This window comes from Anomaloglossus baeobatrachus, chromosome 6, assembly GCF_048569485.1.
Source record: "Anomaloglossus baeobatrachus isolate aAnoBae1 chromosome 6, aAnoBae1.hap1, whole genome shotgun sequence".
Classification (NCBI taxonomy): Eukaryota; Metazoa; Chordata; class Amphibia; order Anura; family Aromobatidae; genus Anomaloglossus; species Anomaloglossus baeobatrachus.
Window position 1 is genome coordinate 535,739,166 of NC_134358.1, and position 947,500 is coordinate 536,686,665.

At 47.0% G+C, this 947,500-nt stretch overlaps 1 protein-coding gene across 1 annotated transcript; it reads right to left on the reverse strand.

Moving 5' to 3' along the window:
* Positions 1-67,418: 67,418 nt before the first annotated feature.
* On the reverse strand, positions 67,419-813,728 carry MALRD1 (MAM and LDL receptor class A domain containing 1). Its single transcript, XM_075315583.1, has 41 exons — positions 813,461-813,728; positions 751,944-752,063; positions 733,934-734,031; positions 726,235-726,396; positions 652,033-652,126; positions 626,034-626,162; positions 568,107-568,267; positions 558,974-559,066; positions 551,891-552,044; positions 545,674-545,811; positions 535,777-535,883; positions 510,449-510,610; positions 503,206-503,302; positions 500,427-500,558; positions 496,762-496,914; positions 490,807-490,912; positions 480,797-481,164; positions 470,584-471,005; positions 436,299-436,386; positions 431,037-431,213; positions 429,544-429,703; positions 418,467-418,623; positions 396,861-396,971; positions 390,742-390,955; positions 368,941-369,188; positions 366,694-366,988; positions 366,302-366,547; positions 358,202-358,359; positions 330,383-330,563; positions 265,110-265,238; positions 253,096-253,245; positions 244,831-244,988; positions 240,811-241,012; positions 195,301-195,570; positions 183,026-183,148; positions 175,647-175,713; positions 92,757-92,839; positions 87,108-87,189; positions 79,839-79,914; positions 77,969-78,031; positions 67,419-67,809 (listed from the first exon to the last, which is right to left on the reverse strand). The coding sequence occupies exons 1-41, from the start codon at positions 813,627-813,629 to the stop codon at positions 67,738-67,740; spliced, it is 6,375 nt and encodes a 2,124-aa protein (XP_075171698.1). The 5' UTR covers positions 813,630-813,728; the 3' UTR covers positions 67,419-67,737.
* Between the last annotated feature and the right edge of the window lie 133,772 nt (positions 813,729-947,500).

The window sequence follows — 947,500 nt, forward strand, 5'->3', positions numbered from 1 at the left end:
GACAAAGAGAGGAACAGGGTCTACAGGCATCTATACAGGCATCTATACAGGCAGCAAGAAGGTAATACATAGAAGGATAGAGGGATAGATAGAGGGATAGATAGAGGGATAGATAGAGGGATAGATAGAGGGATAGATAGAGGGATAGATAGAGGGATAGATAGAGGGATAGATAGAGGGATAGATAGATAGATAGATAGAGGATAGAAGGATAGATATAGGATAGAAGGATAGATAGATACATATAGATAGATAGATAGATAGATAGATAGATAGAGGATAGATATAGGATAGAAGGATAGATAGATACATATAGATAGATAGATAGATAGATAGAGGATAGAAGGATAGATATAGGATAGAAGGATAGATAGATAGATAGATAGATAGAGGGATAGATAGATAGATAGATAGATAGAGATAGATAGATAGATAGATAGATAGAGGATAGAAGGATAGATATAGGATAGAAGGATAGATAGATAGATAGAGGGATAGATATATAGATAGATACATGATAGATAGATAAATAGATAGATAGATAGAGGGATAGATAGATAGATAGATAAAAGGATAGATAAATAGAAGGATAGATAGATAGATACATGATAAATAGATAGATAGATGCATAGATAGATAGATAGATAGATACATGATAGATAAGAGGGATAGATACATATGGTAGATAGATAGATAGATAGATAGATAGATAGATGATAGAAGGGTAGCTATAGGATAGAAGGATAGATAGATAGATAGATAGATACATAGATAGATAGATAGATAGAGGGATAGATAGATAGATACATACATAGATAGATAGATACATAGATATAGATAGATACTTAGATATAGATAGATAGATAGACTGGCGGACACAAAGTGAAAAGGGCCCCTGTAAAAGAACAAATATGGGCCCTTTACAGTCCAATAGCTCATCATAATGGACAATTCTACCTATTTGGAGGTGGAAATGGGACCCCTGATCTCTTGGGCCCCGTGTGTCTGCACAGATTGCACCAATGATATGTCCGCCCCTGAATAGACAGATAGATAGATAGATAGATAGATAGATAGATAGTAGATAAAAGGATAGATAAATAGAAGGATAGATAGAAGTATAGATAGATGGATATATAGATAATAGAGAGATAATAGATAGAAGGATAGATAAATAGAAGTATAGATAGAAGTATAGATACATAGACAGATAGATGATAAATTGGAGATAAAAGATAGATACATGAATGGATAGATATAGATAGATTAGATAAAATGAAGATAGATAGATAGATAGATAGATAGATAGATAGAAAGATGGATAGATACATGGATAGATGGATGGATAGATAGATAGATAGAAGGATGGATAGATACATGGATAGATGGATGGATAAATAGATAATGGATAGATAGATAATGGATAGATAGATAGATAGATAGATAGACAGTGTAAAGCATCTATATGTATTTTGTGTGGATTTCTGAGTGTTTCCAGTATCATTTCCATGTCGTTACAATCACTGATCGTTAGAATGTTATAGATCGTTTACAGATCGATCCTGGATATGATGTAACCAGGGCAGCCTCTTCAGTATATGGAGCCTTTACCACTGGGTTTCTTCATGAATTCTCGGATTTCCAGGCTCCTATATATTTCTGAATTGTGAGGATCACAGGGGCTGTTTTGTGTGTACAGCCCTGCAGGATATGTTGGTGCTATCCACATACCAGGGGATGACTCACAGCCTATGTAACTTTCTCCTGTGTGAATGTCCCCAGAGTTGGGCATTACAGGTGGCCTCTATTAAGCACCTGTCCACCATGTGTCACTGCTCATCAATCTGCTGCATGTGTGGGGGGCAGTCATCTCTCTTCTCCTCTTAGTGAGGATCCTATGTACATTGGGTGGATATTAGGGATTAAATGGGTAATAATGTTACATTATTGCAGCCTGGGATGAACTGTCTTCTTCTCATTGCAAGCTGCCAGGAAAATCTCAGCCAACATTGCTCATACTTGTCCCTTATACCCAATAAACCATTCACCAGGACGGTTAGATTGTATTGTAATGCCGACAATAGGCTTAACCAAGTCTGTTTCTCTACATTTTACATAGCAGCTGCTTAACCCCTTCAATCCTGGATCATGGCATATTTTTGTCTCACTTGTAGTGTCCTACTAAACTGGAAAGACCATGAGTGGTCAGGAGGAATCCATATACAGCCAAAAATGAGAATAAAATAATGTCCTCCTTCTTACCTTGCTCAAGCTCTGCTGCTGTCAACTGATAGTGATCAACCAACAACTTGAAAAGTAATATAACTCCAAATATCGAGTTGGTCTTCTTAATCCTATCCATAGTGCTAAGAAAACCTTCTTCAACTCCCAAGGGAGACCCAATGAAGACAATCTTCCTTCTAGAGATGGCCTGCTATATCCAAAAGGAACAGTGTGAAGAAAAGTTCTCCCAACACCAAAGGCAACTGTGGTTGTCTCTGGTCCCACAAGGACTGTGCAGAAGATATGACTTGTCCAGACACCACTCCTAATGCTTGGGATGTCTCTTTTCCCCCTGATCACATAATACCCTGTGGCAACTGTCAAAGAAAAACAATGAATGAAGACCAATTAGACTCCAGCTGGGATTCTTATCTTCAGCAAACTTTTAATATAACACCTCCAGGCTAAAAGAAGATGATGGTGGGGTCTTCTGACAATGTTTGAGGTCTAGATGAGTGGTGACAGCATAAGAACACATCACAAAAAGAAGGCATTGCTAAGAATTAGGAGCAATCCTATTTCCTAAACTCATAGTAAACAGATGACTATTCCAGACACCCAGATGTCAAGGGCTGTGAAATAGTTGTGAGGAGGAGTGAGCAGCAGTCCCACCACTCCCAACCTTCTCACTTCTTGATGGACACTTCACATGCACACAAGGCAGAGGATGCTCTGTTTGATCCTTCTCAGTATTTCAAGAACCTTCTCCTTCTTCAGATCTTCAGGCAAGTAGGTTCGATGTCTCCAATTACTGGAGAAGATACAAGAAGAAGCATCTTCCAGATCTCCTGTCCTCCTGGATCTGTCAGTTTAGTTTGGAGAGGATCAGCAGTACCTTGCTGTCCTTTGCAAATGCTGCTTGCTCTCTTTCTCTTTCTCCCACCTTACAAGCTGATTGCTCTTAGAAAGAAGAGGAAAAAAAAAAATCACAGGCATGTTCCCTCCTTCCTCCTCCTCCTTCCAGCCACCCTCCTCCTCCTCCTTCTCTGCTGCCTTCTAGAGCTGGGCTGCTCCAAGTCTCTGTTTACAGCCTGAGAGCACAATCCTCATCTCATCTGTAGACACTTTTCCATGCAGGACATAAACTGGAGGGGAAATCATAAAGCTGGATGGTGGAGGCTGCCTGCATGCACATATACTGCAGCTCTGCCCAGGAATGAGGATACAGAGCAGGATGCGAGTCCTGGAACAATGTATCAAACTTTGGAATGTTGTATTTATACAACAGTGTTGTAGCAAGTTATACTGATGGCATGTACTGTACTTATTATTTTTGTATTATTATTATTATTATTATTATTATTATTATTATTATCATAGTGCAATTTATTCTACTGGGCTTTACATGTGAAAAGGGGTGTACATAATAAAAAAAAAGTACAATAATCATGAACAATACAAGGATCAGACAGGTACAGGAGCAGAGGACTGCATATTAATGTGTCTCCCAGGGTTATGGGGTACTCGGTCCTGGGCGGTGTATAACTGGGGAATGTCACTTTGGTGGCCGTTGCCCGGTTCCGTGCCCTGGGAGCTTTTTGAAAAAGGGGAATATTTAAGGGGGATTGTTGAATAAAGTTCACACGGATGCCACTTGCGGTTTTGTGGCTATGTGGATGGAGCCGCCGCTGCACAATGGTCACTACTGGGGCTGGTGTAGGTGGCAGCCTAGATGTTAGGCCCTCCGCAAGCAGGGCTGGGCCCCAGAGGATAGGTGAGGTAGACGGGTGTTGAAAGAAGGTAGGCCACACAAGAGGTTGGAGTTTAACTGGTTCTTTTACTCACTGCAAGCTGGTAACTGGTCACCCGAGGCCGGCTGGTCTTAGCCACAGTCCCCTTAGTCCCAGTGCCGGTTTAGTGACCTGGTGGCTTCTTTTCCTCTGCACCTGTCTTTGGTTGGTGGGTCCCCGTGGCTGGGAGCAGCTGGGAGTCTCCTCCTGGTTGTCTTCTTCAGCAGTCCGTATGACGGTAGTGTGAACCCTGTGGGGTTGGAGTCTCTGGTCCTGTCCCCGGTTCTCTCGTTGCTACTGTGTTCCGAACTTCAAGGTCAGTGAGGTCCTTGATGGCCCCTTCACTGTGCAGATTTTATCAGGTCTGCCTGGAGCTTTTGCCTGACCTGGGATTCTGTACCTCGTTGGTGCGTAGTTCCGGGAGCACTCCACCATTCTTCACCGGCAACTAACAGTCTGGGCCCTCAGGTCACTGTTACACTCTTGACACACTCCTCTCTCACACTCTGTCCGTCCACAGTCTGCCCCTCCCACCTGGTTGTCTAGTGGACTGGATTGGCTCCACCTCTAGGTGGCCATCCATTGGTCCGACCCTAGCCTGGTACCATTCTATGAGGGATAATTGGGGAAAAACATGGATTATCTGGAGTGTTTGGTTGTAACCGGCACTGGTATTCTGGGTCGCTAGGGGGTAGGCCCTGCGTCCTGGTGAGGATGCAGTACCTTGTAGCTCCCTGATGGCTTCAGGGGCGCTACATTAACTCATCTGTTCAGAACAACATAGATATTTCAAATGGTACTCAATTTATACATATCAAGGTCATATACAATGGTGGACATATATTTGGTGCAACCTGGGGCCCAAGAGGTAAAAGGAGCCACTTGTCCCTCCAAAGCAGGAGGCATTGTACATTATGGTGAGATCTTAAGTTGCAAAGGGCCTATATATTGTTCCTGCACAGGGGCCTTTTCCATCATATTGATATAATTATACCATTTGCTCTAATTATTCATAAAGATGGGTGGCACAGTGGCTCAGTGGTTAGCACTGTATGGTGGCTCAGTGGTTAGCACTGCAGTCTTGCAGCGCTGAGGTCCTGGGTTCGAATCCCACCAAGGACAACATCTGCAAGGAGTTTGTATGTTCTCCCCGTGTTTGCGTGAGTTTCCTCCGGGTTCTCCGGTTTCCTCCCACACTCCAAAGACATACAGATAGGGAATTTAGATTGTGAGCCCCAATGGGGACAGTGTTCCTGATGTATGTAAAGCGCTGCGGAATATGTTAGCGCTATATAAAGATTTATTTATTGTTTATTTTAAGATAATATAAGAGGTTGCCCACTTTGCATAATTCCTGTTTTTATTAGAAGAGTTCTTCAATACTAAATTGACCACACATTGTTCTGCTGCTAATCAGTGGGGAATTGAGCATAACGGGTTTTTCTCACACAAAAAGAACATTATCACTTATCCATAGGATTGGCGACAAGTTTCATGTTGCTGAGGGTCGAGCTACTGGATCCCCAATCATTCCCAAGACCAGGGATCTGAACCCATAGAACAGATCTCTGGAGCTGCCTCCTGAATGGAATGGTGCTGCACATGCTGAGACTCCTCCCCGCTCATTGTCTATAGGACTGTAATAGAGCGCTGTACTCAGCACTCCCATAGTCATAAAATGGAACATCATCCAAGAATGCGCACCTCCACTGCTTTCAGGATGGGGCTGCGAAGCCCTGCTATTGGGCTTTTAAACCTATTATGTGATTGCTTGGGTCCCAGCAGTCCAACCTTCCAAAAACAGAAAAGTATATGTTATCTTACAGATAGGGTATAACTTGTTTTTTTTATGGGGGAAAAAAACGTTTTTTTTTGTGCAGCACCTCCCAGGAACAATAAAGCATTGCCCAATTCCCATTAAAAAAACAATAGGTTGTAAGTGTATGGCACAGGCATGCCAAATCTCCAATAACCAGAACTTTTTTTGTTTGTTTGTTATTTTTTGTAGTCGCATTCTGTTATGACTACCAGGGTTTTGAGGAGTCACTCCAGCATTTTTTTTTTCACACTGGAGTGGAACTCTAAATATAACTCCCCTGTCCCTGTCTTATACTCACTGTCCGGCATTTTCATCTTTTTTTGGTGTCATTCTGGTCCCACAGTGTCATTTTGTGCCCATAACTTCTCACTGACCGAAAGTCAGAAGTTAAGGCCGCTTTACACGCAGCGACATCGCTAACGAGATGACGTTGGGGGTCACAGAATTCGTGACGCACATTCAGCCTCGTTAGCAACGTCGTTGCGTGTGAAACGCAGGAACGACCGTTAACGATCAAAATTACTCACCTTATCGTTGATCGTTGACGCGTCGTTCCTTTCCCGAATATCGTTGCTGTTGCAGGACGCAGGTTGTTCGTCATTCCTGCAGCACCACACATCGCTATGTGTGACACCACAGGAACGAGGAACATCACCGTACCTGCGGCCGCCGGCAATGAGGAAGGAAAGAGGTGGGCGGGATGTTACGTCCCGCTCATCTCCTCCCCTCTGCTTCTATTGACGGCTGCCGTGTGACGTCGCAGTGACACCGCACAAACCGCCCCCTTAGAAAGGAGCGGTTCGCCGGCCACAGCGATGTCGCAGGGAAGGTAAGTCCGTGTGACGGGTGTTAGCGATATTGTGCGCCACGGGCAGCGATTTGCCCGTGACGCACAACCGACGGGGGCAGGTACTTTTACCAGCGACATCGTTAGCGATGTCGCTGTGTGTAAAGTGGCCTTTACGTCATAAGCGCTCAATACAACTCTATGAGAGCCAGATCGAGGCCAGAATGAGGCTCTCATAGACTTGTATTGAGTTGTGACCTCCAGCACGTCTATGAAACATTGTAGCTGCTGGCACAGCAGTCCGACAGAAGCTGATAGAAGAAGACGGTAGAAGGTGAGTATAAGACCGAGGACAGGGGACTTAGATTTAAGGTACCACTCCGGGAGGAAAATAACACCAAAAAAAAGATGGAGTGGTGCTTTAAATTTGAGATTCTACATTTGCTAAAAGGTTACCTGGAAAGGGATTTTATAAAACAGAAAACTCTTTTAGATGATTGTCTATTTGGGACAATTCCTTGACATAAACGAGTAAAAACAAAAGTTCCTTTAAATTTTCTCCTCCCTATTCTCTCTCTAAGAGAATTGCATTCATACAAATAATATGATACTCGGATCTTTCGGATACGTCATGAATTTACAGTTATATTTTTTTGCCATTTTTTTTTGTTTATATTACAACTCATGTGAATCTAAGAGGAATCTATAAATCACATCACGTTATTAGTAAGTGGTAAGTAAAAGATGCAGATACCAAGCCATAAAAGTATCAAGGACTGAGGATAATTGCAAATAAAATGCCAGTGGTTTTGCCTGAATGCTGGGGTCAGGAAAAGCTGCCAAAAAAAGTGTGAAAATAATGAAATAATATAGAATCAACCATAAAAAAGGCTTTTATTTTAGCATCCAAAAGTGAGCGGACCCCCAGCCATGATAGTGGGGCACATTCATTACACAGCACTTTATTCCTGCTTCTTCTTCTTTCCTTGGAGACTTTTTCTCTTCTTTCTTCTTTCTTCTTCTTCTTCTTCTTCTTCTTCTTCTTCTTTCTTCTCCCTTCTTCTTTCTTCTTTTTCTTCTTCTTTCTTCTTCTTCTTCTTCTTCTTCTTTCTTCTTCTTCTTTCTTCTTTTTCTTTCTTCTTTCTTCTTCTTCTTCTTTCTTCTTCTTCTTTCTTCTTCTTTCTTCTTCTTCTTTCTTCTTCTTCTTTCTTCTTCTTTCTTCTTCTTCTTCTTCTTCTTCTTCTTCTTTCTTCTTCTTCTTCTTTCTTCTTCTTCTTTCTTCTTCTTCTTTCTTCTTCTTCTTCTTTCTTCTTCTTCTTTCTTCTTCTTCTTCTTTCTTCTTCTTTCTTCTTCTTCTTCTTTCTTCTTTTTCTTCTTCTTTCTTCTTCTTTCTTCTACTTCTTTCTTGTTCTTCTTCTTCTTTCTTGTTCTTCTTCTTTCTTCTTCTTTCTTCTTCTTCTTTCTTCTTCTTCTTTCTTCTTTTTCTTTCTTCTTTCTTCTTCTTCTTCTTCTTTCTTCTTCTTCTTTCTTCTTCTTTCTTCTTCTTCTTTCTTCTTCTTCTTTCTTCTTCTTTCTTCTTCTTCTTTCTTCTTCTTCTTTCTTCTTCTTCTTCTTTCTTCTTCTTCTTTCTTCTTCTTCTTTCTTCTTCTTCTTCTTTCTTCTTCTTCTTCTTTCTTCTTCTTCTTCTTTCTTCTTCTTCTTCTTCTTCTTCTTTCTTCTTCTTCTTCTTTCTTCTTCTTCTTCTTTCTTCTTCTTCTTTCTTCTTCTTTCTTCTTTCTTCTTTCTTCTTCTTCTTCTTCTTCTTCTTCTTCTTTCTTCTTCTTCTTTCTTCTTCTTCTTTCTTCTTCTTCTTTCTTCTTCTTCTTTCTTCTTCTTCTTTCTTCTTCTTCTTTCTTCTTCTTCTTCTTTCTTCTTCTTCTTCTTCTTTCTTCTTCTTCTTCTTTCTTCTTCTTCTTTCTTCTTCTTCTTCTTTCTTCTTCTTTCTTCTTCTTCTTTCTTCTTCTTCTTCTTCTTTCTTCTTCTTCTTCTTTCTTCTTCTTCTTCTTTCTTCTTCTTCTTCTTTCTTCTTCTTCTTCTTTCTTCTTCTTCTTCTTTCTTCTTCTTCTTCTTTCTTCTTCTTTCTTCTTCTTCTTCTTTCTTCTTCTTCTTCTTTCTTCTTCTTCTTCTTTCTTCTTCTTCTTCTTTCTTCTTCTTCTTCTTCTTTCTTCTTCTTCTTCTTTCTTCTTCTTCTTCTTTCTCTTCTTCTTCTTCTTTCTTCTTCTTCTTCTTTCTTCTTCTTCTTTCTTCTTCTTCTTTCTTTTCTCGCTGCTGCTGGAGATTTGGCACCTCGGTGCTATACACATTTAACTTGATTTAGTTCATGCTATTGAACGTTGGGAAAACAGTCTTATTTTTTCCATACAGTAAATAGATAAAAGCATCCAGAGACCCCCTCCCCCCCCCCTCCCCAAAGCATCAGGTAAGTCCAATGGTTTTCTGTTTAAAGAGCCAGTGATGGGAAACTGTCATAAATAAGGCAATCATTACATTTAGGAGAACTACAAGGAATAAATACTAATGACCCAGTGTTTGCAGATGTAGAAGTAAATGCCGCTTCTATTAGAAAAGCTCCAAATATTATTGCAGGGAGGAAAATCCAGAAATGTCCATTTTTATTCTGGAGATCAATGGAAGCAAACGATCCAGCAGAGGGAGTCATTTTCATTACATAGACAATTCACCAGATTTTACAATACAAACTGCATCCATTATTAAGCAGATCTCATAGACCCAATGAGACTGTTGCACTTACTCTGCAAATACATGGTTAAATCCATTGTAAAAGTTTTTCTGCCAGAATCTGCTTTTTCTCATCTCCAGGATCCTATCCCAATAAAGAGTGCACACATAAATAAACAGGTATCTGAGACCTGATGAGGCTGGTGTACTTACTTCATGTGTCTGGACTTGTCAAAATGACTGTATAAATTAAATAAATTAAAGGGGTATTCCCAACTCCAAGATCCGCGCCCAATATATAGTAGATGTAATCTAATATATAAAGCTCAGTGTATGTATGTGTGTGTGTATGTCCCCTAAAGGAATCCGCACCGACGCATTTACAATCACGAAATTTTGCACAGACACCCCACGTGACTCAGGGAATGTCATAGACTATGTTTTGACAGGAAAATTTAACCTTGCACTTTACAGTTACTCTCCAAAAAAACCTGCCTCCATTAACGTAAATGAAACCTGGAACTACTGGTTTTAATAGCAGCGGTGATTGGTTGCTATAGGAACAAAAGACATTGTTATTATAAGAAGCTTATGTGTGAGGTAATATGATGTCGGTGGAGAGATGGATAGAGAGAGACAGAAAGAGACAGAGACAGACAAACAGACGTGGAGAGAGACAGAGATAGATGGGGAAAGAGACAGATTGGGAAAAAGACAGACAGGGAAAGAGACTGACAGGGAAAGAGACAGATCTGGAAAGAGACAGACAGAGAGACAGTCAAAAACAGACGGGGAAAGAGACAGACAGGGAAAGAGACAGATCTTGCAAGAGACAGACCTGGCAAGAGACAGACAGGGAAAGAGACAGACAAAGAGAGACTGGGAAAGAGACAGACGGGGAAAGAGACAGATGGGGCAAGAAACAGATGGGGCAAGAGACAGACGGGGCAAGAGACAGACGGGGCAAGAGACAGACGGGCAAAGAGGCAAACAGACAGACACAGAGATAGAGAGAGACACAGAGATAGAGAGAGACAGACAGACACAGAGACACAGAGATAGAGACAGATAGACTGATGCAAAGACAGACAGAGAGATAGAAACAGACAGACAAGGAAAGAGACAGACAGAGACTGGGAGAGAGACAGTTACTATCCCGGGCAAAGCCGGGTACTACAGCTAGTAATAATAATAATAATAATATTAGCCTATGCCTCCAATTAGACATGTAGTATAGTTCTCCTGATTAGCCATGTCTCTTACCTCATGTGCAGGGTGTGGCGCCCCTGACCTGGTCAGGCACCACTGAGTACTGCACCCATGCTGGGGACAGTACAATACAGGTAATCCAGAAGGCTGACCGGGGTGTGGAACACAGGCGCATAGTGACCAGGTCTCACACATGTACCCATGAGAGGACCCCTGGGGATCCCAGGAGGGGGCAAGCCTTCACCTTCACTGGAATAGTGGAGGGGGCCAAAAGCCTCCATCTCCTCTCAAGGGGTGTGGTGGAGAGTCTGGTTGCTAGGTGGCGTAGGCAAGAACAGGAGAGGAGGAGCAGTGAGCCAGTTCAGTGTAGAGTCCAGGGAGCTCAAGTGAGGAGCAGATCCCTGGAGCTGTGCAATCTGACAGCGCCCGCGCAGTGGCTATTGACGGGGGAGAACGGTCAACTAGGAGTGCTGCCTGAAAGCCAGCTTCAGCTAGAGAGTGCAACGGAGTGGGAAGTAAGGAGACTGCTAGAGAGCACCAGGCCCAACCGGGCGGCAGATCCCGAAGCGGAGATAGATCCAGCTTTCCCTGCTAAACCTGCCGGTGTGGGGCTCTTAAAGCCCACACCACAACACTACAAAAGCCGCAGCCACGTAACCACAAGTTAGGGCCCATAGGTCATAGGAGGCAAGAGGCTGGAGTGGCCTGGTCCGGGGAACAAGCACACGGCAAAACAAGAAGGGGAGAGAGGCTTGGAGCATCTTCCCTGGGTGACCCCCATAGGGACTCAAAGTCGGGGTCACCCCAAACCACCAAGGGCTAAGGAAGGCGAGTCAGTAGTCACCCTCGTAAAGTCAGCCTGAAGGATACCTGGTTCCTACCTGGTTCTTCTCAGCTACGCCCGGGTTACTCACCCTGCCACCTGAAGTGAGTAAAAACCCTGAAAGACATCCTGCCTGTGTGGTCATTCTGCGACTTGTGGTACTACAAACCTACACAGGGCCCTGGGGCTTGCCTCACTCTCAGGAGGCTACTACATCCGACTGCACCCACCATCAGCCCCAGGCGTCCCCTAACCTGCAGTGGCGGTCCCCACTGACCGCAATACTGAGAGTGGCGTCACGATCAAAACCGAAGATTCCCTACCTGTGACCAGAACCAGCTACGTGGAGTCCCTGAAGGTATGCACCGACACAACACCTGTGGGGCTTCACACAGGGCATTGCAAGACCTTAGATATCCATGTTAATGACCACGCATGTAGGCACAGTTAGTTGTTGACTGTGGTTATAACCAAGAATACCTAAACTGCAATGCCCTGCACATGAGGTAAGTGACATAGCTAATCAGGAGTTGACTGTGGTTATAACCAAGGATACTTAAGCTGCAATGCCCTGCACATGAGGTAAGTGGCATAGCTAATCAGGAGTTGACTGTGGTTATAACCAAGGATACCTAAGCTGCAATGCCCTGCACATGAGGTAAGTGGCATAGCTAATCAGGAGAACTATACTACATGTCTAATTGGAAGTAATTGCTAATATTCTTATTATTATACCTAGTACATATTGGGATAGTATCTTGGAGATTGGAATACCCCTTTAATTTATATCATTTATACAGTCATTCCGGCATGTCCAGATACATGAAGTAAGTACACCAGCCTCATCAGGTCTAAGAGATCTATATGTTTATGTGTGCACTCTTTATTGTAAGATCTGATAAGAGAAGGGTCAGTGAAATTTTGCGCAAGCACTGGAGCACATCTGATCCTCACTTTGTGTAATACGCCCCCTGCATGTTATCATCATGTGACAGTAAGTATGCAGTTTTGCTACGTTCATTGTCAAACATTTGCCATGGCTCAGAAAACCATTTTAAGGTGCATGGATGCCAAAACCACATCTTGAAACCACATGTGGCTTTCTAGCCAACTATCACAGCTTTGCAATGGCCTTTCCGACCATGTGGTTTATACATGTGAAACATGGAACATAACTTGTTTTATCTGTAAAATTGTATGCAGCCAAAAACTACATCACCAAAGCTCAGCAATTCGCTCTAGTACCAGGCACAGTTTAATGACTACACAATCAAAAATGTGTCGTGGAAGAGATCTTCATGCCCAAACTGCTATTCTTCATCCTTTATGCATCGTGCTATCTCTCAAGCGCTGGCTGAAAGCAGAAGCCCAACACCTCAGATGTGAGGATAATGGACGTTAATTAATATTATGTTATGACTACACAACAAATATTGCACTGCAGACATTCCCAAGTAAGCAATGCATGTTGAGACGGACTGGTAAGGAAGTTCTAGCACCTATAGTGCTGGCAAAATGCTGATTAAGATGATCCATCTTTTAAAGAATAGATTACAGGGCATTAGAATTGGACAGATGAGGATAACAAGATCATAATATCAAATTGATCTTGGTGTGAAATGACAGGTACACGTTAAGGATGTTCTCCATTTTCAGAAAACTGTAACTGGTGGGCTAGTCTAACAGGGAAGACCTGAACTGGACCTGGGACTGGGATAACCCTCAACCCAGAGGTACACTTAAGGGTAGTCAGGTCTGGGCTCCCAGTGTGTCCCTCTCTCCTATTCACACCCTGAACTAACCCCCCCACGCGCACTCCTCAAGACACACCAAGATAACCCTCCTCCCAAAAAGACATGGGCAGGGGGAAGAACTGAAACTGATTCATTCTGCAAACAACCACAAAGGGAAGACAATAAAGGCACAGGAGGAAATATAATATAAGGGAGGAAGTAACGCACACCAAGGGACACTTCCACACCACACAATCAACAGATCGCAGGTCACCAAAAGAGGATCAATAAGGACACCGGATATTATTATTATTATTATTATTTATTATAGCACAGGAGCACGAGCAGATGCTATCTTCGGCGGTCTCCTAACAAACTCCCCAGCCTTAAATATTAAGAGACCAGCTGTGGATGGTAATCAGCAATCTGATCAGCACACTGCTCCAAAAAGGATTAACTCTTGCATGGCTGGGAGCAGTGAAAACAACTCAGCCAACGTCCAGTGAAACAACTCAGCTGACGTACAGCAGAGCTGAGGACTAAGAGAAACTAGGTTGCCTGTTGGACTGTGTAATATAAACAGGGTCTGACACTGTTGCTGTTATCCGCGAGTGCGGATCCGGAGAGCACATGACAAAAAAACGGCTGAAATCTTTTTAAAGAAAGAAAAATAAGTTTTACCCTCCCACTTTTCTTAATTTGCTCATCTATAGTCTACAGCTAATGAATGAGCTTATCAGCTCCGAGCAGCTCGTGCTGTGCAGAGCCGATGAGATCAGTGATTGGCTGCAGCGCTGTCAACATGATATCAGCACTGCAGTCAATAACAGACAGCGGTAACACTGGTGGACATTCAACTCTGGACCAGGGGAGGGTGAGTAAAGCACTGTTTGTATTTTTTTAAAAAAAATAAACTCCAATGGGGGAGCAACGGGGGGGGGGGGGAGGTTCTAAAACAGAAAACTCCTTTAAGGTGTTCTGGAGTTGGTCTCCTTCATCTACTCCTGCTCAGTAGTGGCAAATATTCCACAAATGTCAATCTAAGGACGTTGTGCCACAGTAGATTAACACTAGAAGTCCCAGAAATTTCGAGCTCCCACCTGAAGTCCCGAAAGAGGGTCAAATGACATACAATAAACTGAATAGAACTAACTAGAAACGAAATGGCTAAACTCAATGGAAAGCAACAACCTCCTGTGGTGCGACAGTAATGGCCTTAATTACAGAACAAAGACGGTGATTATAGGATGTTAGCTAAAATCCTTCAGGTCATTCGACCCGTCTCTGGGTTCCAAAGGTAGAAATGTTAAATGACCCCTCTCTGGGACTTCTAGTGTTAAACATGGGCTCTGCCACCGACTTCTTCCTAGACGGAACATACCACCAATTTCTGGGTTTATTTGGTACATATATATATGTTATGAATGATGTACAGGTCTGATATAATACAGGGTGGTAATGATACAGATATGGTAATATCTTCCGCTCTAGAACAGGGCCGGTATTCTTGTAGATCCGGCACAGGCAGATTTTCCCCGGATCGGATATGCCGTGCACAGATGAATGGCACTTAGCTGAGTAGTTAGCTGATAAAGAAAATCAAGGGAAAGAAATGAGTGTAATCTATCACCGGAAGCTGATAGCCACTGATTGGATTTTCATACTACGTATCCACAAGCCGAGCCGTTTGTATTCTCTGGAAGCTACGGCATTATCAAGGCATCCCGAAAACACCTGCCGGTGATCCAGTAATCGGTTTATCTCTGCACCGAGCTCTGCGACCCTGCTGCCATCTATAGTGCAAATAATATATGAGGAGCCGCGGACCGAGCACATTCTGCTGTTAGACAAATAATCAGGAGCACAGGAGGCAGGAGACTGCCATATACAGTACCTGCTCCATGTACAATCCGATGTATCCAGAATGAATAAAGACAGATCTGTATGAGTCGGATTCTTCCAGGATAGATATGAGATACATACAGTGGGGAAAAGAAGTATTTGATCCACTGACAATTTTGCAAGTTTTCCCACCTACAAAAAATGGAGAGGTCTGTAATTTTCACCGTAGGTACACTACAACTGTGACAGATAGAATTAAAAAAAATCTAAAAAATCACATTGTATGATTTTTAAAGAATTAGTTTGCATTTTATTGCATTAAATAAGTATTTAATCCCCTATCGACCAGCAAGAATTCTGGCTCTCACAGACCTGTTATTTTTACTTTAAGAAGCTCCTACTCTGCACTCATCACTGGTATTAATTGCTCCTGTTTGAACTCATTACCTGTATAAAAAGACACCTGTGCACACAATTAGTCATACGCCAACCTCTCCAACATGGCCAAGACCAAACACTGTCTAAGGACACCAGGGACAAAATTGTGAATGGGTTACAGGACAATAGGCAAGCAGCTTGGTGAGAAGGCAACAACTGTTGTTGGAATTATTAGAACATCGAAGAAACACAAGATGACTTAGTCAGTCTGGGGCTCCATGGAACATCTCACCTCATGGAGTAAGTATGGTTCTGAGAAAGGTCAGGAATCAGATAAGAACTACACAGAAGGACCTGGCTAATGACCTGAAGAGAGCTGGGGCCACAGTCTGAAAGATTACAATTAGTAACACACTACGCTGTCATGGATTAACATCCTACAGGGCACGTACGGTCCCCCTACTCTTGCCAGCACATGTACAGGTCCATTTGAAGTTCGCCAATGACCGTCTGTATGATACAGAGAAGGTCATGTGGTCAGATGAGACCAAAATAGAACTCCACTCACCGTGTTTGGAGGAACAAAAATATCAAGATCAGTGTCCCAATTGTGAAGCATGGGTGTTGTGAATGTCAGTTATGCTTTTGCTGCTGTGAGGCTCCCTCTTGTGGCCAGGAATGGTTTGGACACAGACCAGGTGTGTTGAGCAATGGGTATTTCCATTGCTAACTCTCTGCCTATTTAAACCCTGGTCTGCTATCAGGCTGAGCCGGGTGTCATTTGTTATTTGTTCACCAGCCTGCTTCATCCTGCTCCAGGCCACATCTACCCCAGATAAGTGCTTGGCTCTTTATTATGTTTTTTGGTTCTTTTTGCTCTTATCTGAGTTTGTGATTTACTGTGGTTATTGTCAGTTTATTTGCATGCAGGGATCTTCCCTCTCAGTTGCTTAGCTGGAAAGTTCCCTGCAGCTATGTTTGGAGTATTGCTCCTATAAGTCCATGTGTTTGCTTCTTGAATTTGTAATGATTCCTGCTTTCTGTTCATTGGTATGACAAGAGCGCCTGGTATAGGACGGAGTTCAGATCTAGCGATCTGAGGGCTTTTTGTACTATCAGGAATTTGGATGTTTGCATGGTTTTTCTCTGGCCACCATCAGCCCCTTTCCTATCCTGTCCTATTTAGTCAGTAGGGCCTCACCTTTGCTAATCCTATCATCTATCTGTGTATTGTGTTTTCCTATATCACCACAGTCTTTGAATGTGGGGAGCTTGCTATACCTTGGCAATCTATTTTCTGAGGCAGAGAGTTATTCATCTTTCCTTCCTTTAGGATAGCTAGTTCTCCGGGTTCGCGGTGCACAGGATGTTAGTTCACCCCTCAGCTACTTCTAGTGTTGATGGTTAGCAAGGGGATGGCGGCCAGATTAGTTGCCAATGCTCTTGTCACCTTTTTACCAATGATTTATGGTGATCTTCCATGGTTCCGGATCATAACACATGGGGGTGGAAACCTTATACTTTGGGGGTGCTTTTCTGCAAAGGGGGACAGGATGACCGAACCGTATTAAAGGGAAGATGAATGGGGTCATGTATCGTGAGATTTTGGACAACAACCTCCTTCCCTCAGTAAGAGCATTGAAGATGGGTCATGGCTGGGTCTTCCAGCAGGACAATGACCAGAAACACACAGCCAGGGCAACTAAGGAGTGGCTGCATAAAAAGCATTTCAAGGTCCTGGTGTGGCCTAGCCAGTCTCCAGACCTGAACCCAATAGAAAATGGATGGAGCTGAAACTCAATGTTGCCCAGTGATAGCCTCGAAACCTGAAAGATCTGGAGATCTGTATAGAGGAGTGGGCCAAAATCTCTGCTGAAGTGTGTGCAAACCTTATTAAGAACTACAGGAAAGTCTGACCTCTGTAACTGCAAACAAAGATTTCTGTACCAAATATTAAGTTTTGTTTTTCTATTGTATGAAATACTTATTTCATGCAATAAAATTCAAATTAAATACTTCAATATCATATAATGTGATTGTCTGGATTTTTTTTATTATTCTGTCTGCCACAGCTGAAGTTTACAGACAAGAAAAATTACAGACCTCTCCATTCTTTGTAGGTGAGAAAACTTGCAAAATTGGCAAAGTATGAAATACTTATTTTCCTCACTGTAGATAGATTTGTAGCTTGAGACAGATAGCTAGGGGAAATAGAGGTCACACTCCAAACATACCAAAAAAAAGTGAAAAAAAATATTCTATTCCAGAGGTAGACATGATAGATAAATGAATAGTTAGATAGATACAGTGCGTTGAAAAAGTATTCATACCCCATGAACTTTTCCACATTTTTTCACATAGCACCCACAAACTTACATGGATTTTATGTGATATACCTACAGAAAGTTGCAAACATTTTTGAACCGAAAAGAAAATGATACATGGTTTTCTAAATATTTAAAAAAAAAAAAATCTGAAAAGTGTGACGTGCGTTTCAATTCAATCCCCTGTATTCCGATACCCCTAAACAATATCCTGAGTGATCAATTACCTCCATAAGTCACTTAAATAGTAAATTGAGTCCACTTGTGCGTAATTTATTCTCTGCAACATCTGCTGGCTTTTTTCTGAAGGATTCAGAAGTTTGTTTAAGAACATCATAGATCAAACATCATTTCCAGAACCAAGGAACACACCAGACAGGTCAGGGATAGAGTTGCCAAGATGTGTAAGACAGGGTTAGGTTATAAATAGTGATGAGCGGGCCTAGAGTGTAAAAGTCGGGATCAGTGCGGTTTCAAAAGTACCCGGGTGCCGGGCCCAGGGTTCTCAGAAAACTCTGGGTGATGATCTGGATCCAGAAATAAAAAAATAAAGGAAAAGTAAAGAAAACAATAATAAAGCAAGCAATAATAAAGCAAGTGCATTATATATCTCCGGTGCGGCTGTAACTGCTTCCAGGGCTGCTCATTCTACTTCCGGGGCCGCTCATTCTACTTCCGGGGCCGCTCATTAGCCTCATACATATTCACTGCTTTCCCACCCATAGGCAGTCCTGACATCTGTGATTGGTTGCAGTCAGACATGATGCCCAGTCTGTGTGACAGCCTGTCTGACTGCAACCAATCACAAACCACGTCTGTGGTTCACTGTTGATTGGTGTAAAAATAAATTTAAAAAAAAATGGCGTAGGTTCCCCCATATTATGATACCCAGTACAGATAAAAGCATATGGCTACAGGCTGCAGCCCCCATCCATGCGCTTATCTTGGCTGTGTATCAAAATAAGAGGAACTGTATGCGGCTTTATTTTTGAATCATGTCAATAAATAATTTTAAAAAATGGCATGCGATCCTACCTCTCCAATTTTGATACCAAGCCATGATAAAGCAGACAACTGGGAGCTGGTATTCTCAGGCTAAGGAGACCCATGCTTATTAGGCCCCCCAGCCTAAAAATAGCAGCCTGCAGCCAACCAGAATTGTCATATCCATTACATGTGTCAGTTCCAGATCTTTATCCGGCTTTTTCAAATTGCCCTGTTGCTGTGGCAGTCAGGGTAATAAGAGGTTAATAACAGCTCACAACTGCCACAAAGCCCTATATTAGTAATGAGGTGTCTATGAGAACCCCCCATTACTAATCTGTAAGTGAAAAGGAATATACACAAACACCGGAAAAATCCTTTATTTGAAATAAAATACAAAAAAACAGTCTCTTTCACCCATTTATTTACCCCAAATACCAAGGTCAGACATAATCCACACAAGGTCCCACGATGATTCCAGCTCTGCTACATCTGAAGTGATAGGGAGTGACCATAGAACATGACCGCCCACTGTGGGTTTCAGGCAGAGACTGAGCTGCGTGATATTGACATCACACAGGTTATTTGCGGTCAAAGTCTGAGGTTCCCACTGTCCTCCACCTAAGATCATAGTTAACCTGACCTCAGGTGACCTCAGTTAACTCAGTGACCTCACATCAGGTGAGGTCACTGAGTTTACAGACCTGCATCTCTTGACAGAAAACTGCAGGGGTTTTTTGCCAAGAGATGCAGATTTAGTGCTGAAATTTCTACAGCATATTCCAGCACTCAATCTACACCTATTGGCAAAAAACACATCACTACAGTATGTGGTATGATGCGGTAGTGATGCAATTTTTTTTTTTGGCAAGAGGTGTAGATTGGGTGCAGGAATATGGTGTAAAAATTTCATCACCAAATTTGCATCTTTTGGCCCAAAAATGCAAAAGTGTGGTTTTCTGCCAGGAGGTGCAAATTTGGTGCTGATATCTGGTGCAGATGTTTCAGCACCAAATTTGCCCCTCCCAGCAGAAAACCGTACCGAAACGGCGTCAAAGACGTTTTGTTTTGCATTTTTGGGCAAAGAAATACCAATTTGGTGATGAAATTTTTACACCATATTCATGCACCCAATCAACACCTTTTGGTTTGACACAGCCTCGAGATGTGCGAAGCTGGTGGAGACAAACCCCAAAAAGACTTGCCGCAGTAATTGCAGCAAAAGGTGATCCTACAAAGTATTGACTCAGGGGGGCTGAATACAAATGCACGTCACCAGTTTCTGAATTATATTTTGTAAATATTTAGAAAACCATGTATCATTTCCTTTACACTCCTCAAATATTTTCTATTTTGTATTGGTATATCACAAAATCTCAATTGTATAAATTTAAGTTTATGGGTGTAACCTGAAAAATGTAAAAAAGTTCATGGCGTAAGAATACTTTTTTAGGCAATGCATGTTGAGATATTTGATTGGTTAATTGAAAATGGCTCAAAGTTAATGCATTTTCTAGTAAACTGAATTTGTAATAGGGGCTGAAAAATTTTGATTTCCACTTCATGTACTGCAGAAATACCGTCATCTATATTGTCTGTCTTGCCTTACAAGCCTATTATGGGATGTAACTCCCTCGCTCCACTCTCTCCCAGGTAGGCGACGTCTCTCGGCCTCTGTGTCTTGCAGGACATTTCGTCCCAATTCCATCACAATCCATTTCCATTTTGCAGCATGTGTAACCTTTCTAAGTCATAAAGGGAGCGCGGTTCATAGAAATGCACAGAAAGCTCTTGCTTCCTATCCCGCTTCACCTTGCCTCCTATGCCTTTCAGGAGATATTAGAGGAAGGTCGGTACAGATTGCTCTTTTTATTCCTTGTCAGAACTGAGCAGCTTCTAAATGAGAGAGCTCAGTAAAGTGAATTGCACGTTATGGGAGGTTAGGCTATGCCAAGGACTTACAACCGAAAAAAATGTAGCGTGTAAAAGTGACTGCTCAACCTTAAAAGGAACACATCCAAGATGACAGGCAACGACGCACAAAGGGTGTTCCAGAGTCATTAGTACCTGGACCATTAGTAATTAGGTGTAAAATGGTAGTATTTTGGACCTGTTCCAGAACAAAGATATTATTCACACTCTTTACTAGGGAGGAGAGGACTTGTGGAGGTTCAACTTCACCGGGTTCATCCGGACTTTAGTTAAAATCAATACCAGATTCAACAAAACATATACGAATACGAAAGGTCAGGAGACGTCTCAATCAAGATAGCCACCTCCTGAAGAGGAGATGCGTATGATGGCCGGTAATGCTTCCCCTTGCTTCATTAAATGTGTATGTCTGTGTGATGTGTGGTGCCCTGGACTAGCCAGGTCATCACAGATAACACACAAACACCCCACCCCCATTAGACAGGGACACCAGCCAAACACAAAACCCTTGTTACATAGTTACATAGTTACATAGTTACTTAGGTTGAAAAAAGCCCTAGGTCCATCTAGTTCAACCTTCCTCCACCAGGTCTACATTTAGTCACTAAGGCTAAGTTCACATTTCCGCTAAAATCTATCAGTCACAATCCGCTGCTCTTGTAAACAACGGAATCCGTTTAGCGGATTCCGCTGCTCCCATAGACTTGTATGAGCAGCGGATTGTGACTGATGATGCTGCGTTGCACCCTCCGCCCGACTGATCAGTCGTGGAACGACTGACCGCCGGGCGGGAGGAACGCAGCATGTAACGTTTTTTGAGCAGCGAGATCCGTCGGATTTCGCTGCGCATGCTCTCTGGCTCCCTGCACACGTCACCAGCTTTGGTTGGTTACCCGATATTTACCCTGGTTACGGTGCAAGGAGCCAGCGCTAAGCGGTGTAGGCCCGTAACCAAGGTAAATATCGGGTAACCAAGGTAAACATCGGGTGCTTTGCTGTTACCCGATATTTAGGCTGGTTACGTGTGCAGGGAGGCCGACACTTCCCCGCTCGGCCCCGCCCCCTCCCGCACTCCGCACATGTATGTACACACACACACACACCTGTCCCCAGCCATGCAGACAAGCACTGACACCCTCGTCTGGCCGCGCCCCCTGCTCGGCTCCGCCCCCTCCCGCACTTTGCATGTGCACACACACACATACATACATACATACATACATACACATACACACACTCACTCACACATACACTCACCTGTCCCCAGCCATGCAGACCGCAGCACTTCTACTGACATCCTCAGCGCCTGGCCCCGCCCCCCGCTCGGCTCCGCCCCCTCCCGCACTTTGCATGTGCACACACATACATACATACATACATACATACATACATACATGCACATACACACACTCACTCACTCACAGATACACTCACCTGTCCCCAGCCATGCAGACCGCAGCACTTCCACTGACATCCTCAGCGCCTGGCCCCGCCCCCCGCTCGGCTCTGCCCCAGAACTCCGCCCCCCGCACACAACGGAATCCGACAAAGAATTCTGTTCTTTGTCATCCGTTGTACAGCGTTGAACAGCGCATCAGTCACATGCGTCAAGCGACGCATGTGACTGATACAAATCAACGGAAATGTGAACTTAGCCTAAGTCATTTATAACCAACAATGTTGTGTGCACTGAGGAAATCATCCAGCCCTGATATAAAAGCTGTTATAGTATCTGCCATTACTACCTCTTGTGGTTGGCATTCCACAGTCTGACTGCTCTAACTGTAAAGAACCATTTCCTATTTAGCTGCCGGAATCGCTTTTCTTCCACTCGCAGTGAGTGCCCCCTGGTCCTTAGTATTGTCTTTGGGAGAAATAAGTCATGTGCCAGTCCCTTATATTGACCACACATGTATTTATACATATAAATGAGATCTCCTCTGAGACGTCTTTTTTCTAAGCTAAACATATCTAACTTTTTCAACCTGTCATCATATGGGAGGCCTTCCATTCCTTGTAATAGTCTAGTTGCCGCCTTTGAACTGACTCTAACTTCTGAATGTCCTTTTTAAAATGTGGAGCCCAAAACTTAATCCCGTATTCCAGATGTGGCCTTACAAGTGATTTATAGAGGGGTAACAATACGTTGGGATCACGGGATCTAATCTCTCTTTTTATACACCCTAAAATCTTGTTTGCTTTTGCAGCTGCTGCTTGACATTGAGTGCTGCTGCTCAGTTTATTTGTAATGAGAATACCCAAGTCCTTCTCCTGTTCTGTAGTCCCGAGTTTACTTCCATTTAATGTATACGCAGCTATAGGATTACTCCATCCTAGGTGCATTACTTTACATTTATCAACATTAAATCTCATTTGCCAAGTATCTGCCCATTCTGACATCTTATCCAGATCTTTTTGTAATATTATACTATCAAGTTCAGTTTTTAATATCCTACATAGTTTGGTGTCATCAGCAAAGACTGACACTTTACTATCAATCCCATCCACAAGGTCATTAATAAAGAGATTAAAAAGAATTGGTCCTAGCACAGATCCCTGCGGCACCCCACTGCTGACTATGGCCCATTTAGAGAATGTTCCATTTATGACTACTCTTTGTTTCCTATCTTTTAGCCAATTCCTTACCCAGTTGCATATAGTTTCCCCTAGTCCTTGCTTCTGGAGCTTTAGTATAAGGCTATTGTGTGGTACAGTATCAAATGCCTTTGCAAAGTCCAAATAAATCACATCAGCTGCATTACCAATATCCAGGTTTGCACTTACCCCCTCATAGAACCCCAACAGGTTGGTTAGACACGACTTATCTTTCATGAATCCATGCTGTCTGTCAGTTATTATATTATTTTCTGCAACATATTTTTGCATGTCATCCCTTAAAATGCCCTCAAAAACTTTGCATACTACTGATGGCAGGCTTACTGGACGGTAGTTGCCTGGATCTACCCTCTTACCTTTCTTAAATATCGGTACCACATCAGCAATCCTCCAATCCTGAGGCACGAACCCTGTTACAAGCGAGTCTAAAAAGATGAGATACAGCGGTCTGTCAATTACGGAGCTCAATTCCCTCAATATTCGTGGATGAATGCCATCTGGCCCTGGGGATTTGTCAATGTTTAATTTTCTCAGACGTAGGCGTACTTCTTCTTGTGTTAAATTAATTATATCGGGTGGTGAACTTTGATTTTTCACTTGTTGAATAATGCCTGGTACAGTCAGTTCCTTGGTGAACACAGATGAGAAATGCCTATTTAATATCTCAGTCTTTTGTTTGTCCTCTAAAACTAACTTGTTATTATATTTTAAGGGGCCAATACTATCCTTTGTTTTCCTTTTGGCATTAATGTATTTATAAAAGATTTTGGGATTTATTTTAATGTCATTGGCGATTTTTGTTTCAGTAGCTAGTTTTGCTTGTTTGATTTCTTTTTTGCATTGCCTATTGATATCTTTATACTCCTGCAATGCTATTTCTGTATTCTCAGCCTTCAAGATTTTAAACGCCCTTTGTTTTTGTTTTATTATACTTTGTACAGTCTTATTTATCCATAGTGGTTTCTTTTTATTCCGGGAGGTTTTATTACCAGAGGGTATAAGTTTATTACAGGATTCTAGCAGTATATCCTTAAACTTTCCCCATTTGCCTCCCTCCAGTGTCTGATGTCCACACCAGGTGGGGCAGAGCCAAGCGGTTGGCCCCACCCACCGAGGAGTTCACAGGCCTGGAGGCGGGAAAAGTGACAGTTTAGTCCAGTTTAGTCCAGGAGGTGGAAGTGAGAGGAGTAAACACTTGGGTGTCTGGGTTTGTGGCCCAGGCACTGACAGCAAGGTTGGCAGATGGTGGTGGCCGTCTGCAGGAGTGGTGGAGCAACGCGGAACCGTAGGACCGGGGTCGGGCGTTGGCCCACCGGTACCGACTGGGGAGCGAAGTGAAGCCAGCACACAAAGGCAGGGCCATCAGACCCCGACCAGGCTTGGAGCCGCCGACAATAGTCAAATCCGAATGTGACCGGAACCCCAGGGATTTCCTAACAGCAAAAGTCCCGATTGAAGGCAACCGCCCACACCATGAGGTTATACAGCTACCGCCTAAGGCTAGAGACCCAAGGGCCAGCGCCTGCGGGCAAACGGGCTCCTCCGGTACCCATACACCGGGGAGCGGACTACCGTTGGGGATCCATAGTAGTCAAACGAGAACATCAAGGTGCAGGGAAAGACAGTCGCCATCACCTGTCCGGGGAGAGACACTGCAGCCGGCTGCGGGACCCGTCCATCCAGCCGTTTGGTTTACCGAGGACTTTGTACATTTCTTACTGAGTGAGTACACCCGTGCCATCCGGCACCGCGCCGCGCTGTCCCTGCAACCCTGCACCTCACCAACCCTGCCTCCCCGTCACATCATCGGGCCCCGGGATCACCGACCCCTACCCACGGAGGGGGAAAACAACATCCCAGCTGCTCCCTACCATCGCTCCTGGGATCCCCGTCACCAGCAGCGGTGGTGCCCATCTTCACCACGACCCGTGGGTGGCGTCATGGACTAAATCCCCCAAACCGACCACCCTTTTCACTCACGGGCGAGGAGCGCCGCTCGAGTCCCCGGATCCGGCCCACCGCTCGAGCCACCGAGCAACAGTAGCCGCAGCAGCGCCGGACCTGAGCGTTAGCGAGAGCGCAGCAGTGGCGGCGCCCTCCCCGCCCGCGACAGATGCTCCCGTTGGGTCATGCGGCACTTACAACTAGGTCCGGTGTCATCTGCATGTTCACTTGCTGGGTCCTCGTCAAAGACGGGGGAAGGGCAACACAAAGCACACAAGAGTCTCTTGTAAAATAAACAAGAACCACTTTATGGAAGGTCACCACTTGAGGCCCTTACAGCCACTCGAGCTGTTGCTGCTCTCCCAGGCAGGAAACGTCTTCCTTCCTGGCACTCACACTGGGAACTATCCTCCAGCAGCTGAGGCCTATGTAATCTTCCTCCTCCTGTAACATTTCTGTGCGACTGCAGTGTTTCACTCGGACCCTCGGATGACTTAGCAGCTATGGACCAATCCAGGGTCCCGTCAGCAGTCTTTATACCCCGAGGTCCCACCAGTCCTAGGACACTCTCCAGCCGTCCGGAGGGTGAGGTCTCGACACACGGGAGGATTCCTCCCTCCCTGGACATGTCCTAAGTTTGGGCCCTGTCCGTACATTTCAGCTCCTGCCGTGTCACCCACTACAAACTTCTTTGAGTTTCTCTTTCTACTCTGTTCACTCCTCCCTCCTGGTCTCCATCTCCCTGGTAACCACTCCACTGCTCTTCCTTGGTCTATCCTATTAACTAACTACCACTGACATCCCACTCCTGCACACTTGGTCCCTAGTTACACTACACTAAAATATCCTATCTTATTAATGCTATATCTATTCTATCCTTAACCCTTTATCTACAGTACACCTGGCCCTGCACACTCTGTCTCGCGCCTGACACAGCATGAGGGCCAACATTCTACATTACACAGTATTTACAATACTCTAAAACATGCGTATAATCATATACATTTCCTTATGATAAAACATATACTACCTGCAGCTGCTAGGTGGAAGAGGATGGATGACAGGTAAGGCTACTTTACACACTGCGATATCGGTCCCGATATCGCTAGTGTGGGTACCCGCCCCCATCTGTTGCGTGACACGGGCAAATCGCTGCCCGTGTCGCACAACAGCCGTCACACATACTTACCTGTCCAGCGACGTCGCTGTGACGGGCGAACCGCCTCCTTTCTAAGGGGGCGGTCCGTGCGGCGTCACAGTGACGTCACTGAAGCGTCACTGAACCGCCGCCCAATAGCAGCGGAGGGGCGGAGATGAGCGGGATGTAACATCCCGCCCACCTCCTTCCTTCCGCATAGCGGCCGGGAGGCAGGTAAGGGGAGCTTCCTCGTTCCTGCGGCGTCACACGCAGCGATGTGTGCTGCCGCAGGAACGAGGAACAACTTCGTTACTGCTGCAGTAACGATTTTTAAGAATGGACCCCCATGTCGCCGATTAGCGATTTTGCACGTTTTTGCAACGATGCAAAATCGCTTATCGGTGTCACACGCAGCAACATCGCTAATGCGGCCGGATGTGCGTCACAAATTCCGTGACCCCAACGACTCCGCATTAGTGATGTCGCAGCGTGTAAAGCCCGCTTTAGAGTAATTGTCACGCTAGATACGTTGAAGAACCAAATGCACAGCGAAAGGGAAGGGAAACCCTGATTCTAGGAAAAGGGAAAATGGTGACCCCTGACTGAACCTACTGCTGGTCCCAGGTGTTCCTCACCGCCCTAGATAGGTTCCGCACCTATGCGTCAAGCCGGATACCTGACCCTAGGTATCCCTAATGCTGGGCCCTAAATAGGGAACAGTTGGGATGAGGTCTTCATCAACCCCACTAAACTCTAGAATACACAAGGAGGACACACAGTGGAAAAACATGAACTACTTATTCATAGATGACTCAGGTAGAAGTTCAGCAGACTTTTCAGCAACGATACCACAGATGAGAGCAAGCCACCTGCTTGCAACCTAAGTTTGGAGGAACTGACAATATCACCAGCACCAGTTCAAAGGAAGGAAGGGGCATTTAAACACCAAGGGAATACTGATAATCAACAGCTGCATGGAAGGCAAGCTCCTGCTGGATCAATGGAAAGTCAGAGCATTCTGCGCAGCCAGACGATGTGACCTTCTATGGCCAGAAACCACATGACTGTCACCCGCAACAGGAATGTAAGCTGTTGAGGACCACAGGGAAAATGAAGTGAAGAAAAAAAAAGACATAGAGTCAAAGCTATGGCACAACAGAGAAGACATGAAGTATATGTAGTAGGAGAACTAAGGGGAAATGTAGTCATAGTCATATAATGACCAAACATGTCAAAAGCAAGTCAAATACAAACTCCTTGCAAAAATTGAAACATTTATTAAATAGTATTGTAGTAAGAAGTGACATACAAATTCATCAAGTTATCAAATCATAATTGTCAGGTTTTTACAGGAAGTCCCTGAAGACAAATCACAGAGCAGACCACATATGGCAAACTGTGAACAGTTGTTTTAATGTTTATCAGCAAACACATACTAAATGGTTCATAAGTAAATATATTGTAAATGCAAATAAGTTGATAAAAGTGTAAGACAATAGTGGAAAACCACACTTATCCCATATACAAATGCAAATCATAGATTTCAGATGTCTATTTAATCATCCTTTTTTCTTGCTTAAGTACAAGCCTCAGCTAAATCAGGGTTTCCAAACAGGAACTCCCACATAATATATTATTCCAGATAATTACAAAGCCTATGAGATGATCCTATATAGCAGTGTTCACTCACCCATGGTGGTTAGGAATGCCCAAGAAAAACGTGCCCCAACGTGCACGTTTTGATATCTTCTTTAGGAGATCGTGGTGTCAGAGAAGACATGAAGCTTAAGTAGAGCTCAACAGAGTTGAATGATGGAAGCAGAGCCCAGCAGAACAGGAGGTCAAAAAACATGTGTGATGCTGTAGCAGAGCCCAGTAATGTAGCAGACCTGTAAAAACCTATTGTAGTACCTGAATACACCAAGCAGCCACGTGAGCTGGCCTACAAGGCATAGTAGCATGGCATCAGAAGGGACCAAAGAGAGCTGGTTGGAAGAGAGAGAGAGTGTCTGGCCCTGGAGCCAGTACAAGAGATAAACCAGACTTCCCTAATTTCCATGAGAAGGTGGAAGACTTATTTCATTTCATCATGCTTTCCCATGACGTGATATTTCAAGAACTAAAACATTAAAGGGGGCTTTACACGCAGCGATATCGCTAGTGAGCGTACCCGCCCCCATCGTTTGTTCGTCACGGGCAAATCGCTGCCCGTGGCGCACAATATCGTTAGGAGCTGTCCCACGGACTTACCTGCCTAGCGATGTCGCTGTGGCCGGCGAACCGCCTCCTTTCTAAGGGGGCAGTTCGTGCGGCGTCACAGCGGCGTCACCTAAGCGGCCGCCCAATAGAAGCGAAGGGGCGGAGATGAACGGCCGTAACATCCCGCCCACCTCCTTCCTTCCTCATTGCCGGCAGCCGCAGGTAAGCTGTTGTTCGTCGTTCCCGAGGTGTCTCACGTAGCGATGTGTGCTGCCTCGGGAACGACGAACAACAATCAACAATTTTTTGAAAATGAATGACGTGTCAACGATGGACGATTTGGTGAGTGTTTTCCATCGTTAACACTTGCTCGTTGGTGTCACACGCAACAACGTCGCTAACGATGCTGGATGTGCATCACGGAATCCGTGACCCCGGCGATATATCGTTAGATACGTCGTTGCGTGTAACGGGGCCTTTAGGATAGATCCAAAGGAAGCAGCACTGACTTGTCCAAAAACTATCAGATATGGAACCTCTGTAGTTTTTGATTGATTCTTTAGTGGGTTTATGATTTTGCCAGTATCAACAGTGTCACCTAGAAAACCAAACATTGAAAATGAACATTTTCTTTAAATATCTTAAATATCACCTAATTTACAATCAATGTAACAACCACGGGGGTGACATCGTTCCACCCCCCACATTTGATGAACGGAAGTTATTGTAGGAAGAAACACCTATAATACGAGATGTCTCCGTAATATAGAAAACACCACGGTCTTCGATTTGATTCTCCTTAATTCGGTAGTTTTCCAGTTAATGTTGTTTTCTTGCTGCTGGATGGAAAAAAACAAGTTCGTGTTCTCAAGATAATTGCATCATCTGTTGAAATCTGGACAATGTCATCATGGTATGGGTGGAATCCAATAAAGACCTCACTGCTTTTTATTATGTTGGTAATAATTCTATTTTTCGGTCACAATGGAACATCTTGGGACAGCTGTTAATTTTCTTGACTTCCTTTTGTGCCTTGGAAACCGCAGGGTGTCTCCTTCATTATACACAATGCCAGAGTTCACAGTAAAAGCCGAGGGAAAAACAGAAACAGAGAATTACATTGACTTTCGGTTTTTTTAGTTATTTTCTCAACTATTTGCTTAAAAAAAAAAAAGTTTCAAGCAAAAGATAATTTTGTGAAAATATATATAGAAAAAAATGTAGCTACTGATGTGGATCAATAGTGTTGAGGTATTCCAAACATGGCTGCTTGTTTCTGCAAAAATAAAAACTTGAGTAATGAATTCAGAGATAATTAAAGGCTTATAGGGGATAACTTGCTGATCGCTGGGGGGGGGGGGGGCTCGACTGCTGCTGGGACCACCAACAGTGCCAAGAAAGAGGCTCTGAATGGAATGGACATGCACGTCCTCGGGTAAAACTCCAGACATTATAAATGTGACTGCTGAAGAAAGTCAAGTACAGTGCTTGGTTTCTGTCATGGGGTGACTGAAGAGGAGCCCATAAGCTGGCCCTCAGACTAAGCGTACCCTAGGCTTTCTATCAACCCAGAGGTACGCTTAAAGGTAGCAAGGTCTGGGCCCCCAACGTCTCCCTATCTCCTGTCCTTGTCCCTGATGGTAAGATCCCCCCTCCACAACCCACCACCAGGGGAGAAGGACAAGAACAGAGGTCACCAACTTCACCAACAAATAAAGACTTACAAGGGTAGCAACCAACACTCACGCACACCTAAGACCAACACCAGGGAACTACAAAAGGTGTACAGGGAGGGGTATCTAAAGAAAGGAGAAGGTAACAAAACAGGCTACTATCACACACCCAAACAGTTGACAGCAGCAGCAACAGACACGTCCCCTCAGCTCTAAGCCTAACTCCAGACCTATCGGAATAAGGCCAGTTTCACACATCCGGCTTTTCTCCGGTTTGCCGAATTCGGTGCACACCAGTACAGTGTATACAGTACAATGGCCGCAATTTCCGGGTCACATGCTGCGGTCACATGTGACCGGCGCTTGTCGCGCTGCCATTGTACTGTATACAGTGTATTGGCGTGCGCCGAATCCAGCAAACCGGTGAAAAGCTGAATGTGTGAAACTAGCCTAACCAGCGCCCTCTGCTGGGAGCAGAGGGTTCTTATCCAGACCGGAACTGGTACTCAGAGAAAACACCTGGGCAGGGTTAAGGAGCTAGCAGGTAGCAAGGAGAACTGACATTAACCCTGCAACTGCCGAAAGAAAAACACATTTAATGTGTATGGCCTCAGGTGAAAAACGAGAGTCTAGCATGTCACTAATATCAGGAAGAGAAGATTGCCACAATTCGCAAGCGCACCGTCGCTCCTTTCAAGACTGGCTGAAGACCCCAATCTTAAGCTCACTGGCAGTGGAGCAGCTTGAACCAACAAGGCCCCCAACTACTTCATAGTTTTAATGTCGTGTTTCTCTGAAAATAAGACAGGGTCTTATATTATTTTTGGCTCAAAACATTGCGCAAAGGCTTAAGGCCCCTTCACACACAGAGATAAATCTTTGGCAGATCTGTGGTTGCAGTGAAATCATGGACATATTGTTCCATTTGTACACAGCCACAAACCTGGCACTGATTGTCCACAATTTCACTGCAACCACAGATCTGCCGCAGATTTATCTCTTTGTGTGACAGGGCCTTTAGTTTCAGGGGATGTCATATATTTTTTATTGCTGTATATTGCCCCATTGTGATGTTGTAAGTCCTGGGCAGTGGGCACGTACAGAAATCTGACTGCACCAATCCCTGCCGCTGCCGCAGAAATATTCATTTTGCATTAACAGCGGGCGCGTCACTGTAAATTTTCCAGCAACACAACGGGGCAACGTACAGCAATAAAAGTTACATATCCATAAAGGGCTGTCCAAGCCATATTTCAGGATACTACTAGTATGATGAACTCAACTAAGGCTTATTTTTGGAGTAGGGTTTATATTTTAAGCATATTCTAAAAAGGTTAAAAAAAATCCTACTAGGGCTTTTTTTCACGAAAATATGGTAGTAATAGTCTTTTCCTGGGGTTAGGGTGGGGGGGGGGCAAGAGAACCTTTTGGCCCTCCTAATCTTCAGGGCCTGAGTATAAGTGGACTAGTTTGCACTGAGACTCACCGGCCCATTTACATTGGACGCAACCCATAGGAAAGTTGGAGCTGTGTCTGTTAATACACAGTTAATAATTTAACGTACTGGAAGATATGTGCCGCTATCTGGCGTGTAAAGTTCGGAACGACAATGAACCGTCCCGTAAAGTGTTGTGGTTTAAAAGGAACAGTTGGACTCTTTGTGTGCATGAGTCATCATCTGTTCCTGGACAGCCAACACCAGCGGCAGTGTGCGGCCTACATGGGTTCCCAGCTACACAGCCGAAGTCCACACACCCAGCCAGGACCAGGTATTTCACCTAGCATACCGGGGCGTCCAGAGTTAGTGAGTTAGTCCCTCGCCTCACGCCACTCTACAGAACTAGCATACTGTGTATAACCCTGCCCTCATCGCTGATTGGCACCTTCCTGAGTGCACTGTACATTATCAGCAATCTGTGGTGACGGCGGGGTTACACAGATTACCCTTATGACACCTAGCCCTGTAGTGATAATCTCCTGCTGATAAAACACTGTATTGAAACTACATCAATCTGCTGAGCAAGTGACACTACTGGAATCAGGCTTTCTGCCCCTACATTATATTATTTCAAATTAAACAAAGTAACATTGCTTTGTAAAGTTCTAAGAATAGATTTTCCAGATCCGCACAGTGAGCACCAAAATGTAGATCTGCGGCTATAAAATATTTTGGTTTATGCTGAAGAACGTCCTTTTTGTCGTTGTATTTTGCGTGTTCAGTAGGAGAAAGGGCAGAGCGGCGGATCATCCATCCACCATGATGGGTGTAATACACCGAGGAGCAGTACACGATCCAGCTCAGTTCAACATTCTAAAAAGTATTTATTGCCTCGTCTACATGTTCTGCTGCTACATCTGTAATGTTGTCAGGGCTCGCTGGTTATTTTGCTCTTTTGGAGGAAAAGAATAATCATTTGATTACCAGAGCTAAAACAACGGCCCAAGAAAGCACATAAAAGAAGAGACGCTCCAGGTATCAATACACCACATACCTGCCAGCAAAGACTAATGGTATTGGACGGCCATGAATACAGAGCGCCCTCAAGGGGCACAGCTTGGTGGGGGAAGAAAGGTGTTAGTAGGGGCTCAATTTTGACCAATGAAAACATGCAGAAAATAAAATCTGTAAAATGTTCACTTAAAGGGGTTTTCCTCTTTCAGGAAAAATAGACTCCAAACACTAAAGGCCCCGTCAAACGCAGCGATATCACTAGTGAGCGCCCCCGCCCCCGTCGTTTGTACGTCACGGGTAAATCGCTGCCCATGTCGCACAATATCGTTAGGACCCGTCACACGTACTTACCTGCCTAGCAACGTCGCTGTGGCCGGCGAACCGCCTCCTTTCTAAGGGGGCGGTTCGTGCGGCGTCACAGCGGCATCACTAACCGGCCGCCCAATAGAAGCGGAGGAGCGGAGATGAGCGGCCGTAACATCCCGCCCACCTCCTTCCTTCCTCATTGCCGGCGGCCGCAGGTAAGCTGTAGTTCGTCGTTCCCGAGGTGTCACACATAGCGATGTGCGCTGCCTCCGGAACGACCTGCGTCCTCAACAATCAACGATAAGGTGAGTATTTTTGATCATTAACGGCCGTTCATTGGTGTCACACGCAACGACATCGCTAACGATGCCGGATGTGCGTCACGGAATCCGTGACCCCGGCGATATATCGTTAGATATGTGGTTGCGTGTAACGGGGCCTTAAGGCTGACTTCACATGTCCTGTAGTGATACGTTATCATGAATCCTGCAGAGATTTGTTGGCAAAAAAGTTGTACAAACACAACTTTCTTGTCCGTTGTTAAATAACTGATGTCGGCCGAATCTGTTTTTAACATGTGGAGTCTATGGACAACGGATCCGTTAGCGAATTTCTATTTGCATTTGTAACGGATCTGTTTTTTTCGTATCAGAACTGTTAAGGTTACATGCTACGATTTATTTAACGATCTGTCGTCGGGGTCACGATTTTCATGACGCACTTCCGGCATCATTAGCGTCGTCGTTGCGTGTGACACCTACGAGCGACTCCGAACGATCGCAAATAGGTTGAAAATTGTTGATCGTTGACACGTCGTTTAGTTTTAAAATATTGTTCATCGTTTGGAACGCAGCAGACATATTGCTACGTTTGACACCCTGCCAACGACGAACAACATTCACACGACCGCCTTGGTCAAACAATATATCGCTGAACGATGTTGCGTCGTTTGTGAGATCGTTACGTGTGACCGCTAGTTAAACGACCTATGAGCAATCTCGGCAAATCATAACTACGTCTGGGCGTGTCACATCGCACATGAGATCGTCAGATAAATCATAGTGTGTAAAGCGGCCTTTAGAAATGGAAGATAAATAGCAATCCGTTAATGAATTCGTTGTCCATAGCCTTCCATGTTAAAAAAACGGATCCGGCAGAAATCAGTTTCCCAATGTATGTGTGCAGGATCTGTTCTGATGGATGACTACAAAACATGTACACTTGGCCTTAAATAGCATCCAAGTCCTCTTCACCTCCTGCCGCCTCCAACTCAAAAATATTTCTCGGATTCGTACATTCCTTTCCCAAGAAGCTGCAAAAACCCTACTGCATGCCCTTATTATCTCCCGCCTGGACTATTGCAACCTCCTGCTCTGTGGCCTCCCTTCTAACAGTCTCTCAGCCCTACAATCTAATCTAAACTATGCTGCTCGGCTAATCCACCTGTCCCCTCGCTACTCCCCGACCTCTCCTCTCTGCCAATCCCTTCACTGGCTTCCCATTGCCCAACAACTCCAGTTCAAACCCTAACCATGACCTACAAAGCCATCCACAACCTGTCTCCTCCATACATTTGTGACCTAGTCTTCAGATACCTACCTGCACGTAACCTTCGATCCTCACAAGATCTCCTTCTCTGCTCCCCTCTCATCTCCTCTTCCCATCATGCCATCCAAGATTTCTCTTGTGCCTCCCCCATACTCTGGAATGCTCTACCACAACATATCAGACTCTTTCCCACCCTGATAAGCTTCAAAAGGAACCTGAAGACCCACCTCTTCTGACAAGCATACCAGCTGCCGTAACCCTCAGTCTCATACAGCGTCGCACAACCATCTCTACCGTCACCTACTGTATCCTCACCCATCCCTTGTAGACTGTGAGCCCTCGTGGGCAGGGTCCTCTGTCCTCCTGTACCTGTCTGTGCCTTGCATTATTTATGATTATTGTACTTGTCCCTACTATGTATACCCCTTTCACATGTAAAGCGCCATGGAATAAATGCTGCTATAATAACAAAAAATAATAATAATAATAATAATAATAAAAAACAAAGCAGATATTCATCCTCTCCCGCGACTCGGTGTTTCGGCTGAATTGGTGACCCTTGTCGAGTAAAATGGCATGGCTTAGTAATAGAGCAGAGCTCCACCTTGGAATAGATTTGGAAGGACATTCATATTGCTATATTACACAAATTTTACATTAGTCTGAAAGTGACCAACCAATTTAAAAATTCTGTAGTGTCTCAAAAAAGTATTCATACCCCTCAAACTTTTCCACATTTTTTCATGTTACATCCACTAGTTTACAAGTATTTTATTGGGATTTTATGTGATATAACAACACTAAGTAGCAAGTATTTAGGGCGGCACGGTGGCTCAGTGGTTAGCACTACTATCTTGCACTGAGGTCCTGGATTCAAATCCCACCAAGGACAACATCTGCAAGGAGTTTGTATGTTCTCCCCATGTTTATGTTAGTCTCTTCTGCTTTCCTCCCACTCTCCAAAGTCATACCGATAGGGAATTCAGATTGTGAGCCCCAGTGGGGACAGAGTTGTCAATGTGTGTAAAGCGATGTGGAGTTAATAGCGCTGTATAAATATATATATTATTATTGTTATTTGTGAGGTGTAAAGAAAATGATACATGGTTTCCAAAATATTTTAACCCCTTCACTCTTGAGTCTGTTTTCACCCTACTGACCGAGCCAACTTTTACAATTATGACCATTGTGACTTTATGAGGTAATAAAACTCTGGAACTCTTCCACAGATCCCAGTGATTTTGAGAATGTTTTTTCTTGACACATTGTACTCTGTCAGGGGAACATTTTGACGCACAGAAGGGCTCAGAAGGAAAGGATTGCTATTTGAATTTTGGAGCTCAAAATTGTCTGGAACAGGTAGTGGACGGCATGTCGCTTTTGTAGAACCTCTGATGTGCCTAAATAGTGGAAATCTTTCATAAGACAACCACACTCCTGAAGGAATTTATTTAGATGTGTGGTGAGCACCTTGAACCCACAGGTGAATCACAGAATTTTATAATATTGAGCCGTGAAAATGAAAATATATATTTTTGCCATAAAAATGTAGTTAAGCCAAATTTTTCATTATCACAAGGGTAACAGGAGCGAATGCACTTTCTCCTGAGTACACTGATACCCAACGTGAGGTGAAAAACTATTGTTTGGGCAGATAGCAGGGCCTGGAAGGGAAGGAGCGCTTTTGAATTTTGGAGAGCCGTTTTGGTTGGAATAGATTGTCACATTTTGAGATCCCCTGACATACCAAAACAGCAGAAGCCCCCCACAAATGAACCAGTTCTGGAAAATACACCTCACATGGAATTACTCTAGGGTTGTAGTGACTACACTATTTGTTTTGTATGTTTTCCTGAGTGCACCAATACCATCCATGTAATCGCGAACTACTTTTAAGGCATAGTACAAAGTGAAGAAGAGAAGGTGCTCCATGTTGGACTTGAGGATTCGCTGGAATGGTTTGTGGGTGCCACGTGACATTAGCAGAGCCCTTGAGGTGCCAGAACTGCAGAAATCCCCAACAAGAGACTCTATTTTAGAGAATTTACCCCTCAATGAATTAATCTAGTAGTGTTTTGTGACGCCCTGGGCAAGCCAGGGGTCACAGGTAATGACATCACCACACCCTACACCCCGGTTAGGCACATCAAAGCTAGACCCAAAAATCCTTGTTGCCTTCCTCCAGGGGCTGATGTTCACACCAGGGGGTGGGCCAGGCGGTTGGCCCCGCCCACCGAGGAGATCACAGTCCTGGAGGCGGGAAAAGAGACCAGTTTAGTGTTGGACGGGAGAGTGTGAGGAGGAAAGTGGTAGTAGAGTAACTAACTGAGAGCGTCCGGGTGTGTGCCCCGGACAGAGACAGCAAGGTTAGCAGACGGCGGTGACCGTCTGCAGGAGTGGCCTATCGGAGTTGCCGTAAGGACCGTGGACGGGCGGTGGCCCGGCGGTACCGGACCGGTACACAAGGAGAAACCTGCACCATTGGCAGAGGCCTTTCGGATCCCGGCAAGGCTTGGAATCGCCGTGAATTTGCCAAATCCGTCAGTGAAGGGGACCTCCGGGTTTCCAAACAACTAAGTCCCGATTGAAGGCAACAGTCCAACCGTATGAGAGAGACACCGCCACCGCCAAGGCACCAGTTTCTCAGGGCCAGCGCCTGCGGGCAAATAGGGGCTCCTCTGGCCCATATCCAAGTCGGGGAGCGGGTTACCGGTGGGAACCCATCGCAACCAACATAAATACTAGGTGCAGGGAAAGAGACAGTCACCGTTAACTACTGGGGAAAAGCAACAGCAGCCGTCCGTGGGAACCGTCTTTCCAGCCGTGTGTTTTACCGAGAACTGTGTCATCGTCTCAGGCTGAGTGAGTACCACCGTGCCGTGTGGCACAGCGCTGCCCCCGCGACCCTGTACCTCACCAGGCCCCGCACCCGGCCTGCCATCATCCCCTACCCCATCACCGGGCCCCGGGACAACCAACCCCTACCCACAGAGGGGAGAAATAACAACTTTGCTGCTCCCTGTCACCGCTCCCGGGATCCCCATCCAGAGCAGCGGTGGTGTCCACACAATCACCACAACCGTGGGTGGCGTCACGGACAATCTCCCCAAAACCAAAACCATTCCTCTTTTCACTCACGGGCGAGGAGTGCCGCTCGAGTCCCCGGGATCCGGCCCATCGCTCGAGCCACCGAGCAGCAGCGGCCGCAGCAGCAGCGGCAGCCGGACCCGAGCAGTGGGAGAGCGCAGCATCCCCTCCTCCGCCCGCGACAGTTTGACCACACAGCAGGGCTCGGGATAGAAGGAGTGCCATTTGACTTTTCCTAGAATAGTTTGTGGATTCCATTTGCAGCGTCCTAAGTGCCAGAAAAGCAAAGACCTACTCAAGTTTCCACATTTTGAAAATTACACTCTTCTGGAAATTCATCTAAGGTTGTAGTGATGATTTTGCCACTGGAAAACACCACTGGAGTCAAACACAGTGAACGTTGCAGAAATAGAAATTGCAAATAAGCCCTTGTAGTGCCCAGTACATTGTAGTGCCCTTACATTGTGCCCAGCTCTTGTTTCTGGAGACATACACTCCATAAATTAAGCAGCTCACAACAACAATTCCATACATGTGGACGTTAATGGTGGTTTAGGCACACTGTGGTGCTCAGAAGGGAGGAGGGCATTTGGACTTGGGAGTCCAGATTTTGCTGGATTTGTTTATTTGGGGCAACAATAGAGCTTTTCGAGAGCCTTTGTGTTGCCAGCAATGTGAGAGCCCCATATAGTTCCATTAACAGATGACGGACCTGAGTGGAGACTTGATTTTTGTGCGTTGAGATGAATGCTATTGGTAGCAACTTTTGGTACAGAACATTTTGGATCAGTTCACATTTATCTTGTGCTTTATGCTGAGCACTTACATCAGGGTTTCCATCTACACCTCCAAAAAATGTGATTCAGATGAAACCACCAATCCTTAATGAGGCACTCCACACGCTGGCCTCTGTTCGTCTTTTCAAAGGTGCACAAAACTGTTGTTGACCGCACTTCTGTGTACGCCTAAAAAGATGCGCAAAAAGATGGACAACCCCTGACCACAGGCCAGACAGGATCTCAACGTGACTCCATCTGCCTCATTACAGTAAATTTTCCATTGGGAATTTTGTCTGAATACTGTTTTTCAGAGATTTACACGTATACCCCAATGTAAGTGCTCAGCGTAGAGTGCTGGATAAATGTGAGACACGCCTTATCTTTGGGAGACAGTATGAACAAATCAACAGCAGTTGAAAAATTGGCTTTGTTTATTTATTTTTTACACCTTTCATCTTGAGGTATAAGTGGTAGGGTGGCATAATTCCTCAGGTCAGTACGATTACAGCTACACCAGATTTATATAGGGTTTTTTTTTTTAGATTTGGCTACTATCACACTATAAAACGCTTTTTACACAAACAAGGGTTTTGCATCACCAAATTTTGAAGACTACAGTTTTTTTATTTTTCTGTGGACAGCTTTTGCTATGTTTTTATATATTTTTTTTTTTGTTACGGTGTTCACTGTAGGGTTTAACTAATGGGACAGTTTTATAAATTGGGTTGTTCCAGATACCAAATATGTGTATTTTTTTGTTTATTTTTGTTTTTACATAAATATACATATTTATTGTTATATTTTTCTCTTTTTATGTTCTTTATTTTAAGATTTTTTTAAATATTTTTTTTTACTTAGTCCCTATATGAGTAACTATTATTACTCTGATCACTGGAATAATCCATTGCAGTGCACCAGCAGTGCAATGGATTATATGCTTCAGCGTTAAACTGACAGCCTGTTAGACCATGCTGCTGGTATGGTCTAACAGGCTTGTCATAGCTGGATGACCTGGAGGTCATCATTTCACCTCATGTTGCCATGACAACGATCAGGCTCCCATGATCACTTTGTTAGGGTCCTGATCTGGTGGGAGTGGGAGCACACTCCCTTTCTCAGTACCCTAAATGCTGCAATTGCTATTAATTAAGAAAAAAAGAAAAAAGCTAGCACTAACTGTGCACTACAGCATTAAAAATTCCAACTGTACTTATTATAAATTTGAGACTTTTGGCAAAAAATTACAATTTTTTGAGCTACCCCGCCACTCCACGGCAAATCTCTGTTGGGGCAGTCCTATGCTAAAATATTTTTATAAAATGTGCCAAACGGCCTCACATATGAATAGTAGAACTGCTCTTAGCAGCACTCACCTGGTCTATTTCAATCCCATACCCATGACTGAATCATGGCTGTGGGTGGGACAGGTCCAAGCAAATGCTGCATGAAGTAAATAGCCTGTGGACAGGGCCTGATGACTGAATGTGAACAGTCACCAACCGCCAAAATCTAGACAGATGGAATACAACCCTTTCTCAGCACCCTAAATGCTGCAATTGCTATTAACTGCAGCATTTAGGGGGATAAACAGCCAGGGACAGTGCGTGTATCATCCCTGGCTGAGAAAGCCAGAGCTCGGCTATAACTTACGCGATCAAGCTGATTTTTCTTAGGAGGTAAAACATTTTCCTGCCTATTTTCTTAAAAAACGTTTTGCCTCACAGAAAGAATAATTTGCGATCCCGTGCTGTAATGTCTATATACTTTATTACTTTCTGCCCTGCCCAGGAGCTGTGTATTATGATCAGACCATGTCTCTGTACGGTCAGGCATGGCCATTACACAGTACAAAGCAGGAGCACATATATAAGATTATCTCAGCACAGGAACATTTTTTTAAACGTCCATTTGTGGAAATTATTATTATTCCAAGATCTATTGATTAAAATTGTTTCTTTATGGGAAAACCCCTTTAACATATTACATTTCCAATAATAACAAAGTATAACATAGTCGCTCCAAATTCTGTATTAAATTATGTCCAAAATGAAACCAAATTTTGGATAATGAGGGAATGGCTTCAAAGGTCAGATGTTTCCACCAGCAGAGGAGTAATCCTTGTAGAGTAGCAGGGTGCCCAGGAACATGTGTGTAATATATCACTGGCAGCTTCAATGACCGGTCTTTCCAAATTCTATTGGGAGCCGGTCTATGGAGAGCCATTACTGTGCTTGTTTCCTCCACTCAGAAAGGTCATCACAGCTTACAAAGAGATGTGTTACAATATTATATAGAATATTAATCAAAAGAATCTACAAAGTAAAGTAACTAGTTATGGCGATATAAATAATACCGCATAAATATTGCCCAATACATCAAAAAGAATAAAGTAACTTTGTAAATTGTACAGAAATATATATATATCCTAATGATACTTTATCTAAAGCTTGGTGCAAGGCTCTGTATTTCTACGGCTACAGAATACAGTATAAAGACACACTATCTAATATATAAAGCTGAGTGTATGTGTCCATGTATGCATGTGTATGTACCGTACAGACCAAAAGTTTGGACACACCTTCTCATTCAAAGAGTTTTCTTTATTTTCATGACTCTGATAATTGTAGATTCACATTGAAGGCATCAAAACTATGAATTAAAACATGTGGAATGAAATACTTAACAAAAAAGTGTGAAAATATGTCTTATATTCTAGGTTCTTCAAAGTAGCCCCCTTTTGCTTTGATTACTGCTTTGCACGCTCTTGGCATGCTCTTGATGAGCTTCAAGAGGTAGTCACCGGAAATAGTTTTCACTTCACAGGTGTGCCCTGTCAGGTTTAATAAGTTCAATTTCTTGCCTCATAAAAGGGGTTGGGACCATCAGTTGTGTTGTGCAGAAGTCTCTGTCATAGGGAGAAACTAATAGTCATATAGTCATATAGTTTACAAATCTGGCCTATATGGAAGAGTGGAAAGAAGAAAATAATTTTTGAAAGCAAGCAAGAAGTCCCGTTTGCAGTTTGTAAAAAGTCATGTAGGGGACACAGCTAGCATCTGGAATAAGCGTCTGTGGTCAAATTAGACCATAGTAGAACTTTTTGGGATAATTGTAAAATATATATGTGATAGAAAAGTAACACTGCAAATCATGCTGAAATAAAAACACCATTCCCACTGTCATACATGGTGGTAGCAGCATCATGCTGTGGGGAGGCTTTTCTTCAGCAGGGGCAGAGAAGCTGGTCATAGTTGATGGAAGATAGATTGTGCTAAATACAGGGCAATCCTGGAGGAAAACCTATTAGAGGCTGCAAAAGACTTGACACTGGGGTCTAAGTTCACCATCCAGCAAGATAACGACACTTAACATTCTGCCAGAGCTAGAATGGATGGTTTACATCAAAGCATATTCATTTGTGGGAACGGCCCAAATGCATAAATATTTTTTTAAAAAACTGTGTGTGGTCCCCCAATTTTGATATCCAGCCAAGATAAAGCCCGACAGCTGGTGGCTGGTATTCTCAGAGTGGGAAGGCCCATGATTATTGCTGCCTAAAAATAGCAGCCTGCATCTGCCCAGGATTGCTGCATCCATTAGATGTGACAATTCCAGAACTTTACCCATCTCTCCCCGATTGCCCTGGTGCGGTGGCAATCGGGGTATTAAGGGGTTAATGACAGCTCACAGCTGCCACTAAGCCCTAGATTAGTAATGGAAGGTGTATATGAGACCCCCATTACTAATCTGTAAGTGAAAGTAAATAAACACAAACACAAAAAAATCCTTTATTTGAGATAAAATACAAAAAAACAACACCCTATTTTACCCCTTTATTAACCCCTTAAAAGAACCAGGTCTGACGTAATCCACAGAAGGTCCCACAACGATTCCAGCTCTGCTAAATCTGAACTGACAGCATGCAGCCATAGAACATGAACACCCTCTATAACTTCAGGCATAGAATGAGTCGCAGCATTGAGCGGTGACATCACTAAGATTAGTTGCGGTCACAGCTGGAGGCATCCACGGTCCTCCACCTGTTAATGCAGGTAACCTGACTTCAGGGAACCTCAATGAACTCAGTGGCCTAACCTCAAGTAGGGTCATGGAGTTCACAGACCTGCATCTCCTGCCAGAAAACTGTGTTTTCTTTTGCCAAGATGTACAGATATGCTGCTGAAATTTCTACATCATATTCCTGCACCCAATCTACACCTCCTAGCATGTGGTTTTGATGCATATATTTGCCAGGAGGTGTAAATTGAGTGCAGGAATATGGTACAAAAATAATAAAATTAAAAATACCAGTTCAAGTGGAAAAAAATAAGCTGTCATTGAGCCTCAGATCCTGAAAAACGAGAACGCTATGGGTCTCGGAAAATGGGGACAAAAGCGCTGTTCTTTTTTTTTTCTTTTACAAATTTTTGGGGGTTTTTCACCACTTAGATAAAATTAAATTATACATGTTTGGTATCCACAAACTCGTACTGACCTGGGGAATAATATTGCCAGGTCTGTTTTTCAAAATAGTGAATACGGTAAATAAAAAAAACAAAAACAATCATACAATTGCACTTTTATTTTGCAATTTCACTACACTTGGAATTTATTTCCCTTTTTCCAGTACAACGTAGGGCAGAATAAATGGTGTCCTTCAAAAGTACAACTCGTCTCACAAAAAACAAGTCCTCATTTGGCTATAGTGATGTAAAAGTAAAAAAAGTTATAGCTCATGGAAGAAGAAGAGGAAAAAACAAAAACAGAAATTCGCCCGGAGGTGAGGGGGGATATATTAAAGGTGGAGTTAAATTTCAAGGTTGGAAATAAGCCAAGCAAATATTAACCTGTACGTTGCTTTATGGCAAACCCAGTATATAAGAAAGTATAGGAATATAATGTGAAATGTTGATTTTTTTATTGGGACTTTTTTAGTTTTAAAAGTCCAGTTTGTCAATTATAAGTAAGTTCTATAAAACAAATAGCAGGTTGTATTCCCGCAGAGCACTGCCGTATATAATCGCACTATGCAGCTGTCCTTGACCTTTTCTATATGGCTGCTACATACTGCTGAGCGCTATGTGGGAGGGAGTCTGACTGTTTTACTTGCTCAGTATTTTCTACCGGTAGGACATCTGACATATTACATTACTATACATCATTCTAAGGACCTGAGTTATTAAATACCAAAGTAATACATTTTGGATGCACATGTTACGGATTTGGTGCATATTTTCCGCGCAGCTTTACGTGCAGAAATTCCGCAGCAACTAAGTTAACGAGATTTTTTAAAAAAAGTTGCAGAAACTTTCCATGCATATTATCACTAGGAATGATCGAATACCTCAAATATTCGGCTTCGCAAATATTTTCCAAGTAGGTCGCCGCTATTCGACTATTCGCGAATATTCGATGTGCAATGTAAGTCTATGGGAAACCCGTATAACAACTATTCGGAACTATTCGGGCTTCCCATAGACTTACATTGCGCATTGAATATTCGCATAGTGGCGACCTATTCGGCGGATATTCGCGAAGCCGAATATTTGAGGTGTTCGATCATCCCTAATTATCATCCATTGTGCAGATTTTCTAATCCACAGCATGTGAAATAAATCTGTGGCGTTCATTGCGGTCGTCTTCACTTTTGCAGAGCATGGCGTGAAAGTCTCAACATTATATTCATCAAGATCTGCATGTAACCCGTGCAAATTTCGATGAGGGAATGTTGCAGATACACTCCAGACACGCAGCAGAAAATCTACATTAAATCCACAACGAGTGCATATAAGCTCAGTATCCATATATGCAAAGGAGTGAATTGATTTATAATGAATCGAGTTCATTGTGCATTTCTCAAAAACATTAAGATTTGACACAATATGATTTTTTTAGGTATTCCTTTCACACAAATCCAGAGAAATAATGGTCAGGCAGTCATTTTGTCATTTTGTTGGACTCCATCTAGGGCTTGGAAGGGGTTAAAAAAATATATATTAACTATCTCTCCTCTAGTCTTTATAGAATTTTTTTTTTTTCCTGAAGGTCTTGCTCCAGTCTCTTCTCTCTAGTCTCTATAGAAGCTCCTCCCAGGGTCTCTCCCCAATCTCTATAGATGCTCCTTCAAGGGTCTGTCTCAAGGTCTAGCTACAGTCTCTTCTGTCAGGGGTCTCTCTCCAGTCTGTAAAAGCCCCTCCCTGGTTCTCTCTCCAGTCTGTATAGATGCTCCTCTCGGGGTCTCTCTCCAGTCTGTATAGATGCTCCTCCCGGGGTCTCTCTCCAGTCTGTATAGATGCTCCTCTCGGGGTCTCTCTCCAGTCTGTATAGATGCTCCTCCCGGGGTCTCTCTCCAGTCTGTATAGATGCTCCTCCCGGGGTCTCTCTCCAGTCTGTATAGATGCTCCTCTCGGGGTCTCTCTCCAGTCTGTATAGATGCTCCTCCCGGGGTCTCTCTCCAGTCTGTATAGATGCTCCTCCCGGGGTCTCTCTCCAGTCTGTATAGATGCTCCTCTCGGGGTCTCTCTCCAGTCTGTATAGATGCTCCTCCCGGGGTCTCTCTCCAGTCTGTATAGATGCTCCTCCCGGGGTCTCTCTCCAGTCTGTATAGATGGTCCTCCCGGGGTCTCTCTCCAGTCTGTATAGATGCTCCTCCCGGGGTCTCTCTCCAGTCTGTATAGATGCTCCTCTCAGGGTCTCTCTCCAGTCTGTATAGATGCTCCTCTCGGGGTCTCTCTCCAGTCTGTATAGATGCTCCTCTCGGGGTCTCTCTCTAGTCTGTATAGATGTTCCTCTCGGGGTCTCTCTCCAATCTGTATAGAAGCTCCCCCCAGGGTCTCTCTCCAGTCTGTATAGATGCTCCTCCCGGGGTCTCTCTCCAGTCTGTATAGATGCTCCTCCCGGGGTCTCTCTCCAGTCTGTATAGATGCTCCTCCCGGGGTCTCTCTCCAGTCTGTATAGATGCTCCTCTCGGGGTCTCTCTCCAGTCTGTATAGATGCTCCTCCCGGGGTCTCTCTCCAGTCTGTATAGATGCTCCTCTCGGGGTCTCTCTCCAGTCTGTATAGATGCTCCTCTCGGGGTCTCTCTCCAGTCTGTATAGATGCTCCTCTCGGGGTCTCTCTCCAGTCTGTATAGATGCTTCTCCCGGGGTCTCTCTCTCTCCAGTCTGTATAGATGCTCCTCCCGGGGTCTCTCTCGAGTCTGTATAGATGCTCCTCCTTGGGTCTCTCTCCAGTCTGTATAGATGCTCCTCTCAGGGTCTCTCTCCAGTCTGTATAGATGCTCCTGTCGGGGTCTCTCTCCAGTCTCTGTAGATGCTCCTCCCGGGGTCTCTCTCCAGTCTGTATAGATGCTCCTCCCGGGGTCTCTCTCCAGTCTGTATAGATGCTCCTCCCGGGGTCTCTCTCCAGTCTGTATAGATGCTCCTCCCGGGGTCTCTCTCCAGTCTGTATAGATGCTCCTCCCGGGGTCTCTCTCCAGTCTGTATAGATGCTCCTCTCGGGGTCTCTCTCCAGTCTGTATAGATGCTCCTCTCGGGGTCTCTCTCCAGTCTGTATAGATGCTCCTCTCGAGGTCTCTCTCCAGTCTGTATAGATGCTCCTCCTTGGGTCTCTCTCCAGTCTGTATAGATGCTCCTCTCGGGGTCTCTCTCCAGTCTGTATAGATGCTCCTCCCGGGGTCTCTCTCCAGTCTGTATAGATGCTCCTCTTGGGGTTTCTCTCCAGTCTGTATAGATGCTCCTCCCGGGGTCTCTCTCCAGTCTGTATAGATGCTCCTCTCGGGGTCTCTCTCCAGTCTGTATAGATGCTCCTCTAGAGGTCTCTCTCCAGTCTGTATAGATGCTCCTCCTTGGGTCTCTCTCCAGTCTGTATAGATGCTCCTCTCGGGGTCTCTCTCCAGTCTGTATAGATGCTCCTGTCGGGGTCTCTCTCCAGTCTCTGTAGATGCTCCTCCCGGGGTCTCTCTCCAGTCTGTATAGATGGTCCTCCTAGGGTCTCTCTCCAGTCTGTATAGATGGTCCTCCTGGGGTCTCTCTCCAGTCTGAATAGATGGTCCTCCCGGGGTCTCTCTCCAGTCTGTATAGATGGTCCTCCTGGGGTCTCTCTCCAGTCTGAATAGATGGTCCTCCCGGGGTCTCTCTCCAGTCTGTATAGATGGTCCTCCCGGGGTCTCTCTCCAGTCTGTATAGATGGTCCTCCCGGGGTCTCTCTCCAGTCTGTATAGATGCTCCTCCCGGGGTCTCTCTCAAGTCTGTATAGATGCTCCTCCCGGGGTCTCTCTCCAGTCTGTATAGATGCTCCTCTTGGGGTCTCTCTCCAGTCTGTATAGATGCTCCTCCCGGGGTCTCTCTCCAGTCTGTATAGATGCTCCTCTTGGGGTCTCTCTCCAGTCTGTATAGATGCTCCTCTCGGGGTCTCTCTCCAGTCTGTATAGATGCTCCTCCCGGGGTCTCTCTCCAGTCTGTATAGATGCTCCTCTCGGGGTCTCTCTCCAGTCTGTATAGATGCTCCTCCCGGGGTCTCTCTCCAGTCTGTATAGATGGTCCTCCCGGGGTCTCTCTCCAGTCTGTATAGATGGTCCTCCCGGGGGCTCTCTCCAGTCTGTATATCTGCTTCTCTTGGGGTCTCTCTCCAGTCTGTATAGATGCTCCTCTCAGGGTCTCTCTCCAGTCTGTATAGATGCTCCTCTCGGGGTCTCTCTCCAGTCTGTATAGATGCTCCTCTCGGGGTCTCTCTCTAGTCTGTATAGATGTTCCTCTCGGGGTCTCTCTCCAATCTGTATAGAAGCTCCCCCCAGGGTCTCTCTCCAGTCTGTATAGATGCTCCTCCCGGGGTCTCTCTCCAGTCTGTATAGATGCTCCTCTCGGGGTCTCTCTCCAGTCTGTATAGATGCTCCTCCCGGGGTCTCTCTCCAGTCTGTATAGATGCTCCTCTCGGGGTCTCTCTCCAGTCTGTATAGATGCTCCTCTCGGGGTCTCTCTCCAGTCTGTATAGATGCTCCTCTCGGGGTCTCTCTCCAGTCTGTATAGATGCTTCTCCCGGGGTCTCTCTCCAGTCTGTATAGATGCTCCTCTCGGGGTCTCTCTCCAGTCTGTATAGATGCTCCTCCTTGGGTCTCTCTCCAGTCTGTATAGAATCTCATCTCAGGGTCTCTCTCCAGTCTGTATAGATGCTCCTGTCGGGGTCTCTCTCCAGTCTCTGTAGATGCTCCTCCCGGGGTCTCTCTCCAGTCTGTATAGATGCTCCTCCCGGGGTCTCTCTCCAGTCTGTATAGATGCTCCTCCCGGGGTCTCTCTCCAGTCTGTATAGATGCTCCTCCCGGGGTCTCTCTCCAGTCTGTATAGATGCTCCTCCCGGGGTCTCTCTCCAGTCTGTATAGATGCTCCTCTCGGGGTCTCTCTCCAGTCTGTATAGATGCTCCTCTCGGGGTCTCTCTCCAGTCTGTATAGATGCTCCTCTCGGGGTCTCTCTCCAGTCTGTATAGATGCTCCTCTCGGGGTCTCTCTCCAGTCTGTATAGATGCTCCTTTCGGGGTCTCTCTCCAGTATGTATAGATGCTCCTCCCGGGGTCTCTCTCCAGTCTGTATAGATGCTCCTCCCGGGGTCTCTCTCCAGTCTGTATAGATGCTCCTCTTGGGGTTTCTCTCCAGTCTGTATAGATGCTCCTCCCGGGGTCTCTCTCCAGTCTGTATAGATGCTCCTCTCGGGGTCTCTCTCCAGTCTGTATAGATGCTCCTCTAGAGGTCTCTCTCCAGTCTGTATAGATGCTCCTCCTTGGGTCTCTCTTCAGTCTGTATAGATGCTCCTCTCGGGGTCTCTCTCCAGTCTGTATAGATGCTCCTCTAGAGGTCTCTCTCCAGTCTGTATAGATGCTCCTCCTTGGGTCTCTCTTCAGTCTGTATAGATGCTCCTCTCGGGGTCTCTCTCCAGTCTGTATAGATGCTCCTGTCGGGGTCTCTCTCCAGTCTCTGTAGATGCTCCTCCCGGGGTCTCTCTCCAGTCTGTATAGATGCTCCTCCCGGGGTCTCTCTCCAGTCTGTATAGATGCTCCTCTTGGGGTTTCTCTCCAGTCTGTATAGATGCTCCTCCCGGGGTCTCTCTCCAGTCTGTATAGATGCTCCTCTTGGGGTTTCTCTCCAGTCTGTATAGATGCTCCTCCCGGGATCTCTCTCCAGTCTGTATAGATGCTCCTCTCGGGGTCTCTCTCCAGTCTGTATAGATGCTCCTGTCGGGGTCTCTCTCCAGTCTGTATAGATGCTTTTCTCGGGGTCTCTCTCCAATCTGTATAGATGCTCCTCTCGGGGTCTCTCTCCAGTCTGTATAGATGCTCCTCTCGGGGGTCTCTCTCCAATCTGTATAGATGCTCCTCTCGGGGTCTCTCTCCAGTCTGTATAGATGCTCCTTCCGGGGTGTGTCTCCAGTCTTTATAGATGCTCCTCTCGGGGTCTCTCTCCAGTCTGTATAGATGCTCCTCTCGGGGTCTCTCTCCAGTCTGTATAGATGCTCCTCCCGGGGTCTCTCTTCAGTCTGTATAGATGCTCCTCTCGGGGTCTCTCTCCAGTCTGTATAGATGCTCCTCTCGGGGGTCTCTCTCCAATCTATATAGATGCTCCTCTCGGGGTCTCTCTCCAGTCTGTATAGATGCTCCTCCCGGGGTGTGTCTCCAGTCTTTATAGATGCTCCTCTCGGGGTCTCTCCCCAGTCTGTATAGATGCTCCTCCCGGGGTCTGTCGCCAGTCTTTATAGATGCTCCTCTCGGGGTCTCTCTCCAGTCTGTATAGATCAGTCATGGCGAACCTTTTACAGGCCGAGTGCCCAAACTATAGCCCTAAACCCAATTTTTTTTTTTCCGAAGTGCCAACCAATCCTATTATGTAAATAATTGATTTTAATCTTACCTTTGCAGTCTTCTCTTCTCCTCAGCAGGGGGCATCACGCTCATGCTTACCACACATTGGAGCTGAGCCCCTGCCCTTTCCAGACACAGCAGTTGGATTGATCCTTCTGGAAAAAATTGCAGCATATTAGACAGAGATTTTAGCCTGGAATGCAATCAGATGTCACCCTGTAATCCACATCTACATTTCAAAGTCTGAACATCCTGAAATCCCATAAAGACGTACGAGTTGCTCCCCTCCCCTTTCATTGTGTAGTTCTGTCCCCCTTCCTGGTCCACTTCCTGGTAAACATCTACCCCATCCTGATATATATATTTCCTATATTCTGGTATATTTGTCCCCATCATGGCCCCATCCTGGTAAATGTCCTCCACTCTGGTAAATGTACCCCATCATTGTAAATGTATCCCATCCTGGCATGTTCCCCCATGCTGTTAAATGACCCCATCCTGGTACATGTACCTCATCCAGGCATGTGGCCTTATCCTGGTAAATGTCCCCTTTCCTGGTAATTGTACCCCATCCTGATAAATGTCACCCCTCCTGCTAAATGTTCCCCATCCTGGCATTTGTCCTCATCCTGGCATGTTCATGTACCCCCATCCTGGCATATTTCCCCCCATCCTGCTAAATGTACCCCATCCTGGCATGTTTCCCCCCATCCTTGCAGCCATGTTTCCCCCCCCATCCTTGCAGCCATGTTTCCCCACCATCCTTGCAGCCATGTTTCCCCCCATCCTTGCAGCCATGTTTTCCCCCATCCTAACACGTTTCCCCCATCTTTGCAGCCATGTATGCCCCGTGCTCTGTTTGCCCCTGTGCTGGCTCTGTCCCCAGTGCTCCCCATGTGTCCCCCGTGCGCTCCACGTTCCCCTGTGCTGGCTCTGTCCCCAGTGCTCCCCATGTGTCCCCCGTGCACTCCATGTTTGCCCCGTGCTGGCTCTGTCCCCCGTGCTCCCCATGTGTCCCCCGCGCGCTCCATGTTTGCCCCGTGCTTGCTCTGTCCCCCGTGCGCTCCATGCTCCCCTCGTGCTGGCTCTGTCCCCGTGCTCCCCATGTTTGCCCCGTGCGCTCCATGTCCCTCCCCGTGCTGGCTCTGTCCCTGTGCTCCCCATGTTTGCACCGTGTGCTCCATGTTCCCCCCGTGCTGGCTCTGTCCCCGTGCTCTCCATGTTTGCCCCATGCGCTCCATGTTCCCCCCGTGCTGGCTCTGTCCCCGTGCTCCCCATGTTTGCCCCGTGTGCTCCATGTTCCCCCCGTGCTGGCTCTGTCCCCGTGCTCCCAATGTTTGCCCTGTGCGCTCCATGTTCCCCCCGTGCTGGCTCTGTCCCCGTGCTCCCCATGTTTGCCCCGTGCGCTCCATGTTCCCCCCGTGCTGGCTCTGTCCCCGTGCTCCCCATGTTTGCCCCGTGCGCTCCATGTTCCCCCCGTGCTGGCTCTGTCCCCGTGCTCCCAATGTTTGCCCTGTGCGCTCCATGTTCCCCCCGTGCTGGCTCTGTTCCCGTGCTCCCCATGTTTGCCCTGTGCACTCCATGTTCCCCCCCGTGCTGGCTCTGTCCCCGTGCTCCCCATGTTTGCCCCGTGTGCTCCATGTTCCCCCCGTGCTGGCTCTGTCCCCGTGCTCCCCATGTTTGCCCCGTGCGCTCCATGTTCCCCCCGTGCTGGCTCTGTCCCCGTGCTCCCAATGTTTGCCCCGTGCGCTCCATGTTCCCCCCGTTCTGGCTCTGTCCCCGTGCTCCCCATGTTTGCCCCGTGCGCTCGATGTTCCCCCCCGTGCTGGCTCTGTCCCCGTGCTCCCCATGTTTGCCCTGTGCGCTCCATGTTCCCCTCGTGCTGGCTCTGTTCCTGTGCTCCCAATGTTTGCCCTGTGTGCTCCATGTTCCCCCCGTGCTGGCTCTGTCCCCGTGCTCCCCATGTATGCCCCTTGCGCTCCATGTTCCCCCCGTGCTGGCTCTGTCCCCGTGCTCCCCATGTTTGCCCCTTGCACTCCATGTTCCCCCCGTGCTGGCTCTGTCCCCGTGCTCCCAATGTTTGCCCCGTGCGCTCCATGTTCCCCCCGTGCGCTCTGTCCCCGTGCTCCGAATGTTTGCCCCGTGCGCTCCATGTTCCCCCCGTGCTGGCTCTGTCCCCGTACTCCCCATGTTTGCCCCTTGCGCTCCATGTTCCCCCCGTGCTGGCTCTGTCGCTGTGCTCCCCATGTTTGCCCCTTGCGCTCCATGTTCCCCCCGTGCGCTCTGTCCCCCACACCTTGGCACAGCCGCACACAGCTTAAAAATAAAAAAAAAACCTCACCTTGCAACACCCGCGCCATCGCTGCGTCCTCAGTTCACTTCCTGCGCGGCCACAAGACACCGGCACCGCCTACTGACGCTCCTCCGTCTCCTAGGCAACAGGCTTGCGGCTCAGGAGAGGAGGCGTGTCAGAAGGAGCAGATATGTCCTCTGCTAAACACCAATTTACACTATCGGCGCGACCACATCGATCGTGTAAAGTGGTGCAGCGTGGCGACAGCGCGCGTGCCAGCAAAAAGGGCTCTGTGTGCCCAGTCTGGCACGTGTGCCATAGGTTCGCCATCACTGGTATAGATGCTCCTCCCTGATTCTCTCTCCAGTCTGTATAGATGCTCCTCTCGGGGTCTCTCTCCAGTCTGTATAGATGCTCCTCTCGGGGTCTCTCTCCAGTCTGTATAGATGCTCCTCTCGGGGTCTCTCTCCAGTCTGTATAGATGCTCCTCTCGGGGTCTCTCTCCAGTCTGTATAGATGCTCCTCTCGGGTTCTCTCTCCAGTCTGTATAGATGCTCCTCTCGGGGTCTCTCTCCAGTCTGTATAGATGCTCCTCCCTGGTTCTCTCTCCAGTCTGTATAGATGCTCCTCTCGGGGTCTCTCTCCAGTCTGTATAGATGCTCCTCTCGGGGTCTCTCTCCAGTCTGTATAGATGATCCTCTCGGGGTCTCTCTCCAGTCTGTATAGATGCTCCTCTTGGGGTCTCTCTCCAGTCTGTATAGATGCTCCTCTCGGGGTCTCTCTCCAGTCTGTATAGATGCTCCTCCCGGGGTCTCTCTCCAGTCTGTATAGATGCTCCTCCCGGGGTCTCTCTCCAGTCTGTATAGATGCTCCTCTCGGGGTCTCTCTCCAGTCTGTATAGATGCTCCTCTCGGGGTCTCTCTCCAGTCTGTATAGATGCTCCTCTCGGGGTCTCTCTCCAGTCTGTATAGATGCTCCTCTCGAGGTCTCTCTCCAGTCTGTATAGATGCTCCTCTCGGGGTCTCTCTCCAGTCTGTATAGATGCTCCTCTCGGGGTCTCTCTCCAGTCTGTATAGATGCTCCTCTCGGGGTCTCTCTCCAGTCTGTATAGATGCTCCTCTCGGGGTCTCTCTCCAGTCTCTATAGATGCTCCTCCCGGGGTCTCTCTCCAGTCTGTATAGATGCTCCTCCCGGGGTCTCTCTCCAGTCTGTATAGATGCTCCTCCCGGGGTCTCTCTCCAGTCTTTATAGATGCTCCTCCCGGGGTCTCTCTCCAGTCTGTATAGATGCTCCTCCCGGGGTCTCTCTCCAGTCTGTATAGATGCTCCTCCCGGGGTCTCTCTCCAGTCTGTATAGATGCTCCTCTCGGGGTCTCTCTCCAGTCTGTATAGATGGTCCTCCCGGGGTCTCTCTCCAGTCTGTATAGATGCTCCTCCCGGGGTCTCTCTCCAATCTGTATAGATGCTCCTCCCGGGGTCTCTCTCCAGTCTGTATAGATGCTCCTCCCGGGGTCTCTCTCCAGTCTGTATAGATGCTCCTCCCGGGGTCTCTCTCCAGTCTGTATAGCTGCTCCTCCCGGGGTCTCTCTCCAGTCTGTATAGATGCTCCTCCCGGGGTCTCTCTCCAGTCTGTATAGATGCTCCTCCCTGGTTCTCTCTCCAGTCTGTATAGACGCTCTTCTCGGGGTCTCTCTTCAGTCTCTATAGATGCTCCTTCCGGGGTCTCTCTCCAGTCTGTATAGATGCTCCTCTCGGGGTCTCTCTTCAGTCTCTATAGATGCTCCTCCCGGGGTCTCTCTCCAGTCTGTATAGATGCTCCTCTCGGGGTCTCTCTTCAGTCTCTATAGATGCTCCTCCCGGGGTCTCTCTCCAGTCTGTATAGATGCTCCTCTAGGGGTCTCTCTTCAGTCTCTATAGATGCTCCTCCCGGGGTCTCTCTCCAGTCTCTATAGATGCTCCTCTCGGGCTCTCTCGCCAGTCTCTATAGATGCTCCTCCCGGGGTCTCTCTCCAGTCTCTATAGATGCTCCTCCCGGGGTCTCTCTCCAGTCTGTATAGATGCTCCTCTAGGGGTCTCTCTTCAGTCTCTATAGATGCTCCTCCCGGGGTCTCTCTCCAGTCTCTATAGATGCTCCTCTCGGGCTCTCTCGCCAGTCTCTATAGATGCTCCTCTCGGGGTCTCTCTCCAGTCTCTATAGATGCTCCTCTCGGGGTCTCTCTCCAATCTCTATAGATGCTCCTCTCGGGGTCTCTCTCCAGTCTCTATAGATGCTCCTCCCGGGGTCTCTCGCCAGTCTCTATAGAAGCTCCTTCCAGGGTTTCTCTCCAGTCTCTATAGAAGCTCCTCCCAGGGTTTCTATGCAATCTTTTTAGATTTGCCTCTCAGGGTCTTCTCCTCACTGCATTCTCCTCTAAGCCTGAGCAGAGCTCCCTCTGCTGGACAGAAGGAGACACTACAGCTGGAGTATTTGGAATATCAGCACTCTCACGCTATGGTTTGATTTCTTTGCCTGTATGGATTGGATGGATTGTAACAGACATCTGGTGAGAAACTAATGTCAATAGCAGCTTTAGAAATTATATTTGTTTAGAAAATTGATGATGTTTTGAATATGTATATATTCAGGAATCAGACTGTTTATATACTCCAGATGTGTTTACGTCTCTTACCTTCCCTTTCTGTATGCACGAGATGTTTGCTTCAGTGAAGGACACTTTTTCAATGTGGATGCTGTCGCCTGTGCTATGACTTATCTACTGTCTGGAAGTGAACTGTCCCCTTGAGACAACTGTGCATCCATAACAAACATGGAGAAGGTGCTATATTAACTATTACGGGGAATTTCTTCACCACACCAAAAATGACAACTAGAATACTGCCCCCTACAGGCGAGGAAATGAACCCGAATCAGTACAATTCTCCCATCTGCCTGTGCCACTACTATAAGGGTTGTAGCAAATTCTGTGCATGCATGTAGTTGTGCGATCGATCATATGTGCGGCTTTCAGGTTTGCAATCAATCAATATTATATGATTGATTAATATATGCTGCATGTGAAAATCTGTGTGTCAGGGACTGAAAATGAATACTGATGCTGTGCGCTACTCGGCAGGCAAAAATTCAACTATTACATGAAGTTTTTTCTTAGACACTGCAAAATCAGTTACATGGTAATTCATATTTAGTTGCATCCAGGGACTGACCAGATGGCGAAACATAGGAGGCAGATTGGCAGGCGAACCATGTACCGCACAACTGATGCAGGGGAGCTGATTTTGTGAATGCTAGTAATGAGTTATTTGTAGCTTTTAATAAGAATGCAAATAAAAGTACTCCATTATCTTATTCAGACCAGATTATCATTCCATCAGAGGCGTAATTATTATGGGCGCAGGTGTTGCAATCACACCCTGAACCTGGAATCTAGAGGAGCCTAAAAGGACCCTTGTCTCTTGTGATAAGATCAATATTTAAAATAACGTCATAATTGGGGACCATGATGGAGATTTTGCATAGAGGCCCATGAACTTCAAGTTATAACACTGAGTTCCACCATGTATTATATATGCTGATCATCTTGTATGAGACAATCATGCAAGACCTAATTTTGAATGGTAATTTCAAAGACGTTTCACTGTTTTAGAATATGCAAATAAAGGCAAGAAATATGACTACAATGTTTATGATGGGATGGGGAGAGGAACAAAAAAGTACTGCACGATTTAAGTCCAAATCTAATATTCATCTCTATTGATGCATATGGCAGAAGATTGTCCTCTGCAATATGCATTAATAGAGAGGCATTTTCAGTTTTACATTACTCATCTATCTGCAGCAGGCAACAAACTAAGCTCAATTAATTGCAGCACTAGTATGACGAGCCCGCTGTCTTGGGGTTATATTTGACTCCGATCTCTCCTTCACTCCCCACATTCGTTCACTTGCTCGTTCTTGTCAATTCCACCTCAAAAACATCTCGAAAATTCGACCTTTTCTTACCATTGACTCTGCAAAAACTTACGGTCGCTCTCATTCATTCTCGCCTGGATAATTGTAATTCTTTACTAATTGGTCTCCCTGTTACTAAACTCTCCCCTCTCCAATTCATTCTGAATGCCGCAGCCAGGATCATTTTCCTCTGCAACCGCTTCCCTGATACCTCTGCTCTTTTCCAGTCATTGCACTGGTTGCCCATCCGCTACAGAATCCAACATAAACTTATCACTCTCACTCACAAAGCTCTCCACGGTTCTGCACCACCCTACATCATCTTCCTCATCTCTATCTATCACCCCAACCGTGCCCTCCGCTCTGCTAATGACCTAAGACTGACATTCTCAACAATTCAAACCTCTCACTCCCATCTTCAAGATTTCTCACGAGTTGCGCCTATGCTCTGGAACAACACACTACCAAGAGCAATCCGATTAATTCCCAACATCCACACCTTTATCGGGCCCTAAAAACGCATTTCTTTAGACTAGCCTATCACCTCACTGCCCTGATCTAATCTAGACTCTTTCTGCCCTTCCCAAAAATTTACTTCCAATTCTTGTCCCCTGTACCTGTATAAATTCTGGCCGATGACAGGTTCATGCAGCTGCTTTTGAATCCCCTATTAAATCGATGGCTGGTCCATATATGACAAGCTTTTCTCCCCCCCATTCACCTTTTCTGCCTCCCCTATTTCCTCATAGACTGTAGCTTACGAGCAGGGCCCTCACTCCTCCTGGTATCTTAATTTTATTTGTATTGTCTCATATTGTCTGTACATGTCCCCTCTGAATTGTAAAGTGCTGCGGAATATGTTGGCGCTATAGAAATAAAACTTATTATTATTATTAGAAGAGGCCCATTCTGCAATAGATCTTTCCTCTCAAACCCTGTATACAATTCATTCTACAGCTTATTGCTAATTTCTGTCCCCAGTGTATACAGCTCATTTTATAGTATATCTCTCCTTTCTGTCCCTTGTATATACAGGTCATCTCACAGTAAATCTCTACTTTTTGTCCCTTCTATATTCAGCCCACCTTTTATTATATGTACCCTTTATTCCCATTGTACATCCAGCCCAGTCCAGTATCAGTATATCTCTCTCTTCAGCCCCTGTATGTAGCCCATCCTGCAGTAAATCTCTACTTTTTGTGCCCTCTATATATAGCCCATCCTGCAGTATATCTGTTCTCTTAGTCCCCTATATGCAGCTCCATTCTGCAGAGTATTGCCCCTCTTATTTACCAGAACACACCCACACTGCCTGCTTCTGGGTATGAAATCGGCATTAAAATAAAGGACACCTTCCATGCAATCATCCTTCACAGTAGAAACTCCAGTATAGACCAAGGGATAGACTGCACTGTGCCAAATCCACCTTGGTTCCCGAAACTACAGCAGGGATCGGAAACCTACAGCTCACAAGCCAGATGTGGCTCTTTTGATGGCTGCATCTGGCTCGCAGACAAATCTTCTGGTATGTAAGATGCACTTTTTTCCCCCAAAACTGGGGGAAAAATGGGGGTGCGTCTTACAAACCGCATAAGCCTTATCAGGTGGCAGTGGTGGCACAGGGTCGTCGATACTGTCGGCTCGGGGGGTGTCATGGTGGCGGGCATTCTTGATCTGTGGGCTGCTTTGAATCTCCCGCAATTGACAAGTCGATTTCAAGAAAATGGCTGCGACGCGTGCGTTGATAGGACTCCATGGCCATTTTCTTGATGTCCATCGTGTTGATCAGCGCACGCACCATGGCCATTTTCTTGAAGTCCATCACACCGATCTGCGCACGCGCTGCAGCCATTTTCTTAAAGTTGATCTCGTCAACTGCGGAAAATTCAAACCAGTACGCCGGCAGATCAATGATGCCTGCCGCCTTGACACCACCACAAGCATTCAGCAGTATTGCCGAGCCTCCGAACAGTGACCCTCCTGAGTCGCAACACCCCCTTCTCCGTGCCCGCATCATCGCCTACCCTGCCTCCTGGGACCTTCTAAGCCGCTCCACCACAGCCGCTCCCCCTGGTGAATATGGCTCTCACGGAATTACATTTTAAAATATGTGGCGTTCGTGGCTCTCTCAGCCAAAAAGATTCCCAATCGTGAACTACAGGATGGTTTCAATGGCAACTGAAGTGTATATAGAGCCTGGAGGGATATCCTTAGGTGGGCTCATATGTGAAATTCTTGGCAGTTTAAAATTAGGTTATATTGTACATTATTATAAGACCACATTGTGATTTTGGGAGTAACCCTTTAAAGAATATCGCTTGTGACCTAAATGTGGAAGATTTTCTTACGAGAGCTGAGAACATTTTTTAATAGGTAATAACAGCAACTCACCATGTATCTCACCTCAACTTTCTTTCAGTACCCTAAAGGCATTTTCCCACTTTGGAAAGTTATAGAAATCTCATTATTTGACAATAAAAAGTGCCCCTATTAGCACCTCAAGCAATCAGCTGTAATTTGTGTAAAAAACTGGCAGCAAGTGTTCAATTTTCCAGCAGCCCCACCACAGGGTGATACAAAACATTACAGAACTATCACTGAATTAATTACTAAAATACTATTACTCACTTTTAAAACACTGTTTTTAAAAATATGTGATGTAGTACATGTAGAAAGTTTGCATATTAAGTATAATCAAGGGTAGAGAAGAAAGTTACTATCTAGAAACCGAAGTCCAGTGCTTAGGTTGGTACCTGGATGGAGTTGGTACCAATTATAGAAGTTGGTACCAATCTTTTCTATCATCCCTACACATGCAAACCTTAAGCACTACTGTACTTTAAAGCTCTGGAGTACATTTTTTTAACATTTTATGGAGTTTGGGTTAACCTCTTCACTTGGTAGTATCATTGAGCCTCATTATTCGTTAGGAGTATAATTATAGTAAATCAAATGTTTAATGTAGTACATGTAAAACGTTTGCAAAATGAGCATAATCGGGTGTAAAAGAGAATTTGACTACTAAGGAACTAGAGGCCAGTGCCTAGAACGGCAGAAATATGGTAATTTTTTTGTATTGCTCCTCTCTGTGTTTCATATAAGATCAAATGCAGTTGCAAATCTCCAGTTAAGTACATTTCTTAAGGAGTTGGGCTTAGCCTCCACTTTTGGTAGTGCCCTGAGGGTCAGCATCCCGTTAGCAGCAACATTACGGAAAATGTAATATTGGATGTAGAAAGTTTGAAAAGAACTATAATCAGGAAGAGAGGAAAATTTTGCTGCTTAGGAATGAGAGGTCTACTGCCTAGAGCAGAACCTTGCCGCAGGAAACAGTGTGGACTTTATGTGAAATTTTGCTGTCTAGGAATGAGAGGTCCACTGCCTAGAGCAAAACCTTGCTGCAGGAAACAGTGTGGACTTTATGTGAAATTTTGCTGTCTAGAAATGAGAGGTCCACTGCCTAGGGTGGCACCTTGCCGCAGGAAACAGTGTGGACTTTATGTGAAATTTTGCTGACTAGGAATGATAGGTCCACTGCCTAGGGTGGCACCTTGCTGCAGGAAACAGTGTGGAGTTTATGTGAAATTTTGCTGACTAGGAATGAGAAGTCCACTGCCTACGGCGGCAGCTTGCCGCAGGAAACAGTGTGGACTTTATGTGAAATTTTGCTGACTAGGAATGATAGGTCCACTGCCTAGAGCGGAACCTTGCTGCAGAAAATAGTGTACAGTTTATGTGAAATTTTGCTATCCAGGAATGAGAGGTCCACTGCCTAAAGCGGAACTTTACCGCAGGAAACAGTGTGGACTTTATGTGAAATTTTGCTGACTAGGAACAAGAGGTCCACTGCCTACGGCGGCACCTTGCTGCCGGAAACAAAGTGGACTTTATGTGAAATTTTGCTGTCTAGGAATGATAGGTCCACTGCCTAGGGCGGCACCTTGCCGCAGGAAACAGTGTGGACTTTATGTGAAATTTTTCTGACTAGGAATGATAGGTCCACTGCCTAGGGTGGCACCTTGCCGCAGGAAACAGTGTGGACCTTATGTGAGTACCAATGCATTTGAAAACTGACATTTTTGCCTGTGGATTATATTTCTTATGCAGTTGGGGATAACTTCCAGTATTGGTTGTATCAGTGAGGCTCATTATTCCGTTATCAGTATCGTTATAGAAATAAAAGGTTTTTTTTATCATGAATGTTTCTAAGATGAATGAGTAATTATATTTCTCAGTTTTTACGTCTGATAATAATTTCTTGATACGGTATCACACAAGAGACACCAGTTGTGGTTCGCTGGGCTGGCACCATCAGATTCATTGTAGTAGAAAGCACTAAGGGAATATTTTCTTCAATATTTTAGCATTCTGTATCCATAGTGATTAGAAAAACTATTTTCCTGAGGGCGATAGTTTGCAAGTTTATCACCAATGACTGGAGCTAAAGTTCAGCTCTTCTCTTCGGAGAATGGAAAATCATTCGAGCCTCAACCGCAGCAAGAATGTAAATATCTGCAAATGAAATTCTCTGTTTCAGGACATTCTGTGATCATTAACAAATCATAACATCCCCAAGCAAAATTGGGGTAAATTTGGGAAGATAGATGTGCGAAAATTCTGGCCAAAAACCCTACAGATACCTTGCATTTTAGCTTTTGCGCCAGTTTTTTGGCATCAAATAGTTGCAAATTTTGCCAAATTCACAGCATTTCAGAAATTGGTTTTCGTTAGCTTTGTAAAAGATAGACCAGGTTTATGAACCGTGACTTTTTCAAAAAGACGCAAAAAAATGCAGTTCCAAAAAATTTACTCCACAAAACATTGACAAAAATGGAACATTTCAATACATAAGTAATATTTTAACCGTTGATGACAGCAACATTTTAGGTTTTTGCACTTTTGTTTTTTCCTCCACTTCTTCCCAGAGCCACGTAGCCCTAGTGAGGCTTGTTTTTAATTTGTGGGTGAGTTGTACTTTTGAATGTCATCATTCATTTTACCACATAGTATACTGGAAAATGGGAGAAAAATTCCAAATGGGAAGACATTATGAAAAAACCCCACAATTCTGATATTTTTTGGGGGGAATTGTTTTTACAGTTTAAATTTTGTGATACAAATAACCTAGCAATTAGAGTTCAGGGAGTATCTAACTATTCATACTCGCTATACTCATAACCAGTACTGTCTAATACTCGCGTATTTGTTCCAAATAGTGGGCAATGGAAGTCAATGGGGAAAATCTCGCAATGTAACAAGTAACTCAAATGCCGCACTATTCGTGCGAGTAGCGAATAGTGCAGCATTCGTGTTACTCCTTACATTGCGAGTTTTCCCCATAGACTTGCATTGCCCACTATTTGGAACAAATACACAAGTATTAGGCTAGGTTCACACTTCCGTTGAATTGTATCAGTCACAATCCGCTGCTCTGGTAAACAACGGAATCCATTTAGCGGATTCCGTTGTTCCCATAGACTTGTATGAGCGGCAGATTGTGACTGATGATGCTGCATTGCACCCTCTGCCCGACTGATCAGTCGTTGAACGACTGACCGCCGGGCAGAAGGAACGCAGCCTGTAACGTTTTTTAAGCAGCGCAATCCGTAGGATTTCGCTGCGCATGCTCACTCTGGCTCCCTGCACACGTAACCAGGATACACATCGGGTTACTAAGCAATACGCTTTGGTTAGTTATCCGATATTTACCCTGGTTACGTGTGCAAGGAGCCAGCACTAAGCGGTGTAAGCCGGTAACCAAGGTAAATATCGGGTAACCAAGGAAAGTGCTTTGCTTACCCGATATTTAGCCTGGCTACACGTGTGCAGGGAGGCCGACACTTCCACGCTCGGCTCCGCCCCCTCCCGCACTCCATATGTACACACACACACACACACCTGTCCCCAGCCATGCAGACCGCGGCACTGATGTCCTCAGCTCCACGGCCCCGCTCAGCTCCGCCCCCTCACGCTCCGCCCCCCGCACACAACGGAGTCCGACAATAAATAAATTCTCTTCTTTGTCATTTGTTGTACAACGCATCAGCCACATGCGTCAAGCAACGCATGTGACTGATGCAAAACAACGGAAATGTGAACCTAGCCTTAGAAAAAGTATTTCTAAAGATCTTTTATCATATGCTAATGAGCACAGGGACTAGTCCCCTGGCTTTAGTTCCCCTGGCTAGTCATCTCCATTATAACAACCAAAATTTGCATAACAAACAAAATTACAGTTCTGTACTGGCCATCTGGCAATTGCCAGAAATGCTGGTAACTAGCCTGGGCTGCTCTGACACTTGGTATCTCCCAATACCTTCAGCAGCACAGGGTGAAGACCGGAAGGGGAGAACTAAGTGCTGGATCACGGGCTACTGCATTTCAGGATGGAACTTATTGTAACAAGGTGCAGTAAGCCTGGGGAGGAGAATGATGGATGTAAACACCAAGTGATGTTATCTGCATGATAAAAGGTTTATATTAATATAATAAGTGTATGAATGCATTTAGTGGCCCACAATAGCATGATTGATGAATAAAAAAATGAAATGAGTTAAGGTAGTGGATAACGTCTCTAAATACAATGGCCGTGTTTACACATGCTGTTTTGGAGCAATTTTTTTTTTGCAAATTTACAGTCAATATGAGGATTACAGATCCAGATAAGTTTCATATTCATAGATCCTATGGCATCAGTATATTATCAGCATTGGTCCTCAGTGTCCCTCCTCCTTGCTAGCGCTTAGATCTCACACTGCTCAGTGCAGCTGTCACTCAGGCTGGGAGAGTGGAGATTGAATACACCTGCAATCTTAAGCGGGCTTTACACGCTCCGACATTGCTAGCCAATGCTAGCGATGTCGAGCGTGATAGCACCCGCCCCCATCGTACGGCCGATATGTGGTGATAGCTGCTGTAGCGAACATTATCGCTAAGGCAGAATCACACGTACTTACCTGCTTGGCGACGTCGCTGTGACCGGCAAACCGCCTCCTTTCTAAGGGGGTGGTTTGCTCGGCATCACAGCGACGTCTCTAAGCGGCCGCCCAATCAAAGCGGAGGGGCGGAGATGAGCGGGACGAACCCACCTTCTTCCTTCCTCATTGCTGGCATGTGGCAGGTAAGGAGAGGTTCCTCGTTCCTGCGCCGTCACACGTAGCGATGTGTGCTGCCGCAGGAACGAGGATCAACTTCGCCCAAGCGATAGTATCGATAATTTGGAGAGGACCCCCATGTCAACGATGAGTGATTTTGGACGTTTTTGCAACGATCCAAAATCATTCCTAGGAGTCACACACAACGAGATCGCTACAGCGGCCGGATGTGCGGCACAAAATCCGTGACCCCAACGAGTAAAGCCACCCTTAAGCTATTTAATTCTATAGCTCATATTAAATAAAGCTGGTACAGCCACTGTGCCATGGACTTTCAAAGTAAATATATCAGTCTATTCAGGTCAAACCGATCTATTTAATAATGTTTGCACTTTGTATTGTGAAATCTGGTGACCGACCCTTTGATGCATAGTATCATGATCCCTACTTTGTATTGTAGAAAGCCCTAATTTGTCACCCATAAGGTTTTGTGCTGCCTTATTGTACCTGTAATTATAGAATTTTACAATTAATGTCACATATCCAAGATTTTCTCCCCTAGAAGTAATGATCATTTGGAAGATTATTTGTTCTCTCAATTAAAGCCCCATATTGCGGCACATAGATTGCTTTAGTGGCTGTAATCACTGCAGCCACGTGGACTTTGTGCGCCTCCATTCTCATAGCTCCGCCATGGGCAGGACGCCTTACACTGCTATCATTTTCATTCACAGCTTTAGTTTATTGACATATATTTTTATGAAGTATGAGCGCCCAATACTAACACATATCCGCACAGCAGTAGATTTATCTCACTTCCATTACACTTCTACAGTTTATTTTCTGCAGATTCTTTTTAATCACACTGAAATTTTTGGCACAATTTCCATAATAAATAAATGTGAGCAGAGTTTTGTGGCTGCTCAATAACTAAATGGACGGCTGCCCGGAAGCCCTCGCTTTATCTCTGTTCTGCTCTCAGGTTGGCGACTTCATCATGTAAGCTCGATACTTTTCGCTGCTATCAGCTGTGCATCAGGGATGCTGTAAATCATGGTTTTACAAAATGGAATTGTTTATTCTTGGCTGGGGCTTATAGACTGAATTACAGAAGCTATACTACACAAATTGTGTAGCACATCATAGCGCACAATGAATGTTCATTAGCTGATCGCAACATGTGTAGTACATGGGTTTGTCACGGATGGATCACGGCCTGTCCTGGAGGTGTCACGGCCCGCTGACAATCCAGTGGCAGCGAGTGTTAGAAAATCCCAGAGATTGGCAGCATGTGTTCTTATCTGACATTTCTCTGTCTCCTCTTAGTTGCCAACCTCTGACTTCCTTTATAAACCTCACCCTTGTGTGATTTGGGTGCAGTTTATAGTTGTTCCTGGCTGTGGTCTGCAGCGGTCATCTCCTCCTTATTCTAGAGACTTCTGTCTTAGGTGCTCCAAGATAAGTGTTTGACTTTTGCTATCTACCTGAGCTTAGGTGGTAGCATTCGTGTTCCCTTTTCTCTCCCTTAATGTGTTGACATGCACTCATACCCTCCATCTTTACTTAGGGCTCAGATCAGGGTTTGCCTAGGGTGAGGTATCCAGCTCAGTGACCGGTGCGTATCTGGTATAGGGTCGGTGAGGACAGTGAGGGTGAGTTGCAGGTTGTTGTCAGGGGTCACCACTTCCCCCTTTCCCTAGCTTTAGAGCATTACTCTCCCCTTCCCTTTGTATTGTACTATATGGCTGGCATAGCTTCAATGCCCGGCTCTGATAGGCTTTTTGGGAAGTACTTCAAAACGTCTCCCGAGTATCCCTCTTTCTCTCACACCCGATTATCCATCACACTTGGGACTTTCAGATGAAACTTGAAAACCCATCTTGTCAAGAACGTTTACAGCCTGCAATGACCAAGCTGCCACCTCACCACCACCGGAGCTGCTGCAACCACACAACTTACAATCTCGTTTCCCATTTCCATGTAGACTTTACACCCACAAGGGCAGGGAACTCTGGTTTCTGTTCCAGTCTGTTATTATTAGTTTGCTCACCATAATTTATTTATGTATTTTGTATGTAACCCCTTCGCATGTATAGCACCATGGAATCAATGGTGCTCTATGGGGTCACTGTGCAAACAACCAGTCAGTAATGGGCAGGAATACTGTTGGCTATTAGCCTATGGCTGGCTTCAGCATATTTCATTGTCTGTACAGGGCCTCATCAGAACAAAAAATCAAGACATTTGCCTATTTTTTTAGAAGACAGCACATCATTTTTAGTTGGAGAACAGGATACAGGGCTTCTGAGTGTGGGAGAAGATCTAAACCAGGAATTCTGCTTCTTCAGGATATCAGATCAGTAATAGCGGAAAATTATAAATGAAGCCTGTAAAAGGGTGGAATGGATCAAACATCTATTACATGGGTAACACTGTGGTTGGGAATACTGTTTAGGGAAAAGTTTGGAAAAAATCTGTCAGTAAGGCTGCTCCATCCAGAGCTAAGCTTGGAAATAACTGAACACCCTTTAGTCTATCCTTATCCCCGCAAAGTCAATGAGAATTCTGAAGTGTTGTGCGCACGTTGCTTATTTTTTCCTTGCATATTTGGTGCAGAAAATAATCTGCAGCATGTCAATTGTTGGTGCGTTTTTTTTCAGCCCTTACACCCTATGACTTCATTAAAAAAATGCATGGCACAAAAAATCACCAAAAACGTACTAAAAAGGCATGTGTTTTTTGGCCAGAAGGTGCAGAAATTTTCTGCAACATGCGCACATAGCCTAATACTGCTCTTTCTGGATCTGAGCTAAGCAGTTACTGAAAACTCAAGATGGAGCCTGCAAAGTGCGAAACTTTGAAAAAAAAGCATTATACAATTAACACTGGGGTCACAATAAATGTATGTAGGGGGCGCAGGGACCAAGTGCAGATTGAACTTCAAAGTGCAGTAATACCAAACCTCACCAGAGGTTGCAAGCAAAAGAGTAAAGGGGGATTTACACGCGGCGACATCGCTAACGATATATTGTCGGGGTCACGGTGTTTGTGACGCACATCCAGCGTCGTTAGCGACATCGCAGCATGTAACACCTCTTGAGCGACCTAAAACGATCGCAAAAGAGGTAAAAATCGTTGGTTTTGGAGAGGTCGCTCCAAAACCAAAAATCGTTGACAGGTGAGTAGCGAGGTTGTTTGTCGTTCCTGCGGCAGCACACATCAGTACGTGTGACACCGCAGGAGCGAGGAAACTCACCGTACCTGCGTCCCGCTGGCAATGAGGAAGGAAGGAGGTGGGCGGGATCTTCCGCCCGCTCATCTCCGCCTCTCCTCTGCTATTGGGCAGCCGCTTAGTGACGCGGCAGTGACGTCGCTATGACGCCGACAGCACCTCCCCCTTGAGGGAGGGATTGCTCGGCGGTCACAGCGACATCGCTGAACAGGTATGTGCGTGTGACGCTGCGGTAGCGATAATGTTCGCTACGGCAGCGATCACTACATATCGCACACATGACGGGGGCGGGTGCTATCGCGCAAACGCTAGTGATGTCGCAGTGTGTAAAGCACCCTTCAGAGTAGTGAAGCAAGCCAAAGTCAAACCAAGATGTCTCGTCAGTACTGGAGAGTGAGCAAGCCGTAAAGACTTGGAAGCATGAGGGTCAGAAGCCGGGAAGACACGTCAGGAGACAAAAAGGGGAGAACTGCGTCAAAGTCAGGGAACGTAATCAAGGTCAGAGGCCGGCAGATCAAGTAGGTACAGAGGAGTGGAAGGAGACGGAGACACAAAAGGGCGGATAGACAGTACTAGGCAAACAGAGGTCAAGGAAAGGTAAGCTGGGTAGCGGGACGAATCTGAGCTAACTCACGGGAACCAGTTGCACATGCTGCAGAGCAGGAACTATAACTGGCGGCGTTCCAGAGGTCTCCTCACCATAATAAAGGGACATGAGTCCTGGAATGAGGCACAACAGAACAGACCCCTCCAACCTAACTTATCCCTGTGAGAGCCAAGCTACAGCCATGACAGTGTACAGGAATATACTGTAAGGGTACAGTGCTTTTGAGTGTGCAGGAACATCTAAGTCAATATTGCTGCTCTTTCCTGACCAGATCTCCATAAACTGAAGACAAAGTAAAGCCTATAAAAGAGCAAAATTGCTTGAAAACTGTTACTATATAGAAATAGATGGGTGCGGTGCTTTTTAGGGGTACTTTGCACGCTGCAACATCGCAAGCTGATGCTGCGATGTCGAGCGCGATAGTCCCCGCCCCCGTCGCAGCAGCAATATCATGGTGATAGTTGGCGTAGCGAACATTATCGCTACGGCAGCTTCACATGCACTTACCTGTCCTGCGACGTCGCTCTGGCCGGCGACCCGCCTCCTTCCTAAGGGGGCGGGTCGTGTGGCGTCACACGGCAGGCGGCCAATAGCAGCGGAGAGGCGGAGATGAGCAGGATGTAAACATCACGCCCACCTCCTTCCTTACGCATAGCAGCCGGGATGCAGGTAGGAGATGTTCCTCACTCCTGCGGCTTCATACTACACAGCGATGTGTGCTGCCGCAGGAACGAGGAACAAAATCGTACCTGTCGCTGCACCGCGGCATTATGGAAATGTCGGACCCTACACCGATGATACGATAACGACGCTTTTGCGCTCGTTAATCGTATCAAAAAGGATTTGCACACTACGATATCGCCAGCGACGCCGGATGTGCGTCACTTTCGATTTGACCCCGCCGACATCGCACCTGCGATGTCGTAGTGTGCAAAGCCCGCCTTAGTGTGGGTGAACAACTAAGCGCTGGTAGAGCCTCTCTTGTAACTGAGCACAGAAAAAATGAAAATTATAGAAAACGTCTGCAAAGAGGAAAATCAACTTAAAAAAGCAATGCAGTGTAACATTTATATTCAAGAAACACAAACCACACATGAAGGTTTACATAGGATTTAATGATATCACAGCCTCTGCCATACCAATCCGATATGTAACGTATAGAAATATAATAAAGTGAGATGAATTTCTTCCATGTGGTAATGTTTGGCTGAGAGAATCTCTGCCAGTAACACATCCATTCGCTGATGCCGGTGGCGTGTATTAATATCCACCGCGCAGAAACCATTTATTACCTACTTTGTCTGTCTGGAACAGCAGGTGGTATTTACATTAACAATCGCGGGAGCTGTAAATGATATTATAATTTATCTCTAGGAAATTTCCACACGGAACAAGATGACTGTGACATGGAAATTACAGGTTTTCTTCTTTTTTGCCATATAGAGGGTTGGAGAATGACGAGACCTTCAGCTCTTTCCGAGAATCCTACGAGATAAAAATATGATTAGACGGAACGTGTTCACTTAGAATGTCATCGAAATAATGTCTAAATGAAAGGAGTGAGCGGTGTATGATTAGCCACTAAAAAACAAAGTAGTGCTACAGTTTACGGAGCAATTGTCACTTATCCTGATACGTCCATCTCACAATAATTCTTTAGCGTTTGGTTCCTCCATTATTCCTCCTGGAAATTCCACTTGTTGAATTTTTGTGTTTCTACTGTGCCGACTGTATAGGAACACCATTTTTTTGCCCAGTTGTCAAATTATTAAAGGGGTTGTCCACTATTTTAACATTGATGACCTATCTTTCGGATAGGTCATCAATGTCTGATCCACCGGCGTCCCCTTTGATCAGTTGTTCTCGGTGCCGGCAGGGCCGCCACCAGGGGGGGACAGACAAGACTCTAGTCCGGGGCCCCAACAGAAGGGGGGGCCCTTGACGCTTCATTTATTGGCTTACAAAAAGGGGTGGAGGTGGAGCAGGGATGGAAGCGGAGCTGGGGTGGAGTCTTAAGGGGGCCCCAAAATTATGCCAGTTAGGGGCCCAGAAATTCCAAGTGGCAGCCCTGGTGCTGGCAGCGCTAGCAGATGGCCAGAAATGCTCAGCTCCGTCAACCGATAGGAGGCGGATGTGCAGTACCCGGTCGCAACCTCTATCAGAAAACAGAGCAGCTTCGGAACTGAGAATTTCCAGTCTCATGTTATCACCACTTTGAATGAGAGCAGCTGATTGGTGGGGGTGCCAGGTATTGAACCCCGGTCGAACAGACAATTACATAGGTTGAAAAAAGCCCTAGGTCCATCTAGTTCAACCTTCCTCCACCAATTATACATTTTGTCACTAAGTAATTTATAACCAACAATGTTGTGTGTACTGAGGAAATCCTCCAGCCCTGATATAAAGCTGTTATAGTATCTGCCATTACTACCTCTTGTGGTCTCGGACAGCAGGAGAAAAGCAGGTTTAAATACCGCGCCAAACCACAGGAGTACAGATGAAGTTAATAGATCTCTTTTCTTTATTTTCACAGGTCTACGCGTTTCAAGGACATATCCGTCCTCTTCCTCAGGACAAATGCAGAGAATACTATCTTGTGGTCGGCACACCTCATGACTAAGACTGTGTAATACGGTCGAAACGCGTCGCTAGTCATTCTTCCCCTGCCCAGGGGCTGTCTGTACCTACCTCTACATTTGTGCACATGGAATAAACCATATGGAAATTTATATTGAAGAGTGCCTTCTTTCCTGCGCTGGACTTCATCTCACATGCTTGCAGGTAAACCCTCCTCCCCATATCTGTAACACTTGCTCCTACCTATGTGCCTGTCCTGGTAGCTCCTCATACTATCATCTATTGAACTTGATACACATCTATATCAAGATACTGTGTCTACCTGGTTATACCTCTATAATGCACTTTAGTCCTGCACCTTAATCAACCTTGTGGGACTATTTTTTACATATTGTATTACATTTTTATTACACATATTATACTTTATGTGCAAGCTTGTGCTGCATATGAGTGTCACCTTTTTGTATCTGTGTATTTTATTGGGGAGAATCTACTACCTTGGACGTACTATTTATATTTAATGCTATTTTTGACTGGCTGTTATCTTTTTTACATTTTTTGGCATATCATGTGGAGCCTTGAATATATATTGTTGTAAATTTTGACATTATTATATGTCCCTTGTCGTGCCGTCCTATTGTGCACTTGCACCATTTTCATTTTTATCCTCTTTTTAAATCATTCATTAATAAAACTCAGTTTTTTTTATCTCTATTCTTGTATTGGTTATTTTTTGTTTATAGGGGTACACTATAAGGGAGTCAGTAGGAGAAAGGTAATGGCGTCCCACACACCCAACGCATGTTTCGCATTAGCGATGCTTCTCCCAGTAGTGATGTCACTATGCCCTCCTTGAGCATGTGCAGTGAAGTCGAGTAAACACTCCTAAACTTCTTCTGCGCAGTCTGCATGACCAGGAAAACATAGTGGTGCCATTCCAGAGATGATATTACCAATAGAAAAGACGTCACTCATGCCTATATGGTCAGGATAACAGCATCTGAAGCCAGGCTAGTCTGAATAACGCAATATCTACCCAGACTAGTCCCCGCTAAGCTGACAGCTTTCCTTTAATTATCACTGGAGGTCTAACCTCTGTGAAACCCAATGATCCTCAGAATGAAGGGTTCACAGTGCTGAGTAAGTGTCACTGCTTCCCCTTCACACTTGCAGCACAGCTCCATTGAAGTGTATGTGGCCAGGATGCCGGTAGTGCCCCTGTGCAGGAGAAGACTATAGAGCAAATCTGTAACGTAACAGGCATTTGCAGAATATTAATTTTGTTAGAAAGTTGATGCTCATTTTCAACATAAACTTCACCCTTTCCAAAGCTGAAGGTGAATGCAGATCTTGCCGAGGATTGTCCGTCTCCGTCAGCCTTTGCGTTGCAAAAAATTATTGCAAATTCATAGATAAATATAATTAAACATTTCTCACCACATCTTCAAATCTGTGGTAGAAAAATTAAATGCTAGAAGTGGTAGATCCGTGTGCATATAGGAGTAGTTGGAAATCTTAGAGGAGGGTTCCCCTACATTAGCCCGATTTCAGAGCTGCTACCATGTTTCCCCAAAAATAAGACAGGATCTTATACCAGTTTTGGTTCCAAAAAACAAACTAGGTCTTATTTTCAGAGAATGTTTTATATTTTATATTGACGTCAGTGATTGGGTTGCCTGTTAATGGAAAATGAATATTCCCCTCTTTCCCCCGCCCAGTCCTCTGCACCAGGGCATCAGTGATTGGAACATGTTGGAATGGAAATTAATATTAGTAAGTCTTACTGAATCACTGATGCCTGCATAGAAGGGTGGGTGGGATTATGGGTGGGGGAAAAGTGTGAATATTAATTTTTCAATAACACACGTTCCAATCACTGATGCCGGCATAGGGGGGTGGATGGAATTATGGGCAGGGAGGGAAGGGGGTGAATATTAATTTTTCAATAAACTGCATTCCAATCTCTGATGCCAGCGCAGAAGGGTGGGCGGGGGAAGGAGGTGAATATTCATTTTTCAGTAAGACACGTTCCAATTACTGACGCCCGGCAAACAGGGATGGGTGGAATTATGGCCAGGGGAAGGGGTTAAATATTAATTTTTCATTAACACACATTCCAATCACTGATGCCGGCATAGGGGGGGTGGATGGTATTAAGGGCAGGGGAAGGGGGTGAATATTAATTTATCATTAAAGCGCATTCCAATCACTGACACCAGCGCAGAGGGGTGGGCGGGAGAAGGAGGTGAATATTCATTTTTCATTAGGACACATTCCAATTACTGACGCCAGCATACAGAGATGGGTGGAATTATGGGCAGAGGAAGGGGTGAATATTCATTTTTCATTAACACACGTTCCAATCACTGACACCAGCATACAGGGGTGGATAAAATTATGGGCAGGGGAAAGGGGTGAATATTAATTTTTCATTAACACAATCCCCAATCAAATCAGTGATACTGGCACAGAGGGGTGTGCGGGGAAGGTGGTGAATATTCATTTTTAGTAACACACTTTCTGATCATTGACGCTGGAGCAGAGGGGTGGGTGGGGGAAGGGTGAATATTCATTTTCCCTTAACTAGGTGGTATGTAACTATAATAATCTTCCAGGGCTTACAGTAACACAATGGGGCCACCATACACCAATAACAATTACATAGTCTAAAAGTGTTCCCATATCAAGATACTATTATAGTATGGTACGCAACGAGGGCTTATTCTTGGACTAGGACTTATATTACAAGTATACCTTAAAAGACCGAAAAAAATCTGCTAGATCTTATTTTTGGGGAAACACAGTAGCAAAGTAGGACCCATCTCAATGCCCTGGGAATACAGAGGTGGCTCTCTTCATTTGATTCTATGGGAGTTTAGAAAATTGCTGGGAGACTTGCATCTTTTGGACATTTATGGGCTATACTATATGTCAGAGATGAATATACTGTACTCTTTTAAAAGAAAATATGGCTTTTGCTTTAGTAACAGAGAGTAAATGAGTTTCAGGGCTGGATGCAGTAGCTGCATCTATGAGTGGCTGATGCGGCACAGAGAGGTGACCATAAGTATCACTCCTCTTCAGATACGATCTCTCCATCATATCGCTCATTCCCTCAGGTTCATCATTTTACTCTGTGCACAGGATACAGTCCCTGGGATACTTTGTCAATTACAATTTACAGGTAGCCGCTTTTCATGCAAACAGATACTGCAGTGAAAGGGACGAGGCGAGGATGTCCGTGTATCATTGATCATGATCTGACCCTATGGGAATGGGAGCGCGCAGAAAAACATCCAGGGTTTGTATTCGGTAAATTGCAATTTTTACAGTGTGAAATTGAAGGAAACCTCAGTTTTAGTCTACAAAACACAATGCTGAGATATAATAAGTCAGGACGTTTCAGGTGTTTGTTTTCACAGATTGGTAAGAAAGGTTTAGGTGATTTTTCTTTGTTTACCAGTAAATAACACCGCTTAACCCCTCAACAACTGCTATATAGTGTTTGTATGATGACATCTGATGCAAAATTGCAGGCTTTAAAGGGAGATCGCAGAGCTAAGTATTGTCAAGTATCAATTCCCGTTGCTAACAGTCTTTGGCATTAGGCGATGATGAATGTTTATCCCCTTGGATGCGGCATTCTTCAGTGACTGTGGCACCTAAGGGGCACTTTGCACACTACGACTTCGCAGCTGCGATGTCGGTGGGGTCAAATCGAAAGTGACGCACATCCGGCGTCGCAGTCGATATCGTAGTGCGTAAATCCTTTTTGATACGATTAAGGAGCGCAAAAACGTCCAAATCGTATCATCGGTGTAGCGTCGGTCATTTCCATAATTTCGGAATGACCGATGTTACGATATTGTTCCTCGTTCCTGCGGCAGCACACATCGCTGTGTGTGAAGCCGCAGGAGCGAGGAACATCACCTTACCTGCGTCCTGCGGCTCACGCCGGCTATGCGGAAGGAAGGAGGTGGGCGGGATGTTTACGTCCCGCTCAGCTCCGTCCCTCCGCTTCTATTGGCCGCCTGCCGTGTGATGTCGCTATGACGCCGCACGACCAGCCCCCTTAATAAGGAGGCGGTTCGCCGGCCATAGCGACGTTGCAGGGCAGATGACTGCATGTGAAGCTGCCGTAGCAATAATGTTCATTATGGCAGCTATCACCATGATATCGCAGCTGCGACGGGGCGGGGACTATCACGCTCGGCATCGCAAGCATCGGCTTGCGATTTCGTAGTGTGCAAAGTGCCCCTAAGGGGTTTACTAGAAGGATCACTCTATACCCCCTTAGATGCTGCATTCTTTAGTGACCGCGGCACCTAAAGGGATTACTAGAGGGATTGCTCTATACCCTCTTAGATGCTGCATTCTTTAGTGACCGTGGCACCTAAAGGGCTTTACTAGAAGCATCACTGTATACCCCCTTAGATGCTGCATTTTTTAGTGACTGAGGCACCTAAACAGATTACTAGAGGGATTGCTGTATAACCTCTTAGGGGCACTTTGCACACTGCGACATCGCAGGTGCGATGTCGGTGAGGTCAAATTGAAAGTGACGCACATCCGGCATCGCATGCGACATCGCAGTGTGTAAAGCCTAGATGATACGATTAACGAGCGCAAAAACGTCGTAATCGTATCATCGGTGCAGCGTCGGCGTAATTCATAATACGCTGACGCGACGGTCCGATGTTGTTCCTCGCTCCTGCAGCAGCACACATCGCTGTGTGTGAAGCCACAGGAGCGAGGAACATCTCCTACCAGCGTCACCGCGGCTTCCGTAGGATATGCGGAAGGAAGGAGGTGGGCAGGATGTTTACATCCTGCTCATCTCCGCCCCTCCGCTCCGATTGGCCGCCTGCCGTGTGAATTCGCAGTGACGCTGCACGACCCGCCCCCTTAACAAGGAGGCGGGTCGCCGGCCACAGGGACGTCGCACGGCAGGTGAGTGTGTGTGTGAAGCTGGCGTAGCGATAATTTTCGCTATGCCAGCTATCACCACATATCGCTGCTGCGACGGGGGCGGGGACTATCGCACTCGGCATCGCAGCATCGGCCTGCGATGTCGCAGTGTGCAAAGTGCCCCTTAGATGCTGAATTCTTTAGTGACCGTGGCACTTAAGGGCTTTACTAGAAGCATCACTGTATACCCCCTTAGATGCTGCATTTTTTAGTGACTGAGGCACCTAAACAGATTATTAGAGGGATTGCTCTATACCCCCTTAGATGCTGCACTCTTTAGTGACTGTGACACCTAAGGGGTTTACTAGAGGGATCGCTCTATACCTCCCTAGATGCTGCATTCTTTAGTGTCTGTAGCACCTAAGGAGATTTCTAGAGGCATTGCTGTATACTCCCTTAGATGCTGCATTCTTTAGTGACCACAGCACCTAAGGGGTTACTGGAGGGATGGCAAGGGGGTGTGGCTTACAGGGTAATAATAAAGAGCAGCCTAAAGTCACGCCCCAGAGGATCCTGTAAGTGCCGGCCCCTTTTAAAGACCATAACAATTAGCACTAAACAAAAAGACCCATATCTCTGGAACTGTATGGTGGATATTAAAAAACAAACAAGGGAAAACTCACAAGAGTAACAGGAATAAAGTGGAGAGAAAAAAAATGGACACTTGCCCTGATGACAAATCCTCTTTAAATAAACCTATTTGCAAAGTTGCTTTATTTTTTCATTATTCAAGAAGTAGTAAAATAACATTGATCAATTTTACGTAACCTGTAACTGGTGCTAACATAAGTATATTTACACCAAGAGCTAGCTACTATTTGAAATATATATCTTTTAATCACCCATTATTAAAAAAAAATATTTAAAGATATGACAAAAAAAGGCAAATATTCAAGATAAGAAAACCAAACTTTTGCACAAGAGCTATGGAGTTTTCTCAAGCTTCTTCTGGTAAAGAGACTGTGACGGTTAGACAGCACTGGGGGCTGTACGATATTTTCACAGATCCATAGATTTGCATCCGTCATTCCTATATATATTGGAAAACCTCTGTGCATTTTGCACCCACTCCGTTCAACGACTAGTGAAATACCCCATAGATCATAGGCACAAGTGCTATCGGTGAAAAAATAAGGATAGCACTTGTCCTAGAAAAACTGATGGGTGAAAGAGGTGTAAATCTGTGGAATTGCCTTGACCCTCTGTCACGAGTGTGTCAGGGCCTGATGTGATCTCGGGGGGGATCCGGTATCAGAAACTCACACATCTGCTTTAGTGCCTGCTCATCATTTACCCTGAGTTATGCGGGCGTCACACGGTACGATATATCTGGCGATAGGTCGTCGGGGTCACGTCGTTAGTGACGCACATCGAGCATCGTCAGAGATATCGTACCATGTGACACCTATGAATGAGCAGAAATACTCACCTTCTCGTTCATCGTTGACACGTCGTTCATTTTCATAATCTCGTTCCTCCTTCTGTGCTCCGGTTGTTCGTCGCTTCCGTGGCAGCACACATCGCTCCGTGTGACACGCCGGGAGCGACGAACACAGCTTACCTGCGGCCGCCGGCAATGCGGAAGGAAGGAGGTGGGCCGGATGTTTACGTCCCGCTCATCTCCGCCCCTCCGCTTCTATTGGCTGGCTGCCGTGTGACGTCGCTGTGATGCCGAACGTTGCTCCCCCTTCAGGAAGTGGATGTTCGCCGCCCACAGCAACGTCACCTGGAAGGTAAGTACTTGTGACGGGGGTTAACGACTTTGTGCGCCACGGGCAACTAATTGCCCGTGACGCACAAACGACGGGGGCGGGTGCGATCGCTTATGCGATCGCACGATTTATCGTCCCGTGTGACGAACGCATTAGAGCGCATTTAATTCGTTACTGAAAGGGTTAAGGTGCATTTCTATCCTGCAGTAATCTAACAGGTAGTTATAACTTCAGCTACAGCCACTGTCTTCTGCTATAAGTATACACTCCTCTCTATGCCGGCTATAGCTCATTCCTATGCTGATCATGTTGTAGAAGCTTGGCGCTGCATAGCAGTGGTGTTGTTACTATTGCAGCTGTGAAGTTTCCTATGGAAGAATCAAAGGAGTGCTTTTTGTTGTGTTTTTCCCCACCTGCTTATCTTACCTTCCTCCTGTTGTCCTTTTTGTAGTAGCTAGACTAGCGCCTCGCTGGCTTTCACTAGTCAGGGTGAGTTCAGGGCCAGTGAGGGCCTAGGCACGTGATTGGAATATGGCAGGGAAGTACCCATCTAGGGACGTTAGAAAGTGCAGGGATCAGCATCAGGTGAGTGTCAGGAGGGAGCCCTTCGCCCCTCTCCCTAGCGTAAGAGCCCCCAGCGTGACATAACCCTGGTGCTCCTGCTGTGTTGCGCCGCTTGCTGGAAGTCCCCTTGTTTGTGGCTTGATACATGTGTTTGCCCAACACTTGCCTGACAATGATCCAAAAATGTGCATATTTCAGCTTCCTCAGGTGTTTTTCCAATTGTATGCTAACAATTTAACATAAAAATAAACATTTATACTATTTGTTTTGGGTTTTCACTATTTGGAGATTTGCACTTCTGGGACCTAAAAGAGGTCCCAGAAAAAAAAATAGAGGTAGACACAGAAGAAGCACAAAGGTCTCCAGGCAGAAATCTCCTACTGGTTCTGATATACCATAATACTAGATTGGGGATAAATTGGAATTGTGGAACAACCATGTTAACTTAGAGTTTGACCTCAGGGACCCTCAATAATCCAGATAATAAAGGAGCAACATTGATTTGGTGCTGCATCACTATAACCATTTTCCCAAGCACAATGACACCCCCCAGCTGCTCCATTCCCAGTGTACAAGGAAATAATGTGAAGGGGTGCAGTAATGAATCAATTCTGTCATGCCTGTCCTCCTATACCCCACCAATAATAGGTGATGACATTTCCTGGTATAGGTCATTTGTGATGATGAGAACCCAAGTGAAATGAGACACCAAACCACTAGGTGTCACCAGGCACACTAGTAGAGTGGATTTGCGGATTTGTACACTAGGTGTCGCTACACACACCTAGTGAGGGGCAGTCAAATAAGCCAGGGGTCAAAAGCCAGGAGATAATGTAAATGACAAAAGGAGTGACCAGAGCTGGAGTCAGGGGATGAGCCGGGGTCAGTAAACAGAGAGGTCACGTAAGTACAAGGGAGCGAGCGGAGCTGGAGTCAGGGGATGAGCTGGGGTCAGTAAACAGAGAGGTCACGTTAGTACAAGGGAGCAAGCAGAGCTGGAGTCAGGGGACGAACCGGGGTCAGTAAACAGAGAGGTCACGTAAGTACAAGGGAGCGAGCAGAGCTGGAATCAGGGGATGAGCTGGTGTCAGTAAACAGAGAGGTCACGTTAATACAAAGGAGCAAGCAGAGCTGGAGTCAAGGGATGAGCCGAGGTCAGTAAACAGGGAGGTCACATAAGTACAAGGGAGCGAGCAGAGCTGGAGTCAGGGGACAAGCCAGGGTCGGTAAACAGAGAGGTCACATAAGTACAAGGGACCAAGCAGAGACTGAGTCAGGGGACGAGCCGAGGTCAGGGAGTCAAAGAATCAAGTCAGTAGGTAAGGAGACAGGAGGGGAACAGCGGAACAAGGTACCAGGAGAAGATCAAGTCAGACACTTACGGGAAGTAATAATAATAATAATAATTTTATTCATTTATATAGCGCTATTAATTCCACAGCGCTTTACATACATTGTACAGTAGAGACGTGCAATGCAAAACAGGAGCCATCACTGGCGGTGTTCCGGGTGAAACAGCTCTCAGATAAAGCGGAGCAATCACCCAGAACGAGGCTCCAAAAAACAGCAGACCCCTCCCGCACCACACAGTACTTGACCGGGAACCGGGGACAAATATGAGGCCCAGCATAGGCTCTGCAGCAGAGCAGTGCACCAATGCAGGATCATGACATCATTGTTTTATAACGTTATTTAAGTTTGATAGGATAATGCTTTAAAAAAAATAACTTTATAGAGGACTTTCCATTTGACTCAAACTGAAAGATGAAATAAATATGTTTTATTCTATCATTACAAAAATACACTTAAATATTCACACGTACCTCATGGGCTGATTTCCATGGAAAAACACTAATTTGGACGTTAGGATGAACCAATTCAGAATACTAAAAGATGAGAAAAACAATCAAGAAATAAGTATAAATTATATACAGCTAATCATCATTGTCGAAATTTAAAGGGAAAAATGTCATAATGAAAATTCTGGAGGTATAAAAAATGTCGCGCTCGCAGGGACCACCGTGGAATCCGTATAGATAAATTTTGATTATTTTATTTGTATTAAAGATCATACAATGCGTTTCTGCCCTCAAAGGGTCATCATCAGGTAAAAGTAAATAAATACAATTTTGGCCTGAAATTCTGTGAGCATCATTCTATAGAGCGGGAGTTGCTGAACAGGATGATATAGGTTTGTGTTACAAGGTTCAGTATAACTTCTATTTTATTCATTGAAATGCAGAATAATTAGGAATATTAATGAATAAAATAAAAATTATGTTGAAAGTGGGATTTGCACCCAGCAGATACAGTACTTATGGCATTAGCTAGCGGTGGAGATTCATATAATGGCTGATGACATTATGGTGTGGAGAAGTAGTTCTTGACACATTTTTATGGCCATATTAATCAAATTTATTTTCTAAGATTACATTGTGATGGAAAATTCCTTTAAAAGTCTAATCTGTTAGCCATCATATCCCAAGAAAGCAGTCTGGTTAACATTCTCCAAGCAGGAGCAAAGAATATAGACAACAATCAGTGGATTCCCATTTCATGTGGCTTTATTATAGGGAATGTGTCATCAACAAACAGAACCTTCAGTTTAAATCAGATTTTTGTGACCACTGAGACTTCAACGTCCTGTAGTTTCATGAAATACACATAAACATTAGGAGCCTATCTTTTGTATTGAGGCATCTTATGAGCATGTGCAAAATTCATTGGAGGAGATCTGTGAGATCAACAATTTGTGATTGCTGGATCTTGAGTTATCAGTTTGTATACAAGTTATTTTAATCCTGCTTTGATTACAAGGAAACTGTTGTAAACTGTTGTTAATTCCATCTGAGATGGTGCTGTCCCTTGGAGTGTTTCTGAACTCCCTCTGGTGGCTAGTGCTGGTAATGAGTCTGATTCTGCATCTGTCGCTCAGACAGGTATAGGAGATGTTTGCTGTTTCAGGTAGCCTATTGAGCCCAGCCTGGGGGTATAAAGGAAAGCTGTCTGTCTAACCTTTGCTGGTGAGAATTGTTTTTGCCTCATGGGAAGATGTCCCCTCTTCAATCTCCTATTCCTTTAAGGGGGATTAATGCTGCTCCTCTTGCTAAGAATAAGCCCCAGTTTAGGATTCAGGACATCTTCCCATGAGGCATAAACAATTATTACCAGCAAAGGTTAGATAGAGACAGCTTTCCGTTATACCCCCAGGCTGGACTCAATAGGCTACCTGAAACAGCAATCATCTTCTACACCTGTCTAAGTGACAGATGCAGAATCAGAGTCACTACCAGCACTAGCCACCAGAGAGAGTCCAGAAACACTCCCAGGGACAGCACCATCTCTGATGGAATTCACAACAGGAAGTATGAGTGTAAAATAACTCTAGTGGTCAGTGGGAAAATTGCAACAATGCAATTTTTGATTAAAAAATAGAACATTGCTAACAAGTTTTACAACATTTTATATTATGCTAATCTGACATGTGATCCATGACCCCCCCGCAGACGTTTCCATATACTATTATGCACCGGATGAGCAGAGTATTACACTCAGACCCGGTGTACGCAGCTTGTTTGCTAAACAAAAAACACATTTCATGAAAGAATAAGTATGTGAATAAAAACTGCGCTCCACTGTTCCTCCATGGCTCAAAGCAAATGCACTGTAATGGTTGATAAAGATTTTATGCACCTCGTTCTGTGAAGTCGTGCTGCTCCCTGAATAATTTGGATTGGAAAACCCACTGGTAATATTGCCTTTATGTTTCCTGTTGGAGAATAAAATGAAAGGAAGCATTAATTTTAATCACAAGATCATGAAGTTTTAAAGGAAAAGACATCTAAATGTACGACCATAACAGCAAAATGTTATTTTCCTGCTATTCACATATACAAGCAAAGATGGATGACATAAAAAAAAAAAAGAGTGCAAGAACGAGAGAGTCTTTTTAAGAAAACAATATGGTCTTGCTGGTTGGAGAACTATAAGTTCCAGCCACACCAAGCGAGGGCTGCTGAGCCGGCGAGGGCTGCTGAGCCGGCGAGGGCTGCTGAGCGGGAGAGGGCTTCTGAGCGGGAGAGGGCTTCTGAGCCGGCGAGGGCTGCTGAGCGGGCGAGGGCTGCTGAGCGGGCGATGCCTGCAGATAAGTGCATTGTTAGGCCTGTTTCACACGGCAGCGAAAAACACAGATGTTTTTCACTGACATGTTAAAAACGCATATGGCTCTTCATGTGCCATGATTCAAGGCATATGTTTTGTCCATGTGCTATTCGTGATAGCACATGGAGATCAAGTACTTAAAACTCACCTGTCCCCGCTCCTGCTGTTCATGGTGCTTAATCTCTGTTTCTGCTGTGTCCGGCCACTGCTGTGTCACTACTGCGGCTACTTCCAGGTTCGGAGTGCAATGCATATTCATGAGAGTAATTAGCCAGCTTGGAAGCAGCAGGCACCAGCGGCCAGAGACAGCATTGCTGGAGAAGGTGGGTATATATGAGGTAATAGGCTGTGGGGACGTACAGAGACTGGCGGGGAAGCGAAGACTTTGAAAGCACAGAGTTGGCGGATAGGCATGGTGAATATGAGTTACCTCTTTATTTTATACCATTCTAAACAGTTTTCAGAAATATTTTAATAACTGGACACCCCTTTAGCTTTTACTTTAACCTGTATCATATAAATATCCTAGTAAAGACAGAGGAAAAATTGAAGTGACCCCCTATCATAGTTGCCAGCATAAAAAGCAATATGAACTGAAGTAATCATACTGGTCTCCACTGAAGTGTAATGATCCAAAGACAGCAAACCAAACTTGATTAATTGCTACATTAAGGTAGAGAATTCACTTTAAAAAAGTTACTGGAAGTTTTTAATTTTACAGCAGATTTGTCTGGTTGTCAGATTCCCCTAATAATGTTCCTGAAGTTCTCATAACAGTGTCATGCAATGTTCGGTTCCAGACTCATTAGGTGTCACAGTGGCGTTGGGCTCCGTTCCCACTGTAAAGCCTGACAGACAACTGGATGTCTCCTAGTTGTTCAGCCAGAGCCGGGCATCAGATGTTTCATGTGCTCTGTTCCTCACTCCTGCAGGAGTTAATTCTTGCTGACCCAGGGAACTCTGTTAGGAGCTCAGGGTACTAATTTCCTATCACAGCCCTCTCCTTCCTATATAAGATTTTGGATCCTGCTGCTCCGATAATAACTCCAGTTTGTGCGGCGATTTCAGTTTATTGTGGTGATCCAATTTTGGTGAACTGTCTTGTGGTTATTGTGCGGTGTGGAAGTTTCCTGCTTGTCTGTTTACTTCCTCCCTTTTATGTTATTTTCCACTGTGCACGTATAGTCGCTTCTTTGTGTTTTATTGCCGTGTGTACGAGTTTAGTTTTTTCCCCTGTCCGTGTTTAGTTGTGGGGTTTATAACTACGGTCCCGGCTCACCCATTGGGTGTAGGAGGGGGAGGGGCATTACACCAGGGCTTGGACAGTTAGGGTCACAATAGCGACTCAGACCTCACTACCATCAAGCGTACCTCTGAGCTGAGGGACAGCGCAGGGTCCGCAGTCTGAGGGTCTGCCTAGGTGTTCCTATCCAGTCATCCCATTCCTGTTGCACACAAGGAGTTTTGGGGGGGCATCATAAACAGGTCAAGACAAAGGGCCACTTATGGTCCTTGGACATGAACCTTGACAGCTTTCTCACCTGACATAGTGTTCAAATGTCAGGAACTGTGGAGAGAAGGGCGAAATAGGGTCTTACCAGATAAAAAACAAGGAAAAAAAACTTCAAATTGCACTCACCTAAAAGTTTTGTGAAAGATCACAACACCTAAATCGCTTAGTCACAGGAGGTGAAAGCCACAGCCCCGCAGGAATCGGGATAGTCTTTTCAGGAAAGAACGGGGGTCATCGCCGCGCTAATCACCTCAATGCCAGTAGAGGATTATGATCTACCAGGTATTGTTCCTGTCTGTTACATACTGTCCTGAGGAAGGGGTAGAGACACCTGAAACGTGTAGACTTGGATATGTTCATGCAATAAAGGACCTGGATCAATAATTCCTTACTGGCATTGGTGATTAGCGTGGCAATGACCCCCGTTCTTTCCTGAGAAGATCATACATAGTGTTTAGTAGTCTTATAACATGGTGTGTGCTTTTATTTGTTTGTTCTTATGAAAGCAATTCTGAGCTGTAACCCTTGTGCCATATTTTAAGGGGCACATGCGGGTTAAGAAGGAAAGTTGTATACTATTGATTTTTATGTGTTCTCATAAAGAACATTTTGTGTCTGAACTAAACCTATCCATGGAGGCCAAAACATTGAACTCTTCAAGTATTGATCCTTTTGTTTCCATTTCCAGATAATCTGTATTTTGTTTCCAAAATTTTAGACCCTTTATTATAAATTTGTCCCTGAATGTCAATGCAAAAGAGGAGAGGAGATTTTTTTTTTCAAATATTTCATCATTTATCTATATAGAAAAACAGCAAAGCAGCAACAACGAGTAGAGAGCAAATGCAATCGCCAAGGTTCCCGGACTTTATAGATAAAGTGCAAAAATACCTGTATTTGTAGTATAGTATTGAACATGTCACCAATTCTCTAAGTAAATATATTTCTAAAGGTGCTATTAACATGAATTTCTCACCAGATGTCAGTAACAACAGATCCAATCCCCACAGGCAAAGAATTCAAACTATAGATGTCCATGAATAAAGTGATGTGTAATAATGAGAAATAACACCAAAAAAAGTATTGAACACACTTACTGAAATGTTTTTAATATTATGATATTTTGTACAAAACCTTTTCTTGGTGATGACAACTCCAAGATGCCTCCTGTATGGAGAATCCAGTTGCCTGCATTGCTTAGGTGTGATTTTAGCCCATTCTCTCACACAAGCACTCTTCAAATCCTGAAGGTCCCATGGGTTCCATCTATGAACGCTCAGTTTTATTTCCTTCAATACATTTTCTAGGTCTGTTTAATTTCTTTCTCTGAAATCATTTACCTTGGCTGTGTGTTTGGGATCATTGTCTTGCTGAAATGTCCACCCTTGTTTCATCTTCATCATCCTGGTAGATGGCAGCAGATTTTTATCAAGAATGTCTGTACATTTGTCCATTTATCTTTCCTTCAATTATATAGTTTGCCAATGTTGTGTGCTAAAAACAGCCCCACACCATGATGTTCCCATTTCCCACCTCCAAACTTCCCTGTTGGTTTTGGGGTGATTTGCCTTTTGACCTCCAAACATGGTATGTATTATGGCATCCAAAGACTTCAATGTTGGTCTCATCTGACTAAACTATATTCTCCCAGTAGTTCACAGACTTGTCTATATGTTGTTGAGCGAACTTTAAGGCTGTGTGCCCACGGGGAACGTGTCCTGCGGATATATCCGCAGGACATTCCGCAGGAGCACCCAGAAAACCGCAGCACAACTTTGTCTGTTTCAATGCTGTGGTTGTATTGCGGAATGTCCTGCGGATATGCTGCAGTCATACTGCATTGAGGATACAGTACCATGGCTTCGGCACTGCATCCTCAATGCAGAACAAGTGCTGCAGTGATCGGGAGTTCATACTTACCTCCATCACGCAGCACCTCGCTTTCCGGCCGGGTCTGTTCTGCACTTTGCAGGAGAAGGTGGGCGGTCCTGAACTAGCTCTGGCTGTCACATGGCCGGAGCTTGTGCAGGCCCCGCCCACCTCCTGCCGCCCGCTCCGAAAAATCCGCAGGAATAATTCACATGCTGCAGATTTTTCTGCAGGGAAATCCACATTATTTCCGCTGTGGAAAAAAACGCAGCATGGGCACAGCACCTCCAAAAAGCCATAGAAATGGCTGGGGACTTGCTGTACTGCGAATTTTTGAAAAATCTGAGGAATTTCCGCAAAAAAATTGCGGCAAATCCCACAAATTTTCCGCAGCGTGGATACATAGCCTAAATGTGCTTTAACATGCTTTATGTTCAACAATACAGTGTGTATACAGCCCATGGAGGGTAAGTGCATTACTTATTATTTTCTATTAAACAATTGTACCTGCTGATTCCAGGTCTTTCTGTAGCTCTTCACTGGTGGTCCATGGCTATTGGACAACTCTTTTGATAATTATTTTCATTTTTCCAACTGAAATCTTGCACCTAACTCTGACCGATATATGGTGCAATTATGTATTTTCCATTTCTGGATTATGGCCCCAGCTGTGCTCCCTTAAACCTTTAGTAATTTAGAAATTCTTCTGTAACCAATGCCATCATTATGTTTTGCAAGAATAAGGTTGCAAAGGTTTTTAGACAGCTCACTGGTTTAACTCATCATGAGATGTTTCTTGTGTGGCACCTTGGTAATGAGACACTTTTTTATAGGCCATCAGTTCAAGAAGCTGATATTGTTTTTCACTAAGTGGCATGATTGCTTTTTATTACTGATACATTTCAACTGGTGTCATGTCATTCCATGGCTTTTTGTACCTCGTTTTCTTCATGTGTTCAATACTTTTTTCCCTGTGTTATTTCTTATTATTAGACATACTGTAACTTAAGCACCACTCAAGAATTGTTTTTTTTAATTGTACAGCTGGACTGGTGCTTTAAATCTAAGTCCTCTGTCCCCTGTCCTCTGTGTTATACTCCCCTTACAGCGGCTTCAGCTTTTATCGCCGCCGCTCCGGTTGGACTTTGTGACTTGTGACCTACCGGCTCCTCCAGAGTTCCATGGAGTACATTGGAGATCACAACTTAATACAAGTCTAAGAGAACCTTATTCTGGCTTAGTTCTTGCTCTCATAGACTTTCATTGAGACATTGTGGCATAACTTCTGACTTTCAGCCAGTCAGAAGTTATGGGCACAAGATGGCGCCGCAAGACTGGAGCAGTGCAGAAAAACTATGAAGAACAGGGGACTTATATTTAAAGTGCCACCCCAGAGCTGAACCCCCCCCAAAAACGCTGGAGTGGTACTTTAATTTAGGGACAGCTATGGTTTGATTTCTTTGCCTGTGTGAATTGGATCGGTTGTTACTGACATCTGGTGAGAAATTCATGTCAATAGCACTTTTAGAATTATATTTACCGTATTTTTCGTAAATATAAGACGCACTTTTCCTGCCAAAAATTTGGGAGGAAAAAGAGGGGTGCATCTTATAAGCCAAATGTAGCTTACCATGGGGTGATGGAGAGGGGTCACAGGAGACAGGGATAATGCTGTGGGCTGTGCATTGTGCTGTGGGCGCTGCGGGGGGTGAGGCAGGTACCATCCTGAAAATGTCAGCAATGTGGGCATCAAATAACGGTGCCCGTAGTCGGCGCGTGCACAGATTGAGCTCTCGGCTCAAGATGTCATCTGCCTCCTCTGGCCTATTAATCTCCCAGCAGCGGACTTAAGGAATATGGCGCCCGGAGGTGGCGCATGCGCAGATGAGATCTCGGTTCGTCATTGAGCCGTTCGGTCAATCTGCGCATGCGCTGACTATGGGCGCCATTTCTTTGAAAACTGCACCGCCGACAGTTTCTGGATGTTCCTTATAAAACAAAATATAGGGTAATTAGAAAATTATTGACGTTTTCATTTCTTATTTCAACCACTGTATTTACTATATAACAATTGTAATAATATCTATGCATAATTTAAAAAGGTAGGCAGCACTCTAAATACAGCGTATAATGGGGCTTCTGGTGGGAACATCACATCATGTGTTATTATGGTGTGAGGTGGCAAAATGCACAGGTAGCTGGACCCCTTTACTCTTCATTTTAAGTACACTGACAGCTCAGTGTTCTATTGATTTAATGATAAAACTACTGGTACAGCCATTTCTGCAGAAATCAATTTTCAGCACAAGAATGCCTGGGCGCATGTTACTTGTGCTGCTGTGATCAGCTTGTGGGCCTTAAATGTGCTGCCATATCCTGCAGGATCTCCGGACTTGTCTTCTTTCATGCCCATCTGGGACCTGCATTGTTGACTATTGCAAAGGAAGCCGCCAGCAGGGGATTTTGATGATTTTCCCAAGTGCATTCATCATTGCAGGACAGGTAATCCTTAGGTGCACTTTGCACGCTGCGACATCGCAAGCCGATGCTTGCGATGCCAAGCGCGATAGTCCCCGCCCCCGTCGCAGCTGCGATATCTTGTGATTGCTGGCATAGCGAACATTATCGCTACGCCAGCTTCACATGCACTCACCTGCCCTGCGACATCGCTCTGGCCAACTATCCGCCTCCTTCCTAAGGGGGTGGGTCGTGCGGCGTCACAGCGACGTCACACGGCAGGCGGCCAATAGCAGTGGAGGGGCGGAGATGAACAGGATGTAAACATCCTACCCACCTCCTCTCTTCCGCATTGCCGACCGGGACGCAGGTAGGAGATGTTCCTCGCTCCTGCGGCTTCATACACAGCGATGTGTGCTGCCGCAGGAACGAGGAACAACATCGTACCTGTCGCTGCACCGGCATTATGGAAATGTCGGACCCTACACCGATGATACGATAACGACGCTTTTGCGCTTGTTAATCGTATCAAAAAGGATTTACACACTATGATATCGACTACGACGCTGGATGTGCGTCACTTTCGATTTGACCCCACCGACATCGCACCTGCGATGTCGTAGTGTGCAAAGTACCCCTTAGATAACTATAGCTGCGAAGGATTTCTTCACTTGGTACTCATACTTGATATAAAATAACTCCAAATGTTTTGAATACTTTGACTCCATTTTTTCCATTATTTTCATCTCAGTAACATGTTTAGCCATCCTGTGATTTTCATAATAACGTTTCCTTTTTGATGTTACAATTTCAATGTAGAGTGTATATTGCATATTTTATACCTCCCTATTATGGCAGCCAATAGAACATTCAATAATATTCCATCTTTCCTTTCTAGTTCAACAAGTATGACATATATTCCCACCATAAGATACAGTAAAATCGAAAAAAAAAATTGTTACCTTTTAAAGAAGTAACATATGAAGACAATGATTACTTCTATCAATAGAAACGTTAATCCAATGCTAATACCAATCCACAAACCTGTAAGGAAAGAAGGCAGATAGATTATTATTATTGTTATTATTATTATAGCGCCATTTATTCCATGGCGCTTTACATGTGAAAGGGGTATACATAATAGGGACAAGTACAATAATCATAAACAATACAATGCACAGACTGGTACAGGAGGAGAGAGTACCCTGCCCGCGAGGGCTCACAGTCTACAGGGGATGGGTGAGGAAACAGTAGGTGAGGACCCTGCCCACGATGGCTCACAGTCTACAAGGGATAGGTGAGGATACAGTAGGTGAGGACCCTGCCGCGAGGGCTCACAGTCTACAAGGGTTGGGTGAGGATACAGTAGGTGAGGGTAGAGCTGATAGTGCGGCGCTATGTCAGACTGAGGGTTACGGCAGGTTGTAGGCTTGTCGAAAGAGGTGGGTCTTCAGTTTCCTTTTGAAGCTTGCCAAGGTAGGTGAGAGTCTGATGTGTTGAGGCAGAGCATTCCAGAGTATGGGGGAGGCACGGGAGAAATCAATTGTACAGAAAGCAGGGTACACAAAGAAAGACAATTCATGGAAAAGATGAGTAGGTAGCAGATATATAGATCAACTTTAGTATCTATGCGGTACTTTGCACGTTGCGACATCGCTACTGCGATCTCGTCGGGGTCAAATCGAAAGTGACGCACATCCGGCGCCAGTAAGAACATCACAACGTGTAAAGCCTAGATGCACCGATAAACAATCGCAAAAGCGTCGTAAATCGGTGATCGGTGTAGTGTCGGTCATTTCCATAATTTCGCTGCAGCGACAGGTACGATGTTGTTCCTCGTTCCTGCGGCAGCACACATCGCTGTGTATGAAGCCGCAGGAGCAAGGAACATCTCCTTACCTGCATCCCGCCTGCAATGAGGAAGGACAGAGGTGGGCGGGATGTTTACGTCCCGCTCATCTCCGCCTCTCCGCTTCTATTGGCCGCCTGCCGTGTGACGTCGCACGACCCGCCCCCTTAGGAAGGAGGCGAGTCGCCGGCCAGAGCGACGTCGCAGGGCAGGTAAGTCTGTGTGAAGCTGCCGTAGTGATAATGTTCGCTACGGCAGCTATCACAAGATATCGCATTTGCGACGGAGGCGGGGACTATCGCGCTCGGCATCGCTACAAACGGCTAGCCATGTCACAGCGTGCAAAGTACCCCTATCAGTATAAATCAAAACTACAGATACTATTAAAGATTCTGTCCACCTTTTGAAAAACTTTTTTCAACTGGGTTTCATTAAACAGTTTTGCACTGTTTGGTTTCTTAAGCCTCTTCGTTACACTTGTCCATTGAATGAGTTAACTAAAGGGGACGTTACACGGCACGATATATCGTGCGATATGTCGTCGGGGTCACGGAATTCGTGATGCACATCCGACATCGTTAGAGATGTTGTACCGTGTGACACCTCCGAACGACTGTTAACGAGCAAAACTACTCACCTTATCGTTGCTCGTTGACACGTCGTTCATTTTCTAAATGTCGTTCCTCCTTCAGCGCGCCGGTTGTTTGTCGTTCCCGTGGCAGCACACATCGCTCCGTGTGACACCCTGGGAGCGACGAACACAGCTTACCTGCGTCCCGCTGGCAATGAGGAAGGAAAGAGGTGGGCGGCATATTATGTCCTGCTCATCTCCGCCCCTCCGCTTCTATTGGCCGGCCGCTGTGTGACGTCGCTGTGACGCCGATCGTCCCTCCCCCTTCAGGAAGAGGATGTTCGCCGCCCACCGCGAGGTCGTTAGGGAGGTAAATACGTGTGGCGGAAGTTAAACGACTTTGTGCACCATGGGCAATGAATTGCCTGTGACGCACAAACGATGGGGGCGGGTGGGATATCACACGATATATCGTCCTGTGTAACGCCGCCTTAAGAGTCATCAGTCAGCCTGCTATAGCGATCTCCCTAGGCGTTTGTAAGTCTTTTCTGTCTTTCTCTGAGGTCTTCTCAGCTGATTTATGGCAAAACACTGCGATAAAGTTGAGTGTGCAGGGGAACAAAGAGCCTGTTAAAGCCAATTGGTGCAAATTTTTCGCTCAAAATATATGCATTCAAGTAAAAAATAAATAAATCAATCTTCCCAAAGATGGACAAACCCTTTAAAGAGGATTTTCAATCTTAAAAAGCAATGGCATATGGCAAGTATAGGTTGTGTTCATGTTTCCATATCACATACCGTATATTGTGTAACTCGTTGCAGTACAAGCTCATATTAGAAAGCTGCTCAGAGACAGAGCGTTAGAACCACTTACTACCACTGTCGGTCATTTTTGAGCCCACCAGTCACCAAACATCGCCCTGCCCTTTTGTGACGCCCTGGCGCCACCAGGTGGTCACAGAAGAGTAATTCACCCGACATAACACCATCCCACACTAGGTACCATCAGCCCCAAAATCCTAGCCACCCCCCTCAGGGTAACAAGGACACACCAGTGGGCAGAACCAGGTGGATTGGGAGTGCCCACCTAGGGGTCTTGAGTATCCGGGGGAGGGAACCAGTCAGTTTGTCTTTAGTTCAAACGAGTTCAAAAGAGTGGCAGTTTGGAGGTCAAGTCTGTGCCTAGTGCAGAGTAGTCAGGGTAGTGGCCCTGGTCTACTGGCTAGGTGGCAAGCAGTGGACCGTGTCCAAAGGTGACGGGAGTACGGTCGCGGGAAATCCAGAGTGGACTGGGACAGGGTTGGAGCCCGCCGGTACCGACCGCGGAGATCCGGTCCGAAAACCGTGCACCGGCGGGGTACCTGGACCCTAGTCAGAAGACGTTTGCAAGCCCCTTCTCTAATTAACCAGGCCGGGAGCAAGGTTCCAGACATTGTTCCAAAGTGTTAGCCCAGATAGAGTGAAATGGCAGCCGACCGCAGGGGATAGGGTATCCGCAAGTACCCACTGAGATCCCAAGGGTCAGTTTTCGCGACATCTCCCAACCAGAACATACCGGGAGCGGACTTTCCCATTCCATATGGGTTCGTCCAGAATTGAGAAAGCTACAGAGTGCAGGAGGAAGGGACATCGGTACACCAGCCGGGAGTGGGACCCGAATACACCCGGACGCGGAAGCTGGCCACTGACCCCTTGGCTTACCAACGGACCCGTGTGCAATTATTCAACAGTGAGTACACCAACATCACCCGGTCCGGCCCGGCGCACCACCTCCGACCCACATCATTTCCCCGTGTTCTGGACTCTGAGCCCCGGGGCCTCCACCCCTACCCACGGAGGGGTCAACACCCAGCTGCCATCCCATCGCCCACGGGTGCTCCCTAACAGCAGCGGTGGTACTACATCTTACCACACACCGTGGGTGGCGTCACAAAGTATTCACAGCAATCCCCGTACATATACGTCCCTTTTCATTTTTTTATTTGAGTGTCCGCGCGACCCCTGGGTCCGGAGACCCCTCGAGCCACTGCGGATCCGGACCCGAGCAGCCCGGCTGCTACTGATGTGGGGGCGGCACACTTTCCCTTGTGTTTATAGGCACCGTCAGTCTGGTGTTAGGTCTTCCTATAGACAGTCATGCCTCGGTGACTTCTTGGTTTATCACGGAAGAGTAACACGCTCTTAAAATGAAGTAGACACATCAGCTTGGCAGCCAATATATAGTATGTATTTAGTGGAATCAATGCATCAATGTTGCCATGTGTTTTCATGACAATAAAGGGGTTATCTACTACTAAGACAACCCCTTCTGATTCCACGTTTCCTCCAGGTAAAATAATAAAGCCTATACTCACCTCCCATACCAGTGCCTCTCTAGTGGTTTCTGGACTCGCAGTGTCGGTGTACACGTAGGTTTGTTACGTCATGCGAGCCCCATGTCCAATCAGCACCAGCTCCTTCTCCACCCCTTCGGACCAAAGAAGCTAATCAGCCGGAAGTGTGAACTTCTGCTGCACTCACTTCCTGTTTATTGTGCGTTTGGTCTGAAGGGGTGAAGAAGTGAGTCAGTGCTGATTGTATGTGGGGTTTGACTTCACGCGAACCCCGCGTCCAATCAGCACCGGCTTTCTTCTCTCTGACTTCGGACCAAACAAGTTAATCAACAGGAAGTGAGCACTATGGCTGCACTCACTTCCTGTTGAATGCACTATGGCCCAAAGGGGCGAGAAGTAAGCCAGCTCCGATTGTGTGTGGGGCTCATGTGGGGTTGTGACGTCATGAGAGCCCCATGTCCAATCAGCGCCAGCTTCTGTCTCCCCGCCTTTGGACCAAACAAGATAGAAATCAGGAAGTGAGCACTGCGGCTGTGCTCACTTCCTGTTGATTGCGCGTTTGGAGACAGAAGCCAGCACTGATTGGATGCTGGGCTCGCATGATGTCACAACCCCATGTGAGACCTGGCTCCACAAGCCCAGACACGGGAGATGAGTATAGGCTTTATTATTTTACCTGGGGAAACATGTGGACTCAGAAAAAGTTGTCCTAATAGTGGACAACCCCTTTAAGGCCTCAGGCTGTAGGACTGCTTCAGTTTTACTACCATATTGGATCCTGATTCAATTGAGTAAAGTTTCAGTAACAGTAACACCCATGTGCCCAAGACCAGAAAGGGGTAATTCTATCAAACGCTTTTATGATATATCCATAAGATGTCATTAATGATGGACAGCTGCATATTCCACCTCTGCTATCTCTGCATAGCTAGGAAACGGGTCTGTCTCCTGGCTGGGACTTGAACAAGGATTGTCTCGCATCATTTGGACCGGCCACCGGCTCTCCGAAAAGGATCATGTCAGCTTCATGTATTTTTATGCAAGTGACATGATCTTGTCAGAAGAGCCGGTGGCCAGTCCGGACGATGCGATATGATCCTCATGTGAGTCATGCACCAGTGTGACTCCAGCCTAACAAATGCATTTGCCACCAATAGAATTCCAAGTGAAAACACTAGCAATTATCTCACTAGTCTTGATAAGGGGCATGAAGAAGTCAGATGCGCCTCATTAGGATACCCCATAATTAAATCAGGAGCATCTAACCAGTGGCATGAGCCTCCATATTGGCAGAATTGGGAGAAACTGGCATGAAAATGCCAAAACATGCAACACTTTTAAGAAACTACGAATTGTATAAAAATTTTTCAAATTTTCGAAGAAGTTTACCCAAGAATTCTGGCAAAATTGGTTTGAGGAGACGGCTTCTATGGGTTATTAAATATGTATAGATGCTTATTTTTGCTGAATGGCACAAGATGATATTGAACCACAAATTACACAACTTGTATGTATGGCATTTAGATGTGGCTGCTATGGGCTCTTGGAGTAAAGAAGCCAAGCACTGGTTGGTGTCACCTCTTTCACTACTCGGTGGCAATGACTTGTGTAGGTCACTATTCTTTAGGAACGGGGCAAACAAACAGGCTGTGCATTGGCCTATGTGTCACTAGAAAACGTAGAAGGGGAAACAAACACCAGGCTTTTCAGTCTGAGTAGATACATATCTTTCACCATAAGGGGGTCTCATTATGATCTTTCCAGTGGGGCCCCCTCTATTATATGCACCACTGATGACAATAAAAATGTCAGCTAAAATGAGTACAGTAATGCAGTTGTTATATGAGTTTGTTCTTACCAGTGGTATCAGCTTCCGATTTATGGGGAGATATTTCTGGAGACCAGATATGGCATCTTGTTCCCTGCCATTTTTCTTTGCATCTGGAAAGAAACAAAGCAGACCATGAGTAGAGATGAGTGAACCTGAAATGTAAAGTTTGGATGGACTTTACCAAAAAACAGTGTTTGAGTGCTTTACGTACGCTGACCACTCGTGTGGGCATCACTGTGCTCAGGTATGCTCGGTGCTCAGGCCTGTGTTGGCTAATCAGCGACACAGAAGTCTGGTGACTGGTCTTCAGTGATTGACCGATGAAGTCTCGTTCCTGGTGATTAGTCTTCGGTGCTTGACCAATGAAGTCTGATTCCTGGTGATTGGTCTTCGGTGCTTGACCAATGAAGTTTGATTCCCGGTGACTGGTCTTCAGTGATTGACCGACAAAGTCTGGTTCCCAGTGATTTGTCTTCAATACTTGACCAATAAAGTCTGGTTCCCGGGGTTTCTACTGCAGTAATGGCCACGACCCCGTGCCGCTGCTTACATGTCTGCCTCTTCTGAAGTTTTAGCACCAAATCCTCCCCTTCTTGAGCATTACAGGCTTTAAAATTAGACAAAAGTGCCATAACTGTCACCTGACCTGGTGATAAAAGTAAAATATATCTTTGTACCGCTTGCAATTATTACCATCTTTTCAGTTAGCCATTAAAAGGTATCAACCACCGAGGACTCTCAGTTCTTTCTGACCTGGTGACTCTTCTAAATTATTCCCTCATGGGAACTGTGTTTTTCAGTTCATGCCTGCACAGTGCAGTCACAGATAGTAACATTTGCTCGCATATACTTTTGGGTTTTGAATGCATGCATCTTTACATCCACCTGATACCAGGAACCCAGGCCCTGGGACCATCTCTTCCACAGGTAGGTGATGCACACACATCTGGAAATCCACATGAAGATATGATTTATCAGACATGGCTGCCTTCTTCCATTGCTCCCTCTTCCAGTTCTGATATCTGGGGTTGTTGTAGGAACTGGTTATGATGGAGAGAGGTCAGCATAGACACTCAAACACTAGAATGGTTTATGGCTACCCGTGGCTCCAAGTCTACACTTGGAGCCCTGTATCAGAAAAACAAAGTGGTTAACAATCTATAAATATACAAATATACTGCAAAATGGACTTAATGATAAATGGTGTATATTTATGTTATATTGGCTCATCCATCTTTGGGAATTTTTTTTACATAAATACATGGTGATTGGGGCTAAAAGTATATATATATATATATATATATATATATATATATATATATATATATATATATATTTTATTTTTTTTTAAATTGTGTGTCATTAAAATTGTTGCACCATTTGGATTTTATAAGGCTTTCGCTTCCCTGCACATTTAAGGGGGATCTGTCAGGTGATTTTGTAGTACAATACTAATGTTATCTTTAAATAGGGTTTAAAGGAGATCTTTCAGGATTAGAAACTTTTATAGCTGTACGTTATCTTGTTATCTTGTTGTAAGCTCCATAACATTCAGTGTGCTGTAGTAGCTAGTCAAGCATATGTAAATAAAACTGCATATTCCTTGCTTCCCCATCCCACCACTCAGCAGTGATCGTGAATGCACTGAGAGGAGGGAGGAGCAGTGAATGTGAATATGCAGTTTGTATTTTCATATGCTTGACTAGCTACTACCTCAGATTGAATTCTATGGTGCTTAAATAAGATAAAATAACAAAGAGCAATGCAAGTTACTGATCCTGAAAGGTTTCCTTAAGCCCTATTGAGAGATAAAATTAGTATTGTACTTCAAAATCACCTGACAGATTCCCTTTAACTTTGATGTGGTTATAAAATAAGAGTTACAAACTCCACTTTCAGATCGTCGTAGCGAGTTCACAGACAGATTGTTAGTTAAAAAGTAATTTTTATTTCATAAATCAATAGTGCAGATGAAAATAAGCAACACTGTAATATAACTTATCAGAGAAATCTGCTTCTTTCTCTCCTTGGACTCATGATTCACTCTTAAAGGGAACCTGTCACCACTTTTTTTGGACTATAAGCTGCGGCTACCACCACCGGGCTCTTATATACAGCATTCTAACATTCTGTATATAAGAGCCCAGGCCGCTATGACAACATAAAAAACACTTTATAATACTCACCTAACGGTCTCTCGGTTGGCCTAATGGGCATCTCCATTGTCCGGTGCCGGCACCTTCCCTTTCGGCCATCTTCGTTCTCTTTCTGAAGCCTGTGTGCATGACGCGGCCACGACATACACACTCGCCGGTCCTGCGCAGGCACACTACAATACTTTGATCTGCCCTGCTCAGGGCAGATCAAAGTGCGCCTGCTCCGTACCGGAATGCATGCACCGTGGCTAGAGAAGAAGGAGAACAAAGATGGCCGAAAGAAGGGGCTCTGGCACCAGACAACTGAGATGCCCATTAGGTCCTATTCCACCGCGACCGTTAGGTAAGTATTATAAAGTGTTTTTTATATTGTCACAGCGGCCTGGGCTCTAATATACAGCATGTTAGAATGATGTATATAATAATAATTAATAATAATAATAATAATAATAATTTTATTAATTTATATAGCGCTATTAATTGCACAGCGCTTTACATACATCAGGAACACTGACTGTCCCCATTGGGGCTCACAATCTAGAGTCTCTATCTGTATGTCTTTGGAGTGTGTGAAGAAACCGGAGAACCCGCAGGACACCCACACAGACACGGAGAGAACATACAAACTCCTTGCAGATAAGAGCCCGGTGGTGGTGGCCGCAGCTTATAGTCCAAAAAGGTGGTGACAGGTTCCCTTTAATTCAGAAGTAACATTTTTAAAATCTGTATTGAGTGAAGACAGATTTTCCTACTACTGAGATAGGAGATGGCAGTTGGTGCTTTTAAGATTCTATGGAGGGAGGAGCTAGCGGAACACACAGAAATTCTGCTGCAAGTTCTCCTGATATGACAGTTAAAGTTCTTCAAAGAACTTTAAGAGCACCAACTGTCACCTCTAATCTCAGTAATGGGAAAATCTGTATTCACTGAAGACACATTTTACCCGTAAATTGAGAATTTTGAAAATGAAAGATCAGTCCAGGAAGAGAAAGAAGCAGATTTTTGAGATGAGATAGATAAATGAGATATATCATAATGTTTCTTACTTTCACGTGTATTAATGGTTGATGAGAAAAAATAAAACTACTAAAGATTGAGCAAAATTAAAGCTACAGTTACTGTTTAATTCACTTTGCGGACAGCTATAGACAGTATAACACGAGGGGTATGAGCGACAAACGGTGCCAAATTTTTAACAAAACCAAAGGTAAAAAGTATTTTAAGCCCCAGTTACATGCATTTAAGTAAGAAAAAAATATCCTCAAAGGTGGACAACGCCTTTAAGACTTTTCAGTAAGGAATACAAGACATCAGCTTTACCATTAGGCTCCATACTTGCTCAGATAAACTCCCCATACAGACACTTTTCAGCATTTTCATCCCATGAACTTGTTTAAATGACTGGGCAAACAGATCCGGAGAAGTGCTGACTCCTCATGCTGCAGATCCCAGATGCAATACTAAATGAATTTGCCAATGGATGCGCCATGCGTTTATTTCTATTTTAGTGACAGGATGATGATGGATAAGTCATTAGACAAGCGCCGGGGGGCCTATAGGTAGGCTCATCGCAAGTGAAACAATTCAATGAGCAATACTTGGAAAGGTCAAATAGAAGACTTGTTGTAGGAAGCAATTCTATATAGCGGCAAACAATGCACACAGCAAATGAGATGGAAAAGTTGGCGATGTTTAGAGAAAGCGCTGGAGATATGATAGAAATTACCAAACACTCTGCATTTTGTGTATTTGAGCTCCAGAACATGTATATTTACTTGCACAATTATCACACACAGATTAGGTATTATGGCTCAGTGTGTGCCAGATCAATCGTGCAACAGATCTCAATGGCTCCAATGTAAGTCTCTATTATCACGCACAAGCAGCCTATTGGGGATTCATTGGGATTTCATTTCAAGTGTTCATGAGTGCTCCAGCTCTGCTACATCAGTTTCCAACTCCACTGTTCCAGCTATGCTGCATCAGTCTACAACTCCACCAAAACAACTCCACTTTATTATTCTGTACATCAATCTTCAACTCCACTGTTCCATCTCTGCTACGGTACATCAGTCTCCCACTCCACTACAACTCCATTTTATTATTCTGCTACATCAATCTTCAACTCCACTGTTCCAGCTCTGCTACGGTACATCAGTCTCCCACTCCACTACAACTCCATTTTCCAGCACAACTACCTTAGTCTCCAACTCAACTACAACAACCCTGGTGTTTCAGCACTGCTACTACATCAGTTTACAACTTGACTACAACGATGTCACTGTTCCAGCTCTGTTCCATCAGCCCTTATCCACTATTCCTGCTCTGATGCAACCATCTAACTTCACCTCAATAACTCCACTTTACAACTTTGGGGATTCATTGTGGTTTTCATTTCAAGAGTTCATGGGTGCTCCAGCTCTGCTACATCAGTTTCCAACTCCACTGTTCCAGCTCTGCTGCATCAGTCTACAACCTCACCAAAAGAACTCCACTTTATTGCTCTGCTACATCAGTCTCCAACTCAACTGTACTAGCTCTGCTACATCAGTCCACCAAAACAACTCCACTTTAATATTCTGCTACATCAGTCTTCAACTTTACTGTTCCAGCTCTGCTACTTCAGTCTCCCACTCCACTACAACTCCATTTTCCAGCACAACTACCTCAGTCTCCAACTCAACAATGCTACTACATCAGTCTAAAACTTGACTACAAGGATGTCACTGTTCCAGCTCTGTTCCATTAGTCCTTATCCACTATTCCTGCTCTGATGCAACAGTCTAACTGCACCTCAATAACTCCACTTTACAACTTTGGGTATTCATTGTGGTTTTTATTTCAAGTGTTCATGAGTGCTCCATCTCTGCTACATCAGTTTTCAACTCCACTGTTCCAGCTATGCTGCATCAGTCTACAACCTCACCAAAAGAACTCCACTTTATTGCTTTGCTACATCAGTCTCCAACTCAACTGTACTAGCTCTGCTATATCAGTCTCCAACTCCACCACAACTCCACTTTACTGCTGTGCTAGGTCAGTATCCAAGTCCACTGTTCTAGCTCTACTACATTAGTCTCCCACTCCACTACAACTCTAATTTACTGCATTGTAACATCTGTCTCCAGCTCCACTGTTCTAGCTCTGTGGCATCAGTCTCTCACTTCCCCAATCCAGCACAACTACCTCAGTCTCCAACTCGCTACAACAACTCTGTTGTTTCAGCTCTGCTATATCAGTTTCCAAACTCGACTACCACGTCACTGTTCCAGCTCTGTTGCATCAGTCTTTATCCACTATTCCAGCATTGCTGCATAATTCACCAACTCCTTAACAACTCCACTTTACAGCCCTGCTACATCAGTTTCCAACTTCATTACAACAATAACTACATTGGTTTCCAACTTGAATACAACAATGTCAAAGTTCAGTCTACAACTCCACTATTCCAGCTCTGCTACATCAGTTTCCAACTCCACTATTCCAGCTCTGCTACATCAGTCTCCACTCCACTAATCCAGCTTTGCTACATCAGTTTCCAACTCCACTAATCCACTCTGCTACACCAATCTCCAACTCCACTATTCCATATCTGCTACATCAGTCTCCAACTCCACTATTCCAGCTCTGCTACATCTGTTTCCAACTCCACTATTCCAGCTCTGCTACACCAATCTCCAACTCCACTATTCTATATCTGCTACATCAGTCTCCCACTCCACTATTCCAGCTCTGTACATCAGTCTCCAACTCTAATACAGCACTGATATTTATGATATCTCTCATTGATACTCGTTGGACTTGATACAAACAATGAGAAAATTATAATGTACAACATTTTCCCTGCAGGATATCTGGAATTACAGTGGAGAAATAGTCATGTGTTTAATAAGACAATTAGACAGTAAAGGGGTATTTATGAAATGATTAGTTACCAGGGATAACTGTCAAAACAAGGGTAAAGGAAGACTCTGAGTATAGTATGTACCCTAGAGGAGCTCAGGCTGTTGTTATAAGGGAAAACAAAAAAACCCCTGCATCTCCAAATAAAAAATAACAAATGTGAACAAGTGCCAACTGCTATAACTACATGTAACACAAATAAAAGGATACAGCCGCACCCTGTAAGCGCCAAGACATATGCAAACATAGAATATATGCAATTTAAACTGCATTAATGCTATATGCAATAAGCTTAGAAAAATGAAGGTTCTTAGCTCAAAAATTGGCCAATTCATGTGTGCCCAACAACCGCGGCAAGGTGATCTTTCTTTGATAGCACCCTATCCTAGTGTTATGCCTCTCCTTGGCTAAAAGTCGACAAATATATGGGCAGATAGGACTGACACTAATTAAAAACACATAAGTGCTAATGGGTGTTTGCATATGTCTTGTTGAATACAGAGTGCTGCTATGTCCTTTTGTTTGTGTTTTGTGCTGTTATAAGGAGCCTGGTGTGGGGACAATAATCTAAAAAATGGTTTTGTTTTTTTTTAAAGAGATTAGCAGATGTTTGTAGTTTCCATTGAAGCAGGATAAACAATTTACAGAGAAGGAATAGCACAGCGCCATATATTGTGTAGTGGCCATTCTTGGGTACTGCAGTTCAGCTACAATTGATTTCAATAGGAGGTAAGCTGCAGTATCCAAGAATGAGCACTGCACAGTGTTTAATCCATACCGTTCCTGCTCAGTATATTGTATATGTGATCGCAGTGGGAGCAGCAAACAGTTGGTTCTTGGTGGTGCTGGGTGTTAGAACCCCACTAATGTAATAGTGATGAATTATCGCAACAACAGGTCATCAACATATTATATATATACATATATATACTGTATATATATATATATTATATACTGTATATATATATATATATATATATATATATATACATATATGTACATACATACATATATATATATATAATTCTTGTACAACCCCTTTAATGAGTGGTCAGAAACTCCACAGCATTGGAGACATCTACCACAGGTGGGAAGGATTGTGGTGGTGTCATGTAGGCAGGGCCGTATTTACCACTAGGCACCCGTGGTCCGGTGCCTAGGGCGGCAGATTGTGAGGGGCGGCACCCTCTGGCAGCAAAAAAAAAAAAAAATTTTTTTTACATTTTTTTTTTTTGTGGCCGCCGAGCACAGGGAGCTGATTGACCCCGGAACTGCCGGCGCCTGCACTTCCGGGGTCACAGGCGCGCGCCAATCAGCTCCTTCCTCTGTGCTGCGTCCACTGCTGTGTGGACGTCACATGCAGAGCTCGCAGCAGGACGCCGCGGAGGACGCCGTGATGGAAGCCGGTGTCAGAAGAGGATACTCACGTGAGCCAGGAAGATGGCGGTGGGCACTGGAGCAGGTAAGTGGATTCATAAGGAGCGTGGGAGTGTCTCTAATGCAGACCAGAGATCTGCGCATGCGGGGGGGGAGGCGGCAAAGGCAGATACTGGAGGGAGGCAGAGGCTGAGACTGGGGGGAGGCTGGAGGGAGGCAGAGGCTGAGACTGGGGGGAGGCTGGAGGGAGGCAGAGGCTGAGACTGGGGGGAGGCTGGAGGTAGGCAGAGGCTGAGACTGGAGGGAGGCAGTGGCTGAGACTGGGGGGAGGCTGGAGGGAGGCAGAGGCTGAGACTGGAGAGAGGCAGAGGCTGAGACTGGGGGGAGGCTGGAGGGAGGCAGAGGCTGAGACTGGAGGGAGGCAGAGGCTGAGACTGTGGGGAGGCTGGAGGGAGGCAGAGGCTGAGACTGGGGGAGGCTGGAGGGAGGCAGAGGCAGAGACTGGGGGGGAGGCTGGAGGGAGGCAGAGACTGGGGGGAGGCTGGAGGGAGGCAGAGGCTGAGACTGGGGGAGGCTGGAGAGAGGCAGAGGCTGAGACTGGGGGGAGGCTGGAGGGAGGCAGAGGCAGAGACTGGGGGGAGGCTGGAGGGAGGCAGAGGCTGAGACTGGGGGGAGACTGGAGGGAGGCAGAGGGAGAGACTGTGGGGAGGCTGGAGGGAGGCAGAGGCAGAGACTGGGGGGAGGCTGGAGGGAGGCAGAGGCAGAGACTGGGGGGAGGCTGGAGGGAGGCAGAGGCAGAGACTGGGGGGAGGCTGGAGGGAGGCAGAGGCAGAGACTGGAGGGAGGCAGAGGCTGAGACTGGAGGGAGGCAGAGGCTGAGACTGGGGGGAGGCTGGAGGGAGGCAGAGGCTGAGACTGGAGAGAGGCAGAGGCTGAGACTGGGGGGAGGTTGGAGGGAGGCAGAGGCTGAGACTGGAGGGAGGCTGGAGGGAGGCAGAGGCAGAGACTGGGGGGAGGCTGGAGGGAGGCTGAGGCAGAGACTGGGGGGAGGCTGGAGGGAGGCAGAGACTGGAGGGAGGCAGAGGCTGAGACTGGAGGGAGGCAGAGGCTGAGACTGGGGGGAGGCTGGAGGGAGGCAGAGGCTGAGACTGGAGAGAGGCAGAGGCTGAGACTGGGGGGAGGTTGGAGGGAGGCAGAGGCTGAGACTGGAGGGAGGCAGAGGCTGAGACTGTGGGGAGGCTGGAGGGAGGCAGAGGCTGAGACTGGGGGAGGCTGGAGGGAGGCAGAGGCAGAGACTGGGGGGAGGCTGGAGGGAGGCAGAGACTGGGAAGAGGCTGGAGGGAGGCAAAGGCTGAGACTGGGGGGAGGCTGGAGGGAGGCAGAGACTGGGGGGAGGCTGGAGGGAGGCAGAGGCTGAGACTGCAGGCAGGCAGAGGCTGAGACTGGAGGGAGGCAGAGGCTGAGACTGGGGGGAGGCTGGAGGGAGGCAGAGGCTGAGACTGGAGAGAGGCAGAGGCTGAGACTGGGGGGAGGTTGGAGGGAGGCAGAGGCTGAGACTGGAGGGAGGCAGAGGCTGAGACTGTGGGGAGGCTGGAGGGAGGCAGAGGCTGAGACTGGGGGAGGCTGGAGGGAGGCAGAGGCAGAGACTGGGGGGAGGCTGGAGGGAGGCAGAGGCTGAGACTGGGGGGAGGTTGGAGGGAGGCAGAGGCTGAGACTGAGGGAGGCAGAGGCTGAGACTGTGGGGAGGCTGGAGGGAGGCAGAGGCTGAGACTGGGGGAGGCTGGAGGGAGGCAGAGGCAGAGACTGGGGGGAGGCTGGAGGGAGGCAGAGGCAGAGACTGGGGGGAGGCTGGAGGGAGGCAGAGGCTGAGACTGGGGGGAGGCTGGAGAGAGGCAGAGGCTGAGACTGGGGGGAGGCTGGAGGGAGGCAGAGGCTGAGACTGGGGGGAGGCTGGAGAGAGGCAGAGGCTGAGACTGGGGGGAGGCTGGAGGGAGGCAGAGGCAGAGACTGGGGGGAGGCTGGAGGGAGGCAGAGGCAGAGACTGGGGGGAGGCTGGAGGGAGGCAGAGGCAGAGACTGGGGGGAGGCTGGAGGGAGGCAGAGGCAGAGACTGGGGGGAGGCTGGAGGGAGGCAGAGTCTGAGACTGGGGGGAGGCTGGAGGGAGGCAGAGGCAGAGACTGGGGGGAGGCTGGAGGGAGGCAGAGGCAGAGACTGGAGGGAGGCAGAGGCTGAGACTGGAGGGAGGCAGAGGCTGAGACTGGGGGGAGGCTGGAGGGAGGCAGAGGCTGAGACTGGAGAGAGGCAGAGGCTGAGACTGGGGGGAGGTTGGAGGGAGGCAGAGGCAGAGACTGGGGGGGAGGCTGGAGGGAGGCAGAGGCAGAGACTGGGGGGAGGCTGGAGGGAGGCAGAGTCAGAGACTGGGGGGAGGCTGGAGGGAGGCAGAGGCAGAGACTGGGGGGAGGCTGGAGGGAGGCAGAGGCTGAGACTGGAGGGAGGCTGAGACTGGGGGGAGGCTGGAGGGAGACTGAGGCTGAGACTGGGGGGAGGCTGGAGGGAGGCTGAGGCTGAGACTGGAGGGAGGCTGAGGCTGAGACTGGGGGGAGGCTGGAGGGAGGCAGAGGCAGAGACTGGGGGGAGGCTGGAGGGAGGCAGAGGCAGAGACTGGGGGGAGGCTGGAGGGAGGCTGAGGCTGAGACTGGAGGGAGGCTGAGGCTGAGACTTGAGGGAGGCTGAGGCTGAGACTGGAGGGAGGCTGGAGGGAGGCTGAGGCGGAGACTGGGGCAGGCTGAGGCTGGGGGGAGGCAAAGGCTGAGACTGGGGAAGAGAGGCTGATGCTGAGGGAAGATAGAGGCTGATGCTGGGGGAGAGAGGCTGATGCTGGGGGAGTGGGAGAGAGGGGCTAATGCTAGAGACAAAGGACAAGGGATGAGGGATAGTGCAATGACAAAATCGATTGGGTGGGGGGAGTGTAAGGACTCAGAATAAGAGGGGGCAGCATTGGGAGCTCATTGTGAAGAAGGGGCAGCATGTGTGGGATCAGTATGGAGTGGAGCAATGTAGGGGAGTCAATATCAAGAGTGGGGTAGTGTGTGTGTGGGGGGTCTCAGCATAAGCGTTAGTGTGGTGGTCTTAGCATGAGTGGGGCAACATGAAGGTCTCATTATGGAAAAGAGGAAGGCAGCATTAGGAGCTCATGGAGAGGGACAGCATGCATGGGACATTGTGAGAAGGGGGCAGCATGCATGGGACACTGAGGAGGGGGCAGCATGCATGAGACATTGTGAGGAGGGGGCAGCATGCATGGGACATTGTGAGAAGGGGGCAGCATGCATGGGACACTGAGGAGGGGGCAGCATGCATGAGACATTGTGAGGAGGGAGCAGCATGCATGGGACATTGTGAGGAAGGAGCAGCATGCATGGGACATTGTGAGGAGGGAGCATCAAGCATGAGACATTGTGCGGAGGGAGCAGCATGCATGGGACATTGTGAGGAGGGAGCAGCATGCATGGGACATTGTGAGGCGGGAGCAGCATACATGAGACATTGTGAGGAGGGGGCAGCATGCATGAGACATTGTGAGGAGGGAGCAGCATTCATGGGACATTTTGAGGAGGGAGCAGCATGCATGGGACATTGTGAGGAGGGGCAGCATGCATGGGACATTGTGAGGAGGGAGCAGCATGCATGGGACATTGTGAAGAGGGGGCAGCATGCATGGGACATTGTGAGGAGAGAGCAGCATGCATGGGACATTGTGAGGAGGGGGCAGCATGCATGGGACATTGTGAGGAGGGGGCAGCATGCATGGGACATTGTGAGGAGGGGGCAGCATGCATGGGACATTGTGAGGAGGGGGCAGCATGCAAGGGACATTGTGAGGAGGGGGCAGCATGCAAGGGACATTGTGAGGAGGGAGCAGCATGCATGGGACATTGTGAGGAGGGGGCAGCATGCATGGGACATTGTGAGGAGGGGGCAGCATGCAAGGGACATTGTGAGGAGGGGGCAGCATTCATGGGACATTGTGAGGAGGGGGCAGCATGCATGGGACATTGTGAGGAGGGGGCAGAAAGCATGGGACATTGTGAGGAGGGAGCAGCATGCATGGGACATTGTGACGAGGGAGCAGCATGCATGGGACATTGTGAGGAGGGGGCAGCATGCATGGGACATTGTGAGGAGGGGGCAGAAAGCATGGGACATTGTGAGGAGGGAGCAGCATGCATGGGACATTGTGACGAGGGAGCAGCATGCATGGGACATTGTGAGGAGGGGGCAGCATGCATGGGACATTGTGAGGAGGGGGCAGCATGCATGGGACATTGTGAGGAGGGGGCAGCATGCATAGGACATTGTGAGGAGGGGGCAGCATGCATGGGACATTGTCCTCACATCATGCTGCTCCCTCCTCACAATGTACAGATCATATTTCATAATCGAGGAAGGTGTGGTGGATATACAGTAGTTTATAAGGGAGGGCAGTGTGTAGTTTATTAGGGGCAGTGTGACAGTCACAGTATATAAGTGGGGACGGTGTGGTGGGAATATTTTATACTCATGCTATGTTTTGATGTGCCTGTGGTGATTCCCATTGGGGGGGGTTCGTTTCTTATTGATACTTTTTAAAGTGTGCTACAGAGTAGATCTGCCTTAAACAGATGTCGTGTGCGAAAACTCAGTTTTACGTTGTCACTAAGGGGCGCGACCACTTAAAGTGCCTAGGGCAGCACGAAGGCAAAATACAGCCCTGCATGTAGGGACCTTGTTTTTATTTATGAAGACCTTCATCCTCAAATGTATACCACTTGGTTAATGGAGGAGGTTTCTGAAATTAGAACCCTTAAAGGGAATCTGTCAGCAGGATTTTGCTATCTAATTTGAGAGCAGCATAATGTAGACAAGGAGATTCTGAATCCAATAGTATATCACTTAGGTTACTGGCTGCAGCCATTCTGACACAATCAGAATTTTTAGCTTTAGCCATATAGCAGAGCTGAGAGAGCTGCCACCGCCCACATCAGGCTCTCTATAGAGACTGTACATTGACAGTGAGGTGTCAATCATAGGAAGGGGCGAGCCGGACTGACATGCTAGACCCAGCAATGATAATCACTAAGTGATAAAGCCTTTAGTTTAAAAGCACAGAGCTTCATGAGAGACATAGTTATTTTTTTTTAACCCATACAGCATGCTGGCTTCAGCTTACATAGCAAAAACCTGCTGACAGATTCCCTTTAAAAAGCAGCCAAGGGTGAAAGCATCTCTCACTCTGGAGGATCCAACTGTGTAATGCTTCACTTCCCCTGTGGGGGTGCTGCAGTAAAATTGAAAACTTACTGCTGGGTTACCCCGAAGATCATAACTGATTGCTGTGGATCCCAGCAAGAAAACCTTCCTGCTTATAAAGAAAAAGAAATTGTTGAAAGTGAGGAACGTCTTTATTGTGCAGAGCATTGATGCCAGAGATCCTGAGCACAAACAGCTGAAAATAGATTCTCACACAGTACATGAGCTGCAGAATCAGGGGAGGAACACGGCCATGTAAATCTCATTATATCGGGAATATTGCCAAAGCAGAAAACATTACAAGCGCTGTGCAAATATCCAGCCGAGAAGAGGGAAAAGGACGAGGAACAGAAAAAAACAAACTTATTGTTAAAAATGGAGGAGTGATATCTGAGGCAGAAGATGCCATGGAGCAACCTCAGCCTGCGGCAGAAGAACGTGCCTGACTCTGCCGAAAGGAAGACCACACAGGGAGATAACACCGTGTATCAGAAACGCTCCACGCCTGGCTCAGCCCCTCCGCCAGCGCAGGCAACAACAAGACTGGATATATATGAATCTGGCAAAGTGTCCACCACCCAGCGAGGAGACGACACCATCCAGAGGCCTGCTATACTCAGAAATCCAATGTGTTAGATAGATATACGCCTATCTCTCCATCCATCCATCTATCTGTCCATCTATTTATCCATCTATTATCTGTCTATCTCTCCTCCATCCCTCTATCTATTCATACTCTTATTCATATTCTTACCATCTCTGTATCTATTTATTAATCTATCTATCTATCTATCTTTTCCATCCATCCCGCTATCTATCTATCCATCTTTCTATTCACCTATCCATCTCTTTATCTAGTTATCCATTTTTCATCTATCTATCCATCTATCTATTAATACCATTCAGAGGGCTGCTATACTCAGCAAATCCAATTTCATAGATGGATATATAGATAGATAGATACATGGATAGATAGACTGACATTTGCCTATCTATCTATCTATCTATCTATCTATCTATCTATCTATCTATCTATCTATCCCTCTATCTATCTATCTATCTATCTATCTATCTATCTATCTATCTATCTATCTATATATCTATCCCTCTATCTATCTATCTATCTATCTATCTATCTATCTATCTATCTATCTATCCCTCTATCTATCTATCTATCTATCTATCTATCTATCTATCCCTCTATCTATCTATCTATCTATCTATCTATCTATCTATCTATCCCTCTATCTATCTATCTATCTATCTATCTATCTATCTATCTATCCCTCTATCTTTCTATCCCTCTATCTATCTATCTATCTATCTATCTATCTATCTATCTATCTATCTATCTATCTATCTATCCCTCTATCTATCTATCTATCCCTCTATCTATCTATCTATCTATCTATCTATCTATCCCTCTATCTATCTATCTATCTATCTATCTATCCCTCTATCTATCTATCCCTCTATCTATCTATCTATCTATCTATCTATCTATCTATCTATCCCTCTATCTATCTATCTATCTATATATCTATATATCTATCCCTCTATCTATCTATCTATCTATATATCTATCCCTCTATCTATCTATCTATCTATCTATCTATCTATCTATCTATCTATCTATCTATCTATCTATCTATCCCTCTATCTATCTATCTATCTATCTATCTATCTATCTATCTATCTATCTATCTATCTATCTATCTATCCATCTATCTATCTATCCCTCTATCTATCCATCTATCTATCCCTCTATCTATCTATCCATCTATCTATCTATCCATCTATCTATCTATCCATCTATCTATGTATCCATCTATCTATCTATCTATCTAAAGCCTGCTTTACACGTTGCAATTTCGCATACGATATCGTATGCAATTTGCAACGCCCCCATTGTATGTGTGTCACGTTCAATTTGTTGAACGTGCCGCACAAACGATTAACCCCCGTCACACGTACTTACCTGCCATACAACCTCGCTGTGGGCGGCGAACGTCCACTTCCTGGAGTGGGAGGGACGTTCGGCGTCACATCGACGTCACGCGGCAGCCGGCCAATGGAAGCGGAGGGACGGAGCTGAGCGGGACGTAAACATCCCGCCCACCTCCTTCCTTCCGCATTGTGGGCCGGGAGCCGCAGGACGTAGGTAAGATCTGTTCATCGTTCCCGGGGTGTCACACACTGCGATGTGCGATACCCCGGGTACGATGAACAACCTGACGTGCAATTCTAGAGACAGGTACGATGTGCGTGTGATGAACGTTTTAACGTTCAATCGCAATCGCATGTACCTGTCACACACTGCAATGTACTTACAATGCCGGATGTGCATCACTTACGACGTGATCCCCGCCGACACATCGTAAGATACATTGCAGCGTGTAAAGCAGGCTTTAAACATAGGATTTGCTAAGTATAGCAGCTCTCTGAATGGTATAGATAGATGGAAAGATAGATAAATGATAAACAGATAGATGGATAGAGAGATGGATAGAGAGATGGTTGATGGATAGATCGATAAATAGGCAAATATCAATACAACACTTTGGATTTGCTGAGTATAGTGTCGCGGGCGGGGAGGACGCCGCCACTGCTGGTCGCTCGCTATCGCTCGGGTCCGGGGCTGCTGCGGCTGCTCAGTGGCTCGAGCGGTGGGCCGGATCCGGGGACTCGAGCGGCGCTCCTCGCCCGTGAGTGACAGGGGTGGTTGGTTTGGGGGATTTAGTCCGTAACGCCACCCACGGGTTGTGGTGAAGATGGGCACCACCGCTGCTGGTGACGGGGATCCTGGGAGCGATGGTAGGGAGCAGCTGGGATGTTTTCCCCCTCCGTGGGTAGGGGTCGGTGGTCCCGGGGCCCGGTGAGGTGACGGGGAGGCAAGATGGCTGGGATGCAGGGTGGCGCGGTGCCGGATGGCACTCAGGCAGTCAATGACAGAGTCTCTGGGAAACCAAACGGCTGAATGGACGGGTCCCGCAGCCGGCTGCAGTGTCCCTCCCCGGACAGGTGATGGCGGCTGTCTTTCCCTGCACCTTGATGTTCTCAGTTGACTACTATGGATCCCCAACGGTAGTCCGCTCCCCGGTGAATGGATGCCGGAGGAGCCCGTTTGCCCGCAGGCGCTGGCCCTTGGGTCTCTAGCCTTAGGCGGTAGCTGTATACCCTCACGGTGTGGGCGGTTGTCTTCTATCGGGTCTTTGGTTGTTAGGAAACCCCTGGGGTTCCAGTCACATTCGGATTTGACTATTGTCGGCGGCTCCAAGCCTGGCCCAAACCCAGACACCCAAGTGTTCACTCCTCACTCTTCAAACTCCAAACTCTATCTGTCACTTTTCCCGCCTCCAGGCCTGTGAACTCCTCGGTGGGTGGGGCCAACTGCTTGGCTCCGCCCCACCTGGTGTGGACATCAGACACTGGAGGGAGGCAACAAGGGTTTTTGTTTGGCTGGTGTCTCTGTCTAATGGGGGTGGGGGTGTTTGTGTGTTATCTGTGACGACCTGGCTAGTCCAGGGCGTCACATTCCCCCTTGGTGAAATGCAGACCGTCCGCGGGCTGCACGTCCATCACCGGTTTTATTTTTTTTCAAAAGCTTGTAAAAATATAAATAACAGGTAAACATTTTCAAACATAAGTATTTTTGTTAGAAGTAAAATATATCTTTGTACCGTGTTAGCCAGTAGATAAAAAAATTGTTTAAAAGAACTGAGAGTCCTCAGTGGTTGATACCTTTTAATGGCTAACTGAAAAGATGGTAATAATTGCAAGCTTTTGAGACTACTCAGGTCTCTTCATCAGGCATGGTATAACACAAAATCTGAAGAGTCACATATTTAATTATTATATAGAGGACAATAAAACTTTCACACTGAACTGCAGCAGTATTTATGGCCACTACAGTTTTCCCCCCTGCCATAGAGATAGTTCTGTTTTATATAACTTGTTTTTTGTTTTTTTTTTTACTGCACTATTCTAAGTCCTGTTGTGTATAAATATGTGACTCTTCAGATTTTGTGTTATACCATGCCTGATGAAGAGACCTGAGTAGTCTCGAAAGCTTGCAATTATTACCATCTTTTCAGTTAGCCATTAAAAGGTATCAACCACTGAGGACTCTCAGTTCTTTTAAACAATTTTTTTATTTTTGTTAGGACGCTTGAACGTTGCACATATAAACAAAACATTTTTAATAAACACGTATGTCTTCCACTCTCCCACCAAAGCAATCTAGCCCTGATGCTGCCCCTAAGAAGTGGGCAGCACCCCTTGACCCCAGTCCAGGTTCAGGCTGCCCGAGTGGGAACGGGTACGGTTACTCGCACCCGGCTGTCATTTCAGGGGACCCCATGTCTTTGGGGGACCCCTGACCCCCGGAGGATGGCCACCGGTCCTGGTAGTGGCCGGGCCCCAGCCTGCTCTGCTGCAGGCCCTTCCCCCAATCTGCCTCTCCGGAGGCGGCTCCGACGGAAAATCACCCCTCAACTTATTTACAAGCCCACAAGTTCGTGGGTGGCCTACCAGTTCTCGGCCATGTCCATGAGTAGTCTCTCATGCAGGGGGGGTAAAAGCACACAGGGTCCCTCGGGGACAACTTGCCGGCAACAGCCGGAATAATCACATGGACAATCAGATGAAGGTTCACGGTTCATTAAAGTCATTCAATCAAACTGCTGAGGGTCCCAACGGGGGACAACTGCTTGCAACGGCGAACCGCTGCCACTACGTAAGGTCACCATCATCACTCACTTCCTCCGGATCCGCCCTAGGACTGTATGGCGTGGGAAGTGACCGGGGCTGTTCGTGATCGTCATGGCTCACCCTCCTCTGGACATCCAAGGCGAACCAGCCCCTCTCTCCCAGATGGCAGGTATAGGTGACCAACTCTCCCGCACAAAGGTCACGCTCCGGATGGCCCAGAGGCAGTTGGCTGTGCACGTCCCGACGGGAGAAGAACGCTTCGACTCCCAGGCAGGGCTCATGAATGAACCCCCATCCTCGCCGGGGGTAGAACTGCTGGACTTGACCTTTGAAGACCGGGCCCCGAGCTTCAGGAGAGGCCCTCCGGAGAGCATCCTTTGCTTCTACAGTACGGGCCAGGATTGCAGCCTTCTCCCGGGCATCTGCCTGTCGTCCCATCAGGTCTGGCCGCCGCTCCCAACATGGCGGCTCCTCCAGCGCGGGGGTTGGGCCCAGCTGGTACCACCCGATGCGGGCTATGACTGGCACCTTCTGGTTAGGGGGGCACCGCTGTGTCGCGGCCTGCTTTGCTGCCTCGCAGCGGCAACCCTCCGCAGCCTCAGCCGAGGCCTGGAGTTTGGGAGCGGTCAGCGTCACCTTCCGGGCGGGAGGCGGGCTACCCTCCACCTCTGTACTAGCCGGGCAGATTGCCGGGGCCTCTTTGGATGCGGCCGCCTCCGGACGGGATGACTCCCTTTTGGAAGCGGGTGCCTCCCAGGGGAGCGGGGTCGGGACTGGCCGGGCAAGTTGTCGTTCGCGGGCAGCACCTGCAGGTGGATCTTCGCAGGCGGGGGTGATGTCATCTGTTGTCGGGTTCAGGAGCAGCTGGCCGGCCGACAGGGTGGCGCCGACCAATACGGGCAGCGGGGAACGCAGCTGGCTGAGCGACGGCAGACCGGGCCCCTCGGCCTCAGCGACCGGTCCCTCTGAGACACAGGGGCGTGGGTCACTCACCCGCTCCTCCGATTCTGTGTTCGCCTCATGGGCCTGCACGGTCATCACCACTTCCACCATTCCAGCCTCCCATTCTTGCACCAGGAGCTGGAGCCGGGTCTACAGCCTGCGGCTTAACTGGGCCACCCGAGCCTCCACCCATGCCGCTATTCCGGGCGTGGGTCTGCTGGACGGGACGGACATCCTACTTGCTCGGCCTCCAGGAATGAAATATCTTGCAGAGTCCTGGCGTCCCCGCTTTCCATAGCCTCGGCTACATCAGGCAGACACACTCTCGCACCCCCTTGGTACTCTTCAGCACTTCCGTTTGTTGGGGGCGGGGCTTGGCTTTCGCGCCTTCCCTGCTCGGAGAAGACGCTTGAGCGGGAGATTTTCACGCCAAGATGGCGGCGCTTCAAAATTTTCGGCCGGACACTGCCGGCGGAGATCACAAGGCGCATTTCTACTGGTAAGTAGAGGGGTTCAATCCTGTTCGTGACGCCAAGTTGTCACGGGCGGGGAGGATGCCGCCGCTGCTGGTCGCTCGCTATCGCTCGGGTCTGGCGCTGCTGCGGCTGCTCGGTGGCTCGAGTGGTGGGCTGGATCCGGGGACTCGAGCGGCGCTCCTCGCCCGTGAGTGAAAGGGGTGGTTGGTTTGGGGGATTTAGTCCGTGACGCCACCCACGGGTTGTGGTGAAGATGGGCACCACCGCTGCTGGTGACGGGGATCCCAGGAGCGATGGTAGGGAGCAGCTGGGATGTTGTTTTACCCCTCTGTGGGTAGGGGTCGGTGGTCCCGGGGCCCGGTGAGGTGACGGGGAGGCAGGATGGCTGGGATGCAGGGTTGCAGGGGCAGCGCGGCGTGGTGCCGGATGGCACTGGTGTACTCACTCAGGCAGTCAATGACAGAGTCTCTGGTAAACCAAACGGCTGGATGGACGGGTCCCGCAGCCGGCTGCAGTGTCCCTCCCCGGACAGGTGATGGCGGCTGTCTTTCCCTGCACCTTGATGTTCTCAGTTGACTACTATGGATCCCCAACGGTAGTCCGCTCCCTGGTGGATGGGTGCCGGAGGAGCCCGTTTGCCCGCAGGCACTGGCCCTTGGGTCTCTAGCCCTAGGCGGTAGCTGTATACCCTCACGGTGTGGGCGGTTGCCTTCTATCGGGTCTTTGGTTGTTAGGTAACCCCTGGGGTTCCAGTCACATTCGGATTTGACTATTGTCGGCGGCTCCAAGCCTGGTCGGGGTCCGATGGCCCAGCCTGTGTGTGCTGGCTTCACTTCGCTCCCCTGTCGGTACCGGCGGGCCGTCGCCCGACCCCGGTCCTACGGTTCCGCGTTGCTTCACCACTCCTGCAGACGGCTACCACCGTCTGCCAACCTTGCTGTCAGTGCCTGGGCCACAAACCCAGACACCCAAGTGTTCACTCCTCACTCTTCAAACTCCAAACTCTGTCACTTTTCCCGCCTCCAGGCCTGTGAACTCCTCGGTGGGTGGGGCCAACTGCTTGGCTCCGCCCCACCTGGTGTGGAAATCAGACACTGGAGGGAGGCAACAAGGGTCTTTGTTTGGCTGGTGTCCCGGTCTAATGGGGGTGGGGGTGTTTGTGTGTTATCTGTGACGACCTGGCTAGTCCAGGGCGCCACAATAGCAGGCCTCTGAATGGGAGATAGCTAGCTAGATATCTATCTATCCCTCCTATCTATCCCTTCTATCTATCTATCTATCTCTCCTATCTATCCCTTCTATCTATCCCTCCTATCTATCCCTCCTATCTATCTATCTCTCCTATCTATCCCTCTATCTATCCCTCTATCTATCTATCTATCTATCTATCTATCTATCTATCTCTCTTATCTATCCCTCTATCTATCTATCTCTCTATATCTATCTATCTATCTCTCCTATCTATCCCTCTATCTATCTATCTATCCCTCTATCTATCTATCTATCTATCTCTCCTAACTATCACTCCTATCTATCCCTCTATCTATCTATCTATCTATCTATCTATCTATCTATCTATCTATCTATCTATCTATCTCTCCTATCTATCATCTATCTATCTCTCCTATCTATCTATCTATCTATCCATTATCTATCTATCTATCTATCTATCTATATATCTATCTCTCCTATCTATCCATCTATCTATCTATCCCTCTATCTATCCCTCTATCCCTCTATCTATCCCTCTATCTATCCCTCTATCTATAAATCTATCTATCTATCTATCTATCTATCTATAAATCTATCTATCTATCTATCTATCTATCTGTCTATCTATCTATCTATCTATCTATCTATCTATCTATCTATCTATCTATCTATCCCTCTATCTATCTATCCCTCTATCTATCCCTCTATCTATAAATCTATCTATCTATCTATCTATCTATCTATCTATCTGTCTGTCTGTCTATCTATCTATCTATCTATCTATCTATCCCTCTATCTATCTATCTATCCCTCTATCTATCCCTCTATCTATCTATCCCTCTATCTATCTATCTATCTATCTATCTATCTCTAGCACATTCTCTAGTACTCAGTACCAGGAATTCATGTATTGCCATTCCATTGCCATAAGTCATTATTAGAGAATAAAAAAAAATAAAAATCTGCTGCTTTTGTTTTAAATTAGCCTTTATTAACCCGACAGGCCGGTCCAGATATAATTGTCACCATGAGTCTTGTATCACTCTTCTCATCTCACTTTCTGCCTCTAACCTACCCCAAAGCATAAACATACATAACGTTACTGACCTGTCCCAGTCCCTTACCTATACTTATGCCTTCATCACAGCTCTCTAGTAGAGATGAGTGAACCTGAACGGTAATATTCATGGTTCATACCGGACACCAGGTGTCCAGTACTCGAACCCGAGCACGGGCGTTTTCTATTCTGCCAAAATTTGTTGAAAGGCTGCAGAGCGGAGAGCAGAGGTCAGAGAGAGAGAATTACTATGACCATAGAGGTTTGGCTCCCAATTGATTTGTATGGAGTTTGGAGTCAAGACCAGTTAACGAACCAAATTTTTTTAAGTCCGGCCAAACCTTGAGAACCCGAACATACAAGGGTCCGCTCATCTCTATTCTAAAGCTATTTCTCAGCATAGAACTTTGGTTCCCCGTTGACTTGTATGAAGTTCGGAGTCCAGAATCAAGTTCGGGTCAAGTCCGGTTCCCGAACTGAACCTTCTTAAAAAGCCTTCCAAACCTGGAGAAGCTAAATATCTTCAGGTCCATTCATCTCTACTCTCTAGTCCTCCTGGCCAATCTTCGGTTCTTCCTCCACTGAATGGCCTCCAGTGCTCATGGGAGGTGCCTCGCCCCCCCCATGTGACTGCATGAGGCCAGTCATTTGCCTGAGCACTGGTAGGGAGCACTGGGAGAACTGTAGACTGTCACAGAGGACCAGGGAGCTGCGGTTTTGGTAGAGAGAGATGAGTGTAACCTAATTCATCATTTTAACGCCTTCCAAACATTCAAAAAAGATAGCAAAATTGTGGAAAGCTGGCTACCACTTTGCTGGTTTTGTGCAAATGGACTCTGCAAAATGTTAGATTTGCTGACATTTTAGGGGAAATTGGTAACAAATTTGATTATATGAATAGCTGATTAATTCGCTCATTTCTTTTGGTGTGACGGTCTTCCATCTTTTTATAGACTAATGGTGCTGGGCTAGAGTCTCTTTGCTTATAGACTCTGGACATTAAATGTATTCCCTTTCCTTATGCTTGGAGAGGGTTAATGTCTGTATTCCTTTCCAGCAAGCACGGCATCCCCTCCTCAGGTGTTTCCGGTTTGGGACAACTCCCAGTCCCTATATATACCCTCTGCTCACAGCAGAGGGCGCCGATTAGTCTCATTCAGTTGGAAGCCTGGCCTGGAGGTGAAAGCAGTGGGAGGAGCCCACTCTGCTACTTGCTGTGTTGGCTGCAGCATTGGTGCTGACTGCAGCAGTCCGTGGTATGCTTATTGTGCGGTGTGGAAGTTTCTCAGTTGTCTGTTTACTCCCCCCTTTTTTGTTGTTTTCCCCTGTGCACGTTTATTCGCTCCTTTGTGTGTGATTGCCATGTGTATGAGTTGTTATTTTCCCCTGTCCATGTATAGTTGTGTGGTTTGTGTTTTTGATCCCGGCTAACCTCTTGGGTAGAGGTGAAGGAGGGGAGTTACATTAGGGTTTGGGCAGGAGTTAGGGTCACGCTAGTGAGTCAGACCTCACTTTAAGGAGGACTCCGGCACGAAAAGTCCATGGAGACAAACATTTGTGAGTATTAAAAAAATCATCTTTAATTCCTAATAGATAAAATATATGGTGAAGATAAAATTTCCTAATTTCCTTGTCATAGGAAATTTTATGCTCACCATGTATTTAATCTACTAGGAATTAAAGATGATTTTTTAATCCTCACAAATGTTTGTCTGCATGGACGTTTTGTGCTGGAGTCCTCCTTACTTTGATTATCTACAGCCTCCCTTGTCTACTGAGCACCATCCTGGAGCTCATCCAGCTGAATCTGCAACAAACTGGTGAGCTGAAACCCCCTTTTTTTCACTCAGACCTCACTACCATCAAGTGTACCTCTGAGCTGGTGGACAGAGCAAGGTTCCCAGTCTGAGGGTCAGCCTAGGTGTCCACTCCTGTCATCCAGTCCCCGCGACAGTTGGCTGTAGATCCCAGCTATGTTGGACCATAATGAAAGAATGTGCTCACGAGTGGCCACGACACACGGTTCGCAAGAAGGACTCTTTATGACTTGCGTGTTGCAGCCATCACAACTATTATGAACCTTTGTTCTTCATAGATCTATGTTTTCAATGTTACAGCAGCATTAGTAGGAGAAGGGCATTCTACATAATGATTCATTGCTTAAAACCATCAGCAATTACACAAAGTAATTAGTCTGCGCCGGCTGATAGGATGAGGATGCTATGTCAGCAAAACCATGGCCACATTTGGTCTCTCGTCATCTGACCATTTATCAACATCCAGTACATGACGGCAGCGGTAAATGATTGTGTACTTACAATACAAAGAATATGTTCTGTAGAGAGGCGGTTACACCAACCTCCTTACACGGACTGATCCGTGTCCCGCTGCCTCTCAGAGTTCACCATTGGCCAAGGACAATAGTTACGGTAATGAGCGAGCGTTAATCGGATTAACAGCATCATAAAACAGCTCATTTGCATGCACATAAAGTGTGGTGCGATCTATAATGTTAGCGGCCACATGTTTCGACAATTCATAAAATTAACTTCATTATCTCTTGGCACAATGTTGTGGTTTTTTTTTTCGTGTGTGTGCAAATATCTATTAAATAGTAATGAGTGGATAATACTGCTGACGTGTTACCTACTGATCGGAATATAATCAAATTTATTTTACTGTTAAAAAATAAAAAAAGTTCTAAAGATTTAAAATGCTGAACTTAATACCACTCACTTCCTAAAGTTTGGTATGATAGATGACTTACTTAAAAAGTTTTTTTGCTTTTATGCAACAAAAGAAAGCTTAAAAGTGTATTTTTCTCTCTAAAATCCTATCCAAAAAGATGTAATAATAATAATAATAATAATATTACCAAATATCTCCAATTAGAAATGTAGTATAGTTCTTCTAATTAGCTATGTATCCTACCTCATATGCAGGGTATTGCAGCTTAGGTATTCATGGTTACATCCACTCATATAGTGACAGAGTTGACCCTGGTCGTAACAATGGATACCCAAGGTAAGAGACATAAGGCCCCGTCACACTAAGCAACATCGCTAGCAACATCGCTGCTAACGAACAACTTTTGTGACGTTGCTAGCGATGTTGCTGTGTGTGACATCCAGCAACAACCTGGCCCCTGCTGTGAGGTCGTTTGTTGTTGCTGAATGTCCTGGGCCATTTTTTAGTTGTTGCTGTCCCGCTGTGAAGCACAGATCGCTGTGTGTGACAGCGAGACAGCAACAACTAAATGTGCAGGAAGCAGGAGCCGGCTTCTGCGGAGGCTGGTAACCAATGTAAACATCGGGTAACCAAGAAGCCCTGTCCTTGGTTACCCGATATTTACCTTTGTTACCAGCCTCCGCCGCTCTCACTGTCAGTGCCGGCTCCTGCTCTGTGCACATGTAGCTGCAGGACACATCGGGTTAATTAACCCGATGTGTGCTGTAGCTAGGAGAGCAGGGAGCCAGCGCTAAGCATTGTGCGCTGCTCCCTGCTCTGTGCACATGTAGCTGCAGCACACATCGGGTAATTAACCCGATGTGTGCTGTAACTAGGAGAGCAGGGAGCCAGCGCTCAGTGTGCGCTGCTCCCTGCTCTCTGCACGTGTAGCTCCGTGCGCTGGTAACCAAGGTAAATATCGGGTTGGTTACCCGATATTTACCTTAGTTACCAAGCGAAGCATCTTCCACGCGGCGCTGGGGGCTGGTCACTGGTTGCTGGTGAGCTCACCAGCAACTCGTGTAGCGACGCTCCAGCGATCCCTGCCAGGTCAGGTTGCTGGTGGGATCGCTGGAGCGTCGCAGTGTGACATCTCACCAGCAACCTCCTAGCAACTTACCAGCGATCCCTATCGTTGTTGGGATCGCTGGTAAGTTGCTTAGTGTGACTGGACCTTTAGTGTCACGCTTTTACACATGGTGGGCGCATTCAGACCAACAAATGTCTGACACACAACAAAAACACACCTCAGCAATACCACAGACAGGATAGACATTTGTGAAACATCAACAACGATGGGCCATGGTATTAGAGGGTAGATGGACACCTCCTGGCTTACATGGTACTGTCCCTATACAGGCTCCTCACCTGTTACCAAGCAGCAATACCTGAAGCCCTGAAAAATCCCTACTATAGTCCTGGCTAGGGAGTGGGAGGTAAGGTACACTTGACCTAATGCTGCACTAATACAACAAGAGGGTAGGTGAGACAAACAGGGAAAAACAACCGAAATGGAGAAGGTACATCTCAGGATGAATCCACAGCAGCTCCTTCCACCAAAGCGGCCAGCATACAAATGGTTTTGTATAATCAGCAAAGATTGCTGGGAAGCCTGGCTACTTAAAAACAAAGGGGGGGGAGTGGAAACAGAGCACTGCTGGAAAGCAGAAAAACTGATATTTAAGATATTTAAATGTTTCAGCACACAGAGAAACGAAACAACAATTTAAATGTAGAGTCCCAGATAGAGATGACCGTGGCACATAGCTAATCAGGAGAACTATGCTACATTTCTTATTGGAGGTATTTGCTAATACTATTATTATTATACCTACTACATATTGGGATAGGATCTTGGAGAAGGGAATACCCCTTAAACTATTTCAGGATGCTAAAGGGCTTGTTTTTTTGTGGAATGAGTTGTATTTTTAATGGCCCCCATTTAGAGTGACAAATAATGTGTTGAAAAACTTTCATTATTTTATTTGGGACATGGAAAGAAAGTGATTCTGCAATATTTCTCAGTTTGTATTTTAGGGTTTTCTTAATTTCTGCCTTCACCATGCTGTATAAGTGATGTCACATATAGTAAAAAGGGGTGATATCAATTAAGGTTTTTTTATTTCTCATTTTTGTAATTGATTTTTTGTCTTGATTTTTTTTTTTTAACCATTTTTTTTAACTTCATTTCAGTACCACTGGCAGACTTGAATCTGGTTGACCCACTCGCTCATATGAAGCACTTCTGACAATACTTCTGTATCTGTATTGCTGTGTATGATGTCCATCAACATTACTCTTCTTGTCTTGCGTGTTGTAAATATTGTGTTATGTAATTTGTAATATAATGTGATGTTCTTGTGTAATGTAAGGTATAATGTATTATGTGATAATGTAATGAATGTGAAATGTACAGTATTCATGTTAGAATGTTTTGTAAGAAAGATATTCCCAGTAACAGACCACAGGGACAGAAACAGTTAAGTGTTGGGACTAGCCCACCCTGGGAGGGGTCAGCTGACAAGGAAAGAATGGTTCATTCTAGAAGAGTTAGTGAAGGCCTTGTGAGTGAACGAGACAGACGTATATTCGTGTAGATTGAAAACAGTGGGTAGATTGTGACAACAGCGCAAAGGAAACAGAAGGCAATACAACGTAAACCTCGAGAGTGTCCGGAAACACAGGAAGTGAACAGAGTTGCAACTAGAGACCAATCCTTGAATGGCATGGCCCCAGAACTGGAGGATGGAACCCTAACATCCAGACCCCTTAACCGTCAAGGTACCAGGTGGCTTCTACTGGGGCAGGACTATAGTGGCCAAGCCCCTTAACCGCCAAAGTACCAGGTGGCTTCTACTGATACAGGACTAGAGTGGCCAAGCCCCTTAACCGTCAAGGTACCGGGTGGCTTCTACTGGTGCAGGACTATAGTGGCCAAGGCCCTTAACCGTCAAGGTACCGGGTGGCTTCTACTGGTGCAAAACTATAGTGGCCAAGGCCCATAACTTTCAAGGTACCAGGTGGCTTCTACTGGTACAGGACTAGAGTAGCCAAGCCCCTTAACCGACAAGGTACCAGGTGGCTTCTACTGGTGCAGGACTATAGTGGCCAAGGCCCTTAACTTTCAAGGTACCAGGTGACTTCTACTGGTGCAAGACTATAGTGGCCAAGCCCCTTAATCGTCAAGGTACTGGGTGGCTTCTACTGGTGCAGGACTATAGTGGCCAGGGCCCTTAACCGTCAGGGTACTGGGTTAACTCTACTGGTGTGTAAATTTAGTCAACGAACCGAGCAGTGTCCCTCTAGATGTTTGGATGTGAAAAGCTTTACTCTAGTCATTATGGGACCCTTGAGGAGACTGGACGTGGGACTGCAGGAAGAGAAGGTGACTATCACCATGTACACTGTAACGTTGAACCGGGTTGCACTGGGACTTAATGGCCCAGTTAGGTTGGACACAACTGTGTTTATTACTGCATAATAAAAATGTAACGTACTGGAAGATATGTGCCCGCTATCTGGAGTGTAAAGTTGTGAATGACGAGTAAAGACTTGTGAATTAAAGTGAATACAGTAGTTGGTCTCCTTGTGTATCTGAGTCATCATCCAGTCTTGGCAAGCCAACACCAGCTACAGTATGCGGCCGAAGTCTATGTCCACACACCCAGCAAGGGCCAGGTAATTCATGTAGCCTGGGCGATTGGAGTCAAGCCGTCGCCCCAAACTGCTGCCTCACACCACTGCTTGCATACGGATTAAAAAGCTTATTTCATTAGATTGCAGCAACAGATAGAAGATATAAAGGCGTTAATCGATTTCAAAGACCTCCATGGACACATAATATATGTGGATTTTACTGACAAATTCCCTTCAAATTCTTCACTTGAAAGTGGTCATAAATTGAAGTACAAAGAACAGATGTGCCCACCCCTCTCTTCTATACAATTTAAGGATAACATTTTCTCCAAACATTCAATAGAAGTCGCAAAATCCTTGAGAAGCTGCAATTCACATCACAGCCATTGGGTGGCTGCACATCAGCTAGTACGGTATAGAGTGGAGGACGGCATAGCCTGGAGATGGGATAGTGTTCTTACTACTCAGAAGTATGCGCCCCCCGTGTCTCCATATGAAAGTATCGGACAATCCGTGTCCGTAGGTGCGTGCATGGGCATTGAATGAAAGGATTCTTCTAATTACTAACCTTTTCATCAAACTTTATCTCATAATTTTGTATCAGCTGGAAACAATGGAGCTTAACAACTATAAATAAATGTTTAATTACATTTGGCAGCGTTCCTTCAGAAACTAAATCTTCAGTGTGGCTGCAGCTGTTATGTCGATTTTGCAGTTTGAGGCAACCAACGCATTTCTAAAATTGTAAAAACCAAATTAATGTAGGGCTTTATGCAGTGATAGCGGTGGATGGCTATGACTTTGTGGTGATGGCTGGTGGATAAGGATACATCACCACCACCATTGGGTAGGGGTAATCTGGGATATCTTGGAGGTAATGAAAGATGAGCCTTGTTTTGCATTGTAACCTTTGCTGTTATTATTCCTTACTGGCCATACTATGAGATGGGGGCTCGTAGCAAAGCCATGGTACGGATTCTCAAGACACAGGCCAATATTATGTTGTCCATATGCAACATACCTGCCCAAATTCCAGCATGCCCAATGTGAGCTGCCCCTACACTGTCAGCACTGGGGAAGAACACCCGCTGGCCATCTGATCTTTCATGTTGCACCCACTTTAGGGGAGCTTTCTGCCCACCTGCCCGGTAAGGAGCTCACCACCACGCCAACTCAGATGTTCCTTTGAAAGGGAAGTATTCATCCCCTCCTGCGGGATGGTGTGAACCTTATTGAATGTATAAATATGAATAAAGTCCTTCTGATCAGTGTGCAGAACAATAGCTGGATGGCTCAGCGGCCAATGGACGAGTACAGAGCCATGTCGTTACTGCATTGCATAGTATGGCTTATATTGGACTAGCTGCAGTACCCGGCATTGCCCAGGATAGTAACTATCTGTCTGTCTCTCGCCCAGTCTTCCTCTCTGTCTATCTGTCTGCCTCTCTCTGTCTCTGTCTGTCTCTTTTCCTGTATGTCTCTTTGTATCTCTCTCTGTCTATCTCTCTCTCTCTGTCTCTCTGTCTCTCTTTCTATCTCTGTCTGTCTGTCTCTCTGTCTGTCTGTCTGTGTCTATCTGTATCTCTGTATGTCTCTCTGTCGGTCTGTGTCTATCTAACGAGTACAAAGAGCACGGTCTGAGGGAGCTCTAAGGAAGCCACAGTGATATATTGGTTTTGTAGATTTATTACTTTCGTAAGTGCCACAACGCGTTTCGATATACACAATATATTTGTCACGTGGATATAAAGCGAACTGTGGGGAGTATTATTTAAAGGGGCCAGTGTGATTTGATTGGTTAGCAACGGATTAATTAAATTATTAACCCTTAATTGATAATTAATCCGTTAATAATTTAATTAATTAATCTTTGTACTCGTTGGATTTTTTCCCACTGGGGGATTCACGACAGGAGCTGCTTGTTAACGGAGGCTAGATCACAACAAGCACCAGTGACGTCCATCATCCCTAGTGACCTGTCACATGACTGGCTTCCAAGAATCCCGTTCCTCTGAATGGACACCATGGGTTAACGTCCTGGCAGTGCATTAACATCATACTCTGCACAACCGCATCAGGTGAGCAGTTTCTAACACCTTTCATTATCGGTTTCTCGTAGATCCTTCACATGCGCTCCTTTGTTTAAACTCTTCACTTAGGTCTGTGTCTATCTGTCTGTCTCTGTCTGTCTCTCTCTCTGCTTGTCTCCCTCTGTTTGTTTGTCTCTGTCTCTCTGTTTGCCTGTCTGTCTGTCTGTCTCTGTCTCTCTCTGTCTCTCTCTTTCTCCACCGAAATCATATTACCTCACACATAAGCTTTTTATGCTAACAATGTCCTTGGTGTCTATAGGCAACAAATCACAGCTCCTATTAATGACCTGTAGCTCCAGCTCCATTGAGTTTAATGTAAGCAGGTTTTTTGGCGAATAACTGTAAAGCGTGCAGTTAATTTATTCTCTCAAAACATAGTCTATGACGTTCCCTGAGTCAAGTGAGGTGTCTGTGGAAAATGTTGTGATTGTAAATGTGACGGTGCGGATTCCTTTAGTGGACATAAACACACACACACACACACATGCATGCACATACACACATGCATGCACATACACACATGCATGCACACACACACATACACATACACGCACACACACACGCACACACACACATACACATACACACACACACACATACACACATATACACACACATACATACATACACTCAGCTTTATATATTATTTTGGTCCCCTGTGTTCTTATCCAGCTGTTATTACTACTACTCTTCTGATTAGCCCCTTGGATTTCACATTGAGTTTAATCCCAGACTGTTTGATACCTCCTCATCTCCGTGACTGAACCTCGGACATTGACCCCGGGCTATTCACCTAACAACTTCCCTGGTCTCTGGTTCTGTCACTATCTCTACTTTTGTGGTATTGACCCAACTTGCTGACATCTCTTCCCTCAAATCAGGATTTGCTCTTTGTAGATCTCTTTATAGATCAAGACAAGATATCGCATGTGCGACGGGGGCGGGTACTATCGCGCTCGGCATCGCTAGCCGATGCTAGCGATGTCGCAACGTGCAAAGTACCCCTAAGACTTTTGAAAAGATCTTAATATGCTTCACTGCATGCTATATTACAGAATATTACAGAAGTTTGTGAAGAACATATGGCGATATATGGACTGCTGATGACTCCATAATACAGAACTAAGGGGACTTCATATGTGTCCTTTTGGCATGAAACCCCAATGGCATTTTGTTCATTGCTAGACCTCAAAGATCAATAATTATTTTAAAGGGTTATTAAAAAACAAGACATTACCCTCTATTTTGAAAGATAAGGGATACTTTACTTATTCCTGAAGGTTCAACTACTGGGATCCTACGCAATCCCCACTACGGGGCTCTGGAATCCAGGAACAGGGCTTGACTCCATCCCAAGCACATGTCCGACATCCACTCCATCAATTGTATGACAGAAAAAGTCAAGTATAGCTCTCAGATATTTCTAGCAGTCCAATAGCATGTGCCCTCTTCTTCCTTCAAAATGGATAGAAACCTTATCCATGGTTCCAGAGACCCATTCACAGGATCACTGTGGGGTCCTAACGATTGGACCCCCAAAGATGAGTAGGTTGTTCTCTATCAATTTGATGTGGCATAGGTTATTTTGAGAAAACCCTTCTTACATATTTATTAAAAGTCAAGTGCAATTTTACTTCTATAGGGAGAATAGTGCACAGCACATCAAATTGGTTTGCATGGCTGTCGTCCTAGAAGGAAGTCTCTTCTAAAGATGATGCACAATAAAGGCTGCAAACAGTTTGTTGCAGACAGGCAGAATAAGGACATGGATTACTAGAATCATCCTGTGGTCTGATGGGATCAAAATAAACTTATGTGGTTTAGATAGTGTCAAGCATGTGTTGCAGCAACCAGATGAGTAGTACAAAGACAACAGCGTCTTGTCTACAGTCAAGCATGGTGGTGGAAGTGTCATGGTTTGCACCTACATGAGTGCTGCCATCTATGGGGAGCTGCAGTTCATTGAGGAAACCATGAATGCCAACATGTACTGCGACATACTGAAGCCGAGCATGATCCCCTCTCATCAAAAACTGGGCTGCAGGACAGTATTCCAATATGATAATGACATAAAACATCTCCAAGATGACCACTGCCTTGCTAAAAAACTGAGTGTAAAGGTTCTGCACTGGCCCAGTGTCTCCAGACCTAAAGCCTATTGAGCATCTGTGGGGCATCCTCTAACAGAAGGTGGAGGAGCGCAAAGTCTCTAACATCCACTAGCTCCATGATGTCGTCATGGAGGATGGAAGAGGATACAGAGGCTCCTGTGAAGCTTTAGTGAACTCAGTACCCGAGAGGGAATCTGTCAGCAGGTTTATGCTATGTAAGCTGAGGACAGCATGGAATAAGGGTTAAAAAACAATAAAACAACTGCACTTTTCTGTGTGAGCTAATCTAATATATAAAGCTGAATGTGTGTATGTGTGTATGTATGTATGTGTGTGTGTATGTCCGGGATTGGCATCCGCACCGTCTTAGCTACAGCCACAAAATTTTGCACACTCACACCTCTGGACCCCGAGAGCGTCATAGGCTATGTTTTGAGGGGAAATTTTAACCCCGCTATTAACAGTTATTCGCCAAAAAAACTTCCTCCATTAAAGTGAATGGAGCTGGAAGCCACAGTGCAGCCAGAACTTCAGAAGAATGCGCAGCCACGCCCTTATATGGAATGTTGGTGTGTCACAATGCAGCCATGGAAAGAGACAGACACAGACAGGGAAAGAGGCAGACACAGACAGGGTAAGAAACAGACATAGACAGGGTAAGAGACAGACACAAAGAGACAGACACAGACAAAGACAGACTGACAGGGAAAGAGACAGACAGGGAAAGAGAGGGAAAGAGAGACAGGTTAAGAGACAGACACAGACAGGTAAAGAGACAGACAGACAAAGAGACAGACACAGAGAAACAGACAGACAGGGAAAGAGAGGGAAAGAGAGGGAAAGAGACAGACAGTGTAAGAGACAGACAAAGACAGGTAAAGAGACAAAGAGACAGACACAGGGAAAGAGACAAAGGGAAAGAGGGAAAGAGACAGACAGAGAAAGAGAGGGAAAGAGACAGAGAGGGAAAGAGAGGGAAAGAGACAGACAGGGAAAGAGACAGACAGGGAAAGTGACAAAGATAGATAGACAAACAGGGAAAGAGATAGACAGACAGGGAAAGAGATTGAGACAGACAGAGAAAGAGATTGAGACAGACAGAGAAAGAGACAGATACAGTCAGAGACAGACAGGGAAAGAGACAGAAGAGACAGACAGACAAAGAGATAGAGTGACAGAGAGATATATACAGAGGGGGAGACAGACAGAGAATGGGAGAGAAACAGAGACGCAGTTACTATCCCGGACAGTGGATATTGTGTGCAGAATAAATTTTTGTTAATACATTCTATTTTGTTAACAACAGTTATTAACCCGGGCGAAGCCGGGTAGTACAGCTAGTCTTTATATAAATTAAGGGTTTATTACCCTGTGATTAGCATTAGAGGACTAGAAACTCACATGACCAACAGTCCAAAATGCCCCCTGCTGTGATTGACACCTCATAGTCAATGCACAATCTCCATTGCGAGCCTGGTGTGGGCGGGGACGCTGAATCAGCTCCGGGGTTTTCCTGGATCTATATTCTTTGAGAGTTTTTCCACAGCTCTTGTGGTGGAGGGCACGCGGCAGGCAGTGGTTGTAGTCGTGCGTGCAGGTGGAACAACAGGTCACAGCACAGCCTGTTATTAAGCCCTCGCCTCTCCGTCGCCGCACCACACACAGGAGGACTCCATATCAGTAACAGGGGACACCACATTCACATTCTCAAGAAATAAAGTCCAGTAACAGTCTCTTTCCTTAAACAAGCAAAACAACTATAGTTTCCTTTGTCTTTAGCAACCTCTTGGTTTGCGCTTTGCCAGTATCGGTATTTTTCCGATAATGATTCCTTACATATTTTCTATCATATATAATTTAGCAGCAGTCTGTATCTCTGGCACCAGGGCACTTTCTGTCACCTCTAGGCCTCTCCTTCTATCAGTACACATCACACAGGCACTATCTGGGTCATGAAGTCCATTGGGCCACTTCACCTCACCCAGAGAGGACGCCAAAACGTAAGAAGGACCGCAACCGACAAGGCTCTCCATCCGTGCTTAGGCCATCCAGCCATACCCTTCTACCTGAGGGCACCTTTCTACCTGACCTTTCTGTGAGTGAGGAATTCTTTGAGTTATATCAGCCAGACGAAACGGATGCCAGACCTCTGACTGTAGGACTCCTTGGGGGACGCGGTTGACCAATCTGGATCAGATCCCGCGTGTCACAGCTACAGGGGTCACCCATAGGATCAGAATCTTCATGGTGGGGATTGTTTCTCGTAATTTTCTGTGGGACTCTCCTATCCCCCTCCCATTGTCTCTCCCTTATATAACCCCTATTCTCCTCCTGGTACCACTTTCTTCTTGCCTAGCCAGGTGCCAGGACAACTGTGCTGCAACACTGCCACCTGGCGGCGAAATTACTCAAGCAAGGCATTTACATAATATTACACAGGACATCAGTGTGCCGGCTATGCATGCAGGGGTGGGCCTAACCCTATCCTCCGACATTCTAAACGGACTGAGGGAAAAATCACAGCATGCTACTGTCGCGGGCGGAGGAGGGAACGCTGCGCTCACCCACTGCTCGGGTCCGGCTACTGCTACTGCTCCTCGGTGGTGGCTCGAGCGGTGTGCCGGATCCCGGGGACTCGAGCGGCGTTCCTCGCCCGTGAGTGAAAGGGGGGGTTGGTGTGTGGTTTGGGGATATTGTCCGTGACGCCACCCACGGTTGTGGTGAAGTTGTGACACCACCGTTGCTCTGGACGGGGATCCCGGGAGCGATGACAGGGAGCAGCCTGGATGTTGGTTCTCCCCTCCGTGGGTAGGGGGGTTGGTTGTCCCGGGGCCCCGGTGAGAGTTTTATGGATGGCTGGCGGGTTACGGGGCCTGGTGAGGTGCAGGGTTGCGGGGGCAGTGCTGTGCCACACGGCACGGTGGTACTCACTCAGCCAGTAATTCACACAGAGTCTCTGGTCAAACAAACGGCTGGATGGACGGGTCCCACAGGCGGCTGCGGTTGTTCTCCTCCCGGTAGGTTGATGGTCACTGCCTTTCCCTGCACCTGTGTTGTGTTTACGGTTCCAATGGCTTCCCACCGGTAACCCACTCCCCAGCTTGGATGGATGCTGAGGGAGCCCTTTTTGCCCGCAGGCTCTGGCTCTGGGAACTGTAGCCTTGGCGGTGACTGTGTTTCCCTCTACGGTGTGAGCTGTTGCCTTCAATCGGGTCTTGACTGCTGGGAAACCCCGGAGGTTCCCTTCGCTAACGGATTTGACCGGTTTTACGGCGACTCCTAGCCTGGTCGGGGTCCGTAGGCCATGCCGGATGGTGCTGGCATCTCTTCACTTCCCGATCCGGAACCGGCGGGCCACCGCCCGTCCCCGGTCCGTACGGTTCACTCCAATCAGCTTCTCCTGCAGACGGTCACCACCGTCTGCCAACCTTGCTGTATGTGCCCGGGCCACACACCCGGAAACGGTCAGTCTCCTCTACTACCACTTCCCTCTCCAAAACTAAACTCTAAACTCTTCCCACCTCCAGGACTGTGAACTCCTCGGTGGTCGGGACCAACTGCCTGGCCCACCCCCTGGTGTGGACATCAGCCCCTGGAGGAAGGCAACAAGGATTTGTGTTTGACTTAGGTGTGCCTAGCCGGGCTGTAGGGTGTGTTGGTGTAGTACCTGTGACGACCTGGCTTGTCCAGGGCACCACACTACAACTAGCAGAGAGTCTCAAATCAAGTGGACCCATACAAGTCTATGGCGTGCATGAAATATCGGACTGCAAAAGGTACCTTGTGGAGGTATCACAAACCTCCATACACCATTCCGGTCAAGACAAGCTAAGCTTTCTGGAGACAACACAGCCTCCTCATACGGACCATGTGTCAATCAGTCTCCATTTTGACACACGAGATGTGAAGGCCTAGGCTATGAATCATTTATTCAGTGTAATATAATAAGATAATCTGTCCTTTGAATGCTTTATGTATTGCTTCTCCACACATACCTAATTAAAATATTAACGGAATGAATAACCAAAACAAATTATGTTTAGGGATAAGTAGAATAAGTTTGTAGTTTCATGAATAAGTAACTGACATTCTTGAATAGAATAGATACTCGTCTGTAGTTTCATGAATAAGTAACTGACATTGTTCTATCCATAGACTCTCGTCTATGCCCAGACACACCTGAATGCTTTACTAAGGAATGTTGCTGTATAGGAAAGACTGTTCAAATAAGGGAATGTGCTAGACCCAAGCTAATTGGTTGATTAAGAGACAATGCAGAAAAACTGTATAAGAATGCTATGCTTTGAATACAAGGGTTAGAAGACCTCTACTGTCCTTCTTCCAAATAGAGATACGTCTCTGTGTGGTCATTTTCCTGATTCATAAACATCTGCGCAGTTCTGATCTGGAATCCTCCTCCGAGACCCTGAGATACCTGGAGGTCTTCCCCAACAGAGACACACCCAGGGGTGGAGGTATGTGAATAGCCAGAAACACCCGTCTCGCCAGCTATTCCTGAAGGAATTAATATTGGGCAATACTGGTCAAGCATTAGCCAAATATTTACTGACGGTGATACATTGTGCAGTCTGTGAGATCTACCAGCTTATTACCGGATCTGCTCACAATACAGGATGCCGGGGATTTGCTGTTATTATTTAACATGTTCCAGATACATCTCCTTTAACCCATGATTGTCTACGTGCCCCGCTTCTCTTTACTTGCGCTCTGTGTATTATAGCGCAGTTTCTGGAACATTATAAATCATTTTGTCAGTTTCAGACAATCAAAAATTCATCTTTCCCCACAGGAGACAACATTAAATCATAATGCTTAGCTCAGTCTCCGATGTATATTGTGGAAGTCAGGGGCAGAAGCGAAGCTGCAATCTACATCACGAGTGTGTAATTTATTTTTTAGTAAACTTGTATTTAATGCGCGGATCTGCCAATAAAACTTCCAGTTATTTATGAGTTTTATGCAGCATCTAGGAGCGAAAACAAAGGGAGGGATGAGAAATGCTGGACGTGCTCTCTGCCTGAATAATGTGAAGATTTGACGGGTTTCCCAAAAATAATAATAAAAAATATTATTAACAAAAGGGACCTTCTTCTTACATCATGAGAATTTGAAGTCTCCAAATCCTCTGCCAGATGGGAACCGCATAGATGAGAAAGTACTATATTATATGTGAACATTCTGTGGATGTAAAAAGTCTACACGCCCCTGTTAAAATGTCAGGTTTTTATCATGTAACAAAATCAGAACAAGAAGAATCAATTAAGAACTTTTAACAACTTTAATGAAAAATAAAAATATAAAATAACTAAAATAATGTGGTTGCATAAATATGCACACCCTTAAACTAATAATTTTCCAAAGTACACTATGAATTTCTGACAGCATTCATTTTTGGGGGGCAGGAGTCTATTAACATGATGCATCTAGAGTTGGCAATCTTTGAGGAATCTTCCTTGAAGTAGCTCCAAATCACTCAAATTTCGAGGGCATCACCTGTCCTGTGTGCAGCGCCCTCTTCAGGTATCCCACAGATTTTCTATTGGAATCAGGTCTGGGCTCTGGCTGGGCCATTCTAAATCTTTGATTTTCTGGTGAAGCCATTCTTTTGTCGATTTGGAGGCTGTTGTCACCCTGAAAGGTGAAATTAGTCTTTATGTTCAGCTTTTTAGCAGGGACCTGAAGGTTTTGTTACAAAAATTGATTGATATTTGGAACTTTTTATAATTCTCTCTACTTCGACTAAAGCCCTAGTTCCAGCTGCCAAAATAGAGCCCCAAAGTACAATGCTGCCTCAACCATGTCTCACTGTGGGTATGGTGTTCCTGTGGTGTTTTTTTAGACTAAATGTGTAATTTTTTATATTGTACACATTGTTTAGATATATGAAATAAAAACACATAATGGAATTACATGAGTGTCCATCCTTTTTTCTATAATATGGCTGGGAGAGCCATCCTATGATTCGAGCACCACGGTTTTACAAAGAGTGCCTACCTTAACTTCATTGAGGTATCACTGTGGTATTCTTTTGGTGATGTACAGTGTTAGCTTTGCACCAAACATAACTTTTGGAATTATGGCCAAAAAGTTCATCCTTGGTCTCATCAGACCATGATAGGTTCCCCCACATGCTTTAGCAGACTTGATGTTGATTTTGGCAAAACATATCCAGGCTTGGATTATTTCCTTTGTAAGAAAAGGCGTCTATCTTGCCACCCTATCCCAAACTCCAGACATATGAGGAACACGGAAGATTTTTTTCACATGTCTTACACATCCAATACATGCCAGAAAATTCCTGCAGCTCCTTTCAACAATGAGATTCTTTTGCTGTGTTGTTAGCTGTTTATGGGCCATGACTTTTGCTGCGTTGTTAGCTGTTTATGGGCCATGACTTTTGCTGCGTTGTTAGCTGTTTATGGGCCATGACTTTTGCTGCGTTGTTAGCTGTTTATGGGCCATGACTTTTGCTGCGTTGTTAGCTGTTTATGGGCCATGACTTTTGCTGTGTTGTTAGCTGTTTATGGACCATGACTTTTGCTGTGTTGTTAGCTGTTTATGGGCCATGACTTTTGCTGTAAACTGCAACTAAGACAATGTCAGGAAAATCATCTTAGAACACCTAAACTTTATATAAGGTTCATCAGAATCCCTGTAAATGATGGCTCCTGTGTACTGACTACTATGTAAAATGGAATGAACTAATTATGAACACAGCCACATCACCAAATATAAGAGGGTGTTCACATTTATGCAACCACATTATCTTTGTTTTATTATTTTTATTTTCCCTCCCAAAATTATTTCAGTTTCTTTCTCAATGGATTTGTACAGTTTTTTGGTGATACTATAAGGTGAAAAAAATTCTGAAAGGATTCCTCTTGGTATGATTTTTTTGAATGATAAAACACTGGCACTTTAACAAGGGTGTGTAGACTTTTTATATCCATTATATACGCATTAACACTGTTGGCTAAAGCTTTGCAAGCACCAGATTCACTGGGCACCTCTTCAATGGAATTAGGCAACAGCCTAGTAAAAGGCTCAACTACAAGAAGGGACTATATGGCTGTGTTAGCGTAAAAGCTGCCGTTGTTCCACGTGTTTTCCACAATGTTCGCATCAAAATATCCAATACCAATCTACTCTGTTTATTGAACTTTCTTTTTGCGTTTCCACTTTTCTAATGATTTTGTTGCATATTTTTTAATGCAGAAATGCTGTGGTTCCATATTTAAAAGGCAATTGAGATTTTATGTTGTTTCAGTTGATGGGAAAAAAAGGCAAAAAATGTATTATAGGTATGAGCTTACAACACAAGTCGATGGCGAAGCTCCAAAGATGCTCGGAATGTACAGTATGGGGGCACTGACTGTGACTGGTAATGTTATGAGGACACTGACTGACTGGTAATGTTATAAGGGCACTGACTATGAATAATAATATGATGAGGGTACTGACAGTGACTGGTAATGTTATGGGGTCACTCACTTTAGTTGGCAAACACATGTGGACACGTAGGCTTCAGAACTGTCTTACTAAATATTTCAGAATAAATTGTAGTTTATTACAATTTAGGTAAAACACCTTGATGGCGGCTGCTGCTAAATGTACTAGTCAATCGGGCACGTCTAGATGGGGTATCAGACACATCTACGTGCGGAATCGGGCACATCTACGTGGGGTATCGGGCACATCTAGATGCAGCATCGGGCACATCTAGGTGGGGCATCGAGCAAATCCAGGTGGGGTATCTGGCACATCTAGGTGGGGTATCGGGCACATCTAGTTGCAGCATCGGGCACATCTAGGTGGGGTATTGGCACATGTAGGTGGAGTATCGGGCACATCTAGGTGGGGTATCGGGCACATCTAGGTGCGGCATCGGGCAAATCCAGGTGGGGTATCTGGCACATCTACGTGGGGTATCGGGCACATCTAGATGCAGCATCGGGCACATCTAGGTGGGGCATCGAGCAAATCCAGGTGGGGTATCTGGCACATCTAGGTGGGGTATCGGGCACATCTAGTTGCAGCATCGGGCACATCTAGGTGGGGTATTGGCACATGTAGGTGGAGTATCGGGCACATCTAGGTGGGGTATCGGGCACATCTAGTTGCGGCATCGGGCACATCTAGGTGGGGTATCGGCACATCTAGGTGGAGTGTCGGGCACATCTAGGTGGCGTATCGGGCACATCTAGGTGGGGCATCGGGTACATGTAGGTGGGGAATCGGGCACATCCAGATGGAGTATCGGGCACATCCAGGTGGGGTATCAGGAACAACCAGGTGGGGTATTGGGCACATCTAGGTAGGGTATCAGGCACATCTAGGTGCAGCATTGGGCCCATCTAGATGGGGTATCAGGCACATCTACGTGCGGCATCAAGCACCTCTACGTGGAGTATCGGGCACATCTAGGTGCGGCATCGGGCACATCTAGGTGGGGCATCGAGCAAATCCAGGTGGGGTATCTGGCACATCTAGGTGGGGTATCGGGCACATCTAGTTGTGGCATCGAGCAAATCCAGGTGGAGTATCGGGCACATCTAGGTGGAGTATCGGGCACATCCAGGTGGGCTTTCGGGCACATCTAGGTGGGGTTTTGGGTACATGTAGGTGGGGAATCGGGCACATCCAGATTGAGTATCGGGCACATCCAGGTGGGGTATCAGGAACAACCAGGTGGGGTATCGGGCACATCTAGGTAGGGTATCGGGCACATCTTGGTGCAGCATTGGTCACATCTAGGTGGGGTACGGGCACATCTAGGTGCGGCATCAGGCACATCTAGGTGGGGTACAGGCACATCTAGGTGCGGCATCAGGCACATCTAGGTGGGGCATCGGGCACATAGCTTATGCAGTTGTACATGGATAGTAAATACTTAGATATGTTTGAGCATTATGGAAAGTTGGCAGTTGTGAGTGGCATGTAGCACCTGTAGAGTTACGTTGCCCTTATTTCCCGTATTCCCACCTGCTCACAGAGGTGGCTATATAATTCTCTACAGATAGACTAATATTCACATCAGGCTCCTGAGCCATGAGCTGCCAGGAGGAAGGATTAATGACTGCAGGAAAGCAGGAATTGCATAGAGAAAGCGACGGGATAATTATATAGAAAACCCATGTATAATCATTCCCACCGAGCAACCTTTAGTAAGCTAACAGTGCTCATTTTTCATAGCGCGCCATTAAACACCTGCAAATCTGGAATCAATGGTGGCTGGAAAACATGGAACCACAAGAGACCAGAAATCGGGGGTTATAGATTCACTAAAGACAGACATGATATAATATCAGAGCTTATATAAGGTCATGGGGGTCCCGAATGTGGTTGCTTTTCCATTGGGAAATCGGGCTAAAGAGTTAAAGGGTTATTCCAATCTCCAACATTCTATCCCAATAAGTAGTAGGTGTAATAATAATAATATTAGCAAATACCTCCAATTAGAAATGTAGTATAGATCTCCTTTTAGCTATATCTCTTACCTCATGTGCAGGGCATTGCAGCTTAGGTATCCATGGTTACAACCAATCATATAGTGACAGGAAGTTAGTAGCTTGTGGTTGTAACCATGGATACCGAAGCTGCAATGCCCTGCACATGAGGTAAGAGACATGGCTAATCAGGAGAACTATACTACATTTCTATATAATTGGAGGTATTTGCTAATATTATTATTATTATTACACCTTCTACATATTGGGATAGGATCTTGGAGCTGGAAATACCCCTTTGTACTCTTCACTGTATTATTTTATTCATTTGAACCTTCAATAATGTAATAGCTTTCCTTATATATTACAATAACACTGTATTGCCACTGTATCACTTAATTACAGTATATAGTGAAAACTACAGTCTCCTATAAAGCCCAGCCTGTGACTGGGCCTCATAAGCCTACCAAGATGGCAGATGGCCCCCAGTTGCCATGAAACCCATAAGCACCTTATGATCATGTCACAGGGGATGGCAGGGCAATGAGCAGATTCCTAGACATAATTGAGTGCCTGAAAATGAATTTCTCAGTGTCAGGGGTCAAGGCTACGCCACCCCCCTGAAGAAGTAGCTGTCACACAGAAGTTTTTTCTGCTGTAGTAAAATGTATTGTGTATTTTGTAAATGGCCACCAGGTGGCAATGTGGTTCCGTGACGGCTGCCCTGGCACCTGGTTAGGCAGAACAAGGGTTAAGAGAAAGGAGGAGGATAGGGTGTATATATAGGACAGGATGTAGAATGAGGCTAGGAGAGTCCCCAGGAGGAGATAGAGACAAAAGGCCATAACATTCTATTAATTTAAGATCCTAAGGGTCAACCCTTTGATCCCGGACATGCGGGGTTCTACTCTTTAGAGGATTGTGGAACTGCATCCCCAGAAGAGGGGGTTTAGTTCGGTCAGTCATCAGGGAGGCGTCCATTCTTTCCTGGATTTGAAACCCAAAGAAATCCCCTGTGAGACCGAAGGTCAGTGGAGCCTTAATGGAGAAGGGTAGGACCTGGCCAAAAGAACGAATGGAGGAGTGCTATTGCATGTAGCCCTTCCAAAGCACAAGCTAATCCCTGTGGGTGGGACGGATAGGATTAAGGACTATTTAAATCGGTTTGTGCAGCGTGACATCAGACAGGAGAATGAGGGGCCTAATGGTGTCCGATCGAGCCCAGGTGCCAGGAAAGTGGTCGGCCGGTAAATTAATTGTGGAAGTGGAGTCTGGAGGGAACCCCATTGGCACCAGAAGTGGTGCCCGTGTTATGCGAATGGAAATAGTCCCTGTACTGAAGTTCAGTACAGATTGGTTGTTTGAAGGAAATATACCGGTGTCAGCTTTATTGACTCAGAGAACGAATGGACTGTGGCGAAAGCAGCCGGGCAGTGGAACGGCGACCGGGAGGCAAGGGGTTACCCAACAGTTGCGCTGCGGCCAGGCAAACCCTGCGCACACCACTACCACTGTCTCCCCTAGCCGTTCCACATCAGTAGGATCAACCCTCGTAAACCACCTATAGGTCATAAATTAGGCTATGACAGTATAGGTCATAAATTTGTGAAGGATGAGGTTCCCACTAATCTGCTTGAAAAATTGTTGTGTGCAATTTCCCGACCTTTAAAAATGAATGGATATTGGTGCACATGCATGGCCACCTCTCAATTCTAGGATGTCACGTGGCCCCATTCTTGTGGCATATCCACATAAATGCACAATATGGGACTATCCTTTTAAAGCCCTACCCTGAACTTTACAAGAAGCATAACTGATTCTTTTATTACCCTTCCATAAATAATAGTTTTACGTTTCATTCCCGCCTTCTTACTTCGCCGGCGGAACGTAACGTGGGTCGACATCTGCACTAGACATAATAAAACATTCATGCCTCAAACCGGAATTTAATTAGCTGAAAGATTGCAAAAGTTCAGGAATATGAAGGGATTGTTTCATCCTAAATTATTTCAGCAACTTTAATGTCAGGTTGTCTTGTCACGATCGTGGAGCCTCAAGCTAAACAACACAACGGCTACACGTAATATTTGTGGACGGTCAGGAATGTGCTCGGAGGAGAAGATTTTATCAATCACGGTTTCTGAGGACAGAAAAATGCAATGAGCCCTGCCAAAAGATAGAGAACACCCATAAGACGGCACGCCCTACACCCTTTCATTTTATTCTTGTCCTCATGTGAATTCATGGCAAAAGAGAATGAAGACTTTGTACAATGCGGGTTCCTTGCCCTACATCAGTATAAAGCACAATCTTTCTAATGCCCTTTAGATAGCATGGAGGAACTACTGGTTCTCCTTAAAGAGAACTTCAAGTACTGAACCTTGTACGCAATGCATCATGGAAGAAAAGAATAGAAATTAGCCAGTCAGATTCTGCTTTACACTGATGAGAGGCAAATAGTTGGATACAGCTGTTTGCTGATGAGTTTCTGGCTTGATATTTATGTTGTAAATATCGCTAAAAAGAATGACATTGACTTATTGGGAAGCTACCTCTTCAAGGTCCTACTTGCAAGATACTTTATTTTCTGTGAGATGGCACATTTGCATAAATTTATCAAAGTTTCACACAATGTTTGATAAATGGTATAGCACAGTCAATCAGGACACAATACATTAGCCTGTATAAAAGCAGAAGCAGGCAAAGTAGCAATTACTTTCTGGTGAATCCATATACTGAGTGGACAACACAGCTTACAGTTTAGCCATAAAGTTATAGAGAGAAAATCATAAAAAACTGAAGAAACTGCTGCATTTACACATTTCAGCTTTAAAGTCTGGTTATAGTTCTAGTACTGTATTCAGGTACTGATGATGGTTCTGTTACTATATTCCAGTACTGATGATGGTTCTGTTACTATATTCCAGTACTGATGATGGTTCAGGTGCTGTAATCCTGTAATGATGATGGTTTTGGTACTATATTCCAGTACTGATGTTGGTTCTGGTGCTGTATTCTTGTACTGATGATGGTTCTGGTGCTGTATTCATGTACTGATGATAGTTCTTGTGTATATCAAGCCTCACAGTACCTTCCTAGCACATATCATGGCCTTTGTCATAACAATAATAGGCAAAGATAATGTGACCATAAACAGATAGATGAGTGCACAGCATCTGTAAAAGCAGTAGAACTTCTAGTCTTGGGTCGCTAACAAGAACAGGCACAATACAGGCTTATGCCTATGCGTGTAATAGCTGCTCATTTTCAAGTAATGCCTGTACTGTGCCTATTCATGTTAGTGAGGCAAGACTTAAAGCACTGCTGCTTGTGAAGATGCTGTTCACGTGTGCATAGCACCAGCCCGATCAGTCTGTTTATGGTCGCATTCTCACTATATTACCATCACATCAGAAGCAACATAGCGCCCATAGCACACTCATCTTGTCGCAGGCACTCCAAGTTTTCAGCAACTGACTTGCTTAAAGAGAATCTGTCACTAGGTTTTTGCTAAATAGTCTGAGAGCAGCATAACATAGGGGCAGAGATCCTGATTCCAGCAATGCCTCGCTTACTGGGCTCCTTATTGTAATTTTGATAAAATCAGTTTTATCAGCAGGAGATTATCACTAGAGGACTAGTAAACCTGCTGCCATGTAGTGCTTCATATTCCTGAGCTCTTTAAAACTCCACGCAGCTTTCTGCCTATATGCAGTGTACAGAGAAAGCTGCCAATCAGTGGTGTGGGTGGGGATACAGAGAGCTCAGCATTCACAAAACAGGGATTATATCAAATCTTTACCAAGTAGCCCAGTAAGGGACACATCACTGGAATCAGTTTCTCTGTTTCTACATTATACTGCTGTCAGATGCAGTATGAAATACCTGGTGGCAGATTCTCTTAAAGGGAAACTGTCACCAGATTAGGGCCTTCTAAACTAAAACTAGCACCTTAAACAGCACCTGTGCTGCATTCCATGAAGGTGCACATTACCCCCTAACCCCCCGCCTGTAGACCATCAAAATACCTTTATAAAATCTCCTGCCCTGCATGTATATTGTCCAGTCCGGTCTAATCGGCATCCTAATCTACACACGCGGGAAAACAAAATGATGAGTCTAATGTAATATTCACGGCAACTGAGAGCAGAGGAGTGATAAAATTCTTGTTTCTGCATGGGAGAACTTTCATGGATATTTATGGTGATCTGTCGCAGACATTGGGGGATCAATGCCCTTCATATTCCACAGTTAAGAACTGGGTTGCCGAATTTAAAACGGGCCACTTCAGCACCAATGATGAGGAACGTCCTATATGACCGAGAGTGGTTGTTCCAGAGATCGTTGATGTTGTGCACAACCTCATACTGGAGAATCCACGAATTTGAGCTAAAGCAATAGCAGACATCATGGGGATTTCCCATGAACGTGATTGTGTCATTATCCATGAGCATTTGGACATGAGGAAGTTTCTGCAAAGTGGGTCCCCAAATGTTTGCCAACAGATCAGAGAAGCATGCGAGTGAAAACTTCCCGATCCATTTGTCAGTGTTTCTGATAATATCTTCCTGGATCAACTGGTCACTAAGGATGAGATCTGGATTTATTTGTATGACCCTGAAAACAAGGAGCAGTCAAAAGAGTGGAGGCACAGAGTTTCTCCTCGTTCAAAAAAGTTCAGGGTGCCAAAATCAGCCGCTAAGGTGATGGCGTCTGTGTTCTGGGAAAAGGAGGGTGTGCTGCTAGTGGACTACCTTCAAAAGGGTTCCACAATCAATGCAAGCATTACATTGAACTTTAAGACCAATTGAAGGCAGTTCTAAAGGACAAAAGGTGCGGCAAGCTGTCCAAAGGAATCTTGTTCCTGTAAGACAACGCCTCCGCTCACACTGCACAAGTGACCACGGCAAAACTGGAACCGCTGGGCTTCCAGCTGGTTGACTACCACCCATAGCTCCCTCCGACTATCTTTGTTTCCAAACTTGAAGAAACACCTCAAGGGTACCAAATTTCCCACCATTTCTGAAGCCATGGCTACGACGGATGCCTGGTTTGAGGAACAACCGAAATCCTTCTTTTTGCATTTCCTTCTCTTTTTCCAGAACTTGGAAAACCGATGTAAGAAGCGTGTGACATCAGTGGAGAATATGAGGAATAAATGTAAAGTTTCATCATCCTAACTCGTTTCTTTCTGGGTAAAGCTAAAGACTTATCAGCAGCCCCTCGTATAGTGGTAAAATATACTTGAGTTGATAAAAGTATATTACCCAAGAGGGAAGGAAATGCTGATGAAAAAGTTTTTATCTTTTTATATAAAGTATATATCGTTCCAATACATCCAGATTCAATACGTAACTAACGATCCATCACATGGAGCAGGACTGGATGCTATGGGGATCGGCATGAGGTTTCAATAAAACAGTTTTTTTCCGATACTTTGGTCACCCACACAGAAAAAAAGGAAGTTAAACTGTTTGCTGACATGTCTCTTGTGGCTTGGATGGCCGCCTATTATCTTGACGTCGTTGCCAAAACCTGACGGGTAGAGACAGATAATATATTGAGGCGGATTGTTTCAGTGCAAATCAGGAGCCACAGACTGAGCGTGAATTCTGCGGTGGCTGCAGACAGACCGCAGCTGTGGGATGGTAATGAATGGTTGTAGGCATTACAATCCCAGGCTTTCACTGGAGACACTTACGTTGTGGTTACCTTGTAACAGAACCAGGTACTGTCTAAGTTAATCAGGGAAATGGATGGAAGGATTGAAGTTTGCTATAACAATATGCAAAAAAAGCCATCCAGAGTCCAAAAGCTTGGATCCACATGGAAGCGTTATAGATATGAATGTGATACCGGCTCATAAATGAGGCATCGGGTACAAAGCGATTCATGGGCTCCCCAGATAATAGCCTGGATGCACATCAGGCTACGTAATTACTGCCCGCGCTCTTCATAGGCGGTGGGTAATCATTAATGGTTGCTGGTAAACATCTCTTTATTTTGGAATATACAGAAAACTTTTTTTTTTTAGCAATTGTGATCTGGAAAATGTATAAACCCAAGACCTTAATGTTTCAACTTTGGCAACATCCAACAAAAACTCATAAAAGTTTCCTTGATTCTTCATTGCCAAAATCTGTTACGTCTTAGTGAAAGTCAGAAACAGCGCAGGGAACGGGATACAAATTGGACGGTTACATAGAAATAATAAAATCTTGTGCGGTCAAATGTCAAATTATCTTCATCCTAAGAGAAAAATTGCCCAGTACTTGTTGTTGCTTCCTTCTCTGTTATTTTCACACCATGTTCGCTATATACATGGAAAATCCCTGAATGTATATTTCGATTAAGTCCATTACATACAATGGATCCAATGTATGCTGAGTATATCTTTTTGGCAAATGCTTTGGCAGTACTTGTATAGCCTACAAAGTGAGTCAACAAGCAACCTACAGTTGTAGCAAGTGCCAAAGGATTGTCCAAAAAAAAAACCAAGTTGTATGTGTTACGGGGGGACTGGCAGGATAAGGTGGTAAATATCCCAATCGCCAGTCGGGGCCCACCGTGCTCCAGATGACAAAGGAGCTGCTGGCAACCCGAAGGTTAGGCGGAGAATACAGAGCTGGATGGCTCTGAGATAACCCAGGAAACCTGGGAATTGGTCACGTGTGTAGGGACATGTCAGACCAGACGACAACCCAGTTAGCGTTTTGGTGCACCTGGCGCTACACCGACCACATGTGCAGGGAACACGTCAGGCCGGGTGTTGACCAGGTAACGTTGACCGGAAGACCGCCACGAAAGCACCCTGTCGGCCATGTGTGTAGGACACGTCAGGCCGAGCGGTCCTCCGATTAGCGTTTCTGGTCACCTCTAGACTGGCCACATGTGTGAAGGACACGTCAGGCCAGGTGGTCACACCAGTAGCATTGACTGGGAAGCCGATACGAGGGGAACAGGGTACACACACCCAGCCCAGGAACTCCTTGTTCACGCCACAGGGGTCCTGGGGTACGCTGTCCGTGTGCGTAGGGGGCACAACCGTATAGGAGGCGTAGCAGCTGCAGCTCAGTTAATTCCACTGGGCTGCACAAGCAGGACTGGATGGAAGGAGGTGGAAGCCCGGCGCCTGACCCTAATGTGCTGAGCCACGGGTGTCTTGGCGTGACAAGCACCGGACGCCTAACCCTACCTACCACTTCCAAAAAAAGGCTTATGCCGTAATGGGCTCTATACATGGAGGTGTTCTCACAACTAGAGATGAGCCAGCCTCTAAAGGCTCGAGTTCGGTTAGGTTCGTCGAACGGAGGCCGCGTTCGAGTTCGGTTCGGCGAACCTCTCGAGCCCCATTGAAAACAATGGCAGGCAAACACATTATAAAACACATTATAAATGTACACATACAGTTAATAAACATTGCCATAACACTTACAGGTCCCCGCGATGCGTCCTGCACTCTGTCTCCCGCCGCTTTTCCTTCCGATAATCGCTGCGTCCTCCCGGTAACCAGCACTGATGATAGGACCTTCCGTGGCGTCAAAAAAAGCATGTGACCAGTCACGTGTCTATTATCTCATTGGCTACAGACTGGTCACATGGCTATGACGTCATGCTAGGTCCTGTCATTGCACTCTCCGCTACGCAGTGATCGTTCCAGCATCTCCGTATACCGGCAAAATGCTCTGGCACATGGTCGACTCCCCATTCTGCTTAACTGTTCCTTTATTCACCGGCTGCCACAGCCGGTCAATAACGGAGATCACTGTTGCTATAGCAACCCGCCTGTCAGCGGTGACGTCACCGCTTACAGCCTGCAGCCTCTGTTCACTGAAGTGAATAGACTGCAGTGCACGGGGAGCAGCAGCGTCCTTCCTCCCATACAGCGCTGTCTGAAGTAGCAGAGCTGCATGGGTTGAAGGAGAAAGAAGACAGAAGACCATGGATCGTGGAGGGATGAGAGGGATTAATAAACATGGAGTCTCTAATGTGTCTGTGTATTTATTTCTATTAAAGTATTTTTTCTTTGTGTGGTGTCTTTTTTTTTAACCCTTTATTGGAGATTCTTAATGGCAGGGTCAAACTTGCCTGACATTAAGAATCTCTGACTTAATACTACCTAGTAAAACAAAGCTAGTATTAACTCATTATTACCCAGAAAGCCACCCGTCACCAGGGCAGCTGGAAGAGTTGGATACAGCACCAAATGATGGCGCTTCTATGAAAGCGCCATTTTCTGGGGCAGCTGCGGACTGCAATTTGCAGCAGAGGGGCCTAGAAAGCTCGTGCTAACCTGTGCTGGAAATTCCAATCCCCAGCTGCCTAGTTGTACCTGGCTGGACACAAAAATGTGGTGAAGCTCATGTCGATTTTTTTTTTTTAATTATTTCATGAAATTTATGAAATAATTAAAAAAAGGGCTTCCCTATTTTGTTTGTTCCCAGCCGGGTACAAATAGGCAGCTGGGGGTTGGGGGCAGCCGCACCTGCCTGCTGTACCTGGCTAGCATACAAAAATATGGTGAAGCCCACGTCATTTTTTTGGTGGGCAAAAATCTCCTGCATACAGTCCTGGATGGAGTATGCTGAGTCTTGTAGTTCTGCAGCTGCTGTCTGCTCTCCTGCATACACTAGTGAATGGAGCATGCTGAGCCTTGTAGTTCTGCAGCTGCTGTCTGCTCTCCTCCATACAGACAGACAGCAGCTGCAGAACTACAAGGCTCAGCATACTCCATCCAGGACTGTATGCAGGAGTTTTTTGCCCCCCCAAAAATTATGTGGGCTTCACCATGTTTTTGTATGCTAGCCAGGTACAGCAGGCAGCTACGGGCTGCCCCCAACCCCCAACTGCCTATTTGTACCCGGCTGGGAACCAAAAATATAGGGAAGCCCTTTTTTTTTAATTATTTCATGAATTTCATGAAATAATTAAAAAAAAAATGACGGGGGCTTCGCCCAATTTTTGTGTCCAGCCGGGTACAACTAGGCAGCTGGGGATTGGAATCCGCAGCTCAGGGTGCCCAAGCTTTCTGGGCACCCCTGCTGCAAATTGCAGTCCGCAGCCGCCCCAGAAAAAAGCGCTTTCATAGAAGCGCCATCTTCTGGCGCTGTATCCAACTCTTCCAGCTGCCCTGGTGACGGGTGGCTTACTGGGTAATAATGGGGTTAGAGCTAGCTGTATATTATCAACTGGCCCTAAGCCCGAAATTCATGGTGTCACGCCAATATTAGACATGGCCACTATGAATTTCTAGTACAGATAAAAAAAACACAACACACAGAAAAATATTTTTAATAGAAATAAAACACAACACAATTATTGACTCCATCTTTATTAAAATAAAGAACCCCCCTCCACAGCAATCCTGGGTCAAGGGTCCCGCGCCGTCCAATCCGGATCCAATATCATCTGATCGGTTTGCTGGAAGGCAAAGCGATCAGATGATATGTCAGGTTCAAGGGCCTGGATCACATGACACAGCAGCTGATTGTACAAACAGCTTTTATACAATCAGATGATGCATCACAAACTACATACTTCTGTGCAGACTCCTGTCCGACAGCATCAGCTGATAGTTTAGCCGGCCGGGCGGTAAAAAGCCGGCCTCCCCGCTCGACTTATAGTGTCAGCTGATTCCGTCAGGTGACCGCATCATCGCCAGGTGTGAGAGAGAGAGACAAAGAAGAGAGAGAGAAAAGAGAGAGAAAAGAGAGAGAGAGAAAAAAGAAAGAGAAACAAGAGAAAAGAGAGAGAAAAGAGAGAGAAAAGAGAAGAGAGGGAGAGAGAGAGAAGAGGAGAGAAGAGAGGGAGAGAGAGAGGAGAGTGAGAGAGAAGAGAGAGAGGAGAGAGAGAAGAGAGAGAGGAGAGAGATAGAGAAAAGAGAGAGAAGAGGAGAGAAGAGAGAGAGGAGAGAGAGAGAAGAGAGAGAGAGGAGAGAGAGAGAAGAGAGAGGGGAGAGAAAAGGAGAGAAGGGGAGAGAAAAGGAGAGAAGAGGAGAGAGAGAGAGAAGAGAGGAGAGAGAAGAGAGGAGAGAGAGAGACTGACTGAGACTGACTGACTCAGACTGACTGACTGATACTGACTGACTGATACTGACTGACTGACTGACTGAGACTGACTGAGACTGACTGACTGAGACTGACTGACTGAGACTGACTGACTGAGACTGACTGACTGACTGAGAGAAAGAGATAAAGCAATGCAGCCTCATTCCATGAACTGCTCCGATTTTAAAGGTATGTCTCACAGCTGATGTCCGGCTCCTCCCCTCAGTGCATAATTAAATTAAATTAGATTTATAAATAAATAATTCTAATTTAAAATTAAAAATAAACAAAATTTTTTCCGGGACGGCCCGGGGGCTAAAACTCGTGAACTAATGCTTCTGAGTCGAGTGCTCTAACCATTGAGCTACTGGCTCTAATGAAAAACATAGGCAAATTTGGTAATCTTGACTTCTGCAGTGCAGACTGAAGTCTCAGATTACAGCGCGATTCTCTTCATGTGCTACGTGGAGAGGACACAGAACGCTCCCTGTCATCTTCATGTAGCAGAGCTAGCAGAGCTGACAGTGTCGTGTGGATTACTTTGGACCTGTATTGTTGTTTTGGGATTAATAAAATGGTGAAAGAGGATGTTTTTTTGTCTTTTATTCTTATTATTTTATTATTATTAATAAATGATTTTTCATTTTGTGTGTTTCTTTACTTTCACTTACAGTTTAAGGTATCTCGGGGAGATGCCTGGCATGATTAAACTCATTATTACCCTGATTGCCACCACACCAGGGCAATTCGGGATGAGCTGAGTGGAGTCCCGGGACTGTCGCATCTAATGGATGCGGCAATTCCGGGCGGCTGCTGGGTGATATTGTTAGGGTGGTGGGCTCCCCATAATGTGGTGCTCTCCATCCTGACAATACCAGCCTCCAGCCATGTGGCTTTATCCTGGCTGGTATCAAATATGGGGGAACCGCATTTTTTTTTATTATTTATTTATGTATTTTACTGCACGATATAGACCAGCCCGCCGGCGGCTCTGATTGGTTGCAGTGAGACAGCTGTCACTCATCGTGGGCGCGTGTCTGACTGCAACCAATCATGGGCGCCGGTGGGCTGGGAAAGCACGGAATACCTGATTGAATAATGAAGCGGCAGCCATTTTCTAAAGAGGAAAAGACGCCGCAGATTTCTGACAGCCGTGCAGCGAGACGCCCATGATCGGTGAGTAGGAAAGAGATAGGGATTGTGCTGGGGACGCAGGACGCATGCAGATAGCAACGTGTGCACATAGCCTTACTGTTAAAACCCACGTTTTTGTTGATCGAACCGTTCTCGAACCTAACTCGAACTGTCGAGCTTTTAGCAAAAAGCTCGAGTTCGAGCTCGAGTTCGAACACCCCCCAAAATCACTCGAACATGAAATTGGCGAACCTCGAACATCAAACATCGCTCAACTCCACTCACAACAAGCATAAGAGAAGACTGCGCACCTCCATGTTGTCTCCAGCCCCTTTTATAACCTGGGTCCGCACCAAACCCAGGGTGGACCACAATGGCACCACTAGGGTCCAATAGCGGAGTGCCATGGTATCAACGACATCACCAGCGGCCTATCTGGAACCGCCAGGTCACTGATGAACTCATGGCTGCCACGCCTCAAACACCTCACCAGTCATCATCTGACGACCAATGGTGAGTTGCCGTGTCATAGGGGCGGGCCTCCGCGAGCCAGTCCGGAGTAGCCATATCATCAGGACACCTGATGTGTGTCGGCCTATCAGAGCCTGCCACCTCACAGACATGACCAGTAAGGTCCTTACGGGACCTAGCCTCTGATGCACTTGTACCGCCCCGCGGGCTCGGCTGCGACCGCTGAGCCGCTCGGATCCGTGCTCGCACTGCGGGTGGTGGCTCGAGCCTCTCACGGACCCCGGGGTCACGTCGCTCTGCAAGGGAGTTGGCGCTACACGCGGGGATTCGGAGTGTTTGGATTTGAGGTGATAGTTCGTGACGCCACCCACAGGTTGTGGTGATTATGGACACCACCGCTGCGGTGAAGGTACGGGGATCCCGGAAGCAGTGTAATGGCGCAGCTAGGTGTTGACCCCTCCGTGGGTATGGGTAGTTGGTCCCGGGGTCCGGTGGGCCGAGGCCCGGGTGCAGGGGGTAGTGTTGCGGTGCAGCGTGGCGCGGTGCCTGATGGCACTGGTGTACTCACTCTGACACAAGACACTGGAGTCGCTGGTAAACCAAACGGAGTGATGAACGGGGCCCGCACCCGACTGCAGCTTTTCTCAGGTTAGGTTGGTAATGTCCACCTTTCTCCTGCATATATATGTGAATCTTGACTCCTGTACCTAGGCACCGGTAGTCTGCTCCCCGGCGTGTATCTGTCGTAGGAGCCCGTTTGCCCGCAGATGCTGGCCCTTTGGATCTCTGGCCCTTGGAGGTGGCACTTATCCGGAATGGTTGGGCTGTTGCCTTCAATCGGGACTTAGGTGGGAATGAACCCCTGAGGTCCAGACCGAAATCAGTTAATTTGACTATGGTGGTGGCTTCTAGCCTAGTTCGGGGTCTGAGTATCCTGCCTGGTGCTCCGGTATCCAGTTGGCTCCCCGGTTCGGTTCCAGCGGGCCACTACCCTGTCCCAGTCCCTTACGGTTCCACCGGTCGTTTTCCCGGTCTCCTGCAGGCGGCCACTACTGTCTGCCTTCTTGCCAATGGTGACTGGGCTCCAACCCAGCCACCGGAGTAGTCTTTGGCAGGCCTGAGCACAGGTCTGCTTCTGGACTTGAACTTGACTCCCACTCTCTCTCCTCACAACTCCAACTCCAACTACGACTACTACTACAACTACTCTGTTTCTCCCGCCTCCAGGCCTGTGAATGAGGTCTGCAGTGAGAGCAACGTCCAAACTGTTGGCGGCTTATGAATGGTAATAAGCTGGCACCAGACAACAGTGACGTCACCTGCGTGGCAGTGCTGATCTCCTGAACCTCTGTATAGTGACACCGATCTGTTGCCAGCTTATTGCTATTTATAAGCCGCCAACAGTCTGAACACTGCACTCATTGCATAGCACAGGGGGAGAAGACAGTGCATAGGAGAAGACAGCCAGCGCACAGAGATAGCGCGAGGGGGAGACAGCGGACAGGGGGAGAAGACAGCGCACGGGGGGAGAAAACAGCACACGGGGAGAAGACAACGCATGGGGGGAGAAGAGCATACAGAGGAGAGAGCATACGGGGTGAGCGCATAAGGAGGAAGAGCACACAAGGTGGAAAAAGTGCACAAGGGGGAATTTATATTTATGGGGATTGCATTATATATACAGCCCACAATCTTTATATTAAATCATGAATTGTGGAATATGATAAAGGGGTCCAATGAGACTCTTTCGCCCGGAGCCCATGAAAACCTGGAGCTGGCGGTGGATAGGTAGATACAGTTAGGTCCAGAAATATTTGGACAGTGACACAAGTTTTGTTATTTTAGCTGTTTACAAAAACATGTTCAGAAATACAATTATATATATAATATGGGCTGAAAGTGCACACTCCCAGCTGCAATATGAGAGTTTTCACATCCAAATCGGAGAAAGAGTCTAGGAATCATAGCTCTGTAATGCATAGCCTCCTCTTTTTCAAGGGACCGAAAGTAATTGGACAAGGGACTCTAAGGGCTGCAATTAACTCTGAAGGCGTCTCCCTCGTTAACCTGTAATCAATGAAGTAGTTAAAAGGTCTGGGGTTGATTACAGGTGTGTGGTTTTGCATTTGGAAGCTGTTGCTGTGACCAGACAACATGCGGTCTAAGGAACTCTCAATTGAGGTGAAGCAGAACATCCTGAGGCTGAAAAAAAAGAAAAAAATCCATCAGAGAGATAGCAGACATGCTTGGAGTAGCAAAATCAACAGTCGGGTACATTCTGAGAAAAAAGGAATTGACTGGTGAGCTTGGGAACTCAAAAAGGCCTGGGCGTCCACGGATGACAACAGTGGTGGATGATCGCCGCATACTTTCTTTGGTGAAGAAGAACCCGTTCACAACATCAACTGAAGTCCAGAACACTCTCAGTGAAGTAGGTGTATCTGTCTCTAAGTCAACAGTAAAGAGAAGACTCCATGAAAGTAAATACAAAGGGTTCACATCTAGATGCAAACCATTCATCAATTCCAAAAATAGACAGGCCAGAGTTAAATTTGCTGAAAAACACCTCATGAAGCCAGCTCAGTTCTGGAAAAGTATTCTATGGACAGATGAGACAGAGATCAACCTGTACCAGAATGATGGGAAGAAAAAAGTGTGGAGAAGAAAGGGAACGGCACATGATCCAAGGCACACCACATCCTCTGTAAAACATGGTGGAGGCAACGTGATGGCATGGGCATGCATGGCTTTCAATGGCACTGGGTCACTTGTGTTTATTGATGACATAACAGCAGACAAGAGTAGCCGGATGAATTCTGAAGTGTACCGGGAAATACTTTCAGCCCAGATTCAGCCAAATGCCGCAAAGTTGATCGGACGGCGCTTCATAGTACAGATGGACAATGACCCCAAGCATACAGCCAAAGCTACCCAGGAGTTCATGAGTGCAAAAGAGTGGAACATTCTGCAATGGCCAAGTCAATCACCAGATCTTAACCCAATTGAGCATGCATTTCACTTGCTCAAATCCAGACTTAAGACAGAAAGACCCACAAACAAGCAAGACCTGAAGGCTGCGGCTGTAAAGGCCTGGCAAAGCATTAAGAAGGAGGAAACCCAGCGTTTGGTGATGTCCATGGGTTCCAGACTTAAGGCAGTGATTGCCTCCAAAGGATTCGCAACAAAATATTGAAAATAAAAATATTTTGTTTGGGTTTGGTTTATTTGTCCAATTACTTTTGACCTCCTAAAATGTGGAGTGTTTGTAAAGAAATGTGTACAATTCCTACAATTTCTATCAGATATTTTTGTTCAAACCTTCAAATTAAACGTTACAATCTGCACTTGAATTCTGTTGTAGAGGTTTCATTTCAAATCCAATGTGGTGGCATGCAGAGCCCAACTCGCGAAAATTGTGTCACTGTCCAAATATTTCTGGACCTAACTGTAGATTTCTACTTTCTGTTCCTTGAAACTGGTACCCAAGCTAAGGGTGGTATGGCCAACATACTGCCAGTTATAGTAGGTAAGGTCAACAGATGGCAGGTTCCTCTAGATTTAAGTAGTTTGCTAAGAGCAAAAATAGATTTAATAGTCCTGGATCTCCTGTAAATGATCCTCACATTATATGTAGGAGTAGAGAAAAAAATTAGTGTGCTATAGAGTAATAGTGTGAAGTGGAGTATGCACAATTGTGCCTTCATTAAGTGGAGGTGACATCACCAGTGTCTTCCGCAACTGAAGAACCAATATGCTTGCGGAATTGGCTTCCAGCTTTGATCTGGTGACTGGTGGTCACCGATGTGGGTGCTTTTAAGCCACTTGTACACCAAGAGCTCATAGCCTACCTATTTCTCATAATTTACCCTATACTCGGTACAATTTTCCAATAATTCAGCTTATAGGGAGAAAATTCTAACAACTTGCCAGATAACCGGATAATCTCGTTCTTAAAGACAGCAAATTTTCCCCTATATTTTAAGCTAATATGCAATAAATCTGCTAATGTGTAAATGCAAAACAAGCGAGATAATTATCTTAAATAAATGGAAATTCTGCTGGTTATCGTTATTAAAAGTTCCCGAAAATCATAAAAGTCATGAATAAAGCTGTTCTTTTCTGACAGGTTTGGGTATTAATTGCATTAATTTTCATTTGTGTCAGCGCAGTGTGAATTAAAAGAGAGGAATGGCTATAGTCAAGATATATATCTCATTTACAGCAGAACAATAGGTATAATGAAACATTCTCCGCCGATGCTCACTACGCCAACATCTAGTTAATAGAACGGTCTGTGAAGTTTAGTAATCCTTTCATCTCCCATCTTCCCGAACAATGAAAATAAATTATATTCGCAGCCTTAAACTTCAAAAATGAACAAACCAGCGGGAGCTCCGATCCGTTAAAGGGACCGGGTGTCTTTTTATTCCATCCAAAAAAGCTGTGTGTAGGTCCAGAACTAAAAGAGATTTCTGGTCAAACTTTATGAATGGCAAAATATTAGTAAATCACAAATCATACAAGCAGCTAAGTTTGGCAATTATATTTTATAGACCGTATTTTCGGATTATGAGACGCACTTTTCCTCGCAAAAAAATTGGGAGCAAAATGAGGGGTGCGTCTTAAAATCTGAATGTAGTTTACTGGTGAAGAGGGGTCAAAGGAGGCAGGGGCAGTGCTATACGGTGTGGTGCCCACACTGGTCTGTGCGACGAAATTCTGTGCGTCGGGCAGTGCGGCTCTGTTCTGTGCGGGGCTGGTGACGTGGCTCTGCTATGTGCGGGGCTGCTCGGCTCCATGCGGGGCTGCACGGCCCTGTTCTGCTCTGCAGGAGGTTGTGAGTCACTGGCCATTATGAAGATGTTGATGGTCGGTGGTCAGGGCTTCAAATAATGGTGCCTAGAGTCAGCGCATGTGCAGATGGAGCCATCATTATTTGAAGCCCTCACTGCCGACCGCTGACACCTTTAGAATGGCTGGTGATTCAACGCACAGCAGAGCAGATCCGCGCAGAACAGAGCTACATCACCAGCCCTGCACAGCAGAGCCGCGTCACCAGCCCCTCACAGCAGAGCCTCATCGCCAGTCCTGCACAGCAGAGCAGCATCACCAGCCCGGCACAGCAAAGCCGCATCACCAGCCCTGCACAACAAAGCCGCATCACCAGCCCTGCACAGCAGAGCCGCATCACCAGCCCTGCACAGCAGAGCCGCATCACCAGCCCGGCACAGCAGAGCCGCATCACCAGCCCGGCACAGCAGGGCCACGTCACCAGCCCGGCACAGCAGAGCCGCATCACCAGCCCGGCACAGCAGAGCCGCATCACCAGCCCGGCACAGCAGGGCCACGTCACCAGCCCGGCACAGCAGAGCCGCATCACCAGCCCGGCACAGCAGGGCCACGTCACCAGCCCGGCACAGCAGAGCTGCATCACCAGCCCGGCACAGCAGAGCCGCATCACCAGCCCGGCACAGCAAAGCCGCATCACCAGCCCGGCACAGCAGAGCCGCATCACCAGCCCGGCACAGCAGAGCCGCATCACCAGCCCGGCACAGCAGGGCCACGTCACCAGCCCGGCACAGCAGAGCCGCATCACCAGCCCGGCACAGCAGAGCCGCATCACCAGCCCGGCACAGCAAAGCCGCATCACCAGCCCGGCACAGCAGAGCCGCATCACCAGCCCGGCACAGCAGAGCCGCATCACCAGCCCGGCACAGCAGGGCCACGTCACCAGCCCTGCACAGTAGAGCCGCGTCACCAGCCCTGCACAGCAGAGCCGCATCACCAGCCCTGCACAGCAGAGCCGCATCACCAGCCCGGCACAGCAGGGCCACGTCACCAGCCCGGCACAGCAGAGCCGCATCACCAGCCCGGCACAGCAGAGCCGCATCACCAGCCCGGCACAGCAGGGCCACGTCACCAGCTCGGCACAGCAGAGCCGCATCACCAGCCCGGCACAGCAGAGCCGCATCACCAGCCCGGCACAGCAAAGCCGCATCACCAGCCCGGCACAGCAGAGCCGCATCACCAGCCCGGCACAGCAGAGCCGCATCACCAGCCCGGCACAGCAGGGCCACGTCACCAGCCCGGCACAGCAGAGCCGCATCACCAGCCCGGCACAGCAGAGCCACATCACCAGCCCGGCACAGCAGGGCCACGTCACCAGCCCTGCACAGCAGAGCCGCATCACCAGCCCGGCACAGCAAAGCTGCATCACCAACCCTGCACAGCAGGGCCACGTCACCAGCCCTGCACGGCAGAGCCGCATCACCAGCCCTGCACGGCAGAGCCGCATCACCAGCCCGGCACAGCAAAGCCGCATCACCAGCCTTGCACAGCAGAGCCGCATCACCAGCCCTGCACAGCAGAGCCGTATCACCAGCCTTGCACAGCAGAGCCGCATCACCAGCCCTGCACAGCAGAGCCGTATCACCAGACCTGCACAGCAGAGCCGCATCACCAGCCCTGCACAGCAGAGCCGCGTCACCAGCCCTGCACAGCAGAGCCACATCACCAGCCCTGCACAGCAGAGCGGCATCACCAGCCCTGCACAGCAGAGCCGCGTCACCAGCCCTGCACAGCAGAGCCGCGTCACCAGCCCAGAGCGGACCCCGCAGTGAGTATCTGGGCCCCCCTCTTTACCATTGGCAGCATTGCAGTACCCCAGTACCGCCACTGCCTCCTGTGACCCCCACTCCGCTGCTGTCCTTTCTCCCTGATAAAACACCAGCAGATTATAAAACAGACCCAATATTTTTTTTCTACCTTTTCTACCTTTTTTCTCCCCAAATTTGAGGTGTGTCTTATAAAACGGTACTTTCAAAAAAACATAGAGCTTTTTTTGTTTTGTTCCTGCTGCTTCTTTTTTGCAACACAAAGCCCAATTTTTTGTTTTCTCAAAATCTGTGACGTTTTGTCAACATTTTTCATAAGTTGCATCCGTTTCTAAGTAAATTCCCTTCCATGTTATAAGAAGTTGTGACAAATGTCCGACAACTAATTTAGGCAGCAATCTGACCTGCTGAAGATGGTGAGCAGGAGTTGAGCCATTGGACCACAGGGTGGACCCAGGCTTACTCTTTCATGAAAGGGGCTTAACTAAATGCCCGCCGTGAGGCAGACGCCAGGCGCCACTGTAAGAGGGTGTCCGGTGCCCTACCGCCCGTGAAGACGTCATTCCTTTTAGATGTGTGATTAGGAGAAATGTTATTGACCTGTGTATTTTTAGGTGTAGTGCTCAGTAATGTGGAAATGTCAAAATGCCTTGTCATGTGGGTTATGTCACAGTACTGTCAGCTACCTCTAGATGGCTCCTTAGCAGGGAAGGGAGGCTCAAATAGGAGGTATATTGGCAGTACTGATAGGGTTAGCTGGATAGGCCTGGCACACAGTGAAGGGATATAAAGGAAGTCATTTCCTGGTTTTAGTCAGATAGGGAAGAGTAACAGAGTCAACTGCAAGTAGCAGATGCAGCAGAGTGGTACAGTGTGGTGTGGAGGTGAACAGGCAGAAGATTGAGTTGGAGGAAGAAACCTGGTGACCAGAAAATGCAGATGGCGGCAGGGAGGCTTCAGCGAGGTAGAGTACGGGATCAGACAGTGCCCCCCTCCTCAAGTGGGCAAACATGAATACAGTTGGTGGAGTCGGTGATGACTGACAGGGCCACTGATACCGCAGGATAGGAGACTCTACGAGTTATCCTAGGAAAGTGGCATAGCCATGGAGAGCAGCAGCACAGCGCCTAACAGCAGCAGCACCAAACCCTCATCCTCTTTGATAGCCGGTGGGACTCTGACTGCAACCGTAATGGGAGAGCCGGAATGGATAGAGAACAAATTGCCTGTTGGAAAATGTTGTGTCAAGCCTGTGAATATTAACTGGAAACATTGTTTAAGACAAGTATGCAGTAAAGTCATTGAGGTTTTAACTGGATGTTGACTTGTAGGGGGGTAAGGGTTAAGCCCACCACTGCAGAAGTATCCAGCACACGGATGGTCTTTGCATAGTGTGTTATGTGTATGTAAACTGTGTAAAATGTAAGTGTAATTTATAATGTGCATGTAAATTGTATAAAAAGCCACCAGGTGGCAGTGTTGTAGCATGGCTGTCCTGGCACCTGGATAGACAGGGAGAGCGAAATGGGAGGAGAGTAGGTTAGATATAAGGGAGAGACAGGAAGTAGGAAAGAGGAGAATGGGGCTTTTTGGGACTGTAAAAATGTAGAGAGGATGTCCCTGGAGAGAGACCCGGACCCTATGGGTCACCCCTGCGGCTGCGGAGCATGGATTCCGGAATGGATGGTGGAACCACGTCCCCCATGGAAAGGGGTTTAGCCTGGCAGTCGGGGGCTTAGCCACAGTGCCTGCTGGCCGTAACAGAAGAAGACCCTCACCCCCTGGATAAGGTCTTCTACAACTGCTGCCTGCCCCGTGCCATCCACCACAGACTCATCTCTAGTAACGCCGCAATGTAACATCGCACTGTGAGGAAACTCCAGATGAGAATTTGCTAAAAGGTACCACGTCTACACCCACTCCACACACCACTCTGTTCCCCCCGTGTCTGTAGCGTAGCGGGCCGATTTGAGGACTGTAACCTTTGCCCCTCTCTGGTATGTTACACCAATTTAAGGATAACCTGGAAAAAAAAATCTTCAATACATGTAATCAACAATATAAAAATTACAAAAAAACAAACAAAAAACACAGAGAAAATATGAATTGATTTAAACATAACAAACAATAATATATCTTCTTATATGTAATGTTCATAATATACATGTAGGTTTTTTTTTCCCGTTTTATAGAATAAAATGAATAAGAAAAAGAAGTTCCAAATTCTTTTTTATATAAAATGCCGGACATTCCATGAAGGTATAATCATGTTTGTACGGATTACATCAAAAAATAAGAGCACCGGTGTAGTAATAAAAACAACTTTTTATTGAAAATCCTTCAAGCTTTATTCGTTTCCTGGGATATAAACCTCCCCAGGGTTCTGCTTTGATTTCTGCAAGTAGAAAGAAATGCAGACAAAAAGATGCTGCACTTAAATCTCCCTAGCACCAAGCCATAGCATAATCCTCAAAAGAAACACACTATAATCTATGAGCACACAGACAATGATGTAACCCAGGTTTACACTTCCACAGTCATCGCTTTAGGAAAAGTCCCATGTTTTATTAATTTGATTCTAGAATTCCACCCCAACCCCCCCTAGAAGTACCATTATTACTAAAGACTAGTGATGGGCAGACCCGGACTGTAAAAGTCCAGAGCGGTTTCAAAGGTGCCCGGGTGCCAAACCCAGGTCCAGGATTCTAGATATTGATCTAGATCCGGCACTCAGGGAATTAAGAAAAAAAAAATAAAGGAAAAATAACGAGAATAAGAATGAAACGAGTGTAAGGGGGTGACAGGAGCTGGATAGAAGGGTAGGTTGGGGTGTAGTTTGTGTGGTGCACCACTAGAGGGCACAGGGTCCTCGTAGTTTGTTGTAGGAAGGGGAAGAGAGAGTTTAGGATCATGGGGAGGGCACTAGTTGGAGAAGGAAGGAGACAGGGTAGTGAAGGAGACAAGGAAGCAGGAGGCTGCAGAGCAATACGGAGTGAAGGGTAGTCACGTCCTGAAGGAAAGAAGGTCGCCCTGTCATTTGAGGACTGGCAAGAAGTGAAGTTGCTGAGGTTTCCTGGGAAGAGGGAGGTCAGCATGGCCAGAGCACGCTTATTAACAGGGAGAGATCGGTAAACCAGAACCCTGATGGAAAGTCGAAATAGTAAGAGTAGCAAGGAAACTGATATGCTTGGAGGAGAAAAGGTGCCCTGCCTCAGACAATGAAGATATGTGCAAAGAGAATAAAGCAAAGAGGTTTAAAGTGAAACTGGAGTCTGCCTTTCTTTTAATGGGACTGAAGGCTGACTCAGAGGTAAAGAATATTACCTCTCTGAGAGGTGGCATCCTCCTACCACCTCTACAGACCTTTCCCCTTTTTCATGGAGTGGACCGGTTGGTGGTAGCACAACTATTACAACTCCCATCCTTGGCAGAGCCCCAGCTGGTTCCTTCACAAGTGCTCCATACTTACTGAGGCTCCGGTCCGACTCATTGCTCATCCATATGCACTGCTTTCACCGACCACTGGCCGTCCTGGCATCTGTGATTGGTTGCAGTCAGACGAGCCCCCAGTCTGTGTGGCAGCGTCTGACTGCAACCAACCACAGATGCAAGTGGGCGGGGAAAGCAGTGCATATGCAATGAAGGTAAATTATCGGCCCTGGAAGTGAATGTGCGTCCTGAAAGCAGTGTACAGCTGACCCGGGGCCTCGGTAAGTACAGAGCACTTGCTCCTATCCTCCTATCCATTCTCCCAACATTTTTAATCGCTAGATAGACTTATATGGGGACCAGAATCCGGCCCAAAACCGGATTTTAAAAACCAGATAACATGGACCTGTCGGTCCCGGTTATCGGCGAGCCCACTCATCACTACTGAAGACCTATGAGAAATCTAAAACATATACTGTATATAGTAAAATCTATTTAATACAGCTCCAATAGGAACTGATAGGTACCGTATTGCTATATATTCTGGATTATCGTAGTTATTAAAAAAAATTAAAACAAAACTTAAAAAAACTACAAAAAGGCAACATTAATGATGAAAGTCCAAGGTAGAAAAATGTTCACTAAGAAAACTGTGGACACTAAATTTACCATGGCTTCGGGTTAAACTGTGGCTGTCTAGTAGCGCCTCTCTGCAGTTCAGTGCGGTACTACACGTCCCGTACAGCCTTGAACATTTTCGCACACTTTTAACGGTTCTAAAAAAAAAAAAATACTTCTGATATTCCAATAATTTTTTGCCCGACCACCCCCCCCTTTTACTTTATGACACAATTATGGCTGTCGTCCTTCAGGGTGCCAGTGCTCGACCTCAGACATCCATGACTTTAATGTACCGCTCCTAATAAAGTCTGGATAAATGTCACGGCGGGTGCTGCTTTTTTCTTCTTTCACTGGATAATCTCATTTTTATATTTCTACTTTTTCACTTTTTTGTTAGAACAACAAACGACCACTAAATATATTTTAAATTGCAATTGTCTTTCGTAGAAATTACGTTTACAAAATGGACATGTTTTTTCAATGGGGGGCACAACAAGAAACAATGATTCAGACTAGCAATGACTTTTTTATTCATTTATCTTTAATTTTTATATTTTTTTGCTTTTATATTTTTTTTAATTTATTTTACACACTGTGTCCCAAATCAAAACACCTTCTGGGGGACATTTTTACATGTTAATGCATTTTTTATTGCTGATTTCAGGAGTACTTTTGCCTCACTGGGTTTCCTAGGATCCAAAAGTTCTTGTTTCTTCCCTACATATAAAGAGGCTATTTGCATATTCTCTACAACCAGTGATCACATGTGCACTGGGTCCAGAGAAGGAAGCACTGATAGTGCGTGCTTCTTAATTTGCATACTCAAGCTTGCAAGTTGGTTCAGGGCTGTGTATAGAGAAGGAAAACATGGTAATAGGCCATGTTTATCTTCTTGTTGTGGAGTCTGGCTGTGTCTGACAGCTAGCTTTCCACCACTACAGCTGTATGATCTTGTACAATTTGCTTACACTTCATTCACGTTTTAGACGTCAGTGCAGGTCACCGTGTGGATTGCCCACGTGTTTATAGTCCACTCCAAAAGTAGTTTTAAAGAAGACACTACTGATTTTTTATTAATTTATGCCCTGATTTAGCTTCCTGGCATTTTGCTGGATTTGTGCAAAAATCTTATTGCCAAAAATTTTAATTGGGGATAATCCACTAATTTCTAAAATAATGTCCTCATTATTTTTCCTTGTTCTTCAATTTTTTTTTTTATTGTGGTATGAAAGGTTTTCTATACTACTTATGGTTTTTAGTTACAATATGTATTCCTGGTCTTATTGACTGCTTAAATCAATAACTAAGCCAACGCAGTCTGTCTGTGCCAGGGTTCCCCAATCTGTGGTACACAGGTCCATGATTTGTGACTCGTGGCTGTCTGCCAGCTTGGTTCATTAGTACCAGGTCTAGCAAACAGCCATTAAGGCAAAGTCTCCAGATGATGTATTTTTATAAGTAGCTCTGCACAAAAGAGAAGATTTGAATGCACACGTAATGGCCATGGAGGGAAGATAAAAATGGTAAGCTGGAGGCAGGATGATATTGCTGGTTTGGGGTTTGCTTGACGCTGGATGCGATAGCATGGAGAGAGTGCTTAATGCGAGAATATCCAATGGGGGTAAAGTGGAAGCCCTTAGATGTTGGGATGCCAACCATCCAGAAATTCTAGGACAGTTTGTAAAAATAGGACACTTTTTCAATCTTCCAAAGATTATTTGACTGTATGAAATTACCATCATTTCACAGCTCACCGTGAATGCAGCTAATGTCTTCATAGTAGAAGACATTAGCTGTAGACGTGGATCATTTATTATGTAATGCCTTATTATGGTTTTTCGATGTTTTGTAAAAAAATGTTGCCTATATGTGATGTTTGGTAAACTGTCCTGAAAAAATAAAAAGTCAAGTTGGCAACCCTGCTTGGATGTGCCATATTTGTCGGACTCAAAAAAAGTCCGTGGAGCCTCTGTTAGGAGTCTCAACACAGAAACCAGCCAGATATCCCTCCGGGAAGGACCTAGCCAAGGAGTGGCTCTTTTTAGGAAACCACCATAACCACCATATTAAGTGGCCCTTTTAGTCAATATCCAACTCTTTGACAAGTTTAAAGATATGACAAGGGAATTACCAAGGCCAGGTATCCATCCACGGACATCTGTTTCGGGGTATTTTTTCGAACTATAAGACGCACATTAAAATAGGACACACCCAGGTTTTTTTTTTTTGGTTTTTACATCTGATCTTGCTGTTGTTACCCCCAGTATGAACCTTCAAACACTGCAAGCAGCTCGCCCTGGGCTGAGCACCGAGCGCACCCGAGCACAGCAATGCTCATTCGAGTGGTCAGCATAGGTAAAGCACCCAAACTACGAACCCGAACTCTGATTTTTTTGTAAAGTCTCTGGTCGGTATAAAGAGTGAACTTTACTTTTCAGGTTCGGTCATCTCTAGTTAGGATGTTACATCTGCAACTCATGACAATTGCTGCTCCAGCGGTCATCCTAAGGTAGACATCACATGACCACTGAATCCAGTGATTACCTGCAGAAGTCCCTGGTTGTAGACTTGCCGCTATGTCAACAAATAGCTAGAAATAATCTAGTGTTTGTTCGGTTCCGCGGGTTCAGTCGGACTTTAGCTAAAGTTCGGATTGGGACCCGAACTTGACCTGAACCCCAATGAAAGTCACTCATTGGGCAGTTCAGGTCTCCGTCCACATGCAGCCAGAAATAAACAGATCACTTCCGGGGGCGGGTGGGTTGGATTTTTTCATTTTTTTTGTTTGGTGAACACTACATTGGATCATGCCATTGTTACTCCCAGTGTGAGCCATTCAAACACTGAAAACTGAGCACCAAGCGTACCCGAGCACAGCAATGCTTGTGCGAGTGGTCAGCATACACAAGGCACCCAAACTCTGACTTTTTCGTAAAGTCTGTGGTCAGTATGAGCACCTAACTCTACTTTTCAGGTTTGCTCATCTCTAGTTAGGATGTTAAATGGGCAACTCATGACAATTGCTGCTCTCTGCAGTCAGCCAAGGTAGACATCACAAGACCACTGAATCCAGGGACGTGTTGTTGACTTGCTAATGTATCAACAAATATCTACAGGGAGCAGCGTGGAGGCAGAGCTTGGCTGGCAGGAGCCATCAAGGAGTTTATAGTCATGCTTAGTTCATAATTTGTTAACAATTCCTCCCGTTGCTCCATTTTTGTTTTTACATGGATAACGATATTATTAGATATTTCTAAACTGGAGGACCACTTAAAGTTGCATTGTATGTGCCCTTAAGGCTATGTCCACACGAGCATTTAGCAGCCAATGAGAGAGCATTGGATGCGTTATGCTAATGACCCTTGGCTCAGGATCTGCTGCGAGCGTTAGCCGAGTGTCATGCCACTGTGATCCGATCCTGTGATCAGATCACAGCTGCGGAGGAGAGGGAGGGAATAATCTCCCTATCTGCTCCATTATCAGCTGATGTGATTATCGCACTGCATTCCGGTGTCATCCAAGTCCAGTGCGATGTTTCTCTCGCACCCGTAGACTTGTATGGGTGCGAGTAAAAACGGATCGGATTCCACCCGCAGCATGCTGCGTTTGTTTTTTCAGTCCGATTAGGGCGGAGAAAAAAATCGCACATAGGAGAGGGCCCAGAGAGTATGATAGTGGAATGTGATTTTTTATCGCTCCGTTTTACTCGCCATTTGTCCTAGCCCTGAGATGAAGTCTCCTGTACAGTAAGGGTAATTCTGGTTTATAATCAGTACAGTTTACTTCTCTTTACTGCTCAAAATAAGAAAAAGTGACAGAACGTGCTTTCTAATTTACTGAATCTCTGCATAATTCTCCTAAACTGTGGAACATTATTAATATCCGGGAGAACATTCAGATCATATAGCGGAGTCTACAGCCGGAGAACAACACGGCCATGTTTTCTATCTCACATAACTGTCATAATGGCTACTGATTAGTTTAATAAATCGATGCGCATTGCCCTGTACCTCATCACGGCCGTAGTGTTACATTATATTCTGGGAAAAAAAAAAGAGAATTATCTTGCCGTACGAAAGCATTGAGGTCTACTAAGTAATCTATTTGAGTTTTGTTCTTCGGAGAGATGATACGTTCAATTCCATAACTGCTAAAATTTCCACCTGGGATCTCAGGAATCAGGTCCATGAAATCACATATAGCATCTCAGACAGGCTATTGCCGAGTGATTAATGACTACGCTGCGCGGCAAAAAAGTAGGTTGTAAAATATCATAAAAATGTTGAGATGCAGAAACGTGCACTGTCATGTGCGGGAACAAATGTGATCTTTGCAGCTGAACGTTGAGATTTTTTACTGAACCTATGAATTAGTAGCACGTGTTGTTGAGAAATGATTATCCAGTTTTTTTGTCCTACTCTAAAAATAAAGCAATTATGTCAAGTCTCCTGTATGAGGGTATGATATGATGGAGGAATAGGAATTCAGTTATTTTTTCATGTAAGGGTTCCACTTGCGTTTTACACGGACCAGAGCAATCCTATAAAACATCAGATTGTACTTGTGTACCGCCCCTGCATTATTTATAAGGGATTAGTGTTCGTGACGCCACCAGTGGTTCGCGGTAAGGGGAGTACCGCCGCTGCCGATGGGAGTACCCGGGGGAGATGGAGTGGGGCAGACAGATGACGATCCCTCCACGGGTAGATGAGGCCCCGGGACTCTGGATGGTGGAGGTGTAGGGAAGTGTGGTGGAGTCTATGCGGCAGGCAGGACGCAGGGGAGAGCAGCATACTCACTCAGGCCGTGTGGATGTTGGTGCAACCATTAAGTAGACTCTGACACAGGAGTAAACCAAATCTCTGGGTGCCGCTGCCACTCTGGGGAGCTTGTCCGGGAATCCGTTCCCGTTGGTATTGCTAGTTGGTCCTGGGCCTACCTTCATGCACTTGTGTTTAGATGTTTCTGAGTGACCCCCTTGGCCTGAAGCTGTCGGGGTCCCGCTCCCTATAATTATAAGCTGTGCTCTCGATGGGTGACACTTGGGATTTTTGTAGGCCGCATAAGCTGGAAAGCCCTATCCCCCTCGTTCTGTTGGTGCCTTCGATCTTTGAGCTCATGGGGAAAGTTCATAAAGAGACTATCCTCCACAGGTTAATTATCAGGTTGCGTGAAGCGTGATGTAGGGTCCAGTACCCTGCCATGCTCGATACCAGTCCGGTTACTAGATTTTCTGGTGCCGACCGTTCTCCAAAACTAAGTCTGGGCACCTTTCTCCAATACCCTGTGACCGAGTCTCTGACTCCTCTGGTCCCAGACCACCGTCTGTGACCTAACCAAAGTCTCCCAGGGAGCTACAACTCCCTCCGCTCCTCACTCTTTGAGGGCTACTCTGAACTGACTATGTCCCTCCCACCAGTCTGCCTGACCCCTAGGCGGGTGGCCCTTTTCCAGCTAGACCACCCACTGGTGTGCCTGACAGGGTGTGGTGTGGCTAGGATTTGAATGCTGATGGAAGCAATACTAATAGTTAGGATCCCAGAACCATGGAGGGTGAGTTCTGCAGTGCACCATAAGAGAAAGGAGTGCAGTTCCCTGTGGCACCCTGATAAGGTCAGGGGTGTCACACTTGTACCAGTGCAAAACTGTGGGGCAGTGTCCATCTGCGATTGATTTCTCATGCCATGTCAGCCTGAGCAATGAATCGCAGCATTTTGTGTTTGGCAGCGAGTCTTGGCTCATACACACCCATACAAGTCTATGGGAGCGTGTGAAACATCGCACTGCTCTCGCATGTCATCCTAGTGCAGTGCGATGTATGCAGAGACAGGCAGCGGAGGAGATGAGGAGAAAATGTCCGTCCCTCTTCTCCGTAGCTGTGATCCGATCACAAGATCGCATCACAGTCGAATGACCCTTGGCTGACACCCGCAGTAAAGGGTCATTAGCATATTGCTTCCTCTCGCATCAGAAGATGTGTGCAAGTGGAACGGAGGCCTAAGAAGAACTGTGTCAGCAAACCTATTGGCAGACTTCAACTCACATTACAACCACTAGGTGACCACCTATCTAGCATAGACAACTCCAGACAAAGTATCACACAATCATGTGTTGCTTCTTCAAAGCCGGTCATCTAGCGCCTCACGTTTTAAGAAATATTGACCCAAGAGCAAAGGTAAGAAAAGGCATCTGTAGATGAATAATTTTAAGACTCATAGAGAAAGTCTGTAAGTTTTGCTTTTCCTGCTCACAAAGTGATTGGACAGTTCTTCCTGCTTACAAACTCGTCTAATAAAGGCTTTCTCTGTGAGTGGGCCGGGGAAGTGGCACTCGCAGATTAACTGTGAGTCAGCTGGGGAGGCAGCACTCACAGGCTTCTCAGTGAGTGGGTCGGGGAAGTGGCATTTGCAGGTTTTCTCTGTGAGTGGGCCGTGGAGACAGCACTCGCAGGTTTTCTCTGAGTAAGCCGGGGAGGCAGCATTTGTACCGCTCCGCGGCTCGTGTGTGTCGGTGGCTCGAGCGCCTCCGAACCCGGGGGTTACGTCGCTCTGGAAGGGTGTAGTGGCGGTGCATGCAGGGGTTATGGGGTGGTTGTGTTGTAAAGTTCATGACACCACCCACGGGTTGTGGTGATGGTGGACACCACCGCTGCGGTAAAGGTGCGGGGAATCCCGGGAGCGGTGTAGGGGCGCAGCTAGGTGTTGACCCCTCCGTGGGTAGGGGATGTTGGTCCCGGGGCCCGGTAGCGAGGGCCGGGGTGCAGTGGCAGTATTGCGGTGCAGCGCGGTGCGGTGCTTGATGGCACTGGTGTACTCACGATTAAACCACACAGAGTCACTGGTAAACCAAATGGGGTGACGAACTGGACCCGCAGCCGGCTGCAGTTTCTCCAGATAGGTTGGTAATGTCCGCCTTTCTCCTGCACCTGTATGTGATCTTGGTTACCGTGCCTGGGCACGGGTAGTCTGCTCCCCAGCGTATATGTGTCGTAGGAGCCCGTTTGCCCGCAGACGCTGGCCCTTGGATCTCTGGCCTCTGGCGGTAGCTACTATCCGGATGGGTTGGGCTGTTGCCTTCAATCGGGACTTAGGTGGGAATGAACCCCTGAGGTCCAGACCGCAATCAGTTGATTTGACTATGGTGGTGGCTTATAGCCTAGTTCGGGGTCTGAGTACCCTGCCTGGTGCTCTGGTTTCCAGTTAGCTCCCTGGTTCGGTTACGGCGGGCCACTACCCTGTCCCGGTCCCTTACGGTTCCGCTGGTCGTATTCCCGGTCTCCTGCAGGCGGCCACTACCATCTGCCTGCCTGACTGATCTGGGGTTCTAGGCTCCAACCCAGGCCCCTCACAGAACTGAGCTCCTCACTCTCCTCTCTCCTAACTTCGTCCCCTCGTGTGTTTCCTGCCTCAGGCCAGCAGACTCCTCAGAGGGTGTGTCTTTCCGCCTGACTCCGCCCACCTGGTGTGCTTGTCTGACTCTGAGGGAGGCAATCAGGTCTTTTGGTTGACTGGTGACACCTTACTGGGGTGGGGGTGTATGTGGTGAGTGTAATGACCTGTGACCCCTGGGTGTCCAGGGCGTCACATATTCAAAGGCTTTCTCCGTGACTGGGCCGGGGAAGTGGCACTCGTAGGTTTTTTGTGAGTGGGCCAAAGAGGCAGTATTTGCAGATTTTCTCTGAGTGGGTTGGGGAGTTATCACTCACATACTTTTTGAGTGGGGTAGGGGAGTCATCGCTCACAGGCATTCTTTGTGAGTGGGTCTGGGATTCAGCACTCACATGCTTTCTCTATGAGTAGGCTAGGGAGGGGGTCATCACTCGCAGGCATTTTCTATGAGTGGGCTGGGGAGTCATCACTCGCAGGCTTTCTCTGTGAGTGGGCTGGTGTCATGGCTCAGCTTGAGAATTCTATCCAGTGATCTGTAGCTTTGTGGTCGGTTCCTTTTTCTGCTGAGCTATTTATCTTCCCTGTACCCATGCTGATGGTTCCTATTGTCCTTGTTTTCCTTTCTTTGCTGGCTCCTCTCTAGTTGTTTCTCAATTCTTCATGATTGTTTGTCCTATCACATTCTGAGTTGGGTTATATATGTTCATGTGATGGTGGTATATTGTAGGTCATGTACCATTTTGTGTGGGTTACTGTTTAGGCGTGGTTCACTGTCCATTATTTGTATTGCTTGTGTGTACATTATATTGTCTGCAGGTAATCACCCCCTGTAGTGTTCCTGGACCCAAGTCTGGGAGAAGGGGCCTGGGATCCACCTACTGTAAACTCTCTGCTTCCCTGGGGGATTTGGCAGTCTGTTGGAGAACTTGAAGAGAGAAGGACGAAGATTGAACCTCTGGGCTGAAGGTGTGGCTCCTCAGAGAGACCTGGACATTTATTTATCGCTTTCTGGACTATATTCGTGTTTCTTTACTATTTTTATGGTGGATTATTTTATGGACCATTTGATTTGCTTGGAATTGATTTTCTTTAAGCCTACTTTACACGGGACGACCGATTGTGCGATTTCACAATCGATCGTACCCGCCCCCGTCGTTTTTGCATCACGGGCAAATCGCTGCCCATGGCGCACAAACTCGTTTAACCCCCGTCACATGCACTTACCTTCCGGACGACCTCGCTGTGGGCGACGAACATCCACTTCCTGAAGGGGGAGGGACGTTCGGCATCACAGCGACGTCACACGGCAGCCTGCCAATAGAAGCGGAGGGGCGGAAATGAGCGGGATGTAACCATCCCGCCCACCTCCTTCCTTCCATTAAGCCGGCGGGTGCCATGGGACGCAGGTATGCTGTGTTCATCGTTCCCGTGGTGTCACACGGAAAAACGTGTGATGCCACGGAAACGATGAACAACCTGCACCCATGAAAATAAATGAGATTATGAAAGTTAACGATGAGTACACGACTCATGATTTGTGAGCGATACTGCGTCGTTCAGAGATGTCACACGAGACGAAGTCGTGCGCTATGCCGGATGTGCGTCACGAAAACCGTGACCCCGACGAAATATCACACAATCTATCGTCTCATGTAAAGCCTGCATTAGATTCTTCCATCATCTCTCGCTCTGTTGATTGTGTGATATGTGAGAAGGACTCCGTCACAGTTCACCACTCACTGCACTTCCTTGCTGTCTATATCTCTATGTAGACTTGCTTCTGCGAGTTCCAGCCCTTCAGTTTTGGAGTTTACCTTTGAAGCAAACAGTATCTGAGTGTCTGCTGTAAGTCGGTGTGTTTACCTTCTCAGTACTTATTATTTTTTCCTTATTTGAACTTGTTTCACTTTAATTCCAAATATACAGTTTTTATTCAGATATAAAAAGTCACACCACCATTGTAAAATACAAATATAATGACCAAATGGGTCACTTTCATATAAACATTGTCAACAGACAGAATAAATACAAACATGGAAGATATCAAGGAGAGGGATCACATGTAAGGGATCACATCAGAGCCCAGGACTTAACTTAGGGACCGTAAGTTAGTTGTTCAGGCAGCGCCACATGATATGGAAGGTGTGACGCCCTGGGCAAGCCAGGGGTCACAGGTCATGACACCACCACACACCCCACATTCCCTGCAGGCACACCAAGGTCAGAACACAAATCCTTGTTGCCCTCCTCCAGGGGCTGATGTTCACACCAGGGGGTGGGCCAGGTGGGTGGCTCCGCCCACCGAGGAGTTCACAGTCCTGGAGGCGGGAAAACCAGCAGTGAGAGTTTGAGTCGAGTTGGAGAGTAGAAGGAAGTGGTAGAGGAGCAAGTGACAGGAGTGGAAGTGAAGGAAAGTGACAGCAACAGAGCCTGAAGTTGGTCCGGGTGTGTGCCCCGGACTGAAACAGCAAGGTTGGCAGACGGCGGTGACCGTCTGCAGGAGAGGCTGATCGGAGGTTGCCGAAAGGACCGTGGACGGGTGGTGGCCCGGCGGTACCGGAGCGGTATACAAAGAGAGGCCAGCACCATTGGCAGGGGCCTTTCGGATCCCGGCAAGGCTAGGAGTCGCCGTAATTTACCAAATCCGTCAGTGAAGGGGACCTCCGGGTCTCCCAGCAGCAAAGTCCCGATTGAAGGCAACAGTCCAACCGTGAAGGGGAGACACCGCCACCGCCAAGGCACCAGTTTCCCAGGGCCAGCGCCTGCGGGCAATAGAGGGGCTCCTCCGGCTCATATCCAAGCAGGGGAACGGGTTACCGGTGGGAATCCATCGCTACCAACAACCGTTTCTAGGTGCAGGGAAGAGACAGTAACCGCTAATTTGCAGGGAACATCTACACCGCAGCCATCCGAGGGACCCGTCCAACCAGCCATTTGTTTACCGTGAACTGTGTCATCATCCTTGGGCTGAGTGAGTACCTCCGTGCCGTGCGGCACAGCGCTGCCCCTGCATCCCTGCACCTCCACAGGCCCCATAACCCGCCTGTCCACCACCCTAACCCCCCCGTCATCGGGCCCCGGGACCACCAAACCCCCTACCCACGGAGGGGCAAACCAACATCTAGCTGCTCCATACCACGACTCCCGGGATCCCCAGACAGAGCAGCGGTGGTGTCCACACAATCACCACAACCGTGGGTGGCGTCACGGACATTAATCAAATCCCCCACCAACAAATCACCCCTTTCACTCATGGGCGAGGAGCGCCGCTCAAGTCCCCGGGATCCGGCCCATCGCTCGAGCCACCGAGCAGCAGCAGCAGCCGCAGAGCGGCGGCTGCCGGACCTGAACAGTGGGAGAGCGCAGCGTTGACACCCTCCTCCCCGCCCGCGACATCTTGGCATCACGAACAGGATCTTACCGCTCTGCCGTCTGGTAGAGGTGCGCCTTGTTACCGCCAGAGGTGTCCGGACAGAAAATTTCAGAAGCCGCCATCTTTGGCGCGAAAAGTTCCCGCTCGAGCGTCTTCTGGCGTCCGCGGCTATAAAAGCAGGGACGCCAGGACTCTGCAGCCATCTTGTTCCTGGAAGAAGCCACCAGCAGCATGTGGATGCCGTCCCGAAGCACCGTAGTCCCTGCGCCGGGAACCACGGCGTGGGTGGAGATCCGGACCGCGCAGCTCTACCAGAGGCTGCAGGTCAAGATGCAGCTCCTCATGGAGGAGTGGGAGACCGACATGGCGGATGTCATAGCGACCGTGCGGAAACGCGAGGAGGAAGATGCGGAAGGGAGGGTGAGTGACCCATGCCCCGATGCCCTTGAAGGGCCGGTTATCGCGGCTGCGGGACCCGGTCCAAACCCTCTCACCCTGCTGCCTCCCTCGCCACCCGTCCCGGAAGCTGTGACCCTGCCACTAGGCCCGCTGCCACCGCAACCGGTAGCGATACCCAGCATGCCCGCCCCGGCGGGCCGACCTGCAGCCGGAGCCGGTAGCCGACCGGAGGTGCTGCCGTGGAAAGCCCCGAAGCCCGAACCGGAGGCGTCCCCCGAGAAGTCCCCCGAGCCGGAGCCGATAGCCCGTTCCGTGCCGAAGGCCCAACAGAGGAAAGCCCCCGTGCCCATCCCCCACACATCGGCTGAGGTTGCGCCGGGTTGCCGCTGCAAGGCGGCGTCCAAGGCCAAGACACCGCGGGACCTGCCGCCCAGATCCCTAACAATGGGCAGCGTCCAAAATGTCCCGCGGGGCCCGACCCGTGCGCCGGAGCTCGCAGCAGCGCCGTACTGGGACAGGGAGCCGGTACCGTTGGGCCTGGAAATCGAGGAGAGGGAAAGGAAGAAGGCGGAGTTGGTGGCCCGTACAATCCGGGAAAAAGAGAACCTCCGTCAGGCAACTTTCCGTGTCCGGGGCCTGTTGTCTGAAGGGCAGGTGAGGCGGTTTGATGTCCGCCGGGGCTATGGATTCATTTACGAACCGGGCCTGGAGGCCGAGGTGTTCATAGCCCGGCGGGATGTGAATGCCCATCTCCCAGAGGAGCACCCAGGTCGTAACCTGATGCCGGGCGACTTGGTGCAGTATACCCGGCACTGTGGGGAGAGGGGGTGGTTTGCGCTAGATGCAAAGCTAAGGGGCAGCCAGGAGGCCCGTGTGAGCGCCGCACCCCTTCCCCAAGGTGATGCCGAGGAATCTGAGTAGGGCAGCGGAGCACCGTTGTCACAGTCCCCGTTGGGACCAGCACTGTGTTTGTTTAAAAGTTTAAAAGTTTATGAGAAAATGAAAATGATTACCGAACAGTAACCTGATTGTCTGCATCCGTGATTTGCAACCGGCCGTTGCCGGCACCGTTGTCCCCGTAGGGACCGCTTGAAAGGTTTTGCATAGGAACTCCTATGAACTAGCCCGTGAACTTGCAGGGCAACCACAAACGTTAGTGGCTTGTAAATAATATGTTTTGTTCCAACTGCCACCGTACCGCCTCCGGAGAGGCAGGTTGGAGGGAGGGCCCGCAGTGGAGCAGGCTGGGGCCCAGCCACCACCGGAACCGGTGGCTACCCTCTGGAGTGGAAGGACAGATCCCGCTCGGGTAACTTGGTTCAGGACTGGGGTCAAGGGGTGCTGACTGTTTCTTAGGGGCAGCATCAGGGCCAGGTTACTTGGGTAGGAGAGAGCGGCAGCAGCAACCGTTTAAAATGTTACCGTAACGTTTAAGAAAAGTGCCTCCCGTTGTGGGATGATGTTAATATAACTGTATGTGTTACTGTTCTTTATCTTTTCAGAAAAAAAAAAAAAAGGAAAATAAAACTGGTGTTGGACGGGCAGCCCGAGGATGGTCTGCGTTTTGCTAAGGGGGAATGTGACGCCCTGGGGAAGCCAGGGGTCACAGGTCATGACACCACCACACACCCCACATTCCCTGCAGGCACACCAAGGTCAGAACACAAATCCTTGTTGCCCTCCTCCAGGGGCTGATGTTCACACCAGGGGGTGGGCCAGGTGGTTGGCTACGCCCACCGAGGAGTTCACAGTCCTGGAGGCGGGAAAACCAGCAGTGAGAGTTTGAGTCGAGTTGGAGAGTAGAAGGAAGTGGTAGAGGAGCAAGTGACAGGAGTGGAAGTGAAGGAAAGTGACAACAACAGAGCCTGAAGTTGGTCCGGGTGTGTGCCCCGGACTGAGACAGCAAGGTTGGCAGACGGCGGTGACCGTCTGCAGGAGAGGCTGATCGGAGGTTGCCGAAAGGACCGTGGACGGGTGGTGGCCCGGCGGTACCGGAGCGGTATACAAAGAGAGGACAGCACCGTCATCATCCTTGGGCTGAGTGAGTACCTCCGTGCCGTGCGGCACAGCGCTGCCCCTGCGTCCCTGCACCTCCACAGGCCCCATAACCCGCCTGTCCACCACCCTAACCCCCCCCGTCATCGGGCCCCGGGACCACCAAACCCCCTACCCACGGAGGGGCAAACCAACATCTAGCTGCTCCATACCACCACTCCCGGGATCCCCAGACAGAGCAGCGGTGGTGTCCACACAATCACCACAACCGTGGGTGGCGTCACGGACATTAATCAAATCCGCCACCAACAAATCACCCCTTTCACTTACGGGTGAGGAGCGTCGCTCGAGTCCCCGGGATCCGGCCCATCGCTCGAGCCACCGAGCAGCAGCCGCAGAGCGGCGGCGGCCGGACCCAAGCAGTGGGAGAGCGCAGCGTTGACACCCTCCTCCCCGCCTGCGACAGATGGCATAAAGGAAGATACAGTCCATACAGGTCCAAGTAGTTATATGCTGGTGCTCTCCAAGTGTCCCTTTAATTAGAGATGAGCCATCAGCCTTCATGTTTAAGAAATCAGTCTCCACCTCCACTAATTTGAAGAGACCAAGCAAAAAATCTCCACCAATTCATAGCTGCACAAGCGTTGATATTTTTCTAAGACTTGTGCAGGATGACCTTTTGAAAATTCCACAATCACTCCTTGGTCTGGGTTCCAACCTTACTAAGGGGGAACTCCTGGCACTTGACTGTTTATCAAAAAATGATGACCTTATCATTAAACAGTCCGATAAGGGAGGATATCTTATGGTTTTGAGTCACACTAAATATCTTGATATGTGCCACGCTCTGCTTAAAGATAGGGATACCTATGAATGTCTGTCCCGTGATCCAACCAAAGCATATACGGACATTCTCCTCCCTATACTTGATAGAGCGAGGCAGAATAATCTATCAGTAAATGAATATGAGTTTTTGGTACCACGATGTCCAGTGATTCCTGTGTTCTACGCCCTCCCAAAGGTGCACAAGGGCCTTGAGCCTTTGAAGGGCAGGCCCATTGTGGCAGTAATTAGTTCTTTGTCCCAAAACGTTGGCATCTATGTGGACAGAGTCCTACGCCCTTTTGTCACCTCTCTTCCTTCTTATGTCCGGGATACCCCCCATCTCTTATAAATTCTTGAGGACATCAATGTGGGCCCTGATACTATCCTGGCCTCCATTGATGTTGAGGCACTTTTTAGTTCTATCCCTCACGATTTAGGAATACTGGCGGTGAATTTTTTCTTAAAGTCAAGAGCTGTTGAGTGTGCGAGGCACAGCAACTTTATCGAAGAATTACTGTCCTTTACCCTGTATCACAATTAGTTTTTATTTAATACCAAGTACTTCCACCAGCTCAGGGGTACAGGTATGGGGAGCCCTTGTGCCCCCAGCTATGCTAATCTATTCCTGGGCTGGTGGGAGGAAATGGTAGTTTTTGGGGGGGAGGACGGGGAATCTCTTCAATGTATCGGACTTTGGGTCCGATACATTGATGACATCCTCGTCCTCTGGACAGGGTCTATTTTTGAGTTTGAACAATTTGTTGGAGGCCTCAACAACACCACTTTGGGGCTAAAATTCACCCATACCTGTGATCAGAATTCTATTACCTTTTTGGACTTGGTAATATTAAAAGATGAGGGGGTAAAATTCATACCCTTACACATCGTAAACCAACAGCGACCAACTCCTTATTGAAGTGGGATAGCCATAATCCTCTTCCCCTTAGAAAGGGTATTCCAAAGGGGCAGTTTATAGAAATTGTTCTAGAGAGGAAGACTTTAAGACACAGGCCTCAGACCTCTTTGGTCGATTTTTAGATCGCGGGTATCCAAAGCACATCCTACAGCAGTCATATGCTTATGCCAAGAATATTAATAGACACACACTTATGGCTCCTAGGATGCGTGAGAATAATTCCAACATCACACGTATCATTGGTATATACGATATGCAATCTGAACGGGTCTTCTCAGTGATTAATAAACACTGGAAGATACTGACGGCTGACCCCGATTTGGCAAAATATATCACGAAATCTCCATGCATCACCTGTAGACGGGGACGCACCCTGGGTGACAGGCTCATGCACAGTATGTACCAAGGACCTAGACCAGAAGGGACCTGGTTGGATAGACGTATCTGCGGGATGTTTCGTTGTGGCAGTTGTAAATATTGTGGCTCTATGGAACAATGTAAGAGCGTGACAAGTGCAGCCATGGGAAAAACATTTTTCCTACGTAATTTCAGTAATTGTAAGACCTCCGGAGTTGTCTATACTACTTGCATGTGTCCCTTGGATTACGTTGGCAAGACCCTGAGACAACTCCGTAGGCGGGTGTTTGAACACCTTTCCGACATTCGGAACGGACGGGACACACCAATTTCCCGTCATGTAAACATGGTCCCTTGTGGGAACATAACTCATATTCATTTTTCTGTACTGGAAGTGGTTAGACCTAGCCCTAGGGGAGTTGATTTCGACAGGTCATTATTGCAGAAAGAATCAGCATGGATATTTAAAATGGGATCTTTGACCCCGGGAGGGCTTAATGAACAGCTCTCCTTTAGCTGCTTCCTCCCCACTTAGCCTTGAGAGGGACCCTAAATTGCTTTGTATAATCCACTATGCCTTACCTTGGAAGATTCCCCCCCCCCGTTTTGGGGGGACTGCCCATATTGATGGGTATTATTCATATATATTTTTTTGCCCCTGGGGATTGATAACATGAATATGGAGGGTTTAGTTGTATATATATATATCTCTTATATATCTCTCCATCAGGATTTTTATGCTATGTATGATATAATATCATTTGATGCAATATTATTTGCCACTATATATTATACCTTTTTGTATATGTGCTTAGCGTTGTAAGCGGGTGGTCTTGTCCAGTGCGGCGCTGCTATACTTTTGCGCTGCTATATTTGTTCCACTTATGTGACACTATTGTAGCGGTGCATGTATTATATGATATGCGCGACCAATTAATCCAAGTATCGATCGCGCATCACTGCGCATGCTTAGGAACACTTCCCTCTGCCTAATCACGTGATTTTTTTCATTGAGCGGAGGCGCCGTATTTCTTGAGATCCCGCGCATGCGCTATAGTGCATGTATTTTAGGATATGCGCGACTAACTAATCCAAGTGTCGCTCGCGCACCACTGCGCACACGTAGGAACACTCCCCTCCGCTATATCATGTGACTCTTTCATTTAATAGAGGTGCCATACTTTTTAAGACCCCGTGCATGCGCTGTGGTGGTTTTTCTCCTTGACTGGCTGTGACCCTGCTGAGCTTCCGTCCACGCGTGCGCATTGCCTGCAATGTATTGGGCATGCGCACCTGCGGTGCTGACGGCAATGAACGATCGCTCTGATTGCCCACAACTGATTATGGGAACGTGGGCTATTTAAACCCCATGTCGGTATGCAGCTCCATGACGCCTCTTTGGACTGTGGCAGTATTCATCTATACAGCATTGTCTGCACCGCTGTGGATCCTTTTGACTGGCGCCATGGACCTGCATATCTGACACTATATCTCTTTGGGCAAGTACTTTACATCTCTGTTTTCCTTCTATCTTCATGCCATATGTGGTGTAGTTTTAACTTTGTACTTTGTATATATATTACCTCCAACTTTTTGCTGATAGAAAGTATTTACCTTATAGCCTCCTGATGAACCACATTTTTTGTATGTGGGGAAACGTGTCATGAGGTGGAGACTGATTTGTTAAACATGAAGGCTGATGGCTCATCTCTATTATAGGGACACTTGGAGAGCACCAGCATATAACTACTTGGACCTGTATGGACTGTATCTTCCTTTATGCCTTCCATATCATGTGGCGCTGCCTGAACAACTAACTTACGGTCCCTAAGTTAAGTCCTGGGCTCTGATGTGATCCCTTACATGTGATCCCTCTCCTTGATATCTTCCATGTTTGTATTTATTCTGTCTGTTGACAATGTTTATATGAAAGTGACCCATTTGGTCATTATATTTGTATTTTACATTGGTGGTGTGACTTTTTATATCTGAATAAAAACTGTATATTTGGGAATAACTGTATTAATTCCTTGCCAAAGTAATATTCCCAGGACTTTGGGCCCAACATACTAAGACTATTGTTTCACTTTAACTCAAATTGGACTTCTGTTTGTTCCTGCAAACCTTCCTCTCCCCTTGTAGTGTCACAGGTATGTCACGGGGGACAGAGTCATGTGGTTTCTGGCCATAGTAGGTCACAGCATTTGGCTGCGCAGAATGCTCACTGACTTTCCATTGTTGCTGCTGTCAGTATTCATTGGTATAGGTAGCTTTCCTGCTGGATTCATCTCTCCCCCTTTTTGGACCCAGCAGAAGCTCGCCTTCCACCCAGCTGCTCATCATCAGTATTCCTTCAGTGTTTAAATACCCCTTCCTTCTAGGACTGGTGCTGGTGATATTTTTCAGTTCATTCAAGCCTTGGATGCAAGCAGGTGGCTTGTACTACTCTGTGGTATCGTTGATGAAAACTCTGCTGAACTTCTAGTTGTGCCATCTGTAGATAAATAGTTCATACATTTTCCCCCTGTGTGTCCTCCTTGTGTCGTCGATAGTGGTTAGTGGGGTTGACAAAGAGCTCATCCCATCTGTTTCCTATTTAGAGCCCAGCACTAGAGATATCTAGGGTCAGGTATTTGGCTTGGCGTATAGCCGGGGAACCTATCTAGGATGGTGAGGGACCCCAAGGACTATACGTAGGTTTGGACAGGGGTCACCATCTTCCCCTTCCCTAGACACAGGGTGTCCCTTCCCTTTTGCTATTTGCTTAGTAAATCCCCATACCTAGTGTGACATGTAAGCAGTGTGTGGTGGCCTCTCTATGATCTTTCATGAAGAATGAGAAACCATGCAATGGCATTTTAGGGAGCCAGGTCCAAGTTAATTAGTTATGCTGCTAGGGTCTTTTAGTCTGTACAGGGACCAGTTTGGTCAGGACTCACCTTCCCCTTTTCCCTTACCCGTGTGTGAGTTATTAAGGTTGGGGCCACACGGGGATTACTGCGATCCCCTCGAATGACACTCGGCTCACTCTGGCAGTACAGCAGAGCCGAGTGTCATGCAAGTGTCCCTGCAAATGAGGTCCGATCGTGCGAGTGGACCTCAGCTGCAGGGGGCGGGCCAGCTTTGAGGAAGGGCGGGCCGGTGCTGCGGAGGGCAGTGGCCGATGCTGAGGAGGGGAGGGAGGGATTTATCTCCCTCTCTCCTCCATAGCCAGCTATTGCCATTCTCGCCCTGCACTCGCGGTACACCAGGGTACCGCGAGTGCACTGCAATTTTTCTCTCGTCCCATAGACTTGAATGGGTGCGAGAGAAACAAAACTCGTATTACAGTCGCAGAATGCTGCGATTGTTTTCTCGGTCCGATTAGGGCTGAGAAAATAATCGCTCATGTGTGCTGACACACAGACTAATATTGGTCCGAGTGGAATGCGATGTTTTATCGCACTCCACTTGCACCGATTTTCATGCCATGTGGCTTAGGCCTTATGTTGATAACAGCCGGAGAGCCCCACTCGCAGGCTTTCCCCGTGAATGGGCTACGGAAGTGTCACTTGAGTTTTTCCACAATTACTGGCCTTAACTGAATCACATTATAGTCAACTATACACCCCCAAACCCAGTGTCTTTCTGATTTCCACACCTTTCCCCATACAGTAATTCTGATTCTTTAAGGAATGCATGCCTATTTTTATACAGGACACAGATGAGAAAAATGTTACGGTTCTCTCCTTGTTTATTGTTTTCAATCCTCTTCTTCTCACCATGCAACACATCGATTTTTTTTGTTTTGTAACGTTGTATTGGATATTAGTAAGTTAGGAACCAGGAACATTTTTCAATATGGGCCGAGAGGCTGGAGAAGATTGGAACCTCAGTTGACTGAGTACACATAATAAAAGCTGAGATCACTGAGGACTTTGTTTTTATTCTTTTTTTCTATCTACTGGCAAAAACAGTGAAAAAATCCATTGTTCTAAGTGTAAATATAAATGCACAAATGAGGAAGATATAGTCAAGAAACACCAGTACTTGTGGATTATTTCCCTTTATCTCACTACAAATGTTTTACTTTTAATAACATGGATAAGCAAATCTAGGCAGACTCCACTATATGGCAGGACCGACAACAAACATGTTTTGTGTACAGTGTATACTAATTCTGCATTTAAAGCCATGAACGTTTATATGACCCTTACCTGCATAATGGAACTTTTTTTTCTAGGACACATTCTCCTCCATTTCTGCAGTATCTATTGGGACATTCTGAAAAATAAAACAAAAAATGGTAAACAATGATGGCATGTTTTTCGATTGAACGAAAATAATTATGTCAAGTGTTGTATTCTCTGTTAGAAGCGAAACCTTTACTGGATAATGCAGTAACCCATGATAAAGGTTAAAGGGAACCTGTCACCAGTTTTTTGGCTATAAGCTGTGGCCACCATCAGTGGGCTCTTATGTACAGCTTTCTAACATGCTGTATATAAGAGCCCAGGCCGCTGTGTACAACATAAAAAACACTTTATAATACTCACCTAAACCGGTCGCTGCGGTGGATGTGGCTCAGATGGGCATCTTCGTCCTCCGGTGCCGGTGCCGCCTCTTTTGGTCATCTTTGTCGCCGCCTTTGTTGTCCTTCTGAAGCCGCGGCGCATGACACGTCTGACGTCATACACACTCGTCGGCATTCAGGTCCTGAGCAAGGCAGATCAAAGTATTGTAGTGCGCATGCGCGGGACCGGCGAGTGTGTATGACGTAGACGCGTCATGCACCGCAGCTTCAGAAGGAGGACAAAGATGGCCGAAAGAGGAGGTGCCGGCACCGGAGGACGAAGACGCCCATCTGAGCCACATCCATCACAGTGACCGGTTTAGGTGAGTATTATAAAGTGTTTTTTATGTTGTACACAGCGGCCTGGGCTCTTATATACAGCATGTTAGAATGCTATATATAAAAGCCCACTGGTGGTGGCTGCAGCTTATAGGCCGAAAAAATGGTGACAGGTTCCCTTTAATGTAGGAGGTATTTGTTATACAGAAATTTTCTCTAACTTTGCCGCATGTCATGGTGGCGTCAGGTTCTGTTCTGATTGCTGATTCTGACACTCTGAGAAATTCTCTAGTGTCTATGAGCAATGAAGGCTGACTCGGCCATTGACCTGCTGTGTGCTGATTCATAGGCAGGCTAGCAAGAGTTAATCTCTGATAGTCTGCTTGTTTGCTCTCTTTGATCACCTGTTGTGAGGGAGCCTATCACATTCACTCCATCCCTATGTATACTGGCTGGGTCCTTCCTCCTATGTCAGCTATAGTTTATCTTAGTTGGTCTGATGTGGTGCGGTGTTCCATACTTTCTGGTGCTTGCAGTTCTTGTTGCTTTTGCGGAGTTTACCACAGTTGTCTTTTGTAGTTTCCTTCCTGCTCTTGTTTTTCTCCTGAATCTCTTATTGCCCTATCCTGTGTGTTTGTAGAGTGTCAGAGTTTTGGTTTTCCCTTGTCTCTCTACATCTGTGTTTAACATCATGCTCCTGCCACGTCCTTCCCTGGTGGAAGGGGGAGGGGGGAAATCAGACTAGGTCTGGTCAGGAGCAGGACCCGGAACGGGCATCTCTACCATTAGGAGTGTCCCTGAGATTAGGGATTATAAACCGTGCTGCCGTAGAAAGGAGGATCTATGTAGAAGGAATGATTTTACTTTTCTATGAGTTTCAAAGCCTTATGGCTTTTTCCTCAGGACAATATGACTATGGCAGCGCGGTTTATTAACCCTTTTCTCTCCATATTTGAACTGCATCTCCACATGGGTTCTGCTAGAGCCATATTTACGCCATTACAGTGGTTGTGACTCTCACAACCACAGCAGGTGAGTCTACCCTTACAGCACCTTTGCTAACGGTATTTTAAGATAAGACCATATTTGCGCTTACTGTCTCTTCCAGCACTTTTAACCATTATCACTGAGATTAGGGATAGCATAGGGCCCACTAGCATGAGGAACAGCATAGGAGCCCCTATCCTTCTTTATCCAACAAGACACATTGGGACAATATTAATCATGTAGCACCCCTGAGCCACTCAGGGCACAACAAGGAACTGCATCCTCTAGCGGATGCAGGACCTACCCCCTGGGACCTGGAGTACCAGTGCAGATACCACAAAGGCACAACCAAAATCCTATTTCTCCACTCCACACCGAGCATAGAGGGTTAACCTCCTAAAGGAATGGTCGCCATGGGAAGGAACGAGTCCCGGGTTTAGCCCACCTGGTGGGAGGAGTCAGCAGTGAGTCTGAGAAGTGTGGCACACAGAGAGGTGACCCCGGGGGCACGGGAGAGAGGTCATCAGGGCGGGTATGGATAGGTACCGCTGGGACTGGAGCACGCACGGGGCACAGGGCCCTAGATCAGGCGCCAGTTTTACACGGCTTGATAATCACCCAGGGCACGGGACCGGGCAATGGACACCAGAGTGACATTCCCATTTGAAAACCGCCCGGGACTGAGTACCCCCTTCCCTGGGCGCGACAATCACAATTAACATTTATCACCTATCTACAGTCAGGATCCTTCCATTGGAACCCACAAAATCCTTAGTATGCAGGTCTTCAATCAATGTATAATCAAATTGAGGGGTAGCTATCTGGATCGGCAGTCAAGCATGACTCTCTAATTAATGTCCATAGGACTCACAGATACCACCAGGTTTGGCTGTTTAAGTGACGAGGAATGGGGGGGCGTTGGAGGCGCTGTATTAGTAATTGACGGGACCTACAGAGATCAAACATTTATCTGCATACTGTGGATACATGAAACTGTCAATTGGGGGCAACCATTTTAATCCCAAAACCAGGAGGTGCCTCCTTAAAAAGTTGGCACATGGAAGAGCAGTATGGGCTCACAATATGGATCAGTAAAATGTGGCTGTATGCAAGAAAGCTAAGCAATCACTAAAAGACACAATGACTTAGGACATTTACAAAAACAAAAATCACCATGTAAAAAAACATTCTAAAAAATTCCAGCAATTAATCCTTCTCCTATCATTTTATTCCGCCTCATATTGCAATGGGAAATATATGAAGAATTCAACGTGTGACCCAAGAGAACGGCCACGCTTCAGTCTCCATCTCTCTCGTTTCTGGCCATGACAGTCCTCGTCCCCTGTTATACCACTAATAGCAGATAAAGAATGGTGAACTGCCCATCAGAAGTCAAAAATAGAAGAAATCAGGGAAAAATGAAACCTGTGCTTCCAGCAAAACTTCTAAAGAAGATCCTCCAGACTCAATTGTGAATGCTTATCTCCTGGTTTTCAACATTTATATGGTCTTTTAAGGAAAATTCTCATATCTGAAATATTTTGCATATCCATAGGATAAGGGATTGCGGAATGGCCAAATATCTGACCGCTGTAGTATTCTCTCTCGTTTTCTAGGCATCACTAGCTCTACAGTCTTAAATGGAAACTGCTAGGTTGGATAACCCTATTAACCTGCAGATACTGGGTCAGTCTACAGGATAATAACGTTAGAAAGGTGCCCGGCCGCCATACTGAGAGCGTAGCACTGGGCGAAAATAAACTACACTATATCACAAAAGTGAGTACACCCTTATCATTTTTCTAAATATTATTTTATATCTTTTCATGGGACAACACTGAAGATCTGACCCTGTGATACAATGTACAGTGTCAGTGTGCAGCTTGTATAACAGTGTAAATTTGGTGTCCTTTAAATAACTCAACACACAGTCATTAATGTCTAAACCGCTGGCAACAAAAGTGAGTACACCCTTAAGTGAAAATGGGCAAATTGTAAACAAAATGTCAATATTTTATGTGGTCACCATTATTTTTTAAGCACTGCCGTAAAGAGGTTTTCCACTACTAATGTGACCCCCTTTCTTTAATCCTAACTCCTTCTAACTAACACTTTCCTAACATATTAATATACTTCTGCTATCTTCTTTGCTCTTGTAAGCTTATGTCTAACAGGTTCTTAAATACCTTTATTGTTGTTATAGCTTAGATCCTTCTGGCTGCAGACTGGAACCGGACCGACTGAGTAGGGCACATCACTGGTGGGGGCTGAGAGGAGAGAAAAGTGGGATCTGTGCATGCGTGTCCACACTGCTGTCACTCAGGGTACCTTCACACTTTAGCGATGCAGCAGCGATCCGACCAGCGATCTGACCTGGTCAGGATCGCTGCTGCATCGCTACATGGTCGCTGGTGAGCTGTCAAACAGGCAGATCTCACCAGCGACCAGTGACCAGCCCCCAGCCAGCAGCGACGTGCAAGCGACGCTGCGCTTGCACGGAGCCGGCGTCTGGAAGCTGCGGACACTGGTAACTAAGGTAAACATCGGGTATGGTTACCCGATGTTTACATTAGTTACCAGCGCACACCGCTTAGCTCTCCTTGCTCTCCTAGCTACAGTACACATCGGGTTAATTAACCCGATGTGTAATGCAGCTACATGTGCAGAGAGCAGGGAGCCGCGCACACTGCTTAGCGCTGGCTCCTTGCTCTCCTAGCTACAGTACACATCGGGTTAATTAACCCGATGTGTACAGCAGCTACATGTGCAGAGAGCCGGAGCCGGCAGCACAGGCAGCGTGAGAGCTGCGGAGGCTGGTAACTAAGATAAATATCGGGTAACCACCTTGGTTACCCGATGTTTATCTTGGTTACAGCTTACCGCAGCTGCCAGATGCCGGCTCCTGCTCCCTGCTCGCTTCATTTGTCGCTCTCTCGCTGTCACACACAGCGATCTGTGTATCACAGTGGGAGAGCGCCTTTGGAGAAAACGAACCAGGGCTGTGTGTAACGAGCAGCGATCTCGCAGCAGGGGCCAGATCGCTGCTCAGTGTCACACACAGCGAGATCGCTAATGAGGTCACTGCTGCGTCACAAAAAGCGTGACTCAGCAGCGATCTCGGCAGCGAGCTCGCTGTGTGTGAAGCACCCCTCACAGAGAGGAGGCCCCACCTCCACTAGAGATGTGCCCTGCTCAGTTGGTCCAGATCCAATCAGCAGCCAGAAGGATCAAAGCTAGAGCAGCAATGAGCCTGTTAGAGATAAACTTACAGGAGGAGAGTAGATAGCAGAAATATAATAGGAAAGTGTTAGTTAGGAAGAGTTAGGATAAAAGAAAGAACATCACATTAGAAGTTGAAAACTTTTTTTAACTCTCTTGGTCCTGGAGTTCATTCGAGTTTCACAGGAGTTACTGGATCCTCTTCTGTACTCCAAAACATGATCACAGACCTGGTAGATGTTAGAGACGTTGCACTGCTCCACTTTCCATTTGAGGAGGCCCCATAGATGCTCAAAAAGGTGTCTTCAGACATGCAGGTCCAGCCCCTTTACCCTCAGTTTATTGAGCAAGGCAGTGGTCCTCTTGGAGATGTGTTTTATGTCGTAATCGTATTGGAATACTGCCTGTGGTCCAGTTTCCAAAGTGAGGGGATCATGCTCTGCTTCATTATGTCACAGTACCTGTTGGCATTCATGGTTCCCTCAATGAACTCTAGCTTCCCAGAGCCAGCAGCACTCAACCAGCCCCAAACTATGACACTCCTGTATGACTAAAAGCTAGCAGCTCCTATTCATTTTTTCGGGGTGTTGTACTTTTAGTACAGTGGCTGGACATCTCCCTAACATTATAATCCTGCAGGTTTATAGCGTTATCTGACATTATAGCTCCACCAATAGTATTACAATGATGGTTGTGCCAAAATGAGGATGGATGATGACTAGTGATGAGCGAGCACTACCATGCTCGGGTGCTCGGTACTCGTAACTAGTGATGAGCGAGCACTACCATGCTCAGGTGCTCAGTACTCGTAACTAGTGTTGAGCGAGCACTACCATGCTCGGGTGCTCGGTACTCGTAACTTGTAATGAGCGAGCACTACCATGCTTGGGTACTCGGTACTCGTAACTAGTGATGAGCGAGCACTACCATATTTTGGTGCTCAGTACTCGTAACTAGTGATGAGTGAGCACTACCATGCTCAGTACTCAGTACTCGTAACTAGTGATGAGCGAGAACTACCATGTTCGGGTGCTCTGTACTCGTATCTAGAGATGTATCGTATCTACCACACCGAGTGCTCGATATTCGTAACTAGTGTTGAGCGAGCACTATCATGCTCGAGTGCTCGGTACTCATAACGAGCAGGTCGGACGCTCGGATGGGTTCATCTCATGTACCGAGTATAATGGATGTCAGTAGGAAACTCAAGCATTTTCCGGAAGATAGAAAAATGCTTTGAGTTACCCATTGTCCTCTATTATATTCGGTACACGAGTCAAGTCCGTCCGAGCATCCGACTTGCTCGTTATGAGTACCGAGGACCCGAGCATGGTAGTACTCGCTCATCACTAATGATGGCTATCTTTTGAGACTTGGTGACCATATTAATTAGCCTGAGTTGCCGCTGAAGAGAGTGACAAGCAATCTAATTTGCTTCTTAGGGTATCTTGTGAAAATCTCTCTGGACTCCTGGAGGTATCTATGTTTGGGTTTTAGGCATTACTACAGTTGTGCTACTTTACACTATCAAAAACTTTATAAATAAGCTGGCTTTGTAGAAGGACAACCTGAAGTTCAGAATCTATAGCGATGGCTTGGCTGGGCATCGATCAGCACATTTTCACCTATGGAGGTAGAAGTATGGCTTTTTTGTAATGATCTGATGTGCCACTCATGAAAATTTAGTGTAGATGTAATATGCTAATTAGATTTGAAGTGCACTGGAGGTGTTTCAATGTACTTAAAAGAAGCAGTCTAAGTGCCTTGACACCCCCAGTGCACTTCTAGTCAGATATGTCTTCTACACTAGATTTCTCATTACATTGGATTTCTACAGTAAAGGGCACTTTACACGCAGCGATATCGCTATCGATATCGCTAGCGAGCGTACTCGCCCCCGTCGGTTGTGCGTCACGGGCAGATCGCTGCCCGTGGCGCACAACATCGCTAACAATTGTCACACTACTTACCTGCCTAGCGACGATGCTGTGATTGGCGAACCGCCTCCTTTCTAAGGGGGCGGTTCGTGCGGCATCACAGCGGCATCACTAAGCGGGCGCCCAATAGAAACGGAGGGGCGGAGATGAGCGGGACGAATATCCCGCCCACTTCCTTCCTTCCTCATTGCCGACGGCAGCAGGTAAGGTGAAGTTCCTCGTTCTTGCGGTGTCACAGGTAGCAATGTGTGCTGCCGCAGGAACGACAAACAACATTGTACCTGCAGCAGCAACGATAATCGGGAATGGAACGACGTGTCAACGATCACCGATTAGGTAAGTAATTTTGATCGTTAACAGTCGTTCGTGCGTTTCACACGCAACGACGTCGCTAAAGAGGCCGGATGTGCGTCACGAATTCCGTGACCCCAACAACATCTCGTTAGCAATGTCGTTGCGTGTAAAGCGGCCTTAAATGGATTATTTATATAAGGAGACAGGCAACTATACAGCCAAACCACAAATTCCATTTTGCAGACAGGTTCCCTTTAAAGGAATTTATTTGTATTTTATACTGTGTATTGTAATTTAACCTTAATACCTGAACAGCCGGACTCGTCAATAAGGTCACTGCAATCTGCTGATCCATCACATCGCTTTTCAATAGTTATCCAGGTGTTTGAGGGAACGCACATCACAGAACCATTGACAATCATCAGTGTAGCTAAAACAAAACAGACAGAACTATTACTTGACTGAAAAAAACATCTTGTTCTGGAATTTATCATTAAATATCCAAGTACAACTTGTATTAAAAGGAATGTCAGCAGGATTTCACCCTTGAAACAATTGAATGTGCACATTAAGAAACTAACCCTACAGTAAGAATAAATGTTTGTGTAGCACCCAGGGATATGGGGTACTCGGTCCCGGGCGGTGTCTCTACGGGCGATGTCACGATGGTGGCCATTACCCAGTTCCGTGCCCTGGGCCTTTTTTGTAATGGGGGATATTTACAGGGGATTGTTGAATAAAGTTTATACGTGACGCCACTTGCGGTGTTGCGGCTAAGAGTAGGAAGCCGCCGCTGCAAAATGTCTCTACTGGGGCCGGTGGTATTGGCAGCTAGAATGGTAGTCCCTCCGCAAGTAGGATATTGCCCCAGCGGGTGTATGGTGCAGTGAGCATTGGAAGAAGGAGTCCAGACACGTATTCAGTGCAACTGGTTTACTCACTGTTGTTGTTAACTGGTTGCCCGAGGCCGGCTGGCTTCGCCTTCAGGTCTCCTTCGTCCCAGTGCCAGTCTGGTTCTCTGGTACCTTCTTCCCCTGCGCCTGTGCCTGGTAAGTGGATCCCCGTGGTATAGAACAACTGGGGGTCCCCAATCTGTGGTTTGTCAACCTCTGTCTGCCTGACGGTAGTGTGAACCCTGTGGGGATGGAGTCTCTGGTCTTGTCCTCGGGTTCTCCCATTGCTACTGAGTCTTCAGATTCTTTAGGGTCAGCAAGGTCCTTGATAGTCCCCTTTGCTGTGCAGGTGTTAACAGGTTGGCTTGGACCTCTTTCCTGTCCTGGGGTCCTGTACCTTGTCTGTGCGTAGTTCCGGGAGTACTCAACCGGCAACTACCTCTCCTGGGTACTAGGTCACCGTAAACCTGAGTCAGGACGTCATTTCACTTTCACCTTCACACTCCCACAGTCAACTCTGTACTCACTCTGTTTTCAACTGACTACCGACTTCCTGTGTTCTCACTGTCCACGGTGTGCCCCTCCCACCTGGTCAACTAGTGGACTGGAGTGGCTCTAACTCTAGGCAGCCATTCATTGGGCCCACACTAGCTGGGTACCATTTTATGGGGAATTGTTGGGGAAAACTGGGATTACCTGGGTTCTTGGTGTTGCCGGCACTGGGGTTCTGGGTCCCTAAGGGGGTAGGCCCTGCATCCTGGTGGGTATGCAGAACCTTGTAGCACCCTGAGGACTCAGGGGCGCTACATTTGAATTAAAGGACATTCATAGCTGCCCTAAACTAATAGTTTGCAGAATTTTACGCATAGTAATGAAATAGTGAAATAGTCTACAGAAATCCTAAAAAGAAATGGAATCTGTCAGCAGGATTTCACACCCCAACTATTTTTTTTCAAAAGTAGCTGTTTCAAAAACAGCAATTCCTTTACATGGCCAGTTCACTCCTCCATTAATGAGAAATCAACATTTTCATTTATTTGCAAATGAGGCAGAAGGTCTATTGGTAGATCTTAAGCCTCTGTCACTCAAGCTCTATTTTTCACACAATGCCGCCTCCTGCTTTACTGACGTCTCTGTGATGTGTGACTGGGTGGGAAATAGAGCTGGAGTGACAAAGACATTAGATCTACATCCACATTTTCATATCAATTCAAAGGCTGATTTCTCAGTCTGGGTCTGTGAAAAACACAGTACAGCACATGGATGACATCAGTGTTAATGACACTTGTTGCACTTTTTCTGTGTATGTGAAAAATGTTGATGTCTGAATAAAGTCAAAGGCTCCGTATAAAATGAGGGACCTGTGCAGTCGTATAAAATGCATTGTCTGCTCCGGTTGAAGGAAAGCCATAGATCACCCTGGTGAACATCAAAATCGTAAAGGAAACTATTACAAATTAAAATTAAATTTTATCTGCATGCGGTATATAAGACTGGAGGAATGGAAAATATTCCATATAACATATTGAACCAAATATCTGCTCATTCTGGGTTTAGTTGGTCAGTCCTATTCATTCATACAAGGATGTTAATATCAACAAGGATTCAGATCGATCCGGACAATCCGTATATTATTTTTACATGTATTTTGTGTTTTTAATTTACATGCAGCCATGTTGTATTTTAGAAGACGTTGTCCAAGCAATGGACAACCTATTAGAGCAACATTATGTAGATATTATGTATGTTACTATTGTCACAGCAGGGGAGAGAGGCTATACCAACTGTATAGGACAACACACAAGGAGCAGGAAGGAATGCCTTATAGATAGGGAAGGGGGAAGTGGTGACCCCTGACAATAACCTGCAGCTCACCCTCACTGCCCTCACCAACTCTATACAGGTGCCGCACCTGTCACCGAGCTGGATACCTGGGTCCCTGTCTTCCACTGGCAAATCGGCCCTAAGTAGGGATGGTTGGTATTAGCGCTAGTCAACATCACTAACTCTATAGGAAGACACAAGGGGACAACAATACAGGGGAAACACAACTGCAATCACCAGAGCCCTGGTAGATAGCAAACGACAAACACTTATCTGGCGTATAGGCAGCCACCACAGTAGTCTCTAGAGCAACCGGAGATGACCTCTCCAGAGCTCAGCAAAGAACAAACTATAAACCACATCCAAACCACCCCACGGTGAGGTTACTAAAGGAAGTCAGAGAATAGCAACTGAGAGAAACTGACAATTCTCCAGGGTCATAGAGTCTGCCTGCTGCAGAAACAGGGAACTGTGAGATAACAAAACGTGCTGCCAATCTCTGTGATCTTCAAGCACTCGCTGCCACTGGATTTTCATCTGGCCGTGATACCACCATGACAGGCCATGAAACATCCATGACAATTATCTATTTTATTGAATTTTTACTACATTAGTTGATTTTTGCTTAGTCAACTCTGCTACATAACCTTCAATACAAACTCAGCTCTGCTACACTGAGTAAATTTTGCTACATCACTATACCAGCTTTGCTACATTGAGCCTCTTTTGCACACTCAGCTCTGCTACATTGGTTTATTGTGGTCAACTCTGCTACATTACTTTTTCAGTTTCGTTACCATTGTGCCAGGTCAGCTATTGTAGCTGGCACTCTTTAAGCTTGGATTGTCTGCCATTGCCTAGCCGCATCAGTACCACCTGTCTGTGCTGCATTAGTGCCACCTGTCCATTCTACATCACTGCCACCCTTCCATGCTGCATCAGTGCTACCTGTCCGTGCTGCATCAGCGACACCTTTCCGTGCTGGACACCTTTCCGTGCTGCATCAGCGCCACATGTCCGTGCTGCATCAGCGCTACCTTTCCGTGCTGCATTAGCGCCACCTGTCCATGCTGCATCAGCACCACCTGTCTTTACTGCATCAGCGCCACCTGTCTTTGCTGTACCAGCACCACCTGTCCATGCTGCATCAGCACCAGCTTTCCATGCTACATCAGCGCCAACTGTCCGTGCTGCATCAGTGCTACCTTTCCATGCTGCTTCAGTGCCAGCTGTCCGTGATGCATCAGCGCCACCTGTCCGTGCTGTATCAGCACCACCTGTCCGTGATACATTAGAAATGCTTATCTAGTCCAGGAGCTTCAAGGTTTCATCTCTCCAGGAAAGGCAGAATTTATTTGTTGCCATTGTTGGCTAGAAATAAACCTCAATATTGACTGCATAAAAAAAAAAAAAAAAAAAAAGGTACGAACTGGGTCTTAAAATATATCTTTCAGGCGGAATTTATGTCTGCTCTTATTTTCTTGCACATGGATAATTGCAAAAAAATATTTTATGATAGATTTCATAATACCGGATTAATCAGCTACAAGCATTTAGCCAACTGTTCGTACCATAAGGCTTTATAGAAATGCACCCTTGTTAGACATTTAATGTGCTCCATTTAACAGCAGGGTGAACCAACAGCAGTGAGATCTCTAATGTGTGAGAACGAGTGGGAATGTAACGCTCTCCTCTCGCCAGACGCTACACGCAGGGGTGAATGCTGGAAATGGATTTTTAGGCTACAAATTGGGAAGAATAGTGCCTCTAAAAGAAAGATGGGAGAATTTCCTAAACCGTTAAAGTTAGGTGTTTTGAAAGTTATTGCCAATAATAATTGTTGTAAAGGATTCACAAAGAGTTCAGTTAATGGTGGTAAAAGTGGCATCATGCCCAAGAAGCAATAACGGCAAAGGAGCCTTACCCTTGAGATGAGAATTTTCAGGAAATATTACTCCCTGACTCATGTTCTTTTGTAATGTCCTACAATGTTCTGTTACTACATTTCTAACCCCCCTTCAGATAATAGGTGTAACACTCACCACTGGTAATGGTAAGGCGACAAGCTGGAGTTGACCCATGGGACCACAGGGGACACCCGGGATTACCATTTAGTGGTAGGGCCTTGACTAAGACACCAGGTGCCACTCCCAGGGCAGTGAGCGGGACTGTGGCAGCCGGGGCAGAGGCGGACTCAGGTGAGGACAGAGAGAGTCTGAAGTGTAACCAGGGACCACCGAGACAGCTGAGGTAGAAAGCAAGGACAAACAGGTAGCAGGGATACTGAATAGGAACAGGAATAGGAAAATATACACTGGTACAGACACGGACAGTGGACAAGGTGACCTGACAACTAGCTAGCTAGGAAACAGACCACTAACTAACCATGTTGCTCAGGCACCTCCCCTAGTGGGAGAGTGCCCTAAGTCCCAGTGCCTTTCAGCGATAGTGTTTTGAAACAACACAAAAAAACAGAGAATAAAAGCAAATTGGAGATAATTTCGTGCAAAACTCCAAAAATGGGCCGGATACAATTGTTGGGACCCTCAATGTAATATTTGGTTGCACACTCTTTGGAATACATAGCCGCAATCAATCAGCTCCTATAACCATCCACAAGCTTCTTACACCTCTCACCTGGAATTTTGGACTCTTCTTTATCAAACTGCTCCAGGTCTCTTATATTTGAAGGCGCCTTCTCTCAACAGCAATTTTAAGATCTCTTCACAGGTGTCAATTGGATTTAGATCTGGACTCATTGCTGCCACTTCCATCCATTTCTGGGTGGGGGCTTCTAGAAGTTTGGGGTCATTGTCCTGCTGGAAGAACCGTGACCTAGGATGCCAGCCCAACTTTCTGACACTGTGCACTACATTGCTACCCAAAATCCTTTGGTAAGCTTCAAATTTCATGATAGCTTACACAAAATCAAGGTACCCAGTGCCAGAGGCAGCAAAACAACCGCAAAACATCCTTGAGACTCCAACACATTTGACTGTAGGTACTGTGTTATTTTCTTTGTAGGCCTCATTCCATTTTTGGCAAACAGTAGACTGATATGCTTTACCAAAAAGCCCTATTTTGGTCTCATCTGTCCAGAAAACGCTTTCCCAGATGGATTTTGGCTTACTGAGGCTTGTTTTTTTCATGTCTCTGTGTCAGCATTGGGGTCCTCCTGGGTCTCCTGCCATTCTTCATTCAAATATCGATGGATAGTTCACATTGACACAGATGTACGCTAAGCTTGGAGGACAACTTGAATTTCTTTGGAACTTGATTAGACTTGTTTATTCACCAGCTGCAGTATCCTGTGTTGCAACCTTTCATCAATTTTTCTCTGACGTTCACGTATAGGGAGATTAGCTACAGTGCCATAGATTGTAAACATCTTCATTAAGTTGTACACCGTGGACAAAGGAACATCAAGATCTCTGGAGATGGACTTGTAATCTTGAGATTGTTTATATTTTTCAACAATTTTGGATCCCAAGTCCTCAGAGTCAGACAATTGTCTTCCTGTTGGTTTTCCAGACACATAATGCAAATATTGAGTCAACCTCTCCCCTTTTTATTTGGGTTTCAGGTGTGATTTTCATATTGTCCACATCTGTTACTTACCACAGGTGAATTTGAACGAGCATCACATGATTGCAATGTTGTTTACCCACAATTTTAGAAAGGTGGCAACAATTCTTTCCAGCCCATTTTGGGGAGTTTGTGTGAAATTATGTCCAACTTGCCTTTTTTTCTCTCATTTTTTTGTGGTGTTCCAATACACATAGGGAAATAAATATGTGTAATTGCAATCATTTTATGGGAGATATACTTCACTTTCTTGAACAATTTCAAGAGTGCCAACATTTTCGGCCATGACTGTATGTGTCCCTGCTATTTACAGTGTAATGGCCTTGTCTGACCATACAGGGACATGGTCAGGGGTGGACACAAAAAAAGAGTATACAAACCGGACAGCAGGGGACAATAGTTGATTATTTTTGTGAGGTAGAACATTTCCCTGACTTTTTTAAAAAAAGTTTTACCTTGAAGAAAGAATTATTTGCGATCCCATGCTGTCATGTCTTTATATTCTCTTTTGCATCCTCTCCTGCCCAGGTGTTGGGGTATGATCAGACCATGTCCCTGTACGGTCAGACACGTCATTACACAGTACACAGCAGGGACACATATATAAGATTAGCTCAGCACAGGAACATTTTTTTAAAACACATCCAATTGTGGAAATTATTATTATTATTCCTAGATCTATTGATTAAAATGAACTTTGCTCCTGGGAAAATCCATTTAATAAATCATCCGATTAAAGGGGGCTTTACATGCAACGACATATCTAACGATATGTCGTTGGGGTAACGGAATTCGTGATGCACATCCGGTGTCGTTACCGACTTGGTTGCGTGTAACAGCTCCGAGCGAATGTTAACGATCAAAAATACTCACCTAATCGTTGATCATTGACACGTCGTTCATTTTCAAAATCTCATTGGTCATTGTAGACGCAGGTTGTTCAGCGTTCCTGAGGCAGCACACATCGCTACGTGTGACACCCCGGGAACGACGAACAACAGCTTACCTGCGTTCTCCGGCAACGAGGTGGGCGTGTCGTTAATGCGGCTGGTCACCGCCCCTCCGCTTCTATTGGTCGTCCACTGTGTGACGTCGCTGTGATGGCGCACAAACCTCCCCCTTAACGAAGAGGTTGTTCGCTGCCCACAGCGACGTCGCTAGGAAGGTAAGTACGTGTGACGGTGGTTAGCGATATTGTGCGCCACAGGCAGCGTTTTGTCGGTGACGCACAAACGACGGGGGCGGGTACTTTCACGAGCGACATCGCTAACGATGTTGCTGCGTGTAAAGTAGCCTTAATTCCACTCCAATATGGAAGGTACCACCGATGGTGACGGGTGACGTATGACCAAAGGGTTATGGTAGATGCCTCATTACTGCTCCGTACATACTAGCCAAGAGTCCTAATTTTATCCGCATGGCCATGAAAATTAGGCTTCCATGTGGTTGGGGCTTAACAAGACCACCTAAAGGGGGCATTCTTTAAAGCCTATTTAGAACATTTTTGTCAATTTTTCCTGGCATTCCTCAGGTTAGTGGTTAAAAGTTATAAATTTTGTATGTAAATGTTGCTCCGTATGTCTGTCCAACTCAGGGGTTGTGCCATCAATATGCCAGTGTGCATGAGCCCTGGAAGTTGCTATTCATTACTAGATTGATATTTGTGTTTCTTTTTCCTATTCTTGATGTAAAGTAGTTGAATAGAAGCCCCGATGTAACCTTCAGAAACACTTACATCAAAATCCAACTCTAAACCCTTGGATAAATTTCAGATCTCGGAGTCTCGTTAGAAACTTTATAGAGTTATTTTTCCATCAGATTTCTAAGTCTTGTTTATTTTACTTCTTTGTCCGTCTTTCAGGCCTCATATTTTATCTCGGTAAAACAGATTTTTTTTTCCCAGCTATGTCATCACCTACAAAGATTATTTTATCAGGAAAGTGTATATGCAACTACAAAGTGAAGGCAGCGTTTGTCGCTCTGTGATTAAATTTCAAAGTAAAGGAAATCATTAGAAGGAAACTTTTCTCGTCCTCTCAGCGAACGTGTTGGAACAATTGCTTCTATTCTATTAGTTTTAGAGAAAAAGGGGAAAAAAGGCTTTGTTAGTGAGAACCCATAAAAGATGTTCTCCTAACCTTATCCCTACCTAACCTTGGAATAACGACGTCTTCCGCGATTTCATTAACAGCACTGCTTTTCCAAGTTTTCCATGTAATTGGTCATCTTTGTACCCGAATAATGCCAAATATTAAAAGTGTCAGTCGTACTGAGACACAAAATCTTCCAAACGGAAAACAAAATTCCTTTAGTATGGCATCTGAAAGTTTTCCGGCAAAAGCTGCGTTGCGGTCGCTACTAATGCAAGATGCAATTTTTGGGGAAAATCATTTAGGTGCGCTAACACAATGACGTCAGATTGGTAAGTGTGCTCTCAGTGTATGGTCCGTTGCACATGTAACGGGGGCAGGGGGCGCCTCAGGGGGTGTAGTCGAGTCCCCTCGCCTTGTGGGCCGCAGGCTGAACCCCGGCCCGGCCGTCACTTGCAAAGCAGGTGTGTTGTTGGGGCAGAGTGTGGATGCATGGGGCCCATTCATGACAGCGTTCTTTCTGTGCTCTCCAGCTCCTTCTTCACTTTCAGGAAAGAGACAATTGCAGGCAGCGGGTAAACCAAACACCGTTTTATTAAACAAAGCTTCCATCTTTTTGTTTGCAGCAGGCTTACTTTAGTACGTTACAAGTCCTTTTCTACGAAAACGGTTTCCTTTTTCTCTACGGGCACTTTCCTTTGCCTGCAGGGGCCAATTGTTATCCCCCTAGCAGTGGTACTCCTATCCCGATTTTAGTCCAGCCCTTTCCCAGGGATTTGTATTGAACTAGGGGACGGCTCCAGTACTCACTACCGGCTCCGGATTAGCTCCAACTTCTCCGCTCCACTGCCACAGCACCCACTCCTGCACTCTGCCCCGGCACTTCTCCTCAGCTCTCTCCTGTTACATTCCCAGCACACTGCCCTGCATTCAGAGCCCAACCCCCCTTCTCTTCCCTCCTAGGCTGCCCTGCCCCTTCCTTCCCTGTCACTGTTACCAGGGGAACCACTCACTACACTGGCACCTAGGGGGGGAGAACAGTACATAACACACAACATTGTACAATGTGCCACCATACTCCTGTGGCGTCTTCAGGGGGGGAAAAACGTCTTCTCCACACTAGGGGTCCGTCCACCCCTTACATTCCTCCCGTCTTTAACCTCAGCCTCCTGGCGAGGTTCCGCACCTGCAAGACAACGCATATGGAAAACACACACACGTTTCTTCAGCAGTATTCTTTTTCTTTCTTATCAATAAAAAAAAAACATTTTAAAACTAACGTATCAAAGCACACCAGATTGGCACACAAGTCCGGTGCCCGGAGTCCCTCCAGGGGAGCTCCCGGTCTTGGCTGATCTTCTGCCCGGAGGCTCTCCTCAAGCGCTCCCGGTCTTAGATGAGCCGCGACCAACAGAAACAAAAGGGTTCTTTACTTAACAGTCGCGGGAGAAGTCCATGCATAGTCCCTGCATTCTTCTATTCCCGGGTTCAGTTCTTTTAACGTTGCTTTAACCATAAACAGTCACCGGCTTCCAACAGTACCGGCTTTCGACAACAAACAGATCTTTTTCTTCCGGATTATTAACCCTCACGCTGGGTGGTATGCACGCAGCCATTCAGCCCGCTGGGCCCTCACATGGTCGGAGAGGGACTGTCCAGGTAAGCGAGGTAGTCTACGAAACGGCTCATAACCCGGTGGCTCCGGTACTTCCTTCTCCGGTACAGGCCCTTCAGCCTCCTGCGGGGGTGAGAGGGTAGCTGGACGGGACCGCAGTGGGCTGCCGACAACAACTACCGGGTGCGACACCATACTCTGATGTATCACCAGTAATGCCAATGCTTCTCTTGGCTTGTCTCCAGCCGTAGGTTCGGCGGCCGCTTTTGGCGCGACCGTCGGGGTACTCTTCAGCCCACAGGCTTCAGCGAGCGCTTGCTTATGCTGAGCGCGCCACGCTCTGTTCTCCATTCTGCTTGGTCCAGGTATTGGAGTTTGCTTCTTCTTCCACTGCCGGGGTTGCAATCGCGCCGGGGAAGGTGGAGGCGGTTCTTCTTTTCCCGCTTCTGCCCATACTCCGCCCCCGGCCTCACCCACCAGGTTGGCACAGTGTTTGCGATGCCTCTTCTTTCTTGCGGCGCCGCCCACGTCTCTAGACCTCTGCAGTATCTCGGGGCAAGCACCTCCCCTCTTTGGGCGGTGCACTCCGAGCTTCTTCCTTACAGGCCAGCCCAGCGCTTTTCGTTTGGCGCCCACTTTTCGCGCCTTCACTAAATCCATGAGGACGGCCGCCATCTTGCCACCATCTTGTGGCCTGTTCAGTACATCAGGCACCACTTGGTCTCTGCTCGGGGTTTCTCTTCTGCGGGCTTGATCCTGCCGACTACGCCAAAATGTAACGGGGGCAGGGGGCGCCTCAGGGGGTGTAGTCGAGTCCCCTCGCCTTGTGGGCCGCAGGCTGAACCCCGGCCCGGCCGTCACTTGCAAAGCAGGTGTGTTGTTGGGGCAGAGTGTGGATGCATGGGGCCCATTCATGACAGCGTTCTTTCTGTGCTCTCCAGCTCCTTCTTCACTTTCAGGAAAGAGACAATTGCAGGCAGCGGGTAAACCAAACACCGTTTTATTAAACAAAGCTTCCATCTTTTTGTTTGCAGCAGGCTTACTTTAGTACGTTACAAGTTACAAATCCTTTTCTACGAAAACGGTTTCCTTTTCCTCTACGGGCACTTTCCTTTGCCTGCAGGGGCCAATTGTTATCCCCCTAGCAGTGGTACTCCTATCCCGATTTTAGTCCAGCCCTTTCCCAGGGATTTGTATTGAACTAGGGGACGGCTCCAGTACTCACTACCGGCTCCGGATTAGCTCCAACTTCTCCGCTCCACTGCCACAGCACCCACTCCTGCACTCTGCCCCGGCACTTCTCCTCAGCTCTCTCCTGTTACATTCCCAGCACACTGCCCTGCATTCAGAGCCCAACCCCCCTTCTCTTCCCTCCTAGGCTGCCCTGCCCCTTCCTTCCCTGTCACTGTTACCAGGGGAACCACTCACTACACTGGCACCTAGGGGGGGAGAACAGTACATAACACACAACATTGTACAATGTGCCACCATACTCCTGTGGCGTCTTCAGGGGGGGAAAAACGTCTTCTCCACACTAGGGGTCCGTCCACCCCTTACACACACATGGACCGAAGTTCATTTGAACATATATATATACTACACATTAGTCCTTATACTAAGATTATGTAATCTTCTGATTGCTGGGGGTCCCATCACTCACAATATTTGCCCACTCTTACAGGAGTTCAGGAGGTCTCTCCATTATTCAGAAATCATCTGGACAGTTTGAGAGAACTGGCAAACATAATGGACATCAAAATGTAATGATTTTAACTAGTGATGAGTGGGCACTACCATGCTCGGGTGCTCAGTACTCATAACTAGTGATGAGCGAGCACTACCATGCTCGGGTGCTCGTAACTAGTGATGAGTGGGCACTACCATGCTCGGGTGCTCAGTACTCATAACTAGTGATGAGCGAGCACTACCATGCTCGGGTGCTCGTAACTAGTGATGAGTGGGCACTACCATGCTCGGGTGCTCAGTACTCATAACTAGTGATGAGCGAGCACTACCATGCTCAGGTGCTCGTAACTAGTGATGAGCAAGCACTACCATGCTCCGTACTCATAACTAGTGATGAGCAAGCACTACCATGCTTTGGTGCTCGGTACTCATAACTTGTGATGATAACTAGTTAACTCATAACTAGTGATGCTTGCATGCTTTGTGCTCAGAACTAGTGATGAGCGAGCACTACCATGCTCGAGTGCTCGGTACTCATAACTAGTGATGATCGAGCACTACCATGCTCGCGTGCTTGGTACTTGTAATGAGCATTTGGACACTCTGATCAGTGCGATTCGAATACCAAGTATAATGGAGGTCGATGGGGAACTCGCGCATTTTTCCGGAACCTCTTCCTATTGACTTCCATTATACTACGGTACTTAAGTTGAGCCCATACAAGGGTCCAACTGCTCTTACGAGTACCAAGCATCCAAGCATAGTAGTGCGCGCTCATCACTATTTGTGACAAATGACAAACATATTTAGCTCTGCTATATCTGTATAATCAGGGATTCTTGAAATAAATTAACATTTTGGTTCATATAGAGAAGTGCAAACTACTCACTGCAGGTTTTCTCATCCTCCCCAAACAGACAATCTATCACGCCATCGCACCGCATTATCAATGGGATGCATTTATTAGAGCAGCGGTACTTGGTAGCGCCGCAGTGTGTTTCAGGACTAGCGGCAGGAGATGAAGTAGAGCAGAGGGTTTCATCTGTACCATCCGTGCATTCTTCTGTCCCATTACATCTTGCTGATAACGGGACACATTCCTTTATATATGTACAGGTGAACAAATTCTGGGGGCAGGAAGGTTGGGGTAGTGATGGTCCTAAGAAAAAGAAAAAGCAGGTGAAAATATTACCAGGACCAACAGTAAAAATAAAAGAATGTGAATATATAAAAAGAGACACTCATATATCTTATTTACTATGTTATATTTGTTGCTTCATGATTATGAGGGAGACAATCTTGTCTGAGATGCTCCAACCACAGTTTAAAATGTTTGCCTGAGGCTATGTGCCCACGGGACTCTGTATCTGTGGATTTTTCTGCATCAAAATCCGCAGCTTTCCCCCGGAATCCGCACCTTTTCATAGGTGCGGATTTTGTGCGGATTTGACGTGGATTTGATGCGGATTTTGTTACGGGTTTTGTGATTTTTTTTAATTCAATTGAATAGGCAAAATCCGCATGAAAATCTGCAACAATAATTGACATGCTGCAGATTTTTCCGCAGGAAAATCCGCACGATTTCCGCTGCGGAAAAATCCGCAGCGTTGGCACAGCATTTCCCAAATGCCATAGAAATGGCTGGGGAGTAGCTGTGCTGCAGATTTCTGGAAAATCCACGGCTTTTCCGCGAGAAATCCGCGGCAAAATCCGCGCATTTTCTGCAGTGTGGGCACATTGCTATATCCAGATGCCTGCAGTAAGGCTATGTCAGGAAACAATTCATTGAATTCTTGTCACTATGACTACGGGATAGCGGGGAACTGGGGCTTCTAAGCTGACCCTCAAGCTAGGGGCTCCCTATGCTATCCCTAACCTTAGGGATACGCCTAATGGTGCAGAGCCCTGTGCCTCCTTCCTGGTCCTTCTACTAACCGGTCCTGATCTTTTTACCTCTCCCCAGGGAGGGATGGGACACGAGTGTGTTGAAAACCACAGAAATAGACAGACAAAGGAAAACCAAAAGTCTGTTACTCAGCACACACACAGAGAGGAATAAGACAATAAGAGATTCAGGAGGAAAAAAAGAGCAGGAAGGAAGCAACAAGACAACAGGGGTAAACGCAACAACTGTTCCAAGCAAAAGCAACACTTTCATCAGAAAGTCTGGGACACCAAAGGCCACAGACCAACACCGGATATCCTATAGCTGGCATGGGTAGAAGATTTCATCCAGCCTTAATAGGAGGGGAGCAGACGTGATTGGCTTCCCCACCACTTGTGATCAAAGGAGCCTACCAAGCAGACTAGCCCAAATGAACTCTTGCTAACCTGCCTATGAATCAGCACACAGCAGGTCGATGCCCGTGTCTGCCTGTGTTGATGCCAGACACCAGAGAAACCATTGGGTGGAGTGTCAGAATCTGCAATGTGAACAGAGCCCGAAGCCACTATGACAGTCGGCGAATTTTGTGCAAAACTCCGTGCGATATATCTATGGATGAACATTGTGGGCATCCTCATCAGGATGTGCCTGGCCCTCAACCACCCTGGATTCAGCAGGACAGTCCTGGATTTGGGGAGCTGTTCTGCTGGCGCCATGTCTTACTGTTCAGTGCCAACTCCAAGTTTTCATAGGCCCTGGGCAAAAGAGTCTCAGTGGGCGCCTTTAACACATACCACGATTCATGATGCACAGATACGGCAGAGAAATATAGGTATAGTACAATGCCAAAGATGTCACTTACTTCTTATATTACATGAGTGATATCTATTGTAAATTTTACAATACCATACAGCAGAGGAGATTTTTGTAAGTGAACTCCATATGTGCCAATTCTTGTGACCTACATCCTAAGTTGCAGCCAACATTTATTCATAGCTGAACTCTGTGTAAAGAAAAAAGGGGTTAAGGGCTCCTTGTTGATCCTGCTGAGATTCTATTTAGTTATAATCTCAGTTGTTGCACCTTAATGCCATTTCCCTCCATTATTTAAACTCACTCCTGGCTCTTCCATATGCCAGTGATAGTTCATTCTATACTGACCTGTGAATGAGTTGTCTCTAGAGAAAGCTGTGTTCTTTCTATCAGATGTGATGGAGTCTCTCTGGAGAAGAACTGGAGTTCTTTTGATGTATCTGTCTCACTTGTTTGACTCTCCTCCCTTTGGATGTCTTTATATTAGTAGTAAGAATAGTGTCTTGCTGGCTTGCTCACTGGTAAGGGCAAGTCGAGGGTCAGCAAGGGCCTATGCACGTGATCGCACATGGGGGGGGAAAGGACCCATCTAAAGATGATAGGGAGTGCACGGATCAGACACAGGTGAGTGTGAGGTGGTGACCCATCTACTTATCACCAAGGCCTTCCTTTACATCTTTCCTACTGTACCCCTGGTGTTGTGCCGCATGCCAGGCAGACCCTTGCCCTGGCATGACAGCTGGACAAACCAGGGGAGGTGTAAAACCAGAAATCCATAAGTTCCAAATCAGGCTAGTGCTTGCCCTAGACCTGACCCTGATTTGTCCCTGCCAGACGGGAATATTTTACCTCAGTATTTGTAACCAAAAGCAGGAGTGAGACAATCAGAGGAAAAGAATAATAGAAACACGGGCATCACTTCTGCATTTTTTTTACCCACTCCTGGTTTTGTGTTACAAATACTGAGGTAAAAAATTCACCAAATACTCAACTTGTGCACATGGCCTTACACATTGAGCATTAGTGAGTTTTTTAATTCAGTATTTTTAAGCCAAAACCAAGGGTGGAACAGTCAAAGGAAAAGTATAAAGGGGGCTTTCCACGTCACGATATCAGTGCCGATATAGCTAGCGTGCGCATCCGCCCCCATAGTTTGTGCGACACGGGCATATCGCTGCCCGTCACGCACAAAATCGCGCTCCCCGTCACACAGCTTACCTGTCCTGTAACGTCGCTCTGGCCAGCGATCTGCCTCCTTTCTAAGGGGTCAGGTCGTGCAGCGTCACAGCGACGTCACACGGCAGGCATCCAATAGAAGCGGAGGGGCGGAGATAAGCGGGACGTAATGTGTCGCCCTGGACTAGCCAGGGGCCACAGGTAACAACACACACACACACCCCCACCCCCAGCAGTTCACAACAGACATCCCCAGTGAAACCTGATTCCTTCCCTGGAGTTCAGACAGACACACTAGGTGGGCGGAGTCAAGCAGATGGGCACGCCCACCGAAGAGTCTAGCTGGCCTGAGGCAGGAAGCAGGTCCAGACAAGTCTAGGAGAGCAAGAGAGAGGAGGTCTGCAGAGAGGCAGACGCAGACTGGGGCCTAGGTTGGAGCCTAGGGCCCCCGTGTAGAGAGTGAGGCAGATGGTAGTGGCCGTCTGCAGGGAGCCGGGCAGACAGTTGGTGGAACCGCAGGTAGCCGGGGCTGGGCGGTGGCCCACCGGTACTGAATCGGGGAGCCAGCTGAAAACCGGAGCGCAGGAGGAGCGTACAGAAGGTGCAGGAAAGGACTTACATTACCAACCTGGGGTCAGGGGAAAAACACCGCAGCCGTCTGTGGGACCCGTCCATCCAGCCGTTTGTTTCAGCAGAGACTCTGTGTGCATCATTGGGCTGAGTGAGTACCACCGTGCCGTGTGGCACAGCGCTGCCCCCTGCGACCCTGCACCTCACCAGGCCCCGTAACCTGCCTGCCATCCATCCCTACCCCATCACCGGGCCCCGGGACAACCAACCCCCTACCCACGGAGGGGAGAACTAACAACAAAGCTGCTCCCTGTCACCGCTCCCGGGATCCCCGTCCAGAGCAGCAGTGGTGTCACCAAAATCACCACAACCGTGGGTGGCGTCACGGACAATAAATCCCCAAAACCAATCCCCTTTTCACTCACGGGCGAGGAGCGCCGCTCGAGTCCCCGGGATCCGGCCCATCGCTCGAGCCACCGAGCAGCAGCGGCCGCAGCAGCAGCGGCAGCCGGACCCGAGCAGTGGGAGAGCACAGCGTCCCCTCCTCCGCCCGCCACAACTTGGCGTCACGAACAGGATCCTACCGTTCTACCGACTGGTGGAAGTGCGCCTCGTGTGACCGCCGGAGGTGTCCGGCCGAAAATTTCGTGAAGCCGCCATTTTGGGCGCGAAGAATTCCCGCTCGAGCGTCTTCCCCGAGCAGGAAAGGCGCGAAAGTGGATCCCCGCCCCTGAAGAAGGAAGTGCTAAAAAGAGACTAAGGGGGACGGGATGGCGTCTGGCCGCATGTGAACCGCGGCTGTGGAAGCAGGGACGCCAGGACTCTGCCAGTGTTTGGTTCCTGGAACACCGCTGCACGAGATGTCCCGTCCATCCGGCACCGCTGAAACCTCGGTGCCCGTGCCCGCGGCCAACGCCCTGACCGACCCGCTACCCCTGTCACCGGTAGCGGAGCTCGCAGCGTCTGTGAGGGAGGGCCCAGGCCTTTCCATCGTCACCGCCCTGCCACCGGTCCCGGCTTCCATCCCAGCCGCACTGCCGATGACGACGGCCCTGGCAGTCCGCCCGGCCTCGACGGAGATGACGACAGCTCCGGCAGTCCGCCCGGTCGCAACGGCAGCGAAGCACCCATCCCATTAACTATCTGTGCAGCCTGGTTCTGGACTGGGGTCAAGGGGTGCTGCCCATTTCTTAGGGGCAGCATCAGGGCCAGGTTGTTTGGGTGGGTGACTGAAGGACACGTTCCATTGTTATTATTAAAAGTGTTTTAATGTTTAATATGCCTCCCGTTGTGGGAAGTTTGCAAAGTAATGCTTGTGTTTAATGTTTTAATCTTTTACAGTTAAAAGAGAAAAATAAAACCGGTGCTGGACGGGCAGCCCGCGGACGGTCTGCATTTTACAAAGGGGGAATGTGTCGCCCTGGACAAGCCAGGGGCCACAGGTAACAACACACACACACACCCCCACCCCCAGCAGTTCACAACAGACATCCCCAGTGAAACCTGATTCCTTCCCTCGAGTTCAGACAGACACACTAGGTGGGCGGAGTCAAGCAGATAGGCACGCCCACCGAAGAGTCTAGCTGGCCTGAGGTAGGAAGCAGGTCCAGACAAGTCTAGGAGAGGAAGAGAGAGGAGGTCTGCAGAGAGGCAGACGCAGACTTGGGCCTAGGTTGGAGCCTAGGGCCCCCGTGTAGAGAGTGAGGCAGACGGTAGTGGCCGTCTGCAGGGAGCCGGGCAGACAGTTGGTGGAACCGCAGGTAGCCGGGGCTGGGCGGTGGCCCACCGGTACTGAATCGGGGAGCCGGCTGAAAACCGGAGCGCAGGAGGAGCATACGGAAGGTGCAGGAAAGGACTTACATTACCAACCTGGGGTCAGGGAAAAAACACCGCAGCCATCTGTGGGACCCGTCCATCCAGCCGTTTGTTTCAGCAGAGACTCTGTGTGCATCATTGGGCTGAGTGAGTACCACCGTGCCGTGCGGCACAGCGCTGCTCCCTGCGACCCTGCACCTCACCAGGCCCCGTAACCTGCCTGCCATCCATCCCTACCCCATCACCGGGCCCCGGGACAACCAACCCCCTACCCACGGAGGGGAGAACTAACAACAAAGCTGCTCCCTGTCACCGCTCCCGGGATCCCCGTCCAGAGCAGTGGTGGTGTCACCAAAATCACCACAACAGTGGGTGGCGTCACGGACAATATCCATAATCAACACCCCCACCACCAATCAATCCCCTTTTCACTCACGGGCGAGGAGCGCCGCTCGAGTCCCCGGGATCCGGTCCACCGCTCGAGCCACCACTGAGCAGCAGCAGCAGCTGCAGCAGCAGCGGCAGCCGGACCCGAGCAGTGGGAGAGCGCAGCGTCCCCTCCTCCGCCCGCGACAGTAACATCCCGCCCACCTCCTTCTTTCTGCATATCCGGTGGAGGCAGGTAAGGAGATGTTCCTCGCTCCTGCGGTGTCACACACAGCGATGCCGCAGGAACGACGAACAACATCGCTAATGAGAGGTAAACGTTTTTGTTTTAGGACGACCTCTCCGCGGCAAACGATTTTGGCCACTTTTGCGGTCGTTTTAGATCGCACATAAGTGTCACACACTGCGATATCGTTAATGATGCCGGATGTGCGTCACTAACTACGTGACCCCGACGATAAAACATTAACGATATTGTAGCGTGTAAAGCCCCCTTAAGGCCACGTGCACACCTTGAGTATTTGGTGAGTTTTTTACCTCAGAATTTCTCAGCCAAAACCAGGAGTGGGAAAAATAAGAGCAAAAGAATAATAAAAACACGGGCGCAATTCCTGTATTTTTTACCCACTCCTGATTTTGGCTACAAATACTGAGGTAAAAATCTCATCAAATACTCAACGTGGGAACGTGGCCTAAGGCTAGGTTCCTACCTTGAGCTTTTGGTGCATATTTCATGTTGCAGTATTAGGAAGGCCGGAGCTACATTTGCACGTATCTCGCGCGAGTCTCTCATCACATCACCTGGCACAGCTGCACACTCTCCTGACAGGAACGGGTCAGTTGTATGTATCTCTATGCAGCTGAGACGCTACTGTCTGGAGAGTGTGCGGGCCGTTCTGGGTGATGCGATGAGAGACTCTCGCAAGATATGCACGTGACACTTGCAAGTGTGACTCCAGTCTTAGGCCAGCTTTGCACACTACGACATCGCAGGTGCGATGTCGGTGGGGTCAAATCGAAAGTGACGCATATCCGGCATTACTTGCGATGTCGTAGTGTGTAAAACCTTTTTGATGCGATGAACGAGCGCAAAAGCGTCGTTATCATATCATTGGTGTAGTCTCCGACATTTCCATAATGCCGATGCAGCGACAGGTACGATGTTGTTCCTCGTTCCTGCGGCAGCACACATTTCTGTGTGTAAAGCCGCAGGAGTGAGGAACATCTCCTTACCTGCGTCCCGGCTGCTATGAGAAGGAAGGAGGTGGGCGGGATGTTTACATCCTGCTCATCTCCGCCGCTCCGTTGCTATTGGCCGCCTGCCGTGTGACGTCGCTGTGACGCCGCACGGCTCGCCCCCTTAGGAAGGAGGCGGTTCGCCGGCCAGAGCGACGTCGCAGGACAGGTAAGTGCATGTGAAGCTGCTATAGCGATAATGTTCGCTACGGCAGCTATCACAAGATATCGCACGTACGACGGGGGCGGGGACTATCGCACTCGACATTACAGTATCGGCATGCTATGTCATAATGTGCAAAGCCGGCCTTATACTGAGGTACAATACTGACCAAATACTGAAAATGTGAACGTGGCCTTAATCCCGACTAGGGCCTCATTCACATGTTAAGTATTTGGTCATTTTATGCTGATGCTGTACTTCACTTTATTTTTGCAAACCTGTAATGTCTGGCAAATAAACATTATCGTATAATAAATGTCACAGGGTCATTCTCCAATATCACACATTCAACAGAGCGAGAGATGATTGAACAATCCAACGATCCTTTATTCCAAGCAAATCAGAGAATCCATAAAATAATCCACCACACAGAGGATAAAGTAGCTAGTAATGGGATAAATGTTCTGGGGATCAGTCACAATCCTCCAGCAGTCCTTTTCCAGGGAAATCGGGGTTTCTCAACGGCTCTCTGGGGTGCCGCCGTAGCCACAGCTTCTCCCACAGAGGATAAATCTTCCTGCTTGTCTCTTCTTCTCAGACAGACTGAATAATCTCCCAGGTAAACACCATAGTTTGCATGGATTCCAGTCCCCCCTCCCCCAGACCTAGGGACAGAAGCACTGCAGGGGGTTATAACCCTGCAGACAGGACAAATAATACATAGAATGGACAGAGCACCACACCTAAAATACGAACCTACACAAAATGATACACAACCCACCATATTCCACCATCACAATAATATTAACAGAAAAAAATCAGAGGTCCAGGCCTGGAGGAGGTGATGGCACCTTGAGCCCATTACTTTGACACAGAGGTTCGGAGTCTCATAGATTCCTATTGATGCTACATCACAGTTCCATAAAGCTCGGACCTTGATTAGAGGCATTATACAGTTTTGCACATGAGCACTTAGTTTGTACATAACTATAACCATATGTCTTAGACTAAATAGTCTTCGTAATATGGATCTGAATGCTCGTGCATTTCTAGATCAGCACATTTTTGTCACTTGCGGTGTATCAATGACTTCCATCCAATAGACTAGTGCACAAGAATCTAATTAGTTTTATAATTGCCTGTTCCCTTCTTTGACACTTGGCGTCTCCCACTATTATCTTTCAGGGGAGTTCATAGATGAAGTCCATTATTCATACATTGTCTATGGAATGCTAACAAATTAAAAAAAAAATTACAAAAAAGTGAACGAAAAAGCAGCACATCCTCCGCCTCCGGACTCCCGTTCTGCCGCCACTAAGCCTACTGTCAACATCAGATTATTATGCAGCTCTTCTAAAATTTACTAAAGCCAAATAAATTCCATTAAACTCCGAGCGGGAACTCGGGAGCGTTTGGTGACATTAAAATCTACAGAGTTCAGCAGCAATTTGAGCATGTTCAACAAACAATTTGCAGAATATTCTCATTAATCTACATGTCGCCCCTTTCACCTCCTTGTAGTATTTTCTGTTTGGGCGAGCATGCCTGGCATTTGAATGCACGACTTTATTATTGGGAACTCTTATTACAGCGGTGTGTCGGTCTATGTATATTGAATTTCGTCCTCCTTCTGATTGCCTCCCGGAGATTAGCATAACATATTGGTAGATCATTGATTTTTCCATGAGAGATTGGTAGAAAATGAATATGGCCGTTTGCTTGACATGACATGGTGAAATTGATAAGCGTACAATGACAGATTAGCGGTGTCTAATGGATTGTGCAGCGAATATAGCGCACAGCAAAAGAGGGGCGCGTGGGTGATAGCCTAGAAAGAAGGAGAGTAGGGAGGGATCAAAGAGATGGAAGTGAGAAAATAAGTGGCTCGGTGAGATAGGGGTTAAACAGAGAAGGAATTGGATGGATGAGAAACAAAGAAAATAAGCTAGAACAAAAAAACAACAAAAAAACAAATCACTGTAGAGTAGACCAATATGGTGCTAAATGTTATTAAAAAATGCATCTAACCTCTTTAGGGAGGAGAATTAAGGCCCCGTTACATGCAACGAGATGTCGCTGGGTCACGGAATTCGTGACGCACATCCGGCGTCATTAGCGACGTTGTTGCGTGTGACACCTACGAACGACCGCTAATGATCAAAAATACCTAATTGTTGATCGTTGACACGTCATTCATTTTCAAAATGTCGTTGCTCGTGTTGGACGCAGGTTGTTGGTCATTCCTGAGGCAACACACATCGCTACGTGTGACACCCCGGGAACGACGAACAACAGCGTCTCTGCGTCCTCCGGCAATGAGGTGGGCGTGTCATTTATGCGGCTGGTCTCTGCCCCTCCGCTTCTATTAGTGGCCCGCTGTGTAACGTCGCTGTGATGGCGAACGAACCTCCCCCTTAAAAAAGAGGTTGTTTGCCGCCCACAGCGTTGTCGCTAGGAAGGTAAGTACGTTTGGCCCGTCCTAGCGATATTGTTCGCCACGGGCAGCAATTTGCCCGTGATGCACAAATGACGGGGGCGGGTGCTTTCGCTAGCGACATCGCTAGCGATGTCGCTGCGTGTAAAGCAGCTTTTAGAACTCTTGCCATTTATTAAAGTTTTGTGTGGCAAGGCTCGTTAAAGGGTAAATATTGACTTTTAGGGCTACTACCCCCAATAGGTGGCAGTAGAGTTCCTGTCCCCTTGTTCTCTAAAGAAAAAATTTATTGCAAGGCCTAAAAGTCTCTTTGTTCTGTTCTGAACTCGCTTGGTGTCATAGTGGCGTGGGACTCTGTTCACACTGCAGAGTCTGACATGCAATCTGGTGTCTCTTAGTTGTTCAGTCAGAGCCGGACGTTGGCTGTTTCTTGTTCACTGCTCACCAGTAATTCCTGCTGGCTTGTAAACTGCTGCTAGGAGCTCAGGTTGCTATTGATCATTCACTGCCACCTCCAACCTTTATAAGGTGCTGGATCTGGTTATTCATCACCAATTATAGCTACAGCATTTCCAGTCTTTAATATTTATATGATATATTGTGTTGTGTGGAAATATCCCTGTTGTCAGTTTATTTCTTCCTGTGCACATGATGTCTCTCTCTGTGTCTGTTTGCAGTGTTTGTGTTTTGGTTTTTCCCTGTTATTTGTGGTGTTTGTTACTTCAGTTCTGGCTTTCCCCAGGGGTGGGAGAGAGGGGGTGTTATACCAGGGTACAGACAGGAGTTAGGGTCATGCTGGCGATCCAGACCTCACCACCGTAGGGCATACCTCTAGGTGCCCATTCTCAGTTACTCATCACTCTCGTGACACCAGCTTAGCACTCTCTCCACATGACTGTATGAAATGTTACCCCTAAGATTCCCTATCGCCTCTCATCCAGCTAAACTATACATCCTGCTTTGCCCTGATGAGGGGAAAACACTGTGAAACACGTGTTTGCAAAAGGAGTATTTAATGAATCTTGCTATATAACTTAGATAAAAAACAAATCAAAGGGTCAATATTGACTTCAAGAATTACTGACATAGGTAGTTCCTGTCCTTTTACTCTCTGACAAGGATATTTGCATAATTAATTTCCCAGAAGAGCATTGGGAGTCTGGCATCAGAAAATCACCTATTTACCTAATACCATTCTCCTGCTGATGATTATATTATAATTACAACAATTTTTGCAGCTAAAATATGTTTTTTTGTGGTTTTGCTATTGTTATGTAATTGTCATGTAATTGTCTGCAGGTGAAATGGGGTTAAGCCAAAAAGTGATTTTCTTCTGTCATGTGCCCTATGAGTCACAAAATGTGTTCCCAAATGTGTTCATATACTTTAAAGTGAATGGGACTGAGCACTGCAGCAGTACCAGGCACAGACCTAAAAGAACATAATGTATGGCAATATGTAAATAAAAATGCTGAGTATAATTTACTGTGCTTGACCCTGGAATTGTTGACTCCGGTCTTCCTTTTATACCCCACACCTCCATCCCCATTTCTTATTTAACATAACTACACAGACACCAATTTATCTTTGGATGATTTTGGCCATAGCAGCCATTTTATTAACAAAATACATAACCAATAAAAATTGCAATATGGTAAGGTCCTTGAAGCTACAAAAAACCCTGGTGATTCCCATAACCGAGCCATAAAAACCCAACTTGCCCCCAGCCGTTACCCACACTGGCTCAGGAGCACCAAACGGTAAGGGTTAATCCTCCGTCAACCCCAACCACACCCCCAGGGGCCCCGACATACCCCGTCGGGGTTCCCCCCCAAAATCACCAGGTGACCATCAATTCTGCCAATGAGGGGATCCATACCCGGATGAATTCCCCGAACCAATTTTAAACCAACTTCAAGGACCTACCAATAAAAAACGCCAACCAGCCACTACGACCCAAGAAACAACCCCGTACCACCCCTCCCACCAACTTCACATCTCCGTCATACGCCAATATAATAGGGAGGGCGGGCGAGACTGTCACTTTAGACAAAGGAGCGGGAAAGGTGCCGCTCCTCCCCCTTGTCTAACACTTCTATTCAAAACGGGCTCCCTCCCCCTCACCCCACCTATGACACCCTGACCTCCCCACCAATCAGGTGTCATGACGGCCTCCGCAAATGCCCCGGGGGGGGGGGGCAATGCTCCGTCCTTTCTGTTCCCCTTTCTTCACCATGATGTAATGTCATGTATATCAATGGCATCAGGTAATTGAAGCTTCCTAATTTATCCTTACATCAATTTGGTTTCGTTGGCACTGCCATTGTGCTCCTGTACGGGGGTGTAAGGCCCGGCCGCCCCTGACCTGCAATCCACTGTTTCTAAGGGCTCCGCCACACATCCGTGAAAACCACGTCCGTGTAAAACGGGCCGTTTTTCGGGTCCGTTTTCCGTTTTTTATGTCCGTTTTTATGGTATGTGTGGCCTGCGTGTGTATCCCGTATGCTAGCCGTATGTGCGTGTGGAATGTCCGTGTGTGCGTGAGTGAAATAACTGACATGTGTATGTGTTGTCCGTGTGAAATGTACGTGTGTGATGCAAAATGTCGTTACTACATGTCGGAAGACAGAGTAGCGGGATGAGAATGAACTCGGGTGAACTTCACCCGACTTCATTGTCATGCCGCGGCTCTGTCTTTGTGCCGTGTACTGATTAGCGGTCACCTGTGAAGGATTCACCGGTGACCGGTAATCCCCCGAGTGACTGAAGTGTCCCCCCCTCTCTCATACTCACCGATCCCCGATCCCCGGCGCTGCACGGCGTTCACACTGCTCCGGCGGCTTTTTCTAATTTGAAAAAGCCGGCCGCCCATTAATCAATCTCGTATTCCCTGCTTTACCCGCCCACCGGCGGCTGTGATTGGTTGCAGTGAGACACGCCCACCATGCTGAGTGACAGGTGTCACACTGCACCCAATCACAGCAGCCGGTGGGCGTGTCTATACTGTGCAGTAAAATAAATAAATAAATAATTAAAAAAACCGGCGTGCGGTCCCCCCCCATTTTAATACCAGCCAGATAAAGCCATACGGCTGAAGGCTGGTATTCTCAGGATGGGGAGCTCCACGTTATGGGGGGCCCCCCACCCTAACAATATCAGTCAGCAGCCGCCCAGAATTGCCGCATACATTATATGCGACAGTTCTGGGGCTGTACCCGGCTCTTCCCGATTTACCCTGGTGCGTTGGCAAATCGGGGTAATAAGGAGTTATTGGCAGCCCATAGCTGCCAATAAGTCCTAGATTAATCATGTCAGGCGTCTATGAGACACCCTCCATGATTAATCTGTAAGTTACAGTAAAAAAACACACACACACGAAAAATCCTTTATTAGAAATAAAAAACACAAACACATTCCCTCATTACCAATTTATTAACCCCGACAAACCCTCCATGTCCGGCGTACTCCACGGTCCTCCAGCGTCGCGTCCAGCTCTGCTGCATGCAGGTGACAGGAGCAGCAGAAGACACAGCCGCTCCGGTCACCTCCACGCAGCTAATGAGATGAGTAGCGCGATCAGCTGCTGTCAGTCAGGTAACTCGCGGCCACCGCTGGATCCAGCGGTGGCCGCGGGTAACCTCAGTGACAGCAGCTGATCACACGGCTCTCTTCATTAGCTGTGTGGAGGTGACAGGAGCGGCTGTGTCTTCTGCTGCTCCTGTCACCTGCATGCAGCAGAGCTGGACGCGACGCTGGAGGACCGTGGAGTACGCCGGACATGGAGGGTTTGTCGGGGTTAATAAATTGGTAATGAGGGAATGTGTTTGTGTTTTTTATTTCTAATAAAGGATTTTTTCGTGTGTGTGTGTTTTTTTACTGTAACTTACAGATTAATCATGGAGGGTGTCTCATAGACGCCTGACATGATTAATCTAGGACTTATTGGCAGCTATGGGCTGCCAATAACTCCTTATTACCCCGATTTGCCAACGCACCAGGGTAAATCGGGAAGAGCCGGGTACAGCCCCAGAACTGTCGCATATAATGTATGCGGCAATTCTGGGCGGCTGCTGACTGATATTGTTAGGGTGGGGGGCCCCCCATAACGTGGAGCTCCCCATCCTGAGAATACCAGCCTTCAGCCGTATGGCTTTATCTGGCTGGTATTAAAATGGGGGGGGACCGCACGCCGGTTTTTTTAATTATTTATTTATTTATTTTACTGCACAGTATAGACACGCCCACCGGCTGCTGTGATTGGGTGCAGTGTGACACCTGTCACTCAGCGTGGTGGGCGTGTCTCACTGCAACCAATCACAGCCGCCGGTGGGCGGGTAAAGCAGGGAATACGAGATTGATTAATGGGCGGCCGGCTTTTTCAAAAGAGGAAAAGCCGCCGGAGTTTTTATAACAGCAGAACAGCGCCGCGCCGGAGATCGGGGAATGGTGAGTATGAGAGAGGGGGGAACTGACCGACAGACAGCTAGAGGGACAGACAGACATAGAGACCGACCGACGGACTGAGGGAGAGAACGAAACATAAAAAGAAAAAAGACTGACATGACATGAAAAAAGCACAAAACATACAGGGAACAAACAGAGATGCGTCCGTGTCACTCGGACGTGCGCACAGACCCATTGACTTTCATTGGGTCCGTGCTGCGTGTTGCGTGAATAAAACGGACATGCTGGCGTGAGACACGGCCCACAAAACGCATCACGGAGACGGACAAACGGACATAACCAAAAACGCAAGTGTAACCGCTGAGATATAGTAACATTGGTGCACGTTTGGCCGTGTCTCCAGTATACACGGAAACGGACCAAACACGCACGTTTTTCACGGATGTGTGGCGGAAGCCTAAAAGAAAATGAGACATTGTATTTCAGTGTGTACTGTGGCCATCTAGTGGCCGGGTTTGTAAATGACTGCTCCATGGTTCCCTTAAGGTAGGGAGAGGGTTAAAGACTTAAGTAGACACCCTTTTGCGGGTGGACTTCAGCGGAAAAAGAATAGGCCGCAGCCATGCTTAGAGTCACTAGTGGAGGAGAGGTGAGATAATGAAAGCTGCATCTGTGAGAGGTGTGATGAGAGTATTGGACCAAATAAAACTTGGACTGATGCTCTAGATCAACCCCAGGACGTGGTCATGCAGAAAAGAAGCGGACAAAGTGGTTTGCTGTCCATCTGTTACCAGGTCAGGTCTCTAAGGAGAACATTTCCGGGTTTGCAACAGCCATGCCTTGGTGTCTCCTTGCATTGACTGACGGCCAGGCGAAAGATCCCAAAAGCAAAACTGAATGCGCTCTGTCCCACAGCTGTGCCAATGGTTTCTAGAAGCTAAATCCCTTTGGGTGGGATGAGACAGTACTGTAAGGACTATTTGACTTTACTGTGCGGATTTATGAAGTTAAATGGGAGGATGAGAAACGCTGGAGTAACAAAGGAAACACTGAAGCCAGGGATGTGACGAGCCAATGGGGTCAGGGGGTTACTCGTCACTGGGCAGCGAGGTGCTTCTCCTGGGACGCCACGGTGGCCTCGCCCGGTTCCGTGACCCCGGGTGTCAATGAAAAGGCTGGGGATGGGGATGATAGGGGTAGTGGTTGTTTATGACGCCACCTGTGGTGTGCGGCCAATATGAGCTGCCGCTGCGGGAATTCTCTGCTGGGGCGGATGACTACGCAGCTCGGATGGTTCAGCTCTCCACAGGCAGAGATGTGCCCCAGAGAGGATGGTGGTGGTAGTAGGATCAGATGCTGGCAGCGCTGGGGGTGCAATGGTCTGGATGGCGTCAATAACGGGTCGACACAAGCGGTGCAGTTCAAGGTCTCTTTATTCACTGCTCACACGTGCAGCCGTGGAAAGTGCCGATCCCAGCTGTCATGGGATCCAGCCAATCCCGGATATTTCCGAGGTATTCTCCATTTTACGGTCTCCCTTCACCTCAGCTCCTGGGCCGTTGAAGGGGTCACGGGTGCCTGCTGCACTCCCCGTGAACCCTGGGATTCCCCTTCTTTACTTAAGAACCCGGGTCGAGCCTCCAGCTCCAGACCATGGGCCCCAAACTGTTCATTGTCTGCTCCTACTCTCCAGTGCGACCACACACAGACGCTGTCCGGTGCTGACCCCTCTTAGTGTGTTGGATAGTTCTTAACTTCCCCTTGAAGAAGCCCCAGCTCCCGGATTCCTGACTAGTGGACATGAGGTCCCATACCTCGTGATGGCTACCCCAGCTCCTACCCTAGCCCGGTCCCAGTGACAGAACCCCCGTGTTGTATGTTGGATGTGGTTGTTGTTGTTACCGGGGATGACCTCCTCCACATCCGAGATGAATACTGCATCTTAAGTGAGGTGCGGTACCCTGTGGCGACTGAAGCCTCAGGGGCATTACAGATACCGTTTGCATCCAAATTTAAAAGATGTTGGTGGTAGGGAACTCTATAATTAGGCATACAGACAGGATCATCTGTCGCCGAGACCGTGAATGCCGAACAGTGTGTTGTCTGCTGGGTGCTCGGGTTCGGCATATTGCGGATCGGATAGACAGATTGCTGGGTGGAGCTGAGGAAAACCCAGCGGTCATGGTGCACATTGGTACTAATGACAAAGTTAGAGGCAAGTGGAAGGTCCTTAAAATGATTACAGAGAACTAGGAGAGAAGCTGAAGTCCAGGACCTCCAAGGTGGTGTTTTCAGAAATACTACCGGTGCCACGAGCGTCACTAGAAAGACAGCGGGAGCTTAGGGAGATAAATACGTGGCTTAGAAATTGGTGCAGGAAGGAAGGGTTTCGGTTCATGGAGAACTGGGCCGACTTCTCAGTCGGCTACAGGCTCTACGGTAGGGACGGGCTGCACCTCAATGGGGAGGGTGCAGCTGTGCTGGGGGAGAAAATGGTCAGACGGATGGAGAAGCTTTTTAACTAGGATCTGGGGGGAGGGAGGATTGTGGAGCAAAAAAGGGGATAGATAGAGCAGATAGAGACAGTGAGACGGTAGGGGTCAATGAAGGATTAGGGGGGATAGGACATGCAAGGAACGTAGGGAGGCTAGGAGTAATAAAGGTGTTAATAGTATTAAATGTCTACTGGCAAATGCAAGAAGTCTTGCAAACTAAATGAATGAATTGGAGACCTTTATGTCAACCATGGATTATGATGTGGTGGGCATTACGGAAACCTGGCTGGATGAAAGCCATGACTGGGTGACAAACATACAGAGTTATACTACATTTAGGAAGGACAGGAAAGACAAAAAAGGTGGTGGGGTGTGTATATTTATCAAATCTAACCTAAAACCTGTGTTCAATGATGACATTGGGGGGAACTGCAACAATGTAGAGTCAGTATGGGTAAATGTACATGGGGAGGGGAATAATGGAAAAATGCTAATTGGAGTTTTCTATAGGCCTCCTGACATACCTGAACAAAAAGAGGGTGAAATGCTGGAACAAATTGAAAAGGCAGCTAATAATAATAATCAGGTTCTTATTATGGGGGATTTCAACTATCCAGACATGCAGTGGGACATAGAATCTTCTGGTTGTGCTAAAAGCTGTAAATTCTTATCTAATATTCAAGACAATTACCTCTCTCAGATGGTCGATGAACCGACCAGGGGAGATAATTTGCTAGATCTGGTCCTGTCAAATAGACCGGATACAATTTCAGATCTACAGGTCCCGGAGCACTTGGGCACGAGCGATCATAATATGGGAAGCTTCAAAGTAATATTCAATAGAACATTTCAAAGGAGAAATGCTAAAACCTGGAATTGTAGGAAAGCTGATTTCAACAAATTAAGGGAAGAGCTTAAATGTGTAGATTGGGACAAAGTCATGGTAACTGGGGATACCGAACATACAGTTAGGTCCAGAAATATTTGGACAGTGACACAAGTTTTGTTATTTTAGCTGTTTACAAAAACATGTTCAGAAATACAATTATATATATAATATGGGCTGAAAGTGCACACTCCCAGCTGCAATATGAGAGTTTTCACATCCAAATCGGAGAAAGGGTTTAGGAATCATAGCTCTGTAATGCATAGCCTCCTCTTTTTCAAGGGACCAAAAGTAATTGGACAAGGGATTCTAAGGGCTGCAATTAACTCTGAAGGCGTCTCCCTCGTTAACCTGTAATCAATGAAGTAGTTAAAAGGTCTGGGGTTGATTACAGGTGTGTGGTTTTGCATTTGGAAGCTGTTGCTGTGACCAGACAACATGCGGTCTAAGGAACTCTCAATTGAGGTGAAGCAGAACATCCTGAGGCTGAAAAAAAAGAAAAAATCCATCAGAGAGATAGCAGACATGCTTGGAGTAGCAAAATCAACAGTCGGGTACATTCTGAGAAAAAAGGAATTGACTGGTGAGCTTGGGAACTCAAAAAGGCCTGGGCGTCCACGGATGACAACAGTGGTGGATGATCGCCGCATACTTTCTTTGGTGAAGAAGAACCCGTTCACAACATCAACTGAAGTCCAGAACACTCTCAGTGAAGTAGGTGTATCTGTCTCTAAGTCAACAGTAAAGAGAAGACTCCATGAAAGTAAATACAAAGGGTTCACATCTAGATGCAAACCATTCATCAATTCCAAAAATAGACAGGCCAGAGTTAAATTTGCTGAAAAACACCTCATGAAGCCAGCTCAGTTCTGGAAAAGTATTCTATGGACAGATGAGACCAAGATCAACCTGTACCAGAATGATGGGAAGAAAAAAGTTTGGAGAAGAAAGGGAACGGCACATGATCCAAGGCACACCACATCCTCTGTAAAACATGGTGGAGGCAACGTGATGGCATGGGCATGCATGGCTTTCAATGGCACTGGGTCACTTGTGTTTATTGATGACATAACAGCAGACAAGAGTAGCCGGATGAATTCTGAAGTGTACCGGGATATAATTTCAGCCCAGATTCAGCCAAATGCTGCAAAGTTGATCGGACGTCGCTTCATAGTACAGATGGACAATGACCCCAAGCATACAGCCAAAGCTACCCAGGAGTTCATGAGTGCAAAAAAGTGGAACATTCTGCAATGGCCAAGTCAATTGCCAGATCTTAACCCAATTGAGCATGCATTTCACTTGCTCAAATCCAGACTTAAGACGGAAAGACCCACAAACAAGCAAGACCTGAAGGCTGCGGCTGTAAAGGCCTGGCAAACCATTAAGAAGGAGGAAACCCAGCGTTTGGTGATGTCCATGGGTTCAAGACTTAAGGCAGTGATTGCCTCCAAAGGATTCGCAACAAAATATTGAAAATAAAAATATTTTGTTTGGGTTTGGTTTACTTGTCCAATTACTTTTGACCTCCTAAAATGTGGAGTGTTTGTAAAGAAATGTGTACAATTCCTACAATTTCTATCAGATATTTTTGTTCAAACCTTCAAATTAAACGTTACAATCTGCACTTGAATTCTGTTGTAGAGGTTTCATTTCAAATCCAATGTGGTGGCATGCAGAGCCCAACTCGCGAAAATTGTGTCACTGTCCAAATATTTCTGGACCTAACTGTAAATGGGGTAAGTTTAAGGATATACTGCTAGAGTCCTGTAAAAACCTATACCCTCTGGTAATAAAATGTCCAGGAATAAAAAGAAACCACTATGGATAAATAAGACTGTACAAAGTATAATAAAACAACAACAAAGGGCGTTTAAAATCTTAAAGGCTGAGAATACAGAAATAGCATTTCAGAAGTATAAAGATATCAATAGGAAATGTAAAAAAGAAATCAAACAAGCAAAACTAGCTACTGAAACAAAAATCGCCAATGACATTAAAATAAATCCCAAAATCTTTTATAAATACATTAATGCCAAAAGGAAAACAAAGGATAGTATCAGCCCCTTAAAATATAATAACATGTTAGTTATAGAGGACAAACAAAAGACTGAGATATTAAATAGGCATTTCTCATCTGTGTTCACCAAGGAACTGACTGTACCAGGGATCATTCAACAAGTGAAAAATCAAAGTTCACCACCCGATATAATTAATTTAACACAAGATGAAGTACGCCTACGTCTGAGTAAATTAAATATTGACAAATCCCCAGGTCCAGATGGCATTCATCCACGAATATTGAGGGAATTGAGCTCCGTAATCGACAGACCGCTGTATCTCATCTTTTTAGACTCACTTGTAACAGGGTTGGTGCCTCAGGATTGGAGGATTGCTGATGTGGTACCGATATTTAAGAAAGGTAAGAGGGTAGATCCAGGCAACTACCGTCCAGTAAGCCTGACATCAGTAGTATGCAAAGTTTTTGAGGCCATTTTAAGGGATCACATACAAAAATATATTGCAGAAAATAATATAATAACTGACAGACAGCATGGATTCATAGAGAAGTAGTGGAACGGGGCTTTAAAGAACCGCGCCAGAGATCACAGATGTAATCTTGGATTAATGTAAACTTTTATTTTGGCACAGGTCTACGCGTTTCAGGAGGCTCAGCTCCCTTCCTCAGGACCAGCAGGCACAAGATACATTGATGTATTTGATGTATCTTGTGCCTGCTGGTCCTGAGGAAGGGAGCTGAGCCTCCTGAAACGCGTAGACCTGTGCCAAAATAAAAGTTTACATTAATCCAAGATTACATCTGTGATCTCTGGCGCGGTTCTTTAAAGCCCCGTTCCACTACTTCTCTCTGCTATCAGCCGCTTGGGGTACTGCTGCCTTTGATCCATACATATGCTGTTACAGGAGTTGTGCCTGTCACAACCCTGATTGGTGAGTAGGATTACTCTTCTTTCACCCCGTTTGTCAGGGTAAGACCCTATTGCGCTTTTTTGTCCACAGGTTCCTCTTTGTTTCTGAGACAGCATGGATTCATGAAAGATAAGTCGTGTCTAACCAACCTGTTGGGGTTCTATGAGGGGGTAAGTGCAAACCTGGATATTGGTAATGCAGCGGATGTGATTTATTTGGACTTTGCAAAGGCATTTGATACTGTACCACATAATAGCCTTATACTAAAGCTCCAGAAGCAAGGACGAGGGGAAACTATATGCAACTGGGTAAGGAATTGGCTAAAAGATAGGAAACAAAGAGTAGTCATAAATGGTACATTCTCTAAATGGGCCATAGTCAGCAGTGGGGGCCGCAGGGATCTGTGCTAGGACCGATTCTTTTTACTCTCTTTATTAATGACCTTCTGGATGGGATTGATGGTAAAGTGTCAGTCTTTGCTGATGATACTAAACTATGTAGGATATTAAAAACTGACCTTGATAGTACAATATTACAAAAAGATCTGGATAAGATGTCAGAATGGGCAGATACTTGGCAAATGAGATTTAATGTTGATAACTGTAAAGTAATGCACCTAGGACGGAGTAATCCTATAACTGCGTATACATTAAATGGAAGTACACTCGGGACTACAGAACAGGAGAAGGACTTGGGTATTCTCATTACAAATAAGCTGAGCAGCAGCACTCAATGTCAGGCAGAAGCTGCAAAAGCAAACAAGATTCTAGGGTGTATAAAAAGAGAGATTAGATCCCGTGATCCCAACATATTGTTGCCCCTCTATAAATCACTTGTAAGGCCACATCTGGAATACGGGATCCAGTTTTGGGCTCCACATTTTAAAAAGGACATTCAGAAGTTAGAGTCAGTTCAAAGGCGGGCAACTAGACTATTATAAGGAATGGAGGCCGCCCGTATGATGAGAGGTTGAAAAAGTTAGATATGTTTAGCTTAGAAAAAAGACGTCTCAGAGGAGATCTCATTTATATGTATAAATACATGTGTGGTCAATATAAAGGACTGGCACATGACTTATTTCTTCCAAAGACAATACTAAGGACCAGGAGGCATATACTGCGAGTGGAAGAAAAGCGATTCCGGCAGCTAAATAGGAAAGGGTTCTTTACAGTTAGAGCAGTCAGACTGTGGAATGCCGACCACAAGAGGTAGTAATGGCAGATACTATAACAGCTTTTATATCAGGGCTGGATGATTTCCTCAGTACACAACATTGTTGGTTATAAATGACTTTGTGACAAAATGTAGAATTGGTGAAGTAAGGTTGAACTAGATGGACCTAGGTCTTTTTTCAACCTAAGTAACTATGTAACTATGTAACTGTGCTGCCCCTATAACCTTAAAGAAAAGTGCCCGTAATATACCTGCTCTGAAAATGTTATGTGGCATTCCAAGTAAAGAACTGTTTGTTCAGAAACTGGACTCTGTGTCTGAAGTGGGCTTGAGAAAATGTGACCAGGACTTAAGGCCACTTTACACGCTGCGATATCGGTACCGATATCGCTAGCATGGGTACCCGCCCCTATCAGTTGTGCGACACGGGCAAATCGCTGCCCGTGGTGCACAACATCGCCCAGACCCGTCACACTACTTACCTGCCCTGCGACGTCGCTGTGACCGGCGAAACGCCTCCTTTCTAAGGGGTTGGTTCGTTCAGCGTCACAGCGACATCACTGAACCGCCGCCCAATAGAAGCGGAGGGGCGGAGATGAGCGGGACGAACATCCCGCCCACCTTCTTCCTTCCGCATTGCGGGTGGGACGCAGGTAAGGAGAGGTTCCTCGTTCCTGCTGTGTCACACGTACCGATGTGTGCTGCCGCAGGAACGAGGAACAACTTCGTTACTGCTGCAGCAACGATATTAGAGAATGGACCCCCATGTCACCGATGAGCGATTTTGCACGTTTTTGCAACGATGCAAAATCGCTCATAGGTGTCACATGCAACGGCATCGCTAAAGTGACCGGATGTGCATCACAAATTCCGTGACCCCAACGAGATCACTTGAGTGATGTCGCAGCGTGTAAAGCGGCCTTTAATCATTAGCACTGTGGAGGTGGTTGGGGCATGAACTGACCATGCAGGACTGCGCAGCAGCTGGGAAACACCCTTGCCCAAATCTACAGCCTGCGCCACCCCTGCAACACTTCCACAATCACTGGCAGAAGGACAGCTGTAATGCACTACCATGCTCCTGCAGCAACTGGTAGATACACCAGGGACACACGTTCCAACCTGACTGAGGCACTGTGCAAAGAGTTGGGGCTTGGTAGCCATTATCACCAGTCCAATGATATTACCACTTTCGGCTAGAGACAATAAGCAAGAGTCTAGAACTAGATAAATGTTCCCAAAGCATGTTGGTGCATTCTATGCAATAACAGGTGTCTGTCCATTTTTATATATATTTTATTAATTACTTTGCCAGTAAATTGAAATTAACAAATTATAATGATTAATGATCCCTTAATGGGTTTAAAGAGGTTATCCGCTACTTTTACAGTGATGGTCAATTCTTATGATAGGTCATCAATGTCTGATCGGCCAGGATCTGACACCCGTCAACCCTGCTAATTAGCTGTTATCAGTGCCAGAGGCGGCAGCAGACAGCTGGAAATGCTTAGTTCCGGAGTTGCGCTGTCTTCTGATAGTGGCCACAGCCGGGTACTGCACATCCGCCTCCTATTGATTTGAATAAGAAGTGGATGTGCAGTCAGAAGACTGGGCAGCACAGGCACTGAGCATTTCTGACTGCCTGCTACAGCCGGTGGTGCCTGGAGCAGCTGATCGACGGGGGTGCCCGGTGTTAGACACTGGTCGATTAGACATTAACCTATCCTGAGGATAGACCTTGAATGTAAAAATAGTGTCCAACTTCTTTAAGGAAAAAATGAAATCGAATTAACGAGGTTGTTCAAGACAGAAATAAAAAAGTCTGAATGTTTTTAGAATTAAAAATTACAGCATACTCACCTGAAAGCAGCCACTGTCCAGTGCAGGCTCTTCCTGAGATTGTCTACAGGAATCAGGGGAGTAGAAGAGCTTGTCATCAGAGAAACATCTAGTCATGTGACTGCTGCAGACAATCATAGCTCCAGTGGTTGTGTGACTTCCAAGCGAAGATGCTTCCTTAGGTGGTGCAGAAGTGACCTGATCTGGATCCACAGGGTAGCTTATAGGTGAGTAAGTCTTATTTTTTTTTTTATTTTAAAAACAACTATGCTTAAAACATATGTCTGCGTCCCACAAACTGCATCCGGATTAGTAGATTTCTGTCAACATACCATGTACACAGAAGGTTTCCAGTGGTGTGGGCAAGGATATATGGGGCTCACCATGCAGAGATCTGCTAGAGTTGCAGCAGAGAAAACTGATGCACCCAGTAAACTAAGTGATACATCATTAGAATCAGGGTCTCTGTCCCTACATCATGCAGCTGTCAGACTACATAGCAAAAACTGCTGACAGATTCCTTTTAAAATGATGACATAAAGGTTCCCCATAATGGTACATTTAGAAAATACAACATATCTTGAAAAAAATTAAGACCCCCATATTGCTATTGGGAAACCTAAACAAGGTACCGTATTACTTTACAAATGAAGAAATTAAGTATCTAAAACTTGTGTGTGATCCTGAATGCCAAAAATGGCCTGGTTCCTAAAGTGTAAAGCCTGCTTTACATGTTACGATTTCGCATACGATATCGTATGCGATCGTAACCGCCCCCATCGTATGTGCGGCACGTTCAATTTTATTGAATGTGCCGCACAAATGATTAACCCCCGTTGCACGTACTCACCTTCCATACGACCTCGATGTGGGCGGTGAACGTCTATTTCCTGGAGTGGGAGAGACGTTCGGCGTCACAGCGACGTCATGCGGCAGCCGGCCAATAGAAGCGGAGGGGCGGAGATGAGCGGGACGTAAACATCCCGCCCACCTCCTTCCTTCCACATTGCCGGCTGGAGCCGCGGGAGGCAGGTAAGATCTGTTCAATGTTCCCGGGTTGTCACACACTGGGATGTGTGCTGCCTCGGGAACATTGAACAACCCGACGTGCAGTTCATCAGGATGCAATGACGTGTATGCGATGAACGTTTTACCGTTCAATCGCACGTAGCTGTCACACGCTACAATGTAACTTATGATGCAGGATGTGCGTCACTTACGACGTGACCCCGCCGACACATTGTAAAATTTATTGTAGCGTGTAAAGCGGGCTTAAGTTTCGGAGAAGCCATTTAACAGCCAAGGAAAAAGAAACCCACAATAACTTTAGTTGACAAAGGAAATTGTAATATAAGATGCACATGAATTATTAAGATGCCTGTGAGAATGAAATCCTCTCCCCTGAATTGTGGTGGGGACTGTTTTATCTCGGCAGTGGTTGGAATGCTCACAATTCCCAAAAGAAATGAGTTATTTTCACTGGAGGCGGCCAACTATGGGAAGAGTTTGTTGAGTTTCTGTGTGGCTTCCACTGAATGTTATCGATGTATTTCATGCTAAAAAGATTTAGACAACTTTCAATAACCTCACAATGATTCAGAGCAGCCATAAAAATAGAAAAATGGAATGGAAAAAAGAACTGAGACTGAACATTCCATTCCCATCAGACCGGAGGACGAAGCACAGATTTCTCATTATTCAATACCTTGAGATGTACCGTGTGTCCCGGAAAATAAGACAGGGTCTTATATTAATTATTGTTCCAAATGGTGGGCTAGGGCTAATTTTTAGAGGATGTTTTGTCTTTTTCATGAACAACAATCCACATTTATTCTTTAGCAAAAACATCAATATTCATTGAAATATAGTCATGTTGCATTCTGGAACATCAGCGTAACTCTCCAAACCCTGTGTGTAACACGTTTATCCATCTATCTATCCATCCATCTATCTAGCCATCTATCCATCCATCTATCTATCCATCCATCTTTCTTTCCATCCATCTTTCTATCCATCCATCTTTCTATCGATCTATCCATCTATCCATCTATCTATCTATCCTTCCATCTATCCCTCTATCTATCTATCTATCTATCTATCTATCCCTCTATCTATCCATCTATCTATCTCTCTATCTATCCCTCTATCTATCTATCTATCTATCTATCTATCTATCTATCTATCTATCTATCTATCCCTCTATCTATCTGTCTATCCATCTGTCTGTCTATCTATCCCTCTATCTATCCCTCTATCTATCCATCTATCTATCTCTCTATTTATCCATCTATCTATCTATCTACACACACACACACACACACACACACCAGCCTGTCTAATCTTCAGTTTTGCAATTAAGACACCTTGGCACACATGATGTGATGTTAAAAAAGTCCTTACGCAGTATTATCATCAGGCTATAACCCTGTGGACCCAAGGGGAGTGGGCGCCCTTTCAAACTGCCCAGTCTGCTCTCTCTTCTCCCTAATGCCAGTCCTGAATATCAGCCTGACTCCTGTTCAGATCTTTTAGACTCCTGAAATTAAGATACCTTTAATTACACGACTGTGAATTAATCAAAGGTCCTTAAACAATCTTAACTTCAGAATACACCAGCTAAGGTCACTAAGAGAGTGAGGTCACTAAAAAATTGCACAGTTTGACTCCCCCTAACGGCAGCCCTGACTGTAACTAGAGCTTAGGTCTCGGTTCCTCTTACACACAGCTTCCGATGCAAGTGCATTGGAGTCTATATGCTAATGACCTTCTGCTGCGAGTGTGAGTCGAGGGTCATGCGACTATGATGTGATCTTGCGATCGGATCACAGCTGCGAAGAAGAGAGAGGCAGCACTTTCTCCCCATCTCCTTCGCTGCCTGTCTCTGCGATGTTTCACACGCTCCCATAGACTTGTATGGGGGTGTGTAAGCCGAGACTTTCTGCCAAACGCAGTATGCTGTGATTCATTCCGAATGCCGCTATGGCATGAGAAATCAATAGCAGATGGACACTGCCCCATAGTTTTGCACTAGAGTGAGAGCAATCTAAAGTTTTATCAGATTGCACTCGTCTGTGCAAAATGCAAGTGGAACAGAACCCTTATTTTTAGAGTAGGGCTTATGTTTCAAGCATTTTTCAAAAATCCTATAATATCATGCTAGGGCTTAATTTGGAGGTATGCCTTATTTTCAGGGAAACAGGGTATTATTTACTGGCCTCGATGTCGCCCCCTGGCGTAATACTCTTTGTATGGCAAAGCACCCACGTGAGCGCAGACCCATTGATTTTAATGGGTCCACATTTGCCTGTGTGTATGGCACGTGGGGAAATGGACCAAACACGTGCCGGAGACACGGACGTGTGAAGGTGGCCTATTACTAAAGAAATTAAGAAAAGACAACTGCTCTGAGCACATTTCCGTTGGATATGTTTGACAACATTGCTAACACTTCCCTCTATGAATAAAAATGTTAAATAAGTCATGCAAATTTTTTCAAATTACAAATCAGCAAACAATTTGTAACATTCTATTTGTCACATTTTTTTAAAAAAATGTTTTTTTGTTTTTTTTTTTTATGATGTGCGTTGTGCTGCATGTGCTCCCATGTGGAGCGACATATGTCCGTTACATTAATGATAGGCATTGTTCCCCACTGAATGGTGTGGGGCTTAGTGAAGAATGGTAGCACCGCAAGCTCGGAAAGAAAGAGAAGAAGATAGTACAGTGGAACATTGGATTACGAGCATAATTGGTTGTGCTCTTAAACCAAGTTACTCTTATATCAAAGCGAATTTTCCTATAGGAAATAATTGAAACACAGACAATTCATTCCACAACCCAAAAATATTTACTGTATTTATACAAACTTATTACAGTAATACAATATCATGTTCTGTATTCATATAAAATTATTACAGTACAATGATACAAAATACTGTACAGTAGAAAACATAAGCAAATTAAACTGCACTTTAGCTTATAATAGAATTGTTGGTGTGCGGGAGATACTATAGAGAAAAAATGAGTATAAATATGATTGACAATCTTTATTCTAGTAAAATACACAAAAAGCACCCCAAATCTATTCTCCCCAAAATAAGGGCAGAACTAAGCCAAATGTGGGGTAGGGAAACTGCACAGACAATTAGATTTCAGTACATGCAATGTGCTGTACTGGTTATCAATAAGAAAGTACAATACTGTATCCATAAATTCAAATTGATAGACATGCTATACAGTATATACAGTACTGTACAATGAGAGAGGGGGGAGCCAGCACTGCCTATGAATGGCATGCAACAAATAAAAAGTGTAAAATTCACAAATTCATTCCTGTCTGTACTATAATGCAAAATTAGATTTTTCGCAAACAATTGATCAATGATTTGAGCCACCCCTGCCACGTCACGGTAAATGTCTATAGGGGGGGGTCCAACACCAGGTAAGTGCTGCTTTAAGAAGTTCTACTTTTTCATATGTGAGGCCGTATGGCACATTTTAAATATAAAATATTTTTTTATGTAGGACTGCCCTAAAGAGATTTACCGTGACGTGGCGGGGTAGCTCAAGAAATTGCAATTTTTTTTGCCAAAAATCTCAAATCTTAAAATAGTACAGTTTGGAATTTTAGTGCAGTGCACATCTTATAATATATGCCATTTTTGAGTTGAGCTGGCTTTTAGAGAGGGTCAGAGCATGGCCTCTAGAGAGGGTCAGAGCATGGTGAAAGGAGGGTCAGAGCATGGTGAAAGTACAGAACCGGAGGTGTGCACGATGAGTATTTGCTCTTATTGCAAATCATTGCTCTTCAACCAAGTTACAAATTTTTAATAAGCTTTGCTTGACATCTCTATGAGGGATACTTCTGTCTTCATAAATTATACCCACTTAATTATATCTATAAATAATGACAAGACAACTTCCATTGGACGAATGGCCACAGCTTTATATATATATATATCTTTCCCGCGGCTCAACATGCCGCCCCTTTAATTAAAACCATAACTGATATATATATATATATATATATATATATTTCAAACACCACAAACCAAACACTGATAGGTCTGTCCCAGAAGCAACCAATTCTTCCTATCCCCTGGCCGTATCCTAAAACCAGCCCAAGGGACCACCTCGGCCGTGACCAAAACCGACCCGAGGTGTGAGAGGTATTAACGTTCCATCGTTATATACCCCTCCCCCGAACCTGCAGGACCTACGCCCACAAGTTCCCAATTTCTTACGAAACCACTACCCCTGAGTGACTTCGTACCACCAACCGTGTATCGGTATTCCCAGCCTCTGACAACGGACCTATCCCCCCGCCACCGACCGGCCACGTGACCCCTTACATGGCCCGGGCCCTCCACACCCCCACTGCGTGCTCCAAACCTTCCCACAAACCGAGCATCCACAGATCCAAACCAATATCAGTGAGATGAACTCCATCCTGCCGCAAATATTGGTCCGACGACTCCTCTAGGTCCCTGTGCTGCACGACAAAGCCTCCATTCCACGCCACAAACTGGCCACTCGCCCTGTTCAACTTGCTACGCGCCCTGTTAATCTGCTAGACTGACCTGGCAAAACGCCAACTCATCCGAGCCATGATATCTGACCAGACGATAACGATACCCGGAAACCCTCACCACAAATGCCAAAGGTCCAACTTAATTTTCCACTTCAAATCTCTGGCTGCCCGCACTCCCAAATCGTTTCCTCTCGCATGTAAATCAAAACATTGGGATCCTGGTCAACCCTGGCATAATATGCCACCTCCGCGCATACTCTCCCCCACCTCAAACCACGACTCCCAATCCATTTATACTCGTGCCTCCTCTCTCACCATTCCGAGTTGTTGACCATCCGTATGCACGTCCGCCCGCAATGCTCCCCAGTACCCGAAGGAGTTCCCGAGTATCCAGACAACATACACACCTATAAACACCATTAACAAACAGAAAAAACCCACACGCCGCACAGCCATTAAACCTCCCCTATTAACCTCCAAATTGAATCGATCGCCCTCACTTGATTCCTTGGCACTGCTCCCGCCTGTGCCAACAAGACTACAATATTGCTACAAATTGAAATTTGAACAACGATGACCCATCCTCCTGCCTCAGGAAGGAGCCAGGGTAACCCCCGCGCATCCTTAAAACCTGCCACCTGTGCAGTCGGACACCAGTGGTGTCCTAGAATGCCATACAACACCGTCAAATGTCCACGACCCATCTGATCCTGTTTGGAACGGTGCAAAGTACATTCCACTCGACCATCCCCAAGCCCCAAATCCCCTATGAAAAGGCCTCCTGCCACCTGCTTTGCAGGACTAATCAATTCACTAATGCGAAAAGCACCAAAAATGGCAAAACAAACGCCACCGCAAACAATGCCTGCTCATACTGTGAACTGTGATGAATACACCTTGCCCAAACAACACACCATAAGTGCCAACAAGTGAATAGAAATTGGTCTTCTTGTGTCCCGAGCCCTCGGCCCTTTCCTAAAACCTTTCATGGCTTGCCGCACCAGACATCTCTTGTAGCATCTGTAACCCCGTGCAATTTAAACAAAAATGCTAGTGCTGCCAACCTGTGTCCCTTCATCGACACTGATCGGCCCGCTGAAAATTCTCCGCTAAAAAACGTCAAAACCCCCAACACCCGTCCATTGTAACCAGGCCCCATTAAACCCTCTCGTTCCCATTCTTCCCATTCCTTCCACACCGACTGATATCGGCACCAAGTGACCTCGGTCACCGATCTCCTAATCCCTGCGAAAGGGACACTGATGCCAGACCACACAGCCAACCTGGACATTTTTTTTTTTCATCCTCGTCCACCCCCCGGCACCAGTCTCCTGAACCTGCGACACTAAAATCAAAACAGCGTGTCAGCCACCCCTATTTTTACCCCCGGCACATGCCTTGCCACCACACAAATGTTGAAATCCTAGCAACGCAGCACCAAATGCCTTAAATACCCCACTACTGGGGGTAATTTTGCTGACAAAGTGTTAATAGCATGCACCACCGCCATATTATCGCAGTGCAAGCAAACCTTTTTTTTTTTTTTTTAACAATTCAGAACCCCACAACTCGATTGCCACTACAATCGGAAAGGGTTCGAGCAACGCCAGATTTTTTACCAACCCCTTCTCCTTCCACAGCCGTGGCCACTCCCCCACACCCCAGTGAGTATGAAAATCACTCGAAAACCCACCGCTCCTTCCGCATCTGTAAACAGTTCCAGCTGACTATTGGACATTGTTATACTTATCTACAACACCTTCCCCTTGAACTTGTCAAAAAGGAGTCCCAAACCAGCAAGTCCCCTTAAATCACCTTTTTTACTCTAACAAAGTGATTTGGCGATACGACACCTGAGGTCGCACTTGCCCATCTTCTATTGAATATCCGCCCCATCAGCATAATGCGACATGCGAAATTCAATTTACCTAACACCGGCTGCAAAACCCTCAATCTCACCTATCTTGCCTGATAAAACGCTCTAACCGACGCTTTAAATCCACCAACTTCTCTTCTGGCAGCCGGCACTCCATGCCAATCGCATCGATTTTGATGCCCAAGAAACATAAAAACAGTCGCTGGTCCTTCCGTGTTTTCTTTCCCAACGAAATACCAAACGTCAGCGCAATCCGCTCCAAAGTAAACAATAACAAGGAACAAACCGAGGAACCTGCTGCCCAACGCATCAAAAAATCATCCAGATAGTGAATTACTGAATGAACCCCTGCCACATCCCGCACTACCCATACCAGAAAGGAACTAAATGCTTCAAAGAAGCACATGAAATAGAACAACCCATGGGCAGGCAGAGATCACATAATATTCTCCATCCCACATGCACCGCAACAAATGATAGCTATCTGGATTGACCAGAAGCAAGCGAAAAGCCGCTACCACATCTGATTTCGCCATCAACACCCCCTGTCCTGCCGCTCGCACTAATTCCAACGCCCTAGCAACTGAAATGCAAGAAACTGCGGACAGACCCGGTGAGATCCCATCATTAACCGACAACACGGCCGGGTAAGATAACTGATGTAAGAGCCTGAATTTCTTCGGCTCTTTCTTGGGCACAACCCCCAATGGCGAAATCCTGAGGTTAGGGAATGGAGGATCCGTAAACGGACCCGCCATGTGACCTAGCTCCACCTCCTTAGTTAGCTTGTCCCTCCCAACTTCAAGGTGTTCCCTTGCAGACCTCAAATTACCTGGGCGAAAAACCGGGGCCCTAGAAACAAACGGTATCCTGAAACCGGCAACCAAAACCGTGCCGCAATAAACCTGCCACCTGCACATCCGGATAGCTATTTAAATAGGGAAGCATCGCCTCTACTTTCATTGGCGTCCTCCCTCTTTTCAGCCAGCCCCTTCCCCTGACTCCTCCTTTCCTTTTTAAAACACCTGGCCAACGGGTGGGCACTGCCGACACGAGGCCCCAAACTTGCAGTGCCCCTCATTAAACTGCCAACATGCCCCTTTTCTTTTGCCAGCCGGCGACCCGTTGCTCATACCCGGGATCCCGGCACCACGAAAGGGCTGAGCTGGAGCCGTCATCAATCGCATCCACAAGGATATATCCTTGTGGTCCCATCTAAGGCCAGGACGCAGAGCCTTCCATTGCCGGACTGCTCATCATATCTTAACCACGGCAAACCTCCGTACACTCGATATGCCTCCCCACTGGAATCCATATAGCCTAAAAGGGGCAGAGCAATGCCCGGCTCCTTCTCCCTGATGATACTAGCTAGTATGGCAAACGTTTTCAGCCAATTAGTAAAGGTTCTGGGGATGGACCTATATCTCTTCTTCCCCTCATCCTCTTTTTCCTTCTTTGAATCGCTTGGTTTAACTTTAATCGAGATTAAACTTCTCCAGGGGGAGCAGGGAAAATATTTCCCCATACTCCCCCTTCCAAATTGTTTCCCTCACCTCCTTCTTCAAATGGACCCCCAGCAGACTCTCAAAGCACACATACACTTCGCTCCGCGCCCTGTCATCTAAACGAACTACCTCATCCTCTTTCTCCTTGTCTGCATCTTTCTCCTTCGCCGTCTCAACCTCAGCCGCAACCCCGGCCACTTGTGCTGCTTCTGCCGTAACCGCAACTTCAGCTCCCTGCACCCCTTCCTCTTGTACCGCTGTAACCGATTGCCCAGCCCCAATGGGGCCCACTCATGCACCCGCTGGAAACACAGACCCGCTTGCTCCCGATCACTTTGCCACCAACCCCCGACACGTACTTACAGCCGCAACCGACCCCCCACCCCCAGAACCCACAACATTATGCACAATCGATGATCTCTCACCGGGCTGCCTCTGGTCTGATCCTGGAGCAGCCATGACGCGATATTCCTGCTGGCGCTCCTCTCCTCCAGATGCGTCCATTCGACGTTCCTTATCGGCGGAATCCGTGGTGCTGCTGGCGTCCTCAGGGGGAGACCCTCGGAGGGACAAACTGCTCCCGGCGACCATCAACCCCCGCGGTCATCGCCCCCGCTCCGCCAACTGTTTCCTGCTGGTCGTCCGCCTTTTTGATGGACGCGGCGTCCTGCCACCATCAGCCCTCGCCGGATCACCGCCCGTCTGTGAAGCCACCTCTCCATCGGCCGTCCTCAGAGGTATCCCACCCTGCCGGCTGCAGGAAGGCCGTACCCGCTCCACCATCTGCCGGGTCCGCCCTCCAGCCAGATCCCCACTGGAGGGGACCGTCACCCTTGATCACAGTCTGTGGCCCTGCCGACTGCAGGAGCCACCATCCCCTCCTCCCTGGCTGCCGTCCTCTGGCTTCTCGCTCTCACCAGCCCACTGCCTATCCCGCCGCTGGCGGCTCCCCTGTGGCCTGCAGGGAGTCTCCACTACTGCTACCTCAAGATGGGCTCTGCCCCCCCGGCCCGCACGTCACCGGGGGATGCCGTACGGCTGGTCCGAGTCCTTGCAGGCCGCGAACCGGAAGTAGGCCTCCGTGTAGCTCCACCCACTTTCGGCTCGCGGGGTCTCAGACGCAGATTCCTCCCGGTAACCGGAGGGGAACCGGGAAACATCTGCGGGCTCCCCTGTCCCGGAGGGTCCTCGAGGGGGCTCCGTAACCGCAGTCTAATTCCCCCAGCCGGGGAGTAGCGCTCCGGCGGCCGCGAGCCCAAGCGCGCAATTCAGGCCGAGGTGCAGGATCAGGCACCGCCGGACCGGGAGCACACACTGCAGCCAGCTGCTCACGCAGTGCCTCGACTCCCAGCACACCAGAGGCTCCCCGGACCATCTCCATCAGGGCCTCCATGTCAGAAATCCTGTAGCTCTCCCGATGATGACCACCAGCACGTCCAGCAGCAAGTGGCACGCTGATCTTCCTGAAGCAAGAGGAGGTAACCACTCCCTCACCCCACCTCTATACCCCCCTGATCAGCCAGCCTCCTACCCTATCCCCCCAATCACAACTGCCCCCTTTTCCACCAATCCCATAACCCCATAGACTGCACACTTCTGCATTCCAAACATTAACCCCTTCAGACCCTAGCCCCCTCCAGATTGTCATGGGCTTGTTCGCCCTTATAGGGCTCACTTGCCCTCTTATCTTGCAAAATGTTCTCAAACCAAGTTACTCTTAATCCAAGGTTTCACTGTATATAGAAAATGAAAAAGAGAAGATGGAAGACATAGGAGCTGATTGGAAGACTGTCAGCAGGGGGAAATTTATGGGAAGGGCTGATTCCCAGTTGATTCAATTATGCCAAATGTATTCAATGCAAATTTAATTTTCCGGCTGGATTCAGGCGAACCTGTCAGATTTAAATATTGGCAGATAGACTATGTAATGAAAATACTTTTTGTGCACTTGTGTGCTGTATTTTACATTATTATTGTATTGAGTCTCCTGATACAATATTGCCTGTGTTATGTCATATTTTCAATTATAACTTTAGTAGGTTCAGAGGTAGCACTTCACTTGGGTCTTGGTGCCGGAGGTGGCCCATAGGTTCATCTGCCACTTAAGGAGATATCATTATTTTAGTTTGCATATAGTAGAAAGGGGCACTGCTACAAATTTATTTTTCATTAGGACCCAGCAGCTTCAAGTTACTGTACAGTCATGGCCAAAAGTTTTGAGAATGCTACAAATATTAATTTTTACAAAGTCTACTGCTTAAGTTTTTCTAATGGCAATTTGAATATACTCCAGAATGTCATAAAGAGTGATCAGCTTAACAGCAATTACTTGCAAAGTCAATATTGGCTAAGAAAATGAACTTTAACCCCAAAACACATTTCAACATCATTGCATTTCTGCCTTAAAAGGAGCAGCTAACATTGTTTTAGTGATTGTTCCATTAACACAGGTGTGGATGTTGATGAGGACAGGGCTGGCGATCAATCAGTCATGATTAAGTAAGAATGACACCACTGGACACTTTAAAAGGAGGCTGGTGCTTGGTATCATTGTTTCTCTTCAGTTAACCGTGGTTATCTCTAAAGAAACACGTGCAGCCATCATTGCTCTGCACAAAAATGGCCTAACAGGGAAGAGTATCGCAGCTACAAAGATTGCACCTCAGTCAACAATCTATAGCATCATCAAGAACTTCAAGGAGAGAGCTTCCATTGTTGCCAAAAAGGCTCCAGGGCGCCCAAGAAGGACCAGCAAACGCCAGGACCGTATCTTAAAACTGTTTCAGCTGCGGGATCAGACTACCAGCAGTGCCGAGCTAGCTCAGCAATGGCAGCAGGCTGGTGTGAGTGCTTCTGCACGCACTGTGAGGTGGAGACTGCTTGAGCAAGGCCTGGTTTCAAGGAGGGCAGCAAAGAAGCCACTTCTCTCCAGAAAAAACATCAGGGACCGACTGATATTCTGCAAAAGGTACAGGGAGTGGACTGCTGAGGACTGGGGTAAAGTCATTTTCTCAGATGAATCCCCTTTTCAATTGTTTGGGACATCTGGAAAACAGCATATTAGGAGAAGAAGAGGTGAGCGCTACCACCAGTCTTGTCTCATGCCAACTGTTAAGCATCCTGAAACAATTCATGTGTGGGGTTGCTTCTCAGCCAAGGGAATCGGCTCACTCACAGTCTTGCCTAAAAACACAGCCATGAATAAAGAATGGTACCAGAATGTCCTCCAAGAGCAACTTCTCCCAACTGTCCAAGAGCAGTTTGGCGCCCAACAATGCCTTTTCCAGCATGATGGAGCTCCTTGCCATAAAGCAAAGATGATCACTAAGTGGCTCATGGAACAAAACATAGAGATTTTGGGTCCATGGCCTGGAAACTCCCCAGATCTTAATCCCATTGAGAACTTGTGGGCAATCATCAAGAGACGGGTGGACAAACAAAAACCAACAAATTCTGGCAAAATGCAAGCATTGCTTATGCAAGAATGGACAGCTATCAGTCAGGATTTGATCCAGAAGTTGATTGAGAGCATGCCAGGGAGAATTGCAGAGGTCCTGAAGAAGAAGGGTCAACACTGCAAATATTGACTTGCTGCATTAACTCATTCTAACTGTCAATAGAACCTTTTGGTACTCATAATATGATTGCAATTATATTTCTGTATGTCATGTAAACATCAGACAAACACAATTAAAAACCAGAGGGCAACAGATCATGTGAAAATATCATTTTGGTGTCATGACTGTACGTGTGTAATATGAGTTTTGGATAGGGGTGAAGGCAAGGGGTTTAGTGGTGATGACTAGAGATGAGTGAATTCAAACTGCAAAGTTTGGGGTTCGTACCAAACACAGACTTTTAAAAAACATCAGTGTCTAAGTTCGGAGTTCGGCTACTGTATGTATGCTAACCACTCGATCGAGCATCGGGGGCAGGGGGGGTGCTTAGGTACACTCGGTGCTCGGTCCAGTGAGAGCCTCTTAAAGTCTCTGAATGGCTCTCTCTGGAGGTAAAAAGAATGTTTTTCGGATGTAGCGTGTCCAAAAAATACCCCACCCGTCCTCCCTACCCCTGAAGTGCTCTGTTTTTGGCTGGCTGTATGTGTGAGAAGAGCTGTACTGCACAATCATTGATTTCAAATGGGGTTCAGATCAAGTCTGGGTCCCAAACTGAGCTTTAGCTAAAGTCTGGCTGAACCCGGCTAACCCAAACTTCACAGGTTCGCTCATCTCTAGTGATGACCCCACAGAGCTATGGTACAGTGTAAATAGCGGCGACACACACGTTACCGCTGATGAACCAGAATCTTGATCATTCAAAGGTTAAAATGCTTGGTGGTTATGTGACGCCTTGACAAAATCAGGGTGTCACAGATGACTGCATCCATCTTCCAGATGCAGGATTCTCTTCCCTTTGACCTTCCTACACAAACCCACACAGGTACACAACACCAGCCACAAAGCCTAGTCACCCGCCCAAGGACAATAGGGACACACCAGTGGGCGGGGCCAGGCAGATGGTGACGCCCACCTAGGGGTTCTGAGGTGTTAAGGGGAGGGAACAAGTCATATAAGCTTGGACAGTGGAAGTAAGATGAGTGAAGTAGTAGTCGGGGGTTGTAGCTCTTGGACTACCGGACTACCTGAGCTGACTAGGTGGCAGACGGCAGAGCAGGGCCACAGGCAACGGAGATCCGGTCGCAGGAGACCTTAAGTGGACCTGGGCGGGGTTGTAGCCCGCCGGTGCTGACAGCGGGAATCCGGTCCGGAGGCCGTGCACAGTCGGGGTACCTGGACCCTAGGGAGAGGACAGCTTCAAGCACCTTTCTAATTAGCCAGCAAGGGACAAGATTCAAAGTCTTGTCCCACCAGCAGCCCAGATAGAGCGAGACGGAAGCTCAACGCGAGGGATAGGGCGTCTGCAAGTGCCTGCTAAAATCCCAAGGGCCAGATCTCGCGGGCCACAGCTCCCACAACAAAGACACCGGGAGAGGACTTACCCCGTTTCATGCGGACTAGTCAACACATTTATAAACCAAAATTAATGAAAAACAGGAGTAATAAAGCAAAAAAAACAAAAAGGAAAAACTCCTAAAAAAGATTTTATTAACATTCAATATTAAATCGTAATTATAAAAAGCTATATTGCTTCTCAATGTCCACTCAGTACAGACCAGTCACGTGAAGTGAGTGCAGAAGGTGGGAGAGACGATTAGTGAGATGAGTGATCTTAACTTATTTAGAATAAATAAATCAACTATAGTAGTTGTTATTTTGGGGTAGTCGTACTACTTGTTATAGGGGGGGGGTTATTATCCCTCCCTATCGCCTACCTACCAGCGGAGGTGCACCATAAGGTTTTATGGCACTTTCCTGCAGGTAGCCGGCACAGTGGGATTCCTTACACCTGCAGTGCAACCAGTCACCGTACGGAAGACGACCTGCCCTTTATTATAGGCCATTGCTGTCGCCCTATGGTTGTAAGTGCATCAGACTGTCCGAGATGGTATTGTTTTGGACGTGAAACCCTTTGAACTTCCCCCGATGAACCCCTAAGCAAACACATAGGGGGGAAACGCGTCGGGATACTTCACTGGATGGTTCCAGCAGATAAGTCATCCCTGCTGGGATTTGTTGTTATTTCTATCTAGGCTCAGCTTGGTGTGATTACAAACTACCTTGCTTTTTTCACGGCTGTGCAGGCTTAATGGTCTGTTCAGCTGGATTATGGTTGCCATATTTATGGCAATCTTAGTGAATTGATAATTGTTGACCTGTGACATTTGGCACTAATTAACCTCTTATTGGTGGTGGGTGTTTTTTCTGGCAACTGGCGGGTTGCAGGGAGAGAACAGGGTAAGACGACGAGGAGCGGGGGGTACCCAAAACTTTATGGTGCACCTCCGCTGGTAGGTAGGCGATAGGAAGGGATAATAAACCCCCCCTATAACAAGTAGTACGACTACCCCAAAATAACAACTACTATAGTTGATTCATTTATTCTGAATAAGTTACCATCACTCATCTCACTAATCGTCTCTTCCACCTTCTGCACTCACTTCGCGTGACTGGTCTGTACTGAGTGGACATTGAGAAGTAATTTAGCTTTTTATAATTATGATTTTAATACTGAATATTAATAAAATCTTTTTTAGGAGTTTTTCCTTTTTGGTTTTCGGACTAGTCAACACACAAGACAACACTCAAGTGCAGGAGGAAGGGCCCCTGTTCTGTCCACCAGTGTGTGGGACCCGAGCACACCCCTCCGGAGGCTACCGGTATCCGGCACTTGGTTTACTATCTGGACTCTGTGTGACTTTATTCCAAAATAGTGAGTACACCGGTATCATCCAGTCCAACCCTGCAGACTGTGTCCCAGCATTCCACTCCACCTACACCTGGGCCCCGGGACAACACCTCCCCTACCCGTGGAGGGGATTCCATCCTGCTGCCCTGCTCCATCAGCCCCGGGCACCCCATACCAAGGCAGCGGCGGTGTCACCAAACATCACCGCAACCCACGGGTGGCGTCACTGCCAAACTCTCCCCTGTAAATAGCCCCTTTATTCAGTTGTGGGCGAAGGGCCGCTGCACGAGCACAGGTCTGGCTGCCACTCAAGCCACAGCCACGATTCTGGATCCGAGCGTCTCGAGCGCCCCCCCTGTCGTGGTCTGCGCCCCCGCCTGCGACAGTTATACAGTACTGGATCAGTAGTTACACAATTTTGGTCACAGTTTTTTTGAATAGGATCACTTTGGCTTCGATGGTGGAAGCCGTTATTAGGCGGGTTACCAAATCTTGCCTGTTCACACTATGGGTTCTTCCACATTGGCTTCAGCCTCTGCTCTTCCTCACATTGTGCTCTGCTCTGTACCATGTTACAGTCTCTGCTAGAGCTTGTTTTGGCCTTAACTCAATGGTGTTGATCTGGCATATTTTGGCCTAAAGTCTGGTCTGTCAGATACACGAGCTAAAAATCACTGGCGACATGCTTCACAGGGACCCGTTGCCCTCCTTTCATCCCCATTTACACTGGACACCTGTATGTTTGTTGTTTCTTCATGTAGCCGACAGGGCCACGGAGCCGGGTCAGGCTAGTCACAGCAACCCCAAGAAACCACTGGCCCGGTGACGAGTACCCTAAAGCCCCGTGGGGTGCTACAGGGGCAGACAAGACCAAAGGCCCCACCATTCATACACACTGCCATGAAGTTATATTTTAGAGACAATTGCTGCACCCATTCCCTCTGTCTTCCCATTGATGATAATGTAGCACCAGTGTCCCTGCACTACCCTGCTTCATCCCAGCAGGGACACTGACTAACTGCATTCTTCCCCTGCTGTCCATGTGTTCTGCTGGCTTCTCCTCCTAGTACCTGTATATGCTGCACAGGTTCCCTGGGAATGTATATCTGGTCTTAAAGGGCCAGTGTGCCATTTCCCAGAAGTGACTCTCAGCCTATAGCTGAGAAGCAGTAGGTGCTTACTTAAGGCATCCTCCCAATAGAGGAGGTGCCTGTGCAATGCCTTTAGTCAGTTTACCTGTCTGCTAGCTAGTTGTCGGGTCCCATGCTTCAGTCCTGTTATCTAATACTGTGTCTGTCTTCCCATACCTGCCTGACTCTGTTGCGTCTGCCATACCTGTCTGCCGCAGCCATCCAGGCTGCACCTGCCTGCACCAGAGACTGTACCTACCTGCACCTGTGTTCGTCCCTGCTTTCCCTGCCCTGGGGGTGGCATCTGGTGACAACCTTGGTGGTCGCTTAGTCAAGCCCCTACGACATCAGGGTAAGCCCGTATCCCCCCTGTGGTCCAGTGGGTTCACTCCTAATACTGCTCATCCCAACATCGGTGAGCGTTACAGTCAGCTACAATATGAAGACAGATCTTATACGTGTACATTGTTATTTACCAAGTCACCGCACTCATCGTGTTTTTCACAGACTGGATTCTCATTTACAAAGACCAATCCCAGATAAACTTCAAAGGTTTATGACTATGTACTGCTGGCTGACGCATTATAGACTGGCATATGTGCTCTCCAGGACTGTTTGACATAATATTGGCCTCATTGAGGATACATTGCATAAATGTAAACTTTCTGAACTGACTGCTAAAGCTACAAAGTGCCGAAGCCATTCACTCCTGGCATGGAAAGAATTCATCCGCCACTCATGAGCCAATCCTTTTTAAGTGACACTTTTAGAGTCTGGCCATAATGCCCAGATTCATAACCAGATGGCCTCGCATTAAATTAACATGCGCTACCTGGAGGCAAAAACATATTAATGCAATATGCTGGCAGCGTGATACGCTGGTTTTATGCGGGATGTTATATATGTAACTATAAACCTGGCAGCTTGAAATTTAGAATTCTTAAGACTTTCCAGAATTCTTATTCGTACCTTTATTTTTTATTATTAATGGTATTCTATAGTTATTGTTTACTAAAACTTTGGGGTTGTTTATATCAAGAAGTTCTTAAAAGTTCTAGTCTTTTATTATAGATGAAAAGTGGATGCTATTCAAAACCCCAGTCTTGGTGGATTGGAGTCCATGGTTTCCTTCCCCCTCCCCCCCCCCCAAAAAAAGTCACTTCCAAGTCTCTCCAATGTGCCAGCCAGCAGGTATCTCCTTGCTGTGGAACATGCCGCCACCATCATTAGTAACAGAGACTCTGATATTTGACGAAATTGAGGTTGGGCCCTTCTTTTTGCTTTTGATCACCTTTCAATTGAGGGAAGACAAGTCATAGGACCATAGCAGACAAAATGCTTGCTGAGAAGTGAGAGAAAGGGAGCTCCAGCAGCTATAGTGCTGGTAGAATGTTTTTAACAATAGGAGCTTACTGTGGATTGCAAGTTACAGAACATGAGAATCAGGACATTTCCAGAAAATATTAGACTCTTATGTACATTAAAAGCAGTTTTGACTTTTTTAGGGAAATGAGGGCAGCGAGACTATAGTTTAACCCCTTCCCCAACCCAGCCTCTTTTCATCTTCCTGACCATGCCACATTTTACAATTCTGACCTGTGTATCTTTATGATGTAATAACTCTGGAACGCTTTAACTGATCCCAGTAATTCTGACATTGTTTTTCATGACATTGTACTTTATGCTAGCGGTAAATTTAGGATGTTATATTTTTTTTTAGTTTATTTGAGAAAATATCAGAAATGTGGCAAAAATGTAGAAAGTTATGCAATTTTCAAACTTTAAATTTTTATGCCTCACAACCAGAGTTACATCACCAAATTGTTAATGAATAACATTTTCCACTTTATATCAGCATCATTTTTGAAGCATAAATTATTTTTGTTAGGAAGTTAGAAGGGTTAAAAAATTGTCAGCAATTTTTAATTTTTCCAACAAATTCTACAAAACCATTTTATTAGGGACCACATCACATTTGAAGTGACTTTGAGGGGTCTAGGTTATAGAAAATACTCAAAAGTGACACCATTTTGAAAACTGCACCCCTCAAACTGCTCAAAAACTCATTCAGTAAATTTATGAATCCTTTATTTGCTTTACAGGAATTAAAGTAATGTAGAAGAAAAAATAAAAATTATGCTTGTTCCCACAAAAATATTGATTTAGCTCCAAATTTAGCATTTTCACAAGGGTAACAGAAAAAAATGGACTGTATAATTTGTTGGGAAAATTTCTCCTGACTATGCCGATACCCCATATATGGTGGAAAACTACTGTTTGGGCGCATGGCAGTGGTCAAAAGAAAAGGAGCACCATTTGACTTTTGGAATGCAAAATCATCTGGAATCGATCGTGGATGCCATGTTGCATTTGGAGAGCCCATGATGTGCCTAAACAGTGGAGCTCCCCCACAAGTGACCTCAAGGAATTTAGCTAAATGAGTGGTAAGCACCTTGAACCCCCAGGTGCTTCAAGAATTTTTATAACGTTGAGCTGTAAAAATAAAAAATCGCATTTTCCCAACAAAATGTTCCTTTAGTCCCAAATATTTTATATTCACAGAGGTAACAGGAGAAAATGAACCCCAAAATCTGTTGTGCCATTTCTATTAAGTATGGCGATACCCCACATGTGGTGGAAAACCACTGTTTGGGCACACTGCTGAGCTCCAAAAGAAAGAAGTGATTTTTTTGAAGCATAGAATTTGATGGAAATTTTTACAAGAGCCATGCTGCATTTCAGAAATAAATTTAACAGTCCGTGGATGAGTGATAGACTTTGAAATATTCTTTTACAGAGGCCACGTTTTTCAGGGCAGGTGTTGCATTGCCAAGTAGTGTCCTCTCTTATTCCCCTTCTATGACGCATGCCACACCTTTTTGCGACCTTCCTTTCTTTCCAGATTGGGAGAGCTAACCTGGTATCTTTTGCCATCCTTTATTAAGTGACTCCAGAGGATATACTGTTCCAATCTCACTTTTTATTGTACTATTGCTGTATATTTTGAACAGGAAATCTAAATGGAAATATTTTCTAGGTATTTCAACACTTTAAAGCACCACTATGTTTTTTTCAGTGCTGGAGTGGTGCTTTAAATCTAAGACCCCTGCCCCTGTCATATACTCACCTTATGGCGGCATCACCTTTTACTGACGCTACTCCAGTCCCATAGTGCCATGTTCTGACTGCAATTTCTGACTGGCTAGAAGTCAGAAGTTACGTCATGAGCTCCCAATGCATCTCTGAGAGCCAATGTAAGATGGTGGTGCATGAAAGATGCACCCCGTTAACATCTTGAAATATTTGCAAGTTAATTTCACCATCCTCTGGTTGAAAAGGGTAAGCAGGAACTGAAGAATAAAGTGTGTGCTGCCTTGAGGGAAGAGTTTAGAAGAGATGCCTGGTTATGTGCCAGGTGTGGCACAGTAGTTTAATATAAAAGCCTGAGACAGCCAAGGAGGGGAGGAGCTGGCGCCAAGACTTGGAGGGAAGCTGATGTGTGAGCAGCAGAGTGGCCTACAACAGCCATTACTGTAGCTGTAGACAGACCTGTGAGATACCTGACCCCTCAGAAGACCTGAATTATATCAAAGACCAAAGATTAAACACTGAACATCATTTCCAGAAGAAGATTCCAGAGAGCTGGGCCATTGCTTTCTGTACAGACATACTGTACTCAGTAAGGAAAATTACCAGCTCAAATTGGACTTGTGTCTTAGCGGGTCAAATCATAGTCCTGGTAGAGCCTATACTTACTGCAGAATGCTAGTCTATCCTTGATGCTTTTCTTGCAGACAAGCGGCTTCTTTGCTGCTCTTTTTGGCAGTGACACCTTTCTGCTGCCATTCCTGAGCAAGCTCTGCACTGGTCTTTAAAATACTGTAGTTGAATTCTCTTTTAGAAGATAGTCCTGGAATTTGCTGGACTTTCCTCAGTACCCTTAAGCCTTCTTCCTAACAAATTAACCTCTCTTTGAAGGTGTCCAATAAATGCTTGATTTAGGGGCAATCTTCCAAGCAGCAATGTCCTTACCTGTACAATGTTTCCTTGGAGGTAAACATATCAGACGAAGACAAACAATTTCAAGGAACAGCCTCCTTTCAAAGCAACCAGTCTTCTCTTGTGATGATTAAAATACCGTATTTTCCAGATTATAATACACACTTTTTCCCCCCAAAACTGGGGTAAAAATGGGGGTGCGTCTTATAATCCAGACATACCTTACCGAGGTGGCAGTGGTGGCGCTGGGGAGTTGATAATGAGGGTTCTTAGGAGGGGGGAATGTCACTGCAGTGGAGCGTCTCAGGAGGATCGTTGATAACTTTGGGCCCAGGCACATTGCGGCATCAGGTGCCATTGATCTGCAGGCGGGTTGCAGGCTCCATTGAACTGACGGCGCTTGATGAGATGGACTTCAAGAAAACGGCTCTGGAGGCCAATCTGCGCAAGCGCATCCTCTGCGGTCATTTTCTTGAAGTCAATTGTCAACTTCAGACAGTTCAGTGAAGCCTGCAGTGTACTGGAAGATCAATGCCGCCCGCCACTGTGATACCCTTGAGCCCACAGTATCACTGACCCTCCTGAGCCGTATCACTCCCTCTGATCCAGAAGCATTGGTGACCCTCTGTCTACTGACCCTCCTGAGCCGCGACACCCCTCCTCCGAGCCCGCAGCATCGTTGACCCGGCGTCCTGTGATCCTCCTGAGTCGCTCCACCACCACCGCTCCTCCCTGGTGAGCTATTATAAGACGCACAAGGATTATAAAATGGACCCTCATTTTAAGATTACATTTTTTTTTAATTATTTTCCTCCTGTAAATTTGGGGTGCGTCTTATAATCCAGTGCGTCTTATAAAATGAAAAACTACAGTATATGAGCTGCCTTGTCCTTTTAAACATTTTTTCCTGAGCTAATAAGAAGGTCACTGAAATTTTGTAAACAAGTAATTTTGTTACAGTGAATTTCAGTGGAAATTGGGTTTTTGTGAATAAGTCAATCTGCAAGGAATCACTTTGCAATTCATGGGATCACTGGTCATAACAATGTAGAGTTAATACAAATTGAACTGAAGCACCAAACTGTGAAAACCAAAATCTGTGCCAATCTCAAAACTTTTGGCCATGACTGTAAAACTGGGGAGAGCAGGTGTTACAAATATAACTTTAGATGGAGTCCCTCACGGCAGAGACCAATGACTCAGTGGATAAATTCCTTAGGATCTGGACCCCTTGGACCCTGGCTCTTGATTCCTTTCCATTTCAGAACCTTATTGGTACCTCATAACCTGTATTACGTCAGTCCAATGTAGCGGTCCGAGAACTGGGGAAGTAATCCCTACCTTTCTGCTGCTCTTCTCCCCCCCTCCTTTTCTTTCCCCTATCTTTCCCTCTTACTACTTTCTTTTCTTTCTGGTTCTAGTTAAATCTTCTAATTTTTTGTTGGCAGTGGCCTCGTTTTGGTTGAGGCGTATTTCTCCTTTGGAAGGAGACAGTTCGTATTATCAAATATGGTTACATGTTCTATGCGTGCCTTATGGTAGTTAGTAAGAGAGGATGTATTAGTTAGGACGTGGCTTATATTTTTCTCTGTAAGTTGACACGTAGTAATCACTTCTCTGAATCTTACTTTTTTTTTCCTGTAAATTGTCTTGTTTACTTTAATAAAGAAAGATTAAACATAAAAATATAACTTTAATATCTTTCATATACTTTGATGAACCTTCACTACAAAAACAGTCACACAATGAGCACAATGTGTCCCATTCCGGTGCTACATGCGTCGGGGCTTAGAGTCGTCTTTAGCTTACAAGTACACCAATTAAATAATGCCCTAAATACACTCACCTTCTCGACGGCAGGCCAATGTATACGATATATCATCCAGTGCGATCTGAACTTTTTTGTTCCCTGCTACTTGAGCTTCGAAGGCCACCCAAAAAGGACTGTCGCTGGCCAGGATGACACTGCTGTACATCCACCTTGGCTCCATGCTCTCGATCGCTGACCACAGAAGAATGTTCAGTCCATATTCAGTGACTATATATACCTGTAAAAGCAGCGTATAAAACACAGAACATTAAACATTGCGCGTTATTAACTTATGGTAAAACCGCCATTAATCACAATTTACGAGATTTAGACTGATCTCCAGCGCCGCGGACTGTACGTGCTGATTGATGGTATAGACAGCGTCACCCAGACAGCAATTTATGCCGATGATAAAACCAATCAGTCTTGCTTTAAAGGACTCGGTGCATGATGCATGCAAACCTATCATAAAAAGTGAATGACTTTGAAAAGCTGCAAAAGGCAAATGTCTAAATAATCAATTTTGTCTCATATTCCACTGACACAATACGGTGATGTGAAACAGGAAATACATGCATAAACAGGGCAATATGCAAAAAATCCTGTTTATTCTATGCAGATGAGACAAACCGGGAAAAGGTGACATTCAGGAATGTGTTTACTACACGGAAGCGAGAAGCATGAAGCTCGCGCATTCATTGCAGCCAATGGAAAGAAATTGAACCGTGTTACCTAGTTGAATATTTGCTGAAATTGTAATATTAAAGGTGTTAGCTGTCCTGAACAATCCATTTTTATTTATAGGCTCCACTAATAATAGATTGATCACAGGGTGCCCTGCTTGTAAACCCCATAGCGGTTGTCTATGCAGGAACCTGGAGGCAAGTGTTCAGTTTGCCTGTAGTGTCCCCAGAGGAGAAATATGGCATTATACAGTGTCTACTGAAATCAACAGACTGTCTCCCTTAACCCCTTCAGCCCCGGGGCACTTTCCGTTTTTGCGTTTTTGTTTTTTGCTCCCCTTCTTCCGAGAGCCGTAACTTTTTTATTTTTCCGTCAATCTTGCCATATGAGGCCTTGGTTTTTACGGGACAAGTTGTACTTTTAAATGAAACCGTAAGTTTTACCATATGGTGTACTGGAAAACAGCAAAAACAATTCCAAGTGTGGAAAAACTGCAAAAAAAGTGTAATGGCACAATAGTTTTTTGGATGTTTTATTCACGGTGTTCACTATATGGTAAAACTGATGTGTGGGTATGATGCCTGAGGTCGGTGCGAGTTTGTGGACACCAAACATGTATATGTTTACTTGTATCTAAGGGGTTAAAAAAAATTCACAAGCTTGTCCAATAAAAGTGGTGCACGTTTTGCGCCATTTTCCAAAAACCGTAGAGTTCTCATTTTTTGGGATCTATGGCTCAGTGATGGTTTATTTTTTGCGTCTCGAGCTGTCGTTTCTAATGGTACCATTTTTGCACAGCTACTACGTTTTGATCACCTGTTATTGCATTTTGCGTAAAACTTGCGGCGACCAAAAAACGTAATTTTGGCGTTTGGAATTTTTTTACCACTACGCCATTTACCAATCAGAATAATTGATTTTATATTTTGATAGATCGGGCATTTCTGAACGCGGCGATACCAAATATGTGTATATTTATTTATTTTTAACCCTTCAATTTTCAATGGGGGGAAAGGGGGGGTGATTTGAACTTTTAGGTTTTTGTTTGCTTTTTTATTTTTTAAAACTTTATTTTTACTTTTTTTTTTTTTATTATACTAGTCCCCCTAGGGGGCTATAGCGATCAGCAATCCGATCGCTCTTATCTATCTGCCGATCACAGCTATACAGCTGTAAACAGCAGATTCAGTCACTTCCTGTTTCTCTCTGCTCATGGCCGAGGGAAAATGACAGTGAAACTTCATAGCTGCAGGCATCATCACATGACCATGTGCTACGATGGCAACCACCGAAAGTCACGTGATCACGCACGTGACTTCCGGTGGGGGCGGCGGTAAGTAAAAATCATGGCCGCGCGCATATAGATCTCGCTGCCAGACTTTGGCAGCGAGATTTAAGGGGTTAAATGTTGCGAGTGGAAGCGATTCCACTCGCAACATGCAGGCACACATGTCAGCTGTTGAAAACAGCTGATATGTGTGCCGACCGCCGCCTGCCCGCGGCAGGGGGCAGAGCTTAACAGGACACGCTCCATGACGGATATATCCGTCCATGGTTGTAAAGGGGTTAAAGAGGACCAACCACCAGGATTTTCATATATAGACTAAATCCAGTGCTATACTGGCGCTATCATGCTGATTATATACATACCTTTAGTTGTGAGATCGGATGTATAGTTTCTGAAATACAGGCAAGTAAAGTTTGTGAAATGCTCTTTTATTTGATTGATAGCAGCTACAGAATATCTAGTAAGTGGGTCGGGCATTGCTAGTTATTCCGACCCCTGTCTGCCTTCCTGTCCTTCTTCCCTCTCTCCTCCCCCTGTAATAACAGACACAGGATGAGGAAGGACAGGCAAGCAATCAGAGGTGGGAATAACTAGCAAAACCCAACCCACCTATTAGATATTCCATTGCACCTATCAATCAAATAACAGTGCATTTCATAAACTTTACTTGCTTGTATTTCAAAAAGTATACATCCGATCTCACAACTAAAGGTATGTATAGAATCAGCATGATAGCTCCAGTATAGCACTGGCTTTAGTTTACATAGGAAAATCCTGGTGGTTGGTCCTCTTTAAGGCAGGTGTCCACATCCTGTAGCTTGGGAGCCACATGTAGCTCGTGGGCCCATGATATGTGGCTCGTTGCCTTTTGGTAGCTTGGTGCATTAGTACTACTAGTATCTACTATGGTTTTGTCCTGAGGAAGGGGCTAGATTGCCTTGAAACGCATAGACAAATAAACCATTTCAACTTAATCCATTTGGAGTCCTTCTTGTCCACTGAAGCAGTGCAGAGGAACTGCACTTTATCCTGATTGAATTTACATTTTGGAACATTATTTGCCCCATTAAAGAGGTTGTCTTACTTTGAAAATCCATTTTAAGAGTGAAGCTGAGTGTTACGGGGGCTGTCGGATAATAAGGGAATGGAAGGCTATCCGACAGTCAGGGTCCACCGTGCAGAGCTCTGCTGCAGAGTAGGGCAGATGATAGGGGAAACCTGTGCCACCAAAGCGGCACTGACACTGTTACGTCACAGTATCACCAAGGCCAATAGCGGCATATACTGTTTAAGTCACAGCGACTACCTCTTAGCATAACATAGGAGTGGAAATGCAAAAAAGTGAGGAATACAACATAAAAGTGCAAAGAAGTCTCACAATCTGTGAACGTGAAAGCACCTGTCTCATATAGACTCTGTGCCACATCCAAGATGGAGGACACCAGCCAATCCGCTGCGAGAATCGTCAGCAATGACGTCACGCTGGCCTATCACAGAGCAAAGTGTCATAAACACATGACCAGCGGCCAATCGGCTTAGAATGTGTCAGAGACATGTGACCTTGTGTCAGCGATGATGTCACCCGCACATGTGCAGTGGCTCCAAGATAGGACTTAGTCTCCAGCGCTCGCACATGCTCAGTAGCATGGAATCAGAACATAGTCTCCAGCGCCACACAGACCTGGGACCAAGATATAGCATAGCCAGACTACAGCAAGGATAAGGAGACACACAGATCCCCAGAAACGGGAACCGTAACACTGAGCCTCCAATTTCTGCCTGATATTTTCGGGCATCTGCATTTTCACAGGGACTCTTAGCTGGGGCCTGCATTTTATCTCCGTCTTGTTCAGGTTTTCCAATAGATGCTACATTTCAGAAGCTTTGCATAGCTTGTATGGGAGTATAGCACTGAACATACTGTATGGCACCCAACACAATATTGTACACCACTGAAATCCACGCTTTCTTATACTTTAGTGCACACGGTGCCCAAGTGTTGCAAATTGATAATGATATACATTAACACATTTAACAAAAAGTTATTTTATCAATTAAAGGAAAGTTTTATTTCCCGTATTCACCTTCAACATCCCCGATTGCGGAGGTCCGTACATGTAATACCAAAACCGGACTCGACACTTCTCATTGGTGGCTGGGAAAACTTTGCTTGTAAATATCCGTGCAGTATCTCCATCTTTTTGGTTAACTGCATTTGCATAGAGAAAGAATCTTCCTATACCTTTGTAAGGAGAAGTAAATAGTTACTAGCTGCATCAAATGAAGCAATGGATCACACCATACCGTTAAAAAAAAATGTGATAAATCTAATCAAAACATTACACAACCTTATAACATGCAGTTGGAGTAATTTAGTAAGATTTTGGATGGGTGCCATTCTTACAGGATGAATGTGCTTAATTAAAATTGAAATTACCTATTTGTTTAAACCCTTCACCACCCATCTATTGTCCATTTTTCATTTTGTTTTTTTCCTCTTCTTCCAAGAACCATAACTTTCTTTTTTTTTTTCAACATAGCCGTATGAGGGCTTGTTTTTTGAGGGACGAATTGTACCTTTGAATGAAACCATTACTTTTAGCATATACACTATGTGCAGAATTATTAGGCAAGTTGTATTTTAGAGGATTTTTTTTATTATTGATCAACAACTATGTTCTCAATCAACCCAAAAGACTCATAAATATCAAAGCTTAATATTTTTGGAAGTTGGAGTGGGTATTTTTTAATTTTGGCTATATTAGTAGGATATCTGTTTGTGCAGGTAACTATTACTGTGCAGAATTATTAGGCAACTTAATAAAAACCAAATATATTCCCATCTCACTTGTTTATTTTCACCAGGTAAACCAATATAACTGCACAAAATTTAGAAATAAACATTTCTGACATGCAAAAACAAAACCCCAAAAAATTAGTGACCAATATAGCCCCCTTTCTTTATGATGACACTCAACAGCCGACCATCCATAGATTCTGTCAGTTGCTTGATCTGTTTACGATCAACATTGTGTGCAGCAGCCACCACAGCCTCCAGACACTGTTCCGAGAGGTGTACTGTTTTCCCTCCATGTAGATCTTACATTTTATGAGGGACCACAGGTTCTCTATGGGGTTCAGATCAGGTGAACAAGGGGGCCATGTCACTATTTTTTCATCTTTTAGACCTTTACTGACCAGCCACGCTGTGGAGTAGTTGGGTGCATGTGATGGAGCATTGTCCTGCATGAAAATCATGTTTTTAATGAACAATACCTACTTCTTCCTGTACCACTGCTTGAAGAAGTTGTCTTCCAGAAACTGGCAGTAGGTCTGGGAGTTGAGCTCCACTCCATCCTCAACCCAAAAAGGTGCCACAAGTACATCTTTGATGATACAACTCAAAAACATCTCCCGGATCCGTGCTTTCCTTAACCAAGAATCAGCAAAAACATTAGTGCATGCCCTCATCATCTCCCGCCTCGACTACTGCAACCTCCTGCTCTCTGGCCTCCCTTCCAACACTCTTGCACCCCTCCAATCTATCCTAAACTCTGCGGCCCGCTTAATCCACCTCTCCCCTCGCTACTCCCCAGCCTCGCCACTCTGCCAATCCCTTCACTGGCTTCCCATCACCCAACGACTCCTGTTCAAAACACTAACCATGACATACAAAGCCATGCACAACCTGTCTCCTCCCTACATCTGTGACCTAGTCTCCCGGTACCTACCTGCACGCAACCTCAGATCCTCACAAGATCTCCTTCTCTGCTCCTCACTTATCTCCTCTTCCCACAATCGCGTACAAGATTTCTCCCGTGCATCCCCAATACTCTGGAACGCTCTACCTCAGCACATCAGACTCTCCCCTACCGTAGAAAGCTTCAAGAGGAACCTCAAGACCCACCTCTTCCAACACGCCTACAACCTACAATAGCCTTCAGTCCATTAGACCACTGCGCAACCAGCTCTGTCCTCACCTATCGTACCATCACCCATTCCCTGTAGACTGTGAGCCCTCGCGGGCAGGGTCCTCTCTCCTCCTGTAGACTGTGAGCCCTCGCGGGCAGGGTCCTCTCTCCTCCTGTACCAGTCTGTTATGTACTGTTAATGATTGTTGTACGTATACCCTTTCACTTGTAAAGCGCCATGGAATAAATGGCGCTATAATAATAAATAATAATAATAATAATAATAATAATAATAATAATAATAATAATACCAGCCCATACCAGTACCCCACCTCCAGCTTGCTGGCGTCTGACTTGGATTGGAGCTCTCTGCCCTTTACTGATCCAGCCTCTGGCCCATCCATCTGGCCCATCAAGAGTCACTCTCATTTCATCAGTCCAGAAAACCTTTGAAAAATCTGTCTTAAGATATTTCTTGGCCCAGTCTTGACGTTTTATCTTATGTTTCTTGTTCAGAGGTGGTGGTTTTTCAGCCTTCCTTACCTTGGCCATGTCCCTGAGTATGGCACACCTTGTGCTTTTTGCTACTCCAGTAACGTTGTAACTCTTAAATATGGCCAAACTGGTGGCAAATAGCATCTTGGCAGCTTCACGCTTGATTTTCCTCAATTTATCGGCAGTTATTTTGCGCTTTTTTTACCCAGCACGCTTCTTGCGACCCTGATGGCTATTTGCCATGAAACGCTTGATTGTCCGGTGATCACGCTTCAAAGGTTTGGCAATTTCAAGACCGCTGCATCCCTCTGCAAGACATCTCACAATTTTGGACTTTTCAGAGCCCGTCAAATCTCTCTTCTGCCCCATTTTGCCAAAGGAAAGGAAGTTGCGTAATAATTAAGCACCCCTTATATAGGGTGTTGATGTCATTACACCACACCCCTCCTCATTACAGAGATGCACATCAGCTGATTTACTTAATTGGTAGTTGGCTCTCAGCCTATACAGCTTGGAGTAGGACAACATGTATAAAAAGTATCATGTGATCAAAATACTCATTTGCCTAATAATTCTGCACACAGTGTAGTGTACTGGAAAATGGGGTGGGAAATCCAACTGCGGTGAAATTAGAAAAAAAGTGCAATTTCAAAATTATTATTTGGGTTTTTTAAATTTACCATGTTCACTATATGGTAAAACTGACCTGGCAATATGATTCCACAGCTCAGTATGAGTTTGTAATATGAAACATATAGCTTTTTTTATTTAATTGGGGAAAAAAAAATCAGAATTCACCTCCCTACTTAAAAATGGTCGTCCCTGACCATAACTTTATCATACACAAACAGAAAACATTAAATCAAAATGTCACTCTCGAGTCCATATCAGTGATGGCCAAAGGCCTTCCAAAGGCACTCAGCCATGTAACAGATGAGGATATATCTTTAAAATTAACAGGCAACAGTCCTTTCCTGCCATCGGCAGTAGTCTCTATGCACTTGTCTGCTTTAAGCAAGACACACAACACTCCTGGACTCTCTCCTCAAGGCCCATCATTTCCGTTCTCTCCCTCCCCTCTTTTCCAGTCCGTTAGTGAATGACAGTGCCCAGCAACAATTGTGAAAAGCAAAGTATATGGGGCAAATTCCATAAAGCAAAGTCCATGGGGTAACTGGGGGCAGTGTCTGTGCAGGTAAAGTGGCAGTATCACAACTCAAAGTTCCGCAATCCAGCAGAAGGGGGTGCAACATGCGCAAAACAACTTGGGGAGGAGGAAAACAACCAAAAATGTTGGTTGCTCTGAGCCAGCTTCAGGGTATCGGGTTTCCTGACCCACCCCCGAACGGGACATGGAACAGTCACATCGCACTGGGTGTAACAAGCACAGGGCAGTACAGTTTCTGGGTACACCTCATGAAATTTGTGGCCGTTCTCACACCCAGGTGGCTTTCAATTTGGCCACCTTAACATAGACAGTCAAGTGAGCCCCCTTAGCAATGTTGACTATGGCCAGTGGGCCCACCACCTCCAGGGATCCAGAGCAGAACTCCAGTGCAGATCTGGGATAACTAGAATCCTTCTCCCCGCTAGTGTGGTGAGTTCTCGAGGTTAGCATCACCAAGGCACCATTTCTCGGCAGGGACCAATCAGGCTGCAGCACCTCTCGGAAGCCCCCCCCCCCCCCAAAGCCCATCTTCCTTGATGAAGCAGACCCAGTCTCCCCAAGGTCACAGTGGGACCTATGCATAGTGATCCAGCATTCATGTATTCCTTAACTCTGATCCCCTCCTCCTGGATAAAGTCGTAACCCCGCTCGCGGTCAACTGGGCCACCGCCTGGGAGCGCCAAATGCGTCCAGACCCAAGCCTCATGCTGATTTTTTAATTCAATGACCTGGGCAACCCATCTAGCTTCCAAGGGGTACGGGGCCAGAGATTTTTCAGCCACGTTGTATCGGGGTAGGGGCCGCTCAGCAGTGGGTGCACTCACAGTAAGTGTAGTCGGTGGTGATGGGATGTTTTCAGCTTTCAGGAATTGTGTACAGATCCTTGCAACATGAGGCCGTGCATTATCATCCTGCAGCATGAGGTGATGGTCGTGGATGAATGGCACAGCAATAAGCCGCAGGATCTCGTCACAGTATCTCTGTGCATTTGAAATGGCATCAATAAAATGCACCTGTGTTTGTTGCCCATAACATACGCCTGTCCATACTATATCGTTACCGCCACCATGGGCCATTTAATTCATAATGTTGACATCAGCCAACTGCTCATCCACACGACACCATACATGCAGTCTGCCATATGCCCTGTAGAGTGAAAACCTCTCCAATGTACCAGACACCAATGAATCTGAGTATTTGCCCACTGAAGTTGGTTACAGCGATGAACTGCAGTCAGGTGGAGACCCCGATGAGGACGGCAAGCAGCAGATAAGCTTCACTGAGTCGGTTTCTGACAATTTGTCCCATAATTCTTTGCGACTTATGTGGCATTGTGCTATGTGATAAAACTGCCCATTTTGTGGCCTTTTATTGTGGTCAGACTAAGGGGTACTTTGCACGTTTCGACATCACTACTGCGATATCGTCGAAAGTGATGCACATCCAGCACCGGTAACGACGTCGCAACATGTAAAGCCTAGATGCGCCGATAAACGATCGCAAAAGCATCGTAAATCGGTGATCTGCGTAGCGTCGGACATTTTCATAATGTCGCACCAATAGGAGATACGATGTTGTCCCTCGTTCCTGCGGCAGCACACATCGCTGTGTGTGAAGCCACACGAGCGAGGAACATCTCCTTACCTGCCTCCACCGCCAATGCGGAGGGAAGGAGGTGAGCGGGATGTTTACGTCCCGCTCATTTCCACCTCTCCGCTTCTATTGGCTGCCTGCCGTGTGACGTCGCTGTGACGCCGCACGACCCGCCCCCTTAGGAAGGAGGCGGGTCGCCGGTCAGAGCGACGTTGCAAGGCAGGTAAGTGCGTGTGAAGCTGCCGTAGCGATAATGTTCGCTACGGCAGCTATCACAAGATATCGCATGTGCGACGGGGGCGGGTACTATCGTGCTCGGCATCGCTGGCATCGGCTAGCGATGTCGCAACGTGCAAAATACCCCTAAGGCACACCTGTGCAACAATCATGCTGTCTAATCAACATCTTGATATGCCACACCTATGAGGTGGATGGATTATCTCGGCAGAGAAGTGTTCAGTAACACAGATTTAGACAAATTTGGGAATATTTGAGAGAAAAAGGCCTTTTGTGAACATTGAAAAAGTCTTAGATCTTAGAGTTCAGCTCATGAAAAATGGGTGCAAAAACAAAAGTGATGTGTTTATATTTTTCTTCAGTGTATATTTTCTTGTAACTTCATAGGTGTGTATTGAAAGCTGCATTAATGAAATCAACCCAACACCTCCCATAAATGGCAATAAAGATGTGGTGTTTTGAAACAGAATACAAACAGTTCTGAGCCCCTGGCTGAGTTTTCGGAGAGGGAATAGATAGGCCTGGCTTCCTAAAGCTTACGTGGTTTACAATCGTCTCTACCTAATTAGTTCTCAAGGACAAACATGTTAAGCGCCAAAGGTCTGACACCAGTATGTGATCCAAATGCAGAAAATAAATAGAAGGACGGAATGTTCTCTTTTTTTTCTGAATCTTCTGTTCTTCATTCATTAAGTGGTCAGAAAACTAATTATAAGCTAAGAATAGGCAGCGGTACAAAGAGTCAACGTATAATGCTCTGATTCAGCGACAACTGACAACATAAGAATATAGAAATCCTGAATAAATACCATGACAACCTTTTTAATTACCTAAAATACTAAAAATTATGGTGGTCAAAAGGCTTAGTCCAGGATAAAAGTGTGTCTTTTTTTTCTATTAAACTCTCTTGTCAATTGGCTGCGTCTTTTATTGCAGCTTTGTCCCATTCGGTCGCATAAGGGTCCACCGTAATAACTTGAGAACGGCGGCAGCTATAGGCATAGAAGTGGTGTCTAGGTATAGTAAAGTAGCCATGCGCTATGCAATGAAACCACCTATAGCGCCACCTGGTGGAAAACAACGGAGTTAGCATTTGCATCTCCAAAACGGAACGAGATAGAGAAAAAAAGTGAATTTAAAAATTGTAGGGCATCATCAATTCAATACGAATCAACACCTTGCATATGACCCGCCCCAGGGCCGTGGGGTACTCGGTTCCGGGTGTTGGTTAATGGGATTATGTCACGGGGGCCTGTGCCCGGTTCCGTGGCCCTGGTGGTCGCTGAAAGTCAATAAATAATAAAAATAAAAAAAAATAAAATAAAAAAAAAATAATAAAGAAAAAAAGTATTTTGTGACGCCACCTACGGTTCCAGTATGGTTACTGGGGCTACAGGTCAGACCTCTGGGGTGATGGTTAGGCAGCCAGTTGTTTACGCTTCCCGTAGGTGAAGCAGGATCCCCAGGGCAGTTTTAGCAGTTTCTACACGATATTGCGGTTTTTCCTCACAGCCTTTTCAACTGTCACTTTAGTGCAGCAGCCTATGGCTCCTCAGATGAAGAAATAAAGTATGTCACACCAATTCATTAACTCTGACCAGGTTTTACTTGCAGGTATTATTAAAAATGGGTTCAGTTTCTGATGTTACAGTTTTTGGGTAATCTGGGAACAGTTCAGGATCTCTGCACCAGGTTAGTTGTGAGGCCTCCCTGCTGCGCGGTGTCTCTCCTTGGTCCTAGGCTGCCTGGAGTTATACCTTGTCCCTCTCACACTGTCTTCACCTGTATGGCAGGCGGCGGGAGCTTCTCTGAGGGGTGCTGCTGTACTCACTGCGGTCCCTAAGCTCTGTGTAGCGGCTTTGCCTTCAGGTGCTGCTGCAGCCAGGAGATCTGCAGTCTCCCTGGCCTCCGGTCTTTATTGCTGGGCAGATTAGATCCCTCACAATCTCAGACGCCGGTGTTCGGGCTAAGCACAGCCCTCTCCATTTTGATGTCTTCCCTCACTCTCTGCTCTCACAGACTCCTTTTCTCCAACTGTCAACTGTCTCTCTGACTCCGCCTCCAACCTGGCTTTAAAGGGGACCTCACCTGAACTCGACTTGTAGAGCTCCCCCTCCAGGCTTGGAGTGGAAATGTTGTATGTGGGATTACCCGATGTGGAGATCCTTCCCTGCCCAGGTACAGGTATATTTGTGGCAACTGAACCCTGCGGTGCCACACATACAGAAATGCTATGATTAGAACGTGTAAAACTCACAAGGCTGCGGACGTGAAGCGATACCTCATGGAGACCTTCATACAAATCATTGGGTATGGTGGCTGTGAGGAATGGCCTCTACGCTCACCTGACCTGACCCCATTGGACTTCTTTCTGTGAGGTCACATCAAATAGCAGGTGTATGCGACCCCTCCACCAACATTGCAGGATCTATTATGACGTATTACAGATGCCTGTGCAAACGTGTCACCTACCATATTGCACAACGTGCAGCAAGATACAGTATGCTGTCCAGAGTCCAGATGTGCATTGCAGCTGACGGTGGCCACTTTGAGCCACTTTTTTCTCTATCTCGTTCCGTTTTCGAGATAAAAATGCTAACTAGACACCACTTCTATCCCTATAGCTGCTGCTTCTCAAGCTAATGGTGGTGGACAGGATATGGGTGGACACACTGTATATACCAGGAAAATGTCAACCAGTTGGTCATCATTTTTGCTAGAGTCACAAGAAGAGAATCCCAAAAATGACATTTCAAATTTATGAAATTTTAAAATGACGTTTACTCTTTAAATTTGCTTTTTCCAACAGTATATCGCATTGATTTTCAACTAATGTCTACAATGGAGGTCACCTTAGTAATTTGACCTATAGTCTCCAGCTTCTGTATAGTTTTGGGGGGTATTTTTTTGTGACGCTATATCTGACAATATAATTGGCTACTTACCTGGAGTGTGGTCTGTATGGAGGTAATTGCTGACTTTGTATTCTACCGTCCAGGAAAAATTATTTCTATTGTCTTGGGAGAGATCACATCCAAAATTGATCCCATCTGCATTTTCGAAATTACAGCTCCCAGAAACGTTGGCGTACTCACCTATGTATATTGGAAATAAAGTTGGTCGTTAGTGGATAATCACATGGGAGACGTTTGCTCTCAGAAATTCACGCAAAAATGACTTTACTATGAGAGCAGAAACATAAACGCTTAATTTACTTAATTCGCCGCCTGCTTTACCCTTCTCTCCAGCGTCGCCATCTTCTGCTGCTGGAACCATGGACGCTTTCCTGTAAGTCTATTAAGGGATTAGCTCATCCTGGCTTAGCACATTTACTAAATTTCACAAAGGAATTCCCATTTTTCATATCAGTACTTGCCTCAGTGCCGATAAACCGAGTGTGAAAATTGGAAATAAGATCATTTACATTTTCAATGAATTATATTCCTGACATTAAAAAAGTAAACCTGACGTACAGTAGGGTTGTTTTATCAGGACTTTAAGTTTTTTCTTAAATTCTTAATACAAAATTTGGCAGATTAATTGTCAAAACATAAAATAATGACTGACGTAGTATACCTGGAGAATTGGACATTGACCGCACATCCAAAAATCATCAGTTGATCTAATGCCGCTAGACAAAAATTTATATACCTGAACATGAGGTTCTTGGTTTAACATTCAGGTCAGACTGTATGAAGCCACTGCCACGTCATGGCGAAGCTCTGAGTGGGTCCATAACATATTTGAAGCCTTAACTGATGGCTTTTGGATGTGCGGTTCATGTCTAATTCTTTGCTATATTGCATGTTCAGGTATATAAATTTTTGCCTAGCGGCATTAGGATCAAAGTGTGATTTTTGGATGTGCGGTTCATGTCTTTTTCTATAGGTATGGCATATTGCATGGTCTGTCCCCCTCTGTTTTTTTACTTGGACCAGCACTCCTCCTATTTGGCACAGGTGTTTTTATTTAGCAGAAGACTGCAAGAGGGGTTCTGCCTTTTTGCTCTCAGGTCACATACTGGGACCTTGTGGAAGGTGAGTTGGTCAGTTCCTATCACAGGGTTCTGGCGCAGTGTGGCGGCCATTGTTGTGGTGGTTTTGTGTCTGTGGGGTGGTGTGGCCTGGAGCCATGGGGGCTCAGCCTTGCATCATTGTGTTGTGAGCCTCCAGGTCACCTGCCCTGCCTGCACACTGTCACTGCGGCTGTGGTTGGCACACGGCGCCACACCTTTAAAGCTTCAGGTAAGTTAGGGACCCACTCAGAGGTTTGCCGTGACGTGGCAGTGACTTCATACAGTCTGATCAGAATGTTAAACTAAGAACCTCATGTTCAGGTGTATACATTTTTGTCTGGCGGCGTTAGATCAAAGTATATTTTTTGGATGTGCGTTACATGTCTTTTTCTACAACTATGGAATAATGACTGGTGGCACTATGTAAAATATATGTTCAAGTAAAGAAATAAAAAAAAGTATTAATACATACCTTACCTGCCCACCGGATGCCAAAAAGTAACTCATTAGGTATCTGTAATGTCTACTGGGGCTTTTTCAGGGTATGCTGACCACGCACACTAAACACATGAAAGTGGCATAATAAAAAATGTCACAATGGGCCTGGGGAATTACATAACAATAATTCAGGCGTGCCCTAGGTGACACCTTCCAGCTTTTAGCCTTGGGTCTTCTACTGTTGTCGTCTTTCTAAAGACAATGTAATATTAACTAATCATCTTTTTATTTCTATGCAGTGGGCTAGAGTTTGCACATTGCCTGTGACTTGTCCTTGTACCTGTGATAGAAGCAGAGCGCTGTATGTCACAAGTGCTACTCGCACACTATATAATGCATGACAGTGCTGTGAGATGAGAGCTGCAGTGTATGAGCAGCGCTTTTCACATGCAGTGCTCTGCTCCTATTCGGATACCTGGGCACCAGCAGCTGGCTGAACTGTGCACATTGCCTGTAACAGGTCTTGTACTGGAATTAATGCAGATCGTTATATGTGACAAGCTGCTCCCACACTACACCCTATGCCAGAGTACAACAGTGCAGTGAGATGAGAGCTGTAGTGTATGAGTAGCACTTGTTACATACAGTGCTCTCTTTTAATCCAGGTATTCTGCAGTAGTCTATAGTTTGTACATTGCCTGCAGCATGCCCTGCCCTTGTACCTGGAATTGATACAGTGTTGTATGTGACAAGCGCTGCTTTCACACTACACCTCACATGTCACAGTATGACAATAGTGTGAGATGAGGGCTGTAAAGAGAGGACGGAGCATTGCCCCCCCCTCCCCCCCCGGGGCATTTGCGGAGGCCTGCATGACCCCTGATTGGTGGGGAGGTCAGGGTGTCATGGGTGGGGGAGGGGGAGCGAGCCCGTTTTGAAAGGATTGGAGGGGCAAAGGGGAGGAGCGGCACTTTCCCGCTCCCCTGGCTGAAGGACGAGTCGCAGCCACATTACCTGCGGCAATGGAGTCTGTAGAAAACATCCTGGAGCGGCTGCGAGCGGCGGCTGGCGACCATCCTCCAGGCTGGCTGCAGGCGTCTGTGCAGGGACTCATCGGAGGGAGTCGGGAGGCGGTGGGGGCTCCCCCCCCACGTGAGCGGCGCCTCCGGAGATCCAGACCGCCGGAGCGGTTATCACCTGAGGTGACTCCCCGGGCCCAGCGACGCATTAGAAGCCCCTCCGGGGACCCTCCAGGCCGGGCGCCATGTGCAAAAAAGTCCAGCAGGCCCCGGTCTGGGAGGAATTCAAGAGTGCGGCCGGGTCCAGCGGTGGAGAGCAGGCCTTCCCTGGAGTTGGGGGCGGGGCCTGCTCCCACTATGTCAACGGTGGCTGTCGGAGCTGCGGCGGGGCGCTCTGGTGATGTGCCGGCCGAGCGCCCTGAGCCCTGTCTGCGGTGGAGGTCGGATGAGGGGGCGGGCCCTAGCGGAGGGGGCGGATCGCGACGGCTGGAATCTGTAGTGCACCGGGCCTGGCGTGCAGGGCCCTCATCAGCAGAGGCCCCGAATGCCGGGGGGGCCCCGTGGAGTGGGATGTGGGAGCTGCGTCGGCAGGATCCAGAGGACCTCAGACAGCCCCCTCTGGCAGCCGGCTGGGGGGGCGGACAGCAGCCGCAGGATCAGCTCCTGGAGGGATCTTCCGGCCCTGCAGCAGCAGGGGCCAACGGCGGCGGAGCGGAGGCGCGGAGCCAGGAGTCTACTGATCAGCCGGAGGGACGACAGGAGTCTGGTAGTCCGGCTGACGGGGCCGCTACCCTCGTGCAGCCCGGTGAGTATGGTTCTATGTCTCGTTTGTCTGCCCAGTATTGTCAGGTACAGAACGCAAGGGGGGATGTAGGTCACCCAGGGTTTAGGCAGGGGTTACCCACGGGGGGTGGAGGAGATGTGTCAGGTGGGGGGGAGGTGGTAGAGCTTATAGGTTGTGTGCGTACGTTGCTGGAGCGGATTGGGGGGGCACGGGAACACGCTGGGCCAGTGGGGGCTTGGATTAATCCGCCTCCCTTGGGCATTAGTGAAACGCCGGTGGCGGGTATTGCTTCCCCGGTGTCGGTGTCGGTTCAGACGGAAAAGAATAAGGAGGATAGGCTTCATTTGGATGATCGGGCGCGGGGCGAGGTTTTCGTCTGTTTTGAGGGTCCCTTGGGTTCCCATCTTAAGACAGAGGTGAAGGAGAAGATATGGAAGGATGAATACGTAGAGATCTTCTCCCTGCTGCCGTTGGCAAAATTTAATTTAGACAAAGGTAAAAAGGACGAGAGCAAGAAAGAGGAGGAGAAGAAGCGGCGATGGCGCTTGATCCCTCAGACGTTCACTAATTGGTTGCAGGCTTTTGCTATTTTGGCGAGTGTGATAGGCGAGAAGGCGCCGGAGAACTGTTCACATTTGTTTTGCTATATGGACTCTATTGGTGAGGCTTACAGGGTGTATGGGGGGACAGACATGGCTTAGGTATGATGAACAGTTTCGTCAGCGGAAGGCCGTTCGACCTTCTATTAGATGGGACCAAAAGGACATCGGGTTGTGGTTACGGGTTATGGCGCCGTCGAGATATGGCCAGCCCTTTCAGGGCGGGGCCGGGTCTGCCGGCCAGTCCGGAACGCAGGGTGCCGGTAGTCAGCCAGGTCAGGGGGGTTCGCAAAAGCCCGGCGTGTGTTGGCAATTCAATGAGGGGCAATGCAAGTTCGGGGCCACCTGCCGTTTTAAGCACCTCTGTACCCATTGTAATGGGACCTCACATGGAGCGGCAAAGTGCTTTAAGAAAGGCAAATCCAAGCCCGGCACCACTCATACCCAAGGGTCTGACGCCGGTGAGCTTAGCCGCGATGCTTCCGTACCTAAATAGGTACCCAGATAGGGAGAAAGCTGAAGTTTTGCGGTTGGGATTTGGGGAGGGTTTCAGAATTCCGGCTCCCACTTTTACTGTGCCGGCGGCGACAAAGAACCTTTTGTCAGCTTATCAGCATTCGGGGGTTGTGGCCGAGAAATTAGGCAAGGAAGTGGCTTTGGGGAGGATGGCGGGGCCGTTCCAGGCCCCTCCTTTTCCTGATCTAGTGGTCTCGCCGTTGGGGGTGGTGCCAAAAAAGGAGCCGGGAAAATTCCGGCTGATTCACCATCTGTCTTACCCAAGAGGTAGGTCGGTAAATGACGGGATACCGGCTGAACTGTGTTCGGTGGTTTATACGTCATTTGATGAGGCCACAAGTTGGGTAAAAAAATGCGGAAGGGGAGCACTTATGGCTAAGACGGATATTGAGTCAGCTTTTCGGCTGTTGCCAGTGCATGCAGATTGTGTCCGGTTGTTGGGTTGCTTTTGGGAGGGAGCGTATTTTGTAGATCGCTGTTTGCCCATGGGGTGCTCAATCTCCTGCGCATTTTTCGAAACGTTTAGTTGTTTTTTGGAGTGGGTTGTTCGGGACGTTTCAGGCTTGTCAGCATTGGTGCATTACCTCGATGATTTTTTGTGTGTAGGTCCTGCCGAGTCGGCTCAGTGTGCCGGGATTTTGGCAACTATGGAGTGGGTTGCGGATCGATTTGGGGTCCCCCTGGCGCCTGAGAAAACGGTGGGACCAACTACTAGTTTAAGTTTTCTGGGCATTGTAATCGATTCAGTGGCCTGGGAAGTCCGGCTTCCTGAGGACAAGGTTGTGGCCATGAGGGACGAGGTGGCAAGGGCACAGCGGGTGAAGAAACTGCAATTAAGGGAAGTGCAGTCCCTACTGGGAAAGCTTAACTTTGCTTGTAGGGTGATGCCAATGGGCCGGATTTTTTCGCGACAACTGGCCAGGGCAACGGCGGGGGTGCTTGCTCCGCACCATTACGTTCGGTTATCAGCAGACCACAAAGCGGACTTAGCAGTGTGGGGACAGTTTTTGGAACACTACAACGGTCGTTCCTTGATAATGGAGGATGCAGTGGACAATTTTGACTTGGAGTTGTTTACGGATGCGGCGGGCAGTTCAGGTTTCGGAGCTTTTTTCAAGGGTCAGTGGTGTGTGGGTCGGTGGCCGGACAACTGGACGGCTGAAGGCCTGACAAAGAATGTGGCGCTGTTGGAAATTTTTCCAATAATGGTGGCACTTCATCTTTGGAGAAGCCAGTTGGCAAACAAAAAGATTCGTTTTAACTGTGACAACATGGGGGTGGTGATGGCGATTAATCAGTTTTCGGCGTCCTCTCCTCCGGTCGTTCGGGTGTTACGAGAATTGGTGTTGGTTTGTTTGCAAATTAACGCATGTATTACGGCGACTCATGTGCCAGGTGTTCAGAATCTAATAGCTGATTCCCTCTCTCGTTTTCAGTGGGATCGGTTCCGGGTTTGCGCACCAGAGGCAGAGTCCAGCGGGTTGGAGTGCCCAGCACACCTTTGGACCGTGGTCTTCGGGCAGCGGGACCACTAATTCGGGCGTCCTTGTTGGGTAACACGTGGACAGCATATCAGGCAGCATGGGGGCTGTGGGAGCAATGGTTGCAGGGTGGGGATTTTTCTGAAGAGGATCAGTTGGGTATATTGCTGGAAAAGTTGGGGGAAGCGGCAGTAGCAGGATGGTCGGTTGCGAAGGCAAATCGTTTCATGGCAGGGTTAGCATTTGGTTTTCGGTTACGAGGGTTACGAGATTTAACTAAGTGTTTTTTGGTTGTCCAGGCGTTGAAGGGTTTTCGAAGGGGACGAAAGATATTGGATGGTAGACGACCTGTGTCATTCGGATTATTGGAACGGCTGGGTGGGGTGTTGGGGGAGGTATGTACATCTCCGTTTGAGGAACATTTGTTTAGGTTAGCGTTTTCCTTGGCGTTTTTTGGAGCCCTGCGGGTTGGGGAATTGGTATCTCCCAGTAAGGTGTCCCCCGGGGGTTTGAGTCGTGGTGACATTATGGCGGTGGACAGGGGAATTGAATTTTGGATAAGGAAATCTAAAACTGACCAACGGGGGGTAGGGAAGCGAGTGTGTTTGGGAGCGGTTAGGGGATCGGATATGTGCCCGTTGAGGTGTTTCAAGAATTTTGAACAGATTCGTAAAAAGGTGGATGGCCCGCTGTTATGTCATGACGACGGGTCTTTCCTATCACGATATCAGTTTGTGAGCGTTTTCAGGGCGTGTTTGAAGTCGTTGGGGTTAGATACTAAGTCTTTCGGATCGCACTCTTTTCGCATAGGGGCGGCAACAGAAGCATCCGGGCGCGGTTTGTCTGAAGACGCGGTTAAACAGATTGGTAGGTGGAAGTCGGGGCGTTCTAAGTTATACGTCCGCCCCCAGGCGGTGGTCGGAAACTGAGTGGGGACTCTTACGGTGAATGGGGGGGGGGGGGGTGGCGGCCGGGGTGTGGGTGTTTCGTTTGAGGGTATCAGGCACTAACATGTTGGTTTGTTTGTGCTTTTGTATTGCAGAAACACCCCTTCCCTCCCCCCCGCTGGTCTGGATCTTGGGCCATTCCTACGTATATTGGGGAGCCCGGCGAGCGGATGCGAGAAGGAACGGGAGACAGTTAGGCTTCGCCAGGGACGTGGCTCTTGTACGATGGCTTGGGGTTCGGGGGTTAGGGTGGAGCAGGGTGTTACAAGAGGTGCATAAATATGCCCGATTAGACAGGCCTCCTGACGTGTTGGTCTTGCACGTTGGGGGGAACGATCTAGGGGAAAGGCCTTTCAGAATCCTAATAAAAGACATCAAGCACGACTTGTTGCGGCTCTGGGTGTCTTTTCCAGGGATTACGGTAGTTTGGTCAGAGATGGTGGCGAGAAGGAGTTGGCGGAAAGCGCGGTCTGTTGAGAGGCTGAACAAGGCGCGGGCAAAGGTTAATAGGGCGATTTCAAAGTTTGTTAGTCGGAATGGGGGTGTTTGTATCCGGCATGTGGAGTTGGAAAGGACGGAAGAGGAATTTTGGTTGGCGGACGGGGTACACTTAAATGCGGTAGGGATCGATTTGTGGACCCTCGGCTTACAGGGAGGTATTGAAAGGGCCCTGAGGTTCAGGGGGGTCTCAGGCACTTGAAGGTTATCAAGGTGCCTTCGTTGTGGCGTGTTATTGGTGGGTCCTTGAAGTTGGTTTAAAATTGTTCGGGGAATCCATACGGGTGTGGATCCCCTCATTGGCATAATTGCTGGTCACCTGGTGATTTGGAGGGGAATCCCGACGGGGATATCGGGGCCCCTGTGGGTGTGTTGGGGTTAATGAAGGATTAACCCTTACAGTTTGGTGCGCCTGAGCCAGTGTGGGTAACGGCTGGGAGCAAGTTGGTTTTATGGTTCGGTTTATGGGGATCACCAGGGTTGTAGCTTCAAGGACCTTACCATTTGCAATTTTATTGGTTATGTATTTATGTTAATAAAATGGCTGCTATGGCCAGAATTATCCAAAGATATTCGGTGTCTGCGTAGTCATTTTAGATAAGAATGGGAATGGTAGAAGGAGACGGGAGGAAGACCGGAGTCAGCAATTCCAGGGTCAAGAGAGGACGGAGCATTGCCCCCCCCCTCCCCCCCCGGGGCATTTGCGGAGGCCTGCATGACCCCTGATTGGTGGGGAGGTCAGGGTGTCATGGGTGGGGGAGGGGGAGCGAGCCCGTTTTGAAAGGATTGGAGGGGCAAAGGGGAGGAGCGGCACTTTCCCGCTCCCCTGGCTGAAGGACGAGTCCCGCCCGCCCTCCCTGATATTTATGGTATGTTTGGGTGTGCATCATACGTTAGACGGGGGGGGGGATTTATCGGGTCGTAGTGGCTGATTGGCGTGTTATTGGTGGGTCCTTGAAGTTGGTTTAAAATTGTTCGGGGAATCCATACGGGTGTGGATCCCCTCATTGGCATAATTGCTGGTCACCTGGTGATTTGGAGGGGAATCCCGACGGGGATATCGGGGCCCCTGTGGGTGTGTTGGGGTTAATGAAGGATTAACCCTTACAGTTTGGTGCGCCTGAGCCAGTGTGGGTAACGGCTGGGAGCAAGTTGGTTTTATGGTTCGGTTTATGGGGATCACCAGGGTTGTAGCTTCAAGGACCTTACCATTTGCAATTTTATTGGTTATGTATTTATGTTAATAAAATGGCTGCTATGGCCAGAATTATCCAAAGATATTCGGTGTCTGCGTAGTCATTTTAGATAAGAATGGGAATGGTAGAAGGAGACGGGAGGAAGACCGGAGTCAGCAATTCCAGGGTCATGTGTAAGCAGCGCTTGCATCTGCCTCAGGTACAGAGGCATTATTCCCGATACCTATGATAGATGCAAAGAAATGTTTGTAATGAGACACAGCTCTGCTCTTCTCCCCTTGCACAGTAATCACTGTCAAGTAGATTTACAGTGGATAAAATAAGTATTTGATACACTGCTGATGTTGCAAGTTTTCTCACCTACTAAGAATGGAGAGGTTGTAGTTTTTAGCATAGATACACTTCAACTGTAACACACAGAATCGAAATAAAAAATTCAGAAAATCACATTGTCTGATTTTGAAGTAATTAATTTGCATTTTTTTAATGAAATAAGTATTTGATACATAAGAAAAACAGAACTTAATATTTGGTAAAGAAACCTTTCTAATTACAGAGGTCAGATATTTCCTGTAGTTCTTGACTACTGTATTTTTTGGATTATAAGACGCACATTTGCTCCCACAAATTTGAGAGGAAAATGAGGGGTGCATCTAACAATTCGAATGTAGCTTATCGGAAGGTACTGGAGAGGGGTTGCAAGAGGCAGGGGCAATGCTGCGGGCCGCTGTGCTGTTGGCTGCGGGTCGCTGTGCTGGTGCGGGCTGTGAGAGGTGAGGCACGGGCCATCTGGCGGTGTGGGCTTCAAATAATGGCACCTGGAGTTGGTGCAGATGGAGCTATTGGCTCAAGATCTGATCTGCGCATGTGCCGCCTCCAGCCCAGTGATCTCCCAGCAGCAGACTTAAGTAAAATGGCGCCCGAAGGTGGCACATGCGCAGATGAGATCTCAGCTTATCAATGAACCAATAGCTCAATCTGCACACACGCCGACTCCGGGCGCCAGTTTCTGGATGCCTCACACCACCCACACCAAGGATCCGGGACATCTGCCGCACTGCCCACAGCATCGCCCTACTTCACTACTGCCCCTGCCACCTGTGACCCTGCTCCACCACTGCTACTGCCCCCCCTCCCCAGTAAGATACAACCGTATCATAAAACGGACCCCATTTTTTTTTGTTTAATATCTCTAAATTTATGGTGCGTCTTATAATCCAGTGCGTCTTATAAATCGAAAAATAAGCTAAGTTTCCACAGCAAGGATTTTGGGCAACTCATCCATAAAGATCTTTTCCTGGTCTTTTAGGTTTCTTTCAGCATTCTTCAATGCTCTTACTGAGGGAAAGAGCTTGTTGGCCAAAATCTCGAGACACATGACCCCATCCATCCTCCCTTCAACACGGTGCAGTCATCCTGTCCTCTTTGCAGAAAAGCACCCCCAAAGAATGTTTCCACCTCAATGCTTCACGGTTGGGATGGTGTTCTTGGGGTTGTTCTCATCCTTCTTCTTCCTCCAAACATGGCGAGTGAAGTTGATACCAAAAAGTTCTATTTTGATCTCATATGACCACATGACCTTCTCCCATGCCTCCTCTGGATGATCCAGATGGTCATTGTCAAATTTCAAACGGGCTGGGACATTGTCTGGTGTGAGCAGAGGAACCTTGCATTTCCTGCAGGATTTTAATCCATCATGGCATAGTATGTTACTAATTGTAATCTTTGAGATTGTGGTCCCAGGTCTCTTCAGGTAATTGACCAGGTCCTCCTGTGTAGTTCTGGGCTTAATCCTGACCTTTTTCAGAATCATACTGACCCAACGAAGCGAGATTTTGCATTGAGCTCTAAACCAAGTAAGATTGACAGTCATCTTGTGTTTCTTCCATTTTCTAATTGTGCCAACAGTTGTTGCCTTCGTACCAAGCTGCTTGCCTATTGTCCTGTAGCCCTTCCCAGCTTGTGCAGGTCTACAATTTTGTCCCTGGTGTCCTTAGACAGCTCTTTGGTCTTGGCTATGGTGGAGAGGTTGGAGTGTGATTGATTGAGTGTATGGATAGGTGTCTTTCATACAGGTAACGCGTTTAAACAGGTGCAATTATTACAGGCAATGAGTGCAGAGTAGGAGAAAAAAATAACAGGTCTGTGAGAGCCAGAATTCTTGCTGGTTGGTAGGTGATCAAATACTTATTTCACAGTGTGATTTTCTGGAGTTTTTTGGGGGGGATTCTGTCTGTCATAGTTGTCAGTTTGTAAAAATGACTGACTTCTCCATTCTTTGTAGGTGGGAAAACTTGCAAAATCAGCAGTGTATCAAATACTTATTTTCCCCACTGTTTGTGACCTGGTTACACAAGAGTCTTACCATCAGGTTAGGGTCACACAATAATTTTCTGCACATCTAAGAAAAATGGTCAGATTATCCAGATAAAACTTTAACAGAGTGGCATCAATTTTTCTAGTATGAGAGAAAAAGTTCTCCACTTTCTCCATCTGTCAGTCTGTGAAAATAGGACTGCACTTGGATGTCATCCAAGTGCAGTCTGATTTTTTTGACGGACACATAGACTTGCATTGCCAATTTTGATCTGACACTAGAATCAAAATCTGATGTGTCTCCAAAATCTGTTTTCTGGGGATCACTAAAGGGCACTTTACACACAGCGACATTACTAGCGATGTGGCGGGTGAAAGCACCCGCCCCCGTCGGTTGTGCGTCATGGGCAAATCGCTGCCCGTGGTGCACAACATCGTTAACACCCGTCACACATACTTACCTGCCTATCGACGTCGCTGTGGCTGGCGAACCGCCTCCTTTCTAAGGGGGAGGTTCCTTCGGCGTCACAGCGGCGTCACTAAGCGGCCGCCTAATAGAAGCGGAGGAGCGGAGATGAGCGGGAGGAACATCCCGCCCACCTCCTTCCTTCCTCATTGCGGGCGGCCGCAGGTAAGGTGATGTTCCTCGTTCCTGCGGTGTCACACATAGCGATGTGTGCTGCCGCAGGAACGATGAACAACATCGTACCTGCAGCAGCAACGATATTTGAGATTAGAACAACGTGTCAACGATCAACGATATGGTGAGTATTTTTGATCGTTAACGGTCATTCCTGTGTTTCAAACGCAACGACGTTGCTAAGGAGGCCGGATGTGCGTCACGAATTCCGTGACCCCCAATGACATCTCATTAGCGATGTTGTTGCGTGTAAAGCCCCCTTTAGTCCGGGGAAAAAATCAGACATGCATATACAGCCCAATAGAATATCATAGGTAAAAGTGCTATCAGTTAAAACCATGGATAGCTCTCATCCAAGAACATCAGTAATAGATACAGGAGTCAGAGGACAAATATGCTTGGGCAATAATCCACACAACAAATATGTAAGCACATAGAGGAAATTAGTTGTAAAAAAAGACATAATAGTAAAAGTGACGATGATAAAGTTAGAAGACGGGATTTACATACTGCAGTCGGATTCATCTGAAGAGTCCTCACAGTCGGGCTTGTAATCACAGACTAGGTGGGATTCAATACATTTTTGATTTTTGCATATGAAATCTGTGTCTTCAGGGCATTTTCCAGGCTCCTCTCCAACTGCAACCAACAAGACATGAAAATCAATAGTCAGCCGAATCGATGTGTGCTCCATTTCATTTGTTGATTTAAGTTTAGTAACGTGTTGTTTCCATTAACATTGTGTCATCTCTTTACCATTACCTGGACCGGTTTTTACTACTTGGCTTCATTGTTTTATTTTTTTAAAGGGAACCTGTCAGCAGATTTGTGGCCTATAAGCTGCAGCCACCACCAGTGGGCTCTTATATACAGCATTCTAACGTGCTGTATATAAGAGCCCAGGCCGCTGTGTAGACCGTAAAAATCACTTTATAATACTTACCTAAACCGTCACTGCGGTGGAGTTGGGCATCTCCGTTCTCCGATGCTGATGCCTCCTCTTTCGGCCATCTTTGTCGTCCTTCTTCTGAAGCCAGGGTGCATGACGTGTCCTATGTCATCCACACGTGCCAGCATTGAGGTCTTGCGCAGGCGCACTTTGATCTGCCCTGAGTGGGGCAGATCAAATTATTGTAGTGCGCCTGGCGGGACCTGTGAGTGTGTATGACGTAGGACGCGTCATGTACACAGGCTTCAGAAGGAGGGCGAAGATGGCCGAAGGAGGAGGCACCGGCATCGTAGAATGGAGACGCCCATATGACCCAACTAAACCGCAGCGACCATTTAGGTAAGTATTATAAAGTGATTTTTACGTTCTACATAGCGGCCTGGGCTATTATATACAGCATGTTGGTGGTGGCCGCAGGCCCAAATATGCTGACAAGTTCCCTTTAAAGGAGAACTAAATGGAGAGTCAGCTTATAAAATCAGACAATAGCTAAGGGCCCATACTGTGTACTGCTCATCATCCATAAGTAGGGAAGAGGTGCACTGAGCAACTGCAACCTTGTGAAAGACTCAGCACTGGTCCAGGTTGGGGATTCCCTCTCGGGACGGCACGCAGGAATGAGTGAGCCTGTTTAAACTCAACAAGAAAGTTCTTTAGTTTTGGACCCGTTCAGTTTATAACGGTAAAGCCAGGAAAAACCTTTTACACAGTCTCTCTCAGAATAGCTTTGCTTGTAGGCCCTTTTGGCTACTCACTCTCTCACTGGGCTCTCAGTCTCTAACTCCCGCTAGCCTGCCTATTAATCAGCACACAGCAGGTCGATGCCCGAGTCTACCGTGTTGATTGCAGACTACAGAGATACCATCGGACTGAGTGTCAAAATCTGCAATGTGAACAGAGCCCACCGCCTCCATGACAGTCGGTGAAGTTTGTGCAAATCTCCGTGTCACACTTTGGGGTGATGTTACTTTAGCCTTTTTATAAATTGAACATATTTTGCTCTAGCTAGCTAGTATTTTAAAATTTGTAAAATCAAATTAAGAAACATAAACTTGACTATTATCTAAGGAAGATTGCAATTAGGATGACTGTGTGCTAGAAGAGAGGATGGTGGGTAAGTTTAAATATGTTTATCGATTTAAAAAAATTTTAAAGGCCGCTTTACATGCTGCGATCTCTAGCGAGCGTACCCGCCCCCATCGTTTGTGCGTCACTGGCAAATCGCTGCCCGTGGCGCACAAAATCGCTCGGACCCGTCACACATACTTACCTGCATAGCGACGTCGCTGTGACCAGCATACCACCTCCTTTCTAAGGGGGCGGTTCGTTCGGCATCACAGTGGCGTCACTAAGCAGCCGCCCAATCAAAGCAGAGGGGCGGAGATGAGCGGGACGAACATCCCGCCCACTTTCTTCCTTCCTCATTGCCGGCGGGACGCAGGTAAGGTGAGGTTCCTCGTCCCTGCGGTGTCACACATAGCGATGTGTGCTGCCGCAGGAGCAACGAACAACATCGTACAAGCAGTAGCAACGATAATTGGGAATAGGGGAGCGTGTAAACGATTAGCGATTTTGCACGATTTTACGACCTTTTTAAATCGCTTGTAGATTTCACACGCACTGACATCGCTGAAGTGGCCGGATGTGCGTCACGAATTCCGTGACCCCAACGACATCGCTTTAGCGATGTTGCTGCGTGTAAAGCGGCCTTAAGACTAAATATCGGGGTAACTCCATCTGGACGCAGCTATAGGAGGTGCAGAGGTAGTATTCCGACCTAGGACCTGGTTCCTGAGGGGCTTGAAGGCCCCACAACCACTTGAGAATAATATATGGCACATGGTAGATGTGGGTCATAGGAGCCTCAAGTTACACTTCTGTAATGTCAGATTTATTTCCCGTGTATATATAGATTTAAAGGTTGCACACATCGCCCTCCTCAATGACACATGGTATACATAAATGTTTTCGGCAGGTTATAATAGCTCAATATTTAGTGCATCAGTCAGCGATATAAGTCTCAGTGGTTTTCAGTTACAGAACAAGGTCAGGAGAAAATCAAGACACGAGGAAGCTACAAGGTGTCTTCTATCAGTTCATCAGATACAGGACAAGTCAGTTTCATCTATTTACCCAGAAGTCAAAAATCTGAAGGTGAATTGAAATGAACATTGCAGGGTCATTTGGCCGATGATAGGCTCATTACTTCAGTGACCTCTTATGTGCGTTCCAAAGTCAAGCTCTCTTCTCTTCTGCTGTTCGCTCTACATTTCTTTAAAGTATTTCTGTAAAGAGCATTAAAAGTTTTGTGCAACTCGAAGGAAAAGTACAAAGTTTATCACAAGGACAAAACAAGTGCACCATTCAATGTTGTCTTCATACATTATTAAGAGCTGCTTATATACTGCATTTTTACAATTTTTTTAACCAGGGCTAAGAATTGGTTTAGGGATAGGCTAAAGGCCCCGTTACACGCAACGACATCGCTAACGAGATGTCGTTGGGGGTCACGGAATTCGTGACGCACGTCCGGCCTCGTTAGCGACGTTGTTGCGCGTGACACGTACGAGCAACTGCTAAGTTGTTGCAGTAGTTCATTTTAGGAGGTGGAAGTGAGAGGTCACGAACTGCGAGTGTCTGGGTTGAAGCCCAGGCACTGACAGCAAGGTTGGCAGACGGTGGTGGCCGTCTGCAGGAGTGACGGATCTCTGCGGAACCGTAGGACCGGGGTTGGGCGGTGGCCCACCGGTACTGAACCGGGGAGCAGAGTGAAGTTAAGCACACAGGCAGGGCCATCGGACCACGACCAGGCTTGGAGCCGCCGTCAATAGTCAAATCCGAATGTGACAGGAACCCCCGGGGTTCCCTAACAACCAAGTCCCGATTGAAGGCAACCGCTCACACCGTGAGGATATACAGCCACCGCCACAGGCTAGAAATCCAAGGGCCAGCGCCTGTGGGCAAAACGGGCTCCTCCGGCATCTGTACACCGGGGAGCGGACTACCGTTGGGAAGCCATCGGAGTCAGCACAGTACACAAAGGTGCAGGGAAAGACAGCCACCATCAATTGTCTGGGGAGAGACACTGCAGCCGGCTGCGGGACCCGTCCATCCAGCCGTTTGGTTTACCGGAGACTTTGTGCATCTATTGCTGAGTGAGTACACCCGTGCCATCCGGCACCGCGCCGCGCTGTCCCTGCGACCCTGCACCTCACAAACCCTGCCTCCCTGTCACACCACCGGGCCCCGGGACCACAAACCCCTACCCACAGAGGGGGAGAACAACATCCCAGCTGCTCCCTACCATCACTCCCGGGATCCCCGTCACCAGCAGCGGTAGTGCCCATCTTCACCACAACCCGTGGGTGTCGTCACGGACTAAATCCCCAAACAAACCAACCCCCTTTTCACTCAAGGACGAGGAGCGCCGCTCGAGTCCCCGGATCCGGCCCACCGCTTGAGCCACCGAGCAGCAGCAGCAGCTCCGGACCCAAGCGTTAGCGAGCGCAGCGCCCCGCCGCCCACGACACACAAACGCCGGGGGCGGGTGCTTTCACGAGCGACATCGCTAGTAAAGCATAAAGCAGCCTTTAGATTTTCTTTTTAATCTCCAGAGACAACTCTTTCATTCGCTTCCCCTGGTCCATGTTGAGTGTGGTACACACCATGTCACCAAACAGCACAGTGAGTACCTGTAGCCTTATATACAGGCCTACTGACTGATTACAAGATTGTAGTCACCTGTGATGCTAATTAGTGGACACAGCTTGATTTAACATGTCACATTATTTTCAGGGGTACCATCATTTCTGTCCAGGTCTATTTCATGAGTTATATTTTTTTTAAAAAATTCTAATTCTTTGGAAGCAGAAAAGCAGCAATGTCTGACTTTCATTTGCTCATTTTCATAGATTTTTTTTTATTTATTATCACTTTTGTCAGATTCAAGTTGTTTCCATGACCATTGTGGGTCTTTTCTTTCATTAAACGAGGGGAGGGGTACCAGCAATGTTATATATCTAATATATAAAGCTGAGTGTATGTGTGTGTGTGTGTGTGTGTGTGTGTATGTCCACTAAAGGAATTCACACCGTAGCATGTACATTCACAACATTTTGCTCATACACTCCATTTGACTCAGGGAACATCATAAACTATGTTTTGAGGGGAAATTTTAACCCTGCACTTTAAAGTTATTCACCAAAAAAACTGCCTCCATTAAAGTCAATGGAGCAGGGAGCCACAATGCAGCCAGAACTTCAGAAGAATGCGCAGCCACGCCCTTAAATGGAATGTTTGCCTGTCAGAAACAGACAGGGAAAGAGACAGGCATGGAAAGAGACAGACAGAGAAAGAAAGAGAAAGAGATAGAGAGACAGACAGGGAAAGAGAGAGACAGACAGGGAAAGAGACAGACAGGTAAAGAGACAGACAGGGAAAGAGACAGATAGGGAAAGATATAGAAACAGTAAGAGAGCAGCGCTGGACCCAAGCGTTAGAGAGCGCAGCGCCCCGCCGCTCGCGACAACTTGGCATCACGAGCAGGATAGAACCGATCTACCTACCGGTAGAAGTGCGCCTTGCAGTCCCCGCCGGCGGCGTCTGGCTGAAAAATTTGAAGCGCCGCCATCTTTGGTGCAAAGATTTCCCGCTCGAGCGTCTTCCCCGAGCAGGGAAGGCGCGAAAGCGAAGCCCCGCTCCCAACAAGCGGAAGTACTAGAAAGAACCAAGGGGGGACGGGAAAAAGATGTCTGCGCCCGACGGAGCTGTTGGAGGAGTGGCGGTCGCAGCCGCAGCCGCGCCTGTAGATGGAAACGGAATAGCCCATGCTCCGGTTGCAAGAGCGGGGGAGGCCGCGGGCCCAGCGGTCGCCCAGGTGATGCCGTTCTCCCTGCCCTATGTGCCTGGTGCTACATGGCTACCGCAGTTCAATGGGAAGCCTGATGCTCTGCAGGTGTTCCGGAAAAAGATTAGCCCGATCCTCGATTTATATCCCTTGACTGATAAGCAACGGGCAGCGGTAGTGCTAGGACAGCTAACCGGCGCGGCTGAGCAGGAGACGGAGACCTGGACCAATGCGGACCGGGCCTCAGTGACTACCATTTTTGAGAAACTCCAGATCGCTTTTGAGACCCGCACGGAAGCGGAATTGTGGATGCAGTTTTATCAGTGCCGAGAACGGCCTGCAGACAATATAAGAGACTATACCCTGCGTCTGCAAACAGCCATCCGTACGCTGAAGCGGGTGGACACTATAGGGACTGGGGTCTGCAGAAGACCGCAAGCAGCTACGGCTGTGGGCCCTAGAACACCCCAATCTGGACTTTGCAGTGTTGAAGGAGCGGGCCATCAAGGCCCTGCAGGCTCCAACGCCAGACGCTCCTGAGGCGGCCCCATGGCCAGCTGAAACTGCTCCCATTACGGTGGCGCCTCCTCTCCCAGCTCTACCGGCCCCTGCAGCGCCCGTCGGGAGGATGGAGGAGCTAGCTGCCCAGGTCCGCCGCATGGATGGAGACCTAGCCAAGATCCTCGCCGCACTCCAGCTTCCGACGAGAGTCAAGCCCCCAGGGAGGATCCAGCTCGCCAACAGCCTGGAGGACGTCCCTTGGATGCAGCGGAGAAGGACCAATGACTCACGGTACGGGCCCCCTATTTGTTACAGGTGCAGCAAGCCTTTCCACTACTCTAGGCGATGCCCGTTAAACGAGCAACCCCTGGGGCCAAGGGCCAATCCTCGGGAGTAGACACCAATGGCCCCCCCGACTGGTGAGCTCGCCCCATCATCCCTCTGGCAGTGGACGGCATTCCGCTCATGGCCCTCTTGGACACTGGATCACAGGTAACCACTATACCATATAAACTGTACCAACAGTATTGGGGTACTGATGAACTTGCCCCCTCTGACGATAGCCTGACCCTTGTCGCAGCTAATGGACTCCCGCTAACCCAAGTAGGATACAAACAAGTGACCCTGACTGTGGGGCGTGCGGAGTTAAAGAATCAAGGGATGATTGTGGTGATGAATGAACCCAGTGATCATACCCCGAAAGTAATCTTAGGGACCAACGTGATGGAGCATTGTATGAGTGAGGTGCCGAGTCTGTTGCAGCAGTTGGCCGCCACCGCAGGAGGAGGCCGACAGAGGGCTGTGGAGCGTGAGATCCGGGCCCTTCTGTATCGGCAGCAAGTGAACTCAACTGGTGGGGAGATTGGTGGAGTAAGGGTGATGGATGTGGCCCCCTTGGTAGTGCCCCCCCGAAGCGAGATGATGATTTGGTGCAGGGTAGCAGTAGGCCCCCAGGGGCGCGACTACCCGGCGATGGTGGAACCCACGCCTTCTGAACACTGGCCCACGGTGATGGCAGCCAGAGGGGTGGTTGACGTTAAAAAGGGGAGAGTGCCTGTAAGAGTGCTGAATTGTGGAGAAGAGGAAGTCAGGCTCCCCCGTTACGCTACCCTTGCCAAGTTGCTCACCCTAGACCCTCACACCATTCACGAAGCTGCCCCTCCTACCTCAGCGTCCCTTACCAGTAATCATATACCCCCTGAACAGTTAGGGGAGTGGTGCCAGGAACTGCACGTAGGCACTGAAGCCACACCCATGCATCACAAAGAGGGGGTATACAGGGTAGTGCAAGAGTATGAACAGGTTTTCAGCAAGCACCCATTAGATTTCAGGAGGATTAAAGGGGTTCAACACTATATACCTACAGGCATACATCTACCCATTAAAGAAAGATATAGGCCCATCCCGCCAGCACATTATCAATGCGCCAAAGACATGTTGAGGAACATGAAGGAGGCAGGGGTCATTCGGGATAGTTGTAGTCCCTGGGCAGCCCCACTGGTGCTGGTGAAGAAGAAGGATGGCACCATGAGAATGTGTGTGGATTACCGGAAGATCAACCAGATAACGCATAAAGATGCTTATCCTCTCCCCCGTATCGAAGAGTCGCTAGCTGCGCTGAGAACTGCTAACTTCTTCTCTACCCTTGACCTCACCAGCGGATACTGGCAGGTGGCGGTCGCACCAGAGGACCATGAGAAGACTGCATTCACCACTCCCATGGGACTTTGCGAGTTTAACAGCATGCTGTTCGGGCTGTGCAATGCCCCTGGAACCTTCCAATGGCTCATGGAGTGTTGCCTGGGACATCTCAATTTCGAAACGGTCCAGCTGTATCTGGATAGTGTGATCGTATACTCCCAGACGTACGAGACCCACCTGGAACATTTGGTTGAAGTGTTCGCGTCCCTAGCCAAGTATGGGATGAAACTGAAGCCCTCCAAGTGCCACCTACTGAAGCCTAGGGTACAGTACCTTGGACACAATGTGAGCGCAGAAGGTGTCGCCCCAGATCCCGAGAAGATCACTGCTATCCAGGACTGGCCGAGACCGACCACAGTGAGAGAGGTGAGACAGTTCCTGGGCCTGGTGGGCTACTACCGTCGCTTCATCAAAGGGTACATGAAGATGGCCGCCCCCATGCAAGACCTCCTCGTGGGACAGACCAAGGGTGGCAGGTCCCCTGGAACTCCGTTTGTGTGGGAGAAGAAGCATGAGGAGTCCTTTCACCAGCTGAAGACGGCCTTGACGGGAGAAGAGATCCTGGCGTACCCCGACTGCAGCCTCCAGTTCGTCCTCTACACCGACGCCAGCAATGTGGGCTTGGGAGCAGTCCTGTCCCAGGTCCAGGACGGGCGAGAGAAGGTGATCGCCTATGTCAGCAGAAAACTCTGGCCCACGGAAAGGAACCCCGAAAATTACAGCTCCTTCAAGCTTGAGCTCCTAGCCCTGGTGTGGGCCATTACCGAGCGGTTCCGCCATTACCTCGCAGCAGCAAAGTTCACCGCCTATACGGACAATAATCCGTTAACCCATCTGGACACGGCCAAGCTGGGCGCGTTGGAGCAGCGGTGGGTGGCCAGGCTGTCTAACTATGACTTCACTATCAAGTACTGAGCCGGTCGCAAGAACACCAATGCGGAGACGCTATCCCGGATGCCACACCTGCCGGATGAGGGGTCGAAAGACGATGACCTCGAAGAAATCGAGTTGCCCGCGTTCCACCGGCCACCAGTCGAGAAGTTGCATGTCAAGCAGCAACAGGTGAGCTTGGAACCGCTACCCAGTCAGGGATGGCGAGAAGCCCAAGGCCAAGCGCCTGACGTCCAATTGGTCAAGACCATGAATGAACAAGGCTCTGCTGGAATGGACCCTGCCGCTCCTCCCTAGGCCCAACGGCTGTGGAAAGAACGAGCCCGGCTGCACCTGTGCCAGGGGAAACTGTATCGGGAACTGATCAACCTGAAGACTCATGAGAAGGTTCGCCAGCTGGTGGTTTCCCAGGCTTACATGCCCACAGTTCTACAAGCTTACCATGACGGTGCCGGGCACTTTGGGTGGAAGAAGCTGGAGATGCTGTTGAGAGAGCGGTTCTATTGGAGTGGGATGCGGGAGTCTGTAGAGGCCTGGTGCTGAGAGTGTGGTCCCTGTGCACTGAGAAGAAGGGACGAAGCCAGCCAGAAGGCCCCTCTACGACCAATCATTACCCATCAACCGCTGGAGATGGTCGCCCTGGACCACGTCAAGCTCACCCCTAGCCGAAGTGGGTACACCTATGCCCTGACCATCGTAGATCACTATTCAAGGTTCATGGTGGTTGTCCCAGTCAAAGATCTGACCGGCCGTACCGCAGCTAGAGCATTTCAGGCCTACTTTTGCCGACCGTACAGGTACCCGGAGAGGGTGCTTACCGATCGCGGCCCGGCTTTCAAAGCGGAGGTGTTTCAAGAATTCTGCCAGTTATACGGCTGCAAGAAGATTCGAACCATGCCCAGACTAATGGCATGTGTGAGAAGATGAACCATCTGGTCCTGGGTCTCCTTAAGACGCTACCGTTGAAAGAGCAGAACCTGTGGCCAGAAAAGCTGCCTGACCTGGTAGACATGTACAATAACATTCCATGTAGCTCTACCAAATGCACACCAGCGTATCTGATGAGAGCCCGACCGGGCCGGTTGCCGGTGGACCTGGAAATGGACTTGGAAGCTCCAGAGGCCCTTCCTTCGACTGCTGCTTGGGACACCCGGCGGAGAGCGCAGTACCGACAGGTCCAGGAGTACGTGGAAAGGAACCTGTGTCGGAGCCGGGAACAGCAGGAACAATACTTCAACAGGCGGGCTCCAGCTGGTCCCTTTAAGCCCAGGGATGTAGTGCTAAAACGGAAAAGAACCCATAAGCTTGATGACCAGTGGGAGAAAACCCTGTATGTCATACAACCCACTGAATGGGAGAACGAGAAGGCCTACCAGATCAATCGTGACCAGGGGAAGACTTCGGCCACAGTTTCCAGGGACCACCTGAAGAGGTGCCCACCTCCATTGAGGGTGGCAACTGAAGTTCCGGGGTCCAGACCAATCGGGGAGAAAGAAAAAGAGGTTATCCACACAGTGATGGGTGACTTCACAGCAGACTGGCCTACGCAGAATGGCGCGGTCATTATTCCGGTGATAACGTTCCCACAACCCGTGGAGGAAAAGGAGACGGAAGTAACCGCCAGTGAACCAGTGCCCAGGACTGCACCTGTACCTAGTTCCCCTGGGTCTCCGCTTGCCCCACACGATCTACAGGAAGAGGAACCGGTTGTCTCCTCTGTCCCCTCACCTGTTGCTACTAACATTGGGCCCCGAAGGTCCACACGCTCCAACCTAGGTAGGCCCCCGCTTAGGTATAGGGAAACCGACATTTAGGGGTGCAACCTGTTGATTGTGTAAATATGTGAGTGAATGAAAATGAATCAATCCGAATCAACCGAGTTTTCATCCAATTATCTACCGTGATTACCGCGGCCGTTGCCGGCAAGTTGTCCCCGGAGGGACCCTATGTGTTTACTTCCCACATGAGAAACTGCTCATGGACACGGCCGAGAACTTGCAGGCCACCCACGAACTTGTGGGCTTGTAAATAATGTTGTGGGATGGATACCGTTGCCGCCTCCGGAGAGGCAGATTGGAGGAAGGGCCCGCAGCAGAGCAGGCTGGGGCCCGGCCACCACCAGGACCGGTGGCCATCCTCCGGGGGTCAGGGGTCCCCCTGGACGTGGGGTCCCCTGAAGTGACAGCCGGGTGCGAGACACCGTACCCGTTCCCGCTCGGGCAGCCTGAACCTGGACTGGGGTAAAGGGGTGCTGCCCGTTTCTTAGGGGCAGCATCAGGGCTAGGTCGCTTGGGTGGGAGAGCGGAAGACATCTGTCTGCCCGTTATTAAAACTGTTTATGTGTGTTGTAACGTTTAAGAGGACCTAAAGTATGCTTATGTTGCATGTTTTACTGTTTTCCAATGTTATTTATCTTTTTCAGTTTGACAAATAAAACCGGTGATGGCAGGGCAGCCCGCGGACGGTCTGCATTTTACCAAGGGGGAATGTGGCGCCCTGGACTAGCCAGGTAGCCACAGACAGAACACACACGCACCCCCACCCCCCAGACAGTTACATTAGTCAGACAAAATCCCTTGTTGCCTCCCTCCAGGGTCTGATGTCCACACCAGGTGGGGCGGAGCCAAGTGGTTGGCCCCACCCACCGAGGAGTTCACAGGCCTGGAGGCGGGAAAGGCAGTAGTTCAGTTTAGGAGGTGGAAGTGAGAGGTCACGAACTGCGAGTGTCTGGGTTGGAGCCCAGGCACTGACAGCAAGGTTGGCAGACGGTGGTGGCCATCTGCAGGAGTGACGGATCTCTGCGGAACCGTAGGACCGGGGTTGGGCGGTGGCCCACCGGTACCGAACCGGGGAGTGGAGTGAAGTTAAGCACACAGGCAGGGCCATCGGATCCCGACCAGGCTTGGAGCCGCCGTCAATAGTCAAATCCGAATGTGACAGGAACCCCCGGGGTTCCCTAACAACCAAGTCCCGATTGAAGGCAACCGCTCACACCGTGAGGATATACAGCCACCGCCACAGGCTAGAAATCCAAGGGCCAGCGCCTGTGGGCAAAACGGGCTCCTCCGGCATCTGTACACCGGGGAGCGGACTACCGTTGGGAAGCCATCGGAGTCAGCACAGTACACAAAGGTGCAGGGAAAGACAGCCACCATCACCTGTCCAGGGAGAGACACTGCAGCCGGCTGCGGGACCTGTCCATCCAGCCGTTTGGTTTACCGGAGACTTTGTGCATCTATTGCTGAGTGAGTACACCCGTGCCATCCGGCACCGCGCCGTGCTGTCCCTGCGACCCTGCACCTCACCAACCCTGCCTCCCCGTCACACCACCGGGCCCCGGGACCACCAACCGCTACCCACAGAGGGAGAGAACAACATCCCAGCTGCTCCCTACCATCACTCCCGGGATCCCCGTCACCAGCAGCGGTGGTGCCCATCTTCACCACAACCCGTGGGTGTCGTCACGGACTAAATCCCCAAACAAACCAACCCCGTTTTCACTCACGGGCGAGGAGTGCCACTCGAGTCCCCGGATCCGGCCCACCGCTCGAGCCACTGAGCAGCAGCAGCAGCGCCGGACCCGAGCGTTAGCGAGCGCAGCGCCCCGCCGCCCATGACACACAAACGACGGGGGCGGGTGCTTTCACGAGTGACATCGCTAGTAAAGCGTAAAGCAGCCTTTAGATTTTCTTTCTAATCTCCAGAGACAACTCTTTCCTTCGCTTCCCCTGGTCCATGTTGAGTGTGGTACACACCATGTCACCAAACAGCACAGTGAGTACCTGTAGCCTTATATACAGGCCCACTGACTGATTACAAGATTGTAGTCACCTGTGATGCTAATTAGTGGACACACCTTGATTTAACATGTCACATTATTTTCAGGGGTACCATCATTTCTGTCCAGGCCTATTTCATGAGTTATATTTTTTTTTTTAAATTCTAATTCTTTGGAAGCAGAAAAGCAGCAATGTCTGACTTTCATTTGCTCATTTTCATAGATTTTTTTTATTTATTATCACTTTTGTCAGATTCAAGTTATTTCCATGACCATTGTGGGTCTTTTCTTTGATTAAACGAGGGGAGGGGTACCAGCAATTTTATGTATCTAATATATAAAGCTGAGTGTATGTATGTGTGTGTGTGTGTGTGTGTGTATGTCCACTAAAGGAATTCACACCGTAGCATGTACATTCACAACATTTTTCACATACACTCCATTTGACTCAGGGAACATCATAAACTATGTTTTGAGGGGAAATTTTAACCCTGCACTTTAAAGTTATTCACCAAAAAACCTGCCTCCATTAAAGTCAATGGAGCAGGGAGCCACAATGCAGCCAGAACTTCAGAAGAATGCGCAGCCACGCCCTTAAATGGAATGTTTGCCTGTCAGAAACAGACAGGGAAAGAGACAGGCACGGAAAGAAACAGACAGAGAAAGAAAGAGAAAGAGATAGAGAGACAGACAGGGAAAGATGATAGAAAGACAGATAGGGAAAGAAACAGAGACAGACAGGGAAAGAGACAGACACAGAAAGAGACAGACAGACAGAGAAAGAGACAGACAGGTAAAGAGACAGACGGAAAGAAACAGAGAAAGAGACAGACAGGAAATGAGACAGACAGGGAAAGAGATAGAGAGACAGACAGGGAAAGAGAGAGACAGACAGGGAAAGAGACAGACAGGTAAAGAGACAGACAGGGAGAGAGACAGATAGGGAAAGATATAGAGACAGAAAGAGAGAGAGACAGAGAGACAGTTACTATCCCGGGCAATGCCGGGTGGTACAGCTAGCATACTGTATATATATACTGTATATATATATATATATATATATATATATATATATATATATATATATTTATATATATATATATATATATATATATAAAAAACAGTACAGACCAAAAGTTTGGACACGCCTTCTCATCTCTAGAACAACTATTAAGAGGAGATTTTGTACAGCAGGCCTTCATGGTAAAATAGCTGCTAGGAAACCACTGCGAAGGACAGGAAACAAGCCGAAGAGACTTGTTTGGGCTAAAGAACACAAGAAATGGACATTAGACCAGTGGAAATCTGTGCTTTGGTCTGATGAGTCCAAATGTGAGATCTTTGGATCCAACCACTGTGTCTTTGTAGAAAAGGTGAATGGATGGACTCTACATGCCTGGTTCCCACAGTGAAGCATGGAGGAGGAGGTGTGATGGTGTGGGGGTGCTTTTCTGGTGACACTGTTGGGGATTTATTAAAAAATTAAGGTATACTAAACCAGCATGGCTACCACAGCATCTTGCAGCGGCATGCTATTCCATCCGGTTTGCGTTTAGTTGGACTATCACTATCAGGACAATGACCTCAAACACACCTCCAAGCTGTGTAAGGGCTATTTGACTAAGAAGGAGAGTGAAGGGGTGCTACACCAGATGACCTGGTCTCCACAGTCACCAGACCTGAACCCAATCGAGATGGTTTGGGGTGAGCTGGACTGCAGAGTGAAGGCAAAAGGGCCAACAAGTGCTAAGCATCTCTGGGAACTCCTTCAAAACTGTTGGAAGACTATTTCCGGTGACTACCTCTTGAAGCTCATCAAGAGAATGCCAAGAGTGTACAAAGCAGTAATCAAAGCAAAAGGTGGCTACTTTACAGAACCTAGAATATAAGACATATTTTCAGTTGTTTCACACTTTTTTTTAAGTATTTCATTCCACATGTTTTCATTCATAGTTTTGATGTCTGCAATGTGAATCTACAATTTTTAGAGTCATGAAAATAAAGAAAACTCTTTGAATGAGAAGGTGTGTCCAAACTTTTGGTCTGTACTGTGTGTGTGTGTGTGTATATATATATATATATATATATATATATATATTAATGTACATATACTGTATCTTCCTCCTTTCCCTGGAATTCCTGCATTCCATTTTGTCCCGTATCGCCATTCATTACACACTGATCATTTTCATTTGCTGTACTTCATCTTGATGACTTGTTATCTGACCTCTCGCTGCTTTTTGCGTTATCTCATTCCTGAAGCTTCTTCTGTCACTTCTTTTCTAATGGTGCGATTCCCAGCATGACTCTGCCATATTACATCTGTGCCCCTATAGATTTCATTATTACTACCACTTCTGTCATTATATACCAGCACCGATTAATACCTGGAAGAACGGATGGGCCGTGGTGTCACCAATTAAAAAAACTGCCGTGTGCTGGTATTTAGGATGAAACGATTCTGTGATCGTGGTCTTTTTATTAATAAATAAACTTTTTTCAGTCTGTATTATAATATGAAAATGCAGGGGAGATTAACCCCTTTCATACACAACCATGTCTGGCAGTGACTTTTTTTTTATTACCTCTACTTTTCAAAAGCAATAACTCTGCAGCTGTATAAGGCTGAGTTCACATGTCCTGTAGTCATCTGTTATCATGGATCCGTTAGAGATCCGTTTCCAAAAAAAGTTCTGCAAACACGACTGTTTTGTCCATTTTTAAATAACAGATGTCGGCCGGATCTGTTTTTAACATGTGGAGTCTATAGACATCCGTTGACATATTGCTATTTATCATCCATTCATTAAAAAAACAACGGATTCATTAAAAATGCAAGTACAGCAGATGGTTAAATAACTATCTGTTAACGGATCTGTTGCCATAGACTCCAATGTTAAAAAAGGCATGTGACAGAAATCAGTTTCCCAACGGATCCTGCTATGATCCGGTAACCGTGGAAGATTACAAAAATCTCCTATAGGTGAAAAAACACCAAAAAACAGGAGCAGTTGGAACCTGGGCTGACCTCAATCCCCTATCAGATCACACCAGAGGTAGCCGTGGAGTGTTCCTAAAATCCTAGACACCACGTCACAGCCTGAAAAACTAGCTACACCTCACAGAATGAAATGAGGAAATCTACCTTGCCTCAGAGCAGTCCCCAAAAGGAATAGGTAGCCCCCCACATATAAAGATTTCAGTGATATAGAAAAGCACAATACTCAGATAGAAAAAAAAGAATTAGCACAGGCAAAGCCCAACTAACTTGATACAAAGCAAAGGAAAGGAACTGATTGTGGTCAGGGCAAAATCCCTATAGAAAAAAACCAAACTCCTGATAGTAAAAAATGGCCCTGGAGGTCATACGACCTCACCCCCATTATATCAGGTACTCCTGTAAATAATGGGAGAACAAAATACCAAAAGAACACAAAATACAAAAGAGCAAATAATCAAATCAGACAGGGATAAAAATCACTTTTCCTGTAGGAGAGCCAGCACAGGGGAAACCCCCATGCTCACAACACAATAGAAACAAAACGTCACCTGCAAGAAAACAGATACACAGCAAAACAAGGAAAAACAACACCCTGTAAACCAGAAAGCAAAGCAGAAACTGAAAATGATCTGCAGAAGTCTTCCTCAGGGATACAGGGAAGGACAAATCTCCAGGCCAGGAACAGAGACAGGGAACATACAATTATAACCGGCATCAGTCGGGCAGAAAGTGCTCTCCTATATAGACCAGACTTGTCCGCAATAAGACATCCCCAATTCCCAATTAACACAAACACCTGTCTGAGTCAATGGCTCAGATTTAGCTCCACTACCATTCCTGGCCTCCAGAAGGAGTTTCAGAACAGCACCCACACAGACGACAATCACCACAGGATCCGTTCTAACAGATGACTACAGAACATGTGAACTTAGCCTAACTTGTATTTTTTTTTAATGTATTTAAGGAATTTAAAGTAGGGCTTGTTTTATGGCAGATTGTAAGGCTGTGTACGCACGATGCTTTTTTATCGCATTTTTTTAATTTGTTTTTGAGTGCAGATTTGTCACAAAATTGCAAGTAAATCTTGATGTTAGTGAGAATCCTGAAGTGTAGTCCACATGTTGAGTATTTTCTTGTTGCAGATTTGGTGCAGAAAATAATCTGCAGCATGTCAATTCTTTCAGATTTTTTGCAGTGTTTTTCCCCCTTTGACTTCAATTTGAAAAACAAAAGGTAAAAAGATAACAAAAAATGCATACAAAATATATCAGAAACGCGTGATTTTGTTGCATTTTTCTTGCCAAGAGATGCAGAAATGGTGGAGAAATTTTTGCAGCCAAATACACATGTGCACATAACCTTACAGTACTATTTTTTGACACGTAGCTTTTGATCCCTTTTGAGTTTTGATAACAATTTTTAGTCTTTAATGAGGTGATCAAAAATCAGCAATTCTGGCATTGACTTTTGTCATTTTTTTATATCTTTCTCAATATTTTAATAATTCAATAACTTTTTAAAAATGAAACATTTTTCTCTTTATTGTATTTCTACAATATTTATTTTTGTTTTTCTTCTTCTTAGGATCAAGAGGGGACTTTAACATGCAATCATTTGGTTGATTGTTGATAACACCGAAATTCTTTTGAACTGAATTGGCCTGGAAGCGTTATGTGGGAGTAGTAAGTGTGATATTAGTCACTACTTACGGGTAGTACAAACAGTAGAGTAGTCAGGAAAGCCAGGGTCTAGTAACAGGAGGGCACGTATGGACACAGGAGAATTCAGGAATAGTCAGTTCAGAATTCCGAGAAGGCACGTAATGAATTCAGGGAGTAAACTGAGACGTGGTCCGGTAACGGTCCAAGGTCAAAAACAGGGAGTTCAACACAGGAACAGGGAGTGTGCAGAGAGGAGTCAAACAACAGTCTGGGGTCAGGAAATCAAGATCAGAACACAGGTAGGAACTCAGGCCAACAGCACAACTGCAGAACCTGAATGTACGACTGACAAGGTTCTGGGAGAGCATGCCCAATAAAGAAGCAGAACAATTACCCAGAAGATAAAACACATGCGCAATCAGCACCTCCCATAACCAGCATGGAGGCCAGTGCTGACAATCAATCTGCCAGCCAGAAGCCCAGGAAAACACAGTAGAGCATCTCCAAATGTGCAAGATGCTCTGCAGAGAGGGATCATAACAGTAAGATGGAAGCCCTGGAATTCTTCATTATTTCCCTAGTTACAATGAAAACCTATGAAATTGTGAAGGGGTGATGTGGTGAGCAAGTAAAGGTGGCGTTACACGTTACGATATATCGTGCGATCGCATGAGCGATCGCACCCACCCCCGTCGTTTGTGCGTCACGGGCAATTCATTGCCCGTGGCGCACAATGTCGTTAACCCCCATCACACGTACATACCTACCTATCGACGTTGCTGTGGGCGGCGAACATCCTCTTCCTGAAGGGGGAGGGACGTTCAGCGTCACAGCGAAGTCACACAGTGGCCGCCCAATAGAAGCGGAGGGGCGGAGATGAGCGGGACGTAACATCCTGCCCACCTCCTTCCTTCCGCATTGCCGGCGGGACGCAGGTAAGCTGTGTTCATCGTTCCCGGGGTGTCACACGGAGCGATGTGTGCTGCCTCAGGAACGTCAAACAACCGGCGCGCAGAAGGAGGAACGACATTATGAAAATGAACGACGTGTCAACGAGCAACGATAAGGTGAGTATTTTTGCTCATTAACAGTCGTTCAGACGTGTCACAATCTACGACATCTAACGATGCTGGGTGTGCGTCACGAATTCCGTGACCCCGACGACGTATCGTTAGATATATCATAGCGTGTAACACCGTCTTAAGCCTACACTCTATGTTTAAACACTTAAATGACACAGTTATTATAAGGCTGGAGTCACACTTGCGTGTGACTTGTGCGATGATCGCATTGCATCGCCCGGACTGGCCGGTGGCTCTCCTAACAGGAGCGTGTTAGCTGCATTAAAATACATGAAGTTAACCCCCTTCCAGCAGGTGTTGTGCCCACAATGATGATGTGACAGAAATACTGCTCTTACCTGTTAGTAAAAGACTAGAAAAAGAAATCATAATTTGTGTCTTTGAATCCCCGGCAGGAAAATCCTGGTCTGCACGAGGGCCTGAACCTGTATGTCTTGCATACACAAAGACCACACATCCCACCAGGAAAACTACAACCAATCCCTTTCCCTTGCACTGTGGAGGTGGCCAGGCGCGGACCACCGAAGAAGGACTGCTGAGCAGAAGCAGAAGACCCCCCTCGCCTGCGTCTACAGCCTCGTGCCATCCTCACAACTTATTGGCAGAGGCAAAACCTGATGCTCCATGGTCTCAATGTAAAGTCTGTGATATGCCTCTACTATGTACTTCATAGTATTTTATTGCAAAGGGGTCTTTTGGCCCGTCATGCTCCAGCACTTTGGTACTGCTATCTCTGCATCTGCTATAGCAATGCCTCGGTGAATTATTTCAGCCCAGCAACAAGCTTGCAGCATTGCTCTTTGTCCTTCTGTTCTAAAACTCTACAGAACTTTTTAGATTCGTAGGGAAAGTTAGAGTGCATCGAATGCAAAAGTTGAGATGCAGCCCTGATGTTTGATGCTGGCACTTGGGTTCTGAATCCCTCCATAATTACATTTTGGCTCATATTGTTTTACCACTCTTCTTCCATTGCAATGTCTGGGGATACTTCTCATTGACATTGTAAATGTAGTTAATCCTCCCAAAGTTCAACCTTCTGCTCCATCTCTCTAATGCGATATTCCGCACATTGCTCCAAATTATATTTCCATAAATATGTAACCTTATATAAATGAATCATCTCACATGCCAGCTTCAACTACTATTGTGTTCCCGCACTCAAATCCCTATTATTAACGGCATTAGTGCTTCTATTTTCCTTTCTGTAAAATTCTTCAGTATATTTTTATGAGCTTAAGTAACCCTAATAGTTTTATATATAAATATTTTTTTTATTTTATTTTTATTTTTTTTACCTTTTTGTAGCCATTTGAACTGACTTAATTTGATTTGGAATTATTCAAAGTGTCACCTTAATGGGAAGATAGGTACTTTAAACAAAAAAGGGCTAAAGATTCGAGGCCCTGCCCATTTTGTGGCTCTTTGTTTGGAAGTATTGTAGACGTTTGCTTCTTAATAACTGATTTCAAGAATAGTACATATTTGGACAACCATATGATTCCGTCGCTCTCCTTCAATCAGTTTTCTAATATATGAAAAAAAGTGTTTGGTGTGTTGCCATACTTTATTCCCCTTTTGGTTTGTCTTTTCACTTTACTCCTGCCTGTAGTCTGGTGTCCATTGTGTTAAAACTGTTTCATTTACCCTTGTCTATTTTTTCCCCTTAGTGTGTTTATCCTAGAGCGAGACTAGTATTCTCGCTGCCCTGCACACTAGTCAGGGTTGTGATCAGGGAGATACAGTGTTAGGAGGCGTGATTGCCGCACGTGGTGAAAGAATGCATCTAGGGATGTTATATAGTTCAGGGAAAGTGTCACGGGATTCCCTCTCTAACCTTCCCTAGTGGTAGTCAATCTCTTTTGTCTGTCACGTCTTGTGCTGACCAGCCTCTTGGTGGAGCGCGTCAACCAGGAGCTGCTCCGGAGTGGTACCTGGTTCCTATGGTCAGCTAAGTCCAACCTCACAATCAGAGGCTCTTGTGACCACAGGGTAGGCACTTAGTCATGCCCTTCTGGGGAAAGTCTTGCTCTGGTGACAGTAGATCATTTCTTTCTTTCTTCTCCATCTTGTAAAGTGACATTATCACTGGCCTCAACTTATTTGCATCTACAATGCAATGGGCCCCGTCGCTGCTCTAGCTGAGCAGCTGCAGAACCTATCACTGGAAGTGGCAGGTCTGTGTCCCCATTGCCCTCAGTGAACTCAGTTGAACCCGTTGCCAGATTGGTGGACTGTCGGATTGTGGGACACGGCCGCACAGCAGCATGGCAATCCAGCAGCAGGTTCAACTTTTACTGAGGGCCCCTAAATGTGAATTTTTGGTGATCTGACTGCTGGATTGCCAGGCTATTTTGCTGCCGTGTCATGCGATCCAGCAATGGGTTTACCGGCGGTCACACTTGGAACCGTGGGAACCTGGCTGTGAGCTCTGGTGAACTCACTGACATCACCGCTGCTCACAGCCGGTCCCCTGCGGATGTCAAGAAACAGCAGTGAACGGTTGTCATATTATTGGGCCAGAGACCATGATTTCAACAATGTATCACTTACTGGGCTGTGTATTGAATTATTAAAAATACATTCTTTGTTTTTCTGTTGCAGCTCTAGAAGATCTCTGAATGCTGAGCTCGTTATAACCCCGCCCCACCACTGATTGGTAGCTTTCTGTGTACACTGTGTATAGACAGAAAGCTGCCAATCAATGGTGGGGGTGCGGTTATAGGGAGCTCATGAATATGGAGGACTATCTGAAAATCTCCTCATAAAATAGTGGTTTTATCAAAACTACAGAAGCAGCCCAGCAAAGGACACATTGCTGGAATCAGGCTGTCTCAACATTATGCAGGTCTCAGATTATCTGGTGTCAGATTCCCTTAAAAAAAACGCAACTGATGAATCGGTGTCCATGTGTATTGCCATAAGGTTGTTCACTTTTATTCTGACAGCAGAAAAGAAGAATTGACTGGATAAAAATACGGGATGGTTACCGGCACCGAGTGATATATACATCTTAGTCTAGACTGAAGATGCGTCCAGTATGTCAGTCCACTATGCGGACGCCTTGTCAGGACAAGGTCATGTCAAGGCAAGATGAGATGAAAATGATGGATAGCGCTGGATGGCAGACGGTGGGGTGTGTACTCAGTGTCAAGGTAAATGCGCTACAGACACAAACAAAAATATGTTGTTTGGTCTTATTGATCAATCAGGACCATTTTTGCATTCTGCGCTCGGTACGTTCTGTCAAGTAACCCGGCCGAACATCATCAGATCAGCTGAATTGCTAAGCACTTAGAAATCTGAGCCTTGAATTTTCCAAATCCGGTTTGATGTACATCGAGTATACAGAATATTAAACATCAAGGTCTGGTATCTTCTCCAGAAGTAAACATTACTGACAGAAATGGAACAAACAGAAAGTTTAACATAATGTGGAACTTCATCGAGACGTGAATTCGCCCTTCATGACCAGCCCGGAACATTACGAGACTCCGCGTCCAATATTATGGTGAAATAATATAATCCTAACAGCTCAAAAGCAAAATTTGTTTCTAATAGAAATTAATAAAAACATAAAATAGGCATAAAAAAACCCAAAACCATATGGATATGCTGTATATTTTCTGACCGGATTTGCAGGCAGTGTATTAAGGGGGCTTTACATGCTACGACATCGCTAATGCGAACTCGTTGGGGTCACGGATTTGGTGACGCACATCCGGCCGCATTAGCGATGCCGTTGCGTGTGACACCGATGAGCGATTTTGCATCATTGCAAAAACGTGCAAAATCGCTCATCGGTGACATGGGGGTCCATTCTCAAAAATCGTTACTGCAGGAGTAACGAGGTTGTTCCTTGTTCCTGCAGCAGCACACATCGCTCCGTGTGACACCGCAGGAACGAGGAAGCTCTCCTTACCTGCCTCCCATCCACAATGCGGAAGGAAGGAGGTGGGCGGGATGTTACGTCCCGCTCATCTCCGCCCCTCCGCTTCTATTGGGCGGCCGCTCAGTGACGTCGCTGTGACGCCGCACGGACCGCCCCCTTAGAAAGGCGGCAGTTTGCCGGTCACAGCGACGTCGCCGGGCAGGTAAGTATGTGTGACGGGTCTGGGCGATGATGTGCGCCACGGGCAGCGATTTGCCCGTGTCGCGCAACAGATGGGGGTGGGGACCCACACTAGCGATATCGGGACCAATATCGCAGTGTGTAAAGCCCGCTTTAGTCTATAGTCACTCGTTGCATTTTTGCAGCATTTTTTTCAGTGTTTTTTCATGACCTTTATGCAAATTAAAAGCTGCTTTTTACAGTGCCAGCAAAAGCTATGAGATTCCAGAAACCCCTTGCAAATGATCGCTTTATTTTTCCTGGCTGAAATGGAAAAATGCTGCCTTTTTGTAAAGAATTACTTACAGCAAATAGAGGGCAGCAGTTGTAACCTGCCCAGGCCAAGGAACTAATGCACTAGCAGGATGCAGCAAGACCCCCAATAAGGAGCATTAGTTCCTTGGCAGGTTATAACTGGTTCCCTCTATTTGCTGTAAGCAATTGCTGAATTTTTGGAGATTTTATCCCTCTTTTTGTTGCTTTTTTTTATTTAGATATCAGTGTAGGGACCCACAAGCAGAGGACCCGTGAAGTGGGTTGTGGGCTACTGTATTCTGGCCATATACCAATACCTTGTATATTTTATATATGTTTTTTGCATTTTTGCACATAATATTTTATACAGGATTATTAGCCAGGATGCAGCCAGGCCCCTTAATGTTAGACCTTGTATATTGGAGTTCCCGTCCCTGTATGATGCACTTGGATAGTACTGGCACAGCCCGCCTGGCCGAATAGTATGGGCGTGACTAATAGGCCGTTAACCAGTTACTGTGCACCTACATGTGTGAATGGCACCCTATACAAGCCACTTGTGTGCAATTTTATCATCCAACAATCGCTCCATCCATTTGAAGGGTGTGAGTGATTTTCTTCTTTTGCACCTGTGATGCCTCCATCTTATTGGGGGTCTTGCTGCATCCTGCTAGTGCATTATTTCCTTGGCCTGGGCAGGGTATAACTGCTGCCCTCTATTTTAAGTAATTGCTAAATTTTTGGAGGAGATTAAATCCCTTTTTTTGTTGCTTTTTTAATTTTTGTAAAGAAGCATGTCAAATCTTTCAGCATTTTTGCAGCATTTTTTCACCATTCAAAACAATGAGAAAGTACAAAAAAGCTACAAAAACACAACAGCTGCATTTTTGCCACATTTTTGCTGTTTTGTAATCAAGATTTTCGTGGCCAATTCATTTTGTGTGACTTTAAAAAAGTCTAAAAAAAATGTTTAAAAGAACATAGAGTCCTCAGTGGTTGATACCTTTTGGCTTTAAAAAAGTCTGACATTTATCTCACAAATATACTCCAGTCTTTTCCTGAACATTTTTTTTTATACATCAGAAATGTTTGCACAAATGCTAAGAGTTGCAGGTGACATTTTAACATATCGTACAATTTGAAAAAAAAAAAAAAAATTAATTTGTGCAAACTTCAGCACCATATAAAAGAATTTCATCAGCAATGACTACCACAAGACAAAAAAGTAACTTAAAATAATAATATAATACAATAATATAACAATAATAATAATTATTATTATTTTTTATTATTATTGCATTGACTACCACAAGACAAAAAAGTGACTTAAAATAAAAATATAATACAATATTATTATTATCATTATTGTTATTATTACATTGAATATCACAAGACAAAAAAGTGACTTAAATAAAAATATAATAATATTAATATAATATTATTATTGCTGTTATTATTATTATTATTATTATTATTATTATTATTATTATTATTATTATTATTATTATTAGCATGGAATACCATAAGACAAAAAAAGTGACTTAAAATAAAAATATTATAATAATATAATATTATTATGGCTGTTAATAATAATAATAATAATAATAATATAGCATTGATTACTTAAAATAATAATGTAATCATATTAATATAAATTATTATTATTAGCATTGAATACCATAAAACAAAAATAGACATAAAAATATTATTATTATTATTATTATTATTTTTAATATATTATTATATTTTTTATAATTAATATATATTATTATTATTATTATTATTATTATTATTATTGCATTGCATACCACAAGACAAAAAGGTGACTTAAACTAATAATAATAATAATAATAATAAAAATATTACTATTAGTATTATTACATTAGCATTGAATACCACAAGACAAAAAAAGTAACTTAAAAGAAAAATATAGTAGAATAATCTAATATATAAAGCTGAATGTGTGTGTGTGTGTGTGTGTGTGTGTATGTCCGGGATTGGCATCTGCACCGTCGCAGCTACAGCCACAAAATTTTGCACATGTCTAGACCCCGAGAGCGTGAAAGCCTATGTTGTGAGGCGAAATTTTAACCCCGCGTGTTCAAATTTACCAATCAATTTTGCCTCTATCTACATAATGGGGAAAAAGTGAAACGAAAAGTGTATCCGCACCGTCGCATTTACAATCACAAAATTTTGCACAGACACCTCATGTGACCCAGGGAACGTCGTAGACTATGTTTTGACAGGAAAATTTAACCCAGTGCTTTACAGTAAGGCTCCAAAAAACATGCCTCTATTAAAGTAAATGGAGCCTGGAACTACAGGTTATTAATAGGAGCAGGGAGTGGTTGCTATAGGAACAAAAGACATTCATAGTATAAGAAGCTTATATGTGAGGTAATAAGATGTCTGTGGGGAGATGGATAGAGAGACAGAGAGAGAGACAGACAGAGACAGACAGGAAAAGAGACAGACAGAGAGACAGACAGGGAAAGAGACAGACAGGGAAAGACAGATGGGGAAAGAGACAGACAGAGACAGACGGGGAAAGAGACAGACGGGGAAAGAGACAGACGGGGAAAGAGGCAGACGGGGAAAGAGGCAGACGGGGAAAGAGGCAGACGAGGAAAGAGGCAGACGAGGAAAGTGGCAGACCTGGAAAGAGACAGATGGGGAAAGAAACATGGGGAAAGAAACAGATGGGGAAAGAAACAGATGGGGAAAGAGACAGATGGGGAAAGAGACAGATAGAGACAGACGGGGAAAGAGACAGACGGGGAAAGAGACAGACGGGGAAAGAGACAGATCTGGAAAGAGACAGATCTGGAAAGAGACAGACAGAGCACATTACTTGGCCAATTTAGTTAAATCTGTGTGGAGTATCTGTGGTGTTGAAATATATGTTGTGAAATGCTTCTATTAGCGTAGTTTTTGCCTTTTAATAATTACATTTCTATCTATTTGTTTTGTGGTTTTTGTGTGCAGAATACATTTTTGTTAATACATTCTATTTTGTTAACAGCAGTTATTAACCCGGGTGAAGCCGGGTAGTACAACTAGTATTAATATATTATAATTATTATTATTATAATTATTATTATTATTATTATTATTATTATTATTATTTTAGCACTAAATAATACAAGACAAAAAAGTGACTTAAAATAATAATATATTATTATTATTATTATTATTATTATTATTAGCATTGAATACTACAAAACAAAAAAGTGACTTAAAATAATAATAATAATATTAATTGAATATATTATTATTTTTATTATTATTATTATTATTAGCATTGAATACTACAAAACAAAAAAAGTGACTTAAAATAATAATAATATTAATTGAATATATTCTTCTTCTTATTATTATTAGTATTATTATTAGCATTGAATACTACAAAACAAAATAAGTGACTTAAAATAATAATAATATTAATCGAATATATTATTATTATTATTATTATTATTATTATTATTATTAATATTATTAATTATTATTATTTTAGCATTGAATACAAGACAAAAAAAATGACTTAAAAGCAAAATGCAAAAGTTTAGACCAAAGCTTTTTCCACTGCGTGTTTTCTGCAGATCTCCGCACCAAAATTTGCTTTTGAACTCTGCTCTGATTATTTATTTTTTGCTTTTTGTTTATGTGGGGCACTGCAGCCCGAATGTGGATGCTGCCCCCTGACTGCTGGCCCCCTCCTGTAAAAATAGGTGATCCCCCTTTAAGAGACCTCTCGACTCTGTCACTCCTCCCCCCAGAAGCGTCATTGGTTCCTCCCTCTGCAGCTTGCTGCACAGGATCAAGGGAGTTTTTTTCCTGGCCACTTTGGACTGCCGGTATGATGGACCCGCTCATGGATGCGGTGAGAGAGCGCATCGGCAGGGAGGGGAGCGGATGGCTCACAGGACTGTTACCTGTGGGCAGCTTCCTCTCTGCCGAGGTTCAAGCGAGCGGTGCCAGCGAGCGGAGGTCTAAGAGACATACCCGCCCGCCAGCCCGCTTGAGCCCGCCACAGAATTCAAAAAGGAGCGCGGAGAAAAGCTCTTCGCGCTCCCAGCGTTTATCCCCGCCCACCATCCTTAGCTCGGCTGCCGGCGCCATTGTGAGGGACGCTCCAGGGGACAGGGGGACAGCGCAGGCCGTCGGCCCCTCTTTACAAGCAGCAGGCAGCTGCACGGGGATAAGGGGAGCTGCTTTCCCTCCGATTTCACTAAGCAGCATTGCCCCAAACGTCCTCCCCTTAGTTGCCATGGGAGGAAATAATACATGCCAGAGTTCCTCTGGTTCTAGCGGTGCTTCTGCTGACATGAGAGCACCGCTTGAGCCGGCACCTCTAGCCCAAAGGGAGGGGGGAGAAGGGCCCATAAATGTTCCACAGGTGGATGGACAGCTGGTCCTGTGGCCCCCACCTGATCAGACACCGCCACCATCACAGTTGAGCCAGCCTTTACTTATTGCCCCACTAGGTTCTGGTTTAGTCTCGCAGCTTAATCCACCCAGTGTAATTGTACCTCACCAATTGGCTCCCTATGTAAGGGGGGAGGGGGCCAGTTCGCCACTTGGCCTGCAGAATAGCCTCCTACAGATGAGGGCGGGGGTGATTAGCGCAGGGTATCAGAGCATATCACGGTCACGTGCTGGGACCCCGGCCACGGCTATTGCGGGTGGTGCGGGTAGCCAACGTTGGCGTGCTTCCTCATCATCATCATCTGACGAGCAGCGCGCGCGTAGGCGCAGCAGGCGGCGTATCAGCAGCCGTCGCCACGCCAGATCTAGGTCTAGGCGGCGTAGCCGGCGTTCCAGGTCCTCGCGCTGGCGCTCCCCCTCTTCCTCAGACGAATCCCCAGAGAGGTCACGCAGAAGACGGAGAACACCAACCGCTACAACTGTGCAGCGTGGGGATGTGGGTCCAACATCCGTGGACCAGTTCCAGGATCTGGGAAACACAATTTCTTCGACGCACGGTGAGTACCCTTACGTGGGGGTTTGGAGTGGGGTTGGGTCCACCGGGGCTGCGCCTAGGGACCCGGCTCAGGTTCAAAAAGTCTTCGTGAATCCCAAATTGTTACAGATGCCAGAGGGGTCAAAACTAACCCCTCCTGGTCCGGATCTCTACAAAGGTGGTCTTTTTTGTGGGGTCCCTCCCCTGGGTTCCCACCTTGAAGTGCAGGTGAAAGAGTTAATTTGGGCCAACAGTTACGTCGACATCTGGTCATTAATATCGACAGACCAGCATTCGGTTGATAGGGAACGGCGGCCGGGCGAGAAGTTTTATGACCGTAAGCCAAAGGTTGCCAAGACCATAAATAACTGGTTGCAGGCGTTCACCGTCCTGGGATGTGTTATGGGGCAACGGCACCCGGAAAGGTGCTCAGAATTGTTTATTTACATGGATAGCATCTACAGCTCGTACAAGGCCCATGGAGGGTCGGCGTGGTGGAAGTACGATGAGGACTTCCGCCGCCGTTTGGACCTTCAGCCCCACCTGGGTTGGGGAGTCAAGGCCACTGACTCTTGGCTCCGCCTGATGATGGCGCAGAGGGTTATCCAGCCTTTTCCCGGGGGGGCTGCCGTGCCCGGATCTCACACGGGCGCGGTGGCCGTCCGCCGACCGGGAACATGTTGGTTATTTAACGACGGATTCTGTAAATACCACACCCTGTGCAAGTACAAGCACGAATGTTCGGTGTGTGGGGGGCCTCACACTGCCTCCAAATGCAACAAGCCCGCTCAAAAAGCCCACGGGGCTAAACCCGGGACTCAGGAACACTGTGACCCCAGTGAGCGTCACCATGATGGAGCCGTGGCTAAGCAGGTACCCCAATAGAAGGGCTGCAGCCCAAATCAGATTCGGTTTTTCGTTCGTTTTTTTCATACCTTTCCTTTTTTCTAGGCTCCCCTCGTCATCCCCCAATCTGAAATCATCAAGGGAAAACCCGGAAGTCATCCGGTCCAAACTGGTTAAGGAAGTGGCCTTAGGGCGTTTCCAAGGTCCGTTTAAGGCCCCACCATTCAGTAACCTGCGGGTGTCACCCTTGGGGGTGGTTCCCAAAAAGGAACATGGACAATTCCGGCTCATTCATCACCTGTCCTATCCCAAGGGTAGGTCGGTGAATGACGGTATACCTGAGGAAGACTCGTCGGTCCATAATGTGTCTTTCGATAGGGCAGTTGAATTGGTCAGGCGCGCTGGTAGGGGTGCTCTCTTGGCAAAATCCGATATAGAGTCGGCCTTCCGCCTCTTGCCGGTACATCCGGACTGTCACCACCTGCTGGGTGCAATGCTGGACGGTGAGTATTATTTCGACACCTGTCTCCCCATGGGTTGTTCCATTTCTTGCCAGTATTTTGAAATGTTCAGCTCTTTTTTAGAATGGGTCGCCCGCCGGGAGACAGGTTCCGAGGGGATAACTCATTATTTAGACGATTTTTTATTCGTCGGCCCCGCCGCCTCTCCGTTGTGCCAATCCGTATTGGACTGTTTTCAGTCCCTGATGGGACGGTTTGGTGTCCCCCTTTCAAAAGAAAAAACCATTGGCCCTGTCACGGTCCTGTCTTTCATGGGTATAATCATTGACACCGAAGCTATGGAGTTCAGGCTTCCCCCGGAAAAAATCCGGGGCCTGCTTGACCTTATTTCGGCGTTCATTTCCGTGGGAAAAGTCACCTTGTTACAAATGCAGTCACTATTGGGTTCACTCAACTTTGCCTGCAAGGTCATGCCCATGGGCAGGATTTTTTCCAGGCGCCTGTCATTGGCCACTTGTGGGGTACGGCTTCCACACCATAGAATTCGAATAACAACCTCCCTAAAGCACGACTTGTTGGTGTGGAAAAAATTTTTGAGTACATACAACGGCCGCACTTGCTTTCAAGAGGCGGACCGGACAAACTCGGAGGTCGAGCTTTTCTCGGACGCTGCAGGAGGCGTTGGATTCGGGGTCATTTTTGGTACTCAGTGGTGTGCGGAAAAATGGCCGGAACCCTGGGTACAGTGGGCGTGGACCGGGAACCTTACCCTGCTTGAACTTTTCCCTATAGCGGTCGCGGTCGAAATTTGGGGAGAGGCGTTGAGGAATAAGCGGATCATCTTTTGGTGCGATAATGCCAGCATGGTGCATGCCATCAACCACTTGTCCGCAACTTCCCCTCCAGTCATCAGCCTGATCAGATTCTTAGTTTTAAAATGCTTATAAATAAACGTTTGTTTTAAAGCGAAGCATGTTCCTGGTTGCAAAAATAACATGGCGGACGCCCTGTCGCGTTTTCAATTTCAGAGATTCAGGGAGTTGCATCCATCAGCGGAGGTTCAAGGTTTGGTGTGCCCAGCAGGGATGTGGGATGTCCCGCTCAGCTGATCCCGATGATCCATTCCTCAGTGGCCCCGTCGACTTGGAGGGCCTACGGTAAGGCATGGAACGATTGGTGCGAGTCGGTGGGGGAAATTTCTGGTGCGCCTTCGGGCGACACTTTATTACAGCTTACACTGAGGTATTTGGTGTCCCTGCACAACCGACGGGCATCCAGGGCGGTTACACGCAACCGGCTATCGGGCATAGCGTTTAACTTTAAACTTAGGAACTGGCCAGATGTTACAAAGTCCTTTTTGGTGCACCAAGTCCTGAAGGGCTGGAGGAGAAGCGACATTAGGATTGACTGCAGAAGGCCCATCTCTTTTCAGCTGTTGGCTGCATTAATCAACGGCGCAAAGGTTTTGTGTAATTCTTCATACGAATCCACTCTGTTTGCCGCGGCTTTTGGAACCGCCTTTTTCGGGGCCCTTCGGGTCGGGGAACTCGTACCGAAGGCACGGGGAGACATCGGTGGCTTACGACGGGACGATGTTTTAGTATGCGGCGACAGCTTGCGAGTACGCTTGCGTAAATCTAAGACGGATCAGGAAAGCAGGGGAACATGGTTTCCCCTGTTTTCTATCCGAGGCCCAGTGTGCCCTGGAGCTCTTGCTAGGTCTTTTCTAGCGATCAGAACCGATGGGCCGCAGTTTTTCACACATGAGGACGGTTCCCCCCTATTAGCGGGGCAGTTTTTAAATTTTTTGTGGCGCATTCTGCTCCATCTCGGCCTGCCAGCGACTGAATTCGGGACTCATTCTTTCCGTATCGGGGCTGCCACGGAGGCTTCACGGGCAGGCATGCAAGATTCGGAAATCCAGCAGGTTGGAAGATGGCGCTCCAGGTGCTTCATGAGATACATTCGCCCTGAGTTGGTCTTAAACGCAGGCACTGCGGAGCAGGCCTTCGACATGGATTAGGTGGTGTAACTGGGGCACGCCGGTGTGGTTTGGGAGCTCATGTGTCGCTCTCGCGGGATGTGGTTAGCGGGTGCATTGGAAAGGTGTAGGTACCTGTTCATCTGTTTTTGTCTGTGGTTTGACATTGTTTTCTTTTCAGATACAAGCCGTCCGAGTGTGTGGATCCTAGGTCATTCATTTGTGTACTGGGCAGCTCGGGGAGCGGACTCCTGACCTGGTGGCCGGTCCTTGGGATTACTTGACACCGACGTTAACTGGAGAGGTATCAGGGGCCTGTCCTGGCCGCAAGTTTTACCGGAAGTGGTCAAGATAGCAAGGATGGTCTCCTCCCCAGTGGTTTTGGTGATACACGCCGGGGGTAACGACCTGGTTTCGTTTCCGTTGGCTGAGCTACTGACCCTTATGCGGTCAGATATGGACAAATTCCCCTGTTTCTTCCCTCAAATGAAGCTGGTTTGGTCCGAGGTGATTCCGCGGCTTGTTTGGCATGGCGCTAAGGAAGGTTTCGCCATGTTACGAACCCGTCGTACGCTGAATCAGCGTATCTCAAAATTTATACGGTTCAAAAACGGGGTGGTCGTCCGCCATCACCAGCTGGAGGGTGATAATACGGCTTACCTGCGGGCGGATGGAGTGCATCTGAATGATAGTGGTCAGGAGTTGTTCTTGGCAGGAATCCGTGAGGGTGTTGTGCAAGCGCTACAGTCCATGGTGGGTGGGGTCGCAGCTCGTTGATTTGCTGCTCCTTGGCGGAAGGGGTCGGAATTAAGGAAAAATGGAGGTGAAATACCCGCACCGGACGGCCGAGTGGCGGTACTTTACCTAAACCCCTGGTATATTTGGCTGGTTTAACGCCTGGTTTGGAGAGCTGTGACCATAATTTTATCCCAAAAGATGAGAGCATTGTTTTCTTTTGACTCTCCAAAGAAAAAAGTTAAATAAAAGGTTTGTTTTCGAAGAAAAATTGTGTCGTGGTGTCTCTTAAAGGGGAGGGGGAGGATTTGTTGGGGTCCTGGCAGTCTGTGGGGCACTGCAGCCCGAATGTGGATGCTGCCCCCTGACTGCTGGCCCCCTCCTGTAAAAATAGGTGATCCCCCTTTAAGAGACCTCTCAACTCTGTCACTCCTCCCCCCAGAAGCGTCATTGGTTCCTCCCTCTGCAGCTTGCTGCACAGGATCAAGGGAGTTTTTTTCCTGGCCAGTCTCTCTGAGGACCCGGACCAGTTTCCCGCCCACCCTCCCCTCTTTTTAGGGTTTTTTGTTGAAAGGAGATGTGAGTTTTTTCGGTTGTTTGATATTATCAAGTCACAGCAGCGGAAGGGGTCGGAATTAAGGAAAAATGGAGGTGAAATACCCGCACCGGACGGCCGAGTGGCGGTACTTTACCTAAACCCCTGGTATATTTGGCTGGTTTAACGCCTGGTTTGGAGAGCTGTGACCATAATTTTATCCCAAAAGATGAGAGCATTGTTTTCTTTTGACTCTCCAAAGAAAAAAGTTAAATAAAAGGTTTGTTTTCGAAGAAAAATTGTGTCGTGGTGTCTCTTAAAGGGGAGGGGGAGGATTTGTTGGGGTCCTGGCAGTCTGCGTTTTCCATTTATGTATTTCTGATACAGATTTCAACCATTTTTCTTATAGAAATGCTGGTATTCCAATACGTATTTTTTAAGGCTCTCCTAAAAAAAAGCTACAATGAAATATCAAACCAAAAAAATGAAATGAAGCTTAAAAGACAATTTCCTGTGCAAAAAAAGTGCTGCAGAAAATTTGCTGTATTTACCCTATGTGGAGAGTCTTACAGATTTTATGCTCTAAAAATAATTAAAAAAACATAACAACAAGAACACTATTATTAATAAAAGAGGAAGAAAATAAAGCTGCTCCCGGTGCAGACTTCCCAGGAAAGTACATTGCTCAAGGCCCTATGTAGAGGTACAGATAAACTACTTAAAAATGCAATCACTCTGCGGGTTCACACACTTCTGTAGATACTGACAACAGATAAAAGATGAGTTCTTTACACATCACTGACCTTGAGGTTAACGGAACAGAACGTGGCCTGAAAACATTCCCAGCTACAGTACAATGCGCTGAACTACGGACGTACCCGGTGAAATGCAAATCCTCCAGCAACGCGTCTAATGTCTTATTGTGGATAAATTTACAGTGCCTACAAGTAGTCTTCAACCCCCTGCAGATTTAGCAGGTTTGATAAGATGCAAATAAGTTAGAGCCTGCAAACTTCAAACAAGAGCAGGATTTATTAACAGATGCATAAATCTTACAAACCAACAAGTTATGTTGCTCAGTTAAATTTTAATAAATTTTCAACATAAAAGTGTGGGTCAATTATTATTCAACCCCTAGCTTTAATATTTTGTGGAATAACCCTTGTTTGCAATTACAGCTAATAATCGTCTTTTATAAGACCTGATCAGGCCGGCACAGGTCTCTGGAGTTATCTTGGCCCACTCCTCCATGCAGATCTTCTCCAAGTTATCTAGGTTCTTTGGGTGTCTCATGTGGACTTTAATCTTGAGCTCCTTCCACAAGTTTTCAATTGGGTTAAGGTCAGGAGACTGATTAGGCCACTGCAACACCTTGATTTTTTCCCTCTTGAACCAGGCCTTGGTTTTCTTGGCTGTGTGCTTTGGGTCATTGTCTTGTTGGAAGATGAAATGATGACCCATCTTAAGATCCTTGATGGAGGAGCGGAGGTTCTTGGCCAAAATCTCCAGGTAGGCCGTGCTATCCATCTTCCCATGGATGCGGACCAGATGGCCAGGCCCCTTGGCTGAGAAACAGCCCCACAGCATGATGCTGCCACCACCATGCTTGACTGTAGGGATGGTATTCTTGGGGTCGTATGCAGTGCCATCCAGTCTCCAAACGTCACGTGTGTGGTTGGCACCAAAGATCTCGATCTTGGTCTCATCAGACCAGAGAACCTTGAACCAGTCTGTCTCAGAGTCCTCCAAGTGATCATGAGCAAACTGTAGACGAGCCTTGACATGACGCTTTGAAAGTAAAGGTACCTTACGGGCTCGTCTGGAACGGAGACCATTGCGGTGGAGTACGTTACTTATGGTATTGACTGAAACCAATGTCCCCACTGCTATGAGATCTTCCCGGAGCTCCTTCCTTGTTGTCCTTGGGTTAGCCTTGACTCTTCGGACAAGCCTGGCCTTGGCACGGGTGGAAACTTTCAAAGGCTGTCCAGGCCGTGGAAGGCTAACAGTAGTTCCATAAGCCTTCCACTTCCGGATGATGCTCCCAACAGTGGAGACAGGTAGGCCCAACTCCTTGGATAGGGTTTTGTACCCCTTGCCAGCCTTGTGACCCTCCACGATCTTGTCTCTGATGGCCTTGGAATGCTCCTTTGTCTTTCCCATGTTGACCAAGTATGAGTGCTGTTCTCAAGTTTGGGGAGGGTCTTAATTAGTCAGAAAAGGCTGGAAAAAGAGATAATTAATCCAAACATGTGAAGCTCATTGTTCTTTGTGCCTGAAATACTTCTTAATACTTTAGGGGAACCAAACAGAATTCTGGTGGTTTGAGGGGTTGAATAATAAATGACCCTCTGAATAAACTTTTCACAATTTAAAAAAAAAAAATAAAAAAAAAAATAACATTCTTTTTTGCTGCAGTGCATTTCACACTTCCAGGCTGATCTACAGTCCAAATGTCACAATGCCAAGTTAATTCCGAATGTGTAAACCTGCTAAATCTGCAGGGGGTTGAATGCTACTTCTAGGCACTGTACATATTATAACCTTGAGTAAGCCCATCACTTGTGTTATGGGAGAAGACGTTGACTGAGAAGTTGTCTGCCCATATGAATGTAAAAGAATATTGCACCCGCCTTAGTATTATCAATCAGTCTAAAAACATATATGGGATCCTATGGCAAAAGGCATTCAGATGGATGGAATGATTGGGTTGTACTTTTATAGCCATATCTCTTACCTAGCGGGGTGTCGTAAGGCTCTGTTCTGGGGCCAGCGCTGTTTAATAACTTTATTAATGATCTGGACAACGGAATTATTGGAGAACTCAAAATTCGCAGATGATACTAAGATAGGAGGAGTAGCCAACACTAGAGAAGGATCCAGACACTCGAACAATGGGCTGACGAGAATAGAATGATTTTTAACAGGGACGAATGCAAAGTCCTACATCTGGGTAAGAGAAATGTGAAAAGCAGATATAGTATGGGAGGAAAAGAACTAGGTGATAGCATCGGGGAAAGGGACTTGGGCAAAAGTGGATCCTAGATTCAACATGAGTCAACAATGCGGAGCTGCAGCTAAAAAGGCTAACAAAATTCTGGGATGTATCAAGACAAGCATTGAATCTAGATCAAGAGAGGGCATTATTCCCCTATACTCTGCCCTGGTCAAACCCCACCTGGAATACTGTGTACAGTTCTGGGCACCCCAATTCAAGAAAGACGTAGATATATTGGAACAAGTCCAGAGAAGAGCAACCAAGATGGTAGAAGGTCTGCAAACCATGTCATATGAAGAATGGCTAAACAAACTAAAGAGAAGGCTGAGAGGAGACTGAATAGCGGTCTACAAATATCTGAAAGGGAGTCACAGTGCAGAGGGAACCACCCTATTCTCATTAGCAATTAACAATTCATCTGTTTCATCCACAGGTATGTGATACTGTTCCAACCACTGCCATTCCCATTGAAGTCTATCCTTTCCTGTATGTTATTTCTATTGGTATGTGATACTGTTCCAACCACTGCCATTCCCATTGAAGTCTATCCTTTCCTGTATGTGATACTGTTCCAACCACTGCCATTCCCATTGAAGTCTATCCTTTCCTGTATGTTATTTCTATTGGTATGTGATACTGTTCCAACCACTGCCATTCCCATCTGAATTTCATATTCTTGTAACTCTTTGTTCTTGGTTCACACCTGTCTATTTCTTCTGCATCTTAAGTAGTTTGTTTTCTAGCTGTGAAGTAGTCCCAATGTTTCTCTTAGTTTGTACTTACTAATTCACCCCTGGTGTGTTTCTCTGAGCTCTCTTCCTCTATCCCCCTCCCTTCTGCTCACACCTGAGTCATTTTCTAGGCCTCTTGAGTTGTATAAATTTGTTGGCACAGGTCTGTTATGACCATGGTCTGTGTGATTTCATAAGTGGGATTTTCTAAGTGGGCAATCAGAAATATTCCAGAAATGTCCCAGAAGTGACCAGAAGGTGAGCGTTACCTCCGTAACTGTTTGTCACTTGCATTTTTCCCCTACACTTTTTCATATTCCCATATGTAAACCTTAAACTCACCATGTTCACCTATGCCCCCACAGTTTTTGCTCCACTCCTCCTCACTCTCCTTCGCTATCCCCCAACGCCAGCACTCGCCAAACAAATATTCATCTCCCCTTCCCTTTTACCTCCCCACCTGTCCTCATCTGCTGACCTGCTCCTAAATCTCAGGTCTCTCTTAATAACACGCAGATCATGCCGTCCACTCTCCTTCTCCCACCTGCTCTCTCTTTCTCTACTTCTCCTCACTGCTGGTGACATATCTCCCAATCCTGGACCTCCCCAGATGGGACACTCCTCTCTACCACCCCCCTATCGCTCCACCCTTACTAGTAACTACCGCAACCTCTCCAATATAAAACCCATCCCCCTCTCACCCACTCCACCGCCCACTCTCTCTGGAGCGCTGTGGAATGCCCGTTCGGTCTGTAACAAACTACACATCATTCACGACCTCTTTACCTCTAGCAACCTATCCTTTCTGGGCATCACTGAAACATGGCTGACACCATCCAACACTGCCTCCCCTGCTGCGCTGTGCTACGGTGGCCTTCACTTCTCCCATACTCCTCGCCCTGGCAATAGACAAGGTGGAGGAGTGGGCCTCCTTCTTTCTAACAACTGCAGCTTTAATCCAATCCCACCCTTACCCTCCCTTGTCCTGCCTTCCTTTGAAGTGCACTCTGTCCGCATCTATTCTCCTTCCAACCTCCAAGTTGCCATCATATACAGACCCCCAGGCCCTACCACTTCCTTTATCGACCAGTTCTCTGCCTGGCTTCTACACTTTCTCTCTGCTGACATTCCCACTATCATCATGGGTGACTTCAACATCCCCACTGACACCCGCCAGTCAGCAGCCTCCAAACTACTCTCCCTTGCTCCATCTTTTGGTCTATCTCAGTGGTCCACCTCTGCCACCCATAAAGATGGACACACATTAGACCTTATCTTCACCCGTCTCTGCTCTCTATCTAACCTCACTACCTCCCCTCTCCCCTTATCTGACCACCATCTATTAACCTTCTCTGCCCTGTCCTCCTCACCTGCCCCTCCTGTCCAGCATGTATCACACCCCCGCAGAAACCTCGCACACGTCAACATACACACCCTTTCTGACTCTATCCTACCACTGTCCTCCATATCTTCAGTGCACGACACAAACAGTGCCACCACTTTCTACAACGCCACTCTCACATCAGCTATTGATTCAGTTGCTCCTCTTGTGCATGGCAGAGTGAGACAAATCAATAGACAACCCTGGCACAACAGCCTCACTAAAAAACTGCGGCAAGTGTCTAGGGCTGCAGAGCGGCGCTGGAAGAAAACGCACTCCCAGGAAGACTTCACCACATTCAAAAATGCAATTCACACATTTCGCTTGGCCCTTACCTCGGCTAAACAGGAATACTTCAGAAACCTCATATCCTCTTTAACACACAACCCCAAACAGCTATTCAATACTTTCAACTCCCTCCTTCGCCCACCACTGCCCCCTCCAACCTCCCTCATTTCCGCAGAAGAATTTGCCACATATTTCAAAGAAAAGATTGACCAAACCAGACAAGTCTTTTCTGCTCAACCACCACAACCCCTTCATATAACAGACCACTGCTCCTCCCCCATAAACTTCCTCTCCACTATCACCGAAGAAGAGCTTGCACATCTTCTCTCAAAAGCGCACCTCACCACCTGCGCACGTGATCCCATCCCAACCCACCTCCTCCCCAACCTCACCACTATCCTAATTCCAGCCTTAACCCATCTCTTCAACCTATCTTTAACAACTGGTACCTTCCCTTCTGCCTTTAAACATGCAACAGTCACACCCATCCTAAAGAAACCTTCCCTCGACCCAACCTCTGCTGCCAGCTATCGCCCCATATCGCTACTCCCATTCGCCTCAAAACTCCTGGAACAGCACGTCCATGCTGAACTTTCCTCCCACCTCTCCTCTAACTCTCACTTTGACAACCTACAGTCCGGCTTCCGTCCACATCATTCCACTGAAACTGCCCTGACAAAAATCACAAATGACTTACTTACTGCCAAAGCTAACAACCACTTCTCTATACTCCTACTTCTAGACCTATCCTCAGCTTTTGACACTGTTGACCACTCCCTCCTACTACAGATCCTCTCTTCCCTTGGTGTCAGAGACCTCGCCCTCTCTTGGATCTCTTCATACCTCTCCAACCGCACTTTTAGTGTCTCCCACTCCCACATAACCTCTTCATCCCGTCCTCTCTCTGTTGGTGTCCCTCAAGGCTCTGTCCTGGGACCATTACTTTTTTCTATCTATACATTTGGCCTGGGACAACTCAAAGTCCCATGGCTTCCAGTACCACCTATATGCCGATGACACTCAGATCTACCTCTCTGGTCCAGATGTCACTTCTCTGCTGTCCAGAATCCCAGAGTGCCTATCGGCTATAACTTCCTTCTTCTCCTCTCGCTTCCTAAAGCTCAATGTGGCCAAAACTGAGCTGATCATCTTTCCTCCATCTCACCTACACTCTCTACCTGATCTATCTATTACAATAAATAACATCACGCTCTCCCCAGCACCCAAAATTCGGTGCCTCGGAGTGACCTTTGACTCTGCCTTGTCCTTCATACCACACATTCAATCCCTCACCACCTCCTGTCGTCTTCAACTCAAAAATATTTCCAGAATCCGTCCCTTCATCAATTCTCAATCTACAAAAATGCTAGTGCATGCTCTCATAATCTCCCGCCTCGACTACTGCAACATCCTCCTATGTGGTCTCCCTGCTAACACGCTCGCCCCTCTCCAGTCCATCCTTAATGCTGCTGCCCGACTGATCCACCTCTCGCCTCACTACCACCCCGCTTCTCCTCTCTGCATGTCCCTTCACTGGCTCCCAATCTTCCATCGTATCCAATTCAAACTACTAATACTGACTTACAAAGCCATCCACAAATTGTCTCCTCCATATATCTCTGAACTAATCTCTCGCTACACTCCAAAACGTAATCTCCGGTCCTCCCAAGATCTCCTTCTATCCTCCTCTCTCATTCGCTCCTCATGCAACCGTCTCCAAGACTTCTCCCGAACATCCCCAGTCTTCTGGAACTCACTGCCTCAACACGTCAGATTATCTACTACACTTGCAAACTTCAAACGGAACCTAAAGACTCATCTGTTCAGAAATGCCTATAACCTTGAATGACCTCACTGCCCCACCACCGTGCGGAGCTGCCGCCCCACCACCGTGCGGAGCTGCCGCCCCACCACCGTGCGGAGCTGCCGCCCCACCACCGTGCGGAGCTGCCGCCCCACCACCGTGCGGAGCTGCCGCCCCACCTACACCCTACCTACTGTCTCCTCCCCATAATCCTATAGAATGTAAGCCCGCAAGGGCAGGGCCCTCTTCCCTCTGTACTAGTCTGTCTACTGCAACTTGTATATGTATTTTGTATGTAACCCCCTTCTCATGTACAGCACCATGGAATCAATGGTGCTCTATAAATAAATAATAAAAATAATAATTAGCACAAGGAAGTACAAGAAGCAATGGGATGAAACTAAAAGGAAGGAGATTCAGAGTAGACATTAGGAAAAACGTTCTGACAGTGAGGGCAGTCAGGGAATGAAACAGGCAACCGCGGGAGGTAGTGAGGGCAGTCAGAGAGTGGAACAGGCGACCATGGGAGGCAGTGAGGGCAGTCAGGGAGTGGAACAGGCAACCATGGGAGGCAGTGAGGGCAGTCGGAGAGTGGAACAGGCAACCATGGGTGGTAGTGAGGGCAGTCAGAGAGTGGAACAGGCGACTGCGGCAGGTAGTGAGGGACGTCAGGGAGTGGAACAGGTGACCATGGGAGGTGGTGAGCTCTCCATCAATGGAAATCTTCAAGCGGAAACTGGATAAACATATAGCTGGGATGATTTAGGAAAACCTGAACTCACAGGGGTTGGACCTGATGGCCCTTGAGGTCCCTTCCAAGTCTACCATTCTATAATTCATGTGCAGAGAATTGTCTCTTAGGTATATAAAAGTATGATCAGTAATTGTGCACTAGGAGGAGGAGGTGAGCTGTGACATCACCTATTGTGATTGCTGAATCCTGTGATTTCTTATATACAGTAGATGTTACCTGTCCTTGTCATCTTGTCTGTGAGGATAATGAGGTGACTGTTAAGAAGTAGTGTTGAGCGAGTATGCTTGTCACTACTCGGTACTCGCACGAGTATCACTGTACTCGGGCTACTCGGCGGGGACCGAGTAATTTCACGATACTCGTGCTGTACTCGTGGTCTTCATGTTGGCGCTCTTTTTAGAGCCAGCCCTTATGTAGGGATTGGCTGGCAGACCGCAATGCCACAGCCCTGTTACTTGTGGAATTGCAGTGATTGGCCGGCCCTCACAGAATGACCGTACCTTTAGCCCGACACTTCCCCGCTCGGCTACGGCCCCTCCCGCACTCCACTCCGCGTGTATATATATATGCACGCTTACACACACACGCACGTTTTTTTTTTTAATTTACAGTTTTATGGTTTCTACATGCTGCCGGTAGTCATTTCACAAAAATACTCGGGTCTCCCATAGGATAACATTGGGCTCGGTGCTCGGGCCGAGTACACGAGTATCTTGGGATGCTCGGCCCGAGCCTCGAGCACCCGAGCTTTTTAGTACTCGCTCATCACTATTAAGAAGTGATCGTTACAGAACAGAAAGTGTCAGCCTAATATGAGTAAGAGTGAAAACTGCGAGAATGTAGTGTTTGTTTTTGTTTATTTTTAAATAGTGACATAGAAAATAAAAAGAAATACTAAAATGTACACAAGTGCTGCAACCTTTCATATGTTGCATTATACCAAAAATAAAACCCCTCTTTCTATTATGCATTTATTAAGCAGTTTCCCATTCTGGAGGACGCTGGTAATGTGAGATACATTTCTACACACGTGCAAGCGATAAGCGAGGACTGGATGAAAATGAAGTAACAGAAGATATTTCATTCTTGAAAAGAGGAAATTCCTACAAGAAACGTCATATCTCAGAGAGATGAAATATCTTAAAGGGGTGTGATGGAGAACACAGGGCCTGGCTGGCTTTGTTGTCCTTTCCCTGATATCTGCGGGATATTTTCCAATATTTTGATGCTTCAGTGGTTGATCCCGGCCTTATGTGTTTTTATCTCTGCAGGTCTTTCATTTAATGATGAGCCTTTCACCTACCTCTAGAATAACAGAGCTGATACCTTTCCCCTCCAGCGTCACGCTTGCTCTGGAATGATTTTACAATGTTAAAATAAAAAGTAAATAAATATTTTATATCCTGGGCCCTTTGATGTGTCTGGGTCCTCGATCTCTTTAACCCTCTTCTGCTCTAGATGAAATAAGTACAAGTTTCTGTGCCACCACCGCAGATATGTGTAGTGTATACTTAGGGTGTGGGTCGCAACGCTGGGAACTCCATCCATCTACCCATCCATCCTTCTATCCATTCATCCATCCATCCATCCATCCAGCTATCCATCCATGAATCCATCTATCCATCCATCCATGCTTCTATCCACTCATCTATCCATCCGTCCATCCAGTTTTTGTGCCACCACCGCAGATATGTGTAGTGTATACATAGGATGTGGGTCGCAATGCTGGGAACTCCATCCATCTATCCATCCATCCATCCATCTATCCATCCATCTATCCATCCATCCATCTATCCATCCATACATCCAGCTATCCATCCATCAATCCAGCCATCCATCCATCCATCCATCTATCCATCCATCTATCCATCTGTAATTTGCCGCACAGCCTTGTGAGAAGCTGGGCCCACTACCTCAGAGGATGTTCAGGTCACGGTGTCTCCGATGGCTCCAGAAAATCCACAGTGGACTAGTTCAAGCGTTTTTCCTATCCCGGCCTTGGGAGGATGGATGTCACTATCAATTGGATTAACTGCGTTTTTCAGTACTCTGTTGTTGCAGAAACGGGGCGCTCTGAATAGGATGATAATTACACTCCCCGCATATCTCAATGGAGGTCTCTCTTTTTTCTGCTGCATCACAGCAACTCAACCGCATCTAATCGGTTTTTCTTTTAGCTGCCTCCTTAAGCTCTGCCCCCAACAGCCACTTCCTTGCTTTCAAATCAATTGCAATACCAAAGCAAGGCAGTAGAGGGCAGCGCAACGCTAAATAATTTACCTCCTCCCAAGGTGGGGAATAGGTGTCACAAATGTAATCACATAGATAATACAGAACACACATTGGTAGTGGCTTTTCTGGTCACTACATATACCCCCCTAGTTTAAACAGAGCCGTCCCCGGCGTTTGCCACCATAGATATCTGTTATACCATAACACAGGTCACCTTCAAATTTGAGCCAAAGTGCTACTTTAGTCACAATTCTTAACAGCGGGTTGTGACACCAGCGTCTACACCTCCCAATTGTGGGGTGTAGACTTAGTAACTAAGCAACATGTGAGTTGCAGTGGGGCGCTAAGTTATGGCAGAACCCTATGTCTATAGCAAATCTATGGGGTCCATTCAATACTTCTCCCCATAGGTTACATCGGAATTCCTAGAAAGGATTCTGTCTCAGGTTGGCAAACCCATTAAGATATAGGTGGAAACCCGAATAACTGCAAAATATGTACCACGGTTGATGTTGAGGTACTAGGAATAGAGTAATGTTCTTCCTACTCTCTGTAAAAACTTTGAGGGCACTTAATAATCATGAAAATACCGTAACATCAGATAAACATGCATTTCAGTGCAACAATAAACTTTGTAGCATTTTCAATAACTCAAAAAATTAACAAAATAAACACAAACAACAGAGTCTCTTTGGAGGTAGCATAGCTTGTTCGTATGAACAAATCTTCCTGTCTAAAAACTTGAATAACAGCCTTAAAGCCATGTGTAAAAATGTGTAAGTGTTTTGGTCCCCGGGTGCAGAGTCGGGGCACACAGTACATTAACGTGGCTGCACCGGCTGTTGTTTTTTATTTTTTTTGGGTTTTTTTTTTAGTCTCTGTGTTTCAATAAGGATGGATGCAGCAAAGTGTTAAAACCAACAAAACAAAAATTAAATTAAGTAAAAATTAACTAACAAACTGAAAAAAAATAGTCTTTTTCAGAGGAAAAATGTAAAAATCATTCTACAAGTTTTAGTCTAAATATCTCGCTGGCAACTGACCTTTGTTGATCCTTTGAGAGTGTCGGACAAGGGTAGTTTCCTCCATAGGATCAGGATATATCTCTGCAGGGTCAGTTCTGGGATTAGCTCTTCTTGCAGGGAGCGACTCTTGATCAGGAGTTGTCTGTCTTTGTCCATGGGTAGACATCATAGGACCAAAACACCAAGATAACGGGTCATTTATATCAAATTCCGTAAAAGATGAACTTTGGGATCTTCTGGACTTAGGGAAGGGTTCATCCTCGAATAACTCGTCTGCAGGCGGTGAATCAGGATAGAGGTATTCAGACTTACAGAGTTTCAGTCTATTCCTATGAACAACCTTGGGTTCTTGGGTATCTTTCTGGATACAATAAATGTCATTCCCTGGGTATGGAATTCCTTGGATGATGTAAGGCTGTCTCTCCCATTGTGTATCTAGTTTTCCTGTACGATGATCGTTTCTCAACCAGATCTTATCACCAACATGCAAAGGTGTAGCTTTTGCTTGTTTATCAAAATTATGTTGCTGTCTGTTGCGAATTTGTTCCATACGGACATCTACGATTTCTTGTGCTTCCACCAGGCGTCTTTGATGGTCACTCACCCAATCAGTAGCAGGCAGAGGATTATCATTATTATTATTATTTCATCTGAGATGGTCACATCTAGAGCAAGGTCAGCTGGTAGTTTTCCTTGGCGTCCAAACATCAGATAATATGGGGTATAACCCGTAGAACATTGCGTGGTGTTGTTATATATATAGATGAGCTCTGGGAGTAATGTTGGCCAGTCAGATTTTCTGTGAGCTGGAATAGTTCTTAGCAAATTCAGGATAGTTTGATTCATCTTCTCGCAAAGCCTGTTACACTGCGGGTGGTATGCTGTAGTTCTGAGCTTCTGACAATTGTAGAAAGTGCACATTTCTTGGAAGAGTTGTGATTCAAAGGCTGAGCCTCGATCGGTCAAAATCTTCTCTGGGCACCCATAAGGTAGCAAGAAGGATTTCCAGAGGATAGCAGCGGTAGTTTTAGCAGTTAGATCTTTCACAGGGACGGCCACTACAAATTTGGTGAAGTGATCAATGATGGTTAGGACATAGCTATGGCCGGTTCTGCTGGGCTCTACTTTCAGATGATCAATGGCTACCATTTCTAATGGACGTCGATTCACTATTGGATGCAGTGGTGCTTTCTGATCAACTTTCATTTTTTTCCAAGTTACACAAGTGTGACATTCCTGGCACCATTTTTCAATGTCTCCCCTCATGCCAATCCAATAGAATCGACGACGGACTGTGGCCTCTGTCTTCTGCACTCCAAAGTGACCAGACTGATCATGATAGGCAGTGAGAACCATGTCTACATCTCTCCTTGGGATCACAATTTGATGGAGACGACTACCTGTGATGGGATCCATGCTACTACGGTACAGCAATCCTTTCTTCACAAAGAACCGTTTTCGTTGTCTCCACAGACGAATCAGTTCAGGGTCAGCATCACCTCTGCGAATTCTCCCGGGAGGTTTTCCTGTTATCAGGAATTCTGAAATTTCAGCAATAGCTCTACTTTCAGTCTGTACTTGTAGCCATCTAGTTTCATCTAGTAGGGGTTCTGAACTAGCTCCTTGCGAGTAGGAGTCGGTTGTTTCCTGCAAAAAGGCACTGGCCACCTTCTGTTGAGCAAATCGAGCATAGAAGTTCGGCATTTCCACTTCTTCCCAGTGATCTTCATCTGGCAAGGGATCTGAAGTGTCTGGTAATCGGGATAAAGCATCGGCATTTTCATTGGACTTCCCAGCACGATACTTGATGACAAAGTCGTAGTTAGCAAGTCTTGACGCCCATCTCTGTTCCAAAGTTCCCAGTCTAGCTGTGCTTAAATGAGCAAGAGGATTGTTGTCAGTGTAGGCGATAAATGGAGAAGAAGCTAGATAGTCCTTGAACCGCTCTGTAACGGCCCACACGAGAGCGAGAAACTCTAGTTTAAAAGAACTGTAATGTTGATCATTACATTCTGCTCCTTTAAGAGATCTGCTAGCAAAAGCGATTACCCGTTCTTTTCCTTGTGGCTTCTGGCTTAGGACTGCTCCTAGCCCCTTTAGGCTGGCGTTGGTATAAAGACGGAAAGGCTTGCTGTAATCTGGATAAGCTAAAATAGGTGGAGTGGTAAGCTTCTTTTTGAGCTGTTGAAAGGCAACTTCTTGCTTTTCTGTCCAGTGGTTAACAATGGATTTATTTCCTTCCTTTTGTGGATGACCACTTAAAAGCTCTTGCAGTGGTGCAGCAATTTGGGCATAGTTAGGTATAAAGGGTCTATAGTAGCCTGTAAAACCTAAGAAACTCCGGACTTCTTTCAGGGTAGTGGGTGTGGGCCAATCCCTGACCACGGCGGTTTTGTCTGGATCAGGTCTTACTTCTTCAGCACTCACGACATGTCCTAAGTAGCGTACTTGGGTCTGTAATAAGTGACACTTTGAGGGTTTGACTTTGAGGCCATGTTTAATGAGAATTTGGAGAACTTCTGCCAGGTGCTGTAAGTGTTCATCATAAGATTTGGAGTAGACAATGACATCGTCCAGATAAAGCAAAACAGTCTCAAAATTTTTGTGGCCCAAACAACGTTCCATTAGCCTTTGAAAAGTTCCTGGGGCATTACAGAGTCCGAAAGGCATGTCATTAAACTCAAAGAGGCCCATTGGGGAGGTAAACGCTGTTTTCTCACGATCTTCCTCCGACATAGGCACTTGCCAGTATCCACATGTTAAATCTAAGGAGGAGAAATATGCAGCAGACCCTAGAGCTGTTAGTGATTCTTCAATGCGCGGTAATGGGTATGCATCTTTATGGGTAATGCTATTTATCTTGCGATAGTCCACGCAGAATCGGATACTGCCGTCTTTTTTCTTCACCAAAACTACAGGTGCAGCCCAGGGGCTGTGGCTTTCTCGGATTACTCCAGCATCTTTCATTTCTTGGATCATTTTTTTTACAGGCTGATAAAAGGCCGGTGGAATAGGTCTGTACCGCTCTTTAATGGGAGGATGAGAACTAGTGGGGATGGTATGCGTTATTTCTCGTACTTTACCATAATCCATAGGATATTTACTAAAGGCTTGGTGGAATTCTTGAACAAGCTTCAGTACTTCTTCAATTTGTTTAGGTGGGGTGGTCACCTCTCCTACATGTATGTCAGACCACCACGGAGTTTCCAGAGCTTCATTGTTTTCTTCCAATACTTGAGTCGCCTGTTGGACTTCTTTTCGAGTGAGGCTCACTACATCCTGATAGGAAATTATGGATAATTGAGCTACAGGATAGTACCTTCTCAGTTCCACTGCAGTGTCACCTAGGTTTAGCATACGAATTGGTACCCTTCCTGCACATACAGTAACGAGACTCCTTGCGGTCATAAGCGTAGGATGTTCTGCCATGGGTAACGATTCTACTAGGGCATGATAGTGTTGTCCTTGGATCCCTGGTCGAGCACGACACCACAGCATAGTTTCAGTGTTGGGTTGTAAAATGACAGGACGTACATCGCAGATGCGGGCACGGCAGATTTCACCTCGAGGATTACTGAACTGCTGCTGTGCTGACAACACTTTGATAGTTCTCTGCAATACTCTTTGCTGTGCTTGTGATGCCGTAGGTACAGATTTGTGAAGAGCCTCTAACATTTCACCATAGCAGTTGCGCAGGACATTCATACCTAGGATTACAGAGGTATCTGGTTCTTTCTGGGACATTTATAACCAGAACTCCCTGTTGTGGAAGCTGGGTTTCTCCTGCACAAATAGTGGGTTCCCAATACCCTGTTATTGGTACAGACTGTCCATTAGTGGCTATGACATCTAACCACTGATCTGGAGGCTGCATAAGGAGGTTAGGGTCCCAATGTCTTTCAAAGGTGTCCTTGGCTATTGTGGTGACCTGAGAGCCAATGTCTAACAGTGCTGTAAATGGGACTCCATTGATGCGAATGGTCACTTCTGGACGAGGTCCTACATATTTGGAAAACCAAGTAACATTTTCGGGACCTATTGTCTTTCCTCCCGAGGGGCGGTCCTCTGCCTCGGGGATTGCTCTTTTAAACGCCAACATTGACGTTCCGAATGTCCAGCGCGATGACAATGTCTGCAGATTGGCTTACCCTGCTTGTCAAAATGGTCAGTAGATCGTCTCCCAGATGGGGTCTGATATTCTTGGCTAAGGCGGTTAGTAGGGAGTCCCATTTGGGTTCTGGGAGCAGATTCTAGTAGTGGAACCTCTAGTCTTTCTATTTTCTTGAAGACCTCAGCTAGTCCGCTAGCTAACTCAGCCATTTGTTTCTGTAATTCCATCATAGTATTAGCATTTGGAGCCTGCGTTTGGGCGGCTTGCGATAGCGGAGCGCTACCACTTGGACAATTAGGCAAAGATTGAACTGATGTATCACTAGCAAAGGTGCATAGCTCAAGTTTTTTAGTCGATGGGCGTGTGGCGCCCCTGACCTGGTCAGGCACCACTGAGTACTGCACCCATGCTGGGGACAGTACAATACAGGTAATCCAGAAGGCTGACCGAGGTGTGACTACACAGGCGCATAGTGATCAGGTCTCACACATGTACCTTTGGGAGGACCCCTGGGGATCCCAGGAGGGGGCGAAGCCGGTGCAAAGCCTCCATCTCCACTCAAGGGGTGTGGTAGAGAGCCTGGTTGCTAGGTGACGTAGGCAGGCACAAAGGGAAAAGAGAAGGAGGAGTAAACAGTCTGAAGCAGAGTGTGGAGGAGTGAGGAGCATGGCAGTGGAGCTCAGACAGGAGCAGCAGTGCAGGTCCCACGAGTGAGCCAGTTTAGTGTGCAGCTCAGGAAGAGCAGAAGCAGACCCTGGAGCTGTTGCAGTCTAACAGCGTCCGCGCAGTGACTACCGACGGGGGAGAACGGTCACCTGGTAGTGCTGCCCGAACTCCACACACAGCTAGAGAGAGAGCAACGTAGTGGAAAGTAAGGAGACTGCTAGGGAGTACCAGGCCCAAACGGGCGGCAGATCCCGGTGCGGGGATAGATCCACCTTTCCTTGCTAAACCTGCCGGTGTGGGGCCCTTAAAGCCCACGCCACAACACCACAAAAGCCGCAGCCACGTAGCCACAGTTAGGGCCCATAGTTCACAGGAGGCAAGCAGCTGGAGTGATCTGGTCCAGGCGACAAGCAAACGGCAAACAAACGAGGGGAGCAGCTACTTCCCTGGGTGACCCCCATAGGGACTAAAAGTCGGGGTTACCACAAACCACAGAAGGGCTAAGGAAGGCGAGTCGGTAGCCACCCTCATCAGTCAGCCTGAAGGACACCTGGTTCCAGCCTGGTTCATCCCAGCTACGCCCGGGTTACTCACCCTGCCATCAACTGTGAGTAAAACCCCTGAAAGACATTCTGCTTGTGTGGAGTTATTCTGCGCCTTGTGGTTCTACACACCTACACAGGGCCCTGGGGCTTGCCTCACTCTCAGGAGGCTATTACAACTGGCTGCACCCACCATCAGCCCCAGGCATCCCTTAACCTGCAGTGGCGGTCCCCACTGACCGCAATTCTGAGAGTGGCGTCACGACAATCCTAAAAGAAGATCTCCTACCTGTGACAAGATCCAGCTGCGTGGAGTCCCTGAAGGTAATGCACCGACACAATACTGGCGGGGCTTCACATCTGGCGTCACGAACAGGATAAGGACTAGACCTGTTCAGACAGGTGACCAGGGCCGGCTCCAGGTTTTTGTGGGCCCTGGGCGAAAGAGTCTCAGTGGGCCCCATCCACACATAGACATGCACAGATACATACACATACAGGCACACGTACACATACTTATTTAAAGAGAAATTCACAAAAACACATAAATAGACATAAATCTAGACACAGTCATATACACTGCCATACATAGATACACATCATACATACACACACATTATTTTTATATATTTATCCTGTATATATATTTCTAATATTGGGAAGTCGGCAACATCCTCATTCACCTCCCGGCTTGTCTAACAGACATGGCCGCACATAGGGCACACTAACGCTGCAGTATATACATCACAAGAGAGGCTGGGGACAAACACAATACTGGGGGAATACATATTACTGAGGAAAGGGGTATACAGCTCTAGAGGAGGGCAGTGACTGAGGTGGGGGGGACAGCTGTGAGGTGGGGGGTTGACATGCAGCTCTGGGTGTATACAGCTCTGGGGTGGGGGGGGCATACAGCACCTGGGTGGAGGGGACATACAACTCTGGGGGTATAGTAGTATGCAGCCCCATATTGTGTTATGAAGCCCCCATTGTCCTCCATATAGTATTATGTAGCCCCCATATGCACTATGCAGCCCCCATATAGCACAATGCAGACCCAGATAGGATTAGGAACCTTCATGTAGTATACAGCACACATATAGCACAATGCAGACCCAGATAGCAATAGGCACCCTCATGTAGTACACAGCCCCTAAATACCACAGTGCAGAGACAGATAGCATTAGGCACCCTCATATAGTACACAGCACCTATATAACACAGTGCAGAGCCAGATAGCATTAGGTATCCTCATGTAGTACACAGACCTATATAGTACAGTGCAGACCCAGACAGCACAGTGGAGAGCCAGATAGCATTAGGCACCCTCATGTAGCATACAGCTTGTATATAGCATAGCCTGTATATAGCACAGTGCAGAGCCAGATAGCATTAGGCACCCTCATGTAGTACACAGCACCTATATAACACAGTGCAGAGCCAGATAGCATTAGGTATCCTCATGTAGTACACAGACCTATATAGTACAGTGCAGACCCAGACAGCACAGTGGAGAGCCAGATAGCATTAGGCACCCTCATGTAGCATACAGCTTGTATGTAGCATAGCCTGCATATAGCACAGTGCAGAGCCAGATAGCAGTAGGCACCCTCATGTAGAATACAGTGATTAATACTCAGTGGCGTAACTAGAGTTTGATGGGCCCTGGTGCAAAATTTGGACCGGGGCCCCCCTCCACGTACACCGACACTTAGGGTGCGGGATAATGACACTGACACTCGGGGTACAGGATAATGATGCTGACACTTGGCTCTTACCCTCAGCACCCAGGTTTCCCATGATCTGAAATCCCTCTATCAGTACCCAGCTTTCCCATGTTCTGATATCCATCTTTCCCTCAGCACCCAGCTTTCCCATAACAGAGTAAAGCTGGGTGCTGAGAGATGTATAGCAGAGCATGGGAAAGCTGGGTGCTGAGGGAAAGAGCGTTTTTCCCTCAGCACAAAACATTCCCATCCCATACTTTTATCTTTGTCCTCCCTCGTATATAGTTCTCCAAATACTATAATGGCCCCCACATAGCCTTCCATATAATATAAAGGGTCCCACATAACCCGTCATATATTATAATGCACCCCCATAGTTCTGCATGTATTATAATTCACCCCATAGTACTCCATATATTATACTGCACCACAGTCCTCCATGTTTTATAACGCACACCCATGTGTGTCCATGTGTAAGGTAGCCTCCATATTCCTCCATTTATTATAATGTAGCCCCCATAGTGCTATATGTATTATAATGTAGCCCCCATAGTGCTATATGTATTATAATGTAGCGCCATAAATCATCATATTGTATAATGCAGCCCCATACTCCTGCATGTATAATGCACCCCTAGTCCATGTATAAGGTGTCCTTCATTTTGTATTATGCAGCCCCATACTCCTCTATGTATAATGCACCCCTTGTCCATGTATAAGGTGTCCTTTATGTTTATTATGCAGTCCCATAGACCTCCATGTATCATGGAGCCAGGCCCCTCCAGGCCTCCATGTGTCATGCAGCCAGCAAAATAAAAAACAAGTACCTCTCTTCTCCTTCCGACCCCTGCGACTGCGGTAGTTACGCCCCTGCCCCCATATGTCACACACCCTGCACCCCCATATCACACACACTACACCCCCATATCTCACACACCCTGCTTCCCATACAGCCTGCACCCCCATATCACACACACTACACCCCCATATCTCACACACCCTGCTTCCCATACAGCCTGCACCCCCATATCACACACACTACACCCCCATATCTCACACACCCTGCTTCCCATGCAGCCTGCACCCCCATATCACACACACTACACCCCAATATCTCACACCCTGCTTCCCATACAGCCTGCACCCCCCATATCCCACACACTGCTCCCCATACAGCCTGCACCCCCCATATCCCACACACACACACTGCTCCCCATACAGCCTGCACCCCCCATATCCCACACACACACACTGCTCCCCATATCCCACACACACTGCTTCCCATACAGCCTGCACCCCCCAGATCTCACACACTACACCCCCATATGTCACATACCCTGCTCCCCATACAGCCTGCACACCCCATATCACACACACCCTGACCCACATATCTCACCTTGCCTGTACCCCAACTTACCCCTCTCAAACACTCTGCACCCCTTCACATGCTTCTGTCACAGTCTGCAGCCCTCATATGCCCCTCACCCTGCAGCCCCTCACCCTCATGTCCCCTCTTTTCTTATTACCAGTCATCATGTGTCCAAATCTCCTTCAGGATTCAGTATCTTGCTTTCTGCCGGCCTCCTGTGTCTCCTCCCACACAGTCACATGGGCGTGACGTCATCGCAGGTCCTGCAGGATGGAGATTCCGTCTGCTGTGCAGGTCAGGACTAGCACTCCTGCAGCTCAGACATGGCTGGTGGCCTCTCCAGGTCAGGGGCCCCTCTACTGACACTGGGCTCCCCTGACTCACAGGCCGGCCACTACTCAGCAGCACTACACATAGACGCAGAGCGGCTGCCGGGCCCCTATGTGTACTAGTGCCGCTGTGTAGTGGCCGGCCTGTGAGTCAGGGGAGCCCAGTGTCAGTAGAGGGGCGGCTCACTTCTCGTTCGCCCGCTGATCCGGTCTCCTCGGCGCGTCGTCCATTGCTGTCGCTCGCTCTGACCTCTCAGCAGGCGCGCAGTGATGACGTCACCGCGCTCGCTGCAGAGCTGTCAGAAGAACGCCGACAGTCACAGCGGGGAGAATGATAAGAGAGAGAGCGCGCCGCTCACTCTCTCATCATTGCTCTCAATTGTATCAGCACCTGCGATGCCGATGCAATTGAAAGCTCGATCCTCGGCGGGGGGCGGTGACAGCGCGGCCACTGGGCCCCCCTGAGTAGCGGTGTGACAGTCCTGCCACCGCGAGTGGGCCCCCCCGGCAGCTCAGGGCCCCGGCATTTGACCGGGTTTGCCGGGTGCTGGCGCCGGCCCTGCAGGTGACCATGTGCCTGGGCGGTCCGCTTGAAAAATTGGAAGCGCCGCCATATTGCCACCATGAAAAGCGCGCTGAAAAACAACAGCAGCCCGCGCTGGGAGAAGTTACCGCCCACGAAGAGGCGTGGCTACCCAGAGATCCCCTGCAGAGTCCTGACCTCGCAAGTGATGAGAGCGGAGGCGTTCAGAGACGTCGGGACAGAAAGGGAGCCAGAAGCCTGCTGCTGGAAGAGGCAGAGCAGAAACTGAAGAGCCTGCTACTGGAGGCAGCGACGAGTCCACTGCTGGGAAATCGTGCAGAAGAAGGCGCAGAGGAAATGGCGTCTGAACGCAGAAACCCAGAACCAGGCTCCGCTGCCTGGTGGTATCGGGAGCTTGCCCAGTTCTGCGACCGACTGGAGACCCGGGTCGTGGAGCAGATCAGAGAGGAACGCATGGAGCTTCTGGAGATGGCTGCCGCGGTGAAGGCCTATGAGGAAAAAGCTGCGCGACGAGTGCCAGACCGGACGGCGACGACTCAGACCCCGATGATACCACCGATGGGTGAGTCCAGTGCTGCCCCTGCCAGCGCGAGTGCCCCGACCCCTGCTGCCACGCCCGCGGTCCCTGAAGAGGCGCCCGGCGCGGCGACGCTGAACCAGGCCGCAGCCACGCCAGGTGCGGCCCGCCAAGCCCAGGCCGCCGCCATGCTAGGCCCGGCCCGCCAAGACCCCACCGCAGCAGCGACGCTCGTCCACGCCGCAGGCGAGGTGCTGAACCAGGCCGCAGCCACGCCAGGTGCGGCCCGCCAAGCTCCGATCGCTGCAGCGACGCTCAGCCCAGCCTGCACAGATCCCATCGCAGCTGCGACGCCAATTCAGGCCGCCGCAGCGATGCCCTGCTCGGCCCGCCAAGACCAGGCCGCCGCCATGCAGGGCGCGGCCCGCCAAGACCAGGCCGCCGCCATGCAGGGCGCGGCCCGCCAAGACCAGGCCGCCGCCATGTCAGGCGCGGCCCGCCAAGACAAGAATGTACCTCTGTTTACCCCGGCCTGCAAGGCCAGAGCAGACACCGCTCCCCAGTCTAAGGAAGTCCCTGCTAGGAAGTCCCTGATAGGAGAGGACCCCGAATACTGGAAGCTGAAGGCTAACCTAGAGGCCCAGTTCCCACAGGAGATGGTGGACCGGTATCTGCTCCCTCCGCACACCCCTAGGAGGATTCCGGCAATATCCACGCCAAAGAGTCCCCCGCCCGGGCCTGCTGATGACCACCCATCCCCGGCGCTGCCACAACAGGAGTGCTCCGAAGAACTAAGGGGGAGAGGAGGCCAGGAAGCTGAGAAGCTGACCCCGGAGCCATCAGCCGTGGATCCATGCCCAGAGCCAGAGATGCTGCCGTATTCCCGCTGGGATGAAGAGGAAGAGTTGCCTAGAAACCTCACCTGGGGGCCTGCAGGCAGTGAAGTAACAACCCAGCAGAACCCAGCCCGTAGGACACGGCGCCGTAGCAGAACAAGGTTTTCCCCTGCACCGCAGTCTCCAGAGCAGAAAGACGAAGTCATGGCCAGAGACTTGGAAGAGAAACGGTTCCTGAGAAGGGCCAAATCCCAGGTTAGAGGTCCACTTTGTCGTGGTGTAGTAGAGGATTTCAGTTTGAAGAGTGGATATGGTTTCATAGTAGCTCCTGGTATAAAAGAAGGCATATTTGTGAATAGAAGGGATGTTAGAGCCCATTTGCCCAGAGGACATCCGGGAAGGAACTTACAGATGGGAGATACAGTGGAATTCACAATGCATCAGGGAGAAAGAGGATGGTATGCACTTGACGTTACGCCATGTACCAGAGATTCCTATAGCAACCCAGTTGTCTCCATACCACAAGAAAAAGAAACAGATACAGAAGAAGAAAGGAAAGATAAAGGACCCACTGATGAGACTACCTCCGATGATGAGAGAAATGAAGAAAACAACAGGTGCCGCAGCCCTACAGGCCCAAGCCCTGGTAAAGAGGAATCTATGTAAAGTAAAGAAAGAAGTACAGAAGTTACCAGTTTGACAAGTTTTGAAAAGTTTGCAACGTTAAAGTTCCAGAAACCCATGAACCTTAAGGCTATGAACTGGCTATAGCCACAAACTCTCGCAGTGTAAATAGTTACCCCAGAGGTACCACCACCAGAGCCAGCCTGTTTAGGGGCTTGGCTCACCTGCAACCAGGGAGCACGTCCGTTTATGGGGCCTTGGCTCGCCTGCAACCAGAGAGCATGCCTGTTTATGGGGCCTGGCTCTCCACCACAAAGAGGGTACCTGGTCAGCACCAACTGTGGAGGCCGCCTCTACATCCTGCCAGAAGAGGCTGAAGGCGCGGCTCCACCAGGCCAGGTATGCCCTGAAGACCACCAGCCCATGAAAGCCGCCTCTACATCCTGCCAGAAGTGGCTGAAGGCGCGGCCAACGGGAGAGGCAGATTGGAGGAAAGGTCTGGGGAAACGGATGGCCCAGACCTGGTTACCAAAAGAAACCGGTGACCTGCCTCCTGAAAGGGTTTAGGCTGGGTTAACGGACTTGTGGGTGGAGGGTGGTGATGTATGGTACCTGGTGGTTTTAAAAGTTTTACCATGTTTTAATGTTTTATGCATTTTAAAATGTTGTCTTGCAGCCCGAGGACGTGCTGGTGATAACTAAGGGGGAATGTGGCGCCCCTGACCTGGTCAGGCACCACTGAGTACTGCACCCATGCTGGGGACAGTACAATACAGGTAATCCAGAAGGCTGACCGAGGTGTGACTACACAGGCGCATAGTGATCAGGTCTCACACATGTACCTTTGGGAGGACCCCTGGGGATCCCAGGAGGGGGCGAAGCCGGTGCAAATCCTCCATCTCCACTCAAGGGGTGTGGTAGAGAGCCTGGTTGCTAGGTGACGTAGGCAGGCACAAAGGGAAAAGAGAAGGAGGAGTAAACAGTCTGAAGCAGAGTGTGGAGGAGTGAGGAGCATGGCAGTGGAGCTCAGACAGGAGCAGCAGTGCAGGTCCCACGAGTGAGCCAGTTTAGTGTGCAGCTCAGGAAGAGCAGAAGCAGACCCTGGAGCTGTTGCAGTCTAACAGCGTCCGCGCAGTGACTACCGACGGGGGAGAACGGTCACCTGGTAGTGCTGCCCGAACTCCACACACAGCTAGAGAGAGAGCAACGTAGTGGAAAGTAAGGAGACTGCTAGGGAGTACCAGGCCCAAACGGGCGGCAGATCCCGGTGCGGGGATAGATCCACCTTTCCTTGCTAAACCTGCCGGTGTGGGGCCCTTAAAGCCCACGCCACAACACCACAAAAGCCGCAGCCACGTAGCCACAGTTAGGGCCCATAGTTCACAGGAGGCAAGCAGCTGGAGTGATCTGGTCCAGGCGACAAGCAAACGGCAAACAAACGAGGGGAGCAGCTACTTCCCTGGGTGACCCCCATAGGGACTAAAAGTCGGGGTTACCACAAACCACAGAAGGGCTAAGGAAGGCGAGTCGGTAGCCACCCTCATCAGTCAGCCTGAAGGACACCTGGTTCCAGCCTGGTTCATCCCAGCTACGCCCGGGTTACTCACCCTGCCATCAACTGTGAGTAAAACCCCTGAAAGACATTCTGCTTGTGTGGAGTTATTCTGCGCCTTGTGGTTCTACACACCTACACAGGGCCCTGGGGCTTGCCTCACTCTCAGGAGGCTATTACAACTGGCTGCACCCACCATCAGCCCCAGGCATCCCTTAACCTGCAGTGGCGGTCCCCACTGACCGCAATTCTGAGAGTGGCGTCACGACAATCCTAAAAGAAGATCTCCTACCTGTGACAAGATCCAGCTGCGTGGAGTCCCTGAAGGTAATGCACCGACACAACACTTGTGGGGCTTCACAGGCGAAATTCCCTTCCTAAAATCTGAATAGCTAGTTCTTTGAATTCCTGGAAGGAACTATCTGCATGCTGGAGAGCTAACATTTTTAGTTGACTGCATAGGGTTTCCGTGGCAGACCCTTCAATAAACTGCTCTTTCAGTACTTCATCTGCAATCCTAGCTTCCTGGGGCTCTACGTGTACGATGGCCCTCCAAGCTTCTTGCAAGGATAAAGCATAGTCTCGTAAAGACTCATTAACTTCTTGTTTTTTGCTAAAGAAACGCATTTTTAACTCAGATGAGGAGCGGACCTCAAATATGCTTTCTAACCGCTCCAGGATTTGTTCTACAGTCTTTATCTGAGCTCTGGGCCAGGACTTGATTTCTCTCAAAGGTGCACCCTGGAGTTGACCATTCAGGAGTTCTACGTTTTGTTCATTTGTCATGGGGTACAGGTGAAAAAAAGCAGTCATTTTTTCTCTAAAGTCTCGTAATGTATTTGTTTCCCCATTATATTGTGGCATCCAGGGACCTCCCAAATAATAAGGCATGGTGAAAGGCATAAATGCAGTGGAGGCTTTATCAGAAGTGCTGTTATAAAGGGTCTCATTCTCATTGTCGTCTGCCATTGTGAGTTTCACTTGTTCACTGTCAATATACAGGTGTGTATAGTTTTTTTTTAACTCACCGTTGAGGCGTATTTTCACATATGATGACAGTAGTGAATCCTCATCTGGTGTACAGCAGTACATGCAGGCACATAAGATTCATCCTGTTTGTGACGTCACTTGTAATTTGCCGCACAGCCTTGTGAGAAGCCGGGCCTACTACCTCAGAGGATGTTCAGGTCACGGTGTCTCCGATGGCTCCAGCAAATCCACAGTGGACTAGTTCAAGCGTTTTTCCTATCCCGGCCTTGGGAGGATGGATGTCACTATCAATTGGATTAACTGCGTTTTTCAGTACTCTGTTGTTGCAGAAACGGGGCGCTCTGAATAGGATGATAATTACACTCCCCGCATATCTCAATGGAGGTCTCTCTTTTCTGCTGCATCACAGCAACTCAACCGCATCTAACCAAATTTTCTTTTAACTGCCTCCTCAAGCTCCGCCCCCAACAGCCACTTCCTTGCTTTCAAATCAATTGCAATACCAAAGCAAGGCAGTAGAGGGCAGCGCAACGCTAAATAATTTACCTCCTCCCAAGGTGGGGAATAGGTGTCACAAATGTAATCACATAGATAATACAGAACACACATTGGTAGTGGCTTTTCTGGTCACTACACATCCATCCATCTATCCATCCATACATCCAGCTATCCATTCATCAATCCATCCATCCATCCATCCATTAATCCATCCATGCTTCTATCCATCCGTCCATACAGTTTTTGTGCATCCACCGCAGACATGTCTAGTGTATACATAGGATGTGGTTCGCAAAGCTGGAAACTCCAGGAATCTATCCATCCATCCTTCTATCCATCTTTCTATCCATCCTTTTATCCATCCATCTATCCATTCATCCAGTTTTTGTGCCACCACTGCAGATATGTGAAATGTATACATAGGATATGGTTCGCGACGTTGGGAACTCCATCCATCCATCCTTCTATCCATCCATCCATCCATCCATCCATCCTTCTATCCATCCATCCATCCATTCATCCATCCTTCTATCCATCCATCCATCCATCCTTCTATCCATCCATCCATCCATCCATCCTTCTATCCATCCATCCATCCATTCATCCATCCTTCTATCCATCCATCCATCCATCTATCCTTTTATCCATCCATCCATCGATCAATCAATCCATCAATCCATCCATCCTTCTATCCATCCATCCATCCATCCATCTATCCTTTATCCATCCATCCATCGATCAATCAATCCATCAATCCATCCATCCTTCTATCCATACACCCATCCATCAATCCATTTATCGATCCATTCATCTATTTATTCATTGACCCATCCAATAGGTAATGAAAAAATAGGTAATACTAGATAGTCTAAAAATGCACAAAATATATTATCCAGCATGAGCCACTGTTATATATTTTGATCATCTAGTCCAGTTGCCTGCTACAAAAAGCGTTTACAAGCTGTGATACTTGCCAAAGGGAGTGCTACTAAGTACTAACCATACAGTGGGCCTAAACTTTTACATCGGACCATTGTTCTTTTTTTGTTAATTTTAAAATGTAAAAGATGAACATAAAATGTTTTGGGGTTTTTTTTTTGCCTAAGATACAAAGAAAATGTGTTATCTTTAACTTTATGTCTTATGGAGATCATTTCATCTTCAACTTGCCTAACTGTTCACAACAACAGTGATTTTGACTGGGGTGCCCAAACTTTTGCATGTCACTGTATGTTAATCACTGAGTTTTTGTCACGCCAGAGCATACAGATGCTCAGTGTACAGCACAACAACATTGTGACACCAGGGATGGTATAAACTCACTAATATCCCTATATGGGTCCTTCCCCCTGTCACCGTCACATTCCTAGGTCCTTGCTTGCCCTGAACTCACCCTGGCTAGTGAGAAGGCTGGCGAGAACACTAGTCTCATCACTGCAATAATACAAAACAAGGTAAGGGAGACAGACAGAGGGAAAAAATACACAAAAATGAAAAGTTTTTAAGTTTCTTCAATGCAGCAAAACACTGCAAAAGTCTTGACTCTTTAGTTTCTTCCAGAGACAGGCTCCTTCCAAAGTGGTCAGCAATAGAATGAGAATCTATAACCGGCATCAGAGTGTAAAGCCCGCTTTACACGCTTCAATACATCTCACAATCCGTCGTCGGGGTCAAGTTGTAAGTGACGCACATCCGGCATCGTTCGTGACGTATTTGCGTGTGACACGTACGTGCGATCAAGATTGAACGCAAATACGGTGATCGCATACACGTCGTTTATTCCTCATACATTGGACGTTTTGTTGTACGAACCTAGTCAATTGAAACGTGTGACATCCCTCATACGATTTTGATGTCTGAGGCTATGTGCGCAGGTGTGCGCTCTGCACCGCAGCTTAAAAAAGGTCCGCTTCAGAGCGCAGCTGAAAAGCTGCGTCCTGAAGCGCCTCACACTGTCTGTCATTCACTAATCTCTGTCAGTCGGTCACTATCTCTGTCCCTCTCTCTCTGTCCATGTCAGTCTATCCCTCTTACCCCCTCTCTCATACTCACCGATCCCCGATCTCCGGCGCGGCGCTGCACGGCATTCACACTGCTCCGGCGGCTTTTACTATTTTGAAAAATCAAACAATCTCGTATTCCCTGCTTTCCCCGCTTTCCCGTAAAGGAGCGGACAGAAAGTTGTCCGGGTGTGTGGCCCGGACGGAACAGCAAGGTTGGCAGACGGTGGTGACCGTCTGCAGGGGAGGCCTATTGGAGCTAGCCGTAAGGACCGTGGACGGGCGGTGGCCCGGCGGTACCGGACCAGTATGCAAAGAGAAGCCAGCACCATCCGGCAGGGGCTTACGGACCCCGGCAAGGCTAGGAGTCGCCGTGAATTTGTCAAATCCGTTAGCGAAGAGAACCTCCTGGGTTTCCCAGCAGCCAAGTCCCGACAGAAGGCAACAGTCCAACCGAGAGAGGGAAACACAGTCACCGCCAAGGCTAAAGTTCCCAGGGCCAGAGCCTGCGGGCAAAAAGGGCTCCTTCAGCAACCTTCAAGCTGGGGAGCGGGTTACCGGTGGGAACCCATTGGAACCGTTTACACTACACAGGTGTAGGGAAAGGCAGTCACCATCAACCTGCCGGGAGGAGAAACACCGCAGCCGTCTGTGGGACCCGTCCATCCAGCCGTTTGTTTTACCGGAGACTGTGTATTCGTTACTGGCTGAGTGAGTACTACCGTGCCGTGCGGCACAGCGCTGCCCCTGCGACCCTGCACCTCACCAGGCCCTGTAACCCGCCTGCCATCCATCCCTACCCCCTCACCGGGCCCCGGGACAACCAACCTCCTACCCACGGAGGGGAGAACTAACATCCAGGCTGCTCCCTGTCATCGCTCCCGGGATCCCCATCCAGAGCAGTGGTGGTGTCACCAATCTCACCACAACCGTGGGTGGCATCACGGACAATATCAAATCCCCACAATCAATTCCCCCTTTTCACTCACGGGCGAGGAGTCCCCGGGATCCGGCCCACCGCTCGAGCCACCACCGAGCAGCAGCAGCAGCAGCCGGACCCGAGCAGTGGGAGAGCGCAGCGTCCCCTCTTCCGCCCGTGACAACTTGGCATCACGAACAGGATCTTACCGCTCTGCCGTCTGGTAGAGGTGCGCCTTGTGACCGCCGGAGGTGTCCGGCCGAAAAACTTGAGAAGCCGCCATTTTGGGCGCGAAAAGTCCCCGCTCGAGCGTCTTCCCGAGTAGTGGAGGCATGAAAGCCGAAACCCCGCCCCTGTAGAGGAGGAGCCGGAAAGAGACTAAGGGGGACTGATGGGGTCTGGCCGCATGTAGCCCGCGGCTATAAAAGCAGGGACGCCAGGACTCTGCAGCGATACCGGGTTCCTGGAAAACCTCATTGCCGAGATGCACAGTCCGACTACCAACGATGAAGCCCCCGCACCCGGCACGGCGACGTGGCTGAGAGACCAGACCACCCCGCTGAGTAACCGTCTGCAGGCCCACATGCAGCTCCTCCTGGAGGAGTGGGAGACCGACATGGCGGACGTGGTGGCTGCTATGCGGAGACGCGAGGTGGAGGAGGATTCGGAGGAGCGGGTAAGAGATCCACGCCCCTGTATTCCTGAGGGATCGGCCACTGCGGCTGAGGGGCCCGGCCTACGCCCGCTCACCCTGCCTCCTCCCCCGCTACCCGTGTTAGTGGCTGCCGCCCCGCCACTAGGCCCGCTACCCGTCCAACCGGTAGCGACACCCTGCCAATCCGCCCCGGCGGACTGACTGGTTGCAGACGCGCGGGGCCGTCCTGAATCGCCCCTGGGGGAACCGCCGAGATCGCGGCCCCTTAATGAAGATGTATCAGAGGCCCTGGCCAGGATGGCACCAGGCGCTGTGCTCGAGACCGGGACTGTGGCGTGGATGAAGGCCAGAGTAGTCGAGTTCAATCAGCGCCAGCAACATCAGATATATCTCATGATGGAGCAGTGGACCCATGAGGTGGAAATGCTGGTTGCAGCTGCCCCAATGTATGGGATGGGAGCAGATGTGACGGAGCCGACGGGTAACCCACGTCCCCATGTCCTACCAGGACCGGCCACTGCGGCTGGGGGGCCCGGTCCTGTCTCGGCCCTCACGTCATCCCTGCCGTTACTCATGGGGCACCTCAGTGTTGACCAACCCGATCTGCTACCCCGTGTTACTACAGCTGAATCTGATGTGCTGGATGACTGTGGCCTGGAAACTGCGGCAGCTGGCGGCAATCCGCCTGGTGCAGGGATGAAGGATAACGACTCCAGCCCCGGCGCCGAGCCCACACCTGAACCCGAGGAGGTGAGTGAGCGTCTCCGCTACGAGGGGGAGCCGGTGGTTTATTACACCAAGCGCGCTGGTGGGAACGGATACCGGGCACCCCTTTCACAGCTGTCACTGCATGTTCGATATGCTGGTGGCGGAGGATGGGGCCGACACCGAAGAGTCTGAGTAATGGCAGCGGAGGCCCGTTGCAAGTTGTCCCCGTGGGGGACTTTATGTGTTGAAAGTACCATTTGAAAGTGTTAACCGATGATAAGAAGAGTGATCAACCGAAGATGTCACCAGATTAACAAACCATGATTAGAACCGGTCGTTGCCGGCAACTGTTGTCCCCTTGGGGACTGTTTGCAAGTTTATGCGTAGAAACTGCTACGGACAAGCCCGAGAACTGGCAGGGCAACCACGAACTTGTGGTGTGTAAATAAAAATGTTGTTTTATGGCTTTACCGTTACCGCCTCCGGAGAGGCTGATTTGGAGGATGGGCATGGAGGGAAGTGATGGCCCAGGCCCGCCACTACCGCAACCGGTGGCAATCCTCCGGGGGTTTCAGGGGTTCCCCATGGACGTGGGTCCCCTGAAAAGGACAGAACCCGCTCGGGTAACTTGTGCCGGACTGGGGTCAAGGGGTGCTGCCCATTTGCTTAGGGGCAGCATCAGGGCCAGGTTGCTTGGGTGGGAGAGAGCGGAAGCCGTTACCGTTAGTAACGTTAAGAATGTGCCTCCCGATGTGGGAAGAAGTTAATATACTTGTAACCTGTTTTACCGTTTATCTTTTCAGTTGTGAAAATATAACCGGTGATGGACGGGCAGCCCGCGGACGGTCTGCATTTTACTAAGGGGGAATGTGGTGCCCTGGGCAAGCCAGGACGTCACAAGCACTACACCAACACACCCCACACTCCCGGTCAGGCACACCTAAGTCAGACAAAAACCCTTGTTGCCTTCCTTCAGGGGCTGAGGCCAAACCAGGGGGTGGGCCAGGCGGGTGGCCCCGCCCACCAAGAAGTACACAGTCCTGGAGGCGGGAAAGGAGAGAGAAGGGTTAGGGAAGTGAAAGTGAGAGGAAGGAAAGTGGTAAAGGAGCGGACAGAAAGTGGTCCGGGTGTGTGGCCCGGACGGAACAGCAAGGTTGGCAGACGGTGGTGACCGTCTGCAGGAGAGGCCTATTGGAGCTAGCCGTAAGGACCGTGGATGGGCGATGGCCCGGCGGTACCGGACCGGTACGCAAAGAGCCGTGAATTTGTCAAATCCGTTAGCGAAGGGAACCTCCTGGGTTTCCCAGCAGCCAAGTCCCGACAGAAGGCAACAGTCCAACCGAGAGAGGGAAACACAGTCACCGCCAAGGCTAAAGTTCCCAGGGCCAGAGCCTACGGGCAAAAAGGGCTCCTTCAGCAACCTTCAAGCTGGGGAGCGGGTTACCGGTGGGAACCCATTGGAACCGTTTACACTACACAGGTGCAGGGAAAGGCAGTAACCATCAACCTGCCGGGAGGAGAAACACCGCAGCCGTCTGTGGGACCCGTCCATCCAGCCGTTTGTTTTACCGGAGACTGTGTATTCGTTACTGGCTGAGTGAGTACTACCGTGCCGTGCGGCACAGCGCTGCCCCTGCGACCCTGCACCTCACCAGGCCCTGTAACCCGCCTGCCATCCATCCCTACCCCATCACCGGGCCCCGGGACAACCAACCCCCATACCCATGGAGGGGAGAACTAACAACAAAGCTGCTCCCTGTCATCGCTCCCGGGATCCCCGTCCAGAGTAGCGGTGGTGTCACCAATCTCACCACAACCGTGGGTGGCGTCACGGACAATATCAAATCCCCACAATCAATTCCCCCTTTTCACGCCGCTCGAGTCCCCGGGATCCGGCCCACCGCTCGAGCCACCACCGAGCAGCAGCAGCAGCCGGACCCGAGCAGTGGGAGAGCGCAGCGTCCCCTCCTCCGCCCGTGACACATGATCTAAAGGGTCGCACACAAAATTGATCAATTTAACATAGACTACAAATGCACGTGTGACAGCAAATGAACGACCTACATGCGATCTCATTAAATCGCATATGCGACCTGGGCGTGTCACATCGCATACGAGATCGCACAACAAATTGTAAGGTGTAAAGCTGGCTTAAGACACGTGACTTTTTATAGCAAAGGGGAGTGGCCTCAAAAGAGCTGCACTTAAGATTAAGGTGACACAAAACAGCCATGTAGGAAAGAGTCCTTAACCCCTACTGCACTAAAAGAAAATAGGTACATTTAAATATCAGTTGTAGACTTGCAAACCATAAGGTGTTCTGACCTTCTGGTCCCAAACTTGCAGAGGTCTCCCCAGAGCGGGACACACCCATGACAGTTAGGACTTAAAATAATAAATTTCAGGGTTTACTAAATGTTTTAAATTTTCTCAGCTATGATGAATTATAGATGGACACAGATGGACAGACGCTATTGTGACGCCCTGGCCGGGCCAGGTAGTCACAGATAGGGCCCCGCACTAAACCGTTCCCTAACAAGGTGACAACAGCCAAACATATAAAACCCTAGTCACCCCTCTCAGTGCTTGATGGACACACCAGGAGGTGGAACCAGGCGGTTGGTAGACGCCCACCGAGGAGTTCAGATGGCCTGAGGTGAGAAAAACGGGAGTTCAAGTCTAGAGTTCAAGGAGGAGAGGTGTGTGGGCTGGAGCTGTGTGCAGCTCCAGCAGAGGCTAGAACCAAACCTGAACCAGTGCCAGGGTAGGAGCCAGATGGCTGGCTAGGAGGCAGATGGCAGTCTCCATCTACAGGAGCTGGGAAGATGGCCCGCCGCTACCGACCCGGGGAACCGACTTGGAAACCGGAGCACAAAGGGGGGTACTCAGACCCTGAAGCTAGGTCCAGAAGCTACTGGGGGCTAGCTAATTAACTGATTGCGGCCAGGACTAGAAGTCCTGTCCCACCCAAAGTCCCGACTGAAGGCAACAGCCCAACGAGGGGGATAGAAAGCCACCACCACAGCAGAGAGATCCCACGGGCCAGCGTCTGCGGGCAAAGGGCTCCTAAGGCAACCACAAGCCGGGAGCGGACTCCTGAAGTTGCAAGTGCAGGTAGTCCACCATTACAAAACAGATGCGGGAGAAAGACGGAGACCACCAACCGGGTGGGGGACCAGACGACTGCAGCCGGCTGCGGGAACCGACCACCATCACCTTGGTTTACCAGAGACTCGTGTGTTTACTAATACCAAGTACATCAGTGCCCTCCGGCCGCCCGTCTCCCTGCACCGCCAAACACCCCCAACGGGTCCCGGGGCCACCATCCCTGCCCACGGAGGGGTTGCCAACTTGCTGCGCAACATCTCCCCCGGGTGCCCTGTAACTGCAGCGGTGGTATCTACCTTCACCACATCCCGTGGGTGGCGTCACGAACTTAACACGGCTCCGGCCGTACAGCAACGTCCCCAAGCCGCAAAGCCCTTTTTGAACGAAGTGACCGCAGGACCCCCCGGGTCCGGAGACCCTCGAGCCACCCACTGAAGGTCCGGACCCAAGCAGCTCGGCTGCCGAGCACGGGGCGGCACACTATCATAACTATATCTGGGCCAGAAGTACGTAAAATTTTGGAATATATGCATATGTTCTTGGAAGATAAGACAGGACCTACTGAATATATTTCTACTTACCTGGAGAACAGTTTATAAATTCAATGTCATCAATGGCTGCTCCTCCACCAAAGTCTCTTATCCTTAGACCTTCAAATATGACTTCAAAGTGTCTCAACTTCCCCAAACGAATTTTCACTTCATTCCATTTTCCATCTTGATTCTCAGCTTCTCCCCATACTTTCGTTAGGTTGTTCTCTGTCTAAATATAAAAGAATTAAAATGTTAAAGCATACTTCACGGTTTAGGTAAACTTTAAGAATAAGCTGTCATGTGTACATACATGAGAAATATCACCATTTGTTGCAATTATATGATGTGTATTCTGCATTTTTAACACTAATCCAGGTTCAATCTCTACTTTTCAGTTGTCTCTGAAATAGTGGTTGGAGTTTAGCTGCCATAATGTCTCCTATGCACAGCACACACAGAGATATGGATTCCTGCTCTTAATTTTGTGTAACACACAGACACAAAATGCAGCTGTGATGCTAGACACTACGAGCAGTATGAATAGAAGGGTAGTCAGACAAGCCGGGATCATAAGCCAGGAGGTAAACGTATAAGATTCAAGGAGTAGACAGAGATGTGGTCAGGAGTCGGGAGGTAATGTATAAGGTTTATGGAGCAGACAGAGGCATGGTCAGGAAGAGGTCTGAGGTCATAAACCGGGATGTAACGCATAAAGTTCAGGGAGCAGACAGAGAGCGGTCAGGAAGAGGTCCGAGGTCAGGAGTCGGGAGGTAACGTATAAGGTTTGTGGAGCAGACAGAGACGTCGTCAGGAAGAGGTCTGAGGTCAGAAGCCGGTAGTTAACTATAAGGCTCAGGGAGCAGACAGAGGCATGGTCAAAAAGAGGTCTGAGGTCAGAAGCCAGGAGGTACCGTATAAGGTTCAGGGAGCAGACAAGAGACATGGTAAAAAGCCATGATCAGAACACTTACACCAGACAGGAGACAAGAGCACACTGAGCAAACAGTAAAGACTGGTGAAGTTCAGACAGAGCAAGCCCAGAAAACAAACAGAGCAATCACCAGGAATCTGTGAAGGCACCTCTTAAAACCAGCGTGGACCCTAGTGCTGAAAGACAACCTATCAGCAAGTGCACAAGACACGTAGCAGAGCATTTTCAAATGGAAAATGCTCCACACAGCGGAGCCTTGACAAAAGCATTCCAAACGCAACATGCTCTGCACAGCAGAACCGGGATAGCAGCAGCATGGAGGATGTTTTACAACAGTACTCAGCAGTGTAGCTGTGAATCCAGCACTGCATTGATCTATCTTTCTCTGCTGTTGTCTCCTTCTTCCTTACTGTATGCTCCTCACTCCTCCTTCTCTTGTCTCCTCACCATACAGTATATCAGGGAATGTAACCTGACACACCTCACCATGCTGGCAGTCGGCCATGCTTTGACAAGATAAATTGAAGCATTATTTGGGGGAGTGGATGATCACTTCAGGAGGCAGGTGGTTGGGAAGAAATGGCTCATAAGTGGCGAAAGAAGGAATTTCCAATGAGATGCATTCCTTTGAACCAGGATCATTTGAGAGCAATGCATCATAGCAGGTGACATCTATTAATCCATTTTAATGTCATATCAATGCCTAGAATTTATGCAGATGGATATAAATACATATTTTCAGATGTAGCAATCGTGGCTAAATGGAAAAAAAAATGAGCATAGGTTAGCTCCATAAAGCTCTAATCAAATAATAAATGGTTGATGGAAGTCTATGGTAGTCCAGTTAAATGCACCTTGTATATCATCTTACATTATACTTGACAACTCTCGTAGAACTTCTGGGCGTTTCCTGGGAAAAGGAGAAACCTCTTGGATTACTGAAAAAGTTGACAAATTTCCTGTGCACCACAGCAGTCCCCTTTTGAGGTTTGGAGAGAGTTAATAGACGGTGGCGGTGACTGGAGACGTTCACTGCATATACGAGAAGCTAAATGGATCCTGGATCTCTGGAGGCACGAGCTCCCAGGGGCTTGACTTTCAATTAACTCATTAACTCATTATTGTCTCCTCCGCTGCATGTTATATTATTACCATGTCTGTTATGCGTATATATATATATATATTTTTTTTTTGCTCAAACTTAGTGTTAATTATCATATTTATGATGTCATTTTATATATACTTTAAGACTGCCCCAATAGCTTTGAAGGTACTAGGATAAAATTTATTTTGACTAGTCGCCGGTGCTAAACATGGAAAGGTTAAGAATCTTTGGCCTATAAAACGGGAAGCTCCTGTTGTCAATATGGCCGACTCAGCATTTCAAAAATAGATAAAAACTACTTTTGCAAAGAGATTTACGGAATTCAGTAAGACATTGACATTTATGAGACGTTCCCTTTCTATAGACTTTTGACCCCCCTTAACTATATAGTACTTGACAGCCACTGAAATTTAAGAATGAAGGCCGTTCCAGTTGTACCTTCGGTGGAGGACGTAGAGGCACGCTGTCCCTTGTCTAGTGCTAAAGGCTACATTTTATATACCTGACTACCCTCACAATGCATTTTCTCTGTATTTTCTCTGCATATATAAAACATAATGTACTGAGCAGTTACATCTGCTGCATCATTAATTCTCAGACGAGCAGATTTTGAGTGATGTTAATTAATTTGTCCTTTCATGTTAGTTACAGAAACAGCTAATATGGCTTCTACTGGTCGAATTATTATGTGGAAGGAATTTGAAGGATTAGAGGTCAAGCAATAAATAATATAATGTACCATTTTTACATACAGACTCTATAAGATGTACCCTGTTATTACGCCTCGTTAAACCTCTCAATGCAACAAAGACATGCACACCATTAATGTTATTAAGCGCTGGAAATTCAATGTGACTTTCCGCAAAGTTAAGAGACGAATATATTTGTTTTGATGGATAATGGAGATGGACATTGCAGTGGTCTGATTTGGACAATCTCATTGGTTAAAGGGCACGTTACACGCTTCGATTTATCTGGCGATCTGTCGTCGGGGTCACGGATTCCGTGACGCACATTCGGCATCGTTTGCGGCGTCGTTGTGTGTGACACCTACGAGCGACTCTGAACGATCGCAAATAGGATGAAAATCGTGGATCGTTGATGTCGCGGGCGGAGGAGGGGACGCTGCGCTCTCCCACTGCTCGGGTCCGGCTGCTGGTGCTGCTGCTCTGCGGCTGCCGCTGCTGCTCGGTGGTGGCTCGAGCGGTGGGCCGGATCCCGGGGACTCGAGCGGCGTTCCTCGCCCGTGAGTGAAAAGGGGATTTGATTGTGGGGATTTATTGTCCGTGACGCCACCCACGGTTGTGGTGATAATGGTGACACCACCGCTGCTCTGGACGGGGATCCCGGGAGCGGTGACAGGGAGCAGCTTTGTTGTTAGTTCTCCCCTCCGTGGGTAGGGGGTTGATTGTCCCGGGGCCCAGTGATGGGGTAGGGGTGGATGGCAGGCGGGTTACGGGGCCTGGCGAGGTGCAGGGTCGCAGGGGCAGCGCTGTGCCGCACGGCACGGTGGTACTCACTCAGCCCAATGATGAAGACACAGTTCTCGGTAAAACACTCGGCTGGATGGACGGGTCCCACAGACGGCTGCGGTGTTGTTTCTCCCGGCAGGTTGATGGTGACTGCCTTTCCCTGCACCTAAGTACGGTTGATGGTTCCGATGGGTTCCCACCGGTAACCCGCTCCCCAGCTTGGATATGCGCTGGAGGAGAACCCTCTTTGCCCGCAGGCGCTGGCCCTGAGAAATGGTTGCCTTGGCGGTGGTGGTGTCTCCCTCTGTTGGTTGGACTGTTGCCTTCTGTCGGGACTTGACTGTTTGGAAACCCAGGAGGTCCCCTTCACTAACGGATTCGGCAAATTCACGGCGACTCCTAGCCTTGCCGGGGTCCGAAAAGCCCCTGCCAGATGGTGCTGGCTTCTCTTTGTGTACCGGTCCGGTACCGCCGGGCCACCGCCCGTCCACGGTCCTTACGGTAACTCGGATAGGCCACTCCTGCAGACGGTCACCACCGTCTGCCAACCTTGCTGATCTGTCCGAGCCACACACCCGGACCAACTTCAGGCTGCTCAACTACTTTCCTCCTTCCACTTCAAACTCCACAACTAATCTGCCTGGTTTTCCCGCCTCCAGGACTGTGAACTCCTCGGTGGGCGGAACCAACCGCCTGGCCCACCCCCTGGTGTGATCATCAGCCCCTAGAGGAAGGCAACAAGGGTTTTGTGTCTGACCTCAGTGTGCCTGCTGGGAGTGTGGGGTGTTGTGGCTGTTGTGCTCTGTGGCCCCTGGCTTGTCCAGGGCGCCACATTGACACGTCGTTCATTTTTAAAAAAATTGTTCGTTTTGGGGAATCAGCCGATATATTGCTCCGTGTGACACCCTGCCAACATCGAACAACATTCAAACGACCGCCTGGGTCCAACAATATATCGTTGATCGCTGATGCGTAGATTTTGAGATTGTTACATGTGACAGCAAATAAACGACCTATAAGCGATACCGGCAAATCGTAAATACGATCTGGGCGTGTCACGTCGCACGATGAATCGAAGCGTGTAAAGCAGCCTTAAAGGGATATTCCAATGAATTCATAGTCAATGTTTAGTTGGTGGGGGGGTCCTACTACCGGGACCTATTTCCTTGATCGAGAGACCCTCATCTGTTTTCATTAAAATGGGGCAGCAGATACATGATTGGCAACCACTACACTCAAATTCTAACTTGTTATGGTGTTTGGAAACCAAATGACCTTATTGTAGAGATTAGTGAATGTCCCCTTTGTCAGAAACATAATAATAAGGGATGATCGAATACCTCAAATATTTGGCTTTGCGAATATCCGACAAATAACTCACCGCTATGCGAATATTCGATGCGCAATGTAAGTCTATGGGAAGCCCGAATAGTTCCGGATAGTTGTTATTTGGGTTTCCCATAGACTTACATTGCGCATCGAATATTCGCGAATAGTCGAATAGCGGTGACCTATTTGACAAATATTCGCGAAGCAACATATTTGAGGTATTCGATCATCCTTAATAATAATCTTGTATTTATCACATGTCGCCTGGATAGGTATTAGAGCTCTGTAGTAGTCCATGCTTGCAAGCATCTCTCTGTAAGTCCATGATTTTTTTATATGTATACTGCACATTAAGCAAAAATCAAACATAAAAAAGTAATAGGTCCTTAATCAAATCTTTAGTGCTGGCATCCCTGCATTGCTCCGTTTCTCCCGCCTGGTAGGAATGCCTATGCATTCCGTAAATGTGTTCTTGCTCTCCCGGCTCACAGGGCATGCGCACATCTCACAGGTCTCCTGGCAATGTGCTTAGGGAGCACATGCACGCTTCACGCTTTTTAAAGGGGCAGCGCGCACATTGGAAGTCTCTAAGGCTTATGGATGGGACGCACTGGCTATTTAAGGCACTCTCCCCTGTAGAGAGGTGTCTGAGCAACGTTAGTTTCCAGTTAGTCTCTGCACGAGCTAGTACCTTGGCAGGTCCCTGTTATTGAACCCGTCCTGCCAGTACCTGAGCCCGAACCCGTTATGTCTGTGCCTCAACTTGAACCCATCCAGTCTGCACCAGAACCCATCCTGACTGTACCTGAACCCGTCCTGTCTGTACTAGAAACGGTCCTGCCAGTCCCTGAACCTGAACCCATCCTGTTTGTACCTGAACCTGAACCCATCCTGTTTGTACCTGAACCTGAACCCATCCTGTCTGTACCAGAACCCAAACCTGTCCTGACTGTATCTGAACCTGAACCCACCCTCTCTGTACCAGAACCGGTCTTGCCAGCACCTAAACCTGAACCCATCCTGCCTTGCTGCAGCTCCAAATTCCTCTTGTCAGTCATATGTATCAACTGCCGCCTGCTGATCCATCACCATCCCTGCCTTTCCACTTGTACCTGTGTCACTGACCCTAGGAGGGAGCTGTTGCAATACCGGGACCTGCTCTGGAGAGGTACCTGGTATCTACTAGTAGCAAAGTCCAACTTCACCATCAGCGGCTCTGGTAATAATCCGATAGGCCCTTAGTCAAGGTCCTCCAGTTTTAGGGTATGTGCACACGTTGCGTTCTGCCGTGACAAATATTCTGCAGCGTTTTGTCACTGCATGTGCATTTCACAACGCAGCCGAAAAGCTGCGTTTTGAAAGCATTGTGCATGCAAAATTCATGCGGAATTCATGCGTTGTGGATGCTTGCTCTGCTATAGACAGAGTGGGAAAAGCATCCGGAACGCACAAAAGAAGTGACATGTTGCTTTTTAGAGGGCAAAGTTTTGGCAAAATATTTCAGCCTCCGAAACACTGCGTTCTAAAACGCAACGTGCGGATGGAATTTGCAGGATGCAGGACGCATGCGTTTACGCTGCAGTTCAAAACATAGTGTAAACGCATGAAAAAATGCAACATGCGCACACAGCCTTACTGTGTTTTTGACCTATACCGAACAAGATATCACTAATTCTGTCTTGTAGTGTATAAACTTGGATTTCATACATTCATCTGACTTTTTCAATTTATTTAACTCTTTCATGACCGAGGATGTACCAGTACATCCTAAATTATGAAAGGGTCATCACCGCTGACTGCTGCAGTGAGCCGGCGGTGATCCCCACATGTTTGCTACTTTGTTAACCCTTTAGTTCAAAATATGACAGTGCGATTTAAATGGCCATGGCAGGGAAATCGCCTTTCCTTGCCGTCATCGGAGGCCCCGTGACACGATCACGGGGAGCCGATGGATGACATGGTAGTGATGGGTCATGTGATGACTCCACTCACTATCGCGACATATTTCCTGTTAGAGCCGACAGAGCAGCGGCTGTAGCAGGAACACTGCATTTCTGCTGATCAGAGCTATGATGCTCTGATCAACAGAAATGAATGAGTGATCAGACTGCTGATCCTTATAGTCCCCTAGGGGGACTAGTAATGTAAAAAAAGTAAAAAATAACTTTAAAAAAAATAAAATAACCTAAAAGTTGAAATCACCACCATTCGCCCCATGGAAAATTAAATGGTTAAAAAATTAAAAAATATACACATATTTGGTATCATCGCATTCAGAAATGCTCAATCTATCAAAATAAATTGTAAACAGCGTAGTGGCAAAAAAATTCCAAACGCTACGTTTTTAGGTTGTCGCAAATCTTGCGCAAAATGCAATAACAGGCGATCAAAACGTAGCATCTGCGCAAATATGGTACCATTAAAAACGTAAGCTCGAGTCGTAAAAAATAAGCCATCACTGAGTCCCATATCCTGAAAAATGAGAAACCTACGGGTAGCGGAAAATGGCGGAAAAATTGCACCACTATTTTAGGGACAAACTTCTGGGTTTTTTTTTTAACCCCTTAGATAAAAGTAAATTTATACATGTTTGGTATATATGGCTCATACCAACCTAAGGCATCACACCGACACATCAGTTTTACCATATAGTGAACACTGTGAATAAAATAACCCAAAACCAAGGATGTCGTCATGGCTTTAATGCAGGTGAATGCTTTACGGCGCCACAAAGCATTCAGCTGCAGTAAAGCACTGACTGCAGCGGTGGCCCTGTGTATTGGATGCAATCATGGAGGAGTGCTTTTTGTGGACCACAGGCACATAGACCCCTCCATGATTGCATCCAATACACAGGGCCACAGCTGCTGTCAGCACTTTACTGCAGCTGAATCGTTTGTGGCGCCGTAAAGCATTCAACTACAGGAAAGCAACGACGACATCCTGCAGAGACCGCTCTGTGCATCGGACACTACCACGGAGGGGTCTGTGTGCCTGCGGACTGCAAAAAGCAGCCCGAGGCACTGGGGGAACGGAGGACAGGTGTGAATATCTTTTATTGTGTGTAAAGCCATGACGGCACCATGCACCGTATAAGACGACACCCGGCGTATAAAGGGGGTGTTACACGCAGTGATATCGCTAGCGATATCGCTGGTCTAAGCACCCGTCCCCGTCGTTTGTGCGTCACGGGCAAATCGCTGCCCGTGGCACACAAAATCGGTTGGAGCTGTCACACGGGCCTAACCTGCCTAGCGACGTCGCTGTCTCCGGCGAACTGCCTCCTTTCTAAGTGGGCGGTTCATTCGGCGTCACAGCGACGTCACACGGCAGCCTCCAATAGAAGCGGAGGGGCGTAGATGAGCGGGACGTAACATCCCGCCCACCTCCTTCCTTCCTCATTACCGGACGCCGCAGGTAAGCTGTTGTTTGTCGTTCCTGGGGTGTCACACGTAGCGATGTGTGCTGCCTCGGGAACGACGAACAACCGGAGACCTTCACAATCAACGATATTTTGAAAATGAACGATGTGTCAACGATGGACGATAAGGTGAGTATTTTCCCTCGTTAACACTCGCTCGTTGCTGTCACACTCAACAACGTCACTAACAATGCCGGATGTGCGTCACGGAATCCGTGACCCCGACGTATATATACGTCGTTGCGTGTAATGGGGCCTTTAGACGACGCCCAACTTTTGAGAAGATTTTTAGAGGTTAAAAAGTCATCTAATACGCCAAAAACTACGGTAGTAAAACTCATGGTTTAATTTAAAAGTACAACTTGTCCCACAAAAAAAAAAGCTCTCATATGGCAAGAAAGATTGACGGAAAAATAAAAAGTTATGCCTCTCGGAAGAAGGGAAGCAAAAAAACAAAAAAGAAAAATGGTAAATCACCCCGGTTGATGGGGTTAATTTATATATAATAAAATGTACTTAAGATTAATGGAGGCATCACAAGAAAGACTTTAGTACAAAGGTTCTCCAAAGAGCAGCTGTAATGAAAATGGTGAAAGTTAACAAAAATGTATTTTGAAACTCCGGTCAGATAGAGCCATGAAATTAACATAAAATCCTATTAACGGTTTTCTTTTGCATACCAACAAGATATTTTTATCTGCAGAGATAGCCCAATATTCCTTCTATCGAAGATGGTGAATTTATCTTTTAACTAGAGTCTGCATCAAGGCCTCTTATAATTCAAGCTGTATTTTTCATTAAATTGTAATTCAGATGATGTATATTGTTACTACGGAAGTTAATCTGCTTGCAAAAGATGGCAGAGATTGCAGAATCTCCTGATGGCGATCCTAAATTAATTAAATGTGCTGCACATGAAAATCTCACTTAATATAATCTATAAATATGAGTTGTGAGACTCCGGTGTATGTGACCGTTTGCTTTGATTTTACACATTTTTATTCAGTGGTTCTAGATCATCACACACTGATACAAGGAAAGGTTAATTATCTTGAAAGTCAAGATCAAGTTCAAAATTGCCTTAAAATATGAGGGTTAAAAATTGAAGAGGTAAATGGCAGCAAAGTGATTATCTCAAATTGGGTAAACTAAAGAACAGAAGGTTTGTAATTAGAATATATTTTGTTTTTTTAAATACTTTTATTACCAAAGGGTACCTGAAATAAAAAATATGTAAATATGAAATACCTGCTTCAATCAGTGCTGATGCTGCTGTGATCACAGGACTTTATTATTTTATGTGACGCTAATCTTCTGCTATTTCATTTCTCTTTGATCAATCAATATTTGCCAGATATAAAAAATACTGTGTTTTTCCTAAAATTAGACCTCCCCCAAAAATAAGCCCTAGCAGGGATTTTAAGTATTTTTTGGAGCAAAGGCTTAAATATAAGCCCTCCCCCGAAGATAAGCCCTAGTTGTGGTTCAAAAATGAAGTGTCCGTGCAGCTAAAAAAGTTAAAGATACTGCAGGACACTGCAGAACCCTTCATTATAGACAGCGGGCACCCTGTAATCACACTGATCCATCCAAAAGGGAAGGAGGAAACTCTGGCATCATTCAGCGAGCTAACCCCTCAATCCACTTATTCCAGGCTTGTAGACGCATAATATGGGAATAAAATCCAAAGCATACTGGCCACAGTGCTCATTCCAATAGAGAACAATCCACACAGTCCATGAAAAAGAGACGGAAGGCACTCACCAAGTATAGGTAAAGAAACGGCCGTCGCCTGACGGATTGTGTGTACCCACCTCCCTCACGCCTCTCCCCCTGACCTGATGGTCAAATAAAACAGCTTTTTTACCGCATACCTGGTGAGTGCCTTCCATCTCTTTTTCATGGACTGTAATCACACTGACCAGACGCTGAGCTGCAGGACCTGTAGCGATCGTACACCCACACACATCACATCACACACACAATCACACATCAGATCACACACACAATCACACATCAGATCACATACACAATCACACATCAGATCACACACACAATCACACATCAGATCACACACACAATCACACATCAGATCACATACACAATCACACATCAGATCACACACACAATCACACACATTCACCCTTCAGACCGCTCACACACACTCACCACATCCAGTGATACCGATCCTGAGAAGCCGTGCGGTGGAGCGCAAGGACCTGGGACACGTGACTTCCCTTCCCTGCGGCCGGGGTAGATGCTAGAATGTACGGGCTCGTGACAGGTATAACCTAACGGACACAGTCTGTACCGCTGGATGGATGGAGTGTGTGTGTGTGTGTGTCTGTGTGTGTGATATCTGATGTCTGTGTATGAGCGTCTGTGTTATGAGTAGGTGTGTGTCCGTCCAGAAGCAGGAGGCAGCGAGCAGCATACTTGCTGGCAGCAGTTGCCGAAGACCACAGGGAGGACTTTGGAGTCACTCAGCCGTCTGGTAAGTCACTGGGGTCTGGTAAGTATGAGTCTCCTGGGAAGGGGGGGGGTCTGTTTTTTTGGGGAGGTAAACCGTGTTTCTCCAAGAATAAGACCTCCTCCAAAAATAAGCCCTAGCGCTTTTTGGGGGGCAAAAAAAAGTATAAGACAGTGTCTTATTTTTGGAAAAACACGGTAAATGTAGTGTGCAACACTAAGGGTGAGGATGTGGTACCCCAAATGGCCGTCGGCCACAGTGATATCACCCCTGTGATCTGTGGTGGTGCCAGGTCTGGAGGTACTTGGAGTTCCCTACACAGAGTACCCCAATTCATTCACATCCAGCCTCATACCTGACCAGAGGTGGGAACACGAGTACCTATGTTCAAAAGGTGTCTCTTCCTTCTGGCTAGAGAGAGAAGGAAAGAGACAAAAGAGAGAGGACGCAGGGAGAAGTAGCTCTTGTGGGCTGTGAAGCGCTCACCCCAAGGCAACGCCGAAAGCAGGGTACCATCACCCTATGTCATCCAGGGATTGCAGACCCCAGGAACAGAAGCTGGGGACCGACAGATTACAGATTTGCTGGTGATTTGTGTAGACCCAGTAGCATAGCACTATAGAAAAGCCCAGAGTTGTGAGGACTAGTCCAGTACCACTTGCAAGGCTTGATTGAATGCTGAATTGGAGGGAGGAATTACTAAAGAAGAACCAGAGGGGAACCAGGGTAGCTCGCAGGCACTTGTGGCTTGACACAAGAAAAGAAAGGCAGGAAGGCATTCTACTCTCACTTTGTGAGTGGACCCCAGCTGCTTCCAGACTGGTAGGACTCCAGGCACCTGACCTGCTCTGTACTCCGACTATACCGTAACTACCATCATCCACAAGTAAAAGGTACAGAACTGCATAGATTTGTTTGGCCTCCTTCTTACTGGCTTGCATTATCACCCACATTATTCCTCCCTTCCTGCACCATCTACTATATCACCCTCTTCTATCTTGCAAGGGATCTACCCTAGCTGCAGAGGGTATACCGCAAGGCTGTTCCACCATCTACCCTTGGAAGCATCACTGCAGCCCCTGGCCACCCATGGTCAGAACTCCAGCTGGCGTCACGACCTACCTCTCCTCTAAATATCCCCTTTACTTGTCCAGTTAGGGTCACAGCTTTTGGAGACCGCCACCTTGAGCTGATCCACCAGACCTTAGCCAGCTGAGAACCCTAGGCCCTTGCCACCGCAACATGGACCTATGGTCATGAACCCACCCTCAAGACATCGCTGTCTTTATTGCTAATGTATAATGCGTTACTTGATGTAGTTATTTGTGGTATGTGAAACGCCCGCGCCGGGGCTTGCAGGGCTCGCATGGTCACCGGGCCGGTGGTATTCGGGGTCAGGCTGTGAGTGGCCCGACCCGGCTTCCGTGACCCCCGGCGGGTTTCAATAAAAGGAAAGTCCGACCGTCGGTCCGGTGTTACAAGGGGGACGGAAGGAGGGTAACGGGGTCCCTGGGGGGGGTTTTGCCATTGCTCTTCCCCAGAAAACGGTACGGGACGGGGACAGGGGGTGCTTGCAGCGCCACTCGTGGTTTGCGGCCGGGTGTTAAGCCGCCGCTGCGCGGTCTCTCTCCGGGGCAGGTGTTACGGGCAGCCGGATGGAATCGCTACCCACGGGTGGAGCGGGGGAGCCTCGGGAGGTTAATGAGACCCAGGGCAACAGTCCTCAGGGACACCGGGGGCACAGGGCGGCGGCATTACTCACAGCAGTCACGGTGTGCGGTTCCAGTTGTTCTTTATTTAAAGTCCGTTTCACATCGCACCCGGGTGCTGGTCCTCGCTGCCTGTAGCCTTTGGTCGGTCCCGGGCAGGTAGGAGGAAGCGGTGTCCGGTGAGGTGTTCTGGGGGTCTCTCCCTTTCGGTGTGTTAGTGCCGTCCCCGTGGCATAAAGCATCTTGGGAACTCGCCGCCTCTCTGTCTCTCTCATCCCCGGTAGCGTACAACACCAACCGCCACCGGGTACAACTTTCTCCAGGGAACCCCAGTCCTCAGCTCCATTCCCCTCCTCTAGGTGTTATCAGCCCTGGTCTCGTGGCATCTCCTCAACAGGAGCTGTTCTCTGGACGTCTGCACTCCCTTGCAGCCTCTAACATTCTGCCCAAAACTTCTGTGTGCTCTGCACTAAACTCACTCCTTCAGGCCCCCCTCCCCTTGGTTGTCATGGGGACCTGCCTGTGTCCAGCCACCTGCTCATTAACGAGACAGGATGAGTCATGGACTTAGAACAAACTTCACGCTGCAAATGCTGTTAACTCCTTCCTGCCAGTGTGATGTTAGTGTGTGTTGTGGGGACCCTTCTTCCTCCTGCCCGGGAAAAATGGGGTAACATTTAATACCCTGTAACGACCCGTTTACAGGGGCGTTACATATGCAGTACTGCTGACAGTCACCAGATGCCACTGTTTCCTGGTTTCCTTTGGTACTGGCTTATGTAGAGATAGGAAAAGCCTTGGCAGGGGTTAACTACATGGCCAGCCCACAGTGGGATGGGATATGGGAACTGATATAGGAAGATGTAGGTCCTCTGTAGACTTCAGTGTGTTTAGTGCAGGTTTGAGTGTGGGAAGAACACCTGATAGGTGCAGACAAATTTAGATGTTGGAAAGTACAAGGGAGCATAAACCAAGAGAAAAATTAGTGGCGACAGAAATTGATTGCAGATGCTGACAGGTAAGAGGTGGTTCTCAAGGCTCTTATCCAGTGGCCACAGATTACTGACATGACTTCTGGACTGTGTCCTGCTGACCGATTTGCACTAGCTTTGGATCATTAAGCCCTGTGACCTTTCAGCCTCTACAGTCTTCTGCACTGACCAGGCTTCACATCACTGTCCATCGCTCCTCATGTAACCACATGGCGTGATGTGAGACCCTTTTATCACCGGAAAACAGAAGAGACCAAAGACTGTTCATTGATTACTAACCCAAAGCTAGTAGAGACACAAGAGGAAACTTCAGTGTAATAAAAAGTGAGAGGTGTAACTTGGATAGGGGAGTCAAATATTTTTATCAGGTCGTCTCCCTGCTGTTTTGAAACTAGTGACAGCCTTAGGACTGGAGCCTCCTATATCCATCTAGACTCCTCATTTAAACGAAGTTTCCTTTCCTTTGGCGTCTCATGAGTAGTGATGAGCGAGTACTAAAAAGCTCGGGTGCTCGAAGCTCGGGCCGAGCCTCCCAAGATACTCGTGTACTCGGGCCGAGCAACGAGCCCAATGTTATCCTATGGGAGACCCGAGTATTTTTGTGAAATGACCCCCCGGCAGCATGGAGAAACCCTAAAAATGTCACAAAAGTCTCAGAAGAGTGCTCAAATGACATGGCAACAGCATGGGGAAGACCCCTTGAAGCATTTATCACTGAAAAGTCACAGCTGTGAACAATTTTGTCCGCGTTTTACGCCATTTTTACGGACTCACCAGAAAACCTTCCAAAATGACACCAAAATGAATTTTCATGGCAGAAATGTTAAGGGCACATACCCAATAGTGAGATAGAGCTGGTGTATGTTACTTTTTGAGATTAATACATGAAAGATTTTACGTGAAAACATTGTGTGGCACTCCGATGTCCCTGAGAAGAGACGTACATGAAGGCCTCTTGAGTCTAATGTGCCCATTTTGAGGAAGTGAGTCTTTGTAGTATTTTCCTTTGCCAGGGCAGTCCAAAATTGTGAGGTTCACCAATGCCCCTGCATACAGACGTGCATGAGGGCCTGTAAACCTGAAGTGCCCATTGGAAGGAAGTGGGTCTATTGTAGTATAGCCCTTAGGCAGGGCAGCCAAAAATTGGGAGGCTCCACGTTGTCCCTGGGTAGAGACGTGCATGAGGGCCTTTAAACCTGAAGTGCCCATTGTAAGGAAGTGGGTCTATTTCAGTATAGCCCTTTGCCAGGGCAGCCAAAAATTGGGAGGCTCCACGTTGTCCCTGGGTAGAGACGTGCATGAGGGCCTCAAAACATTAAGTGTCCATTTTAAGGAAGTGGGTGTATTATAGTATAGCCCTTAGGCAGGGCAGCCAAAAATTGGGAGGCTCCACGTTGTCCCTGGGTAGAGACGTGCATGAGGGCCTCAAAACATTAAGTGTCCATTTTAAGGAAGTGGGTGTATTATAGTATAGCCCTTAGGCAGGGCAGCCAAAAATTGGGAGGCTCCACGTTGTCCCTGGGTAGAGACGTGCATGAGGGCCTCAAAACATTAAGTGTCCATTTTAAGGAAGTGGGTATATTATAGTATAGCCCTTAGGCAGGGCAGCCAAAAATTGGGAGGCTCCACGTTGTCCCTGGGTAGAGACGTGCATGAGGGCCTCAAAACATTAAGTGTCCATTTTAAGGAAGTGGGTGTATTATAGTATAGCCCTTAGGCAGGGCAGCCAAAAATTGGGAGGCTCCACGTTGTCCCTGGGTAGAGACGTGCATGAGGGCCTTTAAACCTGAAGTGCCCATTGTAAGGAAGTGGGTCTATTTCAGTATAGCCCTTTGCCAGGGCAGCCAAAAATTGGGAGGCTCCACGTTGTCCCTGGGTAGAGACGTGCATGAGGGCCTCAAAACATTAAGTGTCCATTTTAAGGAAGTGGGTGTATTATAGTATAGCCCTTAGGCAGGGCAGCCAAAAATTGGGAGGCTCCACGTTGTCCCTGGGTAGAGACGTGCATGAGGGCCTCAAAACATTAAGTGTCCATTTTAAGGAAGTGGGTGTATTATAGTATAGCCCTTAGGCAGGGCAGCCAAAAATTGGGAGGCTCCACGTTGTCCCTGGGTAGAGACGTGCATGAGGGCCTCAAAACATTGTTCCCATTGCAAAGGAGCGGGTCTCCTGTCGTTGTAATGTCCATTCTGCAAAGAATGGGCGAAAAAATTTACCACTGGGGGTATACCTGAAACAAAGGCCTAAGTATTGCAATTTGTAACGGTCATCATCATGGTGGCGCATGAGGAGAAGGAGGAGGAGTCCAGCGATTATCCAAAGTCCAGAAGTGTGTACCCATGGGTGAGTGGAGGTACATGGCAAACTTTAAATTCCGCTCTCATTTGCTGGTGGTGTGGTGAAGTCTGGCCCAATCCAACCCTTGTTCATCTTGATCAGAGTCAGCCTGTCAGCATTTTCAGTTGACAGGCGGGTGCGTTTATCTGTAATGATTCCACCTGCGGCACTAAAAACACGCTCTGACAAAACGCTAGCAGCAGGGCAGGCCAGGACTTCCAAGGCGTAGAGAGCCAATTCATGCCACGTGTCCAGCTTGGATACCCAATAATTATAAGGCACAGAGGAATGTCGGAGTACTGTTGTTCGATCTGCAAGGTACTCCTTCAGCATCTGGGCAAACTTAGGATTTCTTGTGGCACTACCCCGCACCTCAGGGGCTGTGGTACGTGAGGGGCTGAGAAAACTGTCCCACATCTTAAAGACTGTTCCCCTACCTCTGGCGGATTGGACTTGTGCCTCTCTCGGCTGTACGCCTCGGTTGTCCACTGATTCATGACCTATGCCGCTAGCGTTTTGTGAGGGGAATGCTTTGCCTACTTCCGTGAGTATGGCCTTCCGAAACTGCTGCATTTTGGTTGACCTCTCCTCCACGGGAATAAGAGACAAAAAGTTCTCCTTGTAGCGTGGGTCTAACAGTGTTACCAACCAGTAATGATTGTCGGCCAAGATGTTCTTAACGCGAGGGTCACGAGACAGGCAGCTTACCATAAAGTCAGCCATGTGCGCCAGACTCTTAACAGCCAGGACTTCAGTAGCCTGACCAACAAGATGACTGAACATGCTGTCCTCCTCCTCCTCCTCCTCATCTACCCTGTCCTCTGGCCAGCCACGCTGAACCGAGGATATGACTGGTGTGCATGTCATATCCTCAATTTGGCCGGAGAGTTGCTCCATGTCTTCATCCTCCTCCTCGTCATAGTCCTCCACTGCACGTTGTGATGAGACGAGGCTGGGCTGTGTGTTATCACCCACACCCACTACTGTTTCTTGCTGCAACTCATCGCGCTCCGCCTGCAATGCATCATGTTTGTTTTTCAGCAGAGACCGTTTTAGAAGGCAGAGTAGCGGTATGGTGACGCTAATAATGGCGTCATCACCACTCACCATCTTGGTGGAGTCCTCAAAGTTTTGGAGGATGGTACATAGGTCTGACATCCATCTCCACTCCTCAGGTGTTATGTGTGGAGTTTGACCCATTTCCCGACGGCTTAGGTGATGCAGGTACTCAACAACTGCCCTCTTCTGCTCACATATCCTGACCAACATGTGCAGAGTTGAATTCCAACGCGTGGGGACATCACACACCAGTCTGTGAGCCGGAAGATGCAAACGGCGCTGAAAGCCGGCAAGGCCGGCTGAAGCAGTAGGTGACTTTCGAAAATGTGCAGACAGGCGGCGAACTTTTACCAGTAGATCAGACAGCTCTGGGTATGACTTTATAAACCGCTGAACCACGAGGTTGAGCACATGGGCCACGCATGGAACATGTGTCAGCTGGCCTCGCCTCAAAGCCGCCACCAGGTTCCGGCCATTGTCACACACGACCTTTCCTGGCTTTAGGTTCAGAGGTGTGAGCCAGTGATCTGCCTGCTGTTTCAGAGCTGTCCACAGCTCTTCTGCATTGTGGGGTTTGTCACCTATGCAGATTAGCTTCAGCACAGCCTGTTGCCGCTTCGCCGAGGCAGTGCTGCAGTGCTTCCAGCTTGTGACTGGTGTGGAGGGCACAGTGGATGAGGATGCGCAGGAGGAGGAGGAGGCTGAAGAGCATGACATTCCGGAGCTGTAGAGTGTGGGTGAAACACTGACTGAGGTAGGGCCTGCAAACCTTGGTGTGGGAAGGACGTGTTCCGTCCCTCGCTCAGACTGGGGCCCAGCTTCCACAATATTAACCCAGTGTGCCGTCAACGAGATGTAGCGGCCTTGCCCACAAGCACTTGTCCACGTGTCTGTGGTTAGGTGGACCTTGGGTGAAACAGCATTGTTCAGGGCACGTGTGATGTTTTGTGACACGTGATTATGCAACGCGGGGACGGCACACCGTGAGAAATAGTGGCGGCTGGGGACCGAGTAACGTGGGACAGCTGCCGCCATCAGGTCACGGAATGCTTCAGTCTCCACCAGCCTAAAAGGCAACATTTCCAGCGCAAGCAGTCGCGAAATGTTAGCATTTAGAACTGTGGCATGTGGGGTGTTGGCAGTGTATTTGCGCCTGCGTTCAAAGGTTTGCTGAATGGATAACTGAACGCTGCGCTGGGACAAGGACGTGCTTGATGATGGTGTTCTTTCTGCGTAGGCAACTGCAGGTGCAGGAGTGGAGGAGGCTTGTTCACAGGCAGCATGGACAGAGGATTGGCTCGCATGCACAACCAGCGAAGACGTAGCAGTGACATCAGCAAGCACTGCTCCTCGACTCTGTTGTACTTCCCACAAAGTCGGGTGCTTGGCTGACATGTGCCTGATCATGCTGGTGGTGGTCAGGCTGCTAGTTTTGGTACCCCTGCTGATGCTGGCACGGCAGGTGTTGCAAATGGCCTTTTTTGAATCATCTGGATCCAACTTAAAAAACTGCCAGACTCGGGAAGACCTAACATTTGTACAGGCACCTTGTGTCGTCGTGTTGTTCCGGGGAACGGTTGCCTGACTTCTGCCTGGGGCCACCACCCTGCTTCTTACTGCCTGTTGTGATGCTACGCCTCCCTCCCCCTGTGCACTGCTGTCCTCGCTCTGCATATCCTCCTGCCAGGTTGGGTCAGTTACTGGATCATCCACCACGTCGTCTTCCTCTTCCGCACCCTGCTCCTCCTCCTGACTTGCTGACAATTGTGTCTCATCATCGTCCACCACTTGTTGAGACACGTTGCCAACTTCGTGAGAACGTGGCTGCTCAAATATTTGGCCATCTGTACAGACGATCTCCTCATGACCCACTTCAATATGAGCTGGCGAGAGGCCAGAATGTGTGAATGGAAACGTGAACAGCTCTTCCGAGTGTCCAAGTGTGGGATCATTAATGTCCGAGGAGGACGTGTACTCAGCCTGGTGGTAGGAAGGAGGATCAGGTTCAGAAATGTGCGGTGCAGTATCACGGCTACTGACACTTGACCGTGTGGAAGACAGAGTGTTTGTGGTGGTGCCAATCTGACTGGAAGCATTATCTGCTATCCAACTAACAACCTGTTGACACTGGTCTTGGTTCAAGAGCGGTGTACTGCTGCGGTCCCCAAGAATTTGGGACAGGACGTGCGAGCGACTAGATGTGGCCCTTTGTTGTGGCGAAATTAGACCTTGCCCACGACCTCGGCCTCTGCCTGCACCACCATCACGTCCACTTCCTTGTTCCTTGCCAATGCCCTTGCGCATTTTGCAATGCTGTGCACTGCTGACGTGTATATTCACTACTTGTGCGTTATATCAAAGTGTGTGGAAATTGCACACAAGTGCACCTGTACGCTGCCACCAACAGGCACACACGTGCGGTTTTAAAAACCAAGCACGGACGCAATAATAACCTAACAGGTTTTTTTGGGGAGCGACAATTACAGACAAGTCAGACACTATCTGGACTGTTTTACACTGTGTACACCAGCCCCAGATATGATGAAGGCTGGTATACGGTCACCACTACCCTGCCTGCCTGCCTGCCTGTATACTGGTACAATAGTCCTGACAAGGACTCTTTTGGTCACTAGCCTGTATTCAGACCTGGCTATACCCTGCCTGTATATAGCAACAGTAGTCCTGAGAAGGACTCTGCTACTGTACTCCGACCTGGCTATACCCTGCCTGCCTGTATACAACTAGAATAGTCCTGAGAAGGACTTTTGGTCACACTGTTTGCAGCCCTGCAACTGAAAAAGCTATAAAGGGCCGCAAAGCTTTCCCTGAATCAGCGACACTCTCCCTGTACTCACTGTCTGGATAGCTGTGAGCAGAGCACAGCGCGCCGGCCGATATAAAGGCTCGGTCACGCTGTGCAGGCCGGCCAATCACTGCAATTCCACAACTAACAGGGCTGTGGCATTGCAGTGGTCTGCCAGCCAATCCCTGCATGAGGGCTGGCTCTCAAAAGAGCGCCAACATGCAGAAATGAAGACCACGAGTACAGCACGAGTATCGCGAGATTACTCGGTCCCCGCCGAGCAGCCCGAGTACAGCGATACTCGTGCGAGTACCGAGTAGTGACAAGCATGCTCGCTCATCACTACTCATGAGTTAATGTCAGTTTTGTTGCCAGCAACTCTGAGCAGTGCAGATCAGCTGTGGCTGCTTTGAGCCCACGCCCATTTAGGTTTAAATAGTGGTGTTTTCCCAGCAGTCCTTGCTGTTAGAATTCTTTCTGCTCTGGCCATCCTGGTGGAAGGAGCTGCTGAGGAATTGTGCCCATCCATCTGCTAATTTGGTGTCTGTCTGCTGCTGTGAAGTTTGGTGTCTGTATCCTTCTGTTTATCCCTCTGTCTGTTTTTCCCTCCGTGTTTATTAGTTTACTAGAAGGTGGCCCGATTCTAACGCATCGGGTATTCTAGAATTTATGTATTGTGTAGTTAATGTATTATTTTTGTTTTATATATATATATATATATATATATATAGATGTTGTTGTGTGTAGTTACCAAGTGTTTGTGTAGGGCGCTGTAAATGTTCTGGGTGTTGTCTGGGTGGGGGTGTGTGAGAGCGGTGTTGTATGTGTGTTGTGTTGTGTGTGTTGCGTTGTTTGTGGAGCGCTGTGTGTCTGCAGCGTTCTGTGTGTGTGGTGCTGTGTGTGTTGCGCGGTTTGTGTAGGTGTGGAGTGCATGTGTGTGTTTTGGGGGGAGGTATGTTTTGTGCAGTGTGTGTGCTGCGCGGTATGTGCGTATATTCATGTATGCCGCGGTGTTTGTGTGTTGGGTGTTGTGTGTGTGCGGCGTTGTCTGTGTGGGTGTCTGTGTAGGGCGGTGTTTGTGGTTCCCAGTGTGTGTGTGGTGTGCGTGTGGCGGTGTATGTGTGTTTTGGGGGAGGTGCGCACCCCCATCGTGCTCCATCCTCCATGCTGCGCACCCCCCATCGTGCTCCATCCCCCATGCTGCACAACCCCCATCGTGCTCCATCCCCCATGCTGCGCACCCCTCATCGTGCTCCATCCCCCATGCTGCGCACCCCTCATCGTGCTCCATCCCCCATGCTGCACACCTCCCATCGTGTTCCATCCCCCATGCTGCGCACCCCCCATTGTGCTCCATCCCCCATGCTGCGCACCCCCCATCGTGCTTCATCCCCCATGCTGCGCACCCCCCATCGTGCTCCATCCCCCATGCTGCGCACCCCCCATCGTGCTCCATCCGACATGCTGCGCACCCCCTGTCGTGCTCCATCCGACATGCTGCGAATCCCCCATCGTGCTTCATCCGACATGCTGCGCACCCCCCATCGTGCTCCATCCCCCATGCTGCGCAACCCCCATCATGCTCCATCCCCTATGCTGCGCACCCCTCATCGTGCTCCATCCCCCATGCTGCGCACCTCCCATCGTGTTCCATCCCCCATGCTGTGCACCCCCCATCGTGCTCCATCCCCCATGCTGCGCACCTCCCATCGTGTTCCATCCCCCATGCTGCGCACCCCCCCATCGTGCTCCATCTGACATGCTGCGCAACCCTCATCGTGCTCCATCCCCCATGATGCGCACCCCCCATCGTCCTCCAACCCCCATGTTGCACACCCCCCATCGTGCTCGATCCTCCATGCTGCACACACCCCATCGTGCTCCATCCTCCATGCTGCGCACCCCCCATCGTGCTCCATCCCCCATGCTGCGCACCCCTCATTGTGCTCCATCCCCCATGCTGCGCACCCCCCATCGTACTCCATCCCCCATGCTGTGCACCCTCTATCGTACTCCAACCCCCATGCTGCGCACCCCCCATCGTGCTCCATCCCCCATGCTGCGCACCCCCCATCGTGCTCCATACGACATGCTGCACACCCCCCATCGTGCTCCATCCGACATGCTGCGCACCCCCCATCAAGCTCCATCCCCCATGCTGCGCACCCCCCATCGTGCTCCATCCCCCATGCTGCACACCCCCCATAGTGCTCCATCCTCCATGCTGCACACCCCCCCATTGTGCTACATTCTCCATGCTGCGCACCCCCATCCTGCTCCATCCCCCATGCTGCGCACCCCCATCGTGCTCCATCTTCCATGCTGCACACCCCCCATCGTGCTCCATCCGACATGCTGCGCACCCCCTGTCGTGCTCCATCCGACATGCTGCGCACCCCCCATCGTGCTTCATCCGACATGCTGCGCACCCCCCATCGTGCTCCATCCCCCATGCTGCGCAACCCCCATCGTGCTCCATCCCCTATGCTGCGCACCCCTCATCGTGCTCCATCCCCCATGCTGCGCACCTCCCATCGTGTTCCATCCCCCATGCTGTGCACCCCCCATCGTGCTCCATCCCCCATGCTGCGCACCTCCCATCGTGTTCCATCCCCCATGCTGCGCACCCCCCATCGTGCCCCATCTGACATGCTGCGCAACCCTCATCGTGCTCCATCCCCCATGCTGCGCACCCCCCCATCGTCCTCCATCCCCCATGTTGCACACCCCCCATCGTGCTCGATCCTCCATGCTGCACACACCCCATCGTGCTCCATCCTCCATGCTGCGCACCCCCCATCGTGCTCCATCCCCCATGCTGCGCACCCCTTATTGTGCTCCATCCCCCATGCTGCGCACCCCCCATCGTACTCCATCCCCCATGCTGTGCACCCTCTATCGTACTCCAACCCCCATGCTGCGCACCCCCCATCGTGCTCCATCCCCCATGCTGCGCACCCCCCATCGTGCTCCATACGACATGCTGCACACCCCCCATCGTGCTCCATCCGACATGCTGCGCACCCCCCATCAAGCTCCATCCCCCATGCTGCGCACCCCCCATCGTGCTCCATCCCCCATGCTGCACACCCCCCATAGTGCTCCATCCTCCATGCTGCACACCCCCCATTGTGCTACATTCTCCATGCTGCGCACCCCCATCCTGCTCCATCCCCCATGCTGCGCACCCCCATCGTGCTCCATCTTCCATGCTGCACACCCCCCATCGTGCTCCATCCTCCATGCTGCATACCCCCCATTGTGCTCCATCCCCCATGCTGGGGCCGCCAGGGGCGGGTCCGAGCGTGGCAACGTGTGCCGGGGGCGGGGCTGAGCGGTCGAGACGTCAGCGTATGCCGGATCCCTGCACATGTGTACCGGGAGCCGGTGTACGCTGGTAACCATGATACACATCTAACTAAGGGAAGCGCTTCCTATAGTTACGCGATGTGTATCATGGTTACCAGCGTACACCGGCTCGGTCACGATCTCAGCGGGGCCGAGCGTGCCAACGTGTGGCGGGGGCGAGCGGGCGAGGCGTCAGCGTATGCCGGCTCCCTGCACATGTGCACTGGGAGCTGGTGTACGCTGGAGCGGGACTGAGCGGGCGAGGCGTCAGCGTATGCCGGCTCCCTGCACATGTGTACCGGGAACCGGTGTACGCTGGAGCGGGGCTGAGCGGGCGAGGCGTCAGCGTATGCCGGCTCCCTGCACATGTGTACTGGGAGCCGGTGTATGCTGGAGCGGGCGATGCGTGCGGAGGGCCGGGGCGAGCGGCTAATCCATGCGGGGGGCAGGGCCAGACCAAGGCGAGCGGCCAATCCCTGGGGGGGCGGGGCCAGGCCGAGCCCAGCAGCCGATCCGACAGTTGTCACTCTAACGACACTGTCACAGTGACACTGTCACGGTGACACAATTTTGGAGCAAGACAGACAGACAGACAAAATAAGGCAATTATATATATAGATTAGTGCAGTGGTGGAACTAGTGTCTCCTGCCGGCCATTTCCCTAGCCAGGATGTTTGCAGGGCTAGTAATAGATTAGGTATCCAGCTCGGTGACAGGTTGAAACACCCCCTATAGGGACGCTAGGGAGCTTAACACCTTGAGGTGAGTTCAGGAGGTGTCCCCTCACCCCTCTCGCTAGCCATAGGGCCCACCATTGTTAAAGTGTCCCTGTTGTCCCCCTTTGTTTGTGGTGTTTTTATAGTTCATCAGACGCCCATTGGTCTGAACTTGTGTGTCACATGGGACATACAGACATTTCCTACTCCGTGCGTGACATTTCTATTATTTTTCAACCCCTTCCAGGCTCTACAATGAATCCAGCAAAACAAAGAGAGGTTGGATTCACGTGAACCAAATTCCACACCCAAAGTTTTTTGGCTAATCTGAATTTTTCAGGAACTTCTTAACTAATATGATTCATTACGAATCGATGTTCTCATCTCTATTATGCAAAGTAAAAATAGTGAGATTTGTATTTCGAAGGTTCAGCTACCGGATTTGACTGGGAGCATCTAAAATGATTGACACTGACGGTTATGGTTTATAGGTACAGCTGTGCAATCTGAGACACTTGTAAGAAAAGAACAGTATTTTTTATGATATGAAGATGCCCGTCTGCTCACTCAAGGCGTCTTAAAGCCTGTAATCAGTCAACAGCTTGGGTAAAAGTATTCAGAGGATTTATAGTGCTTTATAGATTCTTCCATTACCTGAAGACCCATCATAATTGCCACCTTAGTTTAAATACAATTGTGCGACTTTATAAAAGTTCCTTGAAGACAACTTGAAATTTAGTTTCTCCATTCAGGTATTGATCCGCATCACTCATATTCCCGGCAAACTAATATCATAACATCAGCAATGCTGCAAATGTTGGGTCGGCCGCACAAAAAATGTAGTCTCTTTATTGAAAAATCTATCTTGATCTCGGAGTGAGTCTTTAAGTAATGCTAATTCAACAGTTGCCGCTCGAAAAACTTGCACAATGCCTTAGTAACATAATAAGAAGACTACGAAGAAGACATCAAGATTTATCGCATGTGATGTACTGGAGATTTGGCTTCAGCTATAGAAAAGTTATCGATTGAATAGATATATCAGGGAGGCTGTATGCTAGGGGATATGAAATTTTCGTATTTACAGTCTAACGCTTGTTGGAAAAAATATGAACATATTTAAATATAATGATCCTACCCTGTGGCAGGGATTAGGAATGCTGATTTTCTTCCACAGAGGATTTTGAAAAACTCTTAAGCAAATTAAATGGGATTTGTAATATGGAAAAAAATAGATAAAAGCATTACAAAAGCAAGCAATATTCTTATAGAGTGTAATGACGATCCCATATCTATGTTGACTGATAGTTGAGACTTTTCCATTAAGTCTTGGTAGTTGGGTAACAAGTGAAGCCCCAGAAAACCAGAGCCAAAGAATCCAGATACAAAACTAAAAAAAGATGTAACGCAAACGAACGGTGTAGAGGCGGCGAGTGGGAGTGGTTCCACTGGACGACAGAGGGATTCGGGCTTAAGGGTGCTTTACACGCTACCGATATATCGTCGAGGTCACGTCATTAGTGACGTACATCCGGCGTCGGTAGCGACATTGTAGCGTTTGACACCAAGGAGCGACGATCAATGATCGGAAAATCGTTCAAAAACGTGAAAAATCATTGACATGTCGCTCCTTTCCTTAATATCGCTGCTGCCACAGGTACGATGTTGTTTGTCGTTCCTGCGGCATCACACATCGCTATGTGTGACACCGCAGGAACGACGAACATCTCCTTACCTGCGTCCACCGGCAATGAGGAAGGAAGGAGGTGGGTGGGATGTTACGTCCCGCTCATCTCCGCCCCTCCGCTTCTATTGGCCGGCCGCCTAGTCACGCCGCAGTGACGTTGCTATGACGCCGAACACACCTCCCCCTTGAGGGAGGGATTGTTTGGCGGTCACAGCGACGTCGCTGACAAGGTATGTGCGTGTGATGCTGCCGTAGCGATAGTGTTCGCTACGGCAGCAATCACCAAATGTCGCACGAACGACGGGGGCGGGTGCTATCGCGCTCGACATCGCTAGCAATCGCTAGCGATGTTGCAGCATGTAAAGCACCCTTTACACTTTAGTAGGAGGGATGGGATTAATTAAGCGACTGATGGGAGGCAATGCCAGGTACCACTCCCTGGGCAGTAACTGGGACTGTGGCGGTTGACCCCAAGGACAAAACATGGACTCGGGTATGGACCAGGATACAGGTAGTTAAAGCCGGTATTGCTGTGGCAGACAGACAGGCAGGTGTGGATAGGTATGGTTGGCATGGCAGAGTAGAAAGATATGGGAAGGCAGGTACAGATAACGGACACCGGAACTATAGGACCTGACAACTAGCTAGCAGACTGGAAAACTAACTAACTAGGAGTGTTGTGCAGGCACCTCCCCTAATGAGAGGGTGCCTTAAATACTTAGTGCCTCTTAGCCATAGGCTGAGAGGCATTTCTTGGAAACTTAAGAGGAGCGCCGATGCGCACACACATGTATCGTAAGCACACTTCCATGAGACCAGTTGTGTTTGCACAGTCCCAAGGAGGGGAAGGGAGTACGAGCACATGTGGACTGCTGTAGGGCAGGAGGGGAGGAAGTGACCTGGCTGGGGCATTGAGTAAGTTGGCATCCTTGCAGGGATGCCGGTTCTGCAAAAGAAACTGAATTATTGCCTTGGGACAAAAAGTTTACCAAACATGAGATTTTGTTGTGTGGTTCATTTGGATTCTCATGGCTGGCACACTGGATCATCTCAACAGTGGCCCTGGTTGTTGGGTGTCAAGTGAGTGAGACACCAACAGAATAGTGACAATGTATTTAGATATAAGGCTAGACAGCAAATTAGAACTTTGCCTTGGGTGAAGCAAACCCAAACTAGAACTCTGCAGCCCACAATGTCTTTGGAAGAAAGAAGAAATTGACCAGACCAGATGTGCAGTTTGATTTATGCAGATTCACAGAATGGAGAAGATGGAGAAAGTTTGTTCTCCATCTTCTCCTGACAATGTGCTACAATTCTCTCACCTGAAGCTGACACTCTAATCAAACTTATCAGAATTTGATCGGTATGTCAGTTACATAATAAATTTGCATGAAAGAATTTACACTCGCTTCACCCTCACCTGTAGCGTTCTTCAAATAGATGAAAGGTAGTCACAGAGCAGAGGGAACTACCCTATTCTCATTAGCACAGGGAAGTAAAAGAAGTAATGAGATGAAACTTAAAGGAATGAGATTCAGATTAGACATTAGAAAAAACTTTCTGACAGTGAGGGCAGTCAGGGAGTGAAACAGACAACCACGGGAGGTAGTGAGGGCAGTCAGGGAGTGGAACAGGCTATCACGGGAGTTAGTGAGGGCAGTCAGAGAGTGGAACAGGTGACCACAGGAGGTGGTGAGCTCTCCATCAATGGAAATCTTCAAGTGGAAACTGGATAAACCTATGGCTGGGATGACTTAGGAAAACCTGCACTCGCAGGGGGTTGGACCCGATGGCCCTTGAGGTCCCTTCCAACTCTACCATTCTATGATTCTAAGAAGTGAGAAAATGAGGCAGAAAAGAAAGAGAAAGTGTGTGAGCCAAAGAAAGATAAAGAAACAGTGTGAGAATGATAGATAGGGAAAAAATACGATAACTAGGTTCGGTACTACCGAATATAATGAAATTAAAGTACCCCTAAAGCTATGATCATATATTCTACTGCACCTATCAAATCCACAGCATGAAGACCATGTGAGTACCATATAGACTTAAACACAAGTACACGCACCCCCAGGACACACACTAAAGTTGGAACTAAGACAAAACATTGAAATATTGTCAAATTCCAGTATAGTCTCCGTTCAACATTTCAGCGCTATGATTAAATATGACCTTATATTTCGAAAAAAGACTTTAAGCTTCTTTTTTGTGTATGTTTCAATACCCAGCAGTCACTACTTATATGTTAGATAAGCTCTCTTATAACCGTTGGTAGTAATACTTGCATTTCTATCGTTGAGGGCAAATGCACAGCAAGGTGTGTTTCATATATTATGTTCTTCAGCAAATCAAATATTTGGCCTAACAGTGAATGGAAGTCAAGCTGTTGAATCTGATCTCACAGTGTAAGCATGGAGGTATGGAGGCCTAAGGCTCGGAGCATGCAGTGGGAATATCATTATCCATTTTATGCGAAAAGAACCCTTACTTTTATAAGAACTCGTATGTGTCCTGTAGCTTTTGATGACATGTAGTACCAAAACTTCAGCATACAATTCCTCCCCGACTCCTTCCACTTTGAGCTCTTCAGGTGGGCTTTTTCACCACGTAATCCAAGATAAGATGTCTCGAGGTACAAAAAGTGTCCTATAGTATCAATGACGGGAAAGCATAAAAAACGGTTACATTAGACCTTATAGTAAATAACTTTCTTATCAAAAGTAAAACACTAATAGAAGTCTACGGGCCAATACCATATTTCGGAGAGCTTCCAATGTCATGCCGAATCCTATGAAGGATTCATGAAAAATTGTGATATAGTCTTGGCTTATCGATAGCGGTTTCTTAGCCACGAAAGTTACCAAACTGCATCATGTGAGTGCCGTGACAGATGGAAAAATATGAAGGGAAGTCCGTCCATCCATTCAAAAGCCAAGAGGTGACGTCCAGGAAAAATATCAGAGTAACCAAGTTACATCACAAGGCTATCAGCTCTGGTGACAAGCACAGCAGTGGAGGCGGCTTGTCTGCTTTGTAATAGTGAGATCACAGATGTCCAAGCAAGCACCGTGAGACGCACCTTATACCAGTCTAGAATGGTGGCACGAAAAAAGGTGAAGAAACCTCAACTTCAATATCGTCAATATCATCATAAGAATTGATGGATCGAGTTTGCCAAAGAGAACCAAAAGTGGAAGTGGCAGTGTCTGACTGTACAGGAACATGGTCTGATCATACCACATCTTCTGGGCAGGGGGAAGACACAAAATAGAGTATACAGATAGCCCAGGATCACATTTAAATCTTTTTGTGAGGTAAAGAATTTCCGAGCCTGTTTTTAATAAATGCTTTACGTCAAAGAGAGAATCACCTGTGATCTCATGCTGTAATGTCTGTATACTTTTATATTTCCTCCCCTGCCCAGGAGCTGTGGTATGATCAGACAATGTCCCTGTACAGTCAGACACAGCTATTACACAGCACATAGCAGGTACTCATATATAATCTCAGAACTGGAATTTTTGTTTAAACACATTTAATAGAGAAAATGATTATTATTCCAAAATTTATTGATTAAAATCAACTTTAAAATTAACTTTGGTCTTGGGAAAACCCCTTTAACATTTATTAGTCTGATCACCGGCATAATGCAGTTCCAAACAGATGTATGGTAATGCATTACACCTCAAAAAAGTCAGTGGAGCCTCTGTTATCCATCCACAGACAGCTGTTTCGTGGTATTGCCCCTCATCAGTGTGGAGTAGGATTCTGGGCAGGTGGGAGCAATGCCTAGTAGACCAACAAGACAAAACAATCACTGATCTCGGGGAGACCAGCCAGAGAAAACACTGCTGGCAGCCAGCGAGGGCGCTCAAGACAGTGAAATCCTAGGTACATTGCCCCCTGGGAAATATGCAAATCAAAAAAGTCCGTGGAGCCTCTGTTAGGAGTCTCAACACAGAAACCAGCCAGATATCCCTCCGGGAAGGACCCAGCCAAGGGGTTGCTCTTTTTAGGAGACCACCATAACCACCATATTAAGTGGCCCTTTTAGTCAATATCCAACTTTTTGACAAGTTTAAAGATATGACATGGGAAATACCAAGGCCAGGTATCCATCCACAGACAGCTGTTTCGGGGTATTGCCCCTCATCAGTGTGGAGTAGGATTCTGGCCAGGTGGGAGCAATGCCTAGTAGACCAACAAAACAAAACAATCACTGATCTCGGGGAGACCAGCCAGAGAAAACACTGCCAGCAGTCAGCGAGGGCGCTCAAGACAGTGAAATCCTAGGTACATTGCCCCCTGGGAAAAATACAAATCAAAAAGATTCGATTAATGCATTATACCTGTCAGTGTCACACTGACAGAACACCTCTTATCTTAGACCATGTTAATGGCATCACATCACAGGGGTTTTAATCAGGCGGAAGAGGGAGTGCACTGTGGTCTCCAATCTAACTACCTCTGACAGGTTTTCCTCCATGTATGCCTAAATTTATCTCAATCCATCTTCCCATCAAATCTGACCCACTGAAGAAAAGCCTCACCACAATTGGATGCTGCCACTACCATGTGCGATAGTGGGGATGGTGTTTTCAGGTTGATGTGCAGTGTTAGTTTTCCACCAGACATTGCATTTGCATTTAGCTCAAAATGTCTTGTTTTGGCCTCATCTGACCAGAGCAACTTCTTCCCCATGCTCGCTGTGTCCCCTGCATGTTTTTTTTGTCAAACTGCAAACGGGATTTCTTATGGATTGTCAAATATGGCTTTCTTCTTGCCACTTTTCCATGAGGGTGAGATCTGTGGAGTGTACAATTAATAGTTGTCCTGTAGAAAGATTCTCCCACCTCAGCTGTTATTTCTGAACCACCTCTCCACCTCCTCCAGACTGACCATGGGCCTCTTCACCGCTTCTCTATTTAGTGCTCTCCTTGCTTGGGTTGTCAGTTTAGGTCAGTGTTTCCCAAACTCCAGTCCTCATGGCCCCCAACAAGTTATGTTCTCAGGATTTTCTTACTATTCAATAGGTGATGGAATCATTATCAAGACATCACCTGTGCTATATTAAGGAAATCCTGAAAACATGACCTGTTGGGGCACCACTGGTTTAGGTGCACGGTCATGTCTTGATAGGTTTTCAATTGTGCAATACTCCTTAAATTTTTGGATCATGGATTGAACATTGATGTGTGAGATGTTCAGAGCTTGGGTAATTTTTTTTATAACCTAACCCTGCTTTACTCTTTTCTACAACTTCATCCCTGACCTGTTTGGTGTTTTCTTGGTTTTCAGTATGGTTCTTGATCCCTAATGTTTTTAAACAAACCTCTGAGGCTTTCTCAGAACAGCTGCAGTTATACTGAGAATAAATTACCCACAGGGGGACACAATTTACTAATTAAGTGACTTATGGAGGATATTGGTCACTTTAATTTAGGGATATCAAATACGGGGTGCTGAATAAAATCATACAATTTAAGATTTATATTTTTAACCCCTTCACACATTAGTAATTTTCCAATCCACCTGCACCTGTTGGAGGCAAACATTGGCTGATCAGTTAAGCCAATATGTACAATGAAAGATGCGGGCTCGGGATAAGAGCCTGCATCAAAGTCAGGGAGCCGACACAGGATGTACCAGTATGTCTTATGTCGGTAAGGGGTTAAAATATTTAGAAAATTATCATTTCCTTTACACTTCACAAATATTTACTATTTTGTGTTGCCATATCACATAAAATCCCAATAAAATACATATAGGTTAGTGGGTGTAACATGAGAAAATGTGGAAAAATTCACGGGGTATGAATACTTTTTCAAGGTAGTGTACTTTGGCAAAGCTGCTGAATTCAGTTATTGTCTGATATCAGTGCTACAGACAATAGACACCGGTATCAGCAATGGAGAATCAGCACTGGACCAGGGAAGAATGAGTAAAGAGGTTTTTGGGCACTTGGGGAACAAGGAATTTCCGAAACTGGAAAATCCACCCTAATGTAATAGAGGAGTAAGGCTATGTGCCCACGCTAGAATGTCCCTGCGGATTTTTTTGCCTGAAAATCCGCGACTTTCGCGGCAAATCCGCACCCGCGGATTTGCCGTGGATTTGCCGTGGATTTACCGCGGATTTGCCGCGGATTTTGATGCGGATTTTTTTTTTTTCCCATTCAAAGCCAAAAATCCGCACCAAATCTGCACCAAACAATTGACATGCTGCAGATTTTTCCGCATCAAAATCCGCGGCAAATCCGCCGCGGAAAAATCCGCAGCATGGGCACAGCATTTCCAAAATGCCATTGAAATGGCTTGGAAGTGCTGCTGCTGCAGATTTTCGGCAAATCCGCGGTAAATCCGCGGCAAAATCCACGGTAAATCCGCGGTAAATCCTGTAGCGTGGGCACATAGCCTAAAAGTATTGCAGCCATATACCACACAAAAGCACAGCTACTGTATGGGGAATGCAGACAGTACCAATCCTACTGAAGTCCTGGTCACTGACGGCACCCAGAGGTCCCAGTGCCACCATAGTAAACCACCAGTATTATGAGGACACATGTTCTCTGAGGGCAATGCGACAGATTTTGTAATGGGGCTCCGTAGCTGTAATTTATACCTCCGTTGGCAAATGGATCAAATACCAAATTTTACTTTGCTCAGTTCTCTCGTTTACAGGCTGATTCAGGAGCGCCAATGGAGTCATCCATTTTGTGGCTTCATAAATATTAATTCATCGAGAACCTGAAACCTCATGAATATAAAAACCTTATAAATATTAGTCAGGAAGGGGCTTCAAAAGGTTCCTGACATCCTTGATAAGTCAATAGTATAAATCCCTCTCCTGTGTTTAGGTGATAGGTCAACGTTAATGACAGCAAGTTTCTACAAGATTAATACATGAGAAGCATTAACCTAGCTCCATCCTTTCCACTCCAGAATATCAATTACTCCCAATTACTCTAATTTATAGAGCGTTACATGAAGGGAATATATATGTCCATACATTCTATAATACATGAACATTGCGGCCATGTTCAGCTTGAGTGACATTCTCTCGGGTACAGTAGATGTCTTTTGTTCGACACAATGCCAGCTACGAGATTGTTGATTTATGTTGTAGTTTTGGCCACGTCATCGAAAAGTATCATTACAGAAATTTCATTGTTTTCATTTGATGGCAAAGGATAACAATGGCAAAGTTCACCACTACTTCTCTCTTCCCAAAGAATAACTTAGGGTAAGGTTAATAATCATCTACTTGGACATGGATATTTTGACATCACTCATCATTATTTTCATGAAATAAGTTAAAGGTTTGAAAGAGCTGTCTCATGAAGAGAAACCCTATCCATATGTTTGATTGAGGCATATAGACATCATAGATAAAGCCTATACTACTGTCACACTTGCCAAGCATCATGAAGGTTGTACATATGCGTTGAGACCTATGGTCGTCTGACACACAACAAAAAATACAACAAACAAAGGGAAAACAGTAACAACAGAGGGTCTTGGAGCTAGTGAGAGAGGTTGATGGGACACCTCCTATCCTCACCTACAGCTGGCCCTACTCTCCTTGCCAATCCCTATACAGTCTCCGCAACTGTCGCCAACAGGAACCTGAGACCCTGAAAAGCCCTGTAAATGCCCTGGCTAGTGAGAGGCAGGTGAGGTTCACTAGACCCACCCCTGCTCTTATAAGACACAAGGGAGGGAAAGACAAACTGGGGAAACAGCAACGAAAAAAGGATAAAGTCCAAGTTCAGGACAACTCCCCAGCAGCATTTTCCTAAAGACAGCCAGAGAACAATGAGTTTATGTCTTCAGCAAGGACTGCTGGGAAAACACTACTACTTAAACCTGAAGGGGTGTGGCTACAAAGCAGTTGTAGTGGAAATTCTCTGCTGGGAGCTGCTAGTAACAAAACTGACAGTAACTCATTAGATCCCAAAGGAAATTAAACTATGTTTAAATATAGAGCCTAAGATAGTAATGAACCTGTACTAGTCGTCAAAGATAGAGAGACAACCGTAACAACTACCTTATATAACCCAGAACATAGAACCAGTCTATAAGACCTAATACGCTCTGGTAGACCCATTCAATCCATGCATTACATAAACAAAAACCTCAAGAGATATACCAAAACATAAGCAGCTTCCCAAGTCAGTAACAGCCATTTCAGACCCATTCAAAAAGGGGTTGTCTTCATGAGACAACCTGTTTAAGACATATTAGAAAAACCTAGTTACAGATGTGGTCACCATCATTGGCACCCCCTAAATATTAAGCCTAACATGGAACATATCTTCTTAAATAAGTGTTGTCACAGGGGGGTGTTATTAATCATGTCCTGGCATTATTTCAAAGACGAAAATCAAACTAACCTGTGAGTAAATAGAAATGATGCAAAGATCTTTGGAGATAGACTAGTACCCTTTAGACTGCTAGTGCTTGCTGAAAACAACATTCTTGGTCTGCTTAGGCAATTCTTCTCTCATGAGTCAAGTAAAGTCATGTGGGCACTGATGAGGTGATGATACTTAAAGGGAACCAACCAACAGGATTCTCATAGATAAAGTAAAGTCAGTGCTATACTTGGCCTAGGATGCTGAATGTAAGCATACGTTTTGTTCAGAGAGTGGATGTTTTATTTAAAAAATACAGTATGTGTAAGTAAAGTTCCAGTGCACTGCTATTTGATTGACAGGTGCAACAGGAAGGGAATATGTGGGTTGGGTTTTGATATCTATTCCCTCTCCTGTCTGCCTGGCTGGCCCTGGTAGATGTTGACTCTAACTTCCAAATATCCAGTTAAAAATGTGGAGCCCAAAACTGAGTTTCATATTCTAGATGTGTACGCTAAGGTTGGAAAAAATGGGTCTCTAAGTGAGACACATCTCATTCTACTCTGTTGATGTCCCTGGTTTTGATCTGCGCCCTGAGTGGGAGATCGATCTGTTTGTCGCACCCAGTGAGGTACAGGACTGGGGGCTGAAGATCCGGAGTATTACTGAACAGAGATGAGGAGAACCTACTACATCTCTGAGCGTTAAGGAGGTGGACACTATCAGGCTTTTACTCAGCGTTGTGCCACAACAACGTGAATAGGTGAGTGGGTATTTTTCCGACCATTTTTATTCACTTGTTAGCTACGAATCATACATAGGGAGCACTTTCCTTTTTCTTTTATTTACATTCTAAATGTAGCCCTACAAGTGATTTATAGAGGGTAACAATACGTTGGGATTACGTGAGGTTATCCCTTTTTTAAACACCCTAAAATCTTGTTTGCTTTTGCAGCTGCTGCCTGACATTGAGTGCTGCTGCTCAGCTTACTGGTAACCAGAATCCCCAAGTCTTTCCATGTTCTGCAGTCCCAAGTATATTTCCATTTAATGTATATGCAGCAATAGGATTACTCCATCGTAGGTGCATTACTTTACATTTATCAACATAAAATCTCATTTACCAAGTGTCTGCCAAATCTGACATCTTATCCAGGTCATTTTGTCATATTGTACTATCAAGGTCCATTTTTAATATCCTACATAGTTTGGTGTCATCAGCAAAGACTGACACTTTATTCTTAATCTCATCCACAAAATCATTAATAAAGAGATATTTATGTTTATCCCAAAATAAATGTGTACATTTTAGCCCACTTACACAGTGCCGAATATCCTTATCTCTATTGTCCCACAAGCTCATGTGCTCTGTAGCGGACTATGAAGACGATACGGCAAGATTGGGGACTTGGAATCCCCATTGCCTGAGACTGATAATTAATGGCACTTTACACGCTGAGATATCGATATCGCTAGCGAGCGTACCCGCCCCCGTCAGTTGTGCGTCACGGGCAAGTCGCTGCCCGTGGCGCACAACATCGCTAACACCCATCACACATACTTACCTGCCTAGCGAGGTTGCTGTTGCTGGCGAACCGCCTCCTTTGTAAGAGGGCGTTTTGTGCGGCGTCACAGCGGCGTCACTAAGCAGCCGCCTAATAGAAGCGGAGGGGCAGAGATGAGCGGGTCGAACATCCCGCCCACCTCCTTCCTTCCTCATTGCGGGCGACCGCAGGTACGAGGTTGTTCCTCATTCCTGCGGTGTCACACATAGCGATGTGTGCTGCCGCAGGAACGACGAACAACATCGCACCTGCAGCAGCAACGATATTTGTAATTAGAACGACGTGTCAACAATCAACGATATGGTGAGTATTTTTGATCGTTAACGGTCGTTCCTGCGTTTCACACGCAACGACGTCGCTAACGAGGCCAGATGTGCGTCACGAATTCCGTGACCCCAACGACATCTCGTTAGTGATGTCGTTGTGTTTAAAGTGCCCTTTAGACCCTAGTAAATGTTAGATCTGGCTTAGCTGACCATAATATAATATAGTACAGAAATGTCTAGCTATAACCCATGGCACCACTTAAAACCGAATTGTTCTGGCTTCTAGATAACCATTCAAGTCTTATGACATTTTCCATTATGATCCCCAACATCTTTTTATTGCCTCATATATTCCTACATATGCCAATTCATATGGTATGTGGTACAGTAAACAATGATCTTACCATCTTTATTTCCAAGTGTGTGGTCGTTAGGAGGTCTCAAGGATTGAGATGAATATCCTCCTAAAATCCAATCAAAATTGTCGGCTATTGAGTTTTTCCACCCGCACATGCCATTTTCAAACGTACATGAGGTCCCGCATTGTATTTCGTCTGTATTATCACCGCAGTCATTTATGAAGTCACACAACTTTTCTGGTCTGAAGCACTTTTTATTTTGACATTCCAAAAATCCTACCGGGCAATTATCTGGGAGAAATAAATGTAGAGTTAGGTACCTAAATGGTAAGCAAATCTGGCCAAATGGACTTATCTTACAACTGGTGGAGAATAAAACCACTAATGGTTTCACATCCCAGCTAATCAGGTCAGACTCTGAAGTCAGAAGGTCCTACCTTTCCCGGGTCTGTGCTTTGGAGAACTTGGGGCAACTGCAGAGGATGGAAAACATTCATTTGAGAGAACAATGTCATCCAGAGCTATATCTGCTCTTTGATCTCGGCCAACTTTCCCTTCGAACGTGATGTAAAAGTCTTCACCCATTCTATGGAGTGGTAGCTCTTTTCTCTGCCAGAAATTTCCCTGATCTCTGGTCAAGTTTAAAAGGAGATTCTGTCGCCCGCTGACTGTTACCTGATATATAGTTAGTGATCCAATGCCCTCACCATACATATGGAAATAAAAAATTATCTGCGGAAAAGAAGAGAACCACATAGTACAGAAGAAGGAACTAGTTAAAATGTTATTATTTATTATTACTACTTAAACATAGATAAACTGAGAGATTTTCAATTTTGTTTTTTCCTCTTCCTCCAAGAGCCAGAACTTTTATACTGTATTTTTTGGTCAAAATTGCCTAATGAGGGCTTGTATTTTGTGGGACGAGTTGTACTTTTGAATGGCACCATTCATTATGCCCTATGTGAGGACTTGCTTTTTTGCGGGACGAGTTGTACTTTTGAATGACACCACTCATTATGTCGCATGTGAGGACTTGCTTTTTTGAGGGACGAGTTGTACTTTTGAATGACACCACCCATTATGCCCCATATGAGGACTTGCTTTTCTGAGGGACAAATTGTACTTTTGAATGACACCATTCATTATGTTCCATATGAGGGCTTGATTTTTTTACTGGGCGAATTGTACTTCTGAATGACACCATTCATTCTGCCCCATATTGTACTGGAAAACAGAAAGAAAATCCATGTGCGGTGAAATTGCAAAAAAAAGTGCAATTCAACAATTGTTTTTTTGTTTTTTATTTACCATATTCACTCTATGGTTAAACTGACCTCTCATTATGATTTCCCAGGTCAGTACTGGTATGTAGATACCAAACATGTATAGTTTTACTTTTATCTAAGTGATGAAAAAATGTACAAATTTGTCCAAAATTTTTTTTTGCCATTTTCCGAGAACCATAGCAATCTCCTTTTTTGGGATCTGAGACTGTGTGAGGACTTATTTTTTGCAACTTCAGCTGACGTTTTTAATTATACCATTTTGAAGTGGATGCAATGTTTTGATCGCCTATTATTGCATTTTATTGCATTGTTGCAGCTACCAAATAGCCAGAATTCTGTTTTTTTTTTTATTTTTTTTCTCTCACTGTGCCTTTAACCAGTCAGATTAATTTATTATATAGTTTGTTAGATTGGGCATTTCTGAATGCAGTCACACCAAATATGTGTTTATTTTTTATTGTTTTATTTTCAATGAGGCAAAAGAGAATGATTTGAAAAGTTTTGTTTTTTTATTTTTTCCTATTTTTGAAAACTTATTTTTTTACTTTTTATTGATTTTGATAGAACCCTTAAGGGACTTAAATCCTGCACTGTCTGACCGCTTCTGCTCTTCAGACGATGCTTCAGCAGCGCTCTGAACAGCAGAAATCCTGACGTCCTGGGAATGTCGGCACTCAGCCGGCATTCACAGGAACTTCGTCATGACAGCAACAGGAGTCATCATCAGCTGACCCGTGGCTGTCATGACCCATTGGCACTCCATGATCATGTCAGAGGGGAAAGGTACGCTCCCTGCCGGAGAACATTAAATCCCGCTGTCAAATCCACCTGTGCCTGTCAGCTGCTCATGTCGGCTGATCAGATCAGCCGACGAGTGAAGAAAAATGTGGGCTCAAGCCATGAAAAAATAGACACAGCCTTGGATTTACAGGTATGTCCAAGGTTGTGAAGGGGTTAATTGGGTTGTCACCGTATTGTAATCGTAAATTAGCCCCTGTTTACTGATTACAGGGGCTCCAACTATTGGGATCCCAAAGATTTGGGAGGGAGCAAATAAGTACTTAAGTGTTGATAGAAAAAGTAATTGTATGGCTCTTGTAAGAAGAGGTCTAAAAACAGAAGAGCAAAGATGTCTGAATTTTGTCTTTCTCTCAAAATTTTGACTTTTGGCTCCAGAATTCTATCAAATTTGTTATTGAATTAATTTGATCAGGCTGCCCTAGTGCTTAGTGATGGCAGATCACATATCCCATATTCCAATACATATGCATTTATTTTACTATCTGGACATATTTATCTCTTGTACTATGCATAGAGTTGCGACAAATCATAACTTTTTAGATTTTAATTTTGCTTTGTTTTAGAAGTTCCTGATCTCTCGGAGGTCAAGCATACCGTACAGTTTCTGCTCCATTTGCTTATCATTGGTCCAGAGAGCTTGGCACTCATGCCGGATAAATGTGGAAACGATCCTTCTATGAAAATATAGAACCCATATGGGTTTTGCAGAGTGTGATCGGTCACTGGACCAGTGCCAACTGTCGGGGTGCTCCCAGCTCGGATGTTCCAGTCAAAATCATCGGTAGTGTTCTGCCTCCAATCACAAAGATCAAACTCGAAATTGCAGCGTCCAAGATAGGAGTCTAAAGAGTACAGATGTACAAATGAATCAGTGACATTCACTTCAGAACGTAAAGCATCTAAATTAGGGATGATCGAATACCTCAAATATTCGGCTTCACAAATATTTTCCGAATAGGTCGCCGATATTTCGACTATTCGAGAATATTCGATGCGCAATGTAAGTCTATGGAGAACCGAATAACAACTATTCGGAACTATTCGGGCTTCCCATAGACTTATTGCGCATCGAATATTCGCATAACGGCGACCTATTCAGAAAATATTCGCGGAGCCAAACATTTGAGGCATTCGATCACCCCTAATCTAGATGGAGTAAAATAACATAGTGGTCCTACAAATATTTATACATGTATTTATTTCAGTTATTTGGTTATCAAAATACATTTTGTGGGATACAAATGTTCTATTTTCTTTTCTTTTTTTAGGATATTTTGATACTTCTTAAAGTATTTAGTGTTCAAGGTAAATTATATATTTTTTTTCTTTATTTTTTTCACTATTTTTTTTTAAAAGTTCTTTCTTTTTTTCACGTCAATGTCACACAAGAGGTCGTAAAAGATTGCTAAAAGACAGTTAGCCTATATATTATTTAAACTATTTTCCAGTGGAACCGGGGCATCCATATGAGATTTTGCCACCAGGGAAAAATCGCCCCCTGTGGTTACATCACGCAAAGGCAGCACTCATTAATTACACATATGACAAAAGCTATGTTTCTTGTAGGCATTTTTCGTGGGCAGATCAAGAAGGCACCATGGGAGGGCATGTCACACAAGTTGTGTAAAGGAATAATATTGATCTCAAGCCAGTGCTGTGGAGTGATTTAGCCCTGAAAGAATTAGGATTAGTTTAGTTTAGTCCTTCAAGAATTACGGTAGCTGTGCCTGAAAAGCATTGGATGAGTGCAGGGGCACTGAAGATGGCCACATCCAGTGATCTGGTCACCTTCAGAGCAGCACTTGTAAGGCCTATTGCAAAGAGCTTGTTGTAAGCACTGCTCCTTCTCTAGGAAACCAGCCAACCTATGCAACAAATATCTACAGTTAGGTCCAGAAATATTTGGACAGTGACACAAGTTTTGTTATTTTAGCTGTTTACAAAAACATGTTCAGAAATACAATTATATATATAATATGGGCTGAAAGTGCACACTCCCAGCTGCAATATGAGAGTTTTCACATCCAAATCGGAGAAAGGGTTTAGGAATCATAGCTCTGTAATGCATAGCCTCCTCTTTTTCAAGGGACCAAAAGTAATTGGACAAGGGACTCTAAGGGCTGCAATTAACTCTGAAGGCGTCTCCCTCGTTAACCTGTAATCAATGAAGTAGTTAAAAGGTCTGGGGTTGATTACAGGTGTGTGGTTTTGCATTTGGAAGCTGTTGCTGTGACCAGACAACATGCGGTCTAAGGAACTCTCAATTGAGGTGAAGCAGAACATCCTGAGGCTGAAAAAAAAGAAAAAATCCATCAGAGAGATAGCAGACATGCTTGGAGTAGCAAAATCAACAGTCGGGTACATTCTGAGAAAAAAGGAATTGACTGGTGAGCTTGGGAACTCAAAAAGGCCTGGGCGTCCACGGATGACAACAGTGGTGGATGATCGCCGCATACTTTCTTTGGTGAAGAAGAACCCGTTCACAACATCAACTGAAGTCCAGAACACTCTCAGTGAAGTAGGTGTATCTGTCTCTAAGTCAACAGTAAAGAGAAGACTCCATGAAAGTAAATACAAAGGGTTCACATCTAGATGCAAACCATTCATCAATTCCAAAAATAGACAGGCCAGAGTTAAATTTGCTGAAAAACACCTCATGAAGCCAGCTCAGTTCTGGAAAAGTATTCTATGGACAGATGAGACAAAGATCAACCTATACCAGAATGATGGGAAGAAAAAAGTTTGGAGAAGAAAGGGAACGGCACATGATCCAAGGCACACCACATCCTCTGTAAAACATGGTGGAGGCAACATGATGGCATGGGCATGCATGGCTTTCAATGGCACTGGGTCACTTGTGTTTATTGATGACATAACAGCAGACAAGAGTAGCCGGATGAATTCTGAAGTGTACCGGGATATACTTTCAGCCCAGATTCAGCCAAATGCCGCAAAGTTGATCAGACGGCGCTTCATAGTACAGATGGACAATGACCCCAAGCATACAGCCAAAGCTACCCAGGAGTTCATGAGTGCAAAAAAGTGGAACATTCTGCAATGGCCAAGTCAATCACCAGATCTTAACCCAATTGAGCATGCATTTCACTTGCTCAAATCCAGACTTAAGACGGAAAGACCCACAAACAAGCAAGACCTGAAGGCTGCGGCTGTAAAGGCCTGGCAAAGCATTAAGAAGGAGGAAACCCAGCGTTTGGTGATGTCCATGGGTTCCAGACTTAAGGCAGTGATTGCCTCCAAAGGATTCGCAACAAAATATTGAAAATAAAAATATTTTGTTTGGGTTTGGTTTATTTGTCCAATTACTTTTGACCTCCTAAAATGTGGAGTGTTTGTAAAGAAATGTGTACAATTGCTACAATTTCTATCAGATATTTTTGTTCAAACCTTCAAATTAAACGTTACAATCTGCACTTGAATTCTGTTGTAGAGGTTTCATTTCAAATCCAATGTGGTGGCATGCAGAGCCCAACTCGCGAAAATTGTGTCACTGTCCAAATATTTCTGGACCTAACTGTATATATATAATTGCCTTATTCTGTCTGTCTGTCTGTCTGTCTTGCTCCAAAATTGTGTCACCGTGACAGTGTCGTTAGAGTGACAACTGTCGGATTGGCCACTGGGCTCGGCCTGGCCCCGCCCCCCCAACGATTGGCTGCTCGCCTCGGCCTGGCCCCGCCCCCCGCATGGATTGGCCGCTCGCCCCGACCCTCCGCACGCATCGACCGCTCGGCCACGCCCCTTCCCCCGAATTCAAACGAAGCCCTGACTCCCCCAGCCCAGACATAACTTTGCGATGCTGGGATCGTGACGGAGCCGGTGTACGCTGGTAACCATGATAAACATCGGCTAACTATAGGAAGCGCTTCCCTTAGTTACCCGATGTGTATCATGGTTACCAGCAAACACCGGCTCTCGGTACACATGTGCAGGGAGCCGGCATACGTTGCGGTCAATAATGAAGTGTCATGCAGCGGTGAAAGAGTTAAAGACACTGCAAGACACTTCATTATAGGCAGCGGGCACCCCCAGAAGAGAGAAGACAGAAGAAAGAAGACCCCGCAGTCATACTCACCAGACGCTGACCGGGAGCAGGTGAGCGCATCAAGGTCCTGCAGCGGCAGAACACACACACACGCACACACACATAAGAACAGACACACACACATCAGATCACACTCACTCTCACACACCCCTCAGATCGCATCCACACACTCACAACATCTAGTGATATCGCTTACTTCTCGGCGGCGATACTGTGCGTGCAGTGACCTTCCAGGACCTGCCGGAGGATCACATGGCCGGAAGCATGTGGTATCTCCGGATGTTGTGAGTGTGTGAGCGCGTTTGTGCGATATCGTCAGTGTGTGTGTGCGTGTATGCGATCGGATGTGTGCGTGTATGCGATCGGATGTGTGTGTGTATGCGATCGGTTGTGTGCGTGTATGCGATCGGATGTGTGCGTGTGTTCTGATGTGTGAGTGTATGCGATCGGATCTGTGAGTGTCAGGAGAAGGCAGAGGAGCACGGCGTGCAGCACAGCTGCTGGGAACCGCCCACCGGAGGGCACAGGGAGAAGTGGGGTGTGAGTGTATGCGATCAGATGTGTGCGTGTATACTGTCTGATGTGTGACTGTGGAGCACGATGGGGAAGTGCGCAGCATGGGGGATGGAGCACGATGGGGGGTGCACAGCATGGGGGATGGAGCAAGATGGGGGTGCGCAGCATGGGGGATGGAGCACGATGGGGGGGTGCGCAGCATGGGGGATGGAGCACGATGGGGAGTGCGCAGCATGGGGGATGGAGCACAATGGGGAGTGCGCAGCATGGGGGATGGAGTACGATGGGGAGTGCGCAGCATGGGGGATGGAGCACGATGGGGGGGTGCGCAGCATGGGGGATGGAGCACGATGGGGGGTGCGAATCATGGGGGATGGAGCACGATGGGGGGTGCGCAGCATGGGGGATGGAGCACGATGGGGGGTGCGCAGCATGGGGGGATGGAGCACGATGGGGAGTGCGCAGCATGGGGGATGGAGCATGATGGGGGTGCGCAGCATGGGGGATGGAGCACGATGGTGGGTGCGCAGCATGGGGGATGGAGCACGATTAGGGGTGCGCAGCATGGGGGATGGAGCACGATGGGGGGTGAGCAGCATGGGGATGGAGCACGATGGGGGTGCACACCTCCCCCAAAACACACACACACTACCACCACGCGCACCGCACAACACACCACACACACACTGGGAACCACAAATACCGGCCTACACAGACACCCACACACAGACAACGCCGCACACACACAACACCCAACACACAAACACCGCAGCATATATAAATATACGCACATACCGCGCAACACACACTGCACATAACATACCTCCCCCCAAAACACACACGCACTCCAAACCCACACAAACCGCGCAACACACACAGCACCACACATACACAATGCTGCAGACACACAGCGCTCCACAAACAACGCAACACACACAACACAACACACAAACAACACCGCTCTCACACACCGCCCACACCCAGACAACACCCAGAACATTTACAGTGCCCTACACAAACACTGGCAACTACACACAACAACATCTATATATATATATATATATATAACAAAAATCATACATTAACTACACAATAAATTCTAGAATACCCGATGCGTTAGAATCGGGCCAGCTTCTAGTTATATAATATCACTGTCACCTCTGCTGTACTGCCCCTCCCCCCATACTGCCTGTTGGGAGATGTGTCAGTAATCACATTAATGTCTCTTTTGCTCAACTTGTACTCACTCTACCCATAGAGCAGTGCAGGGTGTCATTACTTAGATCTCACATAGGAGGAGTCCAGAACAGGCATCTCCTGTGTGGGATGTAAACAGCCTGATCTCATTGCAAAGATTACAAGTTGCCTGAGAATAGCAGACAAAAGTGTTATTACTGACACATCTCCAGACAGGCAGTAGGAGGTGGCCAGATTAACCCACTCCTAAGATGTTTATATATATTGTCCGATGTGTTTTATATTGCATACATCATAATGGCTGTGTTTTAGAAAACAAATGTCTAAAGGGTACTTTATACGCTGTGACATCGTTACCGAGATATCGTCGAGGTCACGTCGTTAGTGACGCACATCCGGCGCCGGTAGCGACATTGCAGCATGTGACACCAATGAGCGACGATCAACGATCACAAAATCGTTCAAAAACGGTGATCGTTGACACGTCGCTCCTTTCCTTAATATCGCTGCTGCCACAGGTACGATGTTGTTCGTCGTTTCTGCGGCACCACACATCGCTATGTGTGACACCGCAGGAGCGACGAACATCTCCTTACCTGCCTCCACCGGCTATGCGGCAGGAAGGAGATGGGCGGGATGTTACGTCCCGCTCATCTCCGCCTCTCCGCTTCTATTGGCCGGCCAATTAGTAACGCTGCAGTAACATTACTATGACGCCGAACGCACCTCCCCCTTGAGGGAGGGATTGTTCGGCAGTCACATCGACGTCGCTGACAAGGTATGTGTGTGTGACGCTGCTGTAGCGATAATGTTTGCTACGGCAGTGATCAACACATATCGTTACAACGACGAGGGTGGGTGCAATCGCATGCGACATTGCTAGCAATCGCTAGCGATGTCACAGCGTGTAAAGTATCCTTAAGAGTTGCTGTGTCGGCACTGTACCGTGATCGATATGGCCAAAAGTTTAAAGTGTTTCAATTGAAAAATGCATTTTAGTATTATGTGTATTTTATAGTAATGTAAAGTATCTGTTATGTGATTAATGTGTTAACAGTGTAATATAAAGTATAAGAATGTTAGCAGATGAGGAATAAAGTAAGTGAAGGTTTCAGTGTGTAGCAGGTACTTCCCGGTTGTGGGAACAGAGAGCCAGGATGGGAGGAGTGTCAGAGAGCCAGAGGGTTGGCTGGTGTGACATGCCTGGGAGAAGTTAGTTCTGCAGTGGGGTTCCTGCTTGGTAACTTGAGCCCATTGAGGAACCCGGAGGTATCCTCTAGAGATGAGCGAACTGGTCGTGGTTCGGCTCGAGGTCGGTTCGCCGAACGGGGGTCCCGTTCGAGTTCGGTTCGTCGAACGTTCGACGAACCGAACTCGAGCCAATAGGCTATAATGGGAGGCAATCACAAACACATAAAAATGCATTATAAATGTACACAAACAGTTAATAAACATTGCCATAACACTAACCGGTCCTCGCGATCCCTTCTGCACTCTGTCTCCTGCCGCTATTCCATCCGATGATCGCTGAATCCTCCCGGTGACGGCACTGCCAGCAGAGATGCAGGACCTATCGTGACGTCAAAATAGCCATGTGACCAGTCACGTGGCTATTATCTCATTGGCTACAGACTGGTCACATGACTATGACACGTCATGTAGGACCTGCGAGTGCATCTCTCCGGTACACGGTGCACATATGTGTATCGCCGTGTACCGGCGACATGCTCTAGCACACGGTCGACTCCCCGTTCCGTTAGGGACCGGCTGACACAGCCGGTCATTAACGGAGATCACCGTTGCCATAGCAACGCAGTTAGCGGTGACGTCACCGCTAACCGCGGCTCCGAGAGCACCGTTGCTATGGTAACGCGTCTGTCAGCGTTACCGCTGTTACCGCTGACAGCCAGCAGCACTGATCTCTCACGGAGTGAAGGCTGCACGCTGCTTCCCGATTGTAGTGAGGATTGTAGTGAGGATGAGGTTCCCCAGCCCCAAGTGATGGGCTGGTGAACCTCATCCTCACTACAATCGTCACTACTACTACACTAGAAAGAAAGAAGACAGAAGAGCAGGATCGTGGAGGGCTGACAGGGGGTAATAAAGATGGAGTCTCTAATGTGTCTGTGTATTTATTTCTATTAAAGTATTTTTTCTCTGTGTGGTGTTTTTTTTTAACCCTTTATTGGAGATTCTTAATGGCCGGGTCAAACGTGCCTGACATTAAGAATCTCTGGCTTAATACTGGCTAGTAAAACAAAGCCAGTATTAACTCATGATTACCCAACAAGCCACCCGGCTCCAGGGCTGTTGGAAGAGTTGGATACAGCGCCAGATGATGGCGTTTCTATGAGAGCGTCATTTTCTGGGACGGCTGCGGACTGAAATCCGCAGCAGAGGCGCCCAGAAACCTCGGGCTAACCTGTGCTGCGGATTCCAATCCCCAGCTGCCTAGTTGTACCCGGCTGGACACAAAAATGGGGCGAAGCCCACGTCATTTGTTTTTTAATTATTTCATGAAATAAGTGAAATAATTAAAAAAAAAACGGGCTTCCCTATATTTTTGGTTCCCAGCCGGGTACAAATAGGCAACTGGGGGTTGGAGGCAGCCCGTGGCTGCCTACTGTACCTGGCTAGCATACAAAAATATGGCGAAGCCCACGTCATTTTTTTGGTGGGCAAAAAAATTCTGCATACAGTCCTGGATGGAGTATGCTGAGCCTTGTAGTTCTGCAGCTGCTGTCTACTCTTCTCCATACAGACAGACAGCAGCTGCTGAACTACAAGGCTCAGCATACTCCATCCAGGACTGTATGCAGAAGTTTTTTGCCCCCTGAAAAAATTATGTGGGCTTCGCCATATTTTTGTATGCTAGCCAGGTACAGCAGGCAGGTACGGCTGCCCCCAACCCCCAGTTGCCTATTTGTACCCGGCTGGGAACCAAAAATAAAGGGAAGCCCTTTTTTTATTATTTCATGAATTTCATGAAATAATTAGAAAACAAATGACGTAGGCTTCGCCCCATTTTTGTGTCCAGCCAGGTACAACTAGGCAGCTGGGGATTGGAATCCGCAGCACAGGTTGGCCTGAGCTTTCTGGGCCCCACTGCTGCGAATTGCAGTCTGCAGCCGCCTCAGAAAATGGCATTTTCATAGAAGCGCCATCTTCTGGCGCTGTATCCAACTCTTCCAGCACCTGCCTGCTATACCTGGCTAGCATACAAAAATATGGCGAAGCTCACTTCCTTTTTTTGTAGTTTTTTGGCAAAAAAAATAAAAAATGCTTCCCTGGATTTTCCATTGCCAGTGAAGGTAACACCAAGCAGTGGGGGTTAGCAGCCAGTAGCTGCTTGGATTACCCTTAGCTAGCAATACAAAAAATGCAGCGGGAGCCCAAATATATTTTTTTTAATTATTTATTTAAATAACTAAAAACAAAATGGGCTTCCCTGTATTTTGATTGCTGGACATCACAGTGCTGTAAAAATAAATCTTTAAAAAAATGACGTAGCGCTCCGCGGTATTTTTGATTCTCAGCGCAGATAAAGCAGACAGCTATGGGTTGCCACCCCCATCTGCCTGCCGTTACCTTGGTTGGCAATCAAAATACAGGGAAGTCCATTAATTTTTTCTATTTAAAAAATAGTTAAAAAAAAAAATGACGTTGGGTCCCCCCATTTTTGATAGCCAGCTAGGGTAAAGCAGACGGCTGTAGCCTGAAAACCACAGCTGGCAGCTTTACCGTGGTTGGGGATCCAATGTGGAGGTCCCCTCAGGCTCTTTTTTATAATTATTTTATAAATATTAATAATTACACAATAAAAGTAGGGTCCCCCCCAAATTGGATCACCAGCCAAGGTAAAGCGGACAGCTGTGGTCTGGTATTCTCAGGGTGGGAAGGTCCATAGTTATTGGGCCTTCACAGCCTAAAAACAGCAGGCCGCAGGCACCCCAGACGTGGCGCATCCACTACATGCGCCAATCCTGGCGCTTCACCCCAGCTCATCCCGTGCCCTGGTGCAGTGGCAAACGGGGTAATAAATCGGGTTGATACTAGCTGTAAAATAACCTGAGATCAAGCCCAGCAGTTTGTGATGTCATGGCGTCTATTAGATACCCAACATCATAAACTGTCAGTACTAACAAAAAAAAAAAATCGACAAAAGAAATTTATTTGAAAAAACAGTCCCCAAAACATTTCCTCTTTCACCAATTTATTGTAAGAAAAAAAATAAAGGGGTCCCACGACGACTCTGGACCGTCTAGAATATGGGGGGGAGACACTCAGGGAATGTATCCCCCATTTTCTAGGAGTGCGGACCCTTCATGTGAGGAGTGTGGGTGCAATGAATCTGCACTCACTCTTCTCGGGTCCACAGCAGCAGAGTCCATGTCGTAATGGTTGCTACCAAAGCTGCAATGCCCTGCTCATGAGGTAAGGGCATGCCTAATCAGGAGAACTACTGTAGAGGAAGCTCTGCTCACTGGTATTTAGGTGCTCAGAGGTAATAATAGATAAAATTAGTGAGTAACCTCGGCACTCTAAATCTCCCAGACTAAAGCTGGTGTCACACATAACGACGACGACAACGACGTCGCTGCTACGTCACCATTTTCTGTGACGTTGCAGCGACGTCCCGTCGCTGTCGCTGTGTGTGACATCCAGCAACGACCTGGCCCCTGCTGTGAGGTCGCCGGTCGTTGCTGAATGTCCAGCTTCATTTTTTGGTCGTCACTCTCCCGCTGTGACACACACATCGCTGTGTGTGACAGCGAGAGAGCGACGAAATGAAGCGATCAGGAGCCGGCACTGGCAGCTGCGGTAAGCTGTAACCAGCGTAAACATCGGGTAACCAAGGGAAGACCTTTCCCTGGTTACCCGATGTTTACGCTGGTTACCAGCCTCCGCTCTTGCTGCCAGTGCCGGCTCCTGCACTGTGACATGTGGCTGCAGTACGCATCGGGTAATTAACCCGATGCATACTGTAGCAAGGAGAGCAAGGAGCCAGCGCTAAGCAGTGCGCGCGGCTCCCTGCTCTCTGCACTGTGACATGTAGCTGCAGCACACATCGGGTTAATTAACCCGATGTGTGCTGCAGGAGAGCAAGGAGCCAGCGCTAAGCGCGGCTCCCTGCTCTCTGAACTGTGACATGTAGCTGCAGCACACATCGGGTTAATTAACCCGATGTGTGCTGCAGGAGAGCAAGGAGCCAGCGCTAAGCGCGGCTCCCTGCTCTCTGAACATGTAGCACAGCGACCTTATGATCGCTGCTTCTGCTGTGTTTGACAGCTAAGCAGCGATCATAACAGCGACTTACAAGGTCGCTGTTACGTCACCGAAAATGGTGACGTAACAGCGACGTCGTTGTCGCTGTCGTTTAGTGTGACACCAGCTTAAGTCAGTAAGTCACAACGGATAGTAATGCAAAATCACTCTTTATTGGTCCGTATTAAGAAAAAAATTTTTTTCATAAGCATATATGTTTTTGTCCAAAACAAGTTACCAATGACGTTTCGGCCTGAGCCTTCGTAAGATTGGACATATCTGCATGTAATCATGAAAAATGACAATAATCAATATCACATAAGAGTGAGAGAACAATAACATAAACTCGAACAATGTAGAGGTACAATTGGGATGAAGCAACAAAATTGCAACACAGCAAGAAATGAAACACATGATACAAATGTCATAATACAGTACAAGGACAATATAGTAATGACAAATATGGGGTCAGAGTAGGCTTAGACAGCTCTGGTACGAAAGAGATGTCAATCATAAAGTAACATGTGCAGTAGGTGTAGAGCTACACTATGCATGGCAGAGCTAATGGGTAGACCGACCATAGAAAAAGAACGGAGAAAAAGTGGAGAAAAAGTGGAGAAAAAATGGAGAAAATGTGGAGAAAAAGTGGAGAAAAAAATGGAGAAAAAGTGGAGAAAAAGTGGAGAAAAAGTGGAGAAAAAATGGAGGAAAAAAATGGAGAAAAAGTGGAGAAAAAGTGGAGAAAAAGTGGAGAAAAAGTGGAGAATAAGTGGAGAAAAAATGGAGAATAAGTGGAGAAAAAGTGGAGAAAAAGTGGAGAAAAAATGGAGAATAAGTGGAGAAAAAATGGAGAAAAAAATGGAGAAAAAGTGGAGAAAAAGTGGAGAAAAAATGGAGAATAAGTGGAGAAAAAATGGAGAAAAAAGTGGAGAAAAAGTGGAGAAAAAGTGGAGAAAAAGTGGAGAAAAAGTGGAGAATAAGTGGAGAAAAAATGGAGAATAAGTGGAGAAAAAATGGAGAAAAAGTGGAGAAAAAGTGGAGAAAAAATGGAGAATAAGTGGAGAAAAAATGGAGAAAAAAGTGGAGAAAAAGTGGAGAAAAAGTGGAGAAAAAGTGGAGAAAAAATGGAGAATAAGTGGAGAAAAAATGGAGAAAAAACTGGAGAAAAAGTGGAGAAAAAGTGGAGAAAAAGTGGAGAAAAAATGGAGAAAAAAATGGAGAAAAAGTGGAGAAAAAGTGGAGAAAAAGTGGAGAATAAGTGGAGAAAAAATGGAGAAAAAGTGGAGAAAAAGTGGAGAAAAAATGGAGAAAAAGTGGAGAAAAAGTGGAGAAAAAGTGGAGAAAAAGTGGAGAAAAAGTGGAGAATAAGTGGAGAAAAAGTGGAGAAAAAGTGGAGAAAAAAATGGAGAAAAAGTGGAGAAAAAGTGGAGAAAAAGTGGAGAAAAAAATGGAGAAAAAGTGGAGAAAAAGTGGAGAAAAAGTGGAGAAAAAGTGAAGAAAAAGTGAAGAAAAAGTGGAGAAAAAGTGTAGAAAAAGTGGAGAAAAAGTGGAGAAAAAATGGAGAAAAAAATGGAGAAAAAGTGGAGAAAAAGTGGAGAAAAAGTGGAGAAAAAGTGGAGAAAAAGTGGAGAATAAGTGGAGAAAAATGGTGACTAAGTGGAGAAAAAGTGGAGAAAAAGTGGAGAAAAAGTGGAGAAAAAATGGAGAAAAAAATGGAGAAAAAGTGGAGAAAAAGTGGAGAAAAAGTGGAGAATAAGTGGAGAAAAAATGGAGAATAAGTGGAGAAAAAAATGGAGAAAAAGTGGAGAAAAAGTGGAGAAAAAGTGGAGAAAAAATGGAGAAAAAAATGGAGAAAAAGTGGAGACAAAGTGGAGAAAAAGTGGAGAAAAAATGGAAAATGAGTGGAGAAAAAATGGAGAAAAAAATGGAGAAACAGTGGAGAAAAAGTGGAGAAAAAGTGGAGAAAAAATGGAGAAAAAAATGGAGAAAAAGTGGAGAAAAAGTGGAGAAAAAGTGGAGAATAAGTGGAGAAAAAATGGAGAATAAGTGGAGAAAAAATGGAGAAAAAAATGTAGAAAAAGTGGAGAAAAAGTGGAGAAAAAGTGGAGAATAAGTGGAGAAAAAGTGGAGAAAAAGTGGAGAAAAAAATGTAGAAAAAGTGGAGAAAAAATGTAGAAAAAGTGGAGAAAAAAATGTAGAAAAAGTGGAGAAAAAATGTAGAAAAAGTGGAGAAAAAATGGAGAAAAAGTTGAGAAAAAGTGTAGCACCCTTTGGTGCCTTTCATGTGGCACTAAGGGGTGCTTAGCTTTGTATTTAGCCAAAAAAATGAAAAAAAAAATGACGTAGGGTTCCCCCTAGTTTTGTAGCCAGCTAGGGTAAAGCAGACGGCTGCAGCCTGCAGACCACAGCTGGCAACCTCACCTTGGCTGGTAATCCAAAACTGAGGGCACCCCACGCTGTTATTTTAAATTAAATAAATAATTAAAAAAAAAACCACGTAGGGGTCCCCCAAAATTGGATCACCAGCCAAGGTAAAGCAGACAGCTGGGGCCTGATATTCTCAGACTAGGGAGGTCCATGGTTATTGGACTCTCCCCAGCCTAAAAATAGCAGGCCGCAGCCGCCCCAGAAGTGGCGCATCCATTAGATGCGCCAATCCTGGTGCTTCGCCCCAGCTCATCCCGTGCCCTGGTGCGGTGGCAAACGGGGTAATATATGGGGTTAATACCAGATGTGTAATGTCACCTGGCATCAAGCCCTGGGGTTGGTGAGGTCAGGCGTCTATCAGATACCCGACATCACCAACCCAGTCAGTAATAAAAAAAAAATAGACGACAAACACATTTTTATTTGAAAAAACACTCCCCAAAACATTCCCTCTTTAACCAATTTATTAGAATGAAAAACAAATCCAGGTCTGGTGTAATCCAAGGGGTTGCCATGACGATCCACACTGTCCCAGTCAATGAAGAGCAGGATGTTCCCCATTGGCTGGGAGAGCAGTGCAGTGACCTGAGCTAACATCAATGGGTCAGCCCAGGTCACTGCAGGGCATGACAAGTGCTGCTGTCAGCGAGGTACATTACCTGCGCTGATCTCCTGCACACTGACAGCCCCTGTCACTGAGTTCAATGACCGGCGCCTTCACACCAAGTATCGCGAGAGGCCCGTGACGTCACCGCTAGTCAGTCTCGGGTCGGAAGCGAGAGGTGATGTGACAAGCGGCGGCCATGGAGGACAGTGACAGCGCTGAGGTCGGGATGGCGGGACTTCATCACCGCAGGTAAGCCGAGCGGGACCATGTGTGTGTGTGTGTGTGTGTGTGTACGTGTGTACAATACATGCCGCGGGCAGGAGGGGGCGGAGCAAGCTGAGCGGGGAAGTGTGGGCTTCCTGCACGTAACTAGGATAAACATCGGGTTACTAACCAAAGCGCTTTGGTTGGATACCCGATGTTTATCTTGGTTACCAGCTTGTGGCAGGCTGCCAGCGATGGCTCCTGCACACTGTAGCTGTAAAAAGCACTGCTTTTTGCTGCTAGAACCGTTCTCGAACGTATCTAGAACTATCGAGCTTTTGCAAAAAGCTCGAGTTCTAGTTCGATCTCGAACAGCCCCCAAAATCACTCGAGCCTAGAACTGGAGAACCTCGAACCGCGCTCAACTCTAGTATCCTCCAAGTATCTGCAGCCTACAGCTCACCTCAGTTTGGACGTAGTGAAGCCGTCCGAGGCAGCAATTGAACACGGGTAGCTGTGGAGACGAGTGCGGGGTTAGGTAAAGGCTTAAGGCCACTTTACACATGTCGCTGCCGATCGCACCCGCCCCCGTCGTTTGTGCATCACGGGCAAATCGCTGCCCGTGGCGCACAATATCGCTAGTACCTGTCACACGGACTTTTTCCCAGCGACGTCGCTGTGGCCGGCGAACAGCCTCTTTTCTAAGAGAGTGGTTCGTGCGGCGTCACAGCGACGTCACACGGCAGGCGTCCAATAGAAGCGGAGGGGCGGAGAGCAGCTGCATGAAAGATACGCCCACCTCGTTGCCGGAGGATGCAGGTACGGTGTTGTTCGTCGTTCCTGGGGTGTCACACATAGCGATGTGTGCTGCCTCAGGAACGACGAACAATCTGCGTCCAAAAGCAGCAACGACATTAGGGATTTGAACGACGTGTCAACTATCAACGATAAGGTGAGTATTTTTGATCGTTGGCGGTCGCTCGTACGTGTCACACGCAACAACGTCGCTAGCGAGGCCGGATATGCGTCACGAATTCCGTGACCCCAATGACATCTTGATAGCGATGTCGTTGCGTGTAAAGCGCCCTTTAGGTTTGTCAGCTGGAAGGCTAATTCCCAGGCAGCACGCTAGGCAGAAGATGGGAACAGTGGCAGCAGAATGGAATAGGAAATGCCATGTTTGTCAAAAAGGTTGAAGATCAAATATATTGTTCCATGTTGTGTTGTAAAGAGACTCTCTGTGTGATGTGTTGCCCGGCCACGTCTATGACTGTGACCGGCTGAGGGGAGGTGGACTCTCCCCTGAAGACTGAAGTTAAGCGGGCTTTACACGCTTAACTTCGCAAGCGATTGAACCCACCCCCGTCGGTTGTGCGACACGGGCAAATCGCTGCCCTGCCGCACAACGTCGCTTACCCCCGTCACACGGACTTACCTACCCTGCGACGTTGCTCTGGCTGGCAAACCGCCTCCTTTTTAAGTGCGGCGTCACAGCGACGTCACACGGCAGCCATCTAATAGAAGCGGAGGGGTGGAGATGAGCGGGATGTAACATCCCACCCACCTTCTTCCTTCTGCATAGCCGGTGGAGGCAGGTAAGGAGATGTTCGTCGCTCCTGCGGTGTCACACACAGCGATGTGTGGTGCAGCAGGAACGAGGAACAACATTGCTAATAAAAAGAAAACGATTTTTTGTTTCAGGACGACCTCTCCGCGGCAAACGATTTTGACCGCTTTTGCGATCGTTTAAGGTCGCTCATAAGTGTCACACACTGCGATATCGTTAATGACGCCGGATGTGCATCACAAACACCGTGACCCCGAAGATAATTCATTAACAATATCGCAGCGTGTAAAGACCCCTTAAATGTTGCCCCCCCTTCTGTCTGTAGAAGGATATCAGAGCCCTGTCGGCCCAGCGTTTACTCTCCTCTACATGTCTACCAACACTAACTCATGCAGGAGCTGAGACCAGGAGATCAGAACTGTATCATTACATCTTACATACTGAGAAACCTGCTATAAGCTATGGTGGGGTCGTGTTCTTTTTCTGCTGTGTTGTTGCCTGCTTATGATTGGTCAGCATCATACAGGGGATTAAGTACACACCCCCATGAAAAATTATCTGATAACACTCACTTAGGCTTGAAGAAAATTAACACACTAGGTTCCAAATACTTTTATTGCTAATATCTTTGCAACGGAGAGATGAAATAAAAAAAAATAAAAAAAATTACTCCACTCTACAGCCTCTAATGCATTCTGTGTCTGGTTCAACATGACAAAATTAGTGAAGGGTCCTCTTTAAAAAAAGATTCATATTTTCATCAGATGACAGCAGAAAGTCACACAATATACTGTTTGTGCTGGAAGTCAATCTTTTCTAATGTAGTTCATTGAAATATGTCAATCCTGTACTGTACAATATGGGCTCCCGTTCAATCTACTCTACAATGTTATTTTATCAAAGAAAATTTAATCCAAAAAATATGATCAGCAGAAATGTGAAAAGGATGCAACATTGAAATAAAGATAAATCTCTAGACGTTTCTGTATGCAACCCTGGAAATTATAGGTTAGGTCACTGTCACTTAGCTAGATTTATTATGAGGAGGACATGTGGTCAGATATTGAAATCACACTGTCTTGCATACTAAATATGTAGGAAATATACTCACTGACGTCTCATATATACTGTAAAGTCACGTTTATAGAACTTAACCATAGTCCATAAGGTCCTGTTCTATGGAGTCATATGTATTCTGTAACTGTATACCGCCATGTTGTGCCTACCATATTACGGAGGTATTCTTCGTTAGAAGCAATTTCCTCAATAGGACATTACAGTAGATATAAAATGTCAAAATATATATATTTTTTCTGTTAAATGTCACAAAAAACTATCTAGTATTATTGAACAGTGTTTGGCGGTTTAGTTTATAAATTATTACGACAGTATTAAATGAGAGCTGGATGGCTCTATATGTTGGGTGTTTTAGGGACTATTATTTCAAAACTGCATGTTACTTTATTGTGAGCTGAATGTTGCAGTATTATTTTGACTACTTGCTATTTTTACATAGTTTTTCTTTATAAGCCTTTGTTAAACCATCATGTAGTGCCAAGTGATAATGCCGCCATATACAGCCAATGTTAAACCACCAGGCACTTTTTAAATGTTTCACAGTGTTGAAATAATACCATCTAAAACACTCGATATAATACTGCTGTAATCATTCAGAAATTAAATTACTATATAGTGCCACTATACAGTGCCTTGAAGAAGGATTCATATTAATTTTCTCCCATTTTTTCCACCTCTAGATATGCAAAGCTGGTATAGACATACCCCCTAAAGACTTGCAGCAGTAATTGCAGCGAAAGGTGGTCCTATAAAGTATTGACTCAGGGGGGCTGAATACAAATGCGCCTCACAATTTTTCGTTTTATAAGACGTACCCCAAATTTAGAGAAAAAGAAACGTAAAGAAAAGATACTGGGTCAGTCTTATTGTCACAATTCCTCGGTGCAGAGCATCTTGCACACTAGGAGATGCTCTGTTGTGTTTTCCTGAGCACTGAGCTGGCAGGTTGATTAACAGCACAGGATTCCATGCAGGTTCTGGGAGGTGCTGATTGCTCAGGTGTTGCACCTTCCTGGTAATAGCTCTTCTTCTTTACTGAGCATGCTCTCCCAGAACCTTGCCAGTCATACATTCTGGTTCAGTTGTTGTGCTCTTGGCCTGTGTTCCTGCTAGTGTTCTGATCTATTGTTTTTTGACCACATCTCAGTTTACTCCCTTAATCTATTACACACCTTCCTGGAATTCTGACTCCTGGATTGTGACTTGACTTCACCTCTGTTTACTCCCTGAATCCATATGTGTCCTTCTGTTACCAGACTCCAACTTTCCTGACTACTCTTCTGTTTTTACAACCCTTAAGTAGTGAATGCATTAAACTTATAATCTGGTGGTGTCTTACCGGGGGGGGGGGTGTCAACGGTGGTGGAGCAGGGTCACAGGAGGCAGGGGCAGGTCTGGAAAAGGGCCATGCTGTAGGCGGTGCAGCAAGAGTCCTGGATGCTCCCTGCAAGCACTGTGAGACAGATACATCCAGAAACTGTCGGCAATGCAGGCTTCAAAGAAATGATACCTAGAGTCGGCGCATGCGCAGATTGAGATATCGGCTTAATGATGAGCCAAGATCTCATCTGCTCCCGTTCCACTACCGGGCACCATTTTCCTTAAGTCCGATGGTGGGAAATCAATGGACCAGAGGTGACGTGTGCACAGATAACATCTTGAGCTGAGAGCTCAATCTGCACATGTGGCGTCTCCGGGCTTCATTATTTGGAGAACACACCGCTGACATTTTCAGGATGGCCCCTGCCTCACCCCCCCGCAGCAAGCGCAGCCTGATCATAACTCTACCCACAGAACAGAGCACAGCCCGTAGCATCACCCCTGCCTCCTGTGACCCCTCTCCACCACCCCCGGTAAGCTACATTCTGCTTATAAGACGAACCCCCCATTTTCCTCCCACATTTTTGGGAGGAAAAGTGTGTCTTATAATCCAAAAAATACGGTATGTTTTTAAAACATTTAGAAAGCTATTTACCATTTCCTTTATTCTTCCCAAATACTGGCTACTTAGTGTCAGTATATCACATAAAATCCCAATAAAACCCATTTATGTTAGTGGGTGTAATGTGAAATGTTCAGAGGGTTTGAATATTTTTTCAAGACAGACTAATACTCTAACATGCATGATAAACCATCATAGGGTTCCGAAACATTATTGAATTTTCAAATAATATTCTCTGATGTAATACTATGTAATATAATAATATTCAGTTACTGTCAAAATTATTCACTCCAATTGCAAATTAGGAATATTAGCAAAATTTACAAACGTTTTGTTTTTTGCAATAAACCATTCAAACAAAAATAACAATGGATATAACATGGTTTCTCTAAATTTAACAGAAAAAAAATGCCCCTTTTACTGATCACTGCAGTCTCTGAATTTTTCATCTTTTCTTAACAATCACTTTATTACTCAGTAGAGCCCCTCTGGCTGTTGTGACCTAATGCAAATGTGACGCACAGCCAGACACCGGCTTTGAACAGAGTTCCAGAGGAATCTTAGCCTAATTCGGTTGTCAAAAGAATGGCTCAAAAAGTTAAGAGCTCATTGCCTTACGCGAAGAAGAAAAGGAATATAAAAAGATAGCAAAGGCATTGACTTTTCCTAGAGATACTAGTGGAAACATAATTCACAAGTGCACAAGTTATTGGAGAACTGGCTACACTACTTGGATGTGGCAGAAAGAAAAAGCTAAAGCTATCACAGGCTTCCACCTGAATCCTTAAACGCTGCGTGCTCTATCACTCCTGTCTCCCAAGTTGCAGACTGCTGACCTGTAGCTCACGAGACGTTAGCTGGCTCATGAAGGTAGCACTTACGCAGGCATCAAACTGTCTCTGCAAGCCCATCATAGCAGTCAGAAAAGGAGACAGAGGCTTCGGTGGCATGAATCAGGATTAGATGAGCATAAACATTATTTTTTTTAATATTATACCCTTGTGGGGGCCATGATAGAGTTTACAAGAGGTTATGGGGAGCATACAAGAGTATACAAGAGATTGTGGGGACCATACAAGAGTTTTTAAGAGGTTGTGGGGGCCATACAAGACTATACAAGAGGTTGTGAAGACCATACAAGAGTATACGAGAAGTTGTGGGGCCCATACAAGAGTATACAAGAGGTTGTGGGCACCATACAAGAGTTTTCAAGAGGTTGTGGGGGCCATACAAGACTATACAAGAGGTTGTGAAGACCATACAAGAGTATACAAGAAGTTGTGGGGCCCATACAAGAGTATACAAGAGGTTGTGGGGACCATACAAGAGTATACAAGAAGTTGTGGGGCCCATACAAGAGTATACAAGAGGTTGTGGGGACCATACAAGAGTATACAAGAGGTGTGGGGACCATACAAGAGTATACAAGATTCTGTGGGGACCATACAAGAGTTTTCAAGAGGTTGTGGGGGCCATACAAGAGTATACAATCGGTTGTGGGGTCCATACAAGATTATACAAGAGATTGTGAAGACCTTACAAGAGTATACAAGAAGTTGTGGGGCCCATACAAGAGTATACAAGAGGTTGTGAAGACCATACAAGAGTATACAAGAAGTTGTGGGGCCCATACAAGAGTATACAAGAGGTTGTGGGGACCATACAAGAGTATACAAGAGGTGTGGGGACCATACAAGAGTTTTTAAGAGGTTGTGGGCGCCATACAAGACTACACAAGAGGTTGTGAAGACCATACAAGAGTATACAAGAGGTTGTGGGCACCATACAAGAGTTTTCAAGAGGTTGTGGGGGCCATACAAGACTATACAAGAGGTTGTGGGGACCATACAAGAGTATACAAGAGGTGTGGGGACCATACAAGAGTTTTTAAGAGGTTGTGGGCACCATACAAGACTACACAAGAGGTTGTGAAGACCATACAAGAGTATACAAGAGGTTGTGAAGACCATACAAGAGTATACAAGAAGTTGTGGGGCCCATACAAGAGTATACAAGAGGTTGTGGGGACCATACAAGAGTTTTCAAGAGGTTATGGGGACCATACAAGAGTATACAAGATTCTGTGGGGACCATACAAGAGTTTTCAAGAGGTTGTGGGGGCCATACAAGAGTATACAATCGGTTGTGGGGTCCATACAAGATTATACAAGAGATTGTGAAGACCTTACAAGAGTATACAAGAAGTTGTGGGGCCCATACAAGAGTATACAAGAGGTTGTGAAGACCATACAAGAGTATACAATAAGTTGTGGGGCCCATACAAGAGTATACAAGAGGTTGTGGGGACCATACAAGAGTATACAAGAGGTGTGGGGACCATACAAGAGTTCTTAAGAGGTTGTGGGCGCCATACAAGACTATACAAGAGGTTGTGAAGACCATACAAGAGTATACAAGAGGTTGTGGGGAGCATACAAGAGTATACAAGAGGTTGTGGGGACCATACAAGAGTATACAAGAGGTTATGAGGCCATCATACTATATAGGGGGAAGTGGGAGGTCATAATGAAGTACATAGGAAGCTGTGAGGGTCATCATACTCTATTTAGGGAGCTGTGGGGGGCCATTACACTTTATATTAGAATAAGCAAGGGTCTTAATAAAGTATATGAGGTTGTGGGGGCCATCATACTATATTTAGGAGAAGTGATATCATAATAAAATATATTACAGGTTATGCGTTGCCATCATACTTCATATATAGGGAGACGTGGGGACATAATACAGTATACAAGGTTAAAAGGGCCATCATACTATATATAAGTGAGACGTGTGGGTCATAATAAAGTATATAAGAGGCTGGGAGGGCCATATTACAGGATATAAGATGCTGTGGGGGCCATTAAAGAGTATATAAGGTGCATGGGCCAAAGTTCAGTATATAAGAGGTTGTGGGGGCCAAAATACAGTATATAAAGGGCTGTAGGGACCATCATATAGTGTATAGACAGCTTCTGAGGGAAGTCCATGTTACTGTTTTGGTTCGGCCACCCGGATAAAATAAAAACAAAAAAAAGTTAAAATGAAGCAAAATGGGGAATAGAGCAGGACATTTATATTTACCGAGTCTCCCACACAGCTGTCACACTGCTTCTGGGTCCGAATTCACTCTTATGCATATTCTGCACCAAATCTGCATCTTCTGGTAGAAAAACGCACCAGAAGTGAGTCAATACCACATCGCGGTTTTGGGGCATTCTTTTGCCAGGAGATGCAGATTTGGTGCAGAAATGTCTGCAACCAAATGGTTAACGTGTTCACATAGCCTAATCCGGTAATCTCGCATTGAGTTCAATATGTTCCCCTGCGGTGAGGTCACTGAGTAGTGGACATTGTGTAGTGTCATTATTTTGGCCTTGTATAGTAGTAATTTAGGGTAATATTGCACTTTGTATAGTGTGCTTTAGTGGTCTGTGATAAAATGTATAAAAATCTAAATAAAAATGCAAACATAATAAGTAGTGAAATAAATTATCGTCATTAGTTGCTAACTTTGTAGAATCACTTACTGCACAGGTACGGGTCCTCGTCAGAGTTATCGGAGCAGTCATTCACGAAGTCACACATGTTATTCTTGGGAATGCAGTATTTATTGGAGCACCTGAACTCCTCGGATGTACATTGCTTGTCCTCCACCACCACTGGTGAACAGTCCTCGAAAGAAATATCATCCACACTGACGTCTCCTACGTAACTGACACCACGCTTAGCCCGGAGGACAATCTACAAAATAAATATTAACGTGAAAATATTGCAGGATGTAACGTACATTAGGAGGTCGTCAACTTTTACTTGTTCACTTATATGGCATAAATGAAGAAATAACTTCACCGAGTGTCTTTCTTCTGGGACACTCATCAACTTTTTGGAGGAATCCAGCAGCAAGTGTTTCATTTTCCTACAGCGCCTCCGCAGGATGACGAAGCACTAACAGAACCCAATGTCGTTGGTTTGCACTGATGTGTTGGGTAGAGCCAATCTCCTAAAATTTGTTTGAGCATATTCGATGTGACCTGAATAAAACTTGAGTGGTTTGCTATGCTCTTGGGTCTCCCCAGATCCCAAGCATACTATATGGAAAGCCAGTAAGGAATTTAAAAAAAATAATAATAGAAATCGATAGCGTGGCGTATACCCGATTTCATCTTCTATCACCAGGGATTCATATGTTAATATAATTCCTTTATTTTTCATACAGGTCGACGCGTTTCAGAGACATCAGTCTCCTTTATCACGACATCAATGGAACAATATCAATGATATCGTTCCTTTGATGTCCTGATGAAGGAGACGGATGTCTCTGAAATGTGTCGACCTGTACGAAAAATAAATGAATTATATTAACATATGAATCCCTGGTGATAGCGCAGCATATACCCGATTTCTATTTCTATCGATTTCTATGTCCATTTTCGGGGCTGCGGCTGTTACCATCTCTACATGTGTTGTATAGGGGTTGTGACTGTCACAACCGCAATAGGTGAGTGCGCCTAATTTCTGTCTATTGATTCCCTACCAGGTAAAATCCAATTGCGCTTCTCTGTTCCACAGTGTTATTTCCCCAAAAAATAATAATAAAAGAATGTACTCAATCATCTTCCCTGGAACTAAACTTGCTCCTTCCCACACAATCCTGCATCACCATGAGGCCTTGTCAAAAATGGAAGAACCAGACTGAGGACGATCCAACGAACAAAGATGCTCAGACCAATCAGACCAAACAAACACAGGATCGGGCGGGGAGCTGCATTGGCATTTTTTAATATTTTAACCCCTTCCCATTCCTCAAAAGAATTCAGCAAAATGTTAATTTGTTGCAATTTTAGATGTTAGGGCTTGTTCACACATTGCCTTTGTGACACATTTTTGTTCCATGTCATAAAAAGAGCTAAAACTATGAAAATGTGAGAAATTTCTCTTTTGTTAAGATTAATATAGAAAAACATAGATTTGGTGGAAAATGCTTAAAAAATGGCCTGTGACATTTTGTGTCTAAAAACGAAACATAAAATGTGCCAAAATTCTGGCTATAATCATAAGACAAATTTTCCTCTGCACCTTTGGCCAGCTTATATTTATAGCATCTGCCATGGATATCCCATCACATGCTGATTGGTGGGGTCTGACTACAAGGACCTCCATGGATACAAGAGAAAAGGGGTAAAGGGAGATCAACAGATGGTTAAAGGGAATCTGTCACCAGGTTTTTGGGGCTAAATCTGAGAGCAACATAATGAACATAATGTAAGTTGCACTCTGCAGGTTAGATGCAATGCTATATTGAGTGCCGCAACACACCAATTTTAGCAATTGTTGAGTGTTTCTACTCAATGAGACCTTTACCATAATTAAAGGGGTTGTCCACTATTTAGGATAGGTCATCAATTTCTGATCAGCCGGGATCCAACATCCGGGATCCCTGCCGATCAGCTGCTCTCGATGCCAGTTGCGGCAGTAGGAAAGGCTCAGTTCCGGATCTGTCACATTTTCTGATAGCGGTCAGTGCCAGGTACCGATCTGATTAGGAGGTGGATGCGCAAGTTCAGAAGACGGGACAGCTCCAGGAACTGAGAATTTCCGGCCTCCTGCTCCCATCGCCGGCACCGAAACAGTTGATTGGCACGGGTGCCAAGTGTCAGACCTCGGCCAATCAGACATTGATGACGTATCCTAAGGATATCAATGTTCAAGTAGTGGACAACCTCTTTATTTTGTCATGGTATATCCTAACAATACCCCATCACATAGTGTAAAAGCCTTCGAGTGAACAACATTTTTGTGTAGCCATCGGAGAAGCAAGGGTACCGGTCACACCTAAGTCCCCGAGAGTGCCCAAAGGCCCCTTTTTCTGAATGGCACAGTGTTTTGCTAGCTAAGCTTTTATTATCCTGGTATTTGCTAATGTTGTCTAACTATTCTAAACTGAGCCAATAACAAAATGTCATGCTAAAAATATCTGCTCTTGTCACAGATTGCTTCATTACTTAGGCAAGTGGCAATCTCCTATTTAACATTTGATAGACTATCCTCTCAAGACCAACTGTAAGCTAAACATGATATCCAAACGCATATACATATCGGTTTAATTATTTGACTAGGAGACACAATGTTGAACATATGGTATGTCCAATTAATTACCTTGCCGATGACATTGTTTATGGCGCTATGTTTCAGCTTCAATCTAGTAAATTAGACGCTCTATTAAAATCCATGGGGAATATTGTGAGGGTAACGGAATTGGAAATGTATTATCAAGCTCCTATTGCAATAACTGTTTCCAGGATACTTTATTTGTCAGCTCTTTGTACCAAACCCAATCAGAAATCACAAAATGATTTCCACAGCTTAATGCAGAATTGATGAGACGAATAAAGGTTGAGCTCTTCTCATGACATTGTGTGCAAAATGCAAAAAAAGAGGTAAAGGGAATCGGTCAGCAGGTTTTTGCTGCCTCATTTGAGAGCAGCATGAAGTAGACAAAAAGATTCTCAATCTAACAATGTATCACTTAGGTGTACTTTTCATGTTGCGACATCGCTACTGCGATATCGTCGGGGTCAAAAAAGTGACGCACATCCGGCGTCGGCAACGACGTCGCAATGTGTAAAGCCTAGATGCGCCGATAAACGATCGCAAAAGCATCGTAAATCGGTGATCCGTGTAGTGTCGGACATTTTCATAATGTCGCACCAATAGGAGATACGATGTTGTTTCTCGTTCCTGCGGCAGCAGCAGCACACAGCGAGGAACATCTCCTTACCTGCCTCTACCGGCTATGCGGAAGGAAGGAGGTGGGCGGGATATTTACGTCCCGCTCATCTCCGCCCCTCCGCTTCTATTGGACGGCTGCCGTGTGACGCCGCACGACACGCCCCCTTAGGAAGGAGGCAGGACGCCGGCCAGAGCGATGACGCAAAGCAGGTAAGTGCGTGTGAAGCTGCCGTAGCGATAATGTTCGCTACGGCAGCTATCACAATATATCGCATGTGCGATGGGGGCGGGTACTATTGCGCTCGGCATCGCTAGCATCGGCTAGCGATGTCGCAGTGTGCAAAGTACCCCTTAGATTACTGGGTGCAGCTGTTCTGGCACAATCAGAATTTTTAGATTTAGCAATGCAGCCGAGCTGAAAAAGCTGTCCTCGCCCACACCAGGCCCTCTATAGAGATTGCACATTGATAGTGAGGTGTCAATCAGGGGAGTGGTAGTGCCGTTCCGGACTGTTGTGCGCATGACATTGTAGTCCGAGCAATAAGATCAGACTTTGACAAGACAGGCATTTCTGAATTCTATGTTTTAACCCTCACTTCATGCTGTCTTCAGCTTACATATCAAAAACCTGCTGACAGATTCCCTTTAATGAGGTTGTCCAGGCATAGATATTTGACGACTTATCTACAGGATAAGTCAACAATAGTAAATGAGTGGAAATCCAACACCTGGTGCCTTCCACAGATCACTGTTGTTGTGCTCTGGTGACAAGCACAGCACTATTCAAAGTGTAGTGGCTTCTGCCTGATACTGCAGCACAGCTCCTATTCTTTTGCTTCCAGCATTGGTTGCTACACTTTGGCCAGAGTTGCAGAACAGCTGGGTGTCGGATTCCTCAGATCTCCTATTGCTGACCTCTACACACCCTACTGATTCCCTGCCAGCCCCATTTCAATGGTACCAAGGCCCCGCATGGTTGCTGTTCTTCCTCTTCCATTGATGATGTGTCGTTATAAACAAGTGAACACTGTAGCCAATCACTGGCTGCAGTGGTACCTCGGTGGTGCTGACACATTGATGATTGGTTGCAGTGGTCACATTTCCAAGTTGGTGTGTCATTGCTGAAGCAAAAAGATCAGAAACCCATGGGGCATCCAGGAAACTCATAATGGAAGCTGTCAGTAATTAATAAAATAAATATGTTTTCTTTTATTATTTTATCATTTCAGCTTGTGAAAATATTTAGGTGGCTGGACAACCCCTTTAAAATCAATCTTGGTAATTGTCTATTGGAATTGCAGCTGAATGGACCTACATACCATCCTTCTTTACCCTGTGTCTACTTTAAGCATATTGTCACGGATGTGTCACGGCCTGTCACAGAGCTGTCACGGCTGGTTGACAATCCAGTGGCAATGAGTGCTAGAAAATTCCAGAGATTGGCGGCATGTGTTGTTATTTGACAGTTCCCTGTTTCTGCAGCTGTGCACTGTATGACCCTGGGAAACTGTCAGTTTTTCCTCTCAGTTGCCAGCCTCTGACTTCCTTTATTAACCTCACCCTGCGGAGGTTTGGGTGCGGTTTATAGTTGTTCCTTGCTGAGCTTTGGAGAGGTCGTCTTCTGTTGTTCCAGATTTCTGTGGCTGCTGTAGCTAAATAAGTTTGTCTTTTGCTATCTACCAGGGCTCTGGTGATTGCAGTTGTGTTTCCTCTGTATTGTTGCCTTGTGTCTTACTTTAGTGTCAGTGGTGTTGACTTTGCGCTCATACCTTCCATCCTTACTTAGGACCCATTTGCCAGGGTAAGACAGGGGCCTGGATATTTCAGCTCGGCTACAGTTGTGGAGCCTGTATAGGGTCGGTGAGGGCAGCGAGGGTAAGCTGCAGGTTGTAGTCAGGGGTCACCACTTCCCCTTTTCCTAGCTATAAGTCATTCCTTCCCCCTCCTTGTGTGTTGTCCTATATGGCTGGTATAGTTTCTCTCCCCTGCCATGACACTTATTAGAAAAGGTACAATAACTTATCATACTATGATTCAGGCAGCTACATGGGTAGAAGGAGGAGTGACATGTTGGCCTACTGAAGTGCCACTTGTTGGAGAATACAACAGCTGCAGGCTTATGTTTGAGGGATTGTGTTGAACAGAGACTAATTGTTACAACTTGTTGACATGTGTGTACTTCCTCTATTCACTGTATTATGTGGACCTGTCTAGTGTGTTTGTGTCAGTTCTTATCTGAATCCCCCATGTTAAAAATGAAGATGATAAAAGTAAAAAACAGTTCATTTACCCACCATGAGTGTTGATGATTCTGCTGAAAGCTGAAATCTACAACAGCAGACTAGTCATTGCATCACTGCATTTGTATTAGGCCTCTTTCACACTGCGTTCTTCTTCCCATTCAGTGGTCCCGTCAGGGCTGCCATCCGAACCCCCCCAAAACACGGGTTTGGGACATCTGCGCCAACGGGGCCTCTGACTACAATGGTTCAGACAGCGTCACCGTCCGCTCTGTCGTGCACCATTTTTGGGGATATATATTTACTGGAGGCAGACAACCAGACCCAGTTTACTACGTCTGGGTGTCCACCTTCAATAGGCGTATATTCCCGAAAATGGTGCACGACAGAGCACACGGTGACTCCATCTGCACCATTATAGTCAGTGGCCCCGTCAGCGCATACATCCGAAACACGTTTTGCGGGAGGTTCAGACGGAAGCCCCGATGAGACCACTGAACGGGGATAGGAACGCAATATGAAAGCGGCCTTAGGTAAATGGTTCGTTATCCAATAAACCGCCTACACAATTTAATAATAATCCCCACCAATCAAACGCTGACGATTTGTGCTAAGGTCAGAACTTCAATCATTCAACACTGGAAAGCCACTTTAAAATGTAACACAAATATACAAACCTGAAAATTAGACAATGTCCCCAAGTAAACCTCCGCTCTCCTCCATCTATCTAATTGTTTCCCACTTTGGAACCAAACTTCATACGTCACATTGACGAGTCTAATAAGCACCTGCAATGCCGAAGAAACAAGTATCATTAGACTGTTAGTATATGTCTAACTACGCATCTTGAATAACAACTTCACACAATATATAGATTATTCTAGACTACATTTCAGCATTTTTTACCTTTACAGCCAATTCTAAAATAAAATAAAGCACATTCATATCAGGCATATCAGGCATTGATGAGATCCAGAGATTTTATTCTCAAGTGGAATTTTCTAAAGACGACCATCTGTCTATTTTGTGAGAAAATAAAACAAAAAACAAGAGTTTGCCACGTCCCAGGTCTTTTTACGATCTTTGAAAAACATCAACAGTCTAAAAAAAATTGCATTTTGCCTCTGCGATGTGTTAGTATTCTGAGCACGGAATAGTAGAGATGATTGATGTCTTCTTACATAGTTATTTAGGTTGAAAAAAAGGACATAGGTCCATCACGCTCATCCTTTCTCGACCAGGTATATATTCTCTATGGCTAGATAAATTTATAATCCACAATATTTGTCGTGAGAAAAGTATGCAGCCTTTCTATAAAATGCCTGTGTCAGCCATTACTACCTCTTGTGGTAGGGCATTCCACAGTCTGACTGCTCTAACTGTAAAGAACCCTTTCCTATTTAGCTGTCGGAATCGCTTTTCTTCCACTCGCAGTGAGTGCCCCCTGGTCCTTAGTATTGTCTTTGGAAGAAATAAGTCACGTGCCAGTCCTTTGTATTGACCACACATGTATTTATACATATAAATGAGGTTGCATCTGAGACATTTTCTTTCAAGCTAAAGAAGCCCAACTGTACTAACCTCTCATCTTAGGTGAGACCTTCCATAGCTTGAACTTCCAAATATTCTTTTTAAAAATGTGGAGCCGAAAACTGGGGGGACCATACTCTAAATGTGGAATCCCAAGTGATTTATAGAGGGATAGTAATACGTTGGGATCAAATCACTTTATTTCTCTTTTTATACAACCTAGAATCTTGTTTACTTTTGCAGCTGCTGCCTGACATTGAGTGCTGCTGCTCAACCTACTTGTACCAGAATACCCAAGTCCTTCTCCTGTTCTGTAGTCCCGAGTATTCTTCCACTAATGTATATGCAGTAATTGAATTACTCCAGCAGCGGGGAATTATTCTACATTTGTCATTATTATCCCTCATCTGCCATATGTTTGCCCAAGTAGACATCTTATCACTTTAACAACTCTATAAGGCTATGTGTCCACGGTAGAATGTACCTGCGGATTTTTCTGCATGAAAATCCGCGACATTCGCGGCAAATCCGCACCTTATTTTTGCCGCGGATTTGGCGCGGATTTACCGCGGATTACCGCGGATTTGCCGCGGATTTTGATGCAGATTTTTTTTTTTCTTTCCCCATTCTATACCCAAAATCCGCACCAAAATCCGCAACAATAATTGACATGCTGCAAATTTTTCCGGATCAAAATCCGCGGCAAATCCGCCGCGGAAAAATCCGCAGCATGGACACAGCATTTCCAAAATGCCATTGAAATGGCTTGGAAGTGCCGCTGCTGCAGATTTTCGGAAAATCCGCGGTAAATAGGCGGCAAATCCGCGGTAAATCCGCAGCGTTAGGGTACGTGATCCAACAGATTCCTGAATGGGAAATCTACAAAGTTAGGCTAGGACTCTGCAACAATGTGGTCTCACTTATCATCACAGGAAAAATTGCTGTGCTGTTATTACCAAGAATCAAATAAGCATCCAAGGAAAAAAAGAGAAATTCCAACAGTGTTTGTTTTTATCAATGGGAAACATTAGCTAAGATTAGATTAATGGTAAAACTTTACCACCACTCATGGGTAATACAATATGGCCGTTGTTCTTAACTAGCAGCACTCTGGAGTATGTCTCTTTATTAGTGATGAGCGAGCATGCTTGTCACTACTCGGTACTCGCACGAGTATCACTGTACTCGGGCTGCTCGGCGGGGACCGAGTAATCTCGCGATACTCGTGCTTTACTCGTGGTCTTCATTTCTGCATGTTGGCGCTCTTTTGAGAGCCAGCCCTCATGCAGGGATTGGCTGGCAGACCACTGCAATGCCACAGCCCTGTTAGTTGTGGAATTGCAGTGATTGGCCGGCCTGCACAGCGTCACCGAGCCTTTATATAGGCCGGCGCGCTGTGCTCTGCTCACAGCTATTCTGACAGTGAGTGTAGGGAGAGTGTCGCTGATTCAGGGAAAGCTTTGCGGCCCTTTATAGCTTTTTCAGTTGCAGGGCTGCAAACAGTGTGACCAAAAGTCCTTCTCAGGACTATTCTAGTTGTATACAGGCAGGCAGGGTATAGCCAGGTCGGCGTACAGTAGCAGAGTCCTTCTCAGGACTATTGTTGCTATATACAGGCAGGGTATAGCCAGGTCTGAATACAGGCTAGTGACCAAAAGAGTCCTTGTCAGGACTATTGTAGCAGTATACAGGCAGGCAGGCAGGCAGGGTAGTGGTGACCGTATACCAGCCTTCATATCTGGGGCTGGTGTACACAGTGTAAAACAGTCCAGATAGTGTCTGACTTGTCTGTACTGTAATTGTCGCTCCCCAAAAAAACCTGTTAGGTTATTATTGCGTCCGTGCTTGGTTTTTAAAACCGCACGTGTGTGCCTGTTGGTGGCAGCGTACAGGTGCACTGGTGTGCGTTTTTACCAAACTATTATATAACGCACAAGTGTAGTGTATAATACACGTCAGTCAGCAGTGGCTGATAGTGTCAGAGTTCTTAATTTTTGCTCCTAAAACCTGTGTTAGGTTATTATTGCGTCCGTGCTTGGTTTTTAAAACCGCACGTGTGTGCCTGTTGGTGGCAGCGTACAGGTGCACTGGTGTGCGTTTTTACCAAACTATTATATAACGCACAAGTGTAGTGTATAATACACGTCAGTCAGCAGTGGCTGATAGTGTCAGAGTTCTTAATTTTTGCTCCTAAAACCTGTGTTAGGTTATTATTGCGTCCGTGCTTGGTTTTTAAAACCGCACGTGTGTGCCTGTTGGTGGCAGCGTACAGGTGCACTGGTGTGCGTTTTTACCAAACTATTATATAACGCACAAGTGTAGTGTATAATACACGTCAGTCAGCAGTGGCTGATAGTGTCAGAGTTCTTAATTTTTGCTCCTAAAACCTGTGTTAGGTTATTATTGCGTCCGTGCTTGGTTTTTAAAACCGCACGTGTGTGCCTGTTGGTGGCAGCGTACAGGTGCACTGGTGTGCGTTTTTACCAAACTATTATATAACGTACAAGTGTAGTGTATAATACACGTCAGTCAGCAGTGGCTGATAGTGTCAGAGTTCTTAATTTTTGCTCCTAAAACCTGTGTTAGGTTCTTAGTGCGTCCGTGCTTGCATTTAAAAACCGCACGTGTGTGCCTGTCGGTGGCAGCGTACAGGTGCACTTGTGTGCAATTTCCAGAAACTTTGATATAACGCACAAGTAGTGAATATACACGTCAGCAGTGCACAGCATTGCAAAATGCGCAAGGGCATTGGCAAGGAACAAGGAAGTGGACGTGATGGTGGTGCAGGCAGAGGCCGAGGTCGTGGGCAAGCTCTAATTTCGCCACAACAAAGGGCCACATCTAGTCGCTCGCACGTCCTGTCCCAAATTCTTGGGGACCGCAGCAGTACACTGCTCTTGAACCAAGACCAGTGTCAACAGGTTGTTAGTTGGATAGCGGATAATGCTTCCAGTCAGATTGGCACCACCACAAACACTCTGTCTTCCACACGGTCAAGTGTCAGTAGCCGTGATACTGCACCGCACATTTCTGAACCTGATCCTCCTTCCTACCACCAGGCTGAGTACACGTCCTCCTCGGACATTAATGATCCCACACTTGGACACTCGGAAGAGCTGTTCACGTTTCCATTCACACATTCTGGCCTCTCGCCAGCTCATATTGAAGTGGGTCATGAGGAGATCGTCTGTACAGATGGCCAAATATTTGAGCAGCCACGTTCTCACGAAGTTGGCAACGTGTCTCAACAAGTGGTGGACGATGATGAGACACAATTGTCAGCAAGTCAGGAGGAGGAGCAGGGTGCGGAAGAGGAAGACGACGTGGTGGATGATCCAGTAACTGACCCAACCTGGCAGGAGGATATGCAGAGCGAGGACAGCAGTGCACAGGGGGAGGGAGGCGTAGCATCACAACAGGCAGTAAGAAGCAGGGTGGTGGCCCCAGGCAGAAGTCAGGCAACCGTTCCCCGGAACAACACGACGACACAAGGTGCCTGTACAAATGTTAGGTCTTCACGAGTCTGGCAGTTTTTTAAGTTGGATCCAGATGATTCAAAAAAGGCCATTTGCAACACCTGCCGTGCCAGCATCAGCAGGGGTACCAAAACTAGCAGCCTGACCACCACCAGCATGATCAGGCACATGTCAGCCAAGCACCCGACTTTGTGGGAAGTACAACAGAGTCGAGGAGCAGTGCTTGCTGATGTCACTGCTACGTCTTCGCTGGTTGTGCATGCGAGCCAATCCTCTGTCCATGCTGCCTGCCAACAAGCCTCCTCCACTCCTGCACCTGCAGTTGCCTACGCAGAAAGAACACCATCATCAAGCACGTCCTTGTCCCAGCGCAGCGTTCAGTTATCCATTCAGCAAACCTTTGAACGCAGGCGCAAATACACTGCCAACACCCCACATGCCACAGTTCTAAATGCTAACATTTCGCGACTGCTTGCGCTGGAAATGTTGCCTTTTAGGCTGGTGGAGACAGAAGCATTCCGTGACCTGATGGCGGCAGCTGTCCCACGTTACTCGGTCCCCAGCCGCCACTATTTCTCCCGGTGTGCCGTCCCCGCGTTGCATAACCACGTGTCACAAAACATCACACGTGCCCTGAACAACGCTGTTTCACCCAAGGTCCACCTAACCACAGACACGTGGACAAGTGCTTGTGGGCAAGGCCGCTACATCTCGTTGACGGCACACTGGGTTAATATTGTGGAAGCTGGGACCCAGTCTGAGCGAGGGACGGAACACGTCCTTCCCACACCAAGGTTTGCAGGCCCTACCTCAGTCAGTGTTTCACCCACACTCTACAGCTCCGGAATGTCATGCTCTTCAGCCTCCTCCTCCTCCTGCGCATCCTCATCCACTGTGCCCTCCACACCAGTCACAAGCTGGAAGCACTGCAGCACTGCCTCGGCGAAGCGGCAACAGGCTGTGCTGAAGCTAATCTGCATAGGTGACAAACCCCACAATGCAGAAGAGCTGTGGACAGCTCTGAAACAGCAGGCAGATCACTGGCTCACACCTCTGAACCTAAAGCCAGGAAAGGTCGTTTGTGACAATGGCCGGAACCTGGTGGCGGCTTTGAGGCGAGGCCAGCTGACACATGTTCCATGCGTGGCCCATGTGCTCAACCTCGTGGTTCAGCGGTTTATAAAGTCATACCCAGAGCTGTCTGATCTGCTGGTAAAAGTTCGCCGCCTGTCTGCACATTTTCGAAAGTCACCTACTGCTTCAGCCGGCCTTGCCGGCTTTCAGCGCCGTTTGCATCTTCCGGCTCACAGACTGGTGTGTGATGTCCCCACGCGTTGGAATTCAACTCTGCACATGTTGGTCAGGATATGTGAGCAGAAGAGGGCAGTTGTTGAGTACCTGCATCACCTAAGCCGTCGGGAAATGGGTCAAACTCCACACATAACACCTGAGGAGTGGAGATGGATGTCAGACCTATGTACCATCCTCCAAAACTTTGAGGACTCCACCAAGATGGTGAGTGGTGATGACGCCATTATTAGCGTCACCATACCGCTACTCTGCCTTCTAAAACGGTCTCTACTGAAAAACAAACATGATGCATTGCAGGCGGAGCGCGATGAGTTGCAGCAAGAAACAGTAGTGGGTGTGGGTGATAACACACAGCCCAGCCTCGTCTCATCACAACGTGCAGTGGAGGACTATGACGAGGAGGAGGATGAAGACATGGAGCAACTCTCCGGCCAAATTGAGGATATGACATGCACACCAGTCATATCCTCGATTCAGCGTGGCTGGCCAGAGGACAGGGTAGATGAGGAGGAGGAGGAGGAGGAGGAGGAGGAGGACAGCATGTTCAGTCATCTTGTTGGTCAGGCTACTGAAGTCCTGGCTGTTAAGAGTCTGGCGCACATGGCTGACTTTATGGTAAGCTGCCTGTCTCGTGACCCTCGCGTTAAGAACATCTTGGCCGACAATCATTACTGGTTGGTAACACTGTTAGACCCACGCTACAAGGAGAACTTTTTGTCTCTTATTCCCGTGGAGGAGAGGTCAACCAAAATGCAGCAGTTTCGGAAGGCCATACTCACGGAAGTAGGCAAAGCATTCCCCTCACAAAACGCTAGCGGCATAGGTCAGGAATCAGTGGACAACCGAGGCGTACAGCCGAGAGAGGCACAAGTCCAATCCGCCAGAGGTAGGGGAACAGTCTTTAAGATGTGGGACAGTTTTCTCAGCCCCTCACGTACCACAGCCCCTGAGGTGCGGGGTAGTGCCACAAGAAATCCTAAGTTTGCCCAGATGCTGAAGGAGTACCTTGCAGATCGAACAACTGTACTCCGACATTCCTCTGTGCCTTACAATTATTGGGTATCCAAGCTGGACACGTGGCATGAATTGGCTCTCTACGCCTTGGAAGTCCTGGCCTGCCCTGCTGCTAGCGTTTTGTCAGAGCGTGTTTTTAGTGCCGCAGGTGGAATCATTACAGATAAACGCACCCGCCTGTCAACTGAAAATGCTGACAGGCTGACTCTGATAAAGATGAACAAGGGTTGGATTGGGCCAGACTTCACCACACCACCAGCAAATGAGAGCGGAATTTAAAGTTTGCCATGTACCTCCACTCACCCATGGGTACACTTCTCGACTTTGGATAATCGCTGGACTGCTCCTCCTTCTCCTCATGCGCCATCATGATGACCGTTACAATAGTTAGGTCTTTGTTTCAGGTATACCCCCAGTGGTAAATTTTTTCGCCCATTCTTTGCAGAATGGACATTACAACGACAGGAGATCCGCTCCTTTGCAATGGGAACAATGTTTTGAGGCCCTCATGCACGTCTCTACCCAGGGACAACGTGGAGCCTCCCAATTTTTGGCTGCCCTGCCTAAGGGCTATACTGAAATACACCCACTTCCTTAAAATGGACACTTAATGTTTTGAGGCCCTCATGCACGTCTCTACCCAGGGACAATGTGGAGCCTCCCAATTTTTGGCTGCCCTGCCTAAGGGCTATACTGAAATAGACCCACTTCCTTAAAATGGACACTTAATGTTTTGAGGCCCTCATGCACGTCTCTACCCAGGGACAATGTGGAGCCTCCCAATTTTTGGCTGCCCTGCCTAAGGGCTATACTGAAATACACCCACTTCCTTAAAATGGACACTTAATGTTTTGAGGCCATCATGCACGTCTCTACCCAGGGACAATGTGGAGCCTCCCAATTTTTGGCTGCCCTGGCAAAGGGCTATACTGAAATACACCCACTTCCTTAAAATGGACACTTAATGTTTTGAGGCCCTCATGCACGTCTCTACCCAGGGACAATGTGGAGCCTCCCAATTTTTGGCTGCCCTGCCTAAGGGCTATACTGAAATACACCCACTTCCTTAAAATGGACACTTAATGTTTTGAGGCCATCATGCACGTCTCTACCCAGGGACAACGTGGAGCCTCCCAATTTTTGGCTGCCCTGGCAAAGGGCTATACTGAAATAGACCCACTTCCTTACAATGGGCACTTCAGGTTTAAAGGCCATCATGCACGTCTCTATCCAGGGACAATGTGGAGCCTCCCAATTTTTGGCTGCCCTGCCTAAGGGCTATACTATAATACACCCACTTCCTGACAATGGACACTTAATGTTTTGAGGCCCTCATGCACGTCTGTATGCAGGGGCATTGGTGAACCTCACAATTTTGGACTGCCCTGGCAAAGGAAAATACTACAAAGACTCACTTCCTCAAAATGGGCACATTAGACTCAAGAGGCCTTCATGTACGTCTCTTCTCAGGGACATCGGAGTGCCACACAATGTTTTCACTTAAAATCTTTCATGTATTAATCTCAAAAAGTAACATACACCAGATCTATCTCACTATTGGGTATGTGCCCTTAACATTTCCGCCATGAAAAATCATTTTGGGGTCATTTTGGAAGGTTTTCTGGTGAGTCCGTAAAAATGGCGTAAAACGCGGACAAAATTGTTCACAGCTGTGACTTTTGAGTGATAAATGCTTCAAGGGGTCTTCCCCATGCTGTTGCCATGTCATTTGAGCACTCTTCTGAGACTTTTGTGCCATTTTTAGGGTTTCTCCATGCTGCCGGGAGGTCATTTCACAAAAATACTCGGGTCTCCCATAGGATAACATTGGGCTCGTTGCTCGGGCCGAGTACACGAGTATCTTGGGAGGCTCGGCCCGAGCTTCGAGCACCCGAGCTTTTTAGTACTCGCTCATCACTACTCTTTATACTACCAAAGAAATATATCATAAGACACATACAGTACAGACCAAAAGTTTGGACACACCTCTTCATTCAAAGAGTTTTCTTTATTTTCATGACTAAAAATTGTAGATTCACATTGAAGGCATCAACACTATGAATTAAAACATGTGGAATGAAATACTTAAAAAGTGTGAAACAACTGAAAATATGTCTTATATTCTAGGTTCTTCAAAGTAGCCACCTTTTGCTTTCATTACTACTTTGCACACTCTTGGCATTCTCTTGATGAGCTTCAAGAGGTAGTCACCGTAAATGGTTTTCCAGCAGTCTTGAAGGAGTTCCCAGAGATGCTTAGCACTTGTTGGCCCTTTTGCCTTCACTCTGCGGTCCAGCTCACTCCAAACCATCTCGATTGGGTTCAGGTTTGGTGACTGTGGAGACCAGGTCATCTGGCGTAGCACCCCATCACTCTCCTTCTTGGTCAAATAGCCCTTACACAGCCTGGAGGTGTGTTTGGGGTCAATGTCCTGTTGAAAAATAAATTATGGGCCAACTAAATGCAAACCGGATGGAATAGCATCCCGCTACAAGATGCTGTGGTAGCCATGCTGGTTCAGTATGCCTTCCATTTTGAATAAACCCCCAACAGTGTCACCAGCAAAAGCACCACCACACCATCACACCTCCTCCTCCATACTTCACGGTGGGAACCAGGCATGTAGAGTCCATCCGTTCACCTTTTCTACAAAGACACGGTGGTTGCATCCAAAGATCTCACAATTGGACTCATCAGACCAAAGCACAGATTTCCACTGGTCTAATGTCTATTCCTTGTGTTCTTTAGCCCAAACAAGTCTCTTCTGCTTGTTGCCTGTCCTTAGCAGTGGTTTCCGAGCAGCTATTTTACCATGAAGGCCTGCTGCACAAAGTCTCCTCTTAATAGTTGTTCTAGAGATGAAAAGGTGTGTCCAAACGTTTGGTCTGTACTATAGATGAGATGACCGTTACATACAATGTCCTATTATATAGCTCTGTGTACTTATAATTGCTCATTTTGCCTTTCTACGCAGCTAATTCTTCTGTTTTCCATTAGGTCTATGACAGCGTGGGCACAAGCTTCTGTGCACACATGAATTGCTATGATGTACGTTTACATCATTTTGAAGAAAACCCTTTCCCGACATTGACATAAACTTACATCAAATATCATGAAGGAGTTAAAAACTGACTAGCTGAATTCTTCAAATTTCTGTGTAGGAACAGGAAGTGTATTTTTTCTGCATGAGTCATCACTGCAAAAGTCTCTGGCAGGGGGGAGGAGCAGAGCAGCTGGGTCAGGAGGTAAAGCGGGGGATGACTCATGCAGGCAAAAGAGACTTCCTGTTTCTACATAAGACCATAAAAAGAGAAGAATTTACTGGGTAGAAAGGCAAAATGAGCAACTGTAAGTACACAGTTCTAAATAATATGAAGATTGCAATATATTAAAAGGGTAAAAACTTTGAGTGATTCTTTAACAACAGTGTAAAGATTTATATAAATAATCCTGCTAATTCACTTAATGTTAAAATCCCAGGTGGTCTGATGCTTGCAACAATAGCCATAATAGGTAATGTTAGGCTGATTGTAAGTTGTTTAGGGTAATGATGGCCTACGGAACAAATGTGGGATTAATATTTGATTCCCTAGTGGTCTACAGTCAAAGGAGGTAGTTCCGTGGTGGTCTAGAGTATAAGGGAGTTTATATTTAGAAGCCTGTAGTTTTATTGTTCTCCCTTGGCACCAGTGATGTGTCCATCTATACAGAACATAAATCGTATATTTTTAATTGCAGTTAAAACCCTGCTTTTAACACTGCAAACGCATGGCAGATCATCATCAAGGTCTAATGGGTTATTGTAAAGCAATTCATAAGAAATAGATGGACTCTAAGGTCAAGGAATAGACCCCAAAGTCAACGCCTAACAAATTTGACTTCTACTGAAATTTTGGGGTCTATTTCGGTACCAAAGCCACAACCCTTTGCAAAATTCTCCAAAAATGATTACTACATTTAAGGCCAATTTTTTGCCATTCCTCAAATGACTAATGCGGGCTTCACACAAGACGATCTATCGTGCGATCGCACGAGCGATCGCACCCACCCCCGTCGTTCGTGCGTCATGGGCAATTAGTTGCCCGTGGCGCACAAAGTCGTTAAACCCCCGTCACACGCACTTACCTGCTGAGTGACGTCGCTGTGGGCGGCGAACATCCACTTCCTGAAGGGGGTGGGATGTTCGGCGTCACAGCGACGTCACACAGCGGCCGGCCAATAGAAGCGGAGGGGCGGAGATGAGCGGAACGTAAACATCCCGCCCACCTCCTTCCTTCAGCATTGCTGGCGGGACGCAGGTAAGCTGTGTTCATCGTTCCTGGGGTGTCACACGAAGCGATGTGTGCTACCCCGGGTAAGATGAACAACCGGCGCAAAGACGAATAAACGACTTTTTAAAAATGAATGACGTGTGAACGATACACGATTTGTAACCGATTTGCGAACGTCCGAGTCGCTTGGAGGTGTCACACACAACGACGTCGCAAACAATGCCGCATGTGCGTCACGAAAACTGTGACCCCGACGACATATCGCCCGATAGATCGTCTCGTGTGACGCCCGCATTATTCAGTGGTAGAATATTTGACAAATATCCTAGATAAATTGTATTGTATTGCAGCCCACTGCTATTACTCTTTTTATCAGTGAACTAATATAAAATGTACTTTTTAAAATATGAAATTATTAAAAAGAGCAACTTGGAGCCAATCCTGTGCCGCGTCGGGCGAGGGTAATCATTCATGTTAATACTGTGAGATTAGCATTTCCAGGAATATTTCTATGTCTTTTCTTAAACAAAGAGTAATCTCTTACTATGATATTTCGATCTTAATTGAAATGAAATTATAGAAAAAGTTTTTAGTAGCACTTTATAATGAAAATTTCTAGTGATATATTGGCCTGGAGAAACAATTGAGCTGTGTGACTTTGAAGATATATTGGTGGGATATATCTTGTGAGTAGCGTTTGCATTTGATGAATAGCACAAAATAATTGGATAAAAACCATCAAATTCCAGCAAAGAACATCACTGGTTTATGTGTAGCAGATATCGACCTACTCTTCACGAGCTCCCGGGCACACGATACAGCAGGAGACATCAGAATACTATGCATGCTTTCATGGAAAAAAAGGGAAAGGAAACCCTGCATCTAGGGAAGAGAGAGATGGTGACCTCTGACCAAACCTACTGCTTGTCCCTGGGGTCCCTCACCACGCTAGATAGGTTCCTCACCTGCGTCGAACTGGATACCTTGCCAGCAGCCAACAAAGGCACTCAAAACAGTGAAATCCTAGGTGCATTGCCCCCTGGGAAGTATGCAAATCAAAAAAGGAGCCTCTGTTAGGAGTCTCGACACAGAACTAGCCAGATATCCCTCCAGGAAGGACCTAGCCAAGGAGTGGCTCTTTTTAGTAGACCACCATAACCACCATATTAAGTGGCCCTTTTAGTCAATATCCATCTCTTTGACGAGTTTAAAGATATGACAAGGGAAATACCAAGGCCAGGTATCCATTCACAGACAGCTGTTTCGGGGTGTTGCCCCTCATCAGTGTGGAGTAGGATTCTGGCTAGGTGGGAGCAATGCCTAGTCTTCAACACGTACGAGCGACCGCTAACGATTAAAAATACTCACCAAATCGTTGATCGTTGACACGTCGTTCAAATCCCAAATATCGTTGATGGTGCTGGACGCAGGTTGTTCATCGTTCCTGAGGCAGCACACATCATTACGTGTGACAACCCAGGAACGACGAACAACACCATACCTGCGTCCTCCGGTAACGAGGTGGGCGTGACTTTCATGCGTCTGCTCTCCGCCCCTCCGCTTCTATTGGACGCCTGCTGTGTGACGTCGCTGTGACGCCGCATGAACCGCCCCCTTAGAAAAGAGGCTGTTCGGCGGCCACAGCGACGTCGTTAGGCAGGTAAGTTCGTGTGACGGGTACTAGCGATATTGTTCGCCACGGGCAGCGATTTGCCCGTGACGCACAAACGTCGGGGCGGGTGTTTTGTGCGCATGCTGCATTTTTTTACCACATTTTTGTGGTGTGTTTTTGTGTGGTTTTGGGCCACAAACTGCACGACTTTGCTTCCCCAGCAAAATCTATGAAATTTTAGTTTTGTTGTCTGCACACTGCAGTTTTTGTTTTGCTGCGTTTTTGAGCTGAAAAAAAAATGAGCATGTCAATTCTTTACTGCGTTTTCCTGCGTTTTTCCACCCATGCAATGCATTGGAAAAAGGCAGCAAAACGCAGTGATCAAAAACGCAGCAAAACGCAGCCAAAAGCTCAGTAAAACGCAGTGTGTTTTTGCCGCGGGTGTGTTTTGTGCTTTTTTTGCGGCCAAAAACGCAGCGTACAAAAAAAAGCACTGTGCGCACATAGCCTAAAACCCCTCCAAAGAAAATGGATGTGTGAATGAAGACTAAAACCACAGATGTGAAATAGATACAATTACAGCCGCGCTAAAACCATCATCACAAATAACATTTTCCGTGAACTTCTCGCAGCCTGATTTTCCGGTTGTAATTGCCGCCACCTTGTTCTAATGTAACATATGTGCGGCAGCATTTATGGCATAATTAGTGTTTTTTTTTTCCCTTTTCATCATTAGGTTGTTCAGCTCTTGTTATGTATTGATTGCTTTCCAGCTTTTATGTTTCTAAATGATACCTGGCAAACTTTATTAAAGCGCGAGCTCAATACGCCACTTGTCTTTCCATCAGATACAGCTGCGGCAGAATTGTGGGGACCTGGCTCCGTGTTAAATGTTCACCTACTGTTAGCTGCCAAATGGGCTCGCTACAAAAACACTGCAGGGAATGTAACACGCAGCCTTTTTATCTGCCACAATATTCATTTTGGACCAAAAGCGATAGGTAGTACGTGCCCTTTCTCATGTTAACAGCTTGATAAACTGAGCCAAAGTAGTAGACAGGGATTACACCATAAATCTAGACAAGCGGCATGTAATGCAGCCATTCCCCTCAATATCCATGCCCGTAGCTGTAGCTGCCAGCCATAGACAACTAAATTTATCACAGTACATGGCGTGGTGAATACTGTCGCATCTCGCAGAATTCAGCTTCGAAAATCCATCTACGGCCTCGTTCAGACGTAAGTGATTTTCTCGTACGAGAAAATCCTTCTGAGTTTCATCAGTAATTTTTATCCAAGTTTCATCAGAGTTTGGGCAGTGTCACTTTTTACCATCGGTGTTTGGTCAAAGTTTCATTAGTTTTTCTTGGATGAGAAAAAAATAAAAAAGTTTCTCCATCTTTCCTATCTACCATGTCGTGAAAAACTGATAACACACATGTAGGGGTGCTGCCTCTACAAATGGTTAAGTAAGTACACTATGGGGTACTTTGCACATTGCGACAGACATCGCTACTGCGATATCATCAGGGTCAAATCGAAAGTGACGTATGTGGAGACACGGGGCTCATTGGGTGCTCTGGTCCGCTAAAACCAACCACCTTTAGAAAGACAGCGTGGCCCAGGGCTCATCCCAACTGAACGCCGGCCTCCCTAACCGTGGGCGTAACACTACGCAGACAACACAGGGTGAGGGAACCACAATAATTAGACTTTATTGGATCCCCAAACAATTAACGGCACATAACACATAACCAGCAAAACACACATGTAACAGGCAACAGTCTCACCCTTCCGCTGGCTCACCAGGGATTTAGAATGTCCATGCCTCACAGGTTCCAGGGCCACTTACTCCAATCCAGCAGCACCCCGCTTTTGGCGGGCACCCACTGAGAAAGGAATAACGCCAGATTTAGGAAGCTGGCTGAGGTCTGCAAAGTCTGTAGCCAGGTGACCAAATTGTCCCAACCTGGGTGTCTTCCTTAAGTAGTCCTTAGTTTGATGATACAATCCTGGCAGCCGGAGTCAAAATCCCTAGACTGTTGATATGGTCTCCAACCGGAACCGGAGTCCCTAGATTGAAGCCATAAGATATCCTGATCCTCTAGTGAGCTCCTAAGAGCTTAGACTGGATACATCAGCATCCATCAACAACCTCCTGGTGGCTTAAAGAAATCCCTTTTATAGCCACAGCCTTCCACTTGGATACACTGCGTCCTCATCGATTGGTTGGACAAGATTGCTTCTCCCAATGGATGAATCTCAAGCTGCATGGACAATGTTCATTTAAAGGGTGTGCATAGAAAGACTGAGGATATCTACATGAAGTCTGCAAGTCACAGACTCGACAATGGCTACTAAGGTAATTTACATTAGATTAGCAATACACACCTACATTACAATGAATGCTCCGAAGGGTCTGGTCCCAAACAATAGTTAAGCAAACATGAGTTACCACACAGTAGAACAATACGTCTGGCTGAATGTTAAGAAACTTTAACCCATGAGAGTCCATGCAATCACATTCCTCCCCCTTCTTAATATTAGCCAGATGTGATAGGCTTCCGATCATCCTTCTCCTCTTGACGGCATTGTCCTTTTTAATGGTGAGGTCAGCAACAGAGGCTTGCATCTATACACCTCCTCCTGATTATCTCCCCCAAGTTGAGCAGCCATATTGTGGACAAGCACTAAGGTGGGGTCCATGAGTTGGGCTTGCATACATTTCTTACTATCAATCTTCCCCCAGTCAATAGCCACAGTGTGGTTAGGCTTACTCATGGTTCTTGGCTCAGAAGTGGATGCTGGAGACTGGGAATGTGAATTATCCTTGGAAAAGATGTTAGAAAGATCCATATCAGGGTCCTGCTTGGCTTGGAAGTGGGTGATGGCTGCTTCAAACTGACTGGATAGTCCTTGTCCTAGGTCATTCTCCAAAATGACTGGTGTGAGCAGGTAATCCCCAAGCCCCACTTTCACTTCCCTCTGAGTGGTATCCGAAAAAACAGGCTTGGTGCGGTCATCTATGAACCCCACTTCAACTTCCTCCTGGCTAGTCCCCGAAACAACAGGTGTGGGGAGGCTGTCCATAAACTCCATATGGACCTCTTCCTGGTCAGACCCCAAAGTAACTGGTGTCCATGGGGACGGTGTCCATAAGCTCCACATCAGCCTTGCTCTGGTCAGTCTCCACAATGACAGGTATAGGGAGACTGTTCACAAGTCCCACATCGATCGCTTCCTGGTTAGTTCCCAAAATACCAGTGGTGGGGATGCTGTTCATAAGCTCCACATCAGCCTTGCTCTGGTCAGTCTCCACAATGACAGGTATAGGGAGACTGTTCACAATCCCCACATCGATCACTTTCTGGTTGGTCCCCAAAATACCAGGTGTGGGGAGACTATCCACAACCTCCACCTCGACCTCTCCCTGGTTGGTCCTTAGGTCCAACTGCAGACATGCCAGAGGGACATCTGAGCGCTGGCCCTCAGTCAGGGAGATGGATAATTGGGAATCTGGTAAATGGTCTTCTGGGGAAACAATAACTGGGCTTACCAGAGTGATGGAGGAACCAGTGTCTCGTAGTCCCTGGCTCTTGACCGGCTGAGCTGGTAGATGGGCTCCAAGCATGTAGCCTCGGTTTTGGAGACAATCTTTATCTATATGTCCATGGCGCCCGCATATATAACAGCGCCATAGATTGGGCGAGTCAGAGGCCCTGTTTGTACTCCTTTGTTTTGGCTTCTGCTGGGTAGCGGGACCATCCTTCTCGAGCAGCTGGTGTTAGCAGTACGGCAGCTGGAATCCCATAAACATATTCCAAAACATAAGCTCTCTCTTCTCTTGAGGATTTAGGCCCCAATGCAGTCAACAACGCTGTGGCTTGGGCCATTTTGGACCAAGTTGATTCCCGATTGTCACTAGATCCATGATGTGGCACATAGTTTAAATCCTCTGGATCAATATCGGTGGGATCCTCATTGTCCTCTGCATCATTCTGGGCATCCCAACGGACTAATTTCTGGATCAAGTCCGACCGAGTCTCAGCGTTCCAGTAGATAATCTTTTGCCTCTGGCACAGATCCTGTAGCATCCATTTACTGCTGCGGTCGTAACTCCTCTCTGGTCCTTGTCCCATGGCTGAGCTGGTGGGGTGGGACATGGCAGCGTCCGAAACCTGAATGCTTCCCCTATGGCCTGCTGGGTATGCTGATGTGCCTCCCTGGTTATTGAGCCCTGGACGGTGTCCACGAACACAAGTCCTTTGCAGCTCCCTTGGGTAAACCAGGCTGAGTAGTATCCCACTGCTGCCACCAATTGTGGAGACACGGGGCTCAGTGGGTGCTCTGGTCCGCTAAAACCCACCGCCTTTAGAAAGACAGCGTGGCTCAGGGCTCATCCCAACTGAACGCCGGCCTCCCTAACCGTGGGCGTAACACTACGCAGACAACACAGGGTGAGGGAACCACAATAATTAGACTTTATTGGATCCCCAAACAATTAACGGCACATAACACATAACCAGCAAAACACACATGTAACAGGCAACAGAGTCTCACCCTTCCGCTGGCTCACCAGGGATTTAGAATGTCCATGCCTCACAGGTTCCAGGGCCACTTACTCTAATCCAGCAGCACCCCGCTTTCGGCGGGCACCCACTGAGAAAGGAATAACGCCAGATTTAGGAAGCTGGCTGAGGTCTTCAAAGTCTGTAGCCAGGTGACCAAATTGTCCCAACCTGGGTGTCTTCCTTAAGTAGTCCTTAGGTTGATGATACAATCCTGGCAGCCGGAGTCGAAATGCCTAGACTTTGGATATGGTCTCCAACCGGAACCGGAGTCCCTAGATTGAAGCCATAAGATATCCTGATCCTCTAGTCAGCTCCTAAGAGCTTAGACTGGATCCATCAGCATTCATCAACAACCTCCTGGTGGCTTAAAGAAATCCCTTTTATAGCCACAGCCTTCCACTTGGATACACTGCGTCCTCATCGATTGGTTGGACAAGATTGCTTCTCCCATTGGATGAATCTCAAGCTGCATGGACAATGTTCATTTAAAGGGTGTGCATAGAAAGACTGAGGATATCTACATGAAGTCTGCAAGTCACAGACTCAACAATGGCTACTAAGGTAATTTACATTAGATTAGCAATACACACCTACATTACAATGAATGCTCCGAAGGGTCTGGTCCCAAACAATAGTTAAGCAAACATGAGTTACCACACAGTAGAACAATACGTCTGGCTGAATGTTAAGTAACTTTAACCCATGAGAGTCCATGTCATCACAACGTACATCCGGCGCCGGTAACGACGTCGCAACATGTAAAGCCTAGGAGAGAAGATGAATGAGCGTGAAACAGTCAAAAATCGGTGATCTGTGTCACGTCGGTCATTTTCATAATGTTGGTGCATCCGCAGGTACGATGTTGTTTGTCGTTCCTGCAGCTCCATACATCGCTGTGTGTGAAGCCGCAGGAGCGACAAACATCTCCTTACCTGCGCCCACCATCCACTGGCAATGTGGAAGGGAGAAGGTGGGCGGGATGTTTACATCCCGCTCATCTCCGCCCCTCAGCTTCTAATGACCGGCCGATTAGTGACGTCGCGGTGACGTTGCGGTGACGTCACGGTGACGCCTAACGCACCGTCTCCTTGAAGGAGGGATTCTTCGGCAGTCACAGCGACGTTGCCGACCAGGTAAGTGCGTGTGAAGCTGCCGTAGCGATAATGTTCGCTATGGCAGCTATCACAAGATATCGCATGTGCGACGGGGCGGGTACTATCGCGTTCGGCATCGCTATCATCGGCTACCAATGTCGCAACGTGCAAAGTACCCCTATGACTTTAAGAGACAGTGCTCTTCTGTGTTTTGTGTTTTGTTGACTAGTCGGCGCTCCACTCTGAACTGTGCAGCTAGACTAACCCTGCCCAAAAAAGTGAGGGAAGCTGAGAAAGAGCGGGAGAGGAGCTTAATGTGGGAACAGGAGAAGTCAGGTCACCAAAGAGTGTGAGAATGAGAAGATGCTATCTTACAGACTGTTGAAGAATGGTGGTTGGGAGACGGTGATGGTGCCAGGCTGTGAACTGGACTGTGAACTGGACCATGACAGAATCCCGATATCAGCCAAGCCAGTACCAGATTTGGAAGCTCCTGAGGAAGGCGATCCCAAAGACGAGAAGCGACACCATCCGGATGAGTCAAGCAATCCTGGGCCCATGGAAGAGGAGAGGTTCCTCCTATTCTGGGAGGAGAGTGCACAATGACAAGCCACCCAAACATCGCAGTGTCAAGCACTGGGAGTGGATTTGGTTCTCCACAGTGGTACTATGAGTCCTTTACTGGTGTGCACAATCAATAGGGTTTAGCATAGGCCTCATTAGTCAGAGCACATTAGCTGTGCAGCCCAGATTTCAGAGGACACTCAGATTGTTATTGTAGTGTTGTTGTAAACTAATTTGCTTTACAAAGTTTTCCGCTATTCCAATATTTGTTAGAGCTGGGTTTAGGCACTGTTGGCTCAGCCCAGCTAGAACTTACAGTGTTGTTAACCTTACTTTTGATATCTTATACTTTACTGTTAACTTGCAGATATATATTATTCCTGTTCGTTAAAGTTGTTCACTTATTTCTGCAACCTCGTCTCGTGTACCATAATGGAACTCTGCCTGGCGGTGGTTCCTTTGCGCCCGCTATACACTGATGGCATCCGAGTGCTGTCTGATTTTCTTCAATGACCCATATACTCATTACCGTTTTTTGATCTGCCACTTGAATCAATAACAGACATACAGAATCTCTAAGATTTTGCAAAACAGCCCCATAGACTAATATATACGAGTGCTATCTGTGAAAAGCACAGATAGCACTCCCACACAAAAACATGATGAGTGAATGAGCACTATGCGAAAACATAGATGATTGTCCAATGTGAACTTATTGTGAAAAGGCCACAGCATTTTACAATGCCCATAGTGCACTGTAAAATTATTTTACGAAATCTCATGCACATGTACGAAATATATCCACACTGTAAACTTGACAAGAGTTGTGGCTTTGAGATCCACAGAATGTCAATTTATGGGTGCAAGTTTCACCCTTCTGCAAAGGGTGAAATGTGAAGCTTCCTTGCACCTTCTTACTGATGATATTCACTGGAGTAAATATCACTGGGGTATCTCAGTGGGACTTCCGCTTCTAGTGTACCGCCCCAGGGCTCGGCCGGCTGCTGAGCCACTCAGATCCGTGCTCGTCGGTGGGTGGCTCGAGCTCCTCATGGACCTGGGAGTCACGACGCTCTGAAAGGGGGGTTGGCGCTACACGTAAGGACTTCGGTGGGGAGGTCCACGGCCGGAGCCGCGGTTGTTTGTAGGGGATTTGAGTTTGTGACGCCACCCACGGGTTGTGGTGAATGGATGGACACCACCGCTGCCGTTGACTAGTCTCCCGGGGACGGTGTTGCGCAGCTTGGTGTTGACCCCTCCGTGGGTAGGGGGATGATGGTCCCGGGGGCCCGAGGGAGTTGCTGAGGCGGGGGATTGGATGCGTGCTGGCGTGTCGATGCGGTGAGGCGCGGTGCGCGGGCCAAAGGCACTGTTGTACTCACTATTACAAACACGTTGGAGTCTCTGGTAAACTAAACAAGATGGTGGACGGTGCCCACCTCCGGCTGCGCTTTTCCCGTTTTGTAGGTTGGTGGTTTCCGCCTTTCTCCTGCACCTCACTTATGTAGAAATGATGACTCCTATGCCTGAACAACGGTAGTCCACTCCCCAGCCTGGTGTGTGCCGGGAGAGCCCTTTTTGCCCGCAGATGCTGGCCCATCGGATCTCTATGCCTGGGCGGTGGCTTTCTACCCTTATGGTTGGGCTGTTGTCTTCAGTCGGGTCTTAGGTGGGAAAGGGCCTAAAGTCCAGTCCTCAATCAGTTGATTTGACTCAGCCCAGTTGTTTCTGGGGCTCGTACTGGGTCTCAGTACCCCTCCTGGTGCTCCGGTTTCCAATCGGTTCCCCGGTTCGGTACCGGCGGGCCACCACCCGTCCCCGTTCCTTACGGCTCCACCGGCTGTAATCCCAGCTCCTGCTGGCGGCCACCACCGTCTCCCTCCTTGCCAGAGGTGACTGGGCTCCAACCCAGACACCTGGTGTTAGCCTATGGTAGACCTGGACGCAGGTCTTCCCTTGAACTTCACTCCACTCCACTCCACTGTCAAGACTCAACTAGACTACTGTTTTTCCCGCCTCAGGGCTTGTGAACTCCTTGGTGGGTGGAGCCAACCACCTGGCTCCGTCCCCTGGTGTGAACGTCAAACCCGGAGGGAGGTGACAAGGCTTTTGTAGTTTGGCTGCTGTTACTTTATTAAGGGGGGGAGGTGTTTGTGCAAGGGCCTACCTGCGACAACTTGGCTAGTCCAGGGCGTCACACTAGATAAATACAATCAATGAGGCTATCATCGTGGGGTTTATATGTTCTCTCTGCATTGGTTTAGATTTCCTTCAAGTACTCAAGTTCCCTTTCATCCTTCAAAACATACTAATAGACAGGACCAAACTTTCCCATAATCGCAGTAGGCCAGTACCTATGAGTGGCCTCTGGAAGAAAGGATACCTTATGAAGGGATCATATGCATACTGTATGATAAACCTAAGTAGGATATTCTTATGTCAGAGGGGTCATTCCGAAACACCACAAGATGGGCAATTTCTTTCTAAAAGGTAAATGCATTTCGAGCACTAGGGTCCCTGCTGACCAGACGAAGGCTCTCCTCGAAAGAAACACATGGTCCAGGAGGTACCTTCTACTTCATTAATATTGCTGAAGGTCAATGGGGATTCCAAAGCATAAAGGTAAGAATTACTGGATAAATCCAGATTCAAAAAGAAACTAATGAAGGAGAATTTGTCCTGAAGGAGAAAAAAAAAACACTGGAATTATACCCCACCCCCAAATCCTTCCTCTATTGGCAAGGGGTGCTGATGTACAATATGGGAGCAGTGATTTCTTAAGGTGCTGTATTAAAAATCCATATACAGGAGTAATAATTTGTTCCATTATTTTAACCTACCTGTAGTGATCCCACAGTTGCTCCATACATGTACGTCCAGAACGTCAGCTTGCACTTGGGTCCAGTTTGGGATATGACAGGAGTCATGATATGAGCTGTGTGTCCAAATTCTCCATTAGAGCTGTCTGCATATAAATACCAGCCTTCATCTGTGGACCTGCGAAGTCAATGTTGTATGGTCAGTTATGTAACTGTCCTGTCATTAGGGTCTCCTGAGTCCTCACTATAAGGGACAGTAATGTATTTCCTCATTTTCCATTCTTTGAAGCTAAAATATGTTCTCTGGTGAATAGAGGAACATGTTCCATCATGTATTTCAAATCTGGCACCAGAACTTGAGGGAAGTCGCCAGTGGAAACACCCAATCAATAATTTTGTGTAATACCCTTGGGGAACTTGCAAAGTGCAAGTGCTATATATTTCCTCTTTGACCACCATACTACAATTTATTAGTATATGTAACTTACATAAAAGTTCAGTAATTTTCTAAATAATTAACAATATTTAACTTATTTAAATTTGTGTGCTATCTGTTAATTCAACCGTCTATTACCATGAATGGTCGAGAAGCATCACCTGGTAGCTGTAAGTCAACGAAGCCTCCAGAAGGAAAGGAAAGCGAAAGGATAACTTCAAGAGATTCAACCTCAATGTAGGAACTGTAATGGAGCTCCTGTCTACAGTACCATGTGTCGTTTATAATAATGGCACCTCCTCCTGTGCAGCAATGCTGCTTTCCCGGCTACGTCGGGTTGCTGTGGCTACTAATTATGTCAGGCCTGGCAGTCTTTTTAAAGTGGAGGTTGTCCAAAAAATATGTTAGCGGCTCTTATAGAGCACTTGACCGAATGAGTACTCATATGTAAGACAAATTTTAGGCAAGATAGCTGTTGGCCAAATGATCAGCTGAACCATCAATTGGTTTATAGCTAGCTATTGTGTATGACTAGAGATGAGCAGACGTGTGGAAGTTCGGGTTCTGTGGGGTCATATAGATTAAAGATAAAGTTCTGTTCTGGATCAGAACTTGACCCGAACCTCATTGGAAGTCACTGATTGGAAAGTTCATCTCAGCCCAGTTCCAGGGGTGGGAGGGTGGTTTTTAATGTTTGTACAGACTATATCCGATCACGCTGTCATTACCTCCAGTGCAAGCCATTCAAACACTGCAAGCGGCTCGCACTGGGCCGAGCATCGAGCATACCTGAACACAGCTATGCTCACTCCAGTGGTCAGCATACGTTAAGCACCCGAACTCTGAACTTGAACACTAATTTTTTTCCAAAGTCTGTATTTGGTATCAACACCGAACTAGTTTGGATCCACTCTGCTCTATGTATTAGGCCTCTAAGTGTAGAGACCCGAAATACAATGTTGGCATAATTTATGATGTAGGGGCCGAAGTAGTTAGTCTTCCCTTAAAATGTCTCAATTTCTCCAGTCCTTAGGCTCTGCACTGACAGATATGGATAGTAATAACTACTTTTTGTAGTCATCAATAAACAAGTCTGATAATTGTTATCTGTGGTTACTGCCGGGGACATGAGGCACGTTTCTGCCGCTAGTAAGAAGTCACTGAGGCCTACACAATGACATTGATCCACTGTTGTGTTTTCATTGTGGGTGATACTGTAAATTAATGGTGCCATGTTTTGTATTGGCAGTCTCCTCCTTATTGGCTGAATTAATTAAAGAAGTGTCAACATCGAAGCACATGGCAGATTACCCCAAAATACTGGATGTTCATTACTCATTAAGTTAATGAAAGTAAATTACTTCGAGTGATCTACGGCTCTGACACTTTACTGACTGCAGCGATTAATTACTGAGCTCACTACAACATGAATACATAAGGAAAAGCACAGGATAAAACGGATGGCATAAAGATTATGGAATCTGTACTAAAATCATAGTCTGTGTCTGTTTACCATTAGAGTTATTCACAATTATTTATAAGGTCTACACCATGAGACAGCCTCAGTAAGTATATCGTGCGCGCTCCTACCCCCTTATCCCTTCCACCAACATTTTTAATTTCCGGATTCTGGTCCCCATTGACTTATATGGGCACGGATTCCAGAGCGGATTGTTTTTTTTTTTTTTTTAAATAAGCAGTGATCCGCCGGTCCCGAATTTTTGCGAGTCCGAGCAGTTCTACACCTTTGTTATTCTTGCAGCAGATTTGTCGCCAGCGTATTTTTTTCTATTATTTTATATAAAATCGTGGCGGCTTCAAAACAAAAGTTGCCTGAAGAATGGACTAGTTAAATTTTATTGCTATATATATATATATATATATATATATATATTTATATATATATATATATACACACACACATACATATATATATATTATCGCTTCAAGGTATTTTTAAAAGGCAAAGCGGCTATAAAAAGTTACAAAAGACAGAACACATGCACAAGTCTTTTTTATTTTGATGTGTATAGGTTCATTGTTTTTTAAAAAAAATTGAGTGTTTTTTGAGGTGAGTTCCAGGTGGAATATGCTTGAAAAAATGCTGTGTACACAAACCCAAAGTGATGAGCACTTTTTACCCCATGAGTAATTCTTCTTTTCTTGACGAAAACAAAACTCAGAAAACGCATCATATGGATAGCAAAGTGTAATTTTTGAGATTTTCCACTTGAAATTTTTTTGTTTGTGAGGTAGCGTGGTCGGCTGCGCAGCAGAAGACACGGGATCCAGGCACCAAGGGTCACAGCACACGGTTTAATATCCAAACAAAAGTCCACAACAGTACACATGTGCCTCTCCGGCAGAGAACTCAGGGAGTTGTGTTCACTCCCTCACACTCGGCACCCCCGCCCTTGTTCCTGTTTCCTTTTAACCCTTCTTTCAGCTTGTAGGGAAACAGCATTAACCCCTGAGTGAAGTTACTTTCTATCATGGAGTGAGCACAACCGGGGCGATACATACCGGCCGTCATAGATAACCTCGGTCACAGTCTCACATACCCCCCCCCCTCAGTTCAAGCGTGCGGGGTTGAACTCCTGCCATAAAACACGGGCCGCGGGACAAGGCATCGGCGTTGCCCTGCAACCTACCGGCCCGGTGTTCAACCGTAAACCGGAAGTTCTGCAGAGAAAGGAACCACCGGGTAACCCGGGCATTCCGTTCCTTGGCGGACCTCATCCAGACCAGCGGAGAGTGATCAGTCACCAAGCGAAACTGCCGTCCCAGCAGGTAATAGCGTAGGGACTCCAAGGCCCACTTGATCGCCAGGCACTCCTTTTCCACTACGCTGTAATTCCGCTCGGGAGGGGTGAGCTTCCTGCTTAAGAAGGTGACGGGGTGTTCCTCCCCCTGAACCACCTGAGACAGCACTGCCCCCAGGCCGACCTCCGAGGCGTCAGTCTGTACTATGAACTCCTTCCGGAAATCAGGGTTGACAAGAACGGGCTGTCCGCACAGAACCCCCTTCAGGGCCCGGAAGGAGTCCTCGGCCTGCGGAGTCCATCGCACCATGACGTTCTTCTTGCCTTTGAGAAGGTCCGTCAAGGGGGCTGATAGTCCCGCAAAATCTTTTACAAACCTCCTGTAGTACCCCACGATACCCAGGAAGGCCCTAACCTGCTTCGTGGTCAGGGGTCTAGGCCACTTCTGGATCGCCTCAACCTTGTTAATTTGGGGCTTAATCACTCCTTGGCCTATCACGTAGCCCAAGTAGCGGGCTTCCGTGAGTCCCAACGCACATTTCTTGGGATTAGCTGTCAATCCGGCTGTTCAAAGCGCGTCCACCACCGCTTGTACCTGTTCCAAGTGGGTCTGCCACTCGGAGCTGTAAATAATGATGTCATCAAGGTACGCTGATGCATACGCCTGGTGGGGTTCCAGCACCAAATCCATCAACCTCTGGAACGTGGCCGGAGCGCCATGTAACCCAAAAGGCAAGACAACATAGTGGAAGAGACCCTCCGGCGTAACAAAAGCGGTTTTCTCCTTGGCGGACTCCGTCAGTGGCACCTGCCAGTACCCCTTGGTCAGGTCGAGCGTGGTGAAATATCGCGCCTGTCCCAGACTATCAATCAGCTCATCCACCCGGGGCATGGGGTAGAGATCGAACTTGGATATTTCGTTCAATCTCCTAAAGTCATTGCAGAACCTTAAGGAGCCATCGGGTTTTGGTATTAGTACAATGGGACTAGCCCATTCACTCCGGGATTTTTCGATGACCCCCAGGCGTAGCATTGTCTTCACTTCCTCTAATATAGCTTGTCTTTGAGCCTCCGGCACGCGGTATGACTTCAGGCGTACCTTCAGGTGGGGCTCGGTGACAATATCATGTCGTATCAGACTGGTCCTACCAGGCAGCTCGGAGAAAACATCGGGGTTCTGCTGAACCAGCCGTCTGGCCTCTCGCCTCTGTGTCTTGGTGAGGGCTTCTCCAATCCTTACTTCCGGTTCGTCCTCTCCGGAGGTCGCTGGAGCCGGATGTGAACGACCCGAAGAGGAGGGAGATGGGGAAAAAACAACCATCAGGCTTTCCCGTTCCTGCCAAGGTTTTAATAGGTTGACATGGTATATTTGTTCAGGTTTCCGCCTACCGGGCTGCAATACCTTATAGTTGACCACCCCGACTCTTTCCTTTATCTCGTAGGGGCCTTGCCACTGAGCCAGGAATTTACTCTCCGCCGTGGGGATTAAAACCAACACCCGATCCCCGGGTTTAAAGGTCCGCACGGTGGCTTGTCTATTGTAGCGGCCGCTTTGCGCGGCCTGAGCCTCCTGTAAATGCTCCTTCACAATTGGCATGACCGCGCTTATGCGGTTCTGCATTCCTAAAATGTGTTCAATCACACTTTTATGGGGGGTGGGCTCTTGCTCCCATGTTTCCTTTGCCAGGTCCAACAATCCCCGGGGATGTCGCCCGTATAACAACTCAAAAGGCGAAAATCCCGTGGATGCCTGTGGCACCTCTCGTATGGCAAACATCAAATAGGGAAGCATCATATCCCAGTCTTTCCCGTCTTTGGAGATCACCCTTTTGAGCATGGTTTTCAGGGTTTTATTGAATCGTTCTACTAACCCATCCGTCTGAGGATGATACACAGACGTACGCAACTGCTTGATCTGGAGTAGCCGGCATAGCTCTTTGGTCACTTTAGACATGAATGGGGTCCCCTGATCCGTAAGGATCTCCTTGGGCAACCCCACCCGGCAGAACACAGCAAACAACTCCCGAGCTATAAGCTTCGCCGCAGTATGTCTGAGAGGTATCGCCTCTGGATACCGGGTGGCATAGTCAACAATCACTAGGATGTGTTGGTGCCCTTGAGCAGACTTTACGAGGGGCCCCACCAGATCCATCCCTATCCGTTCAAAAGGGACTTCTATAATGGGTAACGGTACCAACGGACTGCGAAAGTGGGTCAGGGGTGCGGTAAGCTGACACTCCGGGCAGGTTTCGCAGAACCGTTTTACCTCCCCAAAGACGCCGGGCCAATAGAACCTTTGCAATATTCGCTCCTGCGTTTTCTTGACCCCTTGGTGGCCACTCATCAGGTGTTTATGAGCCAAGTCGAGGACCCGCTGGCGATACGGCTGGGGCACCACCAACTGCTCTACCCCCACGCCCCGTATTTCATCTACCCAGTAGAGTAAATCCTGCTTAAGAGCGAAATGGGGGTACCTTACCTGGGCACCGGGCAGCTGTGCCACCCCGTCAACCACTGTCACCCGACTCCGGGCATGTATTAATGTAGGGTCCTGGAGTTGGGCTGTCCCAAACGTATCCGGGGACGCCTCCAACTCCGGGATGGGCTCGACCGTCTCAGCCTCTCCTGCCAATACCTCTAGGGGCGACCTATCGGGTTCACATTCTGTCCCTATCATGGGAACCCCTACGGCAGGCATCCCGGATTCAGGATTGTAGGGCTCAGGTACCGGACTGACCAATATCTGAGGGAACTTAGGAGGTCCCTTCCATAAAGTCCAAAAATAGGGTAGATCCCTTCCTAGGATCACGTCATAGGGAAGAGTGTTAATAAGTCCCACCTCATGTTGCACCTGACCGCAAGGTGCTGTGATGGTGACAATCCCCGTAGGATAGTCTCGGCGGTCCCCATGTATGCAAACCACCCCCACGGTACGTCCTGTGGCCTTTACTTTAGCCCTTGGGGTTGATCGCACAAGGGTCACTAAACTTCCGGAATCCAACAAGCCTGTAACCGGACATCCATTCACCTGTATTTGGCACAAGTGGGGCTCAGTCTCTGGGGAGACCAGGTCAGCGGTACACACCACCTGAGCATACATTGAACCCCGCCGTGTAACCCCACAATCCATGGGCTCCGTGGTGAGTGGACACTGGGCTTCCATATGTCCCACCCGCTGGCACCGCCTACATCTAATAGGGAAGGAAACCCCCTTGACGAGTTGTCGTTTGGGGTACAAAACCTTCCGGACCTCAGGGACGGCGGGTGCGGCCTCAGACGGGACGGTAGCGGACTCCTGCACCGGTGTCGGCGGTGGGTCCTTGGCCCTAGGCTTGGAGGGGCCGGACCGACGGGCGGTACGCAAAGTCTCAGTGTCCCGTATCAAGTCCTGCGTAGCCACATGCCGCTCTACCAGGGACACTAATTGGTCCAGGGTACTCGGGTCGCCCTGTCCTACCCACCGTTGAATGGTGACGGGTAAAGTGCGCACAAAACGATCAACTACTACCCTTTCCACCATTTGCGCCGGGCTCAGAGTGTCAGGCTGCAACCACTTTTTTACGAGATGCAACAAGTCATAGGCCTGGGAGCGTACGGGTTTGGCTTCCTCATAGAACCACTGATTTACCCGCTGAGCCCGTACATAGGTATTCACCCCCAACCGAGCTTTCAAAGTCGCATATTCTATGGCGTCCTCGGTACAGAGGTCCAGGTACGCTTTTTGGGGCTCCCCCGTCAGATAGGGCGACAATACCTCAGCCCACTGGGGGGTCGGCAGCTTTTCCCGCTCGGCCACCCGCTCAAACACCGCCAGGAACGCTTCCACATCATCCCCCGGGGTCATCTTTTGCAATGCTTGTCTCACCGCTTTCCGGACGCTGCCGTCGTCACCCGGTCCCGGGGTTGTTGCTGCCGGTCCGGCACGGATCGACTTGGCCAGTAGAACCATCTGTTCTTGGTGCCTTTGTTCCTGCAATTTCAAAGATTGCTGCTGATGATCCAACGACCGGAGCAGGTGTGCATTGATCTGTTGCTGCTGCTTTAGTATTTCCTCCATGGTGTCGCCGGGTTTGGGCTGTAGTATAGCCGCTTGAATCCAGGACATGTGCTACCGGGTCACCAGAAATGGAAGCTACACCTCACCGGGCTGGCATGCCCGCCGATTCTCCACCATATGTGAGGTAGCGTGGTCGGCTGCGCAGCAGAAGACATGGGATCCAGGCACCAAGGGTCACAGCACAAGGTTTAATATCCAAACAAAAGTCCACAACAGTACACATGTGCCTCTCCGGCAGAGAAGTCAGGGAGTTGTGTTCACTCCCTCACACTCGGCACCCCCGCCCTTGTTCCTGTTTCCTTTTAACCCTTCTTTCAGCTTGTAGGGAAACAGCATTAACCCCTGAGTGGAGTTACTTTCTATCATGGAGTGAGCACAACCGGGGCGATACATATCGGCCGTCATAGATAACCCCGGTCACAGTCTCACAGTTAAAAAAGTCGGTGTGAGCATAGCTAAATGCTTCATATATCACTTTCTGAGGGGTTTTTTTTTAGGAGTAGATTCTCTCCAAAATTGTCCTCAATGACTGCTTCAAAAACTCTGGTTTATGTTTTTTGCGCACGCTGGATTCTAAAACAATGCGGAAAAAGATCATTTAAAAGCCACCCTCTTTTTCCTTAACTGATTACTCACAAGTGTCTTCATAAACCCGCATGCAAGCAAAGACTAATCATTCAAGGTGAGCAGACAGGAAGAAGCCGCCAGGAACCTGCCTGTCTGACCCATGTGTTGAGCTTTTGCTCATTGTCTGCACCAAAAACTAAGGGGTACTTTGCACACTACGACATCGCAAGCCGATGCTGCGATGCTGAGCGCGATATTCCCCGCCCCCGTCGCAGCTGCGATATCATTGTGATAGCTGCCGTAGCGAATATTATCACTACGGCTGCTTCACATACACTCACCTGCCGTGTGACGTCGCTCTGGCCGGCGAACCGTCTCCTTATTAAGGGGGCGGGTCGTGCGGCGTCACTCCGACGTCACCCGGCAGGTGGCCAATAGGAGCGGAGGGGCGGAGATGAGCGGGATGTAAACATCCCGCCCACCTCCTTCCTTCCGCATAGCCGTCGAGAGCCGCGGTGACGCAGGTAGGAGATGTTCCTCGCTCCTGCGACTTCACACACAGCGATGTGTGCTGCCGCTGGAGCGAGGAACAACATCGGACCGTCGCGTCAGCGTAATTATGGAATTTGCCGACGCTACACCGATGATACGATTACGACGCTTTTGCGCTCGTTAATCGTATCATCTAGGATTTACACACTACAATGTCGAGAGCGACGCAGGAAGTGCGTCACTTTCGACATGACCCCACCGACATCGCACCTGCGATGTCGTAGTGTGCAAAGTACCCCTAAGTGTAGGTTAGCATGTGTCCATGCTGATTTTCTGGAGCAGAAACTTTCTAAATCCTCCTCAAACACTCAAAACGGATTTCTGGTGATGTATTTATGTACTGATGGTTGTTTCTGGTGATGTATTCATGTACTAATGGGGGTTCTGGTGAAGTAGTCATGTAGTAATGTTGGTTCTGATGATAAATTTATATACTGATGGTGGTACTGGTGATGTATTCATGTACTAATGGTGGTTTTGGTGATGTATTCATGTACTGTTGGTAATTCTGGTGAAGTAGTCATGTATTAATATTGGTTCTGGTGATAAATTTATATACTGATGGTGGTACTGGTGATGCATTCATGTACTGATGGTTGTTATGGTGATGTATTCCTGTACTGGAGGTAATTCTGGTGATGTAGTCATGTACTGATGGTGGTTCTGGTGATAAATTTATATACTGATGGTGATACTGCTGATGTATTAATGTACTGATGGTGGTTCTGGTGATACATTTATATACTGATGGTGGTGCTGCTAATGTATTGATGTACTGATGGTGTTTCTGGTGATGTATTCATGTAAGTACTCTTTAAAAAAAAAAATAGCCCTTGGGATTGGTTCAGTATGATAAAAAATGTAGTGCACCCCTGTTCTCAGGAGTAAATGATAGGATCAGGAAACTTTGGTTCTATTGGGTCTTCCTGAACACTTCTTGCTAAATTGTGGGTCCTGTAGTCTAGAAAATACGGTATATTGTTACGTATGTTCCGTATCCATATATGCTTTCAGTTGTACCAATTTTCTATTAATTCTTTTTTAAAATGTAATACTTAATTCCAGTAAATGGTGGCTGGAAGTTTTGTAAAGTTTTATTACCATTTCCTCCCTATCTATTATTCTGCTGGCCAAGCGGTTATTGCTACTTTTAGTAATTGCCTCCTAGTTCGAGAAAGCAATTGTGTTAAAGCCACAGATTATAAATTAGATTGATACAATCTGCCTACATCAGTATTTTATTTGCATATTCCCTTGTGCAGCCAAGAACTGCAAATGAAAGGAATGCTCGCACCGATATCAGAGACAGTAAGGTAAACAGCTATTTCCATCTCCCTGGCTGCAAGGCAAAAAAGCAATAAAACAGAAATTGCAAATGATTCACTAAACAACCTAAAGTCAAATGGTAACTTAAAATACAATTACCTGTAATAATTTTCCCATTTGTTAATGTTGTTTCTAGGTAAACACAAACCGGGTACAAATAGATGTAGGATTTTTACTTGAGGATATTTTAGGTTTTAATTTATTTGTAAAAGCATAATTTCATTTACAAAAACATTCACGTTACAAGGGTATTACTACTAGTTTTGATAAAAAGGTTATTTGTAACTGTCATAAAGTCATATCAGAAAGTTTGATCAGTGGTGATCTATGTGCTAAAACAAAGCAGCAGAAACAATGAAGAGGGGCTCAACAAAAAGAGTATGTAGTTGGTCTACAACCACGGTGGAAGACAGTCCTCAGCTGAGAACTTCCAGTCCTTAATTTTAGCAATCACTGGGTGATTCAGCATTTCTGTAATTCCCATACCAGCGTCCCCACATTGTCCTGCCCCTGTCCCCCGGCGGGGACATTGGTTCTCTCACCTGCCCGGCCACCCTGCTGTGGCTATCCCATCCCCTGTTCATGCTTCTGTCTCCCAGAGCCTCACATCTCACAGGTTTCCTAGTTCTGACCGAAGAGTGCGAGCGGCCACACCCCTTTTCTTAAAGGGCCAGTGTACCCTGACCCGGAAGTGCCTCTCAGGTCAGCTGACAGATTGCAGTTACTTAAGGCACCATCCCCTTAAAGGAGGTGCCTGGGCAATAAGTTAGTTACATTGCTTGTTCTCAGTGCTACTGCTGCTGATATTGTGCTACTTTCTAATGCTGCTGATTTGTACCTCTGTTTCAGTGCACTCCTTATCTGCTGCTGCTGCACGAACACTTTTGCCGGCTGTCTACTACGATACAAGCTGCCCCTCGCTGCTGCTGAATCCATCCATCGATTCTGGACAGATCCACTACTGTGCCTGCTGCTGCTGTTGCTACCACTAGAGACTGTACTGTGTCTGTGGCGCCAGCTGCCGAGGTACCGCAGATCCTCAGGGGCTGCCCTCTGCCAGCTGCTTACCCGCACGTGTTCGCACGTGTTCTTGCTGCCACCTCTGGTGGCATTAGAGAAGACTAGGCGGCCGGTCCAGTTCTCTCCCCCAGGCAAGTGAAGGTACCTTTGGTCCAGTCTACCCACTAATACAGTGCTCGCCACCAAGCATAACAATTTCTATGTGCCAAAGGTTTTCTGAAACGACAATTATTTTTTTATCTGATAAGGGCATAGTGCCGTAGATGCACTGCACTATTTTGTTTTTTTGTAAGTTCTAATTAAACAAAAAAAGGAAAAAATATTATAAAAGGTATATGAACGTATATAAAAATCCCCAATTTTACTGCAATTACTTACGTGGTATGGTCCTCGAGGGGCCTGTGACTTTCTTCTCCTGGATGAATGGTGATTCCTTGACCCACACTCCACTGAAAGTCAGTGTCCCGACGAAAATAAGTTGTCCTAGGCTGGAACCACTTACATAAAGTCCCGTTTTCGAAGTTACAGTATTCTGAAACTGAGAGTTTATGAGTTTACCAGTTAATGTTTTGGTGTCATGCTAACAGTGCAGGCAACAATTATATATGATTTGGATTTTTTTTTAAACCAGTTTTTATTGATTTTCTGGTAATCATTATAAAGGGGTACAGAATGAAGAAAAGAAGGGACGGGACAACAACATTCAATATCCTGTAACTTCCCTTTCACATTAAATACTAAATAGTTGGCTCTCCTAATCGGTTAAAGTCTGATTTGGATTTTATTGCTAGGTACTAAATTGTAGCTAAACCTTTAGAACTTTTCTAATGTGTTGATACCCCTTATATACCCTACTGAGGGTCAGGGTAATGAACCCTTCCTTCACTGAACACTAAAACCACTGCACTCAGTTCCCTCTTTAGTACACGCACAATGGTGAACATACCCATAAAATTTCTATTGAACCCCCTACTATCACGGTCGTCTACCTGTTTTTAGAGACTAGTGACAGCTTTCGGACTGGAGCCTCTCATCTCCATCTGCCTATCCACATTTAAATGTGGTTTCATTTCCTTTAGAACCTAAACAGTTAATGTCAGTTTTGCTGTTAGCAGTGTTTCCTGCAGTCCCTAGCTAAGTGATTCAGCTGCAGTAGCTTTATAGTCACACCCTTCAGGTTTAAATAGAGGTGTTACCCAGCAATCCTTGCTGAAGATACAAACTCATTTGTATACTTGCCCCCTTGCTGAAAGGAGCTGTGTTGAGCATTGCAAGAAGACCTTTATCCTTTTGTGTTGCAGTTTTTCCCGTTTGTCTCTCCTACCCTTTTGTTTTATTAGTGCAGCGGAGGGTCTAGTGTACTTCACCTGTCTCTCACTAGTCAGGGCATCAATAAGGTCTTCCCGGGGTCTCAGGGTGCTGCTCAGCGATAGTTGTGGAGACTGTATAGGGACAGGCTAGGAGAGTAGGGACAGCTACAGGTGAGGATAGGACGTAACCATCTACCCTCCCACTAGCGCCAGGGCCTACCATTGTTATTGTGCCCCCGGTGTAACCCCCCCTTGTTTGTGCTGTTGTACGTGGCACTCCTTTTGGTCAGAATGTGTTCACCACTCTCGAAAGTGTGAAACCTACACTGCTGTATAAGTGATTGTGCAGGAGCTGTAAGAAGTTTCCACAAAATCACATATGGTAGGGGATAACTTGCTAATCAGACTATCAGCGATTCTAAGAGTGGAATTCTGTGACCCCAAAAATGGAGATCTTCAGAGATCTGTCATGAATGAAACAGATGTGCGAAACATGTGGTTTCTACTCCACTGATTGTCAACGAAATTACCATAAAGGCTATCATTGGTATTATGACTTACCACAGTTGTCTTCATCAGAGCCATCAACGCAGTCTTCTCTGAAATCACACAGCTTTGTGATTGGTATACAATGCCCTGTTGACCTGCAGACATGTTCATCCAGCGAGCAGTTGTGGACAGGAAGGGTTGTCTTAGTAGTCGTTTCCAATGGAATTGGTGACCAGGTTGGCAAAATACCTAAAGACAGATACATTTGTAGTCTTGTTGGTTTATGCGACCACTTATAACATAATACTAAACTTAGCAATGAATTGGAAAATAAAACGACTTGTACACAGGACTTGTAGGACTTTTTTGTAAAAAGCCATAAAAATGTTTATTTCCTCCTGATACTTTCCATTTACAGCTAACAGAGGCTAACAGGCAAGAGCATAGCTGCAGGACTAGGATTCATCATCTCCTTTTGTAGACAGAGCAGTGGGGCAGGATTCTTGCATTAGCCACCTGCCTCACAGTAAGGACGCACACATATGAGCATAAAACAAGGCCCAATGTTATGCTATGGAGCAGTTCCAACCAATGCTTTATCCTGATGCCGATTTGGCATGATAAAAAATTGCTGCATTATGTGAGTAGCAGCATATATCGGATGATACATCCTATGAGTGCTTGCAAAACATTGGACTGCACTTGGATGACACCCAAGTGCAAACCGATTTTACGCTGACACAGACAATGGAGAAGATGGAGAAAAGAAAGGGGGTTTCCCATGAACATAGTTCATTTTAATCAATAGATCTTGGAATAATAATAATTTATACAATAAGATGTATTAAAAAAGTAATGTTCCTGTACTGAGATAATCTTATATATGTGCCCCTGCTGTGTACTGTGTAATGGCCGTGTCTGACCGTACAGGGACATGGTCTGATCATGCACCCAATCTACACCTTTGGGAAAAAAAAATTGCATCACTACCGCATCATACCGCATGTGGTAGTGATGATTCTTTTTTGCCAGGAGGTGTAAGGAATGTGTAAGGTGCAGTAATATGGTGTAACAATTGTAGCACCAAATTTACATCTCTTGGCAAAAAAAAATGCAGTTTTCTGCCAGGAGATGCAGATCTGTGTAATCAGTGAGAGTTCATTGAGGTCACTTGAAGTCAGGTTACCTGCGGTCACAGGTGGAGGGCTGTGGGAAACTCCAGCTGTGACCACAAATAACCTGAGTGATGTCACGCTGATCGCACGGCTCAGTCTCTGCCTGAAGATTACAGTGGGCAGTGATACTCTATGGCACTCGCTGTGAATTCAGATGTAGCAGAAGCGTCATGGGACCTCGTAGTGTGAATTATGTCGGACCTGGGTGTTTTGGGGGAGGGCGTTTTTTATATTTTTTAAAATAAAAGATTTTACTGTGTGTTTATATTTAGTTATTTTTACTTACAGGATTAGTGGTGGGGGGTTTCATAAACCCATCTTATCAGTAATTCAGGGCTTAGTGGCAGCTGGGGGCTACCAATAACCCCTTATTACCCTGATTGTTTCCGAACCAGGGCAATCAGGAAGATAAAGGTAAAGTGCCGATGAATGGAGATCTTGTCTTGTTCTTTGTGCGAGCCTGTACCACGAAGATTTTAAACTTTGGGAAATAAAGAAGTTCTGCCTATGGTCCCCTGGATTCTATTTTTTCTATTTGATGAAGGGTGAAGGGGACGGTTCACCCCTGTAACGCGTAGTGTCCATCAACTGTTAACTTTTTAACTATGCCCATCTGTTTGATCAGCAGCACACCTAACACCTTAATTTTTTTCTTTTTTACCTCTGAGGAAGACAATGGATGACTCAGATTGGAGGAAGGACGCTGGTCCTAAAGATAAGTCTAGATTTTTTTATTATTTATGCTCCAGCCTACAGGCCACTAATAAGGGGTTATCAAGTTATGGACATCCCCTTTAAAATCTCGGAAACACAACATAAAATTACGGTGCTGCATCTACGAACTTAGCATGGCTCTAAAAAGTTGTGGCTCTTAGAAAAAAGTTATGCGAAAAAGAAAAAACAAATGCAGTCATTCAAAATACTCCACGGGGAGTAATCGTGATGGCAGTGTGAAGGGGGCAGGGACCACACCGCTCTTCTGGATAGGCAATGTACCCAATCTCTATACAGATATATTGGCACACTATGGAGAATAGTAACTTCATCAGATTGATGAACACTCTGTGCAGAGCGGGGATCACTCTGAGTTTTGCTCTAGGGCACCATGATTTCTGCGCCTGTCCCCGGTGTGTCCGTTCCTGCTCACATTTTTTAGACTTTATATTCTGGAGACTTTAACTTCATGGGAAAGTTTAACTTATGATAGATTTACCTGTATGATGAACAGAAATAAATTGATTTCCGGGACAGGGTTTTATTTGTTACATGAGACAGTCGGATGCACAGTAAAAGGAAAGCTGGATGTAATAGATTTCTTGACAAAAGTCTGTAATTGCCGTCTGTGGCAAATAAATTCTTTTAAGTTCAATTTCATAGGAATTGGAAAAATATGTTCTAGTACATCAGATTGTGAGTTATGACCAAAAGATACAATATGAGAGGAAATTCTTGCACTAAGTCTCTAAGTATCTTGTGTGCTAAATATACGGAGAATGCATTTCCAATCTGTCATATACGGGATGTAGCAATAACCACAGTTACATATTAGATTCAACATGAGCCAACAATGCGGAGCTGCAGCTAAAAAGACCAACAAAACTCTGGGATGTATCAAGACAAGCATTGAATCTAGATCAAGAGAGGGCATTATTCCCCTATACTCTGCCCTGGTTAGACCCCACCTGGAACATTGTGTACAGCTCTGGGCGCCCCAATTCAAGAAAGACATCGATATATTGGAGCAAGTCCAGAGAAGAGCAACCAAGATGGTAGAAGGTCTGCAAACCATGTCATATGAAGAACGGCTAATAGAACTAGGGACGTTTAGTTTGAAAAAGAGAAGGCTGAGAGGAGACTTAATAGCGGTCTACAAATATCTGAAAGGAAGTCACAGTGCAGAGGGAACCATCCTATTCTCATTAGCACAAGGAAGTGCAAGAAGCAATGGGATGGAACTTAAAGGAAGGAGATTCAGATTAGACATTAGGAAAAACGTTCTGACAGTGAGGGCTGTCAGGCTACCACGGGAGGTGGAGAGCTCTCCATCAATGGAAATTTTCAAGCGGAAATTGGATAAACATATAGCTGTTATGATTTAGGAAAGCCTTCACTCGCAGGGGGTTGAACCTGATGTCCCTTGAGGTCTCTTCCAACTCTACCATTCTATGATTCTATGATATCATGGGTATGACACGGTAATGAGGAGTAAGGGCACCTAAACTGGCCCTCAGACTAGGGGCCCTAAGCTGTCCCTTATTCCAGAAATAGGCTTGATGGTAGCCAGGTCTGGACCGCGGCATGGCCCTGACTCCAGACCAGCCCTGGTCTAACACTCACGTGGAGAGCTGGGACATGGGTAATGATTCCCACACATACCGACAGACAGGGGAAAACCAAAGCTCAAACTCTACGCAAGCACACAGAGGGGAAGATACAATACGTGCTCAGGGAGAAATAAAGTACAGGGAGGAAATAAAAAAACAACAATGATATTTCAGCAGCACTCCAAATAACATACAACAGTTCACCAACAACTGGGTCACCACCATATAACTGGTATCGCTGGAGCAAAGCTAGAGCTATCTTCAGTATGTGAAGCTAAGGGATACTTTACACGTTGCGACATCGCTACCATCGGCTAGCGATGCCGAGCGCAATAGTACCCGCCCCCGTCGCACATGCGATATGTGGTGATTGCTGCCGTAGCGAACATTATCGCTACGGCAGCTTCACACGCACATACCTGCTCGGCGACGTTGCTGTGACTGCCGAATTATCCCTCCTTCAAGGGGGAGGTGCGTTTGGTGTCACAGCGACGTCACTGCGACATCACTTATCGGCCGGCCAATAGAAGCGGAGGGGCGGAGATGAGCGGGACATAACATCCCGCCCACCTTCTCCCTTCCGCATTGCTGTCGGGACGCAGATAAGGAGATGTTTGTCGCTCCTGTGGGTTTACACACAGAGATGTGTGCTGCCGCAGCAGCGACAAACAACATCGTACCTGCGGTCGACCCGACATTATGAAAATGAACGACGCTACACAGATCACCGATTTTCGACGCTTTTGCGATCGTTTATCGGCGCATCTAGGATTTATACGTTGCGATGTCGTTACCGGCGCCGGATGTGCGTCATTAACGACGTGACCCCGACGATATTTCGGAAGCGATGTCGCAACGTGTAAAGCCCCCCTAAGTTCCACCATATTTTAAATTGTGGTGGTGGCTGTGATAGGACATCACCAACCTGTGACCCCAGCAGCAATTTACGAGCCATCATGAATTAACTCTAAACTGCTAAATAGAAGACCAGAGAGCACAAAACAGTTAACGCTCGACTCTGGATGAGCAACTAAGAAGCATCAGGGTGCCTACCAGACTCTGCAATGTGAAGAGTCTAGAGTCGCCATGGCATTACATCACCAACAATGGCTACACATGGAAAATGCCGAAGGTCCTAGCTTCAAAAAGGAAACCTTTCAACTGCACATGATTGTACACTCTTCAACTTTGAAACTACAATACTAAGAAGGAAAAGTCATGGAATTATAGAACTCTCAGAGTGGATGGATATGTTAATTATATGCAAACAATGAAAAAATGGAAACAATATTTTCATAAAGTCTTGATTTATTCAGTATGGAGTACAAGCGTCAAGTGCAGAAATCCCCACGTTCTGATCATATCACATTTACTGGGCCTGGAAGGACGCAGAACAGTATACAGTATGGACAGCATGGGATCACAGCTGATTCTTTTTGTGTGGTAAAATATTTCCCTGCCTCTTTTTAAAACATGTTTTACCTCAAAGAAATAATTATTTGAGATCATCTCAGCACAGGAACATTTTTTTAAACACGTCCAATTGTGAAAATCGTTATTATTCCAAGATCTATTGATTCAAATTTACTGTTAGAAGGAAAACCACTTTAAGTCTAACTCTGTCCACAAGGAGCTCCCCCTAGTGGTGGCTGAAGGTAGCTGCTATAACAGTGACACACATTCTTATCATGGATTCTTCATCAGACTCGTTCCCTGCCTTGATAACAGACTTCTAATAAAAAAGGAAATATCTACTAATGGGAAAAAATGTAAAAATATAATCAGGTCCTTTAAATAATTTATGATATTATATTGGTGTGATAATGTAATCTTACCTTGATGTAAATTACAGTTGAAGAAGGAAATGTCATCGATAGCAATGTCGCCGGTAAATCCATCGCCAACCATGCCGGTGACCAACAGCTGAAATGTAGAAATAAACGCATTACTAAAGTTGTATGATGATGTCTAAAACCAATTAAATCTATACATATATCATAAAAATCACATATATCCAAACAGTGGTACGTAATATGTATGTATGTGATTTCCAGAATGCTAGTCTCATCTTTATAGATGGATGTTGTCAGATAGTGCTTATAAAAACAAACATTTTTGCTATTTACTGCTTATTAAATTTTGCATCCGTTCTTGAGATGTTAATGTGGCGCCCCTGAGGCTTCTGTCGCCACAGAGACATTGCACCCCAGCCAGAGGTGTGATGTCCCATCCTGGGTAAGGAAAGGGGTACATGCCAGTTCACAGGTAAACCTGCACTACACCCATTGCTAGGCACACACAGGTACCGGGGATAGTGGCAGCTACCCTCCCATGCTGCATGCTGGGAGGGGCCGTAAGTCCCATCCCTTCTCCCATAGGGTGGTAGCTTAGCAACTGGGGAGGTGGGAGGAGCCACCCGAGAGCAGACAGAGGAAGGAAGGTCAAGTTTAGTCAGTTGAAGTCGGAGAAAGAGGGGAGAAGTGAGAGGAGGTCTGCGGGAGGCAGAGGAGAAGGAGAGACAGTAAGAAAGCTCTAGTCAGTCAGGAGCTACAGAGAAGAAAGTGACGCTTCCTGGTGAAGACCCTGGGACTCAGAGGGTCCAGGTGACACCAAGTAGAGAAAAGAACGGATTCCAGGGCCACAGATAGCTTTCAGGCTTGTGGCCTGTTCCACAGAAACATCGGTGGAGGGATCAAGCTGCACACAGGGGACGGTCCCTAGAAACTGGAGAAGGAAAAGTCATCTCCAAAAGTAAAAACTGAGGTCCAGGGAAAGCTCCCCGAGCACAGCCCACAGCAGGACCTCTAGAAAGGGGGTAAATTATCGACAGGCAAGCCCCTGGCCCGGAGGCTGTAGTGGAGGCCGAGCCAGGTTCAGCCAACAAGGGCAAGGCTTAAGGAGACAGCTGAAGAAAGGAACACATAGAGGGGTGCACCGGCTTTTACCCCCAGATCTACCCAGGATCGGCGGAGGTCCCTGACAGTGGGTCTCAGCAGTCCAGAGGCACCAGTGTGCACTTACCAGGAACTGTGAGTAAACATCTTGAAATTGCACCCTCTGGCGTTGCCTCTGTTATTCCATCACTGCATAGACACTCACAAGCACCAACTGTTGCCCCGAGGTCCAGCTCCACCTGTGGGGAGCAGTACCACCATTGCTGCCGTTCCATCACCCCGGAGGCCCCATACAGCAGCGGCGGCTTAATAGCCGCAAACCACAGGTGGCGTCACAAATACAAACTTTAATCACCCCCAAGTCACCAGCCATATTAATTGACCCCACCAGGGTATGGGGTCGGGCCCAGCCACCACTGACGTCCCCCGGACTAGTCCGGCCCGACACCGGGTGTCCCATAGCCCTGGGGTGGGCGAGTCATTAACACTTTTCTTTTGTTCACAGTTCATTGTCCAGGAGAGCGACCACCGCTGTTGTAAACTTTGTAAGTGTAGGGGGTTAAGCTCACCCCCTGCATAACTAGCCGGCATACTGATGAGTTGGGTATAAAGTATAAAATGTAAATGTATTGTGTAAAACTGCCACCAGGTGGCAGTGGTGTAGTATGGCTGCGCTGGGTGTGCAAGGAGAGAGTAGCAGGAGGAGGAGAGTAGGGGGTATAAAATGAAGAGACAGAGTAGGAAGAAGGAGGGTCCCTGTGGAGAAGTAGATACAATAATCCCCTTTTGAAGATTCTGACCCTAAGGGTCACCCCTGCGGCCGTAACACGTAGGATCCACCTAGAATTGTCTAACTACGTCCTCCAGGAAGAGGGGTACAGTCTGATGGTAGGGGATCTGGCCTCCGTATTGACTGGCTCGGAAAACCCAAAGATTTCCTCACCTAACTGAAGGTCGGTGCGCCCTCAAGGAGTAGGGTATGGTTGTATCCTGGCTGGGGACGAATGGGAGAGCAATGTCGGTTGCGGCCCTTCGTGTGCATCAGTGTCCCCCGTTGCTGAGGTGACGTGGCCCAAGAGACTTAATGAACTGGTTGGTGCCAGTGTGAAGTTGAGTGGAGGAATGAGAGGCCTAGAGGTGTCAGACAGAACCCAAGTGCCTGTAGTACGGACAGCTGCTAAATTGTATATTAAACGGACGTGTGAAAGGAACCACCATGGGACGTGTAACGGCGGCTGACGCATTTTGAAGTGAGCCTCACTTCTTCAGGATATGACCGAAAGTCTATTGGCTGGTGTAAGAAGACTTCAAGGCTGCTTCTTCTGTCATTTATTATACCATCCCCCAGTGTCCAACAGGAGCAATGTATTAATATCAGTATTGTAGTAAATTATTGTCCTTTGCAATTGTCTGGTATATACTGTACATTATCTAAATTAATGTTTCTCAATCTTTTCAAGACATGAACCCTCAAATAAAATGTATTTTCATCTAAAAGCCTCTCTTCACGCTACCATTATACATTCAGTTGGGAGTATCCATTGCAGATTTTGACAAATACGAAGGGAAGAACAGAGAAGCGTCTAGCGCTATTCTTTCCAGCCAACAACATGTGCCATGACAAACCCCAACAAGCCCCATTATCATTCTAGAGGTCAATGGTGCCTGTTGGATAATAGATCTGGCCAGGCATTGTGGATGCTGTTTTAAAAATGGGAATATCTCAGTCTAGACATGTATTTATTCATACAGACCCCCGTGCCACAATCTCCTTGTATACAGAAAGAATTTTATATATTCAATAGAGCAGACCAGTTTGTATATACAAACAGCCCCATAGATACAGACCCCAAGACACTGAATGACACAAACAGAAAAGAGCTGTACAATAACAAAATATGCGCCTTTATGCAGCCCAAAAACTCATTAAATGTGTAGCGCCCCTGACTATATCAGGGTGCTACAGGGAACTGCATCATGTCCCCCAGGGTGCAGGACCCAACCCCCATGGCTCCTAGTTCCCAATAACCGGTGTCACTCCATCAGCACATCCAAACCACACCTCACATCAAACCTGTCAGACACACCAGTGGGATGGTCAAGCTGGAGTAGGGCCACCCACCTAGGGGTCAGGCAGACTGGTGGGAGGGAGGAAGGGGGAGTTTTAGGGTAGCCCTCAAAGAGTGAGGAGCTGGGAGTAGTAGCTCCCAGGGAGCGAGACCAAGGTTGGGTCGCAGACGGTGGTCCGGGACCACAGGAGTCGGGGACCAGTGTCAGTGACATTGGAAAGGGAGCGACGGACATAGTCTAGGAGGACTGTCGATATTAGAACCCCAAAAGAACTTACCGGTATCGAGCACAACGGGGTACAGGACTCTAGGTCAGGAGCAGGTTTTTCCGTTCTGATAATTAACCTGGGAGGGAGAGTGTCTTCATGAACTTCCCTAAGAGCTCAGAGATTGAAGGCATAACACAATGCTTGGGAAAGGGTTCTCCATAAAAAGCAGCCCAACTGAAAACCCAAGTGCCAGCTATCAAGAGCACAGCTGCCCTACACATAGGTAGCGGGGCCCCAACAGCTTCATGCCAAGGGGCCACAGCAAACAACTAAAATTATGCACGGAGGCAGGGTCCGGACTATCAAGTGACACCTGGATGGGCTCCCCTGTAGTGACTGTGATGCACAGAGACTTTGGTTTATCTTCAGTGTGTCTGCTTTATAATCCTCATCCTGCACCACGACTACCCACAGTGAGTACCCTGGTTCCCCTGCACCCTGTACTCCTAAACATCTCACCAAAAACTCCAGAGGCCGGGGCCTTCCCTACCTGCGGAGGGACACCTTGCTCCTCCACACCATCTGCCCCGGTAATCCTTCCAGCAGCAGCGGTACTCCCATTATCGCAACCCGCAGGTGCCGTCACCAACGTCTCCCCTGTAAATATCCCCTTCCAAGGATCAGAGTGAGTGCCGAGCCCGGGTCTCGACCCCTCGAGCAACGAACACACCGGATCCAAGCACCCCGGTCTGCACCAGGGTGGCACAAATGCACAATTCCACTTACTTTTTAGCTGGGTGGTCCACTTACTTCTTGGGGCCAATCTGGGGACACACAGGTTGCACCAATGATTAGTCCGCCCCTACTCAAGATCAGACGACCACCTACAAATTACAGACCTCATGACAGAATCCTCACCATCAGACTCCTGAGTCCTGACCCCCATAATAGTGTGTCATCTAGGTCGCCACCTTCTCTTTGACTGGACAGATCTGAGGACAGCAGCGGAGGCAGCGGCAGGACAGGCACAGAGCGAGGTACTGAGGAGTGCCGGCTCACTGAAATTACTCTATTATTTATGTCGCGGGCGGCGGTGCGCTGCGCTCGCTAACGCTCGGGTCCGGCGCTGCTGCTGCTGCTCGGTGGCTCAAGGGGTGGGCCGGATCCAGGGACTCGAGCGGCACTCCTCGCCCGTGAGTGAAAAGGGGGTGGTTTATTTGGGGATTTAGTCCGTGACGCCACCCACGGGTTGTGGTGAAGATGGGCACCACCGCTGCTGGTGACAGGGATCCCGGGAGCGATGGTAGGGAGCAGCTGGGATGTTGTTTTCCCCCTCTGTGGGTAGGGGTTGGTTGTCCCGGGGCCCGGTGGTGTGACGGGGAGGCAGGGTTGGTGGGGTGCAGGGTTGCAGGGACAGTGCGGCGCAGTGCCGGATGGCACTGGTGTACTCACTCAGCAATAGATGCACAATGTCTCCGGTAAACCAAACGGCTGGATGGACAGGTCCCGCAGCCGACTGCAGTGTCTCTCCCCGGACAGGTGATGGTGGCTGTCTTTCCCTGCACCTTTGTGTACTGTGTTGACTCCGAAGGCTTCCCAACGGTAGCCCGCTCCCCGGTGTATAGTTACCGGAGGAGCCCGTTTTGCCCGCAGACGCTGGCCCTTGGATCCCTAGCCTGTGGCGGTGGCTGTATATCCTCACGGTGTGAGTGGTTGCCTTCAATCGAGACTTGGTTGTTAGGGAACCCCGGAGGTTCCTGTCATATTCGGATTTGACTATTGACGGCGGCTCCAAGCCTTGTCGGGGTCCGATGGCCCTGCCTGTGTGCTTAGCTTCACTCCGTTCCCCGGTCCGGTACTGGTGGGCCACCGCCCAGCCCCGGTCCTTACGGCTCTGCGGAGTTCCACCAACTCCTGCAGACGGCCACCACCGTCTGCCAACCTTGCTGTCAGTGCCTGGGCTCCGACCCAGACACTCGCAGTTTGTGACCTCTCACTTTCACCTCCTGAACGAATCTACTGCCTTTCCCGCCTCCAGGCCTGTGAACTCCTCGGTGGGTGGGGCCAAGCGCCTGGCTCCGCCCCACCTGGTGTGGACATCAGACACTGGAGGGAGGCAACAAGGGTTTTTGTCTGACTAATGTAACTGTCTGGGGGGTGGGGGTGCGTGTGTGTTTTGTCTGTGGCTACCTGGCTAGTTCAGGGCGCCACATTTACACCTCAGCCCCACTAAACAGAAATAACTTTCTAAATGAGAATGCCCATTTTTAAACCTTTTTTTTAGATTTACAGGGTTATTCTCCTCTTTTTAGATATTCAGTCACCACAGTGTATAGTCCCGGTGTCGCGGGCGGGGAGGGGACGCTGCGCTCACCCACTGCTCGGGTCCGGCTGCTGCTGCTGCTCGGTCGGTGGCTCGAGCGGTTGGTCGAATACCGGGGACTCGAGCGGCGCTCCTCGCCCGTGAGTGAAAGGGGGTGGTTTGGTTTAGGGATATTGTCCGTGACGCCACCCACGGTTGTGGTGAGGTTGTGACACCACCGCTGCTCTGGACGGGGATCCCGGGAGCGGTGTCAGGGAGCAGCTTGGATGTTGTTTTCTCCCCTCCGTGGGTAGGGGGGTTGGTTGTCCCGGGGCCCGGTGAGGGGTAGGGATGGCAGTCGGGTTACGGGGCCTGGTGAGGTGCAGGGTCGTGGGGGCAGCGCTGTGCCGCATGGCACGGTGGTACTCACTCAGCCAATGATGAATGCAAAGTCTCCGGTAAACAAACGGCTGGATGGACGGGTCCCACAGACGGCTGCGGTAGCTCTCCCGGTAGGTTGGTGGTGACTGCCTTTCCCTGCTCCTGTGTTGTGTTTACAGTTCCAATGGCTTCCCACCGGTAACCCGCTCCCCAGCTTGGATGGATGCTGAAGGAGCCCCTTTTGCCCGCAGGCTCTGGCCCTGGGAACTGTAGCCTTGGCGGTGACTGTGTTTCCCTGTACGGTTTGAGCTGTTGCCTTCAATCGGGTCTTGACTGCTGGGAAACCCCGGAGGTTCCCTTCGCTAACGGATTTGACAAGTTTTACGGCGACTCCTAGCCTGGTCGGGGTCCGTAAGCCCTGCCGAATGGTGCTGGCTTCTCTTTGCTCCCCCGATCCGGTACCGTCGGGCCACCGCCTGTCCCCGGTCCTTACGGTTCACTCCAATCAGCCTCTCCTGCAGACGGTCACCACCGTCTGCCAACCTTGCTGTTCCGTCCGGGCCACACACCCGGACGCCTTCAGTCTCCTCTCCTACCACTTCACTCCTCACTTCAACTCCTCTCAAAACTAATCTGACTTCCTCTTCCCGCCTCCAGGACTGTGAACTCCTCGGTGGGCGGGGCCAACCGCCTGGCCTACCCCCTGGTGTGGACATCAGCCCCTGGAGGGAGGCAACAAGGATTTGTGTTTGACTTCGGTGTGCCTAGCCGGGGTGTGGGGTGTGTTGTTGTAGTACCTGTGACATCCTGGCTTGTCCAGGGCGCCACACCGGCACTGACTGATGGTCGGCTTAGTCTGTCATAGAGCTTTGACTGAACCTGCTCCGGCGCCACCTCTGAAAACCTGAATGCTGCCAGGAGGAATAAAGTAAATGTTCTCCCGGCAGTGGGGCTCTCAGTGTGGGCACTGGGCAGGTTCAAAACGCTATTAACCTACAGAGTACCCCCATATCTGCAGGTTAAAATCTTTTTTTCACATGGCAGGTTCCCTTTCAATCAGACCTGTCACTTGTTCAAAAGAATTTAGTTAAATAATGTTATACCCTTGTCTCGGATCTGGGCTTTGATGTGATGTGCTCCATGCCAGACTTTCCAGGTGGCTCAGCATGCTCTCATGTAATTGTCCACTTAGACCTATATAAGGCTCACCAAGACACACACCTGTGTCTTGGTGTTAAGATATTTTATTTTCCTGTGTCCTGGCTGTCTGAGGTCTCCAGTGCTCCTCTTTCGCCTGCCTGCGCCCTCTAGTGCCTCCACTACCTGCTTCCTGCGTGTCTCACCTTCCTGCTGCACCAACCCTCGTGGCCGCTGTGTCCACCTGGACATTGGTCTTGGAGCATCCATCTCACCATGTGAGCCAAAACAAATATATTTGAAAAATCTACACGCTCCCCTGATTTTGATGCTTTTTTTTGTACTCTGTCCCTTAGTTGCAGAGATATCCATAGTTGTTGCTTATGGAGCGCATTATGTGAAACTTCTGCCTGCAGTTCAACTGAGCGTTTCTTTAGTGTCTTTTAAGTGGGTGGACAAATTCATTCCTGTCTCCCGGATGCTGCTAATCACAACTTAGCAGCATCTGAGACTAATATATCACCTGCTAAGTTGTGAGGAGGGTTGAAAGCACAATACCCCCAGAGTTGGACTACAAAGCATTGATTTCACATACTGTGCTCCAAAAGCAAAAAAATGCAAAATCAGAGGAGTACAGGGATTTTGAATTGTTTTTTAGAAAGTGACAGGTCCTACAATAGTAACACAATGTGCAGCATTACCGCTAGTGGTGGCTACCAGTAACCAGCATGTTATCCTTTATATCTACTGTATTTTTTTGATTATAAGCCACACTTTTCCTCCCAAAAATTTGGGAGGAAAATGAGGGATGCATCTTACCAGAATGTAGCTTACCAGGAGGTCGGGATTGGGTGCTGTGCTGGCTGTGGTGGGGGCTGTGCTGGCTGTGTGGAGCAGGGCGGTGCAGCGGGTGTCCCATATGCTCTGTCAGTGGTGTGGACTTGAAATAATGCCACCCGGATTCGGCACGTGAGCAGAAGGAGCTCTTGGTTCAAGATCTCTTCTGCGCACTTGCCGCCTCCAACCCACTGATCTCACCGCAGTGGAATTATGGAAAATCGCACCCGGAGGTGGCGTGTGTGCAGATGAGATCTCGGCTTGTTATTGAGCCGAGATTTCAATCTGTGCACACGTTGACGCCAGGCGCCATTTCTTTGAAGCCCGCACCGTCGACAGAGCATCTGGGACACATGCCGCACCACACTGCACCACACAGCCGGCACGGTGCCTGCAGCCAGCACATCCCTCACCGCAGCGCTTGCAGCATAGCCCTACTCCAGCATCGCCCCTGCCTCCTGTGACCCCACTCCATCACCGCTGCTGCTCCCCCCTCCGGTAAGACACCACCGGAGTATAAGATGGACGCCTTTTTTTTTCTTTACCTCTTTTAACTCTAAATTTGGGGTGCGTCTTATAATCCAGTGCGTCTTATAAAGTGAAAAATACGGTATATCTTTCCAAGGGATTTGGAAACTAGTATCAGAAAAGCAAATCTCCAATCAGTTTAATCATCAGTCAAAAATATAATCGGCACAAGAATGATGACAGTTTGGAATTCTCTTTAAACTTAAAAGAAAACATGTTGAAATGCATAATATATAGATATTTTTTTTTTTAAATTCAGTCTTATTATTTATTATTTACGCCTATACAAACACACAGAGATGGCACCAATAATGTAATATGTGCCAGGCCTGCAGCTGCTTTCACTTAATCATTTTATATCCTACATTTCAATATTTTATTATCAATTCATTGTACTATTGAAAAAAAAAAAATATGACTACATTGTAAATAATGCAAACAGAAATACTCAGTGATCCGGCTAGTTAAATAAATAATATTCTTTTTTATCTTTTTCTGGCAGACAATTGCCTGCAGCGCTCACGATAGCACTTCGAGGACACAAGCCAAAATTTACTCTGCCTTAATATAGGAAAGAAACGTACATAAGGAAGAGTCGCCGAGCTGATCTCTGCAGTTCTGCAACACTGAATCTGTCGGGGAATTTAGCAGCCGGGTCAATTTCCCATCTACTTTTTTTTACCCTCTCAGTAAATCTTTGTAATTGGATTTCAAAAGGTAAAAATGTGTTGACCACCATTCAATGAAATGCCATTTCCAAGAAAACTTGCATGTCAATGTAAAGCCTCCTCCGGGGAGCGCAGCCACCGTGACGATAATTTCACAACTCATTTATAATGGGAATTAGGACAAATAGCACTACATTTTCTTTACATATGAGAAAAGCATCTTGTTCGGCAGGTCGGCTGATGTTTTATCCAATTGTCAGTAACTACCTATACTATATAGGACGCACCGCTCCTTCAAAATTAAATTGTATGGATTTTATCCACTAAGCCAGGCAGATAATTAAACACATTTCTCACCTGTGGCTAAGATGGCTATTTATCATGAATGTAAGAGGACACTACGATGGATCGATAGAAGGAAAAATTATGGATGGATGGTTAGATATGAGATAGATAGATAGATAGATAGATGGATAGATGCCAAGATACATAAAAGACTGACACCACTCCAAAAAGTGTGAATAGGTGAGTATCTGATCATGATATTGACAGAAAAGAAGGAAACAGCCGCACATTGAAATGCCAAGGCTTTAAACTACTGAAAAAGATCTAAAAATGTTTTTGAGATGTTTTGCATACAAAAATGGCCATTTCCATACCTACCCAGTAGCCACGTCACGGCAACCTCATTATACTGGGTCCTATTCTAGCCTACTGCCTCTGTCTGGGTTTTAAAAACCTACATGTATGGGTGACAAGTGACCTAGTATTATAGTGTTAGAGGATAAAAACACCTGTGGCTAATGGGTGAAGTGGGGGTTGGGGTGCACCTCACATATTAGCCACAGGTGTTATTATCCTCTAATAGTAGGTCACTCTTCACCCATAATTTAATTGTCAAAAAGTTGCTTTATTAATTGCTTTATTTTCATTGATCTCTTTGTCGGTTTTCTCCATGCTCTTTGGTACACTGAATGCAAGTTGTGTGCCGCCCCCGCATCAGCAGCCAGGCTGCTCGGATCCGGATCCGCGGTGGCTCGAGAGGGCTCCGGACCCGGGGGTTGTGCGGCTCCTCAAACAACGGGGGCTTATATACAGGGGATGGTGTGGAAAGTTCGTGACGCCACTCGTGGTGCGTGGTAAGGTTGAGTACCACCGCTGCAGTTGAGAGTACCCGGTGGCGATGGTGTGGGCAGCTAGGTATTTAACCCCTCCACGGGTAGGGGGATGCCCCGGGACTCTGTGATGGTGACAGGGAGGTGCTGTTGGGATGATAAGGGGTCACTTGCGTACTCACTCAGTCCAATAACGCTGACACCGACAACTGTAGTAAACCAAAGTTCTGGACACCGCTGCCGCTTGAAGGGAGCACGCCTGGATCCCGTGCCCATTGGTGTTGCTTGTTAGTCTGTGACCTTTGCCTTGGCACCTTGTCTTTTAGTTGGTCCCTTTTGTTTGAAACTAATTGGGTCCCGCTCCCCAGAACGGCTAACTGGAGGAGCTTACTCTCATGGTTCATGCTTGGGATTTTCTGGACCGTATGTGTGGAAAATCCTATCCCCCTCGTTGCGCTAGTCCCCCAATTTTGGAGTGGGTGGAGAACGGATCTTGACGGCTCCGTCCTCGTCGGGTAAATTGCCAGGACGCCTGAAGCTACTCCCTGACCTAGGGTCCACGTACCCCGTCGTTCCCTGGCCCCTGCCCGGTGATGGAACAAGGCCGCCGGCTGTCCTCCTCAACAGTCCGTGCCCCTTGTCACGATCCCCCTGCGACCGGGGTCCAGCTCCTTCCAGGCCCAGACCAACGTCTGCTACCTAGTAGTTCCAAGTAGCCCAGCTCCTGACCTCCTCTCTCTTTCACCTCCAACACTACACTGAACTGCTCCTGACACTCCTGACCTCCCCTTAACAAACCCCCAAGTGGGCGACCCTATTCCACTCAGGCCGTCCACTGGTGTGTCTGGTGGGTGTGGTGCAGAGTGTTCCTAGGGTTTTGATTAGCTTGCTCTTGGCAACACAAATGGTTAGGGACCCGTAACCAAGGAGGAGGTGGATATTGCACAAAAGGGCAGATTGCACAATACCCTGTGATGATCTGATAGGCCAGGGCGTCACAGTTGCATACACAGAAGTTTGGCAAATGGGCATGAAAGGAAGAGATTTGGAAGAGAAGAAAATCGTGGGCATGGGAGTTTAAAGAATGACAGCTTATATATATCGAATAAAGCTGTGGCCATTTCCACTTGACCCATAAAAACTGTGTTTGTTATTGAATAAAAAGAGTTGGGTTTGAATGTTCTTCTAGCTATGTGAAGCAAGTAGTTTGGGAGATGTTTTCAAGACGTACCCTCCATCTATACAAAACATGTACTCCTATGCAATCTGTTATCATTGCACACACACGACAGAGCATCAATATCCTAAAAAATAGACCTTAGTGATAAATGGTTGACTGCAACGTTTAATCCAAATATTGGTTTTCAACTGATTCTTTAGAGCCCTGATCCATTACAGAGGTCACTGATACCGTGATGTGTCAAACCTAATCTGCACAATGGTTTCAAATGAGTTTGGCCTTTTTGCCCATTATTGAATCTGAGCTTTCTGTCCTGTAGGTCTATGAAGGATCCTTTGGTTGTCTGGTAGGTCAGTTCAACCTTGTGTGCACATGTTCTGTACTGATATAGAGTCGTCTCTCAAAATTACATTCTCTGTTTGGCTACAAACACCTCAGTCTGGCACTGAAGAAGTGTTTTGTCATTGGGGTATGAAATGACAGGACAGGGGCTCCAAGGCTGGCCCTCAGACTTGAGATCCGGCGCTGTATTTATCTCAGAGGTAGGCTTGATGGTAGCCACGTCTGAGCCCCCAGCATGACCTTGACTCCTGTCTGAGCCATGATCTTACTCCCCCATCCTTGGGGCGGGCCAGAAACACAGTAACAAAACCCCACAGAAACGACACGGTCAAGGGAGAACAAACATTCACACTGCACTCAAAGACAAAGGACAGACAATATGTGTACAGGGGAATAAAGAAAAAAGGAAGGAAGTAAACACACAACAGGGCAACTACCACACCACTCAAAATAGCAACTACAGATCACCACAAACTGGATCATCACAAAGAGCTACGCTGAAGCTATAATCGGCGCTGAGTAGTAAGATCCAGAATCTTATATAGGAAGGAGATGGCTATGATTGGCAATTAGCGACCTGATCTCTAGCAGGGTTCCCCAGGTCAGCAGGAATTAACTTTTGCAGGACTGAGGAACAGAGCACATGAAAAAGCCGATGACCAGCTCTGGCTGAACAACTAGGAGACATCAGGTTGTCTGTCAGGCTTTGCAATGTGAACAGAGCCTGATGCCGCCAAGACACCTAGTGAGTTTGGACCTGAACACCGCATTACATTTTTACACCGAAACTTGAAAAAGAAAGTTTACTTGCTGATATTTAGGAGTTGTTAGTGGCCTTTAAATTTCTACACATACGTCTTAATAGAAGCTCAATACTAAGAATAATTTCCCAATGAGGCACAAAACTAATCTTTTACCTTCCAGAACATTTGCAGAGAAATTACATTACATACTGCACAATTGGGAATTTTTATTCCAATTTTTCCTTTTGATCCCTAAAATGTTGTATTTTCTCTTAAGCTACATTCCGAGAAGTGAAGCATAGTGCACATAAAGATCAATCGCACAGAATATAGATGCTTTGTGTACCTAAACATTGCTGTAAACAAAGAAGATGTAGGACAGAATCAATACCGGAGGTCGGGTTCATATATTAAGTCGTCTCTGCAAATAGAAATTTAGGATGAGCATGAGAGCAAAAAATGCAAATATATCAAAGAAAAACTCCAGGAAAACTCAGACATTCTTTAACGCAGGGGTAGGGAACCTCCGGCCCGCGGGCCGTATGCGGCCCGTGACGACTTTTTTTGCGGCCCCTGGGCACATTCCCGGGGACCGCTGTGCTCTTACGGCAGCCGCGCTTTTCCCGGCTGCTGGCCCTTTAAATCCTACTGCCTGATGCCCTGAGAGTAGATGCTAGAATGTACGGGCTCTATAGAGATCCTGACTTCCAGGACCTGACTACAGCCCATACATTCTAGGCTTAACCCCAGCGTGTGCTAGTGTGCTCTGGTGGGCGGGGTAAGCAGCACGCTGGGATAAAGTCACACAAGAACTGCAGCAAATTTACCGACCACCCGGACCTGTGCTGTGCGTGTGACTCCTCCCCTACCCCAGTACTGTGAGTACTCAACCACCCATCTCTGCCCCCCCCCCGCTCAGTGCTGTGTACCCCCTAGTGATGTGTGTACCCCCTAGTGATGTGTGTACCCCCTAGTACAGTGTGTACCCCCTAATGCTGTGTGTACCCCAGTGCTGTGTACCCCCTCGTGCTGTGTACCTCCTAGTACAGTGTGTACCCCCTAATGCTATCTGTACCCCTAGAACTGTGTACCGCCCAGTGCTGTGTACCCCCTAGTATTGTGTGTACTCCCTAATGCTGTGTGTACCCCAGTGCTGTGTACCCCCTAGTACAGTGTGTACCCCCTAGTACTGTGTGTACCCCCTCATCACTGTGTAACCCCCCCACTGCTGTCTGTGCCCCCCTAGTGCTGTCTGTACCCTCTGGGTGATGTCTATGCTCCTCCCAGTGCTGTACGCACCACCTAATGCTGTCCATGCTGCCACCAGTGCTGTCTATGCCATGGTCAGTGCTGTCTGTGCCCCCCTTATGCTGTCCGTGCTCCCCAGTGCTGTGTGCCACCCCTCAGTACTGTGTACCCCCCTGTGCTCTGTACTCGCCACTGCGGTTTGTACCCTTCAACTGCTGTCTATGCCCCCCAGTCCGTGCCCTCCTGGTGATACCTATGCTCCCCCAGTCCTGTCTGTGTCTCCCTAGTGATGCCTCCTGGTGCAGTCCGTGCTGCCTCCTGGTGCAGTCCGTGCTGCCTCCTGGTGCAGTCCGTGCTGCCTCCTGGTGCTGTCCTTGTACCCAGTCATGTCTGGGCCACCACCAGGGCTGTCCATGTCCCTCCTGTGATGTATATGCCCTAGCCCCTCCTGTGATGTATATGCCTCAGCCCCTCCTGTGATGTATACGCCTCAGCCCCTCCTGTGATGTATACGCCTCAGCCCCTCCTGTGATGTATACGCCTCAGCCCCTCCTGTGATGTATACGCCTCAGCCCCTCCTGTGATGTATACGCCTCAGCCCCTCCTGTGATGTATACGCCTCAGCCCCTCCTGTGATGTATACGCCTCAGCCCCTCCTGTGATGTATACGCCTCAGCCCCTCCTGTGATGTATACGCCTCAGCCCCTCCTGTGATGTATACGCCCCAGCCCCTCCTGTGATGTATACGCCCCAGCCCCTCCTGTGATGTATACGCCTCAGCCCCTCCTGTGATGTATACGCCCCAGCCCCTCCTGTGATGTGTACTCCCAGCCCCTCCTGTGATGTATATGCCCCCAGCATCTCCAGACCGAGACAAACCTGGAAAAGCAGTTGTGAGAAACAAGATGATCAACATCACCGAACATCACAGCCACACCAAAGAGAAGCAGCTCCTGCCTCCACAGTAGGGGTGAGTTAATTAATCGTTTGACCAAATATAGCAGGGTTATTTTTCAAGTTGATAATGTTGTGTGGCCCCCAAAGGTTAGTAGGAAATTCCAAATGGCCCCCGACAGTAAAAAGGTTCCCCACCCCTGCTTTAACGCTAAATGCAGGGCCTGGAGGGCAGACTTGACACTGACTCCATGACTTATGCTTCACCCTGCACTGAGTATAACACAGTGTAGAAAGGTTTCAGAAAGGTTTGTTGAATATCATAACAAACAGGCTTTTAAATATGGTCAAAGACAAAAATTCTAAGTTTGGTTTAGACATTGGTCACATCTGCATGGGTTCTAAAAACTGTCTTCTTCATAGGAGCCATAGTTTTTGATGTAAATAATAGAGTTACACATGGCACTCTGCATGCTACTATACATGCCAATCCTCACCGTGATCTCAGCCATGAAGAAGGTGAAACATTCAACCCCCATTCAACTTCCGTGAGGAAGCACTCAAAGCCCCAAAAGTTTTTAGTTTTTACCAAACCAAGTGCTCAATTTGTACTTACAGGGCAAGATGCTCAAATTGTTAATGATTCTCCATTTTGAAGGATGCTCTAAATGCCTTGGGTTCCCCCACCAGGCTGAACTCAATCTGGAGCTCTTGAGCAGTAATGAACATGTGCAACACTACTCCATTCATGGTCACTAGGAGTGGTGATCACACCTGGTCATTAGCTCTCCATTTATACAAAAGGTTTTCGCATCTCAGTTTTTGGGAACAGTAATGATGTAGAGAAGTGTTCCCCAACCAGTGATTAAGGAGCCACATGTGGCTCGCTGGCCCTAGATATGTGACTCTTGGCTGTCTGTCAGATTGGTATGTTAGCACCAGTTTGAACTATGTAACTGCTATGACGAGCTAGTTTGTGAGAGCCCTGCACAGAAGAGAAATTCTGGCACTGGATGTGACAGTTTGGTGAGAGTGCCTGATGCAAGAATACCAAGGGTAGGTAACGTGGGAACCCCTGAATCTAGATATACTGCCTCAGAATTATTTCTATAATGATAGTGTCGCGGGCGGAGGGGACGCCGCTGCACTCGCTAACGCTCGGGTCCGGCACTGCTGCGGCTGCTGCTCGGTGGCTCGAGCGGTGGGCCGGATCCGGGGACTCGAGCGGCGCTCCCTGCCCGTGAGTGAAAAGGGTGGTTGGTTAGTTTGGGGATTTAGTCCGTGACGCCACCCACGGGTTGTGGTGAAGATGGGCACCACCGCTGCTGGTGACGGGGATCCCGGGAGCGATGGTAGGGAGCAGCTGGGATGTTGTTTTCCCCCTCCGTGGGTAGAGTTTGGTGGTCCCGGGGCCCGGTGGTGTGACGGGGAGGCAGGGTAGGTGAGGTGCAGGGTCGCAGGGACGGCGCGGTGCCGGATGGCACGGGTGTACTCACTCAGCAAGAGATGCACAAAGTCCTCGGTAAACCAAACGGCTGGATGGATGGGTCCCGCAGCCGGCTGCAGTGTCTCTCCCCGGACAGGTGATGGCGGCTGTCTTTCCCTGCACCTTTGTGTACTGTTTTGACTACGATGGGTCCCCAACGGTAGTCCGCTCCCCGGTGTATGGATGCCGGAGGAGCCGTTTGCCCGCAGGCGCTGGCCCTTGGGTCTCTAGCCTTAGGCGGTAGCTGTATACCCTCACGGTGCGGACGGTTGCCTTCTAACGGGTCTTTGGTTGTTGGAACCCCAGGGGATTCCTGTCACACTCGGATTTGACTGTTGATGGCGACTCCAAGCCTAGTCGGGGTCCGATGGCCCTGCCTGTGTGTGCTGGCTTCACTTCGCTCCCGGGTCGGTACTGGCGGGCCACCGCCCGACCCCGGTCCTACGGTTCCGCGTCGATCCACCACTCCTGCAGACGGCCACCACCGTCTGCCAACCTTGTTGTCAGTGCCTGGGCCACAAACCCAGACACTCTCCACTTGACTCCTCTCACTTCGACCTCCAGGACAAATCTGTCACTTTTCCCGCCTCCAGGCCTGTGAACTCCTCGGTGGGTGGGGCCAATCGCTTGGCTCCGCCCCACCTGGTGTGGACATCAGACCCTGGAGGGAGGCAACAAGGGTTTTGTGTTTGGCCAATGTTACTGTCTAGTGAAAGGGGGTGTGTGTGTTACCTGTGACGACCTGGCTAGTCCAGGGCGCCACATTCCTCCTTGGTGACATGCAGACCGTCCGCGGGCTGCCTGTCCATCACCGGTTTTATTTTTTTCAAAACTGTAAAATATAAATTAACATGTAAACATATAAAACATAGGCATTTTTGTCAGGTCACTTGAACGTTACACATAAAAACATTTTTTTAACTTCGTTTTATTAACAATTTCAAACATGGTACAACTGACATTTGCCATATAAAGATAGCTCAGTATATAGATAGTAATATTTAAATATAACAATGAACAGTCATATAAAGTCCATAATATCTTTAGCACTTAAGATAGAACAATGTTATTATCCATACTTCTTATCATTTGCATATATATCTAATTTTATATTTAGCATAAGAACAGCTGTAACTATCAGCATGACCATATTTTGAAAACAAGATAGAAAGAGGAATAGAAAAAGGAAGAAAGAAAGAACAACAACAGCCACATTGCATTATTATATCTCAATATACCATTGGACAGTGTTTCATATCCCAACATCTAACGGGAACCACCATTATCCGCATAATCTCCCTCAAACCTCCGCAAGTGTGTCTGGAGAAGAAGTTCACAAACCCCAGATTTTGTTACATTTTCCCAGGCACCCCCTATTATAATATACCACCCACTCATAGACTATGGTTGCATTGACTAGTTTAACCCAGGACCGCACAGTTGGATTCGAATCTCCCATCCACCTCAGAGCTATTAATTTCCTAGCCAGAAACAATGCCTCTCTGAGGAATATTGTCATGTAATGATCCCAGGACTCTTCCTCCACCACCCCAAACAGGCATATCAAAGGGTCACACAAAACAGGAATCGACACAATCGATGTCAGCAGAGATGTCACTCCCCGCCAGTACGAAGATATATTGGGACAGCTCCAAATCATATGTATGAAATTTGTCCCTGAGAGATGACACCTCGGGCACTCCGATGTACGAGAACGGCCCATACTAAATAATAGAGTTGGAGTAAGGTATGCCTGGTGGACAATGTAGCATTGAATCAACTTATTATTAACCGAACATAAAAACATTTTTAATAATGACGGACGGACGGATGTCTTCCGCTCTCCCACCCAAGGAACCTAGCCCTGATGCTGCCCCTAAGAAGTGGGCAGCACCCCTTGACCCCAGTCCAGGTTCAGGCTGCCCGAGTGGGAACGGGTACGGTAACTTACACCCGACTGTCACTTCAGGGGACCCCACGTCCAAGGGAGACCCCTGACCCCCGGAGGATGGCCACCGGTCCTGGTGGTGGCTGGGCCCCAGCCTGCTCTGCTGCGGGCCCTTCCTCCAATCTGCCTCTCCGGAGGCGGCAACGGTTTGCATCCCACAACATTATTTACAAGCCTACCAGTTCGTGGGTGGCCTGCCAGTTCTCGGCCATATCCATGAGCAGTTTCTCATGTGGGTATGGGGGTGTTAACTAACAAGGACTACTCCAGTCCCAACGGGGACGGTTCTCTTCTCGGACAGTAATCAGGTGATTTTTCAGTTTGATTCATTGCCATTCACTCACATATTTAACGGTGCTGGGGGTCCCAACGGGGGACAACTGTATGCAACGGTGGACCGCTGCCTATTCCACCTCTTCCTCTGAGGTGGCCTCGCCCTCCGCTGTCAATATTGCAAACATCCGGTGGCAGGCCTGGTGGGAGAGGGCCGCCCGGTATCCGTTCCCTCCACCACGCGGGACATAGAAAGCTACTGGCGCATTGCCGTTGGGAAGACTCTCACCCACTTCCTCGGACTCCGAGACCGGTTCTGTGTCAGCCCCCGAGCCGCTGTCATCTGACTCGAGGGGGCTAATGGTGGGACCTGGCAGGTTGGTAACGGTTTCCAGCTGAGCCCAGACTCGTGGCTCCTCAGTGGCAAGTGACCCGTCATCAGCCGGTGTACGGAGGCCCGCCATCGGTTCTTCCAAGTCAACCGCTCCAGCTATTGGTGGGCGGGCGTCCTCTCGGGCCTCCGGGCCCCAGCGGGGCAACACGGAGTCTGCCACCTCCATCGGGGACGGCGGCCTGAGCGGGGTTGTACGGGCGGTCAGCACAGGCGATGCAGCGAGCCCTGCTGGGGCCAGGTGTAAACCAAGTCCTTCAGCCGCAGCGGCCGGTCCTTCAGGGACACAAGGGCGTTGGTCACTCACCAGCTCCTCTAGCATGGCCTCTATTCCATGCGCCCGCACAACCGCAGCCAGCTCCTCCATCTCAGCGGTCCAGCGATCTAGCAGGTCCCGTACTTGAGCCCGCTTACGACAGCACAACAGCATCACTTGGGTATTCAGCCAAGCCGCCGTCGCGGGGGCAGGCTCCGGAGACTCGGGCCTCTCAGGTGGTGCGGACATGTTGCAAGCTGCTTCCAGGAACCGGGTATCCTTGCAGAGTCCTGGCGTCCCGGCTTTTATAGCCTCGGCTACATTAGGCAGACACACACCTGCCCCCCCTTGGTTCTCTTTAGCACTTCCGCTTGTTGGGGGCGGGGCTTCGCGTTCGCGCCTTCCCTGCTCGGGGAAGACGCTCAAGTGGGAGATTTTCGCGCCAAAGATGGCGGTGCTTCAAAATTTTCGGCCGGACGTCGCCGGCGGAGACCACAAGGCGCACTTCTACTGGTAAGTAGATCGGTTCTATCCTGTTCGTGACGCCAAGTTGTCGCGGGTGGAGGGGACGTCGCTGCGCTGCTAACGCTCGGGTCCGGTGCTGTGGCTGCTGCTCGGTGGCTCGAGCGGTGGGCCGGATCCGGGGACTCGAGCGGCGCTCCCCTCCCGTGAGGGAAAAGGGTGGTTCGTTTGTTTGGGGATTTAGTCCGTGACGCCACCCACGGGTTGTGGTGAAGATGGGCACCACTGCTGCTGGTGACGGGGATCCCGGGAGCGATGGTAGGGAGCAGCTGGGATGTTGTTTTCCCCCTCCGTAGGTAGGGGTTGGTGGTCCCGGGGCCCGGTGGTGTGACGGGGAGGCAGGGTAGGTGAAGTGCAGGGTCGCAGGGACGGCACGAGTGTACTCACTCAGCAAGAGATGCACAAAGTCCTCGGTAAACCAAACGGCTGGATGGACGGGTCCCGCAGCCGGCTGCTGTGTCTCTCCCCGGACAGGTGATGGCGGCTGTCTTTCCCTGCACCTTTGTGTACTGTTTTAACTACGATGGGTCCCCAACGGTAGTCCGCTCCCCGGTGTATGGATGCCGGAGGAGCCCGTTTGCCCGCAGGCACTGGCCCTTGGGTCTCTAGCCTTAGGCGGTAGCTGTATACCCTCACGTTGCAGACGGTTGCCTTCTAACGGGTCTTTGGTTGTTAGGAAACGCCTGGGGTTCCTGTCACACTCAGATTTGACTGTTGACAGCGACTCCAAGCCTAGTCGGGGTCCGATGGCCCTGCCTGTGTGTGCTGGCTTCACTTCGCTCCCCGGTCGGTACCGGCGGGCCACCGCCTGACCCCGGTCCTACGGTTCCGCGTCAATCCACCACTCCTGCAGACGGCCACCACCGTCTGCCAACCTTGTTGTCAGTGCCTGGGCCACAAACCCAGACACTCTCCACTTGACTCCTCTCACTTCGACCTCCAGGACAAATCTGTCACTTTTCCCACCTCCAGACCTGTGAACTCCTTGGTGGGTGGGGCCAACCGCTTGGCTCCGCCCTACCTGGTGTGGACATCAGACCCTGGAGGGAGGCAACAAGGGTTTCGTGTTTGGCTAATGTTACTGTCTAGTGGGGGTTGGGGTGTGAGTGTGTTACCTGTGATGACCTGGCTAGTCCAGGGCGCCACAATAGCTTTGTCATTATACTGGTAAAGGGCAATGCAATGTCACTACTTGAGATGGGTAAAGGGATGTACTCACTTTTGTTGCCAGTGGTATAGCCATTAATGGCTGTGTGGTGAGTTATTTAGAGGGCACATCAAATTTACACTGTTATACAAGCTGCACACTGACTACTTTACATGATATCAAAGTGTTAGGCGGGCTTTACACGTTGCGACATCGCTAGCAATTGCTAGCGATGTCGAGCGCGATAGCACCCGCCCCCGTCGCATATGCGATATGTGGTGATTGCTGCCGTAGCGAACATTATCACTACGACAACTTCACCCGCACTTACCTGCTTGGTGACGTCGCTGTGACTGCCGAACAATCCCTCCTTCAAGGGGGAGGTGCGTTCGGCGTCACCGCGACGTCACTAATTGGCCGGCCAATAGAAGCGGAGGGTCGGAGATGAGCGGGACATAACATCCCGCCCACCTTCTCCCTTCCGCATTGCCGTCGGCACACAGGTAAGGAGATGTTTGCGGGTTTACACACAGCGACGTGTGGAGCTGCAGGAACGACGAGCAACATCGTACCTGCGGTCGAACTGACATTATGGAAATGAATGATGTTACAGAGATCAGCGATATTGTACGCTTCTGTGCTCGTTCATCGTCGCACCTAGGATTTACACGTTGCGATGTTGCTACCGACGCCAGATGTGCGTAGCTAACGACGTCACCCCGACGATATATAGGTAGCGATTTCGCAACGTGTAAAGCCCGCCTTAGATCTTTAGTGTTGTCCCACAAAAAGATATTACAAAAATGTGAGGGATGTATTCACTTTTGTGAGATACTGCAGCTGTTAGCCCTCACCAATCTAATGTGTATGGAGGTCTTAATACCTATGCTAACTTCACCCGATAGAGCGTATATCATAAGAGCATGGCATGCCCATTCATCTGTGTTTATTATTGCCCCTTCCCCTCCCCCTATGAAAAAAGAAAATGATCTAGAAGGGTAATAAGCTATGTCATACAAATATATATATATATATATATATATATATATATATATATATATTGCACAATAACATTCAGAACGCACTCCTCGGGCATCATCAAGGATGGATGTGTAGCGCCCCTGAGACCCTCAGGGCACTACAAGGACCAGCATCCTCTTGGGGATGCAGGACCGACCTACCCCCTGGGACCTGGAGTATTAGTGCTGATACCGCCAAGACATGACCAAAATCCTAGTTCTCCACTACACACTGGGTATAGAGGGTTAACCATGTAAGGGGATGGTCGCCATGGGAAATGAGTCCCTGGGTATAGCCAGCCTGGTGGGAGGGGTCAGTCAGTCAGTGGTAGTCAGAGGAGAGTGAAGCACACAGGAGAGGTGTGCGGACGTGTCTGAGCTGGGTCCGTGTAACGGTGACCTGGGGGCACAGAAGAGAGGTCACCAGGATGGGTACCGGAGATACCGCTAGGACCGGAGCACGCACGGGGCACAGGGCCCTAGGTCAAGCATCAGTTTCAAACGGTTTGATAAATACCTGCCCGGTGAGGACACCTTCACGGACTTCACCGAACCAAATAATCCGGGGGCATCAGCAGTAAACTAGGATCAGGTTCGGACACTTACCTTCCTGCAGGGTCCAAACTGCCCGCCGTACGGAGATGGAGACTGTACTCCAAAAGGGACAGTCGGGGCTCCCAAACGCTCCACGCTACGGGGACTCAATCTACAGAGAGTTCCGTGGACAGAGCAACCTGGGTCACTACATTGGCACTGATACTCCTGGGACCTGAACCAGGAACCCCTGGGTCCACAGTGAGTAGAGATTGTTAAAGACAACCTGGTGTGGTCTCCGTTATTACCCCTTGTCATCTCCCAGGCATGGCCCTACCTGCGGAGGGCCTAACACCATTGCTACAACCACCACCAGCTCTGGGAGTACCTACATTCAGCAGCGGCGGTTCTCCATCCTTAACCGCAACCCGCAGGTGGTGTCACATGACAATAACTCTTATTACCCCTGTAAATATCCCCCATTACAAAAGGGGCCCAGAGCACAGGACCGAGCAACGGCCACCAGAGTGACATTCCCATTTGCAACCGCCCGGGACCGAGTACCCCATATCCCTGGGCGCAACAGATGTATACGATTGAAGTAAGACAAGGATAAGCAAGATTGTGAGGCAACAATTGTACATGTTTCACTATGGTAAAAATTTTTGCATTTGTCATAAGTTTCCAGGGTACTCCGGACTCATTATTATAGTGTCACGTTAGGTACGAGGAAGTACCAAGCAAACGGCAAAAGGGAAGGGGAAACCCTGTGTCTATGAAATGCGGAGATGGAGGCCCCTGTCCAAACCTACTGCTGGTCCCTGGAGTTCCTCAACACCCTAGAGAGGATCTGCACCTATGCGCTGAGCCGGATACCTGACCCCAAGGATCCCTAGTGCTGGACACTAAAAAGGGTACGGCTGCGATGAGCTCTTCATCAGCCCCACTAAACGCTAAAGAAAGACACAAGGAGGACACACAGGGGAAATAGTGCATGATAGAGCAACAATAGAGCAACATTTCAGCAACAATACCGCAGGTGAGTGCGGGCCACCTGCTTGCAACCAGAGCTTGAATTAAATGAATATCACCAGCACAATTCCAGGGAAAAATGAGAGTATTTAAACCCAAGAGGAAATACAGATGATTAGCAGCTTAAGGAAAGGCAGGTCTTAAAGAGGGTCTTAAAGAGAAAAGGATGGACACCCAGCAGAGGAGCTTCCAGTACACTGAATACTGACAGCAGGAACAATAGAAAGTCAGGGAGCATTTTGCGCAACCAAATGCTGTGACCTTCTATTGCCGAACACCACAGGACTGTTTGTCCCACCAGTGACATATAGTGCAACCATGCCATGACCTAAATTCACCATAAAGCTGTAAACTAAATTTGCCAAAGCGATAGATTTAGCCATAATCCTTATACTACTTTGTTGCTTTCATCCAAACTCTTCCAAACCCAGTGGCATTTACCTTGTATTGGGTTTGATATTAGACATGGACAAATAAGAGCAGCCACAATCTTGAAGACATAATCCTAGGAACTGGACTGCAAAAGAAGGATGGTCTAGCAAAAGCATGCCAAATTTTTTTTTGTGAGCTCATGGGAGTGAGGGGGGGGGGGGGGGTCGTAAATGTCCGGATGTAGGGTGTAGGAGGTGTAACAATCAATTCACTGGCAGGGTATGTTCTCAATGTGGTGGATACTCTGAAGAAAGGTGTAACGAGGCAATCTTCCTTGGCCACCAGATCTGGAATTTTTGTTTTAGCACCAATAATTGCATTAAAAGAACTAAGTACTAAAACTGATCTGGGTCTTCATCGCTGAAAGTGACACCATGTAGATATGTACGTACTAAGGTACAAGTATATAATTCTATAAACCAAAAATAGCTCCTAACAATAGTCTGTGTGGTTGCTGGCTCCATTCGTTTCCCCGAGCCTTACTTTGTAGAATAAATTCTACTGTAAAATGTTTTTGTAGCTCGGATTATTTTTCATCTTTACTCTGATTCTTGTTATTCCAAATGAAGATCAGTTCAATGAAAGTTCAGTTTAGTCCATAACTATTCTGCTTGAGTCTCGATTTCCACATACAGAGCGATCCTTGTGTTCAATGGCCGTACCTACTGAATCCTATGAGGATATATATTCTTGAGGGTGGCTGGGCTTTCCTATAATTATTAGAATACATGGTTTTATAATAAAAAATCAATTAAAATCACTTTAAACAATTCTACTTGCAGAGAGATGTAAGTAAGCAGAATGGACTTTTGGTTTTATAATGCCGTGTGGTGGGATGAGAGGTGTAAGTTCCAGATGTCCAGGTGTCATACACAGAGTTGGAGATGTCCGTATATAACGCATGACACACGCAGTCAGACCAACAGGCGTCTGACGCACTACCAAAAACAACACTAAAAAGGGGGGCACACCGGAGTCACGATACAATGGAGGTCCCTGCCGCTAGGGAGAGGTGAGGGGGCACCTCCTGCACTCAACTCAATCTGACTTCTGAGCTCCCTAGCGTCTCTATACAGGTTCTATCAACCTGTCGGCGAGCAAGATACCTGGGTCCCTCAGCTGGCCCTAAACTCACCCTGTCTAGTGATAAGCCAATGAGTTCACTAGACTTGTCACTACACTAATAAACACGGAGGGAAAGGAAACACAGACGGGGGAATAAACAGAATGCTATAAAACACCAAACTTCACCGTAAAAGACGGACTCTAAAGTAGCAGGTGGATGGTCACAGGACAAAACCTCAGCAGTTCCTTCCACCAGGCTGGCCAGAGTAAAAATGATTCTAACAGCAGCAAGGTTTGCTGGGAAGGCTCCTTTATTTAACATAAATGTGTGTGGGCTCATAGCAGCTACAGCTGACCTGCCCTGCTCAGAGCAGCTGGTAACAAAACTTGAAATTAACTCATGAGACGCCAAAGGAAAATAAACCTCATTTAAATGAGGAGTCAAGATGGAGATGGGAGTCTCCAGTCCTAAGGCTGGACCTAGTCTCAAAACAGAAGGGAGATGACCGTGAAACCAGGTCATCATGTTAAGTCCAAATAAAAAAAAATCCTCCAGATAAAATAAAGAAACTTATTCCATATAGGTTAAAAGAATGACATCTTTAGCCATGAATAAGTTTTCGGTTGCAGTCTGAAATGCGTATGAAACTCTCAAATTATATTGGATGTACCTGTGAATGTCATTTTTTTTAACTTATTTGGAAAAATGTCTTTATTTTAACTGGGTTTTTTTACGGCTGAAGGGTTTTCTTAGCTGGACTTGCGTAAGTCGCTTTTTCCATGCCGAGGATTGTAGCAGTCATATTAAGGGTGAGCTGTTATCATTCTACATGTCATGATAAGTGTCTCTCTAGTTGGTCTCTTGAAAGACTACACAGTTCTAGATTCAAGGAAGTGCATCCTAGGAAAAGTATGAAACCGCATAATAGGGTCTTACCTAATAAGAGAAAAGTGAAAGCGAGAGCAGGTTGCTCACATTGTGTGGTGGTGTGGCACACAACCAGTCTAGGAGCAAAAACAACTGCCGCAAAGTCCATGAGCCCTAAGGCTGGTGATAACAGATAAAAGCTTGGAGGAGCGTGGAACGATCTGCACTGCTGTGGAATAAACTGAAGGTCCATGGCACAAAGTGGATGAAAAGGTTCTTAATTTTCACGTTTCGGAGTGACACCCAACTCCTTCTTCATTTGGTGCCTGTTCTGAAGAAGGAGTGGGGGTTTCTCTCCGAAACGTGTAAATAAAACACCTTTTCATTCACTTCATGCACTGGACCTTCACTTTATTCCACAGCAGCGCAAATCAATGCACATGTGAAGCCCCGCTAGTATGTGTCGGTGCATTACCTTCAGGGACTCCACGTGGATGGAACAGTCTGGTCACAGGTAGGGAACCTTCTTTCGGATTGTCGTGACGCCACTCTCAGTATTGCGGCCAGTAGGGACCGCCACTGCAGGTTGAGGGTCGCCTGGGGCTGATGGTATGTGCAGTTAGTTGGAATAGCCTCCTGAGAGTGAGGCAAGCCCCAGGGCCCGATGTAGGTGCGTAGTACCACAAGGCGCAGAATAACTCCACACAGGCAGAATGTCTTTCAGGGTTTTTACTCACTTCAGGTGGCAGGGTGAGTAACCCGGGCGTAGCTGGGATGAACCAGGCGGGAACCAGGTGTCCTTCAGGCTGACTTGTGAGGGTGACTACTAACTCGCCTTCCTTAGCCCTTGGTGGTTTGGGGTGACCCCGACTTTGAGTCCCTATGGGGGTCACCCAGGGAAGTTGCTGAAGCCTCACTCCCCTTCGTTTGCCGTGTGCTTGTTGCCTGGGCCAGATCACTCCAGCTTCTTGCCTCCTGTGAGCTATGGGCCCTAACTGTGGCTACGTGGCTGCGGCTTTTTGTGGTGTTGTGGCGTGGGCTTTGAGAGCCCCACACCGGCAGGTTTAGCAAAAGAAAGCTGGATCTATCTCCGCTTCGGGATCTGCCGTCCGTTTGGGCCTGGTACTCCCTAGCAGTCTCCTTACTTCCCACTCTGTGCTCTCTCTTTAGCTGGAGATGGGTTTCGGGTAGCACTCCTAGTTGACCGTTCTCCCCCGTCGGTAGCCACTGCGCGGACGCTGTCAGACTCCAGCAGCCCAGGGGAAGGGGTCAGCTCCTCTCGGAGCTCCCTGGACTCTGCTCTGAACTGGCTCACTGCTCCTCCTCTCCTGTTCTTGCCTACGCCACCTAGCAACCAGACTCTCTTACCACACCCCTTGAGAGGAGATGGAGGCTTTTGGCCCCCTCCACTATTCCAGTGAAGGTCAAGGCTTTTCCCCCTCCTGGGATCCCCAGGGGTCCTCTCATGGGTACATGTGTGAGAGCTGATTACTATGCGCCTGTGTTCCACACCCCGGTCAGCCTTCTGGATTACCTGTATTGTACTGTCCCCAGCATGGGTGCAGTACTCAGTGGTGCCTGACCAGGTCAGGGGCGCCACATTCCCCCTTAGTTATCACCAGCACGTCCTCGGGCTGCAAGACAACATTTTAAAATGCATAAACATTAAAACATGGTAAAACATTTTTAAAAGCACCAGGTACCATACATCACCACCCTCCACCCACAAGTCCGTTAACCCACCCAAAACCCTTTCACGTTGGCCGCGGCTTCAGCCACTTCTGGCAGGATGTAGAGGCGGCTTTCATGGGCTGGTGGTTTCAGGGTATACCTGGCTTGGTGGATCCGCGCCTTCAGCCTCTTCTGGCAGGATGCAGAGGCGGCCTCCACAGTTGGTGCTGACCAGGTACCCTCTTTGTGGTGGAGAGCCAGGCCCCATAAACAGGCATGCTCTCTGGTCGCAGGTGAGCCAAGGCCCTATATACGGACGGGCTCCTCCTGGTTGCAGACGAGCCAAGCCCCTAAACAGGCTGACTCTGGTGGCGGTGGTGCCCTCTGGTGTAACTATTTACACTGCGAGAGTTTGTGGCTATAGCCAGTTCATAGCCTTAAGGTTCATTTCTCACATTAGTTTATGTGGGCACATCTCTTAAACAGTAACGTTGCAAAACAAACTTTCCAAACTAGTCAAAACTTGCTGTACTTTACTTGAACTTAGGCGGATTCCTCTTCACCAGGGCTTGGGCCTGTAGGGCTGCGGCACCTGTTGCTTTCTTGACCTTTTTCTTCATCTGTGGTTATCTCTTCATTAGGTCTTTGGTCTTTTCTTTCTTTATGGCTGTCTTTCCTTTCTTCTTTGGGACATGGCACTACATCTAGCGCGTACCAGCCTCTTTCTCCTTGATGCAGGGTAAACTGTACGGAATCTCCCATTCTTAAGTTTCTGCCAGGGTGTCCTCTGGGCAGATGAGCTCTCACATCTCTTCTATTGACGAAGATACCTTCTTTGATACCAGGTGCAACAATGAACCCGTATCCTGACTTCAGGCTAAAGTCCTCCACTATTCCTCTACAAAGGGGTCCTCTGGTCTGTGCTTTGGCTCTTCTCAGGAACCTTTTCTCCTGTAGGTCTCTGGCCGTGACTTCTCTCTGCTCTGGGGATGGCGGTGCAGGGGAAAACTGGGTTCTGCTGCGGCGCTGTGTCTTGCGGGCTGGATTCTGCGAAGTGCAGCTTACAAGCTCCCAGGTGAGGCTTTGGGGCAGATCTTCCTCAGCAGAAGGTGTCAGGTCTTCCTCGTCCCAGCGGGAATATGGCAGCATCTCCGGCTCTGGGACTAGCACTGCTGCTGGCGGCTCCTGAGTCAGCTCTTCAGCTTCCTAGCCTCCTCTCCCCCTTAGTTCTTCTTGGCACTCCTTTGGTGGCAGTGCTGGGGATGAACTTCCTTCAACAGGCCCAGGCGGGGGACTCTTTGGCGTGGTTGCTGCAGGGGTTGCCGGAATCCTCTTGGGGGTGTGCGGAGGGAGCAGATACCGATCCACCATCTCTTGTGGGAACTGGGCCTCTAGGTCAGCCTTCAGCTTCCAGTATTCGGGGTCCTCTCCTATCAGGGACTTCCTAGCAGGGACTTCCTAAGACTGGGGAGCGGTGTCTGCTCTGGCCTTGCAGGCCGGGGTAAATGGTGATGCAATCTCTTGGCGGGCCGCGCCTGACATGGCGGCGGCCTGGTCTTGGCGGGCCGCGCCCTGTATGGCGGCGGCCTGGTCTTGGCGGGCCGCGCCCTGTATGGCGGCGGCCTGGATCGGCGTCGCAGCTGCGATGGGATCTGTGCAGGCTGGGCTGGGCGTCGCTGCAGGGACCGGGTCTTGGTGGGCCGAGCAGGGCATCGCTGCGGCGGCCGGGTCTTGGCGGGCCGAGCAGGGCATCGCTGCGGCGGCCGGGTCTTGGCGGGCCGAGCAGGGCATCGCTGCGGCGGCCGGGGCTTGGCGGGCCGAGCAGGGCATCGCTGCGGCGGCCGGGGCTTGGCGGGCCGAGCAGGGCATCGCTGCGGCGGCCGGGTCTTGGCGGGCCGAGCAGGGCATCGCTGCGGCGGCCTGGGCTTGGCGGGCCGCACCTGGCGTGGCTGCGGCCTGGGTCAGCGTCGCCGCGCCGGGCGCCTCTTCAGGGACCGCGGGCGTGGCAGCAGGGGTCGGGGCATCCGGGCCGGCAGGGGTAATACTGGACTCACCCATCAGTGGCAGCATCGGGGTCTGAGTCGTCGCCGTCCGGTCTGGCACTCGTCGTGCGGTTCCCCTCTCATAGGCCTGAACCGCGGCAGCCATCTCCAGAAGTTCCATGCGTTCTTCTCGGATCTGCTCCACGACCCGGGTCTCCAGTCGGTCGCAGAACTGGGCCAGCTCCCGATACCACCAGGCAGCGGAGCCCGGTTCTGGGTTTCTGCGGTCAGACGCCATTTCTTCTGCGCCGTCTTCTGCATGATTTCCCAGCAGTGGACTCGTCGTTGCCCCTAGTAGCAAGCTGTTCAGTTTCTGCTCTGCCTCTTTCAGCAGCTCCTCTCCCAGCAGCAGGCTTCTGGCTCCCTTTCTGTCCCGACGTCTCTGGACGCCTCCGCTCTCTTCACAAGCGAGGTCAGAACTCTGCAGGGGATCTCTGGGTAGCCACACCTCTTCGTGGGCGGTAACTTCTTCCAGCGCGGGCTGCTGTTGTTTTTCAGCGCGCTTTTCATGGTGGCAATATGGCGGCGCTTCCAATTTTTCAAGCGGACCGCCCAGGCACATGGTCACCTGTCTGAACAGGTCTAGTCCTTATCCTGTTCGTGACGCCAGAAGTTGTGAAGCCCCGCTAGTATGTGTCGGTGCATTACCTTCAGGGACTCCACGTGGATGGAACAGTCTGGTCACAGGTAGGGAACCTTCTTTCGGATTGTCGTGACGCCACTCTCAGTATTGCGGCCAGTAGGGACCGCCACTGCAGGTTGAGGGTCGCCTGGGGCTGATGGTATGTGCAGTTAGTTGGAATAGCCTCCTGAGAGTGAGGCAAGCCCCAGGGCCCGATGTAGGTGCGTAGTACCACAAGGCGCAGAATAACTCCACACAGGCAGAATGTCTTTCAGGGTTTTTACTCACTTCAGGTGGCAGGGTGAGTAACCCGGGCGTAGCTGGGATGAACCAGGCGGGAACCAGGTGTCCTTCAGGCTGACTTGTGAGGGTGACTACTAACTCGCCTTCCTTAGCCCTTGGTGGTTTGGGGTGACCCCGACTTTGAGTCCCTATGGGGGTCACCCAGGGAAGTTGCTGAAGCCTCACTCCCCTTCGTTTGCCGTGTGCTTGTTGCCTGGGCCAGATCACTCCAGCTTCTTGCCTCCTGTGAGCTATGGGCCCTAACTGTGGCTACGTGGCTGCGGCTTTTTGTGGTGTTGTGGCGTGGGCTTTGAGAGCCCCACACCGGCAGGTTTAGCAAAAGAAAGCTGGATCTATCTCCGCTTCGGGATCTGCCGCCCGTTTGGGCCTGGTACTCCCTAGCAGTCTCCTTACTTCCCACTCTGTGCTCTCTCTTTAGCTGGAGATGGGTTTCGGGTAGCACTCCTAGTTGACCGTTCTCCCCCGTCGGTAGCCACTGCGCGGACGCTGTCAGACTCCAGCAGCCCAGGGGAAGGGGTCAGCTCCTCTCGGAGCTCCCTGGACTCTGCTCTGAACTGGCTCACTGCTCCTCCTCTCCTGTTCTTGCCTACGCCACCTAGCAACCAGACTCTCTTACCACACCCCTTGAGAGGAGATGGAGGCTTTTGGCCCCCTCCACTATTCCAGTGAAGGTCAAGGCTTTTCCCCCTCCTGGGATCCCCAGGGGTCCTCTCATGGGTACATGTGTGAGAGCTGATTACTATGCGCCTGTGTTCCACACCCCGGTCAGCCTTCTGGATTACCTGTATTGTACTGTCCCCAGCATGGGTGCAGTACTCAGTGGTGCCTGACCAGGTCAGGGGCGCCACACACACACCTCCAAGCTCTTATTTAGGAAAGATGGAAAATGGCTCTTCTCCAGAAGGAAGAATGATACTTTGGATGGTAATGATTGATCTTTAAACTATGAGCAAAACTAGCAATATCCCAACTATAGACAGTAGCGGTTGCATTGTTGTTCAGAGTAGCCACTTATAGGTTATGTTTGCCAACTCTACCAAAACATCCAGGTGGTTTCTATTAAAAGAAGAGACAACCCAAGCTTCTGGAGGAGTTAGAAAATCTCCTGGGTATTGCATATCTCTTGAGTAAAGCTGCGTTCCTCCAGAAGCCAGGCTCCAGCATCCAGAGGCACATTTAGTGGTTAGAAGGAAGGCATGGATGGGACATGAAGTGTCGGAAAAGAGATGTGGTTATTCAGATATAAATTCCCCTATTTCCTACAGCTCTGTCAGATATGTTCATATGCAAAGCAGTTGTCAGGACCCATAGAGAAAACATGTGAGTTGTTTATTTTCTCGGAAGAGAATGTGATTGACAGCTTTCTCTGTATCTGTATAAACCAAAACCTTTGTTACCCCTTTATTCACTTTTGATAGATTTGTCATCACCTTCTTCCTTCTGCCTAAGCACATACAGCAGGAAATCAACATTTGTCCGGAACACAAAAAAACCTCAGTCCAAATCCTTATGTAAAAAAATGGAAACTATATGGGACTATGAGATCCAGTAATACTAGTGACATAGAAGATCTAGCACTAATGTAAAGGTACCGTAAGCTCAAAACAGGCTTACACAGTGGGACTGGGCCATGACCACTATATCTAACAATTTCTAAAGATCTCCCTGGTTTTCATGGTTTGGCCTTTATATAGTGATCTAGACTTAGTTGCAGGGGCTCCCAGGTTGCATCTGCGGAGTAGTTTCTGACTGGTGGAGAGAGATAAAATAGAGTAGTGAAACCAACCAGAGTTAGGACCAGAAAATAACTAGTCTAAGCAAAAACAAAAATCAATGTCAGAAAAAGTTGGGTCATCTCAAGGTAAATTGAGCGTCAAACAGCCTGAGATCAAAGAGGATAGTCAATCAAGTACAGCCAGGTCAATATACAGAACCAATATAAAATAGAGCACACTAGATAGTACAGTACATAAAGCAATAACTGGCTTGGGGCATATATATATTGTGGAATATAATATGGTCCTGCGGTTTATAATTGATCCCTGTAATGGTCGGACCTTTTCTTTGGTCAGACTGTTGGGAGATCTTAGTGGCTGGATTGCGGAGTGCACTGTACTTGTGCTGGGAACATCACTGCAGAAAAGAGGTACATTATAAAGTAATTGTCACATGTAGCTTTGCACAAACTTTGTCAACTGTCATAGTGGCATTGGAGTCTGTTCAGATTGAAAATTCTGACACTCCGCCCGATGGTTTCTCTGGTGTATAGTGTCAACACAGGCAGACTCGGATGTTGATCTGCTGTGTGCTGATTCATAGGCAGACTAGCAAGAGCTAAACTCTGCTAGTCTGCTTGCTCCTTTAATCACATATTGTTGGGAGACCTATGCCATCTGCTCCCCACCTATTTATACCGTAGGAATCCTTCTAACTATGCCAGCTATAGTTTATTCTGTGTTTGTCTGTGAGGTGTGGTGTCCCAGTTGTGTTTAGTGGTGCTTTTTGCTTTGTGCGGTTGTGAAGTGTATCCCTTTTGTTTTGTACTTCCTTCCTGCTCTTGTTTTCCTCCTAAATCTCTTATTTTGTGTGTGTGTATGTGCCATGTAACAACGTTTTGGTTTTTCCCTTGACTGTCTTTTTCTGTGATATCAAGATACAACCATCCTGTCCCTCCCTGTGGGGAACAGAGAACAATAGAAGAAAATCGGGTTTTTATCAGCCGCGCCAATGATCACTTCTCAGGTATTCAGATTAATGGATCTTTTATTTTCCTCAGGACCATCAGGCATAAGAACACATCAAATTGATGTGTTCTTATGCCTGATGGTCCTGAGGAAAGGAGCTGAGACTCCAGAAACGCGTAGACCTGTGCAAAATAAAAGATCCATTAATCTGAATACCTGAGAAGTGATCATTGGCGCGGCTGATAAAAACCCGATTTTCTTCTATTGTTCTCTGTTATCTGCCGTTTGGGTTACTGCTGCCGTGATCCCAGTGTTCCATGCCTATATAGTAGTTGTGACTTTCACAACTTCATTTGGTGAGTATTACTGCTCCCTGTCTTTACCCCCTGTGTTACTGGGGTAAAACCCTATTGCGCTTCTTTTCCACAGCTCTCTACTCATCAGCCTCCCTGTGGGGAGGGAGAGTTAGATCAAGACTAGTCAGGAGCAGGGCCAGGAAGGAGACTAATGCGGGCATCACACGGTACGATCTATCGTGCGATTGCACGAGCAATCGTACCCGCCCCCGTCGTTTGTGCGTCACGAGCAAATCGCTGCCCGTGTCTCACAAAGTCGTTAAACCGCCGTCACAAGCACTTACCTGCATAGCGACCTCGCTGTGGGCGGCGAACATCCTCTTCCTGAAGGGGGAGGGACATTCGGCGTCACAGCTACGTCACACAGCCACCGGCCAAAGAAGCGGAGGGGCGGAGAAGAGCGGGACGCAGGTAAGCTGTGTTCATCGTTCCCGGGGTGTCACACAGAGCGATGTGTGCTACCCCGGGTACGATAAACAACCGGCTCCATGAAAAATAAACAATTTTTAAAAAATAAGCAACGTGCACACGACTCACTATTTGTGACCGATTCTGTGTCGCTCGGAGGTGTCACACGAGACGACGTCGTGAACGATGCCAGATGTGCGTCACGAAAACCGTGACGATAAATCGCGCGATAGCTCGTCTCGTGTGACGCCCGCATAAGGCCTCTCCACCATTAGCAGTATCCCTGAGAATAGAGATGGTATAGGGTTTCCCTAGCTTGAGGGACTTATTAGGAGCTCCCTGCTATCCTAAAGTCATCATGACAGAAATATGTTGGAGTCAATGGTCTACAAAAAGTGACATACCTATGGAATTATTCTACTGTAACCCAGAAATATGGGCTGCTGCAATCAGTTTGTGTAAAGCACCTACAAATAAAGAGCGGGAAATATTAATAAATTGTCTGATATCTTACCTGGAATGGTAAAGAACTGTTTACGAAGAGTATTTTTTTAAACCATCGATTTCCTTTATTCCCAAATGATTGCCACAGTAATTGGCCTCTGGTGTTCCTCATTTTCCTTTTGTAGACTGCCAAGGAGTAAATTTGCCTTCCAAACATGTGGTAATGGAAGCGGAAAATACAAGTTTTATTCCCATTGTTAGCTGTAGCTTCCAGTTCAGGACTTAGTAATATGGCTTGATTTCTGTACTGCTGAGGTTCTGAGGTCTCGATGTAGAGGTAATGTCCTTTGGCTGTTCCCAGGGTATGGTCTTTCATGGGTCCCGTGTCAAGAGTTGGCGTCTGGCCTTGATGTCTCGTCCAATCAAAGTCATCCTCAGAGTCCTGCGCCCAGTTACATAAACCATCTTCAAAGTCACATTGTAACTCAGAAGCTGCAATGAATCGTAGGATTATTCATATATTTTACTAACCTCTGAATATAAATGATACTAAATCTATATAATAGTAAAGATTTTTTTTAAATTAATCATTTATTATCTCATTTGAAAAAACCCTACTCAAATGGAGGCAGTAAAAGGATGATACATTTAAGGCAATTGCACAATTATTACATTTATTACATCCTGATATATACACTCGAGATCAAAATTAGGGAACAACACACAATTTTCTAAATGTTGTGGTCATTGTGTAGTCCTATGTGATTATATCCTAACATGAGGAAACTCATATAACTGGCAGCCTATCTTTCCAGTTTCCACTGACTTTGCAAAAATGGTGTGCCGTTCCAAAGTGACTGAAACCATCCGGCAGCAGGTTGTCCAGATGAAGGCTAAAGGGGTGACCCTATCAGCCATAGCAAGAGAAGTTCGTCATTCCAAGTCTGTGATTTCCAGAATATTGCATCTTTACAACATTACAAACTTTCAAGTCCCCCAAGAAGGCCGGTCACCCTCAAAATACAAATGCAAGAGAATCTCTATGGGTAATTTTTTCAACACTGCAGCTTGAATTGCTCGCCATTTCAACACTGAACAGGGTAAGGATCTATTGTGTCATGCAGTGTCACGACGTTTAAGAGCATTTGGACTGAAAGCCCACTCTGCAGTGACCAAACCTCTCATTAAAAGAAAGTATCAAAAAGCTAGACTGACCTTTGTTGAAGAGCATGTTGTGTGGACAGAGGAGAAGTGTCCAAATTTAATTTTAGTCATGAAAGCAAGTTTAATTTATTTGGATCAAATGGGAGACACCCATCTGACCAGTATGCACCGCACCAACCGTTTAGGTGAGTATTATTAAGTGATTTTTATGGTCTACACAGCGGCCTGGGCTCTTATACACAGCATGTTAGAATACTGTATATATAAGAGCCCACAGGTGGTGGCCGCAGCTTATAGTCACCAAATCTGGTGATAGGTTCCTTTTAATCAGTTGAGAATGACCCTTTTAAGGTTTTATGATATTTTGCATGTTAGAAACATGATAGTCAATAGCAGTATAAAGACTTCAAAGATAGATTTATTTTTTTTTTTGAGAAATGTACTCGGTAAGCTTAGCATCATCATATTTATCAAAGGACACAGGAAATAATACTAGTTATTTAATAGAGGAAAATGATGTACAGATATTTCAGAAGCCCTGCTCCAAATCTAAAATAAATAATGCTTCAGGTACGGTATATATGAAAGTAGAAAAAAATGATAAAATTAGAAAAAAAAATCACATTAAAATATTCCTTTGTTAAAGCCATTTACAGTAGAAGCAGTGAAACCTGCTCAAAACGTCAGTAAAAATTGCAAGGAAATTGCTCGTAGCTTCACACAAATAAGAACAGACAGGCCGCCTTGGCATCAATTAACCCATGTGCTGCCAAAGGTTAATGATATGTCCTACCATTATTACAAAGCAGTAGAATGTAATATAGATGCATATACAGTAAAATTACTTTAATTCAGCTTTAATGAGACCTGATAGGTGGCAAAATATCAAATATATGCAATTACTGGACAGTCATTAAAAAAACGGACATTATATCTAGTAATCACATATCCAAAATCAAAGAGTAAAACAAGTATGCTGCTAAAGCTTTGGGTTTTAAGGAGGTATTAAAAAAAAAAAAAGTTATTCATTCTATAGTATTTAAAAAGTTGTACAAATTTCTTTATTAATTCTCTATGGTTTTGAAGAGCTTTGCTATGCCAACATTAAATAAGAAACTTCACTGTTTACTTCTAGTGATGGACACACAGGTGCTGGTCCCATGGAGAAGATTGAAAAAGACAATTAACAACATATTTTTACAATCTTCCAAATCTATCTATCTATCTATCTATCCCTCTATCTATCTATCTATCTATCTATCTATCTATCTATCTATCTATCCCTCTATCTATCCCTCTATCTATCTATCTATCTATCTATCTATCTATCTATCCCTCTATCTATCTATCCCTCTATCTATCTATCTATCTATCCTATCCTCTATCCCTCTATCTATCTATCTATCTATCTGTCAGTATCTATCTATCTATCTATCTATCTATCTATCTATCTATCTATGTACAGTATCTCTCTATCTATCTATCTATCTATCTATCTGTCTATCTATGTATCTATCTATCTAAATATCTATTTATACCACTCAAAAAAATAAAGGGAACATCAAAATACAAAATCCTTGTTTAAGTGTTCCCTTTATTTTTTTAAGCAGTATGGATTCAGTGTACAGCATCAGGGAGAATTAAAGAAATAAACAGGCATGGGATTTCCAAAGCTCACCAAATTATTTTAGTGAGAATCAGAACTTTTATACTGTTCAGAAATATAGGCGTACCATGCATAAAGTTAGGAGTTTCTTACATGATAGCAAATAGAAGAATACATAACTGCATAGTAAGTAAAGACACTCCCAGCATCCACCCAGCTTAACCACACCCCTGAACAAGTCTTTGTTCCAAAAGTGATATTCCACACCATAAGATTTTTTAGCAGGCTTGAAGGCTTTAACTTATTTTTTTTTTTAACACTATCTATCTATCTATCTATCTATCTATCTATCTATCTTTCTATTGTTGAAGTAGTTCTTACTACAATTAGAACTTTCTGGTATTCATTGTACGGCACCCATGAGAATTAATGAAATAAACAGGCATGGGATATCCAGAGCTCTCCTAATGATTTTAATGAGAATCAGAACTTTGATACTATTCAGAAATATAGGCGTACCATGCATAAATGTAGGAGTTTCTTACATGATAGCAAATAGAAGAATACATAACTGCATAGTAAGTAAAGACGCTCCCAGCATCCACCCAGCTTAACCACACCCCTTAACAAATCTTTGTTTCAAAAGGGAAATCTGACATCTTAAGAACTTTTTGGCAGGCTTGAAGACATTAACTCCTTTCTTAAGGTGGTGTCACACATAGCGACACAGCAGCTATCACGACCAGCGATCTGACCTTATCAGGATCACTGCTGCGTCATTACATGGTCGCTGGTGAGCTGTCAAACAGGCAGATCTCACCAGCAACCAGTGACCAGCCCCCAGCCAGCAGCGACGCATGGAAGTGTAACTAAGGTAAATATCGGGTAACCAAGGAAAGCACTTCTCTTGGTTACCCGATATTTACCTTAGTTACTAGCATCCGCCGCTCTCATGCTGCCAGTGCCGGCTCCCTGTTCCCTGCACTCCTAGCCAGAGTACACATCGGGTTAATTACCCGATGTGTACTCCAGCTACGTGTGCAGGGAGCAGGGAGCCGGCACTGGCAGCGTGAGAGCGGCGGACGCTAGTAACTAAGGTAAATATCGGGTAACCAAGGAAAGGGCTTCTTGGTTACCCGATGTTTACCGTGGTTAGCTTACCGCAGGCTGCTAGACGCCGGCTACTGCTCCCTGCTCGCTTCTGTTCGTCGCTCTCTCGCTGTCACAAAACAGCGATGTGTGCTTCACAGCGGGAGAGCAACGTCCAAAAAATGAAGCAGAACATTCAGCAATGACTGGCGACCTCACAGCAGGGGCCAGGTCGTTGCTGGATGTCACACACATCACAGAAAATGGTGAATTAACAGCGACGTCGTTGTCGTCGTCGCTATGTGTGACACCACCTTTAATTTAACACTATCTATCTATCTATCTATCTACGGTATATATCTACTGTATCTATCTAACTATCTATCTGTCTGATTATCTATCAAAAACCTTGCAATTCTCACACTAAGCAGTGGAAGTGATATTATATATTTTTACTTTTATGTAATTTAACCTCATAACGATGGCCGTACGACTTAAAGCGGCGGCAAAACAGGGTACTTATTCTGTTCCGCCGCTTTAAAGCGGCGGCCCGAAAAAACCCTGTAGCGCCCCCCAGCGACCGAAAATCTCGGGGGTTTCAGCTACCGGGGGTAGCTGAGACCCCCCAGATTATGAATCGGGGTGTTTTTTTTGGACCCCGTTAATGTGATCGCCGGTATACACCGTATACCGACGAACACATGAAAAAAAAAGAAATGGCCGGTAAAACTGATTTCTTTTTCATCTGACATGATCAAACATGTCAGATGAGAAAGAAATCTAACCCCCTAGTGCCCCCAAAGCCCCCGGTACCGGAGAGTCCCCCCACCCCCACCCCTACCCCCACCGGACATCCAAAATGGCGCCGAAGCGCACAGAAAACTGCCGCCGGCGCCGGCTCTGCAGTCATTTCCCTCCGATCTGAAATGATCAAACATTTCAGATCGGAGGGAAATGTCCTCCCCCTGACCCCTCCTCCGGTCCACCGGAGCCCTCTGGTCACCGGAGCCCCCTCCGGTTCTCCAGAGCCACCACCCCCCTCCCCCCTCCGGAGCGTGGAAGATGGCGGCGCACAGCGCGCGGCCGCCTTCATTCTACTCTTTCTGCCGCATGTGACACGTCACATGCGGCAGAAAGGTGTCCCCAGGTCCCACTAGGTCACCCCCCGTCACCCCCCGTCACCCCCCCCCCCAAGCCCCCGGTTATACGTTACCGGTCTGCCGCTCCGGGCCCGCGATCGCCGCCTCCTTCTTCAATGCTGGCGGCGCATGCGCAGACAGCGGCTGTCAGCTGGATCCCTGGAAGCAGGGATCCTGCTGACGTCGCTGATGCACAGGCTCCACTGTGGACCGGGGGAGGGTGAGTGCAGTGATCTGCAGCCACACTCCTCACATGGAGAGGCTGCTGTTCCAGAAAATGGGGGGTACGTTCTGTGAGCGTGCCCCTCATATTCTGGAATGAGGTTACTGCAGGTCACTCTGCCCTAGGTTGGACCGGGGCAGTGTGAGTGCAGTATTCTCAGATTACTGCACCCACACTGCTCATGGAGAGCTTGCTCTTCCAGAAAATGGGGGATACGTTCCCTGAACGTGCCCCCCATATTCTAGAAGATCCAGAGTCGCCGAGGGACCTCCAAAATGGATTACAGCGACCGGAATTTCTTTATTTTCAATAAATTGGTAAAAGAGGAATGTTTCGGGGAGTGTTTTTTCAAATAAATTTTTTTTTTGTCTTTTTTTTTTCTATTACTGACTGGGTTAGTGATGTCGGGTATCTGTTCAGATGCCGTGACATCACTAACCCCAGGGCTTGATGCCAGGTGACATTACAGCTGGTATCAACCCCATATATTACCCCGTCTGCCACCGCACCAGGGCGCGGGATGAGCTGGGGCGAAGCGCCAGGATTGGCGCATCTAATGGATGCGCCACTTCTGGGGCGGCTGCGGCCTGCTATTTTTAGGCTGGGAAGAGTCCAATAACCATGGCTCTTCCCACCCTGAGAATACCAGACCCCAGCTGTCCGCTTCACCTTGGCTGGTGATCTAATTTGGGGGGGACCCCACGTTTTTTTTTTTTTTTTAAAAAAACGCCTGGGGAGCCCTCCAAATTGATCACCAGCCAAGGTGAAGCTGTCAGCTGTGGTTTGCAGGCTACAGCTGTCTGCTTTACCCTAGCTGGCTATCAAAAATAGGGGGGACCCCACGTCGTTTATTTTAATTATTAATTTTTTGGGGGGCTAAATACAAGGCTAGGCACCCTTTAGTGCCACATGAAAGGCACTAAAGGGCGCCAGCTTAGAATATGCAGGGGAATGGGACGTTATATTTGTTTGACATCTATCCATTCATCCATTGTAGCATTTTACGCTGTGTGCCCACAATCAGGGTTTGCAGCGTTTTGGGCGCAGAGTGTTTTCCCTGCGTCCATAGCGCTGCGTTGTGCAGTAGAAGCACAGTGGAAGGATTTTTAGAAATCCCATGCCCAATGTGCTTCTTTTCTCCGCAGCATAAACCGACCTGTGGCGCAGCTTCCCGAGCCTCAGCATGTCAATTTATGCTGCGGAGATGAGTGTTCTCTGCAGGTAGCATAGAGCTCCACAGCGGCCTGAACCCAAATCGTGGGCTTGGGCAGCTGCGTTCTCCCGTGGACAACACTCACATTTCTGCAGGAGGCTGACACTGTGTACTAGACGCCGTGTCGCTGGATCATGGCCACATAGCCTAACAGTGAGACATTTGTTGCTACAGCAACATTTTTGTGAAGTACCTGTGGATTCAAAATGCTTACTATACTCCTGAATAAAATCCAGTTTCCAAAATGGGGTCACTTGTGGGGGTTTTCTGATGTATAGGTACCCAAGGGGCCCTGCTAATGTGACATGGTGTGCGCAATTTATTTCAACTTTTCCAGAATTCAAATGGTGCTCCCTCCATTCCAAGCCCTCCCATTTAACCAAACAGAGGTTTTTGGCCACATGTGGGGTATCCCTGTGCTCATAAGACATTGGATAACAACCTGTGGGGTCCACGGTTTGTTGTTGTCTCTTGAAAAAGTGAGAAATTTGATGCTAAAGCAACAGTTTTGTGAAAAAAATGAAAATTTTCAATATGGCAACCTAAGCTTATCAAATTCTGTGAAGTACTCGTGGATTCAAACTGCTCACTATACACCTAGATAAAAGCCTTGAGGTGTCTTGTTTCCAGAATGGAGTCACTTTTGGGGGACCGCCACTGTTTAGGCACCTCAGGGGCTCTCCAAATGCAACCTGGCGTCCGCTATTGATTCCAGCCAATTTTGCAGTCAAATGGCACTCCTTCCCTTCCGAGCCCTGCCATGCGCCCAAACAGTTGATTTCCACCACATATAAGGTATCGCCAAACTCAGGAGAAATTGCACAATAAATGTTATGCTGAATTTTTTCCTTTTACTCTTGTAAAAAAAAAAAGCTACCTGGTTGAAATAACAATTTTGTGGTAAAATTTTATTTTTTTTTTCATGGCTCAACGTTATAAAATTCTGTGAAGCACCTGGGGGTTCAGGGCACTCACCAAACATCTAGATAAATTCCTTGAGGGGCCTAGTTTCCAAAATGGGGCCACTTGTGCGGGGTTTCTGCTGTTTAGGTACCTTAGGGGACCTCCAAATGCGACATGGTGCCCGCAATCTTTTTCAGCCAAATTTCCTTTCTAAAATTCAAATATTGCTCCTTTCGTTCCAAGCCCTCCCATTTGTCCAAACAAAGGTTTCAGACCACATGTGAGGTATCACCGCGCTCATAAAAAAGTGGTTAACAAACCTTGAGGTCAAATTTTTGGAATTACCTCTTGAAAAAGTGAGAAAATTGATGCTAAAGCAACATTTTTGAGAAAATTATTAAAATTTTCAATATGACAACGTAACGTTAACAAAATCTGTGAAGTACCTGTGGATCTAAAATGCTCACTATACCCCTAGATAGAAGCCTTGAGGGGTCTAGTTTCCAAAATGGTGTCACTTGTGAGGGATTTCTTCTGTTTAGGTACCTTAGCGGACCTGTAAATGCAACATGGTGCCCGCAATCTATTTCAGCCAAATTTGCTTTCCAAAATTCAAATATTGCTCCTTCTGTTCCGAGCCCTCCCATTTGTCCAAACAGAGGTTTCTGACCACATGTGGGGTATCAGCGCGCTCATAAGAAAGTGGGTAACAAGTTTTGAGGTCCATTTTGTTGTGTTATTTCTTCTAAAAGTGAATAAATTTGGGTTAGAGCAACATTTTTAGGTAAAATTTAATTTTTGCTTTTTTTCATTCCACATTGCTTTTGTTCATGTGAAGCACCTGAAGGGTTAATAAACTTCTTGAATGTGGTTTTGAGTACTTTGGGGGGTGCAGTTTTTAGAATGGTGTCACTTTTGGGTATTTTCTGTCATCTAGGCCTATTGAAGTCACTTCAAATGTGATGTGGTCCCTAAAAAACTGGTTTTGTAAATTTTGATGTAAAAATGAGAAATCGCTGATAAACTTTGAACCCCTCTAACTTCCTAACAAAAAAAAATTTTGTTTCCAAAATTGTGCTGATGTAAAGTAGACATGTGGGAAATGTTATTTATTAACTATTTTGTGTCACAGAAATCTCTGGTTTAACGGTATAAAAATTCAAAAGTTGAAAATTGCTAAATTTTCAAAATTTTTGCCAATATTCAATTTTTTTCATAAATAAACACAAAAAATATTGTCCTAAATTTGGTACTAACATGAAGTCCAATATGTGACGAAAAAACAATCTCAGAATCACCGGGATCCGTTGAAGCGTTCCAGAGTTATAACCTCATGAAGTGACACTGGTCAGAATTGCAAAATTTGGTCTGGTCATTAAGGTGAAAATTAGCTCCGTCACTAAAGGGTTAATGATATGTAAATAAATAAATAAATATCAAAATATATACATTTTGATTTAAACAATAGATTATCTTTCCACTGTGACCCCTTCTCTTTCCAGATTGTCTGTCAGCACAAAGTGACTGTTCAAACCAGTCACAGGCATTCATGCAGTTCATTGAACCTTAATAGTAATTTTTTTTGCTTTAGAAAAATGAAAAAAAAAAAAAGTTGGAAAGTGGATACTTCTCAATCACACTACGGTGCACCGAGCACTTGTGCTTGGTTTGAATAGTCATTTTATGCTGATTAAGTCCCTTTATGTTAATGTACTATCTTAAACGTCTGAACTTCTTCAACTGAAGAACCTATTTCCTTTTTATGCTTACAGAATAACTTGCTTACCTTTTTTATCACAAAGAAATTATTAATATATATGTGTATATATATATATACATATGTGTGTGTATGTATATGTATGTATATATATATATATATATATATAATCTGAAGCCGCTCAATTGACAGCTAACATTTATCAAATAAATAGTAAATAAAATTAAAAAAATATTGGGAATGAGAAAGAAATGTGATAGAATACTTAACCATTACATGTGACCAGTGAAACCAATCACTAGTCTGATGCCATACACGGTTAAGACCAGTGATTGGCTGCAGGGTTCACGTATATAAATGGCACATCATCAACATAGCCAATTACACAAGCAAATCTGTGGATTTAACATTTTCCCAATTGTTGTTTTTTTTTTTTTTTTTAGAAAAATAGATACTTCCCTCCACCAAGCCTTAAAGTCGATTTGACACCAAATATCACAGTGCAAAAACTAAAGGACATTATATTGATTTATTAGACTTGATGATGCTGAAGTACCAACTTAGAAAATTCTGTATAATTTGTTTCGAACTTTTTTTCTTGATTGATTTTAGATTAGCAATTATTGTTTTAGGCCTGAACTGATAAAATGGTCATTTTAATATCAGTATAATGCAGCCATCCTGAAATAAGTACACCCGCGTCATCAGGGCTAAGAAAGCAATTTGTGAAATCTTGAAACAGATCCAATCTAAGGACTATATTTTTTGAGGAACATAAAAATCGAGTGTAGAAGGGAAACAAACACTGTTCTGTGTACCTCTGACAGAAGAATCCAATGTATACCATTTTTTTTAGTCATATAGCAGCATACAATGGTTATAACATAACATTGTAAAAAATATACTGTACATACTGCTCAATATATTCTGTTCACATTGGATTTCCGCATGTGGTTGGCGTTGTACGTTAGGAGTATTTTGTGCCATATACTCCTTACAGAAGTCCTGACGTATGCCACATTATAGGCATCCAGCGTCATATGTCACCCATAGAGTCCCATTGTAAATAGACATATACTGCCTGGTATAAGGTTTTTTTACAAGACGCCAAGAAATTGGCGGCGTACTCAAATACCCATCCTATAGTACAAAATATTAAACTCTTTAATAAACCCTTCAATAAAATCTATCAATTAACCAAACAGGAGGTAAAATAATTTGGCACTTACTGCAATTAATCTCATCTGATCCGTCTCCACAGTCATCGGTTAGATCACACACCAGTAAGTAGCTGATACAAGCCTTCGTAACTTTACACCAGAAGAAGTCGGATCCATTGCAGCTCGGGGCAGGGGAAGGGAGAGAACAGTTCTCAAAAACAATATCGTCAATGGCCGCTACACCTTCATAGTAGCCCATGTTCAGCTTATTCACTGACAGCTGGAATGGATGGGGCAAGCGGTCAAGTTGAATGAATCCCTTTAGCCACTGATTTCCTTGGTTGTAGTAGGTTTTCCATAGCACGGTGGGCGACTTCTCACTATCAAGATGTAAGAGGATCTCCGCTGTTCCCACTGCTGAACCATAGTTATAATACCTGAAAAATTAAGTACATTCAATAATAAATTCAGCGGACAAGACTCCATAGAATTCTTAAGCGGGCTTTACATGCTGCGATCTCGCTAGCGAGATCGCAAGCGATCGTACCTGCCCCCGTCGGTTGTGCGACACGGGCAAATCGCTGTCCGTGGCGCACAACCTCGCTTACCCCTGTCACACGGACTTACCTGCCCTGTGACGTCGCTCTGGCCGACGATCCACCTCCTTTCTAAGGCGGCAGTTTGTGCGGCGTCACAGCGACGTCCCACGGCAGGCGTCCAATAGAAGCAGAGGGGCGGAGATGAGCGGGACGTAACATCCCGCCCACCTCCTTCCTTCCTCATTGCCGGTGGAGGCAGGTAAGGAGATGTTCCTCGCTCCTGCGGTGTCACACACAGCGATGTGTGCTGCCGCAGGAACGAGGAACAACATCGCTAATAAGCAGAGAACGATTTTTTGTTTCAGGACGACCTCTCCGCGGCAAACGATTTTGACCGCTTTTGCGATCGTTTAAGGTCGCTCGTAAGTGTCACACGCTGCGATCTCGTTAATGACGCCGGATGTGCGTCATAAACACCGTGACCCCGACGATAATTCATTAACGATATCGTAGCGTGTAAAGCCCGCTTTAGACTCCTATTTGGGTCCAGTCTTAAACAATTTTTCATGGCATTCTGTGTATTTTTTTGTCAGAGCATTAAAACGGTGGAACCGACACATCATGATGTTTAGATATTTTTTCTGGAGTAAAACTTTTAGAAAACTTGCAAAATTGTACAAAACGAATCTGAGCAAAAAATGTTGCTACTTTTGCATTTTCACATCAAAGTTGACTGTCACAATGACTATAGGATAACTGGGAACCAAGGCTCCTAAACAGCATTTCAGACTAGGGGGCCCTATGCTATTCTTTACCTAAGAGATACTCCTGATGGTGGAGATGTCTGAGTTTCCTTCCTGGCCATGCTCCTGACCAGTCTTGACCTGATTCTCCCTCCCTCGGGGAGGGACAGGACAGGAGTGGCCTGAAACCCACAGATAAAAACAGACAAGGGAAAACCAAAGCTCTGTCACACAACATACATACACACACACACACACACATGTTAAGACAATAAGAAATTCTGAAGGAAAAATGATGGGAGCAAAGCTACTAAAAAACAGGGGTAAACTTTACAATTGAACCAAATAATAAGCACAACTTTCTCCATAAAGCCTGGGGAACCACACCTCACAGACCAACATAGAAAAACTATAGCTGGCATGGGTGAAAGGATCCAACCAACATAAATAGGAGGGGAGCAGTTGTGATATGTCTCTCCACAACATGTGATTAAACGTGGAAACAGACCAACAGAGATTAACTCTTGCTAGCTTGCCTATGAATCAGCACACAGCAGGTCGACGCCCGAGTCTGCCTTTGTTGATTCCAGACACAAGAGAAACCATGGGGAGAAGTGTCAGAATCTGCCATCTGCACAGAGCCTAATCCCGCAATGACAGTTGGCGAAGTTTGTGCAAAACTCCGTGTGACATTGGCAGAGTTGCGTTCGGACTGGGCATGGTAACTCACATCCGTCTAATTTAGAATCTGACGTGACAGACCTTACTGCAGAAATCTTACTCCAGTCCCTAACTGTAATAAGATGTTTGGCAAGGTGCATTCTTAATGAATCAGGATCCTCTTGCTCTGCCATGTCCCTTCATTAAGTTTGGCATGTACAACACCTGTCTAAATACATCAGGGTCAACAACTTAAAGGATCTTGAAAAAAATGCTGTAAGCCATTAACATCCAAACCCGGTTAATGACTAAGTAATTGATTTATTTATTTCATGTTTGAATTTAAAGAGCCGTTACTTTTTATTATTTTTTTTTCCATCAAAGTAACTTGACGAGGGCTTGATTTTTATGGGAAAAGTTGTAATTTTTATAGCACTTTTTTAAAGGCATATATAGATTATCAATTATTATTTTTGGGGGAGTAAGAAATGCAACAAAAAAAAAAGAACACCCTCCCCAGTAATTTAGGCTCTGTTCTTTGCATTTTTTTCTTTATAACTTTCTTCATACCTTTTTGATTTTTCCTCTGATGTAGCTATAGGTGTGCTTGTTTTTTTTTATGGTACAAGGTGTAGTTTTTATTGGTGCTATTTTGGTTACGGTACATATAATTTATTGATGGATTTTTGGGGGTGCAGAAAAAAAAGCAAAGTAGCCATCTTTATTTTTTCTATGCAATGCACTGTGTAAGGCCCCCTTCACACGCACGTGAAAAACACGTGCATGTCTTACATTCCATTTTTCGGGTCCGTGTTCCGTATTTTATGTCTGTTTCTCCAGTAGTGTGACATCCGTGTGATTGCGTATGCTAGCCGTGTGTGCGTGTGGAATGTCCGTGTGTGTGTGAGATACGTAAGTGACATGTCCGTGTGTTGCCAGTGTGAAATGTTCCGTGTGTGATGCACAATGACATTGATACATGCCGGCTGACAGCAGACAGCGACGCGCAATGAGAATGAACTCGGGTGAACTTCACCCGACTTCATTGTCATCCTGCGGCTCTGTCTGTGTGTCGCGTACTGATTAGCGGTCACCCGTGAAGGACTCACCGGTGATCGCTAATTCCCTGAGTGACTGAAGAGAGCAGCGCGATTAGCGCTGCTGTCACTCAGGTTACCCGCGGCCAGCTGGAGTCCTCCACCCGAGACTGCAACTCACCTGTGACTTCATCGCTGATCACGCAGCTCACTTCAGTCACTCGGGTGACTTGCTGTCACAGTTGGAAGATCCAGCGGTGGCCGCGAGTAACCTGAGTGACGTCAGCGCTGATCGCGCTACTCACTTCAGTTGCTGTCTGGAGCTGACAGGAGCGGCGGTGTTCTACTGCAGCTCTTGCTTCATGTAGCAGAACTGAGAGCATCGCGGGACCTCCGTGGATTACGCCGGACCAGGAGGGTATTTTTGGGCTTAATAAAGTGGTGACCGAGGGTGTTTTTTTTGTTTATTATTTCTAATAAAGGATTTTTCGTTGTTTGTTTTTATTTTCTTTAACTTACAGATTAATCATGGAAGGTTTCTCGGGGAGACGCTTGGCATGATTAACCTAGGACGTAGTAGCAGCTATGGGCTGCTGCCATTAACTGCTTATTACCCCATTTGCAACCGCACCAGGGCAAAACAGGATGAGCCGGGTACAGTCCCGGGACTGTCGCATCTAATGGATGCGGCAATTCCGGGCAGCTGCTGGCTGATATTGTTAGGCTGGGGGGCTCCCCATAATATGGAGCTCCCCATCCTGAGAATACCAGCCTTCAGCCGTTTGGCTTTACCCTGGCTGGTATCAAAATTGGGGGGGACCGCACGTTGTTTTTTTTAATTATGTATTTATTTTTTTACTGCTCGATATTGACACGCCCACCGGCGGCTGTGATTGGTTACAGTGAGACAGCTGTCACTCAGCGTGGGGGCGTGTCTCACTGCAACCAATCATAGGTGCCGGTGGACGGAGAAAGCAGGGAATACTAGATTGAATAATGAGCGGCCGGCATTTTCAAAATAGTAAATGCCGCCGGAGCTTGTTTAACAGCTGTGCAGCGTCACGCTGGTGATCAGGGATCGGTAAGTATGAGAAAGGGGGAGAGACTGACCGACGGACTGAGGGAGGGACAGACAGAGAGACCGACCGACCGACAGACAGAGAGAGACCGACCGACGGACTGAGGGAGAATGACTGACATACACAGAAAAAAATGATTGACCGACATCGCTTAAAAAAAGCACAAAACGTACACAGACCATACGGTGATGCATCCGTGTCACGTACGTGTGCTCACGGAGCCATAGACTTTCATTGGGTGCGTGTGTGCGTGTTCCGTGCAGAAAACGGACATGCATCCGTGTAATACGGATACACATACGTATCACGTACACGGACACACGGACCGTATGGAAAACGCACGTGTAACTCCAAACATTGAATAACATTGGAGTACGTGTGTCCGTGTCTCCGGTACATACGGAAACAGACCTAACACGTACCGGCGACACGTGCGTCGGGGGCCTTAAAACACACTTTTCTTTGATCTATCAGATGTGATGACTTTGTTATTACCAAAAATGTTTACATTTTTTATTAAAGGGAACCTGTCAGGTGCAATATTCACCCAGAGCCACGAACAGTTCTAGGTGCATATTGCTAATCCCTGCCTAACCGTCCATGTATACACTAGCATAGATAGAGATCTTTAGAAAAAGTATTTCCTAAAGATCCTTTATCACATGCTACTGAGCGCGGGGAGTAGTCCCGTGGGCATTAGTTCCCATGGATAGTCGGCGTCATTAGCATGTTAGTACACCCCTGTGGGCATGCCAACATGCTAAGGAATATGCAGCATCACAGGATGATCTCAGTCACCTCTCTGCTGCCATCGCCGCCCGACGCTGGATTTCTGCTCAGTGCGCATGACCCTGGAGTTTAGGGTGCAATTTTACTGCCTGCAGTCGTTAACTGGACATGTATGTATGTATGTATGTGTATGTGTGTATATTATTATTATTATTATTATTTATTATTGTTACGGAAATAACGATCTCAGTCTCCCAAGGATCAGACGTCAGACTTTCTTAGGTGAAAGAAAGAAAGATTTATTGCAATTGCAAGAGCTCTGATTGGATCACAGAACTGACTCCATATTGTAGGAGCCACCTTTTTATACAAAATTAAATAGGGAGTTACAAGTGACATAGCCAATACAGTAATAGAAATCATCGTTTTAACCAATCACATAAAGACACTTAAAAAAGATTACCTAAAGAATATTTGTGCCAAGGATGACTGGCTATATCTTAAGGGGATCTGGTTATTAAAGGGATTATTTAAGATCCAATTTAATGGCAAGCAATTATAGACTAAATTATATAGGGTATGGAAAAGGAAATCTATATGATAAGAATAATTCCTTATCAATTATTATAGCGCCATTTATTCCATGGCGCTTTACAAGTGAGAGAGGGTATACGTACAACAATCATTAACAGTACAAGACAGACTGGTATAGGAGGAGAGGACCCTGCCCGCGAGGGCTCACAGTCTACAGGGAATGGGTGAGGGTACAATAGGTGAGGACAGAGCTGGTTGTGCAGTGGTGTACTGGACTGAGGGTTATTGTAGGTTGTAGGCTTGTTGGAAGAGGTGGGTCTTGAGGTTCCTCTTGAAGCTTTCCACGGTAGTGGAGAGTCTGATGTGCTGAGGTAGAGCGTTCCAGATATATATATATATATATATATATATATATATATATATATATATATATATTATTATTACAGCATATATGTCTTATAATGGTCTGTATGGCCAATTGTTCTCTAGAGCACTCCAAATCTTTTCCTGATAACAGTGCATAGACTGGGCTGCAAGAGTCCTGCAGTCCTCACAGGCATCACCACTTTGCCCAGTGATTGGCAGCAGTGGTGATGTGTGCTGTACACTTGATGTCATAGTTGCTATCATGGGGTGTGATTTGATTACCGGCGATCAGGGCTCCTAAACTGGCCCTCGGGCTAGAAGGGCCCTAGCTGTCCCTGATCCTAGAAATGTGTCTGATGGTGATGATGTCTGGGTCACCTTCCTTGCCCTGCTCCTGTACAACTGTGATCTAATACCCCCTCTCCCAAACCCCAGGGGAGGGCCGGGATAGGACTGGTAGAACCCACAGATAAGGACAAACAGGGGAAACCAAAACTTAATTACAGAGCACGCTCACACAGAGGTATTACACAACAAGTGATAAGGAGGAAAATAATACCAGGGAGGAAACAACAAGAGAAAAAGAGAACTCCTCAACAACTCCCTGCACAAAGAAATGCAATCACCAGCAGAATTGGGATAAAACATCACACAGACCAGTGTACAGTCATGGCCAAAAGTTTTGAGAATGCTACAAATATTAATTTTTACAAAGTCTACTGCTTAAGTTTTTCTAATGGCAATTTGCATATTCTCCAGAATGTCATAAAGAGTGATCAGCTTAGCAGCAATTACTTGCAAAGTCAATATTGGCTAAGAAAATGAACTTTAACCCCCAAAACACATTTCAACATCATTGCATTCCTGCCTTAAAAGGAGCAGCTAACATTGTTTTAGTTATTGTTCCATTACCACAGGTGTGGGTGTTGATGAGGACAGGGCTGGCGATCAATCAGTCATGATTAAGTAAGAATGACACCACTGGACACTTTAAAAGGAGGCTGGTGCTTGGTATCATTGTTTCTCTTCAGTTAACCATGGTTATCTCTAAAGAAACACGTGCAGCCATCATTGCTCTGCCCAAAAATGGCCTAACAGGGAAGAGTATCGCAGCTACAAAGATTGCACCTCAGTCAACAATCTATCGCATCATCAAGAACTTCAAGGATAGAGCTTCCATTGTTGCCAAAAAGGCTCCTGGGCGCCCAAGAAGGACCAGCAAACGCCAGGACCGTATCTTAAAACTGTTTCAGCTGCGGGATCGGACTACCAGCAGTGCCGAGCTAGCTCAGCAATGGCAGCAGGCTGGTGTGAGTGCTTCTGCACGCACTGTGAGGCGGAGACTGCTTGAGCAAGGCCTGGTTTCAAGGAGGGCAGCAAAGAAGCCACTTCTCTCCAGAAAAAACATCAGGGACCGACTGATATTCTGCAAAAGGTACAGGGAGTGGACTGCTGAGGACTGGGGTAAAGTCATTTTCTCAGATGAATCCCCTTTTTGATTGTTTGGGACATCTGGAAAACAGCTTATTAGGAGAAGAAGAGGTGAGCGCTTCCACCAGTCTTGTCTCATGCCAACTGTTAAGCATCCTGAAACGATTCATGTGTGGGGTTGCTTCTCAGCCAAGGGAATCGCACCACTCACAGTCTTGCCTAAAAGCACAGCCATGAATAAAGAATGGTACCAGAATGTCCTCCAAGAGCAACTTCTCCCAACTGTCCAAGAGCAGTTTGGCGCCCAACAATGCCTTTTCCAGCATGATGGAGCACCTTGCCATAAAGCAAAGGTGATCACTAAATGGCTCATAGAACAAAACGTAGAAATTTTGGGTCCATGGCCTGGAAACTCCCCAGATCTTAATCCCATTGAAAACTTGTGGGCAATCATCAAGAGACGGGTGGACAAACAAAAACCAACAAATTCTGGCAAAATGCAAGCATTGCTTATGCAAGAATGGACAGCTATCAGTCAGGATTTGGTCCAGAAGTTGATTGAGAGCATGCCAGGGAGAATTGCAGAGGTCCTGAAGAAGAAGGGTCAACACTGCAAATATTGACTTGCTGCATTAACTCATTCTAACTGTCAATATAACCTTTTGGTCCTCATAATATGATTGCAATTATATTTCTGTATGTGATGTAAACATCAGACAAACACAATTAAAAACCAGAGGGCAACAGATCATGTGAAAATATAATTTTGGTGTCATTCTCAAAACTTTTGGCCATGACTGTAGTTTATAGTTGGCATGGGATGTCTGGTTCCTCCATCCTAAAAAAGCGGGAGTGACTGTGATAGATCTCCCACAATATGTGATCTAAGAGGTAACCAGCAGGCTGCAGAAATTTACTTCTGCAAGACCAATCACTAATGAGAACACAGCTGGTAGACATCCGAGTGTCAGACTCTGCAGTGTGAACTGCGGCAGATGCTGCCATGACACGCGGCGAGTTTAGAGCCAAACACAATGTGGCAACTTGAGCCTATCAACAAAGACTGGAGCAGCAGCGGAGAATCAGCGCTGAAATCGGAGAGAATAACAATTGATATTATCATTTTATACATCTGCAATTCTATGGCCATATAAAAATATTACATTGAGAACAGCCTTAATGTCATGGCTGAGGTGTAAGTCAGAGAAAATCTGATTTAGAAACTTTTCTGGGATCATAACTATTTGATAAGGTATAAAATGAGACAGTTGGACAAATAGCAACCAAAAAAAAAGTAGAACCCATGGGTTCTTTATAACAGTCAATTTCAAAGTTGTAATACAGCCTTGTCCATGATTATTGTTTTCTTTTCCTATTTGAATAAATGACAAGCAATATTAACACTAGAAGTCCCAGAGAGGGGTCATTTAACATTTCTACCATTGAAACCCAATGGAGCTCGAAATTCCTGGGACTTCTAGTGTTAAAGGATTTAGAAACCTATGGCTGCTTTCTTACAAAAACTACTGCATGCCATACCTGTCTTCCAGAGGTTATGTTTTGGTTTTACAACTTAGCTGCATGGAACCGAACCTGAGCTGCAATACCAGACACCCCCTGTGTACAGGTGCATGCTGAAAATTCAACAAAGTTACAAAAATATATACAGCAGCACTCTAAAGAGCTAAAATATGCAAACATTGACTCTAGGAATTTTGGTTCTGTTTTACTGCTATTGGAAAAAATGAAATATTTACAGTAGTTTGTAAATTGGCCCGAAAGCCAACGACAAGGCATATCTCTCTTTGTTGAGACACTATCTGAATACTCCTCTATCCGGGGTAAAAAAAAACAATTGTACAAGCTGGATACTACTGCTCCACTGCTTGTAGTTTTTTTTTACCCGGATAGAGGAGTATTCAGATAGTGTCCCGACAAAGAAAGGTACGCCTTGTCGTTGGCTGTTGGGCCAATTTGCAAACTAAAGGCTGCTTTACACATGGCGACATTGCTAGCGATGTCTCTGGTGAAAGCACCCCCCCCTTCGGTTGTGCATCACGGGCAAATTGCTGCCCGTGGCGCACAACATCGCTAACACCCGTCACACATACTTACCTTGCTAGCGACGTCGCTGTGGCCAGTGAACCGCCTCCTTTCTAAGGGGGTGGTTCGTGCGGCGTCACTAAGCGGCCGCCCAATAGAAGTGGAGGGGCGGAGATGAGCGGCCGTAACATTCCACCCACTTCCTTCCTTCCTTATTGCCGGCGGCCGCAGGTACGATGTTGTTCCTCGTTCCTGCGGTGTCACACATAGCGATATGTGCTGCCGCAGGAACGACGAACAACCTGCGTCCTGCAACAGCAACAATATTTGGGATTAGAACGACATGTCAATGATCAACGATTAGGTGAGTAATTTTGATGGTTAGCGGTCGTTCCTGCGTTTCACACGTAACGACGTCGCTAACGAGGCCGGATGTGCGTCTTGAATTCTGTGACCCCAACGACATCTCGTTAGCGATGTCGTAGCGTGTAAAGCCCCCCTTAGTATCTCATTTCTTCCAATAGCAGTTATGCAGTACCAAAAATTCCTATATTCAAAGTTCGCATATTTTAGCTTTTTAGAGTGCTGCTGTATATATTTTTGTAACCACCTGTGGACAGGCGTAGCACTGTTCACTACAGGTTTAACCACTGGCACCACCAACTTGAGATCAGGATATAATTTGCAATTTTGGGAAAATCACTTTAATGCAAAAACCTCCAAAATACCATTTTCGATAAATGATTGCGCCTCCTCCTGATATGTTTACGAAAGATTAAAAAATGAGTTTAAAAAGATCATTAATGCCATTAAATAATCATGTATCTTGGCTTTTTCAGCCACATACACAGCAGGCGATAGAGATAAGAGACAACTTCTTATAAATGAACAAAAGTGAAGAGATGAAAGTCTTCTCACCAGAAGGTCATAGAACAGCCTTGCCCGGCCTGACTGAATCTCGGACTCCGGAGTTCTGCGATCTGAGTTAAGTTACTATCCTTCCTCTGAATAAACATGAAATGACCTAATAAATAAGAACATAAATAAGTAAGTGCACACATAAAGCCTGTTATATGCCGCACACTTTTAATATCTTTGAACGTTGTCGGCGATTGATCAGATTCTACAACATCATTAATGTTTTATCTTGTTTATCATCGAATGCACTTTGTACAAAACCCCGGGAAGTGAGGACTGGATGAGTTCAAAAAGACTTTACTAGAGTAGAAAAAAAAGATTCTTGTTAAGATTCTTGATTAATTTTAAACATAAATGTCCTATACTAAAAAGTTTCATTAGAAGATACAGACGAACCACAGGCAAGAATAGGCCAAAGAATAATTAGGCTATGTGCCCACGGGACAATGTACCTGCGGATTTTGCCGTGGAAAGCCTGCGGATTTATCTGGATTTTCTAGATAAATCCGCAAGTTTTAGCAAGTACAGACACTCCCCATGTTATCCTATGGAATTTGGGGAGTGCTGTATCAATGCTGCGGTATGTGCGGCTGCAGAATATGCTGCGGATGTCCCGCAGCCGCACGTAACTGCATGTCAATTATTCATGCGGAAATATCTGCGGAATTCCTGCTCCTTCACTATGGAGATACAGGGCAGGAATTCCGCAGGTATTTCCGCACTTGTCCCGCAGGTTTACCGCAACAAAAATGATAGGAACCCGCAGCTATGGATAGCTGCGGATTCCGAGGATCAGCTACGGGAAACCTGCGGAAATACCCGCGGGTACATTGTCCCGTGGACACATAGCCTTATTCTCATCTCAGTTATTTCTAATTGAAAGGGAAATAATCCATCGAAGCTCTGACCAGTAGAGGTGAGGAGACGGAGACAGCCGCGCGCGGTTCCGCAACGCTGTTTACCAAAGTCGTGTAGAAAGTAATGGTGCCTATGAAACCAGCAGCAGACACTTAGCAATCTGCTTACTGTGGAAAGACCCATCTAACTAGTAGCGAGCTACAAAAAAATTAATAACTACAGTATGGTTTTAACATTACAATCTTTTCCAACAAATCTAAATATGAAATGATGGAAGCTGTTGTTTAATTGAAAGAGAATAAAAGTTTTAAGACACGACATTAGGTCTAAGAAGACATCAGGTCTTTCCCAAGATAATTCCAGCTAGGGCACACTTAACAACTGTGTGTACAGATGTCTTCCAATGGGATATATTTTTAAAAAAACTAAATTGAAAACTTGAAGACAAAAAATTATCCAATTATTAGAATGAAAAATAATATAACCACTTTAACACTTAAGAATCTTGATATTTTTTTTTCTTGCACTATTTAGTATTTTTCCATTTTCTCTTCCAAGAGAAACAACTTTTTTATTCTTATGTTGACAATGTTAGTAAGTAGATAGTTTTTTTGCAAGATGAAAAGTTTTCTTAAAGAACAAAACTTGAAGACAAAAAATTAGCCAAATTATAGAATAAAATTTTTATATACAGTGCCTACAAGTAGTATTCAACCCCCTGCAGATTTAGCAGGTTTGATAAGATGCAAATAAGTTAGAGCCTGCAAACTTCAAACAAGAGCAGGATTTATTAACAGATGCATAAATCTTACAAACCAACAAGTTATGTTGCTCAGTTAAATTTTAATACATTTTCAACATAAAAGTGTGGTTCAATTATTATTCAACCCCTAGGTTTAATATTTTGTGGAATAACCCTTGTTTGCAATTACAGCTAATAATCGTCTTTTATAAGACCTGATCAGGCCGGCACAGGTCTCTGGAGTTATCTTGGCCCACTCCTCCATGCAGATCTTCTCCAAGTTATCTAGGTTCTTTGGGTGTCTCATGTGGACTTTAATCTTGAGCTCCTTCCACAAGTTTTCAATTGGGTTAAGGTCAGGAGACTGACTAGGCCACTGCAACACCTTGATTTTTTCCTTCTTGAACCAGGCCTTGGTTTTCTTGGCTGTATGCTTTGGGTCGTTGTCTTGTTGGAAGATGAAATGACGACCCATCTTAAGATCCTTGATGGAGGAGCGGAGGTTCTTGGCCAAAATCTTCAGGTAGGCCGTGCTATCCATCTTCCCATAGATGCGGACCAGATGGAGAGGCCCCTTGGCTGAGAAACAGCCCCACAGCATGATGCTGCCACCACCATGCTTGACTGTAGGGATGGTATTCTTGGGGTCGTATGCAGTGCAATCCAGTCTCCAAACGTCAGGTGTGTGGTTGGCACCAAAGATCTCGATCTTGGTCTCATCAGACCAGAGAACCTTGAACCAGTCTGTCTCAGAGTCCTCCAAGTGATCATGAGCAAACTGTAGACGAGCCTTGACATGACGCTTTGAAAGTAAAGGTACCTTACGGGCTCGTCTGGAACGGAGACCATTGCAGTGGAGTACGTTACTTATGGTATTGACTGAAACCAATGTCCCCACTGCCATGAGATCTTCCCGAAGCTCCTTCCTTGTTGTCCTTGGGTTAGCCTTGACTCTTCGGACAAGCCTGGCCTTGGCACGGGTGGAAACTTTCAAAGGCTGTCCAGGCCGTGGAAGGCTAACAGTAGTTCCATAAGCCTTCCACTTCCGGATGATGCTCCCAACAGTGGAGACAGGTAGGCCCAACTCCTTGGAAAGGGTTTTGTACCCCTTGCCAGCCTTGTGACCCTCCACGATCTTGTCTCTGATGGCCTTGGAATGCTCCTTTGTCTTTCCCATGTTGACCAAGTATGAGTGCTGTTCACAAGTTTGGGGAGGGTCTTAATTAGTCAGAAAAGGCTGGAAAAAGAGATAATTAATCCAAACATGTGAAGCTCATTGTTCTTTGTGCCTGAAATACTTCTTAATACTTTAGGGGAACCAAACAGAATTCTTGTGGTTTGAGGGGTTGAATAATAAATGACCCTCTGAATAAACTTTTCACAATTTAAAAAAAAAAATAAAAAAAGAAATAACATTCTTTTTTGCTGCAGTGCATTTCACACTTCCAGGCTGATCTACAGTCCAAATGTCACAATGCCAAGTTAATTCCAAATGTGTAAACCTGCTAAATCTGCAGGGGGTTGAATACTACTTGTAGGCACTGTAATATATATATATATATATATATATAGATATATATATATATATATATATCTATATATATATATATATATATAGATATATATATATATATATATATATATATATATATATATATATATATATATATAATCTATATATATATATATATATATATATAGATATATATATATATATATATATATATATATCTACATATATATATATATATATATATATATATATATATATATATATATATATATATATATATATATATATATATATATATATATATATATATGCTTTAACACTTAAGAACCTTGCACTTTTTTCTTCTTGCACTTTTAGTTTTTTCCTTTTTCTCTTTCAAAAGAAACATCTTTTTTATTCTTTGACATAGTAATAGGTAGATTTGTTTTTTTGTAGCACGAAAAGTTTATTACAGAGCAAAACCTGAAGACAAAAAATTAGTCATGTAATGGAACAAAGAAATATACACTTTAACAGTTAAGAACATTTCACTTTTCTTTTTCTTGTACTTTTAGTTTTTTCCTCCTTCTCTTCCAAAATAAACAACTTTTGTATTCTTCTGTCGAAATAGTAATAAGTAGGTAGATTTTTTTTTTTTTTGTGCGACAAATTTTACTTACAGAACAAAACTTGAAGACAAAAAATTAGCCAAATAATACAATAAAAAATATATATACACTTTAACACTTAAGGGTATTGGACTTTTTTTTCTTCTTGTATTTTTACTTTTTCCTTTCTTTTCTAATAGATTCAACTTTTTTATTCTTCTGTCAGCATAGTTGTTAAGTAGGTTTGTTTTTTTTTGTGGAATGAAAAGTTTTTTTACTACAAAACTTGAAGACAAAAAAAATAGTCATATAATAGAATAAAAATACAAGTATAAACACTTTAACACTTAAGAATTTTGACAGTTTTCTTTTTGCACTTTTAGTTTTTTCTCTTCCAAGAGAAACAACTTTTTTAGTTTTCTACAGACATAGTAATAAGTAGGTAGGTTTTTGTGGGACAAAAAAGTTTCCCTACAGTACAGAAAATTGAAGAAGAATTAGCCAAAAAATGGAAATATATATATATATATATATATATATATATATATATATATATATATATATATATACATACATACTGCTCAAATAAATAAAGGGAACACTAAAATACCATTGTGTTGGTTAAGTGTTCCCTTTATTTTTTTGAGCAGTATATATATATATACCGTATATATATATATATATATATATATATATATATATATATTATATAAAAGTATATATATATATATATATATACTTTAACACTTAAGAACCTTGTACTTTTTTTTTCTTCTTGCACTTTTAATCTTTTCCTCTTCCTCTTCCAAAAGGAACATCTTTTTTTATTCTTCTGTTGACATAGTTTTAGGCAGGTTATTTTTTGTGGGACAAGTTGTAGGTTGTGAATGACACCATTCGCTTTACCCTACAATCTACATACAATTTAGTTGCCATATTCTAATAGCTGTAACTTTTTTTTTCTTTTTTTAGTCAATAACCCTTCCTTCTTTTCAGGTCAAGCTGTAGATTGTGTTGGTTCCATTTTGGGATACATTTTTGATCTTTTTGTCTTCTATTTTTGGTGGAAGTAACGGCACAAAAAAAGTAATGATTCTGTCGTATTGATTTGCTTTTCCATTTCAGTGGAATATTAAAATAAATATTTTTATATTTTACTTATTGGTAATACCAAATATACAATTTTTTTTTTTTTTACTTGATACTTGAGCTTGCAATCTCTTGATCATCAGCCAGGCAGATCATAGTGTGCGTGCGTAGGAGTGCAATGGAGGCCTCTGTGTGGATGACATAGGACGCGCCATCCACAAGCAGCAGGGAAGGAGGCCGGCGATGGAAGAAAGAGAAGAGGGGCCGGACTGAGACCAGCGACGCCCATTGGACCGGACTGCCCCATAGAAGAGTATAATAAAAGCTGTTTTTTATGTTATATAGGATGGCCTGGGCTCTTATATACAGTATTCTGGAATGCTGTATATAAGGACTCACTGTTGGTGGCCGCAGGTTATAGGGGAAAAGCCTGGTGACAGCTTCCCTTTAATTTCTCATAGTCTTATGTATCTGTGCTTGCTGTTATGTACTAGAAACCTCTTCTGGTCAAGTGATGGTTGTGATGGTGGGATATGGGGGGAGGTGTATCTTGCTGTACAGATTCCTATTTTAAGCTTGGTTTCCTGTCCATTATTTGTACTGCTTCTGTGTACATTGTATTGTTTAAGTAATCACCCCTATAGGGCCTTATAGCCTCTTGAGGCGCTTCCGTCCCTGGGTGTAGGGGGAGGTGGGCCTAGAGTCCAGCCAACTGTAAACCCTTTGCTTACCTGGGAGATTCAGGCAGTCTGTTTGAGAACTTGAAGGAAGAAGGATTGATCTTCTGGGAGAAGCTGGGACTTCTCAGAGAGACGGTGACATTTATGCCACTACTGGACAATTTTACCCTGTGTTTTGTTTATTATGTTATGGACCATTTGATTTGCTTGGAATAAATGCTCTTTGGATTGTACAGCCATCTCTCGCTCTGTTGATTGTGTGATATGGAAGAAGAACCCCGTGACAATGACACATAGGTACGAGGCTCGTTACAAGATACAGTTCTGGTAATTCTAACCAGACGCCGGCCCATTTTGTGTCACATGACCAGGATACTTGAAAATCATAAGGAAATTAATACAAAAAGTAGATAACTTAGAAAAATGTTACATTTGTATATTATGCAGGACAGTTTTGAATGACATTGGTGATTGGAGGAATGTTACCTTCCGTTGAATTTGTGGTGTGGTCCTGAGGTGGGGCTTGGGAAAGATATTCAAACGCCAAGGTACTCCTGGAGTCCCTGACCCAGTCAAAGTAATCAAAGTGACGCACCTCGTGCCAGCCACAATCATCTGATTCAAAGTCACATTTAGAAGCTGAGGAAAGAAAATGCCCAAAAAAGTGATAAAGTAGATATAAAAGAGATAAAGATATTAATGCAACTAATAAAATAAAATATATTCTTTTTTTTTTGTATGACATCACTCAGACATCATTAACCCCTGCATTCATGTTTAGCTGGTTTCACCCCTTAGCTTAAACTAGCAATATATAAAATTATGCATGTGTCTATATTGTGTACCTATCTGAAAAACTGTTCCCAGAAGTTGCATGTACCTCTAATTTATATAGAGATGCTCAGGGCATTTTTCTAACGCTTTGCACACAGATCCATGAGAAAGAAGTCATGGCGTGTTCTCCAGGAATAGAAGAAAAAAAAGCTAAAGAAAATGGAATTATTAATTAATTCCTACATCATTTTTAGAACTTTTAACAATTCATACTCATATTGTCTAGGTAGGTAGTCACTAGAGATAAAATGGTTCCCATTCTGTTGCACTGACAAAATCCTAGAATGTTATTAGGACAGGTGCCTGTGATCATGTGAAGAAAGAAGCTCTACCATATCCAACGTGTAGGTACATCTGCTCCCAGCAGATATTCTTATCTGACCCTTGAAATATCAGGAGTGTTGAGGTTAGAAGACGCTGCTCACACTGCTGTCCACCCTGTGTATCTTACCTAATACTGGAGATATCAGGGTGCTGAGGTAAGAAGAGGCTACTCACACTGCTGTCCATCCTGTGTATCTTACCTAATACTGGAGATATCAGGGTGCTGAGGTAAGAAGAGGCTACTCACACTGCTGTCCATCCTGTGTATCTTATCTAATACTGGAGATACGAGGGTGCTGATGTAAGGAGATGCTGCTCACACTGCTGTCCACCCTATGTATCTTATTTAATACTATTTAATACTGGAGATACCAGAGTGCTGAGGTACGGAGATTCTGCTCCAACTGATGTTAACCCTGTCTACCTTATCTAAAACTGAAGGTACCAGGAGTGTTGAGGTAATAAGGGGCTGCTCACACTGTTTTCCATTCTGTCTACCTGATCTAATTATGGGTATATTAGGAGAAATGAGGTAAGAAGAGGCTGCTCACATTGCTGACCACCTTGTTAACCTTATCTAAAACTGAAGATACCAGGAGTGTTGAGATAAGAAGAGGCTGCTCACACTGCTGTCCATCCTGTGTATCTGACCTAATACTGGAGATACCAGGGTGCTGAGGTAAAGAGTTGCTGCTCACACTGCTGTCCACCCTGTGTATCTTATTTAATACTGGAGATACCAGGGTGCTGAGGTACAGAGAATCTGCTCCCACTGATGTCCACCCTGTCTACCTGATCTAAAACTGAAGGTACCCGGAGTGTTGAGGTAAGAAGGGGCTACTCACACAGTTTTCCATCCTGTCTATCTGATCTAATTATGGGTATATCAGGAGAAATGAGGTACGAAGAGACTGCTCACACTGCTGACCACCCTGTTTACCTTATCTAAAACTGAAGATACCAGGAGTGCAGAGGTAAAAAGAGGATGCTCAGACTGCTGTCTACCCTGTCTATCTGATTAAATACTGGAGATATTAGGAGTGCTGAGGTAAGAAGAGGCTGCTCACACTGCTGTTTAGTCTGTCTATCTTATCTAATTCTTGGTATATCAGGAGTGTTGAGGTAAGTGGAGGATGTTCACATTGTTGCCACCCTGTCTAGCTTATCTACTTCTGAGGATATCAGGACTGTTGAGGTAAGGGTACCTTCACACTTAGGGGTGCTTCACACACAGCGAGCTCGCTGCCGAGATCGCTGCTGAGTCACGCTTTTTGTGACACAGCAGTGACCTCATTAGCGATCTCGCTGTGTGTGACACTGAGCAGCGATCTGGCCCCTGCTGCGAGATCGCTGCTCGTTACACACAGCCCTGGTTCGTTTTCTTCAAAGGCGCTCTCCTGCTGTGACACACAGATCGCTGTGTGTGACAGCGAGAGAGCGACAAATGAAGCGAGCAGGGAGCAGGAGCCGGCGTCTGACAGCTGAGGTAAGCTTGTAACCAAGGTAAACATCGGGTAACCAAGGTGGTTACCCGATATTTACCTTAGTTACCAGCCTCTGCAGCTCTCACGCTGCCTGTGCTGCCGGCTCCGGCTCTCTGCACATGTAGCTGCTGTACACATCGGGTTAATTAACCCGATGTGTACAGCAGCTAGGAGAGCAAGGAGCCAGCGCTCAGTGTGCGCGGCTCCCTGCTCCCTGCACACACAGCTAAGCGGTGTGCACTGGTAACTAATGTAAACATCGGGTAACCATACCCGATGTTTACCTTAGTTACCAGTCTCCGCAGCTTCCAGACGGCGGCTCCGTGCAAGCGCAGCGTCGCTTGCACGTCGCTGCTGGCTGGGGGCTGTTCACTGGTCGCTGGTGAGATCTGCCTGTTTGACAGCTCACCAGCGACCATGTAGCGATGCAGCAGCGATCCTGACCAGGTCAGATCGCTGGTCGGATCGCTGCTGCATCGCTAAGAGAAGGCTGCTCACACTGCTGTGCACTCTGTTTACCTAATCTAATACTGGAGATACCAGAGGTGTTTATGACAATTACTAAGAGGCTACTGCATGGATATACTGGAAATAGTGTGATAGTAGCATAGTGTAATGTAGCCTAGTTACTATAGGTACTGTATAGTGTAGTGTAGTGTAGTATAGCTAGTTCCAGGTCAAAGCAGCAAAACTTCCTACTGCTCATGCTCAGAGACACCTGTCCTAACAACATTTGTATACAGATTTCTGTCAGTGTAACAAGATTCTGTCCATTTTAATTTTATAATTATTATCTCCCTAGACATAATGAGTATGATTTGCTAATTAATTGTATTAAGCAATTTATAATTAAATGTCCTTTAATTTCCTTTAACCCTTTTAAGCATGCGTTATGGAACCATTTGGACTCTGTATGTTACCATACAGGGTCTATCTACATGTTTTTACTAGTGTGCTGGATCCCTTAGTAATAGTAACTGGGGGTTTGCAGCACCCCATGGCTCCCAAGGCTGTCCTATCTATTATGTAAATAATAACAAGTAAACATAAGAAAATTATAATTCTATATTTACAATATATACAGAAAAATTTCCCCTAAATCAAAGCCAATGACTTCCAATCTCAGTTTTTTGAGCTGTTGCAAGTTTATATATATATATGCGAAAATCTATAGTATCTACTGGGCATGGTATTTGTTTATTGGTTATTTCAGTTGTTGCACCTGGGGCAACAACATGGTCATCTGTAGATTTGGTTTCAGAAAAGGGGTTTGTCCACTATGGAGAATTGTAGTGTCTGAGTCACGTGTCCAAAAAACTAGGGGATTAGTTTGAATACTACTGCTGTAAATGCCCATTTTACACACAGCAACTGAACAACGTAAGAACTAGGAATTATTGATACAATTCTAGCCTGATAAACATAGACACCAAAATTGTCAAGTGATTTTCTTTAATATGTTCCAAAATGATACCAGGTGCACTAAATATTTAGAAAGAAATAACTTACGACATATATTTTCATCGATGCCATTTGCGCAGTCTTTCGTAAAATCACACCGCTTTTTCCATGGTATGCAGTTCCCATCGCCACATGAAAAGCCAGAAGGGCAGTGATGAAATATTGGCTCTTTCAATTGACCTGCTGATAGAAATAATATGAGCCATAGAGGATAATGCCCCAAGATGGCTATATACATGATACCACACAAAAGCTTTAGGAGCAGACTTAAAATATCTCAAACTCAACTTCTCCATTCTGGAGCTTTTGACATTCTCCATTTCATATTATCTTTATTACATGAGATACTTCTCCAAATTATTCAAGTGCACTTTCAAAAAAATTATATAGCTCCAATGTCTTGTATATGTTCTAAAAAAATTGTTTAAAAGAACAGAGAGTCCTCAGTGGTTGATACCTTTTAATGGCTAACTGAAAAGATGGTAATAATTGCAAGCTTTCGAGACTACTCAGGTCTCTTCATCAGGCATGGTATAACACAAAATCTGAAGAGTCACATATTTATACACAACAGGACTTAGAAAGTGCAGTAAAAAAAAAAAAAAAAAAGTTATATAAAACAGAACTATCTCTATGGCAGGAGGGCAAACTGTAGTGGCCATAAATTTTGCTGCAGTTCAGTGTGAAAGTTTTATTGTCCTCACACTGAACTGCAGCAAAATTTATGGCCACAACAGTTTGCCCCCCTGCCATAGAGAGAGTTCTGTTTTATATAACTTTTTTTTTTTTTTTTTACTGCACTTTCTATGTCCTGTTGTGTATAAATATGTGACTCTTCAGATTTTGTGTTATACCATGCCTGATGAAGAGACCTGAGTTGTCTCGAAAGCTTGCAATTATTATCATCTTTTCAGTTAGCCATTAAAAGGTATCAACCACTGAGGACTCTCAGTTCTTTTAAACAATTTTTTTATCCCTACTGGCTAACACGGTACAAAGATATATTTTACTTGTATATGTTCTCTACTTTTTAAAATCTTCTTATAAGGCTGGACTCACACGAACGTATTAAAAAACGGTCCAATTCTCGTTTGCGAGAGTCGGACGAATTTTTCTCACTTGTCATCAGTGTGCACTCAGTGTGCTGTCAGTATGCTGTCAGTATACAATCCGTTTTTTTTGCACAGCAGCTGTTACTCATTTACAGTCATGTACAGGAGAATTTACAGTGTTCTGTGCTACATGATAGGATTGTATTTAGAAAAACGGATGTCACTAGGATGGTCCGTGTGCCGTCCGTGTGACATCCGATTTTTCCTCGCACCCATTGACTTGTATTGGCGAGCCTCGGACGTATTCTGGATCAAATCGCAGCATGCTGCCGCTTTTCTCGCATCCAGAATCTGGATGCAAGAAAAGCTGACCAACAGCTCTCCCTCATTGACTAGTATTGGTCCGAGTGCAATGCGAGAATTTCTCGCATTGCTCTCGTCCGTATTTGTCGCTCGTGTGAGCGTACCCTAAGACATGTTATTCTCATTGCGGAGACTGACACACCAATCCAGCATGCCAGTGGTGAAGAGACTTTAAGCCGCAATGCTCCTGAAGGAAATATGCAAATTGTCTCTCAGGGAGTAAGTAGACAAACTCTAGCGCCACCTATTGGAGGTAGCAATCCTAAAAGTCAAAAGTAATCCTTTAACGAGCCTTGTCATATGACTTAGGATTTATAACAGATCAGAATCTCAATTTGCAGACACAGTGTTTTAGGATGGTTGTTCCTCATTAGTGCAAAGTATGAAATCTGATCTGGTTGTGTGAGAGGCTAAGATGGGGTCTAAGGGGGAAGCTATTCTTCTGCCAAATCAGATCTCATACTTTGCACTGATGAGGGACAACCATCCAGAAACACCATGGCTGCAAACTGAGGTTCTGATCTGGCATAAATCCTAAGGGGTACTTTGCACGCTGCGACATCGCTACTGCGATATCGGGGTCAAATCAAAAGTGATGCACATCCGGTGCCGGTAACGACGTCGCAACATGTAAAGCCTAGATGTGACGATAAACGATCACAAAAGCATCGTAAATTGGTGATCTGTGTAGCGTCGGACATTTTCATAATGTCGCACCAATAGGAGATACGATGGTGTTCCTCGTTCCTGCGGAAGCACACATCGCTGTGTGTGAAGCCGCAGGAGCGAGGAACATCTCCTTACCTGCCTCCACCGGCTATGTGGAAGGAAGGAGGTGGGCGGGATTTTTACGTCCCGCTCATCTCCGCCCCTCCACTTCTATTGGCATGTGACGTCGCTGTGACGCCGCACGACCCGCCCCCTTAGGAAGGAGGCGGGTCACCGGCCAGAGCGACGTCGCAGGGCAGGTAAGTGCGTGTGAAGCTGCTGTAGCGATAATGTTCGCTATGGCAGCTATCACAAGATATCGCATGTGCGTCGGGGGCGGGTACTATCGCGCTCGGCATCGCTATCATCGGCTAGCAATGTCGAAACGTGCAAAGTACCCCTAAGTCACAACAGCTTTTGATCTTGAATGATCTTTTGCATTTTTTTGCAATATGTAAAAATGTGGCAGCAAAGGGTATCAGAACGTGTTCAAAATTTGAGCAAATTCCTAAAAATTCAGCAGAAATTTTATATGCATCGAATCAATCGTCTCATCACTAGTGGCTTAATATATTTAGTTCCTCTTTCATGCCACCTTTGCAACTCTAGGCACTATTGCACTGGATCCTGAAGCTGTTCCCTTTCTTTTTCTTTTCTAAATCAAACCAAGAAGATATAATTTACTACATAATATCCAATATTACCTGAAAATGTGTTATTAGTGGCACAATGTATGGACAAACCAATGTCATCAATAGCAACCAAAGCCTGAGGTGAGAAATGCGTGGCTTCTAAAATGACCTGCAATGGAAAGGTAAATGCTTATTACGTCATAATAGTAAAAGAAAATTATATAAATCTCTGTTCATGTTGGCGTCATGGCTGCCATTCAGATGCGGGGTTGAATTCCTCCTCATACAACAGATCCAAATGGTTTGTGACAGGATCTGATGAAGTCTCATCAAAAATTTCATGGCCTTGTCAGCAAATATGGTGGACCTGCTGAACTATACCTGCTGTTAAACTGATGAAGTTGCAACTATTACCACTGAGAAATGGAAGTGGGATCACAGCCTACCATCAATTTTAGAAGGCCGAAGTCACACTTGCGAGGGATTCGCACGAATCTTGCATTGCGTCACCCGGCACGGCCGCACACTCTCTAGACAGAAGCGGGTCAGCTGCATAGAAATACATACAGCTGACCCGCTCCTGTCCGGAGAGTGGCAGGCCATGCCGGGTGATGCAATGCAAGACTCCTGCGAGTTACGCGTGAGTCTAAGAAGTCAGTTATGGAGCAGAAGAACTGAGCTACAATACCTGATACACCTGACAGGAGTGGTGGTGTTTTCTGAAGAAAATCAGAAGCCTTCTTAAATTTCCAACAACCTGTTTCAAATAGGTGGTAGAGTCTAAAGGTTGCCATATACAGTATATCGCACTGTCACCAGAGCCTGACGATTTCGGAGGGTTCGGCTGACTATATAGAGTGTGTACAGCCCCAGACTTCCTTTGTCAGCCGAGATAAGGACCAGAATGTCTAAATCTGGACTGCCAATCTTTCTGTTCACAAAGATCAGAAAGGATTATGGATGTTCTTCTATAGAGAAAATAAGAGAACCCGGTAGAGAGTTGGTTTCTGTGTATGGGAAGTCGAGGAAGATAGCTGCCAAGCAAATGATTGGCCGAAATCACCGTTCAGCCGACAGATAGCTAAAGTGTACAAGGGGGCTTAAGTAGAAGAAGAGAGCTGCAGTTTCTAAGGCTTGGTATACATTTTACGTAGTTGTCAGGGGTTAACAAATAAAAAAATTCCTAAAAACCCATGTTTATTAGATATAATGAAAAAGACTACTGTCTACAAATATACAAAAAACTCCTCTTGAAAAATTATATCACACAGTGGGAACAAGCTGAGAGATGTAGGTAGGTATTCAGTATTGCAGAATACAACCAATGTTAGACCTATAATGCCCTGCTACTGCTCCTGATGGAACGCCCTACCTAGCCGCGGAGGTTGGCACCCTAAATTGCGCAACGATAGTCTTTTTAAATATATCTAATAAACATTTGGTTTTTAGGAATTTTTGGATTTATTAACCCCTAATTATTGGATTCCTTTGTTAATTATATTAACATACAGCAGTTGTCAGCCAAACTATTGTCCAACTGATTATTTCTCCTGACTCCCCCATTCACAGGAGCACTCTGCTCAGCTTACGATTCCTGTGCTCTCAATACTCAAGCCGCTACTGGAATCATCTTGAAGTGGCTAATCTTCCTGCCAAACAAAAGGATAAGGCAATTGAATTCCAGCTGCCAAATGGTTACGTCCCCAAAGTAAATTGGTCAGGGAAAAGCCAGGAGGCCCCCCCACGAACATTAGATAGTCCTACTCATCTTAGCAGGAATAGACAACTTTTCATAATGTGAATTAGCGGCCTCAAGTGATAGAAAAACAAATTATGTCTATATTATGTAGTGCGACAGAAGGAAGTTCTCATGGATAGACTTTAGAAACTTTGGATAAAATCTTTAAGTACTACATTTCGCTCAATTTCCATAAAACCACAAAAATATTTTGTTTTTACAAACTGAGCTGTCATGCACTGTCCGGATCCACACACATGGATTACTTCTACGTCGTCAGATCGTGTTCACATTGCAGAGTCTGACAGGCAACCTGGTCTTTCTTAAGTACTCAGCTCGGCTGGGCGTCGGCTGAGTTGTTTCACTGCTCCCAGCCATGCAGGAATTAATCCTATTTGGAGCAGTGTGCTACTCTTCTGAGAGCTGGGTTGCTGATTACCTTCCACAGCTAATCTCCTATTTAAGGCCCCTTTCACACGTCAGTGATTCTGGTACGTTTGTGCTTTTTTTTAAACGTACCAGAATCACTGACATACGCAGACCCATTATAATGAATGGGTCTGCTCACACGTCAGTGATTTTTCACTGCACGTGTCTCCGTGCAGCGTAGCCGCGTGTGCGTGATTGCTGCACGGAGACATGTCCATTTTTTTCTGGCATCACTGATGTTCCACGGACCACGCAGTGGTGTGGTCCGTGAAACACGTGCCAGAAAAAAACGTGCATTTAAAATAATAAACATTTTAACTCACCCGGCTTCATTCGCGCTCTCTGCAGACCGTCCTCCCTGCTGCTTCTAAGCCGGCTGATAACTGTCGCGCATATTCATTATGCGCGACACAGCCGACCCGGAAGCAGCTGCTGCGGGGGTCAGCGCCGGCCGGATGCTGTACCGCGGGAGGATTCAGCACCACGGAGAGCGGGAGCGGGCACAGGTGAGTTGATTTCTAAGTGCAATCACGGGCCACGGAGAACAGAGCCCGGATTGCACTTAGACAACCCACGTGTGCCGTGATTCACGGCACACGCAGGGACATGTGCGTGTTTTACACGCCAGTGAAAAACGTCACTGTTTTTCACTGACGTGTGAAACGGGCCTAAGGCTGGGGAGTGTAATAGGAGGATGCCAAAGATAGTTTCTACTTGCAGTTGCAATATCCTGGAGTCTGTGGCGATCCTCTGTTTGATGACCAGCGATTTGTCGTCTGAGATGTATGAAAGTTCCCTGGTGTGACTTTCTCCTTCCCGTTTGGTTTATCCCCACCAGTGTCTTTTTGGCCCCTCTCTGTGGATATTTGTGGCTTGAGTGAGTTTCAGTTTTACCCCCTTTTTTTTGTCTTGTGGGAGAAGTATTATTTTGTGTCCTGCCCAACCCTGGGTTGGAGTATGGGGGTATTAGGTCAGGGCCCGACAGAAGACAGGGCCAGGTCGGGGACTCGGACCTCCCTACAATTGAGTGTTCCTCCAGGGTGAGGGTGAGGGCAGGGGTCCTAACCTTAGGGCCAGCATAGGTCCCTCTGTGTCCCCTAGTCACCCGTGACATGAGCCCTATTGTCCTTACTAAACATCCCATTGTGATTTGCTTACTTTATATATCATATCATATTCTTCTCACAGTATTGTTTCTGGTAATTATCTTATCAATCAACATGTGTCGTAACTTATTACCGTAGTAATACATCATATACAGTCATGGCCAAAAGTTTTGAGAATGACACCAAAATTATATTTTCACATGATCTGTTGCCCTCTGGTTTTTAATTGTGTTTGTCTGATGTTTACATCTATACAGAAATATAATTGCAATCATATTATGAGGACCAAAAGGTTATATTGACAGTTAGAATGAGTTAATGCAGCAAGTCAATATTTGCAGTGTTGACCCTTCTTCAGGACCTCTGCAATTCGCCCTGGCATGCTCTCAATCAACTTCTGGACCAAATCCTGACTGATAGCTGTCCATTCTTGCATAAGCAATGCTTGCATTTTGCCAGAATTTGTTGGGTTTTTTTTGTCCACCCGTCTCTTGATGATTGCCCACAAGTTCTCAATGGGATTAAGATCTGGGGAGTTTCCAGGCCATGGACCCAAAATCTCTATGTTTTGTTCCATGAGCCATTTAGTGATCACCTTTGCTTTATGGCAAGGTGCTCCATCATGCTGGAAAAGGCATTGTTGGGCGCCAAACTGCTCTTGGACAGTTGGGCGAAGTTGCTCTTGGAGGACATTCTGGTACCATTCTTTATTCATGGCTGTGTTTTTAGGCAAGACTGTGAGTGAGCCGATTCCCTTGGCTGAGAAGCAACCCAACACATGAATCGTTTCAGGATGCTTAACAGTTGGCATGAGACAAGACTGGTGGTAGCGCTCACCTCTCCTTCTCCTAATAAGCTGTTTTCCAGATGTCCCAAACAATCGAAAAAGGGATTCAACTGAGAATATGACTTTACCCCAGTCCTCAGCAGTCCACTACCTGTACTTTTTGCAGAATATCAGTCGGTCACGGATGTTTTTTCTGGAGAGAAGTGGCTTCTTTGCAGCCCTCCTTGAAACCAGGCCTTGCTCAAAGAGTCTCCGCCTCACAGTGCATGCAGAAGCACTCACACCAGCCTGCTGCCATTGCTGAGCTAGCTCGGCACTGCTGGTAGTCCGATCCCGCAGCTGAAACAGTTTTAAGATACGGTCCTGGCATTTGCTGGTCCTTCTTGGGTGCCCTGGAGCCTTTTTGGCAACAATGGAAGCTCTCTCCTTGAAGTTCTTGATGATGCGATAGATTGTTGACTGAGGTGCAATCTTTGTAGCTGCGATACTCTTCCCTGTTAGGCCATTTTTGTGCAGAGCAATGATGGCTGCATGTGTTTCTTTAGAGATAACCATAGTTAACTGAAGAGAAACAATGATACCAAGCACCAGCCTCCTTTTAAAGTGTCCAGTGGTGTCATTCTTACTTAATCATGACTGATTGATCGCCAGCCCTGTCCTCATCAACACCCACACCTGTATTAATGGAACAATCACTAAAACAATGTTAGCTGCTCCTTTTAAGGCAGGAATGCAATGCTGTTGAAATGTGTTTTGGGGGTTAAAGTTCATTTTCTTAGCCAATATTGACTTTGCAAGTAATTGCTGTTAAGCTGATCACTCTTTATGACATTCTGGAGTATATGCAAATTGCCATTAGAAAAACTTAAGCAGTAGACTTTGTAAAGATTAATATTTGTAGCATTCTTAAAACTTTTGGCCATGACTGTATTTGCCAATTCAGCTTTCCCTTTAAATAGTGTTTTTTGTGGGGTTTTTTTTAAATCTGAATATGAGTATAATTCCAGATTTGAGTTTTACATATGGTCCTTATCTTTCTATTCGGAGAAACTATTTTAGATTTCTTTTTTACACAATATGGCACACATTAATTTAAGTAGTTAATGCACACTAAACAATCTGTTGACAGTATATCGAAACCATCCATCAATCTCAACATTATGTAATATTTGGCTCGCATGGATGCGCTAAACGACATTGCAGAATTTTGAAGAAGAGAAAATTATAGAAGTAAGGTTTAGCTAAATATAATATTCTATAAATATTCCATCATCCATATGGACAGATATTATCTGGAGCTGAGAACAACTATTTAGTAATTATATTTCTACTTATATCAAAAACGTTAAGTGAAATAAGAACGTGCATTATGATCTTCTTGGACAATGGACCTCATTTATCAAAATGGACTACAAGAATCCATCAGAGTTCAGCTTTAATTTATTAATCTCCCAATGATGTCACTGAATTTTTGAGCTATTTAATTGGACGAAGGGGGGTTCTTCCAGGAGTCATAACGTTTTTTAATCTTTCAGTCGACATAGCCGTATGAGGGCTTAATTATTTTGTGGGTTGAGTTGCCACCTTACTGAAATATTAGTAGTTCTTCCATTGCGGTTTGGGGTTTAGATTTTACAATGTTAAAGTTGCTTTAAAAGTGACCAGAAAATATCATACGTCAGGTCCATGTGATTACAAAAATACCAAACTTGCGAAGTTTTTATTTTATTTAAGTGACTTAAAAAAACTTCGAACTAATAAAAAAAGTGGTTGATGTCTCCATTTTCTGAGACCTGTAACTTTTCTTATATTTCTATCAATGGACCTACAGTATATGGATTGCGTTTTTTTGTCCCAAACTGTAGTTTTTAATGTTACTATTTTAGGGTAGCTAAGACATTTTGATCACTCTCTTTTGCATTTTTTGGATGGGAGGTGAAGTAAACTGTTGCGAGGGTGTATGGATGGAACAAGGGCTCCTAAGCTGATTCTAAGTCTGGGGTCCCTGTGCTGACACTTATCTCAATGGTAGGCTCGATGGTAGCCAGGTTTGAGCCCCCAGCGTGACCCTGACTCCTGTCCGAGTCCTGATACTACTCCCCCAACCCCACCTAAGGAGCGGGCTAGAAACCCAGTAACCAGAACCTCACTTATAATCACAGCAAGGGTAAACGAAAACTTGTGCACACTGCAATCAAACACAAAGGAGGGACAATATGTCAACTGGGGAGTAACGCAAAAGGGGTAGGAGATAAATACACAACTGGAGAACTCACGCACCACGCTAAACCGCAACTTATAGATCACCATACAACTGGATAACCATAGGAACCGAGGAAGCAGAAGCTATATCCGGCAAACAGCCCCAAAATACAGAATCTTATAAAGGCCCCGAAATGGTGATCAGCTGCCTGAGCTCCCAGCAGCTGATCACAGGCCATCAGAAATTAACTCTTGCTGTACTGGAGAGCAGTGAAGCCAGAACCAGCTGACACCCATGACAGGCTGTGCAACTGAGAAATCGCAGGCAGGTTGTTGGACCCTGCTGTGTGAACAGAGTCCGACGCCGCAATAACATCCTGCGAGTGCAATGCAGAACACCGCACGACAAACATAATGCAAAAATTCTTGCTTTCCATTTTTTTTCTTTATGTCGTTTGCTGTATGGATTAATTTATTTTACATTTTGTTAGCTTGGGTTTAGATGTGTGGATACTGAATATACTTTTTATTTCCCTATATTTGGATGAGGAAATGATGGTTAATTCAAAATTTAATGTTTTGTTTGTTCCTTTTAAATATTTTGTTAAATTCTCTTTTATTTCTTTTTTGCTTGAAGCTGACATCAGCATTTAAGGAGTAAAAGAGCAGTGACTGTAGCAAATTGTATTAGCTCTCCTTACAATCACTGAGTACTATGAAGCAGTAATACCCCTTTCATAGACTTCTATGGGCTCTACTGTATTTTTTTTATTGTTCTAATTTAATACGAAATACAGATGATTCGGAGCTATGAGTGTAAAAAAAAAAAAATGTTGACTCCTCAGTTTACTGCTGTATTTTGTAACTTATAAATGGAGGTACCAGGTGTTGCTCCATCGATCTGATATTGATGACCTGTACTGAGGCTAGGTCATGAGTATCAACGTCCTAGAAAAGTCCTTAAATTTCAAATCAATTGTAAAAATTTGTTAGACGAATATCATCCCACCTCTATACAAAGTTATTTTATCATACAGAATAGGCAACCCTTACCTGAGCAGTATCCAGTGAATTACTCTTGATAGGTATCATAACCTTTTTCCAATTGTTACCAGTTGGGTCAGTGACCTCACCGAGCAGTTCCAACTCTTGATTAAATGTTCTTTTTAAAATTGATATTTTGGAGGATCCCCACATCTGATACCAAAACTGCAGCTGAAAAATGATATAATTAGGCTGAGTAATTGGATAATGAAATAATGCATATTGATAGAGCTGGACGGACTCGCAAAAAACCTGCTCTGCTTTAAAAAAAAATCTGGATCCAGTCCGGAATCCGCTCACATATAAGGCAGGCTTTGCACATTGCGACATCGCAAGCCGATGCTGCGATGTCGCACGTGATAGTCCCCGCCCCCGTCGCAGGTACAATATCTTGTGAAAGCTGGCGTAGCGAAAATCATCGCTACGCCAGCTTCACATGCACTCACCTGCCCTGCGACCGTCGCTCTGGCCGGCGACCCACCTCCTTCCTAAGGGGGCGGGTCGTGCGGCGCCATAGCGACGTCACACGGCAGGCGGCAAAATAGCCTACGGAAGCCGCGGTGACGCCGGTAGGAGATGTTCCTCGCTCCTGCGACTTCACACACAGCGATGTGTGCTGCCACAGGAGCGAGGAACAACATCGGACCGTCGCGTCAGCGTAATTATGGATTACGCCGACACTGCACCGATGATACGATTACGATGCTTTTGCGCTCGTTAATCGTATCATCGAACCTTTACACACTACAATGTCGCATGCGATGCCGGAAGTACGTCATTTTCAATTTGACCCCACCGACATCGCACCTGCGATGTCGTAGTGTGCAAAGCCCGCCTAAGTCTATGGGGATCAGAATCCGGAGCTTAAAAATAGTGGTACAAGGGATAGAGGAATGGGAGCACACGTGCTGTACTACCAAGACTGACCTCTATACTACATTCATCTTTGAAAACTCTTGTGCTTTCTACAAACCCACAGACTTGCTTGTTAAAGGGAACCTGTCACCGTTTTTTCGGCCTATAAGCTGCGGCAACCACCACCGGGCTCTTATATACGGCATTCTAACATGCTGTATATAAGAGCCCAGGCCGCTGTGTACAACATAAAAAACACTTTATAATACTCACCTAAACCGGTTGCTGCGGTGGATGTGGCTCAGATGGGCGTCTTCGTCCTCCGGTGCCGGCGCCGCCTCTTTCGGCCATGTTTGTCGCTGCCTCTGTCGTCCTTCTGAAACCGCGGTGTATGACGCGTACGACGTCATCCACACTCGCCGGCATTCAGGTCCTGAGCAGGGCAGATTAAAGTATTGTAGTGCGCATGCACAGGACCGGCGAGTGTGTATGACGTAGACGCGTCATGCGCACAGGCTTCAGAAGGAGGCCGAAAGAGGAGGTGCCGGCACTGGAGGATGAAGACACCCATCTGAGCCACATCCACCGCAGCAACCGGTTTAGGTGAGTATTATGAAGTGTTTTTTATGTTGTACACAGCGGCCTGGGCTCCTATATACAGCATGTTACAATGATGTATATACGAGCCCACTGGTGGTTGCCGCAGCTTTTAGGCCGAAAAAACGGTGACAAGTTCCCTTTAACCCTCTCCTTGCTCTTTACAAGTTAACTTATCGTTTGCGGTGAGCATAATCTGTTAGAATTGATTTTTTTCATAAAGTTGTCTGCCACTTCAGACCTGTCATTTTCCTTGTAATTTGCTGTCTTCATTCTGTGGCTTTCAAGGTGTCTCGCTCTGCTTGTTTGCTATTCACAATGGTCTGTTGTTCAAGTCCTTACAGTTCCATATGCCTTCTAAGCTGCTGTTGTCGCGGGCGGGGAGGAGGGTGTCAGCACACCGCGCTCACCCCTTCTGCTCGGGTCCGGCAGTTGCTCCTGGTGGCTCGAGCTGCGGGCCGGATCCCGGGGTGTCTCGAGCGACACTCCTCGCCCGTGAGTGAAAAGGGGGTTGTTTGTTGGGATTATAGTTCGTGACGCCACCCACGGTTGTGGTGATGGCACCACCGCTGCTCAGTGTGAGGGTCCCGGGGATGGTGATGGGAGCAGCCAGGTGTTGTGTTGCCCCTCCGTGGGTAGGGGTTGGTGATCCCGGGGCCCGGTGAAGAGATGTGAAGTGTAGGGCCTGGAGGGCGCAGGGACGCGGGGGCAGCGCTATGCCTTGCGGCACTGTGGTACTCACTCAGCCTGAGACACGGACACAGTTTGTACGGTAAACCAACGGCTGGTAGGACGGTCCCACAGACGGTTGCACCTGCACTCCCGGTAGGTGACGGTGACGTCTCTCTTCCTTGCACCTGTTTGACTGATGGTAGCGGTGGATTCCCTCCGGTTACCCGCTCCCCGACTGCAATCTGGGCCGGAGGAGCTCTACACTTTGCCCGCAGGCGCTGGCCCTGGGGAAACTGGTGCCTTGGCGGTGGCGGTGTCTCCCCGGTAATGGTCGGGCTGTTGCCGTCAATCGGGACTTTGTTGCTGGGGGATCTGCGTCCCCTTCACTGACGGATTCGGCAAATTGGGCGACTCCTAGCCTTGCCGGGGTCCGAGAGGCCCCTGCCCTGGTGCTGACTGTCCTTCGGAACACTGCTCCAGACCACCGGGCACACAGCCAACGGGGTCCTTCCAGGAACTTCCAAACGGTCCCCCTCCGGACAGTCACCGCCGTCGCTGACCTTGCTGTTCTAGCCCTACACACAGCTGGGCTCTCAGGCTTTTCCTTCTCTCTGCTCTGTCACCACTTCTTGCTTTCCTCCTTTTCCACTTTCCTTTCCTTCACTTTCACTTCTGGTTGTTTCCTCTAGCCCCTGCCTGGGCTACTCTGCTGTTCACTCAAGCTCCTCCTGAGCTAAACTGCTTCTTTACTCAAGCCCTGCCTGGGCTAATCTGCTGTTCACTCCTTCATGTCCCTGACAGTTCTGCCTGATAACTTCCTGCCTCCAGAGTCGTGAGCTCCTTGGTGGGCGGAGCCAACCGCCTGGCCCACCCCCTGGTGTGCATCACAGACTCCTGGAGGGAGGCAACAAGGATTTCTGGTTAGCAGGTGTGCCTACCTGGAGTGTGGGGTGTAGTGGTGTTGTTATCTGTGTCCCCTGGCTTGCCCAGGGCGACACATTCCCCCTTAGCAAAATGCAGACCGTCCGCGGGCTGCCGTCCTACACCGGTTTTATTTTTCTGTAAAAAGGGGATAACAGGGTTAAACATAACATAAGCATTTTCAATCAACTCTTCCCAAGACGGGAGGCACATTTTCTTTTAACGTTTCAACGGTGTACGGTCACGGTTTCCGCTCTCTCCCACCCAAGCAACCTGGCCCTGATGCTGCCCCTAAAACCCAGGCAGCACCCCTTGACCCACAGTCCAGCACAAGTCACCCGAGCGGGATCTGTCCTTCCCTCCAGAGGGTAGCCACCGGTCCCTTTGGTGGCTGGGCCCTGGCCTGCTCTGCTCAGGGCCCTCCCTCCAACCTGCCTCTCCGGAGGCGGCATTGCGGAAACGGTAACGGTACCCAACATATTTACAAGCCACTAACGTTTGTGGTTGCCCTGCAGAGTTCACGGGCTTGTCCATGGCTAGTTCCCATGCATTAACTTTAAACGGTCCCCACGGGGACAACGGTGCCGGCTCCAGCCGGTTGCAAATCAACAAAATAAATCAGGTGACTTCTCGGGTAATCATTTTCATTTTTAAAAACTTTCAACAAACTTTTTCAAACAAGCACACAACACTCTTTTACATTTGCGGGCCCCTCTTACTCATAGAACGGTCTCCCTGTACCTAAGTGGGGGTCTACCTAGGTTGGAACGGGTGGACCTTCGGGGCCCGGTGTCAGTGGTGCTAGACAGTGGGGTAGAGGGAACAATCGGTTCCTCCTCCCTGCTATAGTGTGGGGCAGGCGGAGGTGCAGGGGGGCTGGGTACAGGTTCATCCCTGGGCACTGGCACTGGTTCTGGCTCACGGTTAACCGCTTCCACTACTTCTTCATCCACGGGTTGTGGGAACAGTATCACTGGAAGTATCACCGCGCCGTTCTGTGTAGGCCAGTTTGCTGGGAAGTCACCCATGACAGTGTGGATCACCTCTGCTGCCTTTTCCACTGGTGGAGGAACCGGTACTTCAGCCTCTGCTTTTAACGCTGGGGGGCATTTCTTCAGATGGTCCCGAGAAACTGTGGCCAGGGTGCCCCCTTGGTCACGACTGATCTGGTAGGTCTTCCCATTGTCCCACTCGGTGGGTTGTACGACGTAAGGGACTTGCTCCCACTGGTCATCCAGTTTGTGGGCTTTTCTCTTCCGTTTCAGCACCACATCTCCGGGCTGGAAAGGACCTGCAGGCGCCTTCTGGTTGAACCGGTGCTCTTGCTGTTCTCGACTTCGACTGAGGTTTTTCTCCACATACTCCTGGATTTGCCGGTACTGGGCCCTCCTCCGACTTTCCCACTCTGCCGTTGAAGGGAGTGCTTCCGGAGCCTCCAACCCCATCTCCAGATCCACCGGCAGGCGGCCAGGCCGGGCCCTCATCAGATACGCTGGGGTGCACTTCGTCGAGCTGGATGGGATATTATTGTACATGTCGACCAAGTCGGGTAACTTTTCCGGCCACATGTTCCGTTCTTCCAGCGGTAGCGTCTTGAGGAGCCCCAGGACCAAGTGATTCATTTTCTCGCACATGCCGTTGGTTTGGGCGTGGTACGGAGTGGTCCGGATCTTCTTGCAGCCGTACAACTGGCAGAATTCGTGAAACACTTCTGCTTCAAAAGCCGGGCCTTGGTCAGTCAGCACCTTCTCGGGGTACCCATGGGGTCGGCAAAAATAGGCCTGGAACGCTCGGGCAGCGGTTCGACCAGTCAAGTCCTTAACGGGGACTACCACCATGAATCTTGAGTAGTGGTCTACCATGGTCAACGCGTAGGTGTACCCACTTCGGCTAGGGGTGAGTTTAACATGGTCCAGGGCGACCAGCTCCAGCGGCTGATGGGTGACTATGGGATGTAACGGTGCCCTCTGGCTAGTCTCGTCCTTTCTCCTCAGTGTACAAGGACCGCACTCTCGGCACCAGGCTTCCACCGATTCACGCATCCCACTCCAATAGAACCGCTCCCGCAACAGCATCTCCAGCTTCTTCCACCCGAAGTGGCCAGCACCATCATGGTATGCCCGCAGGACGGTAGCAACCTCAGCTTGAGGAACGATCAACTGGCATATTTTCTCATGGGTCTTTGGGTTGATCAGCTCACGGTACAGCCTCCCTTGGTGTAGGTAGAGCCGTTTTCGTTCTTTCCACAAGCGTTGGGCTTCGGCTGGAGCGGCAGGGTCTATTCCCATAGCACCTTGTTCCACCAGGGTCTTGACAAGGCGGACAGCCGGTGCTTGGTCCTGGGCGTCCTGCCACTCTTGACTGGGCCGCGGGTCCAGGTCCGCCCGTTGCTGACATACTTGTACCCTCTCAGTAGGCGGCTGGTGAAACGCAGGCAACTCAATCTCCTCGAGGTCGTCATCCTCACACCCCTCTTCTGACAAATGGGGCATCCGGGAGAGTGCATCTGCATTGATGTTGACACGACCAGCTCGGTACTTTATGGTGAAATCATAGTTGGCTAACCGGGCTACCCACCGCTGCTCCAGCGCGCCCAACTTGGCCGTGTCCAGGTGAGTTAGCGGATTGTTGTCCGTAAACGCGGTGAATTTCGCCGCCGCCAGGTAGTGGCGGAACCGCTCTGTGATAGCCCACACCAACGCCAATAGCTCGAGCTTGAAGGAGCTATAGTTCTCAGGGTTCCTTTCGGTCGGCCGGAGTTTTCGGCTGGCGTAGGCAATCACCTTCTCCTTCCCATCCTGGACCTGGGACAAGACCGCTCCTAGCCCCACGTTACTGGCGTCTGTGTGGAGGATGAACGGGCGCCCATAATCAGGGTACGCCAAGACCTCTTCTCCGGTCAAGGCCGCCTTCAACTGGCCAAAGGACTCCTCATGCTTGTCCTCCCACAACAGTGGGGCTCCAATAGGTCTCCCACCTTTGGTCTGTCCCACGAGGAGATCTTGCATGGGGGCAGCCATCTTCGTGTACCCCTTTATAAAGCGCCGATAGTACCCCACCAGACCCAGGAACTGCCTTACTTCCCTCACTGTGGTTGGTCTCGGCCAGCTCTGGATGGCAGTGATCTTCTCAGGGTCGGGGGCGACACCATCCGCACTCACCACGTGTCCTAGATACTGCACCCTGGGTTTCAGCAGATGGCACTTCGAGGGCTTCAACTTCATCCCGAACTTGGCAAGGGACGCGAACACCTCAACCAGGTGCTCCAGATGGGCCTCATACGTCTGGGAATAAACAATCACATCATCCAAATACAGCAGGACGGTCTCGAAGTTTAAATGTCCAAGACAGCACTCCATCAATCGTTGGAAAGTCCCGGGGGCATTGCACAGCCCAAACGGCATGCTATTGAATTCGCATAGCCCCATCGGGGTGGTGAAGGCGGTCTTCTCCCGGTCCTCGGGGGCCACGGCCACTTGCCAGTATCCGCTGGTGAGGTCAAGGGTCGAGAAGTAGTTTGCAGTTCTCAGTGCAGCCAAAGATTCTTCAATACGAGGCAATGGATAGGCATCTTTATGGGTTATCTGGTTGATCTTCCGGTAGTCCACACACATCCGCATGGTACCATCCTTCTTCTTGACCAGTACCAACGGAGCGGCCCAGGGACTACAACTGTCCCGAATAACCCCTGCCTCCTTCATATTCTTCAACATATCCTTGGCACACTGATAATGTGCAGGGGGAATAGGTCTGTACCTCTCTTTGATAGGGGGATGTTCACCCGTGGGAATGTGGTGTTGGACCCCCTTGATCTGCCCAAAGTCTAGGGGGTGCTTACTGAAAACCTGTTCGTACTCCTGCACTACCCTGTGTACCCCTGCCCTGTGATGTGTAGGGGTATCATCAGTGCCCACATGTAGCTGTTGGTGCCACTCCTTGGTGTCCCCCTGGGGTGGGGAAGTGCTGGTGGTAGGTGGGAGTGTGGGTGGACGGGCTTCCTGGATAGTGTGAGGGTCCAGGGTGAGCAGCTTGGCAATGGTGGCATACCGGGGGAGCCTGACTTCTTCCTCCCCACAGTTCAACACTCTCACAGGCACTCTCCCTTTCTTCACATCTACCACCCCTCGGGCGGCCACTACAGTGGGCCAGTGCTCGGAAGGCATGGGCTCCATCATCGCAGGGTAGTCACGCCCCTGAGGCCCTACTGCTGCCCTACACCAGATCATCATCTCACTCCTAGGGGGCACAGTCAATGGAGCAACATCCATCACTCGCACTCCACCAATCTCCCCTCCGGTTGAGCTTACATGCTGCCGGTACATCAGGGCGCGGATCTCACGCTGCACAGCCCTCTGCCGGCTCCCCGCCGCCGTGGCGGCTAGCTGCTGCAAAAGGTTCAGCACATCAGCCATGCAGTGTTCCATCACATTGGTTCCCAACACTATTTTCGGGTTATGATCACTAGGCTCATTCATGATCACAATCATACCCTGGTGTTGCAGTTCAGCTTGCCCCACTGTCATAGCCACCTCTTTATACCCCACCTGGGTCAATGGAAGTCCATTAGCGGCAATCAAATTTATACTATTGTCTGGAGGCGCTAGCTCGTCTGTGGCCCAATATCGCTGATACAATGTGTACGGTATGGTCGTTACCTGTGATCCAGTGTCCAAGAGAGCCATCACGGGTATGCCGTCCACAGCCACAGGGATGATAGGGCGGGCCCCGACGTATCGGTCTCGCCAGTCCGGGGGGCCACGGTGTTCTACTCCTGAGGATTGGCCCGGGGCCCCAGGGGTTGCTCGTTTAACGGGCACTGTCGGTAAACATGGCCCGGCTTACGGCACTTGTAGCAGATTGGAGGTCTGCTCCGCGGGTTGTTAGCGCTTCTCTGCTGCATCCAGGGAACATCTTCGGGACTGTCAGCAAGCTGTATCTGCGCTGGGGGCTGAGATCTGGTCAGAGGTTGAAGCGCAGCAAGGATTTTGGCAAGGTCTCCGTCCAGGCGACGGACCTGGGCTGCCAGTTCTTCCACTGTGCTGCTCGAGGCTGCGGGTAGTAAGGAGGTTGGTTTGGCTGGGGTCGCCACAACGGGAGCTGTCTCGACGGGCCACAGGACGGGTTCCAGAGCTTCAGCAGCTGGGGGCTGTAGTGCTTTGATAGCCCGCTCCTTTAACACAGCGAAGTCCACATCAGGGTGTTCCAGGGCCCACAGCCGGAGTTGTTTACGATCCTCAGGGGACCTCATCCCCTGCGCAAATTGCTCCACTAACATCTTATTGCTATCCGCCTCATTAATAGCGTTCACCCGCTTTAGCGTGCGGAGGGCGGCCTGCAGACGTAGAGCATAGTCCCGAATGCTATCCCCAGTTCGTTGCCGGCACTGGTAAAACTGCATCCTCAGCTCAGCTTCAGTCCGGGTCTCGAAGGCAGTCTGTAGCTTCTCGAAGATGGTGGCTACAGAGAGCCGGTCCCCCTCGGCCCAGGTCTCCGCTTCCTGCTCCGCCGCACCGGTTGGCTGGCCTAGCACTATCGCTGCACGTTGCTTATCAGTCAGGGGGTACAGCTCTAGCAACGGGTTAAGCTTTTTCCGGAAGGCCTGCAAGGCATCCGGTTTCCCGTCATACTGCGGTAGCCAGGCAGCTCCGGGCGCATAGGGCAAGGAAAACGGCATGACCTGAGCAAGCGCGGGGGCCGCGGCACCTCCCGCCAGTACGGCCGGGACCTGGGCAGGCCCATTCCCATCCGCGGGTGCCGCTGCGGCTACGACCACCGCTCCTCCAGCGGCTTCGTCGGGCGCAGACATCTTGTTTCCGTCCCCCTTAGCTCTTTCCGGCCCCTCCTCTCTCGGGGCGGGGTTTTGGCCTTCGCGCCTCTACTGCTCGAGAAGACGCTCGAGCGGGAACTTTTCGCGCCAAAGATGGCGACTTCTGAAATTTTTCTGCCGGATACCTCCGGCGGTAACAAGGCGCACCTCTACCAGACGGCAGAGCGGTAAGATCCTGTTCGTGACGCCAAGTTGTCGCGGGCGGGGAGGAGGGTGTCAGCACACCGCGCTCACCCCTTCTGCTCGGGTCCGGCAGTTGCTCCTGGTGGCTCGAGCTGCGGGCCGGATCCCGGGGTGTCTCGAGCGACACTCCTCGCCCGTGAGTGAAAAGGGGGTTGTTTGTTGGGATTATAGTTCGTGACGCCACCCACGGTTGTGGTGATGGCACCACCGCTGCTCAGTGTGAGGGTCCCGGGGATGGTGATGGGAGCAGCCAGGTGTTGTGTTGCCCCTCCGTGGGTAGGGGTTGGTGATCCCGGGGCCCGGTGAAGAGATGTGAAGTGTAGGGCCTGGAGGGCGCAGGGACGCGGGGGCAGCGCTATGCCTTGCGGTACTGTGGTACTCACTCAGCCTGAGACACGGACACAGTTTGTACGGTAAACCAACGGCTGGTAGGACGGTCCCACAGACGGTTGCACCTGCACTCCCGGTAGGTGACGGTGACGTCTCTCTTCCTTGCTCCTGTTTGACTGATGGTAGCGGTGGATTCCCTCCGGTTACCCGCTCCCCGACTGCAATCTGGGCCGGAGGAGCTCTACACTTTGCCCGCAGGCGCTGGCCCTGGGGAAACTGGTGCCTTGGCGGTGGCGGTGTCTCCCCGGTAATGGTCGGGCTGTTGCCGTCAATCGGGACTTTGTTGCTGGGGGATCTGCGTCCCCTTCACTGACGGATTCGGCAAATTGGGCGACTCCTAGCCTTGCCGGGGTCCGAGAGGCCCCTGCCCTGGTGCTGACTGTCCTTCGGAACACTGCTCCAGACCACCGGGCACACAGCCAACGGGGTCCTTCCAGGAACTTCCAAACGGTCCCCCTCCGGACAGTCACCGCCATCGCTGACCTTGCTGTTCTAGCCCTACACACAGCTGGGCTCTCAGGCTTTTCCTTCTCTCTGCTCTGTCACCACTTCTTGCTTTCCTCCTTTTCCACTTTCCTTTCCTTCACTTTCACTTCTGGTTGTTTCCTCTAGCCCCTGCCTGGGCTACTCTGCTGTTCACTCAAGCTCCTCCTGAGCTAAACTGCTTCTTTACTCAAGCCCTGCCTGGGCTAATCTGCTGTTCACTCCTTCATGTCCCTGACAGTTCTGCCTGATAACTTCCTGCCTCCAGAGTCGTGAGCTCCTTGGTGGGCGGAGCCAACCGCCTGGCCCACCCCCTGGTGTGCATCACAGACTCCTGGAGGGAGGCAACAAGGATTTCTGGTTAGCAGGTGTGCCTACCTGGAGTGTGGGGTGTAGTGGTGTTGTTATCTGTGTCCCCTGGCTTGCCCAGGGCGACACACTGTGCTCATGCACTTGGTATGTGTGTCTATCCTGACCTGCAGCTTTTTGAATCCACCTCACCAGGAGGAGGGAGCAGGCAGATGCGCTGTGATGCTGGGCTGTGCTGAGCAGTGACACTCCGCCCACAGCCCAGTGACTCACAGAGACTGGGGCCGGCCTCAGATGCTGTGACATTGCTATATTCCAGAGGTCACGGATCCCTCCATTGCAGTGTAGTCTGCATCAGTCTCAGTACCCTATGGAGCTTGCAGTCTAATGTCAGGCTCCCACACTTTGGCCTCTATTGCATTTTGCATTGTGCTGTGTTAGGAGCAGTGTATAGCAGTATTATTCATACACCTTTATGGAAGTGTTATTTTGCCACTGTACGGTACTGGTATAGTGATGTGTACATTGTATGTGGAAAGTCAGTGTAAACTGATATTGTACAAGAAATTGTCATGGTCGTCTCTCTGTTGTACAGATGAGTGAGAATTTGTGGTCCAGAGTCTCTTTGCCTTGAGACTCTGCAGATTAAATGTATTCCTTTTCCTTTGTGGAGGAGGGGTTGATGTCAATATTCCTTGCATTCTCAATATCTTCTCAGGTGTTTCTGGTTTGGACCACTCCCAGTCCCTACATATACCCTCTGCTGCCCGTAGAGGGCTCCGGTTATTCTCTTACCCATTTGGATGCTTGGCTTGGAATTGGAAGGAGCTGGTGGAGCCCCCTTTGCAAGTTGCTGTGTAGGCTGCAGTCCTGGTGCTGACTGCAGCAGTCTGTTGTTCTGTTTCCCCCTGTGTGTTTTTCCTGTTTTATTAATGCAGCAGTGGGGCTAGTGTGTCGCCCTGGGCAAGCCAGGGGACACAGGTCACAACACCACCACACCCCACACTCCAGGTAGGCACAACTGCTAACCAGAAATCCTTGTTGCCTTCCTCCAGGAGTCTGGTGATGCACACCAGGGGGTGGGCCAGGCGGTTGGCTCCGCCCACCGAGGAGCTCACAACTCTGGAGGCGGGAAAACCAGGCAGTCAGCTCAGGGACGAGCTTGTGTAAACAAGATAGCCCCGGGCAGGGGAAGAGTGAAGTCCAGTGAAGGGCTAGAGTAAACAACCAAGAAGTGGTAAAGGAGGAAAGCAAGTGAGGTGACAAGAAGAAAGGAAAGCCTGAGAGCCCAGCTTTGTGTAGGGCTAGAACAGCAAGGTCAGCGACGGCGGTGACTGTCCGGAGGGGGACCGTTTGGAAGTTCCTGGAAGGACCCCGTTGGCTGTGTGCCCGGTGGTCTGGAGCAGTGTTCCGAAGGACAGTCAGCACCAGGGCAGGGGCCTCTCGGACCCCGGCAAGGCTAGGAGTCGCCAAATTTGCCGAATCCGTCAGTGAAGGGGACGTAGATCCCCCAGCAACCAAGTCCCGATTGACGGCAACAGCCCGACCATTACAGGGGAGACACCGCCACCGCCAGGGCACCAGTTTCCCCAGGGCCAGCGCCTGCGGGCAAAGTGTAGAGCTCCTCCGGCCCAGATTGCAGTCGGGGAGCGGGTAACCGGAGGGAATCCACCGCTACCATCAGTCAACACAGGTGCAAGGAAGAGAGACATCACCGTCACCTACCGGGAGTGCAGGTGCAGCCGTCTGTGGGACCGTCCTACCAGCCGTTTGGTTTACCGTACAAACTGTGTCCAAGTCTCAGGCTGAGTGAGTACCACAGTGCCGCAAGGCACAGCGCTGCCCCCGCGTCCCTGCGCCCTCCAGGTCCTACACTTTACATCTCTTCACTGGGCCCCGGGATCACAAACCCCTACCCACGGAGGGGCAACACAACACCTGGCTGCTCCGCATCACCATCCCCGGGACCCCCACACTGAGCAGCGGTGGTGCAATCACCACAACCGTGGGTGGCGTCACGAACTATAACAATCCCCACACCCGACCAACACCCCCCTTTCACTCACGGGCGAGGAGTGTCGCTCGAGAAACCCCGGGATCCGGCCTACGGCTCGAGCCACCAGGAGCAGCTGCCGGACCCGAGCAGAAGGGGTGAGCGCGGTGTGCTGACACCCTCCTCCCCGCCCGCGACAACTTGGCGTCACGAACAGGATCTTACCGCTCTGCCGTCTGGTAGAGGTGCGCCTTGTTACCGCCGGAGGTATCCGGCAGAAAAATTTCAGAAGCCGCCATCTTTGGCGCGAAAAGTTCCCGCTCAAGCGTCTTCTCGAGCAGTAGAGGCACGAAGGCCAAAACCCCGCCCCGAGAGAGGAGGGGCCGGAAAGAGCTAAGGGGGACGCGATGGCGGCTGGCGGCATGTAGTCGCCGCTATAAAAGCAGGGACGCCAGGACCTTGCCAGAAAACCGTTCCTGGAAGCAAACAGCAAAGACACCATGTGGATGTCGGCCCGAAACACCGTGGCCCCCGCACCGGGCACCGCAGCGTGGGTGGAAATCCGGACCGCGCAGCTCCATCGAAGGCTGCAGGTCAAGATGCAGCTCCTCTTGGAGGAGTGGGAGACCGACATGGCGGACGTTATAGCCACCGTGCGGAGACGCGAGGAGGAAGCGGAGGAAGGGAGGGTGAGTGACCCACGCCCCTATGTCCCGGAGGGACCGGTCGCTGCGGCTGAGGGACCCGGTCCAAGCCCTCTCCCCCCGTTGCCTCCCTCGCCACCCGTCTCGGAGGCTGTGACCCCGCCACTAGGCCCGCTGCCACCGCAACCGGTAGCGATACCCAGCCCGTCCGCCCCAGCGGACCGACCTGTAGCCGGAGCCCGTAGCAAACCGGAGGCATTGCCTTGGAAGGCCCCGAAGATTGTGCCAGAGACAGTCCCCGAGCAGTACCCCGAGCCGGAGCCGATGACCCGCTCCGAGCAGAAGGTCCAGTTGCGGAAAGCCCCTGTGCCCATCCCCCACACCTCGGCTGAGGTGGCGCCGGGTTGCTGCTGCAAGGCAGCGCCCAAGGCCATGACACCGCGGGATACGCTACCCACCTTCCTGACAGTGGGTAACGTGCTGGATGTCCCGCGGGGCTCAACCCGTGCGCCGGAGCTGGCAGCAGCGCCATACTGGGACAGGGAGCCGACAAAGCTGGGCCTGGAGATCGCGGAGAGGGAGCGAAGGAAAGCCGAGCTGGTGGCCCGAGCCATTCGGGAAAAGGAGAACCTGCGGCAAGCGACCTTCCGTGTCCGGGGCCCGTTCTACGAGGGGCATGTGCGGCGCTTTGATGTCCGCCGGGGCTACGGATTCATATACGAACCGGGCCTGGAGGCCGAGGTGTTTGTGGCCCGGCGGGACGTGAATGCCCATCTGCCCGAGGAGCATCCTGGCCGCAATCTAATACCGGGAGATATGGTGCGGTATACTCGGCACTGCGGAGAGAGGGGGTGGTTTGCCCTGGATGTGAAGCTTAGGGGCAGCCCGGAGAGCAAGGTGAGCTCTGCACCCCCTCCCTCGGAAGAAGCAGCAGGAGGACCGGAGTAGGGCAATGGATGCCCGCAGCACCGTCCCCGTAGGGACCACCAGAAGTTTGTTGTCAGTTTGAAAAAGTTTGAAAGTTTTGCCAATAATGAAAATGATCACACCGAAGAAGTAACCTGATTTGTTTGTTGATTTGCAACCGGCTGGAGCCGGCACCGTTGTCCCCGTGGGGACCGTTAAAAGTTTATGCATGGGAACTAGCCATGGACAAGCCCGTGAACTCTGCAGGGCAACCACAAACGTTAGTGGCTTGTAAATATGTTGGGTACCGTTACCGTTTCCGCAATGCCGCCTCCGGAGAGGCAGGTTGGAGGGAGGGCCCTGAGCAGAGCAGGCCAGGGCCCAGCCACCAAAGGAACCGGTGGCTACCCTCTGGAGGGAAGGACAGATCCCGCTCGGGTACCGTGTGCTGGACTGTGGGTCAAGGGGTGCTGCCTGGGTTTTAGGGGCAGCATCAGGGCCAGGTTACTTGGGTGGGAGAGAGCGGAAACCGTGACCGTATACCGTTGAAACGTTAAAAGTAAATGTGCCTCCCGTCTTGGGAAGAAGTTATTAAAAATGTCATTTATGTTTGTTTAACCCTGTTATCCCTTTTACAGAAAAATAAAACCGGTGTAGGATGGCAGCCCGCGGACGGTCTGCATTTTGCTAAGGGGGAATGTGTCGCCCTGGGCAAGCCAGGGGACACAGGTCACAACACCACCACACCCTACACTCCAGGTAGGCACAACTGCTAACCAGAAATCCTTGTTGCCTTCCTCCAGGAGTCTGGTGATGCACACCAGGGGGTGGGCCAGGCGGTTGGCTCCGCCCACCGAGGAGCTCACAACTCTGGAGGCGGGAAAACCAGGCAGTCAGCTCAGGGACGAGCTTGTGTAAACAAGATAGCCCCGGGCAGGGGAAGAGTGAAGTCCAGTGAAGGGCTAGAGTAAACAACCAAGAAGTGGTAAAGGAGGAAAGCAAGTGAGGTGACAAGAAGAAAGGAAAGCCTGAGAGCCCAGCTTTGTGTAGGGCTAGAACAGCAAGGTCAGCGACGGCGGTGACTGTCCGGAGGGGGACCGTTTGGAAGTTCCTGGAAGGACCCCGTTGGCTGTGTGCCCGGTGGTCTGGAGCAGTGTTCCGAAGGACAGTCAGCACCAGGGCAGGGGCCTCTCGGACCCCGGCAAGGCTAGGAGTCGCCAAATTTGCCGAATCCGTCAGTGAAGGGGACGTAGATCCCCCAGCAACCAAGTCCCGATTGACGGCAACAGCCCGACCATTACAGGGGAGACACCGCCACCGCCAGGGCACCAGTTTCCCCAGGGCCAGCGCCTGCGGGCAAAGTGTAGAGCTCCTCCGGCCCAGATTGCAGTCGGGGAGCGGGTAACCGGAGGGAATCCACCGCTACCATCAGTCAACACAGGTGCAAGGAAGAGAGACATCACCGTCACCTACCGGGAGTGCAGGTGCAGCCGTCTGTGGGACCGTCCTACCAGCCGTTTGGTTTACCGTACAAACTGTGTCCAAGTCTCAGGCTGAGTGAGTACCACAGTGCCGCAAGGCACAGCGCTGCCCCCGCGTCCCTGCGCCCTCCAGGTCCTACACTTTACATCTCTTCACTGGGCCCCGGGATCACAAACCCCTACCCACGGAGGGGCAACACAACACCTGGCTGCTCCGCATCACCATCCCCGGGACCCCCACACTGAGCAGCGGTGGTGCAATCACCACAACCGTGGGTGGCGTCACGAACTATAACAATCCCCACACCCGACCAACACCCCCCTTTCACTCACGGGCGAGGAGTGTCGCTCGAGAAACCCCGGGATCCGGCCTACGGCTCGAGCCACCAGGAGCAGCTGCCGGACCCGAGCAGAAGGGGTGAGCGCGGTGTGCTGACACCCTCCTCCCCGCCCGCGACACTAGCGTCCCTCACCTACCTGCCAGCTCACTAGCCAGTGCTATTACAGGGTCTGCCAGGGTCTCAGGTATCCTGTTTAGTGACAGGACAGGTGCAGAACCTGTATAGGAACTGGCTAGGAGTGTAGGCTAGTGAAGGAGGTGTCCCATCTTCCCCTTTTCTAGCGCTAGGGCCCACTGTTGTTAAAGTGTCCCTAGTGTAACCCTTGTGTTGTAGTGTGTCGCGTTGTGTGCCATACATCTGGTGTCACTTGTGTGACAGAAATATATGATCTTCAATAAAAATATGATGTCTGTGTTTCTGGTGTGTGTAAGGAGGTGTTTTTCCCTGAATACATCAATCGTGTCAATGCTGTGTAATGATAGAGATGTGTTAGTAATATAACATAGGAATGTATAAGATGTAGCAGTGTGGATAATTATAATGTGAAATGTTCCTGTATAATGTAAGGTATAGCATTGTTACGTGGGATGTGATAATGTAGAACATTATAATGTGTGTGTATAGAAATGTAAGTAAAAAGGTCAAGTCTGCCCAGCAATAAGCTGTAGGGGCAGACAGAGTTAATGTTGGGATTAACCCATAGCGGAGGGGTTAGCATGCAGGGAAAGAAACAAGTTTCCTTCTCGAACTTCAGACAGTGATTAGTTTGCAGATAAAGCAGAAGTGATTCTCTGAAACCAGCAAGGTCGCATGACATGGGTGTCCCTACAGCTGAAGGAAACTGGAGCCAGGAATAGCGTGAAAAAGAAGGTAGAAGGTACACAAAGTATACAATATAGTCGGGTCAGTGTGGTGACCATGAGAACTAGCGACTGGGATAGTTGGTTCCTCATACAGGGTGCTCAGCATCGATGCCCCAGACAGTCTACAACTGCCGAAGGTGAAGGGACTGGTCACCCAGTACGTGAGACACAAAGGGAACCCTGGGCGGACGGTCCGAAAGTGTCATTCTCATTGTCTTGTATGGCAAAGTATGGAGCATCTTCATAGATTAAAAAGTGCCTAAAGAATGGATATGCAACTTTTTTTAAACACTTGGTGTTTAAAAAACGCTCAAGAGCCTGAATTGATTATGTTGCACACTGTGGACAAAGGAACATCAAGGTCTCTGGAGAGTAACTTGTAGCCCTAAGTTGTTTTTCTATAGAAGAAAGATTTTTGATTGTTTTGTGAGCGCTTTTCCAGTATTTTTCAGAGAAGAGAAACAGAGTGTGAACATATCCTTAATGTTCAGTTTTGTTCAGAGCTGAAATAGGACTGTGATATCCTAGAAACTAGACAGAAATACATATTTGCGGCATGTTTTTTCAGACTCCATTATTTCTTGGAGAAGAATATTTACATCCAAAATCCTGTACCGTGCCTATGTGTCTAAGCCTTTAATCTATTTTCCTGCTAATAAGTGAAAAATCATATTGAGTTTTCTCTGTAAATCAATTCTCGGCTCTTTATATTTAATCAGAGCACAAGTGATCACAGTATGAAAATAAACCAGCATCCGTCAACCTGGAATACTTTCTGAGAATCTAAATACGGGCGAGCATGAAGGGACTGAGCAATTTAAATAAACAGTAGGGATTTCCCTGCTCTGTCAAGAATTCTGCGATTTTGCCGGATGAATATTTTCAATTATTCATTCTGAAATAAAGAAGTTACATTTATTCTCAGGCGCTGCAAATCTGCATGAGCCTCCCTTCCTGGGCTTTCTATTTTACATTTTCATTGAAATCAGAGTTTTTCCCTGCGCAGGATTGAGCCTCCCTAATTCACAAGGCAACAACATTTCTTGTTCTTCAAAAAACATTAGAAATAATAATGGCAGAAGAGATTCCCAGTAGCGATTACTAATCATAGAACAATGGCCTCTCATCACTGCATGGACGCTGGTGTACTTACTCCATAGACAGTAAGGTCTGAGATCTTAAAGGAAAATTCCATTTAAAGATGTAAATTACGCTCCCACGTAGCTGTGCTTCAGGTTGTATTTCCATGTTGAGTTTTACAATAAGATTTTTATATCGTTTGACGATCTTTGTTCAAAGGAAGCACCTCCGATTGACGTCTCTACGCTGCCGATCACTACTACTACTAACTGCTCTTATAGGGTTAAATAGATGGGGTCAGACCTATTCTGAACTGCCACTTTTTAGTGGTTGCACCAGATTTCAAAAACTTGTACATTGGAGTAAGATCGTACAAGTTATGTGATAATGCACGATGAGATTAATGTAGTTGATTAATACATTAACTGCTAGTATGGGCCCATACAATACCAACGTACATTGGCACCACTCTTCAAAATTACTATTATTGTGAACAGTTAAGTTGTAAATTAAATGATCTCTAAAATCCATAAATTTAAAGATGACAAAGTTACTTTGTATTTTAGGAAAAAAAATATTTAAAAAAATTATTTTTTTTACATTTGAAAAATTACAAAAAGGAAAATGGGCCAATGCAAAAGTTTGGGTACTCTTAGAGATTTCTATTGTCAGATAACTTGGACTAAGGATTCAGACCTTAATTAGACTGTTAGTGTTATGGCTTGTTCACTATCATCGTTAGGAAAGGCCGTGTGATGCAGATTTCACAGCTTTATAAAAACCCAGCCTCCTCTAACTTTGTACAAAAATACAGCAGCTATGGAATGTTCTAAGCAGCTGCCTAGCACTCTGAAAATGAAAACGGTGGAGGCCTACAAAGCAGGAGAAGGCTATAAGAAGATAGCAAAGTGTTTTCAAGTTGTCCTTTCCTCAGTAAGAAATGGCAGTTACCAGGAACATTGAAGATCAAGATAAGGTCTGGAAGAGCAAGCAAAATTTCTGTGAGAGCTGTCCATAGGATTGCTAGAGAGGAAAATTAAAGCCTCCGCTTGCCTGCAAAAGACCTTCAAGAAGAATTAGCAGACCCTGGAGTTGTGGCACATTGTTCAACTGTTCAAAGACACTTGCACAAATATGGCCTTCATTGAAGAGACATTAGAAGAAAACCTCTCCTGCATCCCCACCATAAAATTCTGCATCAGAAGTATGCAAAAAACATCTAAACAAGACTGATGAAATGTGGAAACATGTCCTGTGGAGCGATGAGAAAAAAAAATAAGACTCTTTGGCCACAATGATCAAAGGTATGTGTGGACAATAAAAGGTACAGAATTTCATAAAAAGAACATGTTGACAACCATTAAACATGTGGGTGGATCAATCATGCTTTGGGGTTGTGTTGCAGCCAATGACACGGGGAATGTTTCTCAGGTGAAGGGAAGAATGGATTCATTTAAATTTCAACAAATTCTTGATACAAACAAAACACCATCTGTAAAAAAAGCTCAAATTGAAAAGAGGAGAAAAGATGAGAACAGAGGATGGCTTCTACAAATAGATAATGATCCTGAACACATGTCAAAGTCCACAATAAACAACCTCAAAAGGTGCAACCTGAAGGTTTTACAATGGCCCTCGCAGTCCTCTGAGCTGAATATTATTGGAAATCTGTGGCTATACTAATGCGGGCTTTACACGAGACGATATATTGTGTGATATGTCGTCGGGGTCACGGTTTTTGTGACGCACATCCGGCATAGCGCACAACGTCATCTCGTGTGACACCTCTGAACGACGCAGTATCGCTCACAAATCGTGAGTCGTGTACTCGTCGTTAACTTTCATAATCTCGTTTATTTTCATGGGTGCAGGTTGTACATCGTTTTCTGTGGCATCACACGTTGCTCTGTGTGACACCACGGGAACGATGAACACAGCGTACCTGCGTCCCACGGCACCCGCCGGCTTAATGAAAGGAAGGAGGTGGGCGGGATGTTTCCGCCCCTCCGCTTCTATTGGCCGGCTGCCGTGTGATGTCGCTGTGATGCTGAACACCCCTCCCACTTCAGGAAGTGGATGTTCGTCGCCCACAGCGAGGTCGTCCGGAAGGTAAGTGCGTGTGACGGGGGTTAAACGAGTTTGTGCTCCATGGGCAGCGATTTGTCCGTGACGCAAAAAAGACGGGGGTGGGTACGATCGATTGTGAAATCGCACAATCGGTCGTCCCATGTAAAGCAGGCTTAAGAGCAGAGCATGAAAGACGAGCCAGGAATCTCACTGAAATGGAAGACACCTCCAAGGAAGAACAGTGCATGCAAGACAACTTAGGAATCTCACAGAACTGGAAGACGAGCCAGGAATCTCACAGAACTTGTAGATGAGCCAGGAATCTTACAGAACTGGAGACGTCTCTAAGGAAGAGCAGTGCAAGCAAGATGAGCCAGGAATCTCACAGAACTGCAAAATGAGCCAGGAATCTCACAGAACTGGAAGAGGTCTCCAAGGAAAAGCAGTGCATGAAAGACGAGCAAGTAATTTCACAGAACTGGAAGACGAGCCAGGAATCTCACAGAACTGGAAGACGTCTCCAAGGAAGAGCAGTGCATGCAAGACGAGCAAGTAATTTCACAGAACTGAAAGACTTTTCCAGAGAAGAATGTATGAAAATCTTTGTGAAACTTGCTAAGGGGCTGCTACTAGATACTAACCATGCAGGGTGCCCAAACTTTTGTATTAGCAAATTTTCCTTTTTTGTTAATTTTAAAATCTAAAAGATTAAAGTAAAATTATTTATTTGTGCCTAAAATACAAAGGAATTGTGTCATCTTTAACTTTATGCCCTTTAGAGATCATTTAATCTTCAACTTGCTTAACTGTTCATATAAACAGTAATTTTGACCAAGGGTGCCCAAAACTTTGCATGCCACTGTATAGTATTGAGGGAATGCTTGATACATGAATGCAGTATAGGGGGAAGGTGAGATCCTTAGATGTAAAGGGTGCTTTACACGCTGCTTTATCGCTAACGATATATCGTCGGGGTCACGGTGTTTGTGACGCACATCCGGCGTCGTTAGTGACATAGCAGCGTGTGACAGCTAGGAGCGACGATCAACGATCGCATAAAATGGCAAAAATCGTTGATCGTTGATACGTCGCTCCAAATCATAATGTTGCTGGTGTTTCATTCCGCAGGTTGTTCGTCGTTCCTGTGACACCGCAGGATCGACGAACATCATCCTACCTGCGTCCATCAGAAAGGAGGAAGGAAGGAGGTGGGCAGCATGTTCCAGCCGCTCATCTCCTCCTCTCCTCTTCTATTGGGCGGCCGTTTTGTGACGCCGCTGTGACGCCGAACGCACCTCCCCCTTGAAGGAGGGATTGTTCGGCAGCAACAGCGACGTCGCTGAACAGGTATGTGCGTGTGACCACTGCCGTAGCGATATTGTTTGCTACGGCAGCGATCACCACATGTAACACAAATGAGGGGGGCGGGTGCTATCGCTCGCGACATCGCTAGCAATCGCTAGCGATGTTGCAGCGTGTAAAGCACCCTTAAGAATTGTGCCTATAAGGGAGAGGCACAAGGTTTCAATATGATTTCTGCTAGAAATCTTTGGCTGTCATTATACTGGTAATGGAGGGGTCTAGTTGTATACTGGTGGGGTGTCGCTTGGGATATTAAAACTCAAAGGTTTCTGGATGTGGTTTGAGACCTTCTCTTAGGGGTACTTTGCACACTACGACATCGCAGGTGCAATGTCGGTGGGGTCAAATCGAAAGTGAAGCACATCCGGCGTCGCTGTCGATATCGTAGTGTGTAAAGCGTTTTTGATACGATTAACGAGCGCAAAAGCGTCATAATCGTATCATCGGTGCAGTGTCCGACATTTTCAGAATTGCGCGGCAGCGACGGTACGATGTTGTTCCTCGTTCCCCTGCGGCAGCACACATCGCTGTGTGAGAAGCCGCAGGAGCGAGGAACATCTCCTACCTGCGTCACCGCGGCTCACGCCGAATATGCGGAAGGACGGAGGTGGGCGGGATGTTTACATCCCGCTCATCTCCGCCCCTCCGCTTCTATTGGCCGCCTGGCGTGTGACAGAGGAGGCGGGTCGCCGGTCAGAGCGACGTCGCAGCGCAGGTGAGTGCATGTGAAGCTGCCGTAGTGATAATGTTCGCTACGGCAGTGATTACAAGATATCGCTGCTGTGATGGGGGTGGGGACTATCGTGCTCTGCATCGCTACAATCGGCTACCGATGTCGCAGCGTGCAAAGTACCCCTTAGAGCTGAATGCGGCACAAAGAAAGGTTAGGGGTCACTGCCTAACAGGGGCTCCTCATACTGTCTTACAAGGTATAGAGCATTTCCTAACATAACTCGTTAAGTTATACATTTCTCAGAAATGTATCATGCTGCAGATGGCATGTGGTATCTTTTAGCCCTTTTCTCGACAACCATACAAGTTCTTCTTATGAATAAATTGAAAACATTCCATGACTTCTGAATGTTTGATAACTTGGACTTTATCGGTTCCCAGTGATGCTTTATTAAGTTCATTTTATCGCAAAAAAGACCTGGAAAATCTATAGAGAAGAAGAAAATAAATAACTAAAAGGTAAGAACCTCCCTGCTCCCCGGCTCCTTCACTCTTTAATAGATGGAGAGACCGAAGGAAATAAATTATCTCAGATATTCTAGGAAAACCTGAGGCACAAATTTATCAAGTGTTTTACTGCATCTAGTGTGAGATAATGATCTCTTTAGGTGATGTTATTTTATGGGGGTGGTTCATCAAGTCATGCGTCATCCTGGACACCTTCGTAAATCAACCCGGTGGGATGGTGTTGGGTGGCGATAAATTATCTTTTATGAGGCGATGTAATCATTCTGATTGATAAAATCCTAAGGGAATGCAAAGTGTTTTTGTAGCTATAAAATATATGCAAAACATACAAAGCAGCACATGTAAGTAATATAAATAAATCATAATACCCCCATAATATAAAAATATGGGCATAGCTATAGGCGATGGAAGGCTGTGTTGAGGCCCTGGCGTCTTTAGGACATATGGACTTTATAAAAGGAGTATCGTGCATGCAGACCTCTTATCTGGTTACAGGAACAGATGGCTTTTCTATAAGAGCCGCTCCTATTGCGACGTTTTCAAGTCATTAATGTATTCCATCATCGATTTGAATGACTGCCCGGTAATAATGCATTTTTCCTGATGGGGTATAATAGATGAGACAACCCCTTTAAGAGGGCTCAAATATGGAAGCCATTATTAAAAATGGTGCATACATTGACATACATTGGGATCAGCAAATTGGGCCTCATAGAAAAAGCTCCAAAAAGCTTCTTACTGTCAGTGAGGGTGCATGCAGATACAAGAGAGCTAGCGACCATCTATTGTTTTCATGCTTTCTAATTCCTTCACTTGGCATTATATTGGTTTGTTGGTTTAAAAATAATTACTTTATTTTGTATTAGTCTCAAAGCACACTTTTTTCATACCAATGATCCAAAAGGGGTATCCATATTCTGGCAAGTTTTGGCTGTATCCACTGCCTTTCGAATCCATACCCTCTCCAAACCCATTTACACATTCTCCATGTCCCATTTCTTGCCTCCCTGGATGAAAAATATCTGAAAATAGCTCATATCTGGGAGTTTTCAGGCAGGGTTAGCACTGCCCAGATTTTTTAGGATTCTTTTGGATGGGCAGGACATCCTATGAGAGTTGGCTTGTATATCAAACAGACGTATCTTTATTAGGTTTCCATACTACATACTGTAGAGTGAAGCCATGATTATGTAAGGAGGTGGTCAGAGTACCAAGGATTCGAAGAATTCCTCCCCCTGACGACACCGACCGCAATGTTTATAATATTTTGTAATTGATGTTTTTAGAATATTTTATGCTGGTAATTTATATGGTTATGCAGTAAGTGTGCCGATGGCATCTAGGGTACAGCATTGTATTGGATGTAATGTATGGACATATGCCTTTAAATGTAAAGTGTAATGTGTTAGGTACAAGAGCTTTTGTAATAGTAATGTGAGATGCAAGGGTTTACAGAAAGCAAGATGTAGCAGCGTTAGAGAAGTTGTTAGATAGTAGTGGTGGTAAAATGCTGTAAGGCTTGGTACCTCGGCCGAATTGTCACAGCAAGTGCACCAGGGGTTAAGTATAGGTTTTACCCCTGGGAGGAGCTTTGGGAATGAAATCCCTGGGAGAGAATAATGTTGGGGGAGTCAGAAGATAGCTGCCTAAGGGGCAGGGTGTGTGGTGCTCACGGTGGACCGATCCCCCTATGAGCAGGTCTGTTGTTGGCGACCTGCTGGGCAACATAGGGGGTTCGTGAGACTCACCGGGCACCAGGAAGAAAGTGGCTAGTAGTGATGGCCAGTTTGGCTCTTTTTGGTGATCCAGTTCCCATGGCTCCGCTCACCAAAAAGAGCCATCTCTTTTGGATCATTGATGGCTCCCTAGTAAATGTGTTCACTGCAGGTGAACACATATTTAGGCTTGTGTTTCACGCCGCTGAAACCACACCCACCCATGGCTAAACCACGCCCACTCACAACGGGCCAATTAATTTGCTGAGTTGGCTGGGTTCTGTTCAGGTGGGCGGGGTTTCAAACACCATACACCAAAATTTTACGCCCAGTGAGAGCCGTTAAAAGAATTTAGTGCCTCTCATTGGGGATCCGGCTCCTGTCAATCACAGCAGGGAGCCGAATCTTTGTGTCGGATCGTTCACGACCGACACATCACTAGTGGCTAGGACCCCGGGTGTTAGATGGCTCGTAACAGCCTGCAGCCAGAGGAACTGAGACAGCCAGAAGAAGTACCGAGTAGCGCTAGAGTGCCTAGGAATAAGGAACAGTTAAGAGTAATGGATAAGAAGAAAGAGACTGTTTTAAGTGACTTGTTTTATGGAACCCGTGCTAGAAAAAGTAGAGTAAAAGTTAAGTTTGAGAAAAGATAAACCGTCCGTGTGGTCTCCTTGTTTGACCCTGCATCAGAAGATAGAACAAATGAAGTGGGAAGTAAGTGGATGAGCCCACACGTTCACAGGCCCGATTATCTGCCTGTAGCAGGGAAAAGGGGGTCGCACGACACCCTGATCTTGACTACAGTGCCCCCTGTGTCACCTGTCTTAAAGGCTATTATGGGACCCCTTAAGAGAGGAGGTCCAAGTTGGTTACATCAATGGTAAGAAGCTGTGTAGGGATGTCCACCTTATAGGCAGCACAATGATAGCAAAGAAGATGAGGCAAGTAAGCACCAGGTTTTTCTGTCCCATGTGGTTAGATGTAGTGTCATTACCTGGCATCAGACACAGGCCGCGTTAACCCCTTTTCTTCCTCCACTGTACTTTTTTGGCTCTGGCAGGCCGGACCTTCACGTGTTCTTCATGAACTCAGAAGCTAAGCCCATGGTAACCTCAATTATAACTCTGATACAGCTCATTTTACCATTTAGATGCTAAGGTTAATAATGACTGTAGAATTTAAGTAGGGGCAGCTTCTCTCACCCTATAGTTACCCCCACAATCATAAGTCGCCAATGGGTTTACATTGGCAGTCTTGGGCCTAGTCTAGTGAAGTTGCCATGCTCTGCAATCTTTTAAATAGTTAAGAGCTGGCAGAAAAAAAACACATACAAAAAAAAGGATAAATTATAAAAAAAAAGTAGTGGCCAAGCCCTTTAAATTGATAAAAGTGAACAACCTCTTTATACAACATTGTATTTCTCATTAGCTATTCCGTGCAGTGACTACCTGACATTGAGCTCCCACAGAAGGCTTCACCAAAAATGTACTCTTCAGCTGTGACGAGGACAGGCTTTTTCCATTGATAGAGTTTGCTCTAAAGTATATGAAGTGTCCTAAGAAGTAAAAAGAAATCATTAGTTTGCACATATATAAGTAGTGACCATGTGACAGCCATAGGGCTCTTGGTAAAGGCGTCACAGCCTTCGGAGTTTTAAAAGTCTGTATTGTTAGCACCAAATGTGATGGATGGGAAATTGAACAGTGACCTATGGAGCCTCGTTCTGAGAACATTCTCAGAATAAGGCCCAATAGGAATCAATACACGTCATCTGACATTACCCCATTGGATTAAGTTGGAATTGCCAGAATTTTTTACGAATTAATAAATTGGTGAACGAGAGCGTGTGGGGGAGTCTTTATTTAAATAAACTTTGTTTACCTCTTTGTATATGTCTTTTTTAATTCTACACTTGCTGGGTTAGTAATAAGGGTGTCTAATATATGTCTTTCTATTACTAACCCCTGAGTTTGATGCCAGCTGTCAATTCACTCTTGACATCAACCCCAAAAGTTTTTCCCCGATTGCCATTGCACCAAGGCAATTGGAAAGAGTCGGGTAAAGCACCATAATTGGTGCATCTAATGGATGCGCCACTTCTGTAGCGGCTGCTGGCTGCTATTTTTAGGCTGAGAAGTGCCAAATAACCATGGACCTTCCCAGCCTGATACCTTGGCTGGTTATTTTTAAAATCATTTAAATAAATAATTAAAAAAAAACAACACAGCGTGGGATCCTTTCTATTTTTGATAACCAGACAATGCAAGCAGACAGCTGAGGTTTGCAGCCCTAGTTGTCTGTTTAATCTGCTCTGGTAATCCAATTTTTTTTTTCATTTTTATTGTTCACAGCAGTGTATAGGCATCTTCTGCATACAATAAAGCTTGTTCATTGGCTGTTCTGTAGCCTATCAACAAACTTTATTAGCATACGAAAAGTACCCAAACTCTGAAGTTGGGAACAGGGTTTTTTTAAAGGTTCGTGTTCGAGTTTGAGTCCCGGATACCCGATATCTGGTACAAACCCCAAATTTTACCGTTCGGGTTCGCTTATTCCTAATCAATAACATATTGCATCAGATGCTATAAGCTAGTGCGATTCCTGCCTTTTTGGATTAAATAAATACGATATACAGAATATACAGTATGCTCTCGTTCAGTATTTGCAGCAGACAAATCATCAACATAAACAGAAATAAACACTTGAAATAGATCACTCTGTGTGTAATGACTCTATATAATATATAGGAATAGATCCCTCTGTGTGTAATGACTCTATATAATATATAGGAATAGATCTCTCTGTGTGTAATGACGCTATATAATATATAGGAATAGATCCCTCTGTGTGTAATGACTCTATATAATATATAGGAATAGATCCCTCTGTGTGTAATGACTCTATATAATATATAGGAATAGATCCCTCTGTGTGTAATGACTCTATATAATATATAGGAATAGATCACTGTGTGTGTAATGACTCTATATAATATATAGGATTAGATCCCTCTGTGTGTAATGACTCTATATAATATATAAATAGATCACTCTGTATGTAATGACTATATAATATATAGAAATTGATCCCTCTGTGTGTAATGACTCTATATAATATATAGAAATAGATCCCTCTGTGTGTAATGACTCTATATAATATATAGGAATAGATCCCTCTGTGTGTAATGATTCTTTATAATATATGTTTCCCTTTTTGTATTGAATTACTGAAATAAATTAACTTTTTGATGATATTCTAATTTATTGAAATGCACTTGTACATTCAAGTGAGTTCATATTAAGAGCTAGTGCCTCTAGTGCTGATAAGTGGACCCTGCAGTATACACCCTATTTCTAACAAGGAAATAGCCTATCTAGACTTAATGAATGCACAGCTTGCACAAAAGCCAGAGTATAGCTGTGAATTTGTTAAGCATTGAAAGATAAATAGCAGTAGCAAGCAAAATATAACTGAATATACAGGCTTACCTAAGAGAGGGTGTTCTGCATGTCCCACTTGCCCCAACGCACGTTTCACCCTTCTTTGTCAGAGGGCGTTTATTTTGGACGGAACAGCAGGGTTTATAGCCCCTTACAGCCTATGATGTGAATTCTGGGCTCTAACAGCACATGCACCGTTGGCATCATCCCTATAATGTTGCTGTCCATTGGCCTGCGGAGAGTGGAATGCAAGCGCTTTGCTGCTACTTCGTAGCACTGCATGCGCAATGCAGTCTCAAGTGGCACGGGAATGGTAGGCTGGGGAGAGCCAGGGGCGCATGTGTACCTCCCATTTCACAGCAGTTTTTTTTGCTTTTCAACTGTTTACAACTGGATATTTGTCTATACAGGCTTGTACCCTATTATTGTTCTTTTTTCAGTGATTGGTGATTTTCCATTTTTTTCTGTCTAGATAGATAGAAGATAGATAGAGGATAGATAGATAGAGTTTTAGAAATTTATGAGAAGTTTTTAGAAATGTTTGAGCTCTAGTTCTACAGAATTCTAAATTATAGAATGTCAGGAGGGAGCTCTGCACATGTAATATTAATGATGTTATGTATAATTAAGAAGAACGCCTGGTGATCAATGTAGGAGATGTATACCAGTCTTGGGATAGTTCATTGTAAGATCAGACTGTGCAGGAAAAGGTGAAGACCCTTGGAGATAACGAAAGGGAGCAGGTGACTTGATGATTGTTCATGAGCAGTTAGATCTTTTTATTATTTACTGTTTACTGTTTGTTATAGTAACTACATACGACCCTTTAACGTACACCGAAACCGTACATCATGCCTATGCATAATACATGACTGCCATCAATAAATCATGATAGTGACTTATAAGTGAATAATAAAATATGTCTTTGTCATATAACATAACTCAAACTAGCCAAACATCTTCAATAGCCGTTGTTGAATTGTTTGTTTTGTCCAAAAACAGCCAAACACCTGAGGCAGCAACATTTATACTGGGAAAATGGAAGAAATTTACATGTCTGATCTTTCCTTCACCCCGATAACCTGTGTCAAAATATGTTAAATTGAGTCGCACCAGAATATTAGCATGCTCTTTGGGAATTTTCAATGAATGTACCCTATGTGTCCATCCAGTGGTTATATGACGTGTGGCGGCCTGACGCGGGTTTTCCTGGCATGTCATAGAATCCTAGAATCATAGAATGGTAGAGTAGGAAGGGACTTCATGGGCCATCAGGTCCAACCCCCTGTGAGTGCAGATTTTCCTAAATCATCCCAGCTATATGTTTATCCAGTTTCCACTTGAAGATTGCCACTGATGGAAAGCTCACCACCTCCCGTGGTCGCCTGTTCCACTCTCTGATTGCCCTCACCGTCTAACCTTTCTTTTAATTTCATCCCATTGCTTCTTGTACTTCCTTGTACTACTGAGAATGGAGTAGTTCCCTCTGCACTGTGACTACCTTTCAAATATTTGTAGACCACTATTAAGTCTCCTCTCAGCCTTCTCTTGAATTCTTTTAGCCGGTCGTCACAGGACATGTTTTGCAGACCTTCTACCATCTTGGTTGCTCTTCTCTGGACTTGCTTTAATATATTGATGTCTTTTTTGAATTGGGGCACCCAGAACTGTACACAGTATTCCAGGTGTGGTCTGACCAGAGCAGAGTATAGTGGAATAATTACCTTTCTTGATCTAGATTCAATGCTTGGTCTTGATACATCCCAGAATTTTGTTGGCCTTTTTAGCTGCAGCTCCGCAATGTTGACTCATCTTGAATCTGGGATCTACTATTATGCCCAAGTCCTTTTCACTGATGCTATCACCCAGTTCTATTCCTTCCATACTATATATGCTGTTCACATTTCTTTTACCCAGATGCAGAACTTTGCATTTGTCCCTGTTACACACCAATCTGTTTGCTTCAGCCCATTGTTCGAGTGTGTCTAGATCTCTTTGAATATGCTCTCTTTCCTCTATAGTGTTGGCTACTCCTCCTATCTTAGTATCATCTGTGAATTTTATGAGTTCCCCAAACACCCGAGGAAGACCAAGAAACGTGTGCGTCGAGGTACGTTACACTGTGCGGTTTGCCCGTTATGGGTGAGTGCGATATGCCCCCCTTACATTTATCATTGTAAATTATTATTGTTTATTTATTATGCTCAATGTTTCATTAGGTTCCATGTATCACTGTGCATTGCACTACTTGGGGACTCTACTGCCATGTAGTTGCACCAATTGTTACTGAGGACCTCATCTAATTCAATGAAATACCTGTATATACTTTTGTACATTAGTAATAAGATAATACAGTATAGGGCTACCACTCATCAGATGAGTGTTGTTTTTAGGGATTTTCTTGAGCACTTGATAATCATGTCTATGTAAATTATATGCAATCTTTATATCATTATTTATTATTGTGCTTACTAGGGCCTTGACTATTATGGCCTCCCTTTTCTCCTTGCATAGTAACTTGTTGAATTTGTATAATGAGAAATTGAAGAATTTAAAGCGATTGTCCACTATCAAAATAACCGCTTTTAAATTAAGTAGTCCTCCTTGTAAAATAAAAAATATATTATATGTAAAGCACAGTGGAATAAGATAATGCTGTATAACGAAGCAAAATAAAGATACTCATGTCAAGCACTGGCGATGTTCCAGAGTTTTTTTGGTAGTGGGTCTGCTGGGGTTGTTATTCTACAAGAGCCTTGCAGTCAATCATTGGGCTCTTCCACTTATACTTCTGTTTGTCCAGCATTCGTCTATGGAAAGTGAGAGTGTGTTGCTCAGGGTTATGGGGTACTCGGTCCCGGGCAGTGTATAACTGGAGAATGTCACTTTGGGGGCCGTTGCCCGGTTCCGTGCTTTTTGAAAAGGGAATATTTACAGGAGATTGTTAAAGTTTAGACATGATGCCACTTGTGGTTTGCGGCTATGTGGATGGAGCCGCCGCTGCACAGTTTTCACTACTGGGGCTGGTGTTTGTGGCAGCCTGGATATTAGGCCCTCCGCAAGCAGGGCCAGGCCCCAGAGGGTAGCTGTTGCAGGTGGGTGTTGAAAGAAGGTAGGCCACAATGGGAGTTTGGTGTAAAGGCCCCGTTACATGGGACAATATATATAACGATATGTCGGCGGGGTCACGGAGTTTGTGACGCACTTCCGGCATCGTTAGAGATATCGTAGCGTGTGACACCACTGAATGACTGTGAACGACAAAAAATACTCACCTTATCATTTCTCGTTGACACGTCGTTCATTTTCATAATATCGTCCATCCTTCTGTGTGTCGGTTGTTCATCGTTCCCGAGGCAGCACACATCGCTACGTGTGACACCCCGGGAACGACGAACACAGCTTACCTGCGTCCCGCCGGCAATGAGGAAGGAAGGAGGTGGGCGGGATGTTACGTCCCACTCATCTCCACCCCTCCGCTTCTATTGGGCGGCTGCTTTGTGACGTCGCTGTGACGCCGAACGTCCCTCCCCCTTCAGGAAGAGGATGTTCGCCGCCCACAGCGAGGTCATTCGGGAGGTAAGTACGTGTGACGGGGGTTAATGACTTTGTGCGCCACGGGCAACAAATTGCCCGTGACGTACAAATGACGGGGGCGGGTGCGATCACTCATGCAATCGCACGATATATCGTACCGTGTAACGCCGCCATAACTGTTTTTTTTTTTTACTCACTGCAAGCTGGTAACTAGTCACCCGAGGCCGGCTGGTCTTAACCGCAGGTCCCCTTAGTCCCAGTGCCGGTTTAGTGACCTAGTGGCTTCTTTCCTCTAACCTGTCTTTGGTTGGTGGGTCCCCGTGGCTTTGAGCGGCTGGGGGTCCTCTCCTGGTTGTCTTTTACAGCAGTATGACGGTAGTGTGAACCCTGTAGGGTTGGAGTCTCTGGTCTTGTCCCCGGTTCTCCCATTGCTACTGATTCCCGAACTTCAAGGTCAGTGAGGTTCTTGATGGTCCCCTCACTATGCAGATGTTATCAGGTCTGCCTGGAGCGTTTGCCTGACCTAGGATTCTGTACTCCATTGGTGCGTAGTTCCGGGAGTACTCCACCGTACTCCACCAGCCATTAACCGCCTGGGCCTTCAGGTCACTGTTCACTCCTGTCAGTCCGTCTGCTCACTTTCACTTCCTCTGACACACTACTGTCTCTCTCACTGTCTAACTCTCCACTGTCTGCCCCCCACCTGGTGGTCTAGTGGACTGGATTGGCTCCACCTCTAGGCGGCCATCCATTGGTCCAACCCTAGCCTGGTACCATTTTATGGGGGATAATTGGGGAAAAACAGGGATGATCTGGAGTGTTTGTGTGTTACCGGCACTGGTTTTCCGGGTACCTGGGGGGTAGGCCCTGCATCCTGGTGAGGATGCAGTACCTTGTAGCTCCCTGATGGCTTCAGGGGCGCTACAAGAGCACAACAGCCACTAATTGTCTGAAGGGCTCATGTGGCATAACAATATCAGCCAAACCCCGGCAGACCCAGTGCCAACATCATTAGAACGTTGTCGGTGTCAGTATATTTTTTTATATTTTACAAAGGAGACTGCTTTATTTATAAAGTGGTCATCCAGTTAGTGAAAAACTTTTTTGAGTGAAATTTATGAAAAGGTAAGAGTGGATATATCTGAAACTCTTCCAATGCAGGTCTCTGGAAAGAAAGATAAGCGCTGGAGAAGACAAGTCATCCAGAAAGCTTCACGGAAAAGATGAGTTTTGAGACCGTGCCAGAAACAAAAAACCCAGTGTCTCTCTGAATCCTGATACTTGGGAAACAGTTACGTAGACTGTCAACGAATAATAAGGTCCATAAGCTGCACTTGGCATCCGCAGCCACACTCCAAACAGAGATTTGTCTTGGATTATACAAAAAAGTTGGATACATATCTGTATTATTTTTTTTGGGGGGGAGAAGTTTGTTTTTTCAGTTGCTGTTTCTGATATCAGAATGTTTTGCAAGTTTCTCCAGTATTAAATAGCCCTGTGTATTCTGTTGGCTTTCGATCTTGTGTGCTGTATTATTTATAGTCATTTGCTTTTTACCTTTCTGAGCCGTTCCTGGCTCGCAAAACCCGTTCCCCAGGATCATAAATAAATGAGAATTCATCTATGGCAACAACAGAATGAATATTCCTAACAGATCCCCCACAGTAATATCTAATTTATTGGACAAGTTACCCTCAGATAATATTTCTATTTCTTATCACTAACGCAGTGAGATATTGATGAACAATATGGTTTTATTTTAAGACAGGTGTTTCGTACAGCAGACTTAATCCTAAGTGCGTGAGATGAAAGTGTGCCGAATTTATTGACGTAAATGTCTATTGTTAAATTTGGCCATTTAAGTTATAAAAATGAAAACCCAGGCAGACTGTACAGATTTGTATTAAAAATTGCGCAATTTTTTTAAAATAGTTTTAATAATTCTTTAAGTCAGATGGTCATGTAGCACCCAGGGATATGGGGTACTCGGTTCCGGGCAGTGTCTCTCTGGGGAATGTCACGATGGTGGGCCCTTTTTGTAATGGGGATATTTACAGGGGATTTGTGAATAAAGTTGTTCGTGACACCACTTATGGTGTTGCCGATAAGTGTAGGGAGCCACCACTGCAGAATGCCTCTACTGGGGCTGATGGTATTAGCCGCTAGTATGGTAGTCCCTCCACAAGTACGGGATTGCCCAGCGGGTGCATGGTGCGGTGGACATCGGAAGAAGGACTCTGGTTTACTCACTTTTCGGGTGTTAACTGGTTGCCCGAGGCCGGCTGTTTTTTTCTCCAGGTCCCCTTCGTCCCAGTGCCAGTCTGGTTCTCTGGTACCTTCTTCCCCTGCACCCGTCTCTGGTAAGTGGGTCCCCATGGTATAGAACATTGGGCTCCCCAGTCTGTGGTTTGTCCACCTCTGTCCGCCTGATGGTAGCGTGAACCCTGTGGGGTTGGAGTTTCTGGTCCTGTCCCCGGTTCTCCCTTTACTACTGAGTCTTTGGATTCATTAGGGTCAGCAAGGTCCTTGATGGTCCCCTTGCTGTGCTTTTGTTAACAGGTCGGCTTGAAGCTCTTTCCTGTCCTAGGGTCCTGTACCCCATTGGTGCGTAGTTCCGGGAGAACTCCACCATACTCCCCCAGCAACCACCTCTCCTGGGTACCAGGTCACCGTTAACCCGAGTCAGGGTGTCACTTCGCTTGCACCTTCACACTCCTACCGTCTGACACGTTCTACAGTCACAGACGTTCTGACTACTGTCTTCCCGACTACTCTCCACAGTCTGTCCCTCCCACCTGGTCAACTAGTGGACTGGAGTGGTTCCACCTCTAGGCGGCCATCCATGGTCCCATCCTAGCTAAGTACCATTGTATGGGGGATTGTTTGGGAAAACTGGGATTACCCGGATTTTTGGTGTTACCGGCACTGGGGTTCTGGGTACCTAAGGGGGTAGGCCCTGCATCCTTGTGGGGATGCAGAACCTTGTAGCACCCTGAGGTGTTCAGGGGCGCTACAGTCACATCTCCCGTAAAGGGAACCTGTCAAGAGCAGTTCTGGGTACATATTCCTTATCCCTGCCTAAGCATCCCTGTATACACTAGCATAGATAAAGAGATCTTTAGAAAAAGTATTTCTAAAGATCTTTTATGGTATGCTAATATGCACGGGGACTAGTCTCAAGGGCATTGCTTCCCTTGTTAGTCGGCCCCTTTAGCATGTAACCCACCCTGTGCATTTTGTTGTGAAATTTATTTTGGTGGAAAACTACTGTTTGGGTGCACGGCAGGGCTCAGAATGGAAGGAGCACCATTCAACTTTTGAAGTGTAAAATTGTCTGGAATATAAATAGGATGTCATGTCCTGTGTGCTTAAACAGAGGAACCCCCCCACAAGTGACTCCAGTTTGGAAACTACACCCCTCAAGAAATGTGTTTAGAAGCACCTTGAAATTTGTGGTGAGCACCTCAAACCCACAGGTGCTTCACAGAATATTATAATGTTAAGCTGTTAAACTGAAAAAATAAATTTTTCCCCAAACTGTTCATAATCACTAGGTTAACAGGTGTAAATGGAGCTTACAATTTGTTGAGCAATTTCTCCTGAGTACACCAATACCCATATTTCATGGAAAACTACTTTTTTGAGCACATCAGGGCTCAGAAGGGAAGGAGCCATTTTGGCTGGAATAGATTTTGGTCCCATTTTCTAAATTACATCCTTGTTAGGCCTCTTTAACACGTTCATGCAAAACACACACTTTTTCACGTACATGTTGAAGGTGCGAATGGCCCTCCATGTGCCATGATTTTGGCACATGTGTTCTTGTATGCTATCTCTGATACCGCACTGAGATCAGAAACTTTCTACTCACCTGTTCATGATGCTGCTGTCTCTAGTGCTGCTGCTTCCGGGTCCTCAATGCAGTGAATATTCATGATTATAATGAACAGGCCTGGAAGCAAGGGACAGCAGCGCCGAAAATAGCAGCGCTGGAGACAGGTGAGTAAAGAAAATCATTTTATCTCAAAGATACGAGTTTTCTCCGGTATGTGTCACACTGATCACACCACTGTGTGGTGCGTGTGACATCAGTGCTGCCGAAGAAAAATGGTTTGTCTCCGTGCAGAACACAGAGACATGCATGTGCTCCATCCAAACACACGGTCTGTGTGAAAACACTAATGTGGGCAGACCCATTGATTTTAATGGGTCTGTGTATGTCCGTGTCTCTGGAACATATTAAAACGGACGTCATACGTAGTGGAATCACTTACGTGTGAAGCAGGCTTTACACAGGTAACTAATTTAAACATCAGGTCCTTTTCTGTAGGCACACATATATATATGATTAGTGTTAGAGTTACTTACCGTATTCTCCATTGGTTGTATGGTCTTTAATAATATCATTGTATGTGTCTCCAGTTGTTATTTTCCAGACCAAGCCATTGGAATTTAGTGGTTCCCAATCACAAAAACCAGATTCAAAGTCACATGTGTTCAGATTTCCTAAGGAAATAAAAAACAAAATAAAAAAGAACTGTTTTTAGGATTACTGTATCTTATAGTTGGCAATGTTCAGATGCTAATGTGGCGCCCCACAGTATTCATCTTGGATACGGAGGAGGTAGTCACCGGTAAACCACCAACAATACATCAACCATCACATAACACAGGAGCTATTCCACTGGGATTGGGCTAGAGTAGGTGCTGGGGTGGCTATCATGAGGTATGGAACCTCTTCCCACTAGTTCAGGAACTCGGGAGGCAGGGCACCAACAGGGGTAGTTAGGAGCCATCTCAGATTAGTCAGTCTAATCCGGGTGCGGTAAGTGCCAGGTCGTACTCAGGAGGAGAAGAGCAGAGAAACGGACAGTTTGGAAACTGTGGTCTAGAGCTGGAGGCTCGACCTGGGTTCTTAGGAAAGAAGGGAAATCCCAGGGTTTGCGGGGAGTGCAGAAGGCAACCGTGACCCGTTCCACGGCCCAGGAGCTGGGGTGGAGGGAAACCATCGAAAGGAGACACATAGAAGGAAACACCGGCCACAACCTCCGAAGTATCCGGGATCGGCTGAAGCCCATCACAGTGTAGCTCGGTGCTCCAACGGCAGTGTGTTTTCAGTTAGTAAAGACCTTGAACTGCACCCTCTGTGTTGTCCCATTACTGCCGGCGCTTCCAACATCGCACCCCTTTGCCATAGGTGACTACCACTCCTATCATCCTCCCTGGGGCCGAGCTCTACCTGTGGAGATCTGCAACACCCGAGCTGCGTTACCATCTGCCCCAGAACAGAGAGACCCTCGGCAGCGGCGGCTCCCATATTAGTCGCCCACCAAATGGTGGCGTCACAAATAACTACTCCCATCATCCCCGTCCCCATGTTTATTGACACTGCTGGGGTCACGGAATCGGGCAAGACCACCGCGCCGAACCAGGAGAAGAACCGTGGCCTGGTGACGGGTAACCCAAGACCCCGTGGGCGCGTCACTAATGCCTGGATGACTTAAATAATACAGGCCCTTCGGACTCTGGTGACCGTGAGAGATTATCGGAATCAGTGGATATACAGCTAGTGTGTAATGAATTATACACAATCTACAACAATAGTTGGCAGATTTTATTTGCCAAATTTTCTATCCATTTTATTCACTCTCATATAATCCAGACTCTGCGAAAGATAAATGACAATAAATCGATGTGTGGCTTTGCAAGTGATAGACTAATCTAAAGCAACGGTCAGTTTTTCCTACAGATTGTTATTGTAGAAATTGTGGTAAACTCACTACAATAAACTGATTGACTTCAAATAACAAATACATTGCACATTCAGAATATTTGCACAGTCAGCTCTGACCTCTCACTGTGCAGCACAATGAAGGATTTCTCCTATTAGCGCCTGTGCACTCGTTGCGTTTTTTTCTGCACAGATTTGTCACAAAACCTGAAGGATTTCCTAGTCCTAGCAAAGTGAATGAAATTCCTAAAGTCTCGGGCACACATTGCTTATTTTTTCCTAAATCTTCAACATGTAAATTCTTTTAGCTTTTTTTTTTGCTGCAGATTTCACCTATTCTAATAAACTGCAAAAAGACATTAAAAACATATGTAGAAAACGCATCAGTAATGCATAAAAAAAGCATCAAAAACATTATTTGATGCTGTGTTTTTACTGCAAAAATACATCAGTATTTGCAGCAAATTTGCAGCAGCTTTCTTTGTGGCAAAATCTGTGCATTTACTTTTAAGGACTGTGCACACGTTGCAGATTTGTTGCTTTTTTTTCTGCGCAGATTTGTCACAAAATTTTAAGGGGTACTTTTGCACACTACAACATCGCAAGCCGATTGTAGCGATGCTGAGCGCGATAGTCCCCGCCCCCGTCGCAGCTGCGACATCTTGTGATAGCTGCCGTAGCAAAAATTATCGCTACGGCAGCTTCACATGCACTTGTGACACCCTGGACTAGCCAGGTAGTCACAGACATAACACCACACACACACCCTCCCCTGGATAGTCACACCAGTCAGATAAAAACCCTTGTTGCCTCCCTCCAGGGTCTGATGTCCACACCAGGTGAGGCGGAGCCAGGCAGTTTGCCCCACCCACCGAGGAGTTCACAGGCCTGGAGGCGGGAAAAGTGACAGATGAAGTTTGGAGTTGAAAGTGAGAGGTCAGAAACTGTCGGTGTCTGGGTAGGGGCCCAGACACAAACAGACACAAACAGCAAGGTTGGCAGACGGTGGTGGCCGTCTGCAGGAGTTAGTGGACTTCTGCAGAACCGTAGGACCGGGGTCGGGCGGTGGCCCGCCGGTACCGAACCGGGGAGTGGAGTGAAGCTAAGCACACAGGCAGGGCCATCGGACCTCGACTAGGCTTGGAGCCGCCGACAACGGTCAAATCCGAGTGTGACCGGAACCCCAGGGGTTTCCTAACAACAAAGACCCGACAGAAGGCAACAGTCCACACCGTGAGGATATACAGCCACCGCCATAGGCAAGAGATCCAAGGGCCAGCGCCTGCGGGCAAAACAGGCTCCTTCGGTACCTATACGCCGGGGAGCAGACTACCGGTGGGCAACCACAGGAGTCAGAACATTCTAACAAGGTGCAGGGAAAGACAGCCACCATCAGCCGTCCAGGGAGAGCACAACAACAACACTGCAGCCGGCTGTGGGACCCGTCCATCCAGCCGTTTGGTTTACTAGAGACTCTGTCATTGACTGCCTGAGTGAGTACACCAGTGCCATCCGGCACCGCGCCACGCTGCCCCTGCAACCCTGCATCCCAGCCATCCAGCCTCCCCGTTACACCACCGGGCCCCTGGACCACCAACCTCTACCCACGGAGGGGACAACATCCTAGCTGCTCCCTACCATCGCTCTCGGGATCCCTGTCACCAGCAGCGGTGGTGCCCTTTATCACCACGACCCGTGGGTGGCGTCACGAACTATCTCCCTAAATAAACCACCCCCTTTTCACTCGTGGACGAGGAGCGCTGCTCGAGTCCCCGGGTCTGGTCCATCGCTCGAGCGACCGAGCAGCAGCAGAAGCCCCGGACCCGAGCGTGGCGAGCGCGTCCCCTCCGCCCGCGACACACTTACCTACCCTGAGACGTCGCTCTGGCGGGTCGTGCGGCGTCACAGCGACGACACACTGCAGGCGGCCAATAGAAGCGGAGGGGCGGAGATGAGTGGGATGTAAACATCCCGCCCACCTACTTCCTTCCTCATTGCAGCCGGGACGCAGGTAGGAGATGTTCCTCGCTCCTGCGGCTTCACACACAGCGCTGTGTGCTGCCGCAGGAACGAGGAACAACATCGTAACATCGGTCCTTCCGAAATTATGTAAATGACCGAAGCTACACCAATCATACGATTTCGCCGCTTTTGCGCTCGTTAATCGTAGTAAAAAGGATTCACATACTCCGAAGTCGACAGCGAAGCCGGATGTGCGTCACTTTCGATTTGACCCCACCGACACCGCACCTGCGATGTTGTAGTGTGCAAAGTACCCCTAAGGGTTTCCTGATGCCAGCAAAGTGAATCAGAATCCTGATCTCCACAATATGCAATAAAATATTGACCCCAAAGGGAAGGAGTTAAAAAACTATTAATAATCATATTCAGCCCCTCATCTGTCCCTACCTTTCCCTACTTTTCCTCTGCTCACTGAAAGGGAACCTGTCAGCAGATTTATGGCCTATAAGCTGCGTCATTCTAACATGCTGTATATAAGGGCCCAGGCCGCTGTGTAAAACAGAAAAATCACTTAATACTAATAATACTCACCTAAATGGTCGCTGTAGTGGAGTTGGTTCATATGGGTGTCTCCGTTCTCCAGGACCGGCGCCTCCTCTTTCGCACATCTTTGACGTCCTTCTTCTATAGCCAGCCTGCATGATGCATCCTACATCATCAATACTCGCCGGCATTGAGGTCCTGCCTGCGCGGGACCGGCAAGTGTGTATGATGTAGGACGCGTCATGCACACAGGCTTCAGAAGAAAGGACGAAGATGGCCAAAAGAGAAGGCGCCGGCACCGGAGAATGGAGGTGGCAGGAACAGGTGAGGGGTTAGGTCAGTATGATCATTTATTGTTTCTAAACCACTTCCTGGACTATAAGAATCCAGTAGAATCTCAAAAATTTGAAGTTGTTAGAATCTGCAAAATTTTGAGACATTCTAAATTAATGTGATTGGTTTATAATCAATTGGTTCATCTCTACGTATGGAGACACAATATATTTCTTTACAAATATAACTCCATGGATGTGTTAATCCCAATTTATTAGTATTACTAGAAAAGTGATAACTAGTGATGGGCGAGCACTAAAATGCTTGGTAGCTCGGTACTGGAGCCAAGCAATTTGGAATGTTGGAGTGCTCGTCTTGAGTAATGAGCATTATGGAAGTCAAGGGGAAACTCAAGCATTTTTCTGATAGAACCCTCCCCCACCTCCGGGAGAGGAAGAGCGAGTGAGAACTAACGTGGGAGTTCTTCAGCTCTGTCTTCAGCTGTAAAAGAGTCCCTGCACTTAGCTGGAAAAATCCCTTGTTTCAGTTTGGCGGCTCCAATCATTGAAAGAAGCTGCTTCACTTAAGGCCCCTTTCACACATCAGTTTTTTGCCATCAGTCACAATCCGTCGTTTTGTGGAAAAAAACGGATCCAGTGCTGGGTCTGTTTTTTTTTCATTGACTTGTCTAAGTGACGGATTGCGACGGATGGCCTCACGTTTCATCTGTTATGCGACGTATCCGTCAGAAAATGTTTGTCCGGCCGACGGAGCCGACGTCCACAGGAACGTTTTTTTTGTGTGTGTCGAAAAAACGGATCCGACGGCGTCCATCGTTTCTTATAATGGAAGCCTATGGGCGCAGGAACGTCAAATGACGGATGTCTACGACAGATCCCTCTTTTATTAACCGAGCATGCTCAGATGTGTAAATTCAATTCTGGTCCGAAAAAGTTTCTCTCTCTCTCTCCCATGGAAAAAAAGTGGTACGACGGATCCATTTTTTTTTACAGGATCTGTTGCATCAGTTTTACCACAATCTGCGACGGATCCGTCGCATCAGTCACAAAACGGATTGTAATACTAAATAGGATAACTGAAGTGAGCACTAATATATATTATGAGTGTAAGCCAAAAAAATACATTGTACATAAGGATAAGGCTGCACATCAAAGTTAGATAATAGTATAATGCTATAAGCATGCCAAAAAATATTGAAGCATAGAATGAAAAATGCCACTTGCTAACTTGAAAGTGGGAATAATGAATTGCATACCTGCCATGAATATTAGGAAAAAGGAGATATTCAGCAATTGCATTGATCAATGTAACTGAGCCCCAAAACCTCATCAAGGTATATCTCTATATTGGGGTCCCTAGCCCTATGACCCTAACTGTGTGTCATCTCATTGCAATTAAAAACTGCTGTGTGTGGAGAGGTTTTGGGGCTCAGTTACATTGATCAATGCGATTGCTGAATATCTCCTTTTTCCTAATATTCATGACAGGTATGCATTTCATTATTCACACTTTCAAGTTAGCAAGTGGCATTTTTCATTGTATGCTTCAATGTTTTTCGGTATGCTTATAGCATTATACTATTATCTAACTTTGATGTGCAGCCTTGTCCTTATGTACAAAACGGATTGTGACTGATGGAAAAAAACTTATGTGTGAAAAAGGCCTAACCTGAGTTCTCAAGCACCACGTGATACTCAGCACTGCTCGTTACTCAATCAAGCACCCAAATGTTCCACCCCAATGTTCGGTGGAGTAATGAGCAGTGCCAAACACACTCGCTCATCACTATTGATAATTTGTTGATCACTGGGGGCACAACAGCTCCATTAAAGGGCATCTCGGAGCCCAATTGTCAAGATCTATGGGGGTTCTAGTGGTAGAGTCCTTAACAATCAGCAAGCTTTAACATATCCTGTGGATAGGTATTAAATTGTGGAGATGATAGTAGCTCATTAATGACAGTTATTTGTGTTACAGATTATTGATGATACATAAATCAAAGTAATTCAGGATGAGACGTACTGGAAATTGTTAGCTCTTCTTTGTTATCCTCACTGTAGTAATTCGGAAGATCAATTAATAATTCACCGTTGAAGCACGGATCATTGGTAGAACTTGGAATTCCAGAATTTTCTTGACAACCAGTGCATTTAAATCCATCCAAGGCGATAAACCCATCGATGGTCCGTACCATTCCTTCAAAAGTAAGCTTTAGATTATATCATAAATATGTTAATTGTTGTCATACCATTGGCTACATTTATGTTATTATCATTTATAACATTGAATAAGTTGTAGAATCAATATAAGACAAATCCCAGCTCCTCAAAAAAAAAAGTCATATATATTTAAAAAAATGTTTACATCATTAAAGGGAACCTGTCGGGTCCAATATGTACCAAGAACCATGAGCAGTTCTGGGTGCATATTGCTAATCCCTGCCTAACTGTCCCTGTATCTAGTAGCATAGATAAAAGGATCTTTAGAAAAAGTATGTCTAAAGATCTTATATCGTATGCTAATGAGCGCAGGGACTAGTCCCCTGGGTGTTGCTTCCCCGGCCAGTCACCCCCATTAGCATGTTAGTACGTCCCTGTGGGCCCCTGTGGGTGTGCTAACATGCTAATGAATACACAGCATCACAGGATGATCTCACTCACCTCTCCGCCGCCATCGCATCCAACAGGGGATTTCGGCTCAGTGCGCGTGACCCTGGAGTTTGGGTCATTCGCACTATGAAGCCGGGTGTACACGTACTGACTTCAAACTGAAGTAGTGCGCATGACCCAAATTCCGGGGTCATGCGCACTGAGCCGAAATCCCCCGTCAGACGCGATGGCAGCAGAGAGGTGACTGAGATCATCCTGTGACGCTGCACATTCATTAGCATGTTAGCACATCCACAAGGGTCCACAGGGACATACTATCATGTTAATGTAGGCGACTGACCGGGGAACTAATGCCCAGGGGACTAGTCCCCTCGCTCAGTAGCATACAGTAAAAGATCTTTTTTTTTTAACCAAAATGTTTTTATTAAAGATTTTATACATTACATAAAACATACAATTCGGGGTCAACATAACCCCTACAGTCCCATCCCTCCCACCCCCCACTTGAGAAACAAGGAAGCAATAAACATATATTTGACCATTTCCCACATGTGATATATAAATGTCGCAGCTCTCCACAGAAAACCCCATGACCTATGGTATATTAAAGGATATGGATCATCCATTTTCCTATCTCAGTAACCGTCATGCATGTCTTATAGCCAGACACAGACAGGGAACGAGTCCATGGTATGAGGTTACTGTACCCACAGTCGTACTGCCTTTCATCTATTTATATCATAATTTAAAAGAAGCCCAATCAGAACCTAAATAGATCCCTAGATGCCAGACCAGAGTCGTCTATCCACGGGGCCCAGATCTTTTCAAATTTGGCCATACAATTTCTTTTTAAATATATTCCCTTCTCCAGATTTACTATCCAGTTTACCTTGTTAACTAACTCTGATATGGTGGGGACCTGATCAGTAATCCAATATTGTGCTATTAATTTTCTTGCCATATATAGCATACGGGCAGCCGCCACTTTACCCTCTCCTTCCAACTTCAGGTCTTCTATATATCCCAGGATACATACCAAGGGGGCAAGGCTCAGATCTGTGATATACACTCTGTTAACGATTGAGGTCACACCCCTCCAAAATGCCTCCAAACTAGGGCAGGACCACAGCATGTGGAGCATGGACGCTGAGTACGCCCCACATCGTGGACAGGTGGGATCCGGTCTGGCACCTATGTCAAATAAACATTTTGGAGTACGATAGACTCGATGAATTACATACAAGTGAGACAATCTGTAGGCTTCCCCCAGGGACAGAGCGGGTGTTCTTTCCAATATTTCCGCCCACTGATTGTCCTCAATAGGCCCTATCTCCTGCTCACATCTCTGCTTAGAGTTTGGTGAATGATGTACTAATAACCTGTCCAGTACTTCGCCGTACAATACTGATATCAAGCCTGATGAGCCTCCTGAAAAAGCAATTCTCTGTATTATTGTATTACAATGAATTGTGTGGCTGACTATACCAGCCTCAGCACGATATGCATGTCTTAATTGGAGGTATTTATAGAATTCACCATTCAAAAACCCAAACTCTGATTGTAGTGTGGAGAACTCTTTAAAATTGTCTCCATCCATTAGCTGTGTGAGTCGGACCAGCCCTCTCCCTCTCCAACCCCCGAACCCCTCCAGCTTATTTAAATTGGGTAGCCACGAAGTATCCCAGATAGAGGTAAACTGCGTCGGCCCCTTAATGTCCTGTATATCTTTAATTTTAATCCACAGCTTATGTATCAACAGGAGGGTAGGAATAAATTCCGATGATGTATTAAATTTACCTGCTTCTAGGACCTCGTAGAGACTAGGTGACTTGAAATATTGCTGTAATAACACTCTTTGCGAGCCCCCCCCCGGGTCCTCCCACCCTCGGATGTGTTGCATCTGGGCGGCTGCAAAGTATGCCCATGGATTTGGTACTGAGAGTCCTCCATCGCATTTGTTCCTCTGTAGCGTTTCTAATTTAATTCTTGGACTACGCCTCCTCCACATCAATTCCCTGAAGAGTGAGTTAACTTTATAGAAATATTTCTGGGGTATCCAATGTGGAGAATTATGCAGAACGTACAACAGCTGAGGCATCCAGATCATTTTCACCAGGTTCGCCCGTCCCACCACCGACAGAGGTAGCCGGGTCCATATGTCAACTTTATCCTTAAATTTTTTAAGGATTGGGGACAAATTAAGTGTAGTGTAATCATTCACTCTGGCGGTAACATTAATTCCCAAGTATTTAAACTGCGAGGAGACCTGCAGTCCTGAAGGAGCATATCTAGGGGTATCAGCCAAATTATACAGGCCTTAAACAGGCCTTAAACAGGCCTTCATGGCATCCCATATAACATTTTGAGAAATATCTTCCTGTACATTTTCTTTAAATTAATGGTTTAAAGTGATAGCAATAGGGTCAGTTTCAATAATTTGCAGCCAAAAGGGGTTCAGAGACCAGGTAATCAGAGTCTTATCAGGCTCAGGAACAAGCCGGAGACAAGTCGCCATGGGCGAATGATCCGATATGGCTCTCGGAAGGTAACATACCGACTCCACTAATGGCAACACTCCCGAGGACCCCAGCGTCATGTCTATTCTGGATAGGGATTGATGTGACTTAGAATAGCAGGAGAATTGGCGAACCCCCGGGTGTCCCACCCTCCACATATCCGTCAGCGCCAAATCTTTTAAGGTCTCGCCAAAGCCGGAAATAGGTGATGTCACCAGGGAAGGGTCATTGTTAAATTTATCCCAATACGGGTGAATAATATTGTTAAAATCCCCCATGCATAGCACCTGTACACCCGAATTCTCCTGCATAGCCTCCGCCACCATCTTAATGACCCCATTGTTATAAGGTGGAGGGATGTAAACCCCTATTAGCAATAACTCTTTGTTCAGAATTTTACACCGAACCCAGAGAAACCTCCCCTCTCTGTCTACCTTGGATGCAATGGGCTCAAATGGTATGGCTCTATGCACCAATAGGCTGACCCCCCTGGAATAGGATGAAAAAGTAGAATGATAACTATAACTAATCCATGATCTATTCAGATATGTTATTTTTTCCTCATCTAAGTGGGTTTCCTGTAGACAGACTATCGCAGGGAAATGATCCCTGACAAAATCCATAACAGCCGCCCTTTTTGTGGGATCCCCCAAACCGCGGACATTCCACGTTAAGATATTAACCTTCCCCGCCAAACCAGACAAATAAAAGCATTTTGCTTCCAATCCTCCCCCATTGACATCATACACTTATGATCTCCCACCTGTAGGACCGTAGAGGGTAAAGTCCTGTAAAGAACCACCTTCAGCAACACCATACATTTCCGGTTTCCCATAAAACCCAAAAGAAAAAACATCTTCAAAAACATTAAGGCCAAACAACAGCCTAACAATCATGACCACTTAGAAGACGACAGTAGGGTCTGTCAAAAATACTCCTCTCCAGTAGGAGCCCAGACCAAAAGAAAAACTACTCTCCAAAACCACTATTCCTACCCTTTGGGGAATGTGTACAACTCAGAGGACTCTTTTAGTCCATGGCAAGCTCCTTTCAATACTTTGCATGAGGCTACTTTTTGCCTATAGTGCTGTGGCGCAACCTCCCCCCACAGCACATCACAACCCCTCACCCCCTCAACAATGTCCGGATGCAGTAAAAGATCTTTAGAAATACTTTTTCTAAAGATCTCTTTATCTATGTTACTAGATACAGGGACGGTTAGGCAGGGATTAGCAATATACACCCAGAACTGCTCGTGGCGCTGGGTGCATATTGGACCTGACAGGTTCCCTTTAAAAAAACTTTCATTAAATAGAATGCACTGAGAGAAAAGCAATTAAATGGGTTGTGCAGGATTAGTAAAATATAGTCGCTTTCTCCCCAAAACTGCATCTCATAAAAACGTATTTTGTTCCTGGTATTGTAGCTCAGCTGCATTGGGGTTAATGAGGCTGAGCTACAATACTAAACAAATACTGATTTTAGAAAATTAAGAACAACTGTCTGCATAACTGGGATTATTAAAATTTGCTTTTTTGTAATGTGTCAAACACATGAAAAATTACATGAATAAATCTCAATATTTAATTAAGGAAGCAATTTAGAGTTCTTTATGAAATAATTTATTAAGAAGACAAAGAAAAATCATATTAAAATATATAGAAATGAGCTAAATTACTTGATGGAGTTTTCTAGAGTGTTGAAGTATTGGCTGATCCTTAGGACCGGACCCTGAGGAACCCACAATAATTACAAAATAATTGGCAGCAGTTTTCATCAGAGCATAGTAACCCTATAGCTACAAGGATCAGGACAGCAGTGTCTTCACTTGGGCAGAATGAGAAGGCTGCAGACGCTCAGTGACTTGCTGCAGCTACACGTGATGCCCCTCTATTAAAGTGATGTAAGCAATCAACAGAAAACGCTCTTTGCTGCAGGAAAAAAATGTAATTCTGGTGTTTTGATTTTTTTCTTGCTATTCCGTTTACTGATCAGATTAATTTATTTTATATTTTGATCGAGTTTTACAAATGAAGCAATACCAAATATTTTTTTTTACATTCGTTTATTTTAAAACGGTGATGATTAGAACTTTTATTTATTTTTTTTTCAGATTTTTTAAAAACGTTTTTGTAATTTTTCACTATATCTGTTAGTCCCCTGCTGTAATCATGCGAACGCTTGTACTATACAAAACAGTGCACCAGCACTACTATGTATAGTCAAAATCACAGTTTCATATGAACGCCAGTTAAACACTGGCGTTCACAGGAGAACTGTAATTATAGGCATGGGGGTCTTCAGCAGACTGCTGCCTGTCATGGCAACCCATCAATGCCCCTCAATTATGTCATAAGCACGCCGATGGGAGAATAGATTGGTGTGCCCCCATGGCATGCATTAAATGCCACTGTCAGAGATTGACAGAAGCATTTAACAGGTGAACAGCTACTGACTAAGCTCTGCTGCACCCCTGACTGTTAGAGACAGATGATGGCTGAATAATTCAGACATCATCTACTGAGCACTTGAATTCACAGATGATCATTTGTGCTGTGCAGAGCTGTGCAACAGCACGGCTCTAAACAGCACAAGCGATCAGACACTGTAGTTGAAGTCCCCTATGGCGACTAGTAAAATCAATAAAAAGTGTTTTGTTTTTTTTTTAAAATATGAAAAAAATTAAAAAAAAACCACACGTTTAAATAATCCCCCTTTTCCCCCCTTGAAAATATAACAAAAAAATTTGTTTTTTTGGTTGCGGCACCATTGCAATAAAATGCAATATCAGGTGATCAAAATATTTGTATCAACACTAAAATGGTATAATTAAAAACATCAGCTCAAAACACAATAAAATAAGCCATCGCACAGCCCAAGAGCCCGAAAAATGAGAATGCTACAGGTTTTAGAAAAAAGTGACAGATGTGCAATTTTTTTTTTCAACAAATTTCTGTATTTTTTTCACCACTTAGGTAAAAGTAAACCTATACATGTTTGGTATCTAAGAACTTGTACCGAACTGGGGAGTTATACTGCCAGATCAGTTTTAAAATACAGTGAACATGGTAAATAAAAAGTCCAAAAAAACATTGTGGAATTGCACTTTTTGTTGCAATTTCACCGCACGTGGAATTTTTTTTCCCGTTCCAGTACAATCTGTGGCAGAATGAATGGTGTAATTTAAAAGTACAACTCGTCCTGCAAGAATACAAGCCCGCTTTTGGTTAAGGCCCGTTTACACGCAACAACATCGGTAATGAGATATCGTCAGGGTCACGGAATTCGTGAAGCACATCCGGCGTCGTTAGCGACGTCGTTGCGTGTAACAGTTAGGAGCGAATGTTAACGATCAAAAATACTCACCTAGTCGTTGATCGTTGACACGTTGTTCATTTTCAAAATCTCGTTGGTCGTTGTGGACGTAGGTTGTTCGTCGTTCCTGAGGCAGCACACATCGCTATGTGTGACACCCCGGGAACGACGAACAACAGTTTACCTGCGTCCTCCGGCCATGAGGTGGGCGTAACTTTCCTGCGGCTGCTCTCCGTCCCTCTGCTTTAATTGGACGCCTGCCATGTAACGTCGCTGTGACGCCGCACGAACCACCCCCTTAGAAAAGAGGCTGTTAGCCGGCCACAGCGACGTCACTTGGAAGGTAAGTTCGTGTGACTGGTATTAGCGATATTGTGCACCACAGGCAGCGATTTGCCCGTGACGCACAAACTACGGGGGCGGGTACGCTCGCTAGCGATATTGCTAGCGATATCGTAGCGTGTAAAGCAGCCTTTATAGTGGCAGAAAAATAAAAAAAAGTTATGGCTCTTGGAAGACGGGCCGGAAACAACAAAAACGACAAATGGGAAATCGCCAGGGAGGGTGAAGGGGTTAAAGAGGTATTTTATTAACATATTGGTAAATGCAAGATACACTAACCGAGACATGAAAAAATAAATTGATCCATATTTCTTAAATCATTTTTGATGATGTTACATTTGATAAACAGTCTGTACCTGAAAGTCTTCTGAGCTCTCCGGCAGACAGACTTCTCCTTTGACCCATTGGCCTTCGGTTGACACATATTCTTCAAAAAGTATTATTTCTTTCTGAAAAGTTTAAAATGTCTCATAATGAAATATAAACTTTATTAACATACATACCAATCAAAAATATCTAGGTGCTGGTGAGCAAAAGTTTAAGAACCCAACCCTGAACTCTTCATTTTATTAATTCCTCCAATTCATACCCAATGGTTTGGTATTTGGTGGACACCAGAGGGAGGTTGTTATATATCCGATTGAGCCTAATGACCCACTGACTTTAGTCTGAAGGGTAATAAGAATTATCACTATGCTGCTTTTAAAGAACATACGATATACTGTATGTGTCGTATACATTTACTCTTTTGTGGAAAAAGGGCACCATGATGGGGACCAAGTTTGACTATAGGAGGCCAATCGTGACTAACCAGTAGCAGGTAAGTGGCAGCAAAAAATTAAGTTTTGGTCCCTTATGTGCTAAACTCTGACATTGGAACCACCTGTATCGACCTGAATAAGGCCATGAACACATGTCCACTAATATGCTGCGTAGTTATGAGTCTTGTCTTGCATTATTTGACCTTCTCTATGTGCCGCCGTCTACATAACAGAAATCAATAGTCCGCCAAACTTGTTGACGATGGACATGGCGCATTTATACAAACAACCGTCTCAGAGTAAATTAAAACTGAGAACTTTAACAAGGAGCAATCAAGCTCTGTTCATTACGATCTGAAGCATCATGTCAGTAAACAATCACAACTTGAAACACAAAGTGATGAGAGCGGTAATGAGAGCGTCTTCGAGTGTGGTGTTAAATAAATGTAACATCGACAGGAGATGAGGATTATTACATAGGAGATCCAGCACATGGATTCCGCTCCAATCTTGTAAGTCAGGTTTTTAGAGCGTGAAGAAAATACATCCCGAAGTATGCTTTGTTTGGCAAGCACCAATACTTGTTGACGTACCGATATGTTACAGTCTATGAATTGGTATGAAGCGGGCTCTGGAGTTGAGCTTGGATCAAACCACAGTTGTTTTTTTCAGAAATTGTTTTTTGGACTATGATAGATTTGGATGACCACTGCACATTCCCTGGTCTACAGAAGAGTTGCATGGGTTGTTTTTTTTTTTTATAATAAAATTGTAAATGAGGGAAAATTTCAGGGAGTGTTTATTTACAGTGCCTACAAGTAGTATTCAACCCCCTGCAGATTTAGCAGGTTTGATAAGATGCAAATAAGTTAGAGCCTGCAAACTTCAAACAAGAGCAGGATTTATTAACAGATGCATAAATCTTACAAACCAACAAGTTATGTTGCTCAGTTAAATTTTAATAAATTTTCAACATAAAAGTATGGGTCAATTATTATTCAACCCCTAGGTTTAATATTTTGTGGAATAACCCTTGTTTGCAATTACAGCTAATAATCGTCTTTTATAAGACCTGATCAGGCCGGCACAGGTCTCTGGAGTTATCTTGGCCCACTCCTCCATGCAGATCTTCTCCAAGTTATCTAGGTTCTTTGGGTGTCTCATGTGGACTTTAATCTTAAGCTCCTTCCACAAGTTTTCAATTGGGTTAAGGTCAGGAGACTGACTAGGCCACTGCAACACCTTGATTTTTCCCTCTTGAACCAGGCCTTGGTTTTCTTGGCTGTATGCTTTGGGTCGTTGTCTTGTTGGAAGATGAAATGACGACCCATCTTAAGATCCTTGATGGAGGAGCGGAGGTTCTTGGCCAAAATCTCCAGGTAGGCCGTGCTATCCATCTTCCCATGGATGCGGACCAGATGGCCAGGCCCCTTGGCTAAGAAACAGCCCCACAGCATGATGCTGCCACCACCATGCTTGACTGTAGGGATGGTATTCTTGGGGTCGTATGCAGTGCCATCCAGTCTCCAAACGTCACGTGTGTGGTTGGCACCAAAGATCTCGATCTTGGTCTCATCAGACCAGAGAACCTTGAACCAGTCTGTCTCAGAGTCCTCCAAGTGATCATGAGCAAACTGTAGATGAGCCTTGACATGACGCTTTGAAAGTAAAGGTACCTTACGGGCTCGTCTGGAACGGAGACCATTGCGGTGGAGTACGTTACTTATGGTATTGACTGAAACCAATGTCCCCACTGCCATGAGATCTTCCCGGAGCTCCTTCCTTGTTGTCCTTGGGTTAGCCTTGACTCTTCGGACAAGCCTGGCCTCGGCACGGGTGGAAACTTTCAAAGGCTGTCCAGGCCGTGGAAGGCTAACAGTAGTTCCATAAGCCTTCCACTTCCGGATGATGCTCCCAACAGTGGAGACAGGTAGGCCCAACTCCTTGGAAAGGGTTTTGTACCCCTTGCCAGCCTTGTGACCCTCCACGATCTTGTCTCTGATGGCCTTGGAATGCTCCTTTGTCTTTCCCATGTTGACCAAGTATGAGTGCTGTTCACAAGTTTGGGGAGGGTCTTAATTAGTCAGAAAAGGCTGGAAAAAGAGATAATTAATCCAAACATGTGAAGCTCATTGTTCTTTGTGTCTGAAATACTTCTTAATACTTTAGGGGAACCAAACAGAATTCTTGTGGTTTGAGGGGTTGAATAATAAATGACCCTCTGAATAAACTTTTCACAATTTAAAAAAAAAAAAAAGAAAAAAAGAAATAACATTCTTTTTTGCTGCAGTGCATTTCACAGTTCCAGGCTGATCTACAGTCCAAATGTCACAATGCCAAGTTAATTCCGAATGTGTAAACCTGCTAAATCTGCAGGGGGTTGAATACTACTTGTAGGCACTGTAAATAATAATTAATTTTTGTGTGCGTCTTTTTTTGGATTACTGGATTAGTAATGGTGGTGTCTGAAAGACACCTCCCAATTACTAACACCAGGGCTTGATGCCAGTTGACATTACACAGCTGATATCATACCCAAAAACCATTACCCTGATTGCCACCGCAGCAGAGCAATCGGTAAGAGCCGAGGTGAATAGCCAGAATTGGCACTTCTAATGGGATGCATCACTTCTGGGGTGGCTGCAGGCAGGTAATTTTGGGCTGGGACGGGCCCAATAACCATGGACCTTTCCAGCCTGATATTATCAGCCTGCAGCTGTCTGCGTTACCTTTGATGGTTATTAAAAATGGGGGACCCCACATAATTTTTTTTTTTCAACTAATTATTTATTTGGCTAACCGCTGTAAAATCTAATTTTTTCTCTAACTATCAAGAAAAAAGAATGAAACCAGGGATTCCCAGCGGGTCTCCCATGTCGCTACTTGCCTGACTTCAAACTGGACTAGCAGCACTGCCAGTCCAGTTTGAAGTCAGGCAAGTACCATCATGGGAGACCGGCTGGGAATTCCTGGTTTCATTCTTTTTTCTTATATTTAATGTGGAGTGATGCCCTGTAAGACTGGCTCTGTACTCCAACCCCCGCCATGTTCATTAGCCTCTTGCGGTCACCTGCTGATCTTGTGCAGGCTTTTAAGAAGCCCAAAAAGAAGGAGGAGGGTGCCGTGAAGTGGCGCTGGGCAAGTATTATAATGGCCATTCTAATATTTTAAATACCTCCAACTTCTTCATTAGGTAGTGTATTTTTGTGCTATTGCAGAGTGAGACTGTTTTTTTTCTACTTTTTATCTACCTATCCATCCATCTATCTATCTATCTATCTATCCCTCTATCTATCTATCTATCCCTCTATCTATCCATCTATCTATCTGTCCATCTATCTATCTATCTCTCTATTCATCCATCCATCCATCCATCTATCCATCTATCCCTCTATCCATCTATCCATCTATCTATCTATCTATCTATCTATCTATCCCTCTATCTATCTATCTATCTATCTATCTATCTATCCCTCTATTTATCTATCTATCTATCTATCTATCTTTCTGTCTGTCTGTCTGTCTGTCTATCTATCATCTATCTTTGAATGTTTTTAACTCATAGAAAAATATTCACTTCAGTGTCATGCATTTTTTCAGTGTCACACGGAGGCCATACGTACCGGAGACACATAGACACAGATGGCCATATGGGTGGTCTAAACAGAATGTGCCACGTATGTTTTTTTTAAACGGATTTATGAAGGAGGCCTAAAATTAATTTTCTAATGGAAAACATATTTTTAGAATCTTTTGTGATACTGATACCTGTTTTAACAAAAAAAATCCCAAAATCTTGAGGTTTTCATTACACTAAGCCCTTATTATAAGTTGACTCCTGTTATGTAGAAATAAATTCTCATCAGTAGAGATGAGTGAACCCGTTCAAGTTCAGTTCGCCGAGTTCAGCCGGACTTTAGATCAATTTCAGTTTGGGACCCAAACTTGACCTGAACCTCACTGGAAGTCACTGATTGGGCAGTTCGGATCTCTGCCCACATATAGGCAGCCATAATCAGACCATTTCTGGGGAAGGGAGATGGGGTTTATTCTTTTTTGTACACACTACATCCAATAATGCTGTTGTTACCTCCAGTGCGAGTCATTCAAACACGGCAAGCGGCTTGCACTGAGCTGAGCACTGAGTGTATCCAAGCACAGCAATGCTTGATCGAGTGGTCAGCATACGTAAAGCATCTGAACTTGAACACTGATTTCTTTGTAAAGTCTGTGTTCGGTACAAACACTGAACTTTACAGTTGATCACAGATAGGATTACAATGATAGATGTCATCTATATACAGAAACCACAACATCCATTATTCATTATCGATTATGTCACAGCTCACCTTCCCCTCTTTGCACTGTTACATAGGTTGAAAAAAGACCTAAGTCCATCAAGTTCAACCTTCCTCCGCCAATTACATTTTTGTCACTAAATTATTTATAACCAACAAGAAAAAAAGCCACCATTCACGTCCATCAGCAAAAATAATAAAAAAAAGTAATAGCTCTCAGAATACAGCAATGTAAAAACAATTATTTTTTTCTTTAAATATCTGAATTACTGCTTCTTCTTGATTCTGCCTCATAAAAAGTGGAATAGAAAGCAATCAAAAAATAATATGTGGCCCAAAATGGTAGCAATTAAAACTCCAACTTACAATAAGCCCTAACATGGCGGCAGAAAAATAAAAAAAAGCTATAGTCATCAAAATTTGGTGATGTAAAAAAACCTTTATTTTGTAAAAAAGCATTTTTAGTGTGATAGTAGCCAAATCTAAAAAGAACTATATAAACCTAGTATCGCTGTAATTGTACTGACTGGAGGAAAAAAGTGAAGGCATAAAAAATAAATAAAGCCAGTTCTTCAACTGCTGTTTATTTGTGCATTCTGCCTCCCAATGACCGCAGTACGGCACGGCTCACATTTACCTTGCGCTCTATGCTGAGCACTTACATCGGGAATTACGTGTAAATCTCTAGGCATAATGTAAGTGCACTACAATGTACTGGGCACTTCCAGGGCTTATTTGTATTTTTAAGTTATGCAACATTCACTGCATTTGACTCTATAAGTGTAATCTAAAGACAAAATCACCACTCTATCCGTGAATAAATTCCAAGAGGGACGTAATATCCAAAATGTGATCACTTGAGGGGGTTTCTGCTTTTCTGCCACTTAGTGGCTCTGCAAATAGAGTCCGTATACTATTCTAGGAAAATGTGTGCTTCAAAAGTCAAATGGCGCTCCTTCCCTCCTGAACTCTGCCATGTGGCCAAAAAGTACAGTCACGTTCAGGAGAAATTGTGTAACACATTAAGGAGCCTGTTTCACCCCTTGTGAAAATTGGTAATCTGGGGCTAAAACAACATTTTAATGGCAAAAATGTAATTATTTTTTCTTCACCATCCACTTGTATGAAATGTTGTGACACACCTGTGGTGTCAATATGTTCCCTGAACCTTTAGATGAATTAGGGGTGCAGTTTGTAATATGGGGTCACTTTTGGGTGATATCTGCTGTTCTCGCAGCTCTGCCAATGTGACATGGCACTCCAGCAAATTCTTAAGTATATTATGGCATTCCTTCCTTTCTATGCTTTGCACTGTGCATCTAAAGGAGTGTTTGACCACATGTGGGTTATTGGTCCATTTTCTCCTATTACCCTTTTTGAAAATTAAAACTTTGGGGCACAGCAAAATGGTAATTATTTTTATTTTCACATCCTGATGTTATAAAATTCTGTGAATCACGCGAGGGTTAATATTGCTCACTACACCCCTAGATAAGTCCTTGAGACATTTAGTTTCCAGAGTTACATGGTATCTGCAATCTATTCCAGCCAAAATGTCGCTCCAAAATTCAAATAAGGCACTTTCCCTTTTGAGCCCTGCCGTGCGCCCAAACAGTAGTCTTCCACCACACATCAGGTATTTGTGTGCTCAATTAAATTTGTCCAACAAATTTTATGGTCCATTTTCTCCTGTTATGCTCTTGTAACAATGAAAAATTTGGGGCTAAAGCATTATTTTTTTGTGAGGAAAAAGTAACATTTTCATTTATTCCTTCCATATTGCTTTAGTTCCTGTTAAGCATTGTAAAGGGTTAATAAACTTCTTGGATGTGGTTTTGAGCACTTTGAGGGGTGCATTTTTTAAAATGGGGTCAATTTTTGGGTATTTTCAAAGTCACTTCAAATGTGACGTGGTTAGTAAGAAAATTGGTTTTAGAAAAACGAGAAACTGTTGATAAACTTTTAACCCTTCTAACTTAAGAAAAAAATGTGTTTCAAAAATGGCGCTGATGTAAAGTAGACCTATGGGAAATGTTATTTATTAACGATTTTGTGTGATATAACTAACCTGGTTTTAGGGCATAATATTTCAAAGTTTGAAAGTGGCAACATTTTCAAAATGTTTGCCAAAATTCTAATGATTTTACAGATAAACAAAAAATAACATCCTAAATTTGCTACTAATAGAAAGTACAATATGTCATGAAAAAAACAGAATCACTAGGATCCATTGAAGCTTTCCAGAGTTATTACATCATAAAGTGACACTGATCAGAATTGGAAAATTTGGCTGTTAGGCCTCTTTCACACGTCAGTGAAAAACACACATGTTAAACATGCATATGGTCCTCTGTGTGCCATTATTTTGGCACACATGTGTTCTCCGTGTGGTATCCATGATAGTACACGGAGATCAAGAACTTTATACTCACCTGCCCCCGGTGCTGCTGTCCATGGTGCTGATGTCCCTGGCTCTGCTGTGTCCCCGAGATCATTATTTGTTATGTCTTCCTGGTCTACTAGGCATTGCTCCCACCTAGCCAGAATCCTACTCCACACTGATGAGGGGCAATACCCCGAAACAGCTGTCTGTGGATGGATACCTGGCCTTGGTATTTCCCTTGTCATATCTTTAAACTCGTCAAGAGCGGGATATTAACTAAAAGGGCCACTTAATATGGTGGTTATGGTGGTCTCCTAAAAAGAGCCACTCCTTGGCTAGGTCCTTCCCGGAGAGATATCTGGCTACTTTCCGTGTTGAGACTAACAGAGGCTTCATGGGCCTTTTTTGATTTGCATATTTTCCAGGGAGGCAATGCACCTAGGATTTCACTCTGTTGAGCGCCTTCGCTGGCTGCCGGCAGTGTTTTCTCTGACTGGTCTCCCCAAGATCAGTGATTGTTTTGTCTTGCTGGTCTACTAGGCATTGCTCCCACCTGGCCAGAATCCTACTCCACACTGATGAGGGGCAATACCCCGAAACAGCTGTCCATGGATGGATACCTGGCCTTGGTATTTACCTTGTCATATCTTTAAACCCGTGAAGAGCGGGATATTGACTAAAAGGGCCACTTAATATGGTGGTCTCCTAAAAAGAGCCACTCCTTGGCTAGGTCCTTCCCGGAGGGATATCTGGCTACTTTCCGTGTCGAGACTCCTAACAGAGGCTCCATGGGCCCTTTTTGATTTGCACTCTACTGTCTCTGGGACGGCTGCTGCTTCTGGGTCCCCTGTGCATTGAATATTCATGAGCATAATGAGCGGGCCCAGAAGGAAGTGACAGCAGCGCCAAAGACAGCAGCACTGGAGACTGGTAAGTATGAAAAATCATTTTATTTCACAGACACGTGTTTTCTTTGGTACGTGTCACACTGATCACATCACTATGTGGTGTTGTAACATCAGTGCTGCTGGAGGAAAACAGACTTGTCTCCATGCGGAACACACTTACACGTGTGTGCACATGGACCGATGGTCTATGAGTAATCACTGATGTGTGGGCAGACCCATTGATTTTAATGGGTCTGTGTATGTCCGTGATTCCGGTATGTATATAAAAACGGCAACATAGTACCGGAATCACTGACGTGTGAAGGGGGCCTAAAGGCTACTTTACACACTGCGATATCGGTCCCGATATCGCTAGTGTGGGTACCCGCCCCCATCTGTTGTGCGACACGGGCAAATCGCTGCCCGTGCCGCACAATATCGCCCAGAGCCGTCACACATACTTACCTGTCCGGCGACGTCGCTGTGACCGGCGAACCGCCTCCTTTCTAAGGGGGCGGTCCTTGCGGCGTCACAGCGACGTCACTGAAGCGTCACTGAACCGCCGCCCAATAGCAGCGGAGGGGTGGAGATGAGCGGGATGTAACATCCCGCCCACCTCCTTCTTCTGCATAGCAGCCGGGAGGCAGGTAAGGAGAGCGTCCTCGTTCCTGTGGCGTCACACGCAGCGATGTGTGCTGCCGCAGGAACGAGGAACAACTTCGTTACTGCTGCAGTAACGATTTTTAAGAATGGACCCCCATGTCGCCGATTAGCGATTTTGCACGTTTTTGCAACGATGCAAAATCGCTTATTGGTGTCACACGCAACGGCATCGCTAATGCGGCCGGATATGCGTCACAAATCCCGTGACCCCCAACGACTCCGCATTAGCGATGTCGCAGCGTGTAAAGCCCCCTTAAGGAAAGGGAAAACAGGCTCGGTGGTGGAGGGGTTAATAGAAAGTTTTGCATTGTTCTTGTGCTCACAGACTTGATTTCATTTTTTTTTAAACAAGTTTTAAAGCAAATGAATGCTGTTGGCAAAGAAACCACTTAATATTTCTATAATTTGAAATGTTATAATGCTATTTCCCTGCTATGACAGTAAATTCCAGCTGAGTAGAAGCGCCTAGGAGTGCGCAGCAGATAATGGAATCTTACCTCATCCGAGTGCAGCACAAGTCGCAGACTGTTGTCTTTCTCAATCATGTAATGGAAGTAAAAGCGACAGATCTTGCCTTTGCTCCTGTGAATCAGTGAGCTTTTTAAATAAGCCCTTTTCAGTAAATTGCTGGGGTTCCCATCAACAAACAGAAAATGTCCTGCAGTGATAAACAAAGTAGTTAGATGTCAAGAATTGAAAAACATGAAGCCCTGGATGGCCTGCTGCTACAGACCGCAGGCAAATGTTGTTTCATCTATTCTCATTTAGCTTCTTTTCTACATGTCTAATACATTTATTCCAAGGCCTAAAAATGTAGAATAATATGGGCTTCCAATGGAGATGCCTAAATATCAGCTGAACCGGGGGCTGAATTTTCGCCATTAGTGACAGTGTCACAGGTGACAGAAAGTCATGTGGTTTCTGGCCATAGAAGGTCACAGCGTTTGGCTGCCCAAAACGCTCCCTGCCTTTCCATTCTTCCTGCTGTCAGTATGCATTGGTATGGGTAGCTTTTCTGTTGGATTCATCTCTCTACCTTTTGGACCCAGCAGGAGCTCTCCTTCCACCATCTGCAATCTCTTGGTGCTTATGTGGAGCCCACGGCTGCTGCAGCGGTCTGGCGCGTTACCTTCAGGGACTTCACGGGATGGTCTGGTCACAGGTAGGGAACCTTCTCTTTAGGATTTTCGTGACGCCACTCTTGGTATTGCGGTCAGGGGACCGCCACTGCAGGTTAAGGGACGCCTGGGGTTGTTGGTAGGTGCAGTTACATGGTGTGGCCCCCCGAGAGTAGGGCTGGCCCCAGGGCCTGTTTTGAGTGGGTGGAACAACAAGGCGCAGAATGACTCAAACACAGTCTAGGGAGTCTTTTAACGTGTTTACTCACTGTTTGGTGGTTACTGAGAGATGCCCGGGCGACATTGTGATAACCAGATGGAACGAGGAATCCCAGAAGGCCGTTCTGAGGGTAGCTGTCCACTTGCCCTCCTTGCACTCCTTTTTGTTTGGGAGGACCCCTTACATGAAGTATGGTAGGATTCCTCCAGGAAAGCTGTCTCTGACCCCCGCTCCCCTCTCTGGCCCATCTGCCGGCAGCGTAGACTTTGGTGGGATGGCTTCTGGCACTATTCCCTTATGGGCCTCCTGGTTGCTGCTTGGGCTCGGACTCTGTGTTGTGGTGGTGAGGGCCTGAAGTACCCCCACTTGAAGGTTGAGCAGCTCTGGATTAGCTGTCTGCTCTAGGGACCTGTCTCCCCTTACGTGCTGGAATACCAGTGATCCCCTTACTTGGCCACCTTGTCTTTCAGGCTGACCCACAGGTACCCGTTCTCCCCCGTTTTCAGCTACTGCACTCCGCAGGGTCTGGCTAGCATGAGAGACCCTCTGCTCCCTTCCACACTCGTCAACACTCTGCCTCAGACTGCTTGCTCCTCCTTCTCTTCCTGTCTGACCTGCTTCCTAGCAACCAGCCTCTGAGCACACCCCTTGATGGGAATTGAAAGTTAACCGCTTCTGGCTACCCAAGGGTCCCTTCTAATGGTGTGGGAGACCTGGTCATTAAGTGTTTGTGTGTGCACACCTCATTCTGGCCCTTGGAGATTACCTGGAAGCACTGCCCCAGATGGGTGCAATACTCTGTGGTGCCTGCCCAGGTCAGGGGCGCAACATTTATATACCCCTTCCTTTGGACTGGTTTTGGTGACATTATTTAGTTCATTCAGGCCCTGGGTGCAAGCAGGTGGCTTGTACTCCTCTGTAGTATCATTGCTGAAGCTTCTGCCTGAGTTATCTGCGGATAAGTAGTTCTTGGTTTTCCCCTGTGTGTCCTCCTTGTGTTTTCTATAGTGTTTATTGGGGTTGACGAAGAGCTCATCCCACCCGTTCCCTATTTAGGGTCCAGCACTAGGGATACCTAGGGTCAGGTATCCGGCTCCGTTCCTAGGTGCAGAACCTATCTAGGGTGGTGAGGGACCCCAGGGATCAGCAGTAGGTTTGGTCAGGGGTCACCATCTTCCCCTTCCCTAGACGCAGGGTTTCTCTTCATTTTCACCTTTCCCTTGGTACTTCCCCATACCTAGCATGATAGACCGCTGTGGATCCTGGCAGCTAGGCTGACTCCCAATGCTGGAATGGGTGCAAACCTTGGGTGGTTTAGTTCAACCCCAGAAGAAGCAAAGTTGGCAGATACTTTTACGTGGAACAGAATAACGTTTCCTCAGCTCAGCCTCCCCCCTCTGTTATGCTATGTTCACATAGAATCTCAGCCGAACAAATAGTGGTATTGATCCAATTTTTTTTTTAAACAACTATATACTTTTATTCATATTAATTTAAAACATGATTAAAAATGCAGTGTTTCTGTGATGCTTTTTCTGTAGCCAAAATCTGCTTTCTTGGCAGTAAAAATGTTTTGTTCGAAACACCGGGTTTTTTTTTCACAATTTTGTGGCCTTTTTTGTAATGGTTTTGCCGTTATTTATACCGTAAATCTAATATAAAAAGCTGAGTGTATGTACGTGTGTATGTGTGTGAGTGTATGTATGTGTGTATGTGTGTGAGTGTATGTATGTGTGTATGTGTGTGGTGAGTGTGTGTATGTGTGTATATGTCCGCTAAATGAATCCCCACCATCACATTTAGAATCATGAAATTTTGCACAGACACTCCATTTTGATTCAAGGGATGTCATAGACTATCTTCTGAGGGGAATTTAACACCATGCTTTATAGTTATTCACCGAAAAAAAAACACCTACTGTTTGGCTGTGTGAGGTAATATATTGGCTGTTTTGACAGTGAAGGGTGCTTTACACGAGACGATCTATTGTGCGATCGTCGGGGTCACGGTTTTTGTGACGCACATCCAGCATCGCTTGCGACGTCGGGCTGTGTGACACCTCCGAGCAACGCAGTATCGCTCACAAATCGTGAGTCGTGTACTCGTCGCTTGGTTTCATAATCTCGTTTAATTAAAATGGCGCCGGTTGCTCATCGTTACCGGGGTAGCACACGCCGTTCCGTGTGACACCCCGGGAATGATGAACAGCAGCTTACCTCCGTCTCGCGGCACCCGCCGGTTATGCGGAAGGAAAGAGGTGGGCGGGATATCCGCTTCTATTGGGCGGCCGCTGTGTGACGTCGCTGTGACGCCGAACGTCCCTCCCCCTTCAGGAAGAGGATGTTCGCCGCCCACAGTGACGTCGCTCTGCAGGTAAATGCGTGTGACGGGGGTTAACGACTTTGTGCGCCACGGGCAACTAATTGCCCGTAGCGCACAAACGACGGGGGCGGGTACGATCGATCGTGAAATTGCACGATAGATCGTACCGTGTAAAGCAGGCTTTAGCCTGAATATTTATCAGATGGCCTATGGCAACCAATCACAGCTCTGCTTCTATTTTGCTACAGGTCATTAATGTGAGCTGTGATTGGTTGCTATAAACAACAAAGGACATTTTTAGTATAAGAAGCTTATGTGTGAGGCAATATGATTTCGGTGGTGAGAGGAAGAGTGGGAGAGAGGAAGAGATGGAGAGTGGGAGAGTGGGAGAGTGGAAGAGAGAGAGAGAGAGTGGAAGAGTAGGAGACTGGGAGAGCGGGAGATTGGGATAGTGGGGGAGATGGAGAGTGGGAGAGTGGGAGAGCGGGAGATTGGGATAGTGGAAGAGAGAGAGAGAGTGGGAGAGTGGGAGAGTAGGAGAGTGGGAGAGATGGAGAGTGGGAGATTGGAAAAGTGGGGGAGATGGAGAGCGGGAGAGTGGGAGAGTGAGGGAGAGGGGGCCTAGCTAGTCTCCAGACCTTAATCCCATAGAAAACTTATGGAGGAGCTGAAGCTCCGAGTTGCCAAGCAACAGCCTCAAAATCTTAATGATTTAGAGATAATCTGCAGAGGGGAGTGGAGCAAAATTCCTCCTGACATGTGCGCAAACCTCATCATCAACTTAAAAAAAAGCTGACTACTGTGCTGCCAACAAGGGGACGGCCACCAAGTATTGCGTATTGTTTGCCAGAGGAATCAAAAACTTATTTCTCTCTGCAAAATGGAAATAAATGTATATAATTTATATAATGTGATTTTCTGGATTTTATTTTGGATATTCTACCTCTCACCTTTTAAAATTAACCTATTCTTAAAATTATAGACTGTTCATGTCTTTGTCAGTGGGCAAACTTACAAAATCAACAAGTCATCAAATACTTATTTCCCCCAATATATATATATATATATACAGTTAGGTCCAGAAATATTTGGACAGTGACACAATTTTGGCGAGTTGGGCTCTGCATGCCACCACATTGGATTTGAAATGAAACCTCTACAACAGAATTCAAGTGCAGATTGTAACGTTTAATTTGAAGGTTTGAACAAAAATATCGGATAGAAATTGTTGGAATTGTACACATTTCTTTACAAACACTCCACATTTTAGGAGGTCAAAAGTAATTGGACAAATAAACCAAACCCAAACAAAATATTTTTATTTTCAATATTTTGTTGCGAATCCTTTGGAGGCAATCACTGCCTTAAGTCTGGAACCCATGGACATCACCAAACGCTGGGTTTCCTCCTTCTTAATGCTTTGCCAGGCCTTTACAGCCGCAGCCTTCAGGTCTTGCTTGTTTGTGGGTCTTTCCGTCTTAAGTCTGGATTTGAGCAAGTGAAATGCATGCTCAATTGGGTTAAGATCTGGTGATTGACTTGGCCATTGCAGAATGTTCCACTTTTTTGCACTCATGAATTCCTGGGTAGCTTTGGCTGAATGCTTGGGGTCATTGTCCATCTGTACTATGAAGCGCCGTCCGATCAACTTTGCGGCATTTGGCTGAATCTGGGCTGAAAGTATATCCCGGTACACTTCAGAATTCATCCGGCTACTCTTGTCTGCTGTTATGTCATCAATAAACACAAGTGACCCAGTGCCATTGAAAGCCATGCATGCCCATGCCATCACGTTGCCTCCACCATGTTTTACAGAGGATGTGGTGTGCCTTGGATCATGTGCCGTTCCCTTTCTTCTCCAAACTTTTTTCTTCCCATCATTCTGGTACAGGTTGATCTTTGTCTCATCTGTCCATAGAATACTTTTCCAGAACTGAGCTGGCTTCATGAGGTGTTTTTTAGCAAATTTAACTCTGGCCTGTCTATTTTTGGAATTGATGAATGGTTTGCATCTAGATGTGAACCCTTTGTATTTACTTTCATGGAGTCTTCTCTTTACTGTTGACTTAGAGACAGATACACCTACTTCACTGAGAGTGTTCTGGACTTCAGTTGATGTTGTGAACGGGTTCGTCTTCACCAAAGAAAGTATGCGGCGATCATCCACCACTGTTGTCATCCGTGGACGCCCAGGCCTTTTTGAGTTCCCAAGCTCACCAGTCAATTCCTTTTTTCTCAGAATGTACCCGACTGTTGATTTTGCTACTCCAAACATGTCTGCTATCTCTCTGATGGATTTTTTTTTTTTTTCAGCCTCAGGATGTTCTGCTTCACCTCAATTGAGAGTTCCTTAGACCGCATGTTGTCTGGTCACAGCAACAGCTTCCAAATGCAAAACCACACACCTGTAATCAACCCCAGACCTTTTAACTACTTCATTGATTACAGGTTAACGAGGGAGACGCCTTCAGAGTTAATTGCAGCCCTTAGAGTCCCTTGTCCAATTACTTTTGGTCCCTTGAAAAAGAGGAGGCTATGCATTACAGAGCTATGATTCCTAAACCCTTTCTCTGATTTGGATGTCAAAACTCTCATATTGCAGCTGGGAGTGTGCACTTTCAGCCCATATTATATATATAATTGTATTTCTGAACATGTTTTTGTAAACAGCTAAAATAACAAAATTTGTGTCACTGTCCAAATATTTCTGGCCCTGACTGTATATACATACTATTGAACACCACAAAGTTACTAAATACATATATATTGAGAATAGTTTCACTAAAACTTGAATTTTATTTATTGAAACTCCTGTTTTTTTGTATTCTCTGAGTCCAGTGGGCGGTCCTATGCAGTGTTTGTGTTCCCTGTACGACTGTGCACGCAGAAATTGCCGTTAATCACTACTGGATTCCTCTACATACAAACACCAGTGATTTCAACGAATAATGTACAAGTTATACAGAATCTTTCTGTATATAATTCTGCTCCGCTTCTCCTCCTCTATACGGTGCTGTCTACAGATTGGACTGCATGTACATCATGACAGGTTCCCTTTTAGTACTGGAGCTTGTAGTACCTGAATGCCGGTCAGTATACAGTATAAGGCCCGTTTCACACGTTAGTGAAAAACACAGACGTTCTTCACTGACGTGTAAAACACGCACATGTCCCTCCATGTTCCGTGATTCACGGCACACGTGGGTTGTCCATGTGCAATCCGTGATCCGTGATTGCAAATGGACATTACTCACCTGCCTTCGCTCCTGCTGTCTATGGTGCTGAACTCCTCGGGTCTCCAGCGTCCACCCACCGCTCTCAGCACCTACTTCCTGGTCGGGTTTTCCTGTTCTCATGAATATTCATGAGCCAGGCAGGAGCTGCCGAGAGCGGAGCAGGCACAGCGAATCGCAGGCAAGGTAAGTTGAAAATATTTAATATGTCCGTGATTTTCTGGTACGTGTTTCACTAATCACACACGGATCACACCATAGTGTGGTCCGTGGGTCATCAGTGATGCCAGAAAAAAACTGACTTGTCTCCGTCCAGAATCACGGCCACACGTGTACGCTGCACGGAGACACGTTCAGTGGAAAATCACTGACGTGTGAGCAGACCCATTGATTATAAAGGGGCTGCGTATGTCAGTGATTCTGGTACGTTTAAAAAAAAGCACAAACGTACCAGAATCACTGACGTGTGAAAGGGGCCTAAAGTGGCTCAGTGATTAGCACTGTATTGTGGCTCAGTGGTTAGCACTGCAGTCTTGCAGCACTGGGGTCCTGGGTTTTAATCCTACCAAGGACAACATCAGCAAGGAGTTTGTAAGTTCTCCCCGTGTTTGCGTGGGTTTCCTCCGGTTTCCTCCCACACTCCAAAGACATACAGATAGGGACTATAGATTGTGAGCCCCAATGGGGACAGTGTTCACAATGTATGTAAAGCGCTGTGGAATTAATAGCGCTATATAAATTAATAAAATTATTATTATTATAAAGTAAATGCCCCATAATGGTATTATCCTTGTAACCATTTATTTACAATACTGAAAAAAAATACATGTTTTATATCTGCATACAAATCAGAGTGAAGAGGGGGTTAATGCCGCGCATCAGCCAAAATGAAGATGTAGCACGTTGATGTTATAAACGTATTCTTTTATTCCATCGGTCTACGCGTTTCGAGGATATACCTCTTCTTCAGGACCAGTGCATCAACATAGTATCCTCGAAACGCGTAGACCGATGGAATAAAAGAATACGTTTATAACATCAACGTGCTACATCTTCATTTTGGCTGATGCGCGGCATTAACCCCCTCTTCACTCTGATTTGTATGCACATCCTTGTGGGGCTGCAGCAGACGCCTTCATCCTATGCTCTATCAGTGGTTGTGACTATCACAACCTTTTCAGGTGAGTGTATTTTTCCTGATCTACCTCACTGATCTGTTGGTATTACACTATCAGCGCTCCTTATTTTTCAGTTTATATGTTTTATATCTGAGCAGAAATGGAGTATTTGTGTCTCCCTTCAGTTGCCATACCTGAGGCTGTAACTCTCTGTATCTGGAGGTGTAGGTTTATCGATGGTCTTTATTCAGTCTTGCCTGGCAATCATGACTGTTTTCATAGGGATCCTTTTTTTTTTTTTTTTTTTTTTTTACTTTTAGAGAATAAAAACCACCCTGACAGTTTCTATTCAGTCATCTCCTCGGTGTGCTATCTCCGGCCGCAGACCGCTGTCTGGTCCTGCGTTCCGATCTGTCAGCCGCCCAGTCTTTTCCCATCCACAGCACATGATATTGCGGGACTCAATGCTGACCTGTGACCTTTTCTAACAAGACCCACTGAAAGATAGTTTGACACTTTATACTTTTGTGCCAAAATTTCCCATTACGGCTCCAACATCTGTCTCTTCCAAGATGTTCGGAGCCTCGGCCAGTATTAGCTTCTGATTCAGGGAACAGAAAATAGGAGCATGACTTATGCAGCTGTCAGATCCTTCAGCTCTCCAGGAAATCCAGCATCATGGCGGGGCTCACACGGATTCGCACAGTTAACAGGATATTTAACCATTTTTTATGGTTAGATCGTCAGTCTGTGCGGATGTCAAATTAGCAACGCTCCTACTGTAACTATGAGATATAGACCCTCTCTGGGGATCGGATTTATGGTTTATTGCATGGGATAATAGAACTTTCAAATTCTAGGAAACAAAGCATTTCTACCAAACAATTATTAGAATTTCATGCTTTTTTACACTTTTTTTATACACATTTTAATTTCCTTTTTTTTTATATTGGAAGAACACAGAAAAAAAAAAAACAGAGAAAAAAAGGCAAATTGGACATCATTTCACCCAAAATTCCAAAAATGGATGGGACAAAATTGCTGTCACCTTTCCAAAATTGTGGTTAAATAACTTTGTTTCACATATATGATGCTCATTCAAACTCACCTGTGGCAAGTAACAGGTGTGGGCAATATGAAAATCACACCTGAAACCAGATAAAAAGGGGAGACGATGACTCAATCTTTGCATTTTTTGTCTGTATGTGCTACAAACTAAGCATGGGCAGCACAAAGAGGAGAGGAGAACTGTTTGAGGACTTGATAACCAGAACTGTTTAAAAATATCAACAATATCTCAAGGTTAGGAGTCTATCTCCTCAGATCTTGATGTTACTTTGTCCACAGTGCTCAACGTAATCAAGTTTACAACCTATGGCACTGGAGCATATCTCCCTGTAGACATCAGAGAAAAATTAATGAAAGATTGCAACACAGCATAGACCAGATGGTGGATAAGCAGCTGCAATCAAGTTCCTAAGAAATTCAAGCTGTCCTGCAGGCTCAGGAGGCATCAGTGTCAGCCAAAAATATCCATCGACATTTGACTGAAATTAAACTCTATGGCAGCAGACCAAGGAAGACACTACTGCAGAGACATGAAAAATCCAAGCCTGACAATTGCAAAATGTCTAAGCCAACATGAATTGCCCGTGACACACAAACGACGGGGGCGGGTGCGATCGCTCATGCGATCGCACGATAAATCGTTGCGTGAAAGGCTGCTTTTAGTCCATAGTCAAGCTGATTGGTGGGCGTCATCATAGGCAGGTCTATGATGTCATTTGATGGATCCATGGTGATGCTGATGGGAGGGACGTCACCTGGTTGATCCATGCTGATGGGCAGGTCTATGATGTCATCGGTGGCCATCTTAGTTGACTCTGAAAACCTGGTTGATGTAAGGTAAATCGACACACTTCTCACAATCCTCTGTCAAGAGGTTAATCAAGTATTTGATCTAATGGCTCTCCTCAACAATTCTACTGTTTATCGAAAATGGAAGGAGGCCTACAAATAAAAGAACACAGTACCTACAGTCAAATATGGTGGAGGTTCAAAGATGTTTTATGGTTGTTATTTTCACTGCCTCTGGCACTAGGTGCCTTGATAGTGTGCAAGGCATCATGAAATCTAAAGATTAATAAAGGATTTATGGTGGCAATGTAGTGCCCAGTGTCAGAAAGCTGAGTTTGCGTCTTAATTTTTGTTGCCATCACACTCCTGAACCGTCCTTCCCTGGTGCGAAGCAGATTAGTTCTGGTCAGGAGAATAGCAACGCATGGAACTAAGGCTTCTCCACCATTAGGGATAACCATGAGTTTAGGGATAGCCAAGGAGCCCCTAGCATGAGGGACAGAATAAAAGCCCACTTTCTTTTGCTATACTGCAGTCACATTGTGACAGAGGGGGGCGGAAGGTGAGCAGAAACTGCTTTTTAAAAGTCGATGGGCTGGAGAGAGGAGGTTGGAATGTTAAGCGTTAACAGCTCTCCTAAAATGTAGCTTCGGTGTGCCATCGGCCAGGCTCTAGAGGCCATGCTTCATGGAAAAGTTAAAATCTCTCATTACAGGAGAGTGACAGCAGATAGAAAAAAAAACAAGTTAATTGCAAACTTACCTTTTTATTGCTTTCTAGCTATCAAGCGCTATTTAGGCACTAAACCTGTCAATTGCAATATGCGCCCAGAACCACAAGCAGTTCTGGGTGTATATTGATAATCCCCGCCTAACTTTCCCTGTATACACTAGAATAGATAAAGGACCTTTAGTAAAAGTATTTCTAAAGATCCTTTATGATATGCTAAAGAGGGTAGGGACTAGTTGCAAGTTGCTGTACTCATTCCGCCCTCTTAGCATGGCAGCATGCTCACAGGCGCATGCTAACATCTTATTCAATGCAGCATCACCAGCGGTGATGTACATACCTGTGTTCACTGTCACCGCTGATCCGAAGTCCTGGCACTTCCGGTCAAGCGTACTAGATCTAGAAGCGTACACCTGGCTTCATACTGCGCATGACCGGAAGTGCCGTGCATTCAGAACAGCAGTTACAGTGGACACAGGTACGCATGTCACCATTGGTAATGGGCATTGAATAGCATGTTAGCACGCCTCTGTGGGCATGCTACTATGTCAAGAGGGCGGAATGAGTGCAGCAACTAACACTCTTACAACTAGTCCCTGTACTTATTAGCATATCATAAAGGATCTTTAGAAAAATACTTTTTCTATAGATCTCTTTATGTATGCTACAAGATACAGAGACGATTAACCTCAGAAAAACATGCAGTCAGAATCCAAAAATAATGAAAAATAGTAATTTTATTATGCAGGAGAAAAAAAACACTAAATACAAAAGACAGTCAAGGAATATATGTAAACAATGGGGTGCAGAAAGGAATTGTATACATAAACTTCAGAGCATGGTAAGTATGGGGTATACAGTATGGATCAAAAAAGGTATATTTGTATATCAAAATAGTAATATATGTAGTATAAAGACCAAAAAGAAAGGAAACCCCTAAAAATACAATTTTAATAATTTCACTTAAAACAGACAATCCCCACAATTAAACAAAACACACAAAAAGGGGACAATTGATCCCCAATGATTGACACTTGGCCACGAAAAGTTTCCTGTAAGTCCACCAAAAATTGGTGGCTGAACAAGAAAAAATAAACTGTGTGGCCTAAGTAAGGCGATCAATTGTCTAATTCAAATGCAATGATCATAAATGCCCATAATCAATATCCGATATAATTACTTATCACTTACTTAGCAGTGCAAAAAGGGGGTGTGGCCAGCTATTCACCTAGTCTGGCCCTACCTGGCCGCGGAGGTCGGCACCCTGTAACCAAGCGCAAATGGCGCCCCCACTCAACGAGGACTCACCCTTCTTTCCCTCCGCTGTTCTCAAGTGCAGCTGAGCTAGGAAAGAGGGAGTGCGGGGAAGTTGCACTGCATACTACTTAGTGACAAATCAGACACACACAGTACAGTTGGGCAGTAGAAAATATGTTGAAATGGTGTTCTAAATGGACCATGTAGCTATACACTATACCTTAAAGCACAAGGCATCCACCCTAAACACAATGTCAGGTGCTGCAAGACCAAAGTAAGGTCAAATTCCAATAATAACCATGAAGTGTTATACTCCCCAAACATACATATAGGGTGACGAAGGAACATTATTATACCAGCCAATCCTCCGTGAAAACAGCAGGACCCTCCTATAGGAGACTTAGAGAAGAGGCCAATAGTTATCCCCAATTCTCAATAATACTAAGAGATATTTCAACCCCTATTGAGCTGTAAGGCAATAAATCACACTTTACAATCAAAGGATCTGATAGTATAATATGCCCAGATAATATATAGCATCAGGAGGGTAATAGGGAGAATAATGCTTCACAGAAGATAAATAAACACTTCATGGAAGATAAATCAAATTGGAGCAACCAATGAGGGTATACAAAACATGGTCCTAGTAATCACATTAGTTAGTTATTAGACGTTCTCATCATTATAATAATACTTCGCTTCCTTTAGAAGTCTAAGCGGAGGTACAATGACCCATCGTCCTGATTGACGTCCCACACCAAGCCCCGACGCGTTTCTCCCCGATCAAGAGTCCCACCGGGGTTCATCAGGGGCACCCTTATAGGGCAAAGGACCACCGGCCGCAATCTGCCAAGTGATCAACAACTTGTAGTCACCATACTAACCGGATTAGTTGGATACAGCCTGTATTTCAAAAGATGGCGCGGAACGCCGCCCATACACGGCGTCCCCGGAAGTGACGTCCCCAAATTGACGTCACATCATATGACACATAGCGAGTACACAATACTGCGGCGCCGTCTGCGTCCCAGCTACTGTGGAACGCAGCGTGCGTTCCATGGATCATCACATGACATGCGGGAAACCACTCCCACCGGTCCAAGCCTGTGCAACTACCAGGAAGTATTGCACACCGGACTAGAAATGGTGTCCCCCGCACACAAGCAGACCAAAAAGGTAGTTCCGCCAGTAAGTGTGATCCGGATAAGATTTATCAGCAGCAGTGTACTACCAGAATCCTAAAAATCAATACAAATTCATATTGACCAACCTCATCTTATGAATTATTTATTAATACAAAAACAAATGAAGACTATGGCTGGCTAAATGGTAATCACTATAACCTCAAAAATCATTAATCGCACCATCTCTAAATACAGACCGATCCCCCATTGAGAACCCAGTTCATCAATTCAACAATGATTACTAAACTAAGGGGATACGTCTGATACTATAAATGAAAGGTCAAACAATATGTTTGCCTTTAAACAAAAAAGGTTGTTGGTGGTCATTCCGCCACCAACCAATGAAGCTCGTGGTCAACACCAATGACGAGCACAAGCTGGCTTCACTCAAACTATCAATCTCAAAAATTACCATCAAAGGCTCAATAACCACAATGGGAAGCCCCGGACAAGGGCAAGGACGAACAAGGGGGGGTGTGGGGGGGGGGGGGGGATGGGGGGGAGGGAGGGGAGGAGGAGGGAGAGGGGAAAAGTTGGTTAAATAAAACTAGAAAAGACCAAATGCTCATTAAGGCCACCAGGACTAACAGACTCCATCCAGAAAATCCAGCGGGTCTCCCTCTGCAACAATTTCCTGTCCCAGTCTCCCAGACGGATAGGCAAGGGGATGACCTCAATGACCCTAAAAGAGGGTGCCCCTGATGAACCCCGGTGGGACTCTTGATCGGGGAGAAACGCGTCGGGCCTTGGTGTGGGACGTCAATCAGGACGATGGGTCATTGTACCTCCGCTTAGACTTCTAAAGGAAGCTAAGTATTATTATAATGATGAGAACGTCTAATAACTAACTAATGTGATTACTAGGACCATGTTTTGTATACCCTCATTGGTTGCTCCAATTTGATTTATCTTCCATGAAGTGTTTATTTATCTTCTGTGAAGCATTATTCTCCCTATTACCCTCCTGATGCTATATATTATCTGGGCATATTATACTATCAGATCCTTTGATTGTAAAGTGTGATTTATTGCCTTACAGCTCAATAGGGGTTGAAATATCTCTTAGTATTATTGAGAATTGGGGATAACTATTGGCCTCTTCTCTAAGTCTCCTATAGGAGGGTCCTGCTGTTTTCACGGAGGATTGGCTGGTATAATAATGTTCCTTCGTCACCCTATATGTATGTTTGGGGAGTATAACACTTCATGGTTATTATTGGAATTTGACCTTACTTTGGTCTTGCAGCACCTGACATTGTGTTTAGGGTGGATGCCTTGTGCTTTAAGGTATAGTGTATAGCTACATGGTCCATTTAGAACACCATTTCAACATATTTTCTACTGCCCAACTGTACTGTGTGTGTCTGATTTGTCACTAAGTAGTATGCAGTGCAACTTCCCCGCACTCCCTCTTTCCTAGCTCAGCTGCACTTGAGAACAGCGGAGGGTATGAAGGGTGAGTCCTCGTTGAGTGGGGGCGCCATTTGCGCTTGGTTACAGGGTGCCGACCTCCGCGGCCAGGTAGGGCCAGACTAGGTGAATATCTGGCCACACCCCCTTTTTGCACTGCTAAGTAAGTGCTAAGTAATTATATCGGATATTGATTATGGGCATTTATGATCATTGCATTTGAATTAGACAATTGATCGCCTTACTTAGGCCACACAGTTTATTTTTTCTTGTTCAGCCACCAATTTTTGGTGGACTTACAGGAAACTTTTCGTGGCCAAGTGTCAATCATTGGGGATCAATTGTCCCCTTTTTGTGTGTTTTGTTTAATTGTGGGGATTGTCTGTTTTAAGTGAAATTATTAAAATTGTATTTTTAGGGGTTTCCTTTCTTTTTGGTCTTTATGTTTATCACCCCTCTGTTCACAGTTTATGGTCTTTTAATATATGTAGTACAATGCCCAGCTCCATATACATTGTGTCCACCCATATCCTGTTCACCACCATTAACTTGAGAACGGCGGCAGCTATAGGCATAGAAGTGGTGTCTAGGTATAGTAAAGTATCCATGCGCTACGCAATGAAACCACCTATAGCACCACCTGGTGGAAAACAACGGAGTTAGCATTTTTATTTCGAAAACAGAACGAGATAGAGGAAAAAAAGTGAATTACAAAGTTGTAGGGCATCATCAATTCAATACGAATCGACATCTTGCATACAGAAATGCTATGATTAGAATGTGTAAAACTCACAAGGCTGCGGACGTGAAGCGATACCTCATGGAAACCTTCCTACAAGTCATTGGGTATGGTGGCTGTGTGGAGTGGCCTCCACGCTCACCTGACCTGACCCCATTGGACTTCTTTCTGTGAGGTCACATCAAACAGCAGGTGTATGCGACCCCTCCACCAACATTGCAGGATCTACGACGACGTATCGCAGATGCTTGTGCAAACGTGTCACCTACCATATTGCACAACATGCAGCAAGATACAGTATGCCGTCCAGAGTCCAGATGTGCATTGCAGCTGACGGGGGCCACTTTGAGCATCAACGTTAAATAAGCGCCATATGCGTGACCAGCATTCAATGTTTTGGGGGGGTCATCATGGGATTCATATCATAGCATTTCTGTATGCAAGGTGTTGATTCTTATTGAATAGATGATGCCCTACAATTTTTAAATTCACTTTTTTTCTCTATCTCGTTCCGTTTTCAAGATAAAAATGCTAACTCTGTTGATTTCCACCAGGTGGTGCTATAGGTGGTTTAATTGCGTAGCGCATGGCTACTTTACTATACCTAGACACCACTTCTATGCCTATAGCTGCTGCCGTTCTCAAGTTAATGGCGGTGGACAGGATATGGGTGGACACACTGTATAGTAACAGTATTGCACTAAACCCATTATGCCATATATTAAACTGTGATATAGGTATCGACATAAAATATAAATATATAAGTGTCACAGGAAAAAAGGTACAATAAGTAGGCCAATAGATCTAAGCCTGTAGTAAGTACCAATGGCCACTGGAGGGCAATCCAGTACAACAAATATATTATTAAGGCTACTTTCACACATCCGGTTTGAGCCCTGCGGCTCAATCCGGCTGTGAAAACTATGCAACGGATGCGGTGAAAACACCGCATCCTTTGCATAAGTTTTTACATGCGGCCGGTCCGGTTTTTTCCGGTTGCGGCATGCTACTGAGCATGCGCAGTGGAAAATACCGCATGCGGCGACCGGATGCGTTTTTTTCCGCATCGCGCCGCATCCGGCCTCCATAGGGATGCATTGAAAAATGCGCCGCAGCGGCGCGATGCGGTGTTTTTTGCCGGAGCAAAAAACATTGCAGGGAACGTTCGATCCGGCCGCCGCATCGGCTACATCTGCCGCATGCGGCAAAAACCGGACCGAACGCAAGCCCCTGCGGCACAATGCGGCACTAATGTAAGTCAATGCAAAAAAAACTGCAATCGGCGTTACAAAAGCCGGTTGCGGTTTTTCTGCAGAACGCCGTATTGTGCCGCAGAGCAAAAATCCGGATGTGTGAAAGTACCCTAAGTCACTTAGTAAGGTGATCCAGCTTACCCATATTATCCTGCCTCAGGAATCTAAACAACGCACAGCCCCGATGCGCGTTTCGTGTTGGGCTTCCTCGTGGGGCCATACAGCACTGTGTACCGTCAGCTATATATACCTATATTAATATAGGAGTTTTTCCAGTATATGATTGAATATTGTTTTTTGGATGATATTGATTCTTAAGATACAGAGACGATTAGGCAGGGATTATTAATATGCACCCAAAACTGCTCGTGGTTCTGGCTGCCTATTGCACCTGACAGGTTCCCTTTAAGAACACTCCTTTAATAGTCTGATTTATTAAAATAATAAATTAGATATCCTAATTGGTAAACGCTGTAAGGAGAAAAAAAGAATAAATTGAAGTTTTTCAGCCGACATACGCAAAAACTAAAAAAAAAAAATGTGATAAGTTATCAAAATATTGCATCCATCAATAAAACCACTACATGTCTAAGTATGTGTCTTAAATCCTGCGCTGTCTGGGCACGAAGGTTTTATAAAGATGAAGATGATTCACCGTATGGATTGAACGCGGTTCACAAGTCAACGCGTTTCACGGTATCACATTTCCTTAGGAAAAAAACACAGGGTTAAATCTCAATATCTGTTTCTGTTTGCTGTGTTATCATACTCAGCAAGAAAAATGATTTGAGGACCGGTTGAAAAGAATTATCTTATGGCCGTCTCGGCAGCAGATAAGCTTTAAAGGCACGATGATTAACATTTTGGAAATGTTATTGGTCTGATTATGCATCAAACTGCTTATTTTTTCCCATTTATTCAGGCCTGTGCGTACTTTCAAAGATCATTTAGCCCCTTTTAAATTACAATTCATTTTTCTTCCTGATTACTTCCTTACAACGGGCATTTTCCGACAATAATCTGTCTAAGGTTTGACTTTCCAGACTACTTAATGCATATGCAAAGAAATTACTAATGTAAAGAGACTAAACAGTGGTATAGATTAGAGGACTGATCGGAAAGTATGTCATTTCTATTCTCCGCTTTTCTGCTGTATGTAGCTGAGCTGAGCGCTCGCTTTCTTATTGTTCGAACTCTATAAATAATTCTGTATTTAAGCTCCTCATGAATATGATAATTGGTGCATACTAATATTGCTCTTGGAAGGTACCCCGATGCATTGCTTCAGTCTCAGGTTAAGGTTTGCCTGTCATCAGTGCGAATTTCTGAGTAATTTGTATTTCTAAAATAAATGTGAACTTTTTTTCATGGCAGTAAAGTGTTGGAGCTATTAGCATGTCATGTCTTTTGAAGTCTTTCTTGAGAGGATAATCACTAGGGTTATGGTGGAGCACCATAATAGAATACCAAGCGGAATTCATAAATTGAATCGCAACAGATTAGATTTTTGTTTTCTTGATATGCCTCCATTCTTGGTTTTGTGTGATACTGCCTTTGTGTGATACTGCAATTTAAGGCTGCTTTACACGCTACGAGTTATCGTGCGTTCGCATGAGCGATTGCGCCAGCCCCCATCTTTTGTGCGTTACGGGCAATTTGTTGCTCGTGTCGCACAAAGTCGTAAACCCCCGTCACATGTACTTACCTTCCAAACGACCTCGCTGTGGGCGGCGAACATCCACTTCCTGAAGGGGGAGGGACGTTTAGCGTCACAGCGACGTCACACAGCGGCCGGCCAATAGAAGCGGAAGGGCGGAGATGAGCGGGACGTAAACATCCCGCCCACCTCCTTCCTTCCGCATTGCCGGCGGGACGCAGGTAAGCTGCAGTTCATCATTCTTGGGGTGTCACATGGAGCGACGTGTGCTGCCACGGGAACGATGAACAACCGGCAAGCAGAAGGACGTTCGATTTTTTGAAAATGAGCGACGTGTCAACGAGCAACGATAAGGTGAGTATTTTTGCTCATTCACAGTCGCTCGTAGCTGTCACATGCTATGATATGTCAAACGATGTCGGATGTGCGTCACTAACAACGTGACCCCAACGACATATTGTTAGATATATCGTAGCGTGTAAAGCAGCCTTTAGTCATATTTAGCAATGAAGAATTTACTAAATGTGTAAAAGATCATTGAAGATCGATAGTAGATCCAGTGTTTTATTTTATCTGCTATGTATGTATAGGTTTGGGAAAAAATGTGGCTGTTCACATTCATCTTGATTATCACAGACTAAACGAAGTGGCCCCTATGTAATAAGTTATGTATATTAACAGCCTCATGACCTTGGTTGTACTGGTACGTCATTGGTTGCGTCTATCCCTTTGATGCAGGCTTGCGAGGTGAACCCGCATGTTTCCCTGCACATGTCAAATGATCCACCCATGCTTTTTATCTACCGTATTTTCCGAATTGTAAGATGCACTTTTTTCCTCCAAAACTGGGGGTAAAATGGGGGTTCGTCTTACAATGCAGATATGGCTTACCGGGGTGACAGTGGTGGAGCGGGGTCATAGGAGGCAGGGTAAGCGATACTGAGGGTTTCACTGCAGTGTCGCGGCGGTGGGTGCATTGAGCTGACTGCGGGCTCTATTCAATCACCCGCGGTTGACGCAATGAACTTCAAGAGAATGGCTGCAGAGGTGGCACATGCTCAGATTGATGCGATGGACTTCAAGAAAATAGCCGCGGAGACCTTCCGGCACACGAACTACCTCCGCGGCCATTTTCTTGAAGTACATCGCATCAATCGTGGGCGATTGAATGGAGTCTGCAAGTCCGTAGTCAGATCAGGCACCCACCACTGCAGCGACACCCCAACACCCCATCCTGTGACTCTCTTGAGTCCTCCACTGCAGTGACATCCCCGCAGCACACCGGCAGATCAAAGGCACCAGCTGCCGCGACACCCCCAAGGCCGCAGTATCACTGATCCTCCGTCCACTGACCCTCCTGAGATGCAACACCCCCTCCTCTGAGCCCGAAGCATCGGTGAACCTGCCTCCTGTGACTTTCCCTGAGTTGCTTCACCACCACCGCTTCCCCCTGGTAAACTTTAGGATTAAGACACAGTAGGATTATAAAACGGACACTCATTTTAACATTAACATTTTTTTCTTCCTATTTTCCTCCTCTAAGTTTGAGGTGCATCTTATAATCCGGGGCGTCTTATAAACTGAAAAAAAAAAAAAATATATATATATACGGTATATACACTGCTCAAAAAAATAAAAGGAACACTAAAATATAATTTTGTTGTTTAAGTGTTCCCTTTATTATATATATATATATATATATATATATATATATATATACAGTCAGGGCCAGAAATATTTGGACAGTGACACAAGTTTTGTTATTTTAGCTGTTTACAAAAACATGTTCAGAAATACAATTATATATATAATATGGGCTGAAAGTGCACACTCCCAGCTGCAATATGAGAGTTTTCACATCCAAATCGGAGAAAGGGTTTAGGAATCATAGCTCTGTAATGCATAGCCTCCTCTTTTTCAAGGGACCAAAAGTAATTGGACAAGGGACTCTAAGGGCTGCAATTAACTCCGAAGGCGTCTCCCTCGTTAACCTGTAATCAATGAAGTAGTTAAAAGGTCTGGGGTTGATTACAGGTGTGTGGTTTTGCATTTGGAAGCTGTTGCTGTGACCAGACAACATGCGGTCTAAGGAACTCTCAATTGAGGTGAAGCAGAACATCCTGAGGCTGAAAAAAAAGAAAAAATCCATCAGAGAGATAGCAGACATGCTTGGAGTAGCAAAATCAACAGTCGGGTACATTCTGAGAAAAAAGGAATTGACTGGTGAGCTTGGGAACTCAAAAAGGCCTGGGCGTCCACGGATGACAACAGTGGTGGATGATCGCCGCATACTTTCTTTGGTGAAGAAGAACCCGTTCACAACATCAACTGAAGTCCAGAACACTCTCAGTGAAGTAGGTGTATCTGTCTCTAAGTCAACAGTAAAGAGAAGACTCCATGAAAGTAAATACAAAGGGTTCACATCTAGATGCAAACCATTCATCAATTCCAAAAATAGACAGGCCAGAGTTAAATTTGCTGAAAAACACCTCATGAAGCCAGCTCAGTTCTGGAAAAGTATTCTATGGACAGATGAGACAAAGATCAACCTGTACCAGAATGATGGGAAGAAAAAAGTTTGGAAAAGAAAGGGAACGGCACATGATCCAAGGCACACCACATCCTCTGTAAAACATGGTGGAGGCAACGTGATGGCATGGGCATGCATGGCTTTCAATGGCACTGGGTCACTTGTGTTTATTGATGACATAACAGCAGACAAGAGTAGCCGGATGAATTCTGAAGTGTACCGGGATATACTTTCAGCCCAAATTCAGCCAAATGCCGCAAAGTTGATCGGACAGCGCTTCATAGTACAGATGGACAATGACCCCAAGCATACAGCCAAAGCTACCCAGGAGTTCATGAGTGCAAAAAAGTGGAACATTCTGCAATGGCCAAGTCAATCACCAGATCTTAACCCAATTGAGCATGCATTTCACTTGCTCAAATCCAGACTTAAGACGGAAAGACCCACAAACAAGCAAGACCATGATGTCCATGGGTTCCAGACTTAAGGCAGTGATTGCCTCCAAAGTTTTCGCAACAAAATATTGAAAATAAAAATATTTTGTTTGGGTTTGGTTTATTTGTCCAATTACTTTTGACCTCCTAAAATGTGGAGTGTTTGTAAAGAAATGTGTACAATTCCTACAATTTCTATCAGATATTTTTGTTCAAACCTTCAAATTAAACGTTACAATCTGCACTTGAATTCTGTTGTAGAGGTTTCATTTCAAATCCAATGTGGTGGCATGCAGAGCCCAACTCGCGAAAATTGTGTCACTGTCCAAATATTTCTGGACCTAACTGTATATATATATATATATATATATATATATATATATACATATATAATATATACACACAGCAGTTTAATCCCGCTGTCAATGTCTGGCATTTGGATTTAATACCCACCGATGGGGAGTGCGCTATTTCACATTGGCGTTCATAGGAAGACAGCATTTGTACTGTACAGAATGGTGGTGATCAAAAAGATGATCTGAACAGTGGCGCTTCTGATTAGAGTTGAGCGCGGTTCGTGGTTCTCCAGTTCGCAGTTCGAGTGATTTTGGGGGACGTTCTAGATCGAACTAGATCTCGAGCTTTTTGCTAAAGCTCGATAGTTGTAGATACGTTCGAGAACGGTTCTAGCAGCAAAAAGACAAGCTAATTACTAGCTGGCTTTCCGCTGTAATAGTGTAAGTTACTCTGTGACTCACACTATTATGAAATTTCAGTGTATAGTGTGCGGGAACAGCGCCTTCAGATCACTGCTGTATGGATAATGGCGATCGCTATTTTTTTTTTTTTCCCTTGTCTTCCTTCCCTAAGCGCGCGCGTGTAGTGGGGCGGGCCAGCATGTCAGCCAATCCCAGACACACACACAGCTAAGTGGACTTTTAGCCAGAGAAGCAACGGCATGTGTGATAGGATGTCCATGTCACATGTCCATGCATTATAAAAACGGGTATCTGCCCGTCCGGACGCCATTATCTCTTCTGCGTCCTTGGTGTCAGTCATCGCTGGCGTAGCTCCTGTCTCCGATACTGCTGTGTACGCTCTACACACAGCGCTATACAGAATAGGGATAGAAGTTTCTATTAGTCCTTGTAAGGGCTAATAACAGCAGGGTCAGAGCCATAGGTGACAGTCATGTCCGTGGAAACAAATTTTAACAGCTACAGATAACAGCGTCTGTGTAGCTAAGGTCAGGGATTTCCTCGCTGCATTTCCCCATTAGGAGGGATAGAAAGGCAGGCTTCCATTCCTCTACCCAGAGACCCACAACCCTGCCACTGTACCCTCCTGCCCTTTGCACACTCAAGCTCATTGTTACTAAGCCATTATACTAGCAAACACTGAGGAAACTTAGTGGCATCCTAAAAGTGGCTGTTGGACTTCATTATTGTCCCACTGGTGCAAAGATATTTGCGGCACCTCTTCATTGCACACTCAAACTCATTTTTACTAAGCTATTATACTAGCAAACACTGAGTAAACTTAGAGGCATCCAAAAAGTGGCTGTTGGACTCCATTTGTGCCCCACTGGTGCGAAGCATTTTCCAGCACCCTCCTGCTCTGTTTTTAATAAGCTATAATAATAGCAAAAAATGCTGCCAGTTAGTGGCATTTAAAGAGTGGCTGTTGTACTCCACTTGTGCCCCAATGGTGTCAAGCTATTTCTAGCACCTCTGCATGACACTCTCATGCACATTTTGCAACGCAATTTTTTAGCAAACTCAGGGAATTCCTTGCTGCATTTCATCATTAGGAGGGATAGAAAGTGAGGCTTCCTTTACTGTCCTGGTACACACAGAACACGGCCACTGTACCCACCTGCCCACTTTTGCCGCGCTATTTAATTTGCCCAAAGAGCTGACACTTTTTCTACCATCCTAAAATTGTCTGGAATACTAAGTTAGTGTTCCTTTGCTGCCAAGCATGGTACAACACATGTGCATTCTACACTCATTTCCATTTCTGGAACGCAATTATTAACTGCAGGTAGTCCAGCCAATCTGTTACGAAGGTGCAGGTGTGGATATAATGTTGCCTTCATCCAATGATGGTTCTCTCGATGTCTGACAGCTCAACAATACCTTCTGTTTCCACTTCCAAAACAAGTGACGACCTGCCAATCACACTCCCGCTTACGGGTAAAGGGGTGGAAGTTCATCGTGAAAAAGCATGTGAGACTGCTGTCCACAGGTGTGTCCCCTACGCACACGGACAGCGTAACCAATGGCCCCTGTGTTGTTAACAGGGAGTTCTGGGGCTGGGTGGTCGTGTGGACCCTGTCACGCTAACAGGGCTCCAAGTCTCCAGATCAGAGTTGCGTATAACTCTGTTCAGGCTACTATTTGTTTGAGAGTCAACCTGCTCTGTATCCTCCACCTAACCTTCCAGTTGCCAACCTCTCCTTTTCCATCTGTGAGCACGGTGGACACCGAATGGCGATTGGGATATCTACCTTTCTCTTTCTTTTCTTCTTAATATTTTTTATATAGCGGTAACATAGTATAGACCACCTTATCCAAATCTGCCAGTCCCACCATACCAGATGTTGTTTCTTCAGCAAATGTTAATATTGCTTAACCACCAAACCCACGGTCACAAACTTTTTTCCCCTTTCCAACACACCTGTTCCCCTTTCCACTAGCATCTGTCCTTTTTCAACTCAGTTTGTATATGATCAAAAATGCAACTCTGCAGAGACACCGTATTCAATGCCGTCTCAGCACAGCAGCCAGCCCTCGGTCCCTCAGATGTGGACAAGTAAAAGACCATTTCCTCCTATCGATGAAAAAGTGTTGAGATTCACTCTGTGCACCACTGGTGTTTAGTGGAAAAGCAGATGTAAGATTGCGTAACACCTTCTGCTGATACTCCTGTATACGTGCGTCCCTTTCTATGGCAGGAGTTATTTCGCAAAATGTTGTGTTGTACCGGGGATCTAACAGTGTGGCAACCCAGTAGTCAGCATGACTTGGAATTCATACAATCCGAGGGTCATGTTGTAGGTAGTGCAGCAAGAAGGCGCTCATGTGTCTTGAGCATCCAGGAGGACCAAGTCCTTGGTGTGTTGGTGGCGGAGAGGTGAGAATCGTGCCTCCTTCCTCTGCCCTGTCCCCACAACCTCGCACAACCAAAATGTGAGCAAGCTCTCACTAATCTGCTGAGTCTTCCATGCCCATCGCCAGTTCGTCCTCCATTTCTTCCTGGGCTCCTGAACCTTCCTCAACTGTTTTACTGATACTATGCTCCCTTGATAATCCCTCTCCCCCACCGTACCATGACTGCCGCCAAGGTGCCGCTGACCGTCTGGACCTTGTAGATCTTATTATCCCTTCTGCATATGACTCCTCCTGTACTTCCTCCCCTTCCTCTTGGACCAACACCTGACTCCGAATAATGCTTACAGTGTGCTCCATCTTGTAGATGACCAGAATTGTCACGCTGAGAATGGCATCGCTAGTGCTAAACATCTTCGTCGACATTTGTAAACTGTGTAGAAGGATGCATAGGTCATTGATCTGACACCACTCCAGCAGCGTGATCTGCACCACCTCTGGATCAAGTTAGCCCAGAGTATACGTCATAACGTATTTCAGCTGGGCTCTGCGGTGCTGCCACAGACGCTGCAACATGTGCAGATTAAAATTCCTGCGTGTCGGAACATCGCATTTCAGGCATTTGACCGCCAGACTTTAAGACTTCAGGAGCGATGAAAGTTGTTGAGCTACTGGGTGCGAACGATGGAAGTGATCACATAGTGAGCGTGCCCGCTGTACAAGGCCATGTAGGCCGGGATGTTGTTTTAAAAATTGCTGGAGAATCAAATTAAACACGTGAGCCATACAAGTCACGTGTGTCACATTGGCCTGACGAAGGCACGCTGCCATGTTTGCATCATTGCCGCACACGGCTGTTAAGTCACCACCGTAGTCCGCTACGTCAATTTGTACTCCTGTCGCAAGGTGACAACGTGTTCCTTTCGTGCATAGTGCTGACGATGGGAGAGGAGTCGACGCCAGCGGCGCAGGTGGACGCAGGTTATGCTCACCCACTGGGATGCGTTACCTTGACATATGCAGAACCAATGGCTGAATGCAGGTGGTGGGTATCTCACAGATGAAGTACCATCATTCAGCTACAACCAATGGGAAGACACAACACCCTTTTTTAGGCCCCTCCTGTCTGAAGACCACTGCCAGACATAGCTGTGAACCTCTGGTTACTGTTACCCTCAGTTTAGTTTTATGAGTTTGTGTACTTGTTACCTGACTACTTTTCCTGCTTGCTGTTTAGGTACCTCGTTGGCCGATTCACATTTCACCTCTGCTTGTTTTCTGATTAAGTCCTGTCCCTCCCATTCTGTTCCTCTTCCTCAATTAATGTTTTGACCCTGCATGACTACTATTTTCTGGAACTGCAGCCTTCCACAGGTATTGATCAACTTGGGCCCTGTGTCATTCAACATCACTGTATAGGGATTAAAGTGTTTTAGGGCTCTGGGGGTCCAGCTTGGTGAGTGGGTTCCCTCTAGCCTATCCTTTACAGCCCGTCTGAGTGTGTCGATCCAGGCAGGCGTTACACCGTGCCCTCTGCAGAAGGCCATGTAGGCCGGGATAGTGTTTTAAAAATTGCTGGAGATTCGGATTCAACACGTGAGCCATACAAGGCACGTGTGTCACATTGCCCTGAAGAAGGGCCGCAGACTGTTTAGCATCATTGTCGCACCCGGCATTCCCTGGCTGCTGGTTGAGTGGAGACAACCATTGATGAAACTCGGTCTCACTCTACAGAGCTAACCGTCCACAACTGCTCAGCGGTGTCTCACATTTCCCCTACATTTCAAAGTAAACATTTGACCGCCTGATGGCCTTGAGCTCTGCTGCCAGCATAGTAAGGAGGTGTGTGGGATTCCTTCCTTGGGATTCCTTGGGCGCAGTTACAAGGAAGGGTGGCCTGACCAGACAGGGTTTGGGCTGAGGTGCTGGAACAACACGAGGTTGATGAGGCAGAAGCAGTGGAGGAACTTGTACATACAGAGGAAGGATTGAAACACACAACTTGTGGGGACGGAAAGACTTGTACAGCAGACACTTCTCCATCTATCACCATAGTTACCCAGTGCCCAGTCAGCGACATGTAACGCCCCTGTCCATGCTTACTGTTCCAAGTATCTGTGGTGAAATGCACCCTGTCACACACAGAGTTTCTCAAGGAAGCGGTGATGTTGTGTGCGACCTGCTGTGTTAGCGCGGGCACCCCTTTCTTGGAGTGGCAAATGGCCATCGGCTCTTGGGGCACTGCAATGGGCATAAGGTCTCGAAAATCCTCGGTGACAAAAGGGTGTAAAGGCAGCCTTTCTGTAGCCAACAAGTTTGAGATGCTAAAACTAAACCTCTTAGGCATGTCATGCACTTCAAAAATCATGTAAAAAACAGCGAGGGGACTCCAACCACAGTCTCCCTCGTTGCCACTAATTGGGCCACACACACCCCACTTGATTGTCATCAGTTGATCCCCCTTTTCAAAATGAAAAAGATGCTTTGCATGAAGCACTCTCAAAAATATGCGTGCCTTTCGCCTCCCCTGGATGACCCAGGGGAAGAAAAGTCCTCTGAGAGCCATGACTTGTTCATTTTGGTTCTTTTAGAAACACAGCGAGGGGACTCCAACCACAGTCTCCCTCGTTTCCACTAATTGGGCCACACACACCCCACTTGACTGTCATCAGTTGATCCCCCTTTTCAAAATGAAAAAGATGCTTTGCATGAAGCACTCTCAAAAATACGCATGCCTTTCGCCTCCCCTGGCTGACCCAGGGGAAGAAAAGTCCTCTGAGAGCCATGACTTGTTCATCTTGGTTCTTTTAGAAACACAGCGAGGGGACTCCAACCACAGTCTCCCTCATTTCCACTAATTGGGCCACACACACCCCGCTTGACTGGCATCAGTTGACCCCCCTTTTCAAAATGAAAAAGATGCTTTGCATGAAGCACTCTCAAAAATACGCGTGCCTTTCGCCTCCCCTGGATGACCCAGGGGAAGAAAAGTCCTCTGAGAGCCATGTCCACATTGTCAGTGGACAGACGCGTGTGCTTATCTGCCAGCAGACCCCCAGCAGCACTGAAGACAGGTTCCGAGAGAAAGCTGGCTGCAGGACACGACAAGATCCCCAAGGCATACGTGGTGAGCTCAGGCAATTTATCCAGATTGGAAGTTTAAAATGAGCAGGGCTCAAGTTGCACAGTAATGGCATCGATGTTTCCTTGAATATACTCATATATCTGTGTCTCCTCTTCTTTTTCTTTGTCCAGCTCTTTTGTTTTCGCATGAGTATATGTCCTTGTCACTTTCCCATGTGTATGTGTTGTGTTGTGAGTTGTTTGTCACCTTTTGGACACCTTTTGAGGGTGTTTTCTAGGTGTTTTTATGTGTTTGTGATTGCCTCCCATTGTTTCCTATGCGGTTCGAGTGGTTCGCCGAACCGAACTTGAACGAGACCTCCGTTTGGCGAACCGAACTCGAGCCGAACCGCGACCGGTTCGCTCATCTCTACTTCTGATCAAGATTAAAAAAAACAAAAAACATGAAACACAAACAAAAAATGACTTACAAGTGGTGAGTGGCACGGCCGCCACACACACACCAGTAGATGCTAAGGTTGTGCTGTTTGTTGGCCTGTAGCTACCAACCGGATATCCATGGGACACCATATGAAAAATGTAGTAAAAAAAATCAAAAAGGTGCACCGGCCAACAAAACAAAAAAACAAAAGAAAAACAAAAGATAATTATGAACTTACAGTACAAGAGGAGGCAAATTATCTTCAACTCCCTTATCCTGGCAAATTAACCCTAGAACGCATACCTGGGGCCTCGCAGGCCTGCTAGGTTACTTGTTTTCTGTTTCTGCAAGATTACTTTAGTTAGAACTTTTAAACTCTAGGTATTCCTCAGGTACATAGTTGTTAGTAATTTCCAGTTGTTCATATATTTTTATATTATAGGCATTTTGGTAAAACAACTCTTTTTTGGGACTACCCCATATTCATATACTTGGGGCCTTTTAGGCCTGTACTTGGTTTACATGTGATCCTCAGTCTTTTTGTCTGTACTGTTGCTGGGGAAGCCTTTGGCTTTATCTTGTCTTACTTTGTCTTTGAACTTTTGATGCCTACCATAATGGAAAGAGGCAACACGAAATGCTTGCCAAGGCAAATTACGGAAGCTATGATCCGATGTGGTATACATTTTCAGGAACATTGAGAGCCAAGAGAAAAAGAAAGAAGGCGCTGTTAAATTTGTCCAGCAAAGAAGGAAAGGAAATCTGAGCGTTTCTGTAGTACTTGTGGACAAAATGTCTGCAAGGAACATTCTTATGAAAAAATAATATGTGAAAATTGTTGGGGTAATCAGTAATGTTGAAAAGGAAAGTTTTTGAAAAGAAATATTCCTCCACCATGTTTACTACAACTTTTATATAAAATATATAAAAAACTTTTAGACAAAAAAAAAATCGTTATATATGTATGTATATATATATAGTACAGACCAAAAGTTTGGACACACCTTCTCATTCAAAGAGTTTTCTTTATTTTCAGGACTCCTTTTGCTTTCATTGCTACTTTGCACACTCTTGGCATTCTCTTGATGAGCTTCAAGAGGTAGTCACCGGAAATGGTTTTCCAACAGTCTTGAAGGAGTTCCCAGAGATGCTTAGCACTTGTTGGTCCTTTTGCCTTCACTCTGCGGTTCAGCTCACCCCAAACCATCTCGATTGGGTTTAGGTCTGGTGACTGTGGAGGCCAGGTCATCTGGCGTAGCACCCCATCACTCTCCTTCTTAGTCAAATAGCCCTTACACAGCCTGGAGGTGTGTTTGGGGTCATTGTCCTGTTGAAAAAAAAATGATGGTCCAACTAAATGCAAACCTGATGGAATAGCATGCCGCTGCAAGATGCTGTGGTAAGCATGCTGGTTCTATATGCCTTCAATTTTGAATAAATCTCCAACAGTGTCACCAGCAAAGCACCCCCACACCATCACACCTCCTCCTCCATGCTTCACTGTGGGAACCAGCCATGTAGAGTCCATCTGTTCACTTTTTCTACAAAGACACGGTGGTTGGATCCAAAGATCTCAAATTTGGACTCATCAGACCAAAGCACAGATTTCCACTGGTCTAATGTCCATTCCTTGTGTTCTCTAGCCCAAACAAGTCTCTGCTGCTTGTTGCCTATCCTTAGCAGTGGTTTCCTAGCAGCTATTTTACCATGAAGGCTGCTGCACAAAGTCTCCTCTCAACAGTTGTTCTAGAGATGAGAGGTTGTGTCCAAACTTTTTTTTTTTATTTATATATATATATATATATATATATATATATATATATATATATATATATATATACAGTGCCTACAAGTAGTATTCAACCCCCTTCAGTTTTAGCAGGTTTGATAAGATGCAAATAAGTTAGAGCCTGCAAACTTCATACAAGAGCAGGATTTATTAACAGATGCATAAATCTTACAAACCAACAAGTTATGTTGCTCAGTTAAATTTTAATAAATTTTCAACATAAAAGTGTGGGTCAATTATTATTCAATCCCTAGGTTTAATATTTTGTGGAATAACCCTTGTTTGCAATTACAGCTAATAATCGTCTTTTATAAGACCTGATCAGGCTGGCACAGGTCTCTGGAGTTATCTTGGCCCACTCCTCCATGCAGATCTTCTCCAAGTTATCTAGGTTCTTTGGGTGTCTCATGTGGACTTTAATCTTGAGCTCCTTACACAAGTTTTCAATTGGGTTAAGGTCAGGAGACTGACTAGGCCACTGCAACACCTTGATTTTTTCCCTCTTGAACCAGGCCTTGGTTTTCTTGGCTGTGTGCTTTGGGTTGTTATCTTGTTGGAAGATGAAATGACGACCCATCTTAAGATCCTTGATGGAGGAGCGGAGGTTCTTGGCCAAAATCTCCAGGTAGGCCGTACTATCCATCTTCCCATGGATGCGGACCAGATGGCCAGGCCCCTTGGCTGAGAAACAGCCCCACAGCATGATGCTGCCACCACCATGCTTGACTGTAGGGATGGTATTCTTGGGGTCGTATGCAGTGCCATCCAGTCTCCAAACGTCACGTGTGTGGTTGGCACCAAAGATCTCGATCTTGGTCTCATCAGACCAGAGAACCTTGAACCAGTCTGTCTCAGAGTCCTCCAAGTGATCATGAGCAAACTGTAGACGAGCCTTGGCATGACGCTTTGAAAGTAAAGGTACCTACGGGCTCGTCTGGAACGGAGACCATTGCGGTGGAGTACGTTACTTATGGTATTGACTGAGACCAATGTCCCCACTGCCATGAGATCTTCCCGGAGCTCCTTCCTTGTTGTCCTTGGGTTAGCCTTGACTCTTCGGACAAGCCTGGCCTCGGCACGGGTGGAAACTTTCAAAGGCTGTCCAGGCCGTGGAAGGCTAACAGTAGTTCCATAAGCCTTCCACTTCCGGATGATGCTCCCAACAGTGGAGACAGGTAGGCCCAACTCCTTGGAAAGGGTTTTGGACCCCTTGCCAGCCTTGTGACCCTCCACGATCTTGTCTCTGATGGCCTTGGAATGCTCCTTTGTCTTTCCCATGTTGACCATGTATGAGTGCTGTTCACAAGTTTGGGGAGGGTCTTAATTAGTCAGAAAAGGCTGGAAAAAGAGATAAATAATCCAAACATGTGAAGCTCATTGTTCTTTGTGCCTGAAATCCTTCTTAATACTTTAGGGGAACCAAACAGAATTCTGGTGGTTTGAGGGGTTGAATAATAAATGACCCTCTGAATAAACTTTTCACAATTTAAAAAAAAAAAAAAAGAAATAACATTCTTTTTTGCTGCAGTGCATTTCACACTTCCAGGCTGATCTACAGTCCAAATGTCACAATGCCAAGTTATTTCCGAATGTGTAAACCTGCTAAATTCGGCAGGGGGTTGAATACTACTTGTAGGCACTGTATATATATATGAATTATATAGAATGCTTGGGAGTTTTTAAGCCGGTGTTTTGAGCCGGTGTAATTACTTTTTTTTGTTTTATGCATATAATTATAATGTTTTGAAATATTCACATGTCAAATAAACTTTGAAAAGTATTTCTATTTTAGTTACTCCATGTTATTTGCTCACAGGCCTAAAAGGCCCCACGTATGTGAAAGTGTAGATTTCTATGGTTGCGCGTTCTAGGGTTAATGCAAATGCTAATGTATTGGGAGCTACGATCAAAGAACCTTTTGCTGGGAGACACACCGATAGAACCTCTGCAGTTCAGACCTGGATCCTACTGAGAATCTGTAACAAGATGTGAAAAATATTGTTCACAGACTTCACCATCACATCTCACTGAGCTAAAGTGAGTGCGCGAAGAAGAATGGGCAAATATTTCAGCCTGTGGGTGAGCGAAGCTGGTAGAGACATCCCCCGAAAGACTTACAACTGCAACGAAGGGTGATCCTATAATGGTATCCGATCCCTGGGTGTGCAGTCCAGCACCACTCCATTGGATGCAAATAAGCTGCAATACCACACACAACCTCTGTGCAGGCGTGGCACTGTTACTGAAAAAAAACCTTTTTTTCCAATTTTCTAAAAATATCTATATCTTTACATTTTGCGTTTATCAAATTTGTATTAATTTTTACTAAAAAAGTATAACGTGGAACATAGACTGGGAAATGGTACATAATTGCTTGTTTTATGTATTCCGTGCCATCAGAAGAATTTCAAGCAGCTGCAAATGATGAAATTGTTTCTCTTAGTTAAGGTGATTTTCCTGCATTTACGAAAGATCCTTTTAAACCTGTCTGTTCGCAGTGTAGCACTTAACAAGTATCAAAAGAAATCATTGACAAGCGCAGACAACGGCTTCACAATTCACAGACTTATAATTTATTGCACACGGAAAATAATGTGCGGTGCCTTTTGGTTTGGAGTCTCAGGGCATTTCTTTTTTTTTTTCCAAAACTTTTTATTAATTTTCCAATTTTTTATAAACATAACAAGATATTCAAGGTTACGCAAGGAAAAACATTTGTCTGACAATATGTGACATAATAGGGTGCAATGCCCCAACTTGATATTTTAAACTGATTATCTGATTGATATGGTCTCTATTAAACCAAGGCAAAAGTACTAAGAAATAACAGACGCGATACAAGTCAATTAGAGTCATTAAGCCCCTAAGCCAACCCCGAATGCTTCCAAATTTTCTGGCACGTCTTGTGGCTACCTTAGCGTCTCGTCTCCCTTTCCTCCGGAACCCACACCTCCGTGATTTTCAATTTACCCAGTTTGTCCTGGATATCATTCAGAAGGTACCATTCCGATTGTATAAAAGGTGTCATCAGATTATTTATTTCTCCCTAAGTAAATTGACTTTCAATGAAATTTCTCCATTTCCCAAAGAACTTGGGTATCAACCTGTCTTTGTCCGTTTCCGCTTCCACTTTCTCCAGCCTCAATAAATTATGTAATTCCCCGATGACCTCTTTTATGGATGGTCCCTCCCTTTGTATCCAATGCTTTAATATGGACCGTTTGGCTATCAGGGCATTTCTTTACAATTCTATAGTATTGCAATTACATGCTTTATGTGGCTTTTATTTGTTTACTTAATGGTGGCTATTCCACCGCCAGCAACCCACTCACAATGTCGGCTGGGAAATCTTTTCATTTAACCCCTTAAAAATCCACTCTGATAACAATGCTATCTACAGTCAACTTCCTTAGAAAGAGGCCATTTCATAGGAGACTTTTGTAAAGCTGTACCGGGTGATGTAGTGTGCCCTTTTACAAAGCACTGGCCATTGTTAGACGGAAGGCTTAAGCCACACAGCATGAAAAGTGGACCGAGTGGAATGCGATAAAACCTCGCATTCCACTCGGACCAATGTTAACATATGTCCCAGCACCCATGAGCAATTATTTTCTGGGCCCCAATCGGACTGAGAAAACAATCGCAGCATGCTGCGATTGCAATGCAAGACTCAATCTCTCGCACCCATTCAAGTCTATGGGGCGAGAGAAAGATTGTACCGCAAGTGCAGGGCGAGAATGGCAATAGCCAGCTACGGAGGAGGGAGGGAGATAAATTCCTCCCATCCTCAATGCCGGCTCGCCCCTCCTCAGAGCCGGCCCGCTCCTCCTCAGTGCCGCCCCACCCCTCCTCAGTGCCGGCCCGCCCCTCCTCAGTGCCGGCCCGTCCCACGCAGCTGAGGTCCAATTGCATGATCGGACCTCAGTCGCAGTGACACTCGCATGACACTCTGCTCCTGCTGTGCTGCCAGTATGAGCCGAGTGTCATGCGAGGATCGCATTAGTCCCCGTGTGGCCCCGGTCGAATGGTTACACTTGGAGATGGTGATTGTAGACAGAAAAGAGTAACCATACAAGTAGATTTAATCACTGGAAGGCAATGAGTTTGATGGTGGCAGACTCTCTGTCACCACTTTGACCTTTCTAACCTATTAATATGGGCACACAGGTTATAGACTGCTGAAAAAAGCCATACCTGTATGCCTCATAACAAATACTTTATGTAAATGAGCTCTTCCAGGCTATGGGGCGGATGCTGAAAAACAAAAAAACTCAGTGATTACCCCAGATAGATACATAAATATAAATACGAGGAACCACTGAAAAAAGGGGACCAAAGAAATTAATAAACAAATGCAAAAGTTTTTATTAATAATAATCATAGTGAACAACATGACAGACAATAGCAACCACGATGGAAAAGATTGGGAGACACAGAGCTGCACCAAAACAAGCCACCAGATGGCGATGGACACTGCTGATCTCAAGGTACAATGTAGATACTAAAGCATAGGCTGAAGGAGAGAGGGTGAGATATATAAATAATGAATAAGTTAATCAAAATCAACCCACACGTGCTACCCTCCTGTGGCGCCCCTGGGCTTCAGGCGCCATAGGGTATTACACCACTTTTCAGGGGTAAAATCTATCCTGGGTTTAGAGGGGGTTATCCTGCCGTTGCCTTCACAAAACACACACAAACAACAGCAGGTGCTTACTCACAGGGGGTTGGACTAGGGCAGACAGGGTAGCCAGCCATCACTAAGCATGGGACTTCCGCAGTCGCTAGGACAACCACTGAGGGTGGGCACCACATGGGGTAGAAATACACTCAACCATCACACTTTAGACAGAACCTTCCTGGGCACAGCTTGGGATAACACATAGCACTGAAAACTGGAGTTAGTGTTTCTCTCTCTTCGTGGGCCTGTGGCTTGAAGCAGGAGACTTGGCCCGGGTTCTGAATAGCAACCGAGGGACATTTCACTAGAAGACTTTCACGGGCACTGGCGGTGACCGCCGACGGATCTGGGATCGGCTGGAGCCCATTGTGGAGAGATCGGCACTCTAGGGCAACGCCTGAATACCTGTGAGTAAAAAGACTTGGAACCGCAGCCCCTGCCTCTGCCTCTCCTTTATCGGCACCTTTGCCCAGCTCTGCAGCACCAAGAGGACTACCACGACCACCCCCGTCATCCTCCCCGGGGTAATCCCACTTCACCTGTGGGGAGCGACACCATCCCGGCTGCACTTAACATCTGCCCCGGCAAGAGACCCTGCAGCGGCGGCCCCCATCCCTGGCCACGTACCACAGGTGGCGTCACGATCCTAATAGACTTTCCTAACCTCCGGCTACTACTTCCATCCTCCCTGCCATCCTCCAATCCTCCTTTCTGTACGCCTCGGGGTAACTGAACCGGGCCACGGCACCCCATGACAATGCAGAAGATCTGCACCCCCGGCCTGGCAACGAGTAGGTTAAAACACCTGCTACACTCCTAAACAGCCATATTCAGAGAAAGGCATTGTTATCTTGAGACATGGTATACAGCAGGCGAACAACCAAGCCAGGTGGCATGGGCAGGAGGTCCTTCGACGCGCGTTTCACCAGGAGTGGCTTTGTCAGCTCATTGTACCTTGGGATCAGCAGTGTCCATCACCATCTGGTGGCTTGTTTTGGCGCAGTTCTGTGTCTGGCAATCTTTTCCATCGTGGTTGCTATCACTATCTGTCATGTTGTTCACTATGATTTTTATTAATAAAAACTTTTACATTTCATTATTCATTGCTTTGGTCACCTTTTTTCAGTGGTTCCTCGTATTTATATTTATGTATCTATCTGGGGTAATCACTGAGTTTTTTAGTTTTCAGCATCTGACCCATAGCCTGGAAGAGCTCATTTACATAAAGTGATAAAAGGTGATATTTCAACAACAAAGTATTTGTTATGAGGCATACAGGTAATGCTTTTTTTCAGTGGTTCATCATATTTATGTATCTATTTGGGGTAATCACTGAGTTTTTTGGCTTTCTGTCTGGTTTTGGGACCTTCCCTTTTCTTTGGGAATTTTTGTACGTTTATATGGGGAGGATGGTGCCTGGAAGATAACTTCGCCTAAAGAGACTACTTTAATAAAAGGGAGGAATTTCATTGCAGCTCAGAACCATTCACTCCAATAGAGTTGAGCTGGAAAACTAAGACACAACCCATGAACAGATATGGCTCTGCCTCGAAATGACCATTTGTTTTCAAATTGCCGATAACCATATTAATGGTTCTGATATTACAATATTTCTCAATTCTTTACTGGGTTCCTCTTTTCATAGGTAAATGTTTGTTCTAAATCCCTACATGCTACATACCCACCAGCCTGGGCTTATGGTGTGCTGCCGGCCTGTACATCAAGAAAATCTATTGGCACAGATGGTTCTATGGCCATTGATTTTAATGTGGCCACATTTGTCTTTTTATGGAATCATTTAAAGGGAACCTGTCAGCAGATTTGGGGCCTATAAGCTGCGGCCACCACCAGTGGGCTCTTATATACAACATTCTAACATGCTGTATATAAGAGCCTAGACCGCTGTGTAGAACGTAAAAATCACTTTATAATACTTACCTAAACGGTCGCTGCAGTGAAGTTGGGTCATATGGGTGTCTCCGTTCTCCGGTACCGATGCCTCCTCTTTCAGCCATCTTTGTCATTCTTCTTCTGAAACCTGTGTGCATGACACATCCTGTGTCAGCCACACTCGCCGGAATTGAGGTCTTGTGCAGGCGCACTTTGATCTGCCCTGAGCAGGGCAAATCAAAGTATTGTAGTGCGCCTGCGCGGGATCGGCGAGTGTGTATGACGTAGGACGCGTTATGCACACAGGCTTCAGAAGGAGGACAAAGGTGGCCGAAAGAGGAGGCGCCGGCATCGGAGAACAGAGAGACCCATCTGACCAAACTCCACCGCAGGGACCATTTAGGTGAGTATTATAAAGTGATTTTTACGTTCTACACAATGACCTGCGCTCTTATATACAGCATGTTAAGGTGGCTTTACACACTACGATATCGCAAAGCGATCCCGTTGGGGTCACGGAATTTGTGACGCACATCCGGCCGCTTTAGCGATCTCGTTGTGTGTGACACCTATGAGCGATTTTGAATCGTCACAAAAACGTTCAAAATCGTTCATCGGTGACATCCCTTCCTATTCCCAATTATCACTGCTGATGCTTGGGCGATGTAGTTCGTCGTTCCTGCGGCAGCACACATCTCTACATGTGACACCGCAGGAACAAGGAACCTCTCCTTACCTGCGTCCCGCCAGCAATGAGGAAGGAAGGAGGTGGCTGGGATGTTCATCCCGCTCATCTCTGCCCCTCCGCCTTGATTGGGTGGCCGCTTAGTGATGTCGCTGTGACGCCGCACGGACCGCCCCCTTAGAAAGGAGGCGGTACGCCGGTCACAGCGACGTCGCTATGCAGGTAAGTCCATGTGACGGGAGTGCGTGATTTTGTGCGCGACGGGCAGCGATATGCCCATGTCGCACAAACGATGGGGGCGGGTACGCACGCTAGCGATATCGGTACCGATATCGCAGCATGTAAAGCCCGCTTTAGAATGTTGTATATAAGAGCCCACTGGTGATGGCCACAGCTTATAGGGTCCAAATCTGCTGTTAGGTTCCCTTTAAAGTTTCAGGTAAAAAGAAAATATGAATAAAAACACAAATCTGAAAATATCCCATGGAACTGAGGAAGTCTAGTAAAGGATGATTACTCTTGGAGCTTTTCTGGAAGTCGTGAAGAAGCTTTTGGTGACATTTTACTCTACAACAAATGCTTTTTAATAAAATTCATTATAACGAAAAGGTTAAAACTCTAGGGAGGAAACATCACATTTCCATTGTGTCTCTCTCTTCCTTCCCTAAACCACAGGACGCAGGGTCTCATGGATAATAAATATTGCGCCAACATTTGGCTTCATCGCTCGTCTATCAGGGGATGGGATCTATAATTATTTCTTGTATGTTAAAGGTCTATTCCAAAATCATAAACCATAAACCGAGACAATGACTTGTTGATGTTTTCCAAGCATTTGGAATGTAAATGATAGCTTTAATTATATTCTTCCTGCCAAGCTATAATCAGACGCGACATGTGCTAAAGATGAGGATGCTTCGAATTTAACATACATCTTCGGGGATATGTCTTTGAGTAGATGTTATAAAGCTGTGTTTTTCCTTTTGCCTATGCGTATGACCACATGAATTACAGCTACGTGCCAGAGAGCCGTGCGGAGATATAACATGCAGCTATAATGTCTTATAGAGGTTCCCATATCTACATGCAAGGCTCTATTCTTGTACAAAGGTTGTTTTTTGTTTGCATGTGTGCCTCCGTGTAAAATAACAAGATTGTGCCAAGTCAGATGCCACATGGGTGTTGCATTACCCTTAAGAAGTCAATGGATACTGAAATGGAATATAAATGCAATGTATAAATGAAAAATGCTGGAAAGACAAACTGATCTTGGGGAAAATATTACTTTAAATAAACCGTAACTTACACATTACCTGTACAGAGCACCAACAAGGAAAATTGGAGGTCAAAAGGCAATCTAACATTACACCAGAGGGTTAGGGAAAAGGAACCAGCCCTTTTCCCTATCCCTTAGCTTAGATTAAACTAAATCCACAAAATTCTATTGTCATTGGTTCTTTCACTCCTGAAACTAGCCCTGTGAGCAACTGACAACCTTCAATGAGCTGATTCCAATGCCTAGAAATGCCATGTGTCAGGGGGCTGAACCCAGAATTACCATCTGCAAAATACCATATCCTTGATCTCTATTGTAGCATTGGACCAGTGTAGTAACTCTCAATATACGTTCTACTATATATTGGGGGTTTTTTATTTGGATTTTTTTTTCTGGTTGCTAAGTATGTGGGCTCTGGCTCTTTAAAAGGAATATGTCACGCTCCCAGTGTCCCAGCACCGCTCCGTACCCACTGATCCGGTCTCACCGTCGCTGCACCGCTCTGTACCCACTGGTCCGGTCTCGCCGTCACACCACCGCTCCTTGCTCACTGGTCCAGTCCATGCGTCCACCGGTCATGGCTGCCGCTCCCGGTCATGGCTGCCGCTCCCGCTCATGCTCCCCTGAGTCCTGTTCCTGGTCTCAGGAGTCTGACTCTGACTGATGCCTCTGTATAGGACCGGGCCGCGCCTACTCACCTGGTCTTATAGGCCCAGCACTGCTGCAACAGGAAATGACCTGAGGCTGTGCTGGGTATATAAGACTGGCCTTTCCATGTGGGCGGGGCCTGATCATTGCTTGTGTTTCTTTGCTTTGTCTTGTGAGCTAGGTGCTCAGTTCTTTGTTCCTGTTTCCTATTACTGCCTTAAAGTACGCTGTGACCCTAGTGACCTAGTCCTGTCTTTGCTTCCTGATACCTGTACCTGTTCCTGTACTGTCCTATGGGACTCCATGACCCTGGTGACCTGGTTCTTGCCACGCTAGTGCTCCAGCTACCGTGTACCCTGCCCTCCAGGTGGGGTGCTCGGTCCAGTGGATCCACCTCCTGGGCCTACCAGTCCTCCCCGGCCCTCACAGAATAATATGAGCACTAGCCCTTTAAGAGGCCAGGTAAATGGCCCTTTATGTTTGGGAGTCTTTTTCTGGCAACTATTAGTTGGCTATTATAAAAGTTGAAGAATGCCAATCTGAATTAATGAAGTATAGTCAACTATAGTCATTGAGGTTCTAAAATGACTTTCAGCTATTGACCCTACCAGATTGCTCTACCAGTAGTATTATGTCGTATGGCGTTCAGCGTTGCACTCATTGGGTGTCATGGCGGCGTCAGACTCTATTCACAATACACAGTTCAACAAACAGCCTGGGTTCCCTTAGTTGCACAGCCTGTCATGGGTGTCGGCTGGATCTGGCTTCATTGTTCTCCAGTACCACAGCAGTTAATTCCTGCTGGCTTGTGATCATCTGCTGGGAGCTCAGGCTGCTTATTACTATCCTCAGCTGCCTTCACCCTTTATAAGGCTCTGGACTCTGGGGCTGAGTGCCGGATATAGTTTCAGCTATCTCGGTTCCTGTGGTTATTCACTCCTATGGTGATCTACAAGTTCCAGTTCTGTTTGGTGTGTGCGTCCTCCAGTTGTGCATTTATTTCCCATCCCTTTTGCGTTACTCCGCAGTTTACTTGCAGTCCTTTTGTGTTTGAGTGCTGTAAGCACAAGTTTTCATTTACCCATATATGTGCTTATTCGTGTGGTTTTTGTTTCTGGTTTTCCCTGGGTGGGAGGGAGTAGTATCAGGGCTCGGACAGGAGACCGGATCACACAGGGGGCTCAAACCTGGCTACCATCAAGCTTACATTCGAGATAGGGGACAGCACAAGGGCCCCAGTCTTAGGGTCAGCCTAGGAGCCCATGTTCCTTTGGTACATACCCCGTGACATATTAGCTACAGAAAAGCTGTGTTCTCTGAAGAGGGGGGTCACCATTTCACTAAACCAGAACTCAGTGATGATGACATTACCAAATATTTGGAGGGTGGGGTGGAAAAAGAAACAAATATCACAGTTGATGATGATAATTACACAGCTCCTGTCACATGGGTATAATGTGGAAGATCACAGTTCAGCTTCCTGACTATACACTGATCTATTAGAGCATTTAGAGAATATTCTAGCTGGCAAGTATGGTACTAGCTCTATCTGCCTAATTAATGCTGTGCTAATGCATCATGGGATTGATAGCAGACCATAGAGGAGAAAGAAACAAAATGAAATCTGAGGTTCAAGATGGAGTCTGAAGAGAAGATAATGGGTTTGAAGTACATGGAAGTAAGTACACTATACGAGGGTAGTGCAGATAGGAAATTAATTGGGGATGCAGGAAGGCAAAAAAATATCTGAGTACTTCTTTAAGTTTTAACCATAACCATTAAGGTCTGTAACTATTAAGGTCTGTACTAGCGATTGGCGAACGTGCTCGGCACTGCTCATTTCTCGATCGAGCATTATTATGCTCGGATACTCTTGGAGCTTGGAGATAAAACAACGTTCTCGGATGTAGTGTGTCCAAAAAACAAAACCCTGCCCTCCCTCCTACCTGAAATGCTCTTTTTAGGGCTGGCTGTATGATGGTGGGGACCTGAACAGGTAAGTCATAGACTTTCCATAATGCTCGTTAGTCACTTTGAGCTCGTCCGAGTGCCTGACTACCTCAAATGGAGTAACGTAACCAGTAAGCTCTGTACCAATGGAGTTGTCTAACCAGTAAACTCTGTATTAATGGAGTTGTGTAAGCAGTAAGCTTTGTACCAGTGTAATTGTGTAACCAGTAAGCGCTGTACCAATGGAGTTGTGTAACCAGTAAGCTCTGTACCAGTGTAGTTGTGTAACCAGTAAGCTCTGTACCAATGGAGTTGTGTAACCAGTAAGCTCTGTACCAGTGTAGTTGTGTAACCAGTAAGCTCTGTATCAATGGAGTTGTGTAACCGGTAAGCTCTGTACCAGTGTAGTTGTGTGACCGGTAAGCTCTGTATCAATGGAGTTGTGTAACCGGTAAGCTCTGTATCAGTGGAGTTGTGTAACCGGTAAGCTCTGTACCAGTGGAGTTGTGTAACCGGTAAGCTCTGTACCAGTGGAGTTGTGTAACCAGTAGGCTCTGTACCAGTGGAGTTGTGTAACCAGTAAGCTCTGTACCAATGGAGTTGTGTAACCAGTAAGCTCTGTACCAGTGTAGTTGTGTAACCAGTAAGCTCTGTATCAATGGAGTTGTGTAACCGGTAAGCTCTGTACCAGTGTAGTTGTGTAACCGGTAAGCTCTGTATCAATGGAGTTGTGTAACCGGTAAGCTCTGTATCAGTGGAGTTGTGTAACCGGTAAGCTCTGTACCAGTGGAGTTGTGTAACCGGTAAGCTCTGTACCAGTGGAGTTGTGTAACCAGTAGGCTCTGTACCAGTGGAGTTGTGTAACCAGTAAGCTCTGTACCAGTGGAGTTGTGTAACCAGTAAGCTCTGTACCAGTGGAGTTGTGTAACCAGTAAGCTCTGTACCAGTGGAGTTGTGTAACCAGTAAGCTCTGTACCAGTGGAGTTGTGTAACCAGTAAGCTCTGTACCAGTGGGGTTGTGTAACCAGTAAGCTCTGTACCAGTGGAGTTGTGTAACCAGTAAGCTCTGAATTAACACTTTTGTGTAACCATTAAGTTTGTTCCATTATTGTAGTGACTTTGCTTGCTGGACTCATATTGAGTAACCTCGTTACTTCTGTCACTCTCTGGTCGTCACTGCACAATCTTCCAGCTGGAAGCCATGTTTGTGTCATGCACAAGATACACCATGATATATCAGTTTGCTTGGATTACTCATTTAATTATTGATACTTCTATGTTGAATCACAAGTATAAAGTATTTTATTGGCTATTGACAAAATGTCAGATGCTGGATAAATAAAGCCACCATTATTGTCCTTTCTACATATTGTTTTCCTTTTTCGGTTACTATGAAAATGTTTTTTTCAGCGTGTTGTTACATTTACATTCACAGAGGTATGGAGACAACTATGTCACATTTCTCAATATTACCCTGGGGTCATATTAACTTCATCTTTCCCCAGCAGTTCTCAGGAGCCACATGTCAGCCCTCCATTGTCCCAAAGGTTTAGCGGTCTTCACAGATATGAAAGGGTTGCATATTTAGCCCCAGAGGCAGCATGTAAATTGCAGGTCTTTTCAATCCATGCGCTCTAGGCTATGCCAGCTTATTCACTCCAATGACATTTTGTGCAGCTTGTGTCTTGCCGCTTTGCCCGGCACCCAGACACCGACAAACGCACCGTCAGGAATAGAGGGAATATAATGCAAATCCAATTCTTCTATCACTGTCAGAAAATGGCTTACTTATCAAAGCATTCACAAAAAGTACAGTCACGTCTGAAGTCTTATTGTCACTACAGCAAGGATAGTGACTGACATGTTGAAGGGAGTCTGGACTAAACCGAAAAACTATCACAACATTGCAAAAAAATATTGGGATGTAAATATTGCAATTATTTGCATGATTTTAATCATCGTCCTAGTCCAGAATTTTTGCAAGGTACCTAAATCAGTAGCAGTGAAGTTAAAGGGGTTGTCCACCTTTATTGGACAATTTTCTTTTTTTTTTTTATTAAATGCATTTATTTAGGGCTAAAAAAAGGAAAAAGATTTTTGCAATTTGCATGCATTAAAAATGTTGCATGCTTTGCCTTCAATATCTTCTGTCTTTCACTGTTTATTAATGGATGCAGACTGAATTGACTAAAGCGGGGTTTACACGCGGCGACATCGCTAGCATCGGCTAGCGATGTCGAGCACGATAGTACCCACCCGCCCCTGTCGTATGTGCGATATTGTGTGATTGCTGCCGTAGCGAACATTATCGCTATGGCAGCGTCACATGCAAATACCTGCTCTGCGACGTCGCTCTGGCCGGCAAACCGCCTCCTTTCTAAGGGGGCGGTTAGTGCAGCGTCACAGCGACGCCACATGGCAGGCGTCCAATAGAAGCGGAAGGGCGGAGATGAGCGGGACGTAACATCCCGCCCACCTCCTTCCTTCCGCATTGCCGGTGGAGGCAGGTAGGAGATGTTCCTCATTCCTGCGGTGTCACACACAGCGATGTGTGCTGCCGCAGGAACGAGGAACAACATCGCTAACAACCATTAAATGATTTTTTGTTTCAGGACGACCTCTCCGTGGCAAACGATTTTGACCGATTTTGCGATTGTTTAAGGTCGCACATAAGTGTCACACGCTGCGATCTCGTTAATGACGCCGGATGTGCGTCACAAACACCGTGACCCCGACGATAATTCATTAACGATATCGCAGCGTGTAAAGCCCCCTTTAGAATCTGTCAGTGAGCTTGTTATGAGGGAGCGACAAAAGAGTTTATAACTTTTATTTATCTTCCTTTGAACTCCTCTCAGGGATACAGGGAAACAAATTCTGGAAAACCCAAGTGATTCAAAACCTTATGAAAACTTGTTGCAAAAATGATATTTTGCCTGGAATACATGGACTTAAAGGGTACCTATCACCAGGTTTTTTCCTTACGAGCTGCAACCACCACCAGTGGGCTCTTATATACAGCATTCCAGAATACTATATAAGAGCCCAGGCCGCTCTGTATAATGTAAAAGACACCTTTATAATACTCACCTAAGGGGGTGGTCCAGTCCGCTGGGTGTTGCTGGTCTTGGTCCGGCACTTCCTCTCGTCTTGTAATCGCGTCCTCCTGCCCAGCCCCGTGTGCTTGACGAGTCATTCACACAAAGGCCTCCATTGCGCTCATGTGCACTTTGATCTGTCCTGCTGAGGGCAGGGCAAAGTACTGTAATGCGCAGGCCAAGAAAAGGTCAAAAAATGCCCGCGCAAGTGTACTACAGTACTTTGATCTGCCCTCAGCCAAGCAGATCAAAGTGCGCATGCGCAAGAGCGTAATGGAGACATCGGTGCAGATGATGTAAGACGCGTCGTATAAATGGGGCTGGGCAGGAGGACAACGATCACATATGATGGAAGAGGTGCCAGGCTGAGACCAGCGACACCCATTGGACTGGACCGCCCCCTAGGTAAGTGTTATAAAGGTGTTTTTTACATTATACAGTGTGGCCTGGACTCTTATATACAGCATTCCGGAATACTGTATATAAGGGCTCACTAGTGGTGGCTGCAGCTCATAAGGGAAGCATCTGGTGACAGGTTCCCTTTAAGTAAAAAAAAAAAAAAAGGTCCCCAAAGGTGGGCACCCCTTTAATTATGCTTTTTGCCACTGACAAAATCCAACCCTTTTGATCACCTTAGGGAACCTTTAAACATTACATCCTCAGCACAACTTCAACCTCTGCCCCTGGTTCTGAATTCACAGAATTACAAACGTACCAGAATACATGAGGTTAGGAATACATCAGAAGCAGAATAACCTGAGTGCCCAAAACAGGTAAAAAAGTGCATGACAATCCCAGATATCAGGTAGGCAGCCTCAGTAACCCAGCTGTCAGGATTTGGGTAAGCTTTCTTGGCGCCCAAGGCAGATTTCCATAATACATGCCCCTTATGCCTTGGCTCCCAGAAATGCAGGCATTACAATTGTGGCCTAAGGGGTAACATCTCTTCTTGTGGAGAGTGATATGCCTGACATGCCAGTGTAAGTGTAATGCCCATACCGGCATCCCCACAGTGTCCTGCCCACTCCCCCCCACTTCCCAGCGGGGACTCCAACACTCTTATCTTCTTGGCCATGTTCCGGGTTCATTCTACTGTCTACCAGGTCCTGTACATGCCGCACAGTCCTCCTAGGAATGCCCGTAGGGTGCGTATGTGGACAAGCCCCGTTTCTTAAAAGGCAAGTACACCCTGACCCAGAAGGGCCTCTCAGCTCGGCTGAAAAGTATCAGGTATTTAAGACACCTTCCTCTTAAGGAAGGTGCCTGGGCAATGAGTTCTAGACATTGCTAGTTCTCAAGGTTCATTGCGCTGCTGCTGGTTTGTATCTGTGTTTCAGTGAATTATAAATCCACTACTACTGCTGCTCATCACTTCCTACGATATCAGCTGCCACTGCTGCAAGTATCCACGCAGGCTGCTCCCAGAATATCCGCTGCTGCAAGTATCCACATCGGCTGCTGCTATTGCATCCATCCTGGACAAATCCACAACACCGGCTGCTGCTGTTTCTACCACAAGAGACTATCCGTGGAGCAGGCTGCTGAGGTACTGTTGATCACCTGGGTCTGCCCTCTGTCAGCTACCTACCAACGTGTATGCCTATCACCAGCCCCAGTGGCTTCAGTGAAGACTCGGTGGCCGATGTAGTTCACTCCTCCAGGCCAGTGATCAGTAACTTCGGTCCAGCGGATCCAATAACCCCATGCTCGCCTGGCCAGCATAACAGTAAGGAGGCTTATAAGCCATTCAATGCTTTTTGGAAAATTAAAAATTCCTCCTCAGAGAGGATGAAGGCCTGATCTTATGCCAATTTGCCACTTATTGGAAGTAGAAGTCCTAAAAGTCAATATTGACCATTTAACCAGCCTTGCCATAGACTTAGCATAAAAGCCAAACCAGAATCTCAATTTGTAGACAATTGTTTTGGGATGTTGCTTCTCAACAGTGCAAAGAATTAAATCTGATTTGGCTGTATGAGAAGCTTCTGACTGAGGTCTAAGTGGTAATGTTTCTGCTTAGAGATAAAGTCCTTTCCTTTCTAAAGAGGCAACTTGCATATTTAATTTTACAGAGGAGCATTGCATGGCTTATAAGCCTTCTTACACTGGCAAGTTAGGCATGTCATGCTCCACAAGGAGAATCATTACCTCTTAAGCCCACTTTACACGTTGCAATTAGTTGTACAATCGCATTTGCGATGTGACACGCCCAGGTTGCATACGGGATCTTATGAGATTGCACGTTGGTCGTTCATTTGCTGTCACACGAGCGTTAGTAGTCTATGTTAAATTGATCAATTTTATGTGCGATCCTTTAGATCATGTGTTCTGTGACGTATGCATTGGGCACCTTTTTTTTTTTTTTTTTTTATTTATTGACTTGACAAGCGTGTGTACTGTGTAGGGATGCGTTTTTACTATGTCATCTGCCATTCAGCGCTGCTACATGGCCGCTAACAGCAGACACAGACAGCCATGTAGCAGAGCTGAATGGCAGAAGACAGCAGACACAGACAGAGCCGAGCTGTCAGAATGAACTCGGGTGAACTTCACCCGACTTCATTGTCATGCTGCGGCTCTGTCTGTGCCGCGTCCTGATTAGCGGTCACCAGTGAAGGACTCACCGGTGACCGCTAAACTCCTGAGTAACTAAATTGAGCAGCCCTCTCTCATATACTCACCGATCCCCGATCCCCGGCGCTGCACGGCGTTCACACTGCTCCGGCGGCTTTTACTGTTTTGAAAAAGCCGGCCGCCCATTAAACAATCTCGTATTCCCTGCTTTCCCCGGCCACCGGCGCCTATGATTGGTTACAGTGAGACACGCCCCCACTCTGAGTGACAGGTGTCACACTGCACCCAATCACAGCAGCCGATGGGCGTGTCTATACTGTGTAGTGAAATAAATAAATAATTAAAAAAAACGGCGTGCGGTCCCCCCCAATTTTAAAACCAGCCAGATAAAGCCATACGGCTGAAGGCTGGTATTCTCAGGATGGGGAGCTCCACGTTATGGGGAGCCCCCCAGCCTAACAATATCAGCCAACAGCCGCCCAGAATTGCCGCATACATTATATGCGACAGTTCTGGGACTGTACCCGGCTCTTCCCGATTTACCCTGGTGCGTTGACAAATCGGGGTAATAAGGAGTTATTGGCAGCCCATAGCTGCCAATAAGTCCTAGATTAATCATGTCAGGCGTCTATGAGACACCCTCCATGATTAATCTGTAAATTACAGTAAATAAACACACACACCCGAAAAAATCCTTTATTACAAATAAAAAACACAAACATATACCCTGGTTCACCACTTTAATCAGCCCCAAAAAGCCCTCCATGTCCGGCGTAATCCAGGATGCTCCTGCGTCGCATCCAGCGCTGCTGCATGGAGGTGACCGGAGCTGCAGCAGACACCGCCGCTTCGGTCACCTCCACACAGCTAATGAAGACAGCCGCGCGATCGGCTGAGCTGTCAGTGAGGTTACCCGCTGTCACTGGATCCAGCGGTGGCCGCGGGTAACCTCAGTGACAGCTCAGTTGATCGCGCTACTCACCGCCGCTCCTCTCACCTCCACGTGTGTCGCCCTGGGCAAGCCAGGGGACACAGGTCACACACCATCACACCCTACATCCCAGTTAGGAACAACTAAGCTGAACCAAAAATCCTTGTTGCCTTCCTCCAGAGGCTGATGATTCACACCAGGGGGTGGGCCAGGCGGTTGGCTCCGCCCACCGAGGAGATCACAGCTCTGGAGGCAGGAAGTACCAGGCAGTTAGTGAGGAGAGAGAGAGTGTGGAAGGAGTGGAGGAGTAGCCCAGACAGGGCTAAAGAAAACAGCTAAGTGAAAGCGAAGGAAGTAAAGTAGAAAAGGAGGAAAGCAAGAGTGGTGACAGAGAGAAAAGCCTGAAGTAGTCCAGCTGTGTGCAGGACAGGTCAGCAAGGTCAGCAACGGCGGTGACTGTCTGGAGGGGGACCGTTTGGAAGTTCCTGGAAGGACCCCGTAGGCTGTGTGCCCGGCGGTCTGGAGCAGTGTTCCGAAGGACAGTCAGCACCAGGGCAGGGGCCTCTCGGACCCCGGCAAGGCTAGGAGTCGCCAAATTTGCCGAATCCGTCAGTGAAGGGGACGTAGATCCCCCAACAACCAAGTCCCGAGTAAAGGCAACAGCCCAACCTGTACAACAGAGACACCGCCACCGCCAGGGCACCAGTTTCTGAGGGCCAGCGCCTGCGGGCAAAGTGTAGAGCTCCTTCGGCCCAGCTTGAAGCCGAGGAGCGGGTTACCGGTGGGGACCCATCGCAACCAACAAGTACACAAAGGTGCAAGGAAGAGGGACATCACCGTCACCTACTGGGAGAGCAATCGCAGCCGTCCGTGGGACCGTCTTACCAGCCGTTTGGTTTACCGTACAATCTGTGTCAACGTCTCAGGCTGAGTGAGTACCACAGTGCCGCCAGGCACAGCGCTGCCCCCGCGTCCCTGCGCCCACCAGGCCCTGCACCTCCCAAGCCATCACCGGGCCCCGGGATAACCAACCCCTACCCACGGTGGGGCAACACAACACCTAGCTGCTCCGCATCACCATCCCCGGGATCCCCGTATCGAGCAGCGGTGGTGAAATCACCACAACCGTGGGTGGCGTCACGGACAATGAACAATCCCCACACCCAACAACCCCCTTTCACTCACGGGCGAGGAGTGCCGCTCGAGAAACCCCCGGGATCCGGCCCACAGCTCGAGCCACCACTGAGCAGCGACGGCCGCCGGACCCGAGCAGAAGGGGTGAGCGCGGTGTGCTGACACCCTCCTCCCCGCCCGCGACAACTTGGCGTCATGAACAGGATCTTACCGCTCTGCCGTCAGGTAGAGGTGCGCCTTGTTACCGCCATCTTTGGCGCGAAAAGTTCCCGCTCGAGCGTCTTCTCGAGTAGTAGAGGCGCGAAGGCCAAAACCCCGCCCCGAGAAGGGAGGGGCCGGAAAGAGCTAAGGGGGACGCGATGGCGGCTGGACGCATGTAGCTGCGGCTATAAAAGCAGGGACGCCAGGACTCTGCAACATACCGTTCCTGGAAAAGAAGCCATCATGTGGATGCCGTCCCGCGACACCGTAGCCCCCGCGCCTGGAACCGCGGCGTGGGTGGAAATCCGAACTGCGCAGCTCTACCAAAGGCTGCAGGTGAAGATGCAGCTCCTCATGGAGGAGTGGGAGGCCGACATGGCGGACGTTGTAGCCACCGTGCGGAGACGCGAGGAGGAGGCGGAGAAAGGGAGGGTGAGTGACCCACGTCCCGATGCCCTTGCAGGGCCGGTCATCGCGGCTGTGGGGCCCGGTCCAAGCCCTCTCCCCCCGTCGCCTCCCTCGCCACCCGTCCCGGAGGCCGTGACCCCGCCACTAGGCCTGCTACCACCGCAACCGGTAGCAGTACCCAGCGTCCCCGCCCAGGCGGGCCAACCTGTAGCCGGAGCCCGTAGTAAACCAGAGGTGTTGCCGTGGAAGATCCCGAAGGTCGAACCGGAGGCATCCCTTGAGAAGTTCCCCGAGCCGGAGCCGATAGCCCGTTCCGAGCCGAAGGCCCAGCAGCGGAAAGCCCCTATGCCCATCCCCCACACCTCGGCTGAGGTAGCGCTGGGTTGTTGTTGCAAAGCAGCGCCCAAGGCCAAGACACCGCGGGACATGCCGCCCAGATTCCTGACAGTGGGCAATGTCCAGGATGTCCCGCGGGGCCCGACCCGTGCGCCGGTGCTGGCGGCAGCGCCGTATTGGGATAGGGAGCCGGTACCACTGGGCCTGGAGATTGCTGAGAGGGAGCGGAAGAAGGCCGAGCTGGTAGCCAGAGCTATCCGGGAGAAAGAAAATCTCCGGCAAGCAACCGCCCGTGTCCGGGGACCGTTGTACGAGGGGCAGGTGAGGCGGTTTGATGTCCGCCGGGGCTACGGGTTCATCTACGAGCCGGGCCTGGAGGCCGAAGTGTTTGTAGCCCGGTGGGATGTGAATACCCACCTGCCTGAGGAGCATCCCGGCCGCAATCTGATGCCGGGCGACATCGTACAATACACCCGGTACTTTGGGGAGCGGGGGTGGTTTGCGCTGGACGCCAAACTAAGGAGGGGCCCGGAGGCCCGAGCGAGCGCAGACCTCCCTCCCCTGGCAGCGGCACCAGAGCTTGAGCAACCAGAGTAGGGCAGCGGATGCCCGCAGCACCGTCCCGGTTGGGACCACCAGTTTGTTTGTTTGAAAAGTTTGAAAGTTCTGCCAATGAAGAAAATGATTACCGAAGAAGTTACCTGATTGTCTGTGTGATTGAACCGGCCAGAGCCGGCACCGTTGTCCCCGTGGGGACCGGTTAAAAAGTTTTGCATGAGAACTATCCATGGACAAGCCCGTGAACTTGCAGGGCAACCACAGACGTTAGTGGCTTGTAAATATGTTGGTTACCGTTTTCCGCAGGCCGCCTCCGGAGAGGCAGGTTGGAGGGAGGGCCCTGAGCAGAGCAGGCTAGGGCCCAGCCACCAAAGGAACCGGTGGCTACCCTCTGGAGGGAAAGGACAGATCCCGCTCGGGTACCGTGTGCTGGACTGTGGGTCAAGGGGTGCTGCCTGGGCTTTAGGGGCAGCATCAGGGCCAGGTTACTTGGGTGGGAGAGAGCGGAAGCCGTAACCGTAAACCGTTTGCAACGTTAAAGAAAATGTGCCTCCCGTTAGGGGAAGAGTTATTAAAAATGTATATATGTTGAATTACCATGTTATCTTTTACAGAAAAATAAAACCGGTGTTGGACGGCAGCCCGCGGACGGTCTGCGTTTTGCTAAGGGGGAAAGTGTCGCCCTGGGCAAGCCAGGGGACACAGGTCACACACCATCACACCCTACATCCCAGTTAGGAACAACTAAGCTGAACCAAAAATCCTTGTTGCCTTCCTCCAGAGGCTGATGATTCACACCAGGGGGTGGGCCAGGCGGTTGGCTCCGCCCACCGAGGAGATCACAGCTCTGGAGGCAGGAAGTACCAGGCAGTTAGTGAGGAGAGAGAGAGTGTGGAAGGAGTGGAGGAGTAGCCCAGACAGGGCTAAAGAAAACAGCTAAGTGAAAGCGAAGGAAGTAAAGTAGAAAAGGAGGAAAGCAAGAGTGGTGACAGAGAGAAAAGCCTGAAGTAGTCCAGCTGTGTGCAGGACAGGTCAGCAAGGTCAGCAACGGCTGTGACTGTCTGGAGGGGGACCGTTTGGAAGTTCCTGGAAGGACCCCGTTGGCTGTGTGCCCGGCGGTCTGGAGCAGTGTTCCGAAGGACAGTCAGCACCAGGGCAGGGGCCTCTCGGACCCCGGCAAGGCTAGGAGTCGCCAAATTTGCCGAATCCGTCAGTGAAGGGGACGTAGATCCCCCAACAACCAAGTCCCGAGTAAAGGCAACAGCCCAACCTGTACAACAGAGACACCGCCACCGCCAGGGCACCAGTTTCTGAGGGCCAGCGCCTGCGGGCAAAGTGTAGAGCTCCTTCGGCCCAGCTTGAAGCCGAGGAGCAGGTTACCGGTGGGGACCCATCGCAACCAACAAGTACACAAAGGTGCAAGGAAGAGGGACATCACCGTCACCTACTGGGAGAGCAATCGCAGCCGTCCGTGGGACCGTCTTACCAGCCGTTTGGTTTACCGTACAAACTGTGTCAACGTCTCAGGCTGAGTGAGTACCACAGTGCCGCCAGGCACAGCGCTGCCCCCGCGTCCCTGCGCCCACCAGGCCCTGCACCTCCCAAGCCATCACCGGGCCCCGGGATCACCAACCCCTACCCACGGAGGGGCAGCACAACACCTAGCTGCTCCGCATCACCATCCCCGGGATCCCCGTATCGAGCAGCGGTGGTGAAATCACCACAACCGTGGGTGGCGTCACGGACAATAAACAATCCCCACACCCAACAACCCCCTTTCACTCACGGGCGAGGAGTGCCGCTCGAGAAACCCCCGGGATCCGGCCCACAGCTCGAGCCACTACTGAGCAGCGACAGCCGCCGGACCCGAGCAGAAGGGGTGAGCGCGGTGTGCTGACACCCTCCTCCCCGCCCGCGACACACGCAGCAACTGAGGTGAGTAGCGCGATCAGCTGAGCTGTCACTGAGGTTACTCGCGGCCACCGCTGGATACAGTGACAGCGGGTAACCTCACTGACAGCTCAGCCGATCGCGCGGCTGTCTTCATTAGCTGTGTGGAGGTGACCGGAGCGGCGGTGTCTGCTGCAGCTCCGGTCACCTCCATGCAGCAGCGCTGGATGCGACGCAGGAGCATCCTGGATTACGCCGGACATGGAGGGCTTTTTGGGGCTGATTAAAGTGGTGAACCAGGGTATATGTTTGTGTTTTTTATTTCTAATAAAGGATTTTTTCGGGTGTGTGTGTTTATTTACTGTAATTTACAGATTAATCATGGAGGGTGTCTGATAGACGCCTGACATGATTAATCTAGGACTTATTGGCAGCTATGGGCTGCCAATAACTCCTTATTACCCCGATTTGCCAACGCACCAGGGTAAATCGGGAAGAGCCGGGTACAGTCCCAGAACTGTCGCATCTAATGTATGCGGCAATTCTGGGCGGCTGTTGGCTGATATTGTTAGGCTGGGGGGCTCCCCATAACGTGGGGCTCCCCATCCTGAGAATACCAGCCTTCAGCCGTATGGCTTTATCTGGCTGGTTTTAAAATTGGGGGGACCGCACGCCGTTTTTTTTAATTATTTAATTATTTATTTCACTACACAGTATAGACACGCCCACCGGCTGCTGTGATTGGGTGCAGTGTGACACCTGTCACTCAGCGTGGGGGCGTGTCTCACTGTAACCAATCATAGGCGCCGGTGGGCGGGGAAAGCAGGGAATACGAGATTGTTTAATGGGCGGCCGGCTTTTTCAAAACAGTAAAAGCCGCCGGAGCAGTGTGAATGCCGTGCAGCGCCGGTGATCGGTGAGTATATGAGATAGGGGGATAGACTGACATGGACAGAGAGTGAGGGACAGAGATAGTGACCGACTGACAGAGATTAGTGAATGACAGACATTGTGAGGCGCTTCAGAACGCAGCTTTTCAGCTGCGCTCTGAAGCGGACCTTTTTAAAGCTGCGGTGCAGAGCGCACACCTGCGCACATAGCATCAGACACCAAAATCGTATGAGGGATGTCACACGTTACAATTGACTAGGTTCGTGCAACAAAACGCTCAATTCTAGACAAAGATACAATGTGTTTGCGATCAACGGTTTTGCGTTCAATCCTGATCGCACGTAGCTGTCACACGCAGATACCTCACAAACGATGCCGGATGTGCGTCACTTACAACTTGTCCCCAACGACGGATTGTGAGATATATTGAAGCGTGTGTAGCAGGCTTTAGATCCCAGAAGCTTCTAATACAGCCAAATCAGATCTCTTGCTTTGCACTGAGGAGGGGCAAGATCCCGAAACACCGTGTTTGCAAATTAAGAGTCTGGTTTGGCTTTTATCTTAGGTCATATGGCAAGGCTTGTCAAAGGGTTAATATTGACTTTTACAATTGCTATTTCCAATAATTGCCGCTTGAGTTCAAGTCCTCTTACTCTGAATAGGCAATTTGCATCTTACAAATGTTTCAGTTTGTGAAATCAATAGTGCACCCTCCTCAAATGTGACTTTATCCCAACTCGGCTCCCAATAGTAAAGTTTGATCACTAATGAAAACTAGATATAGCCCTGCTAGAAAGTAACAATACAGTGTGTGCAGAATTATTAGGCAAGTTGTATTTTAGAGTTTGTTTTTTTTTTATTATTGATCAACAACTATTTCTCAATCAACCCAAAAGACTCATAAATATCAAAGCTTAATATTTTTGGAAGTTGGAGTGGGGTTTTTAGATTTGGCTATCTTAGGAGGATATCTGTTTGTGCAGGTAACTATTACTGTGCAGAATTATTAGGCAACTTAATAAAAACCAAATATATTCCCATCTCACTTGTTTATTTTCACCAGGTAAACCAATATAACTGCACAAAATGTAGAAATAAACATTTCTGACATGCAAAAACAAAACCCCCAAAAAATAGTGACCAATATAGCCACCTTTCTTTATGATGACACTCAGCAGCCGACCATCCATAGATTCTGTCAGTTGCTTGATCTATTTTTGATCAACATTGCGTGCAGCAGCCACCACAGCCTAAAGACACTGCTCCGAGAGGTGGACTGATTTTCCTCCCTATAGATCTTACATTTTATGAGGGACCACAGGTTCTCTATGGGGTTCAGATCAGGTGAACAAGGGGGCCATGTCATTATTTTTTCATCTTTTAGACCTTTACTGGCCAGCCACGCTGTGGAGTAGTTGGATGCATGTGATGGAGCATTGTCCTGCATGAAAATCATGTTTTTCTTGAACGATATCGACTTCTTCCTGTACCACTGCTTGAAGAAGTTGTCTTCCAGAAACTGGCAGTAGGTCTGGGAGTTGAGCTTCACTCCATCCTCAACCCGAAAAGGTCCCATAAGTTCCTCTTTGATGATACCAGCCCATACCAGTACCCCACCTCCACCTTGCTGGCGTCTGAGTTGGAGTGGAGCTCTCTGCCCTTTACTGATCCAGCCTCTGCCCCATCCATCTGGCCCATCAAGAGTCACTCTCATTTCATCAGTCCATAAAACCTTTGAAAACTCAGTCTTAAGATATTTCTTGGCCCAATCTTGACGTTTTATCTTATGTTTCTTGGTCAGAGGTGGTGGTTTTCGGCCTTTCTTACCTTGGCCATGTCCCTGAGTATGGCACACCTTGTGCTTTTTGATACTCCAGTAACGTTGCAGCTCTGAAATATGGCCAAACTGGTGACAAATGGCATCTTGGCAGCTTCACGCTTGATTTTCTTCAATTCATGGGACGTTATTTTGCGTCTTTTTTGCCCAACACGCTTCTTGCGACCCTGTTGGCTATTTGCCATGAAACGCTTGATTGTTCGGTGATCACGCTTCAAAAGTTTGGCAATATCAAGACTGCTGCATCCCTTTGCAAGACATCTCACATTTTTGGACTTTTCAGAGCCCAGCAAATCTCTCTTCTGACCCATTTTGCCAAAGGAAAGGAAGTTGCCTAATAATTAAGCACACCTTATATAGGGTGTTGATGTCATTACACCGCACCCCTCCTCATTACAGAGATGCACATCACCGGATTTACCTAATTGGTAGTTGGCTCTCAGCCTATACAGCTTGGAGTAGGACGACATGTATATAAATGATCATGTGATCAAAGTATGCATTTGCCTAATAATTCTGCACACAGTGTACAGTCATAAAAAAGACAAAAAAGTGTTAAATATTTAACTGTTTACTTTACGGATCCTATGTAACAAGTTTCCATTTTCTTTCGGGATAAGGAGATTTTGCTCTGTAATACAATATCATGAGGGATGCCAAAGAAAACAAACTCCCAATCTCTGCAGCCAGACCTTTGTGTTCTGCTTAATGCAATGATTCCAGTTCTAGAAATGTCAAAGATCAATCTTCTGCCTTTTCTTTCTGAGTTCTGACATTTATGGGGAGATTATACTTCTTTTTCTCTGGTGCGCAGGTCCCAACAGTAATGTGAAATTACATGCTATGCTAATAGAAATAACCTTTAGCTGATAACGCAGTCAAAAAAATGGCATCCTAGGATGAAATGCTGAATAAAATGACCGCGGAGACAAAGTCCATTATTTAGAATGAAGCTTTGTAACCCATTCTGTCACGGTAGTAATCAATAGTGCATCTAGAGGTACCCGCGGTAGAAGGGACAGGTTAACCACAACCCTGCTGGAACTATTGATAGCACTTGTAAAGTTGATCTTCAACATGATGAAACCTGTCACGCTAGGTACGGGGAAGTACCAAGCAAGCGGCAACGGGAAAGGGAAAGAAAGCCCACCCTGTGTCTAGGGATGGGGGAGATAATCACCCCTCACCAAACCTACTGCTGGTCCCTGGGGTCCCTCACCACATTAGATAGGTTCCGCACCTATACGCAGAGCTGGATACCTGACCCTAGGTATCCCTAGTACTGGGCCCTAAATAAGGAACGGATGGGATAGGCTCTTCGTCAACCCCACTAACCACTATAGAAGACACAAGGGGGACACACAGGGGGAAAATGCGGGAACTACTTATCCAGAGATAACTCGGGTAAATGTTCAGCCAAGTTTTCAGTAACGATACCACAGAGGAGTACAAGCCACCTGCTTGCACCCATGGCTTGAATAAACTGAAGAATATCACCAGCACCAGTTCCAGGAAGGAAGGGGATAGTTAAGCACCAAAAGAATGCTGAAGATCAACAGCTGGGTGGAAGGTGAGCTCCTGCTGGGTTAAAAGGGAGAGAGATGAATCCAACAGGAAAGCTACCTATACCAATGAATACTGACAGCAGGAACAATAGGGAACATGCTGCACAGCCAAACACTGTGATCTTCTATGCCCAGAAACCACATGACTATCACCGTGACACACCGGTGACAATACCCTTGACTTTTATGGGATATGACAGCTACAATTTCATCTAACTTTTAGAGAACAAAACCTATAAGTATATATGCAATAAATAAATATAAAGAAACTTGTGATGTTTTATAGATAAGTCAGTTTGTGATACTTGTTAACTTTTAAATATTCTAGCATTAATTGTGAATGATGTTATTGAAACGTAGAAGAAGCCGCGGCAACTCACCACGTGGAGAACACGTAACGTTAATGAGCGGGGTCATAAAAGTCACCAATGCTTTGCTCATTCCATAACTGTAGAGTCCAAACATCCTCTGGCATTAACACCAGCATAAAAACTGCACCCTGCCGGGAGCTTCACGTCCGAGCAGCTACATACAGAAAAACAACACCAAGCACAATGCCAAGTGTTGAATGGAGTTGCGTAAAGCCACCACCACTAGACTCTAGAGCAGTAGAAATGTGTTCTGCGCAGTGATGTGTCACACTTCTTTATCTGGCATCTGATGGATGTGTCTGGATTTGGGGAATGCCAGGAGAACGTTACCTACCTGACTTCATTGTGCCAGGTGTAAAGTCTAGTGGAGGAGGGATAATGCTATTATTTTTATCTAACTGCCTTAGGCTCAAACACAAGCTATGGCGCCTTGATGGATAACGCTCTGTAGAAGGGCCAATCTTGTGCAAGACTAGATTGGTCCATCGGGGTCTTCTCCACCATTATCTTGACAGCATCAAGCCATCAGGTTGCTGTTTTTTCTCTTCACCTTATATCTTCTATTCTTCCGATCATGATGTCCTTCTCCATTGATTGCTCTCTTCGTATGATGTATCCAAAGTAGGCAAGTCATAGCTTGGTGATTCTTGCTTCGAGTAACATGTGTGGCTTGATTTGTTTCAAAATTTATTTTTTTGTTCTTCTTGCCATCCATGATAATGATAACCTCCTTCTCCAGCACCAAATTTTGAAGGCTTTGATTCATGTTCTGTCTTGTTTCTTTATCATTCAGGTTTCACATCCAAATGTTACTACAGAAAAGACCAGACTATGTACGAGCCGTGTCTTTGTTACCAGTGAAATGTTCCCACTACTGCACTAATAAACACGAAGGGAAGGGAAAGACAGACAAAGGGATAATCAGAAGGATACAAACATCAAACTTCACAACATCAAACAGACTCTAAAGTAGCAGATGGATGGGCACAGGACAATTCCTCAGCAGCTCCTTCCACCAGGATGGCCAGAATAGAATGAATTCTAACAACAGCAAAGACTGCTGGGAAAACTCCACTATTTAAACCTAAATGGGTGTGGACTCACAACAGCTACAGCTGACCTGCCCTGCTATGAGCTGCTGGTAACAAAACCTGTTATTAACCCATGAGACGGCAAAGGAAAGGAAATTTTGTTTAAATGAGTAGTCTAGATGGAGATGGAAGGCTCCAGTCCTAAGTCTCAAAAAAACAGGGAGATTACCATGACACTCCCCCACCTCATGGCATCAGCTCCCAACAGGTTTATTTATTATCAGTGGAGCAGTGGGATTGTGGATGCACAACACAGCGAATTTCCAGCCAAAGACGGACAGGTGGTGGTGAGGCATGTGTCCATGTTCATACTGGTTAATGCTCTTAAAATGAGGAGACCTTCTGGAATCCCGGAGGAGTTCACAAATCTTCTGGGTGCCCCCAAAGCCTTCTGAAACTTTCTGGAAGGAAGTTCTCTTTATGGGAGGCTTCAAGGTTGTCCCAAAGGACATTCAGGAAGTATTAGGGACATAAATATGTCTTATGGCTGCTTAGAATTACAAATCTTGTAATCAATATATTTTACTGTTAGTAAACTGCAAATTCTAATTGCAAAAACATTGTACAGATTTAATTCCGCACTACATTCCCCCTACAGTACACATAAACAATCACCGCACACATAAAGTAAATGAAATATAATAGAATATGTGGAAGGGAAAATTACAATAAAATTTGCACTCTTCTCGGCAGTAAGTTTCCCTCCTGCGGCCAGAGCTGCTGCAGGTGTTATGCAAATATAATCAGATATTTTTGCATGTTCCTATTAGGCAATTAATTCTGCATTCAAAAATGCATTATTATAGCTGGCAAATTGTAGGAACAGGCACATCCACCATATTCCTCGACTTAAAAAAAACATTCATTTTTGTGTCCTGATTGCCCTTTGCAAATGGTGTATTTCTGCAGATGTTTTATTCATCTTTTATTACATTTATAATTACCTTTATTGTTTTGCATAGATATATCTGGTGCATTCTCCTCACTCGTTAGTCTCCAGGGGATCTGCCCAAGTGGTGGTTTTGAGGTCCATGTGCAAGTGTCCGCACTGAAGTCACAAGACAGGATCGTTTCTGGGAAAATAGAAGCAACAGCTTTACAATATTGATTCTTACAAGTTAAAGTCTCATGTACATGGCCAAAAAGATTTAGAATACAGGGCTAACAGCCTGCCATACCGTACCTCTGTGTGCCTAAAATCATGGAGACTACAATGTTCACTTTGCATTAAAAATGACTAAATAATATGATTCTTCAGGTCAGTATGATTACAACAATACCAAACTTGTATACACCGTGTGCAGAATTATTAGGCAAGTTGTATTTTAGAGGATTTTTTTTTAATATTGATCAACAACTATGTTCTCAATCAACCCAAAAGACTCATAAATATCAAAGCTTAATATTTTTGGAATTTGGAGTGGATTTTTTTTAGATGTGGCTATCTTAGGAGGATATGTGTTTGTGCAGGTAACTATTACTGTGCAGAATTATTAGGCAACTTAATAAAAACCAAATATATTCCCATCTCACTTGTTTATTGTCACCAGGTAAACCAATATAACTGCACAAAATTTAGAAATAAACATTTCTGACATGCGAAAACAAAACTCAAAAAGATTAGTGACCAATGTAGCCACCTTTCTTTATGATGACACTCAGCAGCCGACCATCCATAGATTCTGTCAGTTGCTTGATCTGTTTACGATCCACATTGCGTGCAGCAGCCACCACAGCCTCCAGACACTGTTCCCAGAGGTGGACTGTTTCCCTCCCTGTAGAGCTCACATTTTATGAGGGACCACAGGTTCTCTATTGGGTTCAGATCAGGTGAACAAGGGGGCCATGTCATTATTTTGTCATCTTTTAGACCTTTTCTGGCCAGCCACGCTTTGGAGTAGTTGGATGCATGTGATGGAGCACTGTCCTGCATGAAAATTATGTTTTTCTTGAACGATACCGACTTCTTCCTGTACCACTGCTTGAAGAAGTTGTCTTCCAGAAACTGGCAGTAGGTCTGGGAGTTGAGCTTCACTCCATCCTCAACCCGAAAAGTCCCACAATTTCATCTTTGATGATACCAGCTCATACCAGTACCCACCTCCACCTTGCTGGCGTCTGAGTCGGAGTGGAGCTCTCTGCCCTTTACTGATCCAGCCTCTGGCCCATCAAGAGTCACTCTCATTTCATCAGTCCATAAAACCTTTGAAAAATCAGTCTTAGATATTTCTTGGCCCAGTCTTGACGTTTTATCTTAGGTTTCTTGTTCAAAGGTGGTGGTTTTTCAACCTTCCTTACCTTGGTCATGTCCCTGAGTGTGGCACACCTTGTGCTTTTTGATACTCCAGTAATGTTGCAGCTCTGAAATATGGCCAAACTAGTGACAAATGGCATCTTGGCAGCTTCACGCTTGATTTTCCTCAATTCATGTGCAGTTATTTTGCCCCTTTTTTGCCCAACACGCTTCTTGCGACCCTGTTGGCTATTTGCCATGAAACACTTGATTGTTCGGTGATCAGCTTCAAAAGTTTGGCAATTTCAAGACTCCTGCATCCCTCTGCAAGACAGCTCACAATTGTGGACTTTTCAGAGCCCATCAAATCTCTCTTCTGACCCATTTTGCCAAAGGAAAGGAAGTTGCCTAATAATTAAGCACACCTTATATAGGGTGTTGATGTCATTACACCGCACCCCTCCTCATTACAGAGATACACATCACCTGATTTACTTAATTGGTAGTTGGCTCTCAGCCTATACATTTTGGAGTAGGACAACATGTATAACAAGTATCATGTGACCAAAATACTCATTTGCCTAATAATTCTGCACACAGTGTATGACATGTTAGTGACAGGAGCTATGCCTTCGTATTGGGTCCCCTGTTTTGACAGAATTGTTTCCGAAATGTCAGAACAGTTCCTGGCAAATTCTAGACTGTTGGCCAATAATAATAATAATAATAATAATAAGTTTTATTTCTATAGCGCTAACATATTCTGCAGCGCTTTACAATTCAGAAGAGACATGTACAGACAATGAGACAATACAAAATAACAAAATTAAGATACCAAGAAGAGTGAGGGCTCTGCTCATAAGCTACAGTCTGTGAGGAAATAGGGGAGGCACAAAAGGTGAATGGGGGGAGAACAAAAGAATATTAAAGGAGTTTGACTTACTATCTTTATGTTAGGCTATCGTGAGGCTGTGCTCACTGAATGTACTGAATGTACTCACTTGGCTACTAGATTAAGGCACACAGGAACAGTTTTCTATTTACCAGGCCATCTGAAACTGTTGCCTGACCTAGCGCCCTCTGCCCTGTGCGTGCTTTGGTCCCAGCGGTACTTGGGTGTACCTGCCCTGGCGACCACTCTCCTGTGTCCCCATTACACGACCCAGCTCAAGGCACGTCTTTCCACTTTCACTTCCTACTCAGTCTCTCTGCTGCCCCCTCCCACCCGGCTGTCTAGTTCCCTGGTCTGGCTCCGCCCTCTGGGTGGCCATCCCCTTGTCTGACTAGTCCATGCCCCCTGGTGTGGAATTGTAACTAGGATTTTGGTGTGTGTGGGTGTTACTGGCACTGGTGTTCCAGGTCCCAGGGGGTAGGTCCTGCATCCCCGTGAGTGGTTCAGGGGCGCTACACATCAAAGAAGCCACATGCAACACCCAAGGAACCTCAGTCTGAGCTGGAGATATCTGGAGTGAAGGTTTCAACCCCATCGTATGATGCTCACTGAACAAAACAGTGCTCTATGGGCAAAGACCACCCTGCTTAAAGGAAAAATGCCATGATTTCTATTTTTGTATTAATAATTATTGATTATATAAATCAACTATTTTTAATACAAAATGAAATGTTGTGTTTTAATATGTCTTTATTTATTATTTTTTCTGCGGCTGCTGGGGAACTGCCATTTTTATTTTCTGATGTGTGTCTAAGTAAGACACTTATACACCTCAAACACCTCAGCTAGGCTCCTGCTACAATGGTTATGAACACAGCCAGGTCTTAGGGCGGAGTGCCCAGTCAGAAAAAGACTCACTAGAAATATCAAAAAACTGACCCGCACATCCAACAAATGTAGTTACTATGTTTTTTCAGTTAGCACCTGTTCACATTTGTTGGATGTGCGGGTCAGTTTTTTGATATTTCTAGTGAGTCTCTTTCTGACTGGGCACTCCGCCCTAAGACCTGGCTGTGTTCATAACCATTGTAGCAGGAGCCTAGCAGCCCATACATGGAGGTTTGTAGTCCAAATAGTGGCATTTTGCCCAGATAAGGATGTTTTTAACCTAGATAGTGGCATTTAAGTTAGGTTCCCGGATTAGAGATATACCTTGCCGTTGGTTTCCGGGCTTACATGCATTGGCCAATACATAAACTAAATATCTCTCTTTTGCAGTAATGCAGTGCCATATTTTCCCTTTTTTTGGCTTTTTCAGTGTGCGACTTTATGCATTTATAGTGACATTGTACTACTGTCAGGCTACCAAGCCGTCCTCACCACTGGAGAAGTCACCACCGCCGCCCTGCTCTGAGCGGAGAGACCAGGATTGCAGAGGTGACTTCTTCCAGTGGTGAGATTAGCTCGGTAGCCTGAAAGTACAGGGTGGGCCATAAGTATGGATACACCCTGATAAAATGGAAGTGGTTGCTGATACCACCTTACCGTTTTAGGGTCATTAGTACATGGGAAGGGGGCAAACATTTGAGGCCGGGAGATGCCCATGACAGCCATCTGCAAAGCCGCCATTTTGAATTCAACTTTAATTTTTTCAATGGGAAGAGGGTCATGTCACATCAAACACATAGAGAATTGCACAAGAAAAACAACGGTTTTCTAATTTTTAATGTAGATTTATTCATTATAGAGTTATTGACACGTTTGTGGCATGGAGCAACGACAGTAACCCACTAAACGATGTGCTCAAAGTGCTGCCCATTATGTTGAATTGACAACGCGATTCTCTTCTCCCACTCTTGACACACCGCAAACGCATTCCAGCTCATTTCTTTGATTTTGCTATAGCTTTTTGTAAATGTTCATATAGAGGAGTAGCTCTCCCGTTTTGGACTGTACATTTAGTCTATTTAGCTTTCCATGGGAAGGAGATTAAACACTCAGGCCTGGTGTCATGGGTGACTAGGGGACACAAGGGGACCTATGCTGGCCCTAAGACTTGGACCCCTGCGCTCACCCTTACCCCAGAGGTACCCTAGAAGGTGGGGAAGTTCAAGCTCCCGACCTGGACCTGTCTCCTGCCAGGCCCTGACCTAATACCCCAACACCCCAAAACCAGGGGTGGGCAGAACACAAAGTAATCAATTTCCCACAATACAAAGACGAGGGGGTTAAACTGAAATTCATGCACACCACAAATATCCCCAGAGGGGTAACAAAAAGACACCGGCGGGGATAAAGCCAAGGGGAAGGCGAAAGTCACACCAGGGAACTTTCATACAGCGCAGACAACAAATCGCTGGTCACCAAATGGAAGATCGCCACGGGCGTCAGGATATCGCAACTGCAAGGCAGATGCTATCTTCGGCGATAACTGAGAAAACTCCCCGGACTTAAGTCAGATGAGACTAAACATGGTAGGTTGTTTGTCGGATACAGTAATGTGGACTGAGTCCGACATAGAAATAGCGATGCACAAACATGGATCCGGACTGTGCATGACACCTAGGTCTTGCTCTGCCTCCATCTATCTCTAGTATTTTGGGAATGTATTGAGGTGAATTACAAGAGTTAGGCTGAGACCACACGGGGTTATGTGCAAGTCCTCGCATGACACTCGGCTCACACTCCCAGCACAGCGGGAGCCAAGTGTCATGCGATCAGACCACAGTTGCAGAGGGGATGGCCAGAGCTGCGGAGGAGAGGGATAGATTTTTCTCCCTATCTCCTCCGTTGCCGTCTATTGCGATTTTCGTACTACTCACATTACACTGCTGTAACATGAGAGCAGTGCATTGTTTCTCTTGCCCCATAGACTTGCATGGGTGCGAGTGGAACAGGATCACATTCTACCTGCAGCATGCTGCGACTATTTTCTCGGTCCGATTAGGGCTAAGAAAAAAAATTGCTGATGGGAGCTGCCCCATAGACTAATAATATTGATCCGAGTGGAATGCGATTTTTATTGCATTCTACTCGCACTGTTTTTCTCGCCGTGTGTCCTAGGCCTTAGAGCCCATCCTGGTTAGGTACACCATGTCCCGGTTGCATGGCTTTTATGTTCTTTTAAACAAAATAGTATGAACTAGAGTCCCTGACAGAAGTTCTGTCGCTTATCCATGTTATGTAAATAAAAGCTTATTACCTGACTTTAAATTCATCCATTGGTTTCATAAATTACTCTTTTGAAAGCTGAAACCCTCCCAAATTTGGTTTAGGTTATGAAAATAAAGTTGCTGCAAAGCTGAAATATTGATCATTTAATGAACACAGAAAGGTTAGATTTTGGCAAGACAACAGTTTTGTCGCCTTGTCATATAATGCACCCAATCCTAGTTTACATCCTCACCTGTGCTCACTAAATGATCGGTTAATTAGTGGGTGTGTATAAAAAGAAACCCAGCACCCCAGACCTTCACTTGAACTGCAACTTGACCTCTGACAACATGCCAAAAATCTACCCTGCGACCAAAGCCTTGATTATCAACAGGCTGAAGACCAGATCCACTGCAGAGGTGGCTGGCACCTTTAATGTGTCTCAGCATCAAGTACAAAGAATTAAAAAAAAGATTTGAAGAGACTGGAGATGTTTTTGACAAGCCCAGGTCCAGCAGACCCTGCAAGACAATGTTTGTTGGTTAGAAAATCCAAAGCCAGCCCCTCTTCCACTGCAGCAGAGCTCCAAAAGGCCTGGTCACCTCAAGTCCCTGTGTCAACTAGAACAGTTTGTAAGATTCTGTCTAGAAATGGCCTCCATTGTCGAATCAGTGCCCAGAAGCCAGCACTAAACAAAAGGCAATTAAAAAACCGTGTGGCATTTACCAAGTTCCCCAGCCTGCTAAACAGATGGACGCTGGAAAAGTGGCAGAAGGTGGATTTCTCTGATTAATCTTCAGTTGAATTACACCACAGCTGCCACAAATACTGCAGGAGACCTACTGGAGCCTGTATGGATCCAGAAAACAGTAAAGTTTGGTGGTGGAAAGATCATGGTCTGGGTTTGCAGACCATGAAGACCAGATCCTGTGCAGTGGATCTGGTCTTCAGCCTCTTGATAATCAAGGCTTTGGTCGCAGGGTGGATTTTTGGCATGTTGTCAGAGGTCAAGTTGCAGTTCAAGTGAAGATCTGGGGTGCTGGGTTTCTTTTTATACACACCCACTAATTAACCGATCATTTAGTGAGCACAGGTGAGGATGTAAACTAGGATTGGGTGCATTATATGACAAGGCGACAAAACTGTTGTCTTGCCACAATCTGACCTTTCTGTGTTCATTAAATGATCAATATTTCAGCTTTGCAGCAACTTTATTTTCATAACTTAAACCAAATTTGGGAGGGTTTAAGCTTTCAAAGAAGGGAATTTTGTTACTTACCGTAAATTCCTTTTCTTCTAGCTCTTATTGGGAGACCCAGACGATTGGGGTATAGCTACTGCCCTCTGGAGGCCACACAAAGCACTACACTAAAAGTGCAAGGCCCCTCCCTCTCTGGCTATACCCCCCCGTGGTATCACGGGTACTCCAGTTTTAGTGCCAAAGCAAGAAGGAGGAAGCCAACAACTGGTTTAAACAAATTAACTCCGAGTAACATCGGAGAACTGAAAAACCGTTCAACATGAACAACATGTGTACCCGCAAACAGCAAAAAACAATCCCGAAGGACAACAGGGCGGGTGCTGGGTCTCCCAATAAGAGCTAGAAGAAAAGGAATTTACGGTAAGTAACAAAATTCCCTTCTTCTTCAGCGCTCTATTGGGAGACCCAGACGATTGGGACGTCCAAAAGCTGTCCCTGGGTGGGTAAAGAAATACCTCATGTTAGAGCTGCAAAACAGCCCCCCCCTACGGGGATGTCACTGCCGCCTGCAGGACTCTTCTACCTAAGCTGGCATCCGCCGAAGCATAGGTATGCACCTGATAATGCTTGGTGAACGTGTGCAGACTCGACCAGGTAGCCGCCTGACACACCTGTTGAGCCGAAGCCTGGTGCCGTAATGCCCAGGACGCACCTACGGCTCTGGTTGAGTGGGCTTTTAGCCCTGAAGGAACCGGAAGCCCAGCAGAACGGTAGGCCTCTATAATTGGTTCTTTGATCCATCGAGCCAAGGTGGCTTTAGAAGCCTGCAACCCCTTGCGCGGACCGGCGACAAGGACAAAAAGTGCATCGGAACGGCGCATGGGCGCCGTGCGGGAAATGTAGATCCTGAGTGCTCTCACCAGATCTAGCAAACGCAAGTCCCTTTCATACCGGTGAACCGGATGAGGATAAAAGGAAGGCAATGATATATCCTGATTAAGATGAAACGAGGATACGACCTTAGGGAGAAACTCCGGAATGGGGCGCAGCACAACCTTGTCCTGGTGGAACACCAAGAAGGGAGCCTTGGATGACAGAGCAGCCAGCTCAGACACTCGCCGAAGCGATGTGATCGCAACAAGAAATGCCACTTTCTGTGACAGGCGAGAAAAAGAAACTTCTTTGAGAGGCTCGAAGGGCGGCTTCTGGAGAGCCACTAGTACTCTGTTCAGATCCCATGGATCCAACGGCCGCTTGTACGGGGGCACAATATGACAGACCCCCTGCAGGAACGTGCGCACCTTAGGAAGACGTGCTAGACGCTTCTGAAAAAACACGGATAGTGCCGAGACTTGCCCTTTAAGGGAGCCGAGCGACAAGCCCTTTTCCAACCCTGATTGCAGGAAAGATAGAAAAATGGGCAATGCAAATGGCCAGGGAGACACTCCCTGAGCAGAGCACCAGGTTAAGAAAATCTTCCACGTTCTGTGGTAGATCTTAGCAGAAGTTGACTTCCTAGCTTGTCTCATTGTGGCTACCACTCCCTGGGATAATCCTGTTGACGATAGGATCCAGGACTCAATGGCCACACAGTCCGGTTCAGGGCCGCAGAATTCTGATGGAAAAACGGCCCTTGAGACAGCAGGTCTGGACGGTCTGGAAGCGACCACGGTCGGCCGACCGTGAGATGCCACAGATCCGGATACCACGATCTCCTCGGCCAGTCTGGGGCGACGAGTATGATGCGGCTGCAATCGGATCTGATCTTGCGTAGTACTCTGGGCAAGAGTGCCAGAGGCGGGAATACATATGGGAGGCGGAAGTGCGACCAATCTTGCACCAAGGCGTCTGCCGCCAGCGCTCTTTGATCTCGCGACCGCGCCATGAATGCCGGGACCTTGTTGTTGTGCCGAGACGCCATTAGGTCGACGTCCGGCACTCCCCATCGGCGACAGATTTCCTGAAACACGTCCGGGTGAAGGGACCATTCCCCTGCGTCCATGCCCTGGCGACTGAGGAAGTCTGCTTCCCAGTTTTCTACGCCCGGGATGTGAACCGCGGATATGGTGGATGCTGTGTCCTCCACCCAATTCAGAATGCGCCGGACTTCCTGAAAGGCTTGCCGGCTGCGCGTCCCTCCTTGGTGGTTGATGTATGCCACCGCTGTGGAGTTGTCCGATTGGATTCGGATCTGCTTTCCTTCCAGCCACTGTTGGAAGGCCAGTAGGGCAAGATACACTGCCCTGATTTCCAGAACATTGATCTGAAGGGTGGACTCCTGCTGAGTCCACGTCCCCTGAGCCCTGTGGTGTAGAAACACTGCTCCCCACCCCGACAGACTCGCATCTGTCGTGACTACTGCCCAGGATGGGGGCAGGAAGGATCTTCCCTGAGACAATGAGGTGGGAAGGAGCCACCATTGCAGAGAGTCCTTGGCCGTCTGGGAAAGAGAGACTTTCCTGTCTAGGGAAGTCGTCTTCCCGTCCCATTGGCGGAGAATGTCCCATTGAAGTGGACGCAGATGAAACTGCGCAAAGGGAACTGCTTCCATGGCTGCCACCATCTTCCCTAGGAAGTGCATGAGGCGCCGTAAGGGGTGCGACTGGCCCTGAAGGAGCGATTGCACCCCTGTCTGTAGGGACCGCTGCTTGTTTAGCGGAAGCTTCACTCTCGCTGCTCGAGTATGAAACTCCATGCCAAGATACGTTAGTGACTGTGTCGGTGACAGATTTGACTTTGGAAAGTTGATGATCCATCCAAAAGTCTGGAGAGTCTCCAGCGTAGCCTGTAGACTGAGTTGGCATGCCTCTTGAGAGGGTGCCTTGACAAGTAGATCGTCTAGGTAAGGGATCACCGAGTGTCCCTGAGAGTGCAAGACTGCTACCACCGCCGCCATGACCTTGGTGAAGACCCGTGGGGCTGTCGCCAGACCAAATGGCAGAGCTACGAACTGAAAATGGTCGTCTCCTATCACAAAACGTAGAAAACGTTGATGTTCTGTAGCAATTGGCACGTGGAGATAAGCATCCTTGATGTCTATTGAGGCAAGGAAGTCTCCTTGAGACATTGAGGCAATGACAGAACGGAGGGTTTCCATCCGGAACCGTCTGGCGTGTACATGTTTGTTGAGCAGTTTTAGGTCCAGAACAGGACGGAATGAGCCGTCCTTTTTTGGCACCACAAAGAGATTGGAGTAAAACCCTCTCCCTTGTTCCTGAAACGGTACAGGAACCACTACTCCCTCCGCTCTTAGGGAGTCCACCGCCTGCCGCAGGACATCTACACGGTCTGGGTGTGGGGAGGTTCTGAAGAACCGAGCTGGAGGACGAGAACTGAACTCGATTCTGTACCCGCGCGACAAAATGTCCGTCACCCACCGGTCTTTGACCTGTGACATCCAAGTGTCGTAAAAGCGGGAGAGCCTGCCCCCGACCGGAGATGCGGAGGGAGGGGACTGGAAGTCATGAGGTAGCCGCTTTGGAAGCGGTTCCTCCATTTGCTTTCTTGGGGCGTGAATGAGCCCTCCAGGAATCTGAGTTTCTTTGCGTCCTCTGAGTCCCTTTGGACGAGGAGAATTGTGTTTTGCCCGAACCTCGAAAGGACTGAAACTTCTGCTGCCACTTTCTCTGCTGAGGTTTGCTTGATCTGGGCTGGGGTAAAGAGGAGTCTTTACCCTTGGACTGTTTAATGATGTCAGCCAATGGCTCGCCAAACAGTCTTTCTCTAGACAAAGGCAAGCTGGTTAAACATTTTTTGGAACCAGCATCTGCTTTCCAGTCCTTTAACCACAGTGCCCTGCGCAAAACTACCGAATTGGCAGACGCCATTGAGGTGCGGCTGGTAGATTCTAGGACCGCATTGATAGCGTAAGACGCAAACGCGGACATCTGCGAGGTAAGGGACGCCACTTGCGGCACCGCTGGATGTAAGATAGCATCCACTTTCGCTAAACCAGCTGAAATAGCTTGTAGCGCCCATACGGCTGCGAATGCTGGAGCAAACGACGCGCCGATAGCTTCATAGACAGATTTTAACCAAAGGTCCATCTGTCTGTCATTGGCATCTTTAAGTGAAGCGCCATCTTCCACTGCAACTATGGATCTAGCTGCAAGTTTGGAAATCGGGGGATCCACCTTTGGACACTGGGTCCAGCGCTTGACCACCTCAGGGGGGAAAGGATAACGTGTATCCTTAGAACGTTTAGAGAAACGCTTTTCTGGATGAGCATCGTGTTTCTGGATTGATTCTCTGAAGTCAGAGTGATCCAACAGAGCACTTAATTTACGCTTGGGATAGAGGAAACGAAATTTCTCCTGCTCTGCCGCTGCCTCTTCTGCTGAAGGGGTTGGGGGAGAAATATCTAACAGCCTATTGATGGCTGAGATAAGATCGTTTACCATGGCGTCCCCATCCGGGGTATCCAGATTGAGAGGGGTTCCAGGATTAGACTCCTGATCACTCTCTTCAGACACATCACAGGGAGACTGATTGCGCTGAGACCCTGAGCAGTGTGATGACGTTGAGGGTCTTTCCCAGCGAGCCCGCTTGGGGTGGCTGGGGCAATCATCTGAGTCATCATACTCATCCTGAGAGGCCGGGGACCCCCTTGCAGTCTGGATTAAATCCAACTGCGGAGGGTTAGAGGACATAGACCTCGCCGTGTCCATAGACTGAGCCCCAGGCATGGATTGCAAAGTTTCCAGGATTTTTGCCATAGTCACCGACATATTAACCGCAAAAACTGCAAAGTCTGACCCTGACACCGGGGCAGGACTTACAGGCGTCTCAGCCTGGGTCACTATCTCTCCTGACTCCGGCTGGCGAAGCAGCACCGGATCTGAGCATTGCACACAATGGGGGTCTTTGGAACCTGCTGGTAGAGCAGTCCCACAAGCAGCACACACAGTGCACACAGCCCTAGCCTTGGCAGCTTTGCGTCTTGTGGATGACATGCTGCTGCTTCCTCAGAGCGATCTGGGGTATTCAGCCAGGAAGCGACCTTACAGTGCAAGAAATCAATAAATCTCTATGTCCAGTGACACAATACACTAACATACACTGAGGCACTAGAGGGGCCAGCTGAAAAGCCGCTTACCGCCCGCTAAAGAGCGGGTGTGTGGTCTTCCAAAGCCCCTCAGTCTAGGTCTCCCAGAGCCTTGCGTCCTTCTTCCAGCCAGCCATGCATGTAATGGCTGCCGGCGTCCTGAGGGAAGAAGGGGGGCGGGCCCTGGGCGTTCCTGGCTAAGAGCGGGAAGCCTGCTCCCTCTGTGCCTAGTGTGAGGGCTGGAGCATGTAAATCAGGCTCCAGCCCTCCTCGCTGCCGTGAAACAGCGTCTCTCCCCTACCCTGATTGACAGGGTGGGGGCGGGGAACGATCGGAGCTGCCGGCGTCCTAGGCCCAAAAGCCGGGGACTAGAGTTATAAACGCCGCCGCCGTAAAAGCGCGGTCGGCGTATCCCCGGCGCACCACAAGTCACAGCAGCGCCGCCCGGTCCAGTGAGGGTCGGCGCTGCGTTCCCAGAACACAAAGTCCCCCAGATGACTGTAGGAACACCAGCTCAGTGTACGGTCCCCGGCGCACTACAACACCCAGCCAGCCCGGAGTGTGTCTGTGCCTGCCGGGGACACAGAGTACCTGTATGATGCAGGGCCCGGTCCCTGATGGTACTCCTGCTCCGTATCCATCAGGTTCTGATGGGTCTGTGGATGGAGCCCGGCGACAGAGCTTTGAGGCCGGCAGGATCCCACTTCCACAGAACCCCCAAGGGGATGTGGAAGGAAAAACAGCATGTCAGGCTCCAGCCCTGTACCAGCAATAGGTACCTCAACCTTACAACACCATCCAGGGGTGAGAAGGGAGCATGCTGGGAACACTATATGTGTCCTCTTTTCTTCCATCCGAACTAGTCAGCAGCTACTGCTGACTAAAATCTGTGGAGCTATGCATGGAATGTCTGACCTCCTTCGCACACAAAGCTAAAACTGGAGTACCCGTGATACCACGGGGGGGTATAGCCAGAGAGGGAGGGGCCTTGCACTTTTAGTGTAGTGCTTTGTGTGGCCTCCAGAGGGCAGTAGCTATACCCCAATCGTCTGGGTCTCCCAATAGAGCGCTGAAGAAAGAGTAATTTATAAAACTAATGGATGAATTTAAAGTCAGGTTATAAACTTTTATTTACATAACATGGGTAAGCGACAGAACTTCTGTCAGGAACTGTAAGTACCCCATGTACTACCATTACTACTATACTTACTGCAGGGTATTTACTCATTTGTTTTTATCCTAGGTTCTGTATATAATAAGTTAAATCAAAATATAATCCCTCAAATCTCTACAATATCTTGACAAAAATGCAAATGGAATGTGATGATAAAAAAATTGAGAAAGGTCAAGAAAATGCAACCATCCAAACATCGGAATTGTTGGTTTCTATTTTTATGCGTAAACTAATCCATAGACTTATTGTATTTTTCGTATCTTGTAGGATGTTATCTTATCTTTCAGTAATGTATAGAAATTGTAAAATGAAATGGGGGTTATTGACATCTCCCTGCTTAGACAAACGCAAAGATAAACATCCCATAAATGCATCTTATCAGAATCAGCCAAGAAACCTTTCAAACCCAATAAACTGCAGATTCTTCAGGCAAGGAAAATGGTGGAAAACATCTTGGTTTTTCAAATTGCTAAGAGTGAGTGAAGACTCAGAGTCATTAAGGAATTTCAGGATTTTCTGGGTCTCAAGTTTTCATGTATGCGTCCCACGCACGCTTCCACTATGGAGCTTCCATTAAGTCAACCTCCAAATTGATTCAGGTCTATAAAGTATTTTTTTTCTGTTAAATACTATTATACATCTTTTGATAAACGAGTTGCAACCCATTCTATAAACATTATAGTACAGTGGAACCTTGGTTTACAAGATTAATCCGTTCTGGGAGTGTGCTTATAAACCAATTTACTTGTATAGCAAAGCACATTTTCCCATAGGAAATCATTGGAACTCAGACAATTTGTTCCACAACTTGTAGCAATGTCTCATCCTGGTCCCCTATTGTGCCGTGCCACACACACACACAAACACACACACACACACATACACATTATTCTCACCTATCCTCCGTTCCCTCGACAGTCTCTTCCCTGGTTTTTGCAGGCCGCAGGCATGTGGACCCAGTAACGATCGTGCCGATGCAGGGACTACTGCTGTCAGTGCTTCAGTGCAGCTAACGTCATACAAATGAGCCACTTGCCTCTGATTGGCCAGCGCGCTGACGTCATAGGCATGAGCCGCCTGCCTCTGATTGCCCACCTCCCACAGGCAGCGCGGTGGCCAGAGACAGCTCAGCGCCGGCCGACGTGAAGCAAAGACGACAGCAGCTCCTGCACGCACTGTAATTGTTACTGGATCCACATGCCTGCGGACCACAAGAAGCAGCCAGAGTATGTCAGAGAGCGGTGAAAATATGGAACCAGAAGTGTGTGCGGTGAGTATTTGCTCGTAAACTGAGTTACAAATTTTCAGCAAGCTTTGCTCGTATAGCTAAATGCTCACACACCGGGTTACTCGTATTCCAAGGTTCCACTGTATTTAGTATAGAGAAATTAACCCCTTCACCCTGGGCCCTAGCTTTTTATTTTCCATAAATTTTGGTATATGAGACCTTGTTTTTCAGGGACAAGTTGACCATTAGTTATATCATATAGTGTACTGTAAAACAGGGAAAAAATTTCAAGTGCGGTAATATTGCAAAAAAAGGGCAATTGCACGATTATTTTTGGTATATTTCTTTCACTATATGGAAAAACTAATGTGTCCATATGATGCCTTATGTCGAATTTGTTGATATCAGCCATGTATACTTTTAGCTAAAAGGGTTAAAAAAATTCAGAAGTGTGTCCAAAAAATGAGAAGTGCTTTTATGCCATTTTCTGAGCCCCGTAGCGCCCCGTAGCATTCTCTAAGTGTGGGAAGATGTTATGCAGGGGCCTATTTGTGACTACCTGGATTCTCCAGGGCGTCACACTCCCCCTTGGTTGAATACAGACCGTCCGCGGGCTGTCCGACCACCACCGGTTTATTTTTACTGCAGAAAATAGAAAAATGTAAAACATTTACAATTATAATAACATTTTTACATTTTGTTTTTCTTCCCTTACGGAAGGCAGGTCACTTAAACGTTACATAACATAACCGGGATGGGACGGGACCGGGTCCTTCTTGCTTTACCACCCAAACAAACCTAACCCTGATGCCACCACTAAAACACAGGTTGGCATCCCTTACCCCAGGCCAGGTTAAGTCTGGGTGTTGCCCAAATGGGCCAGGTAAAAAGTTCCTTACCCGACAGTCCTTTACAGGGACCCCACGTCCAGGGGACCCCTGTCCCGGAGGATAGTCACCGGTCCCACTGGTGACTGGGCCTCGGCCTACTCTACCACAGGCCCATCCTCCAATTAGCCTCTCCGGAGACTGCTGTAAAGTGTGAAGGGAGGTCCGGGATTATTTACAAGGCCCAATAGTTTATGGGTTGGCCTGCAAGTTCTCAGCCATTGTCTTTGGTTTTAACTTTGAATGGGCAAACTGACAATCCCAACGGGGAAAACTAAACTGTGGGTAGCCGGGAACCGCTACCTAATTTTCATCTTTGGAGCTTGATGGCGGTGGAGAGGGATGGGCACACCTCTGGGTGTTTCTGCTCACCATCCTCTTGACGTCGCGGGCAAACCACCACCTCTCCCCGCAGTGCCGGATGTAAGTCACCAATTCTCCGGGTTCCAGGTCCCAGTCCGGATGGCCAATGGGCAGGTGAGGGGCCACGTCCCTCCGGGACACAAAGATCTCTGCATCCAGGCCCGGCTCGAAGATGAACCCCCATCTCCTTTGGGGGTTGAAGTGCCGGACCTGGCCTTCGTACGTCAGGCCCCTCACCCGGAAGGTGGCGTTGCGGAGGTTATCCTTCTCTGAATAGGTCTGGGACAGCAACTGCGCTTTCCTCTTCTCGCGGGTGGTGATCTCCCTTCCTATCTGGCACCGCTGCCGCTCCCAATATGGAGCATCTGTGCCTTGCTCCAGCTCATCCTGCGCGGGGTCTAGGCCCAGCCGGAGCCCCTTTGTGCCGGCTACAACCGGCATCTCTGGCAGTGAAGGGCCCCGCTGTGTCGTGGCCTGCTTGGCTGCCTCACAGCTGCAGCCCCACGGAGCCTCAGCCGAGGCCAGGAATCGGGGAGCGGTCAGCGTTGCCCGCTCTGTCAGCTTCTGGGCGGGAGCCACCTCCGCTTTGGCCGGGCGGACTACCGGGGCTGTTGTTGTCTCCGGCGCTGCATCCTCCGGGACTATAGTCGGGCTTTGGACCAGACGGGTCACCTTGGCACGGGTCTGGCATGGAGCCGAGATGGGTGCCGGGGCGATGGTGGGCTCATTGCAGGCGGCTCCCACTTGCAGGTCCTCGCGGGCTGGTGGGACGGGTACCGCTGCCGGTGCTGGTGGCAGCGGACGGAGCGGGGAGTCAGCGGCAGATGCGCACGGTGAGGGAGGCAGCGTGGCAGGCAGGGGCAGACCGGGCCCCGCAGCCTGGCCGGCCGGTACCTGAGGGACATAGGAGCGTGGGTCGCTTACCCACTCCTCCGAGGTTGCCTCCTCTTCACGAGCCCGCACTGCTGCAGCCAGCTCTTCCATCTCGACCATCCACCGCTCCAAAATGAAGCGCACCTGTGCCTGGATCCTCGCCGTCTGGGCTTCTACCCATGCCGCGGTCCCGGGCACGCGCTCCTGCGCTCCGGGCTTGCCAGTCGGGTCGGCCATGTTTTTTTTATGGCGTCCAGGAACAAGAAGGGTGCAGGGTCCTGGAGTCCCTGCCCATTATCTGCTCGGTCACATGCTGCAGAATCTTTGCCCGCCCCCCTTGGTCTTTTGCTGGCACTCCTCTTTCGGGCCTGCTAGTTTTGTTTTGAGACTTCCAGCCTCGCTTTTCGGCCGTGCTTTTCGGCCGTGTTCCTAGGGGGCGGGGCTTCATCTTTCACGCTCTTTTCATGAGGATGAAGACACTGGGCTGAAGTTTTTTGCGCCAAAATGGCGACCAAAATGGCGACTTCTGGAAAATTTGCAACGGATCACCGCTGACTGTCCAATACAAGGTGCACTTCCACAAGGTAAGTGGATGGGTAAGTATCCTGTTCGTGACGCCAAGTTTTCGAGGTGTGCCGCCCCATGCCAGCAGCCAGCGCTGCTCGAGTCCGGACCTTCAGGGGTGGTGGCTCGAGGGTCTCCGGACCCGGGGGCCTCGCGGACATGCCGAGTGAAAAGGGGGTTGGACGTATATGTACATATTGAGTTAGTGACGCCACCCACGGTGTGTGGTGAGGTAGGACACCACCGCTGCTATTGCGGGACACTCGGGGGAGATGTTGTGCAGCAAGCTGTTAACCGCTCCGTGGGCAGGGATAGTGGCCCCGGGACCCGATGGCTCCAATGCAGGGGGAAATGACGACCGCAGGGGTGTTGGTGTACTCACTGTTGGAAACAAACACACGAGTCTCTGGTAAACCAAGGTGATGGTGGCCGGTGCCACGGCCGGCTGTATTCAGGGTCCCCCACCCGGCTGGTGGTCTCTATCCTTTTCCTGCACTGTTTACTTAGCAAAAGACTTCCCAGTGTAAAATGTAGGAGTCCGCTCCCGGCTGGATGTGGCCTAAGGAGCCATGCCCGCAGACGCTGGCCCGTGGGATCTATGGGCCTTGGCGGTGACCTCTTATCCCGAATCAGTGGGCTGTTGTCTTCTATGAGGGACTTTGGGTGGGACAGAACCTCTAGTCTTGGCCTCAATTGGTTAATTACCCAGCTCCAGTCGATTCTGGTTTCTGGCTTCAGGGTCTGAGTACCCCCTTTGTGCTACGGTTTCCGGGTTGGTTCCCCGTGTCGGTACCGGCGGACTACAACCCTAGCCCAGTCCACCTCGGTTCCACCAAGCTGTCTTCCCGTCTCCTGCTGACGGAGACCACCGTCTGCCTCCTAGCCAGTGGCACCAGGGCTCCAACCCTGGCGCCGTTCAACTTGAACTCTCTCTCTCCTGCTGGGACTACACCTAGCCCCAGCTCCTTTCAACTTGAACTTCCAAGCTAAACTGTTTGTTTTCCCACCCTGGGCTGTCTAAACCCCTGGGTGGGTGTGCACCAACCACCTGGCCACGCCTACTGGTGTGTCTATCTGTCACTAAGGTGGTGACTAGGGTTTACTGGTTGGCTGAATGTTTCCTTAAGTGTGGGAAGATGTTATGCAGGGGCCTATTTGTGACTACCTGGATTCTCCAGGGTGTCACACATGTAATTAGCAGGGTTTACTCAATACCAGGTAAACCCCCAGAAGATGTAACAACACACAGGAAACACAGGAAGGTCCCTGCCACTAGGGAGAGGGGTGAGGGACACCTCCTGAACTCACCTCAAGCTGATACCTGAGCTCCCTAGCTTCCCTATACTGGTTCTTGCAACCTGTCACCGAGCCAGGTACCTTAGGCCATCAGGTACACTCACCCTGGCTAGTGAGCAGGACAATGAGATCACTAGACTTGCCACTACAATATAGAAACACAAGGAAAGGAATACAAACAGGGGAAATAGACATGCAAAGGAAAAACACTTCAGTGCAGCAATCACCACCGCTGCACATGACATGACAAATGTCTTCCAGAGCAGGCTCCAAAGTGGACCACATAGAAATGAGGGATTCAGTTTCTATCACAGGCATCATGTGATCAGATCACATGACTTAAATAGGGAAGGGGAGTGATCCCAAAGAAGTCCAGGGAAAGAAAATTCCAGTGTTTTGTGGAGAACAGGGGTATATTACAATAGAAAATTTATTAAATCATTTAAAAATCCAGTGAAAAAACACATCCGAAGGTGCACAGAGAAACAAAGGCACAGGACTACTTCCTACATGTTTCAACCTATGTGGTATTAATCATGGAATGCCAATGATCAAAAAGAGCCGCACCTGAGATTGGAAGCTACAGCCAGCAGCCAGGCAGGAAAAAGTGCTTAACCCTTACAGCATCAAAAGCAAGGATATGTTATCAAATAACAGTAGTGAACCTGCCAGCAGTGAGTGATGTAACATCTGAATCCCAGCCAGTCAGAAGTTACAATCTCAAGATGGCGGGAATAAAGCTATGCCAAAAACGTAAAGATGCCAGATGGTGAGTGTAAAGGCTGCTTTACACGCAGCGACATCACTAGCGATATCGCTTGTGAAAGCACCCGCCCCTGTCGTATGTGCGTCATGGGCAAATCGTTGCCCGTGGCGCACAATATCGTTAGTCCCCGTAACACATACTTACCTGCCTAGCGACGTCGCTGTGGCCGGTGAACAGCCTCTTTTCTAAGGGGGCGGTTCGTGCGGCATCACAGCGATGTCACAAGGCAGCCGTCCAATAGAAGCGGAGGGGCGGAGAGCAGCCAAAAGAAAGTGACGCCCACCTTGTTGCTGACGGCCGCAGGTAAGGTGTTGTTCGTCGTTCCTGGGGTGTCACACGTAGCGATGTGTGCTGCCTCAGGAACGACGAACAACCTGCGTCCTGCACCATCAACGATATTTGGGATTAGAACGACGTGTCAACGATCAACGATAAGGTGAGTATTTTTGATCATTAGCGGTCGTTCATACGTTTCACACGCAACGACGTCGCTAACGAGGCCGGATGTGCGTCACAAATTCCGTGACCCCAACGACATCTCGTTAGCGATGTTGTTGTGTGTAAAGCCCCCTTAAGACGGGCAGGGAACTTAGATTTAAAGCACCACTCCAGAGGTGAAAAACAATTGCCGGAGTGCTGCTTTATGCTTTTCAACAGATTGCAACCGATCACTGAAAGCTTTGTGATCAGCTTATTGTAAGGATGAGTGGGAAATGTCCAATGCAGAAATCTTTTTTTATTAAAGGTGGAAAATGCAATTTATCCTTCTTGAGACTGTCACTTTAATTTACTCCATTTTCATAAATACAATTTCTTTTCCATTTTTGACCCTTTCTACCATTAGAAATTAGTTAACTTCTCTATTTCATAACTTTTCACCAACATAACTCTGCTAAATGGTCTAATTGAAATGTAGGATTTTGGAATAATAGAACATTAGCAGGTTTTTTTTTTGTTTTTTTGGAGTTGTTTTTTTGCACGACAGCATCAAATGTACCAATTTCTGAAAAATAAAATATATTAAAACATTTTTCAGAGCTGAATACTTTTTTGGCAGCCGATGACTGTAAAAACTGCGCTTCAATATTTTCTGAGATCGAGAGCACAAGGGAAATTTATTTTTGGTTAGAAAAGAACATAAGGAAAGTGTGAGATCAATATATCTCCTTCCCTCAGCTAAAACAACAACATATCTTTTGTAGGGTTTAAGAATTAGTTTTGTAGCATTAAGTATGATATAACATAGAAACAATGAAAAAAGGAGTGAAGTGATTTATTTGATATTTTTTTTTTATTTGTCCTTATCAGTATCATCATATATCATATATAGTCCGTATTAAAAAAAAATGTTCACACTGGACAAAAAGATTAGCATTCACACTTACTATTCTTTCTAAAAATGCTTTTCAGAAGTCTCATTATCTTTACAGACATGATTACAATGCACGATAACACCCTTGTAACAAAACAATGTCAGTGGCAAGCTGAAATCTTTTAAAATGGCTTTCACGTACGGGTTATTCGCAAGCCACTGCATTTGGTAGTCCCAGAGGAATTCTGGCCTTTATTCTTTAAAGGGAATCTGTCAGCATTTTTTTGCTACCTCATCTAAGAGCATAGAGAAACCGGAGGAGGGAAGAACAAAACCAAGGAAGAGGGTAATAGTGAAATATAAATACAGTTAGGTCCAGAAATATTTGGACAGTGACACAAGTTTTGTTATTTTAGCTGTTTACAAAAACATGCTCAGAAATACAATTATATATATAATATGGGCTGAAAGTGCACACTCCCAGCTGCAATATGAGATTTTTCACATCCAAATCGGAGAAAGGGTTTAGGAATCATAGCTCTGTAATGCATAGCCTCCTCTTTTTAAAGGGACCAAAAGTAATTGGACAAGGGACTCTAAGGGCTGCAATTAACTCTGAAGGCGTTTCCCTCGTTAACCTGTAATCAATGAAGTAGTTAAAAGGTCTGGGGTTGATTACAGGTGTGTGGTTTTGCATTTGGAAGCTGTTGCTGTGACCAGACAACATGCGGTCTAAGGAACTCTCAATTGAGGTGAAGCAGAACATCCTGAGGCTGAAAAAAAAGAAAAAATCCATCAAAGAGATAGCAGACATGCTTGGAGTAGCAAAATCAACAATCGGGTACATTCTGAGAAAAAAGGAATTGACTGGTGAGCTTGGGAACTCGAAAAGGCCTGGACGTCCACGGATGACAACAGTGGTGGATGATCGCCGCATACTTTCTTTGGTGAAGAAGAACCCGTTCACAACATCAACTGAAGTCCAGAACACTCTCAGTGAAGTAGGTGTATCTGTCTCTAAGTCAACAGTAAAGAGAAGACTCCATGAAAGTAAATACAAAGGGTTCACATCTAGATGCAAACCATTCATCAATTCCAAAAATAGACAGGCCAGAGTTAAATTTGCTGAAAAACACCTCATGAAGCCAGCTCAGTTCTGGAAAAGTATTCTATGGACAGATGAGACAAAGATCAACCTGTACCAGAATGATGGGAAGAAAAAAGTTTGGAGAAGAAAGGGAACGGGACATGATCCAAGACACACCACATCCTCTGTAAAACATGGTGGAGGCAACGTGATGGCATGGGCATGCATGGCTTTCAATGGCACTGGGTCACTTGTGTTTATTGATGACATAAGAGCAGACAAGAGTAGCCGGACGAATTCTGAAGTGTACCGGGATATACTTTCAGCTCAGATTCAGCCAAATGCCGCAAAGTTGATCGGACGGCGCTTCATAGTACAGATGGACAATGACCCCAAGCATACAGCCAAAGCTACCCAGGAGTTCATGAGTGCAAAAAAGTGGAACATTCTGCAATGGCCAAGTCAATCACCAGATCTTAACCCAATTGAGCATGCATTTCACTTGCTCAAATCCAGACTTAAGACGGAAAGACCCACAAACAAGCAAGACCTGAAGGCTGCGGCTGTAAAGGCCTGGCAAAGCATTAAGAAGGAGCAAACCCAGCGTTTGGTGATGTCCATGGGTTCCAGACTTAAGGCAGTGATTGCCTCCAAAGGATTCGCAACAAAATATTGAAAATAAAAATATTTTGTTTGGGTTTGGTTTATTTGTCCAATTACTTTTGACCTCCTAAAATGTGGAGTGTTTGTAAAGAAATGTGTACAATTCCTACAATTTCTATCAGATATTTTTGTTCAAACCTTCAAATTAACCGTTACAATCTGCACTTGAATTCTGTTGTAGAGGTTTCATTTCAAATCCAATGTGGTGGCATGCAGAGCCCAACTCGCGAAAATTGTGTCACTGTCCAAATATTTCTGGACCTAACTGTACTTTATTTAATACAGTGCAAAAATATCCATAAAAGCATAAAAGGTCAAAAAAGCAAGAGAATGGGGAAAAGGTTCAAAAGATGGGCTGCACAAATTGACAGTAGCAATGAAAGGACCCCCCTCCTGCACAGAGCGACCCACCGTAGTGGAGATGCAAAAATAAGGGGGGAGAGATGAAAGGCAAACCTGATAAGATGTAAAGGTGGTGTGCTGAGAAAACATATACGTTTTAATCTAGCAGTGACTGCAATAACAAAGTGCATGGACTGGAGATCTGATATACCACAATACAATGCAGAAAAGTGTTTATTTAGTGGTTAGATGACCAGTCCATGCACCAGGATATACAGTAAAGGTATAAAAACTGTGCATATAGGCAAGATGTATTGCCTATACGTGCACTGTCACTGCAGGAAAGTTTAGAATAAATGAAAAAACTAAGGTTCAATTTGCATGAGTGAGGAACATGAAGTCCAAAAGTTACCTATTTGGAGATGATGGGTCGCAAGGAGCAGGAGAAGGGTCCCCCCTACGATCGTTTCGCTATAAGAGCGCTTTTTCCAGGGGCAGTACTGCCCCTGGAAAAAGCGCTCCTATAGGTACTGCCCCTGGAAAAAGCGCTCCTATAGTGAAACGATCATTGGGGGGACCCTTCTGCTCCTTGCGACCCATCATCTCCAAATAGGTAACTTTTGGACTTCATGTTCCTCACTCATGCAAATTGAACCTTAGTTTTTTCATTTATTCTAAACTTTCCTGCAGTGACAGTGCACGTATAGGCAATACATCTTGCCTATATGCACAGTTTTTATACCTTTACTGTATATCCTGGTGCATGGACTGGTCATCTAACCACTAAATAAAGAAACACTTTTCTGCATTGTATTGTGGTATATCAGATCTCCAGTCCATGCACTTTGTTATTGCAGTCACTGCTAGATTAAAACGTATATGTTTTCTCAGCACACCACCTTTACATCTTATCAGGTTTGCCTTTCATCTCTCCCCCCTTATTTTTGCATCTCCACTACAGTGGGTCGCTCTGTGCAGGAGGGGGGTCCTTTCATTGCTACTGTCAATTTGTGCAGCCCATCTTTTGAACCTTTACCCCATTCTCTTGCTTTTTTGACCTTTTATGCTTTTATGGATATTTTTGCACTATAGTAAATAAAGTATTTATATTTCACTATTACTCTCTTCCTTGGTTTTGTTCTTCCCTCCTCCGGTTTCTCTATGTTATCTAAAGAATATACCCACCGAGGGATCACTATTTAGTGATTCGCCAGCTTTTCCTTGTGTCTCAACTAAGAGCAGCATAATGTAGGAAAAGAGATCCTGAATCCACTGATATATCACTTAGTTTACTGGGTGCAGCTGTTCTGACACAATCAGAATTTTTAACTTTAGCAATGCAGCAGAGCTGAGAGAGCTGTCCCCGCCCACACCAGGCTCTCTATAGAGATTCTAGACTGGCAGTGAGATGTTAATCAGATGAGGTGTTGTACCAGACTGCCATGCTCATGACAATATAGTCCGAGCAATAATAAGTCCTGCTGTTTAATCCCTTCACACCAAGGACTTACTGGTACGTCCTTGGCCGTGTCTGTCCCGTTGTCGCTGACTAACTTCTGAATGTCCTTTTTAAAATGTGGAGCCCAAAACTGGATCCCATATTCCAGATGTGGCCTTACAAGTGATTTATAGAGGGGTAACAATACGTTGGGATCACGGGATCTAATCTCTCTTTTTATACACCCTAAAATCTTGTTTGATTTTGCAGCTGTATTTGTCCTTGTTGAACATTTCTAAACAATGATATAAAGAACAACATAAATTGAAGTACCACTGTTTCAGTGCTGGAGTGGTGCTTTACACCTAAGACCCCTGTCTGATACTCACCCTCTGGTGTCTTCATCTGTTTCCAGCACCACTCCGGTCGGTCTACAATGATTTGTGACCTGCTGGCATCTCCAGTGTTTCATTTTGCGTGCCAGAGGTCACAACTCCATACAAGTCTTTGAGAGCCTCGTTCTGGCTCTCATAAACTTGTAATGAGATTGTGACATAACTTCTGACTTCCAGCCAGTCAGAAGTTACAGTCACAAGATGGCGCCATGAGATTGGAAAAATCGCCAAAAAAATATGAAGAAGATGTAGCACCCAGTAATATGGGGTACTCGGTTCCGGGTAGAGTCTCTATTGGGAATGTCACAGTGGTGGCCGTTACCCGGATCTGTGCCCTGGGCCCTTTTTGTATTGGGGATATTTGCAGGGGATTATTGGATAAAGTTTATACGTGACACCACTTGTGGTGTTGCGGCTAAGTGTAGGGGGCCGCCGCTACAGAATGTCTCTACTGGGGCTGATGGTATGTGCAGCTAGTATGGTAATCCCTCCGCAACTAGGGTATTGCCCCAGCAGGTGTATGGTGCAGTGGGCGTCAGAAGAAGGAGTCCAGACAGGTATTCAGTGCAACTGGTTTACTCACTTTAGGTGTTAACTGGTTGCCCGAGGCCGGCTGGTTTCGCCTCCAGGTCCCCTTCGTCCCAGTGCCAGTCTGGTGTTCTGGTACCTTCTTCCCCTGCACCTGTCTCTGGTAAGTAGGTCCCTGTGGTATGAAACACTGGAGGTCCCCGGTCTGGGGTTTTTCCACTTCTGTCCGTCTGACGGTAGCGTGAACCCTGTTGGGTTTGAGTCTCTGGTCCTGTCCCCGATTCTCCCTTTGCTACTGAGTCTTTGGATTCTTTAGGGTCAGCAAGGTCCTTGATGGTCCCCTTTGCTGTGCAGGTGTTAACAGTTCGGCTTGAAGCTCTTTCCTGTCCTAGGGTCTTGTACCCCGTCGGTGCATAGTTCTGGGAGTACTCCACCATACTCCACCGGCAACCACCTCTCCTGGGTACCAGGTCACCGTTAACCCGAGTCAGGGAGTCCCTTTACTTCCACCTTCACACCTCAGCTGTCAACTCTACACTCACTTTCTCCACAGTCAGCCACTCCCACCTGGTCAACTAGTGGACTGGAGTGGCTCCACCTCTAGGCGGCCATCCATTGGTCCCACCCTAGCTGGGTACCATTGTATGGGGGATTTGTTGGGGAAAACTGGGATTACCTGGGTTTTTGGTGTTACTGGCACTGGGGTTCTGGGTCCCTAAGGGGGTAGGCCCTGCATCCTGGTGGGGATACAGAACCTTGCAGCAGGCTGATGGCTTCAGGGGCGCTACAAAGACACCAGAGGGTGAGTATATGGCCAGGGAACTTACATTTAAGGCTAAGTTCACATTTCCGCTAAAATGTATCAGTCGAAATCCGCTGCTAAGGTAAACAACGGAATCCGTTTAGCGGATTCCGTTGTGTCCCATAGACTTGCATTAGTGGCGGATTGCGACTGATGACCCTGCGTTGCGTCCGCTGCGTTGCGGTCCGTCGTTTTTTGACTGACCGCCGGGCAGGGAGCAACGCAGAATGTAACGTTTTTCGGGCCGTTGAAAACAACGCACCGCGCAGGAATCTGTCGCCATCCGTCACACATGCAATGTATGTCTATGGTGCTGGATTCCGTCGTAATCCGTCTTACGACGGAATGCAGCGCTGGATTCCGTCATGCTCTACTGAGCATGCCCAGCATGTTTGGCTCGCCCACTGGGCTGTCCCAAACACAAACGGATCATGACTGATCCGTCAAAAAACAGACGCACAGCGGATGTAACGGACGCAGCGGATCCGTTTTTTCACAGGATTCCTGTGAAAGGAATCCTGTGAAAAACACATCAGTTGCATCAGTTGACATCTAAAAAACAACTGATCCGTTGCTGACGGACCTGACGGATTGAAAACAACGGAAGTGTGAACTTAGCCTAAAGCATCACTACAGCTGTGAAAAAAAAATAACACTGGAGTGGTACTTTAACATTACTAAATAAAGAAATACTGTACATACCATTAGCTGGTTTACATCCTTCACCGAAAGAAATGTCATCAATTGCAACAGACTCAGATGTGCCATTACCCAACGTCACAGCTTTGATGATGATCTGAAAATATAAAAAATATTATTATTAATACTAAAAAATTATTCAATGTCAATGATCTCATGTGATAGATAATTTGATAACAAGTCAGTCTTTTTAATTATGTTGACCTACCGATGAAAAATAACTCCAAAGTGCAGATTTGTAGGTGTTTCTATTTTGCCTAATTTCCTGCCAGTTACTTATTGCGAAATGCAATCGATCACATGAAGTGGAGTGGGTCTTTGAGTACCGCTCCTGATTATCTGTCTCTTAGGGGTACTTTGCACGCTGCGACATCGCTAGCCGATTGTAGCGATGCCGAGCGCGATAGTCCCCGCCCCCGTCGCACATGCGATATCTTGTGATAGCTGCCGTAGCGAACATTATCGCTACGGCAGCATCACACGCACTTACCTGTCCTGCAACGTCGCTCTGGCCGGCGACCCGCCTCCTTCCTAAGGGGGCGGGTCGTGCGGCGTCACAGCGACATCACACGGCAGGCGGCCAATAGAAGCGGAGGGGCGGAGATGAGCGGGACGTAAACATCCCACCGACCTCCTTCCTTCCGCATAGCCAGTGGAGGCAGATTAGGAGAAGTTCCTCGCTCCTGCGGCTTCACACACAGCAATGTGTGCTGCCGCAGGAACGAGGAACAACATCGTAACATTGGTCTTTCCGAAATTATGGAAATGACCGACGCTACACAGATCACTGATTTACGACGCTTTTGCGATCGTAAATCGGCGCACCTAGGCTTTACACGTTGCGACATAGTTACCGGCGCCGGATGTGCGTCACTTTCGATTTGACCCCGACGATATCGCAGTAGCGATGTCGCAACGTGCAAAGTACCCCTCAGGCCTCTTTCACTCGTCCGTGTCTCTGGTATGTGTTTGGCAGTTTTCTCACGTGCCGGAGACACGTACACACATAGACCTATGTATTTCTATGGTTTTGGACACACGTAAGTATTTTCGCATGGAGCGTGTGTCCATTCCGTACTTGCGTGTGTCCATGTGTTTCTCACGCTGACATGTCCGTTTTTATCCGACATCACGGTTGTCACACGGAACGCAAACGGGTTACATATAATGCAAACGGACCACACGGATGTGTTCCGTGTGACACACACCGGAGAAAAGACGTGTCTGTGAGAAAAAAAAAAACATTACTCACCTTCTCCAGCCCTGGAGTCTCTGCCGCTGCTGCCACTTGCTTCCGACCGCCGCTCATTATGCTCATTTAATATTCACTTCACTGTGGCCGGAAGCAGCAGCAGCGGGGAGTCGGCAGGACCGGAGGCCGAATATCAGCACCACGGACAGCGACGCCAGGGACAGGTGAGCAGAAAGTTCCCGTTCTCCGAGTGTTGTCACGGATAACACACGGAGAACACACGTGTGCCATAAACACGGCTCACCAAGTGCAATACGCATCTTTGACACGTCCGTGAAACATGTGCGTGATTTTCACGGACGTGTAAAAGAGGCCTTAAGCTGCAGAAAAGATGGTTTTCCATTCAGGACAGGAAAGTCATTGAACAATGCCAGGTAGATTACATGCTGGAAAGTAGAGTTAAAAAAAACAAAACAAAAAAAAACAAGGCCCTGCACCTATTGTGCTGGCAGAATGGTGATGAAGTGGAACCCCCTTTCAAAAAGAATGGATGAAAAATTGCAGAGTATGACACGCAGGACAGCTCTTGGACATATTAAACTAGTATATGTGCCAAAAGTATTTTTACCTTGTAGGGAATGAGATCAGTAAGCCTTGCTTTTCTACAGGCTTTGTGTTAAAGGGGGATAAGTTATATGGTACAAAGGTAACATTTACACCCAAGTTCTGGAACCTTTTTGCCACACAAAAAGTTACCAATATAAATGGCCGATAGTAGTTGAGATACTGTGACAGATCTTGCATTGGAGCCCAAGACCTTTAAAGATAACCTGACAGCAGTTTTTTGTTCTGTATTCTGAGGGCAGCAAGATGTAGGGGCAGAGACCCTGATTACAGCAATGTGTACTTTATTAGATTTTGTGCTGTTATTTCAATGCAATCGGTGTTTTATCTGTATGAGATTATCACTGCCGGACAACCTGCTCACTTGTCTGTCCACGCCCCCAGCACTGATTAGCAGCTTATTGTTTGAATATACAATGTACATAAAAAGCAGCTAATCAGGGGTGTGGGAGGAGTTAGCTTTCTGAGCCCTACTGCATTTACTGCAGAGAAAACACTGATTCCATCACAACTGCTGTCCCAGTAAACTGACACATCACTTTTTACACCTCGATAGGGACCTGCAGACAGGGTCTGTGATTAGTTGCAGTCAGATGCTGTCACACAGGCTGGAGACGTGTCTGACTGCAACCAATCACAGATGCCAGGAATGTCGGTGGGTGGGGGAAGCAGTGAATATGGAAGAACAATAATGAGGGGCCCCGAAAAAAAAAATGAGTGGCCTGGAAGCAGCTACTGCCCCGCCGAAGACTTGGTAACTATGAAGTGCCTGTTACAATTCCCCTATCCCTTCTACCACCATTTTTTATGCGCTAGATTCTGGTCACCATAGACTTATATGGGGATCGACCTCTGGTACGCAGCCAGGGATCGGCCGCCACTGCGAGTGCTGTCCTTTGGGGCGGATGCTATCACAGCCGGGAGGATTCAGTGTGAAACCCCGCAAAGCTGCATTACCTTCAGGGACTCCACGTGGAGGGATCCTCTGGTCACAGGTAGGGTCAGGTTGACTTCTATGGGAAATGATTTGTGAGGCCACTCTCGATATTGCGGTCAGGGGGACCGCCACTGCAGATTGGGTAGCACCTGGGGCTGATGGTAGGTGCAGTTAGGTGGTGTAGCCCCCCCGAGAGTGGGGCTGGCCCCAGGGCCCAGTGTAGGAGTGTAGTGCAGCAGGTCGCAGAGTAACTCAGTCTCAGTCCAGAGATGTCTTTCAGGGTTTTTTCTCACATTAGATGGCAGGGTGAGTAACCCAGGCGTAGCAGTGATGTACAAAGTAGGGAACCAGGCTCCTTCAGGCTGACTTGTGAGGGTGACTACTGGCTCGCTTCCTAGCCCTCTGTTATTTCTGGTGACCCGGACTTGGAGTCCTACGAGGTCACCCAGGGAAGTTGCTGCTGCCTGTTCTCCCCTTTTTCGGCCCGTTTGCTTGTAGCCTGGACCAGGTCACTCCGGCTGCTTGTGTCGCGGGCGGGGAGGAGGGTGTCAGCACACCGCGCTCACCCCTTCTGCTCGGGTCCGGCTGCTCAGTGGTGGCTCGAGCCGTGGGCCGGATCCCGGGGGTTTCTCGAGCGGCGCTCCTCGCCCGTGAGTGAAAGGGGGGTTTGGGGTGTTGGGATAATGTCCGTGACGCCACCCACGGTTGTGGTGATTGGTAGCACCACCGCTGCTTAATACGGGGATCCCGGGGATGGTGATGTGGAGCAGCCAGGTGTTGTGTTGCCCCTCCGTAGGTAGGGGTTGGTGATCCCGGGGCCCGGTGATGGCTTGTGAGGTGCAGGGCCTAGTGGGCGCAGGGACGCGGGGGCAGCGCTGTGCCTTGCGGCACTGTGGTACTCACTCAGCCTGAGACGTGGACACAGTTTGTACGGTAAACCAAACGGCTGGTAGGACGGTCCCACAGACGGCTGCTTTGCTTTCCCGGTAGGTGACGGTGATGTCCCTCTTCCTTGCACCTGTATGTACGGTTGGTTGCGATGGGTCCCCACCGGTAACCCGCTCCCCGGCTTCAAGCTGGGCCGGAGGAGCACTACACTTTGCCCGCAGGCGCTGGCCCTCAGAGACTGGTGCCCTGGTGGTGGCGGTGCCTCTGTTGTACGGGTTGGGCTGTTGCCTTCAATCGGGACTTGGTTGTTGGGGGAATCTACGTCCCCTTCACTGACGGATTCTGCAAATTTGGCGACTCCTAGCCTTGCCGGGGTCCGAGAGGCCCCTGCCATGGTGCTGACTGTCTTTCGGAACACTGCTCCAGACCACCGGGCACACAGCCAACGGGGTCCTTCCAGGAACTTCCAAACGGTCCCCCTCCGGACAGTCACCGCCGTCGCTGACCTTGCTGATCTGGCCCTACACAAAGCTGGACCCTTCAGGCTTTCCTTCCTTCTTGTCACCTCACTTGCTTTCCTCCTTTTCCACTTCTCTTTCTTTTCTGTCACTTGGTTGTTTACTTTAGCCACCCTGGGCTACTCCTCCACTCCTTCTACTTCCTCCTCCAAACTCTATCTGCCTGGTACTTCCTGCCTCCAGAGCTGTGATCTCCTTGGTGGGCGGAGCCAACCGCCTGGCCCACCCCCAGGTGTGAATCATCAGCCTCTGGAGGAAGGCAACAAGGATTTCTGGTTCAGCTTAGGTGTGCCTACCTGGGATGTGGGGTGTGGTGGTGTGTGACCTGTGTCCCCTGGCTTGCCCAGGGCGACACATTCCCCCTTAGCAAAACGCAGACCGTCCGCGGGCTGCCGTCCTACACCGGTTTTATTTTCTGTAAAAAGGGGATAACAGGGTTAAACATAACATAACATTTTTAATAATCTTCCCTTACGGGAGGCACATTTACTTTAACGTTTCAACGGTTTACGGTTACGGTTTCCGCTCTCTCCCACCCAAGTAACCTGGCCCTGGTGCTGCCCCTAAAGCCCAGGCAGCACCCCTTGACCCACAGTCCAGTACACGGTACCCGAGCGGGATCTGTCCTTGCCCTCCAGAGGGTAGCCACCGGTTCCTTTGGTGGCTGGGCCCTAGCCTGCTCTGCTCAGGGCCCTCCCTCCAACCTGCCTCTCCGGAGGCGGCCTGCGGAAAACGGTAACGGTAAACAACATATTTACAAGCCACTAACGTCTGTGGTTGCCCTGCAAGTTCACGAGCTTGTCCATGGATAGTCCTCCATGCAAAAACAACTTTTTAAACGGTCCCCACGGGGACAACGGTGCCGGCTCCGGCCGGTTGCAAATCACACAGACAATCAGGTGAAACTTCGGTAATCATCTTCTTCTTATCATTTTCAACTTTTCAACACAAACAAGCAGGTGGTCCCAACGGGGACGGTGCTGCGGGCATCCATTGCCCTACTCCGGTTCCTCTAGTGCTAAGGCGGACCCATCCTCTGCCACCAACATCTCAAACATGCACTGACATGCCTGCTGTGACAGAGGTACCCGGTACCCATTTCCACCGGTACGCGGAGTATGATAAACCACAGGGTCCCCCACATAGTGGGAACGCTCAATTGCTCCTTCAGCCGCAACAGCGGGCCCGGAGCTGGGGCAGGAGTCGTCATTTCTTGTTTCTGCGTCAGGCGGGTTGCCGCCAGCTGCCGCAGCCTCCTGGTCTCCAGCATCCAACACTTCATCCCCATCTGCAGTAACATGGAGCAGCAGAGTAGGCGAGCTTATGTTGAGGCGCCCCATCAGTGACGGCAAGGGCGATGCATAGGCCGAGACTAGGCCGGGCCCCTCAGCCGCAGCGGCCGGTCCAGGTAGGACATAGGGACGTGGGTCACCAGTCGGTTCTACTACATCTATTCCCCTCTCGCCCATCGGGGCAGTTGTAATCAGCTCCTCCACCTCGTTGGTCCACTGCTTCAGCATCCGAAAGATCTGATCCTGCTGACGTTGGTGGAATTGTATCACCCGGGCCTTCATCCAAGCCACAGTCCCGGGCTCAGGGTCTGGCACAGTCTCTACTGGGACTTCAGGCACCACGCTGTTAAGGGGCCGTGGTTCTAGCGGTTCCCCTTGGTGCATTTCAGGGCCGTCCTGGACGTCTTCAGCCGGCTGGTCCGCCGGAGCGGCCGGGCAGGGTATCGCTACCGGTTGGGCAGGTAGCGGGCCTAATGGCGGGGCGGCAGCAACTATCGCGGGTAGCGGGGAGAGAGGCAGGGTGAGCGGGAGCCGGACGGGCCCCTCAGCCCCAACGGCCGATCCTTCAGGAATACAGGGGCGTGGGTCGCTTACCCGCTCCTCCAAATCCTCTTCTGCCTCGCGTCTCCACATAGCAGCCACTACGTCCGCCATGTCGGTCTCCCACTCCTCCAGGAGGAGTTGCATATGGGCCTGCAGACGGTTACTCAGCGGGACGGTCCGGTCCCTCAACCACGTCGCCGGGCGCGGGGGCTTCCTCGTTGGGAGTAGGGTGGTACATCTCGGCAATCGTGCCTTCCAGGAACCCAATATCGCTGCAGAGTCCTGGCGTTCCTGCTTTCAGAGCTGCAGCTACATGCGTCCAGCCGCCATCGCGTCCCCCTTAGCTCTTTTCGGCCCCTCCTCTCTCGGGGCGGGGTTTTGGCCTTCGCGCCTCTACTGCTCGAGAAGACGCTCGAGCGGGAACTTTTCGCGCCAAAGATGGCGGCTTCTGAAATTTTTCTGCCGGATACCTCCGGCGGTAACAAGGCGCACCTCTACCAGACGGCAGAGCGGTAAGATCCTGTTCGTGACGCCAAGTTGTCGCGGGCGGGGAGGAGGGTGTCAGCACACCGTGCTCACCCCTTCTGCTCGGGTCCGGCTGCTCAGTGGTGGCTCGAGCCGTGGGCCGGATCCCGGGGGTTTCTCGAGCGGTGCTCCTCGCCCGTGAGTGAAAGGGGGGTTTGGGGTGTTGGGATGTCCGTGACGCCACCCACGGTTGTGGTGATTGGTAGCACCACCGCTGCTTAATACGGGGATCCCGGGGATGGTGATGTGGAGCAGCCAGGTGTTGTGTTGCCCCTCCGTGGGTAGGGGTTGGTGATCCCGGGGCCCGGTGATGGCTTGTGAGGTGCAGGGCCTGGTGGGCGCAGGGACGCGGGGGCAGCGCTGTGCCTTGCGGCACTGTGGTACTCACTCAGCCTGAGACGTGGACACAGTTTGTACGGTAAACCAAACGGCTGGTAGGACGGTCCCACAGACGGCTGCTTTGCTTTCCCGGTAGGTGACGGTGATGTCCCTCTTCCTTGCACCTGTATGTACGGTTGGTTGCGATGGGTCCCCACCGGTAACCCGCTCCCCGGCTTCAAGCTGGGCCGGAGGAGCACTACACTTTGCCCGCAGACGCTGGCCCTCAGAGACTGGTGCCCTGGCGGTGGCGGTGCCTCTGTTGTACGGGTTGGGCTGTTGCCTTCAATCGGGACTTGGTTGTTGGGGGAATCTACGTCCCCTTCACTGACGGATTCGGCAAATTTGGCGACTCCTAGCCTTGCCGGGGTCCGAGAGGCCCCTGCCCTGGTGCTGACTGTCTTTCGGAACACTGCTCCAGACCACCGGGCACACAGCCAACGGGGTCCTTCCAGGAACTTCCAAACGGTCCCCCTCCGGACAGTCACCGCCGTCGCTGACCTTGCTGATCTGGCCCTACACAAAGCTGGACCCTTCAGGCTTTCCTTCCTTCTTGTCACCTCACTTGCTTTCCTCCTTTTCCACTTCTCTTTCTTTTCTGTCACTTGGTTGTTTACTTTAGCCACCCTGGGCTACTCCTCCACTCCTTCTACTTCCTCCTCCAAACTCTATCTGCCTGGTACTTCCTGCCTCCAGAGCTGTGATCTCCTTGGTGGGCGGAGCCAACCACCTGGCCCACCCCCAGGTGTGAATCATCAGCCTCTGGAGGAAGGCAACAAGGATTTCTGGTTCAGCTTAGGTGTGCCTACCTGGGATGTGGGGTGTGGTGGTGTGTGACCTGTGTCCCCTGGCTTGCCCAGGGCGACACATTTGCCTCCTGTGAACTATGGGCCCTCTCATTGCTATGTGGCTCCGGACTCTGTGGTGTTTCTGGTAAGGAGCATTAAGTGCCTCCCACCTGCAGGTATAGCAGGCCTAGTAAATAGGTTCCTGCTCTGGGTACCTGTAACCCGTGTGGGCAGGGTCCACGAGGCAGTCCCCTTAATCTACCACCTCTCAGCCCTCCTGGCCCTAGGTGATGTTTCAAGCGGCACTACCAGGTAGCCCTTTCTCCTCCGCCAGTAGCCACTGCTCCTGCGATGTCTGACCAGTGATAGCTTTCAGGGTTCCTCCTTGCGACTGCTCTCCCTCAGCTTCACTTCAGACGGACTCACTACTCCTCTCCCCACTGTGCCTGTCTATGTAACTTAGCAACCAGGCTCTCAACCACACCCCCTGAGTGGACATGGGGGCCCGCCCCCCCCCAGGATTCCCCAGGAGTCCCTATCAAAGGTAGATGTGTGAGACCTGATTACTATGCGCCTATGTAATCACGCCTCGGTCAGCCTTCTGGATCACCTGTGTTGTACCCACTCAGTATGAGTGCAGTACTCAGTGGTGCCTGACCAGGTCAGGGGTGCCACATTAGCTCCCCACAGGTAGAGCTAGGCCCCAGGGAGGATGATGAGAGTGGCGGTAGTGGCCATTGGCGCCGGAGCGCGGGGCAACGGCGCTGGCAATGAATGGCTGAGTCAGTGGTTGCAGTTCAAGGCTTTTACTCACTGTCCGGTTGTTGCGCTGGGAGTGCCGGTCTCTGCCGTGATGGGCCCCAGCCAATCCCGGAGAATTTGGAGGTCACTTCCGGTGTTCCCACTGTGTGTCCTTTCTGGTCGGGGTCCCTCCAATCCCATGGATGGTATGTGGAACGGGCTGCGGGTGTTTCCTGCACTCTCCGCAGACCCTGGAATCCCCGGTAGCTGTAGAGAGCCTGGACTGAGCTGCTTGCTCCAAGCGGGTCTTGCAGTGCTCAAGAAGTGTGAGGAGGAAAATACCTGGACCGAGGTCCTGACTGTGCTCCTTACCCCAAGCTGTGGCGGGGCAAAACTGACTAAGTGTGAGATGCTCCTTCCTTTTCCCCAAGTAGTGCCCACCCCCCAGGTGGTTGTCCTAGTGACCGGAAAGTCCCATGTCTCGTGATGGCCACCCCCCCTATCTACCCTAGGCCAAACCCAGGTGGGAAAGCACCTAACTGTGTGTGGTTTGTGAATGTAAGAAACACCAGCAATTAACCTCTTCCTTACCCGGGATGAGTACTGCACCTTAAGTGAGATGCAGTACCCTGTGGCGACTGAAGCCTCAGGGGCGCCACACAATTACTTTTGAGCATTGTTTGTATTATTTGTATATCATTCATATATACGAGTAGATACTTTTTCTATTTTTAAAAAGAGGAAGAATTGTGCACATTGCTGTCACCATTATATGAAGAGCAAATGACTGCAGGCGATGTACAGTATATTATACTACACAGAAAAATGTTCTCATGGTTACACGGAATTTATTTCCAAACCCCAGTGTCACTCATATTCCAACATTTTTTGTAGCTTTTACTTCTATATCATTTTTTTCAGTTTGTGTTAAACAATATTTACAAATTGATTAAAAGCTGCGTCAGAAATCCTTTACACTTGTTATACCGCACATTACAGGAAGAGGAGCTTTAATTTGGCACATTGCACTGAATAAATGCTTCTCTGGCAATAGTTGATTTGTTGACGTTCGTTTTTTTTCTTTTTTCATGGAAACATTTTGATATCTGTGAAATGTTTATATGTCGCTGGGTACCCGCCAATGCTCTCCAAGTGTTTATCACAAAATATATAGGATCCTGTCAAATAAAACATACTGATGACAATGCGAGACAGTATTTATTTCCCAACCAATCTCGCCATGCCTGCAAAACACATCTGTGATGATCTGTGAACAGCCACCCAAAACTACGCTGGATCTCGTCAGCGAGAGTGCGAGCATCATTTGGAAAGGCTCAAAATTGGAAAATAACATTGAGCCGTGCATTCTGTTCTATCGGAAGGCGTTATGCAGCTGTACTATTTCAGAAATTACAGTACGTAACATACATAAATCAATACTTTACAGGAACATTCCAGTTTTAAAATGAATTATTTAATTCAATTAATTTATGTCATGATCCAAGGCCGGCTTTTCCATGCTGCTGGTTACACCCAGCTCTGGCCTGGTCATGTCAGGGGTTAACTTCCCTTGCCTCGTTCTGGATCCCAGGACGCTATAGATTGCCTCTCTACTAGTGATGAGCGAGTATGCTTGTTACTACTCGGTACTCGCACGAGTATCACTGTACTCGGGCTACTCGGCGGGGACCGAGTAATCTCGCGATACTCGTGCTGTACTCGTGGTCTTCATCCCTGCATGTTGGCGCTCTTTTGAGAGCCAGCCCTCATGCAGGGATTGGCTGGCACACCACTGCAATGCCACAGCCCTGTTAGTTGTGGAATTGCAGTGGTTGGCCGGCCTGCACAGCGTGACCGAGCCTTTATACCAGCGGGCGCGCTGTGCTCTGCTCACAGCCATCCAGACAGTCAGTGCAGGGAGAGTGTTGCTGCTTCAGGGAAAGGTTTGCGGCCCTTTATAGTTCGTTCCGGAGCAGGGCTGCAAACAGTGTGACCAGAAGTCCTTCTTAGGACTATTATAGTTGTATACAGGCAGGGTATAGCCAGGTCGGAGTACAGTAGCAGAGTCCTTCTCAGGACTATTGTTGCTGTATACAGGCAGGGTATAGCCAGGTCGGAATACAGGCTAGTGACCAGAAGAGTCCTTGTCAGGACTATTGTAGCAGTGTACAGGCAGGCAGGCAGGGTAGTGGTGACCGTATACCAGCCTTCATCATATCTGGGGCTGGTGTACACAGTGTAAAACAGTCCAGATAGTGTCAGACTTCTCAGTAATTGTCGCTCCTAAAAACCTGTTAGGTTCTTAGTGCGTCCGTGCTTGCATTTAAAAACCGCACGTGTGTGCCTGTCGGTGGCAGCGTACAGGTGCACTTGTGTGTGTTTTTCACAAACTAATATATAACGCACAAGTCTAGTGAATAATACACGTCAGTCAGCAGTGTCTGATAGTGTCAGACTTCTCAGTAATTGTCGCTCCTAAACCTGTTAGGTTCTTAGTGCGTCCGTGCTTGCATTTAAAAACCGCACGTGTGTGCCTGTCGGTGGCAGCGTACAGGTGCACGATTTGCACAAACTTGGATATAACGCCCAAGTCTAGTGAATACACGTCAGCACAGCATTGCAAAATGCGCAAGGGCGTTGGCAAGGAACAAGGAAGTGGACGTGATGGTGGTGCAGGCAGAGGCCGAGGTCGTGGGCAAGCTCTAATTTCGCCACAACAAAGGGCCACATCTAGTTGCTCGCACGTCCTGTCCCAAATTCTTGGGGACCGCAGCAGTACACCGCTCTTGAACCAAGACCAGTGTCAACAGGTTGTTAGTTGGATAGCGGATAATGCTTCCAGTCAGATTGTCACCACCACAAACACTCTGTCTTCCACACGGTCAAGTGTCAGTAGCCGTGATACTGCACCGCACATTTCAGAACCTGATCCTCCTTCCTACCACAAGGCTGAGTACACATCCTCGGACATTACTGATCCCACACTTGGACACTCGGAAGAGCTGTTCACGTTTCCATTCGCACATTCTAGCCTCTCGCCAGCTCATGTTGAAGTGGGTCATGACGAGATTGTCTGTACAGATGCCCAAATATTTGAGCAGCCACGTTCTCACGAAGTTGGCAACGTGTCTCAACAAGGGGTGGACGATGATGAGACACAATTGTCAGGAAGTCAGGAGGAGGAGCAGGGTGCGGAAGAGGAAGACGACGTGGTGGATGATCCAGTAACTGTCCCAACCTGGCAGGAGGATATGCAGAGCGAGGACAGCAGTGCACAGGGGGAGGGAGGCGTAGCATCCCAACAGGCAGTAAGAAGCAGGGGGTGGTGGCTCCAGGCAGAAGTCAGGCAACCGTTCCCCGGAACAACAACACGACACAAGGTGCCTGTACAAATGTTAGGTCTTCCCGAGTCTGGCAGTTTTTTAAGTTGGCTCCAGATGATTCTAAAAAGGCCATTTGCAAAACCTGCCGTGCCAGCATCAGCAGGGGTACCAAAACTAGCAGCCTGACCACCACCAGCATGATCAGGCACATGTCAGCCAAGCACCCGACTTTGTGGGAAGTACAACAGAGTCGAGGAGCAGTGCTTGCTGATGTCACTGCTACGTCTTCGCTTGTTGTGCATGCGAGCCAATCCCCTGTCCATGCTGCCTGCGAACAAGCCTCCTCCGGTCCTGCACCTGCAGTTGCCTATGCAGAAATAACACCATCATCAAGCACGTCCTTGTCCCAGCGCAGCGTTCAGTTATCCATTCAGCAAACCTTTGAACGCAGGCGCAAATACATTGCCAACGCCCCACATGCCACAGTTCTAAATGCTAACATTTCGCGACTGCTTGCGCTGGAAATGTTGCCTTTTAGGCTGGTGGAGACAGAAGCATTCCGCGACCTGATGGCGGCAGCTGTCCCACGTTACTCGGTCCCCAGCCGCCACTATTTCTCCCGGTGTGCTGTCCCCGCGTTGCATAACCACGTGTCACAAAACATCACACGTGCCCTGAACAACGCTGTTTCACCCAAAGTCCACCTAACCACAGACACGTGGACAAGTGCTTGTGGGCAAGGCCGCTACATCTCGTTGACGGCACACTGGGTTAATATTGTGGAAGCTGGGACCCAGTCTGAGCGAGGGACGGAACACGTCCTTCCCACACCAAGGTTTGCAGGCCCTACCTCAGTCAGGGTTTCACCCACACTCTACAGCTCCGGAATGTCATGCTCTTCAGCCTCCTCCTCCTCCTGCGCATCCTCATCCACTTTACCCTCCACACCAGTCCCAAGCTGGAAGCACTGCAGCACTGCCTCGGCGAAGCGGCAACAGGCTGTGCTGAAGCTAATCTGCATAGGTGACAAACCCCACAATGCAGAAGAGGTGTGGACAGCTCTGAAACAGCAGGCAGATCACTGGCTCACACCTCTGAACCTAAAGCCAGGAAAGGTCGTGTGTGACAATGGCCGAACCTGGTGGCGGCTTTGAGGCGAGGCCAGCTGACACGTGTTCCATGCGTAGCCCATGTGCTCAACCTCGTGGTTCAGCGGTTTCTAAAGTCATACCCAGAGCTGTCTGATCTGCTGGTAAAAGTTCGCCGCCTGTCTGCACATTTTCGAAAGTCACCTACTGCTTCAGCCGGCCTTGCCGGCTTTCAGTGCCGTTTGCATCTTCCGGCTCACAGACTGGTGTGTGATGTCCCCACGCGTTGGAATTCAACTCTGCACATGTTGGTCAGAATATGTGAGCAGAAGAGGGCAGTTGTTGAGTACCTGCATCACCTACGCCGTCGGGAAATGGGTCAAACTCCACACATAACACCTGAGGAGTGGAGATGGATGTCCGACCTATGTACCATCCTCCAAAACTTTGAGGACTCCACCAAGATGGTGAGCGGTGATGACGCCATTATTAGCGTCACCATACCACTTCTCTGCCTTCTAAAACGGTCTCTGCTCAAAAACAAACATGATGCATTGCAGGCGGAGCGCGATGAGTTGCAGCAAGAAACAGTAGTGGGTGTGGGTGATAACACACAGCCCAGCCTCGTCTCATCACAACGTGCAGTGGAGGACTATGACGAGGAGGAGGATGAAGACATGGAGCAACTCTCCGGCCAAATTGAGGATATGACATGCACACCAGTCATATCCTCGGTTCAGCGTGGCTGGCCAGAGGACAGGGTAGATGAGGAGGAGGAGGAGGAGGAGGACAGCATGTTCAGTCATCGTGTTGGTCAGGATACTGAAGTACTGGCTGTTAAGAGTCTGGCGCACATGGCTGACTTTATGGTAAGCTGCCTGTCTCGTGACCCTCGCGTTAAGAACATCTTGGCCGACAATCATTACTGGTTGGTAACACTGTTAGACCCACGCTACAAGGAGAACTTTATGTCTCTTATTCCCGAGGCGGAGAGGTCAACCAAAATGCAGCAGTTCCGGAAGGCCATCGTCACGGAAGTAGGCAAAGCATTCCCCTCACAAAACGCTAGCGGCATAGGTCAGGAATCAGTGGACAACCAAGGCGTACAGCCGAGAGAGGCACAAGTCCAATCCGCCAGAGGTAGGGGAACAGTCTTTAAGATGTGGGACAGTTTTCTCAGCCCCTCACGTACCACAGCCCCTGAGGTGCGGGGTAGTGCCACAAGAAATCCTAAGTTTGCCCAGATGCTCAAGGAGTACCTTGCAGATCGAACAACTGTACTCCGACATTCCTCTGTGCCTTACAATTATTGGGTATCCAAGGTGGACACGTGGCATGAATTGGCTCTCTACGCCTTGGAAGTCCTGGCCTGCCCTGCCGCTAGCGTTTTGTCAGAGCGTGTTTTTAGTGCCGCAGGTGGAATCATTACAGATAAACGCACCCGCCTGTCAACTGAAAATGCTGACAGGCTGACTCTGATCAAGATGAACAAGGGTTGGATTGGGCCAGACTTCACCACACCACCAGCAAATGACAGCGGAATTTAAAGTTTGAAACGGGAATTTGCCATGTACCTCCACTCACCCATGGGTACACACTTCTGGACTTTGGATAATCGCTGGACTGCTCCTCCTTCTCCTCATGCGCCACCATGATGACCGTTACAATAGTTAGGCCTTTGTTTCAGGTATACCCCCAGTGGTAAATTTTTTCGCCCATTCTTTCAGAATGGACATTACAACGACAGGAGACCCGCTCCTTTGCAATGGGAACAATTTTTTGAGGCCCTCATGCACGTCTCTATCCAGGGACAACGTGGAGCCTCCCAATTTTTGGCTGCCCTGCCAAAGGGCTATACTACAATACACCCACTTCCTGACAATGGACACTTCTGGTTTACAGGCCATCATGCACGTCTCTATCCAGGGACAATGTGGAGCCTCCCAATTTTTGGCTGTCCTGCCAAAGGGCTATACTACAATAGACCCACTTCCTTACAATGGGCACTTCAGGTTTACAGGCCATCATGCACGTCTCTATCCAGGGACAACGTGGAGCCTCCCAATTTTTGGCTGCCCTGCCTAAGGGCTATACTACAATAGACCCACTTCCTTACAATGGGCACTTCAGGTTTACAGGCCCTCATGCACGTCTCTATCCAGGGACAATGTGGAGCCTCCCAATTTTTGGCTGCCCTGCCAAAGGGCTATACTACAAAAGACCCACTTTCTTACAATGGGCACTTCTGGTTTACAGGCCATCATGCACGTCTCTATCCAGGGACAATGTGGAGCCTCCCAATTTTTGGCTGCCCTGCCAAAGGGCTATACTACAAAAGACCCACTTCCTTACAATGGGCACTTCAGGTTTACAGGCCCTCATGCACGTCTCTATCCAGGGACAATGTGGAGCCTCCCAATTTTTGGCTGCCCTGCCAAAGGGCTATACTACAAAAGACCCACTTTCTTACAATGGGCACTTCAGGTTTACAGGCCCTCATGCACGTCTCTATCCAGGGACAATGTGGGGCCTCCCAATTTTTGGCTGCCCTGCCAAAGGGCTATACTACAAAAGACCCACTTTCTTACAATGGGCACTTCTGGTTTACAGGCCATCATGCACGTCTCTATCCAGGGACAATGTGGAGCCTCCCAATTTTTGGCTGCCCTGCCAAAGGGCTATACTACAAAAGACCCACTTCCTTACAATGGGCACTTCAGGTTTACAGGCCCTCATGCACGTCCCTATCCAGGGACAATGTGGAGCCTCTCAATTTTTGGCTGCCCTGTCTAAGGGCTATACTACAATAGACCCACTTTCTTACAATGGGCACTTCAGGTTTACAGGCCCTCATCACGTCTGTATGCAGGGGCATTGGTGAACCTCACAATTTTGGACTGCCCTGGCAAAGGAAAATACTACAAAGACTCACTTCCTCAAAATGGGCACATTAGACTCAAGAGGCCTTCATGTACGTCTCTTCTCAGGGACATCGGAGTGCCACACAATGTTTTACGTAAAATCTTTCATGTATTAATCTCAAAAAGTAACATACACCAGCTCTATCTCACTATTGGGTATGTGCCCTTAACATTTCTGCCATGAAAATTCATTTTGGTGTCATTTTGGAAGGTTTTCTGGTGAGTCCGTAAAAATGGCGTAAAACGCGGACAAAATTGTTCACAGCTGTGACTTTTGAGTGATAAATGCTTCAAGGGGTCTTCCCCATGCTGTTGCCATGTCATTTGAGCACTCTTCTGAGACTTTTGTGACATTTTTAGGGTTTCTACATGCTGCCGGGGGTCATTTCATAAAAATACTCGGGTCTCCCATAGGATAACATTGGGCTCGGTGCTCGGGCCGAGTACACGAGTATCTTGGGATGCTCGGCCCGAGCCTCGAGCACCCGAGCTTTTTAGTACTCGCTCATCACTACTCTCTACCCATGGCTCAGTGCAAGTGATATTTTTGCCTTCCAGCTTGTATACTGGTTCTGGTGAGTATTCCCGATCTGTCCTGCCTACCTGTTACTGTGTCCTGACTTTGACCCTCACCCATTGATCCGTCTGTCCCAGTTCCTGACTTCCCGCTCCTGTTTGTTGTTTGTGTTTTCCTCTCCATACCTGATTTCCCAGCTTCCGACTCGGTTCTGTTTTCTGACTTGATATTGTTCCTCCTTTTGCAGTGACTTGACTTTCCTTGCTAGACTCTCACTGTTTGACTACTCTATTGCCCCCTGGTGGTTTGCTGGGTAACTGTCTGCTGAAGTTACTCTGCTGTACTTCAGCTACCTTTCTGTTACAGTGTTTCATTTCTCTCCTTCACTACTCTGCTGCCACCTAGTGGGGATTACGCTGTACTACGTCTTACTAGCCTTTGTATAGCGTAACAATTTACAAAATAAGGGACTGAACAAAACAGGTAAATTCCTGATGATTCCATGTTGCCATTTTTGATCTCTTATCACATATGAACATAACATGATGTTACCTGGGGATAGAGAGGGAAAGGTGGCTCCTATACTGTCCCTTTAAACTAGGGGAAAATAGGCTAACCCTCACCTCCCGGTTACTCCTAATGGTGGAGACGCCGGAGTCCTGTGCTTTTCCTTGCTCCTGAGAAATACTATTCTAATACGCCCACCATCAAGGGAGGGACGGGGCAGGAGTGAGATAGAAAAGAGATAAGGACAGACAAGAGAAAACCAAAACTGTGTCACATGTATTAAGACAGGCTCAGGGTTGGTTTTCTCATTTACCATCTGAGTCCATCTTAGACCATGCACAATTAAATGTTGTTTTTTTCCTTTGGACACCTTAGGGTTAATTCCTTCCCTGATGCAGCAGCAGACTTGTTCAGCTGTATTTAATACCTCTGTTTATTGGAGAGTTTGCTGGTTATTCTATTCAGTTAGGAGCTAGCCAGGGAGCAGAGAGGACGTGTAGTTTCTGCTGCTGCTATCTAGTGTGATTGTTGTAGTTGTTTCTACTATCCCCCTTTTTTTTTGTACTCTTACCTGTACACCCTTGGTTATCCCCTGGTGCAGGTTTCTTGGTGTGTATGAGTTTTGCTTGACCCCTGTTAGTAATTCTTTGTTGGTAAGTTCTTGGGATCTCCATCCCAGTCGGTTCCCTGGATGTTGGGGACTTAGTCATCAGGGCCAGGACATTGAGTCTACCGTCAGGATAATGGACAGCACAGGGATCCGAATCTAAAGCGGGCTTTACACGCTACGACATCGCTAGTAATTGCTAGCGATATCGAGCGTGTAAGCACCCGCCCCCGTCGTGGATGCGATATTGTGTGATCGCTGCTGCAGCGAACATTATCGCTACGGCAGCGTCACATGCACTTACCTGGTCGGCGGCGTCGCTGTGACTGCCGAACAATCCCTCCCTCAAGGGGGAGGGACGTTCGGCATCACAGCGACGTCACCGCGACGTCACTAAGCGGCCGGCCAATCAAAGCGGAGGGGCGGAGATGAGCGGGATGTAACATCCCGCCCACCTCCTTCTGCATTCTGGTCGGCGGCAGGTAAGGAGACGTTCCTCGCTCTTGCGGTGTCACACACAGTGATGTGTGCTGCCGCAGGAGCGACGAACCACATCGATAATCAACCATTACCGATTTTTGGTTTTGGGACGACCTCTCCATGGTGAACGATTTTCACCATTTTTGAGGTCGCTTAAGGTCGCTGGAAACTATCACACGCTGCGATGTCGTTAATGACGCCGGATGAGCGTCACTAACAATGTGACCCCGCCGATAAAACATTAACGATATCGTAGCGTGTAAAGCCCCCTTTAGGGTCAGCCAAGGTGCACCGATACTATCCTTATCTTCCCGTTATATTCTAACACAACACACACAGGAATACACAGAGACTCAGGAGAAAAACAAGAGCAGGGGGGTAGCAACAAAAAGGCAACAAGGATAAACTCCACAACAGTACACAGTAACAGGTATCACACCAGATCATCTGAATCACCCCACCGCTCCAAACCAACTAAGATAAACTATAGCTGGCATAGGTAGAAGGTTCTAACCAGCATATATAGGAAGGGAGTAGACGTAATTGGCTCCCCCACTAACAATCAGACTAGCAGAGATTAACTCCTACTAGCTTGCCTCTTAATTAGCAGTCAGCAGGTCGACAAACGAGTCTTCCTGCATAGACAACAGACACCAGAGGAACTCTCAAGTGGAGTGTCAGGATCTGTAATCTGAACAGAACTTGACGCCTCTATGACAGTCGGCGAAGCTTGTGAAAATCTCTGTGTGACAGTAACAGTCCATCTGCACCAGGGTCCATATGTGTTGGCGAGCACGGACAGATGCTGGCTGTATTATACAGCCTCATTTAAATAGGATACCAGCTTCCAATGGACCCCAAAACACAATTGGAGGGTGCTGATGGTTTATCTTAGCAGTTGAGGATCTTGGCTGCAACTATGGGACTCCTGTGAAACCCAGGCACAGGCTGAACTTCTTAGGCCGGTTTCATACATCCGGCATTTTGCCGCTTTGCCGGATCCGTCACACTCCAGTACAGTGTAAGGCTACGTTCACACATCAGTTTTTTTCCATCAGACACAATCCGGAAAAAAACGGATAAAACGGATCCGGCGCCGGATCCATTTTATCCCCATTGATTTGTATTGGCGCCGGATTGTACCTGATGGCCTTGCTATCTATCCGGCTTTTGACAGATCCAGTGTAATTACTCAATGCGACGGCTGGATGGAACGTCTCATTGAACGTTTTTTGTCTCTGAAAAAAAAACGTATCGCGCCGGATCCTTCGTGATTAACAATGGAAGCCTATCAATGCCAAATTTGGCGCAATGCGGCAAAAAAAGGATGCGGCCGCCGGATCCGTTTTTTAAACTGAGCATGCTCCAATTAATTGAAAAAAACGGATCCAGCAAAAAAAAGGATGCAAAAACCAGATACGCCAGATCCGTTTTTTGATGAATCAGGCTGCTTTCACACATCCGGCTTGAGCTGTGCGGCTCAATCCGGCTGTGCAAGCTATGCAACGGATGCAGTGAAAACACCGCATCCTTTGCATAAGTTTTTCCCATGTGGCCCGTCCGGTTTTTGCCGATTGAAGCATGCTACTGAGCATGCGCAGTGGCAAAAACCGCATGCGGCGGCCGGATGCGTTTTTTGCCGCATCCGGCCACCATAGGCATGCACTGAAAACTGCGCCGCATTGGTCGGATGCGGCGCGATGCGTTTTTTTTTGCCGCACGAAAAAACGTGCCAGGCAACGTTCCATCCGGCCGCCGCATCGGCTAAATCTGCCGCATGCGGCAAAAACTGGATGGAACGCAAGGCCATGCGGCACAATGCGGCACTAATTAAAGTCTATGCAGGAAAATCTCAACCGGCAGCAAAAAAAAAACGGTTGCGATTTTCCTGCAAAGTGTCTGATTGTGCCGCATTGCAGAAACCGGAGGTGTGAAAGCAGCCTCAGGTATACCAGATCCATAAAAAAAAAAAAAAAAAAGGATCAGGCGCATCCGTTTTTGCATATTCTGCGCCGGATCCGTTGCATCAGGCACACACCGTATTGTGCCTGATGTAAAAAACTGATGTGTGAACGTAGCCTATTACAGTACAATGGCATCGCGGCAAGCTCCGGTCACATGCTGTCAAGTGACCGGAGCTTGCCACGATGCCATTGTACTATATTGCACTGTACTGGAGTGTGACGGATCCGGCAAAGCGGCGAAATGCCAGATGTGTGAAACCGGCCTTCAGAGATGGTTAGTAAATAGAACAATTGACTAAATGATTACAGGTGACTATAAAATAAAGTAAAACAAAAATATCTAAAAAAAAAATAAACATTTGAATCATCCGCTATTTTCCAGTTCAAGAATAAAAAAACAAACAAACAAAAAAAACCATCAAATCACTACATACGCAATAATCGATCTATCAAAATACAAAAATAATTAACCCATACACTATATACCAGAATTTAATTTTTTGGGGGGGGTCACTGTACTTGTCTAAATAAATCAAAGAAAATAAAAATAAAATATATGTTCCCCAAAATGCTATTGATAAAATCAGCAGTATTGTCGATGACAAATATAAAAAGTTATGCGTCAAGAAACTATTTTTTTTTCTTTTACAAAGTTTTGAACTTTTTTAATTATTAAAATATTAAAAAAATGTTAGTTTGGTATTGGTGTATTCATACTGAGCTGACGAATCCTATTGCCAGGTTATTTTTACTGCACACTGTTAAAAAAAAATAAAAATAAATAAATAAAAAAAATTGGCAGAATCCCATTTTTTCAATATTTTATCTCACTATGCTGAGGATGCCCATACAAATTAGGTAACGGTTAGACAATTTATTTTTCCCAGTTGTCCCAAACACATTAATACTGGACTTTCCCAAGCATATATGTATTTTTAATGGGGAGAGTGGAGTGTAGCGGATGTGTGCTGGTGGCTGATTATCTCCTGGGAAAAAAAAAGGGATTGAAATTCCGTAAGGGAAAAGATGGCCCCATACACATTAGTTGTCCAATCTGAGCCAACAAAAATCAGCAGCTTCTGCCTACTTTCTTCTAAAGGGTATTATTGGTAATTTATTTTGCTCCCTTTTTCTACAGCAGTGACAATATCTGAAGGTCAAACCTCCCAACTCAGACAGTGGACAAACAGGTACTTATTTTTTGGACTATAAGACGCACTTTTTTCACCCAAATGTTGGGGGAAAGTGGGGGGTGCGTCTTATAGTCTGAATGTAGGGCTGCGGGGAATGCGGGTGCTATGGTGGAGCGGGTCATCGGGGGCACGAGCAGGCTGCAGCAGCGCCTGCCATGACCACGTGGGCCCTCTCATTACATATGAACGCTTATCCTCCCGCCCATCTCTCAGCGCTGAAGCCAGCGCTGACAGGTAGGCGGGATGATGAGCAGGGAATGCGCGCATACTAAACAGCCGGCCGCATGATCCCCCCTGGCAAATACAGCCTGGAGTGATCATGTGCAGCTGTATTTGTTGTGTCCCATGAATGGGAACAACCTGTTGTATATATTTCTTGCATTGCATATTTTTCCTCCTATCAGGAAATTCCTTATTGTTACTAGGTAGATTTAGACTGTATGAAGATTGTCCCTATGTTCCTCCCTTAGTTGGCTTCTGTATAGAATGCTCCTCCCTTTCTTCCTCAGTTTAGTCTAGAGAGGAACCATTGCTGAAGACATGTCTAAAACCTTGTACAGATTATTCCTTTTCACCTGCCTTTACTTTGTACTTATTACAAGATTCTAGAAGAAAACTACAGCATTTCTCCTGGTCTTTCTACAAGTCATCATTTCTGGCTGAGTTAAAACTATCTGTTGATGCTTTGAAGTGTGAGTACAATCATACAGTTATCTAAGGGACTCATAATTAGTGCGGTTGGGATTCACAGCTTCTAGGAAGAAACAGAATAGTATTCACTGCTCCCCGTGGATCATCATCAGCGTGGGGGGCAGTGAATCAGTACACTCATGGTTCCCCTGCAGCATCGCGATGTCCTCCTGTCTGCCGGCCACGGCTCTGTGGAGACTAGCGGTGCTCACAGCGATGATGTCATCGCTGTGCGCACGTGTCCACACAGCCGCACCAGCACAGACAGGAGGACATCACGATGCTGCAGGGATCGTGGCCGGCTCCACACAGCGCTGCCGGCACAGATGGAGGAGGAGCGATGCTGCGTGGAGCGAGGAAAGGTGAGTATAAACGTTTATTTATTTATTTTTTTGTGTGTGCCACAGGATGCAGGACATATAGCAGGATGCGCGTATATGACCAGGATGGGGGTATATAGCAGGATCGGGGTATAGGAGCAGGATGATGGCATATAGCAGGATGATGGCATATAGCAGGATGGGGGTATATGAGCAGGATGATGGTATATAGCAGGATGATGGCATATAGCAGGATGGGGTATATGAGCAGGATGATGGCATATAGCAGGATGATGGCATATAGCAAGATGGGGGTATATGAGCAAGATGATGGCATATAGCAGGATGATGGCTAGATAGCAGGATGATGGCATATAGCAGGATGATGGCATATAGCAGGATGGGGTATATGAGCAGGATGATGGCATATAGCAGGATGATGGCATATAGCAAGATGGGGGTATATGAGCAGGATGATGGCATATAGCAGGATGATGGCTAGATAGCAGGATGATGGCGTATATATCAGGATGGGGGTATATAGCAGGATGGGAGCACATACCAGGATGGGGGTATATAGCAGGATGCGGCCATATGCAAGGATGGGGTATATAGCAGGACAGGATGCGGCCATATGCCAGGATGGGGTATATAGCATGATGCGGCCATATACCAGGATGAGGTATATAGCAGAATGGGAGTACATACCAGGATGGCAGTATATAGCAAGATGGGGCTATACCAGGATGAGGGACATATATAATATATATATATACAAGGCAGGAGGATCATTACCAGGATGGGATACCTTAGTAGAGAATTTGGGGACATTATCCCCCATAACAGTGTCAGCAGCAGATCCTCGCCCCATAACAGTGTGTCTTGACCACATTTTTTGCTTAAAATTTTATTTTCCTATTTTCCTTCTCTAAAACCAGGGTGCGTCTTATGGTCCGGTGCGTATTATGGTCCGGTGCGTATTATGGTCCGGTGCGTATTATGGTCCGGTGCGTCTTATAGTCTGAAAAATACGGTATTTCTTTGCGTATTAAGACTGATTTAGTCAGATATGTTGCAGAGTTATCCAGAGTTTAGATGTTGGATTTGGTCTCACACCATTGTAAGTGTCAAGTTTTTATAGAGAAAAAGTCTCTTAAGGATGTTTTATTGTTCAGTGAACTCAGCTGCGCTCCAGCACCTGGCATTCTGTAATGTAAATTATCCTCAAAATGCTCTTAAGACATTTCCAAGTGCAAAGAAATCTTCTGTTATCCTGAAGCTATTGTGAGTGAATAAATGAACACCGATCTCCGTGTAGTTTTCTCTATTATAATTTAATTAGCTTATTTTAATTACTAGCTAAATGCCAAATACGTATAACATCAAAAAACATTCAGAGGAAAATATTGTACTCTCTGTTCCAAAGCAGAAGGTTATCGGCAATAATATGGAGCAGAACAATACAGTAATTGCCAGAATTTTCATAAACATTGCCAATACATATCACAAATATATATAAACAAATATATATAAATATATATATATATATATATATATATATTTATATTATATATTTGTGCTATGTGTCGTCAATATTTATGAGAATTCTAGCTATTATTGTATTGCTCTCAGTTATTACTTTGTTCCATATTATAGCCTATATAAATACAAAAAGTTTGGACACACCTTTGACTACCTCTTGAGGCTCATCAAGAGAATGCCAAGAGTGTGCAAAGAAGTAATCAAAGCAAAAGGCGGCTACTTTGAAGAACCTAGAATATAAGACATATTTTCAGTTGTTTCACACTTTTTTGTTAAGTATTTCATTCCACATGTGTTAATTCATAGTTTTGATGCCTTCAATGTGAATCTACAATTTTCAGAGTCATGAAAATAAAGAAAACTCTGCGAATGAGAAGGTGTGTCCAAACTTTTGGTCTGTACTGTGTGTGTGTGTGTGTGTGTGTGTGTGTGTGTGTGTATATATATATATATCAGCGTGATGACTATTTTAAAAATTTTGCAAAATGAAAATGAAACCCTTTACTTTCGAGGAACAATTGCATTCAAATGACATTAGTATCATCAAATTTGTAATATATTCAAAAAAGTTCCCCCTCTTTTTCATTAAAAAAAAAACAAACGATTTTTCGCGTTTTAATTTTTTGAAGATTCTGGAATGATTTAGAATATTCAAGAATAATTTGGAACATCTAGAATAAGAACAATCTAGTGAAAAAAATGACATTCTTAATTGTTACCCATTAAAAATTTATATTTAACGTTTTCTTTAAAAGTTAGATCTAGCCTTACACACATGTGCTAGGAGTCACTCAGCCATTTTGGATACTAGAAAGTGAATTTTACTGTGAATAAGTTTTTTAATTTAAAAATATGAAGTGAATAAGTGATAAAATTATCGTAATAAATAAATAGTGTAAATGTTTATAGATTTCTAAGTAATATTGGGAAAGAAAATAAGAAAGTACAGTCAGGGCCAGAAATATTTGGACAGTGACACAAGTTTTGTTATTTTAGCTGTTTACAAAAACATGTTCAGAAATACAATTCTATATATAATATGGGCTGAAAGTGCACACTCCCAGCTGCAATATGAGAGTTTTCACATCCAAATCGGAGAAAGGGGTTAGGAATCATAGCTCTGTAATGCATAGCCTCCTCTTTTTCAAGGGACCAAAAGTAATTGGACAAGGGACTCTAAGGGCTGCAATTAACTCTGAAGGCGTCTCCCTCGTTAACCTGTAATCAATGAAGTAGTTAAAAGGTCTGGGGTTGATTACAGGTGTGTGGTTTTGCATTTGGAAGCTGTTGCTGTGACCAGACAACATGCGGTCTAAGGAACTCTCAATTGAGGTGAAGCAGAACAACCTGAGGCTGAAAAAAAAGAAAAAATCCATCAGAGAGATAGCAGACATGCTTGGAGTAGCAAAATCAACAGTGATTGCCTCCAAAGGATTCGCAACAAAATATTGAAAATAAAAATATTTTGTTTGGGTTTGGTTTATTTGTCCAATTACTTTTGACCTCCTAAAATGTGGAGTGTTTGTAAAGAAATGTGTACAATTCCTACAATTTCTATCAGATATTTTTGTTCAAACCTTCAAATTAAACGTTACAATCTGCACTTGAATTCTGTTGTAGAGGTTTCATTTCAAATCCAATGTGGTGGCATGCAGAGCCCAACTCGTGAAAATTGTGTCACTGTCCAAATATTTCTGGACCTAACTGTAAATGTTGATATGAAAGAGTGCTCCTTCGGAATCAATTCATCCAAGAAAACGAATCTGACTATCAATATTTCAAGCTCAAGCCAGCACTTCGCAGTCGCAACCCACACATTATACTGTCTCTGAATCTTTACCCGAGACTCCAAAGCCAACCTCTTCTTCCGCGTCATCTTCTCCTGAACGCACACCGAAATACAAAAGAGCAAGCACTACAACAGCGAGTTTACTGGTACTGAAAACAACATTTCTACACATAAAGCAAATAAAGTGCTTGCAACCATTGCTGAACAAGGTCATGATGTACCGGTTCCAAGTCAGTCGGGTGTCTGGAGACGAATAATCTCAGAAGGACAGAAAATGAAAACCAAAATTTTTGAAAAACCTCAAAGCAAAGATCCCTATTGTCTCCACTTCAATGGTAAAAGAATCCAAGGGGAAGAGTATCAAGTAGTTGCTGAAAAATACCACAACCGAAATCAAACTCAGTATTCTGAAATGTGAGAATGGTTCTGCCACGGCTATTCACAAGGAACTACATTAGCTAATTGATGAATACGACGCTTGGGAAAATATTCGCATGATAATCATGTACTCGACCTCCTACTGAAGCACGTCATGAATTTCCTTATTCCATAGTCAACGAAGAAACCAGAACTCAATTATTTCTTCATTGACAAATTAACAGAAAACTATGCCTCACTTCAGATTGATTACCACCAAGTTGCAACAGATGATGTCAACACAGGCGAGAATCCTGGATGGCGAAATGATTTCAGGTTCTTATATGAGCTATGTCAGGCATATCGTCATTACAAAACAACATCACGTTGGCCTCGAATCAGTTGGAAGAAACACCCAAACCTGCACATGGCAAGATGGAACTCACGAGCTGTATATGCTGTTATAGCATTTTTTCTGATACCAGAGTGGCGCCACGTCCTCGGTATAGCATGCGACGTCATCTGCTATGAATGGGTAAATGCCTGGCTCCAGTCGCAACACTACAATGAAGCGTCCTTCAATGAACTGTTAACCTCACTCACCAAGACAAAGTGCAAGAAGGCAATTAAGTGTTTGAAGGCGCACTAGTTGGTCGAGGAGTCATTAATTGACATTCCCAAATCTAACCAAAATGCTGAACGTGCTGTAAAACTGATGGAGGAACTACATGCGAAATCGAAAAAAAATTGATTTTTTGAATCTAAAATTCATAGGAAAAAATAATTTTTAAACACTTCTTATGTACATATTGTACTTATAATTAACTGTTTTATACCGTATTTGTTAAAAAACGAATAATAAAAGTTGCTTAGTTATTACTATTATCATTTCAATAATGCAAAATTGCATGTCCTTTTTTGGGGGGAAAAATGATTTTTGCCTTATTTCATTTGAATGAAAGGGAGAACTTTCTTTAAAAAAAAAAACAAAAAAAAGCAATACTTATTCTTAAATTACCCATAAAAGTTCCTCGATTGCACATGGCTTCATAAAAAAAAAAAATTGCCATTACACTAATATATATATATATATATATATATATATATATATATATATATATATATATATATTTATATACACACAGTGCAATGATAAAATAAATGTGCTACAACAAGGTCAAAAACACCAAAAGTGGACCCCAAAATTTGTTACCCAGTTTTCATAGAATAGTACAGTTGCAAGAGATCTCAAGGGCCATCGGATCCAATCCAGGTTTTCCTAAATCATCCCAGCTATATGTTTATCCAGATTCGCTTGAAGATTTCCATTGATAGAAAGCTCACTATCTCCCGTAGTCGCCTGTTCCACTCTCTGACTGCCCTCACTATCTCCCGTGGTCACCTGTTCCACTCTCTGACTGCCCTCACTGCCTCCCATGGTTGCCTGTTCCACTGTCTGATTGCCTTCACTGTCAGAAAGTTTTTCCTAGTGTCTAATCTGAATCTCTTTCCTTTTAGTTTCATCCCATTGCTTCTTGTACTTCTTTGTGCTAATGAGAATAGGGTAGTTCCCTCTGCACTGTGACTCCCTTTCAGATATTTATAGACCGCTATTAAGTCTCCTCTCAGCTTTCTCTTTAGTTCTTTTAGCCGTTCTTCATATGACATGGTCTGCAGACCTTCTACTATCTTGGTTGCTCTTCTCTGGACTTCTCAAAGACTGCCATTTTTTAGAATCTGCGTAGAACCAAACTTAAAACATATTGTGATTTGCTGAATGCAGATTTTTGTAAACTTGAAGAATTCAATTTCTCGGGAAAAACACAGTAGTCAGTCCAGTTGTGGTCTGTAGTGAGTGAGGAGTGAAAACTGTTGGTGTCTGGGTCGGAACCCAGGCACATTCAGCAAGGTCGGCAGACAGTGGTGGCCGTCTGCACGAGTTGGCGAAGGTCAGCGGAACCGTAGGACCAATGTCGGGCGGTGGCCCGCCGGTACCGAACTGGGGAGCAGATTGGAGCCAAGCACCAGGCAGGTGTCACGCTCCCCGGGTCCCCTGCTCTGCTCCCCGGCTCACCTGCCACGCTCCCCGGCTTCCCTGCGTCGCTCCCCGGTTCCTCTGTCCGGCGTCCGCCGCTCCCCGGTCTCCAGCCTCCATTGCCTGCGGTCCCCAGGCGTCCTGGTCCCCGCTCCCGGCGCCCGTCGGCTACTCAGCCCCAGGCTTCTGGCACCCAGGCCTCGCGCATGCGCATTAGGGCGCGCGCGCGGTCATTGACCCTCTCTTAAAGGGCCAGCGTCCACTGACAGGAAATTGAACACACAGGTACAGGGTATAAAGGGGTTTAGTGTCCAAGTGGGCGGGGCCTGTTCTTCGTGTTTCCTAAGCTAGGAGTCAGGTCTCCTTGTGTCTCTGGGATATACTCACCTATCTCTCTTCTAGAGCCGCTCCTGCCTCGCCATCCGGTCCTGCCGACTCCCGAACCCCGAACGCTGACTATCTGCCATCCCGTCAGTCCGTTCCATCTCTGATCCCTGTGGTGACCCGTCCTCTCGCTCCATCGGTTCCGGACTCTGCCTGACAACACCTCGGCCTCCGAACCTGAGCTTCGTCACCCGGACTACCATCAGTGACTCCGTGGTCCCAGGGACTTCACCATTCTACTCTGTTGCACGGACTGTCCTGCTACCTGTAGTGCTCCGGCTACCGGACTCCTTGCCTTCAGGAAGGTGTTCGGCCCAGTGGATCCACCTCCTGGGTCTGCCCGTCCATCTGGCCCTAACAGTAAGAACAGGCCATGGATCCCGCCGAAGCACTAGCGGCCTTGCAGGAGGAACTCACACGCCAGCGTGAGACCCAGACCCGCATGCTGAACTTTATGTCTTCTGTGGACGCCCGCCTGAACACGCTACAAGCGTCGGTTACATCTTCGGCATCTCGAGCTTCCACTGGACAATCCACGGCCCCAGCTCCCGTGGCAGCCTCCTCGGATGCTTCCAGGCTTCATTTGGCCTCACCACCCCGGTACGCCGGAGATCCCAAGACCTGCAGGGGATTCATAAACCAATGCTCCCTCCATTTCACGCAACTGCCGCATTTGTTTTCCTCCGACCAAGCCAAGGTCGCGTTCATGATGTCCCATCTAGAGGGTGAGGCACTGGCGTGGATGAACCCCTTGTGGGAGAAGGAGGACCCTGTGACCACTAACATCCAGGAGTTCCTGCAGGCATTTCGTGGCACCTTTGACGAGCCCGGACGCGCCGCCGCGTCTGCCTCATCTCTCCTCCGGTTACGTCAGGGGACTCTGACGGTGGGTCAATATGCCATCCGTTTTCGCACCTTGGCTTCGGAACTTGGGTGGAACAATGAGGCTCTAACCGCCGCCTTCTGGGAAGGTCTCTCGGGTCGTATCAAAGATGAGCTGGCTGGTCGTGACGTGCCGTCCACCCTGGATGCCCTGATTGCCCTAGCAACTCGAGTGGACATTCGCTTTCAGGAACGATCCAAGGAAGTGTCCCGTGAGAGACGTCCGATACGGCATTCCTCTCCTCCGCAGAAGCCCGCCGTTCTTCAGTCAACGGCATCTGGTGTCTCCATCCACGAGCCCATGCAGATCGACCGTTTGAGGCAGTCTGAACAACGCCGAGCAGAACGGCTCGCTAAGGGCCTCTGCTTCTACTGCGGAGAGGGCACACACCTTCTACGCTCCTGTCCAGAGAGGCCGGGAAACTCCAAAGCCTAGGGTTGGTAGGAGAGGCCACCCTAGGTGCTGGGACTCTCTCAGACCCGGTTACGTGGACTGTTCAAGTGACAACGGGAGAGACGCGGTTCACGGCTGAGGCGTACCTCGATTCCGGGGCAGCAGGCAATTTCATCCAGCAGGCCACGGTGGACAAGTACCAGGTGCCTGTTACTCCACTCGACAAACCTCTCATGATTGCCTCTGTGGATGGGAGACCCCTCTCTGACACCATCTCGTGGATCACCAAGCCGGTGGAACTGCGTATCGGTGCCCTGCACACCGAGAACATCGCTCTCTACGTCCTCCCACACATGTCCCATCAAATCCTGCTGGGACTCCCCTGGCTACGGACACACGAACCGTCCGTCAGCTGGGGCACTGGTTAAATCACCCGATGGGGCTCCTCTTGCCACGAGAACTGTCTGAAGACCATACAACCCATCCGATGACCTCCGGTTCCAGAGTCCCTACCGGGACTGCCCTCGGCCTATTGGTCCTTCGCGGACGTCTTTGACAAAAAGGAATCAGAGGTACTTCCGCCACATCGTCCTTACGATTGTGCCATCGACCTGCTCCCGGGAACTACACCACTTCGAGGACGGATATATCCGCTGTCTCCTGCCGAAACAAGGGCCATGTCTACCTACATCACAGAGAACCTGGCAAGGGGATTCATTCGGAGATCCTCCTCTCCTGCTGGAGCAGGCTTCTTCTTCGTCAAGAAGAAAGAGGGCGACCTACGCCCATGCATAGACTACCGGGGATTGAACCAAATCACCGTGAAAAATAAGTACCCCCTGCCGCTCATTCCCGAATTGTTTGACCGGCTTAGAGGAGCTCGTGTGTTCACCAAGTTGGATCTTCGGGGTGCCTACAACCTGGTCCGCATCCGCTCAGGGGACGAATGGAAGACCGCGTTCAATACTCGCGATGGGCACTATGAATACTGTGTGATGCCCTTCGGCCTGTGTAACGCACCAGCAGTCTTTCAAGAATTGGTGAACGACGTGTTCCGAGACCTTCTCTACATCTGTGTGGTGGTGTATCTTGATGACATCCTGGTCTTTTCTCCGGACCTCCAAACCCACAGAGAGAACGTGCAGCTGGTACTACAACGACTGAGGGAAAATCGTCTGTACGCCAAGTACGAGAAGTGTGTCTTCGAGCAGTCTTCTCTGCCCTTCCTGGGTTACGTAATCTCCGATACCGGATTGCAGATGGATCCGCAGAAGGTCTCTTCCATTCTCAACTGGCCCCCTCCTTCTGGACTGAAGGCAATCCAACGCTTTCTGGGATTCGCAAACTATTACCGCCAGTTCATCCCTCACTTCTCGGCCCTGACTGCTCCTCTCTCCGCCTTGACCAAGAAGGGAGCTAATCCAAAGGACTGGTCACCTGCGGCCGACGCCGCGTTTGGCTCTCTGAAGCGGGCATTTGCCTCCTCCCCTGTGCTCCACCGTCCGGAGTTAAACCGCCAGTTCACCTTGGAGGTGGATGCCTCCTCCTCGGGAGCCGGAGCAGTGCTCATGCAGAAGTCCTCCTCCGGGAAGATGGTGACTTGCGGTTTCTTCTCCAAGAGCTTCTCAGAGCCTGAACGCAACTACACCATCGGTGACTGATATAGAAGGGTTAATAGTTTCTATATTTCTTCATTAAAGATATTTTATTGTTATTAGTAAGTATATCTGGTGGTAGTTCATAGTCATTATGGAGCCTTCGGAATAAGAGACAGGCTCAAGGATTATTTTTGTCTCTAAATGTTCTTCTTATCTTCTTCTTATCTCATATGCATGACTCTACATTTTTGTTTTGCTAAAACTTAAAGGTCATATGAGCAACTTGTAAAGTCCAGCTTAGAAGCCTTATTTGCAATATCACATTGATCTGTAAATGGTATAAATAAAGTGTACTTTGGTTAAATAAACAGAAAATTGATCATGCCCACATGGATGCTGGTCTTTTTCTCCGAGCGCTCGATCTTGATTAGGTCTGAAGAGGCCTAATTGAGAAGACCTCACTGGTGATCCCATAAGCTGACTTGTGACAAAACAGAACAGCTACAACAGTTTTTGGCGCCCAACGTGGGGCCGTGGCCAACCAGCCTATTCGGAAGAAGTTTTGGGGACTCTTGAGACAGTGAAATTTCAGCTGCAGCAAGGTGAGAAGCTTTATTCTTACACTTCATTTCACTCTCTCTGATTTCCCGAATATTCTGGGTAAGGCTGTACACACGGTTCAAGAACTCTGGCATCACCAGTGAGTATTGTTTTTTGTCTGAATGAGAGTTGAAATATAGAGTAATAAGATAATCTGTTGTCCGTCCATTAACTGATTGCATAGATTGCATAGCACGGAATTTGGGACAGTCTCTGTATAATTGCATTTGCTGTGTTGCTGTGTTTTGTGTTTTGCTTTGGTCATCTTTGCATCTTTGATGGGCAATACACTGGTCTAGGGATATGTGTTCATAAGTGGTTTCATATTAATGCCTAGATAAAGTAGGCAGGCAATAGGTTGTTGTATATTGATGAGAAGTTTCTGAATAACAAAGTGATGAGAAATTGAGATAAGAGACTTGGTGAAATAATATGTATGTATAAGTTTAATGGTTATAGGTCATACTGTGGACTGTGGAAAGATGTTCCGGTTGTGAAATGTCACAGGGCATAGCCATATAGAGTATTTGAGTGGATGTTAAATAATGGGTTTACGGCGACAACTGCATAGCCAGTATATAATGATTGGAGCGAAGATAGGTCAAAAACATATTATGAATTTATTCAGATAAGAGTTGGAGGGTTACAGTCATTAGAGAAAAATAACTGTCTTGGCTTGAGTTAATAGATGGAGACAGATAGAAAAAATAACAGTTCATATCTCTTACATAGCTGTGATGTAGTAAGCCGTCTCTCTGTCTGTAGATCGTCTGGTCGGGTTGGTGAGTCCGTCTTTCTCCTCCCTCCTTCTCCTAAACCTTTGAAGTGTGGGCTTCTTTTATAACCCAAAACCCCTCCTCCTGATTGTCCTTATCTCTTTACATGGTAACACAAAAACTAACTATCCTTATTTTAGTTTGAGCATTACATCATGTCACGTGGTACATTTTACCCGCGAAATAAGTGTACTTGCGCACTAGAGACCTGTAACAAAACCTACTTCAGTCTTATTTATAATTCCTTTGAAGCTCGCTGAGCTTTGACCTCAGTGTAACAGTAACTTACAGAAAGAAGTTTCTCATGGCTATTTCAGCCCTTAGCCCAACATTCTAAACAATATATAGCACTACTTTGACAACTTTGACAAACAATGTCAGATGGCTTTGATGGACGACTAACAGATGAGCTTGGTTCTTACCATCTCAAACTCTTGGTTTAGCATTTTCCAACACACAGGCATCCTTAAAGGGATGGGCGATAATATACATATATTTATGAATATATGTAATCCAGTCTATGAATCAATCTCCATAAACTCACTATTTTACAGTCCCCCCTAATATGGAAGTTTGATGAACCCCGGGAAACCCTAACTCAATCGTGTCATCATTCGTATCACATACATTCTTGTTGGAAATTCTAGACCAATATTTGACTTGATAAACCAATCTGCAACTTTCTGTCAAAAAGTCATCTTGCGATTTAACATTCCTCTAAGAATGTTATCTTCCTTTTTCATTTCTATTTTTATGTTCCTATATATCTTCTGAATTCTACACATCACAAAAACTTGATATATAATACACATCAAAACTAATAAAAATATGATTATGATGGGATTAAATAAAACATTACCAACCGCTGACTGAAAAGATGACTGAGACCAGGAATGTACAGATTTACTAAAACTCTTCCACCAAGTTCTACCTGACATTCCATTCCATTCGTGTTCAATATCACTTAATTCACCTTGTTCATGCCTGAATATAATTTCTGCTTCCTTTAACTGTTTCGTTAATAAATCTAACAAACCCTTGTCTTTCTTTATTTCACTTGTCCACATATCCCAAGGAAAATCATTTATCTGTGATAAATTGAATTGTATCGGAAATGCCGTTAAATTTCTCTTTCCTATAGAAGTGATATTAAAACTTCCTTCCTTCTTTGAAAGAGATCTCACATCTCCTTCTATACAATACAAACCCATAGGTAGGTTTTCCTTATGTACACAAGCAGAATAGTAAACAGAAACCACCTCTGTCTCAGACATGACCTGAAAACATATCTTAGTTGGACTTACTGGAGTCACCAGATCATGTAGTGTCTGTACAGTCTCTATTCTCGCATGACAAGAAGAATGATTATGAAAACATGAATGATAAATCACCTTATCCTGTCCAGGTAAACACATCACCTTAGAAACAAAATGCAAACATGAAGAAATGTCTACTTGTTCAGTGTTCACTCCATCAAATGCAAAATCTGTGTACTGCAGTTGATAGAACACTTGTTGTGTGTTGCTCACAGGTATACCCAAAACTGTAACAGGAACAATAGTTCCTTCTCTTCCAATCACCGGGATTAGCGATGTGCCAACACAAATGTTTCGTTCACATCCTAACCACTTATTTACCCACAAATCCGTATGATTCAATGCAAAATCATACTCTACAGGTAAATTTCGCAGTATTCCCAGTGGAGTAATTCCACTCTGTAAAGCTTGTGCAATCAGCTTCAAATTAGAAGAGTACTCTACCTGTATCTCCAGGCACGCTTTAGTTACTTGTGTTTCGTGTGTGCTTTCCACGAGAGCTAATGTAGCATCCTGTAGATGTGACACGGAAGAGCCTAGTACAGCAGCTGTATTCATTACCATCTTTTCAAGAAGTTGATTCAGACTCTTCTGAACCTTTACACCTTTTCCTCCAATAAAACCAATATTATCCAAATCTGACTTAAGTGTCTGTATATTCATGGCATTAGTCAGACTTCCCACTGTCCCAATTCCTCCCAGAATTCCTTCTAACACTCCTCTCTTACTCCTAGTCTGAGCTGTTCTTTTCCCAAACCACTGTTCTATCCCCATCTCCATGTTTATGAGATGTGATTGACACTGAGGAAACCTGGTAGAGATCTTCCAATGAGACATATTGAAAGTCCACACCATTGTCATAAATTCTCCATCCCTTAATAAGGACTTGGACTGAAATTGATTAATTTGGAAAGGAGAAGACGGCATGAACCTCGTGTCTGTGCATGCACTATCTGCTGCTGACCAAATATTCACACTAACGTCTTTACAATGTCTGTAATGTGTCTTTGTTTCAACGCAACACTGGTAAATTCCAGAGTCCCTGGAAGATGGATTCTCTATGGAAAAAATGAACGTATCATCCATCCACCTGATATTACCAATCTGACCTCTGTGAATGACATTAGTTGGACTGTTTAAAAAACTTCCCAAAAATGATGAATTTTTGGTCCATGTCAACAAAGACTCAGAAGGCAATTTCAACCTTGTGTCACATTTTAACATTATGGGTAATGTATTTACTTTATTATGTACTGTCTGTGGTGAAACCCTTATTTCCGGAACTATAGTGTTAGTAGCGGTAAACACTACAGATACCTGAACTTGCACAGGTTCCCGTGTTATCTGGAAATTCCATGTTTTGACCCAATCTTTATCTCCTTCTGTGATGGAGAGTAAAGAAGGATCCAGAATTTTCCCAAAAACCTGAGTTTTTAACAAAATTTCTGTTTTGGATCTTCCAAACTTTCCCTTTGCAATCATGTCATTTGTAATATCACCGGACCATACAGCAGGTTCATCACCTCTGATCTCTATGTTCCAGTATAGTACATCTGTAGGAGAACATTCCCATGTACCAGTTTTATTATTGTGTACATATTCTCCTTGTAATTGTGTGAATCTAGTTTTAGGTCCTGCAATAGCATGTAATATTATGTCTGTGTCGTGTATGAAATGTAATTCAATGCAACATTTTGTTCCATATCCCATGCAGATATTTCCTGTTATCTCCACAGAATTGTCCGTGATGTCCTCTGTCAGTAAGTTCCGTGTATCTGATCCTCTTGGTCTTCGAGAATGTTGAATCTCTCTAGTCTGTTCATTCACATCATTGGCGATTGTTCCTTGATGTAACATGTAAACAATGACGAAAATAAAGCAAAGCAGCAGGAACGTAGATCCCATCACGTAGAAGCTTGTCTTGAGCTTGGGAAGATGTTCTTTCTCCAGAAGGCTTGATGTCATCTTTCCTTCACAGTCTTTAGGTTCTTTATTCCAGTTCGTATAGGAAACCATTTCTTCCTGGAAAGAAATGCAGTATCATTATTTTGTCACAAATATTTTGCACTGGTCAACGTGAACCCACACTTTTTGTGTTTTCCGGGTCTTTTTTACCACATTTGACACTCGGTGCACAAGAATCATGACTTGTCCCATAGTCTCAAGGACTTCAAAAGGACCTTCCCAATTACACTCCCATGGTCCACTCTTGCGAAAGGTTTTGATCATCACTAGAGCACCTTTCTTGAACTTGGACTCATAGGGTGGCTCCATTTTCTGCATTCTTGATGCCGCATATGGCAGAATCGCTTTCAGGTTCTCCTGCAGCGATCTCAACCATTGGGACCTTGAGATAGCATCTTTTTGTGGAGTGGATAAAAATGGCTCATGTGGAAACCACAATGGCATTTTTCTTCCCGTCATCAACTCAAACGGAGTGAATTGAGTTGTAGAAGAGATTGAACCTCTTATACTCATCAGTATGAAAGGAACCTTGTCAACCCAAGTGTTACCTTTGTCCAAAAGCATCTTTGCAATTCTGGACTTGATTGTCCTATTCATTCTTTCCACAATTCCCGCAGATTGTGGATGATAGGGGACATGAAATTGCTGTCGCGCCCCTAGAATAGCACAAGCAGTTTGCATGATTTTACCTGTGAAGTGGCTACCTCGATCGGAGGTAATCATCCTTGGGATCCCCCAAGTACAAAAGACATGTTGTACCAATTCCCTTGCTGTGGACAAAGCATCATCTTTCCTAACAGGTAATATTTCTACCCATTTTGAGAACACATCTACCACAATCAATGCATACCTGAGACCATGTTTACCTGAGGGTAAAGGACCAATATAGTCTATCTGCAGTGTAGACCATGGACCATCTGCAGGTGCGATCCGTAGAAGTGGTGGCTTCTGTCCTTTAGGTCTTGGATTTATTTGGGCACAAATGAGACATGATAGTACAACACTTTGAACTGTTTCGTCCATTTTTTCCCAATAAAATTTCTCCTTGAGAATGACTAACAATTTCTGTTGTCCCAAGTGACCTAAACTCTCATGGTTGTATCGAGTGAATTCTACCTGTAGATGTTTTGGTACAACTGGACGCAATTCTTCATTTGAATTGTGACACAAAACCCCATTTTCACAGATGAAAGGAGGTTTTGGATCATCCAGAAAAATAACAAGAGAAGGATCTTTTCTCTGTTCTTCTGCAAATGAAGGTATGTACGTGTCTGCTCTCTGAACCGCTGAATTCTCAGAAGGTTCAGAGTCAAACACTTCCTCTCCTGTCAGGGCAGCTTCTTTGGCTAGAGCATCTGCGGTTGCATTTCCTACAGATAACTCATCATCAGATCTTTGATGTGCAGCGACTTTCACTATAGCAAATCTATTTGGGGCCCTAGATGCCATCTCAAAAATTGATTCTAGAGTTTCGCGGTGCAGCAAGGCTTTGTTGGACGAGTCCACATAGCCTCTCCTTTCCCAAACAGGCAGGTAATCGGTTAGGGATCTGACAACATAGGAGCTATCACTGTAGATTACCATTGGAGTTTGATCATCAGCTTCATTCAGCTGTAGGACCATTCTCACCGCTTCTATCTCTGCCCTTTGAGCTGAGAAATGACTCGGTAACTTGTGTTTTACCACTTGTCCTCGCTTGGAATAGAAAATTCCATATCCTGTGTGATAGTGTCCTTCCAGAAAAAATCTAGAACCGTCTACAAACACAGGTTCATCTGCGTCTTCCGACTGTCGTCTGAAGAGAGATGGACTTGGTTCATGGAACGTTTCTATGCAATCATGGGTTTGTCCTTCATACTGCATCAATTGAGGAAGAACATACTTGGCCTTATAATCTACCTCAATTTGATTTGGAGACAATGAGAGCAACCAATGGGCAAATCTCTGATTTGACACACCTGGGATGTTTTTCTCAAAGAGAAGTTTCAGTGTGGAATGTGGCGTTTGGAGAATAACCTTTTGGAACCCGATGATGTGTTGAGTGATTTTTATTGCAAAATACACTCCCACCAGGTGTCTTGCGCACACCTCAAACCCCCTCTCAACAGGTGAGAGAAGCTTAGAGAAGTACCCCAAGATTCTCCATTCCCCCCCTTGCAGCTGCAGCAAAACCACAGAGATGCTTGTCTCTGAAGTGTGTGCTTGAAGCGCAAAAGGTGCGTTCTTTTCCACCATACTTAACGCAGGTGCGTGTTGTAGATCATGCTTCAATTGTGTGAAGGCTTTTTCCTGTTTGACACTCCAGGGACCAAAATAATCATCATTGTCACCTTTTAAAAGATCATACAAAGGTCTGGCTTTGTCAGCAAAATTTTCAATGAAATCCCTTGAGTAATTTACAAGCCCTAAAAAATGTCTTAGTGCCTTGTGTGATGTTGGAATTGGAAGAGATGCAATTGCCTCTATTCTGTCCTGTAGGGGTCGCTGTGTACCTGGACTTAGCAGAACTCCTAAAAACCTGACCTCAGTCTGCATCAGCTTGACCTTTTTGGTATTCAGTTTTAAACCTGCATCATGCAGCAGCTCAAACAATTCTGCCAGTAGAGAAATATGCAAATTCTCATCCTCCGTACTCAACAAGATATCGTCCACATATTGCAATAAACATTCCGGACGAGAAAATTTCGACAAAACGTTCGCCAGCGCCTGATGAAAAATGCTTGGCGACATACTAGCCCCCTGAGGAAGCCTACAGCATACATATTGCTGATCGAGGTGGTTGAATGCAAATCGATATTGGCAACTTTGCTCAATCGGTATACTGAAAAAACCATTACTGATATCCAATACTGAGAAATACCTTGCCTTAGCATCCAATCTCGACATCATGTCATGTGTATCAGCTACAATCGGTGCTACATTGGGAGTACACTTATTGAACATCCTCAAGTCCAACAACATCCTATAGCTACCATCGCTTTTCAGAACACACCACAATGGATTGTTACAAACCGAATTTGCCTTTCGTATGACACCTTGAGCCAACAATTCCTGTATAATCTTCGACATCGGAGCAACTGACTCCGGAGGCAACTTATACTGACGCTGAGGAGGTGGGTCTCGACCTTCAATTTTGACAATTACATCCTTCATTGTTCCAACCTCATTCCTGTACTGAGCCCATAAAGAAGGAAACCGCTGTACTAACTCAGTCAATACTTCATCACCACCAGTTTCAGGCCACAAATGATCTGCTGACACTACATCGGTCAAACAAATGGTCCCGACATGACTATATTCATTTGGATCAATAACTACCGCCTTACAACCGTTAGAATCTTTCCATACTGTTTTGTTACCCAAATCAATAATCCAGCCATGCTTTTCCATAAAATCAGTGCCAATTATATTCTCAGTATCCTGACAACACCAAATATCCATTTTCGTTTTCAAAAAACCAGGTATTTCCAAAGAAACATCCTGCGCTAAAGTCACCTTTGTTCCATTTTTACCACTGAAACCAACAATTGTGCATACAGGGGAATCTGGCTTTAAATGTAAATCAACATTTGTGACACTCAATTGCGCACCTGTATCAAGGAGAAATGTTACTTCCTGACCTTCAAGATTTACCTTTAAAAATGGTCGACCACAGCTATCCATTGAAACTCGAGTGACGAATTCCAGTGGATGCAGCCTGGGGACCGGCTTTGCCAGTCAGGAGGATGGAGAAGGGAGAAGAGCAACAGGTGTCTTGCCCCTTCCATCCAATCCCTGTATGGACATTTCCCTTATCTGTCTGGTCAGAGGTGCATATGGTGATTGGTTATTTCTGTTGTCAGTATGAGTGGGCGTGTATGGTGATTGGTTATTTCTGTTGTCAGTACGAGTGGGCGTGTATGAAGGTGGAGGTGCTGAAGATGGGGGAGGTGCACTGGATGTGTTTGGCATCAGTCCATTCTCCTTACCCAGCCTTTCCTCAACTCCCGCCCTCAGGAATTTCTTGCATTCCCACTTCAGGTGTCCGGGTTGGCCGCAGAAAAAGCAATGAATTGTGCTTTTCCTGTTACCCCCCCCTGAATTCTTGTTTTTAGAATTCAACACCGGTCTTTTGTTGTTTTTGATCTGTTTTTCCTGGGATACTAATGTGTCAGTGTTCCCTTCTATCATGGCTATTTTTGATTTTACCTGATTTTGCTTCATTCGTCTACGTATTCTATCAATAAATGACGTGACCTCTTGTAGACTTTCCATTCTAGAAGCTATTTCGAATGAAGCAGGGTCCAAATATTTAAACTTTTTAACAAAGGCCTTGATCATGGAAGGCGGTTCTTGATCAGATCCGATTTCCATTATCATTTTGTAGGCCTGTTCAAATTTAACGACAAAGACAAATGGATCCTCCTGTATGTGTGTCTTAAGGTTTTCTAACAATTCGACTGTTGGGGTAGACTCTCCTGTGGTAAAGAGAATCAACTGTCTCAGCCTATCTTCCTTTGTGTCATGGATCAGGTCATTGTGTTCGTCAGTCCTAGGTGTTGCTTGTAACCTTTTTGCCATGTGGGAGGGAAGCCATACCCTGTAAATCTTGTTTCTCTGTTCATTTGTTAGATTATATTTGTCCGAATGTGACTCAAAAATGTCCGCATTATGGAAGGCGTCCATTTTATCATCATATTTCGGTATGTCTTTAATGATTTTCATTAATTGGTCATGGATTTTAATGTTAAGACGGGCAGCCTTATCATGTAACTTCTTTTTCCGAAGTTCCTCCTCATTCAGAGTCTCGTCCTCGGCCGTATTCAGCCCGTCCGGTACGTCTGAACCTAAAGCTTCTGTCTTGTTCTGTCTCGTATTAACAGATACATATTTAATATCTTTCCGTAGTTTTGATATTAAATCTGCTCTTGTTTCCAACTGATCCTCCAGATGTTCGATATGTTCTGCTAATATCGAACAATTTGGACAATCTGTTGTCTCTGAATCTGTGACGTGTGTGTCTGTTGTATTGGACGTGCCTGTTGTTATGGGTGTGTCAGTCACCATGCAGATAGTGTGTGCATATGGCTGTGCCCCACCCACCATGGAGTTGTAAGTGTATACCATACCCAATACATTCTGTATCTTTTTCTGTAACCGATTTACAGTAAAAAACTTTTTATCTAGCTTAGAATTCTCAAGTTCACATTGCCGGTACAGATTTGACCATAACTGTGCGTCACTATGTGTATGATCAAAAGAATACTCTACATGACAGTTACTAAAATAATCATGAATAAAATCCATTTCTCACCAGTATGTGATGCTTGTCCTTGAATGGCTTCAACCGTCTGTTGGATGGATGGTCCTCAGAATGGCTTCAACCGACTGGATGGATGGTCCTGAGAATGGCTCCAACCGTCAAGGCTTGACACATACGACCTCCTTGCAGCTTGTCACGTTAACCCTCTCTTAGGCTCGTGATGTGGACACAGTGTATCGTCTTTGCCTGCAGCACTTTGGACAGAAAGATTACTCCCAAACTCACAGACCCCCCTTCTTGGACAAAGGGCAGGGAATGACGTGAGAAAGAGAAAAAGAAAAAAAAAAAAAAAAAAAAAAAAAAAGTCCTTCTGTAATAATAGGCAGCGTGAAAAAAATCACCTTTCACAGAAAACAGCTGTGGTTCACAATCATTCAGGCTGGTGCTCGCCAAATGTTAAATAATGGGTTTACGGCGACAACTGCATAGCCAGTATATAATGATTGGAGCGAAGATAGGTCAAAAACATATTATGAATTTATTCAGATAAGAGTTGGAGGGTTACAGTCATTAGAGAAAAATAACTGTCTTGGCTTGAGTTAATAGATGGAGACAGATAGAAAAAATAACAGTTCATATCTCTTACATAGCTGTGATGTAGTAAGCCGTCTCTCTGTCTGTAGATCGTCTGGTCGGGTTGGTGAGTCCGTCTTTCTCCTCCCTCCTTCTCCTAAACCTTTGAAGTGTGGGCTTCTTTTATAACCCAAAACCCCTCCTCCTGATTGTCCTTATCTCTTTACATGGTAACACAAAAACTAACTATCCTTATTTTAGGTTGAGCATTACATCATGTCACGTGGTACATTTTACCCGCGAAATAAGTGTACTTGCGCACTAGAGACCTGTAACAAAACCTACTTCAGTCTTATTTATAATTCCTTTGAAGCTCGCTGAGCTTTGACCTCAGTGTAACAGTAACTTACAGAAAGAAGTTTCTCATGGCTATTTCAGCCCTTAGCCCAACATTCTAAACAATATATAGCACTACTTTGACAACTTTGACAAACAATGTCAGATGGCTTTGATGGACGACTAACAGATGAGCTTGGTTCTTACCATCTCAAACTCTTGGTTTAGCATTTTCCAACACACAGGCATCCTTAAAGGGATGGGCGATAATATACATATATTTATGAATATATGTAATCCAGTCTATGAATCAATCTCCATAAACTCACTATTTTACAGTGGATACCTGACATATGTATGTTTTCCCATCAGTGTCAAGAGCGGTTTAGATAATTTTATTTGCATGTGAGGTTAACTGATCCTTGGAAGGTGTATTGTTACATATGTTTCTGGAATCAATGAATGAGTAGGACAAGTGGTCCTGGGATCTGTCCTTATAGTGAGATATTGTGTGTTTCTTCCCCTCAAAATGGGGATGAAGGTTTTATAGCAAAGTATAATATTACTACTGTGAAGGTATATAAGTAGTCTCAATTTTCTGCTGGGATTGTGTATTATACCAGTGGGTATTAGGATTGTGTTTTGGAAAGCTGAATCTGGACGAGAAGACTCTTGCTAAACAAACTGTGCGCTGACATTCTTTTGGGAGGGGTCAAGTGAACAGCTGCGCGATTTTCTGCCCTCTGTGAGAAGTCAGCTCTGTTAATTGTTTTGGTTTAACTCTAGTTTACATTCGTTGCTGGAATACTTTGTAAAGGACCAGCATGGAGTAGCCAACTGCACATCAGGTCTAAGTGGGTTAGAGAGCATTTGTGGCCTTCCCACTTACATGGAGGTGGTCTAGCAGGTGAGAGGACTATCACACCTGGTCCTTCCTGCTTTAGTCATCTGGTCTATTGGGTGATAGGTGTTTTTTAACCCTTCCCAATACGCCCTACAAGTGTAGCAGGTGAGAGTGAATGCTGATTGAGCCTTCTTGCTACCACTTGAGAGCCCATTCTGACTTGCCAGGAGACGTGTGGCCTGTTAACAAGGTTCAGGGACACTGAGAGGGCATTTGCAGAAAGGTGGGCTGTGTGGGAATAAGTTGAAGCCATGGGCAACTTGTTCAGTGTGCAGTGTGGGGCTCCTGCAGGATCCAAAACAGCCAAACAGATAGTGCAAGAAAGAGAAGGCAAAGAAGCAGTGAAAAATATCAGACCAATACTCAGAAAGGCAGACATGCCAGAGTGTGGGTGTTTGGATGTTGAGAAATGGCACAGATTCAGGGAAGAGGTGCAGCATTGTGGATGTAAAGAAATAACAGTGGGATGTATTATTATATTATTGTTATGTAAAGTGTATTATAAATGTTTTAATGCACCAAGAGCAAAAACTGTGACTGCTACCGCCCCCCCTTCACATGATCAGAAACCCAGACCAGATGAATGGACTTGTAAACATTGTAGTCAGAAAAACCCAGACTGGAGAAGTACTTGTGCTACGTGTAGTGTTACTCGCCCTAAGCAGATTGCACTAACTCCTGTTCGAACCAGATCACATGTGATGACAGAGGACGCTGACACTGAGACAGAGGTAGTGAAGGAATTGAGTTTTGGGGAGGAAGCTGGACATTACTCTGACGGTGAGGAGAGAAAACAGTTATCTGACCCTGAAGACCAACCTTTCCCTCTTTCCCTGACTGACGTAATACAGCAGGAAGGGGAGAGTATAGAGACGTACTTTTGGAGGTTACAGCTGAAGTGGGCAGACGTGGGGTACAAAGTCAGAACCTCCCTTAATGACAAAATACTGATGAGTATATTTGTTAACGGTATGAATAAGTTTTTACGAGAAGCAGTACAGACAGCCAGACCTGAGTGGAGAAACATGGACCCAACAGACCTTCTGCAAGTAGCTAAGGGAATTGAACTGACAAAATGCAAGCGACCAGTTATGTATGCTAGAGCACAAGGAAAACAGTGGAAGCAGAGAGGGAGGGCACCAGGTGACCGAGTGACCGTACAGTGCTGGAATTGTGGACAGAATGGACATTACGCCAGACAGTGCAAAAACCCCAAATAGGAGAGGGAGCAGACTGACTCTCCTCCTTCCTTCCCTCCTCCTTTGCCTCTGGCCTAGGAAACTGGTGACCACGAAGAGACTGGAGGGATTGGTGTTTGAAATTCCCTTGATAAAACAGTATCCCTTAAGCCCAGCCAAATCAATGGCCCTGACCAGAGAATATGTGCAAGCAGGGGCTCTAGTACAAAGGTCCTCCCCCCTGTAACACTCCCTTGTATCCAATCAAGAAAAAAAGGGCCCAAAGGTTCCCCTGACACGTACAGAATGGTGCATGATTTGAGAGCTGTCAATGCTGTCACTGAGAGTGTAACACCAATTGTTCCAAACCCACATACCTTACTGTCACAAATCCCAGGGACCTCCAAATGTTTTACAGTAATCGATTTGGCAAATGCATTTTTCTCTGTGCCTCTACACCCTGACTGTCAGTATCTTTTTGCCTTCACACATGAGGGGAAACAGTACATGTGGACAGTCCTCCCGCAAGGAGGAATGAATTCACCTACCATTTATTCTACAGCTATGGCAGGAATTCTGGAGCAGTGGCAACCGCCTCATCCACAGGTTACGCTATTGCAGTACGTGGATGACCTTTTGCTCTGCTGTCCAGACCAGACGTCCTGCAAGGAAGCCACAATTTCTTTGCTGTGTTTTCTGGCAGAGAATGGTTACAAAGTTTCACGTGAAAAATTTCAGTACTGTAAGCAAAAGGTAACATTTTTGGGTCACTGTATCTCTGAAGGTACAAGACACCTGACAGAGGAGAGAAAACAAGCAGTCCAAAATCTCTCCTTACCCAGGTCCCACCGGCAACTGCGCACCTTTTTGGGCTTAGTGTCATACTGCAGGCCTTGGATAAGGTCTGCCTCGCAAATGATGCAACCCCTCTATGATTGTCTGTCATCTGACCCCTTTGACCTCACTCAGGAAGCTATTGATTCCTTTCATTCCCTTAAACTACTCATTGTATCTGCCCCGGCCCTGGGTATTCCAAATTACGATCAACCATTTTCCTTGTTTTGCACAGAACAGGGAGGGCATGCGACAGCCGTCCTCACACAGCAACATGGTGACAACAGAGACAAATAGCTTACTACTCAGCGCGATTGGACCCAGTTGTCAGAAGGTCTCCCACGTGTGTCCGTGCTGTAGCGGCTGCTGCAGTACTGCTAGGGAAGGCTTGCGAGATCACATTGATATTTTCCCGCTACAATTTACTCCCCGCATGACATCCATGCTATACTTGTGCAAGTCCAACCGAAACACCTGTCTATAGCCAGACAGCTCAGACTTGAATGTGCCCTTCTGATTCCTGAGTATGTCACCCTCAAGAGGTGTAATGTTCTGAATCCAGCCACCCTTTTGCCAGTAGATTCAGAAAAGGGGGAATTGGTGACAATGGTAGCAAGTGAGGATGAATACTTTGACATGACGCACGAGCATGACTGCATAGAGCTGATGAGTCAGGAGACAGCAGGTTTTTCACATGTCTATGATACACCTATTACTAATGCAGATTTTGAGGGTTTTTTTGTAGATGGCTCCAGATACCACCTGGATGGGAGATTCTACACTGGATATGCAGTAGTATCCTCACATGAGGTAATCCGAGCTGAACCACTCCCGCCGCACATGTCCGCGCAGGAGGCGGAGCTAACAGCGCTCATTGAGGCGTGTAGAGCGGGATCAGGTAGGAAAATTAATGTTTATTCAGACTCAAATTATGGATTTGGGATCTGTCATGATTTTGGCCCTATCTGGAGAAGTAGAGCTTTTCTTACGTCAGCTGGTAAGCCTATTAAAAAATGCAGAATTGGTAAAACGGTTAATGGAGGCACTAATGTTACCAGTCCAGGTTGGCATCATTAAGGTGAAAGCACACACAAAAGGTGACTCACTGGAGGTAGCGGGCAATAGAAGGGCGGATGCAGCTGCGAAAGCAGCGGCAAAGAGGCCTAGGGATCAGAGGATAGTGGCAGGGAGCCAGCAAGTCCCAGCCACAGTGAGTCTGGATGTCCTGAAATCCCTCCAGCATCAGGCTGCCCAAACAGAGAAGGAACACTGGGAGAAAATGGGAGCTGGGCTGAACTCGAATGGAGTATGGGAAAGTAAGGATAGGTTGTGTTTACCAAGGTCCCTGTTCCCTATGATGGCACAAGCAACACATGGCCCCACTCACGCCTCAAAAAGTCACGTGTGTAACCAGGTGAATGCCTTCTGGATCGCTCCTGGCTTCAGTTACGTAGCCTCCAAACACGTACAATCCTGCATTATCTGCGCACAACACAACCCAGGTAAAACAGTAAAAGTCCCTAAGAAAGCAACACCCAGACCGCTCTACCGTGTCAACGACTGCAAATAGACTACATACAACTACCCAAGGTAGGAGTGTATGAATACGTCCTGGTATGTGTAGATCTCTTCTCAGGATGGGTTGAGGCCTATCCAGTAAAATGTGCAAATGCTAAAACAACTGCAGAAAAACTGATGAAGGAACTAGTCTGTCGGTATGGCATCCCAGAAGCCATAGAAAGTGACAGGGGTACACACTTCACTGGAGAAATAATGAGGGACATTATGCAGGCCCTGGGAATAGAGCAGGCGTCCATACCCCTTATCATCCACAGAGCAGTGGAAAAGTAGAGAGATTAAACGGGACACTTAAACTAAAAATTCAAAAGGCCATGGCAGAGACAGGAAAGAATTGGGTAGAGTGCTTATCCCTGGCACTCTTTTCAGTCAGACACACTCCAAATAGAAAGACAGGCTTGTCTCCTTTTGAAGTCCTGTTTGGTAGTGCCCCAAAAACAGGTCTCTACTTTCCACAAGTGTTATAGATGCAACACGGCACTATGACAGCCTACGTCCAGGCCTTACAGGAAAGACTTAATGTGGTGCATAAACATGTCTTTTCATCCATTCCAGATCCCAATGCAAGTGCAGATGTGCATCAGCTGAATCCAGGTGATTGGGTGGTCGTGCGCAGACACGTGAGAAGGAGCCTAGATCCACGCTTTGATGGCCCATTCCAAGTCCAGCTGACCACATCCACCTCAGTGAAACTTGAGGGAAAGCCCACCTGGATCCACGCCAGTCACTGTAAAGAGGTCACTCCACCGGCAGAATGACAGTCTTGCTAATTATCCTGCTAGGTGTAGCAGGGTTGCTGCACCAAACAAAGACACTGAGCGAACTTTTAAATACGGACTGGGATAATAAACTCATTCGCCACCATATTTCTCTTACTGAGGACATGGAAGGAGAAAAGCCAAAAGACTGTTGGATCTGCACACACAGTTTTATTTTCTTCAAAGACTATGCCATATTTAGCCTTACCTCGGGAACCACAGGAGGTGTTGATATCAGACTGTATATACAATGAATAATAAAGTTACTTTTCAACATCCACACCATTATAATATTAAATATGAATTGTTACACCAGTATATTATAAATCCAAAGTGTGGTATATAAGGACCATGGAAAAATCGCTAGAACAACACCAAAACCAAAGAAAGAAAGCGATCAGACTTCCTATATAAATATGATATTTATTGATGCAAGATATGAAGCACAGTGACAAACATACAAAAAGGGTGTACCATCCAGTGCGGACCACAAGTATAAAATAGATGGAGCCCAAATATGTGGAACTTAACCCGAATAAGGTCTATAACCAATAGCCATAACACATGTGAAAAGCGATTAGTATATAAACAGAGATCCATAAGGGCCCATTGCGGGAGACAGGTAATGAAAAGTACAGACATGCAATCAGCATATTAACATTGCTTACCAATAGTCTAACCGCACACACTGGACGCCACCCCACCCGACGGACGTGCGTTTCGGCGGATGCCTACGTCAGGGGTGGTGAACCCCTGACGTAGGCATCCGCCGAAACGCACGTCCGTCGGGTGGGGTGGCGTCCAGTGTGTGCGGTTAGACTATTGGTAAGCAATGTTAATATGCTGATTGCATGTCTGTACTTTTCATTACCTGTCTCCCGCAATGGGCCCTTATGGATCTCTGTTTATATACTAATCGCTTTTCACATGTGTTATGGCTATTGGTTATAGACCTTATTCGGGTTAAGTTCCACATATTTGGGCTCCATCTATTTTATACTTGTGGTCCGCACTGGATGGTACACCCTTTTTGTATGTTTGTCACTGTGCTTCATATCTTGCATCAATAAATATCATATTTATATAGGAAGTCTGATCGCTTTCTTTCTTTGGTTTTGGTGTATATACAATGAAACCTGGACTCTATCGATATTCTGGTGAAAAGATGTATTTGCCACCTTGACTATAGCTGGAAAGGTCACTAATCCCTGGTTCCAGCTAAATATCACACAGCCTAGGGGACAGTCGTGGTGGATGGAATACAATCCGGACATTGAGGGTGTAGTTACCAAAGTAAAGACTAAGATCCCTCATTCAGGCCCCATTACCTACGATGGATTATGGTTCAGTCTTCAATATAATGATGTTGCTATCTGTGGAAAGGACAATGATTGTTTCCGTGTGTTTGTGTCTATGTGTGTATCTACATACATGGTCACCAGTTTTTGTCTGTTCTCCTATTATATGTATATATGTATATATATGGATGACTCCAGCGAAGACTCCTGGTGAGGAAATACATTTTCTTTTATGAATCCAGCTAATTGGTTTAAGGGCCTAGCAGGTTGGGTTTCTGGCATTATACAGTCCTGTATGCAAATATTGTTATTCTGTCTATTGCTTTATATAGCTGTAAAAGCATTGATATATGCGTTAGCTAAACTATTGAATAATGTATGTTCTAAGAGTTTCAGTATTGAACCCTCTGTAGTTTACTACGGACCCCAAATGGCCTCTACTGACGGGGAGGAGGTGTCCACACTGAGGGTGGATGGGTGAAGTGGTAGGAAGACCCCTCATGGGTACTAGGCCCATGAGCCAGCAGCTCCTGTTTGGACGCCTACTGACCCTGTAGTGAAGGTTATACCATTTACAAAAGGGGAAAATTGATATAGAAGGGTTAATAGTTTCTATATTTCTTCATTAAAGATATTTTATTGTTATTAGTAAGTATATCTGGTGGTAGTTCATAGTCATTATGGAGCCTTCGGAATAAGAGACAGGCTCAAGGATTATTTTTGTCTCTAAATGTTCTTCTTATCTTCTTCTTATCTCATATGCATGACTCTACATTTTTGTTTTGCTAAAACTTAAAGGTCATATGAGCAACTTGTAAAGTCCAGCTTAGAAGCCTTATTTGCAATATCACATTGATCTGTAAATGGTATAAATAAAGTGTACTTTGGTTAAATAAACAGAAAATTGATCATGCCCACATGGATGCTGGTCTTTTTCTCCGAGCGCTCGATCTTGATTAGGTCTGAAGAGGCCTAATTGAGAAGACCTCACTGGTGATCCCATAAGCTGACTTGTGACAAAACAGAACAGCTACAACAGTGACCGAGAGCTATTGGCAGTCAAACTGGCCCTGGAGGAATGGCGCTACCTTCTGGACGGAGCAGTATACCCCGTTATTATTTACACGGACCACAAGAACCTGGAATACCTGCGGTCTGCTCAGCGACTGAACCCACGGCAAGCCAGGTGGTCCTTGTTCTTTGCCAGATTCGATTTCCAGCTCCATTTCCGACCCGCGGACAAGAATGTACGCGCAGATGCCTTGTCCAGGTCATTCATGCCCATGGAGCAGGAGGAGGAGACATCCCAGCCCATCATATGCCCTAGTAAAATCATTCCGGTGGCTCCTGTCACCCTGGCCCAGATACCGCCCGGGAAGACCTATGTCTCTGAGACTGACAAGCAAAAAGTGTTACACTGGGGCCATGCCTCGAAAATAGCCGGTCATGCTGGTCAGAAGAGAACATGGAGTACGATTGTACGTCATTACTGGTGGCCATCCCTTCGGACGGATGTCGCTTCTTTTGTCTCAGCCTGCTCCTCTTGTGCCAGGAACAAGACGCCCAAACATCTGCCTTATGGCCGTCTTCTGCCTCTGCCTATACCCTCAGTTCCGTGGCAACACATTGCGATGGACTTTATTACGGACTTGCCACTGTCCTCCGGACACACAGTCATATGGGTCGTGGTGGATCGGTTCTCCAAAATGGCTCATTTCGTCCCTATGGCTGGACTGCCCTCTGCCCAGGAACTCGCTGACGCCTATATACAACACATCTTCCGCTTGCATGGCTTTCCATCCCACATTGTGTCCGACAGAGGAACTCAGTTCACCTCCCGCTTCTGGAGGGCTCTCTGCAAACATCTGGGAGTGACTCTGGACTTTTCTTCAGCCTACCATCCTCAGTCGAATGGCCAAGTGGAACGGGTCAATCAGATCTTGACCTCCTTCTTACGTCACTACGTCAACGCCCATCATGACGACTGGTCCATGCTTCTTCCTTGGGCTGAATTCTCCCATAACCACCACGTCAGTGAGTCCTCCTCCAGCTCTCCCTTCCATGTCGTTTACGGACTTCAGCCTTCCGTCCCATTACCTGTATCCTCTTCCTCGGATGTTCCTGCTGCTGATGCTGTAGCCCGTGACTTTGCAACAATTTGGGACTCTGTCAAGGCGTCCCTTGGACGTGCTTCCCTGCGGATGAAGAGACACGCAGACAAGAGGCGTCTGGATCCTCCGTGTTTCTCTCCAGGAGATCTGGTCTGGCTTGCTTCCAAGTACGTCCGATTGAAGCTGCCATCCTACAAGCTGGGTCCTCGCTACATCGGGCCATTTAAAGTCCTCAGCAAGATCAATGAGGTCTCCTACAAGCTGCAGCTCCCGGCCACGATGAGGATACCCAACTCCTTCCACGTCTCCCTGCTCAAGCCGGTTGTCCTTGGTCCCTTCTCCGCTGCTGCCAGTTCGGCTCCTCCTCCTATTGCTGATGATGACATCTATGCGGTAAGGGATGTAGTGGCCATGAACACCGTACGGGGCCGACAGTTCTTCCTGGTGGACTGGGCAGGGTATGGTCCTGAGGATAGGTCCTGGGAACCCCGGGAGAATGTGGGTACTCCTCTGATCCGTGCCTTCCTGTCCCGGTTGCGGGGAGGGATGCGTGGGGGGGGGGTACTGTCACGCTCCCCGGGTCCCCTGCTCTGCTCCCCGGCTCACCTGCCACGCTCCCCGGCTTCCCTGCGTCGCTCCCCGGTTCCTCTGTCCGGCGTCCGCCGCTCCCCGGTCTCCAGCCTCCATTGCCTGCGGTCCCCAGGCGTCCTGGTCCCCGCTCCCGGCGCCCGTCGGCTACTCAGCCCCAGCCCGGCTCTCCTGCTTCCTGCTCACCGCTCCCTGCCCTGGCTTCTGGCACCTGGGCCTCGCGCATGCGCATTAGGGCGCGCGCGCGGTCATTGACCCTTTCTTAAAGGGCCAGCGTCCACTGACAGGAAATTGAACACACAGGTACAGGGTATAAAGGGGTTTAGTGTCCAAGTGGGCGGGGCCTGTTCTTCGTGTTTCCTAAGCTAGGAGTCAGGTCTCCTTGTGTCTCTGGGATATACTCACCTATCTCTCTTCTAGAGCCGCTCCTGCCTCGCCATCCGGTCCTGCCGACTCCCGAACCCCGAACGCTGACTATCTGCCATCCCGTCAGTCCGTTCCATCTCTGATCCCTGTGGTGACCCGTCCTCTCGCTCCATCGGTTCCGGACTCTGCCTGACAACACCTCGGCCTCCGAACCTGAGCTCCGTCACCCGGACTACCATCAGTGACTCCGTGGTCCCAGGGACTTCACCATTCTACTCTGTTGCACGGACTGTCCTGCTACCTGTAGTGCTCCGGCTACCGGACTCCTTGCCTTCAGGAAGGTGTTCGGCCCAGTGGATCCACCTCCTGGGTCTGCCCGTCCATCTGGCCCTAACAGCAGGGTACTCAGACCCCGACTAGGCTTAAAGCCAACCTTTAGTCAAATTTTATGATTGTGGTCTGGACTTCAGGGGTTCATTCCCACCCAAGTCCCGATTGAAGGCAACAGCCCAACCATTCCGGATAAGTGCCATCGCCAAGGGCCAGAGATCCAAAGGGCCAGCGTCTGTGGGCAAACGGGCTCCTCCGGCACATATACATCGGGGAGCGGACTCCCGGTGCTCAGGCATTGGGGTCAAAACACAAAACACAGGTGCAGGGAACGACAGCCACCATCAACCCGTCCAGGGAGAACACCGCAGCCGGCTGCGGGCCCCGTCCATCCAGCCGTTTGGTTTACCAGAGACTCTGTCCATCTGTGTCTGAGTGAGTACACCAGTGCCATCCGGCACCGCGCTGCACCGCGACCCTGCACCCTGCCAAAACCCATCCTGAGGAATTTAACCTCCTACCAGGCCCCGGGACCACCAGCCCCTACCCACGGAGGGGCCAACACCTAGCTGCTCGCCGCTATCGCTCCCAGGAACCCCGTCACCGGCAGCGGTGGTGCCCACCATCACCACAACCCGTGGGTGGCGTCACGAACACTCCATCCATCCCAAAAATCCAACTCCCCTCCCTTTTCACTCGTTGGCAAGGAGCTCTGCTCGAGCCCCGGGTCCGGCCCGGTTGAGCCACCGAGGAGAAGACACCGGATCCGAGCGCGACCTCCCCGAGCAGCCCCCACGACGGGGGAAAGCTGGCCCCCGCCCTCGACATCAGCATGCGCAAAAAATAAGCCTTCACACAGTTCCATCGATAAAAAATACAAAAATAGTATGCACACATATGGTGGTCCTGCCCTCCTGTTCGATGCTTTTGGGAGAGTGTGTTTGAACTTTTTAATATGCTTTTTACCTCCAGGGTTTGATTCCCCTGAGCTCGCTCTCTTGTCTTTCAGTGAATTCTCTATTTCTAACGCCGGCGTCCCACTTGCGATTACTGCGCGTATATCTCGCACGTGTTTCACGGTGCAACACCCATCACGGACTCTCACACTGCTCACAGGAGCGGGTCAGCTGCATAGAGCTGCCCATTCTTGGGGATTTAAAGGGAACCTGTCACCAGATTTGGCGACTATCAGCTGCGGCCACCACCAGTGGACTCTTATATACATCATTCTAACATGCTTTATATAAGAACCCAGGACGCTGTGTAGAACATAAAAATCACTTTACAATACTCACCTAAGTGGCGGTGCGGTGCAGACTGTTCGGATGGGTGTCTCCGTTCTCTGGTACCTGTGCCTCCTTTTCGGCCATCTTTGTCCACCTTCTTCTGAACCCAGGCTTCAGAAGAAGGTGGACAAAGATGGCCGAAAGAGGAGGCACCGGTACCGGAGAACGGAGACACCCATCCGACCAGTCTGCACCACACCTTAGGTGAGTATTATAAAGTGATTTTTATGTTCTACACAGCGGCCTGGGATCTTATATAAAGCATGTTAGAATACTGTATATAAGAGCCCACTGGTGGTAGCTTACAGTCGCCAAATCTGTTGACAGGTTCCCTTTAAGGGATAAATGTTCTCCTTCATGACAGCATGGGAAGACTCAAAGGCCATGAAATGCTGTATAAGCAATAAAGTAAACAAATTGCTTTTTCACAAGGTGAGACAACAGGGTTACAAGTGGCACATGACATTACCCCCATTGACTTCAGGAGAAGCCATGTTCAATCAAGTGCATGCAACTTTTTTTTTTCACAGATGGAAGCTCTAAAATAATTTCGCACCAGCAAGTCATGGACAAGTTACCTTGAGTTTCCTTGTAGCCTGAGCCTCACTACTATAGTTATGTCACAGGTCACCATAGACTATTTGCGGCAAAGGTGAGAAAATAACACTGCACAAAAAGAATTTTATTATGCTGTTATTTTTGAATACACTGGAAACCACACGTGAAGCCAGTCCTCCCAGCAAACACATCAATTTAATGATATCTATCTCCTCCAGATGCTGCTGTATCCTAATACTCGCTATACACAAGACGACCAATTACCGTGTAAAGGCAGCAATTCATCAGGCGCAGGTGAAGAGACCGATAACTGCAGAGGACGTTCATCATCTGACCACCCCGGAGACTGAGAGCTCTTCACTGCTCACTTAGCGTCATTATTTTACCATTATGGACTGAAGTAATAACCCAGATTATTGCGCTGCTGAAATACTAGCACAACCATATTGTATACCGCCATAATCTGTTATGTGTTCAAGGTACCTTCGAGGTTCTAAGGTCTAATTCATTCATTATTGGCACAAGAACAGTAAATGGTCTGGCTATATACTCAGCAAATGTAATAATGAGCAGAAGGAAGAGAAAATTTAAAGCTGGCATATTCATTCAGATTGAAATGGAATAAAGCTGTTTCCCTAGGCAAAATCTTTATGACTAGCCTTTTTTCCAGTAAAATCAAACAAGACTCCTATTGTCACGCTGGTGACTATAATGTGACTGGATAGGGACCCCTAAGCTGGCCCTCAGAATAGATACAATCCTGAGCTGACTCTCAACCCAGAGGTACACTCGATGGTAGTGAGGTATGAGCCCCCAGCATGTCCCTATCTCCTGTCCAATACCCTGATGTAACACCCGCCAGACCCACCACACAAAGGTCGTGTCGGGACAGTAGTCATAAAACCCCACCGACAAACAACAAAGACTGGGGGGACAACAAAACTCACACAATCCCAAGAACATACACCAGGGAGACTACAAGAAGTTGTATAGGGAGTAAATAAGGTAAGGTGAAGGTAACTAAACAACAGGGCACATCCACACCAAACAACTGAAGATGCCAGCAGCACAAACAGCAAACACCTCCTTCCCGCTCAAGACCAAGCTCCAAAATGAATTGTGAATAACCGGTACCTTCTGCTGGGAGAAGAGGGTATTTATCCAGGTGGGGAGTGGTTATCAGCGGAAACATCTGAGCAGGGGTAATGAGCTTGCTGTTAGCAAGAAAACTGACATTAACCCCAAGCATCCCAAAAGGAAAAAACATTTTTAATGAGAAGAGTCTCAGATGGTAATAACATACTCTGAGCCTGTCAAAGGAAGGCGACCGTGACACCTATTCTTCATGGCTGTCATTTAAAGGCAGTAATAAATGTGGTTTATTTAAATGTAGTCTGTGCAAATATATTGAAAACTCATCTACTTTTACTTCATGTAGATCTAGTCGCAAATACCAGATCAATTTATTTATAAACTGCAACACTTTACATGGTACTGTATATTTGGTAGAATGTCAAAGCTGTACTAGGCAATATATTGGATGTACCACATGCAAACTAAAAAGAAATATATACATGTACAACGCTCATCACATGCTGTGAAAAATTCCTTACTAATTTGTTTCGGGATATGTAAGAACTTGTTTTTGTGACTTGAGCCTATGTTTTTATTGGTAGAATTTTGGAGGAGATATGTTTTGATTGACTCTAATTACATTTTTTTGTGCTATTTCAGAGGCTGAAAAAAACACAATTCAGATTTTTTTCTTGTTATGCCATTGACCAATCAGATTAACTAAAGTTGGCATTACACGCTACGATTTATCTGACTATATGTCGGCGGGGTCACAGTTTCCGTGACGCACATCCGGCATCGTTAGCAACGTTGAAAATCACTGATCGCTAACACGTCGTTCATTTTCAAAATATTGTTCGTCGTTTGGATCGCAGCAGACATATTGGTACGTTTGACACCCTGCAAACGATGAACAACATCTACACGACTGCCTTAGTCAAACAATATGTCGCTGAACGATTTTGCGTCGCTTGTGCGATCGTTACGTGTGACCGTTAATAAACGACCTATGTGCGATCTCGGCAAATCGTAACTACGATCTGGGCGTGTCACGTCGCTCATGAGATCGTTAGATAAATCGTAGTGTGTAAAGCGGCCTTAATTTGATATTTTGATAGACTGGACTCTTATGAATTTACTAAATATATTTATTAAATAAGAAAGGGTGATGTATAAACGTGTATCATGGTGAAAAAAAAAAACCTTATAAGAATGTAACAAAAATACCAAATTCAAATTTGTGCATTTTTTTTAAAAAAACATTTTTAATTTCTTAATTTTTAATGGTGAAAAGAGGGGAGTGATTTGAACTTTTATATTATTTTGCTTTTCATATTTAAAAAATATATTTTTTTTTTTATTGTATTTGCTAACCCCTTTTTTGGAGCATGAACCTGTGATTATCCTATCGCTTATGCTATGTACAGTAAAGCCACAGTATTGCTGTATATAATAAAAATCATGATCTCCTATGACATGGGCTGGATTTCATAGGAGTACCATCATGACAGGCACGGGGATCTTCAGCAGACCCCAGGCTGTCACGGCATCCTATCGATGTCCCGCGATCACGACGTCATAGTGGCAATGACGTTTAGAATAGATTGACAGTGACATTTACTAATTAACATCTGCCTCTTAGGTTAACATCTACCAGTTGCTGTAAGAGGCAGATGATGGCTGAATATCACAGCAATCATCTGCCAAGAAAAATGCGGGCATGGCTTGTGAGCCTGCATCGAAGTCAGGAAGCTGGCATATGATGTACAGTGCCTTGCAAAAGTATTCAGCCCCCTTGAATTTTTCAACCTTTTCCCACATTTCAGGCTTCAAACATAAAGAGTGGGACACAATTGTGAAGTTGAAAGAAATTTATTGCTTATTTTAAACTGTTTTAAAAAATAAGTAACTTAAAATTGGGGCGTACAATATTATTCATCCCCTTTACTTTCAGTGCAGCAAACTCACTCCAGAAGTTCACTGAGGATCTCTGAATGATCCAATGTTGTACTAAATGACTGATGACGATAAATATAAGCCACCTGTGTGTAATCAAGTCTCCGTATAAATGCACCTGCTCTGTGATAGTCTCAGTGTTCTCTTTAAAGCACAGATAGCATCATGAAGACCAAGGAACACAACAGGCAGGTCCGTGATACTGTTGTGGAGAAGTTTAAAGCCGGATTTGGTTACAAAAAGATTTCCAAAACTTTAAACATCCCAAGGAGTACTGTGCAAGCGATCATATTGAAATGGAAGGAGTATACCACTGCAAATCTACTAAGACCCGGCCATCCATCCAAACTTTCATCTCAAACAAGGAGAAGACTGATCAGAGATGCAGCCAAGAGGCCCTTGATCACTCTGGATGAACTTCACAGATCTACAGCTGAGGTGGGAGAGTCTGTCCATAGGACAACAATCAGTCGTACACTGCACAAATCTGGCCTTTTTGGAAGAGTGGCAAGAAGAAAGCCATTTCTCAAAGATATCCATAAAAAGTGTTGTTTAAAGTTTGACACAAGCCACCTGGGAGACACCAAACATGTGGAAGAAGGTGCTCTGGTCAGATGAAACCAAAATCAAACTATTTGGGCACAATGCCAAACGACATGTTTGGTGTAAAAGCAACACAGCTCATCACACTGAACACACCATCCCCACTGTCAAACAAGGTGGTGGCAGCATCATGGTTTGGGCCTGCTTTTCTTCAGCAGGGAAAGGGAAGATGGTTAAAATTGATGGGAAGATGGATGGAGCCAAATACAGGACCATTCTTGAAGAAAACCTTTTGGAATCTGCAAAAGACCTGAGACTGGGACGGACATTTGTCTTTCAACAAGACAATGATCCCAAACATAAAGCAAAATCTACAATGGAATGGTTCACAAATAAACGTATCCAGGTGTTAGAATGGCCAAGTCACAGTCCAGACCTGAATCCAAACGAGAATCTGTGGAGAGAGCTGAAAACTGCTGTTCACAAACGCCTCCATCCAACCTCACTCAGCTCCAGCTGTTTACAAAGGAAGAATGGGCAAGAATTTCAGTCTCTCGATGTGCAAAACTGATAGAGGCATACCCCAAGCGACTGCAGCTGTAATCGCAGCAAAAGGTGGCGCTACAAAGTATTAACTTAGAAATACAGAAATATCCATAGGAATGATAATGAGATAATAATCATAGGTATAATATGCTAGTAAGCATTATAAATATCATATGGAAAGACCTGTGTGGGCTACCATAAACAATAAGGATGCAAACCACTCGGATTAAATGCATAAAGACAAGAGGACACAAAGTGGTTGAGATGCAACAATATGTATCAAAATTTAATAATACATACAAATATAGTAGTGCACAATAAGTACGGTAAGGATAAAAAAGAGACAGAGGTTGCAAAGGGCACTGAAAAGTGGAAGATATCACATGGCATAAATGAATTTGTACAGCTAGAAGACTAAAGACCATGTGATTGTCCAAGGTATTCGCTGGTGAGACAAAAATTGGCATACAGCAAAAGCTGATATAAGACAGTATACAATGCAATGCTATTTACATGCAAAACCGTACCAAGGCTGTATCAACATATACAAAAGATCAGCAGTGTAGCATGGCATCAATCAGCCTATATAAATATGAATCTATGGACCATATAGTTGTCCAGAGTGATCACAGGTAACACAGGGGTTAGCATACAGCAGTTGCCAAATATGGAGCAGTATATAATGCAAATAAAACATCAATGGAAAAACATACCAAGGCAATATCACGGTAGAAAAAGAATCAGCAGCGTGACAATAAAGTGCCGAGTGCAAGGCTACAGGACCAGAAGTCCCCCCCTGGGTGGTAACGCGCGTTTCACGTGTTAAATAAACGCTTCATCAGACCAAAGGAGGGGTAAAGATTCCACTATCCAAGGACCTTTTGTATACACCATGTGAGGTGTCACATGGGTAAAAGCAGCCAATCAACGATGTTTGTATCGGCGCATGCGCAGCTCATATCAGAATCCCCAGCCACTGCGAGCGGCGTCAGGTAGAGGAGCGCTCGAGGGGGGAATCCCAAAATGTCAGGTACCGCCCCCACTCGAGCGCAGCTCCACCCCACAGACACCGCAAAGCATGCCAGGGAGAAGGAGTGAACCACGCAAGCGCACACATCGGCTGCTAACACATAGGAACAGAAACTCCCAATACAACAGAAGTGCACAAAGACCTATGAGGGACTGAATGGCATAATAACAGTAATATATAATAATAATCATGATCGAAGCCATGCAATCCAGTGCTTCAGTAGAGGCTGTAATAAGGGGAGTCTTCATATGTTCCAATGTGTAATTAATTCTTGTTATGGCGTATTCAGGCATATAGATGGCAAAGGTCCAAAAAGAACAGGAAAAAGAGCTGCAAACAGAAAGACAAAGATAGCGTAAAAATGTATCCAAAAGAGAATATGGATTTTTGTGCCCGTGAGGAATCGTGGCGCTCCCAACTTGATGACGTATTCAGACATGACAGAGGCAATGGCTCAGGATCTGGGGAGGCGGGGCTGCAGGTGGAGGTGATGAGGTATAAGGGACTCATACACAGACGGACAAAAATTTGGTGGAACCGGGCATTCCTTGAACGCTATTTACAAGAGGGACTCATTCCCAGAGGGCTTAGGGTGCAAGTTTTCCCCTCCTTCACCATTGAGGATGTTTCTTTCAAAGATAAATGGGAAGAATGTGCTAATACATGCTCTAGAGCATTTATTCAGTTACTTTGTGATCTTAATAGTACCCAACTCTCCCTAATTAAAACTGAGATGGATGAGTTATATAGTAAAATCAAGGGGGGCCTCAGTAAGGAGGATTTCAAAAATGTGGAGCTTGAGATTGAGAGTGAGGTGTCTAAGTGGGAAAAAGATCTTAAAGCAAATAAAATTAAAAAATTCCACAGGGATGAACAAGATTTAGTTACTAACAAAGTTTATAAATGGAGGATGTCTGTGGAGAGATCTAGACCTTTTAGACGTTTTTACAATCAATCACGTTCCAGATCCACTTCCCTGAGATCATATACATCCGGGGATGAATCCAATACTGATACCCAGGACCACTCTATTCCTATGGACAGATTTGCTGTAACAACTAAGAAATATAAGAAAAAGCAAACAGATCCGGTTAAAACCATCACTGACTCCCATCCCAGAACAAGACAGCAATTACAAAAAGATCCCCTACAGGTAATAAATTTATCATCCCACCCACTATCACAGATTCAGATTGATTTGTTATCTAAAGGTTTAAGTTTTTCCCCAACTAACTCATTTCATTTTTTTACAGCGTTAAAAGACTTGCATATTTTTTCACGTAAAATTCTTCTGAAAAAATTACACTCAAAAAATAACGCCCCATTCACCACCTCTGATCGTGCTGAAAGAGAAGCCCTCCAAGTCCTGGAGGATCTCCTTATTGAACAGACTACTAACCAACAAGGTGGGTTTCCTCCCTCTATTCTGCCTAAATCCACTAGATTCCCTCCCTTGTCTCTGTGCTCTTCAATTGAAATATTCACCAGGTTGGTCTCTGATGAATTTAAAACTTTATCAACAAGACGTAGGTACGATAATCTCACTTCAGTACAGAGAAGAGCACTCAGAGACCTACAATCACTTGATGACGTCCAGATAAAACCAGCAGACAAGGGGGGTAATATAGTGATTTGGCCGTACAATTTATATGAAAAGGAGGCTCATCGCCAACTTAGGGATAGAAATACATACCGCAGATTAGACTCGAGTCCTCTCACCCCCTTTACTGTTTCTCTCCACCACATCCTGCAGGGGGCCCTAGATGAGGGGATTATAACGAAAAAGGTCTTTGATGGCCTTTTTGTGTCATCCCCCAAAATACCTACATTCTACCTTCTGCCCAAAATCCACAAAGACCCCGATAACCCACCAGGACGTCCTATCGTATCCGGCATAGATGGCCTTGTGAAGCCCCACAGGTGTTGTATCGGTGCATACCTTCAGGGACTCCACATAGCTGGTGCTGGTCACAGGTAGGGAATCTTCGGTTTTGATCGTGACGCCACTCTCAGTATTGCGGCCAGTAGGGACCGCCACTGCAGGTTGAGGGTCGCCTGGGGCTGATGGTGTGTGCAGTTAGATGTAGTAGCCTCCTGAGAGTGAGGCAAGCCCCAGGGCCCTGTGTAGGTTTGTAGTACCACAAGGCGCAGAATGACCACACAGGCAGGAATGTCTTTCAGGGTTTTTACTCACTTCAGGTGGCAGGGTGAGTAACCCGGGCGTAGCTGAGATGAACCAGGTAGGAACCAGGTATCCTTCAGGCTGACTTTATGAGGGTGACTACTGACTCGCCTTCCTTAGCCCTTGGTGGTTTGGGGTGACCCCGACTTTGAGTCCCTATGGGGGTCACCCAGGGAAGATGCTGCAGCCTCTCTCCCCTTCGTTCGCCGTATGCTTGTTCCCCGGACCAGGCCACTCCAGCCTCTTGCCTCCTATGACCTATGGGCCCTCACTGCGGTTACGTGGCTGCGGCTTTTGTAGTGTTGTGGTGTGGGCTTTAAGAGCCCCACACCGGCAGGTTTAGCAGAAGAAAGCTGGATCTATCTTCGCTTCGGGATCTGCCGCCCGGTTGGGCCTGGTGCTCTCTAGCAGTCTCCTTACTTCCCACTCCGTGCACTCTCTAGCTGAAGCTGGCTTTCAGGCAGCACTCCTAGTTGACCGTTCTCCCCCGTCTGTAGCCACTGCGCGGGCGCTGTTAGACAGCAACAGCCCCACAGGTCTGCTCCTCACTGAGCCCTATGGAGTTCTGCTCTAACTGACTCACTGCTCCTCCTCTCTTGTTCTTGCCTACGCCACCTAGCAACCAGACTCTCTTACCACACCCCTTGAGAGGAGATGGAGGCTCTACCCCCTCCACTATTCCAGTGAAGGTGAAGGCTTGCCCCCTCCTGGGATCCCCAGGGGTCCTCTCATGGGTACATGTGTGAGACCTGGTCACTATGCGCCTGTGTTCCACACCCCAGTCAGCCATCTGGATTACCTGTATTGTACTGTCCCCAGCATGGGTGCAGTACTCAGTGGTGCCTGACCAGGTCAGGGGCGCCACATTCCCCCTTAGTTATCACCAGCACGTCCTCGGGCTGCAAGACAACATTTTAAAATGCATAAAACATTAAAACATGTAAAAACATTTTAAGATCACCAGTTATCGTACATCACCACCCTCCACCCACAAGTCCGTTAACCCACCCAAAACCCTCCCAGGAGGCAGGTCACCGGTTTCTTTTTTGGTAACCAGGTCTGGGCCATCCGTTTCCCCAGACCTTTCCTCCAATCTTCCTCTCCCGTTGGCCGCGACTTCAGCCACTTCTGGCAGGATGTAGAGGCGGCTTTCATGGGCTGGTGGTTTCAGGGTATACCTGGCCTGGTGGATCCGCGCCGTCAGCCTCTTCTGGCAGGATGCAGAGGCGGCCTCCACAGTTGGTGCCGACCAGGTACCCTCTTTGTGGTGGTGAGCCAAGGCCCCATAAACAGGCGTGCTCTCTGGTCGCAGGTGAGCCAAGGCCCTTTTCTACGGACGGGCCCCCCTGGTTGCAGACGAGCCAAGCCCCTAAACAGGCTGGCCCTGGTGGTGGTGCCACTGGTGTAACTATTTACACTGCGAGAGTTTGTGGCTATAGCAAGTTCATAGCCTTAAAGTTTATTTCTCACAATAGTTTTTGTGGGCGCATTTCTTAAACGTTGCAAACAAAACTTTTCAAACTTTAACTGGTCAAAACTTGCTGTATTTCTTTACTTTCTTTTACTTTACTCCTCCATTTCACCAGGGCGTGGGCATGTAGGGCACCGGCACCTGTGACTTTCTTGCTCTCCGTCGTCGTCCGTGGTTGTTTCATCTGTAGGATCTTTGTCTTTGGTTGTTTCATCTGTAGGATCTTTATCTTTCCGTTCTTGGTCTTCGTCTGTTTCTACATCTGGTTCTTTATCTCTGTCTTTTCTTTCTTGTCTGGGACATGGTGCTACGTCTAAGGCATAGTAGCCCCTTTCTCCTTGATGCAAGGTGAACTGTACTAAGTCCCCAATTTTCAAATTTCTGCCTGAATGTCCTCTGGGCAGGTGGGCTTGAACATCTCTCCGATTTACAAATATGCCCTCTTTTATTCCTTTTACTACAATAAAGCCGTATCCGCTTTTCAAATTGAAGTCCTCTACTACTCCTCTGTAAAGGGGTCCTCTGACCTGGGCTCTAGACCTTCTCAGTAATCTTTTCTCCTGCAGGTCTCTGGCTGTGACCTCTCTCTGCTCTGGAGACTGTGGTGTTGGAGGATACTTTGCTCTGCTGCGCCGTGTCTTGCGGGCTGGGTTCATGCTTGCAGGCTCCCAGGTGAGGTCTTTGGGCTGATCTTCGTCAGCAGACGGTGTCAAATCTTCCTCCTCCCAGCGGGAATAGGGCAGCATCTCCGGCTCTGGGTAGGGGTCTGCTGCGGTTGGCGTCGGAGTCAGCCCTTCTGCTTCATGGTCTCCTCTCCCCCTTAGTTCTTCCTGGCACTCCTTTGGTGGCAGTGCTGGGGATGGGCTTTCTTCAGCTGGTCTGGGCAGTGGACTCTCTGGCGCAGCTGCAGGGGTTGTCTGAATCTCCTTAGGGGTATACGGAGGGAGCAGGTACCGATCCACCATCTCTTGTGGGAACTGGGCCTCTAGGTCAGCCTTCAGCTTCCAGTATTCGGGATCCTCTCCTATCAGGGTCTTTCTAGCAGGGACCTCTGTGGACTGGGGAGCGGTGTCTGCTCTGGCCTTGCAGGCCGGGGAAAATAGTGATGCAATCTCTTGGCGGGCCGCGCCCTGTATGGCGGCGGCCTGGTCTTGGCGGGCTGCGCCTGGCATGGCGGCGGCCTGGTCTTGGCGGGCCGCGCCTGGCATGGCGGCGGCCTGGTCTTGGCGGGCCGCGCCCGGCATGGCGGCGGCCTGGTCTTGGCGGGCCGCGCCTGGCATGGCGGCGGCCTGGTCTTGGCGGGCCGCGCCCGGCATGGCGGCGGCCTGGATCAGTGTCGCTGTTGCAGGGGGCTCTGTGCAGGCTGGGGTGGACGTCGCTGCATCGATCGGAGCTTGGCGGGCCGCACCCGGCGGGGCTGCGGCCTGGTTCAGCATATCACTTGCGGCGCGGACGAGCGTCGCTGCTGCGTTGGGGTCTTGGCGGACCGGGTTTAGCAGGGTGGCAGCCTGGGTCAGCGTCACACCTGCAGCACGGATGAGCACTGCCGTGGTGGTCGGAGCCCTGCGGGACAGGCGGGGCATCGCTCCAGCGGCCTGGGCTTGGCGGGCCGCTTCTAGCGTGGCTGCGGCCTGGTTCGGTGGCGCCGCGCCGGGCGCCTCTTCCGGGACCGCGGGCGTGGCAGCAGGGGTCGGGGCACTTGTGCTGGCCGGGGCATCACTCGACTCACCCATCTGTGGCTGCATCGGGGTCTGCGTCGTCGCCGCTCGGTCTGGCATGCGTCGCGCGGCTCCCTCCTCGTAGGTCCGCACCGCCGCAGCCATCTCCAGGAGCTCCGTGCGTTCTTCCCTGAGCTGTCGCACAATCCCGGCCTCCAGCCGGTCGCAGAAGATGGCAAGCTCTCGGCACCACCAGGCAGCAGTGCCTGGTTCTGGGTATCCGCGTCTGGACTCCATTTTCTCTAACAAGCTGCTGGCTTCTCTTCTGCTGCGCCGTCTCTGGACGCTTCCGCTTTCTTCGCTGGCAAGCTCAGAACTCTGCAAGGGATCTCTGGGTAGCCACACCTCTTCGTGGGCGGTAACTTCTTCCAGCGCGGGCTGCTGTTGTTTTTCAGCGCGCTTTTCATGGTGGCAATATGGCGGCGCTTCCAATTTTTCAAGCGGACCGCCTAGGCACATGGTCACCTGTCTGAACAGGTCTAGTCCTTATCCTGTTCGTGACGCCAGATGTGAAGCCCCACAGGTGTTGTATCGGTGCATACCTTCAGGGACTCCACGTAGCTGGTGCTGGTCACAGGTAGGGAATCTTCGGTTTTGATCGTGACGCCACTCTCAGTATTGCGGCCAGTAGGGACCGCCACTGCAGGTTGAGGGTCGCCTGGGGCTGATGGTGTGTGCAGTTAGATGTAGTAGCCTCCTGAGAGTGAGGCAAGCCCCAGGGCCCTGTGTAGGTTTGTAGTACCACAAGGCGCAGAATGACCACACAGGCAGGAATGTCTTTCAGGGTTTTTACTCACTTCAGGTGGCAGGGTGAGTAACCCGGGCGTAGCTGAGATGAACCAGGTAGGAACCAGGTATCCTTCAGGCTGACTTTATGAGGGTGACTACTGACTCGCCTTCCTTAGCCCTTGGTGGTTTGGGGTGACCCCGACTTTGAGTCCCTATGGGGGTCACCCAGGGAAGATGCTGCAGCCTCTCTCCCCTTCGTTCGCCGTATGCTTGTTCCCCGGACCAGGCCACTCCAGCCTCTTGCCTCCTATGACCTATGGGCCCTCACTGCGGTTACGTGGCTGCGGCTTTTGTAGTGTTGTGGTGTGGGCTTTAAGAGCCCCACACCGGCAGGTTTAGCAGAAGAAAGCTGGATCTATCTTCGCTTCGGGATCTGCCGCCCGGTTGGGCCTGGTGCTCTCTAGCAGTCTCCTTACTTCCCACTCCGTGCACTCTCTAGCTGAAGCTGGCTTTCAGGCAGCACTCCTAGTTGACCGTTCTCCCCCGTCTGTAGCCACTGCGCGGGCGCTGTTAGACAGCAACAGCCCCACAGGTCTGCTCCTCACTGAGCCCTATGGAGTTCTGCTCTAACTGACTCACTGCTCCTCCTCTCTTGTTCTTGCCTACGCCACCTAGCAACCAGACTCTCTTACCACACCCCTTGAGAGGAGATGGAGGCTCTACCCCCTCCACTATTCCAGTGAAGGTGAAGGCTTGCCCCCTCCTGGGATCCCCAGGGGTCCTCTCATGGGTACATGTGTGAGACCTGGTCACTATGCGCCTGTGTTCCACACCCCAGTCAGCCATCTGGATTACCTGTATTGTACTGTCCCCAGCATGGGTGCAGTACTCAGTGGTGCCTGACCAGGTCAGGGGCGCCACAGCCTATGCGACCGTATTTGTCGTTTTATTGATTACTATCTAAAACCCATTGTGGAGACTTTGCCATCTTATGTCAAGGATACGACGGACGTCCTGAATAGGGTTGATGGGGTTTTTGTGGACTCTAACACCCTCTTGGTTACGGCGGATATCGAATCTCTCTATACTAACATTAGTCATAATGACGGCCTGGAGGCAGTTCGCTTCTTCCTGAGCAATACCAACCGTGATGGTCATCCATGTGAGCTGATCCTGGAGCTGCTCCACTTTATCCTGACACACAATTTTTTTATTTTTAAAGAACGGTTTTATTTACAGATAAGGGGCACTGCGATGGACGCGGCCTGCGTGCCTTCGTACGCAAATCTGTTCCTCGGCCTATGGGAGAGGGGCATTTTTGGCGACGAGGGCGTGCCGGCGGCTGCCCATGCGCAGTGCTGGTTAAGATACATCGATGATGTGTTTATTTTATGGCAGGGTACAGTGGAGCAGCTCTCGGATTTTATGGGGGTATTAAATCACAACTCATTAAACCTTAAGCTCACTTACAGATATGATTTACAGCAGATTGATTTTTTGGATATCATGATTGGGGTTGACCGCGGTCGGCAACTACAGACTGATGTCTTTAGGAAGCCTACCTCGGTCAACTCCCTTCTTCATGCTTCATCTTCTCTCCTTTTTAGTACTATTAAAGCCATCCCGGTTGGTCAATTTCTCAGGATGAAGCGAATTTGCTCGACATCTGAGAACTTTATGACCCAGGCACATGACTTAACATCTAGATTAATGGAGAGAGGGTATAGCCGCCGTATAATCAAGAGGGGTTTTAATAGGGCCAAAAATACTCAGCGGGTGGCCCTTCTGCAGCCATCTGGTGGGGCGGATAGGGGGGTGGGTGAGACTCGATTCATATCTGTATATAACCACGAATGGCACAATATGCGTTCAATTCTGAACAAACATTGGCCAATTCTGAAATCGGATCCTGTTCTTAAGGACCTCCTCCCTGACTTTCCCTTAATGACGGCACGACGTTCAAGGAACCTTCGTGACCACCTTGTACACAGCCATTATGTCCCAGTGACCCCACATCCTTTTGGGTCGACTAATCCAGTTCGTGGTTGTTTCCCTTGCAGTCACTGTATTGCCTGCACCAATGTTTCTCGAAGTAAGACTTTTTCCACTGCCGATGGTAGTCGGACCTTTGACATCAGGACTTTTATTTCATGCGCTACCTCTTACGTTATTTATTATGCGACATGCAGTTGCCCTAAAATATATATAGGTTTAACATCTAGGGAGCTGCGAGTAAGAGTACGCGAGCATGTGAGAGACATTGGTGCAGCCAAGACAGTGATCAATATTTCTACCCTCAAGACCCTGCCAAGACATTTTCGAAACTTTCACGATTGTAATCCAAAATCATTTCGGGTCATGGGGATTGATGTTGTTCATTGTGGTAATAGAGGTGGGAACATCAAGAAAATCCTGGCTCAGAAGGAAACAAAATGGATTACGATACTGGGGACTATGGTTCCGTCCGGTCTTAATGAGTCCCTTACCTTTGCCCCCTTCTTGTAGTCCCCTTTTTTTCCCCATGTCTCCCCTTTCCCCATATATTTTTCTAGTGGGTCTCTTTTCCCCATTTTTTATTCCCCTTGTATCTTTGTCATTATTTTAAAGTAATTGTGCTGCATCATTTTTACGCTATCTTTGTCTTTCTGTTTGCAGCTCTTTTTCCTGTTCTTTTTGGACCTTTGCCATCTATATGCCTGAATACGCCATAACAAGAATTAATTACACATTGGAACATATGAAGACTCCCCTTATTACAGCCTCTACTGAAGCACTGGATTGCATGGCTTCGATCATGATTATTATTATATATTACTGTTATTATGCCATTCAGTCCCTCATAGGTCTTTGTGCACTTCTGTTGTATTGGGAGTTTCTGTTCCTATGTGTTAGCAGCCGATGTGTGCGCTTGCGTGGTTCACTCCTTCTCCCTGGCATGCTTTGCGGTGTCTGTGGGGTGGAGCTGCGCTCGAGTGGGGGCGGTACCTGACATTTTGGGATTCCCCCCTCGAGCGCTCCTCTACCTGACGCCGCTCGCAGTGGCTGGGGATTCTGATATGAGCTGCGCATGCGCCGATACAAACATCGTTGATTGGCTGCTTTTACCCATGTGACACCTCACATGGTGTATACAAAAGGTCCTTGGATAGTGGAATCTTTACCCCTCCTTTGGTCTGATGAAGCGTTTATTTAACACGTGAAACGCGCGTTACCACCCAGGGGGGGACTTCTGGTCCTGTAGCCTTGCACTCGGCACTTTATTGTCACGCTGCTGATTCTTTTTCTACCGTGATATTGCCTTGGTATGTTTTTCCATTGATGTTTTATTTGCATTATATACTGCTCCATATTTGGCAACTGCTGTATGCTAACCCCTGTGTTACCTGTGATCACTCTGGACAACTATATGGTCCATAGATTCATATTTATATAGGCTGATTGATGCCATGCTACACTGCTGATCTTTTGTATATGTTGATACAGCCTTGGTACGGTTTTGCATGTAAATAGCATTGCATTGTATACTGTCTTATATCAGCTTTTGCTGTATGCCAATTTTTGTCTCACCAGCGAATACCTTGGACAATCACATGGTCTTTAGTCTTCTAGCTGTACAAATTCATTTATGCCATGTGATATCTTCCACTTTTCAGTGCCCTTTGCAACCTCTGTCTCTTTTTTATCCTTACCGTACTTATTGTGCACTACTATATTTGTATGTATTATTAAATTTTGATACATATTGTTGCATCTCAACCACTTTGTGTCCTCTTGTCTTTATAAAGTATTAACTTAAAGGAGACGAATAATATTGCACGCCCTAATTTTCAGTTTATTATTGTTTTAAAAAGTTTAAAATAAGCAATAAATATCGTTCAACTTCACAATTGTGTCCCACTTGTTGTTGATTTTTCACCAGATCATTAATATTTTTATCTTTATGTTTGAAGCCTGAAATGTGAGAAAAGGTTGAAAAATTCAAGGGGGCCGAATACTTTTGCAAGGCACTGTACATCATATGCCGGCTTCCTGACTTCGATGCAGGCTCACAAGCCAAACTCGCATTTTTCCCGGCAGATGATGGCTGTAATATTCAACCATCATCTGCCCCTTACAGCAACTGGTACTGTAGATGTTAACCTAAGAGGCATACTTTCGCAAGGCACTGTCGGTAAAAAGGTCAAAAAGAAGAAGTCCTGACAACATTTTTATTTCATAAACAGTTCTAATTGTTTATGCAATGATGTGTCTTTACTTCTTTTAGCTTGCTTGTAGGTCATTTTGGGAAAAGCAGCTCCAAATCAATGCTGGAAAGGCTGGTAAGTATGTTAATATATTTACACATAGTTACTTTGGTAATTCTGAAAGTTTCTGAAATAAAAATTTTGTTGTGACTTCTTTTGAAAAAAAAATGGATCATTTTTTCCAACCTCTTATAATACGTTTATAACAAGTTTAAAATCATTCCAGAGCTTTTCTCTGTGATAAAATTGCTAAAATCCGACCTATTTTTATTACGTGACCTTTATTTTAATATAAACTTATATTATATTAGAATCATTACAGATCTTTAATGAGAAGTGAATTTCCGCATTGTTTCATCTGTCTTGCCTGATAACTGAAGGTGCAGTCATTTCAGCTTATTTCAGAACTGGGTCAGGAGTTAATACATGTCAGCGCATAGAAACGATCTCGGAGACGTTCTAAGTCGCAGCAAATGAAGCTTAATATTTTCTAATAGACCTTGTGTCACTTATGTTCTGACAAACTTCGGCAAGCCATTTCAATCTTACAGCGATACCACCCGATAGGAAGCTTTCAGTAATTGTGGACTGTAACCCCAGACTGAAAACGTGTTACTAAAAGTAATTTGCACAGTGAATAAAATCTTTAGTAAATTTTTACAGAGATGCCACATGGCCTGCGAGAATTGTAAAAATGGATATGTTATTAAAAGTGCAAACACAGTGGAAGACTAGTGTATATATTTAGGGCTGTAATGCATAAGTGGCAATTCCTTCAGACACCCCACTACCACTTTACACCAAAAAACTCCTCATTCTCCCCAGTCCCACGTGCTCGCTACCTGGGGGTGACCCTCAACTCTGCGCTCCCCAACAAGCCACACATCCAAGCCCTGTTCACCTCCTGCCACCTCCAACTCAATAATATTTCCCGGATTCGTACATTCCTTTCCCATGAAGCTGCAAAAACCCTAGTACATGCCCTTATTATCTCCCGCCTGAACTACTGCAACTCCCTGCTCTGTGGCCTCCCTTCAAACAGTCTCGCACCCCTTCAATCTATTCTAAACTATGCTGCTCGAATAATCCACCTCTCCTCCATGCTACTCCACAACTTTCCCTCTCTTCCAATCCCTTCACTGGCTTCCCATTGCCAACGACTCAGGTTGAAAACCCTAACCATGACCTACAAAGCCATCCACAATCTGTCTCCTCCATACATCTGTGACCTAGTCTCCCGTTACTTACCTTCACGTAACCTCCGACCCTCACAAGATCTCCTTCTCCACTCTCCTCGCATCTTCTCTTCCAACCATCGCATCCAAAATTTCTCCCGTGCCTCCCCCATACTCTGGAATGCTCTGCCACAATAAATCAGACTCTCGCCTATCTTGAAAAGCTTCAAAAGGAACCTGAAGACCCACCTCTTCCAACAAGCCTACAACCTACAATAACCCTCAGTCCACTATAGCGCTGCATGACCATCTCCACCCTTACCTACTGTATCCTCACCTATCCCCCTCAGTGCACTACAGCGCCGCATGACCATCTCCACCTTTTCTTATTGTATCCTCACCCTGTACACTATGAGCCCTCGTGGGCAGGGTCCTCTCTCCTCCTGTACTTGTCTGTACCTTGTATTGTTTATGATTATTGTACTTGTCCCTTCTATGTATACCCCTTTCACATGTAAAGCGCCATGGAATAAATGGTGCTATAATAATGAATAGCAATAATAATAATAATTACTATATTGTGCTAAGTTTGCACCAGTGGGGCCAGCGTACAAACTGCAGTGTAAGGCCAATTTCACACACACTGTTTTGACTTGTTTGCTGCAGTGTTTTTATTTTTGGGGGGGAAATGTTTTTTATTTTCATTTTTTGTTCAAAAATACTCCAGTCTATATACACAATATGGGTGATTGTAATTTATGTAGTGTGTTACAAGACAATGAATTTTTTTCTTTGGTCTTTTTTAGAGATGAGCGGACCCGTTAAAGGTAGAGTTTGGAGGGTTCAGCTGGACTTTAGATAAAGTTCAGTTCGAGACCTGGACTTGACCTGATCCCCAGCGAAAGTCAATGATTGGGCAATTCGGCTCTCCACCCACATACAGCCAGCCAAATACAGAACACTTCCGGTGGAGGGAGGGGCAGGGGGTTTTTTTGGACACGCTACATCCGAAAACATTGTTTTTACCCCCCGTGAGAGCCATTGAGAGACTGCAAGCAGCTCGCACTGGGCCAATCACTGAGCGTACCCGAGCACCCCGTTGCTTGATTAAGTGGTTAGCATACGTACAGCACACAAATTTGGACACTGTTTTTTTTTTTTTTTAAATAAGTCTGTTCGGTACGAACCCCAAACTTTACAGTTTGAATTTGCTACTTTCTATTCTTTTTCTCTTTAGGCTTTTCCTTAAGACATCAATAACTCCATCCCTCTCTGAGAATTTTTTGTCCTTCTATTTTTTCCTAACTTTCTTCCAAAAGCCATAACTTTTTTACTTTTCAGTCGATGGCTTTATATGAAGGTTTCTTTTTTGTCATGTTTATTCATACCATTTTGTGGTTTAAGTCTTGATCATTTTTTATTGTATTTTCCTGAGGAAGGTACAGTGAATGTCATTTCTGTTTTTTCAATTTTTCTTCTTAAAGGGAACCTGTCACCACTCTTTTGCCTTATAAGCTGCAACCACCCCCACCGGGCCCTTATATACAGCATTCTAACATGTTGTATATAAGAGCCAGGCCGCCGTGTAGAACATAAAAATTACTTTATCAATCTGGAAATCTGTGAAACAGAATTTCTCAGGCAAACAAAAATTAAGTCCCTTTTCTAGAGCTGTGGTCATGTCCTTGGTCAGGGTTCTTTGGGACAAGTTATAGATTTTATGTCCCTGATTATTCAATTTCTCCATGAAACTTGTTTTATTCTCCTGATGTCGGCGTCTTCTTTGCTTCCTTCCCCCTCTGCGTGTAGTCCTCCTAAAGGGGCTATTCCTGATGGACCTTGACTGTCCTCTCCGCCAGTCCTTTTTTTGGGGGGTGGTGGTTCATCAGTCCCACTGGAGTCAGACTCTGTGGTCCACGCGCCTCTTTTAGTTTTTCCGAAGTTTTTAGAAAATCTTTTACGAAATGTATTCTTCTTAGGTGGTGAGCCTGTAGTTGTTATTCTATTCTTCCACCTAAAAATCATATTCGTTTCGTAATCAACTTTATCTCTTAGGAATTTTTCTTTCTTCCTTTCTTTGATTACGGTTTGGTATGGGATTAGTTTTTTATCCAGATTTTTCAAAAAATTCTGCCATTGATCTTGTGAAAAACGGGACTGCAATTCTCTTCTGAGTCTAATAAGCTCTTGGGTAACCAAATCGTGCTCTTCAATATTCTTTTCCAAAACAATGGTAAGGAATTGCATAGAACTTTCTTTTTGGACCTGTTCCCATTTATCTCTAAAATCAGAGTCGTGCTGGTAAAAAGAGATATTTTTCATGACTCATAGTCCTCTCGGCACTCTATCAGAGGCTTTATACGATGTCAGAGACTGGATCGTCCAAAACAGACTTATTACTTTTTCTGCCATAGTGGCAATCTTATATTCAAGACTTTTAGTACTAATAATGTCCGTGTCCAGCTTGGTATTGCATTCAGTGAAGAAAGTGCTTGCTCCCTGTCTCCCTGCTAGTAATCCTGCACCTGTGCCCTCCAGGCTGTCTGCTGCAGATACTTCCATCATTATTGCCATAGTGCAGTATTCCTAAATATAATTTTCTTTATGATACTTGTAAGCGTGCTAGTGCTTGTAGATTAGCTAAATTCAAAAAGTGAAAGCACCCCTAGAGGTGCGAAACGGTACCGTCGTCCTTGTGCTCCGCTCCCCCTGCTCCCTCATGTTTGTATCACCTGTCTGCAAAAAAGAAAAATAAAATAGATTTCTTGACACCGTAGAGTGCTGCCAAAACTTCTCTTTTTTATGATATTGGTACTTGCTCTGTCTTCTTGGCATATAGCACCACGGTAGTTCAGGACTTCCACTTGCCGTCAGCTGTTTTTTTCAGCCAAGTCCAATGTGAGGATACAGCAGCTGATCTGCACTTCAAGCACCCACAAGACAGGCTCTACATGGAATTGAGCCAAAGGACTTTCTTGCAGCATTTTCCACAGAGTGGTAAGCAGTGCAGTGCACAACTTCTGTTTTTTTCTTCTATTTTTATTATAAAGGGTTATTCATCTTCTCACAGAGGCCTGAGCTTTATAAGAGCCCACTGGTGGTGGCCGCAGCTTACACACCAAAAGAGTGGTGACAGGTTCCCTTTAACCGCATTTGCCCTTTTCATTATATAGTTACCAATATAACATTAATAAATATGCCTATTTATTTTATTTTTTTTTTATTACTTGGAAAAGGGGATGATTCAAATTTCTTTATTTTTTAGGGTTCTATTTTAGATTTTTAAAGTATTTTTTTTCCACTCTTACCTACAGTCTCCAGGGCTTCTGCTGCCTGCTCCCCAATCTCGTGTCTGCCTGCAGTCTCCAGGGATTCTGCTACCTGCTTCCTGATCCCATGCCTGCCTGAGGCCTCCAGTGCTTCTACTACCTGATTACCGTATGTCTCACCTGATTGCTTCACTGACGCCCATTGCCTGTGAGCCAACCCAGACATTGGACTTGGAGTATCCACCTCACCAGGTGAGCCAAAACACCAAGGATAGGTCATCATTATTATAATCCCAGACAACCCCTTTAAGAAACACCAACACTTTTGCTGAATTTGACAGATGGGTGGAGTCATGCCATATCCCGACCCGGATCCAACCAGCTTCACCGATTTTGATTATATTGATAAGATATCTTTGGATAATATAAATTTAACATAGTCTCCTGAAGTTCTCAAACTTTTACTTGTTTTACTGCCGTTCTGATACAAAAGTTCTCTTGAACTTTTTCATAAGGATTGAAGCTGCAATGTGATTCTACAGACGTGACCATTGTTACAATTCAGGACATCACTATATATTGTCTCCCATTGGATCTTAAAAAAATATTGTATGAAAGTCATTACGGAGAAAAATGAAATTATACGGCACTAACCTGAAATGGCTCCGAGCGGCTAACAGCAATGACCCCTCTTCTCCACTCATTTTTATGGCTCGAGTCTTGTTTCCAAATGTCATTAACTTGATCTTGAGCCTGAATTTGTAGTCCCACTGTGAGCATCGAAGTAATGTCAGCAAAGTAGTAGTTCATTCTCAGCTTAAGGAGAAAAATATCATATTGAGGTAAGTTAAAATAAAGCTTTTTCAATATTTTTAAAACTGTACTTAGTCCTTCTTATTTTTTTTATATCATTTTCTAGTGACCGAAGCCCAAAATCTCTAGATCAGACCTAAAATTAAAGTATGTGATAACTTTATGGTGTTTGTTTTGGTAAATATTTTTACTCCTTCCAAAAAGACAATTTTGGGGCATCGTTTCCTAGAATTGTTCTGCGCCATTCCTCTCTTACCCTTCCTAGAATTATATGAATTCATTAAAACTGGGTATTACCAGTAAGGTTTGCACACTCTTACATTGCCCAATCAGTGCTGACCGTGCCCAACTCCATAATGATACACCCCTTTGACAAATGGATCGGTAAAATCAAAATGCCAATTCATCCACAAATATTCAGGAGGAGTAACAAAGGAATACTACAACCAGATTTCAAAGTAAAAATGCTCCAGAATTGTTAATTCATTGGTAATACAGGTGTTTACTAAAACAAACATTGTCGGGAGATGTGACAGGTTTTCATTAACCCCTTCAGCCCCGGGGCACTTTCCGTTTTTGCGTTTTTTGTTTTTTGCTCCCCACTGCTTCCGAGAGCCGTAACTTTTTTATTTTTCCGTCAATCTTGTCATATGAGGGCTTGTTTTTTGAGGGACAAGTTGTACTTTTAAATGAAACCATAAGTTTCACCATATGGTGTACTGGAAAACAGCAAATAAATTGCAAGTGTGAAAAAACTGCAAAAAAAGTGTGATGGCACAATAGTTATTGGGATGTTTTATTCACGGTGTTCACTATATGGTAAAACTGATATGTGGGTATGATGCCTGAGGTCGGTGCAAGTTTGTAGACACCAAACATGTATAGGTTTACTTGTATCTATGGGGTTAAAAAAAATTCACAAGCTTGTCTAATAAAAGTGGCGTACGTTTTGCGCCATATTCCGAAACCCGTAGCATTCTCATTTTTTGGGATCTATGGCTCAGTGATGGTTTATTTTTTGCGTCTCGAGCTGACGTTTCTAACGGTACCATTTTTGCGCAGATGCTACGTTTTGATCGCCTGTTATTGCATTTTGCATAAAACTTGCGGCGACCAAAAAAGGTATTTTGGCGTTTGGAATTTTTTTGCCACTACGCCGTTTACCAGTCAGATTAATATATATATTATATATTGATTTTTTATTTTGATAGATCGGGCATTTCTGAAAGCGGCGATACCAAATATGTGTATATTTATTTATTTTTTAACCCTTTAATTTTCAATGGGGGGAAAGGGGGGTGATTTGAACGTTTAGGTTTTGTTTTTTTTTGTTTTTTTTAAACTTTCTTTTACTTTTTTTTTTTAATTTACTAGTCCCCCTAGGGGGCTATAGCGATCAGCAATCCGATCGCTCTTATCTATCTGCTGATCACAGCTATACAGCTGTAAACAGCAGATACAGTCACTTCCTGCTTCCCTGGCCTCTGGGCCGGGTGAAAACGAAAGTGAAACGTCATAGCTGCAGGCGTCATCACATGACCCTGTGCTACGATGGCAACCACCGAAAGTCACGTGATCACTCACGTGACTTCCGGTGGGGGCGGCGGTAAGTGAAAATCTTCCATGCGCGTATATACATCTCGCTGCCAGACTTTGGCAGCGAGATGTAAGGGGTTAATGTTACAGGTGGAATGCGATTCTACTCGTAACATGTAGGCACACATGTCAGCTGTTGAAAACAGCTGATATGTGTGCCGATCAACACCACCTGCCCGCGGCAGGGGGCGGGGCTTAACGGTACACGCTCCATGACGGATATATCCGTCCATGGTCATGAAGGGGTTAAAATACAACATTCTGGCTACCTGCAGCCACCACTAAAGGGAGCTTAGTAGCTTTTCGCATATTCAAGTCTGAAAGTTGGCTCAGTAGCTAAACCTGCTATGTATTTGGCAGATGCTAGACGTGCTACACAGCTGGCATCTAATTCTAACAACAGCAATCGGAGCTAGCTCTGTTTGCTGCTGTTTTACCAATTAAATACTTCTGTCAATCCCTGTGAGTAAACTTGCCAAGGCATCAATTCGGATGCCAATTGCCCCTCGATCCTATGATGTGATCACAGGGTGCTGATTGGTTATCTAGGCTGAAGGCCTCGCCGCTGCTAATTTTGTACACTTTGAAGCCTGGGCTACACTGCAATGCTCAAGCACAGGCGATCAAACTATTGCAAACTATTCAAGCTATTATATGGAGACACTAAAGTAAAGTATAAAATTAAAAAAAGGTTTTAAACGTAGTATAGAAATGAAAACTATTACAATTTGAATCATATCTCTTTCTCCAGTAAAAAAGAAATTACAAAAATAAGAATATTCAGTATTGTTGCCTCTGTAAAGTCTGATCTATTAAAATGGAATTTTTTAGCTCCTATATAAATGTTCGTAAAGTAGAAAAAATATATAAGATTATCAGAATTGCAGTTTTTTGGTTACTGTACCTCCCTAAATAACCACAAGACATAAAGATAAACATTGTTGTTTGTACCCTAGAAAGGTACTGTTAAAAATCACAGCTCGGCACGCAGAACACGAGCCCTCTTCACAGATTGATTGAAGGAAAAATTTAAAAAACAGTTATGGGTCTCAAAAAATGGCAACCCAAACCATTTTTTTAACAAAGTTCAGACTTTATGCACTAAAATGTAAAAGGAAAAAAAAAACAACTTTACAAGTTTGGTATTGTTGCAATCTTACTGAAAGGGGTTGTCCACTAATCGGACTACCACTTCCCAACCCGTATGTTTCCCCCATTTAAAATAATAAAATTGATACTCACCTTCAGTGCCGGCGCCGTTCCAGCAGTTTCAGCACTTTCTATAGAAGGATCGCGTAAATGTGTGATGTCATCTAATGCCAGTGGCCAATCAGATGTTGCTTCACTCTCCCCGCCTTTGGACAAATTGCTTACATCGGAAGGAAGTGAGCACAGCTGCTCTCTCATCCTCCGAATGTATGTGATACATCTGAAGGCTGGGAGAGTGAAGAGGCTCCTGATTGGCTGCCAGGATGGCATGACATCACATATTTAATGCGATCCTGGGATAGAGAGTGACGACACTGGAGGAATGGTCCCGGCACCGGAGGTGAGTGTAAGTTTTATTATTTTAAATGGGGGAAACATACGGATTAAGAAGGGGTTGTCTGATTAGTGGACAATTTTTTGAAGTGAAGAATCATGATGTTAGGCTATTTTTACCACATAGTCAATCCTGGAAAAATAAAACCCAAAAAGACAATAAAATCTTGAGTGACCAATTATCTCCAGAAGTCACCTATTTAGTAAATTGAGCCACCAATGTTTTTTATTCTCTCAACTTAACTACAGCTTTTATGTAAAGGTCTCAGAGGTTTGTTTGAGAACATTAGGGATTAGACAGTATCATGAAAACCAAGGAACACATCAGACACGTCAGGGATAAGTGGTGGATAACAGTGAAGCAGGGTTAGGTTATAAAAAATAGTATTCATTAAAATGTACCCACAAACAGACACACAAACATAAATGAGAATGGATCACGATATCCTTTTAAATAACCAAGGAATTTTATATACACACTCACTTTAGGAAAGGGAAGGGAAACTAATATAGCCCTATAAGGGTAGTGTATCCCTACCTAACAACGGAGGGTATGACACCATAAGTTAGCGACAAGACTTAGACTTCTATTCCTAATAAATTATCTTTATGCATGGCTGTAAGCCATGGATTGTTATTGAACAGGACCCGCTGCCGTCTCCCCTTAGCCTCCTGATGACCCTCTAAAGGGAGAGGAGAAACGCGTTGAGGCCTGGCAGGCCTGGATTCCTGCTTCTCAGGGAAGTAATTCATCTTTTCTCCCTGTTATACTATATTATATAGAATATGATTGGAGCAACCTTTTCTATTCTGCAGTAATTTGCAGGGGTGTCTGTATCCCATTTTTCTTTCAGCTCCTGGGGTATAATGGGGAGATTATCTGAGCCCCTTGTGATATGACTCTAGGTGACTGTAATATACTTGTGGGGTATACCACCCTGTAACATATGTGGTTGTAAATAACTCTTATGGATCACTACCTTGCATAAAGATAATTTATTAGGAATAGAAGTCTATACGTCTTGTACAGTGCTAGTATCATGAATAGGAATTCCTGGTTGTAGATCAGTAAATTGATACCTTCTTGATCTAAGGAAAACAATACAGGGAAGAGTATTACCATTTGGGAATTCATATATATTGTACTGTGCAAGCACCACTATAGGGCTTTCCATCCCATCCCTATATCAGGGTCAGGGAGAGGGAGAGCCGAGGTGGAACGGGGGCGCCCGGTAACTTATGGTGTCATACCCTCCGTTGTTAGGTAGGGATACACTACCCTTATAGGGCTATATTAGTTTCCCTTCCCTTTCCTAAAGTGAGTGTGTATATAAAATTCCTTGGTTATTTACAAGGATATTGTGATCCATTCTCATTTATGTTTGTGCGTCTGTTTGTGGGTACATTTTAATGAATACTATTTTTTATAACCTAACCCTGCTTCACTGTTATCCACCACTTATCCCTGACGTGTCTGATGTGTTCCTTGGTTTTCATGATGCTGTCTAATCCCTAATGTTCTCAAATAAACCTCTGAGACCTTTACATAAAAGCTGTAGTTAAGTTGAGAGAATAAAAAACATTGGTGGCTCAATTTACTAAATAGGTGACTTCTGGAGCTTACATGGCTGTAAAAATTGCACATTTTAAAATAGGGTTGAGATTACATGTTAGTCCCTTTTTGAGCACTCTACCCATCTATTTAACTCTGTTAGTTCTTGTTATAAAAAATAGCCCAAGCTCTGACCCACTAACGAGCAGTGCTCAATCCATTATCCAAAAATGGAATGAGTATGGCCCAACTGGAAACCTAGCAAGACATGGCCGTTCACCTACACTAACATCCCAAGAAGGAGAGCACTAATTAGAGAAGCAGCCAAGAGGTCCATGGTCACTGGAGGAGCTGAGAGCAGCTCAGAGGGGAGAATCTGTCCACAGAACACACATTACTTGTATACTAAACAAATTGGTCTTTATGGAAGAGTGGCAAGAAGAAAGCCTTTTGAAAGCAAGCCATAAGAAGTCCCATTTGCAGTTTGCAAAAAACAATGTAAGGGATACAGTGAGCATGCGGAAGAAGATGCTCTGGTCAGATGAGGCAAAAGTAGATGTTTGTGGGCTAAATGCAAAATGCTATGTGTGATGGAAAACTAACACTGCACATCACCTTGAAAACACCATCCCCACCGTCACACATGGTGGTGGCAGCATCATGCTGTGGGGAGGCTTTTCTTCAGCAGGGACAGGGTAGCTGGTCAGAGTTGATAGGAAGATGGAAGGAGCTAAATACAGGACAATCCTGGAGGAAAACCTGTTAGAGGCTGCAAAAGACTTGAGACTGAGGCATAGGTTCACCTTCCAACAGGACAACAATCCTATACATCCTGCCAGAGCTACAATGGATGGTTTAGATCAAAGCATATTCATGTGTGTGAATGGCCCCATCACAGTTCAGATCAAAATTTCATTGAGAATTTGGGACAAAACTTGAAAATTGGTGTGCACAAATGCCTCCATCCAATCTTCCTGAGCTAGATCTATTTTGGAAAGAAGAATTGGCAAAAATGTCAGCCTCTACATATGCAAAGCTGGTAGAGGTATACTGCAAAAAGCAGTAATTGCAGCGAAAGATGGAATTACAAAGTATTGACTTAGAGGAGCTGAATACAAATGCACATCACAATTTCAGTTTTATACTTTTAAAATATTCAGAAAACCATGTATCATTTCCTTTACACTTCACAAATATTTGCCACTTAGTGTTATTTTATTACATAAAATCCATATTAATTTGTGGGTGTTGTAGTGTATTGCATGGTGAAATTATTGAAGGGGTCTATGATTCTCCAAAAATCTTGCAATATTTGAGGAAAGCCAGGTAGGATAGGGTTAAATCCCAGCACTACAGGTTCTGATGAGCTGCATCTGGCTAGCTGTGCCTATAACCTGGCTAGGTGTTCACCTTGTTCTCTCAGCCTGGAAGGGGACCCTAGGACAGGAAAGAGCTTCAAGCCGACCTGTTAACACCTGCACAGTGAGGGGACAATCAAGGATCTCGCTGACCTTAAAAAGCCGAAGACTCAGTAGTAAAGGGAGATTTTGGGACAGAACCAGAGACTCCAACCCTATAGGGTTCACTCTACCGTCAGGCGGACAGAAATGGACAAACCACTGGACAGGGACCCCTAGTTTCTCTACGCCACGGGGACCCATTTACTAGAGACAGGTGCAGAGGAAGAAGGTACCAGAGTACTGAACTGGCGTAGGGACAAAGGGGACCTGAAGGCGAAACCAGCCGACCTCGGGTAACCTGTTACCACCTACCAGTCGTGAGTAAAGAAAAAAACAGTTGCACTATACCTCTGTGTGGACTACCTTCTTCCGACGCCCGTCACAACACCCATCCATCCTCTGGGGCTTGTCCCTGCTTGCAGAGGGCCTACCATCCAGGCTGCAACTACCACCAGCCCCAGTAGTGACATTCTGCAGCGGCGGCTCCATATATATATATATATATATATATATATATATATATATATATATATATATATATACATATAGCCGCAACACCGCAAGTAGCGTCACGTATAAACACTAACCTAAATGCCCTGTAAATATACTCCATTACAAAAAGGGCCCAGGGCACGGAATCGAGCAATGGCCACCACCGTGACATTCCCAAGAGAGACACTGCCCAGGACAGAGTACCCCATATTCCTGGGCCTGACACAGTACATTCTGTATTTTTCTGCCATGCTCTCCTGCAGAGCCAATATATGTTGCTTATGGTGCAGAGCATTTTGAAAGATGAATGCTCTACTGGTTGTATCACAGCACTAGGTTCCATGCTGGTTCTGGATGATGCTCTCGCAGATGCTTCTTGTTCCCGGTGATTGGTCTGCTTCTTTAGGGAGCGTGTTAGCTCAGTCATACTTCCTGATTTTCAGTTGTGCTGCTGGCTCCCGTGGGGCTCAGTGTTCAGATCTTGGTCTCTCGTCTCCAGACTGCTGTTTACCCATCTCTGCCTGTCCTCCCCTGTTTCTGTTGTGACTTCCCGGCTTCTGATCTGGGACTTCCTCCTGACCTCGATCTTGCCTGCTCCCTCTATTTTGGTACGTACTCCCCTGGAACACTGACCTTTGGCTTGTATCTCGACCTTGTCTCTGTCTGCTCTCCCATCTACTGTTGTGTTTTCCTGGTTTATGATCTTGGCCTGTCTGACTACCTCTCCATTAATGGCACACTAGTAGTGTCTAGCGCCACCTTGTGACAGTCATCACACATACATACTGTATATAATGATAAAGTAATCATTATATATTTTAGACTTTAGGTTCCTAATCTATTATACCTTTAATGCCACAAATTTGAAAACAGCATAGTCCAAATAGTCATACATTACCTGACATGGAATCTGATTCTCAGTTGGAAGGAAATTTCTGCTTCTTAACACAGCTTGGGTACTAGGTGCATTTTCTGATGTGAACAACAGAAAATGAGCTATCAGAAAAATAGAAAACAAAAAAGAAAAAACAAAATGAGTTTTCCTTTTTGTACACTTGTGGTAATCCATTTATTTCAAGAATTTAATTAGCATTTCCTTTTTGGCCATAAGTTACCCTGTTAAACTGCGTCTCCATGTTAAGCTGTTGGTGAGTTTTTGATGTTGTTGACTTTCCGCACTTATTGTTTAGTTACATAATTGCATAGTTACTTAGGTTGAAGCAAGACCTAGGTCCGTATAGTTCAACCTTCCTCCACCAGGTCTACATTTTGTCCCTAAGCCACTTATAACCAACAATGTTTTGTGTGCTGAGGAAATCATCCAGCCCTGATATAAAAGCTGTTATAGTGTCTGCCATTACTACCTCTTGTGGTCGGCATTCCACAGTCTGACTGCTCTAACTGTAAAGAACCCTTTCCTATTTAGCTGCCGGAATCTCCTTCCTTCCACTCGCAGTGAGTGCCCCCTGGTCCTTAGTATTGTCTTTGGAAGGAATAAGTCATGTGCCATCCTTTGTATTGACCACACATGTATTTATACATATAAATGAGATCTCCTCTGAGACGTCTTTTTTCTAAGCTAAACATAAATCACCAACAAAAGAAAGGGAGGAAGTTTAATAAAATTTAACTTTTATTAATTGAAAAATATAAAATCATGAACAAGATGTCTTCAGGAAAAAACAAGCCCCATTAAAGGGTTAAAAATATGTAACTCACAAAGTCATGTTTGGGAACACCATAATTTCACATAATAATTATCGTCAAAAACATATCATCCCGTATAGAAACAATAAAGATATGCAAATATTCCTGCAGTTATATGTATACCGTATAGATAATATAACACAAAAGTGTTGTAAAAATGCAGGACTCAGCCAAGTCAATAGCAGTAAAGTGACAATCGGTATTTTCGTTATATATCGGTGTTTTCTCATACATTTATATATTTTTTGGTGTTGAGCTAAGCTAAACATATCTAACTTTCCCAACCTGTCATCATATGGGCGGCCTCCATTCCTTGTAATAGTCTAGTTGCCGCCTTTGAACTGACTCTAACTTCTGAATGTCCTTTTTAAAATGTGGAGCCCAAAACTGGATCCCATATTCCAGATGTGGCCTTACAAGTGATTTATAGAGGGGTAACAATACGTTGGGATCACAGGATCTAATCTCTCTTTTTATACACCCTAGAATCTTGTTTGCTTTAGCAGCTGCTGCTTGACATTGAGTGCTGCTGCTCAGCTTATTCGTAATGAGAATACCCAAGTCCTTCTCCTGATCTGTAGTCCCGAGTTTACTTCCATTTAATGTATACGCAGTTATAGGATTACTCCGTCCTAGGTGCATTACTTTACATTTATCAACATTAAATCTCATTTGCCAAGTATCTGCCCATTCTGACATCTTCTCCAGATCTTTTTGTAATATTGTACTATCAAGGTCAGTTTTTAATATCCTACATAGTTTGGTGTCATCAGCAAAGACTGACACTTTACTATCAATCCCATCCACAAGGTCATTAATAAAGAGATTAAGAAGAATCGGTCCTAGCACAGATCCCTGCGGTCCCCTCTGCTGACTATAGCCCATTTAGAGAATGTTCCATTTATGACTACTCTTTGTTTCCTATCTTTTAAACTTGGTTGTTTGTTTATTACATGCATTCTTGATGCTGCATTTTTTTTTCTATTTTTGCTCAGTCGTTTAGCTTTGCTTTTGATTCCTTCTGGTATGGATATAGGAATGTGCATATTACAAGCTTTTTATGAATTTCTCCTTAATTAAAGCATAAAAAAATTGTTTAAAAGAACAGAGAGTCCTCAGTGGTTGATACCTTTTAATGGCTAACTGAAAAGATGGTAATAATTGCAAGCTTTCGAGACTACTCAGGTCTCTTCATCAGGCATGGTATAACACACAATCTGAAGAGTCACGTATTTATACACAACAGGACTTAGAATAGTGCAGTAAAAAAAAAAAAAAAAAAAAAAAAAAAAAAAAAAAGAACAAGTTATATGAAACAGAACTATCTCTATGGCAGGGGGACAAGCTGTTCTAGCCATAAATACTGCTGCAGTTCAGTGTGAAAGTTTTATTGTCCTTTGATAAGGGTCTGGTCCAGGGCTGTGACATGCTCGGATGGTCAGAGGAGCACATTACAAGAAGCCAATTGACCGTCCAACATACCTGAAATGGGACAGTTTTCATCCAAAACACATAAAAAACTCTATTGTATACAGCCAGGCTATCAGGTACAATCGGATATGTTCCAACAGTACAGATAGAGACAATCACCTTGAGGGCCTCAGAAAAACCTTTTTGAATCAAGGCTACCACCCAAGAACAATTGAAAACCAGATTATAAGAGCCACCAGAATATCAAGAAACCATCTTCTACATTATAAAACCAAAGAAGAGAACAACCGGGTCCCTCTTGTAGTCACCTACAATCCACATCTGGAGGTGTTTAGAGGAGCTGCACGGAAACTACAACCATTACTGCAAAAAGATGCCCGGTTAAAATCTATTTTTCCAGACCCCCCACTTCTGTGTTTTAGACAGCCCCCAAATCTAAGAAGCATCATTGTCAGAAGCTCCCTGTCCTCTCCAACACCAACAGGAACATTTCCCTGCAACCAGAAAAAATGCAAGACCTGTCCATTAATATTGACAACGGACAAGATAAAGATTCCCAGATCACATCAGGACTACAAGATCCCAGGTACGTTCAGCTGCACCACAACCAATGTGGTGTACTTAATTATATGTACCAAATGTCCAACTGGGGGTCTGTATGTAGGTGAGACAGGACAACAGCTCAGGACAAGGATGAATTCTCACCGCCACACAATTAGAGAAAAAAGGATGGATCTACCTGTGGCCAAACATTTTTGTAACCCAGACCACAGCATCATGGACATGAAATTGCTGGTATTGAAAGGAAACTTCAAGTCCCAGAGAGACAGGAGACTATGGGAGTACAAACTTATGATGACCTTTGACACATTCAGAGAAGGAATGAATGTGTCTCATGGATTCATGTCTTTTTACATCAGTTAAAAGATGTGCTCCTCTGACCATCCGAGCATGTCACAGCCCTGGACCAGACCCTTATCAAAGGACAATAAAACTTTCACACTGAACTGCAGCAGTATTTATGGCTAGAACAGCTTGTCCCCCTGCCATAGAGATAGTTCTGTTTCATATAACTTGTTCCTTTTTTTTTTTTTTTTTTTTTTTTTACTGCACTATTCTAAGTCCTGTTGTGTATAAATACGTGACTCTTCAGATTGTGTGTTATACCATGCCTGATGAAGAGACCTGAGTAGTCTCGAAAGCTTGCAATTATTACCATCTTTTCAGTTAGCCATTAAAAGGTATCAACCACTGAGGACTCTCTGTTCTTTTAAACAATTTTTTTATCTCTACTGGCTAACACGGTACAAAGATATATTTTACTTGTATCAAAATGGAGGATACCAGAATGTACCGCATCTTTATGGAACTAAAGACACTTCTGAAGAAACGCGCACAACTGGACAGCGACATATTTTTCTTATCCAAATGCAAAAAGGAGAATCTGATCCCCAAAGGACTCTGGATTACAAACCCAATTCTACATACCTACAATACCCATTATGCACAAAACCTTTGTCACAGGACTTCTGAGAGACTAAGGAATCACCTTTTGCATGTCTTCTACAGCATCAAGAGTAAAATCCAGAGGGAATTTGAAACACAAAGGAAGACACTTCCAGAAAGCACAGAACAAGAAGTACAACAATACTACTACAGACTACGAACCCTTCTGATCCACAACAAGGAAAAGAAGCTACACAGACTGCGCCTCAATTCAGGACTTAATACAAACAGGTGGAGAACAAAGCCAAAACCTGACAACTTGGAAACCAAGTCCATTCAAGGCACAAAAGCATCTAACTGTGTTATCAATCTCTCGGATTACAAACCAAACAAAATGGAAGTTGCTGTGCTTTCTAGAGGACTCTCATTTTGTCCGACTAAAGCTCTAGACAAAATTGAACTCTGCAGCGACATGGAAGATTACTTCAGGAGACTACGTCTGAGGGAATATTTTAGCGATGCAGATGTTTCAGAATCCTCCCAGACTGAAGGAAGACGGATCTTGACAACCAGGAAAAGATCAGATTGGACACCTCCACCAGGACGCAACCCTCATCTGGATAACTATATAGACACTTTCAGACATTTGGTAAAATCCACTTTCCTAGACACACACAGGAGGCAACCATCCAACATCAGTGCCCAGGAGAGAAGGGCCATAAAATCTTTGAAAACCAACAAAGAAATCATCATTAAACCTGCAGACAAGGGGGGTGCAATAGTCATGATGAACAAATCAGACTACATGAAGGAAGCACACAGACAACTGATGGACACACGCTACTATAAGAAATTGGAGTCTGACCCTACACAGGACTATTACAAGGAACTTAACAAGTTGGCCTCTTGTCTGCCTGACATATCCATAAGAACTGATGAACTGATACCGGTGAGTCCAAGAATAGGCACATTCTACATGCTTCCCAAAATTCACAAATCTGGAAACCCAGGAAGACCCATCATTTCATGTGTGGGCACCCTCACTGAACAAGTCTCTGGATGGGTAGAGGGTATCCTTAAACCCTTGGTAAGGGATACAACCAGCTACATCCAGGACACTACTGACCTATTGAAAAAACTATCAGCAATAGGTCCTCTTCCAGAGGGAACCATCCTTGCCACCATGGATGTGGAATCCTTGTACTCGAATATTCCACACCAGGATGGATTAAATGCTTGCAAAATTTTCCTGGAAAATACAGGAACTGATGCCAATTCTGTGGTGAAGCTTACAAAATTTATCCTCACCCATAATTACTTTGAATTTGACAATGACATATATCTACAGGAGACTGGGACTGCAATGGGAAGCAAAATGGCACCACAATATGCAAATCTTTTCATGGCCAAGCTTGAGAGTGACTTTTTATCCTCTTGTCCTATCAGGCCTCTGGCCTACTACCGTTACATTGATGATATTTTAATCATCTGGACAGAGTCTGAGGAGCAGCTGAAGACCTTCCATGAACAATTTAATCAGTTTCATCCCACCATCAACCTAACACTCAACTACTCCTGCACGGAAATCAACTTCTTGGACACCATCATTAAACTACGGAACAATGAAATACAGACATCCCTGTACAAGAAGCCAATTGACCGTCCAACATACCTGAAATGGGACAGTTTTCATCCAAAACACATAAAAAACTCTATTGTATACAGCCAGGCTATCAGGTACAATCGGATATGTTCCAACAGTACAGATAGAGACAATCACCTTGAGGGCCTCAGAAAAACCTTTTTGAATCAAGGCTACCACCCAAGAACAATTGAAAACCAGATTATAAGAGCCACCAGAATATCAAGAAACCATCTTCTACATTATAAAACCAAAGAAGAGAACAACCGGGTCCCTCTTGTAGTCACCTACAATCCACATCTGGAGGTGTTTAGAGGAGCTGCACGGAAACTACAACCATTACTGCAAAAAGATGCCCGGTTAAAATCTATTTTTCCAGACCCCCCACTTCTGTGTTTTAGACAGCCCCCAAATCTAAGAAGCATCATTGTCAGAAGCTCCCTGTCCTCTCCAACACCAACAGGAACATTTCCCTGCAACCAGAAAAAATGCAAGACCTGTCCATTAATATTGACAACGGACAAGATAAAGATTCCCAGATCACATCAGGACTACAAGATCCCAGGTACGTTCAGCTGCACCACAACCAATGTGGTGTACTTAATTATATGTACCAAATGTCCAACTGGGGGTCTGTATGTAGGGGAGACAGGACAACAGCTCAGGACAAGGATGAATTCTCACCGCCACACAATTAGAGAAAAAAGGATGGATCTACCTGTGGCCAAACATTTTTGTAACCCAGACCACAGCATCATGGACATGAAATTGCTGGTATTGAAAGGAAACTTCAAGTCCCAGAGAGACAGGAGACTATGGGAGTACAAACTTATGATGACCTTTGACACATTCAGAGAAGGAATGAATGTGTCTCATGGATTCATGTCTTTTTACATCAGTTAAAAGATGTGCTCCTCTGACCATCCGAGCATGTCACAGCCCTGGACCAGACCCTTATCAAAGGACAATAAAACTTTCACACTGAACTGCAGCAGTATTTATGGCTAGAACAGCTTGTCCCCCTGCCATAGAGATAGTTCTGTTTCATATAACTTGTTCTTTTTTTTTTTTTTTTTTTTTTTTTACTGCACTATTCTAAGTCCTGTTGTGTATAAATACGTGACTCTTCAGATTGTGTGTTATACCATGCCTGATGAAGAGACCTGAGTAGTCTCGAAAGCTTGCAATTATTACCATCTTTTCAGTTAGCCATTAAAAGGTATCAACCACTGAGGACTCTCTGTTCTTTTAAACAATTTTTTTATCTCTACTGGCTAACACGGTACAAAGATATATTTTACTTGTATCAAAATGGAGGATACCAGAATGTACCGCATCTTTATGGAACTAAAGACACTTCTGAAGAAACGCGCACAACTGGACAGCGACATATTTTTCTTATCCAAATGCAAAAAGGAGAATCTGATCCCCAAAGGACTCTGGATTACAAACCCAATTCTACATACCTACAATACCCATTATGCACAAAACCTTTGTCACAGGACTTCTGAGAGACTAAGGAATCACCTTTTGCATGTCTTCTACAGCATCAAGAGTAAAATCCAGAGGGAATTTGAAACACAAAGGAAGACACTTCCAGAAAGCACAGAACAAGAAGTACAACAATACTACTACAGACTACGAACCCTTCTGATCCACAACAAGGAAAAGAAGCTACACAGACTGCGCCTCAATTCAGGACTTAATACAAACAGGTGGAGAACAAAGCCAAAACCTGACAACTTGGAAACCAAGTCCATTCAAGGCACAAAAGCATCTAACTGTGTTATCAATCTCTCGGATTACAAACCAAACAAAATGGAAGTTGCTGTGCTTTCTAGAGGACTCTCATTTTGTCCGACTAAAGCTCTAGACAAAATTGAACTCTGCAGCGACATGGAAGATTACTTCAGGAGACTACGTCTGAGGGAATATTTTAGCGATGCAGATGTTTCAGAATCCTCCCAGACTGAAGGAAGACGGATCTTGACAACCAGGAAAAGATCAGATTGGACACCTCCACCAGGACGCAACCCTCATCTGGATAACTATATAGACACTTTCAGACATTTGGTAAAATCCACTTTCCTAGACACACACAGGAGGCAACCATCCAACATCAGTGCCCAGGAGAGAAGGGCCATAAAATCTTTGAAAACCAACAAAGAAATCATCATTAAACCTGCAGACAAGGGGGGTGCAATAGTCATGATGAACAAATCAGACTACATGAAGGAAGCACACAGACAACTGATGGACACACGCTACTATAAGAAATTGGAGTCTGACCCTACACAGGACTATTACAAGGAACTTAACAAGTTGGCCTCTTGTCTGCCTGACATATCCATAAGAACTGATGAACTGATACCGGTGAGTCCAAGAATAGGCACATTCTACATGCTTCCCAAAATTCACAAATCTGGAAACCCAGGAAGACCCATCATTTCATGTGTGGGCACCCTCACTGAACAAGTCTCTGGATGGGTAGAGGGTATCCTTAAACCCTTGGTAAGGGATACAACCAGCTACATCCAGGACACTACTGACCTATTGAAAAAACTATCAGCAATAGGTCCTCTTCCAGAGGGAACCATCCTTGCCACCATGGATGTGGAATCCTTGTACTCGAATATTCCACACCAGGATGGATTAAATGCTTGCAAAATTTTCCTGGAAAATACAGGAACTGATGCCAATTCTGTGGTGAAGCTTACAAAATTTATCCTCACCCATAATTACTTTGAATTTGACAATGACATATATCTACAGGAGACTGGGACTGCAATGGGAAGCAAAATGGCACCACAATATGCAAATCTTTTCATGGCCAAGCTTGAGAGTGACTTTTTATCCTCTTGTCCTATCAGGCCTCTGGCCTACTACCGTTACATTGATGATATTTTAATCATCTGGACAGAGTCTGAGGAGCAGCTGAAGACCTTCCATGAACAATTTAATCAGTTTCATCCCACCATCAACCTAACACTCAACTACTCCTGCACGGAAATCAACTTCTTGGACACCATCATTAAACTACGGAACAATGAAATACAGACATCCCTGTACAAGAAGCCAATTGACCGTCCAACATACCTGAAATGGGACAGTTTTCATCCAAAACACATAAAAAACTCTATTGTATACAGCCAGGCTATCAGGTACAATCGGATATGTTCCAACAGTACAGATAGAGACAATCACCTTGAGGGCCTCAGAAAAACCTTTTTGAATCAAGGCTACCACCCAAGAACAATTGAAAACCAGATTATAAGAGCCACCAGAATATCAAGAAACCATCTTCTACATTATAAAACCAAAGAAGAGAACAACCGGGTCCCTCTTGTAGTCACCTACAATCCACATCTGGAGGTGTTTAGAGGAGCTGCACGGAAACTACAACCATTACTGCAAAAAGATGCCCGGTTAAAATCTATTTTTCCAGACCCCCCACTTCTGTGTTTTAGACAGCCCCCAAATCTAAGAAGCATCATTGTCAGAAGCTCCCTGTCCTCTCCAACACCAACAGGAACATTTCCCTGCAACCAGAAAAAATGCAAGACCTGTCCATTAATATTGACAACGGACAAGATAAAGATTCCCAGATCACATCAGGACTACAAGATCCCAGGTACGTTCAGCTGCACCACAACCAATGTGGTGTACTTAATTATATGTACCAAATGTCCAACTGGGGGTCTGTATGTAGGGGAGACAGGACAACAGCTCAGGACAAGGATGAATTCTCACCGCCACACAATTAGAGAAAAAAGGATGGATCTACCTGTGGCCAAACATTTTTGTAACCCAGACCACAGCATCATGGACATGAAATTGCTGGTATTGAAAGGAAACTTCAAGTCCCAGAGAGACAGGAGACTATGGGAGTACAAACTTATGATGACCTTTGACACATTCAGAGAAGGAATGAATGTGTCTCATGGATTCATGTCTTTTTACATCAGTTAAAAGATGTGCTCCTCTGACCATCCGAGCATGTCACAGCCCTGGACCAGACCCTTATCAAAGGACAATAAAACTTTCACACTGAACTGCAGCAGTATTTATGGCTAGAACAGCTTGTCCCCCTGCCATAGAGATAGTTCTGTTTCATATAACTTGTTCTTTTTTTTTTTTTTTTTTTTTTTTTTTACTGCACTATTCTAAGTCCTGTTGTGTATAAATACGTGACTCTTCAGATTGTGTGTTATACCATGCCTGATGAAGAGACCTGAGTAGTCTCGAAAGCTTGCAATTATTACCATCTTTTCAGTTAGCCATTAAAAGGTATCAACCACTGAGGACTCTCTGTTCTTTTAAACAATTTTTTTATCTCTACTGGCTAACACGGTACAAAGATATATTTTACTTGTAATTAAAGCATGGCATAAGAAGAGACAAAAACAGCAGTGTCAAAGAAGCGGTAAATGCATGTAAAAAAAAACCCGCGAGTAACCTAATTTACATAATAGGTGCAGAAATCTTGCAACATCAAAAACTCACCAAAAGCTCATCGTGAACACCTAAGGGTACTGTATATGCACATGTTGAACATTTGCAGTGGAAATTTCAGCACCAAAATGCTCCAATTTACAGTGCAAGCAAAATTAATGAGTCTGTTAAAATCTGTACATGCTGCTTTATGTTTTCCTTGCAAGTTTGAAGCAGTTTCAGGTCTGTAGCACGGCAATTCTGCATTTTTGCAGCGTTTTTCACCTGTTCAAATAAAAGGAGAAGAAATGCATCAAAAACGCACATTTTAGACTATGTTCACACTTGCGTTGTGCGGCATCCGTTGCAATCCGACGCCTTGAGGAATTACGGTAAACGTTGCAGAAATCAGTTTATTCCACATAGGCTTCTATTAAGGGCGGATTGCAATGGATGGTCTTGCGTTGCATCCGCCCCGCGGCGCTTCAGTCGTTTTGCCAGTGACTGTCGGGCGGGAGGAACGCGCAATGTAAAGTTTTTTGGTGCTGTAAAAAAACGCACTCCGCAGGATTCCGTCGGGATCCATTAAGAGGCATAATGAATGTGTATAGTGCTGGATTCCGTCGCCATGCGTCTGGCGACGGATTCCAGTGCAGGATTCCGTCATGTTCTACTGAGCATGCCCAGCAGGAATCTGTTACCTTTATTTCCACACTATTTGCAACGCATCAGTCACATCCGTCACACAACGCACTGTGACGGATGCCGCACAACGCAAGTGTGAAAGTAGCCTAAGGCTATGTGCGCACTAGAGCTTTTTACCTGCGGATTTACCCGCGGATTTGCCTCGGAAATTTCTTGAGAAATGTCTGCAATCTTTGTGCAGACATTTCCCATGAAATTCAATGAGAAAAAAAAATAGCTGTGCGCACTGTGCGGATTTTTCTCAAGAAAATTTCTTGAGAAAATTTTCTCGAGAAACTTTCTTGAGAAGATGTGCATGTCCATTAATTTCCGCAGGTACCTGCGGTATTCCGGGGGTATTCCGCAGGTAGCAATGATGTGCGGTATACCACCGGAACAGCCGCGATTTACCTGCGGTAATGCTCATCGCTGCCTGCGGTTTTGCAGGAAGCGATGTCATTATGCCAGGAAGAGGAAGCAGAGCAGAGTAAACACACACGTCACACTCCCTGGACGCCGCACAGAAGCACTTCCGTGCGACCTCCAGGTGCCCGTGCAGTCTGTGTCCCGCTCCAGCCTCGCGGCTGCCTGCACTGCAGGGTGTCAGTGTCTGCCCGCAGTGTCAGCAGCCTGTCACGCGGCAGCGCAGGCAGACACTGACATCCTGCAGTGCTGGGAGCCGCGGGGATGACGATCGCTGCTGTCAGGAGGTGAGATCATTACCTGCTGTGACCATCTCCTGCCTCCTGACGTCACCGCGGTCACTGCTGTCTATGCCCGTCTCGCGAGCGGCCCGAGACTGTCACTAGCGGTGACGTCACGGGCTCTCGCAATACTTCTGACAACGCGGCGGGCATAGAAGTCAGTGACAGCGCTGACATCAGCAGTACAGGAGATGATCACAGCAGGTAATGATCTCATCTATCCTCCTGATGGCAGCGCTCGTCATCCCCTGCAGTGACCTGAGCTGACCTATTGATGTTAGCTCAGGTCACTGCATTGCTCTCCCAGCCAATGGGGAACATTCTGTTCTTCATTGACTGGGACAGTGACTATGGTATGGATCGCCGTGGGACCCCCCCCTTATTGGATTACGCCGGACGTGGATTGATTGTTCTTTTCAATAAATTGGTTAAAGAGGCTATGTGGGGAGTGTTTATTCAAATAAAACTTTTTTTGTTGTCTATTTTTTAATTATTACTGACTGGGTTGGTGATGTCGGGTATCTGATAGACGCCTGACCTCACCAACCCCAGGGCTTGATGCCAGGTGACATTACACATCTGGCATCAACCCCATATATTACCCCGTTTGCCAACGCACCAGGGCGCGGGATGAGCTGGGGCAAAGCGCCAGGATTGGCACGTCTAATGGATGCGCCACTTCTGGGGCGGCTGCGGCCTGCTATTTTTAGGCTGGGGAGTGTCCAATAACAGTGGACCTCCCTAGTCTGAGAATATCAGACCCCAGCTGTCCGCTTTACCTTGGCTGGTGATCCAATATGGGGGGGACCGCACGTTTTTTGTTTTAAATTATTTATATAATTTAAAATAACAGCGTGGGGTGCCCACTGTTTTGGATTATCAGCCAAGGTGAAGCTGCCAGCGGTGGTCTGCAGGCTGCAGCCGTCTGCTTTACCCTAGCTGGCTACAAAAGATGGGGGGACCTCACGTCGTTTTTTTTAAATTATTTATTTATTTTATGGCTAAATACAAGGCTAAGCACCCTTTAGTGCCACATGAAAGTCACTAAAGGGTGCCAGCTTAGAAAATGCAGGGAGGTGGAACATTATATAGGTTTTTCTCATCTATCTATCTATCTATCTATCCCTCTATCTATCTATCCCTCTATCTATCTATCTATCCATCTATCCCTCTATCTATCCATCTATCCCTCTATCTATCTATCTATTCATCTATTCATCTATTCATCTATCTATCCCTCTATCTATCTATCTATTCATCTATTTATCTATCTATCTATCCCTCTATCTATCTATCTATTCATCTATCCATCTTTCCCTCTATCCATTATCTGTCTATCGATTATCTTTATTATTTATTGCAGGGACAAACCTGCGGTAAATCCGCGGTAAATCCGCGGTAAATCCGCGGCAAATCCGCGGCAAAACCGCATGCGGATTTGGTGCGGATTTTTTCCGCAGGTCCGGAAATCTTTCACTGGCAGAAGTTTCTCAAGAAATTTTCTTGAGAAACTTCACATTTCTAGTGCGCACATAGCCTTACACAGCATTTTTGGTGCAGAGATTTTTTTCTGCAAATACTCAACATTACAAAACTTCTATTAGGTAATATACATATTGACCAGTTTAAAATTTAAAAAAATATATATATATTTTTTTATTTTTTTTTTAAAAAACAGCCACCTTGGCTAGCAATCTGTACATATAAATATTACACGGCTAACAGAGATGAGCAAATAGATTTGTAATTAATTAATTTTAGGAATTTTTTTACAACATTTTGGATTTGTCAAAATTGAAAATTTTGGGGGTTTTGATAGGTACAAATGCAGAAAATCCGTCCAAACGCCATTTTGCTGGATTGATTTAAGGGCCGCGAAGGGTTTGAAATTAAGAAATATTGGAAAAACATGGCTTTCGTCTTCCAAAATCAGAGTAGTGTGGAGCGGAATTTAAATACCAGGAGCAATGAATGATTATGTATGGCAATGATTTTAAAAGCAGCCATTGTTTTTCCGACTATGAACAATCCCTTTTGAACAAGTTCATTTGTCTAGTAATCTTACGTTAGAATGGATCCTGCAGAGATCTGTTGGGAAAATTTTGAGTAAACACGTTTTTAAAAAATGTATGTTTTTTTTAACATTGGACTCTATGGAAAACAAATCGGTTAACTGATTGCTGTTCAGCTATTTCTTTACTTTGTAAAAAAAAATCAGTTTTTCTTACTGGATCAGTTTCAAATGGAAGATAAATACCAATCAGTTAATGGATCTGTTTTCCATAGACTCCAATGTTAAAAAACAGATCCTGCAAATATCTTCAAAACAGAAAATATAGATGTACCGTATTTTTCGGTGTATAAGACGCACCGGATTATAAGATGCACCCCAAATTTAGAGAAAAAAAAGGTTAAAAAGGGGGGGGTCCGTCTTATAATCCGGTGGTGTCTTACCAGAGGCGGTGCTGCAGCGGTGGTGGAGCGGGGTCACAGGAGGCAGGGGCGGTGGTAGAGCAGGGCAATGCTGCGGGCGGTGCAGCGGTGGCCCAGATGCTTGTTTGAGGTTGGCAAGATCCAGAAACTGCTGTGGGCTGCTGTGCTGCGGGTAGTGAGGTGAGGCAGAAGGGCCATCCTTAGGTTGGTGGTGCGATCTACAAAGAAATGGCGCCCGGAGTTGGTGCATGAGCAGATTGAGCTATTGACTCAATGACAAGCTGAGATCTCTTCTCTGCACAAGCTGCTTCTGGGCACCATTTTCCTTAAGTCCGCTGCTGGGCTGGAGGCAGTGCTTGCGCAGATAAAATCTTGAGCCAAGAGCTCCATCTGTGCACGTGTCGACCCCAGGTGTAGCAACCCTGAATACATCAGGGGGCTACAGGGAACTGCATCCTTAACCAGGGTGCAGGGCCTACCCCCCATGGTTGCAGATACCCAGGAAATCGGTGTCACTCCCATCTGCACCACAAATCCCAACCCACACCTCACACCATGACCTGTCAGACACACCAGTAGGATGGTCTAGCTGGAACAGGGCCACCCGCCTAGTGGTCAGGCAGACTGGTGGGAGGGACGAGGAGAGAACAATGAGAGCTCCCAAAGTGAGAGGAGATGGAGTGTTAGCTCCCGGAGAGCTAGTAAGGAGAAGTTGGGTCACAAGCAGTGATCCAGGACCAGAGATCCCAAGTGCCAGCCCTTAAGAGCACGGCTACACTACACATAGTGAGCACAGCCCCCAACAGCTTCAAGCCAGGGGGGCCATTCAATGGACAACAAATTGTGCACAGAGGCAGGCTCCGAATCACTAAGTGACACCGGTGGGAACGGGTATCAGGTATTTGGAAGGGCTCACTGCAGCAGCAGCTGTGCACAGAGACTTGGTTAAGAACAGTGTGTGCCTCAGTTTATCTCTGCCGTACAGTGCATCAACCACCGCAGTTAGTACACATGCCTCTTCACCCTGCCTCTTATCTCCCCTCATCACCCGAACACCAGGGCCTCCCCTGCCTGCGGAGGGACTGTCACCTTGCTGCTTCACACCATCTGTCCCGGTCATCCCTCCAGCAGCGGCGGTACTCCCATTACCGCAGGTGGCGTCACAAACATTACTCCCTTGTAAATACCCCCTTCATTGAGTGGCCGCTGAGCACCGGGTCCGGGGACCCTCGAGCCACAGCAATCCCGGATCCGAGCAGTTCGCCTGCTTAGGGACGGCACACAGGTGACATTATTTGAAGCCACACCGCCAACCTAAGGATGGCCTCTACCTCACCACCCCCCAGTACAGCGGCCCCAAGCACAGCGCCAGCAGCCCCAAACACAGCAGCTCCCAGCACAGAAGCCCTCAGCATAGCACCAGCAACCCGCAGCATTGCCCCTGCCTCCTGCTACCCCTCCCCACCACCTCCCAGGAAGCTACATTTGGGTTATAAGATAAACCTCATTTTCCTCCTAAATTTTTGGGAGAAAAAGTGCATCTTATAATCCGAAAAATACGGTATTTGCACAACTTTTTTTGCCAACAGATAAGTTCCAACGGATGGTTACTGGACATGTGAACACAGACTTAGGATTTTTTTATTTGAAGATCAATTTTTGACAAAATTACTTAGGGAAAACTTTATCAATATACCGTAAGTCTTTATAAAATCCATTCCTCTGATGTTGTCACATCTTTTTATTAATAAAAATTGTCAGGTTCTAACGTCTTCTCTACTTTTCAAATTTTTTTAAAATTGATGTTCTAGAGTTTTAAATAAACCAGACGCATGGAAATAGCGATGAAACGCAGCATCTGTCAGTTTAACTATATTCTCTTAATGCTTCTTTAAGCAGCTAATAATGCAGATAATTACTTATACAAATCCATATCGCTCAAAGTGAAGTAACTGGCAATTATCAGACCTAAGTTAATCATTTAGTAAATGAATATTTCTCGTAATAGAATCTGTTCTTAGGACTTTGTACTGGTATTGAAGTTATGTTATCAAAACTAATCAAGATAGCATCAGGTCGTATAATGACAATACATATTCAATGTATGAGTCTATTACTAAAGGATGGTTGAGGTCGGTGTTTTTACATTGCATTTTGTAGTTTAGTTAGTAGGAGAGAGAACTTTTGAGGTTAAGAAAAAAAATCTGAGGGTGTTTGTTTTTTTTTAGTTTTTTACAGAAATAGCACTCTCCTCCACTGGCTGTGTATGGTATTGCAAGTCATTGCAGTACACACAGACTTGGAGGTACTTTGCACGTTGCGACATCGCTACTGCGATATCGTCGGGGTCAAATCGAAAGTGATGCACATCCGGCGCCAGTAACGATGTCGCAACGTGTAAAGCCTAGATGCGCCGATAAACGATCGCAAAAGCGTCGGAAATCGGTGATCTGTGTAGCGTCGGCCATTTCCATAATGTCGGGTCGACCGCAGGTACGATGTTGTTCCCTATTCCTACGGCAGCACACACCGCTGTGTGTGAAGCCGCAGGAGCGAGGAACATCTCCTTACCTGCCTCCACCGGCTATGCGGAAGGAAGGAGGTGGGCGGGATGTTTATGTCCTGCTCATCTCCGCCCCTCCGCTTCTATTGGCCGCCTGCCGTGTGACGTTGCTGTGACGCCGCACGACCCGCCCCCTTAGGAAGGAGGCGGGTCGCCGGCCAGAGCGACGTCGCAGGGCAGGTAAGTGCGTGTGAAGCTGCCGTAGCGATAATGTTCGCTACGGCAGCTATCACAAGATATCGCATGTGCGACGGGGGCGGGAACTATTGCGCTCGGCATCACAAGCATCGGCTAGCGATGTCGCAGCGTGCAAAGTACCCCTTAGCTACAATACTAAAAAATTCCATGGACAATTGTAAGGCTGGCCCTGGAGAGAAAATATATATTTTTCTAATCCAAGTCCTCCACTTACAATGCAATCCTTCTCTTCCATCCTGTTATCCTTTTCCCTTAAAGAGGTATTTACATTGGACTATCCCCATTTGTTAGTATTGATCGCAAAGTGTTTTGATGCTTGCACCAACCACTGAAAACTTTTAAGAAATCCAGCAGCAAGTGTTCACTTTTGTTACAGTGCCACCACAGGAGAAATATAATATTACACAGCATCTATGAGGCATTAAAGAGGTTATCCACTACTTGGATAACTCCTTCTCATTCCCCATATTCACCCCATAAAAATTCCAGGGATGTCGAAACTCGCGTTTCCGGGCTCCATGTGACCTTATGACACGCAAGCCCTGCAACCAATCAGCACCGCCTTCCTTTTTCCCACCTATGGTCCTTTAGTAATTATGGGTGATAGTCATGTGGTTTCTGGCAATAAAAGGTCACAGTGTTTGGCTGTGCAAAATGCTCCCTGGCTTTCTATTGTTCCTGCTATTAGTATTCATTGTAATAGGTATCTTTCCTGCTGGGTTTTGATCTCTTCCCCTTTTGGACCCAGGAATCTTCCTTCCGTCCAGCTGCTGATCATCAGTATTCTCTTGGTTCTTAAATACTCCCATCTTCCCTGGACTGGTGCTGGTGATATTATTCAGTTCATTCAAGCACTGATTGCAAGCAGGTGGCTTGTACTCATCTGTGGTATCATTCCTGAAACCTTGCTGAACTTCTACCTGAGTCATCTGTGGATAAATAGTTCATACATTTTACACCTGTGTGTCCTCCTTGTGTCTTCTCTAGTGTTTTGTGTGGTTGACAAAGAGCTCATACCATCCATTCCCTATTTAGGGTCCAGCACTAAGGTCAGGTATCCAGCTGGGTGCATAGGTGCAAAACCTATCTAGGGTGGTGAGGGACCCCAGGGACCAGCAGTAGGTTTGGTCAGGAGTCACCATCTTCCTCTTCCCTAGACACAGGGTTTCCCTTCCCTTTTGTCGTTCACTTGGTACTTCCCCGTACCTAACGTGACCCTGACACTCACGTCCTGTTATTTAGTTAATCTTACAAAGGTGAGGAGAAGGAAGCCGCCGCTGATTTATCTCGGGGCACGTGTGTCATAACAATGTAACGTAGGTGGCAGAATTGCAAGTTCTGCCATCAATTAAACGGCATTTTCATGGGGGCAAACATGGGGAGTGAGAAGGGGTTGTCCAAGTAGTTGACAACCCCTTTAAGATATAATGAACATATTTCTAATACTATTTAGGTAACTAGTTCTCAAACACAGGAGGTTTCTGAAAGCAATTAATCAGCAACGAGCATTATCAACATTTTTCCCAAGCACATGGTAATGGACACTATATTCGGAGGCGGTGGAGCCTGGTAGCGGGTCCTTTCACCTTCTATGCCAATGGCCTTACATCCCGCTAGGAAATGTATTCAATTATCGATCATGAAACTACAAAACTAATACCTTACTTACCTGTAATGTTATTTTTAGCAGCAAATGTTCTTCCAATTTCTAAACCATTGGTTCGGACCCATCCTTCAGCTGTCATGCCGCAAAAATCACTCTCAAAATCACATCTTTCGTATCCGGAGCCTTTAAAATGAAAGAATAATTAGGTAAAATATTTTCTCATCCACGCAGAGGTAAACACTTACACAACCATCAAATCCTATGGAACTGGTGACTAGTGTTGAGCAAGTAGATAACTATTCGTACTCACTAGCCTGTTAGTGAGTACTGTCCACTACTCGCAAATTCGTTACGAGTAGCGGGCGCAATGTAAGTCAATGTGAAGTACTCGCTAAATAGCGAGATACCCGAAAGCTGTACTTTTCGTGCGAGTACGGCTTTCGGGTTACTTGCTACTTAACGAGTATTTCCCATTGACTTCCATTGCGACCGCTACTCGTAACGAATATGCAAGTAGTGGACAGTACTCACTAACAGCCTAGTGAGTACGAATAGTCAACTACTCGCTCAACACTACTGGTGACCCATGATATCCATGGCACTGGAATATAACATTTTCATTGTTAAATTTTTAAACAGTTTTACAATTGATTACTAGCAAAAGATATGGACATCTTTGGGGAAATTATATATTTTAATTTATTTTTTTTTGCTCAATTCTGACCTCAATGACCAGGCCAAATTTTACAATTCTGAGCAATGTCACTTTATGAGGTTATAACTCTTGAACGCTTTAACAGATAGTGGTGATTCCGAGAATGTTTTTTCATTATATATTGTACTTTGTGATAGTGGTAAGTTTAGAACGATATTTTTTGTGCTTATTTGAAAAAAAAAATCTAAAATTTGGCAAAAAAAATAGAATATTTTGCAATTTTCAAATTTTGAATTTTTATTTTCCTAAACCAGAGAGATATGTCACACAAAATAGTTAACACATACATTTTCCCACATGTCTACTTTACATCAGCATCATTTTTGAACCAAAATTGTTTTTTGTTAGAAGGGTTCAAAGTTTAAAAGAATTTCCAGCAAAATTTACAAAACCATTTTTTTAGGGACCACATCACATTTGAAGTGACTTTGCGAGGCCTAGGTGACAGAAAATGCCCAGAAATGACACCATTCTAAAAACTGCACCTCTCAGGTGCATCACATGAATTAATGCAAAGTGAACTGAAAAAAATTACATTTTACCTAGAAATGTTGCTTTAGCCCCAATTTCTTCACTTTTACAAGAAATAGTATAACAAACTGGACCCCAAAATTTGTTACCCAGTTTCTTCTGAGCGCGTTGATTCCTCACATGTGGTCGGAAACCTCTATTTGGACAAATGGGAGGGCTTGGCACAAAAGGAGCGCCATTCGAATTTTGGATCAAAAATTTGGCTGAAATTGATTGCGGGCACCATGTTGCATTTGCAGCGCCCCTAAGGTACCTAAACACCAGAAACCCCGACAAGTGACCCCATTTTGGAAAGTAGACACCTCAAGGATTTTTTCCAGGGGTATAGTGAGCATTATGAACCCACAAGTATTTCACAGTATTTGATAACATTATCATAAAAAAAATTTCATTATTCTCACACATATGTTGCTTTATTACTGACTTTCGCACTCTTACAAAAGGCAACACCAAAAAGATCCCACAGGTTGTTTCCAGTTTTCTTATGAGTGCGGCATTACTCCACAAGTAGTAAAAAAAGTTCTATTTAGACAAATGGGAGGCATCAGAACCTAAGGAGCAATATTGACATGTTGGAAAGCAAAATTGGCGGAAATAGATTGCGGGCACCATGTCGTATTTGCAGGGCCCCTTGAGGTAACTTTTTAATTTTTTTTTCTAAATGAGCCATATTAGAGCTTGTTTTTTTGCAGGACAGTTTGGAATCTTCATTTCTATAATTTTTTTTACATATGACTTTTTGTTTGCTTTTTATTCCTTTTTTTGTGTGTCAGTATAATGAAGAAATGCAATTTGTGTCTTTTTTTTTTCATTTTTTTATGGCATTTGCTAAATGGATAATTCTTAACCGGGACTAGAACTCCCGATGTTATGCTTCTTAGGCGGGCGCTTTACCCACTAGTCTATTGCTTCTTACATTGCTTCTTAAGTGGCTTCTCAATAGACTAGTGTAATACTACTGTATGTTCTGAGGATTTCGATTGCGTTAGGGAAATGACAACAGAGACGAGTTCTTGGTACAAGATGTTATATAATATGTCACCACGGTAGATACACAACGGGAATAAACACAGTAAAACAACACACAAAACGGAGCGAAGGGGATTCCCGGGGCCACGCACCGGACTCCCCCAGGGAGACCACCAGAGCGAACCCCTGTACAGGGACTGTCCGGCAATCAACCCCGGAAGGCCTAAATGTGCGGCAGCCGGTACACAAGGGGCAAGTGGTATAGTCCAGGAGTGTCCGTACGGGATGATTGTCCAGAGTGGTTACGAACCGGGCAGAGTGCTGATCAAAGACGGCAGACGGAGTCCGGGCACAGCTTGAAGAAAACCGGGTATGGTCCAGAGTCGGTCGGTAGAGTTTCAGGAGAATCCAAGGCAATCAGGAAGTAGAAACAGCAAAGCAGGAGCACACAGCAAGCAGTATACTCAGGCACTGGACTGGGCTGAGAGGCGGCCTTTTAAGCAGCTGGACAGGAAGTAGGGCAACAGAACCTTAAACTCCATGTTAACTGAGGGCAAGCTCATTCAAAAGAGAACTGGAAAACCTGGAAACCTGACATTACTCCCCCCCCAGAGACGGCCTCAGGACGGATCAGGGCCTGGCTTGTCCGGGTACCGCCGATGAAACTGAGCAATCTTCCGGGGTGCCCGAATGTTACCCACCGGTTCCCAGGAATCGTCCTCGGGGGCGTACCCCTGCCAACGTACCAGATATTGAAGCCGACGACGATGGATCCGGGAGTCAATAATGTCCTCAACCACGAACTGCTCCTCGCCGTCGACCATCACAGGCGGAGGAGGAGGCACAACACGACCATGAAACGTATTAGGGGAAACGGGTTTGAGGAGAGACACATGAAAGACCGGGTGTACCTTTAGATGGTGCGGTAACCGTAGCCGACAGGCCACAGGGCTCACGATCCCGGTGATCTTAAAAGGACCGATGAATTTTTGTCCCAGCTTCTGCGAAGGAACACCCAATCTCAGGTTTTTGGTGGATAACCATACAGAGTCCCCTACCTTGTACATGGGTGCCGGTTTCCGGTGAGTGTCTGCCGACCTCTTGTAACGCTCCTGGGCCGTAGCCACAGTGTCCTTTAGAACCTCCAGATTCTGTCGAAGCTCTGTCAATCTGTCCTCCACCGCCGGCACCGAAACCGCAACCGGTGACCTAGGCAAAACATTCGGATGATAACCCAAGTTAGCAAAAAAGGGCGTTACCTTAGTGGAGCTGCTCTGAGTGTTGTTATAGGAGAACTCCGCCAACGGAAGCATCTTCAACCAATCGTCTTGGAGATGGCTGACATAACATCGAAGGTATTGTTCCAGGGTTTGATTCGTCCGTTCGGTTTGCCCATTTGTCTGAGGATGGTATGCAGAAGACAAACAGACATCAATCTGGAGTGCCGTACAAAAGCCCTTCCAGAACCTAGACGTGAACTGCACTCCCCGGTCAGAGATGATCTCGTCTGGTACCCCATGCAATCGGAATACGTTCTGGATAACCAAATCCACTGGCTCTGCGGCTGAGGGAAGACCGGTACACGGAATGAAGTGAGCAGCTTTAGTCAATCGATCCACCACCACTAAGATGGTATTGTGCCCGCCTGAGACTGGCAACTCCACAATAAAATCCATGGAGATAGACCCCCAAGGGCGAGATGGCACGGGTAACGGTTGGAGGAGTCCCGTAGGAGCCACACGAGGGACCTTGCACCGGGCACAAACCACGCATGAGTGGACATAGTCCTTTACATCCTTTAGACAGGTAGGCCACCAGAAAAAACGGCTCCGAAATTCCTGCGTCTTCTGTACCCCCCTATGACCAGCCAACACGGAGTCATGGACCAACTTGAGAACCCGAAGTCTTACGGCCTCCGGGACATAAATGCGTCGCTCTCTCAACCACACACCATTCCGAAGAACAAGAGTTACATCATTCGGGGGGGCAGCAAGAAATACGTCACCATCATAGGCCAGCTTGATGTCCTTCCACAAGTCCTGGTCCTGGATTACTCCAACGAAATTGGCATCCGATAACACGGTCTGAGACGGGGTTCCAGGCACGGAGTCCACGGCGTGGATTCGGGACAAGGCATCGGCTTTCCCATTACGTGAACCTGGACGGTATGTAACGACAAAATTGAATTGGTTAAGAAATAGGCTCCAACGGGCTTGCCGTGGAGACAGGCACCTGGCAGACTTAAGAAATTCCAGATTACGATGATCTGTGAGTACTATCACTTGCTGCGCGGCTCCCTGTAAGTGGTGTCTCCATTCCTTGAAAGCGGAAATAATCGCTAACAATTCCTTGTCCGCAATGTCATAGTTCCTTTCTGCAGGGGACAACCGGCGGGAAAAGAAAGCACACGGATGTAAGAGACTCTTGTCCCCAGTCCTTTGAGAAAGGATGGCCCCTAATGCGTAGTCGGAAGCGTCGACTTCCACGATAAAGGGAAGTGCGGGATTCGGATGTACCAATATAGGCGCTGAGGTAAAACAAACCTTGAGACGATGGAAGGCTTCCTGGGCCTGGGCGGACCACACAAACTTCTGTCCTTTCTTGGTTAACAGAGTGATGGGACGAACGATCTCTGAAAAATTACGGATAAAACGTCGGTAAAAGTTGGCAAAACCGACAAAGCGTTGTACCTCTTTGACGTTACCCGGTTCCGGCCAGTCCAGAATTGCTTGTATCTTGCCAGACTCCATGTTCAGTCCCTGAGGAGAGATGACATACCCTAAGAATTGTATCTGTGAGCAATGGAATTCGCATTTCTCCAGTTTAATGTACAGGTGATTTTCCCTCAGCCGGGTAAGTACGGTCTTGACGTGCTCCTGGTGTTCCTGTAAGGAATCAGAAAAGATTAGGATATCGTCCAGATAAATCACCATGAATTGGTCCATGATATCCCTAAAAATATCGTTAACTAGATGTTGGAAAGCCGCGGGAGCGTTACAAAGTCCAAAAGGCATCACTAGGTACTCAAAATGTCCATACCGACATCGGAACGCGGTCTTCCACTCGTCTCCGGGACGTATGCGAAGTAGATTATATGCCCCACGGAGATCCAATTTGGTGAATATTTTTGCCTGTTGGACCCTCTCCAATAGCTCAGGAATCAACGGTAACGGATACCGGTTCCGGATGGTTATTTTATTCAGTTCCCGGTAGTCAATACAGGGTCTCAGAGTCCCCTCTTTCTTTTTCACGAAAAAGATGGGTGCCCCTGCTGGTGAGGTAGACGGGCGAATAAATCCCTTGGCTAGGCTCTCATCAATGTATTCTTTTAGTGCTTCTAGCTCAGGTGCCGCCAACGGGTAGACATGGCCAAACGGAATCTCCGCCCCTGGAAGTAAGTCTATGGGGCAATCATACGGTCTATGCGGGGGAAGTCGATCGGCTTTCCTTTTGTCGCATATGTCAGCAAAGTCATCATAAACCGGGGGTAGAACAGGTACCTGTACAGTGCCCTCCGCATTCGGTGTTACTGGAACCGGAACAGTTGGACTAATGGTCGGACCACTCTGCGGTGGGAAGGTTATTTCCTTAGTTTCCCAATCGATGACCGGATTCGTAGACCGTAGCCACGGAATACCTAAAATAATCGGAAAATGAGGAGAAGAAATTATCATGAAAACAAGGGTCTCCTGCTGACCTGGCTTCATCACGCATTCTAGCGGTACTGTTTCCCGATCCACTGGTCCAGAGCTTAACGGAGATCCGTCTACCGTCTCCATGGTAACCGGTGAGGATCTTTGCTGAGTCCGGATACCGTGTTTCCTGGCAAAAGAGGAGTCCATGAAATTTCCCCCTGCCCCAGAATCTATCATTGCAGAAGTAGGTATTAGATGCCCCTCCCACCGGATCTGAATGGGGAGCGAGCAATGGGTATATTTCCCTTCTGAGTCCTTCGGTGAGGTTGACATTACAGTCAAGGGAAATACCGCATCCAAGTGCCCACTTGCCTCAGAGATATCGGACTCTGCGTCCGTGTTGTCACACTCTGCCATGGCTGCCAATACCTTATTTGGGCGATTCGGACGTTTCGGGCAGTCGATCAAGAAATGATCCGATTGACCGCAATAGAAACACAAACGCTCACGGAGCCGGTGTTCGCGACGTTCGTTGGTCTCTCGCTTTTGCAGAGAGTCCACTTGCATAGGAACGTCCTCGGCCTCCCGTGGTGTCCTGAGAGCGGGTTCTCTAGAAGGAAACGCAAAGTTGTTTACACGGTTTACAGCTGCCCATTTTTCCTGTCTACGCTCCGTCAAGCGGGTATCAATACGCACACAGTGCTGGAGAAACAGTTCAAAATCCCCTGGAGATTCGGAACGAGCTAACTCGTCCTTGATGGTACCGGACAAACCTTTTCTGAATACAGACAATAATGCATTGTTTCCCCAGTCGGTGTCTACCACTAACCTCTTGAACTCAGTGGCGTATTCAACGACAGAACGCTTTCCCTGACGTAAGGAAAGGAGAGCCGATTCAGCGGTAGCACGGCGATTCGGATCATCAAACATTTGCGCCATTGCGTTCAGAAAGTCATCCAGGTGATTTAAACGGATGTCCCGATTCTCTATCATAGGATTAGCCCAAGCCAGTGCTCGTGAGGTTAATAACATGATTATACATAACACTTTGGACCGGTCAGAACGGTAATAATCAGCATGTACATCAAAAAACAGTATACATTGGTTCACAAATCCACGAAACTGACTACGATCACCATTGAAACGGAATGGGGGTAACCTAGGCATACCGGCAGCTGATACGGACGTAGTGGGGACGGCTTCCTGAGCCTCCACTCTGACTTGCAAATCCTGAATAGCCGGACCCAGTACCTGGTGATCATGGCCCAGCTGTGTCTCCACATCTCTGAGTTTAGTTTGCACCGCCTCCATCTCCTGCTGCAAGGAGTTGATCATGGAAAAGAGCTGATCTACTCGTGTCTCAGTCATTGCCCCAGCGAAATCCTCTCAGGCCTGAGTATAATGTAATACTACTGTATGTTCTGAGGATTTCGATTGCGTTAGGGCAATGACAACAGAGACGAGTTCTTGGTACAAGATGTTATATAATATGTCACCACGGTAGATACACAACGGGAATAAACACAGTAAAACAACACACAAAACGGAGCGAAGGGGATTCCCAGGGCCACGCACCGGACTCCCCCAGGGAGACCACCAGAGCGAACCCCTGTACAGGGACTGTCCGGCAATCAACCCCGGAAGGCCTAAATGTGCGGCAGCCGGTACACAAGGGGCAAGTGGTATAGTCCAGGAGTGTCCGTACGGGATGATTGTCCAGAGTGGTTACGAACCGGGCAGAGTGCTGATCAAAGACGGCAGACGGAGTCCGGGCACAGCTTGAAGAAAACCGGGTATGGTCCAGAGTCGGTCGGTAGAGTTTCAGGAGAATCCAAGGCAATCAGGAAGTAGAAACAGCAAAGCAGGAGCACACAGCAAGCAGTATACTCAGGCACTGGACTGGGCTGAGAGGCGGCCTTTTAAGCAGCTGGACAGGAAGTAGGGCAACAGAACCTTAAACTCCATGTTAACTGAGGGCAAGCTCATTCAAAAGAGAACTGGAAAACCTGGAAACCTGACAACTAGTGGGTAAAGCGCCCGCCTAAGAAGCATAACGTCGGGAGTTCTAGTCCCGGTTAAGAATTATTTGTTAAATGGATTAATTAATGCAACATTTTTATACATCGGGTCGTTCTGTAGGCGGCGATACCAATTATGTGTACGTTTGTTTATTTTTGTTTGAAGACAAAAGCTGTGTTTTTAATGGCGAAACAGGTTTTCGTGATTTGTGTGCTTTTCGTTGTGTTTTCTTTCTCACTTTGATCACTGTACAGCAGCACATAAGATTAGTGTCAATGACTCAATCACTCACAAAGGACACCATATCATGGGGTCATCAGATGACCTCATGGCACCATAGTAACCACGGTCATCCATGATTATCATCGCGGGAGGCTGATCCTTCCTTAGTGGGACTTTTAACCCCCGTTTAACACTCTTAAACACCACTGTTGCGATTTACAGCGGTATTTGCAGCTGACAGTCACGGGATTTCCACATGTGGAGCCGTGGTATACACTTATTCTTCAGCGCCATTAAAAAGCGATGCTGAGGAATAAGGTCCCTAAATGACCACCATTAAAAAGGCATATCGCGATCGTTAAGGGGTTAATAATACAGTCATGCTTGCATTACATGCATTTTTATTCTACAGCAGAAACGCTTTAAATGCAAATGTGCATTTTTGTACCTGAGGATTTTTTGCATCTAATACAATTCTATGGGAAAAATCTGCACATAAAACTCCGCGCCCCCGCAAGAGAAATTGTTCATCTGCATTGCCTCATTGAATATATTTGGTCCAAGTACGATCCATTTTTTTATCGGAGAGCCCTCAGACCATGTCTCCCCCTCTCCAACTGTGACGCTCGGCCATGGGATAGACACAGCAAGCACAGAATACCGTACACTAAACCAGTAATGTTTTTTCTCTTATTTATTAGAAGCTTGAATATTTCTGTCAATATCTCTTATATTGATGTCTCCTTACCATATATAAATTACTAGCTGTACTACCTGGCTTCACCCTGGTTAATAACTGTTGTTAACAAAATAGAATGTATTAACAAAAATGTATTCTGCACACAAAAACCACAAAACAAATAGATAGAAATGTAATTATTAAAAGGCAAAAACTAAGCTAATAGAAGCATTTCACAATTTATATTTCAACACCACAGATATTCCACACAGATTTAACTAAATTGGCCAAGTAATGTGCTCCGTCTGTCTCTTTCCAGGTCTGCCTCTTTCCCCGTCTGCCTCTTTCCCCGTCTGCCTCTTTCCCCGTCTGCCTCTTTCCCCGTCTGTCTGTCTCTTTTTTTGTCTGTCTCTATCTCTGTTTCTTTCCACATCTGTCTCTTTCTAGGTCTTTCTCTTTCCCAGGTCTGTCTTTTTCCCCGTCTGTCTCCCCCTCTCTTTGTCTGTGTCTTTTCCTGTCTGTCTCTTTCCCTGTCTGCCTGTCCCTGTGTGTCTCTTTCCTTGTCTGTCTCTATTTCTCTGTCTCTCTCCCCGTCTGTCTCTATCAAGGTCTGTGTCTTTCCCCATCTATCTTTGTCTTTCTCTCTGGCTGTCTCCGCCTTCCCTGTCTGCCTGTCTCTGTCCCTGTCTGCATGTCTGTCTGTCTCTTTCCCCATCTGTCTCTTTCCCTATCTGTCTCTTTCCAGGTCTTTCTCTTTCCAGGTCTTTCTCTTTCCAGGTTTTTCTCTTTCCAGGTCTGTCTCTTTCCAGGTCTGTCTCTTTCCAGGTCTGTCTCTTTCCAGGTCTGTCTCTTTTCAGGTCTGTCTCTTTCCAGGTCTGTCTCTGTCCGTCTCATTCCCCGTCTGTCTCTGTCTGTCTCTTTCCCTGTCTGTCTCTATCTTTGTCTCTTTCTCTGTCTGTCTCTCTGTCTGTCTCTCTGTCTCTGTCTGTCTCTGTCTGTCGCTCTGTCTGTCACTCTGTCTGTCGCTCTGTCTGTCACTCTGTCTGTCGCTCTGTGTCTGTCTGTCTCTCTCTGTCCATCTCCCCACCGACATCTTATTACCTCACATATGTGTTTCTTATACTATGAATGTCTTTTGTTCCAATAGCAACCAATCACAGCTCCTACTAATAACCTGTAGTTCCAGGCTCCATTTACTTTAATGGAGGCATGTTTTTTGGAGAGTAACTATAAAGCGTGGGGTTAAATTTTCCTGTCAAAACATAGTCTACGACGTTCCCTGGGTCACATGAGGTGTCTGTGCAAAATTTCGTGATTGTAAATGCGACGGTGCGGATACACTTTTCGTTTCACTTTTTCCCCATTATGTAGATAGGGGCAAAATTGATTGGTAAATTGGAACGCGCGGGGTTAAAATTTCACCTCACAACATAGACTATGACGCTCTCGGGGTCCAGATGTGTGAGTGTGCAAAATTTTGTGACTGTAGCTGCGACGGTGCAGATGCCAATCCCGAACATACATACACACACACACACACACACACACATTCAGCTTTATATATTAGATAAATACAGCTAGGCCTTTATCTCTACTGTCTAAAAGACAATCTGTCCTTGTTGCCCATAGCAACCAATCACAGCCCAGCTTTTATTTTCTCAACAGCTCTGACATAATGAAAGCTAGGCTGTGATTGGTTGCTATGGGCATACAAAGAAAGGTTTTGCAGCCAGGAGAGGACACATAGGGGGAATATATATCGGAAACGCATACCAAATAGGAAATTGGAGGATTTGAAATGTTTAGCCAAGATCTGCATGTGTTGATATCATATCTCCTTAAGACCAGGGTCCACAAAAATAAATAAATCACAGAACAATGTAATCTGTTCATGGAATATGATAGAGAGGTTATTGGAATAAAGATAGTTTGAAAAAAAATTAAAAGATTCCTGGATAACCTCCTTTAATACCACCATACATCTAATATATATAGCTGAGAGTATGTATATTATATATATATATATATATATATATATATATATATATATATATATATATATATATATATATATATACATATATATATATATATGTGTATCCACTAAAGGAATCAGCACCATCGCATTTACAATCACAAACGTCTGCACAGCCATCTCATTTGACTCAGAAAACGTTGTAGACTATGCTTTGAGGGGAAAATTTAACCCCATGCTTTACAGTTATTCACCAAAAACCTTCCTTACATTGAAGTCAATGGAGCTGGGAACTACAGGTCATTAATAGGAGCTCTGATTGGTTGCTATAGGCAACAAGGGACATTGTTAGTATAAGAAGCTTATGTGTCAGTTAATATGATTTTGGTGAAGAGACTGATAGAGAGACAGACAGAGAGAGAGACAAAGAGAGAAACAGAGGGCGAGACAGATGGGGAGAGACAGACAGAGAGAGACAGAAAGACAGAGAAGGAGACAAACAGAAGGAGACAGAGGAAGAGACAGACAGAGAAGGAGACAGACAGGGGGAGACAGACAGGGGGAGGCAGACAGGAAGAGACAGACAGGAAGAGAAAGACAGACAGGAAGAGACAGACAGGAAGAGACAGACAGGTAGAGATAGACAGTGAGACAGACAGACAGAGAGGGAGACAGACAGACAGAGAGGGAGACAGTCAGAGAAGGAGACAGTCAAAGAAGGAGACAGAAAGATAGAGAAGGAGAAAGAGAGAGAGGGAGACAAACAGACAGAGAAGGAGACAGTCAGAGAAGGAGACAGACAGAGAAGGAGACAGTCAGAGAAGGAGACAGTCAGAGAAGGAGACAGTCAGAGAAGGAGACAGTCAGAGAAGGAGACAGTCAGAGAAGGAGACAGACAGAGAAGGAGACAGACAGAGAAGGAGACAGACAGAGAAGGAGACAGTCAGAGAATGAGACAGACAGAGAAGGAGACAGAAAGATAGAGAAGGAGAAAGAGAGAGAGGGAGACAAACAGACAGAGAAGGAGACAGTCAGAGAAGGAGACAGACAGAGAAGGAGACAGTCAGAGAAGGAGACAGACAGAGAAGGAGACAGTCAGAGAAGGAGACAGTCAGAGAAGGAGACAGTCAGAGAAGGAGACAGTCAGAGAAGGAGACAGACAGAGAAGGAGACAGACAGAGAAGGAGACAGACAGAGAAGGAGACAGTCAGAGAATGAGACAGACAGAGAAGGAGACAGAAAGATAGAGAAGGAGAAAGAGAGAGAGGGAGACAAACAGACAGAGAAGGAGACAGTCAGAGAAGGAGACAGACAGAGAAGGAGACAGTCAGAGAAGGAGACAGTCAGAGAAGGAGACAGTCAGAGAAGGAGACAGTCAGAGAAGGAGACAGACAGAGAAGGAGACAGACAGAGAAGGAGACAGTCAAAGAATGAGACAGACAGAGAAGGAGACAGACAGAGGAGACAGGCAGAGGTACAGAGAGGAAGACAGAAAGACAGGGAGTGGGAGAGTGAGAGACATTTAGTTACTATACCGAGCAATGCCGAGTACTACCGCTAGTATTAGATATAAGTAGGTAGAACCTGCCAACCTTTGAATGTGTATGGCAGGGGGGGGCTTACTGACTGTCTTTATTAGTCTCAAAAGCTTTGGCTATAGCTACAACACTAGTTGATAAATAATAATAATAATAATTTAATAATTTTATTCATTTATATAGCGCTATTAATTCCATAGCACTTTACATACAATGGCATAAATGAAACGAGTCTTCCGACAAAAGAAATCTGTCTTGTAATATATATACTATATATATTTTTTAATGTTTGATAATGTACAGATACAAGAGGAGAGAGAAAAGAACTAGCAGACAATTTTAATTGGCGGGTTCTCTGCTCTCCGACAAGACACAGACATGAACTTCTTCCAAAATATAACATATAACATTTCAAATGTTTCAATGGAACAAGTTTCTATTCACAGATGGTCCCAGATTTTTGCTTATTGACTTGCAATGCATTAAATTGTGTCACCATCCTTCACCAAACACACCGTACCCATGAGACCTACTGCCACTCACTTCACAAATTTTTCGGAACACACACAGCTCCAACACTGACCCAATTCTTCCTGGTTCCTTTCAGTCCCAATAGGTCTCTGTCTGCCTTCTCTGGCACTATTCTGGTTTCTGCCCCAGTGCTGCTCTCTGGTATCAAGTGCTATCTGCACCTTTCCACTGGTCTGCACTATCGCAGTACAAATAGTTTGTGGATATAATCCCTCCTCTGGGTTTGCAACCAGACTTGAATCTTATATTAGGCCAGGGCGTCACACAATAAGCTATCAGGTCGTCACAGGGTATTGTGCAATCTGCCCTTCTGCACAGTATCCGAGTCCTCCTTGGTTACGGATCCCTGTTCTTTGGTGTTGCTAAAATCAAAGCCAGTCAAAAACCCTAGGAACACTTTGCAGCACACCCACCAGACACACCATTGGGGGGCCTGAAGGGAATAGGGCCGTCTATTTGCGGGGTTGGTTGGGGAAAGTGAAAAAGTGAGAGGAGAAGTGAAAAGGAGTGGAAGGAGTAGGAGGTAGAGTGTGACTCTCTGAGAGGGAGAGGTCACCGGTGTGGAGCAGGGATCCTGAAGACTACTAGGTGACAGATGTTGGTCTGGGCCTGATAGAAGCTGGAACCCCGGTCGCAGGGGATTGTGTCAATGGGCACGGACTGCCGAGGAGGGCAACTGGCGGCCTTGAGCCATCTCCGGGCAAGGGCCATGGCACTTCAGGGTACGCGGACCCTAGGCCGGGAAGTAGCTTCAAGCGTCCTGGTAATTTACCCGACGGGGGGGAAGTCTTCAAGATTCATCCCTCACCCGCTCCAAAATCGGGGTACTAGCGCACCAATGGGATAGGACTTTTCCCAAAAACACAGTCCATCAAATCCCAAGCGTGAACTCTGAGAGCAAGCTCACTCCGTTAGCCATACGGGTGAGCGGGACCCGATTAGCTCCACGCTATAAGGTCCAAACAGTGAAGAAGGTGCCACGGAAAAGGTTACAGGCTAACAAGCAACACCAAGGGCATGGATCCAAGCGTGCTCCCTCCTTGCTACAGCGGTACTCAGAATTCTGGTTTACAAGCTGTGGGTGTCAGTATCCTTGGACTGAGTGAGTACGCAGAAACCCTTTCCTTTCCCAACGGCACCCCTTTACTGCCACCACCAGGTCCCGGGGCACAACCTCCTACCCACGGAGGGGTTAGACACCTTGCTGCCATACCACCGCCACCGGGCTCCCCAACTGCAGCGATGGTACGCCACCTTACCGCGCACTGTGGGTGGCGTCACGAACTTCCTAATCCCCTGTACATAATCACCCTTTTAAAATTCGAGTGTCCGCACAACCCCCGGGTCCGAAGACCCCTCGAGCCACCGCGGTTCCGGATCCGAGCGGCTCGGCCACTGACACTGGGGCAGTACAATTGCCTTCTCTTTTCTTCCTGGTATAAGGTTGGGGCAAAGCATACAGCTCAAACAGAAAGATATATATCAGCTACAATAGACCGTCACATTATAAAAATACGAAAGTGTAGGAAAGTAGATAATAAAAAGAAGAACTTTCTCCACAATTTAACAGTATCTTACAGTAAGCGAGTGGACAGAAGATACTCAGATTGATTACCCCACAGCATTTGTGCACCAACATCGTCATCTACTGGAGGACCAGTGTCACTAGAAATCAATCTGTCAGGAGTGTGTTTCCTTGAGGGAAGAGTTAGGAGGAGACGCCCAGTCAGATGACCACTGTGGCAGGGTTGCCAAATATAAAAGGCTGGGCTGGCAGGGAGATGACAGAGTTGGAGCCAAGAACATCAAAGAAATAGATGTTTGAACATCAGAGTAAGCCCGTTTTGTCTATAATTGAATCATCTGGATATGCACTGAGCCCAGAGGGACCCAAAACCTGCATTTCATTAGCAGAGAAACCCAAAGACCACATACCGTGCCCAGGGGAACCCAAAGACCAAATGTCACCAGAAACAGATCGATTTACGTTGACAAGCACCAAAAATTGGACATCAAAAACCAAAGACTGACAAACGGACATTCATTCCGGAGCAGCATCCAAGTGAACCGGGCCGTTATCTCCTTGTCTTACATACGGTACTGAGAAAGAATAGCTTATTAATAGAGTTAGCTGTTGTTGTAGTGCATTACCACTCAACTGCTCCACATCTGTATGAAGAACTGACTAGAGTTGAGCGCGGTTCGTGGTTCGAGGTTCTCCAGTTCTAGGCTCGAGTGATTTTGGGGCCTGTTCTAGATCGAACTAGAACTCGAGCTTTTTGCAAAAGCTCGATTGTTCTAGAAACGTTCGAGAACGGTTCTAGCAGCAAAAAAACAGCTAATTCCTAGCTTGGTTTCCGCTGTAATAGTGTAAGTCACTCTGTGAATCACACTATTATGACATTTCAGTGTATAGTGTGCGTGAACAGCGCCTTCAGATCACTGCTGTTTCTATAATGGCGATCGCCATTTTTTTTTTTTTTCCTTGTCTTCCTTCCCAAAGCGCGCGCGTGTAGTGGGGCGGGCCAGCATGTCAGCCAATCCCAGACACACACACAGCTAAGTGGACTTTTAGCCAGAGAAGCAACGGCATGTGTGATAGGATGTCCATGTCACATGTCCCTGCATTATAAAACCGGACATTTTCCTCCAGGACGCCATTATCTCTTCTGCGTCATTGGTGTCAGACATCACTGGCGCAGCTCCGTCCTCCTGAGTCCTATCGCCGATACAGCTGTATGCGCTCCATACACAGCGTTAGACAGCTTAGGGAGAGCACTTTCTATCAGTACTTTTAAGGGCTCAAACTGGCAGGGTCAGAGTTAAGGTGACAGGTCCTGAAAACAGCGACAGCGTCTGTGTAGCCAAGGTCAGGGATTTCCTCCCTGCATTTCACCATTAGGAGGGAATAGAAAGGCAGGCTTCCATTCCTCTACCCAGAGCCCCACAATCCTGGCACTGTACCCTCCTGTCCTCTGCACACTCCAACTCATTATAACTAAGCCATTATACTAGCAAACACTCAGTGTACCTAGTGGCATCCTAAACGTGGCTATTGGACTTTGCTATAGTCCCACTAGTGCAAAGACATTTGCAGAGCATGTCTGCCTGCATTGCACACTCCAACTCATTATAACTAAGCCATTATACTAGCAAACACTCAGTGTACCTAGTGGCATCCTAAACGTGGCTATTGGACTTTGCTATAGTCCCACTAGTGCAAAGACATTTGCAGAGCACGTCTGCCTGCATTGCACACTCCAACTCTTTTTAACTAAGCCATTATACTAGCAAACAGTCAGTGTACCTAGTGGCATCCTAAACGTGGCTATTGGACTTTTGTCTAGTCACACTATTGCAAAGATATTTGCATCACGTCTGCCTGTATTGCACACTCCAACTCATTATAACTAAGCCATTATGCTAGCAAACAGTCAGTGTACCTAGTGGCATCCTAAACGTGGCTATTGGACTTTTGTGTAGTCACAGTAGTGCAAAGATATTTGCAGCACGTCTGCCTGCATTGCACACTCAAACTCTTTTTAACTAAGCCATTATACTAGCAAACACTCAGTGTACCTAGTGGCATCCTAAACGTGGCTATTGTACTTTTGTCTATTCACACTATTGTAAAGATATTTGCAGCACGTCTGCCTGCATTGCACACTCCAACTCCTTATAACTAAGCCATTATGCTAGCAAACACTCAGTGTACCTAGTGGCATCCTAAACGTGGCTATTGTACTTTTGTCTATTCACACTATTGTAAAGATATTTGCAGCACGTCTGCCTGCATTGCACACTCCAACTCTTTTTAACTAAGCCATTATGCTAGCAAACACTCAGTGTACCTAGTGGCATCCTAAACGTGGCTATTGGACTTTTGTGTAGTCACAGTAATGCAAAGATATTTGCAGCACGTCTGCCTGCATTGCACACTCAAACTCTTTTTAACTAAGCCATTATACTAGCAAACACTCAGTGTACCTAGTGGCATCCTAAACGTGGCTATTGTACTTTTGTCTATTCACACTATTGTAAAGATATTTGCAGCACGTCTGCCTGCATTTCACACTCCAACTCCTTATAACTAAAGCTGGTGTCACACATAACGACGACGACAACGACGTCGCTGCTACGTCACCATTTTCTGTGACGTTGCAGCGACGTCCCGTCGCTGTCGCTGTGTGTGACATCCAGCAACGACCTGGCCCCTGCTGTGAGGTCGCCGGTCGTTGCTGAATGTCCAGCTTCATTTTTTGGTCGTCACTCTCCCGCTGTGACACACACATCGCTGTGTGTGACAGCGAGAGAGCGACGAAATGAAGCGATCAGGAGCCGGCACTGGCAGCTGCGGTAAGCTGTAACCAGCGTAAACATCGGGTAACCAAGGGAAGACCTTTCCCTGGTTACCCGATGTTTACGCTGGTTACCAGCCTCCGCTCTTGCTGCCAGTGCCGGCTCCTGCACTGTGACATGTGGCTGCAGCACACATCGGGTTAATTAACCCGATGTGTGCTGCAGGAGAGCAAGGAGCCAGCGCTAAGCGCGGCTCCCTGCTCTCTGAACTGTGACATGTAGCTGCAGCACACATCGGGTTAATTAACCCGATGTGTGCTGCAGGAGAGCAAGGAGCCAGCGCTAAGCGCGGCTCCCTGCTCTCTGAACATGTAGCACAGCGACCTTATGATCGCTGCTTCTGCTGTGTTTGACAGCTAAGCAGCGATCATAACAGCGACTTACAAGGTCGCTGTTACGTCACCGAAAATGGTGACGTAACAGCGACGTCGTTGTCGCTGTCGTTTAGTGTGACACCAGCTTAAGCCATTATACTAGCAAACACTCAGTGTACCTAGTGGCATCCTAAACGTGGCTATTGGACTTTTGTCTATTCACACTATTGTAAAGATATTTGCAGCACGTCTGCCTGCATTGCACACTCAAACTCTTTTTAACTAAGCCATTATACTAGCAAACAGTCAGTGTACCTAGTGGCATCCTAAACGTGGCTATTGTACTTTTGTCTATTCACACTATTGTAAAGATATTTGCAGCACCTCTACCTGCATTGCACACTCAAACTCTTTTTAACTCAGCCATTATACTAGCAAACAGTCAGTGTACCTAGTGGCATCCTAAATGTGGCTATTGTACTTTTGTCTAGTCACACTAGTGCAAATCTATGTGCAGCACCTCTGCATGACACCCTCCTGCTCTGTTTTTAATAAGCTATAATGATAGCAACAAATACTGCCATTTAGTGGCATCATAGAACTGGCTGTTGTATTCCATTATTGTCCCACTGGTGCCAAGCTATTTATAGCACCTCTACATGACACCCTCATGCACATTTTGCTACGCTAATGTTATAGCAAACTCATGGAATTCATTGCTGCATTTCATAATTCGGAGGGATAGAAAGTCAGGCTTCCTTTAGCTTTTCCTTCTGTTCATAGACAGCATCTCCAAGAGCAATTTCCCCTCCACGTCTAAGTGTGGAGAGGCAGCTAGTGCGCATGCGTGTGCCGATGTACCCCAGCTGCAGCCTAATTACAGTGTTTCGCCTAGTGAGTATGCTCAGCCTGACTGTGCCATTCCTGACGCTAAGTCTTCATTTCGGGATACAGCGCATACTCCCACACTAAGTGTGAAAAGCCTCTTTGCACAGGTGCTTGCATTCCGTGCCGGGTCTAAGTCCTGTTTTGTGCCTAGACACCATGCTAAAGCTGATAGTCTTTTTTCAGAGACTGTATTTCATGCTACTGAGCATGCTCAGGCACTTACTGCATCAGAGACTAGGTCCGGTAATGAACTCTTTGGCCCTGCCCCTGATGTGGGGGGGCCATATAGACCACAGGGCATCAGGTGTCCTCCCAAATGGCTTGCAGAGGCCCACCCCTATGACTTTTCACCGCATTATTGATGGTCAGACGATGACTGGTGAGGTGTTTGGGTCATGGCAGCCATGAGGTCATCATTGAAGTTGCAGTTCCAAATAGGACGCTAGTTATGCCACTCATGACGTGTCACTCTACTTTTGTCTCCAGGAGGTGCATTGTGGTTCACCCTGGTTTGGGGCGGACCCAGGTTATAAAAGGGGCTGGAGCCAACAAGGAGGTGCACAGTCTTCTATTATGCTCCGAAAGAGCACACCTCCATGTGTTGAACCCATTGCGGCTTTAGGCCAGAGGTAGGCAGGGATAGGGTGTCGATGCAGGCCACCACCACAGTTGGTAACGCAGAACGGTTAAGACCAGCTCCTGTCCTACCAGTCCTGCTTGTGCAGCCCAGTGGCATTAACAGGCCTGCTGCTGCTGATGCGCCTGCTGTCCACAGGTGTGCCTCTACGCACACGGTCACCGTACTCAATGGCCCCTGTGTTGTTAACAGGGAGTTCCTGGGCTGGGTGGGCATGTGGACCCTGTGACGCTAACAGGGCTCACAGTCTCCAGATCCGAATGGCGTCTAACTCGGTTCAGGCTACTATTAGTTTCATAGCCACACAGCTCTGTATCCTCCACCAAACCTTCCAGTTGCCAACCTCTACTTTTCCAACTGGGAGCACGGTGGACACTGACTGCTGATGGGGATATATACCTTTCTCTTTCTTTTCTTATTAATTTTCGTTATATAGCGGTAACATAGTATATACCACTTTATCCAAATCTGCCAGTCCCACTGTAACAGATGGTGTTTCTTCAGCAAATGTTACTGTTGCTTAACCACAAAATCCACGGACCAAAACTTTTTTCCCCTTTCCAACACAACTGTTCCCCTTTCCACCAGCATCTGTCCTTTTTCAACTCATTTTGGTATATGACCAAAAGTGCAACTCTGCAGGGACACCGTACTCAACGCCATCTCAGCACAGCAGCCAGCCCTCGGTCCCTCAGATGTGGACAAGTAAAAGACCATTTCCTCCTATCCATGACAAAGCGTTGAGATTCACTCTGTGCAGCACTGGTGTTTAGTGGAAAAGCAGATCTAAGATTGCGTACCACATTCTGCAGATACTCCTGTATACGTGCGTCCATTTCTATGGCAGGAATTATTTTGCCAAATTTTGTCTTGTACCGGGGATGTAACAGTGTGGCAACCCAGTATTCTGGATTACTTTGAATTCGTACAATCCGAGGGTCATGTTGTAGGTAGTGCAGCAAGAAGCCGCTCATGTGTCTTGTGCATCCAGGAGGACCAAGTCCTTGGTGTGTTGGTGGCAGAGAGGTGAGAATCGTGCCTCCTTCCTCTGCCCTCTCCCCACAACCTCGCACAACCGAAATGTGAGCAAGCTCTCACTCATCTGCTGAGTCTTCCATGCCCATCGCAAGTTCGTCCTCCATTTCTTCATGGGCTCCTGCACCTTCCTCAACACTTTTTGCTGATACTATGCGCCCTTGTTAATCCCTCTCCCTCACCATGACTGCCGCATAGGTGCCGCTGACCATCTGGACCTCGTAGATCTTGTTATCCCTTCCGCATATGACTCCTCCTGTACTTCCTCCCCTTCCTCTTGTCCCAACACCTGACTCCGAATAATGCTTACAGTGTGCTCCATCTTGTAGATGACCAGAATTGTCACGCTGAGAATGGCATCGCCAGTGCTAAACATCTTCGTCGACATTTGTAAACTGTGTAGCAGGGTGCATAGGTCCTTGATCTGACACCACTCCAGCAGCGTGATCTGCACCACCTCTGGATCAAGTTATCCCAGGCTATATGTCATAACGTATTGCAGCAGGGTTCGGCGGTGCTGCCACAAACGCTGCAACATGTGCAGATTCAAAATCCTGCGTGTGGGCACATCGCATTTCAGGCGTTTAACCACCAGACCTAAAGACTTCTGTAGCGACGAAAGTTGTTGAGCTGCTGTGTGCGAACGATGGAAGTGAGCACATAGCGAGCGTGCCAGCTGCACAAGGCCATGTAGGCCGGGATGGTATTTTAAAAATTGCTTGAGAATTAGGTTCAACACGTGAGCCATACAAGGCACGTGTGTCACATTGCCCTGACGATGGCCCGCAGCCAGGTTTGCATCATTGCCGCACACGGCTGTTAAGTCACCAACGGAGTCCGCTCCGTCAATTTGTACTCCGGTCGCCAGGTGACAACGTGTTCCTTTCATGAATAGTGCTGATGATGGGAGAGGAGTCGATGCCAGCGGCGCAGGTGGACGCAGGTTATGCTCACCCACTGGGCTGCATTACCTTGACAGATGCAGAATCTCTGGCTGAATGTAGCTGGTGGGTATCTCACAGATGAAATACCATCATTCAGCTACAACCAATGGGAAGACACCACACCCTTTTTTATGCCCATCCTGTCTGCAGACCACTGCCAGACATAGCTATGACCTCTGGTTACTTTTACCCCCAGTTCAGTTTTATGATTTTGTGTGCTTGTTACCTGACTACTTTTCCTGCTTGCTGTTTATGTACCTTGTTGGCCGATCCGCATTTCACCTCTGCTTGTTTTCTGATTAAGTCCTGGCCGTCCCATTCTGTTCCTGTTCCTCAATTAATGTTTTGACCCTGCCTGACTACTATTCTCTGGAACTGCAGCCTTCCACAGGTATTAATCACCTTGGGCCCTGTGCAATTCCTAATCCCTGTATAGGGGTTAAAGGGTTTCAGGGTTCTAGGGGTCCTGCTTGGTGAGTGGCTTCCCTCTAGCCTATCATTAACAGCCCATCTGAGTGTGTGGATCAAGGAAGGCGTTACACCGTGCTCTCTGCAGAAGGCCATGTGGGCCAGGATAGTGCTTTAAAAATTGCTGGACAACCAGGTTCAACACGTGAACCACACAAGCCATGTGTGTCACATTGTCACAGCGAAGGGCCGCACCCATGTTTGCATCATTGTCGCACCCGGCCTTCCCTGGCTGCTGGTTGAGTGGAGACAACCATTGATGAAACTCGGTATCCAGAGCTAACCATCCACAACTTCTCAGCGGTGTGACTCACATTTCCCATACATTTCAAAGTAAAACTTTGACCGCCTGATGGCATTGAGCTCTGCTGCCAGCATAGTAAGGAGGTGTGTGGTAGTCCTTGTGCGCAGTTACAAGGAAGGGTGGCCTGACCACACAGGGTTTGCGCCAAGGTGGAGGACCCACACGAGGTTGAAGAGGCAGAAGCAGTGTATTAACTTCTACATACAGAAGAAGGATTGAAACAACTCGTGGGGACGGCAAGACTTGTACAGCAGACCCTTCTCCATCTCTCACCATAGTTTGCCAGTGCCCAGTCAGTGACATGTAATGACCCTGTCTATGCTTACTGGTCCAAGTATCTGTGTTGAAATGCACCCTGTCGCACACAGAGTTTCTCAAGGAAGTGGTGATGTTGTGTGCGACATGCTGGTGTAGCGCGGGCATGCTTTTCTTGGAGAAGCAGTGGTGATTGGGCATCTTGTACTGGATCACAGCGACAGACATAAGGTCTCTAAAATCCTGTGTGTCCACTAGGCGGAAAGGCAGCATTTCGGTAGCCAACAGCTTACAGAGGGATAGAGTCAACCTCTTAGCTTTGTCATGGGTCGCAGGAAGTGGCCTTTTATTTGACCACATCTGAGGAACAGAGATCTGGCTGCTGTGTGTAGACGGTGTTGAGTAGGGTGTCCCTGGAAAAATGCAGGTTTGTGAGGAAAGTGCAGGCGGAGACATGATGTTGCCTTCATACAACGTTGGTGCTATCGATGTCTGAGAGAGCTGTACACACTCACTTGTTTCCCCTTCCAAACCAACTGACGACCTACCAAGCAAACTGCCTGTTGCGGTTACAGTGGTGGAAGTTGTGGGTGGAAAAACAGGTGTGACAGCTGTCCCCACAGTCCTAGAAGATGACGAGCGCGCGGATGCACTGGAAGGGGCAGGCGGTGGATAGTTCGCTCCGCTAGGCCGCATTGCAGCACGGTGAGCTTCCCACCGGGCCATATGATATTTATTCATGTGACGATTCATGGAAGAAGTTGTCAAACTGCTGAGGTTTTGACCTCTACTAAGAGAACCATGACAAATTTTACAGATCACATAATTTGGGCGATCTTTTTCTATGTCAAAAAAGGACCAGGCTAGGCAAGGCTTAGAGGCCATGCGACCTGTTGATCCACCCCGAATAATGCTCAGAGGCAGAGTGGTGGCTGAGGATGCAGTTGTAGACGTGCTACCAGTGCTCCGACTCTGTCCAGGAAGGCGCAAGGTAACTTCGTCGTCGGTTGCATCCTCCTCCACCGCCTCTGTTGACCTCCTCGAGTGTCTGACTGTGGGTTGACAGTAGGTGGGATCTAGAACTTCATCATCAATTGTTGTGTTTGCACTCCCCTCCCCCTCAGACCGAGCCTCTTCTTGCCCTGACCGAATATTTAAGTTGTCATCCCAATCGGGTATCTGCGTCTCATCTTCATCAGTATGTTCCTCATTGTCTATAACCACAGGTGTTGGAAAGGCAGCATTTTGGTAGCCAACAGTTTGCAGATGCTGAAAGTCAACCTCCAAGCCATGTCATGCCCTTCTAAAAGCATGTAAAACACAGCGAGGGGACTCCAACCACAGTCTCCCTCGTTTCCACTAACTGGGCCACACACACCCCACTTGACTGGCATCAGTTGACCCCCATTTTCAAGATGAAAAAGATGCTTTGCATGAAGCACTCTCAAAAATACGCGTGCCTTTCCCGTCCCCTGGCTGACCCAGGGGAAGAAAAGTCCTCTGAGAGCCATGACTTGTTCATCTTGGTTCTTTTAGAAACACAGCGAGGGGACTCCAACCACAGTCTCCCTCGTTTCCACTAACTGGGCCACACACACCCCACTTGACTGGCATCAGTTGACCCCCATTTTCAAGATGAAAAAGATGCTTTGCATGAAGCACTCTCAAAAATACGCGTGCCTTTCCCGTCCCCTGGCTGACCCAGGGGAAGAAAAGTCCTCTGAGAGCCATGACTTGTTCATCTTGGTTCTTTTGGAAACACAGCGAGGGGACTCCAACCACAGTCTCCCTCGTTTCCACTAACTGGGCCACACACACCCCACTTGACTGGCATCAGTTGACCCCCATTTTCAAGATGAAAAAGATGCTTTGCATGAAGCACTCTCAAAAATACACGTGCCTTTCGCCTCCCCTGGATGACCCAGGGGAAGAAAAGTCCTCTGAGAGCCATGACTTGTTCATCTTGGTTCTTTTAGAAACACAGCGATGGGACTCCAACCACAGTCTCCCTCGTTTCCACTAACTGGGCCACACACACTCCACTTGACTGGCATCAGTTGACCCCCATTTTCAAGATGAAAAAGATGCTTTGCATGAAGCACTCTCAAAAATACGCGTGCCTTTCCCGTCCCCTGGCTGACCCAGGGGAAGAAAAGTCCTCTGAGAGCCATGACTTGTTCATCTTGGTTCTTTTAGAAACACAGCGAGGGGACTCCAACCACAGTCTCCCTCGTTTCCACTAATTGGGCCACAGACACCCCACTTGACTGGCATCAGTTGACCCCCATTTTCAAGATGAAAAAGATGCTTTGCATGAAGCACTCTCAAAAATACGTGTGCCTTTCCCGTCCCCTGGCTGACCCAGGGGAAGAAAAGTCCTCTGAGAGCCATGACTTGTTCATCTTGGTTCTTTTAGAAACACAGCGAGGGGACTCCAACCACAGTCTCCCTCGTTTCCACTAACTGGGCCACACACACCCCACTTGACTGGCATCAGTTGACCCCCATTTTCAAGATGAAAAAGATGCTTTGCATGAAGCACTCTCAAAAATACACGTGCCTTTCGCCTCCCCTGGATGACCCAGGGGAAGAAAAGTCCTCTGAGAGCCATGACTTGTTCATCTTGGTTCTTTTAGAAACACAGCGAGGGGACTCCAACCACAGTCTCCCTCGTTTCCACTAACTGGGCCACACACACCCCACTTGACTGGCATCAGTTGACCCCCATTTTCAAGATGAAAAAGATGCTTTGCATGAAGCACTCTCAAAAATACGCGTGCCTTTCCCATCCCCTGGCTGACCCAGGGGAAGAAAAGTCCTCTGAGAGCCATGACTTGTTCATCTTGGTTCTTTTAGAAACACAGCGAGGGGACTCCAACCACAGTCTCCCTCGTTTCCACTAACTGGGCCACACACACCCCACTTGACTGGCATCAGTTGACCCCCATTTTCAAGATGAAAAAGATGCTTTGCATGAAGCACTCTCAAAAATACGCGTGCCTTTCCCGTCCCCTGGCTGACCCAGGGGAAGAAAAGTCCTCTGAGAGCCATGACTTGTTCATCTTGGTTCTTTTAGAAACACAGCGAGGGGACTCCAACCACAGTCTCCCTCGTTTCCACTAACTGGGCCACACACACCCCACTTGACTGGCATCAGTTGACCCCCATTTTCAAGATGAAAAAGATGCTTTGCATGAAGCACTCTCAAAAATACGCGTGCCTTTCCCATCCCCTGGCTGACCCAGGGGAAGAAAAGTCCTCTGAGAGCCATGACTTGTTCATCTTGGTTCTTTTAGAAACACAGCGAGGGGACTCCAACCACAGTCTCCCTCGTTTCCACTAACTGGGCCACACACACCCCACTTGACTGGCATCAGTTGACCCCCATTTTCAAGATGAAAAAGATGCTTTGCATGAAGCACTCTCAAAAATACGCGTGCCTTTCCCGTCCCCTGGCTGACCCAGGGGAAGAAAAGTCCTCTGAGAGCCATGACTTGTTCATCTTGGTTCTTTTAGAAACACAGCGAGGGGACTCCAACCACAGTCTCCCTCGTTTCTGTGGCGCCCCTGACCTGGTCAGGCACCACTGAGTACTGCACCCATGCTGGGGACAGTACAATACAGGTAATCCAGAAGGCTGACCGAGGTGTGACTACACAGGCGCATAGTGATCAGGTCTCACACATGTACCTTTGAGAGGACCCCTGGGGATCCCAGGAGGGGGCAAAGCCTTCACCTCCACTGGAATAGTGGAGGGGGTAAAAAGCCTCCATCTCCGCTCAAGGGGTGTGGTAAGAGAGCCTGGTTGCTAGGTGGCGTAGGCAGGCACAAAAGGGAAAAGAGAAGGAGGAGTAGACAGTCTGCAGCAGAGTGTGGAGGAGTGAGGAGCAGGAAAGTGAAGCTCTGACAGGAGCAGCAGTGAAGGTCCCAGATGTGAGCCGGTTCAGAGCAGAGTCCAGGGAGCTCCGAGGAGAGCTGACCCCTTCCCCTGGGCTGCTGTAGTCTGACAGCGTCCGCGCAGTGGCTACCGACGGGGGAGAACGGTCACCTAGGAGTGCTACCCGAAACCCATCTCCAGCTAGAGAGAGAGCACAGAGTGGGAAGTAAGGAGACTGCTAGGGAGAACCAGGCCCAAACGGGCGGCAGATCCCGGAGCGGGGATAGATCCACTTTTCCTTGCTAAACCTGCCGGTGTGGGGCCCTCAAAGCCCACACCACAACACCCAAAAGCCGCAGCCACGTAGCCACAGTTAGGGCCCATAGTTCACAGGAGGCAAGCAGCTGGAGTGATCTGGTCCAGGCGACAAGCAAACGGCAACCGAAGGGGAGAGAGGCTTCAGCAACTTCCCTGGGTGACCCCCATAGGGACTAAAAGTCGGGGTTACCCCAAACCACCAAGGGCTAAGGAAGGCGAGTCGGTAGTCACCATCAACAGTCAGCCTGAAGGATACCTTGTTCCAGCCTGGTTCATCCCAGCTACGCCCGGGTTACTCACCCTGCCATCAACTGTGAGTAAAACCCCTGAAAGACATCCTGCTTGTGTGGAGTTATTCTGTGCCTTGTGGTTCTACACACCTACACAGGGCCCTGGGGCTTGCCTCACTCTCAGGAGGCTACTACACCCGACTGCACCCACCATCAGCCCCAGGCATCCCTTAATCTGCAGTGGCGGTCCCCACTGACCGCAATTCTGAGAGTGGCGTCACGACAAATAGAAGATTCCCTACCCGTAACAAGATCCAGCCGAGTGGAGTCCCTGAAGGTAATGCACCGACACATCACTGGTGGGGCTTCACATCTGGCGTCACGAACAGGATAAGGACTAGACCTGTTCAGACAGGTGACCATGTGCCTGGGCGGTCCGCTTGAAAAATTGGAAGCGCCGCCATATTGCCACCATGAAAAGCGCGCTGAAAAACAACAGCAGCCCGCGCTGGGAGAAGTTACCGCCCACGAAGAGGTGTGGCTACCCAGAGATCCCCTGCAGAGTTCTGACCTCGCAAGTGATGAGAGCGGAGGCGTTCAGAGACGTCGGGACAGAAAGGGAGCCAGAAGCCTGCTGCTGGAAGAGGCAGAGCAGAAACTGAAGAGCCTGCTACTGGAGGCAGCGACGAGTCCACTGCTGGGAAATCGTGCAGAAGGAGGCGCAGAGGAAATGGCGTCTGAACGCAGAGACCCAGAGCCAGGCTCCGCTGCCTGGTGGTATCGGGAACTTGCCCAGTTCTGCGACCGACTGGAGACCCGGGTCGTAGAGCAGATCAGAGAGGAACGCATGGAGCTTCTGGAGATGGCTGCAGCGGTTCAGGCCTACGAGGGGAGAGCCACGCGACGAGTGCCAGACCGGACGGCGACGACTCAGACCCCGATGGTGCCACCGATGGGTGAGCCCAGTGTTGCCCCTGCCAGCGCGAGTGCCCCGACCCCTGCTGCCACGCCCGCGGTCCCTGAAGAGGCGCCCGGCGCGGCGACGCTGAGCCAGGCCGCAGCCACGCCAGGTGCGGCCCGCCAAGCCCAGGCCGCCGCAGCGATGCCCTGCTCGGCCCACCAAGACCCGGTCCCTGCAGCGATGCCCTGCCCGGCCCGCAAAGAACCGGCTGCCACCGCGACCCTCATCCACGCCGCAGGTGTGACGCTGACCCAGGCCGCCGCCTTGCTAGGCCCGGCCCGCCGAGACCCCACCGCAGCAGCAACGCTCGTCCGCGCCGCAAGTGAGGTGCTGAACCAGGCCGCAGCCTCGCCAGGTGCGGCCCGCCAAGCTCCGATCGCTGCAGCGACGCCCAGCCCAGCCTGCACCGATCCCATCGTGACAGCGACGCCGAGCCAGGCCGCCGCCATGCAGGGCGCGGCCCGCCAAGACCAGGCCGCCGCCATGCCAGGCGCGGCCCGCCAAGATAAGATTGCATCACCATTTACCCCGGCCTGCAAGGCCAGAGCAGACACCGCTCCCCAGTCCAAAGAGGTCCCTGCTGGAAAGCCCACGCTGGGGGAGGACCCCGCATACTGGCAGCTGAAGGCTGACATGGAGGCCAAGTTTCCACAATGGTTGGTGGACCAGTACATACTCCCTCCGCATACCCCCAAGACGACTCCTGCAGCAATCATGCCAAAGAGATCCCTGCCTGGGCCTGCTGAAGAAAGTCCATCCCCAGCACTGCCACCAAAGGAGTGCTCGGAAGAACTAAGGGGGAGGGGAGGCCAGGAAGCTGAGGAGCTGACTCAGGAGCCACCAGCAGTGGATCCATGCCCAGAGCCAGAGATGTTGCCATATTCTCGCTGGGATGAAGAGGAAGATTTATCCAGCAACCTCACCTGGGAGCCTGCCAGCAGTGAAGCAGCCACCCAGCAGAATCAAGCCCGCAAGACACGGCGCCGTAGCAGAAACCAGTTGTCACCTGCTCCGCCATCCCCAGAGCAGAGAGAAGTCACGGCCAGAGACCTACAAGAAAAACGGTTCCTGAGAAGAGCCAAAGCACAGGTCAGAGGACCCCTTTGTAGAGGAATTGTGGAAGACTTTAGCCTGAAGTCAGGATACGGATTCATAGTAGCACCTGGTATGAAAGAAGGCATATTTGTTAATAGAAGGGATGTTAGAGCCCATTTGCCCAGAGGACATCCTGGAAGAAACTTACAGATGGGAGATTCAGTGGAGTTTACCATGCATCAAGGAGAAAGAGGATGGTATGCACTTGACGTTACGCCATGTACCAGAGATTCCTATAGAAACCCAGCTGTCTCCATACCACAAGAAAAAGAAACAGATACAGAAGAAGAAAGGAAAGATAAAGAACCCACTGATGAGACTACCTCCGATGATGAGAGAAATGAAGGAAACAACAGGTGCCGCAGCCCTACAGGCCCAAGCCCTGGTAAGGAGGAATCTGTTTGAAGTAAAGTAAAGTACAGCAAGTTACAGTTTTGACCAGTTTGCAACGTTAATGTTCAAGAAATGTGCCCACATGAACTAATGTGAGAAACCTCTTTTTGCACTTTGAAAAATGAACCTTAAGGCTATGAACTGGCTATAGCCACAAACTCTCGCAGTGTAAATAGTTACACCAGAGGTACCACCACCAGAGTCAGCCTGTTTAGGGGCTTGGCTCGCCTGCAACCAGGGAGCACGTCCATTATGGGGCCTTGGCTCACCTGCAACCAGAGAGCATGCCTGTTTATGGGGCCTGGCTCTCCACCACAAAGAGGGTACCTGGTCAGCACCAACTGTGGAAGCCGCCTCTACATCCTGCCAGAAGAGGCTGAAGGCGCGGATCCACCAGGCCAGGTATACCCTGAAACCACCAGCCCATGAAAGCCGCCTCTACATCCTGCCAGAAGTGGCTGAAGGCGCGGCCAACGTGAGAGGGTTTTGGGTGGGTTAACGGACTTGTGGGTGGAGGGTGGTGATGTATAGTACCTGGTGGTTTTAAAAATGTTTTACCATGTTTTAATGTTTTATGCATTTTAAAATGTTGTCTTGCAGCCCGAGGACGTGCTGGTGATAACTAAGGGGGAATGTGGCGCCCCTGACCTGGTCAGGCACCACTGAGTACTGCACCCATGCTGGGGACAGTACAATACAGGTAATCCAGAAGGCTGACCGAGGTGTGACTACACAGGCGCATAGTGATCAGGTCTCACACATGTACCTTTGAGAGGACCCCTGGGGATCCCAGGAGGGGGCAAAGCCTTCACCTCCACTGGAATAGTGGAGGGGGTAAAAAGCCTCCATCTCCGCTCAAGGGGTGTGGTAAGAGAGCCTGGTTGCTAGGTGGCGTAATAATAACGAATAACGTTTGGAACACCATTCTAAGTCTGAACTGGGTGCAAAAAACCTAAAAAAACATCACTATGGGGAGATAAGGTATGCACACCAGTGACTATGTAAGGGGAATACATGGAATAGCAGAAACTGCTGTGTGAATACTGACTTGAAAAATCCAATAGCTATATGAAGAGTGAAAATGTGAAAAATGGAATCTGCATTACTGCCATGAACATATGAATCAAGAGAAATTTAGCTACTGAATTGATCAATGCAATAGAGCCCCAACACTACGCCAAAGTATTTCTCTACGTTGGGGTCCCTAGCTTGTGTGTGTCCTCTCATGCAGTTAAAAAACTTACCGTGTATGGGAAGCTGAGACCCAGGCTATTTATGCGTATTATATGGATTGGCAATAGATGTGGTGGGGAGGGTTCACAAACGAAAAACTACTAACAATAACGAATAACGTTTGGAACACCATTCTAAGTCTGAACTGGGTGCAAAAAACCTAAAAAAACATCACTATGGGGAGATAAGGTATGCACACCAGTGACTATGTAAGGGGAATACATGGAATAGCAGAAACTGCTGTGTGAATACTGACTTGAAAAATCCAATAGCTATATGAAGAGTGAAAATGTGAAAAATGGAATCTGCATTACTGCCATGAACATATGAATCAAGAGAAATTTAGCTACTGAATTGATCAATGCAATAGAGCCCCAACACTACGCCAAAGTATTTCTCTACGTTGGGGTCCCTAGCTTGTGTGTGTCCTCTCATGCAGTTAAAAAACTTACCGTGTATGGGAAGCTGAGACCCAGGCTATTTATGCGTATTATATGGATTGGCAATAGATGTGGTGGGGAGGGTTCACAAACGAAAAACTACTAACAATAACGAATAACGTTTGGAACACCATTCTAAGTCTGAACTGGGTGCAAAAAACCTAAAAAAACATCACTATGGGGAGATAAGGTATGCACACCAGTGACTATGTAAGGGGAATACATGGAATAGCAGAAACTGCTGTGTGAATACTGACTTGAAAAATCCAATAGCTATATGAAGAGTGAAAATGTGAAAAATGGAATCTGCATTACTGCCATGAACATATGAATCAAGAGAAATTTAGCTACTGAATTGATCAATGCAATAGAGCCCCAACGCTACGCCAAAGTATTTCTCTACGTTGGGGTCCCTAGCTTGTGTGTGTCCTCTCATGCAGTTAAAAAACTTACCGTGTATGGGAAGCTGAGACCCAGGCTATTTATGCGTATTATATGGATTGGCAATAGATGTGGTGGGGAGGGTTCACAAACGAAAAACTACTACTTCAGACTTAGAATGGTGTTCCAAACGTTATTCGTTATTGTTAGTAGTTTTTCGTTTGTGAACCCTCCCCACCACATCTATTGCCAATCCATATAATACGCATAAATAGCCTGGGTCTCAGCTTCCCATACACGGTAAGTTTTTTAACTGCATGAGAGGACACACACAAGCTAGGGACCCCAACGTAGAGAAATACTTTGGCGTAGTGTTGGGGCTCTATTGCATTGATCAATTCAGTAGCTAAATTTCTCTTGATTCATATGTTCATGGCAGTAATGCAGATTCCATTTTTCACATTTTCACTCTTCATATAGCTATTGGATTTTTCAAGTCAGTATTCACACAGCAGTTTCTGCTATTCCATGTATTCCCCTTACATAGTCACTGGTGTGCATACCTTATCTCCCCATAGCTAGGTGGCGTAGGCAGGCACAAAAGGGAAAAGAGAAGGAGGAGTAGACAGTCTGCAGCAGAGTGTGGAGGAGTGAGGAGCAGGAAAGTGAAGCTCTGACAGGAGCAGCAGTGAAGGTCCCAGATGTGAGCCGGTTCAGAGCAGAGTCCAGGGAGCTCCGAGGAGAGCTGACCCCTTCCCCTGGGCTGCTGTAGTCTGACAGCGTCCGCGCAGTGGCTACCGACGGGGGAGAACGGTCACCTAGGAGTGCTACCCGAAACCCATCTCCAGCTAGAGAGAGAGCACAGAGTGGGAAGTAAGGAGACTGCTAGGGAGAACCAGGCCCAAACGGGCGGCAGATCCCGGAGCGGGGATAGATCCACTTTTCCTTGCTAAACCTGCCGGTGTGGGGCCCTCAAAGCCCACACCACAACACCCAAAAGCCGCAGCCACGTAGCCACAGTTAGGGCCCATAGTTCACAGGAGGCAAGCAGCTGGAGTGATCTGGTCCAGGCGACAAGCAAACGGCAACCGAAGGGGAGAGAGGCTTCAGCAACTTCCCTGGGTGACCCCCATAGGGACTAAAAGTCGGGGTTACCCCAAACCACCAAGGGCTAAGGAAGGCGAGTCGGTAGTCACCATCAACAGTCAGCCTGAAGGATACCTGGTTCCAGCCTGGTTCATCCCAGCTACGCCCGGGTTACTCACCCTGCCATCAACTGTGAGTAAAACCCCTGAAAGACATCCTGCTTGTGTGGAGTTATTCTGCGCCTTGTGGTTCTACACACCTACACAGGGCCCTGGGGCTTGCCTCACTCTCAGGAGGCTACTACACCCGACTGCACCCACCATCAGCCCCAGGCATCCCTTAATCTGCAGTGGCGGTCCCCACTGACCGCAATTCTGAGAGTGGCGTCACGACAAATAGAAGATTCCCTACCCGTAACAAGATCCAGCCGAGTGGAGTCCCTGAAGGTAATGCACCGACACATCACTGGTGGGGCTTCACATTTCCACTAACTGGGCCACACACACCCCACTTGACTGGCATCAGTTGACCCCCATTTTCAAGATGAAAAAGATGCTTTGCATGAAGCACTCTCAAAAATACGCGTGCCTTTCCCGTCCCCTGGATGACCCAGGGGAAGAAAAGTCCTCTGAGAGCCATGACTTGTTCATCTTGGTTCTTTTAGAAACACAGCGAGGGGACTCCAACCACAGTCTCCCTCGTTTCCACTAATTGGGCCACACACACCCCACTTGACTGGCATCAGTTGACCCCCATTTTCAAGATGAAAAAGATGCTTTGCATGAAGCACTCTCAAAAATACGCGTGCCTTTCGCCTCCCCTGGCTGACCCAGGGGAAGAAAAGTCCTCTGAGAGCCATGTCCACATTGTCAGTGGACAGACGCGTGTGCTTATCTGCCAGCAGACCCCCAGCAGCACTGAAGACAGGTTCCGAGAGAACGCTGGCTGCAGGACATGACAAGATCCCCAAGGCGTACGTGGCAAGCTCAGGCAATTTATCCAGATTGGAAGCCTAAAATGAGCAGGGCTCAAGTTGCACAATAATGGAATCGATGTTTCCTTGCATATACTCATATATCTGTGTGTCCTCCTCTTTTTCCTTGTCCAGCTGTTTTGTTTTCGCATGAGTATATGTCCTTGTCACTTTCCCATGTGTTTGTGTTGTGTTGTGAGTTGTTTGTCACCTTTTGGACACCTTTGAGGGTGTTTTCTAGGTGTTTTTCTGTGTTTGTGATTGCCTGCCATTGTTTCCTATGCAGTTCGAGTTCGGTTCGTCGAACGTTCGACGAGCCGAACTCGAACGGGACCTCCGTTCGGCGAACCGACCTCGAGCCGAACCGGGACCGGTTCGCTCATCTCTAGAACTGACATAAGTGGGTCTATAAACAAATTGAGGGAGACAAAAAGCACAGCCTTACCCACATAGAATAGTGCATCTGAAGGGATCAAGAAGGCTCACCTGTAGTAGTTGTGAGAGTCACAACCACTGTATAAACATGTACCAGACAGCTGCTACACCTATTCGATGGAAGATTAAAAGTGCAGGTAAAAGAAAGGGTTAAAAAAAGCACTGCAGTGGAAGTAAATCCAAGCCCAAATAGATAAGAATTGTGATCTCTATTCGTCTACGCGATTCAGAATTATTCTCCTTCAGGACAAAAAGGCTCCTGAAGAAGGAGAATAATCTCTGAAATGCGTAGACAATAAAGATCATGATTCTTATCTATTTGGTCTTGGATATTGGGTTTTTTAACCCGTTGTTTTACCTGCACTTATCATAAGTGGGTCTATAAAAGCTTAAAGCTGGGTTCACACTAAGCGACAGCGACAACGACGTCGCTGTTACGTCACCATTTTCTGTGACTTAACAGCGACCTTGTAAGTCGCTGTTATGATCGCTGCTTAGCTGTCAAACACAGCAGAAGCAGCGATCATAACGTCGCTGTGCTACATGTGCAGAGAGCAGGGAGCCGCGCTTAGCGCTGGCTCCTTGCTCTCCTAGGTACAGTACACATCGGGTTAATTAACCCGATGTGTGCTGCAGCTACATGTCACAGTGCAGAGAGCAGGGAGCCGCGCACACTGCTTAGCGCTGGCTCCTTGCTCTCCTAGGTACAGTACACATCGGGTTAATTAACCCGATGTGTACTGCAGCTACATGTCACAGTGCAGAGAGCAGGGAGCCGCGCACACTGCTTAGCGCTGGCTTCCTGCTCTCCTTGCTACAGTATACATCGGGTTAATTACCCGATGCGTACTGCAGCCACATGTGCACAGAGCAGGAGCCGGCACTGGCAGCAAGAGCGGAGGCTGGTAACGAAGGTAAATATCGGGTAACCAGGGAAAGGCCTTCCCTTGGTTACCCGATGTTTACGCTGGTTACAGCTTACCGCAGCTGCCAGACGCCGGCTCCTGCTCCCTGCTCGCTTCATTTCGTCACTCTCTCGCTGTCACACACAGCGATGTGTGTGTCACAGCGGGAGAGTGACGACCAAAAAATGAAGCTGGACATTCAGCACTCGACCGGCGACCTCACAGCAGGGGCCAGGTCGTTGCTGGATGTCACACACAGCGACAGCGACGGGACGTCGCTGCAACGTCACAGAAAATGGTGACGTAGCAGCGACGTCGTTGTCGTTGTCGCTGTGTGTGACACCAGCTTAACCCCTTAACGACCCATGACGTACTAGATACGTCATGGATCGTGTTCCGGTAAGCCCCGCCCCCTGCCGCCGGCAGGCGGCGGCGAGACGCGCACATATCAGCTGTTATCAACAGCTGATATGTGTGCCTGCTAGCCGCGGGTGGAATCGCTTCCACCCGCGGCCATTAACCCCTTACATTTCGCTGCCAAAGTCTTGGCAGCGATATGTATATGGGCGCCGCCATGACAGTGACTTACCCCGCCCCCGCCGGAAGTCACGTGACATGATCACGTGACTTTCGGCAGTTGCCATGGTAGCACAGGGTCATGTGATGACGCCTGTGGCTAACATGAGTCACTTCCTCTCAATGCCGGAATACAGCCGGTATTGAAAGTGAAGCAGCAAATCTGCAGTTCTCAGCTCTGTAGCTGAGATCTGCAGATTGTGCAAAGCGATCGGATTGCTGATCGCAATAGCCCCCTAGGGGGACTAGTAAAATAAAAAAAAAAGTAAAAAAAAAAGTTTTAAAAAATAAAAAAAATAAAAAAAACCTAAAAGTTCAAATCACCCCCCTTTCACCCCATTGAAAATTAAAGGGTTAAAAAATAAAAAATACACACATATTTGGTATCGCCGCGTTCAGAAATGCCCGATCTATCAAAATATAAAATCAATGAATCTGATCAGTAAACGGCGTAGCGGCAAAAAAATTCCAAACGCCAAAATTACGTTTTTTGGTCGCCGCAAATTTTGCGCAAAATGCAATAACAGGCGATCAAAATGTAGCATCTGCGCAAAAATGGTACCATTAAGAACGTCAGGTCAAGACGCAAAAAATAAGCCATCACTGAGCCTCAGATCCTGAAAAATGAGAACGCTACGGGTTTTGGAAAATGGCGCAAAACGTGCGCCACGTTTTTCGGACAAGCTTGTGAATTTTTTTTAACCCCTTAGATACAAGTAAACCTATACATGTTTGGTGTCTATAAACTCGCACCGACCTGAGGCATCATACCCACACATCAGTTTTACCATATAGTGAACACGGTGAATAAAATATCCCAAAAACTATTGTACAATCCCACTTTTTTTGCAATTTTTCCGCACTTGGAATTTTTTTGCCGTTTTCCAGTACACTATATGGTAAAACTTATGGTTTCATTTAAAAGTACAACTCGTCCCGCAAAAAATAAGCCCTCATATGGCAAGATTGATGGAAAAATAAAAAAGTTACGCCTCTCGGAAGAAGGGGAGCAAAAAACAAAAACGCAAAAACGGAAAGTGCCCGGGGGCTGAAGGGGTTAAGGACCCTGTAGTACGACTCTGATATACCCCTGATGGAAGGACCTGGGTTGGGTTATTGCTAAGGGACTTTATTTGAAATAATCTTCATTGTTTAGACAATAAGATCACTGAAATGTGCCAACTTTCTTTTTTTTCTGTCTGTTATTTACCCAACCTTCCTCCATCTCTCTGTTCCCGCCTAATAAAAACCCATTGAAGTCACCACTGAGTCATCCTTACTGCGTATTACATTCCTGGCCTCTGTGTTACGCATAGACAAACCAATTATCATAAATATAGTTTACTTGCTAGTGTTGTTGTGAGATATTATTGGCCAGCTTTACAGTACAAAAGGTTGAAGAGATACCCTATGTGGATGATGAATAAAAAGAATAAGGGAATGTTAGAGGACATCATAGCAAGCATGTTATAGCCTAATCCAAACTGATAGTTTCTGAGTGTTTCATCCTAAATTTCTAAATTGAGCAAATCCTCAGACTTTGCACTTAATCTTTGTATGAGTACTGTAAGGAGACTTCTTGATTCCAAGCCAATGTTCTCATACATCAGCGTGTGTCATTGTTTTCTCCATTTCTCCACAGGTCGCCATGTTTGTTTGTTTGCCTTCATGCAGCTAATGATATTGCAGAGTTAGATGAAAGGACAGCGGTGTATTTATCCCATACCAGATGCTCACTTATTTCTGAAGGAAAATCAGATTTAGAAATGAGTTTAGAAGTTCATTGTATTAATTAGTAATATGCCAATTTGTAGGTTTACAGTTTCAGATCAAACTTTTTGTGGCCATTACCTGTTATTTTTTCTTTAAGAAGCCCTCCTACTCCATCAATCACAGTCTAACCTCTCCACTATGGCCAAGACCAAAGAGCTGTCTAAGGACACTAGGGATAAAATTGTAGACCTGCACAAGGCTGGGATGGGCTACAGGACAATAGGCAAGCAGCTTGGTGAGAAGACAACAACTGTTGGTTAGAAAATTGAAAAAACACAAGATGACTGTCAATCTTACTCGGTATGGGGCTCCATGCAAGATCTTGCCTCATGGGTTAAGGATTCTGAGAAAGGTCAGGATCAGCCCAGAACTACACAGGAGGACCTGGTCAGTGATCTGAAGAGAGCTGGGACCACAGTCTCAAAGATTAACGTTGATAGCACACTACACCGTCAAGTATTAAAATCCTGCAAGGCACAAAACGTCTCCCTGCTAATGCCAGAAAATATCCAGGCCTGTTTGAAGCTTGTCAATGATCAATGACCATCTGGATGATCCAGAGGAGGCATAGGAGAAGGTTATGTGGTCAGATGAGACCAAAATAGAACTTTTTGGTATCAACTTCATTCGCTGTGTTTGGAGGAAGAAGAAGGATGAGTGCAACTCCAAAAACACCATCCCAACCGTGAAGCAAGGTGATGGAAACATCATACTTTGGGGGTGCAATTCTACAAAGAGGACAGGACGACTGTACCGTATTCAAGAGAGGATGGATGGGGTCATATATTGCGAGATTTTGGCCAACCACCTCCTTTCCTCAGTAAAAGCATTGAAGAAGGGTCATGGCTGGGTCTTCCAGCATGACAATGACCTGAAAAATTATTGAATGTTCTCAGTGAGAGGAAAAAAATTATAATCTTGTGATACCTTTTAATGGCTAACTAAAATAAAATAAAGGGATGTTACAAAGCAAGCTTTCGAGACATCTCAGGTCCCTTCATCAGGCATGGTATACCATGCCTCATGAAAGGACCTGAGATGTCTCGAAAGCTTGCTTAGTAACATCACTTTATTTTAGTTAGCCATTAAAAGGTATCACAAGATTATAATTTTGTTCCTCTCACTGAGAACATTCAATAATTTTTCAACTGGCTAACACGGTACCAAAACCTTCTCACTTGTAACTAAAAATGACCTGAAACACACAGCCACGGCAACTAAGAGGTTGTTCCGTAAGAAGCATGTCAAGGTCCTGGAGAGGCCTAATCAGTCTCCAGACCTGGACCCAATAAATAATTTTTCGAAGGAGCTGAAACTCAATGTTGCCCAGCGACAGCCCCGAAACCCGGACGATCTGGAGAAGATCTGTATGGAGGAGTGTGCCAAAATCCCTACTGCAGTGTGTGCAAACATGGGCAAGAACTACAGAAAATGTCTGACCCCTGTAACTGCAAACAAAGGTTTCTACCAAATATTAAGTTCTGGTTTTCTATTGTACCAAATACTTATTTCATGCAATATAATGCTAATTAATTTTTTAAAAATCATACAATGTGATTTTCTTGATCTTTGTATTCTGTCTGTTACAGTTAAAGTGTATCTACGATAAAAATTACAGACCTCTCCATTCTTTGTAGGTGAGAAAATTGCAAAATCGGCAGAGGATCAAATACTTATTTTCCCTACTGTACAGTCTTTGATATTCCCACCTGATCGGGCTGTGCTGTGCTATGTGATGTGATGGCTGTGTAGAATTATTGGGTAGCCTACTCATGGTTATGCAATCCTTCTCAGTCCGGTGCTATCTTCTGCAATCTGTAAAGTAGCATTTTTGATGATGCGAGTTAAGCATATCGAAAATTGTTTGAATTTGATTAATTCAGTGAATTAATAAAAATTCAACAAATTCTATTCACATTCAATCGCTTTGCTCATCTCTAATTAAGTTGTGGATCTTGTGTGGGTTTATGGAGCAGGCTCAGGAGCTGAGCTCACTTTACAGAGGGCAGATGATGGCTGTTTTATACTGCCAGCAGATGCCTTTAACAGCAGCCCTGGAGCTAGCCACCATGGCTGCCATCTTAATACTCATGTAAAACCCAGTTATAGACTTGTCTTCATCATGGACTGTGATTTTAACTATATACTGCAATATTACATTCAAAAAATTAACAAACAAAAATATTACCCCCTTTTCTCTATTTAAAATGAAAATAAATAAGCATATTCATCATTGCCGCATCCATAAAATAAATTCTATTGAAATCTAAAGTATTTAGTCCATTTAGTATATACTGTAAACAACAAAATTGCCAGTTTTCGGTCAACACACTTCACCATACAAATGTAGTGAAAAGCGAGCAAAATGATATATAAAAACGTCAGCTCACCATACAAAAAATACAAACCCTCACATAGCTCGGCAATAAAATAAAAAAAGCTCTACATCTCAGAAACCAATCCTTTATGTAAACATCACTGACTTTAGCAGTTCACCCATCTCTTAGGTTATTTAAGCAAATTTCTAACAAAAAAAAGCTATGATAAAGCAAACACAATTAAAATAGCATAAAAAAATTAAGGGAATGCACTTTGCTTCCACCAAGAAAAAAACAACTCTATCCACGAATCACAGATCCGCTATTTGCTTACATTCACCAAAGTTTTATCATCTTACGATCTAAAAAGTGAAATCACTCAAAATATAATAATTCTTATAAACAAGCCATCTGTTTCACTTTTCTGCATCACGCGGGGTTGTATACTGATGGATCTCATGGGTCTTCATTCCAAATATGACACTAGAAATCCACAAAATTAACTACAAAGTAAGATAAAAAAAAAATGTCACAACAGCTGCTGGAGAAACGTAAGAACTATAAAATAAATGTGATAGCAGAGACCCACAAAAGATTACAAAAAGTGGGGTCTGGGCTTTGTCTCTACAGTTAGTGGGGGAGGGTCGTTGTCTCTACAGTTAGTGTGGGAAGGTCTTTAGGGGCTTTACACGCTACGATATCGTTAATGATTTATCGTCGGGGTCACGTCGTTAGTGACGCACATCCGGCGTCATTAACGATATTGCAGCGTGTGACACTTTTGAGCGATCGTAAATGATCGCAAAAGCGTGAAAAATTGTTTAGCGTGGAGAGGTCGTCCTAAAACCAAATATCGTTAAACGTTTATTAACGATGTTGTTCCTCGTTCCTGCGGCAGCACACATCGCTGTGTGTGACACCGCAGGAGCGAGGAACATCTCTTTACCTGCCTCCACTGGCAATGTGGAAGGAAGGAGGTGGGCGGGATGTTTACATCCCGCTCATTTCCGTCCCTCCGCTTCAATTGGACGGCTGCCGTGTGATGTCGCTGTGACACCGTACGAACCGCTCCCTTAGAAAGGGAGGCGGTTCGCCAGCCAGAGCGACGTCGCAGGGCAGGTAAATCCATGTGACGCTGCCATAGTGTCACGGCCAGGTGGACGGGCAGACCCAGGAGGTGGATCCACTGGGCCGAACTCCTAGATGGTAGTAAAGAGTCCGGTAGCTGGAACACTATAAACAGCAGAACAGTCCGTGCACACGAGTATAGCGGAGAAGTCCCTGGGACCACGGAGTCACGGGTGGTAGTCCGGGTGATGCAGCTCAGGTTCGGAAGCCGAGATGATGTCAGGCGGGGTCCGGAACCTTTGGAGCGAGATGACGGGTCACCGCAGGGATCCGAGATGGTGCGGACTGTCAGGATGGCAGACGGACAGCGTTCGGGGTTCAGGATACGGCAGGACTGGATGGCGAGGCAGGCACGGCTCTACAAGAGAGATAGGTGAGTATATGCACAGAGACACCAGGAGACCTGACTCCTAGCTTGGTAAACACGAAGATCAGGCCCCGCCCCCTTGGACAATAACCCCCTTTATACCCTGTACCTGTTTAGCCTCATTTCCTGTTAATGGACGCTGGCCCTTTAAGAAAGGGTCAGTGACCGTGCGCGCGCCCTAATGCGCATGCGCGCCGCCCGGGTGCCAGAAGCCAGGGAAGGAAGCTGAGAGGAGGACGCAGGGGAGCCGGCCAGGGCCTGGGAAGCCGTCGGGCGCCGGGATCGGAGACCAGGGGGCCTGGGAAGGACGGGCACCGGAGGCTGGAGAGCGGGGAGCGTGGCAGGTGAGCCGGGGAGCGGGGGTGAGGACCGAGCCGAGGACCCGGGGAGCGTGACAGTACCCCCCCCCACGCCCCCCTCCCCGCAACCGGGACATGAAGGCACGGATCAGAGGAGTGCCCACGTTCTCCCTGGGCTCCCAGGACCTATCCTCAGGACCATACCCTTCCCAGTCCACCAGGAAGAACCGTCGACCTCGTACGGTCTTCATGGCCACGATATCCCTTACCGCATAGATGTCGTCATCGGCAATAGGTGGAGGAGCCGGACTGGCAGCAGCGGAGAAGGGACCAAGGACAACCGGCTTGAGCAGGGAGACGTGGAATGAGTTGGGTATCCTCATCGTGGCCGGGAGCTGTAGCTTGTAGGAGACCTCATTGATCTTGTGGAGGACTTTAAACGGCCCAATGTAGCGAGGACCCAGCTTGTATGATGGTATCTTCAGGCGGACGTACTGGGAAGCAAGCCAGACTAGATCTCCAGGAGAGAAACACGGAGGGTCCAGACGTTTCTTGTCTGCGTGTCTTTTCATCCGCAGGGAAGCACGCCCAAGGGACGCTTTGACAGAGTCCCAAATGGTAGCAAAGTCACGGGCTACTGTATCTGCAGCAGGGACATCCGAAGAAGGGGATACAGGCAATGGGATGGAAGGCTGAAGTCCGTAAACGACATGGAAGGGAGAGCTGGAGGACGACTCACTGATGTGGTGGTTGTGGGAGAATTCAGCCCAAGGAAGAAGAGCGGACCAGTCGTCGTGATGGGCGTTCACATAGTGACGTAAGAAAGAGGTCAAGATTTGATTGACCCTCTCTACCTGGCCATTAGACTGAGGATGGTATGCAGATGAAAAGTCCAGAGTCACTCCCAGATGTTTACAGAGAGCCCTCCAGAAGCGGGAGGTGAACTGCGTTCCTCTGTCGGATACGATGTGTAATGGAAAGCCATGCAAGCGGAAGATGTGTTGTATATAGGCGTCCGCGAGTTCCTGAGCAGAGGGCAGTCCAGCCATAGGGACGAAATGGGCCATTTTAGAGAACCGGTCCACCACGACCCATATGACTGTGTGTCCGGAGGACAATGGCAAGTCCGTAATAAAGTCCATTGCTATGTGTTGCCACGGAACTGAGGGTATCGGCAGAGGCAGAAGACGGCCATATGGGAGGTGTTTGGGCGTCTTGTTCCTGGCACAAGAGGAACAGGCGGATACAAAAGCAGCGACGTCCGTGCGAAGGGATGGCCACCAATAATGACGTACAATCGCACCCCATGTCTTTTTCTGACCGGCATGACCGGCTGTTTTCGAGGCATGACCCCAGTGTAACACTTTTTCCCTGTCTACCTCGGAGACATAGGTCTTCCCGGGCGGTATCTGGGCCAGGGTGACAGGGGCCACCGGAATGATTTTACTAGGACAAATGATGGGTTGGGTAGTCTCTTCCTCCTGCTCCATGGGCATGAAAGACCTGGACAAGGCATCAGCGCGTACATTCTTGTCCGCGGGTCGGAAATGAAGCTGGAAATCAAACCTGGCAAAGAATAGGGACCACCTGGCTTGCCGTGGGTTCAGACGCTGAGCGGACCGTAGGTATTCCAAGTTCTTGTGGTCCGTGTAAATAATCACGGGGTATACTGCACCTTCCAGGAGGTAGCGCCATTCCTCCAAAGCCAGTTTGACTGCCAAGAGCTCTCGGTCACCGATGGTGTAGTTGCGTTCAGGCGCTGAGAAGCCCTTGGAGAAGAATCCGCAAGTCACCATCTTCCCGGAGGAGGACTTTTGCATGAGCACTGCTCCGGCTCCTGAGGAGGAGGCATCCACCTCCAAGGTGAACTGGCGGTTTAACTCCGGACGGTGGAGTACAGGAGAGGAGGCAAATGCCCGCTTCAGAGAGCCAAACGCGGCGTCAGCCGCAGGTGACCAGTCCTTTGGATTAGCCTCCTTCTTAGTCAAAGCGGAGAGAGGAGCAGTCAAGGCAGAGAAGTGAGGGATAAACTGGCGGTAGTAGTTGGCGAATCCCAGGAAGCGTTGGATTGCCTTCAGTCCAGAAGGAGGAGGCCAGTTGAGAATGGCGGAGACCTTCTTGGGATCCATCTGCAGTCCAGTATCAGAGATGATGTACCCCAGAAAGGGGAGAGAAGACTGCTCAAAGACACACTTCTCATATTTTGCGTACAGACGATTCTCTCTCAGTCTTTGTAGAACCAGCTGTACGTTTTCTCTGTGGGTTTGGAGGTCCGGAGAGAAGACAAGGATGTCATCTAGATACACTACCACACAGATGTAGAGAAGGTCCCGGAACACGTCGTTCACCAGTTCTTGAAAGACGGCAGGAGCGTTACACAGGCCGAAGGGCATCACGCAGTATTCATAATGTCCATCGCGCGTATTGAACGCGGTTTTCCATTCGTCACCAGAGCGGATGCGTACCAGATTGTAAGCACCCCGAAGATCCAGCTTGGTGAACACACGAGCTCCTCTAAGCCGGTCAAACAATTCGGGAATGAGCGGCAGAGGGTACTTGTTTTTTACGGTGATTTGATTCAGACCCCGGTAGTCTATGCATGGGCGTAAGTCGCCCTCTTTCTTCTTGACAAAGAAGAAACCTGCTCCAGCAGGAGAGGAGGATCTCCGAATGAATCCCCTTGCCAGGCTCTCTGAGATGTAAGCAGACATGGCCCTTGTTTCGGCTGGAGATAAAGGATATATGCGTCCTCGTGGTGGTGTTGTTCCTGGGAGCAGGTCGATGGCACAATCGTATGGACGATGTGGCGGCAGTACCTCGGATTCCTTTTTATCAAAGACATCTGCAAAGGACCAATAGGCCGAGGGCAGCCCCGGTAGGTTCTCTGGAACCGGAGGTCGTCGGATGGGTTGTATGGACTTTAGGCACCTCTCATGACACGAAGAGCCCCATCGGGTGATTTCGCCAGTGCCCCAGATAACTGATGGTTCGTGTGTCCGCAACCATGGAAGTCCCAGCAGGATCTGGTGGGACATGTGTGGGAGAACGTAGAAAGCGATGTTCTCGGTGTGAAGGGCACCGATACGCAGTTCGACCGGCCTGGTGATCCAGGAGATGGTGTCAGAGAGGGGTCTCCCATCCACTGAGGCAATCACTAGGGGCTTGTCGAGTGGAATAACAGGCACCCGGTACTTGTCCACCGTGGCCTGCTGGATGAAATTGCCTGCTGCCCCGGAATCGAGGTAGGCATCAGCCGTGAACCGCGTCTCTCCCGTTGTCACTTGCACTGTCCATGTAACCGGGTCAGAGAGAGTCCCAGCACCTAGGGTGGCCTCTCCTACCAACCCTAGGCTTTGGAGTTTCCCGGCCTCTCTGGACAGGAGCGTAGCAGATGTGTGCCCTCACCGCAGTAAAAGCAGAGACCCTTGGCGAGCCGCTCTGCTCGACGTTGTTCAGACTGACGCACTCGGTCGATCTGCATGGGCTCGTGGACGGGAGCCCCAGCTGTCGATGACTGAAGTACGGAGGGTTTCTGCGGAGGAGAGGAATGCCGTACTGGACGTCTCTCACGGGACACTTCCTTGGATCGCTCCTGAAAGCGAATGTCCACTCGAGTCGCTAGGGCAATCAGGGCATCCAGGGTGGTCGGTACGTCACGACCCGCCAGCTCGTCTTTAATTCGCCCTGAGAGTCCTTCCCAGAAGGCGGCGGTTAGGGCCTCGTTGTTCCACCCGAGTTCTGAGGCCAGGGTGCGAAACCGGATCGCGTATTGACCCACCGTCAGAGTCCCCTGACGTAACCGGAGAAGAGACGAAGCAGACGCGGAGGCGCGTCCGGGCTCATCAAAAGTACCACGGAATGCCTGCAGGAAGTCCTGGATGTTCGTGGTAACAGGATCCCCCTTCTCCCACAAGGGGTTCATCCACGCCAGTGCCTCACACTCTAGATGGGACATGATGAAGGCGACCTTGGCTTGGTCGGAGGCAAACAAATGCGGCAGCTGCGTGAAATGGAGGGAGCATTGGTTTAAGAATCCCCTGCAGGTCTTGGGGTCTCCGGCGTACCGGGGTGGTGAAGCCAACCGAAGTCTGGTGGTATCTGAAGAAGTCGCCACAGGAGCTGGATCCGTGGATTGACTAGTGGAAGCCCGGGATGTTGAAGTCGTAACTGCCGTTTGTAGCGTGTTCAGGCGGGCGTCCACAGAAGACATGAATTGCAGCATGCGGGTCTGGACTTCACGCTGGCGTTGAAGTTCCTCCTGTACGGCTGCTAGTGCTGCAGCGGGATCCATGGCCTGATCTTACTGTCACGGCCAGGTGGACGGGCAGACCCAGGAGGTGGATCCACTGGGCCGAACTCCTAGATGGTAGTAAAGAGTCCGGTAGCTGGAACACTATAAACAGCAGAACAGTCCGTGCACACGAGTATAGCGGAGAAGTCCCTGGGACCACGGAGTCACGGGTGGTAGTCCGGGTGACGCAGCTCAGGTTCGGAAGCCGAGATGATGTCAGGCGGGGTCCGGAACCTTTGGAGCGAGATGACGGGTCACCGCAGGGATCCGAGATGGTGCGGACTGTCAGGATGGCAGACGGACAGCGTTCGGGGTTCAGGATACGGCAGGACTGGATGGCGAGGCAGGCACGGCTCTACAAGAGAGATAGGTGAGTATATGCACAGAGACACCAGGAGACCTGACTCCTAGCTTAGGAAACACGAAGATCAGGCCCCGCCCCCTTGGACAATAACCCCCTTTATACCCTGTACCTGTTTAGCCTCATTTCCTGTTAATGGACGCTGGCCCTTTAAGAAAGGGTCAGTGACCGCGCGCGCGCCCTAATGCGCATGCGCGCCGCCCGGGTGCCAGAAGCCAGGGAAGGAAGCTGAGAGGAGGACGCAGGGGAGCCGGCCAGGGCCTGGGAAGCCGTCGGGCGCCGGGATCGGAGACCAGGGGGCCTGGGAAGGACGGGCACCGGAGGCTGGAGAGCGGGGAGCGTGGCAGGTGAGCCGGGGAGCGGGGGTGAGGACTGAGCCGAGGACCCGGGGAGCGTGACACATAGCGATAATGTTCGCTACGGCAGCGATCACCACATATCGGCCGGACGACGGGGGTGGGTGCTATCACGCTCGACATCGCTAACAATTGCTAGCGATATCGTAGCATGTAAAGCTCCCTTTTGTCTCTACAGTTAATATGGGAAGGTCTTTGTCTCTACAGTTAGTGGGGAAGGGTCTTTGTCTCTACAGTTAGTGGGCGAGGGTCTTTGTCTCTACATTTAGTGTAGGAGTATCTTTGTCTACAGTTAGTGTGGGAGGGTCTTTATCTCTACAGTTAGTGGGGGAGGGTCTTTGTCTCTACAGTTAGTGGGGAAGGGTCTTTGTCTCTACAGTTAGTGGGGGAGGGTCTTTATCTCTACATTTAGTGTAGGAGTATCTTTGTTTACAGTTAGTGTGGGAGGGTCTTTATGTCTACAGTTAGTGGGGAAGGGTCTTTGTCTCTACAGTTAGTGGGGGAAGGTCTTTGTCTCTACAGTTAGTGTGGGAATGTCTTTATCTCTACAGTTAGTGGTGGAGGGTTTTTGTCTCTACAGTTAGTGGGGGAGGGTCTTTGTTTCTACAGTTAATGGGGGGATCTTTGTCTCTACAGTTAGTGGGGGAGGGTCTTTGTCTCTACAGTTAGTGGGGGAGGGTCACTCTCTACAGTAAGTGTGAGAGCATCTTTGTCTCTACAGTTAATGTGGGAGAGTCTTTGTCACTACAGGTAGTGGGGGTGGGTTTATGGCAGAGAAGGAGAGGAGACAGAAAGCCAGATAGCGTGAATCTCGCGTGTTGACAGAGATGACATAAGAGACCGAACACAGTGGCCCAAAACAATAGGAGTCAGAGGACAAGACTGTAGTTTCCAGGCCTCTTAATTATCAAGATGCTGGGTTAATCTTATGTGACCGTAGTAGACTACCTGAGCAGTTTCCCTCTAAGTGTCCTGTAGTGCAAAGCTTGATTCTGGTCATAATGAGACCTTTAAGCAAACTGGATGCGGGACTGCAGGAAAGGAAGGCAGTGCACATGCTCTACTGGCGCTCCATTCATTCCCTATGGGGCTGCTGAGCACTATGCTCCACTTTTTCTGGCAGCTCCATAGAGAATGAAAGGAGCAGTGGTTAAAAATCTGACCTCGTACATTATTTTCTGACAGGGATGAAAGTTTCCAGTCAGGGATAAAAATACCCATTCTGCCGGTTCAGGTCCTCATAGTAGGGCCCCCAACAATCAGCAAATTATTATCACTGGATAAGCTCTCTATGTTGGCTCAAGTGGTCTATATCTTACTACCTGTTAGACTAACAACACCCCAAATCATAGACTGGTCCATGTTACATGTACCCCAGAGAGTAGATACCATGTCTCCAAGGGGTACATGCCAATACAGAAGCAAGACATGTACCCTAAGTACCAAGAACTTCACTAATAAGTCACTTTACCTTGATGTACATGTAGCGCCCCTGAAGATATCAGGGTGCTACAAGGTTCTGCATCCCCACAAGGATGCAGGGCCTACCCCCTTAGGGACCCAGAACCCCGGTGCTGGTATCATCAAAAACCCAGGTAATCCCAGTTTCCCCCAACAATCCCCCATACAATGGTACCAAGCTAGGGTGGCACCATGGATGGCCGCCCAGAGGTGGAGCCACTCCAGTCCACTAGTTAACCAGGTGGGACACTGTGACACTCCTAATAGAGGCACTACCCGGAACCGAGTACCCCATATCCCTGGGTGCTACATACAGATAATGGTAAAGTATACCTAGATACAGCTCTGGTACTCTTACGGTGCTAACACTGAGCATTTGTTGGACAACACTGGGTATGATCATAGGCTTGGAGGTCGTTTAATATCATTTGTAAGTAAGGGGTACTTGGCTTAGGAAAGTTGATAAACACAAGTCTACATGATCAAGCATCCAGGACACTGAAGCTGAGACTGTGCTCATACAGAATACAAAATGTATATATATTATGGGATGTGCACACAGATTTTTTAGAGGAGTCACATCCTCTCCAAAAGACCTCGTAAATCGATCAAAGAATGATGAACAATATAACCTTTCATATACATTTCCATTGTAAAACCAATTTGCTGTTAGGCCATTTGAGCATTTTTCTTCCACTTCAGGTTTGGAAAATGCCCGGTAGGAAAACAGTAAATACAAGCCTACTTTAGAGCGGCTCCAAACCAAGCATTGACCAATTGAAAACCTACAAATAAACACTTTAGGCAAAAGAAAAACTCTCTCCAAAAATGCTCAAATTCTTTAAATCTGCACCAGGAAACGAAAAACAGAACAAAAAGTAGCATTTTCTGGAGCAGTTTCCATTAGAAAACTCATCATTTGTGACCTTCTCAAAAAAGCCCAAATAATACCAATTTTATTTAATAGAATTATTTGACTTTCTCTTTGTAAATATTCGGAGCCCGATACTCTCTTCGGTTCTTTTCATTGTATACTTTCTTGCAAAACTGATGAGACTCTACAGAGCACGATGTGATTTTGTATTAGCTAAAAGTGCCCTTGAAACATGTAAAAACTGATAGAATAAAAGAGTTTGATGAATTCTCTGATAAATACCACATTTTGCATCTTGATAACTTTGGCAGATTTGCTTTTACGAGTGATTTTTAAGATTTATCATAACCAGGTTTTAGCCGCTGGGTTTCGACACTCCAGGAATCCTTTTTAACATTGGATTCACTTATATTTTGAGTACTGATGGAAAGACAAGAATTCAAGCAAAAAAAAAATAAAATGAAAATTTGCGATAATGCAGATCTTTTTGTTATGGAAGACAACAAATTATTACAAGTGGGAAATTTTTCTGACAACTTATTTTTTAGGGACCAAGTCATGATTTCCATAGGATTGCACTTTTTTCGTAACATAGAGTAGAGATTACAGAATGTATTTGGAAAATTCATACAATTATTTAACAATTTACCTAGATTTTATATATTTATGATTACATTTCAGAAAATCTGCTTTACATGCTGCGACATCGCTAACGATATATCGGCGGGGTCACGTCGTTAGTGACGCACATCCGGCGCCGTTAGCGACATTGCAGCGTGTGACACCAATGAGCGACGATCAACGAGCGCAAAAACGTGAAAAATTGTTGCTCGTTGACGCGTCGTTAATTTCCTTAATTTCATTGCTGCTGCAGGTATGATGTTGTTCGTCATTCCTGCGGCAGCATACATCGCTATGTGTGACACCCCAGGAATGAAGAACATCTTCTTACCTGCGTCCACCGGCAATGAGGAAGGAAGGAGGTGGGCGGCATGTTCCGGCCGCTCATCTCCGCCCCTCCTCTGCTATTGGACAGCTGCCGTGTGACGCCGTACGAACCGCCCCCTTAGAAAGGAGGAGGTTCGCCGGCCAGAGCAACGTCGCAGGGAAGGTAAGTCCATGTGACAGGTGTTAGCAATATTGTGCACCACGGGCAGCGATTTGCCCGTGTCGCACAACCGACGGGGGCGGGTACGCTCGCTAGCGATATCGGTACCGATATTGCATCGTGTAAAGTACCCTTCAGTCCAGTCTAAAAAATGAGAAGGCCCTATTCCCATTACTCAATAAATGGGTGTTAAAACAATATTTGATTTGCTCACGTTTCACCAAAACAAATGAAAGTTAGAGAAGTTATCTTCATTTGGAAGCTATTGAAACCGGATCTATGGACCTTGTATGGTTACTCAAAGAGACCCCAAAAGTCTATAATGAAAACTTTTACAAGCCATATTATGTTAAAGAATTCTGTGCTTTCACCAAACTTTTTCCCATAGGCTCAGGTGAAGAAAAAAAAAACTTAAAATACACCATCAAGGTCCATTGCTGGGTCTCTCCACTGCTGCTTTGGTGTCTGTTGTTTGCCTGCAGTGGTGGTGACACATTGACAGCACTGCAGACAATTATTAAGCTCTATGGCTCATACCTTCTATATCTGAAGAGCACAGTGTCGTGAGGTGATTGTTAGGATAGCTGTTCCTCACTCTAAGGTACACTAGACTATCCCTAACCTTAGGGTTACTCCTGATGGTGGAGATGCCTGAGTCCCATTTCTGACTATGCTCCTGACCAGTACTAATCTGATACCCCCCTCTCACTGGGGAAGGACAGGACAGGAGTGTGATGGAAAACAGATAGAGCGAGACAAGGGAAACCAAAACTCTGACACACTGCACACACAAAGGAATAGACAATGAGAGTAAAGCAATAGCAGTAAGGTAACAACAAAAAGGAAACAAGGGTTAACTCTACAACCGCACTCAGCCTCAAGTATAACAACCAATAACGAATAACGTTTGGAACACCATTGCACCCAGTTCAGACTTAGAATGGTGTTCCAAACGTTATTCGTTATTGTTAGTAGTTTTTCGTTTGTGAACCCTCCCCATACACACCTATTGCCAATCCATATAATACGCATAAATAGCCTGGGTCTCAGCTTCCCATACACGGTAAGTTTTTTAACTGCATGAGAGGACACACACAAGCTAGGGACCCCAACGTAGAGAAATACTTTGGCGTAGTGTTGGGGCTCTATTGCATTGATCAATTCAGTAGCTAAATTTCTCTTGATTCATATGTTCATGGCAGTAATGCAGATTCCATTTTTTCACATTTTCACTCTTCATATAGCTATTGGATTTTTCAAGTCAGTATTCACACAGCAGTTTCTGCTATTCCATGTATTCCCCTTACATAGTCACTGGTGTGCATACCTTATCTCCCCATAGTCAAGTATAACAACCATCACATAGTCTGGAACACAATACTTCACCAGACCAGCTAAGATAAACTATGGATTGCATAGATGGAAGGATCTAGCCAGCATATATAGGAGGGGAGCAGATGTGATTGGCTGCCCCACAACATGTGATCAAAAGAGACTAACAATCAGACTAGCAGAGATTTAACTTTTGTTAGCATGCCTATGAATTACCACTATGCCACCGTTCATTACAGACACCAGAGAAGTTAACCGGCAGAGTGTTAAAATCTGTAGTCTGAATAGAACCAAACGCCACCATGACAGTGGGCAAAGTTTGTAAAAACCTCTGTGTGACACACAGATGGAGCTCTCGCAGTATCCCTGCAGCTGTTGTGTTTACTCCCAACAGTTCTTGGGTCAGAGTGGCAGCATTTCTGTATGGGTTAGGGGAAGGCAGTGATTTAATTTGCAGCCTGTTTTCCCCAATGAAAAGTCTCCAGCAGAACCTACAAATTTTACAGGGCTTTAAAAGTTTCAGGCCAAGGGGATCCTTTAACTCTCCCCCCCCATCCAGCTCTAGGGCCCAGGTGGTGCAACTGCAACCCCTTCACCAGTAATTGGTAAACCCTAAAAATCAGAGCATAAAGGCCCCATCCATACATATTAGACATATGTCAGATGAATCTGCAAATATTGACAAGTTTGGCTCACAGTCTAGTGTGTATGGGGACTCTGGCCGACTGAGCATCGGAGAAAGATGTCAACTGGGCATGTCTGATTTTGTACTTTTGATCTCATTGTTGTCCCATGGATAAGTTTCTTGCTAACATGTCAGTCAGTAGCTTTCTCATAGACAATACAGGAGCACTCGGCTGAAGGAAAGCTCATGAGTAGAGGGAGTCAGCTCAGAAACATCATTCGGCTGTCCTCTATCTCATCTATATGGCCGTCTGAAAAGAAATCTGTCAGCAGGTTTTTGCTAACTCATCTGAGAGCAGCATGGTGTAGGAAAGGAGACTCTGAATCCAATGACGTATCACTTAGATTGCTAGGTGCAACAATTCTGACACAATGGGAATGTTTAGCCATCTAACAGAGTCCAGGGAGTTTTCCTGCCCACACCAGGCTCTCTATAGAGATTGAGCATTGACTGTGAGGTGTCAATCAGAGGAGGGGGCGTATTGGACTGCCGTGCACGAGATATTGTAGTCAAGCAATGAGAAGTAGAGTTGAGCGAGTACCTAACTATTCGTACTCGCTATGCTCATAACGAGCATTATCTAATACTCGTGTATTCGTTCCAAATTGCGTTTGTAATGCAAGTCAATGGGGAAAAACTTGCAAATTAACAAATAACACGAATGCTGCACTATTCTTGTTACATTGCAAGTTTTCCCCACTGACTTGCATTGCACACGCTATTCAGAACGAATGCGCGAATATTAGAAAGTACTAGTTATGAGCATAGCGAGTTCGAATAGTTAGGGACTCACTCAACTCTAATGAGACGTCCCGGTGCTTAAATAAACAACAGATTGGACCGTGACAAGTCAGGCATCCCTGAATTCTATGCTTAAACCCTTGCAGCATGCTGTCTGCAGCTTACATAGCAAAAACCATACAATGTAATTAAACAAGGCACTCCCGAACTTGAAAGTGATGCAAGTTTATTTAATGTGCATGAAAAAAAAGTTTTCGGTCAACATGTTTGATAGGAGTGCTCACTTAAGGTATCAATGTCGAAAAAAGAAATTGGACTTCCTTGTAGGGATGTCAAGAGAAATAGGGGTGCTCTTCAGGTTCCAAAGCCGTATAATGTAATTAAACAAGGCACACCCGAATTTGAAAGCGATGCAAGTTTATTTAATGTGCATGAAAAAAAAACGTTTTTTCTACATAGCAAAAACCTGCTGATAGATTCCCTTTAAATCTCCCAATGTTGGTAATTTATGTATGACTGTGGTAATCTGATTTTTTTTTTACGTATGGTTCTAAATTTACAGTATTATCTAATGATAGCAATTCTGCTTTCTGATATTTTGTCCAATAATCCACGGAACAAATATTTAGATTTATCCACTAATATTTTTATGACACTGGATGCTTATAAACCCCGAGGAACATCCACTCCATTATTTTTCGCCTTTAGTCCTTTATCTATTATATTAGTAATGTCCTTATCGAACATCACTGCACTTTGGAGTTACGTGTCATTATTCATTAATAATGTGGATCTTTTCTAAAGGTGTAATTATTTTATGGGAAGTGACTTCATAAATATATTCTCCCAAGGCTAACAGATCATGTATGGAAGCATAAGTTCTCTCCACTTGTCACAGATAAAGTGTATTAAGGCATCTTTATCATAATAAGGTTCCTTATAATGAGTGCTTGAACTGTGATACCTCTTTCAATAATTTTCTCCTTGAAACTACACGGTTAGACGGAGAAAGAGTCTGAAGTCCAGAACCGGTGACTAACAGATGGGCGACGCTTTATACTTAGGCTCATTTCAAAATCCGTGCCTAAATCATTACTGGGAAACAATCCATTTGTATTCTAATGTAGCATTGCATTAATGCAAACTTATTTTCTACATGATTTATACAAATATGACTTTGCCAAACTCCTTTTAACCTTTTTTCTTGCATTATTCATTGACGAGTGATGCAAATTTTCAAAAACATTAAAGGGGTTGTCTCATCATTCTCGCCGTCAGGAAAATATAGAATTACATTGCAGTCTTTTAGATGAATGGATGGCAAATTGGCTATCTGTCTCTTACCATGTATTGATGGCTTTAGTCAGACCAAAATGAGAGCTGCTGTTATTAGACGGCTCTTTATAATGTCCATATGGCTTAAAAAGGCAGATGGATGGCTTGATATCACAACCCCTTTTATAAAGATAAATCCTCTGTGCTTAGAGAACTGATTTTTTCAAAGTTTTCAAGCCAAAGTAAAGAAATTCAAAAACTTTCCAGGCTATCAGGAAAAAAGAACTATAAAATTATAATGTAATATTGTGTTTATTTACTTTCACTTACAGATTAGTAATGGGGGGGTCTCATAGACGCATCCCTTTACTAATCTAGGGCATGGTGGCAGCTGTGGGCTGCCATTAACCCCTACTATTACCCTGATTGCCATGGCACCAGGACAATCGGAAAGAGTCGGGTAAAGTGCTGTGATTGTCGCACATAATAGATGCGACAATCTTTGGCGGCTCCAGGCTGCTATTTTTAGGCTGGGTGGCGACCCAATAAAAGTATAGCCACTGGATAAGGATAGGGCGAGAGGCACAGGCGTCCATACCATGTGCATGCTTTTAGAGGTGACAGGCCCTCTGTAATTAGTACCTGTTTTTGGAATTACCGCATCTCTATCTTGAACAGAGTTATAAAATGGTGAGTTGTCCCACACAGGGATGTTCAAATTTTTGTATTGCTGATATGCTGATCTTTTCCATATATGCGTTTATTACAGCATACTATATAAATGCAAGGTCCATGTCTTTATGGGACCTAAGAGGCATTTGAACACTCCCCTGAAGAATTGATTGAAACGCGTCGGGAGACATTTTTCAGACCTTCTGTATTGAGGTCTTGCTAAATTGGTGAGATAAATCCAATTATTTATGTGCGGTGTTATTTGGGCCACTGTCAAGAGGGGCCAAACTATTTTAACTTAATTTATGTTGTTTGTGATTCTGACCACGATTTTAGTGATTGAAGTAAAAGTTAAATTTTAATAATTTTTTTCAGCAGTGATATGCTGTATCGTAATTTTGCTGGCTGAAACTGATTTGGGTGGCGACCCAATAACCATGGGTCTCCCTAGCCTGAAAATACCAGCCCCCAGCTGGACTTTGTTTTAGCTGATGTTGAAGGGCCCAGAGCTAGGATGAAGATAGGAGTCAAGGGATCCTTCTTCAGGACAAATCACATTATACTGTGAAATGTCATGTGTCCTGAAGAAGGAGCTTTTGGCTCTGAATCTCGTAGACTAATAAATCCCTTCTATCTTCTATCTTCATCCTGGCTTTGGGTCCATCAACTCTGGTGACAGGTTCCTTTTAAGGAAGTCTGTAAAAGAAGCATAGTCTGAGGCAACCTTTTGCATTCTCTACATCTTTGGGTAGGGTCAGCAATTTCCTGCACTCTGGATGTAGGCTACTGTGTGGGCATTAGGAGGAGAGATGAGCGGAACCGTGTATGCTCAGGCTCGCCAATTTGGTTGGACTTTTGTTCAAAGTTTGTTTCAGGACCCAGATTTGACCTGAACTTGTTCCCAGACTCCAAACCCCATTTAAGTCAATTGGGACCAGAACTAATGGGCTCAACTCGAGTAGCGAGTATAATAGAAGTCAATGATTGGGCAGTTTGGCTCTCCACCCATATACAGCCAGCCATAAACAGAGCATTTTCAGGGGAGGGAGGCCAGCATATTTTGGGGGGTTACACAGCATCTGAAAATGTTGTTTTAGTCCCCAGTGAGAGCCATTCAGAGACTGCAAGTGGTTCTCACTAGGTTGAGCACCGAGCGTACCAGAGTACAGCGATACTAGAGTGGTTAGTATGAGAACAGCATCTGAACTATTCAAGTCCAAGACCCGAACACCAAGTGTTCGGTTAAAACCCCCAATGTTTACAGTTCGGGTTCGTTCATTTCCAAATTAAGAGCTGTCATTTCACAACAGCTGTCGGGGTGGAGGTTACCTATTCCTGCCCTGGGGTTTAAAAAACAGGGTCTAAAGAACCTAATTTTTTAACATTTAGGAAAATTAAAGTGAACCTGTCAGCCAATATATGCTGTCTGATCTATGGGCAGCATGAGATACCAGCTCCACAATTTCAGCTATATGTATTTGTGACGCCCTGGCGCCGCCAGGTGGTCACAGAGAATCAATACACCCGACACAACACTATCCCAGATCAGGTACCATCTGCCACAAAATCCTAGCCACCCCCCTCAGGGTAAGAAAGACACACCAGTGGGCGGGACCAGGAGGATTGGGAGCGCCCACCTAGGGGTCTTGAGGATCCGGGGGTGGGAACCAGTCAGTTTGAGCTGGAGTTTGAGTTCAGTGTGAGTTTTGACAGTTCAGGTGGAGAGTCAAGGCTGAGCCTAGTGGAGGGTAGCCAGGGTAGTGGCCCTGGTCTTCTGGCTAGGTGGCAAGCAGTGGACCGTGTCCAAAGGTGACGGGAGTCCAGTCGTGGGAGATCCAAAGTGGACCGGGACAGGGTTGGAGCCCGCCGGTACCGACAGAGGAGATCCGGTATGGAAACTGTGCACAGGCGGGGTACCTGGACCCTAGTTAGAAGACGGTTGCTACCCCTTCTCTAATTAACCAGGCCAGGAGCAAGGTTGCAGACGTTGTTTCAGTGTGTTAGCCCAGATAGAGTGAAACGGCAGCCCACTGCGGGGGATAGGGTATCCGCAATCACCCACTGAAATCCCAAGGGTCAGTTTTCGCGGGCACGTCTCCCAACCAGAACAGCACCAGGAGCGGACTTCCCCGTTCCATACAAGGTTGTCCAGAATTGAGGAAAAGTACAGAGTGCCGGAGGAAGGGACATTGGTACACCAGCCGGGTGTGGGAACCGAGTACACCCGGACGCGGCAGCTGGCCACTCACACCTTGGTTTACCAGCAGACTTGTGTGCAATTATTCAACAGTGAGTACACCAACACTCCCCGGTCTGGCGCGCCACCTCCAGCATACATCATCTCCCGTGTCCTGGACACTGAGCCTCGGGGCATCCACCCCTATCCATGGAGGGGTCAAACACCTAGCTGCCACTCCACCGCCCCGGGTGCTACGTGATAGCAGCGGTGGTACTCTATCTTACCACACACCGTGGGTGGCGTCACGAAGAAATCACAACAATCCCCTGTACAAGTCACGACCCCTTTTTTATTTGAGTGTCCGCGCGACCCCCGGGTCCGGAGACCCCTCGAGCCACTGCGGATCCGGATCCGAGCAGCCCGGCTGCTGACGTGGGGGCGGCACATATTTAACTCTGAAACGCTGCGACATCAAAGAAAAGCATACTGTAAATGCCAAAAAACGCAAGTAACCTAACTTGGCTAATAGGTGCAGAAAATCTGCAATAATAAAAACTCACTAAATACTCATTGGGGGAATAAGGCAGTGAGGCCGGGAACCCTGTGTGGGGTAGGGATTGGCAGAAAGAAGAACCCGTCACCTGTTTGGGTTTATTGGCTTTAGGAATAGACAGACTGAATAAAGCTATGTACACAGGTTAAGCATTTGGAGCCGATTTTTCTGCAGCAAAAAACAATGTGGGCAATAAAAATAATGAGTAAAATAAATGCATCTGTGCCACTTTTTACTTGCGATTTTTCCCATCCATTTGAATGGATGAAAAAATGCTGCAAAAATCTGAAAGAATTGACACGTTGAAGATTTGAAAATAAAAAGTTTAATGGTTCAAATCTGCAAAAAAAAAAAATAAGTAGCGCGTGCCTGAGATTTCAGGAATCTAACTTTCTTTGCTGTCCTTTTTTCGCAGCAAAAATGCACTGAAAATAAATCATCAATGTACAGCATGTGAACAAGCCCTTAGAGCAAGTTCCCATGATGAGAATTTGGTGAGGTTTTTCAGCAGCATTTCTTCACCTATTAGCTAAATTAGATTTCATGTTATATTAAAGGGAATGTCACCAGGTTTTTACCACCTAATCTGAGCAGCATAATGTACCTGTCACGCTCCCGATGTCACGGCACCGCTCCTTACCCACTGATCCGGTCGCACCTGCACGCCACCGCTCCTTACCCACTGATCCAGTCTCACGGTATCACTCCTTACCCACTGATCCGGTCCACGTGCCTACCGGTCGCGGCTGCTGCTCCCGCTCGTGCTCCCCTGCGTCCTGCTCTCGGTGTCTGACTCTGAGTTGTCTGGCTCTGATTCTGAGGCCCATGCATGTGTATAGGGCGGGGCCACGCCCACTCGCCTTAACTTATAGGCCCAGCACTCCTGAAGCAGGATATGACATGATACTGGGACAGGGTATATATGTGTCACGGGCGGGGAGGACGCCGTCGCTGCTGCGCTCTCGCTAAGGCTGGGGCCACACGGGCACTACTGCGATCCACTTGCATGACACTCGGCTCGTGCTGGCAGTACAGCAGAGCCGAGTGTCATGCTTGTGTCCTTGCTACTGAGGTCCGTTCGTGCGAGCAGACCTCAGCTGCGGGGGGCGGGCCGGCACTCAGGAGGGGAGGGAGGGATTTCTCTCCCTCTCTCCTGCGTAGCCGGCTATTGCCATTCTCGCACTGCACTAGCAGTACACCGGTGTACCGCGAGTGCAGTGCGATTTTTCTCTCGCCCCATTCACTTGAATGGGTGCGAGAGAAAGAGTCTCAGCTTAGAATCGCAGCATGCTGCTATTGTATTCTCGGTCCGATTAGGGCTGAGAAAATAATCGCTCATGTGTGCTGACACACAGGCTAGAATTGGTCCGAGGGGAATGCGATGTTTTATCGCACTCCACTCGCACTGTTTTTCTCGCCGTGTGGCTTAGGCCTTACGCTCGGGTCCGGCGCTGCTGCAACTGCTGCTCGGTGGCTTGAGCGGTGGGCCGGATCCGGGGACTCGAGCGGCGCTCCTCGCCCGTGAGTGAAAGGGGTGGTTAGTTTGGGTGATTTAGTCTGTGACGCCACCCACGGGTCGTGGTGAAGATAGGCACCACCGCTGCTGGTGACGGGGATCCCGGGAGCGATGGTAGGGAGCATCTGGGATGTTGTTTTCCCCCTCCATGGGTAGGGGTCGGTGGTCCTGGGGCCCGGTGATGTTGTGACGGGGAGGCAGGGTTGGTGAGGTGCAGGGTTGCAGGGACAGGGCGGCGCGGTGCCGGATGGCACGGGTGTACTCACTCAGCAAGAAAGGTACAAAGTCCTCGGTAAACCAAACGGCTGGATGGACGGGTCCCGCAGCCGGCTGCAGTGTCTCTCCCCGGACAGGTGATGGCGGCTGTCTTTCCCTGCACCTTGATGTTCTCTTTCTGACTACTATGGATTCCCAACGGTAGTCCGCTCCCGGTGTATGGGTACCGGAGGAACCCGTATTCCCGCAGACGCTGGCCCTTGGGTCTCTAGCCTTAGGCGGTAGCTGTATACCCTCACGGTGTGGGCTGTTGCCTTCAATCGGGACTTTTGCTGTTGTGAAACCCCTGGGGTTCCAGTCACATTTGGATCTGACTATTGTCGGTGGCTCCAAGCCTGGTCGGGGTCTGATGGCCCTGCCTGTGTGTGCTGGCTTCACTTCGCTCCCCGGTCGGTACCGGCGGGCCGTCGCCCATCCCCGGTCCTGCGTTGCTCCACCACTCCTGCAGACGGCCACCACCGTCTGCCAACCTTGCTGTCAGTGCCTGGGCCACAAACCCGGACACCCAAGTGCTTGCTCCTCTCACTTCAAACTCCTACACTGTTCTTCTGTCACTTTTCCTGCCTCCAGGCCTGTGAACTCCTCGGTGGGTGGGGCCAACCGCTTGGCTCTGCCCCACCTGGTGTGGACATCAGACACTGGAGGGAGGCAACAAGGATTTTTGTTTGGCTGGTGTCCCTGTCTAATGGGGTTGGGGGGGTTTGGATGTTATTTGTGGCGACCTGGCTAGGCCAGGGCGCCACATTAGGCTTCCCTTTCCATGTGGGTGGCGCCTGTTCAACGTGTTCCTTGAGCTAGATGTCAGGTCCCCCTTTGCCTTGCCTCATACTAATCCTGTGTCTTTCGCAGAGCCAGTCCTGCCAAACTAACCCGGTCCTGACCTCGGCTTGCCCGGGAAGTCCTACGGAGACTGTTGGCTGTGACTCCACTATCTCCTCCAGCCTGAACCCGTCCCCATCCCGCGGCCTCACTCAGTGACCCCTGCCCTCTCGTTCACCTGGACCCAGCTCCTGCTGGGTGACTTTACCCGGAACCGGAACCTGAGCCTCGTCATCGGGACCACCTCAAGGAGCTCTGTGGCCCCAGAGACTTATTCATTCCAGTTTCCGGAAAGACTCTGATCCCGTTCCTTTTAGTACTCCGGCTACCGTGCATCTAGGCCCTCTGGTGGGGTGACCGGAAAGTCCCTGTACAGGGGTTAGCTCCGGGTTGCCTCACTGGAGGAGTCCGGTGCACGGCCCAGAGGATCCACCACCCGGACATAACAGTACCCTCTTTTGACCCAGCTAGCTGATGCTCTTCAGCCAGCTCGCTCCACAGGCCAGCAGCTATTCTGTGGATGCAACCGAGTGGACCCTGTTTTAAGTACAGATTCCTGCATAAGAGTTATACAATGGAGGGGGGAAGGCACCTCTGGAACCTGTTAAAGGGAATCTGTCACCAGGTTTTTGCCACCTAATTTGAGAGCAGCATAATGTAGGGGCAGAGATCTTGATTCCAGCAATGTGTCACTTACTCTGCTGCTTATTGTAGTTTTGATAAAAATCACTGATTAATTAGCAGTAGATTATCATTACAGGACTACTTGCTGCCAAGTAGTCCAGCATATTCATGAGCTCTGTATAACTGCTAAATCTGAAGCAGAGAAAACATTGATTTTTATCAAAATGACAGCTCAGTAAGTGACACATCACTGAAATCAGGGTCTCTGCCCCTACATCATGCTGCTCTCAGATGGGGGAGCAAAAACCTGGTGACAGATTCCCTTTAAGCTGCTTTGTTTTTGTCCTGGTGCTTGGTTACAACAACATTTGATTGATACAGGCATGTGCGCATTACGTGTGTATTTTCTGCATTTAATACAATTTTGCGGTGAAAATCCACATATAAAAGTCAGAGTAACCGCTCGAGAAATTGACTTATTGCGGATTTGAAGCACGAACCATACGTCCGTTTACGCAACATATAAAAGCTCAGTGCGCACTTTGTGGCAACTGGAAGACGCTGCATTTTTAGCTCAGCAAAAATATGCAGTGTCAAACACTCACCAAAAATGTACCTAATTGGACACAGCGGGTCCCCTTTGATTATTACGGGGTCCGTTTTGTGTCCTGCATGCAAAACTATTTCCTCAATTCTATTAACAAAACTTTCTTCAGTGCATGAGAGGAGAAGCGGGGTTAATGCCGCGCTGTCGCCAAAAAGGAGGAAAAATGTTGATTTATTAATTAAAAGTACCGTATTTTTCGTTCTATAAGATGCACCGGATTATAAGATGCATCCCAAATTTAGAGATAAAAAAGGTAAAAAAAAAAAATGGGGTCTGTCTTAAAATCCGGTGTTGTCTTACCGGAGGGGGCAGCAGTGGTGGTGCAGCGGAGTCACAGGAGGCAGAGGTCAGTAGCGTCAGCCGCGGTGGGTCCGTGGTGGCAGCGGCGGTCCATGGCGGCAGGCGCGGCGGCGTTCGTGGAGGCAGCCGCAGCGGGGTCCATGGCGGCGGGTGAGTGGTGGAGCAGGCCAGTGCAGTGACTGTCTCAGTGTGTCTGCGTTCCCGGTTCAAATGGCACCTGGAGTGGCACATGCGCAGATGGAGCTCTCATCCAAGAGCTCCATTTGCACACGCGCTGACTGCCGGCGCCATCATTCGAAACTGGGACCACGGACAAACTGGGACACCTGCCGCCCAGCCACCCGCCGAAGCACGCATGGACAGAGAGGTAGCCGGCACCGACAGGTACCCGGCTGCCCGCACGTAGCCACAGGCACCTGGCCGTCTGAACGCACGCGGTCTCCGCACAGGAAGCCCCCCCCCCGGTAAGCTATATTCGGATTTTAAGACGCACCCCTAAATTTCCTCTCAAATTTTTGGGAGTAAAAGTGCATCTTATAATCTGAAAAATACGGTATTTTATTTCATAAGTCTACGCGTTTCAGGGATCGAGTCCCCTTCTTCAGGAGTCAGGACCAAAAAAGGAAAAATCAACAATATAACTATATTATCATATATAATATCAAACAAAACTTTGATACACAAAGTATACAGTATATAAAGTCCTCTATATAGTAAAAAAAAAATGTTCAGCACTCTACTTACATGAAGCTTCATCGCTGCCATCGCCACACTGATCGGTGAAATCACACACGTAATCCGGCGGCACGGAGAACCCTCGGCTGCATTGAAATCCATTTCCAAGACTTGGCCTTATGGCGGCATTGATGTACAATAATATAAGAGGACCAAACAGTCTGCAGGCTTTAATCATTGGTGTACAATGAAAAATAAAATCCTGAATTTTACAGAAAAGTGAAAAAACTGAGACATCTATGCAGATCTGGGACTAAGCGGTCATACCGGCTGTCACATCCTCTCCTGTCACTAGAACCGGCAGGTGTGTCTTTAGCCAATGTTTAACCCGTGCAGGTTTATGGCCGCCACTTAGTGCTGTTGCTCCGGCATTATCAATGATTGTGCCTGGCAGAGAGATCTGATAACTTCTCTCAGATAAACAGCGAGGTTTCAGATGAAATGTAAAGCATGACTTACCGTAATCACATTTTTTCTCTTTTTTTTCTTGAAATAATCTTTGGGTCATGTTATGGGGATGGTGAAGTTAACAGCTGATGTTACTATACTGTGCAAAAATACATTTGATCCCTTGCTGATTTTGTAAGTTTGCCACTAACAAAGACATGAACAGTCTAGAATTTTAAGAGATAGACTATCCAAAGTAAAATCCAGAAAATCACATTGTATAAATTATATAAATGTATTTGCATTTTGCAGAGAGAAATAAGTATTTGATCCCTCTGGCAAACAAGACTTAATACTTGGTGGCAAAACCCTTGTTGGCAACCCAGCAGTTAGACGTTTTCTGTAGTTGATGATGAGGTTTGCGCACATGTCAGGAGAAATTTTGGTCTGCTCCTCTTTGCAAATTATCTCTAAATCATTAAGATTTTGAGGCTGTCTCTTGGCAACTCGGAGCTTCAGCAACTCCATAAGTTTTCTGTGGGATTAAAGTCTGGAGACTGGCTAGGCCACTCCATCACCTTAATGTGCTGCTTTTTGAGCCATTTCTTTGTTGCCTTGGTTGTATATGTTGGGTCATTGTCATGCTGGAAGAACCAGCCATGACCCATTTTTAATGTCCTGGCGGAGGGAAGGAGGTTGTCACTCAGGATTTTATGGTACATTTCTCCATCCATTGTCCCATTGATGTGGTGAAATAGTCCTGTGCCCTTAGCAGAGAAACACCCTCAAAACATAATGCTTACACCTCCATGTTTGACAGTGTGGATGGTGTTCTTTGGGTCATAGGGACCATTTCTCTTCCTCCAAACACAGCAAGTTGAGTTAATGCCAAAGAGCTCAATTTTTGTCTCATCTGACCATAGCACCTTCTCCCAATCACTCTCAGAATCATCTAGGTGTCCATTGTCAAGCGTCAGATGGGCCAGCTGTACATGGGTCTTCTTCAGACGGGTCGGCTGCACATGGGCCTTCTTCAGACGGGCCAGCTGCACATGGGCCTTCTTCAGACGGGCCGGCTGCACATGGGCCTTCTTCAGATAGGCCGGCTGCACATGGGCCTTCTTCAGACGGGCCGGCTGCACATGGGCCTTCTTGAGCAGTGGGACTTTGCGGGCACCGCAAGATTTTAATCTATTATGGCGTAATGTGTTACCAATGGTTTTCTTGGTGACAGTGGTCCCAGCTGCCTTGAGATCATTAACAAGTTCCCTCCGTGTAGTTTTAAGCTGATCTCTCACCTTCCTAATGATCCTGGATACCCCATGAGGTGAGATTTGGCATGGAGCCCCAGATCGATGTTGAATGACATTCATTTTGTATGTCTTCCATTTTCTTACTATTGCACCAACAGTTGTCTCCTTCTCACCCAGCGTCTTACTTATGGTTTTGTAGCCCATTCCAGCCTTGTGCAGGTCTATGATCTTGTCCCTGACATCCTTTTTAAGCTCTTTGGTGTTGCCCATGTTGTAGAGGTAAAGGGTGCTTTACACGCTGCGACATTGCTAACAATATATCGTCGGGGTCACGGTGTTTGTGACGCACATCTGGCGTCTTTAGCGACATTGCAGGGTGTGACACCAAGGAACGACGATCAACAATTGCAAAAATGTCAAAAAACGTTGATCGTTGACACGTCGCTCCTTTTCATAATATTGTTGGTGGTGCATGTCGCTGGTTGTTCGTCGTTCCTGCGGCACCACACATCGCTATTTGTGACACCGCAGGAACGACGAACATCTCCTTACTTGCGTCCACCGGCAATGCGGAAGGAAGGAGGTGGGCGGCATGTTCCATCTCCTCCCCTCCTCTTCTATTGGGTGGCCGCTTAGTGATGCCGCTGTGACGCCGAACGAACCGCCCTCTTAAAGGAGAGATTGTTCGGTGTCTCCAGCGACGTCACTAAGGAGGTATGTGCGTGTGAAGCTGCCGTAGCGATATTGTTCGCTACGGCAGCGATCACCCCCATGACGAAACAGCGACGTGGGCGGGTGCTATCGCGCACGACATCACTAGCTATCGCTAGTGATGTTGCAGCGTGTAGAGCACCCTTTAGAGTCTGACTGATTAATTGAGTCTGTCGACAGGAGTCTTTTATAGAGGTGACAATGTAAGAAAGCATCTGTAATGCAGGTAACGAGTTGATTAGGAGTGTCTATCTGGTCTGTAGGAGCCAGAACTGTTAATGGTTGGTAGGGGAACAAATTCTTATTTCTCTCTGCAAAATGCAAATACATTTATATAATTTATACAATGTGATATTTTTTGGATTAGATTTTGGATATAATATGTCTCACTGTTAAAGTTAACCTATCCTTAAAATTATAGACTGTTCATGTCTTTGTCACTGGGCAAACTTACAAAATCAGAAAGGGATCAAATACTTATTTCCTTCACTAATATTAAAAAGAGAGTAAACTCTCAATTCCAGCTCACTAGTGTATTTGAAGTCCAAAGATGGTGCAAGGAAGATGGATCACGGCCATGACACTAGGATAAACAAAAAAGGAGAGAATCCAGCATGATAAAAATGGGGTTTAAAATACAGACAAGGGACGTGTTTCGGAATATGCTTCCTTATTCACAAGCCTATGGACTGTGAATAAGGAAGCATATTCCGAAACACGTCCCTTGTCTGTATTTTAAACCCCATTTTTACCATGGATTAATGTGACGCCCTGGGCAAGCCAGGGGTCACAGGTCATGACACCACCACACCCTACACCCCGGATAGGTACACCAAAGCTACACAAAAATCCTTGTTGCCTTCCTCCAGGGGCTGATGTCCACACCAGGGGGTGGGCCAGGTGGTTGGCTCCGCCTACCGAGGAGTTCACAGCCCTGGAGGCGGGAAAACCAGGCAGAACAGTTAGAGATCAGTTTAAGAGTGAAGTGGTAGAGGAGCAAGTGAGAGGAGTAAAAGTGGAAGAGAAAGTGACAGTTGAGAAAGCCTGAAGTTGGTCCGGGTGTGTGCCCCGGACTGAGAACAGCAAGGTTAGCAGACGGCGGTGACCGTCTGCAGGAGAGGCTGCTTGGAGGTTGCCGAAAGGACCGTGGACGGGTGGTGGCCCGGCGGTACCGGAGCGGTATACGAAGAGAAGCCAGCACCATTGGCAGGGGCCTTTCGGATCCCGGCAAGGCTAGGAGTTGCCGTGAATTTGCCAAATCCGTCAGTGAAGGGGACCTCCTGGGTCTCCCAACACCTAAGTCCCGATTGAAGGCAACAGTCCAACCGTTAGAGAGAGACACCGCCACCGCCAGGGCACCAGTTTCTCAGGGCCAGCACCTGCGGGCAAAGAGGGGCTCCTCCGGCACATATCCAAGCCGGGGAGCGGGTTACCGGTGGGAACCCATCGCTACCAACATAGACTTAGGTGCAGGAAAAGGGACCGTCACCGTCAACTACTGGGGAAAAGCAACAGCAGCCGTCCGTGGGAACGGTCTTTCCAGCCGTGTGTTTTACCGAGAACTGTGTCCCCGTCTCAGGCTGAGTGAGTACCACAGTGCCGTGAGGCACAGCGCTGCCCCCGCGTCCCTGCACCCCACCAAGCCCTGCACCGGCCCCGCCATCCCTCATCCCCCAACTCATCACTGGGCCCCGGGACGACCACCCCCTACCCACGGAGGGGAGAACCAACAACTTTGCTGCTCCCTGTCACTGCTCCCGGGATCCCCATACAGAGCAGCGGTGGTGTCCATACAATCACCACAACCGTGGGTGGCGTCACGGACAATAAACAATCCCAAAAACCAATCCCCTTTCACTCGCGGGCGAGGAGCGCTGCTTGAGTCCCCGGGATCCGGCCCATCGCTCGAGCCACCGAGCAGCAGCAGGCCGCAGCAGCAGCGGCCGCCGGACCCGAGCAGTGGGAGAGCGCAGTGTCCCCTCCTCCGCCCGCGACAACTTGGCGTCACGAACAGGATCTTACCGCTCTGCCATTGGGTAGAGGTGCGCCTTGTGACCGCCGGAGGTGTCCGGCCGGAAAATTTCAGAAGCCGCCATCTTTGGCGCAAAGAGTTCCCGCTCGAGCGTCTTATCGAGTAGCGGAGGCGCGAAGGTCAAAACTCCGCCCCGATAGAGAAGGGGACGGAAAGAGGCTAAGGGGGACGAAATGGCGACTGAGTGCATGTAGCCGCGGCTATAAAAGCAGAGACGCCAGGACTCTGCAGGGATACTGGGTTCCTGGAAGGCACGATTGCCAAGATGTACAGTCCGACCGTCAACGAGTACGCTCCCACACCCGGCACGGCGATGTGGCTGAGAGACCGGACTGCCCCGTTGAATAACCGTCTGCAAGCCCATATGCAGCTCCTCCTAGAGGAGTGGGAGACCGACATTGCGGACGTAGTGGCTGCTATGCGGAGACGCGAGGTGGAAGAGGATTTGGAGGAGCGGGTAAGAGACCCACGCCCCTGTATTCCCGAGGGATCGGCCGCTGAGGCTGAGGGGCCCGGCCTAGTCTCGACCTATGCATCATCCCTGCCGTTACTTATGGGGCGCCTCAGTGTAAACTCGCCTGACCTGCTGCCCCGTGCTACTGCAGAAGGATCTGATGTGCTGGATGCTGGAGGCCAGGAGGCTGCGGCAGCTGGCAGCAACCCGCCTAACGCAGGACTAATTGATGATGACTCCGGCCCCGGGCCCACTGCTGAGTTAGAGGGGGCAAGTGAGCGTCCCCGCTATGAAGGAGACCCAGTGGTTTTCTACACCCCGCGCACTGGTGGAAATGGATACCAGGCACCCCTGTCACAGCAGGCATGTCAGTGCATGTTTGATATGCTGGTGGCGGAGGATGGATCCGCCTCAGCTGAAGAATCAGAGTAAGGGCAGCGGAGCACCGTTGCACAGTCCCCGTTGGGACCACCATGTGTGTGTTTAAAAGTTGAAAGTTTTGCAAAAGATGATAAGTGATTAAACCGAGGATTTACCTGATTACCGTGATTTGGAACCGGCCGTTGCCGGCATTGTTGTCCCCGTGGGGACCATCCATAGTTTATGCATAGAAACTTCTATGAACAGGCCTGAGAACTTGCAGGGCAACCACAAATGTTAGTGGCATGTAAATAAAAATGTTTTGTTGCAGCTAACCGTTACCGCCTCCAGAGAGGCAGTTTGGAGGGAGGGCCCGCAGTGGAGCAGGCTGGGGCCCAGCCACCACCGGAACCGGTGGCTACCCTTTGGAGGGGAAGGACAGATCCCGCTCGGGTAACTGGTTCAGGACTGGGGTCAAGGGGTGCTGCCTGTTTCTTAGGGGCAGCATCAGGGCCAGGTTACTTGGGTGGGAGAGAGCGGCAGCAGCAACCGTTAAAAATGTTACCGTAACGTTTAAGAAAAGTGCCTCCCGCTGTGGGATGAAGTTATTATACTTTTATGGTTTTTTTTATCTTTTCAGAAAAATAAAACCAGTGTTGGACGGGCAGCCCGCGGACGGTCTGCATTTTGCTAAGGGGAATGTGACGCCCTGGGCAAGCCAGGGGTCACAGGTCATGACACCACCACACCCTACACTCCGGATAGGTACACCAAAGCTACACAAAAATCCTTGTTGCCTTCCTCCAGGGGCTGATGTCCACACCAGGGGGTGGGCCAGGCGGTTGGCTCCGCCCACCAAGGAGTTCACAGCCCTGGAGGCGGGAAAACCAGGCAGAAAAGTTAGAGATCAGTTTAAGAGTGAAGTGGTAGAGGAGCAAGTGAGAGGAGTAAAGTGGAAGAGAAAGTGACAGTTGAGAAAGCCTGAAGTTGGTCCGGGTGTGTGCCCCGGACTGAGAACAGCAAGGTTAGCAGACGACGGTGACCGTCTGCAGGAGAGGCTGCTTGGAGGTTGCCGAAAGGACCGTGGACGGGTGGTGGCCCGGCGGTACCGGAGCGGTATACGAAGAGAAGCCAGCACCATTGGCAGAAGCCTTTCGGATCCCGGCAAGGCTAGGAGTCGCCGTGAATTTGCCAAATCCATCAGTGAAGGGGACCTCCTGGGTCTCCCAACACCTAAGTCCCGATTGAAGGCAACAGTCCAACCGTTAGAGAGAGACACCGCCACCGCCAGGGCACCAGTTTCTCAGGGCCAGCGCCTGCGGGCAAAGAGGGGCTCCTCCGACACATATCCAAGCCGGGGAGCGGGTTACCGGTGGGAACCCATCGCTACCAACATAGACTTAGGTGCAGGAAAAGGGACCGTCACCGTCAACTACTGGGGAAAAGCAACAGCAGCCGTCCGTGGGAACCGTCTTTCCAGCCGTGTGTTTTACCGAGAACTGTGTCCCCGTCTCAGGCTGAGTGAGTACCACAGTGCCGTGAGGCACAGCGCTGCCCCCGCGTCCCTGCACCCCACCAAGCCCTGCACCTGCCCCGCCATCCCTCATCCCCCAACTCATCACTGGGCCCCGGGACGACCACCCCCCACCCACGGAGGGGAGAACCAACAACTTTGCTGCTCCCTGTCACCGCTCCCAGGATCCCCATACAGAGCAGCGGTGGTTTCCATACAATCACCACAACCGTGGGTGGCGTCACGGACAATAAACAATCCCAAAAACCAATCCCCTTTCACTCACGGGCGAGGAGCGCCGCTCGAGTCCCCAGGATCCGGCCCATCGCTCGAGCCACCGTGCAGCAGCAGGCCGCAGCAGCAGCGGCAGCCGGACCCGAGCAGTGGGAGAGCGCAGCGTCCCCTCCTCCACCCGCGACAGAACCTGTGCCATCTAGTGGGGAACTAAGTGCTCCACTCCAACCCACCTTTCTATCTGGCCCCTGTCACCCCCTCACACCCTATATACACCTCCTTTTCTCATTGGCATGTTTCCGACATATTACACAGAACCCATTTATATTCCCAATACTGGTTCATTTTCTTAATAGTATCTGCGCAACCTCAACATGTGTTTCGCATGGGCTTCCTCAGGAGGTCGTCATACCATGTGTGTCTGGTCACTGTTATATAGTACTTTCCACAGTTAGCCATGATTCAAATTCTGTTATCGGTGCATGCTCAGTCACGTCCATGTCTTACTGCAGAGCGCATTAAGCATCATGCACGGTGTGCGGAATAGAAGGAAATTCCCCGTGATGTTATATATCCCTGCACGTCGATGTGTAAGAGCATCAGTGCTGTGCATGGCTGCAGGAGAGGACTGAGCATGTGCCATATTGGACAAGGGCAAAGGCTCCCTGGCACCAGTAAACAGCTCAAATATATGTAAGGTTTCAAGTGCAGAGTGAAAAAGGTGAGGGAAGGTAAACGCTAAGGCTAGAATTAAAGAAAAGACAGGATAAAGAAAGAACATTTCATAATGAAAGATTTGTGTGTATGGGGAGACCCAAAGGGAATCAAAAAGCGCCATCTTGGAACATGGCAACATCCATGATGCTCTGAAACCTAATTAAAGTGATGTGTATAAAAGGACAAAATAAAAAATGAACACAAAATATTTAATACATTATGATGATAAGCCAATTACTCAAAAGCACAAAGGGAAAAATTCTGGGTGCCATCTTGGATAAGGGCAAAGACTTCCTGGCAACAGTATATAGCTCATATGTGTGGAAAGTGATAGGGGCAGATTCAAAGAAATGGCAAAATAAAAAAGAGAAAACATAACAACTGAAGAGAAGACAAAAGAGAAAAGTCACATTAGGTAACAGCAACTTAGTATTTAAGGAAAATACCAAAAGTGCATCAAAAAGCGCCATCATGGAACATGGCAGAACCCATGATGCATCGAAACCCAATTAAATTGACATGTGCAAAAATGGATAACTATACAAAAAATAATAAAAATGAATCAATTTACAAAATATATGACAAATATACATATGACAATCATAGTCCATTGAAATCGGAATGCCGCATGGTGTAAGTGCCGATCTATCAGACATGTATGACATATCCTGTACAAACCAAAACCATTAAATTCCCTTTAGGCATTTTATACAGCAATTTCTTTCTGAAAATCAGTGGTTGTTTGAGAACAAAGTTTTCATCCATTTGCTTTATCTATGTATAATATATGTGATATCTATAATATATCAGAAGATCATTTAACTGGGTTTTGCCATTAGGAAATAATGCGGCTGAGAATTTCTTCACTGCTTAATTAGGATATAAAAGACAATCACTAATTATGCAAAAACTAATAGAATCAAAAGTAATATGGAATTTACACTCACCACAGATCTAGAACTAAAGACCTGGGGCCAAATAATCATCTGTGAAGCCGGCCCAGGGCAAACTGCCGTGCCATTTCTATAATTCAGACAGGAAGCTTTTTACATTCTGTCCACACGATTTTTCACTGTAGGATATATTTTTTATTTATTGTCCTGTTGCCTGTTTAGAAATAAGTAGTTTTATGTCACACAAACAGTTTTAGAAACTTGTAAATGTACCCGAGAATCAAGCAATGAGACTGATCTACTGAGCGTAGACTACCAGTGTGACCTCCAACACTGGACACAATAGGTGACTGGATGGAAACCTGTCGCGGGCGGAGGAGGGGACGCTGCGCTCTCCCACTGCTCGGGTCCGGCTGCCGCTGCTGCTGCGGCCTGCTGCTGCTCGGTGGCTCGAGCGATGAGCCGGATCCCGGGGACTCGAGCGGCGCTCCTCGCCCGTGAGTGAAAGGGGATTGGTTTTTGGGATTGTTTATTGTCTGTGACGCCACCCACGGTTGTGGTGATTGTATGGACACCACCGCTGCTCTGTATGGGGATCCCGGGAGCGGTGACAGGGAGCAGCGAAGTTGTTGATTCTCCCCTCCGTGGGAAGGGGGTGGTCGTCCCGGGGCCCAGTGATGAGTTGGGGGATGAGGGATGGCGGGGCCGGTGCAGGGCTTGGTGGGGTGCAGGGACGCGGGGGCAGCGCTGTGCCTCACGGCACTGTGGTACTCACTCAGCCTGAGACGGGGACACAGTTCTCGGTAAAACACACGGCTGGAAAGACGGTTCCCACGGACGGCTGCTGTTGCTTTTCCCCAGTAGTTGACGGTGACGGTCCCTTTTCCTGCACCTAAGGCGGGCTTTGCACGTTGCAACATCGGTAACAATGTGTTACCGATGCTGCAGCGATAGTCCCGCCCCCGTCGCACGTTCGATATATAGTGAAAGCTGCCGTAGCGATTATTATCGCTACGGCAGCTTTACACGCACATACCTGCCGTGCGACGTCCCTCTGGCCGGCGACCCGCCTCCTTCCTAAGGGGGCGGGTCGTGCGGCGTCACAGTGACGTCACACGGCAGGCGGCCAATTGAAGTGGAGGGGCGGAGATGAGCAGGATGTAAACATCCCGCCCACCTCCGTCCTTCTCATTGCAGCCGGGAGGCAGGTAAGGTGAAGTTCCTCGCTCCTGCGGCTTCACACATAGCGATGTGTGCGGCCGCAGGATCGAGGAACTACATTGTACCTGTCGCTCCCCCGGCATTATGGAAATGTCGGAGGCTGCAGCAATGATACGATGACGACGATTTTGCGCTCGTTCATCGTATCATCTAGGATTTACACACTACGACATCGCAAGTGACGCCGGATGTGCGTCACTTTCGATTTGACCCCACCGACATCGCACCTGCGATGTCGTAGTGTGCAAAGCCCGCCTAAGTCTAAGTTGGTAGCGATGGGTTCCCACCGGTAACCCGCTCCCCCGCTTGGATATGTGCCGGAGGAGCCCCTCTTTGCCCGCAGGCGCTGGCCCTGAGAAACTGGTGCCTTGGCGGTGGCGGTGTCTCTCTCTAACGGTTGGACTGTTGCCTTCAATCGGGACCTGGTTGCTGGGAGACCCAGAGGTCCCCTTCACTGACAGATTTGGCAAATTCACGGTGACTCCTAGCCTTGCCGGGATCCGAAAGGCCCCTGCCAATGGTGTTTTGCTTTATCTAAGGGTAAAATAATATTAATTATCCATTTCGGGATCATCTTTTTTGGGATCTTTTATGATCTATAACGATAGTAAAGATATTTTTCCATTTACAGGGAGGATTTGGGGTTTTTTTTTATAGGACATGTTGTAGTTTTATTTTATCATTTTTAAATGTAATTAAATTCTTTAGATGTCACACTTGGTTTTGACCATGGAATCTATAGGTTATTTCACATTGAGTTTCACCCAACCTGGGCTCCTTCTGGGACATATGTAGCTTAAATGAATACATTGCCTTGCGAAAGTATTCACCCTCAACCCGTTTGGCTTTTTACTTATGCTGTTACATTTCAACCCGTGTTTAAATATTTTTGTAATCTAGTCTAAGTTGGGGTAATAACGTCAGAAAAATATAAGGAAAAATAAAATGTCTGGGATAAAATTAATAAAAATTGCTATGTGCATATGTCATCACCCCTTTTGCTGTGAAGTCCCTAAAAATTTTTGTTGCAAGCAATTACCTTCATAAGTCACATGCTTAGTGAAAGGAAGTCCACCTGTGTGGAATCTAAGTGTCCCCGGGTCTGTCAGAAGGTCTGTCATATTTTCTGAAGGGCCACAGAGGCTGCAGCACCACTAAGAGGCACCACTAACCAAACAACACCATGAACACCAAGAATATCGCCAAACAACACTATGAAGACCAAGGAGATCTCCAAATAACACTATGAAGACCAAGGAGATCTCCAAACAACACCATGAAGACGAAGGAGATCTCCAAACAACACCATGAAGACCAAGGAGATCTCCAAACAACACCATGAAGACCAAGGAGATCTCCAAACAACACTATGAAGACCAAGAAGATCTCCAAACAACACTATGAAGACTAATGAGATATCCAAACAACCCCATGAAGGCCAAGGAGATCTCCAAACAAATCAGAGACAAGAAAAAAGTAAAAGTCAGGGTTGGGTTCTAAAATTATATCCCGATCTCTGATGATCCTCCAGAGCACCATCAAATCCATTATCATCAAATGGAAAGAACACCGTACCACAACAAACCTGCCAAGGCAGGGCCGCCCACCAAAACTCTCACCCTGGACAAGGAGGGCGTTAATCAGAGTGGCAGCACAGAGACCAAAGGTAACCCTGAAGGAGCTGTAGAATTCCCAAGCAGAGACTGGAGTATCTGTCCATACGACCACAATAAGCCGTACACTGGCAGGAAAAAAGCCTTTACTCAAAGCCAAATATTGGAAGGCTCTTTTCAAATTTGCTTAACCCTAGAACGCATACCTGGGGCCTCGCAGGCCTGCTAGGTCATTTGTTTTCTATGGTAGATTGAATTGCTTGCGCGTTCTAGGGTTAAAGACATGTGGGAGACTCCCCAAATGTATGGATAAAGGTGCTGTGGTCAGATGAGACCAAAATTTAACATTTTGCCACCAAGGTAAACTCTATGTCTGGCACCAAACTAACACAGCTCATCACCCCAACAACACCATTCCCACAGTGAAGCATGGTGGTGGTAGCATCATGCTGTGGGGATGTTTTTCCACAATAGGGACAGGGAAAATGGCCTGAATCGAGGAGAAGATGGATGGTGCGAAATACAGAGATATTCTTGAGTTCAACCTGTTTCAGTCTGTCAGTGACTTGAGACTGGGATGGAGGTTCACCTTCCAACAAGACAATGACCCAAAGCTACTGCTAAAGCAACACTCACGTGGTTTAATAATATTATTATTAATAATAATATTAATAATAATCTTTATTTATATAGCACCAAATATTCTGCAGTGCTTTACAGGTTTAAGGGGAAACGTGTAAATGTATCCCTGTGGCCTAGTCAAAGCTCAGACCTTAATCCAATTGAGAATGTGTGGTCAGACTTGAAGATTGCCGTTCACAAGAGGAAACCATCTAACTTGAAGGAACTGGAGCAGTTTTGCCTTGAGGAATGGGCAAAAATCCCAGTGCCAAGATGTGGAAAGCTCATATCCAAATCGACTTGCAGCTGTAATGCTGCAAAAGGAGGTACTACCTACACCATGTGCAGAATTATTAGGCAAGTTGTATTTTAGAGGACTTTTTTTATTATTGATCAACAACTATGTTGTCAATCAACCCAAAAGACTCATAAATATCAAAGCGTAATATTTTTGGAAGTTGGAGTGGTTTTTTTTTTTAGATTTGGCTATCTTAGGAGGATATCTGTTTGTGCAGGTAACTATTACTGTGCAGAATTATTAGGCAACTTAGTAAAAACAAATATATTCCCATCTCACTTGTTTATTTTCACCAGGTAAACCAATATAACTGCACAAAATTTAGAAATAAACATTTCTGACATGCAAAAACAAAACCCCAAAAAAATTAGTGACCAATATAGCCACCTTTCTTTATGATGACACTCAGCAGACGACCATCCATAGATTCTGTCAGTTGCTTGATCTGTTTACGATCAACATTGTGTGCAGCAGCCACCACAGCCTCCAGACACTGTTGCGAGAGGTGTACTGCTTTCCCTCCCTGTAGATTTCATATTTTATAAGGGACCACAGGTTCTCTATGGGGTTCAGATCAGGTGAACAAGGGGGCCATATCATTATTTTTTCACCTTTTAGACCTTTACTGGCCAGCCACACTGTGGAGTAGTTGGATGCATGTGATGGAGCATTGTCCTGCATGAAAATCATGTTTTTCTTGAACAATACCGACTTCTTCCTGTACCACTGCTTGAAGAAGTTGTCTTCCAGAAACTGGCAGTAGGTCTGGGAGTTGAGCTTCACTCCATCCTCAACCCGAAAAGGTCCCATAAGTTCATGTTTGATAATACCAGCCCATACCAGTACCCCACCTCCACCTTGCTGGCGTCTGAGTCGGAGTGGAGCTCTCTGCCCTTTACTGACCCAGCCTCTGGCCCATCCATCTGGACCATCAAGAGTCACTCTCATTTCATCAGTCCATGAAACCTTTGAAAAATCAGTCTTAAGATCTTTCTTGGCCCAGTCTTGACGTTTTATCTTATGTTTCTTGTTCAGAGGTGGTGGTTTTTCAGCCTTCCTTACCTTGGCCATGTCCCTGAGTATGGCACACCTTGTGCTTTTTGATACTCCAGTAACGTTGCAGCTCTGAAATATGGCCAAACTGGTGGCAAAAGGCATCTTGGCCGCTTCACCCTTGATTTTCCTCAATTCGTGGGCAGTTATTTTGCACCTTTTTTGCCCAACACGCTTCTTGTGACCTTGTTGGCTATTTGCCATGAAACACTTGATTGTTCGGTGATCACGCTTCAAAAGTTTGTCAATTTCAAGACTCCTGCATCCCTCTGCAAGACAGCTCACAATTTGGACTTTTCAGAGCCTGTCAAATCTCTCTTCTGACCCATTTTGCCAAAGGAAAGGAAGTTGCCTAATAATTAAGCACACCTTTATATAGGGTGTTGATGTCATTACATCGCACCCCTCCTCATTACAGAGACGCACATCACCTGATTTACTTAATTGGTAGTTGGCTCTCAAGCCTATACAGCTTGGAGTAGGACAACATGTATAAAGATACTCATTTGCCTAATAATTCTGCACACAGTGTAGTACTGACTTTAGGGGGTGAATAGTTATGCACACTGAAGTTTTCAGTTATTTTGTCCTATTTGTGGTTCGCTTTAAAATAAAAAGAAAACCAAATGTTCACAGTTGTAGGAATGTTCTTTACATGAACTGAGGCAAACTATCCAAAAAAAACCAGTGAAATTTGAATTTGTGCGGTAGCACAACACGAAAGATGTCAAGGAGGGTGAATACTTTCGCAAGGCACTGTATATTCTGTTTTAACAAATTGCTAGTGTCTGCAATAAAAAAAATCCCTTTTAGCCAAACAGTAAAGCATTCTGCTCTGTTCTTTTCATTTAATTCTAGAATTACAGAGACAACCATATAAACTGTGCAGGACGTGAGGATTATTTACAGCCGACCGTCAGCAGTGAATGTTCAGGAACAGTCATACCGAGGAGGAGCCATTATCCCTCTTGTGTAAAAACAGTTGATATAACACAGGTTCACACCATTGAAGATTCCAGCAAATGTCACAAGGTACGCTCACAACACACTCTCTTAGGGCTCAGACGTCCATTTTTCATGTAAAAGTGCTCTGCGTAGCTTTCATGGTTAGCCCTTGTATCTGTGATAGTCGATAGGGCCATATTCACATGACCGTGATTTTTCGTAGATGATGAGGAAAATTCCGGAAAGATGTTGGATCAAAATCGGCAATGCAAGTCTACGGGTGAGAGACAAAATCGGACATCTGATGACATCCGAGTCTAGTCCGATTTTCACGGACTGTTAAGGGTACTTTACACGCTGTGATATCGGTACCGATATCACTAGCAAGCGTACCCGCCCCCGTCGGTTGTGCGCTAATGGGCAAATCGCTGCCCGTGGCGCAAAACATTGCTTACACCCGTCACACGGATTTATCTTCCCTGCGACGTCGCTCTGGCCGGCAAACCGCCTTCTTTCTAAGGGGGCGGTTCGTGCGGCGTCACAGCGACGTCACACGGCAGCCTTCCAATAGAAGAGGAGGGGTGGAGATGAGCGGCCGGAACATGCCGCCCACCTTCTTCGTTCCTCATTGCCGGTGGACGCAGGTGAGGAGATGTTCGTCGTTCCTGCAGTGTCACACATAGCGATGTGTGCTGCTGCAGGAATGACGAACAACATCGTACCTGCAGCAGCAACAATATTTGGGAAAGGAGCGACGTGTCAACAAGCAGCGATTTTTCACGTTTTTGCGCTCTTTGATCGTCGCTCCTTGGTGTCACACGCTGCGATGTGGCTAGCGGCGCCGGATGTGCGTCAGTAACGACGTGACCCCGACAATATATCGTTAGCGATGTCGCAGCGTGTAAAGCACCCTTTAGAATGGAGGAGGAGGAGAATTTTTTATCTTTCTCCACGTAAGAGAAAAATCGAAGACACTCGAGCCACAGTTCAATCAAACTGATCCAATTCTGATCCAAAAAAGTTGTCCATTTTTCTTGTACTTGAATAGAATAGCTGTCTGAATAAGCCCTTATACCGTAATTCATTGGATATGTTTATTTTTGACACAAACTTGCTGCAAATCTTTTGATTTAATTTGTGCAGGTTTCGCTGTGGCTTCCTCTGGGGATTTACTGCCGATTTCCCCTTTTGCATTGCTTTAAATACCCGCAGCATAAAATGACAAATCTGCAACATTGGTCAATTCACAATGCAGCTTTTCTTTGTGTTGTGTGGAGGAGATTTCCAAAAATTACATCCATTATGCTACCGGTAGCATTATAATGCAAAGCAGATATGAAAATATCAGATTGGTAGCAGATTTCACAATACAAATTGCATCTATAATTAAAATAATATCGGACTTGATGAGGCTGGTGTATTTACTTTGAAAAGCCAAGTCAGGACAGCTATATGAATTTGTGTTGAAGATTGCAATTATATGAATTCAGCTTAAGGCCTCTTTCACACGTCCGTTAAAAACCACGCACGTTTTTCACGGACGTGTCAAAGGTGCGTTTTGCCCTCCGTAAGCCGTGTTTATGGCTCACGTGTGTTCTCCGTGTGTTATCCGTGATAACACACGGAGAACGGAAACTTTCTACTCACCTGTCCCTGGCTTCGCTGTCTGTGGTGCTTATCTTTGGCCTCCGGTCCTGACGACTCCCCGCTGCTGACGCTTCAAGCCGCAGTGAAGTGAATATTCAATGAGCATAATGAGCGGTGGTCGGCAGCAAGTGACAGCAGCGGCAGAGACAGCAGGGCTGGAGAAGGTGAGTAAAGGTTTGGTTTTTTTTCTCACAGACACATGTCTTCTCTCCGGTGCGTGTCACACGGAACACATCCATGTGGTCCGTGTGTGTTATGTGTGACACATTTGCGTTCCGTGTAACACCCGTGATGCCAAAGAGAAAACGAACATGTTGGCGTGAGAAACTTACGGACACATGTAAGTACGGAACGGACACACGTTCCGTGAGCAAATACTTACGTGTGTCCAAAACCATAGGAATACCTAGGTTTAGTGTGTACATGTCTCCGGTATGTGAGAAGACTGCCAAACACGTACTGGAGACACGTGCGTGTGAAGGGGGCCTAAGTTGGACTCTTCTCAAGTGTCAGGATATGAAAAAAATCCAGTACAACCATTCTAATATGGATTTTCAAAGTAACTACACTATCCTCATTAGGTCTAAAGGCCGCTTTACACGCTACGACATCGCTAGCAATTGCTAGTGATGTCGAGCGCGATAACACCCGCCCCCGTCGTTGTAACGATATGTGGTGATCACTGCCGTAGCGAACATTATCGCAATGGCAGCGTCACATGCAGATAACTGCTCTGCGACGTCGCTGTGATTGCCGAACAATCCCTCCCTCAAGGGGGAGGTGCGTTCGGCGTCACCGCGACATCACCGCGACGTCACTAAGCGGCCGCCCAATCAAAGCGGAGGGGCAGAGATGAGCGGGACGAACATTCCCCCCACCTCCTTCCTTCCTCATTGCTGGCGGGACGCAGGTAAGGAGAGGTTCCTCGTTCCTGCGGTGTCACACATAGCGATGTGTGCTGCCGCAGGAACGAGGAACAACATCATTACTGCAGCAGCAACGATAATTGAGATTAGGGGGGATGTCACCGATTAGCGATTTTGAACGTTTTTGCAACAATTCAAAATCGCTAATAGGTGTCACACGCAATGATATCGCTAACGTGGCCGGATGTGCGTCACAAAATCCGTGACCCCCAACAACATCGCTTTAGCGATGTTGTAGCATGTAAAGCCACCTTTAGTGAACAATAGTTCCATAGATCTCCTTTAAGGGCTAGGACACACGGCAAGTAAAACAGATTCGTATTCCACCCGGACCCATGTTACTCTATGGGGCCGTTCCCATCTGTGATTATTTTCTCAGCCCTAATTGTAGCAAGAAAACAGTTGCAGCATGCTGTGGGTGGAATTCGATCCATTTTCACTTGCACCCATACAAGTATATGGGTACGAGTGAAACATTGCATTGCACTCAGATGACACCGGAGTGCAGTGCGATAATCACATCAGCTGGCAATGGAGGAGATAGGAAGTTTTTGGGTGCAACCGCACTTTTCTTTTTACCTGCTTTTTACCTGCTTTTTTGCTGCTTTTTCAACTGCAGCGTTTAATGCCAAAATGGTTGTGTTCTGCTTTTCAAGCAAAGTCTATGGGAATTTGGTTTTCTAGACCGCACTATGCAGTTCAAACTGCAGCCTTTTTGTTGCAGAACTTTGGTCAAAAACTCAGCTTTGCAGTGCAAAACCCAAATGGCAAAACAATTGACATGTAAATTGTTTTTGCCATTTGGGTTTTGCACTGCAAAGCTGAGTTTTTGACCAAAGTTCTGCAACAAAAAGGCAGCAGTTTGAACTGCATAGTGCGGTCTAGAAAACCAAATTCCCATAGACTTTGCTTGAAAAGCAGAACACAACCATTTTGGCATTAAATGCTGCAGTTGAAAAAGCAGCAAAAAAGCAGGTAAAAAGCAGTAAAAAGCAAAGTGCGGTCGCACCCTAAGGCTATGTGCGCACAGAGCGTTTTTTTGACGCTGTGTTTTCGTGCATTTTTGGCCGCAAAAAAAGCACAAAAAGGAAAAAAAACGCACCCGTGACAAAAATGCACCGGTAAAAACGCATGTGTTTTTGGCTGGGTTTTGCTGCGTTTTTGATCACTGCATTTTGTTCCGTTTTTCCAATGCATTGCATGGGTGAAAAACACAGTAAAACGCAGGAAAGAATTGACATGTCCATTTTTTTTTTTTGCTCAAAAACGCAGCTAAAAAAGAAAGTTATGTGCGGACAGCAAAAATGAAAAATCATAGACTTTGCTGGGGAAGGAAAGTCATGCAGTTTTGAGCCCAAAAACACACAAAAACGCTCAGTTGCAAACATAGCCTAATCCTTCCCTCTCCTCCGCAGCTGTGATCTGATTGCAGGATCGGATCATAGTGGTATGACGCTTGGCTCATGCTCAGAGAACAGCAGGGGCTGTGAGAAGCATCCGATGCACTCTCATCGGATGCCATACGCTCGTGTGGCCCCAGCCTAAATGAGGGAAATGTTTCACAGAAAGAAAGTATATTTTGCAGATAACATAATTGGTTGATCATAATCCTCAACGAGTCCTAAAACAAAAAATATGACAATAGCAATAAATGTAATTGCATCTACTGCTGTTGATAATGTGTGAGGCTTTACAACTGAATTAATAATGAGACAATTTATATACTTAACTTTTTGGAATTAAAGGATTAAAATAAATCTCCTATATTTGTTGTCAATAATACCCTGCTGTTTTGCTGTATAAATCTGTCAATGCGACAGGCATTCCCGGCTATGATTAATGTACAATTAAATTACTGTAGTTACTTTGCTTCGTTTTTAATTAAGGCGCTCATTATATTTAACTTAAAACTTTTGTGGACTGACAGGCTTATGACAAATGAGTTATTTATTCTCATCCTTAAAGAATATATTTAAATATGTAAATAACAACTGAAATGCTGAGAAAATTGTCCTAACACAGCGTATATATAGTGCAGCAATTAATATATTCAGGAGGAGGGATATAACAATGGATTCTACGGAACCCTTCCTACATGATCAGCAGGGCATATTGAAATCTGTATATATATATATATACAGCATATATATATATATATATATATATATATATATATATATACCGTACAGACCAAAGGTTTGGACACACCTTCTCATCCAAAGAGTTTCCTTTATTTTTAGGACTCTGAAAATTGTAGATTCACATTAAAGACATCAAAACTATGAATTAACACATGTGGAATGAAATACTTAAAAACATGTGAAACAACTGAAAATATGTCTTATAGTCTAGGTTCTTCAAAGTAGCCACCTTTTGCTTTGATTACTGCTTTGCACACTCTTGGCATTCTCTTGATGAGCTTCAAGAGGTAGTCACCGGAAATGGTTTTCACTTCACAGGTGTGCCCTGTCAGGTTTAATAAGTGGGATTTCTTGCCTTATAAATGGGGTTGGGACCATCAGTTGTGTTGTGCAGAAGTCTGGTGGATACACAGCTGATAGTCCTACTGAATAGACTGGTAGAATTTGTATTATGGCAAGAAAAAAACAGCTAGGCAAAGAAAAACGAGTGGCCATCATTACTTTAAGAAATGAAGGTCAGTCAGTCAACTTTGAAAGTGTCCCCAAGCGCAATGGCAAAAACCATCAAACGCTACAAAGAAACTGGCTCACATGAGGACCGCTCCAGGAAAGGAAGACCAAGAGTCATCTCTGCTGCGGAGGATAAGTTTATCTGAGTCACCAGCCTCAGATATCGCAGGTTAACAGCAGCTCAGATTAGAGACCAGGTCAATGCCACACAGAGTTCTAGCAGCAGACACATCTCTAGAACAACTGTTAAGAGGAGACTTCATAGTAAAATAGCTGCTAGGAAACCACTGCTAAGGACAGGCAACAAGCAGAAGAGACTTGTTTGGGCTAAAGAACACAAGGAATGGACATTAGACCATTGGAAATCTGTGCTTTGGTCTGATGAGTCCAAAATTGAGATATTTTGGATCCAACCACCGTGTCTTTGTGCGACGCAGAAAAGGTGAATGGATGGACTCTACATGCCTGGTTCACACCATGACTCATGGAGGAGGAGGTGTGATGGTGTGGGGGTGCTTTGCTGGTGACACTGTTGGGGATTTATTCAAAATTGAAGGCATACTGAACCAGCATGCCTACCATAGCATCTTGCTGCGGCATGTTATTCCATCTGGTTTGCGCTTAGTTTGTGTTTAGTTGGACCAGCATTTATTTTTCAACAGGACAATGACCCCAAACACACCTCCAGGCTGTGTAAGGGCTATTTGACTAAGAAGGAGAGTGATGGGGTGCTACACCAGATGACCTGGCCTTCACAGTCACCAGACCTGAGCCCAATCAAGATGGTTTGGGGTGAGCTGGACCGCAGAGTGAAGGCAAAAGGGCCAACAAGTGCTAAGCATCTCTGGGAACTCCTTCAAGACTGTTGGAAAACCATTTCCGGTGACTACCTCTTGAAGCTAATCAAGAGAATGCCAAGAGTATGCAAAGCAGTAATTAAAGCAAAAGGTGGCTACTTTGAAGAACCTAGAATATAAGACATATTTTCAGTTGTTTCACACTTTTTTGTTAAGTATTTCATTCCACATATGTTAATTCATAGTTTTGATGCCTTCAATGTGAATCTACAATTTTCAGAGTCATGAAAATAAAGAAAACTCTTTGAATGAGAAGGTGTGTCCAAACTTTTGGTCTGTACTGTATATATATATATATATATATATATATATACATATACATATATACTTGTGCTCAAAAGTTTACATACCCCGGTAGATATTTGCTTTCTTGGCCTTTTATCAGAGAATATGATTGATAAAACAAAAACTTTTTTTCCACTCATGGTTAGTGGTTGGGTGAAGCCTTTTATTGTCAAACTACTGTTTTCTCTTTTTTAAATTATAATGACAACCAAAAACATCCAAATGACCCTGATCAAAAGTTCACATACCGTCGTGATTTTGGTCTGGTAACATGCACAGAAGTCAACACAAAGGGTTTGAGTGGCTGATAAAGGTAACATCCTCACCTGTGATCTGTTTGCTTGTAATCAGTGTGTGTGCATAAAAGCTGAGTGAGTTTTTGGGATCCAGACAGACGCTTGCATCTTTTATCCAGCCACTGACGTTTCTGGATTGTGAGTTATGGGGAAGGCAAAAGAATTGTCAACGGATCTCCAGGAAAAGATAGTTGAACTGTATAAAACAAGAAAGGGATACAAAAAGATATCCAAGGAATTGATAATGCCAGTCAGCAATGTTCAAACTGTGATTAACAAATGGAAAATCAGGGGCTCTGTAAAAATCAAACCACAATCAAGTAGACCAACAAACATTTTGGCCACAACTGCCAGGAAAATTGTTCGGGATGCAAAGAAAAACCCACAAATAACTTTAGCTGTAATACAGAACTCACTGACAACTAACGGTGTGGCTGTTTCAAGATGCACAATCAGGAGGCACTTGAAGAAAAATGGGCTGCATGGTTGAGTCTCCAGATGAAAGCTATTACTACACAAATGCCACAAAGTATCTCTCCTACAATATGCCAAACAGCACAGAGACAAGCCTCCAAACTTCTGAAACAATATAATTTGAAGTGATGAGATCAAAATCAAACTTTTTGGCCACAACCATAAACCTTACATTTCGAGAGGTGTCAACAAGGCCTATGATGACAGGATCACCATTCCTACTGTAAAGGACAGAGGTGGATCACTAATGATGTGGGGATGTGTGACCTACAAAGGCACAGGAAACTTGGTTAAAGTTGAAGGAAAGATGAATGCAGCATGTTACCAGCAAATACTAGAGGCAAATTTGAACTCATCAACCCGTAAACTGCGCATGGGATGTACTTGGACATTCCAACATGACGATCCAAAACACAAGGCCAAGTCGACCTGTCATTGGCTACATCAAAACAAAGTGAAGGTTCTGGAGTGGCCATCTCAGTCTCCTGACCTCAATATCATTGAGCCATGCAAGAAAGTCCAGAAATTTATAGGAACGGAGGGCTTTTTGCCAAGAAGAATGGGCAGCTTTACCAGCTCAGAAAATAAAGAGCCTCATCCACAACTACCACAAAAGTCTTCAAGCTGTCATTGATGTTAGAGGGGGCAATACACGGTATTAAGAACTGGGGTATGTGAAGTTTTGATCAGGGGCATTTGGATGTGTTTGGTTGACATTATGATTTAAAAAGAGAAAACACAGTAGATGACAATAAATGGCTTCACCCAACCACTAACCATGAGTGGGAAAAAACGTTTTTGTGCTATCAATCATATTCTCTGAAAAAAAGAAGCCAAGAAAGCAAAAAACCTGCCAGGGCCAGGGTATTGCACAACTGCATGTATATATGTAGATATATGTGTGTGTGTGTGTGTGTGTGTGTGTGTGTGTATATATATATATATTTATTTTTTTTTTTATGATGAGTGAACCCAAGATTCAGTATTCAGTGTTTGTACCACACACAGACTTTACAAAAAACACAGAATTCGGGTGCTTCACATATGCAAACCACTTGCGCGAGCATCGCTGTGCTCGGGTATACTCAGCGCTCGGAGTGCTCGGCCCAGTGCAATTGGAAAAACCACACCCACTCGTCTCCGGAAGTGCTCTGTTTATAGCTGGCTGCATGTGGGAGGAGACCCGAACTGCCCAATTGGTGACTTCCTTTGGGGTTCAAGTTAAGTCTGGGTCCCGATTTTTATCTAAAGTTCGTCAGAACCCACTGAATTGAACTTCCGTGAATCCATTCAACTCTACTCCAAAAGGAATAAATGGTTTATAAACTGTTGCTAAACTTTTGTCCCTTCTGTTTCTTCCTGAATTGAGGTCCAGGATGACTTAGCTCCATACAATCAAAAATGTGGAGAAAGTGATTATACACAAAGGAGCAGTGGCGTAACTAGAGTTTGATGGGCCCTGGTGCAAACTTTGGACCGGGGCCCCCCTCCATGTACACAACACTTAGGGTACGAGATAATGATGCTGACACTTGGCTTTTACCCACAGCACCCAGGTTTCCCATGATCTAAAATCCCTCTATCAGCACCCTGCTTTCCCATGCTCTGTCATACATCTTTCCCTCAGCACCCAGCTTTCCCATATCACAGCATGGGAAAGCTGGGTGCTGAGAGATGTATAGCAGATCATGGGAAAGCTGGGTGCTGAGAGATGTATAGCAGAGCATGGGAAAGCTGGGTGCTGAGAGATGTATAGCAGAGCATGGGAAAGCTGGGTGCTGAGAGATGTATAGCAGAGCATGGGAAAGCTGGGTGCTGAGAGATGTATAGCAGAGCATGGGAAAGCTGGGTGCTGAGAGATGTATAGCAGAGCATGGGGAAGCTGGGTGCTGAGAGATGTATAGCAGAGCATGGGAAAGCTGGGTGCTGAGAGAGGTATAGCAGATCATGGGAAAGCTGGGTGCTGAGAGATGTATAGCAGAGCATGGGAAAGCTGGGTGCTGAGAGATGTATAGCAGAGCATGGGAAAGCTGGGTGCTGAGAGATGTATAGCAGAGCATGGGAAAGCTGGGTGCTGAGAGATGTATAGCAGATCATGGGAAAGCTGGGTGCTGAGAGATGTATAGCAGAGCATGGGAAAGCTGGGTGCTGAGAGATGTATAGCAGAGCTTGGGAAAGCTGGGTGCTGAGAGATGTATAGCAGAGCATGGGAAAGAGCCCTTTTCCCTCAGCACAAAACATTCCCATCCCATACTTGTATCTTTTTCCTTCCTCATATATAGTTCTCCAAATACTATAATGGCCCCCACATAGCCTTCCATATAGTATAAAGGGTCCCACATAACCCTTTATATATTAGAATGCACCCCCATAGTCCTCCATGTATTATAATGCATTTCCCATAGTTCTCCATATTTTATACTGCACCACAGTCCCCCATGCTTTATAATGCACCCCCACAGACCATGTGTAAGGTAGCCTCCATAGTCCTCAATATATTATAATGTAGCCCCCATAGTCCTATATGTATTATAATGCAGCCCCATAGACCTCCATGTATAATGCGCTGCTATAGTCTATGTATAAGGTGTCCTTCATGTTTATTATGCAGTCCCATAGACCTCCATGTATCATGCAGCCAGCACCACCAGGCCTCCATGTATTATGCAGCCAGTCCCACCAGGGCCTCCATGTGTCATGCAGCCAGCCCCACCAGGTGTCATGCAGCCAGCCCCACCAGGGCCTCCATGTGTAATGCAGCCAGCTTCCTCCGGGCCTATATGTGTCATGCAGCCAGCCCCCCCAGGGCCTCTATGCGTCATGCAGCCAGCCCCCCCAGGGCCTCTATGCGTCATGCAGCCAGCCCCCCCCAGGGCCTCTATGTGTCATGCAGCCAGCCCCCCCAGGGTCTCCATGTGTCATGCAGCCAGCCCCCCCAGGGCCTCCATGTGTCATGCAGCCAGCTTCCCCAGGACCTCCATGTGTCATGCAGCCGGCCCCCCCAGGGCCTCCATGTGTCATGCAACCAGCCCCCCCAGGGCCTCACTGTGTCATGCAGCCAGCCCCCAGGGCCTCCATGTGTCATGCAGCCAGCCCCCCCAGGGCCTCCATGTGTCATGCAGCCAGCCCCCCCAGGGCCTCCATGTGTCATGCAGCCAGCCCCCCCAGGTGTCATGCAGCCAGCCCCCCAGGGCCTCCATGTGTCATGCAGCCAGCCCCCCCAGGGCCTCCATGTGTCATGCAGCCAGCCCCCCCAGGGCCTCCATGTGTCATGCAGCCAGCCCCCAGGACCTCCATGTGTCATGCAGCCAGCCCCACCAGGGCCTCCATGTGTCATGCAGCCAGCCCCCCCAGGGCCTCCATGTGTCATGCAGCCAGCCCCCCCCCCCAGGTGTCATGCAGCCAGCCCCCCCAGGGCCTCCATGTGTCATGTAGCCAGCCCCCCCAGGGTCTCCATGTGTCATGCAGCCAGCCCCCAGGGCTTCTATGTGTACTGCAGCCTGCCAGCCAGCCCCACCAGGGGCTCCATGTATCATGCAGGCAGCTTTCCCGGGCCTATATGTGTCATGCAGCCAGGAAAATAAAAAAACAAGTACCTCTCAGCTCCTTCTGACCCCTGCGACTGCGGTAGTTATGCCCCTGCCCCCAAATGTCACACACCATATGTCACACATATGTGAAGCCCCACAGGTGTTGTGTCGGTGCATTACCTTCAGGGACTCCACTCGGCTGGATCTTGTTACAGGTAGGAGATCTTCTTCTTGTCGTGACGCCACTCTCAGTATTGCGGTCAGTGGGGACCGCCACTGCAGGTTGAGGGACGCCTGGGGCTGATGGTGAATGCAGTTAGTTGGAATTGCCTCCTGAGAGTGAGGCAAGCCCCAGGGCCCTGTGTAGATGCGTAGAACCACAAGGCGCAGAATAACTCCACACAGGCAGAATGTCTTTCAGGGTTTTTACTCACTTCAGGTGGCAGGGTGAGTAACCCGGGCGTAGCTGGGATGAACCAGGCGGGAATCAGGTATCCTTCAGGCTGACTTCTGATGGTGACTACCAACTCGCCTTCCTTAGCCCTTGGTGGTTTGGGGTGACCCCGACTTTTAGTCCCTATGGGGGTCACCCAGGGAAGTTGCTGAAGCCTCTCTCCCCTTCGTTTGCCGTGTGCTTGTTGCCTGGGCCAGATCACTCCAGCTTCTTGCCTCCTGTGAACTGTGGGCCCTAACTGTGGCTACGTGGCTGCGGCTTTTAGGTGTTGTGGTGTGGGCTTTGAGGGCCCCACACCGGCAGGTTTAGCAAGGAAAGGTGGATCTATCCCCGCTCCGGGATCTGCCGCCCGTTTGGGCCTGGTACTCCCTAGCAGTCTCCTTACTTCCCACTCTGTGCTCTCTCTCTAGCTGGAGATGGGTTTCGGGTAGCACTCCTAGGTGACCGTTCTCCCCCGTCGGTAGCCACTGCGCGGACGCTGTCAGACTACAGCAGCCCAGGGGAAGGGGTCAGCTCTCCTCGGAGCTCCCTGGACTCTGCACTGAACCGGCTCACATCTGGGACCTTCCCTGCTGCTCCTGTCAGAGCTTCACTTTCCTGCTCCTCACTCCTCCACACTCTGCTGCAGACTGTTTACTCCTCCTTCTCTTTTCCCTTTTGTGCCTGCCTACGCCACCTAGCAACCAGATTCTCTTACCACACCCCTTGAGAGGAGATGGAGGCTTTTGGCCCCCTCCACTATTCCAGTGGAGGTGAAGGCTTTTCCCCCTCCTGGGATCCCCAGGGGTCCTCTCATAGGTACATGTGTGAGACCTGATCACTATGCGCCTGTGTAGTCACACCTCGGTCAGCCTTCTGGATTACCTGTATTGTACTGTCCCCAGCATGGGTGCAGTACTCAGTGGTGCCTGACCAGGTCAGGGGCGCCACACATACAGCCTGCACCCCCATATCACACACACACCCTGACCCACATATCTCACCCTGCCCGTACCCCAACTTACTCCTCTCAAACACTCTGCACCCTTCACATGCTTCTGTCACAGTCTGCAGCCCTCATATGCCCCTCACCCTGCAGCCCCTCCCCTCATGTCCCCTCTTTTCTCATTACCACTCATGTGTTCGAAGTATCTTCTCCTGCTTCTCCTGCTTTCTCCCCGGCATCCTGTGTCTCCTCCCACACAGTCACATGGGTGTGACGTCATCGCAGGTCCTGGTAGGGATGGATTCCGTCTGCCGTGCAGGAGCACATCTCCTCTGCAGCAGGTCAGGAACGCCTGGTGGCCTCTCCAGGTCAAGGGCCCCTCTGCCCCCTGCAGACACTGGGCCCCCCTGACTCACAGGCCGGCCCCCTAACGGTCGCGCAGTCGACCACTACACAGCGGCACTACACATAGGGGCCCGGCAGCCGGCTCTGCAGAGCGGCTGCCGGGCCCCTATAACCCTGCGGGCCCGGTCGCAGTGGCGACCTCTGCGACCGCGATCGTTACGCCCCTGCAAAGGAGCCTTATGATCCACTAAGTGTCATATGTGAAAAATACTCTGCCTTATCTGATGGAGCATTTCATCTCCTTACGGCTCTGTATGAAATTGGATACATTTGGAGGTATAGTGAGACGATGATGTGGCGCCCCTGACCTGGTCAGGCACCACTGAGTACTGCACCCATGCTGGGGACAGTACAAAACAGGTAATCCAGAAGGCTGACCGAGGTGTGACTACACAGGCGCATAGTGATCAGGTCTCACACATGTACCTTTGGGAGGACCCCTGGGGATCCCAGGAGGGGGCGAAGCCGGTGCGAAGCCTCCATCTCCACTCAAGGGGTGTGGTAGAGAGCCTGGTTGCTAGGTGGCGTAGGCAGGCACAAAGGGAAAAGAGGAAGGAAGAGAGAGCAGTCTGAAGCAGAGTGTGGAGGAGTGAGGAGCATGGAAGTGGAGCTCAGACAGGAGCAGCAGTGCAGGTCCCACGAGTGAGCCGGTTTAGTGTGCAGCTCAGGGAGAGCAGAAGCAGACCCTGGAGCTGTTACAGTCTAACAGCGTCCGCGCAGTGACTACTGACGGGGGAGAACGGTCACCTGGTAGTGCTGCCCGAAATCCACACACAGCTAAAGAGAGAGCAACGGAGTGGAAAGTAAGGAGACTGTCAGGGAGTTACCAGGCCCAAACGGGTAGCAGGTCCCAGTGCGGAGATAGATCCAGCTTTCTTCTGCCGAACCTGCTTGAGGGGGCACTTCAAACCCCCAAGACAACACCACAGAGTCCGCAGCCACGTAGCCACAGTTAGGGCCCATAGGTCACAGGAGGCAAGCAGCTGGAGTGATCTGGTCCAGGCTACAAGCAAACGGGCCGAAACGAGGGGAGCAGCAACTTCCCTGAGTGACCCCCATAGGGACTGCAAGTCGGGGTTACCACAAACAACAGAGGGCTAAGGAAGGCGAGTCAGTAGCCACCCTCACAAGTCAGCCTGAAGGACGCCTGGTTCCAGCCTAGTTCATCCCAGCTACGCCCGGGTTACTCACCCTGCCATCAACAGTGAGTAAAACCCCTGAAAGACATTCTGCTTGTGTTGAGTTATTCTGCGCCTTGTGGTTCCACACACTTACACAGGGCCCTGGGGCTTGCCTCACTCTCAGGAGGCTATTACAACTGACTGCACCCACCATCAGCCCCAGGCCTCCCTTAATCTGCAGTGGCGGTCCCCACTGACCGCAATTCTGAGAGTGGCGTCACGACAATCCTAAAAGAAGGTTTCCTACCTGTGACCAGACTGTTCCAGCCGCGTGGAGTCCCTGAAGGTAATGCACAGCTGCACCGACACCGCACCTCGGGGCCCCACATTTCTGGCGTCACGAACAGGATAAGGACTAGACCTGTTCAGACAGGTGACCATGTGCCTGGGCGGTCCGCTTGAAAAATTGGAAGCGCCGCCATATTGCCACCATGAAAAGCGCGCTGAAAAACAACAGCAGCCCGCGCTGGGAGAAGTTACCGCCCACGAAGAGGTGTGGCTACCCAGAGATCCCCTGCAGAGTTCTGGTCTCGCAAGTGATGAGAGCGGAAGCGTTCAGAGACGTCGGGACAGAAAGAGAGCCAGAAGCCTGCCACTAGAAGAAGGAGACGCAGAGGAAATGGCGTCTGAACGCAGAGACCCAGAGCCAGGCTCCGCTGCCTGGTGGTATCGGGAACTTGCCCAGTTTTGCGACCGACTGGAGGCCAGAGTCGTATGGCAGATCAGCGAGGGACGCACGGAGCTTCTGGAGATGGCTGCCGCGGTTCAGGCCTATGAGAGGGGAACCGCACGACGAGTGCCAGACCGAGCGGCGACGACTCCGACCCCGATGATGCTACTGATGGGTGAGTCCGGTGTTGCCCCTGCCAGCGCGAGTGCCCCGACCCCTGCTGCCATGCCCGCGGTCCCAGGAGAGATGCCCGGCGCGGCGACGCTGAATCAGGCCGCAGCCACGCCAGGTGCGGCCCGCCAAGCCCAGGCCGCCGCAGCGATGCCCTGCCCGGCCCGCAAAGATCCGGCTGCCACCGCGACCCTCCTCCACGCCGCAGGTGTGACGCTGACCCAGGCCGCCGCCATGCTAGGCCCGGCCCGTCAAGACCCTACCGCAGCAGCGACGCTCGTCCGCGCCGCAAGTGAGGTGCTGAACCAGGCCGCAGCCACGCCAGGTGCGGCCCGCCAAGCCCAGATCGCTGCAGCGACGCCCAGCTCAGCCCGCCAAGACCAGGCCGCCGCCATGCAGGGCACGGCCCACCAAGACAAGACTGTACAATCATTTACCCCGGCCTGCAAGGCCAGAGCAGACACCGCTCCCCAGTCCAAGGAAGTCCCTGCTAGGAAGTCCCTGCTGGGAGAGGACCCCGAATACTGGAAGCTGAAGGCTGATCTAGAGGCCCAGTTCCCACAGGAGATGGTGGACCGGTATCTGCTCCCTCCGCACACCCACAGGAAGACTCCTGCAACATCCACGCCAAAAAGTCCACCGCCCTGGCCTGCTGATGAACATCCATCCCTAGCGCTGCCACAAGAGGAGTGCTCAGAAGAACTAAGGGGGAGGGGAGGCCAGGAAGCTGAGAAGCTGACCCCGGAGCCATCAGCAGTGGATCCATGCCCAGAGCCAGAGATGTTGCCATATTCCCGCTGGGATGAAGAGAGCCCGACACCCTCCGCTGAGGAAGATTTGTCCAGATACATCACCTGGGAGCCTGCAAGCGGTGAGATAGCAGCCAGGCAGGACCCAGCCCGCAGGACACGGCGCCGCAGCAGGACAAGGGATCCACCTGCACAGCAATCTCCAGAGAAGAAGGATGAAGTAACAGCCAGAGACTTGGAAGAGAAACGGTCTTTAAGGAGAGCTAAATCCCAGGTCAGAGGCCCACTTTGTCGTGGAATTGTAGAGGAATTTAGTTTAAAATCTGGATACGGTTTCATAGTTGCACCTGGCATGAAAGAAGGCATCTTTGTGAACAGAAGGGATGTTAGAGCCCATTTGCCTAGAGGACATCCAGGAAGAAACTTGCAGATGGGAGATTCAGTGGAGTTTACCAAGCACCAAGGAGAAAGAGGATGGTATGCCCTAGATGTTACACCATGCCCCAGAAATCCCTACAGTAAGGCTACTTTCACACATCAGTTTTTTGCCATCAGGTTCAATCCGGAAAAAAACGGGTAAAACGGATCCGGTACCGCATCCGTTTTTTCCCCATAGACTTGCATTGGTACCGGATTGTACCGGATGGCTTTGCGTTGCATCCGTTTTTTTCCGGATGCGGCAAAATTAGTTAAAGCGGCGGCCGGAGGCAACGTAGCTTGCAACGTTTTTTTGTCCGGCAAAAAAAACGCATCGCGCCGGATCCGGCGCGATACGGCGTGTTTTACAATAGAAGCCTATGGACGCCGGATCCGGCGTAATGCGGTAAAAAACGGATGCGGCCGCCGGATCCGTTTTTCTAAACTGAGCATGCTCCAATGTAATTAACAAAACGGATCCAGCCAAAAAACGGACGAAAAGGATGCAAAAACGGATGCAAACCGTATCCACCGGATCCGTTTTTTAACGGATCCGGCATAACGGATCCGTTAAAAAACGGATCCGGTGGATACGGTTTTCACTTTTTTTTCAGGATCCGTTGGATCAGGAAAAAAAAGGACTGTGCCTGAATACAGAAAACTGATGTGTGAAAGTAGCCTAAACCTGCTGTCTCAATACTACAAGATAAAGATACAGAAAAAGAAACAGACACAGAAGAAGAGGAAAGAAAAGACAAAGAACCCATTGATGAGACCACTACAGATGATGACAGAGATGGAGAAAGCAACAGGTGCCGCAGCCCTACAGGCCCAAGCCCTGGTGAGGAGGAATCTGTGTAAAGCATGTAAAGTAAAGTACAGAAGTTAAAGTTTGAAGTTTTGCAACGTTTACAAGTTTAAGAAATGTGCCCACATGAACTAGTGTGAGAAACCCATGAACCTTAAGGCTATGAACTGGCTATAGCCACAAACTCTCGCAGTGTAAATAGTTACCCCAGAGGTACCACCACCAGAGCCAGCCTGTTTAGGGGCCTGGCTCGCCTGCAACCAGGGAGCACGCCTGTTTATGGGGCCTGGCTCACCTGCAACCAGGGAGCACGCCTGTTTATGGGGCCTGGCTCTCCACCACAAAGAGGGTACCTGGTCGGCACCAACTGTGGAGGCTGCCTCTACATCCTGCTAGAAGAGGCTGAAGGCGCGGCTCCACCAGGCCAGGTATACCCTGAAACCACCAGCCCATGAAAGCCGCCTCTACATCCTGCCAGAAGTGGCTGAAGGCGCGGCCAACGTGAGAGGGTTTAGGGTGGGTTAACGGACTTGTGGGTGGAGGGTGGTGATGTATGGTACCTGGTGGTTTTAAAATGTTTTACCATGTTTTACTGTTTTACGCATTTTAAAATGTTGTCTTGCAGCCCGAGGACGTGCTGGTGATAACTAAGGGGGAATGTGGCGCCCCTGACCTGGTCAGGCACCACTGAGTACTGCACCCATGCTGGGGACAGTACAAAACAGGTAATCCAGAAGGCTGACCGAGGTGTGACTACACAGGCGCATAGTGATCAGGTCTCACACATGTACCTTTGGGAGGACCCCTGGGGATCCCAGGAGGGGGCGAAGCCGGTGCGAAGCCTCCATCTCCACTCAAGGGGTGTGGTAGAGAGCCTGGTTGCTAGGTGGCGTAGGCAGGCACAAAGGGAAAAGAGGAAGGAAGAGAGAGCAGTCTGAAGCAGAGTGTGGAGGAGTGAGGAGCATGGAAGTGGAGCTCAGACAGGAGCAGCAGTGCAGGTCCCACGAGTGAGCCAGTTTAGTGTGCAGCTCAGGGAGAGCAGAAGCAGACCCTGGAGCTGTTACAGTCTAACAGCGTCCGCGCAGTGACTACTGACGGGGGAGAACGGTCACCTGGTAGTGCTGCCCGAAATCCACACACAGCTAAAGAGAGAGCAACGGAGTGGAAAGTAAGGAGACTGTCAGGGAGTTACCAGGCCCAAACGGGTAGCAGGTCCCAGTGCGGAGATAGATCCAGCTTTCTTCTGCCGAACCTGCTTGAGGGGGCACTTCAAACCCCCAAGACAACACCACAGAGTCCGCAGCCACGTAGCCACAGTTAGGGCCCATAGGTCACAGGAGGCAAGCAGCTGGAGTGATCTGGTCCAGGCTACAAGCAAACGGGCCGAAACGAGGGGAGCAGCAACTTCCCTGAGTGACCCCCATAGGGACTGCAAGTCGGGGTTACCACAAACAACAGAGGGCTAAGGAAGGCGAGTCAGTAGCCACCCTCACAAGTCAGCCTGAAGGACGCCTGGTTCCAGCCTGGTTCATCCCAGCTACGCCCGGGTTACTCACCCTGCCATCAACAGTGAGTAAAACCCCTGAAAGACATTCTGCTTGTGTTGAGTTATTCTGCGCCTTGTGGTTCCACACACTTACACAGGGACCTGGGGCTTGCCTTACTCTCAGGAGGCTATTACAACCGACTGCACCCACCATCAGCCCCAGGCATCCCTTAACCTGCAGTGGCGGTCCTCACTGACCGCAATTCTGAGAGTGGCGTCACGACAATCAAAATAGAAGATTTCCTACCTGTGACAAGATCCAGCCGCGTGGAGTCCCTGAAGGTAATGCACCGACACAGCACTTGTGGGGCTACACAATGACGTATGGAAATGTATTTAAAAATGTTTGGGTTTTTTTATTTTCAATATCACTATCTAAAAATAATCTGAAATCTTAAAATTTTTCTTTTTCTTGGAGCAACAAGCAACAAACCTGTCTCATTTTTAGGGTTGAGCTTCATTTTGTGTCCTTATGGCCATAACTCTTAGTTGGGCTCCACGTCTTGACTTGATGTTAGAACATGATTAAGACTATGTGTCGAAACGCATAGTTCTGTGGGGTCCCTTCTCTGTGTCCCCTATATTTTCCCAGCTGACCGCTCTGTACACTTTTTATTTTTAACGGATTCATGAAATAAATGGAAAACTTTTTTAATTGCACTTGAGGACTGCGCTGGATTTTCCTTCTTTATTCATGTGACTGGCAGCCTAGCCTTCCGTGCGCGGATCCAGACATACAGCGGATCACAGCAACTCGGTGAGCTGAATTTTCATTTATCTAACATGGGTCAAGGGAATGTTGGGAGGCACTACGTAGACTTTGGATGGTCGGCTAAACCCAATAAAATCGGCAGGTTTTGCTGACTTTTATGTAAATTGTAAGGAGAGCTTAAGCAGACGATACAACATTGATAGCAACAAGCATAGATGGAATGAAGGACTTATTACTGAGTGTCAAAATGGAAAGTTCAAATATAGGACTCCTACTCAATACAAAGGTAACAAAGACATTGACTACAGCCAGGTATGACTGGTACACATTTGAGATGGATGACGATGAACTGGAAGTTGTAAAGGACTTCTACCTTCTTGGATCAATGAACACTCAAGATGCAGCGACGACACCGAAAGTCAATAGTAGAATAGCTATGGTCAAATCAGCAATGAAGTCACTGGACAATATCTTCAAATCAAGCAATATTTCACTGGTGACGAAGACACAGCTTGTACATAGTCTGGTCTTTTCTGTAGTAACATATGGATATGAAACCTGGATGATAAATAAACAAGACAGAAGAAGAAGCAATGCCTTCGAACTGTGGTGCTGGAGAAGGAGATTATAAATAACATAGATGGCAAAAAACCAAACAAGTCAATTTTGGAACAAATCAAATCAAACCATTTCAGACGAAGCAAGAATCACCAAGCTGCGACTTGCCTACTTTGGACACATCATATAAAGAGAACAATCACTGGAGAAGGACATCACGGTCAGAATAGAAGGAACAAGTCGAAGAGGAAGACCAGCATCCTGATGGCTTGATACTATCACAATAATAGTGGAGAAGACTCTGGTGGATCTATTTGGGCTGCACAAAATCAAACTTCCTACAGAGCGTTCATCCATTAAGTCACCATGGCTCCAGATGGAGCTGAAGGCCATTGTCACATCTCCACCAGAGTCTGCTCCTGCGACTTTTGCTCCAGTCACCAGGCACTGCCGTATTCCCACTGTAGGTGGTGATAGGGGAGGAGTCAGCACTAGTAGCTCTGGTGGGTGTGTGTCGCCCTGGGCAAGCCAGGGGACACAGATAACAACACCACTACACCCCACACTCCAGGTAGGCACACCTGCTAACCAGAAATCCTTGTTGCCTCCCTCCAGGAGTCTGTGATGCACACCAGGGGGTGGGCCAGGCGGTTGGCTCCGCCCACCAAGGAGCTCACAACTCTGGAGGCAGGAAGTTACCAGGCAGATTAGCCCAGGCAGGGCTTGAGTAAAGAAGGAGATTAGCCCAGGCAGGGCTTGAGTAAAGAAGAAGATTAGCCCAGGCAGGGCTTGAGTAAAGAAGCAGATTAGCTCAGGAGGAGCTTGAGTGAAAAGCAGAGTAGCCCAGGCAGGGGCTAGAGGAAACAACCAGAAGTGAAAGTGAAGGAAAGGAAAGTGGAAAAGGAGGAAAGCAAGAAGTGGTGACAGAGCAGAGAGAAGGAGAAGCCTGAGAGCCCAGCTGTGTGTAGGGCTAGAACAGCAAGGTCAGCGACGGCGGTGACTGTCCGGAGGGGGACCGTTTGGAAGTTCCTGGAAGGACCCCGTTGGCTGTGTGCCCGGTGGTCTGGAGCAGTGTTCCGAAGGACAGTCAGCACCAGGGCAGGGGCCTCTCGGACCCCGGCAAGGCTAGGAGTCGCCCAATTTGCCGAATCCGTCAGCGAAGGGGACGCAGATCCCCCAGCAACAAAGTCCCGATTGACGGCAACAGCCCGACCATTACCGGGGAGACACCGCCACCGCCAAGGCACCAGTTTCCCCAGGGCCAGCGCCTGCGGGCAAAGTGTAGAGCTCCTCCGGCCCAGATTGCAGTCGGGGAGCGGGTAACCGGAGGGAATCCACCGCTACCATCAGTCAAACAGGTGCAAGGAAGAGAGACGTCACCGTCACCTACCGGGAGTGCAGGTGCAACCGTCTGTGGGACCGTCCTACCAGCCGTTGGTTTACCGTACAAACTGTGTCCGTGTCTCAGGCTGAGTGAGTACCACAGTGCCGCAAGGCATAGCGCTGCCCCCGCGTCCCTGCGCCCTCCAGGCCCTACACTTCACATCTCTTCACCGGGCCCCGGGATCACCAACCCCTACCCACGGAGGGGCAACACAACACCTGGCTGCTCCCATCACCATCCCCGGGACCCTCACACTGAGCAGCGGTGGTGCCATCACCACAACCGTGGGTGGCGTCACGAACTATAATCCCAACAAACACCCCCCCTTTTCACTCACGGGCGAGGAGTGTCGCTCGAGACACCCCGGGATCCGGCCCGCAGCTCGAGCCACCAGGAGCAACTGCCGGACCCGAGCAGAAGGGGTGAGCACGGTGTGCTGACACCCTCCTCCCCGCCCGCGACAACTTGGCGTCACGAACAGGATCTTACCGCTCTGCCGTCAGGTAGAGGTGCGCCTTGTTACCGCCGGAGGTATCCGGCAGAAAAATTTCAGAAGCCGCCATCTTTGGCGCGAAAAGTTCCCGCTCGAGCGTCTTCTCGAGCAGCAGAGGCGCGAAGGCCAAAACCCCGCCCCGAGAGAGGAGGGGCCGGAAAGAGCTAAGGGGGACGCGATGGCGGCTGGCGGCATGTAGTCGCCGCTATAAAAGCAGGGACGCCAGGACCTTGCCAGAAAACCGTTCCTGGAAGCAAACAGCAAAGACACCATGTGGATGCCGTCCCGAAACACCGTGGCCCCCGCACCGGGAACCGCAGCGTGGGTGGAGATCCGGACCGCGCAGCTCCATCTAAGGCTGCAGGTCAAAATGCAGCTCCTCCTGGAGGAGTGGGAGACCGACATGGCGGACGTTTTGGCAGCCGTGCGGAGACGCGAGGAGGAAGGGAGGGTGAGTGACCCACGCCCCTATGTCCCGGAGGGACCGGTCGCTGCGGCTGAGGGACCCGGTCCAAGCCCTCTCCCCCCGTTGCCTCCTTCGCCACCTGTCTCGGAGGCCATGACCCCGCCACTAGGCCCGCTGCCACCGCAACCGGTAGTGATACCCAGCCCGTCCGCCCCAGCGGACCGACCTGTAGCCGGAGCCCGAAGCAAACCGGAGGCATTGCCATGGAAGGCCCCGAAGATTACGCCAGAGACAGTCCCCGAGCAGTTCCCCGAGCCGGAGCCGATGACCCGCTCCGAGCCGAAGGCCCAACTGCGGAAAGCCCCTGTGCCCATCCCCCACACCTCGGCTGAGGTGGCGCCGGGTTGTTGCTGCAAGGCAGCGCCCAAGGCCATGACACCGCGGGATACGCCACCCACCTTCCTGACAGTGGGTAACGTGCTGAATGTCCCGCGGGGCTCAACCCGTGCGCCGGAGCCATACTGGGACAGGGAGCCGACCAAGCTGGGCCTGGAGATCGCGGAGAGGGAGCGTAGGAAAGCCGAGCTGGTGGCCCGAGTCATACGGGAAACGGAGAACCTGCGGCAAGCGACCTTCCGTGTCCGGGGCCCGTTCTACGAGGGGCAGGTGAGGCGATTCGATATCCGCCGGGGCTACGGGTTCATATACGAACCGGGCCTGGAGGCCGAGGTATTTGTAGCTCGGCGGGATGTGCATGCTCACCTGCCCGAAGAGCATCCTGGCCGCAATCTTATCCCGGGAGACATGGTGCGGTACACTCGGCACTGCGGAGAGAGGGGGTGGTTTGCCCTGGATGTAAAGCTGAGGGGCAGCCCGGAGGGCAAGATGAGCTCTGCACCCCCTCCCTCGGATGAAGCAGCAGCAGGACCGGAGTAGGGCTATGGAGGCCCGCAGCACCGTCCCCGTAGGGACCAGCGCTTTGTTTGTTTGAAAGTTTGTTGAAAGTTTTGAAAGATGAAAATGATTACCCGAGAAGTCACCTGATTGTCAGCTGTGATTAGCAACCGGCAGGAGCCGGCACCGTTGTCCCTGTGGGGACCGTTTAAAGTTAATGCATGGGAACTAGCCATGGACAAGCCCGTGAACTCTGCAGGGCAACCACAAACGTTAGTGGCTTGTAAATATGTTGGGTACCGTTACCGTTTCCGCAGTGCCGCCTCCGGAGAGGCAGGTTGGAGGGAGGGCCCTGAGCAGAGCAGGCCAGGGCCCAGCCACCAAAGGGACCGGTGGCTACCCTCTGGAGGGAAGGACAGATCCCGCTCGGGTGACTTGTGCTGGACTGTGGGTCAAGGGGTGCTGCCTGGGTTTTAGGGGCAGCATCAGGGCCAGGTTTCTTGGGTGGGAGAGAGCGGAAACCGTGACCGTACACCGTTGAAATGTTAAAAGAAAATGTGCCTCCCGTCTTGGGAAGAGTTGATTAAAAATGTTATGCTTATGTTATGTTTAACCCTGTTATCCCCTTTTTACAGAAAAATAAAACCGGTGTAGGACGGCAGCCCGCGGACGGTCTGCATTTTGCTAAGGGGGAATGTGTCGCCCTGGGCAAGCCAGGGGACACAGATAACAACACCACTACACCCCACACTCCAGGTAGGCACACCTGCTAACCAGAAATCCTTGTTGCCTCCCTCCAGGAGTCTGTGATGCACACCAGGGGGTGGGCCAGGCGGTTGGCTCTGCCCACCAAGGAGCTCACAACTCTGGAGGCAGGAAGTTACCAGGCAGATTAGCCCAGGCAGGGCTTGAGTAAAGAAGGAGATTAGCCCAGGCAGGGCTTGAGTAAAGAAGAAGATTAGCCCAGGCAGGGCTTGAGTAAAGAAGCAGATTAGCTCAGGAGGAGCTTGAGTGAAAAGCAGAGTAGCCCAGGCAGGGGCTAGAGGAAACAACCAGAAGTGAAAGTGAAGGAAAGGAAAGTGGAAAAGGAGGAAAGCAAGAAGTGGTGACAGAGCAGAGAGAAGGAGAAGCCTGAGAGCCCAGCTGTGTGTAGGGCTAGAACAGCAAGGTCAGCGACGGCGGTGACTGTCCGGAGGGGGACCGTTTGGAAGTTCCTGGAAGGACCCCGTTGGCTGTGTGCCCGGTGGTCTGGAGCAGTGTTCCGAAGGACAGTCAGCACCAGGGCAGAGGCCTCTCGGACCCCGGCAAGGCTAGGAGTCGCCCAATTTGCCGAATCCGTCAGCGAAGGGGACGCAGATCCCCCAGCAACAAAGTCCCGATTGACGGCAACAGCCCGACCATTACCAGGGAGACACCGCCACCGCCAAGGCACCAGTTTCCCCAGGGCCAGCGCCTGCGGGCAAAGTGTAGAGCTCCTCCGGCCCAGATTGCAGTCGGGGAGCGGGTAACCGGAGGGAATCCACCGCTACCATCAGTCAAACAGGTGCAAGGAAGAGAGACGTCACCGTCACCTACCGGGAGTGCAGGTGCAACCGTCTGTGGGACCGTCCTACCAGCCGTTGGTTTACCGTACAAACTGTGTCCGTGTCTCAGGCTGAGTGAGTACCACAGTGCCGCAAGGCATAGCGCTGCCCCCGCGTCCCTGCGCCCTCCAGGCCCTACACTTCACATCTCTTCACCGGGCCCCGGGATCACCAACCCCTACCCACGGAGGGGCAACACAACACCTGGCTGCTCCCATCACCATCCCCGGGACCCTCACACTGAGCAGCGGTGGTGCCATCACCACAACCGTGGGTGGCGTCACGAACTATAATCCCAACAAACACCCCCCCTTTTCACTCACGGGCGAGGAGTGTCGCTCGAGACACCCCGGGATCCGGCCCGCAGCTCGAGCCACCAGGAGCAACTGCCGGACCCGAGCAGAAGGGGTGAGCGCGGTGTGCTGACACCCTCCTCCCCGCCCGCGACAGGTGAAGTCTCCCCTCACCCACCAAGCTAGGTATGGCTGGGACTTGTAGTACCACTAGCTGACTGTGGTAGTGTGTGCCTTCCAGCTGATGTTATCAACTTCCATTCCAGCCAATTGGAAATAACCACACCCTTTTTATTCCTTCAGTGGTCTGCTGTTCTTTGCCAGTTATAGCCTTATTTTATGCTTGAGCTACACACTTGCCTGATTCCATGCACACCTTGCTGTTTTGTCCCCTGTTTGATATCAAACTGTTTTCCTTACGTTCCTCTTGCCTGCTGATTCTGCACCTTGCCTGACATCTCGGTTTTGACCTTGGCCTGTTTTCTTAATTTTCTTCCTGCCTTCTGATTTTGTACTTTGCGGACATTCCGGTTTTGACCCCGGCCTGTTTTCTGGACATTCCTTTCGCCTTCTGATTTTGTACCTTGCTGACTTCCTGCTTTTGACCCTGTCTGTCGACTATTCCCGTCTGTGGACTGCAACCTTTCCATAGCTGTAAATCCAGATCCAGGTATAGGGGTTAAAGGGTTTCAGGCTACCTTGGGATCCTGCTTAGTGGACGGCTAGCCCTAGTTGGTTCGGGTTAACCATTTTGTGTCTGTGGTCTCGAACTGCCGTTGTAGCCATTAGAAAAAAAAAATGGGGGACATCATTTCAGAAGCAAGATGAATATTGACACAGTCCACCAGGCCATTATCCCGATTTTTATGTTTTATGATGATATGTCCATGGATGCTAAGGCGTAATAATAATTCCAATATTACATAATAGAGAAGTATTAGTATTTAGTAAATGTGTTTTTCTTATTAAAGGAAAATCTTTGTATTAAACTCTGAAACGTATCCAATAGGTGATAAAAAAAATAATCTTACAATGCCTTGAACTGATGAGGTAGGTTCTGCCGGTATCTTCCCTGAGTCTCCTATCTCCTGACAGCGCTCTTGGACAGTCTAATCTTATTCCTACAAGCAATGATGATAAAATGACATTGCTCACTACCGAGAAAGCCTTTCACTGAGCGAATTGGAAATCACTGAAGATAATGTGGAGAAATGCTGTGTTAGGTGCCGGCTTCTTAAAGTGCAAATTAAACTCCATAACTGCTCTTCTTCGGAACTCACATTTACGGAATCTTAAACCTTTTCCATGTTCAATGGCACACATCGCAACGAGCTCCGTCGTAAGCGGCGCTTTAATAATGACACGAGATATGCAAAGGCTAACATTTCTCGAGTGAAATTATAAAATAAAGGTCACAAATAAACAATTTTCCCATTTGACATTTTCTTGAAGAGAATTTTTGTAATGAAATTTTCAGTGGATTTCTGAGGGTGAATCTGCCCACATTATCAAATAGAATCCATCTGCTCAAAGATCATGGTCGGGACTGGAATCAGTTTCTTTTTTTTTTTTGGAAACTGTAATAGAAACATTAACCCTCCTGCATTTCAGGCATGTAGATGTCATGTTTCCCATTGCTACTCTGAGGACTGATATGAGTGAATATCAATTTAGATGTGGTGACATTATATACGAGCTTTCCATGGACTTTCATTGGATTTTTTACATTTAGGCCTGTTTCACACGTCACTGATTCCAGTACGTATGTGCTTTTTTTTCTACGTACCAGAATCACTGACATACGCAGACCCATTATAATCAATGGGTCTGCTCACACATCAGTGATTTTTCACTGACCTTGTCTCCATGCGGCGTACCCGCGTGTCCGTGATTGCCGCACGGAGACATGTCCATTTTTTTCTGGCATCACTGATGTCCCACGGACCACGCAGTGGTGTGATCCGTGAAACACGTGCCAGAAAAAAACGTGCATATAAAATAAAAATCATTTTTACTCACCCGGCTCCAGCGACGCTCTGTGCAGCCTGATCTGCCTGCTGCTTCTAAGCCAGCTCATTACTGTCGTGCATATTCATGAATGCACGACACAGCCGACCCGGAAGTCTGGTGCCCTGGACAAACCAGGACGTCACAGGTACTGCAACAGCACACCCCACACCCCGGTTAGGCACACCAGCCACACACACTCAAATCCTTGTTGCCTCCCTCCAGGGGCTGATGTCCACACCAGGTGGGGCGGAGCCAGGCGGTTGGCTCCTCCCACTGAGGAGTTCACAGTCCTGGAGGCAGGAAAGAAGGGCAGTCGAGTAGGAGAGTTTGAAGCTGAAGGAGGTAGTAGTGGAGGAGCAGACTGACCGTGTCCAGGTACGTGGCCCGGGCACATACAGCAAGGTTGGCAGACGGTGGTGACCGTCTGCAGGAGAGGCAGATTGACGCACAACCATAAGGAACGGAGACGGGCGGTGGCCCGCCGGTACCGGACCGGGGAGCGAAGAGAAGCCAGCACCATTCGGCAGGGCCTACGGTCGCCGTTAAACTGGTCAAATCCGTCAGTGACGGGAACCTCCGGGGTTTTCCAGCAATAAAGACCCGACTGAAAGCAACCGTCCAAACCGTGAAGGAGATAACGTTACCACCAGAGCTAGAGCTCCCAGGGCCAGAGCCTGCGGGCAACAAAAGGGGCTCCCTTAGCCAACACACCGCTGGGGAGCGGGTTACCGGTGGGAAGCCATCGGGGCCGAGAACATAACACCGGTGCAGGGAGAGACCGTTACTGCCAACCGACCGGGAGTGACCGCCGCAGCCGTCTGTGGGACTCGTCCATCCAGCCGTTTGTTTTACAAGAGACTCCGTGTGCATTCATGGCTGAGTAAGTACCACCGTGCCGTCTGGCACTGCGCTGCCCCGCGACCCTGCACCTGGCAAGGCCCCCCAATCCACCAAACAGACAATAACTCCGGGCCCCGGGACTACCAAAATCCCCCTACCCACGGAGGGGAGAGAAACATCCCAGCTGCTCCCTGTCATCGCTCCCGGGATCCCCGTACAGAGCAGCGGTGGTGCCCCAACCTCACCACACACCGTGGGTGGCGTCACGAACCGACATCCCAAACCCCAACAAACCACCCTTTTCACTCACGGGCGAGGAGCGCCGCTCGAGTCCCCGGATCCGGCCCACCGCTCGAGCCACCGAGCAGCAGCAGCGCCGGACCCGAGCATGGTGAGCGCAGCGTCCCCTCCCCGCCAGCGACAACTTGGTGTCACAAACAGGATCCTACCGCTCTGCCGTCTGGTAGAGGTGCGCCTTGTGTCCCGCCGAAAATTTTCAGTAGCCGCCATTTTGGGCGCGAAGAGTCCCCGCTCAAGCTCCGCCCCTGAAGAGGAGGTGCCGGAAAGAGACCAAGGGGGGACGGAAACAAGATGTCTGCGACCGACGGAGCCGCTTGAGGAGCAGTGGATGTAGCCGTAGGAGTACCTGTGGATGGGAATGGGCCCAGCCGTACTCCGGCCGCAGGAGCTGCGGCTCCCGTCCTTGCTCAAGTAATGCCGTTCTCCTTGCCCTATGTGCCCGAAGCTACCTGGCTACCGCAGTACGACGGGAAACCTGACACCTTGCAGGTTTTCCGGAAGAAGCTTAGCCCACTCCAAGAACTGTACCCCCTGACTGATAAGCAGCGTGCAGCAGTAGTGCTGGGGCAGCTAACCGGCGTGGCTGAGCAGTAGACGGAGGAGACCTGGGTCAAGGGAGACCGGTCCTCCGTGGCCGCTATCTTTGAGAAGCTACAGATTGCTTTTGAGACTCGCACCGGAGCTGAACTGCGAATGCAGCTTTACCAATGCCGACAGGGGCCTACTGACAGTATTAGAGACTATGCCCTGCGTCTGCAAACTGCTCTCCGTACGCTGAAACGGGTGGATACCATCAATGATGCTGACAGTAACAAAATGCTGGTAGAGCAGTTCGTGCAGGGGATGAGATCCCCGGAGGACCGCAAACAGCTTCGGCTGTGGGCCTTAGAGCACCCTGATGTGGACTTTGCCGTGTTGAAAGAACGGGCCATTAAAGCCCTGCAGCCCCTGGCGTCCGATGTCCCTGGAGTGGCCCCGTGGCCGGCTGAGACAGCTTCCATCGTGGTAGCCCCTGCTCCCCCAGCTCCGGCAGCGCCTGCAAATGCTGGCGGAATGATGGAGGAACTGGCTGCCCAAGTCCGTCGCATGGATGGAGACCTCGCCAAAATCCTTGCAGCACTTAGCCTCCAACGAGATCCAGGCCCCGGGGGGAGATACAGCTCGCCGACCGACCAGAAGATGTCCCATGGATGCAGCAGAGAAGGGCTACGGACTCACGGTATGGACCTCCGATCTGTGACGTGCAGAAAGCCCGGCCACTACTCCCGCCGGTGTCCGTTAATGAACAACCCCTGGGGCCAAGGGCCAATCCTCAGGAGTAGAACCCAGTGGCCCCCCCCGACTGGCGGGACCGGTTCCTCGGGGTCCGCCCCATCATCCCCCTGGCTGTGGGCGGCGTCCCGCTGATGGCGCTCCTGGACACTGGATCTCAGGTAACCACGATGCCATATACACTGTATCAGCGGTACTGGGGGAAGGATGAACTCGCCCCTCCAGACAGCAGCATGACATTGATTGCCGCTGATGGCCTCCCCTTGACCCAAGTGGGGTACAAACATGTGGCTATGACTGTGGGGCGAACCGAGCTACAACACCAAGGGATGGTTGTGATAATGAATGACCCCAGTGATCATGATCCGAAGGTGGTGCTAGGGACGAATGTAATGGAACATTGCATGAGTGAGGTGCTAACCTTACTGCAACAGCTGGCCGCCACCGCAGCCGGGGGCCGACAGAGGGCTGTGCAACGAGAGATTCGGGCCTTGATGTACCGGCAGCAAGTGAACTCTGCGGGAGGAGAGATTGGGGGAGTGAGAGTGATGGATGTGGCCCCTTTAACTGTGCCTCCCTGGAGCAAAATGATGATCTGGTGTAGAGCAGCGGTAGGTCCCCAGGGACGTGATTACCCAGCCATGGTGGAGCCCATGCCCTCCGAACACTGGCCCACTGTAATGGCCGCCCGGAGAGTGGTAGACGTTAGGAAGGGGAGAGTGCCCGTGAGAGTATTAAATTGTGGGGAGGAGGATGTTAGGCTGCCCCGGTACGCTACCCTTGCCAAGCTGCTTACCCTGGACCCCCACACTATTCAAGAAGCAGTTGCCCCAACCTCCTAGCCTTCCTCCAGTCATCACATGCCCCCTGAACGGTTAGGGGAGTGGTGTCGAGAGCTACATGTAGGCACTGACGGTACCCCCACACACCACAGGGACGGGGTATACCGGGTGGTACAAGAATACGAGCAGGTTTTCAGCAAACACCCGCTAGACTTTGGGCAGATTAAAGGGATCCAACACTACATACCCACCGGCAGGCACCCCCCTATTAAAGAGAGGTATAGACCTATCCCGCCCGTGCACTATCAAGGCGCCAAAGACATGTTGAAAAACATGAAAGAGGCGGGGGTTATTCGGGATAGCTGCAGTCCCTGGGCAGCTCCACTGGTGCTGGTCAAGAAAAAGCATGGCACCATGAGAATGTGTGTGGATTACCGGAAGATCAACCAAATAACACATAAAGACGCCTATCCTCTGCCCCGTACTGAGGAATCTCTAGCCGCATTGAGAACTGCTAACTACTTCTCTACCCTTGATCTCACCAGCGGGTACTGGCAGGTGGCCGTGGCACCCGAAGACCGTGAAAAGACCACCTTCGCTACCCCCATGGGACTCTGCGAGTTCAACAGCATGCCGTTCGGGCTGTGCAACGCCCCTGGAACCTTCCAACGGCTGATGGAATGCTGTCTGGGACATCTGAATTTTGAGACTGTCTTGCTGTACCTGGACGATGTAATCGTGTACTCCCAGACGTATGAAGCGCACCTGGAGCACCTAGCTGAGGTGTTCGCGTCCCTTGCCAAGTATGGGATGAAATTGAAACCCTCCAAGTGTCACCTGTTGAAGCCCAGGGTACAGTACCTCGGACATCTGGTGGGCGCAGAAGGCGTCGCCCCAGACCCGGAGAAGATCACTGCCATACAGGACTGGCCGAGACCGACTACGGTGAGAGAGGTGAGACAGTTCTTGGGCCTGGTGGGCTATTACCACCGCTTCATCAAAGGGTACACGAAAATAGCTGCCCCCATGCAAGACCTCCTCGTGGGACAGACCAAGGGTGGTGGGCCTACGGGGACTCCGTTGACGTGGGAGGAAAAGCATGAAGAGTCCTTCCGCCAACTGAAGACGGCGTTGACCGGGGAAGAGATCCTAGCGTACCCCGACAACAGCCTTCCATTCATCCTCTATACCGATGCCAGCAATGTGGGCTTGGGAGCGGTATTGGCCCAGGTTCAAGACGGCCGGGAGAAGGTGATCGCTTATGCCAGCCGAAAACTCCGACCTACAGAAAGGAACCCTGAGAATTACAGCTCCTTCAAGCTCGAGCTTCTCGCACTGGTGTGGGCTATCACCGAGCGGTTCCGCCATTACCTAGCATCGGCCAAATTCACCGCTTACACGGACAATAACCGCTAACCCATCTGGATACAGCTAAGCTGGGTGCATTAGAGCAGCGGTGGGTGGCCAGGCTGGCCAACTACGACTTCACCATCAAATACCGGGCCGGCCGTACAAATGCTAATGCCGACGCACTCTCCCGGATGCCCCACCTGTCGGAAGAAGGGCTGGATGAGGATGACCTCGAAGAAATCGAGCTGCCTGTTTTCCACCGGCCGCCAGTTGAGAAGTTGCGTGTCCATCAACAACAGGTGAACCTGGACCCGCTACCCAGTAAAGGGTGGCAAGAAGCTCAGGATCAGGCACCTGCTGTCCATTTGGTCAAGACCTTGGTGGAGCAGGGCTCCGCTGGAATGGACCCTGCTGCCCCTGCTGAGGCCCAACGCCTGTGGCGGGAACGAACCCGGCTATACCTGCATCAAGGGAAGCTGTATCGGGAGTTGATCAACCCGAAGACCCACGAGAAGATTCGCCAGCTGGTGGTTCCTCAGGCTAATGTGCCCACTGTCCTACAGGCATACCATGATGGTGCCGGGCACTTCGGGTGGAAGAAGCTGGAAATGCTATTGAGGGAACGGTTCTATTGGAGTGGGATACGAGAGTCTGTGGAGGCCTGGTGCCGAGAATGCGGCCCCTGCGCACTGAGGAGAAGGGACGAGGCCAGCCAGAAGGCCCCTCTACACCCAATCGTTACGCATCAGCCGCTGGAGTTGGTAGCCCTCGACCATGTGAAGCTCACCCCTAGCTGAAGTGGGTATACTTATGCCCTGACCATTGTGGACCACTATTCAAGATTTATGGTGGTTGTCCCAGTCAAGGACCTGGCAGGCCGTACCGCTGCTAGAGCATTCCAGGCCTACTTCTGTCGGCCGCACGGATACCCAGAAAAGGTGCTTACCGACCAGGGCCCGGCCTTTGAAGTGGAGGTGTTTCAGGAATTCTGCCAGTTGTACGGTTGCAAGAAGATTCGGACCACGCCTTACCACGCCCAAACCAATGGCATGTGCGAAAAGATGAACCACTTGGTCCTGAACCTCCTCAAGACATTGCCGCTGGAGGAGCGGAACCTATGGCCAGAGAAACTACCTGACCTGGTCGATATGTACAACAACATTCCTTCCAGCTCTACGAAGCACACCGGTGTACCTGATGAGAGCTCGACCCGGTCGACTGCCAGTGGACCTAGAGATGGGGTTGGAGGCCCCAGAAGCGCTCCCCTCGACCGCGGGGTGGGACATCCAACGAAGAGCCCAGTACTAACAGGTCCAGGACTATGTAGAAAAGAATTTGTGCCGGAGTCGGATCCAGCAGGAGCAGTGCTTCAACAAAAAGGCGGCTGCAGGTCCCTTTCTGCCTGGAGATGTCGTCTTGAAGCGAAAGCGAAGGACCCATAAGTTAGACGACCAATGGGAGAAGGCCCCGTATGTACTACAACCCACCAAGTGGGAGAATGGAAAGGCCTACCAGATCAGCCGTGACCAAGGGAAGACTTTGGCCACGGTTTCCCGAGATCACCTGAAAAGGTGTCCCCCTCCTTTGAGGACGGCAACTGAAGCTCCGTTCACCGAACCGGCTGAGGAGAAGGAGAAAGGGGTAATCCACATCGTGATGGGTGATTTCCCAGCCGATTGGCCTACACAGAACGGTGCCGTGATCCTTCCAGTAATACTGTTCCCACAACCCGTGGAGGAAAAAGAGATGGAAGTGGCCGTTAATGCCCCAGTGCCCAGGGATGTGCCTGTACCCAGCTCCCTCTGCCTGCCCCACACGATAGCCGGGGGGAGGAACCAGCTGTGTCCTCTGCCCCACTGCCTACCACCACCAACCTTGGCCCCCGTAGGTCCACACGTCCCAACCTAGGTCAACCCCCGCTTAGGTATAGGGAGACTAACATTTAGGGGTGTGATGTTCTTGATGTTGATAAATGTAACCGAATGATAAGTAAAGTATAATCAACTGAACTGTAACTGGATTAACACCGTGATTTAACCGGCCATTGCCGGCAACTAGTCCCCGTTGGGACTTTCTGCAACCGTTGCGTAAGGAACTGCTTACGGACAAGCCCGAGAACTTGCAGGGCAACCACAAACTTGTGGAATGTAAATAAAAATGTTGGCTTGATACCGTTGCCGCCTCCGGAGAGGCTGATTTGGGAGGATGGGCCTGGAGGAAAGGGATGGCCCAGGCCTGCCACTACCGTAACCGGTGGCAATCCTCTTGGGGTTCAAGGGTTCTCCATGGACGTGGGTTCCCCTGAAAGAGACCGTACCCGCTCGGGCAATTTGGTTCTGGACTGGGGCAAGGGGTGCTGCCCACTTCTTAGGAGCAGCATCAGGGCCAGGTTGTTTGGGCGGGGGGAGAACGGAAGCCGTACCGTTAATAAAATTGACTACCGTTTGTAACGTTAAAAGTACCGTGCCTCCCGTTATGGGAAGTTATAAAGAAAAGCTTATAAACAACATCTGAACATAACCATGTGGGGGAAATTTTTGGTGGTCACAAAGGATCACCATAACCCCTATAGAGGACAAAAAGGATACAAAATCCCTGGTAGTGACTCCATATATACATATAGGGACCAAAGAAAGGAGTCAGCAAAACTACCTTCATGCAAATACAATATTTTTATTAAACATTAGTATAACAAACACAATAAAAATTCAAGGTGTGCTGGCAAGGATGCAGACAAAGGTGGGACATGCATACCATTGCTGGCCATAAATATATTAGGTATCCTCTAGCTGGGAACAATGTGTCATGAATAGTAATTTACCACAATGAAGTGCTCAGTGGTTAACCAGTGAAATACATACAGTGCAACATAGTGCAGGGATGTAATTACTGTTTTTGACAGGCAATCAGCACAAATGGGGTCTGTGGAACTGCATCTCCTTTGCTGGCTTGGCTACTATGGGTATGTGTCATCTTTAACCTTTTTTAAACTCATGTCTCTTATGGTTACCAGTTTTGGCAGGAGTGGAAGTGGCGTCCTCTCACTCCCTTTATACTTCCTGGGAGCGATATGATCTATTGAGTTAGGATTTTGTGCTGATTGCCTGTCCAAAACAGTAATTACATCCCTGCACTATGTTGCACTGTATGTATTTCACTGGTTAACCACTGAGCACTTCATTGTGGTAAATTACTATTCATGACACATTGTTCCCAGCTAGAGGATACCTAATATATTTATGGCCAGCAATGGTATGCATGTCCCACCTTTGTCTGCATCCTTGCCAGCACACCTTGAATTTTTATTGTGTTTGTTATACTAATGTTTAATAAAAATATTGTATTTGCATGAAGGTAGTTTTGCTGACTCCTTTCTTTGGTCCCTATAAAGAAAAGCTTATGTTGTGTTTTTACATGTTTTACCGTTTTTCTACCTTTTACAGTTAACAAAAATAAAACCGGTGATGGACGAGCAGCCCGCGGACGGTCTGCGTTTAACCAAGGGGGAATGTGGCGCCCTGGACAAGCCAGGACATCACAGGTACTGCAACAACACACCCCACACCCCGGTTAGGCACACCAGCCACACACACTCAAATCCTTGTTGCCTCCCTCCAGGGGCTGATGTCCACACCAGGTGGGGCGGAGCCAGGTGGTTGGCTCCTCCCACTGAGGAGTTCACAGTCCTCGAGGCGGGAAAGAAGGGCAGTCGAGTAGGAGAGTTTGAAGCTGAAGGAGGTAGTAGTGGAGGAGCAGACTGACCGTGTCCAGGTGCGTGGCCCGGGCACATACAGCAAGGTTGGCAGACGGTGGTGACCGTCTGCAGGAGAGGCAGATTGACGCACAACCGTAAGGACCGGGGACGGGCGGTGGCCCGCCGGTACCGGACCGGGGAGCGAAGAGAAGCCAGCACCATCCGGCAGGGCCTACGGACCCCGACCAGGCTAGGAGTCGCCGTTAAACCGGTCAAATCCGTCAGCGACGGGAACCTCCGGGGTTTCCCAGCAATAAAGACCCGACTGAAGGCAACCGTCCAAACCGTGAGGGAGATAAAGCTACCGCCAGAGCTAGAGCTCCCAGAGCCACAGCCTGCGGGCAACAAAAGGGGATCCCTTAGCCAACACACCACTGGGGAGCGGGTTACCGGTGGGAAGCCATCGGGGCCGAGAACATAACACCGCTGCAGGGAGAGACCGTTACCGCCAACCGACCGGGAGTGACCGCCGCAGCCGTCTGTGGGGCTCGTCCATCCAGCCGTTTGTTTTACAAGAGACTCCGTGTGCGTTACTGGCTGAGTAAGTACCACCGTGCCGTCTGGCACTGCGCTGCCCCGCGACCCTGCACCTGGCCAGGCCCCGCGATCCACCAAACAGACAATAACTCCGGGCCCCGGGAATACCAAAATCCCCCTACCCACGGAGGGGAGAGAAACATCCCAGCTGCTCCCTGTCATCGCTCCCAGGATCCCCGTACAGAGCAGCGGTGGTGCCCCAACCTCACCACACACCGTGGGTGGCGTCACGAACCGACATCCCAAACCCCAACAAACCACCCTTTTCACTCACGGGCGAGGAGCGCCGCTCGAGTCCCCTGATTCGGCCCACCGCTCGAGCCACCGAGCAGCAGCAGCGCCGGACCCGAGCGTGGTGAGCGCAGCGTCCCCTCCCCGCCCGCGACAGAAGCAGCTGCTGCGCGGGTCAGCGCCGGCCGGATGCAGCACCATGGAGAGCGGGAGCAGGCACAGGTGAGTTAATCTTTATGTGCAATCACGGACCATGGAGAACGGAGCCCGGATTGCACTTAGACAACCCACGTGTGCCGTGAATCACGGCACACGGAGGGACATGTGTGTGTTTTACACGTTAGTGAAGAATGTCTGTGTTTTTCACTGACGTGTGAAACGGGCCTTAAACTAAGTACATTCCTACAGAGCTGTGGCTAGGGGTCATCTCAAGGAGGGGGGCAAAACATCTGATGGGGCCCCTAACTAGGTAACCCGGATTACAACTATGATGGCACATAATCTAATAAATCTAGTTCAATCTAAGCACAGGCACTTGCAGGGTCGGACTGGCCCACTGGAGAACCATAGGATGCTCTGGTGGGTCCAGGCACTGGCACCTGCTGGCACGGCCACCATCAGGGTATTACTGCCTTTACTAATCGGGCAAGATAAAGAGGGGGGCACGGCACTGGCCGGGGTATTTACTTTGGTTTATTAAGCCCTGGCCTGTGCCCCCCAGTCACAGCCACACTACACATGGCTAATTTGCATGTGAGGCACTTCAGGTGCCTCACATGCAAATTAGCCATGCGGTTGAGCCAAGGTCAGTGGGGCAGAACAGGGCATGGGTGCATCATCCCACAGACCAGCGTGCAGCAGAGTGATGAATTGATCATGCTGCAACCTCATCAGTGCTACAGGCAACACAGAGCCATGGAGATGCCCAGGACGCAGCAGTTGGCGGGGAAAGGTAAGCGCTCTGTGAGGTGAAGACAGGAGCAGGACAATCGTCGAGGTGGGGCATATCCAGCTGAAATGAATCGTGGCGCAGAGAGGATGCTGCATGATGTGGGAGCCGGGGAGGGTGAGAAATATGTTTTGTGTAAATTTTGCTGCTGCAAGTTTCACTATGGAATGTTTTTGTGGACATTCCCTAAAAGGATGACTCTAGAGTCCAGTAACTCATTGTGGTGTCCTATTAGTGATGAGTGAATCTGGAAAAATTTGAATTTGGGCAAGACATTTGATTGGCATAGAAGATGCGAATTGAATTTATCTGATTGTTTTCTGGATTTTCTCCAGTTCCTAGAGCAAAAAAATATATATATATTGATGCTCACCTCTCCCCGACCCTCATCTTGTCTGTGCTGCTCCTTGTTTGGTTGCTCTAGTACCATCTTTATTCATAGGCCGTTGGTCTTCATGCCACAGGTCCAATCATGTGTTCATCTCCTTTTCTTTCAAAAAACCTAACAACACCATGATGTCATGTCCCGATACATAACACACATGACACATGACATCATGATATGTTTTGGGTCACAAAGTCATGGCATCATGAGACCCAGTGGTTACCAATGGTGCCGAACACTTGACGGAACCTTTGGAGGGAAAAAGACCCACAGAAGTGATCAGCTTTCCTGGGCGTCGGCTGTGTTGTTTCACTGCTCCCAGTCGTGCAGGAGTTAATCCTTTTTTGGAGCAGTGTGCAACTCTTCTGAGAGCCAGGTTGCTAATTATCATGCACAGCTGGTCTCTTCTTATTTAAAGCTGGGGAATGTAGTAGGAGGTCGCCAAAGAAAGCTTCAGCTTAGTTCCAGTGATCCCGGTCTCAGTGGTTGTTCCATTCATGGTGTTCCCCTTTTGTGAGTTTATTCCCCTACCCATTTCTTTATTCCCCTGTACACATATTGTCTCCCTTTGTGTTTGAGTGCAGTATGTATGAGGTTTCGTTGCCCCTTGTCTGTGTCATTTCTGCAGGGTTTTGTTACTGGGTTTCTGCGCCACTCCCAGGGTGGGGAGAGTAAGATTAGGGCTCCGACAGGGGAGAGGGTCACAATAGTGGCTCGGACCTGTCTACTATCAAGCCTACCTCCAAGATAAAGACAGCGCAGGGTCTCGAGTCTGAGGGCCAGCTTAGGAGCCCCTGTTCCATCTGTACATACCCTGTGACAGCTGGGGAGAGGTCAGCAATTTTTGTTTAATTTCTCCTTCAACCTCCTTTTTGCATCCAACAAAATGATGGTTGAAATAAACTAAAATAAAATGGGATTTTGGCAAATCCAATTTTTTTATGAAATAATGAGGCAAAGTCATTCATCTCTGTTATACAAGATGAATTTTATATAATAGTTTTACATTTCTCAAGTACGTGAGTGAGTTTTTGCAATATTTTCCATACACTGATGGAAAGTGTCTCTAGCCACACTACAGCCAATTATGCATTACTTAAACGAGCTTTGGCTGTCTCGGGAGCTTTGTCTTCATTTAGATGTGTTCCGGAGCGCACCATCTGTACGTATCTGAAATATTTCATGTAGCAGTTTAGTACAAACAAGACATTAAGATATAATTTCCACTTAACTAAGAAAACATGCTGTTAAATTATATCGACATAGTTGAGAGTTGAGAGAAGGTATGAACCTGTGAACCATGAGATCATTTTATACAGCAGATGCGGCTCATTCCATTTGGAAGTGAGAAAGAAAGGACAAAATAGTCGTTTGTGGAAGTTGTTAAACTTTGAACTCATTGGCCAGGAGGTGACATTATTGGCAGTGACTAAAATCGGAGTTTCAGAGAGCAATTTGGAACAAAAATTAAAAAATGTAACAATATCCATTGTTACCAAAATTTCCCGATCCCTTCCAGAAGAGTTGTGTGTATCTTGTAAATTTATTACTTTTGCAAAGTGTAAAGTTTCTTTCAAATATCAGAGTTTGGGCTAATTCTCACCAATATTCTCCACCATCCCACTAATGCAGCAGAACATCACTAGATCCCCGCCCCTTCCCCTCCCACAGTCGGCAGCTGCATCTCCCTCTTCCCCGTCAAATTCTATGAAAAGTGAGGAAGTATTTGGACATAAAAAGGTATTGATATCCTTAGAATGGGCTATGGCCATCAATATCTGATCAGTGGGGGTGCAACACCCGGCACCCCCGCCAGTCAGTTGTTACCAGCGGTGAAGGGACATTCTTGGATGCTGTTCCTTCATTTGTATAGTGGCCATGACTGAGACTGCAGATCCACCATCTATGCAAGTGACTAGGGGGATGGATCTGCAGTACCTTGCTACAGCCTCAATAGTTTTCACGAAGCTGGTGTGTTCCAACAGCATCTAAGAACGTCCGGCCACCACCAGCGTTAGAAACAGCAATCAGCAGGATGCCGAGTGTTGCACCCACACGATCAGATATTAATACAGTGCCTTGCAAAAGTATTCGGACCCCTTGAATTTTCAACCTTTTTCCACATTTCAGGCTTCAAACATAAAGATACAATTTTAAATTTTTATGGTGAAGAATCAACAAGTGGGACACAAATTTATTGCTTATTTTGAATTTTTGTAAGAAATATAAACTGAAAATTGGGGCGTGCAATATTATTCATCCCCTTCAAGTCAATACTTTGTAGCGCCACCTTTTGCTGCGATTACAGCTGCAGTCGCTTGGGGTATGTGTCTATCAGTTTTGCACATCGAGAGACTGAAATTCTTGCCCATTCTACCTTTGTAAACAGCTGGAGCTGAGTGAGGTTGGATGGAGAGCGTTTGTGAAGAGCAGTTTTCAGCTCTTTCCACAGATTCTCGATTGGATTTAGGTCTGGACAGTGACTTGACCATTCTAAAGCTGGTGTCACACATAACGACAACGACAACGACGTCGCTGCAACGTCACCATATTCTGTGACGTAGCAGCAACCATAGATGATCGTTAGTAAGCTGTCAAACATGTTATAAAAAGCAGCGACGGAGCAGCGATCATAGCGACGTCGACGGTCGTTGTGTGGTTTCAGACGTAGCGTAGCGTCACTGCTGCGGTGTCAAACACAAGGATTATCAGCTTATCAGCATGGCGCAGCGGGATAGCAGCGATCAAAAAATGACCTGGAGCATTCAGGAGTGAGCAACGATTTCGCAGCAGGGGTCTGATCGTTGTTATGTGTCACACACAGCGACGTCGCTGTTGAGGTCGCTGCAACGTCACAGAATATGGTGACGTTGCAGCGACGTCGTTGTCGTTATGTGTGACACCAGCTTAACACCTGGATACGTTTATTTGTGAATCATTCCATTGTAGATTTTGCTTTATGTTTGGGATCATTGACTTGTGGAAAGACAAATCTCCGTCCCAGTCTCAGGTTTTTTGCTGACTCCAACAGGTTTTCTTCAAGAATGGTCTTGTATTTGGCTCCGTCCATCTTCCCATCAATTCTAACTATCTTCCCTGTCCCTGCTGAAGCAAAGCAGGCCCAAACCATGACGCTGCCACCACCATGTTTGACAGTGGGGATGGTGTGTTCAGGGTGATGAGTTGTGTTGCTTTTACACCAAACATATAATTTGGCATTGTGCCCAAAAAGTTCGATTTTGGTTTCCTTTGACCAGAGCACCTTCTTTCACATGTTCTCCATAACAGTATCACAGACCTGCCTGTTGTGTTCCTTGGTCTTCATGATGCTCTCTGTGCTTTATACAGAACACTGAGACTATCACAGAGCAGGTGCATTTATATGGAGACTTGATTACACACAGGTGGATTATATTTATCATCATCAGTCATTTAGGACAACATTGGATCATTCAGAGACTCTCAATTAACTTCTGGAGTGAGTTTGCTGCACTGAAAGTAAAGGGGATGAATAATATTGCACGCCCCAATTTTCAGTTTTTTATTTTTTACAAAAATATAAAATAAGCAATAAATATCGTTCACCTTCACAATTGTGTCCCACTTGTCGATTCTTCACCGTAAAACGTAAAATTTTAATTTTTTTTATCCTTATGTTTGAAGCCTGATATGTGGGATAAGGTTGTAAAATTCAAAGGGACCAAATACTTTCGCAAGGCATTGTAACTAAATATTTCAGATACGTACTGATGGTGAACTCCGTAAAAGATCTGTACCGCCCCGGTGTTAGTCGGGCTGCTCAGATCCGGGATCGTTGTGGCTCGAGGGTTCCGGACCCGGCTTGGCGGACACTTTGATCCGTATAAAGGGGATATTTACAGGGGAGCAGTTTGTGACGCCATCTGTGGGTTGCGGTAATGGGAGTACCACCGCTGCTGTAAGGAGTACCGGGGCAGATGGAGTTAAGCAGCCAGATGTTAGTCCCTCCACAGGTAGGGAAGGCCCTGGACTCAGGGTGTTGGTAGCTATTTGGGAGCGCAGGGTGCAAGGGACCAAGGAACTCACTGTGGGTAGTCGTGGTGCTGGATGAGGTTTATAAAGGAGACACACACGCTTCAAGTAAACCAAAGTCTCTGTGTGCCGCTGCCACTGCGGGGAGCCTATCCAAGTACCCGGTCCCACCGGTGTTACATAGTAATCCAAAGCCTGCCTCCGTGCACAGTTTCGTGTCCATGTGGGTCCATATAGCTTGAAGCTGTAGGGTCCCATTTTTCAGTTTTTAAGTGAAGACTTGCTCCCAAGGGCTGGCACTTGGGACCTTAGTGGGTTGCTTTCTCTGGAAAACCCTGTCCCCCACGGTGTGCTGATGCCCTCGGTCTCTGAGCTCTCTGGGAAGGTCCCTGAAGGTCCCCTTCCTCTGCAGGCCAATTGTTAGGACGTTGAATCGGCTCCTGACCTAGTGTCCTGTACCCCGTCATGCTCGGTACCGGTCAGTTCTTTTGGGCTTTCTGGTGCTAGCAGTCCTCCACAACTATATCCGTCATACCCTGTTCAATATCATTGCTACCGGTCCCCGATTCCTCTGGTCCCGGACCACTGTCTGCGACCCAACCTCGGTCCTTCTAGCTCCCCGGGAGCTAACACTCCAGCTCCTCTCACCTTGAGGGTTCTCACTAGACTATCTTCTTCCCTCCTACCAGTCTGCCTGACTCCTAGGTGGGTGGCCCTTTTCCAGCTAGACCAACCCACTGGTGTGTCTGACAGGTCATGATGTGAGGTGTTGATTGGGATTTGTGATGCTGATGGAGGTGACACCGGTTTCTGGGAACCTGGAACTATGTGGTGTAGGTCCTGCACCCTGAAGGAAAAAGATGCAGTTCCCTGTAGCACCCTGATGTATTCAGGGCCGCTACACATCTAAATGAAGACAAAGCTCCCAAGACAGCCAAAGCTCATTTAAGTAATGCCCTCCTGAGGGCAGATCAAAGTAATGTAGTGCACATGCGCAGGTGGTCTTTGACCTTTCCTCGTACCTGTGGATTACAGTACTGTGCCCCTGTGCAGGAGTGTAATGCCAGCCTGTGTGGATGACATAGGATGTGTCATCCACAGGGGCCTCAGATGAAGAAGGACGGCATTTGTGCAAGATGGAGGATGCACCGGATTGAGAGCAGCGACACCCATTGGACCAGGCCACCCCCTAGGTGAGTATTATAAAAGTGTTTTTTACGTTATACAGAGCGGCCTGGGCTCTTATATACAGTATTCTGGAATGCTGTATATAAGAGCTCACTGGTGATGGCCGCAGCTTATAGGTGAAAAAACTGGTGACAGGTTCCATTGAAATTACTTTGCTAATATTCTGGTTTACCCAATTCTATTTGGAGAAGAAATGTAGCAAAAATGTCTAACTTATTTAAAATTGCAGATCAGAAATCATAACTTGGCCCTTTAAAATGCACAATATCTTAACTCTCTAAGATTGTTAATGTCTTTATTTCATTAAATCTTTTACAAAAGGAACTAAACAAAGCGGATGACAGAGGTTAATCGTCATTACGTCCTGCACACAACGGAGACCTGTGACTTGTGTTTGGTCTCCTTGCATTGAGCTTAAAGGAACAAAAAACACTTTTTACTCTATTACAAGCTGTAATTACAGAGATATTGATAATAGAAATGTCATCAACTATGTAACAGGACAGCGTGTGCATCAAGGGTAAAGAATGATCCTTTCTAAGGAGGATGGATCATAGATCGACTTTAAAGATTAAACTAAAAGGAACCAAAAAGTTATTCTAAATGGCAGAGGATTATCTTCTTTTCCTCACTATGGCTTTTTTTGTTTGAGGTTTACATTGTAAAGGAAATCAAATCACCCTGCAGTGAACTTAGTGAGCTTGTGTCTCTCCATAGCAGCCAATCTGAATAAAGGGATCTTCAGGAAACAACATAGAGGGAAAAAACTCACCAGCCTGTTAAAGGCAGTGATGCTGTGCCACTTCAAGGGGGTTTCCCAAGGACAAAGTTAATTGTAAAATTAATTTTAATCAATAGATCTTGGAATAATAATAAATTCCACAATTGGATGTGTTTAGAAAAAATGTTCCTATGCTGAGAAAATCTTATATATGTGCCCCTGCTAAATACTGTGTAATGGCCGTGTCTGACCGTACAAGGACATGATCTGATCATACCACAGCTTCTGGGCCAGGGAAGAAGCAAAAAAGTTTACAGATATTACAACACGAGATCAAAAATTATTCTTTCTTTGAGGTCAAATATTTTTTATAATCACATGCTGTAATGTCTGAATACTCTTTTGCGTCCTCCCCGGCCCAGGAGCTGTGGTATGATCAGACCATGTCATTATATGGTCAGACACGGCTATTACACAGTAAAAAATAGAGACACATGTATAAGATTATCTCAGCACAGGAACATTTTTTTAAAAAACATCCAGTTGTGGAAATTATTATTATTACGAGATCTATTCATTAAAATGAACTTTAAAATGACCTTTGTTCGCGAGAAAACTCCATTAATGTCCAACATAGCTACTACTTTAAAGGAAAACTGTGATTTTTTATTTTTTTTTTACAAATTACCAAAAAATATATCCTACGTCCCTTGAATATATAAATATATATTCATAATGTCCTCTGAATATATATGAAACAATATACGCTCTGCCCCTTGAAATAAAAGAAAAAAACTCTCATTTCCCATAGTTTTTCCAAGCAGCCCAGTATTCTGCCTGAAGTCCTCCTGAAGGACACTGGTCCAACAATGCTGTCATGGGCTTCACCACCAGTATTCAACTAGAAAATGTGAGAGTATTGGACTGGAAGACGCTCATGGCTTCTTTCTGTGTTGCGATTTTCTTCAAATGTGTCCATAATTTAAAGACAAGCGATAAATCTACACACCAAGGTGAATGTCAGGCTCCATGTTGCTCCTGGTATGTGCAATGTGAGCCAAGAAAACCTGGTCAAAAATGGACAAAGTTTGAGTTGTTTATTTTAGAGAAGGATAATCCAGCAATCTAGTATAAAATGCCATATTTATTCCAAAAATTTAAAATCCCAGATGAGCAAATAAAGGAATTATAAAAACATGTCAGATGACGCGTTTCAGATCGAAAAGTAACGATCTTCTCAACTGGAAACGCGTCATCTAAGTTAGGTTTTTATAATTCCTTTTATTTTTGATCATCAAGGATTTTACATTTTTGGAATAAATAAGGAGTTTTATACTAGATTACTGGATTATCCTTCTCTAAAAGTATATTTCCTCTCCAGAGGCCAGCTGGAGTTCACTTCTGTGCAATCAATTTCCCTTTGTGCCTAGGATTCGGAGATTACTGGTGGATGGGCTGAGAAGTATTTTTTTTAATTTTCTACTATAAATTGTTTATACCTTAATAGGTCCTAAGAATGATGCTGTTGCGAGGCTCACCTTAGGTGATGTGGATCCACTGGGTTACTGTGACGTGGTGGCCAGTTGATAGATACGAAGGGGAGGCTCATCATCAGCTAAAGGATAGAATAACATACGAAAAACTATCCTCATGCCCATCAGTGGCTTTTTCGGCTCAATTATACCTTATCCTCACAGACGCATTGGATCAAGGGATAATATCTAAGAAAGTCTTTGATGGTCTATACCTGAAGTCCCCTAGAGTGCCAACTTTTTACCTCTTGCCAAAGATCCACAAGGATCCCATCAATCCGCCCGGTCGACCCATCGTCTCTGGGGTTGATGGACTGTGCAGCACTGTCTGCCAGTTCATCGATTATTATCTGAAACCTCTGGTGGAGACGTTACCTTCATACATCAGGGATACGACCGAGGCACTAAACAGGATTGATGGGATCCACATGGAGGTGGATACCTTTCTTGTCGTAGCGGATGTCGAATCCCTGTGTACGAGCATCGAACATGAGGACGGTCTGAGGGCAGTACGTTTTTATTTGAGAACAAGTAGTTGGGATACACGGATCTGTGAGTTGGTTCTTGAGCTCCTGGAATTTGTACTCACCCACAACTATTTTATCTTTAAGGATAGATACTACTTGCAGAGACGAGGCACCCCAATGGGTGCGGCCTGTGCGCCCTCGTACGCAAACCTCTTTCTTGGGTTCTGGGAGAGGGGTTTGTTCGGTGACGGGGGGGCATGGGCCGCATCCAAGGTGCAGTTGTGGGTGAGATACATAGATGATTTGTTATTCATCTGGCAGGGTACTTCTACATCACTCGAGGAGTTCATCGGCCAACTCAACCAGAACACATACAATATTAAATTAACATACAAATATAGCCAAAATGGAGTGGAGTTTTTGGATATCAAAATTAATGTTGACAATCTTGGGATGGTGCAGACGGAGATATTTCGGAAGGAAACATCAGTTAATTCATTGCTACATGCCTCCTCTGCCCACCTACACTCCACTATCAGAGCTATCCCTACTGGCCAGTATCTTAGGGCCAAGCGTATCTGCTCCTCGGACAGTTCATTTGAAAAGCATGCTGGGGATCTGAGATTCAGATTTAGGGAAAGGGGATACGGTTCAAGATGCCTCAAACAAGCATACAATCGGGCAAAAGTAACACCAAGACGCGAATTGTTATGCAAGAAGAATATTAAGGAGGGTGATAATTTGGAACAAATAAGGTTTATTTCAACATATAATGAAAAATGGGATGATATAAGAGATATATTTCTGAAACACTGGCCGGTGTTGCAATCTGACCCATCTCTAAAATCTCTCCTCCCTGCGAATCCTCTGATGGTGGCCAAAAGGGGTAAGAATTTGAAAGACTACCTGGTTAGGAGTCATTAACCCTATTAACCCCTTTGGCTCCAAAGGTCCAATTAAAGGCTGTTTCCCCTGTGGCCATTGTGTCTCCTGTGCCAATGTCTCTCGCAGCTCCACCTTTGAAACAAGTGATGGCCAGAGGTGCTTTGACATCAGAGAACACATCACCTGTGGCACGGTGAATGTTATTCACTATGCCACATGTGGGTGTGGAAAAATTTATATAGGTCTCACCTCCAGAGAATTTAGGGTGAGGGTGTGAGAACATGTGAGGGATATTGGCGCAGCGAGAACGGTGACCAATGAGGCAGAACTCAAGACCATCCCCAGACACTTTAGAGCTTTTCATGATTGTAATCCCAAATCCTTTAGTGTCAGGGGAATTGATGTGGTCCATATGGGTATACGGGGTGGTGATATTAAAAAACTCCTGGCCCAGAGGGAGGCAAGATGGATTACGGTACTAGATACGGTGTCCCCCAAAGGGTTAAATGAATCCCTAAGCTTTTCTTGCTTTCTGTAATCTGATCTTCCATACAACAATTATGTGTGTTTACCCTCAGTTTTTATAGTGTTTTTAAAATTGTTTTTTATGTAACTATATGGTGCTATAAATAAGGTTATATATTATATCTATTCCTAAAAGTACTTCCTTTTTCTGCCCTATATGATCTCTGCAGGTTTAACCTTATTGGATTAAATGATCACTTGCACTCTTCAGATTCTATGGACAATTCATATACCAATGATGGAAAACAAAATGATATGCACAGAATGAAAGAGGAAAATGCAGCAAAAAAGCCAAAAGAAACCTTCTTGATTTCGTATATTTATATCTGCATCCATGTTACTGTCTTCACTGGCTCACTACTGTGATATCCTGAATTCCCTTATTACTGTATTCTGTGCTAACATCCATCCTTGCTGCCAGTGCGCGTGCCTGCCGCCGGTGCGTGCCTGCAATGTCCTACATCGGAATCCATATGGAGATGTGGGCGTGTGTGCAGCGTCTATGGTTACCTGTGACGCTGTGCTCGCTCCCCCTTTGCATCTCCATGACGTCTGGTGTGGGCGTTTCGGACGCGACGCACGCGGCACGCATGCGCCAAAGGTGAGCCAGGATTGGCTGTTGGACCGGATAGGTCCTGTGTCACAAACCACCGGGGGGGTCACTCAGAAATCCCCCGCGCTGGCTACCAGTACGTCACAATCGGGGGGTAACAAGTGGGGGTCACCCCTCCTTTATACCTCCCGACCGACAGACAGAGCACGTGACGCGCTCTCTAGCGCCCCTCTTATAGTCAGGCCAATTATGGAATTGCCCGACAATAAGCAAGGAGGCCGCTATACTACTTATGCCGATTATTGAAGGGTCCCCAGTGAGAGTAGGGTATATATTCCCCCGACCTCCGCGGGCGGAATATATAAAACCTCCCCGAATCTCACTGGCCTCCCCACAATAATCCTTGGCACAACTCGCTGCCACCAACCGCTTCACGGTAACTATTAGCCGAACACACAGACGTGGGATTCAAGATCGAGATAACAGAACAGCCCAAGATTAATTATATAATTTAATCAGCCTAAAGCACACTAGAAACTACAATATATACAATAGGGAATCTACAGAATATACATATGTCAGAGTACAGTTACAGATAAAGCATGGTTTTCAAACAGGTATGCAATTCAATCAGTTACCTTGTGCGTCTGGCCACAGGGGGGCGCTGTAGACCAGGTTTCTAGGAACTCCCACAGATGTTTCCTGCACGTGACCCCCAGCGAAAGAACACTGGAAAATGGCCGAAGTAGGGTTATCAACCTGGGCAAATCCAGGTCCCCTCCTACCTTCGTGACCTCAGAGGGAGCACTGCTCCACCCCTGGCTGGAGTTATGGACAAAATCCACAACATGGAATATGGCCATAACTTGGCCTGGGAGCGTCGTAGGCGGACGCCAACGCTCTCATTGTGACAGTTATGAATTTAGCTACAGAACGAGAGGTTTCATGACTTGTCTACTAGTTCCCCATTGGCTGATATCACGCCTGGGGCATTTCCCAATGTCCTGCTCCCATAAAAAGGGTGTGCCGGCATCGTCCGCATGCGGAGACACCATTTTTATGGTTGCCATATTTATCGGAAATATGGCTTGCGAGATATGAACCATTTTTTACTGGAGTCGTTCTGTCTGGCTATTTCCATAGCCTTGCTAACTAGCTAGCAGCCCCCACTACAGGGTCACGGCAGGGAGTCATCCTGTGTCCATTGTCCCCAAGCCACCTAATTTCCATATCACAGGACATGGCCATGGAGGTGTAAGTGGAACACTGAGAACAAGAAGGGAGGGGGCACTGCCAGGGAGTGATGAGGGATTATGACTGGAGTCATAATTCATCTTCATATCCCGGGATTTGCCTCACACCTCCCCCCTTTTGAGGGCGCTAGGGGGCAGCACACTCCGGTGTTCCCCCGTGCGCCCGTCCGCGACCTCTCCTTGTCGGGACAGCCCGTCTGCGTTACCGTGGTCACGGCCCCTTTTGTGGCGAATGGTGAAGTTGTATTGCTGGAGCGCAAGGCTCCATCGCAACAATCGCCCATTCGTCCCAGAGACGGTGTGCAACCAGCTGAGGGGATTGTGGTCCGTCTCCACGATGAAGTGGCGCCCGTATAGATAGGGTTGCAGACGCTGCAGGGCCCACACTATGGCCAGGCACTCCTTCTCCATCGTGGAATAGGCAACTTCCCTTGGTAACAGCTTCCTGCTCAGGTACAAGACTGGGTGCTCTTGGCTCGCAGAGTCCACCTGGCTGAGCACCGCACCGAGGCCGAAGTCACTGGCGTCGGTCTGTACTACAAACGGCCGCGTGAAGTCGGCTGCCTGTAGCACGGGCGGGCTGGACAGGGCGTCCTTTAGGGCCCGGAAGGCTGTCTCGCAGTCCATTGTCCAATCGACTGCAGAGGGCAGCTTCTTCTTGGTGAGGTCCGTCAAGGGCTTTGCCAGGCTACTATAGCATGGAACAAACCTCCTATAGTACCCAGCGGTCCCCAAGAAGGACATCACCTGCTTCTTGGTCCTGGGGGTGGGCCAGGATGCGATGGCTTCCACTTTCTCAGGCTCGGGCTTCAGTGTTCTCCCACCTACCCGGTGACCGAGGTACTGGACCTCGCTCATGGCCAGCTGACACTTTCCCGGCTTGATGGTCAAACCTGCCCGGTGGATCCGCCTGAGCACCTGTGCTAGATGCTCTAGGTGGTCCTCCCAGGTGGGACTGAAGACGGCAATGTCATCCAGGTACGCGGCCGCGTACCCTTCAAGTCCCTTGAGCAGGGTGTTGACCATCCGCTGGAAAGTGGCAGGGGCATTCCTCATCCCGAATGGCATCACCGTGGACTCGTACAGTCCAAATGGGGTAATAAAGGCAGAGCGTTCCCTGGCCTTGCGAGTCAGGGGGATCTGCCAATATCCCCGGCTCAGATCCATGATGGTCAGGTACTGAGCCCCGGCCAACTGATCGAGCAGGTCATCGATGCGTGGCATTGGGTACGCATCGGCGACCGTGACCGCATTGAGCCCCCTGTAGTCCACGCAGAACCGAGTGGTTCGGTCCTTCTTAGGGACGAGGACTACAGGCGAGGCCCAAGCGCTGTTGGATGCCTGGATCACCCCCAGCTTCAGCATCTCGTCAATCTCCTGGCGCATGTGTTGCTGCACCTCCAGGGAGACCCGATATGCTGAACGCCGGATCGGGGGATGATCCCCAGTGTCCACGTGATGGACAGCCAAGTCAGTCCTTCCGGGCTGGTTGGTAAACAACCCCCGGAAGGGGAGGAGGGTGGCCCACAGCTGGGACCGTTGGTCTTCCAAGAGCTGGTGGCCAACCTCCACATCCTCAATGGATCCGCCTGCCCTAACCTGGGCTAGCATATCCAAGAGGGTTTCCGCTTCTCCCTCCTCGGGCAGGTTGCACACGGGGAGCGCACATGCCTCCCGCTCATGATGTGCCTTCATCATGTTCACATGGAAGGGCTTCCGCCTTCCACGGGCAGGGTCCAGGGTGACCAGGTACGTTACAGGGTTGAGCTGCTGGTACACGAGGTATGGGCCTTCCCAGGCTGCCTGAAGCTTGTCCTGTGGTACGGGGACCAGTACCCACACCTTTTGACCCACTTGGTAGGTCCTCTCACAAGCGTTCTGGTCGTACCAACGCTTCTGATCGGCCTGGGCTTGAGCCATATTGTCGTGTACCAGTTGCGTCAAGGCCTGCATTTTGTCCCGGAAGCGCATGACATACTCGATAACCGACACTCCAGGGGTGGCCAAATCCCCTTCCCAAGCCTCTTTCACCAGAGCCAGGGGGCCCCGCACACGTCGCCCGTACAGGAGCTCAAATGGTGAGAATCCTGTTGAGGCCTGTGGAACCTCCCGGTAAGCAAATAACAGGTGTGGGAGATACCACTCCCAGTCACGCCCATGGGAGTCGACCAACATCTTAAGCATCTGCTTTAAGGTGCCATTGAACCGCTCGCACAGGCCATTAGTCTGTGGATGGTACGGGCTGGCCACCAGATGTCGCACCTGGACTTGCTTACAGAGGGCCTCCATCAGCTGGGACATGAATTGGGTCCCCCGGTCAGTGAGCATTTCCTGGGGAAAACCCACTCGGGAGAAAATCTCCAGCAATGCGGTGGCCACCTTGTCAGCCCGAATGGACGACAAGGCCACTGCTTCTGGGTACCGGGTGGCATAGTCCACTACCGTCAGTAGGAAGCGTTTCCCGGAGCTGCTGGGGATGGCCAGCGGGCCGACCAGATCCACAGCCACCCTCCTGAAAGGCTCATCGATGATTGGCAGAGATACTAGTGGGGCTTTGGGGCGTGGCCCCGCCTTCCCCACTCTCTGACAGGTTTCACACGAACGGCAGTAGGCAGCCACATCGGCCCCCATTTTTGGCCAGTAGAAATGCTGGTTTAACCTGGCCTTGGTCTTAGCGATCCCTAGGTGTCCGGCCATCGGAATCTCATGTGCGATCCGCAACAACTCCGTCCGGAACGGATAGGGTACCACCAACTGTCGGTCCCTGGGCCACGCCTCCGGTGAACCCTGCTGGACCGTGGCCCGGTACAGCCGTCCTTGGTCCCAGACCACTCGCTCCGGGTCCGAGTCCGAGGGAGGCTGTGCCGCCTGCTCCTTAAGAGCTTTCAGGCTGTCGTCAGCTTCTAACGCTGCCTGAAACCCCTGACTAGATGTGGCCAGAATCGACGAGACTGTCACATCTTCAGTCAGTACCCCGGGACCTGTGTCCTGGCCTCCACCTGACTCGGCTGCCACTTGGTCAGAAGGGGAAGAGCTATCGGACCTCCGGGAGGCCCCTTGGCTTCCAGCACTCCCACTGCGGGTGACAGCGGCCACAGCCGCTGCGACCGTGGGTCGTGCCTGCTCCTCCTCCGTTCCTGACCAAGTCGCCGGTTCAGGCAGACCTACCTGGCTTCCTGACACCCCGGTTGTGGGGGAACCATGCACCAAGATCTTACCTGGGAGCACTTCCGCTCCTGGACCGGCCCCAATCTCACCTGCCTGTTCCCCTCCTGCAGCAACAGAACCCCGCTGTGAAATCTCTGGGGACCCCACATTTGCTGTGGTAGCCCCCACCCCACACACTGGTCCTCCCCCTGCAGCACCCTGCTCTCTGCTTATCCCTTCAGAGGGCAACAGATCCCAGCTCACAGGCTGATTACTTGTAGAGGCATTGTCACACCTTTCTCTGACCCCCTCCCCTGTCACAGCTGCAGCTGTGTGTGTGTCTATGGTGTCTATGCAAGCAGAAATATCAGAGTTCACTCCCTCCTCCCTTACATCATTCATAGATAACACATTAACATTGTCCGGAGGCATGTCAGTACTGGCTGAAGGTTCAGCCCTTGGTTGGGGCCCAAACTGGGAGGTTATCTGCCCCAAATCTGTCCCAAGTAGCACGTTTGCGGGGATCCGATCAGTTACCCCCACCTCCCTCACCCCTCGCCCTGCGCCCCAGTCCACATAAATGTCAGCAACAGGCAGCGCCGGGTCAATGCCTCCAATCCCGGAGACAGCGAGGGTTTTTCCAGGGATCAAGTCTTGGGGGGACACCATCTCAGGCCGCACCAGAGTCACCTCCGAGGCGCTGTCTCGCAGTCCTATGGTCACAGACCGGCCGACGGTGACAGGTTGGAAGCTGTCCAGGGACCTACCACCACCCCCACCCACACAATACACCTTGGGCGGCCCTTGGGACGGGGACGGAGCCGGGGCCTTGGGACGCTGAGGGCACATGGCCTTGAAGTGTCCAGGTAGGTTGCACTGGTGGCACCGTCTTGGTTCTGCCACGGGCCTGGAGAGGGGAGTTGAGGGGGACACCCCCTGCAGTCTAGGGGCAGGTGGGGCAGTCGCAGAATTCATCTTACCCCCTCTCCAGGTGCTGCTGGTGGCTGCTCTCCTGGCTTCAGGAGCCCGATTGTTGGTGTAGTCATCGGCCAGGGCAGCTGTAGCCGTGGACCCCTTTGGCTTCTGGTCTCGGATGAACTGGCGGAGATCCTCAGGGCAGTTCCACAAGAGTTGCTCCGTGATGAACAAGTCCAGGATCTCCGGTCCGGTGGAAAGCTGCAGGCCTTGGGTCCAGTGGTCGGCAGCTCGGGCAAGTGCCCGCCTGTGGTCAGCCCAGGAGTCCTTTGGTCCCTTCTGTAGGCTCCGGAACTTCTTGCGGTAGGACTCTGGAGTGAGGTTGTACTGTTGGATCAGGGCCCGCTTGATGGTGTCGTAGCCCTGATCTGCCTCAGCAGGCAAGTCCCCAAGGATTTCCAGGGCCTTACCCCTTAAACGGGGGGTCAGGTATTTGGCCCACTGGTCCTTGTCCAGATGGTGCTGCAAGCAAGTCCGTTCAAAAGCAGTCAAGAAAGAGTCCAAGTCTCCATCCTTCTCCAGCACTGGGAAGTCCTCAACACGGACCTTTGGAAGTTTGGTGTCTTGAAGGTCACGTGTGGCTGATGAGGGCCGGAGCTGAGCTAGCTGCAGCTGGTAGTCACGCTCTGCCTGTTGCTGTCGCTCTTCACGTGCTGCTTGCCGCTCCGCAGCCTCACGCACGGCTTGTCGCTCCGCAGCCTCAGCGTCACGCGCTGCCTGCCGCTCTGCCCTGCGCTCTGCCAGGAGTTCCTTGTAGCCCTCCTGGTCTCCAGCCTGGAGAAGGGCCATAGCCATTTGAAGAAGGCTATCCGAGCCTCCCAGGCTCGGTGGAATGGCCCGTGGTGATCTGCGGCCCGCTGCGGAGCCTGGTGATTCACTGTCCATTGCAGAGCGGAGGGCTGGCATCTGGCTCGTTGAGGACCCTTGGGTGAGCTGCTCCTCATTTTGTCCAGCAGTCCCAGGTTGTGCGATGTCCTCTGCAGAGCGGTTTTCTGGCGTCGAGCTCCTGGAGGGCTCGTGGACAACCTCCTCATCGTCCACAGCACCGTCCTCCCTCTCTTCGGCTCCTGCCTTAGCATTGGCCAGTTGCATAGCTCTGCTCCTGGTGCCATCAGCCATTCTTGCAGACTTTTGGTCACTGACACAGAACTGACACCTGATGCCTCCACACACCTTACAGTATCTGCACTCTGACACTCTAGTGTTGAGCTAGTCTGAAGACCCCAGCAGCCACAGCTGCTGCAGGCAGTCTTTAGTGTCTGGGAGTATGGGTCTCACACTCACACACACTATTATCTCGATCCCACCGCTTGCCACCAATATGTCACAAACCACCGGGGGGGTCACTCAGAAATCCCCCGCGCTGGCTACCAGTACGTCACAATCGGGGGGTAACAAGTGGGGGTCACCCCTCCTTTATACCTCCCGACCGACAGACAGAGCACGTGACGCGCTCTCTAGCGCCCCTCTTATAGTCAGGCCAATTATGGAATTGCCCGACAATAAGCAAGGAGGCCGCTATACTACTTATGCCGATTATTGAAGGGTCCCCAGTGAGAGTAGGGTATATATTCCCCCGACCTCCGCGGGCGGAATATATAAAACCTCCCCGAATCTCACTGGCCTCCCCACAATAATCCTTGGCACAACTCGCTGCCACCAACCGCTTCACGGTAACTATTAGCCGAACACACAGACGTGGGATTCAAGATCGAGATAACAGAACAGCCCAAGATTAATTATATAATTTAATCAGCCTAAAGCACACTAGAAACTACAATATATACAATAGGGAATCTACAGAATATACATATGTCAGAGTACAGTTACAGATAAAGCATGGTTTTCAAACAGGTATGCAATTCAATCAGTTACCTTGTGCGTCTGGCCACAGGGGGGCGCTGTAGACCAGGTTTCTAGGAACTCCCACAGATGTTTCCTGCACGTGACCCCCAGCGAAAGAACACTGGAAAATGGCCGAAGTAGGGTTATCAACCTGGGCAAATCCAGGTCCCCTCCTACCTTCGTGACCTCAGAGGGAGCACTGCTCCACCCCTGGCTGGAGTTATGGACAAAATCCACAACATGGAATATGGCCATAACTTGGCCTGGGAGCGTCGTAGGCGGACGCCAACGCTCTCATTGTGACAGTTATGAATTTAGCTACAGAACGAGAGGTTTCATGACTTGTCTACTAGTTCCCCATTGGCTGATATCACGCCTGGGGCATTTCCCAATGTCCTGCTCCCATAAAAAGGGTGTGCCGGCATCGTCCGCATGCGGAGACACCATTTTTATGGTTGCCATATTTATCGGAAATATGGCTTGCGAGATATGAACCATTTTTTACTGGAGTCGTTCTGTCTGGCTATTTCCATAGCCTTGCTAACTAGCTAGCAGCCCCCACTACAGGGTCACGGCAGGGAGTCATCCTGTGTCCATTGTCCCCAAGCCACCTAATTTCCATATCACAGGACATGGCCATGGAGGTGTAAGTGGAACACTGAGAACAAGAAGGGAGGGGGCACTGCCAGGGAGTGATGAGGGATTATGACTGGAGTCATAATTCATCTTCATATCCCGGGATTTGCCTCACATCCTGTTTGTTTGCAACCAATCCGGTCACATGACCGGGTTTTTAAGGTCCTGCACCTGCATTATTGATCACTCTCCCGGACGAAGCGGTCTACATTAACATCGCGAAACGCGCGTCGGAGGTTTAAGGCAGCGAGTGACACATCGGTGGGGCTACCTCTTTATGGGTAAGACTATACTTGATACCCTGTCCTCTGGGGCAATGGTCGTTCTATACTTTGCCTAATTTATGGCTGGGACTTAGGGCAGTATAATGAATCTAATTAGCCGATACGTGCAATAGTCCTGTCCCCTCTATTTATAATTCCTTACCTACATCTCTTTATTTATTCATAGTGTTATGTAGTGTATCCCCCATATATCCCCGATATCTATACTGATGTGTCTGCCTCTTGTGAGATTAGGATAGGGTGGGCTTTTCCTTCCCTTTCCCTCCCCCCCTTTCCTTCCATCTACAGCACCTTGTTTTTTAATTGTGTGTGTTTTTTTTCTTTATATATTTCTATTGGTATTATTTATTAATCAATAAAACAAATTATTTTTATCTCAGCCATATATTCTCCAGTTCTCTTTGTTGTGTCTCATATCTCTTTAAGGAGAGGCTTGATAACTAATGAGTTATTTTTTGAGATGTTGTGCATCTTTATAATTTTGTTGCATTTGGGTTACTGTGACGTCACTCAGTGAATAGAGTGATAAACTAGTGACTATGTGTGTAATACTAACTAGATGACGCTGTGAGCATCAGCGTGCTGCGAGGGCAGTGGGGGGAGTCGAACAAGCTGAGGTCAGAGCTGAGAGGAAGCAACTAAACACAGGGAGAAGACAAAAGCAAGGTCAAAAATCAGGCCGATTTCTGGTAACCAGGAGAGCACGAAAGGGACAAAAGGGACAGACAAGGACGTAGTCAGGAGGGGATCAGAGGTCAGGAGCCAGACGGTATCGCAGAGTCAGGGGATGAGGCAGAGCAGAGTCAGGAAGCAGTTCAGGGTCAAGAACCAAGATCAATAAACCAAACAGCCAGAAGCCAGGCACTTGCTGAAACTAACCAGGTAATACGATTGGCGTCACTCCGGCAAACACCACTCCCTAATAAAGCACCACAATTATGAAGAGAGCAAGCCCATGCTACAAACCAGATCGCGACCCACTAAAGAAACAACCTGTCCCACAGTCACGGAAAAGGTACCTGAAATGCTAGCAGGAGGTTCCATGCGGAACACAGGCCGACACCGGGTTCACAGAAGGGCAGAACAGAAACCACAATAGAGAAACCACACCGTACGTTAGGACTGTGACAGTTACTGCACAAACTGGGGACAGACAGAACAGGCAGCAGACAGGTAGACAAGGGTTAAAGACCAAGCAGATCAATGCAAAAAATAGGGATCAGTAAAACAATTTTGCAATTTCCTGATATCTAGGACCAGAGCAATGGGGAAAAGTGATTTATAATGAGTGGGGAATGGCACAAGGAATTGGTGCTATCGGCCTTAAAAAAGGGGATGTGCCTGTGAATAAGTAGAGAAGACAGAAACCCCAGGAGAGAAGCACAGGGGGAGAGCACCAAGCAGGGAAGGTTGATCGGTGCAGTGTTTGGAAGCCCTCAATCCATCTGATAAAGCTGAACATGAGCAGTAACTGTTCATATGGGAGTCCAGGGGTCGCCAGCACCAGAGATTAATTAAGACTTCACCTTTTATTTGTTCTATCAGGTCAAAAGTCAAAAGTAGTAGCAAAACAATATAGCGATGATTCAGCCGGATGGCCTTTACCAAGCGAGACACGACTGAAAACCCATAGATTCTTGTCTTGCTTGATAAATGCCATGTTTCCAAAACCTCACGCCATTGTTTTGCTACATTATTGTTTTTGAATCTGATGGAATAAATAAAATGTAAGCATGGTGGACTATTGCTGTCTCGTTCCAACCGCTCAAGACACTAATTGGGCCATGTAATGTAATGTGAATTATGTCTTGCGTGTTTTGTATACATTGTAGCGTGAATTTATTGTAATGTGATGTTTGCTTGTGTAATATATAGTAATATGTCAGGTATAGGGTATAATGTGTAACAGTGTTATTGTCAAGGGTGTGTCACGGGTGACAGACAGTCATGTGGTTTCTGGCCTTAGAAGGTCACAGCGTTTGGCTGCGCAGCATGCTCTCTGACCTTCCATTGTTCCTGCTGTCAGTATTCATTGGTATAGGTAGCTTTCTTGCTGGATTCATCTCTCTCCCTTTTGGACTTAGCAGGAGTTCGACTTCCACCCAGCTGCTGTATTCCCTTGGTGTTTAAATACCCCTTCCTTCATTTGGACTGGTGCTGGTGATATTTTCAGTTCATTCAAGCTGAGGTTGCAAGTAGGTGGCTTGTACTTCTCTGTGGTATCAATGCTGAACACTCTGCAGAGCTCCTACCTGAGTCATCTAATGATAAGTAGTTCATTTTTTCCCCCTGTGTGCCCCTTGTATTGTCTATAGTGTTTAGTGAGGTTGATGAAGTGCTCATCCTATCCTTTCCCTATTTAGGGCCCAGCACTAGGGATACCTAGGGTCAGGTATCTGGCTCAGCGCATTGGTGCGGAACCTATCTAGGATGGTGAGGGACCCCAGAGACCAGCAGTAGGAACGGTCAGGGGTCACCATTTTCCCTCACACGAGACACAGGGTTTTCTTTCCCTTTCACCTTGTGCTTGGTACATCCCCATACCAAGCATGACAGTTATAGGTAGGAATGTAATTTCAATGTGATGTTTTGTAAGGAACTTCTGCCCAGCAACAGACAGCAGGGTCAAAGACAGTTAAAGGATTATTCTCATCTCTAAGATCTTATCCCCTTATCCCAGTATGTAGCAGATGTAATAATAATGATATTTGCAAATTCCTCCAATTAGAAATGTCATATAGTTCTCCTGATTCACTATGTTACCTCATGTTCAGTGTACTGCAGGACCTTAGGTATCAATGGTTATGTAGCTCCCACGGGGCAGGGGTTATTCATCGCCGGGCTGGTGATGTTGGGTCTGGGATGTCACGGGTGGCCCTGCCCGGCTTTGTGGCCCCGAGGTGTACAATAGAAGGGAGGAGGATGGTGGGACATGACCCTGGAATTGTTGACTCCGGTCTCCTTCACATCTCCTCCTTCCATTCCCATTCTTATCTAAAATGACTACACAGACACCGAATATCTTTGGATAATTCTGGCCATAGCAGCCATTTATTAACAAAAATACATAACCAATAAAATTGCAATATGGTAAGGTCCTTGAAGCTACAAACCCTGGTGATTCCTATAAACCGAACCATAAAACCAACTTGCTCCCAGCCGTTACCCACACTGGCTCAGGCGCACCACACTGTAAGGGTTAATCCTTCGTTAACCCCAACACACCCACAGGGGCCCCGACATCCCCGTCGGGATTCCCCTCAAAATCACCAGGTGACCAGCCCTTCTGCCAATGAGGGGATCCACACCCGTATGGATTCCCCGAACAATTTTAAACCAACTTCAAGGACCCACCAGTAAAACCGCCAACCAGCCACTACGACCCGAGAAACCCCCCCACCCCCCCCCCCCCCCTCCAATACAATGCACAACCCAGTCATACCACGAATATTAGGGAGGGCGGGCGGGACTCTTCCTTCAGCCAGGGGAGCGGGAAAGTACCGCTCCTCCCCTTTGGCTATCCAATCGTTTCAAAACAGGCTCACTCCCCCTCCCCCACCCATGACACCCTGACCTCCCCACCAATCAGGGGTCATGCCGGCCTCCGCAAGTGCCCCGGGGTGGGGGGGGGCAATGCTCCGTCCTCTCTTGACCCTGGAATTGTTGACTCCGGTCTCCTTCACATCTCCTCCTTCCATTCCCATTCTTATCTAAAATGACTACACAGACACCGAATATCTTTGGATAATTCTGGCCATAGCAGCCATTTATTAACAAAAATACATAACCAATAAAATTGCAATATGGTAAGGTCCTTGAAGGTACAAACCCTGGTGATTCCTATAAACCGAACCATAAAACCAACTTGCTCCCAGCCGTTACCCACACTGGCTCAGGCGCACCACACTGTAAGGGTTAATCCTTCGTTAACCCCAACACACCCACAGGGGCCCCGACATCCCCGTCGGGATTCCCCTCAAAATCACCAGGTGACCAGCCCTTCTGCCAATGAGGGGATCCACACCCATATGGATTCCCCGAACAATTTTAAATCAACTTCAAGGACCCACCAATAAAACGCCACAACGAAGGCACCTTGATAACCTTCAAGTGCCTGAGACCCCCCTCAACCTCAGGGCCCTTTCAATACCTCCCTGCAGGCCGAGGGCCCACAAATCGATCCCCACCGCATTTAAGTGCACCCCGTCAGCCAACCAGAATTCCTCTTCCGTCCTTTCCAACTCAACATGCCGGATACAAACACCCCCATTCCGACTAACAAACTTTGAAATCGCCCTATTAACCTTTGCCCGCGCCTTGTTCAGCCTATCAACAGACCGCGCTTTCCGCCAACTCCTTCTCGCCACCATCTCCGACCAAACCAACGTCATCCCTGGGAAGGACACCCATAGCCGTAACAAGTCGTGCTTGATGTCTTTTATCAAGATTCTAAAAGGCCTTTCCCCTAGATCGTTCCCCCCAACGTGCAAGACCAAAACTTCAGGAGGCCTGTCTAATCGGGCATGTCTATGCACCTCTTGTAACACCCTGCTCCACCCTAACCCCCGAACCCCGAGCCATCGTACGAGAGCCACGTCCCTGGCGAAGCCTAACTGTCTCCCGTTCCTTCTCGCATCCGCTCGCCGGGCTCCACAATACACGTAAGAATGGCCAAGGATCCAGACCAGCGAGGGGGAGGGAAGGGGTGTTTCTGCAATACAAAATGCACAAACAAACAACCATTTTAGTGCCTTATACCCTCAAATCGAAACACAAACACCCAGGCCCCCCCCCATTCACTGTAAGACTCCCTACTTAGTTCCCGACCACCGCCTGGGGGTGGACGTATAACTTAGAACGCCCCGACTTCCACCTACCAATCTGCTTAACTGTGTCTTCAGACAAACCGCACATGGATGCCTCTGTTGCCGCCCCTATGCGAAAAGAATGTGATCCAAAAGACTTAGGATCTAACCCCAACGACTTCAAACACGCCCTGAAAACACTCACAAATTGGTATCGCGATAAGAAAGACCCATCGTCATGACATAACAGCGGGCCGTCCACCTTTTGATGGATCTGTTCGAAATTCTTGAAACACTTCAACGGCACATATCCGATCCCCCAACCACTCCCAAACAAACTCGCCTCCCTGCCCCTCGTTGATCAGTTTTAGATTTTCTTATCCAAAATTCGATTCCCCTGTCCACAGCCATAATGTCACCACGACTCAAACCCCCGGGGGACACCTTACTGGGAGATACCAATTCCCCGACCCGCAGGGCTCCAAAAAACGCCAAGGAAAACGCTAACTTAAACAAATGTTCCTCAAACGGAGATGTACAAACCTCTCCCAACACCCCACCCAGCCGCTCCAATAAGCCGAATGACACCGGTCGTCTACCATCCCGTAGCTTTCGTCCTCTGCGAAAACCCTTCAACGCCTGGACAACCAAAAAACTCTTAGTTAAATCCCGTAACCCTCGCAACCGGAAACCAAATGCTAACCCTGCCATAAAACGATTTACCTTCGCAACTGACCACCCTGCAACCGCCGCCTCCCCCAACTTTTCCAACAATATTCCCAACTGATTCTCCTCAGAAAAATCCCCACCCTGCAACCATTGCTCCCAAAGCCCCCATGCTGCCTGATACGCTGTCCATGTGTTACCCGATAAGGACGCCCGAATTAGTGGTCCCGCTGCCAGAAGACCACGTTCCAAAGCTGTACTGGGCACTCCAACCCGCTGGACTCTGCCTCTGGTGCGCAAACCCGGAACCGATCCCACTGGAAACGAGAGAGGGAATCAGCTATTAGGTTCTGAACGCCTGGCACATGAGCCGCCGTAATACATGCGTTGATTTCCAAACAAACCAATACCAACTCCCGTAACACCTGAACAACCGGAGGAGAGGACGCCGAAAACTGATTAATCGCCAGTACCACCCCCATGTTGTCACAGTTAAAACGAATCTTCTTGTTTGCCAACTGGTCTCTCCAAAGATGAAGTGCCACCATTATTGGAAAAATTTCCAATAGCGCCACATTCTTTGTCAAGCCTTCAGCCGTCCAGTTGTCCGGCCACCGACCCACACACCACTGACCCTGGAAGAAAGCTCCGAAGCCCGAGCTGCCCGCCGCATCCGTGAACAACTCCAAGTCAAAATTGTCCACTACATCCTCCATTAGCAGGGAACGACCATTGTAGTGCTCCAAAAACTGTCCCCAAACTGCTAAGTCCGCTTTGTGTTCTGCCGATAACCGAACGTAATGGTGCGGAGCAAGCACCCCCGCCGTGGCACTAGCAAGTCGTCGCGAAAAAATTCGACCCATTGGCATCACCCGACAAGCAAAGTTAAGTTTTCCCAGTAGGGACTGAACCTCCCTTAATTGCAACTTCTTTACCCGCTGTGCCCTTGCCACCTCGTCCCTGATAGCAGCAACCTTGTCCTCGGGAAGCCGGACTTCCCAGGCCACTGAATCGATCACAATACCCAGAAAACTTAAGCTAGTAGTTGGCCCCACAGTTTTTTCAGGTGCCAAGGGCACCCCAAAGCGGTCCGCAACCCACTCCACAGTTGCCAAGATCCCGGCACACTGCGCCGAATCGGCAGGACCAACACACAAGAAGTCATCGAGGTCATGTACCAATGCTGACAAGCCCGAAACGTCCCGAACAACCCACTCCAAAAAGCAACTAAACGTTTCGAAAAATGCGCATGAGATTGAGCACCCCATGGGCAGACAGCGATCTACAAAATAAGCCCCTTCTCAAAAACAACCCAACAACCGGACACAATCTGAATGCACTGGCAAGAGCCGAAAAGCTGATTCAATATCTGTCTTAGCCATAAGTGCCCCCTTTCCACATTTTTTTACCCACCTTGTGGCCTCATCAAATGACGTATATACCACCGAACACAGTTCAGCCGGTATCCCGTCATTTACCGACCTACCTCTTGGGTAAGACAGATGGTGAATCAGTCGGAATTTCCCTGGCTCCTTTTTTGGCACCACCCCCAACGGCGAGACCACCAGATCGGGAAAAGGAGGGGCCTGAAACGGCCCCGCCATCCTCCCCAAAGCCACTTCCTTGCCTAATTTTTCCGCCACGACCGCCGAATGCTGGTAAGCTGACAAAAGATTCCTCGTTGCCGCCGGGACAACAAAATCGGGTGCCGGAATTCTGAAACCCTCCCCAAATCCCAACCGCAAAACTTCAGCTTTCTCCTTATCAGGGTACCTATTTAGGTACGGAAGCATCGCGGCTAAGCTCACCGGCGTCAGACCCTTGGGTATGAGTTGTTCCGGGCTTGAGTTTGCCTTTCTTAAAGCACTTTGCCGCTCCATGTGAGGTCCCATTACAATGGGTACAGAGGTGCTTGAAACGGCAGGTGGCCCCGAACTTGCATTGCCCCTCATTGAACTGCCAACACACGCCGGGCTTTTGCGATCCCCCCTGACCTTGCTGACTACCGGCACCCTGTGTTCCAGACTGGCCGGCCGACCCGGCCCCGCCCTGAAAGGGCTGGCCATACCTAGACGGCGCCATAACCTGCAACCACAACCCGATATCTTTTTGGTCCCATCTAATAGAAGGTCGAACGGCCTTCCGCTGACGAAACTGTTCGTCATACCTAAGCCAAGTCTGTCCCCCATACACCCTGTAAGCCTCACCAATAGAGTCCATATAGCAAAACAAATGTGAACAGTTCTCCGGCGCCTTTTCGCCTATCACGCTCGCCAAAATTGCAAAAGCTTGTAACCAATTATTAAACGTCTGAGGGATCAAGCGCCATCGCCGCTTCTCCTCATCCTCTTTCTTGCTATCATCCTTTTTTCCTTTGTCCAAATTAAATTTTGCCAACGGTAGGAGGGAGAAGATCTCGACGTATTCATCCTTCCAGATCTTCTCCCTCACCTCTTTCTTAAGATGGGAACCCAAGGGGCCCTCAAAACAGACGTAAACCTTGCCACGCGCCCGATCATCTAAATGAATCCTGTCCTCCTTATTCTTTTCCGTCTGAACCGACACCGACACCGGGGAAGAAATACCTGCAACTGCCGTTTCACTAATGCCCAGGACAGGTGGATTAATCCAAGCCCCCACTGGCCCTGAGTGTTCCCGTGCCCCCCCAATCCGCTCCAGCAACGTACGCACACAACCTATAAGCTCTCCCAGCTCCCCCCTTCCTGACGCATATCCTCCACCCCCCGTGGGTACCCCCTGACTAAACCCTGGGTGACCTACATCCCCCCTTGCATTCTGGTCCTGACAATACTGGGCAGACAAACAAGACATAGAGGCATACTCACCGGGCTGCACGAGGGTCGAGGCCCCGCCAGCCGGACCACCGGACTCCCGACGTCCCTCCAGTTGCTCTGTAGACTCCCGGCTCCTCTCATCCGCTTCGCCGCCATTGGCCCCTGCTGCTGCTGGGCCGGAAGATCCCTCCAGTCGCTGATCCTGCAGCTGATGTCCGCCCCCCCAACCGGCTGCAACAGGGGGCTGTCTGCGGTCATCCAAATCCTGCCGTCGCAGCTCCCCCATCCCACTCCACGGGGCCCCCCTTCGTTCTGGGCCTCTGCTGATGAGGGCCCTGCACGCCAGGCCCGGTGCACTACCGATCCCAGCCGTCTTGCTCCGCCCCCTCCGCTGGGGCCCGCCCCCTCATCCGTCCTTTGCTGCAGACAGGGCTCAGGGCGCTCGGCAGGCCCATCACCAGAGCGCCCCGCCGCAGCTCCAACATCCCTCGCTGATACAGTGGGAGCAGGCCCTGCCCCCAACTCCAGCAGAGGCCTGCTCACCGCCGCTGGACCCAGCCGCACTTTTGAATTCCTCCCAGACCGGGGCCTGCTGGACTTTTTTGCACGTGGCACCCGGCCTGGAGGGTCCCCGGAGGGGCTTCTGGGGCGTCGCTGGGCCCGGGGAGTCAGATCAGGGGATAACCGCTCCGGCGGTCTGGACTTACGGAGGCGCCGCTCACGTGGGGGGGAAGTCCCCTCCGCCTCCAGACTCCCTCCGATGATTCCCTGCACAGTCGCCTGCAGCCAGCCTGGAGGACGGTCGCCTGCCGCCGCTCTCAGCCGCTCCAGGATTTCTTCAATGGACTCCATAGCCGCAGGTAAGATGGATGCGACTCTTCCTTCAGCCAGGGGAGCGGGAAAGTACCGCTCCTCCCCTTTGGCTATCCAATCGTTTCAAAACGGGCTCACTCCCCCTCCCCCACCCATGACACCCTGACCTCCCCACCAATCAGGGGTCATGCCGGCCTCCGCAAATGCCCCGGGGTGGGGGGGGGCAATGCTCCGTCCTCTCTAGTAGTTTGTGAGTTTGTCTCATGACGCCACCTGTGCTATGTGGCCAGGAATTAGCTGCCTCTGCAGGTGCTGTCCTCTGGGGCGGATGGTGTCACTGCCTGGATGGTTCGGCTCCCCACAGATGGAGCGGGCCCCAGGGAGGATGATGGTGGAGGTAGAGTCCGGTGGCGCCGGAGCGCGGTGCGACGGTGATGGCAATAACGGAACGACACAGGGGGCTGCGGTCAAAATTCTCTTTACTCACAGTACTGTCATCACCCTCAGAGTGCCGGTTTCCCCCATGATGGGCCCCAGTCGATCCCGGATGTTTCAGAGGCCATCACCGGTGTTGTGGAGTGTGAGACCTTCCTTACTTGCGCTTGTAGTGTGGATCCACGTGGCGTGAAACTTCTTCGGTACCCCTGCATTTGGTAATTAAGTTCCTGTCCCATCCGCAGGCAGCGTGAATCAAACGTGGGCCTGAGCATGGTCCTGACTCCAGACTCTGTATGCTGCTGTGCCCCAGGATCTTTGGTGGCCAGGGAGACATGAAATCCCTCTGTCCTGTAGATTCTGGTGATGCAACTTGATGTGTACTCCACCCTAGGGCTCTGCACCCTGAACAGCGCTGGTACTGAGGGAACTATTGAGCTCAACCTCCAGCTACCATGTTGCTCCTTTGTCTCACCAACTCCACTGGTCGTCTCCTGTTTCTTCCAGTTGGGCCAGTTCAAATTGAGGAAGCTCTGACGCACGCTCTCCAGAGACTGTGTTCTTCTGTGTCCCAGACTATTCTGAGGTAAAAGCTGTGTGTTCTCTAACTTCCCTCATGCTGCCCCACCTTCCTGATGACTCACTAGTGCTGGGAAAAACCCGTTGCTATGGTGACCACCTCTAGCCCAGTTCCAGTTTTGTGTAGCTGCTGACTCACTTCCCAGTTGTGTTGTGTAAGTGATGAATACCAGTGGTTAACCTCTTCCTTACCCAGGATGAGTAAAACACCTTAAGTGAGATGCAATACCCTGTGGCGACTGAGCCCCAGGGGCGCCACAGTTACAGCCATGCATATAGTCACAGTTAGGTGCTAGTGCTCATAACCATTGATACGTAAAGACGTGTAATGCCCTGAACATGAGGTAAGCGACAAAATGAATCAAGAGAACTATTCTACATTTCTAATTGGAGGTACTGTATATGCAAATATTATTGTTATTATTATTACACCTACTACATATTGGGATAGGATCTTGGAGATGGGAATATCCCTTTAGGTATTAAGGCTAGCCCACTATGCGAGGGGTCAAGTGAAAGGTTCATTCTAGAAGAGGCAGAGACGGCCTAGTGAAGGTCACATACAGTAGGTGATTTGTGGCAACGAAGGAGAGGAGACAGAAGGCAAGATAGCATGAACCTCAAGATGTGACAAAGAATGAAGCGTACGGGAAAGAGTTGTTGTTTAAAGTGAACTGTTGGTCTCCTTGTGCGTGTGAGTCATCATCTGGTCCTGGCCAGCCAACGTCAGCGGCAGTATGCGGCCTACAGGTGTTCCCAGACGACATGGTGCAAATCCACACACCCAGCCAGGACCAGGTATTTCATATAGCATGCCGGGGTATTCGGAGTCAATCCCTCGCCCACGACTACCGCCCCACACCTTTGTACAAAAAGATGAAGTTTTGAACCCCTGGATATTGTTTTTTCGTCTGCGTGGAAGGTCAAGCTAAGTTTGCACAAAATATTCCTTGTCGCGCATGAGACTTTTCTTAAATACAAGGTATTTAAGGTTCATTTCCCAGAAAATCCATGTCTTCACTTTCTTGTTTCCTGTGAAGGTTCCTACATTTACAATACCCACAATAATATTGGAAGGAGCAAACGGCGTGCAAACTCATATCCAAAAATAATATAATATTGAAGCAATCCCGTAAAGATTCCTTCAAACGTCTCCAAAGTTGGATCTTCTCCTCCTGTAACTGAAACTCTTCCTTCAAATGAAAAAAAAAAAGTTGATAAAGTAATGAAATTCAGCACCGCAGAAAACGCCTCCATTACTGCACACGGCGACTATACTGGCTGTCTCCAGCCTGATAGATGGCAGATAACCAAATAATAAGGATGATTTGACAAGACAGCCTGGGTCAAGAGGACCAGCCCGTGAAAGGTATACTGGGGATAAAAGCAGCATTGCTGTTCTCCGTAAGGCGAGAAGACAGGAGATCCATGGCCGTGAATTCTAATGAGATATCTCCAGCCTGTAATGTGGAAGATAAAAAAGCAACTCAATCATCGAGGAGCAGTCAAGCACTTTTATCAGCGGGGGGATGTGGGGTGAAGGGATGGGAGACGCTAGCTAATTGAAGCTGAGAGCTAATTAATGCTGGGTGTTTAAGGGTAAAGACAAATGAGATTTACTTTTCCATAAATCATTTCGGGTCCGGCACCCCGAGACTCTACCAATCTAACTCAATCTGTGCTCTCTGCCCCCGACCGGCACCAAGGTCCTAGAATGTGACGTCAACTTTGTAAAAATGTTCTACTTTTTATTAGTGTTTTATCACTAATTTATATGAATGCGAAGGAAAAAAAGTAGTTTTAATCTAATATATAAAGCTTAATGTGTGTGTGTGTGTGTGTGTGTGTGTGTGTGTATGTGTGTATGTGTGTATGTGTGTATGTGTGTATGTGTGTGTGTGTGTGTGTGTGTGTGTGTGTGTGTGTGTGTGTGTGTATGTCCGGGATTGGCATCCGCACCGTCGCAGCTGCACAAAATTTTGCACATTCACACTTCTGGACCCCGAGAGAGTCATAGGCTATGTTTTGATGGGAAATTTTAACCCCGCGCTTTACAGTTATTCACCAAAAAACCTGCCTCCATTAAAGCGAATGGAGCTGGCAGCCACAGTGCAGCCAGAACTTCAGAAGAATGCGCAGCCACGCCCTTATTTGGAATGTTGGCGTGTCACAAGGCAGCCAGGGAAAGAGACAGACACAGACAGGGAAAGAGACAGACACAGACAGGGAAAGAGGCAGACACAGACAGGGTAAGAAACAGACATAGACAGGGTAAGAGACAGACACAGACAAAGAGACAGACTGACAGGGAAAGAGACAGACAGGGAAAGAGAGGGAAAGAGAGAGACAGGTTAAGAGACAGACACAGACAGGTAAAGAGACAGACACAGACAAAGAGACAGAGACAGACACAGGGAAACAGACAGACAGGGAAAGAGAGGGAAAGAGACAGACAGGGTAAGAGACAGACAAAGACAGGTAAAGAGACAGACAAAGAGACAGACACAGGGAAAGAGACAGAGGGAAAGAGACAGACAGGGAAAGAGAGGGAAAGAGACAGACAGGGAAAGAGATAGACAGGGAAAGTGACAGAGATAGATAGACAGGGAAAGATATTGAGACAGACGGAGAAAGAGATAGAGAGAGAGACAGAGAGATATATACAGAAGGGGAGACAGACAGAGAATGGGAGAGAAACAGAGAGACAGTTACTATCCCGGGCGTTAATACAATACTGTTAACAACAGTTATTAACCCGGGCGTAGCCGGGTAGTACAGCTAGTTCACAATAAAAGGCAAAGAAAATGTTTGTGTCCACAAACTAATACTTTCAGAAAAATATGTAAAACCTGTCGTCTTATGGCACTCCACCCTTGGAAGAATTCCTCCATGTTGCTTTTATCATCTTTGCCTTAAAGGAAATGTGTAATCAAAAAGTGACCTATTATTTAAGTCATTTTTTTATGTTACGCTTACATTTTATTTTTTATTAAAATAATGAGAAAAATGTACATTTTTTATGATCCATATCACTATATATATTTCAAAAGGAATCAGAAATCGTGAAAACTATTTTCACACTCGTCATTAGGCCTTATAATAGAGACTCCCACTTTTTCTTATGAATAGATGACTTTCCAGCAGTCTCATTTTCATCACAGACATGATTAAAATGACTGATAACGCCTCTATTACCAGTAGATAACACAGGATCCAGCTTTCACAATAGGTGATGTCACGCTCACCTCCTCCTCCTGCACGATGGCTAATAACTCTTATATACAGTAGATAATACAGGACCCAGCATTCACAATAGGTGATGTCATATCGCGCCTCCTCCTGTTCCTGTACAATGACTGATAACACCTCTATACAGTAAATAACACAGGATCCACCATTCACAGTATGTCATATCACAGCTCACCTCCTCCTTGTCCTGTACAATGACTAATAACACCTCTATATACGGTAGATAACACAGGATCCACCATTCACAATAGGTGATATCACAGCTTACCTCCTCCTCCTGCTCTACAATGAATAGCACCTCTATATGCGCTAGATAACACAGGATCCTCCTTTCACAATAGGTGATATCACAGCGAACCTCCTCCTGTACAATGACTGATAACACCTCTATATACAGTAGATAACACTGGATAAATGATGTCACAGGTTACCTCCTCCTCCTGTACAATGACTGACTACACCTATAGATACAGTAAAAAATAAATGATTCACTATTTACAATAGGTGATGTCATAGCTCACCTCCTCCTTTCTGTACAATGACTGATAAAACCTCTACACCATTGACAATAGGTGATATCACAGCTCACCTCATCCATCCCCCTGTACAATGACTGATAATGCCTGTGTATACAATAGATAACATGGGATCCTCCTGTACAATGACTGATAGCACCTCTATATACATTAGATAACACAGAATCCTCCATTCTCAATAAGTGATATCACAGCTCACCTTCTCCTCCTGTACAATGACTGATAATGCCTATGTATACAATAAATAACATGGGATCCTGCTGTACAATGACTGATAACGCCTTTATATACATTAGATAACAGAATCCTCCATTCTCAATAAGTGATATCACAGCTCACCTTCTCCTCCTCCTGTACAATGACTGATAACGCCTGTGTATACAATAAATAACATGGGGTCCTGCTGTACAATGACTGACAACGCCTCTATATACATTAGATAACACAGAATCCTACATTCTCAATAAGTGATATCACAGCTCACCTTCTCCTCCTCCTGTACAATGATTGATAATGCTTCTGTACACAATAGATAATATAGGATTCACTATTTACAATAGGCGATGTCACAGCTCATCTGTTTTAGACTGACCTAACCCTACATGTCTCTTGGTTGGCACCCTTCACTCCAGATGGACAGAAGTGCTGTAGTGCCCACCGATGACAGTGGGAGCTGTTCACATTGGATGGCACCAACCATTGATGCTGCATCTAAGCAGGGGCATCATTACACAAAGTCTCAATGCATTCACTTTTCTTCAAAGCTTACCGTAAATTTGTTTTTGGTGTCTTCATATTAATATGCCTCAGTTGTACATTACTTCTAATTTGTTTATTGCTTACGTTATTGTAGACACATAAAAAACCTCAAAACCAAAAATGTCATGTTGTATCGCCAATGATGAGGTGACGTTTGCAGGAAACAGTGGACAGACAGCAGCCAGAAATCAATGTAACTTTTACATTCTACTTAAAATGCTTCCATTGGACAGAGTAATAATAAAGCCCCCTCGGTATCTGGTGGTCTTCTTCACTCTTAAGGCCATCCTATACATTAGATTAAAATCTGCCAAACCTGCCACCATCTGATGTGTATCTCGGCCTCCTGACTCACCCTCGACAGCAGAAGTTGAAGGAAAGAAGTACCATTCTTTTTGTTTTCAGGGTGAAGTCTGGCAGTGGCTTTATCCTCTCTCCCCATTGAAAACATCTGACTGCTCAGCTGAGTGCTCATGTGTATGGGGGAGTCAGGATAGAGAGTCATATTTAGTGTCAGACTGGCCTACCGGGGAACCGGAGGATCCTCCAGTGGACACAGGCACTGGCACCTGCGGGAAGGACCACCATCAGGGCATTAGTGCTCTTAATGCTGGGGCCCGGTGGAGAGGGGGGCTCTGCCGAAGTACTTACGTCACTTTATTAAGCCCCTCTGTCATGATTGACTCCTGGCTCAGCTGGAGCTGAGCCTTTTTTTTAGTTTCGCTTCTGATGCAGGTCACGTTAGGGGTTAATCCTTTCTGCCTTGTTCTGGAGGTCAGGCTGCTTTATTAGGGCACTGTTTCTCTTGGACTTCGCCAGTGATACTTCTGGCTCTGCTGTGTTCTGCTCTTGAGTGACCTGTTGTCTGCCCTTCCCCCTCCTGACCTCCGTGTTCACCTGACCTGTTAACCTCCTCTGTTGTCTGTTTCCATCAGTGTCTCTCCCGCTGTCTCCCTGTTTGTTCCTTATCTGTTTACCTTTATTCTGTCTTGTCTTCCCACTCCCCCTCGCTTCTAGGCTCTGATTTCCCGGCTACTGACTATTTGCTTCCCTCTGACTACGTTTAGACTTTGCCCTTGTGTACTTACAAGACCTCATGTTGTGACACGGCTTTCTGACGATTCTATTGCCATCTGGTGGGCTTGACTAGTATTACCTCTGCTAGGGAATTCCCTGCTCATACGTTTCCTCCACTTTTACGCCCCCTAGTGGTTTACCAGCTAACTACCTTCTCAGATAGTTTCAGGAATCCTCTCAGTCCCACATTACTGCGCTGTACTGCTATTGTACATCTTAGAGTACAGCGTGACATTATCACTGGCCCTTACATTTTTTACCCCTATGGATCCGTTACGTATCCTTACGGATCAGATGTCTAATTTGACTCAAATGATCCAGGACTTATCCATTGAGCATAGAGCCCTAGCCTCTTCCCATACTCAACTCCAGGGGGGGAGCTTGCTGCTGCAGTAAAGGCTTTCCAGGGTTCCATGACTCAATCACAGCCCTGTCCCATAGATGTATCATTCCATTCTCCAGAACCCACGGTCATGCTCCCGGATAAGTTTTCCGGAGAGAAGGAGAGGTTTCACACGTTTTGGGAGAGCTGTAAATTACTTTTTTCTCTTAGACCCCGTTCCTCCGGGGATGATAGTCAGCGGGTGGGGATAATAATTTCCTTGCTTAGGGAGGGACCTCAGACTTGGGCCTTTTCTTTACCTCCGACAGCCCCTGAGCGTATGTCTGTGGATAGGTTTTTTGATGCCCTAGGACTTATTTATGATGAACCAGACCGGGTCATGGTGGCAGAGGACAGGATCATGGGTCTCTCTCAGGGTAGACACACTGCAGAGTGGTATTGTTCTGAGTTCAGGCAGTGGTCTACGACGGTTTCCTGGAATGATTCTGCTCGGAGATGCCAGTTTTATGAGAGGACTCTCTGATCATCTCAAGGTCGCTCTGGCCCTTCATCCTCCACCCAGTTCTTTTTAGAAGGCCATGACCCAGGCAGTACGGATGGATCGGAGGTTGCGGGAGAGAGGAGTGACCCTGCGGGAAACCTCATTATGCCCGGTCAAAGCTGAGGTTGTTTCACTTGCGGAGCCCATGGAGGTCAGTGCCACAGATTCCAAGGAGAAGGAGAGGAGACGACGACGGGAGTGGAAATTGTGTTTCTACTGTGGAAGTCCGGGATATTGGAGGAAGGACTGTCCTACCTGTCCTCCTGCTACTAAACCGTCGGGAAACGCTTAGGTATGGGTGATGTTCGAGGAGGTCACCCAGACCCTCAGGTACCCTTTTCCTCTTTCCAAAAAATTTTGCTTGAGGTGGAACTTGTAATAGGAGACTGTTGTATTCCAGCCTCTGCTTTAGTGGACTGTGGTTCCTCCATGAACTTCATTGACTCCAGTCTGGTTTCCAAAGCTAAGATAGGGACAGTTAGGCTAGAGACTCCGGTTCACATTATTGCTATTGATAGGACACCATTGTCACGAAATGTGGTTGAATTTGTCTGTGAGGAATTTTTGCTTAAAGTGGGGTCCCTTCATCAGAAACTTATTTCATGTTATATCATGGATAATCTCCTTGCGGGACTGGTGCTGGGATTCCCCTGGTTTCACATGCATAATCCTGTAATTGACTGGGACTCTCGCGATATTGTTAAATGGGGTCCTAAATGTTCTAATGGTTGTCTTGTCACTGTTCAGGTGTCTTCAACTAATCTGGAGGGTATTCCGGAGTACCTGAAGGATTTTAGAAGCGTGTTCTCTGAAAAAGAGGCTGAGGTCCTGCCACCCCACCGTCCTTACGATTGTGCTATTAACCTTGTTCCAGGTGCCAAATTACCTAAGGCCCGTTTGTATAATCTTTCTGGTCCAGAACGCACTGCCATGAAAAATTACATATCCGATAGTTTACGTAAGGGACACATCCGTCCTTCTGTCTCACCTGTTGCTGCTGGGTTCTTTTTTGTTAAGAAGATGGATGGTGGCCTACGCCCTTGCCTCGATTTTTGGGATCTTTATAAGATCACGGTGAGAAATATCTATCCACTTCCACTCATCCCGGACCTCTATAATCAGTTATCTGGCGCTAAATGGTTCTCCAAGCTTGATCTCAGGGGAGCCTATAACCTCATTCGCATTCAGGAAGGGGATGAGTGGAAAACGGCATTCCTTACCTCAGAGGGCCTTTTTGAAAACTTGGTCATGCCTTTCGGCCTTACTAATGCTCCTGCAGTGTTTCAGAATTTTATGAATGATATTTTCTCTGAATTTATTGGCCGTTTTATGGTTGTGTACCTAGATGATATTCTTGTCTTCTCGTCCAACAAAGAGTCTCATATTGATCATGTACGTACAATACTTCATAGGTTACGGGAGAATTCCCTATTTGCTAAACCTGAAAAATGTACTTTTTGTGTCCAAGAAATCACCTTTCTAGGTTTTATTCTGTCTGCTGATGGTTTTCGGATGGATCCCAGAAAAGTACAAGCCATTTATAATTGGGTGCAACCCAGAGACCTCAAGGGTCTGCAGCGTTTTCTGGGTTTTGCCAATTATTACAGAAAATTTATTAAAGGGTTTTCTCAAGTGGTCAAGCCACTCACGGATGTCACCCGCAAGGGGGCTGATCTTAGGGAGTGGTCACCGCAGGCGATAGAAGCATTTCTGAGGTTAAAGGAATGTTTTATGACTGCTCCTGTACTTGTTCAACCTGACCTCTCTCAGCCGTTTATTGTGGAGGTTGATGCTTCAGAGGTGAGTGTGGGGGCGGTGCTCTCCCAATGACCCGCTACTTTAACTAATTTAAGACCGTGTGCCTTCTTCTCCAAAAAATTTTCTTCTGCTGAGAAGAAATATGATGTGGGGAATCGAGAGTTGTTGGCCATAAAGTTGGCCTTCGAAGAATGGAGGCATTTTTTGGAGGGGGCTGTTCATCGGATCACTGTTATTACGGACCATAAAAACCTGTCTTACATTGAGTCTGCTAAACGGTTGACTCCTAGACAGGCTAGGTGGTCACTTTTTTTTTTCCCGTTTTCACTTTTCCATTACTTTTCGGCCCGGTTCTAAGAATGTTAAGGCGGATGCGTTATCTCGCAGTTTGGATCCGTTTTTGCCTCCCGAACCTCCTTCCTCCATTCTTCCTCATGGGGTAGTCGTTGCTGTTTTATCCTCCGGATTGGAGGCTGAGATTCGTGTTGCACAGGCATTGGCCCCTCCTTCATTGCCCGATGCCAAATTGTTTGTTCCTGTCCAGTTTCGATTACGGGTTCTCCAGGAATTTCATGATTCTGTGCTTGGTGGTCATCCGGGGGTCTCAGCTACTCGTAAGGCTATTGCCAGGTTGTTTTGGTGGCCCTCTATGTACTCCGATGTCGCCGTGTTTGTGTCTGCTTGTGATGCGTGTGCACGTGCTAAAGTTCCCCATAACCGGCCGGCCGGGGAATTAGTGCCCTTACCAATTCCGGATAGGCCCTGGACTCATTTTTCCATGGATTTTATCACTAATTTACCTGTTTCCGCTGGCAAGACTGTTGTTTGGGTAGTGGTGGACAGATTCAGCAAACAGGCGCATTTTGTTCCCTTGTCGGGATTACCTAATGCTGAGACTCTGTCCAAATTGTTTATTGAACAGGTGGTTAGATTGCATGGCATCCCTGGTAACATTGTGTCCGACAGGGGGGTTCAGTTCGTTTCCAAATGTTGGAGAGCATTTTGTAGACGGCTGGGTATTGAGTTGTCCTTTTCTTCAGCTTACCATCCCGAGACCAATGGGCAGACTGAGAGAACTATTCAGTCACTGGAACAAATTCTGCGGTGTCTGGCTACGTCTCAGCAGGACGATTGGTGTTCCTCACTGCCTATGGCTGAGTTTGCTTTCAATAACCGGGTCCATCAGTCCACGGGTACTACTCCATTTTTTTGTAACTATGGATACCATCCCCATTTCGGTGAATTTTCCAGACTTGATTCTGGGTGTCCTGGGGCTGATTCTGCAGTTCAGCAGTTGGAGGAGGTTTGGAGGGAGGTCCGGCATAATGTTGAGGTGGCTTTAGGGCGGCAAAAGCGCTCTGCTGACAAGAGACGATCGGTAGGATTTAATTTTCAGGTGGGGAATAAAGTTTGGTTGTCTACCAAAAACATTCGTCTGAGAATTCCTTCCACTAAGTTGGGTCCAAAATTTATTGGTCCGTATGAGATCATCGAGATTGTCAACCCAGTGGCTTTTCGTCTGCGGTTACCGCAGTCCTTTCGCATTTCTAATGTGTTTCACAAATCTCTGCTCAAGCCTTTTGTTCCTTCTGTTTCCGAGTGTCCTCATCCCCCTCCTCCCGTTTTGGTGGATGGTCAGATGGAATACGAGATTGAGCGCATCATCGATTCTCGGCGGGTCCGTAGTTCGCTTCAGTACTTGGTACATTGGAGGGGTTACGGACCGGAGGAGCGATCCTGGGTTCCGGCACGATCTGTCCATGCTGACCAACTTACTCGTGCCTTTCATAGAAGGTTTCCTGGGAAACCTGGGGGTCCGGTGGCCCCCCCTTGAGCAGGGGGTACTGTCATGATTGACTCCTGGCTGAGCTGGAGCTGAGCCTTTTTTTTAGTTTCACTTCTGATGCAAGTCACGTTAGGGGTTAATCCTTTCTGCCTCGTTCTGGAGGTCAGGCTGCTTTATTAGGGCACTGTTTCCCTTGGACTTCGCCAGTGATACTTCTGGCTCTGCTGTGTTCTGCTCTTGAGTGACCTGTTGTCTGCCCTGCCACCTCCTGACCTCCGTGTTCACCTGACCTGTTAACCTCCTCTGTTGTCTGTTTCCATCAGTGTCTCTCCCGCTGTCTCCCTGTTCGTTCCTTATCTGTTCACCTTAATTCTGTCTTGTCTTGCCACTCCCCCTCGCTTCTAGGCTCTGATTTCCCGGCTACTGACTATTTGCTTCCCTCTGACTACGTTTAGACTTTGCCCTTGTGTACTTACAAGACCTCATGTTGTGACACGGCTTTCTGACGATTCTACTGCCATCTGGTGGGCTTGACTAGTATTACCTCTGCTAGGGAATTCCCTGCTCATATGTTTCCTCCACTTTTACGCCCCCTAGTGGTTTACCAGCTAACTACCTTCTCAGATAGTTTCAAGAATCCTCTCAGTCCAACATTACTGCGCTGTACTGCTATTGTACATCTTAGAGTACAGCGTGACACCCTCTCTTCACAGAGCCCCAGTCATAGCCTCACTACGCATGGCTAATTTACATGTGATGTGCTTCAGAGGCATTGCATGCAAATTAGTCATGTCTATGGTGGCTCTAGGATCGGTGGGGCAGAGCAGGACCCCAGTGCATCATCCTGTGGTCCAACGGGGAGCAGCGTGATGAGGTCATCAAAATGTAACCTCATCACGCTGCTGCAGGCAAAGCAGACCTGTGGAGGTGGTGAGGTGGCAGCAACCAGTGTGAAAAGGTAAGCACTCAATGGGCTGAAGACAGGAGCGGGTCCCCTATTTTATGTGTATATTATTATAAATTAAATAATCAATCCCTTTAAGTATTTGCACCAGAGATAATGGCACGTGTTCTGTAGGGGCAGCACTTTTGCTCTTTCTGTAAAACCAGTAAAAATGCAATGCAATTTTACCAATAATTCTTTCCAGTTTGCATGTTTGTTTCTGTGGGTGAAAAAGAAACAGAAAACAGAAAATTAGCAGATAATCAAAATAGAACATCAAATAAAAATAATAATAATAATAATAGTAATAATAATACAAACGTAAAATCCTGATACCGTACAGTTATTTTTTACTGGCACATGTTCAAAGTGAAATGGACCAAAAAACTTGCAAACAGGCACAGATCCATAGAAGCAGATGGACCCAATTGTTGGCAGCTTGGAGGCTATACTCACACATCAAATGCTTTTGTTCAGGCAGCAATCCAAGTCGGGATGCCCAAGTGGACAGTGAAGTTGGATTTTTCTGCTGTAATTGTTAGAAAGCGCTGATACACAAGCAAAATATGTTATAGCGTTAAAGGTTCCGTTACGGAATATTTCTGCCTAATGTATATATAGTATCAGTGTATGCAATACACTATATACTGATATATACTGTATATATATGTGTATATATATATATATATATATATATATATATATACTAGCTGTACTACCCGGCTTCGCCGGGGTTAATAACTGTTGTTAACAAAATAGAATGTATTAACAAAAATGTATTCTGCACACAAAAACCACAAAACAAATAGATAGAAATGTAATGATTAAAAGGCAAAAACTAAGCTAATAGAAGCATTTCACAACATATATTTCAACACCACAGATATTCCACACAGATTTAACTAAATTGGCCAAGTAATGTGCTCCGTCTGTCTCTTTCCCGGTCTGTCTCTTTCCAGATCTGTCTCTTTCCAGGTCTGTCTCTTTCCAGGTCTGTCTCTTTCCCCGTCTGTTTCCTTCCCCGTCTGTCTCTTTCCCCATCTGTCTCTTTCCCCTTCTGCCTGTCTCTGTCTGTCTCTTTTTTTGTCTGTCTCTATCTCTGTTTCTTTCCCCATCTGTCTCTTTCTAGGTCTGTCTCTTTCCCAGGTCTGTCTTTTTCCCCGTCTGTGTCTTTTCCTGTCTGTCTCTTTGCCTGTCTCTGTCTGTTTCTTTCCTTGTCTGTCTCTATTTCTCTGTCTCTTTCCCCGTCTGTCTCTATCAAGGTCTATGTCTTTCCCCATCTATCTTTGTCTGTCTCTCTGGCTGTCTCCTCCTTCCCTGTCTGCCTGTCTCTGTCCCTGTCTGCATGTCTGTCTGTCTCTTTCCCCATCTGTCTCTTTCCCCATCTGTCTCTTTCCAGGTCTGTCTCTTTCCAGGTCTGTCTGTCTCTGTCTGTCTCTTTCCAGGTCTGTCTCTGTCTATCTCTTTCCAGGTCTGTCTCTTTCCAGGTCTGTCTCTGTCTGTCTCTTTCACCGTCTGTCTCTGTCTCTTTCACCGTTTGTCTCTGTCTGTCTGTTTACCTGTCTTTCTCTATCTCTCTGTCTATTTCCCTGTCTGTCTCTCTGTCTGTCTCTATCTGTCTCTGTCTGTCTCTCTCTATCCGTCTCCCCACCGACATCTTATTACCTCACATATAAGCTTCTTATACTATGAATGTCTTTTGTTCCTATAGCAACCAATCACAGCTCCTACTAATAACCTGTAGTTCCAGGCTCCATTTACTTTAATGGAGGCATGTTTTTTGGAGAGTAACTGTAAAGCACAGGGTTAAATTTTCCTGTCAAAACATAATCTACGACGTTCCCTGGGTCACATGAGGTGTCTGTGCAAAATTTCGTGATTGTAAATGCGACGGTGCGGATACACTTTTCGTTTCACTTTTTCCCCATTATGTAGATAGGGGCAAAATTGATTGGTAAATTGGAAAGCGCGGGGTTAAAATTTCGCCTCACAACATAGCCTATGACTCTCTCGGGGTCCAGACGTGTGAGTGTGCAAAATTTTGTGGCTGTAGCTGCAACGGTGCAGATGCCAATCCTGGACATACACACATACATACACACACATTCAGCTTTATATATTAGACATGAGTGTGTATGTGGCTACTATATAGTATATATCAGTGTGTATGTAGTTAGTATATAGTGTATATGAGTGTGTATTTGGCTAGTATATAGTGTATGTGGTTAGTATATAGTGTATATCAGTGTGTATGTGGGTAGTGTATATTGTGTATGTGGGTGGCATATAGTGTGTATGTAGGTGGTATATAGTGTGTATGAGTGTGCTTGTAGGTAGTATATAGTGTGGAAAAACTGAACTGTACCAGAAGAGAACATCACTCACCGGGGCAGCAGAGGGAAGGTGAGTATAATTGTTACTTTTTTTTTTTTTTTTTAAAGTGTGCAATGTGATGGGGATCATATGTACCAGGAGGGGGACAAAGATTCAAGTATGGGATAGGAAATATGGGTGGACAAGGCTCTTTCCCTCAACACCCAGATTTTCCATACTTTGCTAAACATCTTTCCCTCAGCATCCAGCTTTTCCATGCTCTGCTATCAAGAGAGAAAGATGTATAGCAGAGCATGGGGAAGTTGGATGCTGAGGGCAAGATGTATAGCAAAGCATGGGAAAGCAGGGTGCCGGGGACAAGATGGATATCAGAACATAGGAAAGCTGGATGCTGATAGGGGTTTCAGAGCATGGGAAGGCTAGGTGCTGAGTGAAAGAGCCAAGTGTCGGTGTCATTAGTCGGTGTAATTATCCCATACCTAAAGTATCTGTGTAATTATCCCGTACCTCGAGTGTCGGTGTATGGGGGCCAAGGTCCAAATTTTGCACCGGGGCCCTTCGAACTCTAGTTACACCACTGAACACAGCGGACATCTGCTGGGTGTGCTGCGGGCTCAGGTTCTGAGCCTGCTCCATACTTAGGCACCCAACATAGGATGTAGCAGTTAACATATTCACCCATGCTGCAGGACTTTGGTAAAGATAAAGCAGATAGATAGACTTTTTCTTGAGGGTATTTCCCAGTAATATATAGGCTGCATGTAAGATCTGTATGTATCTACTGTCCTCCTGTCTTCACTTGCTTTCATGGATCAGCATTCAGCACTTTTTTATTATTAATTATTATTATTATTTATTATTATAGCAGCATTTATTCCATGGTGCTTTACATGTGAAAGGGGTATACATAATAGGGACAGTACAATAATCATAAACAATACAAGGCACAGACTGGTACAGGAGGAGAGAGGACCCTGCCCGCGAGGGCTCACAGTCTACGAGGGATGGGTGAGGATACAGTAGGTTAGGGTAGAGCTGGTTGTGCGGCGCTGTATCAGACTGAGGGTTAAGGCAGGTTGTAGGCTTGTCGGAAGAGGTGGGTCTTCAGGTTCCTTTTGAAGCTTGTTAAGGTAGGCGAGAGTCTGATAAGTTGTGGCAGAGCATTCCAGAGTATGGGGGAGGCACGGGAGAAATCTTGGATGCGATGAGAGGGGAGTAGAGAAGGAGATCTTGTGAGGATAGGAGGTTACGTGCAGGTAAGTACCGGGAGACTAGGTCAGAGATGTATGGAGGAGACAGGTTGTGGATGGCTTTGTAGGTCATGGTTAGGGTTTTGAACTGGAGTCGTTGGGCAATGGGAAGCCAGTGAAGGGGATTGGCAGAGAGGAGAGGTCGGGGAGTAGCGAGGGGACAGGTGGATTAGCCGGGCAGCATAGTTTAGAATAGATTGTAGGGGTGCGAGACTGTTAGAAGGGAGGCCACAGAGCAGGAGGTTGCAATAATACAGGCGGGAGATAATAAGGGCATGCACTAGGGATTTTGCAGCTTCTTGGAAAAGGAATGTACGGATCCGTGAAATATTCACATCTATGTACTTCTCTTCGTGTCATTTCCTCTTCGGTTATAACCTGTTTTCATTGTTGTCTGAAATACTCTCTCCATGCACTATAGCAGATCTAAATAAAATCCTCTTCCACCTCTCTCCTGCTATCTCTAAGGCCTCTTTCACACGTCAGTATTTTGCATCAGTGTTTCATCAGTGTGTCATCAGTGTTTCATCAGTGTGTCATCAGTGTTTGGATGCCAAAACCAGGAATGGAACTTACAGAGAAGAACTATAGTTGAAAGACTGACACCTGTTCTGTGTTTTGGAGACACTCCTGATTTTGGCATCCAAACACTGATGAAACACTGATGCAAAATACTGACGTGTGAAAGAGGTCTAACACTGAGAGAAGAGAAGGGGAGAGCAAAGAGAGCAATCAGCACAAGGAGCTGTGACGGTTTATAACAGATCACTCAGCTAGACAAGGACTTATGAATAATATGTAGTATCAAAAGTCAAAACGGTAGACATTTTTAAAGTATATTTAGAAAGTTACTTAAATGAGTTTTTCACATTTAGAATTAAACTCTTCATTATTTACCCTCCATCCCTACTTCAACTTTGTAATGTACTTACATTTATATAAGTTTTATCTTCTTGGTCTTCTTGAGTGCTGTCCCGTGACCTGAAATCCCCAGTTGGGATCTTTCTGTGATTTCATCATATCAACTGGTCACTTGGGTCTCAAGCTTACAGCCCTGTTCAGGGATTTCATCAGTGATATATAGCACTAGATGGAGCAAGTCAGATCCAAGACTACACATGGAGGAATGATGGAGAGAAACAGACCCCACACTACACATGGAGGCCAGGTAGAGAGTAACAGACTTCACATTACACATGGAGGCCAGGTAGAGAGTAACAGACTTCACACTACACATGGAGGACAGGTTGTGTCGTGGGCGGAGGGGTTGGGAACGCCGCTCGCCTGGGGGTTCGCTGGCGCTCGGGTCCGGTGCTTTCTGCTCCTCGGTGGCTCGAGCATGGGGCCAGACCCGGGGACTCGAGCAGCGCCTGCTCGCCCACGAGTGAAAAGGGGAAGGTTTGGTGGTGGGATGTCGGTTGTGACGCCACCCACGGGTTGTGGTGATGGTGGGCACCACCGCTGCTAGTGACGGGGGAGCCCGGGAGCGATGGCGGAGAGCAGCTAAGGTGTTGACCCCTCCGTGGTTAGGGGCTGTTGGTCCCGGGGCCCCGGTTGGGGAGTAGGGAGGAGGGATAGGTGCAGGTGCCGATGCGGGGAGGCAGCGTGGACGCGGGTGCGACGTTGCGGTGCAGCGCGGTGCCGGATGGCACTGGTGTACTCACTCAGGTAGTCAAGAACAGAGTTTCTGGTAAACCAAACGGCTGGATGGACGGGGCCCACAGCCGGCTGTGGTGTTCTCGCTCTCCCCGGACGGGTTGATGGTGGCTGTCGTTTTCCTGCACCTGTGCATGTGTGCTTGACTCCTGTAGCTTCCCACGGGTAGTCCGCTCCCCGGCGTGTACGTGTCAGGAGAGCCCGTTTTGCCCGCAGGCGCTGGCCCTTGGATCTCTGGCCCTTGGCAGTGGCACTTATCCGGACGGGTTGAGCTGTTGCCTTCTGACGGGACTTAGGTGGGAATGAACCCCTGAGGTCCAGACCGCAATCAGAGAATTTGACCTTTTCGGCGGCTCCCAGCCTAGTCGGGGTCTGAGTACCCTGCCTTAGTGCTTGGCTTCAATCTGCTACCCGGTTCAGTACCGGCAGGCCACCGCCCGACCCCGGTCCTACGGTTCCGCTGACTTCCACCAACTCCTGCAGACAGCCACCACCGTCTGCCGACCTTGCTGATTGTGCCTGGGCTCCGACCCAGACACACACACAGTTTTACTCCTCTCACTTTCACTGACCACCACTAGACCGACTACTTTTCCCGCCTCCAGGTCTGTGAACGCCTCGGTGGGTGGGGCCAACTGCCTGGCTCCGCGCCACCTGGTGTGGACATCAGACCCTGGAGGGAGGCAACAAGGGTTTTGTTTGACTGGTGTTCCTGACCAGGGAAGGGGGATGTGGGTATGTGGTGTTGTTCTGTGACCCCTGAGGTCCAGGGCATCACACTCCCCCTTGGTAAAACGCAGACCGTCCGCGGGCTGCCCGTCCATCACCGTTTTTTTTTGGGTTTTTTTTCTGAAAAAGATAAATAACAGAGAAAAACAAACAAACGGCAAGCATTTTTTTCAAATCTTTCCTTACGGGAGGCATGGCACTTTAACGTTACTAACGGTAATAAACATTTTTAATAACAACGGACGGGTCCCAGTTCTTCCGCTTCCCCACCCAAACAACCTAAACCTTGATGCTGCCCCTAAGAAGCGGGCAGCACCCCTTTTTCCCAGTCCGAAAAAGAGAACCTGGTTCAGGTTGCCCAAGCGGGAACGGGTACGGTATCTCGCACCCGACTGTCATTCAGGGGGCCCCACATCCAGGGGGACCCCTGACCCCGGAGGATAGTCACCGGTCCTGGTGGTGACCGGAGCCCAGCCTGCTCTGCTGTGGGTCCCTCCTCCTACCTGCCTCTCCGGAGGCGGTTAACGGGACTCCAGCCCGGAATTATTTACAAGCCCACAAGTTCGTGGGTGGCCTGCTAGTTCTCGGCCGTGTTCATGAGCAGTTTCTCATGTAGGCTGCTTCAGGGGGGTAACATGGCAAAAAGGGGACAACAACATACTGAGGGTCCCAAAGTTGACAACGGTTCTTCTGCAAATCAGGTTGGAGTGTGGCTACCACAGCAGTGGCCCGGACTGGCCGATGGTCAGACGATCAATTGGGTTCCCCATCCAGGTGCAACGGGTTCCGGGGCTGTAGGCCGTTACCAGGAACAGTGGCGGAGGCAGCGTACTCGGGACCCCTTCCTCCATCAACTGCATCATCTCGGTCTCACCTGTTGCTGCGCGGCCGGGTTCCGGCTCCCACTCTATCAGGGCCCAGGGGCCCACACCACGGCAACCATCCTTGCGCACCTCCGCCTTCCAATCCAGCAGCTGCTGCAGGCTCTGCGCCCTCACCTTCATACAGAACCGGCCCAGCTCCCGCTCCAACCAAGCAGCGGTCCCGATGGGGAGCTCGCCCGGGCCGCAATCTTCAAAGGCTACTCCTGCTCTGCTTCTTCCAAGCCCCACCGCTCCAGCGGCGGGCGCCCCTGCGATCCCGTCCGGGAACGCCAACATTTTTCCATCTGTTTCCTCCCCTTGGTTCTCTTCGGCACCTCCTTCTCTTGGGGGCGGGGCTTCACTTTTCGCGCCTTCCCTGCTCGGGGAAGACGACTCGAGCGGGAACTTTTCGCACCCAAGATGGCGGACTTTCAAATTTTTCGGCCGGACACCGCCGGTGAGAATGCAAGGCGCACTTCTGTTGGTAAGTAGATGGGTAGGATCCTGTTCGTGACGCCAAGTTGTCGCAGGCGGAGGGGTTGGGAACGCCGCTCGCCTGGGGGTTCGCTGGCGCTCGGGTCCGGTGCTTCTGCTCCTCTGTGGCTAGAGCACGGGGCCGGACCTGGGGACTCGAGCAGCGCCTCCTCGCCCACGAGTGAAAAGGGGAAGGTTTGGTGGTGGGATGTCGGTTGTGACGCCACCCACGGGTTGTGGTGATGGTGGGCACCACCGCTGCCAGTGACGGGGGATCCCGGGAGCGATGGCGGAGAGCAGCTAAGGTGTTGACCCCTCTGTGAGTAGGGGCTGTTGATCCTGGGGCCCCGGTTGGGGAGTAGGAAGGAGGGATAGGTGCAGGTGCCAATGCGGGGAGGCAGCGTGGACGCGGGTGTGACGTTGCGGTGCCGGATGGCACTGGTGTACTCACTCAGGTAGACAAGAACAGAGTCTCTGGTAAACCAAACGGCTGGATGGACGGGGCCCGCAGTCAGCTGCGGTGTCTTCACTCTCCCCAGACGGGTTGATGGTGGCTGTCGTTCTCTGCACCTATGTGTAAGTGTTTGACTCCTATGGCTTCCCACGGGTAGTCCGCTCCCCGGCGTGTACATGTCGGGAGAGCCCGTTTTGCCCGCAGGCGCTGGCCCTTGGATCTCTGGCCATTGGCGGTGGCGCTTATCCGGACGGGTTGGGCGGTTGCCTTCTGACGGGACTTGGTTGGGAATGAACCCCTGAGGTCCAGACCGCAATCAGAGAATTTGACCTTTATGGCGGCTTCCGAGCCTAGTCGGGGTCTGAGTACCCTGCCTTGGTGCTTGCTTTCAATCTGCTCCCGGGTTCAGTACCGGCGGGCCACCGCCCGACCCCGGTCCTACGGTTCCGCTGACTTCTACCAACTCCTGCAGACGGCCACCACCGTCTGCCGACCTTGCTGATTGTGCCTTGGCTCCGACCCAGACACATACACAGTTTTACTCCTCTCACTTTCACTGACCACCACTAGACCGATAGACCGACTACTTTTCCTGCCTCCAGGCCTGTGAACTCCTCGGTGGGTGGGGCCAACCGCCTGGCTCCGCCCCACCTGGTGTGGACATCAAACCCTGGAGGGAGGCAACAAGAGTTTTGTTTGACTGGTGTTCCTGACCAGGGGAGGGGGGTGTGTGTATGTGGTGTTGTTCTGTGACCCCTGAGGTCCAGGGCGTCACCGTTGTGAATCACAAGCCCTGAACAGCACATGAGGAACGGGTAGAGAGTGACAGATCCCACACTACATGTGGAGGACAGGTAGAGAGTGACAGACCCTGCACTACTCATGGAGGACAGGTAGAGAATCACAGACCCTGCACTACATGTGGAGGACAGGTAGAGAGTGACAGACCCGCACTACACATGGAGGACAGGTAGAGAGTGACAGAGCCCACACTACACATGGATGATAGGTAGAGAGTGACAGACCCTGCACTACACATGGAGGACAGGTAGAGAGTGACAGACCCCGCACTACACATGGAGGACAGGTAGAGAGTGACAGACCCCACACTACACATGGAGGACAGGTAGAGAGTGACAGACGCCGCACTACACATGGAGGACAGGTAGAGAGTGACAGACCCCACACTACACATGGAGGACAGGTAGAGAGTTACAGACCCCACACTACACATGGAGGACAGGTAGAGAGTGACAGACCCCGCACTACATATGGAGGGACAGGTAGAGAGTGACAGACCCTGCACTACACATGGAGGACAGGTAGAGAGTGACAGACCCTGCACTACACATGGAGGACAGGTAGAGAGTGACAGACCCCGCACTACACATGGACAGGTAGTGAGTGACAGACTCCGCACTACACATGGAGGACAGGTAGAGAGTGACAGACCCCGCACTACACATGGAGGACAGGTAGAGAGTGACAGACCCCGCACTACACATGGAGGGACAGGTAGAGAGTGACAGACCCCACACTACACATGGAGGACAGGTAGAGTGATGATTTTCAAGCAGTTTCATCAGCATTGTCAAAGTATGGCGGTATCTAACGGTCTAATGGCCCCTCGGAGAAGGGGGCTACTGTCATGGCTCGACTGCAGGGCTCAATTCGGTGACCTCTGGTTGTGTAGTCAAACTCCCTCTCCATTGGATCACAGCATGTTTTGTATTGGTCTAACTGCTGTTAGTTCTGTTGTCTTTCCTTTCCTTGCCTTTTTTATTTTTATTTCTATTCAGGTTTGTTCACTTCCTAGTTTTGTTTGTCCTATCACCTCTTGGGAGGGGCTATTTATACTCATCATAAACTTGCCTTCAGTGCTGCTGGGTATTTTTCAAGGTAAATAGATGTTTGGAGTCCCAGCTCCTCAGTTTAGGATAATCTTGCTGAGTTATCACCTTTTGTTTTCCCTGTGTGTGTATGTATGTATGATTCCCTTTCCAGCATTCTCTCATTCTGTTTCATTTGGTATTTGGAGGGGTTCCACTTATTCCGTTTGTCTTTTTGAGTTTATTTCAGTTTCTTCCGTCTTCCCTGTACAACTAGGTGAACATGTCTTTAGCCCTGTCTCATCCCCTGCCTGTGTGCACTTATTTTATGTTTATTGATGTTTTGAGTTACGCTTGGTTTATAGTTTAAGGCGCAGTTGAAGACATTCAGGGTTAGCCGACGTTGAGTGGGGGCACCATAGCATAACTTTAGGGTGCCAACCTTCACAGTCAGGCAGGGACAAAACAAGGTCAGATTTAGGGTACTCCTAGTCTGTATAGGTGTGCTGCCCTGTGCCAGCAGCCGGGGCTGCTCGGATCCGGGGCCTACGGTACGGCTCGAGGGGCTCCCCGGACTCGGGGGTCTCGCGGACACTCTGAATAAAAAGGGGGGTTGTATTTGTACGGGATTGATTGTAGAATGTCTTTGACGCCCCCCACGGTGTGTGGTGAGGTGGGACACCACCGCTGCTGTTGTGGGATACCCGGGGGAGATGGAATGGCAGCCGGATGTTAACCCCTCCGTTGGTAGGGATGGTTGCCCCAGGGGCCCAGTGTCTCTGTGGGTGGTTATCTGCTTTTGGGACTTTGGTTGGGACAGGACCTATAATCCTGCCCTCAATCGGTTAATTAGCTAGGCCACTGGTTTCGGTCCTGGCTTCAGGGTCCGAGTACCCCCTCTGTGCACGGTTTCCGGTCAGGTCTCTGGTGTCAGTACCGGTGGGCTCCAACACTTCTCCTCTGCCGATCCGTCTTCCAGTCTCCTACTGACAGAGACCACCGTCTGCCACCTAGCCAAGGCACCAGGGCTCCGACCCTGGCACCGTTCAACTTGAACTTCTCCTCTGCTGGAGCTACACCTAGCTCCAGCCCACACTCCTCTCCACTTGAACTCTACACAGAACTGCACTCAACTCTGCTGCTTTTCCCGCCCCGAGCTGTCTAGACCCCAAGTTGGGTGTTCCCTAACCGCCTGGTCCCGACCACTGGTGTGCCTGTCTTTCCCTGAGGGGGGTGACTAGGGTTTCAGGTCGGCTGTATGTTACCTAGGTGAGGGAAGGTGTTATGCGGGGGCCTATTGTGTGACTACCTGGTTTCGCCAGGGCGTCACATAGGGACCTGTGGTTAGCATCTCTCCTAGTTTGTTTGTCCCTTTGTGAGTGAAAGGGCTCAGTTGTAACAGGAGCATTGGTACATTGTAACCTAAGGGTCTAAAGTTAAGTTGTAATTTTAATATGTTTCTATGATCGCTTTCCATAAATCTTTTAAAGAGAACCTATCACCAATCTGGGGGCAGAGCCGGATTGTTAATTTTTCTAAATTAAAGGTATTGTCAAAATTGCTCATAATTATCCCTAAAGCTCCCAATATCCCTGACTTTCTAGAAAAAGTCAGGCCAGTACTTTCGGGTTGTAGGATCCTGACATAAGGGCGAGATAGGATCCAAGAACCCTTCGAGGCGGCTCTCGTACTGAAGGAGAGAGAGCTCACTTGTTGTGATAACCCAGGTCTTCTGTGTAGTTTTCTAAGCTGTTACCGACTGATAACTGCTGTTAAGGTTGCCAAGGAGCAAGCATCCGGGAGTGGACACACTGGACCATACACTGGACTCCCCTGTAGGAGCTAACCATGAGCTACCCCCTATACAGGGACTGTCAGGTGCTGCCCCAGGGGCCTAAATGCACGACTGCCAGGACCAGACCAGTGGTATTGGCTCTTACGGACAGGAGAGTCTCTGAAGTCCAGTACGGGTGTGCACAATAGGTAACAGCACGGACGAGGAATCAAAGATGTGGCAACAAGACGTGGTATCCGGGATGGCACAGCACGAAGGTGGTAACTCACACATGACAGCAAGGAAGTGGTGACTCAGACGTGATAGCATGGAGGTGGTAAATCAGACGTAGCAGCACTAAAGTGGTGGTAGCGGCAGGCTCTAGGGAGAGACAGATTAGTGGGTACAGGTTACTGGTACTAGGACACGTGACCCAGGACTAGACACAGTGATGAGTATGGGGCCTGAGAATTGGCAACGCACTATGGACTGGTAACCTTGCTCAGGCACCTCCCCTAAGGGGAGGTGCCTTAAATACCTGCAGGGAGATTGCTGACCTCAAGGGTCACTTCCGGGTAATAGGACGCTGGCCTTTTAAGAAAGCGGGCGTAACTGCGTGCGCACCTTACGGGTACTCCCAGAAGACCTACGTGTGGCCTGGAGGCAGGAGGAGGCTGCAGAAGGCCCTGGGGCCAGAACGAGGTGTATGTGCCCGACAGACAGGTGAGCAAGTGAGGAGAATGGTGCCCCCGCCGAGGCATGAGGAGTGTCGGAACCGGGCGTAACAATGGCACTAATGATGTTGTAATCATGTTTCTGAATCTGTAATACCCAAGTAGCACAAAGTCTAGCAGGTTTGGATTTCTTGCAACTTAAGTTGTAAACATGGGTTGGGGTCCCACTCGGGTATTTTTTGCCCCCATACCCACCCCCAACATTGTGCTGAAATCCTTGCTACATTACTTGTAAAGAACATGGATTGTGCCATCGTGGTGCCCAGTCTGCTGTTCGTTACCTGTCATAAGTCGTCTTCTGAAAAGCCAAGATCAGCTCTCCGCACGTTGCAGCGAGAAAATCCCAGAGTGATGATCCTCATTAACATTATACATGTAGGTGCAGCCTCGGTGGATGCAGATGGATGGCTGGTGTGACACACCGTGCATCTGCTGAATCATGCTCCCAGCCATCTCATTCCATCAAGTGTCAAAATTCAAGGAGAAACGCATCGCTCTGAACTTTAATTAAAGACATTACACTGATGAGGCTGTTCCTGTCATTATGCTAGTACATAAATAATGGCTTCGAAAATGTATTATATACTCCGAAAATTCTATGCACATTAATATATACTGGTATTACAAAAAATAATAATTCCATACTACTAGATAATATATGTATTGTCACATTACCTTTCCTATGCACCAGCAGGGAGATAGTTACTTTATATGTATAATATATTTACATCTATTGTTTAAAACTCGTGCCCTCAAGGAGCCATACAGTAATTGAGTGGGCGATGAGGCATTATCCGTAAATTGGGAAGACATTTGAATATTCAAAAACTTTCAAATCCTTTTTAATCAAGTTCTAATTCCTGGATTTGTCAAGATTTTAAAAGACATCACATTGCCATCTGGTGGCCGAAGACATTAACTTCACAAACTGTAAGACAAGAAGATATTCAAACTGTCTCTCCAGTAAAGGAGACAAACTCTAACACAGCGCCACCTATTGGAAGTAGCGATCCTAAAAGTCACAAGTGGATTTTCGACAATCCTTTGCAATATGACTCAGGATATATAAGCCAGATCAGAATCCCAATTTGCAGACACGGTGTTTCGGGGTGCTTGCCCCTCGTCAGTGCAAAGTATGGGGGTGTCTGATCTGGCTCATGAGAAAGCTATGTGGGGACCACGGGGGAACACTATTCTCCTTAAGGAGACTTTGCAAGCCAGTCTGGCTGCCAGGTAAGGGGACTTATAGCTGCAATGCCCCTAAAATTCCACGGGGGAACACTATTCTCCTTAAGGAGACTTTGCAAGCCAGTCTGGCTGCCAGGTAAGGGGACTTATAGCTGCAATGCCCCTCTGGGAAATATTCAAATTGTCTCTCCAGTAAAGGAGACAAACTCTAGCACAGCGCCACCTATTGGAAGTAGCGATCCTAAAAGTCACAAGTGGATTTTCGACAATCCTTTGCAATATGACTCAGGATATATAAGCCAGATCAGAATCCCAATTTGCAGACACGGTGTTTCGGGGTGCTTGCCCCTCGTCAGTGCAAAGTATGGGGGTGTCTGATCTGGCTCATGAGAAAGCTATGTGGGGACCACGGGGGAACACTATTCTCCTTAAGGAGACTTTGCAAGCCAGTCTGGCTGCCAGGTAAGGGGACTTATAGCTGCAATGCCCCTAAAATTCCACGGGGGAACACTATTCTCCTTAAGGAGACTTTGCAAGCCAGTCTGGCTGCCAGGTAAGGGGACTTATAGCTGCAATGCCCCTCTGGGAAATATTCAAATTGTCTCTCCAGTAAAGGAGACAAACTCTAGCACAGCGCCACCTATTGGAAGTAGCGATCCTAAAAGTCACAAGTGGATTTTCGACAATCCTTTGCAATATGACTCAGGATATATAAGCCAGATCAGAATCCCAATTTGCAGACACGGTGTTTCGGGGTGCTTGCCCCTCGTCAGTGCAAAGTATGGGGGTGTCTGATCTGGCTCATGAGAAAGCTATGTGGGGACCACGGGGGAACACTATTCTCCTTAAGGAGACTTTGCAAGCCAGTCTGGCTGCCAGGTAAGGGGACTTATAGCTGCAATGCCCCTAAAATTCCACGGGGGAACACTATTCTCCTTAAGGAGACTTTGCAAGCCAGTCTGGCTGCCAGGTAAGGGGACTTATAGCTGCAATGCCCCTCTGGGAAATATTCAAATTGTCTCTCCAGTAAAGGAGACAAACTCTAGCACAGCGCCACCTATTGGAAGTAGCGATCCTAAAAGTCACAAGTGGATTTTCGACAATCCTTTGCAATATGACTCAGGATATATAAGCCAGATCAGAATCCCAATTTGCAGACACGGTGTTTCGGGGTGCTTGCCCCTCGTCAGTGCAAAGTATGGGGGTGTCTGATCTGGCTCATGAGAAAGCTATGTGGGGACCACGGGGGAACACTATTCTCCTTAAGGAGACTTTGCAAGCCAGTCTGGCTGCCAGGTAAGGGGACTTATAGCTGCAATGCCCCTAAAATTCCACGGGGGAACACTATTCTCCTTAAGGAGACTTTGCAAGCCAGTCTGGCTGCCAGGTAAGGGGACTTATAGCTGCAATGCCCCTCTGGGAAATATTCAAATTGTCTCTCCAGTAAAGGAGACAAACTCTAGCACAGCGCCACCTATTGGAAGTAGCGATCCTAAAAGTCACAAGTGGATTTTCGACAATCCTTTGCAATATGACTCAGGATATATAAGCCAGATCAGAATCCCAATTTGCAGACACGGTGTTTCGGGGTGCTTGCCCCTCGTCAGTGCAAAGTATGGGGGTGTCTGATCTGGCTCATGAGAAAGCTATGTGGGGACCACGGGGGAACACTATTCTCCTTAAGGAGACTTTGCAAGCCAGTCTGGCTGCCAGGTAAGGGGACTTATAGCTGCAATGCCCCTAAAATTCCACGGGGGAACACTATTCTCCTTAAGGAGACTTTGCAAGCCAGTCTGGCTGCCAGGTAAGGGGACTTATAGCTGCAATGCCCCTCTGGGAAATATTCAAATTGTCTCTCCAGTAAAGGAGACAAACTCTAGCACAGCGCCACCTATTGGAAGTAGCGATCCTAAAAGTCACAAGTGGATTTTCGACAATCCTTTGCAATATGACTCAGGATATATAAGCCAGATCAGAATCCCAATTTGCAGACACGGTGTTTCGGGGTGCTTGCCCCTCGTCAGTGCAAAGTATGGGGGTGTCTGATCTGGCTCATGAGAAAGCTATGTGGGGACCACGGGGGAACACTATTCTCCTTAAGGAGACTTTACAAGCCAGTCTGGCTGCCAGGTAAGGGGACTTATAGCTGCAATGCCCCTAAAATTCCACGGGGGAACACTATTCTCCTTAAGGAGACTTTGCAAGCCAGTCTGGCTGCCAGGTAAGGGGACTTATAGCTGCAATGCCCCTCTGGGAAATATTCAAATTGTCTCTCCAGTAAAGGAGACAAACTCTAGCACAGCGCCACCTATTGGAAGTAGCGATCCTAAAAGTCACAAGTGGATTTTCGACAATCCTTTGCAATATGACTCAGGATATATAAGCCAGATCAGAATCCCAATTTGCAGACACGGTGTTTCGGGGTGCTTGCCCCTCGTCAGTGCAAAGTATGGGGGTGTCTGATCTGGCTCATGAGAAAGCTATGTGGGGACCACGGGGGAACACTATTCTCCTTAAGGAGACTTTGCAAGCCAGTCTGGCTGCCAGGTAAGGGGACTTATAGCTGCAATGCCCCTAAAATTCCACGGGGGAACACTATTCTCCTTAAGGAGACTTTGCAAGCCAGTCTGGCTGCCAGGTAAGGGGACTTATAGCTGCAATGCCCCTCTGGGAAATATTCAAATTGTCTCTCCAGTAAAGGAGACAAACTCTAGCACAGCGCCACCTATTGGAAGTAGCGATCCTAAAAGTCACAAGTGGATTTTCGACAATCCTTTGCAATATGACTCAGGATATATAAGCCAGATCAGAATCCCAATTTGCAGACACGGTGTTTTGGGGTGCTTGCCCCTCGTCAGTGCAAAGTATGGGGGTGTCTGATCTGGCTCATGAGAAAGCTATGTGGGGACCACGGGGGAACACTATTCTCCTTAAGGAGACTTTGCAAGCCAGTCTGGCTGCCAGGTAAGGGGACTTATAGCTGCAATGCCCCTAAAATTCCACGGGGGAACACTATTCTCCTTAAGGAGACTTTGCAAGCCAGTCTGGCTGCCAGGTAAGGGGACTTATAGCTGCAATGCCCCTCTGGGAAATATTCAAATTGTCTCTCCAGTAAAGGAGACAAACTCTAGCACAGCGCCACCTATTGGAAGTAGCGATCCTAAAAGTCACAAGTGGATTTTCGACAATCCTTTGCAATATGACTCAGGATATATAAGCCAGATCAGAATCCCAATTTGCAGACACGGTGTTTCGGGGTGCTTGCCCCTCGTCAGTGCAAAGTATGGGGGTGTCTGATCTGGCTCATGAGAAAGCTATGTGGGGACCACGGGGGAACACTATTCTCCTTAAGGAGACTTTGCAAGCCAGTCTGGCTGCCAGGTAAGGGGACTTATAGCTGCAATGCCCCTAAAATTCCACGGGGGAACACTATTCTCCTTAAGGAGACTTTGCAAGCCAGTCTGGCTGCCAGGTAAGGGGACTTATAGCTGCAATGCCCCTCTGGGAAATATTCAAATTGTCTCTCCAGTAAAGGAGACAAACTCTAGCACAGCGCCACCTATTGGAAGTAGCGATCCTAAAAGTCACAAGTGGATTTTCGACAATCCTTTGCAATATGACTCAGGATATATAAGCCAGATCAGAATCCCAATTTGCAGACACGGTGTTTCGGGGTGCTTGCCCCTCGTCAGTGCAAAGTATGGGGGTGTCTGATCTGGCTCATGAGAAAGCTATGTGGGGACCACGGGGGAACACTATTCTCCTTAAGGAGACTTTGCAAGCCAGTCTGGCTGCCAGGTAAGGGGACTTATAGCTGCAATGCCCCTAAAATTCCACGGGGGAACACTATTCTCCTTAAGGAGACTTTGCAAGCCAGTCTGGCTGCCAGGTAAGGGGACTTATAGCTGCAATGCCCCTCTGGGAAATATTCAAATTGTCTCTCCAGTAAAGGAGACAAACTCTAGCACAGCGCCACCTATTGGAAGTAGCGATCCTAAAAGTCACAAGTGGATTTTCGACAATCCTTTGCAATATGACTCAGGATATATAAGCCAGATCAGAATCCCAATTTGCAGACACGGTGTTTCGGGGTGCTTGCCCCTCGTCAGTGCAAAGTATGGGGGTGTCTGATCTGGCTCATGAGAAAGCTATGTGGGGACCACGGGGGAACACTATTCTCCTTAAGGAGACTTTGCAAGCCAGTCTGGCTGCCAGGTAAGGGGACTTATAGCTGCAATGCCCCTAAAATTCCACGGGGGAACACTATTCTCCTTAAGGAGACTTTGCAAGCCAGTCTGGCTGCCAGGTAAGGGGACTTATAGCTGCAATGCCCCTCTGGGAAATATTCAAATTGTCTCTCCAGTAAAGGAGACAAACTCTAGCACAGCGCCACCTATTGGAAGTAGCGATCCTAAAAGTCACAAGTGGATTTTCGACAATCCTTTGCAATATGACTCAGGATATATAAGCCAGATCAGAATCCCAATTTGCAGACACGGTGTTTCGGGGTGCTTGCCCCTCGTCAGTGCAAAGTATGGGGGTGTCTGATCTGGCTCATGAGAAAGCTATGTGGGGACCACGGGGGAACACTATTCTCCTTAAGGAGACTTTGCAAGCCAGTCTGGCTGCCAGGTAAGGGGACTTATAGCTGCAATGCCCCTAAAATTCCACGGGGGAACACTATTCTCCTTAAGGAGACTTTGCAAGCCAGTCTGGCTGCCAGGTAAGGGGACTTATAGCTGCAATGCCCCTCTGGGAAATATTCAAATTGTCTCTCCAGTAAAGGAGACAAACTCTAGCACAGCGCCACCTATTGGAAGTAGCGATCCTAAAAGTCACAAGTGGATTTTCGACAATCCTTTGCAATATGACTCAGGATATATAAGCCAGATCAGAATCCCAATTTGCAGACACGGTGTTTCGGGGTGCTTGCCCCTCGTCAGTGCAAAGTATGGGGGTGTCTGATCTGGCTCATGAGAAAGCTATGTGGGGACCACGGGGGAACACTATTCTCCTTAAGGAGACTTTGCAAGCCAGTCTGGCTGCCAGGTAAGGGGACTTATAGCTGCAATGCCCCTAAAATTCCACGGGGGAACACTATTCTCCTTAAGGAGACTTTGCAAGCCAGTCTGGCTGCCAGGTAAGGGGACTTATAGCTGCAATGCCCCTCTGGGAAATATTCAAATTGTCTCTCCAGTAAAGGAGAAAAACTCTAGCACAGCGCCACCTATTGGAAGTAGCGATCCTAAAAGTCACAAGTGGATTTTCGACAATCCTTTGCAATATGACTCAGGATATATAAGCCAGATCAGAATCCCAATTTGCAGACACGGTGTTTCGGGGTGCTTGCCCCTCGTCAGTGCAAAGTATGGGGGTGTCTGATCTGGCTCATGAGAAAGCTATGTGGGGACCACGGGGGAACACTATTCTCCTTAAGGAGACTTTGCAAGCCAGTCTGGCTGCCAGGTAAGGGGACTTATAGCTGCAATGCCCCTAAAATTCCACGGGGGAACACTATTCTCCTTAAGGAGACTTTGCAAGCCAGTCTGGCTGCCAGGTAAGGGGACTTATAGCTGCAATGCCCCTCTGGGAAATATTCAAATTGTCTCTCCAGTAAAGGAGACAAACTCTAGCACAGCGCCACCTATTGGAAGTAGCGATCCTAAAAGTCACAAGTGGATTTTCGACAATCCTTTGCAATATGACTCAGGATATATAAGCCAGATCAGAATCCCAATTTGCAGACACGGTGTTTCGGGGTGCTTGCCCCTCGTCAGTGCAAAGTATGGGGGTGTCTGATCTGGCTCATGAGAAAGCTATGTGGGGACCACGGGGGAACACTATTCTCCTTAAGGAGACTTTGCAAGCCAGTCTGGCTGCCAGGTAAGGGGACTTATAGCTGCAATGCCCCTAAAATTCCACGGGGGAACACTATTCTCCTTAAGGAGACTTTGCAAGCCAGTCTGGCTGCCAGGTAAGGGGACTTATAGCTGCAATGCCCCTCTGGGAAATATTCAAATTGTCTCTCCAGTAAAGGAGACAAACTCTAGCACAGCGCCACCTATTGGAAGTAGCGATCCTAAAAGTCACAAGTGGATTTTCGACAATCCTTTGCAATATGACTCAGGATATATAAGCCAGATCAGAATCCCAATTTGCAGACACGGTGTTTCGGGGTGCTTGCCCCTCGTCAGTGCAAAGTATGGGGGTGTCTGATCTGGCTCATGAGAAAGCTATGTGGGGACCACGGGGGAACACTATTCTCCTTAAGGAGACTTTGCAAGCCAGTCTGGCTGCCAGGTAAGGGGACTTATAGCTGCAATGCCCCTAAAATTCCACGGGGGAACACTATTCTCCTTAAGGAGACTTTGCAAGCCAGTCTGGCTGCCAGGTAAGGGGACTTATAGCTGCAATGCCCCTCTGGGAAATATTCAAATTGTCTCTCCAGTAAAGGAGACAAACTCTAGCACAGCGCCACCTATTGGAAGTAGCGATCCTAAAAGTCACAAGTGGATTTTCGACAATCCTTTGCAATATGACTCAGGATATATAAGCCAGATCAGAATCCCAATTTGCAGACACGGTGTTTCGGGGTGCTTGCCCCTCGTCAGTGCAAAGTATGGGGGTGTCTGATCTGGCTCATGAGAAAGCTATGTGGGGACCACGGGGGAACACTATTCTCCTTAAGGAGACTTTGCAAGCCAGTCTGGCTGCCAGGTAAGGGGACTTATAGCTGCAATGCCCCTAAAATTCCACGGGGGAACACTATTCTCCTTAAGGAGACTTTGCAAGCCAGTCTGGCTGCCAGGTAAGGGGACTTATAGCTGCAATGCCCCTCTGGGAAATATTCAAATTGTCTCTCCAGTAAAGGAGACAAACTCTAGCACAGCGCCACCTATTGGAAGTAGCGATCCTAAAAGTCACAAGTGGATTTTCGACAATCCTTTGCAATATGACTCAGGATATATAAGCCAGATCAGAATCCCAATTTGCAGACACGGTGTTTCGGGGTGCTTGCCCCTCGTCAGTGCAAAGTATGGGGGTGTCTGATCTGGCTCATGAGAAAGCTATGTGGGGACCACGGGGGAACACTATTCTCCTTAAGGAGACTTTGCAAGCCAGTCTGGCTGCCAGGTAAGGGGACTTATAGCTGCAATGCCCCTAAAATTCCACGGGGGAACACTATTCTCCTTAAGGAGACTTTGCAAGCCAGTCTGGCTGCCAGGTAAGGGGACTTATAGCTGCAATGCCCCTCTGGGAAATATTCAAATTGTCTCTCCAGTAAAGGAGACAAACTCTAGCACAGCGCCACCTATTGGAAGTAGCGATCCTAAAAGTCACAAGTGGATTTTCGACAATCCTTTGCAATATGACTCAGGATATATAAGCCAGATCAGAATCCCAATTTGCAGACACGGTGTTTCGGGGTGCTTGCCCCTCGTCAGTGCAAAGTATGGGGGTGTCTGATCTGGCTCATGAGAAAGCTATGTGGGGACCACGGGGGAACACTATTCTCCTTAAGGAGACTTTGCAAGCCAGTCTGGCTGCCAGGTAAGGGGACTTATAGCTGCAATGCCCCTAAAATTCCACGGGGGAACACTATTCTCCTTAAGGAGACTTTGCAAGCCAGTCTGGCTGCCAGGTAAGGGGACTTATAGACAAGAAGATAGAAATTTAAAATTAAAGGCAATACAAGAAAGTTTACAATACATGTTATCAGACAAATATGCTTCTTTCTTCACTTAGGAGCCACTTCTCCTGAATCCTAAACTCATTTTTCACGCTAAAGGCCTCCATACCTTATATTTAAGTCATTCAAAATTACTGATATTTGTGAGCGTGAATGACCCTCTAATGTACAGCGGGTAAAATAAGTATTGAACACTTTTATAATTTTTTAAGTAAATATATATCTAAAGGTGCTAGTGACATGAAATTCTCACCAGATGTCAGTAACAACCCGTCCAATACACACAGGCTAAGAAATCAAATTATAAATGTCCTTAAATTAAGTTATGTGTAATAATGAGAAAAAGTATTAAGCACACTTACTGAAATTTATTTAACACTTCATGCAAAAGTCTTTGTTGGTGATGAAGCTTCGCGATGCTTCCTGTATGGAGAAGCTGGTGGCCTGCATTGCTCAGGTGGGATTTTGGCCCATTCTTCCACACAAACACTCTTCACATCCTGAAGGTCCCGTGGGCTCCTTCTATGAACTCTTAAGGCTGCTTTACACACTACGACATCGCTAGCAATTGCTAGCGATGTCGAGCGCGATAGCACCCGCCCCCATCGTTGTAACGATATGTGGTGATCACTGCCGTAGCGAACATTATCGCTACGGCAGCGTCACATGCACATACCTGGGCAGTGACGTCGCTGTGACCGGCGAACCTCCTTTCTAAGGGGGTAGTTCGTTCAGCATCACAGCAGCATCACTGAACCACTGCCCAATAGAAAAGGAGGGGAGGAGATGAGCAGCCGGAACATCCCGCCCACCTCCTTCCTTCCTCGTTTTCCGGTGGACGCAGGTAAGGAGATGTTCCTTGTATCCTTGTATCCATAGCGATGTGTGCTGCCGCAGGAACGACAAACAACATCCTACCTGCAGCAGCAATGATATTTGGGAATGGACCCCCATGTCACCGATGAGCGATTTTGAACGTTTTTGCGACTATTCAAAATCGCTCATAGGTGTCACACGCAACGGCATCGCTAAAGCGGCCGGATGTGCTTCACAAATTCCGTGACCCCAATGACATCGCTTTAGAGATGTCGTAGCATGTAAAGCCACCCTTACCTTTTAGTTCCTTCCATAAATTTTATTTTGGATTCAGCTCAGGTGATCGGCTCGGCCATTCTAGCAGCTTTATTTTCTTTTTCTAAAACCAATTATATTTCCTTGGCCGTGTGTTTGGGGTCATTGTCTTGCTGAGATGTCCACCCTCATTTCATCTTCATCATCCTGGAAGATGGCAGCAGATTTTTATCAGGAATGTCTCAGTACATTTGTCCATTCATCTTTCCTTCAATTATATGAAGTTTGCCAATGCCATATGTGGAAAAACAGCCCCACACCATGATGTTCCCACCGCCACACTTCACTGTTTTTGGAGTTTTGGGGGAGATTTGCCTTTTGGCCTCCAAACATGGCGAGTATTATGGCACCCAAAGAATTCAACTTTGGTCTCATTTGACCAGACTATATTCTCCCAGAATTTCACAGACTTGTCTAAATATTGTTGAGCAAACTTTAAATGCCCTTGAACCTGCTTTTTGTTCAGCAATGGAGTCTTGCATGGTGAGAGTGCATACAGGCCATGGAGGAATATTACCTATTGGTTTCTTGGAAACACTTGTACCTGCTAATTCCAAGTCTTTCTTTAGCTCTCCACAGGTGTTCATTTGCTCTTGGACAACTCTTCTGATAATTCTATTCACTCTTCTGTCTAAAATCTTGCAAAAAGCAACTGGTCTTGGCCAGTTTATAGTGAAATTTTATTCTTTCTACTACCAGATTATGGTCCATCACTGCTCACTGGAACCAATGATATCAGTATGTTTGGCAACAATAAGGTTTAAAAGGTCTTGAGGAAGCTCACTGGTTTTATCCATCATGGAATGTTTCTTGTGTGGCACCTTGGTAATGAGACACTTTTTTATAGGCCATCAGAAGAACCAGCTGATATTATTTTTCACTAAGTTGCAAGATTGCTTTCTAATTACTGATACATTTCTGCTGGTGTCATGACTTTCCATGGCTTTTTGCCCCTCTCTTTCTTCATGTGTTCAATACTTTTTTCCCTGTGTAATTTTACATTATTACACATAACTTAATTTATGGACATCTATGGTTTAAGTTCTTTGCCTGCGTCTATTGAATGGGTTGTTACCGACATCTGGTGAGAAATTAATGTCAATAGCACCTTTACAAATACATTTACTTAGAAAATTGGTGAAGTGTTTAATAGTTATTTTAGCCACTGTATAGGGGGGTCTTGAATTCAAATATGTCTGTGAAATGCCCACGCCGGAGCCTGCAGGGCTTACACGGTCACCGGGTTGGTGGTGTTCGGGGTCAAGCTGTGAGTGGCCCGACCCGGCTTCAGTGACCCCAGCGGGTTTCATTAAAAGAGTTCAATAGTCCAGTGTATCAAGGGGGTAATAGAAGGAGGGTAACGGGGTTCCTGGGGAGCATGTCACTGTTTTAAGTGGCGACTGGGGTACGGCCTCCTCCACCGTGGACATTTCCTGCGACTTTTCTCTCTCCCAGAAGCGGTATTGGACAGGAACGGGGATTGCTAGCAGCGCCACCCGTGGTATGTGGCCAGGTGATTAGCCGCCACTGCATATTTTCTCTCTCTGAAGGTGTTAGGTGCAGCTGGGATGGTATTGCTCCCCACGGGTGGCGCGAGGAAGCCCCGGGAGGTTAGTGAGAACAGGTGGCGGCAGTCCATGGAAGCACCGGAGCGCAGGGTGGCAGCATTTATTCACAGTGTCACCGGATGCGGGTTCCAGATTCTTTTACTCACTGGTCTGTTCAAAGTCGCACCCGGGTGCTGGTCCTCACCGTTGTAGCCTCCGGTCGGTCCCGGGCAGGTCAGAGGCAGGGGCTGGCAGGGTAATCTGAGGTCTTTCCTTCGTGTGCGGATTGTTGTGGTCCCCGTGGCCTGGAGCTCTTGGAGACTCTCCCGCCCTCTCTCTCTCTCTCTCTCTCTCTCTCTTCTGTAGCAGCCCTGGGACCTACAGGTGCTACCAGGTACATCCCCATGATCACCCGTACCGGTTCCCACTCCTCAGGGTGTTATTAGCCCTGGTCTGACTGGTTCCTCTCTGCAGGAGCTCTCCCTGCAGAGGTCCGTGCTGTTTTACATCTCAGACGGTTCTGACTGGATTTCCTGTCTGCCCTGCAACTTGCTCCTAGCTCAGGCCCCCTCTCTCACAGGAATTCAACACATTGTCATGGGGACCTGTCTGTGTGAGGCCACCTGCTTCCTGCTCATTTAAGAGACAGGATGTGTTATGTAAACCTAAACTAGGTGCTGGAAAATTATTAACTCCTTCCTGGTGGTTGCTTTTCTCTGACCCTGAATCCCAGGTCCAGTGGATCTGAGAGTCCCTAGGTTGACTGGCATCCTATTACCCACTATGGATCCAGCGCTTTAAGGGGGTGCCCCCATCATGACCCACCTAAACCTAGTCCCCATTGGGGAGGGCGACCCAACTGTATGGAGGTGTTTTGTGTGTGTGAACTTACCAGGGTGACATCTTCCTGCCTGGAAAGGATATTATACAATACCCTGTAATGACCAAGCTACAGGGGCGTTACATCTGTGTACACAATGTAATTTGGAGTGCATCAACACCCTCCAATGCACTTCCAGGCTAATTTGCATATGCCTTTAAAGCTTGATTTCTCAGCACTGGCATGTCAGCTTACTACAAAACGAGTAGATTTATTTTTGTACTGGGATGTGTTCGTCCATTCGTCCAGATTTTTCCCCTGCAAATCTGTGAGCAGATCTTGCTATGGATTTCACTGCTGATTTCAGCCTCTACTTTGCAATGGGTAAAGGCTGTGGTAAAATTACAAAACAGATTTTGAAAACCTTTGTTGGCAGATGGTAAAGTAATAAACTGTGGATTTTCTGTGCATAAATCCAGATCGTATCAATCTTTTCCCGAATTTACTCACATGCATTTACCTATATATATATATATATATATATATATATATATATATATATATATATATATATATATTTACCTATATAAAATAAGTCCCCTCTGTAACCAAGGATGCTTTGTTAATCTAGCAATAAATATCTCCATTTTATCCAAAGAGATTTTCATCTTTAATTAACTTAGGTAAACATTTTGCAGTCTAAAGACCAGGATAAACTTTTCCTATAATCCCTTCCTACTATAACATGTGCACAAACTGCAATTAGATCTATCTGTGTTGATCTATATGATTTGCAGGAAAGGAAATCATAATTGTGATTAGGAGAGAGAAGAGCCGATACGACCGTCTATCAGCTATTATAAAGCAGCACAGAAACAGGAAGGAAAGCCACAAAAAATACCTTTTTAATGCATTTGATTAATGATTAATATTGGTGAATATATGTGTTTGTGTATTCAGATAATTTATTTTTTTATATATATATATATATATATATATATATATATATATAAATGTACTGCCTGTAGTACCCAGCGTTGCCCGGGATAGTAACTGTCTCTCTCCCTCTCTCTGTCTGTGTCGTCTCTTTCCCTGTCTGTCTCTGTCTCTCTACCTCTTTTCCTGTCTGTCTCTTTGTCTGTGTCTGTCTCTTTGTCTGTGTCTGTCTCTTGGTCGGTCTGTCTCTACCTGTCTCTGTCTGTATCTTTCCCTGTCTGTTTGTCTCTTTCCCTGTCTGTCTCTTTCCCTGTTTGTCTCTTTCCCTGTCTGTCTCTATCTGTCTCTTTCCCTGTCTGTCTCTTTCCCTGTCTCTGTCTGTCTGTATCTGTCTGTCTCTGTGTTTTGTCTCTTTCCCTGTCTGTTTCTCTTTTTCCCTCTCTGTCTCTTTCCCTGTCTGTCTTTCCCTGTCTGTCGCTTTCCCTGTCACTTTTTCCCTGTCTGTCTTTTTCCCTGTCTGTCTCTTTCCCTGTCTCTGTACATCTGTGTCTGTCTGTCTTTGTGTCTGTCTCTTTCCCTGTCTGTCTCTTTCCCTGTTTGTCTCTTGGTCATTCTGTCTCTACCTATCTCTGTCTGTCTGTATCTTTCACTGTCTGTCTCTTTCCCTGTCTGTTTGTCTCTTTCCCTGTCTGTCTCTTTCCCTGTCTGTCTCTTTCCCTGTCTGTCTCTGTCTGTCTCTTTCCCTGTCTTTCTCTTTTTTTGTCTGTCTCTTTCCCTGTCACTTTTTCCCTGTCTGTCTTTTTCCCTGTCTGTCTCTTTCCCTGTCTCTGTACATCTGTGTCTGTCTTGTCTTTGTGCCTGTCTCTTTCCCTGTCTGTCTCTTTCTCTGTTTGTCTCTTGGTCGTTCTGTCTCTACCTATCTCTGTCTGTCTGTATCTTTCCCTGTCTGTCTCTTTCCCTGTCTGTTTGTCTCTTTCCCTGTCTGTCTCTTTCCCTGTCTGTCTCTTTCCCTGTCTGTCTCTGTCTGTCTCTTTCCCTGTCTGTCTCTTTCCCTGTCTGTCTCTTTCCCTGTCACTTTTTCCCTGTCTGTCTTTTTCCCTGTCTATCTCTTTCCCTGTCTCTGTCTGTCTGTGTCTGTCTGTCTCTGTGTCTGTCTCTTTCCCTGGCTTCGCATTGTGGCACGCCAACATTCTTCTAAAGTTCTGTCTGTACAGTCCTTGACAAAGGTTCTGTCACTTATCCATGTTATGTAAATAAAAGCTTATAACCTGATAATATCTGTTACAATTACAATAACCTTATAACTGTTACAATTGTATGGCCGGTGTAGTGGCACATGGAATGGTGTAAATGAGAAAGGGGATGCAATTTCGCTTCAAACACCTGATCAGCGAAGTGTCGATAATAAGACCCCTAATCTAATATATAAAGCTGAGTGTATATGTGTGTATGTATGTATGTATGAATGTGTGTCCGCTAAAGGAATCCGCACCGTCGCATTTACAATCACAAAATTTTGCACAGACGCCTCATATGGCTCAGGGAACATCATAGACTGTGTTTTGAGGGGAAATTTTAACCCTATACTTTACAGTTATTCACCAAAAAAACCTGCCTCCTTTAAAGTCCATGGAGCTGGGAGACACAATACAGTCCCTGACAAAAGTTCTGTCACTTATCCATGTTATGTAAATAAAAACTTATAACCTGACTTTAAATTCATCCATTTGTTTCAGAAATTACTCTTTTGAAAGCTGAAACCCTCCCAAATTTGGTTTAGGTTATGAAAATAAAGTTGCTGCAAAGCTGAAATATTGATCATTTAATGGACACAGAAAGGTCAGATTTTGGCAAGACAAAAGTTTTGTCACCCCCAAAAAGTAATGTGAAATTCAAACAAATAATTAACTTCTAATACAAAGATACATTGCATAACATTAGTGAATGAAGTTGTGGTGCTATTAGAGCCATATTTAATATTTTGTGTGACTTCCATGAGCTTGAAGGACTGCATCCATGCGGTTCAACAATGATTCATACAATTTATTGATGAAGTCATCAGGAATAGCAAAGAATGCATCTTACATACCTCCCAGAGTTCACCTAGATTCTTTGGTTTTGTCTTCCAAGCTTCCTCTTTCATCCTACCCCAAACCTGCTCAATGATGTTCATGTCTGGTGACTGGGCTGGCCAGTCCTTGAGCACCTTGATATTCTTTGCCAGGAGGAACTTTGTTGTAGAGATGGATGGATGAGATGGAGACCATCCTGCTGCAGATTTTGACCCCTTTTATGATTGGGAATGTAAGAGGTAGCTAATACTTCTTGATATTTTAGGCTATTGATATTGCCTTCCACCTTGCAAATGTTTTGCACACCCCCATACTGAATGTAACCCCAGACCATGATCTTTCCCCCACCAATCTTAACTGTTTTCTGCATCCATACGGGCTCCAGTAGGTCTCCTGCAGTATTTGCAGTGGCTGTGGTGTAATTCAACTGAAGATTCATCAGAGAAATCCACCTTCTGCCACTTTTCCAGCGTCCATCTGTTTAGCAGGCTGTGGGGCTTGGCAAATGCCACACGTTTTTTTAATTGCCTTTTGTTTAGTGCTCACTTCTAAGCACTGATTCAACCATGGAGGCCATTTCAAGACAGAATCCTACAAACTGTTCTAGTTGACACAGGGACTTGAGGTGACCAGGCCTTTTGGAGCTCTGCTGCAGTGGAAGAGGGTCTGGCATTGGATTTTCTAACCAACAAACATTCCTCCTGAGCAGTTGTCTTGCAGGGTCTGACGGACCTGGGCTTGTCAAAAACATCTCCAGTCTCTTCAAATATTTTTTTAATTCTTTGTACTTGACGCTGAGACACATTAAAGGTACCAGCCACCTCTGCAGTGGATCTGGTCTTCAGCCTCTTGATAATCAAAGCTTTGGTCACAGGGTGGATTTTTGGCATGTTGTCAGAGGTCAAGTTGCAGTTCAACTGAAGGTCTGGGGTGCTGGGTTTCTTTTTATACACACCCACTAATTAACCGATCATTTAGTCAGCAAAGGTGAGGATGTAAACTAGGATTGGGTGCATTATATGACAAGGCGACAAAACTTTTGTCTTGCCAAAATCTGACCTTTCTGTGTCCATTAAATGGTCAATATTTCAGCTTTGCAGCAACTTTATTTTCATAACCTAAACCAAATTTGGGAGGGTTTCAGCTTTCAAAAGGGTAATTTATGAAACCAATGGATGAATTTAAAGTCAGGTTATAAGCTTTTATTTACATAACATGGATAAGCGACAGAACTTTTGTCAGGGATTGTATTGTGGCTCCCAGCTCCATTGACTTTAATAGAGGCAGGGTTTTTTGGTGAAGAACTGTAAAGCGTGGGGTTAAAATTTCCCCTGAAAACACAGTCTATGATGTTCCCTGAGTCACATGGGGTGTCTGTGCAAAATTTTTGTGATTGTAAATGCGACGGTGCAGATTCCTTTAGTGGACACACATACATACATACATACATACATACATACATACAGTACATATATACACACACACACATACACACAGCATTATATATTAGATTAGGGGTCTTTTTATTGACAATTCGCTGATCAGGTGTTTGCAGCGAAATTGCATCCCCTTTCTCATTTACACCATTCCATGTGACACTACACCGGCCATACAATTGTAACAGTGCTTTTTCTAATTTTCGAGTTTTGGTTTACCATTGAATCTTTTAAAGGCAACAATTCTAAATACACAGTGAGAACTGAGCGATGTTTCATTGCATTACAATAACTATTATAAATCATCGTGAGACAGCTAATTTACATAGAAAATGGGAAAATACGGCTTCTTCATTCTAATGAGTGAAAAGTTTTTCCAGGATTTAAATGAGCTTCATAATAAAAGTTTTCATGGAATCAGGTGACATTTTATTCAACTCACCTTCATCAAAGAACAAAACTAAGAAGCCAATCAGTAGTGTATGTGACGTGCATTGCATTGTAACTGTTTTTCATCTGTGACACTGTAAGGAGGTAGATATGCAGTCCCTGAAGACACCAATGGCACTATTGTATTGCTGTGTGAATTGTGTCCTGCATCTTTGTAAACAATGTATACTATGAAATGTGTAATATACAGTAATGTGTTATAAATAATGTTTTTATGTGCACTTTTGTTGTGTAGATGCCAGACTGTGGGGCAAGTAATAGTTAAGTGTTGGTACTAGCCCACAATTGGAAGGGTTAGGGGTACTTTGCACGTTGCGACATCACTACTGCGATGTTGTCGGGGTCAAATCGAAAGTGACGCACATCCGGCGCCGGTAACGACGTTGCAATGTGTAAAGCCTAGAAGCACCGATAAACGATCACAAAAGTGTCGTAAATCGGTGATCTGTGTATCATCGGTCATTTCCATAATTTCGCTGCAGCGACAGGTACGATGTTGTTCCTCGTTACTGCGGCAGCACACATCGCTGTGTATGAAGCGGCAGGAGCGAGGAACTTCTCCTTACCTGCCTCCACCGGCTATGCGGAAGGAGGTGGGCGGGATGTTTACGTCCTGCTCATCTCCGCCCCTCCGCTTGTATTGGTCACCTGCCATGTGACGTCGCTGTGACGCCACACGACCCGCCCCCTTAGGAAGGAGGCGGGTCGCCGGCCAGAGCGATGTCGCAGGGCAGGTAAGTGCGTGTGAAGCTGCCGTAGCGATAATGTTCACTACAGCAGCTATCACAAGAGATCGCATGTGCGACGGGGGCGGGCACTATCACGCTCGGCATCACTATCATCAGCTAGCGATGTCGCAGCGTGCAAAGTACCCCTCAGTCTCTATGGAAAGTGACGATTTCCTGTAAAACTTCAGTAAGGGCCCAGCATGTGATTGCTACAGACTTAAGGTCTGAGAGGTTGTCAGGGCCACATGCAGTGGGTACCCTGTGGCAACTAAAGGAGAGAGGAGACCGGAGATAGAATAATCCTAAAGTGTTGACCGAGACACAAGAGTGAGACAGCCTATCCTTACAACCTCTTCTACGAGAGAAGAGACGTGGATATGGAAACATCTGGGAGTGCAATGCTCTAATTTTGCCATAGTAGTCAGAACCCCCGTACCCCTTCCACTACAAAGCGAAGAGATGTGGAGCTAAAAGGGAGAGTGATTGTTATGTAGATGACTGCTGAACTAGGCTGGACTATGCTGGGAAACACCAGACCAGTAATTTCAGAAAGAACCCAATGGGAGTTAGAACTGTGTCTGATAATAAACTGTAAAACTATAACGTGCTAGAAGTTATGCGCCCACTATCTCATGCATGACGTTGCTAAGTAAACTGTTGACAGTTAAATTGAACTGGTGGTCTCCCTGTTAGTCTGAATGGTTATCTGCTCCTGGCTAGCCAAAGCAAATGGTAACATGCGGCCTGCACTGGCACAAGATCCACACAACACAAGTCCACACACCCAGCCAGGACCGTGACTTCCATGTAGTGTGCCGGGGCTTCCGGAGTCAATCCCTTACCCACAACTACTACCTCATGACAGTTGGGAGGATCAGGTCTCACAAAGTAGAAGAAATGAGGGGAAGATTTGAGAGACAGGCAATGAAAGACTGATCTAAGATGGCAAGTTAAGCACAAGAAAATGGCCATAATGTGTAGCACCGAGGGAATAACTCAGTAGTATCCCCCGGGAACAATGCCAACTCCAAAGAGCATAACACAAAGAAGGAGGAAAGGAGATGAGGCAAAAAGTATTGTTGAAAAATACATTTTATTGGTTTGGATAGGTCAAGCAGAACAGAATGTGCAGAACACAGGGGGGGGGGGGGTTGTTGAGGTAAGGAAATTACCACACAAGTCTGCTCCCAGTGTTACTGTCTTTTGGGAGCTGTGGCCCGCGAGAACTGACCCGTGGGATCTTAGCAGGCAATTGCGGAGCCCTATCCCCCTCGTTGGGCTTCCGCCTCGCTCTATCTGGGCCTCCTGTGGGACGAGACCTGAAATCTTGTCCCCGGCTGATCAATTGGTAAGGGGCTGAAAGCTGCTCCTCGCCCAAGGGTCCAGGTACCCTGTCTGTGCACGGCTCCGGACCGGATTCCCGCTGTTGGTACCAGCGGGCTATGACCCTGCCCCAGTCCACTTAAGGTTTCCCAAGGCCTGATCTCCGTCGCCCGTGGCTCTGTCTACCGACTGCCACCTGGTCAGTTGTCAAGTCGTCCGGTAGCCCAGGAGCTCCAACTCCTGACTACTCTGTTCACTGTCTCTCACTCTCCTCTCCTCACAACCGTCTTCCTCCACTCAACTGTCCACTCTCCACTCTCAACTGTCAACCGTCCCCTCCCATAACACCTCAGAACCCCTAGGTGGGTGTCGCCATCCGCTTGGCTCTGCCCACTGGTGTGTCCCTATTGTCATGGGGGGTGACTAGGGTTTTGATGGCTGATGTTGTGTACCAGTATGAGGATTGTGATGGAGGACCAGAGGAGAGAATCCTGCACCTGGAAGAGGGGTGTAGTCTTCTGTGACACCCTGATTTTTTCAGGGCATCACAAAAGTCCTACCGATTGAGCAGTATTGGAGACTACCCAAAGGCATGGTGGAAGGTTGGAACACCGGGATTGACAAAAGAGGTGCCTGTCTTGTCACAAGGGCAGCCTCTGCAAGGGCGGAGTCAGGGAAAGATTAATAGCACCCAGAAGATGGAGGCCGCTACTCGGCCTAAGAGAGTGCCGAGTACGGAATGTAAGATAGAAGCCAGTGAAACAGCATGCAAAGAAGGTTCCACCCATCGTTGGTGTTGACAAAAAGATAGAGCACGAAGACCCATCCAGCTCTCTGTAGATTATGCCTACCGGAGGGTGTGCCGCATCTAGAAGTCCCAACCAGTGGTGAGGCCCTGGAGGTTGAGGACCGCCCATTGCAGAGTGACATCGGGAAGTGAGTGGAGACTTGGGAGAGGTATATGGTGAACTGAATGAGATCCCATCCAAGGCAAGGCGGAGCTGTGGGGTGAATGGAACAGCGCCATTTTACTGTGAATTGAGAGAAAGCGGAGCTGCATGATGGCCAAGAGGAAGTTTCTGGAGAGTGAAGCTGAGCCTGACATGCTAAATGTCGTCATAGCGTCAGCTGAGTCATAGACAAAACGTCAGACAGGAAAACAAGAATAGCTTATGGGAGCTACAGTGACATTCTCTGTGGCCGGCTGGGAGGTTACATGAACGCTCTCTGCCCTGCGATGTATGCTAGTGATGATGGCCAAAAAATTACTATAATGACAGTAATCTGACCATGAGTCCCCTAGGCACCCTGGACCCCGAACGGTATCCAAGAGTGCTCTCATATAAATAATCCGCCCCTAACTACATGACTGTATTTTCATCTGAGGGATGGTATGAATTGTTCTAAATGATTGTGTTTTTCATCTGTTCTATGGCATGCATTGTTCTACATGACTGAGTTTTTCATCTGTGACATGGCATCCATTGTTCTACATGACTGTGTTTTTCATCTGTTACATGGCAGATATTGTTCTACATGACTTTTTTTCATCTATGACAAAGCATGCATTGTTCTACATGACTGAGTTTTTCATCTGTTACATGGCAGATATTGTTCTACATGACTTTTTTTCATCTATGACAAAGCATGCATTGTTCTACATGACTGAGTTTTTCATCTGTGACATGGTATCCATTGTTGATAGAAAGAGGGGCGGGCACCACCTAACGGAACTTAATGATCCATAAATAGAAACAAACAGGGATCACTTTACCCCCAGGGTAAGAAAACCTTCCCGGGCAGATTGCCCTCGCAAGTTACCCCCCGCCTCTCTCTCTTTCCTGCGGTCCAGATCTTTTTTGATTCCGTATGTAGAGATGTACGTGCCCTCAAAATAGACAACAACAGACAGAATAACATCTCTGTTGAAGAAATAAGAGCTTTACGGAACCTTAGAGAGAATAAGGACCTAGTAATAAAAGAGGCAGATAAAGGGGGCAACATTGTCTTATGGCCTGTGAACATGTACATTGATGAGGCTAAACGCCAATTATCTAATCGAGATATTTACCAACCTCTCCCTTCTGATCCCACCTTGATTTTTAAATCTAAGATGGACCGCCTTCTAACATATGCACATCGTCAAGGAATTATTACCAAAAAGGAACTTGAATTCCTCACGATCAAGTATCCAACGATTCCAACCTTCTATATGCTCCCGAAGGTGCATAAATCACTGATTAACCCACCAGGTAGACCTATTGTTGCTGGAATAGGAGGGATTCTTGAGCAGTCATGTCTTTATCTGGATTTCTATTTACAGCCCATTGCCCTTCAGTTGGACTCCTACATCAGGGACTCGGCGGACCTCATCACACGCTTAGAAGATCTCGACATCCCAGAAGGTACTATTTTGGTAACTATGGACGTGGAGTCCCTTTACACCAATATCAGACATGATTTGGGTGTGGGGGCGGTTTCATATTTTCTGTCCAAGAATGGTACTGGATCTAGAGAACATGATGAATTCCTGTTGAACCTATTATCTATGATCCTTAATTTGAACTATTTTGTGTTCGACAGGGTCTTCTATAAGCAGGTGTCAGGAACCGCGATGGGGGCACGCTGTGCCCCCTCGTACGCTGGCATTTTTCTTGGATGGTGGGAGGAGACGAGAGTCCAGAATATGACCAACTATGGAAGACACGTTTACAGGTGGTTCAGATACCTGTATGATGTCTTTATGCTGTGGACCGGGTCGTGGGGGGATTGTGAGGAGTTTATTACGGAATTGAATAACAACTCACTTAATATTTTTCTCACATCCCATCTATCACTTATTACAGTTGATTTTCTGGATTTGAAAATTTCCGTGCTGAATTCAAGAATCGTAATGGACCTTTTCCGGAAACCGACTTCAACTAATAGTCTTTTGCACTACTCAAGTTTCCATCCAGCGCACCAACGCAGGGGAATCCCGAAGGGCTAATTCCTTCGCCTCCGAAGGAATTGTAGCAGGGAGGAAGATTTCTACACACAATCCCAAGATTTGACTAAAAGATTCCTGGCAAGAGGATACCCTAAAAAGGTAATCTCTCAGGCCTTTCAACACTCTGCCTCTAGGGAAAGGAGAGATGTACTGGTTAAACAAGATCAAAATAGAGCAGAATATAAGACTAGTATCATTACTGTCTATAATAATCAGTGGTCAGAGCTACGTCGCATATTGCAGAAAAATTGAGAGATCCTGCAAAGTGAACAAGCCCTAACTAAACATATCTCTGATGTACCGGGTATGGTGGCCAGGAGGGCTAGAAATCTCAAGGACTGTCTCACAGCCAGTCATTTCTGCAGACCTACAAAAAGAACGGATGGGGGCTTTTCGGTTGAAGGTTCCTATCCATGCAGTAATTGCAGTATTTGCCCCCTCATGCTAGCAAGAGATCTAATTTTTTGTACCATGTTTCCATCCCTACAGAGTCCTCGGGGTTTTTTCAACTGTAGGACAAGGAATTTGGTCTTTGGACTGATTTGCGGATGTCCCAAAATATATGTCGGACAAACTGGACAAGAGCTCCGAAAACGGACACAGCAGCATCTATCTACCATTGGAACAGCGAAAGTGGATGTTGAAAAAGGAAAAACGATATCATCAGTGGCTATGCACTTTCTGAAGGAACATGGCGGGCGGACCTCTAATATAAGGATCCTTGGACTGGAAAAAATCAAAGTCAATATTAGAGGTGGTAATACCACCTTGGATCTTCTTAGATGTGAATCGGCTTGGATCTTCCAACTAAATTGTCTTGCCCCATATGGTATTAATGAGGATCTTCTGTTTACGGGGTTCTATAAACAGAGGTGATTTTGATCCCTCTATTTAGGACTCTGGGTGATCCCAGATAGTGTTGGGAATATTGATAAACTTCATAAATGTTCTACTTTACATTTGTAACTTTCTTTGGTCTGGGCCTTGAAAAGAAAAAGAAAAGGAAAAATAAAAAGTATGTATTTTTGCATGAAAACTATATGTTGGGGGGGTCCATATTCCATCAATTGGGGGGTTTCCCTGGTGATCCCACTATATACATATAATATCTAATATATATAATATAATTAATTCCTTTTCTGGATTACATGGGCCCAGATTTGAGAGATTCATAAATGGGAAGGATCTAGATACTATTCAAAACTAACTGTATTCCTTGCTCTGGGTATTTTTGTGATTGATTTACTCCTCACCTATCTGATATTCTGAAGGGGGACCTACTTACTATGTATTTCTGATATAAAATATCCCTTTTTTCTAAAAAACGGCACTTCTTAGCATTTCTGTCTCCATACATGGCGGCCGCCATGTTTTCGGAGTCCCGCGCATGCGCGGTGCCCGAAAACACTCAGTAATTCCTTTCTTCTCCCTGATTGGACGCTAGCGTGCGTGTGACTTCCGGGACGCCGGGCACACGCTGAACGCGGCGTTCTCAACTATCAGGTGAGCTTTCAAACAGCTGTCACGTTAATTTGTTGGGTTATTTAAACCCCAGTCCCTTATGTGGGCACATCCTACCCCTGACGAAGCTGTCCTAGGTGACAGCGATACGCGTGGGGACTCTCCTACCCCACCCTGGCTATTACTTGGACTTGTTACATGGTGTCTCCGGTATGGGCTGGTAGATTGGTGATCCTAGGGTCCTTTGTATTATCTTGGCTGCTACCTATGCTGATACCTTGTATTGATACTATGATCTATGTTATTTGGTGGTTGTTCTACCCTGTGTAAATGCATTTACTGTTTAATCTAACATGTTTACATCAACTTTGTATTATCTTGGCTGCTATCTATGCTGAGACCTTGTATTGATACTATGATCTATGTTATTTGGTGGTTGTTCTACCTTGTGTAAATGCATTTGCTGTTTAATCCAACATATTTATATCAACTATCATGCTGTACTACTAGGATCTCCTTTGTATTAGCTGCAGCCCTACTGGGCTAACCTTGTGACCTCTTTATTGTGCCAGGGGGATGTTTTATCCTTTACAGGGGATAAACATGATTTATATAGGCTTCATATGCCTTTTTAAGTGGTTTTAACATGTTTGTGTCCACATAATGCTTTATTAATAAAGACCTTTTGCACTGTTATACAGGTGTATCCTTATTTTGCACACCGTCTTTTCTCTTAGCTTCATGGTATCCATTGTTCTACATGACTGAGTTTTTCATCTGTGACATGGTATCCATTGTTCTACATGACTGAGTTTTTCATCTGTGACATGGTATCCATTGTTCAACATGACTGAGTTTTTCATCTGTGACATAGCATGCATTGTTCTACATGACTGAGTTTTTCATCTGTTACATGGCAGATATTGTTCTACATGACTTTTATCATCTATGACATGGCAGATATTGTTCTACATGACTTTTTTCATCTATGACAAAGCATGCATTGTTCTACATGACTGAGTTTTTCATCTGTGACATGGTATCCATTGTTCTACATGACTGTTTAATCCCTGACATGGCATGCATTGTTCTACATGACTGATTCATCTGTCACATAGTATCCATTGTTCTACATTACTGTGTTTTCATCTGTGACATGGCATGCATTGTTCTACATGACTGTTTCATCTGTGACATGGCATGCATTGTGCTACATGACTGTTTTTTCACCTTTGATATGGCATGCATTTTACCAGAAGACTGTGTGTTCATCTGACACAGCGTGCCTTTTACTACATGACTGTTTTTCATTTATGACAGATTCGTGGTGCATTGTTCTATAAGACTGTGTTTTCATCTGTGACAGACTCAATGTGTGTTGTATTACATGATTTTGATTTTTTTATTTGTGACATTCGGACATAATAATAATTTATTGTTCTGCAAGCAAAGCTATTCATGGTGTTATTAGAATGGGGTATATAATTGAATTTCGAAAGCTCATCATTTGATCTATCCAGGACATCATCATGGCTAACGTTACACTTGTTATTGTGATTTGTTATGGTCTATTAAAGAGAACCTGTCGGCACAATTTTGTAATGTAAAAACATGGCTGCAATGTTGCTGTAATACTGATTAAATTGATACCTTTGGTGAAAAAAATTAACTTTTTGGCTTTTGTTTAAACACCATTTGAAGTTTTCTGCTCATTAGATTTTGGTGCACAGGGGCCGGAGTGTACACTGGGTCTCCGCCTCCCTGTCTATGATTCCCCAGCCCCTTCACTGCGTTTGGTCTACGAATGGCAAGTCACTGCTGAGATTTCAAACAGAGGAGGAGACTGGAGGCAGGCGGAGATGCTGGGGAATCACAGACAGGGAGGAGAAGCCCCAATGCACAGTCCAGCCTCTGTGCACCAAAATATAATTAACAGAAAACTTCAAATGGTGATTTCCTCTCCAGATGTATCAATGTAATCAGTATTAGTGTCATCGCAGACATGTCTTTACTTTAACAATACAAAATCATGCTGACATGTTTTCATGATTTCTACGTGCAGAACATTCTGTATTGTTCTGCTATGCTCTCCTGCGGAGTCGGTATATGTTGTTTATGGTGCAAAGCATTTTGCAGGATGAATGCTCTGCTGGTTGTTTCACAGCACTGGTTTCTACGCTGGTCCTGGGAGGTGCTCACGCAGATGCTTCTCATTCCCGGTGATTGCTCTGCTTCTTAGGCCTGAAACACACGTGCGTGTCTCGCGGTCCGTTTTTCGGGTCCGTATTCCGTTTTGGATGTCCGTGACTCCAGTACGTGTGACATCAGTGTGATGGCGTATGCTTGCAGTGCGTGCGCATTGAATGTTCGTGAATGCGTGAGAGACGTACGTGTCATGTCCGTGTGCAGTCCGTTTGTCTTGAGCTGTTTCACCATTAAAAAAAACAAAAACTGCATACGGATAGCACACGGACATGGTCCGTGTCACGTACGTTCAGACACGGGCCCATTGACTTTAGCTGGTCTGTGTCTGCGTGATGCCGGAGAAACGCGGACATGTCATCCATCTAAAAAAACGCACACACATACAAACCACACGGACACACGTTCCGTGTGGCTTTACGTGTGTGTGTGCCTGTTACCATAGGGTAACATTGGTGCACGTGTGTTCGTGCCGCCGGTACATGTCAAAAAGTCCCAAACACGTACCGGCAGCACAGATGTGTGTTGCAGGCCTTAGGGAGTGTGTTAGCTCAGGACGCCACCAGTTGTACTTCCTGGTTTTCAGTTGTGCTCTTGGCTCTCGTGGGGCTCAGTGTTCAGATCTTGGCCTCTCAACTCCAGACTGTTGTTGACCCGTCTCTGCCTGTCCTCTCCTGTTTCTGTTGTGACTTCCCGGCTTCTGACCTTGGACTTCTTCCTGACCATGTCCCCGTCTACTCCCTATATTTTGGTATGTACTCTCCTGGAACCCTGACCTTCGGCTTGTACTTTGACCTCGTCTCTGTCTGCCCCTCGTGTACTGTTGTGCCCTCCTGGTTTATGATCTCGGCATGTCTAACGACCTCTCCATTTACTGCATGCAAGTAATGTCAAGCGCCACCTAGTGACAGTCATCATATACAGTATGTTCTCTTTAAAGTATTCGGGGTGCTATGGAACTAACCAACCCCTAAAATACATATTAACGGTGAAACTTGTTCTTAAACTGTTTTTATTGCAAACTATTGCTGTTTTTCCGCTCCAGACAAGATATTTCCCCTGTTGTTACAACACAATAATATGCCCAATTTTTTTGCATAGCTTTTCAAATGTCATCCTGTTATATAAATTTAGTACATGCCCATTTAATAGAGGAGTAATTTTGTGGTCATGTAAAATAAATAAATCAATGCTGCTAACTTAATTTAACAATTAAAAGTTAACGCAGGGCGCAGTAACTTATTGACAATTATTGAGCTGAATCAGAGCGGCTTTTATTTATACAGGCCAATTCGGAAAGAGCCAAACATCTATTATACTTGGCATGAAAATAAATTTAACGCCAGCAGCTTACATCAGCAGAATTGCTAATGCAATTTAAACACATTCTCCATTTCTCCGCGCATTTGATAACTCTGAAAGATCCCCCCGAGTCTTGCTTATTATTGATGATCTGTGACTCGCTTTTTTAGATGTCGGAGTTGTATTAATTTTCCAAATGAATGAGAAAGTTGGGAAACAAAGGTATAAATGTGACAGAAGCACAATCACATATATTTGTCAAAACAGTGTCTGCAGTCAGAAGCGTTACTTAGCACGCAGAGTCGCGGACAACAGAAGTTTTCTTGAATAGTTCCGGAGCAAGATGACTCGGCCATTGGTAGATATGGATGATCTGTATGCACTCTCTTCTGTCTGTTCCCGTTCCTGCTAAAGACCTCTATATACACCAAAGAAAAGTCATCTGAGCCTGCCGAGCATATTATCACTTGAGAATATGGGGGAAGGCATGGAGCATTCTCTTCACACATGCACCAGTGCTCTGTTAATCATCTACGGAACTGCCGTAGAAAGTAAAGTCTTGTATTTGGTAGACAATGAATGGATCAGTGGTGCCTATGTGTGTCACCCAGGGTTATGGGGTACTCGGTCCTGGGCGGTGTATACCTGGGAAGATGTCACTTTGGTGGCTGTTGCCCGGTTCCGTGCCCTGGGTGCTTTTTGAAAAGGCGATTATTGAATAAAGTTTATACGTGATGCCACTTGCGGTTTTGCGGCTATGGGGATGGATCCGCCGCTGCACAATGTTCACTACTGGGGCTGGTGTTAGTGGAAGCCTGGATGTTAGGCACTCCACAAGCAGGGCCAGGCCTCAGAAGATAGGTGTAGCAGGTGGGGGTTGAAAGAAGGTTGGCCACAACGGGAGTTCAGTGTAACTGGTTCTTTTAACTCACTGCAAGCTGGTAACTGGTCACCTGAGGCCGGCTGGTCTTGACCGCTGGTCCCCTTAGTCCCAATGCTGGTTTAGTGACCTGGTGGCTTCTTTCCCCTGCACCTGTCTTTGGTTGGTGGGTCCCCGTGGCGTAGAGCAGCTGGGAGTCCCCTCCTGGTTGTCTTCCTCAGCAGTCCGTATGACGGTAGCATGAACCCTGTGGGGTTGGAGTCTCTGGTCCTGTCCCCAGTTCTCCATTGCTACTGTGTCCTGAACTTCAAGGTCAGTGAGGTCCTTGATGGTCCCCTCACTGTGCAGATTTTATGAGGTCTGCCTGGAGCTTTTGCCTGACCTAGGATTCTGTATCCCCGTTGGTGCATAGTTCCGGGACTACTCCACCGGCAACGAACCGCCTGGGCCCTCAGGTCACTGTTCACTCCTGTCAGTCCGTGTGCTCACTTTCACTGTCAAACTCTGACTGTCCACAGTCTGCCCCTCCCACCTGGTCGTCTAGTGGACTGGATTGGCTCCACCTCCAGGTGGCCATCCATTAGTCCGACGCTAGCCTGGTACCATTCTATGGGTGATGTTTGGGGAAAAACAGGGAATACCTGGAGTGTTTGTGTGTTACCGACACTAGTTTTCTGGGTCCCTAGGGGGTAGGCCCTGCATCCTTGGGGGGATGCAGTACCTTGTAGCTCCCTGATGGCTTCAGGGGCGCTACATATGAATATCCACAGCTTCATAATAGAGACTCCCCAACTGCCGTTTGTTCTTAAAAAATGAATTTTGCTTTACTAACCATCCCCATCGTCCAGTGATGGCGAACCTATGGCACGCGTGCCACCAGGGGCACACAGAGCCCATTCTACTGGCACGCGTGCTGTCGCCTGATCCTGCAGTTTTGATCTGCTAGTTCAGTCGCGCCGGCAGATCAAGACTGTGATGGGGTGGGGGTGGGATACCGCACATGACAGCATGGGGTGGGGATGGGATACCGCACATGACAGCATGGGGTGGGGGTGGGATACCGCACATGACAGCATGGGGTGGGATACCGCACATGACAGCATGGGGTGGGGGAGAACACACATGCCAGCGTGGGGTGGGTGTGGGATACCGCACCTGACAGCATGGGGTGGGGGAGAACACTCATGCCAGCATGGGGAACAATGCATGCCAGGATGGGGAAAACATGCATGCCAGGATGGGGAAAACCATGCATGCCAGGATGGGGAAAACATGCATGCCAGGATGGAGGATAACATGCATGCCAGGATGGGGATAACATGCATGCCAGGATGGGGAAAACATGCATGCCAGGATGGGGAAAACATGCATGCCAGGATGGGGAAAACCATGCATGCCAGGATGGGGAAAACATGCATGCCAGGATGGGGAAAACATGCATGCCAGGATGGGGAAAACATGCATGCCAGAATGGGGAAAACATGCATGCCAGAATGGGGAAAACATGCGTACCAGGATGGAGGAAACATGCGTGCCAGGATGGAGGAAACATGCGTGCTAGAATGGAGGAAACATGCGTGCCAGAATGGAGGAAACATGCGTGCCAGAATGGAGGAAACATGCGTGCCAGAATGGAGGAAACATGCGTGCCAGGATGGAGGAAACATGCGTGCCAGGATGGGGGAAACATGCGTGCCAGAATGGAGGAAACATGCATGCCAGGATGGGGAAAACATGCATGCCAGGATGGAGGAAACATGCATGCCAGGATGGGGAAAACATGCATGGCAGGATGGAGGAAACATGCATGCCAGGATGGAGGAAACATGCATGCCAGGATGGGGAAAACATGCATGCCAGGATGGGGAAAACATGCATGCCAGGATGGGGAAAACATGCATGCCAGGATGGGGAAAACATGCATGCCAGAATGGAGGAAACATGCATGCCAGGATGGGGAAAACATGCATGGCAGGATGGAGGAAACATGCATGCCAGGATGGGGAAAACATGCATGCCAGGATGGGGAAAACATGCATGCCAGGATGGAGGAAACATGCATGCCAGGATGGAGGAAACATGCATGCCAGGATGGGGGAAACATGCATGCCAGGATGGGGAAACATGCATGCCAGGATGGGGAAAACAGTTTCACAGTTTTCTGTGGGAAAGAATAACGTGAAGTGGGAGCCATTGGTGGATCGACGGAAAGTGCTGATGCCACCCCTGAACTTCAAGTTAGACCTAATAAAACAGTTTGTCACAGCTCTCGATCTCTAAGCTGTCTGAGGCAAAGGTAAAAACTGATATCTTGGTCGGACCACTAATCAAGCAGATTCTAGAGAATGAAGAATTCGTAAAGGAGCTGACTAGAAAAGAGAAAGCAGCTTGGAGAAGCTTTGCTGCAGTGGTGCATGGTCTCCTGGGCAATCACAAGGATGAGAGATCTGTGCAACTGGTTCATACTCTGATAAAGAACTTTGGAAAAATGTGATGTAGGATGTCTCTCAAAGTACATCTGTAGTGCCCCTGAAGCCATCAGGGAGCTACAAGGTTCTGCATCTCCACAAGGATGCAGGGCCTATCCCCTAGGGCCTCAGGAGACCAGTGTCGGTAACACCAAAAACCCAGATAATCCCAGTTTTTCCCCAACAATTCCCCATACAATGATACAGAGCTAGGGTCGGACCAATGGATGGCCACCTAGAGGTGGAGCCAGACCAGTCCACTAGTTGACCAGGTGGGAGGGGCAGACAGTGGAGAGTAGTCAGTGTTAGTAGGAGAGGAGTGGAAGGTGGACGTGAGGAGATGTTCTGACGCGGGTTAACGGTAACCTGGTACCCAGGAGAGTAGTTGCCGGTGGAGTACTCCCGGCACTACGCACCGACGGGGTACAGGACTCTAGGACAGGAAAGAGGTCCAAGCCGACCTGTTAATATCTGCACAGCAAGGGGACCATCAAGGACCTCGCTGACCCTAAGAATCCGAAGACTCAGTAGCAAAGGGAGAACCGAAGACTGGACCAGAGACTCCAACCCCACAGGGTTCACGCTAAAGTCAGGTGGACAGAAGTGGACAAACCACCGGACGGGGACCCCCAGTTGCTCTACGCCACGGGGACCCATTTACCAGAGACAGGTGCAGCGGAAGAAGGTACCAGATTATTACACTGGCACTGTGACGAAGGGGACCTGGAGGCGAAACCAGCCGGCGTTGGGCAACCAGTTATCACCAACCAGTAGTGAGTAAAAACCAGTTGCACTATACCTCTGTGTGGACTACCTTCTTCCGATGCCCGCTACATCACCCATCCTCCACAGGAGCATAATTAGAAGCTATCATTGACAGCAAACCGACTCCCAAACCTTAAATAAGGAGGAGACAGCTGAATAGGAATTAACAACCTAAGGCCAGAATCACACTTGCTAGTGCCTCGCGTGTAACTCGGGCGAGTCTCTAATGGTAGAACCCGGCATGGCCGCACACTATGCATACAGGAGCGTCTGAGCTGCATAGAGATACATGCAACCGACCCGCTCCTGTCAGGGGAGTGTGCGGCCATGCCGGGTTTTACCATGAGAGACTCACGCGAGTTACACGCAAGGGACTAGCAAGTGTGATTCTGGCCTAAGTCTCATGGAGCCACACAGCACTCCAAAG

What these genes read in the sequence shown, in the direction of transcription:
- MALRD1 (XM_075315583.1), bottom strand. Translation starts at nt 813,629, where the DNA reads ATGATTAAAGCCTGCAGACTGTTTGGTCCTCTTATATTATTGTACATC. An exon ending in TGCTAAAAATAACATTACAG is followed by an intron (nt 734,032 to 751,943) that starts GTAAGTAAGGTA and finishes TTTTTCTGATAG; the next exon opens with CTCATTTTCTGTTGTTCACA. An exon ending in AGAATCAGATTCCATGTCAG is followed by an intron (nt 726,397 to 733,933) that starts GTAATGTATGAC and finishes TTTCTCCTTAAG; the next exon opens with CTGAGAATGAACTACTACTT.